Raw genomic sequence first — 1153433 nt, 5'->3', positions numbered from 1 at the left:
CCTCTCAGACTCCAGAACGTTCTGTCACCAAAATGTGAGAAAAAGGGTTTTTTGGGCCACATTTTGAAGTTTGCAAACGATTCTAGAGAACATAACCTGGTGAGAGCTCCACAAGTCACCCCATCCTAAATTCCCCTAGTATTAAAAAATGCATAGGTTTGGTAGGTTTTCCTAGGTGCCGGCTGAGCTGTAGATCAAAGTCCACAGCTAGGCACTTTCCAAAAAACACTTCAGTTTTCAATGTAAAAATGTGATGTGTCCATGTTGCGTTTCCTGTCTTGGGCATTAAGCCTACCCACGCAAATGAGCTCCCATTTTTATCGGGAGACTTGGGGGAACACATAATAGCAGAACAAGTGTTATTGCCCCTTGTGTTTCTCTATATTTTTCCCTTCCAATTGTAAGACAGTGTGTAAAAAAGACGTCTATTTGAGAAATGCCCTGTTATTCACATGCTAGTATTGTAGTGAATCCTAGTTTGTTTTAACAGGATAACAGGAGTTAGCTTAGCCATAGGCTTGTAAACTTGTGCCCCCGTCACCCAGTGACTTTTAACCTTCTTAGCTTGCTCTGTCTTAGTCCATTTAATTATTTATTTCCTTTAAGATGGCGGCCTTGTTTATAGTTAGGCCACTTGTTATGGGTTCTATTATCAGTGTCACTGCGCCAAGGCGTCAAGATCAAGCACGAAAGACAAACATACAGTAGGTATTCACACTTAGGGATTTTCCCTCTCTATACTTTCGAAGGATTGTTGATATTAATTGCCGTCCCAAGCATGCCTGTTATCTATTGTGATGAATAACACTTATGTCAGGGGACCTTGTAGATCTGTATAAATACAACACACTTTAGATAGATAATCAGAGGGATTCCGACCAGAGGGCATCGCCACCATCGCTGATACCAATGCTGCAGTCATCTTGATGCTGACCCAGTCTTCGTGTCCCTGCGGAGTCTGAGATAGAGACCTCATTCCAAGGTAACGAGTGTTGGGGGCTCCTCTCATGGACACGACTTTGGCAGATTAGGTTTAACGAACCCAGCTCTCCTTTAGGTAGGAGGTTAGACCTATTTTCCTTAGGGTACTAGGGCTTATTCCATCTTTTACATATACATATATTTCTTTCATATATTGCACAATGGTGGGGGTCTTTATAACAATGACTCTCTTCTTCACAATATTGTTGCTTGGTATATTCATTATCCTAATCATTGCAGTTCATGCAACTTATCACAAATTGCAGTTATGTTGAATAAAAACTATTATAACTTCACTGCATCTGTGTTTTTGCCTTTGTTTGTATGAGACATAATAAATCTATGAGAAAAGGGTAATCTCCGTTTAACCACGACAACCCTGAGATATCGTACTTGGAGTCCATGCGTAAGCGACTGCTACAAATCAACTTTTACTATTGTGTTTCTGGTGAGGTACTGCTAGTAAGCCGGTAAGGTTTGGACAACAGTTACAACTAGTTGTAGGAAGAGACTTAGTCACCTACAAATGAAAGTACTGTCATCCTGAGACCAGCAGTCTTGCTCAGAGCAAGAGTCCAAACTACGACAGTATGGGGACCCCAGAATTCAGAGATGTGCAAATAACCACTGTTTCTCAACACCTTATCTTATGCCCATTTTGGAAATACAAAGGTTTTCTTTATACCTATTTTTCACTCTTTATATTTCGCCAAATGAATTGCTGCATACCCAGTATAGAATGAAAACCCATTGCGAGGTGCAGCTCATTTAGTGGCTCTGGGTACCTAAGGTTCTTGATAAATCCACAAGCCCTATATATCTCCGTAACCAGAAGAGTCCAGCAGACGGAACAGTATATTGCTTCCAGAAATCTGACATTGCAGGAAAAAGTTACAGAGTACAACGTGGAGAGAAATTGCTGTTTTCTTTCACTTCAATTTCAATATTTATTTATTTTAGCTGTTATTTTCTGTAGGAAAACTTTGTAGGATATACACAAATGACCCCTTGCTGAATTCAGAATTCTATCTACTTTTCTGAAATGTTTTGCTTCCCAGGATCCAGCATTGGTTTCATACACATTTTCGTCACTAACTGGAAGGAGGCTAAAAGCACAAAAAATAGTAAAACTGGGGTATGCCCCAGTAAAATGCGAAAATTGTGTTGAAAAATGTTATTTTCTGATCCAAGTCGGTCTGTTCCTGAAAGCTAGGAAGCTGGTGATTTTAGCACTGCAAATCCTTGGTTGATGTCATTTTCAGGGAAAAAAACACAAGCCTTCTTCTACAGCCCTTTTTCCCATTTTCTTTTAAAAAAATCATTTTTGCTGTATTTTGACTAATTTCTTGGTCTCCTTCAGGGGAACCCACAAACTCTGGGTACCTCTAGAATCCCTAGGATGTTTGAAAAAAAAGGATGCAAATTTGGCGTGGGTAGCTTTTGTGGACAAACAGTTATGAGGGCCTAAGTACAAACTGCCCCAAATAGCCAAAAAAAGGCCTGCCATCTGAGGGAGAAAAGGATATGTTGGTACACAGCTATTTGACATCTAAAAAACAACCTGATCAGAACAAGGAAAGGGTTTTGGCAAGTGTGGATGACACAAGGCCTTTAAATACAATAGTATCATATGGGAGGTCACCCTGCAGAGAGTAAAGAGAAGATGGAGGATTCCCAAATTGATCCATTGTGGCACAAACTTTGTGATTTATGTTATTGTTTGACCATGTGAGACATTGTATGTAGGATCACCAACCTTTCCAGTTGAAAAGTGAATACTTGAGCATTGGAGGGCCATTACAAACAATGACCAGAGTTATGGGGCAGCAAAACATTTCCTAAAAAAACATAACAGTGATTGAAAATTTTCTGAGTATTTTCGCACTGATATGGAGACTGGACTCCCATTTCATTTTGAAAGCTAGCTGTGTTATTCCACAAGGAATGAATAGCGATGTGGAACTTCATTCACATTTATAAAGGAAGCTTGAGGCCTTCTGTGATATGTTTATCCTGATAGGAATGTGCAGGAGTAATAGTAGAAGAATAGTAAAAATGAAAGGATGGTTAGGTAGAAGGGTTTCCTGTGGAACATCATAGAGAGGTATTTGTGAACTAGATTTGGTTACGAGTTATTATATAAATGAAACATGTCAGTTGGTATGCCTTACTAATATAGTAATGGAGTATATCTCTCCTTTAGGAATGAGGGTGAAACAAGCAGGAATGGAACATGGGCTCATGTCTTGTGAAAGGAGACAGTTCCAATATAAGAAGTAGATGTAAATCCTATTGGAAGCATTAATCAACTGGGAAATGTGTTGAGAAAAAGTTAGTATTTTCTATTGTGAATTTGAGTAATTGTATTGGGGGAGTCAATAGATTAATTATATTTATTTGTTCCTATTCACATATGAAGGAAATGAATACTATTAGTGGGCTGCCAAAGAAAAGAAGGAATGAGTGTTGAAATGAAGTGATTTACATAACCAGAATTAATTCTGTCAGTGTTGCAAACAATGAGTAATGCAATTATGCAGGTTTTTAATATGGTTGGTATTTGGTGGGATTTCCTATGAGAACATTGCTCATAAATATGCAATATATGAAAGGTAAACATTATAAGCAATGTAATGGAACGTAGTGGAATATAGAGCAAGAATGCATTACTATATAATTTAGATATTCACCCAAGCATCCATTAACATAACACAGTGAGATGTTGTATGAGAGGTTGTATGCAAAGTGTAGAATGCATGAAAGACAAATTACATGCCAAACAATAAAAATCTGCAAGACATGCCATGTGGCACATGCCAAGGGTGTCATCTGCGTGAGATCCACATAATATACTGGTATCAATCAAATGGCAAGCACGTGTGCACAAGCCCTAAGTATAAGCTTGCTAGATGAAGCACTCAGTAAGAACCAAAATTGTGAGCAGCCTGTATACAGTGCTTAATGACCATGTGCACAATGTAAACACCCTGGCAGCAAACACCATAAATGATAATGCATACTACATGGGGCTGGGCAAAAAACCCCAAGCAAGAACTGAATGACCTTGTCCAACTCCATGCACTATGAAAAGGAGAAAAACTCTGATTTAAATAGTTATGAAACACCCATGTGGGCTAATGCATAAGGATACATAATATGTTCTCACAAAGGTGCACAAAATCCCATCCATGTGGGCAACAGACATGAAGCAAGGTCAATCTTTTTGCATGAAGTCCCCATACATGCGGAGTACATGAACACGGGTGAAGTGATGTGTGCTGAGTGAAAAGACAAAATGGGACAAAAGTGAATTAAAATCAGTTTGAGGGTGTTGAAATCCAATACGAAGTGTGATTCAAGTTTGGGCAGTCCCCTTTTCCCTGTCCTCCCCTCTGATATTAAGTAACACTCAGTCCAAGACAATAAACTGCAGTAAGTTCTCATTGCCAAAATGTGTTTGGCAGAATGTCTTGCCACTGGATGCTGGTTGCTGTGGCATATGTCCCTGATATGCTCAAGTATTATCTTCTTGGCTTTATATATAATGCTTCCTATACACCTCAAATAACATGGACAGAGAAGGCACAGTACAAACAATAATCTGTATTACAAGTTACAAATTTTCTGATCACAAGTTGTCTTGTGTTGGGAATAGGCCCGCTTGAAACAACATAACTGTTATGACATGATCTGCAATTGCTGCATGAAAAGAAACCAATAGGGGAATTGACCATCCTCGTATCTCTACTATTCACTTTGTTCTGACTAAGACTCTCTCTCAGAGACCTACATCATTTAAAGTGATTTGAGGGGCTGGGCCCAGATATTTGTCAAGAACATCATCAAATTTAAGTGTAGGCCAATTTAATTTGAGTATATTCCTTACATTGTGTGCCTGATTAGAGAAGCTCCTAATAACCCTAATGAAGTTATCAGACTCAAGAGGTATTTTGGCAGTGGGGTACAATAAGGTTTCTCTAGTAACTGAATCTGTCCTTTTCTTAGACCATTGAATTACTGAATTACATTACAAATTACTTTGTTAGTATGTCTTCAGTCTTTGAACCTGCAGATCATGAGCCTATTCTCTGCTTCAAAATCTTCAACTGTACTACAGTTTCTGAGGGCAAAGTACTACTGTACTTTGCCCTCAGAAATTCTCTATGTGGAATAGTGATGATGGGGTTATTAGGATGGAAGCTGTTAGCATACAGCAAGCTCTTGCCAGCAGTGGGTTTGTGAAACTGCTTAGTAACAAGATTACCTTCTGCTACGCTCAGCACCACATCCAGGAAGATAATAGAAGATTTACTCATGTGGCCAGTAAAGTGTATATTGTATGGATTAGAGTTCAATTTCTGCACAAATTATGCTGATGATATTTCATTCCCACAGCAAATGGCAAAAATGTTGTCAATAAATCTGGTCCACATGACCACATGTTTCTTGAATTATTCCAGGTTACTGGCTACCTGCTCCTCCCACCTTCCCACAAAAAGATTTCCATAGCTGGGGAAAAGCAATTGCCCATCACTGTTCCTTGAGTGATTATCAAATATAAAGAAGTTGTTATTGAGAAAATACCAAACCATATCAGCAAACATCTGTGTCTAAAAAGTAAGAAATGGGTCAGGCTCCCATGAAATGTTTGCATTCATGTAGGCTTGCTTCATGTTGGATAGAGGTGTACAGGCTGGTGACATCTAGAGTTAAGAGTGTATAGTCATCTACCCACTGAATATCATCAATGATTGTAACAAATGTGTTGTGTTTTTCAAATAGTAAGGAAGTGCAGTGACAAAGGGTCTCAAAATGAAATCAATGTATTTGTAGGTATACTCCAAAAGGGATCTTATGGATGACACAATGGGCCTTTCTGGGGGTTAGCTGTATATTTTTGCACTCTGGACAGCAGATAAAGGATGGGAATTATCAGCTTGTCACACTTAAGAAAAAGGTATTCTTCCCACTCCAGGAGACCCTTTTCTCTCTATTTGGATAACATGTCCTAATGCATTTCATTTGACTTGACAGCCTCCAGCCTACTAGACACTGAATAGCAGGTCTTATCTTGAAGTTGCCTAAAGCTCTCCTTGAGATATATGGTTTTAGACAGCACAACAACATTGCCACTCTTGTCTGACTGTCATATGACTATACTGGAGTAAGATGTTCAATCCTGGAGGGATCTGAACTGTGGGTGGCTTAAATTTCTACCTTCTCCATTTATTGAGCATTTGCACCTCAGATGTTTCAGATTTTTAACGGCACCCTTTTCAAATACTGAAATGGCCTCATAAGCAAAAAGTGGTAGAAAAGTAGAAAGAGGTTTAAAATCATTAGGACAGCTCATGCCTACATCAAACTCAAAATTAAAATTCAACACATTTATGTGGGACTCCTCATGATAATTACCAATATCTTAAATTGTGAATAAAGTATAGAGGAGTTCCTTACCCCTAATATGTAGAGAACTGATGTTGGAGATGTCAAATATGGCACTCTAACTTTTGGGTTTCGTGCAAATTAATTTCTTAAGTTTCAATTTCCTGCAAAGAAGAACAAGTTAATCCTGATTTGAACATAATTCAAATCAGTGGAAGGCCAAAATATCCTTCCACGTGCCTAATGAAAGTACAACACCTAGCGTCAACACATCAACACCTAATGACAGACCTAAACCCAGTGAAAGTACATCAATTTCCTCTCTAGAGAGTGTAGATTTAGAAAGGTTTACCATGGTGTAACGATATTTATAGTTTGGAGAAGGGGAGCGCACATGGCCCCACTCCACAGGCTGTTTTCCTCCCCGGGGACCTCATTCCCTGGGACATGGCCGCATTTGTAAAGTCACGATGGGGGCATGCGCACCCCTCTCCCCTGGCTGAGTTTTGGCCCAGGGACCCCAACTCCCAGGGCTGGGCTTATTTTTTAATATGGGAAAGGGGCCAGGCAGCACCCCTCCTTGGGCCGTGTTTGGCCCCTGAACCCCATACACAAGGACCCGGCTGAATATGCATAGGAGAGGGGGACCACACAGCCCCTACGATGCATTAATGTCCCTGGGGACCCCATCTCCCAGGGCCAGTTCATATGCTATGTCTGCGGTGGCCACTCACTCCCAGGATATATTCGCTTCCCTACCTACACTGGCATGGGCAGGGAAACCTGTGTTGGACCTCACTTGGTGGGAACAATTTCAAATCTCCCACCAACTGAGAGCAAACACAAAGCCCTCTCCCAAAGGGCGGGAGCTTGAAAAATTCTCGCTACCCCTGGGAGCAGACATCAGAGCATTTTAAGCAGCTCCCTGAGGTGGAAGCAATGCTAGCTCTTGCTGGATGCAGAGAGCAGGCAGGGGACGTGAGGTTTGGGACCCAGTGTATGAGGTCGCTGAAGCCAAAATCAGCCCGGGAAGGGGTCTGTGTGCCCCATTTCACATATGCGACCAGGCTGCAAGGATGGGGTCCCCAATGTCACAATTGGCCAGGGTTAGAGGCAATGCGTCCCCCTATCCAATTTCACATTTGGGGCCAGACCTCAAGGGATGGGATCCCCAGGGTCAAAAGTGGCCTGGGGAGAGGGTCTGTGTGTCCTTTCCCCCTTAAATATATTGCTGGGCCCTGGGGACAGGGTCCATGGGGCCAAAAGTGGCCCAGGGAGGGGGCCTGGTGCCCCCTCTCTGAAACGAAATGCTAGGCCCTGGGGTGTTGGGTCCCGGGCCCAAAAGTGGCCTAGGAATGGGGGCTATGTGCTTCCTCCCCCCCACAAATGCACTGGGGCCCGGGGATGGGGTCCCCGGAGCTGAATTTGTCCCAGGGAGTGAAGGGGGTATATATCCTCCTCCCCTTTAGTGGCCCTGGAGAAAGTGGTCTGCAGGGCCATAAAAGGTTTGTGGAGGGGAGGCACATTGGTCCCTCCTCTTTAAAAAAGGTCCTGTGGTCCCCAGTGCCAAGCCTTGTGGCCAACCCCTGCTGCACACCTAAAGGCCATGTACAGTGTAGTTTTGACTACCTTTGGGGGGTTGGCCTTGTGGCCAGCCTTCCACTGAGCACAGCCCTGGCTGTGACCAGCGTGGGGTTGGCTACATGTGGAGCGGTTGACTAGAGGACCCCGTCCATGCACAAACGATACCCAATTGGCATATTTTAGTTATTTGTAGGTCTCTAGTAATGTGCACTACATGTGCCCAGGGCCTGTAAACCGTATGCTTCTAGTGGGTCTGCAGCAATGATTTTATCACCCACATAAGTATCTCCTTAACCATGTCTCAGGCCTGCCATTGCAAGGCCTGTGTGTGAAGTTTCACTGCTACTTCAACTTGGCACTTAAAACTACTTGCCAAGCCTTAAACTCATGTTTCATTGCATATAAGGCACCTCTAAGGTAGGCTCTAGACAGCCCACAGGGCAGGGGTCTATGTAAGTAAAAGGCAGGACATGTATTTGTAGTGTTTTCATGTCCTGGTAGTAAAAAACACCCAATGTAATTTTTCACAATTGTGAAGCCTGCTTCTCTCATAGTCCAGCATTGGGAATTCCCTTATATATGTGTAAGCGGCAATTTCAGATCATAAAGGTGTGGCTTTGTCATGTTTGGTATGGTTGGAATGGTAGTGAGAAAACCTACTTACTGGTTAGGTTGGTTTTAGAAATGCCACTTTTAGAAAGTAGGCATTTCTCTGCATTTACAGCCCTCCGTGCCTTACAGCCTGTTTCCAATCCACATCTGGTCTGTGCTGGTTGACAGCTCTCCTTGTGCATTCCACCCAGACAGTAATAAACACAGGACACTCAGATGCATCTGTATTCATTTGTATACCGATGGGTTTTCTTTGGCAGGACGGGTAGAAGGGCTCTCACTTACACTTCAAAGGCTAGCTGCCTGACCCTACACAAATGACTGATAGCCCCCAGCAGATCTCCTGGTGAACAGTACTGGGTTGAAAGGGGAACTAGTGCACTTCAAAACCACTCTACATTTGGGTATATATACTGGTCTGTGACTCCCTTAAATTAGACACTGGACCTACAACTGCACCCTGTCAGAAGGACTACAATGCTGCTAAAAAATGTGAGGAAAGTGTGTTTTTTTCTCACGGTTTACAAGGGATTCTGGGTTAAGAAAATGTGGGGAGAGTCACGCAAGTCAGCCCACCCTGGATTCCCCAAAGTGTCTACTTTTTAAAAATGTACAGGTTGGCTAGGTTTCCCTAGGTACCGTCTGATCTAGGGTCCAAAATCTAGAGCTACCCACATCGGAAAAAGAGGTTCAGATTTTGGAGGAAAAATGTGCTGCATACATGTTGTTTTGGACCATTTCCTGTCACAAGTACTGACACTATCCACACAAGCGAGGTACCATTTTTATCAGGAGACATAGTGAAATGCCGAGTCGAAGGATGTTTGTGGTTCGCCACAGTTTCCAGAACTTTCCATCACTGGCTTCCTCATCTATCTCGATCCTGGCACCCTTTAACTTTCCTCATCTATGTCCCTACCTTCTCAGAATGTTCCTGTCCAGCCATGCCCCCTGGCGCTGTTTACTTTCTGCTTTATTTATATGTGCCACATGTGCCCCCAAGATCCTTTCATTGCCTGTCTCTTTCTTCTCAAGGCTTCCACGTCTACGTGGCAATGCCACCCTTCCTTCCTGCTTGCCCTGTCTTAGCACTCCATGGTCCTCGGTACCCTGAGCCATGTTGTGTTTTGGGCCATTTCCTGTCACATGCACTAGGTCTACCCACACAAGCAAGGTACCATTTTTATCGAGAGGCGTAGGGGAATGTCAGGAGGCATGAAGTTTGTGGCCCACCACAACTTCCAGAACATTCCAACACTACCTTCTCCATCTCTCTGGACCCTGGAACACTTTAATTTTCCCCATCTATGTCTCCACCTTCTCAGAATTTTCCGGTCCAGCCATGCCCCCTGGCGCTTTTCCCTTTCATTGCCCGTATCTTTCTTCTTGAGGATTCCACATCTACATGGGCATGCCACCCTTCCTTCCTACGTACCCTGACTCAGCACTCCATGGGAAATGTGTTTTTTTCTCACAGTTTAAGGTTTGCAAGGGATTCTGGGTGAAAATATATGGGTGAAGCCACGCAAATCAGCCCACCCTGGATACCCCTACATGTCTAGTTTTCCATAATGTACAGGCTGGCAAAATTTCCCTTGGTGCCGACTGAGCTGGGGTCCAAAATCTAGCGCTATCCACTTCGGAAAAAGAGGGTCAATTTGACATGTTGAGTTTCGGGCCACTTTCTGTTACAGGCACTAGGTCTACCCACACAAGTGAGGTACTATTTTTATCAGGAAACTTGGCGGAATGCTGGATTGAAGGAAGGTTGGAGCTCCCTACAGGTTCCATAACTTTCCATCACAGAAATGTAAGGAAAATGTGTTCTTAGACACCTTTTGAGGTAAACTAGGGATTCTGGGTAACACAACCTGGTGAAAGCCAGACAAGTAACATTTATCCTGGATTCTAGTTTTCATAAATATACAGGTTTGCTAGGTTTCCCTCATTGCCGGCTGAGCTAGAGCCCAAAATCCACAGCTAGGTACATTGCAAAAAAAGGGTCAGTTTTTAGTCGAAAAATGTGCTGTGTCTACATTGTGTTTTGAGCCGTTTCCTGTTGCGGGCACTAGGCCTACCCATACAAGTAGGTACCATTTTTATTGGGAGACTTAGGGGAACAAAGAATAGTAGAGCAAGTGTTATTACCAATTGTCTTTCTGTGTATTTGTGCCTTCCAAATATGAGACAGTGTGTAGTAAAGAAGTCATTTTGAGAAATGCCTTCTAATTCAGTACACAATAAGAAAACATTGCAAGGTGCAGCTCAGTTATTGGCTCTGGATAACTATGGTTCTTGGTGAACCCACAGCCTTTATATATTCTTGCAACCAGAAGGGTGCAGCAAATGTCACAGTATATTGCTTTTGAAAACCTGCCATAGTTAGAGGTTGCAAATGAAAATGTAAACACAAATGGCTCCTCTTTTAACTCAATTTCAATATTTTCTTATTTCAACATAACCATGAAGGATTTAAAAATGACACCTTGCTGAATTCAGAATTCTCTCTATTGTTCAGAAATGTATACCTTTCTGGAATCCACCATTGGTTTCACAACCATTTTGATCACTAACTGGAAGGAGGTTCAAAGTCTAAAATGGGAAACATGGGCTGGGTCCAAGTAAAATGCCAAAACTGTTGAAAAATGTAGTACACTTTATTGATGCTATTTGCAGGGAACAAAATCTAACTCTTTCTTCTGCAGCACTTTTTTTCCATTTTTCCCCAAAAGCCCAACATTTAGCTGCATTTTGGCTAATTTCTTGGTCCCCTCCAGGGGAAACCCTAAACCCTTAGAATCCCCATGATGGTGAAAAAGGGGTGAATATTTGGCCTGGATAGTTTATGTGGACAAAAAGTTACGGTGGCTTATGCAAAAACTACCCCAAATAGTCAAAAACAGGCTTGACACGGGGAGGCTTAGCAGTGAAAGGGTTCCATTCAAACAGTGTTTTTTGATGTCTACGTGTCAAACTGAAACACATTTGCTATCTGGCACATTAAGATACAAACTGATATTTCCAAATGCATTATTTAAGCGAACAAGGGTTGTCTGTGAATCACAGATGGTATATTTAAGTGAAAAAGCATCTATTACTTTTGGCCTTCTGGCATATTTTGTAAGTGATGTTGCTTCTTGGGGCCAACCTATGCGTTAGAGTCCTTGTGTATGTATACTCATTTGCACACAACTATACACGAATTCACAGTTCCATGCATCCTAAACCAACATATATCATAATGCCTAAAATAATATACACCTACATTGCAAACTGTACATAGCTATGTGTGTTGTGTATGTAGGTGCGCATGTATATTGCTCAGTTGTTTTCTTGAAGTTGCACGGAACTTGACCGTGGGTTGTGCAGCTCTGCGTGGCTGGCACAGGTATGCTGAGGGATGTTACACCTTTGTGAGTTACGGTTCTATTCACTGTGCACCAGGGCGTATGTCAGCTTGTATTACTATGTTGGTATATCAAACTATTGAATTTACTTACATGGCTTTTATGTGTCAGGTGTGCACCTGAATGAAAGCACACACCCTGTATGTTAAACCATAGTGATGGGAAGTGTTGCGTCCGTCCCATGTCTCTTCCAGGGACCGTCAGGTTCAGGAACCATTGCTACTGCTGCACGGACCATGTCACACCACGCCACACCAGGTCTGTGGGATATGCCAGTGGTGGTCCGGCCATTGCACTATTACAAGCTGGGGTCACACCGGTCCTGGGGCCCTTGAGACTTAAGGGAACCAGTAAAGAGGAGTGAGGGGTTTGGGTGATTCTGGTATGTGTGTGTGTGTGTGAGTGTGTCTGTGCATGCATCAGTGGTTGGATTAATATAAATTTTAATTACTTAACATTAAAAATACCATAGAAATTCACTAAAGAAAACCAAAGGTTACAGGACGTAATAGTTAGGTTCACATTTTATTTAAACAAAACCATAGAAATTCAGCAGTTATAGATATGGTTACCTCAAGTAACCATAACTTGTGTCCTAATGTAACTATGACTCGCACCCTTAACCTGGGATAGTTCTAATCCAAGCCTCTATTAGGGCACTGCCCCCAGTATATGTTGCCTGCATATTAAATGCAAATGAATACATTTAAAAATAGTGTTTTCATTTCTGGTTCGCTGCCACTGTGCTTTTTCTTTCAGAAACGTGTGCCTTTTTGTGAGTGTGGGGGCGGGGCTTTGTGCAGGCTCAGAAGCAGAACAGAAGCAGGCTTGAATTGCAGTGTGCAGGTCTAGCTGGACAGGTGCTTTTCTATGTCCAGCCAGACATGCGCATTTGCGGCATCTCCCTACTTGCGCAACGTTAGTGAGCCTGGGGAACCACAGTTACAGTCCCACGGTCTCTTAAGGAGTGCATGGTTTGCCTAGCAAAGCCAATCCTGATGCTGCACTAATGCATCATCTAAACAGGCTTGGAGCAGGAACAGGAGGAGGGGACGTGAGTAGGGCTCTCTATCCCTTGTGCACATGAGGTAGCATGGGGGTAGGAGGGTCTCAGAACATAACCAATCTCTGTATGGCTTTATTTTGATGCCAGGCAGGAATTGGTCATTTTCTATCTGCCCTTACTTTTCTCACTTTGTGCATAGCACCAGTAACAGCATTGCGCCTGAAGGAGTAGAAGCAGAGTCTAGGGAAGTGTGTCCTGTTGCACATACTTTTGGTTCTGGAGCAGAGGCCTTCCTTTAATTTGGCTATGAATCATGGCCGACTGCTGCCAGGAATATAAATTGGCGAGGTACGAGCTCTGAGGGCATTGATGAAAAAAGCAAGGAATACATTACCAGACTAAAACCATGCTGCTCAGAATCTGAGAAGGCCGATTTTATTTTTTTGTAATGTTCCACTATTATGTGACGAGTTAACATGTTTTTCTTTTTATTTAAATAATTGTTAAATTTTAACTTTGAAACCCTTTTTTTATTTTCATTTAAATGCTGAGTGGTAGCCGCGAAGGTATAAGGCCCTAGTGCTGATTGTTGAATGGTTTAAAAACTCACACCCAGCTGCAAGCCTTGTCTCCTATTTAAGAAATGATGAAACATGCTGATGAAAATCTGTGAAGATTTTGTCTGCATGTTTTTGTCGTTTCTTTTCTTAAATGACATATGATCAAGGCGCATCATTTTTAGGATGAGCGTAAGCGTTCGAGCTTGTGTACACTTTTAGTAACCTTCTAATGGCTTAAAGCAATTTCGTTTGTTGGTTGCAGTGTCCTTTAAAAATTCTTGCTTGCTAGTGGTCAGTTCTGCCTTTTTCTTCCTCCTATTTCTGTTTCACAGCAGTGACCAACTACTGCATTATTCCACTTTGGTTTTTTTAATCTGGTGCTGTGACAGACTAGTTTTGTTATTTCTTTGGTTCTCCCCTTTCACTGTGGGTGTTTTAGACTGGTAGCTGCCGGCGTTTTATTGCAACATTCTGTTCCTCCCATCTCCTCCTGTGTTGCTGACATTTGTTTTGGCTTTTTTCCAGTGCTGTACTCATTTACCTGGCTCCTAAAATAAGCTTATTTTACAAAAGAAATACCAAGTTGATTACCTCATTGCTCATGAAAGCCACAATGTGCCCTTTCTGGTAGAATGTAGCTAAATCTAGAAGCAATGATGTGAAACTTGCTTAGCCTGCATGCATCTTGAGTCTATCTCTCCAGGGCCCCTCCCTGCCAGCACTCAGAACATCGTACTTAGGGCAACTCCTTTATTGGGGCAATAAATATTCTCAGGCTGCTCTGCTCCTTGAAATGTGAGGCAAGAATGCTTGCAAGACTTTTCATTCTGTTAAAATAAAAAGAAAATACTTTTACGGTCTCATTTTCCAATTTTTGGTCTGACATTTACACAAAGCGAGTTAGTGCAGTCATCTCATCTCTCCTCAAGGGCTTGTGATTTCTCATGCTCTATCAGGCTTTTACAGCACCAGTTGCTGCAAATTTAGCAAACTGCTACACACATTTAATATGGTTGATTCGGCATCAGTATGTTCCAAATTATATTTATGGTGCCTTGTTGATAGCTGGCACTCACTTGTTGTGCTCCGTTTTTTATTCCTAACTCCAGATTGATTTTGGTATTAAACACACATTTGCACCTATAGAATTGTTTTTACATGGGATGTATATTATTTATGTGATATAAAATGTATGTGCCTTACTGGCCATTCAGTAATAGCAGATTCCTATATATAACTGGCATAAGTACTATCCCAGCTTACATTTCACTCATTTTTTACTTGTTTTACTGGCTCTTGTCAAACGCAACACCACACAATTCAACGGAACACAATTCCATACCACTCAACATAATTCCAGTCCACACAATTCCACTCCACACCACATAATTCCACACCAAACCACATAATTCCACTCCAAGGCACACAATTCCACTACACACAGCCCATACATCCAATTTATACCACAAGATTCCACATAATGCTACACCACAGAAATCCCCTTCATGCCACTCCCCAACACATACAGCTCCACATAATTACACTCCATGACACACAATCCCACTTAACATAATTCCACTACACATAATACCTATCTACATAATTCCAATACACATAACTCTATTCAACGCCACACAATTCAAGCACACACAAATGCAAAGCCAAACAATTCCATGCCACAGAATTCCAGTCAGATTCCACTCCACACTATATAATTGCAATCCACACAATATAATTCAACATCATTGTACATAGTTCCAATCCAAGCCATCCACAAAAATCCATACCATACAACATAATTACACTCCAGCGCTATTAAATGTCAGCACTCTGAATAGCAAGGTTGCATACTCCTAAATCCACCCCTAGCCTCTTTATTCCATGCCAGACACTCTGTACCCCTTTAGCTCTCTTTGGTGGGTACCTGCTTTCTTCCTTTGTGAGTTTTACATCTTTCACTTCTTTTGTTTTTCCCCTTTGTGTGTTTTTCCCTCTCTTGCTTGCAGAAAATGTCTGTCCACTGGCAACCACAAGATCAAATTAAGCATTGGGTGCTGCCCTGCGTTCACCATGTCTGTGCTTCTCCAGTGTCTTAAGGTCTCATTCTGATGAGTTGTTTAGTGTGTAAGGACTGGTTCGCTCCTCATAGCGTGGATAAACGCTGTCAGTTCCAGACAAACAATATCCTTGTGAGGACCGGTGGGGTAGGAGAACTGGTCCCCGTAGTGTGTTTAGATGGTTTCGAGCGAGTCCTACTACCAAAGCGTGCGTGGAGTTAGAATAGTAAATACACACTTCATTGCAGTAAATATCCGGTCCTCATAATTATAAGTATGTTATGTGGCATGTGTGCGTGTGTGTATAGTGTATAGTTTGGAGTCTTTGGAAGTTTAATACAATATATAGACTCCCATCTGTGGTACAGTAACCCTTCACAAGCCACATAGAGGTCACAGATGATGGTGGCACACTCTGGTTCATTTATGATTTTATTTACTTATGTGCAAACAGACTTCCATTTCCATGTCATGGCGACGCGTTTCGGCCGTAGCCTTCCACTGGCCATAAAAACAAACAAAGTGCAATTGCTATTTAAAAAAGAAGGCACAACGCCCCTCTCATTCTGCTTAAAGGGGGCACATACAGTACATCGATTGTTTTAATGAGAACACAACATCTTGTTTGAGCTCCAATTTTGATCTTATATTTCCAAAGGCTTTTCCTTAACCACTATTATTCAATGTATAATCCAGTTTCAGTACTACTGGATTATTTAAGGAAGCGAAGTAGCACAAATATAGTACTCACAATATTAAAACTATTCCTGTAACAGTACAAAGAGGGGAGTGTAAAAAGTTCAAAAACATAAGGATTACTAAGCACCAGGAAAAATAAGAGTTTCATGTCTACTCGCAGGCACATATCCACACTTCTGATGTGAATATTTCTGAATATCTCTTTTTCCTTTATATATATGTTTTCTCATAAATATGTTTTTCTCTTGTTTATACATTTTTGCAATCACATACAAGCATAAACATATAGGCCCTCATTAAAACCCTGGCGGACGGTGTTAAAGCGGCAGTAAAAAAAAATGGAATTATGACCGTGGCGGAAGCCGCCAACAAAGACAGCCACTTTAACACTCCGACCGCCACAGCTGTACTGATAAAACAGCTTGGCGGTCACCGCCAACAGACAGGCGGAAGACAAAGTACCACCCACAGTATCACAACCTACCAATCCGCCACCTTTTCCGGGGCGGATTCACCGTGGACAAAAACACGGCGGAAACAGGACTTCGAAGGGAAAACGCTCACCTCTACACACCCCACGAGGAATCCGGACGCCTTGGAACCAGAGCTGCACATCCTGCCAGCCCTTATCTTCTTGCTCCTCTACCAGGAGCAAGAACGCCGGAGGCAAAGACAACGGTGAGTACTGCACCTATGACACAGGGGAGGCAAAAAACAGGGACACACACATGCAACATGCAACACCCCCACCCTCACCCACTACAACACACACACCAATACAGCATGATACATTACAGTTACACCCTCCAACCCCCCCCCGGAAGAATGCAAGGACAAAAGGAAATGAGGTGAACGATTGTAATATATTAAAATCAAGTACGCAAAAATATATATATACACCATAAACAAAATATACACCAAGCTTAGTAGTCCAGGTAGTGCTCCAATGAAGTCTGCGGAACACACGGTATGGGCGAGGCCCACACAAGATCCCCGACCATGACGGAGAGAACACTGCAGGGGCATCAGAGAGCAAGAAAACAGGCATCAGGGGGAGGGAAATGGGGGTACCTCAGCCAGTTGAGTGCACAACGCCAAATCCACGAGAGGGCCACATGCCCACTTTTCAATCCTCGGGAGTGCAAAGCCACAGTCTCTCAAGTCTATACAGTGGGTGCGTTGCCCACTGTTCCATCCTGGTGAGTGCAAAGTCACAGTCTCTCAAGTCTATACAGTGGGTGGGTTTCCCACTGTTCCATCCTGGGGAGTGCAAAGCCACAGTCTCTCAAGTCTATACAGTGGGTGGGTTGCCCACTGTACAATCCTGGGGAGTGCAAAGCCACAGTCTGTCAAGTCTATACAGTGGGTGGGTTGCCCACTGTTCCATCCTGGGGAGTGCAAAGCCACAGTCTCTCATGTCTATACAGTGGGTGGGTTGCCCAATGTTCCATCCTGGGGAGTGCAAAGCCACAGTCTCTCATGTCTATATAGTGGGTGGGTTGCCCACTGCTCCATCCTGGGGAGTGCAAAGCCACAGTCTCTCAAGTCTATACAGTGGGTGGGTTGCCCACTGTTCCATCCTTGGGAGTGCAAAGCCCCAGTCTCTCAAGTGGATAACAGTCTCCACTGGTTCTGGAGGGGGCATGGTGCCTAAAGTGCTTCATCCTGCTAAGGACAGAGGTAGTGGTTGTCTTTCTCCACTGGTTCTGGAGGGGGCATGGTGCCCAGAGTGCTTCATTCTGCTAAAGACAGAGGTCATGGATGACAGTCTCCACTGGTTCTGGAGGGGGCATGGTGCCCAGAGTGCTTCATCCTGCTTGTGACGGACTCAGTAGCGTCAGTGCCCTTGGCGCTCATGGGCCAGCGGTGCTTGTGGCGGCGGTGCCCTGTTCAGTGGTGCTTGTAGCAGCGGTGCCCTGTTCAGCGGTGCTTGAGGCGGCGGTGCCCTGTTCAGCGGTGATTGAGGCGGCGGTGCCCTGTTCAGCGGTGCTTGTAGCGGCGGTGCCCTGTTCAGCGGTTCCTGTAGCGGCAGTGCCCTGTTCAGCGGTGCTTGTAGCGGTGGTGCCCTGTTCAGCGTTGCTTGTAGCGGCAGTGCCCTGTTCAGTGGTGCTTGTAGCGGCAGTGCCCTGTTCAGCGGTGCTTGTAGCGGCGGTGCCCTGTTCAGCGGTGCTTGAGGAGGCGGGCTCCTTTGCAGTGACTCAGCTGCTGGCTGTCCTCTCTAGCCCAGCAGGGCTTGTGCTGGTGGGCCTCTCTAGCCCAGCGGGGCTTGTGCTGGCGGTCGTATCTGGCCCAGCGGGGCTGGTGCTGGCGGTCCTTCATGGCCCAGTAGGGCTGGTGCTGGTGCTGGCAGTCCTCTCTAGCCCAGCGGGGCTTGTGCTGGCGGTCTTGTCTGGCCCAGCGGGGCTGGTGCTGGCGGTCCTTCATGGCCCAGCGGGGCTGGTGCTGGCAGTCCTCTCTAGCCCAGCGGGGCTTGTGCTGACGGTCCTCTCTAGCTCAGCGGGGCTTGTACTGGCGGTGGCCTCCTGGGCAGAAGGGATGATGGCGGTGGCCTCCTGGGCAGCGAGGATGATGGTGGTGGCCTCTTGGGCAGCAGGGCAGGTGCTGGCAGTGGCATCCTGGGCAGCGGGGATGATGACGGTGGCCTCCTGGGCAGCGGAGATGATGGCGGTGGCCTCTTGGGCAGCAGGGCAGGTGCTGGCGGTGGTCTCCTGGGCAGCGGGGATGATGGTGGTGCCCTCCTGGGCACCGGGGATCATGGCGGTGGCCTCTTGGGCAGCAGGGCAGGTGCTGGTGCTGGCCTCCTGGCCAGCGGGGATGATGGCAGTGGCCTCCTGGGCAGCGCAGATGATGGCGGTGGCCTCTAGGGCAGCAGGGCAGGTGCTGGTGCTGGCCTCCTGGCCAGCGGGGATGATGGCGGTGGCCTCCTGGGCAGTGCGGATGATGGCGGTGGCCTCTAGGGCAGCAGGGCAGGTGCTGGCGGTGGCCTCCTGGGCAGCGGGGATGATGGCGGTCTTCTCCACCGTGCTGCTCTTCCCAGACTTGTCGGGTTTCTTGTGGCCCTTCCCCACCTTGGAAGGTGTCGCAGCTGACTCCACACTCCCACCTGGACCCTTGGGAGCGGCTTTGGTGGCTGGAGTCTTCCCCCTCTCCTGCCGGGCACTGGCCAACTTTTGATGCTTGACAGGTAGGGCACTGTCCATGCTGTGGCTCCGTGCCACACTGGCTGCCCTGGTGGCCAGTGCACTCCAGATTCCGGTGACTACAGGCACCACTGGTCCCGGAGATGTTGTGGCTGAGGTGCTAGGTTGGGACCTGGAGAGTCGGGCCCTAGGAGACGGACGGGGTGGGGGAGGTGTGGGAAAGAGTTCAAGGTTGGAAAGGAAAAGTTTTTGGGAGACACTGGGACGGGTAGCTGGAGGGGGTTTGGGAGTGGAGGAAGAGGTTGTGGTTGTAGGAGGTGTTCGTTTGCTGACTTTGGGTGAAGGTGTATGCGCTGGAGGCCTTCGTGAGGTGGATGGCTGTTGGGTGGGTGTGTGCCTGCGTTTGTGTATCTTGGGAGATGGCGTCACAGACACAATGGGAGAGGACACAGGGGACATGTGAATGGCAGTGGGGGTGGTGACTGCACGTGAGCGGGGTGTGGTGGTGTGTGTGCTGATGATGGCAGTAGTGGCTGTAGATGTAGTGCATGCAGGTGTGAGTGTAGAAGAGACTGGGAGGGAGGAGGGAGACGAGGAGGAGGGGGACACAATGGAGGCAGTGGATGTTGGTGTGTCTGCATGTGTGTGATGTTCGCGTGAGTGCCTGAGGGATGTGTGGTGCTTATGTTTGCCTAAGCTTCCCTTGTGTTTTGACGTGTGTGCATGCTGGTCTGAAGGTGTGCTTAGGATAGGCTGGGGTACAGAGGATTGGGTCTGGGTGGAGGAAGTTGGAGGGGGAAAGCTAGAGACGGGGACAATGGCTGTCATCAGTGCTGAGGCCAGAGTCTGAAAAGCTCGCTGGGCCGCCTAACCAGAATGAATGCCCTCCAGGAATGCATTTGTTTGTTGCAACTGCCTTTCTACAGCCTGGATGGCATTCAAAATAGTAGACTGCCCAACAGTGAGGGACCTGAGGAGGTCAATGGCCTCCTCACTGAGGGCAGCAGGGGTGACTCGGACAGGGCCTGAGGTGCCTGGGGCGAAGGTGATGCCCACCCTCCTGTGTGAGCGGGCACGGGTCAAAGGCTGAGGGGCTGCTGGGAGGGCGGTGCTGGTGTGGGGGCTGTACATGTAGATGCAGGAGGCACAGATGTTGCCACCACCACAAGGGAGCTTCCATCAGAGGACGAGTCTGTGTCGCTAGTGTCAGCTCCTGTCCCCGCCGTGGAGCTCCCCTCGCCCTACGTCCCACTGGTAAACTCTGAGTCCGTAGTGTCACCCTCCAGGGATGCAGCTCCCTCGTGCTCCGGTGCCACTGCTCCTCTGCCTGATGATGCTAATGCACACAAGAACAGGGAGATCACAAAAAGGGGACGACGACAGAAGAAAGACATGTTGAGTGCATGCATTACCGCTACAGTTGGGGGACACAACAGACACAGAAGCCCCCTACACTACGCCGCGCTCTTGGGCTCCACTGTTCAATTCCAGGGAAATGGCCTACAAGGCTATGGACGACATCTGCACACATGGATGACACAGGGGCATGACTAGGTGTACTTGCCACTCTACAGAGGTGGGCTGGGGTGCCAGATGGCCTGCCTTACGGAGGGACCTTGCCTACTAAACTCGCCCTGGGCTAGGGAAACCCACAGCCTACCTCCCCCACCCAGACACCTCCACTGCGCGCAAAATCAGCAGGATGAGGGTGTACTCACCCCCTTGTGGCTGCTGTGATGCCCTAAAGCGCCCATCCAACTCCGGGTATGCCGCCGCCAGGATCCAGAACATCAGGGGGGCCATGGTGCGACGGGCACCCCTCCCATGTTGGGAGGCCATCCCCAGCTGAGCCTCCGCCGTCTTCTAGCTCCAGCGGTGAATATCCTCCCATCTATTCCGGCAGTGGGTGCTCCGTCTGTGGTAGACCCCCAGGGTCCGGCCGTCCTTGGCGATGGCATGCCAAATATCTTTTTTCTGGTGGGCGCTGACCTACATGAATTGTACAGGGGGAAGAGAAATTTTATTAACAACTGCACCGTCACAGTCATTGGCCCCCATCCCTACCCTTGCCATGTGGCACATGCATTCATCGTTGTTTCATGCACGCCTCAATCTCCCCCCCCCATCTTTCATCCACCCCACACAGGCAGAGCCCATACAGCATGCTCTCAATGTACTTACATGTTTGTCTGGAGGACCGTAGATTAGTGTGTACTGGGGCAGGACCCCATCCACGAGTTTCTCCAACTCCTCTGATGTGGAGGCAGGGGCCCTTTCCCCAGACACTCTAGCCATTGTCTCTTCCAGACTGAGGTCACAGCAGCACTTGCAGTGTAGGTCCTCTCCTGTCGAAGATCAGGTATCGAGTGATTGAACAGATAGAAAATGGCTGTCACGTCCGCGGCGGTGCGTACCGTCACTGCCGGCGTACAGCGTCATTGGCTCCTGGAACCCATAGGGTCCCATGTTAACCAATGCAGCATTGCGCCACGGTCTTCGACCGCCTACTGCAACGGTGTACAACGCCAGCGCAGTTACCTCACATCCCATTGTCCCACTTTAGAGGTCAGGCAGCCGCCATTTCAGAGGCCCACATGGCTTCATTTTTAACTGCGTCACACATACCTAGGCCTAGACTCAACACACATACAGGCCACTTTTCGGATTAGGATTCGTGTTCTGTGTAAGCTGTGGGTACGTACCTCTTAGTGGGTTGACTCTATGCTCGCTTTTGTCCTTCATAGGCACCGTCCGCTGGGACATGTGAGGAGATGGCGGCATCCTCCGGTGTACAGACCGCTGGTGGACCTGTCGACAATGGAGGAAAGACAGGTAATCATCACCTACAGGCTTGACCGTACCACAATCCATGAACTGTGTACCCAGCTGGAGCCAGACCTGATGTCAGCTATCCGCCATACCACAGGAATCCCCCCTCAAGTGCAGGTGCTGTCAGTGCTCCATTTCCTTGCAAGTGGGTCATTTAAAACAACAGTGGCCATAGCATCAGGGATGTCCCAGCCTATGTTTTCCAACGTGTTGTCCAGATTTTTGTCTGCTCTGCTGAAACACATGCAGAGCTACTTCGTTTTCCCTCAGGTGGAGGATTTGCCGACAGTGAAAGGTGATTTCTATGCCCTGGGACATATCCCCAACATCATAGGTGCCATTGATGGGACACATGTGGCTTTGGCCCCCCCCGCAGGAGTGAACAGGTGTACAGAAACCGGAAGAGTTATAATTCCATGAATGTGCAGATGGTGTGTTTGGCAGAGCAGTACATCTCCCATGTGAATGCCAAGTTCCCTGGCTCAGTGCATGACGCCTACATCCTGCAGAATAGCAGCATCCCTTATGTGATGGTGCAACTCCAGAGGCACCGTGTGTGGCTATTAGGTGAGCACCTGGAAGCAAGACAGTGGGAATGGTTGTCTGGGGGTATCCCTACAGGTTAGTGTGTGTCTAACAGTTGTCACTTGCCATTTGCAGGTGACTCTGGTTACCCCAACCTGGCAGAGGAACGCTACAATGAGGCCCATGGGCGAACTCAGCGGATTATCGAACTGACCTTCGGCCTCCTGAAGGCCAGGTTCAGGTGCCTCCATATGACAGGTGGATCCCTATTCTGGTCACCAAAGAAGGTGTGCCAGATCATCGTGGCCTGTTGTATGCTTCACAACTTAGCTTTGCGACGACAGGTGCCTTTTCTGCAGGAGGATGGTCCAGATGGCGGTGTTGTTGCAGCTGTGGAGCCTGTGGACAGTGAAGACAAGGAAGCAGAAGAAGAGGACATGGACAACAGGAACTCAGTGATCCTGCAATATTTCCAGTGAGATACAGGTAAGAGTACACCCCTGCCTACTACATGTACTTTAACACTACTACCTTTCTTCTGTCTGTCGTTTTCACACAGTGTATGGTCACTGAGTTGTCACTTTCCCTTACGATTTCACAGATGTGGGTCCCACTGTGTGACATTTGCTTTGTTTCCTCATAGACTAGAGCTGTGTGACATAGGTATGTTGACATTACAATTGAAAGTGCATTTTGTCACTGTAATTGCTAATACACAATTTCAAAATCACAGACTGACTCCAGATTGTTTTGTGCTTCAACGGTGTTTATTTAAGTGCTAAATATTGGAGGGTGTTGTAAAATGGTGAGGGGTAATGGTGGAGGAATGTCCGGGGCAGAGTCCAGTCTATTAGTCTCACAGGTGCATTGCCCAAATGGGCATAGGAAGTGGAGCTGGGGCAGTTTGAGGATGGACAGGGTGACAAAGTGGGACAGAAAGATGACATTCAGGGTGGTCTCATTTCTTGGCGGGGGTCTTGGCATCGTTCTCTGACTTTGTCCTGGATCTCAGGGACCGTTTGCGGGGTGGTTCTTCCTCTGCAGGGAGTGGGGTGCTGGTGTGGTGGTCCTGTGGCGGGGCCTCCTGTCCTCTAGCGCCAGCGGAGGTGGTGGGCAGTTCATCGTCCAGGCTAGTGTCAGGGGGCCCTTGTTGTGCCACAGTGTCCCTCCTGGTGCTGAGTACTTCTTTCAGCACCGCTACGATGGTGCCCATGGTGGAATTGATGGTTCTGAGTTCCTCCCTGAAGCCCAAATACTGTTCCTCCTGCAGGCGCTGGGTCTCCTGAAACTTGGCCACTACCGTTGCCATTGTCTCCTGGGAGTGGTGGTAGGCTCCCATGATGGAGGAGAGGGCCTCGTGGAGAGTGGGTTCCCTTGGCCTGTCCGCCCCCTGTCGCATAGCAGCCCTCCCAGTTCCCCTGTGTTCCTGGGCCTCCGTCCCCTGGACCGTGTGCCCACTACCTCTGTCCCCAGGTCCCTGTTGTTGGGGTGGTGGGTTAGCCTGGGTTCCCTGTAGTGGTGGACACACTGCTGATTGACGTGTCCTGGGGACAGAGGTATGGGCCTGCTGGGTGGGTGCTGGGCTGGTGTTTCCAGAGGGTGGAAGCTCTGTAGTGGCCTGTGACTGTGTGAGGGGAACCGACTGTCCAGAGGTCCCCGATGGGCCGGGCTGGTCATCTAGATCCAGTTGGACAGAGCTGCTGTCATCACTGTGGGCCTCTTCTGTTGGTGGTGTGGACATGTGTGGACCCTCCTGTCTGGTGACGTTGTTAGGGGTACTGCAGGGGTAGAAAAGGATGTTTATTACATCTGTGTGTGCCATGGGGTGCAATGGGTGGGTGACCGTGTACCCCAGTGCTTGCATTCCTGTGTGGGACCTTGTGTGATGATGGTTTAGGGGGGTGTATGGGTATGTGCAGTGGCCATGCTTTGGTGATGAGTGTCCATGCTTTGTAGTTGCATGCAGGGCTTGGTGTTGGGATGTGTGGTTTGTGATATTGGGACACTTGTGAGGAGTTGGAGTGATGGGGGTGAGGGTGAGGGTGGGGGTATGTGATGGCATGCAGGTAGGGTGGGGGATGTAATAGTGAAGATTTGACTTACCAGAGTCCATTCCTCCATCTACTCCTGCGAGGCCTTCAGGATGCAGAATCACCAAGACCTGCTCCTCCCATGTTGTTAGTTGTGGGGGAGGAGGTGGGGGTCCGCCGCCAGTCCGCTGAACCACAAGGTGGTGTCTTGATACCACAGAACGCACCTTCCCCCGTAGGTCGTTCCACCTCTTCCTGATGTCATCCCAATTTCTTGGGTGCTGTCCCACTGCATTGACCCTGTCCACTATTCTTCGCCATAGCTCCACCTTCCTTGCTATGGATGTGTGCTGCACCTGTGATCCGAATAGCTATGGCTCTACCCGGACGATTTCCTCCACCATGACCCTGACCTCCTCCTCCGAGAACCTGGGGTGTCTTTGCCATGCAATGGGGTGGTATGGGTGATGTGTGGGGTGGTGTGTGTGGTGATAAGTGTGCTGATATGTAGTGGTGTGTTGTGTGAGGTGCGTGGAAGTTATGTGGGTGATGGTCTGGTGTGCCTGTGGATGCTTGGTAGTAGCTTGTAGTGTCTCTCTCTGGCCTTCTTTCGGTATTTTTGTCATAGGGGTTTGTGGGTGATGTGGGTGTGTGTTTTATATTGTATTGGGTGTGTGGGAGTGGTGTGTGTATGTGTATCAGGTGTGTATTTTGAATTGTCCAATGTGGCTGTGTTTTGTATATGTGTGTGTATTTTGAGCGCGGCGGTGTGTACCGCCAATGGAATACAGCAGTTGAAAGAACGCTACGTGAATTTGTGTGTCATGATAGTGTGGCCGTATTTCTGTTGGCGTGACGGTGGAGGATTTGTTTTCGCCAGTTTATCACTGACCTTTGGTGTGGCGGACTTGTGTGGGTGTCTGAATTTTGGCGGATTCCGTGCTGTGGGTCATGATAGCTGTGGCGAATTTCCGCGGCCGCGGCGGTGTGTTGGCGGTCTTCTGCATGGCGGTAAACGGCTTTTACCGCCAATGTTGTAATGACCCCCATAATTTTGAAAAGTCACTAATCAAGTCCTCTATAGGTTCATTTCACCTATTATTGCAAAACCGTTGCTTCATAAGTGTCCTGTGCTTATTTTGATTTGCAGAAAGCAATGAAAGTCCTACTGTTCAATAAAGTGTCCTGTGCTTATTTCGATATGCAAGTTGTTACCATATGTCAAGAACAGAATCATTCTATCAGTTTGTAGGCTCCAAATTGCATTATGTTAATTTCTCATATAACAGTACAGTGATAAGAAAAGTGACTAATGCCTAAAAATGCAGAGATCATAATTTCTGTACATATTTCATTTTTTAAAACTTAAAAAAAAAAAATATACAATTTTTTAATGTTTTTTAAAGATTTTCTAATTTTTTAACATAACAAATTTGAAATCTTTTTAAAACAAAAATTATTAAATGTTAAAATGTATTTTAAAAATTCCTAACCACTATACCAATTTTTATTTCAAACATAAATCATCAATAAAATAGCACATCATCATGATTCAATCAATGGAGTTTCAATGTTAGATACAGTATATCTAGTTCATATTCTGAACAGTACTCAAAGAAATAAATGATGCCCGCATCATAGTTAAGTCCCTATGGAGCCTCAGTATTTAATAACATTATCCATTTGGATTCAGATTGCCTTAGGGACCATTCACGATCTCCTCCTCTTTTTTATTTATTTATGTATTGAATGCCATAATGAACTAATCTTGACATATCTCCATCATGGTTATCCTAGATATGTTTGGCAATGGCAAAAGTAGTATCTTTGTTTTGCACTGCTCTTAGATGTTCCAGAATTCGAAGTTTGAGTTCATTACCTGCATTTCAGAACATACACAACATATGGGGTCTCACAATTGATGCATTGATTGATCTTAAAATTCATCCCATTGTGTGACTTAAACATGTTGATGTTCTGCACACATTGACACGCCTTGCATTTATGACATCACCAAAAGCATTTCTTGCTGGCCTTGCAACCATTTTGTTGTCTCTTTATTTGTTAATTTTGTCATAAAGCTGCTCCTCAGATACTGTCCCAATGATCTTGTTTTTTTATATATTATCATAGGGTGTTTAGGCAATATCTCCTTTATATCGGTATCCAGTGTGAGAATCTGTCAATCTTGCCGTAACACTTGTTTAACTGAATCACTTGAGGCATCAACTCCATGATATAATGACAAACTTGGCCTTTTTCTTCCATGCTGTTTTTAGACTGCTTTGGAATCAATAATTCATCCCTTTTGTGTGTTGATGCCTTCTCCCAGGCATTCTCTACTACACTTTGTGGATACACTCTTTATATGAATCTTTAGCGTATTTCTTTTGCTTGAATCGTAAATACATCATCCTCTGAGCAGTTTCTTCGAGCCCTAATTAGTTCACCACAAGGTATTCTCCATTTAGGAGCTTGAGGGTGGCCACTGATTGCATGGAGTAAATGGGTACAACTTGTAGGTTTCCTATATAGTTTACTGCACACCTTCCCATCCTGTATGTACACTATTAGATCTAAATAAGTAATTATAGTGGCATTGAGGAGATCTTGATTATCACCAGTCCACATTAGTTCTGATTCCCATTGGCCCATCAACACATTTGCATATGTTGGTGAAAATGAAGTACCCATAGCAGTTCCACGAACTTGTAAATAATACTTATTATCAAACAAAAGAGTGTTATGGGTCAAACAGAGTTCCAACATCTCAAGCAGCATATCAGTATGTTCTAACAGACTGGTGGAGCGTGTCATTAGATATTGTTTGCAGGCTCTAACACCATCTGCATGTTCTATTGATGTGTATAAAGACACTACATCCACTGTTGCCATCAAGTAATCACATCTCCAGGGGATGCCATTTGTAAGGCTAAGAAAGTCCATCGAATCTCTGATATAGGAGGAAAAGGATGGCACATAGGGGAATATATATGTATGTGGGTATGTATATCCCACCATTCAATGTCGTTTTAGCTCTCTCATGGCTGGAACTTTTGTTTTACAGCTGAGAATAGATTGTGTTTTAAGGGCCTTGTTTGTAATAGTATTGCCTGCTAGGCCTGAAAATATGTAAGGCATTAAGCCCTCTAGGGGTTACATATATTGTTAAACTGCATTACTTTCTGCCATTCTGTTTTCATGTTGTTATGCTCTCTAGGGGCTGACTATTTGGTTACATGACCATGTTTCTTACAAATGCTATTTTCATTATAGTGTCCTCTAGGGGCTGTTCTGAACATTACAGTCAGGATACTACAATATTTGTTGCACTCGAAAACTTGCCCCATAATGCTTTGTGGGGCATTCCTTTTATAAAATCTTTTTGCACATACCTCACCGTGTGGTGGTCCTAGGACAATGGGACCACCATCAAATTTTTCAGCTTAACGCACTCTGTATAGGGCATCTCTGGGTCCCAACACAAGGTTGGGGGGTTGCAAAATAATAACCACTCTCACCAGTCAGTGTCTTTTTAACTTCTCTCATGGTTGGAACTTTTGTTTTACAGCTGGATGTAATTTGTGCTCTAAGGGCCTTGTTTGTAACATTATTCTAGTAGGCCTGCTAGGACTGAAAATGTGTAATGCACTGCACCCTCTAGGGGCTAAACATATGGTTACACTGCTTTACATTCTGCCATTCTCTTTTCACGTGTTTATGCCCTTTAGGGGCTGACTATATGGGTACATGACCATGATTCTTATAAATGTTATTTTGATAGAGGTACCCTCTACTGGCTGTTCTGAGCATTACAATCAAGATACTACAATATTTGTTGCACTTGGAATATCACCCCATAATGCTTTCTGGAGTATTCTTTTTCCAAAACATTTTTGCCCATAATTCACCACACTATGTGCTCTTTCTGTCTAGGTCATCTCTGGGTCCCCACACCAGATTGGAGGAAGAAGGTAAATAGAAGTGCTTTACTTATATGCAGGGCCACTCGTATTATGTGGCAAAGAGGACCAAATTATGCAGCAGCGCTGACCAATTTATGTGGCAAGAAAAGTCCAGTTATGCATTTACAACCCCAATAGCGCAAACACAAGCAAATGCAAGGCCTATTGCATTGCAAATGTTTGTTAAGGAATGTTTGGAGTAACATTTCATATTTACATCAGGCAGCAATGGACATTAATCTTTTAACGTATTAGCACACCTTTTTCAAAAAATGAATTGTGAGAGCTGCTTGCTCCTTGGGCAATGATACACCAATATTGAGTAGATGCTGTCAGATTTATGCATTTAATTGTCCACAGCCAACAGCCATCCTGATTAATTTAATGAAATAAGTGTCTGATTTAGTAGCTAAACGTGCAAGGATGGCTGATGTATATATAAAATTCCAGAGAAAGTAGCATCCAGACCAAAAACACTGCAAGTATTCCTTAGTGGAGTTTTTGAAGTGTAGCTTTTATAATCAAAATTAACATGAATTATTTGCATTAATGTATGATGATGTTTGATAGAAAATGTATTGCTGTGCTTTAATATACGTGGATGAAATATGCCCACGGGAAGTGGCCACCAATGTGTACGAAGATTAATGAAATTGATTAATAATGAATTATTAATATACTAATGTATGATTTTATATTAGCATTAAGAGTTATATGTTAAGATTTGCTAAATCAATTACTAGGCCTTGGTTAGCATGAGTCGGGGCTTGGCTGCTGATCTCATATTAAATGTGTTTTTCCAACGTGCAATGTGCTGTCTTGCTGAAGGACATGCAGCCGTACTTTTCCAGAAGTTAGAGATGTGTGTAACCGTAGTAAATTCTTTCTCATGAAACTCGACTTGCTCAAGGAGACATTCTTGCTGAATGCAACAGTGTAAACTTGCAACAGGTACAAGGTCGCCTGAACTGGTAAAAACAATGGGACTACTGACTGAGTCCGTGGGAATAAAAGTTTGTACCTGACATTCTACCCGTTGAAGACGTCAATTACAGGAGCCAATAAACTACATGAGAACTGTCTTAGGTGGATAATTCTAGTAAGGTGACTACTAAATCATTGGATGAGGAGAATGGTGCGCTGGACACTGACCAATGGGAAATTAGAGACTTGTCTGGCAAATTCAATTTAGCCGCATGTCACAAGAAGAAATCAGCCATTACCGGACTTCTGCCCTTGCCCTTATCTGTTGTTCTGAGAGACATTTGTCTTTTACTCTTAACCATTCTCATCTTGCCCCTTTGCCTGATACTTTCTTCTCCTCCCTATGAGGGAAGAACTTTGCCCTGTATGTTGAACTTTGCTGTTCTATCCTGGCTGATGGCGAATCAACTGATGTCCTGAGGACGAAGACTGACTCTGTATGCTAACACCCTACAGAGGGTAACTATATGATAATGAAATTGTAATTGTCTGTTTGCCTTTTCTTTCTAGATACCAACTGCTCTTTTGACAGAGACCATAGTTAGATGTTTTCTAAATTTGTTTTGCTAAATTGTTTTGCACGAAGCCCAACATGCTAATGCTAATTCGAGGTTAGTTAGAGGGTTCACTATTCGGACGCAAATAGACAAATGACTGAATCTATGCTTTGTTGAAAAAATGCACTGATACTCTGCTAAAAGATAAACTCATGTTGACGTTGTGCTTTGTTCTTTGTTGTTTATGATCTTTGCTTTGATGAAGTCTTATTCAAGTTGCCATATTATAATGTTGTTGATGTGTTTTCTGGTATTGAGACTAATAAACTTACTAGTAGAAGTGTAACAAATAGGGAATAAATATCATAAATCTTACTAAATTCTGTGTGGTTATTCATGACTGAAAGGTCATGGTGCGTTCAGGTTCTTATTAATGTCGCTAACTAATTTGAATGATTTTCTATTGTGAATACTGATGAGGTTACTGACCTATTGATGGACATGCTGATTAGCTATCTCGTCTTATGGTGTCTCCAATCAGGGTCAAAAGATTCATTGGCCTAAAACGAGTCCCTGTATAAGTAAATAATTAAAGGCGGACGCGTTATCAGAGTCGTGCCTCGTCAGTCTCCCATTAAGGAAATGAAACTACAAAACAGGTGAGTTGCGACTTCACTAATGAATGTCTGTCTAGGTTTAGCCTGAATAGGTCGCTGGAGGCAACTGCTGGTTTTTGCAGTAAGCTGGTCAGGGAGGAACTCAAGCAAAGTTCATTCCAAATGAATGAGCTACAGTCGTGAAGGGCATAAAATGACGAGGGCAGAAGAAATTATCAGAAATTAGTGCATGGCATCCATCCATTACACCCACCCACCCACCCTTTCAAGCAACGAATGAGGTATTAGACAAATAGGTCCGCTGCACAGTTTTCCAAGGTGTAATGGATGTTGGCACTGCTCAAACAAGCCTAATGAATGTGTGGTGTACCTACAATCCTGTGGGTGGACTTTGTAACTGCTGTGGTTTCATTCTGTTAAACTGCCATTTGCTTGATAGTGTCTGATTGCTCAATCAACACCCCCTTGTAACTCACTCTTCCTGTCAAGAAAGCTGTAGTGCTTCATTCCTCAACACTGTAAATGGTCACTTTTCCATTCAGCTGGGGTGGCTGAAAGGACTCTGAAATCCCAGACCCTTGGCAGGTACATCTCATTTTCTCAACTGCTCAATGATAACTGTAGGCACAGTGGGGCCTCAAGAGACAAGGAGGGTGGTGGAGAGAAAGAGATCAGAGAAGGGGGACCGAAATTTGACAGAGAGAACAGGTGGATGGAAAGAGGTAGGGTGTGGAGAGCAAAGAAGCAGGACTAGTTTGAGCAACTTGAGAGGACTGATTTTGGTTTCCCAGTCGGGCCTTCTTACAAATGTGAGCTCAGCATAACATTTTATTTTCCTATTCTACTTTATTCAAGTACAGATATTCTTATTTATCTTAAACGAGTAACAAACATACTTAGGGCTAGTAGAGTAGCAGAAAATTAAAGGAAGTAGCAGCTAAATTGCAACAGCAGCCTTTAAGAAAGTATTTTTGTCACTGTTGTTTATTTTCTGAATATTAGGCACTTTCATACCAGATGGAAAACTGGGGCCTGCTTTGTCTCCTCAAAAAAAAGCATTGAGCAGGCAAACCAAGGAGAGTAAGTGGTTGCAGTACAAAAGTGTAGAGACTATGTTAAGCATCTTGCAAACGTCAACTAAATAAACAAAACAGCAGCACGCACAGCAAACAGTATTAACATGGCACTGTAAAAAAAGATATGTCAGTGGGAATTGGATGTACTCCATTTATTCCGATGGCTCTAGTTCTCAAAATTTGCTTTAAAATGCACCGTTATCTACTCTTTTTTTTCATATTTTCTCTTGGGGCAGAGAGGAGACTCCTGACTCCCAATCCCATCTTATGTCAGTCGGGCTCGCTCACAGCATTCTGATTCCCAACGTTTTATACCCCACCACTTTGAAATATCACCAACCACCACTGCCCTCGCCATGTACTGCTAGTAACCCCACATAATACATCACTCATGACATCTTTTATAACATTGGTGATATCATCAATGTAACATTTGCAGTAAAATTGTGGATGAGATAACTGTGCATGATGGGGGCGCAAGCTATAGTTACCTGAGCTAACCATAACTTTAACTGCTGAACTTATAAGGTTTTGTGCAACTAAAATGTGAACCTAACTATAAGGTGCCTGTAACCTTTGGCTTTGTCTTTTTAACTTTTTGGCTACAAACTCCAGGGCCTTGCTGCCTCCCAAGTCAGTCCCATTGGCAAGTCACACAAAATCACCAGGTATTTTCCTACATAAACAAAATTGGTTAATCGAATTACTCCAGATAATTGGAGCAGGAAGCTAGATCTTGGGCTGCAGATTGTGCTTTGGTGTAAGTCCATACAATATTTTTTGGGGGAAATTTAGGTGCATACATAGAAGTGGCACATCAACTATGATGTGCAACTTTTCTTGTAACCCCCCCTGCGCTCCCTAACGTACCCATGGTAGTGCCATATTTACAATACAGTGCACCACGGCACACATTAGCAAAAAACTGTTTACATTTTTACAGCTTATGTGGCACATTGGTCGACTAGCGCCAAAAAGTATGGCGCTAGTCCAGCAATGCATGGAGAGACCCATTAGAAACAATGGGAGCATCACTTTAAAGCCTGCCTTAGGAAGGCGTTTAAAATTATGGGAAATATGGCGCCGTGAAATCTAGTCAATTTCACTGTGCCATTTTTCTGGGCCTCCTAACAGGGGAATGACCCGCTTGCATAAATTATAGCAGCTAGCGCTCTGACTGGCTGCCAGCAACAGGAGACAAATGTTGCTGGAAGCCAGTACAGAACGTGGGCTGAGGTGGCAGGCTAGGGATACTGCGTCCCCCTGGGGGGAGGCCCCAATTGGGGGAGGCCAAGAGGGACCCTCACTGGGGACAAAATACCAAAAAAGTCAACTTTTACGCCAAGGATAAAAAAAAATCTTCAATTATAGGCCTAAGAGAGCCCACACCCAGGGGCCACATTGTTTATTTAATGGGAGAGGAGAGCGCCCCCCTCCCCAATCCATTACATGCCATAGGGAGCCCACCCACCAGGCCCACATTCAATAAGTGCAGGGGGTGTGACCGCCTGGTCTTTTTCCGCCCCAGGCACATCATCACCCAGGGCCTAAAGGCCTAATCTAATAAATTAGGGGCGAGAGGCCACAGGTAATTGGTAAGCAGTGCTAAAATGCACAGTGTTTTTAAGGCCAACAAAAGCAAATTCAACAAAATAGAAAAAGTGAAGGCAATTTCTACTTACATTCTTATTGGAAGGGAAACAGCTAATAATGGCAAGGTTGCCTTATGGATATACTGAATTTTCTTAAATGTGTTTCCAAGTTTTTAAGATTGATTTATACTTCTCCATTTACCCTGGTAGTTCATCAATTATTCAGCATGTGGAAGACACATCAGTAGCCTATAATGCTATGGACTATTGCAAACATCTTTCATTATATTTCTTTACTGTAATAGCCAAAAAGCAGGGGAGGGGGATAAGGGAGAAAATGATAAATTAGAATTTTGTAGTTTTGTTTCACATTTTACTGTTGCTCCCTTATTGATTGTGAAAATTCAGCACCTGACAATATATAAATAGTATTTTATATTTATATATATATATATATATATATATATATTTCAATTGCATTTATACAGCACTTACTATTATTATTAGTATATTGCACTGTCAAATGCACAGCTATCCAGAAAGGGTTTTCCGGCGCTAAGCAGAGGAAGGGCACCCCTAACAAAGGATTGAAATGCTTTTTCTGTGGGGTTAATTACAGGGTTTTTGGATTATTCTATTATTATTTTTAGTAGTGGTAGTAGTAGTAGTAGTAGTAGTAAGAAAGGTAGTATATGGCAGAAAAATCACACTTCCTAATGGTGCCCGTATTAAAAAGTACAAAGTATAATATTGTATTATTCAGGTGCACGCGGTCTGATGCCCTACTACCCAAAGGCACAGGATAGTGTATAAGAGAATACACCGCATATAATGAACGCAATAGACACAGCACTCAAACATGTAGAAATTCAATAAGCACAGGTATAAGCTAGTATGAAGCAGTTATGTAAATAAGATATTTGATATTCATCTTGGTAATCTAGGAGGTCGTTTATTCGGATTGATTTTCATTAATCCAAAAGGTGCAGTCAAACAGGCACAGCCAACATGTGTTTCGTCACATACGTGACTTCATCAAGGCTGTACAAAATAACAGTACCAATATTGAAATGTGTACAAAAGTTTAGGAATGTCAAACAAAAAGTAAGGGAACAGAGCAAAACAATGTGTGCATAGACATAGCAAATTGAGCTAGTGTGAGAGCGTGATGTAAAATGAGACTTAAAGTAATAGTGGAGTATCCTCCGATGGTGATAAAGGGTGGACCCCAAATTGCAAATTAAGTGATGTGAGTAAAGGGTAACCAATGTTGATATCCAATGAGAAAATGAATAAGATGTATAACTTGTACCAGTGATCACTAAGGTCGGTGGCTAGATAGAGTGCTTTTAAAAAAATATTTAAATTAAGGAGGTGGGTAGGTGTTAAAGAAATGTATAAAGGCATACCTATAATGGCAGTAAAAGGTAGGTATTTCACAAATGGCCAGTCTCAATGGAATCTTGAGGAAAAAGCGAGAGGAGAGGAGGAGAGTGGCGAGAAAAAAGAAGAGAGAGATAAGGAAATAAGGAAATTTTTGAGAAAGTAAAAAGAAAACGCTGTAGAAAAATTCAACTTAAAGACGGGGGCGGGGCTACCTGTGTTGAATAAATAGAATGCAATGCTGGTTTTTTCATCCATGTAAATGTACCACGCTGTATTTCAAAAGTGGTAATGTCCGAGGGTAAAAGGTAAGTAATAGTAGGCCCTCGGAAGGTTTGGGGACCTGAGTAAGTCCTAGAGATAAAAACAGTATTAAATTACATTACGCCCACACTGTTCTTTGTTCACCCTCATTAGTCAAAGCAGGGAATGACATATCAACAGAATACGGGAAGCGTGTAACCACCAAAGCTGTCGGAGGGGACTGAGAATGTGGAAAAACGCTAACAGTAGTAGACGCCAAGAATGGGTCATAATGTTTAACAAGATAGAAAACTTAAAAAACGAAATCAAGGTAGTAATTCCCACGAGACATTGCCGTGTAGCAGTCAAAACATCTCGGAAGTAAGGGTACTTTTAGGGTGTAGACGTGGGCAATGGTAAAGGGAGGCAATGGAAGTTTTAAGATTGAGGTGGACATTGGTAATGGGAGGTAAGATACTTTTAGGGTTTAATGGTAGGTAGTGGTAAAGGGGGTTAAGGGTAATTTTAGGGTTTTGGTGGAATGGGGAGGTTAGGAGTGACATATATTTATTTACTGGGGGTGGTTGCTACTGAGTAGTTATAGTTAGGACCGCTTTTTTACAGGAAATGCATTTTGTGATGGATTTTTTTGGTTTGCTAATAATGTTGGTGATACTTGATGATTCTTCATGAAACTTTACAAAACAAAGGGCCAGATGTAGCAAAGGGTTTTTCCTATTCTGTGTCAATGGGAAAATGTGTTGGTGCATATGGCCTAAAGTCTCAACTCCTTCCTGAAAAATTTCAGGGTGGTTCGTCAAGCGAGGCTGAGAAAAAGGAGGGGTAAAAAAAGGCATTTTCTCCATAAATGTTCTTTATTAATTTTTCCAAAGGAAAATTGAACAGTGATACCTCAAAAACTGCTGAACGGAACTACCCAAGCTTTGGCAGAAAGCTAGATCTTGGTCCAGACAGTATGCTTTTTGTGATTTGGTGTAAATCCGTTCAGTAATTTTTGAAAAATTGATGTATTAGGACTTGGGGACGCATTCCTCTGTCCTCCAGAAAATTTATAAAAACCGTATGGGGAGCAAGGCATCAATATTGTGCCTGCCTATGCCTTTGGCAAGGTTGCCAGATAGAACCCTCCTGGGGCTAAAAATTTTAATTTTTTTTTATCAGCACCACAGATATGCAAGAAACCTGCCCATTCTGGGAGGGTATTGGTGCTTTGATTTTTTTAGGGGAAGGGCATGTGGCTCCCCTCTCCAAGCCTCTTAGAGGCCCTGGAGACCCTATCCCCTTAAGCTAATAGACCTCTTTGGAGAAAGGGGGTGTGCACCCCCTCCTCGAGCATCCTAGAGGTTCCGGGGACCACATTCCTGGGGCCAACTTTGACATTTTGTCTGCTTTATGTATGTTGATGCAATGATCACTTGATAAAGCCAATAGGCATGCTTCAGGAGTAGGGGACCTAACTCTATGCTGCACATGGCCGAAGGCTGAGATCTGCAGGTGGTTGGGTGTCTGGCCAAAGGTCTGGCCAAAGGCGCTGGCCGAGTCGACTGTTGATTTTTTTATATTCCTATGTTCTAGGGTTTTCCAGTTTGAGGTTTACCTGCATGTCATGTGTGTTAGTACAAAACTGTTGATTAGGTCTTGTTACAATTTCATGCAGATGATTAAAAGCAGAAGTGAGATGATAGGTCTTTGTGGAAATCTTGTTTTTATGTTGTAAGCATATGATGAAAAAGGTAGAAAATGAATCAGGGATGAACCGTTGGGTAGGTAACAAGAAAGAGTTGTGCCATCTATACCAACTTATATGAGTCTTAGAATGAAAGTACCATGGTAAGCAATGTCAACAGTTGTTGAAAGATCCAAGAGTAAAAAAAAAGTGACAAAGTTTTTTGGGACTGTGTTTTTAGGTCATACTAAATAACAATTAGAGCTGATTCAGTGTGTCTTACTGGGATGGAATACAGTTTGGCAGACTTAGAATAGATTTTTTTCTATGAATTCCGTGATCTGGGGAAATGCTTCTCTTTCCATACATTAGCCAAGGAATGGCCTACTTGAGATTTGTCTGCAATTAGTATGCTTGTGTGGGCTGAAAGCAAACAGTGAGTGTACATATACATTCTTCAGTTTCACTGGGGAAAGTCTTGCAGTTAAGGCGTTATTAATATTATTTCCAACTGAGATAACTTCAGATGTTGATAGAAGAATCTTTTTGGAAATTAGTGTAAGGCAGCTGCCTGGGCTGATAGTCTTTACTACGTCCTGAAATTCTAAGGTTGTATTTTATTTAGAGGATGATATCAATCAATCAATCAATCAGATAATTTATAAAAGCGCACTATGTACCCGTCAGGGTTTCGAGGCGCTGGGGGGGGGGGTGCTGCTAGCGTTCGAAGAGCCAAGTCTTGAGGAGTCTCCTGAAGGTGAGGAGGTCCTGGGTCTGGCGTAGAGAGGTGGGGAGAGAGTTCCAGGTCTTGGCGGCTAGGAAGGAGAAGGATCTGCCGCCGGAGGTCTTGCGCTGGATTCGGGGGACGATGGCGAGGGCGAGGTTGGCAGAGTGCAGTTGACGTGTGGGGATGTAAAAGTTGAGTCTGGTGTTGAGGTAGGTGGGTCCGGTTTTGTGTAGAGCCTTGTGGGCGTGGATGAGGAGTTTGAAGGTGATCCTTTTTTCCACGGGGAGCCAGTGGAGGTCCTTCAGGTGGGGGGAGATGTGACATCGGCGGGGCATCTCGAGGATCAGGCGGGCGGATGCATTCTGGATGCGCTGGAGTCGTTTGATGTCTTTCGTTGGGATGCCTGTGTAGAGTGCGTTGCCGTAGTCAAGTCTGCTACTGACGAGGGCTTGAGTCACCGTCTTTCTGGTTCCTGTTGGAATCCACTTAAAGATTCTGCGGAGCATGCGGAGGGTGTTGAAACAAGAAGAGGAGACGGCGTTGACTTGTTTGGACATGGTGAGAGCGGAGTCGAGGATGAAGCCGAGATTTCTTGCGTGGTTGGCTGGGGTGGGTGGGGGTCCGAGGGCAGTGGGCCACCAGGAGTCGTTCCAGGCCGAGGGGGTGCGTCCGAGGATGAGGACTTCCGTCTTGTCGGAGTTGAGCTTCAGGCGGCTATTGTTCATCCACTCGGCGATGGATTTCAGTCCCTCGTGGAGGTTGGTTTTGGCGGTGAGCGGATCTTTGGTCAGGGAGAGGATGAGCTGGGTGTCGTCGGCGTAGGAGATGATGCTGAGGTTGTGTTGACGGGCCAGTTGTGCGAGGGGGGCCATGTAGACGTTGAACAACGTTGGGCTAAGAGAGGAGCCTTGGGGGACGCCGCAGATGAGGTTAGTGGCTTTGGAGCGGAAGGGGGAGAGTCGGACTCTCTGCGTTCTGTCGGAGAGGAAGGATGAGATCCAGTTGAGGGCTTTGTCTTGGATGCCGGCTTCGTGGAGACGGGCCAGTAGGGTGCGGTGGCAGACTGTGTCGAAAGCGGCTGATAGGTCGAGGAGGATGAGGGCTGAGGTTTCGCCGTTGTCCATTTGTTGTCTGATGTCATCTGTGGCAGCGAGGAGTGCGGTCTCAGTGCTGTGGTTTCGTCTGAATCCAGATTGAGAGGGGTCTAGGATGGAGTTGTCTTCTAGGAAGTGGGCGAGCTGTGTGTTGACGATCTTCTCGATGACTTTCGCTGGAAAAGGGAGGAGAGAGATCGGTCGGACGTTTTTGAGATCGTTGGGGTCAGCCTTGGGTTTCTTGAGGAGGGGTTGGATTTCTGCGTGCTTCCAGCTGTCCGGGAAGGTGGCGGTGTTGAAGGAGAGGTTGATGATCTTGCGGAGTTTGGGGGCGATGGTGGCATCGGCTTTGTTGAATACGTGATGTGGGCACGGGTCCGTGGGAGAGCCTGAGTGGATGGAATTCATGGTTGTTAGGGTTTCGGTGTCGTCTACTTGGGTCCAGGCGGTGAGGCGGTAGGGGGGGGAGGAGTCATCGGGGGTGGGGTCTGGCGGAGGTGTGGTGTTGAAGCTGTCGTGGATGGCTGAGATTTTCTGGTGGAAGAAGGTGGAAAGGTCGTCGCAGAGTTTTTGGGAGGGAGAGACGTCATTGATGTTGGCGTTAGGGTTTGAGAGTTCCTTCACAATGCCGAAGAGTTCTTTGCAGTCGTGGGCGTTGTTGTTGAGGCGTTCTGCGAAGTGGGCGCGCTTGGCGAGTCGGATCCTTTGGTGGTGATCACAGTTGGCATCCTTGAGGGTAGCAAGGTTGTCGGGTGTGCGCTCGAGGATCCATTTCTTCTTGAGTTTCTGGCAGGTGCGTTTGGAGGTGGTCAGTTCGTCTGTGAACCAGGCTGTTTTTTTCTTTCCTTGGTTGGCGGTGGGTTTCTTGAGTGGAGCTAAGGTGTTGGCGCAGTCGAGGATCCATTGATGGAGGTTGATGGCGGCGGCGCTCGGGTCGGTGGAGTCGGGTGGTGGCTTTTTAGTGAGGGTGCTGGTTAGGTGGTCTTCGGTGACTTTTCCCCAGCGGCGGTGAGGCGGTAGGGGGATGCGGTGGTGTTCGGTGTTTTTCTTGAAGGTAAAGTGGACGCAGTGATGGTCGGTCCAGTGGAGTTCGGAGGTGTGGCTGAAAGAGATGTGGTTGCTTGAGGTGAAGAGGGGGTCAAGTGTGTGTCCGGCGATGTGGGTGGGAGTGTTGACCAGTTGGCGGAGTCCGAGGTTGAGGAGGTTAGTGGTCAGTGATGCGGTGTTGGCGTCGTTGTTATTTTCCAGGTGGAAGTTCAGATCTCCCAGGAGGATGTAGTCTGGAGAGGCGAGGGCGTGGGTGCTTGCGAGGTCGGAGACGGTGTCGCTGAAGGGGGCTCTTGGTCCTGGAAGGCGGTATATGAGGGTACCTCTGAGGGTCGTGTTGGGGTCCGTGTGAATCTGGAAGAGGAGGTGTTTGGCTGTCTTGAGAGTGTCGTCCGTGTGGGTGTGGATCTTAAGGGTAGATTTGTGGGCGATGGCTATTCCTCCGCCGACTCCGTTGGTTCGATCTCTTCTGGTGATCTTGTATCCGTCCGGTATGGCGATGGCGATGTCAGGGGCCGAAGAGTCGTTCCACCAGGTTTCGGTCAGGAAGGCCACGTCTGGGGTGGTGGTGTTGAGCAAGTCCCAGAGTTCGATGGCGTGCTTTCGTGCGGAGCGTGTGTTGATGAGGATGCAGTGCAGGTGGTTTGCGTTGGTTGTTGCTGGTTTCGATGTTCTGTTGCAGGAGAAGTTGCAGGTGCGGCAGGAAAAAGGTCCTTTGGTGTGCTTCGGGGTGGCCAGGAAGCACTCTGTGGTTGAGGGCGAGGAGATCGATGGCAGAGTATCGGAAGCCAGAGTTGCGGGGGGTGTGAGGACGAGGGGGGGTGGCGCTGGGCGGGGTCCAGGCGCTGGGTGCGGTCCAGGCGCGGACGGGCGCAGACGGGCTTGCCAGCCATTAAGAAGGGAGGGGGGAGGGAGGAGCAGCTGGGAGGCGGGAGGCAGGAGGAAGCGGCGAATGGGGGCGTTACGGGGGCGGGGCCGCAGGGAGGCAGGGAGCGGAGAGCGAGGGGGAGCGCACAAGGGGCGAAAACACCAAAACAAGGCACAAAAAAGTCGGGCACAATTTCCAAAAACAGACACAATAAGGAAACAGTCACAGAAATACACTAATGGCACAGAATACTATCGGGGACACAGCAATCAGACGGGCACAACGGGGGCAGAAGCGCAGGAGGCGAGGCGCTTGAAAACAGAAAAAACGCACTACAGGGTGGCGAAAAGTGGCACAATCAGAAGGGGCATGGCGGGGGCAGAAGCGCAAGAGGCAAGGCGCTGAAAAAAGAAAACCACTTACAGGGCGGCGGAAAAAACGGCACACGGGTCAAGTGAAGCCTCGAACACGCTAGCAGCAGCGTGGGTGGGGGTCAGAGGCAGGAGACAGCAGGTTGGTGCTGCGGACGTGGGGGGCGAGCTCTAGACCTAAAACAGGTCAGAGGTCGCTCACTCGCGACGCGCAGCGCCAGCCATTAAGAAGGGAGGGGGGAGGGAGGAGCAGCTGGGAGGCGGGAGGTGGGAGGGAGCGGCGAATAGGGGCGTGAGGGGGGTGGGGCCACAGGGAGGCAGCGGCAGGGAGCGGAGAGCGAGGGGGAGCGCACAAGGGGCGAAAACACCAAAACAAGGCACAAAAAAGTCGGGCACAATTTCCAAAAAGAGACACAATAAGAAAACAGTCACAGAAATACACTAATGGCACAGAATACTATCGGGGACACAGCAATCAGAGGGGCACAACGGGGGCAGAAGCGCAGGAGGCGAGGCGCTTGAAAACAGAAAAAACGCACTACAGGGCAGCGAAAAGTGGCACAATCAGAAGGGGCACGGCAGGGGCAGAAGCGCAAGAGGCAAGGCGCTGAAAAAAGAAAAACACTTACAGGGCGACGGAAAAAAACGGCACACGGGTCAATTGAAGCCTCGAACACGCTAGCAGCAGCGTGGGCGGGGGTCAGAGGCAGGAGACAGCAGTTTGGTGCTGCGGACGTGGGGGGCGAGCTCTAGACCTAAAACAGGTCAGAGGTCGCTCACTCGCGACGCGCAGCGCCAGCCATTAAGAAGGGAGGGGGGAGGGAGGAGCAGCTCGGAGGTGGGAGGTGGGAGGGAGCGGCGAATGGGGGCGCGAGGGGGGCGGGCCGCAGGGAGGCAGCGGCAGGGAGCGGAGAGCGAGGGGGAGCGCACAAGGGGCGAAAACACCAAAACAAGGCACAAAAAAGTCGGGCACAATTTCCAAAAACAGACACAATAAGAAAACAGTCACAGAAATACACTAATGGCACAGAATACTATTGGAGACACAGCAATCAGAGGGGCACAACGGGGGCAGAAGCGCAGGAGGCGAGGCGCTTGAAAACAGAAAAAACGCACTACAGGGCGGCGAAAAGTGCCACAATCAGAAGGGGCACGGCGGGGGCAGAAGCGCAAGAGGCAAGGCGCTGAAAGAAGAAAACCACTTACAGGTGGAGGTTGCCTTTTCTTCAGTGATAGTGTTTGGTTGTGTAATCATGGATCATTTTTTGTCCTGATTAATAGATTTATGGTCAATGAATGTGTCACTGGCTTATTAGAGCTGGCTTGAGAGAGGGATTGTAGGTTCAAATGTTTCCTGAATTGTGAAATTCCAATAGGATTTGGTGTTATTTCTTGAGTCACAATAAGCCATGAGAGTTCTTGGATTGTAACAGCTCAGTTAAAGCGTTGAGGTTAATCGTTTAACTCTTCCTCCATCCAAGGATGCTTTGTTTTTCTTCTTGCCTTCCATTAACATTCACTTTGGGATTAGTATGTCAAAGGCTGACGTCATCCATTCATGGAGTTTCTCAACTGAGGAGCATATTTACAAGCCCCTACCTCTGCCTTGCACCGCCCCAGCGTAATTTTTTTTACTCTAAGGCAGCATTAAGATCGCCATTCCATGAGACATATTTACAAAGTGACACTACATTTCCTAGTTCAGTTCACTTGTTTGAGACTATCGATGGATTCTATGTAAAATAACTATGGGGTGTTGGATCACAGGATAGTAGAAGGGATCTACTTCAGGCCATTTTTACGTACTAGTTGGTGGTGGAGGAATTATATGAGGTGCTGCATGACATTGCTGCCAAAAAGTGCAGAGACCTCAGCTCCACTGTGTGATCCTACTCTGGCTGTATGTGGCAATGAAATGAGAAGTCAACAGATATTGCTAACAAATGATGATTATGTACAACAATTTACATACTTATTGAATTACATTTACAAGACAACAGCGATGTTACTAACAGAGGCTAATTTTCCAGTGCCATTTTCCAGTGTAAAATGAAATCACCAGCAGTTATGGGCCAATGTTTGTGAATGGGAAATTGGATGCCACTATTTCTGTCACAAAGGATCCTAGGAATTGTAGTGCAATAGACAAACTGGGGTACATGAGAGTCGTACTCACTTTGAATATTTGCAGAACCTTGGACTGACTTCCCTGGTTGTATTTGAGGTGTTTCATACACATTTAGCATTTAAGTTATTGTTTAATTCTTCACATATTATCTGACACCACATTATGTTCAGACTCAGACAGCACATGGAGCAGTTAGGGGTGCATGGTAGAGAGAACGTCCCTCTCAAGTGGTGTCAGTCAGAGGCAGGTTCCAATTGGTCTACTGGGGAGACCTCTGGCCACCTCTATCTTGGTGAACTTCTCCTTCACCCGCCTCTTCTCATCTTGTCAATTCTTCTTTATGTCAATGACAGTTCAGACACCTGCCCCTAATGCAGTAACTGCAGTTGCCAACTGCTGCCGCAGGGCTGCCTTCTGTGTTGCACTGGTGTGATTGGGTGGAAGGCTATACAACTTTTTTTAGTTTCTGACTACAAAGTTGACTATCACTGTAGTCTCCTCCTCTGTGTAATTCTGCTCAAAAGTAGCATGGCTAAGATTTTCCAGGCACAGAGCCAGCTTGCACAGTGTAGGTGAGAAAAGACCAGAACCTTTAATGTGGTTTGTAGTGAGACGGAATTAGTGTGAGAGGTACCTGTTGTTCTTTCCTTATGCCAAATACGACTTTGAAAACTTAATTTGAAGGTGGAACTTTCGATTTCAAAATGATCATGACTTGTGGCTGGATGTACTGACTGTTTGAATGTACAAAGCCGATACTACAAGGTACAACTTTCAGGCATTATATACCTGTGACATCCAAGTATACATAGTGATGCTGGTTGTCAGGTTTGAGAGATACTGGTTGTGGACTTAAACAGCCCTGATGAAGCCCTTGTCAAGGTGAAACGCGTTAGCTGCGCTTGTGATTTTGGATGAAGAATTTAGGGGGTCATTCCGACCCTGGCGGTCAAAGACCTCCAGGGCCGCGAATGACGGAAGCACCACCAACAGGCTGGCGGTGCTTCCCAGCCAATTCTGACTGCAGCGGTAAAGCCGCGGTCAGAAAACCGGGGCCGGCGGTTTCCCGCCGGTTTACCCCCGGCTGGGCGAATCCGCCAGGGCAGCGCTGCAAGCAGCACTGCCTTGGGGATTCTGACCCCCTTCCCACCAGCCTGTTTCTGGCGGTTTTCACCGCCAGGAAGAGGCTGGCGGGAACGAGTGTCCTGGGGCCCCTGGGGGCCCCTGCACTGCCCATGCCACTGGCATGGGCAGTGCAGGGGTCCCCTAACAGGGCCCAGGGCGGCTTTTCACTGTCTGCTTAGCAGACAGTGAAAAGCGCGACGGGTGCAACTGCACCCGTCGCACGCCCGCAACACCGCCGGCTCCATCCGGAGCCGGCTTCTGTGTTGCAGGCCTCCTTCCCGCTGGGCCGGCGGGTGCTACCTTGGGTAGCGCCCGCCGGCCAAGCGGGAAAGTTGGAATGGCACCAGCGGTCTTTTGACCGCGGAGCGGCCAAATGGCGGTTCCCGCCAGGCGGGCGGCAACCGCCGCCCGCCGGGGTCAGAATGACCCCCTTAACCTCTTCACTGCCAGGTGCCAAGCGTTTTGGGGCAGTTCGCGCTTAGGCCTCATAACTTTTTGTCCACATATGCTACACATGCCACATTTGCGTCCTTTTTTCCAACATCCTAGGGATTCTAGAAGTACCCAGAGTTTGTGGGCTGCCCTGAAGGAGACCAAGAAATTTGCCAAAATACAGCGAAAATGTCATTATTTTTATAAAAAATGGGGAAAAAAGGGCTGCAGAAGAAGGTTTGTGATTTTTTTTCCCTGAAAAAGGCATCACCAAAGGGTTTGTAGTGCTACAGTCACCATCTTCCCAGCTTTCAGGAACAGGCAGACTTGAATCAGAAAACCACATTTTTCAACACAATTTTGGCATTTTACTGGGACATACCCCATTTTTACTATTTTTTGTACTTTTAGCCTCCTTCCAGTTAGTGGGTGTGAAACCAATGCTGGATCCTGGAAAGCTAAACATTTCAAAAAGTAGAAAAAATTCTGAATTCAGCAATGGGCAATTAGTGTAGATCCTACAAGGTTTTCCTACATAAAAAAACAGCTGAAGTATAAAAATATTGAAATTGAGGTAAAAAAAGCAATTTTTCTTCACATTTTACTCTGTAACTTTTTCCTGCGATGTCCGATTTTCAAAAGTATTATACTGTTACATTTGTTGGACTCTTCTGGTTGCAAAGATATATTGGGCTTGTAGGTTTATCAAGAACCCTAGGTTCCCGGAGCCAATAAAGGAGCTACACCTTGCAATGAGTTTCCCTTCTATACCTGGTATACAGCAATTCTTTTGGTGAAATATAAAGAGTGAAAAATAGGTATCAAGGAAACCTTTGTTTTTCCAAAATGGGCACAAGATAAGCTATTGAGAAGCAGTGGTTATTTACACATCTCTGAAATCCGGTGTCCCCATACTAGCATGTGAATTAAAGAGCATTTCTCAAATAGTCGTCTTTTTTACACACTGTCGTACATTTGGAAAGTAAACATGTAGAGAAAGACAAGGGGCAATAACACTTGTTCTGCTATTCTGTGTTTTCTCAAGTCTCCTGATAACAATGGTACCTCACTTGCTTGGGTAGGCCTAATGCCCGCGACAGTAAACAAACATGGGCACATCACAGTTTTACATTGAAATCTGACCTGTTTTTTTTAAAATGCCTAGCTGTGGATTTCGGCCTTTAGCTCAGCCGGCACCTAGGGAAACCTAGCAAACCTATACATTTTTTAAAACTAGACACCTAGAGGAATTCAGAATGGGGTGACTTGTGGGGGTCTTACCAGGTTCTGTTTCCCAGAATCCTTTGCAAACCTCAAAATTTGGCCAAAATAAACACTTTTTCCTCACATTTGGTGACAGAAAGTTCTGGAATCTGAGAGGACCCACAAATTTCTTCCACCCAGCATTCCCCCCAGTCTCCTAAAAAAATGGTACCTCACTTGTGTGGGTAGACCTAGTGCCCGCGACAGGAAATGGCCCAAAACATAACGTGGACACATCACATTTTCCCAAAGAAAACAGAGCTGTTTTTTGCAACGTGTCTAGCTGTGGATTTTGGCCTCTAGCTCATCTGGCATCTAGGGAAACCTACCACATGTGTGCATTTTTGATAACTAGACACCTAGGGAAATCCAGGATGGGGTGACTTGTGGGACTCTCACTAGGTTCTGTTACCCAGAATCCTTTGCAAACCTCACAATTTGGCCCAAAAAACACCTTTTCCTCACATTTCGGTGACAGAAAGTTCTGGAATCTAAGAGAAGCCACACTTTTTCTTCCACCAAGTGTTCCCCCAAGTCTCCCGATAAAATGGTACCTCACTTGTGTGGGTAGACCTAGTGTCCGCGAAAGGAAATGCCCCAAAACACTATGTGGAACATCAAAATTATCAAATACAAAACTACCTGTTTTTGTTGGAGGGGGGCCACCTGCATTTTTGATCCTGGGCTCAGCAGCCATATAGGTAAACCTAATAAATCCAAACATTTCTGAAAACTAGACACATGAGGGAGACCAGGGAGGTGTGACTTGCGTGGATCCCCCAGTGTTTTCTTACCCAGAATCCTCAGCAAACCTCAAATTTAGCTAAAAAATCTAATTTTTCCAAGATCTCTGTGTGCGATCACCGCACCGGGACAAATTTCCTAACACCCAATGTTCCCCTTAATCTCTCGGTAAAAATGATACCTCATTTGTGTATGTGGGCCAAGTGCCTGTAACAGGGAAGAGCCGAAAACATGTTGAAATTGAGGGGGAACCAGTGAATAGTGAAGGCACAAGTTATAGTTACTTTAGGGCGGGAGTTATAGGTACATGAAAGAACTCTAACTATATTTGCTGAATTTATATGGTTTTGTACGAGTAAATTCAGAACCTAACTATAACGTCCCTGTAACTTTTGGGTTTTTTCAGTGAATTTCTATTTTTTTTTTTACATAAATTAATTGTAATTACTATACGTTATTCCAACTACTGCCTACAGCCAAGCCCCTATAACCACCCAACCCCACACCACGCACGTTCTTTGGCTTGCGCAGTGCAGGTTGGCCCCAGGATCTGTTTTTGTCAGTGGATCTGTGAGTGGGTGTGTGAGTGTTTGAGTTGGTCTGAAAGTGGGTGTGTGAGTTTCAGTGGGTGCATGAGTGTCTGAGTGGGTGTGTGAGAGGGCTTGTCTGAGTGCATGTATGAGAAAATTAATTGGTGTATGAATGAGTCTGTGGATCCTTTCTCAAATTGTTTCACATTTGTGAATATTTTGCAAATCATTTTTGAAAATTCACAAATATTCACAAATATCGCCCATGGTGACGCAAAATTATTTTAAACTAACAATTTGCTTCTAAAACAAATCTATTCCACTTTCAATTAGGATTTTCACCCCGAGCCATGTTCTGTGAAATAAAATGGTGGCCGCAACTTTCTAGTCAGGTTGCAGTCAGCCAATTAAAGCACTTCTTTTTGCATGTGTATTCGAGAAATGTTTGCAAATTATTTGTAAAATAATCACGACGGCGCTGTGGCCAGAGATATACAAATGTGTTTTCCCTTTAATTTCTCAAAAAACACTGAACAGCTTTACACCAAATAAGTGAAAGTGTAATCTGTGTACCAAAAGTGAGCTTTGCAACATATTTGGTGTAATTCCGACCAGCGGTTTGGGCTGTAGTCATGCCTAAAGGTCCTATGGGAATTAACATTGGAAACACAACTTTTTGACACACCCTTCTTCTCAGCCCTTGCTTGACGGATCACCCCAAAGCTAGCAGTGTGTTACAAGAATCACTGCAACACTTTCTTTGGAGAATTTCTTGAACATTCGTCAAACGGAGCAAAAGTTATAGGCATGTCAAAAAATGCTTCTTCTATGGAAACATGGTACTAACTATAACTAACTAGTGGTGACCACCACTAGGTAACATATATATATATATATATATATATATGCTACTTAGATGTGGAGTTAAGAACAGTAAATCTATACTTACTTATTAGTACTTACCTTCTCAATATTTTGGTGCTTGATATTTTTGGCTCGATATTCTGTATTGTTTCCAATATTCTGTTAGTGATCTGGGCTAAATACACACAGCATAGAACAGATCATCTCCAGCCTGCCCATATAACAAGTTATACATAGGGGGTCATATTTATGAAATGATTGCGCCGCCTTAGCGTCATTTTATTTGACACTAAAGCAATGCAAAAATAACTCCATATTTATATTTTGACGCTAGACCTGTCTAGCATCAAAATTTAGGAGTTAGCGCCCAACCAACTTGCATCTCGTTACGACAATGAGATGTAAATTAGGCGTTCCCTTCCTAAAAAAGATGCTATCCCTCTAGCGCCATATTTACCTACACACTCAAAAACAACGCTAACCAAGAAAGCGGACTAAGAAAATGGCACTGAGTCTGATTAGCGTCAAATTTTAATGCCTGGTCAGACCAGCCGTTATAAAGAAGCTCACACACCACCAATCAAGGAAAACACACAGAAGGAGCTTTGGAAACCTCCAGGACAACATGGAAGTGGTATTGCTCCAGCTTGGTACACGCCGCAGACATCTACGAAGACAGCAGATCTTTCCACCACCACTGCAGCAACCCCAAACACCACATAATCAGACAGAAAGGCAGCAGAGAAGGAGGGAGAAGATCTTCAGACAGCACACAACCATGCTTGGACTTAGGGAACAAGATGTGGTCCGGAGGTATAGACTCAACCGGGAGTCCATTGTACACCTGCTTCACCATATTGCGCCACACATCACAACAAGGGTGCAAAACTTCAACTAACATTCCACCCATGAGCAAACTCCTCACTGTCCTCCATATGCTGGTGTCTGGATCATTTCAGATAATGGGTGCACAAGTGGCTGGTATCTCCCAGTCATCTTTCTCGGTCTTTCTACCAAAGGTCTGGACACTATCCTATGCCTCAAACCCCACCACAACTGCTTCCCTAACACCTACTCATAGGTACACCACCATACCAATCATAACACACAACAGACCAACCATCTAGGGCAGACAAGACAAACACCATACTAAATACACATGGGCAGGGCCACAGAGATATACAGGTAACAACACATATGCAACATGTCACACTACACTGCATACATTGCATGTCACAAACACCCACACCCACATCTACATATCACAGCCACACCCTGAATGGCACACCACGTGTGGACAGGTGGAGCCAAGTCCCCTTTGCATACAGAAGCTGCTCACAAACTACTACAAGTGTCTACAGGTTGACAACTAAATACAGATCACACACACACACACCTTACACCAAACAAAGAAGCACACAGACCTGTCAATGGCATAGGCCATGGTAATTTTGAGTAAGTCACATATAGGCACAGTCCCACGTACACCATGCTGTGCAAGCCTCTGGCAGAACCTAAATCAAATGCCACCCAAGTGGTGCCATAACCAAATACATATCATCTACATATACCTGACATACCTGTAGTGTGCACATCCACCTGTCTGCTGCATTGTGTCACACACATGCATATACAAAAATATCTGCCATTAAGGACCATGGGGCTGAATCATGAGAAATGGGGCAGCACCTTCTCCAGTGCCACCTCACGTGAGCCCCTAGTGCCCCCTAATACCACGTTGTCTGTTGCAAACACCAACAATGGTCCACCATGGTGCTGAGTCTGTGAAAGAACTGTAACAGTCATGGATGTCATGCACCATACTAAGGGACCCATATGAAAAATAGCTGTACCCCTCCCAAATCCTGCACTGTGCACGTGTACAAAGTGTCTGTCAGAAATTATGTATTGAAAGCTAGGAATACTACTGCACCAAATTTCATCATCCTACTAATGTGTGTTACACACCTCATACACGTGATGGCTGGCACAACCATCATCTGCCACAAAGGGTCACAAAGTGTCATACTGCATGCATAGTGCCACATGGTAACATGAACGGCACAGTCTGGCTTTGTAGGGCTACTATGGTGTTTCAACATCTGACACCATTGTGGTGCAAGGAGGTGGAATGTTCATTCTAACCATAGAACAATGCTTCAAATATGGACTACACAACACATTTACCTAAATTATAACCATGATTTTGGGATCAACATACAATTTTCCAGGCCCTTGAGCCACTACCCAAGATTGTCATGTCCATCAACACAGTCCAATGAAACCATTTCACAAGAACAGGAGCATACACTATACCACAAGCAAGTCTGTGTCACCACTCCAGCTAAAAATAACAACTACCATTGCATGTTTCAAACCACTATCAACACGCACCAACACATCGGGGGTCATTACAACCCTGGCGGACGGTGTTAAAGGTGTGGTAATAACGCAAACAGGCCGGCGGACAAAAAAAGGGAATTATGACCGTGGCGGAAACCGCCAACAAAGACAGCCACTTTAACACTCCGACCGCCACGGCGGTACAGACAAGCAGCGCGGCGGTCACTGCCAACAGACAGGCGGAAGACAATGTACTGCCCATAGTATTACAACAGGCCAATCCGCTACCTTTTCCGGGGCAGATTGACAGTGGATAAAACCACAGCAGAAACAGTTTCTGCAATGGGAAAACGCTCACCTGAACACATCCCACGAGGAAGGAGGACACCATGGAGCCGGAATTACAAATCCTACCTGCCCTTCTCTTCCTACTCATCAAAGGAAGACCAGCGCCGGCATCGGCGAAGACAACGGTGAGTACTGCACCTACGACATAGGGGAAGGGGGAGGCAAAAGTCAGGGGGACACACACGCAAGACCCCCACCCCAACCCTCACCCACTACAACACACACACCAATGCATTTACAAAGATCACAGTAACAACCCCCCCCCCCGGAAGAATGCAAAGACAAAACGAAATCAGTTCAAACATTGTAATGTATCAATATACATGTGTCAATTATATACAGATATATATAAACTCATACAAAGGTATATACAGTACGAGAAGTAGTGCAGATATGCACATATCAATGTCCGTGCACCACTAGTCAAAAAATGCATGGGTGAGGCCCACACAAGATACCTGTCCACAAACGGAGAGAACATTGCCGGGGCATCAGAGAGAAAAACAACAGGCACCTCAGGGGGAAGGGAAGGCGGGGCACCTCAGCTGGATTACAGCACCACGCCAGATCCACGACGGGGCTCCATACCCATTGATGTATCCTGGGGAGTGCAAAGCCACAGTCTCACAAGTCTCTACAGTGGGTGGGTTGCCCACTTTTACATCCTGGGGAGTGCAAAGCCACATTCTCTCAAGTCTCTACAGTGGGTGGGTTGCCCACTGCCATATCCTGGGGAGTGCAAAGCCACAGTCCCTCAAGTGGATAACAGTCTCCACTGGTTCTGGAGGGGGCTTGGTGCCCAGAGTGCTTCATCCTGCCAAGGACTGAGGTAGTGGATGCTTTTCTCCACTGGTTCTGGAGGGGGCTTGGTGCCCAGAGTGCTTCATCCTGCCAAGGAATGAGGCAGTGGATGCTTTTCTCCACTGGTTCTGGAGGGGTACTGGTGCCCAGAGTGCTTCATCCTGTGAAGGACTGAGGTAGTGGATGGATCTCTCCACTGGTTCTGGAGGGGGAATGGTGCCCAGATTGGATTAGTCTCCCCGTGACAGTTCCTGTCCCGTCACAGTCCCAGCTGCACATGGGATAACGATGCTTGATGTGGCTGTCTTTTCCTTCTTCTGCGGTGCATGCCCTGTTCAGCGGTGCTTGCCCTGTTCAGCGGTGCTTGCCCTGTTTAGCGGTGCATGCCCTGTTCAGCGGTGCTTTGCCATGGCAGTCTCTGGACTGTTCAGCGGTGCTTGCCCTGTTCAGCGGTGCATACCCTGTTCAGCGGTGCTTTGCCATGGCGGTCTCTGGACTGTGCAGCGGTGCTTTGCCATGGCGGTCTCTAGACTGTTCAGTGGTGCTTTGCCATGGCGGTCTCTGGACTGGGCATTGGTGTGTGGCATGACGGTCCCTCATTGCCCAGCGGGGCTGTGGCTGGCGGGGCCCTCCTGGGCAATGCCTATGGCGGTGGTCTCCTGACCAGTGGCGATACTTGTGCCCTCCTTTGCAATGACGCTGGCGGTGGTCTCCTGGTGGCGGGGTGCACTCCACACACCTTGAACAAGCACCACTGGTACTGGAGGCTTTTTGGCTGAGGAGCTACGACGGGACTGATGAATTGGAGGGGTGGGGGTGGGGGCAAAAAGGTCAACTTTGCAGAGGGACAGTTTCTGACGAACACTGGGATGGGTAGCTGGAGGGGGTCTGGGAGTGGAGGAAGAAGAGGTGGTTGTAGGAGGTGTTACTTTTTGTGTTTTGGGTGCAGGTGCAGGTACAGGTACTGGAGGCTGTCGTGAGGTGGATGCATGTTGGGTGTGTGGGTGCCCGCGTTTGTGTACTTTGGGAGGGGGTGTCACAGACACACTGTGAGAGGACACAGGGGACGTGTAAATGGTAGTGGGGGTGGTGAGTGCAGGTGAGCGGGGTGTGGTGCTGGGTGTTCTGGTGCGAGTCCTAGTGCCTGTAGATGTAGTGCATGCAGGTGAGAGTGTAGACGACACTGGGAGGGAGGAGGGAGACGATGAGGAGGGAGACACAGTGGAGGCAGTGGATGTTGCTGTGTCTGTATGTGTCTGATGCTTGCGTGAGTACCTGTGGGATGTGTGGTGCCTATGTTTGCCTGAGCTACTTTTGTGTGTTGAGGTGTGTGTCTGCTTGTCCGATGGTGTGCTTGGGATGGGCTGGGGTATAGGGGATTGGGTCTGGGTGGAGGAAGTTGGAGGGGGGAGGTTAGACACAGGGACAATGGCTGCCATCAATGCTGAGGCCAGAGATCACAGGGTTCGCTGAAGGGCAGCCTGACCAGAATGAATGCCCTCCAGGAATGCATTACCGTGTTGCAACTCCCTTTCTACACCCTGGATGGCATTCAAAATGGTAGACTGCCCAACAGTGAGTGACCTGAGGAGGTCAATGCCTCCTCAGTGAGGGCAGCAGGGGTGACTATGGCAGGGCCTGAGGTGCCTGGGGCGAAGATGATGCCCACCCTCCTGGGTGAGCGGGCACGGGGCGAACGCTGAGGGGCTGCTGGGAGGGCGGTGCTGGTAGGGGAGGTGGCGGCTGTACCTGTAGAAGTGGGGGGCACAGATGGTGCCGCCACCACAAGGGAGCTCCCATCGGCAGACGAGTCCGTGTCGCTGGTTGGTGATCCGGTGGCCGACGTGAAGCTCCGCTCGCCCTCCGTCCCACTGGTGCATTCTGAGTCCGTGGTGTGGCCCTCCATGGCCATGTGGGATGCAGCCCCCTCGTGCTCCGCTGCCACTGTACCTCCGCCTGATGATGCTGATGCACAAAAGAACAGGGAGAGCACTAAAAGGAGTGGGGAAACAGAAGAAAGACAGGTTGAGTGCATGGCTTACCGCTACCATTGGCGGACAATACAGACACAGCAGCCCCCTGCACTACGCCGTGCTCCTGGCCTCTACAGATTCAATTCCTGGGATCTGGCCTACGTCGCTATGGTGGACATTTGCACACATGGATGCCACAGGGGCATGTATACCTGTACTTGCCACTTTACTGTGGTGGGGTGGAGTGCCACATGGCCTGCATTACGGAGGGGCCTAGCCTATGGAAGTCGCTCTGGCCTAGGGAAACCCACAGCCCTCCTCCCCTACCCAGACCCCTCAACCAGAATGATAGTGTACTCACCTCCTTGTGTCTGCTGTGATGACCTCAAGTGCCCATCCAACTCAGGGTAGGCCACTGCCAGGATCCGGAACATCAGGGGGGTCATGGTGCGTCGACTTCTTGCTGCAGCTGCGAATGTCCTCCCATCTTTTCTGGCAGTGGGTGCCTCGTCTCTGGTGGGCCCCCAGGGTCCGGACCTCCTTGGCGATGGCACACCAAATGTCCTTCTTCTGGTGGGCGCTGACCTACATGACATGCACAGGGGAAGAGGAGAAGTCATTACCAACTGCATCATCGATGTAAGTGTCCCCGCTCCCTAACCTTGCCATGTGGCACATGCATACACATGCATCCATGTTCCCTGAACTCTGCCCCCTTCCCTCTTACAACCAGCCCTCTCCACCCAGGCATAGCCCATACAACGTGCTCCCAGTGTACTCACCTGTTGGTCTGGAGGACCGTAGATTATCGTGTACTGGGGGAGGACCACGTCTACTAGTTTCTCCAACTCCTGAGCAGTGAAGGCAGGGACCCTATCCCCAGATGCAGCAGCCATTGTCGCTTCCAGACCGAGGTCACAGCAGCACCTGCAGTGTAGGTCCTCTCCTGTCGAAGATCAGGTATCCAGTGATTGAAGTGATAGAAAATGGCGGTCACGTCCGCGCGGTGACGTCCGCTGCGGTGCGTATCATCACCGCCGGCGCACTTCATCATTGGCTCCTGGGACCCATAGGTTCCAATGTCAACCAATGCAGCATTGCGCCGCAGTCTACCAACGCCTTCCGCGACGGGGCACAACGCCAGCGCAGTGACCTCACATTCCCATTTGTCCCAGTTTAGAGGTCAGGCAGCCGCCATTTCAGGGGCCCACTTGGCTTCATTTACTTCTGCGTCACACATAGCTAGGCCTACACTCAACACACATACAGGAATGGTTTTGTGTTTGGTGTAGTGTTCTGTGTATCTGTGGGTATATACCTGGAAATTTGTTGACTCTGTGGTCGCTGTTGTCCTTCCTAGGCACCGTCAGCTGGGACAATTGAGAAGATGGCGGAATCCTCCAGTGTACCGACCGCTGGTGGACCTGTTGACAATGGAGGAGCGACATTTAATCATCACCTACAGGTTTGTCCGTGCCACAATCCAGGAACTATGTACCCAGTTGGAGCCTGACCTGATGTCACCAATCCGCCATCCCACTGGAATCCCCCCTGACGTTCAGGTGCTGTCAGTGCTCCATTTCCTTGCAAGTGGGTCTTTTCAGACAACAGTGGCCATGGCATCAGGGATGTCCCAGCCTATGTTTTCCAACGTGTTGTCCAGAGTGTTGTCTGCCCTGCTGAAACACGTAAGGAGATACATCATTTTCCCTGAGGTGGAGGATTTGGCTACAGAGAAAGGTGACTTCTATGCCCTTGGACATATCCCCAACATCATAGGTGCTATTGATGGGACCCATGTAGCTCGGGTCCCCCCCCCCACAGGAGTGAACAGGTGTACAGGAACCAGAAGAGTTATCATTCTATGAATGTACAGATGGTATGTTTGGCAGACCAGTACATCTCGCAGGTAAATGGTATGTTCCCTGGCTCTGTGCATGACGCCTACATCCTGCAGAATAGCAGCGTCCCTTATATGATGGGTTAACTCCAGAGGCACTGTCTGTGGCTATTAGGGGACTCTGCTTACCCCAACCTGTCTTGGCTATTGACCCCAGTGAGGAATCCCAGGACCAGGGTAGAGGAACGCTACAATGAGGCTCATGGGCGGACTAGGAGGGTGATCGAACGCACCTTCGGCCTCCTGAAGGCCAGATTCAGGTGCCTCCATATGACAGGTGGATCCCTATTCTATTCACCAAGGAAGGTGTGCCAGATCATCATCGCCTGCTCGATGCTTCACAATCTAGCTTTGCGACGCCACGTGCCTTTTCTGCAGGAGGATGGTCCAGATGACGGTGTTGTGCCAGCTGTGGAGCCTGTGGAGCATGTGGACAGTGATGAGGAGGAAGCTGAGGAAGAAGACAACGACAACAGGGAGTCAGTCATACAGCAATATTTCCAGTGACACACAGATGAGAACATTTTCATTTTTACCATTACATTCACTGTCACACGTCTTCCTCTATCCTGTGTGTAATTTCCTAGCATTATTTGGTAACTGAGTTGTACCTTTCCATTACGGTTTCACAGGTGTGGTTACCAATGTGTATTATCTGCTTGCATCCTTCAAGGACTTGTGATGTGTGACATAGGTATGTTGGCTTTACAACTACAAATGCATTTGACACTGTCATTGATAATACATTTTACCAAATCACAGACTGACTCCAGATTGTTTTGCGGTTCAAGGGTGTTTATTGAAGTGTTCAAAAATGGAGGGGGGTTGTACTATGGTTAAAGGGGGACGGTATGGAATGTCCATGGCAGAGTCCAGTCCATTGGTCACACAGGTGCACTGCCCATATGGGCATAGGAAGTGGAGCTGGGGCAGTTAAAGTAATTACAGGGTAACAAAGTGGGACAGTGGGAGGACAATCAGGGTGGTCTCATTTTCTGGAGGGGGTCTTGCCATCTTGCTCTGTCCTGTTCCTGGATCTCAGGGACTGCTTGCGGGGTGGTTGTCCGTCTGCAGGGTGTGGGGTGCTGGTGTGGTGGTCCTGTGGCGGGGCGTCCTGTCCACTAGCGCCGGCGGAGGTGGTGGGCAGTTCATCGTCCATGCTAGTGTCAGGGGCCCCTTGGAATGCCACTGTGTCCCTCAAGGTCTGCTGTATGTCTTTCAGCACCCCTACGATGGTGCCCAGGGCGGAGCTGATGGTCCGGAGCTCCTCCCTGAATCTCAAGTACTGCTCCTCCTGCATGCGCTGGGTCTCCTGAAACTTGGCCGGGACCGTCGCCATCGTCTCCTGGGAGTGATGGTATGCTCCCATGATGGAGGTTAGGGCCTCGTGGAGAGTGGGTTCCCTTGGCCTGTCCGCCCCCTGTCGCACAGCAGCCCTCCCAGTTCCCCCGTGTTCCTGTGCCTCCGTCCCCTGCACCGTGTGCCCACTACCACTGCCCCCAGGTCCCTGTTTTTGTTGGGGTGGTGGGTTATCCTGGGTTCCCTGTAGTGGTGGACACACCGCTGATTGACTTGTCCTGGGTAGGAAGGTATGGGCCCGCTGGGTGGGTGCTGTGCTGGTGTTACCAGAGGGTGGAAGGTCAGTGTTGGGCTGTGCCCGTGCAAGGGGAACCAACTGTCCCGAGGCCCACGATGGTCCGGGCTGGTCATCAGGATCCAATAGGGCAGAGCTGCTATCGTCACTGCGGGCCTCTTCTGTGGGTGGAGTGGAGTTGTCTGGACCCCCCGGTGTGGTGACGGTCCTTCGTGATCCTGCAGGGGCATAAGTGCATGATTATTGCATGTGTGTATGTCATGGTGTGCAATGGGTGGGTGAGCGTGTACCCCAGTGCTAGCATTCCAGTGTGGGGGCTTGTGTGATGATGGTTGGGGAGGTTTTATGGGTATGTGCTGTGGGCATGCTTTAGTGAGGGGTGACCATGCTTTGTTGTGTCATGCAGGGCTTGGTGTTGGGATGTGTGGTTTGTGTTATTAGTACATTAGTGAGGAGTTGGAGTGATAGGGGAGGGTGTGTGGGTGGGGGTGTGTGATAGCATGCAGGTAGGGTGGGGGATGTAATAGTTAATATTTGACTTACCAGTGTCCATTCCTCCACCGACTCCTCCGAGGCCCTCTGGATGCATGATGGTCAAGACTTGCTCCTCCCATGTTGTTAGTTGTGGGGGAGGAGGTGGGGGTCCGCCGCCAGTCTGGTGTACCGCAATGTTGTGCCTGGAGACCACTGAACGCACCTTCCCCCGTAGGTCGTTCCACCTCTTCCTGATGTCCTCCCGATTTCTTGGATGCTGTCCCACTGCGTTGACCCTGTCGACTATTCTGCGCCATAGCTCCATCTTCCTGGCTATGGATGTGTGCTGCACCTGTGAGCCAAATAGCTGTGGCTCTACCCGTAGGATTTCCTCCACCATGACCCTGAGCTCCTCCTCGGAAAACCGGGGGGGTCTTTGGCGTGACATGGGGTGGTGTAGGTGATGTGTTGGGTGGTGTATGTGTCGATGAGTGTGGTGATGTGTAGTGGTGTGTGGTGTTTTGTGCGTGGATGTTGTGTGGGTGATGGTGATTGTGCCTCTGTGTGGTGGGGTTGTCTATTCTGTCCTCTCTCTCTGGCCTTTGTCTCTATTTTTGGTCGTAGGGGTTTGTGGGTGATGTGGGTGTGTGTTTTATATTGTGTGGGGTGTGTAGGAGTGGTGTGTGTATGTGTATCAGGTGTGTGTATGTGTATCAGGTGTGTGTATTTGGAATTGTCCAATGTGGTGGTGTTTTGGAGATGTGTGTGGATTTTGAGCGCGGCGGTGTGTACCGCCAATGGAATACCGCGGCTGAAAGACCGCCGTGTGGATTCGTGGGTCCTGATAGCATGGGCGTGTTTCTGTTGGCGTGGAGGTGGAGGCTTTGTTTTCGCCAGTTTAACACTGACCTTTGGTGTGGCGGAGTTGTGTGGGTGTCTGAATTTCTGCGGATTCCGAAATGTGGGTCGTAATAGCTGTGGCGGGATTCCGCGATCGCGGCGGTGTATTGGCGGTCTTCTGCACGGCGGTAAGCGCCTTTTACCGCCAATGTTGTAATGACCCCCATCTTCTCTCTATACTTTGCAGCTGATCAAAGGTACGCCATACAGCCATGGGTGATGACCCCATTTGTCAATCCCAGAATGGTGGAAGAGTGGGCCTACAACTAGGGGCACAGGAAAACTCGCAATGTGGTGGAGAGGACATTACGCTCCTGAAATCTAGGTTCAGGTGCCTTGCCCTGACAGGAGGAAGCCTCTTTTATGCCCCACCACTTGTTTGCAAGATAATTCTGGCATGTGTAATCCTCCACAACATCTGTGTCAGAACAAATCTGCCCTGAGATAAACAGGTTGATGTCCCCAATGAGGAGGAGTATGATGATGGAGCAGATAATGTGGAGGAGGAACAACAGGACACTGCTGCAGGAGTTGATAGGAGACTCCCCAATGTTGAGAACTTCTACACATAGCCACTATACTAAAAACATCAAATTGTAAATAGCACACATAAAATACTTTGCACCTCATTCTCCTTGGTCTACTCATTCTCCACGGTGATTTAAGAAAAGTAACCCCTAGGGGCAGATAATGCTATCCACCACTCTTCTCAAACACTCATTCACTCCAATGATCAATCTTAATAAAGGAATATCTAGACAAAATATTTAATAAATAATCCCATATACAATACAAATATAAAACAATTATTAAAAAGTCTGGTGAGCACCGCAAGGGACCGCTATGCAGTATCTAATCTAAAACAAAATAATTGGGAGACAAAACACAAGACACCCTCCATAGTCTATCATCTCATGCTTCCCAATTTTGGTATGCACTGTCCAATTGATTTGTGCACCCAATTTCTCATCTATTTTAGGCCAGTTCCAATCGGTCCAACAACCCAGCTTGCGTCGATGTATTTTGGTGGTCTTTCACAGTCCTTTCACCACCTTCTTCAGGACGATTACATATTCTCCCAACACATTCATTTCATGTCTGTACAGAAATAAAGGATAACTGAATAATATACATAGATTCCCAAATTTCTACAATCCCCATGAATCCAGAAACCCTCAGCCAAGTCCTCCCAATCATACCCGAGCAATATTTAAGAACGCCAAAATATTGCCCTGTAGGGATATTCCCCTTATTCCTTTATTAAAACATCACATAGAAGCACCCAGTGTGAACAATCAATCCTATCAGTGCTCACTCAAATAGGCCCACAAAGTCATAACTTCATCATTATACCACACCACTCACTTGCATCCATAATGAGTCATACAAGCAAGAGCTCACTAATAATCATCAAATCGCATCCTTACCCAGCTAGTGTTTCTTACTTCTCTATTGTCCAAGGATGGATCACTTCTATAAGGGCAGAGCAAATTAATAGACAATTATAGTCATATCAATGGGACCTTGCCATCCTACAGGTCCCCAATGTCCATTTATTTCTTTTTTTTCACCCGTAATTCATCCTCCACATGCGGGCCCATCATCCACCCCAAATTATAGTGTGTACAAAAACAGTGTCATATGGTGCTTACAGGGGCCATTTCACCCATAATCCATCACCAAACATTGTCCTCAGAGTTTCCATATATTCCACTAATTCTTCAACTCCATATTAATGTTTAAAGTGAGCACTGCGCCATAAATTTGGCTCTTAATCTCAGACCTATAAAATAGGTTTCCTAATCTCTCAGATTGACCACATTTTCTGAATTCCTTAACCGGAGAAATATATTCTTCCAATTACCAGCGACAACATCTTCTAATCACTACAACGGGCACAATTGTCCACCTGACAAACACAAAGATATTTCATTATACAGCACCCCACAGCAATCCATTTTGCTTAATGCATAAGTGAATCAACATTACTGAATGCACATTTTTTTTGTGTAGCAACTATGAGGAAAACTTTTTATTGAACATTATGTGACTGATGGCTTTTTTCCTCCACCCCAACAATAGCAAAATCCCACTCTTATTATTTTTTACTGCCAGTATTTCAAATGTGTCAAATATGGGCCCAGGTTGTTAGCACAGAACGCCGATTAAATCATATTACTCAAAGTCATATTGGCGTTAAAACCTAGGGTGAAACACACATTGGACTCAGGGAAGCTCTGTTTACCTTTTATCATGTGTGCATCCCTAGCCTTTAAAACCACTGTATTATTCAAAGTCGTGTTAGCGTTAAAACCCAGAGTGAAACACACTGGGCTCAGTGTAACTTTGTTTCCCTTTTATCATTAGTAAACGACTCACATTTGGAATCACCCCCTACTAGTTCCGCGCTCGTCTTACCTTTTCAACGGAACAGCGTTCTCGTCTTTCCTTCGACAGTGAATCAAGTTTACTACACCCATTTTGCTTCTTTATATTTTGAAATGGCTGTGGTAACAACTGTTCCATCCTCCAATCAAAATAGTTCTTGTTCTACTTCTCTCCTATGCCATATCCTATATGCTATGTCCTCACTTCCTGTTTTACATGGGCCGAGAACACTGCACCGTTAACCAGCCTCTAGTGGTCCTCCCTTAAGCGCCATGTTGGATTTCTAGAAAACACACAATTCAGTAAGGTATCTCACCCATATAACAAATCAAGGCTTAGGGATCTCCCACCCAGGACCCCCTAAGAATCAATTATCTGTAGAGTAACCCCCTTTCCCAAATTTCCTTGCTATTTAACCCTTTCTTAACGGTCTAGAATCTAATAATATACCACAGTTCTGTCCTCTTCCTCAGCATTTCCCCATTGCCCCCTCTCTTTTTTGGGAGGATATTTTCCAGAATAAACCACTGCAGGTCTCTATCTGAATGTGCTCTCTTTTGAAAATGTTCCACCAATGGAGCATTTAGTTTACCCATTCTAATAGCCGATCTATGCTCACACAAATGAGTCCTGAAGTCTCTGCCTGTTTCACCCACATAGCCCAGACGACATGGACAGATGATTAGTTATACAACATTCTTCCTGCAACAGTTATTCATACTTCCGGAGGTAGCTTTAAAGCCGTGATATTCAATGTATTTCTGCTCTATAGATGGTGGTCTTTCACAGTCCTGCCACCACCTTCTTCAGGATGATTATATATTCTCCCAACACATTCTCGATGTATTTCTCCTCTATACTGTACATAGATCACATCAACTACAGATACAACATCTGTAGTTATCCTTAACGTCCATACAGGTCAAACTTAATTGTCTAAGTGGGCGTTCCTCCCTGTAGGTGTGTACTAACCTGTTCCTTAAATTTTTGTTACGTCTGAATGCATAGAGGGGTTTGCTCAGGGGACTTTCTCCTTCACTGTTCAGGACATGCCAATTCCTGTCAATGATATTCTTAATCCTATTGCTGATGTAGGGGAATTGACTAACAAATGCTATCCTATCCATATCCTTTCTCCTACACCTGTTTTCAAACATACTTTCCCTGTTATAAAGATGAACCCTCTTAAAAGAATGACTAATCAGCTTGTGAGGATACCCTATAGCGTTCAACTCTTGTTTTAATACCGCAGAATATTTATAGAAATAATCCAGAGAGGTGCAATTCCTTCTGAGTCTCAGAAACTGCCCAAAAGGGATACTCTCCCTCTGGGCTTTAAGGTGGAAACTTAAATAATGGAGAAGAGTGTTTTTACCAGTGGGCTTTGTAAATAGCTCTACCTCTAAGGTTCCACAGTTGTCCTGATGGAAATATCTACAAAGTCAACTGCAGCATTACTGACATGGGCTGTGAATCTCAAATTAGTATCACTCAGATTTAACAATGCCAGAAACTCGTCTAATTCTTGGTGAGAATCTTCCCATATAAAGAAGATGTTATCAATAAAATTATGCCAGGTCAACACATTCTCGAAGAATGGGTCCGCTTCATTATATATGTGTTTCCTCTCAAATTCACCTACATAAAGACAGGGCAGACTTGGAGCACAGGTAGCTCCCATACTCGTCCCTTTAAGCTGTAGATAAAGATTGTTTTTAAACAGGAAAAGATTGTTTTTAAGTACCAGGGTGACACATTTTATGATAAATTCCCCATTAGCCCCTCATAGATCTATCACCTCTAGGCAGTTATTTATCACCTTAATCGTATTATGCTGTGGAATATCTGTATAGAGTGCTTCTATGTCTAGGGTGACCAGGAATTGCCTTTGTTTATTGAACTCCAGACCTTCAACTTTAGATATAATATGGGCTGAATTCCTGATATATGATCTTTGTTCCCTGAATAGAGGTTTTAGAAAGCAATCAACATATTTACTGAGGGGTTCCAATACAGACCCAATACATGATATTATCGGTCTCAGTGGGGGATCCTTCATGCTTTTATGAATTTTTGGGAGCCCATAAAATGCAGGGATCGTGGGGTTCTCATTCATAAGGAACCGACCATCTTCCTCACAGATCCATCCTTCTATTAATCCTTCTCCTATCACCTTTCTTACCTCCCTCTTCAGAATTTCCATCTTTGTCGCAGGAACTTGTTAGAAATGGGGTCTTTGGTTGGCAGTCAGGTTACCCCCGTCCAAGCAAGGACCCTCACTCTAGTTACGGGGTCTAGAAAACGGGGAGGTGTGCATCAGTTTCTCCGGATGCGTCGATACTTTTCCACATAGGGAAGGCTTTGCATTGGTTTCCTGTGCGCTGACTTGGATCCTCATTAGGTTGCAGGGGTTTTAGACGCCCCAGGGATGATGCAGTGAAATCCTGGGTGTGCAGGACAAAGTCACAGGAGCTGCGTCGATCCGGTGGGTGATGCAGGAAAATTTCTGTTTTACGGCAGGTGCTGTGTCGATTCCTCTCAGGAAGTCGAGTTGCTTTGTTCCGGCTCGGCTATGCGTCGTTTCAGTGGGCCGTGCGTCGAAGTTCCAGTTGCAAGGCTGGCGCTGCGTCGATCTCCTCTCGGAAAGTCGGGCTGCGTCGTTCCGGTTCGGCGTACAGTGATTTTCTAACAGCAATACAGGCTGTGCGTCGCTTCTTGCAGGCTGTGCGTCAAATTTTCGCTGCACAAGGAGTTCTTTGCAGAGATGACGTCTTTTTGGCTCTGAGACTTCAAGGAACAGGAGGCAAGCTCTAACTAACCCCTTGGAGAGCACTTGTCAGCACAGCCAGGGGACAGCAAGGCAGCAGGGCAACAGGAGGGCAGCAGTCATTTGCAGAAAAGCAGTCAGGTGAGTCCTTTGGGCAGCCAGGCAGTTCTTCTTGGCAGGTTGCAGGTTCTGGTGCAGAGTTTCTTTCCCAGGAAGTGTCTGGTTTGGTAGGGTCACATGCCCTGTTTAAATACCCAAATGTGCCTTTGAAGTGAGAGAGACTTCAAAGAGTGGCTTAGAAGTGCACAAGGTCCCCTTTCAGTTCCATCCTGTCTTCCAGGGTCCCAGTAGAGGTTGTGGCAGTCTATTGTGTGAGGGCAGGCCACTGTCCTTTGACATTTAAGTGTCAAGCCCTCCATCCTCCCAGCCCAGGAAGACCCATTCAGTATGCAGATGTGTGCAAGTGTTTGGGGTTGTCTGAGTGAATGCACAAGGGAGCTGTCAACTAAACCTAGCCAGATGTGGATTGGAAGGCACAGGAGGATTTGAGGGTAGAGAAATGCTCAATTTCTAAAAGTAGCATTTCTAAAGTAGTAATGTAAAATCCAACTTTACCAGTAAGCATGATGTTCTATTACCATTCTGGCCATATTAAGTATGACCTGGCTACTCCTTTCAGGATCTACCACTCAAACAGTATATTAGGGTAGTCCTAATGCTATCCTATGAAAGGAGGAGGTCTCACAGCAGTGTAAAACAAATTTAGGAGTTTTACACTGCCAGGACACATAGAACTCACATTTTCATATCCTGCCTTTTACCTACATAGCACCCTGCCCTAAGGGCAATCTAGGGCCTAACTTAGGGGTGACTTATATGTAGAAAAAGGGGAGTTTAAGGCTTGGCAATTACATTTAAATGCCAAGTCGAAGTGGCAGTGAAACTGCACACACAGGCCCTGCAATGGCAGGCCTGAGACATGGTTAGGGGGGTACTTATGTGGGTGGCACAACCAATGCTGCAGCCCACTAGTAGCATTTAATTTACATTCCCTGGTCACATGTAGTGCACTTGACTAGGTACTTACAAGTAAATTAAATAAGCCAATTGGGTATGAGCCAATGTCACCATGTTTTAATGAGAGAGCATTTGCACTTTAACACTGATTAGCAGTGGTAAAGTGCTCAGAGTCCTAAAGCCAGCAAAAATGAGGTCAGAAAAATAGGAGGAAGGCAACAAGTTTGGGGGTGACCCTGCAGAAGGGCCATTTCCAACAGAACTTTTAAATAATGTTCTTTCACTGACAAAAGTTTCTCCGCTCGTCTCTCATAATCTAGGGTGTCAAAAATTACAACCCTATCCCCTTTGTCAGCTAGTTTTATAGTGATACTCGAATCCTGTTGGAAGGATTTGAGGGCATTCCCCTGTTCATTTATTAAATTATTTCTGGGTTTGAAAGGAACCAGAAGGATTCTTTGAATATCAATCTCAGCCAAACTTTCAAATAGCTCCCCCTCTTTCCTTGCTTGTGCAAGGGAGAGAGTAAATGTGTATTTTGGTGTTAACCCGGAATTCTTCCACCCATCTCTAGTAAACGCCTGCTCTGCAAAGAATTTCTGCAACCTGACTTTTCTAAAGAAGGCCCGTAGATCCTACTGAAATTGTTACCTATCAACCCTTGCTGTTGGAGCAAAGGTAATGTTCTCTAAAACTTCTATTTCCCTATCGTTAACATCTTTTGGGATCAATTTACTAAGGGGGCTTTGTCTACCACCAAAATCTTTGGTTCCTTGTCCTCATGTATTCTTGTTGAGGTTGATTCCTCTGCGGTGGGCCCCTCCCTCTGTTCCCCCGACTCTTTGACCAGATCGTAGGCGTGGTTCTAAATAATTGCTATCGCTCTGTTCCCCTGTTCCTGGAAAATCCTTTCCTTCATGCATACACTCCTCCTCCTCACTACTTGATCCAGAGGATTCAGAGACTGTAACATTTTTCTTCCCCCCTACCTTCCGGAGCATCCATCTCCCTTTGGGGGTCACATCTCCACCTTTGTCTCTTTTTCCTTGATAATAATCCTCCTGAAGGTAAGGGTATGTCAGTTCATAATTAAATCTATTAATGTCCCTCCTGAGTTTCACAGATTTCCTATTTATCATCTATATCCATCCACTTCATGATTTAATTCCTCCAAACATTTTTTTGCATTATCTAAGGACATACTCTCCTGGGAGGCATTTTCCAATTCCTCGATCTCCTATTTTTCAATAACCACCATTCCTTCCGCCGTCTCAATAATTAATAGCATCTAATCACAACTACATCGATTGGCTATAAGGGTCCAGGTCTCAAGAAACTTCCTATTCTCCACAGACCAGGTTCACATCTTACCTGAAGTCCAATCTGGATAATATCGGACTTCAGAAATTCAATAAGAAAATCAGCGTGTAGTTCTGTTCTAATAATTTTTTTCTTTAAGTTCAAGATGTTATTCCTTTTCTCACTGTCAGTTGGGGCAATCAATACTTTCCCATCGACCCTTCCATTAGTTCCAATGATTTTGTTGAATTGGTCTTCACTAAAACCAAAAGTTTTGAAGGTATCCATAATAGAATCCTAAAAACAAGAGGTTTCTCCAACTGGCAGGTTGTGCTATGTACTCCAAAAAAGGAGAGAAAGGGCCCCATGTAACCTATCAACCTAAGGGGGAGAGTATCCCTTTTGGGCAGTTTCTGAGACTCAGAAGGAATTTCCCCTCTCTGGATGATTTTTATAAACATTCTGCGGTATTAAAACAAAAGATATTCCTTTATCATTGGAGTGAGTGAGTGTATGAGAAGAGTGTTGAGTGGTGGATAGCATTATCTTCCCCCGGTGGTTACTTTTCTTAAATCACTGTGATTCGGTGCCCTGTCCCTTCAAGTTGATAGGTTACATGGGGGCATCTCTCTCCTTTCTTGGACTACTTATTCTCCGCTACATAAACCATTGGAATGTGACTCAAACGTCAGTGAGCAGGTAAGTGATACAAAGGTGACAAGTATGGTAACATCTTCAGGTGGGCAAGATGCTATTCCCTAGCCCATTCACCACAACAACACCAGGCCTAACAGGATGTATGCAAGGGGGGCACACATAAGGTAGGGCCTGTCAGCAAATGGATATCAAGTTATGTAGGAACAGAACACTGTCACAACTCATGGTGACAGCAGCTGTGCCTGCGTGGTACATGTGTGATAAGGGTGGAACATCATTGGTAACTGTGGACCTTCAGTAGATGTTCAGGGATTGTAACCAATGTCCGATGCTGAGCCTGCACAGTGTATCCATGGGCTCGTGTCCTGGCACTGCCATTGGGCACAACCCTGGCACATGGTGGACTGTACCTCACGAATGGCACACACACGTTGGCTGTGGAGTGCACAATGGGCTGCCAGACTAAATAATCAGCTATGGGAGCAGAATCACTATCCAAACACATGATTAATAGTTAGGATCCATGGATTTATTGGGACAATGCACCACCATTTTTTTATCAGGGTCGAATGTAGGCAGAGTGTCTACTACTCATTATGTACATGAGGTGCACACTTGTCACACAAATCTGCTGTCTTGACACATGCCTAGAGCAAATCCAGGCAAACATGTGAAGACTGATGTATGGGTATATGTCGTAGATAGCAACAGGTTTGCCGGTATCAGCAATTCTTGACATGTGTCAGCATGTATATATAGTATGCTGTGTATAACTACAATACACAGCACGAAGCAATACATACCACTCGTCACTCACATGACAGAACAAGTGCATGATAGCAACAGTTACAAATTGTTCCATACATGCTTTGGCATCCAACATTACAATCAGGTGTGGGATGTGCTACTATGTTCAGCATTGTTGACAAATGTCTGAGACACAACATCAAACTGAGTGGGAGTAGACCTAGCCATTTATATGATGCAATTGGCTAATGAACAGTACACAACTGAGATGATTTCACACCTCAATATTCATCAGTCATGGTCAGAGTTACCTAGGTTGTGGCATGGTGGAAGAAATGCATACCCATGTTCAATGGAGGGTGTGGATGGACAGCTTCGAGACACCCACAGATACTTGCAAATACAACACGGGAGGTGAACTGGAGACAACACAAGTGCTGTGGCAGGAGTAATGTCATGTGATGTGTACATCTTCCAATTTTACACGTCACATGTTTAATCAAATCCATGTATGACCAGACAATGTTGCTATAGAAGATGTGTACAAAGTGCAAGCAGCCTAAAGAATGGGAGCAATGTACGTGACAATATATGCCTTACCAGTAGTGCAGGAATACATGGAGAAGGGGCACACATAGACCAACACTGACTGTACAACACATCAATGTCTACATGTCAACATTTAACATATGTACAGAGAGGGTGGCCAGGTCAGTACATAACCCAGTCTTGTTGGCCACTAGCATACAATGATATTTGGCCACCGCATGCCACAGTGACTGGAGGCTGTGACAGACAAAACCATCTGTACCCTGGCACGTTTCCAATATTGAGGACACAACAGATATACAAGCCCAAAGAAGCTGCCCATGGAAACAACTAAGGACGACAAATAATGGCACATGTTCTAAATGTGCAAGTACCCGAGCTCCGAACATGAGATGGAAAAGCTGACATCAAGTACTGCAGAGGAAAATGTGATATCCTGGTCTGTATGACCACAGTTGTGCATGTGTCTGTCTTCTGGGGAGTGTGCATAGTTCTGCTGAGTAACAATCATGAAGAGGCTAGGTCCCTGCTCAATAAACCCACACACCACTGCTCTGGCCACATTAATGTATGACATTGTCAGGGGCCTGGTGCATGTGAACAGGGGGCTGGGCAAACTCGAGCTCCATTAACCTGCCCCTTTACATGCAACCATGGGTTTGTGTTGCCATACAAAATCACACAGTTGTGATGATGAGTAGGCTGCCATCCATGCCAGACTGCAACACTGCTACACAGTGGTACGTGGCAGTCATAATAAACATGATGAGGACAAATGTGAGAGCCTAGTTGATGGCATGCATACATATATCACATATCTCAGCACACATGTGCCAGTGTAATGGCTCCTGCATGGCAATGTGTATGGATTCTGTACAAAAGGCAACCTAGCACAAGATCAGTGACTGTAAGAAATGATCTTCACATGTGTTCTGATATACGGAAACATAGGTGGCACTGATGTGACTACACATGCATTTGTCAAATGGCAACATGTGTCCATGCAGGAAGATAGTAATTTGAGGTTTCACATCCCATGAACACACCACTGTCGTCATATGTTACAGAAATTACACAACACATCTCTATACACTCACGCAGCATATACCAACCTTCACTAACACATGTTTCCACAACATCTCCTGCAACTAAGATGCATGGGGGACCAAATGGCACAAGTGCAGCAGAACAACATGAAGTAAAATCCAGCAGCACACCACAGAGTGGACACACATGCACACAGAAATAGCCAGGGTTTATGTGATGTCAATGCAGTCCAATGAATACTCTGAGTACAAATTGTCATGGTTACCACATGCCTTACCATGTGTTGGACATAGGCCACCATATTTTGTGTTGTAGGTTTATGTACATATGTATCTCAGACATAACAATGTAGTTCACCCACAAATTAGTATATATACACATATGTACACAATGCAAAAATCCACGCAATTCCATCATGCTTAAAAAAAAAATATGCATGACGGGAAACGTGACGCACACACCCATAATGTGATGAAACAGGACATCCTGCCTGAAAATATGGTACAGTGAGTTCACTTTTACTTTCACTTCACAGTCTTTTTGCCTGTGACTGTGTGAGGGTGTGTGGAGCTGGTGCTTTAGGAGATTTGGAGTGTTTGGATTGTTTATTGTGCTGTTTCCTGTATGTGTTGTCCTTATTTGTCTTTAAACTTGTCTTTTGTATTGTAATTGTACCTTATTTGTCTCTGAATTGTGGGGTGTTTGTCTGGGGTAGTATAGTTGTTGGGGTAGTTGGGTTAGGTGTTAGTTTTTTTTGTTGTTTTTGTTTTGAGAGAATGCATTTGCAGTATGTCTGGGAAAGGGAGCATGTCTGTTGATGAGCTGGGGGGGTTCATCTGGCTTGTTCAGCACTACCGCCCTATGATGCTGTAACTGGGTGCCCGTGTTATTCTTGGCTACCTCACAGAGGCACAGCGGCTGGGGTGGGGCAAGGTGCTCCACCACCTCACACAGACCCTGGCAGTGGAAGGAAAGACTACCAACTCAAGCATCGCTGTGCAGATCTGGTTACAAGGGAGCAGGATATGCTAAATCATCTGGGTACATAGATTGGTCGAACAGTTTGTAAGTCTCACATTTCCATACAAAGTCTTTACTTTTGCATGTGCATGACAGTTGCAGATACGGTTGAGTGCTGCATTTAATGCTTGTGGATGTGGACATGTCGTATGCTATCTGTATGAAGAGTCCCAGCACCATCTTAGGCCTGCAAGTCAGACATACAATAATGAAGCTGATGCTGGGCAGATGTACCATTTTCCCTGCACAACCATTACAAAGTGTTGTGATGCATGCATAGGGCAACTAGGTAATGAGCAGCACCAAATGAGGTCTGCGCCATGCATTATGTATGGAAGGGTGTCCCAAAACGTGTTTGGGTGGCAAATGTATAAGCCACTGAGTAGGATGAGAAATCTCTTATTTCAATTTTTCAGGCACTCTGAACAGTTGCTGAGAGCAGGTGTGATATGGGGGAATAACAATGTATGAGATAGGCCCACAGTGCACTCAGCAGAAGTTGTGATGATCTGTTGCAACTCCTGCTGAGTACATCATTTACCTACACATAAATAGATGCTTTTTGATGTTCCTTGAATCATGCTGTGCCTTAATTCTCATGAGGCGTACACATGGCAGGGGTAAAGGGTGCACTGAGGGCCACACGGACTGTATAGATGCAATTGATGCTGCACCCCAGTTGATTGGCCAAGGGCATGAAAGGGAGCTTGACCATGCACTGGGTCCAGACTATTAGCACTTCCCTGTTCCAGTTCCTTGTGTATCACATACATACCCATACTATGTCTATTACAACAGACATGTATAGAGTCAGTTCCACAGTCCAGCAGTTTCTAACTGACAGTATGGGGCTGCCCTGCATCTGCTCCATCACTGGCACATCACTCAGTAACCTGCACCAACAAAGGCATCATTGTACCACAGAGCAAGTGTTTCTGTGTTGAGGCATTTTCTATGCCCATTTTTCTTATCCCTCCTTTGACAAATAATGGTATACCATGGCAACGTGGCCACACACTATTGGCAAGACATCCATGATTTCAATCAGTCAATGTGCATGTAGGTACAACTATCTTCACATAAGTATACTCCCATAGCATTATTGCTTGTGTGTGTGCCTTGTGATGGCACACACATATTACTGACTTCATTGGAGGATGTATCACACCATTCCTTAAAACCTTGGAATACCCACACAGCCCCTGGCCAGTAGTTTGTCAGTTTGCTATGACAACCTATGTACAGCGTCACAATGGTAACTCTGAACATGGCCATGTAACATGTCTAAGATCATGGAATTGTCACCCCAATGCCATTCTGGCACTGGGGAGACAATTTCATGATCCCCTGGGTCTCTAGCTTTGAACCCAGGTACTGCCAAACTGCCTTTGGTCTCCACTGCAGCTGCTGCCAACCCCTCAGACAGGTTTCTGCCCTCCTGGGGTCCAGGCATCCCTGGCCTAGGAAGGCAGAACAAAGGATTTCCTCTGAGAGAGGGTGTAACACCCTCTCCCTTTGGAAATAGGTGTGAAGGCTCGGGAGGAGTAGCCTCCCCCAGCCTCTGGAAATGCTTTGATGCACACAGATGGTGCCCATCTCTGCATAAGCCAGTCTACACCGGTTCAGGGATCCCCCAGCCCTGCTCTGGCGTGAAACTGGACAAAGGAAAGGGGAGTGACCACTCCCCTGACCTGCACCTCCCTGGGGAGGTGCCCAGATCTCCTCCAGTGTGTCCCAGACCTCTGCCATCTTGGAAACAGAGGTGTCTGTGGCACACTGGACTGCTCTGAGTGGCCAGTGCCAGCAGGTGACATCAGAGGCTCCTTCTGATAGGCTCTTACCTCTCTTGGTAGACAATCCTCATTTCTAGGTAGCCAAACCACCTTTTCTGGCTATTTAGGGTCTCTGCTTTGGGGATCTCACCAGATAACAAATGCAAGAGCTCATCAGAGCTCCTCTGCATCTCCCTCTTCACCTTCTGCCAAAGGATCGACCGCTGACTGCTCAGGACGCCTGCAAAACCGCAACAAAGTAGCAAGATGACTACTAGCAACCTTGTATCGCTTCATCCTGCCTGCTTTCTCAACTGTTTCCAGGTGGTACATGCTCTGGGGGTAGCCTGCCTCCTCTCTGCACCAGGAGCTCTGAAGAAATCTCCTGTGGGTCGACGGAATCTTCCCCCTGCAACCGCAGGCACCAAAAGACTGCATCACTGGTCCTCTGGGTCCCCTCTCAGCATGTGGCAGCTTCCTTGCACCCTCAGCTGGCATTTCCTCGGCTCCTGCCCACTCTCAACACTGTCGCGACTATTTGACTTGCTCCCCTTGTCTTACAGGTACTCAGGTCCGGCAATCCACTGTTGTTGCATTGCTGTTGTTTGTTCTTCCTGCAGAATCCCCCTATCACGACTTCTGTGCTCTCTGGGGGTAGTAGGTGCACTTCACACCTACCTTTCAGGGTCTTGGGGTGGGCTATTTTTCTAACCCTCACTGTTTTCTTACAGTCCCAGCGACTCTCTAAAAGCTCACATAGGTTTGGGGTCCATTTGTGGTTCGCATTCCACTTTTGGAGTATATGGTTTGTGTTGCCCCTATACCTATGTGCTTCTATTGCAATCTACTGTAAATCTACACTGCTTGCATTACTTTTCTTGCTATTACCTGCATAATTTTGGTTTGTGTACATATATCTTGTGTATATATCTTATCTTCATACTGAGGGTACTCACTGAGATACTTTTGGCATATTGTCATAAAAATAAAGTACCTTTATTTTTAGTACTTCTGTGTATTGTGTTTTCTTATGATATTGTGCATATGACACCAGTGGTATAGTAGGAGCTTTACATGTCTCCTAGATCAGCCTAAGCTGCTTTGCCATAGCTACCTTCTATCAGCCTAAGCTGCTAGAAACACCTCTTCTACACTAATAAGGGATAACTGGACCTGGCACAAGGTGTAAGTACCTCTGGTACCCACTACAAGCCAGGCCAGCCTCCGACAGCAGTGTACACAATTAGTAGACAACCAACCTCCAGATGGTTGTGTGAAAAGTCTATGATTCTTCCCACACCAGATCTCAAGCAGTTTTCACAACATGGTCCTGCCACCATGATATTTATGAGTTATGTAGGTCACATCACATATGCATAGGATGTGAATGCTGTGTGCGTACCTGGTACTTTGATGATGTCTTACATGCATGTGCAAATTATGTACAATGTTTTTGGATACTATTGCAGCACCCACTGCAGTGCCAAACTCACCATGGGCCTAGGGGCACCCATACAGCCACCATGTGTGTGCCGTTTAACAAATATAGCACTACATAGCACAGGGTAGGGGTCTTCAGGTCTGTAATGTGTTGACAACTTTGATGTACAGCTCAGGCTTAAGGCCAAACTTTCTGGGAAGTTTACATCAGTTGTACATGTGGGCACATCATGGGCAATGGAGTGTCCCTTTGTAACATATGCTCAGGCCAGGTCTTACAATAGGACACATTAATGTTGATTTACCAAACCTAGCATAGCAGGTGGGAAGTTACCAGACCCCCTATCATGGCCCACCTCTTTGCTCCATGATGGATGGGCAAGCCTTGATGTGTCCAGGTGTGTCAAGGTGATGGATTGCATGCACAGCCTCCCATTATGCACAGGGACATAGGAAATACAGACTTGTTGGGGCACGTGATCCTCACAAGTTAGAAGACACAAATGTTGATCATGGACAATTTTGTCCACTCAGCTCTGGGCCCTGTTGTTTCAAAATAGATTTCCGTCAGCCCAGTGACATGCACGTGATACTGTTGATGGCTGGTAGAAAATAGTCATAGATGAGGAGTATGTCATTGTTGAGGAATGTGTGTGGGACTGTATGTGTTATCTGCAGTTGCAGTGTACATTTTATGTCTGTACAACTTCCACCCTGATGCTTACTTCTCCTCATTTTTCAGCTGCCAACATGACAGAAGTACAGAGCTGAGCATTCCACAACAGAACCGAATGCTACCGCCACATAAGGGAGGTTGATGATGCATAATGACTAGGAGGTTCATAAGACAGAAAGCATCAAGGGAATGGTGTGCGTTTCCCCATGTTGGACCATCCAATTCAGCCACACAAGGACACTGTGTACAAGTCATCAGGGGTGCAGGGGGCCACAGCTGGACCAAGGCCCTCAACATCAGCTGCACCTGTCATCAAACAGCCACCAGTACAGGCACCTGCAGCAGTAGCCCCAAACCAGTCTGAACAGGACATGAGAAGGGACATTGGGCAGATTTTAGCCAGACTGGAAAAATTTGAGGAGGATGCAGCAGAGAACCGGCAGATGTTACGATACATAAAAAAGAAGATAAAGAAAAGCAGGAAGTGAACAATTTTTGTTTTGTAGAACCTCCCAGTTCCTTCCCCTCCCTTTTACTGTTTTGAATAGTTTTGTATGGGGTTTTAGATGTGTAGTCTTAGTTTAGTGTAGGGTAGCTATAGGTTAGGTTAAGTATAGCGGGGAGTGGGTTTTTCTACATTGTTTTATTGTTGAGGGATTGGGTGGGGGGGTCATGTTGGGATATTTGTGTATAATAAAAAAAATATATATGTATATATGTATATATATATATATATGTATATATATATATATATATATAGATTTGTGTAGGCCATAGTGTAGGTTAGTACATGTGTAGTCATAGTTAATGTTGTTCTACTTCTATCTCATCTCCTAAGGGGGGGGCAATGTTTAAAGTATGGTGTTAACATGTGTAAGATAAGCTTAGACTAGGTTAGATAGATGCAGTTGTAAATTAAGGATAGTTAGTATAGGTTAATTCAGAATAGGGTAAGTTTTAGGAATTCATTTGGTAGATGATTTTAAAATAAATCCTGGTCATCGTTGCCTAATAAGTTTTGTAATTTGATTGTGTCTGGGGTTTTCATGAGTGCAATGGCCAAGTTGGGGGAATGGCCTAGGGTAAGCTTACTGTTAGACTTTTCATCCTTGGTGTGGTCTCCCTTAACCTTTTGCCTCTGTTCCCCAGGTTGTTGATGTGTGCTGGACCCTGATTCTGCTGTTTTTGTTACTCTGGGTACTTTACCACTGCTAACCAGTGCTAAAGTGCAAGTGCTCCTTTACAAAATGTGTATGTAAGTGGCTTATCCATAATTGGCATATTTGATTTATTAGTAAGTCCCTAGTACAGTACACTAGAGGTGCCCAGGGCCTATAAAACAAATGCTACTAGTGGGCCTGCAGTACTGGTTGTGCCACCCACATAAGAAGCTCTGTAATCATGCCTCAGACCTGCCACTGCAGTGTCTGTGTGTGCAGTTTTAACTGTAAATTCGACTTGGCAAGTGTACCCACTTGCTAGGCCTAAACCTTCCCTTTTCTTACATGTCAGACACCCCCAAGGTAGGCCCTAGGTAGCCCCAAGGGCAGGGTGCAGTGTATGGTTAAGGTAGGACATAAAGTAATGTGTTTTATATGTCCTGACAGTGAAATATTGCGAAATTCGTTTTTCACTGTTGCAAGGCCTGTCCCTCTCATAGGTTAACATGGGAGCTACCTTTAAATCTGATAAAGTGTAGATTCCCTTTGGGGATGGACATGTGGAGTTTGGGGTCTCTGAGCTCACAATTTAAAAATACATCTTTTAGTAAAGTTGATTTTAAGATTGTGTGTTTGAAAATGCCACTTTTAGAAATTTAGCATTTTCTTGCTTATACTATTTCTGTGACTCTGCCTGTTTGTGGATTCCTTGTCTGGGTCCGTTTGACAGTTGGGCTGGTTGCACCTCACACTATACAGTGACACAAAGGAAGCTGGGGTGTAGTCTGCATTTCCTGATGAGCTATCCGTGCTAGGAGGGAGGGAAGGAGCAGTCAGTCACATCTGAAAGGGCTGTGCCTGCACTCACACAATGCAGTCTCCAACCCCCTGGTGAGTGTCTGGGGCCTTGCCTGGCCCAGGCAGGATTTCACATTCAAAAGAGACTTTACTTTGAAGTAGGCCTACTTCAAAGGAGAAAATGGGTATAAGAAGGGCACCCAAAACCACAGACTTGAGAAACACTTCTGGAACCAAGTGGAACCTCTACCTGGAGAAGAGCTGAAGAGCTGCCCTGCCTGTGACTGTGCTTTGTGGAGCTATCCTGCAGTTGCTGCTTCTGCCAGAGTAAGAGGGCAAAGGCAGGACTTTGTGTGCCTTCCATCTTGAGAAGAAATCTCCATGGACTTGATTCAGAGCTTGCCTCCTGTTGTTTGAAGTCTCAGGGACAGCAAAGACTTCCCTCTGCCAGCACCTGGAGTCTCTGGAGAGACTCCTACTCTGCCCTGTGGTGCCCATCCAGTTCCTGGGACCCTGAAAGGAGAAGCTGGCAGCATAAAGACAAGGAAATCCATGCACAGAGCGCAGTGTGGGGAAAAGATTGACCCGACTCCGATCTGCGGCTGAAGAAACAATGCGCCGCCAGCTCCGCAGCTGAGAAAAGGTGCTCGCAGGAAATGCGACCGAAGAATCGACGCACAGAGCAGGAGAAACAACACGCAGCAACGCTGACGGAGGCTGGGAGATCACCCCCCGCACTGCGGGGTTTTCGGATTATCGTGCGGCTGGATTTCAGACTCACGCACCGCTGTGCGTGGAAAAACAACGCAAGGCCTGCCCAGACCAGAGAGTGCTGACCGGGTCGACGCATCGCTCTCGTGCGGAGAGAAGAAACGACACGCCAAGACCCGGCGAAAGCAGAAAGGACCCACGGTTCCGCTCGTGAGTGGAATCACCACCTCGCAAGCCCTTTTTGACGCACACTCGCCCGTGCAGGGTTATTTTTTACGCGCACCGGGGAAAATTTTCACGCTAGCAGCGCTAGTGTGTGTTTAAAACTACTTAAAGACTCTTTTTGCATTTTTATTGATAACTTAACTTGTGTATTGTGGATTTGTTTGTCATTTTGGTATTGTTTTGTTTAGATAATTATTTCCTTTTTTTCTAAACTGGTGTTGTGTCATTTTGTAGTGTTTTCATTAAGTTACTGTGTGTGTTGGTACAAACCCTTTACACCTAGCACTCTGAAGTTAAGCCTACTGCTCTGCCAAGCTACCAAGGGGGTAAGCAGAGGTTAGCTGAGGGTGATTCTCTTTTACCTTGACTAGAGTGAAGGTCCTTGCTTGAACAGGGGGTAACCTGACTGTCAACCAAAGACCCCATTTCTAACACATAGGCCCTCATTCTGACCCTGGCGGTCGGTGATAAAGCGGCGGCCAACCCGCCAACAGGCCGGCGGTCCAAAATATGCAATTCTGACCCTGGCGGGAACCGCCAACACAGCCCGCCGCATTAACACTCCGACCGCCACGGCGGAACAAACAAACAGCGCGGCGGTCACCGCCAACAGCCAGGCGGCAGACAATGTACCGCCCACACTATCACGACCCACCAATCCGCCACCTTTTCCGGGGCGGGAGCACCGCCGATAAAAACACGGCGGAAACAGACTACGAACGGGAAAACGCTCACCTCTACGCACTCCACGCGAGATTCCGGCAGTATGGAACCCGAGTTACAGGTCATCCCCGCACTCCTATACCTACTCCTGTACCAGGAGCAAGCCCGGCGGCGCGGAAGACATCAGTGAGTACTGCACCTACGACACAGGGGAGGGAAAAGATTACCGGCACACACCCACCCACCCACACCCACTACAACACACACATCAATGCATTCCCACAGATCACTGTCACAACCCACAAACCCCCCCCTCCGAAATAATGCAAAGACCAAAAGAAGAGATCCTAAATGGGCAGATATATTGAAAAATGGACAGCAGTAATCCTAATAAATAAATAAACTATGTACAAAATATATACATCTACTATATGTAGTCCAACCACTGTCCGTGGACCACAGGGGTCCTGAGCAAAGGGGCAAGGCCCAGTCCCACGACAAGAACTCCACGGAGAGAACACTGCAGGGGCATCAGAAAGAAAAAAGGACAGGCACCTCAGGGGGAAGGGGGGGCACCTCAGCCACTTGAGTACACGACGCCAGATCCACGAGGGGACTCCATGACCACTGGCCCATACTGGGGAGTGCAAAGCCACAGTCCATACAGTCCATACAGTGGGTGGCCTGCCCACTGGGCCATCCTGGGGAGTGCAAAGCCACAGTCCATACAGTCCATACAGTGGGTGGCCTGCCCACTGGGCCATCCTGGGGAGTGCAAAGCCACAGTCCGTACAGTCCATACAGTGGGTGGCCTGCCCACTGGGCCATCCTGGGGAGTGCAAAGCCACAGTCCAAACAGTCCATAACAGACTCCACTGCCACTGGAGGAGGCATGTTGGCCAGAGGACATCCTGCAGCCCTGCCTGAGACAGATCCTGCCCTGCCACGTCTGCCAAAGGGCCAGCGGTTCTTGGCTTGAAGGGCCCAGTTCAGCGGTTCTTGCCTTGAAGGGCCCAGTTCAGCGGTTCTTGAGACGGCGGTCCTCAGCGGAGCGGTGCTGGAGACGGCGGGGCCCAGTTCAGCGGTTCTTGCCTTGAAGGGCCCAGTTCAGCGGTTCTTGGCTTGAAGGGCCCAGTTCAGCGGTTCTTGGCTTGAAGGGCCCAGTTCAGCGGTTCTTGCCTTGAAGGGCCCAGTTCAGCGGTTCTTGAGACGGCGGTACCCAGCCGAGCGGTGCTGGAGACGGCGGGGCCCAGTTCAGCGGTTCTTGGCTTGAAGGGCCCAGTTCAGCGGTTCTTGCCTTGAAGGGCCCAGTTCAGCGGTTCTTGAGACGGCGGTCCCCAGCGGAGCGGTGCTGGAGACGGCGGGGCCCAGTTCAGCGGTTCTTGGCTTGAAGGGCCCAGTTCAGCGGTTCTTGCCTTGAAGGGCCCAGTTCAGCGGTTCTTGGCTTGAAGGGCCCAGTTCAGCGGTTCTTGAGACGGCGGTCCCCAGCGGAGCGGTACTGGAGACGGCGGGGCCCAGTTCAGCGGTTCTTGCCTTGAAGGGCCCAGTTCAGCGGTTTTTGCCTTGAAGGGCCCAGTTCAGCGGTTCTTGGCTTGAAGGGCCCAGTTCAGCGGTTCTTGCCTTGAAGGGCCCAGTTCAGCGGTTCTTGGCTTGAAGGGCCCAGTTCAGCGGTTCTTGAGACGGCGGTCCCCAGCGGAGCGGTGCTGGAGACGGCGGGGCCCAGTTCAGCGGTTCTTGCCTTGAAGGGCCCAGTTCAGCGGTTCTTGCCTTGAAGGGCCCAGTTCAGCGGTTCTTGAGACGGCGGTCCCCAGTGGAGCGGTGCTGGAGACGGCGGGGCCCAGTTCAACGGTACTTGCCTTGAAGGGCCCAGTTCAGCGGTTCTTGCCTTGAAGGGCCCAGTTCAGCGGCTCTTGCCTTGAAGGGCCCAGTTCAGCGGTTCTTGAGACGGCGGTCCCCAGCGGAGCGGTGCTGGAGACGGCGGCCATTCTATGGCCAACTGCTCATTGCCTGGTGGTGCCCTCCTGGGCAGCGGGGATGGTGCTCCTTCAATGCCCACCTGGGCTGTGGGTGGTGGGGCCCTCCTGGCCAGCTGGGCTAGGTCCTCCCTGGGCAGCGGCTTTGGGGGTGGTGGGCTCTCCCTGGGCAGCTGGGACGGTTCCTCCCTGGGCAGCGGCTATGGGGGTTGTGGGCTCCTCCTGGGCAGCTGTGACGGGTCCTCCATGGGCAGCAGGCCTGCTGCCTGACTTCTCCGCCTTGCTGCCCTTGCCCTCTTTAGTCGGGAGTCTGTGGCCCTTTCCTCCCTTTGGAGCTGTGGCTGTTGACGGTGGCTGGCTAGTGTCCTGGGGGGATATAGAACCCGGGCTCCTGCGGCGGCCCTTCCGCCTTCTGCTCCTCTTCCCAGGGGGTGGGCTGGCTGTCCCCTTGCTGCTGGGCGAAGATCCAGACCTGCGGGCTGGTGGGCTCCAATACCCCTGCACCCTTGTCAAGGGGGCTGCAGGGCTGGTGGTGGCTGAGGTGCTCTTCTTACCCCGACGAGAAGGAGGGGGGGGCTCAGGGTCAGGAAAGAAGGTAGCAGTAGAGAGATAGATTTTCTTGGGACAATGGAGAGTGGTAGGTACAGTGGGTATGGGAGTGGAGGGAGAGGATGTGGTTGTAGGCGAAACAAGTTTGCTGTCTTTGGGTGCAGGTGCAGGAGCGGGAGGCTGTCGTGAGGTGGATGGCTGTTGGGTGGGTAGGTGGCTGCGTTTGTGTGGTGTGGAAGAGGGGGTGACAGACACAGTGGGAGAGGACACAGTGGACGTGTAAATGGCAGTGGGGGTGGTGACTGCACGTGTGCGGACTGTACTGGAGGGTGTGCTGGTGATGGAAACACTGGCTGATGGTGAGGTGAATGAAGGTGTGAGTGTAGACGTCACAGGGAGGGAGGAGGGAGACGAGGAGGTGGGGGTCACAGAGGTGGTAGTGACTGTTGGCATGTCTGCATCGGAATGTTGCTTGTGTGACTGTCTGCGTGATCTGTGGTGCTTATGTTTGGATGAGCTGCTCTTGGGTGTTGAGGTGTGTGCAGGCTGGTCTGATGGTGTGGGTGGGACAGGCAGAGGAACAGGAGACTGGGAGGAGGGAGTTAGTAGAGGGAGGCAGGAGACAGGGACAATGGCTGACGTCAGTGCTGAGGCCAGAGCCTGGAACGATCGCTGATGGGCAGCCTGACCCGAATGAATGCCCTCCAGGTACGCATTGCTGCGATGAACCTCCCTCTCCACCCCCTGGATGGCATTCAAAAGGGTAGTCTGCCCAACAATGAGCGTTCGGAGGAGGTCAATGACCTCCTCACTGAGGGCAGCGGGGGTAACAGGGGCAGGGCCTGAGGTGCCTGGGGCGAAGGAGATGCCCGGCTTCCTGGCAGAGCGGGCACGGGGCGAACGCTGAGGGGCTGCTGGGAGGGCGGAGATGGTGCGCTGGGTGGCGGCTGTACCTGTAATGGCGGGGGGCATGGATGTTGCCCCCCGCAAGGGAGCTCCCTTCCGAGGACGTGTCCGTGTCGCTGCAGGGTCCAGTCGTCCCCGTTGTGGAGCTCCCCTCGCCCTCCGTCTCACTGGTCCAGTCAGACTCTGTGGAATGGCCCTCCTGGGCCATGTGAGATGCAGCTCCCTCCTGCCCCGATGCCACTTCTCCTCCGCCTGATGATGCTGATGCACACAAGCACAGAAAGACAAACAAAAAGGGGGGGGGAGAGAGAAATAAAGAGATTTTGAGTACATGGATCACCGGTACAGTTAGCGGACATGACAGACACAGATGCCCCCTGCACTAAGTTGCGCACTTGGGGTCCGCTACGCATTCCGTGGAACATGCCCTACACGCCTAGAGTTGACAACTGCACCCATGGATGACACGGCCCAGGGATGGCTGTACTGGCACACTACTGAGGGTGGTGGCTGGGGACACAGGGGCTTACGGGGTGCCCAGCCTACAGATATCGCCCTGGCCTAGGGGGACCCACAGCCCTCCTCCCCCACCCAGACACCTCCACTGCGCGACAACAGAGTAGATTATGCTTGTACTCACCCCCTTGTGTCTGCTGTGCTGCCCTCACGCGCCCATCCAAATCAGGGTAGGCCACCGCCAGGATCCGGAACATCAGGGGGGTCAGTTGACGGCAGGCACCCCGCCTATGTTGGGAGGCCATCCCCAGCAGAGACTCGGCGGTCTTCTTGGTCCCGCGGCGGATGTCCTCCCACCTCTTGCGGCAGTGGGTGCCCCGTCGATGGTGGACCCCCAGGGTCCGGACTTCCTTGGCGATGGCACGCCAAATCCCGATCTTCTCATGGGCGCGGACCTATGTGACACGTACAGGGAGGGAGAAATACCACGTTCAAGTTTGTCTGCATTTTCGTTGCCAGTGGCCCAATGCCCCCCATCCCCACCATGCCCCCCGCCAGGCCCCCCGCCATGCCCCCCGCCAGGCCCAACATGCCCCCCATCCCCGCCAGGCGCCCGGCCAGGCCCCCCGCCATGCCCCCCGCCAGGCCCAACATGCCCCCCATCCCCGCCATGCCCCCCGCCAGGCCCCCCGCCATGCCCCCCGCCAGGCCCAACATGCCCCCCATCTCCGCCATGCCCCCCGCCAGGCCCCGCCAGGCCCAACATGCCCCCCATCCCCGCCAGGCCCCCGCCAGGCCCAACATGCCCCCCATCCCCGCCAGGCCCCCCGCCAGGCCCAACATGCCCCCCATCTGGGCGGTTAAAGGGCGCCTACCGCCGGTCAGAAATCCTCCATAATTCCGCCGCGCTCGCGGCAATCCGCCACGGTCATTCTGACCCGCAGCAGCCAAACCTCCGAAAATCCGACAGCCACAACAGACCGCCAGACCAGCGGTCGGCGGAAAAGTGGAGGTGACCAAACCTCCACCGTCACGCCAACAGAAATACGCCCATGCCATGACGACCCACGAATCCACGCAGCGGTCTTTCAAACGCGGTTTTCCATTGGCGGTACACACCGCCGCGGTCAGAATACACACAAACGAACAAAACTCAGCCACATTGGACGATTTGAATTCCACACACCTGATACACATACACACACCACTCCCACACACACAATACAATATAAAACACACACCCACATCACCCACAAACCCCTTCGACCAAAATCCAAAAAGAAGCACTGAGAGACACAGCAGCGATCACAGAACACCATCACACAGAGGCACACTACACCATCACCCACACAATATCCACACACAAAACAACACACACCACCACACTCAACACACTTAACTACACATACTCCACCCCACACATCATACACACCACTCCATGGCACCCCAAAGACACCCCCGCTTCTCAGACGAAGAACTCAGGGTCATGGTGGAGGAAATCGTTCGGGTAGAGCCCCAGCTCTTCGGCACACAGGTCCAATACACCAGCATTGCCCGGAGGACGGAGTATGGCAGAGGATTGTCGACAGGGTCAACGCTGTGGGACAGCACCCCAGAAATCGGGAAGACATCAGGAAGCGATGGAACGACCTACGGGGGAAGGTGCGTTCCATGGTATCCAGGCACAACATCGCCGTGCAGAAGACTGGCGGAGGACCCCCACCTCAACCCCCACAATTTACAACATGGGAGGAGGAAGTCTTGAACATCCTGCATCCTGACGGCCTCGCAGGAGTCGGCGGAGGAATGGATTCTGGTAAGTTGAAGCTTCAATACTGCTTCCCCCCCACCTGCAGTCCAAATCATACCCCAACCCTCACCCCCATCCTCGAACCCCACCCTCACCCCCACCCCCATCCTCACCCCCACCCTCACCCCCACCACCATCCTCACCCCCACCACCATCCTCACCCCCACCCCCAGCACACCTATTCCCTGCCAATGTCTCACCATCACAACCCACACATCCCAAAACCTAGGCCTGCATGCGTCCACTAAGCATGGACACCCATCACCAAAGCATGCCCAATGCATATACACATCCCCCCCACAAGCCACCCTCACCAAAGCCCCCACACACGAATGCCAGCACTTGGGGACACGGGAACCCACAGATACACCCATATGGCACACATTGAAACTATAACCATACCTCTATACCCCTGCAGGACCCGACCGCCAACACACCGCCACGGAGGGCCCAGAATTCTCCACACCCCCCACCCAAGAGGCCGTCAGTGATGACAGCAGCTCTGTCGACCTGGACACTGATGACCAGCCCGGACCATCGGGGACCTCTGGACAGTCGGTTCCCCTCACACAGGCACAGGCCACTACAGACCCAAACCCCCCTGGGAACACCAGCACAGCTCCCACCCAGCGGGCCCATGCCTCTGTCTCCAGGGCGCGTCAATCTGCGGTGTGTCTACCACTACAGGGCACCCAGGATAACCCACCACCCCAACAACAACAGGGACCTGGGGGCAGTGGTAGTGGGCACACCGGCCAGGGGGCAGAGGCCCAGGGAAACAGGGCAACTCGGAGGGCAGCTGTGCAACAGGGGGGGGACGGGCCCAGGGAACCCACTCTCCACGAGGCCCTCACCACCATCATGGGAGCATACAACCGCTCCCAGGAGACGATGGCGACGGTACTGGCCCGGTTCCAGGAGATCCAGGTGCTGCAGGAGGAACACTATTGGGGGTACAGGGAGGACATCAGAGCCCTCACCTCCACCCTGGTTACCACGGTAGGGCTGCTGCAGGACCTCATCAACACCAGGACGGACACTCAACAACAACAAAGGGCCCCTGCCACTAGCCTGGACCAAGAACAGCCAACCACCTCCGCCGGCGCTAGTGGACAGGAGGCCCCCGCACAACAGCAGCCCACCAGACCCCCACCTCCTGCAGGAGAAGAACCACCCCGCAAGAGGGCCCTGAGATCTCGCAAGAAGACAGAGTAGGATGTCAAGACCCCCGCCAGCAAAGGATACCACCTGATGTCATCCCACTGTCCCACATTGTCACCCTGTCCATCCTTGAACTGCCCATGCTCCATCTCTCCACAGGCCTCTGGACAATGCACCTGTGTGACTGTTACTCTGGACTCTGCCATGGACATTCCTTCACCATAGCCCCCACCCACTTGAAACCACCCATCCCATTTTGAGCACTGAAATAAACACCCATTTTGCACAAAACTATCTGGAGTCTGGCTGTGATTTCAAAATATTGTAATTGACATGACAGTGCAAATATGTCCTTGTACATAGTGAAGTCAACAAACAGCTGCCACAAAGCTGTAGTCCATGGGGAAACGAAGCACAGGACTCGTAGTGGGGACCCCAGATCTGAAATAGGGAGGGAAAAGCCACAACTCAGTCATCATACACTGGGGCAAATAGACAGGCAGCAGAGATGCAGGAGAGTAGTTCACATTTACTAAATTATGTTTGAATTGTTACCTGTGTCCTATTGGAAGTACTGTTCAATGATTCTGTCCCTGTTGTCTGTTTCAGCCCCGTCGTCTTCCTCCTCGTCACTCTCCACAGGTTCCACAGCTGCCACTACACCACCGTCTCGACCATCCTCCTGCAGGAAAGGCACCTGGCGGCGCAAAGCCAGGTTGTGAAGCATGCAGCAGGCCACGATGATGTGACACACCTTCTTAGGTGAGTACATTAGGGATCCACCTGTCATATGCAGGCACCGAAACCTGGCCTTTAGGAGGCCAAAGGTGCGTTCGATCACCCTCCTAGTACGCCCATGGGCCTCATTGTACCGTTCCTCTGCCCTGGTCCGGGGATTCCTTACTGGGGTCAGTAGCCACGACAGGTTGGGGTACCCAGAGTCCCCCAATAGCCATACACGGTGTCTCTCTAGCTGTTCCATCACGTAAGGGATGCTGCTATTCCTCAGGATGTAGGCGTCATGCACTGACCCAGGGAACTTGGCATTTACATGCGAGATGTACTGGTCAGCCAAACACACCACCTGGATGTTCATGGAATGGTAACTTTTTCTGTTCCTGTACACCTGCTCCCTGTCTCTTGGGGGAACCAAAGCCACATGGGTCCCATCAATGGCACCAATGAAGTTGGGAATATGTCCAAGGGCATAGAAATCACCCTTCACTGTAGCCAATTCGCCCACCTCAGGGAAAATGATGTAGCTCCTCACGTATTTCATCAGGGCAGACAACACTCTGGATAACACCTTCGAAAACATGGGCTGAGACATCCCAGAAGCAATTCCCACTGTTGTCTGAAATGACCCACTTGCCAAGAAATGGAGTACTGACAGGACCTGCACCAGAGGGGGAATCCCTGTGGGTTGGCGGATGGGGGACATCAGGTCGGGCTCCAGCTGGGCACACAGTTCATGTATAGTGGCACGGTCAAGCCGGTAGGTCAGGATAATGTGGCGTTCTTCCATTGTCGACAGGTCCACCAGCGGTCGGTACACGCGAGGATTCATCCATCTCCTCGCCAAACCCAGCGGACGGTGCCTAGGAAGGACAACATGGAGCACAGAGTCAAGCAACCCACAGGTACGTACTCACAGCTTGCACAGTAAACGATTCTCTATGCAGTGAATGCCGTGTCTGAGTGGCTATGCAAGGCCTAGGCCGGTGTGACGCAGTTGAAATTGAGCCATGTGGACCCTCGAAATGGCGGCTGTCTGACCTGTGAAGTGTGACAATGGGATGTGAGGTCAATGCGCTGGCGTGGCACACTGGAATGGCATGGGCAGCAAAAAAACGATGGATTTAGGCCCAGATCACTGTACTGGGGGTGAATGTTTGACAATGTTCAGCATTCCGTCCATCACTTGTTGTTTTTGCTTTGTCGCCCTAAGTGGGAAGGGTATGCCCAGACGTGGGTCCTGTGCTTCCCATGCCACTGGATTCAAGCTAGTCTGGCTGATGAGGGGTGAAACCCCGAAACCGGTCCCAGGATGCTTGTTTCCAGTCCAGGGAAGACCTGGCCTAGCAGTTCGGGCTGGACTGTTCCCATGGGGAACAGGGTCAAGACTGATTTGCATATGGCTGGGTCCAAACTGGAATGGCATGGGCAGCAAAAAAACGATGGATTTAGGCCCAGATCACTGTACTGGGGGTGAATGTTTGACAATGTTCAGCATTCCGTCCATCACTTGTTGTTTTTGCTTTGTCGCCCTAAGTGGGAAGGGTATGCCCAGACGTGGGTCCCGTGCTTCCCATGCCACTGGATTCAAGCTAGCCTGGCTGATGAGGGGTGAAACCCCGAAACCGGTCCCAGGATGCTTGTTTCCAGTCCAGGGAAGACCTGGCCTAGCAGTTCGGGCTGGACTGTTCCCATGGGGAACAGGGTCAAGACTGATTTGCATATGGCTGGGTCCAAACTGGAATGGCATGGGCAGCAAAAAAACGATGGATTTAGGCCCAGATCACTGTACTGGGGGTGAATGTTTGACAAGGTTCAGCATTCCGTCCATCACTTGTTGTTTTTGCTTTGTCGCCCTAAGTGGGAAGGGTATGCCCAGACGTGGGTCCCGTGCTTCCCATGCCACTGGATTCAAGCTAGCCTGGCTGATGAGGGGTGAAACCCCGAAACCGGTCCCAGGATGCTTGTTTCCAGTCCAGGGAAGACCTGGCCTAGCAGTTCGGGCTGGACTGTTCCCATGGGGAACAGGGTCAAGACTGATTTGCATATGGCTGGGTCCAAACTGGAATGGCATGGGCAGCAAAAAAACGATGGATTTAGGCCCAGATCACTGTACTGGGGGTGAATGTTTGACAATGTTCAGCATTCCGTCCATCACTTGTTGTTTTTGCTTTGTCGCCCTAAGTGGGAAGGGTATGCCCAGACGTGGGTCCCGTGCTTCCCATGCCACTGGATTCAAGCTAGCCTGGCTGATGAGGGGTGAAACCCCGAAACCGGTCCCAGGATGCTTGTTTCCAGTCCAGGGAAGACCTGGCCTAGCAGTTTGGGCTGGACTGTTCCCATGGGGAACAGGGTCAAGACTGATTTGCATATGGCTGGGTCCAAACTGGAATGGCATGGGCAGCAAAAAAACGATGGATTTAGGCCCAGATCACTGTACTGGGGGTGAATGTTTGACAATGTTCAGCATTCCGTCCATCACTTGTTGTTTTTGCTTTGTCGCCCTAAGTGGGAAGGGTATGCCCAGACGTGGGTCCCGTGCTTCCCATGCCACTGGATTCAAGCTAGCCTGGCTGATGAGGGGTGAAACCCCGAAACCGGTCCCAGGATGCTTGTTTCCAGTCCAGGGAAGACCTGGCCTAGCAGTTCGGGCTGGACTGTTCCCATGGGGAACAGGGTCAAGACTGATTTGCATATGGCTGGGTCCAAACTGGAATGGCATGGGCAGCAAAAAAACGATGGATTTAGGCCCAGATCACTGTACTGGGGGTGAATGTTTGACAATGTTCAGCATTCCGTCCATCACTTGTTGTTTTTGCTTTGTCGCCCTAAGTGGGAAGGGTATGCCCAGACGTGGGTCCCGTGCTTCCCATGCCACTGGATTCAAGCTAGCCTGGCTGATGAGGGGTGAAACCCCGAAACCGGTCCCAGGATGCTTGTTTCCAGTCCAGGGAAGACCTGGCCTAGCAGTTCGGGCTGGACTGTTCCCATGGGGAACAGGGTCAAGACTGATTTGCATATGGCTGGGTCCAAACTGGAATGGCATGGGCAGCAAAAAAACGATGGATTTAGGCCCAGATCACTGTACTGGGGGTGAATGTTTGACAATGTTCAGCATTCCGTCCATCACTTGTTGTTTTTGCTTTGTCGCCCTAAGTGGGAAGGGTATGCCCAGACGTGGGTCCCGTGCTTCCCATGCCACTGGATTCAAGCTAGCCTGGCTGATGAGGGGTGAAACCCCGAAACCGGTCCCAGGATGCTTGTTTCCAGTCCAGGGAAGACCTGGCCTAGCAGTTTGGGCTGGACTGTTCCCATGGGGAACAGGGTCAAGACTGATTTGCATATGGCTGGGTCCAAACTGGAATGGCATGGGCAGCAAAAAAACGATGGATTTAGGCCCAGATCACTGTACTGGGGGTGAATGTTTGACAATGTTCAGCATTCCGTCCATCACTTGTTGTTTTTGCTTTGTCGCCCTAAGTGGGAAGGGTATGCCCAGACGTGGGTCCCGTGCTTCCCATGCCACTGGATTCAAGCTAGCCTGGCTGATGAGGGGTGAAACCCCGAAACCGGTCCCAGGATGCTTGTTTCCAGTCCAGGGAAGACCTGGCCTAGCAGTTCGGGCTGGACTGTTCCCATGGGGAACAGGGTCAAGACTGATTTGCATATGGCTGGGTCCAAACTGGAATGGCATGGGCAGCAAAAAAACGATGGATTTAGGCCCAGATCACTGTACTGGGGGTGAATGTTTGACAATGTTCAGCATTCCGTCCATCACTTGTTGTTTTTGCTTTGTCGCCCTAAGTGGGAAGGGTATGCCCAGACGTGGGTCCCGTGCTTCCCATGCCACTGGATTCAAGCTAGCCTGGCTGATGAGGGGTGAAACCCCGAAACCGGTCCCAGGATGCTTGTTTCCAGTCCAGGGAAGACCTGGCCTAGCAGTTCGGGCTGGACTGTTCCCATGGGGAACAGGGTCAAGACTGATTTGCATATGGCTGGGTCCAAACTGGAATGGCATGGGCAGCAAAAAAACGATGGATTTAGGCCCAGATCACTGTACTGGGGGTGAATGTTTGACAATGTTCAGCATTCCGTCCATCACTTGTTGTTTTTGCTTTGTCGCCCTAAGTGGGAAGGGTATGCCCAGACGTGGGTCCCGTGCTTCCCATGCCACTGGATTCAAGCTAGCCTGGCTGATGAGGGGTGAAACCCCGAAACCGGTCCCAGGATGCTTGTTTCCAGTCCAGGGAAGACCTGGCCTAGCAGTTCGGGCTGGACTGTTCCCATGGGGAACAGGGTCAAGACTGATTTGCATATGGCTGGGTCCAAACTGGAATGGCATGGGCAGCAAAAAAACGATGGATTTAGGCCCAGATCACTGTACTGGGGGTGAATGTTTGACAATGTTCAGCATTCCGTCCATCACTTGTTGTTTTTGCTTTGTCGCCCTAAGTGGGAAGGGTATGCCCAGACGTGGGTCCCGTGCTTCCCATGCCACTGGATTCAAGCTAGCCTGGCTGATGAGGGGTGAAACCCCGAAACCGGTCCCAGGATGCTTGTTTCCAGTCCAGGGAAGACCTGGCCTAGCAGTTCGGGCTGGACTGTTCCCATGGGGAACAGGGTCAAGACTGATTTGCATATGGCTGGGTCCAAACTGGAATGGCATGGGCAGCAAAAAAACGATGGATTTAGACCCAGATCACTGTACTGGGGGTGAATGTTTGACAATGTTCAGCATTCCGTCCATCACTTGTTGTTTTTGCTTTGTCGCCCTAAGTGGGAAGGGTATGCCCAGACGTGGGTCCCGTGCTTCCCATGCCACTGGATTCAAGCTAGCCTGGCTGATGAGGGGTGAAACCCCGAAACCGGTCCCAGGATGCTTGTTTCCAGTCCAGGGAAGACCTGGCCTAGCAGTTTGGGCTGGACTGTTCCCATGGGGAACAGGGTCAAGACTGATTTGCATATGGCTGGGTCCAAACTGGAATGGCATGGGCAGCAAAAAAACGATGGATTTAGGCCCAGATCACTGTACTGGGGGTGAATGTTTGACAATGTTCAGCATTCCGTCCATCACTTGTTGTTTTTGCTTTGTCGCCCTAAGTGGGAAGGGTATGCCCAGACGTGGGTCCCGTGCTTCCCATGCCACTGGATTCAAGCTAGCCTGGCTGATGAGGGGTGAAACCCCGAAACCGGTCCCAGGATGCTTGTTTCCAGTCCAGGGAAGACCTGGCCTAGCAGTTCGGGCTGGACTGTTCCCATGGGGAACAGGGTCAAGACTGATTTGCATATGGCTGTGTCCAAACTGGAATGGCATGGGCAGCAAAAAAACGATGGATTTAGGCCCAGATCACTGTACTGGGGGTGAATGTTTGACAATGTTCAGCATTCCGTCCATCACTTGTTGTTTTTGCTTTGTCGCCCTAAGTGGGAAGGGTATGCCCAGACGTGGGTCCCGTGCTTCCCATGCCACTGGATTCAAGCTAGCCTGGCTGATGAGGGGTGAAACCCCGAAACCGGTCCCAGGATGCTTGTTTCCAGTCCAGGGAAGACCTGGCCTAGCAGTTCGGGCTGGACTGTTCCCATGGGGAACAGGGTCAAGACTGATTTGCATATGGCTGGGTCCAAACTGGAATGGCATGGGCAGCAAAAAAACGATGGATTTAGGCCCAGATCACTGTACTGGGGGTGAATGTTTGACAATGTTCAGCATTCCGTCCATCACTTGTTGTTTTTGCTGCGGCGTGGCACACCGCGGCGGTCGGCGGTCGAAGACCGCGGCGCAAAGCCGCATTGGTTAACATTGAAGCCTATGGGTTTCAGGAGCCAATGGCGAAGGGCGCCGGCGGTGGCGGTACGCACCGCCGCGGTACGCACCGCCGCGGGCGTGACCGCCATTTTCTATCTACTTATCCACTTGCGACTTGAACTTTCACAGGAGAGGACCTATACTGCAAGTGTTGCTGTGACCTCGGTCTGGAAGGGACAATGGCTGCTGCGACTGGGGAAAGGGCCCCTGCCTTCACTGGAGAGGAGTTGGAGAAACTTGTGGATGGGGTCCTCCCCCAGTATGCGCTACTCTACGGTCCTCCAGACCAACAAGTGAGTTTAATTCAATATGGATTTGGGGCCACTGGCTGGCTTGGGGGCATGGCGGGGGGCCTGGCGGGGGGCCTGGCGGGGATGGGGGGCATGTTGTGCCTGGCGGGGGGCCTGGTGGGGATGGGTGGCATGTTGGGCCTGGCGGGGGGCCTGGCGGGGGGCCTGGCGGGGATGGGGGGCATGTTGGGCCTGGCGGGGGCATGGCGGGGATGGGGGGCATGTTGGGCCTGGCGGGGGGCATGGCGGGGGGCATGGCGGGGATTGGGGGCATGTTGGGCCTGGCGGGGGGCATGGCGGGGGGCCTGGCGGGGATGGGGGGCATGTTGGGCCTGGCGGGGGGCATGGCGGGGGGCCTAGCGGGGATGGGGGGCATGTTGGGCCTGGCGGGGGGCATGGCGGGGGGCCTGGCGGGGATGGGGGGCATGTTGGGCCTGGCGGGGGGCATGGCGGGGGGCCTGGCGGGGGGCCTGGCGGGGATGAGGGGCATGTTGGGCCTGGCGGGGGGCATGGCGGGGATGGGGGGCATGTTGGGCCTGGCGGGGGGCATGGCGGGGGGACTGGCGGGGATGGGGGGCATGTTGGGCCTGGCGGGGGGCATGGCGGGGGGCCTGGCGGGGATGGGGGGCATGTTGGGCCTGGCGGGGGGCATGGCGGGGATGGGGGGCATGTTGGGCCTGACGGGGGGCATGGCGGGGGGCCTGGCGGGGATGGGGGGCATGTTGGGCCTGGCGGGGGGCATGGCGGGGGGCCTGGCGGGGGGCCTGGCGGGGATGGGGGGCATGTTGGGCCTGGCGGGGGGCCTGGTGGGGATGGGGGGCATGTTGGGCCTGGCGGGGGGCCTGGCGGGGATGGGGGGCATGTTGGGCCTGGCGGGGGCCATGGCGGGGGGCCTGGCGGGGATGGGGGGCATGTTGGGCCTGGCGGGGGGCATGGCGGGGGGCATGGCGGGGATGGGGGGCGTTGGGCCACTGGCAACGAAAATGCAGACAAACTTGAACATGGTATTTCTCCCTCCCTGTACGTGTCACATAGGTCCGCGCCCATGAGAAGATCGGGATTTGGCGTGCCATCGCCAAGGAAGTCCGGACCCTGGGGGTCCACGATCGACGGGGCACCCACTGCCGCAAGAGGTGGGAGGACATCCGCCGCGGGACCAAGAAGACCGCCGAGTCTCTGCTGGGGATGGCCTCCCAACGTAGGCGGGGTGCCTGCCGTCAACTGACCCCCCTGATGTTCCGGATCCTGGCGGTGGCCTACCCTGATTTGGATGGGCGCGTGAGGGCAGCACAGCAGACACAAGGGGGTGAGTACAAGCATAATCTACTCTGTTGTCGCGCAGTGGAGGTGTCTGGGTGGGGGAGGAGGGCTGTGGGTCCCCCTAGGCCAGGGCGATATCTGTAGGCTGGGCACCCCGTAAGCCCCTGTGTCCCCAGCCACCACCCTCAGTAGTGTGCCAGTACAGCCATCCCTGGGCCGTGTCATCCATGGGTGCAGTTGTCAACTCTAGGCGTGTAGGGCATGTTCCACGGAATGCGTAGCGGACCCCAAGTGCGCAACTTAGTGCAGGGGGCATCTGTGTCTGTCATGTCCGCTAACTGTACCGGTGATCCATGTACTCAAAATCTCTTTATTTCTCTCTCCCCCCCCCTTTTTGTTTGTCTTTCTGTGCTTGTGTGCATCAGCATCATCAGGCGGAGGAGAAGTGGCATCGGGGCAGGAGGGAGCTGCATCTCACATGGCCCAGGAGGGCCATTCCACAGAGTCTGACTGGACCAGTGAGACGGAGGGCAAGGGGTGCTCCACAACGGGGACGACTGGACCCTGCAGCGACACGGACACGTCCTCGGAAGGGAGCTCCCTTGCGGGGGGCAACATCCATGCACCCCGCCATTACAGGTACAGCCGCCACCCAGCGCACCATCTCCGCCCTCCCAGCAGCCCCTCAGCGTTCGCCCCGTGCCCGCTCTGCCAGGAAGCCGGGCATCTCCTTCGCCCCAGGCACCTCAGGCCCTGCCCCTGTTACCCCCGCTGCCCTCAGTGAGGAGGTCATTGACCTCCTCCGAACGCTCATTGTTGGGCAGACTACCCTTTTGAATGCCATCCAGGGGGTGTAGAGGGAGGTTCATCGCAGCAATGCGTACCTGGAGGGCATTCATTCGGGTCAGGCTGCCCATCAGCGATCGTTCCAGGCTCTGGCCTCAGCACTGACGGCAGCCATTGTCCCTGTCTCCTGCCTCCCTCTACTAACTCCCTCCTCCCAGTCTCCTGTTTCTCTGCCTGTCCCACCCACACCATCAGACCAGCCTGCACACACCTCAACACCCAAGAGAAGCTCATCCAAACATAAGCACCACAGATCACGCAGACATTCACACACGCAACATTCCGATGCAGACATGCCAACAGTCACTACCACCTCTGTGACCCCCACCTCCTCGTCTCCCTCCTCCCTCCCTGTGACGTCTACACTCACACCTCCATTCACCTCACCATCAGCCAGTGTTTCCATCACCAGCACACCCTCCAGTACAGTCCGCACACGTGCAGTCACCACCCCCACTGCCATTTACACGTCCCCTGTGTCCTCTCCCACTGTGTCTGTCACCCCCTCTTCCACACCACACAAACGCAGCCACCCACCCACCCAACAGCCATCCACCTCACGACAGCCTATCCCTCCTGCACCTGCACCCAAAGACAGCAAAAGTGACTCACCTACAACCACATCCTCTCCCTCCACTCCCATTCCCACTGTACCTACCACTCTCCATTGTCCCAAGAAACTCTTCCTCGCCACTGCTAACTTCTTTCCTGACCCTGAGCCCCCCCCTCCTTCTCGTCGGGGTAAGAAGAGCACCTCAGCCACCACCAGCCCTGCAGCCCCCTTGACAAGGGTGCAGGGGTATTGGAGCCCACCAGCCCGCATGTCTGGATCTTCGCCCAGCAGCAAGGGGACAGCCAGCCCACCCCCTGGGAAGAGGAGCAGAAGGCGGAAGGGGCGCCGCAGGAGCCCGGGTTCTACATCCCCCCAGGACACCACCCAGACACAGTCACCAGCCACAGCTCCAAAGGGAGGAAAGGGCCACAGACTCCCGACTAAGGAGGGCAAGGGCAGCAAGGCGGAGAGGTCAGGCAGCAGGCCTGCTGCCCAGGAGGAGCCCACCACCCCCATAGCCGCTGCCCAGGGAGGACCCAGCCCAGCTGGCCAGGAGGGCCCCACCACCCAGAGCCCAGATGGGCATTGAAGGAGCACCATCCCCGCTGCCCAGGAGGGCACCACCAGGCAATGAGCAGTTGGCCATAGACCGGCCGCCGTCTCCAGCACCGCTCCGCTGGGCCCCGCCGTCTCAAGCACCGCTGAACTGGGCCCCGCCGTCTCAAGCACCGCTGAACTGGGCCCGCCGTATCAAGAATCGCTGAACTGGGCCCTTCAAGGCAAGAACCGCTGAACTTGGCCCCGCCGTCTCAAGCACCGCTGAACTGGGCCCCGCCATCTCAAGCACCGCTGAACTGGGCCCCGCCGTCTCAAGCACCGCTGAACTGGGCCCTTCAAGGCAAGCACCGCTGAACTGGGCCCTTCAAGGCAAGAACCGCTGAACTGGGCCCTTCAAGGCAAGAACCGCTGAACTGGGACCCGCCGTCTCAAGCACCGCTGAACTGGGCCCGCCGTCTCAAGCACCGCTGAACTGGGCCCTTCAAGGCAAGAACCGCTGAACTGGGCCCTTCAAGGCAAGAACCGCTGAACTGGGCCCCGCCGTCTCAAGCACCGCTGAACTGGGCCCCGCCGTCTCAAGAACCGCTGAACTGGGCCCTTCAATGCAAGAACCGCTGAACTGGGCCCCGCCGTCTCAAGCACCGCTGAACTGGGCCCCGCCGTCTCAAGCACCGCTGAACTGGGCCCTTCAAGGCAAGAACCGCTGAACTGGGCCCTTCAAGGCAAGAACCGCTGAACTGGGCCCCGCCGTCTCAAGCACCGCTGAACTGGGCCCCGCCGTCTCAAGAACCGCTGAACTGGGCCCTTCAAGGCAAGAACCGCTGAACTTGGCCCCGCCGTCTCAAGCACCGCTGAACTGGGCCCCGCCATCTCAAGCACCGCTGAACTGGGCCCGCCGTCTCAAGCACCGCTGAACTGGGCCCTTCAAGCCAAGCACCGCTGAACTGGGCCCTTCAAGGCAAGAACCGCTGAACTGGGCCCTTCAAGGCAAGAACCGCTGAACTGGGCCCCGCCGTCTCAAGCACCGCTGAACTGGGCCCCGCCGTCTCAAGGACCGCTGAACTGGGCCCTTCAAGGCAAGAACCGCTGAACTGGGCCCTTCAAGGCAAGAACCGCTGAACTGGGCCCCGCCGTCTCAAGCACTGCTGAACTGGGCCCCGCCTTCTCAAGAACCGCTGAACTGGGCCCTTCAAGGCAAGAACCGCTGAACTGGGCCCCGCCGTCTCAAGAACCGCTGAACTGGGCCCCGCCGTCTCAAGCACCGCTGAACTGGGCCCTTCAAGGCAAGAACCGCTGAACTGGGCCCTTCAAGGCAAGAACTGCTGAACTGGGCCCCGCCGTCTCAAGCACCGCTGAACTGGGCCCCGCCGTCTCAAGAACCGCTGAACTGGGCCCTTCAAGGCAAGAACCGCTGAACTGGGCCCTTCAAGGCAAGAACCGCTGAACTGGGCCCCGCCGTCTCAAGCACCGCTGAACTGGGCCCCGCCGTCTCAAGAACCGCTGAACTGGGCCCTTCAAGGCAAGAACCGCTGAACTGGGCCCCGCCGTCTCAAGCACCGCTGAACTGGGCCCTTCAAGGCAAGAACCGCTGAACTGGGCCCTTCAAGGCAAGAACCGCTGAACTGGGCCCCGGCGTCTCAAGCACCGCTGAACTGGGCCCCGCCGTCTCAAGAACCGCTGAACTGGGCCCTTCAAGGCAAGAACCGCTGAACTGGGTCCTTCAAGGCAAGAACCGCTGAACTGGGCCCCGCCGTCTCAAGCACCGCTGAACTGGGCCCCGCCGTCTCAAGCACCGCTGAACTGGGCCCTTCAAGGCAAGAACCGCTGAACTGGGCCCTTCAAGGCAAGAACCGCTGAACTGGGCCCCGCCGTCTCAAGCACCGCTGAACTGGGCCCCGCCGTCTCAAGAACCGCTGAACTGGGCCCTTCAAGGCAAGAACCGCTGAACTGGGCCCTTCAAGGCAAGAACTGCTGAACTGGGCCCCGCCGTCTCAAGCACCGCTGAACTGGGCCCCGCCGTCTCAAGCACCGCTGAACTGGGCCCTTCAAGGCAAGAACCGCTGAACTGGGCCCTTCAAGGCAAGAACCGCTGAACTGGGCCCTTCAAGGCAAGGACCGCTGAACTGGTCCCTTCCAGGCAGGAACCGCTGGCCCTTTGGCAGACGTGGCAGGGCAGGATCTGTCTCGGGCAGGGCTGCAGGATGTCCTCTGGCCAACATGCCTCCTCCAGTGGCAGTGGAGTCTGTTATGGACTGTTTGGACTGTGGCTTTGCTCTCCCCAGGATGGCCCAGTGGGCAGGCCACCCACTGTATGGACTGTATGGACTGTGGCTTTGCTCTCCCCAGGATGGCCCAGTGGGCAGGCCACCCACTGTATGGACTGTATGGACTGTGGCTTTGCTCTCCCCAGGATGGCCCAGTGGTCATGGAGTCCCCGCGTGGATCTGGCGTCGTGTACTCAAGTGGCTGAGGTGCCCCCCTTCCCTTCCCCCTGAGGTGCCTGTCCTTTTTTCTTTCTGATGCCCCTGCAGTGTTCTCTCCGTGGAGTTCTTGTCGTGGGACTGGGCCTTGCCCCTTTGCTCAGGACCCCTGTGGTCCACGGACAGTGGTTGGACTACATTTAGTAGCTGTATATATTTTGTACATAGTTTATTTATTTATTGGGATTACTGCTGTCCATATTTCAATATATCTGCCCGTTTAAGATCTCTTCTTTTGGTCTTTGCATTATTTCGGAGGGGGGGGTTTGTGGGTTGTGACAGTGATCTGTGGGAATGCATTGATGTGTGTGTTGTAGTGGGTGTGGGTGGGTGGGTGTGTGCCGGTAATCTTTTCCCTCCCCTGTGTCGTAGGTGCAGTACTCACCGATGTCTTCCGCGCCGCCGGGCGTGCTCCTGGTACAGGAGCAGGTATAGGAGTGCGGGGATGACCTGCAACTCGGGTTCCATACTGCCGGAATCTCGCGTGGAGTATGTGGAGGTGAGCGTTTTCCCGTTCGTAGTCTGTTTCCGCCGTGTTTTTATCGGCGGTGCTCCCGCCCCGGAAAAGGTGGCGGATTGGTGGGTCGTGATAGGGTGGGCGGTACATTGTCTGCCGCCTGGCTGTTGGCGGGGACCGCCGCGCTGTTTGTTTGTTCCGCCGTGGCGGGCGGAGTGTTAATGCGGCGGCCTGTGTTGGCGGTTCCCGCCAGGGTCAGAATTGCATATTTTGGACCGCCGGCCTGTTGGCGGGTTGGCCGCCGCATTATCACCGACCGCCAGGGTCAGAATGAGGGCCTTAGTGTCTAACAGTCATGCACTCATGTACTGATATTCTGTGCACATTTACCTGGATTGACATAATGCTAACTTTTAGCTGAGTAGATGGATCACAGTAAACGTAGAAATGCTACATGTGTACAAGGTACTTTATTTACAGGTGCAATTCTAATTGTGATTTCTATACAATATCCATTTCACAGATCCCATGAGTGAACGTTTGCTATATGTAGCAGAATCGGAGTCCAGGGTTGAGGGGCATGCCATGAGACATAGTTAGGAGTAGTGTGCCTTAGTGAGGAGTGAATAAAATTGCCAATAGGTATGGAAGAGACAATGACAGCACATAACAGACAATTAAACAGTGGTTAGGTGAAGAGGGCACATTTCCTACTGTCACAACACTGGCATGATCTTAAGCCCAGAACTAAGGAGAAACTGTCCATGTGGCACAGGCTGGTGCTACTGGTTGCTTTTCATTGTGAATGCGATTCCTTCCATATCTTCATGCTCTGATGTGTGTGGTGCCTCCTGTGCCATGGCTGATGTTGTTGTAGAGATAGAGGGGGCCACACATACTTCAGGGGATAGAGATATGGAGCAAAAGGTCCCGCAGCTGCCATTTGTGGCAACACATAAGGCATCACTGTTGCAAGGAGGAACTGCTGATTCTTCAAGACCGCAAAAACATCATGGTGGTAGGCAGCCATGTTTTCCCTGAGGGAGGCCACTTCCTGCTGTATGGACGCCAGGGTATTCTACATTCTGCTGGCATTTTGGGAGGGCAATTGTTGTAGCCTCTGTTTCATGACAGCAGCTATGTCCACTGGAGTCCACGTAGTAGGTGCCTTTGATGGCAGCTGAGTTGTCCTTATTTGCCTGAGGCACGTCTGCACTCCCCCTAGGCTGCTGGCCATGGTCTCCATCTCCACCCAAACCTGCTTTGCCAGCTCCCACTGGACTCCTACCACGGTCCTTGTAAAAGCTGATCTCTTGGTCCTCAGAGTCCAGGGCTGTGTGAGTACTGGCTGGTGGTGTGTGTTGGTTTCTGGGTGGTTCATGTGGTGACCCCTAAATGCTATGGGCCGTATTTATACTCTGGTTGCGCCGAATTTGCGTCGTTTTTTTCGACGCAAATTCGACGCTAAACTAACGCCAACTAACGCCATATTTATACTATGGCGTTAGACGCTTCGGGCGCCAAAGTGCCCGGAGTGTGCGTCATTTTTTAGCGTGAACCCCTTCCTTGCGTTAATGATATGCAAGGGAGGCGTTCCCATCTTAAAAAATGACTCCCAGGCCTTTACGTGGTATTTATACTCCCGGGCAAAAATGACGCCCGGGAGTGGGCGTGGCCAAAAACGGCGCATTTGCGCCGCTTTTTAACGCCTGGGTCAGGCATGGCGTTAAGGGACAAGTGGGCTCAAAATGAGCCCAGAGTGCCCTCCCCTGCCCCCAGGGACCCCCCCTGCCACCCTTGCCCACCCCAGGAGGACACCCAAGGACGGAGGGACCCATCCCATGGACATTAAGGTAAGTTCAGGTAAGTATTTTTTTTTTTTTTTTTGTGGCATAGGGGGGCCTGATTTGTGCCCCCCTACATGCCACTATGCCCAATGACCATGCCCAGGGGACAGAAGTCCCCTGGGCATGGCCATTGGGCAAGGGGGCATGACTCCTATCTTTACAATGATAGGAGTCATGTTGATGGGGGATGGGCGTCGTTAAAAAATGGGGCAAGTCGGGTTAAGACGATTTTTTCGACGCAACCTGACTTGCCCCATTTTAAGACGCCCATACGCCATTTTCCCCCTACGCCGGCGCTGTCTGGTGTACGTGGTTTTTTTCCACGCACACCAGGCAGCGCCGGTCTGGTAGCGCCGGCTAACGCCATTCAATAAATACGGCGCCCGCATGGCGCTTCAGAATGGCGTTAGACGGCGCTAAATTTTTTGACGCTAAACTGCGTTAGCGCAGTTTTGCGTCAAAAAGTATAAATATGGCCCTATGTGTCCTCCCTGGACCTGGAGGTGGTGTATGAAGTGCTCCTAGGATATCCTGGAGAGTCTGTTCATTGAGGGTTGGCAGCTGGTCATCCATGTCATCAGGAAAATCCAGGCAGGTCAGCAGGAGGTAAGCCATCATCCTCTGCAAAGAGATAGTGTAAAATCAATATTGGATTGCATTGGCTGTTGACATGGGACATCATGTTTTTACCACTGAAGGCTCAGTGACATGTCACTGTCCCAAGGTTGTGGTTGTACTTAAATGTAGTATTGTGCATCACACATGGGTCAAGCTCACTAGTAATGGAATATGACAGAGCGCAACGCTGCGCTAAGAGTGGCAGCGCCTGCTGCATCAATTTCACAATGCAGGGATGTGCTGTATTAATTTGTATACGGCACACCCCCGTGTTGTCCCCTGCGCTGACACTAAATAGAGCTGCCTAGTGCCAACGCAGGCATCCTTGCACCATCGTGCAAGGATGTCTGCAATGAAAGGTTTTATTGTTTGTGTGTGGGAATGTGTCTGTTCCTGTACATACACAAACACTCTTGGCAATTTGGCTCCTCTGTCTGTGCTGCGGTATGCAGCACACATAGAATTGAAAAAACGAGGGGGAATAATATACCTCCTCATTGCGTCTTGCTAACACCACCCCTGGGATGGCTTAGATTTTAACGTTGCATCAGGTTTACTGATACTTGTAAATCTGAGGCAGTGTCAAAATGCAATGGGTGTTGCTGTGGCACGCCCAGAGCAACACCCATTGCACGCCACTTCCCCACAAAGTGATGGGTGTGAAGGGGCCATATATACAGGTGGCATTAAGGCACAAAAAGTGGCCTAACACCACCTTGCAAATACGGCACAGGGCATTGCGCCACCGAAGCATCACAAAATGTGATGCACCAGCAGCGCTTGGGGCTCATGAATATGCCCCTAGGTATTTCTGGGCACATGTAGGTGCCCCAAATGCCACCTGAGTGTAACTTTTGGTGAGGCTCAGGTGGCACAATGCCCTGCCCAGTATGTACTAGGTGTCATGAAGCCAGTTTTTATGCCTTGATGCCACCTTGTATACATGGCCCCTTAACACCCAACACTTTGCGTGGAAGGTGTGTGCAATGGGTGTTGCAGTGGGCGTACCACGACAACACCCATTGCATTTTGACATTGCCTCAGATTTTTTACTATTTGTATTCAGGATGCTGGGCCAATATCTGACACCAGTCCAGGGATGGGTTTAGCATAGCAAAATCTAGGAGTAATGCTTACATTTGTACTGTATTTATTGTTTTTACTATGTGTGCTGCATTATGCAGCACACAGAGCAAGAGCAAATTACACTTTAAGGTTGTTGTTGTGCAGGACAGTGTGACTTTCTGCACATAAATATTCTCCCCCTCATCACAGTCAGCCATCCGTGCACTATAGTGCAATGGTGGCTGTACTGGCGCACAACATCTGATTTCCACTTGCGCAGGGAGGTATACAGGGGTGCAGTGTATTCTTATGTATATGGTGCATCCCTGCCTTTTTTTAAATGATGGTGTGCGACGTTACCTAATTTTGCACAGCAGCACGCACCTTTATTTTCTGTTTGATCTAGCCCTCTAACTTGTCAAATGGTGAGATTACAGCCACTTGTTCAGATACATACATGCACATTGTGTTGTATGCATTTTATTTTGTGGTTTTCCATATGATGCATATGGTTGTGTGTGAGTTGTTGTGGGTTCAGCCTGTATGGATTGTGTTCCACACGTTGCAAGCTTTAGGGCAGATATTTCCTCATTTGGCATGGCTCTGGTCAGCTATAAGATGTGTTGCAGTGCACTGCAACAGTTTTGATACGCAACAATGTGCCATATTTGTTTACCTGTATACAGTGCAGCCCTGCAATTCCCCCTGCACCTGCACAGATTAGTGCTCACTGCATCAACTCAGGCATTGTTGCAGCATGATGACAGGCTGGCTGCCTTGAAGTGATGATTTGTTCATGTACAGGGATGTGTCCCTTCCTGCACATTTACAAGCAATTTTTGCGGAGATGGCATTTCAATGTGCGCTGCAAGAGGCAATACGACATTGAGGTAGGGAAGCATTTTGTCAAGAGACACTACCCCTGGGGTGGTATTGACCTCCGTCTTAGTCTCTATATGCAATGGGTGTTGTAATGACACAGCAATAGCCACACTATTTGCATGTGCCTACCAGGCAATGTGGTGCTTAGTTACATGGTGGAGTTTAGCCATAATGAGTGGCCTATGTTGACTTTGTGTATATGTTGGTGTACATTACACAACCAAAGTGTCAGTACATATGTGGCTTGGGTGAGGAAGGTGCGTCTTGATTCAGGGCCTCTGTGTCCCAATGCAACCCTTTAGCACACATTGAGGGTGTACTATGTGCCTCTCTCTTCTGCCATCAGTGGAGTTCCAGATATCCCACCTTGCAACTTACCCTGCATTTGTGGTGGTTCCTGGTAGTCCTGCGATTCCAGTAACCAGCTCCTCTGGGATGAACGCTGCAACCATCTCCTCCAGCTCATCCATGTCTTACTGTGGTGCAGGACTTTCCCCTCCAGTCTACAGTGCTACCTTATGGTTCCTCACAAGTTTCTCCTCAGTCCTACGCTTGCAATTGTGCCAGCTCTTTTTGCACTCAGTGACAGTCCTCTTCACCTCAGCAACACTGTTTATTTTGTCCACTATTTGCTGCCATATTGCATCTCTCCTACCAACTCGCAATTTGGAGGTGACGATTAGCTGATGTTGGTGGTCCATCACCTCTCTGACCAGGATATCATGCTCCTGCTTGCTAAAGCGACACTTGAACTTTCTCTTCTCCTTTCCCTCTGATTTTTGTGTACCCTCCTGGCTGGTACTTGGGTGTTTGGGGCCTCCCTGGGGTCTCTCCTGGCCTGATGATTCCATCTTCTCTTGCAATTACACTCTTTCCTGCTTTTGCATTCTATTTTGACGCTAGTGTGATATAAAAATGGTGCTAACCCTTTTGCGACATGTCTACGTGCTGCAAAACGGTGTAGCACCATTTTTGGTGCATTAACGTCATTTTTCCTTGTGGCATTGCACAGCTGTTAGTGCCTTTTTTACGCTATCCATTCCTTAACGCCATCCTACGTCATTTCATAAATATTGCGCACGGATGGCACTAAGGAATGACACTAGCCTGCATTAATAAAAATGACACAACTGCGAAATGTTTCATAAATATGCCCTTGAATACCTTCTTCTCAAATATGGAACTAATCGCCATTCACCGTAATTCACCATTCACATCAACTGACCATCACATCATTGCCTTCACATTCAAGATTCTTAATACAAAATCAACTGAGTTTTATCATGCTGCAGCAACTGACAGAGACATGAAACAAATTAAACATGGAGGAGTGTGAAACACAGCTAACGACACACAATTGGACACAATAATATCAGGGCAAATTTACAATTAAGTGGTGCATCGGTCCTGGTGCAGCACATTTCTTGCGTCACTCTGCACTCCCCTAACAACACCATGATTTCGCCATGTTTACCATACGGCCTACAATGGCGGCCATTACCACAACAGTGTCAACATTTTTGGTGTTGTTGTAGCACTTTGCTGCTTCAGCACCAGAAATATTGGCACTAGTGCAGAAAAGCACAGGGAGACCCATAGGCCAATACTGGAGTGTCACTTTAATGCCTGCCTTGGGCAGGCTTTAAAAAGAATAAAAAAATGGTGCAGTGAAATCTTGTATATTTTCACTGCACCTTTTTTTCAAATCTCCATGCGGGGAATGCCCCCCTCGCATACATTATGCCTAGCACAGGCATAATGTCGCACAAGGGGTTACAAAGTGGCAACTTGAATGCAAACTATATATACTTACATCATTTTAGCCCCTGTGACATAGGCCAGAAAAACATTTATTAAAGCGATCTCTGTTCCACGGAAGGTTGTGACATCTGGTCAGACACCACACACCTGGCAGATGGCAGGTCCTGGTAAGTACACGTAATAAGGATTTCAAAAAATGCTCATGCTCTAAAATATTGAATGATATGACAGTAGTGTGGTGCGTGGCTAATGTCCCTGTTGTCACTGATCTCCATATGCTCAGACTTGCCTCATAAGAGTATACTACTTCATCACATTGATGCCAGCATGGTGGCGGTTGGTGTTTGGGCGTGGAGGGGTTTGGTGGTAAGGTGGGTGTAGGTGAAGAAAAGCATATACACCTGGTGGCTGAACTGCACAACATGAAACCTGAAGATGTTTGATTCATCCCGCTTTCTCCACATAACAAAATGATGTGATCCTAGACAATTGTTTCATTTCACGTTCCCTTCTCTGTCACCATGATTACTTATCAGAGTACCTTGAAATACATGGCTTCCCAATATGTGCAGTACAAAACTTTCCCCTGTGTTGGATATAACAAACAATGATGTTGTTTATGTTTAATAGGAACACGGGCCACCCATATAGAGCGCGATACAACTGATTTACCTCTTAGTTCACTATTGGCAATGTAATGAGGATGTGGGTGGGGGGAGTTGAACAATGAATGTTACCAAATTCATCTCAGAAAACAATCTCTTTTAAAAAGTACTCTGCAATGCACTGATGTAATCTGATGTACTAAGGTGAAACAGTTCTGCATGTTAATGAAATTCCCTGTTAAAATATTGAAGATACCTTTTTCATACTTTTGCAAATATGCAGCAAGATGTATTTACAATCTAAGGTATTTTTAACATTAAGCGATGAAGGACATCCCAGTTACTTCCTTTCTTTAACCTAAATTTACCTTCAAATACATGTCTCCCTTTATTTTTCACATCTTTTCAATGTCAGTGCTACATAGAGTTAACAGCAGACAAATGCTGCTGTTAACCAGGATGACTACATGTAAAGGTCAGGGGGACCGCTTTTGGTCCCTGGGCCAAACTTTTAGTATTGCTGGTCTACATCTATGGCATATACATGTAAAATGATTACCATTACCCATTGTATTGAAATATGGAAATGTATGACACATCATGGTTGCTGTCAGGACCTCCTTTGTGATCCAGACAACACCACCCAGAGGTTTGGGAGACAACCTGGCTGCAGCAGTCATACCCACTACCATCCGTCCCTTAGGTAAGCTTGATATAGTGTTGTAAACTAAAGATTCTCAAATTGTGCCCATAAACCAACTTCTTGTGAAAGGATATTAGCAGATTTTGGCACTTTTTTATAACATCTGGAGTTTGTGTGTAATATGTACCCAACATAATCAGTAATGCCTGTGTTATTCTTGCATGTTCCCTTATTAATCATGCTGAATATTAATTTTGGTGTCACTTCCTCCTGAGGCTGCTGGATCTAGGACCACATCTTGTGTAAAACAATCAATGAGCCACGTTCAGCAGCTTACATCACAAGGGATATCAATGCTACGCAAAGCTATTTCTGGAGCTGGTGAGGTTGATTTTTTATTGCACATCTGCATTGAACACCTCATTGCTACAGTGTGAGCTGTCACATGTAGGTTTACACAAACAAGGACACATGTGGAACATCTCACAAAAATCATGAAAAGATTGTTTGACTCAACCATTGTGTTGTAGAAAATGATATGCTAAGGCAATTACTTATTCTGTTGCAACCTCTGTATTTCAGGCTGGCATGATTTAATTTAAGCGCATTGCTTGGGCACATTTATTTTAGCTCTGGGGATGCGGACTGTGCCCTTTTACCTAGCTCATTTCATTTATTCTTTTTTATTATTTTAGCTTGGCTTTTTAGCTGTTATGTTTTATTATTTTTATCAGCTGCCTTTCACACAGGGATTATTATTGATACCTTTGCACAATATCTCATCTTGTGCCTCTGCTCAAGGCTGTACATGATAGTTTACCAAGTATTGCCTGTCAAGGAGTATGAAGTTAACCTTACACAGAAAGATGTATTATTACTTCAGGCCAGATCCTAGAACACAACACGTTTTTTGTTATAAAAACAACACACTAGGAAAATAAGGATAGAGGAGACATTCCAGCCATCCATCTAACACTGTACCATTTTGATGCAGCTCTGCTGAACTTTGCCTCATCGCTCCAGCCACTTGGAAGGACTGCCAGCAGACCACAGGCAAAGATCCCTGCTGTGTGGGATTTCTTTCCAGGGACTAGTACGGGCAGAGAAGGGCTATCACTGCTATGCTCTCATGTAGATGCTAGAAGTGTATGCAGGGATTTTAGATTCACTAGCATACCAGGGTAGTGGAACTTTTCATTTGTTTCATGCTAATAATTGTATTGTGTTTCATTTTCTTAATAATGACAGCCCATGGTTTCTTACAAATAATGCAGCTGATTCAATAATATATATTGAAACCTGTCATGCATTTCTCTGTCTGTCTTAACATGTATGAGACCTTGTGCAAACGAGAGAAAGGGGTAAAATCTAATCTACAACGACTTCCTTGAGGATTCAGAGTCTCGTGAGTCACTCTGCTACAAATCACCTTTACTTTCTAGGTTTGGGAGAGGTGCTGCTAGCTAGTCGAAAGGGTTAGGTCCAAAGTTTCCAGACAGTGCGGTATCAACTCAGTCCCCCACACACGGTGGTGTTACCACCCAAAACCAGTAGTCTTACCTCCACGGTAAGAGTCCTACGACATGGTGCCATGGACATTGGACAGGTCTCCGTATCTTTACATGCTAAGGGCACCATGTTCACCCTATACAGAAATGTCCGTGGCATTAGGACACTATCCTCCCTGGCTAAATAGGTTGTTGAAGCTTCAACCCTAAAAAGAGTTTTCCCCAAATTGGTTTTTCTATCTCTGAACTGACTGTTTTTAAATATGGCAGACCCTGAACAGGTAGCGATTGCAGCAAACATGAGACAACCTCTCACACAACATCTATTCAATCATAGGCTCACTGATGAGGGTGTGAAAGTTACGTTTGTGATTGAGGCATACAATGCGTACAGAATTCGGATTTTCTATTCCTCTGTCACTTTTCCAACAGTAGATGAGAACTCACATTCATTTCACAAATACGTAGTAGCAAATACACCTCCAAAATGCAGACCTTATGCATATTTAGAAATACTATTATCTTCACAAGAACACCAAAATTGGCTTGATGGCGCCTGTTGGAAGTGACCCTTTCTGCAGGGTTATCCCCAAACTTTTTGCCTTTCTCGTCCTACTTTTCTGACCCTCTTTCTGTTGACTTTAGGACTCTGGGCACTTACCACTGCTTATCAGTGCTAAACTGCAGGTGCTCTCTCCCCTAAAATGTGGTATAGTTGGCCTACACTGGCTTGTCTTATTTAATTTACCAGTTAGTCCCTTGTAAAGTGGTATACCATATACCCAGGGCCTGTAAATTAAATGCTTCTAGTAGGCCTGCAGCACTAATTACACCACCCACAGGAGTAGCCTTTATAGGAGGCTGGCTGGGCTTATAGTGGGTACCTGATGGTACTTACACCTTGTGCCAGGTCTAGTTATCCCTTATCAGTAGATTAGTAGTGTTCTAGCAGCTTAGGCTGATAGAGGTAGCTATTGCAGAGCAGCTTAGGCTGAACTAGGAGACATGCAAAGCTCCTACTATACCACTTATATCATATAGTACTATGGCGGTCATTACAATATTGACGGTAAAAGCCATTTACCACCGTGCAACAAACTGCTGCGGCCGTGAAATTCCACCACAGCTATTATGACCCACAGCACGGAATCCGCCAATATTCAGACACCCACACAAGTCAGCCACACCAAGGTGGTCATTACAACCCTGACGGACGGTGTTAAAACTGCGGTAATACCGCAAACAGGCCGGTGGACAAAAAAAAGGGAATTATGAACCTGGCAAAAACCACCAACAAAGACAGCCACTTTAACACACCGCCCGCCACGGCGGTACAGACAAGCAGCGCGGCGGTCACCGCCAACAGACAGGCGGAAGACAATGTACTGCCCATAGTATCACAACCCGCCAATCCGCCACCTTTTCCGGGGCGGATACACCGTGGATAAAAACACGGAGGAAACAGCTTTTCCAATGGGAAAACTCTCACCTGAACACATCCCACGAGGAACAAGGACTCCATGGACCCGGAACTCCAAATACTCCCTGCCCTTGTGTTTCTGCTCAACGGTGAGTACTGCACCTACGACACGGGGAGGGGGAGGCAAAAGTTAGGGGGACACCCACCAAACACCCCCACCCTCGCATATTACAACATACACACCAATGCATTCACAAAAATCACAGTAACAACCCACAATCCCCCCGGAAGAATGAAAAGACAAAGCGAAATTTAGTCAAACATTGTAATGTGGCAATATACATGTCATACAAAAATATACAGATATATATGAAAATCAGTCATAATTATATACAATACGAAAAGTAGTGCAGATATGTACATAACAATGTCCGTGCACCAACAGTCCAAAAATGCATGGGCGAGGCCCACAAAGGATACCTGACCACAATCGGAGAGAACACTGCCGGGGCATCAGATAGAAATACTACAGGCACCTCAGGGGGAAGGGAAGGGGGGGCACCTCAGCCGGATGACTGCAATGCCAGATCCACGATGGGGCTCCATGCCCATTGATGTATCCTGGGGAGTGCAAAGCCACAGTCTCTAAAGTCTCTACAGTGGGTGGCTTGCCCACTGTGCCATCCTGGGGAGTGCAAAGCCACAGTCTCACAAGTAGATGCAGGTCTCCACTGGTACTGGGGGTGACTGGTGCCCGGACTGGATGAGTCTCCCCGTGAAAGTTCCTGTCCTGTCACTGTCCCAGCTGCACATGGGATAAGGATGCATGATGTGGTGGTCCATTCATTCCTACCCGGAGCTTGCCCTGTTCAGCTGTGCTTTACCATGGCGGTCTTTGCCCTGTTGAGCGGTGCTTTGCCATGGCAGTCTTTGCCCTGTTCAGCTGTGTTTTGCCATGGCGGTTCAGGACTGTTCAGCGGTGCTTTGCCATGGCAGTCTTTGCCCTGTTGAGCGGTGCTTTGCCATGGCGGTCTTTGCCCTGTTCAGCGGTGTTTTGCCATGGCGGTTCAGGACTGTTCAGCGGTGCTTTGCCATGGCGGTCTTTGCCCTGTTGAGCGGTGCTTTGCCATGGCGGTCTTTGCCCTGTTGAGCGCTGTTTTGCCATGGCGGTCTTTGCCCTGTTCAACGGTGCTTTGCCATGGCGGTCTTTGCCCTGTTCAGCGGTGCTTTGCCATGGCGGTCTTTGCCCTGTTCAGCGGTGCTTTGCCATGGCGGCCATTGCCCTGTTCAGCGGTGCTTTGACATGGTGGTCTTTGCCCTGTTGAGCGGTGCTTTGGCATGGCGGTCTTTGCCCTGTTGAGCGGTGCTTTGCCATGGCGGTCTTTGCCCTGTTGAGAGGTGCTTTGCCATGGCGGTCTTTGCCCTGTTCAGCGGTGCTTTGACATGGCGGTCTTTGCCCTGTTCAGCGGTGCTTTGCCATGGCGGTCTTTGCCCTGTTCAGCGGTGCTTTGCCATGGCGGTCTTTGCCCTGTTCAGCGGTGCTTTGACATGGCGGTCTTTGCCCTGTTCAGCGGTGCTTTGCCATGGCGGTCTTTGCCCTGTTCAGCGGTGCTTTGCCATGGCGGTCTTTGCCCTGTTGAGAGGTGCTTTGCCATGGCGGTCTTTGCCCTGTTCAGCGGTGCTTTGACATGGCGGTTCTGGACTGTTCAGTGGTGCTTTGACATGGCGGTTCTGATACGGACCAGTGACGATACTTGGGCCCTCCTGGGCTGTGACTCCGGCAGTGGTCTCCTGACCAGTGACGATACTTGGGCCCTCTTGGGCTGTGACTCCGGCGGTGGTCTCCTGACCAGTGACGATACTTGGGCCCTCCTGGGCTGTGACTCCGGCGGTGGTCTCCCGACCAGTGACGATACTTGTGCCCTCCTGGGCTGTGACTCCGGCGGGGGTCTCTGGACCAGTGATGACGGTGCTGGCGGTTGTGTCTCGACAGCCGGAAATGATGGCGCACTTCTCCGCCGTGACACTCACAACAGGCTGGGCAGACTTCCTCTGGCCCTTCCCCACCTTTGGTGGAGTCACAGCTGACTCTCCAATCCCCTTGGAACCCATCTGAGTTGGTTTCCCACCAGGAGTCTTCACACGGTCCCGTCGTCCACTCTCCAATTTTAGAGCCTTTACAGGGGGTGGGCTGCCAGTGCCTTGGCTCCGGGTCATACTGTCTGCCCTGGTGGCCGGTGCACTCCACAAACCTTGAACAGGCACCATTGGTATTGAAGACTTTTTGGCTGAGGCACTACTACGGGACTGATGAATTGGAGGAGGGGGTGGGGGCAAAAAGGTCAGCTTTACAGAGGGACAGTTTCTGACGAGCACTGGGATGGGTAGTTGGAGGGGGTCTGGGAGTGGAGGAAGAGGAGGTGGTTGTCGGAGGTGTCACTTTAGCTGTTTTGGGTGCAGGTGCAGGTACTGGATGCTTTTGTGAGGTGGATGGATGTTGGGTGAGTGATTGCTGGTGTTTGTGTACTTTGGGAGGGGGCGTCACAGACACACTGGGAGAGGACACAGGGGACGTGTAAATGGCAGTGGAGGTGATGAGTGCAGGTGAGCGGCTTGTGGTGCTGGGTGTCCTTGTGCGATTCATGGTGCCTGTAGATGTGGTGCATGCAGGTGTGTGTGTAGATGAGACTGGGAGGGAGGAGGGAGAAGAGGAGGAGGGGGACACAGTGGAGGCAGTGGATGTTGCTGTGTCTGTACGTGGGTGAGGCTTGCGTGAGTGCCTGTGGTGTGTGTTGTGCCTATGTTTGCTTGAGCTACTTGTGTGTGGTGACTTGTGTGCATGCTGGTCTGTAGGTGTGCTTGGGATGGGCTGGGGTACAGGAGATTGGGTCTGGGTGGAGGAAGTTGGAGGGGGGAGGCTAGACAAAGGGACAATGGCTGCCATCAGTGCTGAGGCCAGAGATTGCAGGGTTCACTGAAGGACAGCCTGACCAGAATGAATGCCCTCCAGGAAGGCATTACCGTGTTGCAACTCTCGTTCTACAGACTGGATGGCATTCACAATAGTAGAATGCCCAACAGTGAGTGACCTGAGGAGGTCAATGGCCTCCTCACTGAGAGCAGCAGGGGTGACTGTGGTAGGGGCTGAGGTGCCTGGGGCGAAGGAGATGCCCACCCTCCTGGGTGAGCGGGCATGGGGCGAATGCTGAGGGGCTGCTGGGAGGGCGGGGCTGGTATAGGAGGTGGCGGCTGTACCTGTAGAGGTGGGGGGCATAGATGGTGCAGCCACCACAAGGGAGCCCCCATTGGCGAACAAGTCTGTGTCGCTGCTTGGTGATCCGGTGGCAGACGTGAAGCTCCCCTCGCCCTCCGTCCCACTGGTGCATTCAGAGTCCGTGGTGTGGCCCTCCATGGCCATGTGGGATGCAGCTCCCTCGTGCGCCGGTGCCACTGTACCTCCGCCTGATGATGCTGATGTACAAAAGGACAGGGAGAGCAGAAAAAGGGGGGGAGACAGAAGTAAGAGAGTTTTAGTGCATGGCATACCGCTACCATTGGCAGACAAGACAGACACAGCAGCCCCCTGCATTACGCCGTGCTCCTGCCCTCTGCACATGCAATTTCTGGGATATGGCCTACATGGCAATGGTGGACATCTGCACACATGGATGCCACAGGGGCAACTATACCTCGACTTGGCACTCTGCTGAGGTGGGGTTGAGTGCCACATGGCCAACATTACAGAGGGGCCTTGCCTACCGAACTCGCCCTGGCCTAGGGACACCCACAGCCCACCTCCCCCACCCAGACACCTCCAATGCACGCGAAGTAAGCAGAATGAGGTTGTACTCACCCCCTTGTGTCTGCTGTGATGCCCTCAAGCGCACATCCAACTCCGGGTAGGCCACCGCCAGGATCCGGAACATCAGGGGGGTCATGGTGCGACGGGCATCCCTTCCACTATGGGAGGCCATCCCCAGCTGAGCCTCCGCCGTCTTCTTGCTGCAGCGGCGAATGTCCTCCCATCTCTTACGGCAGTGGGTGCCCCGTCTCTGGTGGGCCCCCAGGGTCCGGACTTCCTTGGCGATGGCACGCCAAATGTCCCTCTTCTGGTGGGCGCTGACCTACATGACATGCACAAAGAAAGAGGAACAGTCATTACCAACTGCACCGTCGTTGTGAGTGGCCCCGTACCTACTCTGGCTATGTGGCCCATTCATTTCCATGCATTAATGTTCTATAAACTCGGCCCCTTCCCTCTTCCAACCAGCCCTCTTCACCCAGGTCTAGCCCATACAACGTGCTCCCTGTGTACTAACCTGTTGGTCTGGAGGACCGTAGAGTAGCGTGTACTGGGGGAGGACCCCGTCTACCAGTTTCTCCAACTCCTGTGCAGTGAAGGCAGGGGCCCTTTCCCCAGATGCAGCAGCCATCGTCGCTTCCAGACTGAGGTCACAGCAGCACTTGCAGTGTAGGTCCTCTCCTGTCGAAGGTCAGGTATCTAGCGATTGAACAGATAGAAAATGGCAGAGACGTCCGCGGCGGTGACGTCCGCGGCGGTGACGTCCGCGGTGGTGACGTCCGCATCGGTGCGCATCATCACAGCCGGCGCACCTGTTCATTGGCTCCTGGGACCCATAGGCTCCAATGTTAACCAATGCAGCATTGCGCCGCGGTCTACGACCGCCTACCGCGACGGTGTACAGCGCCAGCGCAGTTACCCCACAATCCCATTGTCCCAGTTTAGAGGTCAGGCAGACGCCATTTCAGGGGCCCACATGGCTTAATTTACCTCTGCGTCACACATAGCTCGGCCTACACTCAACACACATACAGGAAGGGTTTTGTGAGTGGTGTAGTCTTGTGTGTAACTGTGGGTACATTCCTGAAGGAATAATGACTGATTCTTCGCTGTTGTCCTTCGTAGGCACCGTCAGCTGGGACATGTAAGAAGATGGCGGAATCCTCTGGTGTACCGACCGCTGGTGGACCTGTTGACAATGGAAGAGAGACATGTCATTGTCACCTACAGGTTTGACCGTGCCACAATCCAGGAACTATGTACCCAGTTGGAGCCAGACCTGATGTCACCAATCCGCCATCCGACTGGAATCCCCCCTGACGTGTAGGTGCTATCAGTGCTCCATTTCCTTGCAAGTGGGTCATTCCAGACAACAGTGGCCATGGCATCAGGGATGTCCCGGCCTATGTTTTCCAACGTGTTGTCCAGAGTGTTGTCTGCCCTGCTGAAACACGTAAGGAGATACATAATTTTCCCTCAGGTGGAGAATTTGCTTAAAGTGAAAGGCGACTTCTATGCCTTTGGACATATCCCCAACGTCATAGGTGCCATTGATGGGACCCATGTAGCTCTGGTCCCCCCCACAGGAGTGAACAGGTGTACAGGAACAGGAAGAGTTATCATTCCATGAATGTCCAGATGGTCTGTTTGGCAGACCAGTACATCTCCCAGGTTAATGCTATGTTCCCTGGCTCAGTGCATGATGCCTATATCCTGCAGAATAGCAGCATCCCTGATATGATGGCTCAACTCCAGCGGCACCGTTTATGGCTATTGGGGTACTCTGGTTACCCCAACCTTTCCTGGCTATTGACCCCAGTGAGGAATCCCAGGACCAGGGCAGAGGAACGGTACAATGAGGCCCATGGGCGGACTAGGAGGGTGATCGAACACACCTTCGTCCTCCTGAAGGCCAGGTTCAGGTGCCTCCATATCACAGGTGGATCCCTATTCTACTCACCCAAGAAGGTGTGCAAGATCATCATCGTCTGCTCCATGCTCCATAATTTGGCTTTGAGACGCCAGGTGCCTTTTCTGCAGGAGGATGATCCAGATGACGGTGTTGTAGCAGCTGTGGAGCCTGTGGAGCCTGTGGACAGTGATGAGGAGGAAGCTGATGAAGAACACAACGACAACAGGGAGTCAGTCATACAGCAATATTTCCAGTGAGACACAGGTGAGAACATTTTCATGTTTAAAATTACATTATCTTCTCTCTTGACTCTTCTCTCTTCTCTCTTGACTCTTCTCTCTTCTCTCTTCTCCCTTGACTCTTCTCTCTTGACTCTTCTCTCTCCTCCTCTTCTGTTCTTCCTGTCTCCCCTCCTCCTCTGTAATCATTCCCCTATCATTTCTCCCCTCCCCTCTACCTGACCCCCCCACCCTCCGCTTTCCCGCCGCCACCTCCCGCCCCCCCTACTCCCATTCGTCGCCCCCCCTCCCGCCCCTAGCTGACCCCTCCTCCCCCCCTCCTCCCTCTTATGGCGGCCGTGCCAAAGGAGCGGCAAAGGCAAGCCCGTCTGCGCCCGTCCACGCCTGGACCGCGGCCAGCGCCACGACCCCTGACCCCCAGCACTCCCAAAGCCCCGAGCACCACTACGACCCCAACACCCTCCATGCCCTTAACCCGGGGCACTCCAGAACTTGCTTCCAAGCCAACCCCAAACGCACCCATGGACCCTTCGCATGCCTCACCTGCAAACTCACCTTCCACTGCGAAACCATCCCGCCCACCAGCTCACGCGCCAACAACCACCTCAAATGCATCCTGATCAACGCGCGCTCCGTTCACAAGCACGCCATTGAACTATGGGACCTCCTGGACTCCACCGCACCGGACGTCGCCTTCATCACTGAGACCTGGATGAATGCCTCTTCGGCCCCCGACATCGCCATAGCCATCCCCGACGGCTACAAGATCTCCAGGAGAGACCGCACCAACCAAGTCAGAGGAGGAATCACCATCGTCTTCAAGGACTCCATCAACGTCACCACTTCCACCGAAGACACCCCCCTCGCCGCCGAAAACCTGCACTTCCAGATCCACATCGACCCCAGGACCACCCTCAGAGGAACTCTCATCTACAGACCCCCCGGACCACGCGCCCTCTTCAGCGGATCTATCACTGACTTCATCTCCCCGCACGCCCTTGCCTCGCCGGACTACATCCTCCTCGGTGACCTCAACTTCCACCTGGAACAGAACAACGACCCCAACACCACCGCCCTGCTCGACCACCTCGCCAACCTCGGTCTCAAGCAACTGGTGAACACCCCCACCCACATCGCCGGACACACTCTCAACCCCATCTTCTCCGCCAGCAACCACGTATCCTTCAGCCACTCCTCCGTAATACACTGGACCGACCACAGATGTGTCCACTTCACAGACCAACACCAGGAAACCTCTTTGGTTCACAGACACCCTCAAGGAATCTAAAAAAAACTGCTGCACCCTCGAGAAAGCCTGGCACAAGGACCACACCGCAGAAAACATGTCTGCCCTCAAAAACGCCACCCGCGAACACCACCAACTGATCCGTGCCACCAAAAGAACTTCCTTCACAGAGAGACTGGACAAGAACACTCACAACAGCAAAGAACTCTTCACCATTGTCAAAGAGCTCTCCAATCCTAACGTCAACGCCAACTCCATCACGCCCTCACAAGACCTCTGCAACTCCCTCGCCACCTTCTTCCATCGTAAGATCACCGACCTACACGACAGCTTCGGACACCAGACCCAGCCAACCACCACAGAACCTACAACCCCAGCCATCACCCTCAACGCCTGGACTCACATCAGCACGGAAGAGACCAAAGCTACCATGAACTCCATCCACTCCGGTGCCCCCTCGGACCCCTGGCCACACTTCATCTTCAACAAAGCCGACGACATCATCGCCCCGCATCTCCAGACCATCATCAACAGCTCGTTTGCTTCTGCCACCTTCCCCGAGAGCTGGAAACACGCAGAAGTCAACGCCCTACTGAAGAAACCTACAGCAGACCCCAGCGACCTGAAGAACTTCCGCCCCATCTCGCTCCTCCCCTTCCCTGCCAAAGTGATAGAGAAGACCGTCAACAAGCAACTTACCAACTTCTTTGAAGACAACAACCTACTCGACCCCTCTCAGTCCGGATTCCGAGCCAATCACAGCACAGAAACCGCCCTCATCTCAGTCACAGACGACATCAGAACTCTGATGGACAATGGAGAAACAGTCGCCCTCATCCTCCTCAACTTCTCGGCTGCCTTCGACACCGTCTGCCACCGAACCCTAATATCCCGCCTCCGCTCCACCGGTATCCAAGGACAGGCCCTGGACTGGATCACCTCTTTCCTCTCCAACCGCTCCCAAAGAGTCTACCTCCCACCGTTCCGCTCAGATCTCACCGAGATCATCTGCGGCGTCCCACAAGGCTCCCCGCTCAGCCCGACTTCAATGTCTACATGAGCCCCCTCGCCGACATCGTACGCAAACACAACATCAACATCACTTCCTACGCCGACAACACTCAGCTGATACTCTCCCTCACCAAGGACCCCACCAGCGCCAAGACCAACCTGCAAGATGGAATGAAAGACGTCACAAAATGGATGAAACTCAGCCGTCTGAAACTGAACTCAGACAAAACGGAAGTCCTCATCCTCGGAAACACCCCATCCACCGGGGACGACTGTTGGTGGCCCACGGCCCTTGGCACCGCACCAACCCCCTCAGACCACGCACACAACCTCGGTTTCATCCTTGACCCACTTCTCACCATGACCAAACAAGTCAACGCCGTATCATCTTCCTGCTTCCTCACCCTCTGCATGCTCCAAAAGATCTTCCGTTGGATCCCGTCAACACCAGAAAGACTGTGACCCACGCCCTCATCACAAGCCGCCTGGAGTATGGAAACACCCTATACGCAGGAACCACCACTAAACTCCAGAAACGTCTGCAGCGAATACAAAACGCCTCCGCCCGCCTCATCCTCGACATACCCCGCAGCAGCCACATCTCCGCCCACCTGAGACAACTGCACTGGCTTCCCGTCAACAAAAGGATCACCTTCCGGCTCCTCACCCACGCACACAAAGCCCTCCACAACAAGGGACCCGAATACCTCAACCGTCGCCTCAGTTTCTACACGCCCACCCGCCAACTTCGCTCCGCCAACCTCGCACTCGCCGCCGTCCCTCGCATCCGCCACACCACAGCAGGTGGGAAATCCTTCTCCTGGATTTCCCTCCCCACCAACCTCAAGACCACCCAGGACCACCTCGCATTCCGGAGGCAACTCAAGACCTGGCTCTTCGAGCAGCAGTAACCCCCTCCCCCCAGCGTCTTGAGACCCTCACGGGTGAGTAGTGCGCTTTATAAATGTTTTTGATTTGATTTGAAAACGACAGACAGTATAGAGGTAGTAGTCTAAAAGTACATGTAGTAGGCAGGTTTGTATTCTTACCTGTGTTTCACTGGAAATATTGCTGGATCACTGGGTCCCTGTTGTCCATGTCTTCTTCTTCTGCTTCCTCATCTTCACTGTCCACAGGCTCCACAGCTGCAACAACACCACCATTTGGACCATCCTCCTGCAGAAAAGGCACCTGTTGTCGCAAAGCTAAGTTGTGAAGCATACAGCATGCACGATGATCTGGCACACCTTCTTTGGTGAGTAGAATAGGGATCCACCTGTCATATGGAGGCACCGGAACCTCACCTTCAGGAGGCCGAAGGTCCGCTCAATTATCTGCCGTGTTCTCCCATGGGCCTCATTGTAGCGTTCTTCTGCCCTTGTCCTGGGATTCCTCACTGGGGTCAGAAGCCATGACAGGTTCGGGTAACCAGAGTCACCTGCAAATGGCGAGGGACAACTGTTAGGCACACACTAACTCATGGGGACATCCACAGACCCAGACAACCATTCCCACTGTCTTGCTTCCAGGTGCTCACCTAATAGTCACAGACGGTGCCTCTGGAGTTGACCCATCACATAAGGGATGCTGCTATTCCACAGGATGTAGGCGTCATGCACTGAGTCAGGGAACTTGGCATTAACATAGGAGATGTACTGGTCTGCCAAACATACCATTTGTACATTCATGGAATGGTAACTCTACCGGTTTCTGTACACCTGTTCACTCCTGCGGGGGGACCAAAGCCACATGGGTCCCATCAAAAGCACCTATGATGTTGGGGATATGTCCCAGGGCATAGAAATCACCTTTCAAGGTAGGCAAATCCTCCACCTGAGGGAAAACGATGTAGCTCTGCATGTGTTTCAGCAGGGCAGACAACACTCTGGACAACACGTTGGAAAACATAGGCTGGGAAATCCCTGATGCAATGGCCACAGTTGTTTGAAATGATCCACTTGCAAGGAAATGGAGCACTGACAGCACCTGCACTTGAGGGGGAATTCCTGTGGGATGGCGGATAGCTGACATCAGGTCTGGCTCCAGCTGGGTACACAGTTCCTGGATTGTGGCACGGTCAAGCCTGTAGGTGATGATCACATGTCTTTCCTCCATTGTCGACAGGTCCACCAACGTTCGGTACACCGGAGGATGTCGCCATCTCCTCACATGTCCTAGCGGACGGTGCCTATGAAGGATAACAGCGAGCACAGAGTCAACCAACTCAGAGGTACGTACCCACAGCTTACACAGAACACGAATCATAATCCAAAAAGTGGCCTGTATGTGTGACGCAGTTAAAAATGAAGCCATGTGGGCCCCTGAAATGGCGGCTGCCTGACCTCTAAAGTGGGGCAATGGGATGAGAGGTAACTGCGCTTTTGTTGTACTCCGTCGCAGTAGGCAGTCGAAGACTGTGTCCATGAGCCAGTGATGATGTACGCCGGCGGTGACGGTACGCACCGCCACGGACGTGACCGCCATTTTCTATCTGTTCATTCACTCGATACCTGATCTTCGACAGGAGAGGACCTACACTGCAAATGCTTCTGTGATCTCGGTCTGGAAGAGACAATGGCTCAAGTGTAAGGGGAAAGGGCACCTGCCTTCACATCGGAGGAGTTGGAGAAACTCGTGGACGGGGTCCTCCCCCAGTAGACGCTACTCTACGGTCCTCCAGACAAACAGGTAAGTACACTGGGAGCATGCTGTGTGGGCCATGCCTGTGTGGAGTCGGGTGGATGTAAGAAGGGGGGGGAGATTGTGGCGTGCATGAAACGACGGTGAGTGCATGTGCCACATGGCAAGGGTAGGGATGGGGGCCAATGACTGTGACGGTGCATTTGGTAATAAGTTTCTCTTTCCCCTGTACAATTCATGTAGGTCAGCGCCCATCAGAAAAAAGATATTTGGCATGCCATCGCCAAGGACGTCTGGACCCTGGGGGTCTACCACAGACGTAGCACCCACTGCCGGAAAAGATGGGAGGACATTCGCTGATGGAGCAAGAAGACGGCGGAGACTCAGCTGGGGATGGCCTCCCAGCGTGGGAGGGGTGCCCGTCGCACCATGATCCCCCTGATGTTCAGGATCCTAGCCGTGGCGTACCCAGAGTTGGATGGGCACTTGAGGGCATCACAGCAGCCACAAGGGGGTGAGTACACTCTCATCCTGCTGATTTTGTGCGCAGTGGAGGTGTCCAGGTGGGGGAGGTGGGCTGTGGGTTTCACTAGGCCAGGGCGAGTTTTGTAGGCAAGGTCCCTCCATAAGGCAGGACATGTGGCACCCCACCCCACCTCTGTAGAGTGCCAAGTACACCTAGTCATACCCCTGTGTCATCCATGTGTGCAGATGTTGTACATAGCCTAGTAGGCCATTTCCCAGGGATTGAACAGTGGAGCCCAAGAGCGTGGCGTAGTGCAGTGGGCTTCTGTGCCTGTCGTGTCCGCCAATGGTAGAGGTAATGCATGCAGTCAACATGTCTTTCTTCTGTCGCCCCCCTCCCTTTTTGTGGTCTCCCTGTTCTTGTGTGCATTAGCATCATCAGGCGGAGGAGCAGTGGCACCGGAGCACGAGGGAGCTGCATCCCACATGGCCCTGGAGGGCGAGACTATGGACTCGGAATTCATCAGCGAGGGGAGCTTCACGGTGGGGACAGGAGCTGACACCAGTGACACAGACACGTCCTCTGAGGGGAGCTCCCTTGTGGTGACGGCAACATCTGTGCCCCCCCATCTACAGGTACAGCCGCCACCCCCCGTACCAGCACCGCCCTCCCAGCAGCCCCTCAGCCTTTGCCCCGTGCCCGCTCACCCAGGTGGGTGGGCATCACCTTCGCCCCAGGCACCTCAGCCCCTGCCCCAGTCACCCCTGCTGCCCTCAGTGAGGAGGCCATTGACCTCCTCAGGTCCCTCACTGTTGGGCAGTATACAATTTTGAATGCCATCCAGGGTGTAGAAAGGCAGTTGCAACAAACAAATGCATTCCTGGAGGGCATTCATTCTGGTCAGGTGGCCCTTCAGTGAGCTTTTCAGACTCTGGCCTCAGCACTTTGGCAGCCATTGTCCCTGTCTCTAGCCTCTGCCCCCTCCAACTTCCTCCACCCAGACCCAATCCCCTGTACCCCAGCCTATCACAAGCACTCCTACAGACCAGCATGCACACACGTAAACACACAAGGGAAGCTCTGGCAAACATAAGCACCACACATCCCACAGGCACTCACGCAAGCATCAGACACATGCAGACACACCAACATCCACTGCCTCCACTGTTTCCCCCTCCTCCTTGTCTCCCTCCTCCCTCCCAGTCTGGTCTACACTCACACCTGCATGCACTACATCTACAGCCACTACTGCCATCACCAGCACACCCACCAGCACACCCCACTCATGTGCAGTCACCACCCCCACTACCATTCACACACCCCCTGTGTCCTCTCCCAGTGTGTCTGTGACACCACCTCCCAAAATACACAAACGCAGACACACACCCACCCAACAGCCATCCACCTCACGACAGACTCCAGCCCATTCAACTTCACCCAAAGTCAGCAAACCAATACCTCCTACAACCACAACCTCTTCCTCCACTCCCAAACCCCCTCCAGCTACCTGTCCCAGTGTCTCCCAAAAACTTTTCCAGTCTAACCTTGACCTCTTTCCCACACCTCCCCCACCCCGTCTGTCTCCTAGGGCCCGACTCTCCAGGTCCCAACCTAGCACCTCAGCCACAACATCTCCGGGACCAGTGGTACCTGTAGTCACCGGAATCTGGAGTGCACCGGCCACCAGGGCAGCCAGTGTGGCACGGAGCCACAGCAGGGACAGTCCCCCACCTATGAAGCATCAAAAGTTGGCCAGTGCCCGGCAGGAGAGGGGGAAGACTCCAGCCAGCAAAGCCGCTCCCTGGGGTCCCGGTGGGAGTGTGGAGTCAGCTGCGACACCTTCCAAGGTGGGGAAGGGCCACAAAGAAACCAGGAAAGTCTGGGAAGAGCAGCATGGCAGAGGAGACCGCCATCATCCCCGCTGCCCAGAGGCCATGGCCATCATCCCCGCTGCCCAGGAGGCCACCACCATCATCTCGCTGCCCAGGAGGCCACCGCCATCATCCCCACTGGGGCAGAAAGGACCGGCAGCACAAGCCCCGCTGGACTAGAGAGGATCGCCAGCACAAACCCCGCTGGGACAGAAAGGACCGCCAGTACAAGCTTCGCTGGGACAGAGAGGACCGCCAGCACAACTGCCAGCACAAGCCCCGCTGGGCTAGAGAGGACCGCCAGCACAAGCCCTGCTGGGACAGAGAGAACCAATCAGCACAAGCCCCGCTGGGCTAGAGAGGACCGCCAGCACAAGCCCCGCTGGGACAGAGAGGACCACCAGCACAAGCCCCACTGGGACAGAGAGGACCGCCAGCAGCTGAGTCACTGCAAAGGAGCCCGCCGCCTCAAGCACCACTGAACAGGGCACCATTGCCTCAAGCACAGCTGAACAGGGCACCGCCAGCACAAGCCCCACTGGGACAGAGAGGACCTCCAGCACAAGCCCCGCTGGGCTAGAGAGAAACGCCAGCACTAGCCCTGCTGGGCTAGAGAGGACCGCCAGCACAAACCCCGCTGGGACAGAGAGGACCGCCAGCACAAGCCCCGCTGGGCTAGAGAGGACCGCTAGCACAAGCCCCGCTAGGACAGAGAGGACTGCCAGCACAAGCCCCGCTGGGACAGAGAGGACCGCCAGCAGCTGAGTCACTGCAAAGGAGCCCGCCGCCTCAAGCACAGCTGAACAGGGAACCACTGCCTCAAGCACCGCTGAACAGGGCACCGCCGCCTCAAGCACTGCTGAATAGGGCACGCCGCCTGAAACACCGCTGAACAGGGCACCACCGCTCCAAGCACCACTGAACAGGGGACCGCTGCCTCAAGCACTGCTAGCCCATGAGCGCCAAGGGCACTGATGCTACTGAGTCCGTCACGAGCAGGATGAAGCACTCTGGGCACCAGGCCCCCTCCAGAACTAGTGGAGACTGTCATCCACTACCTCTGTCCTTAGCAGGATAAAGCACTCTGGGCACCATGCCCCCTCCTGAACCAGTGGAGAGATACATCCACTACCTCTGTCCTTAGCAGGATGAAGCACTCTGGGCACAGAGCCCCCTCCAGAACCAGTGGAGAGATACATCCACTACCTCTGTCCTTAGTAGGATGAGGCACTCTGGGCACAGAGCCCCCTCCAGAACCAGTGGAGGCTGTCATCCACTTGAGAGACTGTGGCTTTGCACTCCCCAGGATGGAACAGTGGGCAACCCACCCACTGTAGATACTTGAGAGACTGTGGCTTTGCACTCCCCAGGATGGAACAGTGGGCAACCCACCCACTGTATAGACTTGAGAGACTGTGGCTTTGCACTCCCCATTGATTGAACAGTGGGCAACCCAACCACTGTATAGACTTGAGAGACTGTGGCTTTGCACTCCCCAGGATGGAACAGTGGGCAACCCACCCACTGTAGAGACTTGAGAGACTGTGGCTTTGCACTCCCCAGGATGGAACAGTGGGCAACCCAACCACTGTAGAGACTTGAGAGACTGTGGCTTTGCACTCCCCAGGATGGAACAGTGGGCAACCCACCCACTGTATAGACTTGAGAGACTGTGGCTTTGCACTCCCCAGGATTGAACAGTGGGCAACCCACCCACTGTAGAGACTTGAGAGACTGTAGCTTTGCACTCCCCAGGATGTAACAGTAGGCATGTGGCCCTCTCGTGGATTTGGCGTCGTGCACTCAACCGGCTGAGGGCCCCCCCCTTTCCCTCCACCTGAGGTGCCTGTTTTATTGGTATCTGATGCCCCTGCAGTGTTCTCTCCATCATGGTCGGGGATCTTGTGTGGGCCTCGCCCATACCGTGTGGGCCCAGTGTTCCACGGACTTCATTGGAGCACTACCTGGACTACTAAGCTTGGTGTATATTTTGTTTATGGTGTATATATATATTTTTGCCTACTTGATTTCAATATATTACAATGGTTACACTCATTTTCTTTTGTCTTTGCATTCTTCTGGGGGGGTTGGGGGGTGTAACTATCATGCATAAATATGTATTAGTGTGTGTGTTGTAGTGGGTGAGGGTGGGGGTGTTGCGTGTGTGTGTCTCGGTTTTTTCCCTCCCCCCTCCCCTGTGTCGTAGGTGCAGTACTCACCGTAGTCTTCGCCGCCGGCGTTCGTGCTCCTGGTAGAGGAGCAGGAAGACTATCGCAGGGAGAATTTGGAGTTCCGGCTCCATGGTGTCCTGGTTCCTCATGGGGTGTATAGAAGTGAGCATTTTCCCTTCGAAATCCTGTTTCCGCCGTGTTTTTATCCGCGGTGAATCCGCCCCGGAAAAGGTAGCGGATTGGTAGATTGTGATACTGTGGGCGTTACTTTGTCTTCCGCCTGTATGTTGGCGGTGACCGCCAAGCTATTTGTATGTACCACTGTGGCGGTCGGAGTGTTAAAGTGGCTGTCTTTGTTGGTGGTTTCCGCCACGGTCATAATTGCAATTTTTTTTAACGCTGGCCTGTTGGCGGTCTTACCACCGCTTTAACACCGACCACCAGGGTTGTAATGACCACCTATATCATAAGAATCACAATACTCAGAGTTACTAAAAATAAAGGTACTTTATTTTAGTTAAAATGTGCAAAAATATCACAAAGGATATACTCCCTTAGGAGGTAAGTAAAGTACACAAAATATACACACAAGCCAAAATCAGGTAAGTGAACAGTTAGAAAATTAGTGAAAACACTAGAATACAATAGGATGCAATAGGCCTGGGGCAACAAAAACCATATACTCTGAAAGTGGAATGCGAACCACGAAGGGACCCCAGGACTAGTGTAGTGTGTAGAGGGTCGCTGGGAGTGTAAGAAAACATCAAGGGTGTCCAAGATACCCCACCCCAAGACCCTAAAAAGTAGGAGTAAAGTTACCTTACTTCCCCAGAAACACACCAAGGTCGTGATAGTGGATTCTGCAAATGCAAATGCCACAACTGACTGCAAAGCACTGAAGATGGATTCCTGGACCTGAGGACCTGTAAAGGAAGGGGACTAAATCCAAGAGTCACAAAAGGGTCCAGGGGAGCAGGAGCCCACTAAACCCCGGATGAAGGTGCAAAATGGCTGCCTCCAGGTGGAAGAAGCTGAAGATTCTGCAACAACGGAAGGGTTGAGAAACTTCTGCTTTGCACATCAGAAGATGCTGGAGGATGCAGAGTTGTTTCCACGCAGAAAGACCGCAAACAAGGCTTGCTAGCTGCAAAGGTCGCGGTTGAAGAAGAAGGGTGCTGCCAGGCCCAGGAAAGACCACAAGGTTGTCACTTGGATGGGGAGACAGGGGGGGGCGCTAAGCAACACAGAGAGCCCATTCAGAAGCAGATAGCACCCGCAGAAGTACTTGAACATGGGCTCAAGAAAACTGAGCACGGTGGTCGTCTCAACACCACAAAGGAGGTTCCCACGAAGCCGGAGATCAACTCTGCGAGTTGAGCAATGCAGAATGGAGTGCTGGGGACCTGGGCTGTGATGTGCATGAAGGAATCCTTGCAAGAGTGCACAGAAGCCTTAGCAGCTGCAGTTCACGCAGTACACAAGATTACTGTCTGGTGTGGGGGAGGCAAGGACTTACCTCCATCAAATTTGGACAGAAGGACCACTGGACTGTCGCGGTCACTTGGATCTAGCTCTTGTGTTCCAGGGACCATGCTCGTCACGATGAGATGGGACCCAGTGGCCCGGTGAAGCAGAGGTTTAGTGCCTGCGGTAGCAGGGGGAAGATTACGTTGGCCCACAGGAGATTTCTTCTTGGCTTCCAGTGGAGGGTGAAGGCAGACAGCCCTCATAGCATGCACCACCAAGAAACATTCGAGAAAGCCGGCAGGATTAGGGGCTAAAATGCAGCTGGTAGTCTTCTTGCTACTTTGTTGCAGTATTGCAGGCGTCCTGGAGCAGTCAGTGGTCGATCCTTGGCAGAAGTCGAAGAGGGAGAGGCAGAGGAACTCTGGTGAACTCTTGCATTCATTATCTGAAGAGAAACCCAGAGGAGAGACCCTAAATAGCCCTCAGAGGAGGATTGACCACCTAGAGAGGTAAGCACCTATCAGGAGGGGTCTCTGACGTCACCTGCTGGCACTGGCCACTCAGAGGCTTCCGTTGTGCCCTCACACCTCTGCATTCAAGATAGCAGAGGTCTGGAACACACTGGAGGAGCTCTGGGCACCACCCCTGGGTGGTGATGGACAGGGGAGTGGTCACTCCCCTTTCCTTTGTCTAGTTTCGTGCCAGAGCAGGGGCTCGGGGATCCCTGAACCGGTGTAGACTGGTTTATGCAAGGAGGGCACCACATTACCAGAGGCTGGGGGAGGCTATTCCGCCCCAGCCCTTAACACCTATTTCCAAAGGGAGAGGGTGTAACACCCTCTCTCAGAGGACATTCTTTGTTCTGCCTTCCTGGAACTGGGCTGCCCAGACCCCAGGAGGGCAGAAACCTGTCTGTGGGTTGGCAGCAGCGGTAGCTGCAGTGAAAACCCCAGAGAGCTAGTTTGGCAGTACCCGGGGTCCATGCTGGAGCCCCGGGGATGCATGGGATTGGCACCCCAATACCAGATTTGGCATGGGGGAACAATTCCATGATCTTAGACATGTTACATGGCCATATACGGAGTTACCATTGTGAAGCTACATATAGGTATTGACCTATATGTAGTGCACATGTGTAATGGTGCCAGGGTGCCCTCACACTTAGTAACTTTTCACCTAGCCTTCACTAAGTGAGGGTTAGACATTTAGGTGACTTATAAGTTACTTAAGTGCAGTGTAAAATGGCTGTGAAATAACGTGAACGTTATTTCTCTCAGGCCGAAGTGGCAGTCCTGTGTAAGAATTGTCTGAGCTCCCTATGGGTGGCAAAAGAAATGCTGCGGCCCATAGGGATCTCCTGGAACCCCAATAACCTGGGTACATAGGTACCATATACTAGGGAATTATAGGTGTGTTCCAGTGCGCCAATTAGAATTGGTGAAAATGGTCACTAGCCCGCAGTGACAATTTTAAAGGCAGAGAGCATAAGCACTGAGGTTCTGATTAGCAGATCCTCAGTGACACAGTTAGGCACCACGCAGGGAACACGTACAGGCCACAAAATATGAGCACTGGGGTCCTGGCTAGCAGGGTCCCAGTGAGACATATAAAACACACTGACAAATAGGGTTTTCACTATGAGCACTAAGGTCCTGGCTAGCAGGATCCCAGTGAGACAGTAAAAACATACTGACATATACTCACAAACAGGCCAAAATTGGGGGTAACAATGCTAGATGAAGGCTACCTTCCTAGAGCCTTTCAAACCTGTCTTAAGCCTGCCACTGCAGTGCCTGCATGCACATTTAACAGCCACATTGACTTGCCAAGTCAAACTACTTGCCAAGGACTAAACTCCTATTTTATTTCACATAAGTCACCCCTAAAGTAGGCCCTAGATAGCCCCATGGGCAGGGTGCTGTGTATGTAAAAGGAAGGACATATACTTTTATGTCCTAGAGCTGACAAACAACCTATTTCGTTTTTCACTACGGTGAGTGCTGCTCTTCTTATAGGGTTACATTGGGAATTCCCTTATATAAGTCTAAGTAGTAATTTGTTATCTGTGAAGAGTATCATGGGCATGTTTGGTATGTTTGGAATGGTAGTGAGTGTTGGAAAGTGGTTGATTTGCAAGGGAATGTAAGGCCACTTCACACCTTAACAAGGCAGCTTGGCTAGGCTGCCAGAGGCTGGCCAATCAGAGAAGGGCACTACAGAGCTGAAACTGTTAACTTTTAGGAAGAGTTCTAAAATTCTTTCCCTGAACTAGTTATATTAAATCCAACAATGGCAAGTTGTTGAATTTATTATAGCAATCAGTTTGAGATCAAACTTGCCTTATCTAGCTCCTTTTGAGACTTTATTAACTAAAATAAAGTCTCCCCATTTTAGCGTATGGAGCCTATTCACTACAATGAGGAAAAACGAACCACTCGGGTGCCCAGCACCTAACCGTTACGTCCAGGCATGGGCCCATGGGTGAAAGCGTTGTTTTCACCCGTGGGCCTGGCACAGGCTCCCCCCAGGGGCCTGGCATCCCCTTCCTCTGGGCAGCGATGGAAGGGGAATAGCTTCCCTTTCACCCCCACCCTCCCAGAATCCCCGTGGCGTCTGATGACGTCAGCACGCAATCGCATGCTGACCTCATCAGAGGCTGAGCTTCCAGCGTGGATCGGAGGAGAAATGCTTTTGCATTTATCCTCTGATCACGTGGAGGGTGCGAGAGAGGCATGAAAGGAGAGGAAAGGCATTTCCTCTCCTTTCATGTCTCTCTCTGCATTTCTGCTGCCCGATCGCGATGCAATTGGGCAGCAGAAATGCCCACTACACACCAAACACCAGGGAGTTTTTGTTGTTTTTGTTTATGGCATAAGGGGATAAGGGCATAAGAGGAGTGGCCCCTTGGGCAAGGGCCACTCCCCAGGGGGCAATTTATTTTTAGGCCATTTCTGCCTTCCCTGGTGGCAGATCGGCCTATTATAATTAGGCCAATCTGCCCCCGGGGGGCAGAAACCACTAGACACCAGGGATACATTTTTGTTTGTTTTTTTGTATGTGGGGAGTGACCCCTTAGGCAAGGGTGGCTCCCTTGGGGGCAATTTTACTTTTAGGCCATTGCTGCCCCTCTTGGGGGAAGATCGCCCTATTTTTATCAGTCCAATCTGCCCCCAACGGGGGCAGAAACCACTAGACACCACGGAATTTCTTTTTTATTTTTTTTATACTTGCGCACATGGGGAGCGGCCCCTTGGTCAAGGGCCACTCTGCGGAGGGGCAATTTATTTTCAGGTCATTTCTGCCCCCCATGGTGGCAGATCGGCCTACTATAATTAGGACGATCTGGCCCCCGGGGGGGGCAGAAACAGCTAGACACCACGAATCATTCCTTTTTTTTTGTATGTATGTGGGAAGCGGCCCCTTAAGCAAGGGCCACTCCCCAGGGGAGCAAAATATTTTGAGGCCTTTTCTGCCCACCATGGGGCAGATCAGCCTATTATAATTAGGCTGATCTGCCCCCAGGGGGGGCAGAAACCCCTAGGCACCAGGGATATCTTTTTTTATGTTTACTTTTTTTCTATTTGGGGAATAACCCCTTAGGCAAGGGTCGCTCCCCTGGGGGTCAAATTGTCTTTAGGCCATTTCTGCCCCCTTGGGGGCAGATCGGCCTATTTCTATTAGGCCGATCTGCCCCAGGGGGGGGAAGAAACCACTTAGGCACCAGGGATTGGTGTGTGTGTTTTGGTTGTGGGGGCAGACCCTTGGGCAAGGGTCACTCCCACTGGGGGCACATTAGTGTTGGCCATATCTTCCCACCCTAGGGGCAGATCAGCCTATTTTTGAAAGGCCCATCTGCCCCCAAAGGGGGCAGAAAGCCCACCAGAGACCAGGGATTATTTTTTCCAAAATAAGAGGGTGGGGGTATGGCCATGCACCCACCCTAAAACAATGGGGCCCAAGTTGTTCTGCCCACCGGTGGGCAGATGGGGCAATTACCCCGGATCCACTCCCCGGGGAGGGCAGAAAGCATACTAGATGCCTGGGAATTAAAAAAATATAGAAACTAGTGGAGTGGTGGCTACCAACCAGTATGGGCCTGGTCATGCCCCCACCCCAACTGAAGGGGTAACAGTTTTTCAGCTCTCCCTCCGCACACTAAAACATCTTATCCTGCGGAAAGCAAAAGGACTTTGATTATTTTGGGTTTTGGTTTTACATTTGGGCCATGCGAGCTTGGTTAATTTTCAAAATCATTCCACTTGGAATGGTGAGGGCTGCACTTTTTGGACTTTGGGACGCTGCCATGTAGAACAATCCACAAGACCTAGACACATCTAAAAACTAAACATCTGGTTGATTCCAGGATGGTGTGCTTCACATGAACTCCCAACCATTTTCTTCAATGCCCTGCAAACCTCCAACTTTGCCTTAAATCACACATTTTTCCCACATATTTGTGATGGAACCTTCCGGAATCTGCAGGAATCCACAAAATTCCTACCACCCAGCATTGTCTCATCTATGCCGATAAAAATTCTTCTGCACTTGTCAGCATAAAAATGTTTTTTTTCAAACTGGCCTTTTGGACCCGGTTTGGTTCCCCCTCAATTTTGACATGTTTTTGGCTCTTAACTCTCACAGGCACTTGGCCCACCTACAAAAGTGAGGTATAATTTTTACTGGGAGGCTGAGGGGAACGTTGGGTGGTAGGGAATTTGTCCCGGTGCGGTGATCCCACACAGAAGTGTGGGAAAAATGTGATTTTTTTAGATACATTTATGGTTTGCTGAGGATCCTGGGTAGGAAAACAATGGGGGATCCACACAAGTTACACCTACCTGGACTCCCTCGGGTGTCTATTTTTCAGAAATGGCTGGGTTTGGTAGGTTTCCCTAGATGGCTGCTGAGCCCAGGACCAAAAACGCAGGTGCCCCCGCAAAAACAGATAGTTTTGTATTTGATCATTTTGATGCGTCCACATAGTGTTTTGGGGCATTTCCTTTTGCGGGCACTGGGCCTACCCACACAAGTGAGGTACCATTTTTATCGGGAGAATTGGGTGAACACTTGGTGGAAGGAAATTTGTGGCTCCTCTCAAAAAGTGTTTTTTACAAAATTGTGAGGTTTGCAGAGGATTCTGGGTAACAGAACCTGGTGAGAGCCCCACAAGTCACCCCATCTTGGATTCCCCTAGGTGTCTAGTTTGCAAAAATGTGCAGGTTCGGGTAGGTTTCCTTAGATGCCGGCTTATCTAGAGGCAAAAATCCACAGCTAGGCACTTTTCAAAAAACAGCCCTGTTTTCTTTGGGAAAATGTGATGTGATGTGACCATATTGTGTTGTGGGGCATTTCCTGTTGCGGGCGCTAGGCCTATCCACACAAGCTAGGTAAGTTACCCTAGGTGCTGGCTGAGCTAGAGTCCAAAATCTACCACTAGGTACTTTGCAAAAAACAGGTCTGTTTTCTTTGGGAGAATGTGATGTGTCCACGTTGTGTTTTGGGGCATTTCCTTTCGTGGGCGCTAGGCCTACCCACACAAGTGAGGTACCATTTTTATCAGGAGACTTGGGGGAATTCTGGGTAGAAGGAACTTTGTGGCTCCTCTCAGATTCCAGAGTTTTGTGTCACCGAAATGTGAGGAAAAAGTGTTTTTTTTGGCCAAATTTTGAGGCTTGTAAAGGAGTCTGGGTAACAGAACCTGGCGAAAGCCCCACAAGTCACCCCATCTTGGATTCCCCTAGGTGTATAGTTTTAAAAAATGAGCAGGTTTGGTAGGTTTCCCTAGGTGCCGGCTGAGCTAGAGGCCAAAATCTACAGCTAGGCACTTTGCAAAAAACACATCAGAGTTCAATGTAAAAATGTGATGTGTCCATGTTGTGTTTCCTGTCGCGAGCATTAGGCCTACTCACGGAAGTGAGGTACCATTTTTATCGGGAGACTTGGGGGATCACAGTATAGCAAAATAAGTGCTATTGCCCCTTGTCTTTCTCCACATTTTCTCCTTCCAAATGTAAGACATTGTGTAAAAAAGAAGTCCATTTGAGAAATGCAATGTAATTCACATGCTAGTATGGGCACCCTGGAATTCAGAGATGTGCAAATAACCACTGCTTCTCAACACCTTATCGTGTGCCAAATTTGGAAAAACAAAGGTTTTCTTGATACCTATTTTTCACTCCTTACATTTCAGCAAATAAATTGCTGTATACCCAGTATGGAATGAAAACCCATTGCAAGGTGCATCTCATTTATTGGCTCTGGGTACCTAGGGTTCTTGAGGAACTTACAAGCCCTATATATCCCCACAACCAGAAGAGTTCAGCAGACATAACGGTATATTGCTTTTAAAGATTTGACATTGCTGGAAAAAGTTACAGAGTAAAACGTTGAGAAAAATGGCTGTTTTTTTCACCTCAATTTCAATACTTTTTTTTCAGCTGTTTTTTTCTGTAGGAAAACCTTGTAGGATCTACACAAATTACAACTTGCTGAATTAAGAATTTTGTCTACTTTTGGAAAATGTTTAGCTTTCTGGGATCCAGCATTTGTTTTACACCCATTTCTGTCACTAACTGGAAGGAGGCTGAAAGCACAAAAAAATAGTAAAAATGGGGTATGTCCCAGTAAAATGCCAAAATTGTGTTGAAAAATGTTTTTTTCCGATTCAAGTTCACCTGTTCCTGAAAGCTGGGACTCTGGAGATTTTAGCACCGTAAACCCTTTGTTGATGCCATTTTCAGGGAAAAAAACACAAACTTTCTTCTGCAGCCCTTTTTTCCCATTTCTTTGAAAAAAACAAAGCTTTCACTGTATTTTGGCTAATTTCTTGGTCTCCTTCATGGGAACCCACAAAGTCTGGGTACCTCTAGAATCCCTGGGATGTTGGAAAAAAGGACGCAAATTTGACGTGTTGTAGCTTATGTGTACAAAAAGGTATGAGGGCCTAAGCACGAAATGCCCCAAATAGCCAAAAAAAAGGCCTGGCACCTGAAGGGAAAAGGCCTGGCAGCAAAGGGTTTAAAAGCAGCCAGCAAGGCATGCCTGCCTTAGAAATGACACCGGGCACCTCAGCAGTGCACCTATGTGTGCACCACCTATGCTGGGGTCCCTAAACCTACATGCCCTACCATAGACTAGGGACTTATAGGTAGGTTGACATAGCCAATTAAAATTATCCTTATTTGCATAATTATTTTACATATAGCATAGGCCCTGAGACTGGTTAGGAGTACCCAGGGTACCATCAGAGTCAGGGAAAAAACAGAAAAAAGTGAAAAATGGGGGCAAAAAGTTAGGGGGCTTCTTCAATCAGCCAGTTTTCTCACAGAGAGAAACCTGTTTGCTGGTGTGGGTGGATTTTATTTACTATTTTAGAAGTGCCACTTTTAGAAAGTGGTCATTTCACTGTGCTTATAACTACAGTGCTTGCAGCCTGACTCCAATCCATGTCTTGGGCAGAGTGACAGCTCCACTGGGTGCATACTTTCCAGACAGCCGTGACACAAGAAGGGCTGGATGTGACAGAAGAGGCATTTGCATACGGATAGTCATCCTGGGCTGGGGAGAAAGAGGGTCATTCACACCTTACATGTGAATAGGCTGTGTTCTGCCCTCACACAATGGGCTGATTACCCCTTACTGATGTCTGGAGGCAGAGCTGGGTTGAAAGGGTGTTGTGTTTCACTATTAAGGGCTCTTTTGAAGTTACCCCCTGATCAAAGACATTTTTGGATTATAAATACAGGGGCTCTGACTCCATGATTTTGAGAGCACTTTTGGAACTGGGACTAAACCTTTGCCAGACAAACTGTTGAGCTGCAGAAGGACTCCTTTGGACTGCTCTTCTGTGGTTGCCCTGCTACTCACTGGGTGGCATAAATGACTCACTGGATGGCTTTTCTGCATGTTGCCCTGCTGCCAGCTGTACCTCCGGCATTGGCGTGCCAATGCGCTGTGGTGCTATTAGGATTGATATCCACTGGGAGCATTAGTTTTATTGTGCTGGTCTGCCTAATCACTACTGCTGTGTCCCCTACAAGTGTTCAACAAGGGATTCACTGGCTGACCATGCTCCCTCAGAAGGTTTGTTGTGAGGCCCTGAGGCCTATCAATTTAACTTGCTTCCCTTGGTGCTTGTGGAGCGCTCCACCACTCATATTTGCCAGATCGATATCTTATTCCCCAGTGCACGTTGAGCACTTTAGGTTCCCACTTCATTTGTTAGGCCAGCATGTGCCTCATGTTGTTATTTTATTTGTAGCACAAGCACTTTATTTGGCTGGCCTGAACCTGAAAGCTTGGTTCCACAACAAGGCGCTTGGTGAGCCTTCTCCCCTTCATGAAAGTTGTGACTGACTGGGCACACTGTGCCTCTCTGGGGACCAATTGACTGCTGCACGGTGAGAACGCCCCTTATAGGGGCCCTGCCAGCTGGGCAGATGACAGAATTCCCGCCGCACTCAGAAACCCCTAGCAAGGTAACCCTCTGCCGCAGGAGGTGAGGAGAGCCATGTTCGCACACCGGAGTAGGATACCATTGCTGACCTGTCATCTCAGGCTCGTACAGTCCAAGCCTAGTGCTGTGCCTAGTCCCAGGGTACTCCCAAGGGGCCTCGTCTATAAACCCCAGTCCCCGGGAGCCCAACGTCATGCCTGTAGTAGCTTCCCAAGTCAAAAAGGAAGATCATCCTGGAGTCATTCTGAAGTCATCTGATGACTTCAGCTGGGCTATTGCTGTAATTATCTGGGGAAGTCATCCCAAGCCATCCTGAAGTATGCCTAGATGGCGAAATATTTAAATGAGATGACTCTAGAGTCATCACAGAAACTACTCCAGGATGGATTCCTGATTACTTCAGTGAAAAACATGTGATGATCATGTACTACTGCAGGACAACCCCAGGATGATATCTGGATTAGGCTGGATTACTCAAGGATGGGTTCCTGATTACTTCAGTGGAAAAAATGTGATGATTATTTACTGCTGCAGGATGATTTCAGGGTTAGGCTGGATTAGTCCAGGATGATTCTAGGAGTATTCCAGGATGAGGCTGTATTATTACAGAATTATGTTATGATGACATAAAAATGAGGCTGCATTACTCAAGGATGGCACCAGGATAACTTTAGAATAAGGCCATATGATGCCGTAATGATGGAGATGTATTACCCCAAGATAGCATCTGGCTGTATTACTCCATGATGATTTTAAGATGGGGATGTAGTACTCTACAACAGTGGTTTTCAACCTTTTGACTTCTGTGGACCCCCTTTTAATGATTACTGGAACTCGGGGAACCCACTACATTATTGCTGGAGTCTGGGGGGCCCCGATGAGTCATCGCTGGAAACCAGGGTCCACAGCTAAGCATTTGAACAGCAAAACAATGCACAGCAAATACAGAAACAGGCAATAATCATACAAACACACAAATGGTAAAATGTTTTATTCATTCACAAATAAACAAAAATCAACATTTTAATAGGAATATTGGTGCTTTTCCAAATTAATTTAGGTCCCTCATCGTCCATACAACACTATGGGGGTCATTACAACCCTGGCGGACGGTGTTAAAGGTGCGATAATACCCCAAACAGGCCGGCGGAGAAAAAAAGGGAATCATGACCCTGGCGGAAACCGCCAACAAAGACAGCCACTTTAACACACCGCCCGTCACGGCGGTACAGACAAGCAGCGCGGCGGTCACCGCCAACGGACAGGCGGAAGACAATGTACCGCCCATAGTATCACAACCCGCCAATCCGCCACCTTTTCCGGGGCGGATTCACTGTGGATAAAAACACGGCGGAAACAGTTACCGCAATGGGAAAACGCTCACCTCAACACATCCCACGAGGAAGGAGGACTCCGTGGAGCCGAAATTACAAATCCTACCGGCCCTTGTATTCCTACTCATCTACGAAGAGCAACGCCGGCGCCGGCGAAGACAACGGTGAGTACTGCACCTACGACATAGGGGAGGGGGGAGGCAAAAGTTAGGGGGACACACACGAAACACCCCCACCCCCACCCTCGCATATTACAACACACACACCAATGCATTCACAAAAATCACAGAAACAACCCACAACCCCCCCGGAAGAATGCAAAGACAAAACGAAATCAGTTCAAACATTGTAATATATAAATATACATGTTCCAAAAATATACAGATATAATATAAAATCATTCAAAGGTATATACATTACGAGAAGTAGTGCAGATATGCACATATCAATGTCCGTGCACCACTAGTCCAAAAATGCATGGGCGAGGCCCACAAAAGATACCTGTCCACAAATGGAGAGAACACTGCCAGGGCATCAGATAGAAATACTACAGGCACCTCAGGGGGAAGGGTAGGGGGGGCACCTCAGCCGGATGAGTGCAAAGCCAGATCCACAACAGGGCTCCATGCCCATTGATGTATCCTGGGGAGTGCAAAGCCACAGTCTCTCAAGTCTCTACATTTGGTGGTGTGCCCACTGTACCATCCTGGGGAGTGCAAAGCCACAGTCTCACAAGTCTCTACAGTGGGTGGTTTGCCCACTGTACCATCCTGGGGAGTGCAAAGCCACAGTCTCTCAAGCCTCTACAGTGGGTGGTTTGCCCACTGTACCATCCTGGGGAGTGCAAAGCCACAGTCTCTCAAGTCTCTACAGTGGGTGGTTTGCCCACTGTACCATCCTGGGGAGTGCAAAGCCACAGTCTCACAAGTGGATACAGTGGGTGGTTTGCCCACTGTACCATCCTGGGGAGTGCAAAGCCACAGTCTCGCAAGTCTCTACAGTGGGTGGGTTGCCCACTGTAGCATTCTGGGGAGTGCAAAGCCACAGTCTCTCAAGTCTCTACAGTGGGTGGGTTGCCCACTGGGCCATCCTGGGGATTGCAAAGCCACAGTTTCGCAAGTAGATAACAGGCTCCACTGGTTCTGGAGGGGGACTGGTGCCCAGAGTGGATTAGTCTCCCCGTGACAGTTCCTGTCCCGTCACTGTCCCAGCTGCGCATGGGATAACGGTGCTTGATGTGGCGGGCTTTTCATTCTTCCCCGGTGCATGCCCTGTTCAGCGGTGCTTTGCCATGGCGGTCTCTGGACTGTTCAGCGGTGCTTTGCCATGGCGGTTCTGGACTGTTCAGCGGTGCTTTGCAATGGCGGTTCTGGACTGTTCAGCGGTGCTTTGCCATGGCGGTCTCTGGACTGTTCAGCGGTGCTTTGCCATGGCGGTTCTGGACTGTTCAGTGGTGCTTTGCCATGGCGGTTCTGGACTGGGCATTGGTGTGTGGCATGACGTTCTCTGGACTGGGCATTGGTGTGTGGCATGACATTCCCTCATTGCCCAGCGGGGCTGTGGCAGCCGGGGCCCTCCTGGGCACTGACTCTGGCGATGGCGGTGGTCTTCTGACCAGTGGCGATACTTGGGCCCTCCTGGGCACTGACTCTGGCGATGGCAGTGGTCTCCTGACCAGTGACGATACTTGGGCCCTCCTGGGCATTGACTCTGGCGGTGGTCTCCTGACCAGTGACGATACTTGGGCCCTCCTGGGCACTGACTCTGGCGGTGGCGGTGGTCTCCTGACTAGTGACGATACTTGGGCCCTCCTGGGCACTGACTCTGGCGGTGGTCTCCTGACCAGTGACAATACTTGGGCCCTCCTGGGCAATGACTCTGGCGGTGGTCTCCGGACCAGTGACGATACCTGGGCCCTCCTGGGCAATGACTTTGGCGGTGGTGGTGGTCTCCGGACCAGTGACGATACTTGGGCCTCCTGGGCAATGACTCTGGCGGTGGTCTCCAGACCAATGACGATACTTGGGCCATCCTGGGCACTGAGTATGGCGGTGGTGGTGGTCTCCTGACCAGTGACGATACTTGGGCCCTCCTGGGAACTGACTCTGGCGGTGGTCTCCTGACCAGTGACAATACTTGGGCCCTCCTGGGCAATGACTCTGGCGGTGGTCTCCGGACCAGTGACGATACCTGGGCCCTCCTGGGCAATGACTCTGGGGGTGGCGGTGGTCTCCGGACCAGTGACGATACTTGGGCCCTCCTGGGCACTGACTCTGGTGGTGGCGGTGGTCTCCTAACCAGTGACGATACTTGGGCCCTCCTGGGCACTGACTCTGGCGGTGGTCTCCTGACCAGTGACTATACTTGGGCCCTCCTGGGCACTGACTCTGGCGGTGGCAGTGGTCTCCTGACCAGTGACAATGGTGCTGGCGGTGGCGTCCCGACCGCCAGGAAGGATGCCGCCCTTCTCCGTCGTGATGCTCACACCAGGCTGTGCAGACTTCCTCTGGCCCTTCACCACCTTTGTAGGAGTCACAGCTGACTCTCCAATCACCCTGGGACCCCTGTGAGTTGTTTTGCCTCCAGGAGTCTTCACAGGGTCCCGTCGGCCACTTTCTAATTTCAGAGCCTTTACAGGGGGTGGGCTGCCAGTGCCTTGGCTCTGGGTCACACCGCCTACCCTGGTGGCCGGTGCACTCCACACACCTTGAACAGCCACCACTGGTACTGGAGGCTTTTTGGCTGAGGCGCTTCGACGTGACTGATGAATTGGAGGGGGGGGGGAAAGGTCAACTTTGCAGAGGGACAGTTTCTGACGAACACTGGGATGGGTAGTTGGAGGGGGTCTGGGAGTGGAGGAAGAGGAGGTGGTTGTAGGAGGTGTCACTTTAGGTGTTTTGGGTGCAGGTGCAGGTACTGGAGGCTGTCGTGAGGTGGATGGATGTTGGGTGTGTGGGTGCCCGCGTTTGTGTACTTTGGGATGGGGCGTCACAGACACACTGGGAGAGGACACAGGGGACGTGTAAATGGGAGTGGAGGTGGTGAGTGCAGGTGAGCGGGGTGTGGTGCTGGGTGTTCTGGTGCGCCTCCTGGTGCCTGTAGATGTAGTGCATGCAGGTGAGAGTGTAGACGAGACTGGGGGGGATGAGGGAGACGACGAGGAGGGGGACACAGTGGAGGCAGTGGATGTTGGTGTGTCTGCATGTGGGTGATGCTTGTGTGTGTGCCTGTGGGTTGTGTGGTGCCTATGTTTGCCAGTGCTTCCCTTGTGTGTTGACGTATGTGCATGCTGGACTGTAGGTGTGCTTGGGATGGGCTGGGGTACAGGGGATTGGGTCTGGGTGGAGGAGGTTGGAGGGGGGAGGCTAGACACAGGGACAATGGCTGTCATCAGTGCTGAGGCCAGAGATTGCAGGGTTCGCTGAAGGACAGCCTGACCAGAATGAATGCCCTCCAGGAATGCATTAGTGTGTTGCAACTCCCTTTCTACACCCTGGATGCCATTCACAATGGTAGACTGCCCAACAGTGAGTGACCTGAGGAGGTCAATCGCCTCCTCATTGAGGGCAGCAGGGGTGACAGGGGCAGGGCCTGAGGTGCCTGGGGTGAAGGTGATGCCCACCCTCCTGGGTGACCGGGCACGGGGCGAACGCTGAGTGGCTGCTTGGAGGGCGGTGCTGGTGGGGAGGTAGCGGCTGTACCTGTAGAAGTGGGGCGCACAGATGGTGCCACCACCACAAGGGAGATCCCATCGGCGGACGAGTCCGTATCTCTGGTTGGTGATCCGGTGGCCGACGTGAAGCTCCCCTCAGCCTCCGTCCCACTGGTGCATTCTGAGTCCGTGGTGTGGCCCTCCATGGTGCTGATGTACAAAAGAACAGGGAGAGCACAAAAAGGGGGTGGAAGACAGAAGAAAGACAGGTTGAGTGCATGGCATACTGCTACCGTTGGCGGACAATACAGACACAGCAGCCCCCTGCACTACGCCGTGCTCCTGGCCTCTGCAGATGCAATTTCTGGGATCTGGCCTACATGGCTATGGTGGACACATGGATGCCACAGGGGCATCTATACCTGTAATTGGCACTCTACTGCGGTGGGGTAGAGTGCCACATGGCCTGCATAACGGAGGGGCCTAGTCTATGTATTTCTGCCTGGCCTAGGTACACCCACAGGCCTCCTCCCCCACCCAGACCACTCCACTGCACGCAAAGTCAGCAGAATGAGAGAGTACTCACCCCCTTGTGTCTGCTGTGATGCCCTCAAGTGCCCATCCAACTCAGGGTAGGCCACTGCCAGGATCCGGAACATCAGGGGGGTCATGGGGGAGCGGTCACCCCCTCCCACGTTGGGAGGCCATTCTCAGCTGAGCCTCCGCCGTCTTCTTGCTCCAGCGGCGAATGTCCTCCCATCTTTTCCGGCAGTGGGTGCCCCGTCTCTGGTGGACCCCCAGGGTCCGGACGTCCTTGGCGATGGCACGCCAAATGTCCTTCTTCTGGTGGGCGCTGACCTACATGACATGCACAAGGGAAGAAGCGAAGTCATTACCAACTGCACCGTCGATGTGAGTGGCCCCCCTCCCTACACTAGCCATGTGGCACATTCATTCACATGCATTCATGTTCCCTGGACTCTGCCCCCTTCCCTCTTCCAACCAGCCCTCTCCACCCAGGCCTAGCCCATACATCGTGCTACCTGTGTACTAACCTGTTGGTCTGGAGGACCGTAGAGTTGCGTGTACTGGGGGACGACCCCGTCTACCAGTTTCTCCAACTCCTGAGCAGTGAAGGCAGGGGCCCTTTCCCCAGACGCAGCAGCCATCGTCGCTTCCAGAGCAAGGTCACAGCAGCACTTGAAGTGTAGGTCCTCTCCTGTCGAAGATCAGGTATCTAGTGATTGAACAGATAGAAAATGGCGATGACTTCCGCGGCGGTGACGTCCGCGGCGGTGCGTATCATCACCACCGGCACACTTGTTCATTGGCTCCTGGGACCCATAGGGTCCAATGTTAACCAATGCAGCATTGCGCCGCGGTCTACGACCGCCTATCGCGACGGTGTGTGACGGCAACGCAGTTACCCCACAATCCCATTGTCCCAGTTTAGAGGTCAGGCAGCCGCCATTTCAGGGGCCCACATGGCTTCATTTACTCCTGCGTCACACATAGCTAGGCCTACACTCAACACACATACAGGAAGGGTTTTGTGTTTGGTGTCGTCTTCTGTGTAACTGTGGGTACATACCTGGAAAAAATTGACACAGTTGTCGCTGTTGTCATTCCTAGGCGCCGTCAGCTGGGACATTTGAGAAGATGGCGGAATCCTCCGGTTTACCGACCGCTGGTGGACCTGTTGACAATGGAGGAGCAACATTTAATCGTCACCTACAGGTTTGACCGTGCCACAATCCAGGAACTATGTACCCAGTTGGAGCTAGACCTGATGTCACCAATCCGCCATCCCACTGGAATCCCCCCTGACGTGCAGGTACTGTCAGTGCTCCATTTCCTTGCAAGTGGGTCTTTTCAGACAACAGTGGCCATGGCATCAGGGGATGTCCCAGCCTATGGTTTCCAACGTGCTGTCCAAAGTGTTGTCTGCCCTGCTGAAACACGTAAGGAGATACATCATTTTCCCTGAGGTGGAAGATTTGGCTACAGTGAAAGGTGACTTCTATGCCCTTGGACATATCCCCCATATCATAGGTGCTATTGATGGGACCCATGTAGCTCTGGTCCCCCCCACAGGAGTGAACAGGTGTACAGGAACAGGAAGAGTTATCATTCGATGAATGTACAGATGGTATGTTTGGCAGAGCAGTACATCTCCCAGGTTAATGCTATGTTCCCTGGCTCAGTGCATGACGCCTACATCCTGCGGAATAGCAGCATCCCTGATATGATGGGTCAACTCCAGAGGCACCGGGTGTGGTTATTAGGAGACTCTGGTTACCCCAACCTGTCCTGGCTATTGACCCCAGTGAGGAATCCCAGGACCAGGGCAGAGGAACGCTACAATAAGGCCTATGGGCGGACTAGTAGGGTGATCGAACGCACCTTCGGCCTCCTTAAGGCCAGGTTCAGGTGCCTCCATATGACAGGTGGATCCCTATGCTACTCACCGAAGAAGGTGTGCAGATCATCATCGCCTGCTCGATGCTTCACAATCTTTCTTTGCGATGCCAGGTGCCTTTTCTGCAGGAGGATGGTCCAGATGGCGGTGTTGTGGCAGCTGTGGAGCCTGTGGAGCCTGTGGACAGTGATGAGGAGGAAGCTGAGGAAGAAGACAACAACAACAGGAAGTCAGTCATACAGCAATATTTCCAGTGACACACAGGTGAGAACATTTTCATTTTTACCATTACATTCACTATCACACGTCTTCCTCTATCCTGTGTGTAATTTAATGGGATTATTTGGTAACTGAGTTGTTCCTTTCCATTACGGTTTCACAGGTGTGGTTACCAACGTGTGTCATCTGCATGCATCCTTCAAGGACTTGTGATGTATGACATAGGTATGTTGCCTTTACAACTAGAAACGCATTTTGACACTGTCATTGATAAAACATGTTACCAAATCATAGACTGACTCAACATTGTTTTGTGGTTCAAGGGTGTTTATTTAAGTGCTCAAAAATGGAGGGGGGTTGTAAAATGGTGATGGGTGATGGTGGAGGAATGTCCATGGCAGAGTCCAGTCTATTAGTCTCACAGGTGCACTGCCCATATGGGCATAGGAAGTGGAGCTGGGGCAGTTTAAGTATGGACAGGGTAACAAAGTGGGACAGTGGGAGGACAATCAGGGTGGTCTCATTTCCTGGCGGGGGTCTTGCCATCTTGCTCTGTCCTGTTCCTGGATCTTAGGGACTGCTTGCGGGGTGGTTGTCCCTCTGCAGGGGGTGGGGTGCTGGTGTGGTGGTCCTGTGGCGGGGCGTCCTGTCCACTAGCGCCGGCAGAGGTGGTGGGCAGTTCATCGTCCATGCTAGTGTCAGGGGCCCCTTGGAGTGCCACGGTGTCCCTCATGGTCTGCTGTATGTCTTTCAGCACCCCTACGATGGTGCCTAAGGTGGAGCTGATGGTCCAGAGGTCCTCCCTAAACCCCAAATACTGTTCCTCCTGCAGGCGCTGGGTCTCCTAAAACTTGACCAGGACCGTCACCATTGTCTCCTGGGAGTGGTGGTATGCTCCTATGATGGAGGAGAGGGCCTCGTGGAGAGTGGGTTCCCTTGGCCTGTCCGCCCCCTGTTGCACAGCAGCCCTCCTAGTTCCCCTGTGTTCCTGTGCCTCCGTCCCCTGGACCGTGTGCCCACTGCCACTGCCCCCGGGTCCCTGTTGTTGTTGGGGTGGTGGGATATCCTGGGTTCCCTGTAGTGGTGGACACACAGCTGATTGACCTGTCCTGGGTAGGGAGGTTTGGGCCCGCTGGGTGGGTGCTGTACTGGTGTTACCAGAGGGTGGAAGGTCAGTGTTGGGCTGTGCCTGTGCAAGGGGAACCAACTGTCCCGAGGCCCACGATGGACCGGGCTGGTCATCAGACTCCAGTAGGGCAGAGCTGCTAACATCACTGTGGGCCTCTTCTGTGGGTGGAGTGGAGATGTCTGGACCCTCCGGTGTGGTGACGGTCCTTCATGACCCTGCAGGGGCATAAGAGCATGATTATTGCATCTCTGTGTGTGATGGTGTGCAATGGGTGGGTGTGCGTGTACCCCAGTGCAAGCATTCCTGTGTGGGGGCTCGTATGATGATGGTTAGGGGGTTGTTATGGGTATGTGCAGTGAGCATGCTTTAGTGATGGGTGTCCATGCTTAGTTGTGTCATGCAGGGCTTGGTGTTGGGATGGGTGGTTTGTGTTATTAGTACATTAGTGAGGAGTTGTAGTGATAGGGGAGGGGTGAGGGTGGGGGTGTGTGATAGCATTCAGGTAGGGTGGGGGATCTGATAGTTAAGATTTGACTTACCAGTGTCCATTCCTCCACCGACTCCTCCGATGCCCTCAGGATGCATGATGGTCAAGACTTGCTCCTCCCATGTTGTTAGTTGTGGGGGAGGAGGTGGGGGTCCGCCGCCAGTACGCTGCACCGCGATGTTGTGCCTGGAGACCGTTGAACGCACCTTCCCCCGTAGTTCGTTCCACCTCTTCCTGATGTCCTCCCGATTTCTTGGGTGCTGTCCCACAGCGTTGACCCTGTCGACTATTCTGCGCCATAGCTCCATCTTCCTGGCTATGGATGTGTGCTGCACCTGTGAGCCAAATAGCTGTGGCTCTACCCGTAGGATTTCCTCCACCACGACCCTGAGCTCCTCCTCGGAAAAGCGGGGGTGTCTTTGGAGTGACATGGGGTGGTGTGTGTGATGTGTGGGGTGGTGTATGTGGTGATGAGTGTGGTGTGTGGTGTTTTGTCTGTGGATGTTGTGTGGGTGATGGTGTTGTGTGTCTCTGTGTGGTGGGATTGTCTAACATGTGCTGTCTCTTTGGACTTCATGACAATTTTTGGTCATAGGGGTTTGTGGGTGATGTGGGTGTGTGTTTTATATTGTGTTGGGTGTGTGGGAGTGGTGTTTGTATGTGTATCAGGTGTGTGTATTTTGAATTGTCCAATGTGGCGGTGTTTTGGAGATGTGTGTGTATTTTGAGCGCGGCGGTGTGTACCGCCAATGGAATACCGCGGTTGAAAGACCGCCGCGTGGATTCGTGGGTCGTAATAGCATGGGCGTGTATCTGTTGGCGCGGAGGTGGGGGATTTGTTTTCGTCAGTTTAACATTGACCTTTGGTGTGGTGGAGTTGTGTGGGTGTCTGAATTTCAGCAGATTCCGAAATGTGTGTCATAATAGCTGTGGCGGAATTCCACAGCCGCGGCGGTGTCTTGGCGGTCTTCTGCACGGCAGTAAGCGGCTTTTACCGCCAATGTTGTAATGACCCCCTATACTCTATTTGATGCACTTACAATGCTCCCACAAATAAATCGGAGGATTTACAGCTGTACATTTTGCTTCTTTATTTTAATAAATTGTATTAGTCTATTAATATTATTTAATTTCTTTAAAGTAGTCGCAGTCCCCCTGAGTAAGGTCCCCGACCACAGGTTAAGAACCACTGCTCTAAAATGATCTTGAATATTAATGGGTACAACTTGTCTGACATTCTGTGGAAGTTAAAAGGTCCACATTTTTTATTAATTTTGTCTGCAAAGTGGATCATGGCTACAAACAATACAAGTAACTGCTTCTTGGGCTGTCCCCAAATAAAAAAGCGTGGATTTATAGTCTGAATACGAGAAAACAACTGAAACTGCTCAATGGAAACATGCACTGTCCATTGTAACTCTGGGCAGACGTTCAGACCTTCAGAAGGGTCTAACCCGAGAGAACTATCCTGATTGTCTGAAAGCAGAAATTCAGAATTAATGTAAGAAAAGGATGTGGTTAGTCTCTTCTGATTGACCTGTAGGAAGACATTCACCCTGGCACTGGCATTGCTCACCAGTTACAGATTGTGATTGGCGGAATGGGCAGGTATTCCCTCAGCATTACATGGATCACCATGGGATATTTTTAGCTGTTCACTATGTTATGTGTGCACAGAAAACAGAAGAAGTAACAGGAAAAGGCAACTTTGCTTGGAATTCAATTCAGCGTACCACTAAAGATTTACCCAGCCTTACCTGTGGGGACTTCAAGATATGTTTAGGTTACTACGGGGTAATTTTATGATTAGTACTTTATGAGTGTTTTGTGATCAACTTAATTGCATGGGTGTGTTAAGCTGTTACACAAATTGGAGAACCACTAATATCATTTCACTCCTTTTAATCCTGTCTCCCCTCTTTTATTTCATTTTGATCTTTGTCACTCTAATCAAGTAATTTTTTAAACTGAAGATATTCAACAGTCACTGTAAGTGTAGGGGTTAGCACCATTAGTGCAGGAGTGGTGTTGAGTGTGAAATTGTGCATGTATGAGACTGCAAGTTGTGATGTGAAAAAAACACAGTGAGTGTTGGTAATGCTATGTGAGGCAAATACGGTTATGCAGAGCTATGTGTAAGATGTGACAGAGTGGCTCATGTGAATGATTACTTTGGTGAATGATAGCTGAGGTGGGTGAATGGTGTGAGCAAGTTACACATTGCTTGAGTAGATGTAGCTTATTGTTGCTGTGAGCAAAGCATATGATTGTGGCTTGTGTTGGTGGTGTGAATCACTGGTGTTTCTGACTAGCCGAGAATGGTTGATGCATGTAGCTGAAGGCAAGTGGTTCTTCTGATGAGGGGGTAGTGACTGAGCAGTGAAGTGACAGAGGTGACTAGCTACTGGAGAAGTGTGTAGTGAAAGTGATTTTGTCAATGGATACGAACATCATAGTTTGGTGAGTGGTTAAAGTTAGTGGCAGAGATGAGATAGTTGTTGGAGTCGTTACTCTGTGTTTGGGTGATAGTCTGACTGATTGGTGCTGAAAGAAAGTGCTGTTGCAACTGCCTAAAGGGAAGTGAATGGAGTGAGTGACTGCTGTAGGAAGTGGTGACAGAAGCATGTGTCAGTGGTGCTCTGAAAGGATAAATGGTGTTAGGTGCAACATAATGTGTGTTATGAGGGGTCAGCGAAAGAGTGATGGAGGAAGGTGCTTTTGCACCTTGTATGTGTTTAGTGTCTCAAACTTGTGCAAGTAGATGATGGGGAGTCAATGGTCTAAATCAGTGCTTTGAGTGGGTTATCAGTTTTGCTGATGTTGCTGCGTAGTATTCAAAGTGATTGAATGGTGCTTTTGGGAGGATGTTTTGGTGAGATGAGCGATTAGTGTTGAGAAATAGTTATATGAGTAGTTTTATAAGTGAGTGGAATGTACTGTAAGCATGTGGATGACTGAGCTTTGCTGCACATGGCTAAATTACTTTAGGGGGTAATGCTTTGAACAGGTGGTTGCATGTACAGTTATAATGGACGGTTGCTGTAGAAGACTGATAACTGAAATTTGTAAGAGGTGTGCACTGACGGTAGTGTGGGAACACAATCTTGCCTAGTTGTGCTACATGAAGCAGAGTTGTGGTACTAGTGGTTCTGTGCGAAAAGATTTCATGGCCAGAGAGTTCTAAACTGTATTGAGTGATGAATAGCAAGCAAATGGTATGGCTGTTGTAACAGGTAGATTATTAGTCAATGTAGGAGGTATAACCAATTAAACGGTGACAGTGAGCAGTGTTAAGGGTGAATAAATATTGAGTTAGAGGTGTGGGCAAGTGAAGTCTAATAGTTTCATTGATGGTGAGTGAGGGATGATGTAAGTGGGTGACTTTAGGCAAGTAATGTTTCAAGTGAACGTGGGTGAACAGGAGTGTCGTATAAAATTGTGAGCATGTACTAAGTGAACTGTGGTTTGAATAGTTTAAAAGGCTGTGGTTCATCACATGACATGGTAAGCACTGCATGGTTAGTTATAGCATTTTGAGTGTGTGGTGTGAGTGGTTGCGCTTCAGTCTGTGAGGGGTGTTGTAACTACTGGGAATGTGTGTGGATGAATTGGGTAGTGAGTGAGAGGCTGTGAATGATATCATGCCGTTTCACACTCTTCCTTCAATGAGCACTGATAATAATTTTGTGTTGTGAAAGTTGATTCATTATAAGTGAGAAACAAAATTGGCTGGGGAGTGTAGGTGGTGGGTGTAAATGATGTGCAAAAGATGCAGGGAGTAGGCTGGAAGAGAACCAGGGAGATAGAGGAGTGTGGTAAGAGGATAGGGGCTTGCTACGAAAGGACAATGCATTGCTTTGTGTAGGTATGAATGATAGACGTGTATAGAGCAAGGTGTATACATCAAGGATGTTGCAGGATTGATACACTTCTGATGCAATACTTTTTTGGAAAACAAAACCAGTTTTTCATCACTGGAACGTACAGTGGTTGCATAGCCAATTTAAAGTAGACTTTGGAACAATAGGTGGGGGGTGGACACCACACGCCTGTGCATCAAATCACCACATGAACTACCTACGTGCATACTTGCAAAACCTAGAACACGGCTCAAACACATTGGCAAAACTAATAGCTCTTGCAAAGGCAAGACCTATTGTCTTTGCCAATGCTTGCTTAAAAAAGGCAGTCACAGACATGGTAGCCTCCTGACTGTAGTAGGCCACCATCCCAGTGATGGTCTCCAATCGTGATTTTTGAAGTAACAGATCAGATTGCGTCCCACTCCGAATCTACATTTTTAAAACCAACTTATTTGTGCATAGATCAGTTCCAAAACTTATTTACTGGTCGCAAAAATACTGGCTTAAATTTGAAACCAGAATTCATCAAGCAGCAAATAGTGCATGGGACATCTACTAATTTAAGCGGTAGGCTACTGCTTTTCATTTTCTCTATTTCTTACAGATTTTACCGGTCCAAACTTACGATTTTCTTGAGAACAGAACAGGCCTTGACAATTCTGAAATTCATGCATTGAAAACATTAAAAGCAAGGCCTAGTAGATCCCAAAATAGAGGCTACTTGAGACTAACACCTACCTTAGTATCCAATCAGCTACTAAATCAGTGTGTCCAGCCAGGAAAAAGTTGGCAACTGTCACCACCTTCTACCGAGTCCTGAGACAGACAAAAAATCTGCCTACAGGGACTAGTGAGTGAACCCATGAAATAGATACTTTGCAAGGAAGCTTCTTCATGTGTGGTGAATGCATGATGACAGAAGGCCATGGCCGTCAGGCCTTACTGCTGCTGTTTCATATTTTAGAACATTCAAACCCAGTCAAGAACACAAAATTCACTCAAAAAGTTAGATATATGTTAATATTTAACAATCCAAATGAGGGTGATACTAGAAACACTGTCACTAGGTCACAGAGTTAATGCTGAGCTGAGCAGAGATAGCAGGTCTCCCACAGGATGTTTGTAAATTTCAGAACAGGGCAAGACAACATGAAATTCTGCCCAACCTGTCACTTCGTTGCCCAGCTGTGACCATTGTAAAGCAACAGCTTTATCCTATGATCATTGCACTCACAGATCAGGCCTGGATTACAAAGTGCAAACAGGTTCTTAGGTGAAAGAGTATGGAAGAACTGTGGATAAAGAAGGAAGGAAACAAAAATAGATGGAAACCATGAAGTATAGGTGAGAAGGGAAAACTGATAAAAAGGGAGAGTGAGGAAGGGGAAGAGACTGGAGGGTGAGCCAGAGATAATGACAAGAGGAAAGCGAACTGGGGAAAGCAGAGCCTGGAGTGGAAGAAAGGAACACAATGAGAATAAGAAGAGGGGAAAGGAGAAGTGGTATGGAAAGGAAGGAAAAGGGGAACTAGAAAGAAGAGTTTTAATGGGGACAGAAAGGAGAGTGGAGGGGAAAGATGAAAAGTGAAAAGCAGTTAGTGAGGGGAGAGCAAAAGCAGAGCTTGAAAGGAGAATAGATAGTAGTAAAGGAGTGAGGTCAGAAGCAGAGGAAAAAAAGGAGATAGTGTGGGAGAGCAAGAAAGTGTGTATATCTCTGCTTCACAATACATACAGTAATAAAATATGTAAAGCTAAAGAATGACAATGGCTGTATCATTCCCGGGCCTTCCTTGCCTAATGTGTAGCTCTGCTTTACAAGGCACACAATAGTGATTCTTAGGAAATTCCTAGGCTGCAAGGGTTTTATGTCATCAAATGATGTTTTCCTGTCATTAGTATAGATACTCTGATAAAGTGTCAGTGTTCCCATCAGAATCTTTGGTGGAGAATTATGGCGAGGCTCCACTCCTACCTCAGTCTGTCCCCTCTTGGTAGCCAATCTCTTTTCCCTCCTGTCATGGCACCAGCCCCTCACCATCCTGTGATCCTATCTTGGCAGCAAAAAACACTTCTCTTTTCAAAACACCCTTGTCTCCTCCTGTTAGCCACCCCTTCTCCTGTGTCACCAAACTACCACCTTCACATGCCACAGCAACCTTAATTATTGACTTTATGCTAATCTTTGACCATGTATAGCGCTACGCTGCCTTTTGGCTAGAAATACTATATACATACATGCTGTCACCTCTTTAGGCTATGGTCTGACACCATTCATGCAGTAACAAAATCCTTCGATCCCATCCTCCTCCAAAACATTCATACCTGTCCTCTTCTGTCATAATCCCTTCATTCTACTGTTGTCACACTCATTGTGCTTTCCCAACAGCTTTTTTTTCCTTCGGCCTGCCCATTTTCTCTTCTGAAATCCACAAAATGGCTCAGTGAGATAAATACTCTTATGGACTTCTAATAATCGAGAGGGGCCAAATTAAAACCTCTTGAATGCAAACTCAGTCTTCCATCCTTCTGAGACTGATGGATGGAATATGATGAAAGACTGCAACAAAACTCTAATTGTCAATGCTAAATAAAAAAAAGAATAGTATAAAAATCATCTTATCACCTGCTACACTCTGGCCCCCATCATCACCCACAATAATCAAAAGTTACTTATTATTGGTACTTAAAGCATGTGATAATATCTGGATTATAAGCCACACTTTTTTTTAATGTCAATCCAATTTTATGTGATTTTCTGTGACATAATTGTTAAGTCAAACGTTATAGTGGAATTTCAATAATGTAAACAGAATGACATTTAGCTGTTTTGAAACCTGACAAACTCTCAGAAAACTTGTTTAAGGAAGAGGCTTTGGAACAGCTGATTAGATGGCCACCAGTTCTTCAAGTGTCATGCTTGGTGATAGCAGAACTTTAATTTAGTAATCATCACCAACATAAGGCCCTCTAACTTCACTGCAGGATCATTTGCGTTCATGACAGAGAACTTGACCCTAATAGGACTCCCTGCGTATCACAATATGATCTCAGTAAACCTTGGGGAGTCTCCAAGACTCATAGCTCTACTTATATGTGCAATATGCCTACTTACATCCATAGGTCCATCACTTTTAATCAATTCACTACAGCATACACCATGGCGCAGTACCCTTCACACATTGGTTAACTTCGCTTTGAGTGGTGGCAATCTTGCCTTTGAAAAGGAACACATCCACACAAAGCATTTTCTTAAAAAGCTAGGAACTAATATGGCACTGCGTGCTTTTTAAGAACAAGAACAGTTTTGCTTTTAACCAACTGTTTTAGAATAATGTGGGCCTGACAGGTTTCCTAACCATGTTTTGCAACAAACACATGATAAAACAAAAAAAGTGACAGAGCCAAAACTCAGGGGGTCAATGCCAACACTCGTAGCTAAGCCACTGCTTTTCTATATTTCAGAACATTGAAACCCAGCCCTTTCAGCTTGCGGCATAGCTGTGACCATTGCCAAGTGATTGAGGTTTTTGGGCTGTGCTGGCTGAGGCCTTCAGCTTAGTGATCAAGCAGCCCCAGGGATGAGCGCTGGCAGAGTGGGGGCAATTTGTGGTAGCTTTCAGAACCTATTTGCACTACATAGAGAAGATTGCATGCTTCTCCTTGACAGGAGTCCGACTCCTCAACAAGCAGTTCTGGTAATAGCAGTACTGCACAAAAATGTAGAAGGTATCTTCATTGCACCAACGTACCAGGACTGGATGACAATGTGTAAACACTTTCTAAGGTGAGGGAGTAGGGAAGAAGAGTGGTGAAGAAGAAAGAAGCAGACAAGTGGAAGCCATGAAAGATATGTGCAAAAAGGAAAAACATGAAAAGGAGCGTGAGGAAGGAGGAGAACTCTGAATGCAAAGGTAGACAAAGAATTTGAAGAGAACTGGGGAAAGCAGAGAAGGGGGTGCAATATTGGCCTGGAACATGATAGTAAAAATTGGAAAGCGAATAAGAAAGGAGCAAGAGTCAAGAGAACAAGAGCAGTCCAAGAGGGGAAGGCATGAAAGGAGTGTAAGGGACAGACGCAAAGCTGAAAATGGTTGGTCAGGGGATGGCAGAGAGAAAGGGGAAACAGACATAGAGCAGAACACGAATGGAGAGACAAACAAAGCACTACATTTTGGTGCCAGATAGTAAAGAGTGGCGAACTCCCGCCTTTAGAACAAAGCGCAGCGTTTGTCAAGAACCCTAAAAGGCGAGGATCTACCCCCTCTCACTTTCTGCCTCTTCCCACCGTCCCTGAGCCAAAAATACCACAGAAACGGAAAAACGCTTTCTTCTTTTCCTCTCAAGTAAACTCTCCCAGAATATGCACACTGTTCGACTAAGCAGAACTTTCTCCCTTCTCCAGTGGTTCTTGCAGCCTGCACCTCAACTTCCACTTCCGTCCAAAGCAGAGGCAATACTGTGTATTGTATTGTATTGTAATTGTATTTATATAGCGCTTACTACCCCTGACGAGGCGTCGAAGTGCTTTTCGGTGAGTAGCACGCTACTCTGGAACCCAACAAGAATTAGTGATGGATTAGTATCGGGAAATAATGAGTACAGTTTTAGTATTATTATGAGTTCATTTGAGCCGTGGATATGAGAGTTTGTTAGTTAGATTGGCTGGTGTAATGGAGGGGTGGAGGAGGAAAGAAATCCAGAAGTGTTAATTGGGAGTATATCCTTCATTTACTCAACCCAAAGGCTTGGGATGAGTAAAGGGAGATGGAGGAGGGAAGAGTATGTGGAAGGGTTAAGGAGAGCATAGTAGCAGGGTGAGATAAATGTGGGAGAATTTAGTAGGGTTGTGTGGGAGGTCATGGTAGTAGAGTGAGGTTTGGTGAGTTAGATGTGGAAGAAGAGGGAAGAGCTTAGGCAGAGTTATTTAGGAGATGAAAGTAGTAGAAAGGATTTGGGATGAGTCAGAGTGAGAATGGAGGATCGTTTTATAGAGACATGACATATGATGATGGGTAGATAAGTGTGATAAGATGAGAGCAGGAATTCATAGATATCAATGACCCACGAACATGCCAAGCACAGAAACAACATATACATATATATATATCTATATAGATACACATATACACACACATACAAACACACATTAATATACACACATATGCACATACAATACATAGTTAGAACCATGGGTAAGAAATATACTTAGTCAAACAGGTATAGTAACATAAATCAAAATAAGCTGTGAAAAAAGACAAGTTTGGAAAGAAAACTGGGATGTTCAAGGTATGATCCCACTAGTAAGTCAAGAATTAAGGGTGAAGAAAGGACACAATATAGGTTAGGAAGTTTAGAATCTATAAGGTTTTTTGAAGTGTCATGAACTTGTCAATAGTTTAATGTCAAGAGTAAAATATGCATACTTCGTGTTGGAGGTTGGCGGTGAGCATCAAGGCTATGTGGAGCTTAACTTTTTTAGTAAAGTTCTAATGGGGAGTCAATGCCGCATGGCAGATGACGTCCACACATTCTGTCATTCATGGGAAAAGGCATAAAAATTCTCGTTTAAGAGTTTGTGAAAATCTGTAGAAAGTGGGGATGGCGGTTATGTCGAATGTTAAAAGAGGGTTACCTTATTGGCTTAGTACACCCACCACCCCGGCAAAATGTTTTACTTACCATTGCATCGTATTCGCCAGGGCGTCCTCTTCTGTCACCTCCTCTGTGCAGCATACAGCAGGCCACAATGATCTGGCACACCTTCTTTGGTGAGTAATAGAGAGAACCAACTGTCATATGGAGGCACCGGAACCTGGCCTTCAGGAGGCCGAAGGTCCATTCGATCACTCTCCTAGTTCGCCTATGTGCCTCATTGTAGCGTTCCTCTGCCCTTGTGCTGGGATTTCTCACTTAGGTCAGTAGCCATGACAGGTTGGGGTACTCAGAGTCACCTGCAAATGTTGAAGTACAACTGTTAGACACACACTAACCCTTAGGGACAACCCCAGACCCAGACAATCATTCACACGGTATAGGGTCCTTGTCCTTACCTATTACCACACCCGGTGCCTCTGGAGTTGCCCCATCACATAAGGGATGTAAGCGTCATGCACTGAGCCTGGAAACTTGGCATTGACATGGGAGATGTACTGGTCGGCCAAACACACCATCTGCACATTCATTGAATGGTAGCTCTTCCGGTTTCTGTACACCTGTTCACTCCTGCGGGGGGGACCAAAGCCACATGTGTCCCATCAATGGCACCTATGATGTTGGGGATATGTCCAAGGGCATAGAAGTCACCTTTCACTGTGGGCAAATCCTCCACCTGAGGGAAAACGATGTAGCTGCACATGTGTTTCAGCAGGGCAGACAACACCCTGGACAACACGTTAGAGAACATAGGCTGGGACATTCCTGATGCAATGGCCACTGTTGTTTGAAAAGACCCACTTACCAGGAAATGGAGTACTGACAGGACCTGCACTAGAGGGGGGATTCCTGTGGGATGGCGGATAGCTGACTTCAGGTCTGGCTCCAACTGGGCACACAGTTCCTGGATTGTGGCACGAACAAATCTGTAAGTGATAATGATGTGTCTGTCTTCCATTGTCGACAGGTCGACCAGTGGTCTGTACACCGGAGGATGCCGCCATCTCCTCACCTGCCCCAGCGGACGTGATCTATGGAGGAGAACAGCGAGCAGAGAGTCAACCAACCCTGAGGTATTAAAATAAATATTTATTGCACACATTTGTCAATCGCAATGTGCCTGTCACTGTGTGTATGCAAGGCCTAGATAGGTGTGACACATTTAAAATGAATGCCATGTGGCCCCCTTAAATGGCGGCTGCCTGACCTGTAATGTGGGACAAGGGGATATGAGGTTACTGCGCTGGCGTTGAACACCGTCGTGGTAGGCGGTCGAAGACCGTGGCGTAATCCTGCATTGGTTAACATTGGACCCTATGGGTTCCAGGAGACAATGCCGATGTACACCGGTGGTGACGGTACGCACCGCCGCAGATGTGACCGCCATTTTCTGTCTGTTCACTCACTTGATACCTGACCCTCAACAGGAGAGGACCTACATTGCAAGTGCTGCTGTGACCTCAGTCTAGAAGCGACGATGGCTCATGTATCTGGGGAAAGGGCCCCTGCCTTCACTTCGGAGGAGTTGGAGAAGTTAGTGGATGGGGTCCTCCCCCAGTACACGCTACTCTACGGTCCTCCAGACAAACAGGTGACTACACTGTGAACATGCTGTATGGGCAATGCCTGTTTGGAGTGGTGTGGATGGAAGATACGGGGGGGGGGACTGAGGCCTGCATGAGCGAACAGTGAGTGTATGTGCGTTAGGGCAAGGGTGGGAACGTGGGTCAATGACTGTGACGGTCCGGACGGTTAAAGATTATCCTTTTCTCCTGTACTATTCCTCTAGGTCAGCACCCACCAGAAGAAGGATATTTGACGTGCCATCGCCAAGGACCACAGAGGGTCCACCACAGACGGAGCACCCAGTGCTGGAAAAGATGGGAGGACATTCGCTGCTGGAGCAAGAAGATGGTGGAGGCCCAGCTGGTCATGGCCTCCCAACGTGGGAGGGGTGCCCGTCGCACCATGACCCCCCTGATTTTCCAGATCCTGGCGGTGGCGTATCCGGAGTTGGATGGGCGCTTGAGGGCATCACAGCAGCCACAAGGCGGTGAGTACAGTCACATCCATGTGACTCTGCGTGTATTACGAGGTGTCTGGGTGGGGGAGGTGGGCTGTGGGTTCCCATAGGCCAGGGCAAGTTTTGTAGTCAAGGTCCCTTGGTGAGGCAGGCTATGTGGCACCCCAACCCCACCAGTGGTAAGAGCCAACTGCACCTAGTCAGGCTCCTGTGACTTCCATATGTGCAGCAATCGGGCATAGGCCTTGTACCCCATGTCCCTGGGATTAATTAGGGAACTCTAAGTATATGGCACAGTGCAGAGGGCTGCTGTGTCTGTAGTGTCCGCCAACAGTAGCGTTATTGCATGCACTGAACATGTCTTTCTTCTGGCTCCCCCCCCCTTTTTGTGGTCTCCCTGTTCTTGTGTGTATTAGCATCATCAGGCGGAGGAGCAGTGCCACCAGAGCAGGAGGGAGCTGCATCCCACATGGCCCTGGAGGGTGAGACAACGGAGTCTGAAGCCACCAGTGGGACAGAGGGCGAGGGGAGCTCCACGGCAGGGACAGGAGGTGACATCAGCAACAGCGACTCCTCCTCTGATGAGAGCTCCCTTGTGGTGGCGGGGCCCTCTGTGCCCCGCATCAACAGGTACAGCCGCCACCGCCCCTACCAGCACCGCCCTCCCAGCAGCCCCTCAGTGTGTGTCCCGTGGCCGCTCACCCAGGAGGGTGGGCATCTCCTTCGCCCCAGGCACCTCAGGCCCTGCCCCAGTCAGACCTGCTGCCCTCAGTGAGGAGGCTATTGACCTCCTGAGATCCCTCACTGTTGGGCAGTCTACCATTCTGAATGCCATCCCGGGTATCGAGAGGCATTTGCAACAAACAAATGCATACCTGGAGGGCATTCATTCTGGCCAGGCAGCCCAACAGAGAGCATTCCAGTCTCTGGCCTCTGCACTGATGGCAGCCATTGTCCTGTCTCCAGCCTCCCCCTCCAACTTCCTCCACCCAGACCCAATCCCCTGTACCTCAGACTATCCCAAGCACACCATCAGACCAGCATGCACACACCTCAACACACAAGGGTGGCTCTGGCAAACATAAGCACCACACTTCCCACAGGCACTCAAACAAGCATCATACCCATGCACACATACCAACATCCACTGCCTCCACTGTGTCCCCCTCCTCCACGTCTCCCTCCTCCCTCCTCCCTCCCTGTCTCGTCTCCACTCACACCTGCATGCACTACATCTTCAGTACGCAAATGCAGCCACACACCACCCAACAGCCATCCACCTCACAACAGCCTCCAGCACATGCACCTTCACCCAAAGTCAGCAAACGTACACCTCCTACATCCACTACCTCTTCCTCCACTCCCAAACCCCCTCCATCTACCCGTCCCAGTGTGTCGAAAAAGCTTTTCATATCTAATGTTGACCTCTTCCCTACACCTCCCCCCCCCGTCTGTCCCCTAGGGCCCGCCTTTCCAGGTCCCAACCCAGCACCTCAGCTACCATATCACCGGGCACAGTGGTGCCAGCAATTGCGGGCTTATGGAGTGCGCCAAGGAACAGGGCTGCCAGTGTTCCACTGAGCGAGGGCATGGACATTCCGCCACCTCCAAAAGTAAAAAGGTTGCCCACATCCCGGAGGGAGAAGGCGAAAACACCTGCAACCAAGGGCTCAGGCAAAACAAAAGTGGATAATGGCACGACAGCTGCGCCACCATCCAAGGTGGGGAAGGGCCAGAAGATCAAGGGCAGGTCCACGTCAACGCCAACCTGCACGGAGGACAAGACCGCCACCTGCACCGCCACATGCACCGCCACCAGCACCGCAGTCCCTGAGACCGCCACCAGCACCGCAGTCACTGAGCCCGCCACCAGCACCGCAGTCACTGAGCCCGCCACCAGCACCGCCACCACAAAGACCGCGCCACAAAGACCGCTGCCAGCACCGATTCCACAGAGGCCGCTGCCAGCACCGATGCCACAGAGGCCGCTGCCAGCACCGATGCCACAGAGCCCACCGCCAGCACCGATGCCACAGAGTCCGCCGCAAGCACCATCCCTACTGACACCGCCACCAGCACCGATGCCCCTGAGGCAGCCGCAAGCACCGCCGCTACTGACACCGCCGCCAGTGGCCACGCAACATCCTGAGACAGTGGAACCACCGCAGGCATGGCTGCCATCCCCAGTGGTCAGTCGTCCGAGGCTGGTGGTCAGTTCCAGGAGCCTGGGCAGCTTGCATGTTGCACCACCGTCAGTGTAGTGTCACATCCACTACCTCAGGCCTTGGCAGGATGAAGCACTCTGGACACAAAGCCCCCTCCAGAACCAGTGGAGAAAGACATCCACTACCTCAGTCCTTGGCAGGAAGAAGCACTCTGGGCACAAAGCCCCCTTCAGAACCAGTGGAGACTGTTGTCCACTTGAGAGACTGTGGCTTTGCACTCCCCAGGATAAAGCAGTGGGCAACCCACCCACTGGAGATACTTGAGAGACTGTGGCTTTGTACTCCCCAGGATAAAGCAGTGGGCAAACCACCCACTGGAGAGACTTAAGAGACTGTGGCTTTGCACTCCCCAGGATAAATCAGTGGGCAAACCACCCACTGGAGAGACTTGAGAGGCTGTGGCTTTGCACTCCCAAGGATACATCAATGGGCATGGAGACCCCTCGTGGAGCTGGCGTCCTGCACTCATCCGGCTGAGGTGCCCCCCTTCCCTTCCCCCTGAGGTGCCTGTTTCATTTTGATCTGATGCCCCAGCACTGTTTTCTCCATTTGGAGTCTGGTATCGAGTGTGGGCCTCGCCCATTCATTTTGGGCCCAGTGGTCCACGGACTATGAATGGTGCACTATCCGGACTTGTATAGTTGGTGTACATAATTGTTTATACTGTATTTAAAGTTTTGACTAATGGATTTTTATTGATTACAATCATTCAACTCATTTCCTTTTGTCCTTGCGTTCTTCCAGGAGGGGTGGGGGGCTGTAAATGTAATGTTGCAGCATGTATTTGTGTGTATGTTGTTGTGGGTGAGGGTGGGGGGTTTGCGTGTTGCGTGTGTGTGTCACTCTATTTTCCCTTCCCCCTCCCCTGTGTTGTAGGTGCAGTACTCACAGTGGTCGTCGCCGCTGTCGTTTGTGTTCCTGGTAGAGGAGCAGGAATACTATTGCAGGGAGTTCTGGCTCCATGGCGTCCTGGTTCCTCGTGGAATGTGTAGAGGTGAGTGTTTTCCCTTCCAAGTCCAGTTTCCGCTGTGTTTTTGTTTGCGTTGGTTCCGTCCCGGAAAAGGTGGCAGATTGGCCTCTCATAATAGTGTGGGCGGTACATTGTCTTCCGTCTGTCTCTTGGCAGTGACCGCCATGCTGTTTCTTTGTACCACTGTGGCAGTCCAAGTGTTAAAGTGGCTTTCTATGTTGGCGGTTTCCCCCATGGTCATGATTCCTTTTTTTTACCGCCGGCCTGTTGGCAGTATTACTGCTGCTTTAACACTGACCACCAGGGTTGTAATGAGGGCCTAAATGTGGTTCAGTGGGTATGTTTAATGATGGAACTGGAAAACTTTACATTTAATCCTGGCTGTCCCAAAGCATGCTGGTGATAAATACTATAAAAATCAGTTCCTGGGCCATGCCATAAGAAGCGCCCTTGCCACAGTTGTGGTGTAGAGTGTAAATAGGAAACCATGAAACCAGATGATGTGGTTTCTAGTTTGTGTCCTTTCTCCTACTTGATGAAAATATGCCCTCTTAATCATTCACTTTTGGCATTTTTTTTTTTTGCAATGATTGAAATTACTCAGACTTGGGCTAAATGTCTATAAGTGTGTGATAAAGTATCTTACCTAGAATGCAACATACACTGAATACTATCCACTGGTGGAGACATTGCCTGGACTCGTAGTTTTCTAAACTAAAATATAGGATATTATGAAAGCTACTGGTCTTTGAAAGATGCAGTCTTGCATTGCAATTTTCGTTCTCCTGCTTGATCAAATTGTTTGATCTTAGGCAAATCATATTCTCATTACAACATTGTCCCTTTATTTACCATTACATTAGGATCTTTAACCTGACATTATTTATTTTCAAGTTTTTTGTTTCCTCTTATATTATGATTACAATACAGTTATAAAGAAATTTCAAACCTGCAACACAACCCAAGACGGTGGATAAATGATTCCAAAGACTGCAGGAGTTACAAGATTCAATTCAATTCATTCATTAGAAACATCACATAAGTGCAATCACAAATATTGAAATAGAAAACACATGCAAACACTACATTAAAAAAACGTTCATGAAGTCATTACAAATAAGCAGTATTAAGTATGCTAAGGTATTTTAATCAAAATCATTAAAAGTTAAAAGAGACACTGTGCTTGTAACATATGCAAACAAAGTTGGTTGGCATTTTATATAATAAATAACTATTGCAAAAAATAATAAGCACCAATATATAAATATATATATATATATATGTATGTATATATATATTTGTGAATCTCCACAAAACTTTCCAAACAAATGCTACTTTTTGACTAGTTTGCACATGTAAAGGTTTGGAGATATCCATCCAGCAGGGGCCAAGAAAAAGGGGGAGTGGGTACCAAAGTGTGTTTTCACCATTTGTTTTTCCATAGGAACTTTAGACGCAGCTTGAGCCCAAACCACTGAAAAGTTTTACATCAAATTTTGCAAAAAGGTAGATCTTGGTTCAGAAAGAGTGCTTTTTGTATTTTGGTGTAAAGCCTTTCAGTTGTTTTTGAGCAATTAATGTTAAAAAAATGTGTTTATCTAGGGACCTGTAGGCTCCGCGGATCCCACAGATCTCCTGCTGAGTTCTGACTGGCTGTCACCACCTCAACCAGGAAGTGCTGGCAGCCATATCTGGATTCGTGACTTGGGCCAGAGACCCAAGAAAAACCTAAAAAAGACAAAGGTAGCAGGGTACGAATACCCTGGGTCTGGTCATTTCTTTTTCAATTGTGCTATGAATTCCTGAAGAATCCACTGTACACACAACACAGCCTCCTGAGCATTTGAAAATAAACCCACATGGGAAGGGGAGTGTGACATTTATATAAGGGGAAGGGGCACATGCCCACTCCTCCCTGAGCCTCCACAAGGCCCCAGGGAGCCCATCCCCTGGCCTAGGGTTTCATTGCTGCAAATAAGTCCAGGCCCTGCAGCCAACCCCCTATAGCCACTCAGCCCTGTGCCACGCAGGATCTTCAGCCGCGTGCAGTGGGGGTTGGCCACACAGCCTGGCCTGCGGCTAACTCCTTTTAACCACCCAACCCCATGCCATGCACAGCTTTTGGCCGAGTGCAACAGAGGTTGTCTGCGGGACCTGGCTTACAGCCTAGGCCAACCCCCTATAACCACACCAACCCCGTGCCACGCACAGCCTTTGGCCATGCGTAGCAGGAGTTGGCCACAAAGTCCGCCCTGCAGCCAGGCCCTGCGATTAATCCCTTTTAATCTCCAATTCAGCACACATAGGCCCAGATTCTGAAAGCTGTCAGCCAATGCAGGGAAGCTGCCAAAAATGCTGCGCTGCATGACAAGGAGAGAGCAGAAGAGCGCTATATTCACATTAACATAGAGTCTAGCATAGGTTTTGTACAGGAAAGGTATCCTTCCTGTACAAAATACTATGCCTAGACAGGTGGAAATGATCTTCCTACTTTGCAGGTGTGCTGTTCAGTGAATGCCATTAATTGTGTTTGTCCAATGACTTTGTGTTTCACCACTGCGCATATTAGTTGTTGAATGTTCACCAGTAGCACATTACATGTTGTATTCAGTTTAGCTGCCTATTGGCTTTAACATGGCATTAGACATTACATTTTGTATTTAGGTTAGCTGCCTATTGGCTTTAACGTGGCATTAGACATTACATTTTGTATTCAGTTTAGCTGCCTATTGGCTTTATCGTGGAGTTCGACATTGCAGTTGAGACATTGCAGATGAGCTGTGTTTTTCCACATGATAGACCAAGCTGTGTTTTTCGTATTGTGTTCACACCGAACCCTAGCGTGATTAGAGAGCGTATATTTTGTGTTTTCCTCTGTATCCAGCCTGGGAACGAGCAAGGTTTGGAGACTTGGCCACTCTCCAACTCTTTTTCTGTTCCCACTCTGAGCCAGCATGTTTTGACTAAGGGGCCTGTTAGCAGGCTTTTTTTCGGTGTCCCTGGGCAACAGCAAAAGGGAATTTTCCAGGACTTCAGTCAGGAGCGGACGTCAGCTGCCTGATCTCCTGTTTGGGTGGAAAATCTCTTTCTCGCAGTTGAACAGGAGTCATCAACTTGCAGGCATAAGAAAGATGAAGAGCAGTGCCCTACGGTGATGAATTTTGACTTTTATTCTTTGAAGTTATGCTATAATATAATCACATATATTTGCGGTGTACTTTGATTCCTTTCATTGCTGCAACTACTTTTAAACGTGTGCTTCCAACCTACTAATCTCGTCTCTCAGGAAACTCGTGGTGAAGTAATAATAAATGTCTTCTTTAAACTAGAAGTTCATTCCAGAGACTTTTTGTCAGCTCGGTCATAAGATAAGGAAAGCAAAACAACATGGAAAGTCGGAAAAGCACAGATAAATAAAAACATTTCTCTGTTTAGCACCTGTATTTTCAGCAGCATTCATTTTTGGCGTAAACGTTTTATACTGATGTTTCAGAATAGGGTTTAGCGCCCAATAGCATGGGTGGTAGCACCGGTACGCCCATGTAAACCCATGTAATGCCCTCTGGATGCAAAGTAATGCAAAGCAGCGTCTCGCACTGCTTTGGTTGCTTTGTCACCCAAACCAACGGAAATACCAATTTGCTTTGGTTTGTGAATCGCAAAAAAAGTTTAGTGTCGGTTTAGTATTACAAAAGTAACGGTAACCTGATGCTAAACGTCTGAGAATCTGGCCATAGAAAGAGGAAAATACGGGAAGAAATAATATTATTTCTCACCGTTGCACCACTTTAACGTCACCCCTGAGGTGGTGTAGGAATCTGATGCTTTCCCAGCCTTGTAAATCTGGGAATATATCAGATTCCATGCATGCTGGTTAGAAACACCCACAGCCATGCAGTTTTTGCGTGACAGGGGCCCATACTTACAAAGCCATGAAAAGCCGTGTAAGGTTGTGTTGTATGGCCTTGTAAATATGTGAGGGCACACTGTACCACCAGAGCATAAAACAATTATGCTCCAGTGCCGCAGTGTGCCGCTAGGGACTTGAAAATTAGATCTTTTGTCTCTTTCTAGCTCGGAGTGGTTGGCACTGTGATAATCCTACGCTTAAAAACCTTGCCAGAAAAAGACATTTGAGGTGAGCAAATCTAGATTGTTGCTAGTGTTGAAGGTGGAGCTGCTATCCACCTAAACGTGGGAACTACCCTCAGTTCTCTCTACTTTTTTGCATAATGTATGCATCACTCTTGCCCTGAAAGGGCTTTGTTTTTATATATCTATATATTGTTGTTGGTGATGTTCCTAGGAGGGGCTGGGACATCACCAACATTTGTTTTAATGTTGTGGGGGGCTGCAGAGAGATCTGCTGCCCTCCGGCAGTAGTAGGAAACAAATATTAGTCTCCCAGGTCATTGAAACCATGACCCCTGGAGAACTTAACAATTGTTTTCTAAAGCATTTCTCATGGTGGAGCTTTTGCTCTACAGCTGGGATTGCAGTCCCTCCTAGGGGCTGTTGGATTTTATGTGTTAAAGATATATTGCATAAATTACATACTCTTTATGGTTTTATATTTACTGCTGCATTTTTAGGGGTGTAAAATGAGAAAAGTGATACCAAAAACAGAAAAGGGACTGCAAAACTGTATCAAGTTATTAACTTGCAGTAATCAATCACTGGCAATGACAACATATGTCCTAACTTGCCTCATAGAATGTAAAGGAAGGCGAGCCAACAAAGTAACAAAGAGCTCTAATTTGCGAGTTGGTTAAGACTGAAAGAGCCAGTACACGGGCAGAGTCTTGAAAATATTTGGTATGTTAGCATGCAGCAAAGATAATGCATGCATAAAATGAGGTGGCTTCAAAATTCAAGTAAGTGTATTTATTTAACACACAAGTGTTTCTCCCGAGTAAATCAGAGTATTTGTTATTAATTAAAAGTGCAGAGTTTAAAACATAAACCGAAAAACAATTCTGCCCCTACACTAAGAGAGAGAAGTCAGAGGTCATGGGTATACTGTATGTGGCCAGATTCTTATTACAAATGGAAGATTGTAAGCTATTAAATGAAAACAAGAGAGGTTTTTGTACAGCGCACATACTAAAGTATTGGATTGGAAGGAATGCAATAATAAGCAGACAGGAGGTTCTGAGAAAAAAAAATATTTGCCTCAGATCACACAATTTGAGCAAGAAAGAAATCTAGGATGATCCCTTAAATCTAATGGCCCTACCTATACTACTCAATTTACGTCTTTCTTAATGTTATGTATTGCTCATTTTAACACTAGATGTTTGTTTTTACCCATTATGAAATTAGATGAAAAGTAGAAAAGTATTATCCTGTGGACGACCTTATAACAGTTCTCAGAATAAAATTGTGTGCTTATTTGTATGTAAACAAAAACTTATAAAATAACCAAATGGTGTTTATTTTTCACTAAACAGCAAATAATTCTGAAATTATCCATAAGGGATATTTTTTGTAACAAAAAATGAAACCAAAACAGACAAAGGTTCTTGAAGCAATCAGCAAGTCCTTCTCAAATCATCAGACCCACTTTAATCTTGTTAGTGCCTATGAAGTAATTAGATAATCATCTTCAAAGCATCCTTATATCATCAGCAACAATCAGCATGAGAAGTCATCAGCTGCTCATCCCCTGGTCATCACAAATAATCATGACTTGTGAAGTCATCATACACTCATTTTCAAGTCATTCTCAAATCATCAGGCTCACTTTTCTAAACTCTGCTGATGACTTCAAGAGCTTGATGATGTCTGACGATGTGAAAATGACTTCTACAGTAGTTGGATGATCATCCAATCACTCTGGGATGGCTTCTAGAGTCATCCTGTTTGACCTGGGTTGGTTGTCGCTTGAGGAGTGTGAGGGTGATCCAGGCCCAGGGGTTATACACAGCAGTCCTACACTACCTTAGCAGGCAGGGCTGTGCGTGCCTGGGAAATCGCACCAGCCAGTCCGCAGGGACATATTGCAGAAGGGGTAGCCTTGTATTTTGCTCAAAGTGGGACGGACCAAACGAGGTCTCCCCACATAATTTGGAAGTTGGTGCCTCCCCGTCCTTGTGTAGGGCAGACTAGAGGGGGTGACCTGGAGGAAACTAAGACCAAAATTGCCATAACCTTGTGGCAGAGAGTTTTTTTTAATTTACTATTGACGTTACTAACTGGATTGCAAATAATGCATTTCGGTGCTTGCCTTCCTCACACTTGCCACAGTGAGGCCACACACCGAGTGATTTCATTTAAATTATCAATGATCAACTCTCATTGGACAATTGAAACGGTGTAGTTCATACTAAATATGTCTTCACAGTAACTTTAACGCTGCACCAATTTAGTTATCACAGTCTTTATGCCAAATAAGAGGTTTTTACCTGTGCATAGAAACCCAGTGAGAAAGAACTGTTGATTAAAATCCCACTCGTTATACGGTCTTCTATCATCAGAACATATTCTCTCAATCGATTGAAGCTACTTGCATGTGCCGCATTGCTGATTGGATGACCTTCTATTCAAAAGTTGCCCCTCGCCACTGCCATATTGCGGAACAGCACCTACCCGCAGGAATTGGTCAAATGATTGCAGTTCCAACAGTTTATATAACTGTTGATCCAAGTCGATGTAGTGCCAACCTTCATCGTGCCGGTGCAGCTCTTAGTAGTTACATCCATAAACAAATTCCACCTTTTATGCCAAGCTGCACTCAGGACGGGTGCTATCGCTGCGTAGGGGTGGACCCACGCTAAATATTACAAACAGTCCACAAAGAAAAGAGCAAAGCACTCATGGGTACATTTCAATCAACCTAATCGTAAGTATCCCATGTTGGTGCTTGCCTTCCTCAGACTTGCCACAGTTAGGCCACACGCAGAGTGATTTCATTTAAATTATCAATGATCAACTCCCATTGGAGAATTAAAACATTACAAGAGAGAGAGAGGACTAATCTCCCATCCATGTTTCCCAGATATTCTTGCTGCCATATTGGTGTAGTTCATACTAAATATGTCCACAGAGTAACTTTAATGCTCCACTGATTTAGTTATCACAGTCTTTAGGCTAAATAAGAAGTTTTCACATGTGCATAGATACCAAGTGACAAATAACTGGTGATTAAAATCCCACTGGATATACGGACTGTCCTCTTTCATCAGAACATACTCTCTAAATTGGTTGAAACTCCATACATGTGCCGCATTGGATGACCTTTGAATCAAAAGTTGCCCCTCGCCATAGCCTTATTGCAGAACAAAACCTACCCACAGAAATCGGTCAAATGGAAGCAGTTCCAACAGTTTGTAAACTGCTGATCCATGTTGAAGGGTTGCCAACCTTCGTCACGGTGGTGCAGCAATTAGCAGTTCCATACATCAACAAAGTCCACCTTTTATGCCAAGCTGCATTAAGTACATGGGCTATCGCTGCATGGGGGTGGACCCACGCTAAATATTACAAACAGTCTACAAGGGAGAGAGTGAAGTACTCATGGGAAATGCACAATATTTATGAATAATGGCATTGTGATCGATGGTTCATGCACAGAATTTATGTTTTATGATGTCCTTGGTCCATGATCTATACTTACAATATATAATTCTGTGTGGAGTCTCTTTTGTAGTGTATTTATTGTGTCACAGCTGTGAGTGTGTGGGCATATGCTTTACACATGACCTCTGGGGATAAGCCTGACTGCTCTGTGCTAAGCACAGGTTATCTTTAATGTATACCTTACTCACCCTGACTAGAGTGGTGGGTTCTGCCTGGCTGAGGTACATTCCCTAGTAAACCAGAAACCCCATTTCTAACAGCGCCCTACCACATGTTCCACAAAATGTTAGATTGGGTCCTTTATGTAATGAACATCCTACATGGCCCGACTTGGCCACATACACACCACATCCTAATGCAGAAGACTTGCCAGTAGTGGAGGTATGCCACTTATATAATCATTTAGTAGAAATATATAGACCTTTAGTACAATTCATAATGTGGACCTTAAACACCGCCCCATCGAGGGTTGCTCCAGAGCAACCACATTTGGCTACAGCAGGTATAAATCCTGTGTCTATGCGTTCAATAATGGGTAAGGTACCCACCAAACACAAAGACATTTTATTTTGGTTAGCACAAAAAATAAGCACACTTGAAGCAGTGTTTCCTCATATGGGATCCCAAGATAAACATAGAATTCTCATAATGTGCTTGCCATGTGGGATGGCTCCCTCAGTGGACAACTATGCCACTTGGGGTGCAGTGTTTGCTGCACTCTATACTAGTGAACACAGTAAACCAACATTTGGGGCTATTCCAGAAGTGTTAAAACAAATTAAAGATGAATTAATGGGCAACTTTACCACATTGTCCTCAATTACATTGAGTAATTTAAAAAGGGAAGCAGTGCCTTGGCAGTATGCCAGTGGCTCCGGAACATTCCTCAACAGGACCAAGGACATGAGCTGCCAAAGATAATCATCAAAACCTATACTAATAGAGGTCAGGATAGTCTAGGGTCTAGACCAAGTAAACCACAATTACAAGGTAAATTCAATAAGTATTCTACCAAACAAGCACAAGAGGGTTCTACAAAATGCTGGGATAAACAAAAGCTTAGCAAAGATAATAAAAAAAGAAGAGGAGAATCTCCGTGTTCGGAGACCTCAGAGAAACGATACAACCTTAGAAATAGGGAAACTTTAAAAACTCCAGATAGATACCAATATGCTGACAATTGCCCATCTTGTTCCTTCCAGGACTTACCCAAAAAATGCAGTGAGAGAGAAAGATGGTCAGAATACCAAAATGAGTATGTGAAACCAAGAAAGACTCACAATGCTCATCTTAAGTTTCAATCAAAAAGGAAGAGAAACTTACACAACAAAAGTCCCAATTCAAAAAGAAAAAGGATGCTGCTATTTCGGCAAAAAATGCCACACATATTGGGAGCTTTACTGAAGAACAGGACGTAGGCAGTGACTCTGCTACACAGCGCAGCAGAAGTCATAATAGTGCGCCAGAATAATAATGAGCTTCTGGATGTGACAGCAACTAACGACTTTCTCAATGTTGAAATCGCGGACTGGTGCATCTCCCCACCCTCCAGGGTTTAGAAACTAAAAAGTCAAATTGGGGGGAGATATAGAGCGCACTATTAAAGTTATGTTTTGTGGAACATTAACAGTTATACTGTCCTCCTGGCAGAAAAAGATTGGCCACCTGAATTGTCTGTACCCTCCCACAAGGGAAAAATGTTATTTTGTCTTCTTTCTCAGTCCTCATTCAAGAATCAGTAAAAGAAGCCCACACTGCAGATTAGGCATTGACTCAGGCTCCAGCACTGTAAAGCAACCATGTGGGGTGGGATAGAGAATTCTCTGACCACCTTATACAAATTAGATTAACTCCACAGATATAATGTCAATGCCCGATTAAACATGAGGCTAAAGCAACAGTGAGAGAAATATTCTCACAATTTGAGCCCCAGGAAGTAATTGAACTCTGCGTATTACCAATGAATAACCCTTTCTTTCCCATAGCTAAGCCCGACCATTCTTATAGAATAATCTTAGATGACAGACATCTTAACAATCATAACTGCACATTTGCAATACAGAATGCACACAGCACAGCTCTTAACAATATAGGGCAAGATTCAGAAAGGTAAACTTTGTAAGTTTAGACCTAAAGTCTAACTTTACTTCTTGTAAAGTTAGACTTTTGGTCTAAGTTTACACTTTTGGTCTAAGTTTACAGTTTTAGTCTAAGTTTAGACCAAAAATGTAAACTTAGACTAAAAGTCTAACTTTACTGCATGTAAAGTTAGACTTTAGATCTAAGTTTACACTTTTGGTCTAAATTTAGACCTTTGGTTTAAGTTTACCTTTGTGAATCAGGCCCTTTGTGCACAAAAAGTATGAAACAACAGTGGATATTTCCAACAGGTTTTTCTGCCAAAATCTAGCCCATTAAAGCAGGGATTTAAGTGCCTTCACTGTGCTTGACTCTCAAAGGAAGTTTTGTTACTTCCCTCAAGGGTATAAGAACTGTTAAGGATTGTTCTCAGTCCGTGTAACATCAATATTACATAATAATGATCCAGAGGAGTTGTCTTATGTCAATGACATCTATCTCACCAATGACAACCTCAACACACATTTGGCCCAAGTGGTTTGCATTGTTTTGGGATTTGTTGCACAGGGCTGCAAATTTAATTTCAAGAAAACAAACAGTGCTTTTTAGTGACCTATATTTTAGGATATGAATTTTCTAGGAAAAGGTGTGCAATTGCAACCTCCTAATACCATCAAAAAGCTACAGTCATTAGTGGGCTTTTTAACCCCTTCGCTGCCAGGCCTTTTCCCCCTCCTGTGCCGAGCCCTTTTTTGGCTATTTGGGGCAGTTTGCGCTTAGGCCCTCATAACTTTTTGTCCACATAAGCTAGCCAAGCCAAATTTGCATCCTTTTTTTCCAACATCCTAGGGATTCTAGAGGTACCCAGACTTTGTGGGTTCCCTTGAAGTAGGCCAAGACATTAGCCACAATACAGGGAACATCTCGTTTTTGTTTAAAAAAATGGGAAAAAGTGGCTGCGGAAGAAGGCTTGTGTTTTTTTCCCTGAAAATGGCATCAACGAAGGGTTTGTGGTGCTAAAATCACCAGCTTCCCAGCTTTCAGGAACAGGCAGACTTTAATCAGAAAACCCAATTTTTCAACACAAATTTGGCATTTTACTGGGACATACCCCATTTTTACAATTCTTTGTGCGTTCAGCCTCCTTCCAGTCAGTGACAGAAATGGGCATGAAACCAATGCTGGATCCCAGACACCTAAACATTTCTGAAAAGCAGACAAAATTCTGAATTCAGCAAGGGGTCATTTGTGTAGATCCTACAAGGCTTTCCTACAGAAAATAACAACTGAAAAGAAAAATATTGAAATTGAGGTGAAAAAAACATCACTTTTTCTTTACGTTTTACTCTGTAACTTTTTCCTGCAATGTCAGATTTTCGAAAGCAATAAACCGTTACGTCTCCTGGACTCCTCTGGTTGCGGGGATATATAGGGCTTGTAGGTTCATCAAGAACCCTAGGTACCCAGAGCCAATAAATGAGCTGCACCCTGCAGTGCGTTTTCACTCTATACCGGGTATACAGCAATTCATTTGCTGAAATATAAAAAGTGAAAAATAGCTATCAAGAAAACCTTTGAATTTCCAAAAAGGGCACAAGATAAGGTGTTGAGGAGCAGTGGTTATTTGCACATCTCTGAATTCTGGGGTGACCATACTAGCATGTGAATTACAGGGCATTTCTCAAATAGATGTCTTTTTTACACACTCTCTTATATTTGGAAGGAAAAAATGTAGAGGAATACAAGCGGCAATAACACTTGTTTTGCTAATCTATGTTCCCCCAAGTCTCCCGATAAAAATGATACCTCACTTGTGTGGGTAGGCCTAGCGCCCGCGACAGGAAACGCCCCAAAACGCAACGAGGACACATCACATTTTTTGAAAGAAAACAGAGGTGTTTTTTGCAAAGTTCCTTCCTGTAGATTTTGGCCTCTAGCTCAGCCGGCACCTAGGGAGGCCTACCAACCCTGTGCATTTTTGAAAACTAGAGACCGAGGGGAATCCAAGATGGGGTGACTTGTGAGGCTCTGACCGGGTTCTGTTACCCAGAATCATTTGCAAACCTCAAACTTTGGCTAAAAAAACACATTTTCCTCACATTTTGGTGACAGAAAGTTCTGGAATCAGAGAGGAGCCACAAATTTCCTTCCACCCAGCGTTCCCCCAAGTCTCCCGATAAAAATGATACCTCACTTGTTTGGGTAGGCCTAGCGCCCGCGACAGGAAATGCCCCAAAATGCAAAGTGGACACATCACATTTTTTAAAAGAAAACAGAGGTGTTTTTTGCAAAGTGCCGACCTGTAGATTTTGGCCTCTAGCTCAGCCGGCACCTAGGGAAACCTACCAAAACTGTGCATTTTTAAAAACTATAGACCTAGGGGAATCCAAGATGGGGTGACTTGTGGGGCTCTGACCAGGTTATGTTACCCAGAATCCTTTGCAAACCTCAAAATTTGGCTAAAAAAACATGTTTTCCTCACATTTTGGTGACAGAAAGTTCTGGAATCAGAGAGGAGCCACAAATTTCTTTCCACCCAGCGTTTCCCTAAGTCTCCTGATAAAAATGATACCTCACTTGTGTGGGTAGGCCTAGCACCCGCCACAGGAAATGGCCCAAAGCAGAACGTGGACACATCACATTTTTTCATAGAAAACAGTGCCTACCTGTGGATTTTGGCCTCTAGCTCAGCCGGCACCTGGGGAAACCTAGCAAACCAGAGCACTTTTGAAAACTAGAAACCCAGGGGAATCCAAGATGGGGTGACTTGTGGGGCTCTGACCAGGTTCTGTTACCCAGAATCCTTTGCAAACCTTAAAATCTGGCTAAAAAAACACGTTTTCCTCACATTGCGGTGACAGAAAGTTCTGGAATCTGAGAGGAGCCACAAATTTCCTTCCACCCAGCGTTCCCCCAAGTCTCCTGATAAAAATGATACCTCACTTGTGTGGTAGGCCTAGCGCCCGTGAAAGGAAATGGCCCAAAACACAACGTGGACACATCACATTTTTTCATGGAAAACAGTGCCTACCTGTGGATTTTGGCCTCTAGCTCAGCCGGACCCAGTGGGGGCAGAAATGACCTAAAATAAATGTGCCCCCCACCCCTCCAACCCGCCCCCCGGGAGCGACCCTTGCCCACGGGGTTGCTACCCCTGCGTGACATTGGCTCCAAAAAAAAAATCCCCAGCGCCTAGTGGCCAATCTGCCCCCAAGGGGGGAAGAAATGGTCTAAATACAATTTGCCCCCCAGGGAAGCGACCCTTGCCTAATGGCTTGCTCCCCATCCCTGAAAAAACAAACAAAAAAAAAAACACAAAAAAAAAATTGCCCTGGCACCTAGAGGTTTCTGCCCCCCCTGGGGGCAGATCGGCCTCATAACAATAGGCCGATCTGCCCCCAAGGGGGGGCAGAAATGGCCTAAAATAAATACCCCCTCAGCCCCCAACCCCCCTGGGAGCGACCCTTGCCTACGGAGTCGCTCCCCCTGCGTGACATTGGCGCCCAAAAAAAAATCCCCGGTGCCTAGTGGTTTCTGCCCCCTTGGGGGCAGATTGACCTAAAATCGTCCAATCTGTCCCCAAGGGGGGCAGAAATGGTCTAAATACAATTTGCCCCCCAGGGGAGCGACCCTTGCCTAATGGGTCGCTCCCCATCTCTAAAAAAACAAACAAACAAAAAAAAACACAAAAAAAAAAATTGCCCTGGCGCCTAGAGGTTTCTGCCCCCCCTTGGGGGCAGATTGGCGTAGCAAAAATTGGCCGATGTGTCCCCAAAGGGGGCAGAAATGGCCTAAATACAATTTTCCCCTCCAGGGGAGCAACCCTTGTTAAAGGGGTCGCTCCCCATCTGTAAAACAAAAAAACTAAAAATCCCTGGTGCTTAGTGGTTTCTGCCCCCCTCGGGAGAAGATTAGCCTAATCAAAATAGGCTGATCTACCCCCCAGGGGGGCAGTAATGGCCTAAATATAATTTGCCCCCTAGGGGAGTGACCCTTGCCTAAGGGGTCACTCCCCACACCTAAATCAAAAACATAAACAAAAACAAAAGAAAAAATATATATATCCCTGGGGCCCCTCTGGGGGCCCCCCTTTCTGCCCCCCCTGGGGGCAGAACAGGCCTTCCCCAAAAATGCCCCCCCTGGGAGCGACCCCTGCCCAAGGGGTCGCTCCCTTATGTCCATTTAAAAAAAATAAAAACATCCCTGGTGTCTAGTGGGCGTTTCAGAAGCCGGATTGCAAGCAATCCGGCTTTTGAAACGCTTGGAGAGACTTCAAAGGGAAGGAAATACATTTCCTTCCCTTTGAAGCCTCTCCTTGCCTCGCCCACGTGATCGAAAGAGAAATGCTTTGCATTTCTCTTTCGATCGTGCTGGAAGCTGAGCTTCCAGCGAGATGGGAGAGGCTCTGTGACATTCAGCGTGCGCTCGCGCGCTGACATCACAGGAGGGGTGGGGGGGGTCGGGGTGGAAGGGCAAGGGCTTCCCCTTCCATCCCTGCCTTTAGGGGGTGGGGGGAAGCACACAGAGGGAGCGAGAGCGCTCCCTCTGGGCTGTGTGCCGAGGACGTAGTAGTTACGTCCTCGGCAGTGCAGCACTGTGCCGAAGGACGTGACCACTACGTCCTCGGCACAGAACCGGTTAACTTTGGCAGAACCTATATTCCAGAATATGCACAACGTAAAAAACTTCTCTTTGACTTCAATCGTCCAGATTTCTCAAGCAAACATTGGACACCTGACCATATGCACATACTGAAAGCGCTTTAAATATAGATGCTTGAAACTAAACACTTACACACGTGACAACAAAACAAACTTGGCAATTCCTAGTGCCATCGATTCACCAATGTAGCATTCAATGAGGGTGACACCTTACCCATAGCATACAAATCTTATTTGTACTCCAATGCTGAACAGATTTTTGCACCCACATAAAAATAATGACTGCTATCCAGATGGGTGTCACAAAGGAGAGACCTCTTGCCCAAGGAAAATGAATCATTGCTGTTACCAAAGCTTGCTTACAAAATGCAAAAGCATTATATCCACGTTGGATTAAATGGGCAACCTCTCTTATGGCTACTGAGGTAGATTATGTTTTCAATCCAAAACTTCAGACCCAAGAATTTCTCCGATATGATCTTGAATATCCCATGTCCACTAGCATCTTGCTTGTACAACAATATCAAGGCATCATTTATACTGATGGTTCAGATCAACCAGCTGCTGCTAGCGGGGAAATGAGGGATGGTAATTCATCCCTCAACATACTTACATGCAGACCATAGGGGACTGTACAGCACAACTTGCAGAGCTTGAATCTCTAATTTTGGCACTGGAACACATGGATCCTGAACTTTCTACTTTGATTGTGTGTGATTCGCACTACTGTGTTGGAGCAGGTCTCTGTTGGGGCCCTACAAATATGGGAACTGGTGGTGCTGCCTGTACCATAACTCTCAGAGTAGAATGGATAGTAATGTTGAAGTCCTCTATGCCAGCTTCCACAATGAATGACTCATTGTCATCATCCTCCTCATCATCATTCCCTTCCATGATTCTAAAGCTTTCTGGAACTTTTCTTTTCCCTTGCCTCTCCTGGTGTCTCCCAGACTCTGTCGGTGTCCACTCTATGACCCTATCACCCTCAGTAGAAGTGGTGCTTGGAGAAGATGTTGGAGTAGTACCTTTCTTTTTTCTTGCTCGAGATCTGGAAGCCATTGCTTCTAAAAGAGGAGGATCTTGTTCGACAGGAAGCTCGACCTCCTTTTCTGCTCCAACTTTAGAAAGATCTACTATTGCTGGCTGTGGCTGTGGTCCACTTTGCTCTGTTTCCTTAAGCAATGGAGTACTGCTTTGCGAAAAGGGACAAATCCAATTGAATGTCACTGCTTGTCAGCGTCGCCATGATTGCGGTGGCTGCCTCACTAACATACGTGGTCTTAGGCTTAGGTTGGGGTGGCGCTGCTCCCAGGTTCCTTCCCGGAAGCCAGTGTGGCAGGCACACTTCTCACAAAAAAGGCTGCGGTTGGCACGCCACTGGGGGAAAGCTGCTTCTTCTCACTGGCCACTTTCCTGGGAGCAACTTTTCTGGGGCCATTTTAAACTCTAAAATAGCAGTGGCACTAAGATGCAGAAGAGTTTGGAGGACTGAAGTAACTGTATTTCTTTGACAGTACTGCAGGTGATGTGAGTTCTCTTCTCTTGTGCACCTAAAAGCAACCAACCATGAAAAACAGTAGTTAGTGAAACATGGGATTGTTGCAGGTTAAAATAGTACAGACAAATGCAATCTTAGTGCGGCTGGTTACTTATATAATAAATACCAATTTAATCACACATTTATAAAGTCAAACCACACCACTGCACACCACTGCACCTTACAATTTCATTTCAAATCAGGCAGGACAACATGCAGATATAGTTCTTTGCTTTATCTCTATCTGTTTTAAAGGGGACACCTGGGATAGTCAGAGAGAGGTGCATGAGTAAATTGAATAATTCTTTTAAAAATCTATGGCGGCAAGGTAGTCCAATGGAAATGGACTAATCATTAAAGAAATGAATTATGCTGTTGATTTGTCTGCAGTGCTCCTCAGCTAGGGTGTTGAGGTGGAAATGGAAATATTATGCACCTAAAGAAGGAAGGAGTGCTGTTGTGTGGCTCTGCATCTTTGGTGGAGGAATGGATGTGGATGGATAGATCAAGGCAAAATGCAAAATTAAATTAAATAAAATGAAAATGAAAAAATAAACATAAAAAACTGAAAAACTAAAATTAAAATTAAAATTAAAAAAATAAAAGTAAATGTTTCAATTTAAATTCAAAATACCTAAAATAAAATAAACTAAAATAAAAATAAAAATAAAAAATAAAAAAATAAAAAAAAATACAAAATTTTAATAAAAATTAGATAAAAAACAGAATTGCAAAATAATAGAATACAATTTTTTAAAAAATAGAAAAAAGATATATAAACTGAAAATAATCAAATGATCAATAATTAATGATGTGTCTTTATAAGCTTATGGCAAAGACATACTGGCTGGATACATAAAATGTCTGCAAGCCACATGGTCAAACAACAAGGAGCAAGGAGGCATGACAAACAAAGAATACATACAAGACTAGGGCAAAAGGACACTGGTTGGATGGACAAAATGGTCACTAGCCACATGGTCAAACAACAACAACAAAGAGCAAGGAGGCATGGAGAGCAAAGAAAAATACATGCAAGCCTATGGCAAAGGAACACGGGCTGCATGCACAAAATGACTGCCAGCCACATGGTCAAACAGCAACAACAAGGAGAAAGGAGGCATGGGAAATAGAGAAAGAACACACAAAATTGCTGACAACCACATGGTCAAACAACAACAAGGAACAAGGAGGCATGGCAAACAGAGGACACATGCAAACCTTTGGCAAAGGGACACTGGCTGGAAGGACAAAATGATCGCCAGCCACATGGTCAATCAACAAAAACAAGGAGCAAGTAGGCATGGGGAACAAAGAAAGAACACATGCATGCTTCTGACAAAGGAACACTGTCTGCATGCACAAAATGTCTGCCAGCCACATGGTCAAACAAAAACAAGGAGGCATGGAAAATAAAGAACACATGTAAGCCTATGGCAAAGGGACACTGGCTGCATGCACAAAATGGCTGCCAGCCACATGGTCAAACAACAACGTGGAGTAAGGAGGCACGGTAATCAAAGAACACATGGAAGCCTATGGCAAAGGGACACTGGTTGGATGGACAAAATGGCCACCAGCCACATTGTCAAACACCAACAACAAGGAGCAAGGAGGCATGGGCAACAAAGAAAGAACACATGCAAGCCTATGGCAAAGGAACACTGACTGCATGCACAAAATTGCTGACAACCACATGGTCAAACAACAAGGAGCAAGGAGGCGTTGCAAACAAAGAAAATATACAAGCCTATGGTAAAGGGACAATGGCTGAATGGGCAAAATGGCTGCCAACCACATGATCAAACAACAAAAATGAGCAAGGAGCCATGGGGAACAAATAAAGAGCACATGCAAGCCTAAAGCATAGGAACACTGGCTACATGCACAAAACGGCTGCCAGCCACATTTTCAAACAACAACAACAACAAGAACAAAGAAAAACACATGCTAGCCTCTGACAAAGATTCACTCGCTGGATGAAGAAAATGGCCACCAGCCACATGGTCAAACAACAACTGCGAACAAGGAGGGATGGAGAACAAAAAAACACATGCAAGCCCATGGACATAGACTACACAAAATGGACCCTGGCCACATAGCATGGAGAAAGACAAATGGTCGACAATCACAAACACACACACACACACTGGCCATGAGGAGGCATGTTGGTCACACTGAAGAAAACACCAACATTAATTCAGCAATGCAAATGATGAACATTAACTGAGTTGTAAAACTTTCACAACAGTATACGCATCCTCCTATGCCATCAAATATTACCACACAGTATATACACTTTTTGCAAAAGAAACGAAATACAAAAAATAGCCAACATTTTTAATTTAATCCAATGCATTCCTGTCCTAAATGCAGTTCTAAAAACATATACTACTGAAATATATATTTCATGTACAGGGCCTACTGGCTAGATGGCCCTTTGGAATTCTAGGCAACATAGTAAAATAATATTGCAAATGTTACAAACATGTCGAAAAAGGCAGATACTGAGCTGTGCAACAATTTTCCTTTGCAAAAGACGAAAAATCAATGAAATGCAAAATAAATAATAACTAAGCCCATACCTAAAATCATGGCCACCCTCCACTATAAACATTTTAGAATCAAATTAAAGTAAAATAAATACTGGTGCATGCCCAAGCAAACAGACAACACCCTTATTCAATAGTTTTTGAACTTTGATTTCACAAAAACAATGTCCTTAAATCCAAAGATATATCTAGGTGATACATAGAGTGAGCCTTCTACCTCGAAAGTGAAAACTGAGCAGGAGTTGGAGAAAGCACTGGGAGGAGCCTCCCAGGCAGGAACAGGAAGTTGGAGTCTCTGGGCACTTCCTTCTTGTTTGAAGGAAAAAAAAGCCTTCTCAATCTAAAAAACTGCTTGAAGGATCCATTGGAGCAGCAAATCCACTCAAAAAACACTTTTTGACTAGTTTTAGATGTATCTCTAGTAGGAAATCGACTCCAGGTGCATTTGTGCTTGTGAGCGGGACTGTTTTAGCTGCCGTCGTGGCCGAACGCAGCGTGAGTAAACATGAAGTCCCACGTGAAGTCCCACGAGCATGGCTAGAAACAGTGCGATTAAATGCAAAGTCTTACACTCGTTCACAAGCGACTCAGGAGTATTGTGACGCATACAAGCCCAACATCTCACGTGCGAATGAACTCCGTTCTGCAAAGAAGGAAGGAATTTGGGAACTTCACTCTATGTTACGTAGCGTGAAGTGCTTGAATTCTGCAAACTCCACCGGAGAAGCAGATTTCTACACCCAGGCTTAGTTAAGGCAAATAGATCAGGAAAATTTTCAGAAAGCTCTAGCCATTGTCGAAAATGGTATGAACACATTGTCCAACCACATTTACACACTGATCAACTTCGTGGCATGACATGCCACTTTTACATCCTGGACAGAGTCAACTTAGGTCCATTATGCAGTTGGGTTGGACATTACAAGTTCTTAAATTTTGCAGTGTGTCCTGGCAGCATGTTAACACTAGAGAGTTATTTGCTGCATTTAATTTGACACATACACAACAGATAATGGCTAAGAAAGAAGCAACTTACATCATGCTTAACATTGAAAAGTTGGAAAGTTACCTTTTACTGTGGCAGAATTTCCATCAGCAGTGTGGTTAATACAGGGAGCAATCAATCTGCTCGTTTCAACATTCCAGTTTACTTTGTGTTTCAAACACTTTCCAGTAGGCAGATTTGAGAGGCTAGAAGACACTTATACCCAGGAGATGTGGGAGCTAACCTTTGTTTACAAATGTTTCAATGGTGTGAAGGAGGTCTTTTTTATCGGCAGTGAATGTAAGACTTCTTTGAGCTATTCAATGATATGTAGGCAGCTGTCTTTGCACGGAGTTTGTAATGCTTCACTAGTGAACTTATCTTGTTATTTAAAGGGTATTGTCATCCCTTTGATTCATCCAGTGTTCCAGGTGCTCTTGAATGGGAGTTATGTGATGCAGAGTGATGAATGCTGCTGTGGTATGAAGGCTGGCATTGCTTACATGGTTTTGGTCTCTTAAATTGTGACTTGTTGTGAAAATATGCTTTTTCCCCCATGCAAGAGTTAAAAGTAGCAGATACATGGCCTCATACTGCTACTTCTAATGTAAATTTTGACGAGCTGAGCAGACTGAAGGCTCTTTTGTTTCAAAAACACATAGCACTTCAATCTGCCCTTTAGACCTATGACCTTCATGTAGCAAGGTCGTCCACAGAGATACAGTCTGAATTAAATACCACTTTCCAAAACAATTTGGTGAATTGATTTGTCACATCTTCAATGTGCCCAACACTGCTGGGAATGTGCACTTTATTAAGCTGTTGGTTCTGGTTTCATGAGCACCTTTCACGCCATCTTTGGAGTTATACCTTCAGTCATTTACTCACTATTTTCAAGTGTTTTGGGGGGATTGCCAATAACTTTGGCATTAATTGGCAGTATTCTGCTGTTGCTGTTTTTTATTTGCAATGGCTGCCCCTTCACAACTGTGTGGTGAACGCATGATGCAGTACTTTGGAGCATCGCCCCTGAAAGAACTAGAGTCACTGTCACTCAGACCACTTTTCATTAGTGTCCAGCCCATCGTTTCATGCTTGAGTGCCCATTCAAACATGCTCCAGAAGTGTGTCTTGCTTTGCAGCACGTACCTTCTTTGGATGTGAATCTGTAATGTTTTCGATGAGGGTTAATTTCCAGACCTGCCATTGAGATTGCGATTGCTGCAGGATGCTTCCTAGGAGTTGTCTACTTTGTGGATCTAATGGCTTTGTGTGCTCTACACCTGGCACTGCACAGAATGCTGCCTCCTCGGCCGGACCTATGGCTGAAACACCAGATCTTGTGTGTTCCCTCTCTTTTCTTACTGATGAGCTGGTTAACTTGCATCTGCCAGAAAGGAATCTTTCCTGGATTCAATCACTATTGATGATATAGGTGATTTTCTGCAGGACCACGACTACTGTTGACATTTGCCATTTATCTGAGTTTGTTTTTGTTCAAATTCTAACTTGACCTTTTTAATTTGTCCTGCTTGTCCATATGGGCATTTTATCTCCCTTTATGTATATTTTAGCCTGCATTTAACTAGTAGTTTAGGAGTTGTGATTTTGGCATAAGCTCTTGTACTGACAATGGGGAGGGTGTTGTGGGTTCATTTTAGCGCGTTGTTTGTTCACATATATTTTAGCTACAGTCCTGCAGCCTGTGCTCTTTTACCTAGTTCAATTCATTTATTCTTTTTGATTATTTGAGCATGGCTTCATTTTAGCTGTGATGTTTCTTTTTTTTTATCAGCTGCTTTTCTACACAGACATTGTTATTGATTCTTTTCACTGACATTTCATCTTGCGACTCTGCTCTTGGCTGTACATGATAGTTTACCAAGTGTTGCTTGTCCAAGAGTACAAAGTCAACCTTACATAGAAAGACATATTATCACTCCAGGCCAGGTCTTATAACACAACACATTTTTGTTATAAAAACAACATAGTTTAGAGGGGGCATTCTAGCCATCCACCCGATGCTGTACCATGTGGTAGCAGCTCTGCTGAACTTGGATTTGTCATTCCAGCCACTTAGGAGGACTGCCAGCAGACCACAGGCAAAGACCACCTACTATGGTTTTCAGGTATGGGGCAGGTGTTTCCTTCCAGGGACTAGAACAGGGAGAGAACGGTTGTCACTGCTATGCTCTCATGTAAATGCTAGAAGTGTAGGAAGGCAGTTCAGATTTACTAGTGTACCAGGATGCTGAGGCTTTTCATTTGTTTCATACTCATGATCATAAAAATAATTGTATTGTATTTAATTTTCCTAATAATCGCAGTTCATTCTTTATTCCATAGAATGCAGTTGCTTTAATAATCCTACTTGAAACCTGTCCTGCATTTCTCTATTTGTTTTCACATGTATGAGATGGTGTGCAAATGGGAGAAAGGGTTCTACCACAACTTCCATGAGGAGTCAGAGTGTCAAGTGTCAAGCTGCCACAAATCACCTTTTCTTTCTAGTTTTGGGTGATGTCCTACTAGCTGGCCAAAAGAGTTAGACTAAACATTTCCAGATGGTGTGGGAATCGTCTCAGTCCACCACATGCGATGGTGCTACTGCCCCAGCTAGCAGTGTTAGCTCCATGGTGAGAGCCCTACGACAAGGTGCTGAGGACGATGAACCACTTAAGGAAGCGGAACTATCTATCATAATGTAGGGCAGTGGGAAATCCAGGGAGAGAGCCCAATCCTCCTCCAAGCAGCTATGTCTGCTGCTAGCACAGCAATAGAAGAGGATGGTTAGGAGGATGAATACGATGATCTGGTGCTGATCAAGAAGGAGGACACAGTCTCATGAGTGCTTTGTTGGTCCACAGGGCAAAACACCAAAGCCTACACAAAGTCCAGCCAGCATTGCATCTCCCACTTTACCTTTGAGGATTGCCCATTCCCAGCAGTCAGCCAACCAGTCACAGCATTCACCTACCCCAACACAACCATCACCTCTTCACAGCCCTCACATCCAAGCTAGGTGTGTTGGTTTTCCTACAATCTCCTCCCAAGACAGAGCCTACTATGTAATGAAGGCCTCCCTGTTGAGGAGCAGGTATTCCCTAGGCAACAATATCATCCTTACAGCCTCCCACGTGCCACCCCTCTCCATGCTGGTAGTACTGACCGTCTTAACAGAGACTGTCCTATGCGCAGGGGGCTGCCAGATGGTCATGGTGGCCAGTGGAAAGATGACTTTTTCCAACAGCAGGCTGATGTGAGGCAGGACATTCATTGACATCGGGACTACTCTCTGACATGTCAGACTCACTGCAGGAAATAGCCAAATCAGTCAGATGAGCGACAGACAGACCCATATTTTGGGCTGCACTGAAAAATCTTACCAAGACATGGCAAGGAGGCAACATTACATCCTAGCTATCTATTAGGGAGAGAGCTTTGGCCATGAAGATGATGGAGGACATGTTGAAACTGTTTCAAAGCCTTCCTTCACAGTAAATCCATTATCCCAGTTGCTTTTATTACACTTCAAGGCACAGAATGCTGTTATCAAACTTCATTCCAGTTGCTCCAAGGAGGCTTAGACCTTAGAAGTAGTGTAGCCATTATGCAGAAAAGGTAAAAGGTATCAAAAGATACACAGAGAAAGCGTGCATGATACAGCATCCAACACCCAAACCCCTAACATACCAACACTAGACATTGTGCAAGGCATTCCTTCAACATAGGATACTACAGTTATAAGGTCCTTAGTTGAGTAGTCAGATATTGTAAGTGCATGTATTCATTAAAATGCATCTGTAATGGAAAATTATCTGAGTTGTACTTAGTACACTTCAAGTCTCTGCTGTGCACTGCAATATTCCTCTGGGTCCCCAGAAAGCTGAGGTCTCTTATCCGGCACTCCCTCAGCTATGTTATTCAATTCTGTTTTGCTGAAAGGGGGTGCCTTGTCCTCAAGTCCCTTAGCCATGTTGGGCACCAGTTAGGTACACAGAGCAGCAAGCTGGCAAAAGATCTTACTTGGAGGTGAGGGTTGCTCAGAATGAATATAAAATGGCTGTTGGCAAATTCCTGTGATGAGCTGCTGACTGTTTTTTTCCTGTTTGTAATTTCCTGTATAATATAGTTGGGTCAAGGCTCAACTGAGGAGTTTCTGCTCGCGTGTGGAGTTATGCACTCAGGGCGAAGACTCCATACTCAAGCCTGTAAACAAAGATTTACAATGAAAAATGACACATAGGCAGAATACAACCAGGACACTCAGTAAATAGAGATGCAGGGAGCTAGTTCAAGGTTATTCTGAGCTATCCTCACCACAACATAGAAGTTTTGCCATCCTGCAGCTGAATTAAGCAGTGACAACTTTAAGGGGAATATGTACGAGAGCATTGCATCACGTTTGCACAATGCAAAGTGGTACATGCATGATGCAAGGCTCAAAGTCAGATTTCTGAAGCCACGCAAAACCATTTTGCATGACTTTGAGTGGCCTCATAAATCTGTAGTAGTGCTACGCAGTGCAATTTTCTGTGTTGCACTACTATTTCCCTGGGTAGGCTTCCATGGGCATTGCGGTGGGTGTTACCACACAACCCCCATGTATTTTGACACATGTAAACCTGGGAATGCACCAAAACATTATGCCTCACTAGGGGAGGCACAATGAGGAGGAATATTACTATTTCTCCTTGTTTTGTGCTCATTCTATGTCTGCTGCTGATACAATCCTGCATGCAATTCAGACACCCTTGCCCTATAGTGCAAGGTTGCCTGCTTTGGCGATAGGCAGCTCATTAAGCACCAGCACGGGGGAAAGGACAGGAATGCACCATATGCCTTTGATATGGCAAATTCCTGCCCTTTCTAAATGATACAAAACAGTCTCTAGAGATGGAGAGGGTCCAAAGGCACTATTCTCCAGTGTAAAATGCCTGGTTCATAAGATGAATTAGGGGACTTACCAGAGGACAAGGACCCACGTCCTCAGAAGGGGGTATACAAAACAAGCAAGAGGTAAAGTCCCACTCAAAGAATCTTGAGGTTGAATCCAGTGAATATATGAAAACTTGTGGTTGAGCAACTCAAGTTAGTATTTATTTCATTGTGGTACAGCCGTTTTGATTTGTAATACAGGCGTTTTGATTCCAAAAATCAAAAAGTCATTTCTTATTCAAGACAAAAACAAAATCCGAGAAAGGTCAGCCAACACGTGTTTGGCCCCCTCTGGCTATTTAGCCGGGGCTTTCTCAAGGCTGAAAAAGAAGAAAAAAATCAAATTCTTGAACAAAGTTAATCATGTGAGAAAAGGAAAGATAAGATACCAACCGGCACCACCGGAGAGTGAGCAAGTACTGATTACGTGAGAAATGATTACTTCTGATATTCTATTCCAGGAATTGGAAGATCCTTGTACCCAGACGTAGTAAAAATTAGAAGGGATTATGGTGGGATTAGAGGATTAAAAAAATCCACAAAAATCAAAGAAAGGAAGAGACCGGCAAGAAAAAGTTCCTAAAGATGGCGCCTTCCAATTTGGTGACCGGCAGTCCGTTTTCTATTTTCACCCTTAAAAACGAAGACGAGGTAGGACTACCTCTTCCGCACCAGGTACTTAAACGAGACCTTGGCGCTCTTGCGCCCTTCCCGTTTCTAACTCTGCTTCCCATTTGCGGCGTCCTGATTTTGCGCGCTTCACAGGTGAGAACCGTAGCACTATTGCTACACTTATACTATTACTGAAGGCACGAGCCTCCGCTTATCACATACAATTTACAACCAGGGTCTTAGCTCATTTTTCGCCCCCCTTAACGGGGGAACGCCCCTTTGCATGCATTATGCCTGGGGCAGCCATAATGTAGCTCAAAGAGCTACAAAGTAGTGCAATGCATGCATTACACCACTTTGTAAATATGGCAGTAGAATTTTGGCCTCATTGGGACACATTAGTGTAAAACAAATTATGCTAATGTGGCGCAAGGTGTCCCTAAGGGCTTATAAATATGTTCCTTTCATTTTTCCTCTCAAGGTGTTTATTTTCAAGTGACTAAATGCACTAAGACTCATTTAACATCCGTTCATTATCCCTTTTTTCTTTCTCAGCCTAATTTGTGTGTTGGTAATTGTCTGAAATCTCACATTTCACAAACTGCAGATCTCCCTCCAGGTCGCAGCAACTCATTTCCTTTCAGAAACACCATAAACCTATCTTATCTCCTACCTAAACCCATTGGGTTAATTGGATCATGGCCTTGGATGGCCTTAACACTGATTACTTTGGTGCCCATTCATCCAGAGGGGCTATGGCCTCTAGGGCTTTCTGGACAGGGGTGAGTTTGCATGATATTCTCAGATATGCAGATTGGTCAAACGTCAAGATTTTTAGAACCTTTTATTGTAAGCCAATTGTGCATCCATCTGAATTAGTTATATCATTGCTTTAAAAAGATTTTCTGGCTAATGTTGTTAGTGCAAACTATATCTCATTGCTACACCTGAGGTCTGCCTACCATCAAACACCACTTGCAGCAGAGTTACCAGAGCTGACCATGTTTATAACAGTGAGTGTGTTTTAAAAGCTGATGGTCACCATTTTAGCAAGTTTCTATGATGTAAAAGCATACCAGGAGGACATATTGATATTCACAGACACACTTCAACAGCAGTATTTCAGAAAATATTAGCCATTTTTAAGGAAGCTGGTATGACCTTAAAATGTGAGAAATGGCTATTCCTAGGAAACAAATTGGACTATTTAGGTAATTGTATCACATCTATAAGTGTCAAGTCCTAGGCAATATAAAATGTGCTACCTCCTAAGGACAAAGATGCCCTTAAATATTTTGTAGGAATGAGTGAATACTAGCCTTGTTCCATTCAAGACTATGGGCCTGATTTAGAACTCAGTGAATGGGTTACTCCATCACAACAGTAATAGATATCTTGTTCCCTGAAATCTAAATCCCATTATAATCTATGAGGTTTAGATTTCTGAGGATGGGAAATCTGTCACCGTTGTGATGGAGTAACCCATCCGCGGAGGTCTAAATCAGGCCCTATATTCTGGTGGTACAACCTCTAAGGAATTTATTGGTGTGACATTTATATGGGATTAATCTGTAATGAATCATTTGAAAACGTCAAGCAATTAATAGTTTTGGCTCCAACTCTACCACCTTTTCCTTCTGGTCAAAGTCTTTACTCAGTATGGATGCCAGTCAATTCTGTTTAGGTGCAATATTATCACAATGGGTTCATAATAGGGAGCATTCCAGGAGGAAAGAACGTCAGAACGAATTACCTCTCATTAATAACTTTGGAGAACATGAAGAAGATGTGGGTGATGTGGAGTGTATAGTGGCTGTGGTTGAAGATCTTTTGGACTCCACTGGCTTAGTTTCATTAAAAGACTGGTTGAATGTAATTTAAAAAGATGATGCCTTAGGTTTCAGCCATCAAATATGTCAAAAGAGGCTGACCTAGAGAACCCTTAAACCCTTTGCACAAATAGACCTTGAACTTTCAATTTCAAAGGGGCTGTTAATGTGAAATGTTGTTTGTATGCCACCTGCTTCAGTTTGTGACATTTTAATCAAAATAATCCATGAAGGACACCTTGGAAAAATCTTGAACAATATTTTTGGTGGCTATCAATGGAACCTCAAGTTTCTAATTGGATATCCAATAGTTAGACTTGTTTGCTGTCAGGTAAACATTGGACGCATTGTCAGACCCCCATACACCTGATACCCTTGCTGGAAGATATCTGGTGTAAGCTTGCACTAGATTTTGCAGGCCCATTTGAAACACTCACTAGTGACATGAAGTATTTATTAGTCTTAACTGAATGCTTCTCTACGTGGGTATACTTTGAATTCACATCTGCCCCAACAAGTTGAGTCTAATTAAATTCCTTCAGAAAATCTTTGACATTGAAGATTCACCAAACGGATAATGGTACACATTTTACTTCATTGCAGATGAAAGACGTGATAGAGTCTTTTCAAATCAAACACCTAAGAGTGGTGTTATATTCTCCAACATCCAGTATATTAGTCGAAAGAATTAACACATTTTTTAAAGAGGTTATTCAATCTGCTTCAAACATTGGAGCACCAGTGTAGGAGTTTCTAAAAAATGTTCTGGACATACTTGATCACACTACACAATCCCACAGGAGTTTCTACTTTTCATTTATTGAGGAAAAGGGAACCGACATTGAATGTGTGTCCTGAAGAGTAAAGAGATTAAGGTCATAGAGTGATGAGTGTTATTGCAAAGTAGTCAAAGGTGTAGCAAAGAGAATTGAAGGTCAACAGGCTATTTATAAACCAAAAAGTGGTAAAAGCATTCAGTGAGAGACCAAATTTTTCTTCCTGGTGATTGAGTCTTAATTAGAATGCCAAATAAAGTTAAGAAAGGAGAATCTATATACTCAGAATCTGTGCAAATAGTTTAAGGCCTCAAAAGGTTCAACTTTACTTCTCAAATCAAATCAAATCATTAACATTTATAAAGCGCGCTACTCACCCGTGCGGGTCTCAAGGCGCTAGGGGGAAGGGGTTACTGCTGCTCGAAGAGCCAGGTCTTGAGGAGTCTCCGGAATGCGGAGTGGTCCTGGGTGGTCCTGAGGATGGTGGGGAGGGTGTTCCAAGTCTTGGCCGCCAGGTAGGAGAAGGACCTCCCACCCGCCGTGGAGCGGCGGATGCGAGGGATGGCGGCGAGAGCGAGGCTGGTTGAGTGGAGAAGACGGGTGGGAGCGTAGAAGCTGAGGCGGCGGTTGAGGTATTCTGGTCCCTTGTTGTGGAGGGCTTTGTGTGCATGGGTGAAGAGACGGAAGATGATCCTTTTGCTGACGGGAAGCCAGTGCAGGTGTCTCAGGTGGGCGGAGATGTGGCTGTTGCGGGGTATGTCGAGGATGAGGCGGGCGGAGGCGTTTTGAATACGTTGCAGACGTTGCTGGAGTTTTGCGGTGGTCCCAGCGTAAAGGGTGTTGCCGTAGTCTAGGCGGCTCGTGACGAGGGCGTGGGTCACGGTCTTTCTGGTGTCGGCGGGGATCCAGCGGAAGATCTTCCGGAGCATGCGGAGGGTGAGGAAGCAGGAGGATGATACGGCGTTGACTTGTTTGGTCATGGTGAGAAGAGGGTCCAAGATGAAGCCGGGGTTGCGTGCGTGGTCTGAGACGGTCGGTGCGGTGCCAAGGGCCGTGGGCCACCAGGAGTCGTCCCAGGCGGTCGGGGTGTTACCGAGGATGAGGACTTCTGTTTTGTCTGAATTCAGCTTCAGACGGCTGAGTTTCATCCAATCTGCGACGTCCTTCATTCCATCTTGCAGGTTGGTCTTGGCGCTGGTGGGGTCCTTGGTGAGGGAGAGTATCAGTTGAGTGTCGTCGGTGTAGGAGGTGATGATGATGCTGTTTGCGTACGATGTCGGTGAGGGGGCTCATGTAGACATTGAAGAGTGTCGGGCTGAGCGAGGATCCTTGTGGGACGCCGCAAATGATCTTGGTGGGGTCTGAGCGAAAAGGTGGGAGGTAGACTCTTTGAGAGCGGTTGGAGAGGAAGGAGGCGATCCAGTCCAGGGCCTGGCCTTGGATCCCGGTGGAGCAGAGGCGGGTTATTAGGGTGCGGTGACAGACGGTGTCGAAGGCAGCCGAGAGGTCGAGGAGGATGAGGGCGACTGTTTCTCCGTTGTCCATCAGGGTTCTGATGTCGTCTGTGACTGAGATAAGGGCTGTTTCAGTGCTGTGGTTGGCTCGGAATCCGGATTGAGAGGGGTCGAGAAGATTGCTGTCTTCAAGGAAGATGGTAAGCTGCTTGTTGACGGTCTTCTCTATGACTTTGGCAGGGAAGGGGAGGAGCGAGAGGGGGGGGGAGTTCTTCAGGTCGCTTGGGTCAGCCGTAGGTTTCTTCAGTAGTGCGTTGACTTCAGCGTGTTTCCAGCTCTCGGGGAAGGTGGCAGATGAAAACGAGGAGTTGATGATGGTCTGGAGGTGCGGGGCGATGATGTCGTCAGCTTTATTGAAGATGAAGTGTGGGCAGGGGTCCGAGGGGGCACCGGAGTGGATTGAGTTCATGGTGGTTTTGGTCTCTTCTGTGTTGATGTGGGTCCAGGCGTTGAAGGTGATGGCTGGGGGTGTGGGTTCAGTGGTGGTCGGCTGGTTCTGGTGTCCGAAGCTGTCGTGTAGTTCGGTAATCTTACGATGGAAGAAGGTGGCGAGAGAGTTGCACAGGTCTTTTGAGGGCGTGATGGCGTTGGCGTTGGGGTTGGAGAGCTCTTTTACGATGTTGAAGAGTTCTCTGCTGTTGTGGCTGTTTTGTCCAGTCTGTCTGTGAAGAAATTTCATTTTGGCTGCGCGGATCAGGTGGTGGTGTTCGCGGGTAGCATTCTTGAGGGCAGACATGTTGTCTGCGGTGTGGTCCTTACGCCAGGCTTTCTCGAGGGTGCGACAAGTTTTCTTTGATTCCTTAAGGGTGTCAGAGAACCAGAGAAGTTTTTTGGTGTTGGACTGTCTTGGAAGGCGACTGAGGGGAGCGAGGTTGTCTGCGCAGTTGGTGATCCAGTTCGTGAGGCTGAGGGCTGCGTCATTGGGGTCGGCGGAGAAGGTGGGTTGGTTGTCGATAAGAGTGGAGAAAAGCTGTTCTTCGGGGATTTTGTTCCACTGTTGACGAGGGATGGGTTGAGTGCGGAGGTGGCGGGTCTCGCATCGGAAGGTGAAGTGGACACAACTGTGGTCGGTCCAGTGTAGAGCGGAGGCGTGGCTGAAGGAAACGTGTTTGCTTGCGGAGAAGATGGGGTCGAGCGTGTGTCCGGCGATGTGGGTGGGGGTGTTCACCAGTTGCTTGATGCCGAGGTTGGTGAGGTTGTCGAGCAGGGCGGTGGTGTTGGGGTCGTTGTTCTGTTCCAGATGGAAGTTGAGGTCGCCGAGGAGGATGTAGTCCGGGGAGGCGAGGGCATGCGGGGAGATGAAGTCAGTGATGGAGTCGCTGAAGAGGGCGCGCGGTCCGGGGGGGCGGTAGATGAGGGATCCTCTGAGGGTGGTCCTGGGGTCTGTGCGGATCTGGAAGTGCAGGTGTTCGGCGGCGAGGGGGGTGTCTTCGGTGGAGGTGGTGACGCTGATGGAGTCTTTGAAGATGATGGCGATTCCTCCTCCTACTTGGTTGGTGCGGTCTTTCCTGGAAATCTTGTAGCCTTCGGGGATGGCTATGGCGATGTCGGGGGCCGAAGAGGCGTTCATCCAGGTCTCAGTGATGAAGGCGACGTCTGGAGCGGTGGAGTCCAGGAGGTCCCAGAGTTCAACGGCGTGCTTGTGGACGGATCGAGTGTTGATCAGGATGCATTTGAGGTGGTTGATTGGGCGTGGGCTGGTGGTCGTGGTTGTTTTGTGGTGGAAGGTAAGTTTGCAGGTGTGACATGCGGAGGGTCCGTGGGTACGTTTCGGGTTAGCTTGGAAGCAGGTGCTGGAGCGCCCTGGGTTGAGGGCGTGGAGGGTGATGGGGTCGTAGCGGTGCAGCGGGGTTTGGGAGTACTGAGGGCCAGGGGTTGTGGCGCTGGGCGTGGGCCAGGCGCGGACGGGCGCAGACGGGCTTGCCTTTAGAGGGAGGAGGGGGGGTGGGGTCAGCTGGGGGTGGGGGATGGGAGTGGGGCGACGAATGGGAGCTGGGGGGGCAGGGGCGTGCATGAGGTGGTGGTGGGAAAGCGGAGGGAGGGGGGACAGGTAGAGGGGAGAAAAGATGGGGAGGGGGGGTTAAGGGTGGCGGGGAGTTTAGGAAGAAAGTTAGGAGGAAAGTTAGGAAGATGGGGGGGGGTTACAGAGGTGGAGGTGGGTGAGGGTGAGAGATAGAAGATAGGGGGTTACAGAGGTGGGTTACAGAGGTGGAGGTGGAGGTGAGTGAGGGTGAGAGATAGAAGAGTGAAAGGATAGGAAGATGAGGGGGTTACAGAGGAGGTGGCGAGTAAGGGGGAAAGATAGAGAGATAGGTAGATAGGGTCGTTACAGAGGGGGTAGCGAGTGAGGGAGGTCAGAGAGACGAAACAGGAGCAGGAGGGCAGACGCGAGAAGAACCAAGAAGCAGGTAGAAGAAGAAGAGGAGCAGAAGAGGGAAGAGCAGAAGACAGAAGATCACAGTAGAAGGTAAAGAAGAAGAGGAGTGAAAGGATAGTGGAGCAAAAGTTGTTTAGTTAAGGTGTCCCCAGAATAAGCTAAAAAAATCATCAGTCACAAAGAAGGGTTGGATGATCATTTATCTCAAGCTCATTCATGGTTATTAATGGCTGATGATGTGCTTGATAGTAAGTCAGTAATGAATTTCTCCCACACATTATAAGTTGAAGGTAGTGATCATTGAAATCTTAGTGTGATACAGGTTCAAAAACATTTATTTCCATTGTTTATTTCTTAGTCAGGTTACATTTAATGCATTATCACATTGTTGACAATTTTTCATGAGGTTTGTGAAGGGAAGAGATGATGTAGTGTAGTTATTATAGTTTTGTCCTTTTTTGCTTTCTATACCTTGTTTAAACTACTCACCTGTTGTAAATATGTTGTCTTTCACTGTGCATTCCATGTTCCAGCACTGTTCACTGTGGAGTCCAACCAACTGCTTGAGAGAAAGTTGCAGTTAGAAGTCACAGGGGGTGGACTGATAAATATAGGCTCCTCTTTCTACAATTAAAACTACTTTTTGGATTAGCTGGTGACTTGGATTTCCTTCGCAATAGTCACTCTGTGCCATTCTTGGTTTTAGAATTTACTCCCTTTCCTATTACCCAGGACTGTACATTTTTTTGGGAAAACAGGATTCTGCCTCACTCTCTGTAACTCAATTCACAAAAAGGTATCCCGGCTTAACACAAGTTCTTTGGAAAAAGAGACCCAAAGTATCTTTTTTTTAGGGACAGTCACACAACCTATTGGAATATTAACTATACTGAATATCGAAGACAGAATATCATGAGTATGTTTATATCAAAGTAAGTAATGTAGTTGGGCAGAACATCATTTTTTTCTTTAGTATAGGAATATATTCACTGAATAAAAAACAAAGATTACAGTAACCTTATTTTGAGGTGAAATGTTCATTAACAGCATAACGTTTTGAAATCTAAAAGCCACAAAAATTCAACAAGTATAGTTATCTCAAGTAACTGTGACTCGCACCCCTGTCATGCACAGTTTTCTCATCAATAACTTCATTGCAAATGTTACAGAGGTATTATCAATGATGTCATGGAAGTTATCAAGAGTGATGTAATATGTGGGGTAATTAGCAGGGCATGGGGAGGGTGCCAGTTGCAGTTACCTTAGGGCATGAGTGGGGGCAGCCAATCAGATCCCAGCAGGAGAGCTGTCTGCTCAGAGGATCTTCCACAGCATTAAATAAACAATTTCTTTTAGCATTAATTGCTCAAAAACTACAGAACGGATTTACACAGAATTACAAAATGCACTTATTCTGGACCAAGATCTGCCCTGAGATCAACAACAAATAGGGGGAAACATTGATACACCACTGCTGATAGATTGGTTGACTGAACAATGAATTATGACTCTTTAACATGCAGGCGAAGCGCTTGCTCATCCTGGCTGGCTCAGCTATTTATCATTTAGGGTCAATAGAACAAGAAGCATTAAATTACTGGACAACAGGAAGGTAAAACTTTGCATTCTTTTTTAGAAGACTGGAAATATTAGTGTAATATTCAAGTTAGAAATAAGAAGAGTTTTTTTAAATCCTACAGTCGACTCAACCTTAATTTATGAAAACTTCTCTGCCATCCTTATTTGCAATCCCTTCCCAAGCCCCAACCAAACCTGCTCCTGGGCTTTCAACAGAAAACTTGTTGACAATGGAAGATGGAAGATATGTCAGATGTGTCTAAAATCAAAGCACTGAATAGCTTAGGCACACCCCAGAACTCCCTTAAATAAATATGAATATCTGCAAGTAGAAGTGTTTTCTTGCAGAATATAGCACTAAAGGCACTTATATTTTCTCCCTCACCTGCAATGTCTTCACTGTGCTATGTACTTGGTGGGTGAGTGGCCAGAGTGAAATAGGTGGTGAGTGACTGGTAAGTGTGTGCTAACTGGAGAATGTGGCAAAAATGTTTGAGTTTACTGCAGGAGGCAAGTAAATGTAAAGTTTATTACTATGTAGTAACTGTATGAGAACGTGTGTTTTCTATGTGTGTGGATGGGATGCAACATGTGTGGTGGCTGTGCTTAGTGTGTGGTTATGTTAAGTTCATGACCATTTGTGGTGTGTGCATGATGGCTTCAGCAGTGAACGTAATTTGTGATGATATGTTGTGAATCGGTAGGGGTGTAGGGTATGTATAGCATGTCTCCCGCTCTCTGATTGATCTACCTGTTCTAAATATCTAATTAGCAGGGCATGGGGAGGGTGACAGTTGCAGTTACCTTAGGGTATGAGTGGGGGCAGCCAATCAGATTCCAGCAGGAGATCTGTCTGCTCAGCTGATCCTCTACACCATTAAATGTACAATTTCTTATAGCATTAATTGCTCAAAAACTACAGAATGGATTTACAAAGAATCACAAAATGCACTTATTCGGGACCAAGATCTGCCCTGAGATCAACAACAAATAGGGGGAACATTGTTACACCACAGCTGATAGATTGGTTGACTGAACAATGTATTATGATTCTTTAACATGCAGGCGAAACGCTTGCTCATCCTGGCTGGCTCAGATATTTATCATTTAGGATCAATAGAACAAGAAGCATTAAATTACTGGATTACAGGAAGGTAAAACTTTGCATTCTTTTTTAGAAGACTGGAAATATTAGCGTAATCTTCAAGTGAAAAATAAGAAGAGTTTTTTAAATCCTACAGTCAGCTCAACCTAAATTTATGAAAATTTCTCTGCCATCCTTATTTGCAATCCCATCCTAAAGCCCCACCCAAACCTGCTCTTGGGCTTTCAACAGAAAACTTGTTGACAATGGAAGATGGAAGATATGTCAGAGGCGCCTCAGAATCAAAGCACAGAATGGCTTAGGCACACCCCAGAATTCTTTTAAATAAATATGAATATCTGTGTAGAAGTGTTTTCTTGCAGAATATGGCACTGAAAGCACTTATATTTTCTCCCTCACCTGCAATGTCTTCACTGTGCTATGTACTTGGTGGGTGAGTAGCTAGAGTGGAATAGGTGGTGAGTGGTAAATGTGTGCTAACTGGAGAATGTGGCAAAAATGTTTGAGTTTAGTGCAGGAGTGAAGTAAATGTAAAGTTTATTACGATGTAGTAACTGTATGAGAACATGTGTTGTCTATGTGTGTGGATGGGTAGCAACATGTGTGGTGGCTGTGCTTAGAGTGTGGTTATGTGAGGATATGTTGTGAATGGGTAGGGGTGGGGCCCCTGTCTCTCTGTGGGGTATGTGTAGCATGTCTCCCACTTTCTGATTGATCTTTTCAGAGACAGCACTGACTCGACCCCCTCATAGACAGCCACCAGAGCTCCTCTCTGATTTATGCTCCCTTGTGTGCCCGTAACTCAGCCCCTCCCTAGAGCCATCCAGAGTGAGCAGCAAGTATGCACATCCCCTCCTTCTGTTCAGCCTCCAATACCATGCATGTCCAGGGTGCTCTGTACTCTAGCTCCTGTGGCACTGCTGCTGCTGGCTGACCTCCCCCTAGCAAGTGGCACTGTGGGCACTGTCCTGCCTGAAAGCCCCTTAAAAAACAAAGGTTGCAGGGATGTTAAATAAAAAACCTTAGATATTCACAAAAAAAAGGTTAAAGGACGATATAATTGCAATAAAAATATATACACACAAAACCATAGAATTTCAGGTGTTATAGTTAGAGGTATTTCAAGTAACTATGGCCCTCATTACAACCCTGGCGGTTGGCGGAGAAGCGACGGTCTTACCGCCAACAGGCCGGCGGTAAAATTTTTGGAATTATGACCATGGCGGTTACGGCCATGGTCATCCGCCACTTCTCCGATCCGACCGCCAGGGTCGGAGACAACCACTGGGCTGGAGACCAGGGTCTCCAGCCTGGCGTTCGTCACAATACCGCCGGCAGTATCATGACCCGGCTGACTGCCATGGATTTCATGGGGTTAGGAACCACCATGAAATCCATGGCGGTGAGCACTATCAGTGGCAGGGAATTCCTTCCCTGGCACTGATAGGGGTCTCCCCCACCCCCTCCCCACCCCTACCCCCAACATTACATTACACATTCACACCTGACACTCACGCAGGCACCACCAACACACATACTCGCACACACACCAACATACATGCCAACAGCCACACACACAGTCATACGCACACACCCACATTCAGACATACACGCACACATCCATACAGGCATCCATACATACAGACACCCACTCATTTCCAAATACACAACACCCCCGCATGCATACACGCACTCACACACCCCCTCTACATACACACACGCACACCCCCATGCACCCACACATCACACAACACCCCCCCACACCCCCTCCCCTAACGTACAATCAACTTACCTGGTCTGTTGATCCTCCGGGAGGGGATGGGATCCATGGAGTAAGCCCCGCCGCCAGCACCCCGTCAACAGAACACCGCCACGCCGAAATACAGGACGTGATTCGGTGGGCGGTGTTCTGTTGACGGGGCGGTGGAGGTGGAGCTACCTGTATGGCTGCTGGCGGCTCTCCGTCTGGAAAAAGATGGAGGGCTGCCAGCGGTCATAATGCACCGAGCGGAAAACCGCCTGCACTGGCGGTGTTCAGCACAGCGGTCCCTCGGCGGTCTTGTAAAAAGACCGCCGAGGGTGGAATGACCACCTATAACTTGTGCCCTAAGGTAACTATATCTTGAGCCCTCACCACGCACTGCTAATTACCCTACATATTACATCAGTACTTGTATCTTCTATCACATCACAGATAATATTATTGCAAAATATGAAGAAAAATTATTGATCTGAATACTGCTCATGGCAGTCGCATGAGTTAGTTACCGTGGGGCATGAGTTAAAGTTACTTGAAATAACTCTAACTGCTGAATTTATATGGTTTTGTGTGTGTAGATTCTGATCCTAATTATAACGTCCCTGAAACCTTTGCTTTTTTTGTGAACATATATATATTTATATATATATATATATACATATATATATACTGTATATATACACACACACACACACATACATGCATACATACACCCACACACATGCTTATATTTATTTATTTGTTTGGTATGTTCTTCATGTTTTTCTTAGGAACATAATTATCTTTGAAGAGCCCTACTGTCTCACAGACAGATGTAGCTAACACCTGAGCCTGCCCTCACTTTTGTCTTTCTAGCCTTCCAGGCATCAATCCCAGTAGAAGAGCTGCCCCCAAAACTAATTTTGAGTGACCACAGAAGAGGGTTTGATCATTTCCCTGGCCACACCTCTAGAGTGAGCACAGGACCTTTGTAAAAGGGATGAAAGGTTCTGCCATACATGATTAGGTAGAGATGGGCACTGTGGGATTTATTGCAGTAAGACACAAAGGAACTGCTGCAAAGGTGGGTATGGTTAGCCCTAGGGGCTTTTGCCCTATTAGTTAGGAAGGAGCCAAGAGTCACCCCATCCACAGGCTAATGCCAACACCACAGAGCACCCTCTTCTGAACACTACTGGACCTGTGGACAGACGAAGGACTGCACATGAACCTGTTGTTGAGATCTGTGAGAAGAACCCTAAGGGATGAACCCCCTTCTTCTTGTAACGAAGAAAAAAAAGTGAACTCCAAGGGCTAGTTGTCTGACCTCCTGTTAAACCAAAGGGATGCAAAAACTGCAATACGCCCACTTTTCTGGAAGAGTCCCACTGACCAGTTTGAACTGGATCTGCACTGGAGCATGATTGTGGCTTCTGTTTTAGTGACTCCTGATCTCCAGGCTCTGTGCCTGAGGTTCTGGAAACCTTGGGTGGTGTCATAGTGTACTCACTCCAGCCCAAACCTTAAAGCTGTTTTGCTAAATGTCTGCCTGGAGAACCATTGTGAGACCTGAATCAACATGCCAGCTGATCTGCCTAGGTTGCATCGCCAGTGGGCTTGACTTCACTGCAGCTTTCGTTATATTCTTTTCCACAGCAACCATTCTGAATCAGCAGCCCCAATTCCCTAATTTCCCAATGGGTTTTTGTGAGGTTCCTGCTACTTTGTTTCTCTTTTGCACTTCCGTAAGGATTTCCTTTAGTAGTTTTGATCCAATAGACAACTTTTAGTGCCTCTTCACTTTCCTGCTGCAGGGCTTTACAATTCCCAGATTCCTTTGTGGGAAGTAAGCCTTAAGAGCACTGAGCTCTCAGACACAGTGTCTGGAATGCTGAATACACAGTGTCAGAAACATCACTTGTTTAAAACTCTGATTCTATGTTGGAGAATTCAACAGGTCTATGAATTGAAAAAAAATTATCTTAGAGGGGGAGCTGGAATCAATCTCTTGGTTGTCATTTTTTCTTGGTTTGAGACTAGGGAGGTTCTTAAATGATGGAATATAGAGGATAATAATATTGGAATTACCCAAGATTTTCTACCCTTTTAATCTCTGTCAGGTTCAAACAAGGACATTCTTGACCTGACCTTACTATTATGCACCCTCAGCATTAGTTCCTCTTATCACCAAATCTGTCTGCATCAATATGTAATCCACCACCTGGAGAACTTGGTGCGACTTACCTAAATGGGAGCACAGGAAGACTTCCATGACTCTTGTCTCCTGACATTACCTTTACCTTTGACATTACCTCCCATAAAAATCCAAGAGGACTGGTTATCATTGTCTCATTACACATTCATCCCTTCTTTCCTGTATTTGGTAGGGTATCTTGATTTTCTAAAAAAAAAAAAAAACTAATAGCCTCTCTATTGGGAATGGAACAAATTATTTGAAAAAGGTGATGGCACCTCGATTTAACTATCTCTTAGTATACTTCCACTGTAGTGCTCAAATTCAAGTGCATAGATAATCTAATAAAGGACTATGGGCCAGATGTACATAGATGCAATTTTGGATTTCCTAAATAGCGACTTTATAGAAATAACTATTTAGGAAATGCAAACCAAAGATGGCTCTGGACAACAGGCCCCCGTAAATGCATCCCAAAATAGTGGTGCACATGTAGAACACACATATGACCTAGGGGCATGTGTGTGCTCTATTGCACTTTCAAAAAAGCTTTTTTTTTTTTAAATAGCACATGGTTACCATCGACTTGAAGTCTATGGTAATTGCATTTCCAAAATGCCCAATTCACATTTAAGAAATTCTGTGTACATCTGAATAGATATCGCAAAAAGCTTTTCTCTATTCTATTTCTACTGGACTACAGGGGCTTTGTACATCTGAAAAGCCCATTTTTCATTTCTTAACAGCCCAAAATAGCGATTTGGATCTTTAGGAAATGCAAAATGGCTTTGCATATCTGGACCCAGGTGTGGGAAACACAATAATGACCATGTCCAAGCATTTAAAAATTGCAAGTGGCAACAACCTGTGATGGTCTCTGGCTCTCTCACATGAACTTGTAATATACAGTGCATCAATTCAAACATTTATCTCACTTCTTTCCTACCGAATTAAAGACCCAGAATTGGTTCAACATAGAGAGTCTTTTGAAAGGAGACATATGAATTCAGCATGGCTGTACACTGAAAAATCCGATTCTTTGGATCCTGAGAAAGCCTCACAAAAGTTCTTGGTTGAAACCCCATACATTTCTGCACAGGAGTGGATTCATACATGGAGAAGCACCAATCTGGAATAACACCGCCTTTCGCAGTGGAGGACGACTGATACTCAGGAAGGATTGGTCATATTTTGCAAAGCACTGGTTGGCACTAGTCACTGCAAAACCTCAGGGGCAGATTTATGTAAAGTGGTGCTGCACTAAGCGCAGCGCCACTCTCCCTGAGCCCCTTAGCACCCCCCTACTGCCACCATATGTGCGCTGTATTTAAAGTACAGTGCACCATGGTGCAGGGTAGGGGGCAATAGTGTCATTTCTCATGACGCTATTGATGTACTCTGCAGGAGTAGCGCCAAAATATTGGCGCTACTCCTGCAGAGCACATAGGACCCCATTCTAAAAAATGGAACCCCCCCTTTTAATGCCTCCTCTTGAGCAGGCATTAAAAGTGCCGTAAAAAATGGCGCAAGGAAATCTCATAGATTTCCTTGCGCCATTTTTCTGAAACGCCCCCTTTGCATACAATACATTATGCCTGGCACAGGCATAATGTAGCACAAAAGTTTAGAGAGTGGAGCAATGCATGCACTGCGCCACAAGGTAAATATAGCGCAGTGATTTTGTCCTCGTTGAGCCACATTAACTTAAAAAATAATGCCGTTAATGTGGCGCAAGGTGGCGATAGGGCATTATAAATATGCCCCTCAGTTTGTCAAATACATCTACATCTTCGAACTGCTGGCAACGTGGGGGCCCTGAGGGACACATGTTGCACCTGCCATGGTAATGCCCCATCATACATAGCATTTTGCAGAAAGTGGTAGCAATAATAAATACGAATGGTGGGGTTTATCTGGACTTTTCTCCAAAACAATTTTTTTGCACAATATGACAGATTTGCCCTAAATGTATATACAGTGGCCAAAATGTGCCTTCTCGTGTGATGTCATTAAATCTCATCGTCAACCCATTAAAACTGGCTCCATGATATGTGAATAATTGCAACTCATGAGCGCATAATCTGCACATTAATGGACTATCAGCATATCTTTGATGCAATATGGACTTGATATCCTTCTGATTCTACCATGTAAACTTTCTAGGATATCACTTGTCATTGGCAGTTATCATAGAGGTTTCTATCTGTGGAATGTATGTATCATGAGCTCCTTGTGTCTTTTTTGTTCTTTACATCACTTGATTATTGCACTTCGAGGTTACTGCTCTCGTATTCATTTCACCCAATAAAGAATTGTAACACAAGAGCAGTAGCTCCTTTCACCTTACCTTACTTTGTTTCAGTGGCAGCTTTCTTGTGCTCCTCCAACTTTCATGGCTTCGGGATTAAGGAAACTATTTACATTTAAGAAAATTCGGTCAAATTCAATAGAATATGCATTACTGTGCTGAAGAGGACCATGCACCTGATGTGCTTGCCCTGGATAAGACCTCAATTATGTTGCTCCACCACTATAATTAAGGAGTCAATTCCCTCCTCAACATCTGAGGGGACATATTTTCACTCTGGCCCGGCCCCTTTTCCCTTCATGGCCAATGGATCCTCTGGAAAACTCCTACTGTGACAGATAGCTTTCGCAAGCATTTTACCTTTTTCTTTCACATCCTTTTATTTCTTTATATACATTAACCACCACCTTTTAGCTTCATTTCTCTGCTGAACATTTCCTCTTTTTTCCTATAAGTCCAGCTCTACCTGGGTCTTTATGCCCAGTTTTACTGACTGCCTTCTTCCTTATACCTGAGACTATAACGCAGATGACATGAATGTGCCTGCACGCCATGGCCCATATTTTTGGGAAATTGGCGTAGGGCCGTGCCACAAGCCTTCTTGCTGTGCTGCCCTAAGCCAATTTGAAAGGACAGCAATGCACTGTAGTTATGAAATGGTGCATTCCTGTCCTTTCCCCTGCACTGGTGCACAATTTACTGCCTAGCGCCAACGCCTGCACCCTTGAACCATGGAACAAGGGTGTCTGCATTGCATGCAGTATTGTTTTTGTGCAGGAAGGGGCAGCACACATAGAAAGAGGAAAAAACAAGGAGAAATAAAACTATTTCTCCTGCTCTAAAAAGGCATAAGGTTTTGATGCTACCCAGGTTTACATCAAATCCATGGATGTTCCATGGGAAAACGCACTAAAACACGCATGGAACTCCCCCCTGGTGCAGAGTGAGGCAACTCACTAACTTGCACTGCGTTGTCTTACTCCATATGTATGATGTCATTCAAAGCCACACAAAGTGGCTTTGTGTGGCCTCATATATATTGTTGAGAGGCTTTTGCCTCCGGAGAATGAAAAAAAGTGATGCTATGGTGGCATAACCCTCTGGAAAACATGCCCCCATGTGTCCAGTATATCTCAAGATTGCCACTGCTTTACTGACCTTCTGTTTTTTTAATTCAGGGTTGGTAGAGGCGATGTCAGCACACCCACCCCCCCTTTCCTCCTGTGCAGAGTCAGGATACCACTGGGTCTATGTTTAATGGAGCGATTACTCTCTGTTGAATGTAAGCAGTGAACACATCCGCTTCTCAAGCCTGTACGTGGCATCAGACTCCTCGGCACCAAAAGCATTGGTCCTCTTCACTCCCTCAAATCAACATCACCATCAGTGGCTCCTCCTTGGACACTCCTGCATCTAGGGCAGGACTCCATTATCCGTTATAAGAGCACTGGTGTCTTTCAGCTCGTTGTGTCCGAGGCTGCTGCACATAACCAAACGCTGCCCGGGGTACAACTTGTCTGACCCTTGCTGTTTAGAAGGTATGTTTCTGCAAGGAAATACTAGAGGAGTCGGGCCAAAATGAGTGGGCTTTGATTATAATTTTTCACTTCTATCACCCAAGACCTATAACTTCCATTTTAGAACATCCTCGGACTAGATCTCACCTCCCAGTTTGTTGATTGACAGATCAACAATAAAAGTGCTAAATGTATTTATGCTCTAGTGTATGTGTTATTTATTCAGTGCACACCTATCCAAAATGCAGTGCAGCTTTGCAGAGGTGCAAGGGCAAGAACAGAGTTAATGAATGGCTGGAGATGTAGGTGGATTCTGGGAACAGTAGTGCACTGTTACTGGTAGCCACCAAGACCATCTGCGGCGTACCACAGGGCTCCTCCCTCAGCCCGACACTCTTCAACATCTACATGGCACCGCTCGCCAAAATTGTCCGATCTTACTACCTCAACATCATCTTCATCCTCGACTCATTGCGCTCCATGACCCAACAAGTCAACGCCATCTCATCCACCTGCTTCAACACCCTCTGCATGCTCCACAAAATCTACAGGTGGATCCCTACCGAAACCAGAAGGATAGTTACCCAGGCCCTTGTCAGCAGCAGACTGGACTACAGCAACACTCTTTATGCGGGAACCACGGCAGCCCTCCAGAAAAGACTGCAACAGATACAAAACACCTCTGCATGCCTCATCCTCAACATCCCCCGCCACAGCCACATCACAGCCCACCTGAGAAACCTACACTGGCTTCCCGTCAACAAAAGGATCACATTCAAACTCTTAACCCACACCCACAAAACACTCCACAACACTGGACCAGCACACCTCAACGATCGTCTCACCTTCTACATCCGAACCGTCAGCTTTGCTCCACCGACCTCGCCCTCGCCACCGTCCCACGCTTCCACAGGACAACAACCGGCAGAAGATCTTTTTCCTACCTCGCGGCCAAGACCTGGAACTCCCTCCCTATCCACCTATGGCAGACCATGGACTTACTGACCTTCAGGAGGCTCCTCAAGACCTGGCTGTTCGAGCAGCAGCAGCTCCCCCCCTCCTCAAGTGCCTTGAGACCCTCACGGGTGAGTAGCGCGCTCTACAAATGCATTGATTGACTGATTGATTGATTGATTGTAGTTACTTTTTACTTGGTGCAGTCTTATACTGGCACTATATAAACATGCTGCCACTATATGAATTACATAAACAGAGAAATGTGTTAATAACTCTCCTAATTTACACTATGTTCAATAACATTTGAAAGTAACTGATTGCACTCCATGCATATCAAAGCACTTTTAATTTAGACACTTTAGTCAGATCACAGTAAGTTATGATAGCTTTATCTTTTTTTTCAGAAACTTCTATTGGACAAATACTGCCACATGGATTTTTATACATCTTCTGACCTGTAAGGAGAAACAAGCAATCAGACACCATCTTATTGATGTCTAATGAAGTCTCCTTTTTTTAGTGGATATCCATCCAGTACTGTTCCTGTTGTTGTTGTACTGGACTGTCTTCTGATGAATATAAACTAATAATGCAAAATTAGGATAGGAGGCACCTCTTATAACTGGTCAGCTGGAATGTCCATTATGATAAAAGAAATAGGTGAGGGCCAAATTTAAATTATGCCAGCATAATTTATGTCATTTCTGGAAATTCATTGAGACGCCTACTATGTGATATTTCCAAACTGAAAAAATTATGCCACATCATATAATTACACTCTGTTTGTGGCAACCTTTTCCTGAAATGTTTTCGTAATAACACAAACACCCTGAATGTGAGCAGTAGTTGATCGTGCCACTTGCATTTTTCATGAAAGTGTTTTTTTATGATAAAATATGGATTTTTATTTCACGTAATTTTGTGCACACACCTAGTAATAAATGATTTAATCAATCAGGTATTTAGAAAGCGCAACTGATCACCCAGAGGGTCTCAAGGCGCTTTGGGGATCGATGCAGATCTGTTGAAGAGCCAGATCTTGAGGTCCTTACTGAACTGGATCAGCGAGGGTTATTGCCTGAGGTGGAGAGGCAGCATGTTCCAGGTCTACACCATGAGGCAGGAGAACGATCTTCCTCCAGCTGAGTTCTTATGAATCTTTGGGGTGGACGTGAGGGCCAGCTGGGCAGAGCGGAGCTGTCTAGTGGGAGTGTATAAGGAGAGGCAGCGATTGAGGTAGGCGGGTCAGATGTTGTGTAGGGCCTTGTATACATTCGTGAGGAGCTTGAAGGTGATTCTTTTGTTGAGCGGTAGCCAGTGGAGATCTCTCAGGTGTGTGGTGATGTGGTTGTTGCAGGGAATGTCCAGGATGAGTCTAACCTTAGCATTCTGGATTCTCTGGAGTTTTGTTTGAATTTTCTTGATGATGCCAGCAAAGAGTGTGTTCCCAAGGTCAAGCTTGCTGCTGACATGTCCCTGGGTGACTGTTCTTCTTGCCTTGATGGGGATCCATTTGAAGATCTTTCTGAGAGGGCGTATCGTGTGGAAGCACGATGATGAGACTGCGATGACTTGGTGGGCCATTGAGTGCGAGGAGTCGAGAATGATGCTGACGTTGAGTGCATGGTCGGTGAGTGAGGGGGAGCTTGGAGGGTGAAACCATCATAGATGTCCTGGATCTTGCAGTGGAAGAAAGTGGCGAGGTGGTCACAGAGGTCTTCGGAGGGTGGGATGTCTGTGGTGTCTGTGCTGGGTTTGGTGAATTCTTTGACCACGGTGAAGAGTTCCTTGCTGTTATGAGCGTTGGCATTGATGCGTTCCTGAATGGCCGATTTTCCTGCTGTTCTGAGGAGGTGGTGGTGCTCTGTGATGGTGGTTTGAAGGCTTTGTGGTCTTCTGTGTTCTTGCTGCTTCTCCACTTTCTCAGGAGTCATCTGCAGGTGTGCTTGGATTTATGGAGGTCGGGGGAGAACCTGCTGATTTTCTTGTGATGTTGACTGTTGGAGGGTTTTCTAAGGGTGGCTCAGTCAGAGACCCATCGGTGGAGGTTGCGAGCTGAAGCATTGACGTCCTTGATGTCTGGGTGTGGGACATGTCACAGGGCTTTGGTGAGTTGGGCTTTGGAGCCCTTACTCTCGTTTTTGCGGGGGTGGTGGTGGGCGTGGTGGCATTGAGTGTTCTTGGTGAAGGAAAAGTAGACATAGTGGGGTCGGGCCAGTGTAGTTCAGAGGTGTGTGAGACAGACATGTTGTTTCCGCTGGAGAAGGCAGGGTCAAGGGTGTGTCCTGATGAGTGGATTTGGGAGTTGGCCAGTTGTTTGAGTCCAAGGGTGGCAAGGTTCTCTAGTAGGGATGAGGTGTTCTGGTCATTGAGATTGTCTAGTGAAAACTGAGGTTGCCGAGAAGGCTGTAGTCCGTTGTGGTGAGGGCTTTGGGTGCAATGAAGTTGGCTATGAATTTGCTGAATTGGGGGGTAGGGTTCAATGTATCTGTAGATGAGGGTGCCACAGAGGGTGGTGTTCAGGTTGGTCTGAATATAGAAGTGGAGGTGTTCCATGCTGGGAGAGTGGTTTTCTGAGCTGGCCGTGAGAGGGAGGGTGTTTTTGTGGACGATGGCAATGCCTCCTCCTGGTCAATTTGATGTGGTGTTTTTGGATGATCTCGCAGCCATCGGAGATGGCGGTGACAATGTCTGATGATGAGGTGTGGGTTACCCAGGTTTCCATGAAGAAGATGACATCTGGGGAGATGGTGTCAAGCAGGTTCGATATCTCTACGGCATATCTGACGAGGGAGCAGGTTTTGAGTAGCATGCAAATGAGATGTCCTGGTAGGCGCGCGGTGGGTGGGTCTGGTGTGCAAAGGCAGGAGAAGGAGTAATTGCGGCGGGAGAAGGGGCACTGTATGTTCATGGATGCGGCGTGGCGGCAGTCGGTGGATCGTCCAGTGTTGAGGGCACTGGAATTGTACTGTTGGATGGCGCGGGAATCAGGGTTCGTGGCACTTGGCGCTGTCCAGGCATAGGTGGGTGCAGATGGGCTTGCCCATGGCACTCCCGCTACATGTGGTGGCGCAGCTGCCGCCATTAAGAAAGGCCGGGAGGGGCTTGTCAGCTGGAAGGCGGGATGCAGGAAACGTGAAACTGAGAGGAGGCGGGTCACAGGGGCAAAGCAGGGACAGGAAGGGAGAGGAGTGGCAGAAGGGGGATGAGAGGAGAGAAGGCAAAAGCAGAATAAAGAGCAAAAGCAGAATAAAGAGCAAAAAGCAGAAATAAGAGGTAAAAGCAGAATAAGCAGAAAGGAGGCAGCGACATACAGAGGCTACCACTGGGCCACCAGGGATGAGGTGCAGGCGGGAGCCTGAGGGTGGAGGAGGGCCTTGAACTCACTGCAGCAGAGCTTGCAGAGTAGCACGAGGGGCAGCAGCACACTGGTGAAGCTGTGGGGTGGGGAGTGGAAGACGCTGTCCAGAGGTCAGTTTAGTCATGGAATTGTGATTGTATCCCAGGTTATCTTATCAACACAAACGTTCTGATGCTTGAAAGAAAAGAGTACTATCAAAATATTGCTTAATCTGGAGACATGAAGAATATTGTGAATGGGAAAGTTATAGATAGGCCAATTATTTGAGTGACGGGGAGCCAACACATTGATTTTAGCCTCTTATTCACACCTAGAGTTCCGAAGGAAGCGTATGATCGACCCAAAGAGAGGTAATAACTGCAGTCTGAGCGAAGAACTCTATTTTTATGTGCGGAATTCTCTGCCCCAACTGCGGTGTCTCTCCAGTTGTAAACTTACTATTAACTTAGAGTTTGTGAATAGGAAAACAATAGTAAACTTACACAAAAGTGTACGTTTGCTTTTCTGAACCAGGCTCAAGGTGACAAGGACAGAAATGAAGAGTTTTATTTTTAACGTGAAATTTTTGGCATTTATAAAGTGTAAATTTAATTAGAAAGAAAATGGAGTGTTGTACTTTATGAGGGTTCTAAATTGGGAACATCAAGTAGTAAATACATAATACCAGTATATTTCATTTTTTAAAGCCCATGAAATTAGGGGCCACGTGTACGAAGAATCAATTCACAAAAAGTGGTCTCAAATTCCACACTTGCTGTTGGCAAAACGATTTTCATTTTGCCAACTCGCCTATGTACTATTAGGTTGGTTTGCATAATCACCATTCAGAGTTGGTTTTAATTCGATTTACCTCATTACTATTCATTAAGTAGGTTGTAAATTGCAACTCAATCCGATTGGATACCATTTACAGGGATGGTGGCCAGATGGGGTAAACTGCCACCACACCTGTTTTTGGTTTTATTTTCTTAAATACAGCTCACTTTTATTTAAAAAAAAAACAAAAACAAAGTTACATTTAAGAAAAAACAATATGGACTACTGCCCTCCGTTAGAAATAGGGTCTTTGGTTGGCAGTCAGGTTACCCCCTGTCCAAGCAAGGACCCTCACTCTAGTCAGGGTAAGTTACACACAATCCAATCTATCCTGTGCCCACCCTCTAATAGCTTGGCACTGAGCAGTCAGGCTTAACTTAGAAGGCAATGTGTAAAGTATTTGTGCAATAAATCATACAATAAGCCAATATAGCACCACAAGAATACACCACACAGTGTTTAGAAAAATATATAATATTTATCTGGATACCTGCAGGTCAAAACAATAAAAGATGCAATAAGAAAATGTAAAGATATCACTGGAAAGTGATATAAAGTGTCTTAAGTCTTTTAAAAGTAAACAAAGTCTCTTTCAAGCACAAAGTTCCTGGTTTGAGTGAAAAATCTCCACAAAGGGCCGCAGAGGATGAGATGCGTTGAAAAATGGTGTGTGCGTCGGTTTCACCCTTTCACACACGGACTTGCGTTGTTATTTTCCACACGGGGAAGACGTTGCGTCGATTTCTGGCGTGTGGACGGGTCTCCTCTTTGGGTTGCGGGGTTTTCAGACGCCCCGGGGTCTGTGCGTGGAATCCTGGGCTTGTTGACCAGCTCTGCGGCGTTCCAGTGGGCGATGCGGGGAAATTTCTCCCTCACGGCAGGTGCTGCGTCGATTTCCCCTCTGGAAGTCAGGCGGCGTTGTCCAGTTGGGCCGTGCGTCAAAGTTCAGGTCGCACCGCATGCACTGTGTCGATCTTTTCCCTGCGAAGTCGAGCAGCGTCTTTCAAAGTGAATTTTTCACCGTACAAGGAGTCTAGTTGCAAGAGAGAAGTCTTTTTGGTCCTGAGACTTCAGAGAACAGGAGGCAAGCTCTATCCAAGCCCTTGGAGAGCACTTCTGCAGCAAAGCAAGAGAGCAGCAAGACAGCAGGGCAAGAGCAAGGCAGCAGTCCTCTGTAGAAAGCAGTCAGGTGAGTCCTTCAGGCAGCCAGGAGGTTCTTCTTGTCAGGGTGCAGGTTCTGGTTCAGGTTTCTTCTCCAGGAAGTGTCTGAGGTGGTAGGGCAGAGGCCTGGTTTTATACCCAAATGTGCCTTTGAAGTGGGGGAGACTTCAAAGAGTGGTTTAGAAGTGCACCAGGTCCCCTTTCAGTTCAATCCTATCTGTCAGGGTCCCAGTAGGGGGTGTGGCAGTCCTTTGTGTCAGAGCAGGCCCTCCACCCTCCCAGCTCAGGAAGACCCATTCAAAATGCAGATGTATGCAAGTGAGGCTGAGTACCCTGTGTTTGGGGTGTGTCTGAGTGAATGCACAAGGAGCTGTCAACTAAACCTAGCCAGACGTGGATTGTAAGGCACAGAAAGATTTAAGTGCAGAGAAATGCTCACTTTCTAAAAGTGGCATTTCTAAAAAAGTAATATTAAATCCAACTTCACCAGTCAGCAGGATTTTGTATTACCATTCTGGCCATACTCAATATGACCTTCCTACTCCTTTCAGATCAGCAGCTACCACTTCAAAAATGTATGAGGGCAGCCCCAATGTTAGCCTATGAAGGGAGCAGTCCTCACAGCAGTGTAAAAACTAATTTAGGAGTTTTACACTACCAGGACATGTAAACAACACAGGTACATGTCCTGCCTTTTACCCACACAGCACCCTGCTCTAGCGGTTACCTAGGGAATACCTTAGGGGTGACTTATATGTAGAAAAAGGGGAGTTTTAGGCTTGGCAAGTACTTTTAAATGCCAAGTCGAAGTGACAGTGAAACTGCACATACAGGCCTTGCAATGGCAGGCCTGAGACAAGGTTGAGGGGCTACTTAAGTGGGTGGCACAACCAGTGCTGCAGGCCCACTAGTAACATTTAATCTACAGACCCTGGGCACATATAGTGCACATTACTAGGGACTTATAAGTAAATTAAATAGTCCAATTTGGTGTGATACAAGGTTACTATGTTTAAAGGGAGAGAGCATATGCACTTTAGCACTGGTTAGCAGTGGTAAAGTGTGCAGAGTCTAAAAACCATCAAAAACAGTGTCCAAAAAGTGGAGGGAGGTAGGCAAAAGGTTAGGGGTGACCACCCTAAGGCTGTCAGGTCTAACACCCTCTTTATACATACAAAAGGGAAGGAGTGCCAATAGGAAACTTTGCCCTGAATAGTTGGTAATCAAACAATGATTTGCGACCGAAATAGCAGTTGCAAATCGATGATACTTAGCACTACTCACCAGAATTTGGAACAGACACCCTACACATTCCCCTTCAGAACTATCTGTAGGCATCACTAAGTCTGTTTTATGATTCAGTCCCAATCAAGACAAGGCTCGCAGCTTCAACTAGGAGCTGCATTAAGGTACACTACACAGTTCTGATCATTTAATCCCTTTGTAAAAATATTTTTTAAGGAAAAATTCAGCTCCGAGGGAGCCCTTGCATATAAAATATCCATCTCTGGAAAAAGTTCATTTACTCATAAATTCACATAAAAATACATTAACTAAGACTTCAATAGAAAAACTCCGAAACCAACAAAAGTAAATAGGTGACAGCAAGATATACCTGAGCGGCTTCTGCTTTCAACAGTCACCACATTTACATACCAAGCGGCGGGTATTTTGCATATCTCTGCCCAGGCCCCTCCATGATGTCCTGCCTGGTTATAAGTCTGTTGTCAGCACTGAAGGCTTCAGAAACAAGTCTCTGACTGATCAGGAACAATGAAGGTGACGGTAACATCTCAGTTCTTCCTGATGCTGCTTCTCTGGATTCATGGTAAGAGCTGCGCCTGTGGCTGTGCTTTATGGATCAGAGAAATACATATATTTCAAAATACAGAGCGTGTCTGTGATGGGCAGTATATTTATTTGTAAAGGATTCAGAGTCTGTAAATGTTGTTGGCTGATTATTCGTTTAAATAATTGTCTTTCTGTGTTCAGAGTCCAGAGGGCAGATTGTGCTGACACAGACTCCAGAAGTCCTCGCTGTGTCCCCGGGAGACACCATCAGAATCAGATGTCAGGCCAGCTCATCCATCAACAATTATTTAGCCTGGTACCAGCAGAAGCGCGGAGAAGCGCCCAAGCTCCTCATTTATAGTGCTACCACTCTCCAGCCCGGGGCCTCAGAGCGCTTCAGCGGCAGTGGGTCCGGCACAGACTTCACTCTCAGCATCAACAGGGTCGAGGCCGGGGACGCTGCAGATTATTTCTGTCAGCAGTATAGTAGCTACCCGCTCACAGTGACACAGAGCAGAGCAAAAACTGCAGGTTCCTCTCTCTGAGCTCAGCGCTCTGATAACCATCCCTGCTTCTGTGCAAGAGCCGTGACACTCAGTGAACACCCGGGCAGACAGGGCTCGAGTGTTCCATCGCTGCTTCTGTGCAAGAGCCGTGACACTCAGTGAACACCCGGGCAGACAGGGCTCGAGTGTTCCATCTCTGCTGCTGTGCAAGAGCCGTGACACTCAGTGAACACCCGGGCAGACAGGGCTCGAGCGTTCACTCATCGAAGAAGCCACTTCAAATGAGTTATGCACATGTGTGTAATATTCAGCTGCAGAGAGATAGTTTTATTTTGAATCTAGTTTGACCTTACTTTAGTATTTTGTAAAGTATTGTGCTTTCAGATGATCTCTGCTTAGGTTTTCCACTGTCTCCTTTCTTTCCCTGTTGTGCTATCTGAGGCCCAGGCTCTCCAAACAACCATAACAAACATTTAATTTTTATTAGTCTTGTAATGTCCTTTATAAAGTGTCAGCTTAACACTTTTGGCGCATTAGAGCACTTTAAGTCACACAAATATAACACATGAAAAGAACAAGTTGAGGTAAAGCCAATAGCTCACCATAGGAACTGAAAATACCAGTCAGACCTATCAACTTTGACAAAACGTGTTCCTATTGCATACTCAGTCCCAATATTTACAATTGTGTGCTTCGAGCCTGCCAATACATGCATAGAATACACAAAGATCCCTGACCCAAATGTGATTTTTCTGTGCCCTTGGAGTTTTGAAAATCTGCAATCAGCAGTGTTCTTGTGCTGCATTTCTATAGACGGCTTACGAGGCAGGGGTATCTCAATAGGCACAGTACACATCATGTATGTCACACAGATCAGTCTTTTGTGCACAATGAACTGTGGCAGGACAAACACCTCCACAAACACACTACAGAAAGCTTGAAGTAGAAACATACACACAGGCAAATGCTCCACAGAAGAAAGGCAGGGGAACGCCAACCCCCCACAGGTATGCTGTAGTGGGACTTGACAGGTGCATTCCAATCAGTAGTCTGAAGGTGGTGTTGTGTTATGGACAGTGGTTAGATGCTGTGGGAAGACACCAAAAAGGAAACATTACAGATAGTTTGACAGAAGACCTACCTGACTACAGTTGGGGTAAGACAGCACGAGCACCCTGGAATGTTTGCTATCACAAACTGTATCACACACCAGCCAGTGCACTACACAGGGGCTGTGGAACAGACTGGCCACACAACAGTCTTTAGATAGGGCGAGAACTCCAACAGTTACAGTTGACATTGGAAAGAAGGTGGATGTTCCCATGTTTATAGAGGGGTACGGAGCATAGGTATTCCGACAAGTAGGCTGCAGCGAAGCAAGCACACAGAAGCTACACAGGTATTGATAAAGGGCGGACAAATTACACACCATGTGTTAAAAGGGCATGGGTATGAAGGCACATGTTGTAAAGGTGGACAGAATGGGAGGAAATGCTTGAAAGCCCAATATAGAGGGGTGGAAGATGAGAAACCATCCACATGGTTGCCATATGCACATGAGCTAGAAAGGGATAGGACAATGGCATACCGCAAGTCCCCTGCAGCCACTGCTGTGCATGGAGTGGGGTCCTAACATTTTAGGGCCTCTCAACACTTTAGGGGTCCCCTCTCAGCCCAGGACCAATGAATATCTGTGAAAAATGGGCAGCGGTTGAAGTGCTTGAGATTGCATGCTGATGTGTTGGCATCCAGGTAGTTAGTGGTGGTGTTTGGCAGAGGGCAGTGGCAAGTTATTCTTTGCAGACGTGTTCCAGCTCCTTCGTAGGGTGCGGTGGACACAGTGGTGTTCGGTGGGTTTGGTGAAGGAGAAGTGAACACAGTGGTTATCAGCCCTTTGCAGTTCAGATGAGTGGGTGACAAGGATGCTGTTGCTGGCGGTGAAGGTGGGGTTGAGTTTGTGCCCTGCTGAGTGGGTTGGCAAAGTGACCATTTGCTTGAGTCCCAGGGTCGCAAGGTTCTCCAGTAGTAAGGATGTGTTGTGGAAATTGAGGTCACCAAGGACGATGTAGACCATTGAGGTGAGAGCGTGGTGTGGGATGAAGTTGGCTATGGATTTGCTGAAGGGGGACAGTGTCTGAGGGGTCTGTAGATGAGGATGCCGCAGAGGGTGGTGTTCAGGTTGGCCCAGACCTGGAAGTGGAGGTGCTCCACTCCAGGCGAGTGGTCATGGGTGCTTGTAGGGAGGCAGATGGTGTTCCTGTGAACAATGGTGATGCCTCCTCCTGGTAAGTTGATGCGGTTCTTGTGTATGATTTTGCAGACATTAGAAATGGTAAATAGAACTGAATATTCCGTAACTTTATTGTCAGAGTTTTACCTAGAGGTAACATCATCTAAAATTAAAAAAAATATAGGCCTTCAATGGGAAAATAAACTATTCTTCACAGTGCTGGAGACCCCCTCCTTTCCTTTCAACCTGAGGCAACTCACGATCATTATTGACAATGCAGCAATGATTATTCTTTGATGATAATTATGCGATCGGATTTTCTCATTTAAAAAAAACCGTGGGAACGTTGTTCTCAATAGTTTCCGTCCACATTAGCCACTAGACATGGGAGACTAGGGAGCATTCTTTACATGCAGCAGGAGGCCACTGGATAGGAGTGCACATGCAGCTCCATAGGTGAGAAAAAGAGCAAGAAAGACAGATGGTCTGGTGCTGCTAGCAAGTGCATTGAAGTGTGGTGAAAGGGCAGGCACAACAGGTCAAAGCATGTTGAAGGGAAAGGATGACAGCACTGAATTTATATAGAGAAGGAAGGCCGACCTCCATCTGCATGCTTTGCAGGGGTAACAGTACATGGTATGCCCACTCAGCTCTTGTATGGAAAGGTAGACAGACGGGCAATCAATTACAAATGTGGGCAATTATAAGGTACCCAAGGAGCATTTCCACAATCATGTTACATGAAAGTTGAGTAGGAGAGGAATACCCCAAAATCACTGCTGGAGGCACTATCATCACAACTAGAAAGAAGATTGGGAATTCAAACGTGTATTGAGGTGTATAAGGTTAGAGGTGCTGAGAACTCTAGAGAGGATTGAGTGTGCTCCATGATAAGCAGGCTATTGAAGGAGTGCATGGCATGGGCACACTGAAGCCACACAAAAGAGACATATAAAGACACCTAACAGGCATGATGGAGAAACAGGAGACGGAGTGCACCTCAGCTAGCACCTGATTGATAGGTAGGTTGGTTGAAGGACATTTAATAGGGCACAACAAAGTAATAAGAGTGTTCCTTGTAGATGCATTTTGGATACAGCAGAAGGGCACCCTGGAATGCACACTCAAACACACCTCAGAGACAAGGGAGAGGAGAGACACTCATAATACATATTATAATCATATATATGATGTTTTGGAAACCTGGCAAGTGAGATGTAAAAAAGTGGGGGAACACGCCAACCCATGTTTTAGATGGGAAGCAGGGACTGGATACTAAGCAACCTGTTACATCGGGCCCTGGCTATCAACGGTTGCTCTAGAAGGGTAGAAGGCAAAGTCACTTGGCAGACATGCTACGCAGGGGAGGATCAGTACCATGTATTGTTCAGTAAAGTGGACCTTGGCCCCAAGAAGGTGAAATATGGATAGTTAGGGGCCACTGTGTATCTGGAGGTGACACCAGAGTAGGCACACTATTAATGATCAGGAGGATACTGACATCATTTTAAGGAGTGCTGGGAGGTGGGCATCAACTACTTGTCAAAGCTATGAATAGGATCATTTAACATTGAAATGAAAGATAAACCTTAATTTTTAAATGTATAGCGTTACCAAACAAGTGTTGCAAAGGGAGGCCTGCAAATTCCTATAAAAACTGTCAGATTTTTTTTTGACAGTCAAGGTCACAAGCACACCTGCGCGTGCTACAGAAGACAGGAAGGCACAGGCACTCAATAAGATTAGGTTAGAGCTGCCACCTGTCAAGTCTGGCTGTCTCAGTTGAAGTTTGGACTGATCTAATATGGCTAATGGCAGCAATTCTCACATAGCTATCTATGACGTGTGCAGGTCTGGGTCTGGGGATGATTAGGATCTTGCATGAAAAAAGGGTGCGTAGCCAGATAGGCATGCTATGTATGGTTATGCGGGCACTAGCATCTAGCAGGATTGCTAAGGAGATTCAGGAATACACAGGCCCTGGGCACAAGTGATATGGAGGCGATAGTACATGGGCATACCTGCAGGCATTATAGAGGGCCCAAGTGGGCAAGCAAACTGAGACTATAGAGTGTAGGTGGGTCCAGGCACCCCCTAGTGTGTGCTTTATAGGGGTAGAAACGGTAGACTCAACATTTTACAGCCTGCCCACTTGTAGAGGACTGCTGTAGTAGTCATTTTGGCTCTGTGCCAACAGCTACTGGCTCTGACCCGTTCTGCAGCAGCACTATTCATGAGGTAGGCAATTGCCATATCAGTATTCCACCAAAATATGACAGAAAACATATTGTAACAGCAGAATAGTGTGGCAAAAATCTAACAATTTACAAAATATCATGGGATAGCATATAGAAGCAAAGAATGTATATTATTTTAGGCATATAAAATCATTTTTGAAAATATTGATGTATATACTATTGCTTAATATATTTGTATAAATATTGTGTTCTTAAATGATTTAAAATATGTTAGTTGTATCATGATTAATATTATGGTAATAGTTGTTTTTATTTATTATGATAATTTGTCATGTTTAATGTGTAGGTGAATAATTATGAAATGTACTAGGTATTTTCTAGGTTGTTGGGTTTGTAGGAGATGAGGGTAGGAAGTTATTTAAAACATTAATTCTGCTTTTTTTTAATTTATTTTTTATGTTACTTAATTCATTGTACTTAATGTTATAGTAAATCTAACCCATCCATAGTCCAACTTCTTCCTTACTGTTGCTCAGATTGGATAGCGGATTATCCTCGAAATGACCATCTTTTGCCTTGTGTATCCCTGTTTGTAATATGATATCAAAATTGCCTTTTTTTCAAATTGACTTTTAATTTCAAATTTGCCATTTTGTAAATGTTGCCTAGATTTCATTCTTACCATCTCATTTTGCACCTGTGATTTTTGAAAGAATGGAAGTAGATCCGAACAGCATTGAGAGCCCAATCATGGCAGATCGGACAAAGTTGTGTAAGGACAGGGGGCTGAAGCTGGCTGGTCTGAGAAAGAGGAGTACTGAAAAGCCCTCAGAACATGGGACCAAGTCTGCATATAGTCCATGACACAGGAGTAAGAGGATGATGGGGAGATGAGGAGGAAAAAAAAGGAGGAGGAAGAGGAGAGTGGCCTTGCATTGGACCCAGTGCCAGTAGAAAAGGAGGTACCCATGGGATTCAGGTCATCTGTCTTGCCCAGGGCAGAGAGCAGTGTGTTTTCTCACATCTTTACATATTAAGAGTGGAGGACCGGCAGGCTGAGACACACATATAAATAAACTTGCTACCCTTACCCTGGAAGAAGAGAAAATGGCATTGAAAGAGAAGAAACTAGCCCTGGCATTGTTATGTTATGTTATGTTATGTTATGTTATTTGGATTTGTAGTGTCGCGTGGGCTCTCATTATCCTAAATGAGACTACTGGATTTCTAGGCAGCAGGATCGATAACGGTGTGGGGGACTGAGTCTGACCTACGTGTAAGGAACTCTGTCACCCTAAATCCGGTGTTTGCTCCGGCTAACTAGCAGTGCCTCATTCCTCCCACGGGGAAGAAATGATTGGGCAGCCGAGTGCATGACATCTTTGGAACTTCTCAGGGAAGTCGTGGTCACTCAGATCCAAACCAACTCTCTCATTTACAATATGATCTCATATACAAATGACTAAGGCAGTATAAGTTTTATATAATGTTTTAATAAAACAACTGTATTTTAGATAATAAGGCGTGAGCCGCAATAACCAGAACAATACAACACAGTAGGATTGAAATAGTCACCAGGAGAGTAAAACATAAGAACAAAGCTATCATAGTGCCTAATAGTTTCTACTTTCCCTCTGCTTGTTCTATTTAGAGCACAGCATGTTAAGCTTCTAGCTTGCCTTTCCGAATCACTGGGGAGACATCAGCCCTCATACCTGAGCAAAGGCCTGTGATCTGGTTCAGCATCTGCAACGAGGCAGTCAGCGTCTAGTTGTGGTTCCCTGGTCGGAATCTCCCTCTTGCTTGTATTGGGACAAGGAAGTGATTTTATAACTAACATGTCATTGTGATCTCAAAATGTCCCTAAGCAGGAATGCCAAATCTAAACTCCTACCACGTCTATCGGCAATGTACCAGACTGTATCCTTGACTGAAGCACAGAGTGAGAACTCCAGTGCTGAAATAGGCAAAACAGTGTGATATGAATAAAAAACAACACCGTAGAACTAGCTATTTGAAAAATAACAGTACGAAGCCTAATAAAAAGCATTTAGAACAAAGTGCACAGAGGCTCTAAGCTGTCAACAAATGAATAAAATACATTCAGGGCAAAGTGCACAAAGGCCTAAAGCCCGAAGCTAATGCGCAAAGGATACGTAAAACTAACCACACTACACCCTCCCCTTGTAGGTAGCAAGTGGTTCCAATAATATAAAAGTATGCCCCAAATATAAACAATATATAAAACCATATATTTCGACAAGGTCAGAAGACAACAAAGTCATAAATTTAGGAAAAATGTGACGATAAAGCCAAATTCAATATAGTGTCAATTTTGCAGGAGAGAGAAAAAAATCCAATCGTCAGACAGAAGCAATAGAACGTAGGAGCTCCTCCACTTCGATATATGTTAATATCGGAAGATCCACGCCACAAAGTACCATGGAGCAGGTGTGTTCCAAAGCCCCAAAACCATTCAGGGCGGCACCCCGTGCAGGGCCTATGAAAGAGACAATACCATCTTCCTCCAGGAAGGGAATCTCAGAAACCGCCTTACAAAGCAAACGCAACCGTAGTGCACAAGTCTGGGAATGAGCCCTAATCCGGAACATCAACAGATCAGGATCAACCACTGGAGGGTGCTGCAGTGAGAGACAGAAAGCCAGTGCATGTTCAAATGAGCACCAAAGGCACAGAAACACGGGTTGCACACAATCCAAAACCGGTCTGAATGACAGAGACCAGTCACACTCCAAATGGCCCAGGAGTGTAGCTCCAAAATGCTGCATCATGCGTTCACGACACTGCTGCACTGACGGGAGCAGCAATATAGGATCTCGTCGTGGCGGGACAGCCATTGCGAAAAAATAGCAACAATAGCAAGACTCCAGCCAACAAAGCCAAAGTAATCGGGAAACCCCCAAAAATGCTTCAGAAAATAGAGTGTATAGCCAAAGGTACCAAACCGAATATGGAAGAGAAGGTGTGAGCAAAACCAACACCAACGGCTTTGCAAAAATGAGCAATACCAGCAGTGCTGGATGCATTAAATATACGTCCCAAAAGTTCACCGAAGTGACTTGGAAAGTTAGTATTCAAAAGGGACTGTATCTCCGCCGATGACCTTGCCACCTGAAGTGCGTAGGTCTCGCTAGCAGATGTAAGGGCCACATGCTTTTGAAACAATAAAGCTTTCAGCCGACTCAACTTGTCGAAATTAACCTTGGAAGTAGCAATATGAGGCCAGATGTCCGCTACCTCCCTAATTTGAGTGGGGGGAAACAACACATTCCCGCAGCACGTAACGGCCTTGTTGACAACGACAACGTAAACTATTCCGGCATGCAAGCCACAGCAGCGTTCGCTGTTAAGAACAATGTAACTGCCGTTAGAAAGCACCTGGAATGTGTGTTTAATAACCGGGACTGGAACTCCCTTCAGATAACAAGCTAAGTTAGCAATCGAAGCGTTACATGCTCCGTGCAAGGACAGCTGTTTACAAACCATGGAATGGCTGACAGAAGCTTCGCATTCGCTACCGCTAAGAAAAACCTCCCTCAGACCATTAACACATCTGTATTGAAAGGGAAGCTCCCACACCTCGTGTATGTAACTGTCTCCCAATAGTTCAAATCTACCACCGGAATGTGCTTCAAACAAGGAGTAAATTGCAGAGTGGAGATAGGCAAATTAATAACCCCATGAATCAACCAGTCAGCTAACGGAATCTCAGCCACCGTGAAAGGCAGTTTCTCCAACTTCTCAATATTCAACATAACATATGTCGCTTCCTTTTTAGCCATCAGCTGTTGTTGACGAGTCAAATTAAAGGAGCCGAAGATCTCTCTGACACGAATGTGCTGCCACGGAACTCGACCTGCCTTCAAGGTCTGAAGAGTCCAACCCAGCTGCATGATGGACCGCGTCTGACTCTGCCCATGATATAAAGAAGACATGTCCGATTTAATAATGTCAATAGCAGAGGAAACAATGCTGTCAATCATATAAACACGGTCAGAAAGGGTATGCATGCCATTATCAACAACAGACAAAGTCTGCAGCAGATTTTCCTGATCAATCTGCCTCAACCGGGCTGCAGCCTTCTGTTGTGAAAGCTTCCAAATCTCATTATAAACTTCGTACAAAAATCTTTTCTTCCGTAGTACCTTGGGACCTGACAAAAAATCTTGTAAATCAGTATCATTAGACAGTAACATGAGATGTGACTTAACTGCATCCAGCGTGGATGACTTCAACCATTGCTGTCAAAGCTTCCCCACGCTGTATGTAGTTATAATATCAGCATGTTCTGGTGAAATGTAACGAGGGTCTGCCCTACTAGTCCTGAACCCCCCTGAAGAGGTGACAAAACATTGATGACACTTATTAGTGTCTACAGGCCATAATAACCACCCGCCCGGATGTATCGATGAAGTGTTAAGCCTACCATTCTGGACCCAATTTGTAAATTCACTAAAAGTAGCATTCACATAGTGCTGCCAGTTGTTTAATTTGGAAGGGACAGGTATACTAGGCAAATTTAACTCTCTAATTGTTGCCAAGCCCAAACAGCTAGTCTGTTGTACTGTGTCATTGAGGAAAATCATCTGCATGGGATAATACATGCTCTAAATAATGTGTCCCTGCCTCGCATCTGCCAATTTTTCGTACCCCAAACACTTTTCAAGTCAACAGTCTTAAACCAGTATTCATACCCCTCGACCGAAAGTTTAGATACAAACAAATTTGAATACAGTAATTTAGTATCGGTCAATAACATTTGCTTATTAGAATACGGAGTAACTTTAAAATAGTAGGACTTAGCATTTCGTTGATCATGCCCAGAAAAATATGCAAATTTATCATAATACGTTTTCGAACTCCCTTGTGGAGGAGTCGAGCAATGTTCCCATTGCACATAATTAAATATGGACTTAGGGTTACTAGCCTTATGAATAAAGTGGTGTCCATAATAGTTGTAGCAAAACATGTCACCAAGATTATCTCTAAATTGGTAAGCATCTTCATCGTCATAGACAGTATAATATTGCAAATCTGTCAGCATAGAATCTACTGTCTTCACATCCCAATCATCAGAAACAATGCCTGGTATAACAATATCATTCATTGATAACTTTAGGACATACGGTATTTGAATCAATTCAGTGGGACCATATATATCAAACATTACTTTATCCCACACAATCCCATCCGGAATCGGTATTGCAGAAATGTTTACATTGGACAAGTCTCTTCGAACCATATGAGACGAAAAATGTGGTTTTAACACAGTCTCCACGCGCTCAATGTCAGACCGATCAGGAAGAAAATGACCATGTATTACTAGAAAAAAAGTAACCACAAATCCCAACCACAAAAAAACAGTCATTACAGCCATAAAAAGCCACAAATAGTTCCAAGGAAAAACAAAATATGTGCGTTTAAGCCATCTCAGCAGCTTACGTGGACCTCGGATTGAAGACATCGAGGACAAGGAGCCGGACACTGCATTATCAGTGTCGTTGAAGCAGCCAGAGGCAGTTCTTGCAAAAGATGCAACTGTGAACAAAGAAGCAGATGGAGGCTCTCGCCTTGGCACACTATAAACCACATGTTCAGAAACATCAGTAGAACGTACAGCAACTTGATCAAAAGATTCCAAATTAATCGTTGTCTGTGGAACAATCGCAAGATCATCTTCCACCCTCCCCAAGATCGGAGAGGAAACAGCGTCAGTGTAAATCACCTGCAGCGGGACTTCTTCCCCAGTAGTGAGAGGGATTCCAGAACTACTGGGTGTCCCTCTTGGTCTGCTGTGCAGAATCGGCCACATGTTGTAACTTGACATTATCAATGGAAACAAAGCGATTTCCTTTGGCCCCTTGCACAGCGGTAAAATCACAGTTCTCGTGCCGCTAACCCCTAACACAGGGACAGGTGCTCGATAAGAAGGACCAAATTCTTTCTTTACTGCGACCTTTTCACGCACTAGATCCCCAATCCTGGGTATCCAACCAGTAGGTGTTACTGGCTCATCCTCAATTCCTGAGGAGGCAGCACTTGCAGAAGAGTTATCTTCACAGAATTGTTGTAAATCCTGCAAAACAGTGACACGATCATTTATGTCAAAGGGCGTATCTGCCGCCTCCACACCAGGACCATCTAGATCAGGAACACACATTTGTGTTCCAAACAGGCACTCATATGAAGTACGACCCCCCAGTGACCTTCTAGGCAAGTTATTAAGTGCTCTCTGTACTCCATACAGGTGGGCTAGCCAACCACGACCCGTACCTATAACTCTGGCTGTTAAGGATTGCTTTAAATAACAATTTAAACGCTCCACGACAGAATTTCCCTCTGGATGAAATGGAGACGAGAATTGGAGTTGGACCCCCAACGAAGCCATGGTGTCCCTGAACGCCTTAGAGGCAAAAGCAGGGCCCTGGTCCGAATAAAAAGCCGCAACTGCAAATGTATCGACAAAGATGCGCAAATCTTTAATAACAGTTCGAGCGTCAGCCGAGCATTGTGGCCATACCCACACAAATCTGGAGCACAAATCTACAGCAACCAATATATATTTGTATGCACTATCTGGTGTCAGTGGACCACAATGATCCAAGTACACACACTGTAAAGGTTTATTTGAAATCAGAAGGGGCGTCTGCTGCAGGCGTCTAGCCGACGAAGCTTTAATTTGTTGACAAACGTCACAACAAAGGACATACTGCTTTGTCTCTTTATAGAGACCAGGCCACCAGTAACGAGCCTGTAAAAGCGAAATTGTGGCAGCCACACCAGCATGTGCAGATGCCAGCCCCTCATGTGCTGCAGAAATTAATCGAGGTCTCTCAATTTTATTGGGTAGTTCACGTACACCAATGCCTGGAATATTAACAACAGCATTCAGCGCATTATTCAAGCAGTAACTATATTTAGAAGGAAATTCTTTAGGAAATGGCGTGCCATCAGCCGTTGCTTTTATGGCAGCTGAAATCTCTGTGTCTGGTCTGGAACTCGAACGAGTCACTGCGGCCACAGTGGCGACAGCTACTGCTGACCTCGCAGCTTCATCAGCCAAAGTATTCCCAGCAACGTGTATTCCAACGCGCTGGTGTCCAAGTGTATGCACAACATGGACCTTAGGAAGCGTTTCTTTCAGATCCGCAACCTTACCCCACAACAATTTATGTTTAATGGTGTTGCCTTTAGAATCTCTGAACCCATTCAACTTCCAATAGTGCAGATATTCATTGAAAGACTGAACACAGTAGTAGGAGTCACAGACCAGCAAGGTCAAAATCGCCGGATCCACGTGCTCCAACGCTAACAATAGAGCTTTGAGCTCAGCCAGCTGTGCCGTGCAATCTCCCAAGGTTTTAGTATAAGTATGTCGGGGGCAGAACACTTCCCCCTCCATAGTGCCGCTCACCACCGCACATGCAGCAGAATACTGTTGTTTAGTCCCAACCGCTGGTTGCGCAGAGCCATCGGTATACATGACCACCTGATATTGGTCAATAGGCAATGTGCCAGCAGGGACTTGGTACTCCATTTCATATTGAAGAAATTCTTGAGTCTGCAGTCTAGGGTCAAATATGTAATCTACATAGGTGGCCGTCAAAGACGTAGCCCATTGTATCATCGCGGGTGTAAAGCTTTTGAATTTGAAACATTCGCTTTTGTAACAGCCTCCAAGGCCGGAATCGGGGAAACGACAATGATGCGTTGGCCCTGGGCAAGCGGTCTTTCTTTAATCACAGCCATCTGTACGGCAGTGAGTATTTTCTCAGTCTGTGCAAATCTTTGTTCTGCAGCAGAATACAATTGAGACTTGTATGCAATCGGGACTGTCTCACCCTCATTAAAGGTGACATACGTAAACCCAACAGCCCCAGGTATCACCCTGATAACTAAATGTGTCTTATTGTCCCGTGTGTGTAAGTGTTTAACTGCTAAGAGATCAGTCTGTAACTCTCGTAGTATGTGTGTATGCTCAATCGTCCAAAACCTACTCGAAAAATTCGGGCGAATCAGTTCGTATAAGGGTTTTATACGCGTAGCATAATCAGGAATGTAAGCTCTGCCAAAATTCAGAAACCCCAACAATGACTGGAGCTTCCGAACCGTATTAGAAGGCTGCAATAAAGCACATTTCTCCAAAAAATTAGGCGCTAAGCTTTTGCCCTCACTCGACAATTCATATCCCAGAAAAATGACGCTGAGGAAGGCAATCTTCGATTTCTTAAAATTAAACTTATAGCCAATTTCAGCAAACCCCATAACAATGCGCGATACACGCCTTAGATGTTGCAGCATCTCATCGTCTGTCAGATATATATCATCAACGTATGACAACGCTTCAGGGTCCAACTCGTGCAGAATTTCAGTTACACGAGCCGAAAACAGTCCTGGACTATTCTTATACCCCTGAGGCAAACAACAAAACTTTTTCTGAGAGCCAAACGCACTGAAACTGGTATAGTCCCGACTTTCGGGCGCTATATTTTGGCAGGAAAATCCATTCGAGATATCTAATGTTGTTTTGTATTTTTTATGCACAATATTATTCATAAGCGCTGTGCTATGTGAATTCTGTATTGCATGTGTGCGTGTATGACTATTCAAATGTCTGTAATCCACCACTATCCTATAGGAATGGGCCGGTTTGGCAACCGGAAACAAGGGATTATTCATCGGCGAGACACAGGGCTCAACTACACCCTGGTACTCCAATTGCATCATAATTTTCCTAACCGATGCCCTTGCTTCAAATTTGATAGGATACTGCGGCTGCGGCTGAGGTTCGCCCTTTATTGGAATTACATGATAAGGTGATTGTTTATCCCACCCCACATTATTTCTATATAGAGCGGGGGCCTGTGCTAGAGCCATGTTTTACTATAGGACTCCGCTAGTTCTCTCGGAACAAGTGGTGAGAAGGAAGGTGTAATAACCTCCTCCCCAACCGGACAGTTGCGAACAAAGTCAGGTGGCCAATCCTGTTCGGCCAGCAGAACATCATATGATTTTACCACATGGTCCCAAAAGATGGCGTGTACAATGCGGTCAATGTCCCCTTCTAATAGTAGAGTCATTTGATAAACCCTATCAGGATCAGAGACTCGCATATCCGCCGTTTCGACTTGTATGAAGTCATCAGTTGCTTTCACCTCCAGATGCTCTAGAAGACTCCGGCGAACTATTGTGACCTCTGCCGCGCTGTCTAACAGTGCTAACGCCCATGTCTTGTTCGTCAAGAGAACTCTCTTCTTGAGCGGCATGTCTAACTGAGACTGCTGCCACTTTCTTCTTTTTAAATTGCTGTTTTGGTTGCAGCGGTTTCTCTTCTTGTTTAATAGAAACCTCCGTTGAGCGTTGTGAATCCTGTCTCGGTTTCACATACTCCATCCTCCGCTCTGACCACCCACCTCTCTCACTTCTCTTCCCTGAGGAGTCCTGAAAGGAACGAGATTGGCGTGTATCAGTATACTGATATCTATCAGGCGTTTTCAAATTATCCCTATTCGTGAGATTATACCTATTCTGTGGGGTCTCCGGTTGCGGAGACTGTCCCCCATCTTTCTTAGGTGTTTGCTGTTTCTTTTCCCAGCGCTTTTTAGTACCCTCAGGTTGCTGCTCTTTAGCATTATCTTTATTATTTTTACCCTGCAATTGGGGTTTTTGTGGTCTAGCCCCTAGGCTATCGCGACCAATACTGGAATATGTTTCCGCTATTATTCTCGGGAGGTCCCGCTCTTGATTACTCTGCGGAACTTCCCGAAGACGCATTCGCACTGCTAGTGCAACTGCCTCTCCCTTGAGATTACTCAAAATAATAGAAGAAACTGCGGCAAAATTGCCCATTAACTGCATGCCCAAATCTAAGGCAGGGGCAGCCCCATAGTCATCTTGAATTTGTTTAAGCACTTCCGGTAAATTTGCTAATGTCAGTGTACCGTGTGCCGTAGTGTAGAGCGTGGCAAATACCGTGCCCCAGGTATTACAAAGGTCCACCGGAGGAACCATCCCATATGGCAAACATATCGTCAATATTCTATGTTTATCCTGAGGTCCCGTATGGGGAAATACTGCTTCCAGCGTATTCATTTTTTGCGCCAGCCAAAATGGAGTCTCATCTCGTTTAGCCGGTACTTTACCCATAACTGAGTGTACAGTGGCTGGATTAATACCCGGAACCACTGCTTGTGGGTGCAACGGAGCAGCACACGCTGCATTAGTATTTAAGGTCTGCATTACAAACTGAACTATTCGTCTATATGTAGCCGTTAAGTCTGTATATAAACGACGAACTTCAACCACTGCTAACTGAGCAGCCGCAGGATGAGGTGTATATGTAGCCAATAAAGGCCAGGTAGGACCATCATTACTTAGTGGACCTAACCTAACTTGTGCTACTGTGTGTGGGAGGGTGCCATCAAGCCAATTATGGTGTTCTTGATAAGATAAAGGTATCTCTAAATATGCATAAGCCCTGTATTGTCCAGGGACATTCGCAACAGTGTATTTGTGAAAAGTGTTCGTACCCCCATCAACTGCTGGAAATATGACCCAAGAATAAAAAAGTTCTGTTCTATAGGCTGCATGGGCGTCCACCACAAAAGTGACCGGACCCCCCTGGACCGTCAGGCCATGTGCCACCAGATGTCGCGTGAGCGGTTGGCGCATATTGATTGCTATATTCACTACATTAGGATTTGCCATTTGTAAAAAATAGCACTAGGTCAGAGAAGGCACACCAACATCGGGGTTTTCCTTTTCAAAGTTCAAGCTTGAACAACCATCCGCAATTAATAGGATCTACCTATATTGCGGTGGCGGAAGTCCTCAGTGCCACGGACGTCTCCGTATACGGTACCAAGGAGTCAATATATATATGAAACCGAGAGAGTCAGCCGGACCCGAAAATTAGAGCCAGACCAATCGTTGGGGGCACCATGTCACGTGGGCTCTCATTATCCTAAATGAGACTACTGGATTTCTAGGCAGCAGGATCGATAACGGTGTGGGGGACTGAGTCTGACCCACGTGTAAGGAACTCTGTCACCCTAAATCCGGTGTTTGCTCTGGCTAACTAGCAGTGCCTCATTTCTCCCACGGGGAAGAAATGATTGGGCAGCCGAGCGCATGACATCTTTGGAACTTCTCAGGGAAGTCGTGGTCACTCAGATCCAAACCAACTCTCTCATTTACAATATGATCTCATATACAAATGACTAAGACAGTATAAGTTTTATATAATGTTTTAATAAAACAACTGTATTTTAGATAATAAGGCGTGAGCCGCAATAACCAGAACAATACAACACAGTAGGATTGAAATAGTCACCAGGAGAGTAAAACATAAGAACAAAGCTATCATAGTGCCTAATAGTTTCTACTCTCCCTCTGCTTGTTCTATTTAGAACACAGCATGTTAAGCTTCTAGCTTGCCTTTCCGAATCACTGGGGAGACATCAGCCCTCATACCTGAGCAAAGGCCTGTGATCTGGTTCAGCATCTGCAACGAGGCAGTCAGCGTCTAGTTGTGGTTCCCTGGTCGGAATCTCCCTCTTGCGTGTATTGGGACAAGGAAGTGATTTTATAACTAACATGTCATCGTGATCACAAAATGTCCCTACGCAGGAATGCCAAATCTAAACTCCTACCACGTCTATCGGTAATGTACCAGACTGTATCCTTGACTGAAGCACAGAGTGAGAACTCCAGTGCTGAGGTAGGCAAAACAGTGTGATATGAATAAAAAACAACACCGTAGAACTGGCTATTTGAAAAATAACAGTACGAAGCCTAATAAAAAGCATTTAGAACAAAGTGCACAGAGGCTCTAAGCTGTCAACAAATGAATAAAATACATTCAGGGCAAAGTACACACAGGCCTAAAGCCCGAAGATAATGCGCAAAGGATACGTAAAACTCACCACACTACAGTAGAGCCTGAGGGCTATCAAGGCAGTGGAGTAGATGAGTAAGCTAAACAGGCTCCTAGTCAAAAAGCCAGGTCTTCAATTGCTTGTGGAATTCAAGATGGGAAGGGGAGGTCCTTATGTGGTGAGGTAGGTTGTTGCAGGATTTTGAGGCGATGTAGGAAAACAAGCTTCATCCTGACTTGCTCTTGCAGATGTGGGGTGCTTGCATGCGACTAGTTAGGCTAAATGCAGTTGCCTGGTGGAGTGGTGGGAGTTAAACTGGTGATTGAGTTAGGCAGGTACAACGTTGTGGCATGCTATGTATGTGTGGGTGAACAGTTTGAATTGGCATTGCATCTGGATTTGTAGCCAGTGTAGCTCTATGAGGTGAGGCGTGATGTGTGCATTGCAGGGGATGTTGAGGATGAGTCTGGTGGTGGAGTTCTCTTGGTATGGAGTCTTCGTAACAGTTGATTTCTGATGCCGGCATAGAGCACGTTGTCGTAGTCGCTTCTGCTGGTGACGAGAGCCTGGGTGACCAAGCGTCTGGTGTCAGTGGGGAGCCAGTGGAATATTTTGCAGAGCATGCACACGTTGATGAAACAGGAGAAAGGGATAGTGATCACTTGTTTGTCTATTTTGATTCATAATGATATTGAGGTTTTTGTAGTTGTTGGGGGGGTGGGCATGGGTCCTAGGTATGTTAGCCACTAGTTCGAGGAGTCCCATGGAGAACTCTTGTTGCTGAAGGTCAGGACTTCAGTTTATTCAAAGCTGTGCTTCAGGAAGTACTCTTTCATCCAGCTTGCAATGCTGGACATGCAGGCATTAAAGTTGGTCCTGGTGGTGTGGTTGTTGTCTGTGAGGGAGAGCATGAGCTAGGTGTCATCTGCATAGGATACAATGTTGATTCCGTGTGGTCTTATGACATGAGTGAGTTTTTAGACATTGAAGAGGATAGGGCTCAGTGATTATCTTTGAGGGTCACAGCAGAGGAGGTTCTTGGGTGGATTGTTCTCATGAATTCAGTGATGTCTTCTGGTGTGAGGTTTTCCAGTTTGTGATCTAGTGGTCTTCTGGTTTGGTGGTGGTGGACACTCCGTTGGTGAGTTCATGTGCCTTGTGTGGGTCTTGAAGATGCTGTAGATGATGAGGATTTTATTAAGGAAAAACTGGAGAATTTGTTGCAAAAGTCTTGCAAGGGGGTGATGGAGTTTGTGGTGGCTAAGGTGTTGGAGAACTCCTTGCCTATGTTGAAGAGCTCCATGCAGGTGTTGGAGCTTGTTGGATGTGGCACTTCTTAGGTTATTTTCCTGAAACATTTTGCTTTTTTTGTTCCTGTCTTTGCTGACTCCCTTTGTGTGTCCTTAGGCCTCTGGGCACTTCTCTATTGTATGGCAGTGGGAAAGTGCATTCACCCTTTCTGCCTATGTTAGGAAGAGGCAGTTATGAATGTGGCTGAGGTACTATACCCATGAGGACTCCATTAAAAAGGTACTCCACATGCCCGGGTCAAGTACAACCCTGGCTACAAGGGGGACATTGCACTATCTGTGCGCTCTCCTAGAAGACCCTCTCAAACACGTTTTAGGCTTGATTGAATGGTCCAGTGGGGGCAACATGAATGTGCATGTACTCCATGGCCCATGTTTATGTGCAATTGGTGTAGGGCAGCGCCGCAAATCTTCTTGCTGTGAAGTCCTATGCCAACGTGAATGTCAGGAATGTAACATATTTAGAAATAAGGTGCATTCCTGTCCTTTCCCCCTTTGCCAGTACACAATTTGCTTCCATTGTGAAGGATGTGTGTGTTTCATACAGGGTTGTTTTTGTGCAGGAAGGGGCACCTTACTCCACAAAAACAATCCAGAGATGTGTACAATCCAGAAATGTGTTGTCCTCTGACTGAACTGACCTTTTGGCCAGTGACTGTTGCTCCCTCCTGTGTGGCCATTGCTGCTGCTGTCTCCTCACAGAGCCTAGCAGCTCTGTTTTCGAGGCCTGCCTCCACCCACAGGCACCCACCTGCACCTCATCCCTGGTGGCCTAGTGGCCATCTGTGCCTGTCAGTTCTGTCTGCCTTTTATCTCTTTCATTCTTTTTTCTGTATTTTGCCTCTTTTTCTCTCTTTGACTCTTTTCTCTCTTTCACTCTCTTTTCAAACCTTTTTGCTCCCACGCTTTCACTGCTGCTGCTGCCCCCGCGGCCTCACCCTCATATCGCTTCCCGCCCTCCCGCCTACCACCTCCTAGCTGACCAATCCCCCCCTACCCTTCTTAAGACTAGCTGCTGCGCGACGCGTGCAGCGGACATGCCAAAGTGCACCAAAGGCAAGCCTGTCTGCACCCATCCACTCCTGGACCGCGCCTAATGCCACAGACCCTAGATCTCACCCTGGATCTCACACCACCCATCGATACAACTCCAGGCCCCTCCACGCTCTGAACCCAGGAAGTGGAGCACTGTCATTGTTTCTACCCCAAGGAGTTCCATGGACCTTTCTCCTGACACCACTGCCACCTCACATTCTCTGCACGCCAAACGCCAGCCCTCACAGTTCCAGAACCATTTCCAAACCTACTTAAGTACATCCTCCTTAATGTCCACTCCCTGGACAAACACACTGTGGAGATTTGGGACGTAATAGACACCACCTGCTCGGACATCGCGTTTTCTTACTGAGACATGGACTAGCACAACATCCAGACTGGACATTGCAATCGCCATCCCCAGAGACTACAAGCTGCTGAACAAGGATGCCCATCCAGACCAGGAGGCGGCATAGCTATCACCCACAAGACCATCCTCTGACTGACGTTAAGCACACAGGAATTCACCCCCATCATGGAGCACCTTCACTTCCAAGTTCACACTACCACCCGAGGAACCCTCATCTACAGACTACCCGCAGCACGCCCAGTGTTCAGCAATGCCATCAGTGATGTCATAGCTCCCCACACACTCACCTCAAGCAACTACATTCTCCTTGGCGACCTCAACTTCCAACTCTATGATCTCAGCAACCAAAAAACCTCAACACTACTTGAGAACCTGAATACAATCGGGCTCAAGCAACTGGTCACCTTACCAACGCACACTGCCAGACACACTCTCGACCCCATTGTTTCCACCAGCAGCAACGTCATCATCAACGACGTGACCCCACTACACTGGATAGACCACCACTGCATCCAATTTTCCATCTCAATGCCCAGAGCGCAAACATGCTCAACACGCCCCTCCTACAGAAAAAAGAACCAGATCTCAGAAGATCAACTCATCATCACCCTCAGCACCTCCCCACCGACGACACAACAGACGCCAATATCTCAGCCCGCAACCTCCACAAATTGATCACCAACTGCGCCAACACCCTGGCCCCTCTCTGGACGACTAGAGGGAAACACTCCTCCAAGAAAGCCAGTTGGTTCACCCAGGCACTTCAGGAATCAAAGCGTTTATGCAGGATGCTGGTGAAGAAGTGGAGAAACAGCAAATTCCTTCAAGACCTGGCCACCTTCAAAGCCGCCACAAGATCCCACCACAGCCTCATCAGGCCCTCCAGAAAATACGCCCTACAGGGCTGCATCAACTCCACCACCTACAACACCAAAGAACTCTACAACCTCATCAAAGAATTCACCAAACCACAAGACATGCCTCCATTGCAGGATCTCTGTGACAGACTGGCAACCTTCTTCCACTGGAAGATCTAAGACATCTATAACACTTTCGGACCACAACAGCATCCCTGCCAGGACCAGCCGAACCCCCACGACTCATGCACAACTGGACCCCCCTCACAATGAATGATACCCACTCTATCATGGGCATCATCCACTCAGGAGCCTCGACCAACCCCTGCCCACACTACATCTTCAACAAGGCCAGTGCCTTGATAGCGCCAGGATCTGCAAGGCCATCAACTGCTCCCTAGAGTCAGCAACCTACCCTGAAGACTGGAAGCATGCCGAGATTCTCCCACTTCTGAAAAAACCCACAGCCGACCAGACGGACACCATGAACTACCACCCCATCTCATTGCTATCCTTCCCAGCTAAAGTCACAGGGAAAACACTCAACACTCAGCTACGCCAACACATTGAGGACAACAACAGCCTGGAAATCTCCCAATCAGGGTTCAGAACCAACCACATTACCAATAATGCCCTGCTCACAGCCATAATGACATCAGTTCCCTCCTCGACTGCAGACAAACAGCAGCCCTTGTCCTACTGGATCTCTCACCCGCCTTCAATACAATGTCCCGCAATGCACTATGACTCCATGCGGCAGGCATACACGGCAAGGCCCTTCAATGGATACACTCCTTCCTGACAGGCAGAACACAGAAAATCAGGCTCCCGCCATACCTATCAGAACCCACTGACATCAGCTGCTGAGCCCCAAGCTGTTCAACGTCCACATGATCCCACTCACCCCCATTGTCAGGAACTATGGCATGAGCATCGTCTCCTACGCTAATGACACCCAGCTGATCCTCTGCCTGACCAAGAACCCCTCAACAGCCATGAAGAATTTCAGAGACGGGATGGAAGCAGTCAATACCTGCATGACGGAGAGCTGCCTGAAGCTGAACTCTGACAAAACCAAGATCTTCCTCTTGGGACCTTCCCCGTCAGCCTTGGAAGACTCTTGGTGGCCCTCTACACTTGACAGGCCCTCCACCCTTACAGAACACACAAGAGACCTCTGTGTCATACTTGACTCAACGCACACAGTGACCAGGCAGGTCAACTCTGTCACCTCCACCTGCTTCCACACCACTCCTGCAAAAGACCTTCAGATGGATACCAACCGACTGCCGGAAAACCGCAACACTCCCCCTGATCACAAGCAGACTTTACGCTGGAACTTCCAAGAAGAACCTGAATAAGCTGCAACAAATTCAGAACGCCGTCGCCAGACTCGTCCTAGACATCCCCCGCCGAGAACACATCACAGAACACCTGAAGAACCTTCACTGGAGCACCGTTGAGAAGAGAATCCTCAGACACGCCTACAGAACCCTCTACCACTGTATCACCCGGTACTCCCCTTCCAGATCTCTCTGCTCATCCCAGCAGTCGCTCACCAACGTACCCCACATAAAGAAGTCCTCGGCTGGATAAAGATCATTCTCATACCTGGCAGCCAAAGGTTGGAACACCTTACCACCACACCTCAGACAATTGCCATCGCTGCCTCAGTTCCATAAGGACCTCAAGACCTGGCTATTCAGCTAATCTCCTAAGACCCCCCTAGTGCCTTGAGACCCTATGGGTGAGTAGGGCACTCTAGAAATGATTGGCTGACTGAATTATTGATTTATTTATGTGTGCTACAGAATGCTTCCTCGTTATGCCTGCTCTGGGGCGACATAAGGTTTTGGCAATGCACCAGGTTTACATGATTAAGTATATCTGGAGTAGCGTCATTATCCATGGGTGCTGCATGGAAAAACTCACGGCAATGCCTATGGAATGCCCCACAGGGACTTGTGCTGCTTTGCCTTACTACATAACTAGGGTTTGCCTGGGTGGGTATGCGTATCCACCCTGTCAATGGCAGCCCGTCAGGGTGGTCAAGAGCCCCTGGAGCCTGAAACATTGGCCCAAGGGACTGCCTAGAAGAGGAAGGGCAGGGGGCACGAGAATCCAGCCCCAGAAGTTCCACCGGTCCGGGAGGAGGTGGAACCTGAGGGTGACGCCCCGGAGCCTACAGAGGAACAGGTGGCTGAACTGGGTGAGGTCCCTGAGCTGTCACAGTAGCAGCAGAAAGGGGGGCCCACCAGGAAAGCATTCTGTGCAGCACCGAGGACATGCCATACTCTGGAGGGTTTACGACAGCAGGCTGCAGACCAGGCGACTGGCAGGGAGCCAGGATCGCACCTGATCTATTGGGAGGATGACCTCCTGTATAGTGAGCCCAAGGATCCTGAGCCTGGGTCAGCCCGTGTGCTGGTGGTACCCCAGTGCTTCAGGCCCTTCCTACTGGGGTTGGCTCATGATGTGCCTTTAGCTGGACATTTGGGGCGGTACAAGACCTTTCAGAGGCTTGTCACCCACTTTTACTGGACCCTAATGCGCAGGCACTCATATGCACATTGCAGGTCTTGCCAAGCTTGTCAGGCAAGTGGCAAGAGTGGGAAGAAATGTAAGGCTCCCCCCCAACCTTTACCTGTTGTTATTACTCCCTTTGAGAGGGTAGGTATTTACATTGTGGGGCCTCTGGATCCCAAGACAGCCATGGGCAGCAGGTTCATCCTGGTCTTGGTGGACCATGCCACCCGGTACCCAGAAGCCATTCCTCTGAGGTCAATCACTTCCCTGGTGGTGGGTCGTGCTTTGATAGAGATTTTTGCCCGCATGGGGTTCCCCAAGGAAGTGGTATCTGATAGGTGTACCCACTTCATATCCACATATATGAAGTCTCTGTGGAAGGAGTGTGGGGTAACCTACAAGTTCACCACCCCTTACCACCCCAAAGTAATGGTCTGGTTGAGAGATTCAACTGCACCTTGAAAGGAATGATCATGGGCCTGTCAGGGCCCTTGAGGCAGAAGTAGAACGTTCTCTTGCCATGTCTTCTGTTCGCTTACATGAAGGTGCCTCAAAAGGGACTTGGGTTTAGTACCTTTGAGCTCATCCATGGCCACCCTATTAGGAGACCTTTGAGTCTGGTGAAGGAGGCTTTGGAGAAAGCTCCTAGTAACTCCCCCAGGATGTATTTAGCTACATGCTGGCTTTGAGAAACCAGACCGCCTGCTTCAAGAGTCTCGCACAGAGGAACCTGGAAGCAAGCCAGGAGGATTTGAAACGCTGGTACGACCAAAATGTCACTCTGGTCGAGTTTCAACCTGGTCAGAAAGTGTGGGTGATGGCGCCAGTGGAGCCTAGTGCACTCCAGGAAAAGTGGACAGGGCCATTTGAGGTGGTGGAACGCAAGAGTAAAGTCACCTACCTGGTGGACTTGCAGTCTCCAAGGAACCCTTTAAGGGTCCACCATGTCAACTGCCTCAAGCCACACTTTGAGCGGACTGAACTGTCCATGCTCCTTTGAACAGATGATGGGGTAGAGGAGGAGAGTGAGCCTCTTCCTGACCTCCTGTCTGCAGTAGAAAAAGATGGGTCTGTGGAGGGAATGATCCTCTCCCCCTCCCTGACTGAATAGCAGCAGAGTGACTGTCGCCACATGTTGGGACAGTTCGCCTCAGTTTTTCCTGATTCCCAGGAGTCACACACTTGTGCACACATGATGTGGACACTGAGGACAGTACACCCGCTAAACAAAAGGTTTACAGGGTGACTGACAAGGTCAGGGCTTGCATTAAGGATGACGTATCCAGGATGTTAACCCTGGGGGTATTGAGCATTCCAGCAGTCCTTGGGCCAGCCAAAGGCTGCTGCACCTGGTGCCACTCCAGAACTCAGGTTCTGTGTGGACTATCAGGGACTCAATGCAGTAAGCAAGACTGACGCACACCCCATCCCCAGAGCTCATTGACCGGTTGGGAGCTGCCAAGTACCTCAGTACGTTTGACTTAATGTCTGGGTACTGGCAAATTGCCTTAAATGAGGGGGCCAAGGAGAGGTCAGCATTTTTTACCCCAGAGGGACACTTTCAATTTAAAGTGATACCATTTGGGATGAAGAATGCCCCTGTCACCTTTCAGAGGTTGGTCAACCAGGTGTTGGCTGGGCTGGATGAGTTCAGTTCCGCCTACCTGGATGACATTGCTGTGTTCAGTTCCACATGGGGGGAACATCTGCAACACCTCTGGAGAGTGTTAGAGGCCCTGCAGAAGGCAGGCCTCCCTACTAAGGCAAACAAGTGCCAACTAGGGCAGGGTTCTGTGGTGTACTTGGGACACCAGGTAGGGAATGGCCAGGTGGCACCCCTACAACCAAAAATTGACACCATTCTGGCTTGAGGGCCTCCCAAAACCCAGATTGAGGTGAGAGCCTTTCAAGGTCTCACTGGCTACTACAGGAGGTTTGTCAAGGGATATGGTACCATTGTTACCCCCTTGATTGAGTTGACTTCTAAGAAGCAACCAAAGAAGGTGATCTGGACAGAGGCTTGCCAGACCGCTTTTGATGCCCTGAAGGCTGCCATGTGCACAGCACCTGTGCTGAAGGCACCTGACTACTCCATGGAGTTTGTTGTGCAAACAGATGCCTCAGAGCATGGTATTTGAGAAGTACTCTCACAGCTTAAAGAAGAGGGTCTAGAACAGCCCATAGCCTTCATTAGCAGGAGGTTACTTCCCACGGAACGTAGGTGGAGTGCCATAGAAAGTGAAGCGTTTGCTGTGGTCTAGGCACTGAAGAAGTTAAGACCCTACTTGTTTGGGACTCACTTCCGGGTTCAGACCGACCACAGGCCCCTCAGATGGTTTATGCAGACTAGAGGTGAGAATCCAAAACTGTTGAGATGGTCCATTTCCCTACAGGGGATGGACTTTATGGTGGAACACCGCTCTCGTACAGAACACGCCAATGCTGATGGTCTGTCCAGATTCTTCCGCCTTAGTGATGAGAACTCCCATGAGATTGGGTAGTTGCTCCCCACTTTCAGCTGGACATGTGTTAGACTTTTCATCCTTGACGTGGTCTCCCTTAATTTTTTGCCTCTGTTTCCCAGGTTGTTGATGTGTGCTGGACTCTGCTTTTGTCACTCTGGGCACTTTACCACTGCTAACCCATGCTAAAGTGCAAGTGCTCCTATACAAAATGTGTATGTAATTGGTTTATCCAAGATTGGCATATTTGATTTACTAGTAAGTCCCTAATACAGTGCACTAGAGGTGCCCAGGGTCTGTAAATCAAATGCTACTAGTGGGCCAGCAGCACTGGTTGTGCCACCCACATTAGTAGCTGTGTAAACATTGCTCAGGCCTGCCACTTAGGGCAGACCTTAGGGGTGATTTATTTGTAAAAATAAGTTAGTTTAGGATTTTGGAAGTACTTTTAATTCCAAAGTCGAATTTGGGGTTAACTTTAACTTAAAAGCAACCAGCAATGCAGACCTACCTTCAAAATAACACTGGACACCACAGCATTGCACTTATGGGCGTATTATCTATACTGGTGTCCCTAAACCTACATGCACTTCCATGTACAGGTGGGTACAGCCAATTATGATTAGGCCTGGGTGGAGCTCACAGAGTTCCACTCCACGGAAATCTGCGGAGTTGATTTAAAACTCTGTGGAATTCTGCAGAGGCAGAGATCTGTGTGGGGCAGAGTGGCACCCTGTCCTGAATGCACCCGTTCTCGGAAGCGCTAAGCAGGGTCGGTCTGGTTAGGCAGGCCTGACCCTGCTTAGAGCTTCCAAGATTGGGCGCATTCAGGAGAGGGCCATAGGCAGTGAAAGCCCTTTCAGGTCTCTTGTGCATCAGTGTGCACAAATGAAAAAATTAAAAAAACGAGGACTCCCCTGGGTCCTCATTGCCAGCGGCCTGGTGCTCTGCCTCCCTCTGAATCCTTGCTCCCGGGCCCGGCCCGGGCTGTTGGCAGAGGGAGGTCTGGCATCCTCCTGGATCTGGAGTTGCTGGCAGAAGCTCCATCGCTGTTGGGCCAATATTGTGCACTGCAGCCCAATTATGGGCCACACGGCGCAAGCGCAGACTGTCTGTACTGGCGCTGTGTGGCTCAAACCTTGGCTGCAGTGCACAGTGGTGAGCTCTGCTCCACTGGCCAGGCCTAGCAGAGGTTTTGGCCAAACTTCATGCGCCAAGCGGAGTGCCAAAAACTCAGTTCCAACAGCGGAGCGGAGCTCACCACCCACCCATAATTATGATTATCTTAATTTGAATAATCCATTTGACAGGGAGCACTGGCCCTGGCATTGGTTGGCAGTGCCAGTAACCTGCAGTATCAGTCTAAAGGTTTGGGGGGTGATCAGGCAAAAAAGGATGACTTTCCCACATATTTGTTCAGTGCAAACCTACCCAAAATGCAGCTCAACTTTGTAGAGGGGCAAAGGCAAGTATAGTGTTAACGAGTAACTGGAGATGTAGGTGCATTCTGGGAACAGTAGTACACTGTTAATGGTAGTTACTTCTGACTTTTTGCAGTCTTATCCTGGCACTACGTAAATATGTTGCCACTATATGAATGACATATAAAGAGAAACGTGTTAATAACTCTGCACTATGCTCACTAACATTTGAAAGTAACTGATTGCACTCTATACATAGCAAAGCATTTTTAAGTCAGGGACCTTAGTCAGATCACAGTAAGTTATGATAGCTGAGTTTTATTTTTAAGAAGCTTCTATTGGACAAATACTGTCACATGGATTTGTATACATCTTCTGTCCTGTAAAGAGAAACAAGCAAACAGACACCAAAACGAACTGCATTTTATTGGTTTCTAATGATGTCTACTTTTCAGTCGATATCCAGTCAGTAAAACTGTTTCTTTTGTTGTTGTACTGGACTGTCTTCTGATGTGCATAAACTAATAATGCAAAATTAGGATAGGAGGCACCTATTATAACTGGTCAGCATGAATGTCCACTAGGGTAATAAAAATCTGCGAGGGTCAAATTTAAACTGTGCCAGCATAAGTTATGCCATTTCTGTAAATTCATGGTACGCTTGCTTTGCGAAATGTCCAAGCTGACAAAATTACACCACATCACACAATTACGGTCGGATAGTGGCAAACCTTTCCTGAAAATGTGTTGTAATAACAGGAACATCCTGAATGTGAGCAGTTGTTGATCGTGCCACTTGTTTTTTTCATTAAAGTGTTTTTAACGATAAGTAATGGATTTTTATTTTACGTAAATATGCGCACACTCCTAGTAATAAATGATTGTATCCCATGTTATCCCTACAACACAGATGATCTGATGCTTGAAAGGAAAGAGTACTATCAAAATATTGCTTAACTTAGAGACACGAAGAACATTGTGAATGGGAGAGTTATAGATAAGCCAATCATTGATTGGCACATTGATTTTCCTTAGCCCCTCTTGTTTACACCTAAGGCTCCTGATGAAGCATTCGGTCGACCCAAAATGAAGATAATAACTGCAGTCGGGGCGGAGAACTCAGCCCATATAATGTAGGCCTGTCCTATCTTTCTATGTGCGGAGTTCTCTGTCCCACCTGGGGTGTCTCCACAGTTGTAAACTTACTATTAACTCAGAGTTTGTGAATAGGAAAACAACAGTAAAATCACACATAAGTATCTATGTGATGAGGACACTAACAAAGTGTTTGTTTTGAATGTGAACTTTTTGGTAATTACAAAGCATGAATTTAGCTAGGGAGCAACTGGAGTACTGTACTTTATGAGGGGTGTAAATTGGGAACATCAAGTGGGAATTACATAATACGAGCCCATGAGATTACGGGCCACGTGTACTAATAATCAATTCCCCAAAAGTGGTTGCAAATTGCACACTTACTGTAGGCGAATCGATTTTGCTTTTGCCAACTGACCTATGTACTCTTATGTTGGTTTGCATAATCACCATTTATAGTAGGTCCTAATTCGATTTACCTCATTACTATTTATAAGGTAGGTCGCAAATTGCAACTAACTCTGATTGGATACCATCTCAGGGATGGTGGCCTAATGGGATCAGCAGGCACCACGCTTGTGGTCAGGTTTTTTTTCTTAAATACAGTTCACTTTCATTTTTAAAAAAAAATCAAAGTTACATTTAAGAAAAAAACAAACAAACATTTAAAAAATATTTACAAAAGGGAAGGGGTGCCAATAGGAACCCTTCCCCTTGGCAAATGGGTTACAACATTTATTGAGTAGATGTTAACCAATCAATGATTTGCTACCAAAATAGCAGTTGCAAACCATTGATATATATCATTACTGATAACAATTTGGAAAAGACACCCTACACATCCCCTTCCGAGTTGAGCATCTGTATGCATCACTAAGCCCTTTTGTGATTCAGTAAGCACTGAATCATTCAAGGCTCGCAGCTGCAACCAGGTGTTGCATTATGGCACAATACACACTTCTGATCATTTAGTAGCTTTGTGTAAAAATCATTTTTATTAAAACATCCAGCTCTGAAGGAGCATTGCATATAAAATAATTATCTCTGGAAAAATAAAATAAAGCAGTTCATTTAAGAGAAACTCATACAAAATACATTAACTAGGCCTTCAATATATAAAGTTCGAAAGGTGAATAGGTGACAGCAAGATATAGCGGCTTCTGCTTTCAATGCGTGACCACATACGTCACCACATTTGCATTCCAGATTGTGGGTATTTTGCATATCTCTGCCCAGGCCCCTCCACGATGTCCTGCCTGGTTATAAGTGTGCTGTCTGCACCGAAGACTTCAGAAACAAGCCCCTGACAGATCAGGAACAATGAAGGTGATGATGACGTCTCAGTTCTTCCTGATGCTGCTTCTCTGGATTCATGGTAAGAGCTGCGCCTGTGGGCTGTGGGTTATGGATCAGAGAATTACATCTACTTCAAAATACAGAACATGTCTGTGATGGGCAGTATATTTAGTCCAAAAGATGTCATACTATGTAAATGTTGTTGGCTGATTAGTCGTGGAAATAATTACCTTTCTGTGTTCAGAGTCCAGAGGGCAGATTGTGCTGACACAGACTCCAGAAGTCCTCGCTGTGTCCCCGGGAGACACCATCACAATCAGATGTCAGGCCAGCTCATCCGTAAGCAGTAATTTACACTGGTAGCAGCAGAAGCGCGGAGAAGCCCCGAAGCTCCTCATTTATAGTGTTACCAATCTCCAGCCCGGGGTCTCAGGCCGCTTCAGCGGCAGTGGATCCGGCACTGACTTCACTCTCAGCATCAGCAGGGCCGAGGCCGGGGACGCTGCAGATTATTACTGTCAGCAGGGATGGAGCTACCCGCTCACAGTGACACAGAGCAGAGCAAAAACTGCAGGTTCCTCTCTCTGAGCTCAGCGCTCTGATAACCATCGCTGCTGCTGTGCAAGAGCCGTGACCTTCAGTGAACACCCGGGCAGGCAGGGCTCGAGTGTTCCATCGCTGCTGCTGTGCAAGAGCCGTGACACTGAGCGAACACCCGGGCAGGCAGGGCTCGAGTGTTCCATGCTGCTGCTGTGCAAGAGCTGTGAAACTCAGTGAACACCCGGGCAGGCAGGGCTGGAGCGTTCACTCATTGAAGGAAGTCATGAATATGTGTGTAATATTCAGCTGCAGAGAGGTTGTTATTTTGAATCTAGTTTGAGTTCGCTTTAGGATTTCTTACAGCCTTGTGCTTTCAGCTGATCTCTCTGCTTAGGTTTTCCACTGTCTCCTTTCTTTCCCTGCTGTGCTCTGTAAGGCCCAGGCTCTCCAAACAACCATAACATTTATTTTTTATTAGTCTTGTAATGTCCTTTATAAGGTGTCAACGTAGCACTTTTGGCGCATTAGAACACTTTAAGTAACACAAATATAACACATGGAAAGAACAAGTTGAGGCAAAGCCAATAGGTCGCCATTGGAACTGAAAATACCAGTCAGACCTATCAACTTTGACAACACGTGTTCAGATTGTACACAGTCCCAATACCCAAATGTGATTTTCTTGAGCCCTTGGAGTTTTGAAAACCTGCAATGAGCAGTTTCCTTGTTGCAGTACCGTGCATCTGCTGCTGCTATTTTATAGAGGGCTTACCAGGCAGGAGTATCCCAGTACACATCATTTAGGGCACACATATCAGTCTTAGAAGTTTGAAGTTGGTGTGTGCTATAACTGGGGTTAGGTGCCATTTACAGACTCTCCAGAGGAAGCATTACAGATAGTTTACCGAAGACCTACCTGACATGCAAACTACATATGTGGTGAGGGAGCAAGGGCACCCTGGGATTGGTTGTGGAGCAGACGGACCACACTATTGGCTCTAGAGAGGGACAGGAACTCTGGGAGTCACACTTGAGATTAGAAATAAGATGGATGTTCCCATGTAGACAGGGTAAAGAGGGGCTGGGGCATGTGTATTCCCACAAGTGGGTCATAGAGAAACAGTAGCACAGAAGCTTCACAGGTATAGTTGAAAGGTAGACACAGTACACTTGGTGTGTTAGGAGGGCGTGGGTCTGAAGGCATATGCTGTAAGGATGGACAGAATGGGAGGAGATGTTTGAAAGCTCAATAAAGAGGGGTAGAAGAGGACAAGCCATTCACATGGTTGCCATATGCACATGAGGTAGAAAGGGATAGGAGGAGGGTGTAACACAAGCCCCCTCCAGCCACTGCTGTGCATGTGGTGGAGCGCCCAACATTTCAGGGCCCCTCAACCCGTTGGGGGTCCGCTTTCAGCCCAGGACCAATGAATAAATGTGAAATATGGGCAGCAGTTGAAGTGCACAAGTAAAACGCATGGGAATTCTGATCTTGAAAAAAGTGAGGGGCTGAGGGGTTCAGTGAGTGAATAACTAAATAGAACAAAATATCCTTCAACAACATCTAAAATAAAAAAAGACAGGCCTTCAGTGGAAAAATAAACTAGTCTTCACAGTGCTGGAGACCCCCGCGTTTCCTTTCAACCTGAGGGAACTCACTGTGGTCATTGACCATGCAGCAATGGTTATTCTTCAGAAAGAAGTATGCAAACAAAAGAATTTGATCAAATTGAAAATATGATCAAGTTGAAAAAAAAACTTGGGAACGTTGTTCTCTATAGTTTCCTCCCACAGCAGCCACTAGATATGGGAGACTAAGAGGCCATTCTTTACATTCTGTAGGGGGCCACTGGATAGGAGTGCACATGCAACTCTACAGGTGAGAAAAAGAACAAGAGAGACAGAAGGTCCGGTGCTGCTAGCAACTCCATCGTGGAGTGGTGAGAGAGCAGGCCCAACAGGTCAAGACATACTGAAGGTAAAGGATGATGGCACTGAATTTTATAGGGAGAAGGAAGACCGACCTCCATCAGCATGCTGTGCAGTGCTAACACTACATGGTATGCCCACCTAGCTATTATGTGGAAAGGTAGACAGTCGGGGCATTAAATAACAAATGTGGGCAATTATAAGTTATCAAAGGGTCATTTCTATAATCATGTTACATGGAAGTTGAGTAGCAGATGAATAACCCAAAAGCACTGTTGCAGACACCATCACCGAAACTAGAAAGAAGATTGCGAGTTCAAATGTGTATTGAGGTACATAAGGTTGGAGGCGCTTAGAACTCTAGAGAAGATTGTGTTTTCTCCATAATAAACAGACTAAAGAAGGAGCGCATGGCATGGGCACACTGAAACCACACACAACTAGCACCCAATTGATAGGTAGGTTGGTTGAAGGACATTTGACGGAGCACAACAAAGTAACAGGAGTTTTCCTTGTAGATGCACTCTGGATACAGTAGAAGGGAACCCTGGGATGCACAAACAACCACACCTCAGAGATAAGGGAGGGGAGAGACACTCAAAATACTTATTTTAACTGTATATAAAATGTTTTGGAAATCCTAGCAAGTGAGATATAAAGAAGTGGGGAAACACCCCAACCTGTGTTTTCAATGGGCAGCAGGCAACGGGTACTAACCAAGACGGTATCCAGGGCTTGGGTTCCCATTAGATGCTCTAGAAGGCAAATACCAATTGGCAGACATGCTACAGGAGAGGATCAGTACCATGTATTGTTCAGTAAAAAGGGATAAGTGGACTCCGGCACCCAGAAGGTGAAATATTGACAAGTAGAGGCCACTATATAGATACCACCAGGAACACCAGAGCAGGCACACTATAAAGGAGCAGGAGGATAGTGGTACCATCTTAAGAAGTGCTGTGGAGAGGTGGGCATCGATAACTTGTTAAAGCTATGAAGAGCATAGTTTAACATTGAAATGAAAGCAACCCTTAATTTCAATTTTATAACTTTACCAAAAGAGTATTGCAAAGGGAAACCTCCATATTACTATTAAAAATGTTTGGTGTTTGTTGACAATTAAGGGAAGATTGTCACAAGCACATCTTCACATGATAAAGAAGACAGGAACAGTTCCGGTTAGAGATGCCACCGTCAAGTCTGACTGTCTCAGATGTAGTTTGGACTGGCCTATTATGGCTAATGGCAGCAATTGTCACATAGTGATCTATGATGAGTGCAGGTCTGGTTCTGGGGATATATTAGGATCTTGCATGAATGGAGAGTGCTTAGCCAGACAGGCATGCTATATATGGTTAGGAGGGCACTAGCATTTAGCAGGATTGCTAAGATTCAGGAGTACACATACACTGGGCATAAGGGGTATGGAGGAAGGAGTACATGGGCATACCTGTAGGCACTCTAGAGGGCCCAAGTGGGCCAGCAACTGTAGGTGGGTCATGCACCAACCTGAAGGTGTGCTTTATAGGGGTAGAAAAGGTATACCAAACATCGCACAGCAGTATCCATGAGGTAGGCAGCATGCCGTATCGGTATTCTGCAAAACATCAAATAAAAAATACTGTGATTCCAGAATATTGTGTCAAATATATTGCAAATTACAAAACATGCTCTGACTCCCACAGTCGGTGCACGGAATTACCCTAGTGTTGGAGACAATGGATCGTTCCTGGAAAGGCACTGGGGAGACGCTGAATGTGAATGAAATCATCGCCTTAAAGAGGGAAGAGAGTGCAATACACCATGCATTGAAGATTATGGAGAGGATACTCAAACTGATACTGTCTCCTGTATCAATGCTGTGCTCACACCATGTAGTTTGACCAGGTGTCAGAAAAGAAGAGTTCAGAAAATTGACCTAAGAGGTTCCTGCAGTCCTCCTTCTGAGGCTCAATTAGGCAGTCTGCTAGGACAACTCCATCCACAGAGCCATCAGCTGCAGTTTGGAGAAGAGATCAGGGAGAGGGTCACTCTCTTCTTCCTGTCCCTCATCAGTGGCCATAAGATGGGTTAAGTCAGCCCTGTCATAGTAGGACTTCAGGCGGTTCACATCAAGCACTGTAAGAGGACTTCTAGGAGTGCCTAGGTCCACTAAATAAGTGACCTCCCCTTCTTCTCAACTGTGATGTGTGGTCCACTCCATTTATCTTGGAGTGCTGTGGGTGCCACAGGCTCCAGGACCCACACCTTCTGTCCTGGTTGGTACACCGTCAGGACAGCCTTCTGATCATGCCATTGCTTTTACAATTCTTGGCTTGCCTGAAGGTTCTTAGTGGCCTTTTTCATGTAGTCAGTGTTAGAAATGGGGGTTTTGGTTGGCAGTCAGGTTACCCTCTGTCCAAGCAAGAACCTTCACTCTAGTCAGGGTAAGTCACACACAATCCAAGATTATCCTGTGCCAACCCTCTGGTAGCTTGGCACGAGCAGTCAGGCTTAACTTAGAAGGCAATGTGTAAAGTATTTGTTCAATAAATCATACAATAACACAATATAGCACCACAAAAATACACCACACAGTGTTTAGAAAAATATATAATATTTATCAGGATAATTGTAGGTTAAAAACGAATAAAGATGCAATGTGAAATTGTAGAGATATCACTGGAAAGTGATATAAAGGCGGTCATTCTGACCCTGGCGGTTTTCAGTGCCGTGGAAGCACCGCCAACAGGCTGGCGGTGCTTCATGGGCAATTCTGACAGCGGCGGTAAAGCCACGGTCATAAAAGGGCAACCAGCGGTTTCCCGCCGGTTTACCCCTGCCCAAAAGAATCCTCCATGGCGGCGCTGCTCGCAGCACCGCCATGGGGATTCCGACCCCCTTCCCGCCATCCTGGTCCTGGCAGTAAAAACCACCAGGAACAGGATGGCGGGAACGGGTGTCGTGGGGCCCCGTAACAGGGCCCCATAATGATTTTCAGTGTCTGCCTAGCAGACACTGAAAATCGCGACGGGTGCCACTGCACCCGTCGCACACCAGCAACTCCGCCGGCTCCATTCGGAGCCGGCTTCATCGTTGCTGGGGCTTTCCCACTGGGCGGGCGGGCGGGCGCCCTTTTGGCGGTTGCCCGCCCGCCCAGCGGGAAAGTCAGAATGACTGCCGCGGTCATTTGACCGCAGTGCGGTCTTCTGGCGGTCTCCGCCCGCCGGGGTCGGAATGACCCCCAAATTGTTTTAAGTCTTTAAAAATCAAACAAAGTCTCTTTCAAGCACAAGGTACCTGGTTTTGAGTGAAAAATCTCCGCAAAGGGCCACAGAAGAAGAAATACGTGAAAAAATGATGTGTACGTCGATTTCTCCCCAGCACACACGGACTTGCGTTGTTATTTTTCACGCGGGGAAGTCGTGCATCGTTTTCCGGCACGCGGAAAGTCTCTTTCTATGGGTCGCGGGGATTACCAGATGTCCCGGGTCTGTGCGTGGATTCTCCTGCTTGTTTTCCAGCTGCGCGTCATTCCACGGGGCTGTGCGTCGAAGTTTCGCTCTCACGGCAGGCGTCGCGTCGATTTCCCCTCTGGAAGTCGGGCGGCGTTGTCCTTGCGAGGCCGTGCGTCAAAGTTCCGGTCACCCCGAAGGCGTCGTGTCGGTCAGCGTCGGTGTGCGGCGTTTTTCTCGCCACGGAACAAGCTGTGCGTCAAAATTTTTGGCGCACGAAGAGTACAAATGAAAAAGAGAAGTCTTTTTGGTCCTGAAACTTCAGGGAACAGGAGGCAAGCTCTATCCAAGCCCTTGTAGAGCACTTTCACAGCCAGACAAGAGTTCAGCAAGGCAGCAGGACAACAGCAAGGCAGCAGTCCTTTGTAGAAAGCAGTCAGGTGAGTCCTTTGGGCAGCCAGGCAGTTCTTCTAGGCAGGATGCAGGTTCTGGTTCAGGTTTCTTCTCCTGCAAGTGTCTGATGAGGTAGGGCAGAGGCCCTGTTTTATACCCAAGGGAGACTTCAAAGAGTGGCTAAGAAGTGCACCAGGTCCCCTTTCAGTTCAATCCTGTCTGCCAGGGTCCCAGTAGGGGGTGTGGCAGTCCTTTGTGTGAGAGCAGGCCCTCCACCCTCCCAGCTCAGGAAGACCCATTCAAAATGCAGATGTATGCAAGTGAGGCTGAATACCCTGTGTTTGGGGTGTGTCTGAGTGAATGCACAAGGAGCTGTCAACCAAGCCCAGCCAGACGTGGATTGTAAGGCACAGAAAGATTTAAGTGCAAAGAAATGCTCACTTTCTAAAAGTGGCATTTCTAGAATAGTAATATTAAATCCAACTTCGCCAGTCAGCAGGATTTGGTATTACCATTCTGGCCATACTAAATATGACCATCCTACTCCTTTCAGATCAGCAGCTACCACTCCAATACTGTATGAAGGCAGCCCAAGGTTAGCCTATGAAGGGAGCAGGCCTCACAGTAGTGCAAAAACGAGTTTAGGAGTTTTACACTACCAGGACATGTAAACTACACAGGTACGTGTCCTGCCTTTACCCCACACAGCACCCTGCTCTAGGGGTTACCTAGGGCACACATTAGAGGTGACTTATATGTGGAGAAAGGGGAGGTTTAGGCTTGGCAAGTACTTTTAAAAGCCAAGTCGAGGTGACAGTGAACTGCACACACAGGCCTTGCAATGGCAAGCCTGAGACAAGGTTAAGGGGGCTACTTAAGTGGGTGACACAACCAGTGCTGCAGGCCCACTAGTAGCATTTAATCTACAGGCCCTAGGCACATATAGTGCACATTACTAGGGACTTATAAGTAAATTAAATAGTCCAATCAGGTATGATTCAATGTTACCATGTTTAAAGGGAGAGAGCATATGCACTTTAGCACTGGTTAGCAGTGGTAAAGTGCGCAGAGTCTAAAAGCCAGCAAAAACAGTGTCCAAAAAGTGGAGGGAGGCAGGCAAAAAGTTAGGGGTGACCACCCTAAGGCTGTCAGGTCTAACATGTGTCCCCCCCCAGCTGAAAGTGGGGAGAGCTACCCGACCTCCTGGGAGCTCTCATCGCTAAGGCGGAAGTATCTGGAGAGACCATCAGCATTGGCGTGGTCAACCCTGGGGTGATGTACCACCGTAAAGTCCATCCCCTGTAGGGAAATGGACCACCTCAAGAGTTTTGGATTGTCACCCTTCATCTGAATGAGCCATCTGAGGGGCCTGTGGTCTGTCTGAACACGGAAGTGAGTCCCAAACAGGTAGGGTCTTAGCTTCTTCAGTGCCCAGACCACAGCAAAAGCTTCTCTCTCAATAGCACTCCACCTCTGTTCCCATGGTAATAGCCTTCTGCTAATAAAGACTACTGGTTGGTCTAGGCCCTCCTCATTTAGCTGTGCTGGGACCTCCCCTATGCCATGCTCTGAAGCGTCTGTCTGCACGATAAATTCCTGGGAGTAGTCAGGGGCCTTGAGCACGGGGGCCGTGCACATGGCTTCCTTCAGGGAGTCAAAGGCTTTCTGACAAGCCTCTGTCCAATTCACCAACCTAGGTTGTTTCTTGGAAGTGAGTTCTGTCAAGGGTGACACAATGGAACCATAGCCCTTGACAAATCTGCGGTAGTATCCTGTGAGGCCTAAAAAGGCTCTCACCTCAGTCTGAGTTCTAGGTGGTTGCCAGGCCTTGATAGTTTCAATCTTGGCCCGGAGTGGCAGCACCTTGCCACCACCCACTAGGTGTCCCAAGTACACCACAGAACCCTGCCCAATCTGGCACTTACTAGCCTTGATGGTCAGGCCTGCCTGAGGTGGAGCAGGTGTTCCTCCCAGCTGGAACTGTAGACAGCTATCTCATCCAGGTAGGCTGCACAGAAGGCATCCTTGCCAGCTAGGACCCCGTTAACCAACTGTTGGAAGGTAGCGGGGGCATTTTTCAATCCAAATGGCATCACCCGGAACTGGTAATGGCCATCAGGGGTTGAAAATGCGGATCTCTCTTTAGCCCCCTCAGTCAGGGTGATCTGCCTGTACCCTGAAGTAAGATCAAACGTACTCAGGAACTTGGCAGCGCCCAGCCAGTCAACGAGCTCATCAGCTCGGGGATGGGGTGAACATCAGTCCGTGTGACTGAGTTGAGACCCCAGTAGTCCACACAGAACCGGAGTTCTGGCTTCGCACCTGGGGCAGTAGCCTTAGGGACCAACACCACTGGGCTGGCCCAGGGACTACTGGATTTCTCGATAACCCTTAGAGCTAACATCTTGGAGACTTCCTCCTTGATGCTGGCTTTCACCTTATCCGATAACCTGTAAATGTTGTTCTTCACAGGGAGACTGTCACCGGTGTCAATGTCATGAACACAGAGTTGGGTCAGTCCAGGAGTAAGGGAGAACAGGGAGGAGAATTGCACCAACAGCTCATAGCAGTCTCCTTTCTGGCATAGAGTCAGGGAGTCATAGAGAATGACCCCTTTCACTGACCCATTAGCTTCTTGGGCAGAGAGGAGGTCAAGGAGAGGTTCACTCTCCTCTTCCATTCCTTCATCTGTGACCAGGAGAATATTGACCTCAGACCTCTCAAAATGAGCCTTTAGTCGGTTGACATGAAGCACCCTTAGGGGGTTCCTAGGGGTTTGGAGGTCCACTAGGTAAGTCGCCTCCCCTTTCCGCTCCTTTACTTCAAATGGGCCAGACCAGCGGTCCTGGAGAGCTCTAGGCTCTACTGGCTCCATTACCCACACTTTGTCTCCAGGTTGAAACTCTACCAGGGTGGCCTTCTGGTCATACCAGCATTTCTTTACCTCTTGACTGGCCTCAAGGTTACTTTGGGCCTCTTTCCAGAAGCAGGTCATCTGGTTGCTGAGGGCCAACATGTAGCTGACCACATCCTGAGGGGGCACCTTTGGAGCTTTCTCCAACCCCTCCTTGACAATGCTGACAGGGTACCATAGAGAAGCTCAAAGGGACTGAACCCCACCCCTCTCTGGGGGATCTCTCTGTAAGCAAAGAGAAGGCATGGTAAGAGGACGTCCCGCTTACGCCTCATGGCCTCAGGGAGGCCACCAATCATGCCTTTCAAGGTCTTGTTGAATCTCTCCACAAGACCATTAGATTGGGGATGATATGGTGTGGTGAACTTGTAGGTTACACCACACGCATCCCACAGAGACTTCATGTATGCAGACATGAAGTTAGTGCCTCTGTCAGACACTATCTCCTTTGGGAATCCCACACGGGTAAATATCCCCATCAGAGTTCTGGCCACCACCTGTGCAGTTACGGTCCTCTGAGGGATTGCCTCTGGGTAACGGGTGGCATGGTCCACCAAAACCAGGATGAACCTGTTGCCTAGGGCCGTTTTGGGGTCCAATGGACCAACAATGTCGATGCCCACCCTTTCAAAGGGGGTGCCAATGACCGGAAGTGGAATCTGGGGGGTTTTAACCCTTTTCCCTGCTTTACCACTGGCCTGGCAGGTAGGACAAGATCTACAGAACTTATCTGAGTTTGTCCTCATTTGGTTCCAATAAAAGTGGGTGACAAGCCTGTCAAAGGTCTTGCCTTGCCCCAAATGTCCTGCCAGGGGAATGTCGTGAGCCAGACCCAGTAGGAAGGTTCGGTAACACTGGGGGGCCACCAGCGCACACATTGACCCCATGGCCGGAACCTTAGGCTCACTGTAGAGGAGATCATTCTCCCAATATAGGTGGTGATCGCCAGAGGCTTCACCTGCTGCCTGGTCTGAGGCTTGCTTCCTCAGACCCTCTAGAGTGGGACATTCTTTCTGCACCTTGCAGAATTCCTCCCTGGTGGGTCCACCCTCAACTTGCCAGCCAGCAAGATCAGGAAGGTCACCTAGGGTGGCAATGTCTTCCCCAGTTGGCTCGGGAGCCTCCTCCTCAGGAGCCCCGTCAACCACTGCGGGAACTTCTGGGACCGGTTTCCCGCGCCCCATGCCCCTCCTCTTGACAGTTCTCTGGGCCATTGTTCCAGGCTCCAGATGCCCTTGACTTCCCTCTCGGTCATCCATGGACTGTGTGGTCATGCAGACCCACTCAGGTAACCCTAACATCTCCAGGTGAGATCTGAGCTCTACTTCTTTCCAAGCAGTATGCTCAAGATCATTGCCTAACAGACAATCTACAGGAATGGCAGGACTCACAGCTACTTTCAGAGTACCAGACACCCCCCCCCACTCAAAGGGAACAAGAGCCACCGGTAGGTGACTCTCACGATTGTCAGCGACTATGACCTGGTGGAATGTATTAGGGACTATCTGCTCTGTTGACAACAGCTGACACTTGATAGTAGTCATACTGGCTCCTGTGTCACGCAGAGCCTCCACCTTCTGCCCATCGATGGTGACCCACTGCCTGTACTTGGAAGTATTTTGGGGCATGTGGGCTTTGGGCACCATTTCTCCTTCTCCCAGGGACACTAGGGAAATCTCTACCTGTTCCCCAAAGCTATCTGGGTCCATCTACCCCCGAGCGCGACACTAGTCAACCCAGGTGTCTGTCTAGTAGTGGACGGTGCCCTCTTGGAGCACTGGGGGTCGCCTTTATAGTGACCATATTGGTAGCACTCTAAACATTTGGGGTTGAATCTCCCTGATTTGTCATAAGTCCCTGGCTTTTTCCCAAATCTGGAAAAGGAATGGTTGCCACTCCCTCCCTGGGAATTCTTTTGGGGGCCTTTTGAGAGTTCCTTGTCTGTAAGTTTATCTCCCCCCTCTTTCTTCTGTTGGGAACCCTGACCACCTTTGTTGGTGTCCCCTCCAGGTACCTTTTTGGACACTCTGGTGCTAACCCAGAGGTCCGCCTCCTCAGCAAGCTTCCTGGGATCAGTCAGCTTACTATCTACCAAGTGCTGGTGCAACTCTGTATAGGTAACATTGAGTATATGCTCTCTCAGAATCAAGTCATATAGCCCTTTATAATTATCTACTTTGTTGCCCCGCACCCATCCATTCAGTGCCTTACAGGAAAAGTCAAAGAAATCTACCCATGTTTGTGTGGTTTGTTTGGTGCTGTCCCTGAACCTCTGACGGTATCGCTCAGGGGTCAGCCCAAACTTGACAAGTTACGTGGCTTTCTGAACTGGGTATGTGTTTTGATCAGGTTGATCGAATGTGAGAAGTGTGTCCCTCCCCAATGGCGGCACATAACCCCACATAGCTACCCCCCATTGCCCTTCAGGAACCTCATGAGCCCTTAGTGCAACTTCATAAGCAGCTAACCATTTATCTATGTCATCTCCCACCACAAAACTGGGCACCACATTTTTGGGTATACGAACCTTCTTTTCTCCAGCAGGTCCTCTCTGTATGCTGCCACCATTATTGCTGGATTCACACTGTCTCGCCTTGATCTCCAGCTCCTTGAGACTCAGTTCATGAGCCAACAATAATTTCTTTTCAGCCAAAGCTCTTTCAGCTTCCACCTGTTTGGCTGCTCTTTCAGCTTCAGCTTGTTTGGCTGCCTTTTCAGCTTCAGCTTGTTTGGCTTCTCCCTTTGCCCTTCTTTCCTCCTGTTGAGCCTCTATTTTCAGTTTTGCCATTTGCAATTGGAACTTCCTTCCCTCTCTCCTTTTCTCTGTGGTCAGGCTTTGAACAGAGACACTGCTCCCTGGTCTGGAAGGGGACACTATTGCAGTGGTAGCATCACCACAGATAGCAACAAATCCGCTGAGTGGGCCATTTTCTGGCTCCTCTTCCTCATCATCCTCTTCTAAATGGGCTTCTGTCCAGGCCCTCAGCGCCACTTGAAAGTCCTCCTTTTTGGAGGCCCCTTGGGTGGGTACCCTCATTGCCCTGCAGAACCCTCTTAGCTGTTTGACCGAGTATGTATCCAACAGGACTAGGTCAAAGTCTCCCATTTGAGACCCAGTCAGAGACATGTTGAGTGAGGATTTAGTTTTTGAAAATTGTCAGGAAAAAAAACGAATTTGCAAAAAGAGATAAAAATCAATTGACCTTCAGCTGTGGGTAGGTAGTGAAATACTTAGCTACTGTATGTCACTGCACAAATACAAGTACTATCCTCACCACTGATCACCAATGTTAGAAACTGGGTTTTTGGTTGGCAGTCAGGTTACCCTCTGTCCAAGCAAGAACCCTCACTCTACTCAGGGTAAGTCACACACAATCCAAGATTATCCTGTGGCCACCCTCTAGTAGCTTGGCACGAGCAGTCAGGCTTAACTTAGAAGGCAATGTGTAAAGTATTTGTGCAATAAATCATACAATAACACAATATAGCACCACAAAAATACACCACACAGTGTTTAGAAAAATATATAATATTTATCAGGATAATTGTAGGTCAAAAACAAATAAAGATGCAATGTGAAATTGTGGAGATATCACTGGAAAGTGATATAAAGTGTCTTAAGTCTTTAAAAATCAAACAAAGTCTCTTTCAAGCACAAGGTACCTGGTTTTGAGTGGAAAATCTCCGCAAAGGGCCACAGAAGAAGAGATAAGTGAAAAGATGATGTGTGCGTCGATTTCTCCCCAGCACACACGGAATTGCGTTGTTATTTTTCACGCGGGGAAGTCGTGCGTCGTTTTCCGGCGCGCGGACAGTCTCTTTCTATGGGTCGCGGGGATTACCAGATGTCCCGGGTCTGTGCGTGGATTCTCCTGCTTGTTTTCCAGCTGCGCGTCATTCCGTGGGGCTGTGCGTCGAAGTTTCGCTCTCACGGCAGGCGTTGCGTCGATTTCCCCTCTGGAAGTCGGGCGGTGTTGTCCTTGCGAGACCGTGCGTCAAAGTTCCGGTCGCCCCGAAGGCGTCGCTTCTGTCAGCGTCGGTGTGCAGCGTTTTCCTCGCCACGGAACAAGCTGTGCGTCGAAATGTTCGGCGCATGAAGAGTCCAAATGAAAAACAGATGTCTTTTTGGTCCTGAGACTTCAGGGAACAGGAGGCAAGCTCTATCCAAGCCCTTGGAGAGCACTTTCACAGCCAGGCAAGAGTTCAGCAAGGCAGCAGGGCAACAGCAAGGCAGCAGTCCTTTGTAGAAAGCAGTCAGGTGAGTCCTTTAGGCAGCCAGGCAGTTCTTCTTGGCAGGATGCAGGTTCTGGTTCAGGTTTCTTCTCCTGAAAGTGTCTGATGAGGTAGGGCAGAGGCCCTGTTTTATACCCAAATGTGCCTTTGAAGTGGGGGAGACTTCAAAGAGTGGCTAAGAAGTGCACCAGGCCCCCTTTCAGTTCAATCCTGTCTGCCAGGGTCCCAGTAGGGGGTATGGCAGTCCTTTGTGTGAGAGCAGGCCCTCCACCCTCCCAGCCCAGAAAGACCCATTCAAAATGCAGTTGTATGCAAGTGAGGCTGAGTACCCTGTGTTTGGGGTGTGTCTGAGTGAATGCACAAGGAGCTGTCAACCAAGCCCAGCCAGACGTGGATTGTAAGGCACAGAAAGATTTAAGTGCAAAGAAATGCTCACTTTCTAAAAGTGGAATTTCTAGAATAGTAATATTAAATCCAATTTTACCAGTCAGCAGGATTTGGTATTACCATTCCGGTCATACTAAGTATGACCTTCCTACTCCTTTCAGATCAGCAGCTACCACTTCAATACTGTATGAGGGCAGCCCCAATGTAAGCCTATGAAGGGAGCAGGCCTCACAGTAGTGTAAAAATGAGTTTAGGAGTTTTACACTACCAGGACATGTAAACTATACAGGCACATGTCCTGCCTTTACCCCACACAGCACCCTGCTCTAGGGGTTACCTAGGGCACACATTAGAGGTGACTTATATGTGGAGAAAGGGGAGGTTTAGGCTTAGCAAGTACTTTTAAAATCCAAGTTGAGGTGACAGTGAACTGCACACACAGGCCTTGCAATGACAGGCCTAAGACAAGGAAAAGGGGCTACTTAAGTGGGTGGCACAACCAGTGCGGTAGGCCCACTAGTATCATTTAATCTACAGGCCCTAGGCACATATAGTGCACATTACTAGGGACTTATAAGTAAATTAAATAGTCCAATCAGGTATGATTCAAGGTTACCATGTTTAAAGGGAGAGAGCATATGCACTTTAGCACTGGTTAGCAGTGGTAAAGTGCGCAGAGTCTAAAAGCCAGCAAAAACAGTGTCCAAAAAGTGGGGGGAGGCAGGCAAAAAGTTAGGGGTGACCACCCTAAGGCTGTTAGGTCTAACAGCCAGCCATTCTTGATCTTAGGCCGAGCACATAATCCACTATATCTTGTTTAGGGGGCTTCAAGGGTTGCTCCCACCCCTCGTTCACAAGAGCTAATGGACCCATAACAGGGTGACCAAAGAGGAGCTCAAAGGGGCTGTAGCCCACTTCTTTTTGGGGTGCCTCCCTGTAGGCAAAAAGTAGGCATGGTAACAGGACATCCCATCTCCTTCTGAGCTTTTCAGAGTCCCATAATCATGCCTTTGAGTGTTTAGGTAAAACGCTCAACCAACCCATTTGATTGGGGATGGTAAGGTTTGGTGAACCTGTAAGTTACCCCACATTGTTTCCACATTGCTTTTAGGCATGCAGACATGAAGTTACTACATCTGTCTGACATCATCTCTTTTCGGAAACCCATCCTGGATAAGATTCCCAGGAGGGCTTTGGCCTCTGAAGGAGCTGTAGTGGTCATCAGAGGTTTAGATTCTAGATATCTAGTGGCATGGTCCTCCACCCCTAAAATGAATCTATTACTAGAAGCTGTGGGAGAGTCAAGGGGGCCAACAATGTCAACCTCTACCCCAACCACTGGCAGTGGAATCAAGGGGGCCTTTGGGGTGCCACCAGTCTTGCCACTGTCTTTGCAAGTAACACAGGAGCTGCAAAACTTCTTTGTGTCTTCTGACATGTGAGGCCAGTGGAAGTGAGGGACCAGTCTGTCCTAGGTTTTACTTTGCCCCAGATGTCCAGCAAGGAGAATGTAATGTGCTAAAGTCAACAAAAACTCTCTGTATTGCAGAGGGATGGCCAATCTCCTGGTGGCACCCGGCTTGGGTTCCCTTGCTTTTGACTACAGGAGGTTGTTTTCCCAGTACACCCTTTGGGTGCCACTGACATCCCCTGCCTCTTCCTTGAGACCTTGCTGTTTTAAACTCTCAAGTGAAGGACAGGTCTGCTGTGCCACACTTAATTGCTCCCTGTCAGGCCCCCCTGAACCTAAAAGCTCAACTGTGTCAGCTTGCAGCTCCTCAGGTGTAGGTTCTGTCCACGGAGTTGACTCCTCCTCCTCAAAGGGGGAATCATCAGTGGAGGGAAGGATAGTGGATAACTTCTTACCATTTTAACCCCTACTTTTGGGAAGCTCTTGGTCCATTGTTACAGGATGCAAGTTTCCCTGTCCTCTTTGCTTCTTGGCCTGATCCCTTGTCAAAGCAAAGATATGCCCAGGAATGCCCAGCATGGCACCATGGGCCTCCAACTCTACTTCAGACCAAGCTGAAGTCTCCAAGTCATTCCCTAGTAGACATTCTACGGGTAGGCCTGTGGATACCACAACATTTTTAGGACCAGTAACCCCCCACCCCACCCCTCCCAGTTGAGATCAACGGCCATGGGGTGGCTTACAGTGTTGTTATGGGCGTCTGTCACTTGGTACTGATGACCAAGTAGGTGTTGCTCAGGGGCCACTAGTTTTTCGGTCACCTTTGTGACACTGTCACCTGTGTCCCTGTAGGCCTCAACCTGAACACCATTTATTAGGGGTTGTTGCTTGTACTTATCCATATTAAGGGGGCAAGCAACAAGGGTGGCAAGGTCAATGCCATCATCAGAGACTAAAACAGCCTCAGTGGTTTCCCTAACTAAATCAACCTCCACAACACTTCCCAGAGTGAGCCCTGCTACACCCCTGGATTGACTATTAGCAGTGTTATGTTTCCCACCACCACTGCTATTACAAGGGCACTAGTTGAAGCAGTGGGGGTTGTGGTGGTGGGAGGCTTGGTGATTTTCCATAGGCAAGCACTATCTCCTGCCCAATAGCCTTTATTCCAACAGATATAGCACCAAGGCTTTTTATTCCAATGGTGTTAAGAAGATTTGTGTGGGCCTGATGAAGAATCTTTGTTTTTATCTTTGTCCCAACCCTTGTCATGAGACTTACCATCCTTCTTCTTGTCCTTGTCACCCCCTGTATGAGCTTTTCTGTTCACTCTTGTTATGACCCATTTGCCTGCCTTCTTTCCCAACTTTTGGGGAGAGGTTAGATCTGAGTCTACCGAGTACTGGTGCAGCAAGGCAGACACACAGTTATTCAAAAGTATGCTCTCTCAAAAGAAGTTTGTATAAGCCCTCATAATCAGACACTTTGCTGTGATGTAATCAGCTTTCTAAAGCTTTAACAGAACAGTCCACAAAGTCAACCCAATCCTGTGAGGACTATTTTCTGATTTCTCTGAACGTAGGGCCAGATGTAGGTAGACAGCAAATTGTGACTTGCAATTTGTGAGTCCGAGCGACTCGCAAATTGCAACTCGCAATTTGCTATGCAGAAAGGTGTCTCAGACACCTTCTGCGACTCGCTATGGGGTCGCAAAGACCCACCTCATTAATATTAATGAGGTGGGTCACAGTTTGCGACTCCATAGCGAGTCTGGGCACTCACGGGGATGGTGGCCTGTTGGAGACAGCAGACCACCATGTCCGTGACTGCTTTTAAATAAAGCTGTTTTTTTTTTTTCTATCTGCAGCCCGTTTTCCTTAAAGGAAAACGAGCTGCACATAGAAAAAAATACCGAAACCTTTTGTTTCATTTTTTTTCGGAGCAGGCAGTGGTCCATGGTCTCTATCCCTATCTACACCTGCTGTGCCAGCTCCCGCTGGACTCCTACCACTGTCCTCTGAAAGGTAATGTCTAGGTCTTCAGAGTCCAGGGTTGTTGCAGGACTGGTCGGTGCTGTGTGTTGGTAGTTGGGTGGTTCATGTGGAGACCCCGCATTGCTATCTTTCCTCCCTATGACTGGAGATGGTGTCTGAAAGAAACCCAGGACATCCTGCAGAGTGGCAACATTGATGGTCAGCAACTGGTCATCCATATCATCCATAAAATCCAGGACAGGCATGTCCGCAGGAGGAAAGTCATCATCCTCTGCAATGGGATAGTGAAAGGTCAATCTTTGACTATAGTGGCAGTTGACATGGCTCATCATGTACTTGCTACTGGTGGCTCAGGGACATGGTAGTGACCCCCTCATCAAGGAACACTTTTGTGGTCCTATAATGGAACAATGTGCCACCTGAGTATCATTTCTGTGGAGTCACTGTTTGCACAATCTGCCATTCCACAGTTCCCAGTGTGTTACACCCATCTCGATTGTTTAATAATTGTCTTCGACATATGTACACCTTACATTGACTTGACTGTGTTAAGTATGAATGTCCTGGGCATTGTTCTGGATTTGGGATCACACCAAAAGTGGAGATGTACAGAAATACTTGGAATTTGGTTCGACTGAAATTTGAGTAAGTAACTGACACATCTGCCACCCTATGTGTGTTTTTAGAGTGATGGTAGGGAGTGAGCTGTCCACATGCATCTTGCTAGTTACTTTGAGTGGTGTGTTCAGCATCCTGCACGACCCATTCAATAACCTTGTTTTATATGTTCAAATAGGATTTTCTCCCTTCCTGAAGGGCAACGCTCATCCGTGCATCTCAGCTTTCCTTGTTGCATAACTGCAAGGATGGCTGCATTGCTGGACTGAGTGTTGTTTTGGTGGAAGATAGACCTTCCTGTTTGCACACATACCCACAAGGTGGTTCATTGCTCTGTTGTGTGGTGCAGGATGCTGAACACATGACTCTAAGTGGCTAGGGGGATGCGCTCACCCACTTCCATCACTCTGAAAACACATGTGTGGTGGGAGGCAGACATGATACATTTCTGAGGCTTGTTTATGTGTGGATGCATCATCTTGGGACATCACTTCGGGGGTGGAAATGTAGTTGTGGTACTAAGGACTGATATGTTGTAAACCTATTGTGGACTACTGTCAATGTGTGTTGCAATCATCATCAAACATTGTAAGTGGCAGACACATTCCTGTTAGAAGATTTAGCAGAATGAGTTCCTTCCTGCAGATGTGCATTTGGACCTACAAGAGTGACACTCCTACACCATGCACATTGTGTGGCAAAGTTAGTATTGTCCGTCATATCTTTAGGTATTACCAAGGTGAATTGAGGGATGCATTGACTCTTGTTGACAAGCCTAAATCCCTGCACATTTGAATTGATGCTGCACAGCAGAGCAAGCTGAGTTGTTGCACTGCGTGTTTCTTCATAAATATTTAATTATGTGCCAGTATATAAAGATACAGACATCATAGTGCTCTACCCAAATATAACCTTTTTTGACTTCTACTCCAGTGGTGAATAGTGATAAGTCATACTTAACATGTCAAGGTGAAGCACCTTGCATACCTTATCCTGGTGTTTCCATCATGTGCCCCACTCACACCTGACACTGCATGTAGTAGGCATTCCATATGTATATATGTGATCTTCCCATGCAACACGTGTGACCCACTAAGCTTCTGAGGCCTTTAAAAAGATATGCACATCTGGGTTTGGTTAAGTGTAGTCCAAGTACTCAGGGTGGTGTGTTAGTGACTGTAGTAAATCTTTATGGGATACAGAAATTAGCTTAGCCGTTGGCTTGCAGAACTCGTACCCCCGTCACCTAGTGACTTTTAGCCTACTTAGCCTGCTCTGTTTTAGTGAATTTGTTAAATTAATTATTTTAAAGTGGCTGCCTAGTTGCGACTTAGGCCCATGTTTTGATTTCCCTTAACTGTGCCACCGCGCTAAGACGTCAAGACCAGGCGACAAATACAAACAAAGTGAAGGTGTCCGCGTTAGGGACTTTCCCTCCTCACGCTATCAAGGAAATGGTTATACCAATTACCATCCCAAGCATACCTTGTTATCTATTGTTTTGGAACTATCCGACGTCAGGGGTCTAGGCAGATCTGTATATATACTCCTCACTTTATCAGATAGGTAGAGGGATTCCGACCAGATGCCATCACAGCTATCACTGCGGCACGTTGCATCCTGCACCACCCATTCAACCACCTTGTACTAACGACTCTCGTCTTTTCCATTTTATTTCTTGCATTGTTCATTATCCTAATCATTGCAGCCCATGGAACTTATCGTAGATTGCAGTTCTGATGAAATAAATATTATTGAAACATTTACTGTATGTTCTTCTTTGCCGGTGTATGTTTGAGACTTGTTGTTGATGTGAGAAAGGGGTACTCTCCGTTTAACCACGACATTCCCTGAGATGTCACACTTTTCGAGTCCGTGCGTAAAGACTGCTACAAATCACCTCTACCCGTTTGGGGTTTAGGTGAGGTGCTGCTCGTAAGCCAGAAAGGTTAGGGCGACAGTTGCGTTTTGTTGTATGAGTGGCATAGTTGCCTACAAACATAAGTGCTGTCCTCCTAAATCAGCAGCCTTGCCCAGAGCAAGAATCAAAACTATCACGACAAGTTGGTGTGTGACAAGTTTGTATTTCTACAGATTGTAGTTGTTTATTGTGTGTTGCATTATGCATCATACATAGGGCAAACTTCCAATGTATTTGATGGATTGATTCCAAACCACCATTTACCTTCCAGGCCCCTTACCTCAGCCACAGACACCAGGGAAGCATGTTATTTACATTACTGGTCACCATTTTGGACATTCCCACAGTAGTGTGATGAGTTTTGTCACTATAGTGGTGATTTACAGCATTGGCACCATAAATAATGGCACGAGTGCAGCAAAGCACAGGGAGGTCCATTGCTTATAATGCTTGCGTCACTTGGACATCTGCCTTTTGCAGGCCTCACACATGAGGTTATCCGATAGCACAGTGCAACCTTTATGGATTGTCAGCCCCTTTTGTTCTTCCCTCCCTGCGCAAGGGATATTGTAGTGGAAGGATGAACAAAGTGGATCTATGCATGCATTTTTTGACTTTGTTGATGTAGCAAAAGGGGAATGTACAGCTTGAATCTACATTGACATCAATTGATATGATGCTAATGTTGCATTACAAGCTTGTAAAATTGGACCCCTACAGCAATAGTGAGACCACTTGCAGCTGTTGTTATGCACAAAGGTGTCCCTTTGTGCACAACACCAATCATTCCCACTACACAAGCATTCTTGCTACATGGTTAATTGGAATCTACTTGTACAGTAGCACAGATGATGATCAGAGGCATGACTCATATGCTGTATATATTCACTTTTGTGCCCATTCACAATGGTGCATGGAAGTGTGTCACAGTTCTTGTTGGGCAACACTGTGCAACAAGCGTAGTACATGTTGCCCACTGAGTGTTATACATGTGCAGGTGGATCAGTGGCAAAAGTAAAGTGATTGAGTGAGGCTTGAGAAATGGTTGGTGCATATGGGGGGTAGGTGTGGACGCATTTGAAATGTTTGGCCATCATGGTCCATATTTAAATGATGGAGCACAACGCTGTGCCACATTTGGCAGCAACGCGCACCGCCATTTTCGAAACACAGGGTTGTGCCATATTAGATCCAATATGGCACACCCCTGCATTGCCCGCTGTTCTGATGCTATTTTTGCTGCCAAGCACCAACGCAGACACCCTTGCACCATGGTGTAAGGATGGCTGCGCAGTGAGAGAGATTGTTTGGCATAGAAAGGGACACCTTCCCACACAAAAAACAATCTTCAATGGCAAATTGCTCTTTCTATGCATGCTGCAGGATGCAGCACACATAGGAAAAGCAAAAAACAAGGAGAAAAGAAAGCATTCCTCCTTGTAGCGCCATGCTAACACCACCCCTTGGGTGGCACAGCTTCAGGTTTACAAACACTCAAAAATCCGGCTCAGTGTCAAAATACAATGTGCTGCGTGTGAATGGGCCATATTTAGAAGGTGGTGTTAAGCCACAAAATGGCCACCTTGTAAATACAGCACAGTGCATAGCACCACTGGAGCTTCACTAAAAGTAACGGTCAGGTGGCGATGGAGCCTTTTAAATTTGGCACTATGGCCCTCATTACAACCATGGCGGTTGGTGTTTAAACGGCGGTAATACCATCAACAGACCAGTGGTAAAAAAAAATGGGATCACGACCACGGCGGAAACCGCCAACACAGCCAGCCACTTTAACACTCCGATCACCAAGGCGGTAGCAACAAACACCGCGGCGGTAACTGCCAACAGTCAGGCGGAAGACAATGTACCGCCCACCCCAACCTACCCATCCGCCAGCTTTTCTGGAGCGATACCAATGCCATCAAAAGCACGGCGGAAACAGTACACGGAAGGGAATCCACTCACCTCTCGACACTCAATGAAGAACCAGGACGCCATGGAGCCCGAATTACAGGTCCTGCCCATGCTGGTCTACCTCCTCTTCTACCAGGATCACCAAAGACGGCGGCGACGACGACCACGGTGAGTACTGCACCTAGTACACAGGGGAGGGGGGAGGAAAAAGAAAGTGACACACACGCAACAGGCAACACCCCCACCCCCACCCTTACCCACAACACCATACACACAAACACATGCAGCAACATTACATTTACGCCCCATAGCCCCCTGGAAGAACACAAGGACCAAAGGAATGGAGTCAAATCAGTGATATTTTAGAAATAGGCAGATATACATAATAAATAGAAAAACTCTATTTACAAAAATATACCATATGTACAGAAGGCCGTACATTGTCCATCACAAATGTGCTTGGGCCACTGGGGCAAAAATCATGGTCCACTCCTGGTGACTCCTGGTGACTCCTGCCTCAATATGGAGAGAACTCTGCAGGGGCATCAGCTTGAAAACACACTGGCACCTCAGGGGGATTGGGAAGGGGGGGCACCTCAGCCGGGAGACGGTACTACGCCACTACTCTTGGAGGGTGCTCCATGCCCAAAGCGATGTCCTGGGGAGTGCAAAGCCACAGTCTCTCAAGTGGGTGGTATACCCACTGCTTGCTCCTGGAGAGTGCAAGGCCACAATCTCTCAAGTGGGTGATTTGCCCACTGCTTGCTCCTGGGGAGTGCAAAGCCACAGTCTCTCAAGTGGATGCCTTCTTCCACCTGTTCTGGAGGGGGCTTTGTGCCCAGAGTGCTTCATCTTGCCAAGGATAGGGTGTGTGGATGCATTTCTCCACTGGTTCTGGAGGGGGCTTTGTGCTCAGTGATGCAGCACTTGGGGTGTGCCAGTTCACATTTCCTCACCTAGGTGTCTGAGGCACGAGATTTGCAGGGAACAGGTAGCATGATAGTTCATGGAGGCAGGGCTAGACTCCATCCTGCGCTGCCTAAGGCTGCTAAGTGGTGGTAGTGCCGGTGCTGGTGGGGGTGCTGGTGGGGGTGCTGCCAGTGGTGGCAGCCTCGGACAGTGTCCCACTGGGGATGCTGGTGCTGGTAGTGGTCCTACTGTCAGCGATACAGGCGGCAGTGCTTGTGGCGGTGACTGCGGCAGGGCTGCTGGCAGTGCTGGCCATGGTGCAGGTGCCGGTGTTGCCAGTGGAGGAAGGACGCTCCAGCCCTTCTCCTGCAGCCTCAGATGGCTGCCCACTGGGGATGCTGCTGCAGACAGTAGTGGTGGCAGCGGCGGTGCAGGTGGCAGTGCAGGTGGTGGTGCCTGTGGCGGGGATGCTGACGTTGCTGCACGCGGTGCAGGTGGCGGGGTTGGCGGTTCTGCTGGTGGGCACCAGGCCTTCACCTGCAGCCTCTGTCAGCTGAAGTGCCGTGCTTTCATTTTTCTGCCCCTTCCTCACCTTGGCAGATGCTGTTGTGACCTTAGCTCTGTTAGCTGGAGTTTTGGAGGAGGCCTTGCTGGATGGGTCGTGGTCCTTGCCCCTGCTGCATGCTGTCCCCTTCTTCACCTTGGCAGATGGCAGAATGGTTTGGTCCTTTGCAGGGGTTGGTGGCACACTGGCTGTCCTGACGGGTGCCCCCTTTGAGCCTCTGGTAGTTGCAGGTACCACAGTGGACGGCGACTTGGTGGCTGAGGTGCTGGCCTGGGCTCTGGACACCCTGGCCCAAGGGGAAGGACGGGGGGAGGTATAGGGAACAGGTCAATCTTTGCCAGGAAAAGCTTCTTAGACACACTGGGGCGGGAAGAGGGAAAGGGTTTGGGAGTGGAGGAAGAGGGAGTAGTTGTAGGAGGTGTCTGTCTGCTGAGTTTGGGTGAAGATGCATAGGCTGGATGCTGTTGTGAGGTGGATGGCTGTTGGGTGGGTGAGTGATTGTGTTTGTGTACTTTGGGAGGAGGGGTCACAGACACACTGGGAGAGGACACAGGGGACGTGTGCATGGTTGTGGGGTGGTGACTACCAGTGAGGGGTGAGTAGTGATGGGCATGCTGGTGATGGAGGTAGTGGATGAGGATGTAGTGCATGCAGGTGTGAGTGGAGATGATACTGGGAGGGAGGTGGACGATGAGGGGGAGGGGGGCACAGTGGAGGCAGTAGATGTTGGTGTGTCTGCATGGGTATGGTGCTTGTGTGAGTGCCTGTGGGATGATGTGTGGTGTTTGTGTTTGCCTGAGCCTCTTCTGTGTGTTGATTTGGGTGAATGCTGGTGAATGCTGGTGAATGCAGGGACAAGGGCTTCCATCAGTGCTGAGGCCAGAGCCTGAAATGCTCTCTGTTGGGCTGCCACGCCAGAGTGAATGCCATCCAGGTGTGCATTTGTTTGTTGCAAATGCCTTTCTACACCCTGGATGGCATTCAGAATGGTTGACTGCTCAACAGTGAGGGATCTCAGGAGGTCAATAGCCTCCTCACTGAGGGCAGCAGGGCTGAGTGGGGCAGGGCCTGAGGTGCCTGGGGTGAAGGAGATGCCCACTCTCCTGGGTGAGCGGGCACAGGAAACACGCTGAGGGGCTGCTCGGAGCGCGGTGCTGGTGGGGGGGGGTGGAGGCTGTACCTGTTGAGGTGGGCACAGAGGTGTCCACCAACACCAAGGAGCTTCCATCGGAGGAGGAGTCGCTGTCTTTGATCTCCCCTCCTGTCCCCGGCGTTGTGCTCCCCTCGCCCTCCGTCCCACTGGCGCCCTCACTCTTGGTGGATTCTGCCTCCAGGCCCATGTGGGATGCAGCTCCCTCCATTGCCGGTGCCTCTGCTCCTCCACCAGATGATGCTAATGCACATAAGGACAGGGTGACAAAACAAACAGGGGTGGGAGAGACAGAGGATACAATTGGTCAATGCCAGCAGCACCACTACCATTGGCGTACACAACAAACAGGGAGCAGCCCTGTGCACTAGGCAATGCCCAACCAGTTCCTAAGATAGTCACCAGCCCATGGGGGGCAATGCCTAATGCCACTAGCTGCACCCCAGAAACCCACAAGACCCTGCCCAGTAGTAGATGCCCACTAACACTATTGGGGTAGGTGTGCTTCAGAGCCTGCCCAACAAGGGACCTACCCAGCCATCTTTGCCGTGACCTAGGGGCACCCATAGCCCGCACCCCTCACCCAGGAATCTCTTAACGCGCGCAGAGTCAGGAGTCAGATTCTGTACTCACCCCCTTGCGGCTGCTGTGATGCCTTCAAGTGCCCATCCAACTCCGGATAGGCCACCGCCAGGATGCGGAACATCAGAGGGGTCATGATGCGACAAGCACCCCTTCTTCATTGGGATGCCAGACCCAGCTAGGCCTCTGCCGTCTTCTTTGTTCAGCGGCGCAGGTCCTCCCACCTCTTGGGGCAGTGGGTGCTCCGCCTGTCAAAGACCCCAAGGGTCCGCACCTCCTTGGCGATGGCACTCCAAATTCCCTTTTTCTGGTGGGCGCTGACCTGCAGGGAAAAGACAGCAGAAAAGGGAATTAGTCAACCGTCCAGACCGTCAATCTCATGGCCCACCAGATCCCTCCCATCCCCTGACACACATACATTGACTACCTTACATGCTGCACTCTGTCCCGGACGTCTCTGCCCCCGCTACATGTGGCTTACATACACAGCACTCCCTATATACATGGCCCACGCATCTTGCTCATAGTGTACTCACCTGTTTGTCTGGAGGACCGCAGAGTAACGTGTACTGGGGTAGGACCCCATTCACCAGTTTCTCCAACTCCTCAGCAGTGAAGGCAGGGGCCCTTTCCCCAGACACATGAGCCATTATCGCTTCCAGACACAGGTCACAGCAGCACTTGTAGTGTAGATCCTCTCCTGTTGAAGGTCAGGTAGCAAGTGAGTGGATAGATAGAAAATGGCGGTGACGTCCACGGGTGTGCGTACCATCACCGCCGGCGTACATCGCCATTGGCTCCTGGAACCCATAGGGCCCAATGATAACCAATGCGAAGTTGAGGGCGGTCATCGACCGCCTAAAGCGACGGCGCACAACGCCAGCGCAATTACCTCATTTCCACTTGTCCCTTCTCACAGGTCAGGCAGCCGCCATTTCAGGGGGCACAGGGCATGGCACTTAACTGCGTCACAGCAGACATTAGCACAGCAACTGAATCTTGCATTCACATTTTGTTTCTGTAAAGTAAAGAAATCAACATTAGTGCAATATATTTCAGAATGTGACCCTCAGCTCACCGTTTTCTTCCATAGGCCTCAACGGCTGAGGCTGAATATGAGATGGTGACGTCCTCTGGTGTATAGACCCCTGGTGGACCTTGCGACAATGGAGGACAGACACATTATCATTACCTACAGACTTGATTGTGCCATAATCCAGGAACTGTGTGCCCAATTGGAGCCGGACCTGATGTCAGCTATCCGCCAGCCCACAGGTATCCCCCTTCTAGTGCAGGTCCTGTCAGTGTTTCATTTACTGGCAAGTGATTCCTTTCAAACAACAGTGGCCATGGCATCAGGGATGGCTCAGCCAATGTTCTCTAACGTGTTGACAAGAGTGTTGTCAGCCCTGCTGAAACACATGCGCAGCTACATCGTGTTCCCCCAGGTGGAGGATTTGGCCACTGTGGAAGCTGACTTTTATGCCCTGGGACATATCCCCAACATCATTGGTGCCAGTGATGGTACACATGTGGCATTTGTCCTCCCCCCGCGGAGAAATGAGCAAGTTTTCAGGAATAGAAAAAGCTATCACTCTATGAATGTGCAGATGGTGTGATTGGCGGACCAGAACATCTCCCCTGTGAATGCCAAATACCCTGGCTCTGTGCATGGCGCCTTTATCTTGAGGAATAGCAGCATCCCATATGTGATGGACCAACTCCAGAGGCACCGGGTGTGACTAATTGGTGATCCCAAGGTCCCCACCCAGTATATGTTGGTGACTGGGTATGGGGTTGTCCCTAAGGGTTAGTGTGTGTCTAGCAGTTGTCTCTTGATACTTGCAGGTGACTCTGGTTACCCCAACCTCTCATGGCTACTGACCCCTGTGATGAATGCCAGGACAAGAGCAGAGGAACTTTACAATGAGGCACATGGGCATACAAGGAGGATTATAGAAAGGACCATCGGCCTTCTGAAGGCCAGGTTCCGGTGCCTACATCTGACAGGTGGCTCCCTGTACTACTCACCCAAGAAGGAGTGTCAGATAATCGTTGCATGTTGCATGTTGCACAACCTGGCCTTGAGACGCCAGATGCCTTTTTCTGCAGGAGAATGTGCCTGGAGATGGTAGACAGTGAGGAGGAGGAGGAAGAGGAAGAAGATGTTGACAACAGAAGCAACATAATTCACCAGCACTTCCAGTGACACACAGGTAAGACATTGTACGTTCACTTTACATTTCTGTTATCGGTTGGACATTGTACAAGGCAGCCTCTTACCCTATGTCTATGGTCACTAAATGTACCCTTTGGAATCTCTATTTTCAGATCCCTGTGCCCCACTCTGGCTCCAGCTATGTGTACTGCTGCCCATCCAAAGGTTATTCCAAAGTATATCTCACTGTACATTTGAGTTGCAATGCTTTGATAAAGTTTTACTAATACATTTGTGAATCATTTAACAGACTCCAGGTTTGTATTTGTTCCAAGGGTGTTTATTTAAGTGTTCATAAGTAGGGAGTATGTGCAATGGGCTGGGTTGATGGTGGACAAAAGTGCAGGGTATAGTCCAGTCTCTTGGTATCATATGTGCATTGTCCAAGGGGGCATGGGAAGTGGAGCAATGGCAGTTCAAGGTGGACAGGGTGACAGAGTGGGACAGAAGGGTGACAATCAGGAGAGTCTTATTTCCTGGCGGAGGTCTTGGCAATGTTCTCTGGCTTCTGCCTGGATCGCAGGGACCGTTTGCGGGGTGGTTCTCCTTCTGCAGGGGGTGGGGTGCTGGTGGCCTGTTGTTTCTGTGGTGGGGCCTCCTGTCCACTAGCGCCAGCGGAGGTGGAAGGCTGTTCATTGGTTTGGCTAGTGTCAGAGGCCCGTTGTTGTGCCACTGCCTCCCTCATGGTCTTGGCCATGTCAGCCAGCACCCCTACAATGGTGACCAGGATGGTGTAAATGTTTGTTAGGTCATTCCTGATACCCAGATACTGTCCCTCCTGCAGCCGCTGGTCTCCTGCAGCTTGGCTAGTATCTGGACCATGGTCTCCTGGGAATGGTGGTATTCTTCAAGGATGTTGGAGAGTGCCTCGTGGAGATTGGGTTCCCTGGGCCTGTCCTCCCCCTGTCGCACAGCAGTCCTTCCCTGTGTTCCTGTGTCTCTGTACCAGGAACCGTGTGTCCACTGCCACTGACCCCAGGTCCCTGATCATCCTGTGTTTGTGGGGATGCCTGGGGTCCCTGTAGTGGTGGACACACTGCTGATTGACGTGTCCTGGGGACAGAGGGATGGGCCCGCTGGGTGGGTGCAGTGCTGGTGTTTCCTGAGAGGGAGGCTCTGTGGTGGGTTGGGACTGTGGTAGGGGAACCTACTGTCCAGAGGTCCCTGATGGGTCAGGTTGGTCATCCTGATCCAGGAGTCCAGAGCTGCTGTCGTCACTGTGGGCCTCTTCAGGGGGGGCAGAAGCAGCTGGCAGCTCCTCTCCGGTGACGTTGTATAGGGGTCCTGTGGGTATGCAAATGCAGTGTTAATGTATCTGCATGTGCCATCTTGTGCATGGGTGTGCTTCCCTGTACGGTTGTGATTTCCCTGTCAGCTTTGCCTTGTGTGAGTGGTGATTTTGGGGCCTGGGTAGTCTCTGTAATGGGCATGCTGTGGTGATGTGTGTCCATGCAGGTCTGTGTTGGGTGTCAATGCTTTGGTGTTGCATGCAGGGCTTGGCATTGGGATGGGTGGGTTGTGATGGTGGGGTATATGTGAGGTGTTGGAGTGATGGGTGTGAGGATAGGGGTAGGAGTTTGTGATGCTATGTAGGTAGCATGGGGGAGATAGTAGTAAAGATTTGACTTACTAGAGTCCAGTCCTCCTGCTACTCCTGCGAGGCCCTCAGGATGTATGATCGCCAGGACTAGCTCCTCCCATGTTGTTAGTTGTGGGAAGGAGGTGGGGGTCCACCACCAGTCCTCTGTACAGCTACCTCATGTCTTGCAACCACAGAACGCACCTTCCCCCGTAGGTTATTCCACCTCTTCCTGATGTCATCCCTTGTTCTGGGTTGCTGTCCCACGGCGTTGACCCTGTCAACGATTCTGCACCATAGCTCCATCTTCCTTGCAATGGACGCCTGCTGCACCTGTGATCCGAATAGCTGTGGCTCTACCCGGATGATTTCCTCCAACATGACCCTTAGCTGCTCCTCTGTAAACCTTGGGTGTCTTTGGGGTGCCATGGTTGTGGTGTGAGTGTATGTGTGAGGGTGTGTGGGGTGATGTGTTGGGGTGTGTGCTGTAAGGTGTATGGATGGTGTATGGGTAATGGTGTTCTGTGCCTCTGATTGAGTGGGTGCTCCTGCCTTCTGTCTCTCTCAGTTAGCAATCTTTATTTTCGTGGAAAGGGTTGTGGGTAATGTGGGTTTGTGTTTTATATTGGATTGGTTGTGTGGGTGTGGTGTGTGTACGCGTGTCAGGTGTGTGTACTTTGAATTGTCCAATGTGGTGTAGTTTTTTTAGTGTGTGTGTATTTTGAGCGCTGCGGTGTGTACCGCCAATGGTTTACCACGGTTGAAAGACCGCTGCGGTTATTTGTGGGTGATGATACTGTGGACGTATTCCTGTTGGCTTAACGGTGTGGGTTTTGCTATCGCCAGTTTATCTCTGACCTTTGGTCTGGTGGACTTGTGTGGGTGTCTGTATAGTGGCGGATTTCTCATGGTGGGTCATAATACCCGTAGCGGAATACCGCCACGGCCACGGTATGTTGGCGGTCATCAGCATTGCAGTAGGCTGCATTTACCGCTACGGTTGTAATGAGGGCCTTCGCATCCCGATGCGACCCTTTTGCATGCATTCAGTGTGTCCTATGTGCCTCCCCCTTCTGACATTAGGTAATTTCCAGATTGTCCCCGACTGCAACTTACGATGCATTTGTGGCAGGTCTTGGAAGTCTGCGCTGTCCTGCGATTCCGGTGACCAGCTCCCCCAGGATGACCATTGCCACCAACTTATCCAGGTCCTCCTGGGCTGCGGGACTTCCACCTCCAGTTTGCAGTGCTGCCTTTCCGTTCCTGGCCAGTTTCTCTTTAGTTCAGCGCTAGCAATCATGCCAGTGCTTCTTACAATCAGTGACAGTCCTCTTCACCTCTGCCACACTGTTAACTGTATCTTCTATTTCCTGCCATATAGCCACCTTCCTACCTATTGGCAAAATGGAGGTGACAAACAGCTGGTGTTGGTGCTCCATCACCTCTCTGACCAAGATGTCATTCTCCTCCTCACTGAAGGGACACTTCCCCTTCCTTTTCTCCTTCACCTGGGATTTTGCGGGTCCATCCTGGCTTGTACCTGGCTAATTGGGGTCTCTCCTTGCTTGCATTGTCCATCTCGGGACCTTGCATTGTTTTTTTCTGTCTCTCCGGCTTTTACTTGATGCTAATGCTGAAAAAATGGTGCTAAAATGATTAGCATGAAAAAAACAGCTGCTAATCTTTTTACAACAACTTTTGCAGCATTTGTGTCATTTTTCTTTACGGTTTGCTGCAATGGTTAGTGTAATTTATTTTACACTAACCTTTCCTTTGCGCCATGGTGCGTCGTATTCTAAATACAGCCCAGGGATGGCACAAGCGAATGTCGTAAGGCTGCAGTATTATTTTTTTAAGCCCAACTTCGTTACCACAGTTGGGCATCATTTTTCTTAAATCTCTACCTTAGTTCCTATATCTTTGAGTCTCTTTTCTGCCTGAGTGATTCTATGAAAGATTTGTTTAGATTTATCTTCCAGGATTCCCAATGACTCCCTAATTCCCCAATGGGTTTTTTAAGGCTCCTACAGTTTGTTTTTGTTTTGCACTTCCGTAAGGATGTCCTTCAGTAGTTTTGATGTAATAGACAACTTTTAATGCCTCTTCACTTTCCTGCTGCAGGGCTTCAGGATCCCAGAGTTTCTTGTAGGAAGTAAGACTTAAGAGCACCGAGCTCTCAGACACAGTGTCTGAAATACTGAATACTGAATACACAGTGTCTGAAATGTCACTTGTTTCAAACTCTGATTCTGTGGTGGAGAATGCAACAGGTCTATGATTTGGAAAAAAAAATATCTTAGAGGGTGAGGTGGAATCAATCTCTTGGTTGTTGTTTTTTCTCGGTTTCAAAATAGGCAGGTTCTTAAATGATGGGATATAGAGGTTAATAATATAGGAATTATTCAAGAGTTTCTACCCTTTTAATCTGTGTCAGGTACAAACAACGACATTCTTCACCTGACCTTACTATTATGCACCCTCACCATTAGTAACTCTTATTACCGAATCTGCCTGCATCCATATATAATCCACCACCTGGAGAATTTGGTGTGACGTACCTAAAATTGGAATACAGGGAGACTTCAATGCCTCTTGTCTCATGACATTACCTTTACCTTTGACATTACATTCCATAAAAATCCAAAAAGGGTTGTCATTATTGTAGCACAACAAATTCATCCCCTCTTTCCTGTATTTGGTAGGGTATCTTGCTTTTTTTTAAAAACACACAAAAAAACAACTAATAGCTCCCTCTCCCTATCAGTAATGGAGCATATAGTAACAAAAAAAGGGGATGGCACCTCGATTGAACTTTCTCTTAGTATACTTCCAGTGTAGTGCTCAAATTCAAATGCATAAATAATCTAATAAAGGACCATGGGCCAGAAGTACGTAGATGCAATTTTGCATTTCCTAAATAGTGACTTCATAGAAACCGCTATTTAGGAAATGCAAAACGCTATGTACCAAGATACTGATATACTAGTAGAAATCGATATTAGGAAATCGCAAATAAGAAATCCCATGCCATTTGTGACAATGGGACGATTTTGCTTTTCCCAAATAGCGATTTCCTATTAGGAATGCAAAACCAAGGATGGCTATGGGCAAAAGGTTCCCTGAAATGCACCCCAAAAATAGTGGTGCACGTGTAGAGCACATATATGACCAGGGGGCATGTGTGTGCTCTATTGCACTTAGAAAAAAACTGTTGGGGTGGTTTTATGGTTGAGCGCGCAGGCACTCTGGCCTCTGTTGTAATCTCTCTGTGGGCTTTAAACTACACCCATGTCACATCCATCACTTTCATTCATTTGTGGCCTTGCCTTTTAAAATTCCCTTGATTTCATTGTGAAAGGCATGCATAGGTCATGTCTTTTCCGGTGTTTAGCCCTCCTCGAGTGCACCAGCCAACTACTGAAAACATACGAGGCTCCATGTTTTCAGCATGATTTCTGGACTACTTTTTCTTTTTATTTCAAACACAGCGCTCGATTAAAACTTTTTTTTTATATTTCTCCCATCCCCATCCACACCCCTGCCCGCCCTCCCCTTGAGATTTGTGGCGGATGCCGCTGCATATATGCATTGCCACACATCCTCTAGTTTACAACGCTGATAGCTCTAACTCAAGCAAACTCTTGTTGTAACAAGGAGTGAAAATTGTTTCAACACCACAGATAAGGGTAGTTTAAGTTGAGCTTGGAAGTGGGGTTGGTGGGTTGAGATAGCCGCCTCCCACCCAATACCTGGCACCTTCCAGCCCTCCACCTTTTAGTTTTTACCTAACAGAAGATACATTCTGGGGCTGGTCACTTTTCTGTTAATTTATGAGCTGACTGGAATCTATGCGAGTAAAACTGAATTTACATGACCAAAATACTTCAGAAATAGTACTGCTGGCCAGAGAGTTAAGGGACATGATACACATAAAACTAATGCATTGCTACTACATGTCTCACTTGCAGGTGGAGACAATTGCGCAACTTTCAAACAAGTGTGTCTAGTCATAGCTGCACATTTTTGCATATTCATAGAACAAGGCCAATATCTTGAGTGAAACAAATCTTACAGGTATATGATTGCCATAAAATTCTCTATTGAGCGGGAAGTTAAACATGTCTTCCAGGCCTTGGTTTCGTTTATTGTAGTGGTGCATCCTGGGACATGTATTTCAGTAAAGTTCGACCTAACACTATGGGGCATACTTGTTTTGCGCCGAATTTGCATAATTGTGCATGACGCAAATTCGTGCAAGTGCCAACTTTATGGAGTTAAATTATTTTTTTGAACGTGGAAACCTTGTGTTAATGAGATGGAAGGTAGGCATTCCCGTGCAAAAAATGACTCTATGGCCTTAGCGCATATTTATCCCCCTGTGTTAAAATCAGGCATGGGGGAGGAGGGGTCAAATAATGGTGAAAAGCTTGCTTTGCACCATTATTTAACTCCTGGGACATGACAGGCGTTATGTAGTCTGTGGGCCTGTTTCCATGGCCTAGAACACCATGGAATAAGCCCACAGGTACCCTACACAGACCCCAGGGACACCCGCACCCACACCAGGGGGTCAGCGGGGATCCCCATCCCAGGTAAGTATAGGTAAGTACAGGTAAATATTTGTTTTTTAAGTGCCATTGGGGGCCCTGGAATGGGGCCCATTACATTGCACTGGTTGCAATGGCCATGCCCAAGGGACACTGGTCCCCTGTGCTGGCCACTGGGGTGGTGGGCATGACTCCTGTCTTTTCTAAGACAGGAGTCATTTGGTATGGATGGTTTTGCGTCAGAAAATGACGTTAGGCTGGTTAGAGCCATTTTCTTTTACTCTAACCTGCCTAACGTAAATTTTTGGTGTAAAACCCCCTTCTCCCATACCGCCAGCTCCACGCAGGTAACGTCATTTTTTTTTTACGGAAGCCTACCCTTTGCACCGGCTTGCACCATTCCATAAATAAGGTGCCCGGTTGGTGCTCGGAAATAGTGCAAGCCGATGCTTAACTTTTTGGTGCAAAACTGCCTTAGTGCAGTTTTGCACCAAAAAGTATAAATATGCCCCTATATTTGTTCCTGAGACCCATGATTTAGGACAGCCAGGTCTGACGGGAAACGTTGCACCCTAGTGACTTGCAGTCATGTGGTAAAACTACCACTTTCATCTGGATTAAGCTTTTTTTCTTTCTAACAGATTTATCTGGCATAGACATGTGCGGAAAAACTTTACTGTGTGAGAATGTCATACATCGTTGAAAAACTTTAATGTGTGAGAATGTCATACGTCGTTGAGAAGTTGTGCATGCAATTCTGCGCCTGTAGTACGAGCTGGCTTAGCTGATAAAGAGCAATGAATATAAAGTTATGTCATTTTCCTTCAATGAACTGTGTTCGTAATGTTAAGAGCAGGCGTTTTACTTTCAAGTGTAGAAGGCACATTTCCTGCTGCTATTCTGATGTTTGATAATATTCATCCTTAGGAAGCGAAATATAAATAATAAAAATACTGATTATAACTGTTTTTTGATAGTTTTTTATTGTATTTTATTGGAGTGAAACCACAATATAAATAAGATATACCAGTGACTTAAAGGGTGGAGGCCTCTGTCCCGCCTCCTCCTCGTTATCTGGGTTAAGATGTCTCCTCTACATCCCACTTCAAGCTGTGTGCACACCGCCGCAAATAAAGCTCCTCTGTAGTGAACGCACGCCTCACTTAGGTGAGCTGTCAGTAGGAAGTGTGTCGTCCCCTGGTTTGTATTTTGTCAATTGCAATATCTGTGTCGCAACTTTGATGCAGGGTATCCGATGACTTCCAAATGAGTGTGTGTGTGTGTGTGTGTGTGTGTGTGTGTCTGTGTGTGTGGGAGGGTTGTGGTGGGAGGGTTATACTTGCATGTGGCTACAGGCCTTGACCACATTTGTTCAAAGTTTCCCATTAACAGACCCAGACACGCAGAACCCTTGCAACTTTGGTCCTTTTCAAAGATATCTGGGATGAACGCCCTGGCCTGAACTCTTAAGACAGTTAAGAAGGACACATAGTTGGACCTCTCAGTTGCTGTAACCAGCTATATCATAAAATATGGCTGCCCTGTGTCCTCCCAGCATGGTGGAAATTCAATTGCTGTCCCTAGTATGCTTTATGCTTTCACTTGATCTTGCTGTTGTCTGGGGTCAAGTTCTGAATGCAGGATCTTTGGTCTTATTTTGCGTTTCGGTGGTGCTAATGGCCAAGCTGCAGAGCTAATGGCCAAGCTGCAAAGCCAGCGCCAACTAGTGTTTTTATTTGTCCATTACTCAATTCCCTAAGAGTAGAGGCATTGAGCAGTGTGAATCTAGTTTTGAACTGTAAATTATGGTGTGGGTAGTTAAGGAGGGGTTCTCAACAGGCTACCATATTGATAGTGTGAATCGTGACCTGAACGTCTGCGCCTAAGGCTGGGTGCAATGTTGGGATCAAATACAAGGACTTCAGCTGAGGGTTCTTTCAGAGCTAGCTAATGCATCCAAGGTTGGCTATCCCAAAGCCATGTACCATTTTAAGGATACCTATGGAAGCAGCTGCTAGCTTCACAAGCTTATCTTCTAAATGGACCTCTTCTTCTAACATCTGTATATTCAAGGATGGTAGCTTTTTTATAAGTGTTGATATGGGCTTCATGATTTTCATTAAAGATAATGCTTATTCACATCATGTATCTATCATGCTCTACGTAATATGATTCACTTCTGTCAATTGGCAACTCCCATTATTGAAACACAGTTACCATGAACATACTGATCCTGATGTAAATCCTCTATAAGCCAATAAACCTCTCTGCTGAGAACAGCAACCTGTTGTACATCCGAATATTGCAGTTTAATGTAGAATGAACCCCCCATAACAATATAAAAAGTTACTTTTTTGTGTCGCTTCATTGTTATACCTGTCCGGTCTTGAAAGATGTACTGAAACTATATTTGCATTCATTTTGTCACTCACGGTGAAGATATCACTGCGTACAACATGGCAATTATAATTTCATTGCCAAAAGAAGAAGCAGCTTTTAACTAATTGGTGTCTTCACTTGGCTTTTAAGCTCCCTTGAGTTAGGCCTCTCACATGCTCGTGAGTTTTGCTGAGCAATACATTTACATATTAATAATTACCTGAGATATGAATACAGTCAACCATTTTTTGATGCCCTTCGCAGTCATTCTGACATGTGGAAAGCAAAGGATATACCTGAAAAACAATTATGTGTTAGGGTCTGAAAGGATGACAATTTTTTTGTAACTCGAACACAGATTAAAGGATTGGTTGAGGCCAAAGAAAGCTTTGCTCCGTATGATCAATATAACAGTAAGAACCACTTGACACAACATTTGGGAATTGGGTTTTACCAGAGAAATGATTGCTATCACATTTAGTTTCTCTTTTTTATCCAGTTTATTAACTTTGGGTTAAATATAGAATCCTTGTGCTTCCTCAGACATATTTCATAACAGTTCACAGTGTCAGTGTTCCTTCCATTCTTAAGCCTTTTTTAGGGTCAAGCATGCAAGCACTCTATCCTGTTGTAATCTCTCTGTGGGCTTTTAACCACGCCCACTACTGCTATTTATTCTTTGTTGTGCTTGTCTTAAATGCTTCATTTTTATTGGTGCTGTTAGACCTGACAGCATTAGGGTGGTCACCCCTAACTTTTTGCCTGCCTCCCTCTACTTTTTGGACACTGTTTTTGCTGGCTTTTAGACTCTGCGCACTTTACCACTGCTAACAAGTCCTAAAGTGCATATGCCCTCTCCCTTAAAACATGGTAACCTTGAATCACACCTGATTGGACTATTAATTTACTTATAAGTCCCTAGTAATGTGCACTCTATGTGTATAGGGCCGGCAGATTAAATGCTACTAGTGGGCCTGCAGCACTAGTTGTGCCACCCACTTAAGTAGCCCCTTTTTCCTTGTCTCAGGCCTGCCATTGCAAGGCCTGTGTGTGCAGTTTCACTGTCACCTCGACTTGGCTTTTAAAAGTACTTGCCAAGCCTAAAACTCCCCATTCTCCACATATAAGTCACCTCTAATGTGTGCCCTAGGTAACCCCTAGAGCAGGGTGCTGTGTGGGTGAAAGGCAGGACATGTACCTGTGTAGTTTACATGTCCTGTTAGTGTAAAACTCCTAAATTTGTTTTTGCACTACTGTGAGACCTGCTCCCTTCATAGGTTAACATTGGGGCTGCCCTCATACAGTATTGAAGTGGTAGCTGCTGATCTGAAAGGAGTAGGAAGGTCATATTTAGTATAGCCAGAATGGTAATATAAAATCCTGCTGACTGGTGACGTTGGATTTAATATTGCTATTCTAGAAATGCCACTTTTAGAAAGTGAGCATTTCTTTGCACTTAAATCTTTCTGTGCCTTACAATCCACATCTGGCTGGGCTTCGTTGACAGCTCCTTGTGCATTCACTCAGACACACCCCAAACACAGGGTACTCAGCCTCACTTGCATACATCTGCATTTTGAATGGGTCTTCCTGGGCTGGGAGGGTGGAGGGCCTTCTCTCACACAAAGAACTGCCACACCCCCTACTGGGACCCTGGCAGACAGGATTGAACTGAAAGGGGACCTGGTGCACTTCTTAGCCACTCTTTGAAGTCTCCCCCACTTCAAAGGCACATTTGGGTATAAAACAGGGCCTCTGCCCTACCTCATCAGACACTTGCTGGAGAAGAAACCTGAACCAGAAACTATATCCTGCCAAGAAGAACTGCCTGGCTGCTCAAAGGACTCACCTGTCTGCTTTCTACAAAGGACTGCTGCCTTGCTGTTGGCCTGCTGCCTTGCTGAACTCTTGTCTGGCTGTGAAAGTGCTCTCCAAGGGCTTGGATAGAGCTTGCCTCCTGTTCCCTGAAGTCTCAGGACCAAAAATACTTCTCTTTTTCACTTGGACGCTCCGTGCGCCGAAAATTTCGACGCACAGCTTGTTCCGCGGTGAGAAAAACGCTGCACATCGACACTGATCGACGTGATGCCTTCGGGACGACCGGAAATCCGACGCACGGCTTCGCAAGGACAACACCGCCCGACCTCTAGAGGAGAAATCGAAGCGACGCCTGCCGTGAGATCGTAATTTCGACGCGCAGCCCCGCAGAACGACGCGCAGCCGGAAAACAAGCAGGAAAATCCACGCACAGAACCAGGACATCTGGTAATCCCCGCGATCCACAGAAAGAGACTGTCCGCACGCCGGAAAACGACGCACAACTTCCCAGCGTGGGAAATAACGACGCAAGTCCGTGTGTGCTGGGGAGAAATCGACGCACACACCCTTTTTCCACGCACCTCTTCTTTTGTGGCCCTCTGAGGAGATTTTTCCACTCCAAACCAGGTACTTGTGCTTGAAAGAGACTTTGTTTATATTTTAAAGACTTAAGACACTTTATATCACTTTTCAGTGATAGCTCTACAATTTCACATTGCAACTCTATTCTTTTTGACCTACAATTATCCTGATAAATATTATATATTTTTCCTAACACTGTGTGGTGTATTTTTGTGGTGTTATATGGTGGTATTGTATGATTTATTGCACAAATACTTTACACATTGCCTTCTAAGTTAAGCCTGACTGCTCGTGCCAAGCTACCAGAGGGTGGGCACAGGATAATCTTGGATTGTGTGTGACTTACCCTGACTAGAGTGAGGGCTTTTGCTTGGACAGGGGGTAACCTGACTGCCAACCAAAAACCCCATTTCTAACATTGGTGATCAGCGGTGAGGATAGGACTTGTATTTGTGCAGTGACAGACAGTAGCTAAGTATTTTACTACCTACCCACAGCTGAAGGTCAACTTGATTTTTATCATTTTTGGCAAATTCATTTTTCCTGACAATTTTCAAAAACTAAATCCTCACTCAACATGTCTCTGACTGGGTCTCAGACAGGAGACTTTGACCTAGTCCGGTTGGATACATATACGGTCAAACAACTAAGAGGATTCTGCAGGGCAAAGAGGGTACCCACCCAAGGGGCCTCCAAAAAGGAGGACTTTCAAGTGGCACTGAGAGCCTGGGCAGAAGCCCATTTAGAAGAGGATGATGAGGAAGAGGAGCCAGAAAATGGCCCCTCAGAGGAGTTTTCACTATCTGTGGATGGTGTTACCACTGCAATTGTGCCCCCTTCCAGACCAGGGAGCAGTGTCTCTGTGCAAAGCCTGACCGCAGAGGAAAGGAGAGAGGAAAGGGAGTTCCAATTGCAAATGGCAAAACTGAAAATTGAGGCTCAACAGGAGAAAAGAAGGGCAGAAAGAGAAGCCAAGCAAGCTGAGGCTGAAAGAGCAGCCAAACAGGTTGAAGCTGAAAGAGCTGAAGCTGCAGCTGAGAGAGCCTTGGCTGAAAAGAAACTGTTATTGGCTCATGAACTGAGTCTCAAGGAGCTGGATCTCAAGGCAAAGCAGTCTGAATCCAGCAATAATGGTGGCAGCATACTGACAGGACCTGCTGGAGAAAAGAAGGTTCGTATACCCAAAAATGTGGTGCCCAGTTTTGTGGTGGGAGATGACATAGATAAATGGTTAGCTGCTTATGAAGTTGCAATAAGGGCTCATGAGGTTCCTGAAGGGCAATGGGGGGTAGCTATGTGGGGTTATGTACCACCATTGAGGAGAGACACAATCCTCACATTGGATCAACCTGATCAAAACACATACCCACTTCAGAAAGCCACTTTACTTGCCAAGTTTGGGCTGACCCCTGAGGGATACCGTCAGAGGTTCAGGGACAGCACCAAACAAAACACACAAACATGGGTAGATTTCTTTGACTTCTCCAGTAAGGCACTCAATGGATGGGTGCGGGGCAACAAAGTAGATGATTATAAAGGTTTATATGACTTGATTCTGAGAGAGCATATGCTTAATACTACTTATACAGAGTTGCGCCAGCACTTAGTGGATAGCAAGCTGGCTGATCCCAGGAAGCTTGCTGAGGAGGCGGACCTCTGGGTTAGCACCAGAGTGTCCAAGAAGGTACCTGGGGGGGACTCCCACAAAGGTGGTCAGGGTTCCCAACAGAAGAAAGAGGGGGGAGATAAACTTACAGATAAGGAACTCTCCAAAGGCCCCCAAAAGAATTCCCAGGGAGGGGGTGGCAACCCTTCCTTTTCCAGATTTGGGAAGAAGCCAGGGACATATGACAGGTCAGGAAAATCCAACCCCAAATGCATGGAGTGTTACCAGTATGGTCACTATAAAGTCGACCCCCAGTGCTCCAAGAGAGCACCATCCACTACTGGACAGACACCTGGTTTGACTAGTGTAGCGCTCGGTGGGGGAGATGGACTCAGATAGCTTTGGGGAACAGGTAGAGATTTCCCTAGTGTCCCTGGGAGAAGGAGAAATGGTGCCCAAAGCCCACATGCCCCAAAATACTTCCAAGTACAGGCAGTGGGTCACCATTGATGGGCAGAAGGTGGAGGCTCTGCGTGACACAGGAGCCAGTATGACTACTGTCAAGAGTCAGCTGGTGTCAACAGAGCAGATAGTCCCTAATACATTCCACCAGGTCATAGTCGCTGACAATCGTGAGAGTCACCTACCAGTGGCTCTGGTTCCCTTTGAGTGGGGGGGGTCTCTGGTACTCTGAAAGTAGCTGTGAGTCCTGCCATGCCTGTAGATTGTCTGTTAGGCAATGATCTTGAGCATACTGCCTGGAAAGAAGTGGAGCTCAGGTCTCACCTGGAGATGTTAGGGTTACCTGAGTGGGTCTGCATGACCACACAGTCCATGGCTGACCGAGAGGGAAGTCAAGGGCGTCTGGAGCCTGGAACGATGGCCCAGAGAGCTGCCAAGAGGAGGGACAAGGGGCGCGGGAAACCGGCCCCAGAAGTTCCTGCAGTGGCTGACGGGGCTCCTGAGGAGGAGGCTCCCGAGCCAACTGGGGAAGACATTGCCACCCTAGGTGACTTACCTGAGCTTGCTGGCTGGCAAGTTGAAGGTGGACCCACCAGGGAGGAATTCTGCAAGGCGCAGAAAGAATGTCCCACTCTAGAAGGTCTGAGGAAACAAGCCTCAAACCAGGCAGCAGGTGAAGCCTCTGGCGATCACCACCTATATTGGGAGAATGATCTCCTCTACAGTGAGCCTAAGGTTCCGGCTTTTGGGGCAGCACGCACGCTGGTGGTCCCCCAGTGTTACCGAACCTTCCTACTGGGTCTGGCTCACGACATTTCCCTGGCAGGACATTTGGGGCAAGGCAAGACCTTTAACAGGCTTGTCACCCACTTTTATTGGCCCAGAATAAGGACAAACTCAGATAAGTTCTGCAGATCTTGTCCTACCTGCCAGGCCAGTGGTAAAGCAGGAAAAAGGGTTAAAACCCCCCTGATTCCACTTCCTGTCGTTGGCACCCCCTTTGAAAGGGTGGGCATCGACATTGTTGGTCCATTGGACCCCAAAACTGCCTTAGGCAACAGGTTCATCCTGGTTTTGGTGGACCATGCCACCCGTTACCCAGAGGCAATCCCTCTGAGAACCGTAACTGCACCGGTGGTGACCAGAACTCTGATGGGGATATTTACCTGTGTGGGATTCCCCAAGGAGATAGTGTCTGACAGAGGCACTAACTTCATGTCTACATACATGAAGTCTCTGTGGGATGCGTGTGGTGTAACCTACAAGTTCACCACACCCTATCACCCCCAGTCTAATGGTCTTGTGGAGAGATTCAACAAGACCTTGAAAGGCATGATTGGTGGCCTCCCTGAGGCCATGAGGCGTAAGTGGGACGTCCTCTTACCATGCCTTCTCTTTGCTTACAGAGAGATCCCCCAGAGAGGGGTAGGGTTCAGTCCCTTTGAGCTTCTCTATGGGTACCCTGTCAGGGGACCCTTAAGCATTGTCAAGGAGGGATTGGAGAAAGCTCCAAAGGCACCCCCTCAGGATGTGGTCAGCTACGTGTTGGCCCTCCGCAACCAGATGACCCGCTTCTGGAAAGAGGCCCAAAGTAACCTTGAGGCCAGTCAAGAGGTAATGAAACGCTGGTTGACCAGAAGGCCACCCTGGTAGAGTTTCAACCTGGAGACAAAGTGTGGGTAATGGAGCCAGTAGAGCCCAGAGCTCTCCAGGACCGCTGGTCTGGCCCATTTGAAGTAAAGGAGCTGAAAGGGGAGGCCACTTACCTAGTGGACCTCCAGACCCCTAGGATCCCCTAAGGGTGCTCCATGTTAACCGACTAAAGGCTCATTTTGAGAGGTCGGAGATCAACATGCTTCTGGTCACAGATGAAGGAATGGAAGAGGAGAGTGAACCTCTCCCCGACCTCCTCTCTGCCCAAGAAGGTGATGGGTCAGTGAACGGGGTCATTCTTTCTGACTCCCTGACTCTAAACCAGAAAGGGGACTGCTATGAGCTGTTGGAGCAGTTCTCCCCCCTGTTCTCCCTTATTCCTGGACTGACCCACCTCTGTGTTCATGACATTGACACTGGTGACAGTCTCCCTGTGAAGAACAAAATGTACAGGTTATCGGATAAGGTGAAGGCCAGCATCAAGGAGGAGGTCTCCAAGATGTTAGCTCTAGGGGTTATCGAGAAATCCAGTAGTCCCTGGGCCAGCCCAGTGGTGTTGGTCCCTAAGGCTACTGCCCCAGGTGCGAAGCCAGAACTCCGGTTCTGTGTGGACTACCGGGGTCTCAACTCAGTCACACGGACTGATGCTCACCCCATCCCCCGAGCTGATGAGCTCGTTGACAGGCTGGGCGCTGCCAAGTTCCTGAGTACGTTTGATCTTACTTCAGGGTACTGGCAGATCGCCCTGACTGAGGGGGCTAAAGAAAGATCCGCATTTTCAACCCCTGATGGCCATTACCAGTTCCGGGCGATGCCGTTTGGATTGAAAAATGCCCCCGCTACCTTCCAACGGTTGGTTGACGGGGTCCTAGCTGGCAAGGATGCCTTCTGTGCAGCCTACCTGCATGACATAGCTGTCTACAGTTCCAGCTGGGAGGAACACCTGCTTCACCTCAAGGAGGTGCTTCAGGCCCTGCAACAGGCAGCCCTGACCATCAAGGCTAGTAAGTGCCAGATTGGGCAGGGTTCCGTGGTGTACTTGCGACACCTAGTGGGTGGTGGCAAGGTGCAGCCTTTCTAGGCCAAGATTGAAACTATCAAGGCCTGGCAACCACCTAGAACGCAAACTGAGGTGAGAGCCTTTTTAGGCCTCACAGGATACTACCGCAGATTTGTCAAGGGCTATGGTACCATTGTGTCACCCTTGACAGAACTCACTTCCAAGAAACAACCTAGTTGGTGAATTGGACAGAGGCTTGTCAGAAAGCCTTTGACGCTCTGAAGGAAGCCATGTGCACGGCCCCCGTGCTCAAGGCCCCTGACTACTCCCAAGAATTTATTGTGCAGACAGACGCTTCAGAGCATGGCATAGGGGCAGTTCTAGCACAGCTAAATGAGGAGGGCCTAGACCAACCGGTAGTCTTTATTAGCAGAAGGCTATTACCACGGGAACAGAGGTGGAGTGCTATTGAGAGAGAAGCTTTTGCTGTGGTCTGGGCACTGAAGAAGCTAAGACCCTACCTGTTTGGGACTCACTTCCGGGTTCAGACAGACCACAGGCCCCTCAGATGGCTCATGCAGATGAGGGGTGAGAATCCAAAACTCTTGAGGTGGTCCATTTCCCTACAGGGGATGGACTTTACGGTGGAACATCGCCCAGGGGTTGACCACGCCAATGCTGATGGTCTCTTCAGATACTTCCGCCTTAGCGATGAGAGCTCCCAGGAGGTCAGGTAGCTCTCCCCACTTTCAGCTGGGGGGGACACATGTTAGACCTGACAGCCTTAGGGTAGTCACCCCTAACTTTTTGCCTGCCTCCCTCCACTTTTTGGACACTGTTTTTGCTGGCTTTTAGACTCTGCGCACTTTACCACTGCTAACCAGTGCTAAAGTGCATATGCTCTCTCCCTTAAAACATGGTAACCTTGAATCATACCTGATTGGACTATTAATTTACTTATACGTCCCTAGTAATGTGCACTCTATGTGCATAGGGCCGGTAGATTAAATGCTACTAGTGGGCCTGCAGCACTAGTTGTGCAACTCACTTAAGTCGCCCCTTTTTCCTTGTCTCAGGCCTGCCATTGCAAGGCCTGTGTGTGCAGTTTCACTGTCACCTCGACTTGGCTTTTAAAAGTACTTGCCAAGCCTAAAACTCCCCTTTCTCCACATATAAGTCACCTCTAATGTGTGCCCTAGGTAACCCCTAGAGCAGGTTGCTGTGTGGGTGAAAGGCAGGACATGTACCTGTGTAGTTTACATGTCCTGATATTGTAAAACTCCTAAATTCGTTTTTGCACTACTGTGAGGCCTGCTCCCTTCATAGGTTAACATTGGGGCTGCCCTCATACAGTATTGAAGTGGTAGCTGCTGATCTGAAAGGAGTAGGAAGGTCATATTTAGTATGGCCAGAATGGTAATATAAAATTCTGCTGACTGGTGAAGGTGGATTTAATATTGCTATTCTAGAAATGCCACTTTTAGAAAGTGAGCATTTCTTTGCACTTAAATCTTTCTGTGCCTTACAATCCACGTCTGGCTGGGCTTGGTTGACAGCTCCTTGTGCATTCACTCAGACACACCCCAAACACAGGGTACTCAGCCTCACTTGTATACTTCTGCATTTTGAATGGGTCTTCCTGGGCTGGGAGGGTGGAGGGCGTGCTCTCACACAAAGAACTGCCACACCCCCTACTGGGACCCTGGCAGACAGGATTGAACTGAAAGGGGACCTGGTGCACTTCTTAGCCACTCTTTGAAGTCTCCCCCACTTCCAAGGCACATTTGGGTATAAAACAGGTCCTCTGCCCTACCTCATCAGACACTTGCTGGAGAAGAAACCTGAACCAGAAACTACATCCTGCCAAGAAGAACTGCCTGGCTGCTCAAAGGACTCACATGTCTGCTTTTTATGAAGGAATGCTGCCTGGCTGTTGGCCTGCTGCCTTGCTGAACTCTTGTCTGGCTGTGAAAGTGCTCTCCAAGGGCTTGGATAGAGCTTGCCTCCTGTTCCCTGAAGTCTCAGGACCAAAAAGACTTCTCTTTTTCACTTGGACGCTCCGTGCGCCGAAAATTTAGACGCACAGCTTGTTCCGCGGCGAGAAAAACGCCGCACACGAACGATCGACGCTACGCCTTCGGGACGACCGGAAATCAGACGCACAGCTTCGCAAGGACAACGCCGCCGACCTTTAGAGGACAAATCGACGCGACGCCTGCCGTGAGATCGTAATTTCGACGCGCAGCCCCGCAGAACGACACGCAGCCGGAAAACAAGCAGGAAAATCCATGCACAGACCCGGGACATCTGGTAATCCCCGCGATCCACAGAAAGAGACTGTCCGCGCGCCGGAAAACGACGCACGACTTCCCCGCGTGGGAAATAACGACGCAAGTCCTTGTGTGCTGGGGAGAAATCGACGCACACACCCTTTTTCCACGCACCTCTTCTTTTGTGGCCCTCTGAGGAGATTTTTCCACTCCAAACCAGGTACTTGTGCTTGAAAGAGACGTTGTTTATATTTTAAAGACTTAAGACACTTTATATCACTTTTCAGTGATAGCTCTACAATTTCACATTGCAACTCTATTCTTTTTGACCTACAATTATCCTGATAAATATTATATATTTTTCTAAACACTGTGTGGTGTATTTTTGTGGTGTTATATGGTGGTATTGTATGATTTATTGCACAAATACTTTACACATTGCCTTCTAAGTTAAGCCTGACTGCTCGTGCCAAGCTACCAGAGGGTGGGCACAGGATAATCTTGGATTGTGTGTGACTTACCCTGACTAGAGTGAGGGCTTTTGCTTGGACAGGGGGTAACCTGACTGCCAACCAAAAACCCCATTTCTAACAGGTGCATTTTGTGAAATGTTCCTCTCTTGTGTGCTGGGTTCCCTCCCAGGAGATTTCACTGAGTGACCAATTTTGTTGCCCATCACACCACGTCACACTTCCTCTTGTTACAGCATGTGATGCACCCTCCTCTGGTTTCGATTTTCCTCTCATCTCAGCCACGATCCTTTCTAGACATTCACGCAGGGAGCCAATAACTCTTGTGCTCACAGCTGACTTGCTTATGTCGATTGTTCTACGTTTCATTTTTAATTTATGTGGCAAGAAAAGTCCAGTTAGGGATTTACAACACTAATAGCTCTAACTTGAGCAAACACAAGACCCATTCCATTACAAATGCTTGTTTTAAATTGCACGTGGATACCATAGACTTGAAGACTATGGTAATTGCATTTCCAAAATGCCCAATTCACATTTAGGAAACTCTTTGTACATCTGAATAGGAATCCCGAATAGGTAATCCATATTTCTGATTTTCTATTTGGAGGATCGCAAATTGAGATTTCTACTGGGTAGAAATCACAATTTGCGATCCTCTAAAGGGTTTTGTACATCTGAAAAGCCCATTTTGCATATATTATTAGCCCAAAATAGCGATTCGGACCTATGGTAAATGCAAAATGGCTTTGCACTTCTGGCCCCAGGTGTGGGTAACACAATAATGGCTAAGCATTGAAAAATTGAAACAAATGCAAGTGGCAACAACCTCTGACGGTATCTGGCTCCCTCTCATGAACTTGTAATATACAGTACATCATTTCAAACATTTATCTCACTTCTTCTCTATCGGATTAGAGACCCATAATTGGTTTAATATAGAAAGTCTTTTGAGGGGAGCCTTACAACTTCAGCCTGGCTGCACATTGAAAAATCTGATTCCTTGGATCCTGAGAATGCCTAATAAGGGGCAGATTTATGAAAAGTGGCCCTGCACCTAATGCAGCACCACTTTTCTTGTGCCCTTTAGCGCCCCCCTAATGCCACCAGGTGTGCACTGTATTTAATATATAGTGCACCATGGGGGTAGTTAGGGAACTAGCGTTAGAAGTTTTGACGCTAGTTCGGCGCTTTGTAGCATTAATGTCAACATTTCTAATGCCAATCCTGCAAAGCACCCAGAGCCTATTGAAACCAGTGGGAGCCTCCTTTTAACGCCTGCTTAGAGCTGAAATCTCTAAGATTTCTTTGCACCATTTTCTTTCGGCTCCTCTAACGGGGGAACGGCCCGTTTGCATACATTATGCCTGGCGCAGGCATAATATAGCGCAAAGGGTTACAAAATGTATGTAATTTCTGGAAATTCATGGTATGCTTCCTATGTGATATTTCCAAACTGACAAAAGTATGGCACATCACATAATTACTCTCTGTTTGTGGCAAAACCTTCCTGAAAATGTTTCGTAAGAACACAAACACCCTGAATGTGAGCAGGTGTTGATCGTGCCACTTACATTTTTCATGAAAGTGTTTTTTAATGATAAACAATGGATTTTTATTTCACGTAATTATGCGCACGCACCTAGAAATAAATGATTCAATCAATCAGGTATTTTTAGAGCACAGCTAATCACCCGGAGGGTCTCAAGGCACTGTGGGGAAGGATGCAGATCAGTTGAAGAGCCAGGTCTTGAGGTCCTTCCTGAACTGGATCAGCAAAGGGGATTGTCTGGGGTGGAGAGGCAGCGTGCTCTATGTCTGTGCTGTGAGGTAGGAGAAGGAGGGAAACATCCTTTTTTACGACTTTTTTTTTCCGAAAGTTGTGTTTAACGAAAGCGCAACAACGCTTTTTTTAACCACGACTCCGGTTTTTTGTGCCTTAACTACGTATGCTCTGAACAACGAACATGCGTGGTTAAGGTACAAAGAAGGGAGTTGGCGAAGGTAAGTGGTGGGTTTAGGTTTTGGGGAGTGGGTGGGGGGTTTTAGGGTTTGGGGTGGGGGGTTTTAGGGTTTGGGGTGGGGTTGGGGGGTGGGGCGTTTTTTGTTTTGGGGAGGGGGTGGGGGGTCAGGGGGTTTTATGTTTTGGGGTGGGGTTGGGGGGCTGGGGCGTTTTTTGGTTTTGGGGAGTGGGTGGGTGGTTTTATGTTTTGGGGTGGGGTTGGGGGGGTGGGGCGTTTTTGGTTTTGGGGAGGGGGTGGGGGGTCAGGTGGTTTTAGGTTTTGGGGTGGGGTTGGAGGGGTGGGGCGTTTTTGTTTTTGGGGAGGGGGTGGGGGGTCAGGGGGTTTTAGGTTTTGGGGTGGGGTTGGGGGGTGGTGCGTTTTTGGTTTTGGGGAGGGGGTGGGGGGTTTTAGGTTTTGGGGTGGGGTTGGGGGGGTGGGGCGTTTTTGGTTTTGGGGAGGGGGTGGGGGTCAGGGGGTTTTAGGTTTTGGGGTGGGGTTGGGGGGTGGGGCGTTTTTGGTTTTGGGGACGGGGTGGGGGGTCAGGGGGTTTTAGGTTTTGGGGTGGGGTTGGGGGGTTAGGGGGTTTTAGGTTTTGGGGTGGGGTTGTGGGGGTGGGTGTTTTTGGTTTTGGGGAGGGGGTGGGGGTTCAGGGGGCTTTAGGTTTTGGGGTGGAGTTGGGGGGTGGGGCGTTTTTGGTTTTGGGGAGGGGGTGGGGGTTAGGGGGTTTTAGGTTTTGGGGTGGGGTTGGGGGGTGGGGCGTTTTTGGTTTTGGGGAGGGGGTGGGGGGTCAGGGGGTTTTAGGTTTTGGGGTGGGGTTGGGGGGGTGGGGCGTTTTAGGGAGGGGGTGGGGGTTAGGGGGTTTTAGGTTTTGGGGTGGGGTTGGGGGGGTGGGGCGTTTTTGGTTTTGGGGAGGGGGTGGGGGTTAGGGGGTTTTAGGTTTTGGGATGGGGTTGGGGGGTGGGGCGTTTTTGGTTTTGGGAAGGGGGTGGGGGGTCAGGGGGTTTTAGGTTTTGGGGTGGGGTTGGGGGGTGGGGCGTTTTTGGTTTTGGGGAGGGGGTGGGGGGTCAGGGGGTTTTAGGTTTTGGGGTGGGGTTGGGGGGGTGGGGTGAGGGATGTAGGGTGAATGGTGCCTATTACTAAATGCTTTTATCAGTAATGCCTTTACAATGAAATATCGTTGTTAAGGCATTCGTGGTAAAATCATTAGTAGTAGCAACGAGGTCGGTGTTCCGACCTCGTTGTTAAGGCAGTAGTTGTTTTTGAAGTCGTTGTTTCGTCATACAATCGGAGAAGGATCTTCCTCCAGCTGTGTTCTTATGGACCCTTGGGGTGAAGGCAAGGGCCATCTTGGCAGAGCAGATCTGTCTGGTGGGAGTGTATAAGGAGAGGCAGTGGTTCAGGTAGGTGGGTGTAGGGCCTTGTGGGCATGCATGAGGAGCTTGAAGGTGATTGTTTTGTTGAGCAGTAGCCAGTGGAGGTCTCTCAGGTGTGCGGTGATGTGGTTCTGGCGGAGAATGTCCAGAATGAGTCTAGCCTTGGCGTTCTGGATTCTCTGGAGTTTTGTATGGAGTTTCTTGATGATGCCAGCATAGAGTGCATTACCATAGTCAAGCTTGCTGCTGACGAGTGCTTGGGTGACTGTTCTTCTCGCCTTGATGAAGATCCATTTGAAGATCTTTCAGAGAAGGTGAATCATGTAGAAGCACAATGATGAGGCTGCGATGACTTGGTGGGCCATTGAGAACGAGGAGTCAAGAATGATGCTGAGATTGTGTGTGTGATCAGTGTCTGATGGGGGGATTGGGTGGTGAATCCATCATAGATGTCCTGGATTTTGCAGTGGAAGAATGTGGTGAGTTTGTCACAGAGGTCTTGGGAGGGTGAGTTGTCTTTGGTGTCTGTGCTGGGTTTGGTGAATTCTTTGACCACCATGAAGTGTTCCTTGCTGTTGTGAGCATTAGCATTGATGCATTCTTGAATGGCCGATTTTCTTGCTGTTCTGAGGAGGTGGTGCGCTGTGATGGCAGTTTTGAAAGCTTTGTGGTCTGCTGTGTTCTTGGTGCTTCTCCACCTTCTCTTGAGTCGTCTCCAGGTGTGCTTGGATTAATGGAGATCGGGGGAGGACCACCTGATTTTCTTGTGGTATTGACTGTTGGTGGGTTTTCTGAGGAGGGGCTAGATTGTTGGCTTAGTCAGAGATCCATCGGAGGAGGTTGAGAGCTAAAGCATTGACGTCCGTGGTGTCCGGGTGTGGGGCATGTCACATGGCTTTGGTGAGTTGGGCTTTGGAGACCTTACTCCACTTTCTACGGGGATGGTGGTGGGCGTGGTGGCGAGCGTTCTTAGTGAACGAAAAGTCGACGCAGTGGTGGTCGGTCCAGTGTACTTCAGAGGTGTGTAAGACGGACATGTTGTTTCCGGCGGAGACAACAGGGTCAAGGGTGTGTCCTACTGAGTGGGTTGGGGAGTTGGCCAGTTGTTTGAGTCCAAGGGTAGCAAGGTTCTCTAGTAGGGATGAGGTATTCTAGTCACTGAGATTCTCTAGATGGAAACTGAGGTTGCTGAGGAGGATGTAGTCTGTTGAGGTGAGGTTGTGGGGTGCGATGAAGTCGGCTATGGATTCGCTGAACGGGGGCAGGGTCCAGGTTGTCTGTAGATGAGAGTGCCAGAGAGGGTGGTGTTCAGGTTTGTCTGAATCTAGAAGTGGAGGTGTTCCATGCCCGGAGTGTGGTTGTCCGAGCTGGTCGTGAAACGGAGGATGTTTTTGTGAACCTCCTCCTTGTCAATTAATATCTTTTTGGATGATCTTGTAGCCGTCAGAGATGGCGGTGGCAAAGTATGGGGCTGAGGTGGGGGTTGTCCAGGTTTCCGTGAAGAAGGCAAAGTCTGGGGCGATGGTGTCGAGCAGGTCCCATATCTCTATGGCGAGTCTGATAAGGGAGCGGGTGTTGAGTAGCATGCAGATCAGAACTCCTGGTGAGCACGTGCTGGGTGGGTCTGGTGTGCAAAGGCAGGAGAAGGAGCAATTGTGGCAAGAGAAGGGGCCCTGTTTGTTCATGGATGAGGCATGGCGGCAGTGGGTGGATCGTCAGCGTTGAGGGCATTGAGGGCACTGGAGTTGTACCGTTGGATGGTGCGGGAATCAGGGTCCATGGCGTTAGGCGCAGTCCAGGCATGGTTGGGTGTAGAGGGGCTTGCCAGTGGCACGCCCACTGCGTGAGGCGGCACAGCTGTCACTATTAAGAAAGGCAGGGAGGTGGGAGGGGCTGCTCAGCTGGAAGGCGAGAGGCAGAAAATGAGACACTGAGAGGGGTCGGGCCACAGGGGCAAAGCAGTTGCAGGGGCAGGAAGGGAGAGGAGTAGTAGAAGGGGGATGAGAGGAGCAAAGTCAAAAGCAGAATAAAGAGAAAAAAGCAGAAATAAGAGGTAAAAGCAAAATAAGCAGAAAGGAGGCAGAAACAGACAGAGGCTACCACTGGGCCACCAGGAATGAGGTGCAGGCGGGAGCCTGCGGGTGGATGAGCTCTCAGAGCTGCGTGAGGGGCAGCAGCACAATTGGTGGAGCTGTGGGGTGGGGAGCGGCAGATGCTAACCAGAGGTCAGTTTAGTCGTGGGATTGGGATTGTATCTGATGTTAACTTATCAACACAAACGTTCTGATGTTTGAAAGAGAAGAGTACTATAAAATATTGCTTAATCTGGAGACATGAAGAACACTGTGAATGGGAAAGTTATAGATAGGCCAGTTATTTGAGTGACAGGGAGCCAGCACATTGATTTTCCTTAGCCTCTTATTCACACCTAGAGATCCTGATGACGCATACGGTCAACCCAAAATGAAGAGAGGTAATAACTCTGCAGTCGTGGCGAAGAACTCTGCACACATATTACTTTTATCTGCGGAGTCCTCTGCGCCAACTGTGGTGTCTCCACAGTTATAAACTTACTATTAACTTAGAGCTTGTGAATAGGAAAACAATATTAAACTTAAACAATAGTGTAAGTTTGCTTTTCTGAATCAGACTCTATGTGACGAGGACACAAATGGAGTGTTTGCTTTGAATGTGAACTTTTCGGTATTTATAAAGCATGAATTTAGCTAGAAAGCAATTGGAGTGTTGTACTTTATGAGGGGTCTAAATTGGTACATTAGGTGGTAAATACATAATACCATTGCATTTCACTATTTAAAGCTCTTGAAATTAAGGGCCACATATACTAAGAATCAATTCACAAAAAGTGGTCGCAAATTGCACACTTGCTGTTGGCGAAACAATTTCGATTTTGCCAACTCACCTACGTACTATTTATTAGATTGGTTTGCATAATCATCATTCAGAGTTGGTCTTAATTCGATTTACCTCATTACTGTTCATAAGGTTGATTGTAAATTGCAACTCACTCTAATTGAATACCTTCACAGGGATGGTGGCCTATTGAGGTCAACAGCCACCACACCTGCGTTTGGTATTTTTTTTTTCCTTAAATGCAGCTCACTTTCATTTAAAAAAACAAAAAAACAAAGTTACATTCAAGAAAAAAACAATATGGACTACTGCTCTCTTTATACTGACAAAAGGGAAGGGGTGCCAACAGGAAACTTTCCCCTTGGCGAATGGGTTACCACATTTATTAAGTAGTTGGGAACCAATAAATGATTTGCGACCAACATAGCAGTTGCAAACCATTGATACATGGCATTACTAATCAGAAGTTAAAAAAGACACCCTACACATTCCCCTTCAGAGCTATGTATCACTAAGCCCGTTTTATGATTCAGGAAGCACTGAATCAAGACAAGGCTCGCAGCTTCATCCAGGTGTTGAATTAAGGGACACTACACAGTTCTGATTATTTAATCCCTTTGTCAAAATACAGCCCTGAGGGAGCCATCGCATATAAAATATCCATCTATGGAAAAATAAAATAGAGCAGTCATTTACTCATAAGTTCATATAAAAATACATTAACTAAGACTTAAATATAAAAACTTCGAAACCAGCAAAAATGACTAGATGATAGCAAGCTATACCTGAGCGGCTTCTGCTTTCAACACGTCACCACATTTACATTCCAGATTGTGGGTATTTTGCATATCTCTGCCCAGGCCCCTCCATGATGTCCTGCCTGGTTATAAGTGTGTTGTCTGCACTGAAGGCTTCAGAAACAAGTCTCTGACTGATCAGGAACAATGAAGGTGACAATAACATCTCAGTTCTTCCTGATGCTGCTTCTCTGGATTCATGGTAAGAGCTGTGCCTGTTGGGCTGTGGGTTATTGATCACAGAAATACATCTATTTCAAAATACAGAACACGTCTGTGATGGACAGTATATTAATTTCTAAAGATGTCAAATTCTGTAAATGGTGCTGGCTGATTAATCGTGTAAATTATTACATTTTTGTGTTCAGAGTCCAGAGGGCAGATTGTGCTGACACAGACTCCAGAAGTCCTCGCTGTGTCCCTGGGAGACACCATCACAATCAGATGTCAGGCCAGTCCATCCGTCGGCAAGTATTTAGCCTGGTACCAGCAGAAGCGAAGAGAAACCCCCAAGCTCCTCATTTATTATGCTACCAATCTCCAGCCCGGGGTATCAGAGCGCTTCAGTGGTAGTCAGTCTGGCACTGACTTCACTCTCAGCATCAGCAGGGCCGAGGCCGGGGACGCTGCAGATTATTACTGTCAGCAGGGTGGTTACGCCCCGCTACACAGTGACACAGAGCAGAGCAAAAACTGCAGCATCCTCTCTCTGAGCCCAGCGCTCTGATAACCATTGCTGCTGCTGTGCAAGAGCCATGACACTCAGTGAACACCCGGGCAGGTAGGGCTCGAGTGTTCCATCGCTGCTGCTGTGCAAGAGCCGTGACACTCAGTGAACACCCGGGCAGACAGGGCTCCAGTGTTCACTCATCGAAGGAAGCTACTTCTCATGAGTTATGAACATGTGTGTAATATTCAGCTGCAGAGAGTTACTTTCATTTCAAATCTAGTTTGAGTTCGCTTTCGGATTTCTTAAAGCCTCGTGCTTTCTGCTGGTCTCTCTGCTTAGGTTTACCACTGCCTCCTTTCTTTTCCTCTTGAGCTTTGTAAGGCCCAGGCTCTCCAAAGAACCATAACAAACATTTATTTTCTATTAGTCCTTTATAAAGTGTCAACGTAACACTTTTGGCGCATCAGAGCACTTTAGGGCACACAAATATAACACATGAATAGAACACGTTGAGGCAAAGCCAAGGGTCAACGTTGGAACTGAAAACGCCAGTCAGACCTATCATCTTTGACAAAACGTGTTCATGTTGCACACTCAGTCCCAATAATTACAATTTTGTGCTTTCCGTCTACCAACAATACATGACTGAAATACACAAAGGGGCATATTTATAACCCCTAACACCACCTCGTGCCACATTAGCGTCATGTTTTTTAAGTTACTGAGGCCCAACCAGGCCAAAATCCTAGCATCATATTTACAAAGTGGCACAATGCATGCATTGCTCCACTTTGTAAATCTTTGTGCTTCATTATGCCTGCAAAGGTGGCATTCCCCCATTAGGGGGACCAAAAAAATGGTGCAAGGAAATCTAAGAGATTTCCTTGCATCATTTTGTATGGAACTTTTAACACCTGCTCAGAGCAGGCGTTAAATGGGGCTTCCATTATTTATAATGGGCTGCTAGGTACTCTGCAGGAGTAGTGCCAATATATCAATAGTGTCATGAAAAATTATGCTATTGCCACCTATTCCGTGCCATGGTGTGGTGTATTTTAAATGCGGTGCACACATGGTGGCGGTAGGGGGGCACTAAGATGCGCAGGGAAAGTGGTGCTGCACTTAGTGCAGAGCCACTTTCCATAAATATGCCTCAAAGAACCCTGACCGAAATGCGATTTGTTTTGTGCCCTTGGAGTTTTGAAAAGTTGCAATCAGAAGTTTCACTGTTACAGTACCTTGCAGATAAACATCTGTTGCTGCATTTCTATAGACGGCTTACGAGGCAGGCATATCTTAATAGGCACAGTACACATCATGTAGGCCACACAGATCAGTCTTGTGTGCACAATGAACTTTGGCAGGAAAAGCACCTCCACAAACCCACTACAGAAAGCTTGAAGTGGAAACATACACACAGACACCAGCAAATGCTCCACAGAAGAAAGGCATGAGAAGGCCAACCCCCCCAGGTATGCTTGCTGTAGTGGGACTTGACTAGTGCACTCTAATCAGTATTCTGAAGCTTGTGTTGTGTTATTGACAGTGGTTAGATGTTGCGGGCAGACACCCAAGAGGAAACATTACAGATAGTTTGCCAGAAGACCTACTTGACTTCAGATGGGGTAAGGGAGCACAAGCACCCTGGAATGTTTGCTATCACAAAACGTATCACATGCCAGCCAGTGCACTATACAGGATGTTGGAAATGGCCCTTCTTGCAGGGTCATCCCCAGTCTTTTTGCCTCCTGCCTCCTATTTTTTCTGACCTGTTGCTTTTGGCCTGTAAACCAAATGCTAATAGTGGGCCTGCAGCACTGCTTGTGCCACCCACATGAGTAGCTCTGTAATCATGTCTCAGACCTGCGACTGCAGTGTCTGTGTGTGCAGTTTTAACTGTAAATTCTACTTGGCAAGTGTACCTACTTGCCAGGCCCAAACCTTCCCTTTTCTTACATGTAAAGCACCCCTAAGGTAGGCCCTAGGTAGCCCCAAGAGCAGGGTGCAGTGTATGGTTAAGGTAGGACATATAGGGGGTCATTTTGACCTCAGCGGTCTTTTTTAAAGACCGCTGAGGGACCGCCGTGCGGAAGACCACCAGTGGCAGCGGTTTGCCACTCGGCCTATTATGACCATTGGCAGCTCTCTGTCCTTTTACGGACGGAGAGCCGCCAACAGCCATACTGGCGGGAGTCGGTGAAGTGGAGGTTGCTCCACCTCCACGCCAACAGAACACCGACCAGCGAACCACGTCCTGTGATTCGCCGTGTCGGTGTTCTGTTGGCAGTGTGGTGTCGGCGGAGCTGCCCCCATGGCTCCCGTCCCCTCCCGGAGGATTGTCAGGCCAGGTAAGTCGATCGTCTGTGAGGGGAGGGGGACGGGGGGGGTGTTGTGTGTTGTGTGGGTGCATGGGGTGTGCGTGTGTGTATGTAGAGGGGGTGTGTGAGTGCGTGTATGCCTTCGGGGGTGTTGTGTGTTTGGGAATGAGTGCGTGTATGTCTGTGGGTATGTCTGTATGGATGTGTGCGTGTATGGTTGAATGTGGGTGTGCGTGTATGACTGTGTGTGTGGATGTAGGCATGTATGTCGGCGTGTAAGTATGTAGGTGGTGCCTGCGTGCGTGCCATGTGGGTATGGGTGAAGTGATGTTGGGGGTCGGGGTGGGGAGGGGGGCGCTGCCACCTTTAGGGGGTGGCAGGGGTGGGGGGCTAGGGGAGGGAGTCGGGGTGGGGGTGGGGGAGACCCCTATCAGTGCCAGGGAAGGAATTCCCTGGCACTGATAGTGCTTACCGCCATGGATTTCATGGCGGTTCAAACCGCCGGAAATCCACGGCGGTAAGCCGGGTCGAAATACCACCGGCGGTATAGTGACGCCCGCCAGGCTGGAGACCCAGGTCTCCATCCCGCCGGTCGTCTCCGCCCTGGCGGGCGGAACGGAGAACCAGCGGATGACCATGGCGGTAACCGCCATGGTCATAATTCCACAAAGTAAGACCGCCAGCCTGTTGGTGGTCTTACCGCCAGTTCTCCGCCTTCCGCCAGGGTCATAATGACCCCCATAGTATTGTGTTTTATATGTCCTGATGGTGAAATATTACTAAATTCGTTTTTCACTGTTGCAAGGCCTGTCCCTCTCATAGGTTAACATGGGGGCTACCTTTAAATCTGATTAAAGTGTAGATTCCTTTTGGGAGCGGATGGACATGTGGAGTTTGGGGTCTCTGAGCTCACAATTTAAAAATACATCTTTTAGTAAAGTTGATTTTAAGATTGTGCGTTTGAAAATGCCACTTTTAGAAAGTCAGCATTTTCTTGCTTGTACCATTTCTGTGACTCTGCCTGTTTGTGGATTCCCTGTCTAGGTAGGTTTGACGGTTCGGCTGGTTGCACCTCACACTAGACAGTGACACAAAAGGAGCTGGGGTGTAGTCTGCATTTCCTGATGAGCCACCTGTGCTAGGAGGGAGGGGAGGGGAGGTCATTTACACCTGAAAGGGCTGTGCCTGTCCTCACACAATGCTGTCTCCGAACCCCTGGTGAGTGTCTAGGGCCTGGCCTGGACAAGGCAGGATTTCACATTCAAAAGAGACTTTACTTTAAAGTAGGCCTACTTCAAAGGGGAAACTGGTGGTAAGAAGGGCACCCAAAACCACAGACTTTAGAACACTTCTGGAAACAAAGAGGAACCTCTGCCTGTAGAAGAGTTGAACAGCTGAGGAGAAGTGCTGCCCTGCCTGTGACTGTGCTTTGTGGAGCTATCCTGCAGTTGCTGCTTCTGCCAGAGTAAGAGGGCAAAGACTGGACTTTGTGTGCCTTCCATCTTGTGAAGAAATCTCCAAGGGATTGATTTAGAGCTTGCCTTTTGTTGTTTGAAGTCTCAGGGACAGCGAAGACTTCTCTCTGCCAGCACCTGGAGTCTCCAGAGAGACTCCTGCTCTGACAAGTGGTGCCCTATCAAGTCCCTGGGCCCTTGAAAGGAAAGCTGGTGGAAATCCAAGGAAATCGACTTTGGACGACTTCGGACCGACGCTGCTGCTGAATCCGGTGACGCACACTGCACCCGACACCGTGATCTTCGCTGGAATGCGACGACCTTCGCAGGCCCGACACCGCAGCAGACCCGCTGAAGTCGTGACTCCGTGGAAGTCGCCGCACCACGTCGTGACCGACGCCGCTCGAAGTGCTCGGATTCAACGTTTCGCACAGATGCTGCGATCCCAGACTTCGCGTATCAGCTTGTTTTCACTCTTTACCAAAGGTACTGTACTTGGGGGTCTACGCGTCTCTGTGTCCGGCACCGCTGGTGTAGGCTTCATGGGAACGACTCCGTCACAACGCCATGTTAACACCTCAATGAAGCATTTTTTGTTTCTAAGCACTATTTTTGAGTTTAATCTTTAAAAATTCATAACTTGACTTGTGTATGTCGGATTTTTGTCATTTTGGTTTTGTTTTGATAAGATAAATATTTCCTATTGTTCCAAACTGGTGTTGTGTCATTTTGTAGTGTTTTGTAGCAACTAGAGATGGGACACTGAGGGCCATTCTTTACATTCTGCAGGAGGCTACTGGATAGGAGTGCACATGCAGCTCCACAGGTGAGAAAGAGAGCATGAGAGACAGAAGGTCCAGTGCTACTAGCAAGTGCATTGTGGTGTGGTGAAAGAGCAGGCACAACAGGTCAAGACATTTGTTGGAAAGTGGGTTACTGGCAGTGGTAACTATGAACCTACCACTGGCACTAAGGCCACTAACCAAATACAGGTTCAGTAAAGGTCCCAGTAAATTAGCCCCTTGCTCAACCCTTGGTAGCTATAACCGAGCAGGCAGGCCTAACTTAGGAGACAAGAGTGTAAAGCATTCAAAAACACCAATACAGTAAATAAGTGAGACACAACACACAATAAAAATCCCACACCAATTTATAAAAATAGGTTATATTTTTATGAGTACATAGACACCAAAACGAGAAAAATTCAATGTAGGGAACCAGAGATATGAATTTTAAAAGAATAAACACTTTCTAGCGCTTAGAAACACAAAGTGACAACTTTACCAAAATTCTCCAAACTTCAGGAGGTGTTTCCTGAAGTCTTCCTTGCAGGTACAAAAGTCCCAAAACACAAACCCAAGAGTCTGGAATCTCCGGGTGGGTCCTTGGAACCAGTGATATGAATTTTTAAAAGAATAAACACTTCCTAGTGCTTAGAAACACAGAGCGCCAATTTTACTAAAATTCTCCAAACTTCTCCAATCTTCAGGAGGCGTTTCCTGAAGTCCTCCTTGTAGGTACAGAGGGTCCAAAACACAAATCCAAGGGTCCGGAATCTCCTAGATGGTCCTTGGAAAGGTGGACCACAATTCCCACAATGCACCTGGCCAAATCCTTAAAAGTCCACTGGATGCACTCCAGGCTGGGGACCTTTTGCTGGGGATGATGCAGGTGAAGCTCTGTTAACCTGTAGCTGCAGGGAGTCCACTCCTGAGTCCTTCTTGAAGCAAGGCACTGTCCCCAGGGCTGTAGTACCAGATTGTGCAGCAGGCGCAGTTCACTGCAGGCCAAGGGTGCAGATCCAGATTCCAGCAGGGCAGTCTTTCTTTCTCTTGTAGTTTCAGGCAGCAGATCTGAGAGGCTATGCAGCTCTCACATATTTATTCCCAGCTCCTGGGCAGCAGGAAGGGGGGCACCCAACCAATAGAATGCAGCCTGACGCCCAGATGCATGACCACTTCCTGCAAAGTGTGGCATATTCCTGCCCCAGAAAGCACCATTTTTCCAAAATCCATGATGTCTGAAACTAAGAGCTGACTAAACCATCCTCCAGTGTGGCTCATTTCCATAGCTCTCCTCCTTCTAACATCTGCAAATTCCTTCCTTAACCCTAGTATCTGACTGAGGGGTCCAGAAGGTGGGGGTTAGGTGATCTGGCATTCTCTCCTGTCTTGCTCTCCTTTGAGTTTGTATGTTTTATTACCCCTCCCCCTGCTCATGCATTCCTGTGTAGCCCCTGAGCTGCCCTTCACCAGATATGCTCTGGACAGCCACTTAGCACTTAATCAAGCAGCTCTGCTAATACTGTTAGCACTGACCAATCAAAAGGGACAGTCAGAGGGCTGGATTTTGGCTTACAGAAAGAAAAGCCTTATAACTTATTTTCTGTACAAGTTGTGATAAATTCACCAATGTCCAATTGCTGGATTTATCAAAACAAATCTTTTAAGTCCTTGAACTACTTTTCTGCGCCTTTCCTTACTATTTTTACCATGAAAATACCATATAGCAATGATAGCTTATGAAGGCAAGTATCTATAGTGGGGGGAAATAAAATGGTCAGTTTTCCCTTACCTGGGTTTATAAAACTTCTTTTATAAGACCCCTGTTTATGGTTACATGACCCCCGCCCCTGGGATACCTAGGGGAGATCCTGGGGGTACCTAATATGTGAAAATAAGGTAGATCATCACATTTAAAGTGCCCAAAGCACCAAAGTCGAATTGGGACACCATTTCCATGTAAATGCAGTCTGCAGAGTCAGGCTGCATTTTAAAATGACAGAAAACCTTCAGCAGTGCCCACATGCAAGTGCAAAAATTCTGCTGGGCCGCTAATCTCCATGCCCTATTATATAGGGGCTTATAGGCAGAGTGTACACCCTTGCCCATTATATACTAGGAACTTACAGGGTCTGTCAGGACAACCGAAAGGTTACACCAATACTCAGTGTACTCTACTACAAGTATGTGTTTTAACATAGAACTGGCCTGGGTCTGGTTAACAGAGTCCAGGGCACAGTCAGAGTCAGTTATCATCAGCACCAGTCAGCAACAAAAAAAAATTTGGATGAACAGGGCAAAAAGATGACTTTGCAACAACATGTTGAAGGGAAAGGATGACAGCACTGATTTTATATAGATAGAGGGAAAGCCGACCTTCATCGGCATGCTGTGCAGGGGTAACGCTACGTGGTATGCCCACTCAGCTCTCATATAGAAAGGTTGACAGACGGGGTACTCGATTACAAATGTAGGCAATTATATGGTACCCAGGGAGCATTTCCACAATCATGTTACATGGAAGTTGAGTAGCAGAGGAATACCCCAAAATAACTGCTGCAGACATCATCACCGCAACTAGAAAGTTGGGAGTTCAAATATGTATTGAGGTTTACAAGGTTGGAGGTGCTGAGAACTCTAGAGAGGATTGTGAGTGCAGCATGATAAGCAGGCTATAGAAGGCATGGGCACACTGAAGCCACACAAAAGAGACATATAAAGACACCTAACAGGTGTGATGGAGAAACAAGAGAGGGAGCTAGCACCTGATTGATAGGTAGGTCGGTTGAAGGACATTTGATGGGGCACAGCAATGTAATAAGAGTGTTCCTTGTAGATACACTTTGGATACAGTAGAAGGGCACCTTTGGATGCACACTCAAACACACCTCAGAGACAAGGTATAGGAGAAACACTCAAAATACATATTATAATACATAAATATTATAATGGTATATAAGATGTGTTGGGAATCCTGGCAAGTGAGATGTAAAGATGTAAAGAAGAGGGGGAACATGCCAACCTGTGTATTAGATGGGCAGCAGAGAATGGATTTTAAGCAAAATGTTACATAGGGCTGTGGCTCCCAGCGGGTGCTCTAGAGGGGTAAAAAGCAAAGGCACATTGGCAGACATGCTACTCATGGGAGGATCAGTACCATGTATTGTTCAGTAAAAAGGGATAAGTGGGCCCTGGCACCCAGAAGGTGAAATACGGATAGTTAGGGGCCACTGTGCATCTGGAGGTGACACCAGAGTAGGCACACTATTAACGATCAGGAGGATAGTGACACCATTTTAAGGAGTGCTGTGAAGAGGTGGGCATCAACTACTTGTCTAAGCTATGAAGAGAATAATTTAACAATTTTGAAATGAAAGATAAACCTTAATGTTTAATTGTATAGCGTTACCAAACAAGTGTTGCAAAGGGAAACCTGCAAATTCCTATAAAAACTGTCAGATGTTTGTTGACAAATAAGGGCATGTTGTCACAAGCACACCTGCACATGCTACAGAAGGCAGGCAGGCATAGGCACTCAGAAAGTCTAGGTTAGAGACGCCACCTGTCAAGTCTGACTGTCTCAGTTGTAGTTTGGACTGACCTATCATGGCTAATGGCAGCAACTGTCACATAGCTATCTATGACATGTGCAGGTCTTGGTCTGGGGATGATTAGGATCTTGCATGAAAAAAGGGTGCCTAGCCAGATAGGCATACTATGTATGGTTATGGGGGCACTAAACATGTAGCAGGATTGCTAAGGAGATAGTACAGAGGCATACCTGCAGACATTATAGAGGATCCAAGTGGGACAGCAAACCTAGACTATAGAGCGTAGGTGGGTCCAGGCACCCCCTAGGGTGTGCTTTATAGGATAATAAAGGTAGACTCAACATTGCACAGCCTGCCCACTTGCAGAGGGCTGCTGCAGTAGTAATTTTTGGCTTTGCTTCAGCAGCTACCAACTCTGGCCTATAATGTTCTGCAGCAGTACTATCCATGAGGTAGGTAGCTTGCCATATCAGTAGTCCACCAAAATATGACAGAAAACATATTGTAATACCATAATATTGTGGCAAAAATATACCGAATGTCAAAATATTGTGGGGCAGCATATGGAAGGCAGGAATATATATATATTTTTAGTCATATAAAATCATTTTTTTAAATAGTGTTGTATATATTATTGTTCAATATACTTGTATAAATATTGTTTTCTTAAATAATTTAAAATATGTTAGTTGTATTATGATTGATATTATGGTAATAATAATTTTTATTTTTTACAATAGTTTGCCTTGTTTAATGTGTAGTTCAACAATTTTGAAATGTAATATTTCTTTTTAGGTTGTTGGCTTTGTAGGAGAGGAGGGTGGGAAATTATTTAAAATTTAAATATTGTTCTCATTTTTTATTAGTTTTTATGTTACTTAAATAATTGGTACTTAATCGGATGGTAAATCTAACCCATCCATATTCCAACATTTTACATACTGTTGCTCAGATTGGATAGGGGATTATCCTCGAAATGATCATATTTTGCCTTGTGTATTCCTGTTTGTAATCCGATATCAAAATTGCCTTTTTTCAAATTCCCCATTATTGTTTTATTTTGCCAGGATTTCATTCTTACCATCTCGTTTTGCAGCTGTGATTTTTGAAAGAATAGAAGTAGATCTGAACAGCATTGAGAGCTCAATCATAGCAGATCTGATGAAGTTGTGTAAGGAGAAGGGGCTGAAGCTGGCTGGTCTAAGAAAGAGGATTACTGAAAAGCCCTCAGAACATGGGAGCAAGTCTGCATGTTACAGTCCATGACACAAGAGTAAGAGGATGATGGGCAGATGAGGAGGGGAAAAAAGGAGGAAGAAGAGGAGAGTAGCCTTGCATTGGACCGAGTGCCAGTAGAAAAGGAGGTGCCCATGGAATTCAGGTCACCTGTCTTGTCCAGGGCAGAGAGCACTGTGTTTTCTTACAAATAGACATACTAAGTGTGGAGGACCGTCAGGCTCAGACAAACATAAAAATAAACTAGCTACCCTTACCCTGGAAGAAAAGAAAATGCCACTGAAAGAGAAGAAACTAGCCTTGGCGTTGTTATGTTATGTTGTGTTATGTTATGTTTTATAGGGATTTGTAGAGCGCGCTTACCACCTGAGGGGTATCAAGGCACTGGAGTAGGTGAACAAGCCAAACAGGCTCCTAGTCAAATAGCCAGGTATTCAGTTGTTTGTGGAATTCAAGAAGGGATGAGGAGGTCCTGATGTGGTGAGGTGGGTTGTTGCTGGATTTTGAGGCGATGTAGGAAAACAAGTGTCCTCATGACTTGCTCTTGCGGATTTGGGTGCTTGAACGCCAAGGAGTGAGGCTGAATGCAGTTGGCGGTTGGATTGGTGGGAGGTGAGCTGGTGATTGAGGTAGGCAGGTCCAACGTTGTGGCATGCTATGTATGCATGGGTGAGCAGTTTAAAGTGGCATTCCATCTGGATTTGTAGCTAGTGTAGCTCTATGAGGTGGGGCGTGATGTGTGCATTGCAGGGGATGTTGAGGATGAGTCTGATGGTGATGTTCTCGGTGGTATGGAGTCTTTGTAACAGTTGACTTGTGATGCTGGCATAGAATGCGTTGCTGTAGTCTAGTCTGTTGGTGATGAGGGGCCTGGGGAGGGGCAGTGGGGAGCCAGTGGAATATTTTGCAGAGCATGCATAAGTTGAAGAAACAGGAGAAGGTGACAGTGTTCACTTGTTTGTCCCTTGCTAGGCTGTCATTCAAAATGAAACTGAGTATTTTGCAGTGGTTGGTGGGGGTGGGCCTGGGTCCCAGGTCTGTTGGCCACTAGTAGGAAGAATCCCATGAAGAGCTCTTGATGCTGAAGATCAGGACTTCAGTTTTATCAATGTTGGTCTATAGACAGTACTGTTTCATCCAGTTAGCTCTGCTGGACATGCAGGCATTGAAGTTGTCTGTGAGGGAGAGCATGAGCTAGGTGTCATCTGCATAGGATACAATGTTGATTCCGTGGGGTCTTATGAAATGGGTGAGTTGTACCATGTAGACATTGAAGAGGATAGGGCTCAGTGATTATCTTTGAGGACACAGTAGATTAGGTTCTTGGGTTGATTGTTCTCATGATTAGGTGGATTGTTTTGGGGTGAGGGATTTGAAATTTGTGATCTAGTGGTCTTCTGGTTTGGTGGTGGTGGGCACCCTGTTGGTGAGTTCATGTGTCTTGTGTGGGGGGTCTTGAAGATGCTGTAGATGATGAGGATTTTATTATGGAAAAACTGAGGAGGTTGTCGCAGAAGTTTTGGAAAGGGGTGATGGAGTTTGTGGTGGCTGTAGGGTTGGAGAACTCCTTGCCTATGTTGAAGAGCAGCATCACTGCACCCAGTCTTGGTCATTCTGGACATTAACAGCCCCAAATGGGCAGGACCATTGCAACGTTGGTCCTTTTCATGGAGGTCTGGGATGAATGCCCTGGGGTGAACCCTTGAGACATTTAAGAAGGATACATAGTTGAACCTCTCTGTTACTGGAACCAGCTATATCATAAAATGTGGCTGCCATGTGTCCTCCCAGCATGGTGGAAATTCAATTGCTGTCCCTAGTATGGTTTATGCTTTCACTTGATCTTGCTGTGGTCTAGGGTCCAGTTCTGAATGCAGGATCTTTGCTCTTATTTTGCATTTCAGTGGTGCTAATGACCAAGCTGCAGAGCCAGGGTCAACTAGTGTTTTTATTTGTCCATTACTTAATGCCCTAAAAGCAGAGGAATTGAGCAGTGTGAATCTAATTTACAACTGTAAATTATGGTGCAGGGAGTCAAGGAGGGGTTCTCAATAGGCTACCTTATTGATAGTGTGAGTTGTGACCGGAACGTCTGCAGCTAAGACGTCTTGAAGATGACCTTATTCAGAGCCAGCTAATGCATCCAAGGTTGGCTATCACACAGCTATGTACCATTTTAAGGATACCTATGGAAGCAACTGCTAGCTTCACAAGCCTATCTTCAAAGTGGACCTCTTCTAACATCTGTAAATTCAAGGATGGTAGCTTTTTTATAAGTATTAATATGGGCTTCTTGATTTTCATTAAAGATAAGGTTTATTCACATCATGTATCTATCATGATCAACGTAATATTATTCACTTCTGTCAATTGGCAACTTCCATTATTGAAACATAGTTACCATGAACATACTGATCCTGATGTAAATCCTCTATAAACCAATAACCCTCTCTGCTGAGAACATCAACCTGTTGTACATCTGAATATTAGTTTAAGCTGTCTGTCATGGATTTGGTTAATGTAGAATGACCCCCCAAAACAATATAAAAAGTAACTTTTTTGTGTCGCTTCCTTGTTATACCTTTTCCGGTCTTGAAAGATGTAATGAAACTATATTTGCATCCATTTTATCACTCACAGTGAAGATATCACTGCGTACAACATGGCAATTATAATTTTATTGCCAAAAGAAGAAGCAGCTCTTAACTAATTGGTTTCTTCACTTGGCTTTTAAGCTCCCTTGAGTTAGGTCTCTCACGCATATTACGTAATATGACTATGCTGAGCAATACATTTACATATTAATAATTGCCTGTGATATAAATGCAGTCAACTATTTTTTGATGCCCTTCGCAGTCATTCTGACATGTGGAAAGCATAGGATATACCTAAAAAACAATTATGTGTTTGAGTCTGAAAGGATGACAATTTTTTTGTAACTCGAACACAGCATAAAGGATTGGTTGAGGCCAGAGAAAGCTTTGCTCAGTACCATCAATATGACACTGAGAGCCACTTGACACAAAATTTGGGAATTGGGTTTTACCAGGGAAAATCATTGCTATCACATTTAGTCTCTCTTTTTTATCCAGTTCAGTAACTTTGGGTTATGTACATCATCCTTGTGCTTCCTCAGGCATATTTCATAACAGTTCACAGTGTCAGTGTTCCTCCCATTCTAAAGCCCTTTTTATGGTCAAGTGTGCAAGCGCTCTGTCCTGTTGTAATCTCTCTGTGGGCTTTTAACCACGCCCAATACTGCTATTCAGTCTTTGTTGTGCTTGTCTTAAATGCTTCATTTTGTTTGGTGCATTTTGTCAAATGGCCCTCCCTTGTGTGCTTAGGGGATTTCACTAAGTGAACATTTTTGTTGCCCATCACATCACGTCACATTTCCTCTTGTTTCAGCGTGTGATGCACCCTCCTCTGGTTTCAGTTTTCCTTTCATGCCCGCCGCGATCCTTTCTAGACATTCACGCAGGGAGCCAATAACTCTTGTGCTCACGCTCATGGCTGCTGTGGTGCTTTAAACTGACTTGCTTATGTCAACTGTTTTACTTTTCATTTTCAATTTGTCGCAAGAAAAGTCCAGTTAGGAATTTACAACACTAATAGGTCTAACTCGAGCAAACGCGAGGCCCATTCCATTGCAAATGCTTGTTTTAATTTGCAGACAATGGTAATTGCATTTCCAAAATGCCCAATACGCATTTAGGAAATTCTTTGTACATCTGAATAGGAATAGCAAATAGGTAATCCATATTTGTGATTTTCTATTCGGAGGATCGTAAATTGAGATTTCTACTGGGTAGAAATCACAATTTGCGGTTCCCCAAAGAGCTTTATACATATGAAAACCCCATTATGCATTTCTTAACAGCCCGAAATAGCGATTCAGACCTTTAGGAAATGCAAAATGGCTTTGCACATCTGGCCCCAGGTGTGGAAAACACAATAATGGCAATGCATTGAAAAAATGCAAGTGGCAACAACTTCTGACGGTCTCTGGCTCCCTCACATGAACTTGTAGTATATAATGCTTCATTTCAAACATTTATCTCACTTCTTTTCTACCCAATTAGAGGCTTAGAATTGGTTCAATATAGAAAGTACTTTGAAAGGAGACATCACAATTTCAGTCTGGCTGTACATTGAAAAATCTGATTCTTTGGATCCTGAGAATGCCTCACTAAGTGGCAGATTTATGAAAAGTGGCCCTGCTCCTTGTGCAGCACCACTTTTCTTGTGCCCCTTAAGGCCCCCTAACGCCACAGTGTGTGCACCATATATAATATATGGTGCACCATGGCGGGAGTTAGGGAACTAGCATTAGAAGTTTTGACACTAGTTCAGCACTTTGCAGGATTAGCATCAGAATTTCTGATGCCAATCCTGCAAAACACCCAGAGACCTATTGAAACCAATGGGAGCCTCCTTTTAATGTCTGCTCAGTGGTGAAATCTCTTAGATTTCTTTGCACCATTTTTTCAGCCTCCCTAACTGGGGAAAGTCCCCTTTGCATACATTATGCCTGGTGCAAAGGGTTACAAAGTGGGGAAATGCATGCATTGCTCCAGTTTGTAAATTTGGCGCAGCGATTTTGGCCTTGTTGGGCCACATTAACGTAAAAAGAATGACACTAATGTGGCTTCTTGGATGAAAGTGCATGCATACATTTCTGCACAGGAGTGGATTCATACATGGACCAGCACCAATCTGGAATAACACTGCCTTTCACAGTGGAGCACGACCGATACTCAGGAAAGATTGGTCATATGGTTGGCCCTAGTCACTGCAGAAACTCAGTTTGGCAAATATATCTACATCTTCGAACTGCTGGCAATGTGGGGCCTCTGAGGGCCATGGTAATGCCTCACCAGACATAGCATTTTGCAGAAAGTGGTAGCACCAATAAATACTAATGATGGGGTTTATCTGGACTTTTCTCCAAAACAAATTTTTTGCATAATATGACAGATTTGCCCCAAATGTCTACAACAGTGGCCAAAATGTGCCTTCTCATGCAGTAGCAGCAAATCTCTTCGTCAACCCCTGGGCAATCTGTAACTGGATCTGTTGGGTCATAGAGTTTGATCTTCTGAAATTATAATTCTTATTTTTTTTTTTTTTTTTTTAATTTTTGTCCTTTAAATCACTTGATTATTGCGCTTCGAGATTACTGCTCTCGTATCACCCAATAAAGAATTGTAACACAAGAGCGGTAGCTCTTTCACCTTACCTTACTTTCTTTCAGTTGCAGCTTTCTTGTGCTCCTCTAACTTTCATGGCTTCGTGATTAAGGAGACTTTTTACATTTGGGAAAATTTGGTAAGTTGCAATGGAGTCTGCATTGCTGTGTTGAAGAGGACAAAGCGCCTGATGTGCTTACCCTGGAGAAGACCTCAATTATGTTGCTCCACCACTAAACTTAAGGAGTCACTCTGGCTCTGCCTTCTGTCTCTTCATGGCAAATCGATCCTCTTGGAAAACTCCCAGTGTAACAGATAGCTTTCGCAAGCATTTTACCCTTTTCTTTCATATCCTTTTATTTCTTTACAGGCATTAACCACCACATTATAGCTTCATTTCTCTGCTGAACTTTTCCTCTTTTTTTGTGCAAGTCCAGCTCTACCTGGGTCTTTCCATCAAGTTTTACTGACTGCCTTCTTCCTTGTACCTGAAACCGTAATGCAGATGACATGAATGTGCCTGCACTCCTTGGCCCATGTTTTTGGGTAATTGGCATAGGGCAGTGCCACAAGTCTTCTTGCTGCGCTGACCTATGCCAATGTGAAAGGACAGCAATGCACTGTAGTTATGAAATACGGTGCATTCCTGTCCTTTTCCCCTGCACTGGTGCACAATTTGCTGCCTAGCACCAACGCAGGCACCCTTGAACCATTGAACAATGGTGTCTGCATTGCATGCAGTATTGTTTTTGTGGAAGAAGTAGCACCTTCCTGCACAAAAACAATCTCAAGAGGCATTTTTTACTTTCTATGTGTGCTGCAGGATGCAGCACACATAGAAAGAGTAAAAAACGAGGAGAAATAAAAATATTTCTCCTGCTCTAAGGAGGCGTAAGGTTTTGATGCTACCCAGGTTTACATCAAATCCATGGATGTTCTGTGGGAAAACGCACTGAAACACCCATGGAAATCCCCCCTGGTGCAGAGTGAGGCAACGCACTAACTTGCACTGCTTTGTCTTACTCCATATGTATGATGCCATTCAAAGCCACACAAAGTGGCTTTGCGTTGCCTCACAGATATGGTTGAGAGGCTTTTGCCTCCGGAGCATGAAAAGAAGTGATGCAACGGTGGCATAACCCTCTGGAAAACATGCCCCCATGTGTCCATTATGTCTCAAAATTGCCGCTGCTTTGCTGGCCTTCTGTTTTTAAAATTCAGGGTTGGTAGAGGCGATGTCAGCACAGCCACTCCCCCTTTCCTCCTGTGCAGAGTCAGGATACCACTGGGTCTATGTTTAATGGAGCGATTACTCTCTGTTGAATGTAAGCAGTGGACACTTCCACTTCTCCAGCCTGCACGTGGCATCAGACTCCTCGGCATCGAAATAATTGGTCCTCTCTACTCCCTCAAATCAACATCACCATCATTCGCTCCCTCTCGCACACTCCTACATCTAGGTCAGTACTCCATTATCCGTTATAAGAGCACTGGTGTCTTTCATCTCCTTGTGTCCGAGGCTGCTGCACACAACCAAACACTGGCAGGGGTACACCTTGTCAGACCCTTGCTGTTTAGAAGGCATGTCTCTGCAAGGAAATACTAGAGGAGGAGGGCCAAAATGAGTGGGCTTTGATTATAATTTTTTACTTCTTACACCCAAGACCTACAACTTCCTTTTTAGAACATCCTCGGTATACATCTCACCTCCCAGTTTGTGTTGATTGACAGATTAACAATAAAAGTGAGTAATGTATTTATGCTTTAGCGTATGTGTTATTTATTCACTGCAAACCTATCCAAAATGCAGTGCAGTTCTGCAGAGGTGCAAAGGCAAGAACAGAGTTAATGAAAGGCTGGAGATGTATGTGAATTCTGGGAACAGTAGTGCACTGTTACTAGTAGTTACTTTTTACTTGACTGGCACTATATAAACATGCTGGCACAATGGGCCAGATGTATCAAGATTCCAGTTTGCGATTCTCAAATAGCAATTTTTAAGAAATCCCTATTTCTGAGTCGCAAAATGGTATGCATCAAAATTGTGAGTCAGTATTAGCGATTTCTTAAAAATCGTTAACGCAATTTGTGAGGTCCAAATACTGAATCGCAAAATACCTAGCGAATCGCTATCTGAAAATCGCAAATTGCGAAAATGGCAAACCGGAACAGCCTGATGACATCACAACCAGGAAGTGAGTCAGCCCATGCTGTTTCCAGGAGCAACACCCACAGGAGCAGGCAGAGAGACACAGCCCAGCACCAGGGAGCAAGCTTTCTGAACCTGCCAGGCCCAAACTGCAAGATGGCCAATGATGGGAAGGAGAAGGACAAGGGAGACAGGAAGCGCAAGCTGAAATTCAGTGAGCAGGAACTGGAGGTGCTCACTGAAGAGGTTGTCATGAACCAGAGAGTGAGAAAAGGAAGCTGTGGCTGGAAATCCAAACAAAGATATGCGCAGTGGGTGTTGTACAACGCTCAGTGGAGGAGCTACGCAAGAGATGGTACGACTTGCGTTCCCGTGCCAAGGAAAGGGTAGTCGGCAGGCTGATGGAGGCAAGGAGCACTGGAGGAGGACCACCCTCCAAAACACCATCTACACCACTGGAGGACATGGTGGAGTCCACACTGCTCCCTGAAGCTGTCAGTGGGGTCACTGACATTGACTCCTCAAGCACACCTAGCACCAGCAAAGGTAAGGCCAGTAATGATGTGTATCCCCATATGTGCATGTACAATTGCCCCCTAGAAATTAGCTATTAGTGCTATGCATTGTGATAAGTAGCCCATGCTACATCTTACATACAACACAACAATGCCTTATGGGAGTGGTAGTCCATAACCCTAACCTGCAAATACCACATAGATAGCAAGTAAGTGTACAACCACACAGAGGAACAACACACACAACTCACAGTGATGCAATGTCAGTGTACATTTATTACTATTGTGCAACATTTAGTGATACATTCATAAATGACATGCTGCCCATTGTTGTTGCAGATGTCTCAGGGCCTGCTGCAGCAGAAAGTGAAAATGTGGGGGATGTCGAAACACAGGCACAGTCCGACTCAAACACCAGTGAGTCTTTCAGTGTTGCACCAACTAGAGTCAGGGCAAGGGTGTTATCTCTCCCAGAGTATAACCTGGACTCTGATGAAATGCCGGATGAAGTTCCTACACCCCCAGAAGCTATATCCACAGGAAGACAGCAGTCCCTGCCCCAGCGTCAGTCAACCCCCCTCAGGAGGCGACATGATGCAGGCAGACAGTGCACAGATGAACGAGAGGGCCCATCAATCTTTGGCGGCCTTGAAGCTTCCATGCTGAAAGTGCAGCGCCTGCAATGCAAACACATGAGGTGAATCCACAGGCAGTTGGTGTCAATTAATCATAACATGAGGGCAATGCACAGACAGTTTGAGTCTCACAGTGATAATATGGGAGTACTGCACAAGCAGTTTGAGTCTCACAATGACAATATGGGAGTACTGCACAAGCAGTTGGAGTCTCATAATGACAATACGGGAGTACTGCACAAGCAGTTGGAGCCTCTGAATGAGGGACAGCAACAAGCAGCAGAAAACACAAAGGAGTTGACAAACGCCGTTAGGGAACTCTGCACTGAGATTAAGCAAGAGCGTGTCAGCCATTGCAGGCGCCATCACCAATTAATGGGAAGGTTTAATGGGTTCTGCAGATCCGTCAATCGGCTCGCTAGTTTAACTGCCTTGATATCACGGCGTGCTGAAGCCGTACAGGTGGAGATGGAACATTGCAGTTGGGATGTTGTACAGGGATTGATGCAAATAACCAACGTTCTGGGTGCAAAGCAGACAGCACGCAGTGCTACAACCAGCAAACTGGGTGTTGGGGATAGTGAGGAGTCCTCTAGCCTCAGCAGTCTTACAGCCCCTGTAATGGATCCTAGGCGTTGCAGTGCCAAACACAGTACTGCCTCTGAACCCGCTACAAGAGGTGCCAGCGAGGGCACTGAGCACTCAGTTGGAGTGCGTGGACGTAAGAAGTGATGTTGAGGGCTACAGGGGACTACCTTAACATGTAGCAATACAGTTATACTATGATGTTAATAGTGTGACACTATTAATCGTTCATGTCTGCCTATAGTGCATAGCTATGTCCTATTGACACATATGTTACCTGAAGTCAAGGTAATAAAGATGCTAACTATAGAAATACATATTATTGAAGTGGAGTTGTCATTACTTACATCAGAAATGGTTGTGCGTGATGGCAGCACGTCTTTGCCTGCCCTCTGCTGCACTGCTCCTGTCTGCTGGATGAAGGGGTGGTAAGGGATCATCATCCTCATCTGAGCCCGGCTCCGTGATTTCCACTGGTATGCCCCTGGTGGTTGCTATGTTGTGCAAGATAGCACATGTGACCACAATTTTGCATGACGTCTCTGGGCTGTACTGTAGTGCACCTCCACCCTTATGGAGGCACCTGAAGCGGCTCTTCAGCAGCCCGAAAGTGAGCTCCACCACATTGCGGTTTGTCCTGTGTGCAGCATTGTACCTCCTCTCTGCTGGAGTTGCCAGGCTGAGGTAGGGTGTCAGCATACATAAATGAGTATGTGTGATATCTGACGTCACACTTACATCAATGCAACATTGTGAACTATAAAATTACCTAGTAGATTTCCTTCACCAAACTCCCCTGCTAGCAGTCTTGTGTGAATCCCACTGTGGCGAAAGATGTACGAGTCATTTGTGCTCCCTGGGTATCTGGCCACAAGATCGGTAATGATGTAGGAGGCATTGCATATCACATGTATGTTCATAGAATGATGGTTTTTACGGTTGCGATACACATATTCGATGTCTGATGGTGGACAGAGTGCTACATGTGTCCCATCAATGGCACCTATGACATGTGGGAACTGTGCTATCTGGTAAAATTTTATTTTAGTTTGTTGTAATTCCTGTGGGGTGTTGGGGAATCTTATGTACTGTTGTATTCTGCTCAGCATGGTATTGAGGAATGCGTTGAAAAATCTAGAGAGGGCACTCTGTGATACCCCTCCAGCTGCTGCTATAACCCCTTGATAGCTCCCTAGGCTAGTAGGTGCAGGGAGCATAATACCTGCACATGGGTGGGTATGCTATTGGTCCTGTGTGTTGTGCGCTGCAGCATGGGTTGTAGCTCAGCTATCAGGTCAAGTATCATGGCTGAGCTTAACCTGTACTTCTCATAAATTTCCTCCTCAGTCTGGTCAAAAAGGGTTATGCGCAGTCTGAAAATACGCTCCTGTCTCCTCCTCCCTCTCCTCAAACCTGCCAAGATCCTCATTCTGCTTACCATGACGTAGAGTGCAGCCATTGTGGAAAAGAGGCTGAGTCATTCTGGGCCTCTTTATATAGGTTGCACCTGGTTACCACCTGATTTCAATCCGTGGTAAACTGAATGTGCAAAAGGCCATTCTGCGAATATTTGATACATCGCATTGCGAATCAGTTTTTTGCGTGTCGCAATCAACGTATCGCAAAAAGCGTCCTGATTTTGCGGATCGCTATCTGGTATTCGCAAATCGATGTCGCAATTAGCGACTCGGTAATTCATATCGCTATTTGCGATACGCTGTTTGCGACACGCAAAATCATGTCTCATTCGCAAAAAATTGCTATTTTAGCGATTCCTTATTATCACACTGCGAATGCCTTTCATACATCGTGAATGCCATTTTTGCATTTGCAAACGGCCATTCGCACCGTTTGCGAATGCAAAAACGCTTGATACATCTGGCTCTATATGAATTACATATAAAGAGAAATGTGTTAATAACTCTCCTAATTTACAGTATATTCACTAACATTTGAAAGTAACTGATTGCACTCCATGCATATCAAAGCACTTTTAATTCAGACACTTTAGTCAGATCACAGTAACTTAGTCAGACACTTTCGTCAGATCACAGTAAGTTATGATAGATGAATCTTATTTTTCAGAAACTTCTATTGGACAAATACTGCTGTATGGATTTTCTGACCTGTGAGGAGAAACAAGCAAACAGACACCAAAAGGAACTGCATCTTATAGATGTCTAATGACGTCTTCTTTTTCAGTGGATATCCAGCCAGTAAAACTGTTCCTATTGTTGTTGTACTGCACTGTCTTCTGATGTATATAAACTAATAATGCTAAATTAGGATAGGAGGCACCTCTTATACTGTTCAGCTGGAATGTCCATTAGGGAAAAAAATAGGTGAGGGCCAAATTCAAATTATGCCAGCATAATTTTTGCCATTTTCTGGAAATTCATTGATACGCCTACCATATGATATTTCCAAACTGACAAAATTATGCCACATCGCATAATTAGGCCCTGTTTGTGGCAACATTTTCCTGAAATGTTTTCATAATAACACAAGCACCCTGAATGTGAGCAGTTGTTGACCGTGCCACCTGCATTTTTTCATGGAAGTGTTTTTTTAATGATAAATAATGTATTTTTATTTCACGTAATTATGCGCACACACCTAGTAATAAATGATTCAATCAATTAGGTATTTAGAAAGCGCAGCTGATCAACCAGAGGCTCAAGGTGCTGTGGGGAAGGACACAGATCAGTTGAAGAGCCAGGTCTTGAGGTCCTTCCTGAACTGGATCAGTGAGGGGGATTGCCTGAAGTGGAGAGGCAGCGTGTTCCAGGTCTATGCCGTGAGGTAGGAGAAGAATCTTCCTCCAGCTGAGTTCTTATGAATCCTTGGGGTGGATGCGAGGGCCAGCTGGGCAGAGCGAAGCTGTCTGGTGGGGGTGTATAAGGAGAGGCAGCGATTGAGGTAGCCGGATCCGATGTTGTGTAGGGCCTTGTATGCATGCATGAGGAGCTTGAAGGTGATTCTTTTGTTGAGCGGTAGCCAGTGGAGGTCTCTCAGGTTTGTGGTGAGGTTGGTGTTGCAGGGAATGTCCAGGATGAGTCTAGACTTGGCGTTCTGGATTCTCTGGAGTTTTGTTTGGATATTCTTGTTGATGAAGGCATAGAGTGCATTCCCAAGGTCAAGCTTGCTGCTGACAAGTGCTAGGGTGACTGTTCTTCTTGCCTTGATGGGGATCCATTTGAAGATCTTTCAGAGAAGGTGATTCATGTGGAAGCACAATGATGAGACTGCGATGACTTGGTAGGCCATTGAGTGCGAGGAGTCGAGAATGATGCTGAGGTTGAGGGTCAGTCAGAGATCCATCAGTGGAGGTTGCGAGTTGAGGCACTTTGGAGCCCTTACTCCAATTTTTGCGGGGGTGGTGGTAGGGGTGGTGGCGTTGAGTGTTCTTGGTGAAGGAAAAGTAGACACAGTGGGGTCGGCCAGTGTAGTTCAGAGGTGTGTGTAGGAGGCTGGCCTGGTTTGCAGTGGGTACCTAAGGTACTTACACCTTATACCAGGTCCAGTTATCCCTTATTAGTGAAATGTAGTAGTGTTCTAGCAGCTTAGGTTGATAGAGGTAGCTATAGTAGAGCAGCTTAGGCTAAACTAGGAGACATGCAAAGCTCCTGCAATACCACTTATAGTTACACAGTACTTATACACAAGTAAAGACAATATTCAGTGTTACCAAAAATAAAGGTATTTATTTGGGTGACACAAGGCCAAAAATATCTTAGAGGCAATACTCCTTCTGGAGGTAAGTATTATACACAATATATACACTAGACACCAAAATAAGGTAGGTATTAGTCATAAAATAGTACAAACAATAAAAAAATGCTATAGAATGCAATAGGAGAAAATAGGTCTAAGGGCAACTCAAACCATATAGTACGAAAGTGGAATGCGAATCACGAATTCCCCCCTAGACAAGGGTAGTGTGTAGAGAATCACTGGGAGAGTAGGAAAACTACAAAGGTGAATAAAATACCCCACCCCAGAGCCCAGGAAAGTAGGAGTAAAGTACTGCAAGTTTCCTTAGGACACACCGCAAGTCGTGATTAGAGTTATTGCAAGAACCAACTAAGTCTGCAAACAACAACTGCTGGATTCCTGGTTACGAAGACCTGTAAAAGAAGGGGATCAAGTCCAGAAGTCGAAAGAAGTTCCAGGAAGGTCAGGAGCCCCTGCCAACCCAGAAGAGGGTACAAAAGAAGAGTCCCCGGTTGGACGAAGACTGCAGAAATGCACCCTAGTAAGATGCCAGCGGGTTCCTGCATGATGCAATGGATGTCCCACAATGTGAAGATGGATGCATATGTGATTTCCTGTTGGAAGCCTCCAACAAACCTGGGTTCCTGCAAATTCGCAGTTTGCGTCAAAGTGGCGCTGGTTGGACCCAGGGGAGACCTGAGAGCCTCAACTCAGTGTGAGGAGGAAGAAGGGGGCTCTCAGCACTTTAGAGAGCCCTCAAGATGCCAGGCAGAACTCACGAGAGTCCCAGGACATGGGGACAAAGGAGGTGAAAATCGCAGTTGGTGCAGCACTACACAGGAAGGTCTAAAGCCGTAGGAGAACAACTCAGCGAGTTGAGTGTCACAGGATGGAGTGCTGGGGACCTGGGCCAGGCTGTGCATGAAGGAATTATACAATGGGTGCACAGAGGCCTCAGGAGGTGAAGAAGATGCAGTGCACAGGGGTATTGTCGCTCTTGGGGAAGGCAAGGTCTTACCTCCACCAAAATGGGACAGCAGGACCTCAGGACAGTCGGTGTCAATGGGGTCCACCCTCTGTGTTCCAAGGAGCATGCTCGTCACTGGGAGAGGAGTCCAAGAGAACTGGTTGTCGACCTAGAAGGTGCCTGCATGAACAGGGGAGTGACTCCGTCACCCCACAGGAGATTTCTTCTGTCCTTCTGGTGCAGGATGAAGACAGGGACTCCTCAGAGCGTGCACACCATGGAAACTGGTGCAGTTGCTGGATGGAGCTGAAGTTGCGGAAGAAAAGTATTCCTTGTGGATACTTTGTTGCTGTTACAGTGGTCCCTGGAGCAGGCTGCGGTTGATCCAAGGTCAGAGGATGAAGTCGTCATTGCAGAGGATTCCTGCTGGAAACTTACAAGTAGAATCTGAAGAGAACCCACAGGAAAGACGCTAAATAGCCCTGTGAGGGGGATTGGCTACCTTATCAGGTAAGGACCTATCAGGAGGGGTCTTTGATGTCACCTGCTGGCACTGGCCACTCAGAGCCCTCCAAAGTGCCCCCACACCTTGCAAAGCAAGATGGCTGAAGTCGGGGACACACTGGAGGACCTCTGGGCACCACCCCTGGGGTGGTGGTGATGGACAGGGGCATGGTAACTCCCCTTTCCTTTATCAAGTTTCGTGCGAGAGCAGGGACTGGGGGTCCCTGAACCAGTGTAAACTGGCTTATGCAAGGAGGGTACTTTCTGTGCCCTTCACAGCATTTCCAGAGGCTGGGGGAGGCTACCCCACCCCAGCCTGTTACACCTATTTCCAAAGGGAGAGGGTGTAGCACCCTCCTTCCAAAGGAAATGCTTTGTTCTGCCTTCCTGGCACTGAGCTGGTCAGACCTTAGGAGGGCAGAACCCTGTCTGTGAGGTGTCAGCAGCTGTAGCTGCTGTGCAAGCCTCAGAGAGCTGGTTTGGCAGTACTGGGGTTCCATGGTGGAGCCCCCAGGGTGCATCAGATTGGCCCCCCAATACCAGATTTGGAATGGGGGGACAATTTCATGATCTTAGACACCTTACATGGCCATATTCAGAGTTACCATTATGAAGCTACGTATTGGTAGTGACCTATATGTAGTGCACGCCTGTAATGGCATCCCCAAACTCACGAAGTCTGGGGAATTGGCCCTGGACAATGTGGGGGCACCTTTGCTAGTGCAAGGGTGCCTTCACACTTAGTAACTTTGCACCTAGCCTTCAGCAAGTGAAGGTTAGTCATATAGGTGACTTATAAGTTAATTAAGTGCAGTGGAAATGGCTGTGAAATAGTCTGAGCTCATTATGAATGGCAAAAGAAATGCTGCAGCCCATAAGGATCTCCTGGAACCTCAATGCCCTGGGTACTTAGGTACTATATACAAGGGACTTATAAGGGGGGGTCCAGTGTGCCAATTGAAATTGGTAAATGAAGTCACTAGCCTTTAGTGACAAATGTAAAAGCAGAGAGAGTATAAGCACTGAGGTTCTGATTAGCAGAGCCTCAGTGACACTGTCAAGCACTATACAGACACACACATTAGGCCATAAACTATGAGCACTGGGGTCCTGACCAGCAGGATCCCAGTGACACAGGCAAAAACATACTGACATAAAGGTAAAATTGGGGGTAACATGCCAAGAAAGATGGTACTTTCCAACAGTATGTGAGACGGACATGTTGTTTCTGGTGGAGAAGATGGGGTCAAGGGTGTGTCCTGATGAGTGTATTCCGGAGTTGGCCAATTGTATGAGTCTAAGGGTGGCGAAGTTCTCTAGTTGGGATGAGGTGTTCTGGTCATTGAGATTGTCTAGGTGGAAACCGAGGCTGCCGAGAAGGATGTAGTCCATTGAGGTGAAGGCTTTGGGTGCAATGAAGTCAGCTATGGATTCGCTGAATGGGGAGTAGGGTTCAGGGTGTCTGTAGATGAGGGTGCCGCAGAGGGTGGTGTTCAGGTTGGTCTGAATCTAGAAGTGGAGGTGTTCCATGCTGGGAGAGTGGCTGTCTGAGCTGCTCGTGAGGGGGAGGGTGTTTTTGTGGACAATGGCAATGCCTCCTTCTGGTCAATTGATGTGGTCTTTTTGGATGATCTTGTAGCCATCGGAGATGGTGGTGGCAATGTCTGGGGATGAGGTGGGTGTTACCCAGGTTCCCATGAAGAAGGCAACATCTGGGGAGATGGTGTCAAGTACGTCCCATATCTCTACGGCATCTCTGACAATGGAGCGGGTGTTGAGTGGTATGCAAATGAGATGTCCTGGTGGCCTCGTGCTGGGTGGGTCTGGTCTGCGAAGGCAGGAGAAGGAGTAATTGCGGCTGGAGAAGGGGCCCTGTATGTTCATGGATGAGGAGTGGCGGCAGTCAGTGGATCGATCAGTGTTGAGGGCATGGAGGGCACCGGAGTTGTGTCATTGGATGTTGCGGGAATCAGGGTCCATGGCATTGGGCGCAGTCAAGGCATGGGTGGGAGCAGACAGGCTTGCTAGTGACGCACCCACTACATGTGGTGCAGATGCCGCCATTAAGAAGGGTAGGGAGGTGGGAGGGTCTGGTCAGCTTGAAGGCGGAAGGCAGGAAACGTGACATTGAGAGGGGGCGGGCCACAGGGGCAGAGCAGTGGGAGGAAGAGAGAGGAGTGGCAGAAGTGGGATGAGAGGACCGAAGGAAAAAGCATAATAAAGAGCAAAAGCAGAATAAAGAGCAAAAAGCAGAATTAAGAGGTAAAAGCAGAATAAGCAGAAAGGAGGTAGAGACAGACAGAGGCTACCACTGGGTCCCCCGGGATGAGGTGCAGGCAGGAGCCTTAGGGTGGATGAGGCCCTTTATCTCACTGCAGTAGAGCTCGCAGAGTAGTGCGAGGGGCAGCGGCAAACTGGTGGAGCTGTGGGCTGGGGAGCAGAAGACGCTGACCAGAGGTCAGTTTAGTCATGGAATTGGGACTGTATCCTGTTTTTGGTTGGCAGTCAGGTTACCCTCTGTCCAAGCAAGAACCCTCACTCTAGTTAGGGTAAGTCACACACAATCCAAAATTAGCCTGTGCCCACCCTCTGGTAGCTTGGCACGAGCAGTCAGGCTTAACTTAGAAGGCAATGTGTAAAGTATTTGTGCAATAAATCATACAATACCACCAAATAGCACCACAAAAATACACCACACAGTGTTTAGAAAAATATATAATATTTATCAGGATACTTGTAGGTCAAAATGAATAAAGTTGCAATGTGAATTTGTGAAGATATCACTGAAAAGTGACATAAAGTGTCTGAAGTCTTTAAAAAGTAAACAAAGTCTCTTTCAAGCACAAAGTACCAGGTTTGGAGTGGAAAATCTCCGCAAAGGGCCGCAGAAGAAGAGATATGTGAAAAAATAGTGTGTGCGTCGATTTCTCCCCAGCACACACGGACTTGCGTCGTTATTTTTCACGCGGGGAAGTCGTGTGTCATTTTCCGGCACGCGGACAGTCTCTTTCTATGGGTCGCGGGGATTACCAGATGTACCGGGTCTGTGCGTGGATTTGCCTGCTTGTTTTCCGGCGGCGCGTCGTTCTGCGGGGCTGTGCGTTGAAGTTTCGCACTCACGGCAGGCGTTGCGTCGATTTCTCTGGAGGTTGGGCGGCGTTGTCCATCCGAGGACGTGCGTCGAAGTTCCGGTCGTCCCGAAGGCGTCACGTCGATCAGCGTCGGTGTGCAGCGTTTTTCTCGCCGCGTAACAACCTGTGCGTCTAAAATTTCGGTGCACGAAGCGTCCAAGTGAAAAAGAGAAGTCTTTTTGGTCCTGAGACTTCAGGGAACAGAAGTCAAGCTCTATCCAAGCCCTTGGAGAGCACTTTCACAGCCAGAAAAGAGTACAGCAAGGCAGCAGGCCAACAGCAAGGCAGCAGTCCTTTGTAGAAAGCAGACCGGTGAGTCCTTTGAGCAGCCAGGCAGTTCTTCTTGGCAGGGTGTAGTTTCTGGTTCAGGTTTCTTCTCCAGCAAGTGTCTGATGAGGTAGGGCAGAGGCCCTGTTTTACACCCAAATGTGCCTTTGAAGTGGGGGAGACTTCAAAGAGTGGCTAAGAAGTGCACCAGGTCCCCTTTCAGTTCAATCCTGTCTGCCAGGGTCCCAGTAGGGGGTGTAGCAGTCCTTTGTGTGAGAGCAGGCCATCCACCCTCCCAGCCCAGGAAGACCCATTCAAAATGCAGATGTATGCAAGTGAGGCTGAGTACCCTGTGTTTGGGTGTGTCTGAGTGAATGCACAAGGAGCTGTCAACCAAGCCCAGCCAGATGTGGATTGTAAGACACAGAAAGATTTTAGTGTAGAGAAATGCTCACTTTCTAAAAGTGGCATTTCTAGAATAGTAATATTAAATCCGACTTCACCAGTCAGCAGGATTTTGTATTACCATTCTGGCCATACTAAATATGACCTTCCTGCTCCTTTCAGATCAGCAGCTGCCACTTCAACACTGTATGAGGGCAGCCCCAATGTTAGCCTATGAAGGGAGCAGGCCTCACAGTAGTGTAAACATGAATTTAGGAGTTTGACACTACCAGGACATATAACTACACAGGTACATGTCCTGCCTATTACCCATTCAGAACCCTGCTCTAGGGGTTACCAAGGGCACACATTAGGGGTGACTTATATGTAGAAAAAAGGGGAGTTCTAGGCTTGGCAAGTACTTTTAAATGCCAAGTCGAAGTGGCAGTGAAACTGCACACACAGGCCTTGCAATGGCAAGCCTGAGACAAGGTTAAGGGGGTTACTTAAGTGGGTGGCACACCCAGTGCTGCAGGTCCACTAGTAGCATTTAATCTACAGGCCCTAGGCACATATAGTGCACATTACTAGGGACTTATAAGTAAATTAAATAGTCCAATTAGGTATGAGCCAAAGTTACCATGTTTAAAAAGGGAGAGAGCATATGTACTTTAGCATTGGTTAGCAGTGGTAAAGTGTGCGGAGTCTAAAAGCCAGCAAAACAGGGTCCAAAAAGTGGAGGGAGGGAGGCAAAAAGTTAGGGGTGACCACCCTAAGGCATGTCAGGTCTAACATGTGTCCCCCCCAGCTGAAAGTGGGGAGAGCTACCCGACCTCCTGGGAGCTCTCATCGCTAATGCAGAAGTATCTGGAGAGACCATCAGCATTGGTGTGATCAACCCCTGGGCGATGTTCCACCGTAAAGTCCATCCCCTGTAGGGAAATGGACCATCTCAAGAGTTTTGGTTTGGTTTGAATAATCACCATTCAGAGTTGGTCTTAATTCTATTTACTTCATTTCTATTCATTAAGTAGGTTGTAAATTGCAACTCAATCCGATTGGATACCATCACAGGGATGGTGGCCTGATGGGGTAAACGTCCACCACACCTGTGTTCAGTTTTATTTTCTTAAATACAGCTCACTTTCATTAAAAAAAAAAAAAAAAAAAGTTACATTTAAGAAAAAACAATATGGACTACTGCCCTCTTTATACGTACAAAAGGGAAGAAGTGCCAATAGGAAACTTTTCCCTGGGCGAATTGGTTACCACCAGTGCTTAATTTGTGCTTGTTGTTTCCGGTGCTGAGCACTGGCACTTATTTTTCAGGGCCGGCGCTTAGTCTTCTGCCCCAAGCATTTGCTGCGAACAAAAGACACGTGGGAAATACGGAGGAAGAGAAAAACAAAAAAGCGTCACAATGGGAGTAAGCAGAAAGCTGCAAAAGTGAGTTGAAAAGGCAGGGAGCAGCTTTAAGTGGTTTGAAGAGGCCCGAGGTGGGTTCAGGATTACGCTGCCTCCGTATTCCGTGTTCCCACATTTAATTGCAGGAGCCGCATGTTTGCGAGTAGGGCTTTTAGCACCTGCATGTTTTTTTTTTACAAATTAAGCACTGGTTACCACATTTATTAAATAGTTGGTAAGCAAAGAATGAATTACGACCGAAATAGCACCTGCAAGCCAGTGATACATAGCATTACTCACCAGAATTTGGAACAGACACCCTACACATTCCCCTTCAGAACTATCTGTATGCATCACTAAGCCTGTTTTATGATTCAGTCCCAATCAAGACAAGGCTCGCAGCTTCAACCAGGAGCTGCATTAAGGGACACTACACAGTTCTGATCATTTAATCCCTTTGTAAAAATATTTTTTAATGAAAAATTCAGCTCCGAGGGAGCCCTTGCATTTAAAATATCCATCTCTGGAAAAAGTTCATTTACTCATAGATTCACCTAAAAATACATTAACCAAGAAATCAATAGAAAAACTCCGAAACCAGCAAAAGTGAGTAGGTGACAGCAAGATATACCTGAGCGGCTTCTGCTTTCAACACGTCACCACATTTACATTCCAGATTGTGGGTATTTTGCATATCTCTGCCCAGGCCCCTCCATGATGTCCTGACTGGTTATAAGTGTGTTGTCCGCACTGAAAGATTCAGAAACAAATCTCTGACTGATCAGGAACAATGAAGGTGACAATAACATCTCAGTTCTTCCTGATGCTGCTCCTCTGGATTCATGGTAAGAGCTGCGCCTGTGGGCTGTGGTTTATGGATCAGAGAAATACATCTAATTTAAAATACAGAACATGTCTGTGATGGACAGTATATTAATTTCTAAAGATGTCATATTCTGTAAATGTGATTGGCTGATAAATCGTGTACATAATTGTCTTTCTGTGTTCAGAGTCCAGAGGGCAGATTGTGCTGACACAGACTCCAGAAGTCCTCGCTGTGTCCCCGGGAGACACCATCACAAGCAGATGTCAGTCCAGTTCATCCGTCCGCGGGTATTTACACTGGTACCAGCAGAAGCGCGGAGAAGCCCCCAAGCTCCTCATTTATAGTGCTACCACTCTCCAGCCCGGGGTCTCAGACCGCTTCAGCGGCAGCGGATCCGGCACTGACTTCACTCTCAGCATCAGCAGGGCCGAGGCCGGGGACGCTGCAGATTATTACTGTCAGCAGGGATGGAGCTACCCGCTCACAGTGACACAGAGCAGAGCAAAAACTGCAGCATCCTCTCTCTGAGTTCAGCGCTCTGATAACCATCGCTGCTGCTGTGCAAGAGCCGTGACACTCAGTGAACACCCGGGCGGACAGGGCTCGAGTGTTCCATCGCTGCTGCTGTGCAAGAGCCGTGACACTCAGTGAACACCCGGGCAGGCAGGGCTCGAGTGTTCCATCGCTGCTGCTGTGCAAGAGCCGTGACACTCAGTGAACACCCGGGCAGGCAGGGCTCGAGAGCTCACTCATCGAAGAAGCCACTTCTCATGAGTTATGCACGTGTGTAATATTCATATAATATAATATTCAGCTGCAGAGAGGTATTTTCATTTCAAATCTAGTGTGAGTTCGCTTTCGGATTTCTTAAAGCCTCGTGCTGTCAGCTGATCTCTCTGCTTAGGTTTTCCACTGTCTCCTTTCTTTCCCTGTTGTGCTCTGTAAGGCCCAGGCTCTCCAAAGAACCATAACACACATTTATTTTTCATTAGTCTTGTAATGTCCTTTATAAACTGTCAACGTAACACTTTTGGCGCATCAGAGCACTTTAGGGCGCAAAAATAAAAAATATAACAGATGAATAGAACAAGTTGGAACTGAAAATACCAGTCAGACCTATCAACTTCGACAAAATGTGTTCCTATTGCACACTCAGTCCCAATATTTACAATTTTGTGCTTCGAGCCTGCCAATACATGCATGGAATACACAAAGATCCCTGACCCAAATGTGATTTTTCTGTGCCCTTGGAGTTTTGAAAATCTGCAATCAGCAGTGTTCTTGTTACAGTACCTCGCAGATAAACATCTGTTGCTGCATTTCTATAGACGGTTTACGAGGCAGGGGTATCTCAATAGGCACAGTACACATCATGTATGTCACACAGATCAGTCTTTTGTGCACAATGAACTGTGGCAGGACAAAAACTTCCACAAACCCACTACAGAAAGGTTGAAGTAGAAACATACACACAGGCAAATGCTCCACAGAAGAAAGGCAGGGGAAGACCAACCCCCCACAGGTATGCTGTAGTGGGACTTGACAGGTGCACTCCAATCAGTAGTCTGAAGCTGGTGTTGTGTTATGGACAGTGGTTAGATGCTGTGGGCAGACACCAAAAACAAACATTACAGATAGTTTGACAGAAGACCTACCTGACTACAGTTGGGGTAAGACAGCATGAGCACCCTGGAATGTTTGCTATCACAAACTGTATCACACACCAGCCAGTGCACTATACAGGGGCTGTGGAACAGACGGGCCACACATTAGGCTCTAGAGAGGGCAAGAACTCCAGCAGTTACACTTGACGTTGGATAGAAGGAAAGAAGGTGGATGTTCCCATGTTTATAGAGGGGTACGGAGCATAGGTATTCCGACAAGTAGGCAACAGAGAAGCAAGCGCACAGAAGCTACACAGGTATTGTTAAACGGCAGACACATTACACATCATGGTTTAAGACAGCGTGGGTATGAAGGTACATGTTGTAAAGATGGACAGAATGGGAGGAAATGTTTGAAAGCCCAATATAGAGGGGTGGAAGAAGACAAGCTATCCGCATGGTTGCCATATGCACATGAGCTAGAAAGGGATAGGAGGAAGGCATAGCGCAAGTCCCCTGCAGTCATTGCACTGCATGGGTTGGGGTCCTAACATTTTAGGGCTCCTCAATCCTTTAGTGGTCCCCTCTGAGCCCACGACCAATGAATATCTGTGAAAAATGTGCAGCGATTGAAGTGCTTGAGATTGCATGCTGATGTGTTGGCGTCCGTTGTGGCCAGTGGTGGTGTTTGGCGGAGGGCAGTGGCAAGTTAGTCTTTGCAGACCTTTTTCCAGCTTCTTCGTGGGGTGCGGTGGACACAGTGGTGTTCAGTGGGTTCAGTGAAGGAGAAGTGGACACAGTGGTTATCAGTCCTTTGCAGTTTGAAGGATTGTGTGAAAAGGATGCTTTGCTGGCGGTGAAGATGGGGTCGAGTGTGGGTCCTGCTTAGCGGGTTGGCGAAATGACCAGTTGCTTGAGTTCCAGGGTGGCAAAGTTCTCCAGTAGGGAGGATGTGTTGTAGAAATTGAGGTTGCAAAGGAGAATGTAGTCCATTGAGGTGAGAGCGTGGTGTGGGATGAAGTTGACTATGGATTCTCTGAAGGAGGGACAGTGTCCGGGGGAGTCTGTAGACACAGTGCTGGTGACCCCCTCCTTTCCTTTCAACCTGAGGCAACTCACGATCATTATTGACCATGCAGCAATGGCTATTCTTTGATGAGAATTATGCAATTAGATTTCATCAAATAAATAAAAACTTGGGAACGTTGTTTTCAATAGTTTCCATCCACATTCCCAAGTAGATATGGGAGACTACATGCTGCAGGAGGCCATTGGATAGGAGTGCACATGCAGTTCCACAGGTGAGAAAAAGAGCAAGAAAGACAGATAGCCTGGTGCTGCTAGCAAGTGCATTGTAGTGTGTGAAAGAGCAGACACAACAGGTCAAGACATGACTGAATTAATATAGAGAGAACGAAGGCCGACCCCCATCTGCATACTGTGCAGGGGTAACACTACATGGTATGCCCACTCAGCTCTTATATGGAAATGTAGATAGATGGGGCACTCAATTACAAATGTGGGCAATTATAAGGTACCCAAGGAGCATTTCCACAATCACATTACATGGAAGTTGAGTAGCAGAGGAATACCCCAAAATCACTGCTGCACACACTATCACCACAACTAGAAAGAAGATTGGGAGTTCAAACGTGTATTGAGGTATATAAGGTTGGAGGTGCTGAGAACTCTAGAGAGGATTTTGTGTGCACCATGATAAGCAGGCTATTGAAGGAGTGCATGGCATGGGCACACTGAAGCCACACAAAATAGACATATAAAGACACCTAACAGACATGATAAAGAAACAGGAGAGGTAGTGCACCTCAGCTAGCATCTGATTGATAGGTAGGTTGGTTGAAGGACACTTAATAGGGCACAACAAAGTAATAAGAGTGTTCCTTGTAGATGCACTTTGGATACAGCAAAAGGGCATGCTGGGATTCACACCCAAACACACCTCAGAGACAAGGGAGAGGAGAGATACTCATAATACATATTATAATCGCATATATGATGTTTTGGGAATCCTGGCAAGTGAGATGTAAAGAAGTGGGGGAATATGCCAACCTGTGCTTTAGATGGGCAGCAGGGAATGGATACTAAGCAATATGTTACATTGGGCCCTGGCTACCAGCGGGTGCTCTAGAGGGGTAGAAAGCAAAGGCACATTGGCGGACATTCTACGCAGGGGAGGATCAGTACCATGTATTGTTCAGTAAAAAGGGATAAGTGGGCCTTGGCACCTAGAAGGTGAAATATGGATAGTTAGGGGCCACTGTGTATCTGGAGGTGACACCAGAGTAGGCACACTATTAATGATCAGGAGGATAGTGACACCATTTTAAGGAGTGCTGTGGAGAGGTGGGCATCAACTACTTGTCAAAGCTATGAACAGGATCATTTAACATTGAAATGAAAGATAAACCTTAATTTTTAATTGTATAGCGTTACCAAACAAGTGTTGCAAAGGGAAGCCTGCAAATTCCTATAAAAACTGTCAGATGTTTGTTGACAATTAAGGGCCGGTTGTCACAAGCACACCTGCACGTGCTACAGAAGACAGGAAGGCACAGGCACTCAGAAAGATCAGTTTAGAGCTGCCACCTGTCAAGTGTGACTGTCTCAGTTGAAGTTTGTACTGATCTAATATGACTAATGGCAGCAATTGCCACATAGCTATATATGACGTTGTAGTGAATCCTAGTTCGTTTTAATGCAGGAGTTAGCTTAGCCTCTGGCTTGTAGACTCGTGCCCCCGTCACCTAGTGACTTCTAACCTACTTAGCTTGCTCTGTCTTAGCCCATTTAATTATTTATTTCTTCTAAGATGGCTGCCTTGTTTATAGTTAGGCCACTTGTTATGAGTTACATTATCAGTGTCACCATGCCAAGGCGTCAAGATCAAGCACCAAAGACAAACAAACAGTAGGTGATCACACTTAGGGATTTTCCCTCTCTATACTTTCGAGGGATTGTTGATATTAATTGCCGTCCCAAGCATGCCTGTTATCTATTGTTTGGGAATACACCTACGTCAGGGGACCTTGTAGATCTGTATAAATACATTGCACTTTAGACAGATAATCAGAGGGATTTCGACCAGAGGGCATCGCCACCATCGCTGATACCGATGCTGCAGTCATCTTGACGCTGACCCAGTCTTCGTGTCCCTGTGGAGTCTGAGATAGAGACCTCATTCCAAGGTAACGAGAGTTGGGGGCTCCTCTCATGGACACAGCATAGGCAGATTAGGTTTAACGAACCCAGCTCTCCTTTAGGTAGGAGGTTAGGCCTTTTTCTTAGGATAGTAGGGTATCTGACATCTCATATATCTTTTCTATGTATTGCAAAATGGTGGGGGTCTTCGTAACAATGACTCTTGTCTTCACAATACTGTTACTTGCTATATTCATTATCCTAATCATTGCGGTCCATGCAACTTATCGCAAATTGCAGTTATGTTAAATAAAAAACTATTATAACTTTACTGCATCTGTGTCATTGCCTGTGTTTGTATGAGACATAATATATCTGTGAGAAAAGGGCAATTTCCGTTTAACCACGACACTCCCTGAGATGTCTTATTTTCGAGTCCATGCGTAAATGGCTGCCATAAATCACCTTTTACTATTGTGTTTCTGGTGAGGTGCTGCTAGTGAGCCGGTAAGGTTGGGATAACAGTTGCAACTTGTTGTATGAAAGACGTAGTCGCCTACAAACAAAAGTACTGTCATCCTTAAACCAGCAGTCTTGCCCAGAGCAAGAGTCCAAACTACGACAACGTGTGCAGGTCTGGGGATGATTAGGATCTTGCATGAAAAAAGGGTGCCTAGCCTGATAGGCATACTATGTATGGTTATGAGGGCACTAACTCGGATTGCTAAGGAGATTCAGGAGTACACAGGCCCTGGGCACAAGTGATATGGAGGAAATAGTACATGGGCATACCTGCAGGCATTATAGAGGGCCCAAATGGGCCAGCAAACTGAGACTATAGAGTGTAGGTGGGTCCAGGCACCCCCTAGTGTGTGCTTTATAGGGGTAGAAAAGGTAGACTCAACATTGTACAGCCTGCCCACTTGTAGAGGAATGCTGTAGTAGGCATTTTGGCTCTGTGCCAACAGCTACCGTCTCTGACCCGTAATGTTCTGCAGTAGCACTATCCATGAAGTAGGCAATTGCCATATCAGTAGTCCACTAACATATGAGAGAAAACATATTTTAATAGCAGAATAGTGTGGCAAAAATATAGCAACTTACAAAATATCATGGGGCAGCATATAGAATCCAAGAATGTATATTTTTTTAGGCATATAAAATCATTTTTTAAAATATTGATGTATATATTATTGTTGAATATATTTGTATAAATATTGTGTTCTTAGATGATTTAAAATATATTAGTTGTGCTATGATTAATATTATGGCAATGAGTGTTGTTATTTTGTACTATAGTTTATTATGTTTAATGCGTAGGTGAATAATTATGAAATGTAAAAGGTGTTTTCTAGGTTGTTGGGTTTGTGGGAGATGAGGGTAGGAAGTTATTTAAAACATAAATTCGGGTTTCATTTTTTTTTTTATGTTACTTAATTCACTGATACTTAATGTTAGAGTAAATCTAACCCGTCCATAGTCCAACTTTTTCCTTACTATTGCTCAGATTGGATACCGGATTATCCTCGAAATGACCATCTTTTGCCTGGTGTATCCCTGTTTGTAATATGCTATCAAAATTGCCTTTTTTTCAAATTGACTTTTAATTTCAAATTGGCCTTTTTTAAATTTTGCCTAGATTTCATTCTTACCATCTCATTTTGCTCCAGTGATTTTTGAAAGAATGGAAGTAGATCCGAACAGCATTGAGAGTCCAATCATAGCAGATCCAATGAAGTGGTGTAAGGAGAGGGGGCTGAAGCTGGCTGGTCTAAGAAAGAGGAGTACTTAAAAGCCCTCAGAACATGGGACCAAGTCTGCATACAGTCCATGACACAGGAGTAAGAGGATGATGGGGAGATGAGGAGGGAAAAAAAAGGAGGAGGAAGAGGAGAGTGGCCTTGCATTGGACCAAGTGCCAGTAGAAAAGAAGGTACCCATGGGAATCAGGTCATCTGTCTTGTCCAGGGCAGAGAGCAGTGTGTTTTCTCACATCTTTACATATTAAGAGTGTAGGACCGGCAGGCTGAGACAAACATAAAAATAAACTTGCTACCCTTACCTTGGAAGAAGAGAAAAGACCATTGAAAGAGAAGAAACTAGCCCTGGCATTGTTATGTTATGTTATGTTATGTTATGGAGATTTGTAGAGTCTGAGGGGTATCAAGGCAGTGGAGTAGGTGAGTAAGCTAAACATGCTCCTAGTCAAACAGCCAGGTCTTCAGTTGCTTGTGGAATTCAAGAAGGGGCGGGAGGTCCTGATGTGGTGAGGTAGGTTGTTGCAGGATTTTGAGGGGATGTAGGAAAACAAGCGTCCTGACTTGCTCTTGGAGATGTGGGGTGCTTGCACGCGATTAGTGAGGCTGAATGCAGTTGCCCGGTGGAGTGGTGGGAGTTGGCCTGGTGATTGAGTTAGGCAGGTACAACATTGTGGCATGCTATGTATGCGTGGGTGAGCAGTTTGAATTGGCATTGCATCTGGATTTGTAGCCAGTGTAGCTCTATGAGGTGAGGCGTGATGTGTGCATTGCAGGGGATGTTGAGGATGAGTCTGGTGGTGGCGTTCTCGTGGTATGGAGTCTTTGTAACAGTTGATTTCTGATGCTAGCATAGAGCAAGTTGTCGTAGTCTAGTCTGCTGGTGACGAGAGCCAGGGTGACCATGCTTCTGGTGTCAGTGGGGAGCCAGTGGAATATTTTGCAGAGCATGCACACGTTGAAGAAACAGGAGAAGGTGACAATGTTCACTTGTTTGTCCATTTTGATTCACAATGATATTGAGGTTTTTGCAGTTGTTTGGGGGTGTGGGCATGGGTCCCAGGTCTGTTGGCAACTAGTCGGAGGAGTCCCATGGAGAGCTCTTGTTGCTGAAGGTCAGGACTTCAGTTTATTCAAAGCTGGGCTTCAGGAAGAACTATTTCATCCAGCTTGCAATGCTGGACATGCAGGCATTGAAGTTGGTCCTGGTGGTGTGGTTGTTGTCTGTGAGGGAGAGCATGAGCTAAGTGTCATCTCCAAAGGATACAATGTTGATTCTGTGGGTTCTTATGACATGGGTGAGTTGTAGACATTGAAGATGATAGGACTCAGTGAATATCTTTGAGGGTCACAGCAGATGAGGTTCTTGGGTGGATTGTTCTCATGAATTCAGTGATGTCTTGTGGGGTGAGCGTTTTCCAATTTGTGATCTAGTGGTCTTCCGGTTTGGTGGTGGTGGGCACTCGGTTGGTGAGTTCATGTGCCTTGTGTGGGTCTTGAAGATGCTGCAGATGCTGAGGATTTTGTTATGGAAAAACTGGAGAGGGTGTTGCAGAAGTTCTGCAAAGAGGTGATGGAGTTTGTGGTGGCTAAGGTGTTGGAGAACTTCTTGCCTATGTTGAAGAGCTCTTTGCAGTTGTTGGAGCTTTTTGGATGTGGCACTTCTTAGGGAATTTTTGTCCCTGTCTTTGCTGACTTTCTGTGCATGTCCTTAGGACTCTGGGCACTTCTCCATTGTATGGCAGTGGGAAAGTGCATTTGCCCTTTCTACCTATGTTAGAAAGAGGCAGTTATGAATGTGGTTGAGGTACTATACCCAGGAGGACTCCATTAAAAAGGTACTCTACATACCCAGGTCAGGTACGGCCCTGGATAGAAGGGGGACATTGGACTATCTGTGCTCGCTCCAAGAAGACCCTCTCAATCACGTTTTAGGCTCAATTGAATGGTCCTGTGGGGGCAATATGAATGTGCATGTACTCCATGGCCCATATCTATGTGCAATTGGTGTAGGGCAGCACCGCAAATCTTCTTCCTGTGCTGTTCTATACCAATGTGAATGGCAGGAATGTAACATATTTAGAAATAAGGTGCCTTCCTGTCCATTCCCCCTTTGCCAGCACACAATTTGCTTCCATGGTGAAGGATGTCTGTGTTGCATAAAGGTTGTTTTTGTGCAGGAAGGGGCACCTTCCTCCACAAAAACAATCCAGAGATGTGTACAATCCAGAAATGTGTTTTCCTCTGACTGAACTGACCTTTTGGCCAGTGACTGTCACTACCCCCTGTGTGGCCACTGCTGCTGCTGTCTCCTCACAGAGGCTGCAAGCTCTGTTTTCGAGGCCTGCCTCCACCAGCAGGCACCCACCTGCACCTCATCCCTGGTGGCCTTGTGGCCATCTGTGCCTGTCAGGTCTGTCTTACTTTTATCTCTTTCATTCTTTTTTCTGTATTTTGCCTCTTTTTGTCTCTTTGCCTCTTTTCTCTCTTTCACTCTCCTTTCAACCCATTTTGTTCCCACGCTTTCACTGCTGCTGCTTCCCCCTCTGCCTCACCCTCATATTGCTTCCCTCCCTCCCGCCTACCACCTCCTAGCTGACTAATCCCTTCTTAAGGGTAGTCGCTGTGCAGCCAAGTGCAGCGGGCATGCCGAAGGTGCACCAAAGGCAAGCCTGTCTGCGCCCATCCGCGCCGGGACCGCGTCGAATACCACAGACTCTGGATCTCACCCTGGATCTCACACCACCCATCGATATGACGCCAGGCCCCTCCACGCTCTGAACCCAGGAAGTGGAGCAACTGTCATCCTTTCTCCCCCAAGGAGACCCACAGACCTTTCTCCTGCCACCACTGCCACCTCACATTCTCTGCATGTCAAACGCCAGCCTGCACAGTTCCAAAACCATTTTCAAACCACCTCAAGTGCATCCTCCTTAACATCCACTCCCTGGACAAACACTCTGTGGAGATTTGGGACCTGATAGACACCACCTGCCCAGACATCAAATTTTCTTACTGAGATATGGACTAGCACAACATCCAGACTGGACATTGCAATCGCCATCCCCAGAGACTACAAGCTGCTGCACAAGGATGCCCATCCAGACCAGGAGGCGGCATAGCCATCGCCCACAAGACCATCCTCTGACTGACGCTAAGCACACAGGAATTCACCCTCATTATGGAGCACCTTCACTTTCAAGTTCACACCACCCCTAAGACCACCACCCTAGGAACCCTTATCTATAGACTACCCGTACCAAGCCCAGTGTTCAGCGATGCCATCATTGATCTCATAGCCCCCCACACACTCACCTCAAGCAACTACATGCTCCTTGGTGACCTCAACTTCCAACTCAATGATCTCAGCAACCAAAAAACCTCAACACTACTCGAGAACCTGGACACAATTAGGCTCAAGCAACTGGTCACCTTACCGATGCACACTGCCAGACACACTCTCTACCCCATTTTTTCCACCAGCAGCAACATCATCATCAACAACGTGACCCCACTGCACTGGACCAACCACCACTGCAACCAATTTTCCATCTCAATGCCCAGAGAGAAACACACTCAACACGCCCCGCCTACAGACAATGGAACCAGATCTCAGATCTACTCACCAGCACCATCAGCAACTCTCCACCCATGACACAACAGACGCCAATATCTCACCCTGCAACATCCACGAATGGATCACCATTGCGCCAACACCCTGGCCCCTCTCTGGACTACTACAGGGAAACACTCCTCCAAGAAAGCCAGTTGGTTCACCCACGCACTTCAGGAATCAAAGCGTTCATGCAGGATGCTGGTTGTAGGAAGTTGTCTCTGTATGTGCTATTTCAAAGTAAGGAATAGCATGCACAGAGTCCAAGGGTTCCCCTTAGAGGTAAAATAGTGGTAAAAATAGATAATACTAATGCTCTATTTTGTGGTAGTGTGGTCGAGCAGTAGGCTTATCCAAGGAGTAGTGTTAAGCATTTGTTGTACATACACATAGACAATAAATGAGGTACACACACTCAGAGACAAATCCAGCCAATAGGTTTTTATATAGAAAAATATCTTTTCTTAGTTTATTTTAAGAACCACAGGTTCAAATTCTACATGTAATAGCTCGTTCGAAAGGTATTGCAGGTAAGTACTTTAGGAACTTCAAATCATCAAAATTGCATGTATACTTTTCAAGTTATTGACAAATAGCTGTTTTAAAAGTGGACACTTAGTGCAATTTTCACAGTTCCTAGGGGAGGTAAGTTTTGATTAGTTTTTCCAGGTAAGTAAGACACTTACAGGGTTCAGTTCTTGGTCCAAGGTAGCCCACCGTTGGGGGTTCAGAGCAACCCCAAAGTCACCACACCAGCAGCTCAGGGCCGGTCAGGTGCAGAGTTCAAAGTGGTGCCCAAAACACATAGGCTAGAATGGAGAGAAGGGGGTGCCCCGGTTCCGGTCTGCTTGCAGGTAAGTACCCGCGTCTTCGGAGGGCAGACCAGGGGGGTTTTGTAGGGCACCGGGGGGGACACAAGTCCACACAGAAATTTCACCCTCAGCGGCGCGGGGGCGGCCGGGTGCAGTGTAGAAACAAGCGTCGGGTTCGTAATGGAAGTCAATGGGAGATCTAGGGATCTCTTCAGCGCTGCAGGCAGGCAAGGGGGGGGTTCCTCGGGGAAACCTCCACTTGGTCAAGGGAGAGGGACTCCTGGGGGTCACTCCTCCAGTGAAAGTCCGGTCCTTCAGGTCCTGGGGGCTGCGGGTGCAGGGTCTCTCCCAGGTGTCGGGACTTTGGATTCAAGGAGTCGCGGTCAGGGGAAGCCTCGGGATTCCCTCTGCAGGCGGCGCTGTGGGGGCTCAGGGGGGACAGGTTTTGGTACTCACAGTATCAGAGTAGTCCTGGGGTCCCTCCTGAGGTGTTGGATCGCCACCAGTCGAGTCGGGGTCGCCGGGTGCAGTGTTGCAAGTCTCACGCTTCTTGCGGGGAGCTTGCAGGGTTCTTTAAAGCTGCTGGAAACAAAGTTGCAGCTTTTCTTGGAGCAGGTCCGCTGTCCTCGGGAGTTTCTTGTCTTTTCGAAGCAGGGGCAGTCCTCAGAGGATGTCGAGGTCGCTGGTCCCTTCGGAAGGCGTCGCTGGAGCAGGATCTTTGGAAGGCAGGAGACAGGCCGGTGAGTTTCTGGAGCCAAGGCAGTTGTCGTCTTCTAGTCTTCCGCTGCAGGGGTTTTCAGCTGGGCAGTCCTTCTTCTTGTTGCAGGAATCTAATTTTCTAGGGTTCAGGGTAGCCCTTAAATACTAAATTTAAGGGCGTGTTTAGGTCTGGGGGGTTAGTAGCCAATGGCTACTAGCCCTGAGGGTGGGTACACCCTCTTTGTGCCTCCTCCCAAGGGGAGGGGGTCACAATCCTAACCCTATTGGGGGAATCCTCCATCTGCAAGATGGAGGATTTCTAAAAGTTAGAGTCACCTCAGCTCAGGACACCTTAGGGGCTGTCCTGACTGGCCAGTGACTCCTCCTTGTTATTCTCATTATTTTCTCCGGCCTTGCCGCCAAAAGTGGGGCCTGGCCGGAGGGGGCGGGCAACTCCACTAGCTGGAGTGTCCTGCTGGGTTGGCACAAAGGAGGTGAGCCTTTGAGGCTCACCGCCAGGTGTGACAATTCCTGCCTGGGAGAGGTGTTAGCATCTCCACCCAGTGCAGGCTTTGTTACTGGCCTCAGAGTGACAAAGGCACTCTCCCCATGGGGCCAGCAACATGTCTCGGTTTGTGGCAGGCTGCTAAAACTAGTCAGCCTACACAGATAGTCGGTTAAGTTTCAGGGGGCACCTCTAAGGTGCCCTCTGTGGTGTATTTTACAATAAAATGTACACTGGCATCAGTGTGCATTTATTGTGCTGAGAAGTTTGATACCAAACTTCCCAGTTTTCAGTGTAGCCATTATGGTGCTGTGGAGTTCGTGTTTGACAGACTCCCAGACCATATACTCTTATGGCTACCCTGCACTTACAATGTCTAAGGTTTTGTTTAGACACTGTAGGGGTACCATGCTCATGCACTGGTACCCTCACCTATGGTATAGTGCACCCTGCCTTAGGGCTGTAAGGCCTGCTAGAGGGGTGTCTTACCTATACTGCATAGGCAGTGAGAGGCTGGCATGGCACCCTGAGGGGAGTGCCATGTCGACTTACTCGTTTTGTCCTCACTAGCACACACAAGCTGGCAAGCAGTGTGTCTGTACTGAGTGAGAGGTCTCCAGGGTGGCATAAGACATGCTGCATCCCTTAGAGACCTTCCTTGGCATCAGGGCCCTTGGTACGAGAAGTACCAGTTACAAGGGACTTATCTGGATGCCAGGGTCTGCCAATTGTGGATACAAAAGTACAGGTTAGGGAAAGAACACTGGTGCTGGGGCCTGGTTAGCAGGCCTCAGCACACTTTCAATTGTAAACATAGCATCAGCAAAGGCAAAAAGTCAGGGGGCAACCATGCCAAGGAGGCATTTCCTTACACAACCCCCCCCCAAACGAAAGAGGATGAGACTAACCTTTCCCAAGAGAGTCTTCATTTTCTAAGTGGAAGAACCTGGAAAGGCCATCTGCATTGGCATGGGCAGTCCCAGGTCTGTGTTCCACTATGAAGTCCATTCCCTGTAGGGAGATGGACCACCTCAACAGTTTAGGATTTTCACCTTTCATTTGCATCAGCCATTTGAGAGGTCTGTGGTCAGTTTGAACTAGGAAGTGAGTCCCAAAGAGGTATGGTCTCAGCTTCTTCAGGGACCAAACCACAGCAAAGGCCTCCCTCTCAATGGCACTCCAACGCTGCTCCCTGGGGAGTAACCTCCTGCTAATGAAAGCAACAGGCTGGTCAAGGCCATCATCATTTGTTTGGGACAAAACTGCCCCTATCCCATGTTCAGAGGCATCAGTCTGCACAATGAACTGCTTAGAATAATCTGGAGCTTTGAGAACTGGTGCTGAGCACATTGCCCGTTTCAGGGTGTCAAAGGCCTGTTGGCAGTCCACAGTCCAGTTCACTTTCTTGGGCATTTTCTTGGAGGTGAGCTCAGTGAGGGCTGTCACAATGGATCCATATCCCTTCACAAACCTCCTGTAGTACCCAGTCAAGCCAAGGAATGCCCTGACTTGAGTCTGGGTTTTTGGAGCTACCCAGTCCAGAATAGTCTGGATCTTGGGTTGGAGTGGCTGAACTTGGCCTCCACCTACAAGGTGTCCCAAGTAAACCACAGTTCCCTGCCCTATCTGGCATTTGGATGCCTTGATAGAGAGGCCTGCAGACTGCAGAGCCTTCAAAACCTTCCTCAGGTGGACCAGGTGATCCTGCCAGGTGGAGCTAAAGACAGCAATATCATCAAGATAAGCTGTGCTAAAGGACTCCAAGCCAGCAAGGACTTGATTCACCAACCTTTGGAAGGTGGCAGGGGCATTCTTTAAACCAAAGGGCATAACAGTAAACTGATAATGCCCATCAGGTGTGGAGAATGCTGTCTTTTCTTTTGCTCCAGGTGCCATTTTTATTTGCCAGTACCCTGCTGTCAAGTCAAAGGTACTTAGAAATTTGGCAGCACCTAATTTATCAATGAGCTCATCAGCTCTTGGAATTGGATGAGCATCTGTCTTGGTGACAGAATTGAGCCCTCTGTAGTCCACACAAAACCTCATCTCTTTCTTGCCATCTGTGGTGTGAGGTTTGGGGACTAAGACCACTGGGCTAGCCCAGGGGCTGTCAGAGCGCTCAATGACTCCCAATTCCAGCATCTTGTGGACTTCCACCTTGATGCTTTCCTTAACATGGTCAGACTGTCTAAAGATTTTGTTCTTGACAGGCATGCTGTCTCCTGTGTCCACATCATGGGTACACAGGTGTGTCTGACCAGGGGTTAAGGAGAAGAGTTCAGGAAACTGTTGTAGGACTCTCCTACAATCAGCTTGCTGTTGGCCAGAGAGGGTGTCTGAGTAGATCACTCCATCTACTGTACCATCTTTTGGGTCTGATGACAGAAGATCAGGGAGAGGTTCACTCTCTGCCTCCTGATCCTCATCTGTTACCATCAACAGATTGACATCAGCCCTGTCGTGGAAGAGCTTAAGGCGGTTTACATGGATCACCCTTTTGGGGCTCCTGCTTGTGCCCAGGTCCACCAAGTAGGTGACCTGACTCTTCCTCTCTAGTACTGGGTAAGGGCCACTCCATTTGTCCTGGAGTGCCCTGGGAGCCACAGGCTCCAGAACCCAGACTTTCTGCCCTGGTTGGAACTCAACCAGTGCAGCCTTTTGGTCATACCAAAACTTCTGGAGCTGTTGGCTGGCCTCAAGGTTTTTGGTTGCCTTTTCCATGTACTCTGCCATTCTAGAGCGAAGGCCAAGTACATAGTCCACTATGTCCTGTTTAGGCTCATGGAGAGGTCTCTCCCAGCCTTCTTTAACAAGGGCAAGTGGTCCCCTTACAGGATGACCAAACAGAAGTTCAAAGGGTGAGAACCCTACTCCCTTCTGTGGTACTTCCCTGTAAGCGAAAAGCAGACATGGCAGGAGGACATCCCATCTCCTTTTGAGTTTTTCTGGGAGCCCCATGATCATGCCCTTTAATGTCTTGTTGAATCTCTCAACCAAGCCATTAGTTTGTGGATGGTATGGTGTAGTGAATTTATAAGTCACTCCACACTCATTCCACATGTGCTTTAGGTATGCTGACATGAAGTTGGTACCTCTGTCAGACACCACCTCCTTAGGGAAACCCACTCTGGTAAAGATACCAATGAGGGCCTTGGCTACTGCAGGGGCAGTAGTCGACCTAAGGGGAATAGCTTCAGGATACCTGGTAGCATGATCCACTACTACCAGGATATACATATTTCCTGAGGCTGTGGGAGGTTCCAGTGGACCAACTATGTCCACACCCACTCTTTCAAAGGGCACCCCCACCACTGGAAGTGGAATGAGGGGGGCCTTTGGATGCCCACCTGTCTTACCACTGGCTTGACAGGTGGGGCAGGAGAGGCAAAACTCCTTAACCATGTTGGACATATTGGGCCAGTAGAAGTGGTTGACTAACCTCTCCCACGTCTTGGTTTGTCCCAAATGTCCAGCAAGGGGAATGTCATGGGCCAATGTTAGGATGAACTCTCTGAACAGCTGAGGCACTACCACTCTCCTAGTGGCACCAGGTTTGGGGTCTCTGGCCTCAGTGTACAGGAGCCCATCTTCCCAATAGACCCTATGTGTTCCATTTTTCTTGCCTTTGGACTCTTCAGCAGCTTGCTGCCTAAGGCCTTCAAGAGAGGGACAGGTTTCTTGTCCCTTACACAGCTCTTCCCTTGAGGGTCCCCCTGGGCCTAAGAGCTCAACCTGATAAGGTTCAAGCTCCAAAGGCTCAGTTCCCTCAGAGGGCAGAACTTCTTCCTGAGAAGAGAGGTTCCCTTTCTTTGGCTGAGTTGCAGTTGGTTTCCCAACTGACTTTCCTGTTCTCTTGGTAGGCTGGGCCATTTTTCCAGACTCCAGCTCTACTTTTTCACCCCGTGCCTTGCATTGTGCTCTTGTTTTCACACACACCAGTTCAGGGATACCCAGCATTGCTGCATGGGTTTTTAGCTCTACCTCAGCCCATGCTGAGGACTCCAGGTCATTTCCAAGCAGACAGTCCACTGGGATATTTGAGGAGACCACCACCTGTTTCAGGCCATTGACCCCTCCCCATTCTAAAGTAACCATTGCCATGGGATGTACTTTTCTCTGATTGTCAGCGTTGGTGACTGTGTAAGTTTTTCCAGTCAGGTATTGGCCAGGGGAAACCAGTTTCTCTGTCACCATGGTGACACTGGCACCTGTATCCCTCAGGCCCTCTATTCTAGTCCCATTAATTAAGAGTTGCTGTCTGTATTTTTGCATGTTAGGCGGCCAGACAGCTAGTGTGGCTAAATCCACCCCACCCTCAGAAACTAGAGTAGCTTCAGTGTGGACCCTGATTTGCTCTGGGCACACTGTTGATCCCACTTGGAGACTAGCCATACCAGTGTTACCTGGATGGGAGTTTGGAGTGGAACCTTTCTTGGGACAGGCCTTGTCTCCAGTTTGGTGTCCATGCTGTTTACAGCTATGACACCAGGCCTTTTTGGGATCAAAGTTTTTACCCTTGTACCCATTGTTTTGTGAAGAGGCTCTGGGCCCACCCTCCTGTGCAGGTTTTTGGGGGCCTGTAGAAGACTCTTTACTATTTTTAGTTTTGGTTGTCTCATCACCCTTCTGCTGGGGAGTCTTTGTGACCCCTTTCTTTTGGTCACCCCCTGTTGAAGTCTTGGACACCCTTGTCTTGACCCAATGGTCCGCCTTCTTTCCCAATTCTTGGGGAGAAATTGGTCCTAGGTCTACCAGATGCTGATGCAGTTTATCATTGAAACAATTACTTAACAGGTGTTCTTTCACAAATAAATTGTACAGCCCATCATAATTACTTACACCACTGCCTTGAATCCAACCATCTAGTGTTTTCACTGAGTAGTCAACAAAGTCAACCCAGGTCTGGCTCGAGGATTTTTGAGCCCCCCTGAACCTAATCCTGTACTCCTCAGTGGAGAATCCAAAGCCCTCAATCAGGGTACCCTTCATGAGGTCATAAGATTCTGCATCTTGTCCAGAGAGTGTGAGGAGTCTATCCCTACACTTTCCTGTGAACATTTCCCAAAGGAGAGCACCCCAGTGAGATCTGTTCACTTTTCTGGTTACACAAGCCCTCTCAAAAGCTGTGAACCATTTGGTGATGTCATCACCATCTTCATATTTAGTTACAATCCCTTTGGGGATTTTCAACATGTCAGGAGAATCTCTGACCCTATTTATGTTGCTGCCACCATTGATGGGTCCTAGGCCCATCTCTTGTCTTTCCCTCTCTATGGCTAGGATCTGTCTTTCCAAAGCCAATCTTTTGGCCATCCTGGCTAACTGGATGTCCTCTTCACTGGAGTTATCCTCAGTGATTTCAGGGTTGTTGGTCCCTCCTGTGAGGGAGCCAGCATCCCTGACTATTATTTGTGGAGTCAGGGCTGGAGAGGCCCTGCTCTCCCTAAGTAGGACTGGAGGGGGGGAATTTCCCTCCAAGTCACTATCTTCATCCTCTGAGTTGCCATCCTCAGAGGGGTTGGCCTTTTCAAACTCTGCCAAAAGCTCCTGGAGCTGTACTTTGGTAGGTTTGGGGCCCATTGCTATTTTCTTTAGTTTACAGAGTGACCTTAGCTCTCTCATCTGTAGATGGAGGTAAGGTGTGGTGTCGAGTTCCACCACATTCACATCTGTGCTAGACATTATGCTTCTAAAAGTTGGAATACTTTTTAAGAAACTAAAACTGGTTCTAGAATCTAATTCAAACTTTTAACAAACTTTTAAACTCTAAAAGAAATGCTAAACAGGATCTAACACAAGGCCCTAGCAGGTCTTTTAAGAATTTAGAAAACTTTTCAAATTGCAAAAAATCAATTTCTAATGACAATTTTGGAATTTGTCGTGTGATCAGGTATTGGCTGAGTAGTCCAGCAAATGCAAAGTCTTGTACCCCACCGCTGATCCACCAATGTAGGAAGTTGTCTCTGTATGTGCTATTTCAAAGTAAGGAATAGCATGCACAGAGTCCAAGGGTTCCCCTTAGAGGTAAAATAGTGGTAAAAATAGATAATACTAATGCTCTATTTTGTGGTAGTGTGGTCGAGCAGTAGGCTTATCCAAGGAGTAGTGTTAAGCATTTGTTGTACATACACATAGACAATAAATGAGGTACACACACTCAGAGACAAATCCAGCCAATAGGTTTTTATATAGAAAAATATCTTTTCTTAGTTTATTTTAAGAACCACAGGTTCAAATTCTACATGTAATAGCTCGTTCGAAAGGTATTGCAGGTAAGTACTTTAGGAACTTCAAATCATCAAAATTGCATGTATACTTTTCAAGTTATTGACAAATAGCTGTTTTAAAAGTGGACACTTAGTGCAATTTTCACAGTTCCTAGGGGAGGTAAGTTTTGATTAGTTTTTCCAGGTAAGTAAGACACTTACAGGGTTCAGTTCTTGGTCCAAGGTAGCCCACCGTTGGGGGTTCAGAGCAACCCCAAAGTCACCACACCAGCAGCTCAGGGCCGGTCAGGTGCAGAGTTCAAAGTGGTGCCCAAAACACATAGGCTAGAATGGAGAGAAGGGGGTGCCCCGGTTCCGGTCTGCTTGCAGGTAAGTACCCGCGTCTTCGGAGGGCAGACCAGGGGGGTTTTGTAGGGCACCGGGGGGGACACAAGTCCACACAGAAATTTCACCCTCAGCGGCGCGGGGGCGGCCGGGTGCAGTGTAGAAACAAGCGTCGGGTTCGTAATGGAAGTCAATGGGAGATCTAGGGATCTCTTCAGCGCTGCAGGCAGGCAAGGGGGGGGTTCCTCGGGGAAACCTCCACTTGGTCAAGGGAGAGGGACTCCTGGGGGTCACTCCTCCAGTGAAAGTCCGGTCCTTCAGGTCCTGGGGGCTGCGGGTGCAGGGTCTCTCCCAGGTGTCGGGACTTTGGATTCAAGGAGTCGCGGTCAGGGGAAGCCTCGGGATTCCCTCTGCAGGCGGCGCTGTGGGGGCTCAGGGGGGACAGGTTTTGGTACTCACAGTATCAGAGTAGTCCTGGGGTCCCTCCTGAGGTGTTGGATCGCCACCAGTCGAGTCGGGGTCGCCGGGTGCAGTGTTGCAAGTCTCACGCTTCTTGCGGGGAGCTTGCAGGGTTCTTTAAAGCTGCTGGAAACAAAGTTGCAGCTTTTCTTGGAGCAGGTCCGCTGTCCTCGGGAGTTTCTTGTCTTTTCGAAGCAGGGGCAGTCCTCAGAGGATGTCGAGGTCGCTGGTCCCTTCGGAAGGCGTCGCTGGAGCAGGATCTTTGGAAGGCAGGAGACAGGCCGGTGAGTTTCTGGAGCCAAGGCAGTTGTCGTCTTCTGGTCTTCCGCTGCAGGGGTTTTCAGCTGGGCAGTCCTTCTTCTTGTTGCAGGAATCTAATTTTCTAGGGTTCAGGGTAGCCCTTAAATACTAAATTTAAGGGCGTGTTTAGGTCTGGGGGGTTAGTAGCCAATGGCTACTAGCCCTGAGGGTGGGTACACCCTCTTTGTGCCTCCTCCCAAGGGGAGGGGGTCACAATCCTAACCCTATTGGGGGAATCCTCCATCTGCAAGATGGAGGATTTCTAAAAGTTAGAGTCACCTCAGCTCAGGACACCTTAGGGGCTGTCCTGACTGGCCAGTGACTCCTCCTTGTTATTCTCATTATTTTCTCCGGCCTTGCCGCCAAAAGTGGGGCCTGGCCGGAGGGGGCGGGCAACTCCACTAGCTGGAGTGTCCTGCTGGGTTGGCACAAAGGAGGTGAGCCTTTGAGGCTCACCGCCAGGTGTGACAATTCCTGCCTGGGAGAGGTGTTAGCATCTCCACCCAGTGCAGGCTTTGTTACTGGCCTCAGAGTGACAAAGGCACTCTCCCCATGGGGCCAGCAACATGTCTCGGTTTGTGGCAGGCTGCTAAAACTAGTCAGCCTACACAGATAGTCGGTTAAGTTTCAGGGGGCACCTCTAAGGTGCCCTCTGTGGTGTATTTTACAATAAAATGTACACTGGCATCAGTGTGCATTTATTGTGCTGAGAAGTTTGATACCAAACTTCCCAGTTTTCAGTGTAGCCATTATGGTGCTGTGGAGTTCGTGTTTGACAGACTCCCAGACCATATACTCTTATGGCTACCCTGCACTTACAATGTCTAAGGTTTTGTTTAGACACTGTAGGGGTACCATGCTCATGCACTGGTACCCTCACCTATGGTATAGTGCACCCTGCCTTAGGGCTGTAAGGCCTGCTAGAGGGGTGTCTTACCTATACTGCATAGGCAGTGAGAGGCTGGCATGGCACCCTGAGGGGAGTGCCATGTCGACTTACTCGTTTTGTCCTCACTAGCACACACAAGCTGGCAAGCAGTGTGTCTGTACTGAGTGAGAGGTCTCCAGGGTGGCATAAGACATGCTGCATCCCTTAGAGACCTTCCTTGGCATCAGGGCCCTTGGTACGAGAAGTACCAGTTACAAGGGACTTATCTGGATGCCAGGGTCTGCCAATTGTGGATACAAAAGTACAGGTTAGGGAAAGAACACTGGTGCTGGGGCCTGGTTAGCAGGCCTCAGCACACTTTCAATTGTAAACATAGCATCAGCAAAGGCAAAAAGTCAGGGGGCAACCATGCCAAGGAGGCATTTCCTTACACTGGTGAAGAAGTGGAGAAACAGCAAATTCCTGCAAGACCTGGCCACCTTCAAAGCCGCCACAAGATCCCACCACAGCCTCATCAGGCCTTCCAGAAAATCCTCCCTACAGGGCTGCATCAACTCCACCGCCTACAACCCCAAAGAACTCTACAACGTCTTCAAAGAATTCACCAAACCACAAGCTGAGACCACAGACATCCCTCCATTGCAGGATCTCTGTGACAGACTGGCAGCCTTCTTCCACTGGAAGATCTAAGACATCTACAACACTTTCGGATCACAACAACATCCCTGCCAGGAACAGCCGAACCCCCACGACTCATGCATGACTGGACTCCCCTCACCACAAATGATATCCTATCCATCATGAGCATCATCCACTCAGCAGCCCCGACTGACCCCTGCCTAGACAACATCTTCAACAAGCCAGTGCCTTGATAGCGCCAGACTCTGCAAGACCATCAACTGCTCCCTAGAGTCAGCAACCTACCCTGAAGGCTGGAAGCATGCCGAGATTTTCCCACTTCTGAAAAAACCCAAGGCCGACCTGATGGACCTCAAGAACAACCACCCCATCTCACTGCTATCCGTCCCAGCTAAAGTCACAGAGAAAGCACTCAACACTCAGCTACGCCAACACATCGAGGACAACAACAGCCTGGACATCTCCCAATCAGGATTCAGAACCAACCACAGTACCAAAACTGCCCTGCTCACAGCCAAAGAGTACATCCGTTCCCTCCTCGACTGCAGACAAACAGCAGCCCCTGTCCTACTGGATCTCTCACCTGCCTTCGATACAGTGTCCCACAATGCACTATGCACCAGACTCCATGCGGCAGACATACATGGCAAGGCCCTTCAATGGATACACACCTTCCTGACAGACAGAACACAGAAAGTCAGGCTCCCGCCATACCTATCACAACCCACTGACATCAGCGGTGGAGTCCTCCAAGGATCATCGCTGAGCCCCATGCTGTTCAACGTCTACATGATCCCACTCACCCCCATTGTCAGGAACTATGGCATGAGCATCGTCTCCTACGCTAATGACACCCGGCTGATCCTCTGCCTGACCAAGAACCCCTCAACAGCCATGAAGAATTTCAGAGAAGGGATGGAAGCAGTCAATACCTGCATGACGGAGAGCTGCCGGAAGCTAAACTCTGACAAAACCAAGATCATCATCTTGGGACCTTCCCCATCAGCCTGGGAAGAGTCTTGGTGACCCGCTACACTTGACAGGTCCTCCACCCCTACAGAACAAGCAAGAAACCTCTGCGTCATCCTCGACCTAGCGCTCACCTTGACCAGGCAGGGCAACTCTGTCACCTCCACCTGCTTCCACACCCTCCCACTCCTCCAAAAGACCTTCAGATGGATACCAACCGACTGCCGGAAAACCGTGACACACGCCCTAATCACAAGCAGAGTTGACTATGGCAATGCCCTCTATGCTGGAACTTTCAAGAAGAACTTGAACAAACTGCAACAAATTCAAAATGCCATTGCCAGACTCGTCCTAGACATTCCCCACTGAGAACACATCACAGAACACCTAAAGAACCTTCACTGGATCACCGTTGCGAAGAGGATCAACTTCAAAACCCTCGCACAAGCCTACAGAACCCTCTACCACTGCATCGCCTGGTACTCCAAAATACCCCGCATAAAGAAGTCCTCGGCTGGAGAAAGATCATTCTCAGACTGGCAGCCAAAGGTTGGAACACCTTACCACCACACCTCAGACAATCGCATTGCTGCCTCAGTTCAAGAAGGACCTCAAGACCTGGCTCTTCAACTGATCTCCGAGGACCACCCTAGTGCCTTGAGACCCTATAGGTGAGTAGGGCGCTCTAGAAATGATTGGCTGACTGAATGATTTATTTATTTATGTGTGCTACAGAATGCCTCCTCATTATGCCTGTTCTGGGGCGACATAAGGTTTTGGCAATGCACCAGGTTTACATCATTAAGTATGTCTGGAGTAGCGTCATTATCCATAAGTGCTGCATGGAAAAACTCACTGAAACACCTATGGAATGCCCCACAGGGACTTGTGCTGCTTTGCCTCACTACATAACTAGGGTTTGCCTGGGTGGGCATGCGCATCCACTCTGTCAATGGCAGCCCCTCAGTGTGGTCAAGAGCCCCTAGAGCCTGGATCAGTGGCCCAGGGGACCACCAAGAAGAGGAAGGGCAGAGGGCATGGGAAACCAGCTCCAGAAGTTCCCACAGTCTGGGAGGAGGCGGAACCTGAGGGTGACGCCCCAGAGCCTACAGGGGAACAGGTGGCTGAACTGGGTGAGGTCCCTGAGCTGTTGCAGTGGCAGCAGAAAGGGGGGCCCACCAGGGAAGCATTCTGTGCAGCACTGGAGGGTTGGCAGCAGCTGGCTGCAGACCAGGCGGCTGGCAAGGAGCCAGGATCGCACCTCATCTATTGGGAGGATGACCTCCTGTATAGTGAGCCTAAGGTTCCTGACCCTGGGTCAGCCTGTGTGCTGGTGGTACCCCAGTGCTTCAGGGCCTTTCTACTGGGGTTGGCTCATGATGTGCCTTTAGGTGAACATTTGGGGCAGGACAAGACCTTTGAGAGGCTTGTCACCCACTTTTACTGGCCCCTAATGTGCAGGCACTCAGATGAACATTGCAGGTCTTGCCAAACTTGTCAGGCAAGTGGCAAGAGTGGGGGGAAATGTAAGGCTCCCCTCCAACCTTTACCTGCTGTTAGTACTCCCTTTGAGAGGGTAGGTATTGACATTGTGGGGCCTCTGGATCCCAAGACAGCCATGGGCAATAGGTTCATCCTGGTCTTGGTGGACCATACCACTCGGTACCTAGAAGCCATTCCTCTGAGGTCAATCACTTCCCCTGTGGTGGGTCGTGCTTTGATGGAGGTTTTTACCCGCATGGGGTTCCCCAAGGAAGTGGTATCTGAGAGGGGTACCCACTTCATATCCATGTATATGAAGTTTCTGTGGAAGGAGTGTGGGGTAACCTACAAGTTCACCACCCCTTACCACTCCCAAAGTAATGGTCTGGTTGAGAGATTCAACCGCACCTTGAAAGGCATGATCATGGGCCTGTCAGAGCCCTTGAGGCAGAAGTGGGACGTCTTCTTGCCATGTCTTCTGTTCGCTTACACGGAGGTGCCTCAAAAGGGACTTGGGTTTAACCCCTTTGAGCTCATCTATGGCCACCCTAATAGGGGACCTTTGAGTCTGGTGGAGGAGGCTTTGGAGAAAGCTCCTAGTAACCCCCGCTGATATGACCGGATTGCCACTCTGGCTGAGTTTCAGCTTGGTCAGAAAGTGTGGGTGATGGCCCCAGTGGATCCTAGTGCGCTCCAGGAAAAGTGGACTAGGCCATTTGAGATGGTGGAGCGCAAGAGTGAAGTCACCTACCTAGCGGACTTGCAGTCTCCAAGGAAACCTTTAAGGGTCCTGCATGTCAACTGCCTCAAGCCACACTTTGAGGGGACTGAACTTTCCATACTCCTTGCAACAGATGAGATAGGGTAGAGGAGGAAACTGAGCCTCTTCCTGACATCCTGTCTGCAGGAGAAAAAGATGGATCTGTGGAGGGAGTGATCCTCTCCCCCTCCCTGACTGAAGAGCAGCAGAGTGACTGTCACCACATGTTGGGACAGTTCGCCTCACTGATCACAGGAGTCACACACTCGTGCACACATGATGTGGACACTGGGGACAGTACACCCACTAAACAAAAGGTTTACAGGATGACTGACAGGGTAAGCCCTTGCATTAAGGATGAAGTGCCCAAGGTGTTATTGAGCATTCCAGCAGTCCTTGGGCCAGCCCAGTGGTATTGGTGCCAAAGGCTGCTGCACCTGGTGCCACTCCAGAACTCAGGTTCTGTGTGGACTATCGGGGACCCAATGCAGTCAGCAAGACTGACGCACACCCCATCCCCAGAGCTGATGAGCTCATTGACCAGTTTGGAGCTGCCAAGTACCTCAGTACGTTTGACTTAACGACTGGGTACTGGCAAATTGCCTTAACTGAGGTAGCCAAGGAAAGGTTTGCATTTTCTACCCCAGAGGGACACTTTCAATTTAAAGTGATGCCATTTGGGATGGAGAATGCCCCTGCCACCTTTCAGAGGTTGGTCAACCAGGTGTTGGTTGGGCTGGATGAGTTCAGTGCCGCCTACTTGGATGACATTGCTGTTTAGTTCCACATGGGAGGAACATCTGCAACACCTCTAGAGAGTGTTAGAGGACCTGCAGAAGGCAGGCCTCCCTATTAAGGCAAGTAAGTGCCAAATAGGGCAGGGTTCTGTGGTGTACTAAGGATACCAGGTAGGGAGTGCCCAGGTGGCACCCCTACAGCCAAAAATTGACACCATTCTGGCTTGGGAGCCTCCCAAAACCCAGACTGAGGTGAGAGCCTTTTTAGGTCTCACTGGCTACTACAGGAGGTTTGTAAAGGGATATGGTACCATTGTTACCCCCTTGACTGAGTTGACTTCTAAGAAGCAACCCAAGAAGGTGATCTGGACAGAGGCTTGCCAGACCGCTTTTGAAGCCCTGAAGGCTGCCATGTGCACAACACTTGTGCTGAAGGCACCTGATTACTCCAAGGAGTTTGTTGTGCAAACAGATGCCTCAGAGCATGGTATTGGAGCAGTACTCTCACAGCTTAATGAAGAGGGCCTAGATCAGCCCGTAGCCTTCATTAGCAGGAGGTTACTTCCCACGGAACGTAGGTGGATTGCCATAGAACGTGAAGCATTTGCTGTGGTCTGGGCGCTGAAGAAGGTAAGACCCTTCTTGTTTGGGACTCACTTCCGAGTTCAAACTGACCACAGCCCCCTCAGATGGTTAATGCAGATGAGGAGTGAGAATCCAAAACTGTTGAGGTGGTCCATTTCCCTACAGGGGATGGACTTTATGGTGGAACACAGCCCTGGTACAGAACACGACAATGCTGATGGTCTGTCCAGACTCTTCCTCCTTAGTGATGCGAACTCCCATGAGATTGGGTAGTTGCTCCCCACTTTCAGCTGGGGGGAACCTGTTAGACTTTTCATCCTTGGCGTGGTCTCCCTTAACTTTTTGCCTCTGTTTCCCAGGTTGTTGATGTGTGCTGGACTGTGTTTTTGTCACTCTGGGCGCTTTACCACTGCTAACCAGTGCTAATGTGCAAGTGCTACTATACAAAATGTGTATGTAATTGGTTTATCAATGATCGGCATATTTGATTTACTAGTAAGACCCTAGTACAGTGCACTAGAGATGCCCAGGGCCTGTAAATCAAATGCTACTGGTGGGCCTGCAGCACTGGTTGTGCCACCCACATTAGTAGCTCTGTAAACATGGCTCAGACCTGCCACTGCAGTGTTGTGTGTGCAGTTTTAAACTCTAAATTTGACTTGGCAAGTGTACCCACTTGCCAGGCCTAAACCTTCCCTTTTGTTACATGTAAGACACCCCTATGGTAGGCCCTAGGTAGCCCCAAGGGAAGGGTGCAGTGTATGGTTAAGGTAGGACATATAGGCCCTCCTTTCAACCTCTACAGTCATTTGCCCAGACCGCCGAGGTTCCACCGGGCAGAAGACCGCCAGTGGTGGCAGTCTTCCGCCAACCATATCATGACTGCTGGCAGCCCACCGCCCTTTTTCTGATGGAGAGCCGCCAGCAGCCATACTGGCGGTCGGCGGGGAAGTAGAGGCTACTCCACCTCCACCACCACGTCATCAGAACACCGCCCACCGAATCACGTCCCAGGATTCGGCGTGGCGGTGTTCTGGTGATGGGGTGCTGGTGGCGAAGCAGCCCCCATGGATCCCATTCCCTCTCCGAAGATCCCCGGAACAGCTAAGGTGATCGTCCGTTAGGGGAGGGGGTGGGGGTGTTGTGTACGTGCATGGGGGTTGCGTGTTAGTGTGTAGAGGGCGTGTGTGAATGCGTGTATGCATGAGTGGGGTGTGTATGGGAAATGTGCCATATATGTCTGTGTGCGTTTATGTCTGCGTGTATGTCTGTGTGTATGTGTGTGAGTGGTGTGAGCCTGCGTGTAGAGGGGTGTGGGGGGTGTGTGTCATGTTTCTAGGGGGGTGGGAGGGTGGGGAGGGGGTCCTACCACCTTTGGGGGTGGTAGGGGGGTCGTGGGTGTTGGGGGAGGACTCAGGGGAGGGGGGAGGGGGAGACCCCAATCAGTGCCAGGGAACGAATTCCCTGGCACTGATAGTGCCTACCGCCATGGATTTCATGGGGATACAAAATCCCACCAAATCCATGGCGGTATGCGGGGTCATGGTCGTAATTCCATTTTTTTTCTGCTGGTCTGTTGGCGGTATTACCGCCACTTTTACACCGACTGCCAGTGTCGTAATGGGGGCCATAGTAATGTGTTTTATATGTCCTGACAGTAAAATACTGCTAAATTAATTTTTCACTGTTGCAAGGCCTTTCCCTCTCAAAGGTTAACATGGGGGCTACCTTTAAATATGATTAAAGTGCAGATTCCCTTTTGGAGCGGATAAATATATGGAGTTTGGCGTCTCGGAGCTCGCAATTTAAAAATACAGCTTTTAGTAAAGTTGATTTTAAGATTGTATGTTTGAAAATGCCACTTTTAGAAAGTGAGCATTTCTTGCTTAAAACATTTCTGTGACTCTGCCTGTTTGTGGATTTCCTGTCTGGGTTAGTCTGACAGTTGGGGTGGTTGCACCTCTCACCAGACAATGACAGAAAGGGAGCTGGTGTGTAGTCAGCATTTCCTGATGAGCCATCTGTGCTAGGAGCGAGGGGAGGAGTGGTCACTCACATCTGAAAGGGCCGTGCCTGCCCTCACACATTGCAGTCTCCAACCCCCTGGTGTGTGTCTGGGTCCTGGCCTGGGCAAGGCAGGATTTCACAAACAAGATTTCACAAAGAAGAGAGACTTTTTTTTTAAGTAAGCCTTAAACCAAGAGGAATCTCTGCCTGGAAATGAGCTGAAGAGCTGAGGAAAAAGAGCTGCCCTGCCTGTGACTGTGTTTTGTGGAGCTACCATGCAGTTTCTGCTTCTGCCTGTGCTAGAGGAAAAAGACTGGACTTTGTGTGCCTTCCTTCTTGTTAAGAACTCTCCAAGGGCTTGATTTAGAGCTTGCCTCCTGTTGTTTGAATTCTCAGGGACAGCAAAGACTTCTGTCTGCCAGCACCTGGAGCCTCTGCTGAGACTCCTACTCTCCCAAGTGGACCCCATCCAGTTCCGGGACCCTGAAAGGAGAAGCCGGCAGCCCAAGAGTGAGAAATCCACGCACCGTCTGCCGTGTAGGGAAAAGATCGACGCGACTCCGATCTGCGGCTCAAAAATTGACGCGCTGCAGGCTTCGCGGCTGAAAATTGACTCTCGTCTGCAACGTGACCGGAAGATCGACGCCCGCAGCTGGAGAAACGACGTGCAGCATCGCTGATGGAGGCTGCTGAGATCGCAACCCGCGCTGCATGGTTTCCAGATCAACGTGAAGATGGATTTCTGATGCAAACACCACTGGGTGTGTAAAAACGATGCAAGGCCTGCCCGGACCCGAGAGTGTTGACGGGATCGACGCATCGCTCTCCTGCAGAGAGAAGAAACGACGCATGCTGACCCGACTAAAGGAGAAGCAACGCAAGGTCTCGTGAGTGAGTGATATCGACGCATCGCAAGCCCTTTTTGACACGCCCAAGGTACATTTTCACGCTAACAGCGTCAGCGTTGTGTTTAAAATTACATGAAGACTTTTTGCATTTTTATTGATAATTTGACTTGTGGATTTTTGTCATTTTGGTCTTGTTTTGTTTAGATAAATATTTTCTATTTTTCTAAACCTGTGTTGTGTCATTTTGTAGTGTTTTCATTGAGTTACTGTGTGTGCTGGTATAAATACTTTACACCTAGCACTCTGAAGTTAAGCCTTACTACTTGTGACAAACGACCAAGTGGGTAAGCAGGGGTTAGCTGAGAGTGATTCTCTTTTACCCTGACTAGAGTGAGGGTCCTTGCTTCGACAGGGGTAACGTGACTCCCAACCAAAGACCCCATTTCTAACAGTTATTGTTTTGGAAAGTGGATTATTGGGAAGGGCAGGTATGTCCCCACTCTTAGCAATATGCCACAAACCACCCCTAGGTCCAATCAAGGACTCAATTAATGAATCCTTGTTCAACCCTTGGTAGATTGGCCCACAAGCAGTTAGGCTTAACTTAGGAGACAGGTGTGTAAAGCATTTCATATCAACAAAAGTGTAAATAAGTAGAACACAACACACAATAAAAATCCAATATCAAATTATAAAAATAGAAAACATTTTTATTTTAAAATGATACCGAAATGACAAAAACCCAATGTAGGGAACTGGACATATGAATTTTTAACGATTAAATGAAAAAAAGAATACATTCCAGCACATAAAAAAACAAAAGTGGCAACATGGACATCTGGTCGCACTCGACCGGGGCAAAGTCAAAATTTGAGGTCAGCTGCAATGGAGCGCTGCTTGGCTACATTGAGCGGAAGGTCTTGGTCAAATGTTTAACTTCACGCGCAGAAAATTTCCTGAGGATTTCCTCGGACCGGGGCAAAATCAAAAGTTGAGGCCAACCATGATGGAGCCCTCTTTGAATACACTGCACAGGAGGCCTCTGTTAAGATTTTACCTTCGAACTTAGAAGCTTCTTTGGAGCTTTTCTTCCACAAAGTCGAGCGGTCCTCACCAAGCCAATTTTGATGCAACATCATCAGAATGCCTTTCCGCAAGCCCCTGGTCAAATCCTGGGGCTCTGGAGGGCTCTTTTCAGTGGGACGAACCTGCAAGTCAGGCTAGGTTGCAGTTAATGATGGCCAACTTGACTCTTGTTGTTGGGTCAGTCCACTTATGGAGATTTTTTCCAAAGTTGCTCCAAACATCTGGACCTTCTTCCAGAAGTACATTTTGGGTCCCCGAAGTGTCCACAAACTTACGCAAAGGTTTCAGAAGCTCTGAGTTGCTCCTTGGAGATTGGGACTTCAGTTCCCACACTGCAACTGCCAGAGTCCTCAAATGGCCTCATGACGCTGGTCAGCTGGCCTATTCTTGCAGGACTTGATGCAGGGGGCACTGTTATCTGCTTTGTACCTGTTACTTACAGGGAGTCCTCTCCTGAAGTTGCAGAAACAAGGCAAAGACCTTTTCTTGTTGAAGCCAAAAGTGTGCCGCTGGTGTAGTCCTTGTTGGTACAGTGTTCAGGTGCAGGTCAGGGGTCCAGGAGGGATCTGAAGTGCGTGCCAGCTATGCCATATATATTCTTGCTCCTGGGGGTGCAAAACAAGGAGTGCTACTGTCCAATCAAGTGCAAACCACCACCTTCTTGAATGACCTCTTCCTGAGAAGTGTGGCAAAATTCTGTCTGAGAGAGCAACATTCTTCCAAAATCCAAGATTGCAAAAATTCAATCTTAGAGTTTAGATCTGGCTGACTTCACCCACTGGTGAGGCTAGGTTTCCCTTAGCACACATCTTTCCAGCACCTCTCTTAATATAATCAGGGGGCTCCTTCTTGTCCGGGGCTGCAGGAAATGGGGGTGGTCTAGTTTCTGTCCCTAATGGCTTTCCCTCCTTTGAAGACCAGCTTGGCTACTCTTCCCTCATTCTGTTCTGCCATCTGCTGTAGCAGTTCTCCATCCACCAGATGCTTCCTTTGTTTCAGTCCAGACTACTTTACACCTCGTCAAAGTAGCCTTGAACAGGCTGCCAGAGGCTGACCAATGAAGAAAGAACAATACCGGGCTGAAGTTTGTAACTTTCAGAAAGAGTTCTAAAACTCTTCCCCTATGTTAGTTATGTTAAATTCAACAACGGGAAGTCATTGGATTTATAATAACATTTAGTTTGAAACTAAACATGCAATATTTAGCTTATTCCTATGGAAAATAAGGCTTTAATTATATTAGCCTATGGGATCCATTGACTACAATGGGAAAAATAATTGTGTCTGTTTTCCCCTCACCAAGGCTTATAAGACATATTTATAAAGTCCCTGCTTATATGTACACTGCACCCAACCCTATGGGTACTTAGGGCAGACCTTAGGGATGATTTATGTGTAAAAATAAGTTAGTTTAGGACTTTGGAAGTACTTTTAATTACAAAGTCGAGTTGGGGTTAACTATAACTTAAAAGCAACCAGCAACGCAGACATACCTTTAAAATAACACTGGACACCACAGCAGTGCACTTATGGGCGTACTATATATATACTGGTGTCCCTAAACCTACATGCCCTACCATGTACAGGTGGGTACAGCCAGTTATGATTAGGCCTGGGTGGAGCTCACAGAGTTCCACTCCATGGAAATCTGCAGAGTTGATTTAAAACTCTGTGGAATTCTGCAAAGGTGGAGTTCTGTGAGGGGCGGAGTGGAACCCTGTCCTGAATGCACCAGTTCTTGGAAGCGCTAAGCAGGGTTGGCCTGGTTAGGCAGGCTGAACCCTGCTTAGAGCTTCCAAGATTGGGCGCAATCAGGAGAGGGCTATAGGCAGTGAAAGTCCTTTCAGGTCTCTTGTGCATCAGTGTGCACGAATGAAAAAATAAAAAAACGAGGACTCCCCTGGGTCCTCGTTGCCAGCGGCCAGCCTGGTGCTCTGCCTCCCTATGAATCCCTGCTCCCGGGTCGGGAACGGGCTGCTGGCAGAGGGAGGCCTGGCATCCTCCTGGATCTGGAGTTGCTGGCAGAAGCTCCATTGCTGTTGGGCCCAGATTATGCACTGCAGCCCAACTATGGGCCACACAGCGCAAGCGCAGACTGTCTGCACTTCTGCTGTGTGGCTCAAACCTGGGCTGCAATGCGCATGTGGTGAGCTCCACTCCACTGGCCGGGTCTAGCAAAGATTTTGGTGAAACTTCATGCTCCAAGCAGAGTGCCAAAAACTCAGTTAGTCCATCAGCGGAGCGGAGCTCACCACCCACCCCTAATTAAGATTATCCTAATTTGTATAATCCATTTGACAGCGAGCACTGGCCCTGGCATTGGTTGGCAGTGCCTATGGCACAGTCGGAGTCAGTAACCAGAAGTATCAGTCCAAAGGTTTGGGGGGGTGATCAGGCAAAAAAGGAGGACTTTCCCACATATTTGTTCAGTGCTAACCTACCCAAATTGCAGCTCAGCTTTGTAGCGGGGCAAAGGCAAGTATAGCGTTAAGGAGTAACTGGAGAGGTAGGTGCATTCTGGGAACAGTAGTACACTGTTTCTGGTAGTTACTTTTGACTTTGTGCAGTCTTATGCTGGCACTATGTAAACATGTTGACACTATATGAATTACATATAAAGAGAAATGTGTTAATAACTCTCCTAATCTGCACTATGTTCACTAACATTTGAAAGTAACTGATTGCACTCGATGGATAGCAAATAATTTTTAAGTCAGGGACCTTAGTCAGATCACAGTAGGTTATGATAGCTGAGTTTTATTTTTCAGAAGCTTCTATTGGACAAATGCTGTCACATGGATTTTTATACATGTTCTGACCTGTAAAGAGAAACAAGCAAACCGACACCAAAACGAACTGCATTTTTTTGGTTTCTAATGATGTCTACTTGTTTCAGTCGATATCCACCCAATAAAACTGTTTCTTTTGTTGTTGTACTGGACTGTCTTCTGATGTGTATAAACTAATAATTCAAAATTAGGATAGGAGGCACCTCTTATAACTGGTCCGCAGGAATGTCCACCCGGGTAAAAATAAATATGCGAGGGTCAAATGTAAACTATGCCAGCATAATTTATGTAATTTCTGTAAATTCATGGTACACTTGCTATGTAAAATGTCCAAGCTGGCAAAATTACACCACATCACACAATAACGGTCTGTTTGTGGCGAAATGTTCCTGAAAATGTGTTGTAATTACAGGAATACCCTGAATGTGAGCAAATTGTTGATCGTGCCACTTGTGTTTTTCATTAAAGTGTTTTTTAACGATTAATAATGGATTTTTATTTCACGTAATTATGCGCACACTCCTAGTAATAAATGATTGTATCCCATGTTATCTCTACAACACAAATGATCTGATGCTTGAAAGGAAAGAGTACTATCAAAATATTGCTTAACTTGGCGACACGAAGAACATTGTGAATGGGAAAGTTATAGATAAGCCAATCATTGATTGGCACATTGATTTCCCTTAGCCCCTCCTGTTTACACCTAAAGCTCCTGATGAAGCATTCGGTCGACCCAAAATGAAGAAAGGTAATAACTGCAGTCGGGGCGGAGAACTCAGCACATATAATGTAGGCCTGACTTATCTTTCTATGTGCGGAGTTCTCTGTCCCACCTGGGGTGTCTCCACAGTTGTAAACTTACTATTAACTCAGAGTTTGTGAATAGGAAAACAACAGTAAAATCACACATAAGTATATATGTGATGAGGACACTAACAAAGTGTTTGTTTTGAATGTGAACTTTTTGGTAATTACAAAGCATGAATTTACCTAGGGAGCAACTGGAGTGCTGTACTTAACGAGGGGTGTAAATTGGGAACATCAAGTGGGAATTACATAACCCGAGCCCATGAGATTAAGGGCCACGTGTACTAATAATCAATTCCCAAAAAGTGGTTGCAAATTGCACACTTACTGTAGGCGAATCGATTTTGCTTTTGCCAACTGACCTATGTACTATTATGTTGGTTTGCATAATCGCCACGTAGAATAGGTCCTAATTCGATTTACCTCATTACTATTTATAAGGTAGGTCGCAAATTGCAACTAACTCTGATTGGATACCATCTCAGGGATGGTGGCCTAATGGGATCAGCAGGCACCACGCTTGTGATCAGGTTTATTTTCTTAAATACAGTTCACTTTCATTAAAAAAGAAATCAAAGTTACATTTAAGAAAAAAAAAAAACATTTTACAAATATTTACAAAAGGGTAGGGGTGCCAATAGGAACCCTTCCCCTTGGCAAATGGGTTACAACATTTATTGAGTCGATGTTAACCAATCAATGATTTTCTACCAAAATAGCAGTAGCAAACCATTGATATATATTATTACTAATAACAATTTGGAAAAGACACCCTAGACATTCCCCTTCCGAGTTGAGCATCTGTAGGCATCACTAAGCCCTTTTGTGATTCAGTAAGCACTGAATCATACAAGGCTCGCAGCTTCAACCGGGTGTTGTATTAAGGGACCCTACACAGTTCTGATCACTTAGGCCCGTATTTATACTTTTTTTAGCGCAGCATTTGCGCCGCTTTTTGACGCAAAACGGCGCAAACCTACAAAATACAATGGTATTTTTGCAAGTTTGCGCCGTTTTTGCGTAAAAAAACGACGCAAATGCGGCGCAAAAAAAGTATAAATACGGGCCTTAGTACCTTTGTAAAAATAATTTTTAGTGAAACATCCAGCTCTGAGGGAGCATTGCATATAAAATAACTATCTCTGGAAAAATAAAATAAAGCAGTTCATTTAAGAGAAATTCATATAAAATACATTAACTAGGCCTTCAATATATAAAGTTCGAAACCAGCAAAGGTGAATAGGTGACAGCAAGACATAGCGGCTTTTGCTTTCAATACCTGACCACATACGTCACCACATTTGCATTCCAGATTGTGGGTATTTTGCATTTCTCTGCCCAGGCCCCTCCATGATGTCCTGCCTGGGTATAAGTGTGTTGTCTGCACCGAAGACTTCAGAAACAAGCCCCTGAAAGATCAGGAACAATTAAGGTGATGATAACATCTCAGTTGTTCCTGATGCTGCTTCTCTGGATTCATGGTAAGAGTTGTGCCTGTGGGCTGTGGTTTATGGATCAGAGAATTACATCTACTTCAAATGGCAGTATATTAAGTCCAAAATATTTTATACTATGCAAATGGTGCTGGCTGATTAATCGTGTAAATAATTACCTTTCTGTGTTCAGAGTCCATAGGGCATATTGTGCTGACACAGACTCCAGGAGTCCTCGCTGTGTCCCTGGGAGACACCATCACAATCAGATGTCAGGCCAGCTCATCCGTCCGCGGTTCTTTACACTGGTACCAGCAGAAGCGCAGAGAAGCCCCAAAGCTCCTCATTTATTATACTACTGCTGGAGTGTATATTTTTAAAAGAAATATTAATACAAAAGCTTGCAATATATTATGTGATAAAGCTGCATAGAAAATGTGTTAACATAGAAAAATAATGCACATGTTTGAAATGTGCCCACCGGGAGTGGCTAATGAAGAGGGTTATTAAGTCTGAATTATTATGCAATATGGTTTGAATTTGTATTAGTATGTCATAATTAAGGTTACATGGTAAGAGTTTGCTTCATTAAATAAAAGGCTTTAACTTAGCAAGGGCTTGGGCCTAGCTGCCTGGCCTCATATTTGAATTGTATTTTCTAAACTGTAGTGTGCTGCTTTTCCTGAAGGACACAAAGCTGTACTTTTCCAGAAGCTATGTGCGTGTAACAGTAGTAAATTATTTCTTATGAGACCTGGCTTGCTCAAGGCGATATTCTTGCTAAATGCAACAGTGTAATTCGTGACAGGTGCAAGGTTAACTCTCCTAGGAGAAGACACTGAAGACACTGACTGGAGCGTAAAAGGAAACATTTGCTACCTGACATTCCATCCGTTGAAGATGTCAATAACATGTACCAATCCGTGACATGGGAACTGTGAACTGTGGAAAATTCTAGTAAGGTGTTTGAAAGATAATTGGACAGAGATACGGATGCGCCAAACTTTATCCAATGAGGAATTAGGGAATAGTTAGATAGTTTTGACTTAACCACGTGACCCAAGAAGAAATCAGTCATTGCAATTTCTTCCATCCTTTCTGCCATTTGCCATTCTACATTGTCTTTCGGACACTTTTCATTTATTACGTTTTAGTCATCCTACCACCTAAACCATCCTCTGCCCATTTTCTTGATATTATCTTTTCCTCCATCTAAGGGAAGTAATCCATTCCTTAGCTATGCTATCTTGAGATTTTGCCCCATTCTAACTTTGTCCGATGCTGATGTACTGATGTCCTGAGGACGAAAACTGACGCTGCTTGCTGATCTGTTGGATTGGTAACTATTCAATGCAAATTGTGATTGTCTGTTTGCCTTTTCTTTCTAGGTACAAACTGCTATTTTAATAGAGGCCTTAGTATAGATGTTTTCTAAATTCGTGTTCACTAAAATATTTTGCATGAAGCCCAACATGCTAATGCTAATTTGAGGTCAGTTAACGTGTTTACTAAAATATAATGCAAATAGATAAATGACTGGGTTCTTGCTTTGTTGATTTGTGTACTAATGAAACTCTGCTAAGTTGATTCATATTAATGACATGCTTAAATATTGAATAAGTATAATCCATGCATTGATTAAGTTGTGCTCTGATTGCTAATTAATAGTGTTTTCTGATGTGTTTATTGCTAATGAGATTAACCCGACATGAAATTAGATTGTTACTAATAGGGAAATAAATATCCTAACACTTAATTAAACTTGTGTGGTTATTCATGACTGAAAGGTCATGGTGCATTCAATTACTGATTATTATTGATTGTTCATTGATTAGTGATTGTCATTATTGATTGTTTTATTGATCTATTGATTGATGATGCTAAGAAAATATTTCGTACTGGGAAGTCTCCAAATGTGGTCCAAAGGTTTGTCAACCTAAAACGCGTCTCCTTGTAAGTTTACTTATTAAGGCTCTGACGCGCTAACAGTTTTTGGTAGCAGTGCGGATGGTTTGGTCCTTTGGGGCCCCAGTACGAAAGAGCGACAGTTTTGGTAGATACTGATGGGTTTGGCCTATTGAGGTCGTGGTACGGATGGTAAAAGGTGAAGGGGTTTGGTGGTAGGCAAGGTGTACGCATAAATTGGGTTTTGTGGGTTTATTCTTTTTCAATGATTCAAATTGGAGAGATGATGTGTCCCTAAGTCCCAAATGACTTTCCCGGAATCTCGGAGCTTGCTGAAGGGAGTTTGAGTATGTTCTCGGTGTTCTAGTGATACTGTGAATGAAGTAGGTTTTGCGCTTGCACAGCTTATTCAAATCGCAGGTGAATTGTGAGGTTTGTGAGAATTTTAGGCCAGATGATGATGTTTTAGTAGGAGTGGGCGTACTCCGCAGTATGAGAGTAGGGAAGTCGGCGCACTTCATGCAAGTGTGGCACTTTGTGCTAAAAAATTGTCCACGTAGTTGTTGATGATGTACGGACCCTGCGTGGTCTAAGAACCGGAGTATATTGATAAGTGTATGAGGCACTTGGTTTATGTTGTAATTTTTGCGGTTTAATAGGTCGATAGTGAAGTCGACGAGCTGAGTTTGAGTCAAAAGTGAGTGAATGAAAACTTCGATGGAGATTTGGTGAGTTCTAAAGTGCACTAGAACAATAATCCATTGACAAGTCGAGAGTAGAATTTGCAGGTCAAATTTTGCTTGCGAGTGCAGGATCTGAGAAGGAGAGAGTAGCGGCCGGGGCTAAGCGAAATCTCTGTAAAGTTCTGAAGCGATTGTGTTACCGTTCCTGTAGTAAACCGGCAAATTTGAGTTTTATTTTGATGGGTGCTCGCAATATATTGCATTAGTTTTGTGGAAATTGAGTGTGGTAAGACAAGCCGCAAGACTTTGTCAGCTGCAGTACATGTGAGTGTGACATCATCGGAGCTGCGCTGCGATAGGTTGGTTAGTGAGAAGGGTCGCGCACGGATTGGCAGCTGTCCGTGAGAGCCAATTGGTTGAGAAGGTAGGCAAAAAGAATTCTGGGAATAGAAGCCACTTCCTGATTTGCTTGTGAACAAAATAAAAGACGTAAAGATTACATTTTTCAAGGCTTTAAAGAGCGCGTTGAGGGGAGATGAATACATTACCGTGAGCATAGGGGAAGTTACACCGCCAGAGGGTACACAGCTTACATTGTAATGGAGGAAAAGGGTCTCGTGCCATGTCTTTGGCTAAAGCAATGGTGCAAAGTGACGGAGAAAAGTGGGAGCTTGGTGTTTCCTGTAAATGGAATGTTCAATTTGAGGATATTGGAAAATTTGCAGATGGTGCTATATGATCTGAAGCCACCTCCGAGGCCAGCACAGATTGAGGCGTTAGCAATCTGGGAGCTAATGGCAAGACAGCAACAGCAACAGAAATTTGAGAGGAGAATGAGGGGAGCAGAAAAGACACTAGCAGAAGCTAGATGGGATTGTGTACAGAATGTTTGGAGAAGAGAGACATTAGACGGAGTTAAGCCGTTTCCAGCGATAGCCCAAGAGGCTGAAGGCAAAGGGAGGAAAGCTACCTGTAAGACTGACAGAAGTCCTACCAGAGACACAGAAGCTAGAAAGTCCTCGATAGAGATAGATGTCTCAGACGATGATGAATTCCTTACTCAGTTACTATATGATCATCCACCAACATATGTGGCAGACGAAAATGGCCAGAGTGCCAGTACATGTCCTACAGGTTTGACACAAGAGAAGGCGACAATGAACCCGACACAGGCTAGACCTATGGATGTGTAAGGCTTCTTGCCCCTAGAATTTAGGACCCCTGCCACTAGTTTCTGTTCTTTTTGGTTGGAACAGTGTATCATTTATATTTTGACATTTCCTGTAGGGGGATATACACTGGACCATAATTCCTCCTGATCCCTCTTTTTTGAGTATATAGACCTGTCCCGACACAAGTTCCGATGCAGAATAGTTTTGGTGTGCCCACCGTATAGGTGATGCAGCCTCAGTTGCAGCCGCCACAGGTTCAGAGACTTTACCCTGATGTACGCATTCTAGAGACTACCACCAATCTGATGGTGCCAACAGAGCAGGTATACTCGAGACCAAAGTTGATTCAGACTGAGCCAACTCCGCTTTTACTGCCCCAGGTGCAGCCGCAAGTGATACCGAGATATACTTCGTTCACAGGAGCTCAGTCAGACATGCCACCAGTGATGAGCCAGAATATGGGAGTTAGTCTTCCACAGGTTTTGGGAAATAGACAGACACCAGATGCCATATCTTTGCCTATTATGGTTGGTCCACCCGAACCATTGTATGCGCAGGCGAAGCCTAGTGTATGCGATCAAGATGCAAGGACACAAAATACTACAAAAGGAGGGTTAGCAGAATGCTCCTGAGGGAAGATTCCAGCAGAACCGACATTTGAAGGATCCAGATCCTTGTTAGATTTCAGTCTGATTGGGGCTCCTCCAGATGCTATGAGACAGTCAGGTTCGAGACTGCTGACACCGCAGATCTCGAATGCGAAAGTACCACAGACACCTTTAGTACAGGCTGGAAATATCTTGTTGCAAGGTTTAACTGCACAACAGCTGACCGATTGGTTAGACAGACTTAATACTCCACAGACTGCTCCTGTAGCAGCAGGGAGAGCATAAGGAGAAGAGTACCTAATCCATGTGAGCTTGGGTATGGAAGCAAATTAACTCATTGAAAGGAGAATGGGTGTGAACAGGTTAGAGTCATACACGGAAGCAGAATTGAGGTACTTGTGCCCAAAGATAACTAGAGAAGTGAGCAAGGTGCACCAGAGGTTGACAAACCTGGCAGACAAGCACGGCATAGATTAAAAAGAATACCAAACATTTGAAGAGAAGTTACAGATTAGATTTTGAGCCAAAAGATTTTTAACATATGAGGTCCACTGGAATGAAAGCGCACCTCAAAGAAATACTACAAAGTGCACAAGTTTAGGGAGCCTTGGAGAAGTGAGAAGGCAGCTGGGCGAAGAAAAGAGACAAGAGGAAGAGTGATTGCATAGAGCAGACAGCTAAAACGCTACCAGATACAAGCACGTTAAAGATGTTACCAATGAGAGAGACTGCCGGAGGGGTTCTTGTCCATGTACCTTGGACTAGAGGTGATATTCTGTCATTTACGAATGAATTCCCCAGGTTGAGGGAGAAACCAATAGAGTGGTATCAGCAGACAGACAGGTTTGTGAAGCTTGCGAAGTCTCTTTGGGAAGACCTGAACACTCTCTTTAAGATAATAGTTCCAGCTGACTTGTGAATTGAGTGCAAGAGGAGAGTAGATTGGCCGACTGAGGAACCGGCAAGGGACAGAAACACAGGTGCGCTGTCTCCTGATGTGATGAAGTATTATTATAAAGTGATCGAGTTTCTGAAAACGAGAGTTTCGCCTAAAAAAATTGATTGGCAGAGGATTCATCGAACGGCTCAAAAAGTCAAGGAATCGATACATGCATATTATGAGAGGTTGTTGAAGGCGTTCAAACATTGCAATGGCACAGAGGTTATTGAGGGGAAGGACATGAATCACCTTGTGTTCAGATTCGTGAAAGGGTTGAGACCTGAGATTGGCCAGATGATTAAGAATCATTTGATTTGCTGGCAAGCAAAGCCTGTTGATGAGGTGTTGCAGTATGCGAAATACTGTAGCGATCAGATTGAGTTGAAGCAGAGAAAGTTGAAGGAGAAAGCGATGGTGTTGCAAATTAAGGCAGCACAGACAGGGATACAGGGAGGTTTTCTACAGCCAATGGTACAGCAGCCGCAGGGAAACCGGATGTTTCAGGTGCAGGTTAGAGGTAGAGGTCGAGGAGGTATTGTGAACCGCGGTCCGGACTTGAACACTGTAGTAGTTCAAAACAATGCACAGGGAATGAAGAAACTGTTACCTTGTCATGCTTGCGGGGTCGTTGGACACTGGAAGCGGAATTGCCCAATGATGGTGCAGAAAGGTGTTGTTCAACAAAGCAATGATGTCAGTTCATTTCAAAATGTGAGAGGACAAAGATTGAGAGGTTCAAATCCAAATTTTCTGAAAAAATGTGAATCAGATGCAAGGTTTTCAATCCATGCAGCAGGAGCAAATGCCACGTATGCAGCCGATGCAGTTACAACCAATGCAACAGCAGGTCCCCATGGTACTTAGACAGCAAATGCAAGTGCCTTTAGCCCCAATGGAAGAGCAACAGGCGATGCTTCCTCAACAGGTCACAGGTCAAAGAATGAGTCTAAATAAACAGCGCAGCAATTCCCGTTGCGTGGTGAGAATGGAATAAACGATGAATGGTTGGATGAAAGTTCAGGCGGAGAGGAGTGCAGGCTTGAGGCATCCTTGGAGGTAGATCATAGAGGACCCTATGTGCAGCGGAAGGTTATGGGTCACAAAGTTTCATTTTTGGTTGACACAGGAGCTACATGCTCCACAGTCAGAAGTGCAGAAGTTCTGAAATTGCCCCTTTCAGAAGAGACAGTTAAGGTAGTACGAGTAGCAAACCAACTCCTGACTAACCCGATCACAGATCCAGTTCAAGTTGAGCTTAGCACTTTCCAAGGACTGTACAGATTTGTGGTTTGTGATTCAAGTCCCGTATCCCTATTGGGAAGAGACTTATTGTGCAAAACGAGGTGTCTGATCACCTGTTCCAATGAGGGAAATGAGGTCCAGACAAACAGTGACGATGAAGGGGAGGTACAGGTTTCAGAGCCTGAAAATGAGACTACAGATGAGGAATATCCTCTGATTAACTTCTTTCCGATGTTCACAGTGGCTGATCTCGCTGCAGAACAGTTCAAGTAAAGGTGTGGGATTTGAGAGAGAAAGAAGTAGGGCTGATAAAAGGAGTAGACCCAGTTAAAGTCAGTGTGAAGCCTAATGCTGTGTTTCCCCAGATACCGCACTGCCACATGGCACAAGATGTCCTTATAAAGGTTGCGCAAAATCATTGCAGATTTTGTGAAACAGGGAGTCTTGAAGGAGGTATTGAGCAGTCCATGTAATTCACCAATAATGGGACTGAGAAAGCCTTGTGGGAAAGTTCGGATTGTCCAAGATTTGAGAAAGATCAATGACATAGTGGTAAAATGTTGCCCAGTGGTGCCAAATACAGAAGTGATTATGTTTCAGATTCCATGTGATGCAGAATGGTTCACAGTGATTGATGTGTCCCAAGCGTTCTTTTCTGTGCCTCTTCATGAGGACAGCCAATTTCTCTTCTGTTTTAAGTTCTTGGACAAGGTCTACAGTTGGTGTCGAATTCCTCAAGGGTTTTCGGAATCACCTTCTATATTCAACCAGATACTGAAGAAGAATTTGGAGAAATTGGAGCTGCCTTTCCAATTGGCTCTAGTGCAGTACATTGTTGATTTGTTAATTGCATCCAAAACAAGGGACGAGTGCAAGTATGATTCGATTTCCTTACTAAATCACTTGGGAAAGAACGGACACAAGGTGTCCCCCACGAAATTGCAATGCTGTCAGAAAGAGGAGAAGTATTTGGGACATCAAATTGAGAAAGAGTCGAGGAAGTTATCCAGGGAAAGAATAACTGCAGTGCTACAGATGAATTCCCCGTCTACACAGAGAGATATTAGAATGTTCCTGGGAATGGTGGGCTACTGTCGTCAGTGGATCCCGAATTTCTCAGTCATCTTCAAGCCATTGCTGAGGCTGATGGCCAAAGAGAAGGGAGAGAAGAAAATGAGAGTGTTTACTGAGTTAAGGGAGAGCATGTGCAGGGCTCCAGCTTTAGTTATGCCTGATTACACGAAGACTTTTGTTCTGTTTTGTCATGAAAGCAATGCATGTTCTTTCTCTGTCTTGACACAGGTCCATTGAGGTGTAAACTGACCAGTAGCATATTTTTAAGCTACATTGGACCCAGTTGCAGCAACCTTACTGGGTTGTCTGCGTGCAGTAGCAGCAGTTGGACAATGCCTTACACAGTGTGAAGGCATAGTGATGGGACATCCTTTAACAGTCATGGTCCCTCACTCAGTTGAAATTCTCCTGAAGCGTACAAAGACGCAGCACATCACCAATGCAAGATTGACCAAATATGAAACAATTATATTGGGGTCACCAAATGTAACGTTAAAGAGATGTACAGTGTTGAACCCGGCAACTTTACTTCCAAGTGAGAAAATAGAGGTTGAAAATCTGGAAGATGTGGATCATGATTGTCTTGAGGTAACGGAAATGTGCACCAAACAAAGACCTGACATTAAAGACACCCAATTGGAAGAAAATGACCAAATTATCTTTGTAGATGGCTCATGTTTGAGAGACTCAGTAGGAGTGCTGAGAGCTGGATATGCGGTATGCACAATTTCTAGTATCCTGAAAGCATCCTGGCTTCAAGGAGTGTATTCCGCTCAAGTAGCTGAGCTGGTAGCTCGTAACAGGGCTTGCCATGTCTCTGCTCAGATGAGAGTCACTATCTATACTGATAGTCGGTACGGATTTGGAATTGTTCTTGATTTTGGCCAATTATGGTCACAGAGGGGTTATTTGACCTCTTCTGGTAGGCCAGTAACAAATGGTGAAAGAATTAAGGAGTTGCTGCATGCGATTCAGTTACCTCATAAAAATGCTGTGGTGAAATGCAGTGCACACTTGAAGTCACAAGACTTTGTTTCAATGGGGAATGGATTGCGGATCAAGTCGCAAGGTTTTGCGCATTGAACTGTATATCGTTCAAGGATCAATGGGAATTGTTACCTGAGAAAGAAAATGAGACATTGAGGGTGATTGACACGTTAGAAGAGTTGAAATTGTTGCAGGACCGTGCCAGCAAAGATGAGAAGTGTTCTTGGGTTAGGATGCAATGCATACAAAGACCAGATGATTTGTGGGTTTTGGACGAAGGGAAAATGGTTTTGCCGAACAGCCTTTTCTCACAGTTTGCAAGGTTTTATCATGGCCAAGCACATATTAGGAGGCATGCCATGATCAGGTTGTTCAAGATTGACTGGTTTAACCCAAAGTTTAGACAAGCTGCAGAAGAGATTTGCCATTGTTGTGTCATCTGCCAACAGATGAACGCAGGGAAAGGGACAATGGTGAATTTGAGCCACATTGGAAGAGCTGGAGGTCCATTTAGCAGAATGCAATTGGATTTCATTGAAATGCCTGTGTGTGGAGGTTTGAAGTATGTGTTGGTGATTGTGTGTATCTTTAGCCATTGGATTGAAGCATACCCTACACGCAGGAATGACAGCCTCACAGTAGCGAAGCCCAGGAAGACTATTCAGTATGCAGATGCACCTCTGTGACACCTCCACCCTCCCTCTGTACAGGCTGTTTGAAAAGTATGCACAAAGCCCCAACTGTCACTCTGCCTAGACGTGGATTGGAGTCAAGCTGCAAAACACCAGATTCATAATTACAGATAAATGTGCACTTTCTAGAAGTGGCATTTCTGTGATAGTAATAAAAAATACACCCACACCAGTAAGCAGTATTTATTATCACCATCACAACCATACCAAACACACCTACGCTACCCCTCATAAATCAGACAATACCCCTTACACATGAGGCAGGGCATTTCTAATGCAATCCTATGAGAAGGCAGCACTCACAGCAGTGAGATAACAAGTTAGGCTGTTTGTCACTACTAGGACAGGCCATGCAATATGGCACATGTCCTGCTTTTCTACATACATGGCACCCTGCCCATAGGGCTACCTAGGGCGTACCTTAGGGGTGACTTACATGTAGTAAAATGGGAGTTCTGGGCCTGGCAAGTAAGTTTAGATGCCAGGTCCCTGTGGCAGAAAACTGCGTACAGAAGCCCTGCGCTAGCAGGCCTGAGACAGGTTTGAAAGTCTACTTCAGTGGGTGGCGCAAGAAGCGCTGCAGGCCCACTAGTAGTATTTAATTTACAGGCCCTGGGTATAGAGATACAACTGTACAAGGGACTTATAGGTAAATTAAATATGCCAATTAGGTATAATCCAATCACACCAACTTTAGATGGGAGAGCACCTGCACTTTAGCACTGGTCAGCAGTGTGAAGTGCTCAGAGACCTAGAGCCAACAGCGAGAGGTCAGAAAAAACAGAAGGAAGGAGGCAAAAAGACTGGGGATGCCCCTTCGTAAGGCAAAAAGTCCAACAAAGTGGTTTATCCACGATCGGCATATTTGATTTAATAGTAAGTCCCTAGTACAAGTGCACTAGAGGTGCCCAAGGCCTGTAAATCAAATGCTACTAGTGGGCCTGCAGCCCTGGCTGTGCCACCCACATTAGTAGCTCTGTAAACATGGCTCAGACCTGCCACTGCAGTGTTGTGTGTGCAGTTTTAAACTGTAAATTCGACTTGGCAAGTGTACCCACTAGCCAGGCCTAAACCTTCCCTTTTGTTACATATGAGACACCCCTAAGGTAGGCCCTAGGTAGCCCCAAGGGCAGGGTGCAGTGTATGGTTAAGGTAGGACATATAGGCCCTCATTTCAACCTCAGTGGTCATTTTCCTAGACCGCCGAGGTTCCACCGGGCAGAAGACCGCCAGTGGTGGCGGTCTTCCGCCAACCATATCATGACTGCTGGCAGCCCACCGCCTTTTTTCTGATGGAGAGCCTCCAGCAGCCGTACTGGTGGTCGGCAGTGAAGTGGAGGCTGCTCCACCTCCACCGCCACATCATCAGAACACCGCCCACCGAATCACGTCCCAGGATTCGGCGTGGCAGTGTTCTGGTGATGGGGTGCACGTGGCGGAGAAGCCCCAATGGATCCGGTTCCCTCTCCGAGGATCACCAGAACAGGTAAGGTGATTGTCTGTTAGGGGAGGGGGTGGGGGGTGTTGTGTGCGTGCCTGGGGGTGTGCGTGTGAGTGTGTAGAGGGGGTGTGTGAATGCGTGTATGCATGAGTGGGGATGTGCATGGGAAATGTGCTCTATATATCTGTGTGCGTGTATGTGTGCGTGTATGTCTACGTGTCTGTGTGTGAGTGGTGTGAGCCTGCGTGTAGGGGGGTGTGGGGGTGTGTGTGTCGTGTTTCTAGGGGGGGTGGGGAGGGGGTCCTACCACCTTTAGGGGTGGTAGGGGGGTCTTGGGTGTTGGGGGAGGACTCAGGGGAGGGGGGAGGGGGCGACCCCAATCAGTGCCAGGGAAAGAATTCCCTGGTACTGATATTGCTTACCGCCATGGATTTCGTGGCGGTACAAAACCCCCAAAAATCCATGGCGGTATGCAGGGTCATGATGCCACTGGCGGTCCAGTGATGGCTGCCGGGCTGGAGACCAAAGTCTCCAGCCCAGCGGTCGTTACCACCCTGGCGGTCGATGTGTAAAAGTGGCGGTTTACCATGGCGGTCGCCGCCATGGTCGTAATTACATTTTTTTTCTGCCGGCCTTTTGGCGGTATTACCGCCGCTTTTACACCGACTGCCAGTGTCGGAATGAGGGCCATAGTAATGTGTTTTATATCTCCTGACAGTGAAATACTGCTAAATTTGTTTTTCACTGTTGCAAGGCCTGTCCCTCTCAAAGGTTAACATAGGGGGCTACCTTTAAATATGATTAAAGTGTAGATTCCCTTTTGAAGCGGATAAATATGTGGAGTTTGGCGTCTCTGAGCTCGCAATTTAAAAATACATCTTTTAGTAAAGTTGATTTTAAGATTGTATGTTTGAAAATGCCACTTTTAGAAAGTGAGCATTTTCTTGCTTAAAACATTTCTGTGACTCTGCCTGTTTGTGGATTCCCTGTCTGGGTTTTTCTGACAGTTGGGGTGGTTGCACCTCTCGCCAGACAGTGACACAAAGGGAGCTGGGGTGTAGTCTGCCTGTCCTGATGAGCCATCTGTGCTAGGAGCGAGGGGAAGAGTGGTCACTCACATCTGAAAGGGCTGTGCCTGCCCTCACACAATGCAGTCTCCAACTCCCTGGTGTGTGTCTGGGTCCTGGCCTGGGCAAGGCAGGATTTCACAAACAAGAGAGACTTAGTTTTGAAGTAAGCCTACTTCAAAGGGCAAAATGGGTATAAGAATGGCACCCAAACCACAGACTTTAGAACACTTCTGGAAACCAAGAGGAATCTCTGCCTGGAAATGAGCTGAAGAGCTGAGGAAAAAGAGCTGCCCTGCCTGCGACTGTGTTTTATGGAGCTATCACGCAGTTGCTGCTTCTGCCTGTGCTAGAGGATAAAGACTGGACTTTGTGTGCCTTCCTTCTTGTGAAGAACTCTCCAAGGGCTTGATTTAGAGCTTGCCTCCTGTTGTTTGAAGTCTCAGGGACAGCAAAGACTTCTGTCTGCCAGCACCTGGAGCCTCTGCTGAGACTCCTACTCTCCCAAGTGGTCCCCATCCAGTTCCTGGGACCCTGAAAGGAGAAGATGGCAGCCCAAGAGTGAGAAATCCACGCACTGTCCGCCGTGTAGGGAAAAGATCGATGCCCGCGGCTGGAGAAACGATGTGCAGCATCGCTGATGGAGGCTGCTGAGATTGCAACCCGCGCTGCATGGTTTTCGGATCATCGTGCAGATGGATTTCTGACGCAAACACCGCTGGGGTTGTAAAAACAATGCAAGGCCTGTCCGGACCCGAGAGTGCTGACGGGATCGACGCATCGCTCCCCTGCAGAGAGAAGAAACAATGCATGCCGACCCAACTAAAGGAGAAGCGACGCAAGGTATCGTGAGTGAGTGATATCAACTCATCGCAAGCCCTTTTTGACACACACTCACCCGTGCGGGGTTATTTTTGACACGCCCAATGTACATTTTCACGCTAACAGCGTTAGCGTTGTGTTTAAAATTACATGAAGACTCTTTTTGCATTTTTATTGATAATTTGACTTGTGTATTGTGGATTTTTGTCATTTTGGTCTTGTTTTGTTTAGATAAATATTTTCTATTTTTCTAAACCTGTGTTATGTCATTTTGTAGTGTTTTCATTGAGTTACTGTGTGTGTTGGTACAAATATTTTACACCTAGCACTCTGAAGTTAAGCCTTACTACTTGTGACAAGCGACCAAGGGGGTAAGCAGGGGTTAGCTGAGAGGTATTCTCTTTTAACCTGACTAGAGTGAGGGTCCTTGCTTGGACAGGGGTAACATGACTCCCAACCAAAGACCCCATTTCTAACAGTCATTGTTTTGGAAAGTGGATTATTGGTAAGGGCAGGTATGTCCCCACTCATAGCAATATACCACAAACCCCCCCTAGGTCCAATCAAGGACTCAATTAATTAATCCTTGTTCAACCCTTGGTAGTGTGCCCTACAAGCAGTTAGGCTTAACTTAGGAGACAGGTGTGTAAAGCATTTCATATCAACAAAACTGTAAATAAGTAGAACACAACACACAATAAAAATCCAACATCAATTTATAAAAATAGAAAACATTTTTATTTTAAAATGATACCAAAACGACAAAAACCCAATGTAGGGAACTGGACATATGAATGTTTAACAATTAAATGAAATAAGAATACATTCCAGCACATAAAAAAACAAAAGTGCCAACATGGGACATCTGGTTGCACTCGAATGGGGCAAAGTCAAAATTTGAGTTCAACTGCGATGGAGCGCTGCTTGGCTACACTGAGCAGAAGGTCTTGGTCAAATGTTTACCTTCAGGCGTAGAAGCTTTCCTGAGGATTTCCTCGGACCGGGGCAAAATCAAAAGTTGAGGCCAAACAAGATGGAGCCCTCTTTGAATACACTGCACAGGAGGCCTCTGTTAAGGTTTTACCTTTGAACTTAGAAGCTTCTTTGGAGCTTTTCTTCCACAAAGTCGAGCGGTCCTCACCAAGCCAATTTTGATGCAACATCATCAGAATGCCTTTTCGCAAGCCCCTGGTCAAATCCTGGGGCTCCGGAGCGCTCTTTTCGGTGGGACGAACCTGCAAGTCAGGCTGGGTTGCGGTTAATGATGGCCAACTTGACTCTTGATGTTGGGTCAGTCCACTTGAGGAGATTTTTTCCAAAGTTGCTCCAAACATCTGGGCCTTCTTCCAGAAGTACATTTTGGGTCGCCGAAGTGTCAACAAACTTACGAAAAGGTTCCAGAAGCTCTGAGTTGCTCCTTGGAGATTGGGACTTCAGTTCCCACACTGCAACTGGCCAGAGTCCTCAAATGGCCTCATGACACTGGTCAGCTGGGCTATTCTTGCAGGACTTGATGCAGGGGGCACTGTTAGCTGCTTTGTACCTGCTACTTACAGAGAGTCCTCTCCTGAAGTTGCAGAAGCAAGGCAAAGACCGTTTCTTGTTGAAGCCAAAAGTGTGCAGCTGGTGTAGTCCTTGTTGGTACAGTGTTCAGGTGCAGGTCAGGGGTCCAGCAGGGATCTGAAGTGTGTGCCAGCTATGCCATATTTATTCTTGCTCCTGGGGGTGAAAAACAGGGAGTGCTACTGTCCAATCAAGTGCAAACTACCACCTTCTTGAATGACCACTTCCTGAGAAGTATGGCAAAATTCTATCTGAGAGAGCAACATTCTTCCAAAATCCAAGATGGCAAAAATTCAGTCTTAGAGTTTAGATCTGGCTGAGTTCACCCACTGGGGGTGCTAGGTTTCCCTTAGCACATATCTTTCCAGCACCTCTCTTAATATAATCAGGGGGCTCCTTCCTGTCTGGGGCTGCAGGAAATGGGGGTGGTCTAGTTCTGTCCCAAGTGGCTTTCCCTCCTTTGAAGACCAGTTTGGCTACTCTTCCCTCATTCTGTTCTGCCATGTGCTGTAGCAGTTCTCCATCCACCAGATGCTTCCTTTGTTTCAGTCCAGACTACTTTACACCTCATCAAAGTAGTCTTGCACAGGCTGCGAGAGGCTGACCAATGAGGAAAGAACACTACCAGGCTGAAGTTGGTAACTTTCAGAAAGAGTTCTAAAACTCTTCCCCTAGGTTAGTTATGTTAAATTCAACAACGGGAAGTCATTGGATGTATAATAACATTTAATTTTATACTAAACATGCAATATTTAGCTTATTCCTGTGGAAAATAAGGCTTTAATTATATTAGCCTATGGGATCCATTGACTACAATGGGAAAAATAATTGTGCCTGTTTTTCCCTCACCAGGGCTTATAAAACATATTTATAAAGTCCCTGCTTATATGTACACTGCAGCCAACCCTATGGGTACTTAGAACAGACCTTAGGGGTGATTTATGTGTAAAAATAAGTTAGTTTAGGACTTTGGAAGTACATTTAATTACAAAGTCGAATTTGGGGTTAACTTTAACTTAAAAGCAACCAGCAACGCAGACCTACCTTTAAAATAACACTGGACACCACAGCAGTGCACTTATTGGCGTACTATATATACTGGTGTCCCTAAACCTACATGCCCTACCATGTACAGGTAGGTACAGCCAATTATGATTAGGCCTGGGTGGAGCTCACAGAGTTCCACTCCATAGAAATCTGCGGAGTTGATTTAAAACTCTGTGGAACTCTGCGGAGATCTGTGAGGGGCGGAGTGGCACCCTGTCCTGAATGCACCAGTCCTCGGAAGCGCTAAGCAGGGTTGGTCTGGTTAGGCAGGCTCAACCCTGCTTAGAGCTTCCAAGATTGGGCGCATTCAGGAGAGGGCTATTGGCAATGAAAGCCCTTTCATGTCTCTGGTGAATCAGTGTGCACGAATGAAAAAAATAAAAAAACAAGGACTCCCCTGGGTCCTCGTTGCCAGCGGCCTGGTGCTCTGCCTCCCTCTGAATCCCTGCTCCAGGGGCTGGCACGGGCTGCTGGTAGAGGCAGGCCTGGCATCCTCCTGGATCTGGAGTTGCTGGCGGAAGCTCCATTGCTGTCGGGCCCAGATTATGCACTGCAGCCCAACTATGGGCCACACAACGCAAGCGCAGATTGTCTGCACTTGTGCTGTGTGGCTCAAACCTGGGCTGCAATGCGCATGTGTTGAGCTCCGCTCCACTGGCCGGGCCTAGCAAAGGTTTTGGTGAAACTTTATGCTCCAAGCGGAGTGCCAAAAACTCAGTTAGTCCAACAGCGGAGCGGAGCTCACCACCCACCCCTAATTATGATTCTCCTAATTTGTATAATCCATTTGACAGTGAGCACTGGCCCTGGCATTGGTTGGCAGTGCCTATGGCACAGTCAGAGTCAGTAACCAGAAGTATCAGTCCAAAGGTTTGGGGGGGTAATCAGGCAAAAAAGGACGACTTTCCCACATATTTGTTCAGTGCAAACCTACCCAAAATGCAGCTCAGCTTTGTAGCGGGGCAAAGGCAAGTATAACGTGAACGAGTAACTGGAGAGCTAGGTGCATTCTGGGAAAGGTAGTACACTGTTACTGGTAGTTACTTTTGACTTTGTGCAGTCTTATGCTGGCACTATGTAAACATGTTGACACTATATGAATTACATATAAAAAGAAATGTGTTAAAAACTCTCCTAATCTGCACTATGTTCACTAACATTTGAAAGTAACTGATTGCACTCTATGGATAGCAAAGCATTTTTAAGTCAGGGACCTTAGTCAGATCACAGTAGGTTATGATAGCTGAGTTTTAATTTTCAGAAGCTTCTATTGGACAAATGCTGTCACGTGGATTTTTATACATGTTCTGACCTGTAAAGAGAAACAAGCAAACAGACACCAAAACGAACTGCATTTTATTGGTTTCTAATGATGTCTACTTGTTTCAGTCGATATCCACCCAGTAAAACTGTTTTTGTTGTTGTTGTACTGGACTGTCTTCTGATGTGTATAAACTAATAATTCAAAATTAGGATAGGAGGCACCTCTTATAACTGGTCCGCAGGAATGTCCACCCGGGTAAAAATAAATATGCGAGGGTCAAATGTAAACTATGCCAGCATAATTTATGTAATTTCTGTAAATTCATGGTATGCTTGCTATGCGAAATGTCCAAGCTGACAAAATTACACCACATCACACAATTACAGTCGGTTTGTGGCAAAATGTTCCTGAAAATGTGTTGTAATAACAGGAACACCCTGAATGTGAGCAGTTGTTGATCGTGCCACTTGTTTTTTTTATTAAAGTGTTTTTTAACGATTAATAATGGATTTTTATTTCACGTAATCATGCGCACACTCCTAGTAATAAATGATTGTATCCCATGTTATCTCTACAACACAAATGATCTGATGCTTGAAAGGAAAGAGTACTATCAAAATATTGCTTAACTTGGCGACACGAAGAACATTGTGAATGGGAAAGTTATAGATAAGCCAATCATTGATTGGCACATTGATTTCCCTTAGCCCCTCCTGTTTACACCTAAAACTCCTGATGAAGCATTCGGTCGACCTAAAATGAAGAAAGGTAATAACTGCAGTCGGGGCGGAGAACTCAGCACATATAATGTAGGCCTGTCTTATCTTTCTATGTGCGGAGTTCTCTGTCCCACCTGGGGTGTCTCCACAGTTGTAAACTTACTATTAACTCAGAGTTTGTGAATAGGAAAACAACAGTAAAATCACACATAAGTATCTATGTGATGAGGACACTAATGAAGTGTTTGTTTGGAATGTGAACTTTTTGGTAATTACAAAGCATAAATTTACCTAGGGAGCAACTGGAGTGCTGTACTTTATGAGGGGTGTAAATTGAGAACATCAAGTGGGAATTACATAAAACGAGCCCATGAGATTAAGGGCCACGTGAACTAATAATCAATTCCCAAAAAGTGGTTGCAAATTGCACACTTACTGTAGGCGAATCGATTTTGCTTTTGCCAACTGACCTATGTACTCTTATGTTGGTTTGCATAATCACCATGTAGAATAGGTCCTAATTCGATTTACCTCATTACTATTTATAAGGTAGGTCGCAAATTGCAACTAACTCTGATTGGATACCATCTCAGGGATGGTGGCCTAATGGGATCAGCAGGCACCACGCTGGTGATCAGGTTATTTTTCTTAAATACAGTTCACTTTCATTTAAAAAGAAATCAAAGTTACATTTAAGAAAAAAAAAAAAACATTTTACAAATATTTACAAAAGGGTAGGGGTGCCAATAGGAACCCTTCCCCTTGGCAAATGGGTTACAACATTTATTGAGTAGACGTTAACCAATCAATGATTTGCTACCAAAATAGCAGTTGCAAACCATTGATATATATCATTACTAATAACAATTTGGAAAAGACACCCTAGACACTCCCCTTCCGAGCTGAGTATCTGTATGCATCACTAAGCCCTTTTGTGATTCAGTAAGCACTGAATCATACAAGGCTCGCAGCTTCAACCGGGTGTTGTATTATGGGACAATACACACTTCTGATCATTTAGTAGCTTTGTGTAAAAATCATTTTTATTAAAACATTCAGCTCTGAGGGAGCATTGCATATAAAATCACTATCTCTGGAAAAATAAAATAAAGCAGTTAATTTAAGAGAAACTCATATAAAATACATTAACTAGGCCTTCAATATATAAAGTTCGAAAGGTGAAGGTGACAGCAAGACATAGAGGCTTCTGCTTTCAATGCGTGACCACATACGTCACCACATACGTCACCACATTTGCATTCCAGATTGTGGGTATTTTGCATATCTCTGCCCAGGCCCCTCCATGATGTCCTGCCTGGTTATAAGTGTGTTGTCTGCACTGAAGGCTTCAGAAACAAGTCTCTGACTGATCAGGAACAATGAAGGTGATGATGACGTCTCAGTTCTTCCTGATGCTGATTCTCTGGATTCATGGTAAGAGCTGTGCCTGTGGGCTGTGCTTTATGGATCAGAGAAATACATCTACTTCAAAATACAGAACATGTCTGTGATGGGCAGTATATTTAGTCCAAAAGATTTCATACTATGTAAATGTTGTTGGCTGATTAGTCGTGGAAATAATTACCTTTCTGTGTTCAGAGTCCAGAGGGCAGATTGTGCGACAAAGACTCCAGAAGTCCTCGCTGTGTCCCTGGGAGACACCATCAGAATCAGATGTCAGGCCAGCTCATCCGTAAGCAGTAATTTACACTGGTACCAGCAGAAGCGCGGAGAAGCCCCCAAGCTCCTCATTTATTATGCTACCAGCCGCCAGCCCGGGGTCTCAGACCGCTTCAGCGGCAGCGGATCCGGCACTGACTTCACTCTCAGCATCAGCAGGGCCGAGGCCGGGGACGCTGCAGATTATTACTGTCAGCAGGGATGGAGCTACCCGCTCACAGTGACACAGAGCAGAGCAAAAACTGCAGGTTCCTCTCTCTGAGCTCACCGCTCTGATAACCATCGCTGCTGCTGTGCAAGAGTCGTGACACTGAGCGAACACCCGGGCAGGCAGGGCTCGAGTGTTCCATCGCTGCTGCTGTGCAAGAGCTGTGACACTCAGTGAACACCCGGGCAGGCAGGGCTGGAGCGTTCACTCATTGAAGGAAGTCATGAATATGTGTGTAATATTCAGCTGCAGAGAGGTTGTTATTTTGAATCTAGTCTGAGTTCGCTTTAGGATTTCTTACAGCCTTGTGCTTTCAGCTGATCTCTCTGCTTAGGTTTTCCACTGTCTCCTTTCTTTCCCTGCTGTACTCTGTAAGGCACAGGCTCTCCAAACAACCATAACATTTATTTTTTATTAGTCTTGTAATGTCCTTTATAAGGTGTCAACGTAGCACTTTTGGCGCATTAGAACACTTTAAGTAACACAAATATAACACATGGAAAGACCAAGTTGAGGCAAAGCCAATAGGTCGCCATTGGAACTGAAAATACCAGTCAGACCTATCAACTTTGACAACACGTGTTCAGATTGTACACAGTCCCAATACCCAAATGTGATTTTCTTGAGCCCTTGGAGTTTTGAAAACCTGCAATGAGCAGTTTCCTTGTTGCAGTACCGTGCATATAAACATCTGCTGCTGCTATTTTATAGAGGGCTTACCAGGCAGGAGTATCCCAGTACACATCATTTAGGGCACACATATCAGTCTCAGAAGTTTGAAGTTGGTGTGTGCTATAACTGGGGTTAGGTGCCATTTACAGACTCTCCAGAGGAAGCATTACAGATAGTTTACCGAAGACCTACCTGACATGCAAACTACATATGTGGTGAGGGAGCAAGGGCACCCTGGGATTGGTTGTGGAGCAGACGGACCACACTATTGGCTCTAGAGAGGGACAGGAACTCTGGGAGTCACACTTGAGATTAGAAATAAGATGGATGTTCCCATGTAGACAGGGTAAAGAGGGGCTGGGGCATATGTATTCCCACAAGTGGGTCATAGAGAAACAGTAGCACAGAAGCTTCACAGGTATAGTTGAAAGGTAGACACAGTACACTTGGTGTGTTAGGAGGGCGTGGGTCTGAAGGCATATGCTGTAAGGATGGACAGAATGGGAGGAGATGTTTGAAAGCTCAATAAAGAGGGGTAGAAGAGGACAAGCCATTCACATGGTTGCCATATGCACATGAGGTAGAAAGGGATAGGAGGAGGGTGTAACACAAGTCCCCTCCAGCCACTGCTGTGCATGTGGTGGAGCGCCCAACATTTCAGGGCCCCTCAACCCGTTGGGGGTCCGCTTTCAGCCCAGGACCAATGAATAAATGTGAAATATGGGCAGCAGTTGAAGTGCACAAGTAAAACGCATGGGAATTCTGATCTTGAACAAAGTGAGGGGCTGTGGGGTTCAGTGAGTGAATAACTAAATAGAACAAAATATCCTTCAACAACATCTAAAATAAAAAAGACAGGCCTTCAGTGGAAAAATAAACTCGTCTTCACAGTGCTGGAGACCCCCGCGTTTACTTTCAACCTGAGGGAACTCACTGTGGTCATTGACCATGCAGCAATGGTTATTCTTCAGAAAGAAGTATGCGAACAAAAGAATTTGATCAAATTGAAAATATGATCAAGTTGAAAAAAAAACTTGGGAACGTTGTTCTCTATAGTTTCCTCCCACGGCAGCCACTAGATATAGGAGACTAAGAGGCCATTCTTTACATTCTGTAGGGGGCCACTGGATAGGAGTGCACATGCAACTCTACAGGTGAGAAAAAGAACAAGAGAGACAGAAGGTCCGGTGCTGCTAGCAACTCCATCGTGGAGTGGTGAGAGAGCAGGCCCAACAGGTCAAGACATACTGAAGGTAAAGGATGATGGCACTGAATTTATATAGGGAGAAGGAAGACCGACCTCCATCAGCATGCTGTGCAGTGCTAACACTACATGGTATGCCCACCTAGCTATTATGTGGAAAGGTAGACAGTCGGGGCATTAAATAACAAATGTGGGCAATTATAAGTTATCAAAGGGTCATTTCTATAATCATGTTACATGGAAGTTGAGTAGCAGATGAATAACCCAAAAGCACTGTTGCAGACACCATCACCGAAACTAGAAAGAAGATTGCGAGTTCAAATGTGTATTGAGGTACATAAGGTTGGAGGCGCTTAGAACTCTAGAGAAGATTGTGTTTTCTCCATAATAAACAGACTAAAGAAGGAGCGCATGGCATGGGCACACTGAAACCACACACAACTAGCACCCAATTGATAGGTAGGTTGGTTGAAGGACATTTGACGGAGCACAACAAAGTAACAGGAGTTTTCCTTGTAGATGCACTCTGGATACAGTAGAAGGGAACCCTGGGATGCACAAACAACCACACCTCAGAGATAAGGGAGGGGAGAGACACTCAAAATACTTATTTAACTGTATATAAAATGTTTTGGAAATCCTAGCAAGTGAGATGTAAAGAAGTGGGGAAACACTCCAACCTGTGTTTTCAATGGGCAGCAGGCAACGGGTACTAACCAAGACGGTATCCAGGGCTTGGGTTCCCATTAGATGCTCTAGAAGGCAAAGACCAATCGGCAGACATGCTACAGGAGAGGATCAGTACCATGTATTGTTCAGTAAAAAGGGATAAGTGGACTCCGGCACCCAGAAGGTGAAATATTGACAAGTAGAGGCCACTATATAGATACCACCAGGAACACCAGAGCAGGCACACTATAAAGGAGCAGGAGGATAGTGGTACCATCTTAAGAAGTGCTGTGGAGAGGTGGGCATCGATAACTTGTTAAAGCTATGAAGAGCATAGTTTAACATTGAAATGAAAGCAACCCTTAATTTCAATTTTATAACTTTACCAAAAGAGTATTGCAAAGGGAAACCTCCATATTACTATTAAAAATGTTTGGTGTTTGTTGACAATTAAGGGAAGATTGTCACAAGCACATCTTCACATGATAAAGAAGACAGGAACAGTTCCGGTTAGAGATGCCACCGTCAAGTCTGACTGTCTCAGATGTAGTTTGGACTGGCCTATTATGGCTAATGGCAGCAATTGTCACATAGTGATCTATGATGAGTGCAGGTCTGGTTCTGGGGATATATTAGGATCTTGCATGAATGGAGAGTGCTTAGCCAGACAGGCATGCTATATATGGTTAGGAGGGCACTAGCATTTAGCAGGATTGCTAAGATTCAGGAGTACACATACACTGGGCATAAGGGGTATGGAGGAAGGAGTACATGGGCATACCTGTAGGCACTCTAGAGGGCCCAAGTGGGCCAGCAACTGTAGGTGGGTCATGCACCCCCTGAAGGTGTGCTTTATAGGGGTAGAAAAGGTATACCAAACATCGCACAGCAGTATCCATGAGGTAGGCAGCATGCCGTATCGGTATTCTGCAAAACATCAAATAAAAAATACTGTGATTCCAGAATATTGTGTCAAATATATTGCAAATTACAAAACATGCTCTGACTCCCACAGTCGGTGCACGGAATTACCCTAGTGTTGGAGACAATGGATCGATCCTGGAAATGCACTGGGGAGACGCTGAATGTGAATGAAATCATCGCCTTAAAGAGGGAAGAGAGTGCAATACACCATGCATTGAAGATGATGGAGAGGATACTCAAACTGATACTGTCTCCTGTATCAATGTTGTGCTCACACCATGTAGTTTGACCAGGTGTCAGAAAAGAAGAGTTCAGAAAATTGACCTAAGAGGTTCCTGCAGTCCTCCTTCTGAGGCTCAATTAGGCAGTCTGCTAGGACAACTCCATCCACAGAGCCATCAGCTGCAGTTTGGAGAAGAGATCAGGGAGAGGGTCACTCTCTTCTTCCTGTCCCTCATCAGTGGCCATGAGATGGGTTAAGTCAGCCCTGTCATAGTAGGACTTCAGGCGGTTCACATGAAGCACTCTAAGAGGACTTCTAGGAGTGCCTAGGTCAACTAAATAAGTGACCTCCCCTTCTTCTCAACTGTGATGTGTGGTCCACTCCATTTATCTTGGAGTGCTGTGGGTGCCACAGGCTCCAGGACCCACACCTTCTGTCCTGGTTGGTACACCGTCAGGACAGCCTTCTGATCATGCCATTGCTTTTACAATTCTTGGCTTTCCTGAAGGTTCTTAGTGGCCTTTTTCATGTAGTCAGTGTTAGAAATGGGGGATTTGGTTGGCAGTCAGGTTACCCTCTGTCCAAGCAAGAACCTTCACTCTAGTCAGGGTAAGTCACACACAATCCAAGATTATCCTGTGCCCACCCTCTGGTAGCTTGGCACGAGCAGTCAGGCTTAACTTAGAAGGCAATGTGTAAAGTATTTGTGCAATAAATCATACAATAACACAATATAGCACCACAAAAATACACCACACAGTGTTTAGAAAAATATATATTATTTATCAGGATAATTGTAGGTTAAAAACGAATAAAGATGCAATGTGAAATTGTAGAGATATCACTGGAAAGTGATATAAAGGCGGTCATTCTGACCCTGGCGGTTGAAAACCGCCAGGGCAGAGTGCCGTGGAAGCACCGCCAACAGGCTGGCGGTGCTTCATGGGCAATTCTGACCGCGGCGGTAAAGCCACGGTCATAAAAGGGCAACCGGCGGTTTCCCGCCGGTTTACCCCTGCCCAAAAGAATCCTCCATGGCGGCGCTGCTCGCAGCACCGCCATGGGGATTCCGACCCCCTTCCCGCCATCCTGGTCCTGGCGGTAAAAACCACCAGGAACAGGATGGCGGGAACGGGTGTCGTGGGGCCCCGTAACAGGGCCCCATAATGATTTTCAGTGTCTGCCTAGCAGACACTGAAAATTGCGACGGGTGCCACTGCACCCGTCGCACACCAGCAACTCCGCTGGCTCGATTTGGAGCCGGCTTCATCGTTGCTGGGGCTTTCCCGCTGGGCGGGCAGGCGGCCTTTTGGCGGTCGCCCGCCAGCCCAGCGGGAAAGTCAGAATGACTGCTGCGGTCATTTGACCGCGGTGCGGTCTTCTGGCGGTCTCCGCCCGCCGGGGTCGGAATGACCCCCAAATTGTTTTAAGTCTTTAAAAATCAAACAAAGTCTCTTTCAAGCACAAGGTACCTGGTTTTGAGTGGAAAATCTCTGCAAAGGGCCACAGAAGAAGAAATACGTGAAAAAATGATGTGTGCGTCGATTTCTCCCCAGCACACACGGACTTGTGTTGTTATTTTTCACGCGGGGAAGTCGTGCATTGTTTTCCGGCACGCGGACAGTCCCTTTCTATGGGTCGCGGGGATTACCAGATGTCCCGGGTCTGTGCGTGGATTCTCCTGCTTGTTGTCCAGCTGCGCGTCATTCCGCGGGGCTGTGCGTCGAAGTTTCGCTCTCACGTGAGGCGTTGCGTCGATTTCCCCTCTGGAAGTCGGGCGGCGTTGTCCTTGCGAGGCCGTGCTTCGAAGTTCCGGTCGCCCCGAAGGCGTCGTGTCGGTCAGCGTCGGTGTGCGGCGTTTTTCTCACCACGGAACAAGCTGTGCGTCAAAATTTTTGGCGCACGAAGAGTCCAAATGAAAAAGAGAAGTCTTTTTGGTCCTGAAACTTCAGGGAACAGGAGGCAAGCTCTATCCAAGCCCTTGTAGAGCACTTTCACAGCCAGACAAGAGTTCAGCAAGGCAGCAGGGCAACAGCAAGGCAGCAGTCCTTTGTAGAAGGCAGTCAGGTGAGTCCTTTAGGCAGCCAGGCAGTTCTTCTAGGCAGGATGCAGGTTCTGGTTCAGGTTTCTTCTCCTGCAAGTGTCTGATGAGGTAGGGCAGAGGCCCTGTTTTATATCCAAGGGAGACTTCAAAGAGTGGCTAAGAAGTGCACCAGGTCCCCTTTCAGTTCAATCCTGTCTGCCAGGGTCCCAGTAGGGGGTGTGGCAGTCCTTTGTGTGAGAGCAGGCCCTCCACCCTCCCAGCTCAGGAAGACCCATTCAAAATGCAGATGTATGCAAGTGAGGCTGAGTACCCTGTGTTTGGGGTGTGTCTGAGTGAATGCACAAGGAGCTGTCAACCAAGCCCAGCCAGACGTGGATTGTAAGGCACAGAAAGATTTAAGTGCAAAGAAATGATCACTTTCTAAAAGTGGCATTTCTAGAATAGTAATATTAAATCCAACTTCGCCAGTCAGCAGGATTTGGTATTACCATTCTGGCCATACTAAATATGACCATCCTACTCCTTTCAGATCAGCAGCTACCACTCCAATACTGTATGAGGGCAGCCCCAAGGTTAGCCTATGAAGGGAGCAGGCCTCACAGTAGTGCAAAAACGAGTTTAGGAGTTTTACACTACGAGGACATGTAAACTACACAGGTACGTGTCCTGCCTTTAACCCACACAGCACCCTGCTCTAGGGGTTACCTAGGGCACACATTAGAGGTGACTTATATGTGGAGAAAGGGGAGGTTTAGGCTTGGCAAGTACTTTTAAAAGCCAAGTCGAGGTGACAGTGAACTGCACACACAGGCCTTGCAATGGCAGGCCTAAGACAAGGAAAAGGGGCTACTTAAGTGGGTGGCACAACCAGTGCTGCAGGCCCACTAGTAGAATTTAATCTACAGGCCCTAGGCACATATAGTGCACATTACAAGGGACTTATAAGTAAATTAAATAGTCCAATCAGGTATGATTCAATGTTACCATGTTTAAAGGGAGAGAGCATATGCACTTTAGCACTGGTTAGCAGTGGTAAAGTGCGCAGAGTCTAAAAGCCAGCAAAAACAGTGTCCAAAAAGTGGAGGGAGGCAGGCAAAAAGTTAGGGGTGACCACCCTAAGGCTGTCAGGTCTAACATGTGTCCCCCCCAGCTGAAAGTGGGGAGAGCTACCCGACCTCCTGGGAGCTCTCATCGCTAAGGCGGAAGTATCTGGAGAGACCATCAGCATTGGCGTGGTCAACCCTGGGGTGATGTACCACCGTAAAGTCCATCCCCTGTAGGGAAATGGACCACCTCAAGAGTTTTGGATTGTCACCCCTCATCTGAATGAGCCATCTGAGGGGCCTGTGGTCTGTCTGAACCCGGAAGTGAGTCCCAAACAGGTAGGGTCTTAGCTTCTTCAGTGCCCAGACCACAGCAAAAGCTTCTCTCTCAATAGCACTCCACCTCTGTTCCCATGGTAATAGCATTCTGCTAATAAAGACTACTGGTTGGTCTAGGCCCTCCTCATTTAGCTGTGCTGGGACCTCCCCTATGCCATGCTCTGAAGCGTCTGTCTGCACGATAAATTCCTGGGAGTAGTCAGGGGCCTTGAGCACGGGGGCCGTGCACATGGCTTCCTTCAGGGAGTCAAAGGCTTTCTGACAAGCCTCTGTCCAATTCACCAACCTAGGTTGTTTCTTGGAAGTGAGTTCTGTCAAGGGTGACACAATGGAACCATAGCCCTTGACAAATCTGCGGTAGTATCCTGTGAGGCCTAAAAAGGCTCTCACCTCAGTCTGAGTTCTAGGTGGTTGCCAGGCCTTGATAGTTTCAATCTTGGCCCGGAGTGGCTGCACCTTGCCACCACCCACTAGGTGTCCCAAGTACACCACGGAACCCTGCCCAATCTGGCACTTACTAGCCTTGATGGTCAGGCCTGCCTGAGGTGGAGCAGGTGTTCCTCCCAGCTGGAACTGTAGACAGCTATGTCATCCAGGTAGGCTGCACAGAAGGCATCCTTGCCAGCTAGGACCCCGTTAACCAACTGTTGGAAGGTAGCGGGGGCATTTTTCAATCCAAATGGCATCACCCGGAACTGGTAATGGCCATCAGGGGTTGAAAATGCGGATCTCTCTTTAGCCCCCTCAGTCAGGGTGATCTGCCTGTACCCTGAAGTAAGATCAAACGTACTCAGGAACTTGGCAGCGCCCAGCCAGTCAACGAGCTCATTAGCTCGGGGGATGGGGTGAACATCAGTCCGTGTGACTGAGTTGAGACCCCAGTAGTCCACACAGAACCGGAGTTCTGGATTCGCACCTGGGGCAGTAGCCTTAGGAACCAACACCACTGGGCTGGCCCAGGGACTACTGGATTTCTCGATAACCCTTAGAGCTAACATCTTGGAGACTTCCTCCTTGATGCTGGCTTTCACCTTATCCGATAACCTGTAAATTTTGTTCTTCACAGGGAGACTGTCACCGGTGTCAATGTCATGAACACAGTGTTGGGTCAGTCCAGGAGTAAGGGAGAACAGGGGGGAGAATTGCACCAACAGCTCATAGCAGTCTCCTTTCTGGCATAGAGTCAGAGAGAATGACCCCTTTCACTGACCCATTAGCTTCTTGGGCAGAGAGGAGGTCAGGGAGAGGTTCACTCTCCTCTTCCATTCCTTCATCTGTGACCAGGAGCATATTGACCTCAGACCTCTCAAAATGAGCCTTTAGTCGGTTGACATGGAGCACCCTTAGGGGGTTCCTAGGGGTTTGGAGGTCCACTAGGTAAGTCGCCTCCCCTTTCCGCTCGTTTACTTCAAATGGGCCAGACCAGCGGTCCTGGAGAGCTCTAGGCTCTACTGGCTCCATTACCCACACTTTGTCTCCAGGTTGAAACTCTACCAAGGTGGCCTTCTGGTCATACCAGCGTTTCTTTACCTCTTGACTGGCCTCAAGGTTACTTTGGGCCTCTTTCCAGAAGCAGGTCATCTGGTTGCTGAGGGCCAACATGTAGCTGACCACATCCTGAGGGGGCACCTTTGGAGCTTTCTCCAACCCCTCCTTGACAATGCTTAAGGGGCCCCTGACAGGGTACCCATAGAGAAGCTCAAAGGGACTGAACCCCACCCCTCTCTGGGGGATCTCTCTGTAAGCAAAGAGAAGGCATGGTAAGAGGACGTCCCACTTACGCCTCATGGCCTCAGGGAGGCCACCAATCATGCCTTTCAAGGTCTTGTTGAATCTCTCCACAAGACCATTAGATTGGGGATGATATGGTGTGGTGAACTTGTAGGTTACACCACACGCATCCCACAGAGACTTCATGTATGCAGACATGAAGTTAGTGCCTCTGTCAGACACTAAGGGCCTGATTATGACCCTGGCGGACGGCGGAGGCCGTCCGCCAAGGTACCGCCGCTGAATGACCGCACCGCGGTCAAAAGACCGCAGCGGCCATTTAGACATTTCCTCTGGGCCGGCGGGCGCTCTCCAAAAGAGCGCCCGCCGGCCCAGAGGAAATGCCCCTGCAACGAGGACGCCGGCTCAGAATTGAGCCGGCGGAGTTGCAGGGGTGCGACGGGTGCAGTTGCACCCGTCGCGTATTTCAGTGTCTGCTTAGCAGACACTGAAATACTTTGCGGGGCCCTCTTACGGGGGCCCCTGCCATGCCCATGCCATTGGCATGGGCACGGCAGGGGCCCCCAGGGGCCCCGCAGCACCCCCTACCGCCATCCTGTTCCTGGCGGGCGAACCGCCAGGAACAGGATGGCGGTAGGGGGTGTCAGAATCCCCCATGGCGGCGCAGCAAGCTGCGCCGCCATGGGGGATTCTAAGGGCAGCGGTAAACCGGCGGGAGACCGCCGGTTTGCCTCTTCTGACCGCGGCCGAACCGCCGCGGTCAGAATGCCCTGCGGGGCACCGCCGGCCTGTCGGCGGTGCTCCCGCCGACCCTGGCCCCGGCGGTCTTGTACCGCCGGGATCAGAATCACCCCCTATCTCCTTTGGGAATCCCACACGGGTAAATATCCCCATCAGAGTTCTGGCCACCACCTGTGCAGTTACGGTCCTCTGAGGGATTGCCTCTGGGTAACGGGTGGCATGGTCCACCAAAACCAGGATGAACCTGTTGCCTAGGGCCGTTTTGGGGTCCAATGGACCAACAATGTCGATGCCCACCCTTTCAAAGGGGGTGCCAATGACCGGAAGTGGAATCTGGGGGGTTTTAACCCTTTTCCCTGCTTTACCACTGGCCTGGCAGGTAGGACAAGATCTACAGAACTTATCTGAGTTTGTCCTCATTCGGGGCCAATAAAAGTGGGTGACAAGCCTGTCAAAGGTCTTGCCTTGCCCCAAATGTCCTGCCAGGGGAATGTCGTGAGCCAGACCCAGTAGGAAGGTTCGGTAACACTGGGGGGCCACCAGCGCACACACTGACCCCATGGCCGGAACCTTAGGCTCACTGTAGAGGAGATCATTCTCCCAATATAGGTGGTGATCGCCAGAGGCTTCACCTGCTGCCTGGTCTGAGGCTTGCTTCCTCAGACCCTCTAGAGTGGGACATTCTTTCTGCACCTTGCAGAATTCCTCCCTGGTGGGTCCACCCTCAACTTGCCAGCCAGCAAGCTCAGGAAGGTCAACAAGGGTGGCAATGTCTTCCCCAGTTGGCTCGGGAGCCTCCTCCTCAGGAGCCCCGTCAACCACTGCGGGAACTTCTGGGACCGGTTTCCCGTGCCCCATGCCCCTCCTCTTGACAGTTCTCTGGGCCATTGTTCCAGGCTCCAGATGCCCTTGACTTCCCTCTCGGTCAGCCATGGACTGTGTGGTCATGCAGACCCACTCAGGTAACCCTAACATCTCCAGGTGAGATCTGAGCTCTACTTCTTTCCAAGCAGTATGCTCAAGATCATTGCCTAACAGACAATCTACAGGAATGGCAGGACTCACAGCTACTTTCAGAGTACCAGAGACCCCCCCCCACTCAAAGGGAACAAGAGCCACCGGTAGGTGACTCTCACGATTGTCAGTGACTATGACCTGGTGGAATGTATTAGGGACTATCTGCTCTGTTGACAACAGCTGACACTTGATAGTAGTCATACTGGCTCCTGTGTCACGCAGAGCCTCCACCTTCTGCCCATCGATGGTGACCCACTGCCTGTACTTGGAAGTATTTTGGGGCATGTGGGCTTTGGGCACCATTTCTCCTTCTCCCAGGGACACTAGGGAAATCTCTACCTGTTCCCCAAAGCTATCTGGGTCCATCTCCCCCCGAGCGCGACACTAGTCAACCCAGGTGTCTGTCCAGTAGTGGACGGTGCCCTCTTGGAGCACTGGGGGTCGCCTTTATAGTGACCATATTGGTAGCACTCTAAACATTTGGGGTTGAATCTCCCTGATTTGTCATAAGTCCCTGGCTTTTTCCCAAATCTGGAAAAGGAATGGTTGCCACTCCCTCCCTGGGAATTCTTTTGGGGGCCTTTTGAGAGTTCCTTGTCTGTAAGTTTATCTCCCCCCTCTTTCTTCTGTTGGGAACCCTGACCACCTTTGTTGGTGTCCCCTCCAGGTACCTTTTTGGACACTCTGGTGCTAACCCAGAGGTCCGCCTGCTCAGCAAGCTTCCTGGGATCAGTCAGCTTACTATCTACCAAGTGCTGGTGCAACTCTGTATAGGTAACATTGAGTATATGCTCTCTCAGAATCAAGTCATATAGCCCTTTATAATTATCTACTTTGTTGCCCCGCACCCATCCATTCAGTGCCTTACAGGAAAAGTCAAAGAAATCTACCCATGTTTGTGTGGTTTGTTTGGTGCTGTCCCTGAACCTCTGACGGTATCCCTCAGGGGTCAGCCCAAACTTGACAAGTAAAGTGGCTTTCTGAACTGGGTATGTGTTTTGATCAGGTTGATCCAATGTGAGAAGTGTGTCCCTCCCCAATGGCGGCACATAACCCCACATAGCTACCCCCCATTGCCCTTCAGGAACCTCATGAGCCCTTAGTGCAACTTCATAAGCAGCTAACCATTTATCTATGTCATCTCCCACCACAAAACTGGGCACCACATTTTTGGGTATACGAACCTTCTTTTCTCCAGCAGGTCCTCTCTGTATGCTGCCACCATTATTGCTGGATTCACACTGTCTCGCCTTGATCTCCAGCTCCTTGAGACTCAGTTCATGAGCCAACAATAATTTCTTTTCAGCCAAAGCTCTTTCAGCTTCCACCTGTTTGGCTGCTCTTTCAGCTTCAGCTTGTTTGGCTGCCTTTTCAGCTTCAGCTTGTTTGGCTTCTCCCTTTGCCCTTCTTTCCTCCTGTTGAGCCTCTATTTTCAGTTTTGCCATTTGCAATTGGAACTTCCTTTCCTCTCTCCTTTTCTCTGCGGTCAGGCTTTGCACAGAGACACTGCTCCCTGGTCTGGAAGGGGACACAATTGCAGTGGTAGCATCACCACAGATAGCAACAAATCCTCTGAGGGGTCATTTTCTGGCTCCTCTTCCTCATCATCCTCTTCTAAATGGGCTTCTGTCCAGGCCCTCAGCGCCACTTGAAAGTCCTCCTTTTTGGAGGCCCCTTGGGTGGGTACCCTCATTGCCCTGCAGAACCCTCTTAGCTGTTTGACCGAGTATGTATCCAACAGGACTAGGTCAAAGTCTCCCATTTGAGACCCAGTCAGAGACATGTTGAGTGAGGATTTAGTTTTTGAAAATTGTCAGGAAAAAAAACGAATTTGCAAAAAGAGATAAAAATCAATTGACCTTCAGCTGTGGGTAGGTAGTGAAATACTTAGCTACTGTATGTCACTGCACAAATACAAGTACTATCCTCACCACTGATCACCAATGTTAGAAACTGGGTTTTTGGTTGGCAGTCAGGTTACCCTCTGTCCAAGCAAGAGCCCTCACTCTAGTCAGGGTAAGTCACACACAATCGAAGATTATCCTGTGCCCACCCTCTGGTAGCTTGGCACGAGCAGTCAGGCTTAACTTAGAAGGCAATGTGTAAAGTATTTGTGCAATAAATCATACAATAACACAATATAGCACCACAAAAATACACCACACAGTGTTTAGAAAAATATATAATATTTATCAGGATAATTGTAGGTCAAAAACAAATAAAGATGCAATGTGAAATTGTAGAGATATCACTGGAAAGTGATATAAAGTGTCTTAAGTCTTTAAAAATCAAACAAAGTCTCTTTCAAGCAGAAGGTACCTGGTTTTGAGTGGAAAATCTCCGCAAAGGGCCACAGAAGAAGAGATAAGTGAAAAGATGGTGTGTGCGTCGATTTCTCCCCAGCACACACGGACTTGCGTTGTTATTTTTCACGCGGGGAAGTCGTGCGTCGTTTTCTGGCGCGCGGACAGTCTCTTTCTATGGGTCGCGGGGATTACCAGATGTCCCGGGTCTGTGCGTGGATTCTCCTGCTTGTTTTCCAGCTGTGCGTCATTCCGTGGGGCTGAGCGTCGAAGTTTCGCTCTCACGGCAGGCGTTGCGTCGATTTCCCCTCTGGAAGTCGGGCGGTGTTGTCCTTGCGAGACCGTGCGTCAAAGTTCCGGTCGCCCCGAAGGCGTCGCTTCGGTCAGCGTCCGTGTGCAGCGTTTTTCTCGCCACGGAACAAGCTGTCAGTCGAAATGTTCGGCGCATGAAGAGTCCAAATGAAAAACAGAAGTCTTTTTGGTCCTGAGACTTCAGGGAAAAGGAGGCAAGCTCTATCCAAGCCCTTGGAGAGCACTTTCACAGCCAGGCAAGAGTTCAGCAAGGCAGCAGGGCAACAGCAAGGCAGCAGTCCTTTGTAGAAAGCAGTCAGGTGAGTCCTTTAGGCAGCCAGGCAGTTCTTCTTGGCAGGATGCAGCTTCTGGTTCAGGTTTCTTCTCCTGCAAGTGTCTGATGAGGTAGGGCAGAGGCCCTGTTTTATACCCAAATGTGCCTTTGAAGTGGGGGAGACTTCAAAGAGTGGCTAAGAAGTGCACCAGGCCCCCTTTCAGTTCAATCCTGTCTGCCAGGGTCCCAGTAGGGGGTGTGGCAGTTCTTTGTGTGAGAGAAGGCCCTCCACCCTCCCAGCCCAGAAAGACCCATTCAAAATGCAGATGTATGCAAGTGAGGCTGAGTACCCTGTGTTTGGGGTGTGTCTGAGTGAATGCACAAGGAGCTGTCAACCAAGCCCAGCCAGACGTGGATTGTAAGGCACTGAAAGATTTAAGTGCAAAGAAATGCTCACTTTCTAAAAGTGGAATTTCTAGAATAGTAATATTAAATCCAATTTTACCAGTCAGCAGGATTTGGTATTACCATTCCGGCCATACTAAGTATGACCTTCCTACTCCTTTCAGATCAGCAGCTACCACTTCAATACTGTATGAGGGCAGCCCCAATGTTAGCCTATGAAGGGAGCAGGCCTCACAGTAGTGCAAAAATGAGTTTTACACTACCAGGACATGTAAACTATACAGGCACATGTCCTGCCTTTACCCCACACAGCACCCTGCTCTAGGGGTTATCTAGGGCACACATTAGAGGTGACTTATATGTGGAGAAAGGGGAGGTTTAGGCTTAGCAAGTACTTTTAAAATCCAAGTTGAGGTGACAGTGAACTGCACACACAGGCCTTGCAATGACAGGCCTAAGACAAGGAAAAGGGGCTACTTAAGTGGGTGGCACAACCAGTGCGGTAGTCCCACTAGTATCATTTAATCTACAGGCCCTAGGCACATATAGTGCACATTACTAGGGACTTATAAGTAAATTAAATAGTCCAATCAGGTATGATTCAAGGTTACCATGTTTAAAGGGAGAGAGCATATGCACTTTAGCACTGGTTAGCAGTGGTAAAGTGCGCAGAGTCTAAAAGCCAGCAAAAACAGTGTCCAAAAAGTGGGGGGAGGCAGGCAAAAAGTTAGGGGTGACCACCCTAAGGCTGTTAGGTCTAACAGCCAGCCATTCTTGATCTTAGGCCGAGCACATAATCCACTATATCTTGTTTAGGGGGCTTCAAGGGTTGCTCCCACCCCTCGTTCACAAGAGCTAATGGACCCATAACAGGGTGACCAAAGAGGAGCTCAAAGGGGCTGTAGCCCACTTCTTTTTGGGGTGCCTCCCTGTAGGCAAAAAGTAGGCATGGTAACAGGACATCCCATCTCCTTCTGAGCTTTTCAGAGTCCCATAATCATGCCTTTGAGTGTTTAGGTAAAACGCTCAACCAACCCATTTGATTGGGGATGGTAAGGTTTGGTGAACCTGTAAGTTACCCCACATTGTTTCCACATTGCTTTTAGGCATGCAGACATGAAGTTACTACATCTGTCTGACACCATCTCTTTTCGGAAACCCATCCTGGATAAGATTCCCAGGAGGGCTTTGGCCTCTGAAGGAGCTGTAGTGGTCATCAGAGGTTTAGATTCTAGATATCTAGTGGCATGGTCCTCCACCTCTAAAATGAATCTATTACTAGAAGCTGTGGGAGAGTCAAGGGGGCCAACAATGTCAACCTCTACCCCAACCACTGGCAGTGGAATCAAGGGGGCCTTTGGGGTGCCACCAGTCTTGCCACTGTCTTTGCAAGTAACACAGGAGCGGCAAAACTCCTTTGTGTCTTCTGACATGTGAGGCCAGTGAAAGTGAGGGACCAGTCTGTCCTAGGTCTTACTTTGCCCCAGATGTCCAGCAAGGAGAATGTAATGTGCTAAAGTCAACAAAAACTCTCTGTATTGCAGAGGGATGGCCAATCTCCTGGTGGCACCAGGCTTGGGTTCCCTTGCTTTTGACTACAGGAGGTTGTTTTCCCAGTACACCCTTTGGGTGCCACTGACATCCCCTGCCTCTTCCTTGAGACCTTGCTGTTTTAAACTCTCAAGTGAAGGACAGGTCTGCTGTGCCACACTTAATTGCTCCCTGGCAGGCCCCCCTGAACCTAAAAGCTCAACTGTGTCAGCTTGCAGCTCCTCAGGTGTAGGTTCTGTCCACGGAGTTGACTCCTCCTCCTCAAAGGGGGAATCATCAGTGGAGGGAGGGATAGTGGATAACTTCTTACCATTTTAACCCCTACTTTTGGGAAGCTCTTGGTCCATTGTTACAGGATGCAAGTTTCCCTGTCCTCTTTGCTTCTTGGCCTGATCCCTTGTCAAAGCAAAGATATGCCCAGGAATGCCCAGCATGGCACCATGGGCCTCCAACTCTACTTCAGCCCAAGCTGAAGTCTCCAAGTCAAGTAGACATTCTACAGGTAGGCCTGTGGATACCACAACATTTTTAGGACCAGTAACCCCCCACCCCACCCCTCCCAGTTGAGATCAACGGCCATGGGGTGGCTTACAGTGTTGTTATGGGCGTCTGTCACTTGGTACTGATGACCAAGTAGGTGTTGCTCAGGGGCCACTAGTTTTTCGGTCACCTTTGTGACACTGTCACCTGTGTCCCTGTAGGCCTCAACCTGAACACCATTTATTAGGGGTTGTTGCTTGTACTTATCCATATTAAGGGGGCAAGCAACAAGGGTGGCAAGGTCAATGCCATTATCAGAGACTAAAACAGCCTCAGTGGTTTCCTTAACTAAATCAACCTCCACAACACTTCCCAGAGTGAGCCCTGCTACACCCCTGGATTGACTATTAGCAGTGTTATGTTTCCCACCACCACTGCTATTGCAAGGGCACTAGTTGAAGCAGTGGGGGTTGTGGTGGTGGGAGGCTTGGTGCTTTTCCATAGGCAAGCACTATCTCCTGCCCAATAGCCTTTATTCCAACAGATATAGCACCAAGGCTTTTTATTCCAATGGTGTTAAGAAGATTTGTGTGGGCCTGATGAAGAATCTTTGTTTTTATCTTTGTCCCCACCCTTGTCATGAGACTTACCATCCTTCTTCTTGTCCTTGTCACCCCCTGTATGAGCTTTTCTGTTCACTCTTGTTATGACCCATTTGCCTGCCTTCTTTCCCAATTTTTGGGGAGAGGTTAGATCTGAGTCTACCGAGTACTGGTGCAGCAAGGCAGACACACAGTTATTCAAAAGTATGCTCTCTCAAAAGAAGTTTGTATAAGCCCTCATAATCAGACACTTTGCTGTGATGTAATCAGCTTTCTAAAGCTTTAACAGAACAGTCCACAAAGTCAACCCAATCCTGTGAGGACTATTTTCTGATTTCTCTGAACTTAAGGCCAGATGTAGGTAGACAGCAAATTGTGACTTGCAATTTGTGAGTCCGAGCGACTCGCAAATTACAACTGCAATTTGCTATGCAGAAAGGTGTCTCAGACACCTTCTGCGACTCGCTATGGGGTCGCAAAGACCCACCTCATTAATATTAATGAGGTGGGTCACAGTTTGCGACTCCATAGCGAGTCTGGGCACTCACGGGGATGGTGGCCTGCTGGAGACAGCAGACCACCATGTCCGTGACTGCTTTTAAATAAAGCATTTTTTTTTTTTTCTATCTGCAGCCCGTTTTCCTTAAAGGAAAACGAGCTGCACATAGAAAAAAATACCGAAACCTTTTGTTTCGTTTTTTTTCGGAGCAGGCAGTGGTCCATGGTCTCTATCCCTATCTACACCTGCTGTGCCAGCTCCCGCTGGACTCCTACCACTGTCCTCTGAAAGGTAATGTCTAGGTCTTCAGAGTCCAGGGTTGTTGCAGGACTGGTCGGTGCTGTGTGTTGGTAGTTGGGTGGTTCATGTGGAGACCCCGCAATGCTATCTTTCCTCCCTATGACTGGAGATGGTGTCTGAAAGAAACCCAGGACATCCTGCAGAGTGGCAACATTGATGGTCAGCAACTGGTCATCCATATCATCCATAAAATCCAGGACAGGCATGTCCGCAGGAGGAAAGTCATCATCCTCTGCAATGGGATAGTGAAAGGTCAATCTTTGACTATAGTGGCAGTTGACATGGCTCATCATGTACTTGCTACTGGTGGCTCAGGGACATGGTAGTGACCCCCTCATCAAGGAACACTTTTGTGGTCCTATAATGGCACAATGTGCCACCTGAGTATCATTTCTGTGGAGTCACTATTTGCACAATCTGCCATTCCACAGTTCCCAGTGTGTTACACCCATCTCGATTGTTTAATAATTGTCTTTGACATATGTACACCTTACATTGACTTGCCTGTGTTAAGTATGAATGTCCTGGGCATTGTTCTGGATTTGGGATCACACCAAAAGTGGAGATGTACAGAAATACTTGGAATTTGGTTCGACTGAAATTTGAGTAAGTAACTGACTCATCTGCCACCCTATGTGTGTTTTTAGAGTGATGGTAGGAAGTGAGCTGTCCACATGCATCTTGCTAGTTACTTTGAGTGGTGTGTTCAGCATCCTGCACCACCCATTCAATAACCTTGTTTTATATGTTCAAATAGGATTTTCTCCCTTCCTGAAGGGCAACGCTCATCCGTGCATCTCAGCTTTCCTTGTTGCATAACTGCAAGGATGGCTGCATTGCTGGACTGAGTGTTGTTTTGGTGGAAGATAGACCTTCCTGTTTGCACACATACCCACAAGGTGGTTCATTGCTCTGTTGTGTGGTGCAGGATGCTGAACACATGACTCTAAGTGGCTAGGGGGATGCGCTCACCCACTTCCATCACTCTGAAAACACATGTTTGGTGGGAGGCAGACATGATACATTTCTGAGGCTTGTTTATGTGTGGATGCATCATCTTGGGACATCACTTCGGGGGTGTAAATGTAGTTGTGGTACTAAGGACTGATATGTTGTAAACCTATTGTGGACTACTGTCAATGTGTGTTGCAATCATCATCAAACATTGTAAGTGGCAGACACATTCCTGTTAGAAGATTTAGCAGAATGAGTTCCTTCCTGCAGATGTGCATTTGGACCTACAAGAGTGACACTCCTACACCATGCACATTGTGTGGCAAAGTTAGTATTGTCCGTCATATCTTTAGGTATTACCAAGGTGAATTGAGGGATGCATTGACTCTTGTTGACAAGCCTAAATCCCTGCACATTTGAATTGATGCTGCACAGCAGAGCAAGCTGAGTTGTTGCACTGCGTGTTTCTTCATAAATATTTAATTATGTGCCAGTATATAAAGATACAGACATCATAGTGCTCTACCCAAATATAACCTTTTTTGACTTCTACTCCAGTGGTGAATAGTGATAAGTCATACTTAACATGTCAAGGTGGAGCACCTTGCATACCTTATCCTGGTGTTTCCATCATGTGCCCCACTCACACCTGACACTGCATGTAGTAGGCATTCCATATGTATATATGTGATCTTCCCATGCAACACGTGTGACCCACCAAGCTTCTGAGGCCTTTAAAAAGATATGCACATCTGGGTTTGGTTAAGTGTAGTCCAAGTACTCAGGGTGGTGTGTTAGTGACTGTAGTAAATCTTTATGGGATACAGAAATTAGCTTAGCCGTTGGCTTGCAGAACTCGTGCCCCCGTCACCTAGTGACTTTTAGCCTACTTAGCCTGCTCTGTTTTAGTGAATTTGTTAAATTAATTATTTTAAAGTGGCTGCCTAGTTGCGACTTAGGCCCATGTTTTGATTTCCCTTAACTGTGCCACCGCGCTAAGACATCAAGACCAGGCGACAAATACAAACAAACTGAAGGTGTCCGCGTTAGGGACTTTCCCTCTTCACGCTATCAAGGAAATGGTTATACCAATTACCATCCCAAGCATACCTTGTTATCTATTGTTTTGGAACTATCCGACGTCAGGGGTCTAGGCAGATCTGTATATATACTCCTCACTTTATCAGATAGGTAGAGGGATTCCGACCAGATGCCATCACAGCTATCACTGCGGCACGTTGCATCCTGCACCACCCATTCAACCGCCTTGTACTAACGACTCTCGTCTTTTCCATTTTATTTCTTGCATTGTTCATTATCCTAATCATTGCAGCCCATGGAACTTATCGTAGATTGCCGTTCTGATGAAATAAATATTATTGAAACATTTACTGTATGTTCTTCTTTGCCGGTGTATGTTTGAGACTTGTTGTTGATGTGAGAAAGGGGTACTCTCCGTTTAACCACGACATTCCCTGAGATGTCACACTTTTGAGTCCGTGCGTAAAGACTGCTACAAATCACCTCTACCCGTTTGGGGTTTAGGTGAGGTGCTGCTCGTAAGCCAGAAAGGTTAGGGCGACAGTTGCGTTTTGTTGTATGAGTGGCATAGTTGCCTACAAACATAAGTGCTGTCCTCCTAAATCAGCAGCCTTGCCCAGAGCAAGAATCAAAACTATCACGACAAGTTGGTGTGTGACAAGTTTGTATTTCTACAGATTGTAGTTGTTTATTGTGTGTTGCATTGTGCATCATACATAGGGCAAACTTCCAATGTATTTGGTGGATTGATTCCAAACCACCATTTACCTTCCAGGCCCCTTACCTCAGCCACAGACACCAGGGAAGCATGTTATTTACATTACTGGTGACCATTTTGGACATTCCCACAGTAGTGTGATGAGTTTTGTCACTATAGTGGTGATTTACAGCATTGGCACCATAAATAATGGCACGAGTGCAGCAAAGCACAGGGAGGTCCATTGCTTATAATGCTTGCGTCACTTGGACATCTGCCTTTTGCAGGCCTCACACATGAGGTTATCCGATAGCACAGTGCAACCTTTATGGATTGTCAGCCCCTTTTGTTCTTCCCTCCCTGCGCAAGGGATATTGTAGTGGAAGGATGAACAAAGTGGATCTATGCATGCATTGTTTTGTCGCGTGGGCTCTCATTATCCTAAATGAGACTACTGGATTTCTAGGCAGCAGGATCGATAACGGTGTGGGGGACTGAGTCTGACCCACGTGTAAGGAACTCTGTCACCCTAAATCCGGTTGTTGCTCCGGCTAACTAGCAGTACCTCATTTCTCCCACGGGGAAGAAATGATTGGGCAGCCGAGCGCATGACATCTTTGGAACTTCTCAGGGAAGTCGTGGTCACTCAGATCCAAACCAACTCTCTCATTCACTATATGGTCTCATATACAAATGACAAAGACAGTATAAGTTTTATATAATGTTTTAATAAAACAACTGTATTTTAGATATTAAGGCGTGAGCCGCAATAACCAGAACAATACAACATAGTAGGATTGATATAGTAACCAGGAGAGTAAAACATAGAAATAAAGCTATCATAATTCCTAACCGTTTCTACTCTCCCTCTGCTTGTTCTATTTAGAGCACAGCATGTTAAGCTTTCAGCTTGCCTTTCTGTATCACTAGGGAGACGGACACACTCATACCTGAGCAAAGGCCTGTGATCTGGTTCAGCATCTGCAACGAGGCAGTCAGCGTCTAGTTGTGGTTCCCTGGTCGGAATCTCCCTCTGCATGTATTGGGACAAGGAAGTGATTTTATAACTAACATGTCATCGTGATCACAAAATGTTCCTGCGCAGGAATGGCAAGTCTAGACTCCTACCACGTCTATCGGCAATGTACCAGACTGTATCCTTGACTAAAGCACAGAGTGAATATGTTATGAAGAACTCCAGTGCTGAAGTAGGCAAAACAGTGTGATATGAATAAAAACCAACACCGTAGAACTGGCTATTCTGTAAAATAACAGTACGAAGCCTAATAGAAAGCATTTAGAGTAAAGTGCACAGAGGCTCTAAGCTGTTAGCAAATGAATAAAATATATTTAGGGCAAAGTGCACAGAGGCCTAAGGCCTGAAGCTAATGCGCAAAATATACGTAAAACTGACCACACTACAGTTTGACTTTGTTGATGTAGCAAAAGGGGAATGTACAGCTTGAATCTACATTGACATCAATTGGTATGATGCTAATGTTGCATTACAAGCTTGTAAAATTGGGCCCCTACAGCAATAGTGAGACCACTTGCAGCTGTTGTTATGCACAAAGGTGTCCCTTTGTGCACAACACCAATCATTCCCACTACACAAGCATTCTTGCTACATGGTTAATTGGAATCTACTTGTACAGTAGCACAGATGATGATCAGAGACATGACTCATATGCTGTATATATTCACTTTTGTGCCCATTCACAATGGTGCATGGAAGTGTGTCACAGTTCTTGTTGGGCAACACTGTGCAACAAGCGTAGTACATGTTGCCCACTGAGTGTTATACATGTGCAGGTGGATCAGTGGCAAAAGTAAAGTGATTGAGTGAGGCTTGAGAAATGGTTGGTGCATATGGGGGGTAGGTGTGGACGCATTTGAAATGTTTGGCCATCATGGTCCATATTTAAATGATGGAGCACAACGCTGTGCCACATTTGGCAGCAACGCGCACCACCATTTTCGAAACACAGGGTTGTGCCATATTGGATCCAATATGGCACACCCCTGCATTGCCCTCTGTTCTGATGCTATTTTTGCTGCCAAGCACCAACGCAGACACTCTTGCGCCATGGTGTAAGGATGGCTGCGCAGTGAGAGAGATTGTTTGGCATAGAAAGGGACACCTTCCCACACAAAAAACAATCTTCAATGGCAAATTGCTCTTTCTATGCATGCTGCAGGATACAGCACACATGGGAAAAGCAAAAAACAAGGAGAAAAGAAAGCATTCCTCCTTGTAGCGCCATGCTAACACCACCCCTTGGGTGGCACAGCTTCAGGTTTACAAACACTCAAAAATCCGGCTCAGTGTCAAAATACAATGTGCTGCGTGTGAATGGGCCATATTTAGAAGGTGGTGTTAAGCCACAAAATGGCCACCTTGTAAATACAGCACAGTGCATAGCACCACTGGAGCTTCACTAAAAGTAACGGTCAGGTGGCAATGGAGCCTTTTAAATTTGGCACTATGGCCCTCATTACAACCGTGGTGGTTGGTGTTTAAGCGGCGGTAATACCATCAACAGGCCAGTGGTAAAAAAAAATGGGATCACGACCACGGCGGAAACCGCCAACACAGACAGCCACTTTAACACTCCGATCACCATGGCGGTAGCAACAAACACCGCGGCGGTAACTGCCAACAGTCAGGCGGAAGACAATGTACCGCCCACCCCAACCTACCCATCCGCCAGCTTTTCTGGAGCGATACCAATGCCATCAAAAGCATGGAGGAAACAGTACACGGAAGGGAAACCACTCACCTCTCGACACTCAATATAGAACCAGGACGCCATGGAGCCCGAGTTACAGGTCCTGCCCATGCTGGTCTACCTCCTCTTCTACCAGGATCACCAAAGACGGCGGCGACGACGACCACGGTGAGTACTGCACCTAGTACACAGGGGAGGAAAAAGAGAGTGACACACACGCAACAGGCAACACCCCCACCCCCACCCTTACCCACAACACCATACACACAAACACATGCAGCAACATTACATTTACGCCCCATAGCCCCCTGGAAGAACACAAGGACCAAAGGAATGGAGTCAAATCAGTGATATTTTAGAAATAGGCAGATATACATAATAAATAGAAAAACTCTATTTACAAATATATACCATATGTACAGAAGGCCGTACATTGTCCATCACAAATGTGCTTGGGCCACTGGGGCAAAAATCATGGTCCACTCCTGGTGACTCCTGGTGACTCCTGCCTCAATATGGAGAGAACTCTGCAGGGGCATCAGCTTGAAAACACTCTGGCACCTCAGGGGGATTGGGAAGGGGGGGCACCTCAGCCGGGAGACGGTACTACGCCACTACTCTTGGAGGGGGCTCCATGCCCAAAGCGATGTCCTGGGGAGTGCAAAGCCACAGTCTCTCAAGTGGGTGGTATACCCACTGCTTGCTCCTGGAGAGTGCAAGGCCACAGTCTCTCAAGTGGGTGATTTGCCCACTGCTTGCTCCTGGGGAGTGCAAAGCCACAGTCTCTCAAGTGGATGCCTTCTTCCACCGGTTCTGGAGGGGGCTTTGTGCCCAGAGTGCTTCATCTTGCCAAGGATAGGGTGTGTGGATGCATTTCTCCACTGGTTCTGGAGGGGGCTTTGTGCTCAGTGATGCAGCACTTGGGGTGTGCCAGTTCACATTTCCTCACCTAGGTGTCTGAGGCACGTGATTCGCAGGGAACAGGTAGCATGATAGTTCATGGAGGCAGGGCTAGACTCCATCCTGCGCTGCCTAAGGCTGCTAAGTGGTGGTAGTGCCGGTGCTGGTGGGGGTGCTGGTGGGGGTGCTGCCAGTGGTGGCAGCCTCGGACAGTGTCCCACTGGGGATGCTGGTGCTGGTAGTGGTCCTACTGTCAGCGATACAGGCGGCAGTGCTTGTGGCGGTGACTGCGGCGGGGCTGCTGGCAGTGCTGGCCATGGTGCAGGTGCCGGTGCTGCCAGTGGAGGAAGGAGGCTCCAGCCCTTCTCCTGCAGCCTCAGATGGCTGCCCACTGGGGATGCTGCTGCAGACAGTAGTGGTGGCAGCGGTGGTGCAGGTGGCAGTGCAGGTGGTGGTGCCTGTGGCGGGGATGCTGACGTTGCTGCACGCGGTGCAGGTGGCGGGGTTGGCGGTTCTGCTGGTGGGCACCAGGCCTTCACCTGCAGCCTCTGTCAGCTGAAGTGCCATGCTTTCATTTTTCTGCCCCTTCCTCACCTTGGCAGATGCTGTTGTGACCTTAGCTCTGTTAGCTGGAGATTTGGAGGAGGCCTTGCTGGATGGGTCGTGGTCCTTGCCCCTGCTGCATGCTGTCCCCTTCTTCACCTTGGCAGATGGCAGAATGGTTTGGTCCTTTGCAGGGGTTGGTGGCACACTGGCTGTCCTGACGGGTGCCCCCTTTGAGCCTCTGGTAGTTGCAGGTACCACAGTGGACGGCAACTTGGTGGCTGAGGTGCTGGCCTGGGCTCTGGACACCCTGGCCCGAGGGGAAGGACGGGGGGAGGTATAGGGAACAGGTCAATCTTTGCCAGGAAAAGCTTCTTAGACACACTGGGGCGGGAAGAGGGAAAGGGTTTGGGAGTGGAGGAAGAGGGAGTAGTTGTAGGAGGTGTCTGTCTGCTGAGTTTGGGTGAAGATGCATAGGCTGGATGCTGTTGTGAGGTGGATGGCTGTTGGGTGGGTGAGTGATTGTGTTTGTGTACTTTGGGAGGAAGGGTCACAGACACACTGGGAGAGGACACAGGGGACGTGTGCATGGTTGTGGGGTGGTGACTACCAGTGAGGGGTGAGTAGTGATGGGCGTGCTGGTGATGGAGGTAGTGGATGAGGATGTAGTGCATGCAGGTGTGAGTGGAGATGATACTGGGAGGGAGGTGGACGATGAGGGGGAGGGGGGTACAGTGGAGGCAGTAGATGTTGGTGTGTCTGCATGGGTATGGTGCTTGTGTGAGTGCCTGTGGGATGATGTGTGGTGTTTGTGTTTGCCTGAGCCACTTCTGTGTGTTGATTTGGGTGAATGCTGGTCTGAAGGTGTGCTTGGGATAGGCTGGGGTTGAGGGGATTGGGACTGGGTAGAGGAAGTTGGAGTGGGGAGGCTAGACACAGGGACAAGGGCTTCCATCAGTGCTGAGGCCAGAGCCTGAAATGCTCTCTGTTGGGCTGCCACGCCAGAGTGAATGCCATCCAGGTGTGCATTTGTTTGTTGCAAATGCCTTTCTACACCCTGGATGGCATTCAGAATGGTTGACTGCTCAACAGTGAGGGATCTCAGGAGGTCAATAGCCTCCTCACTGAGGGCAGCAGGGCTGAGTAGGGCAGGGCCTGAGGTGCCTGGGGTGAAGGAGATGCCCACCCTCCTGGGTGAGCGGGCACAGGAAACACGCTGAGGGGCTGCTCGGAGCGCGGTGCTGGTGGGGGGGGTGGAGGCTTTACCTGTTGAGGTGGGCACAGAGGTGTCCACCAACACCAAGGAGCTTCCATCGGAGGAGGAGTTGCTGTCTGTGATCTCCCCTCCTGTCCCCGGCGTTGTGCTCCCCTCGCCCTCCGTCCCACTGGTGCCCTCACTCTTGGTGGATTCTGCCTCCAGGCCCATGTGGGATGCAGCTCCCTCCATTGCCAGTGCCTCTGCTCCTCCACCAGATGATGCTAATGCACATAAGGACAGGGTGACAAAACAAACAGGGGTGGGAGAGACAGAGGATACAATTGGTCAATGCCAGCAACACCACTACCATTGGCGTACACAACAAACAGGGAGCAGCCCTGTGCACTAGGCAATGCCCAACCAGTTCCTAAGATAGTCACCAGCCCATGGGGTGCAATGCCTAATGCCACTAGCTGCACCCCAGAAACCCACAAGACCCTGCCCAGTAGTAGATGCCCACTAACACTATTGGGGTAGGTGTGCTTCAGAGCCTGCCCAACAAGGGACCTACCCAGCCATCTTTGCCGTGGCCTAGGGGCACCCATAGACCGCACCCCTCACCCAGGAATCTCTTAACGCGCACAGAGTCAGGAGTCAGATTCTGTACTCACCCCCTTGCGGCTGCTGTGATGCCTTCAAGTGCCCATCCAACTCCGGATAGGCCACCGCCAGGATGCGGAACATCAGAGGGGTCATGATGCGACAAGCACCCCTTCTTCATTGGGATGCCAGACCCAGCTAGGCCTCTGCCGTCTTCTTTGTTCAGCGGCGCAGGTCCTCCCACCTCTTGCGGCAGTGGGTGCTCCGCCTGTCAAAGACCCCAAGGGTCCGCACCTCCTAGGCGATGGCACGCCAAATTCCCTTTTTCTGGTGGGCGCTGACCTGCAGGGAAAAGACAGCAGAAAAGGGAATTAGTCAACCGTCCAGACCGTCAATCTCATGGCCCACCAGATCCCTCCCATCCCCTGACACACATACATTGACTACCTTACATGCTGCACTCTGTCCCGGACGTCTCTGCCCCCGCTACATGTGGCTTACATACACAGCACTCCCTATATACATGGCCCACGCATCTTGCTCATAGTGTACTCACCTGTTTGTCTGGAGGACCGCAGAGTAATGTGTACTGGGGTAGGACCCCATCCACCAGTTTCTCCAACTCCTCAGCAGTGAAGGCAGGGGCCCTTTCCCCAGACACATGAGCCATTATCGCTTCCAGACACAGGTCACAGCAGCACTTGTAGTGTAGATCCTCTCCTGTTGAAGGTCAGGTAGCAAGTGAGTGGATAGATAGAAAATGGCGGTGACGTCCACGGGGGTGCGTACCATCACCGCCGGTGTACATCGCCATTGGCTCGTGGAACCCATAGGGCCCAATGATAACCAATGCGAAGTTGAGCGGCGGTCATCGACCGCCTAAAGCGACGGCGAACAACGCCAGCGCAATTACCTCATTTCCACTTGTCCCTTCTCACAGGTCAGGCAGCCGCCATTTCAGGGGGCACAGGGCATGGCACTTAACTGCGTCACAGCAGACATTAGCACAGCAACTGAATCTTGCATTCATATTTTGTTTCTGTAAAGTAAAGAAATCAACATTAGTGCAATATATTTCAGAATGTGACCCTCAGCTCACCGTTTTCTTCCATAGGCCTCAACGGCTGAGGCTGAATATGAGATGGTGGCGTCCTCTGGTGTATAGACCCCTGGTGGACCTTGCGACTATGGAGGACAGACACATTATCATTACCTACAGACTTGATTGTGCCATAATCCAGGAAATGTGTGCCCAATTGGAGCCGGACCTGATGTCAGCTATCCGCCAGCCCACAGGTATCCCCCTTCTAGTGCAGGTCCTGTCAGTGTTTCATTTACTGGCAAGTGGTTCCTTTCAAACAACAGTGGCCATGGCATCAGGGATGGCTCAGCCAATGTTCTCTAACGTGTTGACAAGAGTGTTGTCAGCCCTGCTGAAACACATGCGCAGATACATCGTGTTCCCCCAGGTGGAGGATTTGGCCACTGTGAAAGCTGACTTTTATGCCCTGGGACATATCCCCAAAATCATTGGTGCCAGTGATGGTACACATGTGGCATTTGTCCTCCCCCCGCGGAGAAATGAGCAAGTTTTCAGGAATAGAAAAAGCTATCACTCTATGAATGTGCAGATGGTGTGATTGGCGGACCAGAACATCTCCCCTGTGAATGCCAAATACCCTGGCTCTGTGCATGGCGCCTTTATCTTGAGGAATAGCAGCATCCCATATGTGATGGACCAACTCCAGAGGCACCGGGTGTGACTAATTGGTGATCCCAGGTCCCCACCCAGTATATGTTGGTGACTGGGTATGGGGTTGTCCCTAAGGGTTAGTGTGTGTCTAGCAGTCGTCTCTTGATACTTGCAGGTGACTCTGGTTACCCCAACCTCTCATGGCTACTGACCTCTGTGAGGAATGCCAGGACAAGAGCAGAGGAACTTTACAATGAGGCACATGGGCATACAAGGAGGATTATAGAAAGGACCATCGGCCTTCTGAAGGCCAGGTTCCGGTGCCTACATCTGACAGGTGGCTCCCTGTACTACTCACCCAAGAAGGAGTGTCAGATAATCGTTGCATGTTGCATGTTGCATGTTGCACAACCTGGCCTTGAGACGCCAGGTGCCTTTTTCTGCAGGAGAATGTGCTGGAGATGGTAGACAGTGAGGAGGAGGAGGAAGAGGAAGAAGATGTTGACAACAGAAGCAACATAATTCACCAGCACTTCCAGTGACACACAGGTAAGACATTGTACGTTCACTTTACATTTCTGTTATCGGTTGGACATTGTACAAGGCAGCCTCTTACCCTATGTCTATGGTCACTAAATGTACCCTTTGGAATCTCTATTTTCAGATCCCTGTGCCCCACTCTGGCTCCAGCTATGTGTACTGCTGCCCATCCAAAAGTTATTCCAAAGTATATCTCACTGTACATTTGAGTTGCAATGCTTTGATAAAGTTTTACTAATACATTTGTGAATCATTTAACAGACTCCAGGTTTGTATTTGTTCCAAGGGTGTTTATTTAAGTGTTCATAAGTAGTGGGGATGTGCAATGGGCTGAGTTGATGGTGGACAAAAGTCCAGGGTATAGTCCAGTCTCTTGGTATCATATGTGCATTGTCCAAGGGGGCATGGGAAGTGGAGCAATGGCAGTTCAAGGTGGACAGGGTGACAGAGTGGGACAGAAGGGTGACAATCAGGAGAGTCTTATTTCCTGGCGGAGGTCTTGGCAATGTTCTCTGGCTTCTGCCTGGATCGCAGGGACCGTTTGCGGGGTGGTTCTCCTTCTGCAGGGGGTGGGGTGCTGGTGGCCTGTTGTTTCTGTGGTGGGACCTTCTGTCCACTAGCGCCGGCGGAGGTGGAAGGCTGTTCATTGGTTTGGCTAGTGTCAGAGGCCCGTTGTTGTGCCACTGCCTCCCTCATGGTCTTGGCCATGTCAGCCAGCACCCCTACAATGGTGACCAGGATGGTGTAAATGTTTGTTAGGTCATCCCTGATCCCCAGATACTGTCCCTCCTGCAGCCGCTGGTCTCCTGCAGCTTGGCTAGTATCTGGACCATGGTCTCCTGGGAATGGTGGTATTCTTCAAGGATGTTGGAGAGTGCCTCGTGGAGATTGGGTTCCCTGGGCCTGTCCTCCCCCTGTCGCACAGTAGTCCTCCCTGCTTCCCTGTGTTCCTGTGTCTCTGTCCCAGGAACCGTGTGTCCACTGCCACTGACCCCAGGTCCCTGATCATCCTGTGTTTGTGGGGATGCCTGGGGTCCCTGTAGTGGTGGACACACTGCTGATTGACGTGTCCTGGGGACAGAGGGATGGGCCCGCTGGGTGGGTGCAGTGCTGGTGTTTCCTGAGGGGGGAGGCTCTGTGGTGGGTTGGGACTGTGGTAGGGGAACCTACTGTCCAGAGGTCCCTGATGGGTCAGGTTGGTCATCCTGATCCAGGCGTCCAGAGCTGCTGTCGTCACTGTGGGCCTCTTCAGGGGGGGCAGAAGTAGCTGGCACCTCCTCTCCGGTGACGTTGTATAGGGGTCCTGTGGGTATGCAAATGCAGTGTTAATGTATCTGCATGTGCCATCTTGTGCATGGGTGTGCGTCCCTGTATGGTTGTGATTTCCCTGTCAGCTTTGCCTTGTGTGAGTGGTGATTTTGGGGGCTGGGTAGTCTCTGTAATGGGCATGCTGTGGTGATGTGTGTCCATGCAGGTCTGTGTTGGGTGTCAATGCTTTGGTGTTGCATGCAGGGCTTGGCATTGGGATGGGTGGGTTGTGATGGTTGGGTATATGTGAGGTGTTGGAGTGATGGGTGTGAGGGTAGGGGTAGGAGTTTGTGATGCCATGCAGGTAGCGTGGGGGAGATAGTAGTAAAGATTTGACTTACTAGAGTCCAGTCCTCCTGCTACTCCTGCGAGGCCCTCAGGATGTATGATCGCCAGGACTAGCTCCTCCCATGTTGTTAGTTGTGGGAAGGAGGTGGGGGTCCACCACCAGTCCTCTGTACAGCTACCTGATGTCTTGCAACCACAGAACGCACCTTCCCCCGTAGGTTATTCCACCTCTTCCTGATATCATCCCTTGTTTTGGGTTGCTGTCCCACGGCGTTGACCCTGTCAACGATTCTGCACCATAGCTCCATCTTCCTTGCAATGGACGCCTGCTGCACCTGTGATCCGAATAGCTGTGGCTCTACCCGGATGATTTCCTCCAACATGACCCTTAGCTGCTCCTCTGTAAACCTTGGGTGTCTTTGGGGTGCCATGGTTGTGGTGTGAGTGTATGTGTGAGGGTGTGTGGGGTGATGTGTTGGGGTGTGTGCTGTAAGGCGTATGGATGGTGTATGGGTAATGGTGTTCTGTGCCTCTGATTGAGTGGGTGCTCCTGCCTTCTGTCTCTCTCAGTTAGCAATCTTTATTTTCGTGGAAAGGGTTGTGGGTAATGTGGGTTTGTGTTTTATATTGGATTGGTTGTGTGGGTGTGGTGTGTGTACGCGTGTCAGGTGTGTGTACTTTGAATTGTCCAATGTGGTGTAGTTTTGTTAGTGTGTGTGTATTTTGAGCGCTGCGGTGTGTACCGCCAATGGTTTACTGCGGTTGAAAGACCGCTGCGGTGATTTGTGGGTCATGATACTGTGGACGTATTCCTGTTGGCGTAACGGTGTGGGTTTTGCTATCGCCAGTTTATCTCTGACCTTTGGTCTGGTGGACTTGTGTGGGTGTCTGTATAGTGGCGGATTTCTCATGGTGGGTCATAATACCCGTAGCGGAATACCGCCACGGCCACGGTATGTTGGCAGTCATCAGCATTGCAGTAGGCTGCATTTACCGCTACGGTTGTAATGAGGGCCTACGCATCCCGATGCGACCCTTTTGCATGCATTCAGTGTGTCCTATGTGCCTCCCCCTTCTGACATTAGGTAATTTCCAGATTGTCCCCCACTGCAACTTACGATGCATTTGTGGAAGGTCTTGGAAGTCTGCGCTGTCCTGCGATTCCGGTGACCAGCTCCCCCAGGATGACCATTGCCACCAACTTATCCAGGTCCTCCTGGGCTGCGGGACTTCCACCTCCAGTTTGCAGTGCTGCCTTTCCGTTCCTGGCCAGTTTCTCTTTAGTTCAGCGCTAGCAATCATGCCAGTGCTTCTTACAATCGGTGACAGTCCTCTTCACCTCTGCCACACTGTTGACTGTATCTTCTATTTCCTGCCATATAGCCACCTTCCTACCTATTGGCAAAATGGAGGTGACAAACAGCTGGTGTTGGTGCTCCATCACCTCTCTGACCAAGATGTCATTCTCCTCCTCACTGAAGGGACACTTCCCCTTCCTTTTCTCCTTCACCTGGGATTTTGCTGGTCCATCCTGGCTTGTACCTGGCTAATTGGGGTCTCTCCTTGCTTGCATTGTCCATCTCGGGACCTTGCGTTGTTTTTTTCTGTCTCTCCGGCTTTTACTTGATGCTAATGCTGAAAAAATGGTGCTAAAATGATTAGCATGAAAAAAACAGCTGCTAATCTTTTTACAACAACTTTTGCAGCATTTGTGTCATTTTTCTTTACGGTTTGCTGCAATGGTTAGTGTAATTTATTTTACACTAACCTTTCCTTTGCGCCATGGTGCGTCGTATTCTAAATACAGCCCAGGGATGGCACAAGCGAATGTCGTAAGGCTGCAGTATTATTTTTTTAAGCCCAACTTCGTTACCACAGTTGGGCATCATTTTTCTTAAATCTCTACCTTAGTTCCTATATCTTTGAGTCTCTTTTCTGCCTGAGCGATTCTATGAAATATTTGTTTAGACTTATCTTCCAGGATTCCCAATGACTCCCTAATTCCCCAATGGGTTTTTTAAGGCTCCTACAGTTTGTTTTTGTTTTGCACTTCCGTAAGGATGTCCTTCAGTAGTTTTGATGTAATAGACAACTTTTAATGCCTCTTCACTTTCCTGCTGCAGGGCTTCAGGATCCCAGAGTTTTTTGTAGGAAGTAAGACTTAAGAGCACTGAGCTCTCAGACACAGTGTCTGAAATACTGAATACTGAATACAGTGTCTGAAATGTCACTTGTTTCAAACTCTGATTCTGTGGTGGAGAATGCAACAGGTCTATGATTTGGAAAAAAAAATATCTTGGAGGGTGAGCTGGAATCAATCTCTTGGTTGTTGTTTTTTCTCGGTTTCAAAATAGGCAGGTTCTTAAATGATGGGATATAGAGGTTAATAATATAGGAATTATTCAAGAGTTTCTACCCTTTTAATCTGTGTCAGGTACAAACAAAGACATTCTTCACCTGACCTTTCTATTATGCACCCTCACCATTAGTAACTCTTATTACCGAATCTGCCTGCATCCATATATATTCCACCACCTGGAGAATTTGGTGTGACGTACCTAAAATGGGAATACAGGGAGACTTCAATGCCTCTTGTCTCATGACATTACCTTTACCTTTGACATTACATTCCATAAAAATCCAAAAAGGCTTGTCAATATTGTAGCACAACAAATTCATCCCCTCTTTCCTGAATTTGGTAGGGTATCTTGCTTTTTTTTAAAAACACACAAAAAAACAACTAATAGCTCCCTCTCCCTATCAGTAATGGAGCATATAGTAACAAAAAAAGGGGATGGCACCTCGATTGAACTTTCTCTTAGTATACTTCCAGTGTAGTGCTCAAATTCAAATGCATAAATAATCTAATAAAGGACCATGGGCCAGAAGTACGTAGATGCAATTTTGCATTTCCTAAATAGTGACTTCATGGAAACCGCTATTTAGGAAATGCAAAACGCTATGTACCAAGATACTGATATCCTAGTAGAAATCGATATTAGGAAATCGCAAATAAGAAATCCCATGCCATTTGTGACAATGGGCCGATTTTGCTTTTCCCAAATAGCGATTTCCTATTAGGAATGCAAAACCAAGGATGGCTATGGGCAAAAGGTTCCCTGAAATGCACCCCAAAAATAGTGGTGCACGTGTAGAGCACATATATGACCAGGGGGCATGTGTGTGCTCTATTGCACTTAGAAATAAACTGTTGGGGTGGTTTTATGGTTGAGCGCGCAGGCACTCTGGCCTCTGTTGTAATCTCTCTGTGGGCTTTAAACTACACCCATGTCACATCCATCACTTTCATTCATTTGTGGCCTTGCCTTTTAAAATTCCCTTAATTTCATTGTGAAAGGCATGCATAGGTCATGTCTTTTCCGGTGTTTAGCCATCCTCGAGTGCACCAGCCAACTACTGAAAACATACGAGGCTCCATGTTTTCAGCATGATTTCTGGACTACTTTTTCTTTTTATTTCAAACACAGCGCTCGATTAAAACTTTTTTTTTATATTTCTCCCATCCCCATCCACACCCCTGCCCGCCCTCCCCTTGAGATTTGTGGCGGATGCCGCTGCATATGTGCATTGCCACGCATCCTCTAGTTTACAACGCTGATAGCTCTAACTCGAGCAAACTCTTGTTGTAACAAGGAGTGAAAATTGTTTCAACACCACAGATGAGGGTAGTTTAAGTTGAGCTTGGAAGTGGGGTTGGTGGGTTGAGATAGCCACCTCCCACCCAATACCTGGCACCTTCCAGCCCTCCACCTTTTAGTTTTTACCTAACAGAAGATACATTCTGGGGCTGGTCGCTTTTCTGTTAATTTATGAGCTGACTGGAATCTATGCGAGTAAACCTGAATTTACATGACCAAAATACTTCAGAAATAGTACTGCTGGCCAGAGAGTTAAGGGACATGATACACATAAAACTAATGCATTGCTACTACATGTCTCACTTGCAGGTGGAGACAATTGCGCAACTTTCAAACAAGTGTGTCTAGTCATCGCTGCACATTTTTGCATATTCATAGAACAAGGCCAATATCTTGAGTGAAACAAATCTTACAGGTATATGATTGCCATAAAATTCTCTATTGAGCGGGAAGTTAAACATGTCTTCCAGGCCTTGGTTTCGTTTATTGTAGTGGTGCATCCTGGGACATGTATTTCAGTAAAGTTCGACCTAACACTATGGGGCATGTTTATACTTGTTTTGCGCCGAATTTGCATAATTGTGCATGACGCAAATTCGTGCAAGTGCCAACTTTATGGATTTAAATTATTTTTTTGAACGTGGAAACCTTGTGTTAATGAGATGGAAGGTAGGCATTCCCGTGCAAAAAATTACTCTATGGCCTTAGCGCATATTTATCCCCCTGTGCTAAAATCAGGCATGGGGGAGGAGGGGTCAAATAATGGTGAAAAGCTTGCTTTGCACCATTATTTAACGCCTGGGACATGACAGGCGTTATGTAGCCTGTGGGCCTGTTTCCATGGCCTAGAACACCATGGAATAAGCCCACAGGTACCCTACACAGACCCCAGGGACACCCGCACCCACATCAGGGGGTCAGCGGGGGTCCCCATCCCAGGTAAGTATAGGTAAGTACAGGTAAATATTTGTTTTTTAAGTGCCATTGGGGGCCCTGGAATGGGGCCCATTACATGGCACTGGTTGCGATGGCCATGCCCAAGGGACCCTGGTCCCCTGTGCTGGCCACTGGGGTGGTGGGCATGACTCCTGTCTTTTCTAAGACAAGAGTCATTTGGTATGGATGGTTTGGCGTCAGAAAATGACGTTAGGCTGGTTAGAGCCATTTTCTTTTACTCTTACCTGCCTAACGTAAATTTTTGGTGTAAACCCCCCTTCTCCCATACCGGCAGCTCCACGCAGGTAACGTCATTTTTTTTTTTACGGAAGCCTACCCTTTGCACCGGCTTGCACCATTCCATAAATAAGGTGCCCGGTTAGTGCTCGGAAATAGTGCAAGCCGATGCTTAACTTTTTGGTGCAAAACTGCCTTAGTGCAGTTTTGCACCAAAAAGTATAAATATGCCCCTATATTTGTTCCTGAGACCCATGATTTAGGACAGCCAGGTCTGACGGGAAACGTTGCACCCTAGTGACTTGCAGTCATGTGGTAAAACTACCACTTTCATCTGGATTAAGCTTTTTTTCTTTCTAACAGATTTATCTGGCATAGACATGTGCGGAAAAACTTTACTGTGTGAGAATGTCATACATCGTTGAAAAACTTTAATGTGTGAGAATGTCATACGTCGTTGAGAAGTTGTGCATGCAATTCTGCGCCTGTAGTACGAGCTGGCTTAGCTGATAAAGAGCAATGAATATAAAGTTATGTCATTTACCTTCAATGAACTGTGTTCGTAATGTTAAGAGCAGGCGTTTTACTTTCAAGTGTAGAAGGCACTTTTCCTGCTGCTATTCTGATGTTTGATAAAATTCATCCTTAGGAAGCGAAATATAAATAATAAAAATACTGATTATAACTGTTTTTTGATAGTTTTTTATTGTATTTTATTGGAGTGAAACCACAATATAAATAAGATATACCAGTGACTTAAAGGGTGGAGGCCTCTGTCCCGCCTCCTCCTCGTTATCTGGGTTAAGATGTCTCCTCTACATCCCACTTCAAGCTGTGTGCACACCGCCGCAAATAAAGCTCCTCTGTAGTGAACGCACGCCTCACTTAGGTGAGCTGTCAGTAGGAAGTGTGTCGTCCCCTGGTTTGTATTTTGTCAATTGCAATATCTGTGTTGCAACTTTGATGCAGGGTATCCGATGACTTCCAAATGAGTGTGTGTGTGTGTGTGTGTGTGTCTGTGTGTGTGGGAGGGTTGTGGTGGGAGGGTTATACTTGCATGTGGCTACAGGCCTTGACCACATTTGTTCAAAGTTTCCCATTAACAGACCCAGACACGCAGAACCCTTGCAACTTTGGTCCTTTTCAAAGATATCTGGGATGAACGCCCTGGGCTGAACTCTTAAGACAGTTAAGAAGGACACATAGTTGGACCTCTCATTTGCTGTAACCAGCTATATCATAAAATATGGCTGCCCTGTGTCCTCCCAGCATGGTGGAAATTCAATTGCTGTCCCTAGTATGCTTTATGCTTTCACTTGATCTTGCTGTTGTCTGGGGTCAAGTTCTGAATGCAGGATCTTTGGTCTTATTTTGCGTTTCGGTGGTGCTAATGGCCAAGCTGCAGAGCTAATGGCCAAGCTGCAAAGCCAGCGTCAACTAGTGTTTTTATTTGTCCATTACTCAATTCCCTAAGAGTAGAGGCATTGAGCAGTGTGAATCTAGTTTTGAACTGTAAATTATGGTGTGGGTAGTTAAGGAGGGGTTCTCAACAGGCTACCATATTGATAGTGTGAATCGTGACCTGAACGTCTGCGCCTAAGGCTGGGTGCAATGTTGGGATCAAATACAAGGACTTCAGCTGAGGGTTCATTCAGAGCTAGCTAATGCATCCAAGGTTGGCTATCCCACAGCCATGTACCATTTTAAGGATACCTATGGAAGCAGCTGCTAGCTTCACAAGCTTATCTTCAAAATGGACCTCTTCTTCTAACATCTGTATATTCAAGGATGGTAGCTTTTTTATAAGTGTTGATATGGGCTTCATGATTTTCATTAAAGATAATGCTTATTCACATCATGTATCTATCATGCTCTATGTAATATGATTCACTTCTGTCAATTGGCAACTCCCATTATTGAAACATAGTTACCATGAACATACTGATCCTGATGTAAATCCTCTATAAGCCAATAAACCTCTCTGCTGAGAACAGCAACCTGTTGTACATCCGAATATTGCAGTTTAATGTAGAATGAACCCCCCATAACAATATAAAAAGTTACTTTTTTGTGTCGCTTCATTGTTATACCTGTCCGGTCTTGAAAGATGTACTGAAACTATATTTGCATTCATTTTGTCACTCACGGTGAAGATATCACTGCGTACAACATGGCAATTATAATTTCATTGCCAAAAGAAGAAGCAGCTTTTAACTAATTGGTGTCTTCACTTGGCTTTTAAGCTCCCTTGAGTTAGGCCTCTCACATGCTCGTGAGTTTTGCTGAGCAATACATTTACATATTAATAGTTACCTGAGATATGAATACAGTCAACCATTTTTTGATGCCCTTCGCAGTCATTCTGACATGTGGAAAGCAAAGGATATACCTGAAAAACAATTATGTGTTAGGGTCTGAAAGGATGACAATTTGTTTGTAACTCGAACACAGATTAAAGGATTGGTTGAGGCCAAAGAAAGCTTTGCTCCGTATGATCAATATAACAGTAAGAACCACTTGACACAAAATTTGGGAATTGGGTTTTACCAGGGAAATGATTGCTATCACATTTAGTTTCTCTTTTTTATCCAGTTTATTAACTTCGGGTTAAATACAGAATCCTTGTGCTTCCTCAGACATATTTCATAACAGTTCACAGTGTCAGTGTTCCTTCCATTCTTAAGCCTTTTTTAAGGTCAAGCATGCAAGCACTCTATCCTGTTGTAATCTCTCTGTGGGCTTTTAACCACGCCCACTACTGCTATTTATTCTTTGTTGTGCTTGTCTTAAATGCTTCATTTTTATTGGTGCTGTTAGACCTGACAGCCTTAGGGTGGTCACCCCTAACTTTTTGCCTGCCTCCCTCCACTTTTTGGACACTGTTTTTGCTGGCTTTTAGACTCTGCGCACTTTACCACTGCTAACAAGTGCTAAATGCATATGCTCTCTCCCTTAAAACATGGTAACCTTGAATCACACCTGATTGGACTATTAATTTACTTATAAGTCCCTAGTAATGTGCACTCTATGTGCATAGGGCCGGTAGATTAAATGCTACTAGTGGGCCTGCAGCACTAGTTGTGCCACCCACTTAAGTAGCCCTTTTTTCCTTGTCTCAGGCCTGCCATTGCAAGGCCTGTGTGTGCAGTTTCACTGTCACCTCGACTTGGCTTTTAAAAGTACTTGCCAAGCCTAAAACTCCACTTTCTCCACATATAAGTCACCTCTAATGTGTGCCCTAGGTAACCCCTAGAGCAGGGTGCTGTGTGGGTGAAAGGCAGGACATGTACCTGTGTAGTTTACATGTCCTGTTAGTGTAAAACTCCTAAATTTGTTTTTGCACTACTGTGAGGCCTGCTCCCTTCATAGGTTAACATTGGGGCTGCCCTCATACAGTATTGAAGTGGTAGCTGCTGATCTGAAAGGAGTAGGAAGGTCATATTTAGTATAGCCAGAATGGTAATATAAAATCCTGCTGACTGGTGACGTTGGATTTAATATTGCTATTCTAGAAATGCCACTTTTAGAAAGTGAGCATTTCTTTGCACTTAAATCTTTCTGTGCCTTACAATCCACGTCTGGCTGGGCTTCGTTGACAGCTCCTTGTGCATTCACTCAGACACACCCCAAACACAGGGTACTCAGCCTCACTTGCATACATCTGCATTTTGAATGGGTCTTCCTGGGCTGGGAGGGTGGAGGGCCTTCTCTCACACAAAGAACTGCCACACCCCCTACTGGGACCCTGGCAGACAGGATTGAACTGAAAGGGGACCTGGTGCACTTCTTAGCCACTCTTTGAAGTCTCCCCCACTTCAAAGGCACATTTGGGTATAAAACAGGGCCTCTGCCCTACCTCATCAGACACTTGCTGGAGAAGAAACCTGAACCAGAAACTATATCCTGCCAAGAAGAACTGCCTGGCTGCTCAAAGGACTCACCTGTCTGCTTTCTACAAAGGACTGCTGCCTTGCTGTTGGCCTGCTGCCTTGCTGAACTCTTGTCTGGCTGTGAAAGTGCTCTCCAAGGGCTTGGATAGAGCTTGCCTCCTGTTCCCTGAAGTCTCAGGACCAAAAAGACTTCTCTTTTTCACTTGGACGCTCCGTGCGCCGAAAATTTCGACGCACAGCTTGTTCCGCGGTGAGAAAAACGCTGCACACCGACACTGATCGACGTGACGCCTTTGGGACGACCGGAAATCCGACGCACGGCTTCGCAAGGACATCGCCGTCCGACCTCTAGAGGAGAAATCGAAGCGACGCCTGCCGTGAGATCGTAATTTCGACGCGCAGCCCCGCAGAACGACGCGCAGCCGGAAAACAAGCAGGAAAATCCATGCACAGACCCGGGACATCTGGTAATCCCCGCGATCCACAGATAGAGACTGTCCGCGTGCCGGAAAACGACGCACGACTTCCCCGCGTGGGAAATAACGACGCAAGTCTGTGTGTGCTGGGGAGAAATCGACGCACACACCCTTTTTCCACGCACCTCTTCTTTTGTGGCCCTCTGAGGAGATTTTTCCACTCCAAACCAGGTACTTGTGCTTGAAAGAGACGTTGTTTATATTTTAAAGACTTAAGACACTTTACATCACTTTTCAGTGATAGCTCTACAATTTCACATTGCAACTCTATTCTTTTTGACCTACAATTATCCTGATAAATATTATATATTTTTCTAAACACTGTGTGGTGTATTTTTGTGGTGTTATATGGTGGTATTGTATGATTTATTGCACAAATACTTTACACATTGCCTTCTAAGTTAAGCCTGACTGCTCGTGCCAAGCTACCAGTTGGTGGGCACAGGAAAATCTTGGATTGTGTGTGACTTACCCTGACTAGAGTGAGGGCTTTTGCTTGGACAGGGGGTAACCTGACTGCCAACCAAAAACCCCATTTCTAACAGGTGCATTTTGTGAAATGTCCCTCTCTTGTGTGCTGGGTTCCCTCCCAGGAGATTTCACTAAGTGACCAATTTTGTTGGCCATCACACCACGTCACACTTCCTCTTGTTACAGCATGTGATGCACCCTCCTCTGGTTTCAATTTTCCTCTCATCTCAGCCACGATCCTTTCTAGACATTCACGCAGGGAGCCAATAACTCTTGTGCTCACAGCTGCCATGGTGCTTTAAACTGACTTGCTTATGTCAATTGTTCTACGTTTCATTTTTAAGTTATGTGGCAAGAAAAGTCCAGTTAGGGATTTACAACACTAATAGCTCTAACTTGAGCAAACACAAGACCCATTCCATTACAAATGCTTGTTTTAAATTGCACATGGATACCATAGACTTGAAGACTATGGTAATTGCATTTCCAAAATGCCCAATTCACATTTAGGAAACTCTTTGTACATCTGAATTGGAATCCCGAATAGGTAATCCCTATTTCTGATTTTCTATTTGGAGGATCGCAAATTGAGATTTCTACTGGGTTCTAATTTGCGATCCTCTACAGGGTTTTGTACATCTGAAAAGCCCATTTTGCATATATTATTAGCCCAAAATAGCGATTCGGACCTATGGTAAATGCAAAATGGCTTTGCACTTCTGGCCCCAGGTGTGGGTAACACAATAATGGCTAAGCATTGAAAAATTGAAAAAAATGCAAGTGGCAACAACCTCTGACGGTATCTGGCTCCCTCTCATGAACTTGTAATATACAGTACATCATTTCAAACATTTATCTCACTTCTTCTCTATTACTTACAACTTCAGCCTGGCTGCACATTGAAAAATCTGATTCCTTGGATCCTGAGAATGCCTCACTAAGGGGCAGATTTATGAAAAGTGGCCCTGCACCTAATGCAGCACCACTTTTCTTGTGCCCCTTAGCGCCCCCCTAATGCCACCAGGTGTGCACTGTATTTAATATATAGTGCACCATGGGGGTAGTTAGGGAACTAGCGTTAGAAGTTTTGACGCTAGTTCGGCGCTTTGTAGGATTAATGTCAACATTTCTAATGCCAATCCTGCAAAGCACCCAGAGCCTATTGAAACCAGTGGAAGCCTCCTTTTAACGCCTGCTTAGAGCTGAAATCTCTAAGGTTTCTTTGCACCATTTTCTTTCGGCTCCTCTAACGGGGGGAACGTCCCGTTTGCATACATTATGCCTGGCGCAGGCATAATATAGCGCAAAGGGTTACAAAATGTATGTAATTTCTGGAAATTCATGGTATGCTTCCTATGTGATATTTCCAAACTGACAAAAGTATGGCACATCACATAATTACTCTCTGTTTGTGGCAAAACTTTCCTGAAAATGTTTCGTAATAACACAAACACCCTGAATGTGCGCAGGTGTTGATCGTGCCACTTACATTTTTCATGAAAGTGTTTTTTAATGATAAACAATGGATTTTTATTTCACCTAATTATGCGCACGCACCTAGAAATAAATGATTCAATCAATCAGGTATTTTTAGAGCGCAGCTAATCACCCGGAGGGTCTCAAGGCACTGTGGGGAAGGATGCAGATCAGTTGAAGAGCCAGGTCTTGAGGTCCTTCCTGAACTGGATCAGCAAAGGGGATTGCCTGGGGTGGAGAGGCAGCGTGCTCTATGTCTGTGCTGTGAGGTAGGAGAAGGAGGGAAACATCCTTTTTTACGACTTTTTTTTTCCGAAAGTCGTGTTTAACAAAAGCGCAACAACGCTTTTTTTAACCACGACTCCGGTTTTTTGTGCCTTAACTACGTATGCTCTGAACAACAAACATGCGTGGTTAAGGTACAAAGAAGGGAGTTGGCGAAGGTAAGTGGTGGGTTTAGGTTTTGGGGAGGGGGTGGGGGGTTTTAGGGTTTGGGGTGGGGTTGGGGGGTGGGGCGTTTTTTGTTTTGGGGAGGCGGTGGGGGGTCAGGGGGTTTTATGTTTTGGGGGGGGTGGGGCGTTTTTGGTTTTGGGGAGTGGGTGGGTGGTTTTATGTTTTGGGGTGGGGTTGGGGGGTGGGGCGTTTTTGGTTTTGGGGAGGGGGTGGGGGGTCAGGTGGTTTTAGGTTTTGGGGTGGGGTTGGAGGGGTGGGGCGTTTTTGTTTTTGGGGAGGGGGTGGGGGGTCAGGGGGTTTTAGGTTTTGGGGTGGGGTTGGGGGGTGGTGCGTTTTTGGTTTTGGGGAGGGGGTGGGGGGTTTTAGGTTTTGGGGTGGGGTTGGGGGGGTGGGGTGTTTTTGGTTTTGGGGAGGGGGTGGGGGTCAGGGGGTTTTAGGTTTTGGGGTGGGGTTGGGGGGGTGGGGCGTTTTTGGTTTTGGGGAGGGGGTGGGGGGTCAGGGGGTTTTAGGTTTTGGGGTGGGGTTGGGGGGTTAGGGGGTTTTAGGTTTTGGGGTGGGGTTTTGGGGGTGGGTGTTTGTGGTTTTGGGGAGGGGGTGGGGGTTCAGGGGGTTTTAGGTTTTGGGGTGGGGTTGGGGGGGTGGGGCGTTTTTGGTTTTGGGGAGGGGGTGGGGGTTAGGGGGTTTTAGGTTTTGGGGTGGGGCCTTTTTGGTTTTGGGGAGGGGGTGGGGGATCAGGGGGTTTTAGGTTTTGGGGTGGGGTTGGGGCGGTGGGGTGTTTTGGGGAGGGGGTGGGGGTTAGGGGGTTTTAGGTTTTGGGGTGGGGTTGGGGGGGTGGGGCGTTTTTGGTTTTGGGGAGGGGGTGGGGTCAGGGGGTTTTAGGTTTTGGGATGGGGTTGGGGGGTGGGGCGTTTTTGGTTTTGGGAAGGGGGTGGGGGGGTCAGGGGGTTTTAGGTTTTGGGGTGGGGTTGGGGGTGGGGCGTTTTTGGTTTTGGGGAGGGGGTGGGGGGTCAGGGGGTTTTAGGTTTTGGGGTGGGGTTGGGGGGGTGGGGTGAGGGATGTAGGGTGAATGGTGCCTATTACTGAATGCGTTTATCAGGAATGCCTTTACAATGAAATATCGTTGTTAAGGCATTCGTGGTAAAATCATTAGTAGTAGCAACGAGGTCGGTGTTCCGACCTCGTTGTTAAGGCAGTAGTTGTTTTTGAAGTCGTTGTTTCGTCATACAATCGGAGAAGGATCTTCCTCCAGCTGTGTTCTTATGGACCCTTGGGGTGAAGGCAAGGGCCATCTTGGCAGAGCAGATCTGTCTGGTGGGAGTGTATAAGGAGAGGCAGTGGTTCAGGTAGGTGGGTGTAGGGCCTTGTGGGCATGCATGAGGAGCTTGAAGGTGATTGTTTTGTTGAGCAGTAGCCAGTGGAGGTCTCTCAGGTGTGCGGTGATGTGGTTCTGGTGGAGAATGTCCAGAATGAGTCTAGCCTTGGCGTTCTGGATTCTCTGGAGTTTTGTTTGGAGTTTCTTGATGATGCCAGCATAGAGTGCATTACCATAGTCAAGCTTGCTGCTGACGAGTGCTTGGGTGACTGTTCTTCTCGCCTTGATGAAGATCCATTTGAAGATCTTTCAGAGAAGGTGAATCATGTAGAAGCACAATGATGAGGCTGCAATGACTTGGTGGGCCATTGAGAACGAGGAGTCAAGAATGATGCTGAGGTTGCGTGTGTGATCGGTGGCTGATGGGGGGATTGGGTGGTGAATCCATCATAGATGTCCTGGATCTTGCAGTGGAAGAATGTGGTGAGGTTGTCACAGAGGTCTTGGGAGGGTGAGTTGTCTTTGGTGTCTGTGCTGGGTTTGGTGAATTCTTTGACCACCATGAAGTGTTCCTTGCTGTTGTGAGCATTAGCATTGATGCATTCTTGAATGGCCGATTTTCTTGCTGTTCTGAGGAGGTGGTGCGCTGTGATGGCAGTTTTGAAAGCTTTGTGGTCTGCTGTGTTCTTGGTGCTTCTCCACCTTCTCTTGAGTCGTCTCCAGGTGTGCTTGGATTAATGGAGATCGGGGGAGGACCACCTGATTTTCTTGTGGTATTGACTGTTGGTGGGTTTTCTGAGGAGGGGCTAGATTGTTGGCTTAGTCAGAGATCCATCGGTGGAGGTTGAGAGCTAAAGCATTGACGTCCGTGGTGTCCGGGTGTGGGGCATGTCACATGGCTTTGGTGAATTGGGCTTTGGAGACCTTACTCCACTTTCTACGGGGATGGTGGTGGGCGTGGTGGCGAGCGTTCTTAGTGAAGGAAAAGTCGACGCAGTGGTGGTCGGTCCAGTGTACTTCAGAGGTGTGTAAGACGGACATGTTGTTTCCGGCGGAGACAACAGGGTCAAGGGTGTGTCCTGCTGAGTGGGTTGGGGAGTTGGCCAGTTGTTTGAGTCCAAGGGTAGCAAGGTTCTCTAGTAGGGAGGAGGTATTCTAGTCACTGAAGTTCTCTAGATGGAAACTGAGGTTGCTGAGGAGGATGTAGTCTGTTGAGGTGAGGTTGTGGGGTGCGATGAAGTCGGCTATGGATTCGCTGAACGGGGGCAGGGTCCAGGTTGTCTGTAGATGAGAGTGCCACAGAGGGTGGTGTTCAGGTTTGTCTGAATCTAGAAGTGGAGGTGTTCCATGCCAGGAGTGTGGTTGTCCGAGCTGGTCGTGAAACGGAGGATGTTTTTGTGGACCTCCTCCTTGTCAATTAATATCTTTTTGGATGATCTTGTAGCCGTCAGAGATGGCGGTGGCAAAGTATGGGGCTGAGGTGGGGGTTGTCCAGGTTTCCGTGAAGAAGGCGAAGTCTGGGGCGATGGTGTCGAGCAGGTCCCATATCTCGATGGCGAGTCTGATAAGGGAGCGGGTGTTGAGTAGCATGCAGATCAGAACTCCTGGTGAGCACGTGCTGGGTGGGTCTAGTGTGCAAAGGCAGGAGAAGGAGCAATTGTGGCAAGAGAAGGGGCCCTGTTTGTTCATGGATGAGGCATGGCGGCAGTGGGTGGATCGTCAGCGTTGAGGGCATTGAGGGCACTGGAGTTGTACCGTTGGATGGTGCGGGAATCAGGGTCCATGGCGTTAGGCGCAGTCCAGGCATGGTTGGGTGTAGAGGGGCTTGCCAGTGGCACGCCCGCTGCGTGAGGCGGCACAGCTGTCACTATTAAGAAAGGCAGGGAGGTGGGAGGGGCTGCTCAGCTGGAAGGCGAGAGGCAGAAAATGAGACACTGAGAGGGGTCGGCCACAGGGGCAAAGCAGTTGCAGGGGCAGGAAGGGAGAGGAGTAGTAGAAGGGGGATGAGAGGAGCAAAGTCAAAAGCAGAATAAAGAGAAAAAAGCAGAAATAAGAGGTAAAAGCAAAATAAGCAGAAAGGAGGCAGAAATAGACAGAGGCTACCACTGGGCCACCAGGAATGAGGTGCAGGCGGGAGCCTGCGGGTGGATGAGCTCTCAGAGCTGCGTGAGGGGCAGCAGCACAATTGGTGGAGCTGTGGGGTGGGGAGCGGCAGATGCTAACCAGAGGTCAGTTTAGTTGTGGGATTGGGATTGTATCTGATGTTAACTTATCAACACAAACGTTCTGATGTTTGAAAGAGAAGAGTACTATAAAATATTGCTTAATCTGGAGACATGAAGAACACTGTGAATGGGAAAGTTATAGATAGGCCAGTTATTTGAGTGACAGGGAGCCAGCACATTGATTTTCCTTAGCCTATTATTCACACCTAGAGATCCTGATGACGCATATGGTCAACCCAAAATGAAGAGAGGTAATAACTCTGCAGTCGTGGCGAAGAACTCTGCACACATATTACTTTTATCTGCGGAGTCCTCTGCGCCAACTGTGGTGTCTCCACAGTTATAAACTTACTATTAACTTAGAGCTTGTGAATAGGAAAACAATATTAAACTTAAACAATAGTGTAAGTTTGCTTTTCTGAATCAGACTCTATGTGACGAGGACACAAATGGAGTGTTTGCTTTGAATGTGAACTTTTCGGTATTTATAAAGCATGAATTTAGCTAGAAAGCAATTGGAGTGTTGTACTTTATGAGGGGTCTAAATTGGTACATTAGGTGGTAAATACATAATAACATTGCATTTCACTTTTTAAAGCTCTTGAAATTAAGGGCCACATATACTAAGAATCAATTCACAAAAAGTGGTCGCAAATTGCACACTTGCTGTTGGCGAAACAATTTCGATTTTGCCAACTCACCTACGTACTATTTATTAGATTGGTTTGCATAATCATCATTCAGAGTTGGTCTTAATTCGATTTACCTCATTACTGTTCATAAGGTTGGTTGTAAATTGCAACTCACTCTAATTGAATACCTTCACAGGGATGGTGGCCTATTGAGGTCAACAGCCACCACACCTGCGTTTGGTATTTTTTTTTTCTTAAATGCAGCTCACTTTCATTAAAAAAAACAAAAAAACAAAGTTACATTTAAGAAAAAAACAATATGGACTACTGCTCTCTTTATACTGACAAAAAGGAAGGGGTGCCAACAGGAAACTTTCCCCTTAGCGAATGGGTTACCACATTTATTAAGTAGTTGGGAACCAATAAATGATTTGCGACCAACATAGCAGTTGCAAACCATTGATACATGGCATTACTAATCAGAATAAAAAAAAAACACCCTACACATTCCCCTTCAGAGCTATGTATCACTAAGCCCGTTTTATGATTCAGGAAGCACTGAATCAAGACAAGGCTCGCTGCTTCATCCAGGTGTTGAATTAAGGGACACTACACAGTTCTGATTATTTAATCCCTTTGTCAAAATACAGCCCTGAGGGAGCCATCTCATATAAAATATCCATCTATGGAAAAATAAAATAGAGCAGTCATTTACTCATAAGTTCATATAAAAATACATTAACTAAGACTTAAATATAAAAACTTCGAAACCAGCAAAAATGACTAGAGCGACCACTGACCCTCGGGTAGGTTGCTCCCCTGCTCACGCAGCGCCTCCAGTCCCTGACTGCCTTCCTCTCCTGTGAGTGTGCCCCCCCCTTCTTGCCCGTGTACCCCGAGTGCTTGTGCTTGTGCTGGTGCTGACTGAAAATCCCTTTTCTCTCCTTGTATCCCGTGCGTGTGCCCCCGAGTGACTGAAATTCCCTTTTCTCTCCTTGTATCCCGTGCGTGTGCCCCCGAGTGCCGTGCGCCGTCCTCCCCTCTCAGCCCCTCCTTTTAGTAGATTTTAGTAGGCTCTTGTTCCCTTTTCGCCGTCTTGCCGCTTTTTCCCGCCGCTCCTACCGCGCTTTTCCCACCGTTTTTTGCAGCTCTTTTTTGCCGCTCTTTTTTCCCGCTTCCAGCTCCCCTGCCCGCCCACCTCCCGCCTCCCAGCTGACCCCGCCTCCCCACCTACCCCTTAAATGGCGGCCGCTGCGAGGGCGCGCAGCGGACACGCGCAGCGGGCGCGCCGCTGGCGCGCCAAAGGCGCGCCTAAGGCAAGCCTGTCTGTGCCCGTCCGCGCCTCGACCGCGCCCAGCGCCCGAACCCCTTGCCCCCGCGCCCCCGCCTGATCTATGACTCCGCCACCCTCGCCAACCTCAACCCCGGCCGCGCGCCGGGCTGCTACCGCGCCACCCCCAAACGAACCCACGGACCCTTCACCTGCAGCAACTGCCGTTTCACCTGCCTACGGACCCACACCGCCACCACCAAGAACGACGCCCCCGGAAGCAACCTCGAATGCATCCTGGTCAACACCCGCTCCGTCCACAGGCACGCCATCGAACTGTGGAACCTCATCAACTCAACGAACCCAGACATCGCCTTCCTCACCGAGACCTGGATGAACCCCTCCTCGGCACCCGACATCGCCATAGCCATCCCCGACGGCTACAAAATCATCCGGAGAGACCGCTTCAACCGCACCGGAGGAGGCATCGCCATCGCACACAAAAGCTCCATCAGCATCTCGACCCACACCGACAACTCACTTCCCGACGCCGAACACCTCCACTTCGTGATCCACATCGACCCCAAGACAACCCTAAGAGGCACCCTCATGTACAGACCACCAGGACCCCGCACCAAGTTCAGCGAAGACATCGCAGACTTCGTCAACCCCCACGCACTCTCATCCACCGACTACATCCTCCTAGGAGACCTCAACTTTCACCTGGAGAACCACACCGACAACAACACCACCGCCGTTCTAGACAACCTCGCCAACCTGGGACTGAAACAACTGGTCAACACCCCCACCCACTACGCCGGACACACGCTCGACCCCATCTTCTCCTCAAGCAAACACATCACCTTCAGCCACACCACCGAACTCACATGGTCGGACCACAGCTGCGTCCACTTCAGCTTCAAGAAAACCACCGTGCATCACCACACCCGGCAACCACCAAAAAGACACTGGAACCGAATCACCACAGAACAACTCGCAGCAACGCTTTCCCTGAACCAACCCACCAGCACCAGCAACCCCAACGAGGCCGCCAACAACCTCACCAACTGGATCTCCGACTGCGCCAACCTCCTGGCCCCTCTGAAGATCCAAACCAACACCAACAACCACAAGAAAAACTCCTGGTTCACCACCGAACTCAAAAACTCCAAGAAAGAATGCCGCCTCCGCGAGAAGACATGGCGCCTCAACCCGACAGAGGAAAACCTGACAGCTCTCAAGGACACCACCCGCCAACACCACCAACGCCTCCGCACCGCACGAAAAACAGCCTACCAGAACAGACTTGACAACAACGCCCACAACAGCAAGGAACTATTTGGCATCGTCAAAGAGCTCTCCAACCCGGACGCAGAAACCAACCCCATCCCTCCCTCTCAGGACCTCTGCGACTCCCTCGCGACCTTCTTCCACCGTAAGATCGCCGACATCTACAACAGCTTCACGACCACCAACATGAACCCGCCCCCGGAAGCCGCAAACGACATCTCCACCATCCTCGCCTGGAACCCTACCACCACCGAGGAAACCACCCGCGTCATGAACTCGATCCACTCGGGATCACCCTCCGACCCCTGTCCTCACCACATTTACAACAAGGCCGACAACATCATCGCACCCACCTCCGAGACGTCATCAACGCCTCCCTCACCACTGCTACCTTCCCTGAAAGCTGGAAACACGCAGAACTCAACGCCCTCTTAAAGAAACCTACAGCAGACCCCACCAAACTCAAAAACTTCCGGCCTATCTCCCTCCTACCGTTCCCCGCCAAAGTGATTGAGAAAATCGTCAACGCTCAACTCACCGCCGCCCTGGAAACCTCCGACTCCCTCGACTCCACTCAGTTCGGATTCAGGGCCAACCACAGCACCGAAACCGCCCTCATCGCAGCCACGGACGACATCCGAGCCCTGACCGACAAGGGTGAAACCGTGGCCCTCATTCTCCTGGATCTCTCTGCAGCCTTCGACACGGTCTGCCACCGCACCCTGATAGACCGCCTCTGCATCGCCGGCATCAGAGGCAAGGCCCTGGAATGGGTCATCTCCTTCCTCTCCGGAAGGACCCAGAGAGTCCGCCTCCCCCCCTTCAGATCCGCAGCCACGGAGATCATCTGCGGCGTACCCCAAGGATCCTCCCTCAGCCCCACCCTATTCAACGTCTACATGACCCCCCTGGCAAACATCGCACGCAAACACGGACTCGACATCATATCCTACGCCGACGACACCCAGCTCATCTTATCCCTCACCAACAACCCCACATCAGCAAGGACCAGACTGCACGACGGCATGAAGGAAGTAGCGACCTGGATGACAGACAGCCGACTGAAACTGAACACAGATAAAACGGAGGTCCTCATCCTCGGCCCTACCCCCTCCGCATGGGACGACTCCTGGTGGCCCCCCGCCCTAGGCAGCACTCCCCAACCGACCAACCACGCACGCAACCTCGGCTTCATCCTGGACTCCTCCCTCTCGATGACCAGACAGGTCAACTCGGTGACCTCAGCGTGCTTCAACACCCTCCGCATGCTCCGCAAGATCTTCCGCTGGATCCCCATCGACACCAGGAAGACCGTCACCCACGCCCTCGTCACCAGCCGCCTGGACTACGGGAACACTCTGTACGCCGGCATCACCACCAAGCTGCAGAGGAAACTTCAACGGATCCAGAACGCCGCAGCACGACTCATCCTGGACATACCTCGCCACCACCACATCTCCGGACACCTGAGAAAACTCCATTGGCTCCCGGTCAACAAGAGGATCACCTTCAGACTCCTCACCCACGCACACAAAGCCCTCTACAACCTCGGACCCAAACTCATCAACTCCCGCGTCTCCTTCTACACTCCTCCGCGCACTCTGTGCTCCACCGGTCAGGCCTTGGCAGCCGTTCCCCGCATCCGCAAAACCACCGCCGGAGGAAAATCCTTCTCTTTTCTGGCAGCGAAGACCTGGAACTCCCTGCCCAGTCACCTTCGCGCCATACCCGAACACCTCCCCTTCAGAAGGCAGCTCAAGACCTGGCTCTTCGAGCACTGACCCCCTCCCCCCAGCGCCTTGAGACCCTTATGGGTGAGTAGCGCGCTTTATAAATGTGATTGATTGATTGTGATTGATGATAGCAAGCTATGCCTGAGCGGCTTCTGCTTTCAACACGTCACCACATTTACATTCCAGATTGTGGGTATTTTGCATATCTCTGCCCAGGCCCCTCCATGATGTCCTGCCTGGTTATAAGTGTGTTGTCTGCACTGAAGGCTTCAGAAACAAGTCTCTGACTGATCAGGAACAATGAAGGTGACAATAACATCTCAGTTCTTCCTGATGCTGCTTCTCTGGATTCATGGTAAGAGCTGTGCCTGCTGGGCTGTGGGTTATTGATCACAGAAATACATCTATTTCAAAATACAGAACACGTCTGTGATGGACAGTATATTAATTTCTAAAGATGTCAAATTCTGTAAATGGTGCTGGCTGATTAATCGTGTAAATTATTACATTTTTGTGTTCAGAGTCCAGAGGGCAGATTGTGCTCACACAGACTCCAGAAGTCCTCGCTGTGTCCCTGGGAGACACCATCACAATCAGATGTCAGGCCAGTTCATCCGTCGGCAAGTATTTAGCCTGGTACCAGCAGAAGCGAAGAGAAACCCCCAAGCTCCTCATTTATTATGCTACCAATCTCCAGCCCGGGGTATCAGAGCGCTTCAGTGGTAGTCAGTCTGGCACTGACTTCACTCTCAGCATCAGCAGGGCCGAGGCCGGGGACGCTGCAGATTATTACTGTCAGCAGGGTGGTTACGCCCCGCTACACAGTGACACAGAGCAGAGCAAAAACTGCAGCATCCTCTCTCTGAGCCCAGCGCTCTGATAACCATTGCTGCTGCTGTGCAAGAGCCATGACACTCAGTGAACACCCGGGCAGGTAGGGCTCGAGTGTTCCATCGCTGCTGCTGTGCAAGAGCCGTGACACTCAGTGAACACCCGGGCAGACAGGGCTCCAGTGTTCACTCATCGAAGGAAGCTACTTCTCATGAGTTATGAACATGTGTGTAATATTCAGCTGCAGAGAGTTACTTTCATTTCAAATCTAGTTTGAGTTCGCTTTCGGATTTCTTAAAGCCTCGTGCTTTCTGCTGGTCTCTCTGCTTAGGTTTACCACTGCCTCCTTTCTTTTCCTCTTGAGCTTTGTAAGGCCCAGGCTCTCCAAAGAACCATAACAAACATTTATTTTCTATTAGTCCTTTATAAAGTGTCAACGTAACACTTTTGGCGCATCAGACCACTTTAGGGCACACAAATATAACACTTGAATAGAACACGTTGAGGCAAAGCCAAGGGTCAACGTTGGAACTGAAAACGCCAGTCAGACCTATCATCTTTGACAAAACGTGTTCATGTTGCACACTCAGTCCCAATAATTACAATTTTGTGCTTTCCGTCTACCAACAATACATGACTGAAATACACAAAGGGGCATATTTATAACCCCTAACACCACCTCGTGCCACATTAGCGTCATGTTTTTTAAGTTACTGTGGCCCTGAGGTACTGGGTTTTTCAGAACCGGTACTGATCCGGAAACCCAGCGGTGCCAGGGTACACCCAAAGACCTCGGGTACTTTCCTGATTCAGACCACAGAAACTCAGAGTCTTCTAGGTGAAGTCAAAGATCGAATTTATTGGTTGCAGCCAAGTAACAAGCGTCCTAGAAGTACAACAGCACGGTTTGTATGTTCTCAGGAGACTGTGTTTCAATGCAAAGTCAGGTTTCCTTATATACAGTTTTTTAAGCTTCAGGCAAACATTCTTGACATTTTGGTTGGTCATTCACATGTTTTCACTACAAAGGAAAAAACAGTGTCATGATGAGACCTCATATTTCATGTCATCCAACCCATAATAAATTACCCGGCAAGGCCTAGTATTTTACATCAGATAAGTGTGGACCCCCAATAAAAACGGGCACCTCCCCCTCGTAAAGTAAGAAGAAGAAAAGAGCAGGTGCAGGTGTGAGCAAGATTAGGCAGGGTGTGTGAGCGATAATAAGGGTTTTATGGCATGGTGTGCCTTGATGCTATCTGATTCGGCCACTGGGAGAGGGACTGACCAAACAGGTTTGGCCTGAGGCAATGGTTCCAGCTTGCCCAGGTCAGAGAAAAGTCAATCAAGGTGTATGTGTCCTTGGAATCAAATCTGACTATATTATAAGCCTATGTGAGGGCAACTTTTAAAATGGCTGCCGTGTATAAAATGGGAGCCACGAGTGCAGGACGAAAATGGCGATTTCGAGGTGAAAACGCTGCTGGAATTGAGCGAAAATGCTCATGCTTAGTGTACTAGTCATTATCGGTCTTTTGATACTAAAATCGTACTGCTGTGGCAAAGTAAATTACATGGGTCCAGAATTTTTAGAACCACAAACCCTCCTTTTGCCCTTACATAGGCAATAAACCTATTCTCATGCTAATCTGAGTCCAGGTCTATGTTTATAAGGCCATGGAGATGTTGCTGGAGCAAAATTCTAGTACTTGGTAACTCTCTCTGGACAGGTCTCCTTGAACATGAAGTAGCACAAAAGGCCACATATGGCAGGACAAAATAAGGAATACCTCTATCTGCAGTAGGTGGCATAAGATCACACACCCAACAATTAGTGATGTTCACTACTAACTAGTGTTGATGCAGAAGCTGTACAAAAGAATTGCTTACGAATTCTGATCTTTTAACCTGCTCATGTTCAGGAAAAGGGTGAAAAGAGTGCAAAGAAACAATAGTAGGAAAAGACATAGGTTGGGAAGTGGGTGCAGAAGTCAATTGAGTAGAGAAAAACAATCCCACCCATAAATGACGTCATGTTTAAAAGACACTAGAAAACACGTTATTAAGAACATATAGACAACGGGAGAAAGTAGTGACCACTATTACAAATGAAATAATAATTTTTCACAACCCTAACCAAAAAGCAAATCCTAAAATTATCTAGTAACATTTTTAGGGCTCCTCTGCATTTCAGTAATTTTTGTATGTTCAGGTGGAACAGTGATGACTCTCATCAATGCTCTAAGGTGAAAAGGGGGTACTCTTTCCACAGAAAATGGACTTTATTCTGCTTTTACTAAACAGAATAGTACTTTAAAACAATGCCAGCAAAACAATCAGTCTCCTAACACCTAGTCTATACAATCACACGGAAACCTCTTGTGAAACCAACTATGCCCAGAGTCCGTTCAAAAAGCCTCTCTGGCAGGCTTCTATTGTCCATCAAATTTTCTTTTGTTGTTTTCTTTCGCATGGGCCTCTCAATTCAGGCCTCTTCGTGAGAAAAGTACTGCTTAGTTGGAGTGCCCTCCTGGCAAACACCCACAGCTCACTCGAATGTCTCAATGTCTTAAAGCAATGCACCAGTGTCTCTCCTCTGTGGCAGACACTACAAACAATGTGCTCTTCATTGATCAAGGGCACAAATCATCTTGTGCAGACCCAAGCACCATTAATTGGGAAATAGCTCAAGCTCAGCAGCACTTTCAGACTCCAACACTCATTATTTAGTGTCAGAGGACGCTCAAGCTGCTCTTTCATGGGCACCACAATATAGTGCCTTTTTCCAAACTTGAAATCTCCGGTGCACTGCCCTTCTTCCGTTGGAGCAAAGAAAAGGGGGTGTGTGGCCAAAACTCAGGCCAAGGGGCTCAAGGGATTGCACACTGTCAGAGGTTACCAGCACATGACAGGTAGAGAAATGAAACCTCAAAACAGCTCTGCCATTAACAACAGGAATCCTTCTCTTTAGCTCATTTACACTGAAACTTTGGCTCTGCGATGTCCAACGCCGTCTGATGGAGCAAGTACGATACCATGCGCTGGCGATCGCTGTCCAGCTTTGCTACTTTCTGGGTGCTGAGACTGTAGGGCCAAGACGTCCGTCTTTCATCTGTAGCTGTCACTGATGGGAATTAGGCTTAAATCAATGTCCTGCAGGTTATTATGACTTGATACCCGCAGAATCTAGTGACATAGGAAATGTGCCACAGTTGTTAGTTTCCTTCAATTTAGTAAAAAAAACAGTTCATGGTTTTTAACAAGGGGACTGCAAGCAGGTGGTCTGCAATCTTCAAAGGAGTAGCCATACACCATGGGCATAAAATACAAAGACAAAGGCAGAAGGGCAAAACAGGGTCTCTAGCATCTTTAATTGGGTTCTCTCCATTATTCTCTGCCATCTATAGCTACATGAGAATTCTATCTGAATGGATTTCCTCACACAATGGCATTGTCTAATGGGGTAAACACATATTTTCCTCAATGATTAAGTCTAGGTGTTCCTCCTTACCTTAGAACATCTCAATAGAGAAATCACATGATACCGATTATCAGGGACATGTAGAAACCTTCCTTTAAAAACTGTGCAATAGGTGCACTATGCAATACACAGGCTAATAGTCAAATGTGCAAACAAAAAGACAAGAACTAGAGGGTCCTGATATTTGAATGATTAGGACACATCTGACCCACCAAAAATTAAAGTAGCAGGAACAGAAGGGAACCGAAAACCAAATTAAAATAGACATTGAAAATTCGTCATGTTCAAAAAGGTAAACATAAGATATCTCCTATTGAGATGGAAAACTTGTCTTACTATAATATTGAGTCAGTTAACCAGTCTATCGCTACCCTTACAGTCAGGCTGGAAAACATTGAAGCAGGCCTAAGGCAAATTCTTGAAAACCAGTCTGGTCATACCAAAGGGAATTATACATAAAATGGGGGTCCCTGGTACATCACTGCAGTCTGGAAATGTGAACCTGAACAATACATCAATAATAATAAAAGGGCTGACTGGTGAAAGGAATTCGAAAAAGAGGAATGGGACTAGGACATAGCTAAAATCTCAATAACTAAGCATGATGCGACATTGGTCAGGGGAAGTAACAAAAGAAAAAATCTATAGGAAGAACAAAAAATTATTTGGGTGATAGTCAGGCATGTGACACAACACCGAGAGTACGGATGATACACAAAGGCCAAAGTTACACAAATTTTAACTCTACCGTTAGTGACTACACCATATACGGTACTCCTAGCTAATGTTTCAGTTCCTTCTTCAGGAAAAAATGAAAACCTGGTTTTCTTTTAAGGAACAAAAGCCATATGCTACTTAGGAAACAGAACATCATTAACTAATGTAATATAGAAATTAGGCCACCTTGAGTCACAGATCTATAATTTCATCCTTAGGTCCAATCAAGGCTACATAAATGTAGGGCTGCCTGTTCCTTTAAGGGAAGGGGCAGTAACGTGACTAACTGCAGGTGACACACTTTGATCCTGTATATCTCTTTTTATTTTCCTTCAATACCATTATAGCCAAATAGACATGCACTGGTGAAGTGTTGTCTTTTATGTTCACAGCATGAAATATCATTATCTGTGGAATTTAGTAACCAGAACAAGTTCAACCAACTGTTGCGTAGCGATGGGCATCGTCATGACCATCCCCTCACAACACAGGGGAGCTTGTAATAGTATCAAAAGCAGCAACAAACATGCAAAAAAAAACAAATAAAAAAATAATAAAAACGCACAAAACGTCAAGCCATCAGATATACTTGCTGTGTATCAAGCACAAAAAGCATAGGCAAAACAATAGCATGTGTGAATAAGCGGTGACACACAACACCATGTCATGTACTTTATGCACTGTAAACCTGCAGCCCAAAACCCAATATTTGGGCCTGTTTAATTTGTCAGGTTTAAAATCCTTACCCTCCTTTTGACAGTAGATCACCAGGCAATGGAAATCTGCTGTCAAATATAACTTTACTGTTTCTCTTCTAACATACAGGACCAGCAAGAACAATTCATGATAGAACCAAATACACGAAAATAAATTTCCATTACTTAACTGTTACCCTCTTGTCAGTTACTTCGCAACATCAAGCCACCTTAGTTTTACCTTTCTAAAAGTAAAAATTGTTACACTGACACTCCATATTAATTTGGCACCTACAATTTCCACTGTGAAAAATAAGTCTTAATTGGCAAATCGTTCTCATTAAGGCATGTAGCCTTCAAAATTTTAGAAAAGGGCTGCATCTTATTTTCTGTCTAAGACTTAATGCAACACTTCGTTTTCTGTCAAATAAAAGCAACTAGCAGGCATCATTTTATTTTTTTAGAGCGGAGACACAAATGTATCAGTTCTGCAGAGCATTTAACATGATGTTGGGACTTTCGAAGAAACCCCTTTTTTTTTATATTTTCCCTTTGGAATTAAGTTCTTTAATTGTATTGATGTTCATCTGGAGAAACCAGAAATCCCACTTTTAGAGGCCCGTAGGGTCATTCTGCATTTCACAGAGACAAGGCCCTAATTTAAAAGGTCACAAGTGTCAACATGACAGCCTCCTCCATTGTTTATGGGAAAACTAAACATAGCATCTCAGCAGCGTGACTTGAGCCAGCCTCTGTAGCTCTCCTAGCTTCTGCCACTCTGAATCTGTCAAAGACAGTAGGCCTTCCTATTTTCCTTCTAACCTGCAATAATTCACTCTATTTAAAAAAAATATTTTTTCCTTTTTAGGCGCTTAAAAAAAATGATCTCTATTTCCAGATTATTAAACTACATTTACTGTGAATAATTCACAAACCTTAATAACACACATACCAGTTGTTAGGATAAATGCTTGTTGCAATCCCATGCAATGGTACATATTTCATCAATCTCGAATGAATGAACGTCTCAGTAGGCCCAGCTGAAGTTAGAACCTTCAACCTTGATATTAAAACAAGCCTTTGTACTGGCACATTGACTCATTGAATCATAAGAAGGCACAACCTGCAAATATATATCAAACCTAAATGTATGCATCTACTGAAGCCTGAGACACTTTAAAAAGTACTCTGAATGAAAGAAAATGCAGTTTAAACAGTGCTTTTGCCCAAAATCGACTTTGATATTTTAGGCATTAAAAAATCAATATCCTACTATGTTCTTGCATAATATGCATTACCAGAATGTCTATTACACAATCCATGAGTCAGCCAGTGAAAATATTAACTTATACTTTATAGAAATGAGCTTGTTTGCTCCTGCGCCAAGGGAAAATTGCACATACAAATGTCATTTTAGCGGTGCAACATAACTTAAATTAAATTTTAATGTTAGGAGGTCATAGTATAGGTATTAAGCTTTATAAATATTAAAAAACGATTTTGAAAGGCACTTATTTTTTAAATAATTTTTCCATAATTAATAATTTTCTTTAAAAAAAAAAAAAAAAAACAATTATGCTTTTTTTGTGATAATTCCACATATAAAAGCAAGCTGCATCCCTTGCCTATTATTTGGGATACATTAACTCACAAGCCTAAGCGCATAAGCCTAACTTGAAATGCGTCACATTTTTGCGCCACTTTCATTTAAAAGGAAGGTTATGCAAAATTCCACCCATGTTTAACTGGGAAAGTGCTGGCTGAATTGAACATTCCTATCAAATATACTGCAGCTGAAAAGTTTGCCTGTGAACATCTAATACAATGCATCTAAGAAAAATGCTGTAAATGTATTTTTTATTTTTTTTTGCAAAAATAAATGTATTTTTTTTTTGGGGGCCCTATTTATATCTATTGAATGTGTTTTCTAATTTATTAAGCATTTAACGGCAGTTTTGTATATGTGCACAATTGCTCATTCTATAAATTAAAGAGCAACATATAGCTGTGTTAGCACATCACATGGTTCATTTCTGGATTTTTTCTAAGTTTCTACTTAATATTAATTAACCAACATTTTACTTAACAAACTGTAAACATCAAGAAGACCCAAGTCAAGTCAATGAAGTCTTTATTCGATATTTCATCATAAAAGACATGCTACACGTCATAATACTTATGAAATTATCGGTGCTAACGATTAAAGTACTAAATACAATATTTCATGAAAGCTACTAAGAACGTATAAAATCTATCTAATGCTTCATTTGTTAAATATTATAACATATTAAAAAAAAAGAAGAACATTACTTTAAAAACTCAGTTCTAAAGTTCAAGATAATTTACTTATCTAAAACATATAGCTGTTTTAGTAGTTCAGAACGAATTATCCATGCCCACCCCAGGAATTTGGCCATCCCTATTGCTATAGTAGGTGAAAGATCTGTTTTAAGGATCTTACAAGCAGTCTCGGCCGATTGTGTGCCCAGACTTTTGCATAGGGGTACCAACCACTTCTTCCTTGGGGCAGCATATAATGGACAGACAAAGAACAAATGGCTCACATTTTCCCGCATTTCAGTACACAATGGGCATTTATCTGGGCCTCCAGTGCCCCAGGTTGAGGTTAAACACCTTAAAGGTATTGAGCCCACTCTAACTTGGTGATATAATTTGCGGTCCAGAGGTTTTGTAATAACATCCCAGTACTTTTCAATTGCAGAGACATCTTTCACGTGTACAAAGGTTGTTGTAAGGGAACTACCTATAAGGGATGAGTGTCTTATGCCTACCACCCATTCCCAATATAGTTGTTTCAGCTCTTTTTTTGAAGGAAAAGTAGCTGAGTCTGGGTTGTGCCAAAGGGCACCTAGACCCATGGCACAAAGGGTGGTTCTAACACCCTTAAACCAACCAATCTTATCGGATCCTAGGGTGTCCCTTACCTCGAGGCATGCTTTCGCATATAATAACAGCTCTGGGGTAGACCACAACCTCCGCCAGAAGGCCAAGGGCCGAAATCTGGCTTGATCTTCCACCGGTTGGAGCCCAAGGTCATAAAGGAGCGGGATACGTGGGGATGACCTCGGAAGACCAACCGCCCCTCTTGTAAATCTATTTTGGGCCAGCATCAGTCGGTCCAGATTGCTATAACCCCAAAGCTCTGCCCCATACAAGACTGAGGGAAGAATTTTTGACCCATAGATTTCCATAAGTGGGGACATCGGGCGGGTAAATGATCTTTTATATTCCTTAAGAAGGGCACCACCTAGTTGAACATGTTTAAGTGCTTGGATATCGATCTGAGGTTTCCAACTAAAATTATCACTAAAATGCACACCCAGATATGTAAATACATTAGTTTGCTCCAAAAAAGCACCACCCATTTTAACCCTTGCCACAGTTTGTGTTCGACCTCTTAGTACCATGAATTTTGTTTTAGAAACATTTACTTCTAGCTCATGCTCGTCACAAAATAACTCAAATCTGAGTAGGGCCTGCTGGAGCCCTTGCCTTGTCTTTGATAATAACAAGGTATCATCCGCGAACATGAGCAATGGTATTGTGTTGTTGTAATTGTGTTGTAATTGTATTTATATAGCGCTTACTACCCCTGATGAGGCGTCAAAGCGCTTTTCGGTGAGTAGCACGCTACTCTGGAACCCAACAAGAATTAGTGATGGATTAGTATCGGGAAATAATGAGTACAGTTTTAGTATTAATATGAGTTAATTTGAGCCGCGGATATGAGAGTTTGTTAGATAGACTGACTGGAGTAATGGAGGGGTGGAGGAGGAAAGAAATCCAGAAATGTTAATTGGGAGTATATCCTTAATTTACTCAACCCAAAGGCTTGGGATGAGTAAAGGGGAATGGAGGAGGGAAGAGTATGTGGAAGGATTAGGGAGAGCATAGTAGCAGGGTGAGATGAATGCGGGAGAATTTAGTAGGGTTGTGTGGGAGGTCACGGTAGTAGAGTGAGGTTTGGTGAGTTAGATGTGGAAGCGGAGGGAAGAGCTTAGGCAGAGTTATTTAGGAGATGAAAGTAGTAGAAAGGATTTGGGATGAGTCAGAGTGAGAATGGAGGATAGTTTGATAGAGACATGACATATGATGATGGGTAGATAAGTGTGATAAGATGATAGCAGGAATTCATAGATATCTAGTATAACAACCCACCCAGGAGCCATGCAATGACCCACGAACATGCCAAGCACAGAAACAACATATACACATACATACATACATATATATATATATATATACATACACAAACACATGAATACACACACATATGCACATACAATACATAATTAGAACCATGGGTAAAATATACTTAGTTAAACAGGTTTAAAGAGTGTGTGTGTATTTTATTGTTATGACATAGTAGCGATACATATTTTCTGAAGAAACTATACATAACTAGAAATATACACATAATCTGAAAAAAATATTTATCAACATAGGCATATGCAGTTCATAGTTGTTTGAATATGGTGGTTATGAAGGAAAGAGCCAACTCTTGAGTAGTTTTCTGAAGACAATAAAGTTATCTGTGGCTCTTATAGTTGGGGGTAATGAATTCCATAGTTTGGCTGCTTGAACGGAGAAGGATGTACCACCTATAGTCTTTTTCTTGTATGGTAGTTTTCTAAGACGGGGTGCCAATCTTGAGCGGAGGTTTCTTTGTTGGATGTATTTGGTTATTTTGTTTCTGATAAAAAGCGGTCCTGTTCTATGTATAGCTTTGTGGGTGATACAAAGCAGCTTGAAAGTGCATCTTCTGGCAACGGGTAACCAGTGTAGTGCTCTCAAGGCAGGGGAGATGTGGGCTTGCGGCTTTACATGTAGTAGTAGCCTGGTTGCGGAATTCTGTATACGTTGTAGTTTTTTCATAACAGATAGAGATGATCCATGGTAGAGGCCATTGGCATAATCCAGTTTGGATAGTACAAGCGAGATAGTAGCTTGCACCTTGTGAAATCCGTGGTAGGGGAAGATGCGTCGTAAAGTCTTCAAGGTGATGAAGCTTGTTCATGCTAATTTGTCCACTTGGGCATTCATAGTTAACTTGGAATCCATGGTGATTCCTAGGTTTTTAACTTCCTTGGATAATTGAGGAGGTGGTCCGAGATCGTCAAGCCAGACGCATAGAGGGTCATAACTTTTCCAGTCACCACATATGAGTATTTCTGTTTTGGAGGTATTTAGTTTGAGATGGCTCCAGGTCATCCACTGATTAACGGCTCTGAGGCCACTGAAGATTTGTGAGTTTTCAATGTTTTGGGGGCATTCTAAGTTAAGTAGTATGTCATCTGCATAGTTGTAGCATGTGAGGTGGAAATCATTGATCAGTTCTGGTAAAGATATCATGTAGATGTTGAAAAGCAAAGATGTGATGACTGACCCTTGAGGGATCCCTGCTTTTGTGAGGTAGGGTTCGGACGAGAAGGGGGGTGAGTGGATGATATTAGATCTTTTTTGAAGATAAGAAGTAATCCAGTCGAGAGCAATCCATTGTATGCCGGCTTCGTGGAGTCTTTGAATTAGGGTGTCATGGTCAACCGTATCAAACGCAGCTGAGAGGTCCAAGAGAAGTAGTGCAGCAACTCCATTTCAGTCGACTGTGTTTTTAAGATCATCCTAGATTGCTATGAATGCCGATTCAGTGCTTCTTCCTGGGCGGAATCCAGTTTTGAAGTCTGAAAGTATAGAATTGTCTTCAATGAATTGTGACATCTGGGCGAATGCTGCTCTTTCTATCAATTTGCCCAGAAAAGGTCCATTTGTGATTGGTCTGTAGTTGTTGGGGTCTTGCGGGTCTAGGCTTGTTTTCTTTAATAAAGGTCGTATGTATGCCTTTTTCAGGTCTACAGGAAAAGTTCCTGAAGTTAAAGAGTTGTTGATGATTCTTCTTACAGGTGTGGCAACAGAATTAGATAGAAGAATGTTCTTGCTCTTGAAGATTTGTGGTGGGCAAGGGTCAGAAGGGCAACCAGAAGGTCTGCTTGCTTTGACCAAATCCATAAATCCATCCTGGGATATTTGTTTGAAGGACTGTAGAGGTTTGATTGGTTTATTCTTAGAGGGTATTTTAGGAAAGGGGTTGGTGCTGATGTTTTTTTTCTGTTTGAAATAGGAGTCCAGTGTGTCTGCCTTGGTTGTGTAGTGAGTTGCCAATTTGTTTGTGAGATCTTGAGTAGTGGGATGACTTCCTTCCATGCATGTAGGTTTTTGAAATTAATTGAGAATTTTATAAAATTTCTTGGTTGTAGATTGAGCATTTTGAATTCTGTCTGAGTAGTACTTTTTTTTTTAGCTTTTTTGATTGATGATTTGTATATCCTGTTAAGTTTGTGTAGCTGCAGTTTGTCTTGACTGTTGTTTGTTTTGAGCCAGTTCTGCTGCAACTTTATGATTTGTTGCTTTATCTTTTTAAGTTCTGTGTTCCTCCAAGGTGTTGGTTTTCTTTTGTTGTGTTTAGTTTTTCTGAGTGGTATTAGGATATCAAAAGCTTCCTGTAGCCACTCATAACATTTTTGCACAAAATTAATTGTATCTAGATCTGTGTTGGCTGTTAGTTGTGTTTCTAAATCAACCAAATTGAGTTTGCTCCATGGTCGATAGGTGTATGTATGTAAGTAGTTGTGGGGTGTGTTGATTTGTGGAGTTGTATGTCGGAAAGTTATCAAATGGTATCTGACCAAGTGATTGGTGTGATGCTAAGAATAGTAACTAGTTCAGGCTTAGCAAAAATTACATCTAGGATGTGACCAGCAATGTGTGTGGGATTGTGTACAATCTGATGTAGGTTCAATGCGACTAGGTCAGTGGTGATAGCTTTTGGATGGGGCATATTGGGTTTGTCAAACCAAATGTTTAGATCCCCAAGAATGCAGAGGTTGAAGTATAGTGTAATAAGGTTTGAGACTGTGTCTAGAAAAGCATCTGGGAATGTGCAGTTGTTAGATGGATGTCTGTAAAGGAGGAGAAAGTTACAGGAGGAAGTTTGAGTAGGGTGGCATCTGGTAAGTAGGGCTTCACAACCTTGTATGGAGATGTTGTCTGTTTTACTGAGGTACAATGCCTGTTTGAATATAATAGCTAGTCCACCTCCTCTCTTGCCTATACGGTTTTGTGTGATGGTTTGATAGCCTGGAGGAACGGCTTCGTGCAACACTGGGGCCATGTCATCTCCCAATCAGGATTCAGTTATTAATAGTAAGTCAGGTTGTGTGTCTGTGAGCAGGTCGTAGATGTGGTGCTTGTTTTTTTAGAGTGATCGAGCATTTATGAGCTGGCAGTTTAGAAAAGGTGTGTTAGTGGGAGTGTTGTTTTGTTTAGGAGAAGGGTAAGTAGTATCATTCCCGCTATCTGGGGAGCATCCGTGGGATGTGTTGCAAAATATTTGGTAACCCCGTTAATAAAAAGGGAAAACAAAGTGGGAGCCAGGACACATCCTTGTCTAACACCTTTCAAAACATGGAACCTGTCCGTAACCTCGCCAGGCTTACCCCAGCGGACTTGGGCATAAGTGTGTGCATGAAGATTCATTAAGAGTCGCACTAGAGCCCTGGGCATTCCCTGTTCCAGTATGCAATCCCATAATTTAGACCTAGGGACCAAATCGAATGCAGATCTTAGATCCACAAAAGCTGCATACAACTTGCCCTTACCCAAAAAAACTGTTTTCCAATATAAAAGGGCAAAACGAAAGGCTTGATCAAGGGTGCTTACATGAGGTCTAAAACCCGCCTGCAACGGAGTCAAAATATCTGAGTCTGTTATCCATTCCTGTATCCTCCCTAAGATGAGGCGCGCTATGATTTTTTGGATCGCATCAATAAGGCTGATGGGCCGGTAATTTGAGGGTACTGAGCGATCGCCTTTCTTGTGTATAGGAAGGATTTCTGCCCCATACCATGAGTCAGGAATTTTAGCGCCTGCTGCAACTGCATTCACCAGGTGGAGTATATAAGGTACCCACAGGTCCTGGTCTTCCAAAAAAATGTCAGCTGGAATACCATCAGGGCCAGGGGCCCTCCCTTTGGGAATGTTTTGCAGGCAATTGATAACTTCAGTAACTGAGAATATTAACGGCTCGACGGGCTCAAGACAGTAGGGTATAGTCACTTCAACTGTATGACACTTAAACTGATCCTCAAATTTTTTTACCCACTGATGATTAGAGACAGATGCTGGGCTATAGTGGGCGTCCTGCGAGATACCCCATTTTATGAGGTACCAAAACTGTTGCATATTGCGTTTATCACAGGCTTCTGATAGCATAAGCCAGCGTTCCTCGTCCCACTTTTGTTTTGCTTTGCGTTTTGCCTCATTATAGAGTTTTCTACAAGATCTAATCTGGCTATGATTTTTGTTTTTAATAGCCTCAAAGAGAACTCTTTTTGTCTTACTACACTCTTTATCAAACCAGGTAGTGGATGAGTATTTCTTGGTCCTGGGTTTTTTAGGGATAAATTTGATGAACAACTTTTTAAGTTCCTGAAACAAGTCAGAATGGGTACGTATAAATTCGCTGTTAATCTCGTCCTGTGAGCCACAATTGTTTAAAAGCTCCACAGAACTAGACACTAAGGTTCTTATCGCCCTGCGGGCCCCAGCGTCCACAGCTATTTTGGGCCAAAGTACCCTGCGCATATCATTGCTCACAATGACCTCTTTATCTGTAATATTAGGACCACTGCCCTCAGACCTCTGAAAGCTGGAATCCCTTAAGGTCAAAACCAGCGGGTCATGGTCGCTCTCTGGGCGTTCCGTAACTAGCATATCAACAACTGCAGACCACTGCCTTACATCGACCAAAATATAGTCGATACGACTACTGTGTCTGCCGTTGTTGAACGTGTGCCTGCCCTTCCTATCTGACTTGACCCTTCCATTAACAGCTCTTAGACCCATATCCAGGCATAGCCCCTTGATATAGGTGGCTGAGCTCGACCACTTAGCAATCGGAGGTATCTCGAGTTGGGGAATACCCCAGGATAGATCCTCATCCTCGGTGAGCGGGCCGTCCTCAGTACCCACAGGCTCAAAACATGTATTAAAATCCCCCATCACAATCTTGTGGCCATCGGTCGTTGTTCCTGATAGAATGTCGTCCAACAGGAGGAGGGTCGGAGAAACCCTTCCTCCCTGGAGGCCCCTGACATAAATATTAACCAACAGGATATTTATACCTTGGTTGGACTTTATCTTTAAGGCAATAATGTCTGGACTATCAATTGTCACTTCTTCAACTCTTACACCCGCACTTTGGCGGACCCAAATTGTAAGACCTCCAACAGGACGCCCTTTCTGGCCTCTAGTTGCTGGCTTGCTAAAGTCAACATCAAGAAGACCCACAAACACACATTGAGCTCATTTCAGATATAAACAGAAAACACTCAGTACACACAATACAGCGCGCTTTAGCCATTTTTCATAAATAGCGCCGTCGCAATTTACTTACAGAACCGTTTGCAGATCCTAGTTGTAAGTCATATTCACAAGAAAAAAAGAAAACTTTTCTCAATTATTTCCAAGAATAGCGGACCCATACTTTATTAAACGTGATGGGGCCTACTCCGTGCTTCACATATAGTTCATAGGTTGGAGTTCCAATCGCAGGAACCGGACATGAGTCCTCCAACCGGGAGTCCCTTTTACAACCAAGACAAAACAAATTTCCAAGTCTGCTAAGACCAGGCATCTTTGCTCACTAGTCTAGCTGCAAACTTCAAAGGATTATCGTTTACGATAGTCTCGTGAATACACGAGTCCTTCGGCTTTGGTACTTGCAAGTTCCAAATCAAAGTGATCCCGAAGGGATACCAAACCAAATGTCCAACTAAGGACCAAACCAAGTGTCCAACTAAGGACTGGGAGACGCTCCACTTATACTTAACTGAAAATATCGATGACGTCACCAGAAGACTCGTCTTATCGTTTCGCTCTACCAAACATCAAGGGTCCAAATCAGGGCGATAGCCAGGGCAGCAGTCCTTCGTAGCCGTCGGGAAGCGGGGAACCTCGCAGCAAAGACTTTCGGACCACGTCGACATGCAGGGGTCGATGAAGTGGCGGACTTCCTCCAGAATTTTCACACGAAGCTCCCCACGGACCTCAGGCTTGGACCGGTACCGCTGGTATCGCCCCACGTTGGGCGCCAAACTGAGGTACTGGGTTTTTCAGAACCGGTACTGATCCGGTAACCCAGCGGTGCCAGGGTACACCCAAAGACCTCGGGTACTTTCCTGATTCAGACCACAGAAACTCAGAGTCTTCTAGGTGAAGTCAAAGATCGAATTTATTGGCTGCAGCCAAGTAACAAGCGTCCTAGAAGTACAACAGCACGGTTTGTATGTTCTCAGGAGACTGTGTTTCAATGCAAAGTCAGGTTTCCTTATATACAGTTTTTTAAGCTTTAGGCAAACATTCTTGACATTTTGGTTGGTCATTCACATGTTTTCACTACAAAGGAAAAAACAGTGTCATGATGAGACCTCATATTTCATGTCATCCAACCCATAATAAATTACCCGGCAAGGCCTAGTATTTTACATCAGATAAGTGTGGACCCCCAATAAAAACGGGCACCTCCCCCTCGTAAAGTAAGAAGAAGAAAAGAGCAGGTGCAGGTGTGAGCAAGATTAGGCAGGGTGTGTGAGCGATAATAAGGGTTTTATGGCATGGTGTGCCTTGATGCTATCTGATTCGGCCACTGGGAGAGGGACTGACCAAACAGGTTTGGCCTGAGGCAATGGTTCCAGCTTGCCCAGGTCAGAGAAAAGTCAATCAAGGTGTATGTGTCCTTGGAATCAAATCTGACTGTATTATAAGCCTATGTGAGGGCAACTTTTAAAATGGCTGCCGTGTATAAAATGGGAGCCACGAGTGCAGGACGAAAATGGCGATTTCGAGGTGAAAACGCTGCTGGAATTGAGCGAAAATGCTCATGCTTAGTGTACTATTCATTATCGGTCTTTTGATACTAAAATCGTACTGCTGTGGCAAAGTAAATTACATGGGTCCAGAATTTTTAGAACCACAGCCCAACCAGGCCAAAATCCTAGCATCATATTTACAAAGTGGCACAATGCATGCATTGCTCCACTTTGTAAATCTTTGTGCTTCATTATGCCTGCAAAGGGGGCATTCCCCCATTAGGGGGACCAAAAAAATGGTGCAAGGAAATCTAAGACATTTCCTTGCATCATTTTGTATGGAACTTTTAACACCTGCTCAGAGCAGGCGTTAAATGGGGCTTCCATTATTTATAATGGGCTGCTAGGTACTCTGCAGGAGTGGTGCCAATATATCAATAGTGTCATGAAAAATTATGCTATTGCCACCTATTCCGTGCCATGGTGTGGTGTATTTTAAATGCGGTGCACACATGGTGGCGGTAGGGGGGCACTAAGGAGCGCAGGGAAAGTGGTGCTGCACTTAGTGCAGAGCCACTTTCCATAAATATGCCTCAAAGAACCCTGACCGAAATGCGATTTGTTTTGTGCCCTTGGAGTTTTGAAAAGTTGCAATCAGAAGTTTCACTGTTACAGTACCTTGCAGATAAACATCTGTTGCTGCATTTCTATAGACGGCTTACGAGGCAGGCGTATCTTAATAGGCACAGTACACATCATGTAGGCCACACAGATCAGTCTTGTGTGCACAATGAAATTTGGCAGGAAAAGCACCTCCACAAACCCACTACAGAAAGCTTGAAGTGGAAACATACACACAGACACCAGCAAATGCTCCACAGAAGAAAGGCATGAGAAGGCCAACCCCCCCAGGTATGCTTGCTGTAGTGGGACTTGACTAGTGCACTCTAATCAGTTTTCTGAAGCTTGTGTTGTGTTATTGACAGTGGTTAGATGTTGCGGGCAGACACCCAAGAGGAAACATTACAGATAGTTTGCCAGAAGACCTACTTGACTTCAGATGGGGTAAGGGAGCACAAGCACCCTGGAATGTTTGCTATCACAAAACGTATCACATGCCAGCCAGTGCACTATACAGGATGTTGGAAATGGCCCTTTTTGCAGGGTCATCCCCAGTCTTTTTGACCCCTGCCTCCTATTTTTTCTAACCTGTTGCTTTTGGCCTGTAAACCAAATGCTAATAGTGGGCCTGCAGCACTGCTTGTGCCACCCACATGAGTAGCTCTGTAATCATGTCTCAGACCTGCGACTGCAGTGTCTGTGTGTGCAGTTTTAACTGTAAATTCTACTTGGCAAGTGTACCCACTTGCCAGGCCCAAACCTTCCCTTTTCTTACATGTAAAGCACCCCTAAGGTAGGCCCTAGGTAGCCCCAAGAGCAGGGTGCAGTGTATGGTTAAGGTAGGACATATAGGGGGTCATTTTTACCTCAGCAGTCTTTTTTAAAGACCGCTGAGGGACCGCCGTGCGGAAGACCACCAGTGGCAGCGGTTTGCCACTCGGCCTATTATGACCATTGGCAGCTCTCCGTCCTTTTACGGACGGAGAGCCGCCAACAGCCATACTGGCAGGAGGCGGGGAAGTGGAGGTTGCTCCACCTCCACGCCAACAGAACACCGACCAGCGAATCACGTCCTGTGATTCGCCGTGTCGGTGTTCTGTTGGCAGTGTTGTGTCGGCGGAGCTGCCCCCATGGCTCCCGTCCCCTCCCGGAAGATTGTCAGTCCAGGTAAGTCGATCGTTTGTGAGGGGAGGGGGACGGGGGGGTGTTGTGTGTTGTGTGGGTGCATGGGGTGTGCGTGTGTGTATGTAGAGGGGGTGTGTGAGTGCGTGTATGCCTGCGGGGGTGTTGTGTGTTTGGGAATGAGTGCGTGTATGTCTGTGGGTATGTCTGTATGGATGTGTGCGTGTATGTTTGAATGTGGGTGTGCGTGTATGACTGTGTGTGTGGATGTAGGCATGTATGTCGGCGTGTGTGCGTGTAAGTATGTAGGTGGTGCCTGCGTGCGTGCCGTGTGGGTATGGGTGAAGTGATGTTGGGGGTCGGGGTGGGGAGGGGGGCCCTGCCACCTTTGGGGGGTGGCAGTGGTGGGGGGGTAGGGGAGGGAGTCGGGGTGGGGGTGGGGAGACCCCTATCAGTGCCAGGGAAGGAATTCCCTGGCACTGATAGTGCTTACCGCCATGGATTTCATGGCGGTTCAAACCGCCGGAAATCCACGGCGGTAAGCCGGGTCGAAATACCGCCGGCGGTATAGTGACGGCCGCCAGGCTGGAGACCCAGGTCTCCATCCCGCCGGTCGTCTCCGACCTGGCGGGCGGAACGGAGAACCGGCGGATGACCATGGCGGTAACCGCCATGGTCATAATTCCACAAAGTAAGACCTCCAGCCTGTTGGTGGTCTTACCGCCAGTTCTCCGCCTTCCGCCAGGGTCATAATAACCCCCATAGTATTGTGTTTTATATGTCCTGATGGTGAAATATTACTAAATTCGTTTTTCACTGTTGCAAGGCCTGTCCCTCTCATAGGTTAACATGGGGGCTACCTTTAAATCTGATTAAAGTGTAGATTCCTTTTGGGAGCGGATGGACATGTGGAGTTTGGGGTCTCTGAGCTCACAATTTAAAAATACATCTTTTAGTAAAGTTGATTTTAAGATTGTGCGTTTGAAAATGCCACTTTTAGAAAGTCAGCATTTTCTTGCTTGTACCATTTCTGTGACTCTGCCTGTTTGTGGATTCCCTGTCTAGGTAGGTTTGACGGTTCGGCTGGTTGCACCTCACACTAGACAGTGACACAAAAGGAGCTGGGGTGTAGTCAGCATTTCCTGATGAGCCACCTGTGCTAGGAGGGAGGGGAGGGGAGGTCATTTACACATGAAAGGGCTGTGCCTGTCCTCACACAATGCTGTCTCCGAACCCCTGGTGAGTGTCTAGGGCCTGGCCTGGGCAAGGCAGGATTTCACATTCAAAAGAGACTTTACTTTAAAGTAGGCCTACTTCAAAGGGGAAACTGGGTGTAAGAAGGGCACCCAAAACCACAGACTTTAGAACACTTCTGGAAACAAAGAGGAGCCTCTGCCTGTAGAAGAGTTGAACAGCTGAGGAGAAGTGCTGCCCTGCCTGTGACTGTGCTTTGTGGAGCTATCCTGCAGTTGCTGCTTCTGCCAGAGTAAGAGGGCAAAGACTGGACTTTGTGTGCCTTCCATCTTGTGAAGAAATCTCCAAGGGATTGATTTAGAGCTTGCCTTCTGTTGTTTGAAGTCTCAGGGACAGCGAAGACTTCTCTCTGCCAGCACCTGGAGTCTCCGGAGAGACTCCTGCTCTGACAAGTGGTGCCCTATCAAGTCCCTGGGCCCTTGAAAGGAAAGCTGGTGGAAATCCAAGGAAATCGACTTTGGACGACTTCGGACCGACGCTGCTGCTGAATCCGGTGACGCGCACTGCACCCGACACCGTGATCTTCGCTGGAATGCGACGACCTTCGCAGGCCCGACACCGCAGCAGACCCGCTGAAGTCGTGACTCTGTGGAAGTCGCCGCACCACGTCGTGACCGACGCCGCTCGAAGTACTCGGATTCAACGTTTCGCACAGATGCTGCGATCCCAGACTTCGCGTATCAGCTTATTTTCACTCTTTACCAAAGGTACTGTACTTGGGGGTCTACGCGTCTCTGTGTCCGGCACCGCTGGTGTAGGCTTCATGGAACGACTCCGTCACGACGCCATGTTAACACCTCAATGAAGCATTTTTTGTTTCTAAGCACTATTTTTGAGTTTAATCTTTAAAAATTCATAACTTGACTTGTGTATGTCGGATTTTTGTCATTTTGGTCTTGTTTTGTTTAGATAAATATTTCCTATTGTTCCAAACTGGTGTTGTGTCATTATGTAGTGTTTTGTAGCAACTAGAGATGGGACACTGAGGGCCATTCTTTACATTCTGCAGGAGGCTACTGGATAGGAGTGCACATGCAGCTCCACAGGTGAGAAAGAGAGCATGAGAGACAGAAGGTCCAGTCCTACTAGCAAGTGCATTGTGGTGTGGTGAAAGAGCAGGCACAACAGGTCAAGACATGTGTTGGAAAGTGGGTTACTGGCAGTGGTAACTATGAACCTACCACTGGCACTAAGGCCACTAACCAAATACAGGTTCAGTCAAGGTCCCAGTAAATTAGCCCCTTGCTCAACCCTTGGTAGCTATAACCGAGCAGGCAGGCCTAACTTAGGAGACAAGAGTGTAAAGCATTCAAAAACACCAATACAGTAAATAAGTGAGACACAACACACAATAAAAATCCCACACCAATTTATAAAAATAGGTTATATTTTTATGAGTACATAGACACCAAAACGACAAAAATTCAATGTAGGGAACCAGAGATATGAATTTTAAAAGAATAAACACTTTCTAGCGCTTAGAAACACAAAGTGACAACTTTACCAAAATTCTCCAAACTTCAGGAGGTGTTTCCTGAAGTCTTCCTTGCAGGTACAAAAGTCCCAAAACACAAACCCAAGAGTCTGGAATCTCCGGGTGGGTCCTTGGAACCAGTGATATGAATTTTTAAAAGAATAAACACTTCCTAGTGCTTAGAAACACAAAGCGCCAATTTTACTAAAATTCTCCAAACTTCTCCAATCTTCAGGAGGCGTTTCCTGAAGTCCTCCTTGTAGGTACAGAGGGTCCAAAACACAAATCCAAGGGTCCGGAATCTCCTAGATGGTCCTTGGAAAGGTGGACCACAATTCCCGCAATGCACCTGGCCAAATCCTTAAAAGTCCACTGGATGCACTCCAGGCTGGGGACTTTTTGCTGGGGATGATGCAGGTGAAGCTCTGTTAACCTGTAGCTGCAGGGAGTCCACTCCTGAGTCCTTCTTGAAGCAAGGCACTGTCCCCAGGGCTGTAGTACCAGATTGTGCAGCAGGCGCAGTTCACTGCAGGCCAAGGGTGCAGATCCAGATTCCAGCAGGGCAGTCTTTCTTTCTCTTGTAGTTTAAGGCAGCAGATCTGAGAGGCTATGCAGCTCTCACATATTTATTCCCAGCTCCTGGACAGCAGGAAGGGGGGCACCCAACCAATAGAATGCAGCCTGACGCCCAGATGCATGACCACTTCCTGCAAAGTGTGGCATATTCCTGCCCCAGAAAGCACAATTTTTCCAAAATCCATGATGTCTGAAACTAAGAGCTGACTAAACCATCCTCCAGTGTGGCTCATTTCCATAGCTCTCCTCCTTCTAACATCTGCAAATTCCTTCCTTAACCCTAGTATCTGACTGAGGGGTCCAGAAGGTGGGGGTTAGGTGATCTGGCATTCTCTCCTGTCTTGCTCTCCTTTGAGTTTGTATGTTTTATTACCCCTCCCCCTGCTCATGCATTCCTGTGTAGCCCCTGAGATGCCCTTCCCCAGATATGCCCTGGACAGCCACTTAGCACTTAATCAAGCAGCTCTGCTAATACTGTTAGCACTGACCAATCAAAAGGGACAGTCAGAGGGCTGGATTTTGGCTTACAGAAAGAAAAGCCTTATAACTTATTTTCTGTACAAGTTGTGATAAATTCACCAATGTCCAATTGCTGGATTTATCAAATCAAATCTTTTAAGTCCTTGAACTACTTTTCTGCGCCTTTCCTTACTATTTTTACCATGAAAATACCATATAGCAATGATAGCTTATGAAGGCAAGTATCTATAGTGGGGGGAAATAAAATGGTCAGTTTTCCCTTACCTGGGTTTATAAAACTTCTTTTATAAGACCCCTGCTTATGGTTACATGACCCCCGCCCCTGGGATACCTAGGGGAGATCCTGGGGGTACCTAATATGTGAAAATAAGGTAGATCATCACATTTAAAGTGCCCAAAGCACCAAAGTCGAATTGGGACACCATTTCCATGTAAATGCAGTCTGCAGAGTCAGGCTGCATTTTAAAATGACAGAAAACCTTCAGCAGTGCCCACATGCAAGTGCAAAAATTCTGCTGGGCCGCTAATCTCCATGCCCTATTATATAGGGGCTTATAGGCAGAGTGTACACCCTTGCCCATTATATACTAGGAACTTACAGGGTCTGTCAGGACAACCGAAAGGTTACACCAATACTCAGTGTACTCTACTACAAGTATGTGTTTTAACATAGAACTGGCCTGGGTCTGGTTAACAGAGTCCAGGGCACAGTCAGAGTCAGTTATCATCAGCACCAGTCAGCAACAAATTTTTTTTTGGATGAACAGGGCAAAAAGATGACTTTGCAACATGGCCCCCTCCCAAACGAAAGGTGATGGGTCACTAACCTGCACCCAGGTAGTCCTCATCAGCTAAGTGGAAAAATCTGGAAAGTCCATCTGCATTGGCATGTGCAACCCCAGGTCTGTGTTCCACTGTGAAGTCCATCCCCTGTAGGGAAATGGACCATCTCAAAAGCTTGGGATTCTCCCCTCTCATCTGCATGAGCCACCTGAGAGGTCTGTGGTCAGTCTGAACACGAAAGTGAGTACCAAACAGATATGGTCTCAGTTTTTTCAGGGACCAGACCACAGCAAATGCCTCCCTCTCAATGGCACTCCATTTTTGTTCTCTGGGGAGAAGTCGCCTGCTTATGAAGGCAACTGGCTGATCAAGGCCCTCATCATTTACCTGTGCCAACACTGCCCCAATTCCTCGCTCTGAAGCATCAGTCTGCACCACAAACTCCTTTGTGTAGTCAGGGGCCAGCAACACTGGCGCTGAACACATGGCAGCCTTCAGAGTGTCAAAAGTCTTCTGACACTCTGGAGTCCAAATCACTTTCTTTGGCCTCTTCTTAGAGGTAAGTTCAGTCAGAGGAGCCACAATGGTCCCATAGTTCTGAACAAATCTTCTATAGTACCCAGTCAGACCAAGGAAGGCCCTGACCTGTGTCTGGGTTGTAGGAGCTGTCCAATCCAAAATGGTTTGGATCTTAACTATAAAGGAGCACAAGGGTAGTAGGGGTGACTCGTGTCGCACTTCTAGGTAATACAACAAAAGTAATTACACAGGTAAGTAAACTAGAGCAAATTCTGGTGCAGCATGGACCCGTGCCTTACTACCCAAACGGCACACAGATGGGTATCAGAGTACCCAAGGATAAAATTAGAACAAATAGGCCACAGCACACAGACTATATTGTCCAATCATATGGTGGGGATGATAGATCCCTGGTAGTGCGTTTGAAGGTTTAGAAGAAGTAAACGGTAAAGAGAAATCTTGAGTCTTGTCAGTAGACGGTGTCCTTTATTTGTAGACGTTAGAAATCAAAGTGTCATCATGAAAAAACAGCCAACACGTGTTTCGTCACACAAGTGACTTCATCAAGGCTTGTTAGGAAATTGTAACTAAGGGTAATGACACTGCCCGAGCAGCAACGGGTAGGTTGAGTGTTGATAACGTAGGTTGATCACGTAGATTGATAAAAGTATGAGAAGCCCTGATAAGCCTTAATGAGATCATAAAACTAAGGGAAAAAATGGGGGGCTGCAAGAGCAGTAACGGGTAGATTGGGTGTTGATCACGTAGGTAGATACAGGTATGTGAGGCCCTGATAAGCCAAAAGTAAAGCCTGGTAAGCGTCTGTACGGGAAGTAGTTAAGGAGCCTTTTTTTTTTTTTTTATGCACCTAATTGATCATCAATGTTTATAAATAAAACAGACGAAATATCTGTACATGTCAAGACCACTGTACATGAATACAACAGCAATGGTGCTTCCAAATTACAAAAATAAACTGAAGTCATAAAACTCGATAGAGACATATATACATGTATACATGGTTAACTCATTTAGAACGAAGCAAAAAAAAACACCAAATATAGGGAACACAGTAATGTCAATGTACTAGGTGTTGGAGTTCCACCTATCGAAGTGTACATAAGTGAATGGGATGCAACGTCAGATACAGAGACAGATTAAAGTGTTTATGCCAAAAAGGAGTGCAATTCATGGTCAGTGTTGAGGCCTAGTTCAACAGCACGGAGTTTTATGATCCATTTAGCCTCGCATTTTCGCAGGTCCCTGGTTCTATCTCCCCCTCTTGGTGAGTTGGGGACCTGAGTTATGCCATGGAATCTAACCCTTGGGAGGTCGTTTTCTCCATGCACGGTGTTGAAGTGAACAGCAAGGGGATAGTTAGTATTGACATTTCTGATAGCCCTGATATGCTCCTGGATACGTTCCTTTAGTGGGCGTATGGAGCTCCCAATGTAGATCAAACCACACACGCATATCAGGCAGTAAACAGTATATCTCGTGTTGCAATTGATGAAAGTCCTGATGTGATATGTTCTTCCGGTGTTGAAGGAAAAGGAAGTAGTTTTGTTGAGGGCTAGCTGGCAAGATATGCAGCAGCCACATTTGTAGAAACCATGTGGTTTCTCTGGCAACCAACCCAAAGGTCGTATGGGAGTGGAAGGACAGAGAAAACTGGGGCACAGGATGTTCCTGAGTGTACGGCCCCTGCTGTGCACAATGGTGGGTGAGTCACCAATAGAGTCTTTGAGACCCGTGTCCAACATTAGCAAGTGCCAATGTTTTCTGAGAATGCGCAGTATAGTCTTGCTCGCAGGGCTGTATTGGGTAATGAAAGAAACCGGTCTTTTGTTAGAGGGCTTCTTTGTGCCAGGATTAGGAGGGCTTTTTATTAGTAAATCGTGTTGGTTTTTGTTAGAAATGCGATTGCTAGCTCTCGAGATAAGTTTAGTAGGGTAGCCTCTAGCTCGAAAACGATTGGTAAGATTCTTGAGTTCCTGCTTAAAGACACCAGTATCGGTGCAGTTGCGTCGAATTCTGACCATTTCTCCATATGGGATGGCCCTGATTTGTGTAAGGGGATGAGCGCTCTGTGCATGCAGAATTGAATTGCAGGCAGTGGGTTTCCTGTAGAGTCTGGACATGATCTTATTGCCGGTAGTGTACAGTAAAAGATCCAAGAACTCAATTTGAGTGGTGTCAATCTTGTGAGTGAATGTTAAGTTAAACTCATTAGTATTGAGGTGTTCAATGAGTAGGTGAAGATCAGGGATGTTGCCAGTCCAAATGGCAAGAATATCATCAATGTATCTCCCCCAGTAGAGGATGTGTTGGGTGAACAGTGTTGGACAGTTGGTCCAGAGATGTACTTTTTCAAATTGGCCCATGTATAGATTGGCATATGATGGGGAGAACTTAGCTCCCATGGCTACACCTTGACATTGTCGAAACCACCTGCCATCATGTAGAAATACATTGTTTTCTAGCACTAGTCGTGTGAGGTCAAGTAGCATGTTCGTATGTTCAAACAATGTGGCATCACGGGCACTAAGTGTAGATTGGAGCATTTCTAGACCCTTTTCTAGGGGAATGGATGTATAGAGAGAGCTAACGTCAAGGCAGACAAACGTACAGTCATTTGTCCATTCAATGTCTTCCAGTTGACACAACAGATCCCTGGTGTCCTGTATGTACGAGGGTAGGTTACGTACCAAGGGTTGGAGGAAAGAGTCAATGTACTCAGAGATATGTTCAGTGGGTGAACCAATCCCAGAGATAATCGGTCTCCCTGGAGGAAAGCCCCCTGATTTGTGGATCTTAGGTAGGATGTATATGCAGGGTGCACGTGGAGCCTCAGTATACAAAAACCTGTATTCTAAGTCCGTGAGAAGGCAAAGGTTCTTCCAAGCCGTAAGTTTGGTTTTAATCAATTTGGTGATATCCGGGAGAGGGTTGGTTGGAACCAAAATGTATGCCTGTGTGTCAAGGAGTTGTCTATTGATTTCAGCAATGTAGTCAGTCTTGTCCATAATGACAACGTTACCCCCTTTGTCAGCCTCCCTGATGACTATATCTGTGTAGGAGGAGAGTTTCTGCAGTGCTCGAAGTTCATTAGGGATGAGATTTTTGTTTGGTCTATGGGAACTCGTGTACGTCTTATCCTCTAAGGAGAAAAGTTCAGTGCTGACAGCTTTATAAAAGACGTCGATGTTATTATCTGGAGGTAAGGTGGGGACAAACATGGATCTGGGTTTAAGCCCACTGTCAACTTCCAAGTTAGGTGTGATGTTGAGTTCTGTCAGTAGTTCATCGAAGCTTAGTAATGCCGAGGATGTATTGTCAAGGGAGAGAACCGTATGGATGTCTTGCAAGTCCCTAATAGATTGATTGCAGGTAGGTAACGAGGTACGAACAGTTTTGTAAATGTCAGGTTTGTTTTGAAAAAATTTCTTCAGTTTGAGATTGCGTATAAACTTAAAGAGATCTATATGTATAGTAGTATAGTCAGGTAGAGAAGTGGGACAGAAGCCCAGACCTTTTTTCAAAACATTTATTTCATGTACAGATAGTTGTAAGCTGGAAAGATTCATAACCTGTACAGTTTCTTCTGCAAGATTAGAGGTAAGTTGTTGGGAGTGATCTCTCAGGATCTCTGGGTTTTTGCAGTTGAGCGAGTTGTCATGCCCTCCCTGGTGTTTGGTATTGTGTTTCCTGCCCCCCCTACGTGTGGGTTTGCGTTTATGCCTGACCTGTTGTAATTCTGTTGTAATCCCTTTCTGTACCGGCCAAGTTCCTCTGAAAAAGAACTCGACTGTTGGGTTGTATTTTGTGGAAGTGTGCTAGCAGAGGACCCTTCCGCAGGTGATTCCCCGCAGTCACTGGATAGGTTGGAGATGTCAGATAAGCTACCCAAGGTGGAACCAGCAGGCGTGTTGGATTTGGTGTGTTTATTGCCAGATTCTCTATTAACCTGATCAAATTTTCGTGCGAAAGTATATATCCTACCATTGGTGTAGTCATTGTCATCTCTGACCAGTTTACGCATTTTTTTGTCTTTTATGTATAGTTGATACCCCGTGAGTATCTCCCTCATTATAGCGTAGTTCTTGTCAGTGGCTTCAGGGAGGTTGAGATTCTTAATCTCCTCCTCCAGGGATGTAATGTCCTGTAGTAGTTTGTTACGTTTTCTATCAGCATGTTTGATCAGAATGTTAATCATGCTAAAGGAAGTGGAGGAAATAAGGTGTTCCCATTCCCCAAGTAAGTCGGGGTCTAGGTCCTCAAAGGATGGAAATATAATCACACGTAGTCCTCTAGGGACTTGCTTTAGTTCTAAGTAGCGTTTAAGAGTGGTGATGTCCCACCAGCGGGCTAGCTCCTGTTTTCTCAATCTTTCTAGTTTGATAAATTTCTGTCTCAGTCCCTCTTTTAGAGATGCAGGGTTTGTGGTGTGCGGTGCTGAAGGTTTTCTGGAGAATAACTCTGCAGCTAAAGTGTCACGGTTATCGTCAAATGAGGCCATGTTGTGAACTCTAAGGATGTGGTGTGTATGCTGATCAGGGAAAATACAAATAGTACAATTCAGTTAGTTTATGTTGACTAGAGTGCGGCTCACCCAATTCAGACAGAATAAGAACTATAAAGGAGCACAAGGGTAGTAGGGGTGACTCGTGTCGCACTTCTAGGTAATACAACAAAAGTAATTACACAGGTAAGTAAACTAGAGCAAATTCTGGTGCAGCATGGACCCGTGCCTTACTACCCAAACGGCACACAGATGGGTATCAGAGTACCCAAGGATAAAATTAGAACAAATAGGCCACAGCACACAGACTATATTGTCCAATCATATGGTGGGGATGATAGATCCCTGGTAGTGCGTTTGAAGGTTTAGAAGAAGTAAACGGTAAAGAGAAATCTTGAGTCTTGTCAGTAGACGGTGTCCTTTATTTGTAGACGTTAGAAATCAAAGTGTCATCATGAAAAAACAGCCAACACGTGTTTCGTCACACAAGTGACTTCATCAAGGCTTGTTAGGAAATTGTAACTAAGGGTAATGACACTGCCCGAGCAGCAACGGGTAGGTTGAGTGTTGATAACGTAGGTTGATCACGTAGATTGATAAAAGTATGAGAAGCCCTGATAAGCCTTAATGAGATCATAAAACTAAGGGAAAAAATGGGGGGCTGCAAGAGCAGTAACGGGTAGATTGGGTGTTAAGGAGCTCCTTAACTACTTCCCGTACAGACGCTTACCAGGCTTTACTTTTGGCTTATCAGGGCCTCACATACCTGTATCTACCTACGTGATCAACACCCAATCTACCCGTTACTGCTCTTGCAGCCCCCCATTTTTTCCCTTAGTTTTATGATCTCATTAAGGCTTATCAGGGCTTCTCATACTTTTATCAATCTACGTGATCAACCTACGTTATCAACACTCAACCTACCCGTTGCTGCTCGGGCAGTGTCATTACCCTTAGTTACAATTTCCTAACAAGCCTTGATGAAGTCACTTGTGTGACGAAACACGTGTTGGCTGTTTTTTCATGATGACACTTTGATTTCTAACGTCTACAAATAAAGGACACCGTCTACTGACAAGACTCAAGATTTCTCTTTACCGTTTACTTCTTCTAAACCTTCAAACGCACTACCAGGGATCTATCATCCCCACCATATGATTGGACAATATAGTCTGTGTGCTGTGGCCTATTTGTTCTGGTTTGGATCTTGGCCTGGGGAGGTTGTACATGGCCTCCACCTACAAGGTGACCCAGGTACACCACAGAACTCTGCCCTATCTGGCACTTGCTGGCCTTAATAGTCAGACCTGCTTGCTGCATGGCCTGAAGCACTTCCCTCAAGTGGTTTAAGTGATCCTCCCAAGTGGAACTATACACAGCTATATCATCCAGATATGCTGCACTGAACTGCTCCAACCCAGACAGGACCCTGTTCACCAACCTTTGGAAGGTGGCAGGGGCATTCTTTAAGCCAAAAGGCATTACTTTGAACTGGTAATGGCCCTCGGATGTGGAGAATGCTGACCTCTCCTTTGCTCCTTCAGTGAGGGCAATCTGCCAGTATCCTGAGGTCAAATCAAATGTACTCAGGTACCTAGCAGCCCCTAACCTATCAATGAGCTCATCAGCTCTAGGTATAGGGTGAGCATCAGTCTTTGTGACCGCATTCAGTCCTCTGTAGTCCACGCAGAACCTTAAATCCTTCTTTCCCCCCTGGGGATTAGGTTTGGGCACCAGCACCACTGAACTGGCCCATGGACTGTCAGAGGGCTCAATTACCCCCAAATCCAGCATCTTTGCTACCTCAGCCTTAATGCTGTCTCTGACATGGTCAGACAACCTGTACAGTTTATTTTTGACAGGTGGGCTGTCACCAGTGTCAATGTGGTGCACACACCAATCAGTGACACCTGGTGTCAAAGAGAACAGACCAGCAAACTGCCCCAGCACCTGCTTGCAGTCTCTGTGCTGTTGGTCTGTCAGTTTGGGAGAGAGTACCACTCCCTCCACTGACCCATCTTGCATAGCACTGGAGAGGAGGTCCGGCACTGGCTCGGTTTCCTCCTCTTCTCCCTCATCTGTGACCAATAACATGGTCATGTCTGCCCTGTCATGGTAGGGTTTCAATCTATTGACATGCAGGACCCTATGAGGGTTTCTGGGGGTGTTCAGGTCTACCAGATAGGTAACCTCACCCTTCTTTTCAATGATTGGATAGGGCCCAGTCCACTTGTCATGAAGGGCCCTTGGAGCTACTGGCTCCAACACCCATACCAATTGTCCTGGAGTATACTCAGGCATTGCAGCCTTCTGATCATACCAGTGCTTCATGAGCTCCTGGCTAGCCTCCAGTTTCCTGCTTGCCTTATACATGTACTCTGCCATGCGTGAGCGCAGGCCTAGCACATAGTCAAGCACATTGTCCTTTGCTTCCTTGAGAGGCTTCTCCAAAGACTCTCTCAGCAGGCACAATGGCCCCCTCACAGGATGCCCAAATAACAACTCAAAGGGACTGAAACCAACCCCCTTTTGTGGGACCTCCCTGTAGGCAAACAGTAGGCATGGAAGGAGAACATCCCATCTCCTCCTGAGTTTGTGAGACAACCCATTGATCATGCCTTTCAGGGTCTTATTAAACCTCTCCACCAGACCATTGGTCTGGGGATGATATGGGGTGGTGAACTTGTAGGTAACACCACATTCATCCCACATCGCCTTCAGATAGCTGGACAGGAAGTTTGTGCCCCTATCTGAAACAACCTCTTTTGGGAAACCTACTCTGGTGAACACACCAAGCAGGGCCCTAGCCACCACAGGGGCAGCTATTGTTCTGAGAGGTATTGCCTCAGGATATCTTGTGGCATGATCCACTACCACCAAGATATATTTATTCCCTGATGCAGTAGGTGGTTCTAGGGGACCAACAATGTCCATCCCCACCCTTTCAAACGGGGTCCCAACCACTGGCAGTGGTATCAAGGGAGCCTTGGGCTTGCCGTCTGTCTTGCCACTGGCCTGACAGGTGACACAGGAGCTACAAAACTCCTTTACCTTCTGAGACATATGAGGCCAATAGAAATGGTTCACCAACTGGTTCCAAGTCTTGCTCTGCCCCAAATGTCCTGCCAAGGGGATATCATGACTCAAAGTCAGGATGAACTCTCTGTATTTCTGAGGCACCACCAACCTCCTGGTGGCCCCCTCCCTGAGGTTTCTGGCCTCAGTATAGAGAAGACCATCTTCCCAATAGATCCTGTGAAATCCACTGTCATCCCCTTTCTCTTGCTTTAAGGCAATCTGCCTCAAGCCCTCAAGGATGGTACAGTCTCTCTGCCCCTGGCAAAACTCCTCTCTGGAGGGTCCACCGGCTCCTGTCAGTTCTGCCAAGTCTGACAGATCTGATAGGGATGGAGTCCCATCCTCAGAGGTTATATCCTTCCCATCAGGGTCAGATTCCTCCTGTAGTTCTGGAGTTCTCTGGGCTGACTCCCCAGACCCAGCACCCTTGTCCATGGAGGCTTGGCCCTTTGTTCCAGGGTCCAAGTGTCCAGCATTTTCCTTCTGAGCAGTCTGTGACCGGGTCACAGCACATACCCACTCAGGGAGCTCCAATATTCTCATATGGAGCCCTCTCTCCACTTCTGACCACTCAGATGCTTCAAGATCATTTCCCAGTAAACACTGTACTGGCAGGGCAGGTGACACAGCTACTTTCTTAGGGCCTGTCACACCTCCCCACTCTAAATCCACCTTAGCCATTGGATGGAGTTTGGTCCTGCTGTCTGCATAGGTCACCTGGTGAAACTCACCAGGTAGCATTTGCTCTTGAGACACCAGTGTATCTCTCACCATAGTCACACTGGCTGGTGTGTTCAGCATCCTGCACCACCCATTCAATAACCTTGTTTGTATATGTTCAAATAGCATTTTCTCCCTTCCTGAAGGGCAACGCTCATCCGTGCATCTCAGCTTTCCTTGTTGCATAACTGCAAGGATGGCTGCATTGCTGGACTGAGTGTTGTTTTGGTGGAAGATAGACCTTCCTGTTTGCACACATACCCACAAGGTGGTTCATTGCTCTGTTGTGTGGTGCAGGATGCTGAACACATGACTCTAAGTGGCTAGGGGGATGCGCTCACCCACTTCCATCACTCTGAAAACACATGTGTGGTGGGAGGCAGACATGATACATTTCTGAGGCTTGTTTATGTGTGGATGCATCATCTTGGGACATCACTTTGGGGGTGGAAATGTAGTTGTGGTACTAAGGACTGATATGTTGTAAACCTATTGTGGACTACTGTCAATGTGTGTTGCAATCATCATCAAACATTGTAAGTGGCAGACACATTCCTGTTAGAAGATTTAGCAGAATGAGTTCCTTCCTGCAGATGTGCATTTGGACCTACAAGAGTGACACTCCTACACCATGCACATTGTGTGGCAAAGTTAGTATTGTCCGTCATATCTTTAGGTATTACCAAGGTGAATTGAGGGATGCATTGACTCTTGTTGACAAGCCTAAATCCCTGCACATTTGAATTGATGCTGCACAGCAGAGCAAGCTGAGTTGTTGCACTGCGTGTTTCTTCATAAATATTTAATTATGTGCCAGTATATAAAGATACAGACATCATAGTGCTCCACCCAAATATAACCTTTTTTGACTTCTACTCCAGTGGTGAATAGTGATAAGTCATACTTAACTGTCAAGGTGAAGCACCTTGCATACCTTATCCTGGTGTTTCCATCATGTGCCCCACTCACACCTGACACTGCACGTAGTAGGCATTCCATATGTATATATGTGATCTTCCCATGCAACACGTGTGACCCACCAAGCTTCTGAGGCCTTTAAAAAGATATGCACATCTGGGTTTGGTTAAGTGTAGTCCAAGTACTCAGGGTGGTGTGTTAGTGACTGTAGTAAATCTTTATGGGATACAGAAATTAGCTTAGCCGTTGGCTTGCAGAACTCGTGCCCCCGTCACCTAGTGACTTTTAGCCTACTTAGCCTGCTCAGTTTTAGTGAATTTGTTAAATTAATTATTTTAAAGTGGCTGCCTAGTTGCGACTTAGGCCCATGTTTTCATTTCCCTTAACTGTGCCACCGCGCTAAGACGTCAAGACCAGGCGACAAATACAAACAAACTGAAAGGTGTCCGCGTTAGGGACTTTCCCTCTTCACACTATCAAGGAAATGGTTATACCAATTACCATCCCAAGCATACCTTGTTATCTATTGTTTTGGAACTATCCGACGTCAGGGGTCTAGGCAGATCTGTATATATACTCCTCACTTTATCAGATAGGTAGAGGGATTCCGACCAGATGCCATCACAGCTATCACTGCGGCACGTTGCATCCTACACCACCCATTCAACCACCTTGTACTAACGACTCTCGTCTTTTCCATTTTATTTCTTGCATTGTTCATTATCCTAATCATTGCAGCCCATGGAACTTATCGTAGATTGCAGTTCTGATGAAATAAATATTATTGAAACATTTACTGTATGTTCTTCTTTGCCGGTGTATGTTTGAGACTTGTTGTTGATGTGAGAAAGGGGTACTCTCCGTTTAACCACGACATTCCCTGAGATGTCACACTTTTGAGTCTGTGCGTAAAGACTGCTACAAATCACCTCTACCCGTTTGGGGTTTAGGTGAGGTGCTGCTCGTAAGCCAGAAAGGTTAGGGCGACAGTTGCGTTTTGTTGTATGAGTGGCATAGTTGCCTACAAACATAAGTGCTGTCCTCCTAAATCAGCAGCCTTGCCCAGAGCAAGAATCAAAACTATCACGACAAGTTGGTGTGTGACAAGTTTGTATTTCTACAGATTGTAGTTGTTTATTGTGTGTTGCATTGTGCATCATACATAGGGCAAACTTCCAATGTATTTGGTGGATTGATTCCAAACCACCATTTACCTTCCAGGCCCCTTACCTCAGCCACAGACACCAGGGAAGCATGTTATTTACATTACTGGTCACCATTTTGGACATTCCCACAGTAGTGTGATGAGTTTTGTCACTATAGTGGTGATTTACAGCATTGGCACCATAAATAATGGCACGAGTGCAGCAAAGCACAGGGAGGTCCATTGCTTATAATGCTTGCGTCACTTGGACATCTGCCTTTTGCAGGCCTCACACATGAGGTTATCCGATAGCACAGTGCAACCTTTATGGATTGTCAGCCCCTTTTGTTCTTCCCTCCCTGCGCAAGGGATATTGTAGTGGAAGGATGAACAAAGTGGATCTATGCATGCATTGTTTGACTTTGTTGATGTAGCAAAAGGGGAATGTACAGCTTGAATCTACATTGACATCAATTGGTATGATGCTAATGTTGCATTACAAGCTTGTAAATTTGGGCCCCTACAGCAATAGTGAGACCACTTGCAGCTGTTGTTATGCACAAAGGTGTCCCTTTGTGCACAACACCAATCATTCCCACTACACAAGCATTCTTGCTACATGGTTAATTGTAATCTACTTGTACAGTAGCACAGATGATGATCAGAGACATGACTCATATGCTGTATATATTCACTTTTGTGCCCATTCACAATGGTGCATGGAAGTGTGTCACAGTTCTTGTTGGGCAACACTGTGCAACAAGCGTAGTACATGTTGCCCACTGAGTGTTATACATGTGCAGGTGGATCAGTGGCAAAAGTAAAGTGATTGAGTGAGGCTTGAGAAATGGTTGGTGCATATGGGGGGTAGGTGTGGACGCATTTGAAATGTTTGGCCATCATGGTCCATATTTAAATGATGGAGCACAACGCTGTGCCACATTTGGCAGCAACGCGCACCGCCATTTTCAAAACACAGGGTTGTGCCATATTGGATCCAATATGGCACACCCCTGCATTGCACGCTGTTCTGATGCTATTTTTGCTGCCAAGCACCAACGCAGACACCCTTGCGCCATGGTGTAAGGATGGCTGCGCAGTGAGAGAGGTTGTTTGGCATAGAAAGGGACACCTTCCCACACAAAAAACAATCTTCAATGGCAAATTGCTCTTTCTATGCATGCTGCAGGATGCAGCACACATGGGAAAAGCAAAACACAAGGAGAAAAGAAAGCATTCCTCCTTGTAGCGCCATGCTAACACCACCCCTTGGGTGGCACAGCTTCAGGTTTACAAACACTCAAAAATCCGGCTCAGTGTCAAAATACAATGTGCTGCGTGTGAATGGGCCATATTTAGAAGGTGGTGTTAAGCCACAAAATGGCCACCTTGTAAATACAGCACAGTGCATAGCACCACTGGAGCTTCACTAAAAGTAATGGTCAGGTGGCGATGGAGCCTTTTAAATTTGGCACTATGGCCCTCATTACAACCGTGGCGGTTGGTGTTTAAGCGGCGGTAATACCATCAACAGGCCAGTGGTAAAAAAAAATGGGATCACGACCACGGCGGAAACCGCCAACACAGACAGACACTTTAACACTCCGATCACCATGGCGGTAGCAACAAACACTGCAGCGGTAACTGCCAACAGTCAGGCGGAAGACAATGTACCGCCCACCCCAACCTACCCATCCGCCAGCTTTTCTGGAGCGATACCAATGCCATCAAAAGCACGGCGGAAACAGTACACGGAAGGGAAACCACTCACCTCTCGACACTCAATGAAGAACCAGGACGCCATGGAGCCCCGAGTTACAGGTCCTGCCCATGCTGGTCTACCTCCTCTTCTACCAGGATCACCAAAGACGGCGGCGACGACGACCACGGTGAGTACTGCACCTAGTACACAGGGGAGGGGGGAGGAAAAAGAAAGTGACACACACGCAACAGGCTACACCCCCACACCCACCCTTACCCACAACACCATACACACAAATACATGCAGCAACATTACATTTACGCCCCATAGCCCCCTGGAAGAACACAAGGACCAAAGGAATGGAGTCAAATCAGTGATATTTTAGAAATAGGCAGATATACATAATAAATAGAAAAACTCTATTTACAAAAATATACCATATGTACAGAAGGCCGTACATTGTCCATCACAAATGTGCTTGGGCCACTGGGGCAAAAATCATGGTCCACTCCTGGTGACTCCTGGTGACTCCTGCCTCAATATGGAGAGAACTCTGCAGGGGCATCAGCTTGAAAACACACTGGCACCTCAGGGGGATTGGGAAGGGAGGGCACCTCAGCCGGGAGACGGTACTACGCCACTACTCTTGGAGGGGGCTCCATGCCCAAAGCGATGTCCTGGGGAGTGCAAAGCCACAGTCTCTCAAGTGGGTGGAATACCCACTGCTTGCTCCTGGAGAGTGCAAGGCCACAGTCTCTCAAGTGGGTGATTTGCCCACTGCTTGCTCCTGGGGAGTGCAAAGCCACAGCCTCTCAAGTGGATGCCTTCTTCCACCGGTTCTGGAGGGGGCTTTGTGCCCAGAGTGCTTCATCTTGCCAAGGATAGGGTGTGTGGATGCATTTCTCCACTGGTTCTGGAGGGGGCTTTGTGCTCAGTGATGCAGCACTTGGGGTGTGCCAGTTCACATTTCCTCACCTAGGTGTCTGAGGCACGAGATTTGCAGGGAACAGGTAGCATGATAGTTCATGGAGGCAGGGCTAGACTCCATCCTGCGCTGCCTAAGGCTGCTAAGTGGTGGTAGTGCCGGTGCTGGTGGGGGTGCTGGTGGGGGTGCTGCCAGTGGTGGCAGCCTCGGACAGTGTCCCACTGGGGATGCTGGTGCTGGTAGTGGTCCTACTGTCAGCGATACAGGCGGCAGTGCTTGTGGCGGTGACTGCGGCGGGGCTGCTGGCAGTGCTGGCCATGGTGCAGGTGCCGGTGCTGCCAGTGGAGGAAGGAGGCTCCAGCCCTTCTCCTGCAGCCTCAGATGGCTGCCCACTGGGGATGCTGCTGCAGACAGTAGTGGTGGCAGCGGTGGTGCAGGTGGCAGTGCAGGTGGTGGTGCCTGTGGCGGGGATGCTGACGTTGCTGCACGCGGTGCAGGTGGCGGGGTTGGCGGTTCTGCTGGTGGGCACCAGGCCTTCACCTGCAGCCTCTGTCAGCTGAAGTGCCGTGCTTTCATTTTTCTGCCCCTTCCTCACCTTGGCAGATGCTGTTGTGACCTTAGCTCTGTTAGCTGGAGTTTTGGAGGAGGCCTTGCTGGATGGGTCGTGGTCCTTGCCCCTGCTGCATGCTGTCCCCTTCTTCACCTTGGCAGATGGCAGAATGGTTTGGTCCTTTGCAGGGGTTGGTGGCACACTGGCTGTCCTGACGGGTGCCCCCTTTGAGCCTCTGGTAGTTGCAGGTACCACAGTGGACGGCGACTTGGTGGCTGAGGTGCTGGCCTGGGCTCTGGACACCCTGGCCCGAGGGGAAGGACGGGGGGAGGTATAGGGAACAGGTCAATCTTTGCCAGGAAAAGCTTCTTAGACACACTGGGGCGGGAAGAGGGAAAGGGTTTGGGAGTGGAGGAAGAGGGAGCAGTTGTTGGAGGTGTCTGTCTGCTGAGTTTGGGTGAAGATGCATAGGCTGGATGCTGTTGTGAGGTGGATGGCTGTTGGGTGGGTGAGTGATTGTGTTTGTGTACTTTGGGAGGAGGGGTCACAGACACACTGGGAGAGGACACAGAGGACGTGTGCATGGTTGTGGGGTGGTGACTACCAGTGAGGGGTGAGTAGTGATGGGCGTGCTGGTGATGGAGGTAGTGGATGAGGATGTAGTGCATGCAGGTGTGAGTGGAGATGATACTGGGAGGGAGGTGGACGATGAGGGGGAGGGGGGCACAGTGGAGGCAGTAGATGTTGGTGTATCTGCATGGGTATGGTGCTTGTGTGAGTGCCTGTGGGATGATGTGTGGTGTTTGTGTTTGCCTGATCCACTTCTGTGTGTTGATTTGGGTGAATGCTGGTCTGAAGGTGTGCTTGGGATAGGCTGGGGTTGAGGGGATTGGGACTGGGTAGAGGAAGTTGGAGTGGGGAGGCTAGACACAGGGACAAGGGCTTCCATCAGTGCTGAGGCCAGAGCCTGAAATGCTCTCTGTTGGGCTGCCACGCCAGAGTGAATGCCATCCAGGTGTGCATTTGTTTGTTGCAAATGCCTTTCTACACCCTGGATGGCATTCAGAATGGTTGACTGCTCAACAGTGAGGGATCTCAGGAGGTCAATAGCCTCCTCACTGAGGGCAGCAGGGCTGAGTGGGGCAGGGCCTGAGGTGCCTGGGGTGAAGGAGATGCCCACCCTCCTGGGTGAGCGGGCACAGGAAACACGCTGAGGGGCTGCTCGGAGCGCGGTGCTGGTGGGGGGGGTGGAGGCTGTACCTGTTGAGGTGGGCACAGAGGTGTCCACCAACACCAAGGAGCTTCCATCGGAGGAGGAGTCGCTGTCTGTGATTACCCTCCTGTCCCCGGCGTTGTGCTCCCCTCGCCCTCCGTCCCACTGGTGTCCTCACTCTTGGTGGATTCTGCCTCCAGGCCCATGTGGGATGCAGCTCCCTCCATTGCCGGTGCCTCTGCTCCTCCACCAGATGATGCTAATGCACATAAGGACAGGGTGACAAAACAAACACGGGTGGGAGAGACAGAGGATACAATTGGTCAATGCCAGCAACACCACTACCATTGGCGTACACAACAAACAGGGAGCAGCCCTGTGCACTAGGCAATGCCCAACCAGTTCCTAAGATAGTCACCAGCCCATGGGGTGCAATGCCTAATGCCACTAGCTGCACCCCAGAAACCCACAAGACCCTGCCCAGTAGTAGATGCCCACTAACACTATTGGGGTAGGTGTGCTTCAGAGCCTGCCCAACAAGGGACCTACCCAGCCATCTTTGCCGTGGCCTAGGGGCACCCATAGCCCGCACCCCTCACCCAGGAATCTCTTAACGCGCGCAGAGTCAGGAGTCAGATTCTGTACTCACCCCCTTGCGGCTGCTGTGATGCCTTCAAGTGCCCATCCTACTCCGGATAGGCCACCGCCAGGATGCGGAACATCAGAGGGGTCATGATGCGACAAGCACCCCTTCTTCAATGGGATGCCAGACCCAGCTAGGCCTCTGCCGTCTTCTTTGTTCAGCGGCGCAGGTCCTCCCACCTCTTGCGGCAGTGGGTGCTCCGCCTGTCAAAGACCCCAAGGGTCCGCACCTCCTTGGCGATGGCACGCCAAATTCCCTTTTTCTGGTGGGTGCTGACCTGCAGGGAAAAGACAGCAGAAAAGGGGATTAGTCAACCGTCCAGACCGTCAATCTCATGGCCCACCAGATCCCTCCCATCCCCTGACACACATACATTGACTACCTTACATGCTGCACTCTGTCCCGGACGTCTCTGCCCCCGCTACATGTGGCTTACATACACAGCACTCCCTATATACATGGCCCACGCATCTTGCTCATAGTGTACTCACCTGTTTGTCTGGAGGACCGCAGAGTAACGTGTACTGGGGTAGGACCCCATCCACCAGTTTCTCCAACTCCTCAGCAGTGGAGGCAGGGTCCCTTTCCCCAGACACATGAGCCATTATCGCTTCCAGACACAGGTCACAGCAGCACTTGTAGTGTAGATCCTCTCCTGTTGAAGGTCAGGTAGCAAGTGAGTGGATAGATAGAAAATGGCGGTGACGTCCACGGGGGTGCGTACCATTACCGCCGGCGTACATCGCCATTGGCTCGTGGAACCCATAGGGCCCAATGATAACCAATGCGAAGTTGAGCGGCGGTCATCGACCGCCTAAAGCGACGGCGCACAACGCCAGCGCAATTACCTCATTTCCACTTGTCCCTTCTCACAGGTCAGACAGCCGCCATTTCAGGGGGCACAGGGCATGGCACTTAACTGCGTCACAGCAGACATTAGCACAGCAACTGAATCTTGCATTCACATTTTGTTTCTGTAAAGTAAAGAAATCAACATTAGTGCAATATATTTCAGAATGTGACCCTCAGCTCACCGTTTTCTTCCATAGGCCTCAACGGTTGAGGCTGAATATGAGATGGTGGCGTCCTCTGATGTATAGACCCCTGGTGGACCTTGCGACAATGGAGGACAGACACATTATCATTACCTACAGACTTGATTGTGCCATATCCAGGAACTGTGTGCCCAATTGGAGCCGGACCTGATGTCAGCTATCCGCCAGCCCACAGGTATCCCCCTTCTAGTGCAGGTCCTGTCAGTGTTTCATTTACTGGCAAGTGGTTCCTTTCAAACAACAGTGGCCATGGCATCAGGGATGGCTCAGCCAATGTTCTCTAACGTGTTGACAAGAGTGTTGTCAGCCCTGCTGAAACACATGCGCAGCTACATCGTGTTCCCCCAGGTGGAGGATTTGGCCACTGTGAAAGCTGACTTTTATGCCCTGGGACATATCCCCAACATCATTGGTGCCAGTGATGGTACACATGTGGCATTTGTCCTCCCCCCGCGGAGAAATGAGCAAGTTTTCAGGAATAGAAAAAGCTATCACTCTATGAATGTGCAGATGGTGTGATTGGCGGACCAGAACATCTCCCCTGTGAATGCCAAATACCCTGGCTCTGTGCATGGCGCCTTTATCTTGAGGAATAGCAGCATCCCATATGTGATGGACCAACTCCAGAGGCACCGGGTGTGACTAATTGGTGATCCCAAGGTCACCACCCAGTATATGTTGGTGACTGGGTATGGGGTTGTCCCTAAGGGTTAGTGTGTGTCTAGCAGTTGTCTCTTGATACTTGCAGGTGACTCTGGTTACCCCAACCTCTCATGGCTACTGACCCCTGTGAGGAATGCCAGGACAAGAGCAGAGGAACTTTACAATGAGGCACATGGGCATACAAGGAGGATTATAGAAAGGACCATCGGCCTTCTGAAGGCCAGGTTCCGGTGCCTACATCTGACAGGTGGCTCCCTGTACTACTCACCCAAGAAGGTGTGTCAGATAATCGTTGCATGTTGCATGTTGCACAACCTGGCCTTGAGACGCCAGGTGCCTTTTTCTGCAGGAGAATGTGCCTGGAGATGGTAGACAGTGAGAAGGAGGAGGAAGAGGAAGAAGATGTTGACAACAGAAGCAACGTAATTCACCAGCACTTCCAGTGACACACAGGTAAGACATTGTACGTTCACTTTACATTTCTGTTATCGGTTGGACATTGTACAAGGCAGCCTCTTACCCTATGTCTATGGTCACTAAATGTACCCTTTGGAATCTCTATTTTCAGATCCCTGTGCCCCACTCTGGCTCCAGCTATGTGTACTGCTGCCCATCCAAAAGTTATTCCAAAGTATATCTCACTGTACATTTGAGTTGCAATGCTTTGATAAAGTTTTACTAATACATTTGTGAATCATTTAACAGACTCCAGGTTTGTATTTGTTCCAAGGGTGTTTATTTAAGTGTTCATAAGTAGGGGGGATGTGCAATGGGCTGGGTTGATGGTGGACAAAAGTCCAGGGTATAGTCCAGTCTTTTGGTATCATATGTGCATTGTCCAAGGGGGCATGGGAAGTGGAGCAATGGCAGTTCAAGGTGGACAGGGTGACAGAGTGGGACAGAAGGGTGACAATAAGGAGAGTCTTATTTCCTGGCGGAGGTCTTGGCAATGTTCTCTGGCTTCTGCCTGGATCGCGGGGACCGTTTGCGGGGTGGTTCTCCTTCTGCAGGGGGTGGGGTGCTGGTGGCCTGTTGTTTCTGTGGTGGAGCCTCCTGTCCACTAGCACCGGTGGAGGTGGAAGGCTGTTCATTGGTTTGGCTAGTGTCAGAGGCCCGTTGTTGTGCCACTGCCTCCCTCATGGTCTTGGCCATGTCAGCCAGCACCCCTACAATTGTGACCAGGATGGTGTAAATGTTTGTTAGGTCATCCCTGATCCCCAGATACTGTCCCTCCTGCAGCCGCTGGTCTCCTGCAGCTTGGCTAGTATCTGGACCATGGTCTCCTGGGAATGGTGGTATTCTTCAAGGATGTTGGAGAGTGCCTCGTGGAGATTGGGTTCCCTGGGCCTGTCCTCCCCCTGTCGCACAGCAGTTCTCCCTGCTTCCCTGTGTTCCTGTGTCTCTGTCCCAGGAACCGTGTGTCCACTGCCACTGACCCCAGGTCCCTGATCATCCTGTGTTTGTGGGGATGCCTGGGGTCCCTGTAGTGGTGGACACACTGCTGATTGACGTGTCCTGGGGACAGAGGGTTGGGCCCGCTGGGTGGGTGCAGTGCTGGTGTTTCCTGAGGGGGGAGGCTCTGTGGTGGGTTTGGACTGTGGTAGGGGAACCTACTGTCCAGAGGTCCCTGATGGGTCAGGTTGGTCATCCTGATCCAGGCGTCCAGAGCTGCTGTCGTCACTGTGGGCCTCTTCAGGGGGGGCAGAAGTAGCTGGCACCTCCTCTCCGGTGACGTTGTATAGGGGTCCTGTGGGTATGCAAATGCAGTGTTAATGTATCTGCATGTGCCATCTTGTGCATGGGTGTGCTTCCCTGTACGGTTGTGATTTCCCTGTCAGCTTTGCCTTGTGTGAGTGGTGATTTTGGGGGCTGGGTAGTCTCTGTAATGGGCATGCTGTGGTGATGTGTGTCCATGCAGGTCTGTGTTGGGTGTCAATGCTTAGGTGTTGCATGCAGGGCTTGGCATTGGGATGGGTGGGTTGTGATGGTGGGGTATATGTGAGGTGTTGGAGTGATGGGTGTGAGGGTAGGGGTAGGAGTTTGTGATGCCATGCAGGTAGCGTGGGGGAGATTTTGACTTACTAGAGTCCAGTCCTCCTGCTACTCCTGCGAGGCCCTCAGGATGTATGATCGCCAGGACTAGCTCCTCCCATGTTGTTAGTTGTGGGAAGGAGGTGGGGGTCCACCACCAGTCCTCTGTACAGCTACCTGATGTCTTGCAACCACAGAACGCACCTTCCCCCGTAGGTTATTCCACCTCTTCCTGATATCATCCTTTGTTCTGGGTTGCTGTCCCACGGCGTTGACCCTGTCAACAATTCTGCACCATAGCTCCATCTTCCTTTCAATGGACGCCTGCTGCACCTGTGATCCGAATAGCTGTGGCTCTACCCGGATGATTTCCTCCAACATGACCCTTAGCTGCTCCTCTGTAAACCTTGGGTGTCTTTGGGGTGCCATGGTTGTGGTGTGAGTGTATGTCTGAGGGTGTGTGGGGTGATGTGTTGGGGTGTGTGCTGTAAGGTGTATGGATGGTGTATGGGTAATGGTGTTCTGTGCCTCTGATTGAGTGGGTGCTCCTGCCTTCTGTCTCTCTCAGTTAGCAATCTTTATTTTCGTTGAAAGGGTTGTGGGTAATGTGGGTTTGTGTTTTATATTGGATTGGTTGTGTGGGTGTGGTGTGTGTACGCGTGTCAGGTGTGTGTACTTTGAATTGTCCAATGTGGTGTAGTTTTGTTAGTGTGTGTGTATTTTGAGCGCTGCGGTGTGTACTGCCAATGGTTTACCGCGGTTGAAAGACCGCTGCGGTGATTTGTGGGTCATGATACTGTGGACGTATTCCTGTTGGCGTAACGGTGTGGGTTTTGCTATCGCCAGTTTATCTCTGACCTTTGGTCTGGTGGACTTGTGTGGGTGTCTGTATAGTGGTGGATTTCTCATGGTGGGTCATAATACCCGTAGCGGAATACCGCCACGGCCACGGTATGTTGGCGGTCTTCAGCATTGCAGTAGGCTGCATTTACCGCTACGGTTGTAATGAGGGCCTACGCATCCCGATGCAACCCTTTTGCATGTATTCAGTGTGTCCTATGTGCCTCCCCCTTCTGACATTAGGTAATTTCCAGATTGTCCCCCACTGCAACTTACGATGCATTTGTGGCAGGTCTTGGAAGTCTGCGCTGTCCTGCGATTCCGGTGACCAGCTCCCCCAGGATGACCATTGCCACCAACTTATCCAGGTCCTCCTGGGCTGCGGGACTTCCACCTCCAGTTTGCAGTGCTGCCTTTCCGTTCCTGGCCAGTTTCTCTTTAGTTCAGCGCTAGCAATCATGCCAGTGCTTCTTACAATCGGTGACAGTCCTCTTCACCTCTGCCACACTGTTGACTGTATCTTCTATTTCCTGCCATATAGCCACCTTCCTACCTATTGGCAAAATGGAGGTGACAAACAGCTGGTGTTGGTGCTCCATCACCTCTCTGACCAAGATGTCATTCTCCTCCTCACTGAAGGGACACTTCCCCTTCCTTTTCTCCTTCACCTGGGATTTTGCTGGTCCATCCTGGCTTGTACCTGGCTAATTGGGGTCTCTCCTTGCTTGCATTGTCCATCTCGGGACCTTGCGTTGTTTTTTTCTGTCTCTCCGGCTTTTACTTGATGCTAATGCTAAAAAAATGGTGCTAAAATGATTAGCATGAAAAAAACAGCTGCTAATCTTTTTACAACAACTTTTGCAGCATTTGTGTCATTTTTCTTTACGGTTTGCTGCAATGGTTAGTGTAATTTATTTTACACTAACCTTTCCTTTGCGCCATGGTGCGTCGTATTCTAAATACAGCCCAGGGATGGCACAAGCGAATGTCGTAAGGCTGCAGTATTATTTTTTTAAGCCCAACTTCGTTACCACAGTTGGGCATCATTTTTCTTAAATCTCTACCTTAGTTCCTATATCTTTGAGTCTCTTTTCTGCCTGAGCAATTCTATGAAAGATTTGTTTAGACTTATCTTCCAGGATTCCCAATGACTCCCTAATTCACCAATGGGTTTTTTAAGGCTCCTACAGTTTGTTTTTGTTTTGCACTTCCGTAAGGATGTCCTTCAGTAGTTTTGATGTAATAGACAACTTTTAATGCCTCTTCACTTTCCTGCTGCAGGGCTTCAGGATCCCAGAGTTTTTTGTAGGAAGTAAGACTTAAGAGCACCGAGCTCTCAGACACAGTGTCTGAAATACTGAATACTGAATACACAGTGTCTGAAATGTCACTTGTTTCAAACTCTGATTCTGTGGTGGAGAATGCAACAGGTCTATGATTTGGAAAAAAAAATATCTTAGAGGGTGAGCTGGAATCAATCTCTTGGTTGTTGTTTTTTCTCGGTTTCAAAATAGGCAGGTTCTTAAATGATGGGATATGGAGGTTAATAATATAGGAATTATTCAAGAGTTTCTACCCTTTTAATCTGTGTCAGGTACAAACAACGACATTCTTCACCTGACCTTACTATTATGCACCCTCACCATTAGTAACTCTTAATACCGAATCTGCCTGCATCCATATATAATCCACCACCTGGAGAATTTGGTGTGACGTACCTAAAATGGGAATACAGGGAGACTTCAATGCCTCTTGTCTCATGACATTACCTTTACCTTTGACATTACATTCCATAAAAATCCAAAAAGGGTTGTCATTATTGTAGCACAACAAATTCATCCCCTCTTTCCTGTATTTGGTAGGGTATCTTGCTTTTTTTTAAAAACACACAAAAAAACAACTAATAGCTCCCTCTCCCTATCAGTAATGGAGCATATAGTAACAAAAAAAGGGGATGGCACCTCGATTGAACTTTCTCTTAGTATACTTCCAGTGTAGTGCTCAAATTCAAATGCATAAATAATCTAATAAAGGACCATGGGCCAGAAGTACGTAGATGCAATTTTGCATTTCCTAAATAGTGACTTCATAGAAACCGCTATTTAGGAAATGCAAAACGCTATGTACCAAGATACTGATATCCTAGTAGAAATCGATATTAGGAAATCGCAAATAAGAAATCCCATGCCATTTGTGACAATGGGCCGATTTTGCTTTTCCCAAATAGCGATTTCCTATTAGGAATGCAAAACCAAGGATGGCTATGGGCAAAAGGTTCCCTGAAATGCACCCCAAAAATAGTGGTGCACGTGTAGAGCACATATATGACCAGGGGGCATGTGTGTGCTCTATTGCACTTAGAAAAAAACTGTTGGGGTGGTTTTATGGTTGAGCGCGCAGGCACTCTGGCCTCTGTTGTAATCTCTCTGTGGGCTTTAAACTACACCCATGTCACATCCATCACTTTCATTCATTTGTGGCCTTGCCTTTTAAAATTCCCTTGATTTCATTGTGAAAGGCATGCATAGGTCATGTCTTTTCCGGTGTTTAGCCCTCCTCGAGTGCACCAGCCAACTACTGAAAACATACGAGGCTCCATGTTTTCAGCATGATTTCTGGACTACTTTTTCTTTTTATTTCAAACACAGCGCTCGATTAAAACTTTTTTTTTATATTTCTCCCATCCCCATCCACACCCCTGCCCGCCCTCCCCTTGAGATTTGTGGCGGATGCCGCTGCATATATGCATTGCCACGCATCCTCTAGTTTACAACGCTGATAGCTCTAACTTGAGCAAACTCTTCTTGCAACAAGGAGTGAAAATTGTTTCAACACCACAGATAAGGGTAGTTTAAGTTGAGCTTGGAAGTGGGGTTGGTGGGTTGAGATAGCCGCCTCCCACCCAATACCTGGCACCTTCCAGCCCTCCACCTTTTAGTTTTTACCTAACAGAAGATACATTCTGGGGCTGGTCACTTTTCTGTTAATTTATGAGCTGACTGGAATCTATGCGAGTAAACCTGAATTTACATGACCAAAATACTTCAGAAATAGTACTGCTGGCCAGAGAGTTAAGGGACATGATACACATAAAACTAATGCATTGCTACTACATGTCTCACTTGCAGGTGGAGACAATTGCGCAACTTTCAAACAAGTGTGTCTAGTCATCGCTGCACATTTTTGCATATTCATAGAACAAGGCCAATATCTTGAGTGAAACAAATCTTACAGGTATATGATTGCCATAAAATTCTCTATTGAGCGGGAAGTTAAACATGTCTTCCAGGCCTTAGGTTCGTTTATTGTAGTGATGCATCCTGGGACATGTATTTCAGTAAAGTTCGACCTAACACTATGGGGCATGTTTATACTTGTTTTGCGCCGAATTTGCATAATTGTGCATGACGCAAATTCGTGCAAGTGCCAACTTTATGGAGTTAAATTATTTTTTTGAACGTGGAAACCTTGTGTTAATGAGATGGAAGGTAGGCATTCCCGTGCAAAAAATGACTCTATGGCCTTAGCGCATATTTATCCCCCTGTGCTAAAATCAGCCATGGGGGAGGAGGGGTCAAATAATGGTGAAAAGCTTGCTTTGCACCATTATTTAACGCCTGGGACATGACAGGCGTTATGTAGCCTGTGGGCCTGTTTCCATGGCCTAGAACACCATGGAATAAGCCCACAGGTACCCTACACAGACCCCAGGGACACCCGCACCCACACCAGGGGGTCAGCGGGGGTCCCCATCCCAGGTAAGTATAGGTAAGTACAGGTAAATATTTGTTTTTTAAGTGGCATTGGGGGCCCTGGAATGGGGCCCATTACATGGCACTGGTTGCAATGGCCATGCCCAAGGGACCCTGGTCCCCTGTGCTGGCCACTGGGGTGGTGGGAATGACTCCTGTCTTTTCTAAGACAGGAGTCATTTGGTATGGATGGTTTTGCGTCAGAAAATGACGTTAGGCTGGTTAGAGCCATTTTCTTTTACTCTAACCTGCCTAACGTAAATTTTTGGTGTAAAACCCCCTTCTCCCATACCGCCAGCTCCACGCAGGTAACGTCATTTTTTTTTTACGGAAGCCTACCCTTTGCACCGGCTTGCACCATTCCATAAATAAGGTGCCCGGTTGGTGCTCGGAAATAGTGCAAGCCGATGCTTAACTTTTTGGTGCAAAACTGCCTTAGTGCAGTTTTGCACCAAAAAGTATAAATATGCCCCTATATTTGTTCCTGAGACCCATGATTTAGGACAGCCAGGTCTGACGGGAAACGTTGCACCCTAGTGACTTGCAGTCATGTGGTAAAACTGCCACTTTCATCTGGATTAAGCTTTTTTTCTTTCTAACAGATTTATCTGGCATAGACATGTGCGGAAAAACTTTACTGTGTGAGAATGTCATACATCGTTGAAAAACTTTAATGTGTGAGAATGTCATACGTCGTTGAGAAGTTGTGCATGCAATTCTGCGCCTGTAGTACGAGCTGGCTAAGCTGATAAAGAGCAATTAATATAAAGTTATGTCATTTACCTTCAATGAACTGTGTTCGTAATGTTAAGAGCAGGCGTTTTACTTTCAAGTGTAGAAGGCACTTTTCCTGCTGCTATTCTGATGTTTGATAATATTCATCCTTAGGAAGCGAAATATAAATAATAAAAATACTGATTATAACTGTTTTTTGATAGTTTTTTATTGTATTTTATTGGAGTGAAACCACAATATAAATAAGATATACCAGTGACTTAAAGGGTGGAGGCCTCTGTCCCGCCTCCTCCTCGTTATCTGGGTTAAGATGTCTCCTCTACATCCCACTTCAAGCTGTGTGCACACCGCCGCAAATAAAGCTCCTCTGTAGTGAACGCACGCCTCACTTAGGTGAGCTGTCAGTAGGAAGTGTGTCGTCCCCTGGTTTGTATTTTGTCAATTGCAATATCTGTGTTGCAACTTTGATGCAGGGTATCCGATGACTTCCAAATGAGTGTGTGTGTGTGTGTGTGTGTGTGCGTCTGTGTGTGTGGGAGGGTTGTGGTGGGAGGGTTATACTTGCATGTGGCTACAGGCCTTGACCACATTTGTTCAAAGTTTCCCATTAAGAGACCCAGACACGCAGAACCCTTGCAACTTTGGTCCTTTTCAAAGATATCTGGGATGAACGCCCTGGGCTGAACTCTTAAGACAGTTAAGAAGGACACATAGTTGGACCTCTCAGTTGCTGTAACCAGCTATATCATAAAATATGGCTGCCCTGTGTCCTCCCAGCATGGTGGAAATTCAATTGCTGTCCCTAGTATGCTTTATGCTTTCACTTGATCTTGCTGTTGTCTGGGGTCAAGTTCTGAATGCAGGATCTTTGGTCTTATTTTGCGTTTCGGTGGTGCTAATGGCCAAGCTGCAGAGCTAATGGCCAAGCTGCAAAGCCAGCGTCAACTAGTGTTTTTATTTGTCCATTACTCAATTCCCTAAGAGTAGAGGCATTGAGCAGTGTGAATCTAGTTTTGAACTGTAAATTATGGTGTGGGTAGTTAAGGAGGGGTTCTCAACAGGCTACCATATTGATAGTGTGAATCGTGACCTGAACGTCTGCGCCTAAGGCTGGGTGCAATGTTGGGATCAAATACAAGGACTTCAGCTGAGGGTTCATTCAGAGCTAGCTAATGCATCCAAGGTTGGCTATCCCACAGCCATGTACCATTTTAAGGATACCTATGGAAGCAGCTGCTAGCTTCACAAGCTTATCTTCAAAATGGACCTCTTCTTCTAACATCTGTATATTCAAGGATGGTAGCTTTTTTATAAGTGTTGATATGGGCTTCATGATTCTCATTAAAGATAATGCTTATTCACATCATGTATCTATCATGCTCTACGTAATATGATTCACTTCTGTCAATTGGCAACTCCCATTATTGAAACATAGTTACCATGAACATACTGATCCTGATGTAAATCCTCTAAAAGCCAATAAACCTCTCTGCTGAGAACAGCAACCTGTTGTACATCCGAATATTGCAGTTTAATGTAGAATGAACCCCCCATAACAATATAAAAAGTTACTTTTTTGTGTCGCTTCATTGTTATACCTGTCCGGTCTTGAAAGATGTACTGAAAATATATTTGCATTCATTTTGTCACTCACGGTGAAGATATCACTGCGTACAACATGGCAATTATAATTTCATTGCCAAAAGAAGAAGCAGCTTTTAACTAATTGGTGTCTTCACTTGGCTTTTAAGCTCCCTTGAGTTAGGCCTCTCACATGCTCGTGAGTTTTGCTGAGCAATGCATTTACATATTAATAATTACCTGAGATATGAATACAGTCAACCATTTTTTGATGCCCTTCGCAGTCATTCTGACATGTGGAAAGCAAAGGATATACCTGAAAAACAATTATGTGTTAGGGTCTGAAAGGATGAAAACTTGTTTGTAACTCGAACACAGATTAAAGGATTGGTTGAGGCCAAAGAAAGCTTTGCTCCGTATGATCAATATAACAGTAAGAACCACTTGACACAAAATTTGGGAATTGGGTTTTTACCAGGGAAATGATTGCTATCACATTTAGTTTCTCTTTTTTATCCAGTTTATTAACTTTGGGTTAAATACAGAATCCTTGTGCTTCCTCAGACATATTTCATAACAGTTCACAGTGTCAGTGTTCCTTCCATTCTTAAGCCTTTTTTAAGGTCAAGCATGCAAGCACTCTATCCTGTTGTAATCTCTCTGTGGGCTTTTAACCACGCCCACTACTGCTATTTATTCTTTGTTGTGCTTGTCTTAAATGCTTCATTTTTATTGGTGCTGTTAGACCTGACAGCCTTAGGGTGGTCACCCCTAACTTTTTGCCTGCCTCCCTCCACTTTTTGGACACTGTTTTTGCTGGCTTTTAGACTCTGCGCACTTTACCACTGCTAACCAGTGCTAAAGTGCATATGCTCTCTCCCTTAAAACATGGTAACCTTGAATCATACCTGATTGGACTATTAATTTACTTATAAGTCCCTAGTAATGTGCACTCTATGTGCATAGGGCCGGTAGATTAAATGCTACTAGTGGGCCTGCAGCACTAGTTGTGCCACTCACTTAAGTAGCCCCTTTTTCCTTGTCTCAGGCCTGCCATTGCAAGGCCTGTGTGTGCAGTTTCACTGTCACCTCGACTTGGCTTTTAAAAGTACTTGCCAAGCCTAAAACTCCCCTTTCTCCACATATAAGTCACCTCTAATGTGTGCCCTAGGTAACCCCTAGAGCAGGTTGCTGTGTGGGTGAAAGGCAGGACATGTACCTGTGTAGTTTACATGTCCTGGTATTGTAAAACTCCTAAATTCGTTTTTGCACTACTGTGAGGCCTGCTCCCTTCATAGGTTAACATTGGGGCTGCCCTCATACAGTATTGAAGTGGTAGCTGCTGATCTGAAAGGAGTAGGAAGGTCATATTTAGTATGGCCAGAATGGTAATATAAAATTCTGCTGACTGGTGAAGGTGGATTTAATATTGCTATTCTAGAAATGCCACTTTTAGAAAGTGAGCATTTCTTTGCACTTAAATCTTTCTGTGCCTTACAATCCACGTCTGGCTGGGCTTGGTTGACAGCTCCTTGTGCATTCACCCAGGCACACCCCAAACACAGGGTACTCAGCCTCACTTGCATACATCTGCATTTTGAATGGGTCTTCCTGGGCTGGGAGGGTGGAGGGCCTGCTCTCACACAAAGAACTGCCACACCCCCTACTGGGACCCTGGCAGACAGGATTGAACTGAAAGGGGACCTGGTGCACTTCTTAGCCACTCTTTGAAGTCTCCCCCACTTCAAAGGCACATTTGGGTATAAAACAGGGCCTCTGCCCTACCTCATCAGACACTTGCTGGAGAAGAAACCTGAACCAGAAACTACATCCTGCCAAGAAGAACTGCCTGGCTGCTCAAAGGACTCACCTGTCTGCTTTCTATGAAGGAATGCTGCCTGGCTGTTGGCCTGCTGCCTTGCTGAACTCTTGTCTGGCTGTGAAAGTGCTCTCCAAGGGCTTGGATAGAGCTTGCCTCCTGTTCCCTGAAGTCTCAGGACCAAAAAGACTTCTCTTTTTCACTTGGACGTTCCGTGCGCCGAAAATTTAGACGCACAGCTTGGTCTGCGGCGAGAAAAACACTGCACACGGACGATCGACGCTACGCCTTCGGGACGACCGGAAATCCGACGCACGGCTTCGCAAGGACAACGCCGCCCGACCTTTAGAGGAGAAATCGACGCAACGCCTGCCGTGAGATCGTAATTTCGACGCGCAGCCCCGCAGAACGACACGCAGCCGGAAAACAAGCAGGAAAATCCATGCACAGACCCGGGACATCTGGTAATCCCCGCGATCCACAGAAAGAGACTGTCCGCGCGCCGAAAAACGACGCACGACTTCCCCGCGTGGGAAATAACGACACAAGTCCTTGTGTGCTGGGTAGAAATCGACGCACACACCCTTTTTCCACGCACCTCTTCTTTTGTGGCCCTCTGAGGAGATTTTTCCACTCCAAACCAGGTACTTGTGCTTGAAAGAGACGTTGTTTATATTTTAAAGACTTAAGACACTTTATATCACTTTTCAGTGATAGCTCTACAATTTCACATTGCAACTCTATTCTTTTTGACCTACAATTATCCTGATAAATATTATAGATTTTTCTAAACACTGTGTGGTGTATTTTTGTGGTGTTATATGGTGGTATTGTATGATTTATTGCACAAATACTTTACACATTGCCTTCTAAGTTAAGCCTGACTGCTGGTGCCAAGCTACTAGAGGATTGGCACAGGATAATCTTGGATTGTGTGTGACTTACCCTGACTAAAGTGAGGGCTTTTGCTTGGACAGGGGGTAACCTGACTGCCAACCAAAAACCCCATTTCTAACAGGTGCATTTTGTGAAATGTCCCTCTCTTGTGTGCTGGGTTCCCTCCCAGGAGATTTCACTAAGTGACCAATTTTGTTGGCCATCACACCACGTCACACTTCCTCTTGTTACAGCATGTGATGCACCCTCCTCTGGTTTCGATTTTCCTCTCATCTCAGCCACGATCCTTTCTAGACATTCACGCAGGGAGCCAATAACTCTTGTGCTCACAGCTGCCATGGTGCTTTAAACTGACTTGCTTATGTCAATTGTTCTACGTTTCATTTTTAAGTTATGTGGCAAGAAAAGTCCAGTTAGGGATTTACAACACTAATAGCTCTAACTTGAGCAAACACAAGACCCATTCCATTACAAATGCTTGTTTTAAATTGCACGTGGATACCATAGACTTGAAGACTATGGTAATTGTATTTCCAAAATGCCCAATTCACATTTAGGAAACTCTTTGTACATCTGAATAGGAATCCCGAATAGGTAATCCCTATTTCTGATTTTCTATTTGGAGGATCGCAAATTGAGATTTCTACTGGGTAGAAATCACAATTTGCGATCCTCTAAAGGGTTTTGTACATCTGAAAAGCCCATTTTGCATATATTATTAGCCCAAAATAGCGATTCGGACCTATGGTAAATGCAAAATGGCTTTGCACTTCTGGCCCCAGGTGTGGGTAACACAATAATGGCTAAGCATTGAAAAATTGAAAAAAATGCAAGTGGCAACAACCTCTGACGGTATCTGGCTCCCTCTCATGAACTTGTAATATACAGTACATCATTTCAAACATTTATCTCACTTCTTCTCTATCGGATTAGAGACCCATAATTGGTTTAATATAGAAAGTCTTTTGAAAGGAGACCTTACAACTTCAGCCTGGCTGCACATTGAAAAATCTGATTCCTTGGATCCTGAGAATGCCTCACTAAGGGGCAGATTTATGAAAAGTGGCCCTGCACCTAATGGAGCACCACTTTTCTTGTGCCCCTTAGCGCCCCCCTAATGCCACCAGGTGTGCACTGTATTTAATATATAGTGCACCATGGGGGTAGTTAGGGAACTAGCGTTAGAAGTTTTGACGCTAGTTCGGCGCTTTGTAGGATTAATGTCAACATTTCTAATGCCAATCCTGCAAAGCACCCAGAGCCTATTGAAACCATTGGGAGCCTCCTTTTAACGCCTGCTTAGAGCTGAAATCTCTAAGATTTCTTTGCACCATTTTCTTTCGGCTCCTCTAACGGGGGGAACGTCCCATTTGCATACATTATGCCTGGCGCAGGCACAATATAGCGCAAAGGGTTACAAAATGTATGTAATTTCTGGAAATTCATGGTATGCTTCCTATGTGATATTTCCAAACTGACAAAAGTATGGCAGATCACATAATTACTCTCTGTTTGTGGCAAAACTTTCCTGAAAATGTTTCGTAATAACACAAACACCCTGAATGTGAGCAGGTGTTGATCGTGCCACTTACATTTTTCATGAAAGTGTTTTTTAATGATAAACAATGGATTTTTATTTCACCTAATTATGCGCACGCACCTAGAAATAAATGATTCAATCAATCAGGTATTTTTAGAGCGCAGCTAATCACCCGGAGGGTCTCAAGGCACTGTGGGGAAGGATGCAGATCAGTTGAAGAGCCAGGTCTTGAGGTCCTTCCTGAACTGGATCAGCAAAGGGGATTGCCTGGGGTGGAGAGGCAGCGTGCTCTATGTCTGTGCTGTGAGGTAGGAGAAGGAGGGAAACATCCTTTTTAACGACTTTTTTTTTCCGAAAGTCGTGTTTAACAAAAGCGCAACAACGCTTTTTTTAACCACGACTCCGGTTTTTTGTGCCTTAACTACGTATGCTCTGAACAACGAACATGCGTGGTTAAGGTACAAAGACGGGAGTTGGCGAAGGTAAGTGGTGGGTTTAGGTTTTGGGGAGGGGGTGGGGGGTTTTAGGGTTTGGGGTGGGGTTGGGGGGTGGGGCGTTTTTTGTTTTGGGGAGGGGGTGGGGGGTCAGGGGGTTTTATGTTTTGGGGTGGGGTTGGGGGGTGGTGCGTTTTTGGTTTTGGGGAGTGGGTGGGTGGTTTTATGTTTTGGGGTGGGGTTGGGGGGGTGGGGCGTTTTTGGTTTTGGGGAGGGGGTGGGGGGTCAGGTGGTTTTAGGTTTTGGGGTGGGGTTGGAGGGGTGGGGCGTTTTTGTTTTTGGGGATGGGGTGGGGGGTCAGGGGGTTTTAGGTTTTGGGGTGGGGTTGGGGGGTGGTGCGTTTTTGGTTTTGGGGAGGGGGTGGGGGGTTTTAGGTTTTGGGGTGGGGTTGGGGGGGTGGGGTGTTTTTGGTTTTGGGGAGGGGGTGGGGGTCAGGGGGTTTTAGGTTTTGGGGTGGGGTTGGGGGGGTGGGGCGTTTTTGGTTTTCGGGAGGGGGTGGGGGGTCAGGGGGTTTTAGGTTTTGGGGTGGGGTTGTGGGGGTGGGTGTTTTTGGTTTTGGGGAGGGGGTGGGGGTTCAGGGGGTTTTAGGTTTTGGGGTGGGGTTGGGGGGGTGGGGCGTTTTTGGTTTTGGGGAGGGGGTGGGGGTTAGGGGGTTTTAGGTTTTGGGGTGGGGTTGGGGGGGTGGGACGTTTTTGGTTTTGGGGAGGGGGAGGGGGTGGGGGATCAGGGGGTTTTAGGTTTTGGGGTGGGGTTGGGGGGGTGGGGCGTTTTGGGGAGGGGTGGGGGTTAGGGGGTTTTAGGTTTCGGGGTGGGGCGTTTTTGGTTTTGGGGAGGGGGTGGGGTTAGGGGGTTTTAGGTTTTGGGATGGGGTTGGGGGGTGGGGCGTTTTTGGTTTTGGGAAGGGCGTGGGGGGTCAGGGGGTTTTAGGTTTTGGGGTGGGGTTGGGGGGTGGGGGGTGGGGCGTTTTTGGTTTTGGGGAGGGGGTGGGGGGTCAGGGGGTTTTAGGTTTTGGGGTGGGGTTGGGGGGGTGGGGTGAGGGATGTAGGGTGAATGGTGCCTATTACTAAATGCTTTTATCAGGAATGCCTTTACAATGAAATATCGTTGTTAAGGCATTCGTGGTAAAATCATTAGTAGTAGCAACGAGGTCGGTGTTCCGACCTCGTTGTTAAGGCAGTAGTTGTTTTTGAAGTCGTTGTTTCGTCATACAATCGGAGAAGGATCTTCCTCCAGCTGTGTTCTTATGGACCCTTGGGGTGAAGGCAAGGGCCATCTTGGCAGAGCAGATCTGTCTGGTGGGAGTGTATAAGGAGAGGCAGTGGTTCAGGTACGTGGGTGTAGGGCCTTGTGGGCATGCATGAGGAGCTTGAAGGTGATTGTTTTGTTGAGCAGTAGCCAGTGGAGGTCTCTCAGGTGTGCGGTGATGTGGTTCTGGCAGAGAATGTCCAGAATGAGTCTTACCTTGGCGTTCTGGATTCTCTGGAGTTTTGTTTGGAGTTTCTTGATGATGCCAGCATAGAGTGCATTACCATAGTCAAGCTTGCTGCTGATGAGTGCTTGGGTGACTGTTCTTCTCGCCTTGATGAAGATCCATTTGAAGATCTTTCAGAGAAGGTGAATCATGTAGAAGCACAATGATGAGGCTGCGATGACTTGGTGGGCCATTGAGAACGAGGAGTCAAGAATGATGCTGAGGTTGCGTGTGCGATCGGTGGCTGATGGGGGGATTGGGTGGTGAATCCATCATAGATGTCCTGGATCTTGCAGTGGAAGAATGTGGTGAGGTTGTCACAGAGGTCTTGGGAGGGTGAGTTGTCTTTGGTGTCTGTGCTGGGTTTGGTGAATTCTTTGACCACCATGAAGTGTTCCTTGCTGTTGTGAGCATTAGCATTGATGCATTCTTGAATGGCCGATTTTCTTGCTGTTCTGAGGAGGTGGTGCGCTGTGATGGCAGTTTTGAAAGCTTTGTGGTCTGCTGTGTTCTTGGTGCTTCTCCACCTTCTCTTGAGTCGTCTCCAGGTGTGCTTGGATTAATGGAGATCGGGGGAGGACCACCTGATTTTCTTGTGGTATTGACTGTTGGTGGGTTTTCTGAGGAGGGGCTAGATTGTTGGCTTAGTCAGAGATCCATCGGTGGAGGTTGAGAGCTAAAGCATTGACGTCCGTGGTGTCCGGGTGTGGGGCATGTCACATGGCTTTGGTGAGTTGGGCTTTGGAGACCTTACTCCACTTTCTACGGGGATGGTGGTGGGCGTGGTGGCGAGCGTTCTTAGTGAAGGAAAAGTCGACGCAGTGGTGGTCGGTCCAGTGTACTTTAGAGGTGTGTAAGACGGACATGTTGTTTCCGGCGGAGACAACAGGGTCAAGGGTGTGTCCTGCTGAGTGGGTTGGGGAGTTGGCCAGTTGTTTGAGTCCAAGGGTAGCAAGGTTCTCTAGTAGGGATGAAGTATTCTAGTCACTGAAGTTCTCTAGATGGAAACTGAGGTTGCTGAGGAGGATGTAGTCTGTTGAGGTGAGGTTGTGGGGTGCGATGAAGTCGGCTATGGATTCGCTGAACGGGGGCAGGGTCCAGGTTGTCTGTAGATGAGAGTGCCACAGAGGGGGGTGTTCAGGTTTGTCTGAATCTAGAAGTGGAGGTGTTCCATGCCAGGAGTGTGGTTGTCCGAGCTGGTCGTGAAACGGAGGATGTTTTTGTGGACCTCCTCCTTGTCAATTAATATCTTTTTGGATGATCTTGTAGCCGTCAGAGATGGCGGTGGCAAAGTATGGGGCTGAGGTGGGGGTTGTCCAGGTTTCCGTGAAGAAGGCGAAGTCTGGGGCGATGGTGTCGAGCAGGTCCCATATCTCTACGGCAAGTCTGATAAGGGAGCGGGTGTTGAGTAGCATGCAGATCAGAACTCCTGGTGAGCACGTGCTGGGTGGGTCTGGTGTGCAAAGGCAGGAGAAGGAGCAATTGTGGCAAGAGAAGGGGCCCTGTTTGTTCATGGATGAGGCATGGCGGCAGTGGGTGGATCGTCAGCGTTGAGGGCATTGAGGGCACTGGAGTTGTACCGTTGGATGGTGCGGGAATCAGGGTCCATGGCGTTAGGCGCAGTCCAGGCATGGTTGGGTGTAGAGGGGCTTGCCAGTGGCACGCCCGCTGCGTGAGGCGGCACAGCTGTCACTATTAAGAAAGGCAGGGAGGTGGGAGGGGCTGCTCAGCTGGAAGGCGAGAGGTAGAAAATGAGACACTGAGAGGGGTCGGGCCACAAAGCAGTTGCAGGGGCAGGAAGGGAGAGGAGTATTAGAAGGGGGATGAGAGGAGCAAAGTCAAAAGCATAATAAAGAGAAAAAAGCAGAAATAAGAGGTAAAAGCAAAATAAGCAGAAAGGAGGCAGAAACAGACAGAGGCTACCACTGGGCCACCAGGAATGAGGTGCAGGCGGGAGCCTGCGGGTGGATGAGCTCTCAGAGCTGCATGAGGGGCAGCAGCACAATTGGTGGAGCTGTGGGGTGGGGAGCGGCAGATGCTAACCAGAGGTCAGTTTAGTCGTGGGATTGGGATTGTATCTAATGTTAACTTATCAACACAAACGTTCTGATGTTTGAAAGAGAAGAGTACTATAAAATATTGCTTAATCTGGAGACATGAAGAACACTGTGAATGGGAAAGTTATAGATAGGCCAGTTATTTGAGTGACAGGGAGCCAGCACATTGATTTTCCTTAGCCTCTTATTCACACCTAGAGATGCTGATGACGCATACGGTCAACCCAAAATGAAGAGAGGTAATAACTCTGCAGTCGTGGCGAAGAACTCTGCACACATATTACTTTTATCTGCGGAGTCCTCTGCGCCAACTGTGGTGTCTCCACAGTTATAAACTTACTATTAACTTAGAGCTTGTGAATAGGAAAACAATATTAAACTTAAACAATAGTGTAAGTTTGCTTTTCTGAATCAGACTCTATGTGACGAGGACACAAATGGAGTGTTTGCTTTGAATGTGAACTTTTCGGTATTTATAAAGCATGAATTTAGCTAGAAAGCAATTGGAGTGTTGTACTTTATGAGGGGTCTAAATTGGTACATTAGGTGGTAAATACATAATACCATTGCATTTCACTATTTAAAGCTCTTGAAATTAAGGGCCACATATACTAAGAATCAATTCACAAAAAGTGGTCGCAAATTGCACACTTGCTGTTGGCGAAACAATTTCGATTTTGCCAACTCACCTACGTACTATTTATTAGATTGGTTTGCATAATCATCATTCAGAGTTGGTCTTAATTCGATTTACCTCATTACTGTTCATAAGGTTGGTTGTAAATTGCAACTCACTCTAATTGAATACCTTCACAGGGATGGTGGCCTATTGAGGTCAACAGCCACCACACCTGCGTTAGGTATTTATTTTTTTTTAAATGCAGCTCACTTTCATTTAAAAAAACAAAAAAACAAAGTTACATTTAAGAAAAAAACAATATGGACTACTGCTCTCTTTATACTGACAAAAGGGAAGGGGTGCCAACAGGAAACTTTCCCCTTGGCGAATGGGTTACCACATTTATTAAGTAGTTGGGAACCAATAAATGATTTGCGACCAACATAGCAGTTGCAAACCATTGATACATGGCATTACTAATCAGAATTTAAAAAAGACACCCTACACATTCCCCTTCAGAGCTATGTATCACTAAGCCCGTTTTATGATTCAGGAAGCACTGAATCAAGACAAGGCTCGCAGCTTCATCCAGGTGTTGCATTAAGGGACACTACACAGTTCTGATTATTTAATCCCTTTGTCAAAATACAGCCCTGAGGGAGCCATCTCATATAAAATATCCATCTATGGAAAAATAAAATAGAGCAGTCATTTACTCATAAGTTCATATAAAAATACATTAACTAAGACTTAAATATAAAAACTTCGAAACCAGCAAAAATGACTAGATGATAGCAAGCTCTACCTGAGCGGCTTCTGCTTTCAACACGTCACCACATTTACATTCCAGATTGTGGGTATTTTGCATATCTCTGCCCAGGCCCCTCCATGATGTCCTGCCTGGTTATAAGTGTGTTGTCTGCACTGAAGGCTTCAGAAACAAGTCTCTGACTGATCAGGAACAATGAAGGTGACGATAACATCTCAGTTCTTCCTGATGCTGCTTCTCTGGATTCATGGTAAGAGCTGTGCCTTTTGGGCTGTGGGTTATTGATCACAGAAATACATCTATTTCAAAATACAGAACACGTCTGTCATGGACAGTATATTAATTTCTAAAGATGTCAAATTCTATAAATGGTGCTGGCTAATTAATCGTGTAAATTATTACATTTTTGTGTTCAGAGTCCAGAGGGCAGATTGTGCTCACACAGACTCCAGAAGTCCTCGCTGTGTCCCTGGGAGACACCATCACAATCAGATGTCAGGCCAGTTCATCCGTCGGCAAGTATTTAGCCTGGTACCAGCAGAAGCGAAGAGAAACCCCCAAGCTCCTCATTTATTATGCTACCAATCTCCAGCCCGGGGTATCAGAGCGCTTCAGTGGTAGTCAGTCTGGCACTGACTTCACTCTCAGCATCAGCAGGGCCGAGGCCGGGGACGCTGCAGATTATTACTGTCAGCAGGGTGGTTACGCCCCGCTACACAGTGACACAGAGCAGAGCAAAAACTGCAGCATCCTCTCTCTGAGCCCAGCGCTCTGATAACCATCGCTGCTGCTGTGCAAGAGCCGTGACACTCAGTGAACACCCGGGCAGGTAGGGCTCGAGTGTTCTATCGCTGCTGCTGTGCAAGAGCCGTGACACTCAGTGAACACCCGGGCAGACAGGGCTCCAGTGTTCACTCATCGAAGGAAGCTACTTCTCATGAGTTATGAACATGTGTGTAATATTCAGCTGCAGAGAGTTACTTTCATTTCAAATCTAGTTTGAGTTCGCTTTCGGATTTCTTAAAGCCTCGTGCTTTCTGCTGGTCTCTCTGCTTAGGTTTACCACTGCCTCCTTTCTTTTCCTCTTGAGCTTTGTAAGGCCCAGGCTCTCCAAAGAACCATAACAAACATTTATTTTCTATTAGTCCTTTATAAAGTGTCAACGTAACACTTTTGGCGCATCAGAGCACTTTAGGGCACACAAATATAACACATGAATAGAACACGTTGAGGCAAAGCCAAGGGTCAACGTTGGAACTGAAAACGCCAGTCAGACCTATCATCTTTGACAAAACGTGTTCATTTTGCACACTCAGTCCCAATAATTATTATTTTGTGCTTTCCGTCTACCAACAATACATGACTGAAATACACAAAGGGGCATATTTATAACCCCTAACACCACCTCGTGCCACATTAGCGTCATGTTTTTTAAGTTACTGTGGCCCAACCAGGCCAAAATCCTAGCATCATATTTACAAAGTGGCACAATGCATGCATTGCTCCACTTTGTAAATCTTTGTGCTTTATTATGCCTGCAAAGGGGGCATTCCCCCATTAGGGGGACCAAAAAAATGGTGCAAGGAAATCTAAGAGATTTCCTTGCATCATTTTGTATGGAACTTTTAACACCTGCTCAGAGCAGGCGTTAAATGGGGCTTCCATTATTTATAATGGGCTGCTAGGTACTCTGCAGGAGTAGTGCCAATATATCAATAGTGTCATGAAAAATTATGCTATTGCCACCTATTCCGTGCCATGGTGTGGTGTATTTTAAATGCGGTGCACACATGGTGGCGGTAGGGGGGCACTAAGGAGCGCAGGGAAAGTGGTGCTGCACTTAGTGCAGAGCCACTTTCCATAAATATGCCTCAAAGAACCCTGACCGAAATGCGATTTGTTTTGTGCCCTTGGAGTTTTGAAAAGTTGCAATCAGAGGTTTCACTGTTACAGTACCTTGCAGATAAACATCTGTTGCTGCATTTCTATAGACGGCTTACGAGGCAGGCGTATCTTAATAGGCACAGTACACATCATGTAGGCCACACAGATCAGTCTTGTGTGCACAATGAACTTTGGCAGGAAAAGCACCTCCACAAACCCACTACAGAAAGCTTGAAGTGGAAACATACACACAGACACCAGCAAATGCTCCACAGAAGAAAGGCATGAGAAGGCCAACCCCCCCCAGGTATGCTTGCTGTAGTGGGACTTGACTAGTGCACTCTAATCAGTATTCTGAAGCTTGTGTTGTGTTATTGACAGTGGTTAGATGTTGCGGGCAGACACCCAAGAGGAAACATTACAGATAGTTTGCCAGAAGACCTACTTGACTTCAGATGGGGTAAGGGAGCACAAGCACCCTGGAATGTTTGCTATCACAAAAAGTATCACATGCCAGCCAGTGCACTATACAGGATGTTGGAAATGGCCCTTTTTGCATGGTCATCCCCAGTCTTTTTGCCTCCTGCCTCCTATTTTTTCTGACCTGTTGCTTTTGGCCTGTAAACCAAATGCTAATAGTGGGCCTGCAGCACTGCTTGTGCCACCCACATGAGTAGCTCTGTAATCATGTCTCAGACCTGCGACTGCAGTGTCTGTGTGTGCAGTTTTAACTGTAAATTCTACTTGGCAAGTGTACCCACTTGCCAGGCCCAAACCTTCCCTTTTCTTACATGTAAAGAACCCCTAAGGTAGGCCCTAGGTAGCCCCAAGAGCAGGGTGCAGTGTATGGTTAAGGTAGGACATATAGGGGGTCATTTTGACCTCAGCGGTCTTTTTTAAAGACCGCTGAGGGACCGCCGTGCGGAAGACCACCAGTGGCAGCGGTTTGCCACTCGGCCTATTATGACCATTGGCAGCTCTCCGTCCTTTTACGGACGGAGAGCCGCCAACAGCCATACTGGCGGGAGGCGGGGAAGTGGAGGTTGCTCCACCTCCACGCCAACAGAACACCGACCAGCGAATCACGTCCTGTGATTCGCCGTGTCGGTGTTCTGTTGGCAGTGTGGTGTCGGCGGAGCTGCCCCCATGGCTCCCGTCCCCTCCCGGAGGATTGTCAGGCCAGGTAAGTCGATCGTCTGTGAGGGGAGGGGGACGGGGGGGTGTTGTGTGTTGTGTGGGTGCATGGGGTGTGCGTGTGTGTATGTAGAGGGGGTGTGTGAGTGCGTGTATGCCTGCGGGGGTGTTGTGTGTTTGGGAATGAGTGCGTGTATGTCTGTGGGTATGTCTGTATGGATGTGTGCGTGTATGTTTGAATGTGGGTGTGCGTGTATGACTGTGTGTGTGGATGTAGGCATGTATGTCGGCGTGTGTGCGTGTAAGTATGTAGGTGGTGCCTGCGTGCGTGCCGTGTGGGTATGGGTGAAGTGATGTTGGGGGTCGGGGTGGGGAGGGGGGCCCTGCCACCTTTGGGGGGTGGCAGGGGTGGGGGGGTAGGGGAGGGAGTCGGGGTGGGGGTGGGGGAGACCCCTATCAGTGCCAGGGAAGGAATTCCCTGGCACTGATAGTGCTTACCGCCATGGAATTCATGGCGGTTCAAACCGCCGGAAATCCACGGCGGTAAGCCGGGTCGAAATACCGCCGGCGGTATAGTGACGCCCGCCAGGCTGGAGACCCAGGTCTCCATCCCGCCGGTCGTCTCCGCCCTGGCGGGCGGAACGGAGAACCAGCGGATGACCATGGCGGTAACCGCCATGGTCATAATTCCACAAAGTAAGACCGCCAGCCTGTTGGTGGTCTTACCGCCAGTTCTCCGCCTTCCGCCAGGGTCATAATAACCCCCATAGTATTGTGTTTTATATGTCCTGATGGTGAAATATTACTAAATTCGTTTTTCACTGTTGCAAGGCCTGTCCCTCTCATAGGTTAACATGGGGGCTACCTTTAAATCTGATTAAAGTGTAGATTCCTTTTGGGAGCGGATGGACATGTGGAGTTTGGGGTCTCTGAGCTCACAATTTAAAAATACATCTTTTAGTAAAGTTGATTTTACGATTGTGCATTTGAAAATGCCACTTTTAGAAAGTCAGCATTTTCTTGCTTGTACCATTTCTGTGACTCTGCCTGTTTGTGGATTCCCTGTCTAGGTAGGTTTGACGGTTCGGCTGGTTGCACCTCACACTAGACAGTGACACAAAAGGAGCTGGGGTGTAGTCTGCATTTCCTGATGAGCCACCTGTGGTAGGAGGGAGGGGAGGGGAGGTCATTTACACCTGAAAGGGCTGTGCCTGTCCTCACACAATGCTGTCTCCGAACCCCTGGTGAGTGTCTAGGGCCTGGCCTGGGCAAGGCAGGATTTCACATTCAAAAGAGACTTTACTTTAAAGTAGGCCTACTTCAAAGGGGAAACTGGGTGTAAGAAGGGCACCCAAAACCACAGACTTTAGAACACTTCTGGAAACAAAGAGGAACCTCTGCCTGTAGAAGAGTTGAACAGCTGAGGAGAAGTGCTGCCCTGCCTGTGACTGTGCTTTGTGGAGCTATCCTGCAGTTGCTGCTTCTGCCAGAGTAAGAGGGCAAAGACTGGACTTTGTGTGCCTTCCATCTTGTGAAGAAATCTCCAAGGGATTGATTTAGAGCTTGCCTTCTGTTGTTTGAAGTCTCAGGGACAGCAAAGACTTCTCTCTGCCAGCACCTGGAGTCTCCGGGGAGACTCCTGCTCTGACAAGTGGTGCCCTATCAAGTCCCTGGGCCCTTGAAAGGAAAGCTGGTGGAAATCCAAGGAAATCGACTTTGGACGACTTCGGACCGACGCTGCTGCTGAATCCGGTGACGCGCACTGCACCCGACACCGTGATCTTCGCTGGAATGCGACGACCTTCGCAGGCCCGACACCGCAGCAGACCCGCTGAAGTCGTGACTCCGTGGAAGTCGCCGCACCACGTCGTGACCGACGCCGCTCGAAGTGTTCGGATTCAACGTTTCGCACAGATGCTGCGATCCCAGACTTCGCGTATCGGCTTGTTTTCACTCTTTACCAAAGGTACTGTACTTGGGGGTCTACGCGTCTCTGTGTCCGGCACCGCTGGTGTAGGCTTCATGGGAACGACTCCGTCACGACACCATGTTAACACCTCAATGAAGCATTTTTTGTTTCTAAGCACTATTTTTGAGTTTAATCTTTAAAAATTCAGAACTTGACTTGTGTATGTCGGATTTTTGTCATTTTGGTCTTGTTTTGTTTAGATAAATATTTCCTATTGTTCCAAACTGGTGTTGTGTCATTTTGTAGTGTTTTGTAGCAACTAGAGATGGGACACTGAGGGCCATTCTTTACATTCTGCAGGAGGCTACTGGATAGGAGTGCACATGCAGCTCCACAGGTGAGAAAGAGAGCATGAGAGACAGAAGGTCCAGTGCTACTAGCAAGTGCATTGTGGTGTGGTGAAAGAGCAGGCACAACAGGTCAAGACATGTGTTGGAAAGTGGGTTACTGGCAGTGGTAACTATGAACCTACCACTGGCACTAAGGCCACTAACCAAATACAGGTTCAGTAAAGGTCCCAGTAAATTAGCCCCTTGCTCAACCCTTGGTAGCTATAACCGAGCAGGCAGGCCTAACTTAGGAGACAAGAGTGTAAAGCATTCAAAAACACCAATACAGTAAATAAGTGAGACACAACACACAATAAAAATCCCACACCAATTTATAAAAATAGGTTATATTTTTATGAGTACATAGACACCAAAACGAGAAAAATTCAATGTAGGGAACCAGAGATATGAATTTTAAAAGAATAAACACTTTCTAGCGCTTAGAAACACAAAGTGACAACTTTACCAAAATTCTCCAAACTTCAGGAGGTGTTTCCTGAAGTCTTCCTTGCAGGTACAAAAGTCCCAAAACACAAACCCAAGAGTCTGGAATCTCCGGGTGGGTCCTTGGAACCAGTGATATGAATTTTTAAAAGAATAAACACTTCCTAGTGCTTAGAAACACAAAGCGCCAATTTTACTAAAATTCTCCAAACTTCTCCAATCTTCAGGAGGCGTTTCCTGAAGTCCTCCTTGTAGGTACAGAGGGTCCAAAACACAAATCCAAGGGTCCGGAATCTCCTAGATGGTCCTTGGAAAGGTGGACCACAATTCCCGCAATGCACCTGGCCAAATCCTTAAAAGTGCACTGGATGCACTCCAGGCTGGGGACTTTTTGCTGGAGATGATGCAGGTGAAGCTCTGTGAACCTGTAGCTGCAGGGAGTCCACTCCTGAGTCCTTCTTGAAGCAAGGCACTGTCCCCAGGGCTGTAGTACCAGATTGTGCAGCAGGCGCAGTTCACTGCAGGCCAAGGGTGCAGATCCAGATTCCAGCAGGGCAGTCTTTCTTTCTCTTGTAGTTTCAGGCAGCAGATCTGAGAGGCTATGCAGCTCTCACATATTTATTCCCAGCTCCTGGGCAGCAGGAAGGGGGGCACCCAACCAATAGAATGCAGCCTGACGCCCAGATGCATGACCACTTCCTGCAAAGTGTGGCATATTCCTGCCCCAGAAAGCACCATTTTTCCACAATCCATGATGTCTGAAACTAAGAGCTGACTAAACCATCCTCCAGTGTGGCTCATTTCCATAGCTCTCCTCCTTCTAACATCTGCAAATTCCTTCCTTAACCCTAGTATCTGACTGAGGGGTCCAGAAGGTGGGGGTTAGGTGATCTGGCATTCTCTCCTGTCTTGCTCTCCTTTGAGTTTGTATGTTTTATTACCCCTCCCCCTGCTCATGCATTCCTGTGTAGCCCCTGAGCTGCCCTTCACCAGATATGCTCTGGACAGCCACTTAGCACTTAATCAAGCAGCTCTGCTAATACTGTTAGCACTGACCAATCAAAAGGGACAGTCAGAGGGCTGGATTTTGGCTTACAGAAAGAAAAGCCTTATAACTTATTTTCTCTACAAGTTGTGATAAATTCACCAATGTCCAATTGCTGGATTTATCAAAACAAATCTTTTAAGTCCTTGAACTACTTTTCTGCGCCTTTCCTTACTATTTTTACCATGAAAATACCATATAGCAATGATAGCTTATGAAGGCAAGTATCTATAGTGGGGGGAAATAAAATGGTCAGTTTTCCCTTACCTGGGTTTATAAAACTTCTTTTATAAGACCCCTGCTTATGGTTACATGACCCCTGCCCCTGGGATATCTAGGGGAGATCCTGGGGGTACCTAATATGTGAAAATAAGGTAGATCATCACATTTAAAGTGCCCAAAGCACCAAAGTCGAATTGGGACACCATTTCCATGTAAATGCAGTCTGCAGTCAGGCTGCATTTTAAAATGACAGAAAACCTTCAGCAGTGCCCACATGCAAGTGCAAAAATTCTGCTGGGCCGCTAATCTCCATGCCCTATTATATAGGGGCTTATAGGCAGAGTGTACACCCTTGCCCTTTATATACTAGGAACTTACAGGGTCTGTCAGGACAACCGAAAGGTTACACCAATACTCAGTGTACTCTCCTACACGTATGTGTTTTAACATAGAACTGGCCTGGGTCTGGTTAACAGAGTCCAGGGCACAGTCAGAGTCAGTTATCATCAGCACCAGTCAGCAACAAATTTTTTTTGGGATGAACAGGGCAAAAAGATGACTTTGCAACATGGCCCCCTCCCAAACGAAAGGTGATGGGTCACTAACCTGCACCCAGGTAGTCCTCATCAGCTAAGTGGAAAAATCTGGAAAGTCCATCTGCATTGGCATGTGCAACCCCAGGTCTGTGTTCCACTGTGAAGTCCATCCCCTGTAGGGAAATGGACCATCTCAAAAGCTTGGGATTCTCCCCTCTCATCTGCATGAGCCACCTGAGAGGTCTGTGGTCAGTCGGAACACGAAAGTGAGTACCAAACAGATATGGTCTCAGTTTTTTCAGGGACCAGACCACAGCAAATGCCTCCCTCTCAATGGCACTCCATTTTTGTTCTCTGGGGAGAAGTCGCCTGCTTATGAAGGCAACTGGCTGATCAAGGCCCTCATCATTTACCTGTGCCAACACTGCCCCAATTCCTCGCTCTGAAGCATCAGTCTGCACCACAAACTCCTTTGTGTAGTCAGGGGCCAGCAACACTGGCGCTGAACACATGGCAGCCTTCAGAGTGTCAAAAGTCTTCTGACACTCTGGAGTCCAAATCACTTTCTTTGGCCTCTTCTTAGAGGTAAGTTCAGTCAGAGGAGCCACAATGGTCCCATAGTTCTGAACAAATCTTCTATAGTACCCAGTCAGACCAAGGAAGGCCCTGACCTGTGTCTGGGTTGTAGGAGCTGTCCAATCCAAAATGGTTTGGATCTTGGCCTGGGGAGCTTGTACATGGCCTCCACCTACAAGGTGACCCAGGTACACCACAGAACTCTGCCCTATCTGGCACTTGCTGGCCTTAATAGTCAGACCTGCTTGCTGCATGGCCTGAAGCACTTCCCTCAAGTGGTTTAAGTGATCCTCCCAAGTGGAACTATACACAGCTATATCATCCAGATATTCTGCACTGAACTGCTCCAACCCAGACAGGACCCTGTTCACCAACCTTTGGAAGGTGGCAGGGGCATTCTTTAAGCCAAAAGCCATTACTTTGAACTGGTAATGGCCCTCGGATGTGGAGAATGCTGACCTCTCCTTTGCTCCTTCAGTGAGGGCAATCTGCCAGTATCCTGAGGTCAAATCAAATGTACTCAGGTACCTAGCAGCCCCTAACCTATCAATGAGCTCATCAGCTCTAGGTATAGGGTGAGCATCAGTCTTTGTGACCGCATTCAGTCCTCTGTAGTCCACGCAGAACCTTAAATCCTTCTTTCCCCCCTGGGGATTAGGTTTGGGCACCAGCACCACTGAACTGGCCCATGGACTGTCAGAGGGCTCAATTACCCCCAAATCCAGCATCTTTGCTACCTCAGCCTTAATGCTGTCTCTGACATGGTCAGACAACCTGTACAGTTTATTTTTGACAGGTGGGCTGTCACCAGTGTCAATGTGGTGCACACACCAATCAGTGACACCTGGTGTCAAAGAGAACAGACCAGCAAACTGCCCCAGCACCTGCTTGCAGTCTCTGTGCTGTTGGTCTGTCAGTTTGGGAGAGAGTACCACTCCCTCCACTGACCCATCTTGCATAGCACTGGAGAGGAGGTCCGGCACTGGAGAGGAGGTCCGGCACTGGCTCGGTTTCCTCCTCTTCTCCCTCATCTGTGACCAATAACATGGTCATGTCTGCCCTGTCATGGTAGGGTTTCAATCTATTGACATGCAGGACCCTATGAGGGTTTCTGGGGGTGTTCAGGTCTACCAGATAGGTAACCTCACCCTTCTTTTCAATGATTGGATAGGGCCCAGTCCACTTGTCATGAAGGGCCCTTGGAGCTACAGGCTCCAACACCCATACCAATTGTCCTGGAGTATACTCAGGCATTGCAGCCTTCTGATCATACCAGTGCTTCATGAGCTCCTGGCTAGCCTCCAGTTTCCTGCTTGCCTTATACATGTACTCTGCCATGCGTGAGCGCAGGCCTAGCACATAGTCAAGCACATTGTCTTTTGCTTCCTTGAGAGGCTTCTCCAAAGACTCTCTCAGCAGGCACAATGGCCCCCTCACAGGATGCCCAAATAACAACTCAAAGGGACTGAAACCAACCCCCTTTTGTGGGACCTCCCTGTAGGCAAACAGTAGGCATGGAAGGAGAACATCCCATCTCCTCCTGAGTTTGTGAGACAACCCATTGATCATGCCTTTCAGGGTCTTATTAAACCTCTCCACCAGACCATTGGTCTGGGGATGATATGGGGTGGTGAACTTGTAGGTAACACCACATTCATCCCACATCGCCTTCAGATAGCTGGACAGGAAGTTTGTGCCCCTATCTGAAACAACCTGTTTTGGGAAACCTACTCTGGTGAACACACCAAGCAGGGCCCTAGCCACCACAGGGGCAGCTATTGTTCTGAGAGGTATTGCCTCAGGATATCTTGTGGCATGATCCACTACCACCAAGATATATTTATTCCCTGATGCAGTAGGTGGTTCTAGGGGACCAACAATGTCCATCCCCACCCTTTCAAACGGAGTCCCAAACACTGGCAGTGGTATCAAGGGAGCCTTGGGCTTGCCCCCTGTCTTGCCATTGGCCTGACAGGTGACACAGGAGCTACAAAACTCCTTTACCTTCTGAGACATATGAGGCCAATAGAAATGGTTCACCAACCGGTTCCAAGTCTTGCTCTGCCCCAAATGTCCTGCCAAGGGGATATCATGACTCAAAGTCAGGATGAACTCTCTGTATTTCTGAGGCACCACCAACCTCCTGGTGGCCCCCTCCCTGAGGTTTCTGGCCTCAGTATAGAGCAGACCATCTTCCCAATAGATCCTGTGAAATCCACTGTCATCCCCTTTCTCTTGCTTTAAGGCAATCTGCCTCAAGCCCTCAAAGGTGGTACAGTCTCTCTGCCCCTGGCAAAACTCCTCTCTGGAGGGTCCACCGGCTCCTGTCAGTTCTGCCAAGTCTGACAGATCTGGTAGGGATGGAGTCCCATCGTCAGAGGTTATATCCTTCCCATCAGGGTCAGATTCCTCCTGTAGTTCTGGAGTTCCCTGATCTGACTCCCCAGACCCAGCACCCTTGTCCATGGAGGCTTGGCCCTTTGTTCCAGGGTCCAAGTGTCCAGCATTTTCCTTCTGAGCAGTCTGTGACCGGGTCACAGCACATACCCACTCAGGGAGCTCCAATATTCTCATATGGAGCCCTCTCTCCACTTCTGACCACTCAGATGCTTCAAGATCATTTCCCAGTAAACACTGTACTGGCAGGGCAGGTGACACAGCTACTTTCTTAGGGCCTGTCACATCTCCCCACTCTAAATCCACCTTAGCCATTGGATGGAGTTTGGTCCTGCTGTCTGCATAGGTCACCTGGTGAAACTCACCAGGTAGCATTTGCTCTTGAGACACCAGTGTATCTCTCACCATAGTCACACTGGCTCCTGTGTCTCTCAGAGCCTCAACCTCCGTCCCATTGATGTTAAGCCTCTGCCTGTACTTGTCCATGCTTGGAGGTAATGTGGCTAGGGTTGTAAGATCCACCCCACCAAAGGATACTAAAGTTGCTTCTGCCACTTCCCTACCCCTCTCTGGGGCACTGTCTACCCCCACACTTATACTAGCAATCCCTGGGGACTGCCCAACAGTGGAAGGCTTCTTTGTGCAGACAGCATCTCCTCTCTTGTGCCCTGGCTGACCACAGTCATAGCACTTTCCCACCTTTGAGGGATCAAAGAACCTACCCTTCTTTCCCTGATACCCCCTCCCCTTGAAGTTGGATTGGCTCGGGGCCCCCCCTCCTTTCTCTGGTTTTTGTGGGTCTGTGGAGGACTCCTTCTGTTTTTGAGCTTCTTTCCCCTGGGCTTTCCCCTGGGAAGGGACCTGTCCTCCTTTCTTCTGGTCACCCCCCTGGTGCTGATTGGAAACCCTGGTTCTGGCCCACTCATCAGCTGCCTTGACTAGTTCCCTATGACTAGACAGCTTAGAGTCTACTAGATACTGGCGTAACCTCTCCTGTACACAATGAGTCAAAATGTGTTCCTTCAAAAACAAACTATACAATCCGTCATATGTGCTCACTTGATTACCAACAATCCAGCCCTCTAGTGCCCTCTCTGAGGTGTCCAAAAAATCCACCCAAGACTGTGTACTCACTTTCTGGGTGTCTCTGAACTTCACCCTGTACTGTTCTGGGGTCAAACCAAATTTCTCAACTAAGCATCTCCTCATGTGGGTGTAGGATTTAGCCTCCTCTCCCTGCAGGGTCAAGAGCCTATCACTCCCAGCTACTGGAATCAGTTCCCACAAGAGTGAACCCCACTGCTTGGGGTGGGCCCCCCACATCTCAAGGGCCCTTTCAAATGCAGTTAGCCATTTGTCAATGTCGTCCCCCTCTATGTATCTGGGTACTATTCCCTTGGGAAGCTTGGAATCAAACCCCCCACCCCTGGGCACCTCAACATCTCCTTCATTGTCGCTGCCACCATTTCTCTTTGCTTTTTTCTCCTCCCACTGCTCCTTAGCTAACTCTAGTTTCTTCTGCTCCAAAGCTATTAAAGCTAATTGGGCCTCAAGCTGTCTCTCTGCAAGTGACAGTGGTGATTCCTGAGTAGGGGCCCCTGCCCTCCTCCCACCATCTGAAGTGACAGACCTAGAACTGGAAGCAATGGAAGCACTATCCTCCTCATCCTCCTCTGTGATGCGGTAGAAGGGGGCCACCTTCCCCTACCTTTCCCTCTCTGGGGCTGACCTGGCCCAGGCCTTCAGGGAACTAACCAATGCTGCCTTCCTAATCTTGGTAGTAGCAGGTAGCCCCCTCGCCTTACACAAAACTCTAAGCTCAGCCACATTGAGTTTAGTCAGTTTAGCCAGGTTCAGCTCCATGGTATCCCTAGTTTTGGGTCACAACAACTATCAGTCAGACTTAGAACAAATTTAGAAAAATCAAAACAATGGATTAAAAATCAGCTTAGTCCAAATTTCAAAAATTCAAAAATCAAAGGTTTTGTTCTAAGGCAATTTAGCAGATTTTTACTGATCTCAACTTAAACACTGTATGGTGTAAATTGAACACAAGTCCTCATCCACACCGCTGAACACCAAAATGTTGGAAAGTGGGTTACTGGCAGTGGTAACTATGAACCTACCACTGGCACTAAGGCCACTAACCAAATACAGGTTCAGTAAAGGTCCCAGTAAATTAGCCCCTTGCTCAACCCTTGGTAGCTATAACCGAGCAGGCAGGCCTAACTTAGGAGACAAGAGTGTAAAGCATTCAAAAACACCAATACAGTAAATAAGTGAGACACAACACACAATAAAAATCCCACACCAATTTATAAAAATAGGTTATATTTTTATGAGTACATAGACACCAAAACGAGAAAAATTCAATGTAGGGAACCAGAGATATGAATTTTAAAAGAATAAACACTTTCTAGCGCTTAGAAACACAAAGTGACAACTTTACCAAAATTCTCCAAACTTCAGGAGGTGTTTCCTGAAGTCTTCCTTGCAGGTACAAAAGTCCCAAAACACAAACCCAAGAGTCTGGAATCTCCGGGTGGGTCCTTGGAACCAGTGATATGAATTTTTAAAAGAATAAACACTTCCTAGTGCTTAGAAACACAAAGCGCCAATTTTACTAAAATTCTCCAAACTTCTCCAATCTTCAGGAGGCGTTTCCTGAAGTCCTCCTTGTAGGTACAGAGGGTCCAAAACACAAATCCAAGGGTCCGGAATCTCCTAGATGGTCCTTGGAAAGGTGGACCACAATTCCCGCAATGCACCTGGCCAAATCCTTAAAAGTCCACTGGATGCACTCCAGGCTGGGGACTTTTTGCTGGAGATGATGCAGGTGAAGCTCTGTTAACCTGTAGCTGCAGGGAGTCCACTCCTGAGTCCTTCTTGAAGCAAGGCACTGTTCCCAGGGCTGTAGTACCAGATTGTGCAGCAGGCGCAGTTCACTGCAGGCCAAGGGTGCAGATCCAGATTCCAGCAGGGCAGTCTTTCTTTCTCTTGTAGTTTCAGGCAGCAGATCTGAGAGGCTATGCAGCTTTCACATATTTATTCCCAGCTCCTGGACAGCAGGAAGGGGGGCACCCAACCAATAGAATGCAGCCTGACGCCCAGATGCATGACCACTTCCTGCAAAGTGTGGCATATTCCTGCCCCAGAAAGCACAATTTTTCCAAAATCCATGATGTCTGAAACTAAGAGCTGACTAAACCATCCTCCAGTGTGGCTCATTTCCATAGCTCTCCTCCTTCTAACATCTGCAAATTCCTTCCTTAACCCTAGTATCTGACTGAGGGGTCCAGAAGGTGGGGGTTAGGTGATCTGGCATTCTCTCCTGTCTTGCTCTCCTTTGAGTTTGTATGTTTTATTACCCCTCCCCCTGCTCATGCATTCCTGTGTAGCCCCTGAGCTGCCCTTCACCAGATATGCTCTGGACAGCCACTTAGCACTTAATCAAGCAGCTCTGCTAATACTGTTAGCACTGACCAATCAAAAGGGACAGTCAGAGGGCTGGATTTTGGCTTACAGAAAGAAAAGCCTTATAACTTATTTTCTCTACAAGTTGTGATAAATTCACCAATGTCCAATTGCTGGATTTATCAAAACAAATCTTTTAAGTCCTTGAACTACTTTTCTGCGCCTTTCCTTACTATTTTTACCATGAAAATACCATATAGCAATGATAGCTTATGAAGGCAAGTATCTATAGTGGGGGGAAATAAAATGATCAGTTTTCCCTTACCTGGGTTTATAAAACTTCTTTTATAAGACCCCTGCTTATGGTTACATGACCCCTGCCCCTGGGATACCTAGGGGAGATCCTGGGGGTACCTAATATGTGAAAATAAGGTAGATCATCACATTTAAAGTGCCCAAAGCACCAAAGTCGAATTGGGACACCATTTCCATGTAAATGCAGTCTGCAGAGTCAGGCTGCATTTTAAAATGACAGAAAACCTTCAGCAGTGCCCACATGCAAGTGCAAAAATTCTGCTGGCCCGCTAATCTCCATGCCCTATTATATAGGGGCTTATAGGCAGAGTGTACACCCTTGCCCATTATATACTAGGAACTTACAGGGTCTGTCAGGACAACCGAAAGGTTACACCAATACTCAGTGTACTCTCCTACAAGTATGTGTTTTAACATAGAACTGGCCTGGGTCTGGTTAACAGAGTCCAGGGCACAGTCAGAGTCAGTTATCATCAGCACCAGTCAGCAACAAAAAAAAATTTGGATGAACAGGGCAAAAAGATGACTTTGCAACAACATGTTGAAGGGAAAGGATGACAGCACTGATTTTATATAGATAGAGGGAAAGCCGACCTTCATCGGCATGCTGTGCAGGGGTAACGCTACGTGGTATGCCCACTCAGCTCTCATATAGAAAGGTTGACAGACGGGGTACTCGATTACAAATGTAGGCAATTATATGGTACCCAGGGAGCATTTCCACAATCATGTTACATGGAAGTTGAGTAGCAGAGGAATACCCCAAAATAACTGCTGCAGACATCATCACCGCAACTAGAAAGTTGGGAGTTCAAATATGTATTGAGGTTTACAAGGTTGGAGGTGCTGAGAACTCTAGAGAGGATTGTGAGTGCAGCATGATAAGCAGGCTATAGAAGGCATGGGCACACTGAAGCCACACAAAAGAGACATATAAAGACACCTAACAGGTGTGATGGAGAAACAAGAGAGGGAGCTAGCACCTGATTGATAGGTAGGTCGGTTGAAGGACATTTGATGGGGCACAGCAATGTAATAAGAGTGTTCCTTGTAGATACACTTTGGATACAGTAGAAGGGCACCTTTGGATGCACACTCAAACACACCTCAGAGACAAGGTATAGGAGAAACACTCAAAATACATATTATAATACATAAATATTATAATGGTATATAAGATGTGTTGGGAATCCTGGCAAGTGAGATGTAAAGATGTAAAGAAGAGGGGGAACATGCCAACCTGTGTATTAGATGGGCAGCAGAGAATGGATTTTAAGCAAAATGTTACATAGGGCTGTGGCTCCCAGCGGGTGCTCTAGAGGGGTAAAAAGCAAAGGCACATTGGCAGACATGCTACTCATGGGAGGATCAGTACCATGTATTGTTCAGTAAAAAGGGATAAGTGGGCCTTGGCACCCAGAAGGTGAAATACGGATAGTTAGGGGCCACTGTGTATCTGGAGGTGACACCAGAGTAGGCACACTATTAACGATCAGGAGGATAGTGACACCATTTTAAGGAGTGCTGTGAAGAGGTGGGCATCAACTACTTGTCTAAGCTATGTAGAGAATAATTTAACAATTTTGAAATGAAAGATAAACCTTAATGTTTAATTGTATAGCGTTACCAAACAAGTGTTGCAAAGGGAAACCTGCAAATTCCTATAAAAACTGTCAGATGTTTGTTGACAAATAAGGGCATGTTGTCACAAGCACACCTGCACATGCTACAGAAGGCAGGCAGGCATAGGCACTCAGAAAGTCTAGGTTAGAGGCGCCACCTGTCAAGTCTGACTGTCTCAGTTGTAGTTTGGACTGACCTATCATGGCTAATGGCAGCAACTGTCACATAGCTATCTATGACATGTGCAGGTCTTGGTCTGGGGATGATTAGGATCTTGCATGAAAAAAGGGTGCTAGCCAGATAGGCATACTATGTATGGTTATGGGGGCACTAAACATGTAGCAGGATTGCTAAGGAGATAGTACAGAGGCATACCTGCAGACATTATAGAGGATCCAAGTGGGCCAGCAAACCTAGACTATAGAGCGTAGGTGGGTCCAGGCACCCCCTAGGGTGTGCTTTATAGGATAATAAAGTTAGACTCAACATTGCACAGCCTGCCCACTTGCAGAGGGCTGCTGCAGTAGTAATTTTTGGCTTTGCTTCAGCAGCTACCAACTCTGGCCTATAATGTTCTGCAGCATTACTATCCATGAGGTAGGTAGCTTGCCATATCAGTATTCCACCAAAATATGACAGAAAACATATTGTAATACCATAATATTGTGGCAAAAATATACCGAATGTCAAAATATTGTGGGGCAGCATATGGAAGGCAGGAATATATATATATTTTTAGTCATAGAAAATCATTTTTTTAAATAGTGTTGTATATATTATTGTTCAATATACTTGTATAAATATTGTTTTCTTAAATAATTTAAAATATGTTAGTTGTATTATGATTGATATTATGGTAATAATAATTTTTATTTTTTACAATAGTTTGCCTTGTTTAATGTGTAGTTCAATAATTTTGAAATGTAATATTTCTTTTTAGGTTGTTGGCTTTGTAGGAGAGGAGGGTGGGAAATTATTTAAAATTTAAATATTGTTCTCATTTTTTATTAGTTTTTATGTTACTTAAATAATTGGTACTTAATCGAATGGTAAATCTAACCCATCCATATTCCAACATTTTACATACTGTTGCTCAGATTGGATAGGGGATTATCCTCGAAATTATCATATTTTGCCTTGTGTATTCCTGTTTGTAATCCAATATCAAAATTGCCTTTTTTCAAATTCCCCATTATTGTTTTATTTTGCCAGGATTTCATTCTTACCGTCTCGTTTTGCAGCTGTGATTTTTGAAAGAATAGAAGTAGATCTGAACAGCATTGAGAGCTCAATCATAGCAGATCTGATGAAGTTGTGTAAGGAGAAGGGGCTGAAGCTGGCTGGTCTAAGAAAGAGGATTACTGAAAATCCCTCAGAACATGGGAGCAAGTCTGCATGTTACAGTCCATGACACAAGAGTAAGAGGATGATGGGCAGATGAGGAGGGGAAAAAAGGAGGAAGAAGAGGAGAGTGGCCTTGCATTGGACCGAGTGCCAGTAGAAAAGGAGGTGCCCATGGAATTCAGGTCACCTGTCTTGTCCAGGGCAGAGAGCACTGTGTTTTCTTACAAATAGACATACTAAGTGTGGAGGACCGTCAGGCTCAGACAAACATAAAAATAAACTAGCTACCCTTACCCTGGAAGAAAAGAAAATGCCACTGAAAGAGAAGAAACTAGCCTTGGCGTTGTTATGTTATGTTGTGTTATGTTATGTTTTATAGGGATTTGTAGAGCGCGCTTACCACCTGAGGGGTATCAAGGCACTGGAGTAGGTGAATAAGCCAAACAGGCTCCTAGTCAAATAGCCAGGTATTCAGTTGTTTGTGGAATTCAAGAAGGGATGAGGAGGTCCTGATGTGGTGAGGTGGGTTGTTGCTGGATTTTGAGGCGATGTAGGAAAACAAGTGTCCTCATGACTTGCTCTTGCGGATTTGGGTGCTTGCACGCCAAGGAGTGAGGCTGAATGCAGTTGGCTGTTGGATTGGTGGGAGGTGAGCTGGTGATTGAGGTAGGCAGGTCCAACGTTGTGGCATGCTATGTATGCATGGGTGAGCAGTTTAAAGTGGCATTCCATCTGGATTTGTAGCTAGTGTAGCTCTATGAGGTGGGGCGTGATGTGTGCATTGCAGGGGATGTTGAGGATGAGTCTGATGGTGATGTTCTCGGTGGTATGGAGTCTTTGTAACAGTTGACTTATGATGCTGGCATAGAATGCGTTGCTGTAGCCTAGTCTGTTGGTGATGAGGGGCCTGGGGAGGGGCAGTGGGGAGCCAGTGGAATATTTTGCAGAGCATGCATAAGTTGAAGAAACAGGAGAAGGTGACAGTGTTCACTTGTTTGTCCCTTGCTAGGCTGTCATTCAAAATGAAACTGAGGGGCATATTTATACTCCGTTTGCGCCGAAATTGCGTCGTTTTTTTCGACGCAATTTAGACGCAAAACTAACTCCATATTTATACTTTGGCGTTAGACGCGTCTAGCGCCAAAGTTCATGGAGTTAGCGTCATTTTTTGGCGTGAACACCTTCCTTGCGTTAATGATATGCAAGGGAGGCGTTCCCGTCTAAAAAAATTACTCCCAGGCATGTGCGTGGTATTTATACTCCCGGGCAAAAATCACGCCCGGGAGTGGGCGGGGCAAAAAACCCCGCATTTGCGCCTCTTTTTAACGCCTGGGTCAGGGCAGGCGTTAAGGGACCTGTGGGCTCAGAATGAGCCCAGAGGTGCCCTCCCCTGCCCCCAGGGACACCCCCTGCCACCCTTGCCCACCCCAGGAGGACACCCAAGGATGGAGGGACCCACCCCAGGGACATTAAGGTAAGTTCAGGTAAGTTTTTTTTTTTTTTTTTGTGGCATAGGGGGGCCTGATTTGTGCCCCCCTACATGCCACTATGCCCAATGACCATGCCCAGGGGACAGAAGTCCCCTGGGCATGGCCATTGGGCAAGGGGGCATGACTCCTGTCTTTGCTAAGACAGGAGTCATGTTAATGGGGGATGGGCGTCGTAAAAAAATGGCGCAAATCAGGTTAAGTCGATTTTTTTGACTCAACCTGACTTGCCCCATTTTGAGACGCCCATACGCCATTTTCCCCTACACCGGCGCTGCCTGGTGTACGTGGTTTTTTCCCACGCACACCAGGCAGCGCTAATTTTTTTGACGCAAAACTGCGTTGGCGCAGTTTTGCGTCAAAAAGTATAAATATGGGCCTGAGTATTTTGCAGTGGTTGGTGGGGGTGGGCCTGGGTCCCAGGTCTGTTGGCCACTAGTAGGAAGAATCCCATGAAGAGCTCTTGATGCTGAAGATCAGGACTTCAGTTTTATCAATGTTGGTCTATAGACAGTACTGTTTCATCCAGTTAGCTATGCTGGACATGCAGGCATTGAAGTTGTCTGTGAGGGAGAGCATGAGCTAGGTGTCATCTGCATAGGATACAATGTTGATTCCGTGGGGTCTTATGAAATGGGTGAGTTGTACCATGTAGACATTGAAGAGGATAGGGCTCAGTGATTATCTTTGAGGACACAGCAGATTAGGTTATTGGGTTGATTGTTCTCATGATTAGGTGGATTGTTTTGGGGTGAGGGATTTGAAATTTGTGATCTAGTGGTCTTCTGGTTTGGTGGTGGTGGGCACCCGGTTGGTGAGTTCATGTGTCTTGTGTGGGGTCTTGAAGATGCTGTAGATGATGAGGATTTTATTATGGAAAAACTGAGGAGGTTGTCGCAGAAGTTTTGGAAAGGGGTGATGGAGTTTGTGGTGGCTGTAGGGTTGGAGAACTCCTTGCCTATTTTGAAGAGCAGCATCACTGCACCCAGTCTTGGTCATTCTGGACATTAACAGCCCCAAATGGGCAGGACCATTGCAACGTTGGTCCTTTTCATGGAGGTCTGGGATGAATGCCCTGGGGTGAACCCTTGAGACATTTAAGAAGGATACATAGTTGGACCTCTCTGTTACTGGAACCAGCTATATCATAAAATGTGGCTGCCATGTGTCCTCCCAGCATGGTGGAAATTCAATTGCTGTCCCTAGTATGGTTTATGCTTTCACTTGATCTTGCTGTGGTCTAGGGTCCAGTTCTGAATGCAGGATCTTTGCTCTTATTTTGCATTTCAGTGGTGCTAATGACCAAGCTGCAGAGCCAGGGTCAACTAGTGTTTTTATTTGTCCATTACTTAATGCCCTAAGAGCAGAGGAATTGAGCAGTGTGAATCTAATTTACAACTGTAAATTATGGTGCAGGGAGTCAAGGAGGGGTTCTCAATAGGCTACCTTATTGATAGTGTGAGTTGTGACCGGAATGTCTGCAGCTAAGACGTCTTGAAGATGACCTTATTCAGAGCCAGCTAATGCATCCAAGGTTGGCTATCACACAGCTATGTACCATTTTAAGGATACCTATGGAAGCAACTGCTAGCTTCACAAGCCTATCTTCAAAGTGGACCTCTTCTAACATCTGTAAATTCAAGGATGGTAGCTTTTTTATAAGTATTAATATGGGCTTCTTGATTTTCATTAAAGATAATGTTTATTCACATCATGTATCTATCATGATCAACGTAATATTATTCACTTCTGTCAATTGGCAACTTCCATTATTGAAACATAGTTACCATGAACATACTGATCCTGATGTAAATCCTCTATAAACCAATAACCCTCTCTGCTGAGAACATCAACCTGTTGTACATCTGAATATTAGTTTAAGCTGTCTGTCATGGATTTGGTTAATGTAGAATGACCCCCCAAAACAATATAAAAAGTAACTTTTTTGTGTTGCTTCCTTGTTATACCTTTTCCGGTCTTGAAAGATGTACTGAAACTATATTTGCATTCATTTTATCACTCACAGTGAAGATATCACTGCGTACAACATGGCAATTATAATTTTATTGCCAAAAGAAGAAGCAGCTCTTAACTAATTGGTTTCTTCACTTGGCTTTTAAGCTCCCTTGAGTTAGGTCTCTCACGCATATTACGTAATATGACTATGCTGAGCAATACATTTACATATTAATAATTGCCTGTGATATAAATGCAGTCAACTATTTTTTGATGCCCTTCGCAGTCATTCTGACATGTGGAAAGCATAGGATATACCTAAAAAACAATTATGTGTTTGAGTCTGAAAGGATGACAATTTTTTTGTAACTCGAACATAGCATAAAGGATTGGTTGAGGCCAGAGAAAGCTTTGCTCAGTACCATCAATATGACACTGAGAGCCACTTGACACAAAATTTGGGAATTGGGTTTTACCAGGGAAAATCATTGCTATCACATTTAGTCTCTCTTTTTTATCCAGTTCAGTAACTTTGGGTTATGTACATCATCCTTGTGCTTCCTCAGGCATATTTCATAACAGTTCACAGTGTCAGTGTTCCTCCCATTCTAAAGCCCTTTTTATGGTCAAGTGTGCAAGCGCTCTGTCCTGTTGTAATCTCTCTGTGGGCTTTTAACCACGCCCAATACTGCTATTCAGTCTTTGTTGTGCTTGTCTTAAATGCTTCATTTTGTTTGGTGCATTTTGTCAAATGGCCCTCCCTTGTGTGCTTAGGGGATTTCACTAAGTGAACATTTTTGTTGCCCATCACATCACATCACATTTCCTCTTGTTTCAGCGTGTGATGCACCCTCCTCTGATTTCAGTTTTCCTTTCATGCTCGCCGCAATCCTTTCTAGACATTCACGCAGGGAGCCAATAACTCTTGTGCTCACGCTCATGGCTGCTGTGGTGCTTTAAACTGACTTGCTTATGTCAACTGTTTTACTTTTCATTTTCAATTTGTTGCAAGAAAAGTCCAGTTAGGAATTTACAACACTAATAGCTCTAACTCGAGCAAACGCGAGGCCCATTCCATTGCAAATGCTTGTTTTAATTTGCAGACAATGGTAATTGCATTTCCAAAATGCCCAATACGCATTTAGGAAATTCTTTGTACATCTGAATAGGAATAGCAAATAGGTAATCCATATTTGTGATTTTCTATTCGGAGGATCGTAAATTGAGATTTCTACTGGGTAGAAATCGCAATTTGCGGTTCCCCAAAGAGCTTTATACATATGAAAACCCCATTATGCATTTCTTAACAGCCCGAAATAGCGATTCAGACCTTTAGGAAATGCAAAATGGCTTTGCACATCTGACCCCAGGTGTGGAAAACACAATAATGGCAATGCATTGAAAAAATGCAAGTGGCAACAACTTCTGACGGTCTCTGGCTCCCTCACATGAACTTGTAGTATATAATGCTTCATTTCAAACATTTATCTCACTTCTTTTCTACCCAATTAGAGGCTTAGAATTGGTTCAATATAGAAAGTACTTTGAAAGGAGACATCACAATTTCAGTCTGGCTGTACATTGAAAAATCTGATTCTTTGGATCCTGAGAATGCCTCACTAAGTGGCAGATTTATGAAAAGTGGCCCTGCTCCTTGTGCAGCACCACTTTTCTTGTGCCCCTTAAGGCCCCCTAACGCCACAGTGTGTGCACCGTATATAATATATGGTGCACCATGGCGGGAGTTAGGGAACTAGCATTAGAAGTTTTGACACTAGTTCAGCACTTTGCAGGATTAGCATCAGAATTTCTGATGCCAATCCTGCAAAACACCCAGAGACCTATTGAAACCAATGGGAGCCTCCTTTTAATGTCTGCTCAGTGGTGAAATCTCTTAGATTTCTTTGCACCATTTTTTCAGCCTCCCTAACTGGGGAAAGTCCCCTTTGCATACATTATGCCTAGTGCAAAGGGTTACAAAGTGGGGAAATGCATGCATTGCTCCAGTTTGTAAATTTGGTGCAGCGATTTTGGCCTTGTTGGGCCACATTAACGTAAAAAGAATGACACTAATGTGGCTTCTTGGATGAAAGTGCATGCATAAATTTCTGCACAGGAGTGGATTCATACATGGACCAGCATCAATCTGGAATAACACTGCCTTTCACAGTGGAGCACGACCGATATTCAGGAAAGATTGGTCATATGGTTGGCCCTAGTCACTGCAGAAACTCAGTTTGGCAAATATATCTACATCTTCGAACTGCTGGCAATGTGGGGCCTCTGAGGGCCATGGTAATGCCTCACCAGACATAGCATTTTGCAGAAAGTGGTAGCACCAATAAATACTAATGATGGGGTTTATCTGGACTTATCTCCAAAACAAATTTTTTGCATAATATGACAGATTTGCCCCAAATGTCTACAACAGTGGCCAAAATGTGCCTTCTCATGCAGTAGCAGCAAATCTCTTCGTCAACCCCTGGGCAATCTGTAACTGGATCTGTTGGGTCATAGAGTTTGATCTTCTGAAATTATAATTCTTATTTTTTTATTTTTTTTGTCCTTTACATCACTTGATTATTGCGCTTCGAGATTACTGCTCTCGTATCACCCAATAAAGAATTGTAACACAAGAGCGGTAGCTCTTTCACCTTACCTTACTTTCTTTCAGTTGCAGCTTTCTTGTGCTCCTCTAACTTTCATGGCTTCGTGATTAAGGAGACTTTTTACATTTTGGAAAATTTGGTAAGTTGCAATGGAGTCTGCATTGCTGTGTTGAAGAGGACAAAGCGCCTGATGTGCTTACCCTGGAGAAGACCTCAATTATGTTGCTCCACCACTAAACTTAAGGAGTCACTCTGGCTCTGCCTTCTGTCGCTTCATGGCAAATCGATCCTCTTGGAAAACTCCCAGTGTAACAGATAGCTTTCTCAAGCATTTTACCCTTTTCTTTCATATCCTTTTATTTCTTTACAGGCATTAACCACCACATTATAGCTTCATTTCTCTGCTGAACTTTTCCTCTTTTTTTGTGCAAGTCCAGCTCTACCTGGGTCTTTCCATCAAGTTTTACTGACTGCCTTCTTCCTTGTACCTGAAACCGTAATGCAGATGACATGAATGTGCCTGCACTCCTTGGCCCATGTTTTTGGGTAATTGGCATAGGGCAGTGCCACAAGTCTTCTTGCTGCGCTGACCTATGCCAATGTGAAAGGACAGCAATGCACTGTAGTTATGAAATACGGTGCATTCCTGTCCTTTTCCCCTGCACTGGTGCACAATTTGCTGCCTAGCACCAACGCAGGCACCCTTGAACCATGGAACAATGGTGTCTGCATTGCATGCAGTATTGTTTTTGTGGAAGAAGTAGCACCTTCCTGCACAAAAACAATCTCAAGAGGCATTTTTTACTTTCTATGTGTGCTGCAGGATGCAGCACACATAGAAAGAGTAAAAAACGAGGAGAAATAAAAATATTTCTCCTGCTCTAAGGAGGCGTAAGGTTTTGATGCTACCCAGGTTTACATCAAATCCATGGATGTTCTGTGGGAAAACGCACTGAAACACCCATGGAAATCCCCCCTGGTGCAGAGTGAGGCAACGCACTAACTTGCACTGCTTTGTCTTACTCCATATGTATGATGCCATTCAAAGCCACACAAAGTGGCTTTGCGTTGCCTCACAGATATGGTTGAGAGGCTTTTGCCTCCGGAGCATGAAAAGAAGTGATGCTATGGTGGCATAACCCTCTGGAAAACATGCCCCCATGTGTCCATTATGTCTCAAAATTGCCGCTGCTTTGCTGGCCTTCTGTTTTTCGGTTGGTAGAGGCCATGTCAGCACAGCCACTCCCCCTTTCCTCCTGTGCACAGTCAGGATACCACTGGGTCTATGTTTAATGGAGCGATTACTCTCTATTGAATGTAAGCAGTGGACACTTCCACTTCTCCAGCCTGCACGTGGCATCAGACTCCTCGGCATCGAAATAATTGGTCCTCTCTACTCCCTCAAATCAACATCACCATCATTCGCTCCCTCTCGCACACTCCTACATCTAGGTCAGTACTCCATTATCCGTTATAAGAGCACTGGTGTCTTTCATCTCCTTGTGTCCGAGGCTGCTGCACACAACCAAACACTGGCAGGGGTACACCTTGTCAGACCCTTGCTGTTTAGAAGGCATGTCTCTGCAAGGAAATACTAGAGGAGGAGGGCCAAAATGAGTGGGCTTTGATTATAATTTTTTACTTCTTACACCCAAGACCTACAACTTCCTTTTTAGAACATCCTCGGTATACATCTCACCTCCCAGTTTGTGTTGATTGACAGATTAACAATAAAAGTGAGTAAAGTATTTATGCTTTAGCGTATGTGTTATTTATTCACTGCAAACCTATCCAAAATGCAGTGCAGTTCTGCAGAGGTGCAAAGGCAAGAACAGAGTTAATGAAAGGCTGGAGATGTATGTGAATTCTGGGAACAGTAGTGCACTGTTACTAGTAGTTACTTTTTACTTGACTGGCACTATATAAACATGCTGGCACAATGGGCCAGATGTATCAAGATTCCAGTTTGCGATTCTCAAATAGCGATTTTTAAGAAATCCCTATTTCTGAGTCGCAAAATGGTATGCATCAAAATTGTGAGTCAGTATTAGCGATTTCTTAAAAATCGCTAACGCAATTTGTGAGGTCCAAATACTGAATCGCAAAATACATAGCGAATCGCTATCTGAAAATCGCAAATTGCGAAAATGGCAAACCGGAACAGCCTGATGACATCACAACCAGGAAGTGAGTCAGCCCATGCTGTTTCCAGAAGCCACACCCACAGGAGCAGGCAGAGAGACACAGCCCAGCACCAGGGAGCAAGCTTTCTGAACCTGCCAGGCCCAAACTGCAAGATGGCCAATGATGGGAAGGAGAAGGACAAGGGAGACAGGAAGTGCAAGCTGAAATTCAGTGAGCAGGAACTGGAGGTGCTCACTGAAGAGGTTGTCATGAACCAGAGAGTGAGAAAAGGAAGCTGTGGCTGGAAATCCAAACAAAGATATGCGCAGTGGGTGTTGTACAACGCTCAGTGGAGGAGCTACGCAAGATATGGTACGACTTGCGTTCCCGTGCCAAGGAAAGGGTAGTCGGCAGGCTGATGGAGGCAAGGAGCACTGGAGGAGGACCACCCTCCAAAACACCATGTACACCACTGGAGGACATGGTGGAGTCCACACTGCTCCCTGAAGCTGTCAGTGGGGTCACTGACATTGACTCCTCAAGCACACCTAGCACCAGCAAAGGTAAGGCCAGTAATGATGTGTATCCCCATATGTGCATGTACAATTGCCCCCTAGAAATTAGCTATTAGTGCGATGCATTGTGATAAGTAGCCCATGCTACATCTTACATACAACACAACAATGCCTTATGGGAGTGGTAGTCCATAACCCTAACCTGCAAATACCACATAGATAGCAAGTAAGTGTACAACCACACAGAGGAACAACACACACAACTCACAGTGATGCAATGTCAGTGTACATTTATTACTATTGTGCAACATTTAGTGATACATTCATAAATGACATGCTGCCCATTGTTGTTGCAGATGTCTCAGGGCCTGCTGCAGCAGAAAGTGAAAATGTGGGGGATGTCGAAACACAGGCACAGTCCGACTCAAACACCAGTGAGTCTTTCAGTGTTGCACCAACTAGAGTCAGGGCAAGGGTGTTATCTCTCCCAGAGTATAACCTGGACTCTGATGAAATGCCGGATGAAGTCCCTACACCACCCCCAGAAGCTATATCCACAGGAAGACAGCAGTCACTGCCCCAGCGTCAGTCAACCCCCCTCAGGAGGCGTCATGATGCAGGCAGACAGTGCACAGATGAAGGAGAGGGCCCATCAATCTTTGGCGGCCTTGAAGCTTCCATGCTGAAAGTGCAGCGCCTGCAATGCAAACACATGAGGTGAATCCACAGGCAGTTGGTGTCAATTAATCATAACATGAGGGCAATGCACAGACAGTTTGAGTCTCACAGTGATAATATGGGAGTACTGCACAAGCAGTTTGAGTCTCACAATGACAATATGGGAGTACTGCACAAGCAGTTGGAGTCTCATAATGACAATACGGGAGTACTGCACAAGCAGTTGGAGCCTCTGAACGAGGGACAGCAACAAGCAGCAGAAAACACAAAGGAGTTGACAAACGCCGTTAGGGAACTCTGCACTGAGATTAAGCAAGAGCGTGTCAGCCATTGCAGGCGCCATCACCAATTAATGGGAAGGTTTAATGGGTTCTGCAGATCCGTCAATCGGCTCGCTAGTTTAACTGCCTTGATATCACGGCGTGCTGAAGCCGTACAGGTGGAGATGGAACATTGCAGTTGGGATGTTGTACAGAGATTGATGCAAATAACCAACGTTCTGGGTGCAAAGCAGACAGCACGCAGTGCTACAACCAGCAAACTGGGTGTTGGGGATAGTGAGGAGTCCTCTAGCCTCAGCAGTCTTACAGCCCCTGTGATGGATCCTAGGCGTTGCAGTGCCAAACACAGTACTGCCTCTGAACCCGCTACAAGAGGTGCCAGCGAGGGCACTGAGCACTCAGTTGGAGTGCGTGGACGTAAGAAGTGATGTTGAGGGCTACAGGGGACTACCTTAACATGTAGCAATACAGTTATACTATGATGTTAATAGTGTGACACTATTAATCGTTCATGTCTGCCTATAGTGCATAGCTATGTCCTATTGACACATATGTTACCTGAAGTCAAGGTAATAAAGATGCTAACTATAGAAATACATATTATTGAAGTGGAGTTGTCATTACTTACATCAGAAATGGTTGTGCGTGATGGCAGCACGTCTTTGCCTGCCCTCTGCTGCACTGCTCCTGTCTGCTGGATGAAGGGGTGGTAAGGGATCATCATCCTCATCTGAGCCCGGCTCCGTGATTTCCACTGGTATGCCCCTGGTGGTTGCTATGTTGTGCAAGATAGCACATGTGACCACAATTTTGCATGTCGTCTCTGGCCTGTACTGTAGTGCACCTCCACCCTTATGGAGGCACCTGAAGCGGCTCTTCAGCAGCCCGAAAGTGAGCTCCACCACATTGCGGTTTGTCCTGTGTGCAGCATTGTACCTCCTCTCTGCTGGAGTTGCCAGGCTGAGGTAGGGTGTCAGCATATAGGTGCGCACAGTGCAGGCACTGTCTCCTAAATTCACAGAAAGTAAAATGAGTACGTGTGATATCTGACGTCACACTTACATCAATGCAACATTGTGAACTATAAAATTACCTAGTAGATATCCTTCACCAAACTCCCCTGCTAGCAGTCTTGTGTGAATCCCACTGTGGCGAAAGATGTACGAGTCATGTGTGCTCCCTGGGTATCTGGCCACAAGATCGGTAATGATGTAGGAGGCATTGCATATCACCTGTATGTTCATAGAATGATGGTTTTTACGGTTGCGATACACATATTCGATGGCTGATGGTGGACAGAGTGCTACATGTGTCCCATCAATGGCACCTCTGACATGTGGGAACTGTGCTATCTGGTAAAATTTTATTTTAGTTTGTTGTAATTCCTGTGGGGTGTTGGGGAATCTTATGTACTGTTGTATTCTGCTCAGCATGGTATTGAGGAATGCGTTGAAAAATCTAGAGAGGGCACTCTGTGATACCCCTCCAGCTGCTGCTATAACCCCTTGATAGCTCCCTAGGCTAGTAGGTGCAGGGAGTATAATACCTGCACATGGGTGGGTATGCTATTGGTCCTGTGTGTTGTGCGCTGCAGCATGGGTTGTAGCTCAGCTATCAGGTCAAGTATCATGGCTGAGCTTAACCTGTACTTCTCATAAATTTCCTCCTCAGTCTGGTCAAAAAGGGTTATGCGCAGTCTGAAAATACGCTCCTGTCTCCTCCTCCCTCTCCTCAAACCTGCCAAGATCCTCATTCTCCTTACCATGACGTAGAGTGCAGCCATTGTGGAAAAGAGGCTGAGTCATTCTGGGCCTCTTTATATAGGTTGCACCTGCTTACCACCTGATTTCAATCCGTGGTAAACTGAATGTGCAAAAGGCCATTCTGCGAATATTTGATACATCGCATTGCGAATCAGTTTTTTGCGTGTCGCAATCAACGTATCGCAAAAAGCGTCCTGATTTTGCGAATCGCTATCTGGTATTCGCAAATCGATGTCGCAATTAGCGACTCGGTAATTCATATCGCTATTTGCGATACGCTGTTTGCGACACGCAAAATCATGTCTCATTCGCAAAAAATTGCTATTTTAGCGATTCCTTATTATCACACTGCGAATGCCTTTCATACATCGTGAATGCCATTTTTGCATTTGCAAACGGCCATTCGCACCGTTTGCGAATGCAAAAACGCTTGATACATCTGGCTCTATATGAATTACATATAAAGAGAAATGTGTTAATAACTCTCCTAATTTACAGTATATTCACTAACATTTAAAAGTAACTGATTGCACTCCATGCATATCAAAGCACTTTTAATTCAGACACTTTAGTCAGATCACAGTAACTTAGTCAGACACTTTCGTCAGATCACAGTAAGTTATGATAGCTGAATCTTATTTTTCAGAAACTTCTATTGGACAAATACTGCTGCATGGATTTTCTGACCTGTGAGGAGAAACAAGCAAACAGACACCAAAAGTAACTGCATCTTATAGATGTCTAATCACGTCTTCTTTTTCAGTGGATATCCAGCCAGTAAAACTGTTCCTATTGTTGTTGTACTGCACTGTCTTCTGATGTATATAAACTAATAATGCTAAATTAGGATAGGAGGCACCTCTTATAACTGTTCAGCTGGAATGTCCATTAGGGTAAAAAATAGGTGATGGCCAAATTCAAATTATGCCAGCATAATTTTTGCCATTTTCTGGAAATTCATTGATACGCCTACCATATGATATTTCCAAACTGACAAAATTATGCCACATCGCATAATTAGGACCTGTTTGTGGCAAAATTTTCCTGAAATGTTTTCATAATAACACAAGCACCCTGAATGTGATCAGTTGTTGACCGTGCCACCTGCATTTTTTCATGGAAGTGTTTTTTTAATGATAAATAATGTATTTTTATTTCACGTAATTATGCGCACACACCTAGTAATAAATGATTCAATCAATTAGGTATTTAGAAAGCGCAGCTGATCAACCAGAGGCTCAAGGTGCTGTGGGGAAGGACGCAGATCAGTTGAAGAGCCAGGTCTTGAGGTCCTTCCTGAACTGGATCAGTGAGGGGGATTGCCTGAAGTGGAGAGGCAGCGTGTTCCAGGTCTATGACGTGAGGTAGGAGAAGAATCTTCCTCCAGCTGAGTTCTTATGAATCCTTGGGGTGGATGCGAGGGCCAGCTGGGCAGAGCGAAGCTGTCTGGTGGGGGTGTATAAGGAGAGGCAGCGATTGAGGTAGCCGGATCCGATGTTGTGTAGGGCCTTGTATGCATGCATGAGGAGCTTGAAGGTGATTCTTTTGTTGAGCGGTAGCCAGTGGAGGTCTCTCAGGTGTGTGGTGAGGTTGGTGTTGCAGGGAATGTCCAGGATGAGTCTAGACTTGGCGTTCTGGATTCTCTGGAGTTTTGTTTGGATTTTCTTGTTGATGAAGGCATAAAGTGCATTCCCAAGGTCAAGCTTGCTGCTGACAAGTGCTAGGGTGACTGTTCTTCTTGCCTTGATGGGGATCCATTTGAAGATCTTTCAGAGAAGGTGATTCATGTGGAAGCACAATGATGAGACTGCGATGACTTGGTAGGCCATTGAGTGCGAGGAGTCGAGAATGATGCTGAGGTTGAGGGTCAGTCAGAGATCCATCAGTGGAGGTTGCGAGCTGAGGCACTTTGGAGCCCTTACTCCAATTTTTGCGGGGGTGGTGGTAGGGGTGGTGGCGTTGAGTGTTCTTGGTGAAGGAAAAGTAGACACAGTGGGGTCGGGCCAGTGTAGTTCAGAGGTGTGTGTAGGAGGCTGGCCTGGTTTGCAGTGGGTACCTAAGGTACTTACACCTTATACCAGGTCCAGTTATCCCTTATTAGTGAAATGTAGTAGTGTTCTAGCAGCTTAGGTTGATAGAGGTAGATATAGTAGAGCAGCTTAGGCTAAACTAGGAGACATGCAAAGCTCCTGCAATACCACTTATAGTTACACAGTACTTATACACAAGTAAAGACAATACTCAGTGTTACCAAAAATAAAGGTATTTATTTGGGTGACACAAGGCCAAAAATATCTTAGAGGCAATACTCCTTCTGGAGGTAAGTATTATACACAATATATACACTAGACACCAAAATAAGGTAGGTATTAGTCATAAAATAGTACAAACAATAAAAAAATGCTATAGAATGCAATAGGAGAAAATAGGTCTAGGGGCAACTCAAACCATATAGTAAGAAAGTGGAATGCGAATCACGAATTCCCCCCTAGACAAGTGTAGTGTGTAGAGAATCGCTGGGAGAGTAGGAAAACTACAAAGGTGAATAAAATACCCCACCCCAGAGCCCAGGAAAGTAGGAGTAAAGTACTGCAAGTTTCCTTAGGACACACTGCAAGTCGTGATTGGAGTTATTGCAAGAACCAACTAAGTCTGCAAACAACAACTGCTGGATTCCTGGTTACGAAGACCTGTAAAAGAAGGGGATCAAGTCCAGAAGTCGAAAGAAGTTCCAGGAAGGACAGGAGCCCCTGCCAACCCAGAAGAGGGTACAAAAGAAGAGTCCCCGGTTGGACGAAGACTGCAGAAATGCACCCTAGGAAGATGCCAGCGGGTTCCTGCATGATGCAATGGATGTCCCACAATGTGAAGATGGATGCATATGTGATTTCCTGTTGGAAGCCTCCAACAAACCTGGGTTCCTGCAAATTCGCAGTTTGCGTCAAAGTTGCGCTGGTTGGACCCAGGGGAGACCTGAGGGCCTCAACTCAGTGTGAGGAGGAAGAAGGGGGCTCTCAGCACTTTAGAGAGCCCTCGAGATGCCAGGCGGAACTCACGGGAGTCCCAGGACATGGGGACAAAGGAGGTGAAAATCGCAGTTGGTGCAGCACTACACAGGAAGGTCTAAAGCCGCTGGAGAACAACTCAGCGAGTTGAGTGTCACAGGATGGAGTGCTGGGGACCTGGGCCAGGCTGTGCATGAAGGAATTATACAATGGGTGCACAGAGGCCTCAGGAGGTGAAGAAGATGCAGTGCACAGGGGTATTGTCGCTCTTGGGGAAGGCAAGGTCTTACCTCCACCAAAATGGGACAGCAGGACCTCAGGACAGTCGGTGTCAATGGGGTCCACCCTCTGTGTTCCAAGGAGCATGCTCGTCACTGGGAGAGGAGTCCAAGAGAACTGGTTGTCGACCTAGAAGGTGCCTGCATGAACAGGGGAGTGACTCCGTCACCCCACGGGAGATTTCTTCTGTCCTTCTGGTGCAGGATGAAGACAGGGACTCCTCAGAGCGTGCACACCATGGAAACTGGTGCAGTTGCTGGATGGAGCTGAAGTTGCGAAAGAAAAGTATCCTTGTGGATACTTTGTTGCTGTTACAGTGGTCCCTGGAGCAGGCTGCGGTTGATCCAAGGTCAGAGGATGAAGTCGTCATTGCAGAGGATTCCTGCTGGAAACTTACAAGTAGAATCTGAAGAGAACCCACAGGAAAGACGCTAAATAGCCCTGTGAGGGGGATTGGCTACCTTATCAGGTAAGGACCTATCAGGAGGGGTCTTTGATGTCACCTGCTGGCACTGGCCACTCAGAGCCCTCCAGAGTGCCACCACACCTTGCAAAGCAAGATGGCTGAAGTCGGGGACACACTGGAGGACCTCTGGGCACCACCCCTGGGGTGGTGGTGATGGACAGGGGCATGGTAACTCCCCTTTCCTTTATCAAGTTTCGTGCGAGAGCAGGGACTGGGGGTCCCTGAACCGGTGTAAACTGGCTTATGCAAGGAGGGTACCATCTGTGCCCTTCACAGCATTTCCAAAAGGTTGGGGGAGGCTACCCCACCCCAGCCTGTTACACCTATTTCCAAAGGGAGAGGGTGTAGCACCCTCCTTCCAAAGGAAATGCTTTGTTCTGCCTTCCTGGCACTGAGCTGGTCAGACCTCAGGAGGGCAGAACCCTGTCTGTGAGGTGTCAGCAGCTGTAGCTGCTGTGCAAGCCTCAGAGAGCTGGTTTGGCAGTACTGGGGGTCCATGGTGGAGCCCCCAGGGTGCATCAGATTGGCCCCCCAATACCAGATTTGGAATGGGGGGACAATTTCATGATCTTAGACACCTTACATGGCCATATTCAGAGTTACCATTATGAAGCTACGTATAGGTAGTGACCTATATGTAGTGCACGCCTGTAATGGCATCCCCACACTCACGAAGTCTGGGGAATTGGCCCTGGGCAATGTGGGGGCATCTTTGCTAGTGCAAGGGTGCCTTCACACTTAGTAACTTTGCACCTAGCCTTCAGCAAGTGAAGGTTAGTCATATAGGTGACTTATAAGTTAATTAAGTGCAGTGGAAATGGCTGTGAAATAGTCTGAGCTCATTATGAATGGCAAAAGAAATGCTGCAGCCCATAAGGATCTCCTGGAACCTCAATGCCCTGGGTACTTAGGTACTATATACAAGGGACTTATAAGGGGGGGTCCAGTGTGCCAATTGAAATTGGTAAATGAAGTCACTAGCCTTTAGTGACAAATTTAAAAGCAGAGAGAGTATAAGCACTAAGGTTCTGATTAGCAGAGCCTCAGTGACACTGTCAAGCACTATACAGACACACACATTAGGCCATAAACTATGAGCACTGGGGTCCTGAACAGCAGGATCCCAGTGAGACAGGCAAAAACATACTGACATAAAGGTAAAATTGGGGGTAACATGCCAAGAAAGATGGTACTTTCCAACAGTATGTGAGACGGACATGTTGTTTCTGGTGGAGAAGATGGGGTCAAGGGTGTGTCCTGATGAGTGTATTCCGGAGTTGGCCAATTGTATGAGTCTAAGGGTGGCGAGGTTCTCTAGTTGGGATGAGGTGTTCTGGTCATTGAGATTGTCTAGGTGGAAACCGAGGCTGCCGAGAAGGATGTAGTCCATTGAGGTGAAGGCTTTGGGTGCAATGAAGTCAGCTATGGATTCGCTGAATGGGGAGTAGGGTTCAGGGTGTCTGTAGATGAGGGTGCCGCAGAGGGTGGTGTTCAGGTTGGTCTGAATCTAGAAGTGGAGGTGTTCCATGCTGGGAGAGTGGCTGTCTGAGCTGCTCGTGAGGGGGAGGGTGTTTTTGTGGACAATGGCAATGCCTCCTTCTGGTCAATTGATGTGGTCTTTTTGGATGATCTTGTAGCCATCGGAGATGGTGGTGGCAATGTCTGGGGATGAGGTGGGTGTTACCCAGGTTCCCATGAAGAAGGCGACATCTGGGGAGATGGTGTCAAGTACGTCCCATATCTCTACGGCATCTCTGACAATGGAGCGGGTGTTGAGTAGTATGCAAATGAGATGTCCTGGTGGCCGCGTGCTGGGTGGGTCTGGTCTGCGAAGGCAGGAGAAGGAGTAATTGCGGCTGGAGAAGGGGCCCTGTATGTTCATGGATAAGGAGTGGCGGCAGTCAGTGGATCGATCAGTGTTGAGGGCATGGAGGGCACCGGAGTTGTATCATTGGATGTTGCAGGAATCAGGGTCCATGGCATTGGGCGCAGTCAAGGCATGGGTGGGAGCAGACAGGCTTGCTAGTGACGCACCCACTACATGTGGTGCAGCTGCCGCCATTAAGAAGGGTAGGGAGGTGGGAGGGTCTGGTCAGCTTGAAGGCGGAAGGCAGGAAACGCGACATTGAGAGGGGGCGGGGCCACAGGGGCAGAGCAGTGGGAGGAAGAGAGAGGAGTGGCAGAAGTGGGATGAGAGGACCGAAGGAAAAAGCATAATAAAGAGCAAAAGCAGAATAAAGAGCAAAAAGCAGAAATAAGAGGTAAAAGCAGAATAAGCAGAAAGGAGGTAGAGACAGACAGAGGCTACCACTGGGCCCCCCGGGATGAGGTGCAGGCAGGAGCCTTAGGGTGGATGAGGCCCTTTATCTCACTGCAGTAGAGCTCGCAGAGTAGTGCGAGGGGCAGCGGCAAACTGGTGGAGCTGTGGGCTGGGGAGCGGAAGACGCTGACCAGAGGTCAGTTTAGTCATGGAATTGGGATTGTATCCTGTTTTTGGTTGGCAGTCAGGTTACCCTCTGTCCAAGCAAGAACCCTCACTCTAGTTAGGGTAAGTCACACACAATCCAAAATTAGCCTGTGCCCACCCTCTGGTAGCTTGGCACGAGCAGTCAGGCTTAACTTAGAAGGCAATGTGTAAAGTATTTGTGCAATAAATCATACAATACCACCAAATAGAACCACAAAAATACACCACACAGTGTTTAGAAAAATATATAATATTTATCAGGATACTTGAAGGTCAAAATGAATAAAGTTGCAATGTGAATTTGTGAATATATCACTGAAAAGTGACATAAAGTGTCTGAAGTCTTTAAAAAGTAAACAAAGTCTCTTTCAAGCACAAAGTACCAGGTTTGGAGTGGAAAATCTCCGCAAAGGGCCGCAGAAGAATAGATAAGTGAAAAAATAGTGTGTGCGTCGATTTCTCCCCAGCACACACGGACTTGCGTCGTTATTTTTCACGCGGGGAAGTCGTGTGTCATTTTCCGGCACGCGGACAGTCTCTTTCTATGGGTCGCAGGGATTACCAGATGTACCGGGTCTGTGCGTGGATTTGCCTGCTTGTTTTCCGGCGGCGCGTCGTTCTGCGGGGCTGTGCGTTGAAGTTTCGCACTCACGGCAGGCGTTGCGTCGATTTCTCTGGAGGTTGGGCGGCGTTGTTCATCCGAGGACGTGCGTCGAAGTTCCGGTCGTCCCGAAGGCATCACATCGATCAGCGTCGGTGTGCAGCGTTTTTCTCGCCGCGTAACAACCTGTGCGTCTAAAATTTCGGTGCACGAAGCGTCCAAGTGAAAAAGAGAAGTCTTTTTGGTCCTGAGACTTCAGGGAACAGAAGTCAAGCTCTATCCAAGCCCTTGGAGAGCACTTTCACAGCCAGAAAAGAGTACAGCAAGGCAGCAGGCCAACAGCAAGGCAGCAGTCCTTTGTAGAAAGCAGACCGGTGAGTCCTTTGAGCAGCCAGGCAGTTCTTCTTGGCAGGATGTAGTTTCTGGTTCAGGTTTCTTCTCCAGCAAGTGTCTGATGAGGTTTTATACCCAAATGTGCCTTTGAAGTGGGGGAGACTTCAAAGAGTGGCTAAGAAGTGCACCAGGTCCCCTTTCAGTTCAATCCTGTCTGCCAGGGTCCCAGTAGGGGGTGTAGCAGTCCTTAGGCCATCCACCCTCCCAGCCCAGGAAGACCCATTCAAAATGCAGATGTATGCAAGTGAGGCTGAGTACCCTGTGTTTGGGTGTGTCTGAGTGAATGCACAAGGAGCTGTCAACCAAGCCCAGCCAGATGTGGATTGTAAGGCACAGAAAGATTTAAGTGTAGAGAAATGCTCACTTTCTAAAAGTGGCATTTCTAGAATAGTAATATTACATCCGACTTCACCAGTCAGCAGGATTTTGTATTACCATTCTGGCCATACTAAATATGACCTTCCTGCTCCTTTCAGATCAGCAGCTGCCACTTCAACACTGTATGAGGGCAGCCCCAATGTTAGCCTATGAAGGGAGCAGGCCTCACAGTAGTGTAAAAACGAATTTAGGAGTTTGACACTACCAGGACATATAACTACACAGGTACATGTCCTGCCTATTACCCATTCAGAACCCTGCTCTAGGGGTTACCAAGGGCACACATTAGGGGGGACTTATATGTAGAAAAAAGGGGAGTTCTAGGCTTGGCAAGTACTTTTAAATGCCAAGTCGAAGTGGCAGTGAAACTGCACACACAGGCCTTGCAATGGCAAGCCTGAGACAAGGTTAAGGGGGCTACTTAAGTGGGTGGCACACCCAGTGCTGCAGGTCCACTAGTAGCATTTAATCTACAGGACCTAGGCACATATAGTGCACATTACTAGGGACTTATAAGTAAATTAAATAGTCCAATTAGGTATGAGCCAAAGTTACCATGTTTAAAAAGGGAGAGAGCATATGTACTTTAGCATTGGTTAGCAGTGGTAAAGTGTGCAGAGTCTAAAAGCCAGCAAAACAGGGTCCAAAAAGTGGAGGGAGGGAGGCAAAAAGTTAGGGGTGACCACCCTAAGGCATGTCAGGTCTAACATGTGTCCCCCCCAGCTGAAAGTGGGGAGAGCTACCCGACCTCCTGGGAGCTCTCATCGCTAAGGCGGAAGTATCTGGAGAGACCATCAGCATTGGTGTGATCAACCCCTGGGCGATGTTCCACCGTAAAGTCCATCCCCTGTAGGGAAATGGACCATCTCAAGAGTTTTGGTTTGGTTTGCATAATCACCATTCAGAGTTGGTCTTAATTCTATTTACTTCATTTCTATTCATTAAGTAGGTTGTAAATTGCAACTCAATCCGATTGGATACCATCACAGGGATGGTGGCCTGATGGGGTAAACGTCCACCACACCTGTGTTCAATTTTATTTTCTTAAATACAGCTCACTTTCATTAAAAAAAAAAAAAAAAAAAAAAAAGTTACATTTAAGAAAAAACAATATGGACTACTGCCCTCTTTATACGTACAAAAGGGAAGAAGTGCCAATAGGAAACTTTTCCCTGGGCGAATTGGTTACCACCAGTGCTTAATCTGTGCTTGTTGTTTCCGGTGCTGAGCACTGGCACTTATTTTTCAGGGCCGGCGCTTATTCTTCACCCCAAGCATTTGCTGCGAACAAAAGACACGTGGGAAATACGGAGGAAGAGAAAAACGAAAAAGCGTCACAATGGGAGTAAGCAGAAAGCTGCAAAAGTGAGTTGAAAAGGCAGGGAGCAGCTTTAAGTGGTTTGAAGAGGCCCGAGGTGGGTTCAGGATTACGCTGCCTCCGTATTCCGTGTTCCCACATTTAATTGCAAGAGCCGCATGTTTGCGAGTAGGGCTTTTAGCACCTGCATGTTTTTATTTACAAATTAAGCACTGGTTACCACATTTATTAAATAGTTGGTAAGCAAAGAATGAATTACGACCGAAATAGCACCTGCAAGCCAGTGATACATAGCATTACTCACCAGAATTTGGAACAGACACCCTACACATTCCCCTTCAGAACTATCTGTAGGCATCACTAAGTCTGTTTTATGAGTCAGTCCCAATCAAGACAAGGCTCGCAGCTTCAACCAGGAGCTGCATTAAGGGACACTACACAGTTCTGATCATTTAATCCCTTTGTAAAAATATTTTTTTATGAAAAATTCAGCTCCGAGGGAGCCCTTGCATTTAAAATATCCATCTCTGGAAAAAGTTCATTTACTCATAGATTCACATAAAAATACATTAACCAAGAAATCAATAGAAAAACTCCGAAACCAGCAAAAGTGAGTAGGTGACAGCAAGATATACCTGAGCGGCTTCTGCTTTCAACACGTCACCACATTTGCATTGCAGATTGTGGGTATTTTGCATATCTCTGTCCAGGCTCCTCCATGATGTCCTGCCTGGTTATAAGTGTGTTGTCTGCACTGAAGGCTTCAGAAACAAGTCTCTGACTGATCAGGAACAATGAAGGTGACAATAACATCTCAGTTCTTCCTGATGCTGCTTCTCTGGATTCATGGTAAGAGCTGCGCCTGTGGGCTGTGGGTTATGGATCAGAGAAATACATCTAATTTAAAATACAGAACATGTCTGTGATGGACAGTATATTAATTTCTAAAGATGTCATATTCTGTAAATGTGATTGGCTGATAAATCGTGTACATAATTGTCTTTCTGTGTTCAGAGTCCAGAGGGCAGATTGTGCTGACACAGACTCCAGAAGTCCTCGCTGTGTCCCCGGGAGACACCATCACAATCAGATGTCAGTCCAGTTCATCCGTCCGACGAGGAGCAGCTCCGATGATGAAGCATGACATCCCTTGGGATGTGTGAGGTGCCTTGCTCCTAAAATTTAGGACCCCCACTAAGGTATCCTTTATTTGTCTCACACATATTTGGAACAGTGTATTAAATATTTTTGATGTACTACAGTTGGGGTAAGACAGCATGAGAACCCTGGAATGTTTGCTATCACAAACTGTATCACACACCAGCCAGTGCACTATACAGGGGCTGTGGAACAGACGGGCCATACATTAGGCTCTAGAGAGGGCAAGAACTCCAGCAGTTACACTTGACGTTGGATAGAAGGAAAGAAGGTGGATGTTCCCATGTTTATAGAGGGGTACGGAGCATAGGTATTCCGACAAGTAGGCAACAGAGAAGCAAGCGCACAGAAGCTACACAGGTATTGTTAAACGGCAGACACATTACACATCATGGTTTAAGACGGCGTGGGTATGAAGGTACATGTTGTAAAGATGGACAGAATGGGAGGAAATGTTTGAAAGCCCAATATAGAGGGGTGGAAGAAGACAAGCCATCCGCATGGTTGCCATATGCACATGAGCTAGAAAGGGATAGGAGGAAGGCATAGCGCAAGTCCCCTGCAGTCATTGCACTGCATGGGTTGGGGTCCTAACATTTTAGGGCTCCTCAATCCTTTAGTGGTCCCCTCTGAGCCCACGACCAATGAATATCTGTGAAAAATGTGCAGCGATTGAAGTGCTTGAGATTGCATGCTGATGTGTTGGCGTCCGTTGTGGCCAGTGGTGGTGTTTGGCGGTGGGCAGTGGCAAGTTAGTCTATGCAGACCTTTTTCCAGCTTCTTCGTGGGGTGCGGTGGACACAGTGGTGTTCGGTGGGTTCAGTGAAGGAGAAGTGGACACAGTGGTTATCAGTCCTTTGCAGTTTGAAGGAGTGTGTGAAAAGGATGCTTTGCTGGCGGTGAAGATGGGGTCGAGTGTGGGTCCTGCTTAGCGGGTTGGCGAAATGACCAGTTGCTTGAGTTCCAGGGTGGCAAAGTTCTCCAGTAGGGAGGATGTGTTGTAGAAATTGAGGTTGCAAAGGAGAATGTAGTCCATTGAGGTGAGAGCGTGGTGTGGGATCAAGTTGACTATGGATTCGCTGAAGGAGGGACAGTGTCCGGGGGAGTCTGTAGACACAGTGCTGGTGACCCCCTCCTTTCCTTTCAACCTGAGGCAACTCACGATCATTATTGACCATGCAGCAATGGCTATTCTTTGATGAGAATTATGCGATTAGATTTCATCAAATAAATAAAAACTTGGGAACGTTGTTTTCAATAGTTTCCATCCACATTCCCAAGTAGATATGGGAGACTACATGCTGCAGGAGGCCATTGGATAGGAGTGCACATGCAGTTCCACAGGTGAGAAAAAGAGCAAGAAAGACAGATAGCCTGGTGCTGCTAGCAAGTGCATTGTAGTGTGTGAAAGAGCAGGCACAACAGGTCAAGACATGACTGAATTAATATAGAGAGAACGAAGGCCGACCCCCATCTGCATGCTGTGCAGGGGTAACACTACATGGTATGCCCACTCAGCTCTTATATGGAAATGTAGATAGATGGGGCACTCAATTACAAATGTGGGCAATTATAAGGTACCCAAGGAGCATTTCCACAATCACATTACATGGAAGTTGAGTAGCAGAGGAATACCCCAAAATCACTGCTGCGCACACTATCACCACAACTAGAAAGAAGATTGGGAGTTCAAACGTGTATTGAGGTATATAAGGTTGGAGGTGCTGAGAACTCTAGAGAGGATTTTGTGTGCACCATGATAAGCAGGCTATTGAAGGAGTGCATGGCATGGGCACACTGAAGCCACACAAAATAGACATATAAAGACACCTAACAGACATGATAAAGAAACAGGAGAGGTAGTGCACCTCAGCTAGCATCTGATTGATAGGTAGGTTGGTTGAAGGACACTTAATAGGGCACAACAAAGTAATAAGAGTGTTCCTTGTAGATGCACTTTGGATACAGCAAAAGGGCATGCTGGGATTCACACCCAAACACACCTCAGAGACAAGGGAGAGGAGAGACACTCATAATACATATTATAATCGCATATATGATGTTTTGGGAATCCTGGCAAGTGAGATGTAAAGAAGTGGGGGAATATGCCAACCTGTGCTTTAGATGGGCAGCAGGGAATGGATACTAAGCAATATGTTACATTGGGCCCTGGCTACCAGCGGGTGCTCTAGAGGGGTAGAAAGCAAAGGCACATTGGCGGACATTCTACGCAGGGGAGGATCAGTAACATGTATTGTTCAGTAAAAAGGGATAAGTGGGCCTTGGCACCTAGAAGGTGAAATATGGATAGTTAGGGGCCACTGTGTATCTGGAGGTGACACCAGAGTAGGCACACTATTAATGATCAGGAGGATAGTGACACCATTTTAAGGAGTGCTGTGGAGAGGTGGGCATCAACTACTTGTCAAAGCTATGAACAGGATCATTTAACATTGAAATGAAAGATAAACCTTAATTTTTAATTGTATAGCGTTACCAAACAAGTGTTGCAAAGGGAAGCCTGCAAATTCCTATAAAAACTGTCAGATGTTTGTTGACAATTAAGGGCCGGTTGTCACAAGCACACCTGCACGTGCTACAGAAGACAGGAAGGCACAGGCACTCAGAAAGATCAGTTTAGAGCTGCCACCTGTCAAGTATGACTGTCTCAGTTGAAGTTTGTACTGATCTAATATGACTAATGGCAGCAATTGCCACATAGCTATATATGACGTTGTAGTGAATCCTAGTTCGTTTTAATGCAGGAGTTAGCTTAGCCTCTGGCTTGTAGACTCGTGCCCCCGTCACCTAGTGACTTCTAACCTACTTAGCTTGCTCTGTCTTAGCCCATTTAATTATTTATTTCTTCTAAGATGGCTGCCTTGTTTATAGTTAGGACACTTGTTATGAGTTACATTATCAGTGTCACCATGCCAAGGCGTCAAGATCAAGCACCAAAGACAAACAAACAGTAGGTGATCACACTTAGGGATTTTCCCTCTCTATACTTTCGAGGGATTGTTGATATTAATTGCCGTCCCAAGCATGCCTGTTATCTATTGTTTGGGAATACACCTACGTCAGGGGACCTTGTAGATCTGTATAAATACATTCCACTTTAGACAGATAATCAGAGGGATTTCGACCAGAGGGCATCGCCACCATCGCTGATACCGATGCTGCAGTCATCTTGACGCTGACCCAGTCTTCGTGTCCCTGTGGAGTCTGAGATAGAGACCTCATTCCAAGGTAACGAGAGTTGGGGGCTCCTCTCATGGACACAGCATAGGCAGATTAGGTTTAACGAACCCAGCTCTCCTTTAGGTAGGAGGTTAGGCCTTTTTCTTAGGATAGTAGGGTATCTGACATCTCATATATCTTTTCTATGTATTGCAAAATGGTGGGGGTCTTCGTAACAATGACTCTTGTCTTCACAATACTGTTACTTGCTATATTCATTATCCTAATCATTGCGGTCCATGCAACTTATCGCAAATTGCAGTTATGTTAAATAAAAAACTATTATAACTTTACTGCATCTGTGTCATTGCCTGTGTTTGTATGAGACATAATATATCTGTGAGAAAAGGGCAATTTCCGTTTAACCACGACACTCCCTGAGATGTCTTATTTTCGAGTCCATGCGTAAATGGCTGCCATAAATCACCTTTTACTATTGTGTTTCTGGTGAGGTGCTGCTAGTGAGCCGGTAAGGTTGGGATAACAGTTGCGACTTGTTGTATGAAAGACGTAGTCGCCTACAAACAAAAGTACTGTCATCCTTAAACCAGCAGTCTTGCCCAGAGCAAGAGTCCAAACTACGACAACGTGTGCAGGTCTGGGGATGATTAGGATCTTGCATGAAAAAAGGGTGCCTAGCCTGATAGGCATACTATGTATGGTTATGAGGGCACTAACTCGGATTGCTAAGGAGATTCAGGAGTACACAGGCCCTGGGCACAAGTGATATGGAGGAAATAGTACATGGGCATACCTGCAGGCATTATAGAGGGCCCAAATGGGCCAGCAAACTGAGACTATAGAGTGTAGGTGGGTCCAGGCACCCCCTAGTGTGTGCTTTATAGGGGTAGAAAAGGTAGACTCAACATTGTACAGCCTGCCCACTTGTAGAGGAATGCTGTAGTAGGAATTTTGGCTCTGTGCCAACAGCTACCGTCTCTGACCCGTAATGTTCTGCAGCAGCACTATCCATGAAGTAGGCAATTGCCATATCAGTAGTCCACTAACATATGAGAGAAAACATATTTTAATAGCAGAATAGTGTGGCAAAAATATAGCAACTTACAAAATATCATGGGGCAGCATATAGAATCCAAGAATGTATATTTTTTTAGGCATATAAAATAATTTTTTAAAATATTGATGTATATATTATTGTTTAATATATTTGTATAAATATTGTGTTCTTAGATGATTTAAAATATATTAGTTGTGCTATGATTAATATTATGGCAATGAGTGTTGTTATTTTGTACTATAGTTTATTATGTTTAATGCGTAGGTGAATAATTATGAAATGTAAAAGGTGTTTTCTAGGTTGTTGGGTTTGTGGGAGATGAGGGTAGGAAGTTATTTAAAACATAAATTCGGGTTTCATTTTTTTTTTTATGTTACTTAATTCACTGATACTTAATGTTAGAGTAAATCTAACCCGTCCATAGTCCAACTTTTTCCTTACTATTGCTCAGATTGGATACCGGATTATCCTCGAAATGACCATCTTTTGCCTGGTGTATCCCTGTTTGTAATATGCTATCAAAATTGCCTTTTTTTCAAATTGACTTTTAATTTCAAATTGGCCTTTTTTAAATTTTGCCTAGATTTCATTCTTACCATCTCATTTTGCTCCAGTGATTTTTGAAAGAATGGAAGTAGATCCGAACAGCATTGAGAGTCCAATCATAGCAGATCCAACGAAGTGGTGTAAGGAGAGGGGGCTGAAGCTGGCTGGTCTAAGAAAGAGGAGTACTTAAAAGCCCTCAGAACATGGGACCAAGTCTGCATACAGTCCATGACACAGGAGTAAGAGGATGATGGGGAGATGAGGAGGGAAAAAAAAGGAGGAGGAAGAGGAGAGTGGCCTTGCATTGGACCAAGTGCCAGTAGAAAAGGAGGTACCCATGGGAATCAGGTCATCTGTCTTGTCCAGGGCAGAGAGCAGTGTGTTTTCTCACATCTTTACATATTAAGAGTGTAGGACCGGCAGGCTGAGACAAACATAAAAATAAACTTGCTACCCTTACCTTGGAAGAAGAGAAAAGACCATTGAAAGAGAAGAAACTAGCCCTGGCATTGTTATGTTATGTTATGTTATGTTATGGAGATTTGTAGAGTCTGAGGGGTATCAAGGCAGTGGAGTAGGTGAGTAAGCTAAACATGCTCCTAGTCAAACAGCCAGGTCTTCAGTTGCTTGTGGAATTCAAGAAGGGGCGGGAGGTCCTGATGTGGTGAGGTAGGTTGTTGCAGGATTTTGAGGGGATGTAGGAAAACAAGCGTCCTGACTTGCTCTTGGAGATGTGGGGTGCTTGCACGCGATTAGTGAGGCTGAATGCAGTTGCCCGGTGGAGTGGTGGGAGTTGGCCTGGTGATTCAGTTAGGCAGGTACAACATTGTGGCATGCTATGTATGCGTGGGTGAGCAGTTTGAATTGGCATTGCATCTGAATTTGTAGCCAGTGTAGCTCTATGAGGTGAGGCGTGATGTGTGCATTGCAGGGGATGTTGAGGATGAGTCTGGTGGTGGCGTTCTCGTGGTATGGAGTCTTTGTAACAGTTGATTTCTGATGCTAGCATAGAGCAAGTTGTCGTAGTCTAGTCTGCTGGTGACGAGAGCCAGGGTGACCATGCTTCTGGTGTCAGTGGGGAGCCAGTGGAATATATTGCAGAGCATGCACACGTTGAAGAAACAGGAGAAGGTGACAATGTTCACTTGTTTGTCCATTTTGATTCACAATGATATTGAGGTTTTTGCAGTTGTTTGGGGGCGTGGGCATGGGTCCCAGGTCTGTTGGCAACTAGTCGGAGGAGTCCCATGGAGAGCTCTTGTTGCTGAAGGTCAGGACTTCAGTTTATTCAAAGCTGGGCTTCAGGAAGAACTATTTCATCCTGCTTGCAATGCTTTGACATGCAGGCATTGAAGTTGGTCCTGGTGGTGTGGTTGTTGTCTGTGAGGGAGAGCATGAGCTAAGTGTCATCTCCAAAGGATACAATGTTGATTCTGTGGGGTCTTATGACATGGGTGAGTTGTAGACATTGAAGATGATAGGACTCAGTGAATATCTTTGAGGGTCACAGCAGATGAGGTTCTTGGGTGGATTGTTCTCATGAATTCAGTGATGTCTTGTAGGGTGAGGGTTTTACAATTTGTGATCTAGTGGTCTTCCGGTTTGGTGGTGGTGGGCACTCGGTTGGTGAGTTCATGTGCCTTGTGTGGGTCTTGAAGATGCTGCAGATGCTGAGGATTTTGTTATGGAAAAACTGGAGAGGGTGTTGCAGAAGTTCTGCAAAGGGGTGATGGAGTTTGTGGTGGCTAAGGTGTTGGAGAACTTCTTGCCTATGTTGAAGAGCTCTTTGCAGTTGTTGGAGCTTGTTGGATGTGGCACTTCTTAGGGAATTTTTGTCCCTGTCTTTGCTGACTTTCTGTGCATGTCCTTAGGACTCTGGGCACTTCTCCATTGTATGGCAGTGGGAAAGTGCATTTGCCCTTTCTACCTATGTTAGAAAGAGGCAGTTATGAATGTGGTTGAGGTACTATACCCAGGAGGACTCCATTAAAAAGGTACTCTACATACCCAGGTCAGGTACGGCCCTGGATAGAAGGGGACATTGGACTATCTGTGCTCTCTCCAAGAAGACCCTCTCAATCACGTTTTCGGCTCAATTGAATGGTCCTGTGGGGGCAATATGAATGTGCATGTACTCCATGGCCCATATCTATGTGCAATTGGTGTAGGGCAGCGCCGCAAATCTCCTTCCTGTGCTGTTCTACACCAATGTGAATGGCAGGAATGTAACATATTTAGAAATAAGGTGCCTTCCTGTCCTTTCCCCCTTTGCCAGCACACAATTTGCTTCCATGGTGAAGGATGTCTGTGTTGCATAAAGGTTGTTTTTGTGCAGGAAGGGGCACCTTCCTCCACAAAAACAATCCAGAGATGTGTACAATCCAGAAATGTGTTTTCCTCTGACTGAACTGACCTTTTGGCCAGTGACTGTCACTACCCCCTGTGTGGCCACTGCTGCTGCTGTCTCCTCACAGAGGCTGCAAGCTCTGTTTTCGAGGCCTGCCTCCACCAGCAGGCACCCACCTGCACCTCATCCCTGGTGGCCTTGTGGCCATCTGTGCCTGTCAGGTCTGTCTTACTTTTATCTCTTTCATTCTTTTTTCTGTATTTTGCCTCTTTTTCTCTCTTTGCCTCTTTTCTCTCTTTCACTCTCCTTTCAACCCTTTTTGTTCCCACGCTTTCACTGCTGCTGCTGCCCCCACTGCCTCACCCTCATATTGCTTCCCTCCCTCCCGCCTACTACCTCCTAGCTGACTAATCCCTTCTTAAGGGTAGTCGCTGTGCAGCCAAGTGCAGCGGGCATGCCGAAGGTGCACCAAAGGCAAGCCTGTCTGCGCCCATCCGCGCCGGGACTGCGTCGAATACCACAGACTCTGGATCTCACCCTGGATCTCACACCACCCATTGATATGACGCCAGGCCCCTCCACGCTCTGAACCCAGGAAGTGTAGCAACTGTCATCCTTTCTCCCCCAAGGAGACCCACAGACCTTTCTCCTGCCACCACTGCCACCTCACATTCTCTGCATGTCAAACGCCAGCCTGCACAGTTCCAAAACCATTTTCAAACCACCTCAAGTGCATCCTCCTTAACATCCACTTCCTGGACAAACACTCTGTGGAGATTTGGGACCTGATAGACACCACCCGCCCAGACATCAAATTTTCTTACTGAGATATGGACTAGCACAACATCCAGACTGGACATTGCAATCGCCATCCCCAGAGACTACAAGCTGCTGCACAAGGATGCCCATCCAGCCCAGGAGGCGGCATAGCCATCGCCCACAAGACCATCCTCTGACTGACGCTAAGCACACAGGAATTCACCCTCATTATGGAGCACCTTCACTTTCAAGTTCACACCACCCCTAAGACCACCACCCTAGGAACCCTTATCTATAGACTACCCGTACCAAGCCCAGTGTTCAGCGATGCCATCATTGATCTCATAGCCCCCCACACACTCACCTCAAGCAACTACATGCTCCTTGGTGACCTCAACTTCCAACTCAATGATCTCAGCAACCAAAAAACCTCAACACTACTCGAGAACCTGGACACAATTAGGCTCAAGCAACTGGTCACCTTACCGATGCACACTGCCATACACACTCTCTACCCCATTTTTTCCACCAGCAGCAACATCATCATCAACAATGTTACCCCACTGCACTGGACCAACCACCACTGCAACCAATTTTCCATCTCAATGCCCGGAGAGAAACACACTCAACACGCCCCGCCTACAGACAATGGAACCAGATCTCAGATCAACTCACCAGCACCATCAGCAACTCTCCACCCATGACACAACAGACGCCAATATCTCACCCTGCAACATCCACAAATGGATCACCATTGCGCCAACACCCTGGCCCCTCTCTGGACTACTACAGGGAAACACTCCTCCAAGAAAGCCAGTTGGTTCACCCACGCACTTCAGGAATCAAAGCGTTCATGCAGGATGCTGGTGAAGAAGTGGAGAAACAGCAAATTCCTGCAAGACCTGGCCACCTTCAAAGCCGCCACAAGATCCCACCACAGCCTCATCAGTCCTTCCAGAAAATCCTCCCTACAGGTCTGCATCAACTCCACCTCCTACAACCCCAAAGAACTCTACAACGTCTTCAAAGAATTCACCAAACCACAAGCTGAGACCACAGACATCCCTCCATTGCAGGATCTCTGTGACAGACTGGCAACCTTCTTCCACTGGAAGATCTAAGACATCTACAACACTTTCGGATCACAACAACATCCCTGCCAGGAACAGCCGAACCCCCACGACTCATGCATGACTGGACTCCCCTCACCACAAATGATATCCTATCCATCATGAGCATCATCCACTCAGCAGCCCCGACTGACCCCTGCCTAGACAACATCTTCAACAAGCCAGTGCCTCGATAGCGCCAGACTCTGCAAGACCATCAACTGCTCCCTAGAGTCAGCAACCTACCCTGAAGGCTGGAAGCATGCCGAGATTTTCCCACTTCTGAAAAAACCCACAGCCGACCTGATGGACCTCAAGAACAACCACCCCATCTCACTGCTATCCGTCCCAGCTAAAGTCACAGAGAAAGCACTCAACACTCAGCTACGCCAACACATCGAGGACAACAACAGCCTGGACATCTCCCAATCAGGATTCAGAACCAACCACAGTACCAAAACTGCCCTGCTCACAGCCAAAGAGTACATCCGTTCCCTCCTCAACTGCAGACAAACAGCAGCCCTTGTCCTACTGGATCTCTCACCTGCCTTCGATACAGTGTCCCACAATGCACTATGCACCGGACTCCATGCGGCAGACATACATGGCAAGGCCCTTCAATGGATACACACCTTCCTGACAGACAGAACACAGAAAGTCAGGCTCCCGCCATACCTATCACAACCCACTGACATCAGCGGTGGAGTCCTCCAAGGATCATCGCTGAGCCCCATGCTGTTCAACGTCTACATGATCCCACTCACCCCCATTGTCAGGAACTATGGCATGAGCATCGTCTCCTACGCTAATGACACCCGGCTGATCCTCTGCCTGACCAAGAACCCCTCAACAGCCATGAAGAATTTCAGAGAAGGGATGGAAGCAGTCAATACCTGCATGACGGAGAGCTGTCGGAAGCTAAACTCTGACAAAACCAAGATCATCATCTTGGGACCTTCCCCATCGGCCTGGGAAGAGTCTTGGTGACCCGCTACACTTGACAGGTCCTCCACCCCTACAGAACACGCAAGAAACCTCTGCGTCATCCTCGACCTAGCGCTCACCTTGACCAGGCAGGGCAACTCTGTCACCTCCACCTGCTTCCACACCCTCCCACTCCTCCAAAAGACCTTCAGATGGATACCCTTCGACTGCCGGAAAACCGTGACACACGCCCTAATCACAAGCAGAGTTGACTATGGCAATGCCCTCTATGCTGGAACTTTCAAGAAGAACCTGAACAAACTGCAACAAATTCAAAATGCCATTGCCAGACTCGTCCTAGACATTCCCCACTGAGAACACATCACAGAACACCTAAAGAACCTTCACTGGATCACCGTTGCGAAGAGGATCAACTTCAAAACCCTCGTACACGCCTACAGAACCCTCTACCACTGCATCGCCTGGTACTCCAAAATACCCCGCATAAAGAAGTCCTCGGCTGGAGAAAGATCATTCTCATACCTGGCAGCCAAAGGTTGGAACACCTTACCACCACACCTCAGACAATCGCATTGCTGCCTCAGTTCAAGAAGGACCTCAAGACCTGGCTCTTCAACTGATCTCCGAGGACCACCCTAGTGCCTTGAGACCCTATAGGTGAGTAGGGCGCTCTAGAAATGATTGGCTGACTGAATGATTTATTTATTTATGTGTGCTACAGAATGCCTCCTCATTATGCCTGTTCTGGGGCGACATAAGGTTTTGGCAATGCACCAGGTTTACATCATTAAGTATGTCTGGAGTAGCGTCATTATCCATAAGTGCTGCATGGAAAAACTCACTGCAACACCTATGGAATGCCCCACAGGGACTTGTGCTGCTTTGCCTCACTACATAACTAGGGTTTGCCTGGGTGGGCATGCGTATCCACTCTGTCAATGGCAGCCCCTCAGTGTGGTCAAGAGCCCCTAGAGCCTGGATCAGTGGCCCAGGGGACCACCAAGAAGAGGAAGGGCAGAGGGCATGGGAAACCAGCTCCAGAAGTTCCCACAGTCTGGGAGGAGGCGGAACCTGAGGGTGACGCCCCAAAGCCTACAGGGGAACAGGTGGCTGAACTGGGTGAGGTCCCTGAGCTGTTGCAGTGGCAGCAGAAAGGGGGGCCCACCAGGGAAGCATTCTGTGCAGCACTGGAGGGTTGGCAGCTGCTGGCTGCAGACCAGGCGGCTGGCAAGGAGCCAGGATCGCACCTCATCTATTGGGAGGATGACCTCCTGTATGGTGAGCCTAAGGTTCCTGACCCTGGGTCAGCCTGTGTGCTGGTGGTACCCCAGTGCTTCAGGGCCTTTCTACTGGGGTTGGCTCATGATGTGCCTTTAGGTGAACATTTGGGGCAGGACAAGACCTTTGAGAGGCTTGTCACCCACTTTTACTGGCCCCTAATGTGCAGGCACTCAGATGAACATTGCAGGTCTTGCCAAACTTGTCAGGAAAGTGGCAAGAGTGGGGGGAAATGTAAGGCTCCCCTCCAACCTTTACCTGCTGTTAGTACTCCCTTTGAGAGGGTAGGTATTGACATTGTGGGGCCTCTGGATCCCAAGACAGCCATGGGCAATAGGTTCATCCTGGTCTTGGTGGACCATACCACTCGGTACCTAGAAGCCATTCCTCTGAGGTCAATCACTTCCCCTGTGGTGGGTCGTGCTTTGATGGAGGTTTTTACCCGCATGGGGTTCCCCAAGGAAGTGGTATCTGAGAGGGGTACCCACTTCATATCCATGTATATGAAGTTTCTGTGGAAGGAGTGTGGGGTAACCTACAAGTTCACCACCCCTTACCACTCCCAAAGTAATGGTCTGGTTGAGAGATTCAACCGCACCTTGAAAGGCATGATCATGGGCCTGTCAGAGCCCTTGAGGCAGAAGTGGGATGTCCTCTTGCCATGTCTTCTGTTCGCTTACACGGAGGTGCCTCAAAAGGGACTTGGGTTTAATCCCTTTGAGCTCATCTATGGCCACCCTAATAGGGGACCTTTGAGTCTGGTGGAGGAGGCTTTGGAGAAAGCTCCTAGTAACCCCCGCTGATATGACCGGATTGCCACTCTGGCTGAGTTTCAGCTTGGTCAGAAAGTGTGGGTGATGGCCCCAGTGGATCCTAGTGCGCTCCAGGAAAAGTGGACTAGGCCATTTGAGATGGTGGAGCGCAAGAGTGAAGTCACCTACCTAGCGGACTTGCAGTCTCCAAGGAACCCTTTAAGGGTCCTGCATGTCAACTGCCTCAAGCCACACTTTGAGGGGACTGAACTTTCCATACTCCTTGCAACAGATGAGATAGGGTAGAGGAGGAAACTGAGCCTCTTCCTGACATCCTGTCTGCAGGAGAAAAAGATGGATCTGTGGAGGGAGTGATCCTCTCCCCCTCCCTGACTGAAGAGCAGCAGAGTGACTGTCACCACATGTTGGGACAGTTCGCCTCACTGATCACAGGAGTCACACACTCGTGCACACATGATGTGGACACTGGGGACAGTACACCCACTAAACAAAAGGTTTACAGGATGACTGACAGGGTAAGCCCTTGCATTAAGGATGAAGTGCCCAAGGTGTTATTGAGCATTCCAGCAGTCCTTGGGCCAGCCCAGTGGTATTGGTGCCAAAGGCTGCTGCACCTGGTGCCACTCCAGAACTCAGGTTCTGTGTGGACTATCGGGGACCCAATGCAGTCAGCAAGACTGACGCACACCCCATCCCCAGAGCTGATGAGCTCATTGACCAGTTGGGAGCTGCCAAGTACCTCAGTACGTTTGACTTAACGACTGGGTACTGGCAAATTGCCTTAACTGAGGGAGCCAAGGAAAGGTTTGCATTTTCTACCCCAGAGGGACACTTTCAATTTAAAGTGATGCCATTTGGGATGGAGAATGCCCCTGCCACCTTTCAGAGGTTGGTCAACCAGGTGTTGGTTGGGCTGGATGAGTTCAGTGCCGCCTACTTGGATGACATTGCTGTTTAGTTCCACATGGGAGGAACATCTGCAACACCTCTAGAGAGTGTTAGAGGACCTGCAGAAGGCAGGCCTCCCTATTAAGGCAAGTAAGTGCCAAATAGGTTAGGGTTCTGTGGTGTACTAAGGATACCAGGTAGGGAGTGCCCAGGTGGCACCCCTACAGCCAAAAATTGACACCATTCTGGCTTGGGAGCCTCCCAAAACCCAGACTGAGGTGAGAGCCTTTTTAGGTCTCACTGGCTACTACAGGAGGTTTGTAAAGGGATATGGTACCATTGTTACCCCCTTGACTGAGTTGACTTCTAAGTAGCAACCCAAGAAGGTGATCTGGACAGAGGCTTGCCAGACCGCTTTTGAAGCCCTGAAGGCTGCCATGTGCACAACACTTGTGCTGAAGGCACCTGATTACTCCAAGGAGTTTGTTGTGCAAACAGATGCCTCAGAGCATGGTATTGGAGCAGTACTCTCACAGCTTAATGAAGAGGGCCTAGATCAGCCCGTAGCCTTCATTAGCAGGAGGTTACTTCCCACGGAACGTAGGTGGATTGCCATAGAACGTGAAGCATTTGCTGTGGTCTGGGCACTGAAGAAGGTAAGACCCTTCTTGTTTGGGACTCACTTCCGAGTTCAAACTGACCACAGCCCCCTCAGATGGTTAATGCAGATGAGGAGTGAGAATCCAAAACTGTTGAGGTGGTCCATTTCCCTACAGGGGATGGACTTTATGGTGGAACACAGCCCTGGTACAGAACACGACAATGCTGATGGTCTGTCCAGACTCTTCCTCCTTAGTGATGCGAACTCCCATGAGGTTGGGTAGTTGCTCCCCACTTTCAGCTGGGGGGAACCTGTTAGACTTTTCATCCTTGGCGTGGTCTCCCTTAACTTTTTGCCTCTGTTTCCCAGGTTGTTGATGTGTGCTGGACTGTGTTTTTGTCACTCTGGGCGCTTTACCACTGCTAACCAGTGCTAATGTGCAAGTGCTACTATACAAAATGTGTATGTAATTGGTTTATCAATGATCGGCATATTTGATTTACTAGTAAGACCCTAGTACAGTGCACTAGAGATGCCCAGGGCCTGTAAATCAAATGCTACTGGTGGGCCTGCAGCACTGGTTGTGCCACCCACATTAGTAGCTCTGTAAACATTGCTCAGACCTGCCACTGCAGTGTTGTGTGTGCAGTTTTAAACTCTAAATTTGACTTGGCAAGTGTACCCACTTGCCAGGCCTAAACCTTCCCTTTTGTTACATGTAAGACACCCCTATGGTAGGCACTAGGTAGCCCCAAGGGAAGGGTGCAGTGTATGGTTAAGGTAGGACATATAGGCTCTCCTTTCAACCTCTACAGTCATTTGCCCAGACCGCCGAGGTTCCACCGGGCAGAAGACCGCCAGTGGTGGCAGTCTTCTGCCAACCATATCATGACTGCTGGCAGCCCACCGCCCTTTTTCTGATGGAGAGCCGCCAGCAGCCATACTGGCGGTCGGCGGGGAAGTGAGGCTACTCCACCTCCATCGCCACGTCATCAGAACACCGCCCACCGAATCACGTCCCAGGATTCGGCGTGGCGGTGTTCTGGTGATGGGGTGCTGGTGGCGAAGCAGCCCCCATGGATCCCATTCGTCCGTTAGGGGAGGGGGGTGGGGGGTGTTGTGTACGTGCATGGGGGTTGCGTGTTAGTGTGTAGAGGGCGTGTGTGAATGCGTGTATGCATGAGTGGGGTGTGTATGGGAAATGTGCTGTATATGTCTGTGTGCGTTTATGTCTGCGTGTATGTCTGTGTGTATGTGTGTGAGTGGTGTGAGCCTGCGTGTAGGGGGGTGTGGCGGTGTGTGTCATGTTTCTAGGGGGGTGGGAGGGTGGAGAGGGGGTCCTACCACCTTTGAGGGTGGTAGGGGGGTCGTGGGTGTTGGGGGAGGACTCAGGGGAGGGGGGAGGGGGAGACCCCAATCAGTGCCAGGGAACGAATTCCCTGGCACTGATAGTGCCTACCGCCATGGATTTCATGGGGATACAAAATCCCACCAAATCCATGGCGGTATGTGGGGTCATGGTCGTAATTCCATTTTTTTTCTGCCGGTCTGTTGGCGGTATTACTGCCACTTTTACACCGACTGCCAGTGTCGTAATGGGGGCCATAGTAATGTGTTTTATATGTCCTGACAGTAAAATACTGCTAAATTAATTTTTCACTGTTGCAAGGCCTTTCCCTCTCAAAGGTTAACATGGGGGCTACCTTTAAATATGATTAAAGTGTAGATTCCCTTTTGGAGCGGATAAATATAAGGAGTTTGGCTTCTCTGAGCTCGCAATTTAAAAATACAGCTTTTAGTAAAGTTGATTTTAAGATTGTATGTTTGAAAATGCCACTTTTAGAAAGTGAGCATTTCTTGCTTAAAACATTTCTGTGACTCTGCCTGTTTGTGGATTTCCTGTTTGGGTTAGTCTGACAGTTGGGGTGGTTGCACCTCTCACCAGACAATGACAGAAAGGGAGCTGGTGTGTAGTCAGCATTTCCTGATGAGCCATCTGTGCTAGGAGCGAGGGGAGGAGTGGTCACTTACATCTGAAAGGGCCGTGCCTGCCCTCACACAATGCAGTCTCCAACCCCCTGGTGTGTGTCTGGGTCCTGGCCTGGGCAAGGCAGGATTTCACAAACAAGATTTCACAAAGAAGAGAGACTTTTTTTTTAAGTAAGCCTTAAACCAAGAGGAATCTCTGCCTGGAAATGAGCTGAAGAGCTGAGGAAAAAGAGCTGCCCTGCCTGTGACTGTGTTTTGTGGAGCTACCATGCAGTTTCTGCTTCTGCCTGTGCTAGAGGAAAAAGACTGGACTTTGTGTGCCTTCCTTCTTGTTAAGAACTCTCCAAGGGCTTGATTTAGAGCTTGCCTCCTGTTGTTTGAATTCTCAGGGACAGCAAAGACTTCTGTCTGCCAGCACCTGGAGCCTCTGCTGAGACTCCTACTCTCCCAAGTGGAGCCCATCCAGTTCCTGGGACCCTGAAAGGAGAAGCCGGCAGCCCAAGAGTGAGAAATCCACGCACCGTCTGCCGTGTAGGGAAAAGATCGACGCGACTCCGATATGCGGCTCAAAAATTGACGCGCTGCCGGCTTCGAGGCTGAAAATTGACTCTCGTCTGCAACGTGACCGGAAGATTGACGCCCGCAGCTGGAGAAACGACGTGCAGCATCGCTGATGGAGGCTGCTGAGATCGCAACCCGCGCTGCATGGTTTCCGGATCAACGTGAAGATGGATTTCTGATGCAAACACCACTGGGTGTGTAAAAACGATGCAAGGCCTGCCCGGACCCGAGAGTGCTGACGGGATCGACGCATCGCTCTCCTGCAGAGAGAAGAAACGACGCATGCTGACCCGACTAAAGGAGAAGCAACGCAAGGTCTCGTGAGTGAGTGATATCGACGCATCGCAAGCCCTTTTTGACACTCACTCACCGGTGAGGGGTGATTTTTGACACGCCCAAGGTACATTTTCACGCTAACAGCGTTAGCGTTGTGTTTAAAATTACATGAAGACTTTTTGCATTTTTATTGATAATTTGACTTGTGGATTTTTGTCATTTTGGTCTTGTTTTGTTTTTGATAAATATTTTCTATTTTTCTAAACCTGTGTTGTGTCATTTTGTAGTGTTTTCATTGAGTTACTGTGTGTGCTGGTATAAATACTTTACACCTAGCACTCTGAAGTTAAGCCTTACTACTTGTGACAAGCGACCAAGGGGGTAAGCAGGGGTTAGCTGAGAGGTATTCTCTTTTAACCTGACTAGAGTGAGGGTCCTTGCTTGGACAGGGGTAACATGACTCCCAACCAAAGACCCCATTTCTAACAGTCATTGTTTTGGAAAGTGGATTATTGGTAAGGGCAGGTATGTCCCCACTCATAGCAATATACCACAAACCCCCCCTAGGTCCAATCAAGGACTCAATTAATTAATCCTTGTTCAACCCTTGGTAGTGTGGCCTACAAGCAGTTAGGCTTAACTTAGGAGACAGGTGTGTAAAGCATTTCATATCAACAAAACTGTAAATAAGTAGAACACAACACACAATAAAAATCCAACATCAATTTATAAAAATAGAAAACATTTTTATTTTAAAATGATACCAAAACAACAAAAACCCAATGTAGGGAACTGGACATATGAATGTTTAACAATTAAATGAAATAAGAATACATTCCAGCACATAAAAAAACAAAAGTGCCAACATGGGACATCTGGTTGCACTCGAATGGGGCAAAGTCAAAATTTGAGTTCAACTGCGATGGAGCGCTGCTTGGCTACACTGAGCGGAAGGTCTTGGTCAAATGTTTACCTTCAGGCGTAGAAGCTTTCCTGAGGATTTCCTCGGACCGGGGCAAAATCAAAAGTTGAGGCCAACCACGATGGAGCCCTCTTTGAATACACTGCACAGGAGGCCTCTGTTAAGGTTTTACCTTTGAACTTAGAAGCTTCTTTGGAGCTTTTCTTCCACAAAGTCTAGCGGTCCTCACCAAGCCAATTTTGATGCAACATCATCAGAATGCCTTTCCACAAGCCCCTGGTCAAATCCTGGGGCTCCGGAGCGCTCTTTTCGGTGGGACGAAACTGCAAGTCAGGCTGGGTTGCGGTTAATGATGGCCAACTTGACTCTTGATGTTGGGTCAGTCCACTTATGGAGATTTTTTCCAAAGTTGCTCCAAACATCTGGGCCTTCTTCCAGAAGTACATTTTGGGTCCCCGAAGTGTCAACAAACTTACGAAAAGGTTCCAGAAGCTCTGAGTTGCTCCTTGGAGATTGGGACTTCAGTTCCCACACTGCAACTGGCCAGAGTCCTCAAATGGCCTCATGACACTGGTCAGCTGGGCTATTCTTGCAGGACTTGATGCAGGGGGCACTGTTAGCTGCTTTGTACCTGCTACTTACAGAGAGTCCTCTCCTGAAGTTGCAGAAGCAAGGCAAATACCGTTTCTTGTTGAAGCCAAAAGTGTGCAGCTGGTGTAGTCCTTGTTGGTACAGTGTTCAGGTGCAGGTCAGGGGTCCAGCAGGGATCTGAAGTGTGTGCCAGCTATGCCATATTTATTCTTGCTCCTGGGGGTGAAAAACAGGGAGTGCTACTGTCCAATCAAGTGCAAACTACCACCTTCTTGAATGACCACTTCCTGAGAAGTATGGCAAAATTCTATCTGAGAGAGCAACATTCTTCCAAAATCCAAGATGGCAAAAATTCAGTCTTAGAGTTTAGATCTGGCTGAGTTCACCCACTGGGGGTGCTAGGTTTCCCTTAGCACATATCTTTCCAGCACCTCTCTTAATATAATCAGGGGGCTCCTTCCTGTCTGGGGCTGCAGGAAATGGGGGTGGTCTAGTTCTGTCCCAAGTGGCTTTCCCTCCTTTGAAGACCAGTTTGGCTACTCTTCCCTCATTCTGTTCTGCCATGTGCTGTAGCAGTTCTCCATCCACCAGATGCTTCCTTTGTTTCAGTCCAGACTACTTTACACCTCATCAAAGTAGTCTTGCACAGGCTGCGAGAGGCTGACCAATGAGGAAACAACACTACCAGGCTGAAGTTGGTAACTTTCAGAAAGAGTTCTAAAACTCTTCCCCTAGGTTAGTTATGTTAAATTCAACAACGGGAAGTCATTGGATTTATAATAACATTTAGATTGAAACTAAACATGCAATATTTAGCTTATTCCTATGGAAAATAAGGCTTTAATTATATTAGCCTATGGGATCCATTGACTACAATGGGAAAAATAATTGTGTCTGTTTTCCCCTCACCAAGGCTTATAAGACATATTTATAAAGTCCCTTCTTATATGTACACTGCACCCAACCCTATGGGTACTTAGGGCAGACCTTAGGGATGATTTATGTGTAAAAATAAGTTAGTTTAGGACTTTGGAAGTACTTTTAATTACAAAGTCGAGTTGGGGTTAACTATAACTTAAAAGCAACCAGCAACGCAGACCTACCTTTAAAATAACACTGGACACCACAGCAGTGCACTTATGGGCGTACTATATATATACTGGTGTCCCTAAACCTACATGCCCTACCATGTACAGGTGGGTACAGCCAGTTATGATTAGGCCTGGGTGGAGCTCACAGAGTTCCACTCCATGGAAATCTGCAGAGTTGATTTAAAACTCTGTGGAATTCTGCAAAGGTGGAGTTCTGTGAGGGGCGGAGTGGAACCCTGTCCTGAATGCACCAGTTCTTGGAAGCGCTAAGCAGGGTTGGCCTGGTTAGGCAGGCTCAACCCTGCTTAGAGCTTCCAAGATTGGGCGCATTCAGGAGAGGGCTGTAGGCAGTGAAAGTCCTTTCAGGTCTCTATGTGCATCAGTGTGCACGAATGAAAAAATAAAAAAACGAGGACTCCCCTGGGTCCTCGTTGCCAGCGGCCGGCCTGGTGCTCTGCCTCCCTCTGAATCCCTGCTCCCGGGTCGGGAACGGGCTGCTGGCAGAGGGAGGCCTGGCATCCTCCTGGATCTGGAGTTGCTGGCAGAAGCTCCATTGCTGTCGGGCCCAGATTATGCACTGCAGCCCAACTATGGGCCACACAGCGCAAGCGCAGACTGTCTGCACTTCTGCTGTGTGGCTCAAACCTGGGCTGCAATGCGCATGTGGTGACCTCCGCTCCACTGGCCGGGTCTAGCAAAGATTTTGGTGAAACTTCATGCTCCAAGCGGAGTGCCAAAAACTCAGTTAGTCCATCAGCGGAGTGGAGCTCACCACCCACCCCTAATTAAGATTATCCTAATTTGTATAATCCATTTGACAGCGAGCACTGGCCCTGGCATTGGTTGGCAGTGCCTATGGCACAGTCGGAGTCAGTAACCAGAAGTATCAGTCCAAAGGTTTGGGGGGGTGATCAGGCAAAAAAAGGAGGACTTTCCCACATATTTGTTCAGTGCTAACCTACCCAAAATGCAGCTCAGCTTTGTAGCGGGGCAAAGGCAAGTATAGCGTTAAGGAGTAACTGGAGAGGTAGGTGCATTCTGGGAACAGTAGTACACTGTTTCTGGTAGTTACTTTTGACTTTGTGAAGTCTTATGCTGGCACTATGTAAACATGTTGACACTATATGAATTACATATAAAGAGAAATGTGTTAATAACTCTCCTAATCTGCACTATGTTCACTAACATTTGAAAGTAACTGATTGCACTCGATGGATAGCAAATAATTTTTAAGTCAGGGACCTTAGTCAGATCACAGTAGGTTATGATAGCTGAGTTTTATTTTTCAGAAGCTTCTATTGGACAAATGCTGTCACATGGATTTTTATACATGTTCTGACCTGTAAAGAGAAACAAGCAAACCGACACCAAAACGAACTGCATTTTTTTGGTTTCTAATGATGTCTACTTGTTTCAGTCGATATCCACCCAATAAAACTGTTTCTTTTGTTGTTGTACTGGACTGTCTTCTGATGTGTATAAACTAATAATTCAAAATTAGGATAGGAGGCAGCTCTTATAACTGGTCCGCAGGAATGTCCACCCGGGTAAAAATAAATATGCGAGGGTCAAATGTAAACTATGCCAGCATAATTTATGTAATTTCTGTAAATTCATGGTACGCTTGCTATGCAAAATGTCCAAGCTGACAAAATTACACCACATCACACAATAACGGTCTGTTTGTGGCAAAATGTTCCTGAAAATGTGTTGTAATTACAGGAATACCCTGAATGTGAGCAAATTGTTGATCGTGCCACTTGTGTTTTTCATTAAAGTGTTTTTTAACGATTAATAATGGATTTTTATTTCACGTAATTATGCGCACACTCCTAGTAATAAATGATTGTATCCCATGTTATCTCTACAACACAAATGATCTGATGCTTGAAAGGAAAGAGTACTATCAAAATATTGCTTAACTTGGCGACACGAAGAACATTGTGAATGGGAAAGTTATAGATAAGCCAATCATTGATTGGCACATTGATTTCCCTTAGCCCCTCCTGTTTACACCTAAAGCTCCTGATGAAGCATTCGGTCGACCCAAAATGAAGAAAGGTAATAACTGCAGTCGGGCGGAGAACTCAGCACATATAATGTAGGCCTGACCTATCTTTCTATGTGCGGAGTTCTCTGTCCCACCTGGGGTGTCTCCACAGTTGTAAACTTACTATTAACTCAGAGTTTGTGAATAGGAAAACAACAGTAAAATCACACATAAGTATATATGTGATGAGGACACTAACAAAGTGTTTGTTTTGAATGTGAACTTTTTGGTAATTACAAAGCATGAATTTACCTAGGGAGCAACTGGAGTGCTGTACTTTACGAGGGGTGTAAATTGGGAACATCAAGTGGGAATTACATAACCCGAGCCCATGAGATTAAGGGCCACGTGTACTAATAATCAATTCCCAAAAAGTGGTTGCAAATTGCACACTTACTGTAGGCGAATCGATTTTGCTTTTGCCAACTGACCTATGTACTATTATGTTGGTTTGCATAATCGCCACGTAGAATAGGTCCTAATTCGATTTACCTCATTACTATTTATAAGGTAGGTCGCAAATTGCAACTAACTCTGATTGGATACCATCTCAGGGATGGTGGCCTAATGGGATCAGCAGGCACCACGCTTGTGATCAGGTTTTTTTCTTAAATACAGTTCACTTTCATTTAAAAAGAAATCAAGGTTACATTTAAAAAAAAAAAAAAACATTTTACAAATATTTACAAAAGGGTAGGGGTGCCAATAGGAACCCTTCCCCTTGGCAAATGGGTTACAACATTTATTGAGTCGATGTTAACCAATCAATGATTTTCTACCAAAATAGCAGTAGCAAACCATTGATATATATCATTACTAATAACAATTTGGAAAAGACAACCTAGACATTCCCCTTCCGAGTTGAGCATCTGTATGCATCACTAAGCCCTTTTGTGATTCAGTAAGCACTGAATCATACAAGGCTCGCAGCTTCAACCGGGTGTTGTATTAAGGGACACTACACAGTTCTGATCACTTAGGCCCGTATTTATACTTTTTTTAGCGCAGCATTTGCGCCGCTTTTTGACGCAAAACGGCGCAAACCTACAAAATACAATGGTATTTTGCAAGTTTGCGCCGTTTTTGCGTCAAAAAACGACGCAAATGCGGCGCAAAAAAAGTATAAATACGGGCCTTAGTACCTTTGTAAAAATAATTTTTAGTGAAACATCCAGCTCTGAGGGAGCATTGTATATAAAATAACTATCTCTGGAAAAATAAAATAAAGCAGTTCATTTAAGAGAAATTCATATAAAATACATTAACTAGGCCTTCAATATATAAAGTTCGAAACCAGCAAAGGTGAATAGGTGACAGCAAGACATAGCGGCTTTTGCTTTCAATACCTGACCACATACGTCACCACATTTGTATTCCAGATTGTGGGTATTTTGCATTTCTCTGCCCAGGTCCCTCCATGATGTCCTGCCTGGTTATAAGTGTGTTGTCTGCACCGAAGACTTCAGAAACAAGCCCCTGAAAGATCAGGAACAATGAAGGTGATGATAACATCTCAGTTCTTCCTGATGCTGCTTCTCTGGATTCATGGTAAGAGTTGTGCCTGTGGGCTGTGGTTTATGGATCAGAGAATTACATCTACTTCAAATGGCAGTATATTAAGTCCAAAATATTTTATACTATGCAAATGGTGCTGGCTGATTAATCGTGTAAATAATTACCTTTCTGTGTTCAGAGTCCATAGGGCATATTGTGCTGACACAGACTCCAGGAGTCCTCGCTGTGTCCCTGGGAGACACCATCACAATCAGATGTCAGGCCAGCTCATCCGTCCGCGGTTCTTTACACTGGTACCAGCAGAAGCGCAGAGAAGCCCCAAAGCTCCTCATTTATTATACTACTGCTGGAGTGTATATTTTTAAAAGAAATATTAATACAAAAGCTTGCAATATATTATGTGATAAAGCTGCATAGAAAATGTGTTAACATAGAAAAATAATGCACATGTTTGAAATGTGCCCACCGGGAGTGGCAAATGAAGAGGGTTATTAGGTCTGAATTATTATGCAATATGGTTTGAATTTGTATTAGTATGTCATAATTAAGGTTACATGGTAAGAGTTTGCTTCATTAAATAAAAGGCTTTAACTTAGCAAGGGCTTGGGCCTAGCTGCCTGGCCTCATATTTGAATTGTATTTTCTAAACTGTAGTGTGCTGCTTTTCCTGAAGGACACAAAGCTGTACTTTTCCAGAAGCTATGTGTGTGTAACAGTAGTAAATTATTTCTTATGAGACCTGGCTTGCTCAAGGCGATATTCTTGCTAAATGCAACAGTGTAATTCGTGACAGGTGCAAGGTTAACTCTCCTAGGAGAAGACACTGAAGACACTGACTGGAGCGTAAAAGGAAACATTTGCTACCTGACATTCCATCCGTTGAAGATGTCAATAACATGTACCAATCCGAGACATGGGAACTGTGAACTGTGGAAAATTCTAGTAAGGTGTTTGAAAGATAATTGGACAGAGATACGGATGCGCCAAACTTTATCCAATGAGGAATTAGGGAATAGTTAGATAGTTTTGACTTAACCACGTGACCCAAGAAGAAATCAGTCATTGCAATTTCTTCCATCCTTTCTGCCATTTGCCATTCTACATTGTCTTTCGGACACTTTTCATTTATTACGTTTTAGTCATCCTACCACCTAAACCATCCTCTGCCCATTTTCTTGATATTATCTTTTCCTCCATCTAAGGGAAGTAATCCATTCCTTAGCTATACTATTTTGAGATTTTGCCCCATTCTAACTTTGCCCGATGCTGATGTACTGATGTCCTGAGGACGAAAACTGACGCTGCTTGCTGATCTGTTGGATTGGTAACTATTCAATGCAAATTGTGATTGTCTGTTTGCCTTTTCTTTCTAGGTACAAACTGCTATTTTAATAGAGGCCTTAGTATAGATGTTTTCTAAATTCGTGTTCACTAAAATATTTTGCATGAAGCCCAACATGCTAATGCTAATTTGAGGTCAGTTAAGGTGTTTACTAAAATATAATGCAAATAGATAAATGACTGGGTTCTTGCTTTGTTGATTTGTGTACTAATGAAACTCTGCTAAGTTGATTCATATTAATGACATGCTTAAATATTGAATAAGTATAATCCATGCATTGATTAAATTGTGCTCTGATTGCTAATTAACAGTGTTTTCTGATGTGTTTATTGCTAATGAGATTAACCTGACATGATATTAGATTGTTACTAATAGGGAAGTAAATATCCTAACACTTAATTAAACTTGTGTGGTTATTCATGACTGAAAGGTCATGGTGCATTCAATTATTGATTATTATTGATTGTTCATTGATTAGTGATTGTCATTATTGATTGTTTTATTGATCTATTGATTGATGATGCTAAGAAAATATTTTGTACTGGGAAGTCTCCAAATGTGGTCCAAAGGTTTGTCAACCTAAAATGCGTCTCCTTGTAAGTTTACTTATTAAGGCTCTGACGCGCTAACAGTTTTTGGTAGCAGTGAGGATGGTTTGGTCCTTTGGGGCCCCAGTACGAAAGAGCAACAGTTTTGGTAGATACTGATGGGTTTGGCCCATTGAGGTCGTGGTACGGATGGTAAAAGGTGAAGCGGTTTGGTGGTAGGCAAGGTGTACGCATAAATTGGGTTTTGTGGGTTTATTCTTTTTCAATGATGCAAATTGGAGAGATGATGTGTCCCTAAGTCCCAAATGACTTTCCCGGAATCTCGGAGCTTGCTGAAGGGAGTTTGAGTATGTTCTCGGTGTTCTAGTGATACTGTGAATGAAGTAGGTTTTGCGCTTGCACAGCTTATTCAAATCGCAGGTGAATTGTGAGGTTTGTGAGAATTTTAGGCCAGATGATGATGTTTTAGTAGGCGTGGGCGTACTCCGCAGTATGAGAGTAGGGAAGTCGGCGCACTTCATGCAAGTGTGGCACTTTGTGCTAAAAAATTGTCCACGTAGTTGTTGATGATGTACGGACCCTGCGTGGTCTAAGACTCCGGAGTATATTGATAAGTGTATGAGGCACTTGGTTTATGTTGTAATTTATGCAGTTTAATAGGTCGATAGTGAAGTCGACGAGCTGAGTTTGAGTCAAAAGTGAGTGAATGAAAACTTCGAAGGAGATTTGGTGAGTTCTAAAGTGCACTAGAACAATAATCCATTGACAAGTCGAGAGTAGAATTTGCAGGTCAAATTTTGCTTGCGAGTGCAGGATCTGAGAAGGAGAGAGTAGCGGCCGGGGCTAAGCGAAATCTCTGTAAAGTTCTGAAGCGATTGTGTTACCGTTCCTGTAGTAAACCGGCAAATTTGAGTTTTATTTTGATGGGTGCTCGCAATATATTGCATTAGTTTTGTGGAAATTGAGTGTGGTAAGACAAGCCGCAAGACTTTGTCAGCTGCAGTACATGTGAGTGTGACATCATCGGAGCTGCGCTGCGATAGGTTGGTTAGTGAGAAGGGTCGCGCACGGATTGGCAGCTGTCCGTGAGAGCCAATTGGTTGAGAAGGTAGGCAAAAAGAATTCTGGGAATAGAAGCCACTTCCTGATTTGCTTGTGAACAAAATAAAAGAAGTAAAGATTACATTTTTCAAGGCTTTAAAGAGCGCGTTGAGGGGAGATGAATACATTACCGTGAGCATAGGGGAAGTTACACCGCCAGAGGGTACACAGCTTACATTGTAATGGAGGAAAAGGGTCTTGTGCCATGCCTTTGGCTAAAGCAATGGTGCAAAGTGATGGAGAAAAGTGGGAGCTTGGTGTTTCCTGTAAATGGAATGTTCAATTTGAGGATTTTGGAAAATTTGCAGATGGTGCTATATGATCTGAAGCCACCTCCGAGGCCAGCACAGTTTGAGGCGTTAGCAATCTGGGAGCTAATGGCAAGACAGCAACAGCAACAGAAATTTGAGAGGAGAATGAGGGGAGCAGAAAAGACACTAGCAGAAGCTAGATGGGATTGTGTACAGAATGTTTGGAGAAGAGAGACATTAGACGGAGTTAAGCCGTTTCCAGCGATAGCCCAAGAGGCTGAAGGCAAAGGGAGAAAAGCTACCTGTAAGACTGACAGAAGTCCTTCCAGAGACACAGAAGCTAGAAAGTCCTCGATAGAGATAGATGTCTCAGACGATGATGAATTCCTTACTCAGTTACTGAATGATCATCCACCAACATATGTGGCAGACGAAAATGGCCAGAGTGCCAGTACATGTCCTACAGGTTTGACACAAGAGAAGGCGACAATGAACCCGACACAGGCTAGACCTATGGATGTGTGAGGCTTCTTGCCCCTAGAATTTAGGACCCCTGCCACTAGATTCCGTTCTTTTTGGTTGGAACAGTGTATCATTTATATTTTGACATTTCCATTAGGGGGATATACACTGGACCATAATTCCTCCTGATCCCTCTTTTTTGAGTATATACACCTGTCCCGACACAAGTTCCGATGCAGAATAGTTTTGGTGTGCCCACCGTATAGGTGATGCAGCCTCAGTTGCAGCCGCCACAGGTTCAGAGACTTTACCCTGATGTACGCATTCTAGAGACTACCACCAATCTGATGGTGCCAACAGAGCCGGTATACTCGAGACCAAAGTTGATTCAGACTGAGCCAACTCCGCTTTTACTGCCCCAGGTGCAGCCGCAAGTGATACCGAGATATACTTCGTTCACAGGAGCTCAGTCAGACATGCCACCAGTGATGAGCCAGAATATGGGAGTTAGTCTTCCACAGGTTTTGGGAAATAGACAGACACCAGATGCCATATCTTTGCCTATTATGGTTGGTCCACCCGAACCATTGTATGCGCAGGCGAAGCCTAGTGTATGCGATCAAGATGTAAGGACACAAAATACTACAAAAGGAGGGTTAGCAGAAAGCTCCTGAGGGATGATTCCAGCAGAACCGACATTTGAAGGATCCAGATCCTTGTTAGATTTCAGTCTGATTGGGGCTCCTCCAGATGCTATGAGACAGTCAGGTTCGAGACTGCTGACACCGCAGATCTCGAATGCGAAAGTACCACAGACACCTTTAGTACAGGCTGGAAATATCTTGTTGCAAGGTTTAACTGCACAACAGCTGACCGATTGGTTAGACAGACTTAATACTCCACAGACTGCTCCTGTAGCAGCAGGGAGAGCATAAGGAGAAGAGTACCTAATCCATGTGAGCTTGGGTATGGAAGCAAATTAACTCATTGAAAGGAGCATGGGTGTGAACAGGTTAGAGTCATACACGGAAGCAGAATTGAGGTACTTGTGCCCAAAGATAACTAGAGAAGTGAGCAAGGTGCACCAGAGGTTGACAAACCTGGCAGACAAGCACGGCATAGATTTAAAGAATACCAAACATTTGAAGAGAAGTTACAGATTAGATTTTGAGCCAAAAGATTTTTAACATATGAGGTCCACTGGAATGAAAGCGCACCTCAAAGAAATACTGCAAAGTGCACAAGTTTAGGGAGCCTTAGAGAAGTGAGAAGGCAGCTGGGCGAAGAAAAGAGACAAGAGGAAGAGTGATTGCATAGAGCAGACAGCTAAAACGCTACCGGATACAAGCACGTTAAAGATGTTACCAATGAGAGAGACTGCCGGAGGGGTTCTTGTCCATGTACCTTGGACTAGAGGTGATATTCTGTCATTTACGAATGAATTCCCCAGGTTGAGGGAGAAACCAATAGAGTGGTATCAGCAGACAGACAGGTTTGTGAAGCTTGCGAAGTCTCTTTGGGAAGACCTGAACACTCTCTTTAAGATAATAGTTCCAGCTGACTTGTGGATTGAGTGCAAGAGGAGAGTAGATTGGCCGACTTAGGAATCGGCAAGGGACAGAAACACAGGTGCGCTGTCTCCTGATGTGATGAAGTATTATTATAAAGTGATTGAGTTTCTGAAAACTAGAGTTTCGCCTAAAAAAATTGATTGGCAGAGGATTCATCGAACGGCTCAGGAAGTCAAGGAATCGATACATGCATATTATGAGAGGTTGTTGAAGGCGTTCAAACATTGCAATGGCACAGAGGTTATTGAGGGGAAGGACATGAATCACCTTGTGTTCAGATTCGTGTAAGGGTTGAGACCTGAGATTGGCCAGATGATTAAGAATCATTTGATTTGCTGGCAAGCAAAGCCGGTTTAATGAGGTGTTGCAGTATGCGAAATACTGTAGCGATCAGATTGAGTTGAAGCAGAGAAAGTTGAAGGAGAAAGCGATGGTGTTGCAAATTAAGGCAGCACAGACAGGGATACAGGGAGGTTTTCTACAGCCAATGGTACAGCAGCCGCAGGGAAACGGGATGTTTCAGGTGCAGGTTAGAGGTAGAGGTCGAGGAGGTATTGTGAACCGCGGTCCGGACTTGAACACTGTAGTAGTTCAAAACAATGCACAGGGAATGAAGAAACTGTTACCTTGTAATGCTAGCGGGGTCGTTGGACACTGGAAGCGGAATTGCCCAATGATGGTGCAGAAAGGTGTTGTTCAACAAAGCAATGATGTCAGTTCATTTCAAAATGTGAGAGGACAAAGATTGAGAGGTTCAAATCCAAATTTTCTGAAAAAATGTGAATCAGATGCAAGGTTTTCAATCCATGCAGCAGGAGCAAATGCCACGTATGCAGCCGATGCAGTTACAACCAATGCAACAGCAGGTCCCCATGGTACCTAGACAGCAAATGCAAGTGCCTTTAGCCCCAATGGAAGAGCAACAGGCGATGCTTCCTCAACAGGTCACAGGTCAAAGAATGAGTCTAAATAAACAGCGCAGCAATTCCCGTTGCGTGGTGAGAATGGAATAAACGATGAATGGTTGGATGAAAGTTCAGGCGGAGAGGAGTGCAGGCTTGAGGCATCCTTGGAGGTAGATCATAGAGGACCCTATGTGCAGCGGAAGGTTATGGGTCACAAAGTTTCATTTTTGGTTGACACAGGAGCTACATGCTCCACAGTCAGAAGTGCAGAAGTTCTGAAATTGCCCCTTTCAGGAGAGACAGTTAAGGTAGTACGAGTAGCAAACCAACTCCTGACTAACCCGATCACAGATCCAGTTCAAGTTGAGCTTAGCACTTTCCAAGGACTGTACTGATTTGTGGTTTGTGATTCAAGTCCCGTATCCCTATTGGGAAGAGACTTATTGTGCAAAACGAGGTGTCTGATCACCTGTTCCAATGAGGGAAATGAGGTCCAGACAAACAGTGACGATGAAGGGGAGGAACAGGTTTCAGAGCCTGAAAATGAGACTACAGATGAGGAATATCCTCTGATTAACTTCTTTCCGATGTTCACAGTGGCTGATCTCCCTGCAGAACAGTTCAAGTAAAGGTGTGGGATTTGAGAGAGAAAGATAAAAGGCTGATAAAAGGAGTAGACCCAGTTAAAGTCAGTGTGAAGCCTAATGCTGTGTTTCCCCAGATACCGCACTGCCACATGGCACAAGATGTCCTTATAAAGGTTGCGCAAAATCATTGCAGATTTTGTGAAACAGGGAGTCTTGAAGGAGGTATTGAGCAGTCCATGTAATTCACCAATAATGGGACTGAGAAAGCCTCGTGGGAAAGTTCGGATTGTCCAAGATTTGAGAAAGATCAATGACATAGTGGTAAAATGTTGCCCAGTGGTGCCAAATACAGAAGTGATTATGTTTCAGATTCCATGTGATGCAGAATGGTTCACAGTGATTGATGTGTCCCAAGCGTTCTTTTCTGTGCCTCTTCATGAGGACAGCCAATTTCTCTTCTGTTTTAAGTTCTTGGACAAGGTCTACAGTTGGTGTCGAATTCCTCAAGGGTTTTCGGAATCACCTTCTATATTCAACCAGATACTGAAGAAGAATTTGGAGAAATTGGAGCTGCCTATCCAATTGGCTCTAGTGCAGTACATTGTTGATTTGTTAATTGCATCCAAAACAAGGGACGAGTGCAAGTATGATTCGATTGCCTTACTAAATCACTTGGGAAAGAACGGACACAAGGTGTCCCCCACGAAATTGCAATGCTGTCAGAAAGAGGTGAAGTATTTGGGACATCAAATTGAGAAAGAGTCGAGGAAGTTATCCAGGGAAAGAATAACTGCAGTGCTACAGATGAATTCCCCGTCTACACAGAGAGATATTCGAATGTTCCTGGGAATGGTGGGCTACTGTCGTCAGTGGATCCCGAATTTCTCAGTCATCTTCAAGCCATTGCTGAGGCTGATGGCCAAAGAGAAGGGAGAGAAGGAAATGAGAGCGTTTACTGAGTTAAGGGAGAGCATGTGCAGGGCTCCAGCTTTAGTTATGCCTGATTACACGAAGACTTTTGTTCTGTTTTGTCATGAACGCAATGCATGTTCTTTCTCTGTCTTGACACATGTCCATTGAGGTGTAAACTGACCAGTAGCATATTTTTCAGCTACATTGGACCCAGTTGCAGCAACCTTACTGGGTTGTCTGCGTGCAGTAGCAGCAGTTGGACAATGCCTTACACAGTGTGAAGGCATAGTGATGGGACATCCTTTAACAGTCATGGTCCCTCACTCAGTTGAAATTCTCCTGAAGCGTACAAAGACGCAGCACATCACCAATGCAAGATTGACCAAATATGAAACAATTATATTGGGGTCACCAAATGTAACGTTAAAGAGATGTACAGTGTTGAACCCGGCAACTTTACTTCCAAGTGAGAAAATAGAGGTTGAAAATCTGGAAGATGTGGATCATGATTGTCTTGAGGTAACGGAAATGTGCACCAAACAAAGACCTGACATTAAAGACACCCAATTGGAAGAAAATGACCAAATTATCTTTGTAGATGGCTCATGTTTGAGAGACTCAGTAGGAGTGCTGAGAGCTGGATATGCGGTATGCACAATTTCTAGTATCCTGAAAGCATCCTGGCTTCAAGGAGTGTATTTCGCTCAAGTAGCTGAGCTGGTAGCTCGTACCAGGGCTTGCCATGTCTCTGCTCAGATGAGAGTCACTATCTATACTGATAGTCGGTACGGATTTGGAATTGTTCTTGATTTTGGCCAATTATGGTCACAGAGGGGTTATTTGACCTCTTCTGGTAGGCCAGTAACAAATGGTGAAAGAATTAAGATGTTGCTGCATGCGATTCAGTTACCTCATAAAAATGCTGTGGTGAAATGCAGTGCACACTTGAAGTCACAAGACTTTGTTTCAATGGGGAATGGATATGCGGATCAAGTCGCAAGGTTTTGCGCATTGAACTGTATATCGTTCAAGGATCAATGGGAATTGTTACCTGAGAAAGAAAATGAGACATTGAGGGTGATTGACACGTTAGAAGAGTTGAAATTGTTGCAGGACCGTGCCAGCAAAGATGAGAAGTGTTCTTGGGTTAGGATGCAATGCATACAAAGACCAGATGATTTGTGGGTTTTGGATGAAGGGAAAATGGTTTTGCCGAACAGCCTTTTGTCACAGTTTGCAAGGTTTTATCATGGCCAAGCACATATTAGGAGGCATGCCATGATCAGGTTGTTCAAGATTGACTGGTTTAACCCAAAGTTTAGACAAGCTGCAGAAGAGATTTGCCATTGTTGTGTCATCTGCCAACAGATGAACGCAGGGAAAGGGACAATGGTAAATTTGAGCCACATTGGAAGAGCTGGAGGTCCATTTAGCAGAATGCAATTGGATTTCATTGAAATGCCTGTGTGTGGAGGTTTGAAGTATGTGTTGGTGATTGTGTGTATCTTTAGCCATTGGATTGAAGCATACCCTACACGCAGGAATGACAGCCTCACAGTAGCGAAGCCCAGGAAGACTATTCAGTATGCAGATGCACCTCTGTGACACCTCCACCCTCCCTCTGTACAGGCTGTCTGAAAAGTATGCACAAAGCCCCAACTGTCACTCTGCCTAGACGTGGATTGGAGTCAAGCTGCAAAACACCAGATTCATAAGTACAGATAAATGTGCACTTTCTAGAAGTGGCATTTATGTGATAGTAATAAAAAATACACCCACACCAGTAAGCAGTATTTATTATCACCATCACAACCATACCAAACACACCTACGCTACCCCTCATAAATCAGACAATACCCCTTACACATGAGGCAGGGCATTTCTAATGCAATCCTATGAGAAGGCAGCACTCACAGCAGTGAGATACCAAGTTAGGCTGTTTGTCACTACTAGGACAGGCCATGCAATATGGCACATGTCCTGCTTTTCTACATACATGGCACCCTGCCCATAGGGCTAGCTAGGGCGTACCTTAGGGGTGACTTACATGTAGTAAAATGGGAGTTCTGGGCCTGGCAAGTAAGTTTAGATGCCAGGTCCCTGTGGCAGAAAACTGCGTACAGAAGCCCTGCGCTAGCAGGCCTGAGACAGGTTTGAAAGTCTACTTCAGTGGGTGGCGCAAGAAGCGCTGCAGGCCCACTAGTAGTATTTAATTTACAGGCCCTGGGTATAGAGATACAACTGTACAAGGGACTTATACGTAAATTAAATATGCCAATTAGGTATAATCCAATCACACCAACTTTAGATGGGAGAGCACCTGCACTTTAGCATTGGTCAGCAGTGTGAAGTGCTCAGAGACCTAGAGCCAACAGCGAGAGGTCAGAAAAACCAGAAGGAAGGAGGCAAAAAGACTGGGGATGCCCCTTCGTAAGGCAAAAAGTCCAACAAAGTGGTTTATCCACGATCGGCATATTTGATTTAATAGTAAGTCCCTAGTACAAGTGCACTAGAGGTGCCCAAGGCCTGTAAATCAAATGCTACTAGTGGGCCTGCAGCCCTGGTTGTGCCACCCACATTAGTAGCTCTGTAAACATGGCTCAGACCTGCCACTGCAGTGTTGTGTGTGCAGTTTTAAACTGTAAATTCGACTTGGCAAGTGTACCCACTTGCCAGGCCTAAACCTTCCCTTTTGTTACATATAAGACACCCCTAAGGTAGGCCCTAGGTAGCCCCAAGGGCAGGGTGCAGTGTATGGTTAAGGTAGGACATATAGGCCCTCATTTCAACCTCAGCGGTCATTTTCCTAGACCGCCGAGGTTCCACCGGGCAGAAGATCGCCAGTGGTGGCGGTCTTCCGCCAACCATATCATGACTGCTGGCAGCCCACCGCCTTTTTTCTGATGGAGAGCATCCAGCAGCCGTACTGGTGGTCGGCAGTGAAGTGGAGGCTGCTCCACCTCCACCGCCACATCATCAGAACACCGCCCACCGAATCACGTCCCAGGATTCGGCGTGGCGGTGTTCTGGTGATGGGGTGCACGTGGCGGAGAAGCCCCAATGGATCCGGTTCCCTCTCCGAGGATCACCAGAACAGGTAAGGTGATCGTCTGTTAGGGGAGGGGGCGGGGGGTGTTGTGTGAGTGCATGGGGGTGTGCGTGTGAGTGTGTAGAGGGGGTGTGTGAATGCGTGTATGCATGAGTGGGGATGTGTATGGGAAATGTGCTCTATATATCTGTGTGCGTGTATGTGTGCGTGTATGTCTACGTGTCTGTGTGTGAGTGGTGTGAGCCTGCGTGTAGGGGGGTGTGGGGGTGTGTGTGTCGTGTTTCTAGGGGGGGTGGGGAGGGGGTCCTACCACCTTTAGGGGTGGTAGGGGGGTCTTGGGTGTTGGGGGAGGACTCAGGGGAGGGGGGAGGGGGCGACCCCAATCAGTGCCAGGGAAAGAATTCCCTGGTACTGATATTGCTTACCGCCATGGATTTTGTGGCGGTACAAAACCCCCAAAAATCCATGGCGGTATGCAGGGTCATGATGCCACCGGCGGTCCAGTGATGGCTGCCGGGCTGGAGACCAAAGTCTCCAGCCCAGCGGTCGTTACCACCCTGGCGGTCGCTGTGTAAAAGTGGCGGTTTACCATAGTGGTCGCCGCCATGGTCGTAATTACATTTTTTTTCTGCCGGCCTTTTGGCGGTATTACCGCCGCTTTTACACCGACTGCCAGTGTCGGAATGAGGGCCATAGTAATGTGTTTTTTATCTCCTGACAGTGAAATACTGCTAAATTTGTTTTTCCCTGTTGCAAGGCCTGTCCCTCTCAAAGGTTAACATAGGGGGCTACCTTTAAATAGGATTAAAGTGTAGATTCCCTTTTGAAGCGGATAAATATGTGGAGTTTGGCGTCTCTGAGCTCGCAATTTAAAAATACATCTTTTAGTAAAGTTGATTTTAAGATTGTATGTTTGAAAATGCCACTTTTAGAAAGTGAGCATTTTCTTGCTTAAAACATTTCTGTGACTCTGCCTGTTTGTGGATTCCCTGTCTGGGTTTTTCTGACAGTTGGGGTGGTTGCACCTCTCACCAGACAGTGACACAAAGGGAGCTGGGGTGTAGTCTGCCTGTCCTGATGAGCCATCTGTGCTAGGAGCGAGGGGAAGAGTGGTCACTCACATCTGAAAGGGCTGTGCCTGCCCTCACACAATGCAGTCTCCAACTCCCTGGTGTGTGTCTGGGTCCTGGCCTGGGCAAGGCAGGATTTCACAAACAAGAGAGACTTAGTTTTGAAGTAAGCCTACTTCAAAGGGCAAAATGGGTATAAGAATGGCACCCAAACCACAGACTTTAGAACACTTCTGGAAACCAAGAGGAATCTCTGCCTGGAAATGAGCTGAAGAGCTGAGGAAAAAGAGCTGCCCTGCCTGCGACTGTGTTTTATGGAGCTATCATGCAGTTGCTGCTTCTGCCTGTGCTAGAGGATAAAGACTGGACTTTGTGTGCCTTCCTTCTTGTGAAGAACTCTCCAAGGGCTTGATTTAGAGCTTGCCTCCTGTTGTTTGAAGTCTCAGGGACAGCAAAGACTTCTGTCTGCCAGCACCTGGAGCCTCTACTGAGACTCCTACTCTCCCAAGTGGTCCCCATCCAGTTCCTGGGACCCTGAAAGGAGAAGATGGCAGCCCAAGAGTGAGAAATCCACGCACTGTCCGCCGTGTAGGGAAAAGATCGATGCCCGCGGCTGGAGAAACGATGTGCAGCATCGCTGATGGAGGCTGCTGAGATTGCAACCCGCGCTGCATGGTTTTCGGATCATCGTGCAGATGGATTTCTGACGCAAACACCGCTGGGGTTGTAAAAACGATGCAAGGCCTGTCCGGACCCGAGAGTGGTGACGGGATCGACGCATCGCTCCCCTGCAGAGAGAAGAAACAATGCATGCCGACCCAACTAAAGGAGAAACGACGCAAGGTATCGTGAGTGAGTGATATCAACTCATCGCAAGCCCTTTTTGACACACACTGACCCGTGCGGGGTTATTTTTGACACGCCCAATGTACATTTTCACGCTAACAGCGTTAGCGTTGTGTTTAAAATTACATGAAGACTCTTTTTGCATTTTTATTGATAATTTGACTTGTGTATTGTGGATTTTTGTCATTTTGGTCTTGTTTTGTTTAGATAAATATTTTCTATTTTTCTAAACCTGTGTTATGTCATTTTGTAGTGTTTCCATTGCGTTACTGTGTGTGTTGGTACAAATATTTTACACCTACCACTCTGAAGTTAAGCCTTACTACTTGTGACAAGCGACCAAGGGGGTAAGCAGGGGTTAGCTGAGAGGTATTCTCTTTTAACCTGACTAGAGTGAGGGTCCTTGCTTGGACAGGGGTAACATGACTTCCAACCAAAGACCCCATTTCTAACAGTCATTGTTTTGGAAAGTGGATTATTGGTAAGGGCAGGTATGTCCCCACTCATAGCAATATACCACAAACCCCCCCTAGGTCCAATCAAGGACTCAATTAATTAATCCTTGTTCAACCCTTGGTAGTGTGGCCTACAAACAGTTAGGCTTAACTTAGGAGACAGGTGTGTAAAGCATTTCATATCAACAAAACTGTAAATAAGTAGAACACAACACACAATAAAAATCCAACATCAATTTATAAAAATAGAAAACATTTTTATTTTAAAATGATACCAAAACGACAAAAACCCAATGTAGGGAACTGGACATATGAATGTTTAACAATTAAATGAAATAAGAATACATTCCAGCACATAAAAAAACAAAAGTGCCAACATGGGACATCTGGTTGCACTCGAATGGGGCAAAGTCAAAATTTGAGTTCAACTGCGATGGAGCGCTGCTTGGCTACACTGAGCGGAAGGTCTTGGTCAAATGTTTACCTTCAGGCGTAGAAGCTTTCCTGAGGATTTCCTCGGACCGGGGCAAAATCAAAAGTTGAGGCCAACCACGATGGAGCCCTCTTTGAATACACTGCACAGGAGGCCTCTGTTAAGGTTTTACCTTTGAACTTAGAAGCTTCTTTGGAGCTTTTCTTCCGCAAAGTCTAGCGGTCCTCACCAAGCCAATTTTGATGCAACATCATCAGAATGCCTTTCCGCAAGCCCCTGGTCAAATCCTGGGGCTCCGGAGCGCTCTTTTCGGTGGGACGAAACTGCAAGTCAGGCTGGGTTGCGGTTAATGATGGCCAACTTGACTCTTGATGTTGGGTCAGTCCACTTATGGAGATTTTTTCCAAAGTTGCTCCAAACATCTGGGCCTTCTTCCAGAAGTACATTTTGGGTCCCCGAAGTGTCAACAAACTTACGAAAAGGTTCCAGAAGCTCTGAGTTGCTCCTTGGAGATTGGGACTTCAGTTCCCACACTGCAACTGGCCAGAGTCCTCAAATGGCCTCATGACACTGGTCAGCTGGGCTATTCTTGCAGGACTTGATGCAGGGGGCACTGTTAGCTGCTTTGTACCTGCTACTTACAGAGAGTCCTCTCCTGAAGTTGCAGAAGCAAGGCAAATACCGTTTCTTGTTGAAGCCAAAAGTGTGCAGCTGGTGTAGTCCTTGTTGGTACAGTGTTCAGGTGCAGGTCAGGGGTCCAGCAGGGATCTGAAGTGTGTGCCAGCTATGCCATATTTATTCTTGCTCCTGGGGGTGAAAAACAGGGAGTGCTACTGTCCAATCAAGTGCAAACTACCACCTTCTTGAATGACCACTTCCTGAGAAGTATGGCAAAATTCTATCTGAGAGAGCAACATTCTTCCAAAATCCAAGATGGCAAAAATTCAGTCTTAGAGTTTAGATCTGGCTGAGTTCACCCACTGGGGGTGCTAGGTTTCCCTTAGCACATATCTTTCCAGCACCTCTCTTAATATAATCAGGGGGCTCCTTCCTGTCTGGGGCTGCAGGAAATGGGGGTGGTCTAGTTCTGTCCCAAGTGGCTTTCCCTCCTTTGAAGACCAGTTTGGCTACTCTTCCCTCATTCTGTTCTGCCATGTGCTGTAGCAGTTCTCCATCCACCAGATGCTTCCTTTGTTTCAGTCCAGACTACTTTACACCTCATCAAAGTAGTCTTGCACAGGCTGCGAGAGGCTGACCAATGAGGAAAGAACACTACCAGGCTGAAGTTGGTAACTTTCAGAAAGAGTTCTAAAACTCTTCCCCTAGGTTAGTTATGTTAAATTCAACAACGGGAAGTAATTGGATGTATAATAACATTTAATTTTATACTAAACATGCAATATTTAGCTTATTTCTGTGGAAAATAAGGCTTTAATTATATTAGCCTATGGGATCCATTGACTACAAAGGGAAAAATAATTGTGCCTGTTTTTCCCTCACCAGGGCTTATAAAACATATTTATAAAGTCCCTGCTTATATTTACACTGCAGCCAACACTATGGGTACTTAGAACAGACCTTAGGGGTGATTTATGTGTAAAAATAAGTTAGTTTAGGACTTTGGAAGTACATTTAATTACAAAGTCGAATTTGGGGTTAACTTTAACTTAAAAGCAACCAGCAATGCAGACCTACCTTTAAAATAACACTGGACACCACAGCAGTGCACTTATTGGCGTACTATATATACTGGTGTCCCTAAACCTACATGCCCTACCATGTACAGGTGGGTACAGCCAATTATGATTAGGCCCGGGTGGAGCTCACAGAGTTCCACTCCATAGAAATCTGCAGAGTTGATTTAAAACTCTGTGGAACTCTGCGGAGATCTGTGAGGGGCGGAGTGGCACCCTGTCCCGAATGCACCAGTCCTTGGAAGCGCTAAGCAGGGTTGGTCTGGTTAGGCAGGCTCAACCCTGCTTAGAGCTTCCAAGATTGGGCGCATTCAGGAGAGGGCTATTGGCAATGAAAGCCCTTTCATGTCTCTGGTGAATCAGTGTGCACGAATGAAAAAAATAAAAAAACAAGGACTCCCCTGGGTCCTCGTTGCCAGCGGCCTGGTGCTCTGCCTCCCTCTGAATCCCTGCTCCAGGGGCTGGCACTGGCTGCTGGTAGAGGCAGGCCTGGCATCCTCCTGGATCTGGAGTTGCTGGCGGAAGCTCCATTGCTGTCGGGCCCAGATTATGCACTGCAGCCCAACTATGGGCCACACAACGCAAGCGCAGATTGTCTGCACTTGTGCTGTGTGGCTCAAACCTGGGCTGCAATGCGCATGTGTTGAGCTCCGCTCCACTGGCCGGGCCTAGCAAAGGTTTTGGTGAAACTTTATGCTCCAAGCGGAGTGCCAAAAACTCAGTTAGTCCAACAGCGGAGCGGAGCTCACCACCCACCCCTAATTATGATTCTCCTAATTTGTATAATCCATTTGACAGTGAGCACTGGCCCTGGCATTGGAAGGCAGTGCCTATGGCACAGTCAGAGTCAGTAACCAGAAGTATCAGTCCAAAGGTTTGGGGGGCTAATCAGGCAAAAAAGGACGACTTTCCCACATATTTGTTCAGTGCAAACCTACCCAAAATGCAGCTCAGCTTTGTAACGGGGCAAAGGCAAGTATAACATGAACGAGTAACTGGAGAGCTAGGTGCATTCTGGGAAAGGTAGTACACTGTTACTGGTAGTTACTTTTGACTTTGTGCAGTCTTATGCTGGCACTATGTAAACATGTTGGCACTATATGAATTACATATAAAAAGAAATGTGTTAAAAACTCTCCTAATCTGCACTATGTTCACTAACATTTGAAAGTAACTGATTGCACTCTATGGATAGCAAAGCATTTTTAAGTCAGGGACCTTAGTCAGATCACAGTAGGTTATGATAGCTGAGTTTTATTTTTCAGAAGCTTCTATTGGACAAATGCTGTCACATGGATTTTTATACATGTTCTGACCTGTAAAGAGAAACAAGCAAACAGACACCAAAACGAACTGCATTTTATTGGTTTCTAATGATGTCTACTTGTTTCAGTCGATATCCACCCAGTAAAACTGTTTTTTTTGTTGTTGTACTGGACTGTCTTCTGATGTGTATAAACTAATAATTCAAAATTAGGATAGGAGGCACCTCTTATAACTGGTCCGCAGGAATGTCCACCCGGGTAAAAATAAATATGCGAGGGTCAAATGTAAACTATGCCAGCATAATTTATGTAATTTCTGTAAATTCATGGTATGCTTGCTATGCAAAATGTCCAAGCTGACAAAATTACACCACATCACACAATTACAGTCGGTTTGTGGCAAAATGTTCCTGAAAATGTGTTGTAATAACAGGAACACCCTGAATGTGAGCAGTTGTTGATCGTGCCACTTGTTTTTTTCATTAAAGTGTTTTTTAACGATTAATAATGGATTTTTATTTCACGTAATCATGCGCACACTCCTAGTAATAAATGATTGTATCCCATGTTATCTCTACAACACAAATGATCTGATGCTTGAAAGGAATGAGTACTATCAAAATATTGCTTAACTTGGCGACACGAAGAACATTGTGAATGGGAAAGTTATAGATAAGCCAATCATTGATTGGCACATTGATTTCCCTTAGCCCCTCCTGTTTACACCTAAAACTCCTGATGAAGCATTCGGTTGACCCAAAATGAAGAAAGGTAATAACTGCAGTCGGGGCGGAGAACTCAGCACATATAGGCCCTCATTCTGACCCTGGCGGTCGGTGATAAAGCGGCGGCCAACCCGCCAACAGGCCGGCGGTCCAAAATATGCAATTCTGACCCTGGCGGGAACCGCCAACACAGCCCGCCGCATTAACACTCCGACCGCCACGGCGGAACAAACAAACAGCACGGCGGTCACCACCAACAGCCAGGCGGCAGACAATGTACCGCCCACCCTATCACGACCCACCAATCCGCCACCTTTTCCGGGGCGGGAGCACCGCAGATAAAAACACGGCGGAAACAGACTACGAACGGGAAAACGCTCACCTCCACATACTCCACGCGAGATTCCGGCAGTATGGAACCCGAGTTACAGGTCATCCCCGCACTCCTATACCTGATCCTGTACCAGGAGCACGCCCGGCGGCGCGGAAGACATCGGTGAGTACTGCACCTACGACACAGGGGAGGGAAAAGATTACCGGCACACACCCACCCACCCACACCCACTACAACACACACATCAATGCATTCCCACAGATCACTGTCACAACCCACAAACCCCCCCCTCCGAAATAATGCAAAGACCAAAAGAAGAGATCTTAAACGGGCAGATATATTGAAAAATGGACAGCAGTAATCCAAATAAATAAATAAACTATGTACAAAATATATACATCTACTATATGTAGGCCAACCACTGTCCGTGGACCACAGGGGTCCTGAGCAAAGGGGCAAGGCCCAGTCCCACGACAAGAACTCCACGGAGAGAACACTGCAGGGGCATCAGAAAGAAAAAAGGACAGGCACCTCAGGGGGAAGGGAAGGGGGGGCACCTCAGCCACTTGAGTACACGACGCCAGATCCACGAGGGGACTCCATGACCACTGGCCCATCCTGGGGAGTGCAAAGCCACAGTCCATACAGTCCATACAGTGGGTGGCCTGCCCACTGGGCCATCCTGGGGAGAGCAAAGCCACAGTCCATACAGTCCATACAGTGGGTGGCCTGCCCACTGGGCCATCCTGGGGAGTGCAAAGCCACAGTCCATACAGTCCATACAGTGGGTGGCCTGCCCACTGGGCCATCCTGGGGAGAGCAAAGCCACAGTCCATACAGTCCATACAGTGGGTGGCCTGCCCACTGGGCCATCCTGGGGAGAGCAAAGCCACAGTCCATACAGTCCATACAGTGGGTGGCCTGCCCACTGGGCCATCCTGGGGAGAGCAAAGCCACAGTCCATACAGTCCATACCGTGGGTGGCCTGCCCACTGGGCCATCCTGGGGAGTGCAAAGCCACAGTCCATACAGTCCATACCGTGGGTGGCCTGCCCACTGGGCCATCCTGGGGAGAGCAAAGCCACAGTCCATACAGTCCATACAGTGGGTGGCCTGCCCACTGGGCCATCCTGGGGAGAGCAAAGCCACAGTCCATACAGTCCATACAGTGGGTGGCCTGCCCACTGGGCCATCCTGGGGAGTGCAAAGCCACAGTCCATACAGTCCATAACAGACTCCACTGCCACTGGAGGAGGCATGTTGGCCAGAGGACATCCTGCAGCCCTGCCCGAGACAGATCCTGCCCTGCCACGTCTGCCAAAGGGCCAGCGGTTCTTGCCTGGAAGGGCCCAGTTCAGCGGTTCTTGAGACGGCGGTCCCCAGCGGAGCGGTGCTGGAGACGGCGGGGCCCAGTTCAGCGGTTCTTGCCTTGAAGGGCCCAGTTCAGCGGTTCTTGCCTTGAAGGGCCCAGTTCAGCGGTTCTTGCCTTGAAGGGCCCAGTTCAGCGGTTCTTGCCTTGAAGGGCCCAGTTCAGCGGTTCTTGCCTTGAAGGGCCAAGTTCAGCGGTTCCTGCCTTGAAGGGCCCAGTTCAGCGGTTCTTGCCTTGAAGGGCCCAGTTCAGCGGTTCCTGCCTTGAAGGGCCCAGTTCAGCGGTTCTTGCCTTGAAGGGCCCAGTTCAGCGGTTCTTGAGACGGCGGTCCCCAGCGGAGCGGTGCTGGAGACGGCGGGGCCCAGTTCAGCGGTTCTTGCCTTGAAGGGCCCAGTTCAGCGGTTCTTGCCTTGAAGGGCCCAGTTCAGCGGTTCTTGCCTTGAAGGGCCCAGTTCAGCGGTTCCTGCCTTGAAGGGCCCAGTTCAGCGGTTCTTGCCTTGAAGGGCCCAGTTCAGCGGTTCTTGAGACGGCGGTCCCCAGCCGAGCGGTGCTGGAGACGGCGGGGCCCAGTTCAGCGGTTCTTGCCTTGAAGGGCCCAGTTCAGCGGATCTTGAGACGGCGGTCCCCAGCGGAGCGGTGCTGGAGACGGCGGCCATTCTATGGCCAACTGCTCATTGCCTGGTGGTGCCCTCCTGGGCAGCGGGGATGGTGCTCCTTCAATGCCCACCTGGGCTGTGGGTGGTGGGGCCCTCCTGGCCAGCTGGGCTGGGTCCTCCCTGGGCAGCGGCTATGGGGGTGGTGGGCTCCTCCTGGCCAGCTGTGACGGGTCCTCCATGGGCAGCGGCTATGGGGGTTGCAGGCTCCTCCTGGGCAGCTGTGACGGGTCCTCCATGGGCAGCAGGCCTGCTGCCTGACTTCTCCGCCTTGCTGCCCTTGCCCTCCTTAGTCGGGAGTCTGTGGCCCTTTCCTCCCTTTGGAGCTGTGGCTGTTGACGGTGGCTGGCTAGTGTCCTGGGGGGATATAGAACCCGGGCTCCTGCGGCGGCCCTTCCGCCTTCTGCTCCTCTTCCCAGGGGGTGGGCTGGCTGTCCCCTTGCTGCTGGGCGAAGATCCAGACCTGCGGGCTGGTGGGCTCCAATACCCCTGCACCCTTGTCAAGGGGGCTGCAGGGCTGGTGGTGGCTGAGGTGCTCTTCTTACCCCGACTAGAAGGAGGGGGGGGCTCAGGGTCAGGAAAGAAGGTAGCAGTAGAGAGATAGATTTTCTTGGGACAATGGATAGTGGTAGGTACAGTGGGTATGGGAGTGGAGGGAGAGGATGTGGTTGTAGGCGAGACAAGTTTTCTGTCTTTGGGTGCAGGTGCAGGAGCGGGAGGCTGTCGTGAGGTGGATGGCTGTTGGGTGGGTGGGTGGCTGCGTTTGTGTGGTGTGGAAGAGGGGGTGACAGACACAGTGGGAGAGGACACAGGGGACGTGTAAATGGCAGTGGGGGTGGTGACTGCACGTGTGCGGACTGTACTGGAGGGTGTGCTGGTGATGGAAACACTGGCTGATGGTGAGGTGAATGAAGGTGTGAGTGTAGACGTCACAGGGAGGGAGGAGGGAGACGAGGAGGTGGGGGTCACAGAGGTGGTAGTGACTGTTGGCATGTCTGCATCGGAATGTTGCTTGTGTGAATGTCTGCGTGATCTGTGGTGCTTATGTTTGGATGAGCTGCTCTTGGGTGTTGAGGTGTGTGCAGGCTGGTCTGATGGTGTGGGTGGGACAGGCAGAGGAACAGGAGACTGGGAGGAGGGAGTTAGTAGAGGGAGGCAGGAGACAGGGACAATGGCTGCCATCAGTGCTGAGGCCAGAGCCTGGAACGATCGCTGATGGGCAGCCTGACCCGAATGAATGCCCTCCAGGTACGCATTGCTGCGATGAACCTCCCTCTCCACCCCCTGGATGGCATTCAAAAGGGTAGTCTGCCCAACAATGAGCGTTCGGAGGAGGTCAATGACCTCCTCACTGAGGGCAGCGGGGGTAACAGGGGCAGGGCCTGAGGTGCCTGGGGCGAAGGAGATGCCCGGCTTCGTGGCAGAGCGGGCACGGGGCGAACGCTGAGGGGCTGCTGGGAGGGCGGAGATGGTGCGCTGGGTGGCGGCTGTACCTGTAATGGCGGGGGGCACGGATGGTGCCACCCCCGCAAGGGAGCTCCCTTCCGAGGACGTGTCCGTGTCGCTGCAGGGTCCAGTCGTCCCCGTTGTGGAGCTCCCCTCGCCCTCCGTCTCACTGGTCCAGTCAGACTCTGTGGCATGGCCCTCCTGGGCCATGTGAGATGCAGCTCCCTCCTGCCCCGATGCCACTTCTCCTCCGCCTGATGATGCTGATGCACACAAGCACAGAAAGACAAACAAAAAGGGGGGGGGAGAGAGAAATAAAGAGATTTTGAGTACATGGATCACCGGTACAGTTAGCGGACATGACAGACACAGATGCCCCCTGCACTAAGTTGCGCACTTGGGGTCCGCTACGCATTCCGTGGAACATGCCCTACACGCCTAGAGTTGACAACTGCACCCATGGATGACACTGCCCAGGGATGGCTGTACTGGCACACTACTGAGGGTGGTGGCTGGGGACACAGGGGCTTACGGGGGTGCCCAGCCTACAGATATCGCCCTGGCCTAGGGGGACCCACAGCCCTCCTCCCCCACCCAGACACCTCCACTGCGCGACAACAGAGTAGATTATGCTTGTACTCACCCCCTTGTGTCTGCTGTGCTGCCCTCACGCGCCCATCCAAATCAGGGTAGGCCACCGCCAGGATCCGGAACATCAGGGGGGTCAGTTGACGGCAGGCACCCCGCCTACGTTGGGAGGCCATCCCCAGCAGAGACTCGGCGGTCTTCTTGGTCCCGCGGCGGATGTCCTCCCACCTCTTGCGGCAGTGGGTGCCCCGTCGATGGTGGACCCCCAGGGTCCGGACTTCCTTGGCGATGGCACGCCAAATCCCGATCTTCTCATGGGCGCGGACCTATGTGACACGTACAGGGAGGGAGAAATACCACGTTCAAGTTTGTCTGCATTTTCGTTGCCAGTGGCCCAACGCCCCCCATCCCCGCCAGGTCCCCCGCCATGCCCCCCGCCAGGCCCAACATACCCCCCATCCCCGCCAGGCCCCCCGCCAGGCCCAACATGCCCCCCATCCCCGCCAGGCCCCCCGCCAGGCCCAACATGCCCCCCATCCCCGCCAGGCCCCCCGCCAGGCCCAACATGCCCCCCATCCCCGCCAGGCCCCCCGCCAGGCCCCCCGCCAGGCCCAACATGCCCCCCATCCCCGCCAGGCCCCCCGCCAGGCCCCCCGCCAGGCCCAACATGCCCCCCATCCCCGCCAGGCCCCCCGCCAGGCCCCCCCGCCAGGCCCAACATGCCCCCCATCCCCGCCAGGCCCCCCGCCAGGCCCAACATGCCCCCCATCCCCGCCAGGCCCCCCCGCCAGGCCCAACATGCCCCCCATCCCCGGCAGGCCCCCCGCCAGGCCCCCCGCCAGGCCCAACATGCCCCCCATCCCCGCCAGGCCCCCCGCCAGGCCCCCCGCCAGGCCCAACATGCCCCCCATCCCCGCCAGGCCCCCCGCCAGGCCCCCCGCCAGGCCCAACATGCCCCCCATCCCCGCCAGGCCCCCCGCCAGGCCCAACATGCCTCCCATCCCCGCCAGGCCCCCCGCCAGGCCCCCAAGCCAGCCAGTGGCCCCAAATCCATATTGAATTAAACTCACTTGTTGGTCTGGAGGACCGTAGAGTAGCGCATACTGGGGGAGGACCCCATCCACAAGTTTCTCCAACTCTTCTCCAGTGAAGGCAGGGGCCCTTTCCACAGGCGCAGCAGCCATTGTCCCTTCCAGACCGAGGTCACAGCAACACTTGCAGTATAGGTCCTCTCCTGTGAAAGTTCAAGTCGCGAGTGAATAAGTAGATAGAAAATGGCGGTCACGCCCGCGGCGGTGCGTACCGCGGCGGTGCGTACCGCCACCGCCGGCGCCCTTCGCCATTGGCTCCTGAAACCCATAGGCTTCAATGTTAACCAATGCGGCTTCGCGCCGCGGTCTTCGACCGCCGACCGCCGCGGTGTGCCACGCCAGCGCATTGACCTCACATCCCATTGTCACACTTCACAGGTCAGGCAGCCGCCATTTCGAGGGTCCATATGGCTCAATTTCAACTGCGTCACACAGGCCTAGGCCTTGCATAGCCACTCAGACACGCCATTCACTGCATAGAGAATCGTTTACTGTGCAAGCTGTGAGTACGTACCTGTGGGTTGCTTGACTGTGTGCTCCATGTTGTCCTTCCTAGGCACCGTCCGCTGGGTTTGGCGAGGAGACGGATGAATCCTCCCGTGTACAGGCCGCTGGTGGACCTGTCGACAATGGAAGCACGCCACATTATCCTGACCTACCGGCTTGACCGTGCCACTATACATGAACTGTGTGCCCAGCTGGAGCCCGACCTGATGTCCCCCATCCGCCAACCCACAGGGATTCCCCCTCTGGTGCAGGTCCTGTCAGTACTCCATTTCTTGGCAAGTGGGTCATTTCAGACAACAGTGGGAATTGCTTCTGGGATGTCTCAGCCCATGTTTTCGAAGGTGTTATCCAGAGTGTTGTCTGCCCTGATGAAATACATGAGGAGCTACATCCTTTTCCCTGAGGTGGGCGAATTGGCTACAGTGAAGGGTGATTTCTATGCCCTTGGACATATTCCCAACGTCATTGGTGCCATTGATGGGACCCATGTGGCTTTGGTTCCCCCAAGAGACAGGGAGCAGGTGTACAGGAACAGAAAAAGTTACCATTCCATGAACATCCAGGTGGTGTGTTTGGCTGACCAGTACATCTCGCATGTAAATGCCAAATTCCCTGGGTCATTGCATGACGCCTACATCCTAAGGAATAGCAGCATCCCTTACGTGATGGAACAGCTAGAGAGACACCGTGTATGGCTATTAGGGGACTCTGGGTACCCCAACCTGTCGTGGCTACTGACCCCAGTAAGGAATCCCCGGACCAGGGCAGAGGAACGGTACAATGAGGCCCATGGGCGTACTAGGAGGGTGATCGAACGCACCTTTGGCCTCCTAAAGGCCAGGTTTCGGTGCCTGCATATGACAGGTGGATCCCTAATGTACTCACCTAAGAAGGTGTGTCACATCATCGTGGCCTGCTGCATGCTTCAAAACCTGGCTTTGCGCCGCCAGGTGCCTTTCCTGCAGGAGGATGGTCCAGATGGTGGTGTTGTGGCAGCTGTGGAACCTGTGGAGAGTGAAGAGGAGGAAGACGACGGGGATGAAACAGACAACAGGGACAGAATCATTGCACAGTACTTCCAATAGGACACAGGTAACAATTCAAACATAATTTAGTAAATGTAAAATACTCTCCTGCATCTCTGCTGCCTGTCTATTTGCTCCAGTGTATGATGACTGAGTTGTGGCTTTTCCCTCCCTATTTCAGATCTGGGGTCCCCACTATGAGTCCTGTGCTTCGTTTCCCCATGGACTACAGCTTTGGGGCAGCTGTTTGTTGACTTCACTATGTACAAGGACATATTTGCACTGTCATGTCAATTACAATATTTTGAAATCACAGCCAGACTCCAGATAGTTTTGTGCAAAATAGGTGTTTATTTCAGTGCTCAAAATGGGATGGGTGGTTTCAAGTGGGTGTGGGCTATGGTGAAGGAATGTCCATGGCAGAGTCCAGAGTAACAGTCACACAGGTGCATTGTCCATAGGCCTGTGGAGGGATGGAGCATGGGCAGTTCAAGGATGGACAGGGTGACAATGTGGGACAGTGGGATGACATCAGGTGGTATCCTTTGCTGGCGGGGGTCTTGACATCCTACTCTGTCTTCTTGCGAGATCTCAGGGCCCTCTTGCGGGGTGGTTCTTCTCCTGCAGGAGGTGGGGGTCTGGTGGGCTGCTGTTGTGCGGGGGCCTCCTGTCCACTAGCGCCGGCGGAGGTGGTTGGCTGTTCTTGGTCCAGGCTAGTGGCAGGGGCCCTTTGTTGTTGTTGAGTGTCCGTCCTGGTGTTGCTGAGTTCCTGCAGCAGCCCTACCATGGTAACCAGGGTGGAGGTGAGGGCTCTGATGTCCTCCCTGTACCCCCGATAGTGTTCCTCCTGCAGTACCTGGATCTCCTGGAACCTGGCCAGTACCGTCGCCATTGTCTCCTGGGAGCGGTTGTATGCTCCCATGATGGTGGTGAGGGCCTCGTGGAGAGTGGGTTCCCTGGGCCCGTCCCCCCCCTGTCGCACAGCTGCCCTCCGAGTTGCCCTGTTTCCCTGGGCCTCTGCCCCCTGGCCGGTGTGCCCACTACCACTGCCCCCAGGTCCCTGTTGTTGTTGGGGTGGTGGGTTATCCTGGGTGCCCTGTAGTGGTAGACACACCGCAGATTGACGTGCCCTGGAGACAGAGGCATGGGCCCACTGGGTGGGAGCTGTGCTGGTGTTCCCAGAGGGGTTTGGGTCTGTAGTGGCCTGTGCCTGTGTGAGGGGAACCGACTGTCCAGAGGTCCCCGATGGTCGGGGCTGGTCATCAGTGTCCAGGTCGACAGAGCTGCTGTCATCGCTGACGGCCTCTTGGGTGGGGGGTGTGGAGAATTCTGGGCCCTCCGTGGCGGTGTGTTGGCGGTCGGGTCCTGCAGGGGTATAGAGGTATGGTTATAGTTTCAATGTGTGCCATATGGGTGTATCTGTGGGTTCCCGTGTCCCCAAGTGCTGGCATTCGTGTGTGGGGGCTTTGGTGAGGGTGGCTTGTGGGGGGGATGTGTATATGCATTGGGCATGCTTTGGTGATGGGTGTCCATGCTTAGTGGACGCATGCAGGCCTAGGTTTTGGGATGTGTGGGTTGTGATGGTGAGACATTGGCAGGGAATAGGTGTGCTGGGGGTGGGGGTGAGGATGGTGGTGGGGGTGAGGATGGTGGTGGGGGTGAGGATGGTGGTGTGGGTGAGGGTGGGGGTGAGGATGGGGGTGGGGGTGAGGGTGGGGTTCGAGGATGGGGGTGAGGGTTGGGGTATGATTTGGCATGCAGGTGGGGGGGAAGCAGTATTGAAGCTTCAACTTACCAGAATCCATTCCTCCGCCGACTCCTGCGAGGCCGTCAGGATGCAGGATGTTCAAGACTTCCTCCTCCCATGTTGTAAATTGTGGGGGTTGAGGTGGGGGTCCTCCGCTAGTCTTCTGCACGGCGATGTTGTGCCTGGATACCATGGAACTCACCTTCCCCCGTAGGTCGTTCCATCGCTTCCTGATGTCTTCCTGATTTCTGGGGTGCTGTCCCACAGCGTTGACCCTGTCGACAATCCTCTGCCATAGCTCCGTCCTCCGGGCAATGCTGGTGTATTGGACCTGTGTGCCGAAGAGCTGGGGCTCTACCCGAACGATTTCCTCCACCATGACCCTGAGTTCTTCGTCTGAGAAGCGGGGGTGTCTTTGGGGTGCCATGGAGTGGTGTGTATGATGTGTGGGGTGGAGTATGTGTAGTTAAGTGTGTTGAGTGTGGTGGTGTGTGTTGTTTTGTGTGTGGATTTTGTGTGGGTGATGGTGTAGTGTGCCTCTGTGTGATGGTGTTCTGTGATCGCTGCTGTGTCTCTCAGTGCTTCTTTTTGGATTTTGGTCGAAGGGGTTTGTGGGTGATGTGGGTGTGTGTTTTATATTGTATTGTGTGTGTGGGAGTGGTGTGTGTATGTGTATCAGGTGTGTGGAATTCAAATCGTCCAATGTGGCTGAGTTTTGTTCGTTTGTGTGTATTCTGACCGCGGCGGTGTGTACCGCCAATGGAAAACCGCGTTTGAAAGACCGCCGCGTGGATTCGTGGGTCGTAATGGCATGGGCGTATTTCTGTTGGCGTGACGGTGGAGGTTTGGTCACCTCCACTTTTCCGCCGACCGCTGGTCTGGCGGTCTGTTGTGGCTGTCGGATTTTCGGAGGTTTGGCTGCTGCGGGTCAGAATGACCGTGGCGGATTACCGCGACCGCGGCGGAATTATGGAGGATTTCTGACCGGCGGTAGGCGCCTTTTACCGCCGAGGTCAGAATGACCACCATAATGTAGGCCTGTCTTATCTTTCTATGTGCGGAGTTCTCTATCCCACCTGGGGTGTCTCCACAGTTGTAAACTTACTATTAACTCAGAGTTTGTGAATAGGAAAACAACAGTAAAATCACACATAAGTATCTATGTGATGAGGACACTAATGAAGTGTTTGTTTGGAATGTGAACTTTTTGGTAATTACAAAGCATAAATTTACCTAGGGAGCAACTGGAGTGCTGTACTTTATGAGGGGTGTAAATTGAGAACATCAAGTGGGAATTACATAAAACGAGCCCATGAGATTAAGGGCCACGTGTACTAATAATCAATTCCCAAAAAGTGGTTGCAAATTGCACACTTACTGTAGGCGAATCGAGTTTGCTTTTGCCAGCTGACCTATGTACTCTTATGTTGGTTTGCATAATCACCATGTAGAATAGGTCCTAATTCGATTTACCTCATTACTATTTATTAGGTAGGTCGCAAATTGCAACTAACTCTGATTGGATACCATCTCAGGGATGGCCTAATGGGATCAGCAGGCACCACGCTTGTGATCAGGTTTTTTTTTCTTAAATACAGTTCACTTTCATTTCAACGAAATCAAAGTTACATTTAAGAAAAAAAAAAAACATTTTACAAATATTTACAAAAGGGTAGGGGTGCCAATAGGAACCCTTCCCCTTGGCAAATGGGTTACAACATTTATTGAGTAGACGTTAACCAATCAATGATTTGCTACCAAAATAGCAGTTGCAAACCATTGATATATATCATTACTGATAATAATTTGGAAAAGACACCCTAGACATTCCCCTTCCGAGTTGAGCATCTGTATGCATCACTAAGCCCTTTTGTGATTCAGTAAGCACTGAATCATACAAGGCTCGCAGCTTCAACCGGGTGTTGCATTACAGGGAGTGCAGAATTATTAGGCAAATTAGTATTTTGACCACATCATCCTCTTTATGCATGTTGTCTTACTCCAAGCTGTATAGGCTCGAAAGCCTACTACCAATTAAGGATATTAGGTGATGTGCATCTCTGTAATGAGAAGGGGTGTGGTCTAATGACATCACCACCCTATATCAGGTGTCCATAATTATTAGGCAACTTCCTTTCCTTTGGCAAAATGGGTCAAAAGAAGGATTTGACAGGCTCAGAAAAGTAAAAAATAGTGAGATATCTTGCAGAGGGATGCAGCACTCTTAAAATTGCAAAGCTTCTGAAGCGTGATCATCGAACAATCAAGCGTTTCATTCAAAATAGTCAACAGGGTCGCAAGAAGCGTGTGGAAAAACCAAGGCGCAAAATAACTGCCCATGAACTGAGAAAAGTCAAGCGTGCAGCTGCCACGATGCCACTTGCCACCAGTTTGGCCATATTTCAGAGCTGCAACATCACTGGAGTGCCCAAAAGCACAAGGTGTGCAATACTCAGAGACATGGCCAAGGTAAGAAAGGCTGAAAGACGATCACCTCTGAACAAGACACACAAGCTGAAATGTCAAGACTGGGCCAAAAATATCTCAAGACTGATTTTCTAAGGTTTTATGGACTGATGAAATGAGAGTGAGTCTTGATGGGCCAGATGGATGGGCCCGTGGCTGGATTGGTAAAGGGCAGAGAGCTCCAGTCCGACTCAGACGCCAGCAAGGTGGAGGTGGAGTACTGGTTTGGGCTGGTATCATCAAAGATGAGCTTGTGGGGCCTTTTCGGGTTGAGGATGGAGTCAAGCTCAACTCCCAGTCCTACTGCCAGTTCCTGGTAGACACCTTCTTCAAGCAGTGGTACAGGAAGAAGTCTCCATCCTTCAAGAAAAACATGATTTTCATGCAGGACAATGCTCCATCACACGCGTCCAAGTACTCCACAGCGTGGCTGGCAAGAAAGGGTATAAAAGAAGGAAATCTAATGACATGGCCTCCTTGTTCACCTGATCTGAACCCCATTGAGAACCTGTGGTCCATCATCAAATGTGAGATTTACAAGGAGGGAAAACAGTACACCTCTCTGAACAGTGTCTGGGAGGCTGTGGTTGCTGCTGCACGCAATGTTGAAGGTGAACAGATCAAAACACTGACAGAATCCATGGATGGCAGGCTTTTGATTGTCCTTGCAAAGAAAGGTGGCTATATTGGTCACTGATTTGTTTTTGTTTTGTTTTTGAATGTCAGACATGTATATTTGTGAATGGTGAGATGTTATATTGGTTTCACTGGTAATAATAAATAATTGAAATGGGTATATATTTGTTTTTTGTTAAGTTGCCTAATAATTATGCACAGTAATAGTCACCTGCACACACAGATATCCCCCTAACATAGCTAAAAATAAAAACAAACTAAAAACTACTTCCAAAAATATTCAGCTTTGATATTAATGAGTTTTTTGGGTTCATTGAGAACATGGTTGTTGTTCAATAATAAAATTAATCCTCAAAAATACAACTTGCCTAATAATTCTGCACTCCCTGTAAGGGACAATACACACTTCTGATCATTTAGTAGCTTTGTGTAAAAATCATTTTTATTAAAACATTCAGCTCTGAGGGAGCATTGCATATAAAATCACTATCTCTGGAAAAATAAAATAAAGCAGTTAATTTAAGAGAAACTCATATAAAATACATTAACTAGGCCTTCAATATATAAAGTTTGAAAGGTGAAGGTGACAGCAAGACATAGAGGCTTCTGCTTTCAATGCGTGACCACATACGTCACCACATACGTCACCACATTTGCATTCCAGATTGTGGGTATTTTGCATATCTCTGCCCAGGCCCCTCCATGATGTCCTGCCTGGTTATAAGTGTGTTGTCTGCACTGAAGGCTTCAGAAACAAGTCTCTGACTGATCAGGAACAATGAAGGTGATGATGACGTCTCAGTTCTTCCTGATGCTGCTTCTCTGGATTCATGGTAAGAGCTGTGCCTGTGGGCTGTGCTTTATGGATCAGAGAAATACATCTACTTCAAAATACAGAACATGTCTGTGATGGGCAGTATATTTAGTCCAAAAGATTTCATACTATGTAAATGTTGTTGGCTGATTAGTCGTGGAAATAATTACCTTTCTGTGTTCAGAGTCCAGAGGGCAGATTGTGCTGACACAGACTCCAGAAGTCCTCGCTGTGTCCCTAGGAGACACCATCAGAATCAGATGTCAGGCCAGCTCATCCGTAAGCAGTAATTTACACTGGTACCAGCAGAAGCGCGGAGAAGCCCCCAAGCTCCTCATTTATTATGCTACCAGCCGCCAGCCCGGGGTCTCAGACCGCTTCAGCGGCAGCGGATCCGGCACTGACTTCACTCTCAGCATCAGCAGGGCCGAGGCCGGGGACGCTGCAGATTATTACTGTCAGCAGGGATGGAGCTACCCGCTCACAGTGACACAGAGCAGAGCAAAAACTGCAGGTTCCTCTCTCTGAGCTCAGCGCTCTGATAACCATCGCTGCTGCTGTGCAAGAGTCGTGACACTGAGCGAACACCCGGGCAGGCAGGGCTCGAGTGTTCCATCGCTGCTGCTGTGCAAGAGCTGTGACACTCAGTGAACACCCGGGCAGGCAGGACTGGAGCGTTCACTCATTGAAGGAAGTCATGAATATGTGTGTAATATTCAGCTGCAGAGAGGTTGTTATTTTGAATCTAGTCTGAGTTCGCTTTAGGATTTCTTACAGCCTTGTGCTTTCAGCTGATCTCTCTGCTTAGGTTTTCCACTGTCTCCTTTCTTTCCCTGCTGTGCTCTGTAAGGCCCAGGCTCTCCAAACAACCATAACATTTATTTTTTATTAGTCTTGTAATGTCCTTTGTAAGGTGTCAACGTAGCACTTTTGGCGCATTAGAACACTTTAAGTAACACAAATATAACACATGGAAAGAACAAGTTGAGGCAAAGCCAATAGGTCGCCATTGGAACTGAAAATACCAGTCAGACCTATCAACTTTGACAACACGTGTTCAGATTGTACACAGTCCCAATACCCAAATGTGATTTTCTTGAGCCCTTGGAGTTTTGAAAACCTGCAATGAGCAGTTTCCTTGTTGCAGTACCGTGCATATAAACATCTGCTGCTGCTATTTTATAGAGGGCTTACCAGGCAGGAGTATCCCAGTACACATCATTTAGGGCACACATATCAGTCTCAGAAGTTTGAAGTTGGTGTGTGCTATAACTGGGGTTAGGTGCCATTTACAGACTCTCCAGAGGAAGCATTACAGATAGTTTTACCGAAGACCTACCTGACATGCAAACTACATATGGGGTGAGGGAGCAAGGGCACCCTGGGATTGGTTGTGGAGCAGACGGACCACACTATTGGCTCTAGAGAGGGACAGGAACTCTGGGAGTCACACTTGAGATTAGAAATAAGATGGATGTTCCCATGTAGACAGGGTAAAGAGGGGCTGGGGCATATGTATTCCCACAAGTGGGTCATAGAGAAACAGTAGCACAGAAGCTTCACAGGTATAGTTGAAAGGTAGACACAGTACACTTGGTGTGTTAGGAGGGCGTGGGTCTGAAGGCATATGCTGTAAGGATGGACAGAATGGGAGGAGATGTTTGAAAGCTCAATAAAGAGGGGTAGAAGAGGACAAGCCATTCACATGGTTGCCATATGCACATGAGGTAGAAAGGGATAGGAGGAGGGTGTAACACAAGCCCCCTCCAGCCACTGCTGTGCATGTGGTGGAGCGCCCAACATTTCAGGGCCCCTCAACCCGTTGGGGGTCCGCTTTCAGCCCAGGACCAATGAATAAATGTGAAATATGGGCAGCAGTTGAAGTGCACAAGTAAAACGCATGGGAATTCTGATCTTGAACAAAGTGAGGGGCTGAGGGGTTCAGTGAGTGAATAACTAAATAGAACAAAATATCCTTCAACAACATCTAAAATAAAAAAGACAGGCCTTCAGTGGAAAAATAAACTAGTCTTCACAGTGCTGGAGACCCCCGCGTTTACTTTCAACCTGAGGGAACTCACTGTGGTCATTGACCATGCAGCAATGGTTATTCTTCAGAAAGAAGTATGCGAACAAAAGAATTTGATCAAATTGAAAATATGATCAAGTTGAAAAAAAAACTTGGGAACGTTGTTCTCTATAGTTTCCTCCCACGGCAGCCACTAGATATAGGAGACTAAGAGGCCATTCTTTACATTCTGTAGGGGGCCACTGGATAGGAGTGCACATGCAACTCTACAGGTGAGAAAAAGAACAAGAGAGACAGAAGGTCCGGTGCTGCTAGCAACTCCATCGTGGAGTGGGGAGAGAGCAGGCCCAACAGGTCAAGACATACTGAAGGTAAAGGATGATGGCACTGAATTTTATAGGGAGAAGGAAGACCGACCTCCATCAGCATGCTGTGCAGTGCTAACACTACATGGTATGCCCACCTAGCTATTATGTGGAAAGGTAGACAGTCGGGGCATTAAATAACAAATGTGGGCAATTATAAGTTATCAAAGGGTCATTTCTATAATCATGTTACATGGAAGTTGAGTAGCAGATGAATAACCCAAAAGCACTGTTGCAGACACCATCACCGAAACTAGAAAGAAGATTGCGAGTTCAAATGTGTATTGAGGTACATAAGGTTGGAGGTGCTTAGAACTCTAGAGAAGATTGTGTTTTCTCCATAATAAACAGGCTAAAGAAGGAGCGCATGGCATGGGCACACTGAAACCACACACAACTAGCACCCAATTGATAGGTAGGTTGGTTGAAGGACATTTGACGGGGCACAACAAAGTAACAGGAGTTTTCCTTGTAGATGCACTCTGGATACAGTAGAAGGGAACCCTGGGATGCACAAACAACCACACCTCAGAGATAAGGGAGGGGAGAGACACTCAAAATACTTATTTTAACTGTATATAAAATGTTTTGGAAATCCTAGCAAGTGAGATGTAAAGAAGTGGGGAAACACTCCAACCTGTGTTTTCAATGGGCAGCAGGCAACGGGTACTAACCAAGACGGTATCCAGGGCTTGGGTTCCCATTAGATGCTCTAGAAGGCAAAGACCAATCGGCAGACATGCTACAGGAGAGGATCAGTACCATGTATTGTTCAGTAAAAAGGGATAAGTGGACTCCGGCACCCAGAAGGTGAAATATTGCCAAGTAGAGGCCACTATATAGATACCACCAGGAACACCAGAGCAGGCACACTATAAAGGAGCAGGAGGATAGTGGTACCATCTTAAGAAGTGCTGTGGAGAGGTGGGCATCGATAACTTGTTAAAGCTATGAAGAGCATAGTTTAACATTGAAATGAAAGCAACCCTTAATTTCAATTTTATAACTTTACCAAAAGAGTATTGCAAAGGGAAACCTCCATATTACTATTAAAAATGTTTGGTGTTTGTTGACAATTAAGGGAAGATTGTCACAAGCACATCTTCACATGATAAAGAAGATAGGAACAGTTCCGGTTAGAGATGCCACCGTCAAGTCTGACTGTCTCAGATGTAGTTTGGACTGGCCTATTATGGCTAATGGCAGCAATTGTCACATAGTGATCTATGATGAGTGCAGGTCTGGTTCTGGGGATATATTAGGATCTTGCATGAATGGAGAGTGCTTAGCCAGACAGGCATGCTATATATGGTTAGGAGGGCACTAGCATTTAGCAGGATTGCTAAGATTCAGGAGTACACATACACTGGGCATAAGGGGTATGGAGGAAGGAGTACATGGGCATACCTGTAGGCACTCTAGAGGGCCCAAGTGGGCCAGCAACTGTAGGTGGGTCATGCACCCCCTGAAGGTGTGCTTTATAGGGGTAGAAAAGGTATACCAAACATCGCACAGCAGTATCCATGAGGTAGGCAGCATGCCGTATCGGTATTCTGCAAAACATCAAATAAAAAATACTGTGATTCCAGAATATTGTGTCAAATATATTGCAAATTACAAAACATGCTCTGACTCCCACAGTCGTGCACGGAATTACCCTAGTGTTGGAGACAATGGATCGATCCTGGAAAGGCACTGGGGAGACGCTGAATGTGAATGAAATCATCGCCTTAAAGAGTGAAGAGAGTGCAATACACCATGCATTGAAGATGATGGAGAGGATACTCAAACTGATACTGTCTCCTGTATCAATGTTGTGTTCACACCATGTAGTTTGACCAGGTGTCAGAAAAGAAGAGTTCAGAAAATTGACCTAAGAGGTTCCTGCAGTCCTCCTTCTGAGGCTCAATTAGGCAGTCTGCTAGGACAACTCCATCCACAGAGCCATCAGCTGCAGTTTGGAGAAGAGATCAGGGAGAGGGTCACTCTCTTCTTCCTGTCCCTCATCAGTGGCCATGAGATGGGTTAAGTCAGCCCTGTCATAGTAGGACTTCAGGCGGTTCACATGAAGCACTCTAAGAGGACTTCTAGGAGTGCCTAGGTCAACTAAATAAGTGACCTCCCCTTCTTCTCAACTGTGATGTGTGGTCCACTCCATTTATCTTGGAGTGCTGTGGGTGCCACAGGCTCCAGGACCCACACCTTCTGTCCTGGTTGGTACACCGTCAGGACAGCCTTCTGATCATGCCATTGCTTTTACAATTCTTGGCTTGCCTGAAGGTTCGTAGTGGCCTTTTTCATGTAGTCAGTGTTAGAAATGGGGGTTTTGGTTGGCAGTCAGGTTACCCTCTGTCCAAGCAAGAACCTTCACTCTAGTCAGGGTAAGTCACACACAATCCAAGATTATCCTGTGCCCACCCTCTGGTAGCTTGGCACGAGCAGTCAGGCTTAACTTAGAAGGCAATGTGTAAAGTATTTGTGCAATAAATCATACAATAACACAATATAGCACCACAAAAATACACCACACAGTGTTTAGAAAAATATATATTATTTATCAGGATAATTGTAGGTTAAAAACGAATAAAGATGCAATGTGAAATTGTAGAGATATCACTGGAAAGTGATATAAAGGCGGTCATTCTGACCCTGGCGGTTGAAAACCGCCAGGGCAGAGTGCCGTGGAAGCACCGCCAACAGGCTGGCGGTGCTTCATGGGCAATTCTGACCGCGGCGGTAAAGCCACGGTCATAAAAGGGCAACCGGCGGTTTCCCGCCGGTTTACCCCTGCCCAAAAGAATCCTCCATGGCGGCGCTGCTCGCAGCACCGCCATGGGGATTCCGACCCCCTTCCCGCCATCCTGGTCCTGGCGGTAAAAACCACCAGGAACAGGATGGCGGGAACGGGTGTCGTGGGGCCCCTGGGGGCCCCTGCACTGCCCATGCCACAGGCATGGGCAGTGCAGGGGCCCCGTAACAGGGCCCCATAATGATTTTCAGTGTCTGCCTAGCAGACACTGAAAATCGCGACGGGTGCCACTGCACCCGTCGCACACCAGCAATCCGCCGGCTCGATTTGGAGCCGGCTTCATCGTTGCTGTGGCTTTCCCGCTGGGCGGGCGGGCGGCCTTTTGGCGTTCGCCCGCCCGCCCAGCGGGAAAGTCAGAATGACTGCCGCGGTCATTTGACCGCGGTGCGGTCTTCTGGCGGTCTCCGCCCGCCGGGGTCGGAATGACCCCCAAATTGTTTTAAGTCTTTAAAAATCAAACAAAGTCTCTTTCAAGCACAAGGTACCTGGTTTTGAGTGGAAAATCTCCGCAAAGGGCCACAGAAGAAGAAATACGTGAAAAAATGATGTGTGCGTCGATTTCTCCCCAGCACACACGGACTTGCGTTGTTATTTTTCATGCGGGGAAGTCGTGCATCGTTTTCCGGCACGCGGACAGTCTCTTTCTATGGGTCGCGGGGATTACCAGATGTCCCGGGTCTGTGCGTGGATTCTCCTGCTTGTTGTCCAGCTGCGCGTCATTCCGCGGGGCTGTGCGTCGAAGTTTCGCTCTCACGGCAGGCGTCGCGTCGATTTCCCCTCTGGAAGTCGGGCGGCGTTGTCCTTGCGAGGCCGTGCTTCGAAGTTCCGGTCGCCCCGAAGGCGTCGTGTCGGTCAGCGTCGGTGTGTGGCGGTGTGCGGCGTTTTTCTCACCACGGAACAAGCTGTGCGTCAAAAATTTTGGCGCACAAAGAGTCCAAATGAAAAAGAGAAGTCTTTTTGGTCCTGAAACTTCAGGGAACAGGAGGCAAGCTCTATCCAAGCCCTTGTAGAGCACTTTCACAGCCAGACAAGAGTTCAGCAAGGCAGCAGGGCAACAGCAAGGCAGCAGTCCTTTGTAGAAAGCAGTCAGGTGAGTCCTTTAGGCAGCCAGGCAGTTCTTCTAGGCAGGATGCAGGTTCTGGTTCAGGTTTCTTCTCCTGCAAGTGTCTGATGAGGTAGGGCAGAGGCCCTGTTTTATACCCAAGGGAGACTTCAAAGAGTGGCTAAGAAGTGCACCAGGTCCCCTTTCAGTTCAATCCTGTCTGCCAGGGTCCCAGTAGGGGGTGTGGCAGTCCTTTGTGTGAGAGCAGGCCCTCCCCCTCCCAGCTCAGGAAGACCCATTCAAAATGCAGATGTATGCAAGTGAGGCTGAGTACCCTGGGTTTGGGGTGTGTCTGAGTGAATGCACAAGGAGCTGTCAACCAAGCCCAGCCAGACGTGGATTGTAAGGCACAGAAAGATTTAAGTGCAAAGAAATGCTCACTTTCTAAAAGTGGCATTTCTAGAATAGTAATATTAAATCCAACTTCGCCAGTCAGCAGGATTTGGTATTACCATTCTGGCCATACTAAATATGACCATCCTACTCCTTTCAGATCAGCAGCTACCACTCCAATACTGTATGAGGGCAGCCCCAAGGTTAGTCTATGAAGGGAGCAGGCCTCACAGTAGTCCAAAAACGAGTTTAGGAGTTTTACACTACCAGGACATGTAAACTACACAGGTACGTGTCCTGCCTTTACCCCACACAGCACCCTGCTCTAGGGGTTACCTAGGGCACACATTAGAGGTGACTTATATGTGGAGAAAGGGGAGGTTTAGGCTTGGCAAGTACTTTTAAAAGCCAAGTCGAGGTGACAGTGAACTGCACACACAGGCCTTGCAATGGCAGGCCTAAGACAAGGAAAAGGGGCTACTTAAGTGGGTGGCACAACCAGTGCTGCAGGCCCACTAGTAGCATTTAATCTACAGGCCCTAGGCACATATAGTGCACATTACTAGGGACTTATAAGTAAATTAAATAGTCCAATCAGGTATGATTCAATGTTACCATGTTTAAAGGGAGAGAGCATATGCACTTTAGCACTGGTTAGCAGTGGTAAAGTGCGCAGAGTCTAAAAGCCAGCAAAAACAGTGTCCAAAAAGTGGAGGGAGGCAGGCAAAAAGTTAGGGGTGACCACCCTAAGGCTGTCAGGTCTAACATGTGTCCCCCCCCAGCTGAAAGTGGGGAGAGCTACCCGACCTCCTGGGAGCTCTCATTGCTAAGGCGGAAGTATCTGGAGAGACCATCAGCAGTGGCGTGGTCAACCCTGGGGTGATGTACCACCGTAAAGTCCATCCCCTGTAGGGAAATGGACCACCTCAAGAGTTTTGGATTGTCACCCCTCATCTGAATGAGCCATCTGAGGGGCCTGTGGTCTGTCTGAACCCGGAAGTGAGTCCCAAACAGGTAGGGTCTTAGCTTCTTCAGTGCCCAGACCACAGCAAAAGCTTCTCTCTCAATAGCACTCCACCTCTGTTCCCATGGTAATAGCCTTCTGCTAATAAAGACTACTGGTTGGTCTAGGCCCTCCTCATTTAGCTGTGCTGGGACCTCCCCTATGCCATGCTCTGAAGCGTCTGTCTGCACGATAAATTCCTGGGAGTAGTCAAGGGCCTTGAGCACGGGGGCCGTGCACATGGCTTCCTTCAGGGAGTCAAAGGCTTTCTGACAAGCCTCTGTCCAATTCACCAACCTAGGTTGTTTCTTGGAAGTGAGTTCTGTCAAGGGTGACACAATGGAACCATAGCCCTTGACAAATCTGCGGTAGTATCCTGTGAGGCCTAAAAAGGCTCTCACCTCAGTCTGAGTTCTAGGTGGTTGCCAGGCCTTGATAGTTTCAATCTTGGCCCGGAGTGGCTGCACCTTGCCACCACCCACTAGGTGTCCCAAGTACACCACGGAACCCTGCCCAATCTGGCACTTACTAGCCTTGATGGTCAGGCCTGCCTGAGGTGGAGCAGGTGTTCCTCCCAGCTGGAACTGTAGACAGCTATGTCATCCATATAGGCTGCACAGAAGGCATCCTTGCCAGCTAGGACCCCGTTAACCAACTGTTGGAAGGTAGCGGGGGCATTTTTCAATCCAAATGGCATCACCCGGAACTGGTAATGGCCATCAGGGGTTGAAAATGCGGATCTCTCTTTAGCCCCCTCAGTCAGGGTGATCTGCCTGTACCCTGAAATAAGATCAAACGTACTCAGGAACTTGGCAGCGCCCAGCCAGTCAACGAGCTCATCAGCTCGGGGGATGGGGTGAACATCAGTCGGTGTGACTGAGTTGAGACCCCAGTAGTCCACACAGAACCGGAGTTCTGGCTTCGCACCTGGGGCAGTAGCCTTAGGAACCAACACCACTGGGCTGGCCCAGGGACTACTGGATTTCTTGATAACCCTTAGAGCTAACATCTTGGAGACTTCCTCCTTGATGCTGGCTTTCACCTTATCCGATAACCTGTAAATTTTGTTCTTCACAGGGAGACTGTCACCGGTGTCAATGTCATGAACACAGAGTTGGGTCAGTCCAGGAGTAAGGGAGAACAGGGGGGAGAATTGCACCAACAGGATAGCAGTCTCCTTTCTGGCATAGAGTCAGAGAGAATGACCCCTTTCACTGACCCATTTGCTTCTTGGGCAGAGAGGAGGTCAGGGAGAGGTTCACTCTCCTCTTCCATTCCTTCATCTGTGACCAGGAGCATATTGACCTCAGACCTCTCAAAATGAGCCTTTAGTCGGTTGACATGGAGCACCCTTAGGGGGTTCCTAGGGGTTTGGAGGTCCACTAGGTAAGTCCCCTCCCCTTTCCGCACCTTTACTTCAAATGGGCCAGACCAGCGGTCCTGGAGAGCTCTAGGCTCTACTGGCTCCATTACCCACACTTTGTCTCCAGGTTGAAACTCTACCAGGGTGGCCTTCTGGTCATACCAGCGTTTCTTTACCTCTTGACTGGCCTCAAGGTTACTTTGGGCCTCTTTCCAGAAGCAGGTCATCTGGTTGCTGAGGGCCAACATGTAGCTGACCACATCCTGAGGGGGCGCCTTTGGAGCTTTCTCCAACCCCTCCTTGACAATGCTTAAGGGGCCCCTGACAGGGTACCCATAGAGAAGCTCAAAGGGACTGAACCCCACCCCTCTCTGGGGGATCTCTCTGTAAGCAAAGAGAAGGCATGGTAAGAGGACGTCCCACTTACGCCTCATGGCCTCAGGGAGGCCACCAATCATGCCTTTCAAGGTCTTGTTGAATCTCTCCACAAGACCATTAGATTGGGGATGATATGGTGTGGTGAACTTGTAGGTTAAACCACACGCATCCCACAGAGACTTCATGTATGCAGACATGAAGTTAGTGCCTCTGTCAGACACTATCTCCTTTGGGAATCCCACACGGGTAAATATCCCCATCAGAGTTCTGGCCACCACCTGTGCAGTTACGGTCCTCTGAGGGATTGCCTCTGGGTAACGGGTGGCATGGTCCACCAAAACCAGGATGAACCTGTTGCCTAGGGCCGTTTTGGGGTCCAATGGACCAACAATGTCGATGCCCACCCTTTCAAAGGGGGTGCCAATGACCGGAAGTGGAATCTGGGGGGTTTTAACCCTTTTCCCTGCTTTACCACTGGCCTGGCAGGTAGGACAAGATCTACAGAACTTATCTGAGTTTGTCCTCATTCGGGCCCAATAAAAGTGGGTGACAAGCCTGTCAAAGGTCTTGCCTTGCCCCAAATGTCCTGCCAGGGGAATGTCGTGAGCCAGACCCAGTAGGAAGGTTCGGTAACACTGGGGGGCCACCAGCGCACACACTGACCCCATGGCCGGAACCTTAGGCTCACTGTAGAGGAGATCATTCTCCCAATATAGGTGGTGATCGCCAAAGGCTTCACCTGCTGCCTGGTCTGAAGCTTGCTTCCTCAGACCCTCTAGAGTGGGACATTCTTTCTGCACCTTGCAGAATTCCTCCCTGGTGGGTCCACCCTCAACTTGCCAGCCAGCAAGCTCAGGAAGGTCACCTAGGGTGGCAATGTCTTCCCCAGTTGGCTCTGGAGCCTCCTCCTCAGGAGCCCCGTCAACCACTGCGGGAACTTCTGGGACCAGTTTCCCGAGCCCCATGCCCCTCCTCTTGACAGTTCTCTGGGCCATTGTTCCAGGCTCCAGATGCCCTTGACTTCCCTCTCGGTCAGCCATGGACTGTGTGGTCATGCAGACCCACTCAGGTAACCCTAACATCTCCAGGTGAGATCTGAGCTCTACTTCTTTCCAAGCAGTATGCTCAAGATCATTGCCTAACAGACAATCTACAGGAATGGCAGGACTCACAGCTACTTTCAGAGTACCAGAGATCCCCCCCCCACTCAAAGGGAACAAGAGCCACCGGTAGGTGACTCTCACGATTGTCAGCGACTACGACCTGGTGGAATGTATTAGGGACTATCTGCTCTGTTGACAACAGCTGACACTTGATAGTAGTCATACTGGCTCCTGTGTCACGCAGAGCCTCCACCTTCTGCCCATCGATGGTGACCCACTGCCTGTACTTGGAAGTATTTTGGGGCATGTGGGCTTTGGGCACCATTTCTTCTTCTCCCAGGGACACTAGGGAAATCTCTACCTGTTCCCCAAAGCTATCTGGGTCCATCTACCCCCGAGCGCGACACTAGTCAACCCAGGTGTCTGTCCAGTAGTGGACGGTGCCCTCTTGGAGCACTGGGGGTCGCCTTTATAGTGACCATATTGGTAGAACTCTAAACATTTGGGGTTGAATCTCCCTGATTTGTCATAAGTCCCTGGCTTTTTCCCAAATCTGGAAAAGGAATGGTTGCCACTCCCTCCCTGGGAATTCTTTTGGGGGCCTTTTGAGAGTTCCTTGTCTGTAAGTTTATCTCCCCCCTCTTTCTTCTGTTGGGAACCCTGACCACCTTTGTTGGTGTCCCCTCCAGGTACCTTTTTGGACACTCTGGTGCTAACACAGAGGTCCGCCTCCTCAGCAAGCTTCCTGGGATCAGTCAGCTTACTATCTACCAAGTGCTGGTGCAACTCTGTATAGGTAACATTGAGTATATGCTCTCTCAGAATCAAGTCATATAGCCCTTTATAATTATCTACTTTGTTGCCCCGCACCCATCCATTCAGTGCCTTACAGGAAAAGTCAAAGAAATCTACCCATGTTTGTGTGGTTTGTTTGGTGCTGTCCCTGAACCTCTGACGGTATCCCTCAGGGGTCAGCCCAAACTTGACAAGTAAAGTGGCTTTCTGAACTGGGTATGTGTTTTGATCAGGTTGATCCAATGTGAGAAGTGTGTCCCTCCCCAATGGCGGCACATAACCCCACATAGCTACCCCCCATTGCCCTTCAGGAACCTCATGAGCCCTTAGTGCAACTTCATAAGCAGCTAACCATTTATCTATGTCATCTCCCACCACAAAACTGGGCACCACATTTTTGGGTATACAAACCTTCTTTTCTCCAGCAGGTCCTCTCTGTATGCTGCCACCATTATTGCTGGATTCACACTGTCTCGCCTTGATCTCCAGCTCCTTGAGACTCAGTTCATGAGCCAACAATAATTTCTTTTCAGCCAAAGCTCTTTCAGCTTCCACCTGTTTGGCTGCTCTTTCAGCTTCAGCTTGTTTGGCTGCCTTTTCAGCTTCAGCTTGTTTGGCTAATCCCTTTGCCCTTCTTTCCTCCTGTTGAGCCTCTATTTTCAGTTTTGCCATTTGCAATTGGAACTTCCTTTCCTCTCTCCTTTTCTCTGCGGTCAGGCTTTGCACAGAGACACTGCTCCCTGGTCTGGAAGGGGACACAATTGCAGTGGTAGCATCACCACAGATAGCAACAAATCCTCTGAGGGGCCATTTTCTGGCTCCTCTTCCTCATCATCCTCTTCTAAATGGGCTTCTGTCCAGGCCCTCAGCGCCACTTGAAAGTCCTCCTTTTTGGAGGCCCCTTGGGTGGGTACCCTCATTGCCCTGCAGAAACCTCTTAGCTGTTTGACCGAATATGTATCCAACAGGACTAGGTCAAAGTCTCCCATTTGAGACCCAGTCAGAGACATGTTGAGTGAGGATTTAGTTTTTGAAAATTGTCAGGAAAAAAAACGAATTTGCAAAAAGAGATAAAAATCAATTGACCTTCAACTGTGGGTAGGTAGTGAACTACTTAGCTACTGTATGTCACTGCACAAATACAAGTACTATCCTCACCACTGATCACCAATGTTAGAAACTGGGTTTTTGGTTGGCAGTCAGGTTACCCTCTGTCCAAGCAAGAACCCTCACTCTAGTCAGGGTAAGTCACACACAATCCAAGATTATCCTGTGCCCACCCTCTGGTAGCTTGGCACGAGCAGTCAGGCTTAACTTAGAAGGCAATGTGTAAAGTATTTGTGCAATAAATCATACAATAACACAATATAGCACCACAAAAATACACCACACAGTGTTTAGAAAAATATATAATATTTATCAGGATAATTGTAGGTCAAAAACAAATAAAGATGCAATGTGAAATTGTAGAGATATCACTGGAAAGTGATATAAAGTGTCTTAAGTCTTTAAAAATCAAACAAAGTCTCTTTCAAGCACAAGGTACCTGGTTTTGAGTGGAAAATCTCCGCAAAGGGCCACAGAAGAAGAGATAAGTGAAAAAGATGATGTGTGCGTCAATTTCTCCCCAGCACACACGGACTTGCGTTGTTATTTTTCACGCGGGGAAGTCGTGCGTCGTTTTCCGGCGCGCGGACAGTCTCTTTCTATGGGTCGCGGGGATTACCAGATGTCCCGGGTCTGTGCGTGGATTCTCCTGCTTGTTTTCCAGCTGCGCGTCATTCCGTGGGGCTGTGCGTCGAAGTTTCGCTCTCACAGCAGGCGTTGCGTCGATTTCCCCTCTGGAAGTCGGGCGGTGTTGTCCTTGCGAGACCGTGCGTCAAAGTTCCGGTCGCCCCGAAGGCGTCGCTTCGGTCAGCGTCGGTGTGCAGCGTTTTTCTCGCCACGGAACAAGCTGTGCGTCGAAATGTTCGGCGCATGAAGAGTCCAAATGAAAAACAGAAGTCTTTTTGGTCCTGAGACTTCAGGGAACAGGAGGCAAGCTCTATCCAAGCCCTTGTAGAGCACTTTCACAGCCAGGCAAGAGTTCAGCAAAGCAGCAGGGCAACAGCAAGGCAGCAGTCCTTTGTAGAAAGCAGTCAGGTGAGTCCTTTAGGCAGCCAGGCAGTTCTTCTTGGCTGGATGCAGGTTCTGGTTCAGGTTTCTTCTCCTGCAAGTGTCTGATGAGGTAGGGCAGAGGCCCTGTTTTATACCCAAATGTGCCTTTGAAGTGGGGGAGACTTCAAAGAGTGGCTAAGAAGTGCACCAGGCCCCCTTTCAGTTCAATCCTGTCTGCCAGGGTCCCAGTAGGGGGTGTGGCAGTCCTTTGTGTGAGAGCAGGCCCTCCACCCTCCCAGCCCAGAAAGACCCATTCAAAATGCAGATGTATGCAAGTGAGGCTGAGTACCCTGTGTTTGGGGTGTGTCTGAGTGAATGCACAAGGAGCTGTCAACCAAGCCCAGCCAGACGTGGATTGTAAGGCACAGAAAGATTTAAGTGCAAAGAAATTCTCACTTTCTAAAAGTGGAATTTCTAGAATAGTAATATTAAATCCAATTTTACCAGTCAGCAGGATTTGGTATTACCATTCCGGCCATACTAAGTATGACCTAACTACTCCTTTCAGATCAGCAGCTACCACTTCAATACTGTATGAGGGCAGCCCCAATGTTAGCCTATGAAGGGAGCAGGCCTCACAGTAGTGCAAAAATGAGTTTAGGAGTTTTACACTACCAGGACATGTAAACTATACAGGCACATGTCCTGCCTTTACCCCACACAGCACCCTGCTCTAGGGGTTACCTAGGGCACACATTAGAGGTGACTTATATGTGGAGAAAGGGGAGGTTTAGGCTTAGCAAGTACTTTTAAAATCCAAGTTGAGGTGACAGTGAACTGCACACACAGGCCTTGCAATGACAGGCCTAAGACAAGGAAAAGGGTGGCACAACCAGTGCGGTAGGCCCACTAGTATCATTTAATCTACAGGCCCTAGGCACATATAGTGCACATTACTAGGGACTTATAAGTAAATTAAATAGTCCAATCAGGTATGATTCAAGGTTACCATGTTTAAAGGGAGAGAGCATATGCACTTTAGCACTGGTTAGCAGTGGTAAAGTGCGCAGAGTCTAAAAGCCAGCAAAAACAGTGTCCAAAAAGTGGGGGGAGGCAGGCAAAAAGTTAGGGGTGACCACCCTAAGGCTGTTAGGTCTAACAGCCAGCCATTCTTGATCTTAGGCCGAGCACATAATCCACTATATCTTGTTTAGGGGGCTTCAAGGGTTGCTCCCACCCCTCGTTCACAAGAGCTAATGGACCCATAACAGGGTGACCAAAGAGGAGCTCAAAGGGGCTGTAGCCTACTTCTTTTTGGGGTGCCTCCCTGTAGGCAAAAAGTAGGCATGGTAACAGGACATCCCATCTCCTTCTGAGCTTTTCAGAGTCCCATAATCATGCCTTTGAGTGTTTAGGTAAAACGCTCAACCAACCCATTTGATTGGGGATGGTAAGGTTTGGTGAACCTGTAAGTTACCCCACATTGTTTCCACATTGCTTTTAGGCATGCAGACATGAAGTTACTACATCTGTCTGACACCATCTCTTTTCGGAAACCCATCCTGGATAAGATTCCCAGGAGGGCTTTTGCCTCTGAAGGAGCTGTAGTGGTCATCAGAGGTTTAGATTCTAGATATCTAGTGGCATGGTCCTCCACCTCTAAAATTAATCTATTACTAGAAGCTGTGGGAGAGTCAAGGGGGCCAACAATGTCAACCTCTACCCCAACCATTGGCAGTGGAATCAAGGGGGCCTTTGGGGTGCCACCAGTCTTGCCACTGTCTTTGCAAGTAACACAGGAGCGGCAAAACTCCTTTGTGTCTTCTGACATGTGAGGCCAGTGAAAGTGAGGGACCAGTCTGTCCTAGGTCTTACTTTGCCCCAGATGTCCAGCAAGGAGAATGTAATGTGCTAAAGTCAACAAAAACTCTCTGTATTGCAGAGGGATGGCCAATCTCCTGGTGGCACCAGGCTTGGGTTCCCTTGCTTTTGACTACAGGAGGTTGTTTTCCCAGTACACCCTTTGGGTGCCACTGACATCCCCTGCCTCTTCCTTGAGACCTTGCTGTTTTAAACTCTCAAGTGAAGGACAGGTCTGCTATGCCACACTTAATTGCTCCCTGGCAGGCCCCCCTGAACCTAAAAGCTCAACTGTGTCAACTTGCAGCTCCTCAGGTGTAGGTTCTGTCCACGGAGTTGACTCCTCCTCCTCAAAGGGGGAATCATCAGTGGAGGGAGGGATAGTGGATAACTTCTTACCATTTTAACCCCTACTTTTGGGAAGCTCTTGGTCCATTGTTACAGGATGCAAGTTTCCCTGTCCTCTTTGCTTCTTGGCCTGATCCCTTGTCAAAGCAAAGATATGCCCAGGAATGCCCAGCATGGCACCATGGGCCTCCAACTCTACTTCAGCCCAAGCTGAAGTCTCCAAGTCATTCCCTAGTAGACATTCTACAGGTAGGCCTGTGGATACCACAACATTTTTAGGACCAGTAACCCCCCACCCCACCCCTCCCAGTTGAGATCAACGGCCATGGGGTGGCTTACAGTGTTGTTATGGGCGTCTGTCACTTGGTACTGATGACCAAGTAGGTGTTGCTCAGGGGCCACTAGTTTTTCGGTCACCTTTGTGACACTGTCACCTGTGTCCCTGTAGGCCTCAACCTGAACACCATTTATTAGGGGTTGTTGCTTGTACTTATCCATATTAAGGGGGCAAGCAACAGGGGTGGCAAGGTCAATGCCATCATCAGAGACTAAAACAGCCTCAGTGGTTTCCCTAACTAAATCAACCTCCACAACACTTCCCAGAGTGAGCCCTGCTACACCCCTGGATTGACTATTAGCAGTGTTATGTTTCCCACCACCACTGCTATTGCAAGGGCACTAGTTGAAGCAGTGGGGGTTGTGGTGGTGGGAGGCTTGGTGCTTTTCCATAGGCAAGCACTATCTCCTGCCCAATAGCCTTTATTCCAACAGATATAGCACCAAGGCTTTTTATTCCAATGGTGTTAAGAAGATTTGTGTGGGCCTGATGAAGAATCTTTGTTTTTATCTTTGTCCCCACCCTTGTCATGAGACGTACCATCCTTCTTCTTGTCCTTGTCACCCCCTGTATGAGCTTTTCTGTTCACTCTTGTTATGACCCATTTGCCTGCCTTCTTTCCCAATTTTTGGGGAGAGGTTAGATCTGAGTCTACCGAGTACTGGTGAAGCAAGGCAGACACACAGTTATTCAAAAGTATGCTCTCTCAAAAGAAGTTTGTATAAGCCCTCATAATCAGACACTTTGCTGTGATGTAATCAGCTTTCTAAAGCTTTAACAGAACAGTTCACAAAGTCAACCCAATCCTGTGAGGACTATTTTCTGATTTCTCTGAACTTAGGGCCAGATGTAGGTAGACAGCAAATTGTGACTTGCAATTTGTGAGTCCGAGCGACTCGCAAATTGCAACTCGCAATTTGCTATGCAGAAAGGTGTCTCAGACACCTTCTGCGACTCGCTATGGGGTCGCAAAGACCCACCTCATTAATATTAATGAGGTGGGTCACAGTTTGCGACTCCATAGCGAATCTGGGCACTCACGGGGATGGTGGCCTGCTGGAGACAGCAGACCACCATGTCCGTGACTGCTTTTAAATAAAGCAGTTTTTTTTTTCTATCTGCAGCCCGTTTTCCTTAAAGGAAAACGAGCTGCACATAGAAAAAAATACCGAAACCTTTTGTTTCGTTTTTTTTCGGAGCAGGCAGTGGTCCATGGTCTCTATCCCTATCTACACCTGCTGTGCCAGCTCCCGCTGGACTCCTACCACTGTCCTCTGTAAGGTAATGTCTAGGTCTTCAGAGTCCAGGGTTGTTGCAGGACTGGTCGGTGCTGTGTGTTGGTAGTTGGGTGGTTCATGTGGAGACCCCGCAATGCTATCTTTCCTCCCTGACTGGAGATGGTGTCTGAAAGAAACCCAGGACATCCTGCAGAGTGGCAACATTGATGGTCAGCAACTGGTCATCCATATCATCCATAAAATCCAGGACAGGCATGTCCGCAGGAGGAAAGTCATCATCCTCTGCAATGGGATAGTGAAAGGTCAATCTTTTACTATAGTGGCAGTTGACATGGCTCATCATGTACTTGCTACTGGTGGCTCAGGGACATGGTAGTGACCCCCTCATCAAGGAACACTTTTGTGGTCCTATAATGGCACAATGTGCCACCTGAGTATCATTTCTGTGGAGTCACTATTTGCACAATCTGCCATTCCACAGTTCCCAGTGTGTTACACCCATCTCGATTGTTTAATAATTGTCTTCGACATATGTACACCTTACATTGACTTGCCTGTGTTAAGTATGAATGTCCTGGGCATTGTTCTGGATTTGGGATCACACCAAAAGTGGAGATGTACAGAAATACTTGGAATTTGGTTCGACTGAAATTTGAGTAAGTAACTGACTCATCTGCCACCCTATGTGTGTTTTTAGAGTGATGGTAGGGAGTGAACTGTCCACATGCATCTTGCTAGTTACTTTGAGTGGTGTGTTCAGCATCCTGCACCACCCATTCAATAACCTTGTTTGTATATGTTCAAATAGGATTTTCTCCCTTCCTGAAGGGCAACGCTCATCCGTGCATCTCAGCTTTCCTTGTTGCATAACTGCAAGGATGGCTGCATTGCTGGACTGAGTGTTGTTTTGGTGGAAGATAGACCTTCCTGTTTGCACACATACCCACAAGGTGGTTCATTGCTCTGTTATGTGGTGCAGGATGCTGAACACATGACTCTAAGTGGCTAGGGGGATGCGCTCACCCACTTCCATCACTCTGAAAACACATGTGTGGTGGGAGGCAGACATGATACATTTCTGAGGCTTGTTTATGTGTGGATGCATCATCTTGGGACATCACTTCGGGGTGGAAATGTAGTTGTGGTACTAAGGACTGATATGTTGTAAACCTATTGTGGACTACTGTCAATGTGTGTTGCAATCATCATCAAACATTGTAAGTGGCAGACACATTCCTGTTAGAAGATTTAGCAGAATGAGTTCCTTCCTGCAGATGTGCATTTGGACCTACAAGAGTGACACTCCTACACCATGCACATTGTGTGGCAAAGTTAGTATTGTCCGTCATATCTTTAGGTATTACCAAGGTGAATTGAGGGATGCATTGACTCTTGTTGACAAGCCTAAATCCCTGCACATTTGAATTGATGCTGCACAGCAGAGCAAGCTGAGTTGTTGCACTGCGTGTTTCTTCATAAATATTTAATTATGTGGCAGTATATAAAGATACAGACATCATAGTGCTCTACCCAAATATAACCTTTTTTGACTTCTACTCCAGTGGTGAATAGTGATAAGTCATACTTAACATGTCAAGGTGAAGCACCTTGCATACCTTATCCTGGTGTTTCCATCATGTGCCCCACTCACACCTGACACTGCATGTAGTAGGCATTCCATATGTATATATGTGATCTTCCCATGCAACACGTGTGACCCACCAAGCTTCTGAGGCCTTTAAAAAGATATGCACATCTGGGTTTGGTTAAGTGTAGTCCAAGTACTCAAGGTGGTGTGTTAGTGACTGTAGTAAATCTTTATGGGATACAGAAATTAGCTTAGCCGTTGGCTTGCAGAACTCGTGCCCCCGTCACCTAGTGACTTTTAGCTTACTTAGCCTGCTCTGTTTTAGTGAATTTGTTAAATTAATTATTTTAAAGTGGCTGCCTAGTTGCGACTTAGGCCCATGTTTTGATTTCCCTTAACTGTGCCACCGCGCTAAGACGTCAAGACCAGGCGACAAATACAAACAAACTGAAGGTGTCCGCGTTAGGGACTTTCCCTCTTCATGCTATCAAGGAAATGGTTATACCAATTACCATCCCAAGCATACCTTGTTATCTATTGTTTTGGAACTATCCGACGTCAGGGGTCTAGGCAGATCTGTATATATACTCCTCACTTTATCAGATAGGTAGAGGGATTCCGACCAGATGCCATCACAGCTATCACTGCGGCACGTTGCATCCTGCACCACCCATTCAACCGCCTTGTACTAACGACTCTCGTCTTTTCCATTTTATTTCTTGCATTGTTCATTATCCTAATCATTGCAGCCCATGGAACTTATCGTAGATTGCAGTTCTGATTAAATAAATATTATTGAAACATTTACTGTATGCTCTTCTTTGCCGGTGTATGTTTGAGACTTGTTGTTGATGTGAGAAAGGGGTACTCTCTGTTTAACCACGACATTCCCTGAGATGTCACACTTTTGAGTCCGTGCGTAAAGACTGCTACAAATCACCTCTACCCATTTGGGGTTTAGGTGAGGTGCTGCTCGTAAGCCAGAAAGGTTAGGGCGACAGTTGCATTTTGTTGTATGAGTGGCATAGTTGCCTACAAACATAAGTGCTGTCCTCCTAAATCAGCAGCCTTGCCCAGAGCAAGAATCAAAACTATCACGACAAGTTGGTGTGTGACAAGTTTGTATTTCTACAGATTGTAGTTGTTTATTGTGTGTTGCATTGTGCATCATACATATGGCAAACTTCCAATGTATTTGATGGATTGATTCCAAACCACCATTTACCTTCCATGCCCCTTACCTCAGCCACAGACACCAGGGAAGCATGTTATTTACATTACTGGTCACCATTTTGGACATTCCCACAGTAGTGTGATGAGTTTTGTCACTATAGTGGTGATTTACAGCATTGGCACCATAAATAATGGCACGAGTGCAGCAAAGCACAGGGAGGTCCATTGCTTATAATGCTTGCGTCACTTGGACATCTGCCTTTTGCAGGCCTCACACATGAGGTTATCCGATAGCACAGTGCAACCTTTATGGATTGTCAGCCCCTTTCGTTCTTCCCTCCCTGCGCAAGGGATATTGTAGTGGAAGGATGAACAAAGTGGATCTATGCATGCATTGTTTGACTTTGTTGATGTAGCAAAAGGGGAATGTACAGCTTGAATCTACATTGACATCAATTGGTATGATGCTAATGTTGCATTACAAGCTTGTAAAATTTGGGCCCCTACAGCAATAGTGAGACCACTTGCAGCTGTTGTTATGCACAAAGGTGTCCCTTTGTGCACAACACCAATCATTCCCACTACACAAGCATTCTTGCTACATGGTTAATTGGAATCTACTTGTACAGTAGCACAGATGATGATCAGAGACATGACTCATATGCTGTATATATTCACTTTTGTGCCCATTCACAATGGTGCATGGAAGTGTGTCACAGTTCTTGTTGGGCAACACTGTGCAACAAGTGTAGTACATGTTGCCCACTGAGTGTTATACATGTGCAGGTGGATCAGTGGCAAAAGTAAAGTGATTGAGTGAGGCTTGAGAAATGGTTGGTGCATATGGGGGGTAGGTGTGGACGCATTTGAAATGTTTGCCCATCATGGTCCATATTTAAATGATGGAGCACAACGCTGTGCCACATTTGGCAGCAACGCGCACCGCCATTTTCGAAACACAGGGTTGTGCCATATTGGATCCAATATGGCACACCCCTGCATTGCCCTCTGTTCTGATGCTATTTTTGCTGCCAAGCACCAACGCAGACACCCTTGCGCCATGGTGTAAGGATGGCTGCGCAGTGAGAGAGATTGTTTGGCATAGAAAGGGACACCTTCCCACACAAAAAACAATCTTCAATGGCAAATTGCTCTTTCTATGCATGCTGCAGGATGCAGCACACATGGGAAAAGCAAAAAACAAGGAGAAAAGAAAGCATTCCTCCTTGTAGCGCCATGCTAACACCACCCCTTGGGTGGCACAGCTTCAGGTTTACAAACACTCAAAAATCCAGCTCAGTGTCAAAATACAATGTGCTGCGTGTGAATGGGCCATATTTAGAAGGTGGTGTTAAGCCACAAAATGGCCACCTTGTAAATACAGCACAGTGCATAGCACCACTGGAGCTTCACTAAAAGTAACGGTCAGGTGGCGATGGAGCCTTTTAAATTTGGCACTATGGCCCTCATTACAACCGTGGCGGTTGGTGTTTAAGCGGCGGTAATACCATCAACAGGCCAGTGGTAAAAAAAAATGGGATCACGACCACGGCGGAAACCGCCAACACAGACAGCCACTTTAACACTCCGATCACCATGGCGGTAGCAACAAACACCGTGGCGGTAACTGCCAACAGTCAGGCGGAAGACAATGTACCGCCCACCCCAACCTACCCATCCGCCAGCTTTTCTGGAGCGATACCAATGCCATCAAAAGCATGGCGGAAACAGTACACGGAAGGGAAACCACTCACCTCTCGACACTCAATGAAGAACCAGGACGCCATGGAGCCCGAGTTACAGGTCCTGCCCATGCTGGTCTACCTCCTCTTTTACCAGGATCACCAAAGACGGCGGCGACGACGACCACGGTGAGTACTGCACCTAGTACACAGGGGAGGGGGGAGGAAAAAGAAAGTGACACACAGGCAACAGGCAACACCCCCACCCCCACCCTTACCCACAACACCATACACACAAACACATGCAGCAACATTACATTTACGCCCCATAGCCCCCTGGAAGAACACAAGGACCAAAGGAATGGAGTCAAATCAGTGATATTTTAGAAATAGGCAGATATACATAATAAATAGAAAAACTCTATTTACAAATATATACCATATGTACAGAAGGCCGTACATTGTCCATCACAAATGTGCTTGGGCCACTGGGGCAAAAATCATGGTCCACTCCTGGTGACTCCTGGTGACTCCTGCCTCAATATGGAGAGAACTCTGCAGGGGCATCAGCTTGAAAACACACTGGCACCTCAGGGGGATTGGGAAGGGGGGCACCTCAGCCGGGAGACGGTACTACGCCACTACTCTTGGAGGGGGCTCCATGCCCAAAGCGATGTCCTGGGGAGTGCAAAGCCACAGTCTCTCAAGTGGGTGGTATACCCACTGCTTGCTCCTGGAGAGTGCAAGGCCACAGTCTCTCAAGTGGGTGATTTGCCCACTGCTTGCTCCTGGGGAGTGCAAAGCCACAGTCTCTCAAGTGGATGCCTTCTTCCACCGGTTCTGGAGGGGGCTTTGTGCCCAGAGTGCTTCATCTTGCCAAGGATAGGGTGTGTGGATGCATTTCTCCACTGGTTCTGGAGGGGGCTTTGTGCTCAGTGATGCAGCACTTGGGGTGTGCCAGTTCACATTTCCTCACCTAGGTGTCTGAGGCACGAGATTTGCAGGGAACAGGTAGCATGATAGTTCATGGAGGCAGGGCTAGACTCCATCCTGCGCTGCCTAAGGCTGCTAAGTGGTGGTAGTGCCGGTGCTGGTGGGGGTGCTGGTGGGGGTGCTGCCAGTGGTGGCAGCCTCGGACAGTGTCCCACTGGGGATGCTGGTGCTGGTAGTGGTCCTACTGTCAGCGATACAGGCGGCAGTGCTTGTGGCGGTGACTGCGGCGGGGCTGCTGGCAGTGCTGGCCATGGTGCAGGTGCCGGTGCTGCCAGTGGAGGAAGGAGGCTCCAGCCCTTCTCCTGCAGCCTCAGATGGCTGCCCACTGGGGATGCTGCTGCAGACAGTAGTGGTGGCAGCGGCGGTGCAGGTGGCAGTGCAGGTGGTGGTGCCTGTGGCGGGGATGCTGACGTTGCTGCACGCGGTGCAGGTGGCGGGGTTGGCGGTTCTGCTGGTGGGCACCAGGCCTTCACCTGCAGCCTCTGTCAGCTGAAGTGCCGTGCTTTCATTTTTCTGCCCCTTCCTCACCTTGGCAGATGCTGTTGTGACCTTAGCTCTGTTAGTTGGAGTTTTGGAGGAGGCCTTGCTGGATGGGTCGTGGTCCTTGCCCCTGCTGCATGCTGTCCCCTTCTTCACCTTGGCAGATGGCAGAATGGTTTGGTCCTTTGCAGGGGTTGGTGGCACACTGGCTGTCCTGACGGGTGCCCCCTTTGAGCCTCTGGTAGTTGCAGGTACCACAGTGGACGGCAACTTGGTGGCTGAGGTGCTGGCCTGGGCTCTGGACACCCTGGCCCGAGGGGAAGGACGGGGGGAGGTATAGGGAACAGGTCAATCTTTGCCAGGAAAAGCTTCTTAGACACACTGGGGCGGGAAGAGGGAAAGGGTTTGGGAGTGGAGGAAGAGGGAGTAGTTGTAGGAGGTGTCTGTCTGCTGAGTTTGGGTGAAGATGCATAGGCTGGATGCTGTTGTGAGGTGGATGGCTGTTGGGTGGGTGAGTGATTGTGTTTGTGTACTTTGGGAGGAGGGGTCACAGACACATTGGGAGAGGACACAGGGGACGTGTGCATGGTTGTGGGGTGGTGACTACCAGTAAGGGGTGGGTAGTGATGGGCGTGCTGGTGATGGAGGTAGTGGATGAGGATGTAGTGCATGCAGGTGTGAGTGGAGATGATACTGGGAGGGAGGTGGACGATGAGGGGGGCACAGTGGAGGCAGTAGATGTTGGTGTGTCTGCATGGGTATGGTGCTTGTGTGAGTGCCTGTGGGATGATGTGTGGTGTTTGTGTTTGCCTGAGCCACTTCTGTGTGTTGATTTGGGTGAATGCTGGTCTGAAGGTGTGCTTGGGATAGGCTGGGGTTGAGGGGATTGGGACTGGGTAGAGGAAGTTGGAGTGGGGAGGCTAGACACAGGGACAAGGGCTTCCATCAGTGCTGAGGCCAGAGCCTGAAATGCTCTCTGTTGGGCTGCCACGCCAGAGTGAATGCCATCCAGGTGTGCATTTGTTTGTTGCAAATGCCTTTCTACACCCTGGATGGCATTCAGAATGGTTGACTGCTCAACAGTGAGGGATCTCAGGAGGTCAATAGCCTCCTCACTGAGGGCAGCAGGGCTGAGTGGGGCAGGGCCTGAGGTGCCTGGGGTGAAGGAGATGCCCACCCTCCTGGGTGAGCGGGCACAGGAAACATGCTGAGGGGCTGCTCGGAGCGCGGTGCTGGTGGGGGGGATGGAGGCTGAACCTGTTGAGGTGGGCACAGAGGTGTCCACCAACACCAAGGAGCTTCCATCGGAGGAGGAGTCGCTGTCTGTGATCTTCCCTCCTGTCCCCGGCGTTGTGCTCCCCTCGCCCTCCGTCCCACTGGTGCCCTCACTCTTGGTGGATTCTGCCTCCAGGCCCATGTGGGATGCAGCTCCCTCCATTGCCGGTGCCTCTGCTCCTCCACCAGATGATGCTAATGCACATAAGGACAGGGTGACAAAACAAACAGGGGTGGGAGAGACAGAGGATACAATTGGTCAATGCCAGCAACACCACTACCATTGGCGTACACAACAAACAGGGAGCAGCCCTGTGCACTAGGCAATGCCCAACCAGTTCCTAAGATAGTCACCAGCCCATGGGGTGCAATGCCTAATGCCACTAGCTGCACCCCAGAAACCCACAAGACCCTGCCCAGTAGTAGATGCCCACTAACACTATTGGGGTAGGTGTGCTTCAGAGCCTGCCCAACAAGGGACCTACCCAGCCATCTTTGCCGTGGCCTAGGGGCACCCATAGCCCGCACCCCTCACCCAGGAATCTCTTAACGCGCGCAGAGTCAGGAGTCAGATTCTGTACTCACCCCCTTGCGGCTGCTGTGATGCCTTCAAGTGCCCATCCAACTCCGGATAGGCCACCGCCAGGATGCGGAACATCAGAGGGGTCATGATGCGACAAGCACCCCTTCTTCATTGGGATGCCAGACCCAGCTAGGCCTCTGCCGTCTTCTTTGTTCAGCGGCGCAGGTCCTCCCACCTCTTGCGGCAGTGGGTGCTCCGCCTGTCAAAGACCCCAAGGGTCCGCACCTCCTAGGCGATGGCACGCCAAATTCCCTTTTTCTGGTGGGCGCTGACCAGCAGGGAAAAGACAGCAGAAAAGGGAATTAGTCAACCGTCCAGACCGTCAATCTCATGGCCCACCAGATCCCTCCCATCCCCTGACACACATACATTGACTACCTTACATGCTGCACTCTGTCCCGGACGTCTCTGCCCCCGCTACATGTGGCTTACATACACAGCACTCCCTATATACATGGCCCACGCATCTTGCTCATAGTGTACTCACCTGTTTGTCTGGAGGACCGCAGAGTAACGTGTACTGGGGTAGGACCCCATCCACCAGTTTCTCCAACTCCTCAGCAGTGAAGGCAGGGGCCCTTTTCCCAGACACATGAGCCATTATTGCTTCCAGACACAGGTCAGAGCAGCACTTGTAGTGTAGATCCTCTCCTGTTGAAGGTCAGGTAGCAAGTGAGTGGATAGATAAAAAATGGCGGTGACGTCCACGGGGGTGCGTACCATCACCGCCGGCGTACATCGCCATTGGCTCGTGGAACCCATAGGGCCCAATGATAACCAATGCGAAGTTGAGCGGCGGTCATCGACCGCCTAAAGCGACGGCGCACAACGCCAGCGCAATTACCGCATTTCCACTTGTCCCTTCTCACAGGTCAGGCAGCCGCCATTTCAGGGGGCACAGGGCATGGCACTTAACTGCGTCACAGCAGACATTAGCACAGCAACTGAATCTTGCATTCACATTTTGTTTCTGTAAAGTAAAGAAATCAACATTAGTGCAATATATTTCAGAATGTGACCCTCAGCTCACCGTTTTCTTCCATAGGCCTCAATGGCTGAGGCTGAATATGAGATGGTGGCGTCCTCTGGTGTATAGACCCCTGGTGGACCTTGCGACAATGGAGGACAGACACATTATCATTACCTACAGACTTGATTGTGCCATAATCCAGGAACTGTGTGCCCAATTGGAGCCGGACCTGATGTCAGCTATCCGCCAGCCCACAGGTATCCCCCTTCTAGTGCAGGTCCTGTCAGTGTTTCATTTACTGACAAGTGGTTCCTTTCAAACAACAGTGGCCATGGCATCAGGGATGGCTCAGCCAATGTTCTCTAACGTGTTGACAAGAGTGTTGTCAGCCCTGCTGAAACACATGCGCAGCTACATCGCGTTCCCCCAGGTGGAGGATTTGGCCACTGTGAAAGCTGACTTTTATGCCCTGGGACATATCCCCAACATCATTGGTGCCAGTGATGGTACACATGTGGCATTTGTCCTCCCCCCGCGGAGAAATGAGCAAGTTTTCAGGAATAGAAAAAGCTATCACTCTATGAATGTGCAGATGGTGTGATTGGCGGACCAGAACATCTCCCCTGTGAATGCCAAATACCCTGGCTCTGTGCATGGCGCCATTATCTTGAGGAATAGCAGCATCCCATATGTGATGGACCAACTCCAGAGGCACCGGGTGTGACTAATTGGTGATCCCAAGGTCCCCACCCAGTATATGTTGGTGACTGGGTATGGGGTTGTCCCTAAGGGTTAGTATGTGTCTAGCAGTTGTCTCTTGATACTTGCAGGTGACTCTGGTTACCCCAACCTCTCATGGCTACTGACCTCTGTGAGGAATGCCAGGACAAGAGCAGAGGAACTTTACAATGAGGCACATGGGCATACAAGGAGGATTATAGAAAGGACCATCGGCCTTCCGAAGGCCAGGTTCTGGTGCCTACATCTGACAGGTGGCTCCCTGTACTACTCACCCAAGAAGGTGTGTCAGATAATCGTTGCATGTTGCATGTTGCACAACCTGGCCTTGAGACGCCAGGTGCCTTTTTCTGCAGGAGAATGTGCCTGGAGATGGTAGACAGTGAGGAGGAGGAGGAAGAGGAAGAAGATGTTGACAACAGAAGCAACATAATTCACCAGCACTTCCAGTGACACACAGGTAAGACATTGTACGTTCACTTTACATTTCTGTTATCGGTTGGACATTGTACAAGGCAGCCTCTTACCCTATGTCTATGGTCACTAAATGTACCCTTTGGAATCTCTATTTTCAGATCCCTGTGCCCCACTCTGGCTCCAGCTATGTGTACTGCTGCCCATCCAAAAGTTATTCCAAAGTATATCTCACTGTACATTTGAGTTGCAATGCTTTGATAAAGTTTTACTAATACATTTGTGAATCATTTAACAGACTCCAGGTTTGTATTTGTTCCAAGGGTGTTTATTTAAGTGTTCATAAGTAGTGGGGATGTGCAATGGGCTGGGTTGATGGTGGACAAAAGTCCAGGGTATAGTCCAGTCTCTTGGTATCATATGTGCATTGTCCAAGGGGGCATGGGAAGTGGAGCAATGGCAGTTCAAGGTGGACAGGGTGACAGAGTGGGACAGAAGGGTGACAATCAGGAGAGTCTTATATCCTGGCGGAGGTCTTGGCAATGTTCTCTGGCTTCTGCCTGGATCGCAGGGACCGTTTGCGGGGTGGTTCTCCTTCTGCAGGGGGTGGGGTGCTGGTGGCCTGTTGTTTCTGTGGTGGGGCCTTCTGTCCACTAGCGCCGGCGGAGGTGGAAGGCTGTTCATTGGTTTGGCTAGTGTCAGAGGCCCGTTGTTGTGCCACTGCCTCCCTCATGGTCTTGGCCATGTCAGCCAGCACCCCTACAATGGTGACCAGGATGGTGTAAATGTTTGTTAGGTCATCCCTGATCCCCAGATACTGTCCCTCCTGCAGCCGCTGGTCTCCTGTAGCTTGGCTAGTATCTGGACCATGGTCTCCTGGGAATGGTGGTATTCTTCAAGGATGTTGGAGAGTGCCTCGTGGAGATTGGGTTCCCTGGGCCTGTCCTCCCCCTGTCGCACAGCAGTCCTCACTGCTTCCCTGTGTTCCTGTGTCTCTGACCCAGGAACCGTGTGTCCACTGCCACTGACCCCAGGTCCCTGATCATCCTGTGTTTGTGGGGATGCCTGGGGTCCCTGTAGTGGTGGACACACTGCTGATTGACGTGTCCTGGGGACAGAGGGATGGGCCCGCTGGGTGGGTGCAGTGCTGGTGTTTCCTGAGGGGGGAGGTTCTGTGGTGGGTTGGGACTGTGGTAGGGGAACCTACTGTCCAGAGGTCCCTGATGGGTCAGGTTGGTCATCCTGATCCAGGCATCCAGAGCTGCTGTCGTCACTGTGGGCCTCTTCAGGGGGGGCAGAAGTAGCTGGCACCTCCTCTCCGATGACGTTGTATAGGGGTCCTGTGGGTATGCAAATGCAGTGTTAATGTATCTGCATGTGCCATCTTGTGCATGGGTGTGCTTCCCTGTACGGTTGTGATTTCCCTGTCAGCTTTGCCTTGTGTGAGTGGTGATTTTGGGGGCTGGGTAGTCTCTGTAATGGGCATGCTATGGTGATGTGTGTCCATGCAGGTCTGTGTTGGGTGTCAATGCTTTGGTGTTGCATGCAGGGCTTGGCATTGGGATGGGTGGGTTGTGATGGTGGGGTATATGTGAGGTGTTGGAGTGATGGGTGTGAGGGTAGGGGTGGGAGTTTGTGATGCCATGCAGGTAGCGTGGGGGAGATAGTAGTAAAGATTTGACTTACTAGAGTCCAGTCCTCCTGCTACTCCTGCGAGGCCCTCAGGATGTATGATCACCAGGACTAGCTCCTCCCATGTTGTTAGTTGTGGGAAGGAGGTGGGGGTCCACCACCAGTCCTCTGTACAGCTACCTGATGTCTTGCAACCACAGAACGCACCTTCCCCCGTAGGTTATTCCACCTCTTCCTGATATCATCCCTTGTTTTGGGTTGCTGTCCCACGGCGTTGACCCTGTCAACGATTCTGCACCATAGCTCCATCTTCCTTGCAATGGACGCCTGCTGCACCTGTGATCCGAATAGCTGTGGCTCTACCTGGATGATTTCCTCCAACATGACCCTTAGCTGCTCCTCTGTAAACCTTGGGTGTCTTTGGGGTGCCATGGTTGTGGTGTGAGTGTATGTCTGAGGGTGTGTGGGGTGATGTGTTGGGGTGTGTCCTGTAAGGTGTAAGGATTGTGTATGGGTAATGGTGTTCTGTGCCTCTGATTGAGTGGGTGCTCCTGCCTTCTGTCTCTCTCAGTTAGCAATCTTTATTTTCGTGGAAAGGGTTGTGGGTAATGTGGGTTTGTGTTTTATATTGGATTGGTTGTGTGGGTGTGGTGTGTGTACGCGTGTCAGGTGTGTGTACTTTGAATTGTCCAATGTGGTGTAGTTTTGTTAGTGTGTGTGTATTTTGAGCGCTGCGGTGTGTACCGCCAATGGTTTACCGCGGTTGAAAGACCGCTGCGGTGATTTGTGGGTCATGATACTGTGGACGTATTCCTGTTGGCGTAACGGTGTGGGTTTTGCTATCGCCAGTTTATCTCTGACCTTTGGTCTGGTGGACTTGTGTGGGTGTCTGTATAGTGGCGGATTTCTCATGGTGGGTCATAATACCCGTAGCGGAATACCGCCACGGCCACGGTATGTTGGCGGTCATCAGCATTGCAGTAGGCTGCATTTACCACTACGGTTGTAATGAGGGCCTACGCATCCCGATGCGACCCTTTTGCATGCATTCAGTGTGTCCTATGTGCCTCCCCCTTCTGACATTAGGTAATTTCCAGATTGTCCCCCACTGCAACTTACGATGCGTTTGTGGCAGGTCTTGGAAGTCTGCGCTGTCCTGCGATTCCGGTGACCAGCTCCCCCAGGATGACCATTGCCACCAACTTATCCAGGTCCTCCTGGGCTGCGGGACTTCCACCTCCAGTTTGCAGTGCTGCCTTTCCGTTCCTGGCCAGTTTCTCTTTAGTTCAGCGCTAGCAATCATGCCAGTGCTTCTTACAATCGGTGACAGTCCTCTTCACCTCTGCCACACTGTTGACTGTATCCTCTATTTCCTGCCATATAGCCACCTTCCTACCTATTGGCAAAATGGAGGTGACAAACAGCTGGTGTTGGTGTTCCATCACCTCTCTGACCAAGATGTCATTCTCCTCCTCACTGAAGGTACACTTCCCCTTCCTTTTCTCCTTCACCTGGGATTTTGCTGGTCCATCCTGGCTTGTACCTGGCTAATTGGGGTCTCTCCTTGCTTGCATTGTCCATCTCGGGACCTTGCGTTGTTTTTTTCTGTCTCTCCGGCTTTTACTTGATGCTAATGCTGAAAAAATTGTGCTAAAATGATTAGCATGAAAAAAACAGCTGCTAATCTTTTGACAACAACTTTTGCAGCATTTGTGTCATTTTTCTTTACGGTTTGCTGCAATGGTTAGTGTAATTTATTTTACACTAACCTTTCCTTTGCGCCATGGTGCGTCGTATTCTAAATACAGCCCAGGGATGGCACAAGCGAATGTCGTAAGGCTGCAGTATTATTTTTTTAAGCCCAACTTCGTTACCACAGTTGGATATCATTTTTCTTAAATCTCTACCTTAGTTCCTATATCGTTGAGTCTCTTTTCTGCCTGAGCGATTCTATGAAAGATTTGTTTAGACTTATCTTCCAGGATTCCCAATGACTCCCTAATTCCCCAATGGGTTTTTTAAGGCTCCTACAGTTTGTTTTTGTTTTGCACTTCCGTAAGGATGTCCTTCAGTAGTTTTGATGTAATAGACAACTGTTAATGCCTCTTCACTTTCCTGCTGCAGGGCTTCAGGATCCCAGAGTTTTTTGTAGGAAGTAAGACTTAAGAGCACCGAGCTCTCAGACACAGTGTCTGAAATACTGAATACTGAATACACAGTGTCTGAAATGTCACTTGTTTCAAACTCTGATTCTGTGGTGGAGAATGCAACAGGTCTATGATTTGGAAAAAAAATATCTTAGAGGGTGAGCTGGAATCAATCTCTTGGTTGTGGTTTTTTCTCGGTTTCAAAATAGGCAGGTTCTTAAATGATGGGATATAGAGGTTAATAATATAGGAATTATTCAAGAGTTTCTACCCTTTTAATCTGTGTCAGGTACAAACAACGACATTCTTCACCTGACCTTTATATTATGCACCCTCATCATTAGTAATTCTTATTACCGAATCTGCCTGCATCCATATATAATCCACCACCTGGAGAATTTGGTGTGACGTACCTAAAATGGGAATACAGGGAGACTTCAGTGCCTCTTGTCTCATGACATTACCTTTACCTTTGACATTACATTCCATAAAAATCCAAAAAGGCTTGTCATTATTGTAGCACAACAAATTCATCCCCTCTTTCCTGTATTTGGTAGGGTATCTTGCTTTTTTTTTAAAACACACAAAAAAACAACTAATAGCTCCCTCTCCCTATCAGTAATGGAGCATATAGTAACAAAAAAAGGGGATGGCACCTCAATTGAACTTTCTCTTAGTATACTTCCAGTATAGTGCTCAAATTCAAATGCATAAATATTCTAATAAAGGACCATGGGCCAGAAGTACGTAGATGCAATTTTGCATTTCCTAAATAGTGACTTCATAGAAACCGCTATTTAGGAAATGCAAAACGCTATGTACCAAGATACTGATATCCTAGTAGAAATCGATATTAGGAAATCGCAAATAAGAAATCCCATGCCATTTGTGACAATGGGCTGATTTTGCTTTTCCCAAATAGCGATTTCCTATTAGGAATGCAAAACGAAGGATGGCTATGGGCAAAAGGTTCCCTGAAATGCACCCCAAAAATAGTGGTGCACGTGTAGAGCACATATATGACCAGGGGGCATGTGTGTGCTCTATTGAACTTAGAAAAAAACTGTTGGGGTGGTTTTATGGTTGAGCGCGCAGGCACTCTGGCCTCTGTTGTAATCTCTCTGTGGGCTTTAAACTACACCCATGTCACATCCATAACTTTCATTCATTTGTGGCCTTGCCTTTTAAAATTCCCTTGATTTCATTGTGAAAGGCATGCATAGGTCATGTCTTTTCCGGTGTTTAGCCCTCCTCGAGTGCACCAGCCAACTACTGAAAACATACGAGGCTCCATGTTTTCAGCATGATTTCTGGACTACTTTTTCTTTTTATTTCAAACACAGCGCTCGATTAAAACTTTTTTTTTATATTTCTCCCATCCCCATCCACACCCCTGCCCGCCCTCCCATTGAGATTTGTGGCGGATGCCGCTGCATATATGCATTGCCACGCATCCTCTAGTTTAAAACGCTGATAGCTCTAACTCGAGCAAACTCTTGTTGTAACAAGGAGTGAAAATTGTTTCAACACCACAGATAAGGGTAGTTTAAGTTGAGCTTGGAAGTGGGGTTGGTGGGTTGAGATAGCCGCCTCCCACCCAATACCTGGCACCTTCCAGCCCTCCACCTTTTAGTTTTTACCTAACAGAAGATACATTCTGGGGCTGGTCACTTTTCTGTTAATTTATGAGCTGACTGGAATCTATGCGAGTAAACCTGAATTTACGTGACCAAAATACTTCAGAAATAGTACTGCTGGCCAGAGAGTTAAGGGACATGATACACATAAAACTAATGCATTGCTACTACATGTCTCACTTGCAGGTGGAGACAATTGCGCAACTTTCAAACAAGTGTGTCTAGTCATCGCTGCACATTTTTGCATATTCATAGAACAAGGCCAATATCTTGAGTGAAACAAATCTTACAGGTATATGATTGCCATAAAATTCTCTATTGAGCGGGAAGTTAAACATGTCTTCCAGGCCTTGGTTTCGTTTATTGTAGTGGTGCATCCTGGGACATGTATTTCAGTAAAGTTCGACCTAACACTATGGGGCATGTTTATACTTGTTTTGCGCCGAATTTGCATAATTGTGCATGACGCAAATTCGTGCAAGTGCCAACTTTATGGAGTTAAATTATTTTTTTGAACGTGGAAAGCTTGTGTTAATGAGATGGAAGGTAGGCATTCCCGTGCAAAAAATTACTCTATGGCCTTAGCGCATATTTATCCCCCTGTGCTAAAATCAGGCATGGGGGAGGAGGGGTCAAATAATGGTGAAAAGCTTGCTTTGCACCATTATTTAACGCCTGGGACATGACAGGCGTTATGTAGCCTGTGGGCCTGTTTCCATGGCCTAGAACACCATGGAATAAGCCCACAGGTACCCTACACAGACCCCAGGGACACCCGCACCCACACCAGGGGGTCAGCGGGGGTCCCCATCCCAGGTAAGTATAGGTAAGTACAGGTAAATATTTGTTTTTTAAGTGCCATTGGGGGCCCTGGAATGGGGCCCATTACATGGCACTAGTTGCGATGGCCATGCCCAAGGGACCCTGGTCCCCTGTGCTGGCCACTGGGGTGGTGGGCATGACTCCTGTCTTTTCTAAGACAGGAGTCATTTGGTATGGATGGTTTTGCGTCAGAAAATGACGTTAGGCTGGTTAGAGCCATTTTCTTTTACTCTAACCTGCCTAACGTAAATTTTTGGTGTAAACCCCCCTTCTCCCATACCGCCAGCTCCACGCAGGTAACGTCATTTTTTTTTTACGGAAGCCTACCCTTTGCACCGGCTTGCACCATTCCATAAATAAGGTGCCCGGTTGGTGCTCGGAAATAGTGCAAGCCGATGCTTAACTTTTTGGTGCAAAACTGCCTTAGTGCAGTTTTGCACCAAAAAGTATAAATATGCCCCTATATTTGTTCCTGAGACCCATGATTTAGGACAGCCAGGTCTGACGGGAAACGTTGCACCCTAGTGACTTGCAGTCATGTGGTAAAACTACCACTTTCATCTGGATTAAGCTTTTTTTCTTTCTAACAGATTTATCTGGCATAGACATGTGCGGAAAAACTTTACTGTGTGAGAATGTCATACATCGTTGAAAAACTTTAATGTGTGAGAATGTCATACGTCGTTGAGAAATTGTGCATGCAATTCTGCGCCTGTAGTACGAGCTGGCTTAGCTGATAAAGAGCAATGAATATAAAGTTATGTCATTTACCTTCAATGAACTGTGTTCGTAATGTTAAGAGCAGGCGTTTTACTTTCAAGTGTAGAAGGCACTTTTCCTGCTGCTATTCTGATGTTTGATAATATTCATCCTTAGGAAGCGAAATATAAATAATAAAAATACTGATTATAACTGTTTTTTGATAGTTTTTTATTGTATTTTATTGGAGTGAAACCACAATATAAATAAGATATACCAGTGACTTAAAGGGTGGAGGCCTCTGTCCCGCCTCCTCCTCGTTATCTGGGTTAAGATGTCTCCTCTACATCCCACTTCAAGCTGTGTGCACACCGCCGCAAATAAAGCTCCTCTGTAGTGAACGCACGCCTCACTTAGGTGAGCTGTCAGTAGGAAGTGTGTCGTCCCCTGGTTTGTATTTTGTCAATTGCAATATCTGTGTTGCAACTTTGATGCAGGGTATCCGGTGACTTCCAAATGAGTGTGTGTGTGTGTGTGTGTGTGTGTGTCTGTGTGTGTGGGAGGGTTGTGGTGGGAGGGTTATACTTGCATGTGGCTACAGGCCTTGACCACATTTGTTCAAAGTTTCCCATTAACAGACCCAGACACGCAGAACCCTTGCAACTTTGGTCCTTTTCAAAGATATCTGGGATGAACGCCCTGGGCTGAACTCTTAAGACAGTTAAGAAGGACACATAGTTGGACCTCTCAGTTGCTGTAACCAGCTATATCATAAACTATGGCTGCCCTGTGTCCTCCCAGCATGGTGGAAATTCAATTGTTGTCCCTAGTATGCTTTATGCTTTCACTTGATCTTGCTGTTGTCTGGGGTCAAGTTCTGAATGCAGGATCTTTGGTCTTATTTTGCGTTTCGGTGGTGCTAATGGCCAAGCTGCAGAGCTAATGGCCAAGCTGCAAAGCCAGCGTCAACTAGTGTTTTTATTTGTCCATTACTCAATTCCCTAAGAGTAGAGGCATTGAGCAGTGTGAATCTAGTTTTGAACTGTAAATTATGGTGTGGGTAGTTAAGGAGGGGTTCTCAACAGGCTACCATATTGATAGTGTGAATCGTGACCTGAACGTCTGTGCCTAAGGCTGGGTGCAATGTTGGGATCAAATACAAGGACTTCAGCTGAGGGTTCATTCAGAGCTAGCTAATGCATCCAAGGTTGGCTATCCCACAGCCATGTACCATTTTAAGGATACCTATGGAAGCAGCTGCTAGCTTCACAAGCTTATCTTCAAAATGGACCTCTTCTTCTAACATCTGTATATTTAAGGATGGTAGCTTTTTTATAAGTGTTGATATGGGCTTCATGATTTTCATTAAAGATAATGCTTATTCACATCATGTATCTATCATGCTCTACGTAATATGATTCACTTCTGTCAATTGGCAACTCCCATTATTGAAACATAGTTACCATGAACATACTGATCCTGATGTAAATCCTCTATAAGCCAATAAACCTCTCTGCTGAGAACAGCAACCTGTTGTACATCCGAATATTGCAGTTTAATGTAGAATGAACCCCCCATAACAATATAAAAAGTTACTTTTTTGTGTCGCTTCATTGTTATACCTGTCCGGTCTTGAAAGATGTACTGAAACTATATTTGCATTCATTTTGTCACTCACGGTGAAGATATCACTGCGTACAACATGGCAATTATAATTTCATTGCCAAAAGAAGAAGCAGCTTTTAACTAATTGGTGTCTTCACTTGGCTTTTAAGCTCCCTTGAGTTAGGCCTCTCACATGCTCGTGAGTTTTGCTGAGCAATACATTTACATATTAATAATGACCTGAGATATGAATACAGTCAACCATTTTTTGATGCCCTTCGCAGTCATTCTGACATGTGGAAAGCAAAGGATATACCTGAAAAACAATTATGTGTTAGGGTCTGAAAGGATGACAATTTTTTTGTAACTCGAACACAGATTAAAGGATTGGTTGAGGCCAAAGAAAGCTTTGCTCCGTATGATCAATATAACAGTAAGAACCACTTGACACAAAATTTGGGAATTGGGTTTTACCAGGGAAATGATTGCTATCACATTTAGTTTCTCTTTTTTATCCAGTTTATTAACTTTGGGTTAAATACAGAATCCTTGTGCTTCCTCAGACATATTTCATAACAGTTCACAGTGTCAGTGTTCCTTCCATTCTTGAGCCTTTTTTAGGGTCAAGCATGCAAGCACTCTATCCTGTTGTAATCTCTCTGTGGGCTTTTAACCACGCCCACTACTGCTATTTATTCTTTGTTGTGCTTGTCTGAAATGCTTCATTTTTATTGGTGCTGTTAGACCTGACAGCCTTAGGGTGGTCACCCCTAACTTTTTGCCTGCCTCCCTCCACTTTTTGGACACTGTTTTTGCTGGCTTTTAGACTCTGCGCACTTTACCACTGCTAACAAGTGCTAAAGTGCATATGCTCTCTCCCTTAAAACATGGTAACCTTGAATCACACCTGATTGGACTATTAATTTACTTATAAGTCCCTAGTAATGTGCACTCTATGTGCATAGGGCCGGTAGATTAAATGCTACTAGTGGGCCTGCAGCACTAGTTGTGCCACTCACTTAAGTAGCCCCTTTTTCCTTGTCTCAGGCCTGCCATTGCAAGGCCTGTGTGTGCAGTTTCACTGTCACCTCGACTTGGCTTTTAAAAGTACTTGCCAAGCCTAAAACTCCCCTTTCTCCACATATAAGTCACCTCTAATGTGTGCCCTAGGTAACCCCTAGAGCAGGGTGCTGTGTGGGTGAAAGGCAGGACATGTACCTGTGTAGTTTACATGTCCTGTTAGTGTAAAACTCCTAAATTTGTTTTTGCACTACTGTGAGGCCTGCTCCCTTCATAGGTTAACATTGGGGCTGCCCTCATACAGTATTGAAGTGGTAGCTGCTGATCTGAAAGGAGTAGGAAGGTCATATTTAGTATAGCCAGAATGGTAATATAAAATCCTGCTGACTGGTGATGTTGGATTTAATATTGCTATTCTAGAAATGCCACTTTTAGAAAGTGAGCATTTCTTTGCACTTAAATCTTTCTGTGCCTTACAATCCACGTCTGGCTGAGCTTCGTTGACAGCTCCTTGTGCATTCACTCAGACACACCCCAAACACAGGGTACTCAGCCTCACTTGCATACATCTGCATTTTGAATGGGTCTTCCTGGGCTGGGAGGGTGGAGGGCCTGCTCTCACACAAAGAACTGCCACACCCCCTACTGGGACCCTGGCAGACAGGATTGAACTGAAAGGGGACCTGGTGCACTTCTTAGCCACTCTTTGAAGTCTCCCCCACTTCAAAGGCACATTTGGGTATAAAACAGGGCCTCTGCCCTACCTCATCAGACACTTGCTGGAGAAGAAACCTGAACCAGAAACTATATCCTGCCAAGAAGAACTGCCTGGCTGCTCAAAGGAGTCACCTGTCTGCTTTCTACAAAGGACTGCTGCCTTGCTGTTGGCCTGCTGCCTTGCTGAACTCTTGTCTGGCTGTGAAAGTGCTCTCCAAGGGCTTGGATAGAGCTTGCCTCCTGTTCCCTGAAGTCTCAGGACCAAAAAGACTTCTCTTTTTCACTTGGACGCTCCGTGCGCTGAAAATTTCGACGCACAGCTTGTTCCGCGGAGAGAAAAACGCTGCACACCGACACTGATCGACGTGACGCCTTCGGGACGACCGGAAATCCGACGCACGGCTTCGCAAGGACAACGCCGCCCGACCTCTAGAGGAGAAATCGAAGCGATGCCTGCCGTGAGATCGTAATTTCGACGCGCAGCCCCGCAGAACGACGCGCAGCCGGAAAACAAGCAGGAAAATCCACGCACAGACCCAGGACATCTGGTAATCCCCGCGATCCACAGAAAGAGACTGTCCGTGCGCCGGAAAACGACGCACGACTTCCCCGCGTGGGAAATAACGACGCAAGTCCGTGTGTGCTGGGGAGAAATCGACGCACACACCCTTTTTCCACGCACCTCTTCTTTTGTGGCCCTCTGAGGAGATTTTTCCACTCCAAACCAGGTACTTGTGCTTGAAAGAGACTTTGTTTATATTTTAAAGACTTAAGACACTTTATATCACTTTTCAGTGATAGCTCTACAATTTCACATTGCAACTCTATTCTTTTTGACCTACAATTATCCTGATAAATATATATTTTTCTGAACGCTGTGTGGTGTATTTTTGTGGTGTTATATGGTGGTATTGTATGATTTATTGCACAAATACTTTACACATTGCCTTCTAAGTTAAGCCTGACTGCTCGTGCCAAGCTACCAGAGGGTGGGCACAGGATAATCTTGGATTGTGTGTGACTTACCCTGACTAGAGTGAGGGCTTTTGCTTGGACAGGGGGTAACCTGACTGCCAACCAAAAACCCCATTTCTAACATTGGTGATCAGCGGTGAGGATAGGACTTGTATTTGTGCAGTGACATACAGTAGCTAAGTATTTTACTACCTACCCACAGTTGAAGGTCAACTTAATTTTTATCATTTTTGGCAAATTCATTTTTCCTGACAATTTTCAAAAACTAAATCCTCTCTCAACATGTCTCTGACTGGGTCTCAGACAGGAGACTTTGACCTAGTCCGGTTGGATACATATACGGTCAAACAACTAATAGGATTCTGCAGGGCAAAGAGGGTACCCACCCAAGGGGCCTCCAAAAAGGAGGACTTTCAAGTGGCACTGAGAGCCTTGGCAGAAGCCCATTTAGAAGAGGATGATGAGGAAGAGGAGCCAGAAAATGGCCCCTCAGAGGAGTTTTCACTATCTGTGGATGGTGTTACCACTGCAATTGTGCCCCCTTCCAGACCAGGGAGCAGTGTCTCTGTGCAAAGCCTGACCGCAGAGGAAAGGAGAGAGGAAAGGGAGTTCCAATTGCAAATGGCAAAACTGAAAATTGAGACTCAACAGGAGAAAAGAAGGGCAGAAAGAGAAGCCAAGCAAGCTGAGGCTGAAAGAGCAGCCAAACAGGTTGAAGCTGAAAGAGCTGAAGCTGCAGCTGAGAGAGCCTTGGCTGAAAAGAAACTGTTATTGGCTCATGAACTGAGTCTCAAGGAGCTGGATCTCAAGGCAAAGCAGTCTGAATCCAGCAATAATGGTGGCAGCATACTGACAGGACCTGCTGAAGAAAAGAAGGTTTGTATACCCAAAAATGTGGTGCCCAGTTTTGTGGTGGGAGATGACATAGATAAATGGTTAGCTGCTTATGAAGTTGCAATAAGGGCTCATGAGGTTCCTGAAGGGCAATGGGGGGTAGCTATGTGGGGTTATGTACCACCATTGAGGCGAGACACAGTCCTCACATTGGATCAACCTGATCAAAACACATACCCACTTCAGAAAGCCATTTTACTTGCCAAGTTTGGGCTGACCCCTGAGGGATACCGTCAGAGGTTCAGGGACAGCACCAAACAAACCACACAAACATGGGTAGATTTCTTTGACTTCTCCAGTAAGGCACTGAATGGATGGGTGCGGGGCAACAAAGTAGATGATTATAAAGGTTTATATGACTTGATTCTGAGAGAGCATATGCTTAATACTACTTATACAGAGTTGCGCCAGCACTTAGTGGATAGCAAGCTGACTGATCCCAGGAAGCTTGCTGAGGAGGCGGACCTCTGGGTTAGCACCAGAGTGTCCAAGAAGGTATCTGGGGGGGACTCCCACAAAGGTGGTCAGGGTTCCCAACAGAAGAAAGAGGGGGGAGATAAACTTACAGATAAGGAACTCTCCAAAGGCCCCCAAAAGAATTCCCAGGGAGGGGGTGGCAACCCTTCCTTTTCCAGATTTGGGAAGAAGCCAGGGACATATGACAGGTCAGGAAAATCCAACCCCAAATGCATGGAGTGTTACCAGTATAGTCACTATAAAGTCGAGCCCCAGTGCTCCAAGAGAGCACCATCCACTACCGGACAGACACCTGGTTTGACTAGTGTAGCGCTCGGGTGGGAGATGGACTCAGATAGCTTTGGGGAACAGGTAGAGATTTCCCTAGTGTCCCTGGGAGAAGGAGAAATGGTGCCCAAAGCCCACATGCCCCAAAATACTTCCAAGTACAGGCAGTGGGTCACCATTGATGGGCAGAAGGTGGAGGCTCTGCGTGACACAGGAGCCAGTATGACTACTGTCAAGAGTCAGCTGGTGTCAACAGAGCAGATAGTCCCTAATACATTCCACCAGGTCATAGTCGCTGACAATCGTGAGAGTCACCTACCGGTGGCTCTGGTTCTCTTTGAGTGGGGGGGGGTCTCTGGTACTCTGAAAGTAGCTGTGAGTCCTGCCATGCCTGTAGATTGTCTGTTAGGCAATGATCTTGAGCATACTGCCTGGAAAGAAGTGGAGCTCAGGTCTCACCTGGAGATGTTAGGGTTACCTGAGTGGGTCTGCATGACCACACAGTCCATGGCTGACCGAGAGGGAAGTCAAGGGCGTCTGGAGCCTGGAACGATGGCCCAGAGAGCTGCCAAGAGGAGGGACAAGGGGCGCGGGAAACCGGCCCCAGAAGTTCCCGCAGTCGCTGACGGGGCTCCTGAGGAGGAGGCTCCCGAGCCAACTGGGGAAGACATTGCCACCCTAGGTGACTTACCTGAGCTTGCTGGCTGGCAAGTTGAAGGTGGACCCACCAGGGAGGAATTCTGCAAGGCGCAGAAAGAATGTCCCACTCTAGAAGGTCTGAGGAAACAAGCCTCAAACCAGGCAGCAGGTGAAGCCTCTGGCGATCACCACCTATACTGGGAGAATGATCTCCTCTACAGTGAGCCTAAGGTTCCGGCCTTTGGGGCAGCACACACGCTGGTGGTCCCCCAGTGTTACCGAACCTTCCTACTGGGTCTGGCTCACGACATTCCCCTGGCAGGACATTTGGGGCAAGGCAAGACCTTTAACAGGCTTGTCACCCACTTTTATTGGCCCAGAATAAGGACAAACTCAGATAAGTTCTGCAGATCTTGTCCTACCTGCCAAGCCAGTGGTAAAGCAGGAAAAAGGGTTAAAACCCCCCTGATTCCACTTCCTGTCGTTGGCACCCCCTTTGAAAGGGTGGGCATCGACATTGTTGGTCCATTGGACCACAAAACTGCCTTAGGCAACAGGTTCATCCTGGTTTTGGTGGACCATGCCACCCGTTACCCAGAGGCAATCCCTCTGAGGACCGTAAATGCACCGGTGGTGACCAGAACTCTGATGGGGATATTTACCTGTGTGGGATTCCCCAAGGAGGTAGTGTCTGACAGAGGCACTAACTTCATGTCTGAAAACATGAAGTCTCTGTGGGATGCGTGTGGTGTAACCTACAAGTTCACCACACCCTATCACCCCCAGTCTAATGGTCTTGTGGAGAGATTCAACAAGACCTTGAAAGGCATGATTGGTGGCCTCCCTGAGGCCATGAGGCGTAAGTGGGACGTCCTCTTACCATGCCTTCTCTTTGCTTACAGAGAGATCCCCCAGAGAGGGGTAGGGTTCAGTCCCTTTGAGCTTCTCTATGGGTACCCTGTCAGGGGACCCTTAAGCATTGTCAAGGAGAGATTGGAGAAAGCTCCAAAGGCACCCCCTCAGGATGTGGTCAGCTACGTGTTGGCCCTCCGCAACCAGATGACCCGCTTCTGGAAAGAGGCCCAAAGTAACCTTGAGGCCAGTCAAGAGGTAATGAAACGCTGGTTGACCAGAAGGCCACCCTGGTAGAGTTTCAACCTGGAGACAAAGTGTGGGTAATGGAGCCAGTAGAGCCCAGAGCTCTCCAGGACCGCTGGTCTGGCCCATTTGAAGAAAAAGGAGCAGAAAGGGGAGGCCACTTACCTAGTGGACCTCCAGACCCCTAGGAACCCCCTAAGGGTGCTCCATGTTAACCGACTAAAGGCTCATTTTGAGAGGTCGGAGATCAACATGCTTCTGGTCACAGATGAAGGAATGGAAGAGGAGAGTGAACCTCTCCCCGACCTCCTCTCTGCCCAAGAAGGTGATGGGTCAGTGAGCGGGGTCATTCTTTCTGACTCCCTGACTCTAAACCAGAAAGGGGACTGCTATGAGCTGTTGGAGCAGTTCTCCCCCCTGTTCTCCCTTATTCCTGGACTGACCCACCTCTGTGTTCATGACATTGACACTGGTGACAGTCTCCCTGTGAAGAACAAAATTTACAGGTTATCGGATAAGGTGAAGGCCAGCATCAAGGAGGAGGTCTCCAAGATGTTAGCTCTAGGGGTTATCGAGAAATCCAGTAGTCCCTGGGCCAGCCCAGTGGTGTTGGTCCCTAAGGCTACTGCCCCAGTTGCGAAGCCAGAACTCCGGTTCTGTGTGGACTACCGGGGTCTCAACTCAGTCACACGGACTGATGCTCACCCCATCCCCCGAGCTGATGAGCTCGTTGACAGGCTGGGCGCTGCCAAGTTCCTGAGTACGTTTGATCTTACTTCAGGGTACTGGCAGATCGCCCTGACTGAGGGGGCTAAAGAAAGATCCGCATTTTCAACCCCTGATGGCCATTACCAGTTCCGGGTGATGCCGTTTGGATTGAAAAATGCCCCGCTACCTTCCAACGGTTGGTTAACGGGGTCCTAGCTGGCAAGGATGCCTTCTGTGCAGCCTACCTGCATGACATAGCTGTCTACAGTTCCAGCTGGGAGGAACACCTGCTTCACCTCAAGGAGGTGCTTCAGGCCCTGCAACAGACAGGCCTGACCATCAAGGCTAGTAAGTGCCAGATTGTGCAGGGTTCCGTGGTGTACTTGGGACACCTAGTGGGTGGTGGCAAGGTGCAGCCTCTCCAGGCCAAGATTGAAACTATCAAGGCCTGGCAACCACCTAGAACGCAAACTGAGGTGAGAGCCTTTTTAGGCCTCACAGGATACTACCGCAGATTTGTCAAGGGCTATGGTACCATTGTGTCACCCTTGACAGAACTCACTTGCAAGAAACAACCTAGTTGGTGAATTGGACAGAGGCTTGTCAGAAAGCCTTTGACGCCCTGAAGGAAGCCATGTGCACGGCCCCCGTGCTCAAGGCCCCTGACTACTCCCAGGAATTTATTGTGCAGACAGACGCTTCAGAGCATGGCATAGGGGCAGTTCTAGCACAGCTAAATGAGGAGGGCCTAGACCAACCGGTAGTCTTTATTAGCAGAAGGCTATTACCACGGGAACAGAGGTGGAGTGCTATTGAGAGAGAAGCTTTTGCTGTGGTCTGGGCACTGAAGAAGCTAAGACCCTACCTGTTTGGGACTCACTTCCGGGTTCAGACAGACCACAGGCCCCTCAGATGGCTCATGCAGATGAGGGGTGAGAATCCAAAACTCTTGAGGTGGTCCATTTCCCTACAGGGGATGGACTTTACGGTGGAACATCGCCCAGGGGTTGACCATGCCAATGCTGATGGTCTCTCCAGATACTTCCGCCTTAGCGATGAGAGCTCCCAGGAGGTCAGGTAGCTCTCCCCACTTTCAGCTGGGGGGGACAAATGTTAGACCTGACAGCCTTAGGGTAGTCACCCCTAACTTTTTGCCTGCCTCCCTCCACTTTTTGGACACTGTTTTTGCTGGCTTTTAGACTCTGCGCACTTTACCACTGCTAACCAGTGCTAAAGTGCATATGCTCTCTCCCTTAAAACATGGTAACCTTGAATCATACCTGATTGGACTATTAATTTACTTATAAGTCCCTAGTAATGTGCACTCTATGTGCATAGGGCCGGTAGATTAAATGCTACTAGTGGGCCTGCAGCACTAGTTGTGCCACTCACTTAAGTAGCCCCTTTTTCCTTGTCTCAGGCCTGCCATTGCAAGGCCTGTGTGTGCAGTTTCACTGTCACCTCGACTTGACTTTTAAAAGTACTTGCCAAGCCTAAAACTCCCCTTTCTCCACATATAAGTCACCTCTAATGTGTGCCCTAGGTAACCCCTAGAGCAGGTTGCTGTGTGGGTGAAAGGCAGGACATGTACCTGTGTAGTTTACATGTCCTGGTATTGTAAAACTCCTAAATTCGTTTTTGCACTACTGTGAGGCCTGCTCCCTTTATAGGTTAACATTGGGGCTGCCCTCATACAGTATTGAAGTGGTAGCTGCTGATCTGAAAGGAGTAGGAAGGTCATATTTAGTATGGCCAGAATAGTAATATAAAATTCTGCTGACTGGTGAAGGTGGATTTAATATTGCTATTCTAGAAATGACACTTTTAGAAAGTGAGCATTTCTTTGCACTTAAATCTTTCTGTGCCTTACAATCCACGTCTGGCTGGGCTTGGTTGACAGCTCCTTGTGCATTCACTCAGACACACCCCAAACACAGGGTACTCAGCCTCACTTGTATACTTCTGCATTTTGAATGGGTCTTCCTGGGCTGGGAGGGTGGAGGGCCTGCTCTCACACAAAGAACTGCCACACCCCCTACTGGGACCCTGGCAGACAGGATTGAACTGAAAGGGGACCTGGTGCACTTCTTAGCCACTCTTTGAAGTCTCCCCCACTTCAAAGGCACATTTGGGTATAAAACAGGGCCTCTGCCCTACCTCATCAGACACTTGCTGGAGAAGAAACCTGAACCAGAAACTACATCCTGCCAAGAAGAACTGCCTGGCTGCTCAAAGGACTCACCTGTCTGCTTTCTATGAAGGAATGCTGCCTGGCTGTTGGCCTGCTGCCTTGCTGAACTCTTGTCTGGCTGTGAAAGTGATCTCCAAGGGCTTGGATAGAGCTTGCCTCCTGTTCCCTGAAGTCTCAGGACCAAAAAGACTTCTCTTTTTCACTTGGACGCTCCGTGCACCGAAAATTTAGACGCACAGCTTGTTCCGCGGCGAGAAAAACGCTGCACACGGATGATCGACGCTACGCCTTCGGGACGACCGGAAATCCGACGCACGGCTTCGCAAGGACAACGCCGCCCGACCTTTAGAGGAGAAATCGACGCGACGCCTGCAGTGAGATCGTAATTTCGACGCGCAGCCCCGCAGAACGACACGCAGCCGGAAAACAAGCAGGAAAATCAATGCACAGACCCGGGACATCTGGTAATCCCCGCGATCCACAGAAAGAGACTGTCCGCGCGCCGGAAAACGACGCACGACTTCCCCGCGTGGGAAATAACGACGCAAGTCCTTGTGTGCTGGGGAGAAATCGACGCACACACCCTTTTTCCACGCACCTCTTCTTTTGTGGCCCTCTGAGGAGATTTTTCCACTCCAAACCAGGTACTTGTGCTTGAAAGAGACGTTGTTTATATTTTAAAGACTTAAGACACTCTATATCACTTTTCAGTGATAGCTCTACAATTTCACATTGCAACTCTATTCTTTTTGACCTACAATTATCCTGATAAATATTATATATTTTTCTAAACACTGTGTGGTGTATTTTTGTGGTGTTATATGGTGGTATTGTATGATTTATTGCACAAATACTTTACACATTGCCTTCTAAATTAAGCCTGACTGCTCGTGCCAAGCTACCAGAGGGTGGGCACAGGATAATCTTGGATTGTGTGTGACTTACCCTGACTAGAGTGAGGGCTTTTGCTTGGACAGGGGGTAACCTGACTGCCAACCAAAAACCCCATTTCTAACAGGTGCATTTTGTGAAATGTCCCTCTCTTGTGTGCTGGGTTCCCTCCAAGGAGATTTCACTAAGTGACCAATTTTGTTGGCCATCACACCACGTCACACTTCCTCTTGTTACAGCAGGTGATGCACCCTCCTCTGGTTTCGATTTTCCTCTCATCTCAGCCACGATCCTTTCTAGACATTCACGCAGGGAGCCAATAACTCTTGTGCTCACAGCTGCCATGGTGCTTTAAACTGACTTGCTTATGTCAACTGTTCTACGTTTCATTTTTAAGTTATGTGGCAAGAAAAGTCCAGTTAGGGATTTACAACACTAATAGCTCTAACTTGAGCAAACACAAGACCCATTCCACTACAAATGCTTGTTTTAAATTGCACGTGGATACCATAGACTTGAAGACTATGGTAATTGCATTTCCAAAATGCCCAATTCACATTTAGGAAACTCTTTGTACATCTGAATAGGAATTCCGAATAGGTAATCCCTATTTCTGATTTTCTATTTGGAGGATCGCAAATTGAGATTTCTACTGGGTAGAAATCACAATTTGCGATCCTCTAAAGGGTTTTGTACATCTGAAAAGCCCATTTTGCATATATTATTAGCCCAAAATAGCGATTCCGACCTATGGTAAATGTAAAATGGCTTTGCACTTCTGGCCCCAGGTGTGGGTAACACAATAATGGCTAAACATTGAAAAATTGAAAAAAATGCAAGTGGCAACAACCTCTGACGGTATCTGGCTCCCTCTCATGAACTTGTAATATACAGTACATCATTTCAAACATTTATCTAACTTCTTCTCTATCGGATTAGAGACCCATAATTGGTTTAATATAGAAAGTCTTTTGAAAGGAGACCTTACAACTTCAGCCTGGCTGCACATTGAAAAATCTGATTCCTTGGATCCTGAGAATGCCTCACTAAAGGGCAGATTTATGAAAAGTGGCCCTGCACCTAATGCAGCACCACTTTTCTTGTGCCCCTTAGCGCCCCCCTAATGCCACCAGGTGTGCACTGTATTTAATATATAGTGCACCATGGGGGTAGTTAGGGAACTAGCGTTAGAAGTTTTGACGCTAGTTCGGCGCTTCGTAGGATTAATGTCAACATTTCTAATGCCAATCCTGCAAAGCACCCAGAGCCTATTGAAACCAGTGGGAGCCTCCTTTTAACGCCTGCTTAGAGCTGAAATCTCTAAGATTTCTTTGCACCATTTTCTTTCGGCTACTCTAACGGGGGAACGTCCCGTTTGCATACATTATGCATGGCGCAGGCATAATATAGCGCAAAGGGTTACAAAATGTATGTAATTTCTGGAAATTCATGGTATGCTTCCTATGTGATATTTCCAAACTGACAAAAGTATGGCACATCACATAATTACTCTCTGTTTGTGGCAAAACTTTCCTGAAAATGTTTCGTAATAACACAAACACCCTGAATGTGAGCAGGTTTTGATCGTGCCACTTACATTTTTCATGAAAGTGTTTTTTAATGATAAACAATGGATTTTTATTTCACCTAATTATGCGCACGCACCTAGAAATAAATGATTCAATCAATCAGGTATTTTTAGAGCGCAGCTAATCACCCGGAGGGTCTCAAGGCACTGTGGGGAAGGATGCAGATCAGTTGAAGAGCCAGGTCTTGAGGTCCTTCCTGAACTGGATCAGCAAAGGGGATTGCCTGGGGTGGAGAGGCAGCGTGCTCTATGTCTGTGCTGTGAGGTAGGAGAAGGAGGGAAACATCCTTTTTTACGACTTTTTTTTTCCGAAAGTCGTGTTTAACAAAAGCGCAACAACGCTTTTTTTAACCACGACTCCGGTTTTTTGTGCCTTAACTATGTATGCTCTGAACAACGAACATGCGTGGTTAAGGTACAAAGAAGGGAGTTGGCGAAGGTAAGTGGTGGGTTTAGGTTTTGGGGAGGGGGTGGGGGGTTTTAGGGTTTGGGGTGGGGTTGGGGGGTGGGGCGTTTTTTGTTTTGGGGAGGGGGTGGGGGGTCAGGGGGTTTTATGTTTTGGGGTGGGGTTGGGGGGGTGGGGCGTTTTTGGTTTTGGGGAGTGGGTGGGTGGTTTTATGTTTTGGGGTGGGGTTGGGGGGGTGGGGCGTTTTTGGTTTTGGGGAGGGGGTGGGGGTCAGGTGGTTTTAGGTTTTGGGGTGGGGTTGGAGGGGTGGGGCGTTTTTGTTTTTGGGGAGGGGGTGGGGGGTCAGGGGGTTTTAGGTTTTGGGGTGGGGTTGGGGGGTGGTGCGTTTTTGGTTTTGGGGAGGGGGTGGGGGGTTTTAGGTTTTGGGGTGGGGTTGGGGGGGTGGGGTGTTTTTGGTTTTGGGGAGGGGGTGGGGGTCAGGGGGTTTTAGGTTTTGGGGTCGGGTTGGGGGGTTGGGGCGTTTTTGGTTTTGGGGAGGGGGTGGGGGATCAGGGGGTTTTAGGTTTTGGGGTGGGGTTGGGGGGTTAGGGGGTTTTAGGTTTTGGGGTGGGGTTGTGGGGGTGGGTGTTTTTGGTTTTGGGGAGGGGGTGGGGGTTCAGGGGGTTTTAGGTTTTGGGGTGGGGTTGGGGGGGTGGGGCGTTTTTGGTTTTGGGGAGGGGGTGGGGTTTAGGGGGTTTTAGGTTTTGGGGTGGGGTTGGGGGGGTGGGGCATTTTTGGTTTTGGGGAGGGGGTGGGGGATCAGGGGGTTTTAGGTTTTGGGGTGGGGTTGGGGGGGTGGGGCATTTTGGGGAGGGGGTGGGGGTTAGGGGGTTTTAGGTTTTGGGGTGGGGTTGGGGGGTTGGGCGTTTTTGCTTTTGGGGAGGGGGTGGGGTTAGGAGGTTTTAGGTTTTGGGATGGGGTTGGGGGGTGGGGCGTTTTTGGTTTTGGGAAGGGGGTGGGGGGTCAGGGGGTTTTAGGTTTTGGGGTGGGGTGTTTTTGGTTTTGGGGAGGGGGTGGGGGGTCAGGGGGTTTTAGGTTTTGGGGTGGGGTTGGGGGGGTGGGGTGAGGGATGTAGGGTGAATGGTGCCTATTACTAAATGCTTTTATCAGGAATGCCTTTACAATGAAATATCGTTGTTAAGGCATTCGTGGTAAAATCATTAGTAGTAGCAACGAGGTCGGTGTTCCGACCTCGTTGTTAAGGCAGTAGTTGTTTTTGAAGTCGTTGTTTCGTCATACAATCGGAGAAGGATCTTCCTCCAGCTGTGTTCTTATGGACCCTTGGGGTGAAGGCAAGGGCCATCTTGGCAGAGCAGATCTGTCTAGTGGGAGTGTATAAGGAGAGGCAGTGGTTCAGGTAGGTGGGTGTAGGGCCTTGTGGGCATGCATGAGGAGCTTGAAGGTGATTGTTTTGTTGAGCAGTAGCCAGTGGAGGTCTCTCAGGTGTGCGGTGATGTGGTTCTGGCGCAGAATGTCCAGAATGAGTCTAGCCTTGGCGTTCTGCATTCTCTGGAGTTTTGTTTGGAGTTTCTTGATGATGCCAGCATAGAGTGCATTACCATAGTCAAGCTTGCTGCTGACGAGTGCTTGGGTGACTGTTCTTCTCGCCTTGATGAAGATCCATTTGAAGATCTTTCAGAGAAGGTGAATCATGTAGAAGCACAATGATGAGGCTGCGATGACTTGGTGGGCCATTGAGAACGAGGAGTCAAGAATGATGCTGAGGTTGCGTGTGTGATCGGTGGCTGATGGGGGGATTGGGTGGTGAATCCATCATAGATGTCCTGGATCTTGCAGTGGAAGAATGTGGTGAGGTTGTCACAGAGGTCTTGGGAGGGTGAGTTGTCTTTGGTGTCTGTGCTGGGTTTGGTGAATTCTTTGACCACCATGAAGTGTTCCTTGCTGTTGTGAGCATTAGCATTGATGCATTCTTGAATGCCCGATTTTCTTGCTGTTCTGAGGAGGTGGTGCGCTGTGATGGCAGTTTTGAAAGCTTTGTGGTCTGCTGTGTTCTTGGTGCTTCTCCACCTTCTCTTGAGTCGTCTCCAGGTGTGCTTGGATTAATGGAGATCGGGGGAGGACCACCTGATTTTCTTGTGGTATTGACTGTTGGTGGGTTTTCTGAGGAGGGGCTAGATTGTTGGCTTAGTCAGAGATCCATCGGTGGAGGTTGAGAACTAAAGCATTGACGTCCGTGGTGTCCGGGTGTGGGGCATGTCACATGGCTTTGGTGAGTTGGGCTTTGGAGACCTTACTCCACTTTCTACGGGGATGGTGGTGGGCGTGGTGGCGAGCGTTCTTAGTGAAGGAAAAGTCGACGCAGTGGTGGTCGGTCCAGTGTACTTCAGAGGTGTGTAAGACGGACATGTTGTTTCCGGCGGAGACAACAGGGTCAAGGGTGTGTCCTGCTGAGTGGGTTGGGGAGTTGGCCAGTTGTTTGAGTCCAAGGGTAGCAAGGTTCTCTAGTAGGGATGAGGTATTCTAGTCACTGAAGTTCTCTAGATGGAAACTGAGGTTGCTGAGGAGGATGTAGTCTGTTGAGGTGAGGTTGTGGGGTGCGATGAAGTCGGCTATGGATTCGCTGAACGGGGGCAGGGTCCAGGTTGTCTGTAGATGAGAGTGCCACAGAGGGTGGTGTTCAGGTTTGTCTGAATCTAGAAGTGGAGGTGTTCCATGCCAGGAGTGTGGTTGTCCGAGCTGGTCGTGAAACGGAGGATGTTTTTGTGGACCTCCTCCTTGTCAATTAATATCTTTTTGGATGATCTTGTAGCCGTCAGAGATGGCGGTGGCAAAGTATGGGGCTGAGGTGGGGGTTGTCCAGGTTTCCGTGAAGAAGGAAAAGTCTGGGGCGATGGTGTCGAGCAGGTCCCATATCTCTATGGCGAGTCTGATAAGGGAGCGGGTGTTGAGTAGCATGCAGATCAGAACTCCTGGTGAGCACGTGCTGGGTGGGTCTGGTGTGCAAAGGCAGGAGAAGGAGCAATTGTGGCAAGAGAAGGGGCCCTGTTTGTTCATGGATGAGGCATGGCGGCAGTGGGTGGATCGTCAGCGTTGAGGGCATTGAGGGCACTGGAGTTGTACCGTTGGATGGTGCGGGAATCAGGGTCCATGGCGTTAGGCGCAGTCCAGGCATGGTTGGGTGTAGAGGGGCTTGCCAGTGGCACGCCCGCTGCGTGAGGCGGCACAGCTGTCACTATTAAGAAAGGCAGGGAGGTGGGAGGGGCTGCTCAGCTGGAAGGCGAGAGGCAGAAAATGAGACACTGAGAGGGGTCGGGCTACAGGGGCAAAGCAGTTGCAGGGGCAGGAAGGGAGAGGAGTAGTAGAAGGGGGATGAGAGGAGCAAAGTCAAAAGCAGAATAAAGAGAAAAAAGCAGAAATAAGAGGTAAAAGCAAAATAAGCAGAAAGGAGGCAGAAACAGACAGAGGCTACCACTGGGCCACCAGGAATGAGGTGCAGGCGGGAGCCTGCGGGTGGATGAGCTCTCAGAGCTGCGTGAGGGGCAGCAGCACAATTGGTGGAGCTGTGGGGTGGGGAGCGGCAGATGCTAACTAGAGGTCAGTTTAGTCGTGGGATTGGGATTGTATCTGATGTTAACTTATCAACACAAACGTTCTGATGTTTGAAAGAGAAGAGTACTATAAAATATTGCTTAATCTGGAGACATGAAGAACACTGTGAATGGGAAAGTTATAGATAGGCCAGTTATTTGAGTGACAGGGAGCCAGCACATTGATTTTCCTTAGCCTCTTATTCACACCTAGAGATCCTGATGACGCATACGGTCAACCCAAAATGAAGAGAGGTAATAACTCTGCAGTCGTGGCGAAGAACTCTGCACACATATTACTTTTATCTGCGGAGTCCTCTGCGCCAACTGTGGTGTCTCCACAGTTATAAACTTACTATTAACTTAGAGCTAGTGAATAGGAAAACAATATTAAACTTAAACAATAGTGTAAGTTTGCTTTTCTGAATCAGACTCTATGTGACGAGGACACAAATGGAGTGTTTGCTTTGAATGTGAACTTTTCGGTATTTATAAAGCATGAATTTAGCTAGAAAGCAATTGGAGTGTTGTACTTTATGATGGGTCTAAATTGGTACATTAGGTGGTAAATACATAATACCATTGCATTTCACTTTTTAAAGCTCTTGAAATTAAGGGCCACATATACTAAGAATCAATTCACAAAAAGTGGTCGCAAATTGCACACTTGCTGTTGGCGAAACAATTTCGATTTTGCCAACCCACCTACGTACTATTTATTAGATTGGTTTGCATAATCATCATTCAGAGTTGGTCTTAATTCGATTTACCTCATTACTGTTCATAAGGTTGGTTGTAAATTGCAACTCACTCTAATTGAATACCTTCACAGGGATGGTGGCCTATTGAGGTCAACAGCCACCACACCTGCGTTTGGTATTTTTTTTTTCTTAAATGCAGCTCACTTTCATTTAAAAAAACAAAAAAACAAAGTTACATTTAAGAAAAAAACAATATGGACTACTGCTCTCTTTATACTGACAAAAGGGAAGGGGTGCCAACAGGAAACTTTCCCCTTGGCGAATGGGTTACCACATTTATTAAGTAGTTGGTAACCAATACATGATTTGCGACCAACATAGCAGTTGCAAACCATTGATACATGGCATTACTAATCAGAATTTAAAAAAGACACCCTACACATTCCCCTTCAGAGCTATGTATCACTAAGCCCGTTTTATGATTCAGGAAGCACTGAATCAAGACAAGGCTCGCAGCTTCATCCAGGTGTTGCATTAAGGGACACTACACAGTTCTGATTATTTAATCCCTTTGTCAAAATACAGCCCTGAGGGAGCCATTGCATATAGAATATCCATCTATGGAAAAATAAAATAGAGCAGTCATTTACTCATAAGTTCATATAAAAATACAATAACTAAGACTTGAATATAAAAACTTTGAAACCAGCCAAAAATGACTAGATGATAGCAAGCTATACCTGAGCGGCTTCTGCTTTCAACACGTCACCACATTTACATTCCAGATAGTGGGTATTTTGCATATCTCTGCCCAGGCCCCTCCATGATGTCCTGCCTGGTTATAAGTGTGTTGTCTGCACTGAAGGCTTCAGAAACAAGTCTCTGACTGATCAGGAACAATGAAGGTGACAATAACATCTCAGTTCTTCCTGATGCTGCTTCTCTGGATTCATGGTAAGAGCTGTGCCTGTGGTCTGCGCTTTATGGATCAGAGAAATACATCTAATTCAAAATACAGAGCGTGTCTGTGACGGGCAGTATATTTATTTGTAAAGGATTCATTACTCTGTAAATGGTGCTGGCTGATTAATCGTGTAAATAATTACCTTTCTGTGTTCAGAGTCCAGAGGGCAGATTGTGCTGACACAGACTCCAGAAGTCCTCGCTGTGTCCCCGGGAGACACCATCAGAATCAGATGTCAGGCCAGTTCATCCGTCCGCGGGTATTTACACTGGTACCAGCAGAAGCGGGGAGAAGTCCCCAATCCTCTCATTTATAGTGCTACCAATCTCCAGCCCGGAGTCTCAGACCGCTTCAGCGGCAGTGGGTCCGGCACAGACTTCACTCTCAGCATCAGCAGGGCCGAGGCCGGGGACGCTGCAGATTATTACTGTCAACAGCATAATAGCTACCCGCTCACAGTGACACAGAGCAGAACAAAAACTGTAGGTTCCTCTCTCTGAGCTCCGCTCTCTGATAACCATCGCTGCTGCTGTGCAAGAGCCGTGACACTCAGTGAACACCCGGGCAGACAGGGCTCGAGTGTTCCATCGCTGCTGCTGTGCAAGAGCCGTGACACTCAGTGAACACCCCGGCAGGCAGGGCTCGAGTGTTCCATCGCTGCTGCTGTGCAAGAACTGTGCCGTTGCCGTGCCCTTCGGGTCACAACTGAGCATACAAGGCTTAAGTTTGCAAACATCAAAAGAAGTTGTTTTACATGAGTTATGTGCGTATGTGCATTCTTAATTGAAGAGGCACATTTATCTTTAAAATTTAGTGTGGATTAACTTTAGAATTTTTCATAATATTATGTTTTAGCTGGGCTCTGCTCCAGTTGTCACTGTCTTCCTTCTTTCCCTGTTGCTTGTACAAGATAGGCATGCAATACCACTGCTATGAGTCAGGTGTATGGAGAGCTGAGGGCTGGAGACGAGGGTCACGTGATGTGCCGCATACCCTCAGCTTTTTGCTTAGACTGTAGAGGTCACGGAAATGAAAGGTAATCAGTTCTGAACTGAGAAGTCCACTTTCTCTGAGCACAAATGTATCCTTCAGAAGCTTTGAACTGTGTGTGCAGTATGAACAATGGGTACATTGCAAGACATGAACCTGGGCTCAGTGCTTAATTTGTGCTTGTTCTTTCCGATGCTGAGCACCGGCACTTATTGTTGAGGGCCGGCGCTTATTCTTCACCCCAAGCATTTGCTGCGGGCAAAAGACACATATGGGAAAGACGGAGGAAGAGAAAAACGAAAAACGCCACAATGGGAGAAAGCAGAAATCTGCAGGAGTGAGCTGAAGGTGCAGGTAGCGGCTTTAAATGGATTGAAGAGTCCCAAGATGGCTTCAGGATTACGCTGACTCAGTATTTCGTGTTCCCACATTTAATTGAAGCAGGTGCGTATTTAAGAGAAGGTCTTTGAGCACCGGCACCTTGTTATTTACAAATTAAGCACTGCCTGGGATCATGAAAAACCATATACAACATATGGGTGTTCCAGTGTTTGGACAAAATATTACACTTTTAATATTTTGATAAATAAATATTATGCCAAAAATATTGTTTCTACAGAAATATCACGTCACAAAATATAATTGTGAAGAACATTGTTTTTTGGTGTATAACGGTGTTTTAAATAATGTTGTTTTATTTTAATATTGTATGCCTAAATATAGATATAAAAATATAGTTTTTTGTTTTCTGCAATACATACTAGTTAAAATATTAATTTTAGGTGTTAGGTTTGTTAGTATAAGTGGTATAAATTTTTTGAACTGTAGTTTGTAATGTGAAATTTCAAATGCATATTTTTTAATTAGGTTAGTAATTTATAATGTAATAGCTGGTTGCTGGGTCTATCAGGGAAAAGCGTGGGAAGTAATTTAAACAATAATTACTTTAATTGTATTATTAATTAATTTTGTACTGAAAATTAAATATTTAATTGATTAGCAATTATTTCCATTGTTTAATAGTTTAATTTATATTTTATGTATTTATGCACAGTTACTTTTTAAATTTTGATTAATTATTTTTTGTAGCAACAAGTTGTTGGTTGTGTTACGGATTAGGGTGGTTTTTAATTACTCATCACTTTATATTAATGCCAAACATGTTATAATCTTTTAATTATTATGCAATTGATTATGAACTATGTAAATTGATATATTTTCTAATTGTTGGAGTTTTTTATGCTCAACATTTTGTAGCATATTTATTTTTTATTTTTCTCAGTTTATTTTATTTCTAAATAATTTTAATTGTTAATTAATCTTGTCATTTGTGATTAAGATTAGGTATTTACATAGTTCTTAATCGTTCTATTGTGGCATTTCTGATAAAAATGATTAACACTATTTAAAAGAATAGTCTTTTTTAACTAATTAACTCTTTTAAAGAAATTACTCTAAATTCGATATAAAAAAATAGATTCTTACCTGTTTCTTGTTGATTTTTTCTACAATATGTTTGACACAATGTCTATTATTGCCTAGACTGAATTAGTAATAGTAAATTAAACCCCTTCGAAGTCTAAGCTTTTACCACAAATGTCATACTCGAAGTGCCGAAGTAGCTTATTTACTGGAATTTCATATACCAAGCCTAACACAAAATTTTCAAAATTATGCAAATTACACCAATGTAATTAAAGTTTCTCTCATTAAGGTTATTAAAAAAACACAATCCTCTAAAATTAGCCAATTGTAGTTAGAAGCGCAAACAAAAGCTATTTACTGCTTATGAACTCGCACTCCGTCATTTTTCTATTTGGTTAATTTAAAGCTACATAGGCTACCTTGCAATATAGAAGGTGAGATTACATGTGTACTCTAATGACGGCAATGCTGGCCACCTAGGGGCATATTTAAACTTGTGCCGCAAAACTGCGCTAACGTGGAGACTCAAACACTCAACAGAGAGAACACAGGTTCTTTTCTTGCCTCCACAGAACTGAGGCCAGGAGAGACTTTATTATGAGGAGTGCAACAATACCCCATAAAATTACAACCTGTACAATAGGCATCCAATACATGTCAGATCATGCCTCAGTCACAATGACAATTGAGTTCCAACTGTAGATCAGTGGGGCCAAATCCTGGAAAATAGGTACTTTGAGTTATAAACTCACTGAGGACAAAAAGTATACTGATCGCCTACTTACAAGAACTCCTGTCCCTGAAAAAGTACTCAGTGGCTTCGACCCACACACTATGTGCTACAGGGAAAACCTATTTACGAGACATGTTGAGGAGAGGCATTAACATATCAAGAGGCAGAAGTGAAAACACAGACCAGAAAATCTGAAATCATTACTCATATTTAAGCAGATTGCGAATACCCATCTGATGCAGAACTTGGCCTACTCACTGCAAAAAAATTAAAACATGATATGCCTCTCCTGGTCAAGGTGTAAAGAGTCCTGCAGAGAAATAAAGGTCAACTATGAACATGGTGAAAAAGTAGGTAGATGTAGGAGGCTGGCCTGCTTTGTAGTGAGTTCCAAGGGGTACTTACACTCTGCACCAGGTCCAGTTATCCCTTATTAGTGTAGAAGAGGTGTCTAGCAGCTTTGGCTGATAGCAAAGGGTAGCTTAGCAGAGCAGCTTAGGCTGAACTAGGAGACATGCAAAGCTCCCACTATACCACTGGTGTCATATGCACAATATCATAAGAAAACACAATACACAGATATACTAAAAATAAAGGTACTTTATTTTTATGACACTATGCCAAAAGTATCTCAGTGAGTACCCTCAGTATGAGGATAGCACATATACACAAGATATATGTACACAATACCAAAAATATGCAGTAATAGCAATAGAAAGCAATGCAAGCAATGTACAGTCACAATAGATTGCAATGAGAGCACATATGTATAGGGGCAACACAAACCATATACTCTAGAAGTGGAATGCGAACCACGATGGACCCCAAACCTATGTGAGCTTGTAGAGGGTCGCTGGGACTGTAAGAAAACAGTGAGGGTTAGAAAAGTAGCCCACCCCAAGACCCTGAAAAGTAGGTGTAAAGTGCACCTAAGTTCCCCAAAGAGCACCGAAGTCGTGATAGGGGAATTCTGCAAGGAAGACCAACACCAGCAATGCAACAACGATGGATTTCCAGACGAGAGTACCTGTGGAGCAAGGGGACCAAGTCCATGAGCCACACTCAAGTCGGGAGTGGGCAGATGCCCAGGAAATGCCAGCTGTGGGTGCAAAGAAGCTGCCACCGGATGGTAGAAGCTGTGGATTCTGCAAGAACGAAGAGGACTAGGAACTTCCCCTTTGGAGGATGGATGTCCCACGCCGTGAAGAAGCTTGCAGAGGTGTTTCCGTGCAGAAAGACCGCAAACAAGCCTTGCTAGCTGCAAGGGTCGCAGTTAGGGTTTTTGGATGCTGCTGTGGCCCAGGAGGAAACAGGATGTCGCCAATTGCGTGAGGAGACAGAGGGAACGTCCAGCAAGACAAAGAGTCCACTCAGAAGCAAGCAGCACCCGCAGACGTGCCGGAACAGGCACTACGAACAAGAGTGAACCAGAGCTCACCCGAAGTCACAAAAGAAGGTCCTACGACGCCAGAGGACAACTCAGGAGGTCGTGCACTGCAGGTTAGAGTGTCGGGGACCCAGGCTTGGCTGTGCACAAAGGAAATCCTGGAAAAGTGCACAGGAGCCGGAGCAGCTGCAAATCATGTGGTACTCAGCAATGCAGTCTAGCGTGGGGAGGCAAGGACTTACCTCCACCAAACTTGGACTGAAGAGTCACTGGACTGTGGGAGTCACTTGGACAGAGTTGCTGAGTTCCAGGGACCACGCTCGTCATGCTGAGAGGGGACCCAGAGGACTGGTGATGCAGTCTTTTGGTGCCTGCGGTTGCAGGGGGAAGATTCCGTCGACCCATGGGAGATTTCTTTGGAGCTTCTAGTGCAGAGAGGAGGCAGACTACCCACACAGCATGCACCACCAGGAAAACAGTCGAGAAGGCGGCCGGATCAGCGATACAAGGTTACAGTAGTCATCTTTGCTACTTTGTTGCAGTTTTGCAGGCGTCCAGAGCAGTCAGCGGTCGATTCCTTGGCAGAAGGTGAAGAGAGAGATGCAGAGGAACTCTGATGAGCTCTTGCATTCGTTATCTAAAGAATTCCCCAAAGCAGAGACCCTAAATAGCCAGAAAAGGAGGTTTGGCTACTTTGGAAGGAGGATAGGCTAGCAACACAGGTAAGAGCCTATCAGAAGGAGTTTCTGATGTCACCTGCTGGCACTGGCCACTCAGAGCAGTCCAGTGTGCCAGCAGCACCTCTGTTTCCAAGATGGCAGAGGTCTGGAGCACACTGGAAGAGCTCTGGGCACCTCCCAGGGGAGGTGCAGGTCAGGGGAGTGGTCACTCCCCTTTCCTTTGTCCAGTTTCGCGTCAGAGCAGGGCTCGGGGATCCCTGAACCAGTGCAGACTGGCTTATGCAAAGATGGGCACCATCTGTGCCCATCAAAGCATTTCCAGAGGCTGGGGGAGGCTACTCCTCCCCAGCCCTGACACCTTTTTCCAAAGGGAGAGGGGGTAACACCCTCTCTCTGAGGAAGTCCTTTGTTCTGCCTTCCTGGGCCAAGCCTGGCTGGACCCCAGGAGGGAAGAAACCTGTCTGAGGGGTTGGCAGCAGCAGCTGCAATGAAACCCCGGGAATGGTAGTTTGGCAGTACCCAGGTCTGTGCTAGAGACTCGGGGGATCATGGAATTGTCTCCCCAATGCTAGAATGGCATTGGGGTGACAATTCCATGATCTTAGACATGTTACATAGCCATGTTCGGAGTTTCCATTGTGACGCTATACATATGTAGTGACATATGTATAGTGCACACGTGTAATGGTGTCCCCGCACTCACAAAATCCGGGGAATTTGCCCTGAACAATGTGGGGGCACCTTGGCTAGTGCCAGGGTGCCCACACACTAAGTAACTTAGCACCCAACCTTTACCAGGTAAAGGTTAGACATATAGGTGACTTATAAGTTACTTAAGTGCAGTGGTAAATGGCTGTGAAATAACGTGGACGTTATTTCACTCAGGCTGCAGTGGCAGGCCTGTGTAAGAATTGTCAGAGCTCCCTATGGGTGGCAAAAGAAATGCTGCAGCCCATAGGGATCTCCTGGAACCCCAATACCCTGGGTACCTCAGTACCATATACTAGGGAATTATAAGGGTGTTCCAGTATGCCAATGTGAATTGGTGAAATTGGTCACTAGCCTGTTAGTGACAATTTGTACAGAGAGAGCATAACCACTGAGGTTCTGGTTAGCAGAGCCTCAGTGAGACAGTTAGGCATCACACAGGGAACACATACATATAGGTCACAAACTTATGAGCACTGGGGTCCTGGCTAGCAGGGTCCCAGTGACACATAACAAACATACTGAAAACATAGGGTTTTCACTATGAGCACTGGGCCCTGGCTAGCAGGATCCCAGTGAGACAGTGAAAACACCCTGACATACACTCACAAACAGGCCAAAAGTTGGGGTAACAAGGCTAGAAAGAGGCTACTTTCTCACACAATCCCCCCCCCCAAACAAAGGACAATAAGGCTAACCTTGGCCAGTTGAGACTTTATTGTCTAAGTGGTGATAAGTAGATAGTAGCTCTGCAATAGACTGGTTACTCCCTTTATCATCCACTATATGGTTACTTCCCTGTGGGGATGTAAACCACCCTGTTTGAAGTTTCTTAGCTAAGCAAAAATGTGAAGATATATTTTCAGAGTTTCTATCAGTAAGTTTTAGTTTAGAGCAGTGGGAATTATCCAATGAACCTATTTCTAGTGATGAGAATGCCAGACAGGGATGCTGTCTCAGTAAAGCCATAGCTGGGCAAAAACTTTGTCCATATGGCTGGAAGAGAGAACAGGGATGCTGTTTCTCTTTAGTTGGAGCATGGCAGGGATGCTGTCCTATGAGCTCCACACTAGGGCAGGGATGCTGTCCTAAGTGTTGTGAGGCAGTGCAGGGTTTCTGCACTAAAGTTTCTCTGGGAGGGTTGGAGGGATGCTCCATGTTAACTAAAATGATGCTCTTTTTCTCACCAATATGAGTTATCCCACAGAGCGGTACTTCCACCTCAGGGAGTACAGCTATGCCAGCTGATGATTCCCTTGGAACAGGTGCCACCCCAGGAGAGGTTTCTCCCACCACAGGAATGGTATCCTGAATGGCAGGGTGGTTAGGGGATACTGTGATACCCTTTTTACCTGTTGTTGGAGAGGGATCCTGAGTTTTCAGGCCTTCTCTTCTTTGCTTTTTCATTTCAGTAGAAATGAGAGGGAACAATTCCTCAGGGATACCCAGCATTGCTGCATGGGTATAAAACTCTACAGCAGCCCAACCTGAGGCCTCTAGGTCATTACCTAAGAGACAATCTACAGGTAAGCTAGGTGATACTACCACCTGCTTAGGGCCAGTAACTCCACCCCAACTAAGCTGAACTATAGCTACGGGAAGGAACTTAGTGGAGTTATGGACATCAATAATCTTATACTGTTGTCCAATGATGTGTTGTTCAGGAGCCACAAGGTTTCCACTCACCAAAGTAATACTGGCACCTGTGTCCCTGTAAGCCTGGGCCTCAAAAACATTTATTGAAACTGTCTGCCTGTACTTATCCATTGTATGGGGACAAGCAGCCAGTGTGGCAAGGCCAATGCCCCTAGGTGTGACAGAAACTCTCTTGGGACTGCCTACCCCAGTTTCTATGATGGACCCATAAGTGAACTTAACTACACCCTTTGCTTGACTGTTGCCAGCAGTCGCACCACTAGTACCACTACTGCTAGGGTCACTAGAGCTTGATGTATTAGTGGTGGTAGGCTCAGGGGGTTTACCTGGACAGGACTTATCCCCTGGCCTATGGCCTCTGTTTTTACACACAAAGCACCAAGGCTTTTTAATGTGTGTGGGTTGAGAAGAAGAGGAAGAATTTGTTTTATCCCCACACCCTGAAGAGTGTTTAGGATTTGAAGAAGGATCTTTGGTTTTACCTTTATCCCCATGCTTATCCTGAGATTTCTCACCATCTTTCTTCTTGCCATCCATGTCACCCCCTGTATGAACTTTTCTGTTCACTCTTGTTCTGACCCATTTGTCTGCCTTCTTTCCCAATTCTTGGGGAGAGGTCATATCTGAGCCCACTAGATATTGGTGCAACAAATCAGACACACAGTTATTAAGAATATGCTCTCTCAGGACTAGGTTATACAGGCTTTCATAGTCAGAAACTTTACTGCCATGTAATCACCCCTCCAAGGCCTTCACTGAATGGTCAACAAAGTCTACCCAGTCTTGTGAAGACTCCTTTTTGGTTTCTCTGAACTTGATCCTGTACTGTTCAGTGGTTAAGCCATAACCATCTAGGAGTGCATTCTTAAGAACTGTAAAATTATTGGCATCACTTTCCTTCACAGTAAGGAGCCTATCCCTACCCTTTCCACTGAAAGATAGCCATAGGATAGCAGCCCACTGCCTTTGAGGGACCCCCTGTACAACACAGTCCCTCTCAAGTGCAGCAAACCACTTGTTAATGTCATCCCCCTCCTTGTAAGGGGGAACTATCTTATGCAGATTCCTAGAATCATGCTCTTTTACAGGATTACTATCTGTAATACTGCTGCTGCCACCATGGGGTCCAAACCCCAACCTCTGTCTTTCTTTCTCTAAGTCAAATGCTTACCTGTCTAGATCCCATCGCTGCTTCCAATGTAGGAGGCTGGCCTGGTTTGTAGTGAGTACCAAGGGGTACTTACACTCTGCACCAGGTCCAGTTATCCCTTATTAGTGTAGAAGAGGTGTCTAGCAGCTTTGGCTGATAGAAAAGGGTAGCTTAGCCGAGCAGCTTAGGCTGAACTAGGAGACATGCAAAGTTCCCACTATACCACTGGTGTCATATGCACAATAGCATAAGAACACACAATACACAGATATACTAAAAATAAAGGTACTTTATTTTTATGACAATATGCCAAAAGTATCTCAGTGAGTACCCTCAGTATGAGGATAGCAAATATACACAAGATATATGTACACAATACCAAAAATATGCAGTAATAGCAATAGAAAGCAATTCAAGCAATGTACAGTCACAATAGATTGCAATGAGAGCACATAGGTATAGGGGCAACACAAACCATATACTCTAGAAGTGGAATGCGAACCACGAATGGACCCCAAACCTATGTGAGCTTGTAGAGGGTCGCTGGGACTGTAAGAAAACAGTGAGGGTTAGAAAAATAGCCCACCCCAAGACCCTGAAAAGTAGGTGTAAAGTGCACCTAAGTTCCAGAAGAGCACAAAAGTCGTGATAGGGGAATTCTGCAAGGAAGACCAACACCAGCAATGCAACAACAATGGATTTCCAGATGAGAGTACGTGTGGAGCAAGGGGACCAAGTCCAAGAGTCACACTCAAGTCGGGAGTGGGCAGATGCCCAGGAAATGCCAGCTGTGGGTGCAAAGAAGCTGCCACTGGATGGTAGAAGCTGTGGATTCTGCAAGAACGAAGAGGACTAGGTACTTCCCCTTTTGAGGAAGGATGTCCCACGTCGTGAAGAAGCTTGTAGAGGTATTTCCGTGCAGAAAGACCACAAACAAGCCTTGCTAGTTGCAAGGGTCGCAGTTATGGTTTTTGGATGTTGCTGTGGCCCAGGAGGGACCAGGATGTCGCCAATTGCGTGAGAAGACAGAGTGGGCGTCCAGCAAGACAAAGAGCCCACTCAGAAGCAAGCAGCACCCGCAGAAGTGCCGGAACAGGCACTACGAAGAAGAATGAATTGGAGCTCACCTGAAGTCACAAAAGAAGGTCTCACGATGCTGGAGGACAACTCAGGAGGCCTTGCACTGTAGGGTAGAGTGTCAAGGACCCAGGCTTCGCTGTGCACAAAGGAAATCCTGGAAGAGTGCACAGGAGCTGGAGCAGCTGCAAATCACGCGGTACCCAGCAATGCAGTCTAGTGTCGGGGGGGAAGGACTTACCTCCACCAAACTTGGACTGAAGAGTCACTGGACTGTGGGAGTCACTTGGACAGAGTTGCTTAGTTCCAGGGACCACGCTCGTCGTGCTGAGAGGGGACCCAGAGGACCGGTGATGCAGTCTTTTGGTGCCTGCGGTTGCAGAGGGAAGATTCAGTCGACCCACAGGAGATTTCTTTGGAGCTTCTAGTGCAGAGAGGAGGCAGGCTACCCACACAGCATGTACCATCAGGAAAACAGTCAAGAAGGCGGCCGGATCAGCGATACAAGGTTGCAGCAGTCGTCTTTGCTACTTTGTTGCAAGTTTTGCAGGCGTCCAGAGCAGTCAGCGGTCGATTCCTTGGCAGAAGGTGAAGAGAGAGATGCAGAGGAACTCTGATGAGCTCTCGCATTCGTTATCTAAAGAATTCCCCAAAGCAGAGACCCTAAATAGCCAGAAAAGGAGGTTTGGCTACTTAGGAAGGAGGATAGGCTAGCAACACAGGTAAGAGCCTATCAGAAGGAGTCTCTGACGTCACCTGCTGGCACTGGCCACTCAGAGCAGTCCAGTGTGCCAGCAGCACCTCTGTTTCCAAGATGGCAGAGGTCTGGAGCACACTGGAAGAGCTCTGGGCACCTCCCAGGGGAGGTGCAGGTCAGGGGAGTGGTCACTCCCCTTTCCTTTGTCCAGTTTCGTGCCAGAGCAGGGCTCGGGGATCCCTGAACCGGTGCAGACTGGCTTATGCAAAGATGGGCACCATCTGTGCCCATCAAAGCATTTCCAGAGGCTGGGGGAGGCTACTCCTCCTCAGCCCTGACACCTTTTTCCAAAGGGAGAGGGGGTAACACCCTCTCTCTGAGGAAGTCCTTTGTTCTGCCTTCCTGGGCCAAGCCTGGCTGGATCCCAGGAGGGCAGAAACCTGTCTGAGGGGTTGGCAGCAGCAGCAGCTGCAGTGAAACCACGGGAAAGGTAGTTTGGCAGTACCCGGGTCTGTGCTAGAGACTCGGGGGATCATGGAATTGTCTCCCCAATGCCAGAATGGCATTGGGGTGACAATTCCATGATCTTAGACATGTTACATGGCCATGTTCGGAGTTACCATTGTGACGCTATACATATGTATTGACATATGTATAGTGCACGCGTGTAATGGTGTCCCCGCACTCAAAAAGTCCGGGGAATTTGCCCTGAACAATGTGGGGGCACTTTGGCTAGTGCCAGGGTGCCCACACACTAAGTAACTTAGCACCCAACCTTTATCAGGTAAAGGTTAGACATATAGGTGACTTATAAGTTACTTAAGTGCAGTGGTAAATGGCTGTGAAATAACGTGGACGTTATTTCACTCAGGCTGCAGTGGCAGGCCTGTGCAAGAATTGTCAGAGCTCCCTATGGGTGGCAAAAGAAATGCTGCAGCCCATAGGGATCTCCTGGAACACCAATACCCTGGGTACCTCAGTACCATACACTAGGGAATTATAAGGGTGTTCCAGTATGCCAATGTGAATTGGTGAAATTGGTCACTAGCCTGTTAGTGACAATTTGTACAGAGAGAGCATAACCACTGAGGTTCTGGTTAGCAGAGCCTCAGTGAGACAGTTAGGCATCACACAGAGAACACATACATATAGGTCACAAACTTATGAGCACTGGGGCCCCGGCTAGCAGGGTCCCAGTGACACATAATAAACACACTGACAACATAGGGTTTTCACTATGAGCACTGGGCCCTGGCTAGCAGGATCCCAGTGAGACAGTGAAAACACCCTCACATACACTCACAAACAGGCTAAAGTGGGGGTAACAAGGCTAGAAAGAGGCTACTTTCTCACAGTAGGCTACTGGCTTTCTAATTAAAACAACCCATGGCAAAATCATATATACCCATGATTGTAAATAACAACAACTTACTGATCAATCCAAAGTACATTGCAAAAGTATTTGCATCCTTCTATACTCACTAATATACATCAGAGTACGGAGGACACCACCTTCAAACAGTGCGTTCTTGAAGGACTGAATATTGCTAGACTATCTCCATAAGATATAGCAGACCTAGACAAAGAATTAATGGATGATGAAGTAAAGCCTGCCATTGAGGAAATGCTGACAGACAAAACCTCAGGAGAGGACAACTTTCCAGCTGAACAATACAAATTGATGGCTCTTTTCTCATTCCCAATGTTGGATAAGATGTTTGACAAGCAACAATTTCTACAACAGGGCATACATAACAGTAATACCTAAACCAAACACAGAACCATTCAATGTGGTATTTTAGGTGGATCTCTTTAATTAACAACAAAACCAAGATTTTGGCAACAATCTTTGCTACAAGATTAAAAAAAGTAATTACTGCAGTGATGCATAAATGGCAAATGGTTTGGTTCCGGATCATTCCACATGCAACCATATGTATTCCACCTATTATAGTGTACAAGACATGAGCTGGATGATAGAGTGACCCTATCCCTTTACACTAAAAGGCGTTCAACTGAATGGAGTGGGACTACTTATTCCAAACACTTTCCATGATGGGCATTCGGCCTGCCCTCATGATTGTGAAGAAGTGGCTGTCCCGGTATCAACTGTACTGGATTCCTCTCAGGCCCGATTAATATAGGTAGAGGGACTAGCAGGGGTGCCCCATCTGCCCTCCAACTGCTTCTTCTTGCATCAAAGCTTTTGGCCACAGCAGTTTGCCAAACACAAGAGGTCATGTTATCACTACTCTTGTGGGCAATTTGAAACTGATACTCTATGCAGACGACATCCATTTCAAACTATCCCCCCTGCAAACCTCTGTACCAGCACTCAGGGAAATTATCTCTTGCTTCTCCATCTTCTCAGGCCACAAAATCAACTGGGCCAGGAGCGAGCACTATGCATGACTGCGTTTACCAACGTCCATTTTCTATAGAACTTTACTTTTTGCTGTGTACAAAACAGAGACAAAATACCTTGGTCTCTTGATTAGCAACAGCCTGCAGATAATGATTAATAATAACATGGAGGTTTTGATCAAACAATTGCCGAAGAACTTTGTGGATTGGAGAAACCTGCAGCTTTCTATCTGGGGTGAGTACCAACTGTTAACATGGTGGTAGCTCCATGCTTTAACTATGTGTTTAGTATGATAAAAATTCTGATAGTCGTAATTCAGTCATGCAAAATAGACCGCCAAATGAAAGATTACAACTAGCAAGGAGAAACTACAAGTCTTTCTGGATTAATACTTTGTGCCACAATGACATCAGATGGTGGCTGACACCTTAACCTAAAGCTATAACATATGGCCCAACACATGCCATAACTTTCCTACCACCTTCACCTGAAATTGGAATCCTGCAACTTTCTCTCTATCTCTAGGGTGGCTCAAAGGTCACTAAGGTGGTCATTACAACCCTGGCGGTCGGTGTTAAAGCGGTGGTAAAACCCCCAACAGACCGGCAGTAAAAAAAAATGGAATTACGACCGTGGCGGAAACCGCCAACATAGACAGCCACTTTAACACTCCGACCGCCACGGCGGTACAAACAAACACCGCGGCGGTAACCGCCAACAGACAGGCGGAAGACAATGTACCGCCCACAGTATTACAAAAGGTCATTCCGCCACCTTTTCCGGGGCGGATTCACCGCGAACAAAAAAACGGCGGAAAAAGGAATTGGAAGGGAAAACACTCACCTCTACATACCCCACGGGGAACCAGGACCCCATGGAACTGGAACTCCAGATTCTCCCTGCCTTTGTCTTGCTGCTCCTCTACCAGGAGCACGAACCCCGGCGGCAATGACCACGGTGAGTACTGCACATACGAAACAGGGGAGGGTGGAGGGAAAAAAAGATTGACACACACACGTAACACCCCCACCCACACCCCCACCCTCACCCACTACAACACACACTAATACATACTGTATTGATACATTACAGTTACACCCCCAAGCCCCCCGGAAGAATGCAAAGACAAAAGGAAATTATTTGAATGTTTGTAATCTATTAAAATCCATTACTCAAAAATATATATACACTACAAACAAATATATACACCAATAATACAAGTCCAGGTATTGCACCAATAAAGTCCATGGACCACTGGGCCCAAAATGCATGGGCGAGGTCCACACTCAATACCCGATCAAAACGGAGAGAATACTGCAGGGGCTTCAGATAGAAAAACAACAGGCACCTCAGGGCCAAGGGAAGGGGCACTTCAGCCGGATGAGTGCACGACGCCAGATCCACAAGGGGGCTCCATGCCCACTGCTGTACCCTGGGGAGTGCAAAGCCACAGTCTCACAAATCTTTTCAGTGGGTGGATTGCCCACTGCTTTATTCTGGGGAGTGCAAAGCCACAGTCTCACAAGTCTTTTCAGTGGGTGGTTTGCCCACTGCTTTATCCTGGGGAGTGCAAAGCCACAGTCTCACAAATCTTTTCAATGGGTGGTTTGCCCACTGCTTTATCCTGAGGAGTGCAAAACGACAGTTCTGAAGGGGGCTTTGTGCCCAGAGTGCTTCATCCTGCCAAGGACAGAGGTAGTGGATGTCTTTCTCCACTGGTTCTGGAGGGGGCTTTGTGCCCAGAGTGCTTCATCCTGCCAAGGGCAGAGGTAGTGGATGTCTTTCTCCACTGGTTCTGGAGGGGGCTTTGTGCCCAGAGTGCTTCATCCTGCCAAGGACTGAGGTAGTGGATGCCTTTCTCCACTGGTTCTGGAGGGGGCTTTGTGCCCAGAGTGCTTCATCCTGCCAAGGACTGAGGTAGTAGGTGCCTTTCTCCACTGGTTCTGGAGGGGGCTTTGTGCCCAGAGTGCTTCATCCTGCCAAGGGCTGAGGTACTGTGTGCCTTTCTCCACTGGTTTTGGAGGGAGCTTTGTGCCCAGAGTGCTTCATCCTGCCAAGGGCTGAGGTAGTGGATGCCTTTCTCTACTGGTTCTGGAGGGGGCTTTGTGCCCAGAGTGCTTTATCCTGCCAAGGACTGAGGTAGTGGATGTCTTTCTTCACTGGTTCTGGAGGGGGCTTTGTGCCCAGAGTGCTACAACCTGCTTGTGGTGGCCTCATTAGCGTCAGAGCTTTCGGTGCTCATTGGCCTGCTGTGCTGGTGGATGCGGTGTCCTTGGCAGCGGTGCTGGTGGCGGCAGTGTCCTTGGCAGCAGTGCTGGTGGCGGCGGTGTCCTTGGCAGCAGTGCTGGTGGCGGAGGTGTCCTTGGCAGCGGTGCTGGTGGTGGCGGTGTCCTTGGCAGTGGTGCTGGTAGCGGTGGTGTCCTTGGCAGCACTGCTGGTGGCGGCGGTGTCCTGTGAAGCGGGGCTGGTGGCGGTGGTGTCCTTGGCAGCAGTGCTGGTGGTGGCGGTGTCCTTGGCAGCGGTGCTGGTGGCGGCGGTGTCCTTGGCAGCGGTGCTGGTGGGGGCGGTGTCCTTGGCAGCTGTGCTGGTGGCGGTCTTGTCCTCCGTGCAGGTTTGCGGCGACTTGCCTTTCTTTCTGTGCCCATTGGATGGTGGCGCAGCTGTCTTCCCACTCCCAACTGTACTCTTCGGATAGCCTTTGGTGCCAGATGATTTGCCTTTCTCCCGCAGGGCAGTGGCCAACTTTTTATGCTTCTGAGGTGGGGGACAGTCTGTGGTCTGGCTCCTTGGCACACTGGCGGCCCTGCTGCATGACGCACTCCAGAAGCCGGTTACTACTGGCACCACTGTTCCCGTTGATGTGGTGGCTGAGGTGCTGGGTTGGGACCTGTAAAGGCGAGCCCTAGGGGACGTCAGGGGTGGGGGAGGTGAGGGGAAGAGGTCAAGGTTCAACAGGAAAAGATTTTGGGACACACAGGGACGGGTAGATGGAGGGGGTTTGGGAGTGGAGTAAGTGGTAGTGGTTGTAGGAGGTGTACGTTTGCTGACTTTGGGTGCAGGTGCATGGGCTGGAGGCTGTTGTGAGGTGGATGGCTGTTGGGTGAGTGTGTGGCTGCGTTTGTGTACCTTGGGAGATGGGCTCACAGACACACTGGGAGAGGACACAGGGGATGTGTGAATGGTAGTGGGGTGGTGAGTGCACGTGAGCGGTGTGGTGATGGGTGTGCTGGTGATGGACGTAGTGGCTGAAGATGTAGTGCATGCAGGTGTGAGTGGAGATGAGACAGGGAGGGAGGAGGGAGAAGAGGAGGAGGGGGACACAGTGGAGGCAGTGGATGTTGCTATGTGTGCATGGATATGATGCTTGTGTGAGTGCCTGTGGGATGTGTGGTGCTTATGTTTGCCAGAGCTTCCCTTGTGTGTTGAGGTGTGTGCATGCTGGTCTGAGGGTGTGCTTGGGATAGGCTGAGGTGCAGGTGTTTGGGTCTGGGTGGAGGAAGTTGGAGGGGGAGGCTGGACACAGGGACAATGGCTACCATCAGTGCTGAGGCCAGAGTCTGAAAAGTTCACTGTTGGGCTGCCTGACCAGAATGAATGCCCTTCAGGTATGCATTGGTCTGTTGCAACTGCCTCTCTAGACCCTGGATGGCATTCAAAATGATAGATTGCCCAACAGTGAGGGATCTGAGGAGGTCAATGGCCTCCTCACTGAGGGCAGCAGGGCTGACAGGGGCAGGGGCTGAGGTGCCTGGGGCGAAGGAGATGCCCACCCTCCTGGGTGAGCGGCCACTGGACACACGCTGAGGGGCTGCTGGGAGGGCGGTGCTGGTGGGGGGGTTGTGGCCATACCTGTAGATGAGGGGGACACAAAGGGGCCCGCCACCGCAAGGGAGCTCCCATCAGAGGAGGAGTCCGTGTCACTGGTCTCAGCTCCTGTTCCCGCTGTGGAGCTCCCCTCCCCATCTGTCCCACTGGTGGCTTCAGACTCCGTTGTGTCACCCTCCAGGGCCATGTTGGATGCAGCTCCCTCCTGCTCTGGTGCCACTGCTCCTCTGCATGATGATACTAATGCACATAAGAACAGGGAGACCACAAAAAGGGGGGAAAGACAGAAGAAAGACATGTTCAGTGCATCCAATACCGCTACAGTTGGCGGACACTACAGACACAGAAGCCCCCTGCACTACGCCGTGCACTTTGAGTTCCCTAATTAATCACAGGGACATGGGTTACAAGGCCTATGCCCGATTGTTGCACACAAGTCACAGGAGCCTGACTAGGTGTAGCTGGATCTGAGCACACGGTGGGGTGGGGTGCCACATGGCCTGCCTTACGAAGGGACCTTGCCTACTAAACACGCCCTGGCCTAGGGGAACCCACAGCCCACCTCCCCCACAAAGACACTTCCAATGCGCGCTGAGTGAGCTGAATGAGAGTGTACTCACCCCCTTTTGGCTGCTGTGATGCCCTCAAGCGCCCATCCAACTCCGGATACGCCACCGCCAGGATCCTGAACATCAGGGGGGTCATGGTGCGATGTGCACCCCTCCCACGTTGGGAGGCCATCCCCTGCTGGGCCTCCGCCGTTTTCTTGCTCCAGCGGCGAATGTCCTCCCATCTTTTACAGCAGTGGGTGCTCCGTCTGTGGTGGACCCCCAGGGTCCGGACTTCCTGGGCGATGGCATGCCAAATATCCTTCTTCTGGTGGGTGCTGACCTACAGGAATAGTACAAGGAGAAGATATAACCGTCCGCACCTTCATAGTCATTGGCCCGCATCCCTTCCCTTGACATAACGCACATCCACTCACCGTCATTTCATGCACACCTCATTCTCCCTCCCTCATTCTTCCGTCCACACCACTCCACACAGGCATTGCCATACAGCATGCTCACAGTGTACTTACCTGTTTGTCTGGAGGACCGTAGAGTAGCATGTACTGGGAGAGTACCCTATCCACTAGTTTCTCTAACTCCTCCGTGCTGAAGGCAGGGGCCCTTTTCCCAGACACATGAGCCATTGTCTCTTCCAGACTGAAGTCACAACAGCACTTGCAGTGTAGGTCCTCTCCTGTCGAAGAACAGGTATCAAGTGAGTGAACAGAGAGAAAATGGCGGTCACGTCTGCGGCGGTGCGTACCGTCACCGCGCCGTACATCATCAGTGGCTCCTGGGACCCATAGGGTCCAATGTTAACCAACGCAGGATTGCGCCGCCTTCTTCAACGGCCTACCGCGATGGTATACAACGCCAGCGCAGTTACCTCATAACCCCTTTTCCGACATCACAGGTCAGGCAGCTACCATTTCAGGGGGCCACATGGCATTAATTTTAAATGTGTCACACATATCTAGGCCTTGCATACACACTAAGACTGGCACATAGCGGATTTAAATAATTGTGGAATAAAGTTGTGTTTTTGTACCTCAGTGTTGGCTGAGTCTCTGCTCGCTGTTCTCCTCCATAGAGCACGTCCGCTGGGGCAGGTGAGGAGATGGCGGCCTCCTCCAGTGTACAGACCGCTGGTGGACCTGTCGACAATGGAAGAGCGACATGTAATTGTCACCTACAGACTGGACCGGGCCACAATCCAGGAACTGTGTGCCCAATTGGGGCCAGACCTGATGTCAGCTATCCGCCAACCCACAGGAATCCCCCCTCTAGTGCAGGTCCTGTCAGTACTCCATTTCCTGGCAAGTGGGTCTTTTCAGGCAACAATGGCCATAGCATCAGGGATGTCCCAGCCTATGTTCTCTAACGTGTTGTCAAGAGTGTTGTCTGCCCTGCTGAAACACATGCGCAGCTACATCGTTTTTCCTCAGGTGGAGGACTTGACTACAGTGAAAGGTGACTTCTATGCCCTGGGACATATCCCCAACATAATAGGTGCCATTGATGGGACACATGTGGCCTTGGTCCCCCCGCAGGAGTGAACAGGTGTACAGAAACCGGAAGAGTTACCATTCGATGAATGTGGCATATGGTGTTTTTGGCCGACCAGTACATCTCCCATGTGAATGCCAAGTTTACTGGCTCAGTGCATGACGCATACATTCTGAGGAATAGCAGCATCCCTTATGTGATGGGGCCACTCGCGAGGCACAGTGTGTGGCTATTAGGTGAGGACATGGACCCTATACAGTGTGACTAGGTGTCTGGGAATATCCCTAAGAGTTGGTGTGTGTCTGACAGATTTCCCTCGACATTTGCTGGTGACTCTGGTTACCCCAACCTGTCATGGCTACTGACCCCAATGAGGAATCCCAGGACAAGGGCAGAGGAACGCTATAATGAGGCCCATGGGCGAACTAGGAGGGTTATAGAGAGGACCTTCGGCCTCCTGAAGGCCAGGTTCAGGTGCCTCCATATAACAGGTGGTTCCCTATTCTGCTCACCAAAAAAGGTGTGCCAGATCATCGTGGCCTTCTGTATGCTTCACAGCTTGGCTTTGCAATGACAGGTGCCTTTTCTGCAGGAGGATGGTTCAGATGGAGGTCTTGTGGCAGCTGTGGAGCCTGTGGACAGTAAAGACAAGGAAGCAGAAGAAGAGGATGTCGACAACAGAAACAGCGAGACACAGGTAAGAAGACATCACTGCCTGCTACAACTGATACCCTTGTTCTACCTCTCATCTGTCTGTCACTTTCACCCAGTATATGGTCCCTGAGTTGTCACTTTCCCTTTCAATTTCACAGATGTGGGTCCCACTGTGTGACATCTGCTTTGTTTCCTCATGGACTAGAGCTGTGTGACATAGGTATGTTGACAATACAATGGATATAGCAGTTTTCCACAGTTATTTCAAATACACATTTTCAAAAGCACAGACTGACTTCAGATTGTTTTGTGATTTAAGGGTGTTAATTTAAGTGCGAAATAGTAGAGGGTGTTGTAAAATGGTCAGGGGTGATGGTGGAGGAATGTCCATGGCAGAGTCCAGTCTATTAGTCTCACAGGTACATTGTCCAAAGGGGCATAGGATGTGGATCTGGGGCAGTTTAAGGATGGACAGGGTGACAAAGTGGGACAGAAGGATGATAATCAGGGTGGTCTCCTTTTTTGCGTGGTCTTGGCATTCTCTGTCTTTGTACTCGATCTCAGGGACCGATGCGGGGTGGTTCCCCATCTGCAGGGGGTGGGGTGCTGGTGTCGTGGTCCTGTGGCGGTCCCTCCTGTCCAATAGCGCTGGCGGAGGTGGTGGGCAGTTCATCGTCCAAGCTAGTGTTCAAAGGCCCCTTGTTGTGCCAATGTCCCTCCTGGTGTTGACGAGTTCCTTCAGCACCCCTACAATGTTCCCAGGGTGGTATTGATGGATTTGAGTTCCTCCCTGAACCCCAAATACTGTTCCTCCAGCAGCCGCTGGGTCTCCTAAAACTTGGCCAGTACCGTTGCCATCGTCTCCTGGTAATAGTGGTAGGCTCCCATGATGTTGGAGGGGGCCTTGTGGAGAGTGGGTTCCCTGGGCCTGTCCTCCCCCTGTCGCACAGCAGCCCTCCCAGTTCCCCTGTGTTCCTGTGCCTCTGTCCCCTGAACCGTGTGCCCACTGCCACTGCCCCCAGGTCCCTGTTGTTGGGGTGGTGGGTTAGCCTGGGTTCCCTGTAGTGGTGGGCACACTGCTGATTGACGTGTCCTGGGGACAGAGGTATGGGCCCGCTGTGTGGGTGCTGTGCAGGTGTTTCCGGGGGGGAGGCTCTGTTGTGGCTTTTGCCAGTGTGAAGGGAACCGACTGTCCCGAGGTCCCAGATGGGCCGGGCTGGTCATCTAGATCTAGTTGGACAGAGCTGCTGTCATCACTGTGGGCCTCTTCTGTGGGTGGAGTGGACATGTCTGGAACCTCCTGTCCGGTGACGTTGGGTAGGGGTCCTGCCGGGGTGTAAAGGCATGATTATTGCATCTGTGTGTGCCATGGTGTGCAATAGGTGGGTGACCCTGCACCCCAGTGGTTGCATTCTTGTGTAGGACCTTGTGTGCTAAATGTTTAGGAGTGTGTATGGGTATGTGCAGTGGCCATGCATTGGTGATGGGTGTCCATGCTTTGTTGTTGCATGCAGGGCTTGGTGTTGGGATGTGTGGTTTGTGAAAGTGGGACATCTGTGAGGAGTTGGAGTGACGGGTGAGGACGAGAGTTGGGGTATGTGATAGCATGCAGGTAGGGTGGGGGATGAAGTAGTTAAAGATTTGCCTTACCAGAGTCCATTCCTCCAGCTACTCCTGCGAGGCCCTCAGGATGCAGTATAGCCAAGACCTGCTCCTCCCATGTTGTTAGTTCTGGGGGAGGAGGTGGGGGTCCGCTGACAGTCCTCTGAACTGCAATCTGGTGTCTGGAGACCACGGAACGCACCTTTCCCCGTAGGTCGTTCCACCTCTTCCTGATGTCATCCCGTGTTCTTGGGTGCTGTCCCACTGCGTTGACCCTGTCAACGATTCTGTGCCATAGCTCCATCTTCCTAGCTATGGTGGAGTGCTGCACCTGTGATCCGAATAGCTGTGGCTCTACCCGGATGATTTCCTTCACCGTGACCCTGAGCTCCTCCTCAGAAAACCTGGGGTGTCTGTGTGGTGTCATGGGGTGTTGTGGGTGATGTGTGGGGTGGTGTGTGTTGTGATGTGTGGGGTGATGTTTAGGGGTGTGTGGTGTTTGTGCGTGGATGTTGTGTGAGTGATGGCATTGAGTGCCTGTGGATGCTAGTTTGTAGATGGTGGGGTCTCTCTCTGGCCTTCAGTCGCAATTGTGGTCATAAGGGTTTGTGGGTGATGTAGGTGTGTGTTTTATATTGTATTGGATGTGTGGGAGTGGTGTGTGTATGTGTATAAGGTATGTGTATTTCGAATTGTCCAATGTGGTAGTGTTTTGTAAATGTTTGTGTATTTTGAGTGCGGCGGTGTGTACTGCCAATGGAATACCACGGTTGAAAGACCGCGCGTGGATTTTTGGGTCGTGATTCCTGTTGACGTGATGGTGGAGGTTTTGTTTTCGCCAGTTTATCACTGACCTTTGGTGTGGCGGACTTGTGTGGGTGTCTGGATTTTGGCGGATTCCGGGCTGTGGGTCTTAATAGCTGTGGCGGAATTCCGCGGCTGCGGCGGTCTTCTGCACGGCGGTAAGCGGCATTTACCGCCAATGTTGTAATGACCCCCTAAGTCATTTACGGCAAGTCGATCCGACTTGAAGATCATGATACCCCAATTTTGATAGGGAGAATCTGCCACAAACTACTACGTCAAAATTTGTTCCTACATTTACAGGTACCTTTTCGACACAAAGTAGACATCTGATGAACTGAAGATGAACAATACTGGCCAGCCAAGGAACACCATGCATCTCCTATATATGTCAAGCCTTCTCAGAGGAGACCGTCAGACCATTTCAAGGCAGGAGAAATGATTTTCAAATAAACATGAATTAATTTCTACCTGACCTGCAGCTTAAAGGATACTTCACTAACAAATTGGCTAGTCAGAGAACGCCAATACACGTATCCGCCATCCATTATAAGAAATTAGTGTTTGATCTCTAGAACTTAGGACACATCGATTGACAACTACATCTCAACGGACACAGAAACCTCTCCACAACAAGTGTTAACCGCATCACAAGCAAAGAGTATGATAAGAAGGACTACAAAGAACTCATTGTGGACGTAATAATAGTTTACAAGAAGCAAGCACAGATGATGTTCAGCTTTTCAAGATTCTCTACGACTAGCGCAAGACTCATCCATAAGCAGGAATGCTGACACTATGCACACCCTAAAGGAGACATAATACACATAATCTGGCTCTGCCCTCCATTACTCTCATAATGGCAGTCCATGGTGTTGCCTTAGTAGAACATGTAATCTACCTATAAAGACCTCAGTTGGACTCAGCCTTTTACATAATGCTCAGGACATAATTGGAGTCACCAATCATAAAAAGCACTGGCTCGACTCACTGCTAGCTATAGTCAAAATGTGTATCCTAAGACACTGGAAATCATTGTCTCCCCCAGTTTCTAAAGAATGAACAAATGTAATTGTTAGACCTGACAGCCTTATGGTAATCTTACCCCCAACTTTTTGCCTGCCTTAATCCATTTTCGACCTTGTGTTTGCTGGGTTTATTACTCTGTGCTCTTTACTGCTGCTAACCACAGCTGAAGTGCTTGTGTTCCTTTCCCTAAATCATGGTAATATTGGCCTAACCCCAACTGGCATATTTAATTTACTTATAAATCCCCAGTAAAGTACACCACATGTGCCCAGGGCCTGTAAGTTAAATGCTACTGGTGGGTCTGCAGTGCTCATTGTGTCACCCACTCACAGAGTGCCTCCTAACCATGGCTCAGGACTGCCTGTGTGTGCAGTTTTACGGCCACTTTGACTTGGCATTTTAAACCCTTTGCCACACTTTAACTCCCTTTTTATTATATCTACGTCACCCCTAAGTTAGGCCCTAGGTAGCCATAGGGCAGGGTGCTATGTAAGGGAAAGTTAGAATATCTACTTTTAGGTTTTGCACGTCCTGGTAGTGAAAGACTCCCAAACATGTTTTTTACAACTGTGAGACCTACCCTTTTCATAGGTTAAACTTGGGAATTTCTTATTACACTTTTAAGCTTTAATTCCTGATTGAGTAGTTATGTCATGTTTCATATCATTGGAATGGTAATGGTCAATCCTCTTTACTGGTAAAGTTGAAATTAACACCACTACTTTAGAAGTGTTAAGAAGGTGGACATTTCTCAGCTCTTTCAGCTCTGTGTGCCTGCAACCTGTCTCCAATACACATCTGGGTTGGGTAACAGCTCCACTTTGTGCATTCCCTCTAGACAGCCACAAACACAGGAAAGTTAGGTGTGTCTGAGCACTCATCTGCATTCTGATGGACTTTCCTGGGTAGGAAGGAAGGGGAGGCCTGACACTTACACCAGAAGAAGCAGTGCATGTCCCCACAGAAAGGGCTAATTACCCCTACTGATATTCTGGACCCAGGGTTGGAAAGCATTTGCATTTCAAAGGCACACCTGGGTATAAGTACTGGGTCTCTAACCCCACCAATTCAATACACTTCTGGACTTGTAAAGACTCTGCCAGAAAGAAGGACTGCTGTGCTGCTTACATGACTGATACTCTGCTGGATCTCTGCCTTGCTAGACTCTTGCCTTGCTGAGATAACCTGTTGCTTGCTGTTCCCCTGCCTGAGTGAGAAGGACTGGACCTGCATCACTAGAACCAATAGTGACTCCAAGGGCTTGATAGCTAGTCTCATTAAAAACTTCCAACAATCCTGCTACAGCCTGTGGACTCTGCCAACTTTGAGTCTTGCCCTGCCAAGTGGTGCCAACCCAGTCCTGGGCCCTTAGTAGTGGGTTTTTCAGGCTGCTCCGGCAAGGGACCGCACATTGACCTTGTTGCGCCAATCAGAACAGATGCATCGTCTTCTCCATCGACATTTCACTACCACATTGCAGCTGCTGGGAGGATGGAGGACACTGAACCACCGTTGGTGACAGCACGCCCTGTTGTGTGAATCGGAGCACCGTATTGCAGACTGTGTGATGCATCATCCCCTCTGTGTGGCCCAGAATCAACGCATTATATTAATCCTCCGGATCGATGCTGACATATCGCTAAACTGCTTTCTTCACTGTAGACCCAGAATTGACTCATTAACCTTGTTAAGCAGATCGGAACCAACAAATCTCAAGGACCAATGTACTCTTTCTCAGCAGACCCTGTTTGGGTTTAGTACCTGGCCTGCTCTCTATTGCGGTCAGCCTGAACTTTTGACTTTGGCTTGGTTTAGCACAACCAGATAGTCCCGGTTGGGGCTTTCTACTTCTAAGCACTACAGTTTCATTTGTTCTTAGAAAATTCATATCTCAACTTCTACTTAATCGATTCTTATTGTTTTACTCTTGCTTTACTAATAAAATTAAGTTCTAGTTACCCTAACCAAGTATAGTGTCTTTTTGTGTGGTGTTCTTACTGTTTTACTGTTTGAAGTGTTCACAAATTCTATACATAATACCTAAGTTAAGCCTGGCTTCTGTATGCCAAGCCACTAGAGGGTGATCACAGGTTCATTTAGGGTGTGTATCTGACTTACCCTGACTAGAGTGGTGGTCCCTACTTGGAGAGGACGCATGTCTCTGCCAACTAGATACTCCATTTACGCTGGTAATGATAAAAGTAACTAACCAGGAATGAATGATATACAAGATGAATGATCAACTACAGGTATTCAAAGACATTTGGGGAACATACTAAGAATAACTGTTCCTTAGAAACTGAGACACTATCTTGATCATGGCCAGGATGTAGTAAGCAGTTAAGGCACATAGACCCCTTTTTATTGAATGCTCAGCTGTTGTTGGCCAAGGTAATATTTTAATAATAACAAGCACCATAATTACTGCTGATACCATATAACATCTGCTGGACTGATTAAGGACAATTGTGACTTCCAATCTGCTTTTTGCGGACCCTATTTACCAGTCCTTTAACTTAATTTCGCCCCTTCATTATCATCCTTTTGTGAGAACCTCTAATATTCAGTTCAGTGTACCTTCACCTTTAATTCTGATATACAGTTGCAAAATGTAAAACATAATCAACACATTGAAAAAGAAAACGTTCTGTTATTAAAAGCATTCTTTAGCATTGTAGCTCACGATGCACCAGATTAAATGTGCTGTCAATATTTTTTGACAAATTGCCTTAACTATTATTATGTGTTTATTCCTGAGTTGAGTGAAGATGATTGCCAGAGAATGGTTGGGTGTATCTCAGAATATCGATGGCAAAGGTATTGTGGGGGTCAAAATATCAAGACCTAAACACTAAGAACCAAACTATTGTAAAGGAAAATGCATATATGTAAGTATAGATTTTCTATTTTTAACTCCACACCTACTTGCCATGAAGATAAATGTATCCCCTTATTTAAAATGGCCCTCTCATGTCTGATTATGTGTTAGGTGTAGGATCCCACCGCTTCTCTTTGATAACCCTCCTTATTCTGTTTTTCAGTGCCGACTCCCCTGAGCCCTCTAATTCATCATAAGAATGTTCATCTTTCTACCAAGTTCCTCCCGCAGGTTCTCTCTGCATCAGCGAGTCTACATAAATGGCGTCTTCAATCTTTCTGGCAACCTATGGAACAGTTGAACACCTTTTCAACTTTATTATTGAATTTCACTAAAGACTTTTTAACTCTTTTACTGGCGGTTTCCATCATTCCTGCTATTATTCCACTTTTCCGTTGTCCTTGACATGCTCTTGCAAGAAAAAAGGATTTACTGCTCACAGCTAAGACAGGTATTGCTTTTGAGCTCTCCCTATTGGCTGCTACTTTTTGGCTTCATTGATGACTCCTTTCTTCCATGGGTTGATGGGAGATGTAGTTTTCTTGTTGTAATATACTAGCTGCTATTTAAGTTAAAGCAAGAAAAGGAAGCTTAAAAGGAGCCTCTGGTCTTCTAATAAAATCCAGTAATAAAGGGCAATGTGTCTCGTACAAAAGACAATGTGGGTCATAATAAGAGAGCTCTCTGGTCCTCTCTGGAAGAAACTCAACTCTTGTACAGCCCATGAAATCTCCACCTGAGATGCAGGAGCTTTAACTTGGTAGGACACCACTTTAGAGCTAGGTGTCATGACATACAGGTGGGGGTTTCTGTATGACACATCTACAGTGCTGAAGGCCATTGAGGTGATTTTTGTTCTATCTTGACTGCTAGGTCTATGGTTATCTTATCTCCATGGATGGTTGTTTGAGAATCAGGGCTCCACAAGGACATACATATCCAAAATTACTGTAACACTCCTATCCAACTGCCCTCTTCAGTTCCAGTCAACTTCCAAGGGATCCTTCCCAGCCTAGAGACATCTGTAGTAGGGAACCTGTTAATGTGTTAAGCATCTCCCTTTGCTGAAGTAGCTGCACTATTCAACACTCTTTCTTTTTGTTTTTGTATTCTTCTTTACTGTTCTGTCTCGGTCTGCCTCCAAAATCTCTTCTCTATCTGAGCTTCCCTGGCGTAGCAAGCAACATGCACACACATCTAATATTGACATAAGATACTGTCATTTAGAGAAATAAAACAAATTGAGACCAATCTGTAATAACATAAGTGTTCCAGTGAATGGCACAATAAGACTGACACACGTGAATAGTTGTGGGCTATCACTGTGAACAAACAAATTAGAAACTATGTAGAAGGATTTGCAATACTACTTTTTATTTGGTCTCAGCATTATATCAATAAAAGGCAGTCTACATGTCAGATTGTCGACGTTTCAACCCCTAACAGTTATTTAGGAGGAGTCTTCTCCAGAACTGATTGGAAACACCTAAAAACTAGAGAAAGTAATGAGGCTCGGCTATCTCACCACTGTGCAATGAACCTTTCTGCTAATGTGCATGTTGCACTTACCAAAACAATTGTAGGAGTCCAAAGTTCATAAAAAGAATATTTTTCTGCAGAAAAATAAATACATTATGCATTGGTCAACCAAACCTTCAAGAGTGTAGCCCAGCAATATCACAGAATGGCGGGGCCTAAAGTGCTTTGTGTTCGTTGTGAAAAAACTGTGGGAAAAAAAAGGAAGCCCTCCCTTATTGCGTACTGTTGGCTAAGTAGACAGGAATACCACTGTGATCTGAGTCAGACAGTGCCAAAAAAAGATATGGGGTATCACTTGAATTATGTTCAGTGACCCTTGTAACTTGTGCGACAAACCTGCAACGACCCAGCGGATTAAAGAACAGGATGGAGCTAATACATAGCTAATAAGCACCAAGTGTATTGGAGAGGACTCTGGAGCAAAAGAACATCCTGCCACTGAAAACTGTAGAAAGGGAAAAGAACTGCTACTCACACTTACATCTGAATAAAGGAGTGCACCACCCATAAATGGGATTGATCCATTAACACTATCAGCAGATTGGTGTCAAATGTTTAGGTCTGAAACTTGAAAACAGGGGAAAAAAGCTCTTAAGTATCTCTGGAGGTGAAAAATCGAACTATCCTGCCATCAAGTGGAGGCAGATTGAACATATTTGTTGAGGACTGGCATCAGGCACATTCTTATGAAAACTATCTTGTGTCTGTTTATTTAAATTGAGCCTTTCTGTTTGTTTGTAAAATTGCATCCTCAGTCTTGCTTTGATACAATACTGATTCTTCCAGGACTGAGTTTTTGAAGCCGAGATTGATCCGACCTGGCTTGTTCTCATTGTTTCAGTTCACTGATTGAGATGGTGGACTGAAATGATGTGCATTACCTTGATTTCTGAGAACTCTTTCTGTTCAGTGAAGCTCCTATATGTATTTATATAATCATATATGTATGCCATATGGTTAAAGATTTGACATGTTTTTTAGAATTTACGGCTAAATTATTGAGTGATGTGATTTCAACCGATTGGTTTCCAGGACTAGAGTCTGTTGTAATAGGTACTATCATGTCATGTACTTGTGGCATACAGAATGTACCCATGTCATACAGAATGCAGAATTAGAATGGTTAGCATTTTCTATGATTTTAAGTGATGCATGAAATGTTGGGACAGAGGTAGTTGTACAGTACTGCTATGTGTGTGTGTGTGCTGGTTCACCTGTGTCCTACAAAGCTGTTCAATAAAGAAGAATGTACACAATTTACTTGTGTCCATCATTACTACAGCATTTGGCGACGAGCTGAGCAACATCGGCAACACAAGGATTTGGAAGCTATACTTTCTTGCAAACTTGGTGCTGTTTGTTGGACTACTATATGGGGTACTGGTGAGCCTTTACTTTGAATGAAAATTCCAGTTTGTGAGCCCTCTGCGCAAAGCTACAACCTACCTTGTTTCCTGAACTTTACAGGGTTGTGAGACAAGTTTTGAGCACTTTTTTGAGATTTTACCTGGCAGTTTGTGTTCTGACGAGTTGAGAAGCCACGCAACGCTCCAATTCACAGCCGCGCTGGAGCGCGCTCAACTGCAGGGCTGTATACTAGGGCCCGTATTTATACTCCGTTTGCGCCGAATTAGCGTCGTTTTTTTCGACGCAAATTCGGCGCAAAACTAACGCCATATTTATACTTTGGCGTTAGACGCGTCTAGCGCCAAAGTATGGGCAAATAGCGTCATTTTTTTGCGTGAACGCCTTCCTTGCGTTAATGAGATGCAAGGAAGGCGTTCCCGTCTAAAAAAATGACGGCGACGCAAATGCGTCGTATTTATACTCCCGGGCAAAAATCACGCCCGGGAGTGGTCGGGTCAAAAAACCCCGCATTTGCGCCACTTTTTAACGCCTGGGTCAGGGTAGGCGTTAAGGGGCCTGTGGGCTCAAAATGAGCCCACAGGTGCCCTCCCATGCCCCCAGGGACCCCCCCTGCCACCCTTGCCCACCCCAGGAGGACACCCAATGATGGAGGGACCCATCCCAGGGACATTCAGGTAAGTTCAGGTAAGTATAATTTTTTATTTTTTTAAAAAAAATTTGGTGGCATAGGGGGGCCTTATTTGTGCCCCCCTACATGCCACTATGCCCAATGACCATGCCCAGGGGACATAAGTCATTGGGCAAGGGGGCATGACTCCTGTCTTTACTAAGACAGGAGTCATTTAAATGGCGTCTGGGCGTCGGAAAAAATGGCGCAAATCGGGTTGAGGCGATTTTTTTACCTCAACCTGACTTGCCCCATTTTAAGACGCCCTAATGCCATTTTCCCCCTACGCCGGCGCTGCCTGGTCTACGTGGTTTTTTTCCACGCACACCAGGCAGCGCCGGTCTGCTAGCGCCGGCTAACGCCATTCCATAAATACGGCGCCCGCATGGCGCTTCAGAATGGCGTTAGACGGCGCTAAATTTTTTGACGCTAAACTGCGTTAGCGCAGTTTAGCGTCAAAAAGTATAAATATGGGCCTAGGTGCTGTGAAGTCACAGTGGGAGCTGCGTGAAGAGGAACTCCTCCATTGTGATAGACGTGCTCTAAGGAGCTCGCGAAGTCGTGGTGGAAGCCACGCAAAGAGGTACTTCTTCATTTAATTGTGTTGGTGTACAGGAGCGAAAGTTGCAGTTGGCACTGAGTTAAAAGGAGCACACACGAGGTGCGCAATGCTAATGCTGCATGTGTGACATGAACATATTTACACATCATCATGTAGGGTCATGACCCTAGCGTGCGGCTATATTGGATTCATCTAAACAATACAGAGTGAGTCAAATGACAGAGGAGAACATGTTTAACTGTTCATTTGTGGAACAGGTTACAAATAAAATGTATATATATATTATTTTTTTTAAAGTATTGTTAGTGAGAGGCACTGAGGGTAACAATTTTAAAACACTCAAGGATAATTTAAGAAGCATTTACCTGTGGTGTGAAAGAGATCATTACTGATGTGATGCTTTAATTGAAGACAACAAGTAAGTGTCAAAACAGTATTAATGTACTACTAATGCCATTTTTAGCTTAGAATCTGTTTTTTTATTTTTATTTTATTTTCTGTGATGTGTAACCATTAATGATGGGAGAGGAAGTTACAGGATGTGTACAACTGAGGCTTCTCCTACAGTTATCAATTCTGCATTGCACCTGAGTTCACCCAAAGAGTCCATAGCAACACCTGGTGAGCCTGCCATGCATTGGTGCAAGTGGAAAGAGTACTTCCTTAATTACATTGCCAATTTAGAGTACTGGAACAGAGTCTTTTCACAAAAAAGAAAGAAAAGGATATTAATGTATTGTTTGGGTAGTTTTGAGAATACATTACCAACGTCAAAAGCAGGAAAGGAGGGCTGTTAATGGTGGTTTAGTTGTGTTTATGTTGGCCATATTAGATTTAGATGAACGTTTTCCACCCCCAGTTTGCTTAGCAATCATGAGACATGCCTTTTTCCAGAGTAAATAGTGAAGACTATGGGCCTGTTTTAGATTTTGGTGGATGGGTTACACCCTCATAACGGTGCCGTATATCCCATCCACCAAAATCTAAAACCATTATGTGCTATGGGATTTATATTTAGGCGGACAGGATATCCGTCACTGTTGTGATGGAGCAACCCATCTGCCAAAATCAAAATCAGACCCTATGTGGCTGCTTTAAAACAACTAGCTATTACTTGTAGGTTTAGAAACCTAAAGGATGAGTTGGTGAGAGACCAACTTGTCATGTATACAAAGAACAAGTCTATACAAGAAAGGTTACGGGTTGAAGGACAGTCTAGTCTTGAGGACATTATGGCTATTATAATAAAGGCTGAGTTATCTGAATGGTGTGCAAAAGTTACCTTAGCACAGAACAAGATAGATAGCAATGACACAGTAAACAAAATATATTGGATGGTAAATCTAAGTATGTACAACAATCTGGATAGCACAATTTAAAGACGAATAAACAAAAAACTGATGAACTGTTTTTTCAAAGAACCTAAATCTTACATGCTATAATTGTGGTAGAGCTGCTAAATTTGACAAATGCCCAGCTAAAACAGCCAAATGTTTAGAATGTGGTTTAGTAGGTCACTTAGCAAGGATGCGCAAACACATAGAGAAAAATAAATATAATATCAAAGTAGCATGTGTGAAGGAGAGTGATAAAGAGGAATCCTCATCTGATGAGAGCGTAGATGATGTCAGTGACAAATGTGAATACAAAACTAAAGTAGTTTGTACAATTTCTGTTGAAGGGGAAAAAAACGTTTTATTGGATTTCATTTGGTGGGATATCATTACAGGTACCAGCTGATTCAGGATCACCATACACAATTATTGTGGAAAGTGTTTGGCAGAAATACTTTCTTGCAGTAATTGGAGATCAATTGGAACTGTCAGATGTTAACTCCGAAAGCTATACTACAGAAAAAATGCATATGGTGGGACTGAGACAAGTGATTTTCAGATTTAAGAATAGACATGCACTGTGTAAGTTATACATTGCCAAAGAGGGAACCTCGGTGCTTGGGTGGGTACTAGTGCTTATGAGGAAGAAGACACCAGAAAGCACGTTTTGGACAATTTGCCATTATCTTTTAGTGGACAAATAGGTAAATCGAAGGGTGCTACCCATAAAATTTGACTAAAAGATAATGCCAGCCCCAAAATTCACAAAACTTGCTTGTAGGAGGTGGCATGTTCTGGTTGGCTGAGGCGAGGCCCTAGACCGGCAGAACCTATCACTCCCATCAAGGGTGGGTGATTACACCTACTGTATAACCTGTGCTCACTCTTGGGTAGCCTGGCAAAGAGCAGTCAGGCATATCACAGGGGCAATGTGTAAAGCATTGGCAGAGCACTATCACACATCAAATACACTGAGGTCCTTATTACGAATCAGGCAGTCCTGGGACCACCAGACGTGCAGTGGCAGTCGGACCGCCGCAAAAGCAGTGGTCCAGCCTCCACATTATGACCGTGATGGAGGCGCCATGGTCTGACTGCCGGCACCGCCAGGTTGCTGCCGGTTGACAGCCTGGCAGTGCCAGCGGTCTTAATCCGCCATGGCAGTGCTGCAAGCAGTGCTGCCCTGGGGATTACAAGTCCCATCTTTGCCGGCTTTTGCATGGCGGTTCCAACGCCATGCAAAGGCTGGTAGAGACAGGTTGCACTTGGCATGGGCAGTGCAGGGGCCCCCATGGACAACCCCATCACGCTTTTCACTGCCTGATTTACAGGCAGTGAAAAGCGTGACATTGTCGCTGGCTTGTCAATGTTGTGGCCTGTTTCCTGCTGGGCCAGCGGGTAGAAACGCTGTTTCCACCCGCTGGCCCAGCAGGAAACTCATAATAAGGCCAGCAGGCGGAAAACCATGGTGGTGGTTTTCAGTCCTAAAGAGTTTGGCAGGCAGACTCCGACACCTGCCAAACCCAAAATGAGGACCTGAGTGTCATAAAAGAGACTTCTCACAAGGCGTATGTAAATCAAGTTTGTTTTCAACACAAACATTAATTAACACAACATGAAATCATATAATTGTGAGCATCCATCCTATTTAGAAATATAACTAGTAGTACTAGCCCCAACCGTGTTAATACGACACTAGCAATATGTACATGTTAGAGAAAAATATTCCTTTCCCTCCCAGCACCCTCATGCTGTGCAACCACTTTGGCAGCACAAGACCCACCCTAGCGATCACCCCTAGTCAATATCAAACAGTTACAGGATGCATCCCGGATCCCAACAATAGAAGCAAGGTGTACATACAGAGAATCTCAGCACTTTTAAAATACCTCCATGGCTTAGGCCGCACAGGTAAACTTCAATGTCAAACATCAGAGTAAAATAATGTGCACACCACCCCAGCCATGAGGTGTTGTCAGCCCCAGGCAATCACTCCCATATATTCGCTCTGTACTGCTATGCAGTGTCACGGTATCAGACAGGCTAGTATACACACACTCACACACACTTGCTTCCCGCACCCTAATGTGGTGCTCGGACATTCGGCAGGTGAGTTGTTAATGTGTTCACAGACCCCTCTTCGGCCCAAAACTTCTTCCAACCTCCAACCAATTGCCGCACCCAAGAGCTACTTATGTAGTAACCGTTCCCCGGATACTAGGCCGCTCACCGTCGGTGGTTATGCTTATTCAAGATACCGGGGCAAAGGTGGGGGGAAGAAAGAGAGACTAGCTGATCAGGCAACAGTCAACAAATGGAGGTTTGGCCATAACTAGAAGTGTATATAGGGGTTTCCACACCGACCTTCCAGCACGGGCCACGGTCTGCAAACTGCAGGGGAGGGTCGCTTTGGGACATATGCTATTCACATTGATGCCCAGCCAATGCAGACACTTCAATCCACAAATAGTTATCAATTCCACATTTTCCAGAAATGGATGCACCATGTCTACGGTGATGACTTGGGCCACCCCAGATGTCCCGGTTGCACAAAAAGAGCTACTAAATCTTCACCTCTCTGAAAGGAAGCACAACATTGGATGTGCGATGACTTGAGTCACACCAGACGATTCCGATCACCCATGAAGCGTTACCAATTTCTATGCCCTCTTGGTATGGGCACAGTGTCTGGTGTGCGATGTCCTGAGTAGCACCAGACAATTCTACTCGGATATGAAAAGTTACCAATGCAGGGCCTCTCTGGAATGAGGCACAATGTCTGGTGCACGATGACATGAGTCGCACCAGACAATTCCGCTTGCACATGAAAAATTATCAATGCAGTGCCTCCCTGGAGTGAGGCACAAAAACTGATGTGCTATGACTTGGTCACACAAGACAATTCCGAACACACGATTAGTTCAAATCCCGTACCTCCCTGGAATGAGGCACAATGTCTGGTACGTGGTGATTCACACCACACCAGACAAATCCGATCACACACACAGAGACACAAGTTCAGTGGTACCACACGAGGTAGAATGTGGCACTGCTCTGAGTATGCCCTACCTCCAAGGGTCGCAGCCAGTGACACAGACACCGCACAAAATGAACATGCAGTTGGGTGTCGCACAAGAGAAATGTGGCACGCTCGTCAAAAGTTGGCCACGTGGGGTCCTGCAACTAGTGAATCTGCTCACTACTAACCAGCGTGTCGTGGCCCCACGATGAAGGGATACACTCCTTGAATGCGGGCAGTACTTTGAAGGCTCTGCACTGGGCAAATCCGGTCTCCAGGTGCAATACTTAGTTCTACGCTCACACTGCTGTTACCTGGTGGAATCCCGCAGATGATGTAGATGTGTAGGAGAGCACCGCTCTCCTGATGACACAGGTAGAAGGTATAGGTCCCTTGCAGGAGGCCCTTGATATCACTCAGACCTCCACAAAGAACAGGGGGCAAGCCAACAAGGCCTTGGACAGCACACTTCAGAGTGCCACACTGTAAAAAGCAATTTGACCATGCAAGCCATAATGCAGGAAGGGTGCGTGGTCCCTTCCCAGGGCAGTAAATACTCCTGTGCACAAATTTTCCGTGCACAACAGATTCCTCTGGCAGTATGCACCATAAAGTTCAGGGTCTCAGACCAGCGTTCCTGCAAGTGTATCTCTAAGTTGCTGAAGTGTGATACCCTTAGCTATACTGAAGTGTGCCTTTGAATTTGGATTTCCCTTTGAACCACAGACGTCTCCCCTAAATTTCAGTCCTGTCTGCCATGGGACAGTGTAATGCAGATCTTAATCTTAGGCGGGGCCATGATCTGGCTCCAAGAGGCCAAGTATCAAAACTCTACCTCCAATCTATCCAACTAGGCCCTAAAATGGCGGCAGTCTGTCGTTCCAGTTGCCCAAGTTTTAGAGCTGTTGCTGGGGAATGCACTAATGTATTTTTCCCCAGCCATCAGAGGAATGAAGTCCAGTGAAAAAGGGACACAAAAGGAGTTTTAGAAAATAGAAATGCCCACTTTCGGAAGGCTTACTCAGGGTTGGCTGAGGTTGGGGTGATGCCACCCTGAGCGCAGGAGCACCTGTGTCTCCACAGGCCTGCACTATCAGGCCTAAAACATGTTGGTCAGGCTACTCTGATGGGTGGCACACCGAGTGCAGCATCCCACTAGTGGCCATGGCTGTACCTGCCCTAGGTATGTGGTGTACCTTTTTACAGGGCACTCCTGGGTACAGTACCTCAACCAATCATGTAATCGCCTCTTCCTGGCATGGGTATGAAGGGCGCGTGCACTTTCCCACTGCAGTACGGTGGAAAAGTGCCCAAAGTCCTAAGGCTATGCAAAGAGAATCAGCAAAAAACTCAGAGGGAAAAGCTAAAGGTTTCAGGGAAATCCCCTAAGAAGGGCCATGGCCAACAATGCAATATTGCATTCATTGTTAGGGAGAAGGTGAAATTGGAATTAGATAAACTTAAGGAGGCTCATCTTATTGAGTCGGTGGAGGCATCTGAATGGGTTTCTCCATTGTTAGTGGCCAGACATGTAAACGGCAAAGTGCGACTGTGTGTTGATTTGAGGGGGCTTTATAACAACATAATTGTGGATCAGTTCCCTTTCCTTGGATTGACAAAATGTTGTCACTAACCAGAAATACTTAATTTATTTTAAACATTAGATCTGTCAGCTGCACACCACCAAGTAGTTTTAGACCCTGAGAGTAGATAGCTTACAGCTTTCTGTATAACATTTGGCTGCCACAAATTCCAACGCATGACATTTGGTTTAGCGTCAGCAGTATTTCAGAGACTCCTGACACAACTTTTTGAGGGCATTAAAGATGTAACATTTTTTCCAGGAGGATATTTTGATCCTGTGAAGACCAGGAAACATCATAATGAAATAGTAAGAAAGGTGTTGAACATTCTCTGAAAAACAGGTTTTACTTGAAATTAACAAGTGTAAGTTTGCGAGAAAAAAAAGTAATGTATCTTGAACATGAGATTAGTGACAAAGGAATGAAACCCAAGGAGCAATTAGTGGAAGCCATTAATAAAGCTCCATCACCTAAAATAAGGATAGACTACATTAATTTTTAGGATTGGTATAGTTTTATTTGAAGTTCATTGAAAAAGTTTCTAAAAAAACACGAGATGCATACTTTGTTCAAAAGCAAAAGCAAATTTGAATGGTCAGGAGATTGCCTTAGGTCATTTTTTAGATTAAGCGAGCAATTAGTAAAGCACCTAATATACAAGGTTTGGACCCTACAGCAGAAACCTATGTCACCACAGATGCCACTATAAAAGGTTTGGGGAGTGTACTCATTCAAAAGGGGGAACAAGGAAAGGAACTTGTGATAGCTTTTGCTTTACAGTTGCTTTCCCCTTGTTAGACTTGGCATTCTAGGCGTGGTCTCCCCTAACTTTGTGCCTCTGCTTCCCAGGTTGTTGATGTGTGCTGGACTCAGTTTTTGCTGCTTTTGGTACTCTGGGCACTTTACCACTGCTAACCAGTGCTAAAGTGTAGGTGCTCTTGTATAAAATGTACGTGTAATTGGCTATCCATGATTGGCATATTTGATTTACTAGTAAGTCCCTAGTAAAGTGCCCTAGAGGTGCACAGGGGCTGTAAATCAAATGCTACTAGTGGGCCTGCAGCACTGGTTGTGCCATCCTTAGAGTAGCCCTGTAAACATGGCTCAGACCTGCCATTGCAGTTTTAAACTGCCAATTCAACTTGGTAAGTGTACCCACTTTCCAGGCCTGAACATTCCCTTTCAATACATGCAAGGCACCCCTAAGGTAGGCCCTAGGTAGCCCCATGGGCAGTGTGCAGTGTATGTTAAAGGTAGGACATGTACTGATGTGTTTTACATGTCCTCACATTGAAATACTGCCAAATTTGGGTTTTCACTGTGCATCGCCTATCTCTCTCATAGGTTAGAATGGGGGCTGCCGTTAAATATTATTAAAATTCTGATTCCCTTTGAGAGCAGATAGAAATCTGGAGTTTGGGGTCTCTGAGCTCACAATTTAAAAATACATCTTTTAGTGCAATTGGTTTATAGATTGTTAGTTTGAAAATGCCACTCTTAGAAAGTTGGCATTTTCTTGCTTTAACCATTCTGTGACTCTGCCTGTTTGTGGATTCCCTGTCTGGGTCAGTTTGAACCCCCTCTAGACAGTGACACACAGGGAGCTGGGGTGTAGCCCGCATATCCTGATGAGCCATCTGTGCTAGAGTGGAGGGGGAGTGGTCACTTATACCTGAATGGGACTGTGCCTGCCCTCTCACAGTGCAGTCTCCAACCTCCGGTATGTGTTTTGGGCCTAGCCTGGGCAAGGCAAGATCTTGCAAACAAGTGAGACTTCCCTTTGAAGTTGGCCAACTTCAAAGACAGAAAGGGATACAAGTATTGGACCAAAAACCCCTGAAAATTAGATCACTTCTGGATTCAAGAGGAACCTCTTCCAAGAAGAAGAGCTGAAGAGCTGAGGAGAAGTGCTGCCCCTGCCTGTGACTGTGCTTTGTTGGGCTATCCTGCAGTTGAAAATACACGCACAGAACGCCGTGCAGGGAAATTTTCGACGCACCATCTGCAACGCGGCTGATAAATGATGTGTCTTCGGCTTTGCAGCTTAAATTGATGTTCCACCTGCATCGTGGCTGGGAGATCGATGCATCGTGGCTGGGAAAATGATACGCAACACCCTCTTGTGGCTGCTGATGACACAAACACCATGCAGTGCGATTTTCTAGCACCGTGCGACCAGATTTTGCATGGAACGTCCCTGGGCAAAAAAAGTCATCCCGACTCTGCATGGATTTGAGGTGCCCTATCTGGAAATCAACGCAACGCTCTCTTGCAAGGGAGAAAAACGACATATCGCTGACCCGACTGGAGAAGAAACAATGCATGACCTCCCATGCGAGGAACAAATCAACGCTTTGCTGACTTTTCTACTGCATGCTCGCCCATGCGTCTTTATTTTTGACGCAAACCAAGTATTTGTGCAAAATCATAGTTTCCATTGTTTTCTATAGAGTAAGACTCTATGCTTTTGAAAATTCATATTGTTCGCTTGTGTATGTTGGATTTTTGTCATTTTGGTCTTGTTTGATTCAGACTAATATTACCTATTTTTCTAAACTGGTGTGGTGTCCATTTTGTAGTGTTTCACTCTATTACTGTGTGTGTTGGTTCAAATACTTTATACATTCCTTCTGAGTGAGCCTGCCTGCTCGTGCCAAGCTACTAAGGTGGTGAGTGCGCATTTCTTCTTTGCCCTGACTAGAGTGAGGGTCCTTGATTGGACAAGGAGCACCCTGACTGCCAACCAAAGACCCCATTTCTAACACCCCTGCAGAGGAGAAATACTCTGTAATTGACAGAGAGAGACACTTTGGCATGCGTTTGGGCACTGGAGCACTTTGGCAAGATCTTGTTTGGAAGAAAATTAATTTTAAGATCAGACCATAAAACTTTGGCAAAGCTCTTGACTACTACATGGTTATCTAGCATCTGAGCCAAAATTGACAGATTATCTATGCACTTACAGTATTTTCTTTATGAGGTTCATTATGTACCTGGAAAAAAAAATATAAGAGCCGATTTTCTGAGAAGGTTGTCATTACATCTCAGGGAGGTGGATGATAGACCATGGAATTATGTATTTCTTGCAGGAATATATATATATGACTAAGGAAATCAAATGTTTACAAAAGGAACAGTGGATAAAAGCGGTCAAGGAGGAAATTTAAAAAACTGTAAAGAAACAAATTGTGAATGGTTGGGGTAATTGTTTGAAGGCAGAGTTACTAGGTGAAATAAAGGCGTACTGGGAGGTAAGAAATGACCGGGAGTGGAAACATTTTTGTGCTAAGAGGTGATAAGGTAATACCACCTTGCAACATGGGAAATAAAATCATATTGCTTTGTCATGAGGTACATGCTGGCATAGCACATACTAAACATGATGTTAAATCACTGTATTGGTGGCCAGAAATTGATACTGAAACTGAGAGGTTTGTATAGTCATGTACGGATTGTGGAAGGGCTGACAAATCCCAAAAAATGTTGAATCCTCCTTTGAGTTCTTTAGATTGCCCAAATTTACCATGGGAAAAGGTGGCACTGGGTATTATGGGACTTGTTGTGTGGAGTGATGGGCCATTGAAGCATATTCTGGCACTGATTGATTTGTTTTGTAGATAGAAGTGGTTGAAAAAGTGGACACTAAGGGCCTGATTTCAATCTGGGTGGTGCTACCGCCAAGCTGCAGGGGCGGCAGACCATAGAAGACTGTCAAGTTGATGGTATTCCACCCGCCGTATTTAGATGAAGAAGTCCCACGGACCATGGCAGTGGCTATGGAATACAAGTAAGTCTCACACACACACACAAACACACTGTACCTTCACCATATGTATCCCCTTGCACCACACACAACACAACACACCACATATACAACATTATCCAATGCAATTCCACCATACCATAACACGTACATGCCACAAACACACATTGCCATACATCCATGACACAACCACAATAACCAGCAGGAATACACACTCATCTACAAAAAGCACACTCATACATGAAAACTATACACATCACAACAATGTCCACCACACAGCAACATTCACCTGAATGTTGTATGCAGCAACAGACCATAATACACCGCATACACAGCAACATAAATGCCATATGCAAGTGGCACACATAATGGCACAACCACAGCACTCACTCGACCTCCCTCCACCTCAACCAGGAAATTGCATTGCACACACACATACATGTACTGACTCATACACACAACTCGAAGTACAAGACAGGCGCAGGTCCCCTTGCAATGTGTACACGTGGACACAGTTGACAGGTGTTACTGTACCATCATTGTGGTGCCAGAATTTATTTGCCAATGAATGCTGACATCAAATTACATTTGTGTATTTGTGGGATATGTGTTTTGTACAAGAATGTCCCCATCCATATCTGTCCTGCTCGTGTCCCCGACATATGCATGTAACAGTAATCTAAAATTATTACTGTGACATGTGTATGCCTACAGTTGTCCTGAGTTCAGGTGCAGTGACCCCCCCCCCAACTTACACAGCCAATGCGGGTTCCCTACATTCATGTCCATTGATGGGGAGGGGGGGTTGTGTTTTCTCCATAGTCCAGTGGCAGCTGCGACAGAGGGTGTTGTCCAGTTGTGTCCAGCTATAAATGGAAGTACAATTAGGTAAAAAGGTGAGTTTTCACTTCTTGCCCCCCCCCCAATCTGCCAAGGCAGATTTGAAGGTCAAAACACTACATATTGCTTGGCAGTGAGGCACATCCAAATCCGCACAGTGGTAAGTGTGGATGGAGTCCCGCTACCAGCCACTTTCCTATGATGCATTGGCAGAAGATGGCAATCCTTGGCGGAGTTGGCAGGACTCAGCAGGTTATTGTCTATGGGACCACCAACATCTAAATCCAAGCAGCGGAACGGGGTTTCCATTGGAAACTGTAATCAAGTTTTTGGATGATATATTTTGAGAGAGGGTTTTGCAACATCTCTTAAAGACAATAGAGTTCAGTTTAAATCTTAAGAATTAAAAATGTCATTGTGTTTGCTGGTATAATGCATAAATTCACTGCAGTTTATCATTCATGGGAAAATGGCATTGTGGAGAGAGCAACTAGATTTATTAAGGGTATTTCGCAGTTGGTTAATCAAGGAAGTAATAATTGGGAAATAGAATTAAGAAAATTGGTATGGACATATAGGGTGTCTGTTCATGATTCTGTCAGGTAGAGTCTGTTTTGACTAATGAGAGGATAGGCACCACAATAAAAAATCAATCCTGGCTGGATGAAAAGAGAAAAGAAGGTAATGTGGGATGAGGAAGAAGTAAAGAAATGCATTTTAGTAGCCAAGAAAAAATAAATCTTATTTTGATGCCATGTCTGAAGTACACAAAGTGAAATTGGCGGTTGGACAATGGGCTAGAGTGAAATCTGTTAAGAAAGTTGCTAGGGAAAAAATAAGCAATCCTAAGAAAATGGTGAGAATGATGGAGAACACTGTTAGAATTGGATGATGAAAGTATTTGTCATGTGAGCCATTTGTCAATTGTGAGAGAAGATAATAATAGCATGGATGAAGAAAAAAACATTGGAAATAATTGGAGTAACAAATATTGGTGGATGAATGCTAATTCGATGAGTATGCAAGAGGAAGTGGTGATTGACGAAGCACATGATGATAATGACATTTTTGTCAGGAGGGAAAAGAGAGTCATCATTAAAATGCAAAGGAGAATTTAAATGACAATCAGAATTGTCATGCTGTAGACAAGAGAATGAGTACTTTTGCTAGGAGTATTAGGAAACCTAGAAATGTAGAAGATGATGTATGTAGCATATAATATTTTGTCTTGACTTTAGTGCTGTGGGGTATAATTTGTGTTGTATTGATAAATTGTAATTTAGCTTAAAAAAATGGGTAATGTTGTCCATTCTTTAACTGATGCATTCTTGATGGGTTTTGTTGTTATTTTCTTTTTTTTTAAGGGTGGGGGTGTGTAGTAATGGGGAGTATGAAGTAAGGAATGTGTGGCATGCAGAATGTATCCATGTCATATAGAATGTAGCTTTAGAATGGTTAGCATGTTCCAAGTATTTTAAGTGATGCCTGGAATGTTGGCACAGAAGGAGCTTCACACTCCTGATATGTGTGCTGGTTCACAGGTGTCCTACGAGGTTGTTCAATAAAGTTGTTCAATAAAGAAGAATATACACAATCTACTTGTGTCCATCATCACTACAGTGTCTCATCCCCATATTGCACGTATAACCATTAGAACTGCCACCTCTATGTACATTTCTCTTTAATTTTCTAAACAGGCCTTTAATTCCCATCTAATATCTGGTTACATTTATTTAGTAGGGCTTCATTTTTAAACCACTGTTTTGACCTGAATAGATCTGCAAGAGCTTGCATGTTACATGATGCTCCCATGGCTATTTAGCTAGCTCATAAATGCACACAGTAATCACACACTGATTCAGTCAGTGGCTTTTTGTTACAAGTAAGTTATACTGCCTTCCATTTGACGGGAGGATAGTTTCATTTTTCACCCACAAAAGATACTGATGATTTTCCCCCTTTTTTCTGGTCACAGACTGAATAGAGTGACACTGATCGGCTGACAATGTTCATGGATCATTCCCATTCATTGGTGAATCCCCCTTTTATTCTGATGTGAGGAGGAGCAGCATTTGTATTTCTTTTCTTGGGTTTTCAGTGACAGCATGTTCTTTTGCTTCTCTGAGTCCGCTCCAGTATGCTGGGCACTTTTAGCTGTGCATTCATGTCACCCTGTTCTTTAATCAGCTGGGCTGTTGTATTTTTGTCACAATTTTGTTACACAAGTCATTAACAGTAAGCCAAGCAATGCTGAGTCCCTTTTTTTATACTGTCTGTTTTAGACCACAGTGGTATTCTAGCCACCGAACAATTCATTATAAGTGAGGGATTCATTTTAATTATACTCAATTCTTTCACATATGGGCACAAAGCACTGTTGGGTCCCTCCATTCTGTAATATAGTTAGGCTGGGTTTGGTTGACCTATGCATCATCCTAGGTCATTTGTCCTAGACAAATTGCAACACATTACTTAACATAGGCTAATCGATAAATGATTTATTTTTCCATAGACAAATTTACTTTTTATCAACTTCAGACCAGGTGATTTATACTCCTGAGTCTGCCAGAATTCTTTTGCTAAGTGCAACATGCACATAAGGGACATATTTTATTGTGCACTTCTGAGATAGCTGAGCCGCATTTGTTTCTCTATATTTTGTAGGTGTTTCCTATTAGTCCTGTTGAAGACTCTTCCCAAATATCCGATAGGGGTCAGAACGTCAACATTTTAAAATGTAGACTGCCAATTAATCACATTTGTCTGAATCATACTCTAATTCGGAGATGAACTTGAAAGTAGCATTGTGAAAGTTTGTATATAGTTTCTATCTTGTTTGGTCACAATTTTGGCACACAACTATTCACATATGTCACAACCATTTTGGGTGTCTCAAAAGAATAGTTTAGAAAAGACCGCAGAAGATGATCTTCCAGGAGAACAAATTGGTTTTGCTCCTTTTCTTTTTTCCAGAAATCACTCTTTAATCCTTAAAATTTGTAATTACATCTCAGGGGAGGCCCTCCTGTGTTATGAGCGGTATTGTAAAGATCCTAACAATATATAGGTTGGTAAATATTTCAATTAGCTAATATGGTTCCCGTTACCAATTTAGAAATCAACTTTTCTACTGAGGGTTTCTCTTCTATGTCATACAAAACATAAATTTAACTTTTGAGACACAGGGCCTGATGTAGAGGTTGGCAGATGGGGTTACACTTCTCAAATGTGATGGATATCCTGTTCAAGGTATTGCGATCCAATTATATACTATAGGAATCGTAAAATGGCAGGCGGGATATCTGTCACGTTTGTGACAGAGTAATCCATCCACCAAACTCTAAATCAGGCCATAGTCTCTATATACTCCCTTTTGTGGGGCAATTTGTTGAGTGTTTTCTATAGGGGTGGGCAGAATTGGGGGAATTTGATACTGCAGTGGAACTATATTAAAATTCTGCAAGATTACGCTGAATTCCATTGAGCATTTGGCATTATTTTCTTGGATGCGAGGATGCATTTTGCGCTGAGAAATAGTGCAATACACTGCAGTACATACCCCTTGGCGCCCTAACATACTCTGCAGAAATCACTGCAGTAAGGGTGCCAAGGGGTATGCACTGGAGTCCATACCCCTCAAGTTCATACTGTGGTTACTAAGCAGGGCCAGAAGATGGAGCTGTCCCTCTATGTTTAAACTTTAATCTGTAGTGATTTTTAAACATAGAGTGACACTTCCCTCTCCAGTCCTGTTTAAAAAGCAACACAGCAGATTAATTCCGCCGGCGGAGTGAGTCCACAACAGGTATGGTCTCAGCTTATTCAGTGCTCAGATCGCAGCAAATGCTTCTTATTCTATGGCACTTTACTTTTGCTTCTGTGGAAGTAACCTCCTGCTAACGAAGGCTATTGGTTGGTGTAGGCCCTTCTCATTCAGCTGTTCTCAGAAGTGTCCATCTGCACTAGGAGTTCCGTGGAGTAATCAGGGGCCCTGAGCACAGGTGACAAGCCTCTGTCCAGATCACCAGCCTGGGTTGCTTCTTAGAAGTCAGCTCAGTTAATGGGGCCACAATGGTGCCATATCCCTTAACAAATTGTCTGTAGTAACCAGTGAGGCCTAGGAAGCCTCTCACCTCAGTTTGGGTGTTAGGTGGTTGCCAAGCCATGATTGTTTTAATCTTGGCCTGGAGGGGTTGCACCTTGCCACCACCTACCAGGTGTCTCAAATACACCACGGAACCCTGCCCAATCTGGCACTTACTGGCCTTGATTGTCAGTCCTGCCTGTTGCAGGGCCTGAAGCACCACTTGGAGGTGAAGCAAGCGTTCTTCCCAGCTAGAACTGTAGACGGCAATATCCTCTAAGAAAGCAGCACAAAAGGCCTCCTTAGCAGCCAGGACCCTGTTAACCAACCGTTGGAAGGTAGCAGGGGCATTCTTCAAGGCAAAGGGCAACACCTAGAATTGGGAATGTCCTTCTGGAGTTGAGAATGCTGACCTCTCCTTGACCTCTCAGTCAAGGTGATCTGCCAGTACTCTGATATCAAATCAAAGGCACTGAGGAATTCGGTAGCGCCTAGCCTGTCAATGAGCTCATCAGCTCTGGGGATGGGGTATGTATCAGTCTTAGTGACCATATTGAGATCTCAATAGTCAACACAGAACCAAATTCTGGTTTGGCACCTGGTGGGGCAGCCTTTGCCACCAATACCACTGGGCTGGACCAGGGACTGTTAGAGGTTTCTATCACCCCTAAGGCTAGCCTCTTGGCATCTTCCTCCTTGATACTGGCTTTCACCCTGTCTGACAAACTGTAAATGTTGTTCTTTATAGGGGCACTGTCTCCCGTTTAAATGTCATGGATGCACAGATGTGTGAGTCCAGGTGTGAGGGAAAACAGGGAAGAAAACTGTCCCAGTAACTGGTAACAGTTACCTCACTGGCCTAGGGTCAGGGAGTTAGAGAGGTTGACACCTGCCACTGACCCTTCACTTTTTTGTGCAGAGAGGAGGTCAGGGAGAGGCTCACTCTCCTCCTTCATACCCTCATCTGTCACAAGGAACATGCTGACTTCGAACCACTCAATGTAGGGCTTTAGTCTGTTTACATGGACTACCCTTAGGGGGCTGATAGTGGGCTGGAGGTCCACTAAGTAAGTGGCCTCCCCATTATGCTATAACTACGTGTGGGTGTATTGTACTGGGAGAAAACTAGGCGCTCTGGGTAGCGAGGTGAATATCAACGAAGAATGTTGAATCTCAATATGGTGCACTCTTGAAAGACCACACCCAAAAGGTCTTGATAGATGCTAAAAGCACTATTGCAAATATAAAGTACAAGAGGCACTCATTATAACATGAAAAATAATTGTACTCATGAGTCAGTATAAATAGGCAATGTTTTGTCATATATTTCTGAAAATTAATAGGATTATTTCCAACATAATCCCCAATTACACTGTCCAAATCCAAATAGTAGAATTAATTGATCTGTTGTTCCAAGATTGCTATGATCCAAAGTCCAAGTCCAGATTTCTCTAATCAAAGTTCAATCATATTCTTCAAAAGATGATATAGCTTATTATTTAAACTTTAGCAGCCGCATCCAAATTGATAGCCAGTCCAGAATTTCTCAAATCAAGGTTCAATCATATTCTTCAAAGGATGATATAACTTATTATTTAAATTTTAGCAGCCGCATCCAAATTGATAGCCAACACATGTTTCGTCCGGGAGTTTCCCAATGACTTCATCAGGGCTAAACATATATGTAGATGCGTCCTATATCATAAGTATTCCTTGCAAGCGAATCCCAGAATAATTCCGTTAAGCAACTTATCTGCTGATATCAGTTATATCAATCCACCTTCCAATGAGTCAAAACGTGAAGTGCGAGTACGCGTGTGTATCGATGAAGTATCAAAGTATTGAGAACTGTCGCCTCATACCCTCAAGAGTGGGACACTCTCTCTGTGCTTTGCAGAAATCCTACCTGGTGAACCCACTGTAGGAAATGACCCTCTTTCTTGGCATGGTTACCCCCTTTTCCTGCCTGATATCAGTGTGCTTGACTGTGTTCACTGGGATCCTGCTAACCAGGACCCCAGTGATTATCCTCTCTCTACCAAAACTCTATATTTCACTCACAATTGGCACACTGGTGCCCCCTTATAAGTCCCTAGCATATTGTACTTAGGTACCCAGGGTGTTGGGGTTCCAGGGGATCCCTATGGGCTGTTGCATATATTTTTCTACCCATAGGGAACCCATGCATAGGCTTCTGCAGGACTGCAATTGCAGCCTGCGTAAAAAGGTGCAAGCACCCTTTCACTGCCATTTACACTGCACCAGGTCACTTATAAGTCCCCCCTATTGCAGGCCTTTCAGCCCTGAGGGCAGGGAGCAAAGTATCTGTGTGTGAGGGCACCTCTGCACTAGCAGAAGTGCCTCCACAAACTCCAGGACCATTTTTCCAGACTTCGTGAGTGTGGGGATGCCATTTTACGCACATACTGGACATAGGTCACTACCTATATCCAGCTACATAATGGTAACTCCGAACATAGGCATGCTTGGTATCAAACAAGTTGGAATCATTCCACAAGGTTTTTGCAAGCATTGGTTGTATGATTCCATGCTCTCTGGGGGCTCCTTAGAGGACCCTCAGTATTGGTATTCCAGCCTTCTGAGGTTTTCCAGAGAGACCCAGCTGCTGCCACCTCACAGACAGGTTTATGTCCTCCTGTTGCTTGAAAAGCTCGAGCCCAGGAAGGCAGAACACAGGATTTCCTTTGGGAGAGGGGTGTTACACTCTCACCCTTTGGAGATAGGTGTTACAGGCTTGGGAGGGGTAGCCTCCCCAAGCCACTGGGCATGCTTTGCATGAACCAATCTAAACCAGTTCAGGGACCCCCAGTCCCTGCTCTGGCACGAAACTGGACAAAAGAAAGGGGACTGACCACTCCCCTGTCCATCACCACCACAGGGTGGTGCTCAGAGCTCCTCCAGGAGGTCCCCGGGTTTTGCCATCTTGGATTCAAAGTTGGCAGGGAAATCTGGGAGCATCTGAGTGGCCAGTGTCAGCAGCTGATGTCAGAACCCTCCCCTGATAGGTGCTTACCTGGTTAGCGGCACTTGAGAGGGCCTGCAAAGTTCAGAGGGTCCCTCAAAGGCAGTGGACTGCTATTCTGTGGTTGTCCTTTTCTGACAAGGGGAAGGATAGACTTCTCACTGTCAGAGATGACTCAGACAATTACAGTATTCTCAAAACTGCACTCTTGGATGGATTTGGCTTAACCACTGAACAATACAAGATAAAGTTCAGAGAAACCAGAAAAGAGTCTTCACAAGATTGGATAGACTTTGTGGACTGTTCTGTGAAGGCTTTAGAAGGTTGATTACATGGCAGCAAAGTGTCTTACTAAGAGGGTCTATATAATCTGATTTTGAGAGAGCATATTCTGAATAACTGTGTGTCTGATTTGTCACATCTGTACTTGGTAGACTCACATCTGACCTCTCCCCAAGAATTGGGAAAGAAGGCATACAAATGGGTCAAAACAAGGGTGAGCAGGAAAGCTCATACAGGGGGTGACAAAGACAAGAAGAAGGATCGTAAGTAACATGACAAAGGTGGGGACAAAGATAAAAAGCAAGAGTCTTGATCAAGCCCACAAAAATCCTCTGAGGGTGGGTCTAAATCCTCTTCCAACCAAAATAGTAAAACGCCTTTGTGTTATATGTGTAAGAACAAAGGCCATTGGGCAAGTGACAGTACTTGTCCAAAGAAAAACACCAAAGCTCCCACCACCACAACCCCTCTGCTTCCACTAGTGCCCCTAGCAATAGAGGTAATGGAGGGAAAAACTCTACACATAGTCAGTCCAAAGGTGTAGCAGGGCGCACTTTGGTTAATATAGTGGGGGTTGGTTTAGTTAGGGAAACCACTGAGGCTGTTTTAGTCTCTGATGGTGGCATTGACCTTGCCACCCTTGTTGCTTGTCCCCTTAATATGGACAGCAAGCAACAACCCCTAATAAATGGTGTTCAGTGTGAGGCCTACAGGGACACAGGTGCCAGTGTCACAATGATGATGGAAGCCCCTGAGCAACACCTACTTGATCATCAGTACCAAGTGACTGATGCCCATAACAACACTGTTAGCCATCCCATGGCTGTTGTTAATCTCAACTGGGGCGGGGGGGATTACTGTTCCAAAGAGAGTTGTGGTATCCACAGTCCTACCTGTAGAGTGTCTACTAGGCAATGATCTGGAGACTTCAGCTTGGGTTGAGGTAGAGTTGGAGGCTCATGGATCAATGCTAGGCATTCTTGGGCATATCTTTGCTTTGACAAGGGCTCAGGATAAGAAGCAAAGAGGATAGGGAATCTTAGATCAGTGAACAATAGACCAAGTGCTCCCAAAAACTAGGGATAGAAAGGGTAAACCCTTATCCACTATCCTCCCTCCACTGAAGGTTCCCCTTTTGAGGAGGAGGAGTCTACTCCCTGTGCACAACCTACACCAGAGGAGCTTCAGGCTGACACGGCTGAGCTTTTGGATGCAGGGGGGCCTGCCAGGGAGGAGTTACGTATGGCTCAGCAAACCTGTCACACACTTGAGGGTTTGACACAGCAAGCTGTCAAACAGAAGGCAAGGGATGTCAGTGACTCTCACAGTGTACTGGGAAACTAATCTCCTTTATACAGAGGCAAGGGACCGAAAACCTGGTGCTACTAGGGGACTGTTCATTCCCTTGCAGTATAGGGAGTTTCTTCTGACACTAGCACATGACACTCGTCTTGCTGGACATCTGGGGCAAAGCAAGACCTGGGATAGACTGGTCCCTCACTTTCACTGGCCTCACATGTCAGAAGACACAAAAGAGTTTTGTCGCTTTTGTGTCACTTGTCAAGCCAGTGGTGAGACTGGTGGCACCCCAAAGGCCCCCTTGATCTCACTGCCAGTGGTTGGGGTGCCCTTTGAAAGGGTAGGGGTTGACATAGTTGGCCCCCTTGACCCTCCAACTGCTTCTGGCAATAGGTTTATCTTGGTGGTAGTGGACCATGCCACTAGATATCCAGAAGCAATTCCTCTGAGGATCACTACAGCTCCTGCAGTGGCAAAGGCCCTTCTGGGAATATTTTCCAGGATGGGCTTTCCAAAAGAGGTGGTGTCAGACAGAGGTAGTAACTTCATGTCTCCATACCTGAAAGCAATGTGGAAAGAGTGTGGGGCAACCTACAAGTTTACCATACCTTACCATCCCCAGACAAATGGGTTGGTTGAGAGATTTAATAAAACTCTCGAAGGTATGATTATGGGACTATCTGAAAAGCTCAGAAGGAGATGGGATGTCCTATTGCCATGCCTCCTTTTTGCCTAAAGGGTAGTACCCCAGAAGGGAGTGGGCTACAACCCAATTCAGCTCCTTTTTGGTCACCCTGTTAGGGGTCCATTAACTCATGTAAAAGAGGGGTGGGAGCAACCCTTGAAGCCCCCTAAACAAGATATAGTGGATTATGTACTTGGCCTAAGATCTAGAATGGCTGAGTACATGAAAAGGGCCACTAACAACCTTCAGGCCAGCCAGGAGTTATAGAAACAATGGCATGACCAGAAGGCTGTCCTGACAGTGTACCAACCAGGACAGAAGGTGTGGGTACTGGAGCCTGTGGTACCCAGGGCACTCCAGGACAAATGGAGTGGTCCACATCTCATAGTGGAAAAGAAGGGTAAGGTAAAATGTTTAGTGGACCTATGCACTCCCAGATGTCCTCTTAGAGTACTTCATGTGAACCACCTGAAACCCTACTATGATAGGGCTGACCAAACCCTAGGCCACTGATGGGGGACAGGAAGATGAGAGTGACCCTCTCCCTGATCTCTTCTCCAACACTGCAGCTGATGCCTCAGTGGAAGGGGTTGTTCTTGCAGATTGTCTTTCTGAAGAGCAGAATGAGGATTGCAGGAACCTCCTAGGACAATTCTCTGAACTTTTCTCTCTGGCTCCTGGTCAGACCACTTGATGTGAGCACATCAAAGCGTTGGTCAGCCATAGAGAGGGGAGGCCTTTGCTGTGGTCTGGGCCTTGAAGAAGTTGAGACCATACCTCCTTTGTACTCACTTCATTGTCCAGACAGACCACAAACCTCTCTTATGGCTTAAACATATGAAAAGGAGAAAACCCCAAATTGTTGAGGTGGTCCATTTCCCTACAGGGTATGGATTTTACAGTGGAACATAGACCTGGAAGTAGCCACTCCAAAGCAGATGGACTCTCCAGATATTTCCACTTAGACAATGAAGAAACACCTGGGTAAGGTTAGCCTTATTGTCCCTTGTTTGCAGGGGGTTTGTGTAGGAAAGTACCCTCTTTTTGGCATGTTATCCCCAATTTCTGCCTGATGTCAGTGTGTTTGATTGTGTCACTGGAATCCTGCTAACTAGGACTCCAGTGCTTATGCTCTCTCTTCTAAATTTTGTCACTGCATACTGGTAACCAAGTATTTCACCCACAATTGGCATACTAGTCACCCCTTATTGGGGTTCCAGGGGATCCTTATGGGCTGCAGCATTTCTTTTGCCACCCATAGGGAGCCCATGTAAAGGATTCTACAGGACTGCCATTGCAGCCTGGGTGAAATGGTGCATGCACCCTTTCACTGCCATTTACACTGCACCAGGTCACTGATAAGTCACCTATATGTCAGGCCTTCCAACCCTGAAGACTAGGTGCAGAGTACCTGTGTGTGAGGGCACCCCTGCTCTAGCAGAGGTGCCCCACATCATCCAGGACCATTTTCCCAGACTCCGAGAGTGCGGGGACGCCATTTTAGGGTGCACTTTACATAGGTCACTACTTATGTACAGCTTCACAATGGTAACTCCGAATATGGCCATATTTGGTATTAAACATGTTGGAATCATACCCCAAGGCTTTTGCAAGCATTGGTTGTATGATTCCATGCCCTCCGGGGGCTCCTTTGAGGGCCCCCAGTACTGACATTCCAGCCTTCTGAGGTTTTCCAGGCAGCCCCAGCTGCTGCCTCCTCACAGACAGATTTATGCTCTCCTATTGCTTGAGCAGCTCAAGTCCAGGTAGGCAGAGCAAATGATTTCCTTTGGGAGAGGGATGTTACACTCTCTCTCTTTGGAAATATGTGTTACAGGCATGGGAGGGGTAGCCTCCCAGAAACTCTGGAAATTCTTTGAAGGGCACATATTCCTTGTATAATCCAGTCTACACCGGTTCAGGGACCTCCAGTCCCTTCTCTGGTGCAAAACTGGACAAAGGAAAGGGGAGTGACCACTCCAGTCCATCACCACCCAGGGGTGGTGCTCAGAGCTCCTCCAGAGTGTCCAAGGGTTTCCCCATCTTGGATTCCAAGTTGGCAGGGCACTCTGGGAGCATCTGAGTGGCCAGTACCAACATGTGACATCAGAGCCCTCCCCTGAAAGGTGCTTACCTGTTAGCTGACCAATCCCCCTTTCAGGGATATTTAGGGTCTCTCTCTTGGGTGGTTCTTCAGATTCGGATTGTAAGACTCCAGCAGGAATCCTCTGCATCTTTTCCATCACCTTCTTACTGAAGAAACTGCATCTGGACCCTCCAGGAATTCTACAACCGCAACAAAGAAGCAAAGACGACTTCTGCAACATTGTATCTTCTCCTCCTGCCAGCAACTGCAACTGTTTCTCGGTCGTGCATCCTCAGAGGACAGCCAGTCTTCAGCCTGCACCAGAAGAATGATGGCATCTCCCTTGAAGTGAAGGAGTCACTTCCCTGCTTCAGCAGGCACCCCTATGTAGCAACAACCTGTGGCTTGGATCCCTCTCGTGAAGAAGTGCATGGATCCAGCAACATGGGTGGTGGACTGAAGTGGTCCCAAGGGTCCTGAAGTCCAGCTGTCCAACTTTGGTGGAGGAAAGAGCTTGCCTCTCCATGCAAGACAGTACCCCCGTGCACCAGGTGTTTTGCAGTTGGCAAGGTTTTTTGGCATCCTTCCACAAAGTTCTTCATGCACCATGCAGCTCCGGCCCCCAGCACTCCTTCCTGTGATGCACAGCCTCCTGAGTGATGCCTCCTCGTAGCGTGGGATCCCTTTGTGTAGTGCTGCATGGCCCTCCTTTGTGCACCTTTGTCCTCATGCTGTGGGACTTCTGTGAGTGTTGCCTGGTCCTCTTAGGGCTCTCTGAGTTGCTGAGAGCCCCCTCTGTCTTCCCCATCTGGGTAGAGGCCACCAGGTCCCTCCTGGACCCGGGCAGCGCCATTTTCTGCTAACCGCAAGCTTTTCATGTGCCAAGGCTGGTTGGCTGCATCCAGTGACGCAAACCAAACTACAATCATCCATACAGCATGGGACATCATCTGCACCAACCAGGAACCCACATCCATCTCCTTGGGTGCAGTACTGACTGTTCTTCCTCACTGGTGGTTCTTCTTTTGCACCTTCATCCGGGTTAGCAGAGGCTCCTGTTCTCCCTGGACTCTTCAGTGCCTCTTGGACTTGGTCCCCTTCTTCCACAGGTCTTCAAGTCTAGGAATCCATCATTAGTGTCTTGCAGTCTCTTGTGGTTCTTGCAAAATCTTCTATCACATGTTCTTGTGTGTTCTAGGAAAGTTACTGTGATTTACTCCTGCTTTCCTGGGCTCTAGAGTGGGTTCTGTTACTTACCTTTGGTGTTTTCTAATACTCCCAGTGCCCCTCTACACACTACACTTGCCAAGGTGGGAAACTGACTTTCGCATTCCACTATTTTAGTATATGGCTTGTGTTCCCACTAGGCCCATTTCTAACTATTACCATTTTCACTATTTGCACTGTTTTCTAACTGTTTTTACAGCTATTTCTGCATTACAGTGTATATACTGTGTATCTTACTTACCACCTAAGGGAGTATAGTCTCTAAGGTATTTTTGGCATTTGTGTCACCAAAATAAAGTACCTTTATTTTTGTAACACTGAGTATTTTCTTTCATATGTGTGAGTACTCTGTGACTAGAGTGGTATTGCATGAGCTTTGCATGTCTCCTAGTTAGGCCTTGGCTGCTCATCCACACTACCTCTAGAGAGCCTGGCTTCTAGACACTGACTACATTTCACTAATAAGGGATAACTGGACCTGGTATACGGTGTAAGTACCATAGGTACCCACTACAAACAAAGCCAGCCTCCTACAACCGCCTACAGTGCTCTTCAGGAACACCATGTGCCTTCAGTGCAACTTCATAAATAGAAAACCACTTGTCAGTGTCATCTCCCACCACATAACTGGGCACCACATCCTTGGGTATACAAACCTTCTTGTCTCCAGCAGGTCCTCCATGTATGCTGCCACCATCACTGCTGGATTCAGATTGCCTAGCCTTGAACTCTAGCTCTTTCAGACTCAGTTCAGAAGCCAATAGAGGTTTCTTTTCAGCTAAAGCTCTTTCAGCCTCAGCTCTCCTCTCCTCCGCCTCTATTTTTAATCTTGTGAACTGCTGCTGGAATTGTCTCTCCTCTCTCCTTTTCTCTGTGGGCAGGCCATGACTGGAGACACTGCTTCCTGGTTTCACAGGAGGTACAAATCCAGGGGTGTCGTCCCCTACTGGTGTTGGCAGCTTCTCGGAAAAACCCTGCTCAGGCTCCCCTAACTCATCATTCTCTTGGGTGAGGGACTCTCCCCAGGCCCTGAGTGCCTTTTGAAACTTTCCCTTCTTGGAAGCTCCACAAGCAGGTACCCCATATCTTTGCAAAAGCCTTTCAACTGGGGAACTGTGTAATCCTCCAGTTTAGCCAGGTCAAACGCCTCCAATCTGCTTGTGGGCCCAGCCAGAGACATGATGTATTGGATTGGTTAAAAATGTAAAGCAGGTAAAGCTTGCAAAAGAAGAGAAAAAAAACGATAGTGGCCTTTAAATGCCGGTAAGTAGTGCACACATAGCTATTGTATGGCCCTGCACAAACATATCCACACTGCTGAACACCAATGTTAGAAATTGGGTCTCTAGTTGACAGAGGTATACACCCTTTGTCCAAGTAAGGGCCACAATCCTAGTCAGGGTAAGTCACAACTTAATTCAAATTATCTTGTGCTCACCCTCTGATAGCTTGGCACAGAGGAGGCAGGCTTAACTTTAAAAGCAATGTGTAAAGTATTTGTGCAATAACTCATACAGTAACACAGTGAAAACACCACAAAAATACACCACGCAGGTTTAGGAAAATAGATAATATTTTTCTGAATAAAATAAGATAAAAACAACAAAAATCCAATATGCACAGGTTGAAATATCACTTCTTAAGGGTTTAAAAGAGTCTCAATCCTTAAGAATCAGTGGTTATATCTTTGAATCACACAGTCACTGGGATGCGTCAAAAATAACAATGCACAGGGACCGCAGAGGAGGAGATGCATTGAAAAATAAGGTGCTGCCTCAGATTTGCCAGTGCGGCACAGATTTTGCGTTGTTTCATTCCATGCTGCAAGGTAATGTGTCGATGGAGGAAATCCTTGGATCCTGACTGCGATGAGAGGGTATTTTGATGCCCAGGGATGGTGATGGAAAATCCTGGATGCACTGGTAGAAAGGAGCAGGTGCTGCATTGATCCGGTAGGCATTGCAGTGATTTTTCAGCAGGAAGTCAGACGCTGCGTCAGATTGCCAGTCATGAGTCCAGCACTTGGTTGGTGTGTGTTGATTTTCCAGCTGCGATGCAGGTGCTGTGTCAATTTCTGCAGGTGTTACGTCAATTTTCCGATGCACAAGGATTTCCTGAAGGAGTGAAGTCTTTGTTGGCCCTGAGACTTCAGAAATAGAAGGCAAGCTCAATGCAAGCCATTGGAGAGCACTTTAGGAGGAAGGCAGAGTCCTTCCAGCAGAGTCAGGAGCACCAGGTAGAAGGCCAACATGCAGGAAAGCAGTCCTTCAGCAAAGCAACCCAGATGAGTCCTTTGGGCAGCCAGGCAGTCTCTCAGACAGAGTCCAGGTGTATGTCCAGAAGTGTCTGGTTTGATGGGGTCAGAAACCCAGTTTATATACCCCAAAATGTCTTTGAAGTGGGGGAGACTTCAAAGAGTGATTCTGAAGTGTACATGTTCCCCGTTGAGCCCAGTCCTATCTGCCAGGATCCCTGTAGGGGGTTATCAGTCCTTTGTGTGAGGGCAAGCTCTGGCCTCTGAAATGTAAGAGAGAGCCCCTCCACCCTCCGTGCCCAATATGCATATGAATGCAGATGTGACTGAGTGTCCTGTGTTTATGGCTGTCTGGGAGGAATGCACAAGGGGAGCTGGCAACCAGCACAGACCAGATGTGGATCGGGAACAGGCTGTAAGTCACAGATGGCAGTAAGTGCAGAGAAATGCCCAGTTTCTAAAAGTAACATTTCTAAAAAAGTAATATTAAATCCAACTTGAACAATAAGCAGGATTTTCTATTACCATGTTGGCTATACTAAACAAGACAGGGCTACTCCTTCCAGATCAGAATCTACCATTTAAAAGTATATGAGGGCAGTTCTAATGATAGTCTATGAGAGAAGCAGGCCTCACAGTAGTGGAAAATGAGATTTATGGGTGTTTCACTACCAGAACATGTAAACCACATAAGTACATATCCTGCCTTTCACTTACATAACACCCTGCCCTATGGGTTAAATAGGGCCTACCTTAGGGTGACTTATAAGAGGAAAAAGGGAGTTTAAGGCTTGGCAAGTCATTTTTAATGCCAAGTCGAAGTGGCATTGAAACTGCACACACAAGCCTTGTAATGGCAAGCCTGAGACATGTTTAAGGGGCTACTTATGTGGGTGGCACAATCAGTGCTGCAGGCCCATTAGTAGCATTTAATTTACAGGCCCTGGGCACATGTAGTGCACTTTACTAGGGACTTATAGGTAAATTAAATATGCCAATTGGGTAGGAACCAATGTTACCATGATTAGGGGAGAGAGCACATGCACGTTAGCACTGGTCAGCAGTGGTAAAGTCTGCAGAGTCCTAAAACCAGCAAAACCAGTGTCCGAAAAATGGAGGGAGGCAGGCGAAGATTTGGGGATGAACACCCCAAGGCTGTCAGGTCTAACGAAGGGACCCTTCACTTTCCTGCTCAGGGACTTCACCTTCCTGAGGTTTCCTTCTGGGAGTAAAGATTTTGGAACACTGAGCTCTCAGACACAGTGTCTGAAGTATCACTGGTTCCAAACTTTTATGGAGGATGGATTTAACATGTTCATAAATTTAAAAATCAAAAATTTTGGAGGGTGTGCTAGAATTCATCTCTTGTTTGTCATTTTGTCTTCTGCTGGGGCTGGGCAGGTTCTTAAATGGTGGAACATATAAAGTGATGATTAAGGAATTACTCAGGAGTTCCTCCCCCTTAACCTCTGTCATCCACTTTCCAGGAAACTCTTAATGTTATTGATATGCTCTCCCAGATGAGTTTCCTCTCATCTCTGAACCTGCCTTCTGAGACTTACCTAAATGGACTACATTGAGACTCCAATGCCTCTTTTCCCCTGGCATTATGTTTACCCTGTAACTTACCTTCCATGAACCGCCCAAGAGGACTGGTTATTGACCATAAACAATTCATCCCCATTTTCTTGTATTTGGTTGGGTATGTGTGCTTTTTCATAAGGGTGGTAGCCCCCTCACCCTATAGCAATGGGTGCAAACTATTGATGGTCATACCTCAATTCAACTCTGTCTTCAAAATGCTTCAATTGCAGTTCTCAAATTCATCGCTCCAATACATACATAAGCTGATAAAGGACTACGTGTGGGGAAAACAATGCCCATGTCTAAACATTTCAAAATAGCAAGTGGCAACAACCTCTGGTGGTCTCTGGCCCTGCCACATTAACTTGTACTACACAGCGGATCAGCTGGCACATTTAGCACTTCTTTTTTTCTATAGAATTACAGAGCCTGGATTGGCTGATTATAGATAGTCATTTGAAAGGAGACATCATGACATCAGCATGCATGCACACTGAAAAATCTCATTCCTTGGATCCTGAAAATCCCATACTCAAAGGAACCAAGCATGCTGAGGTGAAAGAGCATACATTTCTGCATATGAGTGGTTTCATACATATGTGTGCATTAATCTGGAATGACACTACTTTTCGTGTTGGAGGACGAATGATATTCTAGAATTCTGCATGGTTGGCACTAGTCACTGCAAAATCTCAGTGAGGCAAATATGTCCATATATTCAATCTGCTGGCAATGTGGGGGCATCACCATACATAGCATTTCATAGAAAGTGATAGCGACAATAAATACAAATAGCTGGATTTATCTGGGTAGTTCTCCAAAACTAGTTTTATTGCATTATACGACTGATTTGACCAGACTGACCTACCACTTGGAGAGATGGATAAATGCAAATATAGCGATGGCAAAAATGTGCCTTTACTGGAGGTGGCAGCGAATCTCTCCATCATCCCAGGAAAACTGGATCCAGGATATTTTTGTAATTGCAATTTATGAGGGTATAATCTAGAGAATGGTGGACCAGAAATACATCTTTGATGCAATATGGACTCCATTTCTTTCTGATTCTACTATGTGAACGGTGTATGATGTGTGTTGTCTTTGATAGTTGTCAGAGAGGTTTCTATACCTAGCAGTGATATGGGTATTAGCGATTTGTGGTAATTTACTACATAGACCTATTACTTGGTAACGATGTTACTTTACTTCTCCCAATTTGTAAAGACACCACAAGCACGCCCCTTCCACACCTCACATCATTGTATTTTTATTTTCTAAACTCACTGTCTGATTCACTAAGCGCTGAATCAAGACACCGCTGCCAGCTGCCCACAGGTGTTGCATTAAATTACAACACTCGGTTCTGCTGTTCTGATTATAAAAATATCGACCTTCGGAAAAGGAGAAGAGACCACTTCATTTGCTCAGAAATTCACTAAAATAAACATTAACTAGAACTTCAAGACTAAAACTTTGAAACCAATAAAAAGTGAATAGCAAGAAGTGCCTGAGCTGCTCCTGCTTCACACCCGTGGCCACATTTACATTCCAGAGTGTGGGTATTTTGCATATCTCTGCCCAGGCCCCTCCATGATGTCCTGCCTGGTTATAAGTGTGTTGTCTGCACTGAAGGCTTCAGAAACAAGTCTCTGACTGATCAGGAACAATGAAGGTGACGATAACATCTCAGTTCTTCCTGATGCTGCTTCTCTGGATTCATGGTAAGAGCTGTGCCTGTGGGCTGTGGTTTATGGATCACAGAAAGATGTCTAATTTCAAAATACAGAACTTATCTGTGATGAACAGTATATTTATTTGAAAGGTTTCATACTGTAATGGTGCTGGCTGATGAATAATTTAATTAATTACCTTTCTCTGTCCTCACTGTGTCCCCGGGAGACACCATCACAATCAGATGTCAGGCCAGTTCATCCGTCAGTGGTTATCTACACTGGTACCAGCAGAAGCGCGGAGAAGCCCCCAAGCTCCTCATTTCGTATGCTACCAGCCGCCAGCCCGGGGTCTCAGAGCGCTTCAGCGGCAGTGGATACGGCACTGACTTCACTCTCAGCATTAGCAGGGCCGAGGCCGGGGACGCTGAAGATTATTACTGTCAGCAGGGATATCCCCTGTTGACTTTTGTCAAAGGAAACAAGGTGGAAATCAAACATGAGTACATTTAATTTGATCCTCAAGGTTAAATAGCGTACAACTTCATTGGAATATTTAAATGATTAACTAAATATCTTTGGTATTTTGCTCAATGAGGATGTAAGCAGGAGATTCTTTACATTTCTAGTGAATATACCTTTAGTGAAGCCAACCTGTAGCTGAAAAGTTAAAAGGTAGAAGAAGCATCATTACAGGCCAGCCTCCTACACCCCCCTCCCATGAATTACCTCATGGCTGTGGATTGACTTGCCCTGCCTGCCCTGTGTGCTCTGCCCCCTGCTGGGGCCCTCCGGTCACGCTGGCCCCACAGGTTGCATCCGAGGGACACTCCCTGTGAGAGAACAGGGCTGATTGCAGAGGCCCCCTAACTTTTTGCCCACATTTTCTACTTTTTGCTGGTGTTTTCCTGACTCTGATGGTGCCCTGGGTACTGCTAACCAGTCCCAGGGCCTGTGCTCTGTGTAAAATAAGTATGCATATTAGGCTAATTATAATTGGCTAAGTCATCCTACCTATAAGTCTCTAGTATATGGTAGGGCATGTAGGTTTAGGGACCCCAGCATAGGTAGTGCACCCATAGGTGCACTGCTGAGGTGCCCAGTGTAATTTTAAAGGCAGGCCTGCCTTGCTGGCTGCTTTTAAATTAACGTTATATGCAAATTCAACTTTGGAATTAAAAGTAGTTCCAAAGTCTTAAACTACATTATTGTTACATATAAGTCACCCCTAAGGTGTGCCCTATGTGCCCCTAGGGCTGAGTGCCATGTAACTATAAGCAGGGACCTTATAAAATAGTTTTATAAGCCCTGGTGAGGTAAAAACAGCCAAATTCGTTTTTCCCTCATTGTAGTGAATGGCCTCCATAGGCTAGAATGGGAAGACTTTATTTTAATTTTAAAAGTCCCCTTAAGTAACAGATACCAAGAGTTTGGTATCAAATTAATTGTTATAATAAATCCCACAACTTCTAGTTGTTGGATTTAATATAACTTGTTCAGGGAAAGAGTTTTAAACCTTAACTGAAAAGTTGCCAACTTCAGCCCTGCAGTGTTTTTGCTGCTGTGCTCTGATTGGCCAGTCTCTGGCAGCCTGGCCAGGCTGCATTGATGAGGTGTGAAGTGGCCTGGCTTCACATAAAGAGATGTGTCTGTTGGAGGAGATCCCCCCTAAGCAGATGGTGAGGCATGAAGGGGGAGGGCTGCCAAACTGGTCTTCAAAGGCAGAGAAGGACATTTGGAGCAACCCAGCAACACCCCCACATCCTGCAAACCCAGACAATTAGGTGGCCCCTTAATTAGATTAGGAGAGGGCAGGAGAGGGGTGTGTTTAGGATTTTTAGCCACACCAGTGGGTGGGCTCAGCCAGATGTAACCTCCAAAAACCACTTTCAGCCATGATGGATTTTTGAGGAATGTTGCTCCCTGGGATTGATTTTTGCCACACTTCCCAGGAAGTGTTCATCACATGGGGAAGGACCCTGTACCTGATTGGAGAACCAGGCCCCCCCCTGTTTTTCACCCAGGAGCAGGGATAAAACTGGCAGACCTGAACCCACACCTCAGATCTCTATCAGATTCCAACAAGGAAGAACTACAGGAGAAGAAGGACTGCCCTGCTGGACCCCTGACCTGCACCTGGACACTGCACTCTGGAGGACTGCACCACCTGCACACCTGGGCTTCACCACTAAAAGGACTTTACCTGTCTTCTACTGCTTCAAGAAGGGACTCCCTGTTTGCTACAGGTACAAAGGAGCTGCCCAGATTCCCCTGCATCAAGTCCTGCAAACAGAGCCCAGCTGACCAGCGGCCATTTGAGGATTCTGACCAGGTGCATTCTGGGAATTTTAGTCCCAACTCCCAAGGAGCAGCTCAGAGCTTCTGGAACCTTGGATCAAGTTGTGAACACTTCAAGGACAAAAAAAGGACCTCTGGAAGAAGATCCAGAAGTTTGGAGACGTTTGGAGCAACTCCATAAGTTGAAGAGGTGCATTGTGGGAGTTGTAGTCCCAGACCTCAAGAGGCACACCAGAGCCTCTGAACCCGTGGCTGGTGCTGTGGATCACTTTCCTGAATCAAACACTTCTGAAAGTAAGTGTGACAGTGTTACCTCGTGGGTGGCTTGAACTCTGGACTTTGTTCCTTTCCAGTGTGGCCTTTTTAACCATTTGAGCTCTAGTTGCTTCTATGCGCTAGAAAGCATTAATTCTTTAAAAAATTCATATCTCCGGTTCCCCTTATCTGATTTTATTCGTTTTGGTGTCATTTTAAAGATAAAAATATGATCTATTTTTATAAATTGATTTTAGATTTTTACACTGTTTCCTGTGTTTTATTTAATTAGTGTTTTGTGATATTTGAATGCTTTACACTTTGTCTCCTAAGTTAATTCTTGTCACTCGTTGCCAAGCTACCAAGGGTTAAGCTAGGTTTAATTTACTGAAACCTAACTGGACCTAAGTGGAGGTTAGTGGCCTATTGCTAAGTGTAGGTACTTACCTGCCCTTACCAATAACCCATTTTCCAACACTCCCCTATACACATTCGGAACCCCCTCCCTCTCTTCCCATCTGCTTTGTATAACTCTTTGCTTTTCTTCACTTTAACTCACTACAGCTAACATAGGTGGGCACCTTGTGTCCCCCCAACCTTCCCCTTTTCCCCTCCCTCTCATCGACTGAGTCATGAGTCAGTCCAACATCTCGATTTGGCAGCCAGTCCTAACCCTACTCCCTTCCCTTCACAGACACCCTCAACTAGCCCAACCGGTTCTTTCTCCTCCCGGACTCATCCCCTCCCCTCCCCTTCTAGTCTATCCTCTGCTTTTGCCACGCCATGGCTGGCCAGACCTCCCTCTCCCCGCACCAACTCAAGGTCCTGTCCTGGAATGTCAACAGCCTGACCCATAATGTGAAGCACAAGAAAGTACTCTTGCTTCCAGTCAAAAGGGATTGATGTGACACTCCTTCAGGAGACGCATCTTGACACTGCTGAGTCCAGCCAATTACACAGGGATTGGGTAGGGAAAACATTTTTCTGTTGCTGCCTGAACCTGCGATCAGGGGAGATGGGATGCCCAGGAAACATGGAGTGGCAATCCTCCTCTGCAACACCTTTCCTGTGACGATGACCAAAACATGGTCTGATCCTGAGGTCGGGGACTTCTCACTATGCGTCGGTTCTGTAGACGCGACTATAGGCTCTAAACTATTGTTCTTTCTCCAAATCAACCATCTACTCACTGAGGTTAGGGCATTCTGATACCTCAAGGGGGGACTAGAATTTGGCTTGCGATGCAGTACTTGACAGGACTGGTCCCATAGATGTTGGCAACAAGAAAGATAGGCCAATACTAACTGACATGTCCTCAGACCATGGGCTAGTGGTCCATTGGACGCTTATACACCCGGCAGACAGAGAATACACATTCCTATTGCCGTTGCATGGAACCCAGTCATGATTGGACTACTTTCTGTTGACATGACATCTAGCCTCCCAGGCCCGCGACTCTTGAATTCTGGAGTGTGCCCTCTCGGATCACAACCATACCCTGATGACTATTGACACAAGCCTGGTCACACCGGGCTGTAAACCCTGGCGTTTTGCCATACACTGTTACCGCACACCCCAGGGCAAATCACAACTGCAGGTCCATATTTCCACCTATAATAAGGGTACAGTCTCATCACAGAGGGTACTGTGGGTGGCCACAAAGGCAACCATCTGCAGGCACATGATACGAGATGCGGCACAGGCCAATAAGTAAAGATTAGCTCGCCACACAGAACTTGAGGACAACATTGCACACCTCACCCGCCAATACACAGTCCGACCCTCAGTACCTACACGCCAGCGCCTTGAACAAGCCTAAATGGCCATAACAAACTGTATATGTCCCAGGCCAAATATGAGCTGTAATGCCTGCAGGGGCACCATTATGAGCAGGGGGTAAAAGCTGGCAGGCTCTTAGCATCCCAGCTTTGTCAAAGGAAAGCCACACAGGCCATTACAGCCACCTTAGCCTCTAGTGGCGAGCTCCTGACCCAGCTGCACGGTATTGTTAATGAGTTTGCAGCATTCTATCACCGTTTATATACACCAGAAACAATGGCTAGTCCTGCTGAAGTGGAGACCTTCCAGGAAGGGGTCCATCTCCCACATCTGTCAAACAAAGGCCAAGCCCTATTGGACGGGGAAATCAGTAAAACTGAAATAGCGCTGGCCATAGCCAATTTCCCATATCATAAATCACCGGGAGAGGATGGCTTCCCTGCAGAACTTTATAAATGGGCTAGGGAGGAAGTAGTAGACTCCCTCTGTGACACTATTTGTGAAGCTGACCGGGAAGGAACACTGGGCTCCATCACAAACAGAACAGTGATTGTGGTTTTGCCCAAACCCAGATGAGACCCCCTTCTCTGTGGTAGCTACCGCCCTATCTCCCTCCTGAATGGGGATATCAAAATACTTGCCAGGCTCCAAAGCAGCCAGAATAAGAAAGGTTATCCAGTCCCTAATACATCACACACAGGTGGGGTTCGTCTAGGGTCGCACCTCTAGAAACCATCTCTGTACCCTTTCACACGTCATGTGGGAGACCAGGAACATGCCGGACGAAGTCTTAGCACTGTCCCTTGGCACTGAAAAAGCGTTCAACTATATCTAAAGGGACTATCTATTCGCGACCATGTGGTGGTTCAGCCTGGGCGACCAATTTATTGCAAAAGTACGGCTGCTGCATGATAGTCCCACTGTGCAGGTCAACTGTGGTGGTTTCATATCAGACCCCTTTCCAATACTCAGGGGGATGAGACAAGGTTGCCCACTCTACACTTCTATTTTTACTGCTATGGAGCCTCTAGCGGCCACACTTCGACAATCTCCTCATTTTACCAGAATCCCTCTGAGGGGGGCGTGTCCTAAATCTACCTATATTCTGCTCACCCTGGCAGACCTGGGCCGTTCCATCCTGGCCTTATTGGAGAATATTGATGGGTTTGCGACCCTTTCTGGGTACCGGGTGAACTGGGATAAGAGAGAAGCGCTGCCCCTCTCCTATTCCACCACATAGGCAGCAATTCAAGACTTCCCCTTCTGCTGGACACCGCTCCACCTCAAATACCTAGGAATCCTCGTTAATTGAGGACTGGAGCATATGGTAACAGACAACTTAAACCCACTCATCACCCGCATGACCGTGGATTTTGGATAATGGTCTCACATGGGCCTTTCCATGTGGGGGAGGGTACAGGCAATGAGGATGGTTACACTGCTGTGCTATACCTATGTGCTAATAGTGCGTCCCATTCAAGTACCCCTATCATCCCTCTGACTGATTGACAAGGCAATCAGAGCCTTTGTATGGGGCTCCTCCCGCCCCCATCTATCATCAGCCAAGCAAATGGCATGCTGTTCTCATGGAGGCTTGGGACTTCCACTGGTAGAACACTGTGCCATAGGCCTGCACCTCTCTCAGCTAGCGCATATGCTACCCAAAGTAATGAACCCACCGCAATGGGTCATCATGGAATGCATGTTGCTGTCCCGGTCGAGGTGGACTTGGTGCCCTGTATAAAACAGGCCTCCCACAGTCAGGCCCCGATAACCCGATACTGAGGGCGATGCATGCAGCCTGGATAAGGGCACATGGCCTCTAAGACACCCATCCTTCTTTCCACTTGCGGGGCCCCATATGGGATAATGATGGCCTATGGGTAAGAGGGTTCACCTTCCAATGGGAGCCCTGGAGTAGGGTCAGCATTGAACGTTTGGATCAGATCATCGAGAATGGTGAAATCAAACCATTTGCATCAGCTTGAGAGAGGAATTTGGCCTCCTCCCCCATCAAGAGTGGTGCTACCTGAAACTCAAACACTTTCTCCAATGTAGTATGGGAGCCGGGCCCTGGACCCTACAGGTCTCCCCTATCCTGCCCTATCTTGAGATGTGGGGCAGCTTCAAGGTCGTGATGGTCCGCCTTCACTGTTCTCAAACATCACCTCTATTCGCAGCCCCTCCTAGACAATTTATTCTCTACATGGCAGATATGTCTTCAGATGGAGTTCGAGATGGAGGACTGGATGGAAATGATGGAGGCCCTGAACAGAAGTGTCCAAGAGGCACGTCTGAAATGTTGCCTTTTTAAAGTGATTCATGACTGGTACCAGACCCCTTCGAAATTCCATATAATGGGCCTTTTACCTCACGCTGACTGCTGGCGCTGCCCGGAGACCCGATGTGACCTGACTCACGTCCTATGCAGCTGCCCATCGATCCGAGCCTTTTGGGAGGCTATAGACTCTACCCTTGGCTCCTCTATGACACTTCAGACACCACTCTCACCTTCCTCCATACTCCTGTATGATGTGAGAGATACCCCTAGCTAACCCGGGCACATCGTTGCTTACTCGAAAAAGCACTTGCAATGGCTTAAATCTGTATCCTCCGCCACTGGAGGTCACCTGCTCCCCACAACGAAGGAGTGGATGATGGCAATGATTCGGACTGACCCGCATGAATGTGTTATCTACCAAATGCAAGACCATACCACCCAGACATGGGCACCCTTCCTCACAGACAACTCCCCGTCCAACCATTCTCACTCTGAATTCCTGCCTCCCCTCCCATTCTTTCCATAGACATGTACCCTCTCGGCCCTCTCCTCATCTGGTCTTTGCCCCACCCTCCACCCAAGCATACCCTCTTCCCTCCTGTCGCCTGTCCCCCCCAAAATCACTTCAGAACGTAATAGATGCTGGGTGCTCCCCTTCCTACCTCTTACTCTCTTGTGATAACCCCTCCTCATCCATTTCCACCCATCCATGCCTGCCCTCCTCTCCCCTTGCACACCATCCACCTCCTTTTATTTTACCATACTGTACCCTGACTGTTGCCTCCTTAACTTTACTTCGCCCCTCTTCAACCCATCTCACCTTATTCAAACATGCACTGGTGACTAGTCTTACCTCTCGATCCACCACGCTACCACCCCGACACTGGCATCGGATGCTCTCTACACCTTCACTTCCGCAGTCCCCTCTAAAATGCCATGGTGTGGACACTCAGTCCTGTAACTATAATACAACGACCAACAGTCATGTCCTACTGGACAATGCATCTACCTGTACCCCTCCTTACACGGACCTTTCTACCGACTATTCGACTCCCATTACAACAAGCTGCTCGGATCAAGAAATGGTCAGTTTAGCTACCCCAGCGACCCACAGGCACTGAGGCCCATATTTATACTTTTTTACCACCACATTTTCATCATTTCTTGACGCAAAAGCGGTGCAAACTTACAAAATATAATTGTATTTTGTAAGTTTGCACTGCTTTTGAGTAAAAAAATGACACAAATGTGGCGCTAAAAAAGTATAAATATGGGCCTGAGTATGACCCCGGAAAGGGTTTAGGGATTGGGACCTCCCGATACCTAGGGTACTTTGCACCTGGCCTGTATTGTGGTCCGAGTGGCTCTGCAGTGACCTGTCCTCACCACTTAGCAGTGCGCTAGTGAAGGATATCATCAATACCATTGTCCTCCGCCTTCACTGTTAACGAATCAATAGATGGTTCCCTGTATCACATGTACTTTTCTTTTTATGTATTGAACCACAGCAGTTTGTACTGTGTACCTGTACACGGTCTTGTCTCATAAAAATTACAACACAAAAAAACCCCATAAGGGGTCTAACCTTTCCAGTGAAAATAACCAGCATACATGCTGGCCTAGAATTGTAAAAGGTACAAGTAGTAGTCTTAGAGGAAACATACCTGAAGACAGGTGATGCACAGAGATTTAGATAAAAACTCTACAATATTCGGATATGTAAAACATTGCAAAATTTGGAGTGATGGTGAAGTTGAAGAACATAGCGGGACAAACAATACTTGAAACCATGACAAACCCACATTGGCAACATGTTCTAGTAAAATGTAAGATTGGGGTTGACAAGATCAAAACAGGTTCTGCATATGCACCACATCAAGGGCAAGACTTCTTAATTTCTGCAACATTGAGACAATAGATAGGCTTTGCAGATATGAAGATGTGAGAAAGTAATCATTTTAGCATGTTCAACCCAATTGTTTCTGACTGATACAGAGGCCCAGGGCCAGTGCTCTAAAAAAAGGTATGTGGTAAAGTGTCACACTTACAATTGGCAATGACTGACTCCTATAAGTTCCTATTAGATAACAGGGCAAGGGGGATTCAAACTACCTATAAGTCCCTAGTATATAATAGGGCAGGAAATTTAGAGGCCCAGTAGATTTACTGCACTGGAGTGTCAACCTCTGTGTTGCCTACTGTCACTTTTAAAGGCAGCCCTGACATGCAGACTGACTTTAAAAAGTAAAATGTGAGCAAATTCGACTTTGGAATTGAGGTCATTCCAAAGTGATAATCTACCTTATTTTTACACATAGGTCACCCCCACGGTCTCCCCTAGATGCCCAGTGTGGAGGTGGGGTGCCATGTAACTCTAGCCAAGGACATTATATATATATATATATATATGTTTTATATGCCCTGGTGAGGGTAAAACTGCACCTTTAATTTTTCCTCATTGTAGGTACTTACCTCCCTAGGCTAAAATTTAAATATTTTCATAACCATACATATTGCTAGGAGGGAGCTAAATGTGTCATGAAAGGGCACAAACTAATGGTAATGATAAATCCAACAACTTGCCATTGTTGAATTTATCATAACTAGTACAGAAAAGTTGTAAGATTTTGATTTCTATAAGCCAGATTCCAGCCTGCTAGTGGCCTCTTCTGCTTGGTCAGCCCTAACAGGATTAGCCAGGCTGCTTTGATGAGGTGACAAGTGGCCTGCACTGAGCAGAGGTTAGCTGATTGGGGAGGTTGGCAGATGCTGAGGCCAGGACAGGAAGGGGGCTGGGTAAATCAAACTGGGCTTCAAAGTAAAAAGAACAGAACGGAATGCCAGCCAGGCCACCCTCTCACCCTGTGCCCCACAAATAGATAGGAGGCAAAGGAAAGGAATTTGCAGATATCCAGAGGGGGAGTATTAATGGAAATGAGCCACACCAGTAAGTTAGTTCAATCAGGCCTTGCTCCTCTGGAGGAAAATCATCCATCTTGAAATTTTAAAGTGCAGTGTTTATGGGACAAGAAAATTAACACACTTTGGAAGAAGCTCTCGTGTTTTTAGGTGGCACCCTGCAGCTTATTGGACAAGGGCACCCCCCTGCTTGTTCCCCAAGATGACTGAATAAAAGTGGCTGATCTGCATTGTAACTCAAATGTGATGCCTGAAACTAAAGGAAGAAGAATGACAGCCCTGCTGGAACATTGGTCTGCAACCCAGATAACTACACTCTAAAGTATTGCTCCTGTTGCACAGTGGAACAACAGCCTTAAGAACTTTGCCTTGCTTCATAAATAACTCAATGGACTCCCTGAAAGCAACAGGTTAACAAAGCTTGCCTGCACCCGCTATCAGAAAAGTCCAAAGCCTGGAGTGCGTCCAGTGGACTTTTAAGGATGTGGCCAGGTGCATTGCAGAATAATTGAGGTCCTAAACTTCCAAGGACCATCCTAGAGCTTCTAGATCCTTTAATGTGGGTTTTAGACACCTTGAACCCTCAAGAGGAACTTCAGGTAGAAGTTCCAGAAGTTTGGAGAAGTCTGTAGCTGTTGCACCGAGTCAGGACGTGGCTGCGGCCGCGGTACAATTCCTCGGCCGCCGGGCATGCTTCTTCCCTTTTTCTCTGTATTTCCTCGCATGAGGCCCTAGGTTTTGCATCAGGCCTCGGTGAGCTCAGGTGCGGCACGGCCTAGGAATTAACGGTGGGCCCCCATTCCCCCCACTAGGTCACATACCTGTTTTTTTGCTTTCCTTGTTCTTTTCTCTTCTCTTCTCTTCTGTTTTTGTTTTTGTTTTTCTTGTCTGTCTCTTTTTTGGATGGAGCCATGTTTTTGCTTCTTCTTCCCAGCATGTTTTTCTCTTCTCTGCTCTGCATGCATCAGGATCCCTATGTAACATGGTGACCTCATATATATTCTCTATGGTAGTTTTTCCCAAACTAACATGGCGTATTTTCCCTTCCTGAATGTCACTTCCTGTTTTTGGGTATATAAGGCCTGAGACACTTGATCTGATTGCGCTGCAACACTTCCTTTGGTGGTGATCACGCTCCGGTTTTCCAGCCTTTCTTTTGCCTTTTTTCTGGCCCTTCCAGTTATACTTTTGTTATTGAAAACTTACCTTTGCCTGTGCCTTTTTGTTGTTCCAAGGAGTGCCAGTCTTTAAGGTTTTTTCCTTCGGGTTTTTCCTCAGTGACTCCTTTTGAAGGGCACGGACTGCCTTGACGTTCCCTTGTCGGCAGCACCGTGGCTACCAGAAAGGGTCGCCCATATCTTGGCCAAGGCAGGACATACAAGCGGCAAAACCATCCTGCAGATAAATCTGGTAAGCAACGAGTCAACCGTGACAGATTGCAGCGCCCAACAAACTAGCCCTTTTTGAGCAGCATGGAGGATAGCTCAACGGCAGCTGCAGAATCCAACCAGTAGTTGCTATTAACTATTCAACAGCAAGCCCAGGAACTACAACAAGTAGGTAATGAAAATGTGGCTTTACGATAAGCCCTGGCATCCCACACCACCGATGTTCCCACTGTCTCTGCTACCACGCCACGTTTCTCAGGAGATCCGAACACACTACGAGAGTTCCTTGATGCCCTGACCATCTATTTTGCTTTTCGGCCCACACAATTTGCACAACATAAAACAAAGGTGGGATATCTCATCAGTGCCTTGTCTGGTCCTGCCTTGGCATGGGCAACTCCGTTAGTAGCTGCCAACGACCCTAAGTTATCTGATTATTCAGCTTTTCTCACTGCTTTCAAACAAACGTTCGAACGCCCGGGAATGGAGGCATCTGCAGAAGAAGCGTTATGCGATATCCAACAAGGTAACCAGGATGTTCTTCAATACATTACGCTTTTTAGACAACTAGCAGCAGAGACAACATGGGTAGAACGCACCTTGGTAACTCTGTTCCGAAGGGGTCTACGAGATGAAATCAAAGATGAATTAGTACATTCAACCAGAGTGGAAGATCTACATGGATTGATGGATCAAGCACTTTCCATAGAGTATCGTCTAAAGGAACGCCGTCTTTAAAAAAGAAAGAATCGTGGTCCTTCTTATGCTGGAAATCCACATACAATCGTCCATCGTACTGAGGAAACTCGATCAGCCTCAAAAGAGACAACAGATGAGGAACCCATGCAAATAGACAACGCTCTTGGCCCTCTCGCGGCAAGTGAATACGAGAATCGGTGTAGAAAGGGATTATGTCTCTGTTGTGGAGCTGCTGGCCACCTGTTACATACTTGCCCCGTTCGTCCGGTAAAATCCTCAGGAAACGCCAATTCCCATCCTCTATGAGAAGGGAGGGGACGGGATTCTCGGTGATACCTTCTGTCAGTTCTTCTAACGAGAATTCCACTACATTGTTTTTGTTACCAATTACCCTACAGCTACTTCACGGTCGGGAAGAAATAACTTTAGCCTTATTAAACTGTGGGGCCAGTGGAATATATATGGATGAGACAATGGCTATGGAACACAGGATCCCTCTAGTATTAAAATATATTCCAGACCAAGTTCATACCATTGATGGTTCTTTACTAACCTCCTGTCCTGTCATCAACGCTACCCCTGCTTTGTGTTTACACTTTGGGAAACATCAAGATCATGTTTCTTTCGATTTGATATCCATACCTAACCATACCATAATCATAGGTATACCCTGGTTTACAAGTCATAACCCATATATCAACTGGGAAACCAGAACTATTTCTCTTTCCTTGCAATTTTGTCAAGACCACTGTTATGCTTCAGGAACATATTGGTCAACAAAGAAGATGTTACCCACAGCACCAGAAGTAGGTTGTTTCATAAATGGTATTAAAGGGGTACCTATTCATTACATGGATTATGCAGACGTGTTTCAAAACCCAACAAGACCAGTGTTACCACCACACAGAGAATACTATTGCACCATTCAATTGGAACCTGGTGCTGTTGTTCCCTTTGGTAGAATGTACTCGCTCACTGAATCAGAGAAAAGGATACTCAAGGACTATCTGCAGGAAAATCTCCAGAGTGGTCTGATTGCTCCATCTTCATCCCCAGCTGGGGCTCCTCTTTTCTTCGTGCCCAAAAAGACAAAGGATCTACGACCCTGTATAGAATTTCGTGGGTTAAATAAACAGACTATAAAAGATCGATACCCTTGTAGAAAAGTACCATCTTGCCTGGCATGTTACCCCCATATTTCACTGTATATATGTTGTTTTAGTTGTATGTGTCACTGGGACCCTGCCAGCCAGGGCCCCAGTGCTCATAAGTGTGCCCTGTATGTGTTCCCTGTGTGATGACTAACTGTCTCACTGAGGCTCTGCTAACCAGAACCTCAGTGGTTATGCTCTCTCTTTGCTTTCCAAATTGTAACTAACAGGCTAGTGACCAATTTCACCAATTTACATACTGGAACACCCTTATAATTCCCTAGTCTCTAGCACAGAACTGGGTACTGCCAAACTACATTTCCTGGGGTTTCACTGCAGCTGCTGCTGCTGCCAACCCCTCAGACAGGTTTCTGCACTCCTGGGGTCCAGCCAGGCTTGGCCCAGGAAGGCAGAACAAAGGACTTCCTCAGAGAGAGGGTGTTACACCCTCTCCTTTTGGAAAAAGGTGTTAGGGCTGGGAGGAGTAGCCTCCCCCAGCCTCTGGAAATGCTTTGATGGGCACAGATGGTGCCCATCTCTGCATAAGCCAGTCTACACCGGTTCAGGGATCCCCCAGCCCTGCTCTGGCGCAAAACTGGACCAAGGAAAGGGGAGTGACCACTCCCCTGACCTGCACCTCCCCTGGGAGGTGCCCAGAGCTCCTCCAGTGTGCTCCAGACCACTGCCATCTTGGAAACAGAGGTGCTGCTGGCACAATGGACTCCTCTGAGTGGCCAGTGCCAGCAGGTGACGTCAGAGACTTAGCCAACCTTTTCTGGCTATTTAGGGTCTCTGCATTGGGGAATTCTTTAGATAACGAATGCAAGAGCTCATCAGAGTTCCTCTGCATCTCTCTCTTCACCTTCTGCCAAGGAATCGACCGCTGACTGCTCTGGACGCCTGCAAAACTGCAACAAAGTAGCTAAGACGACTACTGCAACCTTGTATCGCTGATCCAGCCGCCTTCTCGTCTGCTTTCCTGGTGGTGCATGCTGTGGGGGTAGTCTGCCTCCTCTCTGCACTAGAAGCTCCGAAGAAATCTCCCGTGGGTCAAGGGAATCTTCCCCCTGCAACCACAGGCACCAAAAACCTGCATCACCGGTCTTCTGGGTCCCCTCTCAGCACAACGAGCGTGGTCCCTGGAACTCAGCAAATCTGTGCAAGTGACTCCCACAGTCCAGTGACTCTTCAGTCCAAGTTTGGTGGAGGTAAGTCCTTGCCTTCCCACGCTAGACTGCATTGCTGGGTACAGCGTGATTTGCAGCTGCTCAGGCTCCTGTGCACTCTTCCAGGATTTCCTTTGTGCACAGCCAAGCCTGGGTCCCCGACACTCTAACCTGCAGTGCACGACCTCCTGAGTTGTCCTCCGGCGTCGTGGGACCTTCTTTTGTGAATTCGGGTGAGCTCTGGTTCACTCTTCTTTTTAGTGCCTGTTCCGGCACTTCTGCGGGTGCTGCTTGCTTCTGAGTGGGCTCTTTGTCTTGCTGGACGCCCACTCTGTCTCCTCACGTAATTGGCGACATCCTGGTCCCTCCTGGGCCACAGCAGCATCCAAAAACCCTAACACTGACCCTTGCAGCTAGCAAGGCTTGTTTGCGGTCTTTCTGCACAGAAACACCTCTGCAAGCTTCTTCACGACGTGGGACATCCGTCCTCCAAAGGGGAAGTTCCTAGTCCTCTTCGTTCTTGCAGAATCCACAGCTTCTACCATCCAAAGGCAGTTTCTTTGCACCCTCAGCTGGCATTTCTTGGGCATCTGCCCACTCACGATTTGAGTGTGACTCTTGGACTTGGTCCCCTTGTTCCACAGGTACTCTCATCTGGAAATCCATCGTTGTTGCATTGCTGGTGTTGGTCTTCCTTGCAGAATTCCCATATCACGACTTCTGTGCTCTCTGGGGATCTTAGGTGCACTTTGCACCCACTTTTCAGGGTCTTGGGGTGGGCTATTTTTCTAACCCTCACTGTTTTCTTACAGTCCCAGTGACCCTCTACAAGCTCACATAGGTTTGGGGTCCATTCGTGGTTCGCATTCCACTTCTAGAGTATATGGTTTGTGTTGCCCCTATACCTATGTGCTCTCATTGCAATCTATTGTGACTGTAAATTGCTTGCATTGCTTTCTATTGCTATTACTGCATATTTTTGGTATTGTGTACATATATCTTATGTATATTTGGCATCCTCATACTGAGGGTACTCACTGAGATACTTTTGGCATATTGTCATTAAAATAAAGTACCTTTATTTTTAGTATATCTGTGTATTGTGTTTTCTTATGATATTGTGCATATGACACCAGTGGTATAGTGGGAGCTTTGCATGTCTCCTAGTTCAGCCTAAGCTGCTCTGCTAAGCTACCCTTTTCTATCAGCCAAAGCTGCTAGACACCTCTTCTACACTAATAAGGGATACCTGTACCTGGTGCAGAGTGTAAGTACCCCTTGGTACCCACTACAAACCAGGCCAGCCTCCTACATTGGTTGTGCAGCAGTGGGATAAGTACTTGCAACTACTTACCACTTTGTCATTTTGTACTTTTCATAAGAGAATAATATACAAAACAAGTTCAGTGTATGTACACCTAACCAGAAAGTTTTGCTTTTCTTCTCTTACTCTTTTGCTAAGTGCTGAAAAGTACCTCTAAAACTTTCAAAAAGTTCTTAAAAGTTGAAAACGTTTTTTTTTTTCCTGTTCTTTAAAAAGTTCTGAAACTTTATCTTTCTTTTTCTGTCCCTTAAACCTTTTCTATCATGTCTGGTACAGGTCAAACTCTGGATCTGACCAGCACTGCTTATGACCACCTTAACTGGAAAGGGGCAAGGAGTCTCTGTATTGATAGAGGTTTAGGGGTAGGGAAGAATCCCTCTAGAGAATTGTTGGTTACTATGCTCATTGAACATGATAAGACCATAGCTGGCACATTTGGTGAGAGATTAGCTGATGGTTCACACTCTGATTCTGGGGTAGCCCCAGTAAAAGTGTTAGAAGGGAACCTTCCCAACCTGCCCCTTAGCAGGCCACCTAGCAGGGCTGGTACTGATGTGAGTTCTCATCACAGTAGAGAGGTTACTCCTTTAGGCCAGGTTGTTAGAGTGCCATCTGTTAGGGACAGGTCTCCCTCTGTTCGTTCACACTATTCTTCTGTGTCAAGGCATGCCCAACCCACCCACCCTGATGACAGAGTGTTAGAAAGGGAACTCAATAGATTGAGAGTGGAAGAGTCCAGGCTGAAGCTCAAGAAGCAACAGCTTTATCTAGACAGGGAAGCATTTGACTTAGAAAAAGAAAGACAGAGGTTGGGGTTTGGACCCCATGGTGGCAGCAGCAGTATTACAGATAGTAATCCTATAAAAGAGCATGATTCTAGGAATCTGCACAAGATAGTTCCCCCTTACAAGGAGGGGGATGACATTAACAAGTGGTTTGCTGCACTTGAGAGGGCCTGTGTTGTACAGGGGGTCCCTCAAAGGCAGTGGGATGCTATCCTATGGCTATCTCTCAGTGGAAAGGGTAGGGATAGGCTCCTTACTGTTAAGGAAAGTGATGCCAATCATTTTACAGTTCTTAAGAATGCACTCCTAGATGGTTATGGCTTAACCACTGAACAGTACAGGATCAAGTTCAGAGAAACCAAAAAGGAGTCTTCACAAAACTAGGTAGACTTTGTGGACCATTCAGTGAAGGCCTTGGAGGGGTGGTTACATGGCAGTAAAGTTTCTGACTATGAAAGCCTGTATAACTTAATCCTGAGAGAGCATATTCTTAATAATTGTGTGTCTGATTTGTTGCACCAGTATCTAGTGGACTCAGATCTGACCTCTCCCCAAGAATTGGGAAAGAAGGCAGACAAAAGGGTCAGAACAAGAGTGAACAGAAAAGTTCATACAGGGGGTGACAAGGATGGCAAGAAGAAGGATGGTAAGTCTTCAGACAAGGGTGGGGACAAATCTAAAAATGAGTCTTCATCAGGCCCACAAAAACACTCTGGTGGGGGTGGTGGGCCCAAATCCTCTTCTAATCAAGTAAAGAAACCATGGTGCTATTTATGTAAAGTAAAAGGCCATTAGACAACTGATGCCAGTTGTCCAAAGAAAAGCACCAAGCTTCCCCCTACCACAACCCCTACTGCTACACCTAGTGCCCTTAGTAATAGCAGTGGTGGTGGGAGCAAACCTACTAATAGCCAATCCAAGGGAGTAGCTGGGCTCACTTTTGGTAATTTAGTTGGGGTTGGTCTTGTTAGGGAGACCACAGAGGCTGTGTTAGTCTCTGAAGGTGCCATTGATTTGGCCACCTTGGTTGCTTGTCCCCTTAATATGGATAAGTACAAGCAACTTCCCCTAATAAATGGTGTTGAGGTTCAGGCCTACAGGGACACAGGTGTCAGTGTTACCATGGTAATAGAGAAACTGTTCCACCCTGACCAACACCTACATGGTCACCAGTACCAAATGACTGATGCTCATAACAACACTCTTAGCCACCCCATGGCTGTTGTGAATCTCAACTGGGGGGAGGGTTACTGGTCCAAAGAAAGTTGTGGTTGCCTCAGATGTACCTGTAGACTGTCTACTAGGGAACGATTTAGAGACATCAGCTTGGGCAGAAGTGGAGTTGGAGGCTCATGCAGCAATGCTGGGCATTCCTGGGCATATTTTTGCTTTGACAAGGGCTCAGGCCAAAAAGCAAAAAGGACAGGATGACTTGGATCCTGGAACAATGGACCAAGTGCTCCCTAAAGCAAGGGTTAGTAAAGGTAAATCACTACCTACTATCCCTCACTCTACAGTGGATTCAACTTCTGAGGAAGAAGAATTTCCACCCCGTGCAGAACCTTCACCAGAGGAGCTGGAAGCAGACACTGCTGAGCTTTTGGGTGGAGGGGGGCCTGCCAGGGAGGAGCTGAGTGTGGCACAGCAGACCTGTCCCACACTAGAGGGTCTAAGATAGCAAGCTGTCAAACAGCAAAATGGGGATGTCAGTGACTCTCACAGAGTTTACTGGGAGGACAACCTCTTGAATACTGAAGCAAGGGATCCAAAACCTGGAGCAGCCAGGAGATTGGTGATTCCCCTGCAATACAGAGAGTTCCTCCTAACTCTAGCCCGCGACATTCCCTTGGCTGGACATTTGGGACAAATGAAAACATGGGACAGGCTTGTTCCCTTGTTTCATTGGCCTAGAATGTCAGAGGACACAAAGGAATTTTGTAAGTCCTGTGAAACCTGTCAAGCCAGTGGCAAAACAGGTGGCACCCCAAAGGCACCCCTTATTCCACTGCCTGTGGTTGGGGTTCCCTTTGAAAGGGTAGGGGTTGACATAGTTGGCCCCCTTGACCCTCCTACTGCTTCAGGCAATAGGTTTATCTTGGTGGTAGTGGACCATGCCACCAGATATCCTGAAGCAATTCCTCCAAGGACCACTACAGCTCCTGCAGTGGCAAAGGCCCTCCTGGGAATCTTTTCCAGGGTGGGCTTCCCAAAAGAGGTGGTATCAGACGGGTGAAGTAATTTCATGTCTGCTTACTTAAAGGTCATGTGGAAGGAATGTGGTGTGACATACAAGTTCACGACACCCTATCATCCACAAACAAATGGACTGGTTGAGAGGTTTAACAAAACTCTCAAAGGAATGATAATGGGACTCCCTGAAAAACTCCGGAGGAGATGGGATGTCCTGTTACCTTGCCTCCTTTTTGCTTACAGGGAGGTACCCCAGAAAGGAGTGGGCTTCAGCCCCTTTGAACTCCTATTTGGACACCCTGTAAGAGGTCCTCTAACACTTGTAAAGAAGGGTTGGGAACAACATTTAAAAGCTCCTAAGCAAGACATAGTGGACTATTTACTTGGCCTAAGATCCAGAATGGCTGAGTACATGAAAAAGGCCAGCAAAAACCATCAGGCCAGCGAAGAGCTCCAAAAGCAATGGCATGACCAGAAGGCTGTTCTGATTCAGTACCAACCAGGGCAGAAAGTGTGGGTCTTGGAGCCTGTGGCCCCAAGAGCACTCCAAGACAAATGGAGTGGTCCCCACATTATTGTTGAGAAAAGGGGAGAAGTCACCTACTTGGTTGACTTAGGCACTGCCAGGAGTCCCCTTAGGGTGCTCCATGTCAATCGCCTGAAACCCTACTATGACAGGGCTGATCTCACCCTGCTCATGGCAACAGATGAAGGACAGGAAGAAGAGAGTGACCCTCTCCCTGATCTCTTCTCTTCCACAGAACAAGATGCTCTAGTGGAAGGTGTAGTTTTGGCAGATTGTCTTACTGCTGAGCAGAAAGACCACTGCATAAATCTCCTGGGTCAGTTTTCTGAACTCTTTTCTACTGTGCCAGGCACCACTTCTTGGTGTGAGCACACTATAGATACTGGAGACAGCTTGCCTGTCAAAAGTAAGATCTATAAGCAGCCTGACCATGTCAGAGACTGCATAAAACACGAAGTTCAAAAAATGCTTCAACTGTGAGTGGTTGAGCACTCTGAAAGTCCATGGGTCTCTCCTGTGGTACTTGTACAAAAGCCTCATTCCAAAGATGGCAAAAATGGAAATGAGATTTTGTGTAGACTACAGAAGTCTCAACCAGGTAACTAAAACTGATGCTCACCCTATACCCAGGGCAGATGAGCTAATAGATACACTGGCATCTGCCACGTATCTAAGCACCTTTGATTTGACTGCAGGGTATTGGCAGATCAAGTTATCAGAGGATGCTAAAGCAAAAACTGCATTTTCCACCATTGGAGGGCACTACCAATTCACAGTAATGCCCTTTGGTTTGAAAAATGCTCCTGCCACTTTTCAGAGGTTGGTGAATACAGTCCTGCGTTGGTTGGAGGCTTTTAGTGCAGCATATCTAGATGAGATAGCTGTCTTTAGCTCCACCTGGGATGATCACCTGGTCCACTTTTGGAAAGTTTTGGAGGTCCTGCAAAAGGCAGGCCTCACTATCAAGTCTTCAAAGTGCCAGATAGGGCAGGGGAAAGTGGTTTATCTGGGACACCTTGTAGGTGGAGAACAGATTGCACCACTTCAGGGGAAAATCCAAACTATCATAGATTGGGTTCCCCCTACAACTCAGACCCAGGTGAGAGCCTTCTTAGGCCTCACTGGGTAATACAGGAGGTTCATAAAGAACTATGGCTCAATTGCAGCCCCTCTTAATGACCTCACTTCAAAGAAGATGCCTAAAAAGGTATTGTGGACAGCTAGCTGTCAGAAAGCTTTTGAGGAGCTGAAACAGGCCATGTGCTCTGCACCTGTCCTAAAAAGCCCCTGTTACTCCAAAAAATTCATTGTCCAAACGGATGCATCTGAATTAGGGGTAGGGGCAGTCTTATCACAACTTAATTCTGAGGGCCAGGATCAACCTGTTGCTTTTATCAGCAGGAGGTTGACCCCTAGAGAAAAGCGTTGGTCTGCCATAGAGAGGGAGGCCTTTGCTGTGGTCTGGGCACTGAAGAAGTTGAGGCCATACCTGTTTTGGCACTCACTTCATTGTTCAGACAGACCACAAACCTCTACTTTTGCTAAAACAAATGAAAGGTGAAAACCCTAAATTGTTGAGGTGGTCCATATCTCTACAGGGAATGGACTATACAGTGGAACATAGACCTGGGAGTACCCACTCCAATGCAGATGGACTCTCCAGATATTTCCACTTGAAGACTCATCAGGTCATGGCTAGTCTTATTGTCCTTAGTTTGGGGGGGGGTTGTGTAGGAAAGTACCATCTTGCCTGGCATGTTACCCCCATATTTCACTGTATATATTTTGTTTTAGTTGTATGTGTCACTGGGACCCTGCCAGCCAGGGCCCCAGTGCTCATAAGTGTGCCATGTATGTGTTCCCTGTGTGATGCCAGCCTCCTACAACCCCTTACTGTTAATAAGAGATATCTTGGAATCAGTCAGAGGAGCGCACAGATTTACAAAGTTAGACCTTAGAGGAGATTACCATCTGTTGAGAATAAAAGAAGGCTATGAATGGAAAACTGCCTTTCACATTCCTTTTGGTCATTATGAGTATCGAGTAATGCCTTTTGGTTTAACCAATGCCCCCTCCATATTTCAGAGATTTATGGATTCAATATTTTCTGATCTGTAAAATCATACTGTGGTCATTTACTTGGATGACATCTTAATATACTCTAGAAATCCTGAACATCATACCGTGCATGTAACTCAAGTCGTAGGCAGACTTCCACAACAGCAACTGTTCTGCAAACCCAAGAAATGTGAATTCGATAGAACGGAAGTGAAATATCTTGGGTATCTCATCAGTCTAACTGGTATTTCCATGGATCCTGAGAAAGTCCAGGCTATCCTAGACTGGCCATCCCCCTCTTCCATTAAAGAAACACAGTGTTTTTAGGGTTGGCCAATTTACGGTCAATTTATTTCCAATTTCGCTCAGCAAACCAGCCAAATAACACAAACTCTTAAGAAAGAGAATTTACGAAATGGGTTTCTTTGTTCTGATACGGCCGAAAGAGCCTTCTAAAATTTAAAACATGCCTTTACCCAAACTCCAATACTACAACATCCTGATACCACTAAACAATTTATCGTGGTCACTGATGCTTCAGAGAGAGCTATAGGGGCTGCCTTACTACAAAGACAAGTTGACGATGGACTAGAACATCCAATCTTTTATCTTATCTATGTGCTATCCGATTCCGAACGTAATTATTCTGTTTTGGAATTAGAACTTCTAGCACTAAAAACAGAAGGTAACGAATGGAGACACTTCCTTATGGGATCTAGGGAACCATTTGAAGTACGAACTGACCACAGAAATTTACAATGTTTATGGAACTTCCAATGTCAGAACAGTTGCTAAGCCCGTTGGGCTTTTTTTTTTAGCCAATTTGATTTTTATATTACTTATATCCCTGGTTCTCAGAATAAACTTGCAGATGCCTTGTCACAACGTTACCCTGAAGTTCTCCGTTCTCCTTCAAAACATCTTATTGAACCCAAAAGAATAATTGGTCTAGTACAGTCTTTTCTCGATAAAGTACGGTCAGAATACTTTACTCTCTCAGACTCAGAAATGAAAGAACTACGTCCAAAATTACACAAAGTCAAAGAACATTTTTACTACAAAGATGCATTATTTCTTCCTTCCAAAATGGTACAAAGGAGAGCACTCCAAATGTGCCATGGCTCCCCTTTGGCAGGCCATCGTGGTATTAAGGCCACACAAGAGCTACTTCTCCATTCCTTTTGGTGGCCTACGCTTATGAAAAATACTGAGAGTTATGTGGACTCTTGTCCCATCTGTGCCCAAGCTAAGACACCCCATACCAAGCCTACATGATTACTTCATCTATTACTTGTGCCACCAGCCCCTTGGCATACAATATCAACTGACTTTATGTGTTCTTTACCACCCTCAGCAGGTAACAGAGTGATAATGGTGACTGTGGATTCTTTCAATAAAATGTCTCATTTCACTGCCCTGAAGAAACTACCCACATCACATGAATTAAGCCAAATCTTTATACAAGACATATTTTGTCTTCATGGTCTCCCTCACGTTAATCCTTTCCAATCGTGGTCCGCAATATATATCACGTTTTTGGAAGTATTTCTGTAAGACTTTACATATTGAGGTAGCCTTATCTTCTGGTTGCCACCCTCAATCTAATGGCCAAACGGAGCATCTAAATCAGGGACTAGAACAATATCTACATTGCTTCTGTAATACTACTCAGAGTAATTGGTCCACATATTTGACTATGGCTGAATTTTTATACAATAATACAATACATAGTGCCTCAAAAAACACTCCTTTTTTCTGTTCATATGGTTGTCATCCCAAGTCTTTTCCTACCGTAGTAAGAGATTCTTCTACACTTCCTACAGTCACTTCCTATACTCGAAGATTACGTACTATTCAACGCCTAATCGGTTCTAACCACCTAGCCACCAAGCAACAGATGAAAAGGATGGCTGACAAGAGACGCTGTGAAGCTCCATCTTATAAAGTACAAGACAAAGTTTGGCTTTCTTGACGGTTTCTACCTCTCCGTTTATCACAAAACAAGTTCAAGCTTCGTTATTATGGACCCTTCTCTATCCTTCAAAAGATCAATCCTGTTTCTTTTCAGCTGCGTTTGCCTCGGACATGGAAAATTCATCCTGTCTTTCATGTCTCACAACTAAAACCTTATAGGTCTGATGCTTTTGGCAGACAATTCACCCGTCCTCCTCCTCTTTTGGTGAATAATGAACCTGAGTACGAGGTCCAAGAAATTTGTTATTCCCATCTGTTCCGCAATAGCCTCCGTTATCTTATCCATTGGAAGGGCTACCCTTTGAGCGAGTGTTCTTGGGAAGATGCCTCCTCTGTTCATGCCCCCTTTTTGGTTCATCAATTTTTCTGTCTGCATCCGCACAAACCCGGGACTTCGGGGGGGGGGAACCTACTGTTGCGCTGCGGCCTACCACGGCACGCTCTGAGGCACCGAGTCGGCACACGGCTGTGGCCGCAGTACAATTCCTCAGCGGCCGGGCATGCTGCTTCCCTGTTTCTCTGTATTTCCTCGCACAGGGCCCTAGGTTTTGCATCGGGCCTCGTGAGCTCGGGGTGCAGTGCAGCCTAGGAATTAACGGTGGGCCCCCATTCCCCCACTATGTAACATACCTGTTTGTTTGCTTTCCTCTGTTCTTTTCTCTTCTGTTTTTGTTTTGCTTTTTCTTGTCTGTCTCTTTTGGGTGGAGCCATGTTTTTGCTTCTTCTTCCCAGCATGTCTTTCTCTTCCCTGCATGCATCAGGATCCCTATCTAACATGTTGACTTCATCTATATTCTCTATGGTAGTTTTTCCCAAACTAACATGGCGTCTTTTCCCTTCCGGTTCTTGGGTATATAAGGACTGAGACACTTGATCTCATTGCGCTGCAACACTTCCTTTGGTGGTGATCACGCGCCTGTTTTCCAGCCTTTCTTTTGCCTTTTTTCTGGCCCTTCCAGTTATATTTTTGTTATTGAAAACTTACCTTTGCCTGTGCTTTTTTGTTGTTCCAGGAAGTTCCAGCCTTTGAGGTTTTCTCCTTCAGGTTTTTCCTCAGTGACTCCTTTTGGAGGGCACGGACTGCCTTGACGTTCCCTTGTCGGCAGCACCGTGGCTACCAGAAAGGGTCGTCCATATCTTGGCCAAGGCAGGACCTACAAGTGGCAAAACCATCCTGCAGATAAATCTGGAAAGCGACAAGTCAGCCATGACAGGAGCAACTTTTGGAAAAAGCTCCATAAGTGGACCGAAACAATGCTGTGAGTTAGGTAAACTACCTTCAACCGCGACCCGGCCAGGATTTTAGGTTCTATTTGCTGACAGCTCCGGAGCTCCAGACTTCAAGGATTTGACCTGGGCCCTGTGGAAAGGCTGTCCAACATTATTGCATAAAAATTGGCTTGTTGAGGAGTACTGCATGAGGTTGAGAGAGAAAAGCCCCAGAAAGGTTTCTAAGAGCAAAGATAAAATTTTGACACCAGCCTCCCACGCAGTGTATCTGAGCAGGGCCCCATTGCAGTCAGTCTCAAACTTTGACTTTGTCCCGGTCAAGTGCAACCAGATGTCCCCGGTTGGCACTATTGATTTCTAAGCATTAGGAAGCACATTTTTTTGGTTAATCTTGAAAAAATTCATAACTTCGGTTCCCTATATAGGATTTTTTTTTATTTTAGCATCATTTTAAACATAAAAATATTTCTTATATTTATTCATTGGTGTGGGATTTGTATTGTGTGTTGTGTTTTACTTATTTACTGTGTTGGTGCATTTAAATGCTTTACATACCTGTCTCCTAAGTTAAGCCTGCCTGCTGGTTGCCCAACTACCAGGGGTGAGCCAGTGGCTCATGTTTTGTAGACCTTGCCTGAGCCTACTATTGTGTGGGAGTGTTATTGCTAGTGGTAGGTGTGTACTTACCTCTACTAATAACCAGCCTCCAACATAATTGGTGGCAGCGGTGGGATGTAGACTCTTGTTTGAATTACACCATACAGTAAAGTGAGTTAGTATCAATACAATTCCATCAAATAGACTTAGAACAAAACTTTTAATTTTAGATTTTTGAAATTTAGACTAAAATGGATTTTTAATCCATTCTTTTGATTTTTCCAAAGTTGTTGTATTTCTGATTGTGAAGTTTGTGTGGCTCAAAACTAGGGATACCACGAAGCTTGATCTGGCTAAACTGAACAAACTCAAAGTGGCTGAGCATAGGGTTCACTGTAGGTCCAGGGGGTTACCTAACAGCAAGAAGATCAGAAAGGCAGAGTTGATTAGGTCCCTGAAGACCTGGGTCCAGACAGCTCCAGAGAATGAAAGGGATGGGGAATGTAACCTCTTCAACAACCTCCACCAGGAGGAGGAATATGACACCGTGCCTACAAGTTCCAGTACTAGATTTGTGCACCCAGCTAAGAAAGAGAGGAAAGGCACTCCCAGAGGGGAACCAACACTGTCTCTTAAAGAGAGAAAGCTTCAGGCTCAGTCAGAAGCCTAAGCTATAGCAAAGGAGAAGCTAGAGCTGGAACACAAGACATGGGCAAGGGAAGAAGAGAGAAGAAATGGTGGCAGTAACAATGAGGAAAGTGCTGAGATTGCAAAGAGGGGTAGGGGTTAAACCCAGGGTTCCCAAATGAATACTTTCCATGTGCACTGAGAGGGATGATGATAAATGTTATACTGCATTTGAGAGGGCCCTTGAGATGCAAGAGGTCAACTTTAAGTATTGGGGTTCACTTCAATGGGAACTAATTCCAATAGCTGGGAGGGATAGGCTCTTGACCCTTCAGGGAACTGAAGCAAAACCCTATTCCCACATGAAGCAATGCTTAGTGAAGATATTTGGTCTGAGCTCAGAAAAGTGCAGGGTGAAGTTTAGGGACACCCAGAAGGTGAACACAGAGTCCTGTGTGGACTTTACAGACATCTCAGATAAGGCACTAGAGGGCTGCATTAAGGGTAACCAGGTGAGTACCTATGAGGGGCTGGATAATTTGATTATTAAATAGCAAATGCTGGCTCATTGTGTACAAGAGAAGTTACACCAGTATCTAGTGGACTCAAAGTTGCCTGGTCCTATGGAACTGGGGGAGGCAGCTAATGAGTGGGTGAGAACCCGGGTTTCTAATCAACACCAGGGAGGTGTCCATAAGAAAGGAGGACAGGTCCCCTCCTAGGGTAAAGCCCATGGGAAAGAAGATCAAAAACAGAAGGAGTCCTCACAAGGTCCACAAAAGCCTGCACAAATGGGTGGGACCCCGAGCCATGTCACTTTCAGGAAGATGGGGTATTTGGAGAAGAATTTTGATCCTACAATGACAGGAATGTTTTGTGACCTGATAAAGGCAGGTCAGTGTTTTGACTGTTATCAACCAGGATACAAATGAGGACATGCTATTTGCACAAATAAGTCACCCGCAGGTTGTTTTTGTATAATAAAGGGCATTTTTCTGCATAAAAGCAATCCTGGCTGGCTTTTTCCTCTTTCTATGTGTGCTGCAAGGAGGAGAAAAAAACATTATTTATCATTGTTGAGCCTCCCCTGTGAAGGCATAAAGTTTTGGCACATTCCCAGGTATACAACATCTTATAAATCTGGGGATGCACCTAAATCCATGGGTGTTGGGTGGGAACATAATTGACAATCACTGCATCGCTTTATTTTTAGTAATCACAGACCTGCTTATAATTTAAGTACTGAAGTGTTGTGGCACAATCTTCTGAAAACACTATAAAATCTGAAATTACCACTTGAAGCAAACAAGAGTCTCATACGCTCTCCAGGCACCCCAACCTGCACCAAAACATGCACACTGTGGTGCAGTGAGGTGAGGTCGGATTTAGAGGTGGGCACTGATCACAGAGGTACCATCTTAGAGCGCAGCCCTCTAATGGTTCAGGAGAGCAATACGCCACTACAAAAGGATGTACACAGTGCAGATGCATTAGTCATTCTGCTAACTGGATGTTCTTTTTGTGGGAGTCCTGTTATATCATCCCCCGGGTTATGCAGGAGATTTTATTTACTCCATCTCACAAGCATTGGGCCATTAAATTATGCACCAGAATAATTTTACAATCTTGGGTAATTTTGACATCCAACCTGACAACCCTTGAACAACGCTCTAATAAAACCAACTGAGGCACTGGCCGATGTAGATCTCACTACGACTTTAGAAGCACCCACACATAAAGCAGGCCATACCATTGATCCCATTTTCAGTAACACCTCATTAGTACTAAATTGGCCTAAAGAAGTCCCATGGTCAGACCACTTTATCTTTCCCTTCTCCTGGTCTTGGTCCCCCACCAAGCATTCTGGAAGATTGTGACCCACCACTAGAAATCTCGAATGGAATAAAGTTGATATTCCCCTATGGAACGAGACCCTTGCAGCCACCAAACCCAGGCTAATAGGCAATACTCTCTCTGATACAAGCAAGGTTAACAAGTAGCTTGTAGAAGCTGACTCTATAGCAGCCCCTGCAGCTCATAATAGGATGCCTAGAGTTAAGCCATCTGCCCATGGTTCACTAGGGAACTAATGGTAGAGAGGAAACACTGTAAACTGTTCGCATCTACCACACCAACCTGAAGCGTGCTCATCGCAACTTCTACTTTAATATAATTAATAAAGCCAACAACAATGCAAAGACATTTTTAAAACTGTATCTGACTTCACAGATCCTAAAAGCTCTGCACCTCCATTTGAACCTAGCACTACCCTATGCTTTCAAATAAGCACTTTCTTTGAAGTAAAAATTCAGAAAATTCAGAACAAACACACGGAAACGCAAGCTATTGGGCCATTAAGCACTCTATGCCACTCAATGCCCCAGGCCCAGGGCCAACTCACACAGTCCCCCCCACCAACAGTCAAAGACGTGGAATGCTTTTTCGCTAAAAGTAAATCAAGTTTGCTCCTGGACCATATTACCCCTCACATCACAAGCCTCATAGGTAACTGTTTAGGACCCACTTTTCATGGTCTTTTTACTAATTCTCCACACTCAGGGATAGTACCCACCTCATAGAAAAAGGTAAATGTCATCCCCCTGCTAAAAAAAATGCAAATCCTAATGCCCTCTCAAATTTCAGACTCTGCTCCCTGGAGCACTAAGATTATTGAAAAAGTTGTTAACACTCAATTAATGAAATTCCTGGACACAAACAATCTCCTACATCCTTCTCAATCAAGTTTTAGAGCCCTCCATAATATGGAGCCTTAATTGACGGAAATCACAGATTCCATCAAATTCATGCTGGACGCTGGTCATAATGCCACACTGATTTTATTAGACCTTGTAGCAGCATTTGACACGATCTCACATGAGATCTTACTTCACTGTCTCATCCTTATTGGAGTGGAAGGGAAGGTCTGGGGCTGGCTAAGGTCCTTTCGAGAGGATAGGGAGCAGGCAGTTTGACTTAAAAACCACTACTCGAATGCCAAATAACTCAAGTATGGAGTGCCTCAGGGCTCTGCCCTGAGCCCCTTATTTTTAAAGATATTTATGACACCATTGGCATACCTCATCAACACATTTGACATTGATGTCATGTTGCATGCAGACAATATGCAACTTCTGCTGACTTACAATAACAATGAGTCAGAGACAAAAAACAAATTTCGCTGCCTGTGTGACAGCAGTGATGGGAAGGCTGAAAACAAATTCCCTCCAATGCAACCCTGATAAAACTGAGGTCCTGCTGTTTGGTAACAACCCCCTGCCTGGCTAGTTTGAAGCTTAACCTACCAACTGCGTGGCACTCCCTCCCCAGCCAAGGTGGCTAGAAACTCAAGAGTTCTTTCTGGTACAAACCTATCCCTTAAGCCTCAGATCTCAGCTGTGGTTAGACCATGTGCTGGATCCTTGTAATGTTAAAGAAATTCCTTAAACTCCTGCCATGGGAAACTCAGAAAACTGTGGTACTCTGGTCTCATCCTATCCAGACTCAACTAAGTTAACATCTTATACATAGATATCCCAGACTATCTCATCCAGAAACTACAAAAGGTCCAAACATGGCTGTCCGCCTCTTGTTAAACCTTCCTAAACATGCCTCGATATTTCAGTTTCAAGAAGAGAGTTATTTTTAAAGTTCACCTGCCTACACTGCTGCTTTTCCTGCAACACAGGCCCACCAGTCCATACAGGAGCCCGCAGCACTCCTGCCCAGAAGACCACTTACAAACTGGTACTGCTCCACGGCATCCTTATCAATGCCCGATCCCTCTGCAAGCACTCCACAGAAGTCTGGGACACTATCACCACCCTCGCCTCTGACATAGCCATCACCGAAACCTGGCTCAGCCCCTCCTCAAACCCTGACATCACCAAAGCAACGCCCACCAGCTACAAGATGCTACCCTGAGACCGCACCAACAAACATGATGAAGGTATCACCATCATCTTCAAGGAAACCATCCGATGCATCGCCACTGATGATGACCCCACACCCTTCATGGAGCACCTCAACCTCCAACTACAGACCAACTTCAAGTCAATAGTAAGAGGCACACTGGTATACAGACCCATGGGACCTCGACAGGCTTTTTGTAATGCCATTCCCAACCTCACTGCCCCGCTAACCATCTTCTCCAATCACTACATCCTACTCGGAGGCCTCAATTTCCACCTCAACGACCCCAACATTGCAAACTTGACCACTCTTCTGGTGAACATGAACAACATTGGCCTCATCCAACTGGTCACCAAATCCATGCACAAAAATGGACATACACTCGACCCTATGTTCACCACCGATGACAGAGTCAAATTCAGTCATGTCACAAACTCACCTGGTCCAACCACCCCATTGTTCACTTCACCATCCTCGACTCGCAGCTACCATCACCAAGCACCACAGCTCTTCCCACCACAGTTAAAGAAAGGTAACAGAGACACATTGGACTCAGGCCCTCAGCACCACCCAACCCAAAGCCTCATCAAACCTTGAATAGGCTGTTCACAACTTCTCCACCTGGATCAGCGAATGCGCCAACAGCATAACATAACATAACATGTGTATTTAGAAAGCGCACGTTCACCCGCAGGCATCTTGGCGCTGAATAACAGATGTTTATTGTTACCCAACTCAATGGTACTCATTTTATCGACCTCAGAATTTTGGATGAAAGGCTGAGTGAACCTGCCGGGATTTGAACCTGTGACCATGAGATCAAACACAGGCCCCTATAGTGGACGCATTAGTCATTAGCCACCAGCATCACCCCAATGAAGCCAGCAAGAAACAACAAAACCTCAAGACAAGCCAGCTGGTGCACCCCAGAACTCAGAATCACCAAGCACAATTGCCACCAACTTAGGAAACATTGGGGGTTCACCAGGAATCCCTCTGACAGAGGCAGTCACAAAGCAGCCCTCAACAACTACCATCTGCTCATCATGGAAGCCAAGGGAGAAGCCATCACTGATTGATACCACAGCCAATCACAAAAAGGAACTATTCAACATAGGCAAATAATACTCCAACACTGCACCAACAGAGAACATAATCCACCCTTCCCAAGAACTCTGCAACACCCTCTTGGACTATTTTCACAGCAAGATTGATACAATCTCCAACAACTTCGACCCTCAGTTCTCAACCTCAAAAACCTTGACCAACCAAAACACACTAGCGGTATGATCATTGAGTGGACTCTGGTCACCACACAGAGCACCATTGCCATCATGTCATCCATCCATTACAGTGCACCCACCAACCCATGCCCTCGCTATTTATTCAACCTCAGAACCAGTCAAATCAGCACAGAGCTCACCAACATCCTCAACACATCCATCACCATGGCATCCTCCAGGAATAGATAGAAACACGCAGAGATCAGACCCCTCCTAAAGAAACCCTCATCTGATCCCAGCAAACCGATCTTTCGGTTCCCTTACCTGGCCAAAGTACTCAAGAAGGCTCAACCAACAGCTCACCAAATATGTGGAACATAAACACCTGTTTGATGTCTCCCAATCAGGATTCTAAGCCAACCACAGCATTGAAACCGCTCTGATCGCAGTCACAGGCAACATCAGAACCCTCCTAGACTATGGGGAGAATGCAGTCATGTTCCTCCTCTACTTCTCAGCTGCATTTGACATCAAATCCCATCACACCCTCAACAACAGACTCCACAGCATCAGCATATAGGAGAACGTCCTCAAGTGGATTGCCACCTTCTTCAAAGCATCCGTCTGCCTCCTATCAACTCTGAACCCAAGAACATCATTTGCTGCATACCCCAACGATCATCCCTCAGCCCCACTCTGTTCAGCACCGACATGAACCCCCTCGCAGAAACTGTCAGATCCTATAGACTCAACATCATATCCTACTTTGATGACACAACTCACTCCTTGAAGACCCCACCTGCAACAGAACAAACGTCATGCCATGACCCATATAACCAACTGGATAAACTCAACTCCAACAAGAAAGAAGTACTGATCATCATGGGAGAAACAGATCCATATGGGACTACAGCTTGTGGCCATCTGAACTCGGACACATATCCTCACCAACAGACAATGCACACAACCTCGGCTTCATCCTCGACAGCGAACTGATCATGAAGCGACAGATCAATGCAGTCACCTCCTCCTGCTTCCACACCTTCCACATGCACTGCTGAATCTTCAGCACCAGGAAGACCGTCATCCAGGCCTTAGTCACCAGCTGCCTTGACTACAGCAACGCCCTCTGCTCCAGCATCTCCACCCAACTCCTCAAAGGACTCCAGACCATACAGAATGCTGTAGCCATATTCATCCTGGACCTCCCAAAATCACCAGGCCTCCTCAGTAATGGCTGCCAAACACTGAAATAAACTGCCGTTGGCCCTCAGATGTATTGCCAACAAAAAGATGTTCTGCAAACTACTGAAACGCACCTCTTCAAATACTAAGCTGTTTTTTTCCTCCCTTCAGCTTTAAGCCTAGTGCTGGGACTCTCCCTTAGTAGCTGTGTGCTTTACAAATTCCATTATTAATTTATTATTCAACATGAAATGCCTCCCTTGCACAGAGTAGGGCAATGCAGTGATTTGCGCTGCCTTGCCTCACCACACATCTATGAGGCTGTTCAAAACCATGCAAAGTGAACTGGTTGCGCTGTCTGCACTGCCATTGCATCACAAAAAAGTGATGATCCAGTGGCACAAGGGGCTCATAACCAATGTTCCCTCTAATTAAATGTGTCCCTGTATGGCAAGAGACCATCTATGTGCATGATTCCCCTGGCCATGTGCAAAATGTATTTCGCTAAGCTAGCAGTAGGCTTGAGAGCAAGACAGAAGTGGTCATACTAAGCATTTCTATTCTTTGTTTAAATAGTACAATTGTAAGGTGATCTCACCAAAAAATTTCAAAAAGCATATTTCTTGGTACATGAATATCCTTATGCACCACAAAACAAGCATAACTTCCTTCCAGATTGCCACCCTTTTTAATTCTCTGGCTGCTTTAGATCTCCCCACCCAACAATAAGATGTTGTTTTAACACATAGCACTAGCTCAGTTACCAAATGGAAACATTTTCCACTATGGCTTCCTAAAAGTCAAGGAAGTACGAAAGATGCAAAAAATCACAAACACAGCAGAAGCAAGAAAGCCTTTTTGATGTAGCCTACACTGTGAGTGTTGTGAATCAAATCTAGGCAGCTTTGCTGAGTAATTTTCCAGGGGTGATAGATTAAAGGAGTTGTTCTTCATGCCCTTGGTGAAGTGCCGAGAAAATAACACGACAAATAAGAAGGCAGAAGGCTTGGCCTAACACTTAAATTAATGGCAATGTTTTAACACATTACTCTAAGGCCATACTATTGTCAATTCAGTGCTAAGCATATTCGTTAACTTAACATAACACAGGAAAGAATTGCCTTGTGGAAGCAGGACTAGGGAGACATTTCAGAAATTGGCAGCTGGCAGCAGAAATTTCACGTCTCCCTTAACTAAAACGTTTCTCAAGTAAAAACTGTGTTGGTAAATCCTTTAGATGGCTAGAACTGCAACTTAAGTACCTAAACTGAAAAACAAATATTATTATCAGTCGGAAGAAATAGCTAATGTCATTCTTGGACTTCTTAAAATGAAGGATATTGTCAATTAAAACAAGTGGCATGAAAAATAGATAAATAAATTGGGAAGAATTGCGATAGTGTTATCTGCCATGGTTAAGATACAACTCGGTGGTCTATAAGTGCTAACTCATTACTATCAATTTATCAAAGGAGTAAGGAAAGGAAGAGACTTGCTCTAGAGTTAGCGGGATGGCGTGTGAGACATGATAATGCTGCTTGAACCTGGTGATCCATAGTCCAATACCCAACCTCTTGGCCTCACAGTACCCTCCCAATAAAAATAAATTGTGTGCTTTCTGTGAAGAATGCCACACTACTTATAATTTTTGGGAATTCATTTGTAAATCTGTCGGGCCATATTATGAGTTGCCTGTCAATTTAGTAAGAAATACAGCACTTAGAAAATACAGATACCATTGGTGCAATAATTACTGGGTGACGAATCACCTTCCCAGGCTGAGTTTTGCAGCTCAGAATTGGGGGAAATGATATATTATTCCATGTTGCCCCCATTCAGAGCTGCAGAATTATGAATGTGCAGTATTTTCCCTGTTCAAATTACATTACACTTCACCCGTCCACATTTGTGCAAGAGTTTCTTTTACTTTAGCCTTGTCAATCAATATTTGGACAACAGCGTACCTTCTTCACACACATTTGCACAGAATCACAACTGGAATGCATGACTGTTGTTGTCTGTCCCGGGCAGAGAGGCCAAGGATTGGATGACCAAGTGTTCTGAACATCTTTCTAACCCAATGACCGGCGCTCAGAGAAAGAAACTTGACAATGCTTTCAGCCTCAATGACAGAGCAAAGGGGTTATAAAGACCAGGAGTCTACCTAATTCAAAGTATGCATTACAAAAAAGTAATAGGCTACACATATAGAAACACAACATCCTGGAAGTAGCTAACTTAATGATGCATTCCCTAAAAGTGTTAAACATGAAATATAATCAGAAAATAAATGGACGAAATGGATTTCTTCAACATTGCTTACATTTATTGTTTAAACATCAATCGGTGTTTTTGGCAATAAGGTGAAGGATATGAATATTGGGACCCATTTCAATGTATGTTTTTAATTGCTAACAGGTGTGAGAACCGTACCGGCCCAGTTCACTTAAAGCTCTGCTCAGATGAGTGCAATACTGCATTCGGGTGCTAAATAGGAGCGGGACAGTTATGGATCTGGCCCTCATTCAGCAACCTACAGAAAGGTGTTGGAGTGTAGCATTTATAATCAAAATTAACATGAACTGCTTGCAAAATAAGGTACAATGATGCTGCATAGAAAATGTATTAATGTGCTACTAATGTACGCGTTTGAAATGTGCCCACGGGGAGGGGCCACCAAGGTATACGATGATTAATGAAGTTGATTAATAATGGATTATTAATGTACTAATTTATGATTCTGTATTAGCATTAAGAGTTATATGTTAAGGTTTGCTAAATTAATCACTAGGCCTTAGTTAGCAAGGGCCTGGGCCTAGCTGCCTGGTCTCATATTAAATGTGTTTTTCTAACGTGCAATGTTCTGTCTTGCTGAAGGACATATAACAGTACTTTTCCAGAAGTTAGAGATGTGTGTGTAACCGTAGTAAATTCTTTCTCATGAGACCCGACTTGCTCAAGGAGCCATTCTTGCCAAATGCAACAGTGTAATTCGCAACAGGTGCAAGGTCGCCTGAACTGGTAAAGACAATGGAACTACTGACTGAAACAGTGTGTGTAACTTTTCCTACCTTACATTCTACCCGTTGGAGACGTCAATTACAGGAGCCAATAAACTACATGAGAACTGTCTTAAGTTAAAATTCTAATAAGGTGATCGACGGATCATTGGTCAGAGATAATGATGCACCAAATAATGCCCAATTGGAAATTAGAAGCTTGTTCAACAAGATTGATATAATGCCATGTCACAAGGAGAAATTAGCCATTCTACGCCAATTTTTCTGTGCAATTACCTAGCCATTTTGCCATTGCGAGCCATTCTATGCTGTTACTATGACATTCTGTCTTAAAGACTTTGCTGTTTGATTCTTCAAACCATCCTCACCTTCCTTGCCTTGCCTGATACTTACTTTTCCTCCTTATGAGGGAAGTATTCCTTACTGCCCTGTCTTGCTGAGACTTTGCTGCTTACCCCGGCTGATGGCGAATCAACTGATGTCCTGAGGACGAAGACTGACTCTGTATGCTGACCCATTACAGAGGGTAACTATATGATGATGAAATTTGTAATTGTCTGTTTGCCTTTTCTTTCTAGGTACCAACTGCTCTTTTGATAGAGACCATAGTTAGTTGTTTTCTAAATTTGTGTTGCTAAATTGTTTTGCATGAAGCCCAACATGCAGATGCTAATCCGAGGTTAGTTATGAAGTTCCCTAAAATGACTGCAAATAGACAAATGACTGAGGGGGTCATTCTGACTCCCGCCGGCCGCGGTAACCGCAGGGCCGGCGGGAGCCGCCAGAATACCGCTGCGCGGTCAAAAGACCGCCGCGGGTATTCTGGGTTTCCCGCTGGGTGGGCGGGCGACCGTCAGAAGACCGCCCGCCCAGCGGGAAACACCCTTCCATGAGGATGCCGGCTCCGAATGGAGCCGGCGGAGTGGAAGGGGTGCGACGGGTGCAGTTGCACCCGTCGCAATTTTCAGTGTCTGCATGGCACCCCATGGCCCCACGACACCCCTTACCGCCATCCTGTTCCTGGCGGCCAAAACCGCCAGGAACAGGTTGCGGTAAGGGGGTCGGAATCCCCATGGCGGCGCAGCAAGCTGCGCCGCCATGGAGGATTCCCCAGGGCAGGGGGAAACCGGCGGTACACCGCCGGTTTTCCGTTTCTGACCGCGGGTCAGAATGCCCATGGGAGCACCGCCAGCCTGTTAGCGGTGCTCCCGCGGTCGTTGGCCCTGGCGGTCCATGACCGCCAGGGTCAGAGTGACCCCCTGAATCTTTGCTTTGTTGAATGTTGCGCTAATGATACTCTGCTAAAGTTGATTCATGTTGATGTCGTGCTTTGTTCTAAAGTTCATGATCTTTGCTTTGATGAAGTCTTATTCAAGTTGCCATATTGTGACATTGTTGATGTGTTTTCTGGTATTGAGACTAATAAACTTACTAGTAGAGGGTAACAAATAGGGAATAAATATAATAAACCTTATTAAACTCGTGTGGTTATTCATGGCTGAAAGGTCATGGTGTGTTATTAATGTCATTAACTAAGTTGATTGATTTGCTATTGTAAATAGTGATAAGATTATTGATCTATTGATTGAAATGCTGAATAGATATCTCGTCTTAAGGTGTCTCCAATCAGGGTCAAAAGATTCACTGGCCTAAAAAGAGTCCCCGTAAATTAAATTATTTGAGGTGGGACGCGTTATCAAAGGCATATAAAGTTATCTTGAATGGGAAATGTTCATTGCCTGCATTAGTCTATCACCGTCTCTTTTTTGCCAAAACACTGAGCGCCTGGCCAACAATAAATCACATATTTGTCAAAGGACAAATAATGGCCTTATGACAGGACTTGGTTTTGCTCCCCTCTAGTTTCAAGGTTTCCTCCCAGAAATTATTGATGTTCCTCGTCATTAGCATTTCAAGGACAAAAACGCATTTCTAAAACCCCCATTCAGCCAAACACCCTCTGTGCTGCAACGCATTCTAACAATTTACATTGCAAACAAAGGTTCATTCTCACACCTCTTTCTGTGTAGACTATCTTTGAACTGTGCATCACAGAAGAGAGCGGCATCCCCCCCAGCCGCTTCATCAGTCCCTTCAGTCCCTCCATTCAACTCTATGGTTTAACCCTCCTGCCCTTCACAAGTCATTCGCGAAAATGGTGTAGGGAGGAAAAGAGCATCACTTCTTTCAGGCAGGACAGTGGCGAAAATGCAAGGCACTCACTGTGCCTGCATTTTCTCTGCCTTTCATGCAGGCCTTATTGTATTTTCGTATCCTGCATGCTCCTGACAATTAAGTACTTGGAATTTAGGCCCATATTTATACTTTTTGATGCAAACCAGGCAGCGCCGGCGTAGGGGAAAATGGGGGTTGTGCGTCAAAAAATGGTGCAAGTCAGATTTGAGGCAAAAATCATGTCTCTAACCGGACATGCACCATTTTTTGACGCACAACCCCCATTGAAATGACTCCTGTCTTAGCAAAGACAGGAGTCATGCCCCCTTGCCCAATGGCCATGCCCAGGGGACTTCTGTCCCCTGGGCATGGTCATTGGGCACAGTGGCATGTAGGGGGGCCCAAATTAGCCCCCCCATGCCACTTTTAAAAAAAAATGCTTACCTGAACTTACCTGTACTTACCTGGGATGGGTCCCCCCATCCATGGGTGTCCTCCAGGGCTGGGCGAGGGTGGCAGGGGGTGTCCCTGGGGGCAGGGAAGGGCACCTCTGGACTCCTTCCATGGTCAGAGACCATGGAAGTGAGCCCACAGGACCCTTAACGCCTGCCCTCACCCAGGTGTTAAAAAAGGGCACACATCAGGCTGTGCACCGTTTTTTAAGGTCCGCCCCCTCCTGTGCGTCAAAATGACGCAGGAGTATAAATAAGGCGCACAGGCCTTAAAGTCATTTTTTGGGTGGGAACGCCTACCTTGCATGTCATTAACTCAAGGCGTTTTCCCGCATCCAAAAAATGACGCACACAGAGGAATTTTGACATCCGCGGGCTCGGAAGTTAAAGTTTAAATATGGTGCACCGTTTGCGCCGAATGTGCCTCAAAAATTTTTGGACACACATTCGGCGCAACCAGAGTATAAATATGCCCCTTAATGTGGAGTTGCGCTGCCGCACTGGCGCGTACCTTAAAGGGAACATAGCTCATAACTATGGTCCTTCGTTTGGACCAAGTCCATTGTCCAGGAAGATCACACAATAAGGTTGATGTGTACTCACCTTAGCCAATGGAGTAATTTGCAACTTTGGCAACACTATAAACTGACACAAAACCTGTATCAAGGACTTTTGACTCTTGAAAACATCTGTTGTTGCCTGTTGCGGAAGATGTGGGCATTGTGGTGAGGTGGCTGAAGTAACACAAGAGTGCAATCGATTGCACCAACCAGACGTGGGAAGTGGAACAAGATGTTAAAATCCCAGACAACCCTTTGCCTTCCTGTCAGTGTATGGGGAATACATATGTACTGATGCACTCTCCTATTTATGTAGCACAGTATCTGACACAAGCATCGGGACTGACTTGCCTGTGATATTGCCACAATGCCACTGGACACCCTTTGAAATTAGCAAGTGGCAAAGAGATTGATAGCTGCTAGGATCTTGCCATAGACTGCAATGGTGTGTGAGTGGCAGGTCAGAGAATCAAGATCCTGACCCCACTCAGAAACCACTTCCAAGATGACAGAAGGGGAAAAACAGACTCTGGGGCTGACATTTTGGCTGGACATCCCAAAGAGGATACCCATTTGCCTGTACGTCCTCTCTGCTTTCCTTCTCGTCCTCACATAATTCACATCATTTGGCCAGGGCAAACCAACAAACGCATTCAGGGACATGTTGTAGGGCTAACAGGGTTTGTGTGTCGCAGCTCACCTGTTATGTCTGCAGCCAGGCTGTGATTGACTAACGACTTCCAGCTGCAGCTGGGTGGGGGGATGATAAACACTGACACAGATGTGTGTGGCATTTACAGGAAAGTTAGAATTCTGATGATTGTTCCTAGATTTAGAATGGTATATTAGATTCACAAATTGACTGTTTGATGAAGACTTTATACATGACCCATAATTGTGGGTTACATTGGTGAAAAGGTAGAGGAGATGTTTTATTGCATTTATGAAGTTTTAAAGCTTTCTTGTAGAATCATGTAGTTTTGCAAGAACATTTACCACTGTAATACACACTCTGCACATCCACATATGTAACTGCCCAGTGTCTACATGTAGTTATTTCATATTGTCAGTGATGTATTATATGCTATTTTGGTTGTACCTCTTAACATTTTTTGTTCTGTCATTAGTGCGGGTATTCCATCCTGAGTGAGGAATCTCCATCCCGAGTGTGGATTCTTCACTCCAAGAGCAGAGAATCTGCCACGAGTGTGGACGCAAAGATACTACTCGTAAATGCCTTTTGTGAATACCGAAAGTCACAAACGTAGACTTTTGTTCTAAGTTTAGACCAAAAGTCGAAGTTAACCTTGTAAATTGCCCCCCCACCCCCCTTGTTTGCTCTTGTGGTTTCTTCTTTTACCAATTTATTTAATGGAAGTATGGAGCATATGGAGCAGGAAAACATGAATACTATCTGAAAGCATGGTGCCAGCTTTAGACCTAGATGAGGTAGCATATTCCTGCATGAGGCACTTTAAGATCATACATCTCTTCCATTGATGCCAGACAATGAAGCCCATCAACTGACTTACTTTAGCTCAGTATATTCTGGCCCCTATGTGTATGTTTAGGTGGCAGTGCAGATGTCACCACAGACATACAGGCATGGAGGGCTTATGTTTGTATCAATATCTACATTTAGTTGTGTCTCTGTTCTAGGCATACAGATCCATAGTTGGTGTAAATAAAGCAGGCATCATGGTGAAGTGGTGGTGGTGTAATTATAGCTGTATTTTATTACCCAACTAGAGGAGGGGAGCTCATTTTCCTTTGGTTTATGGTGGCCCATGGCACCTTTGGTTTACCATTGCTGATTAGAGATCTTAACAAGACTTGGGTGTCCACCGCCCATATGCCTGTCCACACTCATGATTCAGGGACACTCCAATCTCTTGGAGTGCAGAGGTTACTCCTGGTCTTCACTCTTATAGGAAACGTAACATATTTTACCACTGAGCACATTGTAAGGCATGAAATGGATGAAAAGGACATCCTTTTGTTTGAGTAGGTAACCTGGTAGCCTACAGAAATGAATGCCTCTCTCACAGTAAACTGGGAAGGAAGGAGCCTGGAGTGCTATGTGCTTGTAAAACCTTTACATTATGGGCAACTGTTTCCAACAATGTGGAGCTTTTAGAAATGCATACCACAGCACCCTATCTCACTGTCCCAAAATGTGCACTAATGGTGATATGTATATTACTGGCAATCATGTTCAAAGAGTGACTCCATTTGACGACTAACAGTTGTTATGATAATACTCCTTAGTGCAGTGTTTTAGAATCCTAAAATGTCCTTAAAAGTTAAGTGACAGCTGAGTTTGTATAAACCCCAGACAAATGGTCAATTACTTCAATCTAGGAATCTTGTCAGGGGACAATGTAAAAAAGATTTACAAATATTTAGCTACCAAAGCACGCAATGAACCCTATTGAACCTCAAAAAGGCAACCTAGTGCTTGCATTGCCTTCTCTCCTTCTTCTGGGCATTGATGTCCTTTCACTTGTGTGGAATAACCTTATGCTGGCTAATAGTGCTATTGTGATACTAGTGCAGGAACAGGCAGTACTGGTAAGGGAAGCAAGAGAGATGGTACAAGTCTATGGGGAAAAGACATTTTAAGTGTTTAAAAGTATTAAAACCTCAAATAAAAATAAAAGCATTCATGAGAAAGCCACTAACTCTAATATAACATACAAATTGTGAGGAAAGGCATGAATCAATCAAGCGTATTAATTGCATTACCTCTTGAGGAAAAGTGGCTGTTCCCAGTTTTTTGGAAGTTACAGGCTATATGTAGAAAACCTTTTCTGAGGTTGTAAATGGCCTGATTCACAGAACTGGACCCTTTGTGACTGCAGAAAAGGTTTTCAAAATGTACAAATCACACATTGAGTAGGCAGCTAGGCACCTAGCATGCCACTTTGTCTGTGGCCTCCAGTTCCTGCTTGATCCAGCCTGATCCAACTGCCACCATTTGACCAAGTGACATCTCCGCTGTCCTTGATTTCCTGTCTGGGTTTTTCTGATTACCATTTTCCGCCCCTTTCCGTCACTTCCCTCGTCTGTCGCGAGCCCCCGTGTCCGTCTCCTTCCATCCCCTGCCTGTTTTTCCCCCTTTTGTGTCTGTTCGCCCCAGCGCCCCCTCCCTTCACCTTTGCCTGCCTCCCCCAGCTGCCGGTGTACCCGCCTTTACTTCTCCGCTGAGAACGGAGGGACCCGCGAGCTACAGATCACTGGGCGCACACGAGAGAGACGAGAGAGACGAGAGACGAGAGAGGAGCTCAGACGTACGGCGCTGGTGCCGGGTGGCTCGCGTCGCGGTTGGCTCACCGCGAGTGCAAGTGTGAGCGCGAGGTGCGCGGCGTCCGGCGTCCGGCGTCCAGCGCACACGGTCTGGGGGCTGTTAGCCGCTCCCCGTGTTAGCAGGAGAAAACAGCCGCGGGAAGCCGGGAAGCCGAGTGAGCACGGTCCGGGGTGCAGAAGCTGCTGGCAGGGGGGAGCAGCTTCTGCAAGCAGGCGGGTGCGACCAGGGCTGCTGCCTGTTTTTCACCAGCGCCGTCACGGTGCGGACTACGGCGTGGTCTGGACACTAAGTAAGCCAGTAAGCCAGTAAGCCAGAAGGCAGTAAGCCAGAAGGAGCACCAGAGGAGTACCGGAGTCCCAGAGCACGAGAGGAGCACTAGAGGGGTACCAGAGGAGCTTGGAGCTTGGAGTTGCTGCCCTGCCCTGCCCTGCCATCACATGGACTAGGTGAAGCCAAGGAGATTATTAAACTAGTCAGAGGGAGCCAGAAGGAAGGCCGTCCCCCTGTGGACCTCCTGTGACCTCCCACAGCCCCTCCTGGAAAAAGACGCTGAGCAGGAGAGCAGACCGGGTGAGACCAGGACTGACCAGGAGAGACCGGGTAAGCAGACTTCGTGGGAAGGGGGGGGGGGTCCCTGTCCACCATCCCGGCCATTGAACCCCTCTCCCTCTCCCTCTCCTGCTCCTGCCCTCGGCTCCGGCATCGGTACTCAACCGCGCCACGTCGTCTCACCCAGCCTTACCCAGCCACAGCCACAGCCACAGCAACAGCTCTAGCCATAGCCCTAGTTGGCCCTAGCCGGCCTTTGGCCTTGGATTTGGATTTGGACTGGGACTTGCCGTTGTTGATTGGTGGTCTCTTCTAAAGACCAAGCAAGGAAGGAAGGAACCCAGTAAGGAACCAAGGAGCCAAGGGGAGGGGTGCGGTGAGTGGTGAGTGGTGAACGGTGAGCAGTGAGCAGTGAGCAGTGAACGGTAACCGGAGGATGGTTGGGACAAGAGGAAAAACAAAGAAGGCTAGGGAGGCCAATAAGGCGTTCACTCACCTAGCGGATTCCCAAAGACCAGAGCAGGGGCAGGAGCTCAAAAGTCTACAAAGTCTAGGGTTAGACCAGAACCAGGATCAGGATCAGGACCAGGACCAGGACCAGGACCCCAGAACCATCCAGCAATCCCAGGGTGGATTTGCAAACCTAGGTGAGGACACAACAGACACAGCAGAGGGTGTCCAATTCGGGTCTCCCGCCAACAAAAGCGATTCCGAGCCAGGAGAAGAGTCAGGCGGGACATTAGAAGTGGTGACACTGCCTTGCTTGCCAGCCCATACTGACTCTGACGATACAGGGGGTGCCCTACCGAATGCAGGAGAAACTGTAGGCGGAACTGTGGGGGGCCTTCTAAGTCCTCTGTGCAGGGGACATAAGTATACACCGACACACCCGGGCCCGGGTGGATCTACGGGAGTAAGGAAAACTAGACCAAAAACAAACACTATCACTAACTATTACAACCAAGTGAACTCAAACTCAGAACAGCCGCAAACGCAAAGTCCCAGAGCCAGTGGCCTCCGATCACAGCCACCGGGGGAAGTGGGTGGCTACAACATGGGGGGGGGTGAACTGGAGCTACCAGCGACCAGGCTCCAGGATACTCGCCCACTTCAGCAGCAACAGCAACCGGCTGGTTTATCGCAATTATTCTGCCCAATGAGTAATCCTCTTGGGGATGGTGAAGTGGAGTTAAATAACCCCCCAAAGTGGAGCAACTTTTCGGGAGAGCAAAGAAAAAGCAACGATTCACCTTATCCTGACCCCCAAACGGGACTATTGAACTCCGGGAATTTTTCACTAACATCCTCTCCACAATGTGCCCAAGCAGAATTCACAGCACTCCAAAATGTAATGGGTCCAGAAACAGACTGCTCACCATCTAAACAGACCCATAAAACCCCAGCGCCACAGCTTCACTGCGGAAGACATTGTTAAAACTAATTTAATGCTGGGCAGACTCAACAGTAGTTCTTTCAGTCTGGAGCTGTCCTCACTCGACAACTCCGTTATTGGCAACACAGACCCTCAACTAAACAGCATAACATCAGAAGATCTAAACTTCCTGGAAGGTAGTATAATCATAGGCCACAGAGGAAAGGAAGGTAAAAATCCAGAAGGTCAGATAACCAACGAACAAAGTGGCAATGGAGACGACCTCTCACTAGACCAACCAATTCTTAGTATCATGAAAGTTATATGTGCAACACTGGGCTCAATCGCAACAACGATCATGGCCCAGTCTCAAAAATGTGATGATCAACTTGAACTGACCAAACAACTTACATCCTCAATACAGTCTATAGATTACAGGATGGCCCTAGTAGAGGGCGTAATTAGGGAAAACCTGTTGCACCAAGCAGTGGCCGATAAAATAGACAAGTTGGATGGACAAGTTTGTGGACCACTGCTGGAAAAACTATTGGAAGTCCCAAAAGTAATCAAAGACATAATCGAAGACTGCAAACATAACCTTAAAAGCACACAGGGGTGCATTCACGAGTTAGGAAAAACAGAATCTAGTTTAATTGAAGGGCCAGCAGACAAAGAAAATATAGAAAGTCACTTCGGCCCAGGACGAGAGAACTACCCAGATGTAAAAAATCAGACACCTAAGAGGGAGAGAACAAATGGAAGTCCTGAATTTGGAAGCAAAGTCCCAAACACAGTAGAAAAAAGGCCACCGGGTAAAAGGCCTCAACTAACAGGCAGATGGAAAAACACATGGAAGAAAGCTAGAGGAAAAAAAAAAGCACCAGCAGGAAAGGCCCTAAATATGTTACAACAGATAGGCCTAATAGGAGAAATCAGGAACACAGGTGATGAGAGTGCCCAACATCAGTATAAAGATAAAAGCATTAAGTCGGAGAGCTTTGAGAAACCTACTGATAAAGTGTTTAACTTTATAAATAAAAATCCCGGATTATTGTGCGACAAAAGTTGCACTCACCATTCCCATATAAACCGCATACCCACTGGCCCCAGGGGACACCAAGCATCTGGGCATGACTTAGACAAAGAAAGGTGGTCCGGAAAAGACCCTGGAACAAATCATGGGATAAACGAGGTAAATGATCCTCCAGCCAACGAACAACCCAAATGGAGCCCAGGAACATCCAAACCCAGCATTTGTATCGATAAGCACCTCCCAGCTACAAAAACTGAACATTTAGTTCAGGTACACTACTCAAACATAGTAGAAGACCACTACGGAAAATACCAGCAGCCTCCGAACCCCATTAGTGAGGGGGCAGAACAAGATAATAGCAAAGGCGAAAATAGAAGGGCAGAGACCCCAGAGTATATACGAAACGGACAAAGTATAAGAACAACCATGTGCGTGGACAACACAACAGCCCCAGTTCCCGCACCCCGGACAAAGGCAAAATATTGTTCTCAGGGCAGCCCTGGAAATTATAATCTCAGCAACCAGCCTGCGTGGATCACTGATTCGCCTGCACCATCGCGCCCAGCACTGGACCTGGAAACCAATGAAATCAAAGGAAAAAGGGACAATTGGCCTCCAAAAAGGCAACCCTACGAAGAACAAAGGAACAAAGAAGTGCAACTGGGGAGGGAAAAAGGCCAGGTAAATCGAATATCTACTAGTCGGGCAGTTACCACTCAAGACAGACAAAATGAGAACACCCAACTCCAAGGTAGACTGTCGCAGGAAGGTGGCGGGCACACTGTGATCCGGTCTGAAACAACTAAAAACCCCGAAGCCACGATCTTGTTTATGTCTGAGTACTCCTCAAGAGGAAGTCACGACATCCTGAACAGGTCTAACATCTTATGTCTTGTTAACTCCCTGCCAGCCTTACAGAATGTAACAACTAAAGATCTCCTTTCAGTAAGATTCATACCAAAAAAAAGAATTAGAGAACGGGGAATTAACAGAAACAGTCTGGGCCTCACCTTGGATAGCAGAACAGATCTTAAAATGTTCAAACACGATGAAGACCTGGGGAATATCCATTGCTACTCCGCAAAAAGAACTATATCCAACAATACTTCTTGAAAAAGCTACAGACCGAAACATGATGCGTAGGCAAGAGGCAAAAGGCAATTTCGGCTCGATACTTGAGGGAGCAATCAGCTCCAAACAACAACTCCCTGAACGAATAAACTTGAGTAACATGAGGTTCTGCCTGGTAGCTAATTCCCCTAGAAACAGTAGGGGCAATCCCCCACAGTTACAGAATTGCAAAGAGCAATCATTTAAAAGCTCGTAGCAAAAAATGGATAACTCGAACATAAAAAATAAAACCAGTCCCATATTAAAAATTCTAAGCTGGAACATAGCAGGTTTAAAAAACAAAATGGAAGATAAAGACTGGGTTGAATTTATTAAAAAACAAGACATCAGCTGCTTCCAAGAAACTTGGTCTACACATGCTATTGACCTAGATGGGTTCGCCACCTTCCACTCACCTGCAATTAAGCAAAAAAAAGGAAGACCCTCGGGAGGTCTGAGTATTTGGATTAGAACTTCATTACTGAGGAACTCCGTAGTAACTCACACCGTACAAAGCAAGGGAATCCAGACGCTCGCAGTCAAATACGAGGAATGGTCACTTGAAATAGTAAATGTGTACTTCTCACCTATCAGCCGGGCTCAAGTTACGCCAGGGGTGCGGCTCCTTAAAGAACATATCCTAAACAAAAGAACCATGGATCGGAGGAACCCAGTACCATGTCACATGAACAATCGCTCTCTCCAACCTTGTAAAACCTTTTTATTGATATGTGGTGACTTCAACACTAAACCTCATTCTATCCTCTGGGACGAACAAGTAGCAGAGGAAGATTATGCTTGGAATATCCCAACGCCTCTTATCCAACGTTGTAATGACTCCAAGAAAGGAGAATTAATCTTTGAAGCATTAATAGAAGGAGGACTTCACACATTAAATGGGAGAACAAAGTCAGATAAAACCTTTAAATCTACCTTTCGAACTGGAAAAAGGCAAAGCATAATTGACTATATGGCAATAAACATCGAAGCCTGGCATTACGTCATCGATATGGAAATAAGGGACAGAATCGAGAGTGATCACGACCCACTGCTAATGGAGATAGTCCATCCGGACACGAGCCCAGGGAAGGCGGAGTCTCCATTCAACGGAAATAGCCTAACAATAACTATGAGACCAAACAGGAAAAACATATTAAGGTCAAATGAGGATGAACCTTATATGAGTGTTCCCAGCCAAACCTGGTTGTCATCACTTAGCACGTTCTTAAACCCATCAGATAATGACGCTATACCCCTCCTGCATAACTTTAATAATTTGCTACTGCAAACAAAAAAGGAAAAGATCAAGCATCCTCAAATCAATCCTAAAATGATGGAGGGCTGGTTCGATGAAGAGTGTTTAAAGCTAAAAAAGACCTTATCACAAGCACTGAAGAACCGGCACTTGAATGATTCCAACGAGCAACATTTTCATGGATGTAGGCAACAGTACAAAAAATTATTAAGATACAAAAGGAAGATATTTCCACATAAACTTTGGAAAACTTTACTGCAAGCAATAACGGCAGGGAACTCCAAAAAGTTTTGGGAGATAGTCAGGTGGGGATGCGAAGGCCCCCCGAAAAACCTAGAACTGAATATTAACCCTCAACTTTGGGTAAAGCACTTTACTGCCTTGTATCAGGAAGTGGCCAAGACAGAACCAGGGATGACCATTAACTCAAACATCCCCACTCAAGGGCTGGGAGGCAGAAATCAAAGATCAAGCAAAGTCTTTCCTCTTCAAAAGACCCACGCAGCATCTTCAAATTGTCTTTTTAGATCGGTAAACGGAACCCAGAATGTACTAGTCTCTAACGAATTTTCCAGCACAAATTCCACGCAAGTAGCCCACGTCATTCCACGTGCAATGAAGTTAATACCGGAATTCAGTGAAAAAGAGAATAAACAAGTTATCCTCCTTCAAAAGCCGCATAAGGCTGCAGGCCCAGATGGCATCCCTTCAGATGCTTACCGTAACCAGCTAACGTTATGGTTACCTGCTCTAGCCCGTCTATTCAACAGTGTTTGGCATTACGAGGTAATCCCTCCTTCTTGGAAGGAATCAATAATCGTTCCAATTCACAAAAAAGGGCCTCGGGACATGGTGAGCAATTATAGACCTATCTCACTGCTTGATAGTGTTGGAAAGATTTTTGCCAAATTGATTCAGTCGCGTCTAGACCAATGGCTAGAGGACGGAGATTTAATATCAACACACCAAGCTGGTTTTAGGAGAGGCCAAAGCACAACAGACCAACTTTTTAAGCTAAACATGATCTGTGCTAAATACGCCACCCTTAAAAACAGTCCATTATACCTGGTCTTTGTGGATCTCCAAACAGCCTTCGACAGCGTAAATCGCCAAACATTATGGCAGCTATTGTCGGACATGGGCATACAGGGAAAAATCTTAAGGCTGCTAATTCTATTGCATACAGGAAACACTGCCAGGGTCAGATATTCTACGAGAAATGATTATACGGCCAAAATTCCAATTGAGCGAGGTGTAAAACAAGGCTGTGTTTTGGCCCCAACCTTATTCAATTGTTATATAAATAAAGTAAGTCAAGTTTTGAAGGAATTAAATCTGGACGTGCCAAAACTAGCCAATGAAAGTATACCTATCTTGCTCTTTGCTGATGACGCCGTATTACTGGCAAGAACAGAGATAGCAATGCATGGTCTACTTAGGGGCTTCGAATCTTTCTGTACCTCAAGGAGCGTGGTAATCAATGAGGGGAAAACAAAGTTTATGATTCTCAACCAAAAACAGACGTTGCAATCGACTTTTAGGGTAAATAATAAGCCTCTGGCCCGAGTGGCCTCCTATGATTACCTGGGCTGCAGATTAGACGAAAAACAGACATGGAAACCACAAATCTACAAAAGCAGAATTTCCTTGGCCCAACAAGCCGGAGCAGTACTCAGATTTGCAAAGGCTACAGGCAATCACTCAGTGAGCTCCGCGCTGCTTGCATACAAAACAAAAGCAAGAGCCGCAGCACTTTACAGCGCAGAGATCTGGGGATTCAGAAAGATTCCATCAATACAAGTAACCGAGAACAAATTTTTACGCCAATTACTTTGTCTAGGTAATGCTACACCAATGAACGCAATAAGAATTGATCTACAGATGAGAAAGGTCGAGGACTACATCGCTCTGGCTCCAGTAAGATACTGGATCCGTATTTGGACAAAAGAGGCTCTCAAACCATTCAGAGACGTACTTAAGGATATCATGAAGCTGCAAAACCATCGGAAACTGCCCTGGTTCAAACATATTTCAACTATCCTGGCTGTTATCGGCCAGGATGACTTTTGGCTCCATCCTGAAAAAATCGGAAGGCCTAGTCTTGCTGTCATAAAAAAGGCATATTGGGAGCGAAAGACAGAGATTATGTGCGAGTCATTTAGCCCTTTATTCAAGCGGTATATTTTGTTTAACCAAGAGCTTAAACCAGCAATATTCATAGACAGTATTTATCCGGAGGAAAAAAGGGCTCTCTACTTTAAATTCCGTATGGGCACACTACCAGTGACAGCGGTGGTCAACAGATGGCAATCCGCTCCTCCGGGTAGTTTAGAATGTTGTCCATGTCTTCATGGTGGTCCGGAAACACTTTCCCATTTCCTTTTACTATGTCACTTTACGCTCAGACTCCGTAAATTGTACCTTCGTCCACTTTTCAGAACTTTCGGAGTTAGGAAGTGCAAGGAGGCGGAAGCGCTATGTATGCGTTCAGATGAGAAATACATTGTGACAAAGGTCTCAACTTATATCTTGGAAGCATGGAAATTACGTCTATCAATGCACCTACAGTTGGCACAGGCACAATAGCCTATGTTATCCCGTACCTATTTAGCTTGGGAAATCGGTGCAGGGTAATGTAAACTGGGTTAGGCCTCGGTCTTTTATTAAATGGCTGGAAGGCAATGCAAGGCCCCAAATGACTCGTCCCATAATAAGACATTTTAAATATTAGATTCATAATGTTTTTCTAGAATAAGTTAAGTTTTTATGTAAATTATGGTCAAATCAGGTTTTACGATAATGCATGGTAAATTGGATACATTTTGGCACATGTTAAATCAAAAATTCAAGCATAGTTCCTTTTATTGAGATGTTTTTATTTTAATGTGATTTTTATTGAGTTCGAGGGATTGATATCTATTGTGTGATTATTGTTAAGGCCGCATAGGCTAATAACAATTAAATAAATAAATGGTAAATGGATTACCATTTTCCCACCAACAAAAGCCCTGCCAACCCCAGGACCTACTTAATGTAGGCTGCATCTGAGGGTGCTCCAAAGTCAAGGCACTCTACGCTCATCCGTACCTGGACTATGCCCAGTAGCAGGAACCCTGGCCCCATGACCATCGAACGCAACACCACAACCACAACTGTATCCGCCACTGGAGCCAACAAACACCACCACTACGCCTCCGCCATTATCCACAACCTCAACAACACACTGGCAAACACACTGTTGCCGCGCTTGCCCCAGCACCACAGTTGGACATGGTAGGACATTTTTTCTGCACCCACTGTGATTTTGCCTGCAGTACCTCAGACGCCGACACTACTACTTCTGCCTCCAGAATCTCTTCTCCAGAAGAGCTTTCCTGGTGTAACAAGCAACATGCACACACATTTAATATTGACAAAATGTACTGTCACTTAGAGAAATGAAACAAATTGAGACAAATCTGTAATAACATATGTGCTCCAGTGAATGGCACAATGAAATTGACATATGTGAATAGTTGTGGGCTATCACTGTGAACAAACAAATTAGAAACAATGAGCTCGATTACGACCTTGGTGGATGGGATACTCCGTCACAAACCTGATGGATATCCCGTCCGCTGTATTACAAATTCCATTATATGCTATAGAACTTGCAAAACGGCAGGCGGGATATCATTCACGTTTGTGATCGAGTATCCCATCCGCCAAGGTCCTTATCAGTCCCTATGCAAACAGATTTGCAATACTACTTTCTATTTTGTTTCAGTATTAGATCACAATTCAGGTGAATTTCAATAAACGGCAGTCTACATGTCAGATTGTCGACGTTTCAACCTCTATCAGTTATTTAGGTGGAGTCTTCTTCAGGTCTCATTGGAAACACCTACAAAAAATAGAGAACGTAACGAGGCCCAGCTATCTCAGCAGTGTGAAATAAACGTTTCTGCTAATGTGTATGTTGCACTCATCAAAACAATTATTGGGGTCTTAGGAGTATAAAGCATCCAGTCCAAAGTTCATAAAAAGCATATTTTTAAATGGAAAAATAAATAAATTATGCATTGGTCAATCAAACTTTCAAGAGTGTAGTCCAGCAATACCACAGAATGGCCAGGACTAAAAGTGCTTTGTGTTCATACGTGAAAAAACAGAGTAAACAAAATGAAGGCCTCCCTCATTGCGTATTGTTGAGTAAGTAGACAGGAATACCACTGTGATCTGAGTCAGACAGTGCCAAAAAAAGATATAGGGTATACCATAGTGCGACAAACATACAACAACCCAGCTGATTAAAGAACAGGATGGAGCTAATACATAGCTAATAAGCACCCAGTGTATTGGAGGGGACTCTGGAGCAAAAGAAGATCCTGCCACTGAAAATCATAGAAAAGGAAAAGAACTGTGACACATACTTACATCCGAAAAAGGTGTGAACCACCAACAGATGGGTCTGATCCACTATCAGCCAATCGGTGTCAAACTATTAGATCTGAACCTGAAAAAAAGGGGAAAAAACCCTTCATTATCTCTGGCAGTGAAAAATCAAACTATCCTGCCATCAGGTAGAGGCAGATTAAACTTGGAGGACTGGCATCAGGCCACATTCTTATGAAAACTATCTTGTGTCTGTTTATTTAAATTGAGCCTTTCTGATTGATTGTAAAATTGCATCCTCAATATTACTTTGACACAATATTGATTTTCAGTTTCAGCTCACTGATTGAGATGGTGGACTGATGTTAGGTGCATTACCTTCATTTCTGAGAGCTCTTTCTGTTCAGTGAAGCTCCTATATGTATTTATATAATCATATATGTATGCCATTTGGTTAAAGAATTGACATTTTTTTTAGAATTTATGGCTAAAATTATTGAGTGATTTGATTTCAACCTATTGGTTTCCAGGATTAGAGTCTGTAGTAATGAGTAATATAAAGTCATGTATTTGTGGCATGCAGAATGTACCCATGACATGTATAATGCAAAATTAAAATGGTTAGCATGTTCTAGAATTTTAAGTGATGCATCGAATGTTGGGACAGAGGGAGCTGTCCAGTACCGATATGTGTGTGTGTGCTGGTTCACCTGTGTCATATAAGGCTGTTCGATAAAGAAGAATATACACAAATTTCTTGTGTCCATCATTACTACAGAAATTGGCAATGAGCTGAGCAACCTCTGGAACCCAAGGATTTGGAAGCTATACTTTCGTGCAAATTTGGTGCTGTTTGTTGGACTACTGTATGGGGTACTGGTAAACCTTTATTTTGAATGAAAATTCCAGTTTGTGGGCCCTCTGCACAATGTTACAACCTACATCGTTTCCTGCATTTTACAGAGTGGTGGGACACGTTTTGAGCACTTTTTGGAGATTTTACCTGGCGTTTTGTGTTCTGGCAGGTTAAGAAGCCACCCAACGCTTCAATACACAAGCCGTGGTGGAGCGGGCTCAACTGCGGGGCTGCAGACTAGGCGTTGAAGAGCTTGTGAAGTCAAAGTGGGAGCTGCATGAAGAGGAACTCATCCATTGTGGCAGATGGTGCACTAAGGAGCTCGTGAAGTCGTGGTGGAAGCAACATAAAGAGGTACTCCTCCGTTTAAATAATGCTGTGTACAGGAGCGAAAGTTGCAGTTGGCACTGATTTAAACGGAGCGCGCATGAGGTGTGCAATGCTAATACTGCGTATGTGACATGAACGTGTTTACACATCACCACATAGGGTCACAACCCTAGCGTGTGGCCATATTTGATTCATCTCAACAGTACAGAGTGAATTGAAGGACAGAGGAGAACATGTTAAGTTGCTCATTTGTGAGATAGGTTACAAATAAAAAAAATATATAAATAATATATATTTTTTAAAGTATTGTTAGTGAGAGGCACGAAGTGTAACAATTTAAAAACCCTCAAGAATAACTTAAGCAGCATTCACCTGTGGGGTGAAAGAGATCATTAGTGGACATGACCTTTGCAGCATGAAAAGAAATGACTCATCGTCTGTGCCACGCTGGAAAATCCGATGCAAAACCTCATTTCTCCACGCATCTTCTCCTATGTGGTCACTACGTGTGTTACAAAGAAACAAATATTGATTTCTAAGGATTGAGACTTTTTAAAATCTTTTAAAAGTGATATTTTGTGGTGTTTTCACTGTGTTTCTGTATTATTCATTGCACAAATACTCTACTGATTGCCTTCTAAGTTAAGCCTGACTGCTAAGTGCCAAGCTACTAGAGGGTGTGCACAGGATAATTTGGATTGGGTTGTGACTTACCCTGACTAGGATTGTGGGACCTAATTGGACAATGGTGTATACCTCTGCCAACTAGAGACCCCATTTCTAACAGTATGCAAAAGTTACCTTAGCACAGAACAGGATAGACAACAGTGACACGGTAAACAAAATATATCGGATGGTAAATCTAAGGGCCATATTTATACTTTTTGACGCACAACTGCGCCAACGCAGTTGTGCGTCAAAAATTTTACCGCCGGCTAACGCCATTCCAACGCGCCATGCGGGCGCCTTATTTAAGGAATGACGTTAGCCGGCGCTGTGGACTGGTCTGAGTAAAAAAAAATGACTCACATCAGGCAGCGACGGCGTACGGGAAAATGGGGGTTGTGCGTCAAAAAATGGTGCAAGTCAGGTCTGAGGCAAAAATCATGCCTCAAACCGGACTTGCGCTGTTTTTTTGACACACAAGCCCCATTGCAATGACTCCTGTCTTAGAAAAGACAGGAGTCATGCCCCCTAGCCCAATGGCCATGCCCAGGGGACTTCAGTCCCCTGGGCATAGACATTGGGCACAGTGGCATGTAGGGGGGCCCAAATTAGGCCCACCTATGCCACTTTAAAAAAAAATGAAAAATATACTTACCTTAACTTACCTGCACTTACCTGGGATGGGTCCCCCCATCCATGGTTGTCTTCCAGGGGTGGGTGGGGGTGTTAGGGGGTGTCCCTGGGGGCAGGTGAGGGCACCTCTGGACTCCTTCCAAGCCCATAGGTCCCTTAATGCCTGCCCTGACTCAGGCATTAAAAAACGGCGCACATCAGGCTGTGCGCTGTTTTTTAAGGCCCACCCTCTCCTGTGCGTCAAAATTGGAAGGGAATGCCTACCTTGCATATCATTAACGCAAGGCAGTTTCCCGCATCCAAAAAATGACGCACACGGTGGAATGTTGACGTCCGCGGGGTCAGACATCAGAGTTTAAATATGGGGCAAGGTTTGCCGCACATTCAGCGCAAACAGAGTATAAATATGCCCCTAAGTATGCACAACAAACTGGACAGCACAATATAAAGAAGAATAAGCAAAAAATTTGATTGAACTGTTTTTTCAAAGAACCCAAATTTTACATGCTATCATTGGGGCAGCGCTACACATTTTGCAAAATTTGAGAAATGGCCAGATAAATCAGCCAAATGTTTAGAGTGCAGTTTGGTAGGTCACTTTGCAAGGATATGCAAACATATCAAGCAAAAGAAACATAATAGCAAAGTGGCAAGTGTGGAGGAGAGTGATAGAGAGGAATCCTCAACTGATGAGAGCGTAGATGATATTAGTGTGTAGTGAATCCTACTTCGTTTTTAATGGGATAACAGGAGTTAGCCTAGCCTTTGGCTTGCAGACTCATGCCCCCGTCACCTAGTGACTTTTAACATACTTAGCTTCCTCTGTCTTAGTCCATTTAATTATTTAATTCTCCTAAGATGGCTGCCTTGTTTATAGTTAGGCCACTTGTTATGAGTTACCTTATCAGTGTCACCGCGCTAAGGCGTCAAGATCAAGCAACAAAGACAAACAAACAGTAGGTGTTCACACTTAGGGATTTTCTCTCTTTATACTTTCGAGTTATTGTTTATATTAATTGCCGTCCCAAGCATGTCTGTTATCTATTGTTTGGCAACACACCTACGTCAGGGGTCCTTGTAGATCTGTATAACTACATCACACTTTAGACAGATAATCAGAGGGATTCCGACCAGAGGGCATCGCCACCATCGATGATATCGATGCTGCACGTCGTCTTGACGCTGACCCAGTCTTCATGTCCCTGCGGAGTCTGAGATAGAGACCTCATTCCAAGGTAACAAGGGTTGAGGGGCTCCTCTCCTGGACATGGCATTGGTAGATTAGGTTGAGCAATCCCAGCTCTCCTTTAGGTAGGAGGTTAGGCCTCTCATATTAGGGTAGTAGGGCATATTACATCTCGTATGTCTTTTCTATGCATTGCAAGATGGTGGGGGCCTTTGTAATAATGACTCTCGTCTTCACAATTCTGTTCCTTGCATTATTCATTATCCTAATCGTTGCAGCCCATGCAATTTATCGCATATTGCAGTTATGTTAAATAAAAACGATTGAAACTTTACTGCATCTTTGTCATTGCCTGTGTTTGTATGAGACATGATATATCTGTGAGAAAGGGGTTACTATATTCCTGATCGCTCCTCTGTGGAGCCTGTTGATGACGTTTTAACTCCGTATCATTCTTCACATAAGGTCCGAAGAGACTTGTCCCTTGTAAATGTTACAGAAATACCGATTTCTGATGGGATTGTGTGGGACAAAGTTCCATTCTATATATACGGGCCTACAGAAATTATTCAAATACCATACGTGTTCAAAATTTCAATGACTGATGTAATTACACCTGATGTTGTCTCTGATGATTGGGATGTCCAAACAGTTGATTCCAACGCTAACTGAAATGAAGGACTATTCCGCCTTTGAAAGTGATGATGTATATGAATATACAATGAATTATGGGGAAATGTGTTCTGCTATAACAATTGGGGACATTGCTACCTACACTGTGCCACTAGATACAGGCCAGTATTAAACTACACACAGTGGGAACTCTGTTCTACACCACCGTTGGGGAGCCCAAAGTACTATAGTGATAAATTTACATACTTTTCTGGGCATGACACAAGAAAAGGAGAGCCATATTATTTTAAAATACCTCCGGCACAAATTAGGAAAATGTTGCTAACTGATACAAAACTGATTTATTCAGATCCCCTTGTTTCCTGGCTCACAGTTGAAGGTTACAAATACTGGAAGAGCACTATTGATTTGAAAAGTGTATGGGGAACACAAGATTGGCAGATACAGGGTAGGGAGGCTTTATTTCGAGCATGCCTGATTCCTGTGCAAATGATTTTCTTAAATGACACTATTCAGCAGACATCCTGTTTGGGGTTAGCAAAAATTAAAGACTTGAACACGCCCAGTATACCCACTCCGGCAAGGTTTAAAGATTGGCAATACTTCCTTAATATCACAGAGGACAAGCTAGATGCAATGGTCAAGGCTGGTACCTACAATTCTTCACTTTCCAGTCCCGGCGGGTGGTTAATATGGCCCACTGACACTAATGAGTGTCAAGCGCGTTTTTTGAACTCTTCAGGGTTTTTTTCAATTAACAGGCCAGACCCTCGCTTTGTATTGGGTCAACATACAGGTATAGTTATGACATACAGTGTGGGTAAGCTGTGCTAGGTACAGACCAACACGTTAGGCGCAGTTAAGAAACACCTGAACACTCTTTCTGAAGATGTAGACTTGCATGATTTTCTGCTGGGTCCTAGAAAAAAGCGCTCGAAAAGGTTTTTATATGCTATGTACAATGAAATTTGGAAACTTTCCCCGATTGAGGCTGCTGCGCGTTTAAGACAATTGAGTAAAGAAAATTTTGAAAAGGCATTAGCTGTTGTTGACAACAGCATGAATACACTGTCCAACAGGATTTATTCACTAACGAATATAGTGTCCTCTGCTATTGATATCACTCAGACAGACTTATCCTGGTTATATCATGGAAAAACACAGCTACGTTCCATCATGCAGCTGGGTTAGACTTTACAGACACTGAAAAATGGCCGCATTCCATGGAAGTATATTAACAGGAGTGAATTCTTCACAGCTTTTAATTTTTCCAAGGATTAACAGACAATGGCTAAAAGGGAGGCTAGTTTCACCATGCTTCGCATAGAAAAGTTAGATAAGTTGCCCTTCACGGTAGCAGAGAGTCATTCAACTATCTGGCTCTTACATGGCATAATTAATTTACCGATTTCGACCTTTCGTTTCTCGAGCTGCCTGAAACATCTTGTAGTGGGAAGGTACGAGCAACTAGGAGATAGCTATATTAAGGAAGAGTAGGAGTTGCCCTTTGACTATAAATGTCTGAACGGCGAAACAGAGGTCTTTCTTAGCGGAAGCGAATGTGAGACTGCTGTTCGTCATTCCATGATATGCAAGCAGGTGTCTCTTCACGTCTTTGCAATGCAGGGGTCACAAATTTGGCCTGTTTGCTGAAGGGTACTGCCGCCCATTTGATTCGCCTGGTATTTCATGTACTTTCCAGTGGAAGTTATGTGGTACTGAACGATCAAAGCTGTTGTGGCATGCAACCAGGAATTGCCTACGCAATCTCGGTCTCGAAGGTCGTTACGTGTTGTGGATATGTTTTGTTTCCCCCCACACGAGACATAAAAGTATCTGACATGTGGACCCACATAGATACTATTAATGTGAACTATGACAAGCAAAGCAGGCTAAAGGCTCTATAGTTTAAAAAACAGGTCGCCTTGACATCCGCAAAGGAGACGTATGCTCTCCAGATTGCGAGATCATCAGCTGAGATACAATCCCTATTAAATACGAACTTCCCCAAGCACTTTGGAGAACTGGTATCCAGAATATTCAATGCTTCGAGTACCACTGGAATTGTTCATTTCTTTAAGGCTGTTGGTCTGGTTTCGTGTCCATCTTCCAGACTGTCTTCGGAGTCATCCCGTCAACCATCCATTCGCTCTTTTCAAGTGTGTTTGGTGGCTTTCCAATTATTTTGGCTTTGATTGGCGGACTACTAATGCTATTTCTTCTGATTCGCAGTGGTTGTTTTTTTCCAGCGCAATGCAAAGAGCTACAGAGCAATGGAGCCGCTCCCACCCACTTCACTGTGCCGTAAGCGCATGGTTCGGATCTTCGGTGCACCCTTGCTGGTGGAATTGGAGCATGACTGGTCGTTGTCATTTCGGCCCCTTCTCTGGTGCGTACAACCAGTCTTCCAGTGCATATGGTGCCTCTTTGAACATCTGCCTATGGTCTGCCTTGCTGTTGCACCGACATCTCCTGTGGACAATAAACTTCTGATGTCCCCGATGAGGGTTCATACACGGGCATGCCCCTTGAGACTGAGGTTGCTCGACGAGGCCACCTATGAGCCTTCCGTTTTGAGATCTACAATGGACGAGGGCACTGCAACGAATTACGTTACACCAGAAAGTACTGCTCACTACTGTTCTGTGGATCCGTTTGTCTGCCCAGCACTCGATTTAACACCAGATAACGTTGACTCATTTTTTAGGTCATTGGTTGGTGACTTCGATGACACTCTTCAAGATCATGTGTACAGCAAATAATTTGATGAATTGACTTGCCATTCCCGATTCAAAATTATGCACTTAAATTAACTTGCTTTGGCACGCTGTGCTTGTCATGGTTGACATTAACATCTCTGTATGTATTTTAGTGGCATTGTTTTGATTACATTTTTAACACATTTTAAAGAATTTTTAGCTGATTTTATGCTTTTAGCGTTTAGATCAGAGCAATTTTAGCGTTTGGGTTCCTGTACCTTCGTCATACCTGTTACAGCAATGGGGAGGGTGTAGTGAATCCTACTTCGTTTTTAATGGGATAACAGGAGTTAGCCTAGCCTTTGGCTTGCAGACTCATGCCCTGTCACCTAGTGACTTTTAACCTACTTAGCTTGCTCTGTCTTAGCCCATTTAATTATTTCATTCTTCTAAGATGGCTGCCTTGTTTATAGTTAGGCCACTTGTTATGAGTTACATTATCAGTGTCACCGCGCTAAGGCGTCAAGATCAAGCAACAAAGACAAACAGTAGGTGTTCACACTTAGGGCTTTTCCCTCTCTATACTTTTGAGGGATTGTTTATATTAATTGCCGTCCCAAGCATGTCTGTTATCTATTGTTTGGGAACACACCAACGTCAGGGATCCTTGTAGATCTGTATTAATACATCGCACTTTAGACAGATAATCAGAGGGATTCCGACTAGAGGGCATCGCCACCATCGCTGATATCGATGCTGCACTTCGTCTTGACGCTGACCCAGTCTTCGTGTGCCTGCGGAGTCTGAAATAGAGACCTCATTCCAAGGTAACGAGGGTTGGGGGGCTCCTCTCATGGACATGGCATTGGCAGATTACGTTTAGCAATCCCAGCTCTCCTTTAGGTAGGAGGTTAGGCCTCTCATATTAGGGTAGTAGGGCATATTACATCTCATATGTCTTTTCTATGCATTGCAAGATGGTGGGGGTCTTTGTAATAATGACTCTCGTCTTCACAATTCTGTCCCTTGCATTATTCATTATCCTAATCATTGCAGCCCATGCAACTTATCGCAAATTGCAGTTTTGTTAAATAAAAACTTTTGAAACTTTACTGCATCTTTGTCATTGCCTGTGTTTGTATGAGACATGATATATCTGTGAGAAAGGGGTAATCTCCGTTTAACCACGACACTCCCTGAGATGTCTTATTCTTGAGTCCATGCATAAAGGCTGCCACAAATCACCTTTTACTATTGTGTTTCTGGTGAGGTGCTGCTAGTGGGCCGGTAAGGTTGGGACAACAGTTGCGACTTGTTGTAGGAAAGGCGTAGTCGCCTACAAACAAATGTACTGTCATCCTTCAACCAGCAGACTTGACTAGACCAAGAGTCCAAACTACGACAAGTGACAAATGTGATTACAAAACTAAATTAGTTCTGAAAATTTCTGGTGAAGGGAAAAAGACCATTTGGTGGTATATCATTATATGTATCAGTTGATTCTGGATCACCATACACAATTATTGCAGAAAGTGTTTAGCAGAAACATTTTGTTGCAGTAATTGGAGATCAATTGGAATCATCAGATGTTAACCCCAAAAGCTATGCAGGAGAAAAAATGATGTGGTGTGACTGAGACAACTGATTTTCAGATTTAAGAATGGACATGCACTGTGTAAGTTATACATTGCCAAGGAGGGACCATTGGTGTGTAGGTGGAAGGATCACAGAAAGTTAACCCCTTCGCTGCCAGGCCTTTTCCCCCTCCTGTGCCAGGACTTTTTTTGCCTATTTGGGGCAGTTCGCGCTTAGGCCCTCATAACTTTTTGTCCACATAAGCTAACCAAGCCAAATTTGCGTCCTTTATTTCCAACATCCTAGGGATTCCAGAGGTACCCAGACTGTGTGGGTTCCCCTGAAGGAGGCCAAGAAATTGGCCAAAATACAGTGAAAATTTCGTTTTTTTCAAAAAAATTGGAAAAAGTGGCTGCAGAAGAAGGCTTGTGGTTTTTCCCCTGAATATGGCATCAACAAAGGGTTTGCGGTGCTAAACTCAGCAGCTTCCCAGCTTTCAGGAACAGGCAGACTTCAATCAGAAAGCCCAATTTTTTAACACAATTTTGGCATTTTACTGGGACATACCCCATTTTTGCAATTTTTTGTGCTTTTAGCCTCCTTCCAGTCAGTGACAGAAATGGGCATGAAACCAATGCTGGATCCCAGAAACCTAAACATTTCTGATAAGTAGACAAAATTCTGAATTCATCAAGGGGTCATTTGTGTAGATCCTACAAGGGTTTCCTACAGAAAATAACAGATGAAAAAGAAAAATATTGAAATTGAGGGGAAAAAAACATCAATTTTTCTCGACGTTTTACTCTGTAACTTTTCCCTGCAATGTCAGATTATCGAAAGCAATATACCATTACGTCTGCTGGACTCCTCTGGTTGCTGGGATATATAGGGCTTGTAGGTTCATCAAGAACCCGCGGAACCTAGAGCGAATAAATGAGCTGCACCCTGCAGTGCATTTTCATTCTATACCGGGTATACAGCAATCCATTTGCTGAAATATAAAGAGTAAAAAATTGCTATCAAGAAAACCTTTGTATTTCCAAAAAGGGCACAAGATAAGGTGTTGAGGAGCAGTGGTTATTTGCACATCTCTGAATTCCGGGGTGACCATACTAGCATGTGAATTACACGGCATTTCTCAAATAGAAGTCTTTTTTACACACTCTCCTATATTTGGAAGGAAAAAATGTAGAGAAAGACAAGGGGCAATAGCACTTGTTTTGCTAATCTATGTTCCCCCAAGTCTCCCGATAAAAATGATACCTCACTTGTGTGGGTAGGCCTAGCGCCCGCGACAGGAAACGCCCCAAAGCGCAACGTGGACACATCCCATTTTTTTTAAAGAAAACAGAAGTGTTTTTTGCAAAGTGCCTACCTGTAGATTTTGGCCTCTAGCTCAGCCGGCACCTAGGGAAACCTACCAAACCTGTGCATTTATGAAAACTAGAGACCTAGGGGAATCCAAGGAGGGTTGACTTGCGGGGCTCGGACCAGGTTCTGTTACCCAGAATCCTTTGCAAACCTCAAAATTTGGCTAAAAAAACACATGTTCCTCACATTTCTGTGGCAGAAAGTTCTGGAATCTGAGAGGAGCCACAAATTACCTTCCACCTAGCGTTCCCCCAAGTCTCCCGATAAAAATGATACCTCACTTGTGTGGGTAGGCCTAGCTCCCGTGACAGGAAACGCCCCAAAGCGCAACGTGGACACATCCAAATTTTTGAAGGAAAACAGAGGTGTTTTTTGCGAAGTGACTACCTGTAGATTTTGGCCTCTAGCTCAGCCGGCACCTAGGGAAACCTACCAAACCTGTGCATTTCTGAAAACTAGAGACCTAGGGGAATCCAAGATGGGGTGACTTGCGGGGCTCGGACCAGGTTCTGTTACCCAGAATCCTTTGCAAACCTTAAAATTTGGCTAAAAAAACACATGTTCCTCACATTTCTGTGGCAGAAAGTTCTGGAATCTGAGAGGAGCCACAAATTTCCTTCCACCCAGCGTTCCCCCAAGTCTCCCGATAAAAATGATACCTCACTTGTGTGGGTAGGCCTAGCGCCCGCGACAGGAAACGCCCCAAAGCGCAACGTGGACACATCAACATTTTTGAAAGAAAACAGAGGTGTTTTTTGCGAAGTGCCTACCTGTAGATTTTGGCCTCTAGCTCAGCCGGCACCTAGGGAAACCTAACAAACCTGTGCATTTCTGAAAACTAGAGACCTAGGGGAATCCAAGGAGGGGTGACTTGCAGGGCTCGGACCAGGTTCTGTTACCCAGAATCCTTTGCGAACCTCAACATTTGGCTAAAAAAACACATGTTCCTCACATTTCTGTGGTAGAAAGTTCTGGAATCCGAGAGGAGCCACAAATTTCCTTCCACCCAGCGTTCCCCCAAGTCTCCCGATAAAAATGATACCTCACTTGTGTGGATAGGCCTAGCGCCCGCGACAGGAAATGCCCCAAAGCGCAACGTGGACACATCCCATTTTTTGAAAGAAAACAGTGCCTACCTGTGGATTTTGGCCTGTAGCTCAGCCAGCACCTAGGGAAACCTACCAACCCTGTGCATTTTTGAAAACTAAAGACCTTGGGGAATCCAAGATGGGGTGACTTGTGGGGCTCGGACCAGGTTCTGTTACCCAGAATCCTTTGCAAACCTCAAAATTTGCTTAAAAAAACATGTCTTTCCTCTCATTTCGGTGACAGAAAGTTCTGGAATCTGAGAGGAGCCACAAATTTCCTTCCACCCAGCATTCCCCCAAGTCTCCCGATAAAAATGATACCTCACTTGTGTGGGTGGGACAGGTGCCTGCAACAGAATAAGGCGCACAACTTGAAGAGATAGAAGGGATAGCACAGCGAGTTTATAAGGGCATATTCTTTTATACATCTTTAGACAGACTCTGCTTTGGGGACCCACATAAGTGAGGTGTCATTTTACTTGGGAGACTGAGGGGAAAACTGGGGAGTAGGAATTTTGTGCTGGAGCAGTGATCCTACTAAGAAAAGTCAGGAAAATATGCTTTTTTATGCAAATTTTGAGGTTTACAGAGGAGTCTGGGTAAGAAAATGTTGGGGGAGCCACGCAAGCCACACCTCCCTGGACTCCTTGGGGTGTCTAGTTTTAAAATATTTCTGGGTTTTGTAGGTTTCCCTAGATGAAGGCCGCACCCAGGACCAAAAACATAGGTGGGCCCTCCCCCCCAAACACAGGTATTTTTGTAATATATCATTTTGATGTGTGCACATACGTCCGTGATGTGCCAAACACTAAAATTGTGAAAAGAAACACACTTAGGTTTCGAGAAGAAGACCCCTCACCCACCAACCAAGTTGGTGGCATGCTTCATCATCGGGGTCCCACCCGAGGCACCTAGCGTGTCGCAGGTGTGCTGCGACGCCTGATTACAGCGGAGCAGGTTTTGTCATTTTTTAGCACACAAACTGGTTGGATTTGGCACAAGGGTGAGTGATGGTTCAGTGGATCAAATTTTATTAACAAGAAATTTCACAAAAATGAAATGCACTGCTAATAACTGAAAGGCAAAAAAGTGAACCAATGACTCACAGCTCGTGAGCTGTAAAGCCGCGACAAGGCACCAATCACTTTACAGTCCATTCACACACCTTTCATACATGACAACCACAAGACCATTCACACCGCCAGCCACGGGCCCAGCACATTACAACACTCACATCGACAGACCGCGCCACTCAAGGGCCCATCACTTACATATGCCCACATGCCTTATACAAGAATCACACCAGCTGATGGGAGTGTGGACTGCCGTTTGGCTGGCACCGCCAGCCAAGCGCCACCCCACGCACACCGCCAGCCAAGCGCCACCCCACGCACACCGCCAGCCAAGCGCCAGCCCAAGCACACCGCCAGCCAAGCGCCACCCCACGCACACTGCCAGCCAAGTGCCACCCCAAGCACACCGCCAGCCAAGCGACACCCCAAGCACACCGCCAGCCAAGCGCCACCCCAAGAACACCGCCAGCCAAACGCCACCCCACACACACCGCCAGCCAAGCGCCACCCCAAGCACACCGCCAGCCAAGCGCCACCCCACGCACACCACCAGCCAAGCGCCACCCCAAGCACACCACCAGCCAAGCACCACCCCAAGCACACCGCCAGCCAAGCGCCACCCCACGCACACCGCCAGCCAAGCACCACCCCAAGCACACCGCCAGCCAAGCACCACCCCAAGCACACCGCCAGCCAAGCGCCACCCCATGCACACCGCCAGCCAAGCGCCACCCCAAGCACACCGCCAGCCAAGCACCACCCTACGCACACCGCCAGTCAAGCGCCACCCCAAGCACACAGCCAGCCAAGCGCCACCCCAAGCACACCGCCAGCCAAGCGCCACCCCACACACACCGCCAGCCAAGCGCCACCCCACGCACACCGCCATCACTTTTTTTATTTATAAACAACAAAGAAACCACTAATTATAAAATAAGCACAAAACTCTAACTAAATACACGACAGAGATGCCAACCCTGAAACATATGAAAATATAAAACAGACAGCTTACGCTCACGGTATTTCCCAAAAGTTTTTCCTTGTGTGGTAACTTCTAAAACAGCTGGGCACACACAGCCCAGGCTTTGAAGGGCATTCGGGGCAGTACATCCGGCTCTCCCTCCGGATTGATCTCCGGGCACATAGTCTACATTTCTTTGTGGGCATGTCTTTTTTGGGAGTGGGAGGAATGTGATCTGGAAAGTGCCGATCTTTCAATCTAGCCACATCCTCCACCACCTCTACTCTAGGAACTCTTGCCGGTTCCACCACAATAAGGCTTTCTATCACCGACTCCTGAAATTTAACAAATGCCATTCTTGACTCAGGTGAACAATCCTTGTATACAATAAAGGCATGTGCCTATTGTAGTCCAAAATGCACGCAGGTTTGCGCACTTCCGCAACCTGACCCCAAACCGCCACAGGGGAAGTACTCTCATCATGGATGGTCGATAGCATGTACACATCCCTCCTGTCTGAACATTTCAGAGCTAGCAGCTCATTATTCCGCAAGGCACTGCACTGTCCCCTCTCAAGTTTTTTACAGACAAGCTCCCTTGGATAGCCTTTCCGGTTAGAACGGATTGTGCCACAAGCAACAGTGTCCACCCTAAACAACTCCTTGAACAACTGCACTCCAGTGTAGAAATTATCTACGTACAAATGGTGACCTTTGTTAAACAGCCGTCTAGCAAGTTCCCACACAATTTTTTCGCTAACTCCAAAAGTGGCCGGACAACCAGGAGGGTCAATACTGGAATCCCTACCAGTGTAGACCCGGAAATTATACACATATCCTGTACTGCTTTCTGACAGCAGATATACTTTAATCCCATACCGTGCCCTCTTACTAGGAATGTACTGCTTAAAAACTAAACGCCCCTTGAAAAGGACCAAAGACTCGTCCACACTTATCTCTTTGCCTGGAACATAGACCTCTGAAAACCGATCCACAAAATGATCAAGGACAGGCCTAATCTTAAAAAGGCGGTCACAATGAGGGTGATCTCGTGGCAAGGCTAAAGCATTGTCTACAAAATGCAGCATACGAAGAAGAAGCAAATACCGATTACGTGTCATAGTTGCAGGAAATATAGCAGTTGCCATCAAGGGACTAGTAGACCAATAAGAAGCCAGTGACAGCTTCCTGATCAACCCCATCAAAAAAGACAAACCTAAAAACCTTTTCATCTCTTCCAGATATGTGGGAACCCAATGAGTAGCTCTAGACTGAGGCTTAAGTCTGGCAGCGTTGTCCCGCAAATATTGCTCTGCATACACATTTGTCTGCTCCACAATCTCTTCCAAAAATACATCGTCCATAAACAAGGGAAAGAAATGGACAGGCAAAAAGTTTTCCGTATTAACTCTACACCCTGGGGGACCAGTAAATGCAGGTAGCTGTGGCTGCTCCATGTTTGGGGCAATCCAGGTGTCAGGTCTTCTAATGGGAAACCCTTCAGCCCCAGGCTGCTGCACTCTTGGCACATCAATGTCCTCCTCTAACACAGGCCCTTCATCTGCACTGAGAGTAGCTTCCTCATCAGAAGAATACTCTCGGACAGAAAACTCACTTCCAGAATCTCCTGCTTCCTCCTCTGCCTCAGATGCAGAGTCAGTGTCGTAATCATTGTCTGAAGACGACTCAAAGAGCATACGAACAACCTGCTGAGCGGTCGCTTTGCGGCTAGCCATGATCCTAACAACAAATGGATTGCCAACAACAACTAGCACTAAAATAAGTAATAAACAAAGTGTAGCTTTATCACAAAGAGTTATGTACTACAAAAAACTATACCACTCACTTGCCTGAAATAGCTACTCACCAAGCAACTACCCTGCACAGACACAGCAATCACCAATGATATCCACTAAAAAGAAAAAAGAAAAAAGCAAATTAGACATATGACAACACAAACATCACTGTGCTCAAATCTAAGGACAATGTCAAACACACAATACTGCATTTAGTACACCACCTACAAACATGTCATTCATGCATGTCAACAATACTCCTTTGGAGTAAATTGCTTTCACTTACCTAAAACATGCAACTATGCAAACCGCAGGACAACTACTGCCAAAACCGCAAAGATTCACAGCAAAGGAAGCAAAAGCGTTGAACTAGAAGAAAAAGAAGAAATAAATTGTTATAATCACAAATACAAATACTTTGCCAGTTGACAAACACCCCACCACCAAGAACTTAGAAGTTGTCCCTGGTACCTAAGTGGATCCTGCCCCCCTCGGGAGTAGATGGGCGTAAATAAATTGGCCAATCTGCCCCCAAGGGGGGCAGAAATGGGCAACACCTCTGTGCCCCCTTTAGGGGGCGACCCTTCCCAAAGGGGGCACCCCCAGCACAACACAAAACAAAACAAAAAAATCCCTGCCGTATTGGTGGTTTCTGCCCTCCTTGGGGGCAGATGGGCCTACAACAATAGGGGCAGAGATGGCCAATACGAACTTTCCCCACTTTAGGGGGGCGACCGTTGCCCAAGGGGTTGTCCCCTAACACACACCACACACACCACACAATCCCTGGCGCCTAGTGTGCTTCCACCCCCCCGGGGCCCAGATCTTCCAAAAAATGGCTGGTCTGCCATCGGGGGCCGAAACAGGAAAAAAAAATAGCTCCCCAGGGGAGCGACCCTTGCCCAAGGGCTTGTCCCCAAAATAAACAATAAAAACAAAATCCCTGGTGTCTAGTGGATTTCGCCCCCCCCCCCCCTTGGTGGCAGATCAGCCCACAAATTGGCAATCTGCCCCCGGTGGGGGGCAAAATACTAAAAAAATAGCCCCCCAGTGGGGCGCCCCATGCCCAAGGGGTCGCCCCCCAAAAAAACTTTACAATAAAAATAAATCCCTGGTGTCTAGTGGATTTCGCCCCCCCCTGGGGGCAGATCCGCCTTCTGCCCCCGGGGGGGCGAAATACAAAAAAAAATTGACCCCAAAATAAACCTATTTCAAAAAATCCCTGTGAAAATCTTGTGAAAACAGGCACAGGGGGAAAGGAAAAACCCTTTCCTTTCCCCCCGTGTCTGTTTTCACCACCCCCCGCCCCCCAAAAACGGAAAGGACTCACCTTCTGGGTCCTTTCACGACGACGCGCTGGAAGCAAATGGCTTCCAGCGCGCCCGGCAACACTAGATGACGTCGGCGCGCTGTGCGCGTGCTGACGTCATCGGATTGCCGGGGGGGGGCCGGGGTGGAAGGGGAAGGTCTTCCCCTTCCATCCCTGCCTTGGGGGGGAGGGGGGTGCACGGGGGGCGCGCTAGCGCTCCCCCAAGTTCCCCTGTGCCTTGGACGAGATGATCTCGTCCAAGGCACAGGGGAACTGTAGCCTTGGACGAGATCATCTCGTCCAAGGCATAGAAGCGGTTAAACATCATTTTAGATCCTAATAGTTTCAAAAAGGGTTTAGTCCTTATGAGGGAGAAGACACCAGAAAGTGGGTTTTGGACAAATGCCAATCAGCTTTTAGGGGGAAAATAGGTAAATTGAAGGGTTTTACCCATCAAATTAGACTAAAGGATAATGCCAGTCGTAAAATTCACAAAACTTGTATGTTAAAGGTAGCACGTTCTGGTTGGCTGAGGCAAGGCCCTACACAGGCAGAACTATCAGGTGTGGGTGATTATACCCACTGTATAACCTGCGCTCACCTTTTGGTATCTTGTCAAAGAGCAGTCAGCATATCACAGGGGCAATGTGTAAAGCATTGGCACAGCACTACCCCACACAACAATTACACTGAGTCTCACAAAAGAGACTTCACACGAGGTGTATGTATATACCGTTTTCCATCACACACATTAATTAACACAACATGAACATCATGTAAATCTGGGCATCCATCATATTTAGAAATATACCTAGTAGGAATAGGCCAAACTGTGTTGATGCGACATTAACAATATGTACATGTTAGAAATAATATTACTTTACTTCCCAGCACCCTCATGCTCTGCAACCACATTGGCAGCACAAGACCCATCCTAGCGATCACCCCTAGTCAATATCAAACAGTTATGTGATGCATCCTGGTTCCCAAATATAGCAGGAAGGTGTACATACAGAGAATATCAGCATTTTTAAAATAACTTGGCAGGCTTAGGCCACACAGGTAAACTTCAATGTCAACTGTAATAGTGAACAACGTGTGTGCCAACCCAGCCACGCAGTGTAGTCAATCCCAGGCAATCACTCCCATGCATTTGCTCCGCACTGCTATGTGGTGCCACAGGTATCAGGAAGGTATACACACACGCACACACACTTGCTTCCAGCACCTTACTGCAGTGCTCTGACATTGGGACCCCTCGTGGACCCAAAACTTCCTCTACCCTCCGACCAATTGCCGCACCCAAGAGCTACTGATGTAGTAACCTTTCCCCTGATACTTAGGCAGCTCACAGCCAGTGTTTAGACTTCTTCAAGATCTTGAGGCAAAGGTGGGGGAAGAAAGAGAGAATGGCTGATCAGGCAATAGTCGTCAAATGGAGGTTTGCCCACAAACGTGGGAAGTGCACTCAGGGGTCTCCACTCCGGCCTTCCTGCACGGGCTCCAGTCTGCAAGCCACAAGGGGAGGGTCGCCATGGGACAAACACTGTTCACAGTGGTGACCAGCCAAGCCAGACACTCCAGTCCACAAATAGTTATGAGTTCCAAACCTCCTAGGAAAGGAGGCACCATGTCTAGGGCAATGTCTTGGGCCACCCCAGACATCCTGGTTGCACACAAAGAGTTACCAAATCTACACCTCCCTGAAATGAAGCACTACATTGGGTGTGCAATGACTTGAGTTGCACCAGACAATTCCGATCACCCATGAAGATCTACCATTTTCCGTGCCCTATTGGTATGAGCAAAATGTCTGGTGTGTGATGACCTGAGTTGCACCAGACAATTCCACTCAGAAATGAAAAGTTACCAAAGCAGCACATTCCTGGAATAAGGCACAACATCTGGTGTGCTATGACTTGAGTCACACCAGATAATTCTGAACACACAAATAGTTCCAATCCTGTACCTTCCTGGAATGAGGTACAAAGTCTGGTATGTGGTGACTTGAGCTGCACTAGACAAGTCCGGCCACACACACAGAGACGCAAGTTCAGTGGTGCCGTATGAGGTAGAATATGGCACTACTCCGAGTATGCCCTCACATTCAAGGGTCAGAACCAGTGACACAGACACCGCACACACTGAGCATGCAGTCAGGTGTCTCACAAGAAAAATACGGCACGCTCGACAAAAGAAGGCCATGGGGGGTCCCACCACTGGTGAATCTGCTCACTACCAACCAGACGTTTATGCATGTCGTGGCCCCACTATGAAGGGACATACTCCTTGAATGCAGGCAGTACTTTGAAGTCTCTGCACCAGGCAATACATAGTTCTACGCTCACTCCGCTGCTACCCAGAGAAATCCAGCAGGCTACGTTGATGCGTAGGAGGGCACTGCTCTCCAGATGACACAGGTAGAACGAATAGGTCCCTCTCAGGTCTTTGATATCCTTGAGACCTCCACAAAGAACAGGGGGCAAGCCAAAAATTCCTTGGACAGCACACTCCAGAATGCCACACTGCAACAAGCAGTTTGCCCAGGCCAGCCACGATGCAGAAATGGTGCGCGGTCCCATCCCAGTAAATACTCCTGTGCACAACAGATTCCTCTGGCAGTGTGCACCATGCAGTTCAAGGTCTCAGTCCTGCGTTCCTACAAGTGTATCTCTAGGTTGCTGAAGTGTGATACCCCTAGTTATATTGAATTGTGCCTTTACAGTTTGGGGTGGTTCAAAGGGTTTCCCTTTGAAACACAGACATCTCCCCTAAATTTCAGTCCTGTCTGCCCTGGGGCCAAAACCTTTCCCTCCAATCTATCCAGCCGATCCCTGACATGGCGGAGATCTGTCGATCCAGTTGTCCAAGTTTTATAGCTGTTGCTGGGGAATGCACAGATGTGTTTTTCCCCAGCCACCAGAGGCATGAAGCTGAGTTGAAAAGGCACACAAAAGGAGTGTTAGAACATAAAAATGCCCACTTTCTAGAAGTGGCATTTTCAAGGCACTACTGACAAAGCCATTGGAAAGGGTTTGTCATTGTGAATACAATGATAGTAAACATTATGGGGCTGCTCCACTGCAATCCATTATTTCAGCTTGGATTAATTGTAAACTTTCCCCCATATTAACCTATGGGAAAAGCAACTCTCAATGGTACTGAAAACACACATGGGTATTCTTCACTCTCTGGGCATATATGCCCTGGCGCATGCACAAGTCTGCAGTGGCAGGCTGGACAAAGGTGAAAGTTCGCACATACAGGCCTGCTGTGACAGGCTCAGTATACAAATGAAAACATCACTGTACAAGTGAAGTGTGCACATACTAGCAAGCTATGCCAGGCTCAGTATGTATATATATATATATATATATACATATATATATATATATATATATATATATATGAAAACACCAATGTACAAAGGTGCACATTCTGGCAAGCTGTGCCAGGCTCAGTATATATATATATATATATATATATATATATATGAAAACACCGTTGTGCAAATGTGCACATGCTGGCAAGCTATGCCAGGATCAGTATGTATGAAACCACCATTGTGCAAGTGTGCACATAATGGTAAGCTATTCCAGGATCAATATATATATGAGAACACTGATGTGCAAGTGTGCACAATCTGGTAGGCTCTAGTTTCTAACATAAGTAGGAAGGGCACGCACACTTTCACACTGCACTTACAGTGGGAAAGCATCCTGGGACCTAAGGCCAAGCCAAGAGGATCAGCAAACCTCAGGGAAAAGCCACCCTCCTAGGTAGGGAAACCCACATGTGGGTTGTTCCCTACCAGGGCATAGGACACCCTTGTGTACCGGTCCTTCCTTCTACCTACAACCTGCTCCGCCCTCCGGGGGATGCTCTAGAAGTAGTGTAAGGCTTACTCAGGGTTGGCCAAGGTTGGGGAGATGCCACCCTGAGCGCAGGCGCACCTGCACCTCCACAGGCCTGCACTATCAGGCCTAATACATGTTGATCAGGCTACTCTGATGGGCCGGCAGTAAAGACTGCTATATTAGGACTGCAGCAGTTTGGCCGAAGCCAAACCACAAAAACACTGCCCGTACTGCCTGGGCAGTTGGACTGCCGGGCCGAAGGTGAGTACCTCTGGCCCAACTGTAGCGATAATACCCCCATCAGTACTACGACTCGGCAGACCGCCAGCATTTTCGTGGTGGTTGCACTGCCGCATAAATGCTGGCGGTCATGCACCCAGCGACAGGAATCTCCATTCCTGTCACTGGCAGACACCCCCCCACACGACCACACACCTACATTCACGCACCCCCACTCACCCACGCATTCGCTTACATACACCCACACACAATCGCACCCAAACACGCACTCAGATACACCCATTCACTCACACACACACACACTCAAACAGGCACATACACTCGCATGCATGCACTCAAACTGACACCTCTTCCACATTCACACAACCATACATGCACTCATACACAGACATAACACCCCCATTCCCCCCTCGGCATACATGCACTCATCAACACACACACAGACATCCCCTCCCCCGCATTCATGCACCCATGCAGAAACCACACACATTCACACAACACCCCACCCCTTTTGGACGATCAACTTACCTGCTTCGTGGAGGTAGCCGTCCGAAAGGGGATGGGTCCTGACGCTTTCCACTACCCCCACTGCACCACCGTGCAGGAAACAACTGTGCCGTATTACAGATCGTAATACGGCGGGCGGTGTCCTTTTGGCGTGGCAGTGCCGGCAGTGGAAAGTGCCTCTATTACGACTTCGGCTAGGCCGACAGTGTCGAATTTCTGCCCGAAATCAGGCAGAAATTGGCACAACATTGTAATAGAGCAGTTTTCAGAGCACCAGCACTGACGGTCTTTTGGCGCCCCCACAGCTTTGGCAGGCTTTCGAAAAGTCGTAATGAGGACCTGAGAGAAGACATCTTACAGCTTTCTGTATGCCGTTTGGCTGCTACCAATTTCAAAGCATGCCATTTGGTTTAGCGTCAGCAGTTTTTCAGAAACTCCCGACACAACTTTTTGGGGGCATTAAAGATGTAACATTTTTTCCAGGATGATATTTTGATCATGGGAAGACAAGAAAGCATAATGATGGAATAGTAAGAAATGTGTTGAACAGTCTCCGAAAAACAGGCTTACCTGCTGGAATTAACAAGTGTACGTTTGCTGAAAGAAAAGTCACGTATCTTGGACATAAAAATATTGACAAATGAATTAAACCCAAGGAGAAATTAGTGGAAGCCATTAATAGAGCTCACCTAAAACACGGATCAACTCCATTCTTTTTTAGGATTGGTGGAGTTTTATTCGAAGTTTGTTGAAAACTTTTCTGTAAAAACACATGCAATGCACACTTTGTTGAAAAGCAAAAGCAAATTTGAATGGTCAGGAGAGTGTCAAAGGTAATATCTTGAGATCAAGGGCCAGATGTAAGTAGGTAAAATTTTGCGAATCGGAAATAGAGACTCCATGCGAATCGCTATTATCGACTTGCAAAACCAAATGCAAGAAAGACTCGCCATACCAAATTGCGAGTCGCAGAGGTGTCGCACCGCATTTTGCGACCTCTGTTTTTAGCGACGTCGCAATTTGCGACCTCGCTAAAAGCGAGATCGCAATTTGCAAGAAGGGTGTCGCAAATTGCAACTGACTCGCAAATTGCCTGCAGGTGCACCATAACAGTTGGGAAACCCACTTCCTGACTCTTGGTGATGACATCAGAACCAGGAAGTCACCAAATAGAACTGGGAGGAGGGAGGACCACACCCATCCCAAACTGCTGAGCCCCACCCAGGGGAGAGAAGCTGCAGCAACCATGGAGGAGACAGGCAGTGCTGGCAGAAGGAGAAAGATTACATTTTCAGACAAGGAGTTGGAGGTCCTTAGAGAAGAGTGCTGCCTGCACCATGATGAACTCTTCGGAAAGGCAACAGTGAGTGTCCCTGACACTCAGAAGAGAAGATTATGGCAACAGATATAAGACAAAATAAATGCCATTGGGGTAAGCCACCGCACCCTAGAGGAAATCCGCAAAAGGTGGTATGACCTGCGCTCCAGGACCAAGGAGAGGGTTGCGGAGCGCATGAGGGAGATGAGGGGCACCTGGAGGAGGCCCATCCACCGTACCACCACCCACAGCCTTGGAAAGCATGGTGGAGCAGACACTGGAGCCAGAGGCCATACTGGGCATGGGAGAATTGGACAGTTCAGCGCCTGGAACATCAAAAAGTGAGTACCATGAGATATGCTTTGACACCCACAAATGCAGTATACACACTATCCCAGTACACATCAGCAGGCACCACCAGGCTAGCTCCATTCCAGTCTAGCAACCTCTAGAATAGTGCATTGTGGGCAATGTAGTACGGTGGTTCAAATATAGGCAAACGTTTATTATGAGGCATAAAACAGATGTGCGAGACTGACAGTGTATCCCCTATGTCCCACAGGTCCCCCACAAGGCACCCCCAGCAGCGAACAAAGGCGAACAAAGGCAGGGAGAGGTACATGGGCCAGACCCACAGCAGGAGCCTGCCAGTGACACAGCAGGGCCCAGCAGAACACCACCAGGGTCCATGGAAGATCCAACGCAGGACATGGAGGCAGCAGGAATAGCACCAGGGCCCAGCCCCACAGAGAGGCGCACAGAGCCAGCAGATGGAGCAGTGCACAGACGCCGGCACAGACTGCGGTCTGTGCCCCGGGATGATGTAGCAGATGTAGAGTTTGCGGGACTGGAGGCATCACTGATTCAGGAACAGACAATTAAGGTCAATAAACAGAAACCTGAATAGACTGCAGACCACAATGAACCATGGGATTACAAATGTGGGCAGTCAGTTCCTACACATGAACCAACATCTGGGGAACTTGACAAAGGCCATTGAACATTTGGTCACTGAACTTGTGGCAGACAGGGCACAGGCAAGGCACAGGGAGCACAACACTGCCGCCTGCTTTGACAGACTGGCAGCATCCATTGGGCGCCTTGCAACTAATACCACATGCCTGTCAAGGCGTACAATCAGCCTCCAGGTTGAACTTGGGCATTTCGCTGGGGATGTGGCACGGGGGCTTGGCTGCATCAGCCATGCGGTAGACCTAATGGAGAGCAGGCAGGCTGCAAGGGGCACAGGGGATACCCCTCAGGACAGCGAGGAGGGGTCGACCATGTGTCTGCCAGCGATTCCTATGTGCTGTGGAGTAGCAGTTCACGGCAGGGGTCAGGGGACATACCAGGAATGAGCCATGGTGGCCGCAGTAGGAGGAGGGTGTGAGCCACCAAACTGGACTCTGAATAAGGTACATGCATTTAATGTATCTTAAATGACAATTGACAATTCAAGACTGTGGCATACAGCACTATTCTATACTTTTCATAGTTTAGAAATAAAAAGGTTTTATTTGTTTCACTACATAACTGGGCTGTGTGTGTCTGACATTAGTGAGTGTGGTAACGGTTGCCACGTACCTGCCAAAGTATTGGGTTGCAATGTGGTTCCGTCTCTGTCTGCCCTCATTTGCAATGCTTCTATCCCCAGGCTGTCGGTGCGGTAGCTCTTGCTCCTCATCCTCTGTGTCTGTGTCTTCAGGGGTGAGATGTAGCCCTCGTCTGGTGGCAATGTTGTGTAGGATGGCACAGGCAGCAACTATCTTGCATGCTGTTTCTGGGGCATACTGGAGCGCACCTCCACTTTTTTGGAGGCATCTGAATCTTGCCTTTAATAAGCAAAAGGTCCTCTCCACTACAGTTCTGGTCCGCCGATGTGCACTGTTATATCGCCTCTCGTTCTGATTGCCAGGTGGTAGGTACAAAGTGAGTATCCATGGTCTCAAGGCATATGCACTGTCACCTGTTTCACAAAAAAGGCAACTTTAGCAGGGCATCAATGGGTTACACAATGACCTGTATGTATGGCTTCAGGGTGTAGTCAGCAATACCTAATAGATATCTGTCTCCAAACTCCCCATATTCTAGGCGTTGGTGTATCCCACTGTGCCTGAATGTGTATGAGTCATGTGTACTCCCTGGATATTTAGCTACAATGTCAGTAATGACATTATTGGCGTCACCTGGATGTTTAGTGAGTGGGTACATTTCCTATTGCGGAACTCATATTCCAGATTTGCAGGAGGGCAAATTTGTATATGTGTCCCGTCCACACACCCTATTACATGGGGGAAGTTGACAATTCTGTCCAACTTGGTGCTGTTAATTTCTGCCTCATTCCTGGGTCAGTATATATATCTGGACATGTGTGTGAGTATGGCATCTAGGAAACATATTGAAAGAATCGTGAGAGTGTATTTTGGGATACCCCACCTGCCACAGCAATCACCCCCTGATATCTACCCGAGGCCAAGAGGTGCAGTGATCATAGCACTTGCACATGTGTAGGGATGGCGCTGCCGTGCATTGTCTGTCGTTCAAGCTGAGGATTCAGTAGTTCAATTAATTCTAAGATTGCAGCACTGCTCAGTCTATATTTGTCATATATCTCCTCCTCAGTTTGTTGAAATAGTGTCTGCCTCGCTCGGTATATCCTCTCCTGTCTCTGCCTCCTCATCCTCTGCTGGGTGGCCTGGACTCTCCTCCTCCATGCTATCACGTACAGTTCAGCCATTTTGAGTCACCCAGATGCCTTCTGGGTCTCCTTTTATACTTTGGTTCTAGTTACCACCTGCTCTGAATCAGTGGTAATCTGGATGTGCAAAATGGGCTTTTTGCGACTCGTCTCAATTAGCGACTGGCTTTTGCATATGGTTTGCGACTCGCAATTTGCGACTTCCTATTTGCAGGTCGCAATTTATGTGAGTCGGTGCTGTGTCACATCGCTATTTGCATTTTGGAAATTGGATTTTTGCTTCCCATTTCGGATTTTGCGAGGTCGCAAATAGCGAATTGGGCCATTTGCGTTTCACAAAACTTTGCTACATCTGGCCCTAAGCGAGCAATTAGCAAAGGACACAATATACGAGGTTTGGACCCCACAGCAGAAACCTATGTCACCTCAGGTGTCAATGTAAAAGGTTTTGGGAGTGTACTCACTCAAAAGGGCGAACAAGGAAAGGAATTTGCTATAGCTTTTGCTTCACGGTCTCATTCCCCTACAGAGGAGAAATACTCTGTAATAGAGAGAGAGAGAGAGAGAGAGAGAGAGAGAGAGAGAGAGAGACTGTGGCATCCGTTTGGGCTTTGGAGCATTTTTGCAAGTTCTTTTTAAGATCAGACCATAAGCCTTTAACAACGCTGTGACTACTGAACTATTATCTAGTGTCTCATTGAGAACTGCAAGACTATCTATGAGCTTACAGGATTTTCTGTATGCACCTGGAAAGAAAACTGTAGCAGCAGATTTCCTGAGCAGGCTGTCATAACCTCTCAGGGAGGAGGATGGTAGTCCATAGAAAGGTGTATGTGTTGCAGGAAAATAAAGAAATCAAAAGTTTACAAAAGGAAGAGTGAATGAAAGCGGTCGAGGAGGACGAAATTTAAAAAACTGTAAAGTAAAAGATGTGACTGGTTGGGGTAATTGTGTGAAGGCAGAGGTACTAGGTGAGATGAAGGCATACTGGGTGTAAAGAAATGAACTGGGTGTGGAAAAAATGTTTGTGCTAATAGTTGATAAGGTAATACCGCCTTGAAACATGGAAATAAAATCATGTAATTTTGTCATAAGGTACATGCTGGTATAGCACATTCCAAACATAATGGAAATCACTGTATTGATGGCCAAAAATTGATACTGAAACCGAGAGGTTTATATGGTCATGTATGAATTGTGGAAAGGCTGACAAATCCCCAAAAATACTGAATCCTCCTTTGAGTTATTTAGGTTGTTTAAATTTTCCATGGGAAGAGGTGGCACTGGGTATTATGGGACCTGTGGAGTGATAGGCCATTAAGCATATTCTGGCACTTTTGTAAATAATGCCTTTATCGTCTTAAAGAGTTCCCTAGTGGCATTTGATGTCTCCTTCACTTTAGCAGTGTAAAAAATAGATTTGGCCTTAAATTGCGCCGCTTTGTAAGCCTTAAGAGTGGACTTTAATACTGCCTTTTCCTCTGGGACCGGATTTAATTTCCACCGGCGCTCCTGTTGTCGATACTTTCTCTGGAGAGATTTAAGCGCATTCGTAAACCAGGGATGACCTAGTTTCTTCTGGCTACTAGGCCCCTGGATTTTAGGGGGAGCCAATTGAGCCATGGCCATTTTCACCCCTTGCTGAAAACTATCAAGCAAGGGCTGAGCTAATTTCTTGGCCTTATCCCAGCCCTCTTCTAATGCTGGGACTAACTCCTCCACTTTAATCTGCTTCCATGGCCTAACAACTTTGTTCACCTCCTCATATGGGTCAAGGAAATGCGTAGTGTCAGATTTAAAATTTAGCAGATAATGATCCTTCCAACTTAGCTGGGTGATGGTTAGAACCAGCTGTAGCGAGGTTCGAACAAAGACCCCTTCTAATATATGTCCTGCCCCATGGGTGGCAGCCGAGACTAGGGAACTCTTTAATACGATAAAGGCATTATCTACGCCTCTTAGGCCTTTTGATTTGGAAAATTATCAGGAATTTTGCGATAAGGTTGCCATGCATTTTGAAAACAAGATTCTCCAAATACACGAACATTTTGTTCCTCATGACAACCTTAGAGATCTTCCCTCCACGACATTTACCGATGCTAATGCGAGTTGCAAAGTATTATCGGACTTCCACTCCCCAACCCACGACAGTATTAGAAAGAGGATCCTTGAAATTAAGTCCGGTTCCCCCCTCCATTTTTCACCTGGCTCGTGACCGGATGGCTCGGGCGTTAGCTCCCATTTACCAAGAGGTCCTGATATCTGGGGTGTACCCCCCCCCCATGGAAAGAAACCATAGTGGTACCCCTCAAGAAAAAGCCAGATATTGATAGTCAGGACCTAAGCAGTTTACGGCCAATAGCACTTCTTCCATATCTGGCAAAGATTTTAGAGGAAATTTTGAATTTGGAACTGGCCGATTTCTTTGTAGAGGCGGAAGCCCTTGAAGTCTCTCAACATGGCTTCAGGCACACAGCACGGAGACGGCCCTGATCTCATCTTCTGATGCCATCCGGAAATTGGTAGATGAAGGCCAAGGGGTTACCCTAGTTCTTCTTGACTTATCGGCGGCATTTGATACCATCTCTCATCACCTTTTAACATCCCGCCTTTTTCAAGTGGGGATTAGAGAGCGAGTGCTTAAGCTCTTGAAATCTTTTCTTACTAACAGATGGACAACGGTTAGCTGTGGCGATTTTAGATCCACACCATATTATTACCCTGTGGGATTCCTCAGGGATCTTCCCTAAGTCCCACTTTGTTCAATGTGTATGTTGCCCCGCTGGCCAGTCTGATTCGATCTTTTGGTTTCATTCCTTCCTCTTACGCAGATGACTTTCGACTTATCATCCCAATTAAACAGCCTTGGGAGGAGGTTGAGGACCGGTTCAGCAATTGTATGCTAGCCGTGAGCAATTGGATGAGTACTAATTGGCTTAAAATGAATGCCACCAAAAACGAAATTCTCTGTTTTAGACTAGGAAAGGAGCTATGGAGCTCACGTTGGTGGCCTTCAGAATGTGGCACGCTTCCTGTACCCAACACTGTTATTAGGAACCTGGGCATTCTGTTTGACAATCACTTATCCTTTAAAAAGCAGGTTAACCATACTTTAAAGTCTTGCCTCTGGTTCATCAAAATGCTGAGGGAAAATATTTCCTTATCTTTCGCAGGAATGGAGAGCCTCTGCTACCTTAGCGCTGGTGATGCCAAAGGTAGATTATTGTAATGCCCTATTCCTCAATTCAGATAAGGCTCTGATTATTAAACTACAATTGGTCCAGAATGCTGCCGCCAGTGCGGTTCTTACTCTCCCTTGGCGGATATCAGTTAGAGAGAGCCTCAAACAATTGCATTGGCTGCCGGTGGCTCAGCGTATCAGTTTCAAATCGCTTTATCTAACATCTAAGGCAGCTCATGGGATCGGCCCACGATATCTCAACACCAGGCTCTTCTGGCATGTGCCTAAGAGAAACTTCTAAAGCCTATTGGATTCAGGTTCCCCATACTTATAAAGCCAAATGGGGCGATAAAGCCTTCACTGTGGCTGCTGCCAAAAGTTGGAACTCGCTTCCCTTGAATATTAGGCAAGAACCCTGCTACCTGAAATTCAGGAAATTGGTTAAAACAACCATCCCCCGATAACATCTCTTCTTTGTACCTCCTGTACCCCGTCCTGTTCTTTTAAATAATCTTCTGCTCTCTCTCTTATCATTATCTGATTTCTGGGTGGTGTCTTTGTATTATTGCATTCTCCCTCTGTTCTCTCTTTACTGCTCTAGCGCTTTGATGCTCTCTGTGAGTAGGAATGCGCTTTATAAATACAATATACATACACATGTGTATCCCCCTGCATCACATGCGACACAACACACCACATACACACTATAATCCCTTGCCATTCCACCACATCACAACACGTACATGCCGCAAACACATATTGCCATACATCCATGACACAATATACACACACATTTGATGTTGCACCCACACATGACACAACTACAACAACCAACACAACCACACATTCATCTACACAAGCACACTCACACATCAGAATTACACACATCACAACAATGACCGACAAACAACAACACTCACCTGAAAGTTGTACGCAGTAACACAACACACTACACAACATACACAACAACATCAAGGCCATCTGCAAGTACCACACACATTGGTCGACCACAGCACCCACTACACCGCCCTTCACCTCAACCAGCCAATTGCAGTGCATACACACATACATGTACTCATAAACACAACTCGAAGCACAAGACAGGTCTCATTGCAATGTGCACACATGGACACAGTTGACAGGTGTTATCGTACAGTCATTGTGGTGTCAGCATTTATTTGCTAATGAATGCTGACAACAAATTACTTTTGTGTAATTGTATGATATGTGTTGTGTACCAATGTGTCCCCATCCATGTCTGTCCCACTTGAGTCCCCGACATACGCATGTCACAGTAATCTACAATTATTACTGTGACATATGTATGTCTATAGTGGTCCTGAGCTCAGGTGCAGTGACCCCCCAACGTACATAGCCAATACAAGTTCCCTACCTTCATGTCCAGTGACAAGGAGGAGTCGTGTTTTTTTCCATGGTCCAGTGGCAGCTGCGACGGATAGTGTTGTCCAGTTGTGTAAAGCTGGGAACCGAAGTGAAATTAGGTAACAAGGTGAGTTTTCACCACCCCCCCCCAACCTGCCAAGTCAGATTCAGAGGTGGGACCACCAAATTTTGCTTGGCAGTAAAGCACCTCCAAATCCGCACAGCAGTAAGTGTGGCTGGAGTCCGTCCGCCAGCCACTTTCCTATTGCACCGTGGCAGTGGAAGGCAATCCTTGGCGGAGTCGGCGGGACTCGGTGGGTTATTTTCTATGGGAGCGGCAACATCTAAATCAGCTGGGCGGACCACCAAGCCAGCAGACATGGTTTCTGTTGAAAAAGTAGTGGAAGGTCCATTACCGCCAACCTATAAAATCAGGCCAGAAAACTGTAATCAAGTTTTTGGATGATATATTTCCATAATCTGTAACAGGAAATGGAGTTCAGTTTAAATATGAAGAAATTAGACATTTGATAGAGTTTGCTTGTACAATGCATAAATTCACAGCAGTTTATCATCCATGGGGAAATGGTGTTGTGGAGAGAGCAAATGGATTTATTAAGGGGGTTTAGCAGTTGGTTAATGAATGAAGAAAGAATTGGGAGATAGAATTAAGGCAAATGGTATGGACATTTAGGGTGGCTGTTCATGATTCTGTCAGGTAGAGTCTGTTTGGACTAATAAGAGGACAGGTACTGCATTCCAAAATCAACGCTGGATGGATGAAAAGAGAAAAGGTAATGTGGGAAAAGAAGAAGTAACAAAATGGTAATGTGGGATATGAAGAAGTAACAAAATGCATTTTAGCAGCCCAGAAAAAAATAAATCCTACTTTGATTCCACGCATGGAGTACACAAAGTGAAATTGGTGGTAGGACAATGGGATAGAGTAAAATCTGTTTAGGAAGGTTCTAAGGCAAACAATAAGTAATTCTAAGAAAATTGCGAGAGTAATGAAGAACATCGTAGAATTGGATGATGGCAGTATTTGTCATATGAGCCATTTGGCAATTGTGTGGCAAGATGATAATAGCATGGATGAAGAAAAAAACATTGGAAATAATTGGAATAACAAATATTGGTGAATGAATGCTTTTTCGATGAGTATGCAAGAGGACGTGTGAATGAAGAAGCACATGATGATAATTAAGTTTTTGTGAGGAGGGAAAAGAGTCATCATGAAAATGAGAGTCATCATGAAAATTAGATGGAGAATTTAAATGACAATCAGAATTATTGTGCTGTAGACAAAAGAATGAGTACTTTTCATAGGAGTATTAGAAAACCTAGAAATTTAGGAGATTATGTATGTATGTAACATATAATATTTTGTGTTGTCTTTAGTGCTGTGGGGTATGATTTGTGGTTGTATTGATGAATGGTAAATTAGCTTTAAATGTACATAATGTTGTCCATTATTTAACTGATGCATTCCTGAGGAGTTTTGTTGTTATTTTTTTTTTTTTTTGAAGGGAGAGGATATGTAGTAATGGGGGTATTAAGTAATGAACTTGTGCATGCAGAATGTATCCATGTCATATAGAATATAGAATTAGAATGGTTAGCATGCTCTAAGAGTTTAAGTAATGCATGGAATGTTGGCACAGAGGGAGCTGTACACTACTGATATGTGTGCTGGTTCACAGGTGTCCTACGAGGTTGTTCAATAAAGAAGAATATACACAATCTACTTGTGTCCATCATCACTGCAGTGTCTCATCCCCATAGTGCACTTCTAACCATTAGAACTACCGTCTCGTTCAACATATCTCATTAATTTTCTAAACAGGCCTTTAATTCCCATCTAATATCTGGTTACACATATTTAGTATGGCTTCATTTTTAAACCGCTGTTTTGGCCTGAATAGATCTGCAAGAACTTACATGTTAGATGATGCTCCCGTGGCTATTTAGCTAGCTCATAAATGCGCGCAGTAATCACACACTTTGATTCAGTCAGTGGCTTTTTGACACAAGTAAGTTCTACCGCCTTCCATTTGACGGTAGGATAGTTTCATTTTTCACCCACCAAAGATACTGATGGTTTTTCCCATTTTTTCTGGTCATAGGCTGAATAGTTTGACACTGATCGCCTGACAATGTTGGTGATCATTCCCATTCATTGGTTATTCACCCTTTTAATCAGATGTGAGGATGCGTAGCATTCCCATTTATTTTCTTGGGTTTTCAGTGATAGCATGTTCTTTTGCTTCTCTGAGTCCGCTCCAATATGCTGGGCACTTTTTAGCTATATATTCACGTCATCCTGTTATTTAATCAGCTGGGCTGTTGTATTTTTGTCACAATTTTGTTACAAGGGTCACTGACAATAAACCAGACAGTTCCCAGTCCCTTTGGTGACACTGTCTGTTTCAGACCACAGTGGTATTTTAGCCACCGAACAATACATTATGAGTGAGGGATTCATTTTAATTTTACTACATTTTTCACATATGGCCACAAAGCACATTTAGGTCCCTCCATTCTGTTATATAGTTAGGCTGGGTTTGGTTGACCTATGCAGGTTCCTAGATCATTTGTCCTAGACAACTTTCAAACACATTAATTAACATAGGCTAAATGATAAATTATTTATTTTTCCATACACAAATGTACTTTTTATCAGCTTCGGGTGATCTATATCCTGAGTCTCCCCTAATTTTTTTGATAAGTGCAACATGCACATAAGGGGCATATTTTGTTGTGCACTACTGAGATAGCTGGGCCGCATTAGTTTCTCTATATTTTGTAGTTGTTTCCAATTAGTCCTGTTGAAGACTCCCCCCCAAATATCTGATAGGGTTCGGAACGTTGACATTTTAAAATGTAGACTGACAATTATTTATATTTGTCTAATTCGTACTATGATTCTGAGATGAAATTGAAAGTAGCATTGTAAATGTGTGTATATAGTTTCTATCTTGTTTGGTCACAATTTTGGTACACAACTATTCACATATGTCACTATAATTTTGGGCGTCTCAAAAAAATACTTTGGAAAAGACCTCAGAACAGTGAACATATTGGTTTTGCTTCTCTTCTTTTTTCCAGAACTCACTCTTTAATACATAAAATATGTAATTGTAGTTCAGGGAGGGCCTCTTGTGTTAGGAGCGGTACTGTATAGATTCTAACAAAAGATAGGTTGGTAGATGTTTCAATTAGGTAATATGGTTCCCGTTAACAATTCAGAAATTAACTTTTCTACTGAAGGTTTTTCTTCTATGTCATACAAAACATAAATTTGACTTGTGAGACACAGGGCCTGATGTAGAGGTTGACAGATGGGGTTACTCTTCTCAAATGTGACGGATATCCTGTTCACCGTATTGTGATTTAGTCATATACTATGGGAATCGTAATATGGCAGACGGGATGTCTGTCACGTTTGTGGCGGAGTATTCCGTCCACCAAACTCTAAATCAGGTCCATAATCTCTATATACTCCCTTTTGTGGGGCAATTTTATGAGTATTTTCTATAGGGGTGGGCAGAATTGGGGGAATTTGATTTTGCAGAATTCAGTGGAATTATTATATTAAAATGAAGGGACGGAGTGGGCATTTGGCACTATTTTCTTAGTGCAAAATTCACCCTCACATCCAAAAATGGATGCGAGGATGCATTTTGCGCTAAGAAATAGTCCAATGCACTGCAGTACATACCACTAGGCACCCTAACATACTCTGCAGAAATCACTGCAGTAAACTGTAAGGCTGCCAAGGGGTATGCACTGGAGTCCATACCCCTCAAATTCATTCTGTGGTTACTAAACAGGGCCAGAAGAGGGAGCTGTACCTCTATGTTTAAACTTTAATCTGCAGTGATTTTTAAACATAGAGGGGGTGATTCTAACCCTGGCGGTCGGTGATAAAGCGGCGGCCAACCAGCCAACAGGCTGGCGGTCAAAAAAATGGAATTCTGACCCTGGCGGGAACCGCCAACACAAACCGCCACTTTAACACTCCGACCGCCACGGCGGCACAAACAAACAGCGCGGCGGTCACCGCCAACAGGCAGGCGGCAGACAATGTACCGCCCACACTATCACAACTCACCAATCCGCCACCTTTTCCGGGGCGGGAGCCCCGCCGATAAAAACACGGCGGAAACAGACTACGAACGGGAAAACGCTCACCAAAACACACTCTACGAGGAAGGAGGACAGCATGGAACCCGAATTGAACATCATACCTGCTCTCGTCTACCTTCTCATCTACCACGAGTACGAACTCCGGCGCAGACGACAACGGTGAGTACTGCACCTACGACACACGGGAGGGGGAGGACGAAAGGTTACGGGCACACGCATATGCGACCCCCCCCCCCCCAACTATGTACACACCAATGCAGAGCAACAAGTCACAGTGACACCACCCAAACACCCCTGGAAATGCTATGACATAATCAAATTTGGAATAAATATTTATGTACCAAAAAGCTCCTGAAAATTATCGTACAACCATGAAAAATATTTACAGTAACAAAAAATATATACACATCAGTGTATAACTGAAGTAACAAGTCCTGCACCTCCTACGAATTTATTATGTCCGTGGGCCAAAGTTTTGCGAAACAAGGGCAAAGCCCACACAGGAGACCTGAGTCCTTTGGAGAGAACACTGCAGGGGCATCTGATGTAAAAACTACAGGCACCTCAGGGGGAAGGGAAGGGGGGGGGCACCACAGCCACATGAGTCCACGACGCCAGATCCACGAGGAGCCACCATGCCCACTGTACCATCCTGGAGAGTGCAAAGCCACAGTCTCTCAATGTCTCTACAGTGGGTGGGCTGCCCACTGCACCATCCTGGGGAGTGCAAAGCCACAGTCTCTCAATGTCTCTACAGTGGGTGGGCTGCCCACTGCACCATCCTGGAGAGTGCAAAGCCACAGTCTCTCAATGTCTCTACAGTGGGTGGGCTGCCCACTGCGCCATCCTGGGGAGTGCAAAGCCACAGTCTCTCAAGTCTCTACATTGGGTGGGTGGGTTGCCCACTGCTGCATCCTGGGGAGTGCAAAGCCACAGTCCATCAGGTGGATGACAGTCTCCACTGGTCAAGGAGGAGGCATGGTGGGCACAGTGAACCATAAACAGTGCTTGACAGGATGGGCACAGCGGAGCGGTGCTTGAGACGGCGGTGCCCAGCGGAGCGGTGCTTGAGATGAAGGGCCCAGCGGAGCGGTGCTTGAGATGAAGGGCCCAGCGGAGCGGTGCTTGAGACGGCGGTGCCCAGTGGAGCGGTGCTTGAGATGAAGGGCCCAGCGGAGCGGTGCTTGAGATGAAGGGCCCAGCGGAGCGGTGCTTGAGACGGCGGTGCCCAGCGGAGCGGTGCTTGAGACGGCGGTGCCCAGCGGAGCGGTGCTTGAGATGAAGGGCCCAGCGGAGCGGTGCTTGAGACGGCGGTGCCCAGCGGAGCGGTGCTTGAGATGAAGGGCCCAGCGGAGCGGTGCTTGAGACGGCGGTGCCCAGCGGAGCGGTGCTTGAGATGAAGGGCCCAGCGGAGCGGTGCTTGAGACGGCGGTGCCCAGCGGAGCGGTGCTTGAGAAGAAGGGCCCAGCGGAGCGGTGCTTGAGATGAAGGGCCCAGCGGAGCGGTGCTTGAGACGGCGGTGCCCAGCGGAGCGGTGCTTGAGATGAAGGGCCCTGCGGAGCGGTGCTTGAGACGGCGGTGCCCAGCGGAGCGGTGCTTGAGATGAAGGGCCCAGCGGAGCGGTGCTTGAGACGGCGGTGCCCAGCGGAGCGGTGCTTGAGATGAAGGGCCCAGCGGAGCGGTGCTTGAGATGAAGGGCCCAGCGGAGCGGTGCTTGAGACGGCGGTGCCCAGCGGAGCGGTGCTTGAGATGAAGGGCCCAGCGGAGCGTTGCTTGAGATGAAGGGCCCAGCGGAGCGGTGCTTGAAATGAAGGCCCCAGCGGAGCGGTGCTTGAGACGGCGGTGCCCAGCGGAGCGGTGCTTGAGATGAAGGGCCCAGCGGAGCGGTGCTTGAGATGAAGGGCCCAGCGGAGCGGTGCTTGAGACGGCGGTGCCCAGCGGAGCGGTGCTTGAGATGAAGGGCCCAGCGGAGCGGTGCTTGAGATGAAGTGCCCAGCGGAGCGGTGCTTGAGACGGCGGTGCCCAGCGGAGCGGTGCTTGAGATGAAGGGCCCAGCGGAGCGGTGCTTGAGATGAAGGGCCCAGCAGAGCGGTGCTTGAGACGGCGGTGCCCAGCGGAGCAGTGCTTGAGATGAAGGGCCCAGCGGAGCGGTGCTTGAGATGAAGTGCCCAGCGGAGCGGTGCCTATCTTCACGGCGGGGCCCTGTTCAGCGGTGCTCTTCTGCACAGCGGGCCCTCTTCAGCGGTGCCTATCTTCACGGCGGGGCCCTGTTCAGCGGTGCTCTTCTGCACGGCAGGCCCTCTTCAGCGGTGCCTATCTTCACGGCGGAGCCCTGATTAGCGGTGCTCTTCTGCACGGCGGGCCCTGTTCAGCGGTGCCTATCTTCACGGCGGGGCCCTGTTCAGCGGTGCTCTTCTGCACGGCGGGGCCCTGTTCAGCGGTGCTCTTCTGCACGGCGGGCCCTCTTCAGCGGTGCTCTTCTGCACGGCCGGCCCTCTTCAGCGGTGCCTATCTTCACGGCGGGGCCCTGTTCAGCGGTGCTCTTCTGCACGGCGGGGCCCTGTTCAGCGGTGCTCTTCTGCACGGCGGGGCCCTCTTCAGCGGTGCTCTTCTGCACGGCGGGCCCTCTTCAGCGGTGCCTATCTTCACGGCGGGGCCCTGTTCAGCGGTGCTCTTCTGCACGGCGGGGCCCTGTTCGGCGGTGCTCTTCTGCACGGCGGGGCCCTGTTCAGCGGTGCTCTTCTGCACGGCGGGGCCCTGTTCAGCGGTGCTCTTCTGCACGGCGGGCCCTGTTCAGCGGTGCCTATCTTCACGGCGGGGCCCTGTTCAGCGGTGTTCTTCTGCACGGCGGGGCCCTGTTCAGCGGTGCTCTTCTGCACGGCGGGCCCTCTTCAGCGGTGCTCTTCTGCACGGCGGGCCCTCTTCAGCGGTGCCTATCTTCACGGCGGGGCCCTGTTCAGCGGTGCTCTTCTGCACGGCGGGGCCCTGTTCAGCAGTGCTCTTCTGCACGGCGGGGCCCTGTTCAGCGGTGCTCTTCTGCACGGCGGGGCCCTGTTCAGCGGTGCTCTTCTGCACGGCGGGCCCTGTTCAGCGGTGCTCATCCAGTAGGTCAAGGGAGCCAGACCTGTGCTGGACTCCCTGCTCAGTCGCCCTCGGACCGTGACGTTTCTGGACCCTTCGGGGACGGACTCCTGGGCTCCTTAGTGTCCTCCTTCACAGCTGGGATGTGACATGTGGGGCCCACCTGCTCCGCGCTCCTGCTGCCCTTCCGCTCTTTTGATGGGGCTCTCGGGCCCTTGCCTCCCCTAGATGTTGTGGCTGGTGAAGTGGGCGCACATTGCTCCTTGGGGGCAGCCGTGTCAGTCCTCGCACGGCGGCCCTTGTGTTTGCGGGTCCTCTTGCCGGGGGGGGAGGCTGGACGTGTCCTTGCTGCTGATCGAAGTGTCACTGCTGGCAAAGGGTGGACTCCAGTACCCATGCACAACAGTGACACTCGAAGCTGGGCTGGTGGTGGCTGCGGTGCTCTTGGGACTCTTTGCAGATGGAGGGGGTAGGTCATCGGAGGGAAAGAGGTTAAGATTAGCCATGAAAAGTTTTTTAGGTCCAAGGTAAAGGGTAGGAGAAGTGGTGATGGGAGTGGAGGAAGAGGATGTGGTTGTAGGAGAGTCAGGTGTGCTGTCATTGGGTGAAGGTGCTGGTGTTGTAGGCTGTCATGAGGTGGATGTCTGTTGGGTGGGTGGCTGCCTGCGTTTGTGTGTCTTGGAAGAGGGGGTGACAGACACAGTGGGAGAGGACACAGGGGACGTGTAAATGGCAGTGGGGGTGGTGACTGCACGAGTGAGGACTGTACTGGAGGGTGAGGTGGTGATGGAAGCACTGGCTGATGTTGGGGTGCATGCAGGTGTGAGTGTAGACGTCACAGGGAGGGAGGAGGGAGACGATGAGGAGGGGGACACAGAGGTGGTAGTGACTGCTGGAATGTCTGCATCTGGGTGTTGCTTGGGTGAGTGTTTGTGGGATCTGTGGTGCTTGTGTCTGGATGAGCTGCCCTTGGGTGTTGAGGTGTGTGCAGGCTGGTCTGATGGTGTGGATGGGATAGGCTGAGGAACAGGAGACAGAGACAGGCTGGAGGCAGTCAGAAGAGGGAGGCTGGAAACAGGGACAATGGCTGCCGTCAGTGCTGAGGCCAGAGCAGTGAACGCTCGTTGATGGGCAGCCTGACCCGAATGAATGCCCTCCAGGTACGCATTGCTCTGTTGCACCTCCCTTTGCACACCCTGGATGGCATTCAAAAGGGTAGTCTGCCCAACAATGAGCGTCCTCACGAGGTCAATGAGCTCCGCACTGAGGGCAGCAGGGGTAACAGAGGCAGGGGCTGATGTGCCTGGGGCGAAGGAGACGTGCGCCTTCCTGGGCGAACGGGCACGGAGCAAAGGCTGAGGGGCTGCTGGGAGGGCGGTGCTGGTGCGCTGGATGGCGGCTGTAGCTGTAGAGGCGGGGGGCACGGATGTTGCCGCCACCGCTAGGGAGCACCCATCCGAGGACGTGTCGCTGTCGCTGGTGTCACCACCGGTCCCCGTTGTGGTGCTCCCCTCGCCCTCCGGATCACTGGTGCCCTCGGTGTCTGTTCCTGGGCCCACCAGGGCCTTGTGACCTGCAGCTCCCTCGTGCTCCGATGCCAAATCTCCTCCGCCTGATGATGCTAATGCACACATGCACAAGAAGATGAAGAAAAAGGGTGGGGGGAGAAGAAAGAAGACCAGGTTGAGTGCATGCAATGTCAACACCGTTGGCGGAGAGGACAGACACAGGAGCCTCATGCACTAAGCCGCGCATTCGGGGTACACTACTCAGTACTACTGACTAGGACAACAGATCAAGAGACGTCAAACGCGCACATGGGTGATGCTGGACCATCAATGGCTGTACTTGTCACCCTACAGAAGTGGGGGCCGGGGGCACAGGGCCATGCCTAAGGGAGAGGACTACACTACAGAAAGCGCCCTGGCCTAATGTCACCCACAGCCCTCCTCCCCCACCCAGATGCCTCCACTGCGCAGAAAGATAGGAGAATGTGCTGATACTCACCCCCTTGTGTCTGCTGTGATGTCTTAAAGCGCCCATCCAATTCAGGGTAGGCCACCGCCAGGTGTCCCAAATACACCCAGGAACCCTGCACAATCTGGCACTTAATGGCCTTGTCGGTCCTGCCTGTTGCAGAACCTGGAGGTGAAGCAGGCGTTCTTCCCAGCTAGCCCTGTAGACTGCAATATGGCCTAAGTATGTGGCACAGAGCGCCTCTTTACCAGCCTGGACTCTGTAACCAACCGTTGGAAGGTAGTAGGGGCATTGTTCAAACCAAAAGGCATCACCTGGAATTGGTAATGTCCCTCAGGGGTTCAGAATGCTGACCTCTCTTTGACCTCTCAGTCAAATCAATTCGGCAGCGCCTAGCCTGTCAATGAGCTCATCAGCTCTGGGGATGGTGTATGCATCAGTCTTGGTGACAAAATTGAGACCTCCATAGTCCATACAGACCAAATTCTGGTTTGGCGCCCGGTGGGGTAGGCTTTGGTAGCAATACCACTGGGCTTGACCAGGGACTGTTAGAAGTTTCAATCACCCCTAAAGCTAGCATCTTGGCAACTTCCTCTTCGATATTGTCTTTCACCCTGCCTGACAAACTGTAAATTATGTTCTTTACAGGGGCAGTGTCTCCCGTGTCAATATCATGGATGCACAGATGTGTGAGTCCAGGGGTGATGGAAAACAAAGAGGAAAACTGTCCCAGTAACTGGTAACAGTTACATAACTGGTCTAGAGTCAGGGAGTCAGAGAGGTTGATTCCCTCATCTGTCAGAAGGAACATGCTGACTTTGGATCTCTCAAAGTGGGGCTTTAGTCTGTTTACATGGAAAACCCTTAGGGGTCTGGAGCTCCACTAAGTAAGTGGCCTCCCCCTTATGCTCCTTCATTTCATGTGGGCTAGTTCCATGACTGATACTTTGTCGCCAGGTTGAAACTCCACCAGAGTGGCCTTCTGGTCATACCAGAATTTCATCACCTCTTGACTGGCCTCAAGGTTGCTTTTGGCCTTTTTACAGAACCAGTGCATCTGGTTGCAGAGGGCCAACATTTAGTGGACCACACCCTGGGGGGCATTCCTGGGAGCTTTCTCCCACCCCTATTTGACAATGCTTTAGGGGCCTCCAAACAGGGGAGCTGTAGAGTAGCTCAAAGGGACCTTTCTCGGGCACCTCTCTGTGAGCAAGGAGAAAGCATGGTAAGAGGATGTCCCACTTACACCTCATGGCTTCAGGTAGGCCTGCAATCATGCCCTTCAAGGTCTTGTTTAATCTCTCAACCAGACCATTGGATGGAGTGTGATAAGGTGTGGTGAACTTGTAAGTTACACCACATGCATCCCATATGGACTTCAACTATCCAGACATGAAGTTAGTGCCTCTGTCAGACACTATCTCCTTGAGAAACCCCACACGGGTAAAGATCCTCATGAAAGTTCTGGTCACCACAGGGCAGGTCACTGTCCTCAGGGGAATGCCTTTGGGTAGCATGTAGAATGGTCCACCAAGACCAGGATGAACCTGTTGCCTAGGGGTATCTTGGTGTCCAAAGGACCAATGATGTTGATGCCCACCCTTTCAAAGGGTGTGCCAATGACAGGAAGTGGGATAGGGGGAGCCTTCGGCTTTTTCCCTGACTTTACACTGGCCTGGCAGGGGGCACAGGACCTGCAGAATGTATCTGAAGTTGCCTTTATTCTGGGCCAATAGAAGTGGGCGACAAGCCTGGCAAAGCTGTGATGCTTACAGGCAAAGGTCTTAGCTTGCCCTAAATGTCCTCAGAGGGGTATGTCATCAGCAAAACCCAGTAGTAAGGCCCAGTAACACTAGGGGACCACCAGCACATGGGTTGCCCCAGTACCCGGAGCATTAAGCTCACTATAGAGGAGATCATTCTCCCAGTAAGGATCCCAGAGGCTTCACCTGCTGCATAGACTGAGGCCTATCGCCTCATGCCCTCAAGAGTGGAACACTCTCTCTGTGCTTTGCAGAATTTCTCCCTGGTGAGCCCACCCTCAACTTACCAGCCAGCAAGCTCAGGTAAGTCACCTAGGGTGGCAATGTCCTCCCCAGTTGGCTCTGGGGCCTCGTACTCAGGGACCCCATCAACCTCCACCATAGAAACCTCTGGCACTGGTTTACTGTGCCCCTTGCCCCTCTCCTTGGCAGCAGCCTGGGCCATTCTTCCAGACACCAGACACCCTTGACTTCCCTCCCAGGCAGCCATGGACCATGTGGTCATACAGACCCACTCAGGCTATCCCATCATCTCCAAGTGAGACCTGAGCTCTACCTCCCTCCAGGTAGTGTGCTCTAGGTCATTGCCTAACAGACATTCTACTGGCATGGCAAGACTCACAGCTATTTTCAGAGTACCAGAGACCCGCCCCCCACTCAAAGAGAACCAGAGCCACCAGTGTATGGATCTCGCAATTGTCAGCGACTAAGACTTAGTGGAATATGTTTGGCAGGACCTGCTCTGCTGACACCAGCTGACCCTTGACAGTAGTCATGCTGGCTCCTGTGTCACGCAGAACCTCCAAGCATTGCCCATTAATAGTGACCCACTGCCTATACTTGGAAGTATTAGCAGGCATGTGGGCTTTTGGTACCATTTCTCTATCCTCCAGAGACACTGGTGTTACCTCCATCTGCTCGGCAAAGCTATCTAGTACTACCTCCTCTCCGAGCGCTACACTAGCCAACCCAGGAGTCTGCCCACCAGTGGGGGGCTGTGCCTTGTTTGGACATTTGGAGTCGCCCTTAGAGTGACCATACATAGATAATCTTTGACAATACTTCTCAGGTGTCAGTCCAAATCTTGCAATCAAAATGGTTTTCATAGGAGTGTACTTGTTCTGGTACTTAACCTCTAATGTCAGGAGTGTATCCATCCCAAATGTAGGCATGTGTTTCCACAGACCCGCCTCCCCAGTGCTGTTCAGGAACCCCATGTGCCCTCAGTGCAACTTCATAACCAGAAAACCACTTGTCAATGTCATCTCCCACAACAAAACTGTGTACCAAATCCTTGGGTATACGAACATTCTTGTCTCCAGCAGGTCTGCATGTATCCTGCATCCATCACTGCTGGATTCAGGCTGCCTAGCCTTGAACTCCAGCTCTTTCAGACTCAGGTCATGAGCCAATTAAAGTTTCTTCTCAGCTAAGGCTCTTTCAGCCTCAGAACTCCTCTCCTCTGCCTCTATTTGTAATCTTGCGAACTGCTGCTGGAATTGTCTCTCCTCTCTCCTTTCCTCTGTGGTCAGGCCATGACTGGAGACACTGCTTCGTAGTCTCACAGGAGGTACAAATCCAGGGGTGTCATCCCCTACTGCTGTTGGCAGCTCCTCGGAAGAACCCTGCTCAGGCTCCCCAACTCATCATTCTCTTGGATGCATAACTATGCCCAGGCCCTCAGCGCCTTTTGAAAATCTACCTTCTTGTAAGCTCCACAGGCAGGAACCCCCATATCTTTGCAAAACCCCTTGAGCTGGGGAACTGTGTAATCCTCCAGTTTTGTCAGGTCAAACTCCTCCGATCTGCTTATGGACCCAGCCAGAGACATGATGTAGTAGATTGGTTCAAAATGTAAAGCAGGGAAAGCTTGAAAAAGAAGAGGGAAAAACTGAAATGGTCTTTAAATGCGGGTAGATATTGCACACATAGCTATTGTATAGCACTGTGCAAACATAACCACACTGCTGATCACCAATGTTAGAAATTGGGTCTCTAGTTGGCAGGGGTATTCACCCTTGTCCAAGTAGGGGCTACAATTCTAGTCAGGTTAAGTCACAAAAAAATTCAAATTATTCTGTGCTCACCCTCTGATAGCTTGGCACAGAGGAAGAAGGTTTAACTTAGAAGTCAATGTGTAAAGTATTTGTGCAATAACTCATACAGTAACTGTTGGAACAGGCCCTTTTTGTGGGTTCATCTCCAGACTTTTTGCCTCCTTCCTCCTACTTTTTCTGACCTCTTGCTGTTGGCTCTAGGATTCTGAGCACTTTATCTCTGATGATCAGAGCCAAAGTGCAGGTGCTCTCCCTTCTAAAGTTGGTATGATTGGCTTATACCAAATTGGCACATTTAATTTACCTGCAAGTCACTTGTATAGCGGTATCTCTATGCCCAGGGCTTGTAAATTAAATGCTACTTGTGGGCCTGCAGCGCTGCTTGCACCACACACTGAGGTAGCCTTTCAAACCTGTCTCAGGCCTCCTAGCACAGGGCCTGCGTGATCAGTTTTCTGCCACAGGGACCTGGCATTTAAATTTACTTGCCAAGCCCAGAACTCCCCTTTTACTACATGTAAGTCACCCCTAAGGTAGGCCCTAACTAGCCCTATGGGCAGGGAGCTATGTATGTAGAAGGCAGGACTTGTGCCTGGTTGTGGGGTCTGTCCTGGTAGTGACAAACAGCCTATTTGGTTTCTCACTGCTGTGACTGCTGCCTTCTTATAGGATTGCATTGGAAATGCCCTGCCTTATGTTTGGGGGGTATTCTCTGAGTTATGAAGGGTAGCATAGGCATGTCTGGTATGGTTGTAATGGTAGTGAGAAATGATGCTTACTGGTGTAGGTTGATTTTCTATTACCTTTATAGAAATGCCACTTATAGAAAGTGAGCATTCCTCTATGCTTATGACTCCGGTGTTTTGCAGCTTGACTCTAATCCACGTCTGGGGCAGATTGACAGTTGGGCTTTGTGCATACTTTTCAGACAGCCTGTACACTGGGAAGGTGGAAGTGTCATAGAGGTGCATTTTTATTTTGAATGGTCTTCCTGGGCTGAGAGAAGGGGAGATGGGGCACACTTGCATGTGTAAAGGCTGTGCCCTTGCCTCACACAAAAGGCTTGTTTACTCCCAACTGATGTCTGGAGCCTGTGCTGGAGGAGAACCAGCAGAACTCCTAGAACCAGTTGTAACTGGTTGGAACCTCCTCCCCCTCTCTTAGTTAAACCCTGTTCAAAACTGAGTATAAATACAGGGGAGTTTCCCCATCAAAAAGACACTTGATACAAGAAACATACCTGGAACTGGACACAGAATGCTGCTGAAGGGTCTCACCAGGAACCGCTCAGGACTGTTGCTGCTGTGCTGACCTGTGACCTGTTGGTGACTAGGAGGAACTGTTACTGAATGCATCCCCCTTGTGCTGCCCTTTTGCTAGGCCCTGCCGCTCTGTGCCCCCTTGTGTCCCCAGAGGCTGAGTGCTGTGGCCCCTGCCCTCTGCAAATTGTAGTGTTTCAGTGCAAAGTAGCACTTTGCCCTGATTGTCTGAAGCACCTGCTGAGCATTTTTCCTCCTTTCCTAAGTTCCCCAAGACCACCTTGCCTGTTAAGTGTTTAGCACCTTGAGAGCTCTTTGCCGGTGTTCTCAACATAGGAATGTCACCGTCGCACACAGGCACTCGTAACGGGCAAGCGCGTATGAAGTGTGATGTGTTGTGTGCCCCAGGGGTACTGGAAGGTGAAGAATGGAACGAGTGCGCTCCTTGTGTTGCCCCTGGAGCAACCAGCACTGAATCCAGTGCCCCCAGGGCACCAGTAAACTCTTGCAGATTCACCTCTGCAGCCCAGAAGCCTTGGAGAACCCAGGATGCACTCCTCAGAGACGGAAGAGGAGGAGCGACCCGGAGGTGGAGAAGAACCCAAGGAGTGGGCTGACCCGAAAACATGGGAGACCCGGTGGGGCCCCTGCTGCAGTGTCCGGGACTGACTGGGAAGCTGCTCAACCCTGCGGCCACCCCAAGGCCACAGGCAGCAAGTGTGGTTGAATGCAGGGACCTCAAAGGTGAGTTCCCCCACCAAGAATATAGGCTGGGGGCCCTGTGAAAGGGGGGATGCGCCCCACTATAGAAGGAGACGCGTGGTCTCCCCCAATCCATGGGCAGGGCGTGCCCCGGAATCCCGCTGGACCCACGTATTTGGGGGTAGCTAGCAGTCCAGGGTGGTGACCCTCGAAGGAGGTCCCTGGCCTGCTCCAAGTTTACTGCGCCTTGTGGCATGACAGGATTTCTAGCCACAGGAGCACGTGAGCTCCTGAATTACCTTCCTGGGGCTAAGATTTTACTGCCCCTTTGTCGTATTGGTAAGAATGCATTTATCATGATGCCCTGGCATCCTGCCATTTTTTTTGTGACATGTGCCTTTTGTAAAGGTGTTTTATCGGGGATAGGCTTCAATGCCTTGCCATATATTTTTCTGATGTTCCTTTTATGGGCATTCTGGGAATCTTATGCTAACCAGTTTTTATGACTTGCCATGTATTTCCTAATGTTCCTGGTATGGGCATTAATGAGGATCTTGCGGCATGTGCATTATCGTAGTAATGTTTTTCCTGACTACTGCTTATGTTGCAGAATAATGAGTAACCTGTGTGTTATATGTGACTACTGCTGGTTTCTGAAGAGTAACAGTACCATGTAATGTTCTGACATCTTCTTGGGTATAAGAGTATTACCGTCATGTTGTGTTTTGTCTAATGATGTTGTGTACAATACAGTTCATTTTTATATAACTTGGTGTTGTGTTTCCTTTGTGATGGGGATAGTACATCAAGTGTGTTGTGTGTGTTGTGCAAACGCTTAACACATTGCCTCTGGGATAGGCCTGACTGCTCATGCCAAGCTACCAAGGGGGTGAGCAGGGGATTCATTTTGGGTGTGTAACTCCCTCGCCCTGACTACGGTGGGTGGGTTCTGTCTGGCTTAGGTGCATGCTCTAGCCAACCAGAAACCCCATTTGTAACACTAACACAGTGTGAACATCAACAGTACCAGGGATGCGTCAAAAAGAACAATGCACACAGGCCGCAGAGGACGGGATACATTGAAAAATAAGGGTCTGCATCGGATTTGCTGGTGCGGCACAAATGATTCATCATTTCTTTCCACGCTGCAAGGTGATGTGTCGATTTCCAGAGGAACACAGCCTTGGTTTCTCACTGGAATGTGGGGATATTATGACGCCCAGGGACGGTGTGGGAAAATCCTGGCTGCACTGGTAGAAAGGAGCAGGTGCTGCGTCAATCCGGAAGGCGTAGCAGTGATTTTTCAGCAGCAAGGCAGGTGCTGCACTAGATTTCCAGTCGCGAGCCCATCGATGTGTCGTTCCAGTTGTCTGTGTGGCAATTTTCCAGCTGCAATGCAGGTGCTGCATCAATTTCTGCAGGTGTTACATCAATTTTCCAATGCACGAGGATTTCCTGAAGGGGTGAAGTCTTTGTTTGCCCTGATACTTCAGAAAAAGGCGTCAAGTTCAATGCAAGCCGTTCGAGAGCACTTTAGGAGAAAGTCCTTCCAGCAGAGTCAGAAGCACCAGGCAGCAGGGCAACAAGCAGGAAGGCAGTCCTTCGGCAAAGCAGTCCAGATGAGTCCTATAGGCAGCCAGGCAGTCTCTCTGACAGAGTCCAGGTATAGGTCCAGTAGTGTCTGATTTGATGGGGTCAGAGACCCAGTTTACATACCCACAAATGCCTTTGAAGTGGGGGAGACGTCAAAGAGTGGTTTTCAAGTGCACAAGTTCCCCGTTGAGCCCAGTCCTGACTGCTATGATCCCTGTGGGGGGTTATCAGTCCTTTGTACGAGGGCAGTCCACTGACCTCTGAAATGTAAGAGCGAGCCCCTCCACCCTTCCTGCCCAGGGAGACCCATTCAATATGCAGATGAATGCAGATGTGACTGAGTGTCCTATGTTTATGGCTGTCTTGGTGAAATGCACAAGGGGACCTGTCAACCAGCACAGACCAGACGTAGATCAGAGACAGGCTGTAAGTCACAGATGGCAGTAAGTGCAGAGAAATGCCCACTTTCTAAAAGTAACATTTCTAAAAAAGTGATGTTAAATCCAACTTCACCAATAAGCAGGATTTTCTATTACCATTCTGGCTATACTAAACAGGGCTACTACTTCCAGATCCTAATCTACCACTTGAAAGTATGTGAGGGCAATTCTAATGCTAGTCTATGAGAGTAGCAGGCCTCACAGTAGTGAAAAATGAATTTGTGGGCGTTTCACTACCAGAACATGTAAATCACAGATGTAAATGTTCTGCCTTTCACTTACATAACACCCTGCCCTATGGGTTACATAGGGCCTACCTTAGGGTGACTTACAAGAGGAAAAGGGGAGTTTAAGGCTTGGCAAGTAGTTTTAAATGCCAAGTCAAAGTGGCATTGAAACTGCACTCACAGGCCTTGCAATGGCAGGCCTCAGACATGTTTAAGTGGCTACTTATGTGGGTGGCACAATCAGTGCGGCAGGCCCAGCATTTAATTTACAGGCCCTGGGCACATGTAGTGCACTTTACTAGGGATGTATAGGTAAATTAAATATGCCAATTGGGTAGGTACCAATATTACCATGTTTAGGGGAGAGGGCACATGTACTTTAGCGCTGTTCAGCAGTGGTAAAGTGTGCAGAGTCCTAAAACAAGGAAAATGGAGGGAGGCAGGCAAAAGGTGGGCGATGAACACCCTAAGGCTGTCAGATCTAACCTAGGGCCTCTTCACTTTCCTGCTCCAGGACTTCACCTTCCCTAGGTTCTGTTCTAGGAGTCAATATTTAGGAACACTGAACTCTCAGACACAGTGTCTGAAGTATCACTTGTTCCAAACTCTTTAATGGAGGATGAATTTAACATGTTCATAAATGTAAAACTAAATCATTTTGGGTGGGTTCTGGAATTCATCTCTTGTTTGATATTTTGTCTTCGACTGGGACTGGGCAGGATTTTAATGGTGGAATATATATAGTGATAATGGAGAAATTACTCAGGAGTTTTCCCCCTTAACCTGTGTCATCCACTATCCAGGAAACTCTTAATGTTATTGATATGCTCCCCCACCATTAGTTTCCTCTCATCACTGAATCTGTCTTCTGAAACTTACCTAAATGGGAATACATTGAGACTCCTATGCCTCTTGTCCCCTGGCATTACCTTTACCCTTGACCTTACTTTCCATGAACCCCACAGAGGACTGGTTATAGACCATGAACAATTCATCTCCATGTTATTGTGTTTGGTTGGGTATGTGTGATTTTGTCATAAGGGTGGGAGCCCCCTCACCCTATGGATATAGGTGCAAACGTAAACATTGATAGTCATAGCTCAGTTCAACTCTGTGTTCAAAATGAGTCAATTGCAGTTCTCAAATCCATTGCTCCAATGCATACATAAGCTGATAAAGGACTATTTGTGGGAAAAACAATGCCCTTGTCTAAACATTTCAAAATAGCAAGTGGCAACAACCTCTGGTGTCTCTGGCCTTCCCATATTAACTTGTACTACACAGCAGATCATCTGGCACATTCAGCACGTCTTCTTTTCTATAGAATTACAGAGCCTGGATTGGCTGATTAAAGAGAGTCATTTGAAAGGAGACATTGTGATATCAGCACGCATGACACTGAAAAATGTCATTCATTGGATCCTGAGAATCCCATACTCAAACAAACCGAGCATGCTGGGGTGAAAGAACATACATTTCTGCATATGAGTGGTTTCATACATAGGTAAGCATCAATCTGGAATTACACTGCTTTTCGTGTTGGAGGACGAACTATATTCTAGAAAGATTGGTCCCCTTTTACGAAATACTGCACGGTTGGCACTTGTCACTGCAAAATCTCAGTGAGGCAAAAATGTCCATATATTCAATCTGCTGGCAATGTGGGGGCCTTACCATACATAGCATTTCATAGAAAGTGGTAGCAACAATCAATACTAATGGTGGGATTTATCTGGGCAGTTCTCCAAAACTAGTTTTATTGCATTGTACGACCGATTTGACCAGACTGACGCACCGCTTGGAGAGGTGGGTAGATGCCAATATAGCAGTGGCAAAAATGTGCCTTTACAGGAGGTGGCAGCGAATCTCTCCATCATCCCATGAAAACTGGATCCAGGAAATTTTTGTATTTGCAATTAATGAGGGTATAATCTAGAGAACGGTGGACCAGAAACACATCTTTGATGCAATATGGACTCTATATCTTTCTGATTCTACTATGTGAACTTTGTATGATGTTGTTTGTCATTGACAGTTGTCAGAGAGGTTTCTATACCTAGCAGTGATACGGGTATCAGCGCTTTGTGAAAATGTACTACACAGACCTATTACTTGGTAAAGATGGTACTTTACCTCTCCCAATTTGTAAAAGACACCCTAAGCACGCCCCTTCTAAACTACACATCAACGGTGAATTTCTAAACCCATTTTATGATTCACTAAGCACTGAATCAAAACACCGCTCCCAGCTGCCCCCATGTGTTGCATTAAGTACAACACACAGTCCTGCAGTTCTGGTAATAAAGGTATCCATCTTCCGAAAAGGAAAAGAAACCACTTAATTTGCTCAGAAATTCACTAAAATAAACATTAACTTGATCTTCAATAGTAAAATCTGAAACCAATAAAAGGTGAATAGTAGGAAGTTCCTGGGCTGCTCCTGTTTCACACTCGTGGCCACATTTACATTCCAGATTGTGGGTATTTTGCATATCTCTGCCCAGGCCCCTCCGTGATGTCCTGCCTGGTTATAAGTGTGTTGTCTGCACTGAAGGCTTCAGAAACAAGTCTCTGACTGATCAGGAACAATGAAGGTGACGATAACATCTCAGTTCTTCCTGATGCTGCTTCTCTGGATTCATGGTAAGAGCTGCGCCTGTGGGCTGTGCTTTATGGATCAGAGAAAGATATCTAACATCAAAATACAGAGCGTGTCTGTGATGGGCAGTATATTTACTCCAAAAGATTTCATACTATGTAAATGTTGTTGGCTGATTAATCGTGTAAATAATTACCTTTCTGTGTTCAGAGTCCAGAGGGCAGATTGTGCTGACACAGACTCCAGAAGTCCTCGCTGTGTCCCCGGGAGACACCATCACAATCAGATGTCAGTCCAGCTCATCCGTCAGCGGTTATTTACACTGGTACCAGCAGAAGCGCGGAGAAGCCCCCAAGCTCCTCATTTATAATGCTGTCAGCCGCCACACCGGGGTCTCAGAGCGCTTCAGCGGCAGCGGATCCGGCACTGACTTCACTCTCAGCATCAGCAGGGCCGAGGCCGGGGACGCTGCAGATTATTACTGTCAGCAGAGTACCAGCTTCCCGCTCACAGTGACACAGAGCAGAGCAAAAACTGCAGCATCCTCTCTCCGAGCTCAGCGCTCTGATAACCATCCCTGCTTCTGTGCAAGAGCCGTGACACTCAGTGAACACCCGGGCAGACAGGGCTCGAGTGTTCACTCATCGAAGGAAGCTACTTCAAATGAGTTGTGAACTCGTGCATAATATTCAGCTGCAGAGAGGTTTTTTTTAAATTTTTTTATCTAGTTTGAGTTTACTTTAGTATTTTGTAAAGTGTTGTGCTTTCAGCAGAGGGGTTTTCATGTCTTATTTCTTTCTATTTTTTCTCAGAAAGAACCATAACAAACATTTATTTTTTATTACCGCATGCCCAGGGGCGTAGCTTGGACAATATCATTGTGCAGGTGTTAGCTTCAAATTTCCCAACAATCACGCTGTTGTTTAATGTTAAGATACATTATACAGCAAAGGAGGTGCCTGGGAGGGGCTTAAGAGGCAGTGGAAAAGGAGAGGAATGTGTATTGGTAAGTGTATTAAGTGAGAGAAAACACATTATTTTGTGAAATAACAAACATTTTTGAAGTCTTTCCAAACGGAGGGAAAGAGTGTGTGCGTTTTTAAAGTCCTGATGAAATCCGATAGACGCCTCACACCTGGCTGAGGGCACCTGTATCCAACTGTTTGTCACAAAATACATGTATTAGTGGGGTGTAACACCCCACAACCCATTAAAGCTACACCCCTGCGCATACCCTTTTAACCCCTTCGCTGCCAGGCCTTTTCCCCCTCAGATGCTAGGCCTTATTTTGGCTATTTGGGCCAGGGCACGCTTAGGCCCTCATAAGTTTTTGTCCACATAAGTTATTGACGCCAAACTTGCGTCCTTTTTATCCAACATCCTAGGGAATCTAGAGGTACACAGACTTTGTGGGATCCCCTGAAGGAGACCAAGAAATTAGCCAAAAGTTCGTTTTAAAAAAAAAAATGGTGAAAATAGGGCTGCAGAAGAAGGCTTGTGTTTTTTACCCTGAAAATGGCATCAACAAAGGGTTTGCGGTGCTAAAATCACCAGCTTCCCAGCTTTCAGGAACAGGCAGACTTGAACCAGAAAACCCAATTTTTCAACACAGTTTTGGCATTTTACTGGGACATACCCTATTTTTACAATTTTTTCTGCTTCCATCCTCCTTCCGGTCAGTGACAGAAATGGGTGTGAAACCAATGCTGGATCCCAGAAACCTAAACATTTCTGAAACATAGACAAAATTCTGAATTCAGCAACGGGTAACTTGTATAGATCCTACAAGGGTTTCCTACAGAAAATACCAATTGAAAAGAAAAAAGATTGAAATTGAGGTGATTTTGCTACGTTTTGCTCTGTAACTTTTTCCTGCAATGTCAGATTTTTGAAAGCAATATACCGTTATGGCTGCTGAACTCTTCTGGTTGCAGGGATATAGAGGCTTGTAGGTTTATCAAGAACCCTAGGTACCCAGAGTCAATAAATGAGCTGCACCTTGCAGTGGGTTTTCATTCTATACCGGGTATACAGCAATTCATTTGCTGAAATATAAAGAGCGAAAAATAGGTATCAAGAAAACCTTTGTATTTCCAAAATGGGCACAAGATAAAGTGTTGAGAAGCAGTGGTTATTTGCACATCTCTGAATTCCGGGGTGCCAATACTAGCATGTGAATTACAGGGCATTTCTCAAATAGACGTCTTTTTTACACACTGCCTTATATTTGGAAGGTAAAAATGTAGAGAAAGACAAGGGGCAATAACACTTGTTTTGCTAATCTATGTTCCCTCAAGTCTTCCGATAAAAATGGTACATTACTTGTGTGGGTAGGCCTAGCGCCTGCGACAGGAAATGCCCCAAAACACAAAGTGGACACATCACATTTTCCCAAAGAAAACAGAGGTGTTTTTTGCAAAGTGCCTACCTGTGGATTTTAGCCTCTAGCTCAGCCGTCACCTAGGGAAATCTACCAAACCTGTGCATTTTTTAAAACTAGAGACCTAGGGGAATCCAAGATGGGGTGACTTGTGGGGATCTCACCAAGTTCTGTTACCCAGAAGCCTTTGCAAACCTCAAAATATTGCTAAAAAACACTTTTTCCTCACATTTCGGTGACAGAAAACACTGGAATCTGAGAGGAGCCACGAATTTCCTTCCACCCAGCGTTCCCCCAAGTCTCTCGATAAAAATTATACCTCACTTGTGTGAGTAGGCCTAGTGCCCGCGACAGAAAATACCCCAAAACACAACGTGGACACATCACATTTTTCCAAAGAAAACAGAGGGTGTTTTTGCAAAGTGCCTACATGTGGATTTTGGCCTCTAGCTCAGCCGGCACTAGGGAAACCTACCAAACCTGTGCATTTTTTAAAACTAGAGACATAGGGGAATCCATGATGGGGTGACTTGTGGGGCTCTCACCAGGTTCTGTTACCCAGAATCCATTGCAATCCTCAACATTTGGCTAAAAAAACACCTTTTCCTCACATTTCGGTGACAGAAAGTTCTGGAATCTGAGAGGAGTCACAAATTTCCTTCCACCCAGCGTTCTCCCAAGTCTCCCGATAAAAATGATACCTCACTTGTGTGGGTAGGCCTAGTGCCCAAGACAGGAAATGCCTCAAAACACAACATGGACACATCACATTTTTCCAAAGAAAACAGAGGTGTTTTTTGCAAAGTGCCTATCTGTGGATTTTGGCCTCGAGCTCAGCCGGCGCCTAGGGAAACCTACCAAACCTGTGCATTTTAGAAAGCTAGAGACCTAGGGGAATCCAAGATAGGGTGACTTGTGGGTCTCTCACCAGGTTCTGTTACCCAGAATCCTTAGCAAACCTCAACATTTGGCTAAAAAACACGTTTTCCTCACATTTCGAGAGAAGCCACAAATTTCCTTCCACCCAGCGTTGCCCCAAGTCTCCCTATAACAATTATACCTTATTTGTGTGGGTGGGCCAGGTGCCTGCAATAGAAAAAGGCCAAAAACCTGTAGAGATTGAGGGGATAGCACAGCGAGTTGATAAGCACATATTTTTCTTTTATACATCTTTAGGCTGACTCTGCTTTGGGGACCCACACAAGTGAGGTGTCATTTTATTTGGTAGACTGAGGGGAACGCTGGGGAGTAGGAATTTTGTGCCGGAGCGGTGATCCTACAAAGAAAAGTCAGGAAAATATGCTTTTTTAAGCAAATTTTGAGTTTTGCAGAGGAGTCTTGGTAAGAAAATGTTGGGGGATCCACACAAGCCACACCTCCCTGGACTCCTTGGGGTGTCTAGTTTTAAAAAATGTCTGGTTTTGGTAGGTTTCTCCAGATGAAGGACGCACCCAGGACCAAAAACATAGGTGCCCCCTTCCCCCAAACACAGGTAGTTTTGTAATATATCATTTTGATGTGTCCACGTACATCTGTGATGTGCCAAACACTAAAATCGTGAAAAGAAATGCACTTAGGTTATGTGAAAAAGACCCCTCCTCACCCACCAACCAAGTTGGTGGCATGCTTCATCATGGGGGTCCCATCTGAGACACCTAGCGTGTCACAAGTGTGCTGCGATGCCTGATTACAGCAGAGCAGGTTTTGTCATTCGTCCCACACATACTGACTGGATTTGGCACAAGGGTGAGTGATGGTTCAGTAGGTCAACTTTTATTAACAAGAGATTTCACAAAAGTGAAATGCAGTGTTAATAACTGAAAGGCCAAAAAACTGAACCAATGACTCATAGCTCGTGAGTGTAAAGCCGCGTCAAGGCACCAACCGTTTTACAGTCCATTCACACACCTTTCATATAGGACATGCACAAGACCATTCACGCTGACAGCCACGGGCCCAGTACATCACAACACTTGCATCGACAAACAGCTCCACTAAAGGGCCCATCATTTACATACGCCCACATGCCTGATACAGCAATCACACTAGCTGATAGAGTGTGAGGACTGATGATTGGCTGACACCGTCAGCCAAGCAACACTCCACACACACCGCCAGCCAAGCGCCACTCCACGCACACCACCAGACAAGCGCCACCCCACGCACACCGCCAGCCATGTGCCTCCCCACGCACACCGCAAGCCAACCGCCACCCCACACACACCGCCAGCCAAGCGCAACTCCACACATACCGCCTGCCAAGCACCACTCCATGCACAGCGCCAGCCAAGCGCCACCCCATGCACATCGCCAGCCATGCGCCACCCCACGCACACCGCCAGCCAAGTGCCACCCCACACACACCACCAGCCAAGCGCCACCCCACGCACACTACCAGCCAAGCGCCACCTCACACACACCAGCAGCCGAGCACCATCCCATGCACACCGCCACCAAAGCGCCACCCCACGCACACGCCATCACTTTTTTTTTGTTTATAAACAACAAAGAAACCACTAACTAATTATAAAATAAGTACAAAACTACAAACACAAAAGCTCTAATTAAATACAATAAAATAGGCAGTTTACGCTCATGGTATTTCCCAAAAATTGTTCTTGGTGTGGTAACTCTTGAAACAGCCGGCCACACACAGCCCAGGCTTTGAAGGGCAATCGGGGCAGTACATCCGGCTCTCCACCCGGATACCTCTTCGGGCGCATACTCTACATTCTTTTTTGGGAGTGGGAGGAATGTGATCTGGAAAGTGGAGATCTTTCAATCTATCCACACCCTCCACCACTGCTACTCTAGGAACTCTTTCCTGTTCCACCACAATAAGGCTCTCTATCACTGACTTCTGAAATGTAACAAATTTCATCCTTGACTCAGGTGAACAATCGTTGAGCACAATAAAAGCATTAAAAGTTGCCAAATGAAATAAATGTAGGGCCAACTTTTTATACCACACGTAAGATTTACGAAGAGCAGTGTAAGGTTCCAACCGCTGATCTACTCTATCAACACCATCTATATGCCTATTGTAGTCCAAAATGCACGCAGGTTTGCGCACTTCAGCAATCTGATCCCAAACAGTCACAGGGGAAGTACTCTCATCATGGATGGTAGATAGCATGTACACATCCTTCCTGTCTGAAAAATTCAGAGCTAGCAGCTCATTATCCCACAAGGCACTGCACTGTCCCCTCTCAAGTTTTTTACAGACAAGCTCCCTTGGATAGCCTTTCCGGTTAGAACGGATTGTGCCACAAGCAACAGAGTCCACTCTAAACAACTCCTTGAACAACGGCATTCCAGTGTAGAAATTATCTACATACAAATGGTGACCTTTGTTGAACAGTCGTCTACCAAGTTCCCACACAATTTTCTCGCTAACTCCAAAAGTGGGTGGACAACCAGGAGGGTCAATACTGGAGTCCCTACCAGTGTAGACCTGGAAATTATACACGTATCCCGTACTACTTTTTGACAGCATATACAATTTAATTCCATACCGTGTCATCTTACTAGGAATGTACTGCTTCAAAACTAAACGCCTCTTGGAAAGGGCCAAAGACTCGTCCACACTCATCTCTTTGCCTGGAACATAGACTTCTGAAAATCGATCTACAAAATGATCAAGGACAGGCCTAATCTTAAAAAGATGGTCACAATCAGGGTGATCTTGTGGCAAGGCTAAAGCATTGCCTACAAAATGCAGCATACGAAGAAGAAGCAAATAGAGATTCTGAGTCATAGTTGCAGGAAATATAGCCGGTGCCATCAAGGGACTAGTAGACCAATAAGAAGCCAGTGACGGCTTCCTTATCAACCCCATCAAAAAAGTCAAACTTAAAAACTTCTTCATCTCTTCCAGATATGTGGGAACCCACTAAGTAGCTCTAGACTGAGGCCTAAGTCTGGCAGTGTTGTCCCTCAAATATTGCTCTGTATACAAATTAGTCTGCTCCACAATCTCTTCCAAAAATGCATCGTCCATAAACAAGTGAAAGAAATTGACATGCAAAAAGATTTCTGTATTGACGCTATATCCTGGGAGACCAGTAAATGCAGGCAGCAGTGGCTGCTCCATGTTTGGGGGAATCCAGGTGTCAGGTCTTCTAATGGGAAACCCTTCAGCCCCAGGCTGCTGCACTCTTGGCACATCAATGTCCTCATCTAAAACAGGCCCTTCATCTGCACTGAGAGTGGCTTCCTCATCAGAAGAATCCTCTCGAACAGAAAACTCACTGCCAGAATCTCTCACTTCCTCCTCTGCCTCAGATGCAGAGTCAGTCTCATAATCATGGTCAGAAGACGACTCAAAAAGCATGCCAACAACCTGCTGAGCGGTCACTCTGCGGTTAGCCATGATCCTTTCTAACAACAAATGGATTGCCAACAACAACCAGCACTAAAATACGTAACAAACAAAGTGTAGCTTTATGACAAAGAGGTATGTACTAAAAAACTATACCACTCATTTGCCTGAAAAAGCTACTCACCAGCAACTACTCTGCACAGACGCAGAAATCACCAATGATATCCCACTGAAAAGAAAAAAGAAAAAAGAAAATTAGACATATGACAACTCAAATATCATTGTGCTCAAATCTAAGGACTATTTCACGCACAATCCTGCATTTTGTACACCACCTACAAACAAGTCATTAATGTATGTCAACAATACTCCTTTGGAGTTAATTGCTTTTACTTACCTAAAACATGCAACTATGCAAACTGCAGGACAACTACTGCCAAAACCGCAAGGATCCACAGCAAAGGAAGCAAAAGCTTTGAACTAGAACAAAAAGAAGAAATAAATTGTTATATCCACAAATACAAATACTTCGCCAGTTGACAAACACCCCACCACCAAGAACTTAGAAATTGTTCCTGGTGCCTAAAAGAAATAGGCCCATCTGCCCCCAAGGGGAGCAGAAATAGCCATCAGTAATGTGCCCCCCCCCCTTTGGGGGGCTACCCTTGCCAAAGCGGCCACCCCCCCACAAAACACACACACACAAGCTCCCTGGTGCCTAAGTGGATTCTGCCCCCCTTGGGGGCAGATGGGTGTATAAACATAGGCTGATCTGCCCCCAAGGGGGGGCAGAAATGGCCAACAGCTCTGTGCCCCCTAAAGGGGGCGGCCCTTGCCAAAGGGGGCACCCCCAGCACAAAACAAAAAAAGGGGAAGAAAAAAAAAGAATCCCTGGTGTATTGGTGGTTTCTGCCCCCCTTGGGGTGGATGGGCCTAAAAGAAATAGGCCCATATGCCCCCAAGGTGGGCAGAAATGGCCAATACTACTTTCCCCCCTCAGAAGGGAAACCACCAATACAACACAGCATTACCATTATGCCTCCACTAAATGCCCTTTACAATGCATATGCCTTTGCCACAAATGCTTTTACAACAAATTTAAAGGCATGAACTGTAAAGGCAAATGCTTTGTAAAAGTTTTACAGGCAAATGTATGTATTATGCAGGTAAGTGTTTTATTTATTTTATATTGATTGTAGATAGATGGATATATTTTTTTAGATATATATTTATATATATATTCTAGGTTTTAGGGTGGGTATGTGTTTTTGGGTGGCAAGTACCTTTTTAGGTTTTCGGGTGGGTTCTTGGGTGGCAAGGGCATTTTTAGGATTTAGGGTGTGTATGGGATTTTGGATGGCAAGGGCATTTTTTAGGGTTTAGGGTGAGTGAGAGTTTTTGGGTGGCAAGGGCAATGGTAGGGTTTAGGATGGACGTGGCTATTTGGGGGGTGGCAAGGGCTTTTGTACGGTTTAAGGTGGGTGTGGGTTTTTGGGTTGTGGGTTAATAAGGATATATATGTGTCTGTGTATTATATATATATATATATATATATATATATATATATATATATATACACACAAACACACTCACATACATATATGGCAGCGCCCAGTAGTTGGTTAGAATCTTGTTTCCATGGAAAAAGCAAGTGTTTTTTGACTTGGATATATCTTGCGCACCGTTTGACGAATCTTCACAAAATTTTCCAAAAAAGTGTGCCAAGAATTTTGTTGCATGGGAATTTTCAGGGTGATCCATCAAGCAGGGGCAGATATAAAGTGAGGGCTAACAAAGGGAATTCCCCATTTTAATTCCCATAGGAACATGAACATGACTACAGCCCGAACTGCTGGACAGAATTACACCAAATTTGCCAGAAAGGTAGCTTTTGGTCCCGTAAGAAGCCTTTTTGTTATTTGGTGTAAATCATTTCAGTAATTTTTTAATTGTTAAAAGAGAACCAAATTTGTATATCTGGAGGTGCGAAGGCTTTGCAAATACTCCAGATCTTATGCAGAGATCTGATTGGCTGCCAACACTTCAACCAGAAGCATTGGTAGCATTTTTGAGACTCAGCTTCAACTGAGTCTAAAAATCCCCCCAAAAATGTTTACCCTACCTCCCACCCCACCAGCCTTGGTGCAGGGCTCCCCCAAGGTCCCTCCAAAGGCTTAAATGTATTTTTTTAAATCACTGCAATTACTCTTTGTTATGCAGTTTCCAGACATTGAGATGACATTCAACCCAAACATTTTGATGGCAAAAAGATAAGCAGACAGTAAATAATTAAACACACTACCACAAGATACCAGGATTTCAACCTTCAACCTACTGAGTGACAGTCCAAGATATGTTCCAGTAAGCCACAAATGACTCTGCGGTAGTGCGCATCAAAATATAGATAACATTGGAACCAAACATCTTGCTTGTGTGCTACTTTGAAGTCATCCTATGGTGAGGCTATTGTTATTGCAATGGTATCTCCATAGAATTACTTCAAAGTGGCAGACAACCAAGATGCTTGCTGCCAGTAGAGGACCGCAGAGGGAGTCTGAAGGACCTGTGATCCTAGCTGGCTGCCCACAACTTGTAGGAGCCAGCATTGCTCCAGCAAGCAGGGAGCTGCTTTAAATAGCTTCTCCCTGCTTTCTGAAGCAATGTTTTCATCCTTTTCCCTGCATGCATATTTCTGTGGAAGAAAAGAGATGAAAACTCTGCTTTCAGCAAGCAGGTGCTTTTTGACAGCTCCTGTTTGCTGAAAACAGAGTTATGTTTGCTTTTGCTCTATCTCAATTTCTTTCGGTCAAAGTCATCCTCTAAAGTCCTCTCTCTCATTATCACGTTCTCTCTCTCATTATCACTTTCTCTCTCTCTCTCTTTCTTGCTCTCTCTCTTTCTCTGTCATCCCATGGCTGGGAGAGAGAGAGAGAGCGATTTTTATTACCATAGTCTCTGTTTCCAATGCCTTCAAAGTGTCACACTAGCAAGATGTTTAGTTAAAATGTTATAGCTATGTTTTGATGCACAGTACAGAAGAGTCACTTGTAGACCACTGTTAAAGCACTGGTACTGACACTCTGTAGGTTTAGGGTTCAAATCCTTCTATTTCATGGTGGTGTGTCTGTTTAATTACTAGCTTTTTGAATGTTAAACATTCCTAGTAAAGGAACATTGAAGTATTTTTCCCAACAAAATCTTTGTGTTGCAGCTAACTCTCTATACCCACCCAAACCCAGCCCAGGCCAGGCGGTCATCTCCCGCTGCACACGGCCAAAGGCCGTGTGCGGTGTAAGGTTGGGTGGTTTTAGGGTGTGTGCCTCACAAGGCCAAAAGCCAATCCAGGCCCTGAGCTAACCCCACCATGCACAACTGAAGGCTATGCTTGGCAAACGGCTGAATTAACACACAAGGGGGTCATTATGGCCCTAGTGGTCTTAAGACCACCTGGGTAGCACTGCATTCGGACTGCCAGCACTGCCATTTCTCCTCCAGAGGATGGACTAGCCATGCTGGCCATCCCAGCAGCGCTGCCTTGGGGATTATGAGTACCTTCGCCGCCAGTGGTTACATGGTGGTAGCACCGCCATGTCACTGCTGATGGAGATGGGGTGCAGGGTGCCCCAGGGGGCCCCCTGCACTGCCCATGCACTTTGTATGGGCAGTGCAGGGGCCCCCCTAGCCAGCCCACACAATGTTCACTATCTACTTTGCAAACAGTGAACATTCTGTCCACCGAAGTGATAATGACCTTCATAGTAATTAAACTTACTTTATGTTTAAAAAAACATAGAAATCCACTGAAAAAATCTAAGGTTACAGGGACATTATAGCTAGGAAATAGAATTTAAAAAACATAGAAATTCATTTAAAACAACAAAGGTTAAAGAACTTTATAGTTAGGCTCACATTTTAAATGTACAAAACCATGGAAATTCACCTGTTATAGTCAGAGTTATCTCAAGAAGGCTAAATAAATGTTGTTTCCCATATTAATTCCCATAGGATCTTTTTACATGTCTACAGCCTGAACTGCTGGATGAAATTACACCACATTTGGCAGAAAGGTAGCTGTTGGTACGCAGATTGTGCTTTTTGTTAACTGATGTAAATCTGTTCAGAATTTTTTTTAAATTTTGGAAAATTCTAATTTGTTTATATCTGTCCTCAAAGTATTCGCAAACAAAGATCAGCTTGTGAAGGTAAATGCACAGCTCTGTTTGGCTGCCACCACTTCAAACCAAGAAGTGTTAGCAGCCATCTAGGGCTTGGCTTGAACCTAGTCCCAGAAAAAAAGTAAAACAATGAAAAAGGGCCAGGGTAGAGATACCCTGACCACTTAGCATTGGTGGGGGATCCCAGAGCGACCCCCCCGAGCAATTTTTTAAAAGTTATTCTTTGTCACACGATCATGAGATTCATGAATTTGCATCAAAAAAATAAAAGAAAAACAAGCGTGTGTTCCAGTGCTTGTTTTTAATAGGCCCTCTAGTGGGCCAGGTCTCTGTGACATTACAGTTTTGGGAAGTGGGGCCTCCTGCCTCCCCCCCCCCCACAGCTCGGGATACCACCACCTCCCCTGGGATTTCTTTTATTTTTCCAGGGGCCCACAGGCCCCCCCACTGCCCCGGAGACCACCCCAGGGCTTCCATTTTTATGTATGCAGAGGGGCCTGCAGCCCCCCACACCCAGAGGACCACTACCTCCCCTGGGCCGGGTCCTGCTATGTCCCAGGAGTGCCCACCCCTGGGACACAGCTGTTTGCTGTGGCTTGGCTGCAACTCTGCAGCTACAGCCAAGCCACAGCAAACACTCCACTGTTTGACAGCGGGACCTTTAAAGCAGGTCCTGCTGTCAAACAGCAGAGCTTTCATCTCTGTCCCCTACATGTATGTAGAGGACAGAGATGAAATGCTTCAGCAAGCAGGGAGTGGCTGTTTAAGCAACTCCCTGCTTGCTGAATCAATGGCACCACAGGGGAGGCCTTAAGGCTTCCCTCACAGTGCCTGGTAGCCTGTAAAGCTTAATATTATAATTTTTTTAAGATAAATAATATTTAGATAAATAAAAAAATGTGTGGGAACAGCGGGGGAGCCCTTGAGGGCTACCTCACGGTCCATGAAAGCCCATAAAGGGCTAAACAAATAACAATAAAAAATAAACTGCCATAGCTCAGTGTGATGGTCACAGACCTGCCCACTGATCTTTTGGGGGTTTGAATCCACCTGGACTCATTTCCATTTTTTTTATAAAAAATAAAATTATTAGATTTTGAAAAAAAAAAAATACATTTTTTATTTTAAATTAGAGGCAAATAACTCATTCTAAGTATATCAGACACCAAAGCCTAAAAAACTCTCTCTCCCTCTCATTTCTCTCTCTGTCTCTCTTTCAATCAATTCTCTCACTCAGACACTTACACACTCACTCAAAGACCCACTCAGACAGTTAGACACTCACTCACACACCCACTCAGACTGACACACATCCACTCACAGACCCGATGACACCCTGATGCACCCACTCACAGACCCTGAGCACATACTGATGCACCCACTATAACACTGATGTACGCACAGTCACACCCAGATAGACACTCTGACAGCCACCCTTACCTGTAGATACAGCCTCTCACACCTTTTCTCACAACCACGGATGCCGGGGCCTACTTCCGCCATGCATGCGGAAAGGGCCCTGCACAACATCGGTTTGGATGGGTAGGGGGGTTGGACACAGGGACTGGCTGCAGGCCAGCCCTTGTGGGCAACCCCACTGCACACAGGAGTAAGCCGTGCAGGGAGAAAGGTTGGGTGCTTATAGGGGGTTGACCTCAGGGCCTGGTCTCAGGGAGGCCGACGGCCATTCGACGGTGTTGGATTCACGAATAGCAATTAAATTTATTATATGTTAAAAAACACTAAAAAAACAAAGGTTACAGGGATGTTATAGTTAGGTTCTAAATTTACTCAAACAAAACCATAGAAATTCAGGAGTTATAGTTATAGTTCTTTAAAGTAACTAAAACTCACACCCTAAGGTAATACAGTATACAGTGCTTCCTGTCAGAGTATGAATGTCTGTCTTAAACTTCTCAGTCCATTTAGCTGCTTCTTTGAAATAAGCTCTGTCAGGGGGCTACAATGGTTTTCTAAGAGATGTTACATATGGTTATGAAGGCACAGACATTTAGGCAGGATTGTTAAGGAGTTGCAGGAGTACACAAAGAATGGATGCAAATGGTATGGAGGAATCAGTACACAGGCATATCTGCAGGGGGGGTGAATGGCAGAGGAAACTGGCGCTATAGTGTGAAGGTGGGTCCAGGCATCACCTTGGGTGTGCTTTAGATGAGTAGAACGGCACACCCAACACTGCACAGCCTGCTGCTTGTAAAAGGCTACTCGGCCAGCAGCTGCTGACTCTGGCTGACATTGTTCTGTAGCAGCAGACTCCATGAAATACGTAGCTTGCCATGTTGTTGGTATTCCCTCAAAACACTGAATAAAAATATTGTGATACCAGAATATCGTGAAAACATAGTCCACTTAAAGGTAAGTATATTATCTATAGGTCTATAATATGGTGTTGTTTAACCATGGTTGTATATAATATATAATATTGTTTACTTTAATATAGTTGCATTAAAATTATTATTTCTTAATTAATTTTAAACCTTATTGTTCTATTATTTTTATTATCAGGAATTAGTATTATGATAATAAATGTTTTTATGTTTTAGTATAGTTTTGTAATTTTCACTATGAAATTTAAAAATGTAAAAAGTTAATTAGTAATTTTTCATTTAGCAGCAGGTTGTTGGTTTTATTTTTAGGACATTAGGGTGGGAAGTTATTTAAATATATATTTTTTGTTAGTTGAACAATTAATGGATAATTAGTGAGGGTCAATATGTAATTGATTGTTGGTATTTTAGTCATTTAAATCTAGTTTGTAATACTTATTGTGAAAATTATTTTCTTTAATTTAATTAGTACTTTTTAATTTAGTAGCAAATTTTTATGATTGTAGGGATTTACTGTGAGAAGTTATTTTAATTGTAAATCACTGCTCTTTATTTTTAATAAAATTTCATGTTAATAGAAATGAAAACTGTTAACTTTGGACATTATGGCCCTCATTATGAGTCTGTCAGTCTTCAGACCACCAGACTCACGGTGGCGGTCCCACTGCAGACGGGCCGGCGATGTGGACCGCCATATTACGAGTGTGGCGGTTTGGCCTGTGCCACACTGCCACTTTCCCATTCCTACCGCCAAGGCGGTTGGACCGCCGGGCCGGAGATAAGCATCTCAGACCGAGCAGTCCATCTAAGACCACCAGGGGTATTACACGTCCCCTTTCTGCCAGGGTTTTTGTATCAGTAGCACTGCCACGAAAACCCTGGCGGAAAGGCTACCGGCAACAGGAATTTGCACTCCCCAATCCCCCTACATCCAAAAGCCCCCCACCCCCTTCCCTCACAACATTCTCACCCCTCACCCCCGCTCACTGTAGTACCCCGTATTTAACCCACCACCCCACATACACGCACACACACACTTCAATACACTGACACCCACACGCATACCCTGACACTCACTCACACTCACAACACCATTTTTCCAATTGAAATACGGCGGACGGTGTTTTGTTGGTGTGGTGGTGTCGGCAGTGCAACCACCACTAGACCGCCAACCACCAGTGCAACCGATGGGGGTTTTCTGCCTGGAAAACCGCTGTGCTGGAGGTCTTTTGGCGGCTGTCAACACAGCCGTCGGCGGTCTGACCTGCTGAAGTCTTAATGAGCACCTTTGGCATTGTTATTGTAATTGTTTGTTATTTTTTAATTAATTGAAGAAAACATTTATTGAGTGGTTTAACCCCTTGGGTGCAGTGGACAAAATGGTTACGTCCTCGGCAGCACCACTTACATCCTGCACCCGGCCCGCGTGGGGAGCGCTAGTGCTCCCCTTGTGGGTTCCCAACCCCTTCCCTTGGGCAGGGATGGAAGGGGAAGTGCTTTCCCTTCCACCCTGACCCCCCCATCGCACTTGAAGCTCAGCTTCCAGTGCTATTGGAAGAGAAATGCTTGCATTTCTCTTCCGATCGGAAGTGGAGGAGGTCAGAGAGACATGAAAGCAAAGGAAAGGCTTTTCCTTTCCTTTCATGTTTCTCTGAGCTTTCCTGCAGCCTGTTCCCACTAGACACCAGGGATATTGTTTACTTTGTGTAAACAAATAAGGGAAGCAGGGGTGTATCTTTTTATTAGGCCTTTTCTGCCCCTCCTGGGGGCAGCTCAACCGATTTTAATTAGGCCGATCCGCCCCCAGGGGGAGCAGAAGCCACTAGGCGCCAATGATAACTTTTTTTCAAAATGTCTTTACAGGTGGGGAGCGACCCCTTAGGCAAGGGTCGCTCCGCTGGGGTGCAAATTGTTCTTAGGCCATTTCTGCCCCTTTGGGGGCAGATCAGCCTATTTTTATTAGGCCGATCTGCCCCCAAGGGAGGGCAGAAACCACTAGGCACCAGGGATTTCTTTTTAGCTACAATTTCCCAAAAGGAGAGCAACCCCTTAGGCAAGGGTCGCTCCCCTGGGGGGCAAATTTATTTTAGGCCATTTCCGCCCCCTTTGGTGGCAGACCGGTCTATTTCTATTAGGCCAATCTGCCCCCGGGGGGCAGAAACCACTTAGGTACCAGGGAATGGTATGTGTGTGTTTTCTGTGGGGGGAGCCCCTTGAGCAAGCGTCACGCCCCAGAGAGGCACATTACTGTTGGCCATTTCTGCCCCCCTTGGGGGCAGATCTGCCTATTTTTGAATGCCCATCTGTCGCCAAGAGGGGGTAGAAAGCCCACCAGACACCAGTTAAGAACGTTTTTCAAAAAAAGAGGGTGGGTATGGCCATATGGGGACAAAGTTGTTCTGCCCATCGGTGGGCAGATGGGGTAATTATCCCCGATCCACTCCCGGGGGGTGGGGCAAAAAGCCTACTAGATGCTAGGGGATTAAAAAAATATAGTGGGGTGGTGGCTACCAACTAGTATCGGCATGGTTATGCCCCCACCCTAACTGAAGGGGGTAACAGTCTTTCAGCTCTCCACCGCACACTAAAAGATCTCATCCCAATGGCAAGCAAGAGGACATTTGATTATTTTAGGTTTTGGTTTTACATTTGGGCCATGGGAACTTGTTTAACTCTCAAAATCTTCCCACTTGGAATGGTGAGGGCTGCACTTTTTAGACTTTGGGAGGCTGCCATGTAGAAAAATCTACGAGACCTAGTCACATCTGAAAACTAAACATCTGTGTGAGTCCAGGGTGGTGTGCTTCCCATGTACCCCACACAATTTTCTTACCCACAATACCCTGCAAACCCCCAACTTTGCTTGAAATCACACATTTTTGGCACATTTTTGTGATGGAACCTTCCGGAATCTGCAGGAATCCACACAACTCCTACCACCCAGCATTGTCGCATCTATACCAATAAACATTCTGCCCCACTTGTCAGCCTAAAAATGTTTTTTTCAAACTGCCCTGTTAGCTCCACTTTGGTTCCCCTCAATTTCAACATGTTTTTGGCTCTTCCTTGTCCTTGTTCCCTAGATGGATGCTGAGCCCAGGACCAAAAATGCAGGTGCTCCCTCCGCAAAAACAGGTAGTTTTGTATTTGATAATTTTGATGTGTCCACGTAGTGTTTTGGGTCATTTTATGTCACGGGCACTATGCCTAGCCACACAAGTGAGGTACAATTTTTATCGGGAAATGTGGAGGAATGCTGGGTAGAAGGAAGTTTGTGGCTCCCCTCAGATTCCAGAACTTTGCAGTACCGAAATGTGAGGAAAAAGAGGGTTTTTTGCCAAATGTTGAGGTTTGCTAAGGATTCGGGGGAAGAGAACTTGGTGAAAGTGCCACAGGTTACCCCATCCTGGGTTCTCCTAGGTGTCTAATTTTCAAAAATGTCCAGGTTTGCTAGGTTTTCCTAGGTGCCGGATGAGCTAGAGGCCAAAATCCACAGCTAGGCACTTTGCAAAAAACAGGTCAGTTTTGTTTGTGAAAATGTGATGTGTACATGTTGAGTTTTGGGGCATTTTCTGTCGCAGGCATTAGGCCTACCCACACAGGTGAGGTATAATTTTTATTGAGAGACATGGCGGAATGCTCGGTAGAAGGAAATTTGTGGCTCCTCTCAGATTCCAGAACTTTCTATCACCGAAAAAAAGGTGTTTTTTTGCCAAATTCTGAGGTTTGCAAAGGATTCTGGGTAACAGAACCTGGTGAAAGCCCCACAAGTCACCCCATTTGTAATTTCCTTAGGTGTCTAGTTTTCAAAAATGCACACATTTGGTAGGTTTCCCTATGTGCCAGCTGAGCCAGAGGCCAAATCCACAGCTAAGCACTTTCCAAACAACACGTCAGATTTCAATGCAAAAATGTGATGTGTCCATGTTGCGTTTCCTGTCGCAGGCATTAGGCCTACCCACACAAGTGAGCTACCATTTGTAACTGGAGACTTGGTGGAACACAGAATAGAAGAACAAGTGTTATTGTCTCTTGTCTTTCGCTACATTTTTTTCCTTCCAAATGTAAGACAGTGTGTAAAAAAGACGTCTATTTGACAAATACCTTGTAACTCACATGCTAGTTTGGGGTCCCCAGAATTCAGAGATGTGAAAATAACCACTTCTTCTCAACACCTTTTCTTGTGCCCTTTTTGGAAATACAATGGTTTCCTTGATACCTATTTTTCACCTTTTATATTTCACCAAATGAATTGCTGTATACCCGGTATACAATGAAAACCCATTGCAAGGTGCAGCTCCTTTATTGGCTCTGGGTACCTAGGGTTCTTGATGAACCTACAAAACCCATATATCCCCACAATCATAAGAGTCCAGCAGATGTAAAGGTATATTGCTTTAAAAAATCTGCCATAGCTGGAAAAAAATTATAGAAGATTACGTGGACAGAAATAGCTCTTTTTTTCACCTCAATTTCAATACTTTTTATTTTAGCTGTTACTTTCTGTAGGAAAACCTTGAAGGATCGACACAAATGACCCCTTACTGAATCCAGAATTTAATGTACTTTTCAGAAATGTTTTGCTGTTTGGGATCCAGCATTGTTTTTACACCCATTTCTGTCACTAACTGGAAGATGTCTGAAAGCACAAAAAATAGTAAAAATGGGGTATGTCCCAGTAAAATGCCAAAATTGTGTTGAAAAATGTGGTTTTCTGATTCAAGTCTCCCTGTTCCTAAAAGCTGGGAAGATGGTGATTTTAGCACCACAAACCTTTTATTGATGCCATTTTCATGGAAAAAAAAAACACATGCTTTCTTCTGCAGCCCTTTTTTCCCATTTTGTTTAAAAACAAAGCAACATGTTATCTGTATTTTGGCTAACTCCTGTTCTCCTCCAAGGGAACCCACAAACTCTGGGTACCTATAGAATCCTTAGGATCTTGGAAAAAAGGACACAAATTTAGCATGGGTAGCTTATGTGGACAAAACGTTATGAGGGCCCAAGCGTGAACTGCCCCAAACAGCCAAAAGAAGCTCAGCACCAGAGAGGAAAAGGCCTGGCAGCGAAGGGGTTAATATTCATTGTTTTTAATTTACTTAGTTAAAACCATTACATGTACATTTAAAATATTTTTTTTAACTGGCCATAAGAATTCAGTATGTCCAGTAAACACCTTAAAAGAAAACCAATAACAGTGCATATAATCAAGTAGGGGTGTTCACCACTAGCAAAAGAGGTACTATAGTTTTGGCATCCACTAGGCAGAATCATCAACTAAAATGAAATATTACCTTAATAAAAGCAATCAAAATATTACACTCAAAATATTAAAAGTCTACCAAAAGCCTGTTTCAGTGGAGATCCCCAAAAACTTTGTTTCTTAATGACTTGTAGCTCTCATCAAGTAAAGAGGGTAATCGAACTGTGCAATCCACTTGCTTGAAGGTGCCTTTGTGTTGCCATTGTGATATGCTAAGTGAAGCACTATTTTCTTGAGAGATGGATCTAGGGACATAAGGAGCATAGTATTTGTAGTTTATTATAAAGTCACCAGCCTGATAAGATAGCAAGGTAAACAGATGACGTTAATTGCAAGTCCCAGAGTATGAAGTGTTATGTGCCTCCTGCTTCCTAAAAAGTCACCATTATTCAGCTCTGGAATGAGACACCGTTTTGGTGAAGAGATCAGTCAGGAACTAGAATTATTTCAACTTTTTGCTGGCTAGGTTCACGATTCTCACAGCTTACCATGCTAAATATTTTAAATTTATTTTGTGCTATGGAATTTGGGTTTTATTTCGCTACAATTAATGTATCTATAACTAATATATATTTTTATTTTAAATATGTTTACATTGTTACATATGTAAAATAATGGTATATCTAACTCCCCCAAAGTCCAAAATGTTTCGTTTCTGAGATTAGAGTGATAATAGTGAGTTGAAGCCCTCCAAAGTCCAACACTTTCCAGTTTTGGCTATACTTGACTGGGACAAGTAAATCTAACCCCTCCCAAGTCAAACACTTTCCTCACTAATGCTCATATTTGAGTGTGAACAGGATATCTCATCACCTCAAATGTAAACTTTTTCTATGCTTTTATTATGTTGGAGCAGAATAATAAGTCTAAACCATCTAAAGTCCAAACCTTTCCCTGCTTTTGCTATTGGTTCAGTCAGAATAGTAAATCTAACCCCTCTAAAACCCAACATTTCCCTGCTGTTGCTTAGAATGGAGTTGAAATAGTAAGTCTAACCCTTCCAAAGTCAAACACATTCCTTGGTTATGCTCACATTGAGGTGGGAATAGTAAATCTAACCCCTCCAATGTCCAACACTATCCCTGTTGTTGCTTTGTTCAGAGTGAGAATAATCAATCGAACCGCTTCAAAGTCCAACACTTTCCCTACAATCACTTAACTTTAAGTGGGAATAGTAAATATAAGAGGCATTGTAATCCCTCCAAAGACCAAACTTGTCCCTGCCTTTCCTTATGTTGGAATCGGTGTAGCAAATCTAATACATCCAAAGTCTAGCACATTCCTTACTGTCTATTAGAATGAAGTAGGAATAGAAAATGTAACCTCTCTAAGCCCAACACCCGTCCTGTTTTGCTTACATTGAATTTTGAATAGTAAATCTTACCTCTTCGAAGTCCAACACTGTCCCAGCTTTTTCTTATGTTAGAGCAGAAAAAGCTAATCTAACCCCTCCAAGTGCAAGTCACTCACTACTGTTCCATTGGATGGAGTGGGAATAGTAAACCTAACCCCTCCAAACATTTGCTTTCATTGGATATAGCATAGTAAATCAATCAATGTCAAACTGTTCCTCTACTGTTGTTTTTTTTGGATTGTTACTCATATTATTTGTTTAATTTACTATTTACATAATTTCTGAAAATTTATTTTTTGTTAGTTTTGAACTAACTGCATGTTTAATTAAATTTGATATATATGTTGTTATATAAATCACCAAAGGTGCAGGTACTCACCGGGGCTATTGATGCGGTGATTCAAGCAGGCTGCCCTAACAATTATAAACACACCTTCCAAAGGAAAGAATACTCGAGTCTCCTGTGTGTGCAAAAATTAGTTACGGGAGTAAAAATACTAAACAAATATAAACAAACTGGAAAAAGTGAAAGGACCAATGCATCGTCAGTATTGTTGGTGCCATCTTAGAGTAGTATTTTATAAAATGCAAACTAGCTACCATTCATTAGCTATTAAAAGAAATTGTAATGCATATAGTCTTCCATTCCTAAATATGTGTAATAGATCTAAATCATCATCATATAATATGTAAGTGCACTATTTTATCTAATGCTCTATACACTACAAAGCTAAAGTCCTCTTATTCCTATAGTATGGCTAGGTTCAAATGTAACAGGAGCATGATTAGTGTTTAGTGTTATACATCATAATTATAACTCTATACTAGCTAGCTAGACAAAGGTATCAAGATCTCTCTTCCAATTAATTAAGATAATAATCAAATTAATAATCTACTAGTTGCAAAATAAGGCCCAAGTGGGTAATTACCCCACATAAGATCATAACAATAGCAATAGCGTGTATAGCCCAAGTGGCCTTGCAAGGACTATATAAGTTTCCTCAACCATTCTTGCTTGTCCACATTATTATGCATTGACCTGAATAAAAAATAAAATAAAGACTGATTAAACCCATGGTTACTAAACATCCTAATGAAATAAAAGAGAGAGAAAAAAGAGCAAGAAACATAACAATTGATATGTCTCGTCAATATAAATGTACAGCCACTTCTTCATCTGAGTTTAATCCCTGAGCATTATTGTATCAAACTGTAAAATGTATTTTGATTCGAGCACTCGCAGTTCCTTTTCTCTATCACCTCCTCTAATGTTAGCCGTAATTTTGTCAATTACCACAAATTGTAGCATACTAGAATTACGTGAATGGTTTTCTGCAAAGTGCCTGACAACCGGTTATGAACCATCATTGTATGCTCTCAAGTATTCCAGCATATGCTTCTACCCATATACATACGCCTACATGGACATGTCAAACAATACACACTATACACTGTGTTAGCTGTGTTAGGGATTTGAAATTTCTTAGCATCGTGACTTTTTTTGCAAGCTTTACAGTTCTTGCAATGAAAAAAAACTTGTATTTGTTTAGAGGGAATTTGTTATTGAATTCTTTCTCAATGTATCTTTTAATGAACGAGAGTGTCTGAAAGTTATCTGAGGAGTGGGAGTGATGTGTTTGCTGAGAGTATTATGCATATGTAGTGTGTGCCAATGTTTTGTTAGTATCTTTCTCACCCTAGGTGCCTCATTCAAGAAGGTTGTAATAAATCTCAAAACACTGGACTCATCCCCCTGTGGTGTGGGCTCTGGCTACAGTAAATTCTGTTGGGATGTTCTCTCTACCTTGCTCACAGCTTGATTTATTTTCTTGTTCGAATAACAACTCTCTTTAAATCTTTTCATCATGACTTCAAAGGTACTAGGTGTTTCTTTTAGCTCTCTGCAGTTCCCCATATGTAATACTGCTAACCAGGTTCCTGGGGTGAGCACTTGTAGAAAATAAAATACTGTTACCTGCTGTAGATTTGCGAAACAATGTTGTTTCCAATTGCTCACCTCTAACCTTAACTTCCACATCCAAAAACTAAACTCTCAATAGATTCAGTAAATTGTAAATTCCAATCATTTTCATTCAATTTTCTTACAAACTTCCTCACTGAACTTTCATCCCCTTGCCAGATTGCAAAGATGTCATCAATACATCTGACCCACAATATGATTTTTTCTTCAAATTCTGGGTAGGGGTGTAAGACCCACTCCTCCAACCAGCCCACCACCAAAATGGCATAGTTTGAGCGAAGCAAGCCCCCATAGCTGTCCCCTGGGTCTGTCTGTAGATTTTGTTGTCAAAAATGAAAAAATTGTTGTTTAAACAAAACAGTATCATGTCTAACAACATTTCTGAATTGAACAGGTAGGACAAAGATCTTGCTTGAAAAAAATTGACTACAGGCCCTCAATCAGTGCAATGCTCTGCCTCCCGTGGCTCCACCTTGCAAGTAGAGCCCTTTCCCTGGCTCCTCTCAGGAGTTTGAAGCCCTCTTCCAACTGCAGGCTTCTGCCGGCGCCTCATCCCTTGTGTCTAGTGGGAGAGCTCTGCTTTCTGCAGGACACACACTTGACCCTATTTTCTCCGCCAGCAATCACGTCTCCTTCAGCCACACCTCTGAACTCCACTGGACAGACCACCACTGCATCCACCACCCACAACGGATCCCCCACCACAGTTGGAACAAGCTCACCGAAGACCAACTTATCATGACCCTCTCCCGGAACCAACCCATCGACACAACCGACACTGATGCAGCTGCCGCAACTTCAGGCAATGGGTCGACACTTGTGTCAATACTCTCACCCCAATCAAGAATCCGTCCAACAGATGCACCGACAGAAAGGCCTTCTGGTTTACCGCCGACCTTCACATATCCAGGCAAACCTGCCGAAGACTCGAAAGAAAGTGGCACCAAGATAAGACTCTGTACAACCACACACCCTTCAAAAACACATCCGCAGACACCACCAACTCATCCGAGCCGCCAAGAGAACCGCCTTCAAAGACTGAATCAACAACAACGCACACAGCCACAAGGAGCATTTCAATGTTGTGAAGGAACTCTCCAATCCCAGCCTCAACGCCAATGCCATCCCACCATCCCAAGACCTCTGTGACTCCCTAGCCTCCTACTTCCACCACACGATTGCAGACATCCACAACAGCTTCAGCACCCAGACCACCCCTGCAACCACCAATACCACATATTCACCTCTGACCAACCACTGGCTCTCCTGGACCCCCATCAACGACACCATCGAAATCCTGAACACCATCCACTCCGGCTCTCCATCTGACCCCTGCCCTCAAAACATCCTCAACAAAGCAAACTCCATCATCGCACGCCCAACAACGGAGAATCATCAACAGCTCCTTTGAGTCTGCCACCTTCCCGGATAGCTCGAAACACGCTGAGATCAACGCCCTCCTCATAAAACCCAAGGCGGATCAATAGAACCTCAAAGAATTTTTGGCCTATCTCCCTGCTCCCCTTCCTGCCAAAAGTCATTGAGAAGGCTGTCAACAGACAACTAACCTACTTCCTCTGGGAGAACTGCACCCTGGACCCTTCCCAAATCCAGATACCGCAGCAACCACAGTACCGAAACTTCCCTCATCTCTGCCTCCGACAACATCAGAACCATACTGGACAACGGCGAAACCGCAGCCCTCATCCCCCTAGACCTCTTGGCTGCGTTCAACACCGTCTGCCACCACACCCTATGATCACGCCTCAGCAATGTAGGAATCCACGACAGAGCCCTGGACTGGGTCACCTCTTATCTAAATGGCAGAACCCAGAGAGTCCGCCTCCCCCCATTCCGCTCGGAGGCCACCGAAATCATCTGCGGCGTACCCCAGGGTTCGTCCCTCAGCCCAACCCTCTTCGACGTCTACATGGCCCGCTCGCCAACATCGCCCGATCCCACAACCTCAACATCATCTCATATGCCGACGACACCCAGCTGATCCTCTCCCTCACCAAGGACTCCACCAAAACCCACCTCCACGAAGGAATGAAGGCCATCGCCAAATGGGTGAAGAGCAGCTGCCTCAACCTCAATTCCGACAAGATGGAAGTCCTCATCTTCGGCTCCACCCCCTCCTCATGGGGTGACTCCTGGTGACCTGCCACTCTCGGAGCCGCTCCAACTCCCACCGACCACGCACGCAACCTAGGATTCATCTTGGACTCGTCATTATCCATGACCCTGCAAGTCAACCCCATCTCCGCCTCCTGCTTTAACACCCTCCACATGCTCTGAAAGATCTACAAATGGATACCCACCGAAACCAAAACAGTCACCCAAACCCTCGTATGCAGCAAACTGGACTACGGCAATGTCCTCTACGCAGGAACCATGGCCAAACTCCAGAGGAGGCTGCAACGCATCCAGAACGCCTCCACGCGCCTCATCCTGGACATCCCCGCCACTGCCACATCACAGACCACCTGAGAAACCTGCACTGGCTCCCAGTCAACAAGAGAATCACATTCAATCTCCTCACCCACGCTCACAAAGCACTGCACAACACCGGACCAGAATACCTCAACAGACGTCTCTCCTTCTACACTCCGACCAGACATCTCCGCCCTGCTGACCTCGCCCTCGCAACTGTCCCACGCGTCCACAGAACTACAACTGGCGGTAGATAATTTTTGCACCTCGCCGCCAAAACGTGGAACACTCTTCACACCCACCTGTGCCAGACCAAAGACCTCCTTACCTTCAGGAAACTTCTCAAGACCTGGCTGTTCGAGCAGTATCAGCACCTCCCCCCCTTCTCCTCAGCACCTTGACACCCTCACGGGTGAGTAGTGCGCTTAACAAATTCCTGATTGAGTGATTAATTGTTGAATACTGGTGTAGAGGCTGATAATATCTAGTGTCATAAGGACATACTCCTTTTCCCAATGTATGCCCTTAATAATAGTCAAAAAGTGCCTAGTGTCCTTGAGGTAAGCTGGAAGAGCTAAAACAAATGGCCTCAAATTCTATATATCTACATGTATTTTTTAAGGGAGCACCTATAAAAGCTACAATTGGTCTCCCGGGAGGGTTTTTAGCATTCTTAGGTCAGTTTGGGAGGAGGTACAGAATTGGAATCTTTGATTTATTCGGTTTCAGAAAAAGGAACTCTTCTCATTCGAGGAGTCCCTTATCCCTCCAATTGGTCAATACCTCCACATACATGTGTTCAGCCTCCCTATATTCCAACTTGCTAGAGATAGTGTAGCAAGTAGCATCCTCCAATTGCCTTCTACCCTCCTTTAGGTACATGTCCTTTGACATGACCACAATGTTCCCACCTTTGTCTGACTCACGTATCACAATCTCAGGATCCATTCTTAATCCCTCAAATAATTGAAATTGTTTCTTTGTTAAATTAGTATGCATCTGTGAATGTGCATTCCTAATGTTTTTAAAAAATTTGATCACACCCTCCTCGAACACATTAATGGCATCACAGGATATCATGAGCAAAAAGGTCGATTTAGGCTTGAAATTACTCTGACAATTTGTACCCAATTCAATATTTGAATTGAGTAAGTTAAGAAAGCATTATCACAACAAGAGTCATTATCTTCTAAAAACTATTAAAGTCTGCAGTAAACCAATATTACCTATCTGTAGTTTGCTAATAGTCACAGTGGAGACCATCTGCTCAGAATCTCTAGGCATGAGTTCAAAACATTTCTTCATCTTCAATTGTCTTGTAAAGTGGAACAAGTCCACCCTACTTTGAACATAATTAAAATGTAGTTGTTGAACAAAACGTTAAGCCTAAAGATAATAAATTGATTTCCCCCTCAGTCAAATTACAGTTAGAAAGATTTACCACATTCATGGTGCTTTTATTTGTCCCCTGGTCTTTACTCCCACTGGGGTCTTGCTCTTTGATCTTGATTTGGGGTTTGTTTCCCTCTGCTTCTTCCCCTTCCACCTCCTCTGCCTCTGCTTCCACCTCCTTGAGTCTGTTCTGCCCCCAACTCTGTCTGGTTTTGATTTAAAAGTTGGAACTGCTTTAAAAAAAAAATCTGACTTGAACTTCTTTGTTCCATCCAGGTGCAAGTTGTGTCTGATGCATCTGAAGCTTTGCTATCTGAGTATTCACTTGAACCGGGTTGTTGATCTCCCACTGTACTTGACTCCCTTGTAAGTTCTTTCTCGTTGTACAAGTGGTCATACTTTCCATGAAATGTCAGAATACACCCTGTTTGACAACCCTTATAGTCTCTAATACATTTTCATTGTTTTTTGTTCATAATTTCTGTTTCCAATGTATTCATTTTAGTATCTAAATTCTTTAATAATTCATCAAAATGTTCCTTTGATGTCAAGTTTTCCAATTCATCTTTTAGTTTTTCAATCTCCACTAGCAGTTTCACTCTCTTTTAATGCATACCTAATTAATATGCGCATCATAGTCATTGAGTCTTTGAGTTATCTGAACATTCCATCAACATTTTAGGGTCTGGATTCCCACATGTAAGTGTTGTAAAAAATCGTAATACTCTTTCTGCTTCTACATACTGTTGTAGTGACTCCACTTCCCACCATTTAGATAGTTTCTTTATACTCAACTTCTATAATTTATCAAACTTTAACAGAATTTGAATCTCCCCTTCTTCTGTTTCTTTCCCAGTAGAACCTTATGGTGTCATAGAAAAAAACGGCTTGTTTGCGTTTTCTCTCCTTTTTGCTGCAATATTAGAGGCCATTTCAACATGTATTTACTATTTTCTGCACTACACCAGCACCTTAAACTAATGTCCCAAAACGGTCACTTATCAAAAAGGCACAACCAGCACGTAATTTCAGCTATCTCATTGTAAGAATCCTCAAAGGAAAACCAAAATGGAACTCTACACTTACTTGGAGTGGGCAGCACATGAGCCCTCCAGCTGCAGCACAGCCCTTGTTTATGAAGTACTGCATGGCTGGCACTAGTAACTGCAAAACCTCAGTTAGACAAATGTGTTCATATCTTAGAACTTCTGGCAATGTGGAGGCTCTGAGGGAGACATGCTGCATGTGCCATGGTAATGCTTCACCATACATAGCTTTTCGAAGTAATTGGTTGCAACTTTAAATAATAATGGTGGGGTTTATCTGTCCTTTTCTCCAAACTAGTTTTATTGCATTGTATGGTTGATTCGTCTAGACAGACTCACCGCTTGGAGAGGTGGGTAGATACAAATATAGCATGAACAGAAATAGGCCTTTATTGGAGGTGGCAGCGAATCTCTCAAACATCCCATGAAAACTGGCTCTGGGATATTCTTGTAACTGCAACGTATGAGGGTATACTTTAGGGAATGGTGGAACATTTTTGGTGCGCTATGGACTCCATTTCTTTCTGATTCTACTATCTGAACTTTTTATGCTGTCATTTGTCATTGACAGTGGTCAGAGAGGTTTCTATCTCTAAAAGTGTTATGGGTATTAGTACTTTGTGGCAAAGTACTACCTATAACTATTACTTAGTAAAGATGTTACTTTACTTCTCCCAATTTGGAAAAGACATCATAAGGGCGCCCCTTCCAAACTGCACATCAGTGTGCATTTCTAAACCCATTTTATGCTTCACTTAGCACTGAATCAAGACACCACTCCCAGCTGCCCCCATGTGTTGCATTAAAGTACAACACACAGTCCTGCCGTTCGGAATATTTAGGGGCATATTTAAGTAAAGTGGCGCTGCACCGAGTGCCCCCTACCGCCATCTTGTGTGCGCCGTGTCGAAAGATGCGGCGCACCATGGAGAAGGGTAGGGGGCAATAGCATCATTTTTATTGATGCTATTGATGTATTATATTTTGGTGCTACTCCTGCAGAGTACATAAGGGACCATTATAAATAATGGAAGCACCCTTTTAACGCCTTCTCTGAACAGGCGTTAAAAATGCTGATAAAAATAGACGCAAGGAAATCTGTTAGTGGCGCAGGCGTAATGTAGAGCAAAGGGTTACTAAGTGTTGCAATGCATGCATTGCGCCACTTTGTAAATATGGCGCAAGGATTTTGACCTCGTTGGGCCACATTAGTGTAAACAAAATGACGCTAATGTGGCGCAACGTGATGCTGAGGGCTTATAAATACAGCCCTTTCTTCTGAATAAAGCACAATTAATAAAAATTATCATGTGAGAACCACTGCATAAAAATATCTGTCTTCGGAAAAGGACAAGAGAGCAGGTAATTTCCTCAGCAATTCATTAAAATAACCACTAACTAGATCTTTGATACTGAAACTTCGAAACCAATAAAAAATGACTAGTAAGAAGTGCCTGGGCTGCTCCTGCTTCGCACCCGTGGCCACATTTACATTCCAGACAGTGGGTATTTTGCATATCTCTGCCAAGGTTCCTCCATGATGCCCTGCCTGGTTATAAGTGTGTTGTCTGCACTGAAGGCTTCAGAAACAAGTCTCTGACTGATCAGGAACAATGAAGGTGACGATAACATCTCAGTTCTTCCTGATGCTGCTTCTCTGGATTCATGGTAAGAGCTGCGCCTGTGGCTGTGCTTTATGGACCAAAGAAATACATCTATTTCAAAATACAGAACATGTCTGTGATGGGCAGCATATGTATTTGTAAAGGATTCAGACTCTGTAAATGTTGTTGGCTGATTAGTCGTGTAAACAATTGTCTTTCTGTGTTCAGAGTCCAGAGGGCAGATTGTGCTGACACAGACTCCAGAAGTCCTCGCTGTGTCCCCGGGAGACACCATCAGAATCAGATGTCAGTCCAGCTCATCCGTCAGTGGTGTTTTACACTGGTACCAGCAGAAGCGCGGAGAAGCCCCAAGCTCCACATTTATAATGCTGTTAGCCGCCAGCCCGGGGTATCAGAGCGCTTCAGTGGCATTGGGTCCGGCACTGACTACACTCTCAGCATCAGCAGGGCCGAGGCCGGGGACGCTGCAGATTATTACTGTCAGCAGGGTACTAGCTGGCCTTGACTTTTGTCAAAGGAACCAAGGTGGAAATCAAACGTGAGTACATTTAATTTGATCCTCAAGGTTCAGTAGCGTACAACTTCCTTGGAATATTTAAATGATTAACTAAATATCTTTGGTATTTTGATGAATGAGGATGTAAGCAGGAGATTCTTTACATTTCTAATGAATATACCTTTAGTGAACCCAACCTGTAGCTGAAAAGTAAAAAGGTAGAAGAAGCATCATTACAGGCTAGCCTCCTACACCCCCCTCCCATGAATTACCTCATGGCTGTGGCTTGACTTGCCCTGCCTGCCCTGTGTGCCCTGCCCCCTGCTGGGGCCCTCCGGTCGCGCAGGTTGCATCTGAGGGACACTCCCCTAACCATATTCAGAACCCTCTCCTCCTACCCCTCGGCTTCGTACCTTACCCTTCTCCTTCCTTCCCCCTTTCCTTTCCTTTCGTCCCTCTCTTCCCATCTGCTTTATATAACTCTTTGCTTTACTTCACTTTAACTCACTACAGCTAACATAGGCGGGCACCTGGTGTCCCCCCAACCTTCCCCATTTTTCCCTCCCTCTCATCGACTGAGTCACGAGTCAGTCCAGCATCTCAATTTGGCAGCCAGTCCTAACCCTACTCCCATCCCTTCACAGACACCCTCACACTATCCCAGGCGGTTTGTTCTCCTCCCGGCCTCCTCCCCTCCTCTCCCCTTCTAGTCTATCCTCCGCTTTCGCCACGGCCATGGCTGGCCAGACCGCTCTCTCCCCACACCAACTGAAGGTCCTGTCCTGGAATGTCAATTGCCTGACACATTATGTGAAGCACAAGAAGTACTCTTGTCTCCAGTCAAAAGGGACTGATGTGACACTCAATCAGGAGACGCATCTTGACACTGCTGAGTACAGCCAATTACACAGGGATTGGGTAGGGAAAAAATTTTTCTGTTGCTGCCTGAAGCTGTGATCGGAGGGAGACGGGACGCCCAGGAAACGTGGAGTGGCAATCCTCTTCCGCAAGACCCTTCCCGTAATGATGACCAAAACATGGTCTGATCCCGAAGGCAGGTATGTGTTCCTCAAACTGAAAGTCGGTCACTTCTCACTATGTGTTGGTTCTGTTGACGCACCTATAGGCTCTAAACTATTGATCTTTCTCTAAATCAACCATCTACTCACTGAGGTTAGGGCATCCTGATACCTCAGGGGGAGACTGGAATTTGGCTTGCGATGCAGTACTTGCAGGACTGGTCCCATAGATGTTGGCAACAACCAAGATAGGCCAATACTAAAAAACATGTCCTCAGACCAAGGGCTAGTGGTCTATTGGAGGCTTACACACCCGCAGATAGAAAATACAGATTCCTATTGCCGGTGCACGGAACCCAGTCTCGATTGGACTACTTTCTGGTGACACAAAATCTAGTATCACTCCAATACCCTGATGACTATAGACACAGGCCTGGTCACACCGGGCCATTAACCCTGGAATTTTGCCATACACTGTTACCACACACCCCAGGGCAAATCACAACTTCAGGCCCATGTTTCCACCTATAATAAGAGTACAGGCTCATCACAGAGGGTACTGTGGGTGACCACGAAGGCAATCATCTGTGGGCAAATGATGCGAGATGTGGCACAGGCCAAGAAGCAGAGATTAGCTCGCCACACAGAATTTGAGGACAACATTGCACACCTCACCCATCAATTCACAGCCGACCCTCAGTACCTACAGGCCAGCACCTTGAACATGCCTGAATGGCCATAACAAACTGTATATGTCCCAGGCCGAATATGCGCTGCAATGCCTGCAGGGGCACCATTATGAGCAGGGGGGAGAAGCTGGCAGGCTCTTAGCATCTCAGCCCTGCCAAAGGGAAACCACACAGGCTATTCCAGCCAACTTAACCTCTAGTGGCGAGCTCCTGACCCAGCCGCAGGGTATTGATAATGGGTTTGCAGCATTCTATCACCGTTTATATACACCACAAACAATGGCTAGTCCTGCTCAAGTGGAGACCTTCCTGAAAGGGGTCTGTCTCCCGCATCTGTTGAACAAAGGCCAAGCCCTACTGGACGGGGAAATCAGTAAAACTGAAATAGCGCTGGCCATAGCCAATCTCCCATATCATAAATCACCAGGAGAGGATGGCTTCCCTACAGAACTTTATAAATGGGCTAGGGAGGAAGTAGTAGACTCCCTCTGTGATGCTTTTCGTGAAGCTGACCGGGAAGTAACACTGAGCTCCATCACAAACAGAACAGTGACTGTGGTTTTGCCCAAACCCAGATGAGACCCCCTTCTCTGTGGTAGCTACCGCCCTATCTCCCTCCTGAATGGGTATATCAAAATACTTGCCAGGCTCCTAGCAGACAGACAAAGTAAGGTTATCCAGTCCCGAATACATCACACACAGCTGGGGTTCGTCTAGGGTCGCACCTCTAGAAACCACCTCCGTACCCTTTCACACGTCATATGGGAGGCCAGGAACATGACGGACGAAGTCTTAGCACTGTCACTTGGCACTGAAAAAGCGTTCAACCGTATCGAAAGGGACTATCTATTCGTGACCATGTGGCGGTTCAGCCTGGGCGACCAATTTATTGCAAAAGTACGGCTGCTGCATGATAGTCCCACTGTGCAGGTCAACTGTGGTGGTTTCATATCGGACCCCTTTCCAATCCTCCGGGGGATGAGACAAAGTTGTCCACTCTCCACTTCTATTTTTACTGCTACGGAGCCTCGAGCGGCCACACTTCAATCTCTCATCTTACCGGAATCCCTCATAAGGGGGCTTGTCTAAAATCTACCTCAATGCAGATGATATTCTGCTCACCCTGGCAGACCTGGGCCGTTCACTCCTGGCCTTATTGTAGCTTATTGATTGCTTTGCGACCCTTTGTGGGTACCAGGTGAACTGGGACAAGAGAGAAGAGCTGCCCCTCTCCTAGTCTACCACGTGGGCAGCAATTCAAGACTTCCCCTTCTGCTGGACACCACTCCACCTCAAATACCTAGGAATCCTCGTTAATTGAGGACTGGAGCATATGGTAACAGACAACTTAGAGCCACTCATCAACCGCATGACCGCGGATTTTGAAAAATGGTCTCACATGGGCCTTTCCATGTGGGGGAGGGTATAGGCAGTGAGGATGGTTACACTGCGGTGCTATACCTATGTGTTAGTAGTGCGTCCCATTTAAGTACCCCTATCATCCCTCTGACTGATCGACAAGGCAATAAGAGCCTTTGTATGGGGCTCCTCCCGCCCCTGCCTATCATCAGCCAAGCTAATGGCATGCCGTTCTCATGGAGGCTTGGTACTTCCACCGATAGAACACTATGCCATAGCCCTGCACCTATCTCAGGTAGCGCATATGCTACCTGTAGGAGGCTGGACTGGCTTGTAGTGAGTACCAAGGGGTACTTACACCTTGCACCAGGCCCAGGTATCCCTTAATAGTGTAGAGGGGTGTCTAGTAGCTTAGGCTGATAGCAAAGGTAGCTTAGCAGAGCAGCTGAGGCTGAACTAGGAGACAAGTGAAGCTCCTACAGTACCACTAGTGTCACTTGCACAATATCATAAGAAAACACAATACACAGATATACTAAAAATAAAGGTACTTTATTTTTATGACAATATGCCAAAGTATCTCAGTGAGTACCCTCAGTATGAGGATAGCAAATATACACAAGATATATGTACACAATACCAAAATATGCAGTAATAGCAATAGAAAACAGTGCAAACAATGTATAGTCACAATAGAATGCAAAGGGGGCACATAGGGATAGGGGCAACACAAACCATATACTCTAGAAGTGGAATGCGAACCACGAATGGACCCCAAACCTATATGACCTTGTAGAGGGTCGCTGGGACTGTAAGAAAACAGTGAGGATTAGAAAAATAGCCCACCCCAAGACCCTGAAAAGTGGGTGCAAAGTGCACCTAAGTTCCCCAAAGAGCACAGAAGTCGTGATAGGGGAATTCTGCAGGAAAGACCAACACCAGCAATGCAACAACAATGGATTTCCAGACGAGAGTACCTGTGGAACAAGGGTACTAAGTCCAAAAGTCACGATCAAGTCGGGAGTGGGCAGATGCCCAGGAAATGCCAGCTGTGGGTGCAAAGAAGCTGCCACCGGATGGTAGAAGCTATGGATTCTGCAAGAACGACAAGGGCTAGAAACTTCCCCTTTGGAGGATGGATGTCCCACATCATGAAGAGTCGTGCAGAAGTGTTTTCGTGCAGAAATACTGCAAACAAGCCTTGATACCTGCAAGGGTTGCAGTTAGGGTTTTTGGATGCTGCTGTGGCCCAGGAGGGACCAGGATGTCGCCAATTGCGAGAGGAGACAGAGGGGGCGTCCAGCAAGACAAAGAGCCCACTCAAAAGCAAGCACCACCCGCAGAAGTGCCGGAACAGGCACTAAAAATTGGAGTGAACCAAAAGCTCACCCGAAGTTGCACAAGAGGGTCCCACGAAGCCGGAGGACAACTCAGGAGGTCGTGCAATGCAGGTTAGAGTGCCGGGGACCCAGGCTTGGCTGTGCACAAAGGAAATCCTGGTAGAGTGCACAGGAGCCGGAGTAGCTGCCAAACACGCGGTTCCCAGCAATGCAGTCTAGCGTGGGGAGGCAAGGACTTACCTCCACCAAACTTGGACTGAAGAGTCACTGGACTGTGGGAGTCACTTGGACAGAGTTGTTGAGTTCAAGGGACCTCGCTCGTCGTGCTGAGAGGAGACCCAGAGGACCGGTGATGCAGTTCTTTGGTGCCTGCGGTTGCAGGGGGAAGATTCCGTCGACCCACGGGAGATTTCTTTGGAGCTTCTAGTGCAGAAAGGAGGCAGACTACCCCCACAGCATGCACCACCAGGAAAACAGTCGAGAAGGCGGCAGGATCAGCGTTACAAGGTTGCAGTAGTCGTCTTTGCTACTTTGTTGCAGTTTTGCAGGCTTCCAGCGCAGTCAGCAGTCGATTCCTTGGCAGAAGGTGAAGAGAGAGATGCAGAGGAACTCTGATGAGCTCTTGCATTCGTTATCGAAGGAATTCCCCAAAGCAGAGACCCTAAATAGCCAGAAAAGGAGGTTTGGGTACTTAGGAGAGAGAATAGGCTAGAAACACCGGAAGGAACCTATCAGAAGGAGTCTCTGATGTCACCTGCTGGCACTGGCCACTCAGAGCAGTCCAGTGTGCCAGCAGCACCTCTGTTTCCAAGATGGCAGAGGTCTGGAGCACACTGAAGGAGCTCTGGGCACCTCCCAGGGGAGGTTGAGTCAGGGGAGTGGTCACTCCCCTTTCCTTTGTCCAGTTTCGCACCAGAGCAGGGCTGAGGGATCCCTGAACCGGTGCAGACTGGCTTATGCAGAGATGGGCACCATCTGTTCCCATCAAAGCATTTCCAGAGGCTGGGGGAGGCTACTCCTCCCCAGCCCTAACACCTTTTTCCAAAGGGAGATGGTGTAACAACCTCTCTCTGAGGAAGACCTTTGTTCTGTCTTCCTGGGCCAAGCCTGGCTGGACCCCTGGAGGGCAGACACCTGTCTGAAGGGTTGGCAGCAGCAGCAGCTGCAGTGAAACCCCGGGAAAGGTAGATAGGCAGTACCCGGGTCTGAGCTAGGGACTCGGGGGATCATGGAATTGTCTCCCCAACGCCAGAATGGCATTGGGGTGACAATTCCATGATCCTAGACATGTTACATGGCCATGTTCGGAGTTACCATTGTGACGCTATACAAATGTCGTGACATATTTATAGTGCACGCGTGTAATGGCGTCCCCGCACTCACAAAGTCCGGGGAATTTGCCCTGAACAATGTGGGAGCACCTTGGCTAGTGCCAGGGTGCCCACACACTAAGTAACTTAGCACCCAACCTTTACCAGGTAAAGGTTAGACATATAGGTGACTTATAAGTTGCTTAAGTGCAGTGGTAAATGGCTGTGAAATAACGTGGACGTTATTTCACTCAGGCTGCACTGGCAGGCCTGTGTAAGAATTGTCAGATCTCCCTATGGGTGGCACAAGAAATGCTGCAGCCCATAGGGATCTCCTGGAACCCCAATACCCTGGGTACCTCAGTACCATATACTAGGGAATTATAAGAGTGTTCCAGTATGCCAATGTAAATTGGTGAAATTGCTCACTAGCCTGTTAGTGATAATTTGGAAAGAAATGAGAGAGCATAACCACTGAGGTTCTGGATAGCAGAGCCTCAGTGAGACAGTTAGTCATAACACAGGTAACACATACAGGGCACACTTATGAGCACTGGGGCCCTGGCTGGCAGGGTCCTAGTGACACATACAACTAAAACAACATATATACAGTGAAATATGGGGGTAGCATGCCAGGCAAGATGGGACTTTCCTACACTACCCAAAGTAATGAACCCACCACAATGGGTCATCATGGAACGCATGCTGCTGTCCAGTCGAGGCGGACTTGGTGCCCTGTACAAAACAGGCCTACCACAGTCAGGCCCGATAACCCGATACTGAGGGCAATGCATGCAGCCTGGCGAAGGGCACATGGCCTCTTGGACACCCATCCTTCTTTCTACTTGCATGGCCCATATAGGATAGTGATGGCCTATGGGTAAGAGGGTTCGCCTTCTAATGGGAGCCCTTGAGTTCGGTCAGCATTGAATATTTGGATCAGATCATCGAGACTAGTGAAATTAAACAATTTGCAAGCTTGAGAGAGGAATTTGGCCTCCTCCCCCATGAAGAGTGGTGCTACCTGCAACTCAAACACTTTCTCCAATGTAGTATGGGAGCCGGGCCCTGGATCCTACAGGTCTCCCCTATCCTGTCCTATCTTGAGATGTAGGGCAGCTTCAAGGGCGTGATGGCGGGCCTGTACATTGTTCTCAAACATCATGTATATCCGCAGTCCCTCCTAGACAATTTATACTCTACATGGCAGATACGTCTTCAGATGGAGTTCGAGATGGAGGACTGGATGGAAATGATGGAGGCCCTGGACAGAAGTGTCCGAGAGGCACGTCTGAAATTTTGCCTTTTTAAAGTGATTCATGACTAGCACCGTACCCATTCGAAATTGCATAGAATGAGCCTTCTACCTCACGCTGACTGCTGGCGCTGCCCGGAGACCCGATGTGACCTGACTCACGTCCTACGTGGCTGCCCATCGATCCAACCCTTTTGGGAGGCTATAGACTCTACCCTTGGCTCCTTTATGACACTTCAGACACCACTCTCCTCTTCCTCCATACTCCTGTATGATGTGAGAGATACCCCTAGGTAACCAGGGCGCATCGTCGCTTATTCGAAACGGCCCTTGCGACAGCTTAAATCTGTATCCTCCCACAACGGAGGAGTGGATGGTGCCAATGATTCGGACTGCCCTCATAAAGGTGTTATCTACCAAATGCAAGACCCGATGCAAAACCTAAGGCCTTGTGTGAGGAAATACAGAGAAAAAGGGAAGCGGCATGCCCGGGGGCCGAGGAAATGTACCGCGGCCGCAGCCATGTCCCAGTGCATCAGTATAAATGTGTGCACCTCAACAAACACTGCACACCAAAGTATTCAATACCATGAAAAGATCACGCGCACAGCCGATCTAAAAATCTAGAGTTTACTGCCAGAAAAGAATCACACACCTTGCAGCCGATTCAAAGTTTCACAATGCTAATGTCATGAAATGATCGCGAACACTGCCGATCTGAATGTCAAGAGTTTTTTATGTCTGGAAATGAATCGCGCACCTTGCCAATTTGAAATACACAATGCAAATATCATGAAATGATCGCGCACAATGTTGCTGATCTGAATGTCAAGGTTAAATGCCAGGAAATGAATTGCGCACCTTGCCAATTCGAAAATACACAATGCAAATATCATGAAATGATCGCGGACACTGTTCCCAATCTGAATGTCAAAGTTAAATGCCAGGAAATGAATCGCGCACTTTGCCACTTCGAAATACACAATGCAAATATCATGAAATGATTGCGCACACTGCTGCTGATCTGAATGTCAAAATTAAATGCCAGGAAATGAATCGCGCACCTTGCCGATTCGAAATACACAATGCAAATATCATGAAATGATCGTGCACACTGTTGCCGATCTGAATGTCAAAATTAAATGCCAGGAAATGAATCGCAACCCTTGCCAATTCGAAATACACAATGCAAATATCATGAAATTATCGCGCAAACTGTTGATGACCTGAATGTCAAGTATCATATGCCAGAATTGAATCGCGCACCTTGCCGATTCAAACAAGAATATGTACATGTCATGGAAACACAATCACGCACACAAGGAGTTTCATAACTAGGCCCAAAAACTTGAATGTCTTTGAAAACGGGGGTCAGGGGCCCAGCACGACCTCCGCCTTACCGCCCTGCTAAAGGATCGTCAATATAATGAGGGCAGGCCTGGAAATATCATTGTAGGCCTCCGGGACCAGAGCTGAGGAAGCTGCTGCTGCTCTGCACCAAGACCTCTGAATAGTGAGCACGTGGAGCTGGGCTGACTCCCTTATATAGAGTCAAGCCCAGCCCACAGACCACACCCAGTCACGGGGCAGGGAAAGCTTCTAGAAGGTCCTAGAAAGGGACCACACCCTGACACACTCGGTAAGCCTGCAGCAATACCTTGCAAATGAACTGTTATTACAAACATCATTAATAGTGGTTTTCAAGGTTAAAATCTGCAATGCAAAAGGTTAACAAACTGCATATAAACATAATGCATGAATTATGCCTTTGCATGAAGACGTTTTTTTCATTTTTGTCGCCCGTAGAGCGCGCACTGTCCTGATGTTGATAGGACTACAGGGGGCTTAATTCTGTCACCAAGACAGATGCTCACCCCATTCCAAGGGCAGGTGAGGTAATTGACAAATTGGGTGCTGCCAAATACATGAGTACCTTTGACTTGACAGCAGGGTACTGGCAAATAAGAATGGCACCAGGAGCAAAAGAGAAAACAGCATTCTCTACACCTGATGGGCACCACCAGTTTACCTTGATGCTTTTTGGCTTAAAGAATGCCCCTGCCACCTTCCAAAGGTTGATGAATCAAGTCCTTGCTGGCTTGGGGTCCTTTAGTGCAGCTTATCTTGATGATATTGCTGACTTTAGCTCCAGCTAACAGGATCACCTGTTCCACCTGAAGAAGGTTTTGCAGGCCCTGCAAGCAGCGGACCACTCTATCAAGGCATCTAAATGTCAGATATGGCAGGGTACTGTGGGTTACTTCGGACACCTTGTAGGTGGAGGCCAAGGTCAGCCACTCCAATCCAATATCCAGACTATTCTGTACTGTGTAGCTCCAAAAACCCAGACTCAAGTCAGGGAATTCCTTGGCTTGACTGGTTACTATAGGAGGTTTGTGAAGGATTATGGATCAATAGTGTCCCCCCTTACAGAACTTACCTCCAAGAAAATGCCCAAGAAAGTTAACTGGACCTTGGACTGTCAAAATGCCTTTGACACCCTGAAGCAAGCAATGTGCAAACAGCACCAGTTTTGAAAGTTCCAGATTACTCTAAGCAGTTCATTGTGCAGGCAGATGCCTCTGAACATGGGATAGGAGCAGTCCTGTCCCAAACAAATGATGATGGCCTTGACCAGCCTGTTGCTTTTATTAGCAGGAGGTTACTCCCCAGGGATAAGCATTGGAGTGCCATTGAGAGGGAGGCCTTTGCTGTGGTCTGGTCCATGAAGAAGTTGAGACCATGGGCCAGATGTAAGTAGGTAAAGATTTGCAAATCGGAAATAGTGACTCCATGTGAATCACTATTTCTGACTCGTAAAACCAAATGCCAGAATGACTCGCCATTCCAAATTGCGACTTGCAGAGGTGTTGCACCGCAATTTGCGACCTCCGTTTTTTGAGAGGTCGCAATTTGCGCGAAGGGTGTGGTCCGGTGTCGCAAATTGCGACTGACTTGCAAATTGCCTGCAGGTGGAACAAAACAGTTGGAATACCCACTTCCTGGCTCTCGGTGATGACATCAGAACCAGGAAGTCACCACATAGAACTGGGAGGAGGGAGGAGCACACCCAGCCCAACCTGCAGAGCCACACCCAGGTGAGAGGAGCTGCAGCAACAATGGAGAAGGAGACACCCAGTGCTGGCAGGAAGAGAAAAATCAAGTTCTCTGACAAGGAGTGGGAGATACTAACGGAGGAGTGCTGCCTGTACCATGACCAACTCTTTGGCAAGGCAGCAATGAGTGTCCCTGACACTCAAAAAAAAAAATATGGCAAGACATCCAGGACAAAATAAATGCCATTGGGGTGAGCCACCGCACCCTGGATGAAATCAGGAAAAGGTGGTATGACCTTCGCTCCAGGACCAAGGAGAGGGTTGCGGAGCGCATGAGGGAGATGCAGGGCACTGGAGGAGGCCCATCCACCGTTCCACCACCTACAACCCTGGAAACCATGGTGGAGACAACACTGGAACCAGAGGCTGTACTGGGCACAGGAGATGTGGACAGTTCGGTGCCTGGAACATCAAAAAGTGAGTACAAAGATATATGCTTTGACACCCATAAATGCACTATACACACAATCCCAGTACACAGCAGCAGGCACCTCCAGACTAGCTCCATTCCAGTCTAGCATAGTGCATTATGGGCAATGTAGTGCAGTGGTCCAAATATAGGCAAATGTTTATTATGAGGCAAAAAACAGATGTGCGAGACTGACAGTGTAACCCCTATATCCCACAGGTCTCCCACAAGGCCCCCCATCAGCACAAACGTGCAGGGAGAGTAACATGGGCCAGACCCACAGGAGGAGGCTGCCACTGACACAACAGGGCACTACAGGACACCACCACCCATGGAAATGCCACTGGAGTCCATGGAAGATCCTGCACTGGATAGGGAGGCAGCAGTGGTAGCACCAGGGCCATGGCCTACAGAGAGGCATACACAGCCAGCAGCAGGCGCAGTGCGCAGACGTCGCAGCAGAGTGCAGTCTGTGCACAGTGAGGATGTCACAGATGTTGACTTTGCAGGACTTGAGGCATCCTTAATACAGGGTCAGCGCCTGCAAAATAGACAGCTGAGGTCAATTAACAGGAACCTAACAAGACTGCAGACCACTGTGACCCATGGGCTGGCTAATGTGGACACTCAGTTCCAAACAATGAACACACATCTGGGGAACCTGACACAATCCATTGACTTATTGGTCAGGGAACTGGTGGCTGACAGGGCACAGGCACGGCGCAGGGAGCGCAACACTGCAGCCCGGTTAGACAGACTTGCAGCATCCATTGGGCACCTGGCTACGAACACAACCTGCCTGTCAAGGCGCACTGTCAGCCTGCAGATCGAACTAGGTTATTTTGCTGGTGATGTGGCACAGGGACTTGGCTGCATCAGCCATGCGGTTGATATAATGGAGACCAGACAGGCTGCAAGGGGCACAGGGGACACCCCGCAGGACAGCGAGGAGGGCTCTACAATCAGCAGTGTGTCTGCCACTGATGCGCGTGTGTTGTGGAGTAGCAGTGCACAGCAGGGCTCAGGGGACCCACCTGGAGTGAGCCATGGTGGCCCCAGTCGGAGGAGGTTGTGAGCCACTGACATGTACTAGTACTGAGGTACATGAAAGTAATGTGTCTGATTTGACTGTTTCCAATATCAGACTGTTGCATACTGCACATTTCTAATAACATTATAGTCTAGCAATGAAAAGGTTTTGTTTGTTTGACTACACAACTGTGTATCTGTGTGTCTGACATTAGTGAGTGTGCTCACGGTTGCCACGTACCTGTCAAAGTATTGGGTTGCAATGTGGTTCCGTCTCTGTCTGCCCTCATTTGCGATGCTTCTATCCCCAGGCTGTCGATGTGGTAGCTCTTGCACCTCATCCTCCGTGTCTGTGTCTTCAGGGGTGAGATGTAGCCCACGTCTGGTGGCAATGTTGCGTAGGATGGCACAGGCGGCAACTATCTTGCAAGCTGTTTCTGGGGCATACCGGAATGCTCCTCCACTTTTGTGGAGGCATCAGAATCCTGCCTTTAACAAGCCAAAGGGCCTCTCAACTACAGTTCTGGTCTACCGATGTGCAATGTTATATCGCCTCTCGTTCTGATTGCCAGGTGTTAGGTATGGGGTGAGTATCCATGGTCTCAGGGCATATGCACTGTCACCTGTTTGACAAAAGAGGCAAATTTAGCAGGGCATCACAGGGTTACACAGTGACCTTTATGTAAGGTTTCAGAGTGTAGTCACCAATACCTAATAGATATCCTTCTCCAAACTCCCTACGTTCTAGGCATTGGTGTATCTCACTGTGCCTGAATATGTATGAGTCATGTGTACTCCCTGGATATTTACCTACAATGTCAGTAATGACATTATGGGTGTCACATACCACCTGGATGTTTAGTGAGTGGGTACATTTCCTATTGAGGAAGACATATTCCAGATTTGCAGGTGGGCAAATTTGTATATGTGTTCCATCCACACACCCTATTACATGGGGGAAGTTGGCAATTCTGTAGAAGTCCAACCTGGTGCTGTTAATTTCTGCCTCATTCCTGGGAAGGTCTAAATATCTGGACATGTGTGTGAGTATGGCATCTAGGAAACGTCTGAAGAATCGTGAGAGGGCACTTTGGGATACCAGACCTGCCACTGCAATCACCCCCTGATAGCTACCCGAGGCCAAGAGGTGCAGTGAGCAAAGCACTTGCACATGTGTGGGGATGGTGCTGCTGTGCATTGTCTGTCATTCAAGCTGAGGTTTCAGCAGTTCAATAATCTCTAAGATAACAGCACTGCTCAGTCTATATTTGTCATAAATCTCCTCCTCAGTTTGTTGAAATAGTGTCTGCCTGGTTCAGTATATCCTCTCCTGTCTCTGCCTCCTCCTCCTCTGCTGGGCAGCCTGGACTCTCCTCCTCCATGCAGTCACGTACAGTTCATCCATTTTGAGTAGCCCAGATGCCTTCTGGGTCTCCTTTTATACTTTGGTTCTGGTTACCGACTGCTATGAATCAGTGGTAATCTGGGTGTGCAATACCGGCCTTTTGCGACCAGTCGCAAATTGCGACTGGCTTTTGCATATGGTTTGCGACTCGCAATTTGCGACTTCCTGATTGCGGGTCGCAAAATCAGGTCGCAATTTTTGCGAGTCGGTGCTGGGTCGCATCGCTATTTGGTGATCAGAAATGGGATTTTTGCATCCCATTTCGGATTTGGCGAGGTCGCAAATAGCGAATCGGGCCATTTACAACTCGCAAAACTTTGCTACATCTGGCCCCATACCTTTTTTGGCGCTCACTTCATAGATCAAACTGACCACAGACCTCTCAGATGGCTAATCCAAATGAAAGGAGAAAACCCTAAACTGTTGAGGTGGTCCATATCCCTACAGGGAATGGACTTTACAGTGGAACACAGACCTGGGACTGCCCATGCCAATTCAGATGGCCTTTCCAGGTTCTTCCACTTAGAAAATGAAGACTCTCTTGGGAAAGAATAGTCTCATCCTCTTTCATTTGGAGGGGGGGGTTATGTAAGGAAATGCCTTCTTGGAATGGTTACCCCCTAACGTTTTGCCTTTCCTGATGCTAAGTTATGATTTAAAAGTGTGCTGGGACCATGCTAACCAGGCCCCAGAACCAGTGTTCTTTCCCTAAACTGTACTTTTATCTCCACAATTGGCACAACCCTTACACTCAGGTAAGTCCCTTGTAACTGGTACCCATGGTACCAAGGGCTCTGAGGCCAGGGAAGGTCCCTAAGGGCTGCAGCTCGTCTTATGCCACCCTGGGGACCCCTCACTCAGCACATGCACACTGCCTCTCAGCTTGTGTGTGCTGGTGGGGAGAAAATGACTAAGTCGACGTGGCACTCCCCTCAGAGTGCCATGCTAACCTCACACTGCCTTTGGCATAGGTAAGTCACCCCTCTAGCTGGCCTTACATCCCTAAGGCAGGGTGCACTACACCACAGGTGAGGGCATATGTGCATGAGCACTATGCCCCTACAGTGTCTAAGCAAAACCTTAGACATTGTAAGTGCAGGGTAGCCATAAGAGTATATGGTCTGGGAGTGTGTCAAACACGAACTCCACAGTTCCATAATGGCTACACTGAAAACTGGGAAGTTTGGTATCATACTTCTCAGCACAATAAATGCACACTGATGCCAGTGTGCAATTTATTGTAACATACACCCAGAGGGCATGTTAGAGATGCCCCCTGAATACCTACCCGACTTCTAGTGTAGGCTGTCCAGATTCTGCCAGCCTGCCACACACCAGACATGTTGCTGGTCACATGGGGAGAGTGCCTTTGTCACTCTCTGGCCAGGAACAAAGCCTGTACTGCGTGGAGGTGCTTCTCACCTCCCCCTGCAGGAACTGTAACACCTGGCGGTGAGCCTCAAAGTCTCACCCTTTTCGTTACAGTGCCCCAGGGCATCCCAGCTAGTGGAGATGCCCGCCCCTCCGGCTACTGCCCCCTCTTTTGGGTGGCGAGGCTGGAGGAGATAATTCAAAAAACAAGGAGGAGTCACCCACCAGTCAGGACAGCCCCTAAGGTGTCCTGAGCTGAGGTGACCCCTGCCTTGAGAAATCCTCCATCTTGAGTTTGGAGGATTACCCAATAGGATTAGGGATGTGCCCCTCTCCCCACAGGTAGGAGGCACAAAGAGGGTGTAGCCACCCTCAAGGACAGTAGCCATTGGCTACTGCCCTCCCAGACCTAAACACACCCCTAAATTCAGTATTTAGGGGCTCCCCAGGAAATCAGATTCCTGCAACCTGAAGAAACAAGAAGGACTTCTGACCTACAAGCCTGCAGAGAAGAAGGAAGACAACAACTACTTAGGCCCCAGCCCTACTGGCCTGTCTCCAACTTCGAAAACCTGCTCCAGCGAAGCATCCAACAGGGACCAGCGACCTCTGAAGCCTCAGAGGGCAGTGGCCCTGTTCAAAACCAGCTACTTATTTGCAACAAAGAAGCAACTTTCAAAGACTGCACTTTTCCCGCCGGAAGCGTGAGACTTTACAATCTGCACCCGATGCCCCCGGCTCGAGATCCAGAGAACAAACACCTCAGGGAGGACTCATCTGCGACTGCGAGCCTGTGAGTAACCAGAGACACCCCCCCTGAGCCCTCACAGCGACGCCTGCAGAGAGAATCCAGAGGCTCCCCCTGACCGTGACTGCCTGTAACAAGGGACTCGACACCTGGAACCAACACTGCATCCTCAGCCCCCAGGACCTGACAGACTTTTTGCAATGGCATCCCCAACCTCACTGCACCGCTAGCCATCAACTCCAATCACTACATCCTACTCGGAGGCCTCAATTTCCACCTCGACGACCCCAACAATGAAACTTGATCACTCTTCTGGTGAACGTGAACAACAGTGGCCTCATCCAACTGGTCACCAAATCCATACTCAAAACTGGACATACACTCAACCCTATCTTCACCACCAATGACAGAGTCAAATTCACTTATGTCACAGAACTCACCTGGTCAGACTAACCCATTGTTCACTTCACCATCCTCGACTTGCAGCATACCATCACCAATCACCACAGCTCTTCCCACCACAGTTAAAGAAAGGTAACTGAGACACTGTGGACTCAGGCCCTCAGCACCACCCAACCCAAAGCCTCATCAGATCTTGAATAGGTGGTCCACAACTTCTCCACCTGGATCACCGAATGCGCCAACAGCGTCACCCCAATGAAGCCAGCAAGAACCAACAAAACCTCAAGACAAGCCAGCTGGCGCATCCCTGAACTCAGAATCACCAAGCGCAATTGCCACCAACTTAAGAAACATTAGGGCTTCACCAGGAATCCCTCTGACAAAGGCACTTATAAACAGCCATAAATACTCCAACGCCGGCACCAACAGAGAACACAATCCACCCTTCCCAAGAACTCTGCAACACCCTCTTGGACTATTTTCACAGCAAGATTACCACCATCTCCAACAACTTCGGCCCACAGTTCTCAACCTCAAAAACCTTGACCAACCAAAAAACACTAGCCGTACGATCATTGAGTGGACTCTGTTCACCACACAGAGCACCATTTCCATCATGTCATCCATCCACTCCAGTGCACCCACCAACCCATGTCCCCACTGTTTCTTCAACCTCAGAACCAATCAAATCAGCACAGAGCTCACCAACATCCTCAACACATCCATCACCATGGCATCCTCCTGGAACAGATAGAAACATGCAGAGATCAGACCCCTCCAAAAGAAACCCTCCTCGGATCCCAGCAAACTGACCTTTCGGTTCCCTTACCTGGCCAAATTGCTCATGAAGGCCAGCAACAAACAGCTCACCAAATATGTGTAACATAAACACCTCTTTGATGTCTCCCAATCAGGATCATAAGCCAACCACAGCATTGAAACTGCTCTGATCGCAGTCACAGGCAACATCAGAACCCTCCTAGACTGTGGGGAAAATGCAGTCCTGTTCCTCCTCGACCTCTAAGCTGCATTTGACATTGTATCCCACCACACCCTCAACAACAGACTCTACAGCATCAGCATACAGGAGAATGCCCTCAAGTGGATTGCCACCTTCCTCAAAGCAACCGTCTGCCTCCTTTCACCTCTGAACCCAAGAATATAATCTGCAGCATACCACAACGATCATCCCTCAGCCCCACTCTGTTCAGCACCTACATGAAACCCCTTGCGGACATTGTCAGATCCTATGGACTCAACATCATATCCTACTTTGATGACACAACTCGCTCCCTGAAGACCCCACCTCCAACAGAACAAACGTCCGTGATGCCATGACCCATATAACAAACTGGATAAACTCAACTCCAACAAGAAAGAAGTACTGATCTTCGGGAGAAACACATCCATATGGGACTACAGCTTGTGGCTATCTGAACTTGGACCCATATCCGTGCCAACAGACAATGCACACGACCTTGGAATCATCCTCGACAGCGAACTGACCATGAAGCAACACACCAATGTAGTCACCTCCTCCTGCTTCCACACCTTCCACATGCACTGCTGAATCTTCAGATGGATCCCTGCGAGCACCAGGAAGACCGTCATCCAGGCCTTAGTCACCAGCTGCCTTGACTACAGTAACGCCCTCTACTCCAGCATCTCCACTCAACTCCTTAAAAGACTACAGACCATACAGAATGCTGTAGCCATACTCATCCTGGACCTCCCCAAATCACCCCACCTCAGAAACCTCCACTGGATCCCCACCCAGAAGAGATGCCAGTTCAATATCCTCATGCATGCCTACCAAGGACCAGCTTATATCAACCACCGACTGAACTTACATCAACCCACCTGATACCTGCACTCCTCCTCATTATCCCTCACAAGCACCCCCGCATCCGTTGCAGCTGCAGTGGCAAACGTTCCTTCTCCTATATTGCCGCAAAGACTTGGAATGACCTTCCTCTCAACCTCCAAACAGTACCCTCCCTTGCGTGCTTCAGAAAGAAACTCAAGCCCTGGATTTGTGATAGAGACACCGCACCCCAGTACTCAGATATCCCCAGGGTGACATTGCTGCACCCTACATATAGCATTCGATTGTTTGATGACTGAGTGATTGATTGATTGATTGGAGCATGCGGTCTTCTACAGGATAGGTCCTTAATACGTTTGGGACACACTGACCCCCTACTGTCCTAAAGATCTTTGAGGTCACAGTCAGCTCATCTCCTATCTATTCCATTTCTCAGATGAAAGAAATGGGGCAACTCGGCCTCCTCAGTAGTGGCTGCCAAACACTGAAATAAACTGCCTTTGGCCCTCAGATGTATTGCCAATAAAAAGATATTCTGCAAACTCCTGAAACCCACCTCTTTAAAGACTAAGCTGCTTTTCTCCTCCCTTCAGCTTTATGCCTAGTGCTGGGACACTCCCTTAGTAGCTGTGTGCTTTACAAATTCCATTATTCATGTATTATTCAACATGAAATGCCTCCCTTGCACAGAGCAGGGCGATGCAGTGATTTGCGCTGCCTTGCCTTACTACACATCTATGAGGCTGTTCAAAGCCATGCAAAGTGAACTGGTTTTCAAGGTCTGCATTGCCATTGCATCACAAAAAGTGATGATCCAGTGGCACAAGCGGCTCATAACCAATGTTCCCTCTAATTAAATGGGTCCCTGTATGGCAAGAGACCCTCTATGTGCATGATTCCCCTAGTCATATGCAACTTTTCTTTTCGCTAAACTAGCAGTCAGCTTGAGAGCAAGATAGAAGTGGTCACACTAAGCATTTAAATTCTTCGTTTAAATAGTACAATTGTAAGGTGCTACATGAATATCTTTATGCACCACGAAACAAGCACAACTTCCTTCCAGATTGCCACCCTTTTGAGGGTCGAGCCTGCATCGCATGCGCTTGCACATGCGTTTCACTTGCAAGACGCTTTAGGAGTTAGAGAAGGGCTCGGAGCCCCATCCACCTCACGTTAGTGTTTTTCATCGGTTCGTGGGCTTGCCTGTTAAAATCTGCTTGCTTTCATTAGTGGAAGGCACGCAGACGTCATACCTTTTCTGGTGGTTAGCCTTCCTCGAGCGCAGCGACCAAGTACTGAAATCATGCGAGGCTCACTCTTTTACGTCCGGTTTGTGGGCTACTTTTTTTATCGTTTATCAAAGCGCGATCTCGTAGATAATTGCACTTTTGCCGTTAGGTTTCACTATGAGTAAGCTGTAGCAGCGCAATCGCACAGTTTTTTTCCATTCAATATGGCAAGAAAAATCCGGTTGGGAGTTTCCAACTGCTAATAGCTCTTTAATGTTTTATTTTTAAAATATATTGTAATTTTGTTTTGCTTTGGTACTGCTCACAGACCCATGTAATTTTAAACATAGAGTGCCTTGAGCAGTCTCCTTTGTAAAAATATAGCGCTTGGCACAAGCCATGTGTTAATTATGGGGTGTTAAACATTCAGCACTCAGAGGACTCTTTTTGTGTCAAACATTCAACTCTTGGTGTACGCAGTGTGTTAACCACACAACATTCAGTGCATTCATGAGTTTGCTTTTAAAAAATATTGCAACATTTATATGGTTTGGTACTGCTCACCGTACCACGTAGTGTTAAACATACAGTGCCCAGAGTACTCTGATTATGTCAACTACGCTACCGGTGAGCTTCAGCCCTCTTTGCCACCCCTTCCCCATCCAACCCTGCATGTGTTTTGCTGTTGACGGGCAAGTGTGACAATAAAAAACATATGCTGGTTAGAAGGACGATTACAATCTTTACAGCTACGCACAGCTACAAAGGATTATTCGCCACCCAAAGGTAATCTGAAAAGAAAGTGCTGCTAGCTTAAAGCAAATTTAAAATGACTATTAAAACAACACACACCATTTCAAAAACTTTGCAGGAATGTTGGTGTTTACGGTACTCCAGTGCTTAATTTGTGCTTGTTATTTAAGTGCTGCGCACCGGCATTTATTTTTCAGGGCGGGGATTATTCTTCTGCCTCAAGCATTTGCTGCAACCGAAAGACACACATGGGAAAGACGGAGGAAGAGAAAAACGAAAAAGCGTAACTATGGGAGAATGCAGAAAGCTGCAAGAGTGAGATGAAGGAGCAGGGATAGGCTTTATATGGATGGAAGAGGCCCAAAATGTCTTTAGGAATACGCTGCCTCAGTATTCCGTGTTGGCACATTTAATTGCAGCAGTCCTTGTTTAAAAGGAAGGCTTTGGGCACTGGCACCTTTTTATTTACAAATTAAGCACTGGGGTGCTCATTTGTGTCACAACAGACCTAAGGGGCAGTGCTGTGTTTTAAGCTCTGCTCTCACCTTGATTAAAGCTTTTATATTTAGCGTATCCTGGCTGCAAGCAGTCATTTTACTTGGCGATGACAGTAATCCCTATTCAGACATCAAGGAAGTTACGTTACGATTCCAGTCAACTGAGATTTATTTACAAAGGTAAAAATTGAATTTTGTGGCCTGAAAAATGTGTGCAGTGAATAAAGGGACAACTGGTTAAAAAAATGACAACATGTATTTCTCCGTATTTTTAAATTTGTATTGAAAAAAACAGTAAATGCACCTTAATTCTAACATCAGACGGCTTGAAAGCTTAAGTAAGCTACAGGTTGTGGGAATCCTCCCATGCTTTTTTTTATGGCTCTTCACTCAATGTGTATTCTAAAAATGGTGCCACAACTAAGATAAAATAACCATCTTGACTCCAAGGCTAATTTCCTTTTTAGGGTCGAACCTGAGTCGCATGCGCTTGTGAATACATTTTGCTAGCGATACGCTTTAGGAATTAAAAAGGGCTTGGAGCCCCGTCCACATCACGTCAATGTCTTTCATTGGTTTGTGGGCTTGCCTGTTAGAATCTGCTTCATTTCATTAGTGGAAGGCAGGCATACGTCATGCCTTCTCCCGTGGTTAGTCCTCCTCGAGCGCATCGACCAAGTACAGAAAACATTCGAGGCTCGCTGTTTTCCGACCGGTTCGTGGACTACTTGTTCTCTATTTTCACAGCCTGATCTTGCTTGGCAGAAGTCAAGCGCTTTGCGTAATATCAACCCTGTTACACAGTTAATTTCACTTTTTCAGGTTAGGTACATAATTGCACTTTTGCCGATAGGTTTCATTACAAGTGAAAAGTCTGGTTAGGAGTTTACAACGCTATTAGCCCTAACACGAGCAAACGCGAGACCCGTTGTATTGCAAATGCTTGTTTATTATACCATTGCTGTCTCCTTTCTGAAAACATTGAGTACTATCCAAAGCTGTCACAGCAGTCCAGACTACTTTTTCTGCACCTTTGTTTGGTCGGAAAAGAAGAAAGGGGGGAACTATTACAATTAGCTTGCTGTGTAAAGGTAGCTCAAAGGCAATTTCTCAAATTACACGCAAAGTTTTAAAATTGGTTGGTGAATTATGGTGTAATTTTAGGCTTTGCTGGTATATTTTCTTAAATTTACTTTTTCCATTAGGTTAAAAATCAGCTTTTGTGCAAATTTAAGGCACTACTCCTTTGATCATATGTATTTTGGGATTAGACTGTGCTTTACTGCCATATGGAAAGCAGTGTGGTTTGCTTTTCCTTAATTGATGTATGTTTAAATGTTTGGTGTACTGCCTTACAACCAGCAGAAAGACTGTGAATTTTATTTAATCTATGTTTTTAGCTGGGGACTGATTTATTTAGAGCAGAAACAGGGCGTTTTCGTCCTGTAGTTTACACTTTATTTTAGAGCGACAATGTAGCAGTGCTTCTGTTTAAGGTTGCCTTTGGTTAATGCGTATTGATAGCCACAACAAAGGGGTTGGTAGCTTCATGTATTTAATTTGTTCTCCAAAGCAGCCTTAAAAGAGATAGCCCCTACATTAAAGCATATGCAACATGCACCATTTTATTTCTTTCATGTATGTATTTAGATGGTGAAGGGTTTATTTATAGCAGAAGCACAGTGTGTACGAATATAGGATCCCAAGATATTTTATGTATGCTACAATGTGGCATTGCTTTGTTTTAAGGTTGCCCTTTGTTAATTGGCTCTGATAGCCACAATAAAGGGTTTGGCAACTTCATGTATCTATTTTGATCTTGAAGCTAACCTAAAAAAAAAGTGTTGCTAGCTTGAAACACTTCCTACCATTTAAATACTACCACATAATTCTACACCACTCCATACAACATATTTCCACATACAGCATAACTCCACACCACACCACACAAGTCCACATAACACAATTCCACAACAAACAATTGTAGTACAACAAACCTCTCCATTGCATTTCCACCAACACTGTCATCTCTCCACAACACAACACAGCTGCTGCAACTCTCTTCTCTCTCTAACACTGCCACTACATCCCCTCATCTTGAAATACCACTACACACACTCATCCCTCCCTCACACTACATATCTCCTGCATGTAATACCAACTCGTACATACTACCTTCCTATACCTTGTCGTGCTGTACACTGATCCACCTCTAGCCTACCCGCCCATCCCAACTCAATGCCACTTCCACTCATACCTCTCTCTCTCCCTTATACCAAATATTATCCATCTCCTTAACTCTCTCATGCACTATTATAGTCTCTCACATAGTTCACTTCAGGTGTTCAAGCAAAATATCTTTCCTGTACCTTTTCAACAACAACGCTCTACTCCTTTTCTTCAAATATCTTGTGCATACACAAACACTCTCTCTTTATACGTTTTTGGCATGCTGCCCACTTCTTTCTCTCTTCCTCACACACTATTTCTGCTCTTCTGCCTAAATATCATTCCCCACTTTCTGCACGAACTACCTACCCCTCTCTATTTTCCTTTCTATCTATTCTCTACAGCTCTCACTCCTATCTTTTCACCATGCCACATAATTCCACTACACAAATACACCACACAATACCACCCCACACAATTCCACAAATATCAAATAAGTTTCAACCAACATAATTCAACTACACACCACATACATCCACTACACTACAAAACAAAACACATAGTTAAAAACATTATAATTTACAATACCAATAGCTCTAACTCTCACAAATGCGAGACCTATCGCATTGCAAATGCTTGTTTAATTCTCTGGCTGCTTTAGAGCTCCCCGCCCAATAAATAAGACGCTGTTTTAACACATTCCACTAGCTCAGTTACCAAATGGAAAGATTTTCCATTTTGGCTTCCTAAAAGCCAAAGAAGTACAAAGATGCTAAAAACACAAACACAGCAGAAGCAGGAAAGCCTTTTTGATATAGCCTACACTGTGAGTGTTGTGCATCAAATCTAGACAGCGTTGCTGTGTAATTTACTTGGGGTGATAGATTAAATGAGTTTGTGCATCATGCCCTTGGGGAAGTGCAGAGAAAATAACACGGCAAATTAGAAGGCTGAGGGCTTGGCCTAACACTTAAATTAAAGGCAATATTTTAACACAGCACTCTAAGGCCATACTTTTGGCAATTCAGTGCTAAGCATATTCTTTTAACTTAACATAACACAGGAAAGAATTGCCTTGTGGAAGCAGGACTAAGGAGCCATTTCAGAAATTGGCAGCTGGCGGCAGAAATTTCACGTCTCCCCTAATTAAAATGTTTCTCAAGTCAAAACTGTGTTGGTAAAGCCTTTAGATAGCTCGATCTGCAACTGCAGTACCTAAACTAAAAAACAAATATTATTGTCAGTCTGTTAGAAATAGCTAATGTCATTCTTGGACTTCTTAAAATGAAGGATATTGTCAAATAAAACAAGTGGCACGAAAAATACTCTAGTTAAATAAATAGGGAGGAATTGCGATACTGTTATCTGCCAAGGTTAAGATACAACGTGGTGGTCTGTAAGTGCTAACTCATTACTATCAATTTATCAAAGAAATAAGGAAAGGAAGAGACTTGCTCTAGAGTTAGCAGGATGACATGTGAGACATGATACTGCTCCTTGAACCTGGTGATCCATAGTCCAATACCCAACCTCTTGGCCTCGCAGTACCCTCTCAATGAAAATAAATTGTGTGCTTTCTGTGAAGAATGCCACACTATTTATAATTTTGGGGAATTCATTTCTAAATCTGTAGGGCCACATTATGAGTTGCCTGTCAATTTAATAGGAAATACCGCACTTAGAAAATACAGATTCCATTGGTGCAATAATTACTGGCTGAGGAATTACCTTCCCATGCTGAGATTTGCAGATCAGAATTGGGGACAATGATATAATATTCCATGTTTCCTCCATTCAGAGCTGCTGAATTATCAATGTGCAGTCTTTTCCCTGTTCAAATTAAGTTAGACTTCACCAGTCCACATGTGGGCAAGAGTTTCTTTCACTTTAGCCTTGTCAATATTTGGGCAACAGCGTACCTTCTTCACACACATTTGCACAGAATCCCAACTGGAATGCATAACTGTTGTTGTGTGAGCTCCACAGAGAGGCCAAGGATGGGATGACCAAGCGTTCTGAACACCTTTCTAACCCGATGAACAGCGCTCGGAGAAAGAAACTGACAATGCCTTCCGCCTCAATGACAGAGCAATGGGGTTATAAAGACCTGGAGTCTACCTAATTCAAAGTATGCATTATACAAAAGTAAGAGGCTACCCATACAGAAACACAACATCCTGGAAATAGCTAACTTAATGGTGCATTCCCTAAAAGTGTTAAACATAAAATATAATCAGAAACTAAATGGACGACATGGCTTATTTCAACATTGTTTACATTCATTGTTTAAAGATCAATCGTTGTTTTTGGCAATTTGGTTAAAGGCATGAATATACCAATTTCAATGTGCGTTTTTATTTGCTAACAGGTGTGAGAACCGTACCGACCCTGTTCACTTAAAGCTCTGCTCAGATGAATGCAGCACTGCATTTGCATGATAAATAGAAGCAGCAACTACAGGATAGCTCCACAAAGCACAGTCACAGGCAGGGCAGCTCTTCAGCTCTTCTCGAGGCAGAGGTTCCTCTTGGTTCCAGAAGTGTTTCTAAAGTCTGTGGTTTTGGGTGCCCTTCTTATACCCAATTTCTCCTTTGAAGTAGGCCTACTTCAAAGTAAAGTCTCTTTTGAATGTGAAATCCTGCCTTGCCGAGGCCAAGCCCTAGACACTCACCAGGGGGTTGGAGACTGCATTGTGTGAGGGCAGGCACAGTCCTTTCAGGTGTGAGTGACTACTCCTCCCCCCCACCTAGCACAGATGGCTCATCAGGATATGCAGGCTACCCCTGGGCTCCCTTTGTGTCACTGTCTAGTGTGAGGTGCAACCAGCCCAACTGTCAAACTGACCCAGACAGGGAATCCACAAACAGGCAGAGTCACAGGAATGGTATAAGCAAGAAAATGCTCACTTTCTAAAAGTGGCACTTTCAAACACACAATCTTAAAATCAATTTTACTAAAAGATGTATTTTTAAATTGTGAGTTCAGAGACCTCAAACTCCACATGTCCATCCACTCCCAAAGTGAATCTACACTTTAATCAGATTTAAAGGTAGCCCCCATGTTAACCTATGAGAGGGACAGTCCTTGCAACAGTGAACAACAAAGTTAGCAATATTTCACTGTCAGGACATATAAAACACATTACTGTATGTCCTACCTTTACCATACACTGCACCCTGCCCTTGGGGCTACCTAGGCCCTACCTTAGGGGTGCCTTACATGTAAGAAAAGGGAAGGTTTAGGCCTGGCAAGTGGGTACACTTGCCAGGTCGAATTTACAGTTAAAACTGCACACACAGACACTGCAGTGGCAGGTCTGAGACATGGTTACAGAGCTACTTATGTGGGTGGCACAACCAGTGCTGCAGGCCCATTAGTAGCATTTGATTTACAGGCCCTGGCACCTCTAGTGCACTTTACTAGGGACTTACTAGTAAACCAAATATGCCAATCATGGATAAGCCAATTACATACACATTTTGTAAAGGAGCACTTGCACTTTAGCACTGGTTAGCAGTGGTAAAGTGACCAGAGTAATAAAAACAGCAAAATCAGAGTCCAGCACACATCACCAACCTGGGGAACAGAGGTAAAAAGTTACGGGAGACCACGCCAAGGATGAAAGGTCTAACACCTTCTAACAATTTACATTACAAACAAAGGTGCCTTCTCACAGGTCTTTCTGTCCAGACTATCTTCAAACTGTGCTACACAGAAGAAAGCGGCATCCCACCTGCCGCTTCATCAGTCCCATTCAGTCTCTCCATTCAACTCTATGATTTAACACTCCTGCCCTTCACAAGTTATAGGTGTAAATGGTGTAGGGAGGAAAAGAGCATCACTCATTTCAGGCAGGACACTGGTGAAAATGCAAGGCATTTACTGTGCCTGTCTTTTCTTTGCCTTTCGTGCAGGCCTTATTGTATTTTAGTATCCTACGCGCTCCTAACAATTAAGTGTGTGGAATTTAGGCCCTTGTTACATCCTTGGCGGTAAATCACGCTTTCTGACCGCCAACATACCGTTGCGGCAGCGGAATTCCGATACAGGTATTACGACTCACACCTCGGAATCCACCACAATACAGACACCCACACAAGTCTGCCACACCAAAGGTCAGTGATAAACTGGCGATACCAAAACCTACACCGTCACGCCAACAGGTATACGCCCACAGTATCACAACCCACAAATCAACGTGGCTGTCTTTCAACTGCGGTAAACCATTGGCGGTACACACTGCTGCGCTCAATATACACACACATTTACAAAACACAACCACATTGGAAAATTCAAAATACACACACCTGATACACATGCACACACCACACCCACACACCCAATCCAATATAAAGCACACACCCACATCACCCACAAACCCTTACAACCAAAATTCTGAAAGAAGGCCAGAGAGAGAGACTACCTAACACAACACCAGCATCTACAGACACACAACACCATCACTTATACAACATCCACGCACCTCAAACAACACACACCAACACATCCCCTCACACATCACAACAGACAGCACCTCACACATCACCCACACCACATCATGGCACCTCAAAGACACCCCAGGTTCTCTGAGGAGGAGCTCAGGGTCATGGTGGAGGAAATCGCCCTGGTAGAGCCACAGCTATTCGGATCACAGGTGCAGCAGACATCCATTGCTAGGAAGATGGAGCTATGGCAGAGAATTGTTGACAGGGTGGAACAGCATCCAAGAACACAGGATTACATAAGGAAGAGGTGGACCGACCTACGGGGGAAAGTACGTTCCATGGTATCCAGACACCAGATTGCTGTACAGAGGACTGGCAGTAGACTCCCACCTCCCCCCCCACAACTAACATCTTGAGAGGAGCAAGTCTTAACAATAATGCGTCCTGAGGGCCTCGCAGGAGTAGCAGGCGGACTGGACTCTGGTAAGTCATATCTTTACTACTATATCCCCCCACCCCACCTGCATGCCATCACATACTCCCACCCTCACCCCCACACCCATCACCCCAACAACCCATAGATACCCCACTAACACAACCCACACATCCCAAAATCAAGTCCTGCGTGTAACACCAATGCATGGACACCCATCACCAAAGCATGTCCATTAGAAAGACTCACTCATGCCCCAAAATCACCAATCACACAAGGGCCACGTCAATAATGCAAGCACAGGAGTAGAGGGTAACTCACCCATTGCACAAGACGGGCACACACAGATACTAACATGATGCATTCACTTCCCAACAGGACCCATACCCAACGTCACCGGACTGGAGGTGCCAGACATATCCACTCTCCCCACAGAAGAGGCCCACAGTGATGACAGCAGCTCTGCATGCCTGGATCAAGATGACCAGCCTGGCCCATCAGGGACCTCGGGATAGTCGGTTCCCCTGACACATTCACAAATCACCACTGAAACTCCCCCTTCAGGAAACACCGCCACAGCACCCACCCAGCGGGCCCATCCCTCTCTCCCCAGGACACGTCAAGCAGAAGTGTGTCCACCAGTACAGGGAACCCAGGCAACCCCAAAAACACAGGACGATCCGGAACCTGGGGTGAGTGGCCGTGGGCACACGGTTCAGGGGACAGAGGCACAGGATAACAGGGAAGCTGGGAGGACTGCTGAGCGACAGAGGGAAGAGAGGCCCAGGAAACCCACTCTCCACGAGGCACTCTCCAACATCATGGGAGCTTACCACCATTCCCAGGAGGCCATGGGCACGGTACTGGCCAAGTTTCAGGAGACCCAGCGGCTGCAGGAGGAACACTACCTGAGGATCAGGGAGGACTTGAAGTCCATCAACACCACCCTGGTCAACATTGCAGGGTTGCTGGCAGACCTTCTCAACACCAGGAGGGACACAGTGGCACACCAATGGGCCCCTGACACTAGCCTGGACGATAAACAGCCCTCCACCTCGGCCAGCGCTAGTGGACAGGAGGCACCGCCACAGGAACAACAGCCCTCCAGCACCCCACCCCCTGCAGAAGGAGAACCACCCCGCAAACGGTCCCTGAGATCCAGGAACATGACAGAGAACATTGCCAAGACCCCCGCCAAGAAATAGGACTCTCCTGAATGTCACACTTCTGTCCCACTATGTTACCCTGTCCACCTTGAATTGCCATTACTCCACTTCCTGTGCCCCCTTGGACAATGCACCTGTGATACTAATGGAATGGACTCTGCCATGGACATTTCTTCCCCATCACCCCAGCCCATTTCACACACCCCTCCACTTATTTGCACAGCAATAAACACACTTGAATCACAAACCAATCTGGAGTCTGTCTGTGCTTTCACTAATGTGTAATTGCAAAACCTCAGGAACATAGCAATGTCAATGTACTTGTTCACATACCAATGTAACACAGCTGTAGGCCAGCAGTAAACATAGCAGAGGGCACAAAGTGGGACCCAGATCTGTGAAATGGAAAGGCAAAGTAACAAGTCAGGGTCCACACACTGAGTGAAAATGACAGACTTATGCTAGCTCCAACAATAGTATGAGATGTGGGAAACAGTTACATCTTCTTACCTGTGTCTCACTGGAAGTATTGCATGATGATGTTGTTTCAGTTGTCGACATCTTCTTCTTCTGCCTCCTCTTCTTCGCTGTCCACGGGCTCCACAGCTGCCACAAGAACACCGTCTGGCCCATCCTCCTGCAGAAAAGGCACCTGCCTTCGCAAAGCCAGGTTGTGCAGCATACAGCAGGCCACGATTATCTGGCACATCTTCTTCGGTAAGTAGTATAGGGAGCCACCTGTAAGACGGAGGCACCAGAATCTGGCCTTCAGGAGGCCGAAGGTGCGTTCTATAATCCTCCCAGTTCGCCCATGTGCCTCGTTGTAGCATTCCTCTGCCCTTGTCCTGGGATTCTTCACTGAGGTCAGTAGCCATGACAGGTTTGGGTCGCCAGAGTCACCTGCAAATGTCGAGGGACAACTGTTAGACACACACTTACCCTCAGGGACAACCCCATACCCAGACATCTACGTCAACTGTGTTGGGACCTTGGCCTCACCTATTAGCCACACATGGTGCCTCAGGAGCTGCCCCATCACATAAGGGATGCTGATATTCCTCAAAATGTAAGCATCATGCACAGAGCCAGGATACTTGGCATTCACATGGGAGATGTACAGGTCTGCCAAACACACCATCTGCACATTCATTGAAATGTAGCTTTTCCGGTTTCTGTACAACTGTTCATTCCTGCAGGGGGGACAAATGCCACATGTGTACCATCAATGGCACCAATGATGTTGGGGATATGTCCCAGGGCATAGAAGTCACCTTTCACTGTGGGTAAATCCTCCACCTGAGGGAAAACGATGTAGCTGCGCATGTGTTTTAGCAGGGCAGATGACAACTCTGGACAACACGTTAGAAAACATTGGCTGAGACATCCCTGACCCAATGGCCAGGAAATGGAGTACAGACAGAACCTGCACTAGAGGGGGGATTCCTGTGGAATGGCGCATAGCTGAAATCAGGTCTGGCTCCAACTGGGCACACAGTTCCAGGATTGTTGCACAATCAAGTCTGTATGTGATAATGATGTGTCTCTCTTCCATTGTCGACAGGTCCACCAGTGGTCTGTACACCGGAGGATGTCACCATCTCATCACCTGCCCCAGCCGACGTGCCCTATGGAGGAGAACAACGAGCAGAGGGTCATCCAACACTTAGGTATCACAATGTATTATTTGCTAAAACGTAGAGAAATCGCAATGTATCTGTCTGTATTCCAGGCCTAGATAGGTGTGACGCAGTTTTTTTCATCCCATGTGGCCCCCTTGAAATGGCGGCTGCCTGACCTGTAAGGTGGGACAAGGGGAAATGAGGTGACTGCGCTGGAGTTGTACACCGTCGCGGTGGGGCAGTCGAAGACCGCAACGCAATTCAGCATTGGTTAACATTGGGCCCTATGGGTCCCAGGAGCCAATGACAATGTACGCCGGCGGTGATGGTACGCACCGCCACGGACGTGGCCGCCATTTTCTTACTGTTCACTCACTTGATACCTAACCTTCAACAGGAGAGGACCTACACTGCAAGTGCTGCTGTGACCTGTGTCTGGAAGCGACGATGGCTACAGTGTCTGGGGAAAGGGCCCCTGCCTTCAGTTTGGAATAGTTGGAGAAACTGGTGGATGGGATCCTCCCCCACTACACGCAACTGTACGGTCCTCCAGACAAACAGGTGAGTACACTGTGTGCATGATGGATGGGACATGAATGTATGGCGTGGGGTGGATGGAAGATACAAGAGGGGGTGGGCTGAGGCCAGCATGTGAGGATGGTCAGTGTATGTTTTTCTGTGCCAGGGTGGGAAGTTGTGCCAATGAGTAAGAAGAACCAGACGGGGGAGTAAAATCCATTGTTACTTTTCCTCTAGGTCAGCGCCCACCAGAAGAAGGGTATTTGGCGTGCCATCGCCAAGGACGTCTGGACCCTGGGGGTCTACCATAGATGGAGCACCCACTGCCGTAAAAGATGGGAGGACCTGCGCCTCTAGAGCAAGAAGACGGCAGAGGCCCAGCTAGCGATGGCCTCCCAATGTGGAAGGGGTGCCCGTCGCACCATGACCCCCTTGATGTACCGGATACTGGCGGTGGCCTATCCGGAGTTGGATGGGCGCTTGAGGGCATCACAGCAGCCACAAGGGGGTGAGTACACTCTAATTCAGCTGACTCTGTGCGCTTTACAAGGTGTCTGGGTGGTCGAAGTGGGCTGTGGGTTCCCCTAGGCCAGGGCGAACTTGGTAGGCTAGGTCCCTTGTTAGGCAGGCTCTGTGGCACCCCAACCCCACTACTGGTAATAGCCATCTACACCTAGTCAGGCTCCTGTGACTTCCAGGTGTGCAGCAAATGGGCTTAGACCTCGTCCCCCATGGGCATGTGAATTAGCTAGGAACTGTTAGTGCATGGCTTAGTGCATTGGGCTGCTCCCTGTATGTTGTGTCTGCCAACGGTAGTGGTGTTGCATGCACTGAACATATGTTTTTTCTGTCTTTCCCCCCCCTTTTTGTTTTGTTTTCCTGTTCTTGCGTGCAATAGCATCGTCTGGCAGAGGACCACTGGCACCAGAGCAGGAGGGAGCTGCAACCCACTTGGCCCTGTAGGGTGAAGCAACCGAGTCTGAAGCCACCAGTGGGACGGAGGGCGAGGGGTGCTCCACGACAGGGACAGCAGCATACACCAGTGACAGCGACTCCTCCTCTGATGGGAGCTCTTTGCGGTGGCGGGCTCCTCTGTGCCCACCGCATCAACAGGTACAGCCGCCACCCCCCTACCAGCACCGCCCTCCCAGCAGCCCCTCAGCGTGTGTCCCTTGCCCGCTCACCCAGGAGGGTGGGCATCTCCTTCACCCCAGGCACCTCAGGCCCTGCCCCAGTCAGCCCTGCTGCCCTCAGTGAGGAGGCTATTGACCTCCTGAGATCTCTCACTGTTGGGCAATCTACCACTTTGAATGCCATCCAGGGTGTTGAGAGGCATTTCCAGCAAACAAATGCATACCTGGAGGGCATTCATTCTGGGCAGGCGGCCCAACAGAGAGCATTTCAGGCTCTGGCCTCAGCACTGATGGCAGCCATTGTCCCTGTGTCCAGCCTCCCCCTCCAACTTCCTCCACCCAGACCCAATCCCCTGTACCTCAGCCTATCCCAAGAACACCAACAGACCAGCATGCACACTCATCAACACCCAAGAGTGGACATGGCAAACACAAGCACCACACATCCAACAGGCACTCTCACAAGCACCATCCCCATGCAGACACAGCAACATCCACTGCCTCCACTGTGTCCCCCTCCCCCACGTCCTCCTCCTCCCTCCCTGTCTCGTCTCCACTCACACCTGCATGCACTACATCCTCAGCCACTACCTCTATCACCAGCACGCCCATCACCACACACCACTCACGTGCAATCACCACCCCCACCACCACTCACACATCCCCAGTGTCCTCTCCCAGTGTGTCTGTGAACCCTCCTAGCAAAGTACACAAATGTAGGCACACACCCACCTAACAGCCATCCACCTCACAACAGCCTCCGGCCCATGCACCTTCACCCAAATTCAGAAAACGTACACCTCCTACAACCACTACCTCTTCCTCCACTCCCAAACCCCTTCCATCTTCCTCTCCCAGTGTGTCTAAGAAGCTTTTCCTGGCTAACATTGACCTATTCCCTACACCTCCCCCCGTCTTTCCCCTAGGGCCAGGCTTTCCAGGTTCCAGCCCAGTACCTCAGCCACCAAATCCCCAATCAGTCGTGCCAGCAACTGCGGGGTCATCGACCTCGCCATCCATCAGGGCTGCCAGTGTGCCACCTTGCGAGGGCAAGGACATTCCGCCACCTGCCAAGGTGAAGAAGGTGCCCACATCCCTGAGGGAGAAGCCGCACCTACCAGCCACCAAGGGCTCCGCCAAAACAAAAGGGGACAGTGGCAAGACACCTGCGGCACCATCAAAGGACAAAAGCAGAAGAGCAGGTCAGGACAGGGCACAGTGGCACCGACTGAGGGACTACTGTCACCCCTTCTGTCAACGACTAAACCAACCTGCACCGCCATCAGCACCGCCATCTGCACCACCACCAGCACCACCACCTGCACAGCCACCAGCACCGCCACCTACACAGCCACCTGCACCGCCACCTGCACGTCTAAAGCCTTAGCAACAGTCCCCAGAATCTCCGAGGCTGCAGGAGACGTCCTGCTGTGTCCCTCAACAGGTGCTGACAAATGCACCACCCCCAGCACCGCCGCCACAGACACCGCCTCAAGCACCGCCACCAGCCCTGTGACGTGCTCGGACAGTGGCACCACAGCTGACATGGCTACCATCCCCAGTGGGCAGCCATCCGAGGCTGGAGGAAACTTCCTGGACCCTGCCCAGCTTCCATGAGGCATGACTCTCATCACTGTTTGCACCTGCAGGTGGAAGGCGAAGTGGCAGCAGGGTGGGGTATGTCTCTGCCTCCATGGCGTATCATGCTACCTGTTCCTAGGCAATTTTGTGGCACACACACCCAGGTGAGGGAATGGGACCTGCCTCACTGTATGTGGAGCACTCTGGGCACAAGGCCCCCTCCAGAACCAGTGGAGATTCACATCCACTACCTCAGTCCTTGGCAGGATGAAGCACTCTGGGCACAAGGCCCCCTCCAGAACCAGTGGAGAAAGGCATCCACTACCTCAGTCCTTGGCAGGATGAAGCACTCTGGGCACAAGGCACCCTCCAGAACCAGTGGATAAAGGCATCCACTACCTCAGTCCTTGGCAGGATGAAGCACTCTGGGCGCAAGGCACCCTCCAGAACCAGTGGAGAAAGGCATCCACTACCTCAGGCCTTGACAGGATGAAGCACTTTGGGCACAAGGCCCCCTCCAGAACCAGTGGAGAAAGGCATCCACTACCTCAGTCCTTGCAGGATGAAGCACTCCGGGCACAAGGCACCCTCCAGAACCAGTGGAGACTGTTATCCACTTGAGAGACTGTGGCTTTGCTCTCCCCAGGATAAAGCAGTGGGCAAACCACCCACTGGAAAGACTTGTGAGACTGTGGCTTTGCACTCCCCAGGATAAAGCCTTGGGCAAACCACCCACTGGAAAGACTTGAGAGACTGTGGCTTTGCACTCCCCAGGATAAAGCAGTGGGCAAACCACCCACTGGAAGGACTTGTGAGACTGTGGCTTTGCACTACCCAGGATAAAGCAGTGTGCAAACTACCCACTGGAAAGACTTGAGAGACTGTGGCTTTGCACTCCCCAGAATAAAGCAGTGGGCAAACCATCCACTGGAAAAACTTGTGAGACTGTGGCTTTGCACTCCCCAGGATACAGCAGTGGGCCAACCACCCACTGGAAAGACTTGAGAGACTGTGGCTTTGCACTCCCCAGTATAAAGCAATGGGCATGGAGCCCCCCTCGAGGAGCAGTGGCGTTGTGCATTCATCCAGCTGAGGTGCCCCCCTTCCCCTTCTCCCTGAGGTGCCTGTTTATTTTCGATCTGATACCCCTGCAGTGTTCTCTCCGTTGCGAGTCAGTAATCCTGTGTGGGCTTCGCCCATGCATTTTGGGACCACTGGTCCACGGACAATGATTGGTACATTATCTGGACTTGTGTATTTGGTGTACATATTTGTATACACTGATTTTTGAACTCTCACTATCTGATTTTTCATGATTACAATTGTTAAAATCATTTAATTTTGTCCCAGCGTTTTTCCACGGGGCGGGGGGGGGGGTGTATATGTAATGTTGCTGCATGTATTTGTGTGTATGGTGTTGTGGGTGAAGGTGGAGGTGGGGGTATTGCATGTTGCGTGTGTGTGTCACTTTCTTTTCCCTCCCCTCTCCCCTGTGTTGTAGGTGCAGTACTCACCGTGGTCATCGACAGCACCTGTCCTGCTCCTGATACAGCAGGAGGAAGGCCAGCATGGGCAGTACGTGTAACTCGGGCTCCATGGCGTCCTGGTTCCTCGTTGGGTGTCGAGAGGTGAGTGGTTTCCCTTCTGTGTACTGTTTCTGCTGTGCTTTTGATAGCGTTGGCCCCGCCCTGGAAAAGGTGCCAGATAGGCCTCTTGTAATGCAGTGGCCGGTACTTTGTCCTCCACCTGTCTGTTGGTGGTTACCGCCGCGGTGTTTGTTTATACCGCCGTGGCCCTGTCTATGCTGGCGGTTTCCTCCATGGTCGTGATTCAATTTTTTTTTACGCCGGCCTGTTGGCAGAATTACCGCTGATTTAACACCAACCGGCAGGGTTGTAATGAGGGCCTTACTGGGGAGTTACGCGGCCGCTGGCACACACCTTAAAGTGACCTTCGTTTGGACCAATGTCCATTGTCCAGGAAGATCACACAAGAAGGTTGACGTGTACTCACCTTAGCCAATGGAGTAATTTTCAATTTTGGCAAAGCTATAAACTGACATGGACACAAAACCTGTAGCAAGGACTTTTGACTCTTGAAAACATCTGTTGTTGTCTGTTGCGGAAGATGTGGGCATTGTGGGGAGGTGGCTGAAGTACCACAAGAAGGCAATCAATTGCACCAACCAGACGTGGTAAGTGGAACAAGATGTTAAAATCCCTGACACCCCCTTGCCTTTCTGCCAGTGTATGGGGCATACATATGTACTGATGCACTCTCCTATTTATGTAGCACAGTACCTGACACAAGCATCGGGACTGGCTTGTTGTGATATGGCCACGATGTCACTGAACACGCTTTGAAATGAGAAAGTGGCAAAGAAATGGATAGCTGCTAGGATCTTGCCATAGGCTGCAGTGGGGTGTGAGTGGCAGGTCACAGAATTAAGATCCTAACCCCACTCGGAAACCACTTCCAAGATGATATAAGAGGGAAAACAGACTCTGGGGCTGACATTTTGGCTGGACAGCCCAAAGAGGTTACCCATTTGCCTGAAAATCCTCTCTGCTTTCCTTCTCCTCCTCACATCATTCACATCATTCGGCCAGGGCAACCCAACAAACACATTCAGGGACATGTTGAAAGGTCTAACAGGGTTTGTGTGTGGCAGCTCAGCTTTTATGTCTGCAGCCAGGCTTTGATTGGCTAACGACTTCCAACTGGAGCTGGGTGGTGGGATGATAAGCACTGACACAGATGTGTTTGGCATGTTTGTAGGAAAGTTAGAATTATGATGACTGTTCCTAGATTTACTATGGTATATTAGATTCACAAATTTACTGTTTGTGGAAGCCTTTATACATGACCCATAATTGTGGGTTACATCAGGTGAAAAAGTAGAGGAGATGTTTTATTGCATTTATGAAGTTTTAAAACTTACTTGTAGAATCATCTAGTTTTGCAAGAACATTTACCGCTGTAATACACACTCTACAAATCCACATATGTAACTGCCCATTGTCTACATGTAGTTATTTCATATTGTCAGTGATGTATTATATGCTATTTTGGTTGTACCTCTTAAAAGTTTTGAGTTCTGCCATTAGTGCGGGTATTCCATCCCGAGTGAGGAATCTCCATCCCGAGTGTGGATTCTTCACTCCGTGAGCAGAGAATCTGCCCTGCGTGAGGACGCAAAGATACTACTCGTAAATGCCCTTTGTGAATACCGAAAGTCACAAACGTAGACTTTTGTTCTAAGTTTAGACCAAAAGTCTAAGTTTACCTTGTGAATTGCCCCCTCCCTGTTTGCTCTTGTGGTTCCTCCTTGTACCAATGAATTTAATGGAAGTATGGGACGTATGGCGCAGGAAAACATGAATACTATCTGCAAGCATGGTGCCAGCCTTAGACCTAGATGGGGTAGCATCTTCCTGCATGGGGCACTTTAAGATCATACATCTCTTCCATTGATGCCAGACACTGAAGCCCATCAACACATTTACTTTAGCTCAGTATATTCTGGCCCCTATGTGTATCTTTAAGTGGCAGTGCAGATGTCACCACAGACATACAGGCATGGAGGGCTCATGTTTGTATTGATTTCTACATTTAGTTGTGTCTGTGTCCTAGGCCTACAGATCCATAGCTGGTGTTAATAAAGCAGGCACCAGGGTGAAGTGGTGGTGGTGTAATTATAGCTGTATTTTATTACCCAACTAGAGGAGGGGAGCTCATTTTGCTTTCTTCTACTGTGGCCCATGGCACCTTTGGTTTACCATTGCGGATCGGTGATCTTCACAAGACTTGGGTGTCCACCACCCATATGCCTACCTACACTCATGATTCAGGGAAACTCCAATCTCTTGGAGTGCAGAGGTTACTCCTGGTCTTGACTCTCATGGGAAACCTAACATATTTTACCACCGAGCACATTGTAAGACATGAAATGGATGAAAAGGACATCCTTTTGTTTGAGGAGGCAACCTGGCAGCCTACAGAAATGAATGCCTCTCTCACAGTAAACTGGGAAGGAAGGAGCCTGGACTGCTGTGTGCTTTTAAAACCTTGACATTATGGGCAACTGTTTCCAACAATGTAGAGCTTGTAGACATGCATAGCACAACATCCTGTCTCACTGTCCCACAATTTGCACTAGTTAATGGTGATATATATATATATATATATATATATATATATATATATATATTACTGGCAATCATTTTCAGAGTGACTCCATTTGGCAACTAACAGTTCTTATGATAATACTCCTTAGTGCAGTGTTTTAGAATTCTAAAATGTGCTTAAAAATTAAGTGACAGTTGAGTTTGTATAAACCCCAGGCAAAGGGTCCATTACTTCAATCTGGGAATCTTGTCAGGGGACAATGTATAGAAAGATTTTAAAATATTCAGCTACCAAAGCACGTAATTGAACCCTATTGATCCTCAAAAAGGCAACCTAGTGCTTGCATTGCCTTCTCTCCTTCTTCTGGACATTGATGTCCTTTCGCTTGTGTGGAATAACTGTATGCTGGCTAATAGTGCTATTGTGATACTAGTGCAGGAACAGGCAGTAATGGCAAGGGGAGCAAGAGAGATGGTACAGGTCTATAGAGAAAGGAAATTTTAAGTGTTTAAATGTATTAAAATCTCAAATAAAAATAAAAGCATTCATTGGAAAGCTAATCCTAATATTCCATGCACACTACGAGGAAAGGCAAGAATCTATCAAGTGTATTAATTACATTACCTCTTGAGGAAAAGTGGCTGCTCCCAGTTTCTTGGAAGTTACAGACTATGGCCCTCATTACGTACCACTGTGCTGAAGACCGCCAGTGCAGGCGGTTTCCTGCATGGAATATTATGACTGCTGGCAGCCCTCTCTCCTTTTTCGGACGGAGAGCCGCCAGCAGCCATACTGGCGGTCGGCGGGGAAGTGGAGGTTGCTCCACCACCACCGCCCGTCATCAAAACACAGCCCACCAAATCACATTCTATGATTCGGTGTGGCTGTGTTCTGCTGATGGGGTGCTGGCGGCGAAGCTGCCCCCATGGATCCCATCCCCTCCCGGAGGATCAACGGACAAGGTAAGTTGATCGTCCGTTAGGGGAGGGGGGTGAGGGGGTGTTGTGTGTTGTGTGCGTGCATGGGGGTGTGCGTGTGAGCATGTGGAGGAGGTGTTTGAGTGCGTGTATGTATGTGGAGGGTGTGTTGTGTGTATGGGAAATGTGTGCGGGTTGGTCTGTGTGCATGAATGTGTGTATGTGTGCGGGTATGTGTTGTAGTGTATGTGTGCGTGTAGGGATGTGTGTATGTGCATGTTGGGGGTGGGGGTGGGGAGGGGTGTCCTGCCACCTTTGGGGGGTGGCAGGGGGTGGGGGTGTGAGGGGAGGACACGGGGTGGGGGAGGGGGGTGGGGGAGACCCCTATCAGTGCCAGGGAAGGAATTCCCTGGCACTGATAGTGCCTACCGCCATGGATTTCGTGGCGGTTACAAAGCACCCGAAATCCATGGCGGTATGGCGGGTCGTGATACCGCCGGCAGTCTGGTGACGGCCGCTTGGCTGGAGACCGAAGTGTACCTACTTGCCAGGCCCAAACCTTCCCTTTTGGTACATGCAAGGCACCCCTAAGGTAGGCCCTAAGTAGCCCCAGGGGCAGAGTGCACTGTATTTAAAAGGAAGGACATGTACTGGTGTGTTTTACATCTCCTAACAGTAAAATACTGCCCAATTCGGTTTTCACTGTAGCGAGGCCTATCTCCCTTATAGGTTAACTTGGGGGCTGCCTTTAAATAACTTTAATGCGCAGATTCCTATTGAGGGAAGATAGAAATATGGAGTTTAGGGTCTCTGAACTCACAATTTAAAAATACATCTTTTAGTGTAGTTGGTTTTTGGATTGTGAGTTTGAAAATGCCATTTTTAGAAAGTAGGCATTTTCTTGCTTAAACCATTTTGTGACTCTGCCTGTTTGTGAAATCCCCATCTGGGTCAGTTTGACAGTTGGGCTGTTCACACCTTGATCTAGACAGTGACACAAAGGGGGCGGGTGTAGCCTGCATATCCTGTTGAGCCTTCTGAGCTAGAGGGGAGGGAGGAGTGGTCATTCACACCTGAAAGGATGAAATTTGCTGTGTTTCCTGCTAGAGAAAGTTCTCCAAGGTCTTGGACTAGAGCTTGCTTCGTGTTGGAAGTCTCAGGGACACCAAAGACTTTAGTTTCCTTGACCTGCAGCACTGGGTACTGTGTGTTTTGTACTTTTCAAGAGGAGAAACCACTGCGATGCCGCCAACGACGCCGCTGGCTTGCACCGTGACCTGGAGACGCCACATGGAGTCGCATTGCCTCGCTTTGCACTGCGACCATGGTTTCACCGATGCCATTATCGGACGACTTCACCAAGCCGCTGCTCGCACCGTGACCTGTGGGCCCCGCACTCCAACATTGTCTGCTCACACCCCAGCCTGGCCATCTCCGATGTCGCCGCTCCTGGAGACACCGGCGCAGTTGGGTGCACCGTGGCCTGTGGACACCCCTCGTGAGGTACATGAAGCACCACCCTATCCAGCACCGCAGCCCCGGTCCACCAATGCCAGCACCATCGACTCTAGTGTCGTCACCAGGCATCCTGTCCGCACAGTGGCCTGTGGACACCGCTCATGAGGGTCACAAAGCACTGCCTCGTCCCGCACCGCTGGCTTGCGTCTACCGACGACAGCACTTCAGCAACAACAACGCTGCTGCCTTCACCGTGACCTGTTGTCACTGCAGGTTGCACCGCCCTGCTACACACCGCAGCCCTAGTCGAACCGCTGCCAGAACTGTGACCTGTGGGCATCACATGTCGCATCGTCCTGCTTTGCAGCCCCAACGCCATCCACGCCAGTGCTCCTGTCTTCATCAGCCTGGAGTTCGGTCCGCAAGACGTGTGACTTCAAGGGCCCGACGACTCCTGCACCGACTCCGGATCAGACACCACAACGCCAGTGACGCCATTCTCCGGAGCTCACCGTGAGGAAGACATCGTCCTGCAATTCCAAAGGTACTGTTTGCGGGTCTTCCCGACACCATAGCTGGCCCTCGATGCAGCGGCTGGCCTGAACTGTTGGTTTTGTTGATCACGATGCCGTGATAGCCCCAGGTGGAGCTATCAACTTCAAGGAACTGTATTTTTAAGTAAATCTTGCAGAATTCATATATTTATTACCGTGTGGTGGATTTTTATTGTATTTGGTCTTGTTTTATACAGATAAATATTGGCTTTTTTACTCAAACTGGTGTGGTGTCCTTTTGTACTGTCTTCATTTATTACTGTGTGTTATGTGCAAATGCTTTACACATTGCTTCTGAGAAAAGCCTGACTGCTAGTGCCAAGCTACCAAGGGGGTGAGTATGGGTTATCTGAGTGGGTATCTCTATTATCCTAACTAGAATAAGGGTCCCTACTTGGACAGGGCGCAAACCGACAGCCAACTAGAGACCCCTTTTCTAACAAGTATTAACCGAAATTGTTCACACAATGTTAGTGACTGGCTGCAACTGAAATCTCTGATTCAACCCTTTTTTTGATAGATCCCAGATCTATGTAGGAACAGTGATTGGGGCCTGCTGTGAGACATTATGGCAGATCACTCTCTCTCTGAACCGCGGAAACTCACACACTCAATGGAGAGAATACAGGATCTTTTATTTCCTCCAAGGAACTGAGGCCAGAAGAGACTTTATTATGATGAGTGCAACAATGCTCCATAAAATTACAAGCTATACCATAGGCATCCAATACATTCACATCATGCCTCAGGCATAATGACAATTGAGATCCAACTGCAGATCCCTGGGGAAAAATCCTGGGAAATAGGTACTTGGAGTTATAAACTACCTGAGGACAAAAAGTATACTGATTGCATACTTACAAGTATTCCTGTCCCTGAATTAGTACTCAGTAGGCCTCACCATTACACTATGGCCTGCAGCGAAAACCTTTTTAAGAGGCATGTTGATGAGAGACTAAGCATTAGCCTATAAAGAGACAGAAGTACAAAACAGGCCATAAATCATTGCTTTTATTCAGCAGATCTCAAAAACTCACTTGATGCAGCACTTCACCTCCTCACTACAAAAAAATTAAAACTTTATATGCCTCTACTGGCCAGGGTGTAAAAAGGCCTGCAGAGAAATAAAGGTCAAATATGAACATAGTGAAAAAGTGGGTAGGCTACAGGCTTTCCAATAAAACACCCCATGGTATAATCATATATACCTATGATTGTAAATAACAACATACTTATCAATCCCAAGGACACTGCAAAAGGATTTGCATCCTTCTATACTCACTAATATACATCACATAGCTCAGTGGGACACCACCTTCAAACAGTGCTTTCTTGAAGGACTAACTATTGCTAGACTATCTCCACAAGACATAGCAGACCGAGACAAAGAATTAATGGATGATGAAGTAAGGCTTGCAATCGAGGAAATGATGACAGGCAATACCCCAGGGGAGGACAGCTTTCAAGCTGAACAACACAAATTGATGGCTCCTCTCTCAGTCTCAATCTTGGATAAGATGTGTCCGGAGATGACAAGCAACTAATTTCTACAACAGAGTCTACATAACAATAATAACTAAACCAAGCAAAGATCCATTTAATGTGGTAAACATAGACGGCTCTCTTCAATTAACAATGAAACCAAGATTCTGGCAACAATCTTTGCTACAAGCCTAAAAAAAGTAGTTAATGCAGTGTTGTATTAATGGCAAATTGGTTTGGCTCCGAACCATTCCACATGCAACAATATGCAAGCTCTATTGCACCTATTATAGAATACAAAACATGAGCTGGATGATAAATTGACCCTCTCCCTCGTCGTTTGGTTCTGGACCATTCCACATGCAACAATATGCAAGCTCGATTACTCCTATTATATAATACAAGACATGAGCTGGATGATAAATTGACCCTCTCCCTCGACGCTGAAAAGGTGTTCAACTGAATGGAGTGGACTACTTATTCCAAACACTTTCCACGATGGGCATTGGGCCTGCCGTCATGACTGTTAAGAGGTGGCTGCACCTAAATCAAAAATACTGGATTCCTGTCAGACCTGATTAATATAGGTAGAGGGGCTTGGCAGAGGTACCCATCTCCCCTCCAACTGCTTCTTCTTGCATTGAAGCGTCTGGCCATAGCAATTGGCCAAACTCAAGTTGTCATGGTATCACCACGCCTGTGGGCAATTTGAAACACATACTCTATGCAGATGACATCCTTTTCACACCATCCTCCCTGCAGACCTCTGTACCAGCACTCATGGGAATTATCTCTTGTGTCTCCATCTTCTCTAGCCAGAAAATCAACAGGGTCAGGAGCAAATCACTATGCATGACTCCATTTACCACCGTCTATTTTCTACATGATGATGATTAATAATAACATGGAGGTCTTGGGTCAAACAAATGCCAACGGACTTTGTGGTTTGGAGAAACCTGCAGCTTTCCATCTGGGGCTGATTACTAACTGAAACATGGTGATAGCTCCATGCTTTCACTATGTACTTAGTATGATAACAATACCCGCAATTCAGTCATGCAACATAGACCGCCAAATGAAAGGTTACATCTAGCAAGGAGAAACTACAAGACTTTCTGGATTCAAACTGTGTGCCACGATGACATCAAATGGTGGCCAACACCCTAACATACAGCTATAACATATGGTCCAACACCTGTCCCAACTTTCCTACCACTTTCACCCGAAGTTGGAAACACGCAACTGGGCACAACTTAAAGGCTATCTCTAGAGTGCCTCAAAGGTCACTCAGTCAGTTACAGCAAGTCCATCTGACTTGAAGATCATGATACCCCAATCTTGATAGGGAGATTCTGCCATAAACTACTACGGCAAAATCTGTTCCTGCATTTACAGGCACTTTTTTGACAGAAAGCAGACATCTGATTAACTGAAGATGGACAAGACTGACCAACCAGGGAACATTCTGGCATCTCCTGTATGTGTCAAGCCTTTTCAGATGGGACCGTCAGACTATTTCAAGGCCGGAAAAATGATTTTTACATAAACATGAATGAATTTCTACCTGACCTGCAGCTCAAAGGATACTTCACTAATAAATTGGCTGGCCAGAGAACGTCAATAGACGTATCCACCATCCAGGGCCTATAAGTGAAATGCTACTAGTGGGTCGGCAGCACTCATTGTGCCACCCACTCCAGTAGCCTCCTAACCATGCCACAGGAGTGCCATTTCAGAGCCTGTGTACACGGTTTTACTGCTACTTTCACTTGTCATTTTAAACCCTTTGCCACACCTTAACATCCCCTTTTATTACACATATTTCACCCCTAAGCTAGGCCCTAGGTAGCCAAAGGGCTCGGTGCTGTGTAAGTGAAAGCTAGAACATCTACTTTTACGTTTTGCATGTGTTGGCAGTGTAAAACTCCCAAAGTTGTTTTTCACTGCTGCAAGACCTACCCTTCTCATAGCTTAACATTGGGAACTTCTTATTAAACTTTTAAGCTTTAATTCCTGATTTAGAAGGAGTAGTTATATCATGTTTCATATCATTGGAATGGTAATTATAAATCCTGTTTACTGGTAAAGCTGGAATTAACATTACTACTTTAGAAATGTCACTTGTAGAAGGTGAACATTTCTCTGCTCTTACAGTTCTGTGTGCCTGCAGTCTGTCTCCTCCAATATGCATCTGCAGTGGGTGACAGGTGCACTTTGTACATTCCCTCTAGACAGCTACAAACACAGGAAGGTTAGGTGTGTCTGAGCACTCAGCTGCATTCTGTTGGATCTTTCTGGGCAGGAAGGGAGGGGAGGCCTGACACACCAGAATAGGCAGTGCATGTCCCCTCACAAAGGACTGATTACCCTCTACTGATAATCTGGACCCAGGATGGGAAAGAAAGGACCGCTGTGCACTTCAAAGACCCAGTCTCCACTACTTCAAAGGCACAACTGGGTCTCTGACCCCACCAAATCAGTACACTTCTGGGCTTGTGAAGATTCTGACAGAAAGAAGGACTGCTGTGCTGATTAAAGGACTGCTACACTGCTGGATCTCTGCCTCGCTGGACTCTTGCCTTGCTGAGCTAGCCTGTTGCCTGCCTGAGTGAGAAGGACTGGACATGCATCACTAGAACCAAGAGTAACTTTAAGGGCTTACTGGCTTGCCTGTTGTTTTCTTAAGTCTCGGGGACACAAAATACTTTCAACAATCCTGCTACAGCCTGTGGCCTCTGCCAGCTGTGAGACCTGCCCTCCCAAGTAGTGCCAATCCAGTCCTGGGCCCTTGGTAGTGGGTTTTTCAGTCTGCTCCTGCAAGAAACAGTGCATCAACCTTGTTGCGCCATCAGAATTGTTGCCTCACCTTCACCATCGATGTTTCATTACCACATCACAGCTGATGTGAGGATCGAGGACAGTGCATCACCATCGATGACAGCGTGCTCTGCTGTGTGAATCGGAGCACCACACTGCAGATGGGCGACGTATCATTCCCTTTGTGTAGCCCAGAATCAATGCATCATCTTCATCCTCTGGATCGAGCTAGACTGCTTTCTTCAGTTTAGACCCAGAACCGATGCATTGACCTTGTTGAGCAGATCGCAACCAACGCATTTCAAGGACCAAGGTACTCTTGCCCAGCGAGCCCTGTGTGGGTCTTGTAGCCGGCCTGCACTCCATCGCGATCAGCCTGAACTTCGAACGACCAGATAGTCCCGGTTGGCTCTTTCTGCTTCTAAGCACTACAGTTCAATTTATTCTTAGAAAATTCATATCTCAACTTCTACCTAATGTATTTTTGTTGTTTTGGTCTTGCCTTACTCATAAAATTATGCTCTATTTATCTTAACCAGGTGTGGTGTCTTTATGTGTGCATTCTCACTGTTTTACTGTTTTAAGTATTGCACAAATACTTTACATATTACTGTAGCCTGACTGCTGTATGCCAAGCCACCAGAGGGTGATCACTGGTTAATTTAGGATGTGTATCTAACTTATCCTGACTAGAGTGGTGCTCCCTACTTGGACAGGATGCATGTCTAGTGACCCCATTTCTATTAGCAATGATAAAAGTAACTAACCAGTGTTGGACCTGGCTTTTTGACGGGGACATCCCCAAACTTTTTGCCTCCTTCCTCCTATTTTTTCTGACCTGCTGTTGTTGGCTTTTGACCTCTGAGCACTTTACCACTGCTAACCAGTGCTAAAGTGCATATGCTCTCTGTGTAAATTATACTATTGATTGGTTTATCCATGATTGACTATTTAATCTACCTGTAAGTCCCTATTAGAGTGCACTACATGTGCCTAGGGCCTGTAGATTAAATGCTACTAGTGGGCCTGCAGCACTGGTTGTGCCACCCACCTCAGTAGCCCCTTAACCTTGTCTCAGGCCTGCCATTGCAAGGCCTGTGTGTGCAGTTTCACTGCCACTTCGACTTGGCATTTAAAAGTACTTGCCAAGCCTAGAACTCCCCTTTTTCTTCATATAAGTCATCCCTAATGTGTGCCCTAGGTATCCCCTAGAGCAGGGTGCTGTGTAGGTAAAAGGCAGGACATGTACCTGTGTAGTTATGTGTCCTGGTAATGTAAAACTCCTAAATTCGTTTTTACACTACTGTGAGGCCTGCTCCCTTCATAGGCTAACATTGGGGCTGCCCTCATACACTGTTGAAGTGGCAGCTGCTGATCTGAAAGGAGCAGGAAGGTCATATTTAGTATGGCCAGAATGGTAATACAAAATCCTGCTGACTGGTGAAGTCGGATTTAATATTACTATTCTAGAAATGCCACTTTTAGAAAGTGAGCATTTCTTTGCACTAAAATCTTGTTGTGCCCTTCAATCCACGTCTGGCTAGGTTTAGTTGACAGCTCCTTGTGCATTCACTCAGACACACCCCAAACACAGGGTACTCAGCCTCACTTGCATACATCTGCATTTTGAATGGGTCTTCCTGGGCTGGGAGGGTGGAGGGCCTGCCCTCACACAAAGGACTGCCACACCCCCTACTGGGACTCTGGCAGACAGGATTGAGCTGAAAGGGAACTTGGTGCATTTCTTAGAGACTCTTTGAAGTCACCCCCACTTCAAAGGCACAACTTAGTATAAAACAGGGCCTCTGCCCTACCTCATCAGACACTTGCTGGAGAAGAAACCGGAACCAGAAACTACATCCTGCCAAGAAGAACTGCCTGGCTGCTCAAAGGACTCACCTGTCTGCTTTCTCCAAAGGACTGCTGTCTTGCTGTTGCCCTGCTGCCTTGCTGAACTCTTGTCTGGCTGTGAAAGTGCTCTCCAAGGGCTTGGATAGAGCTTGCCTCCTGTTCCTTGAAGTCTCAGGACCAAAAAGACTTCTGCCTTTCACGTGGACGCTCCGTGCGCCGAAAATTTCGACGCACAGCTTGTTTCGCGGCGAGAAAAACGCCGCACACCGACGCTGATCAACGCGACGCCCTCGGGACGATCGAGACTTCGACGCACAACCTCGCAAGGACAAAGCCGCCCGACTTCCAAGGAGAAATCGACGCGACGCCTACCGTGAGTGCGAAACTTTGACGCACGGCCTCGCAAGGACAACGCCGCCCGACTTCCAAGGAGAAATCGACGCGACGCCTGCCGTGAGACCAAAATTTCGACGCACGGCCTCGCAAGGACAACGCCGCCCGACTTCCAAGGAGAAATCGACGCGACGCCTACCGTGAGATCGAAACTTCGACGCGCAGCCCCGCAGAACGACGCGCAGCCGGAAAATAAGCAGGAGAATCCACGCACAGACCCGGGACATCTGGTAATCCCCGCGATCCACAAAAAGAGACTGTCTGCGCGCCGGAAAACGACGCCCGACTTCCCCGCGTGGAAAAGAACGACGCAAGTCTGTGTGTGCTGAGGAGAAATCGACGCACACACCCCTTTTTCCACGCATCTCTTCTCCTGTGGCCCTCTGAGGAGATTTCCCACCAGAAACCAGGTACTCTGTGCTTGAAAGACACTTTATTGCTTTTTAAAAGACTTAAAGACACTTAATATCACTTTTCAGTGATATCTTTACAAATTCGTATTGCAACTTTGATCGTTTTGACCTACAAGTACCCAGATAAATATTCTATATTTTTCTAAACACTGTGTGGTGTATTTTTGTGGTGTTATACTATGGTGTTGTATGATTTATTGCACAAATGCTTTACACATTGCCTTCTAAGTTAAGCCTGACTGCTCGTGCCAAGCTACCGGAGGGTGAGCACAGGCTGATTTTGGATTGTGTGTGACTTACCCTGACTAGAGTGAGGGTTCTTGTTTGGACAGAGGGCAACCTAACTGCCAACCAAAAACCCCATTTCTAACATTGGTGATCAGCGGTGAGGATAGGACTTGTGTTTGTGCAGTGACATACAGTAGCTAAGTATTTCACTACCTACCCACAGTTGAAGGTCAACTTGATTTTTTATCTCTTTTTTGACTTTTGGTCTCTGATGTCCTCCTGGATATACTATTGATATTTTGGACTTTGGATTTTGGTTTTTGCTGGTAAGATCCTATCAGAATGGGATCGCTTACCTACTTATTCTTTTTGCCTACTGACCACCTCACTAAGGCTGACCTAAGGAAGCTTTGCAGAGAATGTGGCCTTCCTGTAGCAAAGAGATCTACTAAAGCAGAGATGCTACATGCCTACATAGTCTGGGAGGAAGACAGATGGGCAGAGAGAGAGGCAGCAAGAAACCAAATGACTAAGTACCCCTCAGAGGAGGAGGAGGACGACTCAGATGAGGAAAGAGACCCAGTGAAAAAAGAATGGCTCATGGCTCAAGCACGGTGGATGGAAGAGCTAGATGAGTTTATTGAAAGGGCTGAGGCAGCAAGTCTCTTAGCCCTGGAAGAAGAAAAGATTGCAGCTCAAGAGCTGAGCTGTAAAGAGCTGAAACTGGAGGCCGGAAGGGCTGAGTCCAGTTCAGATGGTGGCAGCAAAAATCTTGCATCTAGTACTGCTGAAGAAGGGCACAAGCCCAGAGATGTGGTGCCCAACTTGAAGAAGGGAGTTGACACACCCCAGGCAGTTCAAGGGTATGAGGTAGTTCCCGTTATGCACAGGGTCCCTGAGAAGAATTGGGGAACTGGCACAGGGAGTCATATTCCTACTGGGGGGAGGGACACTTTACTGACTCTAGCAGAGAGTGACAGAGAAAAGGGTTCCCCCCTGGTGGACGTCCTGGATATAGAGTGTAGAGACATCCCAGAAGAGTTTGGGTTGAGTGTCAGGGACAGACAGAAACTGTCTCACCAGTCTCAAGAGGGTGATATAGAGTGCTTTTCCAAGGCTGAGTTACTAGGTGGTTGGGTGAAGGGTACTGTGGTTAATACATGTGAAGGGCAGAGTGATGTAATTGCTGGAGAGCATATGTCTGGTCCTTATTTTCCAGAGCTACGCCAACACCAGGTGGAGTGTGAGTTCTCTGACCCCAGGGAACTTACAGTGGAGGCAGACTTTTGGGTGAGTACCAGAGAGTCTGAAGAGGCATTTGGGGGTGCTCCTGAAGGGAGTGGTCTAGGTGGTTCCCGACCAAGTGAGGTGGGAGAGGATTGTAGTGTCCCAGGTAGGTCTCAGAGCCTAACCTGTACCGTAGGGCCACCTTTTGAGGGAAGCCCCGCAGTGTCAGAAGAACTTGGGGGGATGACTGTAGACAGCATCCCAACAGTTCTGGTGTCTGGCAGTACCACTCCTAGTGAGGGGGTGCAGAAGTCCAGACATAGGGTTGAGAGGGGGTGGCAGACCCCAGTGGAGGATCTTGAAAGTCAGGGGTCAGCTCTGAGAGCAGAGCCCCCCAGGAATGACCCAGGTGAGACCGTTTCTGGTTTGGGGGAAACCCAGACTCTGCCGGATGCGCAGAGGTCGGGAGACCTGCGCCAACCAGACTCTTGTGTGGCCCTTGGGGACGGCGTGTCCCTTGTGGGGGGTGAGAGTGCCCCCCAGGAAGTCCTGGCATGCCAGGCAAAGATTCAACCTCAGGGTGGTGACTCTGGGTTGGATAACCGGGTTCAGAGGTTAAACTTTGACCTGGTGGGGGGTAGATGTGCCCCCCAGAAAGTCCTGGAATGCCAGGCAATGGCTCAACCTCAGGGTGGTGACTCTGGGTTGGCTAACCCGGTTCAGAGGTCAAACTCTGACCTGGTGGGGGGTAGGTGTGCCCCCCAGAAAGTCCTGGTATACCAGGCAATGGTTCAACCTCAGGGTGGTGACCCTGGGTTGGAGAACCAGGCTCAGAGGTTAAACTCTGACCTGGTGGGAGGTAGGTGTGCCTCCCTGAAAGTCCTGGCCTGCCAGGCAATGGTTCAACCTCAGGGTGGTGACTCTGGGTTGGATATCCAGGTTCAGAGGTTAACCTCTGACCTGGTGGGGGGTAGGTGTGCCCCCCAGAAAGCCCTGGTGTACCAGGCAGTTGTCCAACCTCAGGATGGTGACCCTAGGTTGGAGAACCAGGTTCAGAGGTTAAACTCTGACCTGGTGGGGGGTCAGTGTGCCCTCCAGGAAGTCCTGGCGTGCCAGGCGATTGTTCTACTTCAGGGTGGTAACTCTGAGTTGAATGGCCCAGTTCAGAGGTTAAACTCTGACCTGGTGGAGGGTCAGTGTGCCCTCCAGAAAGTCCTGGCGTGCCAGGCAATTGTTCAACCTCAGAGTGCTGACTCTGGGTTGGATACCCAGGTTCAGAGGTTAAACTCTGACCTGGTGGGAGGTAGGTGTGCCTCCCAAGAAGCCCTGCTGTGCCAGGCAATTGTCCAACCTCAGGGTGTTGACTCTGGGTTGGATGACCAGGTTCAGAGGTTAAACTCTGACCTGGTGGGGGGTAGGTGTGCCCCCCAGAAAGTCCTGGCGTGCCAGGCAATTGCCCAACCTCAGGGTGGTGACCCTGGGTTGGGGAACCAGGCTCAGAGGTTAAACTCTGACCTGGTGGGAGGTAGGTGTGCCTCCCAGAAAGTCCTGGTGCGCCAGGCAATTGTTCAACTTCAGGGTGGTGACTCTGAGTTGAATGGTCAGGTGCAGAGGTTAAACTCTGACCTGGTGGAGGGTCAGTGTGCCCTCCAGGAAGTCCTGGTGTGCCAGGCAATTGTTCAACTTCAGGGTGGTGACTCTGAGTTGAATGGTCAGGTGCAGAGGTTAAACTCTGACCTGGTGGAGGGTCAGTGTGCCCTCCAGGAAGTCCTGGCGTGCCAGGCAATTGTTCAACTTCAGGGTGGTGACTTTGAGTTGAATGGGCAGGTACAGAGGTTAAACTCTGACCTGGTGGGGGGTAGGTGTGCCTCCCAGGAAGTCCTGGTTTGCCAGGCGGTGATCCAGTCTGAGGGTACAGACCCTGGGCTGGAAGACCAGGTTCAGGGTGTCCCCCCGGACCTGGAGGGAGGGGCTACTGATAACAGTGCCCCTACCATGTTGTCTTCTGAGGAGGCCACTCCTAGTTGGAGGGTGCTGGACCCCAGAAGGGAGGGCAGGGGGAGGGAAGCCTCACCCCGGGCCCTAGTCCAACCTGAAGGTACAGACCCCAGGTTGGAGGGCCAGTGGCAGGTTAACAGCCCTGCACTGGTGGAGGAATGGTACAGGGCGACTTCTGTAAGCCCCCTGGCCATGTTGGACTCTGGGGGTACCGCTCCAGGAGGGAGGGTACAAAGCCCCAGAGGGGAGGACCAGGTTCAGGCTGTCATCCCTGACCTGGTGGAAGGGAGAGTGGTTAAAGGGTGCCCAGCACCTGGGGCTACCGCCCCCCACTCTCCACAGCCACAGTGGTTGGAGAGCTTTGAGAGGCCTGGGGCCTGGCTCTCATCCCTGGCAGCTGTCAGTAATCACTGTGGCTTGCTGTCCGGGTGGACAGAGTTATCCCTGGGGAGGGGACAAGTGTCACACCCCAGGGGTAGAGTGGGCAACACCACTATGTTGGTCATGGGGGTACTATCCTGCTCCTGGGATACATCTGTGAGCAAAGTAAGGTTAGGTGCTGCACAGATGGGATCCGCAGGAAAGGAGAAAGGTTCCCCATGGATGGGCTTAGTGGGCCCTGAGAGTATGGACAGAGGGATCCAATGGGAGTCAGGAAGGCGAAGAACTGGAGCATGCCCCTGCTGTTGTGGGCCTGGGTCCTTGTTCTGTCGCCTCAAACAGGGAAGTACATCAGGATAGTGATTGTTCTCCCCTGGCTTTAGGCTGGTGGGGGGTCATGTTGGACCTGGCTTTTTGACGGGGACATCCCCAAACTTTGTGCCTCCTTCCTCCTATTTTTTCTGACCTGCTGTTGTTGGCTTTTGACCTCTGAGCACTTTACCACTGCTAACCAGTGCTAAAGTGCATATGCTCTCTGTGTAAATTATACTATTGATTGGTTTATCCATGATTGACTATTTAATCTACCTGTAAGTCCCTATTAGAGTGCACTACATGTGCCTAGGGCCTGTAGATTAAATGCTACTAGTGGGCCTGCAGCACTGGTTGTGCCACCCACCTCAGTAGCCCCTTAACCTTGTCTCAGGCCTGCCATTGCAAGGCCTGTGTGTGCAGTTTCACTGCCACTTCGACTTGGCATTTAAAAGTACTTGCCAAGCCTAGAACTCCCCTTTTTCTACATATAAGTCATCCCTAATGTGTGCCCTAGGTATCCCCTAGAGCAGGGTGCTGTGTAGGTAAAAGGCAGGACATGTACCTGTGTAGTTATGTGTCCTGGTAATGTAAAACTCCTAAATTCGTTTTTACACTACTGTGAGGCCTGCTCCCTTCATAGGCTAACATTGGGGCTGCCCTCATACACTGTTGAAGTGGCAGCTGCTGATCTGAAAGGAGCAGGAAGGTCATATTTAGTATGGCCAGAATGGTAATACAAAATCCTGCTGACTGGTGAAGTCGGATTTAATATTACTATTCTAGAAATGCCACTTTTAGAAAGTGAGCATTTCTTTGCACTAAAATCTTGTTGTGCCCTTCAATCCACGTCTGGCTAGGTTTAGTTGACAGCTCCTTGTGCATTCACTCAGACACACCCCAAACACAGGGTACTCAGCCTCACTTGCATACATCTGCATTTTGAATGGGTCTTCCTGGGCTGGGAGGGTGGAGGGCCTGCCCTCACACAAAGGACTGCCACACCCCCTACTGGGACTCTGGCAGACAGGATTGAGCTGAAAGGGAACTTGGTGCATTTCTTAGAGACTCTTTGAAGTCACCCCCACTTCAAAGGCACAACTTAGTATAAAACAGGGCCTCTGCCCTACCTCATCAGACACTTGCTGGAGAAGAAACCGGAACCAGAAACTACATCCTGCCAAGAAGAACTGCCTGGCTGCTCAAAGGACTCACCTGTCTGCTTTCTCCAAAGGACTGCTGTCTTGCTGTTGCCCTGCTGCCTTGCTGAACTCTTGTCTGGCTGTGAAAGTGCTCTCCAAGGGCTTGGATAGAGCTTGCCTCCTGTTCCTTGAAGTCTCAGGACCAAAAAGACTTCTGCCTTTCACTGGGACGCTCCGTGCGCCGAAAATTTCGACGCACAGCTTGTTTCGCGGCGAGAAAAACGCCGCACACCGACGCTGATCAACGCGACGCCCTCGGGACGATCGAGACTTCGACGCACAACCTCGCAAGGACAAAGCCGCCCGACTTCCAAGGAGAAATCGACGCGACGCCTACCGTGAGTGCGAAACTTTGACGCACGGCCTCGCAAGGACAACGCCGCCCGACTTCCAAGGAGAAATCGACGCGACGCCTGCCGTGAGACCAAAATTTCGACGCACGGCCTCGCAAGGACAACGCCGCCCGACTTCCAAGGAGAAATCGACGCGACGCCTACCGTGAGATCGAAACTTCGACGCGCAGCCCCGCAGAACGACGCGCAGCCGGAAAATAAGCAGGAGAATCCACGCACAGACCCGGGACATCTTGTAATCCCCGCGATCCACAAAAAGAGACTGTCTGCGCGCCGGAAAACGACGCCCGACTTCCCCGCGTGGAAAAGAACGACGCAAGTCTGTGTGTGCTGAGGAGAAATCGACGCACACACCCCTTTTTCCACGCATCTCTTCTCCTGTGGCCCTCTGAGGAGATTTCCCACCAGAAACCAGGTACTCTGTGCTTGAAAGACACTTTATTGCTTTTTAAAAGACTTAAAGACACTTAATATCACTTTTCAGTGATATCTTTACAAATTCGTATTGCAACTTTGATCGTTTTGACCTACAAGTACCCAGATAAATATTCTATATTTTTCTAAACACTGTGTGGTGTATTTTTGTGGTGTTATACTATGGTGTTGTATGATTTATTGCACAAATGCTTTACACATTGCCTTCTAAGTTAAGCCTGACTGCTCGTGCCAAGCTACCGGAGGGTGAGCACAGGCTGATTTTGGATTGTGTGTGACTTACCCTGACTAGAGTGAGGGTTCTTGTTTGGACAGAGGGCAACCTAACTGCCAACCAAAAACCCCATTTCTAACAACCAGGAATGAATGATATACAAGATGATCAACTACAGGTATTCAAAGACATTTGGGGCGTGTACTAAGAACAACTGTTGGTTGGAAACTGAGACCCTATCCATAGCCAGGAAGTAGCATGCAGTTAAGGCATATAGCCCCCTTTTTATTGAATGCTCAGCTGTTGTTTGCCAAGGTAATATTTCAATAATAATAATAAGCACCATAGCTACTGCTGATACCTTATAATATCTGCTGGATTGATTAATGACAACCATGATTTCCAATCTGCTAATTGTGGACCCTGTTTCTCAGTCTTTTAACTTAATTTCCCCCTCCCCCTTTATTATTATCTGTAGGAGGCTGGCCTGACTTATAGTGGGTACCTTGTGGTACTTACACCTTGTGCCAGGTCCAGTTATCCCTTATTAGTAGAATAGAGGTGTTTCTAGCAGCTTAGACTGATAGAAGGTTGCTATGGCAAAGCAGCTTAGGCTGAACTAGGAGACATGCAAAGCTCCTACTATACCACGTATATCATATAGCACAATCTCATAAGAAAACACAATACTCAGAGTTACTAAAAATAAAGGTACTTTATTTTAGTGACAATATGCCAAAGGTATCTCAGAGGATACCCTCACTTAGGAGGTAAGTAACATACACAAATTATATGTACACAAACCCAAAAGAGGTTAGTAACAGTAAGAAAAGTAGTGCAAACAATGTAGAATCACAATAGGATGCAATAGGTAGGCATAGGTCTAGGGGCAACACAAACCATATACTCCAAAAGTGGAATGCAAATCACGAATGGACCCCAGGCCTCTGGGAGATTGTAGAGGGTCGCTGAGACTGTGAGAAAACAGTAAGGGTGTCCAAAATACCCCACCCCAAGACCCTGAAAAGTAGGAGTAAAGTTACCCTACTACCACAGAAACACAGAATAGTCGTGATAGGGGATTCTGCAAGAACCATAAGCAACAGCAAAACACTGAAGATGGATTCCTGGACCTGAGAATCTGTAAAGGAAGGGGACCAAGTACAAGAGTCACAAAAGTGTCCGGGGGGGCAGGAGCCCACTAATCCCCAGATGAAGTTGCAAAAGGGCTACCTCTGGGTGGAAAAAGCCAAAGATTCTGCAACAACAAAAAGGGCTAGGAACTTTTCCTTTGGATAGAAGATGTCCCACGGCATGTTGGAGGTTGCAGAAGTGTTTACAGGCAGAAATACCACAAACAAGCCTTGCTAACTGCAAGAGTCGGGCTTGAGGATTTTGGGTGCTGCTGGGGATCAGGAAGGACCAGGATGTCGTCCCTTGGAGGAGGAGACAGAGAGGACACTCAGCAACTCAGTGAGCCCCCGCAGAAGCAGGCAGCACCCGCAGAAGTACCAGAACAGGCACTTAGAAGATCTGAGGACCGGGGTCAACTCAGACTCACAAAGGAGGGTCCCACAATGTTGGAGTCCAACTCAGTAAGTTGGGCAATGCAGGACGGAGTGCTGGGGACCCAGGCTAGGCTGTGCACAAAGGAATCCGTGGAAAGGTGCACAGAAGCCGGAGCAGCTGCAGTTCACGCAGTACACAGGATTACTGTCTGGCGTGGGGAGGCAAGGACTTACCTCAACCAAATTTGGACAGAAGTGCCACTGGACTGTGGGAGACACGTGGTCCCAGCTCCTGTGTACCAGGGACCACGCTCATCAGGATGGGAGGGGACCCAGAGGACCGATGATGCAGAAGTTTGGTGCCTGCGTTGGCAGGGGGAAGATTCCGTCGACCCACAGGAGATTTCTTCTTGGCTTCCAGTGCAGGGTGAAGGCAGACAGCCCTCAGAGCATGCACCACCAGGAAACAGACGAGAAAGCCGGCAGGATGAGGTGCTACAATGTTGCTGGCAATCGTCTTGCTACTTTGTTGCTGTTTTGCAGGCATCCTGGAGCAGTCAGCGGTCGATCCTTGGCAGAAGTCAAAGACGGAAGTGCAGAGACTCTAGTGAGCTCTTGCATTCGTTATCTGAGGAATAGCCCAGAGGGGAGACCCTAAATATCCAGAAAAGGAGGTTTGGCTACTGAGAAAGGAGGCTTGGCTACTGAAAGGGGTAAGCACCTATCAGGAGGGGTCTCTGACACCACCTGCTGTCACTGGCCACTCAGAGCTGTCTGTTGTGCCCCAACACCTCTGAATCCAAGATGGCAGAGGTCTGGGACAAACTGGAGGAGCTCCTGGCACCTCCCCTGGGAGGTGCAGGTCGGGGGAGTGGTCACTCCCCTTTCCTTTATCCAGTTTCGCGCCAGAGCAGGGCTGGGGGATCCCTGAATCGGTGTAGACTTGCTTATGCAGAGATGGGCACCATCTGTGCCCATCAAAGCATTTCCAGAGGCTGGGGGAGGCTACTCCTCCCCAGCCCTTCACACCTATTTCCAAAGGGAGAGGGTGTAACATCCTCTCTCAGAGGAAATCCTTTGTTCTGCCTTCCTGGGACTGGGCTGCCCAGACCCCCGGGGGGCAGAAACCTGTATGAGGGGTTGGCAGCAGCTGCAGTGGAACCCCCAGAAAGGCAGTTTGGCAGTACCCGGGTTCTGTGCTAGAGACCCGGGGATGCATGGAATTGGGTGACAATTCCATGATCCTAGACATGTTACATGGCCAGGTTCGGAGTTACCATGGTGACGCTACATATAGGTATTGACCTATATGTAGTGCACGCGTGTAATGGTGTCCCTGCACTCACAAAGTCCGGGGAATTTGCCCTAAACAATGTGGGGGCACCTTGGCTAGTGCCAGGGAGCCCACACACTAAGTAACTTGGCACCTAACCTTCACCAAGTGAGGGTTAGACATATAGGTGACTTATAAGTTACTTATGTGCAGTGAAAAATGGCTGTGAAATAACGTGGACGTTATTTCACTCAGGCTGCAGTGGCAGTCCTGTGTAAGAATTGTCTGAGCTCCCTATGGGTGACAAAAGAAATGCTGCAGCCCATAGGGATCTCCTGGAACCCCAATACCCTGGGTACCTAGGTACCATATACAAGGGAATTATAAGGGTGTTCCAGTGTGCCAGTGAGAATTGGTAAAATTAGTCACTAGCCTGCAGTGACAATTTTAAAGCAGAGAGAGAGAGCATAAACACTGAGGTTCTGGTTAGCAGAGCCTTAGTGATACAGTTAGGCACCACACAGGAAACACATACAGTCCACAAACGTATGAGCACTGGGGTCCTGGCTAGCAGGATCCCAGTGACACATATCAAACACACTGACAACATAGGGTTTTCAATATGAGCACTGAGCCCTGGCTAGCAGGATCCCAGTGAGATAGTAAAAACACCCTGACATATACTCACAAACAGGCCAAAGTGGGGGTAACAAGGCTAGAAAGAGGCTACCTTCCTACATTATCCTTCTGTGAGAACCTCTGATATTCAGTTCAGTATACCTTTACCTTTAATTCTGATGTGTTGTTGCTGAATTCACAACATAATCAAGACATTTAAAAATAACATTTTCTGCTATTAAAAGTGTTCTTTTCTGTAGCTCACAATACACCAGATTAGATATGCAGTCAATATTTTTTGACCAATGGGTATAACTATTACTATGTGTTCAGTGCGGAGTTGAGCGAAGATGATTGCCAGAGAATGGTTGGGTGTATCCCAGAATATAATTGACAAAAGTATGGTGGGGGTCAAAATATCAAGACCTAAATACAGAGAACCAAAATATTGTGAAGTGAATGCATATAAGTAAGTATAGATGTTCTATTTTTAACCCCACACCTCTATACCATGAAAATATATGTATTGCCAAAGTACATAAGTGCAAGTTTCTGCCCAACTAAAATGGCTCTCTCATGTCTGATTATTTGTTAGGTTTAGGACCTGCTTCCAAAAAAACATTACTACTACCAATTATTTGGACGCATTTTGAGCTGGTATACGATATACCTATTGCTTCTCAAAACTATAATAATCTAAAATAGCTTCAGTATATATGAGGCATGGAATAAAAGAACAGGGATATCACCTATACCACACATTCATGGTTTGTCTCGTGCCAGATTTGATAAGCCATTCAAGCCTTAGTTGCAGTTGCTTTTGTATAATAAATGCTAAATCCAGTAATAAAGACAATGGGGGTCATTACAACATTGGCGGTAAAAGCCGCTTACCACCGTGCAGAAGACCGCCAATACACTGCTGCGGCCGCAGAATTCCGCCACAGCTATTATGACCCACATCTCGGAAACAGCCGAAATTCAGACACCCACACAAGTCCGCCACACCAAAGGTCACCTCCATAGCCAGGAAGATGGAGCTATGGCGCAGAATCGTGGACAGGGTCAACGCTGTGGGACAGCATCCAAGAAATCGGGAGGACATCAGGAAGAGGTGGAACGACCTACGGGGGAAGGTGCGTTCTGTGGTCTCCAGGCACAACATAGCGGTACAGCAGACTGGCAGCGGACCCCCACATCCTCCCCCACAACTAACAACATGGGAGGAGCAAGTCTTGACCATCATGCATCCAGAGGGCCTCAGAGGAGTTGGTGGAGGAATGGACACTGGTAAGTCAAATCTTAACTATCATATCCCCCACCCTACCTGCATGCTATCACACCCCCCCACCCTCACCCCCTCCCCTATCACTCCAACTCCTCACTAGTGTACTAATAAAACACACCACCCATCCCAACACCAAGCCCTGCATGACACAACTAAGCATGGTCACCCAGCACTAAAGCATGCTCACTGCACATACCCATAACAACCCCCTAACCATCATCACACAAACCCCAACACAGGAATGCTTTCACTTGGGTACACGCAGACTCACCCATTGCACACCATGACACACACACATGCAATAATCATGCTCTTATACCCCTGCAGGACCACTACGTAACGTCACCACACAGGAGGGTCCAGACATCTCCACTCCACCCACAGAAGAGGCCCACAGTGACGACAGCAGCTCTGGCCAACTGGATCCAGATGACTAGCCCGGACCATTGTGGGCCTCTGGACAGTCGGTTCCCCTCGCACAGGCACAGCCCAACACTGACCTTCCACCCTCTGGTAACACCAGCACAGCACCCACCCAGCGGGCCCATACCTCCGTACCCAGGACACGTCAATCAGCTGTGTGTCCATCACTACAGGGAACCCAGGATAACCCACCACCCCAACAACAACAGGGACCTGGGGGCAGTGGTAGTGGGCACACGGTCCAGGGGACGGAGGCACAGGAACACAGGGCAACTGGGAGGGCTGCTGTGCGACAGGGGGCGGACATGCCAAGGGAACCCACTCTCCACGAGGCCCTCTCCTCCATCATGGGAGCATACCACCACTCCCAGGAGACGATGGCGACGGTCCTGGCCAAGTTTCAGGAGACCCATCGCATGCAGGAGGAGCAGTATTTGGGGTTCAGGGAGGAGCTCAGAACCATCAGCTCCACCCTGGACACCATCTTAGGGGTGCTGAAGGTCATACAAAAGACCATGAGGGACACCGTGGCACTCCAAGGGGCCCCTGACACTAGCATGGACGATGAACTGTCCACCACCTCCGCCGGCGCTAGTGGACAGGACGCCCCGCCACAGGACCACCGCACCAGCACCCCACCCCCTGCAGACGGACAACCACCCCGCAAGCGGTCCCTGAGATCCAGGAACAGGACAGAGCAAGATGGCAAGACCCCCGCCAGGAAATGAGACCACCCTGATTGTCCTCCCACTGTCCCACTTTGTTACCCTGTCCAGATTGGAACTGCCCCAGCTCCACTTCCTATGCCCATATGGGCAATGCACCTGTGAGACGAATAGACTGGACTCTGCCATGGACATTCCTCCACCATCCCACATCACCATTTTACAACCCCCTCCATTTATGAGCACTTAAATAAACACCCTCGAAGCACAAAACAATCTGGAGTCAGTCTGTGATTTGGTAAATTTGTATTATCAATGACAGTGTCGAAATGCGTTTTCTTTTGTAATGCCAACATACCTATGTCACACATCACAAGTCCATGAAGGATGCAAACAGATGACACACGTTGGTAACCACACCTGTGAAACCATAATGGAAAGGTACAACTCAGTTACCAAATACTGCTACTAAATGACAGACAGGATAGAGGTAGAAGTGAGAAGGTGAATGTGATAGTGAAAAGAAATGCTCTCACCTGTGTGTCACTGGAAATATTGCTGTATGACTGACTCCCTGTTGTCTATGTCTTCTTTCTCAGCTTCCTCCTCATCACTGTCCACAGGCTCCACAGCTGCCACAACACCGCCATCTGGACCATCCTCCTGCAGAAAACGCACCTGGCGTCGCAAAGCTAGATTGTGAAGCATCGAGCAGGCGATGATGATCTGGCACACCTTCTTTGGTGAGTAGAATAGGGAACCACCTGTCATATGGAGGCACCTGAACCTGGCCTTCAGGAGGCCGAAGGTGCGTTTGATCGCCCTCCTAGTCCGCGCATGGTCCTCATTGTAGTGTTCCTCTGCCCTGGTCCTGGGATTCCTCACTGGGGTCAATAGCCATGACAGTTTGGGGTAACCAGAGTCCCCTAATAGCCACACCCGGTGCCTCTGGAGTTGACCCATCACATACGGGATACTGCTATTCAGCAGGATGTAGGCGTCATGCACTGAGCCAGGGAACATAGCATTTATCTGGGAGATGTACTGGTCTGCCAAACATACCATCTGTACATTCATGGAATGATAACTCTTCCGGTTCCTGTACACTTGTTCACTCCTGTGGGGGGTGGCAGAGCTACATGGGTCCCATCAATAGCACCTATGATGTTGGGGATATGTCACAGGGCATAGAAGTCACCTTTAACTGAAGCCAAATCCTCCACCTGAGGGAAAACGATGTAGCTCCTCACGTGTTTCAGCAGGGCAGACAACACTCTGGACAAAACGTTGGAAAACATAGGCTGGGACATCCCTGATGCCATGGCCACGGTTGTCTGAAAAGACCCACTTGCAAGGAAATGGAGCACTGATAGCACCTGCACTTCAGGGGGGATTCCTGTGGGATGGCGGATTGGTGAGATCAGGTCAGGCTCCAACTGGGTACACAGTTCCTGAATAGTGGCACGGTCAAACCTGTAGGTGATGATTAAATGTCGCTCCTCCATTGTCAACAGGTCCACCAGCGGTCGGTACACCGGAGGATTCCGCCATCTCCTCACATGTCCCAGCTGACGGTGCCTAGGAAGGACAACAGCGACCACAGAGTCAACAAATTCCCAGGTATGTACCCACAGCTACACAGAACAGGACACCAAATACAAAACTCTTCCTGTATGTTTGTTGAGTGTAGGCCTAGGTATGTGTGACGCAGTAGTAAATGAAGCCATGAGGGCCCCTGAAATGGCGGCTGCCTGACCTCTAAACTGGGACATTGGGATGTGAGGTATCTGCGCTGGCGTTGTACACCGTCGCGGTAGGCAGTCGTAGACCGCGGAGCAATGCTGCATTGGTTAACATTGGACCCTATGGGTCCCAGGAGCCAATGATGAAGTGCGCCGGCGGTGATGATACGCACCGCCACGGACGTCACCGCCGCGGACGTGACAGCCATTTTCTATCTGTTAAATCACTCGATACCTGATCTACGACAGAAGAGGACCTACACTGCAAGTGCTGCTGTGACCTCGGTCTGGAAGAGACAATGGCTGCTGCGTCTGGGGAAAGGGCCCCTGCCTTCACTGCTCAGGAGTTGGAGAAGCTCGTGGACGGGGTCCTCCCCCAGTACACGCTACTCTACGGTCCCCCAGACCAACAGGTAAGTACAAAGGCAGCACGTTGTATGGGCTATGCCTGGGTGGAGAGGGCTGGATGTCAGTAGTAAAGGGGCAGAGGTCAGGGAACATGAAGGACTGTGAATGCATGTGCCACATGGCAAGGGTAGGGATGGGGGCCACCCACTTCGACGGTGCTGTTGTTAATGACTTCTCTTCTTCCCCTGTACATGTCATGTAGGTCAGCGCCCACCAGAAGAAGGACATTTGGCATGCCATTGCCAAGGACGTCCGGACCCTGGGGGTCCACCAGAGACGGGGCACCCACTGCCGGAAAAGATGGGAGGACATTCACCGCTGGAGCAAGAAGACGGCAGAGGCTCAGCTGGGGATGGCCTCCCAACGTCGGAAGGGTGCCCATCGAACGATGACCCCCTGATGTTCAGGATCCTGGCGGCGGGCTACCATGAGTTGGATGGGCGCTTGAGGGCATCACAGCAGACACAAGGGGGTGAGTACACTCTCATTCTGCAGACTTTGCGCGCAGTGGAGGGGTCTGGGTGGGGGAGGAGGGCTGTGGGTTTCCCTAGGCCAGGGTGAGTTCCGTAGGCTAGGCCCCTCCGTAATGCAGGCCATGTGGCACTCCACCCCACCTCTGTAGAGTGCCTAGTACAGGTATGCATGCCCCTGTGTCATCTATGTGTGCAGATGACCACCATAGCCATGTAGGGCAGATCCCAGGAATTGCTTCTGTAGAGGCCAAGAGCATGGCGTAGTGCAGGGGGCTGCTGTGTCTGTATTGTCCGCCAACGGTAGCGGTAAGCCATGCACTCAACCTGTTTTTCTTCTGTCGTCCCCCCCTTTTTGTGCTCTCCCTGTTCTTGTGTGCATCAGCATCATCAGGCGGAGGTACAGTGGCACCAGAGCACGAGGGAGCTGCATCCCACATGGCCATGGAGGGCCACACCACGGACTCTGAAGACACCAGTGGGACGGAGGGCGAGGGGAGCTTCACGTCGGTCACCGGATCACCAAACAGCGACACGGACTCGTCCGCCGATGGGCGCTCCCTTGTGTTGGTGGCACCATCTGTGCCCCCCACTTCTACAGGTACAGCCGCCACCCCCCTTACCAGCACCGCCCTCCCAGCAGCCCCTCAGCCTTCGCTCCGTGCCCGCTCACCCAGGAGGATGGGCACCACCTTCGCCCCAGGCACCTCAGCCCCTGCCCCTGTCACCCCTGCTGCCCTCAGTGAGGAGACAATTGACCTCCTCAGGTCACTCACTGTTGGGCAGTCTACCATTGTGAATGCCATCCAGGGTGTAGAAAGGGAGTTACAACACGGTAATGCATTCTTGGAGGGCATTCATTCTGGTCAGGCTGCCCTTCATCGAACCCTGCAATCTCTGGCCTCTGCACTGATGGCAGCCATTGTACCTGTGTCCAGCTTCCCCCGCCCAACTTCCTCCACCCAGACCCACCCCCTGTACCTCAGCCTATCCCAAGCACACCATCAGACCAGCATGAACACACCTCAACACACAAGGGTGGCTCAGGCAAACATAAGCACCACACATCCCACAGGCACTCACATAAGCATCATACCCATGCACACATACCAATATCCACTGCCTCCACTGTGTCCCCCTCCTCCACGTCGTCTTCCTCTCTCCCTGTCTCGTCTCCACTCACACCTGCATGCACTACATCTTCAGCCACTACCTCCATCACCAGCACGCCCATCACCACACACCGCTCACGTGCACTCACCACCCCCACTACCATTCACACATCCCCTGTGTCCTCTACCAGTGTGTCTGTGAGCACTCCTCCCAAAGTACACAAACGCACGCACACACCCACCTAACAGCCATCCACCTCACAACAGCCTCCAGCCCATGCACCTTCACCCAAATTCAGCAAACGTAAACCTCCTACAACCACTACCTCTTCCTCCACTCCCAAACCCCCAACATCTACCCGTCCCAGTGTGTCTAAAAAACATTTCCTGGCTAATATTGACCTCTTCCCTACAACCCCCCGTCCGTCCGCTAGGGCCAGGCTTTCTAGGTCCCAACCTAGAACCTCAGCCACCACATCACCAGGCACAGTGGTGCCGGCAACCCTGGGCTATTGGAGTGCGCCAACCATCAGGGCTGCCAGTGTGCCACGGAGCGAGGGCAAGAACATTCCTCCACCTGCAAAAGTTAAAAAGTTGCCCATATCCCGGAGGGAGAAGGCGAAAACACCTGCCACCAAGGGCTCAGGGAAAACGAAAGGGGATAGTGTAAGACAGCTGCACCACCATCCAAGGTGGGGAAGGGCCAGAAGATAAAGGCAAGGTCAGGAGAGGGCATGGTGGCACCGACAATGGGAGCAGTGAGACACCTTCTGTCCACGTCAGCGCCAACCTGTACGGCGGAGAAGACCGCCACATGCACCGCCACATGCACCGCCACCAGCACCGCTGTCAATGAGCCCGCCACCAGCACCGCAGTCACTGAGCCCGTCACCAGCACCACCGCCACAGAGCCCGCCCCAGCACCGCAGTCACTGAGCCCGCCACCAGCACCGATGCCACAGAGCCCGCTGCAAGCACCGCTGTGACTGACACCGCCGCAAGCACCTCCAGCGGCCCTGCAACATCCTGAGCCAGTGGTACCACCGCAGACATGGCTGCCATACCCAGTGGTCAGTCGCCCGAGGCTGGTGGTCAGTTCCAGGAGCCTGGGCAGCTTCCATGATGCACCACTTTCAGTGGAGAAAGGCATCCACTACCTCATTCTTTGGCAGGATGAAGCACTCTGGGCACAATGCCCCCTCCAGAACCAGTGGAGTATCACATCCACTACCTCTGTCCTTGGCAGGATGAAGCACTCTGGGCACAATGCCCCCTCCAGAACCAGTGGAGAAAGGCATCCACTACCTCTGTCCTTGGCAGGATGAAGTACTCTGGGCACAATGCCCCCTCCAGAACCAGTGGAGAAAGGCATCCACTACCTCTGTCCTTGGCAGGATGGAACACTCTGGGCACAATGCCCCCTCCAGAACCAGTGGAGAAAGGCATCCACTACCTTTGTCCTTGGCAGGATGAAGCACTCTGGGCACAATGCCCCCTCCAGAACCAGTGGAGTATCACATCCACTACCTCTGTCCTTGGCAGGATGGAGCACTCTGGGCACAATGCCCCCTCCAGAACCAGTGTAGAAAGGCATCCACTACCTCAGTCCTTGGCAGGATGAAGCACTCTGGGCACAATGCCCCCTCCAGAACCAGTGGAGTATCACATCCACTACCTCTGTCCTTGGCAGGATGAAGCACTCTGGGCACAATGCCCCCTCCGGAACCAGTGGAGAAAGGCATCCACTACCTCTGCCCTTGGCAGGATGAAGCACTCTGGGCACAATGCCCCCTCCGGAACCAGTGGAGAAAGGCATCCACTACCTCTGTCCTTGGCAGGATGAAGCACTCTGGGCACAATGCCCCCTCCAGAACCAGTGGAGAAAGGCATCCACTTGAGAGACTGTGGCTTTGCACTCCCCAGGATGAAGCAGTGGGCGACCCACCCACTGTAAAGACTTGAGAGACTGTGGCGTTGCACTCCCCAGGATAAAGCAGTGGGCAAACCACCCACTTGAGAAACTTGAGAGACTGTGGCTTTGCACTCCCCAGGATACAGCAGTGGGCAAACCACCCACTGTAAAGACTTGAGAGACTGTGGCTTTGCACTCCCCAGGATAAAGCAGTGGGCAAACCACCCACTGGAGAGACTTGAGAGACTGTGGCTTACATTCCCCAGGATACAGCAGTGGGCAAATCACCCACTGGAGAGACTTGAGAGACTGTGGCTTTGCACTCCCCAGGATACAGCAGTGGGCATGGAGCCCCCTCGTGGAGCAGTGGCGTCGTGCACTCATCCGGCTGAGGTGCCCCCCTTTCCTTCCCCCTGAGGTGCCTGTTTCATTTCGATCTGATGCCCCTGCAGTGTTCTCTCCATTTGAAGTCTGGTAACTAGTGTGGGCCTCGCCCATGCATTTTGGGCCCAGTGGTCCACGGACAATAATTGGTGCACTATCCGGACTTGTGTAGTTGGTGTACATAATTGTATATAATGTATTTCGAGTTTTGACTACTGGATTTTTCATGATTACATTCGTTCAACTCATTTTCTTTTGTCCTTGCGTTCTTCCAGGGGTGGGTAGGGGGGGTGTATATGTAATGTTGCAGCATGTATTTGTGTGTATGTTGTTGTGGGTGAGGGTGGGGGTTTTGCGTGTTGCGTGTGTGTCACTCTCTTTTCCCTCCCCCCTCCCCTGTGTTGTAGGTGCAGTACTCACCGTGGTCGTCGCCGCCGTCTTTGGTGCTCCTGATAGAGGAGCAGGAAGACAATCTCAGGGAGTATCTGGAGTTCTGGCTCCATGGCGTCCTGGTTCCTCGTGGGGTGTGGAGAGGTGAGTATTTTCCCTTCCAAGTCCTGTTTCCGCCGTGTTTTTGTTCGTGTTGGTTCTGCCCCAGAAAAGGTGCCGGATTGGCATCTTCTGATAGGGTAGGTGGTACATCGTCTTCCGTCTGTCTGTTGGCGGTGACCGCCACACTGTTTGTTTGTACCGCCATAGCGGTCGGAGTTTTAAAGTGGCTGTCTATGTTGGCGCTTTCCGCCACGGTCGTGATTCCATTTTTTTTTCCGCCAGCCTGTTGGCGGTATTACCGCCTCTTTAACACCGACCACCAGGGTTGTAATGAGGGCCATTTTGTGCACAGAGTCCAGGGGTTCCCCAGAGGCTTGACAGAGGCTGAAATGGATTTTACAAATGCTCTATTTGTGGTAGTGTTAAGCATTTGTTGTACACACACTCATTGACAACTCCAGACCAATAGGATTTTTATGTAGAAAAATATGTTTTGTTAATTTATTTCTAGAACTACAAGGTTCAGCTTGCAGGCAGGTACATAAAATGAAATGTATTTTGCATAGATATAATCAGGACCTTGAATGGAGTGAACAATGTATGCAGTTTTCTTTAAAATTAAAATAGCAAAAAGCTATTTCAAAAGTGGACACACTGCAATTTTCAACAGTTCCTGGGGAGAAAAAGATAGTACAGTTTTACAGGTAAGTATTCAACATACAGTTCCTATCTCCGGGCTTTAGGTAGTACGTCATAGGGGGCTCAAGATAACCCCAAACAACCAACACCAGCAACACGGGCTGGTTGGGTGCAGAGGTCAAAGAGGAACCAAATTAACGTGTGCTCCTATGGGTACAGGGGGCACTCGGACCCTGGTTTGCTGGCAGGGAAGTACCAACGGTTTCAGAGGGCAAACCAGGGGGGTTCAAGAGAGCACTGGAGTGGCCACAAGCAGGCACCAAACATGCACCCTCAGCGGCACTAACACGTCCGGGTTAAGGGTGCAAACAGGGCTTCAGGTTTTCAATGCAACTCTACGAGGTTGCTTCTCGGGCAAACCACTGGCTGGACAGGGAAGATGGCTGCCTGCTGGTTGATGCTACACCAGGGGTCAGGTTCTCCAAGGCCTGGAGGCTAGGGGTGCAGTGTGTCCTTTAGGCATTGGATATCTTCATCCGGAGCTTGCTGTCGGGGGTCCTCTTGATTCCCTCTGCAGGCATCATTGTGGTGGTTTGGAGGGGTCAACCCAGAGTGGGCTCTTGCTCCCAATTGCCTGGGGACCCTTCCTTGCTGGGTGGACCACCTGGACACGGGCCATGGGCATCGGGTGCACAGAAGTCAGGACTCACGCATCTGGAGTGAGGTGGGAGTCCTTAGCTATAGGTTTCTTTTAGACAGAGCCGCTGTCCTCTGGAGGTCTTGGTCCTTTTGGGTGCAGGGCAGTCCTCTGGAGTTGGCAGAGGTTGCTAGGCCCGCTGCACACATCGCTGGTCTTTTTTCAGGTTCTCTGAAGCAGGAGACAGGCCGGTAGGGCTGGGGCCAAAGCAGTTGTCATCTACCTTCTTCTCTGCTGGGGTTTTCTGCTTAGCAGTCCTTCTTCTTCTTGTAGGTCAACAGGAATCTGGTGAGCTGGGTTCAGGGAGGCCCTTAAATCGTAGATTTAGGGGCATGTTAGTGTCATGGGACAGTAGCCAATGGCTACTGTCCCTGAGGGTGGTTACACCCTCCTTGTGTCCACTACCTATGGTGAGGGGACACATTCATATCCCTATTAGTCCCTGTCCTCCAAACCACTTCAGCTCTGGACACTTTAGGGGTGGTCCCAGCTGAAGTGGTGACTCCTTGTTTTTCTTAATTTTCCCGCCGAACTGGCCACCCAAATTAGGGGCTTTGTCCGGGAGGCGGGCATCTCCACTAGCTGGAGGGCCCTGGGACACTGTAACACGAGGCCTGAGCCTGTGAGGCTCACCACCAGGTGTTACAGTTCCTGGAGGGTGGAGGTGTGAAGCACCTTCACCCAGAGCAGGCTTTGTTTTTGGCCTCAGAGAGTACAAAGGCCCTCACCCCAGGGGGTCAGAAACCTGTCTGTTAGTGGCAGGCTGGTACAAACCAGTCAGTCCTACACTAGAGGATTGGGTAAAATACAACTCAAAGATGCCCTATGTGTGAATTTTTTAATAAATCCCACACTGGCATCAGTGGAGGTTTATTGTGCTGAGAAGTTTGATACCGAACTTCCCAGTATTCAGTGTAGCCATTATTGAACTGTGGAGTTCATTTTGACAAACTCCCAGACTGTATATTTAATATGGCCACACTGCACTTACAATGTCTAAGAATGAACTTAGACACTGTAGGGGCATATTGCTCATGCAGCTATGCCCTCACCTGCGGTATAGTGCATCCTGCCTTAGGGCTGTAAGGCCTGCTAGAGGGGTGACTTACCTATGCCACAGGCAGTGTTTTGTGGTCATGGACCCCTGAGGGGGATGCCATGTTGGCTTTGCCTTTTTCTCCCCACCAACACACACAATCTGCAATGGTAGTGTGCATGTGTTAGGTGAGGGGTCCCTTAGGGTGGCAAAACACATGCGGCAGCCCTTAGAGACCCTCCCTGGTCACAGGGCCCTTGGTACCACTGGCACCTTTTACATGGGACTTATCTGTGTGCCAGAGGTGTGCCAATTGTGGAAACAATGGTACATGTTTAGGGAAAGAACACTGGTGCTGTGGCCTGGTTAGCAGGATCCCAGCACACTCTCATTCAAGTCAGCATCAATATTAGACTAAACGTGTGGGGGTAACTGCAACAAATGCCAGTTTCCTACAAAGAGTGAATGAAAAAGTTGGAGGAGGATGAAATTTGAAAACCTGTGAAGTAAAAGATGTGAATGGTTTGGGTAATTGTGTGAAGGCAGAGTTACAAGGTGCAATGAAGGCATACTAGGAGGTAAGAGATGAACTGGGTGTGGAAAACTTGTTTGTGCTAAGAGGTAATAAGGTAATACTGCCTTGCAACATGAAAATAAAATCATATCGCTTTGTCATGAGGTACATGCTGGTATAGCACATACTAAACATAATGTTAAAGCAATGTATTGATGGCCAAAAATTTATACTGAAACTGAGAGGTTTATATGGTCATTTATGGATTGTGGAAGGGCTGACAAATCCCCAAAAATACTGAATCCTTGTTGGAGTTATTTAGGTTGTTTCAATTTACCATGGGAAGAGATGGCACTGGGTATTATGGGACCTGTTGTGTGGAGTGATGGGCCATAAAGCATATTCTGGTACAGATGGATTTGTTTTCTAAGTGGTTGGAGACAAAAGTGGTTGAAAAAGTGGACATTAAGTGCCTGATTTAGATCTTGGCGGTGTTACTGCCAAACTACAGGGGCAGCCGACCAGAGAAGACTGCCAAGTTGAAGGTGTTCCACCCATCGTATATAGATGTGAAAGCCCCGCAGGTGGTGTACTGGCAGGGGTTTGCTGATGATGTGACGACATTGTGGGACCCAATGGACATCGGCAATGGCAGTGGTTGTGGAATACATGTAAGTCTCTTACACACACACACACACACACATACACACACTGTACCATTTGAATGTGTGTCCCATGGATCACATACAACACAACACACCACATACACACTATTATCCATTGCTATTCCACCACATCACGGCATGTACATGCTGCAAACACATATTGCCATACATCCATGACACAATATACACACACTATTGATGTTGCACCCCCACATGACACAACTACAACAACCAACACAACTACACCTTCATCTACACAAGCACATTCACACATCAGAATTACACACATCACAGCAATGACCACCACACAACAACATTCACCGGAATGTTGTGCGCAGTAACACAACACACTACACAAAAACATCAATGCCATATGCAAGTGGCACACACAGCACCCACTACACCGTCCTTCACCTCAACCAGCCAATTGCATTGCATGCACACACACATGTACTGACTCATACACACAACTCGAAGCACAAGACAGGTACAGGTCCCCTTGCAATGTGCACACATGGACACAGTTCACAGGAGTTATCGTACAGTCATTGTGGTGTCAGCATTTATTTGCTAATGAATGCTGACACCAAATGACATTTGTGTAATTGTACGATATGTGTTGTTTACCAATGTGTCCCCATCCATGTCTGTCCCACTTGTGTCTCTGACATACGCATGTCACAGTAATCTAAAAGTATTACTGTGACATGTGTATGTCTACAGTGGTCCTGAGCACAGGTGCAGTGACCCCCCAACGTACATAGCCAATGCGGGTTCCCTACCGTCATGTACAGTGGCAAGGGAGGCTGTGTTTTTTCCATGGTGCAGTGACAGCTGCAACGGAAAGTGTTGTCCAGTTGTTTCCAGTTGGGAACGGAAATGCAATTAGGTAACAAGATGAATTTTCACCCCTTTTCACCCAATCTGCCAAGTCAGATTCAGAGGTGGGACCACCACATTTTGCTTGGAAGTAAAGCACCACCAAATCCGCACGGCGGTAAGTGTGGCTGGAGTCCGGCCGCCCGCCACTTTCCTATTGCGCCATGGCAGTGAATGGCAATCCTTGGCAGAGTCGGCGGGACTCGAAGGGTTATTTTCTATGGAACCGGCAACATCTAAATCAGGTGGAGGGAACACCAGGCTGGCAGATATGGTTTCTATTGAAAAAGCAGTGGCAGATCCATTACCGCCAACCTATAAAATCAGGCCCTAAAACTGTAATCAAGTTTTTGGATGATATATTTCCATCATCTCTAACACGCAATGGACTTCAGTTTAAATATGAAGAAATTAGAAATGTAATAGAGTTTGCTTGTATAATACATCAATTCACAGCTGTTTATCCTCTATGGGGAAATGGTGTGGTGGAGAGAGCAAATAGATTATTAAGGGGATTTTGCAGTTGGTTTATGAAGGAAGAAAGAATTGAGTAGAGTCTGTTTGGACTAATGAAAGGACAGGTGCCGCATTCCAAAATCAATCCTGGATGGATGAAAAGAGAAAAGAAGGTAACGTGGGATAAGAAGAAGTAACGAAATGCATTTTAGCAGCCCAGAAAAAAAAAAAATCCTATTTTGCTTCCACATATGGAGTACGCAAAGTGAACCTGGTGGTAGGACAATAGGTTAGAGTAAAATCTGTTAAGAAAGCTGCTAAGAGAAAAAATAAGTAATCATTAGAAACGTGTGAGAGTAATGGAGAACATGGTAGACTTGGATGATGGCAGTATTTGTCATATGAGCCATTTGGCAATTGTGTGGCAAGATGATAATAGCATGGATGAAGAGAAAAACATTGGAAATAATTGGAATAATAAATATTGATGGATGAATGCTTATTCAATGAGTATGCAAGAGGAAGTGGTGAATGAAGAAGCACATGATGATAATGACATTTTTGTGAGGAGGGAAATCATGAAAATGAGAGTCATCATGAAAATGAGAAGGAGAATTTAAATGACAATCAGAATTATTGTGCTGTAGACAAAAGAATGAGTACTTTTAGTAAGACTATTAGAAAGCCTAGAAATGTAGAAGATTATGTATGGAGCATATAATATTTTGTGTTGCCTTTAGTGCTGTGGGGTATAATTTGTGGTTGTATTGATGAATTGTAAATTAGCTTAAAAATGTACGTAATGTTGTCCATTATTTAACTTATTTTTAAAGGGAGAGGATATGTAGTAATGGGGGTATTAAGTAACAAACTTGTGGCATGCAGAATTTATCCATATCATATAGAATTAGAATGGTTAGCATGTTCTAAGTGTTTTAAGTGATGCCTAGAATGTTGGCACAGAGGGAGCTGTACACTGCTGATATGTGTGCTGGTTCACAGGTGTCCTATGAGGTTGTTCAATAAAGAAGAATACACACAATCTACTTGTGTCCATCATCACTACAGTGTCTCATCTCCATAGTGCACTTCCAACCATTAGAACTACCACCTCGTTGTACATATCTCTTTAATTTTCTAAACAGGTCTTTAATTCCCATCTAATATCTGGTTACATATATTTAGTAGGGCATCATTATTAAACCACTGTTTTGGCCTGAATAGATCTGCAAGAGCTTGAATGTTACATTATGCTCCCATTACTATTTAGCTAGGTCATAAATGCGCGTAGTAATCACAAGCTTTGATTCAGTCAGTGGCTTTTTGTTACAAATAAGTTCTACTGCCTTCCATTTGATGGTAGGATAGTTTTATTTTTCACCCACCAAAGATACTGATGGTTTTTCCCCTTTTTTCTGATCACAGACTGAATAGTTTGGCACCGATCAGCTGACAATGTTGGTGGATCATTTCAATTCATTGGTGATTCACCCTTTTATTCAGATGTGAGGATGAGTAGCATTTCCATTTCTTTTCATGGGTTTTCAGTAACAGCATATTCTTTTGCTTCTCTGAGTCCGCTCCAATATGTTGGGCACTTTTTAGCTATGTATTCACGTCATCCTGTTCTTTAATCAGCTGGGCTGTTGTATTTTTGTCACAATTTTGTTACAAGGGTCACTGTCAATAAACCAAGCAGTGCCCAGTCCCTTTGGTGACACTGTCCCTGGGAAGGAAGCTATATTCCTGAGGAGGGGAGGGATGCCCTACTGACTCCGGAAGTGAGTAACAGGAAGGGGTATTCCTCCATGAAGGACGCACTGATTGAGAAGTATGGTTTTTCCCCTGAGGAATACAGAAAGAGGTTCAGAGGCTGTAAGAAACTGTCCCACCAGTCTTGGGAGGAGTGTGTGGAGGATTGCTGCATGGCACTAGATAGATGACAATTTTAAAGGGCTGTCCAATCTGATTGTCAGAGAGCACCTGCTTTATTGTTGTTTTTCAGGGCTACGCCAACACTTGTCAGTATGTGACCTCTCTGACCCCAGGGAGCTTGCAAAGGAGGTAGACCTCTGGGTCAGTACCAGAGGGTATGGTGAGGCATTTGAGGGTGTTCCTAAAGGGAGTGGTCTAGGTGTTTCCCAACCAGGTATGATGGGAGAGGCTTGTGTCCCAGGTAAGTACCAGTGTTATTAAATCCAACTTCACCAATAAGCAGGGTTTTCTGTTACCACTCTGGCTATACTAAACAAGACAGGGCTACTCCTTCCAGATCAGAATCTACCACTTAAAAGTATGTGAGGGCAGTTCTAATGCTAGTCTAAGAGAGGAGCAGGCCTCACAGTAGTGGAAAATTAATTTGTGGGTGTTTCACTACCAGAAAATGTAAACCACAGAAGTACTTGTCCTGCCTTTCACTTACTTAACACCCTGCTCTATGGGTTACATAGGGCCTACCTTAGGGTGACTTATTAGAGGAAAGGGGGAGTTTAAGGCTTGGCAAGCAGTTTTAAATACCAAGTCGAAGTGAAATTGAAACTGTACAAACAGGCCTTGCAATTGGAGGCCTGAGACATGTTTAAGTGGCTACTTATGTGAGTGGCACAATCAGTGCTGCAGGCCCATTAGTAGCATTTAATTTACAGGCCCTGAGCACATGTAGTGCACTTTACTAGGGACGTATAGGTAAATTAAATATGGCAATTGGGTAGGAACCAATGTTACCATGTTTACGGGAGAGGGCACATGTACTTTAGCACTGTTCAGCAGTGGTAAAGTGTGCAGAGTCCTAAAACCAGCAAAACCAGTGCCAGAAATATGGAGGGAGGCACGTAATAAGTTGGGGGATGAACACCCTAAGGCTGTCAGGTCTAACCTAGGCCCTCTTCACTTTTCTGCTCCAGGACTTCGCCTTCCCTAGGTTCTGTTCTGGGAGTAAAGATTTAGGAACACTGCCCTCTCAGACACAGTGTTTGAAGTATCACTTGTTCCAAACTATTTTATGGAGGATGAACTTAACATGTTTATGAATTTAAAAATAAAACATTTCGGGGGGAGTGTTGGAATTCATCTCTTGTTTGTCATTTTGTCTTGGGCTGGGACTGGGCAGGTTTTTAATTGTGGAATATATAAAGTGATAATGGAGGAATTACTCAGGAGTTCTTCCCCCTTAACCTGTGTCATACACTATCTGGGAAACTCTTAATGTTATTGATATGCTCCCCCACCATTAGTTTCCTCTCATCAGTGAATCTGCCTTCTGATACTTACCTAAATGGGAATACATTTAGACTCCTATGTCTCTTATCCCCTGGTATTACCTTTCCCCTTGACCTTACCCAGTGGCGTAGCGTGGGTTGTCAGCACCTGGGGCAAGGCAAGTGCAGTGCAGTGAGCGAGAGTGAGTGAGCCAGGCAGGGGCAGAGAGCTGTGAGTGCGAGCGCACCCCCCCCCCCATGTTGCGCCCGGTGCGGCCGGCCCCCCCTGCTCCCCCCACGCTACGCCACTGACCTTACCTTCCATGAACCCACAAGAGGACTGGTTATTAACCATAAAAAATTAATTCCAATTTTATTGTATTTGGTTGGGTACGTGTGGTTTTGTCATAAGGGTGGTAGCCCCCTCTCCCTATGGATATGGGTGCAAACTTTAAAATTGATCGTCTAAGCTCAATTCAACTCTGTGTTCAAAATGCGTCATTTGCAGTTCTCAAATCCATCGCTCCAATACATACATAAACGGATAAAGGACTGTTTGTGGAAAAAAACAATACCCATATCTAAACATTTCAAAATAGCAAGTGGCAACAACCTCTAGTGGTCTCTGGCCTTCCCATATTAACTTGTACTACACAGCGGATCATCTCGCACATTCAGCACTTCTTCTTTTCTATAGAATTACAGAGCCTGGATTGGCTGATTATAGAGAATTATTTGAAAGGAGACATCATGATATCAGCACGCATGCACACTGAAAAATCTCATTCCTTGGATCCTGAGAATCCCATACTCAAACAAACCAACATGCTGGGGTGAAAGAACATACATTTCTGCATATGAGTGGTTTCATACATAGGTGAGCATCAATCTGGAATTATACTACATTTCGTGTTGGAGGACGAACTATATTCTAGAAAGATTGGTCAGCTTTTACGAAATACTGCATGGTTTGTACTAGTCACTGCAAAATCTGAGTGAGGCAAATATGTCCATATATTCAATCTGCTGGCAATGTGGGGACCTCACCATACATAGCATTTCATGGAAAGTGGTAGCGACAATAAATACTAATGGTGGGGTTTATCTGGGCAGATCTCCAAAACTAGTTTTATTGCATTATACGACCGATTTGACCAGGCCGACTCACTGCTTGGAGAGATGGGTCGATGCAAGTATATCAGTGGCAAAAATGTGCCTTTACCGGAGGTGGCAGCGAATCTCTCCATCATCCCATGAAAATTGGATCCAGGAAATTCTTGCAATTGCAATTTATAAAGGTATAATCTAGAGAATGGTGGACCAGAAACACTTACTCGATGCAATGGAGACTTTATATCTTTCTGGTTCTACTATGTGAACTTTGTATGATGTTGTTTGTCACTGACAGTTGTCAGAGAGGTTTCTATCCCTAGCAGTGATATGGGTCTCAGCGCTTTGTGGAAATGTACTACAGAGACCTATTACTTGGTAAAGATGGTACTTTACGTCTCCCGATTTGCAAAAGACACCCTAAGCACGCCCCTTCCAAACTACACATCAATGGTGAATTTCTAAACCCATTTTATGATTCACTAAGCACTGAATCAAGACATCGCTCCCAGCTGCCTCCAGGTGTTGCTTTAAAGTACAACACATAGTCCTGCGGTTCTGGTTATAAAGGTATCCATCTTCGGAAAAGGAAAAGAGCCCAGTTCATTTGTTCAGAAATTCACTGAAGTAAACATTAACTTGATCTTCAATAGTAAAATGTGAACCCAATAAAAGAAGAACAGTAATAAGTGCCTGGGCTGCTCCTGCTTCACACCCGTGGCCACATTTGCATTCCAGATTGTGGGTATTTTGCATTTCTCTGCCCAGGCCCCTCCATGATGACCTGACTGGTTATAAGTGTGTTGTCTGCACTGAAGGCTTCAGAAACAAGTCTCTGACTGATCAGGAACAATGAAGGTGACGATAACATCTCAGTTCTTCCTGATGCTGCTTCTCTGGATTCATGGTAAGAGCTGCGCCTGTGGGCTGTGGGTTATGGATCACAGAAATACATCTATTTCAAAATACAGAACACGTCTGTGATGGACAGTATATTTATTTGTAATGGATTCAGGCTCTGTAAATGTTGTTGGCTGATTATTCGTTTAAATAATTGTCTTTCTGTGTTCAGAGTCCAGAGGGCAGATTGTGCTGACACAGACTCCAGAAGTCCTCGCTGTGTCCCTGGGAGACACCATCACAATCAGATGTCAGGCCAGTTCATCCGCCGGTGGTAATTTACAGTGGTACCAGCAGAAGCGCGGAGAAGCCCCCCAGCTCCTCATTTATAGTGCTACCACTCTCCAGCCCGGGGTCTCAGACCGCTTCAGCGGCAGCGGATCCGGCACTGACTACACTCTCAGCATCAGCAGGGCCGAGGCCGGGGACGCTGCAGATTATTACTGTCAGCAGAGTGCTAGCTTCCCGCTCACAGTGACACAGAGCAGAGCAAAAACTGCAGCATCCTCTCTCTGAGCTCAGCGCTCTGATAACCATCGCTGCTGCTGTGCAAGAGCCGTGACACTCAGTGAACACCCGGGCAGACAGGGCTCGAGCGTTCACTCACCGAAGGAAGCTACTTCAAATGAATTATGAATATGTGTGTAATATTCAGCTGCAGTGAGGTAGGTTAATTTTCAATCTAGTTTGAGTTTACTTTAATATTTTGTAAAGTACTGCGCTTTCAGGTGAGGTTCTTCCAAGTCTTATTTCTTCCTATTTTTTCTCTGAAAGAACCATAACAAACATTTATTTTTTATTACAGCATGCCCAGGGGCGTAGCTTGGTCAATTTGATTGAGCGGGTGTTAGCTTCAGATTTCCCAACAATCGCGCTGTTGTGTAATGTGAAAATACATAATAAGTGCACAGGGGTTTAAGAGGCGGTGGAAAGGGAGAGGAGTGCGGTTGGTAGATGTATTAAGTGAGAGAAAGCACATTATTTTGTGAAATAACAAACATTTTTTAAGTCTTTCCAAACGGAGGGAAAGAGTGTGTGCGTTTTTAAAGTCCTGATGAAATTCTACAGACGCCTCACACCCGGCTGAGGGCACCTGCATCCAACTGTTCATCACAAAATACATGTATTAGGGGGTTGTAAACCCGCCCCCATTAACGCTACGCCCTCAACTTAAGACTATTTAGTGCATGGGAGCGCTTTAAGACAGACAAATCCAGCACATAAGCAAAACAAGTCGAGGCAAAGCCAGCCCACAATGAGTCTTGTTCCATTTAGACATGCATTGCCAAAACCAAAAGGTCACCAGTGACACTGAAAATGGCAGGCAGACCCATCAGCTTTGGTGGCACTTGTTCAAATTGTACATACAGTCGTAATAATTACCATGTTGTGCTTTGCACCTGCCAAAGATACATGATTGAAATGCTCTGAAAATACACGAAGAGCGACTCAAATATGATTATATCTGCCCTTGAAGTTTTGAAAAACTGAATTCAAATAAATGAGCCGCATATGAGGAGCAGGAGGAGGACAAACAACTCCATAGGTGCCCTTCAGAAAGTCTGGCGTGGAAACACACTCACCCACGTGCTCTACAGATGAGAGGCAGCAGAAGGACAAGCTCCAGAGGTATTGCTGTAGTGAGACTGGACAGATGCACTCCCATCAGTGCACAGTTACTAGTACTGGGCTGTATGAAGGGGTTGGATGCTATGGACACCCCGTCAGAAATGTTACATATGGTTGGACAGAAGACCTACACGACATTCACATTACAGATGGAGCAACAGCATCCTGGAATGTTTGCTGTTGAATACATCATCACACACCAGCCAGTGTACCATACAGTGGCTGTGGGACAGATGCACCACTGTATGGACTCTAGAGTAGGGTATAGGATAAGAAGAACTGCCATAACAATAAGATCCGAAAGAGGGTCGAAGTTACCACATGGGCAAGCTGTCGAGGGGTTAGAGGGCAGAGGTATTACACACAGACTACAAAAACAGGAGCACAGAAACAGCAAATCTATCTAACTACAAAATGGTGACAGGACACAATCCAGAGTGGTAGGAGAGCATGGGCACTAAAGAGGGGTAGAATGGGAGGCGAAGCTTGAAAACCCACCATAGAAGACTGGAAGGGGAAAGACAAGTCACTCATCACGGATGCCACATTCACATAAGCTAGAAAGGGATAAGAGTGCACATGAAGCTCCACAGATGAGATAAAAAGCGACAGAAGAAGATATGATATGAACTGGATATCAGGGCAGGTGCTATCAGCAGGTATTGTAGAGTGTTGGTACCACCTGTTCGGACATAGTGATGAGAAAGGACAGCAGCACTGAAATTATATAGAGAAAAGAAAGGCCTACCATCATCAAGCATTCATCCATGCTGTACAGGTCTAACACTGCATGTTGTGGATACTCAGCTAATATATGGAAAGGTAGACATGTAGGGGCTCTTAACGTTGTGGGCAACAGTAAAGTACAAAAGGAGCGTTTCTGTAATCATACTGTAGGGAAGTGAAGTAGCAGAAGATTACCCCAAAAACACCACTGCATAGACACCATAAAAGGAAGAAGAAAGAAGAGTGGAAGTTCAAAGGTGTATCAAATTCACACCAAAAAGGATGAGATATTGAGTGCTCTAAAGAGGAGTGTGTGTGTGTGTGTGTGTGTGTGTGTGCACCCCGAAAGGCAGGCTATAGGAGGACTGGAAGGCATAAACACACTGAAGCAACTCTAGAGACATATAAAGACACAGACAGGTGTGATGGAGTCATAGAAAAGGGAATGGACCTCACTTAGTGAGCTATTGATGAGTAGGTTTGTTGAAGTGTGCACTTTGGATACAGTAGAATGGCACCCTGGCAGGCTTGCTGTAGATATCCACAAGCAATTACACATCAGAGTCACGGGAGGGGAGAGATACTCAGAAAGCATATTATTATAAAGATACATGTAAAGTTTTGGGAATCCTGAAAAGAGTGTTATACACAAGTGGAAAGAACACTGCATGCCAACAGTTGTTTTAGATAGGCAGCAGGCATGGGTACTAAGTTAGATGTTACACAGGCTGCCCAGGGTGCTCTAGAGGAGAAGAAGGCAAAGGCACATTGGCAGACATGCTAGTGAATGGCAGGAGAGGTTATCTACTATGAACAGTTCAGTAAAAAGGGAAAAGTAGAGAGCGCCACACTAGACGATGAAATACAGTTAAGGGTACTGTATGTTAAAGAGCGGAGGACACTGACACATTTTTCAAGAATATCTTGGAAAGGCAGGCATTGATATCTTGCCGAACCTATGAAGGGGATCATTTAACATTGAAATGACAGATGATTTTTGTTTTCAATTGTTCACTTTTAAAAAAACAAGGGTGTCTCAAAGCAAAACCTGTATATTTTCAAGGGAACTGTGTGAGGTCTGTTGCCAACGAACAGCAGATTGGCACATGTGCTACAGAAGACAGGAAGGCATAGGTGCTCAGAAGGGAAACCACCAATAGAACACAACCATTGCCATGCATGCTTCCACAAAACGGCCCTTACAATGCATATGCCTTTGCCACGAATGCTTTTACAACAAATTGTCATTTTAATGGCATGAATTGTAAAGGCATATGCTTTGTAAAAGTTTTACAGCCAAATGTAAGTATTTTGCAGGTAAGTATTTTATTTATTTATATATTGATTTTAGATAGATGAATATATTTTTTCAGATAAATATAAATATATATTTTAGGTTCTAAGGTGGGTATGGGTTTTTGTGTGGCAAGGCTATTTTTAGAGTTTAGGGTGGGTGTGGGTTTTTGGGTGGCAAGTGCATTTTTAGGGTTTAGGGTCGGTTCTTGGGGGTAACAGCATTTTTAGGATTTATGGTGGGTGTGGATTTTGGGTGGCAGCTGCATTTTTAAGGTTTAGGCTGGGTGTGAGTTTTTGGGTGGCAAGGGCGATGATAGGGTTTAGGATGGCTGTGGATATTTGGGGGGTGGCAAGGGCTTTTTTACGGTTTACGGTAGGTGTGGGTTTTTGGGTTGTGGGTTAATAAGGATATATATATGTGTCTGTGTGTCTTAAATATATATATATATATATATATATATATATATATATATATACACACACATACATATATTGCAGTGGCCAGTAGGTAGTTATGGTTAGGACTTTGTTTCCATTGAAAAAACAAGCGTTTTTTCACTTGCATGTATCTTTCGCACCGTTTGATGAACCTTCACAAAATATTCCAAAAAAGTGTGTCACTAATTTTGTTGCATGGGAATTTTCAGAGTGATCCATCAAACCGGGGCAGAGATAAAGTGAGGGTTAAAAAAGGGAATTTCCCATTTTAATTCCCATAGGAACATGAACATGAGTACAGCCCGAACTACTGGACAGAATTACACCAAATTTGCCAGAAAGGTAGCTTTTGGTCCTGTAAGAAGCCTTTTTGTTATTTGGTGTAAATCCATTTAGCATCTGGAGGCCACGTGATCAAAAGCAAATAAGGATATATTCATCAAACACCGCTTTAGACTTATTCCTGGAGGCGCCCCATGGGAATGTACGGCAGCAAACTTCCAGTGTAGACTCTGCGGGTGTGGAGTGGAAGACATTACACATTTGATCTGTATTTGTTATGGTCTGCTGAATGAGCAGGAAACTTTACTATAAACAGCTTTTAATCAGAGGGGAATACGGTCCTGCAGAGAAGCGGTGATAGCTTGTTTTAAACCTTCTGACTATACCCTGAATGCCATATTTATAAAGTTTCTGCATTTGATAGGTCAAAAATTATCAAATATCCATCAATCATTATAACCAAAATATATGTTGCTTGCCTATAGGATGAAGATCATGCTGTCCTAAAGTTCCTATGTTTCAGAATCTATGGAGGTATTTTTGTTTTCTGAGTACCAGCGTTTTATAAATAATTTTACAACTTTATTATGCAAAAAAAATCTTTTTTAGGAAGAACAATATCAAAAAATGTTTTGTGTTTTTAAGGTATCTTATAACAGGTGCAGAGTTGAAATACAAGATGAGAGAAGTATGAACGCGATTCACAAACTGAAATATTGAAGAACTCTCAGATAGTTTTATGGAAATTATATGTTAAAATTTAATAATTGGTGTGAGCATGTATAATGTATTGGCTTTAATTAACTATGCATTTAAATAAACTTGAACTTGGTGTAACTCCATTTAGTAGTTTTTGAATTGTTAAAAGAAAACCAAATTTGTATATCTGGAGGTGTAAAGGCTTTGCAAATACTCCAGATCTTATGCAGAGATCTGATTGGCTGCCAACACTTCAACCAGAAGCATTGGTAGCCTTTTTGAGACTCAGCTTCAACTGAGTCTAAAAATCCCCCCAAATGTTTTACCCTTACCCCTTAGCCTTGGTGCAGGGGTCCCCAGAGTCCCTCCCAAGGCTTAAATGCATGTTTTGAAATCACTGCAATTGCTCTTTGTTATGCAGTTTCTAGACATTGATATGACATTCAACCCAAACATTTTGATGGCAAAAAGATAAGCAGACAGTAAATAAACAGACACACTTCCACAAGATACCAGGATTTGAGCCTTCAAACTACTGAGTGACAGCCCAAGAGCTGTACGAGTAAGCCACAAATGACTCTGCTGTAGTGTGCATCACAACGTAGATAATATTGGAACCAAACATCTTACTTGTGTGTTACTTTGAAGACATTTTATGGTGAGGCCATTGTTATTGCAATGTTCTCTCCACATACTTACTTCAAAGTGGCAGACAACCAAGATGCTTTCCTCCAGGAGAGGACCGCAGAGGGAGCCTGAAGGCATTGTGGTATTTCTTGCCTCACTGTCCTGAAATCTCTTGTTTCTAATGAACTTCCGCCTATAGCCCATATGCTCTTGTGTCAGTTATTTGCCATTGATTCAAGATTTTACAGGGGACTTCCCTGTTGAAATATCCCTTGTCTAAATGTAAATCTATACTGATCTTTCCTATTCCTCCTGCATGTTACCTCTGTCAATCATACATAAACAAATCCATCACAGGGCTGGTCTGCTATCATGCTGTAGGTCCTTTTTCACCTTTATCCAGGCTCTGTGTCTTGGTATGGAGTCCTACCTCTGAAACGCAACAGGATCCCTGGAGTTACAATACTTTTTCCAATAGTCACACCTCTCACCCATACCAGGATGCTGGAAAAGCAGAGCACATGTTGTCCAGGTATTCTGAAGTTGTTGTCTCTCCTCCCCACCTCTGTGTCCTTTGCAGATCCTGTAGGAGCCAGCATTGCTCCAGCAAGCAGGGAGCTGATTTACATAGCTTCTCCCTGCTTTCGGAAGCAATGTGTTCATCCTTTTCCCTGCACGCATATTTCCATGGAGGAAAAGATATTAAAACTCCGCTTTCAGCAAGCAGGAGCTTTTTGACAGCTCCTGCTTGCTGAACGCAGAGTTAGATTTGCTTTTGATCTCTCTCAATTTCTTTCTGTCAAAGTCTTCCTCTAAATGTCTCTCTCTCAATATCACTCTCTCTCGCTCTCTCTCTCTCTCTCTCTGACATCCCATACTGGTCTGGGAGAGAGAGAGAGAGATTGGTATTGCAATGGTCTCTGTATCCAATGCCTTCAAAGTGTCACACTAGCAAGATGTTTAGTTCGAATGTTATAGCTATGTTTTGATGCAGAGTACAGAGGAGTCACTTGTGGACCAGTGTAGGAGTCACTTGTGGACCAGTGTTAAAGCACTGGCACTGACACTTGAGGGTTCAAATCCTTCGATTTCATGGTGGTGTGTCTGTTTATTTACTAGATTTTTTAATGTTAAACATTCCAAGTAATGGAACATTGAAGTATTTTTCCCAGCAAAATCTTTGTGTTGTGGCTAACCGCCTATAACCACCCAAACCCAGGCCAGGCCTGGCGCTCATCTCCCGCTGCACACGGCCAAGGGCCGTGCATGGAGTAGGGTTGGGTGGTTTTAGGGTGTGTGCCTCACATAGCCTGAAGCCAATCCAGGCCCTGCAGCTAACCCCACCCTGCACCGCTGAAGGCCGTGCTTGGCAAATGGCTGAATTAACACACAGGGGGGCATTACAACCCTGGCGGTCTTAAGACCGCATGGGTAGCACTGCGGTCGGACCGCCAGCACTGACATTTTTCCTCCAGAGGATGGACTGATGGTGCTGGCGGTCCCAGCAGCGCTGCCCTGGGGATTATGAGTCTCTTTGCTGCCAGTGGTTACAAGGCGGTAGCACCGCCATGTAACTGCTGGCAGAGATGGGGTTCAGGGTGCTCCGGGGGGGGGGGCCTGCACTGCCAATGCACTTGGCCCCCCTAGCCAGTCCGAACAATGTTCACTCTCTACTTTGCAGACAGTGAACATTCTGTTCACCAAAGTCATAATGACCCTCATTTTAGTTAAAATTACTTTCTGTTTAAAAAAACATAGAAATCTACTGAAAAAATCAAAGGTTACAGGGATGTTATAACTAGGAAATAGAATTAAAAAAACATAGAACTTCACTTAAAACAACAAAGGTTAAAGGAAAGTTAAGCTCACATTTTAAATGTACAAAACCATAGAAATTCACCTGTTATAGTCAGATTTATCACAAGAAGGCAAAGAAAATGTTGCATTTCCCATGTTAATAGGATCTGTCAAAATTACACCACATTTGACAGAAAGCCAGCTGTCGGTACCCGGATTGTGCTTTTTGTTAACTGATGTAAATCTGTTAAGGATTTTTTATTTTATTTTATTTTTTATAATTGTTTTATCGTAAACAATATAAAGTGGTACAAAATCCAAGAGGGAACAAAGCCCCAACATTTGTAAACAGTCATACATAGTAGGTCAAGATATATAGGCAATGGGTGGTGCAATGATATATTGACAGTTGCTCTTCTAAACTGTTGCCATGGTGATCACAGTAGTTATGCTGGTGGGGTAATGGTAACAACCATCATGAAGAGCGGGAGGGAGAACAAAGGATAGAAGGGGGAAGAGGAGATATAGGTCAGGGCTGGGGAACACGCAGTACTTTGTGCTATGAGACATCTTCGTACGGGGGGGAGAGGGGCGGGGAAAGGAAATAGACCCTTATATAGGGTGGTGGGGGCTAGGTTATAGTGTTGGCTAACCCTTCGGGGATGGGGGGTTCACTCCTCGCAGTGCTGGTATTCAGCTTGTAGGCTAGTCGCGGCATCTGTATACAGTGTGTTATCAGGTTACGGTCAGGCGTCTTTACAGTGGGGAGTGGTCTGTTGGGGTAGTAGTAGCGTGCGCCTGGCTAGTGAGTTGCCAGGGTAACAGAACAATCTGAGTGTGATGACCTGGGTTCTTTAGCTTCTCTATGCGGCGCTCATGTTTGCAGCTTAATGTTCTTATGTCGACTCTGATGTGAGGGTCTGTGATCGCAGGTTACTGAGAAGAGTGTAGGAAGCCTGGGGCACGCCCATGGGGGAGCTGAGGGAGGGAGAGGGAAAGAGGGCAGGCAGAGAAAGAAAAAAGTAAAGGGGAAGGGAAGAAGAGACTAATGGAGAGAGAGAAGGAGAGAGGGGGTAGTCTGTCACGGGGAGGACAGAAAGCGGGAACAGGAGATGGGAAGGGGGGGAGGCATGAGAGTGAAAATGTGAGACTGTGAGACTGGAGGGATTTCAATAGACCTACGGACATCCCCCAGTAAGGAAGGGAGCCCACACCTGGCCGAATACCTGGGCTTGGTCTTGTAGGTTATAGATAATTCTCTCATGTGTGGCAATGCGGAACATAGCTGTAATCCATTCCTCCGGGGTTGGAGGAGCGGCTGATCGCCAGTGGCGTAGTATGCAGATTTTTGCAGTGGCTAGTGCTGTGTGGAGCAGCCTCTTGTGCGGTCTGGCTAGGTCTGGAAGAGAGGTCATATCGTGCAGAAGTGTGAGGGAGAGGGGAAGTGGTGCCGGAAGTGCCATAGATTCAGCCAGGGTAGAGCCCACCATGTCCCACAGTGGTCGGATCGTTGGACAGTCTATTAGGATATGTTTAAGGTCACAGTATGGTTCTGGGCATCGCCAACACTTCGCGTGCGGGAGGAGTCCTGTCCTGTGCAGTTTCACTGGGGACCAGTACCAATCATGTAAGACTTTGAAGAGGCAGAACTTTAAGCGTGCCTCTCGGGTGCCTCTGTTCAGAGCCTCTAGGATGTCTTCCCAATCTTCCAGGTCTAATGTCTGGTGCAGTCGGGTTTGCCCTTTTAGACGTAGTGTGTCTGCAAGGGGTTGGGAGTAAAGCTGTCGCATAATTAGGTCATAGAGGCCCACCATGACTCCCTTGTGTTGTCCCCACTGTTGTAGGTAGGTCACTATGGGTGAGGACCGGGATCCCCATTGGGTGACCCCGGTCCCCTGATTGATGCAGTGTTTAAGTTGCAAATATATCGCCACTCTTGGCTCGGCTGGAGATTGAATTCCTCCCGTAATCTGGGAAAAGATTTGAGCGTGTCATTTTCCAGAATCTGGGAGATGGTATGGATACCAGCTCCCCTCCATCGTGGCCAGTCTAGCACTTCACCGCCTATCCGGAGTCCGCTATTGCACCATAGGGGTACTTGAGCGTGGAAGAGAGGATGGACCCCGAGCAGGCGGTGGACCCTACGCCAAGCCGCCCGTGTCGCCTTCAGGATGAGGTTCACCGGTCCCGTAGGTGGGAAGTCGTCACGGTAAGGCCCTCCGAGTCCCCCCTCCGCTGACAGCAGGAGTGTCTCCACAGCTATCCATTGGGGCAGGTCTGGTACTTCGGACAGAGTGTGCGACAGCTGGGATAGGTGTAGTGCACGTAAATAATGCTCTACCGACGGGAGTCCCATGCCCCCGTGGGAGCATCGGGCTAGGAGTTTGGCAGGTGATAGGCGTGGTCGCATAGAACCCTATACAAATGATCTGATAAGCGCATCTATATTTCTCAGTGTATGGCGAGGCACCTGCAGGGGGAGAAGTCCTAGAATATATGTGAAATGGGGCACCGTAACCATCCTTACTGCTTGTACTCTGCCCCACATGGAAATGCCCAATTGGTTCCATTTTGCAAAATCAAGCTTCATCCTTGCAATGAGGGTGCCGATGTTGTCCGCCACCATGTGCGTTAGGCCCAGATTGACCAGCACTCCCAGTTATTTGAGGCGTTTCGGTGTCCAACAGAACGGGAAGCCTAGAAGGGCTGCTCTTGTGGTCATCCACGAGAGGGGGAGCGCTTCACTTTTGTCCCAGTTGATGCTGTAGCCAGAGAGGATTGCAAATCCATCGATAATCTCTAGCAAGGCATGTATGGATCTTTCTAGGTCTGTAAGAGTTAGTAGGATGTCGTCGGTGTATAGGTAGATTTTAACATTGCCGACCGGGAGTGTGAGACCCGTGATAGAGGGGGAGGAACGAATAGCCGCAGCAAGTGGTTCCATTACTAACAGGAACAGGAAGGGTGAAAAGGGGCAGCCCTGTCGAGTACCTCTCCGGATAGGGAAGGGGTCAGAGAGAAAGCCTCCGCAATTGACTCTTGCCGCGGGTTGCTCGTAGTGTAGCCGTATCATTGAAATAAAATTGTTTCCCAGACCGAATCTCTCCAGCGTTGTGAACAGGTAAGACCACTCTATGCGGTCGAATGCCTTTTCTGCGTCCAGAGACAGGGCCAGTGCCTCCTCTTGTAGGTCTCTACAGGCCCAAAGGGTGTGGCATAGGGTGCGCAAGTGGTTCCTTGAGGTGTGCCCTGGTACAAACCCCACTTGTGTGTGGTGGATCAGAGACGGTATGACTTTGCGCAATCTATTGGCCAGGATGCTCGCTAGGATTTTGATGTCACTGTCTAAGAGGGATATGGGTCGATAGCTGCCACACAACAGGGGGTCTCTCCCGGGTTTTGGAATGACAGCTATCATGGCATTGTTAGATATGGCCCTCAGGGCTTGTGTTGTACAGGCTTCGTTCAGGGCCTCGTGTAGTATGTCAATTGCGTCTCCCCCTATCCATTTATAAAACTCTGCCGGGAATCCATCCTTCCCCGGTGATTTGTGGTAAGGGAGGTCAGAGATCGCTTTCTCTACTTCCTGCCTGCTTATTTTCCCTTCTAGAAGGCCGTGTCCCTCCTCAGACAGGGAGGGTAGATCAATGCCTGCCAAGAAGGTTGTACACTGTGTTGAGCTGGGTGTATTCTCCGATGTGTAGAGATGTTTATAGAAGGACGCAAATTAATTGGCAATGGCTTGCGGGTGCGTTAGAATTTCTCCAGAGGGGGTACGAATGGCAGGGATAGCGAGGGCAGCTGCCCTCTGCCGAAGCTGGGCTGCCAGCAAGCGTCCCGCCTTCTCTCCCTGTTCGTAATGTCTTCCCTGTAATCTCTGTAGGGCATACTCTGCCTGAGAGGTATACAGCTCATTGAGGGCCATTTGGGCACGCTCTAAGTTTCGGCACCCCGTAAGGGAGGGGTGCTCATTGTATTGCCTAGTAAACCGGCATATGTCAAGTTCTAGAGCTGCCTGTTTCTCTTTTCTATCTCCTGTGCCGCGTCTCGCATAAGTTGCCCCCGCACTGAGGCCCTAGCTGAGGGCCATATGATTCGGCTAGAATCCACGGAGCCTAAGTTATTCTGGGCGAAGGATGCAGCATGGTCATGTAATTGCAGTTTCCCCTGGGGCGAGCGATAGTGATGGGTCGTGAATCTCCAGGGTTTACGACCCGGGGACACAAGGCCCAGGTGGATTGCTATGCAAATCGGGGAGTGATCCGAGAGGCCGCCCTCCAGTACGCGGGTCCAGTGAGTGCGGGCCACGAGGTTGTGGAACAGAAGGAAATAGTCAAGGCGGGATTGGGTGCCATGTACCGGTGAGATGAAAGTGAATTCTCGCTCTGCGGGGTGGGTCAGCCTCCAGTGGTCTACTAGGCCATTGTCCGAAAGTATGTCGGTCTGTAGGGCTCTATCTGCATTGTTACTAACATCTATGGGGCCTGTTCTATCGATTATTGGGTCTCTTGCTATTTTCCAGTCCCCCCCTATCACGTAGCGGGATGCCCCTATCTCAGTCAGGAGTCAATTGATTTGTAAGAAAAAGAGGCGTTTCAGGCCCGTTGGTGTGTAGATCGAACCCACGCACAGCGAAGAGGCACCCAGCTTCAGTTTGGCAAACACGTAGCGGCCCTCGGGGTCGGTCCATGACTTAAGAATGGTATGCAGGAGGGTTTTACGTATTAGTAGCGCCATGCCGCATTTTCTTGGGGTGGCCTCTGTGCTAGGGGAGGGGGGTACAACTAAACAAGGCAGTGCCCACCCAGTTGCGTCTCAGTTTGTCGGATTCCGGGCCATCCAGGTGCGTCTCTTGTAAGAGGGCAATGTCAGTCTGCTTGGAGTTGAGATAGGATAGGACCTTTTTCCGTTTTATAAAGTGGGTAAGGCCATTTACGTTCCAGGATGTGATTTGCAAAGGTGGTGCTGGTCTTCCGGCTGTGTCGGACATCCGCACGCTGTTTTTGGGGTCTGCCTGGGTATGGGAGCACTTGGGGCAGATCAAGGAAAAGGGTGCCGAAGGAAGGTTGGGTTAAGGGAGGGAAGGGGGGAGGGGCTCGGCAGAGGTTCTAAAGCTGGGGGGGGATGTGTGAAAGGGAGGGGTGGGGGGTGAACAGAAAGCAAGTGGGAAGTGAGTGAGGAGAGGAGAAAGAAATTAACTTCTAAAGGATAAAACAGGCAAGCAGGCTAATATAGAGAGGGGGAATTAAGAAAGAATAGAAAAAGGAAAAGAAGAGAGAACGGGACACCAGTCCCTGCGATCTAGGACTGTAACCTGCGGGTCTAGTACCCAGACCTATCGAGCTCCGTTGCCCGACCGGCGGGCCCCGGACCGAGGGAGGCAGCACACGCACGACGCCTTGGCCCGTGGCCTGGTTCTCTTTTCTACCCGTGGATCCAGATAGCGTGTAAAGGGCGGGGGGAAAGGGAGGAGTCAGCGCCGCATGGGTCTGTGGCAGTTTTGGTGGGTAGTGTCTATACCATGCTTGCGTCCGGGAGAAGGGGGCAGCCAGGAGGCATAGGCCGATTTTGTCAGTTCATTCGAGTTTTGTCAGAACCAGGGGAGGGGAGACGTGGGGACTGAGGTGAGGTCAGGCTGCTGTCGTTGTGGGAGAGAGGGGTGTCACACTGCTGATGCAATTCACTTAACACAAATATGATGATACTTTGTACATCTTAATAAACACTTAGCAACCGTTATTGGAAATAAAAAGCAAATTATTAGTGAGTGAGAGCAGTGGGACAATTCTGATGGGATGCTCAAAATCTATGTAAACAATGAACAATAGTTATACTATTGAGAGGTCATTTCACCTAGTCTCTAAGAAGGGGGGGAGGGGGCCAAAGAGAGTATATTGAAACGTATAATGGCAAACAAAAATATTCAAACAATATCTAGGGCGAGCAGAGGTTATAGCCTCTTGTGACATTATGTCTATGAGTTCACGAGAAGAAACAGGTACTCATCTCTCCCCCTTGTCCTCTCCAGCGCCAGGGTCCGTCGGTGCGGTCATACCGGCTCTTGATTGGTTGTAGGGAGGGTCCTAAGGGGATTGTTGTTCTTTTGGTCCTCACGGGGGGGTCCATCATGGGCATCAGAGGAGAGCGGGATTTGTCCCTTTCTGACAATTGCGTGTGCATCACCACCGCTTGGAGTACTTGGCCCCTATCATCATGGCTTTTTGCAAGTCTCTCAAAGTCTCTACCCCTACTATGGGGATCTGTGATGGAGCGCATTTCAGGTTCAGGTGCAGGTACTAGATGGCTGGTACTCTGGTGTGGGCTCCGCGAGGGCTGGAGGGGGTGAGCGGTCATTTCCATGGACTGGGTTTGATCTTGTAGTTTTTCCAAGAATCTTCTCAGATCCTCCGGGTCGCAGAAGTTCAGTGATTCCCCATTTTTGGTAATCCACATCCTGGCCGGCTCGAATGGACCAAATGTCACTTCTAGGCAACGGAGTTGGGTGCGGAAGGACAGGAAGGCTTTCCTCCGATCAGCGGTCTCCTTGGAGAAGTCAGCTGACATCCGGATCTCCAGGTTACCCGATCGAAGCAACCCTTGTGTGCGAGCCGTCTGCAGCAGTTGGCGGGCCTGCGTGTGTCTCAGCATGCAGGCTATGATTGGGCGGGGGCGGCCATTTCCATCTTGTCTCCTGGGGCCCAGCCTGTGTGCCCTCTGGAACTCTAAGGGGGGGTCGAATCTGATATCTGTTAGCTTGGGTAATATGTCCCGTAAGTAGGAGAATTTGTCTGCGCCCTCCACACCTTCCGGAAATCCAAGAAGGTGAACATTGTTCCGGCGGCGCTTGTCCTCTAAGTCCGTTAGTTTGCTACGAAGGTGTGAGAGTTCTAGGTCTCTGTCGGTCCAAGAGGCTACCTGAGTTTCCACCGTTGTCACACGTTGGTCGAGCCCGGACAGCTGTGATTGAAAACCGGCTAGGTCCAGCCGCATAGATCTCGTCTCCGCTGTCAGCGCCACCATGGCATTGTCCATACCCTCCAGCTTACGGCTCACCGCCAATATCTCCTGCAAAATGCGGTCCATTGTCGCGCCTTGTATGTCCTCCATCATGTTGGTGTAAGGAAGGGGTGAAGAGTCCTCAGCCGAGGAGCGTTTCTGCTGTTGGAGGGCTTCAGAGAATAGTAGTTGACGGGTTCATTTACCCGTTCCTTTGCCCGTCGTCTTGCCTCTGGGCATTGCGGGTTCTCCCATTTCGGGTAGGGTGCGCGAGGGTGTCGGACCGCAGCGCGGTTGGGGCTTAGGGCAGAGTCTCGGGGGCCGTGAGGAGGTTTATGGGGTTCTGAAAGTTTGAGGCTGCGGTCGGCTTACCTGTCTCTTTTCCCGGCAGCAGCTGGGGCTGTAGCCAAGTGTCCCAGTGGGATGGCTCCTGTGATGTTCCGTACTGTTGTGGGGTCCGTGCAGAGTTCTCCGCCCCTCAGTCCAGGGGTCCGGCGGGCATTTAGCATGGGTGGGTGCAAAGAAAAAGGAGAAGAGAAGAAGGGTGCTCCTCTCCCCTCCCTTCACCCTTGGCTGCTAGGCCAGACGTATGGTGCTTCTTTTTGTTTATTTGTTCCTCTCTTTTTCTGTATTGTTTTCTTTTTCTTCTTTTTTTTAAATTTGTGTTCCTTTTTTCCTATCTCTTCGCGTTTCCTCCTCTTTCCGCCTCCGTTACCCATTCCCCCTCGCTCTGTCTCTGGTCCTGTGGTCCGTCCCGCCCCTGTTGGGGCCGTTGTCTTCGCGTGGTCGGTTGGGGGGGAGAACGGAGTGCCGCTCACATTGCTCCCCACTCCCCCTGAAGCGGCAGCAGCCCTGAGGTTGTAGGCGTCGATGGTGGGAGGGGTGAGGGAGGCCCCCGTGTCCAGAGTCTCGCGGTCGAAGGTGGAAGGGGAGAGGCCGCGCAGCACCGATGCAGCCCTCTCTCTCCCCACAGGCCACCTCGGTCTCCGGCGCGCCCACGGGGGGGCTCACGTTCCCAGGGGAGGGGGGGAGCGAGAGTAGCAAGGCAGGCGGCTGAGGTCGTCCGCCGCTCACCACTTCCGGCGAACAGAGGGGGGAGAGGCGCGGTCTCCGGTCCGGGGTTGCCAGTTAACTGAGGCCACGTCTCAGTCCTCCGCCGTAGGCCTCGACGCCATTTTCCTTGGTCCTCGGGCGTGCAAAGGGGGGCGATTGTGCCCTCCCCTCGATTGACACGCCGGCCGCTCAGCTCATGGCACTGGTCCTCGGCGCTCGATATTCATCAGTGGTTTGGGGGGCTCTCGGCGCCCCCACGGCACCGCCGTCCCCGGTCCGCGGCCCGCCGCCTAGCAGAGCTCAGCTCCTAGGCGGCCATCTTCATTCGTGGCCAGACCACGCCCCTGTTCAGTATTTTTTAAAGAAATTTGGAAAATTCTAATTTGTATATCTCTGGCCGCAAAATATTCGTGAACAAAGACAAGCTGGTTTCCCTGCACAGCCCTGATTGGCTGCCAGCACTTCAAACCAAAAAGTGTTAGCAGCCATCTTGGGGCTTGGCTTGAGCCTAGTACCAGAACAAAATGAAACAAAATGTAAAAAGGGCAGGCTAGAGTTACCCTGACCAATTAGCACTGATGGGGGATCCCAGAGGGACCTCCCGAGAGCAAAAAACATTTTTTTAAATTAGTTTTTGCCACATGCTCGTGAGATTCATGAATTTGTGTAAAAAAAAAAAAACATGTGTTGGATCCAGTGCTTGTTTTTTTATAGGCCCTCAAGCGGTCCAGGTCCCGGTGGCATTATAATTTTGGGGAGTGAGGCCTCCTGCCCCCCGACAGCTCGGGGTACCCCCACCTCCCCGTAGATTTAATTTTTTTATATTCAGGGGAGGGCACAGCCGTCACCACCCCAGGGCTTCCATTTTTACATATGCAGAGGGGCCCACAGTCCCCCTCACCCAGGGCACCACCACATCCCTTGGGTGGGCACCCCTGGGACATAGCTGTTTGCTTTGGCTTGGCTGCAACTCTGCAGCTCCAGCCAGGCCACTGCAAACACTCCACTGTTTCACAGCGGGACCTTTAAAGCAGGTCATGCTGTCAAACAGCAGAGCTTTCATTTCTGTCTCCTGCAAGTATGCAGGAGACAGAGATGGAATGCTTCAGCAAGCAGGGAGCTACTGTTAAAGCAACTCCCTGCTTGCTGAAGCAATGGTACCACTGGGGAGATCTTAAGGCTTCCCCCGCAGTGCCAGGTAGCCCGTAAAAGTTATTATTTATTTTTTAAAGATAAATAATATTGAAATAAATAAAAAATATATGGGGACAGTGGGGGAGCCCATGAGGGCTCACTCATGGTCCATGAAAGCCCATAAAGGGCTAAAAAATTCATTTTTAAAAAAAATAAACCGCTATAGCTCAGTGTGGCGGTCACAGACCTTCGTACTGAGCTTTTGGGGGTTCGAGTCCAGCTGGACTCATTCCCATTGTTTTTTTATAAAAAAAATATTATTATATTGTGAAAAAAAAAAATACATTTTTTATTTTAAATTGGAGACAAATACCTCATTCTAATTATATCAGACACTAACACTTATAAAACTCTCTCTCCTTCTCATTTCTCTCTCTTTCAATCAATTCTCCCACACACCCATTCACACACCCACTCACAGACACACTCAGACCTTCATGCACTCATTCACAACCCCAGTCAGACCCTCACGCACCCATTCAGACTCACTCAGACAGTTACACACTCATTCACACACCCACTCAGACTGACACACATCCACTCACAGCCCCTGCGCACATACTGACGCTCCCACTAAAACACTAATGTACACACTGTCACATACAGATAGACACTCTGACAGCCACCCTTACCCCCAGATACAGCCTTTCACACCTTTTCTCACAACCAGCCTACTTCCGCCATGCATGCAGAAAGGGCCCTGCACAACATTGGGTTGGGTGGTTAGGAGGGTTGGCTGCAGGGACTGGCTGCAGGCCAGCCCTTGTGTGCAACCCCTACTGCGCACAAGAGAAGGCCATACAGGGAGGAAGGTTGGATGCTTATAGGGGGTTGGCGTCAGGGCCCGGCCGCAGGGAGGCCAAAGGCCATGCGAAGGGGGTTCGAGTCACATATAGCAATTAAAATTATTATATGTTAAAAAACATGGAAATTCACTGAAAAAACAAAGGTTAGAGGGATGTTATAGTTAGGTTCAGAATTTACTCAAACAAAACCTTAGAAATTCAGGAGTTATAGTTATAGTTCTTGAAAGTAACAAAAACTCGTACCCAAAGGTAACTATAACTCGCGCCTTTGCCATGCACAGCTAATTACTCCATATTTTATATAATTGATGACTTATTCTATGCCATCTTTCATATTCTCACGGCAACATTTGCAATAAGATTATTGATAAAGCAACTGTGCATTGCGAAGGCGCGAGTTATAGTTAACTTAGGGTTCCAGTTTTACTCTTTAATCATTGGCCCAGCAGCAAGACATCTTTGTTGGATTACTTGGCAGGCTTCTCCCGGTCCTCTGGTGTTCTTTGGAGTCATAAAGTTTCTAAGTGGTATGTTTCTCAGGATGTTAGGAGTAGTACAGTTGGACACAGCCACTGGTCCTAGGAACTCAGGAACAGCAAATAGGGTTCAAAGCTCATTCCGAAAAATCCACCAGCAAGGTAGAGGGCAGGAGCTTCTTTCAGCTTATTGCGTCTCTGTAGATCAACAGGGGGACATCTGACTGACCCTTGAAATCCACTTCTTTTTCCTGGGTACAAGTAGTATCATGTCCAGCCATTCAGGCATTGCCACAGGTCTCAACAGCTAATGCAATCCTGTCTACCACATATTCAGTAGTGTTCTGAAGAGGATGGATAGGAGTACCACATTTATGTCTAGCACTAGTATGTGGATGATGATCAAATGTTTCACCTGTTTTGCAGAGTCAATTTGCCGACTCCATAGGTGTCACCAGGGAAATGGGTAATCCCTCATCACTTCAACCAGTTGTGCATACAGCTCCTTTCCCACTGGATATGGCTGACTGGAGAAACAAAAAAGAGACCTGCTCAGATGTCAGCTAACATTTGCTGTTACGGAAACCTGCTAGAGGTACAGAACAAATCCCCACACCCAAGGCTTTTGTTCTGCTCTGGGAACAGTTTACACACCTCACCAAGAGGGCTACTAATCTGCCATAACAGTTGGAGCTCATGCAACTGACCCTCTAGAGCTTTTAGGCAGGGAAAAGGTTAACTTTCTAAAACAGTTTTCCAAGATACTCTTTGCAAATACAGCTTCACCAGTGGATCAGGCTTGTAATAAATATTTTAAAAATCTAAGGATGGAGTTTGTAGTTGTTTTCGAGCCAGAGATAACTTTATTCAATTTATAATTGCATCGCAAATTTAATATTGGGATGCAATAATACATTTAACAATGTTATCTCTGGCTAAGAAAAAAATGTAAATTCCATTTTTATTTTTTAAAATACTTTTTATCAACCTGCCACAGTGAAAATAGCTTTGGGGGTCTTTTCACTATAAGCACATGTTTTACCTTGTAATATGACATGCCCTACTTTTAAATATCATGCAATCTGTCCTATGGTTCAGGCCTGTCTAAAGGGATTATTTTGACAAGTTGTATTTTCAGTTTTAAAATTGCACAGCCAAGCCACAATGTACTGGGTGGTACAATGGATGCTGCAGTTCACTACTGTCATTTAGCTTACATGCCCTGTATACACTTTGCATCATATGTTAGTGAATTATATGTAAGTTAAATTAGTCATTTAGGAGTATACTCAATTTCAATATATTTTAGGGGTTAGAGAAAATGCACTGGGGTCTGGATAGCAGAGTCACAGTGCAGAAGTCAGAAAACAGCAGGATCAATCTAAATAAACGGGGGTGATTCAAATTATTATTTCTTAATACATTTTAAACCATATTGTTCTATTTTTTGTATTATCAGGCATTAGTATTATGATAATAAATGTTTTTATGTTTTAGTATAGTTTGTAATTTTTACTATGAAATTAAACATTTTATAAAGTTAATTAGCAATTTGGCATTTAGCAGCAGGTTGTTGGTTTTGTAGGAGATTAGGGTGGGGAGTTATTTAAATATTTTTTTTATTAGTTGAATCATTAATGGATAATTAGTGATGTACAATATGTAATTAATTGTTGTTAATTTAGTTATTTAAGTTTAGTTTGTAATTTTTAATGTGAAAATTATTTTCTTTAATTTAATTAGTCATTTTTAATTTAGTAGCAAATTGTTAGGATTGTAGGGGTTTACGGTGAGAAGTTATTTTAATTGTAAGTAACTGCTCTTTAAGTTTATTAAAATTTCATGTTCATAAAAATGAAAACTGTTAACTTTGGACATTATGGCCCTCATTACGAGTCTGCCGGTCTTCAGACCGACAGACTCGCGGTGGCGGTCCCACTGCCGACGGGCTGGCGGTGTGGACCGCCATATTACGAGTGTGGCGGTTTGGCCAGTGCCAAACCTACACTTTCCCGTTCCTACCGCCAAGGCGGTTGGACTGCTGGGCCGCAGATAAGCATCTCCGGCCCGGCAGTCCACCTAAGACTGCTAGTGGTATTACGAGTCCCCTTTCTGCCAGGGTTTTCGTGGCAGTAGCACTGCCACAAAGACCCTGGCGGAAAGGCTACCGGCAACAGAAATTTGCACTCCCCCACCCCTCTACATCCAAAGCGCCGTACCCCCCTTCCCTTACAACATTCTCACCCCACCCCCTCTCACCATAGTAAGCCCCCCATACCCTGTACTTACCCCCACCACTCCGCATATACATGCACCCAAACACACACACTTCTATATGCTTTTCCTTTCCTTTCATGTCTCTCTGAGCATTCTTGCAGCCCGATCCCACTAGACACCAGGGATATTGTTTACTCTGTGTAAAGAAATAAGGGAAGCGGCATCTTGGGCAAGGGCCGCTCCACAAGGGGTGTATTTTTTTATTAGGCCTGTTCTGCCCCTATTGGGAGCAGATCGGCCTATTTTAATTACACCGATCTTCCCCCAGGGGCAGCAGAAGCCACTAGGTACCAATAATATTTTTTTTTAAATGTCTTTACAGATGGGGAGTGACCCCTAAGATAAGGGTCACTCCCCTGCGGGGTAAATTGTTTTAAGGCCATTTCTGCTCCCCTTGGAGACAGATTGGCCTATTTTAATTAGACGATTTGCCCTCAAGGGGGGGCAGAAACCACTAGGCACCAAAGATTTTTATTTGTTTTATTTTTTTTACAGATGGGGAGTGACCCCTTAGGCAAGTGTCCCTCCCCTGGGGGGCGATCTTATTTTAAGCAATTTCTGCTCACTTTGGGGGCAGATCACCTTATTTATCTTATGCCAATCTGCCCTCAAGGGGGGCAGAAACCACTAGACACCAGGGATTTGTTTTTGCACCAATTTCACATAAGGAGAGTCACCCCTTAGCAAGGGTCGCTCCCCTGGTGGTAAATTTATTTTAGGCCATTTCTGCCTCCCTTGGGTGCAGATCGGCCTGTTTTAATTAGGCCGATCACCACTAGGCACCAGGGATTTTAATTTCTTTTATTTTTTACAGATGAGAGCGACCCCTTAGGCAAGAGTCACTCCACTGGGGAGCAAATTAATTTTAGGCCATTTCTGCAGACCAGCCTATTTCTATTAGGCCGATCTGCCCTCAGGAGGGGCAGAAACCACTTAGGTACCAGGGATTGAAGTGTGTGTGTTTTCTATGAAGAGGGAGCCCCTTTGGCAAGGGTCGCTCCCCATAGGAGCACATTACTGTTGGGCATTTCTGCCCCACTTGGGGGGCAGATCCGCCTATTTTTGTCAGGCCCATCTGCTGACAAGGGGGGGCAGAAAGCCCACCAGACACCAGGAAAAAAAACTTTTTTCAAAAAAAGAGGGTGGGGCTATGGCCATATGGGAACAAAGTTGTTCTGCCCATCAATTGGCAGATGGGGCAATTACCCCCGATCCACTCACCGGGGGGGGGGGCAGAAAGCCTACTAAATACCAGGGAATAAAAAAAAAACTGTGGGGTGGTGGCCCAACTGATGGGGGTGACAGTCTTTCAGCTCTCCCCTGCACAATAAAAGATCTTATCCCAACAGCAAGCAAGAGGACATTTGATTATTTTGGGTTTTGGTTTTACATTTGGGCCATGAGAACTTGTCTAACTCTCAAAATTTTCCCACTTTGAATGGTGAGGGCTGCACTTTTTTTGGAATTCGGGACAATGCCATGTAGAAACATCTATGAGAACTAAACATATCTGAAAGCTAAACATCTGTGTGAGTCTAGGGTGGTGTGCTTCACAGGCACCCAGCATAATTTTCTGACGCACAATATCCTGCAAACCTCGAACTTTTTTTGAAATCACAAATTTGTCCCCTATTCTTGTGATAGAACCTTCCGGAAGCTGCAGGTGTCCCCAGCAATCCTACCACCCAGCATTGTTGCATCTATACCAATGAAAATTCTGCCCGACTTGTCAGCCTTAAAACTTATTTTTCAAACTGCCCTTTTGGATCCGCTTTGGTTCCCCCTCAATTTTGACATGTTTTTGGCCCTTCCCTGTCACAGGCACTTGGTCCACCTACACAAGTAAGGTACCATTTTTATTAGTAGGCTGAGGGGAATGTTGAGTGGTAGGAAATTTGTGACAGTGCTGCGTTCCCATACAGAATTGTTGGGAAATGTGATTTTTTTAGCTAAATTTGAGGTTTGCAGAGGATTCTGGGTAAGAAAACACTGGGGTATTCATGCAAGTCATAACTCCTTGGATTCCCTCGGGTGTCAGGTTTTCAGAAATGTCTGGGTTTGGTAGGTTTCCCTAGATGGCTGCTGAGCCCAGGACCAAACACGGTGGTGCTCCCCCGCAAAACAGAAAGTTTTGTATTTGATCATTTTGATGTGTCCACGCAGAGTTTTGGGGCATTCTCTGTGGCGGGCAATAGGCCTAGCCACACAAGTGAGGTTCCATTTTTATTGGGAGATGTGGGGGAATACTGAGTAGAAGGAAGTTTGTCTCCCCTCAGATTCCAGAATTGTGCAGTACCGAAATGTGAGGAAAAAGGTTTTTTTTGCCATATTTTGTGGTTTGCTAAGGATTCTGGGTAACAGAACCTGGTGAAAGCACCACAAGTTACCACATCCTGGGTTCCCGTAGGTGCCTAGTTTTCAGAAATGTCCAGGTTTGCTAGGTTTTCCTAGGTGCCAGATGAGCTATAGGCCAAAATCCACAGCTAGACACTTTGCAAAAAACAGGTCAGTTTTGTCTGGGAAAATGTGATGTGTCCATGTTGTGTTTTGGGGCATTTCCTGTCGCGGGCACTAGGCTTACCCACACAAGTGAGGTACCATTTTTATGGCGAGACTTTTGGGGAATGCTGGGTAGAAGGAAATTTGTGGCTCCGCTCAGATTCCAGAACTTTCTATCACTGAAATGTGAAGAAAAAGTGTTTTTTTGCCAAATTGTGAGGTTTGCAAAGGATTCTGGGTAACAGAACCTGGTGATAGCCCCACATGTCACCCCATTCTGAATTTCCCTAGGTGTCTAGTTTTCAAAAACATATAGGTTTGCTAGGTTTCCCTAGGTGAAGGCTGAGCTAGAGGCCAAAATCCACATCTAGGCACTTTGCAAAAAACAGGACAGTTTTCTTTGGGAAAATGTGATGTGTCCATGTTGTGTTTTGGGACATTTCCTGTTGTATGCACTAGGCCTACCCACACATGTCAGGTACTATTTTTATCGGGAGACTTGGGTGAATGCTGGGTGGAAGGAAATTGTTGGCTCCTCTTAGATTCCAGAACTTTCTATGTTCAAAATATGAGGAAAAAGTGTTTTTTGCAAAAATGTGGGGGTTTGCAAAAGATTATGGATAACAGAACCTGGCGAGAGCCCCACAAGTCACCCCAACCTGGATTCTCATATGTGTCTAGTTTTTTAAAATGCACAGGATTGGTAGGTTTCTCTAGGTGCCAGCTGAGCTAGAGGCCAAATCCACAGCTAGACACTTTCCAAAAAACACGCCAGATTTAAATGCAAAACTGTGATGTGTCCATGTTGCGTTTCCTGTCACGAGCATTAGGCCTACCTACACAAGTGAGGTACCATTTTTATCTGGAGACTTGGTGGAACGCAGAATAGAAGTATTATTGTCTGTAGGAGGCTGGCCTGGTTTTTAGTGGGTACCTTGGGTACTTACACCTTATACCAGACCCAGTTATACCTTATTAGTGAAATTTAGTATTATTCTAGCAGTTTAGGCTTATATAGGTAGCTATAGCAGAGCAGATTAGGCTGAACTAGGAGACATGCAAAGCTCCTGCAATACGACTTATAGTTACACAGAACTTGTACACAAGTAAAGACAATACTCAGTGTTACCAAACATAAAGGTATTTATTTGGGTGACACAGTACCAAAAATGGTAGGTGGTCTCCCTTAACTTTTTGCCTCTGTTTCCCAGGTTGTTGATGTGTGCTGGACTCTGATTTTGCTGTTTTTGTTGCTCTGGGCACTTTACCACTACTAACCAGTGCTAAAGTGCAAAATGTGTATGTAATTGGTTTATCTATGATTGGCATATTTGATTTATTAGGAAGTCCCTAGTACAGTGCACTAGAGGTGCCCAGGGCCTGTAACTCAAATTCTACTAGTGGGCCTGCAGCACTGGTTGTGCCACCCACATAAGTAGCTCTGTAATTATGTCTCAGACCTGCCACTGCAGTGTCAGTGTGTGCAGTTTTAACCTGTAAATTCAACTTGGCAAGTGTACCCATTTGCCAGGCCTAAACCTTCCATTTTCTTACATGTAAGGCACCTCTAAGGTAGGCCCTAGGTAGGCCCTAGGTAGCCCCAAGGGCATGGTGCAGTGTATGGTTAAGGTAGGACATATTGTAATGTGTTTTACATGTCTATATAGTGAAATATTGCTAAAGTTGTTTTTCACGGTTGCAAGGCCTGTCCCTCTCAAAGGTTAATATGGGGGCTACCTTTAAATCTGATTAAATTGTAGATTCCCTTTGGGAGCGGAAGGACATGTGGAGTTTGGCGTCTCTGAGCTCGCAATTTAAAAATATATCTTTTAGTAAAGTTGATTTTAAGATTGTGTGTTTGAAAATGCCACTTTTAGAAAGTGAGCATTTTCTTGCTTATACCATTTCTGTGACTCTGCCTGTTTGTGGATTCCCTCTCTGGGTCAGTTTGACAGCTGGGCTGGTTGCACCTCACACTATGCAGTGACACAAAGGTAGCTGGGGTGTAGTCTGCGTTTCCTGATGAGCCACCTATGCTACGAGGGAGGGGAGGAGTGGTCACTCACACCTGAAAGGGCTGTGCCTGCCCTCACACAATGCAGTCTCCAACACCCTGGTGAGTGTCTGGGGCGTGGCCTGGGCAAGGCAGGATTTCACATTCAAGAGAGACTTTGCTTCGAAGTAGGCCTACTTCAAAGGAGAAATTGGGTATAAGAAGGGCACCCAAAACCACAGACTTTAGAATACTTCTGGAAACCAAGAGGAACCTCTGCCTGGAAAGAGCTGAAGAGCTGAGGAAGAAGAGCTGCCCTGCCTGTGACTGTGGTTTGTGGAGCTGTCCTGCAGTTGCTGCTTCTGCCAGAGTAAGAGGGCAGAGACTGGACTGTGTGTGTCTTCCATCTTGTTAAGATCTCCAAGGGCTTGATTTAGAGTTTGCCTCCTGTTGTTTGAAGTCTCAGGGACAGCAAACACTTCTCTCTGCCAGCACCTGGAGTCTCTGGAGAGACTCCTACTCTGTCAAATGGTGCCCATCCAGTTCCTGGGAGCCTGAAAGGAGAAGCTGGCAGGCTGAGAGGAAGAATGCCGTGCAGGGAAAAGATCAACGTGACTCCGATCTGTGGCTGGGAAATCGACGCGCGGCCGGCTTCGAGGCTGAAAATCGACGCTCGCCTGTAACGCAACCAAACAATCGACGCACGGAGCTGGAGAAACGATGTGCAGCATCGCTGACGGAGGCTGGTGAGATCGCAACCCGCGCTGCATGGCTTTCAGATCATTGTGCGGCTGGATTTCCGACGCAAACACCCCTGGGCGTGCAAAAACAACACAAGGCCTGCCTGGACCCAAGAGTGCTGACCGAATCGACGCATCGCTCTCCTGTGCAGAGAAGAAACAACGTGCCCCGACCCAACGAAAGGAAAAATTATGCAAAGTCTCACTCATGAGTGAAATCGACGCATTGCCTGCCTTCTTTGATGCACTCACACCCGTGCGGGGTTATTTTTGACACACCCAAGGTACAGTTTCATGCTAGCAGTGTTAGTGTGTGTTTAAAACTACATGAAGACTCTTTTTGCTTTTTAATTGATAACCTGACTTGTGTATTGTGGATTTTTGTGATTTTGGTCTTGTTTTGTATAGACAAATATTTCCTATTTTTCTAAACCGGTCTTGTGTCATTTTGTAGTGTTTTCATTAAGTTACTGTGTGTGTTGGTACAAATACTTTACACCTAGCACTCTGAAGTTAGGCCTACTGCTCGTGCCAAGCTACCAAGAGGGTAAGCAGGGGTTGGCTGAGGGTGATTCTCTTTTACCCTGACTAGAGTGAGGGTCCTTGCTTGGACAGGGGGTAACATGACTGCCAACCAAAGACCCCATTTCTAACACACAATATATACACTAGACACCAAAATTAGAGATAGTCATAGAACAATGCAAACAATAGGAAATGCTATAGGTTGCAATGGGAGAAAATAGGCCTAGGGGCAACAAAAACCCTATACTAAGAAAGAGGAATGCGAATCACGAATTCCCCCCTAGACAAGTGTAGTGTGTGCAGAATAGCTGGGAGAGTCAGAATAGAGTAAAGGTAAGTAAATTACCCCATCATAGATCCCAGAAAAGCAGGAGTAAAGTACTGCAGGTTTACTAAGGACACACTACACCTTGTGATTGGGATTTTGCAGCAGCCAACCAAGTCTGCAAAGAATAACTGCTGGATTCCTGGACCTGAAGACCTGCAAAGGAAGGGAACCAAGTCCAGAAGTCGAAAGAAGTTCCAGGAAGGACAGGAGCCCCTGCCAACTCAGAAGAGGGTGCAAAAGAAGAGTCCATGGTTAGTAGAAGACTGCAGAAATGCACCCTGGGAAGATGTCAGTGGGTTCCTGCATGATGCAAAAGAGGTCCCACGGTTTGAAGATTGTTGCAGATGTGATTTCGTATTGGAAGTTGCCAACAAGCCTTGTCTACGACAAAAGCGCATTTTGCATCAAAATGGCACTTGATGGACCCAGGAGGGACCTGAGGGACTCAACTCTGTGTGAGAAGGAAGAGGAGGCTCTCAGCACTTTAGAGAGCCCTCAGGATGCCAACCAGCACCTCCGGAGGTCCCAGCACATGGGGACAGAGAAGATGCAAAACACAGTTGAAGCAGCACAACAAAGGAAGGTCCCATGCCGCCGGAGAACAACACAGCGAGTTGAGCACTGTAGGATGGAGTGCTGGGGACCTGGGACAGGCTGTGCATGAAGGAATTTTGGAAGGAGTACACAGAGGCCTCAGGAGGTGAAGAAGACGCAGCATACAGGGGTACCATCGCTCTCTAGGAAGGCAAGGTCTTACCTCCTTCAAATTGCGTCAGCAGGACCTCAGGACAGTCTATCTTGATGATGTCCACCCTCTGTGTCCTTAGGAGCATGCTCGTCACTGTGAGAGGAGTCTCAGGGTACTGGTTGTCATCTTGGAAGGTGCCTGCTTGGACAAAGGGGAGTGACTCCATCACTCCACAGGAGATTTCTTCGGTCGTTGTGGTGCAGGATGAAGACAGGGAGTCCCCAGAGTGTGCACACTGTGGAAACTGTTGCAGTTACTGACTTGGAGTTGAGGTTGCTGAAGAAAAGTGTCTCTTGTAGACACTTTGTTGCAGCTACAGCAGGCTGCAGTTGAGCTGAGGTCAGAGAGTCTGAAGTTGTTGCAGAGAATTCCTGAAGAAAACCTGCAAGCAGAATCTGAAGAGAACCCACAGGAGAGACCCTAAATAGCCCTGAGAGGGGGATTGGCTACCTTATCAGCAGGGGTCTCTGACATCACCTGCTGGCACTGGCCACTCAGAGGCCTCCAGAGTGCCCCCACACCTGGCAAAGCAAGACGTCTGAAGTCTGGGACACACTGGAGGAGCTCTGGGCACCACCCCAGGGGTGGTGATGGACACGGGAGTGGTAACTCCCCTTTCCTTTGTCCGGTTTCATGCCACAGCAGGGGAGGAGAGGTCCTTGAATCGGTGTAGACTGGTTTATGCAAGTAGGGCACCATCTGTACCCTTCAAAGCATTTCCAGAGGCTCAGGGAGGCTACCCCCCCAGCCTGTAACACCTATTTCCAAAGGGAGAGGGTGTAACACCCTGCTCTCAGAGGAAATGCTTTGTTCTGTGAGGTGGCAGCAGCTGTAGCTGCAGTGCAAGCCTCGGAGAGCTGGTTTTGCAGTACTGGGGGTCCATGCTGGAGCCCCCAGGATGCATGGAATTGGCTCCCCAAACCCAGATTTGGAATGGGGGACGATTCCATGATCTTAGACATGTTAAATGGCCATATTCGGAGTTACCATTGTGAAGCTACATATAGGTATTGACCTATATGTAGTGCATGTGTGTAATGGTGTCCCCACACTCACAAAGGCCGGGGAAATGGCCCTGAACTATGTGGGGGCACCTCTGCTAGGGCAAAGGTGCTCTCACACTTAGTAACTTTGCACCTAACCTTCAGCAAGTGAAGCTAAGACATATAGGTCACTTGTAAGTTACTTAAGTGCAATAAAAATGGCTGTGAAATAACGTGTGCATTATTTCTCGCAGGCTGCAATGGCAAGCCTGTGCAAGGGTTTGTCTGAGCTCCTATGAGTGGCAAAAGGAATGCTGCAGCCCATATGGATCTCCTGAAACCCCAATACCATGGGTACCTAGGTACCATATACTAGGGACTTATAATGGGGGTACAGTATGCCAATTGAAATTGGTAAATGAAGTCACTGCCTGCAGTGACATATTTAAAAGTAGAGGTAGTATAAGCACTGAAGTTCTGCTTAGCAGAGCCTCAGTGACACAGTTAGGCACTACACAGGCACACACATTAGGCTATAAATTATGAGCACTGGGGTCCTGACCAGCAGGATCCCAGTGAGGCAGGCAAAAACATACTGACATACAGGTAAACATGGGGGTAACATGCCAAGGAAGATGGTACTTTCCTACATTGTCCCTTGTCTTTCTCTACATTTTTTCCTTCCAAATGTAAGATTGTGAATAAAAGACGTCTGTTTGAGAAATGCCTTGTAATTTGCATGCTAGTATGGGGTCCCCAAAATTCAGATATGTGCAAATAACCACTGCTTCTCAACACCTTATCCCATGCCTATTTTGGAAATATGAAGGTTTTCTTGATACCTATTGTTCACCCCTATTGTTTCACCAAATGAATTGCTGTTTACCCGGTATTCAATGAAAACCCATTGCAAGGTGCAGCTCATTTATTGGCTCTGTGAATCTTCGGTTCTTGATGAACCTACAAGCCCTATCTATCCCTGAAATCATAAGAGTCCAGCAAATGTAACAGTATATTGCTTTAAAAAATCTGCCAATGCTGGAAAAAGTTATAGAACATGACGGGGTCAGAAATGGCTCTTTTTTCATCTCAATTTCAATATTTTTTTATTTTAGCTGTTACTTTCTGTAGGATAACCTTAAAGGATCTACACAAATGACCCCTAGCTGAATTCAGAATTTCATCTACTTTTCTAAATGTTTTGCTGTCGGGGATCCAGCATTGGTTTTACAACCATTTCTGTCACTAACTGGAAGGAGGGTGAAATCACAAAAAATAGTAAAAATGGGGTATGTCCCAGTAAAATGCCAAAATTGTGTGGAAAAATGTGGTTTTATGATTCAAGTCTGCCTATTCCTGAAAGCTGGGAAGATGGTGATTAGCACCACAAACCCTTTATTGATGCCATTTTCAGGGGGAAAAACACATGTTTTCTTCTGCAGCCCTTTTTTCCCATTTAAAAAAAAAATGTAGCTGTATTTTGGCTAATTTCTTGGTCTCCTCAGGGGAACCCACAAACTCTGGGTACCTCTAGAATCCCTAGGATGTTGAAAAAAGGATGCAAATTTGGCGTGGATAGCTTATGTGGACAAAAACGTATGGGGGGCCTAAGTGTGAACTGTCCCAAATAGCCAAAAAAAGGCTCAACACCTGAGGGGAAAAGGCTTGGCAGCGAAGGGGTACATATTAATTGTTTTTAATTTATTTAGTTAAAACCATTACAGGTACATTTAAAATATTTTGAAAGACTGGCCATAAGAGTACAGTATGGCCCTCAAAACACCATAAAAGAAAAACGATAACAGTGCATATAATCAAGTAGTGGAGTTCCCCACTAGCAAAAGAGGTAATATAGTTTTGGCGTCCACTAGACAGAATCATCAACTAAAATGAAATATTACCTTAATAAAAGCAATCAAAATATTACACTCAAAATATAAAAAATCTACCTAAAGCTTGTCTTAGTGGATATCCCCTTAAACTTTGCCTCCTTAATGACTTGTAGATTTAATCAAGCTAATCGAATTGTGCAATCCACATGCTTGAAGGTGCCTTTGCGTTGCCATTGTGATATGCTAATTGAAGCACTATATTCCTGAGAGATCGATCTAGGGACATAAAGAGCATAGTATTTGTAGTTTATTATAAAGTCGCAAGCCTGGTAAGATAGCAATGTAAAATTGATTGCAAGTCCCAGAGTATGAAGTGCTATGTGCCTGCTGCTTCCTAAAAAGTCACCATTATTCAGCTCTGGAATGAGAGACCGGATTAATGAAAGAGATCAGTCAGGAACTAGAATTCTTTCAACTTTTTGCTGGCAAGGTTCAAGATTCTCACAGCCTGCCATGCTAAATATTTCTAATTTGTTTTGTACTATAGAATTTGGGTTTTATTTTGTTACAATTAATTTATCTATAATGAATATATATTTTTATTTTAAATATGTTTACATAGTTACATATCTAAATGTTGCTTAAGAATGGTATATCTAACTCCCCCAAAGTCAAAAAAGTTTCCTTTCCTGAGATTAGAGTGATAATCGTGAGTCAAAGCCCTCTAATGTCCAACACTTCCTGGTTTTGCTTATACTGGACTGGGAATAGTAAATCTAACCCCTTCTAAGTCGAACCCTTTCCCCACTAATGCTCACATTTGAGTGTGAAAAGGATATCTAATCACCTCTAATTTAAATATATTCTGTGCTTGTGTTATGTTGGAGCAGAATAATAAGTCAAGATCATCCAAAGTCCAAACCTTTCCCTGCTTCTGCTAGTGTTTGAGTCCGAATAGTAAATTGAACCCCTATAAAACCCAACTTTTCCCTGCTGTTGCTTAGAATGGAATTGGAATAGTAAGTCTAACCCTTCCAAAGCTAAACACATTCCTTGCTTATGCTCACATTGATGTGGGAATAATAAATCTAACCTCTTGAATGCCCAATATTATCCCGCTGTTGCTTTGTTCAGAGTGAGAATAATAAATCGAACCTCTTCAAAGTCCAGCACTTTACCTGCAATCACTTAACTTTAAGTGGGAATAGTAAATATAACTCCTCCACAACCCCTACTGTTGCTCACATTGAAGTGAAAAGAGGCATTGTTATCCCTCCAAAGACCAAACCTGTCCCTGCCTTTCCTTATGTTGGAATCGGTGTAGCAAATCTAAGACGTCCAACATCTAGCACATTCCCTACTGTCTATTAGAATGCAGTGGGAATCGAATATTTAACCCCTCCAAGCCCAACACCTCTCCTGTTTTGCTTACATTGAATTTTGCAAAGTAAATCTTACCAACACTGCCCCAGCTTTTTCTTATGTTGGAGCGGAAAAAGTTAATCTAACCCCTCCAAAGTGCAGGTCACTCACTGCTGTTCCATTGGATGGAGAGGGAATAGTAAACCTAACCCCTCCAAACCTTTGCTTTCATTGGAGATAGCATAGTAAATCAATCAATGTCATACTGTTCCTCTACTGTTGTTTATTTTGGATTGTTATTCATATTATTTGTTTAATTTAATGTTTACATCATTTCTGAAAATTGAATTTTTGTTAGTTTTGAACTAACTGCATGTTTAATTAAATTTGATATCTGTTGTTATATAAATCACCAAAGGTGCTGGCATTTGCTGGGGCTATTGATGCGGTGATTCAAGCAGGGCTCCGGCTGCCCTAACAATTATAAACACACCTTCCAAAGGAAAGGATTCTCAAATCTCCTGTGCGTGCAAAAATTAGTTTATTCCAGGCCTCTTCCAATGTGTTTCAGTCCCAATGGACCTTTGTCATGGGTAACGGGAGTAAAGATACCACACAAATATAAACAAACTAGAGACAGTGAAAGGACCAATGCATCGTCAGTAGCGTGGGTGTCATCTTAGAGTAGTATTTTACAAAATGCAAACTAACTACCATTCATTACCTATTAAAGGAAAATGTAATGCATATAGTCTTACATTCCTAAATATGTGTAATAGAACTAGATAATCATCATATAATATGTAAGTACACTATTTTATCTAATGCTCTATACGCTACAAAGTTAAAGACCTCACATTCCTATAATATGGCTAGGTTCAAAATTAAGAGAAGCATGATTAATTTTTAGTGTTAAACAATATAATTATAACCCTGTACTAACTACATAAACAAAAGTATCCTGATCTCTCTTCCAATCAATTAAGATAATAATCAAATTAGTAATCCACTAGTTGCAAAATAATGCCAAAGTGGGCTATTACCCCATATAAGATTATAACAATAGCAATAGCTTGTATAGCCCAAGTGGGCTTACAAGGACTATATAGGTTTCCTCGACCATTCTTGCTTGTCCACATTACCATGCATTGACCTGAATAAAAAATAAAATTAAGACTGATTAAAACCATGGTTACTAAATATCCTAATGAAATAAAAGAGAGAGAAAAAAGTGACAGAAACATAACAATTGATATGCCTCGACAATATAAATGTGCAGCCATTTCTTCGTCTGAGTTTAATCCCTGAGTATTTATGTATCAAACTGTAAAATGTATTTTGATTCAAGCACTCACAGCTCCTTTTCTCTATCACCTCATCTAACGTTAGCCGTAATTTTGTCAATTACCACAAATTGTAGCAAACTGGAATTACGTGAATGGGTTTCTTCGAAGTGCCTGGCAACCGGCTATGAACCATCATTGTGTGTGATAGCTCTCAAGTGTTCCAGCATACACTTCTTGACTTTATGTATTGTACTCCCACATAGATACAGCTACATTGACATATCAAACAACACACACCATACCTTGTGTTACAGGAGATGTGTTTTCTAATGACGAATTCCTTAGCTGTGTTATGGATTTGAAATTTCTTATTATCATGACTTTTTTTGCAAGTTCTACAGTTCTTGCAACGAAAAAGCTTTGTATTTGTTTAGAGGGAATTTGTTCAGTTATCAAATTCTTACTCAATGTGTCTTTTAATGAAAAAGAGTGTCTAAAAGTTATCAGAGGAGGGGGAGTGATGTGTTTGATAAGAGTATAATCTGTATGTATTTTTCTCACCCTAGGTGCCTGATTCAAGAAGGTTGTAATAAATCGCAAAACACTGGACTCATCCCACTGTGGTGTGGACTCTGGGTACAGTAAGCTCTGTCAGGATGTTCCCTCTACCTTGCTCACAGCTTGATTTATTGTCTTGTTCGAATAACCTCGCTCTTTAAATCTTTTCATCATGACTTCGAAGGCACTAGGTAAGCTGCAGTTTCTTTTAGCTCTCAGCAGTTCCCCATATGTGATACTGTTAACCAGGTTCCTAGGGTGAGCACTTGTAGAAAATAAAATACTGGTACCTGCTGTAGATTTACGAAACAATGTTGTTTCCAATTGCTCACCTCTAACCTTAACTTCCACATCCAAAAACTCAACTCTCTCTTTACTGATAGAGTCAGTAAACTGTAAATTCCAATCATTGTCATTCACTTTTCTTACAAAAGTTAATCCCCTTGCCAGATTGCAAAGATGTCATCAATAAATCTGACCCACAATATGTTTTTTTCTTCAAAGTCTGGGTAGCTGTATAAGACCTGCTTCTCCAACCAGCCCACCACCAAAATGACATAGTTTGAAGGGAAATAAGTCCCCATAGCTGTCCCCTGGGTCTGTCTGTAGATTGTGCTGTCAAAAATGAAAAAATGTTTGTTTAAACAAAACTTTATCATGTCTAACAACATTTCCTGTATGCAAGATGTAGAACAAAGATCTTGCTTGAAAAAAATGACTACAGGCTCTCAATCCTATGTCATCTTGAATACTGGTGTAGAGGCTGATAAAATATAGGCCTGTTAGAAATGGGGTCTCTGGTTGGCAGACAGGTTACCCCCTGTCCAAGCAAGGACCCTTACTCTAGTCAGGGTAAGTCACACACAATCAAAATTATCCTGGGCCCACCCTCTGGTAGCTTGGCACTGAGCAGTCAGGCTTAACTTAGAAGGCAATGTGTAAAGTATTTGTGCAATAAATCATACAATAACACCATATAGCACCACAAAAATACACCACACGGTGTTTAGAAAAATAAATATTATTTATCTGGATAAATGCAGGTCAGAATGATAAAAGATGCAATAAGTAAATGTAGAAATATTACTGAAAAGTGATATAAAGTGTCTTAAGTCTTTTAAAAGCAAAAAAAAGTCTCTTTCAAGCGCAAAGTACCTGGTTTGCATGAAAAATCTCCGCAAAGAACCGCAGAGGAGGAGATGAGTGGAAACAAAGGTGTGTGCGCCGATTTCTCGGGCCGCACACGGGGATGCGTTGTTTAGTTTTCACGCAGGGGTGGCTGTGTGTCGATTTCCGCCCATCGGTCGTGGATCCTCTTCAAGTCACAGGGTTTTCGGAAGCCCCGGGGACAGTGCGTGGATTTCCTGTGCTGGCAGGCCAAAGTCACAGGAGCTGCGTCGATCCGGTGGGCGTTGCATAAAATGTTCTACTGCACAGCAGGCGCTGCGTTGTTCCAGCTTAGCTATGCATTGATCAAGTGGGTTGTGAATCGAATTTCCGGTCACCACACTGGCGCTGCGTGGATCTTCTCATTGCGAAGTTGAGCGCGTCATTCCGGTTCGGCGTGCAGTGAAATTTTCACCGCTGTGCAGGCTGTGCATCGTTTCTGGCAGGCTGTGCATCGAATTTTGCCGCACATGGAGTCCTTCTTGAAGAGATAAAGTCTTTTTGGTCCTGAGACTTCAGGGAACAGGAGGCAAGCTCTATCCAAGCCCTTGGAGAGCACTTCTTCACCTCAGCCAGAGAGCAGCAAGGCAGCATGGCAACAGCAAGGCAGCAGTCCTTCCAGAAAGCAGTAAGGTGAGTCCTTTGGGCAGCCAGGCAGTTCTTTTGGGCAGGATGCAGGTTCTGGTTACAAGTTTCTTCTCCAGGAAGTGTCTGAGTTGGTAGGGGCAGAGGCCCTGTTTATATATCCAAATGTGCCTTTGAAGTGGGGGGGACTTCAAAGAATGGCTTAGAAGTGCACCAGGTCCCCTTTCAGTTCAATCCTGTCCACCAGGGTCCCAGTAGAGGGTGTGGCAGTCCTTTGTGTGAGAGCAGGCCCTTTACCCTCCCAGCCCAGGAAGACCCATTCAAAATGCAGATGTATGCAAGTGAGGCTGAGTATCCTGAGTTTGGGGTGTGTCTGAGTGAATGCACAAGGAGCTGTCAACTAAACCTAGCCAGACATGGATTTTAAGACACAGAAAGATTTAAGTGTAGAGAACTGCTCACTTTCTAAAAGTGGCATTTCTAAAATAGTAATACTATATCCAACTTCATCAGTCAGCAGGATTTTATATCACCATTCTGGTCATACTACATATGACCGTCCTACTCCTTTCAGATCAGCAGCTACCACTCAAACAATGTATGAGGGCAGCCCCAATGTTAGCCTATAGAGGGAGCAGGCATCACAGCAGTGTAAAAACACATTTTGGAGTTTTACACTACCAGGACATGTACACTACACAGGTACATGTCCTGCCTTTTGCCTACACAGCACCCTGCCCTATGGGTTACCTAGAGCATACCTTTAGGGGTGTTGTATATGTAGAAAAAGGGGGGTTTTAGGCTTGGCAAGTACTTTTAAATGCCAAGTCGAATTGGCAGTGAAACTGCACACAAAGGCCTTGCAATGGCAGGCCTGAGACAAGGTTAAGGGGCTACTGAAGTGGGTGGCACAATCAGTGCTGCAGGCCCACTAGTAGCATTTAATCTACAGGCCTTGGGCACATATAGTGCACTTTACTAGGGAATTATAAGTAAATTAAATAGTCCAATTGGGTATGATTCAATGTTGCCATGTTTAACAGGAGAGGGCATATGCACTTTAGCACTGGTTAGCAGTGGTAAAGTGTGCAGAGTCTTAAAACCAGCAAAAACAGTATCTAAAAAGTGGTGGGAGGCAGGCAAAAGGTTAGGGGTGACCACCCTAAGGCTGTCAGATCTAACGAGGCCCTATATATACTTTTTTGCACCGCATTTGCATCATTTTTTATAATTGTATTTTGCAAGTTTGTTGCAAATGCGGAACAAAAAAGTATAAATATGGGCCATAGTGTCATAAGGACATACTCCTTTTCCCAATGTATGCCTAGTGTCCTTGAGGTAAGCTGGCAGAGCTAAAACAAATGGCCTCAGATAGTGGTCTACATGTCTAGATGTATTTTCTAAGGGAGAACCTATAGAAGATACAATTTGTCTCCCAGGAGGGTTTTTAGCATTCTTAGGTAATTTTGGGAGGAGGTACAGAATCGGAATCTTTGATTTATTCAGTTTAAGAAAAAGGAACTCTTCCCATTTGAGGAGTCCCCTATCCCTCCAATTGGTCAATAACTCCACATACATTTGTTCAGCCTCCCTACATTCCAACTTGCTAGAGATAGTGTATCAAGTAGCATTCTCCAATTGTCTTACCCTCCTTTAGGTACATGCCCTTTGACATGACCACAATGTTCCCACCTTTGTCTGACTCACGTATCACAATCTCAGGATTCATTCTTAATCCCTCAATTAACTGAAATTGTTTCTTTGTTAAATTAGTATGCATCTGTGAATGTGCATACCTAGGCCCATATTTATACTTTTTTAGCACCACATTGGCATTGTTTTTTGACACAAAATTGGCGCAAACATACAAAATACAATTGTATTTTGCAAGTTTGCACTGCTTGTGCGTCAAAAAAGGAAGCATATGCGGCGTTAAAAAAGTATAAATATGGGCCCTAATGTTTTTAAAATCTTTGATCACACCCTTCTCGAACACATTAATGGCATCGCAGGATATCATGGGCAAAAAGGTTGATTTGGGCTTGCAATTACTCGGACAATTTGTACCCAATTCGATAGTTGAATTGAGTAAGTTATGATAAGGATCCTCACAACAAGAATCATTATCTTCTAAAACCATCAAAGTCTGCAGTAAATCAATATCACCTATCTGTAGTTCACTAATAGTCACAGTGGAGCCCATCTGCTCAGAATCTCTAGGCTTGAGTTCAACTTCAATTTTCTTGTAAAGTGGAAGAAGTCCACCCTACTTTGAACATAATTAAAATTAGTTGTTGGACAAAAAGATAAGCCTAGAGATAATAAATTGATTTCCTCCTCAGTAAAAATACAGTTAGGAAGATTTACCACATTCATGGTGCTTTTATTTGGCCCCTTGTCTTTACTACCACTGGGGTCTTGCTCCTGGATCTTGATTTGGTGTTTTGTTTCCCTCTGCTGCTTCCTCTTTTGCCTCCTCTCCCTCTGCCTCCGCTACCTTGAAAAGTCAGTTCTGCCCCTAACTCTGTCCGGATTTGATTTAAAAGTTGGAACTGCTTTAAAAAAATATGACTTGAACTCCTTTGCTCCATCTGGGTGCGAGTTGTGTCTGATGCATCTGAAGCATTGCTATCTGAGTATTCATTTGAACCGGGTTGTTGACCTCCCACTGTACTTGGCTTCCTTGTAAGTTCTTCTTCATTGCACAAGTGTGTCAACACTAGGGCAGTGCGTGCTCTACGTGCGACTAGAATGCAAAAACCCAGCCCTTTCAAGATAACGTAATTTATGCATTGTGCTGATATGCTGTTGTTTAACCTTTTGCATTGCAGAGTTCAATCCTGAAGACTTATTTTCAAGGTACTTATAAATACTGTTAATTTCCAATGTATTGCTGTAGGCTTTCAGAGTGTGTCAGGGTGTGGTCCCTTTCCAGGGCCTTCTAGAAGCTTTCCGTGCAGCATGCCTGGGTGTGGTTTGTGGGCTGGGCCAAATGTAGGAGGCTGGACTGGCTTGTAGTGAGTACCAAGGGGTACTTGCACCTTGCACCAGGCCCAGTTATCCCTTATTAGTGTATAGGGTGTCTAGCAGCTTAGGCTGATAGATAATGGTAGCTTAGCAGAGCAGCTTAGGCTGAACTAGGAGACGTGTGAAGCTACTACAGTACCACAAGTGTCACTTGCACAATATCATAAGAAAACACAATACACAGTTATACTAAAAATAAAGGTACTCTATTTTTATGACAATATGCCAAAGTATCTTAGAGTGTACCCTCAGTAAGAGGATAGCAAATATACACAAGTTATATGTACACAATGCCAAAAATATGCAGTATAGTCTTAGAAAACAGTGCAAACAATGTATAGTTACAATAGGATGCAATGGGGACACATAGGGATAGGGGCAACACAAACCATATACTCCAAAAGTGGAATGCGAACCACGAATGGACCCCAAACCTATGTGACCTTGTAGAGGGTCGCTGGGACTATTAGAAAATAGTGAGAGTTAGAAAAATAGCCCTCCCCAAGACCCTGAAAAGTGAGTGCAAAGTGCACTGAAGTTGCCCAAAAGACAAAGAAGTCGTGGTAGAGGAATAATGCAGGAAAGACACAAACCAACAATGCAACAACTGTGGATTTCCAATCTAGGGTACGTGTGGAACAAGGGGACCAAGTCCAAAAGTCACAAGTAAGTCGGAGATGGGCATATGCCCAGGAAATGCCAGATGTGGGTGCAAAGAAGCTTCTACTTAACAGAAGAAGCTGAGGTTTCTGCAGGAACGAAAAGGGCTAGAGACTTCCCCTTTGGTAGACGGATCCCTCTCGCTATGGAGAGTCGTGCAGAAGTGTTTTCTCGCCGAAAGAACACCAACAAGCCTTGCTAGCTGCAAATCGTGCAGTTAGCGTTTTTGGACGCTGCTGTGGCCCAGGAGGGACCTCGAGGTCGCAAATTGGACCAGAAGAGAGAGGGGACATCGAGCAAGACAAGGAGCCCTCTCAGCAGCAGGTAGCACCCATAGAAGTGCCAGAAACAGGCACTATGAGGATGCGTGAAACAGTGCTCACCCGAAGTTACACAAAGGAGTCCCACGTCGCAGGAGACCAACTTAGAAAGTCGTGCAATGCAGGTTAGAGTGCCGTGGACCCAGGCTTGGCTGTGCACAAAGGATTTCCGCCGGAAGTGCACAGGGGCCGGAGTAGTTGCAAAAGACGCGGTTTCCAACAATGCAGTCTGGCGTGGGGAGGCAAGGACTTACCTCCACCAAACTTGGACTGAAGAGTCACTGGACTGTGGGAGTCACCTGGAGAGAGTTGCTGGATTCAAGGGACCTCGCTCGTCGTGCTGAGAGGAGACCCAAGGGACCGGTAATGCAGCTTTTTGGTGCCTGCGGTAGCAGGGGGAAGATTCCGTCGACCCACGGGAGATTTCTTCGGAGCTTCTAGTGCAGAGAGGAGGCAGACTACCCCCACAGAATGCACCACCAGGAAAACAGTCGAGAAGGCAGCAGGATCAGCGTTACAGAGTTGCAGTAGTCGTCTTTGCTACTATGTTGCAGTTTTGCAGGCTTCCAGCGCGGTCAGCAGTCGATTCCTTGGCAGAAGGTAAAGAGAGAGATGCAGAGGAACTCTGATGAGCTCTTGCATTCGTTATCTAAAGTTTCCCCAGAGACAGAGACCCTAAATAGCCAGAAAAGAGGGTTTGGCTACCTAGAAGAGAGGATAGGCTACTAACACCTGAAGGAGCCTATCAGAAGGAGTCTCTGACGTCACCTGGTGGCACTGGCCACTCAGAGTAGTCCAGTGTGCCAGCAGCACCTCTGTTTCCAAGATGGCAGAGGTCTGGAGCACACTGGAGGAGCTCTGGACACCTCACAGGGGAGGTGCAGGTCAGGGGAGTGGTCACTCCCCTTTCCTTTGTCCAGTTTCACGCCAGAGCAGGGGCTAAGGGGTCCCTGAACCGGTGTAGACTGGCTTATGCAGAATTGGGCACATCTGTGCCCAAGAAAGCATTTCCAGAGGCTGGGGGAGGCTACTCCTCCCCTGCCTTCACACCATTTTCCAAAGGGAGAGGGTGTAACACCCTCTCTCAGAGGAAGTCCTTTGTTCTGCCATCCTGGGACAAGCCTGGCTTGACCCCAGGGGGGCAGAAACCTGTCTGAGGGGTTGGCAGCAGCAGCAGCTGCAGTGAAACCCCAGAAAAGGCAGTTTGGCAGTACCAGGGTCTGTGCTACAGACCACTGGGATCATGGAATTGTGCCAACAATGCCAGGATGGCATAGAGGGGGCAGTTCCATGATCTTAGACATGTTACATGGCCATATTCGGAGTTACCATTGTGAAGCTACATATAGGTAGTGACCTATATGTAGTGCACGCGTGTAATGGTGTCCCCGCACTCACAAAGTTCAGGGAATTGGCCCTGAACAATGTGGGGGCACCTTGGCTAGTGCCAGGGTGCCCTCACACTTAGTAACTTTGCACCTAACCTTTACCAGGTAAAGGTGAGACATATAGGTGACTTATAAGTTACTTAAGTGCAGTGTAAAATGGCTGTGAAATAACGTGGACGTTATTTCACTCAGGCTGCAGTGGCAGGCCTGTGTAAGAATTGTCAGAGCTCCCTATGGGTGGCAAAAGAAATGCTGCAGCCCATAAGAATCTCCTGGAACCCCAATACCCTGGGTACTTCAGTACCATATACTAGGGAATTATAAGGGTGTTCCAGTAAGCCAGTGTAAATTGGTAAAATTGGTCACTAGCCTGTTAGTGACAATTTGAAAGAAATGAGAGAGCATAACCACTGAGGTTCTGGTTAGCAGAGCCTCAGTGAGACAGTTAGTCACTACACAGGTAACACATTCAGGCACACTTATGAGCACTGGGGCCCTGGAGAACAGGGTCCCAGTGACACATACAACTAAAACAACATATATACAGTGAAAAATGGGGGTAACATGCCAGGCAAGATGGTACTTTCCTACACCAAGACTCTATAAAAGGGAGTCAGCCCAGCTCCACATGCTCACTATTCAGAAGTCCCGGTGCAGAGCAGCAGCAACTTCCGGAGCTCCTGTTCCGGAGGCCTACTTTGATCTTCCAGGCCTTGCCCTTTCACTTAGTCGGTGATTCTTGATCAGGGCAGAAAGACGGAGGTCGGGCTGGGCCCCCGGTCCCGTTCTCGAAGGCTTTCGAGTTCTTGGGCCTCATTTGCAATATAAAAAGATTTTGCTCGTATGTGTGTGAATGTGCGCTCGAAGTTTTATGGCATTTTCATGCTGATGCTTGAATCGGAAAAACGTGCGATTCTTTACTCGTGCACAATTCATGTTATTCATTGTGCGCTACCATTTTATGGCATTTACTAGGTAGCATTTGAATCGGCAAGACACGCGATTCATTTCCTGTGGTCAATTCATGTTATTAATTGTGTGCTACCATTTTATGGCATTTACTAGGTAGCATTCGAATCGGCAAGATGCGCAATTCATTTCCTGTGCTTAATTTGTGTTATTCATTGTACTCTACCATTTCTTGGCATTCATATGGTGGTATTCGAATCGGCGAGACGCGCAATTCATTTCCTGAGCTTAATTCGTATTATTCATTGTATGCTACCATTTTTTGGCATTCATATGGTGGTATTCGAATCGGCAAGATGCTCGATTCATTTCCTGTGCTTAATTCATGTTATTCATTGTACGCTACCATTTCTTGACATTCATATGGTGGTCTTCGAATCGGCAAGACACGTGATTCCTTTCTTGTGCTTAGTTCATGAAATTCAGTGTGCGCTACCATTCCTTGGCATTCACATGGTGGCCTTCAAATCGGCAAGACGCGCAATTAATTTCCTGTGTCTAATTTATGATATGCATTGTGTGTTACTATTTCATGGCATTTACGTGGTGACATTCGAATCGGCAGAACGCGCGAATCATTTCTTGTGTTGAATTCATGTTACTCATTGTGCGCTATAATTTCATGGCATTCACTTAGTGGTATTCGAATCGGCAATACACGCAATTCATTTCTTGTGTTTAAATCACGATGTTCATTGTGTGCGCTACCACTTCATGGCATTTACTTGGTGGCTTTCGAATCGGCGAGGCGCGCAATTCATTTCTCAAGTCTAACTCAAGTTATTCAGTGTGCATAGTTATTTCATTGACATTTACAAACCTTTGTGAAAATCAGCAATGTGCGCAATTCATGTTCCTGCATTTTAAGAAAACTAAAGTGTTAGAATTCTAGATGTTATGTTGTATGTGCATAATAATTCCCTCAAGTACAATTCATATGGTGTTATAGAAATCATTCAGATTATTTCCTGATCCTCATGCAAAAGACTATACTTGAATTTGAAAAGCGTACTTCTAGAAGGTTCTGACGTTTCTAATTCATGTGTAACATTTCATTGAGTGGTTCATTGGAAAGTTGAATTAATCTTTCTTGGTTTCCCTCACAAGTATCCAGTCATCTTGATGCATAGTTATTTTCAGTCCATGCTTAAGTTATCCATGTTTACAGTATGACAATGCTTAGAGTCAGAGCCTAGTAATGAATAATATGATATATTCTTGATATTGTGTGTTTTAACCTTTTGCTTCCTACAGGTCTCCTTCCCAGCTGTTCCCTTCCTAATCCCCTTTTCCACACTTGGACTCTCTTAGATTCTGTGACATTCTAATCAGAGTATTGGAGCTGTCTTGTGGTGGACATGTTGGGAACGTGCACAGACCCCGAGGATCTGGTGACTCTGACAAAGTGGTGATATTTTCTATGAAATGTCAGAATACGCCCTGTTTGATAATCCTTATGGTCTCTAATACATTTTAGTTATTTTTTGTTCATAATTTCTGTTTCCAATTTATTCATTTTAGCATCTAAATTCTATAAGAATTCATTAAAACGTTCCTTTGATGTCAAGTTTTCCAATTCCTCTTTTAGTTTTTCAATCTCCGCTTGCAATTTCACTCTATCTTTTAATGCATACTTAATTAATATGTGCATCATAGTCATTGAACAATTTTCTGAGTTATCTGCCCATTCCATCAACATTTCAGGAACTGGATCCTCATATGTAGATGTTGTAAAAGTTCTTAATCCTCTCAGTACTCTTTCCCCTTCTACATACTGTTGTAGTGACTCCACTTTCCACCATTTAGATAGTTCCTTTATACTCATCTTCTCTAATTTATCAAACTTTAACTGAATAAGAATCGCCCCTTCTTCTGTTTCTTTCCCAGTAGCACTATCTGGTGTCATAGAAAAAAACAGCTTACATGCTTTTTCTCTCCTTTTTGCTGCAATATTGGAGGCCATTTCAAAATGTATTTACTATTTTCTGCACTACTCAGGCACCTTAAACTAATGTCCCAACATGGTCACTTATCAAAAAGGCACGGCCTGCACGTGATTTCAGGTCACTCAATGTAACAAACCCCAACGGAAAACCAAAATGGAATTCAACACTTATTTGGAGTGGGCAGCACAAGAGCCCTCTTGCTGCAAAAAAGCCCTCCTGTCGGTGTATCATACCCGTCTGATTGCAATCAGGTTCCTACTCCAGAGAAGTCGATAACTAAACAAATTCCCTCTAAACAAATACAAGGTTTTTTTTGTTGTAAGAACTGTAAAGCTTGAAAAAAAAGTAATGATACTAAGAAACTTTCAAATCCCTAACACAGCTAAGGAATTCACCATTAGAAAACACACCTCATGTAGCACAGAGTATGGTGTGTATTGTCTGATATGTCCATGTAGGCGTATGTATGTGGGAATGTCCATACATAAAGTCAAGAAGCGTGTGCTGGAACACTTGAGAGCTATCAGATACACTGATGGTTCATACCCGGTTGCCAGGTACTTTGCAGAAACCCATTCACGTAATTCCAGTTCGCTATAATTTGTGGTAATTGACAAAATTACGTCTAGCATTAGAGGAGGTGATAGAGAAAAGGAACTGTAAGTGCTTGAATCAAAATACGTTTTACAGTTTAATACATTAATGCCTCAGGGATTAAACTCAGACGAAGAAATGGTTGTACATTTATACTAACAAGGCATATCAAGTGTTATGTTTCTGTCTCTTTTTTCTCTCTCTTTTATTTCATTAGGATGTTTAGTAACCATGGTTTTAATCAGTCTTCATTTATTTTTTTATCCAGGTCAATGCACGGTAATGTGGACAAGCAAGATTGGTTGAGGAAACTTATATAGTCCTTGCAAGCCCACTTGGGCTATACAAGCTACTTCTATTATTTAGATCTTATGTGGGGTAAGAGCCCACATTGGCATTATTTTGCAAAGATTAGATTATTAATTTGATTATTATCTTAATTGCCTGGAAGAGAGATCAGGATACTTTTGTTTGTCTAGCTAGTATAGAGTTATAATTATGACGCATAACACTAAAAACTGATCATGCTCCTGTTACATTAGACCCTAACCACATTATAGGAATATGAGGACTTTAGCTTTGTAGTGTATATATATCATTAGATAAAATAGTGTACTTACATATTATATGATGATTTAGATCTATTACACATATTTTGGAATGAAAGACTATATGCATTACATTTTTCTTTAATAGATAATGAATGGAAGTTAGTTTGTATTTTGTAAAATACTACTCTAAGATCTCGCCCACGGTACCGACTATGCATTGGTCCTTTCACTGTTTCTAGTCTATTATATTTGTTTGGTAACTTTACTCCTTTTACCCATGACAAAGGTCCGAAACGTGTTGAGGAGGCCTGGAATAAACTCATTTTGCACAGACAGGAGATTTGAGAATTCCTTCCTCTGGAAGGTGTGTTTATAATATATGTTGTTATATACATTGGGTTTGCCAATAATTTGATGACAATTGACAGAGCTTCACGATTCTAAACAATCTTAAAAAATGTCATCTAACTCAGCTCCTTTTTGTGGTGATCGTAAAGTGGGGACTAAGAAAAGGAGGATATCACAAAATACGATTTCTCCATTTATTTTTCCACAGCAAAATTCAACAGCGGCAATGCAAGAACTGCAAAAGGGAACTACACCATATTTGGTAGAAAGCTAGATCTTGGTCCACACAGGGTGCTTTTCGTAATTGGGTATTGATATGTTCAGTAGTTTTTGAGAAATTAAGGTGCAAATACTTTGTATATATTCATATCGTGGAGGATACATTGAGCCAATAGATCTCAAGATAAGATCAATTTGGCTGCCACCATAGCACCAAAGATGTAGCGGCAGACATTTTACAAGTCAGGGACTCAGTTCCCTGTCCTCAAAAAATATTAACAAATCATATGGGGGTATGGTAGAAATATCCTGCCCCTCTAAGCCTAGGTATCTCCCCAGGGCGAATAAAAAAAAAATCAAAAAACTTTACTGCAGGTTTGCAGAGGTTCTGCAGATCCACAATAAAGTTTATTTAAAAAACCTGACTCCCGCTCTATTTTTTAAATAGAAGTCCAGGTGTGGATCAGAGCTCACAGGGAGTCAGCCAAATATATTATAGGTAGGTCTCCCAGTATTCAGTTTTTCTTGATTTGTACAGTTAAATACCAACAGAAAGCTATTTATTTTCCTGTCTGTATTTATTTTTAAATACAGGCAAAATGGAAAAAAGGCTGTTTTTGCATGATTTTTTTAACTTTTCATGAGTGTCAGGTCAGTAGGTGTACAGTCTGAGAGGTAGGGGAGATGAAAAAAACAATACATTTTGTATTTAGGCTTAATTAAGTACAGATCTACAGTTATTTATGTTATTTTGCAATGGAAGTGTTTTCAGATAACACTATTTCACTGTGTATTGCTGCAACCTCTTGGTCACTCAAAGGCAACTATACATTTATCACTTAAAAAAATATGAATGGATAAATACAGAAAAACAAATATAGATAAATACAGGCAGAAATTGTGAAAAAATAAATGCCATAAAACTGGGAGCCCTACTTATTGAGGAGGGTGTGCATCTTCTCTTTAAGCCAAACTCCCCTGGGGACAAAGTTTGATTATTATGGGGAGTGGTGTATGCAACACCACTTTCCAAAGGAAGTATGGGCCCTGGAGACCCCATCCCCGGGACCAAATCTCTTTTTTTGTGGAGGTGAAGTTCATGCAACCCTTCTCCCCCAGCTGTACTATGGCCCTGGAGACCCTATCCCACGGGGTTCGATTAGCTCACATATGGCTCACACCATTTTTTGTAGGCTCCTCTGCTGTAGGAGCAGATTAAAAGGCATACTTGTTGCCAGCCCCCCCCAGAGCCCCTCATCTTATTTAAAAGAGGTAGGTGTCCCGGTTGGGCACAGACACACCCACAAAAATGAAGGTGGCTGGCTTTTTCTGGGGGAGCCGACAGGGGCTATGGGGACATAGGGGCTCCCCTCACACTCCCACCTTATTTTAAAATGACTTGTCCAAGTGGACACCTGGGCACCCATAAAGACAAAGAGACTGCCAACTCCCATAATGGGTGTTGGGCCGGGAGCTGGAAGAGGCCATGGGGAACCTGGGATGTCCTGGGTCCTTGAACCAGAACTCTAGTAGAGCTTAGTAAAGCACTCCGAGGTGGGGCTGTATGCTCTTCAGCTCATCTGGAGTGCACGGACCCTTTGCAGTGAGTTCCATGGCTGCACTTTGTGGCCTCAAAAATGTTAGAAGAAAGAATAAAAAAAGTAGATTTTTTCATATTTCTTATTAAGAATAAATTATGACAATCACTGTTATTAAACATTGCAATGTGTGAATTTTATGATATTCATTTGATTATATTTATTGGTGACTTTTTAACAAAAACAATAGGTCTGCTGTATATATGTTGATGTGCTAAATGCTTGATAATGTCAATAAACCCACATTTTAAATATTGATGTTCTGGCCCTTTAACAACGTTAGTAGGCCTGCCTTACTTAAATTGTCACCCTTTATATAGTTACATCATATAGTTAGCCATACATGGTCACGGGGTGTGTGCCCAATCCCACACATGTGCATTGTGGGTGGCAGGGTGCCCAGGGAATTGGGCGCAACACCCAATCCCACACTGTGCATGGCTAAACACTGTGCATATCAGAGGTTTGCCACCAGCGGATGGTTGGTCACAGGCCTAGTTGCAGGTCAGGACCTGAGACGAACCCTACACTGCAGATGGATAAAGGGTGTGTATTGCATGGTGTAGAACATTTAGGGGGCTTGGTGCAGGGCCTGGCCACTGAATAGGCTTGGTGCCCAAACCAATGCCACACATCTCACTTTATGAAAATAAAAACATTGAAAGTCACTGAAAAAAGGTTAGCAGTGTTATCATTAGGAATGGTAATAATCTCTTACTTCAAACTGAAAGAAAAGTAGATATTTACTGAAAAATCAAAGGTTAAAGGAATGTTAAAGTTAGATGAAAATATCATTTAAAACACATTGTTTTAAACTAATAAAACCACAGAAACCTCCCTGTTGTAACTCCCTCAAGTAACTATAACTCATGCTCTAAAGTAATTGCAACTTACATCCTCTCCATGCACTGCTAAATACCTCAAATATTATTTCACTCATGAGATGTTGTATGACATCATTGATAACACCACTGCAACATTTGAAACAACATAATTGAGAAAAACAGTGTTAATTGTGGAATGGCTAAGTATAGTTAATTTCTAAGAAATGTTCTCTATGGCCCTGGAGTGAAAAACAAAATACAGTGTGAGTCTGAGGCACAGAGGCCATGGAAAATGATAATGGAAGTGAAAGCTATAGATGCCGGGTGGCAGAGATGCGTAGGACTACTTCTAGATGTCCCTTCACCCAAACCTAATGGAAACAGTAATGAAACACAGCAACTTTCAAAAGATAATTTGACTTTTGAGATATAGGGCCTAATTATGAATTCAACAGTTGGACTGCCCGAACTCCAATGCAGCAGTGGGGAGGAGGCCATCAAGCAGACGGCTTCACCACCATCGTATTATGATGTTTCTGCTGCGCTGACCTGAGAAAACAGTGAAGTAACAATGGCCTCGGAGAGCCGAGGCCAATCCCGTCACACATACGGTGCCCGCAGCATCCTCAGAGTGTGCACTCTCTGCCGTTGCACATTTGGAGGGTGCTTACAAGGGGGCCCCTGCACTCCCATGATATGGTCGTGGTCAGTGCAGGGGCCCCTTTGGCACCAATTCTGCCTTTCTGCCAGCCTTTTCATGGCTGGGACCCCACCATGGAAAGGCTGGTGGAATGGAAAGTCGTGATCAGCAGGGTGGTGCTGAGCTCAGCACCACTGTGGCTGACCCCGACTTTCACTGCCACCAGCCCGTCTGGATTCCTGATCCTGTCTGTGGCAGTGGTCTTCTGGCGGTCACAGAGGGTATGGTGATCCTATGAACCACTGTACTCGTAATCACGCCCATAGATTATCTATACTTCCTTTCTTGGGGTAATTTCATGAGTGTTTTCTATTAGGGTGGGCAGACCTGGAGGAATTTTATTCAGCGGAATTCAGTGGATTTATATTAAAATTATGCAAGATTACGGGGAATTCGACAGTGGGGCAGAGAGGGCATTTGGCACTATTTGCTTAGTGAAAATTGCACCCTTCCATCCAGAAATAGAAGTGAGGATTCATTTTCCACTAAGAAATAGCGCAGTCAATTACTAGAGTGGATACCCCTCAGCGCCCTTAATTAATCTGCAGTAATCGGAGAGCTGCCAACGGTCATAATACGCAACGGTCTTCCGCACGGCGGTCCCTCGGCGGTCTTGGCAAAAGACCGCCGAGGTCAAAATGACCCCCAAAGTCTCTTTCAAGCACAAAGTACCTGGTTTAAAGTGGAATATCTCCACAAAGGGCCGCAGAAGAAGAGATACGTGGAAAAATGGTGTGTGCGTCGATTTCTCCCCTGCACACATGGACTTGTGCCGTTATTTTTCACACGGGGAAGTCGTGCGTCATTTTTCCAGCGTGCGGGCAGTCTCTTTCTGTGGGTCGCGGGATTACCAGATGTCCCGGGGTCTGTGCGTGGATTCTCCTGCTTGTTTTCCGGCTGTGCGTTATTCCGCGGGGCTGTGCGTCGAAGTTTCACTCTCACAGCAGGCGTCGCGTCGATTTCCCCTCTGGAAGTAGGGCGGCGTTGTCCTGGCGAGGCCGTGCGTCGAAGTCCTTGATGCTGGCCTTCACCTTATCCGATAACCTGTAAATTTTGTTCTTCACAGGGAGACTGTCACCTGTGTCAATGTCATGAACACAGAGGTGGGTCAGTCCAGGAGCAAGGGAGAACAGGGGGGAGAACTGCTCCAACAGCTCATAGCAGTCTCCTCTCTGGTTTAGAGTCAGGGAGTCAGAGAGAATAACACCTTTCACTGAGGTCCACCCTCAACTTGCCAGCCAGCAAGCTCAGGTAGATCACCTAGGGTGGCAATGTCTTCCCCAGTTGGTTCAGGAGTCTCCTCGCCGTCTGGGACCGGTTTCCCGCACCCCTTGCCCCTCCTCTTGGCAGTTCTCTGGGCCATTGTTCCAGGCTCCAGACGATCTTGACTTCCCTCTCGGTCAGCCATGGAAATTCTTTTGGGGGCTTTTGGAGAGTTCCTTATCTGTAAATGTATCTCCCCCCTCTTTCATCTGTTGGGAACCCTGACCACCTTTGTGGGTATCCCCCCCAAGTACCTTTTTGAACATTCTGGTGCTAACCCAGAGGTCCGCCTCCTCAGCAAGCTTCCTAGGATCAGTCAGCTTACTATCTACCAAGTGCTGGCGCAACTCTGTATTAGTAGTATTGAGCATATGCTGTCCCAGAATCAAGTCATATAACCCTTTATAATTATCTACTTTGTTGCCCCGCACCCATCCATTCAGTGCCTTACTGGAAAAGTCAACGAAATCTACCCATGTTTGTGTGGTTTGTTTGGTGCTGTCCCTGAACCTCTGGGGTCAGCCCAAACTTGGCAAGTAACGTGGCTTTCTGAAGTGGGTATGTGTTTTGATCAGGTTGGTCCAATGTGAGAAGTGTGTCACTCCCCAATGGCGGCACATAACCCCACATAGCTACCCCCCATTGAGCCCTTAGTGCAACTTTATAAGCAGCTAACCATTTATCTATGTCATCTCCCACCACAAAACTGGGCACCACATTTTTGGGTATACGAACCTTCTTTTCTCCAGTAGGTCCTGTCTGTATGCTGCCACCATTATTGCTGGATTCAGACTGTCTCGCCTTGATCTCCAGCTCCTTGAGACTCAGTTCATGAGCCAACAATAGTTTCTTTTCATCCAAAGCTCTTTCAGCTTCCACCTGTCTGGCTGCTCTTTCAGCCTCAGCTTGTTTGGCTTCTCTCTCAGCCTCAGCTTGTTTGGCTTCTCTCTCTGCCCTCTTGTCTTCCTGTTGGGCCTCAATTTTCAGTTTTGCCATCTGCAATTGGAACTCCCTTTCTTCTCTCCTTTCCTCTGTGGTCAGGCTTTGCATAGAGACACTGTTCCCTGGTCTGGAAGGGGGCACAATTGCAGTGGTAACATCATCCACTGATAGCAACAAATCCTCTGAGGGGTCATTTTCTGGCTCCTCTTCCTCATCACCCTCCTCTAAATGGGCTTCTGCCCAGGCCCTCAGTGCCACTTGAAAGTCCTCCTTTTTGGAGGCCCCTTGGGTGGGTACTCTCATCACCTTGCAGAACCCTCTTAGCTGTTTGACCGTATATGTATCCAACAGGGCTAGGTCAAAGTCTCCTACTTGAGACCCAGTCAGAGACATGTTGAGTGAGGATTTCGTTTTTGAAAATTGTCAGGAAAACAAATTTGCAAAACAAGAGATAAAAATCAAGTTGACCTTCAACTGTGGGTAGGTAGTGAAATACTTAGCTACTGTATGTCACTGTACAAATACAAGTCCTATCCTCACCGCTGAGCACCAATGTTAGAAACGGGGTTTGTGGTTGGCAGTCAGGTTACCCTCTGTCCAAGCAAGAACCCTCACTCTAGTCAGCGTAAGTCACACACAATCCAAAATTATCCTGTGCCCACCCTCTGGTAGCTCGGCACGAGCAGTCAGGCTTAACTTAGAAGGCAATGTGTAAAGTATTTGTGCAATAAATCATACCATAACACAAAATAGCACCACAAAAATAGAACACACAGTGTTTAGAAAAATATATAATATTTATCAGGATAATTGTAGGTCAAAACGAATAAAGATGCAATGTGAAATTGTAGAGATATCACTGAAATGTGACATAAAGGTGGTCATTATAACCCTGGCGGACAGTGTTAAAGCGGCGGTAAGACTGCCAACAGGCCGGCGGTAAAACTTTTGTAATTATGACCGTGGCGGAAACCGCCAACAAAGACAGCCACTTTAACACTCCGACCGCCACGGCGGTACAAACAAACAGCTCGGCGGTCACTGCCAACAGACAGGCGGAGGACAATGTACCGCCCACACTATTATGACAGGCCAATCCGCCACCTTTTCTGGGGCGGATTCACCGCGGATAAAAACACGGCGGAAACAGGCATTTTGAATGAAAAACGCTCACCTCTACACACTCCACGAGGAAGGAGGACACCATGGAGCCGGAACTCCATATTTTTCCTGCAATAGTCTTCCTGCTCCTGTACCAGGAGCACCAACGCCGGCGGCGAAGACCACGGTGAGTACTGCACGTACGACACAGGGGAGGGGGGAGGCAAAAAACAGGGACACACACACGCAACACCCCCACCCCCACCAACACCCTCTACAACACACACACCAATGCATATCTCTAAATCGAAGTTACACCTCCGAACCCCCCCCCCCCGGAAGAATGCAAAGACAAAAGGAAATGAGTGTAACCATTGTAATATATCAAAATTCAGAATGCAAAAATATACATATATACACTATTAACAAAATAAACACCACGATTAGTAGCCCAGGTATTGCACCATTCATAGTCCGTGGACCACTGCGCCCAAAATGCCTGGGTGAGGCCCACACTCGATACCAGATCAAAACAGAGAGAACACTGCTTGGGCATCAGATAGAAATACAACAGGCACCTCAGGGGGAAGGGAAGGGGGGGCACCTCAGCCAGATGAGTGCACAACGCCAGTTCTACAAGGGGGCTCCATGGCCATTGATGTATCCTGGGGAGTGCAAAGCCACAGTCTCACAAGTCTCTACAGTGGGTGGTTTGCCCACTGTTCAATCCTGGGGAGTGCAAAGCCACAGTCTCTCAAGTCTCTACAGTGGGTGGTTTGCCCACTATTCAAACCTGGGGAGTGCAAAGCCACAGTTTCTCAAGTCTCTACAGTGGGTGGTTTGCCCACTGTTCAATCCAGGGGAGTGCAAAGCCACAGTCTCTCAAGTCTCTGTTCAATCCTGGGGAGTGCAAAGCCACAGTCTCTTAAGTGGATAACATTCTCCACTGGTTTCTGGAGGGGGCTTTGTCCCCAGAGTGCTTCATCCTGCCAAGGATAGAGGTAGTGGATGGATGTCTCCACTGGTTCTGGAGGGGGACTGGTGCCCAGAGTGCTTCATCCTGTGCAGGACAGAGGTAGTGGATGGATCTCTCCACTGGTTCTGGAGGGGGACTGGTGCCCAAAGTGCTTCACCCTGTGAAGGACAGAGGTAGTGGATGGATGTCTCCACTGGTTCTGGATGGGGACTTGTGCCCAGAGTGCTTCATCCTGTGTAGGACAGAGGTAGTGTATGACAGTCTCCACTGGGACTGGAGGGGGACTGGTGCCCAGAGTGCTTCATCCTGCCAAGGACTGAGGTAGTGGATGGATGTCTCCACTGGTTCTGGAGGGGGACTGGTGCCCAGAGTGCTTCATCCTGTGCAGGACAGAGGTAGTGGATGGATGTCTCCACTGGTTCTGGAGGGGGACTGGTGCCCAGAGTGCTTCATCCTGTGAAGGACAGAGGTAGTGGATGGATGTCTCCACTGGTTCTGGATGGGGACTGGTGCCCAGAGTGCTTCATCCTGTGCAGGACAGAGGTAGTGGATGACAGTCTCCACTTGTTCTGGAGGGGGACTGGTGCCCAGAGTGCTTCACCCTGCTAATGACTGAGGTAGTGGATGGATGTCTCCACTGGTTCTGGAGGGGGACTGGTGCCCAGAGTGCTTCATCCAGTGCAGGACAGAGGTAGTGGATGGATGCCTCCACTGGTTCTGGAGGGGGACTGGTGTCCAGAGTGCTTCATCCTGTGCAGTACAGAGGTATTGGATGGATGTCGCCGCTGGTTCTGGAGGGGGACTGGTGCCCAGAGTGCTTCATCCTGCGCAGGACAGAGGTAGTGGATGGATGCCTCCACTGGTTCTGGAGGGGGACTGGTGTCCAGAGTGCTTCATCCTGTGCAGTACAGAGGTATTGGATGGATGTCTCCACTGGTTCTGGAGGGGGACTGGTGCCCAGAGTGCTTCATCCTGTGAAGGACAGAGGTAGTGGATGGATGTCTCCACTGGTTCTGGATGGGGACTGGTGCCCAGAGTGCTTCATCCTGTGCAGGACAGAGGTAGTGGATGACAGTCTCCACTTGTTCTGGAGGGGGACTGGTGCCCAGAGTGCTTCACCCTGCTAATGACTGAGGTAGTGGATGGATGTCTCCACTGGTTCTGGAGGGGGACTGGTGCCCAGAGTGCTTCATCCTGTGCAGGACAGAGGTAGTGGATGGATCTCTCCACTGGTTCTGGAGGGGGACTGGTGCCCAGAGTGCTTCATCCTGTGCAGGACAGAGGTAGTGGATGGATCTCTCCACTGGTTCTGGAGGGGGACTGGTGCCCAAAGTGCTTCACCCTGTGAAGGACAGAGGTAGTGGATGGATGTCTCCACTGGTTCTGGATGGGGACTTGTGCCCAGAGTGCTTCATCCTGTGTAGGACAGAGGTAGTGTATGACAGTCTCCACTGGGACTGGAGGGGGACTGGTGCCCAGAGTGCTTCATCCTGCCAAGGACTGAGGTAGTGGATGGATGTCTCCACTGGTTCTGGAGGGGGACTGGTGCCCAGAGTGCTTCATCCTGTGCAGGACAGAGGTAGTGGATGGATGTCTCCACTGGTTCTGGAGGGGGACTGGTGCCCAGAGTGCTTCATCCTGTGAAGGACAGAGGTAGTGGATGGATGTCTCCACTGGTTCTGGATGGGGACTGGTGCCCAGAGTGCTTCATCCTGTGCAGGACAGAGGTAGTGGATGACAGTCTCCACTTGTTCTGGAGGGGGACTGGTGCCCAGAGTGCTTCACCCTGCTAATGACTGAGGTAGTGGATGGATGTCTCCACTGGTTCTGGAGGGGGACTGGTGCCCAGAGTGCTTCATCCAGTGCAGGACAGAGGTAGTGGATGGATGCCTCCACTGGTTCTGGAGGGGGACTGGTGTCCAGAGTGCTTCATCCTGTGCAGTACAGAGGTATTGGATGGATGTCGCCGCTGGTTCTGGAGGGGGACTGGTGCCCAGAGTGCTTCATCCCTCCAAGGACTGAGGTAGTGTATGGATGTCTCCACTGGTTCTGGAGGGGGACTGGATCCCAGAGTGCTTCATCCTGTGCAGGACAGAGGTAGTGGATGGATGTCTCCACTGGTTCTGGAGGGGGACTGGTGCCCAGAGTGCTTCATCCTGTGCAGGACAGAGGTAGTGGATGGATGTCTCCACTGGTTTTGGAGGGGGACTGGTGCCCAGAGTGCTTCATCCTGCGCAGGACAGAGGTAGTGGATGGATGTCTCCACTGGTTCTGGAGGGGGACTGGTGCCCAGAGTGCATCACTCACCCTGTGACGGTCCCTGTTGCGTCAGTGCCCTTGCCGCTCATGGGCTTGCGGTGCTTGACTTGGTGGTGCTTGCCCTGTTCAGCTGTACCTGACTTGGCGGTCCTTGCCCTGTTCAGCGGTGCTTGACTTGACGGTGCTTGCCCTGTTCAGCGGTGCTTGCCCTCTTCAGTGGTGCCTGACTTGGCGGTCCTTGCCCTGTTCAGCGGTGCTTGACTTGGCAGTGCTTGCCCTGTTCAGCAGTGCTTGACTTGGTGGTGCTTGCCCTGTTCGGCGGTCCTTGACTTGGCGGTCCTTGCCCTGTTCAGCGGGGCCTGACTTGGCGGTCCTTGCCCTGTTCAGCGGTGCTTGCCCTGTTCAGCAGTGCCTGACTTGGCGGTCCTTGCCCTGTTCAGCGGTTCTTGACTTGGCGGTGCTTGTCCTGTTCAGCAGTCCTTGACTTGGCGGTCCTTGCACTGTTCATCAGTCCCTGACTTGGCGGTCCTTGCCCTGTTCAGCGCTGCCTGACTTGGCGGTCCTTGCCCTGTTCAGCAGTGCCTGACTTGGCGGTCCTTGCCCTGTTCAGCGGTGCTTGACTTGGCAGTGCTTGCCCTGTTCAGCGGTGCTTGACTTGGCGGTCCTTGCCCTGTTCAGCGGTGCTTGCCCTGTTTAGCGGTGCCTGACTTGGCGGTCCTTGCCCAGTTCAGCGGTGCTTGACTTGGCGGTGCTTGCCCTGTTCCGCGGTGCTTGACTTAGCGGTCCTTGCCCTGTTCAGCGGTGCTTGCCCTGTTCGGGTTTGCCTGACTTGGCGGTCCTTGCCCTGTTCAGCAGTGCTTGACTTGGCGGTCCTTGCCCTGTTCAGCGGTGCTTGCCCTGTTCAGCTGTGCTTGACATGGCGGTCCTTGCCCTGTTCAGCGGTGCTTTCCCTGTTCAGCGGTGCTTGACTTGGCAGTCCTTGCCCTGTTCAGCGGTGCCTGACTTGGCATTCCTTGCCCTGTTCAGCGGTGCTTGACTTGGAGGTCCTTGCCCTGTTCAGCGGTGCTTGCCCTGTTCAGCGGTACCCGACTTGGCGATCTTTGCCCTGTTCAGTGGTGCTTGCCTTTTCAGCGGTGCTTGACTTGCCGGTCCTTCATTGCCCAGCTGGGCTGGGGCTGGTGGTCCTTCATTGGGCAGCTGGGCTGTGGCTGGCGGGGCCCTCCTGGGTAGCTAGGCTGTGGCTGGCGGGGCCCTCCTGGGTAGCTGGGCTGTGGCTGGCGGAGTCCTCCTGGGCAGCTGGGCTGTGGCTGGAGGGGCCCTCCTGGGCAGCTGGGCTGAGGCTGGCGGGGCCCTCCTGGGCAGCAACAATGGGGCTGGCGGGGCCCTCCTGGGCAGCGACGATGGGGCTGGCGGTGGCCTCCTGGCCAGCGGGGATGGGGCTGGCGGTGGCCTCCTGGCCAGCGGGGATGATGGCGGTCCTCTCCGCCGTGCTGCTCCTCCCAGACTTTACGGGTTTCTTCAGCCCCTTCCCCACCTTGGGAGGAGTCACAGCTGAGTCCACACTCCCCCCGGAACCCCTGTGAGCGGCTTGGGTGGCTGGAGTCTTCCCCCTCTCCCGTCGGGCACTGGCCAACTTCTGGTGCTTCACAGGGGGGGGACTGGCTGTGCTCTGGCTCCGTGGCCGGTGCACTCCACATACCTGTGACAACAGGTACCAATGGTCCCGTTGATTTTGTGGCTGAGGTGCTAGATCGGGACCTATGAGTTGGACAGGGGGTGGTGGGAAATAGGTTAAGGGTGGACAGGAAAAGTTGTTTGGAGACACTGGGACGGGTAGCTGGAGGGGGTTTGGGAGTGGAGGAAGAGGTGGTGGTTGTAGGAGGTGTAAGTTTTGTGGCTTTGGGTGCAGGTGCATGCGCTGGAGGCTGTTGTGAGGTGGATGGCTGTTGGGTGGGTGTGTGCCTGCGTTTGTGTATCTTGTGAGGGGGCGTCACAGACACACTAGGAGAGGACACAGGGGACGTGTGAATGGTAGTGGGGGTGGTGACTGCACGTGAGCGGGGTGTGCTGGTGGGTGTGCTGGTGCGGGATGTAGTGGCTGTAGTAGTAGTGCATGCAGGTGTGAGTGTAGACGAGACTGGGAGGGAGGAGGGAGACAAGGAGGAGGGGGACACAGTGGAGGCAGTGGATGTTGGTGTGTCTGTATGTGTGTGATGCTTGCGTGAGTGCCTGTGGGATGTGTGGTGCTTATGTTTGCCTGAGCTTCCCTTGTATGGTGAGGTGTGTGCAGGCTGGTATGAGGGTGTGCTTGGGATAGGCAGAGGTACAGGGGATTGGGTCTGGGTGGAGGAAGTTGGAGGGGGGAGGCTAGACACAGGGACAATGGCTGCCATCAGTGCTGAGGCCAGAGTTTGAAAGGTACGATGAAGGGCAGCCTGACCAGAATGAATGCCCTCCAGGAATGCAGTCCGTAGAGTGGCCCTCCATGGCCATGTGGGATGCAGCTCCCTCGTGCTCCGGTGCCACTGCTCCTCTGCCTGATGATGCTAATGCACACAAGAACAGGGAGACCGCAAAATAAGGGGGGGATACAGAAGAAAGACATGTTGAGTGCATGGCTTACAGCTACCGTTGGCGGACAAGACAGACACAGCAGCCCCCTGCACTACGTCGCGCTGTTGGGCTCTACAGTGCAATTCTTGGGAAATGGCCTACAAGGCTATGGACGACATCTGCACACATAGATGACACAGGTGCATTAATAGCTGTACTTGGCACTCTACAGAGGTGGGGTGGGGGGCCACAGGGCCATGCCTTACGAAGGGACCTAGCCAATGGAACTCGCCCTGGCCTAGGGAAACCCACAGCCCTCCTCCCCCACCCAGACCCCTCCACTGCGCGCTGTCAGCTGAATGAGAGTGTACTCACCCCCTTGTGTCTGCTGTGATGCCCTCAAGCGCCCATCCAATTCCGGGTAGGCCACCGCCAGGATCCGGATCATCAGGGGGGGTCATGGTCCGACGGGCACCCCTCCCACGTTGGGAGGCCATCCCCAGCTGAGCCTTCGCCGTCTTCTTGCTCCAGCGGCGAATGTCCTCCCATCTTTTCTGACAGTGGTGCCGGTCTGTGGTGGACCCCCAGGGTCCGGACGTCCTTGGAGATTGCACGCCAAATATCCTTCTTCTGGTGGGCGCTGACCTACATGAAATGTACAGGGGAAGAAGAGAAGTCATTACCCACTGCACCGTCAAAGTGAGTGGCCCCCATCCCTACCCTTGCCATGTGGCACATGCACCCACCGTCTTTCATGCACTCAGAACTCTGCCCCCTTCCTTCTTACAACCAGCCCTCTCCACACAGGCATAGCCCATACAGCATGCTCCCTGTGTACTTACCTGTTGGTCTGGAGGACCGTACAGTAGCGTGTACTGGGGGAGGACCCCATCGACAAGCTTCTCCAACTCCTCCTATGTGAAGGCAGGGGCCCTTTCCCCAGATGCACGAGCCATTGTCTCTTCCAGACCGAGGTCACAGCAACACTTGCAGTGTAGGTCCTCTCCTGTCGTAGATCAGGTATCAAGTGATTCAACAGATAGAAAATGGCGGTCATGTCCTCGGCGGTCACGTCCGCGGCGGTGCGTACCATCACCGCCTGCGTACATCGTCATAGGCTCCTTGGACTCATAGGGTCCAATGTTAACCAATGCAGCATTGCGCCGCGGTCTTCGACCGCCTACCGCGACGGTGTACAATGCCAGCGCAGTTACCTCATATCCCATTGTCCCACTTTACAGGTCAGGCAGCCGCCATTTCAGGGGCCCACATGGCTCTATTTTTAACTGCATCACACATACCTAGGCCTTGCCTCAGCACTCATACAGGGCAAATTTCGGATTAGGATTCGTGTTCTGTGTAAGCTGTGGGTACATACCTCAGAGTTGTTTGACTCTGTGCTTGCTGTTGTCCTTCATAGGCAATGTCCACTGGGACATGTGAGGAGATGGCGGAATCCTCTGGTGTACCGACCGCTGGTGGACCTGTCGACAAAGGAGGAAAGAAATTTGATAATCCCCTACAGGTTTGGCAGTGCCACAATCCAGGAACTGTGTACCCAGTTGGAGACAGACCTGATGTCAGCAATCTGCCATCCCACAGGAATCCCCCCTCAAGTGCAGGTGCTATCAGTGTTCCATTTCCTTGCAAGTGTGTCTTTTCAAACAACTGTGGCCATGGCATCAGGGATGTCCCAGCCTATATTTTCCAACGTACAGTATTGTCCAGAGTGTTGTCTGCCCTTCTGAAACACATGCAGAGCTACATTGTTTTCCCTCAGGTGGAGGATTTGCCTACAGTGAAAGGTGACTTCTATGCCCTTGGACATATCCCCAACATCATAGGTGCCATTGATGGGACACATGTGGAATTGGTACCGCCGCAGGAGTGAACAGGTGTACAGGAACCGGAAGAGTTATCATTCGATGAATGTACAGATGGTATGTTTGGCAGACCAGTACATCTCCCATGTGAATTCCATGTTCCCTGGCTCAGTGCATGACGCTTACATCATGCGGAATAGCAGCATCCCTTATGTGATGGGTCAACTCCAGAGGCATCGTGTGTGGCTATTAGGTGACTCTGGTTACCCCAACCTGTCATGGCTACTGACCCCAGTGAGGAATCCCAGGACAAGGGCAGAGGAAGGCTACAAAGATGCCCATGGGCGAACTAGGAGGGTGATCGAGCGGACCTTCGGCCTCCTGAAGGCCAGGTTCAGGTGCCTCCATATGACAGGTGAATCCCTATTCTACTCACCAAAGAAGGTGTGCCAGATCATCGTGGCCTGCTGTATGCTTCACAACTTGGCTTTGCGACAACAGGTGCCTTTTCTGCAGGAGGATGGTCCAGATGGCAGTGTTATGGCAGCTGTGGAGCCTGTGGACAGTGATGAGGAGGAAGCAGAGGAAGAAGACATGGACAACAGGGACGCAGTCATACAGCAATATTTCCAGTGAAACACAGGTGAGATTACATTCCTGCCTACTAAATGTACTTTTACACTTTTACCTCTATCCTGTCTGTCGACTTCACCCAGTGTATGGTCACTGAGTTGTCACTTTCCCTTACGGTTTCACAGGTGTGAGTCCCAACGTGTGTCATCTGCTTAGATTCCTCATGGACTAGAGCTGTGTGACATAGGTATGTTGACATTACTATTTCAAGAACATTTTGTCACTGTAATTGCAAATACACTATTTCGAAATCTTTTGGTGCTTTACGTGTGTTTATTTAAATACAAAATATTGGAGGGGGAAGTTAAATGGTGAGGGGTGATGGCGGAGGGGTGTCCATGGCAGAGTCCAATCTATTAGTCTCACAGGTGCATTGCCCATATGGGCATAGGAAGTGGAGCTGGGGCAGTTTAAATATTAACAGGGTGACAAAGTGGGACAGTGGGATGACAATCAGGGTGGTCTCATTTCTTGACGGGGGTCTTGGCATCGTGCTCTGTCCTGTTCCTGGATTTCAGGGACCGTTTGCAGGGTGGTTCTCCATCTGCAGGAGGTGGGGGTGCTGGTGTGGTGGTCCTGTGGCGGAGCGTCCTGTCCACTAGCGCCGGCGGAGGTGGTGGGCAGTTCATCGTCCATGCTAGTCTAAGGGGCCCCTTGTAGTGCCACAGTGTCCATCCTGGTGTTGAGTATTTCCTTCAGTACCCCTACGATGGTGCCCAGGGCGGAACTGATGGTTCTGAGGTCCTCCCTGAACCCCAAATAATGTTCCTCCTATATGCGCTGGGTCTCCTGAAACTTGGCCAGGACCGTTGCCATTGTCTCCTAGGAGTGGTGGTATGCTCCCATGATGGAGGAGAAGGCCTCGTGGAGAGTGGGTTCCCTTGGCCTGTCCGCCCCCTGTTGCACAGCAGCCCTCCCAGTTCCCCTGTGTTCCTTGGCCTCCGTCCCCTGGACCGTGTGCCCACTGCCACTGCCCCCAGGTCCCTGTTGTTGTTGGGGTGGTGGGTTATCTTGGGTTCCCTGTAGTGGTGGACACAGGTATGGGCCCGTTGGGTGGGTGCTGTGTTGGTGTTACCAGAGGGGAGAAGGTATGTGGTCGCCTGTTCCTGTGTGAGGGGAACTGACTGTCTCGAGGCCCACGATGGTCTGGGCTGGTCATCTAGATCCAGGTGGACAGAGGTGCTGTCATCACTGTGGGCCTCTTCTATGGGTGGAGTGGATATGTCTGGACCCTCCTGTCTGGTGACGTTGGGTAGTTGTCCTGCAGGGGTGGAAAAGCATGATTATTGCATCTGTGTGTGTCATGGTGTGCAATGGGTGGGTGAGCGTGTTCCCCAGAGCTGGCATTCCTGTGCTGGGGCTTGTGTGTTGATGGTTTAGGGGGGTGTATGGGTATGTGCAGTGGGCATGCTTTAGTGATGGGTGTCCATGCATTGGTGTTGCATGCAGGGCTTGGTGTTGGGATGGGTGGTTTGTAATATTGGTACATTTGTAAGGAGTTGGAGTGATAGGGGTGGGGGCGAGGGTGGGGGTATGTGATAGCATGCAGGTAGGGTGGTGGATATGGTAGTTAAAGGTTTTACTTACTGGAGTCCATTCCTCCACCAACTCCTGCGAGGCCCTCAGGATGCAGAATCGCCAAGACCTGCTCCTCCCATGTTGTTAGTTGTGGGTGAGGAGGTGGGGGTCCTCCGCCTGTCCACTGAACCGCCTGGTGGTGTCTTGAGACCACGGAACGCACCTTCCCCCGTAGCTCGTTACACCTCTTCCTGATGTCCTCCCGATTTCTTGGGTGTTGTCCCACTGCGTTGACCCTGTCGACTATTCTTTGCCATAGCTCCATCTTCCTTGCAATTGAGGTGTGCTGCACCTGTGCTCCAAATAGCTGTGGCTCTACCTGGACGATTTCCTCCACCATGACCCTGAGCTCCTCCTCCGAGAACCTGGGGTGTCTTTGCCGTGCCATGGGGTGGTGTAGGTGATGTTTGGGGTGGTGTGTGGGGTGATAAGTTTGGTGATATGTAGTGGTGTGTGGTGTTTTGTGCGTGGAAGTTGTGTGGGTGATGGTGTTGTTTGCCTGTGGATGCTAGTTTGTGGATGGTGGTGTCTCTCTCTGGCCTTCTCTCTGTAATACTGGTCATAGGGGTTTGTGGGTGATGTGGGTGTGTGTTTTATATTGTATTGGGTGTGTGGGTGTGGTGTGTGTATGTGTATCAGGTGTGTGTATTTCGAATTGTCCAATGTGGCTGTGTTTTTTGAGCGCGACAGTGTTTTCCGCCAATGGAATATCGCGGTTGAAAGACCGCCGCGTGGATTTGTGTGTCGTGGTAGTGTGGGCATATTTCTGTTGGCGTAACGGTGGAGGATTTGTTTTTGCCAGTTTATCGCTGACCTTTGGTGTGGCGGACTTGTGTGGGTATCTGAATTTTGTCGGATTCTGAGATGTGGGTCATAATAGCTGTGGAGGAATTCCGCGGCGGTGTGTTGGCGGCCTTCTGTACGGCGGTAAGCGGCTTTTACTGCCAATGTTGTAATGACCCCCAAAGTGTCTTAGGTCTTTAAAAAGCAAACAAAGTCTCTTTCAAGCACAAAGTGCCTGGTTTAAAGTGGAAAATCTCCGCAAAGGGCCGCAGAAGAAGAGGTACATTGAAAAATTGTGTGTGCGTCGATTTCTCCCCTGCACACACAGACTTGCGCCGTTATTTTTCACGCGGGGAAGTCGTGCACCGATTTCCGGCACGCGGACAGTCTCTTTCTGTGGGTCGCGGGATTACTAGATGTCCCGGGGTCTGTGCGTGGATTCTCCTGCTTGTTTTCCGGCTGAGCGTCATTCCACGGGGCTGTGCGTCGAAGTTTCGCTCTCACGGCAGGCGTCGATTTCCCCTCTGGAAGTCGGGCGGCGTTGTCCTTGCAAGGCTGTGCGTCGATGTTCCGGTCATCCCGAAGGCGTTGCGTCGATCAGCATCAGTGTGCGGCGGTTTTCTCACCGCGGAGCAAGCTGTGCGTCTAAATTTTCGGCGCACGAAGAGTCCAAATGAAAAAGAGAAGTCTTTTTGGTTCTGAGACTTCAGGGAACAGGAGGCAAGCTCTATCCAAGCCCTTGGAGAGCACATTTACAGCCAGACAAGAGTTCAGCAAGGCAGCAGGGCAACAACAAGGCAGCAGTCCTTTGTAGAAAGCAATCAGGTGAGTCCTTTAGGCAGCCAGGCAGTTGTTCTTGGCAGGATGCAGGTTCTGGTTCAGGTTTCTTCTCCAGCAAGTGTCTGATGAGGTAGGGCAGAGGCCCTGTTTTATACCCAAATGTGTCTTTGAAGTGGGGGAGACTTCAAAGAGTGGCTAAGAAATGCACCAGGTCCCCTTTCAGTTCAATCCTGTCTGCCAGGGTCCCAGTAGGGGGGGTGGCAGTCCTTTGTGTGAGAGCAGGCCCTCCACCCTCCCAGCCCAGGAAGACCCATTCAAAATGCAGATGTATGCAAGTGAGGCTGAGTACCCTGTGTTTGGGGTGTGTCTGAGTGAATGCACAAGGAGCTGTCAACTAAGCCCAGCCAGACGTGGATTGTAAGGCACAGAAAGATTTAAGTGCAAAGAAATGCTCACTTTCTAAAAGTGGCATTTCTAGAATAGTAATATTAAATCCAACGTCACCAGTCAGCAGGATTTGGTATTACCATTCTGGTCATACTAAATATGACCTTCCTACTCCTTTCAGATCAGCAGCTACCACTTCAATACTGTATGAGGGCAGCCCCAATGTTAGCCTATGAAGGTAGCAGGCCTCACAGTAGTGCAAAAACGAATTTAGGAGTTTTACACTACCAGGACATGTAAACTACACAGGTACATGTCCTGCCTTTCACCCACACAGCATCCTTCTCTAGGGGTTACCTAGGGCACACATTAGGGGTGACTTATATGTGGCGAAAGGGGAGGTTTAGGCTTGGCAAGTACTTTTAAATGCCAAGTTGAGGTGACAGTGAAACTGCACACACAGGCCTTGCAATGGCAGGCCTGAGACAAGGTAAGGGGGCTACTTGAGTGGGTGGCACAACCAGTGCTGCATGCCCACTAGTAGCATTTAATCTACAGGCCCTAGGCACATATAGTGCACATTACTAGGGACTTATAAGTAAATTAAATAGTCCAATCAGGTATGATCCAAGGTTACCATGTTTAAAGGGAGATAGCATATGCACTTTAGCACTGGTTAGCAGTGATAAAGTGCGCAGAGTCTAAAAGCCAGCAAAAACTGTGTCCAAAAAGTGGAGGGAGGCAGACAAAAAGTTAGGGGTCACCACCTTAAGGCTGTCAGGTCTAACATTATTCTTTAATAGTTTTAATTTAATGGAGAACTTGTAGTGCTGCTTCACTTTCCTGCCCGAGGACTACACCTTCACCAGGTTCCCTTGTAGAAGTAAAGATTTATGAACACTTAGGCCCATATTTATACTTTTTTAGCACCACATTTGCGTAATTTTTTTACGCAAAAGCGGCGCAAATTTACAAAATGCAATTGTATTTTATACTTTTTTGTGCCGCTTTTGAAATATGGGCCTTAGCTCTCAGACACAGCGCCTGAATTATCACTTGTTTCAAACTCTGGTTTTATGGGGGGACAATTCAACACATTCATGAATTAAAAAAACATATTCTTGGGTGGAATGAAATCCATCTCCTTGTTGTCCTTTTGTCTTGGACAGCTTCTAAAATGATGGAATATATAAGGTGACACTGGAAGAATTATTCAAGACTTGTTCCCCCCTAACCTGTGTCATCCACTATCCAGTAAAATCTTAATGTTAATGATATGCTCCCACACAATTACGCTCCTCTAATCTCTGAATCTGCATTGTGAGACTTACCTAAATGGGAATACATTGAGACTCCTATGCCTCTTGTCCCCTTCCATTACCTTTACCCTTGGCATTACTGTTCATAAACCTCCAAGGAGACTGGTTATTGACCACAAAAAAATTAATCCCCATTTTCCAGTATTTGGAAGGGTATTTTTGTTTTTGTCATAAGGGTAGTAGCCTCCTCACCCTATGTAGAAGAGTGCAAACTTTAATACTGGTGAGCACACCTCAATTCAGCTATGTCTTCAAAATCCATCAATTGCATACATAAGTTGATAGAGGACTTTTTGTGGGGTCATGTCTAAACATTTCAAAATAGCAAGTGGCAATAACCTCTGGATGTCTCTGCCCCCCTCCCCCCACATAAACTTGTACTTTACAGTGGATCATCTGGCACATTTAACACTCCTCTTTACGATAGAATCAGAGTCCCTGCATTGGTTGATTATACTGAGTCATTTGAAAGGAGACATCATGATATCAGCAAACATGTACACTGCAGAATCTCATTCCTTGGATCCTGAGAATCCCATACTTAAAGAAACCAAGTGTGGTGGGGTGAAAGAGCATACATTTCTGCATATGAGTGGTTTCATACATAGGCAAGCATCAATCTGAAAAAACACCACCTTTGAAGTTGGAGGACGGACTATATTCTAGAAAGATTGGTCAGATTTTATGAAGCACTGAATGGCAGGCACTCGTCACTGCAAAACTTCAGTTAGGCAAATGTGTTCCTATCTTCCAACTGCTGGTAATGTGGAGGCTCTGAGGGAGACGTGCTACATATGCTGTGGTAATCCCTCACTATACATAGCTTTTCAAAGTAATTAGTTGCAACTATAAATCCTAATGGTGGGGTTTATCTGTCCTTTTCTCCAAACTAGTTTTCTTGCACTGTATGGCGATTTGTCCAGACTGACTCACTGCTTGGAGAGATGGGCAGAAACAAATATAGCAGGAACAGAAATGGGCCTTAACCGGAGGTGGCAGCAAATCTCTCAAACATCCCATGAAAACTGGCTCTGGGATATTCTTGTAACTGCAACTTATAAGGGTATAATTTAAAGAATGGTGGAGCACTTTTGGTGAAATATGGACTCTATTTCTTTCTGATTCAACTATCTGAACTTTTTATGCTGTCATTTATCATTGACAGTTGTAAGAGAGGTTTCTATCCCTAGCAATGATATGGGTATTAGTGCTTTGTGGCAATGTACTACCTATAACTATTGCTTAGTAAAGATGTTCTTTTACTTCTCCCAATCTGGAAAAGACACCATAAGCACACCCCTTCCAAACTGCACCTTACTGTGCATTTCTAAACCCATTTTGTGATACACTAAGCACTAAAACAAGACACTGCTCCCAGCTGCCCCCAGGTGTTGCATTAAAGTACAACACACAGTCCTGCAGTTCTGAATATTTAGGGGCATATTTAAGTAAAGTGGCGCTGCACCGACTGCGTGCAGCGCCACTTTTTTTGAGCCCCTTAGTGCCCCTACCTCCACCATGTGAGCACTGTATCCAAGATACCATGGCGCAGGGCAGGGGGCAATAGCATAATTTTTATTGACGCTATTAATGTACTCTGCAAAAGTAGTGCCACTCTGCAGGAGTAACGCCAAAATAATAGTGCTACTACTGCAGAGTACAAAGAGGCCCATTATAAATAATGGAAGCACCCTTTTAATGACTTCTCTGTACAAGCGGTAAAAGTGCCGTAAAAAATGACGCAAGGAAATATGTTAGATTTTCTTGTGCCATTTTTTCAGCCCCCCAAATGGGGGAACGCCCCCTTCGCATACATTATGCCTGGTTCAGGCATAATGTAGCGCAAAGGGTTACAAAGGCGAGCAATGTATGCATTGTTCCACTTTGTAAATACGGCGCAATGATTTTGGCCTCGTTGGGCCACATTAGCATAAACAAAATGACGCTAATGTGGCACAAGGTAGCGTTGAGTGCTTATAAATATGCCCCATATTCTTCTGAATAAAGTACAGTTAATAAAAATTATCATGTGAGAACCACTGTTCCGTCTTCGAATAGGAAAAGAGACCAGATCATTTCCTCAGAAATTGACTAAAATAAACATTAACTTGATCTTCAATAGTAAAATGTGAAACCAATAAAAGATGAATAGTAAGAAGTGCCTGGGCTGCTCCTGCTTCACACCCGTGGCCACATTTGCATTCCAGATTGTGGGTATTTTGCATATCTCTGCCCAGGCCCCTCCATGATGTCCTGCCTGGTTATAAGTGTGTTGTCTGCACTGAAGACTTCAGAAACAAGTCTCTGACTGATCAGGAACAATGAAGGTGACGATAACATCTCAGTTCTTCCTGATGCTGCTTCTCTGGATTCATGGTAAGGGCTGTGCCTGCTGGGTTGTGGGTTATTGATCACAGAAATACATCTATTTCAAAATACAGAACACGTCTGTGACGGGCAGTATATTTATTTGTAAGGGATTCAGGCTCTGTAAATGTTGTTGGCTGATTATTCGTTTAAATAATTGTCTTTCTGTGTTCAGAGTCCAGAGGGCGGATTGTGCTGACACAGACTCCAGAAGTCCTCGCTGTGTCCCTGGGAGACACCATCACAATCAGATGTCAGTCCAGTCAAGGAATCAGCCATTTTTTACACTGGTACCAGCAGAAGCGCGGAGAAGCCCCCAAGCTCCTCATTTATGGTGCTACCAGCCTCCAGCCCGGGGTCTCAGACCGCTTCAGCGGCAGTCAGTCTGGTACTGACTTCACTCTCAGCATCAGCAGGGCCGAGGCCGGGGATGCTGCACATTATTATTGTCAGCAGGGATGGAGCTACCCGCTCACAGTGACACAGAGCAGAGCAAAAACTGCAGCATCCTCTCTCTGAGCTCAGTTCTCTGACAACCATCGCTGCTGCTGTGCAAGAGCCGTGACACTCAGTGAACACCCGTGCAGGCAGGGCTCGAGTGTTCACTCATGGAAGGAAGCCACTTCAAATGAGTTCTCATTGTGTGTGTAATATTTAGCTGCAGAAAGGTAGTTTTATTTTGAACCTATTGTGAGTCTCATTCCTTCCTGTGTTCTGCGCAGAAAGAGCCATAGCAAACATTTAGGCCCATATTTATACTTTTTGACGCTAAACTGCGCTAACGCAGTTTAGCGTCAAAAAATTTAGCGCCGTCTAACGCCATTCTGAAGCGCCATGCGGGCGCCGTATTTATGGAATGGCGTTAGCCGGCGCAAGCAGACCGGCGCTGCCTGGTGTGCGTGGAAAAAAAACACGTAGACCAGGCAGCGCCGGCGTTGGGAAAAAATGACGTTAGGGCGTCTTAAAATGGGGCAAGTCAGGTTGAGGCAAAAAAATCGCCTCAACCCGATTTGCGCCATTTTTTTACGACGCCCAGACGCCATTTCATGACTCCTGTCTTAGTAAAGACAGGAGTCATGCCCCCTTGCCCAATGGCCATGCCCAGGGGACTTTTGTCCCCTGGGCATGGTCAATGGGCATAGTGGCATGTAGGGGGGCACAAATAAGGCCCCCCTATGCCACCAAAAAAAATTAAAAATATAAAAAATTATACTTACCTGAACTTACCTGAATGTCCCTGGGGTGGGTCCCTCCATCCTTGGGTGTCCTCCTGGGGTGGGCAGGGGTGGGTCCCTGGGGGCAGGGGAGGGCACCTGTGGGCTCATTTTGAGCCCACAGGCCCCTTAACGCCTACCCTGACCCAGGCGTTAAATAGTGGCGCAAATGCGGGATTTTTTGACCCGCCAACTCCCGGGCGTGATTTTTGCCCGGGAGTATAAATACGACGCATTTGCGTCGCCGTCATTTTTTTAGACGGGAACGCCTTCCTTGCATCTCATTAACGCAAGGAAGGCGTTCACGCAAAAAAATGACGCTATTTGCCCATACTTTGGCGCTAGACGCGTCTAACGCCAAAGTATAAATATGGCGTTAGTTTTGCGCCGAATTTGCGTCGAAAAAAACGACGCTAATTCGGCGCAAACGGAGTATAAATACGGGCCTTAATTTTTATCAGCGCATACCCGTTATAAAGTGTCAACGTGAGATTATTTAGTGCATCGGAGCGCTTTAAGACAGACAAATACAGCACATGAACAGAATAAGTCAAGGCAAAGCCAATAAGTCTTCCTCTGTTTAAACAAGCATTGTCAAAAACGAAAGGTCACCACCGACACTTAAAAATCAAGGCAGACCCATCAGCTTTGGCAGCACTTGTTCAAATTGGACGTTCAGTCACAATATTTACAATGTTGTGCTTTGCACCTGCCAAAGATACACTATTGCAATGCTTTGAAAATACACAGACTCCCAGATGTGATATTATTGTTTCTTTGAAGTTTTGAAAAGCTGTGGTCAATAAATAAGCCCTGTTAGAAATGGGGTCTTTGGTTGACAGTCAGGTTACCCCTGTCCAAGCAAGGACCCTCACTCTAGTCAGGGTAAAAGAGAATCACCCTCAGTCAACCCCTGCTTACCCCATTGGTAGCTTGGCAGAGCAGTAGGCTTAACTTCAGAGTGTTAGGTGTAAAGTATTTGTACCAAAACACACACAGTAACTTAAAGAAAACACTACAAAATGACACAACACAGGTTTAGAAAAATAGGAAATATTTATCACACAAAACAAGACCAAAATGACAAAAATCCACAATACACAAGTCAAGTTATCAATTAAAAATCAAAAAGTCTTTAAGTAGTTTCAAACACACACTAATGCTGTCAGCGAGAAAAAGTACCTTGGGCGCATCAAAAATAACCCTGCATATGCGAGTGCGTGTCAAAAAGGGCTTGTGATGCGTTGGTTCCACTCACGAGTGGGACCATGCATCATTTCTCCTTTCGCCGGGTCGGGGGGCGTGTCGTTTCATCTCTCCGCAGGAGAGCGATGCGTCGATCCGGTCAGCACTCTCGGGTCCGGGCAGGCCTTGTATTCTTTTTCCACGGCCAGTAGGACTTGAGCCGGAAATCCAACCACACGATTATCCGAAAACCCCGCAGCGCGCGTTGTGATCTCCCAGCCTCCGTCGGCGATGCTGCGCGTAGTTTCTCCTGCTCCATGCGTCGATTCTTCAGTCGTGTTTCCTGCAAGTGTCGTTTCTCAGCTTCGGAGCTGGCAGTGTGTCGTTTCTTCAGCCGCAGATCGGAGTCACGTCGATCTTTTCCCCGCACGGCGCTCTGTACGTGGATTTCCTTGTCTTTAGGATGCCAGCTTCTCCTTTCAGTGTCTCAGGAACTGGATGGGCACCACAGGTCAGAGTAGGACTCCAGGTGCTGGACGAGAGAAGTCTTTGCTGTTCCTGAGATGTCAAACAACAGGAGGCAAGCTCTAAATCAAGCCCTTGGAGAGTTCTTCTCAAGATGGAAGGCACACAAAGTCCAGTCTTTGCCCTATTACTCTGGCAGAAGCATCAACTGCAGGAGAGATCCACAAAGCACAGTCACAGGCAGGGCAGCTCTTCTTCCCCAGCTCTTAAGCTCTTCTCCGGGCAGAGGTTCCTCTTGTTCTAAAGTCTGTGGTTTTGGGTGCCCTTCTTATACCCACTTTCTCCTTTGAAGTAGGCCTACTTCAAAGTAAAGTCTCTTTTGAATGTGAAATCCTGCCTTCCCCAGGCCAGGCCCCAGACATTCACCAGGGGGTTGGAGACTGCATTGTGTGAGGGCAGGCACTGCCCTTTCAGGTGTGAGTGACCACTCCTCCCCTCCCTCCTAGCACAGATGGCTCATCAGGAAATGCAGACTACACCCCAGCTCCTTTTGTGTCACTGTCTAGTGTGAGGTGCAACCAGCCCAACTGTCAAACTGACCCAGACAGGGAATCCACAAACAGGCAGAGTCACAGGAATGGTATAAGCAAGAAGTAGTAGTAGTAGTAGTAGCTTTATTCAGCAAAATAATGCCATCAAAGCAGATAAGAACATAATACATCAGATTAAAAAAATCTTAAAACAAGTGAATAAAAATTGTGACATAAAACAGTACATCAAGCACCTCCATCCTCATTTGGGATACATAAATTATGTTTAAAAAGAGCAAAAATATTCAAATACATAAAAACATAAATTAAATAAATACAATCCTTGGCACATAGTTCTCATTTGAATCTCCGCACAAATAAGTGGTATCAACTGCTATTACCAGCTCATAGCGAAGTAATATAAAAATTGGATGGCATATTCCTGGCTTCAAAGATTTATGTCTGATTGGCCATATGGCCTCCAGAAACTTCGCCAATGGGCATGCCACTTCGCCATGGGCATTTGATTTAAGAATCCTAAAAGCTGCTGACCCGCTCGCAAAGCCCATGGATCTAAAAAATGGGATGAGCCATCGTGCTTTTTGCTTACGATACGCAGGGCAACAAAATAGTACATGCGCTAAGTGCTCAACGACTCCACATCCCATTGGGCATAAGTCACTGTTAACACCTAAGTTGGGTTATTTGCAAATAAGCGAACAAAGTGGCAGTATCCCCAGCCTGAATCTACTAAAAAGAGCTTGTGCAAAAGGAGAAACAATCATGTCCATAAAATTCTCAAATTCGTAGTGGCACTTCAAGGATAAAAAACTATTAATTAATCTGGGTGAGGGAACCTCTGCTAGTTTTTCCAGTTGGACTGTTCACCAATACGCATCCTTCACAAGCTGGACAGCATTTTTTGGAAGTTGTGTAGGATCCAACCAAAAACTGCTCATTCCAAGTGCGAAGAGGGATTCTTTCACATATTTGCACCACCTAACCCTTTTCAGGGCTTGTGCACTAACTAAAGTACTAAACCCAGCTCTATATGGGCCAAATTTATCCGAGGACCATAGCCTGAGCCAATATGTCAACGGGCGTAAGGTGGAAATATGTGAAATAGGATTTTTCAACCTTCTCCAGATCATTTAGAATGCAATAACCCCATAGCTCTGTGCCAGATAATGCTCCACCCCTGGCCTGGGCTTTATACATTTCTAGTGGAGGAGTGATTGCAAAACTAGGGGATTTGGCAACATATCTCAAAATGCATCCCGATTTCTGTTTTAAACTCACAACTGACTTAGCTAAGTGTGCCTTCCATTTCTGAGAGTTCTACAACCTAAAACCCAAATAGTCAAAATCAAGAACTCTTTCTAAGGCCTCTCTTTCCAGATATATTTTTTTTCTAGCCTTTTGTTTAGGGTCACCAAACACCATATACTTGGTTTTGGATGAATTTATTTCCAAACCATAGTCTTTACAAAAATATGTGAACTTATGTAGCAATTTGGTTAGGCCAGAGGCGGTTTGCGATAATAACAAAGTATCATCCGCAAAGAGCAAACACGGTAGCCTTTCTCCCACAACCTTGGGGGCGTCACTGTCACAATCCATTAGATAGGGGATGCAAGCGTTGATAAATAGTAGGAATAGGGTAGGGGCCAACACTGTCTAACTCCTCTACTTATTGGAATCTCGTCTGTAAAAGCAAGAAAATGGCCACTTTCTAAAAGTGGCATTTTCAAACACACAATCTTAAAATCAACTTTACTAAAAGATGTATTTTTAAATTGTGAGCTCAGAAACCCCAAACTCCACATGTCCATCCGCTCCCAAAGGGAATCTACACTTTAATCAGATTTAAAGGTTGCCCCCATGTTAACCTATGAGAGAGACAGGCCTTGCAACAGAGAAAAACAAATTTAGCCCTATTTCACTGTCAGGACATATAAAACACACTACTATATGTCCTACCTTAACCATACACTGCACCCTGCCCTTAGGGCTACCTAGGGCCTACCTTAGGGGTGTCGGACATGTAAGAAAACAAATGTTTAGGCCTGGCAAGTGGGTACATTTGCCAAGTCGAATTTACAGTTAAAAACTGCACACACAGACACTGCAGTGGCAGGTCTGAGACAGGATTACAGAGCTACTTATGTGGGTGGCACAACCAGTGCTGCAGGCCCACTAATAGCATTTGATTTACAGGCCCTGGCACCTCCAGTGCACTTTACTAGGGACTTACTAGTAAATCAAATATGTCAATCATGAATAGGCTGATTACATACACATTTTGTAAAGGAGCACTTGCACTTTAGCACTGGTTAGCAGTAGTAAATTGCTCAGAGTAACAAAAACAGTAACATCAGAGTCCAGCACACATCAACAACCTGGGGAACAGAGGCAAAAACTTAAGGGAGACCACGCCAAGGATGAAAAGTCGAACACGTGCCCCCCCAGCTGAAAGTGGAGAGCAACTACCCAACCTCATGGGTGTTCTTATCACTAAGGCGGAAGAACCTGGACAGACCATCAGCATTGGCATGCTCTGTACCAAGACGGTGTTCCACCGTAAAGTCCATCCCCTGTAGGAATATGGACCATCTCAACAGTTTTGGATTCTCACCCCTCATCTGCATTAACCATCTGAGGGGCCTGTGGTCGGTCTGAACTCGGAAGTGAGTCCCAAACAAGTGGGCTCTTAGCTTCTACAATGCCCAGACCACAGAAAACGCTTCATGTTCTATGGCACTCCACCTACATTCCCTGGGTAGTTACATCCTGCTAATGAAGGCTACAGGTTGATCTAGGCCCTCTTCATTAAGTTGTGAGAGTACTGCTACAATACCATGCTCTGAGGTGCCTGTTTGCACAACAAACTCCTTGGAGTAGTCAGGTGCCTTCAGCACAGGTGCTGTGCACATGGCAGCCTTCAGGGCATCAAAATCATTCTGGCAAGGCTCTGTACAGATCACTTTCCTGGGTTGCTTCTTAGAAGCCAACTCACTTAAGGGGTTAACAATGGTACCATACCAATTAAACAAACCTCCTGTAGTATCCTGTGAGACCTAAATAGGCTCCCACATCAGTCTGGGTCTTGGGAGGAACCTGCAACACCTCTGGAGAGTGTTAGAGGCCCTACAGAAGGCAGGCCTCACTATTAAGGTGAGCAAGTGCCAAAAAGGGCAGGGTTCTGTGGTGTATTTAGGACACCATGTGGGGAGTGTCCAGGGGTGTAGGAAGTTGGCTCTGTATTTGCTATTTCAAAGTAAGGAATAGCATGCACAGAGTCCAAGGGTTTCCCTTAGAGTTTAGATAGTGGCAAAAAGAGATAATACTAATGCTCTATTTTGTGGTAGTGTGGTCGAGCAGTAGGCTTATCAAAGGAGTAGTGTTAAGCATTTGTTGTACATACACACAGGCAATAAATGAGAAAACACACACTCAGAGACAATTTCAGCCAATAGGTTTTTGTATAGAAAAATATATTTTCTTAGTTTATTTTAAGAACCACAGGTTCAAATTCTACATGTAACATCTCATTTGAAAGGTATTGCAGGTAAGTACTTTAGGAACTTTGAACAATTACAGTAGCATATATACTTTTCACATAAAACACAGATAGCTGTTTTAAAAGTGGACACAGTGCAATTTTCATAGTTCCTGGGGGAGGTAAAGTATTGTTAGGTTTCGCAGGTAAGTAAATCACCTACAGGTTTCAGATTTGGGTCCAAGGTAGCCCACCGTTGGGGGTTCAGAGCAACCCCAAAGTTACCACACCAGCAGCTCAGGGCCGGTCAGGTGCAGAGGTCAAAGAGGTGCCCAAAACACATAGGCTTCAATGGAGAGAAGGGGGTGCCCCGGTTCCAGTCTGCCAGCAGGTAAGTACCTGCGTCTTCGGAGGGCAGACCAGGGGGTTTTGTAGGGCACCGGGGGGGACACAAGACCACACAAAAAGTACACCCTCAGCAGCGCGGGGGCAGCCGGGTGCAGTGTGCAAACACGCGTCGGGTTTGTAATGGTTTTCAATGGGAGACCAAGGGGTCTCTTCAGCGGTGCAGGCAGGCAAGTGGGGGGCTCCTCTGGGTAGCCACCACCTGGGCAAGGGAGAGGGCCTCCTGGGGGTCACTCCTGCACTGAAGTTCTGTTTCTTCAGGTGCTGGGGGCTGCGGGTGCAGGGTCTTTTCCAGCCGTCAGGATTTTAGAGTCAGGCAATCGCGGTCAGGGGGAGCCTCGGGATTCCCTCTGCAGGCGTCGCTGTGGGGGCTCAGGGGGGACAACTTTGGTTACTCACGGTCTCGGAGTTGCCGGAGGGTCCTCCCTGAGGTGTTGGTTCTCCACCAGTCGAGTCGGGGTCGCCGGGTGCAGTGTTGCAAGTCTCACGCTTCTTGCAGGGATTTGCAGGGGTCTTTAAATCTGCTCCTCTGTAACAAAGTTGCAGTCTTTTTGGAGCAGGGCCGCTGTCCTCTGGAGTTTCTTGTCTTTCTTGAAGTCGGGCAGTCCTCTGAGGATTCAGAGGTCGCTGGTCCTGGGGAAAGCATCGCTGGAGCAGGTTTCTTTAGAAGGCAGGAGACAGGCCGGTAGGTCTGGGGCCAAAGCAGTTGTTGTCTTCTTTTCTTCTTCTGCAGGGGTCTTTTAGCTCAGCAGTCCTCTTCTTCTTGTAGTTGCAGGAATCTAAATTCTTAGGTTCAGGGAAGCCCTTAAATACTAAATTTAAGGGCGTGTTTAGGTCTGGGGGGTTAGTAGCCAATGGCTACTAGCCCTGAGGGTGGGTACACCCTCTTTGTGCCTCCTCCCAAGGGGAGGGGGTCACATTCCTATCCCTATTGGGGGAATCCTCCATCTGCAAGATGGAGGATTTCTAAAAGTTAGAGTCACTTCAGCTCAGGACACCTTAGGGGCCGTCCTGACTGGCCAGTGACTCCTCCTTGTTATTCTCATTATTTCCTCTGGCCTTGCCGCCAAAAGTGGGGGCCGTGGCCGGAGGGGGCGGGCAACTCCACTAGCTGGAGTGTCCTGTGGTGCTGGAACAAAGGGGTGAGCCTTTGAGGCTCACCGCCAGGTGTTGCAGCTCCTGCCTGGGGGAGGTGTTAGCATCTCCACCCAGTGCAGGCTTTGTTACTGGCCTCAGAGTGACAGAGGCACTCTCCCCATGGGGCCAGCAACATGTCTCTAGTGTGGCAGGCTGCTGGAACCAGTCAGCCTACACAGATAGTTGGATACAGTTTCAGGGGGCATCTCTAAGGTGCCCTCTGGGGTGTGTTTCACAATAAAATGTACACTGGCATCAGTGTGCATTTATTGTGCTGAGAAGTTTGATACCAAACTTCCCAGTTTTCAGTGTAGCCATTATGGTGCTGTGGAGTTCGTGTTTGACAAACTCCCAGACCATATACTCTTATGGCTAACCTGCACTTACAATGTCTAAGGTTTGGCTTAGACACTGTAGGGGCACAGTGCTCATGCACTGGTGCCCTCACCTATGGTATAGTGCATCCTGCCTTAGGGCTGTAAGGCCTGCTAGAGGGGTGACTTATCTATACTTGCATAGGTAGTGAGAGGCTGGCATGGCACCCTGAGGGGAGTGCCATGTCGACTTACTCATTTTGTTCTCACCAGCACACACAAGCTGGCAAGCAGTGTGTCTGTGCTGAGTGAGGGGTCTCCAGGGTGGCATAAGACATGCTGCAGCCCTTAGAGACCTTCCCTGGCATCAGGGCCCTTGGTACCAGGGGTACCAGTTACAAGGGACTTATCTTGGTGCCAGGGTGTGCCAATTGTGGATACAAAAGTACAGGTTAGGGAAAGAACACTGGTGCTGGGGCCTGGTTAGCAGGCCTCAGCACACTTTCAATTCAAAATATAGCATCAGCAAAGGCAAAAAGTCAGGGGGTAACCATGCCAAGGAGGCATTTCCTTACACAACCCCCCCCCCCAAACGAAAGAGGATGAGACTAACCTTTCCCAAGAGAGTCTTCATTTTCTAAGTGGAAGAACCTGGAAAGGCCATCTGCATTGGCATGGGCAGTCCCAGGTCTGTGTTCCACTATAAAGTCCATTCCCTGTAGGGAGATGGACCACCTCAACAGTTTTGGATTTTCACCTTTCATTTGCATCAGCCATCTGAGAGGTCTGTGGTCAGTTTGAACTACAAAGTGAGTACCAAAGAGGTATGGTCTCAGCTCTTTCAGGGACCAAACCACAGCAAAGCCCTCCCTCTCAATGGCACTCCAACGCTGCTCCCTGGGGAGTAACCTCCTGCTAATGAAAGCAACAGGCTGGTCAAAGGCCATCATCATTTGTTTGGGACAAAACCGCCCCTATCCCATGTTCAGAGGCATCTGTTTGCACAATGAGTTGCTTGGAGTAATCTGGAGCTTTTAGAACTGGTGCTGTGCACATAGCTTGTTTCAGGGTGTCAAAGGCCTGTTGGCATTCTACAGTCCAGTTTACCTTCTTGGGCATTTTCTTGGAGGTCAGTTCTGTGAGGGCTGTCACTATTGATCGCTATCCCTTCACAAACCTCCTATAGTACCCAGTCAAGCCAAGGAATGCCCTGACTTGAGTCTGGGTTTTTGGAGCTGCCCAGTCCAGAATAGTCTGGATCTTAGGCTGGAGTGGCTGAACTTGGCCTCCACCTACAAGGTGTCCCAAGTAAACCACAGTTCCCTGCCCTATCTGGCATTTGGATGCCTTGATAGAGAGGCCTGCTGATTGCAGAGCCTTCAAAACCTTCTTCAGGTGGACCAGGTGATCCTGCCAGGTGGAGCTAAAGACAGCAATATCATCAAGATAAGCTGCACTAAAGGATTCCAACCCAGCAAGGACTTAATTCACCAACCTTTGGAAGGTGGCAGGGGCATTCTTTAAACCAAAGGGCATAACAGTAAACTGATAATGCCCATCAGGTGTGGAGAATGCTGTTTTCTCTTTTGCTCCAGGTTCCATTTTGATTTGCCAGTACCCTGCTATTAAGTCAAAGGTACTTAAGAATTTGGCAGCACCTAATTTGTCAATCAGCTCGTCAGCTCTAGGAATGGGATGGGCATCTGTCTTGGTGACAGAATTAAGACCTCTGTAGTCCACACAAAACCTCATCTCTCTCTTTCCATCTTTGGTGTGAGGTTTGGGTACTAAGACCACTGGGCTCGCCCAGGGGCTGTCAGAGTGCTCAATTACTCCCAACTCCAGCATCTTGTAGACTTCCACCTTGATGCTTTCCTTAACTTGATCAGACTGTCTGAAGATTTTGTTTTTGACAGGCATGCTGTCTCCTGTGTCCACATCATGGGTACACAGGTGTGTCTGACCAGGGGTTAAGGAAAAGAGCTCAGCAAACTGTTGCAGGACCTTCCTACAATCAGATTGCTGTTGGCCAGAGAGGGTGTCTGAATAGATCACTCCATCCACTGAGCCATCTTTAGGGTTTGATGAGAGGAGATCAGGGAGAGGTTCACTCTCAGCTTCCTGGTCCTCATCTGTTACCATCAACAGATTCACATCAGCCCTATCATGGAAGAGTTTTAGGCGGTTTACATGGATCACCCTCTTGGGGCTCCTGCTTGTGCCTAGGTCCACCAGGTAGGTGACCTGACTCTTCTTTTCTAGGATTGGGTAAGGGCCACTCCATCTGTCCTGAAGTGCCCTGGGAGCCACAGGCTCCAAAACCCAGACTTTCTGCCCTGGTTGGAACTCAACCATTGCAGCCTTTTGGTCATACCAAAACTTCTGGAGCTGTTGGCTGGCCTCAAGGTTTTTACTTGCCTTTTCCATGTACTCTGCCATCCTTGAGCGAAGGCCAAGTACATAGTCCACTATGTTTTGTTTAGGCTCATGAAGAGGTCTCTCCCAGCCTTCTTTACCAAGAGCAAGTGGTCCCCTTACAGGGTGGCCAAACAGAAGTTCAAAGGGTGAGAACCCTACTCCCTTCTGAGGCACCTCTCTGTAAGCGAAAAGCAGACATGGCAAGAGGACATCCCATCTCCTTTTGAGTTTTTCTGGGAGCCCCATGATCATGCCTTTTAATGTCTTGTTGAATCTCTCAACAAGGCCATCAGTTTGTGGATGATAGGGTGTAGTGAATTTATAAGTCACTCCACACTCATTCCACATGTGTTTCAGGTATGCTGACATGAAGTTGGTACCTCTGTCAGACACCACCTCCTTAGGGAAGCCCACTCTGGTAAAGATACCAATGAGGGCCTTGGCTACTGCAGGGGCAGTAGTCGACCTAAGGGGAACAGCTTCAGGATACCTAGTAGCATGATCCACTACTACTAGGATGTACATATTTCCTGAGGCTGTGGGAGGTTCAAGTGGACCCACTATGTCCACACCCACTCTTTCAAAGGGGACCCCCACCACTGGAAGTGGAATGAGGGGTGCCTTTGGATGTCTACCTGTCTTACCACTGGCTTGACAGGTGGTACAGGAGACACAAAACTCCTTAACCTTCTGGGACATGTTGGGCCAGGAGAAGTGGTTGACTAACCTCTCCCACATCTTGGTTTGTCCCAAATGCCCAGCAAGGGGAATATCATGGGCTAAGGTCAGAATAAACTCTCTGAACTCCTGAGGCACTACCACTCTCCTAGTGGCACCAGGTTTGGGATCTCTTGCCTCAGTGTACAGGAGTCCATCTTCCCAATAGACCCTATGTGTTGCATTTTTCTTGCCATTGGACCCTTCAGCAGCTTGCTGCCTAAGGCCTTCAAGAGAGGTACAGGTTTCTTGTCCCTTACACAACTCTTCCCTTGAGGGTCCCCCTGGGCCCAAGAGCTCAACCTGATAAGGTTCCAGCTCCATAGGCTCAGTTCCCTCAGAGGGCAGAACTTCTTCCTGAGAAGAGAGGTTCTCTTTTTCTTGTTGTGTTGCAGCTGGTTTCCCAGCTGACATTCCTTTTCTCTTGGTAGGCTGGGCCTTTCTTCCAGACTCCAGCTCTACTTTTTCACCCTGTGCCTTGCACTGTGCCCTTGTCTTGACACACACCAGTTCAGGGATACCCAGCATGGCTGCATGGGTTTTCAGTTCTACCTCAGCCCATGCTGAGGACTCCAGGTCGTTTCCAAGCAAACAGTCTACTGGGATATTCGAGGAGACCACCACCTGTTTCAGGCCATTTACCCCTCCCCACTCTAAAGTTACCATAGCCATGGGATGTACTTTAGTTTGATTGTCAGCACTGGTGACTGGATAAGTTTGTCCAGTCAGGTATTGACCAGGGGAAACCAGTTTCTCTGTCACCATAGTGACACTGGCACCTGTATCCCTCAGGCCTTCTACACTTGTCCCATTAATTAAGAGCTGCTGCCTGTATTTTTGCATATTAGGGGGCCAGGCAGCCAGTGTGGCTAAATCCACCCCACCCTCAGAGACTAATGTAGCTTCAGTGTGACACCTGATTTGCTCTGGGCACACTGTTGATCCCACTTGGAGACTAGCCATTCCAGTGTTAGCTAGAGTGGAGTTAAAAGTGGTATTTTTCTTGGGACAGGCCTTGTCTCCAGTTTGGTGTCCAGACTGACTACAGCTACGACACCAGGCCTTTTTGGGATCAAAGTTTTTACCCTTGTACCCAGAATTGGTTTGTGAAGAGGCTCTGGACCCACCCTCCTGTGCAGGTTTTTGGGGGTCTGTAGAAGACTCTTTACTATTTTTGTTTTTGGCTGTCTCACCACCCTTCCCCTGGGGAGGTTTTGTGACCCCTTTCTTTTGGTCACCCCCTGTGGAAGTTTTGGACACCCTAGTCTTGAGTCAATGGTCCGCCTTCTTTCCCAATTCTTGGGGAGAAATTGGTCCTAGGTCCACCAGATGCTGATGCAGTTTATCATTGAAACAATTACTTAACAGGTGTTCTTTCACAAATAAATTGTACAGCCCATCATAATTACTTACACCACTGCCTTGAATCCAACCATCTAGTCTTTTTACTGAGTAGTCTACAAAGTCAACCCAGGTCTGGCTCGAGGATTTTTGAGCCCCCCTGAATCTAATCCTATACTCCTCAGTGGAGAATCCAAAGCCCTCAATCAGGGTTCCCTTCATGAGGTCATAAGATTCTGCATCTTTTCCAGAGAGTGTGAGGAGTCTATCCCTACACTTTCCTGTGAACATTTCCCAAAGGAGAGCACCCCAGTGAGATTTGTTCACTTTTCTGGTTACACAAGCCCTATCAAAAGCTGTGAACCATTTGGTGATGTCATCACCATCTTCATATTTTGTTACAATCCCTTTGGGGATTTTCAACATGTCAGGAGAATCTCTGACCCTAGTTATGTTGCTGCCACCATTGATGGGTCCTAGGCCCATCTCTTGTCTTTTCCTTTCTATGGCTAGGATCTGTCTTTCCAAAGCCAATCTTTTGGCCATACTGGCTAACTGGATGTCCTCTTCACTGGAGTTATCCTCAGTGATTTCAGAGAAGTTGGTCCCTCCTGTGAGGGAACCAGCATCTCTGACTACTGTATTTGGAGACAGGGCTTGAGAAGCCCTGTTCTCCCTAGTTATGACTTAAAGGTGGGAATTGTCCTCCAAGTCACTATCTTCATCCTCTGTGTTGCCATCCTCAGAGGGGTTGGCCTTTTCAAACTCTCCCAACAGCTCCTGGAGCTGTAGTTTGGAAGGTCTGGGGCCCATTACTATTTTCTTTATTTTACAGAGTGACCTTAGCTCCCTCATCTTAAGATGGAGGTAAGGTGTGGTGTCGAGTTCCACCACATTCACATCTGTACTAGACATTATGCTTCTAAAAGTTGGAATACTTTTTAAGAATCTAAAAAATAGTTCTAGAATCTAATTCAAACTTTTACCAAACTTTTAAACTCTAAAAGAAATGCTAACAGGGACTAACGCAAAGCCCTAGCAGGACTTTAAAGAATTTAGAAAAATTTCAAATTGCAAAAATCAATTTCTAATGACAATTTTTGGAATTTGTTGTGTGGTCAGGTATTGGCTGAGCAGTCCAGCAAATGCAAAGTCTTGTACCCCACCGCTGATCCACCAATGTAGGAAGTTGGCTCTGTACGTGCTATTTCAAAGTAAGGAATAGCATGCACAGAGTCCAAGGGTTCCCCTTAGAGGTAAGATAGTGGCAAAAAGAGATAATACTAATGCTCTATTTTGTGGTAGTGTGGTCGAGCAGTAGGCTTATCAAAGGAGTAGTGTTAAGCATTTGTTATACATACACACAGGCAATAAATGAGAAAACACACACTCAGAGACAATTCCAGCCAATAGGTTTTTGTATAGAAAAATATTTTTTCTTAGTTTATTTTAAGAACCACAGGTTCAAATTCTACATGTAATATCTCATTTGAAAGGTATTGCAGGTAAGTACTTTAGGAACTTTGAACAATTACAGTAGCATATATACTTTTCACATAAAACACAGATAGCTGTTTTAAAAGTGGACACTGTGCAATTTTCACAGTTCCTGGGGGAGGTAAAGTATTGTTAGGTGTTGCAGGTAAGTAAATCACCTACAGGTTTCAGATTTGGGTCCAAGGTAGCCCACCGTTGGGGGTTCAGAGCAACCCCAAAGTTACCACACCAGCAGCTCAGGGCCGGTCAGGTGCAGAGGTCAAAGAGGTGCCCAAAACACATAGGCTTCAATGGAGAGAAGGGGGTGCCCCGGTACCAGTCTGCCAGCAGGTAAGTACCCACGTCTTCGGAGGGCAGACCAGGGGGGTTTTGTAGGGCACCGGGGGGGACACAAGTCTACACAAAAAGTACACCCTCAGTAGCGCGGGGGCGGCCGGGGGCAGTGTGCAAACACGCGTCGGGTTTGTAATGGTTTTCAATGGGAGACCAAGGGGTCTCTTCAGCGGTGCAGGCAGGCAAGGGGGGGGCTCCTCGGGGTAGCCACCACCTGGGCAAGGGAGAGGGCCTCCTGGGGGTCACTCCTGGACTGAAGTTCCGTTCCTTCAGGTGCTGGGGGCTGCGGGTGCAGGGTCTTTTCCAGCCGTCGGGATTTTAGAGTCAGGCAATCGCGGTCAGGGGGAGCCTCGGGATTCCCTCTGCAGGCGTCGCTGTGGGGGCTGAGGGGGGACAACTTTGGTTACTCACGGTCTCGGAGTTGCCGGAGGGTCCTCCCTGAGGTGTTGGTTCTCCACCAGTCGAGTCGGGGTCACCGGGTGCAGTGTTGCAAGTCTCACGCTTCTTGCGGGGATTTGCAGGGGTCTTTAAATCTGCTCCTCTGTAACAAAGTTGCAGTCTTTTTGGAGCAGGGCCGCTGTCCTCAGGAGTTTCTTGTCTTTCTTGAAGTCGGGCAGTCCTCTGAGGATTCAGAGGTCGCTGGTCCTGGGGAAAGCGTCGCTGGAGCAGGTTTCTTTAGAAGGCAGGAGACAGGCCGGTAGGTCTGGGGCCAAAGCAGTTGTTGTCTTCTTTTCTTCTTCTGCAGGGGTCTTTTAGCTCAGCAGTCCTCTTCTTCTTGTAGTTGCAGGAATCTAAATTCTTAGGTTCAGGGAAGCCCTTAAATACTAAATTTAAGGGCGTGTTTAGGTCTGGGGGGTTAGTAGCCAATGGCTACTAGCCCTGAGGGTGGGTACACCCTCTTTGTGCCTCCTCCCAAGGGGAGGGGGTCACATTCCTATCCCTATTGGGGGAATCCTCCATCTGCAAGATGGAGGATTTCTAAAAGTTAGAGTCACTTCAGCTCAGGACACCTTAGGGGCCGTCCTGACTGGCCAGTGACTCCTCCTTGTTATTCTCATTATTTCCTCCGGCCTTGCTGCCAAAAGTGGGGGCCGTGGCCGGAGGGGGCGGGCAACTCCACTAGCTGGAGTGTCCTGCGGTGCTGGAACAAAGGGGTGAGCCTTTGAGGCTCACCGCCAGGTGTTGCAGCTCCTGCCTGGGGGAGGTGTTAGCATCTCCACCCAGTGCAGGCTTTGTTACTGGCCTCAGAGTGACAAAGGCACTCTCCCCATGGGGCCAGCAACATGTCTCTAGTGTGGCAGGCTGCTGGAACCAGTCAGCCTACACAGATAGTTGGATACAGTTTCAGGGGGCACCTCTAAGGTGCCCTCTGGGGTGTGTTTCACAATACAATGTACACTGGCATCAGTGTGCATTTATTGTGCTGAGAAGTTTGATACCAAACTTCCTAGTTTTCAGTGTAGCCATTATGGTGCTGTGGAGTTCGTGTTTGACAAACTCCCAGACCATATACTCTTATGGCTACCCTGCACTTACAATGTCTAAGGTTTGGCTTGGACACTGTAGGGGCACAGTGCTCATGCACTGGTGCCCTCACCTATGGTATAGTGCACCCTGCCTTAGGGCTGTAACGCCTGCTAGAGGGGTGACTTATCTATACTTGCATAGGTAGTGAGAGGCTGGCATGGCACCCTGAGGGGAGTGCCATGTCGACTTACTCATTTTGTTCTCACCAGCACACACAAGCTGGCAAGCAGTGTGTCTGTGCTGAGTGAGGGGTCTCCAGGGTGGCATAAGACATGCTGCAGCCCTTAGAGACCTTCCCTGGCATCAGGGCCCTTGGTACCAGGGGTACCAGTTACAAGGGACTTATCTGGGTGCCAGGGTGTGCCAATTGTGGATACAAAAGTACAGGTTAGGGAAAGAACACTGGTGCTGGGGCCTGGTTAGCAGGCTTCAGCACACTTTCAATTCAAAACATAGCATCAGCAAAGGCAAAAAGTCATGGGGTAACCATGCCAAGGAGGCATTTCCTTACAAGGTGGCACCCCTACAGCCTAAGATTGACACGATTCTGGTGTCAGGTGTTGCAGGTTCCTCCCATGTGGAACTAAACACAGCAATGTCATCCAGGTAGGCGGCACTGAACTCATCCAGCCCGGATAACACCTGCTTAACCAACCTCTGAAAGGTGGCAGGGGCATTCTTCATCCCAAATGGTATCACCTTAAATTGAAAGAGTCCATCTGGGGTAGAGAATGCTGACCTCTCCTTGGCCCCCTCAGTTAAGGCAATCTGCCAGTACCCAGAGGTTAAGTCAAACGTACTGAGGTACTTGGCAGCCCCTAACCGGTCAATGAGCTCATCAGCTCGGGGGATGGGGTGTGCGTCAGTCTTGCTGACCGCATTGAGTCCCCGGTAGTCCACACAGAACCTACGTTCAGGAGTGGCACCAGGTGCAGCAGACTTTGGGACCAATACCACTGGGTTGGCCCAAGGACTGCTGGAGTGCTCAATAACCCTTAGGGCAAGCATTTTGGATACCTCATCCTTAATGCATGCCCGGACCCTGTCAGTCACCCTGTAGACCTTCTGTTTAATAGGGGTACTCTCCCCAGGGTCCACACCGTGTGTGCACAAGTGTGTGACTCTTGGGATCAGGGAAAACAGTGAGGAAAACTGTCCCAACACATGGCGACAGTCACCTTGATGCTCCTCAGTCAGGGAGGGAGAGAAGATCACTCCCTCCACTGACTAATCTTTTTCTTCTGCAGAGAGAAGGTCAGGAAGAGGCTCGCTCTCCTCCTCTACCCCATCATCTGTTGCAAGGAGCATTGACAGCACAGTCCGCTCCAAGTGTGGCTTGAGGCGGTTGACATGCAGGACCCTTAAAGGGTTCCTTGGAGATCAGGTAGGTGACTTCACTCTTGCGCTCCACCACCTCAAATGGCCCAGTCCACTTATACTGGAGTGCCACTGGTGCCATCACCCACATTTTTTGTCCAGATTGAAACTCGAGCAGAGTGGCATTCTGGTCATACCAGCGTTTCATGTCCTCCTGACTTGCTTCCAGGTTCTCCTGAGCGAGACTCCTGAAGCGGGCAGTATTAGAGCCAGCATGTAACTGAATACATCCTGGGGGGGTTACTAGGAGCTTTCTCCAAAACTTCCTTAACCAGACTCAAAGGTTCCCTCACAAGGTGGCCATAAATCAGCTCAAAGGGACTAAACCCAATTCCATTTTCAGGCACCTCCCTGTAGGTGAACAGAAGGCATGGCAAGAGGATGTCCCACTTCTGCCTCAAGGGCTCTGACAGGCCCATGATCATGCCTTTCAAGGTGCGGTTGAATCTCTCAACCAGACCATTACTTTGCGGGTGGTAAGGGGTGGTGAACTTGTAGGTTACCCCACACACCTTCCACAGGGACTTCATATACGTGGATATGAAGTTGGTACCCTTATCAGATACCACTTCCTTGGGGAACCCCATGTGGGTAAAAACTCCTATCAAAGCACGACCCACCACAGGGGAAGTGATTGATCTCAACAGAATGGCTTCTGGGTACCGGGTGGCATGGTCCACCAAGACCTGGATAAACCTGTTGCCCATGGCTGTCTTGGGATCCAGAGGCCCCACAATGTCAATGCCTACCCTCTCAAAGGGAGTACTGACAACAGGCAAAGGCTGGAGGGGAGCCTTACATTTCCTCCCACTCTTGACACTTGCCTGACAAGTCTGACAAGACCTGCAATGTGCATCTGAGTGCCTGCACATTAGGGGCCAGTAAAAGTGGGTGACAAGCCTCTCAAAGGTCTTGTCCTGCCCCAAATGTGCAGCTAAAGGCACATGATGAGCCAACCCCAGTAGGAAGGCCCTGAAGCACAGGGGTACCACCAGCACATGGGCTGACCCAGGCTCAGGAATCTTAGGCTCGCTATACAGGAGGTAATCCTCCCAATAAATCAGGTGTGATCTTGGCTCCTTGCCAGCTGCCTGGTCTGCAGCCTGCTGCCGCAAACCCTCCAAAGTAGGGCATGTCTTTTGTGCTGCACAGAATGCTTCCCTGGTGGGCCCCCTTCCTGCTGCCACTGAGACAGCTCAGGGACCTCCCCCAGTTCAGCCACCTGTTCACCTGTAGGCTCCGGGGCTTCACCCTCAGGCTCCGCCTCCTCCCGGACCGTGGGAACTTCTGGGGCCGGTTTCCCAAGCCCCCTGCCCTTCCTCTTCTTGGCGGTCCTCTGGGCCACTGTTTCAGGCTCCAGGGGCTCCAGGGGCTCTTGATTACCGTGATGGGCTGCCATTGACTGGGTGGATACGCATAGCCACCCAGACAGACCCAACATCGCCAAGTGAGACCTGTGTTCCACCTCCTTCCAAGGGAAATCCTCCAGGTTATTGCCTAGCAAACAATCAACAGGCATGGTTGGACTCACAGCTACCTTCAAGGAACCTGAGACCCCCCCATTCAAAGGGAACCTGTGCCACTCTGCACAGGCGCTCTAAGTTGTCCATTACAACTACTTGGTGTAGTACCCGGGGATCAATCTGCTCTTCAGACACCAGCTGACTCCTCCCTGTAGTCACACTGGCTCCTGTGTCTCTCAGAGCCTCTACCCTCTGTCCATTGATGGTCACCCACTGCCTGTACTTCTTAGTGTTTTCAGGCACTAGGGTTCTCTGGACCATCTCACTGTCCCCTAGTGAGACAAGGGTCATCTCAGCTGGTTCCCACCCACCTGAAACCAACTCCTCCCCAAGCGCTACACTGGCCAAACACTGGGACGTCGCACCAGTGGTTGCCAGTGTACTTTTGGGGCATTTGGGGTCCCCCCCTACATGACCCACCTGGTCACATGCATAGCACTTACGTGGGGGACCACCTGCCACTGGCTTCCCTTTTGAGAACCATGGCTTCTTTTCACTGGGGGGTTGGGAATACTCACCCTGGGAATCAGTTTGGGGTCCTTTAGAGAACTCCCCCTATTTACCCTTGCCCCCCTTTGTTATGAGAGGGACCCTGCCCACTCTTGGCGTGTTCTCCCCATACCTCTTTTGGACCCTGGTGCTCTCCCAGAGGTCCGCTTCCTGCGCAAGCTTCCTGGGGTCAGTCAGCTTGCTGTCAATCAGGTGCTGGCGCAGCTCTGGAAAACATAAACTGTACAAGTGCTCCAAAGCAATCAGATTGTGAAGCCCCTCATACGTAGTTACCTTACTGGCCTTCACCCAACAATCCAGTGACCTGCTATAAGAATCAACACATTCCAGCCATGTTTAGGATTCCTTCTTCTTGTAGTACCTAAACTTATCCTTGTACTGCTCAAGGCTAGGACCATATCTTGTAAGCAGGACATCCTTCATGCTAGAGTAGGTGAGATTATGAGCATCCCCTAAGGCTGTCAGTGTATCCCTCCCCTCTACCTCAAAGTGCTTCTACAGACCTGCCCCCACTTTTTTTTTTTAATGGGGACCAGGGGCGTATTGGATCTATTTCCACTCACTGGGCTGGGAAGGGTGCAGTGGTACAATAGTCTGCCCAACCCTCATATCACTTCCTTCATTGTTTTGGGACCTCGATCAGTTTAACTTGTCATTTTTTGCACAATTCTGGAACTTCCTAAGCCGGCTTCCACTACTTCAAACCTTTTTACTGTACAAGTTTAAACAATTTACCCCTGTCCTGGACGTACTTACCACTCACATTTCGATGACAGAAAGTTCTGGAATCTGAGAGGAGCCACATATTTCCTTCCACCCAGCGTTCCCCCAAGTCTCCCGATAAAAATGGTACCTGACTTGTGCAGGTAGGCCTAGCGCCCACGAAAGGATATGGGCCAAAACACAACATGGACACATCACATTTTTTCACAGGAAACAGAGGTGTTTTTTTTGCAAAGTGCCTACCTGTGGATTTTGGCCTCTAGCTCAGCCGGCCCCAGGGGGGCAGAAATGGCCTAAAATAAATTTGCCCCATACCCCCCCGGGGAGCGACCCTTGCCTACGGGGTTGCTCCCCTTGCCTGACGGTGCAAAAAAAAAGATCCCTGGTGCCTAGTGGTTTCTGCACCCCCTTGGGGCAGATTCACCTAAAATCCCCCAAGGGGGGCAGAAATGGTCGAAATACAATTTGACCCTCCAGGGGAGCGACCCTTGCCTAAGGGGCCGCTCCCCATCTCTAAAAAAAAAAAAAAAAAAAAAAAAACACAAACAAAAAATGAGCCCTGGCGCCTAGAGATTTCTGCTCCCCCCCGGGGGCAGATCGCCTAGGGGCAGAAACGGCCTAAAATAAATTTGCCCCCTCACCCCCCCCCCGGAGCGACCCTTGCCTACGGGGTCGCTCCCCTTGCGTGATGGTGCAAAAAAAAAGATCCCTGGTGCCTATTGGTTTCTGCAGATTGACCTAAAATCTGCCAATCTGCCCCCAAAGCGGGCAGAAATGGCCTAAATACACTTTGCCCCTCCAGGGGAGCGACCCTTGCCTAAGGGGTCGCTCCCCATCTCTAAAAAAACAAACAAACAAAAAAACAAAAACTAAAAAATAATTTGCCCTGGCGCCTAGAAGTTTCTGCCCACCCCACCCCCCCGGGAGCGACCCTTGCCTACAAGGTCGCTCTCCTTGCGTGAAGGCGCAAAAAAAAAGATTCCTGGTGCCTAGTGGTTTGACCTAAAATCGGCCGATCTGCCCCCAAAGTGGGCAGAAATGGCCTAAATACAATTTGCCCCTCCAGGGGAGCAACCCTTGCCTAAGGGGACGCTCCCCATCTGTAAAACAACAACAACAAAAAAAAATCCCCGGTGCCTAGTGGTTTCTGCCCCCCTTGGGGGCAGATCGGCCTAATAAAAAAATTCAAATAGGCTGATCTGCCCCCATGGAGGGCAGAAGTGGCCTAAAATAAATTTGCCCCCAGGGGAACGACCCTTGCCTAAGGGGTCGCTCCCCTTACGTGAAAAAAAAAACAAAACTCCCAAGTGTCTAGTGGTTTCTTCCCCCCTTGGGGGCAGATTGGCCTCATAAAAATAGGTCAATCTGCCCCCAAGGGGGGTAGAAATGGCCTAAATATAAGTTGCCCCCTAGGGGAGCGACCCTTGCCTAAGGGGTCGCTCCCCACCTCAAAAACCAAAAACTAAACAAACAAAAAAACAAAAAAATATATATCCCTGGTGCCTAGAGGTTTCTGCCCCCCTGGGGGCAGAAACGGCCTAATAATAGTCCGATCTGCCCCAGGGGGGGCAGAAAAGGCCTTCAAAAAAATGCCCCCCTGGGAGCGACCCTTGCCCAAGGGGTCGATCCCTTATGCCAGTTTCATTTTTCAAAAAGACATCCCTGGTGTCTAGTGGGCGTTTTGACAGCCGGATTGCTTTACAATCCGGCTGCCAAAACGCAGAGAGAGACTTCAAAGGGAAGGAAATACATTTCCTTCCCTTTGAAGCCTCTCTGCCTCCTCTACGTGATCGGAAGAGAAACGCTTTGCATTTCTCTTCCGATCATCGCGCTGGAAGCTGAGCTTCCAGCGCGAAGGAGGAGGCATTGTGACAATCCGTCACGGGGGTGGTGGGGGTCGGGGGTGGAAGGGGAAGCTGACATCCCTGACTTGGGGGGGTGGGGGGAACCCCACAGAGGGAGCGCTAGCGCTCCCTTTGGGCTGGGTGCCCAGGATTTAATGGTTACGTCCTGGACACAGCAGCACTGTGCCGCAGGACGTAACCATTACATCCTCAGCACAGAACCGGTTAATATACTGACTTTTTTGTTGTAATGGTATGCGTGGTCAAGGGATATGCATGGTAAAATCATGAGTGGTAAAGGCATGCAAGGTAAATGTGTGGTAATGGTCACATTGTAAAGGCATGCATGCTATTGGCATGGGTTGTTTAGTCATACAATCGTGCATTTCGGGATAAATCTCTGATAGGGTCACAGAGTTCATCTGTCTACTTGGGTTCTATGATGCATTTAGTTCTGGTGATATATTAGAATCTTGCATAAACAGATGGTGCCTAGCTAGGCATGCTGTTAGAAAGTAGATCTTTAGTTGGGGTGCATGGTTGCCCACCTAATGTAACATTGGCACTATTCTTGTCAGGTGCAGGAAAGCAATTGAAACCTGAGAGGACAATTTATTGATCTAAAGGACAAACCAACAATCCAACAAAAATTTACTAAAGTGAACCGGAAATATTAATTTTTAAAATATGAAATAAAAATAGTGGCAAAAAGTTTTAGCACCAATCTTGGTCTTCTGTTGAGCTTGGACAGAACCTGACTGTGATTTAAGGCAGACCATGATGAAGCGCAGGTTGGCTACAGAAACCACGTTGGATGTTGTCAGAAGTTTTACATTCTAGCTGAAATGGAAGTAAAAAATCCTGAGCAGGGCAAGGCAGAAGGCTGTTGCCAAAACAAATTCCAGGAACCTGGACAGCAGCTGAACGGGGTCCCGACAAATCAGTTGACTTTCACCAGAAAAGCTCAGAGAGGGAGAAATTAAAAATTCATGCCCAAGGAGATCCCCTGGGCATGGCCAATGGGCTAGGTGCCGTGTAGGGGGGGGCAAGATAGGTCCCCCATGGCACTTAAAAGAACATTTAATATACTCACCTCTACTTATTTCTACTTACCTGGGATGGGGTTCCCTCATCCTTAGGCGTCTTCCTGGTGTGGGTGGGTGTGGGTGTCCCTGGGGCCAGGGAAGGGCACCTGTGGGCTCTTTCCATAGAAATAGGCCCACAGGTCCCCTAATTCCTGCCCATACCCAGGTGTTAAATAATGGCGCTAAGCAAGCTTAGCACCACTATTTAGGGCCCCCATCCCCGTGCATGATTTTAGCACGGGGGATACATATGGTGCAAGGGTCATAGAGTCATTTTTTACATGGAAACGTCTACCTTGCATCTCATTGACACAAGGTAGGTTTCCACGTCCAGAAAATGACTTTAATTCTATAACTTTGACGCTAGACGTGCATAGCGCCAAAGTATAAATATGGAGTTAGGTTTGCGCTGAATTAGTGTAAAGAATAATGACACAAATTCGGTGCAAACCAAGTATAAATATGCCCCTTAGTTTGGAGCTTGGCTTCCTTTCACTAGAGAAGACTGCAAACTGGAGCTGAACAGGGCTCCACGAGGCTGCGTGCCCTTTCCACGACATCCCACTGAAACAGATTTGCTGCTGCAGAAAATCTCTGAGTGGGAGTAACCTGAATCTTTGGCCCAGCAGCAACACATCATTGTCTGATTACTTGGCATGTTTCTTCCGGTCCTCCAGAGGTTTTTGGAGCCATAAAGTTTTTAAGTCCTAGGTTTCTCAGGATGTTAGGAGTAGTACGTTTTCACAAAGCCAAGGGTCCCAGGACTGCAGGAACAGCACATGCGGGTTCAAGGCTCACCCAGCATATCCACATATGCAGTAGTGTTCTGAAGAGAATGGCCAGGGGTACCACATTTATGTCTGGTACTAGCATGCAGATGATGATGAAACTCTTCACTTGTCTGCGGAGCCTGTGTGCCCAACCCATAGGTGTGGCCAGAGAAATGAACAACCCCTCATCTGTAGTCACTTAGTACCAGCTCTCTGTATAGCTTCTCTCCTACTGAAGTCAGCCTGACTGGGGGCAAGAAAAAAGGACCATCCACAGATGTCAGCTAATATTTGTCTGTGACAGAGTAGGCTTCTTTGAAGTTAATAAAATTGCTGAGCACACCTAGATGGACATCCTGCTAGAGGTACAGAATACCTCCCATGCCCTAAGCCTTTGTTCTGCTCTGGGAGCAGTTTGCACACCTCATTAAGGGGATCTTAGCTGCCAGGTGATAATTCAAGCTCATGCAACTGGTCCTCTGGAGCTTTTAGGCAGGGAAAAGGGAAACTTTTTCCAAAATACTTCTTACCAATCAGACTTCACCAGCGAATCAGGCTTGGAATAAATATTTAAAAAAAGCTAAGAATGGAATTTGCAGCTGTTTGGTAGTGAGATATAACATTATTATAATATGGGATATAATATTAAATTTAATAATGTTATTCCTGGCTAGGAAACAGCTACCAATTCCATTCTTGGTTTAAAAAAATATTTATTACCAACCCTGCTACAGTGAAAATAGCTTTTGCGGTCTCATTATACTTTTACATGTCCTACTTTTAAACATCATGCAGCCTGTCTTATGGTTCAGCCCTGTCTAAAGGGGTTATTTTGCCAGGTTGTATTTGCAGTTTTAAAATTGCACAGCCAGGCCACAATGTACTGGGCAGCACAATTGGTGCCATAGTTTACTATTGATCTTTAACTTACAGGCCCTGGATATACTTTGGCCCAGATTTATGCTCTGTTTGTGCTGAGTTAGCGTCATTTTTTAATGCTAATTCAGCTCAAACTTAACTTCATATTTATATTTTGGCGCTAGACATGTGTAGTGCCAAAATATTGGAGTTAAAGTCTTTTTTGGGATATGTGAACCTACTATGCATTAATGAGATGCAAGGTAGGCGTTTCCGGTCCAAAAAAATGACTCTAAGGCCCTAGCTCCCTATTTATCCTCCCATGCAAAAATGGTGCACGGGAGGGAGGCGGGCCTAAAAAATGGGCCTAAGCCTGCTTAGCACTATTATTTAACGCCAGGGTAAAGGCAGGCTTTAGGGGACCTGTAGACCCATTTTCATGGTGAAACACCATGGAAATAGCCCACAAGTGCCCTTCCAAGCCCCAGTAACACCCCTATCCACACCAGAGAAACACCACTTAATGGGGGACCCCATTCCAGGTAAGTAGAGGTAAGTATTTTCAATTTTTTTAAAAGTGCCATTAGGTGCAATGGCCATGCCCAAGGTATCCTTGTCCCTTGTGCTGGCCACTCGGATGGTGGGCATGATTCCTGTCTTAGATTCATGTGGTATGGATGGTTTTGCATCAAGAAATGATGCTAGGCTGGTTAGAGTCATCTTTTTTTACTCTAACCAGCCTAACGTCATTTTCTGGTGCAAAACTCCCTTACCCCGTACCGCCACCCCCACCCAGCTAACATCATTTTCCATGACGTTAGCCCACCCTTTGCATCAGATTGCGCCATTCCATAAATTTGACTCATGGCTGGTGTCCTGGAATGGCGCAAGCCAGCGCTATACTTTTTGACGGAAAACTGCATTTGTGCAGTATTGCGGCAAAAATTATAAACCTGGGCCTTTGTATCATATACAAGTGAATTATAGGTAAGTTAAATTTGCCATCTATGAGTATAGTCAATTTCAATATCTTTTAGGGGTTAGAGCAAATGCACCAAGGTCTGGATAGCAGATTTGCAGTGCACAGCGTCAGAAAACAGCAGCATCCATCCAAATAAACAGGGCTGATCATACAAAAAGAGTCATTTTTCTCCACAGCCTCTATCCAGATGAAAGGTGAGGAGCAACTCAGCCATTCCCTTGACAGTTATCATCATATAAGCAGAAAACCCTGCAAAGAACATCTGCATTGGCATGGTCAGTCCCAGGTCTGTATTCCACTATGAAGGCTATACCCTGAGGGGATATAGACCACCACAAGAGGTTGGGGTTTTACCCTCTCATCTGCCTGAACCATCTGAGAGGCTTGTAGGCAGTTTGAACCAGAAGTGATTCCTAAACAAGGAGGGTTTCTGTTTCTTCAGTAGGCCAACAAGCAGAGGCACCCCTATTGATGGTACTCCATAACTACTCTATGGGGAGTAGTCACCTGCTGATAAAGGCAACTCGGTAACCTTGACCCTCATCATTTAGCTGTGATGACATTGTTTCAATCCCATGTTCCGAAGCATTTGTTTGGATCACAAACTCCTTACTGAAGTAACATGCCTTGAACACAGGTGCTGTACACAGCGCATCTTTCAGGATATTAAAGTCCTTCTTACACTTCTCAGTCCGAATGACTTTCTTTGACTACTTCTTTGAAGTCAGCTTTGCCAGGGGGATACAATGGCTTTTCTACAAATGCTATATAAAGTTATGAAGACACCGACATTAAGACAGGATTGTTAAGGAAATTCAGGACTACACAGGCAATGGATGGAAATAAAAACACAGAAATTCTCCAGTTATGGTTAGCAGTGCTAACTACAACTTGCACCCCAACTTGCACTGTTTATGACTTTGCATTATAAATCACTCATGATATGTTCTGTGACATCATTTAAGACATCAGTGATGACTTCTCAAATGACAAAATTGATGACATCACTATGAGAATTACTTTAATCTTTTGTTTTTACCATGAATTTCTATGTTTTTTTAACCTGCCCCCTTCCCTTAGCCATTATCAACCCTGGGGACTGCATCCCCTGGGGTGACTTATTCAAATAAAGGGGAGGGGTCTGAATGCTTTCCCAAGCTTTCTTAGGCCATGGGCACTCCATCTACCACGGTCATTATTAAAAAAGGGGAGGAGGCAATGTGGCCCCCCTCCCCATATCGTGTTAGGCCCATCGGGACCCCACCATCATGGGCCACTCATTTTGAGTGGAGGGGACACATGTGGCACACTTCCTCAGGACAATTCTGGCCCTGGGATCCATCCCCTGGGCACCAGTCCATTTTCATGGGAAGAGGGGGCACTCTGAAAGGTGGGTGCCCTGGTGCTGTCCTAGGGCACCAACCATATACATGGTAAGGGCTGTGGGGGCATTGCTCCCACCCACAGGTAACAGCTCCTAATGCTGCTCCCAGCGGGCAGGAGCAATATTCAGATCTGTTGCTCTGCCCAGGTCACTACAGGTAGGAAAACAGATCTAAAGTCTGCTTCCAGCGGGTGGGAGTATTTTTGAAGCTCACCTACTGGGAGCAGATTTGGGGACTCATTAGGAGTTTGGTGGCCTTTTGGCAAGACCGCCGCCGTGGCTGCCTCCAAAAGACCACCATGTTGGCAGCAAGCCAACTGCCATATTTAGAGTGACACTGTGAAGTCTGCCAAAAAACACATCTACACACCCGACACACCTACTCACTGCACTATATAACACACCCCACCACAACCCACAATCCTTTTCAATCAAAACGCCACACACAACCAACATCCCAGTGAGTTCAATAGAGCAAGAATAAGTACCCATTTACACTTCACTAAGCACACATTACATACCTGCACAATATACAAAACACACATATTAGTACAACACACAATCCACAACACCCATCACCCATTCATATCACAGCAACTACACCTCACCATTTACCTACCTCTGCACCCATTCACTTTGAACATAACCACATCGTCTTTACAACCACTACCATGTCCCCACAAAAACATCCACATTTTACTGATGAGAAGTTGAGGATCAAGGTGGATGAAATTGTAAGGGTAGAGCCACACCTATTCAGAGCCTAGGTCCAACATACATCGATTGCCAGGAAAATGGAGTTGTGGCAAAGTATAGATGACAGGGTCAATTCTGGAGCAGTTATCTACACCCAAGGGAGGACCTCAGGAAGAGGTGGAACGACCTCAGAGAGAAGGTACTTTCCATGGCATCCAGGCACCAGCTAGCCGTACTGAAGATTGGCAGTAGGCCCCCACCTCCTTCTCCTACGTTCACAATTTGAGAGTAGAAGGTCTTGAACATCCTGCATCCTGAGTGCCTGACAGGAATACCTGGGGGTTTTAGAGTCTGGTCAGTACCAACAACATTCATGTCACACAATCGTCTTGGCCTGCATGCTCCCTCACCACCAATACCGACCACAACTTAAACACCACCCACAACAACTCTCTCCTAATCACCCAATACCCCTCCCTGCCAAACCACATGTCCACTAAACTTATCTAGGCCTTGGAAATGGCACATGAAGTACTGGCTAATTATACCACTACAACTCCCAGAATGCAATATCCCAGCATTTTCAACACCAGTACACTGCACCAAATATTACTTGGCATTTGTGTTAAACCAATATCCAATCTAACCCAACCTGATTGTACTAGTGTGGAACAATACATGGCAATGACAGCAATGCAATGGCTCACTCACATTAACATCCCAAGAAAAACACAGCTATAGCTGGGGGCCCATATATAATTGGCACTGCCCAAATATCCCAAGTAAGAAATATACTCACCTGGTTTGGAAAGTCATATGGCTGAGTGGATGCACATGCAGTACATCCTTACACTTTAATATCCATTGTAAACTCATATACTGTCTTAGAACACCAATGTGCAATGTACAGACCTTATTTGTGCCAGCTATCATGCCAGACAGTTCACTAGGTAACAGAGGTGAACAGCCATGTCAATTCTCAGACAATATCAGATGATATCAGCAGTACAATCACTACCAAAATAGTTTACCAGAATACAACATGGTATATGGAACTGAAGTTGCAGAGTTTAATGTTGTACCAAGTTACATAGTAAAGCAACTGTCAATGTCTTTGCTGGGGGCCACGTTAAGGCACTGTCTACATCTCACATAGCTGCTACAATACACCCATTTTAACTTGAACTCTATGTTCTACTGTGTCCACAGGTATATTTGCCATTGTCACCATAGAAAGGATATCAGAATCTGCCACTACCCCTCTGGATGAAGGCCCCAGTGAACACCTCTGGACATCTGGACACTGACGAAGATCCTGGCCCATCTGGGACACCTGGTCAGTCAACAACTGTCAGCCTCACCCTGCCCACATCAACTCCTCCCAGGCCTGCTGCCTCTACATTACAGGCAACCATTCGCCCCAACTTGTGTCCCAAGGACTGTTACATTCATTGTATTCCCCACAGTACGGGTACCTGAGTCTCACCTTGCCACCCCTGACAATGATGGACCTGCCATCACTGGGAGTGGACACAATGTGCCAGGGGGACAGATTCTGGGGGCAGGGTGTGTGGGAGGGGATGGGGTCTCAAAGGGGCAATGCTGATCAGGAAACCAACTCCCAAGTCTTGGGACCTACCAAAGTTCCCAAGGCATAATGGGCCAAGTTATCACCATGTTAGGGGAAATCCAAAAGCTACAGATTGACCAAAACCAGGAAGTCATGAAGCAGTGGCAGGCACAAATGTCCACTTGGGTTCCATTGCAGGGGTGCTGAGAGACACGAATACCACACTGAGTACCCAACATCTGGTGCCTTCCACTAGCAATGAAACATCAGGCCCTTCTACATCTGCAGCTGCTAGTGTAATGGAGGCCCTGCCAGGGGAACGACATGCCTAGAAACACCCCACCCTCTGTAGCTGAATAATCTCTCACAAACATGGATATCCACCCAGATACCCAGCAGGAGCAGATGCCAAGACCAAACCCACTGTCAGGAAGTAAAAGTCTATTGGACTGTTCCCCTTCTGTGCCACAGATACACCCTATTGACTGTTCTGTACCCATTCTCCATTTCCCTATGTTGCAAGGACACTGGACTTGTGTTCCCAAATTGTGTGGCAGCTACCCTGATGATGTCATCCACCATGATTAAACCTATCACTATATTTTACTGTGTGTTTTACGTTAAAAGTCACATATGTTTTTAGTATTTCCACAATAAATCACACTTAAACACAGGTCCTGTGTATGTCTCATTTATCATCCATGCACAATAGTTATACATGCCAACTCTGGTCTGATCATGTCCCTCTGTATTGTACACCCATTGTTATAGACATCATATGTGGACTCCATCAGCAGGAGACTAATTACAATAGGATTGTAACTGGACAGATTCCAAATAGGTAGTAAATTACAACCACACACAATCAGTGACAGATATGCTAACAGCACAAACAGCAAAACTGAGAGTAGCATCAGGATGTCTGCTAAGGAGTAACGCAATGATAAACTACACAATACAGAAGTTAGGGTCATGTAACTCTACCAACACGACAAGAGACAACCAGATTGATTTGTTGTATCACCTGATAGATTCCTATCACATACCCATACAATAGCTTTCAAATATATATATATCCCATGGAACAGACAGAGATCAGTACTGATCTACTCATTCCTGGAAACTTTCACTTACATTGGTCACATACCTGTAGGTTTGTCACTCACCTTTGTCAGTCCACAGGGACATGCACATTGGTCTGCAAAGTAGGTACACACTGCCAGCTACATTCAAGGTAGAATAAATACACTGTTACCATTGTGATGGGAGAGGCTATGGTCCTACATTTATGTGTGAGCCGGACACATATCCAGACACAAATGACAGCATTTGACAACTTCCTGTACCCTACAGGTGATCTTGATGGGAAAACGCTTTTCCACCCCAGTGCCCTGCCAGTCTAACAATCTTAGTCATACTCCACATAATTAAGACTCATAGTACCTGATATCAGCCGTATCAATGTCTCATGTTTGTCTGCAATTCCCATCTGCTTCTGACACTGTCTGTCATATGCCAAGGTTGATGACCCAAACAGGATCTAGGCAAAACTGTGTTTGTAAGAGAAGAGGGATGGGACAAAGCAGAATACACTCCTCAAATCAGAGAAGTCATGTCCACAAGTGTAACTTTGCATCTGCTATAACAATACATGATAATGGAGACCGGTCTGTTCTGTACACAATACATATTTTCAGTTTGCATGCACAACTCACTCATGGGCATTGGAGCTATCTACCACCCCACAGATGATGCAAGAAAGGAGGTAACATGCTACCATCTACTTCAGGTTGCAAATTGGAACCACAACATTATGTCTACCTTGTAGTCAGTTGAAGCACTGATTGATGAGATCTGCCCTAGTGTATCCTGCTTCATCTTCCTCTGGCTCTCCATCACTTGCAAATCTGCATTTCCAAATACAGGTTCTGCTGGCTCCACCCCATCTGGTAAAAATGGTATCTGTCGTTCAGGGCAAGAATGTGAAGCATGAAGCAAGCAACTATTATTTGACATACCTTGTTGGGTGAGTAGAGCAGCGCTCCTCCTGATCTGTCCAAGTACCTAAATCTTGCCTTCAGGAGACCAAAAGTCTGTTCAGCGACACGCATCGTCCTCCCGTGGGCCTCATTGTAGTGGAATTCCCCTGGAGTGGTTGTGTACCTTATCGGTGTCAACAACCAAGGACGGTTTGGATAGCCAGAGTCACCTGTGACCAAATTGGTAGAACAACACACACATATATGTGGGATGTGCAACACTGTGATGGCAGGAGACATACATTGCAAACACTAATTTCAGTTGTAACTTACCAACCAGCCAGGCCCTCTGTGTGGAGTTGTGTCAACAGCAGTGGGACATTGCTGTTCCACATGATGAAGGAATCATGGACTGGTCTACCAGACACACCACCTGAGTGTTAATGGAGTGCTAGTTTTTCCTGTTCCTATACACCTGCCCATTGGTACTGGGGAGAACCAAGGCTACATATGTGGCATCTATGGCTCTAACCACATGTAGAATGTGTCCCATAGCATAAAACTCTGCTTTCACATAGGCCAAATCTGCATGTTGGAGAAACCTGATGTGGCTATCCAGGTGTTTCAGCAATGCACACAGTACATCCCTCAAAACCAGAATGAACATAGGCTGAGACATTCCTGCAGTTAGGGCCACTGTATTCTGAAAGGGCCCAGTGGCCAGGAAGTGTAGCACTGACAAGACTTGAATGATGGGAGGTATGCTATAGGGATTGCAAATGGCAGGCATCAGATCTGGCTCCAATTGATCACAAAGATCCATGATAGTATTAAGATTCAGCCGCTATGTCTGGATACAATGTCTCTCTTCCATGGTGTGCAGGTCGACTACTGGCAGGATAATTATGCAAATTTTGTTTTACATACTATATGACATGCAGTATGCAGACATCTTGTTAAGTCAGATAAACAACTCGTATCTGCTGATGAGTTGGTTACAAACTTTGATATCTTCAGTACAGCACATAGGCTTAAACCCAATGACACCCTCCTTGTTGCACATTCCCCCAACTATCTAATGAACTATACATATCAATTCATCTGTTAGTGTACATAGTTAGAAATCCAACCGATTTGACATGTCTTACACATATTCTTGCACAATATCTTCATTTTCAGAGCACATAGTAACATCCGAGTTGGTGTACATTGCTATCACTACATGTCCTCCAGTAACATAGTATTTACTCCATGGATGCACAAATTGACAACTAAACATGAAGGCAGTACATACAGTTGTACTGCATGATACACGGCATAGTTAATGACGCAGAATATGAAACACTTAGATACTTGAAATGTGCTTGAAATGGCAGCCGTCCGACCTACTGTACTGGACATATTGAAGTGACCTAAGGGGGTCACAACCGCAGTGGAAATTGCTATTGAAAGACATTGCTGCCTTTGGCGGATGTGGGCCAGTGGCGATGTGTGTCAGCGGTAACGGTCCTGTACATGGCGGACGTGACCGCCATCTTCTGCAGTATTGCTCACTTGACTCCTGACACTGCTGCTATCAGGACCTCCACTACCTGAGCTGCTGTGTATTCCTCTGGTGGCTTTCATGCCACATCCCGCAGGTGATAAGGCCCCAGCCTTCACTCCTGGAGAGCTGGATAAGCTTGTGAAGGGGTCCTACCCCTGTATGAACAGCTATTTGGTGCACCAGAGGAGCAGGTGAGTCCAATGCAATACCAATGTGTGATGTGTGGTGTATGATGATGTACCTGAAATGCAAAGTAACGAAGGTGTTGATGCAGATGGATGATAATGTGCAAATGAGTGTGAGTTGAGAGAGTGGGAATGTTTGCCTACTTGCTGCCATTGAAGTGTACTCTCCACTACTATTGGTATGGTGCATGTGGACATTGCTTTTTCCTTTTGTCTGTGTCATCCATGAAGGTCAAATGTACATCAGAAGAAGGCCATTTGGCAAGCCATCACCAAGAAAGTGTGGACCCTGGGGGCCCACAGCCGGCAGAGCACCCACTGTAGGAGGCGGTGGGAGGACCAGAGATGCTGGGCCCGTAATACTGCAGAAGGCCATCGGAGGATGCCCTCCCAACAAGGGAGGTGTGCCAATTGGACCTTGACCCCCGCCCCTACCCTGAGGTGGATGGGCATATGAGGGCAGCACAGCAGCCACAAGGGAGTAAGTACTGACAGGACCCATGTACTTGCCTTTAAAAGTTTAGTGTATGATTGTCTAAGTATTGCAGCTGTGACGATGTGGTAAGTGCAACAGGTATGGTGACTACTAGGAGGACATGTTTCTACAGTTGCCAACATAAAACACAGATGTGGCCATTGTATTGTGCATGGGAATCTTTGTGTACCAAATAGTATGACTGCATGTGGAGATGCACATGTCACTGTGTCTTATGTACGGCTCAATTCAGCTATACATATTTGTAACCTGCTGTGTCATCCTTCCGACCTAGTGCTCCTAGGTCCATTTACCCAAATGGACAGTTTATAGCTTATTAGTCTACGCCACACCTCTTCCACTATGTCTGCTCTATGTGCAACATCCCAATCAGGCTTTTGGTATGGGCAACTCACTACATTCCCTATGGGTTTTGAGGAGGTGTCCCAATTGTCATGTCAGATTCATACATTGGGAACTGTGAAGTTTGATCTGGGGGACATCCTACAATGTGATATTCATGATGACAATAATACACTGACATTTCATAGCATTACATTGACGTGTACAAATGCCTTTTATCCTAATATATATATATATCATGTGTGTGAGCTCTGTGTGACTACAGTGGTATTGCATGAGCTGTGCATGTCTACTAGTTAGGCCTTGGCTGCTCATCCACACTACCCCTAGGAGTACCCACTACAAACCAGGCCAGCCTCCTAATTTGGTGGTGCAGCGGTGAGATAAATACTTGCAATTGCCTTATCACTCTGTCACTGCTGCTTTCCACAGGAAAGAATACTCTATACCTTGAGCTATACACATATACCTAGGACAGGGTTCTAGTCTCTTACTTTCCTTTCCAAGAGACTAGAGGTTAGATAGAGTAGGTTTTCCTTACACTACACTAACACACACACACATCATGTCTACTGCTGGGCCCAGCTCTGAGGCCATGGGTACTCCCTATGAGGGCATGACCTTCAAGGAATTGAAGGAGCGGTGCTCAGACAAAAGCCCAGATGTAGGGAAGAACCCCGATAAGAATTTTCTGTTGAGCCATCTACCTCAGGATGATCTGGAACGTGCTGATAACCAGGAGGAGGATGGAGAGGGAGATTCTAACCCATTAAAATCAGAGAATCAGAGAAACATCCTTCAGTTTCAGGATAGGGCTCTTCTAAAGATCTTCCACCTAACAGAACTGGTAATGTAGCTGGTAGTGGGAGGGGTGGTTAATCAGGTAGGGTCCCTTCCCACCCAGAGGTCAAGCCACGAGGGTTTCAAAAGTTAGTGAACGATCTACCTCTGCCCATTCTCATATCACCTCAGTTTCTTTTAGGGGTCCATTAGCTCTTGTGAAAGAGGGGTGGGAGCAACCCTTGAAGCCCTCTAAACAAGATATAGTGGATTATGTGCTTGGCCTAGGCTCTAAAATGGATGAGTACATGAAAAAGGGCACTAAAAACCTTCAGGCAAGCCAAGAGTTACAGAAACAATGGCATGACCAGAATGCTGTCCTGACAGTGTACCAACCAGAACAGAAGGTGTGGGTACTGGAGCCTGTGGCACCCAGGGCACTCTAAGACAAATGGAGTGGAACACATATCACAGTGGAGAAAAAGGGTATGTCACCTACTTAGTTGACCTAGGCAGTCCCAGAAGTCCTCTTCGAGAACTTCATCTGAACTGCCTGAAGCCCAACTATGACAGGGCTGACTTAACCCTGCTCATGACCACTGATGTGGGACAGGAAGAAGAGAGTGACCATCTCCCTGATCTCTTCTCCAACACTGCAGCTGATGGCTCAGTAGTAGGAGTTGTCCTTGCAGACTGCCTTTCTGAAGAGCAGAAAGAAGACTGCAGGAACCTCTTGGGTCAGTTTTCTGATCTCTTTTCTCTGACACCTGATCAGACTACTTGGTGTGAGCACACCATTGATACTGGAGACAGTTTACCTGTCAAAAGTAAGATTTATAGACAGCCTGACCATGTCAGAGACTGCATTAAATCTGAAGTTCAGAAAATGCTTGACTTAGGACTGATTGAGCACTCTGATAACCCCTGGGCCAGCCCAGTGGTGCTAGTACACAAACCTCATTCTCAAAATGGAAAAAGGGAGATGATGTTCTGTGTAGATTACAGAGGGCTCAACACAGTCACCTAGACTGATACTTACTCTATACCGAGGGCAGATGAGCTTATTGATACACTGGCATCTGCCAAGTATCTCAGCACTTTTGATTTGACTGCAGGGTATTGGCAGATCAAATTATCAGAAGATGCTAAACCCAAGACAGCTTTCTCTACCATGGCAGGGCATTATCAGTTTACTGTTATGCCCTTTGGTTAAGAAGGCACCTGCCACTTTTCAAAGGTTGATGAACACAGTCCTTCAAGGTCTGGAAGTTTTTAGTGCAGCATATTGTGATGATATTGCTTTCTTTAGTTCCACCTGGATAACCACCTGGTCCACCCATGGAAAGTTTTGGAGGTCCTGCAGAAAGCAGGCCTCACTATCAAGGCCTGAAAGTGTCAGATAGTGCAGGGGAAAGTGGTTTATCTGGGACACCTGGTTGATGGAAAATAGATTGAACCGCTACAGGGGAAGATCCAGACTATTTTAGACTGGGCTCCCCCTACAACACAGTCCCAGGTCTGAGCCTTTCTTGGTCTCACTGGGTATTACAGGAGGTTCATTAAGAACTATGGCTCCATTGTTGCCCCTGTTAATGACCACACCTCTAAAAAGATGCCTAAAAATGTATAATGGACAGTTAGCGGTCAGAAAGCTTTTGAGGAGCTAAAGCAGGCTATGTGCACTGCAACTGTCCTAAAAAGCCCACACTACTCCAAGAAGCTTATAGTTCAGACTGATGCTTCAAAGGCAGGGGTTGGGGCAGGTTTATCACAACTGAAAAAAGAGGGCCAGGATCAACCTGTAGCTCCTATCAGCAGAAGGTTGACTCCTGGAGAAAAGTGTTGGTCAGCATTGGAGAGGGAGGCCTTTGCTGTGGTCTGGGCCTTGTAGAAGTTGAGACCATACCTCTTTGAGACTCACTTCATTGTGCAAATAGGCCACAAACCTCTCTTATGGCTAAAACAAATGAATGGAGAAAACCCTAAATTGTTCAGGTGGTCCATTTCCCTACAGGGGATGTACTTTATAGTGGAACATGGAGTAATCACTCCAATGCAGATAGACTCTCCAGATATTTCCACTTAGACAATGAAGACTCATCTGGGCAAGGTTAGCCTTATTGTCCCTTGCTTGAGGTTGCGGGTTGTGTAGGAAAGTACCCTCTTTTTGCCATGGTTACCCCCATTTTCTGCCTGATGTCACTGTGTTTGACTGTGTTCACTGGGATCCTGCTAACCAGGACCCCAGTGATAATGCTCTCTCTCTCTCTTTCTCTCCTCTAAATTTTGTCACTGCATACTGGAAACCCAGTATTTCACCCAAAATTGGCATAGTGGTGCCTCCTTATAAGTCCCTCGAATATGGTACCTAGGTACCCAGGGCATTGGGGCTCCAGGGGATCCCTATGGACTGCAGCATTTCTTTTGCCACCTATAGGGAGCCCATGCAAAGGCTTCTACAGGACTGCCATTGGAGCCTGTGTGAAAGGGTCCATGCACTCTTTCACTGTCGTTTACACTGAACAAGGTCACTTATAAGTCACCCTTATTGCAGGCCTTCCAGCCCTAAAGGCTGGGTGCAGAGTAGCTGTTTGTGAGGGCACCCATGCATTAGAGTGCCCCCATGACCTCCAGGACCATTCTCCCAGAGGGGACGCCATTTTAAGCATGCACTGTACATAGGTCACCCATTATGTCCTTCTTCACAATGGTACCTCGGAATATGGCCATGTTTGGTATCAAACATGTTTGAATCATACCCCAAGGCTTTTCAAACCATTTGTTGTATGATTCCAGACACTCTGGGGGCTCCTTAGAGGACTCCCAGTATTGCCATAACAGCCTTCTGAGGTTTTCCAGGCAGCCCCAGCTGCTGCCACCTCACAGACAGGTTTCTGCCCCCTTGTTGCTTGAGCAGCTCAAGCCCAGGAAAGCAGAACAAAAGATTTCCTTTGGGAGAGGGGTGTTACACCCTCTCCCTTTGGAAATGTGTGTTACAGACCTGGGAGGGGCAGCCTCCCCAAGCCACTGGAAATGATTTGAAGGGCACAGATGGTTCCCTCCTTGCATAATCCAGTCTACACTTGTTCAGTGACCCCCAGTCTCTGCTCTGGCATGAAGCTGGACAAAGGGAAGGGGAGGGACCACTTGCCTGTCCATCACCACCCAGGGCTGGTGCTCAGAGCTCCTCCAGAGGGTCTCTGTGTTTTGCCATCTTGGATTCCAAGTTTGCAGGGAACTCTGGGAGAATCTGAGTGGCCAGTGCCAGCAAGTGACATCAGAGCCCCCCCCAGATAGGTGCTTACCTGTGTAGCTCCCAAATCCCCCTTTCAGTGCTATTTAAGGTCTCTCTCTTGGGTAGTTTTTCAGATTCGGATTGCAAGACTCTAGCAGGAATTCTCTGCATCTTCTTACCGAAGAAACTGCATCTGGACCCTCCGGGAACTCTACAACTGCAACAAAGAGGCAAAGACAACTTCTGCAACGTTGTGTCTTCGGCGCCAGACAGCAACTGCAACTGTTTTCCAGTTTTGCATCCTCAGAGGACAGCCTGTCTTCAGCCTGCACAAGAAGCCAGATGGAATCTCCCTTGGACGGAAGGAGTAACTCCCCTGCTTTAGCATGCACCTTCTGCATCAACCAGGAACCCGCATCCATCTTCTTGGGTGTAGTACTGACTATTGTTCTTCACCGGTGGCTCTTCTTTTGCACATTCATCCGGGTTATCAGGGGATCCTGATCTCCTTGGACTCTTCAGTGCTTCTTGGACTTGGTCTCCTTCTTCCACAGGTCTTCAGGTCCAGGAATCCATCATTAGTGTCTTGCAGTCTCTTCTGGTTCTTGCATAATCTTCTTTCTTGTGTTCTTCTGTGTTCTAGGAAAGTTGCTGTGATTCACTCCTGCTTTCCTGGACTCTGGGGTGGGTTCTATCAATTACCTTTGGTGTTTTCTAATACTCCCAGCACCCCTCTACACACTACACTTGCCTAGGTGGGAAACCGACTTTTGCATTCCGCTTTCTTAGTATATGGTTTGTGTTCCTCCTAGGCCCATTTCTAACTATTGTGATTTTCACTAATTGCACTGTTTTCTAACTGTTGCTATTTTGGAAAACTAGTGTATATTTTGTGTATATTAATTACCTCCTAAGAGAGCAGTCTCTAAGGTATTTTTGGCATTTGTGTCACCAAAATATAGTACCTTTATTTTTGTAACACTGAGTATTTTCTTTCATGTATGTGAATACTGTGTGACTACAGTGGTATTGCATGAGCATTGCATGTATCCTAGTTAGACCTTGGCTGCTCATCCACACTACCCCTATAAAGCCTGGCTTCTAGACACTGACTGCATTTCACTAATAAGGGATAACTGGACCTGGTATACGGTGTAAGTACCCTAGGTTCACACTACAAACCAGACCAGCCTCCTACAGCCAGCTGAAAGGGTTCTGCAAGCGAATAGGAGTACCAACCTAGCGTGCCTCCAGGAAGGAGGAGTGCCAAAAGCCGCTGAGGGCCTGGGCAGAAGCATGTTCACAAGAGAATGTTGAGGTGGAAGAGCCAGAGGATGAATCTCCAGGGGATTTGCCAACATCAGTGGGGGATGACAGCCCTGGAATTGTGCCCCCTGCTAAACCAGGGAGCAGTGTCTCACTCCTCGGCCTGACCGCAGAGGAAAGGAGGGAGGAGAGAGAGTTCCAACTGCAATTGGCCAGATTAAAAATGGAGGAAAAGAGAGCAGAGAGAGAGGCAGAGGAGAGGAGAGCTGAGCCTGCAGCTGAGAGGGCCTTGACAGAAAAGAAACTGATCTTGGCTCATGAGCTAAGTCTGAAAGAGCTGGAGCTCAAGTCTAGGCAGTCCGAGTCCAGCAGTGATGGTGGCAGCATACATGCAGGACCTGCTGGAGACAAAAAGGTTTGCTTACCCAAAGATGTGGTGCCAAATTATGTGGTGGGAGATGACATTGGCAAATGGTTTGATGTCTATGAAGTTGCACTAAGAGCTCATGGGGTTCCTAAAGAGCTATGGGAGGGCTGGCTTGTGGAAACATGTACCAATAGTTAGCACGGACACACTTCTCACATTAGAAAAGAAATCCCAGAACACATATCCGTTCATGAAAGCCATTTTAATTGCCAAGTTTGGACTGATCCCAGAAAAGTATCGCCAGAAATTCAGGGACAGTACCAAACTCTCCAACAAAACAGCAGTAGACTTTTATGATTCTTCCAGCAAAGCACTGAATGGATGGGTGTGGGGCAGTAAAGTAAATGATTATGTGGGGTTGTATAATTTGATTCTGAGAGATCATATGCTCAGTGTTTGCTGTACAGAGTTGTGCCAGCACTTGATTGACAGTAAGCTGACTGATCCTAGGAAGCTTGCTGAGGAGGCAGACCTCTGGGCTAACACCAGAGTGTCCAAAAAGGTATCTTGGGGGGACACCCACACAGGTGATCAGGGTTCCAACCAGAAGAAAGAAGCAGAGAGAAAAACTTAAAAATTACAAGTTCTCAAAAGGCCCCCCAAACAAATTCCCAAGGGGATAGTGGTACCCTGTCCCAACCTGATTCTGCAAAGAAACGAGGATTCTTTGACCGTAAGAAAGGGAGGTTTGTACCCCAATATACAGAGTGCACTAAGCGTGGTCACTCTAAGGGTGATTCCAAGTGTCCCAAGAGGGCAGAGCCCCCTACTGGAGGGCAGACACCTGGGTTGGCTAGTGTAGCACTTGGGGAAGAGGTAGTCCCAGACAGCTTTAGGGAACAGACAGAGGTGACCCTAGTATCCCTGGAAGATGAGGGAATGGTGCTGAAAGCCCACATGCTTGCTAATACTTCCAAGAATAGGCAGTGGGTCACCATTAGTGGGCAAAGTGTGGAGGCTCTGCGTGACACAGGAGCCAGCATGACTACTGTCAGGGGTCAGCTGGTGTCAGCAGAGCAGGTCATCCCCAAATACATTTCACCAGGTTATAATCACTGACAATCGCAAGAGCCACCTACCGATAGCTCTGATTCCCTTTGAGTTGGGGGGTGTCTCTGGTACTCTGAAAGTAGCTGGGAGTCCTGCCATGCATGTAGATTGACTATTAGACAACAACCTTGAGCACACCACCTGGAAGGAGGTATAGCTAAGGTCCCACCTGGAAATGTTAGGTTTGCATGAGTGGGTCTGCATGACCACAAGGTCCATGGGTGCCCGGGAAGGGAGTCAAGGGTGTCCTGAGCCTGGAACAATGGCCCAGACAGCTGCCAAGGAGAGGGGCAAGGGGTGTGGGAAACCGGTCCCAGAGGTTCCCACGGTGGTTGAAGGGTCCCTTAGGAGGAAGCCCCTGAGCCAACTGGGGAGGGCATTGCTGCCTTGGGTAACCCACCTGAGCTTGTTGGCTGGAAAGTTGAGGGTTGGCCAACCAGGGAAGAATTCTGCAAGGCACAGAAGGAGTGCCCCACTTTTGAGGTTCTGAGGCAACAAGCCTCAGCAAAAGCAGCATGTGAAGCCTCTGGCGATCACCCTATATATTGGGAGAATTATCTCCTCTACAGTGAGCCTAAGGTACCGGAGGCTGGGGCAGCACGCGTGCTGGTGGTCCCCCAGTGCTACCGGGCATTCCTACTGGGTCTGGGTCTGGCTTACGACATCTCGCTGGCGGGACATTTGGGGCAAGGCTAGACCTGCACCAGGCTTGTCACCTACTTTTATTGGCTCTAAATGCGGATGGCCTCAGATGCATTCTGTAGGTCTTGGCCAACCTGCCAGGCTAGTGGGAAGATAGGGAAAAGGCTCAAGGCCCACCTAGTCCCACTCCCTGTCAGTGGCACCCCCTTTGAAAGGGTGGACACCGACATTATTGGTCCCTTGGACCCCAAGTCTGCCTTAGGCAACAGGTGTATCCTGGTTTTGGTGGACCATGCCACCCGCTACCCAGAGGCAATCCCTCTGAGGACAGTGACTGCACCGGTGGTGACCAGAGCTCTGATGGGGATAGTTGCCCATGTGGGGTTCCCCAAGGAGATTGTGGCTGACAGAGACACAAACTTCATGTCTGCATACATAAAGTCCACGTGGGATACATGTGGGGTGACCTACCAGTTCACCACCCCTTACCATCCGCAATCCAATCGTCTTGTGGAGAGATTCAACAAGACCTTGAAAGGCATGATCACAGGACTCTCTGAGGCAATGAGGCATAAGGCGGACGTCCTCTTGCCATGCCTTCTCTTTGCTTATAGATAGGTGCCCCAGAAGGGAGTGGGGTTCAGTCCCTTTGAACTTCTCTATGGGTACCATGTCAGGGGACTCCTAAGCATGGTGAAAGAGGGGTGGGAGAAAGCTCCTAGGAAACCTCCCCAGGATGTGGTCAGTTGCATGATGGCCCTCCGTAACCTGGAAAAAGGCCAAGAGCAACCTTAAGGCCAGTCAAGAAGTTATGAAACAATGGAATGACCAGAAGGCCACCCTGGTAGAGTTTCAACCTGGTGACAAAGTTTGGGTGATGGAGCCAGTAGAGCCTAGTTCCCTCCAGAACCGCTGGACTGACCCATTTGAAATCAAGGAGCATAAGGGGGAGGCCACTTACATAGTGGACCTCAAGACTCCTAGAAAACCCCTAAGGGTGCTCCATCAGAACCGACTGAAGCCTCATTTGGAGAGGTCTGATGTCAACGTGCTTCTGGTGACAGATGAGGGTATGGACAGTGAACCTCTCCCCGACCTCCTCTCTGCCTAGGAAGGTGATGGGTCAGTGGAGGGTGTCAATCTCTCTGACTCCCTGACCCTGGATCAGAGAGGGAACTGCTACCAGTTACTGGAACAGTACTCCTCACTGTTTTTCCTCACCCCAGGACTCACACACTTGTGTTTCCATGATTTTGACACAAGAGATAATCCCCCTGTAAATAACAAAATTTACAGGGTGTCAGACAAGTTGAGGGCTAGCATCAATGAGGAAGTTGACAAGATGCTAGCTCTTGGGGTGATTAAGAAGTCCTGTAGTCACTGGTCCGGCCCTGAGGTTTTGGATCCCAAGGCTACCCCTCACGCAGCAAAACCAGAACTTAGGTTCTGCTTGGACTACCGGGGTCCCAACTCTGTCATGAAGACAGATGCTCACTCCATCCCCTAAGCTGATGAGCTCGTAGACAGGCTAGGCACTGCCAGATTCCTCAGTACTTACATCAGGTACTGGCAGATCACCTTGACTGAGGGGGCTAAAGAGAGATCCACTTTATCTACTCCCGAGGGACATTACCAGTTCAGAATAATGCCCTTTGGGTTGTAAAATGCCCCGCTACCTTCCAGTGGTTGATTAATGGGGTCATAGCTGGGAAAGAGGCGTTCTGAGCATGCTGCTTCGACGACATCGCCGTCTACAGTTCCAGCTTGCGGGTGCTTCAGGCCTGACCATCAAGGCCAGTAAGTGCCAGATTGGGCAGGGTTCCGTAGTGTACTTGGGGCACCTGGTAGGTGGTGGCAAGGTGCAGCCCCTCCAGGCCAAGATTGAGACAATCATGGCCTGACTACCACCTAGAACCCAAACTGAGGTGAGAGCCTTCCTGGGCCTCATGGGTACTACCAGAGATTTGTTCAGGGCTATAGCACCATAGTGGCCACCTTAACAGAACTTACATCTAAGAAACAACCTAGGTTGGTGAATTGGACAAAGGCTTGTCAGAAAGCCTTTGATACCCTCAAGGAAGCCATGATGCGGGCCCCTGACTACTCCAAAGAATTCATTGTGCAGACAGACGCTCCAGAGCATGGCATAGGGGCGGTTCTAGTACAGCTGAATGAAGAGGGCCTAGACCAACCAGTAGCCTTTATTAGCATAAGTCTATTACCACGGAAATAGAGGTGGTGTGCCATAGCGAGGGACGCATTTGCTGTGGTCTGGGAACTGAAGAAGCAGAGACCCTACCTGTTTGGGACTCACTTCCGGATTCAGACAGACCACAGTCCCCTCAGATGGCTCATGAAGATGGGTGAAAATCCTGAACTGTTGAGGTGGTCCATTTCTCTACAGGGGATGGACTTTATAATGGAGCATCGCCCGAGGACTGACCACGCCAATGCTGATGGTCTCTCCATATTCTTCTGCCTTAGCGATGAGAGCTCCCAAGTGGTTGAGTATCTCTCCCCACATTCAGCTGGGGGGGACACATGTTAGTCCTGACAGCCTTAGAGTGGGCAATCCCTAACTTTTTGCCTGCCTCCCTCCACTTTTCTGACACTGTTTTTGCTGGTTTTAGGACTCTGCGCACTTTACCACTGCTAACCAGTGCTAAAGTGCAAATCCTTTCTCCCTTCAAACATGGTAACATTGGCTCATACCCAATTGGCATATTTAATTTACTTGTAAGTCCCTAGTAAAGTGCACTACATGTGCCCAGGGCCTGTAAATTAAATGCCACTAATGGGCCTGCAGCAATTATTGTGTCACCCACATAAGTAGCCCCATAACCATGTCTCAGGCCTGCCATTGCAAGTCCTGTGTGAGCAGTTTCACTGCGACTTCGACTTGGAATTTAAAACTACTTGCTAAGCCTGAAACACCCCTTTTTCTACATATATGTCACTCCTAAGGTAGGCCCTAGGTAACCCATAGGGCAGGGTGCTAAGTAGGTAGAAGGCAGGACATATACAGGTATGTTTTATATGTCCTGGTAGTGGAAAACTCCTCAATTAATTTCCCACTACTGTGAGGCCTGCTCCTTTCATAGGCTAGCATTGGGTCTGTTTGAGTGGTAGATTTTAATCAGAAAGGGGTAAACAGGTCATGTTTAGTATGGCCAGAATGGTACTACACAATCCTACTTAGTGGTGAGGTTGGATTTCATATTACTATTTTAAAAATGCCACTTTTAGAAAGTGAGCATTTCTCTGCACTTAAAATCCATCTGTGCCTTACAGCCTGTCCCCAATCAAGGTCTGGTCAGGGCTGGTTGAAAGCTCCCTTGTGCATTCCACCCAGACAACCACAAACACAGGACACTCAGACACATCAGCATTCATCTGCATACTGAATGGGTCTTCCTGGGCTGGAAGGGTGGAGGGCCTGACACTTATATTTCAAAGGCTAGTGGCCTCCCCCACACAATGGACTGCCAAACCCCTGCTGGGACCCTGGCAGACAGACTTGTACCGAGAGGGGACCTTGTGCACTTCAAAACCACTCTCTGATGTCTCCCCCACTTCAAAGGCACTTTTGGGTACATAAACTGGGTCTCTGACCCCACCAAATCAGACACTTCTCGACCTGACCCTGCAACCTGTCAAGAGGAACTGCCTGGCTACCCAAAGGACTCACCTGGACAGCTTTGCTGTGAAGGACTGCTGGCTTGCTGCTGCCCCGCTGCCTTGCTGGCCTCTGACTTAGCTGAGAAGTGCTCTCCAGGGCCTTGGTTGGAGCTTGCCTCTAGTCTCGGGGCCAAAAAGACATCATCTCTTCAAGGATATTCCTTGTGCGCCAAAAATCGCCACACAGCCTGCCGGAAATTATGCACACAGCCTGCCTTGTGACAAGAAAATCGCCACTCAGCCGAACTGGAACGACGCAGCCCAACTTCCCAAGTGAAGATCGACCCAGCGCCTGCGTTGCAAATGGAAACTCGATGCACAGCCCTACCAGATTGACGCACAGCCAAGCCGCAACAATGCAGCCCGACTTCCTGAATAAAGAATCGACGCAATGCCTGCCATGTGACAGAAGATTCAACGCAAAGCCTACCGGATTGACACAACGCCTTTGACTTTGTCCCACACGTCCAGGAATTCCACGCATCGTCCCTGGGCATCAAACGATCACCACGTCACAGCGAGGAACCAGGACTGTGTTCCGGAAATTGACGCAAAGCCCCTTGCAGTGTGGAGAGAAACAATGCATCTATGACACTTCGGAAATTCTGACGCACACCTTATTTTTCCATGCATCTCCTACTCCTCCTCTGAGTGATAATTTTGACACAAACCAGGAACTTTGTGCGAACAAGAGACAATTGTTGATTTTTATGATCTAAAAATCTTTTTAATCTTGCAAAAGTGATATTACAACTAGATAAATATATATTTTTCTAAACCTGTGTGGTGTATTTTTGTGGTGCTTTCACTGCATTATTGCATGATTTATTGCACTTTGCCTTCTAGGCTAAGCCTGACTGCTCAGTGCCAAGCTACCAGAGGGTGGGCACAGGATAATTTGGATTGTGTGTTTATTACCTTGATTATAATTGTGGTACCTATTTGGACAAAGGTGTATACCTCTGCCAATTAGAGACCCCATTTCTAGCAGGTAGATTTAAGAGCCCCTCGCGCCACCTTAGCGTCACATTAGCATACGCTAAGGCGGCGATAACGTGGCATTTTCCCCTTACTGTATTTACAAAGTGGCACAATGCATGCATTGCACCACTTTGTAACCCCTTGCGCCACATTATGCCTGCGCCAGGCATAATGTATGCAAGGGGGGCGTTCCTGTGCTAAAAACGGGGCCGAAAACATGGTGCAAAGGAATCTATGAGATTCCTTTGCACCATTTTTATCGGTCAATGCCTGTTATTTGCAGGAGTTAAAAAGAGGCTCCCATTATATTTAATGGGCCTATGGGTGCTTTGCAAGATTAGATTCAACATTTTTGATGCTAGTTCTGCAAAGCACCGTAATAGCATCAAAAAAATGTACGCTAGTACCCCTAACTACCGCCATGGTGCACCGTATTTTAAATACGGCGCACACATGGTGGTGTTAGGGGGCATTAAGGGACTCAAGAATGGTGGCGCTGCACTAGGTGCAGCGCCACTTTTTATAAATGTGCCCCTAAGTACTGCAGCATATCCAATGAACAGGTAAGTTGTTAACTAATTATTTATAAGTCAAAAGACAAAAGTAGAGGTCATCAATGTTGCCATGGTTAACACATTATCTAAAGATCAGGACATTATGAATAATTTAGCCATAAGCTATTCGAAGTTATACATGATGATGGACTAATCATCCACATACAATGCCTTAGATTCTTTTTGTTTTGGAATAACACGTTTCACAAGTTAACTTTTCTCATTTGTAGGCAGATATCTCTTGCTGAGATCCTTCTGGCTATATCTAAACTACCAAAAGAAACAGCACCAGGCCCTGATGGTTTTACTGTCAAAATCTATTCCAAATTTTGCACATCTCTTGTACTCAAGCTCTTGTTGCTAATTCAACACTATCTTGCCACTGATAATATGGTTGGCTCCATTTCACAGGCAATGGTGGGCCCGAATCACAAAGGTAAACTTAGACCAAAAGTCTAAGTTTAAGCCAAAAGTATAAACTAAAGGGCATATTTATACTCTGTTTGCACTGAAATAGTGTCATTTTGTTTAAGCTGTTTCAGCCAAACTTAACTCCATATTTATATTTTGATGCTAGACCCATCTGGCATCAAAATATTGAAGTTAAAGTCATTTTCTGCCTGCAGAAAACTACCTTGCATCAATGAGATGCAAGGTAGGCGTTCCAGGGCAAACAATGACTCTAATGCCCAGGCACCTTTTTTATCCTCCCATGCAAAAATGGTGCATGGGAGGGAGGTGGGCCCAAATAATGGTGCTAAGCTTGCCCCCATTAGTGGCAGTTACTCTAGACGCTAAAAAGTGTTTTGATTGTGCTAACAGGAATTGGATGTTCAAAGCCCCTAAATGGCATGGTTTGGGCCCTAGTTTTTTGCAGTATGTCAAAATTCATTATTCCTCTCCTTCCACATCAGTTTTTATTAATGGCCTTCAGTCTCATTATTTCTCCCTTACCATAGCACATGGCAAGGTTGCCCCTGTTCACCACTACTCTTCATTCTGTCACTGGAACCTTTGTTGGAAACTAAATGTAGATCCCAGACTTTTACTGGCTTTAAACATAAACATTCTCAAACCTCAGTCCATGCATTTCTTCAACTCCCATCTCAATACTCTTCAGTCTCTGGATATACACTAAATATAGATACATCTGTAATAATTGAATTCTCTAAGATCACATGCTTAAGCATTTTATACACTTTCTCCATCAGAGATAAAATTGAGGCTAATATGGAAACCTTAGAACATAAGATTTCCACTCTTTCCGTTTGATGGTCCCCTTTATTCCTTTCCTGGTGGGTAATACTAGACACAATTAAAATGATGTTGTAACCCATTATTAATTTTTATGTCTATGCTTCCTCTTCGGCTTTGTCTTTTTAAAAATCTTTTGACTGCTTACTGTCTAGGTTCTTATGGAACAAACAACCAGTCTTTATTTCTTCATTCAAATTTAAAAAGCCAAACACAAATGGTGGAGTCAGTTTTCGTAGCTTTACTCAATATCACTGTGCCTTCAACCTTAAACAGGTTGGGTCCTCTTTAGTGAGATCACCTTTTCCAAATCCTTTGCTCTGCCATTCTCTTTAGCTTTGTTTAATTTCTCCTTTTCATTCCCTGCATTTTCCCTCAATGCTCAAAAGCCCAGATCAATGTTTTCCCCTTACTAAATCACTCAAGTCACATTGCAAAAATGTTTGTATCTAAGGTATACACACCTTTCTCAATTATCTTTAGTTTCCACCATTTGGTACAACTCTAACTTTACAACAGTTAACAAAGTCCTCAAGTGGTCTCCCTGGTTAGCTAATGGTATTACAAATATTTCTCAGATTGTTTCTAATAATCAGTTTCTTCCTATTAATGTGTTACTCACTTGCTTCTGTATCCCTAATTCATTCCAGTCCAAATATGCCCTCCTTTTAGACATTCTCAGGCAAAACGTCATAGATCCCCCCACAGCCATCCTTATGCTTTCTGCAATCCTGTGACACTCCATGATTTTAAATCTGGAGGTAAAGCCTCTCTTTTATATGAACAGCTTTGTACTTCAGACTCACATAGAGCTAAAACCAAAGCTGAAGACTTATGGGAAAAAGACCTACAGTCCACTTTTTCCATCACATTATGGAATAAAATATGGCTTAAAATCCATCATACGTCCCGCTCTGCCAGCACTACTCATACTGTCTTTTTACTCTGTAATAGGATGTTTATAACCCTCAACCTTTCATACAAAATGAAAAAAAAACTGATAATAGTAACTGTTGGGCATGTAAGGCTTCTAACCCTGATTTTATGCACATGTTTTTCTATTGTCTCAAGATATCTTCATTCTGGAAGCTTCTATAACATAAACTTTCCAAGATGTGTTCTGTATCGATTTCATACAATGTTGTCCACATCTTTCTTGGTAGTTGTTTAGATATATGGCCAGGGGATAGGCCCAATGGTCAGTTTGTGGATCTTCTGGCATGAGCTTTTCAAGTCATTTGCTCTAATTGGAAGAACTTTAATAATATTGCATTTCTGACATGGTGGAAATTGATTTGTCATAATCACAGACTAGACACTGCACTTTTACCCTCAGTACAGATAGCCATCAAAAGAAATTTACTATGGGTGCCTTTGACTTCCTATTTATCCTATCCTGATTAACAATAAACGTCCATGAATATTTTGTCCCAGATTTATGAGGGCCTAGCGCAATTCAGATGCCACATTAGCACCATTGTTTTTATGCTAATGTGACGTTAGAAGGCCAAAAATGCTGCACCATATTTACAAAGTGGCGCAATGCTTGCATTTCACCACTTTGTAACCCCTTGTGCCACCTTATGCATGCATAATGTATGCCAGGGGGATGTTCCGGCGCTAATGGGGCTGAAAAAATGGCACGTAGAAATCTAAGAGATTTCTTTATGTCAATTGTTATTGGCATTTTTAATGCCTGCTAAGAGCAGGCTGTAAAAAGAGACTCCCATTGTTTTCAATGGGCCTCTAGGTGCTTTGCAGGATTAGCGTCATCATTTTTTACGCTAATCCTGCAAAGCACCGGACTAGCTTAAAAAATGATGATGCTAGTCCCCCTGACTACCGCCATGGTGTGCCATATTTTAAATACAGCGCACACATGGTGGCATTAGGGGGGCACTAAGGGGCGCTTTTCATAAATCTGCCCCTTTATTTTTTAACATTCACTGCTTTATTATATTTTTATCACTCACTATATGCCTTTTATTATTTGCCATTTTATATTTCTTTTACCTTTTCTATCTCTTTATAGGGCACATCTGCACTGTAGGTAGGCACCCGTCTTTCTCTTCCTACTTAGTAAATGTCATAAAAATGCTATTGTTTTTACAAAGCAAATAATTTTTATTCTTAGAGTTAGAGATGCATCTTATTTTGCATAGTCAAAAGTTTTTTATATATTGTTCCACTTGATATTTCTCTGACGAACAAAGGTGTTGCTGTTATGACCATACAGTTGTATATTTTTGCTACCTTCTAAGATGTATGTTCCATAATAAAGCATTTTTAAACTAAAAAAATAATAAACACAAAGCTAAAACACAAGCCAAGTAATCACCAACAAACACACATATGAGAGGGGATTTCCAAGGCATAGTAAGAAAAGAGGGAGAGAGCAGAGAAAAGTGAAAAAGGGATTAACTTGTCAGGCAGAAGTGATTCGACATATCTCAATAAAGTGGCTAGTGACAAGATTGTGCCTATCTCAGCAGTAGTAAATTCCATATTTTGGGAGCACTGACAGACTTAAACCTGTTGGTTGATGAAGTAGGGGGAGAACCAGCAAAGTACTACGTAACCTACTCCCATACAGTCCTTCAGAATATTCAACATGCTCTCATGATTGACTGTGTCGGAGACAGCAGAAAAGTCAAAGAGATTGAGTAGACATGAAATAACATAGTACATTAGGCTAAGCACATCATCTCTGATATGAATGATGGCTATTTCTGTACTGTGATGAGCTCTGAATCCTGATTGGAAGATATTCAGCAAGTTGAAGAAGTTGACTATTGGGGAGAGTTGATTCAGGAGACAGTTTTCTAGCACTTCTTCCAGTAACAGGAAGTTGGTTACTGGAAGGAAATTGTGCAAGTTTGCATGTTTATCTCCAATGTTTTTCAGTAGTGCAGTGACCTTACCAGACTACCCCTTAAAGACAATGAGAAATTGATCACTTGTGTCCAGAGTGGAGTAATGAGGTGGCTGAACTCCTTAATTAGGAAGGAGGCAATTTGATTTACAATGTGCCTGGCAAGATACAGATTGGCTATAGTTGTGATTATTTCGACTCTGTCCACTAGATAAAATTAATTCCAGGAAGCATTATTCTTTGGGAGCTCTGATAGGGGGATGTATGGCAGCTGGATTACTCAAGAGTGTTTCATCTTTCTGAACTTTTTAGAAAAGAAGGAGAATTCTTCACATCTATCACTTGAGGGAATGATGGAAAGTTTAATGGTGGGGCATGTTTGTTGCCTGATGAATTTGAAGAGTTTGTTGGGGAAGTTGTGTGAGTTGTCTAGTTGAGTTCAGAACAAGGAGGCTTTGACTTAAAGATGAGGTACTTGAAATTGTTTCTGTCTAGCAATAGTTGAGGCAGATTTGTGGCTAAAGGATTTTGGTGGTCATTACAACCCTGGCGGACGGTGTAAAAGGTGCGCTAATACCGCAAGCAGGCCGACGGACAAAAAAAGGGAATTATGACCCTGGCGGAAAACCGCCAACAAAGACAGCCACTTTAACACACCGCCCGCCACGGCGGTACAGACAAGCAGCGCAGCGGTTACTGCCAACAGACAGGCGGAAGACAATGTACCGCCTACACCATTACAACCCGCCAATCCGCCACCTTTTCCGGGGCGGATTCACCGTGGATAAAAACACGGCGGAAACAGCTTTTGCTATGGGAAAACACTCACCTGAACACATCCCATGAGGAACGACGACTCCATGGACCCGGAACTCCAAATACTACCTGCCCTTGTCTCTCCACTCCTTTACGACCAACAGCGACGTAGGCGCAGAAGATACCGGTGAGTACTGCATCTACGACACGGGGAGGCAAAAGTTAGGGGGACACCCACCAAACACCCCCACCCCCACCCTTGCTTATTACAACATACACACCAATGCAGTCAAAAATATAACTTTAACAACCCACAATCCCCCCGGAAGAATACAAAGACAAAGCGAATTTCGGTCAAACATTGTAATGTGCCAATATACATCTCATACAAAAATATACAGATATATATCTCTAAATCACTCATAATTATATATACAATACAAGAAGTAGTGCAGATATGTACAAAACAATGTCCGTGCACCAACAGTCCAAAAATGCATGGGCGAGGGCCACAATAGATACCTGACCAAAATCGGAGAGAACACTGCCGGGGCATCAGATAGAAACACTACAGGCACCTCAGGGGGAAGGGAAGGGGGGGCACCTCAGCCAGATGAATGCGAAGCCAGATCCACAACGGGGCTCCATGCCCATTGATGTATCCTGGGGAGTGCAAAGCAACAGTCTCTCAAGTCTCTACAGTGGGTGGGTTGCCCACTGTGCCATCCTGGGAAGTGCAAAGCCACAGTCTCTCAAGTCTCTACAGTGGGTGGGTTGCCCACTGTGCCATCCTGGGGAGTGCAAAGCCACAGTCTCTCAAGTCTCTACAGTGGGTGGGTTGCCCACTGTACCATCCTGGGGATTGCAAAGCCACAGTCTCTCAAGTCACTACAGTGGGTGGTTTGCCCACTGTGCCATCCTGGGGAGTGCAAAGCCACAGTCTCTCAAGTAGATGCAGGTCTCCACTGGTTCTGGAGGGTGACTGGTGCACAGACTGGATGAGTCTCCCCGTGAAAGTTCCTGTCCTGTCACTGTCCCAGCTGCACATGGGATAAGGATGCCTGATGTGGCGGTACATTCATTCCTACACGGTCTTTGCCCTGTTCAGCGGTGCTTTGCCATGGCGGTTCAGGACTGTTCAGCGGTGCTTTGCCATGGCGGTCTTTGCCCTGTTCAGCGGTGCTTTGCCATGGCGGTTCAGGACTGTTCAGCGGTGCTTTGACATGGCGGTCTCTGCCCTGTTCAGCGGTGCTTTGCCATGGTGGTTCAGGACAGTTCAGCGGTGCTTTGCCATGGCGGTCTTTGCCCTGTTCAGCGGTGCTTTGCCATGGCGGTTCAGGACTGTTCAGCAGTGCTTTGACATGGCGGTCTTTGCCCTGTTCAGCGGTGCTTTGCCATGGCGGTTCAGGACTGTTCAGCAGTGCTTTGCCATGGCGGTCTTTGCCCTGTTCAGCGGTGCTTTGCCATGGCGGTTCAGGACTGTTCAGCGGTGCTTTGACATGGCGGTTCTGATACTGACATTGGTGTGTGGCATGACGATATCCACACTGGACATTGGTGTGTGGCATGACGATCTCCATACTGGACATTGGTGTGTGGCATGACGATCTCCACACTGGACATTGGTGTGTGGCATGACGATCTTCACACTGGACATTGGTGTGTGGCATGACGATCTCCACACTGGACATTGGTGTGTGGCATGATGATCTCCACACTGGACATTGGTGTGTGGCATGACGATCTTCACACTGGACATTGGTGTGTGGCATGACGTTCCATCATTGGCCAGCGGGGCTGTGGCATCCTGTCCCCTCCTGGGCTGTGACTCTGGCGGTGGTCTCTGCACCAGTAACGATACTTGGGCCCTCCTGGGCTGTGACTCTGGCGGTGGTCTCTGGACCAGTGACGATACTTGGGCCCTCCTGGGCTGTGACTACGGCGGTGGTCTCCTGACCAGTAACGATACTCGGGCCCTCCTGGGCTGTGACTCCGGCGGTGGTCTCCTGACCAGTAATGATACTTGGGCCCTCCTGGGCTGTGACTCTGGCGGTGGTCTCTGGACCAGTGACGATACTTGGGCCCTCCTGGGCTGTGACTTCGGCGGTGGTCTCCTGACCAGTGACGATACTTGGGCCCTCCTGGGCTGTGACTCTGGCGGTGGTCTCTGGACCAGTAACGATACTTGGGCCCTCCTGGGCTGTGACTCCGGCGGTGGTCTCCTGACCAGTGACAATACTTGGGCCCTCCTGGGCTGTGACTCCGGCGGTGGTCTCTGGACCAGTGACGATGGTGCTGGCGGTTGTGTCTGGACCGCTGGAAATGATGGTGCACTTCTCCGCCGTGACACTCACAACAGGCTGGGGAGACTTCCTCTGGACCTTCCCCACCTTTTTTGGAGTTACAGATGACTCACCAATCGCCTTCGATCCCATTTCACTTATTGTCCCACCAGGAGTCTTGACACGGTCCCGTCGTCCACTCTCCAATTTCAGAGCCTTTACAGGGGGTGGGCTGCCAGCGCCTTGGCTCCGGGTCCTACTGCCTGCCCTGGTGGACGGTGCACTCCAAAAACCTGGAACACGCACCACTGGTACTGGAGGCTTTTTGGCTGAGGCGCTACGACGGGACTGATGAATTGGAGGGGGCTGTGGGAGCAAAAAGGTCAATTTGACATAGGGACAGTTTCTGACGGACACTGGGATGGGTAGCTGGAGGGTGTCTGGGAGTGGAGGAAGAGGAGGTGGTTGTAGGAGGTGTCACTTTAGGTGTTTTGGGTGCCGGTGCTGGTACTGGAGGCTGTCGTGAGGTGGATGGATGTTGGGTGAGTGATTGACGGAGTTTGGGTACTTTGGGAGGGGACGTCACAGACACACTGGGAGAGGACACAGGGGACGTGTAAATGGCAGTGGAGGTGGTGAGTGCAGGTGAATGGCTTGTGGTGCTGGGTTTCCTGGTGCGAGTCCTAGTGCCTGTAGATGTGGTGCATGCAGGTGTGTGTGTAGACGAGACTAGGAGGGCGGAGGGAGAAGAGGAGGAGGGGGACACAGTGGAGACAGTGGATGTTGCTGTATCTGTATGGGTGTGATGCTTGTGTGAGTGCCTGTGGTGTGTGTGGTGCCTATGTTTGCTTGAGCTACTTGTGTGTGTTGACTTGTGTGCATGCTGGTCTGTAGGTGTGCTTGGGATGGGCTGGGGTACAGGGGATTGGGTCTGGGTGGAGGAAGTTGGAGGGGGGAGGCTAGACACAGGGACAATGGCTGCCATCAGTGCTTTGGGCAGAGATTGCAGGGTTCGCTGAAGGGCAGCCTGACCAGAATGAATGCCCTCCAGGAATGCATTACCGTGTTGCAACTCTCGTTCTACACCCTGAATGTCATTCACAATGGTAGACTGCCCAACAGTGAGTGACCTGAGGAGGTCAATGGCCTCCTCACTGAGGGCAGCAGGGGTGACTGGGGCAGGGCCTGAGGTTCCTGGGGCGAAGGTGATGCCCACCCTCCTGGGTGAGCGGGCACGGGGCGAACGCTGAGGGGCTGCTGGGAGGGCGGTGCTGGTAGGGGAGGTGGCGGCTGTACCTGTAGAAGTGGGGCGCACAGATGGTGCCACCACCACAGGGGAGCTCCCATCGGCGGACGAGTCCGTGTCGCTGGTTGGTGATCCAGTGTCCGACGTGAAGCTCCCCTGGCCCTCGGTCCCACTGGTGCATTCAGAGTCTATGGTGTGGCCCTCCATGGCCATGTGGGATGCAGCTCCCTTGTGCTCCGGTGCCACTGTACCTCCGCCTGATGATGCTGATGTACAAAAGGACAGGGAGAGCAGGAAAAGGCGGGGAGACAGAAGAAAGTGAGTTTTAGTGCATGGCATACCGCTACCGTTGGCGGACAAGACAGACGCAGCAGCCCCTTGCATAACGCCGTGCTCCTGGCCTCTGCACATGCAATTTCTGGGATATGGCCTACATGGCAATGGTGGAAATCTGCGCACATGGATGCCACAGGGGCAACTATACCTCAACTTGCCACTCTTCTGAGGTGGGGTAGAGTGCCACATGGCCTACATTACGGAGGGGCCTTGCCTACCTAACTCGCCCTGGCCTAGGGACACACACAGCCCACCTCCCCCAGCCAGACCCCTCCACTGCAGGCAAAGTCCGCAGAATGAGGTTGTACTCACCCCCTTGTGTCTGCTGTGATGTCCTTAAGCGCCCATCCAACTCCAGGTAGGCCACCGCCAGGATCCAGAACATCAGGGGGTCATGGTGCGACGGGCACCCCTCCCACGTTGGGAGGCCATCCCCAGCTGAGCCTCCGCCGTCTTCTTACTGCAGCGGCGAATGTCCTCCCCTCTCTTCCGGCAGTGGGTGCCCCGTCTCTGGTGGGCCCCCAGGGTCCGGACCTCCTTGGCGATGGCACGCCAAATGTCCCTCTTCTGGTGGGCGCTGACCTACATGACATGCACAAGGGAAGAGGAACAGTCATTACCAACTGCACCATCAATGTGAGTGGCCCCCTCCCTACTCTGACCATGTAGCCCATTTATTCCCATGCTTTACTGTAGTATGGACTCTGCCCCCTTCCCTCTTCCACCCAGCCCTGTCCACCCAGGCCTAGCCCATACAACGTGCTCTCTGTGTACTAACCTGTTGGTCTGGAGGATGTACTGGGGGAGGACCCCATCCACAAGTTTCTCCAACTCCTGTGCAGTGAAGGCAGGGGCCCTTTCCCCAGACGCAGCAGCCATCGTCGCTTCCAGACGGAGGTCACAGCAGCACTAGCAGTGTAGGTCCTCTCCTGTCGAAGGTCAGGTATCTAGTGATTCAACAGATAGAAAATGGCGGTGACATCCGCGGCGGTGACGTCCGCGGTGGGGCGCATCATCACCGCCGGCGCACCTGTTCATTGGCTCCTGGGACCCATAGGGTCCAATGTTAACCAATGCAGCATTGCGCCGCGGTCTACAACCGCCTACCGCGACGGTGTGCAACGCCAGCGCTGTTACCCCACAATCCCATTGTCCCAGTTTAGATGTCAGGCAGCCGCCATTTCAGAGGCCCACATGGATTCATTTTCAACTGTGTCACACATACCGAGGCCTACACTCAATACACATACAGGAAGGGTTTATTGTCTGGTGTAGTCTTGTGTGTGACTGTGGGTACATACCTGGAGGAATAGTGACTGTTTCTTCGCTGTTGTCCTTCTTAGGCACCGTCAGCTGGGACATATGAGAAGATGGCGGAATCGTCCGGTGTACCGACCACTGGTGGACCTGTTGACAATGGAAGAGAGACATTTAATGGTCACCTACAGGTTTGACCGTGCCACAATCCAGGAACTATGTACCCAGTTGGAGCCAGACCTGATGTCACCAATCCGCCATCCGACTGGAATCCCCCCTGACGTGCAGGTGCTGTCAGTGCTCCATTTCCTTGCAAGTGGGTCTTTTCAGACAACAGTGGCCATGGCATCAGGGATGTCCCAGTCTATGTTTTCCAATGTGTTGTCCAGAGTGTTGTCTGCCCTGCTGAAACACGTAAGGAGATACATCATTTTCCCTGAGGTGGAGGATTTTCCTACAGTGAAAGGTGACTTCTATGCCCTTGGACATATCCCTAACGTCATAGGTGCCATTGATGGGACCCATGCAGCTCTGGTCCCCCCCGCAGGAGTGAACAGGTGTACAGGAACAGGAAGAGTTATCATTCGATAAATGTCCAGATGGTCTGTTTGGCAGACCAGTACATCTCGCAGGTAAATGCTATGTTCCCTGGCTCTGTGCATGACGCCTACATCCTGCGCAATAGCAGCATCCCTGATATGATGGGTCAACTCCAGAGGCACCGTGTATGGCTATTGGGGGACTCTGGTTACCCCAACCTTTCCTGGCTATTGACCCCAGTGAGGAATCCCAGGACGAGGGCAGAGGAACGCTACAATGAGGCACATGGGCGGACTAGGAGGGTTATCGAACGCACCTTCTGCCTCCTTAAGGCCAGGTTCAGGTGCCTACATATGACAGGTGGGTCCCTATTCTACTCACCGAAGAAGGTGTGCGACATCATCATCGCCCGCTCCATGCTCCATAATTTGGCATTGCGACGCCAGGTGCCTTTTCTGCAGGAGGATGATCCAGATGACGGTGTTGTAGCAGCTGTGGAGCCTGTGGAGCCTGTGGACAGTGATGAGGATGAAGCTGAGGAAGAAGAAAACGACAACAGGGATTTAGTCATACAGCAATATTTCCAGTGAAACTCAGGTGAGTACATTTTCTGGTTTAACAGTACATTAACTTTCACACGTCTACCTCTATCCTGTACCGACATTTCACTCACTATTTGTTAACTGAGTTGTCCCCTTCCATTTCAGTTTCACAAATGTGGTAACCTATGTGTCAACTGCTTGCATCCTTGAAGGGCTTGTGATGTGTAACATTGGTATGTTAGCCTTTCAATGGGTAACCCATTACGACACTGTAATTGATAATACAAAATTACAAATCATAGACTGACTCAAGTTTTTTTAGTGTTTCAAGGGTGTTTATTTAAGTGCTAAAAAATGAAAGGGGGTTGTAAAATGGTGATGGGTGATGGTGGAGGAATGTCCATGGCAGAGTCCAGTCTATTAGTCTCACAGGTACATTGCACATCTGCCCATTGGAAGTGGAGCTGGGGCAGTTCTGATTTGGACAGGGTAACAAAGTGGGACAGCGGGGGGACAATCAGGGTGGTTTTATTTCCTGGCGGGGGTCTTGCCATCTTGCTCTGTCCTGTTCATGGATCTCAGGGCCCGCTTGCGTGGTGGTTGTCTGTCTGCAGGGGATGGGGTGCTGGTGTGGTGGTCCTGTGGCGGGGCGTCCTGTCCACTAGCGCCGGCGGAGGTGGTGGGCAGTTCATCGTCGTGGCTATTATCAGGGGCCCCTTGGAGTGCCACGGTGTCCCTCAAGGTCTTTTGAATGTCCGTCAGCACCCCTACGATGGTGCCCAGGGCGGAGCCGATGGTCCTGAGCTCCCCCCTGAACCCCAAATACTGCTCCTCCTGCAGACGCAGGGTCTCCTGCAACTTGTCCAGGACCGTCGCCATCGTCTCCTGGGAGTGGTGGCATGCTCCCATGATGGAGGAGAGGGCCTCGTGGAGAGTTGGTTCCCTTGGCCTGTCCTCCCTCTGTCGCACAGCAGCCCTCCCATTTCATCTATGTTCCTGTGCCTCCGTCCCCTGGACCGTGTTCCCACTACCACTGCCCCCAGGTCCCTGTTGTTGGGGTGGTGGGTTAGCCTGGGTGCCCTGTAGTGGTGGACACACCGCTGATTGACCTGTCCTGGGTAGGGAGGTTTGGGCCCGCTGGGTGGGTGCTGTGCTGGTGTTACCAGAGGGTGGAAGTTCGGTGTTGGGTTGTGGCTGGGCAAGGGGAACCGACTGTCCTGAGGCCCACGATGGTCCGGGCTGGTCATCAAGATCCAGTAGGGCAGAGCTGCTCTCGTCACTGTGGGCCTCTTCTGGGGGTGGAGTGGTGTTGTCTGGACCATCTGGTGTGGTGACGTTCCTTCGGGTTCCTGCGGGGGTATAAGTACATGATTATTGCATGTGTGTGTTTCATGGTGTGCAATGGTTGTGTGTGCGTGAACCCCAGTGCAGGCATTCCTGTATGGGGGCTTGTGTGCTGATGGTTGGGGGGTGTTCTGGGTATGTGCAGTGGGCACGCTTTAGTGATGGGTGTCCATGCTTAGTTGTGTCATGCAGGTCTTGGGGTTGGGATGTGTAGTTGGTGTTATTAGTAAATTAGTGAGGAGTTTGGGTGATAGGGGAGGGTGTGAGGGTGGGGGTGTGTGATACCATGGAGGTAGGGTGGGGGATATGATAGTTAAGATTTGACTTACCAGTGTCCGTTCCTCCAACGACTCCTCCGAGGCCCTCAGGATGCAAGATGGTCAAGACTTGCTCCTCCCATGTTGTTAGTTGAGGGGCAGGAGGTGGAGGTCCGCCGCCAGTCCGCTGTACCGCGATGTGGCGCCTGGATACCGTGGAACGCACCTTCCCCCGTAGGTCGTTCCACCTCTTCCTGATGTCCTCCCTTTTTCTTGGGTGCTGTCCCACTGCGTTCACCCTGTCCACTATTCTTTGCCATAGCTCCATCTTCCTGGCTATGGATGTGTGCTGTACCTGTGAGCCAAATAGCTGTGGCTCTACCAGTAGGATTTCCTCCACCATGACCCTGAGCTCCTCCTCGGAGAAGCGGGGGTGTCTTTGGCGTGCCATGGGGTGGTGTGTGTGATGTGTGGGGTGGTGTATGTGGTGATGCGTGTGGTGAGTGTAGTGGTATGTGGTGTTATGTGCTTGGATGTTGTGTGGGTGATGGTGTTGTGTGCCTCTGTGTGATGGGGTTGTCTATTCTGTGCTCTCTCTCTCGCCTTCTCTCAGAATTTTTGGTTGTAGGGGTTTGTGGGTGATGTGGATGTGTGTTTTATATTGTATTGGATGTGTGGGTGTGGTGTGTGTATGTGTATCAGGTGTGTGTATTTTGAATTGTCCAATGTGGCGGTGTTTTGGAGATGTGTGTGTATTTTGAGCGTGGCGGTGTACCGCCAATGGAATACCGCGGTTGAAAGACCGCCGCGTGGATTTGTGGGCCGTAATGGCATGGGCGTGTTTCTGTTGGCGTGGAGGTGGAGGATTTGTTTCCGCATGTTTATCGCCGACCTTTGGTGTGGCGGTATTGTGTGGGTGTCTGAATTTCGCCAGATTCCGTGATGTGTGTCATAATAGCTGTGGCTGTCTACTGCTGCGGCGGTGTATTGGCGGTCTTCTGCACGGCGGTAAGCGCCTTATACCGCCAATGTTGTAATGACCCCATTTGTCTCCATCTTCTCTCAGTTGGACTGAGCCACCTTTGGTCTATGTTTAATTTCTTATTGTACCACAGAAGGGAGAGGTCTCTTTTCCTTTTGAGTTTCAGGGGGCTACTACCTCCATATTATTCATCATAGTTACCTACTACCTCTATATTATTCATCATAGTTACATTGTAGTGCAAAGTCAGATTATTTACAGTTGCTGGTTCATTCATGGATTATAGGTGCAACAGGTTCTTCAGCACCAGGACAATGTTGATAGTTTAATCTGTACAACTGATCTATCATTTAGGTATAAGTGCTAGGCCATTGGTTAATAGGCTTTCAAAGGTGAGATAGAAGAGAATGACAGGGAGGTCAGACCAGTCTACTGCAAGAATGTAGTTCAAGGAGAGACACTCCTCTATCGCTATCAGGAGATCAAACAAAAATCCTTTCAAGTGAATAGAACTCTAACAGATTTGCTTAATGTAATTGTTAGTGAGAAAATCCTTCATTTGAGTCACTTGGTGGTCATATGAGTTAAGGAGGGCATTCTAGTAACTAACAACCAAAGGGAAACAGTGAAATGAAAGCGTGGATGCAAGTTTGATAATGTACCAGCAAAGCTCCGTAACTTTTTAGTTAAATATACTTTGCACATTAAACCTAGAGTAAGGGACGTCCTCTCCTTTCTTTGAGGGCACACAAAAAGTGAGGGCAGGGTAAACATAGAGATATGGATGCAAATAATTGGTGCTGGATCAGAGGGAAAAGAGGGTAATGAGCAGAGGAGCAGGTCTCTGTTTACATCATGTGTTGGACTTGGTCGCTATGCATGGTTATCCCAAAATGTTTGCCTTCACTCTCCTGTTTTCTGAACTCTTTTTTGTTGGCTTTTAGGATTTTGCACACTTTAACACTGCTAACCAGTACTAAAACACCTGTGCATTCTCTTTTAAACATGGTAAGATATGATTACACCCATCCATTTGGAACATTTAAATTACTTGTAAGTCCCTAGTAAGGTGGTAGTACATATACCCAGTGCCTGTAAATGAACTGCTACTATTGAGTGCGCAGTACTGATTTTGCCACCCACTTAAATGCCTTTTAAAACATGTTTCAGGCCTGCAGTTGCAGCCTGTGTGTGCAGTTGTAAACTTACATTTCAACCTGGCAAAATAAGCCTTTTTGCCAGCCTATACTTCCTATTTTAATATATATTTGTGTCCTGCATAGGGTATGCCCTAAACAACCCGCAGGGCAGGGTGTAATGGAGTTAAAAGGTTGGGCATGTACTTTTAAGTTTTACATGTCCTGGCAGTGAAAAACTGTTTAATTTATTTAATATTACTGTAAGGCCTATGTCTCCCATAGGATAACATTGTGTTGCCTTATTACATTTAAAAAGTGATAACTTTTCATTGGGAGCAGGTAGGAATCTCGAGTTTGGTGTCTAAAGAATTGCATTTTAAAATCACCTGTAATGGTAAAGTTGTATCACAATTCTAAAAAAGCAACTTTTAGAAAGTTGGCATTTTCGTGTTCCAACCTGTTAGAAATGGGGGCTTTGGTTGCCAGTCAGGTTACCCCTTGTCCAAGCAAGAACCCTCACTCTAGTCAGAGTAAGGCATACACAATCCAAATTATCCTGTGCCCACCCTCTGGTAGCTTGTCACGGAGCAGTCAGGCTTAACTTAGAAGGTAATGTGTAAAGTATTAGTGCAATAAATCATACAATAACACAGTATAGCACCACAAAAATACACCCCACACTGTTTAGAAAAACATATAATATTTATCTGATATGATGCAGGTCAAAACGATTAAAATGCAATAAGTATATGTTGAGATATCACTGTAAAAGTGATATGAAGTGTCTTAAGTCTTTTAAAAGCAATAAATGTCCCTTTCAAGCACAAAGTACCTGGTTCGCGTACAAAATCTCTGCAAAGAACCGCGCAGGAGGAGATGCGTGGAAACAAAGGGGTGTGCGTCAATTTCTCAGGCAGCACACGGCGAAACGAAGTTTAGTTTTCACGCAGTAACGGCTGTGCATCGATTTCCGCCCCTCGTTCCTAGATCCTCTTTGGGTTGTGGGGTTTTGAGATGCCCCGTGGATGATTCGTGGATTTCCTCCACTGGCAGGACAAAGTCACAGGAGCTGCGTCGATTCGGTGGGTGTAGCGTAAAATTTTCTACCGCACGGCAGGCTCTGCGTCGATCCCTCTCTGGTAGTTGGGCTGCGTTGTTCCGGCTCGGCTTTGCGTCGATCCGGTGGGCCGTGCGTCGAATTTCTGGTCACTACACTGGTGCTGCATCGATCTTCTCAATGCGAAGTTGTGCTGCATCGTTCCGGTTCTGCGTGCAGTGAATTTTTTGTGCTGTGCGTTGCTTCTGGCAGGCTGTGCTTCACATTTAGCTGCACAAGGAGTCCTTCTTGTAGAGATAAAGTCTGTTTGGTCCTGAGACTTCAGGGAACAGGAGGCAAGCTCTATCCAAGCACTTGGAGAACTCTTCTCACCACAGCCAGAGAGCAGCAAGGAAGCAGGGCAACAGCAAGGCAGCAGTCCTTCACAAGCAGACAGGTGAATCCTTTGGGCAGCCAGGCAGTTCTTCTGGGCAGGATGCAAGTTCTGGTTCAGGTTCCCTTCTCCAGGAAGTGTCTGAGTTGGTAGGGGCAGAGGCCCTGTTTAAATACCCAAATGTGCCCGTGAAGTGGGGGAGACTTCAAAGAGAGGCTTAGAAGTGCACAAGGTCCCCTTTCAGTTCAATCCTGTCTACCAGGGTCCGAGTAGGGGGTGTGGCAGTCCTCTGTGCGAGGTCAGGCTACCGTCCTTTGAAATGCAAGTGTCAGGCCCTCCACCCTCCCAGCCCAGGAAGACCCATTCAAAATGCAGATGTATGCAAGTGAGGCTGAGTATCCTGTGTTTGGGGTGTGTCTGAGGGAATGCACATGGGAGCTGTCAACTAAACCCAGCCAGACATGGATTGTAAAGCACAGAAGGATTTAAGTGCAGAGAAATGCTTACTTTCTAAAAGTGGCATTTCTAAAATAATAATATTAAATCCAACTTCACCAGTCAGCAGGATTTTGTATTGCCATTCGAGCCATACTAAATATGACCTTCCCACTCCTTTCAGATCAGCAGCTACCACTCAAACAATATATGAGGGCAGCCCCAATGTTAGCCTATGAAGGGAGCAGGCCTCACAGCAGTGTAAAAACAAATGTAGGAGTTTTACACTACCAGGACATGTAAACTAAACAGGTACATGCCCTGCCCTTTGCCTACACAGCACCCTGTCCTATAGGTTACCTAGGGCATACCTTATGGGTGACTTATATGTAGAAAAGTGGGAGTTTTAAGCTTGGCAAGTACTTTTAAACGCCAAGTCGAATTGGCAGTGAAACCGCACACACAGGCCTTGCAATGTCAGGCATGAGATAAGGTTAAGTAGCTATTTAAGTGGATGGCACAACCAGTGCTGCAGGCCCACTAGTGGCATTTAATCTACAGGCCCTGGGCACATATAATGCACTTTACTAAGGACTTATAAGTAAATTAAATAATCCAATTGGGTATGATCCAATATTACCATGTTTGAAAGGGAGAGAGCATATGCACTTTAGCACCTATTAGCAGTGGTAAAGTGTGCAGAGTCTTAAAACCCAGAAAACATGATGTCAGAAACAAAAGAAAGAGGAAGGCAAAAAGTTTGTGGGGTGACCCAGCAAAAAGGCTGTTTCCAACATAACTTTTTGATGCCTGCAGCCTGTATCCTGGATCACATGACTAGGTGTAGCTGGTGTGTATTGCTACAAGACATTGAGAGAAGGGGGAAATAAATGTTGGTAGGATAGACTATCTTCGACTTGATAGGGTGACGGAGTGTCTCCCACCACACTTGCACATCACAATGGCTCTGCCTGAGCATACTCACAAATGGTTTCATCTTACTCTTTTGTGACCCCAAACAAGCTGGGCCTAAGGCAGGGAGGTAGGAAATTCCAGACACCTCAGGGGGGAAGCCTTTTTCAAAGTTAGCATCAGATATAATTATTGGACACTCAGACCCAACTCTTCAGTACACCTCCGGACCTCTGGAAGACTCCTGCCCTGGTGCAATAAGGACAGCTACTCTGCTGCCCTTCTACTCTGCTGCCCTCCTGCCTGCTGCCCTGCTGCTTAAATGAAAAGGTCTGGACCTACATCCTAAACCCAGGACCACCAGAGTGACTCCAAAAGCTAGTTGCTGTGTCTCCTGATCAGAGCCTCGGGGACAGAAAAGGCTCCAATCACCTTCATCCCAGCACCTGGACTCTGTCTGCTGTGAGTCTATCTGCACTAAATGGTGCTTTCCCAGTCCTGGACCTTTGAAAGAGGGCCTGACAGTGCTCTACCAGCTGAGGCCTCTTGGGCAGAACTGACACAGTATAACACATCGTCTTGCAGATCTGCATCAGAACCACCGCTGAGTGACGAATCCCCAAAACATGACCTTGCATTGCAGCCCACAGCTCCTTGGAATTCCCGTTTCATGACTCCCCCTAATGCAGGACGGCACACCACAAGCCTCCATCAATGGCGTCCTTGACCATTACACAGGACTTCACATCAAAACCTCGTTGATGGCTTAATCAGAACAGCGACTGTGCATCGCACCCTCAGCGCAGTACCTCGCATCTCCACCCACAGCTCATCAAAATCGCCGCTGCACAACACATCTTCAAAGTGGGATCTTGCAATGCTCCTCGACCAGGATTCAAGGTACTCTGTCCAGAAGGCCTAACCAAGTCGCTGTACCAAGCCTGCACTCTGCCTCAACTTGAATACGACCAGATAACCACAGTTGTCATTTTGTGCCTCAAGGCACTATTTTCACTCAAGTCTTTAAGATAACATAACTCCGGTTCTTCTGATTGGATTTTTGTTGTTTTGGTCTCAAATAATTTATTAAATCTAACTCTATTTTCCTTACTTTGTGTTGGATTTTTCTTGTGTAGTGTTTTCACTTTATTTCTATTTGATGTGTTGCATAAATACGTTACACAGTGCCACTAAGTTAAGCCAGGCTGCTTTTTTGCCAAGCTACCAGAGGGTTAAGCACAGTGTACTTTGTGGTCCACCCTGACAAAAATTGTGGTTGCTTCTTGAGTAGGATTTTACCCCCCCTTAACCAGTAACCCAATTTCCTACATCATGCAAACCCTATCCTTTCTTGGTTTTCACCATGGAAAGGTGTAGTTACATAACTATATTAACTACTGGAGCTGCAGTCTCATTAGGTTAAGGCTATAATTGTGGCAAGTTTGACACTGAATCTTCTTCTTATGTAGATTACTGCCCCTCATCGCCACAACCGACGACATCAGGACCATGCTCGACAAAGGCGAAATGGGGGCCCTCATTCTCCTGGACCTCTCAGCTGCTTTTGACACTGTCTGCTACCGCACCCTACACACTCGCCTCTACGACGCCGGGATCCACCACAAGGCCCAGGACTGGATCACATCCTTCCTCTCTGGCAGAACTGAGAGAGTCCGCCTCCCTCTCTTCCTGTCGGAAGTCACCAAGACCATCTGCGGCGTCCCCCAAGGGTCTTCTCTCACCCCATCTCTTTCCAACATTTACATGGCACCGCTTGCCAACATCGTCCAACCCTACAAACTCAACATCGTCTTCTACGTCGACGACACCCAACTGATCCTCTCACTCACCAAGGACCCCGCCACCACCAAAACCAACCTCCACGACGGACTACATGGCATCGCCAACTGGATGGATGAGAGCCACCTCAAACTCAACAGTTGGCTCAGACAAGACAGAGATCCTCATCCTCGGCGCCAACCACTCTGCATGGGATGACTCCTGGTGGCCAGCCACCCTAGGAACCGCACCTATACCCACCGCCCACGCACGCAATCTAGGCTTCATCTTAGACTCATCGCTCACCATGACTCATCAAGTCAACACCGTTTCATCTTCCTGCTTCAACACCCTCCGCATGCTTTGCAAGATCTTCAGATGGATCCCCGTCGAAACAGGAGGGACGGTCACCCACGCCCTCGTCAGCAGCAGACTGGACTACGGGAACGTGCTCTATTCAGAAACCAGAGCCATACTCTAGAAGAAACTAAACTGTATACAGAACGCCTCCGCACGGCTCATCTTCAACATCCCACCCTGCGACCACATCTAAGCCCACCTCAGAGACCTACACTGGTTTCCCATCACCGAGAGGATCACCTTCAAACTCCTCATAGACGCCCACAAAGCTCTTCACAACAAGGGCCCTGCCTACCTCAACGAGCGACTCTCCTTCCACGCCCCCACCGGCCAACTCCGCTCCGCCAACCTTGCCCTCACCGCCGTCCCTCGCATCCATCGAACTACATCCAGCAGCAGATCCTTTTCCCACCTCGCTGCCAAGACCTGGAACACCCTCCCCACCCACCTACGACAGACCCAGGACCTCCTGACCTTCAGGAAACACCTCAAAACTTAATTACTCGAGCAGTAGCAGTTCCCTCCCACCCCCCTCAGCGTCTTGAGACCCTAGCAGGTGAGTAGTGTGCTTTACAAATGTTTGATTGATTGTCTGCCTACAGGTCCAATAAATGTAGGTCGAGTTACTGGCAGTGCATTACAATGTGCAGGTATAAGGTAAGAAATAGGAATAGACACTCTGATGAAACCACCTATATGCAAAATTTCCTAAGTCATGGATGTCAACAGTCTCTCAATTTGAGGAATTTCCTTCTGTCATCCCCCCTACCTATTGATTTTGGCCTATGAATTTCAAAGAAAAACTGTGGCAAATCTAATAAGGTTGGCGTTTAATATTTTAACCCAAGGACAGAACATCGGCTTTGCCACTGCTTGTGGAAAATCAGACTGCCAGGATGGAATGGTTTTGTAATAAAGTTCCAAGACGGCTGATGCCATTAAAAGCATTGTGTCAACTATGCGGGCCGGCAAAACAAATGATAAACTATGTCAAAAGCAGAGAAAAAGGGTCAAACCTCCTTGCACGGTATAGGATGTCATTATTTCACCATAACAAAGGAGGATGCATTTAAGCAATGCTGGAAGGCTACCCCGAAGATAAACCAATGAAAACACAAGCATGCGTGATTACATTTCAATGGTGTTATCAGACATTTTATTGCTTTACGATTTCAAGATAGTGCAGGTATTTAAAAGCAGTCTTGTCTGCTATAATGGAACAGTAAAACTTGAGGATGTGGCCTTATGGCCAGAGCTGCTAAACTGGATTGAATCTCGGCATCTGCCCAACATCCTGTGAGTCTGGGCAAAATCCCCTAATCTCAAAGTGCCTAAAAACATTGTGACCTGGTGTAATGTAACTAGTGCTCATGTAAAGTGCTCCAGGACCCTCGAGTGGGAATCAGGCTTCACAAACTGCAAAAACAAGCAATAAAAATTTTTGAAACTTGAAACCATTGAAAGGTGGTTGTCAGTGCTTCTGCTAGCATGAACAACCATTTTTGAATGGTCTTGTTATAGATTGGTTCAGGCATCCGTGATGGACGACAGATTTAAAAAGCAACATGTTGTCACCTTGGTATGGTATATCACTGATAACCCATTGGCTGAAGGCCATCTGTCAGAGCAGTTCTTGTATGGTTGGATACAAGGAAATTGAGCTACCTAGTAGCAATGTGTGGAGAATTGCTAGGCCCATGCCTAAAACAAAAACATTGGCAATATCCACCAAAAAAGAAGCGCTAAAGCCAAAATACAAAAATTAAATTAGAGATCGGCCCACTGAACCTGGTATTAAGAAGCACAACTATGTTGACAAATGTTGACTTTTGTACAGGCAAAATTCCATATTTCACAGGGAGGATCCTTATTGTCTGAAGATGGCTGACCCATTTCTCCATGCTGTATGTTGTGGTGAGTGAGCAAACCCAAAATATGGATGGCTATTTAACAGTCCAATAGATGAACACTGTTGACCTAAATACCTCCTATGTAAGTTTGTGTTTCAATATTTTTTAAGAGTTTTTGGGAAAACATTGGCAAGACAACTATCACAGAGAATGCTAAGCCAGACCTAGAAAAACAAGGCTAGGCTAACAAAAAAATGAAAGGATTGGAGCAGAAGAGGTTTGCTGCTACCCCGGATGTCATAACTATGATGTATAGGCAACCATGAAATAGCATATTTTGTGTGATTTAATATTATACTAATATAAAGCGGTGCACTCAAACTCACAATTGAAGTGTCTTCACTGTAGTACTAGGAAAAATGTATTCAGAATGCTTTAACCCTATTAAACGAAATATAATCATTGAATATTATTTCACAACCATCCTCATGTTATTTGAATGTATTTGCATTAGAAACTATAACAGTTTATGTGATGTTTGCACTAATGCTCACTGGTTAACACAGAGAAATGTTGGTCCGAACCACAACTAAGTATATGTATTCATAATTATATTTTGCTTATATTAACTGTAATATGAAGTCTAAACTGAGAAGTTGTAATTGATATCATATGAATGAAGAAAATGAATATATGCACAGTATAACATGATATTGAATGTGCATTAGTGAATATAATTGTTAACTTGACTGAACTAGGCCTGAATTTCTTTAGCGTGAGAAACTATTTTCCATTTTCTGCTAAAATGTCATTTCATTGCAGGTGCATTCATATGAAATGTTAGTTCAGAAATGTATTCAGGACATTTGGCGACCTTATGATTATTCTGTGTCTCTACAATATATTTTTGATGTTTACTTACATTAACCTGAGTGTTAACTTTTATTAAAACCCTACTTTATTTCTGATTTGGGTTTTCATTGTGTGGCCAAACTGGTTACACTGAAATTGTTGATGATTGATTTGTTACTTAACTTCCTGATTAATCCTTGTGTTGGGAAAAAGATCAGTCAACCTCAACTTAAGAGCAAATTAAGAAGAGCTCCTTCATCCAGAAGGATCCTCTTAAAAAACTACGGGCATATTTATACCCCTTTTGTGACGAATTTGCGTAATCTGTTTTCACGCCAATTTGGGGCAAAACTTCCATATTTATATTTTGACGTTAGACACATCCAACATCAAAATATTGGAGTTTGCACCATTTTTTAGATGTGTGAACCTACCTTCCGTCAACGAGATGCAAGGTAGGCGTTCCCATCTACACAGGTGCCCTCCTCAAGCCTCAGGAACACCCACACCAGAGGGACACCGATGGATGGGGGACCCCATCCCAGGTAAGTAGGGTGAGTATAGATAAGTATTTTTTATTTTTTTTATTAAAGTGCCATCGGGGGCCCAACTTGGGCCCCCCTGCATGGCACAGGATGCATTGGCCATGCCCAGGGGACACTGGTCCCCTGTGATGGCCATTGGGGTGGTGGGCATGACTCCTGTCTTTTATAAGACAGGAGTCATGTGGTATGAGTCGTTTTGCATCAGAAAATGACACTAGGCTGGTTAGAGTCATCTTTTTTTACTCAAACCAGCCTAACTGTATTTTTTGGTGCAAAACCCCCTTCTCCCATACCGCCAGCCCCACTCGGCTAACGTCACTTTTTTTAAACTAGCCCACCCTTTGCACCGGCTTGCACCATTTCATAAATATGGCGCCTGGCTGATGCTCAGGAATGGCGCAATCCGGTGCTAAACTTTTTGGTGCGAAACTGCATTAGTGGAGTTTTGCACTAAAAAGTATAAATATGCCCCTACGAATCGCAAACATTAAAAATCTTCTTAATGATAACCCAGGCCTGAAACAAATTTATTTATTGTTAAAATGAAGTCAAACAAAAAGATTTAATCATAGAGTGTGTGATTTGCCTGGTACACTTTAGTCCCAAATTTAAGATATGGTCGCTCAACACCTAAGATTGTTCCCAAAGTAATGTCCATTCACAGCATGTTTCACATAAATGATAAAACCCGCATTTCACCATTGTCACGCACGATGTTATACAGTATGAAGCTTTTCGCAATCATTACTACAAACATCTACACTCCACAAACCCTCACATCTCTTCAGAAATGTATTTCACTATGGAAAGGCAACATGAAGCCTTCACATCAAAAAAACATAAACCCGGGGATAATACAGGAAGTGACAATTTTACTGTATGGCAATATGCATCGCTTTAGGCTTGAAACATAAATAAATGTGAATGGTTTACAGTATTCTTGCACGATTTTCGACATTTATTTGCACTTTGATAAATGCAGCCGTTGTATAAATGTTACAGAATGTCCAAGGCATGCAGAATTTGACCTTGTAATCATCTTTGTACATGCTATTACCACAACAGCATAGTTCTCGTCTACACATTTGACCAAGTAGGACCTACTCTCCATATCATGGAGGTTGTTTGACATTTTCAAAATGCTGAAATACCGAATGTACCCTGAGAAAGTATGGAATTTATCGACATTGCTCTACAATGTGACCGGTGACATTTCTGAAATACTTTTACATTTATTAATTTAGTTTTCAGAGAAAGGGGAATGCTGAAAGTTACCACAATGATCTAAACCCTACGGAATGTAAACGTATAGTGAGTGTGGTCAAAGGATGCACTTACCGACCCCTGCATCTGCTCCAAGGAGTACAGCGCGGACAGATCACAGTCCACTGAGTATATTCCACACGCGCTGCAGATGATTAAACTTGTAGGAACTATTTTAGGTACAGGGCCACCTGGGAAGGAAGTGTTAGGAGAACAAGGAGGGCTGCCAGTTAAAATGCCTCAGTAAAAAAACACCATCCCTTCATAAACATGTTGTGGCTATAAAAGCATCACTAACACCCTGAGACAAAAGTTGTGGTTGTCAAAAAAGCAGAACAACTTAAAGACAATAGTTTGATTTGTGGTGGAATTTCGAATATTGTTAACAGCATGCCACCATACACACTGGGACAGGGAGGGTCACCACTGTCCTTGACAAGGAGTATTTCAAGATGAGGCTCTGTGGAGACATCTAAGTGCTCATCTTTTGTCAATGGATAAGCAACAGATCATTGTATTCATCGACAAGGGCTTAGTTGAACGATGCCGTCAACACGAACAGGAAATGGTGTGTGTGATGTATCACTATGTACCGGTCTGTTAGAGTTTATCGTTGTCACTGGGGTCAAGAGAACGCCGCAAAAACAGACTGGAGCTCCGATGTAAATGAATATAATTCAAGGTTGAAAAGCAGATGGGAAAACCGTTTCTGAAAGATAAGTTATTATAATCCAAATGAGAAAACTCATATGTTTGAGCATCATTTGAGCACTACATGAATTGATTCAAGCTAAGATTGCTATAAAACACATATAAACCTCTCATTTTGAAGAAAGCTATTAATGTATATTGGAAACAATTAGTAAGAGCAAGCATTGGTAAGGCCAATAAGTCTGGTTTTAAAATGCAAAATCAGACTGTAAAAGTGCGGTCAATTTGGGCTGTGTCCCTGTGCATCCTGTCTCTTTCTCTGCCTCCTACATCTGTCATTATTTTTTGTTCTCAACCGGCTGTGTCTTTTCCAATGATCTCTGTCAAATCTTTCCAGACAAACACTGTGACCACAAAGTTTAAATTATTTTTGTGTGTAGACTTATCTGATACGTGTGTGCATTTTCTTCACATCTGATTATCCAGACTGGGTGTGTACCTAGCTTGTAGCAAGCTAGAATTAATTGCAGATATCTTTGTTGCATGTTCTATGGCTGGTGCTCTACACTGGCGTTGCTCCCTTGCCAGGGACGGGTACTAGGTTACTTAGCCCTCTGAACTATTCTGCAGCATTCAAAGTCAATACCATAGAAGAAGATTTAAGGCCTGATTTAGAGTTTGGTGGATTGGTTCTCAATCACAAACCTGACGGACATCCGTCCTCCCTATGACAGATGCAATAAAATATAATGCTTACAAGTAAATTTGTCCAAGCAATTCATAAGATGTGTCCTCAGAAACTACAGTAAGAAATAGAAAAGTGGTACAATTAGAAGACTCCAGAATAGCAAAAGCGCTAGCATATTCAGAGCTCTTCTGTGATTAAGGAGCTGGCCTAAACAGAGTCAGTTCATAAACAGAGCCTGAGAGTCAAAGATGCTAAATAAATAGAACAGTGGCAGCCCAGAGTGCAGTGTATTTAACAAGCAGAACAAGTACCTTTACATTTTTCATTTCTTCGTAATGAAAATCTCTTTAATTGGTTTTTCACTACTGCAAGGTCTACTTTTCCCATAGAATAATGCTGGAGATACGTTATTACATTTATTAAGCTGTAATTTCTGAATGAGAGCTGTATAAATTGGGTTTTTGGTTAACTGTGGCAATAGCCACAATCCCTTGCAGAGTTAACCTGTGCATAACCCTGGGTAGGTTGGCACGAAAAACAGTCATGCTTAACTTAGCGCCAATGTGTAAAATATTTATTCAGCACACACACAATAACAAAGTGAAAATACAGCTGAAGAAAAATCCCAAACCTATTTAGAAAAATAGAGAATAACTTATTTTTTTCCACCAAAATGACAAAAATCCAATCAGTAAGGCCGGAGTTATGAATGTTTAAAGTTTTTTAGTGAACAAAGTACTAACTGCGGATATCTAGTCATTTGAGACAAGGTCAAAGTAAAGAAATATGGCTGATCGAGATGGAGTATGTTGCAGATATAAGTAGTCAGCACTTATCTTCGGACATAGAAGGATAGGTGAGAAAAAGTGTTCTGAGAAGGTACGTTAAGCAGGGCAAGGCTGCAGGAGGTGTTCGAGGAAGAAAAGTTATAGTTGGAGAGCGTTGGGTTGAAGCTGCAGTGAAGATGTCTACGTTCGGACTTAGGGGGTCATTACAACATTGGCGGTAAAAGCCGCTTACCGCCGTGCAGAGGACCGCCAACACACCGCCGCGGCCGCGGAATTCCACCACAGCTATTACGACCCACATCTCGAAATCTGACAAAATTCAGACACCCACACAAGTCCACCACACCAAAGGTCAGTGATAAATTGGCGAAAACAAAACCTCCACCATCACGCCAACAGAAATACGCCCACACTATCACGACACACAAATCCACGCAGCGGTCTTTCAACCGCGGTATTCCATTGGCGGTACACACCGCCTCTCTCAAAATACACACACATTTACAAAACACAACCACATTGGACAATTCGAAATACACATACCTGAGACACATACACACACTACTCCCACACACCCAATACAATATAAAACACACACCCACAAACCCCTACGACAGAAACACAGAAAGAAGGCCAGAGAGAGACACTACAAAATACTACCAAGCATCCACAGGCACACAACACCATCACCCACACTACTTCCATGCACAAAACACCACACACCACTACATATCACCACACTTATCATCACATACACCACCCCACACATCACCTACACCACCCCATGGCACGGCAAAGACACCCCAGGTTCTCGGAGGAGGAGCTCAGGGTCATGGTGGAGGAAATCATACGGGTAGAGCCACAGCTATTTGGAGCACAGGTGCAGCACACCTCAATTGCAAAGAAGATGGAGCTATGGCGAAGAATAGTCGACAGGGTCAACGCAGTGGGACAGCACCCAAGAAATCGGGACGACATCAGGAAGAGGTGGAACCACCTACGGGGGAAGGTGAGTTCCGTGGTCTCAAGACACCACATCGCAGTACAGCGGACTGGCGATGGACCCCTACCTCCTCCCCCACAACTAACAACATGGGAGGAGCAGGTCTTGGAGATTCTGCATCCTGAGGGCCTCGCAGGAGTCGGTGGAGGAATGGACTCTGGTAAGTCAAATCTTAACTATCATATCCCCCACCCTACCTACATGCTATCACAGACCACCACCCTCGCCCCCTCCCCTATCACTCAAACGCCTCACAGATGTACTAATAACACAAACCACCCATCCCAACACGAAGCCCTGCATGCAACAACAAAGCATGGACACCCATCACTAAAGCATGCCCACTGCACATACCCATAACACCCCCCTCAACCATGATCACACAAGCCCCCACACAGGAATGCTAGCACTGGGGTACACGGTCAACCACCCATTGCACACCATGACACACACAGATGCAATAATCATGTTTTTACACCCCTACAGGACCACTACCCAACGTCACCAGACAGGAGGATCCAGACATCTCCATCCCACCCACAGAAGAGGCCCAAAGTGATGACAGCAGCTCTGTCCAACTGGATCCAGATGACCAGCCGGACCATCGTGGGCCTCGGGACAGTCGGTTCCCCGCACCCAGTCACAGGCCACCACAGAGCTTCCACCCTCTGGTAACACCATCACAGCACCCACCCAGCGGGCCCATACCTCTGTCCCCAGGACACGTCAATCAGCTGTGTGTCCACCACTACAGGGAACCCAGGATAACCCACCACCCCAACAACAGGGACCTGGGGGCAGTGGCAGTGGGCACACGGTCCAGGGGACGGAGGCCCAGGAACACAGGGGAACTGGGAGAGCTGCTGTGTGACAGAGGGCGGACAGGCCTAGGGAACCCGCTCTCCACAAGGCTCTCTCCTCCATCATGGTAGTATACCACCACTCTCAGGAGACGATGGCAACGGTACTGGCCAAGTTTCAGGAGATCCAGTGCATGCAGGAGGAACAGTATTTGGGGTTCAGGGAGGAACTCAGAACCATCAGCTCCGCCCTGGGCACCATCGTAGGGGTGCTGAAGGAAATACTCAACACCAGGACGGACACTGTGGCACTACAAGGGGCCCCTGACACTAGGCTGGACGATGAACTGCCCACCACCTCCGCCGGCGCTAGTGGACAGGAGGCACCGCCACAGGACCACCACACCAGCACCCCAACCCCTGCAGGCGGAGAACCACCTGCAAGCGGTCCCTGAGATCCAGGAACAAGACAGAGCACAATGCCAAGACCCCCGCCAAGAAATGAGACCACCCTAATTGTCATCCCACTGTCCCACTTTGTCACCCTGTCCATATTTAAACTGCCCCAGCTCCACTTCCTATGCCCATATGGGCAATGCACCTGTGAGACTAATAGACTGGACTCTGCCATGGACATTCCTCCACCATCACCCCTCACCATGTTACAACCCCCCTCCAATATTTAGCACTTCAATAAACACCCTTGAAGTACAAAACAATCTGGAGTCAGTCTGTGATTTCGAAAATGTGTATTAGCAATGACAGTGACAAAATGCGTTTTCAAATGTAATGTCATCATACCTATGTCACACATCTCAAGTCCATGAGGAATCTAAGCAGATGAAACACGTTGTAATGTTGTAAACCACACCTGTGAAACCGTAAGGGAAAAGTACAACTCCGTTACCATATAGTGGTTGAAATCGACAGACAGGATAGAGGTAGAAGTGTGAAAGTACTTGTAGTAGGCAGGAATGTATTATCACCTGTGTGTCACTGGAAATATTGCTGGATAACTGAGTCTCTGTTGTCAATGTCTTCTTCCTCTGCTTCCTCCTCATCACTGTCCACAGGCTTCACAGCTGCCACAACATCGTCATCTGGACCATCCTCCTGCAGAAAAAGCACCTGTCGTCGAAAAGCCAAGTTGTGAAGCATACAGCAGGCCACGATGATCTGGCACACCTTCTTTGGTGAGTAGAATAGGGATCCACCTGTTATATGCAGGCACCTGAACCTGGCCTTCAGGAGGCCGAAGGTGCGTTCGATCACCCTCCTAATCTGCCCATGGGCCTCATTGTAGCGTTCCTCTGCCCTGGTCCTGGGATGCCTCACTGGGGTCAGTAGCCATGACAGGTTGGTGTAACCAGAGTCCCCTAATAGCCACACCCGGTGCCTCTGGAGTTGACCCATCACATAAGGGATGCTGCTATTCCGCAGGAAGTAGGCGTCATGCACTGAGCCAGGGAACATAGCATTTACCTGGGAGTTGTACTGGTCTGCCAAACATACCATCTGTACATTCATCGAATGATAACTCTTCCGGTCCCTGTACACCTGTTCACTCCTGTGGGGGGGGACCAGAGCTACATAGGTCCCATCAATGGCACCGATGATGTTGGGGATATGTCCAAGGGCATAGACGTCACCTTTAACTGTAGCCAAATCCTCCACCTGAGGGAAAACGATGTAGCTCTGCATGTGTTTCAGCAGGGCAGACAACACTCTGGACAACACGTTGGAAAACATAGGCTGGGACATCCCTGATGCCACGGCCACTGTTGTTTGAAATGACCCACTTGAAAGGAAATGGAGCACTGATAGCACCTGCACTTAAGGGGGGATCCCTGTGGGATGGCGGATTGCTGACATCAGGTCAGGCTCCAACTGGGCACACAGTTCCTGGATTGTGGCACGGTCAAACCTGTAGGTGATGATCAAATGTCTTTCCTCCATTGTCGACAGGTCCACCAGCGGTCGGTACACCGGAGGATTCCACCATCTCCTCACATGTCCCAGCAGACGGTGCCTAGGAATGACAACAGCGACCACAGAGTCAAACAACTAAGAGGTATGTACCCACAGTCTACACAGAACACCATTCATACACAAAATGTGGCCTATATTTGTGTTGTGCGACAAGGCCTAAGTCTGTGTGACGCAGTTGGTAATTAGGGCATGTGGGCCCCTGAAATGGCAGCTGCCTGACCTCTAAAGTGGGACAATGGGATGTGAGGTAACTGCACTGGCGTTGTACACCGTTGCGGTAGGCGGTCGAAGACCGCGGCGCAATGCTGCATTGGTTAACATTGGACCCTATGGGTCCCAGGAGCCAATGACGAAGTACACCGGCAGTGATGGTATGCACTGCCGCGGACGTGACCGCCGCGGACGTGACCGCCATTTTCTATCTGTTCAATCACTCGATACCTGATCTTCGACAGGAGAGGACCTACACTGCAAGTGCTGCTGTGACCACGGTCTGGAAGAGACAATGGCTCGTGCGTCTGGGGAAAGGGCCCCTGCCTTCACTGCAGAGGAGTTGGAGAAGCTTGTGGACGGGGTCCTCCCCCAGTACACGCTACTCTACGGTCCTCTAGACCAACAGGTAAGTACACAGAGAGCATGTTGTATGGGCTATGCCTGTGTGGAGAGGGTTGGCAGTAAGAATGAAGGGGGCACAGTTCTGCGTGCATGATGGACTGTGAATGCATGTGCCACATGGCAAGGGTAGATATGTGGGCCACTCACTTACATGATGCAGTTGTTAATGACTTCTCTTCTTCCCCTGTACATGTCATGTAGGTCAGCGCCCACCAGAAGAAGGATATTTGGCGTGCCATCGGCAAGGACGTCCGGACCCTGGGGGTCCACCACAGATGGAGCACCCACTGCCGGAAAAGATGGGAGGACATTCGTCGCTGGAGCAAGAAGACGGCGGAGGCTCAGCTGGGGATGGCCTCCCAACGTGGGAGGGGTGCCCGTCGAACCATGACCCCCCTGATGTTCTGGATCCTGGCGGTGGCCTACCATGAGTTGGATGGGCGCTTGAGGGCATCACAGCAGACACAAGGGGGTGAGTACAACATCATTCAGCGGACTTTGCGCGCAGTGCAGGTGTCTGGGTGGGGGAGGAGGGCTGTGGGTTTCCCTAGGCCAGGGCGAGGTCCGTAGGCTAGGCCCCTCCGTTATGCAGGCCATGTGGCACCCCACCCAACCTCTGTAGAGTGCCAAGTACAGGTATTCATGCCCCTGTGTCATCTATGTGTGCAGATGTCAACCATAGCCATGTAGGCCATATCCCAGGAATTGCATCTGTAGAGCCCAACAGCGCGACATAGTGCAGGGGGCTGCTGTGTCTGTATTGTCCGCCAACGGTAGCGGTAAGCCATGCACTCAACCTGTCTTTCTTCTGTCGTCCCCCCCCCCTTTTTGTGGTCTCCCTGTTCTTTTGTGCATCAGCATCATCAGGTGGAGGTACAGTGGCATCGGAGCATGAAGGAGCTGCATCCCACATGGCCATGGAGGCCCACACCACGGACTCAGAATACACCAGTGGGACGGAGGGTGAGGGGAGCACCACGGCGGTCACAGGATCTGCAACCAGCAACACAGACTCGTCCTCCGATGAGAGCTCCCTTGTGGTGGTGGCAAAATCTGTGTCCCCCACTTCTAAAGGTACAGCCGCCACCAACCCTACCAGCACCGCCCTCCCAGCAGCCCCTCAGCCTTCTGCCCATGCCCGCTCACCCAGGAGGGTGGGCATCACCTTCACCCCAGGCACCTCAGCCCCTGCCCCTGTCACCTCTGCTGCCCTCAGTGAGGAGGCCATTGACCTCCTCAGGTCCCTCACTGTTGGGCAGTCTACCATTTTGAATGCCATCCAGGGTGTAGAAAGGGAATTGCAACACACTAATGCATTCCTGGAGGGCATTCATTCTGGTCAGGCTGCCCTTCATCGAACCCTGTAAACTCTGGCCTCAGCACTGATGGTAGCCATTGTCCCTGTGTCTAGCCTCCCCCCTCCAACTTCCTCCACCCCGACCCAATCCCCTGTACCTCAGCCTATCCCAAGCACACCTACAGACCACCATGCACACACGTCAACACACAAGGGAAGCTCAGGCAAACATAAGCACCACACATCCCACAGGCACTCACGCAAGCACCATACACATACAAACACACCAACATCCACTGCCTCCACTGTGTCCCCCTCCTCGTCATCTCCCTCCTCCCTCCCAGTCTCGTCTCCACTCACACCTGCATGCACTACCACTACAGCCACTATGTCCCGCACCAGCACACCCACCACCACACCCCGCTCACGTGCAGTCACCACCCCACTCCCATTTATACGTCCTATGTGTCCTCTCTCAGTGTGTCTGTGACGCCCCCTCCGAAGATACACAAACGCAGGCACACACCCACCCAACAGCCATCCACCTCACGACAGCCACCAGCCCATGCACCTGCGCCCAAATCCACAAAACTTTCCCCTCCTACAACCACCACCTCTTCCTCCACTCCCAAACCCCCTCCATCTACCCATCCCAGTGTCTCCCAAAAACTTTTCCTGGCCCACCTTAACCTATTTCCCACCACCCCCCCGTCCAACTCAGAGGTCCCGTACTAGCACCTCAGCCAAAAAATCTCTGGGACCAGTGGTGCCTGTTGTTACAGGTATGTGGAGTGCACCGGCCACCAGGACAGCCAGTGTCGCATGGAGTCACAGCACAGCCAGTCTCCCCCCCCCTGTGAAGCACCAGAAGATGGACAGTGCCCGGCGGGAGAGGGGGAAGACTCCAGCCAGCAAAGCTGCTCACAAGGGTCCCGGGGGGATTGTCGACTCAGCTGTGACTCCTCCCAAGGTGGGGAAGGGGCAGAAGAAATCTCCAAAGTCTGGGAGGAGCAGCACGGCGGAGAGGACCGCCATCATCCCCGCTGCCCAGGAGGCCACTGCCAGAGTCACTGCCCAGGAGGCCAGCCCCATCGTCACTGGCCAGGAGGCCACTGCCAGAGTCACTGCCCAGGAGGCCAGCCCATCGTCACTGGCCAGGAGGCCACCGCCAGAGTCACTGCCCAGGAGGCCACCACCAGAGTCACTGGCCAGGAGGCCAGCCCCATCGTCACTGGCCAGGAGGCCACCGCCAGAGTCACTGCCCAGGAAGCCAGCCCCATCGTCACTGGCCAGGAAGACACCGCCAGAGTCACTGCCCAGGAGTCCAGCCCTATCGTCACTGGCCAGGAGGCCACCGCCAGCCCCATCGTCACTGGCCAGGAGGCCACCGCCAGTCACAGCCCAGCTGGCCAGGACGGCCCCGCAAGCCACAGCCAGCTGGCCAGGAGGGCCCCGCAAGCCACAGCCAGCTGGCCAGGAGGGCCCCGCAAGCCACAGCGCAGCTGACCTATGAAGGACCGCCAGCCACAGCCCTAATGGGCAATGAAGGACCACTTTGGCAAGCACCACTGAACAGGCCGGGGACCGCTGAACAGGACAAAGACCGCCATGGAATGCACCGCTGAACACGTCTGACACTGGCAACTCAAGCACCACTGAACAGGCCAGGGACCGCTGAACAGGGCAAACATTGCAATGGAATGCACCGTTGAACATGTCTGACACTGGCAACTCAAGCACCGCTGAACAGGCCAGGGACCGCTGAACAGGGCAAAGACCGCCATGGAATGCACCGCTGAACAGGTCTGACACTGGCAACGCAAGCACCGCTGAACAGGCCAGGGACCGCTGAACAGGGCAAAGACCGCCATGGAATGCACCGCTGAACAGGTCTGACACTGGCAACTCAAGCACCGCTGAACAGGCCAGGGACCGCTGAACAGGGCAAAGACCGCCATGGAATGCACCGCTGAACAGGTCTGACACTGGCAACGCAAGCACCGCTGAACAGGCCAGGGACAGCTGAACAGGGCAAAGACCGCCATGGAATGCAACGCTGAACAGGTCTGACATTGGCAACGCAAGCACCGCTGAACAGGCCAGGGACCGCTGAACAGGGCAAAGACCGCCATGGAATGCACCGCTAGCCCATTTGTGGCAGTGGCAGTGGCAGTGACGCAACTGGGACCATCACGGGGTGTGTGCTGCACTCTGGGCACCAGTCCCCCTCCAGAACCAGTGAAGACTGTTATCCACTTGAGAGACTGTGGCTTTGCACTCCCCAGGATTGAACAGTGGGCAAACCACCCACTGTAGAGACTTAAGAGACTGTGGTTTTGCACTCCCCAGGATATGGTAGTGGGCAACCCACACACTGTAGAGACTTGAGAGACTGTGACTTTGCACTCCCCAGGATTGAACAGTGGGCAAACCACCCACTGTAGAGAATTGAGAGACTGTGGCTTTGCACTCCCCAGGATGGTACAGTGGGCAACCCACCCACTGCAGAGACTTGAGAGGCTGTGTCTTTGCACTCCCCAGGATGGTACAGTGGGCAAACCACCCACTGTAGAGACTTGAGAGACTGTGGCTTTGCACTCCCCAGTATGGTACAGTGGGCAACCCACCCACTGTAGAGACTTGAGAGACTGTGGCTTTGCACTCCTCAGGATGGTACAGTGGGCAAACCACCCACTGGAGAGACTTGTGAGACTGTGGCTTTGCACTCCCCAGGATACATTAATGGGCATGGAGTCCCCTCGTGGATCTGGCGTGGTGCATTCATCCGGCTGAGGTGCCCCCCCTTCCCTTCCCCCTGAGGTGCCTGTTGTATTTCTATCTGATGCCCCTGCAGTGTTCTCTCCGTTTTGATCAGGTATCTTGTGTGGGCCTCGCCCATACATTTTGGGCCCAGTGGTCCACGGACAATGAATGGTGCATTACCTGCACTACTAATCGTGGTGTATTTTTTGTTTAATGTGTATATATATATGTATATATTTGCTTACTGTATTTTGATAGATTACAATGGTTCAACTCATTCCCTTTTGTCTTTGCATTCTTCCGAGGAAGGTTGGGGGGTGTTACTGTAATGTATAATTATGCATTGGTGTGTGTGTTGTAGTGGGTGAGGGTCGGGTGGGGGTTGGGATGTTGGTTGTGTGTGTCCCTGTGTTTTTGCCTCCCCTATGTCGTAGGTGCAGTACTCACCGTGGTCTTCACCGCCGGCGGTGATGATCCTCGTATAGGAGCAGGAAGACTATCGCTGGCAGAATATGGAGTTCCGGCTCCATGGTGTTGTCGTTCCTCGTGGAGTGTGTAGAGGTGAGCGTTTTCCCTTTGAGATGGCTGTTTCTGACATGTTTTAATCCGCGGTAAATCCGCCCCGGAAAAGGTGGCAGATTGGTAGGTTGTGATACTGTGGGCGGTACATTGTCCTCCGCCTGTCTGTTGGCAGTGACCGCTGCGCTGTTTGTCTGTACCACTGTGGCGGTCGGAGTGTTAAAGTGGCTGTCTTTGTTGGCGGTTTCCGCCACAAGCATAATTCCAATTTTTTTACCATTGGCCTATTGGCGGTTTTACTGCCACTTTAACACCGTCCGCCAGGGTTGTAATGACTACCTTAGTCTCTGAAATTGAAGTAAAAAATCCCCAGTAGGACGAGGCAGAGGGCTATAGTAAAAGGCAGTTCCATGAGGCCAGATACCCCTTTGGTGAAGGACAGTTGAAAAGGATTTGCTGCTGCGAAGAACATAGCAGGAGAAGGCGCAAAGTCTATCCAACTGGCGGTGCACCTCAGGTGGATAAGTGAGCAGGTTGGGTGTGGTCTTCTCCCGGTTCTCAGACCAGTTGTTTTGCCACCTTAGTACACTTTGTTTGATACTGTGAATAACAAAAAAAAGGCTTGTTGCCGCTTCAGCTGTGTCCCTGATCCCTTTATGGGATTGTTAGCAACCCAAAAGCAATGCTTCTATGTCAATTACACATTGAATATTGTCTCGCCTGGCAACTATAACTTGTCTTTCACATTCAACCCTGCTGCATTGAACTAAGTTCACCGGTGTCACCCATGGGTGTGAAAGCACACATTGTAGAGTTGCACCAAAGTCGTAACTTACACAACAAATGCTGAACTTTCTTTAGCCCCTTCAGTCAGGGCAATCTGCCAGTACCCTGAAGTTACATCAAAAGTGCTTTGGAACTTGGCAGCCACCAACCTATCAATGAGCGCATTAGCTCAGGGGAGTCTTAATGACTGAGTTGAGTCCTCAGTAGTCAACACAGAACCAAAGTTCTGGGGTGGTACCTTGTGGGGTCGTCTCTGGTACCATCACCACTGTGCTGGACCAGGGACTACTGAAGGGGTCCATGACCCTGAATTCCAGCATCTTAGAGACTTCTGTTTTGGTGCAGGCCTTCACATTGTCAGACTGCCTGTACATTTTATGTTTGACAGACAGGGTGACCCCAGTGTCAATATCATAGGTATACAGATGTATAAGCCCAGAGGTGAGGAAAAATAAGGAGGCAAACTGTTCCAGTAACTTGTGACAGTGCCTCTGCTGCTCTAGGGTTATGGTAGGGGGGCGGTTGACACCCTCCACTGATCAATACTTCTCCTTGGTTGATAAGAGATCAGGGAGAGGTTCACTCTCATCCTCCACCCCATCATCTGTCACCAGAAGCATGGTGACCACAGACCTCTCATAGTGGGGTTTGAGGTGGTTGAGATGGAGTACATTTTAGGGTGAACTCCCCCTTCCTCTCTACCACCTCATAGGGCCCAGTCTAGTGGTCCTGGAGGGCCTTGGGCTCTATTGGCGCAATCATCCACACTTTTTGTCCAGACTGGAATTCCAACATTGTATCCGCTTAGTCATACCATTGCATTATTACCTCCTAGTTACCCTCCAATTTCTCAGAAGCCTTCTTCCAGAACTTGGTAATCTGGTTCCTGAGGACTAGCATGTAGCTAACTACATTATGGGGTGGCTTCTTGGGATCTCCCGCTCCTCCTTGACCAGACTGGGAGGACCCCTTACAGGCTGGCCATACAGAATTTCAAAGGGCTAAAGCCCAATCCCTTCCGTGGTATCTCCCTGTAAGCAAACAGCAGAAATGGAGTCATGAAGACTTATGGCCTCAGGCAGGCCCATGATCATGCTTTTAAGGGACTTTATGAACCACAAATGTGTGCTGTTCCCCATGAAAGAATGAAAAGAGGAGAGCGAGAGCTGTTGGTCCGGAAAAGGGCTCATCAACTGAATCGAGAGATCTGGTTGATCAGAAGCAGTGGACCTCACGCACCCAGAAAGTTGTTATGCTTCATCATCAGGAAGCTCCTCGTTGGGCCAGTGCTGCAATGTCCAGAGGGCCCCTTGAGGGGCTCTTTCGCAGAGATCTTCGATGCTGTGATAATGAGAGCAAGTGAGGATGTTGTGAGTGGTGAAGTGAGTGACTAAAGTGTCTAAGGGGTACTGATTGTGGTTTAATACCTTCACAAAATTAAGAGCAAATGGTGGCTGTCCAAGGAGCCAATGAACCTTGACAGGCCAACAGAGGAGGGTAGGTCAAGGGCAACGTATCACTTCTTCCCCTACAGCATAGCTCGGTCCTCTACCCAACTCAATGGGGCACAGACTCAACTCTGATAGGGTCAGATTTATGGTGTGCTTTACTGTAGAAGGTATAGTTGCTGCAACATACATAACTTGATTGGGTTCCTGCATTCGCACACAACTTGAGTTCTAATCAAGTGTAGGTTGGGTGTCACATTTCTGGTCCTGACTAATTGCCTAAGATCTGGTTGGACCATGCACGGCATGAAACATGTTGACCCTGAATTATGTGGCAAAACCTACAGACTGGGCAAAAGTAGTAATAGTAGGCTACATCCTAAATTTGTATTATTTAAAGTGCACTTCAATGCCACCCCTCAAGCGAGGTCTTCAAAATGTCTTCATTATTATTGAACCATAAACATCAATGGCGAGAGACAAAAATGTGCTACGTTTAACAAAACAATATCTTGACACTGGCAATATTATGAAGGTAATGTGTGAATGCAGCAATGACAGATGATATTTACACCCACTAATCACCCAAAAAAGTATTGTCTTTACTGATCAGTAATGATACCTTTTTCCATAGCTCTCAATATTAAAATCCACATGGCTTCTCTTCTACGTAATATTAGAACATTTGAATGTTGGCAGCTCCATTGAAAACAATGGAGTGATCCGGGCTTTTACTGGCCAGTAAGAGCCCACAGCGCCAACATTCCAATCTTCTTTGTTCACAGCAGCAGCTGTGATGAAAGCCTCACGGAGCCTGAGGGGATTTTAATCCCCTCTGGTTCCGTGAAGCCTTTGTTTTATTTAGGAGAACATTCTGCCCTCTAATGGCAGAATGTTCTAATAGCCTTCGAACCCGCCGTAGCGGGCTCTACCGGCTATTAAAGGCCCTCTCCCTTGTTTAACGTGGGAGCGGGCCTTTTATAGCCAGTAGAACCTGCTACAGCGAGTTCTGAGGCTATAATAATTCTCTATTCCCATGTCTCAAATTTACAGAAATACATGGAATGCCATGGAAATTATTAGCATCCTGAGAATTACAAAGCAAGTAAGACAATGAAGGGCTAATAACTATCTCTCATCTTTTTGCCTGATTACCCTGAGATGTTTCAGTATACATTCTTTCAGTGAACCAATGGTACTACTGATGTATGCAAGTCTACATTAGTTTTTTTGTGCTAGCCAATCAGTTGATTCTTACCTAAGAGGAAAACATGGACACAATGTATTACGTAATGTTAATCCCCATCTGAACGTAATACTCCAATTTTTGTAAATCCATTTGGCCAAGTGATAATCACTAATCAATAGCTTTTAGTGTCCAATTAAACTTCTACTTAATTTCCCAGTATCATCATCATATGATGTTATAAGTCTCACAGTATTTGTATGTTTACTGTTTCCTCTAGTCCTCTTATGGTCTCTCAGTTTATCCTTATACTGAATTTCTCTTCTATATCTTTAAGGTTAAAACATGCACCTTATTAGATTCTCCTAGACCTAACCATTTCACAATGCAGGATACCTTTAAGTTGTCTACTTGGTTGAGGATGACTCGCATGTAAATAATGCATTGCAAGACGTCTCCTTCCTATGGAGTCACCCTCAATCTTCTTTCCTTTTATATTGATGTATACATTCAGAAACATACTTTTTAGAATTGTAGTGTAGGATAAACATCATACTATTTGGAGTTTCATTCAGATATGCTGAAAACTGTATCAATTATTTAACTGAGTCTTATCAATTCATCAATATGTCATCAATAAAGTGACCCCAGTAGAATATATAATCAGCCAAGATGGAGCCGCCAGGACCAAGACATGTCTACCTTTGCTCCACCCCATAAAGAGGCATGCATATGGAGGTGCAAATTGGGACCCATCTCAGTCCTGCATTGTTGTCTCTACCACTCTTTCTCAGGGAGGAAAACAATGCTCTTAAGAATCAGTTCAGCCATCTCTAATAGCGTATCCATATGGTCATACAAATGTGTGGGTCTTTGCTTAAATTTGAATTTCTTTTTGAGAAAGACTGGTATAGACAAGAATTCAGGACTGTTCCCCATTTGTACCTTGATATGCCTGCCTCTGTGGCATATCAAGGTACATAGCATTTTTGTTCTCTTAATAAATTTGGGGTCATTTGACGATTCTTCATGAAACTTTCCACAAAAAAGTGTAATCCACTTCAGATCCTTCCAGGAAACTTTCAGGGTGACCAATAATGCGGGAGTCAAAACAAAGGGGGTATCACAAGAGAAGTTCTCCCCGTTCATTTTCCCACAGGAAAATTGAATGGTGATATTTCAAAAAATTCTGTGAATGTGCTCACACCAAATATGGCAGACAGCTAGAATTTGGTCTAGAAAGTGTGCTGGTTCTGATTTGGTGTAAATCTGTTCTGTACTTTAAGAGTAATTAAGGCTCAAAAGCTTTCTATATTTCATGCCGCAAAGGATCTGTGGGGCCGAAAGATCTCAAGCTGAGAGCTGGTTGACTGCCATCACATCAACAAAGATGTGGTGTCAGCCATCTTAAGACTCAGGACTCAGTCCAGAATCCCACAAAAACATTCAAAAAATAAATAAGGGGGGAGTAGGGATTCCCTGACCCCCTAGGCCTGGTGAGAGGGTGCCAAAGAGACCAACATTCTTAAAAACAACACTTTTGCAGTAAATACATGGAGGAACAACAAGTGTGTAGCATTTTTTTTTTTTTAAAGCACGGGCGCCCATGCAACTAAGAAAAACAGCCCTAGGGTGGGCCAAGGCCTTAGGGGTAATCAGAAAACATATTTAGGGGAGGTTGCTCAGTCCCTCCCAAGCATCCTGGTGGCCCCATGGACCCCATCCCCTAGGGTGACAAGAACATAAAGTAGAGTGTGCCAGAAAAAGCCGACTGACACCATCCCATGGGGCCATAGAGAAAATAAAAAGAGGGGGCGTGTAGCCCCTTTCCTTCAGCCTGAAAAGGGCCTGGGTAACCTATCACCTGGGGCCACATAGAAAAGTAAAGCTAGGGGGCACATGGCTCCCCTCCCTGACCCCCTAAGAGGCCCCAGGACCTCTTTCACCAAGACCAAAATCATTACAAATGGGAGGGGGCATACAGTCCCCTTCCCTGAGCCTCTTAAGTCACCAGGGACACCATCCAGAATTGGTGCATGCAGGGTTTTGGCAAGGTCACAGGTCCCTAAGGCTCCTCTCGCAGCCCTCAGCGTGGTTTGTGGGTGTCCCGGGTAGGTGCTGCGTGCCTTCCTCCCCTAAATAAAAATATGCCTCAGGGAATGGGTTCTTTGGGGCCCAAAGAGGCCTGCGGAGGGAGGGGCCCATGCCCCCTCCCCTCAATTAAAAGAAAGGCTCTGCGAGCTGAGGTCCCTAGGGTCCTAAAGCTCATGGAGGGCCTGCATGCATGTCATGCATGTGCGTGGTATGGGGTTGGCTGCTTGCAAGTGGTTGGATGAAGGCCATGCATGGTGCGGGTTGGCAACCGGCAGGGGACCCAAATGTTTGGTCATATAATATTACTAAAATAATCCTAGATATTTATTGAAAAAAGGTTAAAGTGTCTTTAGGTGAAAATGTCAGTTAACACATGCTATTTTAAACGTACAAAACAGCTGAACAAATAAATGAATGAATGACTTTATTGCAAGATTACTTAAAATAATTGCAACTCTTCAACCAATGCAATCGTGAAATAGCTTTTCTAAATTCTGCATACAGCCATAGTGAGTTCCATGCTTCTTAAAAGAATAGAAACTTGTATAAAAAGCAAAGTGTGGTGATTTCATACCAATTGTTAGTTGAAAATATGCAAGTATTGACGAAATATGTTAAAAACATTTATAGGGGTAAAGAATTATAAAAGTGGTGTAGCTAGCAATGTTAGTTAAAAACAAAAAACATCAACCACCAGCTTGGAACTGTATGGAAATCTGCAGAACAGAGTGCGGAGCCGCCCTCTTTCAAGAGAACAGAATTCTAGAGAACATCATATTTGGCTTTTGGTTAAAAACTAAGGGGCTTATTTACAAGAAGCTGACGCTTCGTTATCGATGCATCAGATTTCTTGCCCTGCCCTGTGCAACCTCTAACAATGCCATGGTAGTGCTGTATTTACTATACAGTGCTTCATGGCGCAGAGTATCCACAAATGCATCAGAAATTCTGATGCATCTGTGGCGCTAAAATGATGCCTTGCTGGACTAGCATCAAAAAAATGACCCTACTTCAGCAATGCCAGGAGGCCCACATTCAAAAAAGCTCTCCGTCAGTTTAACGCCTGCTCGGAGAAGGCGTTAAAAAAGTGAGGCTGTGAAGGCGCAGAACGACAAAGTGAAATCGTATTGATTTCAATGCACCAGTTCTGCATGGCTTCTAACAGGGGAAATGCCTACCTTGCATACATTATATCTGGCACAAGTATAATGTGGCACAAGGCTTTACAAACTAGCAAAATGGTCCATTTGAGCCAGTTTATAAATGTGGTGCATGGGGGGGAATGCTTTGCGCCAATGCTGCATCAAAAAAATGACATAACAGTGGTGCAAAGGGCTTATAAATAAGCCCCCAAGAACATCGACCAGCTTCTTGAAGCCATGTGCAAACAATCGGGACAAAGTGCAGAGTCTCCCTCGTATGACTGAACTAAGGGCCAGATGTAGCAATCCGTTTGCGAGTCACAAACGGCGAAAATCGCCGTTTGCGAGTCGCAAACGTGGGTTTGCCATGCAGAAATGCATATTGCGAGTCGTTACCGACTCGCAATATGCATTTCCGACTCGCAAATAGGAAGGGGTGTTCCCTTCCTATTTGCGAGTCGCTGTGGGATGCAATACCATTTGCGACCGCGTATGCGGTCGCAAATGGCATCGCAGTTACCATCCACTTCAAGTGGATGGTAACCCACTCGCAAATTGGAAGGGGTCCCCATGAGACCCCTTCCAGTTTGTGACTGGACCCCAAATTATTTTTTCAGGGCAGGGAGTGGTGCAAGGGACCACTCCCTGCCCTGAAAAAAAACCGAAACTAAAGGTTTCGTTTTTTTTGAAGTGCAGCTCGTTTTCCTGTTAGGAAAACGGGCTACACTTAAAAAAAAAAAAAACTGCTTTATTGAAAAGCAGGTCGCGAACATGGAGGTCTGCTGACGACAGCAGGCCTCCATGTTAGCGAGTGCCTATACTCGCAATGGGGCCGCAATTTGCGACCCACCTCATGAATATTCATGAGGTGGGTCATTGCGACCCCATTGCGAGTCGCAGGCGGTGTCTGAGACACCGTACTGCATAGCAATTTGCGACTTGCAAATTGCGAGTCGCAGGGACTCGCAATTTGCAAGTCGCAAATTGCCGACTTGCTACATCTGGCCCTAAATGCCACAATATTAATGGGGATAGTTCACTGGTAAGACGTATACCAAGTGCATGTTAAAGGACTTTCATGAAAGTTTGTGCATCAAAAGTGTGCATGTAATAACATCGTATAATTGAAACTTTCATATTGGTTAAGCATTATAAAAACACCAAAGTCGGCACTTTTCGACAGTGAAAAGGAATAGCACTGACCAGGTTGAAAATGTGCAAATGAGAGGGATAAAGTGCAAAATCTGCTACGTGCATTAGAACTAGATGAGAGGCAGAGTCTGCCAGGTAAATTAGACAAGTATTTAATATTTGCCTGTGTTGGAACCCTGCCACATGGCTTCTTCCAGGCAGGTTCTTACCTACAACATAAATTTGCCGAATATGCACAGATCCGAAAGGGTGGTGCTATAAAATAGAGGTGAAACTGCTTCTACAAATGTCCATGCCCCCTTAGACAGGAAAATTGATTTTGATAATTTCCGTTGTAGCTGTAACATGGTTGGACAGCGGCATGTGAGATGCAGCAGGGACTCCTTTCTGTATTTCCATAATCTACATCCTATGTTGTGCACAGTGCTTAATTTGTGCTTGTTGTTTCCGGAGCGGAGCAATGGCACTGATTTTTCAGAGCCGGCACTTAATTTTCTGCCTCAAGCATTTATTGCGAGCAAAAGACACATATGGGAAAGATGGAAGAAGGGAAAAATGAAAAAGCGTCACAAAGGGAGAAAGCAGAAAGCTGCAAGAGTGAGCTGAAGGGGCTGGGAGGGGCTGTAAATGGATTGAAGAGGCCCGAGATGGCTTCAGAATTACGCTGCCTCAGTATTCTGTGTTCTCACATTTAATTGCATATTTAAGAGGAAGGCTTTGGGCACCAGCACGTTTTTATTTACAAATTAAGCACTGGTTGTGCGACAACAACTTCCAGTTCAAATGTAGTTCTTTTATCTGCAAAGGCACCAGCCTGGGCCACAGGTTCACTTTCACGCATTTCCTTCCCAAAGACACTATGACTGTTGTGTTGGCCTCATAGGATGCAATAAAAGGTGTGTTTTACTGTTTTTCTTTATGTCTGGTAATATCCTGTTCCCATAATAACTGATAAACTGTTTTTTATGGCTTGTAACTTATTCCTTCTTTTGTCCAGCATGTAATGGCCAGATTTAAAGTCTCTACTGCTCTGTTGAAATACCTTCTCCAGGGTTTGTTCTTTGCGGCGTATATTGGCTTTAGCACCTACTTCATGGAACCTACTGGAGAGTTCAGGACCCGACAATAGCACTTCACATGGCTACTCAAAAATTCATATCTTTGCTGCATGAGGCCAAACTCTAGTTGTAGCAGACTGTTGCCTGTGTATGATGGTAGTGGAAGATGCACTTGTAGCCCTGACACCGGACTTTCTCTAATAAGAATTGCATTGCACTTGAAAGGCTTGTTTCTCTTAGCCTGCTGTAGACAACAGTTGTGCTTTGACAACCCTCCTAATTTCTACAGTCGTTGGGCTATACAATTTTCCATTGAGTTTGCACAGAGCATAGACGGTTGTCTGACCTTTTTTTCTAATCTTATGCTGATGTTTAATCTCTTTCTCTGTGTCACTGAAGTATGTCCCAAGATAGTTATAGCTTCTTGCAGATGCTATGGTTTGGGAGCCCAACCTCCATCTATGTGATGTCTCTCTTGCGTAGTGGGCAAGAATGACTGCTCTATTCTTATTTGGGTTGATGACAAGGTTATTGCATTTAATCGTAGGAAGTTTAATGCATCTAGCCCCTTTCCGGAGGCCCATTTTTGTATGGTCAAGAAGTAGCAAGCCATCTGCATCCTTGCTTAGGTACACTACTTCTGGCATGTCTTCGGGGTAGCTAGATTAGCAGTTTGCAGCACCTTGTCCTGATCCATTGTATATATGTAAACAAGCACTGGTAAATGCATTTGCTTTCGCCTTCTAGTTAATACTCCAAGATCGCTAATGTAGCTCTAGAAAACAGTTAAAAGTTCTTTCTAGTGATATTTGCTGTTTGAGGAATGTACAGATAAGGACTAAACACACCTGATTTAAGTGATTTGGGCAGAACTCTTCAGATGGAGTAAGATCGCTTTTTGCACACAATTAAGTGACTCCATTAAGACTTGGATATCACACAAATGAAGAGGATTAATGCGTGAAGTGCAGCTAATAATGCCTGAAACATTACATTTACGGTGTAATTTAGTTCCTGACTGTCATTCAGGAACGCACTGTGAAGAACGTTGGCAACGCTGGATCCTCGCAAGCTGTCAGCGATCGCATAGCACAGGACATCGCCTGCAGAAATCTGCGAACAGCGACGTGCAGCACGTACATCACACAACCCTGAATTTCTTTAAAAACCTACTTTAAACCTTGCATTGGCAGCCTTTTTTCTACGTTGGGAAAGTCTTCATTACATTGAACTGATACCACGTTGCTAGGCAATTGAACTACGAGTGTAGTATCTTATCAATGTTCTGTACTTCAAAATCAACTGGACTCTGCAGGCGGGACTCAGGCCTGAAAGCCAGGCTTGGAAAATGTTGCGTTCCAAGCCTCGTGGAAGAAATGTAAGTTACAGCAACAAGAAGTTTGGTGGATGAAAAGGAGTACTGGGGCCTTGGGCCACTGATAAGAGCAAGCACAAGTAGAACAGGAAATAGTGGGTGACAACCAATAGAAATGGATAAAGAGTAAGTGACAAGCACAAAAACCAATGGAAAGTAAGGGTGATGTAAGCCCCTTTTAAGATTTATATTAAACGCAATAGACTTCATAAGCACAGTGCAAGCGTTGTGCAGGCAAAGCTAAGAAGGGTTTATGCAGGACACATCCTTGTTTTAATCCTCGATCCGTATGGACCTTTGGGGATATCGTGTCCCCTACAAACGTTACTAGCACCCAGGTCCCACTATAGAAGGAAATTATGGCATTCAGGAGGCTGTCCAAGAATTTCAAATTTTTGAGCTTCTTCCATAGATTGTTGCACACTACCCCATCAAACATGGCAGAGTAAGCTACGAGGCAGGCAAACCCCAGTATGTTGTTTATGGCGGTGACTTGTTATGCGCTGCAAGATAGAGCAACAATATTGTGAACGTTTGAACCACTCTTACGGAATCCAGTTTAGTAGAAGGGGAGTAGCGCTTCTTCTTTGATCCATCTCATTAACTCAGTTAGTGGTGTGATCACACATTCTTTCCACTCATTCTAGGAAGGCAATTAAGCTATATTTTTTTGGATCAGTATTGGTCACCTTTCTTGAATACTAGATGAATATCCGAATATTGGATGGCGACTCTCGCCACGAGTCATGAACAGCTGCATGCAGTCTACATGCTATGAACAAAGGAAAGAGGACACCAGCCCATAACACTGGGTCCTCCCTGAACATTCCTCCTGGAAATCCAATGGGAGCCCTAGGTTTCCGTCAGTATTGAACGTTTGCATCAGATCATCGAGAACGGTGAAATCAAACTATTTGCAAGCTTGAGAGAGTTATTTGACCTCCTCCCCCATCAAGAGGGCCACTACCTGCAACTCAAACACTGTGTCTGACGTGGTATGGGTGCCGGGCCCTGGACCCTACAGGTCTACCCAATCCTGTCCTATCTTGAGATGTGGGGAAGCTTCAAGGGTGTGATGCCGGGCCTGTACGGGGTTCTTACACATCACCTATATTCGCAGCCCCTCTTACACAATCTGTGCTCTACATGGCAGATATGTCTTCAGATGGAGTTCCTCCATGATGTGAGGGGTACCCCTGAGCTAACCTGGATGCAACGTTGCATACTACACACGGCCCTTGTGACGGCTAAAATCTGTATCCTCTGCCTCTGTTCACATCGGAGGAGTGGATGGTGGCAATGATTCAGACTGCTGCACATGAACGTGTTATCTACCAAATGCAAGACCATACCACCCAGTACAAACAGACATGGGCGCCCTTCCTCACAGACAATTCTTAGTGTACTCCCCGTCCAACCATTCTCACTCTAAAACCCTGCCTGCCCTCCCCCATTCTTTCCCTAGACAGGTACCCTCTAGGCCCTCTCCCCATCTGGTCTTCACCCCCCTTCACCTAAGCCAAACCTCTTCCCTCCTGTCACCCTGTTCCCCCAAACCACTTCAGAACGCATCGGATGCTGGCTGCTACCTTTCCTACCACTTACTCCCTTGTGATAACCCCTCCTCATCCATTTCCACCCTTCCCTGCCTTACCTCCTTTCCCCTTGTGCACCCTCCCACCTCATTTTATTTTACCATTCTGTACCCTGCCTGTTGCCATTCATACCTCCTTCACTTTACTTCTCCCCTCCTCAACCCATCTAACCTTATTCAAACATGCACTAGATGTATGCACTGCATACTATAGCTACAGGACTACATGTCCACACCAAGTCAAGTCTTCCTTGACCCATCACGCTACCCCCCCGCACTGGCATCGGCTGCTCTCTACACCTTTGCTTCCGCAGTCCCCTCTAAAATGCCTTGGTGTGGACATGTAGTCCTGTAGCTATAGTATAATGACCCACAGTCATGTCCTACTGGACAATGCACCTACATGTATCCCTCTCTACCCGGACCTTTCTACCAACTATTCGACTCCCATCCCGCTACCCATTACAACAAGCTGCTCGGATCAACCAATGGTCAGTTTAGCTACCCCAGCGACCCACAGGCACTGAGTCTGACCCCGGAAAGGGTTTAGGGATTGGGACCTCCCGATACCTTGGGTAATTTGCACCTGGCCTGTACTGTGGTCCCAGTGGCTCTGCAGTGACCTGTCCTCACCACTTAGCAGTGCGCTAGTAAAGGGGATCATCCATACCATTGTCCTCTGCCTTCACTGTTAACGAATCAACAGATGGTTCCTGTATTACATGTATTGTTTATTTCATGTATTGAACCCGCAGTTTTTACCGTGTACCTGTACACGGTCTTGTTTTTTAATAGATAAAAAATTACAACACAAAAAAAACCACATAAGTGGTCTAACCTTCCCAGTGAAAATAATTTGCAGACATGCTGGCCTAGAATTGTAAAAGGTACAAGTAGTAGTCTTAGAGGAAACATACCTGAAGACAGGTGATGCACAGGGATTTAAATAACAACTATATAATATTCGGATATGTGCAATAGCGAAAAATAAATCATTTGAAGCGACAGTGAATAGCCATGGTTGAATTTATCATAACCGGTACAGAAAAGTTATAAGACTTTCTTTTCTGTAAGCCAAATTCCAGCCTGCTAGTGGCTTCTCTTTCTTGGTCAGCCCCAACAGGATTAGCCAGGCGGCTTTGATGAGGTGGCAAGTGGCCTGCACTGAGCAGAGGTTATCTGATTAGGGCGGTTGACAGATTCTGAGGCCAGGACATGAAGGAGGCTGGGTAAATAAATCTGGGCTTCAAAGTAAGGAGGACAGAATGGAATGCCAGCCAGGCCATCCTCTCACCCTGTGCGAATTTGGAATTTGCAGATATCCAGAGGGGGAGTATTAATGGAAATGACCTACACCAGTAAGTTAGTTCAACCAGGTCTTGACACACTTTGGAGAAAGTTTTCATGCTTTTGGGTGGCACCCTGCAGCTTATTGGATAAGGGCGCCTCTCTGATTGTTCCCCAAGATGACTGAATAAAAGTGGCTGATCTGCATTGTAACTCAAATGCGCTGCCTGAAACCAAAAGAATAAGAAGGACTGCTCTGCTGGAACATTGGTCTGCCACCCAGAGGACTGCAATCTAAAGTATTGCTCCTGTTGCACAGGGGAACAACAGCTTTAAGAACTTTCCTTTGTTTCAAAAAGTACTCAGTGGACTCCCTGAAAGCAACAGGTTAACAGAGCTTCCCTGCACCAGCTATCACAAAATTCCATAGCCTGGAGTGTGTCCAGTGGACTTTTAAGGATGTGGCCAGGTGCATTGCGGGAATTGAGGTTTTAAACTTCCAACGACCATCCTAAAACCTAGAGCTTCTAGACCCTTGGATGTGTGTTTTAGACACCTTGAATCCTCAAGAGGAACTTTAGAAAAAAGTTCCAGAAGTTTGGCGAAGTCTGGACAACTTTTAGAAAAAGCTCCATAAGTGGACTGAAACAATACTGTGAGTCAAGCCAACTTCCTTCAACCGCGACTGACCAGGATTTTAGGTACTATCTGCTGACAGCTCTGGAGTTCCAGAGTTCAAGAATTTTACTAGGGCCGTGTGGAAAGGTAGTCCAACATCATTGCATTGAAATCGGCTTGCTGGGGAGGATTGCATGAGGTCGAGAGAGAAAAGCTCCAGAAACGTTTCTAAGGGCAAAAAGATCTTTTTGACAGCAGCCTCCCGCTTAGTGTATCCAAGCAGGACTCCATCGAAGTCAGCCTCAAACTTTGACTTTGTCCCGGTCAAGTGCAACCAGATGTCCCCACTTGGCGCTATTGATTTCTAAGCATTAGGAAGCACATTCTTTTGTTTAATCTTTAAAACTCCAGTTCCCTATATTGAATTTTTGTCATTTCAGCATAATTTTAAACATAAAAATATTTACTATATTTATTAATTGGTGTGGGATTTTTATTGTGTGTTGTGTCTTACTTGTTTACTGTATTGGTGCATTTAAATGCTTTACATACCTGTCTCCTAAGTTAAGCCTGCCTGCTCGTTGCCAAACTACCAGTGGGGAGCCAGGGGCTGATGTTTTGTAGACCTTTACTGAGCCTACGATTGTGGGAGTGTTATTGCTAGTGGTAGGTGTGTACTTATACTTACTAATAACCAGCCTCCAACATAATTGGTGGCAGCGGTCGGATGTAGGCTCTTGTTTGAATTACACCATACAGTTCCACTAAATAGACTTAGAACAAAACTTTAAATTTTAGATTTTTGAAACTTAGACTTTTAGGATTTCTAATCCATTCTTTTGATTTTTCCAAATTTGATTGTGAAGTTTGTGTGACCCAAAACTAGGGATACCATGAAGCTTGATCTGGCTAAACTGAACAAACTCAAAGTGGCTGAGCCTAGGGTTCAATGTAGGTCCAGGGTGTTACCTAATAGCAACAAGATCAGAAAGGCAGAGTTGATTAGGTCCCTGAATACCTAGGCCCAGACAGCTGCAGAAAATGAAAGGTAGGGGGAAGGTAACCTCTTCAACAACCTCCACCAGGAGGAGAAATACAACACTGTGCCCACAAGTTCCAGTACTAGATTTGCGTTCCCAGCTAAGAGAGAGAGGGGAGGCACTCCCAGAGGGGAACCAACACTGTTTCTTGAAGAGAGAAATCTTCAGGCTCAGTGAGAAGCCTAAGCTATAGTAAAGGAGAAGCTAGACACTCAAGACATGGGCAAGGGAAGAAGAGAGAAGAAATGATGGCAGTAGCAATGAAGAAAGTGCTGAGATTTCAAAGAGGGGCAGGAGTTAATCCCAGGGCTCCCAAATGAATACTTCCCATGTGCACTGAGGGGGATGATAATGATAAATGTTTAACTGCACTTGAGATGGCCCTTGAGATACAAGAGGTCCACTTAAAGTATTCGGGTTCACTTCTGTGGGAACTGATTCTAATAGCTGGGAGGGTTAGGCTTGTGACCCTACAGGGGAATGAAGCAATCCCTTATTCCCACATTAAGCTGTGCTTAGTGAAGACATTTGGTCTGACCCCAGAAAAGTGCAGGGTGAAGTTTAGGGAAACCCAGAAGGCGAGCACACAGTCCTGGGTGGACTTTGCAGACATCTCAGTGAAGGCACTAGAGGGCTGCATTAAGGGTGACAAAGTGAATACCTATGAGGGGCTGTATAATTTGATTCTTAAAAAGCAAATGCTGACTCATTGTGTACAAGAGACATTACACCAGTATCTAGAGGACTCAAGGTTGTCTGGTCCCAGGGAACTGGGGGAGACAGCTAATGAGTGGGTGAGAATACAGGTTTCTAATCAACACCAGGGATGTGATCATAACAAAGGACAGGTCCCCTCCCGGGGCAAAGCCCGTGGGAAAGAAGGTCAAAAATAGAAGCTGTCATCTCATGGTCCAGAAAAACCTGCACAAATGGGTTGGCCTCCGAGCCATGCCACTTTCAGGAAGAAGGGATATTTGGGGAAGAATGTTGATCCTACAATGGCAGAAATGTTTTGTGACCTGATGAAGGCAAGTCAGTGTGATCAGCCAGGATACAAATGAGGAGATGCTGTTTGCACAAATAAGCCACCCACAGGGTTGTTTTGGTGTAGTAAAGGGGATTTGTCTGCATAAAAGCAATCCTGGGAGGCTTTTTCCTCTTTATATGTGTGGTGCAAGGAAGAGAAAAAAACATATTTCCCCTTGTTGTGCCTCCCCTGGGGAGGCAGCATAAAGTTTTGGCACATTCCCAGGTATACAAGGTCTTATAAATCTGGGGATGCATTTAAATCCATTGATGTTGGGTGGGAACATAATTGTCAATCACTACATGGCTTTGTTTTTAGTAATCACAGACATTCTTATAATTTAAACTACTGAAGTGTTGTAGCACAATCTCCTGAAAATACTATAAATACTTAACTCACCACTTAAAGCAAACTTATCGCAAGAGCCTCATACACTCTCCAGGCACCCCAACCTGCACCAAAACATGCTCTCTGTGGTGCAGTGAGGTGATGACCAATTTAGAGGTAGGCACTGCTCACGGAGGCACACTCTTAGACCGCAGCCCTCTAGTGGTTCAGACGAGCAATACGCCACTACAAAAGGATGGCCGCAGTGCAGACACATTAGTCATTCTGCTAACTGGAAGGTTATAGCCAGCATCTGGGTAACTGGGGAAATATTTCTGCACTTTTAAAGCACTAACTCAATTTTAAAACTGTGAATTGAATGTGAATTTGTCAAACTTAAAACTGTGAAAGTGTGAAATAGAATTTTAATTTGTATGCCAATTACTAAGTCACTATGATTTTTAGAATATGCCAATCACTTCGCTGCTTTGTTTTTAGAAATCACAGACCTGCTTATAAATGTAAATACTGAAGTGTTATAGCAAAATCTCCTGAAAATACTATCAATACAGAACTCATCACTTAAATCGAACTCATTGCAACTGTTTCACACTCTCTCCGACCTGCCCCGCAACACGCTCCCTCTGGCACAGTGCGGTGAGGTCGTATTTAGAAGTGGGGCACTGCTCATGGAGACGCCATCTTAGACAGCAGTGCTCTGGTGGTTCAGGCACCCAATACACCTCTACAAAAGGATGGCTCCAGTTTGGCGCGCAGTGGACGCACGCAGCGGGTGCACTGCTGGCACGGCAATGGTAGGCCTAAGGCAAGCCCATCTGCACCCATCCACATCCTAAATGCGACCAGTGCCAGGCACAATGCTGGTAGGAACACAGAGGTTAGTTCCCTAATCACATACCAAGACATATCTACTGAAGCTGAGATCCTTAGATAAGCATTGCAACGGTCATATACGCTAAAGATCCAGTATGCTGCCACTCCTGTAAGACAATGATCCACCCTTTAAACCTTAGAGTCAAAGATAAAAGGGAGCAGCTGAACACCCAGAGAAAATTGAAAGCTATATTAATAAATGTTGGCTCTTTATCTAATGGTGCCTTAAACATCTACAACCTGATTAAGTGGGATCCAATTAACTGTCCTTCTCATGATGGAAACTTGGTTAAATAAGACTCCTGTCCTGACCTACAAATGGTGCTTCCCCAGAATACACCTGTGTACGCATAGACCCAGTTGCTTTAAAAAAATCACAAAAATACACCACTTTCCAGGTGGAGGACCCAGTAGACTCTGAAGCCCTAGGTTTAACCAGCTCACCCTCTGCCCAATGCTCTTTAGTGGAGTCCTATTATATTCTCCCCCGGGCTATGCAGGAGATTTTATTTACTCCATCTCACAAGCATTGGACCATTAAATTATTTACCATGCTAATTTTACTATCTTGGGTGATTTTGACATCCAACCAGACAACCCTTTGAACAACGCTCTAATAAAACTGACTGAGGCACTGGCTGATGTAGATCTCTCTACAACTTTAGAAGGACCCACTCATAACGGGGGCCATACTATTGGTCCCATTTTCAGTAACACCTCATTTGACCTAAATAGGCATAAAGAACTCCCATTGTCAGACCACTTCGTCTCACCCTTCTCCTGGTCCTTGTCTCCCACCAAGTATTCAGGAAGATTGGGACCCACCACTAGAAATCTTGCATGGAATAAAGTTGATTTTCCCCTATGGAAGGAGGCCCTTGCAGCCACCAAACCCAGGCTAATAGGCAATACTCTGATACAAGCAAGATTAACAATTGGCTTGTAGAAGCTGACTCTATAACAGCCCCTGCAGCTAATAGTTGGATGCCTAGAGTTAAGTCATCTGCCTGTGGTTCACTAGGGAACTAATGGTAGAGAGGAAACACTGTCAACTGTTTGCATCTACCACACCAACCTGAAGTGTGCTTCCCGCACCTTTTACGTTAATATAATTAAAACAGGCAACAACAATACAAAATAAATTTTTAAACCTGTATCTGACTTCACAGATCCTAAAAGCTCTGCACCTCCCATTGAACCTAGCACTACCCTATGCTCTCAAATAAGCGCTTTCTTTGAAGTCAAAATTTAGAAAATTCAGAGCACACGGAAGCACAAGCTATTGGGCCATTAAGCACTGTATGCCACTCAATGCCCCATGCCAAGGGCAAACTCACACAGTCCCCCCACCAACAGTCAAAGACGTGGAATGCTTTTTCGCTAAAAGTAAAACTGGTGCGCTCCAGGACCCTATAACCCCCTCACATCACAAGTCTCATAGGTGACTGTTTAGGACCCACTTTTCAAGATCTTTTTACTAACTCTCCACACTCAGGAATAGTACCTACCTCATGGAAAAAGGTAAATGTCATCCCCCGCAAAAAAAAAAGATGCAAATCCTAATGTCCTCTGGAATTTCAGACCTAAATCTCTGCTCACCCGGAACCCTAAGATTATTGAAAAATATAACACTCAATTAATGCAATTCCTGGACACAGACAATCTCCTACATCCCTCTCAATCAAGGTTTAGGGCCCTCTATAGTATGAAGCCCTTATTGATGGAAATCACAGATTCCATCAAAGTCATACTGGACATTGGTCATAATGTCACACTGATTTTATTAGACCTTCCAGCAACATTTGACACAATTTCACATGAGATCTTACTTCACCGTCTCACCTGTATTGAAGTGGAAGGGAAGGCCTGAGGCTGGCTAAGGTACTTTCGAGAGGATAGGGAGCAGGAAGTTTGGCTTAAACCCTACTACTCAATAACTCAAGAATGAAGTACCTCAGGGCTGCTCTGAGCCCCACCTTTTTAAAGATATTTATGACACCACTGGCATACCTAATCAACACATTTGACATCTATGCCATGTCGCATGCAGACAATACACAACTTCTGCTGACTTACAATAACAATGAGTCAGAGACAAAGAACAAGTTTTGCTGCCTCTGTGACAGCAATGATGGGAAGGCTTAGAGCAAATTCCCTGCAATGCAACCCTGATAAAACTGGGGCCGTGCTGTTTGGTAATAACCCCCTGCCTGGCTAGTTTGAAGCTTAGCCTACCAACTTTGTGGCGCCCCCTCCCCAGCCAAGGTGGCTAGAAGCTCAAGAGTTCTTTTTGGTACAAACCTATCCCTTAAGCCTCAGATCTCAGTTGTGGTTAAACCGCGTGCTGGATCCTTGGAATTTGGAATGTTAAAGAAATTCATTAAACTCCTGCCTTAGGAAACTCAGAAAACTGTGGTACTCTGGTCTCATCCTATCCAGACTCAACTAAGTTAACATCTTATACATAGATATCCCAGACTATCTCATTCAGAAACTACAAAAGGTCCAAACATGACTGTCCGCCTCTTGTTTAAGCTTCCTAAAACATGCCTCAATATCTCAGTTTCAAGAAGACAGTTATTTTTAAAGTTCACCTGCCTACACTGCTGCTTTTCCTGCAACACCGGCACAACAGTCCACACAGGAGCCCGCACCACTCCTGCCCAAAAGACCAGTAACAAGCTGGAACTGCTCCACTGCATCTTTATCAATGCCCGATCCCTCTGCAAGCACTCCACAGAAGTCTGAAACACCATCACCACCCTCGCCTCTGACAAAGGCATCATCGAAACCTGGCTCAGCCCCTCCTCAAACCCTGACATCACCACAGCAACGCCCGCCAGCTACAAGATGCTACACCGGGACCGCACCAACAAACATGATGAAGGTATCGCCATGGTCTTCAAGGAAACCATCCGATGCATCAATACTGATGATGACCCCACACCCTTCATGAACCACCTCAACCTCCAATTACAGACCAACTTCAAGTCAATAGTAAGAGGCACACTGGTATACAGACCCCTGGGACATCAACAGGCTTTTTACAACACCATCTCCAACTTCGTTGCTCATCTAGCCATCAACTCGAATCACTACATCCTACTCAGAGGCCTCCATTTCCACCTTGACAACCCAACAATGCAAATTGACCACTATCCTTGGGAACATGAACAACATTGGCCTCACTCAACTGGTCACCAAACCCACGCAAAAAGTTGGACATACACTCACCCTATCTTCACCTCCAATGTGTAGGAAAGTACCCTCTTGTCTGGCATGTTACCCCCATTTTTACTAGTGTGTCAGTTTGTTTTTGCCTGTGTCACTGGGATCCTGCTAGCCAGGACCCCAGTGCTCATAGTTTGTGGCCTATATGTGTTCCCTGTGTGGTGCCTAACTGTATCACCGAGGCTCTGCTAAGCAGAACCTCAGTGTTTATGCTCTCTCTGCTTTTAAAAGTGTCACTACAGGCTAGTGACCATTTTCACCAATTCTGATTGGCACACTGGAACACCCTTATAATTCCCTAGTATATGGTACCTAGGTACCCAGGGTATTGGGATTCCAGGAGATCCCTATGGGCTGCAGCATTTATTTTGCCACCCATAGGGAGCTCAGACAATTCTTACACAGGAATGCCACTGCAGCCTGAGTGAAATAACATCCATGTTATTTCACAGCCATTTTACACTGCACTTAAGTAACTTATAAGTCACCTACATGTCTAACCCTCACTTAGTGAAGGTTAGGTGCAAAGTTACTAAGTGTGAGGGACTTTGTGAGTGCGGGGACACCATTCCATGCGTGCACTACATATAGGTCAATACCTATATGTAGCTTCACAATGGTAATACCGAATATGGCCATGTAACATGTCTAAGATCATGTAATTGTCCCCCCATACCAAATCTGGTATTGGGGTGCCAATCCCATGCAACCCCGGGTACTGCCAAACTAGCTCTCTGGGGGGTTTTCTGTAGCTACCGCTGCTGCCATCCCTCAGACAGGTTTCTGCCCTCTGGGGTCTGGGCAGCCCAGTCCCAGGAAGGCAGACCAAAGGATTTTCCCTTTGGAAATAGGTGTTAAGGGCTGGGGAGGAGTAGCCTCCCCCAGCCTCTGGAAATGCTTTGAAGGGCAGAGATGGTGCCCCCCTTGCATAAGCCAGTCTACACCGGTTCATGGATCCTCCATCCCCTGCTCTGGCGCGAAACTGGACAAAGGAAAGGGGAGTGACCACTCCCCTGTCCATCACCACCCCAGGGGTGGTGCCCATAGCTCCTCCAGTGTGTCCCAGTCCTCTGCCATCTTGAATGCAGAGGTGTGAGGGCACAGTGGAGGCCTCTGAGTGGCCAGTGCCAGCAGGTGACGTCAGAGATCCCTCCTGATAGGTGCTTACCTGGTTAGGTGGCCAATCCTCCTCTGGGGGCTATTTAGGGCCTCTCCTGTGGGTTTCTCATCAGATAACGAATGCAAGAGCTCACCACTTTTTCCTCTGCATCTCTCTCATCGACTGCAGCCAAGGATCGACCGCTGAGTGCTCCAGGACGCCTGAAAAACTGCAACAAAGTAGCAAGATGACTCCCAGCAACATTGTAGCGCCTAATCCTGCTGGCTTTCTCAACTGTTTCCTGGTGGTGCATGCTCGGAGGGCCGTCTGCTTTCACCCTGCACTGGAAGCCAGAAAGAAATCTCCTGTGGGTCGACGGAATCTTCCCCCTGCTAACGCAGGCACCAAACATCTGCATCATCGGTCCTCTGGTTCCCCTCTAACCTTGATGAGCGTGGTCCCTGGAACACAGAAGCTGGATCCAAGTGACCCTGACAGTCCAGTGGTCCTGCTGTCCAAATTTGGTGGAGGTAAGTTCTTGCCTCCCCACGCCAGACAGTAATCCTGTGTACTGCGTGATCTGCAGCTGCTAGGGCTTCTGTGCACTTTTGCAAGTATTCCTTCATGCACAGCATAGCTCAGGCCCCCAGCACTCCATCCTGCATTGCTCAACTAGCTAAGTTGACTACCGGATTTGTGGACTGCTGTGCTCAGATTTCTTGAACGCCTGTTCAAGAGCCTATTGTCTCCCATTGCATCCTATTGTATTCTACAGTGTTTGCACTACTTTTCTAACTGTTTACTTACCTGATTTTGGTTTGTGTGTATATTTTGTGTATTTTACTTACCTCCTAAGGGAGTATATCCTCTGAGATATTTTTGGCACATTGTCACTAACATAAAGTACCTTTATTTTTAGTGCTATATGATATAAGTGGTATAGTAGGAGCTTTGCATGTCTCCTAGTTCAGCCTAAGCTGCTCTGCTATAGCTACCTCCATCAGCCTAAGCTGCTAGAACACTACCAATCTACTAATAAGGGATAACTGGACCTGGCACAAGGTGTAAGTACCATCAGGTACCCACTATAAGCCAGGCCATCCTCCTACACAATGACAGAGTCAAATTCAGTCATGTCACAGAACTCACCTGGTCCGACCATCCCGTTGTTCATTTCACCATCCTTGACTCGCAGCATACCATCACCAAGCACCACAGCTCTTCCCACCACAGATAAAGAAAGGTAACAGAGACACTGTGGACTCAAGGCCTTCAGCACCACCCAACCCAAAGCCTCATCAGACCTGAATAAGCTGTCCACAACTTCTCCACCTGGATCACCGAATGTGCCAACAGCGTCACCCCAATGAAGCCAGCAAGAACCAACAAAACCTCAAGGCAAGCATATGGTCGACCACAGAACTCAGAATCACCAAGCGAAGGTGCCTCCGACTTGAGAAACATTGGGGCTTCACCAGGAATCCCTAAGACAGAGGCACTCACAAAGCAGCCCTGAACAACTTCCACCTGCTTATCAAGGAAGCCAAGAGCGCAGCCTTCACTGCCCGCATTGATACAGCAGCCAACCACACAAAGTAACTATTCAAAATAGTCAATTAATACTTCAACCCGGCACCAACAGAGAACACAATCCACCTTTCCAAAGAACTCTGCAACACCCTTTTGGACTATTTTCACAGCAAGACTGCCACAATCTACAACAACTTTGACCCCCAGCCCACAGTTCTCAACTTCAAAACCCTTGGCCAAACTACACACACTAGCCGTACGATCATTGAGTGGACTCTGGTCACCACACAGAGCACCATTGCCATCATGTCATCCATCCACTCCAGGGCACCCACCAACCCATGCCCCCACTATTTCCACAACCTCGGAACCAATCAAATCAGCACAGAACTCACCAACATTTTCAACACATCCATCACCATGGCATTATCCCGGAACAGATAGAAACATGCAGACCCTCCTAAAGAAACTCTCCTCGGAACCCAGCAAACCGATCTCTCAGCTCCCTTTCCCGGCCAAAGTACACAGGAAGGCAATTAACCAACAGCTCACCAAATATGTGGAACATGAAAACCTGTTTGACGTCTCCCAATCAAGATTCTGAGCCAACCAAAGCATTGAAACCGCTCTGATCGCAGTCTCAGGCAACACCAGAACCCTCCTAGACCGCAGGGAGACTGCAGTCTTGTTCCTCCTCGACCTCTCAGCTGCATTTGACATTGTATCCCACCACACCCTCAACAACAGACTCCACAGCATCAGCATACAGGAGAACTCCCTCAAGTGGATTGCCACCATCCTCACAGGATGCATGCAAAGCATCCGTCTGCCTCTTTTCACCTCTGAACCCAAGAACAGCATCTGCACATTACCACAACGATCATCCCTCAGCCCCACTCTGTTCAGCACCTACATGAACCCCCTTGGGGACATCGTCAGTTCCCATGGACTCAACATTATATCCTACTTTGATTACACAACTCTACCCTCTCGCTCCTTGAAGACCCCACCACCACCAGAACAAACGTCCGTGATTCCATCACCCATATATGCAACTGGACAACGGCCAATTGCCTCAAACTCAACTCCAACAAGAAAGAAGTACTGATCTTTGGGAGAAACACATCCATATGGGACTACAGCTTGTGGCCATCTGAACTCAGACCCATATCCACATAAACAGACAACGCACACAACCTCAACATCATTCTCAACAGTGAACTGACCATGAAGCAACAGATCAATGCAGTCACCTCCTCCTGCTTCCACAGCATCCACATGCACTGCTGAAGCTTCGGATGGATCCTTATCATCACCAGGAAAAACATCACCAAGGCCTTAGTCACCAGCTGCCTTGACTACAGCAACGCCCTCTACTCTGGCATCTACACCCAACTCCTCAAAAGACTCCAGACCACACAGAACGATGCAGCCATACTCATCCTGGACGTCCCCAAATGGACCCACATCACCCTCACATCAGAAACCTCCACTGGTTCCCCATTCAGAAGAGATGCCAGTTCAACATCCTCATGCATGCCCACAAGGCCTTTCATGATCAAGAACTAGCTTATATCAACCACCGACTGAACTTCCATCAACCCACCTGATATCTGCACTCCTCCTCATTATCCCTCGCAAGCAGCTCCCGCATCCATTGTAGCCGCAGTGGCGGCCATTTCTTCTCCTATATTGCTGCAAAGCATTGGAATGACTTCCCTCTCAACATGCAAACAGTACCCTCCCTTGCGTGCTTCAGAAAGAAACTCAAGACATGGCTTTTTGATGGAGACACCGCACCCCAGCGCTCACATATCCCTAGGGTGACATTGCTGCAATTGATTGATTGATGACTGAGTGATTGATTGATTGATTGGAGCATGCAGTCGTCTACAAGATAGGTCCTAAATACGTATGGGACACATTGACCGGGTACTGTCCTAAAGATCCTTGAGGTCACAGTCAGCTCATCTGCTGTCTATTCCATTTCTTGATGAAAGAAATGGGGCAACTCGGCCTGCTCAGTACTGGCTGCCAAACACTGAAATAAACTTCCTTTGACCCTCAGACGTATTTCCAACAAAAAGATTTTCTGCAAACTACTGAAACCCAGCTGTTCAAAGACTAAGCTGGTTTTCCCCTCCTTCAGCTTTATGCCTAGTGCTGAGACTCTCCCTTAGTAGCTGTGTGCTTTACAAATTCCATTATTCAATTATTATCCAACATGGAATGCCTCTCTTGCACAGAGTAGGGTAATGCAGTGATTTGCGCTGCCTTGCCTTACCACACATCTATGAGGCCATTTAAAGTGAACTGGTTGCAAGGTCTGCACTGCCATTGCATCACAAAAAGTGATGATACAGTGGCACAAGGGGCTCATAACCAACGTTCCCTCTAATTAAATGTGTCGCTGCACGGCACGAGGCTCTCAATGTGCATGATTCCCCTAGCCATGTGCAAATTTGTTTCCCTAAGCTAGCTGTACTCTTGAGAGCAAGATAGAAATGGTTGTACTAAGCATTTCTATTCTTCATTTAAATAGTACAATTGTAAGGTGCTCTCACCAAACAATTTAAAAAAGCATAGGTTTTTTTTACATTAATATCTTTATGCACCACAAAACAAGCACAACTTCCTTCCAGATTGCAATTTTTTTTTTATTCTCTGGCTGCTTTCGAGCTACCCAATAAATACGATGTTATTTTAACACATAGCACTAGCTCAGTTACCAAATGGAAATATTTTCCACTATGGCTTGCTAAAAGTCAAGGAAGTACAAAAGATGCTAAAAACACAAACACAGCAGAAGCAGGAAAGCCTTTTTGATACAGACTACACTGTGAGTGTCGTGCCTCAAATCTAGGCAGCTTTGCTGTGTAACTTACTTGGGGTGATAGATTACAGGAGTTTGTGCATCATGCCCTTGGTGAAGTGCCGAGAAAATAACACGGCAAATAAGAAGGCTGTGGGCTTGGCCTAGCACTTAAATTCATGGCAATGTTTAACACAGCACTCTAAGGCCATACTATTGGCAATTCAGTGCTAAGCATATTCTTTTAACTTAACATAACACAGGAAAGAATTTCCCTGTGGAAGCAGGACTAAGGAGCCATTTCAGAAATTGGCAGCTTGCCCCATAAATTTCACAAAACGTTTCTCAAGTCAAAACTGTGCTGATAAATCCTTTAGATGGCTAGAACTGCAACTTAAGTACCTAAACTGAAAAACAAATATTATTATCAGTCGGAAGAAATAGCTAATGTAATTCTTGGACTTCTTAAAATGAAGGATATTGCCAATTAAAACAAGTGGCATGAAAAATAGTTAAATAAATTGGGAAGAATTGCGATACTGTTATCTGTCATGGTTAAGATACAACTCGGTGGTCTATAAGTGCTAACTCATTACTTTCAATTTATCAAAGGAGTAAGGAAATGAAGAGACTTGCTCTAGAGTTAGCAGGATGGCATGTGAGACATGATAATGCTCCTTGAACCTGGTGATCCATAGTCCAATACCTCTTGGCCTCACTGTACCGTCTCAATAAAAATAACTTGTGTGCCTTCTGTTATTTATAATTTTGGGGAATTTATTTCTAAATCTGCAGGGCCACATTATGAGTTGCCAGTGGCGTAGCGTGGGGGATGCAGGGGGGGCCGGCCCCACCGGGCGCAACATCTGGGGGGGGACTCGAGTGCTAAAATCCACGGGTTAGGGGGCGCAAATTACTTGCCTTGCCCCGGGTGCTGACAACCCACGCTACGCCACTGTGAGTTGCCTGTCAATTTAGGAAGAAATACAGCACTTAGAAAATACAGATACTATTGGTGCAATAATTACTGGGTGATGAATCACCTTCCCATGCTGAGTTTTGCAGCGCAGATTTGGGGACAATTATATAATATTCCCATTCAGAGCTGCAGAATTATCAATGTGCAGTATTTTCCCTGTTCAAATTACGCTAGACTCAACTCAAGAGTTTCTTTTACTTTAGCCTTGTCAATATTTGGGCCACACTGTACCTTCTTCACACACATTTGCAGAGAATCACAACTGGAATGCATGACCGTTGTTGTGTGTGCTCCGCAGAGAGGCCAAAGATGGGATGAGTTGGGGCCAGATGTAGCAAAGTCCCAAATTGAGACTTGCAATTTGCGAGTCCCTGCGACTCGCAAATTGCAAGTCGCAATTTGGGATGCAGAAAGGTGTCTCAGACACCTTCTGCGAGTCGCTATGGGGTCGCAAAGACCCACCTCATTAATATTAATGAGGTGGGTCGCAATTTGCGTCCCCATAGCGAGTCAGGGCACTCACGGGGATGGAGGCCTGCTGGAGACAGCAGACCACCATGTCCGTGACTGCTTTTAAATAAAGCAGTTTCTTTTTTTCAAAGTGCAACCCGTTTCCCTTAAAGGAAAACGAGCTGCACTTTGAAAAATAAACCGAAACCTTTTGTTTCGGTATTTTTCAGGGCAGGTAGTGGTCCATTGGACCACTGCCTGCTCTGAAAAATTATTTTTTGGTTCAGTCACAAAGGGGAAGGGGTCCCATAGGGACCCCTTCCCGTTTGCAACTGGGTTACCATCCACTTCAAGTGGATGGTAACTGCGAGTCCATTGCATACCAGTGCGACTCGCAAATAGGAAGGGAACACCTCTTCCTATTTGCGACTCGGAAATGCATTTTGCGAGTCGGTTCCGACTCGCAAAATGCATTTCTACATACCAGATGGGCTTTAGCGACTCGCAAACAGCGTTTTTCGCCGTTTGCGAGTCGCTAAAGCTTTCCTACATCTGGCCCCAAGTGTTCTGAACACCCTTCTAACCCAATGACCAGCGTTCGGAGAAAGAAAGAAATTGACAATGCCTTCAGCCTCAATGACAGAGCAAAGGGGTTATAAAGACCTGGAGTCTACCTAATTCAAAGTATGCATTACACAAAAGTAATAGGGTACACAAATAGAAACACAGCATCCTGGAAATAGCTTACTTAATGGTGCATTCCCTAAAAGTGTTAAACGTGAAATATAATCAGAAACTAAATGGACGACATGGATTAATTCAACATTGTTTATAAACATCCATCGGTGTTAATGGCAATTAGCTTAAGGACATGAATATAGGGACCCATTTCAATGTACGTTTTTAATTGCTAACAGGTGTGAGAACCGTTCCGACGCTGTTCACTTAAAGCTCTGTGCAGATGAGTGCAGCACTGCATTCAGGTGCTAAGTAGGAGCGGGGCAGTTACGGACCCGGCCCTTATTCAGCAACCTACAGAAAGGCGTATAAAGTTATCTTGAACGGGAAATGTTCATTGCTTGCTTTAGTCTGTCACAGTCTATTTTTTGCCAAACACTGTGAGCGCCTGACCAACAAGAAATCACATATTTGTCAAAGGACTAATGATGGCCTTGGTTTTGCTCCCCTCTAGGCTCCAGGTCTCCTCCCAGAAATTATTGATGTTCCTCGTCATTAGCATTTCAAAAACAAAAAAGCATTTAAAAAAACCCCATTCAGCCAAACACCCTCTGTGCTGCAACGCCTTCTAACAATTTACATTGCAAACAAAGGTGCCTTCTCACACCTCTTCCTGTCCAGACTATCTTCAAACTGTGCATCACGGAAGAAAGCGGCATCCCGCCAGCCGCTTCATCAGTTCTGTCAGTCCCATTCAGTCCCTCCAATCAACTCTACGGTTTAGCCATCGTATGACCATTCCTCCTGCCCTTCACAAGTCATACGTGGAAATGTTGTAGGGAGGAAAAGAGCATCACTCCTTTCAAACAGGACACTGGTGAAAATGCAAGGCACTGACTGTGCCTGCCTTTTCTTTGCCTTTCGTGCAGGCCTTATTGTATTTTAGAATCCTGCGTGATCCAGACAATTAAGTGCGTGGAATTTAATGTGGAGTTGCCCGGCCACACTGGCACGCACCTTAAAAGGAACATAGCTCATACCTATGGTCCTTCGTTTGGACCAATGTCCATTGTCCAGGAAGATCACACAAGAAGGTTGACGTGTACTCACCTTAGCCAATAAAGTAATTTGCAGCTTTGGCAACACTATAAACTGACATGGACACAAAACCTGCAGCAAGGACTTTTGACTCTTGAAAACATCTATTGTTGTCTGTTGTGGAAGATGTGGGCATTGTGGTGAGGTGGCTGAAGTACCACAAGAGTGCAATCAATTGCACCAACCAGACGTGGGAAGTGGAACAAGATGTTGAAATCCCTGGCAACCATTTGCCTTCCTGCCAGTGTATGGGACACACATATGTACTCATGCACTCTCCTATTTATGCAGCACAGCACCTGACACATGCATCAGGACTGGTTGCCTGTGATATGGCCACAATGTCACTGGACACCCTTTGAAATGAGCAAGTGGCAAAGAACTGGAGAGCTAGTAGGATCTTGCCATAGGCTGCAATGTCGTGTGAGTGGCAGGTCAATCAATATCCAGACCCCAGTCAGAAACCACTTCTAAGATGATATAAGGGGGGAAACAGACTTTGGGGCTGACGTTTTGGCTGGACATCCCAAAGAGGTTACACCTTTGCCTGAAACTCCTCTCTGCTTTCCTTCTCCTCCTCCTCACATCATTCACATCATCTGACCAGGGCAAACCAACAAACATATTCAGGGACATGTTGAAAGGTCTTTGTGTGTGGCAGCTCAGCTTTTATGTCTTCAGCCAGGCTGTGATTGGCTAACGACTTCCAACTGGAGCTGGGTAGGAGGATAGTAAGCACTGACATAGATGTGTGTGGCATGTTTGCGGGAAAGTTAGAATTCTGATGATTGTTCCTAGATTTAGAATGGTATATTAGATTCACAAATTGACTCTTGAAGACTTGCTTTATACATGACCCATAATTGTGGGTTACATCAGGTGAAAAGGTAGAGGAGAAGATTTATTGCATTTATGAAGTTTTAAGACTTTCTTATAGAATCATGTAGTTGTGTAAGAACATTTACTGCTGTAATACGCACTCTACACATCCACATATGTAACTGCCCAGTGTCTACATGTAGTAACTTTATATTGTCAGTGATGTATTTTATGGTATTTTGGCTGCACCTCTTAAAATGTTTGAGTTCTGCCATTAGTGCGGGTATTCCATCCCGAATGAGGAATCTCCATCCGAGTGTGGCTTTTTCACTCCAAGAGCAGAGAATCTTCACCGAGTGTGGACGCAAAGATACTGCTCGTAAATGCCCTTTGTGAATATCGATTGTCACAAACTTAGACTTTTGTTCTAAGTTTAGACCAAGAGTCTAAGTTTACATTGTGAACTGGGCCCCCCCCCCTATTTGCTCTTGTGGTTCCTCCTTGTACCAATTAATTTAATGGAAGTATGGGAAATATGGAGCAAACAAACATGAATACTATCTGCAAGCATGGTGCCAGCCTTAGACCTAGATGAGGTAGCATCTTCTTGCATGGGGCACTTTAAGATCATACATCTCTTTCATTGATGCCAGACACTGAAGCCCATCAACACACCTACTTTAGCTCAGTCTATTCTGGCCCCTATGTGTAGCTTTAAGTGGCAGTGCAGATGTCACCACAGACATACATGCATGGAGGGCTTATGTTTGTATCCATATCTACATTTACTTGTGTCTGTGTTCTAGGCCTACAGATTCATAGCTGGTGTAAATAAAGCAGCACATTGGTGACATGGTGGTGGTGTACTTATAGCTGTATGTTATTACCCAACTAGAAGAGGGGGGCTCATTTTTCTTTCTTGTACTCTGGCCCATTGCACCTTTGGTTTAGGATTGCTGATCTGAGACCTTAACAAGACTTGGGTGCCCACCACCCATATGCCTGCCCACACTTATGATTCAGGGAAACTCCAATCTCTTGGGGTGCAGAGTTTACTCCTGATCTTGACTCTCTTAGGATACCTAACATATTTGACCACTCAGCACATTGTAAGACATGAAATGGATGAAAAGGACATCCTTTTGTTTGAGGAGACAACCTGGTAGTCTACAGAAATGAATGCCTCTCTCACAGTAAACTGGAAAGGAAGGAGAATCGAGTGCTATGTGCTTGTAAAACCTTGACATCATGGACAACTGTTTTTAACAATGTAGAGCTTTTATTAATGCACAGCACAGCACCCTATCTCACTGTCCGAAAATGTGCACTAATGAATGGTGATACATATATATATATATTTTACTGGCAATCATTTTCAAAGAGTGACTCCATTTGGCGACTAACAGTTGTTATGATACTACTCCTTAGTGCAGAGATTTAGAATCCATTCACTTGGGTGTAATAGCCTGTTGCTGGCTATTAGTGCTATTGTGATACTAATGCAGGAACAGGCAGTACTGGCAAAGGGAGCAACAGAGATGGTATACGTCTATGGGGAAAGAACATTGTAAGTGTTTAAAAGTATTAAAACCTCAAAAAAAAAAAAAACATTCATGGGAAAGCCGCTAACACTAAAATAACATACACATTCAAGTGTCTTAATTGCATTACCTCTTGAGGAAAATTGTCTGCTTCCAGTTTTTTGGAAGTTACAGGCTATATGTAGAAAACCTTTCTGAGGTTGTAAATGGCCCAATTCACAGAACTGGACCCTTTATGACTGTATAAAAGGTTTTTAGATGTATAAATCACAAATTGAATAGGCAGCTAGGAACCTAGCCTGCCACTTTGTCTGTGGCCTCCAGTTCCTGCTTGTTCCAGCCTGATCCAATTGCCACCATTTGACCAAGTGACATCTCCGCTGTTCGGGATCTCCTGTCGTGGTTTTTCTGATTACCATTTTCCCACCAACAAAAGCCCTGCCAACCCCAGGACCTACTTAATGTAGGCTGCATCTGAGGGCGCTCCAAAATCAAGCCCATCTACGTCCATCCTCACCTGGACCATGCCCAGTAGCAGGAACCCTGGCCCCATGGCAATCCAACGCAACACCACAACCATCACTGTATCTGCCACTGGAGCCAACAAACACCACCAATATGCCTCCACTATTATCCACAACCTCAACAACACACTGGCAAACACACTGTTGGCGCGCTTGCCCCAGCGCCATGGTAGGACCTTTCTTCTGCACCCACTGTGATTTCACCTGCAGTAACTCAGACAACGACACTGCTACTCCCAATCAACTGACGCATGCCACCACCACCCCACACCCACTGTCCATCATGCTCCTCAATGTCTGTTCCCTCGGGAAACCCTCCAGTAAACCTGGGACCTCCTCAAAAGCAAAACACTTGACCATCTCTTCCTGACAGAAACATGCCTCAACCCAGTCTCCAACCCGGACATCTCCATAGCCACCTTGCCTGTCTACAACATCATACACCACGACCCAATGCACAAACCAGGTGGAGTACTCACATTCACCTACAACAGAATTATTGACTGCAACACCTCCACGGACTCAGACACCATCCTCATGGAACACCTACACTTCAAAATATGAATGGACTAAAATGCCACCCTGAAGGGAACCCTTGCCTACCACCCCAATCCCCAAAGCAGAATTCTGTAACCACATTGCAGACTTCATTGTTCCTCCCTCTGTCAGATCATTAAAACTCTTCCTCTTTGGGGACCTAAATTTCCACCTGGAAGACACCATAGACCCCAAATTCAAGGCACTCCTTGACAGCCTAAGCAACCTCGGACTCACCCACCTTGTCCAAGAACCAATCCACACAGCAGGCCACACCCTCAACCATTTTTTCTCCTCCAACAACAGGATCACCACCACCTGCACGTCCCCGCTCACAAGGTCCAACCACTACATCATACATTTCAAGACACCCACACCAAGCCAGCCCACCAGAAAAAGCAAAAGCACTATCAAGACACTGAGGCGAAATATCTGAAGAAAACTGGATAAAGTACTTACAGGAATGCCCACCTAACCATGAACCTTGATGTCAACACCAACCTCTATAATAAATGACTCGTCAACTGCCAGAACTGACCCGCTCCGACCAGAAACCTCCAATAACAATAAATGACTCACTGGTACATAAATGACCTAAGGGAATCCAAGCACCTCTGCAAATAACTTGATAGAAAATTGAGCCTTGACAAAAACACCACCTCAAGATCCACATACAAAGCTGCCCTCAACCACTATCACCAACAACTATGAGATGCTAAGAAAAAGGCACTAACTCTCAGACTCAAAGTCAGCCCCATCAACACCAAAGAACTCTACAACATCATCAAGGAGTTTTCTAACCCTGCCAACAACATCATCCGACTCTACAACGACCTCTCAAACTTCTTCAAAAAAGGGGAATCAATAAAACATACGAGGGCAATGGCATGGAGGTGTCATCTCAGGAAGCAGAGCAGGAAGTCATCTTCGACACCATCACAAACTTGAAAATTATAAAGTAGAAAACAAGAAGTAAACACACACACCACATTTATATATAGAATGCTGGTGTTCTTGCTTAGCTCCATCCTGAGCTTTCTGTAGTCATCTGCTTGCTTATAAATGAGTTTTGCAGAGAATAAATCATATCATAGAAGACTTTTCTAGTGCAAAGAGGATGAAGATAACAACTCAACTCTAGATATTTATTTTCTGGGTTTACAGTAAGAGCAGTGAATGCTGGATTATGATTTAATGGTAAATGACCTAAAATACAAAATATATCTGTGATGTGTAATATCTTCCTAATGTTTCATACTCTGTAAATGGTGCTGATTTATTAATAGTGTTATTTATTGTCTTTCCGTGTTCAGAGTTCAGAGGACAGATTGTTTTGACACAGACTCCAGAAGTCCTTGCTGTGTCCCTGGGTGAAACCATCACAATCTCAAAGGTCACGAGTAGGCATGCCATGATGGTGGCTAAAATGTAAATGTTAGTACTGGGGGAGTGGGCTCACTAATCTTTACTTTGCCTCCATACATTTCTTGTGTTAATAATTGGTAGTCCTCCTTCGATCTGCAGTGAGCACTCTAGTGATCTCACACCTCCATCTGGCTGGAGCTATCCACACAAGCAAGGGAAGCAGCAAAGGATGTTAGCCAATCTACAGCACGCATTATGCTTACTCCCTCCCTATAGGAATCAGGCAGCTTCAAATTGTGTACCAGAATGGCACATGGGCCAGGTATTGCAGGACTAGTCAAGGCACAAGCATCAGCCTAAACGTTATGTTTATTCTGTGGTCTATCACAAACAATGCATGTTAATTTATTTTTAAGTACCACACAGGGTAGAACAGTTTTCAGGCTTTTGGTAAGGCCTCAGACTTGTCCTACTAAAGAACTGACCCAAAACATGCACTGGGGGACTCGTAGCAAAGTACATTGATGAGTGGCCCCAGGAGAGATGCTCTGGAGAAAAACAGATATATGTCCCTTAAAACAGTCCCTAATGACGTACAAATGACGGATGGGTTGTATTTGCCATCTCTGTCTGCAGCATTAATCCTCTATCTTGCACATTTCAAATGCATAAAGTATTTATGATCACCTAAAAGTCACTCAATCCTTTATTATAAAATAAGCATTGAAATATTTAATTGAATCAGGCTGCGGTAGGTCTGAACACATGGGGCTTCATTACATCCCTGGCGGTGCCGCAGTGGCAGTCAGACCACCACCAATGTGGTGGTCTGGTAGCCACATTATGACCGTGGCATTACCACCATGGCTGGAGAGCCGGCACCACCACTTATCGGCCACCCGACAGCCTGACGGTGCTGGCGGACCCCCCTCTCATCCAGCTTTTACATGGAGGTTGCACCTCCATGCAAAGGCTGGCGGAGATGGGGCCAGGGGGCCCCATGGGGGCACCTACACTGCCCATGCACTTCGCATGGAAAGTGAAAGGGCCCCCATGGCCAGCACTGTCACACTTTTCACTGTCTGCTAGGCAGACAGTAAAAAGTGCAACGGGTGCTTGTGCACCGGACGCACCGCAACATTGCCGCCGGCTCAATTAGAAGGCAGCGTCAATTTTTGGGCTGTTTCCCGCTGGGCCAGCAGGAAACTCTTAATAGGGGCCACTGGAATGAGACCACACTGGCGGTCCTCTGATCGCTGGAGTTTGGCGGGCAGCCTTTACAGCCACTGTAAGGAAATGCCTCCTTGGCATGGTTACCCCCTGACTTTTTGCCTTTGCTGATGCAAGTTATGATTTGAAAGTGTGCTGGGACCCTGCTAACCAGGCCCCAGCACCAGTGTTCTTTCCCTAAACTGTACCTTTGTTTCCACAATTGGTGCAACCCTGGCACTCAGGTAAGTCCCTTGTAACCGGTACCCCTGGTACTAAGGGCCCTGATGCCAGGAAAGGTCTCTAATGGCTGCAGCATGTCTTATGCCACCCTGGAGACCCCTCACTCAGCACATGCACACTGCCTCTCAGCTTGTGTGTGCTGGTGGGGAGAAAATGACTAAGTCGACAGGGCACTCCCCTCAGAGTGCCATGCCAACCTCACACTGCCTGTGGCATACGTAAGTCACCCCTCTAGCAGGCCTTACAGCCCTAAGGCAGGGTGCACTATACCACAGGTGAGGGCATATGTGCATGAGCAGTATGCCCCTACAGTTCCTAAGCAAAACCTTAGACATTGTAAGTGCAGGGTAGCCATAAGAGTATATGGTCTGGGAGTTTGCCAAACACAAACTCCACAGTTCCATAATGGCTACACTGAAAACTGGGAAGTTTGGTATCAAACTTCTCAGCACAATAAATGCACACTGATGCCAGTGTACATTTTATTGTAACATACACCCCAGAGGGCACCTTAGAGGTGCCCCCTGAAACCTTAACCAACTATCTGTGTAGGCTGACTAGTTCTAGCAACCTGCCACACACCAAACTTGTTGCTGGCCACATGGGGAGAGTGTCTTTGTCACTCTCTGGCTAGTAACAAAGCCTGTACTGGGTGGAGGTGCTTCACACCTCCCCCTGCAGGAACTGTAACACCTGGTGGTGAGCCTCAAAGGCTCACCCCCTTTGTTACAGCACCACAGGAACTCCAGCTAATGGAGTTGCCTGCCCCCTCCGGCCCCGACCCCACTTTTGGCGGCAAGGCCGGAGGAGATAATGAGAAAAACAAGGAGGAGTCACCCACCAGTCAGGACTGCCCCTAAGGTGCCCTGAGCTGAGGTGACCCCTGCCTTTAGAAATCCTCCATCTTAGTTTTGGAGGATTCCCCCAATAGGATTAGGGATGTGCCCCCCTCCCCACAGAGAGGAGGCACAAATAGGGTGTAGCCACCCTCAAGGACAGTAGCCATTTGCTACTGCCCTTCCAGACCTAAACACACCCCTAAATTCAGTATTTAGGGGCACCCCAGATCACAGGAAATCAGATTCCTGCAACCTGAAGAAATAAGAAGGACTGTTGACCTACAAGCCTGCAGAGAAGGAAGAAGACAGCAACTGCTTTGGCCCTAGCCCTACCGGCCTGACTCCAACTTCGAAAACCTGCAACCAGCGACGCATCTGACGGGGACCAGCGACCTCTGAAGCTTCAGAGGACTGCCCTGGACTACAGGGCCAAGAAACGCACGTGAACAGCAGCCCTGTTCAAAACCAGCTACTTCTTTGCAACAAAGAAGCAACTTTCAAAGACTGCACGTTTCCCGCCAGAAGCGCAAGACTTCACACTCTGCACCCGACGCCCCTGGCTCGAGATCCAGAGAACAAACACCACATGGAGGACTCCCCGGCGACTGCGAGCCCGTGAGTAACCAGAGACGACCCCCCTGAGCCCCCACAACGACGCCTGCAGAGAGAATCCAGAGGCTCCCCCTGACCGCGACTGCCTATAACAAGGGACACGACGCCTGCAACCAGCACTGCACCCGCAGCCCCCAGGACCTGAAGGAACCGAACCTCAGCCCAGGAGTGACCCCCAGGAAACCCTCTGCCTAGTCCAGGTGATGGCTGTCCCGAGAAGCCCCCCCTGTGCCTGCCTGCACCGCTAGAGTGACCCCTGGGTCCCTCTATTGAAACCAATACAAAACCCGACGCCTGCTTTGCACACTGCACACGGCTGCCCCTGTGCCACTGAGGGTGTGTTTTGTGTGCCTACTTGTGTCCCCCCCCAGTGCTCTACAAAACCCCCCTGGTTTGCCCCCCGAGGACGCAGGTACTTACCTGCTGGTATACTGGAACATGAGCACCCCTGTTCTCCATAGGCGCCTATGTGTTTAGGGCATCTCTTTGACCTCTGCACCTCACCGGCCCTGAGCTGCTGGTGGGGTTGCCTTGAACCCCCAACGGTGGACTGCCTATGCCCCAGAACTGAGACTTGTAAGTGTTTTACTTACCTCCTAATCTAACCTTTACTTACCTCCCCCAGGAACTGTGTCCACTTTGAAAATAGCTTATTGCCATTTTTACAAAGACTGTATATGATATTGCCTTTATTCAAAGTTCCTAAACTATCTAAGTGAAGTACTTTACATTTAATGTGTTTACTGAAAATCTTGAACCTGTGGTTCTTAAAATAAACTAAGAAAATATATTTTTCTATATAAAAACCTATTGTCCTGGAGTGAGTCTTTAAGTGTGTTCCTCATTTATTGCCTGTGTGTTTACAACAAATGCTTAACACTACCCCCTGATAAGCCTACTGCTCGACCACACTACCACAAAATAGAGCATTAGAATTATCTAATTTTGCCCTCTAAGGGGAACCCTTGGACTCTGTGCACACTATTTCTGACTTTGAAATAGTATATACAGATCCAAATTCCTACCGCCACCAAACTCGGAATGAGGGGCATGGTATAGCTACTCTACGGAAAGCTATGATTAGTTTGTCATAGAGGAGTTAAGACCCATTTGCCAATTCAGTTGCTTATTGCAAATTCTGTAGAAGTTCTGACATTTGGCTCAACAGTAAGTTTGGACCCTTCAGGAAAAGGGACAATGGAGCAACATGAGATTGTCATCTTTGATAGTAATCAGCGATTTCAAGGATTTGTGGGCTCTCTGTACTGTATAGGTTGTGAATGTGTACAATACCTAAACAGTATACAGCCCTTTAAATGGCAACCAGTTGGTTAAACTCATAGGGTGCTCTCGTCTTTTCCCATTGAGTTGAGTCTGCGTGACTTCAAGACTATTGTTGGAGGCATCATTATGAACAATAAAGTGCTGCCTAGTGTTTCACAGAGAGATTTTTTAAGGCCACCTGACAGTTTAATTAGCCTGCCTACATTATATTTATGCATAAGGTTTTAAGGCACATTCCAATGTTTTTGTTGTCTTACTGCAAAAAACAGATCTGTCCACAACTAAGGAGTCTAAACTTACAAGAGACCATGTGATTGCAGCATCTGGGTCAGACACCCTACCAGACACCTCCAATAAACCCTATTTGCCCTATAGGAAGAGAGGCCTATCCATCCTTTTTCACAAAAAGCCGCCATTGAAGATACAGACAATATAGAGAACCCCACACGGCAACTGTGCTTTCAAAAAAGTAGTCTGCCAGGCCAAACCTGGGCCATTGAATTATTTACACACAGAGTGTCCGATTCGCAAAGGTAAACTTAGGCATGATGTCTAAATTTAGACCTAAAATCTAACTTTACATCCAAAGTCAAATTTTTTACCTGAAGTGCAAGTTTAGAAATCAGGTCTAACCTTAGGTCTAAAATAAAACTTCAGGTCTAAAGTTAGACTTTAAGTATAAGTTTAGACCAGAAGTCCAAGTTTAAACCTGAAGTCTAAGTTTAAACTTGAGGTCGAAAGTTAGACTTTGGGCCTGATTTTGACCCTGGCGGACGGCGGAGGCCGTCCGCCAAGGTACCGCCGCTGAATGACCGCACCGCGGTCAAAAGACCGCGGCGGCCATTTAGACATTTCGGGGCTGATTCTAATCTTGGCGGACGGCGGAGGCCGTCCGCCAAGGTTCCGCCGTCAGAACACCGCACCGTGGTCGAAAGACCGCTGCGGTGATTCTGAGATTTGCCCTGGGCTGGCGGGCCGCCGCCAAAAGGCCGCCCGCCAGCCCAGGGCAAATCAACCTTCCCACTACGATGCCGGCTCAGAATTGAGCCGGCGGAGTGGGAAGGTGCGACGGGTGCAGTTGCACCCGTCGCGTATTTCAGTGTCTGCTAGGCAGACACTGAAATACTTTGTGGGGCCCTCTTACGGGGGCCCCGCGGCACCCCCTACCGCCATCCTGTTCCTGGCGGGCGAACCGCCAGGAACAGGATGGCGGTAGGGGGTGTCAGAATCCCCCATGGCGGCGCAGCAAGCTGCGCCGCCATGGGGGATTCTAAGGGCAGCGGTAAACCGGCGGGAGACCGCCGGTTTACCCTTTCTGGCCGCGGCTGAACCGCCGCGGTCAGAATGCCCTGCGGGGCACCGCCGGCCTGTCGGCGGTGCTCCCGCCGACCCTGGCCCCGGCGGTCTTAGACCGCCGGGGTCAGAATGACCCCCTTCCTCTGGGCCGGCGGGCGCTCTCCAAAAGAGCGCCCGCCGGCCCAGAGGAAATGCCCCTGCAACGAGGACGCCGGCTCAGAATTGAGCCGGCGTAGTTGCAGGGGTGCGACGGGTGCAGTTTGCACCCGTCGCGTATTTCAGTGTCTGCTTAGCAGACACTGAAATACTTTGCGGGGCCCTCTTACGGGGGCCCCGCGGCACCCCCTACCGCCATCCTGTTCCTGGCGGGCGAACCGCCAGGAACAGGATGGCGGTAGGGGGTGTCAGAATCCCCCATGGCGGCGCAGCAAGCTGCACCGCCATGGGGGATTCTAAGGGCAGCGGTAAACCGGCGGGAGACCGCCGGTTTGCCTCTTCTGACCGCGGCTGAACCGCTGCGGTCAGAATGCCCTGCAGGGCACCACCGGCCTGTCGGCGGTGCTCCCGCCGACCCTGGCCCCGGCGGTCTTGTACCACCGGGGTCAGAATCACCCCCTTTATGTCTAAGTTTAAACCAAAAGTCAAATTTTTTACCTTAAGTCTAAGTTAAGGCGTAAGGTCTAAAGTTAGACTTGAGGTCTAAAGTCAGACTTTAGGTCTAAGTTTACTTTTGTGAACCAGGCTCAGAACCCTGGAAAGGTGGTGTTCTTCACTAAACTCAACAGAGTATTAACCAAAATTGTTCACACAATGTTAGTGATTGGCAGCAAATAAAATCTCTGATTCAACCCTATTTTTGATAGATCCCAGATCTATGTAGGAAGAGTGACTGGGGCCTGTTGTGAGACCTTATAGCAGATCACTCTCTCTCTCAACCGTGAAGACTAAAACACTCAACAGAGAGAATACAGGATTTTTTCTTTCCCCCATAGAACTGAGACCAGAAGAGACTATGGGGGTCATTATGAACACTGCAGGATATTCTGCTGTGTTCATGCTGGCAGTCTAAAAATAGACCGCCAGCCCACTTGAGACCCCGCTGGTCGTATTATCAACATTCTACTGGGCAGAATGCTGGGCTGGGGCATTGTCGACGGCTCCACATGGAGTCGTCGTCAATGCCGCAGTGTGGCATGACGGGGGCAGTGCAGAGGGTCCAAGGGGGTCCCCGGAGCACCTCTTCCGCCAGCCTTTCCCTGGCGGGGAAAACCACCAGGGAAAAGCTTGAGGAACAAGGGCTCTCTATCCGGAGGCCGGCGCTGCTTGCAGCACTGCCCTGTCAGATAGAGAAATCCTCCATCATCAGGCTGCCTGTTGGCAGAAGCCTGGTGGTGGCAGAGGGCCACCTGTGGCGGTCTTTCCTTGCTGTTTATATGGCTGTCCAGACCGCCATGCCGGTGATGGTAATTTCCGCCGCTGCCGGCATGGCGGTCTGGACCGCCATGTTCATAATGAGGGCCTTTATTATGATGAGTGCAGCAGAGCTCCATAAAATTATAACCTGTACCTTAGGCATCCAATACATTCACATCAATCCTCAGTCATATTGACAATTGAGTTCCAACTGCAGATCCCTGGGGGAACATCCTGGAAAATAGGTACTTTGAGTTATAAACACACTGAGGAGAAAAAGTATACTGATTGCATACTTACAAGTATTCCATACACTATGGACAGCAGTGAAAACCTTTTTAAGAGTTGTTGATGAGAGACCAAGCATTAACCTATAAAGAGGCAGAAGTAAAACACAGACCAGAAAATCTTAAATCATTACTCTTATTCAAGCAGATCACAAAAACCCATCTGATGCAGCACTTCACCTCCTCACTACAAAAAAATTAAAACTTGATGTGCCTCAACTGGCCAAGGCGTAAAAAGCCCTGCAGAGAAATTAAGATCAACTATGAGCATGGTGAAAAAGTGGGTATGCTACTGGCTTTCCAATAAAACAACCCATGGTAAAATCATATATACCCATGATTGTAAATAACAACAACCTGCTTATCAATCCCAAGGACACTGCAAAAGTATTTGCATTTTGCTATACTCACTAATATACAATCACAGAGCTCAGAGGACACCACCTTCAAACGGTGCTTTCTTGAAGGGCAAGCTATTGTTAGAATATCTCCACAAGACAGAGCAGACCTAGACAAAGAAATGGATGATGAAGTAAGGCCTGCCATCATGAAAATGCTGACAGGCAAAACCCCAGGGGAGGGCAGCTTTCAAGCTGAACAATACAAATTGATAGCTCCTCTCTAAGTCTCAATCTTTGATAAGATGTTTTGGGAGATGAGTAGCAACTCATTTCTACAAGAGAGGCTACATAACAGTAATAACTAAACCAAGCAAAGATCCACTTAATGTGGTAATTATAGGCGTCTCCCTTTAATTAACAATGAAACCAAGATTCTGGCAACAATCTTTGCTACAAGACTAAAAAAAGTAAAAAAAGTAATTACTGCAGGGATGCATAAATAGCAAATTGGTTTGGTTCTGGACCATTCCATAAGCAACAATATGCAAGCTCTATTTCACCTATTATAAAATACAAGACATGAGCTGGATGATAAATTGACCCTCTCCCTCTACGCTGAAAAGGTGTTCAACTGAATTGAGTGCGACTACTTATTCCAAACACTTTCCAAGATGGGCATTGATCCTGCCCTCATGACTGTGAAGAGGTGGCTGCACCTAGATCAAATGTACTGGTATCCTGTCAGACCTGGTAATATAGGTAGATGGACTAGGCAGAGGTGCCCTATCTCTCCTCTAACTGCTTCCTCTTGTACTGAAGCTTCTGGCCATAGCAATTGGTCAAACTCAAGAGGTCATGGTATCACCACTCCTGTGGCTACATGATGATGATTAATAATAACATGGAGGTTTTGATCAAACAAATGCCAACAGACTTTGTGGTTTGGAGAAACCTGCAGCTTTCCATCTGGGGGTGATTACTAATTGTAACATGGTGGTAGCTCCATGCTTTCGCTTTCACTATGTACTTAGTATGATAACAATTCTGATACCCACAATTCAGTCAGGCAAAATAGACCGCCAAATGAAAGGTTACATCTAGCAAGGAGAAACTACAAGACTTTCTGGATTAAAATTGTGTGCCACAATGACATCAGATGGTGGCCAACACCCTAACATAAACTATAACATATGGCCCAACACCTGTCCCAACTTGCTACCACTCTCACCTGAAGTTGGAAACACGCAACTGGGCAAAACGTGAAGGTTATCCCTAGAGCGGTTCAAAGGTCACTCAGGCCCTCATTACAACCCTGGTGGTAAATGCCACCGACTCAATCATTGAGCGGTACACACCGCTGCGCTAAAAATACACACACACTTACAAAACTACACCACATTGGACTATTCAAAATACACACACCTGACACACATACACACACCACACCCACACACCCAATCCAATATAAAACACAAACCCACATTACCCACAACCCTTTCTATGAAAAAAAAGATAGCAAACAGAGAGAGACAAGCCAGGAGCACACACTCAATTCGAGCCACAAGCCACAATCCCATCACCCATACACCATCCACACACCTCACAACACACACCCCAACACATCACCCCTCACACATGCCACTCACACCACATCCATGGCACCCCAAAGATACCCCAGGTTTTCAGAGGAGGAGCTAAGGGTCATGGTGGGGGAAATCATCCGGGTAGAGCCACTGCTATTCGGATCAGAGGTGCAGCAGACGTCCATTGCTAGGAAGATGGAGCTATGGTGGAGAATCGTAGACAGGGTCAATGCTGTGGGACAAGGGATGACATCAGGTAGAGGTGGAACGCCCTACGGGGGAAGGTACGTTCCGTGGTTGCAAGACACCAGGTAGCAGTACGGAGGACTGTCGGTGGACCCCCACCTCCTCCCCCACAACTATCAACATTCGAGGAGCAAGTCTTGGCAATCATGTATCCTGAGGGCCTCGCAGGAGTAGCAGGAGGACTGGACTCTGTCAAATCTTTACAACTATCACCCCTCAACCTGCATGCCATCACATTCCCCCACCCTCACTCCCATCACTCCACCACCCCACACATACCCCACCATCACATCCCACCCATCCCAATATCAAGCCCTGCATGCCACAACAATCCATGAACCCCCATCACCGACCTGCATGGACACCCATCTCCACAGCATGCCCAGTAGAGAGAATCACCTAGTCCACTAAATCACTATGCACACAAGGCAAAGCTGACAGGGAAGTCACAACCATGCAGGGAAACACACCCATGCACAAGATGGCACACGCAGATACAATAAAACTGCATTTGCATCCCCACAGGACCCCTACTCAATGTTACCAGAGAGGACTTGCCAGCAATATCCAGTTCCCCCCCCAGAAGAGGCCCACAGTGAAGACAGCAGCTCTGCACGCCTGGATCAGGATGACCAACCTGGCCCATCAGGGACCTCTGGACAGTCAGTTACCCTGCCACAGTCACAACCCACCACAGAGCCTCCCCCCTCAGGAAACACCACCACAACACCCACCCAGCAGGCCCGTGCCTCTGTCCCCAGGACACATCAATCAGCAGTGTGTCCACCAGTACACGGACCCCAGGCAATCCCACAAACACAGGACGATCAGGGACCTGGGATCAGTGGCAGTGGGCATACAGTTCAGGGGACAGAGGCACAGGACAACATGGAAGCTGGGAGTACTGCTGTGTGACAGGGAGAGGACAGGCCCAGGGAACCCACTCTCCAGGAGGCACTCACCAACATCCTGGGAGCATACCACCATTCCCAGGAGACAATGGGCCAGATACTGGCCAAGTTGCAGGAGGCCCAGTGGCTGCAGGAGGGACAGTACCTGGGGATCAGGGAGGACCTCAAACACATCTACACCATCCTGCTCAACATTGCAGGGGTGCTGGCGGACATGGCCAACACCATGACGGAGGCAGTGGTACACCAACAGGCCCCCGGCACTAGCCACACCGAAGAACAGCCTTCCACCTCGGCCGGCACTAGTGGACAGGAGGCCCGCCACAGGACCAACAGGTCACCAGCACCCCACCCCCTACAGAAGGAGAACCACCCTGCAAACGTCCCTGCAAACGGTCCCTGCGATCCAGGCAGAAGCCAGAGAACATTGCCAAGACCCCCGCCAGGAAACAAGACTCTCTTGACTGTCACCCTTCTGTCCCACTCTATCACCCTATCCACCTTGAACTGCCATTGCCCCCCTTCCTATGCCCCCTTGGACAATGCGCCTATGATACCAAAAGACAGGACTCTAACTGGACATTCCTCCACCATCACCCCAGTCCATTGCACATCCCCCTATACTTATGAGCACTTAAATAAACACCCTTGAAACAAATACAAATCTGGAGTCTTTCAAATGATTCAAATATGTATTAGTACAACATTATCAAAGCAGTGCAAGTCATATGTACAGTTATATTTACATTGGACTGACCTTTAGTGGGCAGCAGTAAACATACCAGGAGGCAGGGGGCTACAGAGATCTGAAAATAGAGATGCCAAAGGGTACAGTATGTGGTCATGGACGTAGGGAAATCAGGCTGCCTTTGTACAATATCCAACAGAAAAATGTAATGTAAACTGAAGTTACAGTGTCTTACCTGTGTGTCACTGGAAGTACTGCTGGATTATATTACTTCTGTTGTCCACATCTTCTTCCTCTGCCTTCTCTTCATCACTGTCCACAGGCTCCACCGCTGCCACAAGACCATCTCCAGGCTCATCCTCCTGCAGAAAAGGCACCTGGCGTCTCAAGGCCAGGCTGTGCAACATGCAACATGCAACAATGATCTGGCACACCTTCTTGGGTGGGTAGTACAGGGATCCACCTGTCAGGTAGAGGCACCGGAACCTGGCCTTCAGGAGGCCAAAGGTTCTTTCAATTATCCTCCTTGTTTGCCCATGTGCCTCATTGTAACGTTCCTCTGCCCTTGTCCTGGCATTCCTCACTGGGGTCAGTAGCCATGAGAGGTTGGGGTAACCAGAGTCAACATTGACTGCAAATATCGAGGGACACCTGTTAGACACACACTAACCCTTAGGGACAACCCCATACCCAGACACCAACTTATACTGGGTGTGGACCTTGGGCTCACCTATTAGCCACACCCGGTGCCTCTGGAGTTGGCCCATCACATATGGGATGCTGCTATTCCTCAAGATAAATGCGTTATGCACGGAGGCAGGATACTTGGCATTCACATGGGAGATGTACTAGTCCGCCAAACACACCATCTGCACATTCAGAGAGTGATAGCTTTTTCTATTCCTGAACACTTGTTAATTTCTCTGGGGTGGGGGGGACAAATGCCACATGTGTACCATCAGTGGCACCAATGATGTTGGGGATATGTCCCATGGCATAAAAGTTAGCTTTCACTGTGGCCAAATCCTCCACCTGGGGGATTACGATGTAGCTGCGCATGTGTTTCAGCAGGGCTGCCAACACTCTGGTCAACAGGTTGGAGAACATTGGCTGAGACATCCCTGATGCCATCGCCACTGTTGTTTGGAAGGAACCACTTGCCAGGAAATGGAGCACTGACAGGACCTGCACTAGAGGAGGGATACCTGTGGGCTGGCGGATAGCTTACATCAGGTCTGGCTCCAATTGGGCACACAGTTCTAGGATTGTGGCCCTATCAAGCCTGTATGTTATGATAATGTGTCTGTCCTCTCCATTGTCGCAAGGTCCACCAGGGGTCTGTGCACCGGAGGATGTCGCCATCTCATATTCATCCTCAGCGGTTGAAGCCTATGGAGGAAAACGGTGAGCAGAGGGTCATATTCACACATCAATTGAAATAATGATGCATCTTTTCCTTTACAGAACCTGTATGTGAATCCGAGAGTCAGTTGCTGTGCCAATGTCTGCTGTGACGCAGTTAGGTGCCATGCCCTGTGCACCCCTGAAATGGCAGCTGCCAGACCTGTGAGGAGGGACAAGTGGAAATGAGGTAATTCCGCTGGTGTTGTGCGCCGTTGCGGTAGGAAGTCAACGACCGCTGCGCAACTTCGCATTGGTTATCATTGAGCCCTATGGGTTCCAGGAGCCAATGGCGATGTACGCCAGCGGTGACGGTATGCACCATTGCGGACGTGACTGCCATTTTCGATCTATTCACTCACTTGCTACCTGACCTTCAACAGGAGAGAACCTACACTGCAAGTGCTGCTGTGACCTGTGTCTGGAAGCGACAATGGCTCATGTGTCTAGGGAAAGGGCCTCTGCCTTCACTGCAGAGGAGTTGGATAAACTGGTGGATGGGGTCCTACACCAGTACACGTTACTCTACGGTCCTCCAGACAAACAGATGAGTACACTGTAAGCATGATGCGTGGGCCATGAATGTATGGATTGCTGTGTGTGTAAGCCACATGTAGGGGGGGCTGAGGCGTCCTGGCAAGAGTGCTGCATGTATGGTGGTCAATATATGTGCGTCAGGGGATGGGAGGAATCTGGTAGGCCATGAATGTGATGGTTAACTAATTCCCTTTTCTGCTTTATTTTTCCTGCAGGTCAGCGCCTATCAGAAAAAGAGTATTTGGCATGCCATCGCCAATGAGGTGCAGACCCTGGGGGTCTTTGACAGGCGGAGCACCCACTGACGCAAACGGTGGGAGGACCAAGCTGCTGGGAAAGGAAGATGACGGAGGCCCAGCTGGGGCTGGCCTCCCAACAAGGAAGGGGTGCCTGGCGTACCCTGACCCCACTGATGTTCCGCATCCCGCTGGTGGCCTATCCGGAGTTGGATGGGCACTTGAAGGCATCACAGCAACCACAAGGGGTGAGTACAGATTCTGAATCACGACTGTGCGCGCGTTAAGGTTTAGCTGGGTGGGGGATGTGGGCTGCGGGTGCCCCTAGGCCAGGGTGAACATGGCTGGGTAGGTCTCTTGTTGGGCAGGCTCTGAAGCACTCCTACCCCAATAGTGTTAGTGGGCATCTACTACTGGGCAGGGTCCTGTGAGTTTCAGGTGTGCAGCTAATGGCGTTAGGCATTGTACCCCATGGGCTGGTGACTATCTTAGTAACTGTTAGTGCATTGCCTAGTGCTTAGGGCTGCTCCCTGTGTGTTGTGTACACCAGTGGTAGTGGTGTTGCCGGCATTGACCAAGTGTATCCTCTGTGTCTCCCCCCCTTTATGTTTTGTCACCCTGTCCTTCTGTGCATTAGCATCATCTGTCAGAGGAGCAGAGGCACTGGTGACGGATGGAGCTGCATCCCACATGGGCCTGGAGGCCGAATCCACCGATGGTGAGGGCACCAGTGGGATGGGGGCGAGGGGAGCACCACCACGGGGACAGGAAGAGAGACCACAGACAGCGACTCCTCCTCTGATGGTAGCTCCCTGGTGGTGGCGGACACCTCTGTGCCCACCCCAACAACAGGTACAGCCGCCACCCCCTACCAGCACCGCCCTCCTAGCAGCCCCTCATCGTGTTTTCCGTGCCCGCTCACCCAGGAAGGTGGGCCTCTCCCCAGGTACCTCAGGCCCTGCCCCAGTCAGCCCTGCTGCCCTCAGTGAGGAGGCTATTGATCTCCTGAGATACCTCACTGTTGGACAGTCAACCATTCTGAATGCCATCCAGGGTGTCGAGAGGCATTTGCAACAAACAAATGCATACCTGGAGGGCATTCACTCTGGCTTGGCGGCCCAATAGAGAGCATTTCAGGCTCTAGCCTCTGCACTGATGGTAGCCCTTGTCCCTGTCTCCAGCCTCCCCCCTCCAACTTCTTCTACCAAGTCCCAATCCCCTCAACCCCAGCCTATCCCAAGCACACCTTCAGACCAGCATTCACTCAAATCAACACACAAAAGTGGCTCAGGAAAACACAAGTACCACACTGCATCTCACAGGCACTCACACAAGCACCATCCCCTTGCAGACACACCAACATCCACTGCCTCCACTGTGTCCTCCCCCTCATCATCCACCTCCTTCCCAGTAGTGTCTCCACTCACACCTGCATGCACTACATCCTCATCCACCATCTCAATCGTCAGCACGCCCATCACAACACACCCCTCACTGGCAGTCACCACCCCCACACCCATGCACACATCCCCTGTGTCTTCTCCCACTGTGTCTGTGACCCCTCCGCCCAAAGTACACAAACACAAGCACCCACCCACCCACCAGCCCATGCACCTGCACCCAAACTCAGCAGACAGACACATCCTACAATCACTCCCTCTTCCTCCACTCCCAAACCCTCTCCCTCTTCCCACCCAAGTGTCTCTAAGAAGCTTTTTCTGGCAAACATTGACCTGTTCCCTACCCCTCCCCCTGTCCTTCCCCTCGGGCCAGGGTGGCCAGAACCCAGCCCAGCACCTCAGCCACAAAGTTGACGTCTGCTTTGGTTCCTGCAGCTATCAGAGGCCCAAAGGAGGCAGCCGTCAGCTCAGCCAGTGTGCCACCAACCCCTGCCAAGGCCAAAACTATTCTGCCACCTGGCAAGGTGAAGAGGGGGACAGCATCCAGCAAGGGGAAGGAGCCACAAGCCCCCAGCAAGGCCACCTCAAAGACTCCAGCTGCCAGACCCAAGGTCACTCCACCATCTGCCAAGGTGAGGAAGGGGCACAAAACACTAGGCAAGGCACTTCAGCCGTCCGAGGCTGCATGTGAAGGCCTGGTGGCTACCAGCACAACCACCAGCACCACCACCTGCACTGCGGGCAGCACCACCAGCAGCCCCGCTGGTAGCACTGCCACAAGCACTGCCTCCTGCACCGCCACCTGCACCGCCGCAAGCACCACTACTGTCAGCAGCAGCAGTCCCAGTGGGCAGCCGTCTGAGGTTGCAGGAGAAGGGCTGGAGCCTCCCTCCACCACTGGCAGCACCGGCACCTGCACCACGGCCAGCACCGCCACATGCACCGCCGCTAGCACCGCCGCAGGCACCGCCGCTAGCACCGCCATCTGCACATCCGACAGTAGCACCTCTACTAGCAGCAGGAGCCCTAGTGGGCAGCCGTCCGAGGCTGCAGGAGAAGAGCTGGAGCCTCGCTACACCAATGGCAGCACCTTCACCAGCACTGGCACTACCACCAGTTTGCAGCCATAACCGCCACCGGATGGAGTCTAGCCCTGCCTCCATGGACTATCATGCAACCTGGTCCCAGCAAATCTCGGGCCTCAGACACCAAGGTGAGGGACTGTGAACTGCCACACCCCAAGTGTGGTATCACTGGGCACAAAGCCCCCTCCAGAACCAGTGGAGATATGCATCCACTCACTCTATCCTTGGCAGGATGAAGCAGACTGGGCACAAAGCCCACTCCAGAACCAGTGGAGAAAGGCATTCACTCACCATATCCTTGGCAGGATTAAGCAGACTGGGCACAAAGCCCCCTCCAGAACCATTGGAGATATGCATCCACTCACCCTATCCTTGGAAGGATGAAGCAGACTGGGCACAAAGCCCCCCCCAGAACCAGTGGGTGAACCACCCACTTGAGAAACTGTGGCTTCGCGCTCCCCAGGACCAAGCAGTGGGCAAACCACCCACTTGAGAGACTGTGGCTTTGCACTCACCAGGACCAAGCAGTAGGCAAACCACCCACTTGAGAGACTTGAGAGACTTGAGAGACTGTGGCTTTGCACTCCCCAGGACCAAGCGGTGGCCAAACCACCCACTTGAGAGACTGTGACCTTGCACTCCACAGTACATCGCTGTGGGCATGGAGCCCCCTCCAGGAGCAGTGGCGTTATTCCATCTTCCGGCTGAGGTGCCCCCCCTTCCCCGTCCCCCTGAGTCAAGTGTGGGCTTGGCCTATGGGTTTTGGCCCAGTGGCCCACGGACATTTTGAGTGGACAATGTACCAACTTCTGTACATATTGTATATTTTTGTATCTGACTAATTCTAAAATATCACTGATTTGACTCTATTCCTTTTGTCCTTGCGTTCTTCCAGGGGATTACGGGGTGGTAATGTAATGTTGATGCATGTGTTTGTGTGTATGGGATTGTGGGTGAGGCTGGGGGTGGGGGTGTTGCGTGTTGCGTGTGTGTGTCACTCTCTTTTTTCCTCCACCCCTCCCCTGTGTACTAGGTGCAGTACTCCTGGTAGATGAGGAGGTAGACCAGCTTGGGCTGGACGTGCAGCTCGGACTCCATGGCGTTCTGGTCCTTGATTGAGTGTCGAGAGGTGAGTGGTTTCCCTTCCAAGTACTGTTTTCGCCGTGCTTTTGATGGTGTTGGTATCGCCCTGGAAAAGCTGGCAGATGGGCGGGTTGTGATGGGGTGGGCGGTACATTGACTTCCTCATGTCTGTTGGCGGTTACCGCCACGGTGTTTGTTGCTACCGCCATGGCAGTTGGAGTGTTAAAGTGGCTGGCTGTGTTGGCGGTTACCACCGTGGTCGTGATCCTATTTTTTTTACCGCCGCCTGTTGGCGCCGCTTTAACACCAACCGCCAGGGTTGTAATGAGGCCCTCAGTCATTTACAGCAAGTCTGACTTGAGTGAAAGCTAGAACATATGGTTTCAAGTTTTGCATGTCCTGGTAGTGAATAACTCCCAAATTTGTTTTTCACTACTGCAAGACCTACCCTTCTCATAGCTTAACACTGGGAATTTCTTATTACACTTTTGAACTTTAATTCCTGATTGAGAAGGAGTAGTCATATCATGTTTCATATCATTGGAATGGTAATTATAAATCCTCTTTACTGGTAAAGTTGGAATTAACATTACTACTTTAGAAATGTCACTTTTAGAAAGTAAACATTTCTCTGCTCTTACAGCTCTGTGTGCCTGCAGTCTGTCTCCTCCAATATGCATCTGGGGTGGGTGACAGCTGCACTTTGTACATTCCCTCTAGACAGCCACAATCACAGGAAGGTTAGGTGTATCTGAGCAATCAGCTGCATTCTGATGGATCTTCCTGGGCAGGAACGGAGGGGAGGCCTGACACTTACACCAGAATAGGCAATGCATGTCCCCACACAAAGTACTGATTACCCGCTACTGATAGTCTGGACCCAGGGTTGGAAAGAAAGGACCTCTGTGCACTTCAAAGACCCAGTCTCCCCTACTTAAAAGGCACAACTGGGTCTCTGACCCCACCAAATCAGTACACTTCTGGACTTGTGAAGAAAGAAGGTCTGCTGTGCTGCTTAAAGGACTGCTACTCTGCTGGATCTCTGCCTTGCTGGACTCTCACCTTGCTGAGCTAGCCTGTTGCCTGCTGGTCCCCTGCCTGAGTGAGAAGGACTGGATTTGCATCACTAGACTTGCATCACTAGACCTAAGTGACTTCAAGGGCTTGCTGGCTTCCCTCCTGTTTTCTTAAGGCTCAGGGACACAAAACACTTCCAACAATCCTGCTACAGCCTGTGGACTCTGCCAACTGTGAGTCCTGCCCTGCCAAGTGGTGCCAATCCAGCCTTGGGTGGTTGGAAGTGGATTTTTCAGTCTGCTCCTGCAAGGAACAGTGCATCAACCTTGTTGCGCCAATCAGAACAGACTCATCACCTTTATCATCGATGTTTCACTACCACATCACACCTGCTGCGAGGATCGAGGACACTGCCTCACCATCGATGACAGCGCGCCCTGCTGTGTGAATCAGAGTACTGCATTTCAGACTGTGCGATGAATCATTCCCTCTGTGTGGCCCAGAATAAGCGCATAATCTTCATCCTCTGGATCGATGCTGACTGATACATCGCTAGACTGCTTTCTTCAGTGTAGACCCAGAACAGACGCATCAACCTTGTTGAGCAGATCGAAAACAATGCATTTCAAGGACCAAGGTAAACTTGCTCAGCGGGCCCTGTGTGGGTCTTTGAGCCGGCCTGCGCTCCATCGCTGTCAGCCTGAACTTCGAACGACCAGATAGTCCCTGTTCGTGCTTGCTACTTCTAAGCACCACAGTTTAATTTATTCTTAGAAAATTCATATCTCAAGTTCTACGTAATGTATTTTTGTTGTTTTGGTCTTGCGTTACTCATAAAATTATGCTTTATTTACCTTAGCCAGATGTGGTGTCTTTTTGTGTGGTGTTCTCACTGTTTTACTGTTTGAAGTCTTGCACAAATACTTTACATATTACATAAGCCTGACTACTTTATGCCAAGCCCCCAGAGGGTGATCACTGGTTAATTTAGGGTGCGTTTCTAACTTATCCTGACTCGAGTGGTGCTTCCTATCCGGACAGGATGCATATCTAGTGATCCCATTTCTACTAGCAATGATGAAAGTAACTAACCAGGAATGAATGATATATAAGATGACTGATCAACTACAGGTATTCAAAGACATTTGGGGAGCGTACTAAGAACAACTGTTCCTTGGAAATTGAGACGGTATCCTAATCATGGCCAGGATGTAGCATGCAGTTAAGATATATAGCCCCCTTTTTATTGCATGCTCAGCTGTTGTTTGCCAAGGTAATATTTTAGTAATAATAAGCACCATATCTACTGCTGATACCTTATAACATCTGCTGGACTGATTAAGGACAACCATGACTTCCAATCTGCCAATTGTGGACCCTGTTTACCAGTCGTTTAACTTCATTTCCCCCTCCCCCTTTATTATTATCCTTCTGTGAGAACCTCTAATATACAGTTCAGAATGCCTTTACCTTTAATTCTGATGTGTTGTTGTAGGTAAGTACTATCTTGCCTGGCATGATACCCCAATGTTTACATGTATGTCACTTTGTTTTTGCCTGTCTCACTGGGATCCTGCAAGCCAGGACCCCAGTGCTCATAGTTTGCGGCCTGAATATGTATACCTGTGTAGTGACTAACTGTGTCACTGAGGCTCAGCTAATCTGAACCTCAGTGCTTATGCTCTCTCTGACTTTAAATTTGTCACTATAGGCTAGTGACCACTTTTACAAATATAATTGGCATATTGGAACACCCTTATAATTCCCTAGTATATGGTACCTAGATACCCAGGGTATTGGGGTTCCAAGAGATCCCTATGGGCTGCAGCATTTCTTTTGCCACCCATACGGAGCTCAGACAAACCTTTACATAGGACTGCCACTGCAGCCTGAGTGAAATAACGCACACATTATTTCACAGCCATTTTCAATGCACTTAAGTAACTTATAAGTCACCTGAGTGACTAGGTCCCCAGCAGTCCGTCCTGCAATGCTCAGCTCCCTGAGTTGATCTCCGGTGTCGTGGGACCTCCTTTTGCAGTGTTGAGACGACCGCCGTGTTCAGACTTCTTGAACCCGTCGTCAAGGACTTCTGCGGGTGCTTCCTGTTTGTGCATGAGCTCTTTACATTGCTGAGGGACCCCTCTGTCTCCTTTCCCAAGTTGCGACATCCTGGTCCTTCCTGGGCCCGGGCAGCACCCTTTTTCTCCAACCGCAACTCTTGCAGCTAGCAAGGCTTGTTTGTGGTATTTTGCCAAGGAAACAACTCTGCATCTTCCAGCACACCGTGGGACATCTACTGCATGAAGCAGAACTTCCTACCACTTTTCTTTGTGGCTTAATCGTCAGCTTCTTCCATCCAGAGGCAGCCATTTTGCACCTTCATCCAGGGTTTAGTGGGCTCCTGCCCCACCTGGACACTTTAGCGACTCTTGGACTTGGTCCCCATCCTTTGCAGGTCTTAAGGTCCAGGAATCCGTCTTCAGTGCTTTGCAGTCTGTTGTGGTCCTTACAAAATCCTTTATCACGACTTTAGTGTGTTTCTGGGGAAATAGTAGTACTTTACTCCTACTTTCTAGAGTCTTGAGGTGGGGTATCTTGGACACCCTTAGTGTTTTCTTACACCTCCAGCGACCCTCTACACACTACACTAGCCTAGGGGTCCATTCGTGGTTCGCATTCCACTTTCTTAGTATATGGTTTGTGTTGCCCCTAGGCCTATTGCATCCTATTGTATTCTACAGTGTTTGCACTACTTTCTGACTGTTTTACTTACCTGATTTGGTTTGTTGTGTATATTTTGTGTATTTTACTTACCTCCTAAGGGGGGTATATCCTCTGAGATATTTTTGGCACATTGTCACTAAAATAAAGTACCTTTATCTTTAGTAACTATGAGTATTGTCTTTCTTATGATATAGTACCTATATGACATAAGTGGTATTGCATGAGCTTTGCATGTCTCCTAGTTCAGCCTTGGCTGCTTTGCTATATCTACCTCTATCAGCCTAAGGTGCTAGAACACTACTACTCTACTAATAAGGGATGACTGGACCTGGCACAAGGTGTAAGTACCATTGGTACCCACTATAAGCCAGGCCAGCCTCCTACAGTTGTTGCTGAATTTACAACATAATCAAGACATTTAAAAAGAAAATGTTCTGCTATTAAGAGTGTTATTTAGCACTGTAGCTCACAATACACCAGATTAAATATGCTGTCAATATTTTATGACCAATGGGCATAACTAATTTTATGTGTTCATTGCTGAGTTGAGTGAAGATGATCGCCAGAGAATGGTTGGGTATATCTCAGAATAACAATGACAAAAGTATTGTGGGGGTCAAAATATCAAGCCCTAAATACTGAGAACCAAAATATTGTGAAGGTAAATGCATATAAGTAAGTGTAGATTTTCTATTTTTAACTCTACATCTCTATACCCTGAAAATATATGTATCGCCAAAGTACATAAGTGTAAGTTTCCGCTCAACTAAAATGGCCTTCTCATGTCTGACAATTTGTAATGTGTAGGACCAGCTTCCAAAAAACCTTACTACCACCAATTCTTTGGACTTATTTTGAGCTGGTATATGATATACCTTTTGTTTCTCACCAGTATAATAAAATCTAATGGCTTCAGTACATATGAAGCATGGAATAAAAGAAGAGGGATATCATCTACACCACACATTCATGGTTTGTCTCGTGCCAGATTTGATAAGCCACTCAAGCCTTAGTTATAGTTGCTTTTGTACAATAAATGCTAATTCAGTAATAAAGGGCAATTTGTGTGTTACAAAAAACAATGTGGGTCATAATAAGAGAACTGTCCGGTCCTTAAGCTAAGGGAAGAAACTCAACTGATGTACAGCCCATTAAGATTCACACTTAAGATGTAGGAGCTCTAACTTGGTAGGACATCACTTTTGAGCTAGGTGTCATGACATACAGGTGGGGATTTCTGTATGACACATCTACAGTGATAAAGGCCATTGAGGTGATTTCCATATCTGGTTCTCTTTCTATTCTCTAACAATCCTTGTGTTCCATCATGGCTGTTAGGTCTATGGTTATCTCATCTCCACGGATGGTTGTTGAAGATTCAGGACTCCACAAGGACATATATATTCAAAATTATTGTAACACTTCTATCCAACTGCCTTCTTCAGTTCCAGTCCACTCCAGAGGGATTCTTCCCAGCCTGGAGACATCTGTAGTAGGGCACCTGCCAGTGTGTTAAGCACCTCCCTTTGCTGAAGTAGCTGCACTATTCAACACTCTCTTTATTTTTTTCATTCTTCTTTACTGATCTGTCTCAGTCTGCCTCCAGAATCTCTTCTCCATCTGAGCTTTCCTGGCGTAACAAGCAACACGCACACACATCTAATATTAACAAAATTTACTGTCATTTAGAGAAATAAAACAAATTGAGGCACATCTGTAATAATATAGGTGCTCCAGTGAAAGGCACAATAAGACTGACACATGTGAATAGTTGTGGGCTATCACTGTGAAAAAACAAATTAGAAACTATGCAGACAGATTTGCAATACTACTTTCTATTTTGTCTCAGTATTAGAGTACAATTCAGGTGAATTTCAATAAAGGGCAGTCTACATGTCAGATTGTTTACGTTTTACCTCTATCAGTTATTTAGGGGGAGTCTGATTGGAAATACGTACAAAAAATAGAGAACGTAATGAGGCCCAGCTATCTCACCAGTGTGCAATAAACGTTTCTGCTGATGTGTATGTTGCACTCACCAAAACAATTGTGGGGGTCTTAGGAGTATAAAACATCCGGTCCAAAGTTCATAGAAAACATATTTTTCTACGGAAAAATAAATAAATTATGAATTGGTCAACCAAACCTTCAAGAGTGTAGCCCAGCAATACCACAGAATGGCCGGGACTAAAAGTGATTTGTGCTCATACGCGAAAAAACAGAGTAAAAGAAAAATGAAGCCCTCCCTCATCGTGTATTGTTGAGTAAGTAGACAGGAATACCAAAGTGATTGAGGCAAAAAAAGATATGGTGTATACAGTAGTGCGACAAACACACAACAACCCATCTAATTAAAGAACAGGATGGAGCTAATACATAGCTAATAAGCACCCAGTGTATTGGAGAGGACTCTGGAGCAAAAAAAGATCCTGCCACTGACAATTGTAGAAAAGGAAAAGAACTGTGAGTCACACTTACATCTGAATAAAGGGGTGAACCATCAATAGATGGGACTGATCCGCCAACACTATCAGCCGATCGGTGTCAAACTATTAGGTATAAAACCTGAAAATCTGTATCTCTGGCAGCGAAAAATCAAACTATCCTGCTATCAAGTGGAGGCAGATTAAGCTTGGAGGACTGGCATCAGGCCACATTCTTATGAAATCTATTTTGTGTCTGTTTATTTAAAAAGAGCCTTTCTGTTTGCTTGTAAAATTGCATCCTCAATATTACTTTGACACAATATTGATTCTTCTTATCGTAGTTTCAGTTCACTGATTGAGATGGTGGACTGATGTTAGCTGCATTACCTTGATTTCTGAGAGCTCTTTCTGTTCAGTGAAGCTCCTATATGTATTTATATAATTATGTATGTATGCCATTTGGTTAAAGAATTGACATGTTTTTTAGAATTTATGGCTACAATTATTGAGTGATTTGATTTCAACAGATTGGTTTCCAGGATTAGAGTCTGTAGTAATGAATAGTAACTAGTCATGTACCTGTGGCATGCAGATTGTACCCATGTCATATAAAATGCAAAATTAGAATGGTTCGCATGATCTAGGTTTTTAAGTGATGCATTGAATGTTGGGACAGAGGGACCTGTACAGTATTGATATGTGTGTGTGTGCTGGTTCACCTGTGCCATACAAGGCTGTTCGATAAAGAAGAACATACACGATTTACTTGTGTCCATCATTACTACAGAAATTGGCGATGAGCTGAGCAACCTCTAGAACCCAAGGATTTGGAAGGTATACTTTCCTGCAAATTTGGTGCTGTTCGGTGGACTACTATATAGGGTACTGGTGAACCTTTATTTTGAATGAAAATTCCAGTTTGTGGGCCCTGTGCACAATGCTACAACCTACATAGTAATTCATTTTACAGAGTGGTGGATCACCTTTTGAGCACTTTTTGGAGATTGTACCTGGCGTTTTGTGTTCTGGCAGGTGAGAAGCCACCCAACGCTTCAATACACAAGCTGCAGTGGAGGCGTTAAGGAGCTTGTGAAGTCAAAGTGGGAGCTGCATGAAGAGGAACTCATCCATTGTGGTAGATGGTGCACTACGGAGCGTGAAGTTGTGATGGAAGCAACGTAAAGAGGCATTTAAATGATGCGGTGTACAGGAGCGAAAGTTGCAGTTGGCACTGACTTAAAAGGAGCACGCATGAGGTGTCCAATGCTAATACTGCATATGTGACATGAACGTGTTTACATATCACCACGTAGGGTCACAACCCTATTGTGTGGCCATATTCGACTCAACAGTACAGAGTGAGTTGAAGGACAGAGGAGGGCATGTTAAACTGCTCATTTTTGAGACGGGTTACAAATAAAAAAACATATACATAATATATTTTTTTTTAAGTATTGTTAGTAAGAGGCACAGAGTGTAACAATTTTAAAACACTCAAGGATAGGTTAGGCAACATTCACCTGTGGGGTGAAAGAGATTGTTAGTGATGTAATGCTTTAATTGAAGACAACAAGTAAGTATCAAAACAATATTCATATATTACTATTGCTATTTTTAGCTTATAGTCTGTTTTATATTTTATTTTCTGTGCTGTGTAAACATTGAAGATGGAAGCAGTGAAAGTTATAGCATGTGTACAAGTCACAATGCTGACGGATACCCCATCCACGAAAATGTAAATCCCATTATTTTTTGTGGGATATATATTTAGGTGGACAGGATATCCATCATCGTTGTGATGAAGTAACCCATCTGCCAAAATCTAAATCAGACTCTATGTGGCTGCTTTAAAACAAGTAGCTGTTACTTGTAGGTTTGGAAACCTGAATGATGAGTTGGTGAGACACCAACTTGTCATGTTTACAAAGAACATGTCTATGCAAGAAAGGTTTTGGGTTGAAGGACAGTCTAGTCTCAAAGACATTATGGCTACTGTAATAAAGGCTGAGATATCCGGATGGTGTGTGTTAGACCTGACAGCCTTAGGGTGGTCATCCCCTAAAGATTTGCCTGCCTCCCTCCACCATTCTAACACAGTTTCTGCTGGGTTTAGGACTCTGCACACCTTACCACTGCTGTCCAGTGCTAAAGTACATAGGCATTCTCCCTTAAAGATGGTAACTTTGGTACTTACCCAATTGGCATATTTAATTTATCTGTATGTTCCTAGTAAAGTGCACTATCTGTGCCCATGGCCTGTACATTAAATGCTACTAGAGGGCCTGCAGCACTAATTGTGACACTCACATAAGTAGCTACTTAACCATGTCTCAGGCCTGCCATTGCATGGCCTGTGTGTGCATGTTCACTGCCACTTTGACTTGGCACTTAAAACTACTTCCCAAGCCTTAACATCCCCTTTCCCTACATATAAGTCACTCCTAAGGGCAGCCCTAGGTAACCCATAGGGCAGGGTGCTATGTAGGTAAAAGGCAGGACATGTACTTATGTGTTTTACATGTCCTGATAGTGAAAAACTCCTACATTCTTTTTTCACTACTGTGAGGCCTGCTCCCCTCATAGACAAGAATTAGAACTGCCCTCCTATACTCTTAAGTGGTAGATTCTGATCTGGAAGGAGTAGCCATGTCTTGTTTGGTATTGACAGAGTGGTAATAGAAAATTACTGGTGAAGTTGGATTTAATCTTACTATTTTACAAATGTCACTTTTAGACAGTGGGCATTGGTCTGCACTTACTGCCATCTATGCCTTACAGTCTGACTCCAACCGACGTCTGTTCTGTGCTGCTTGACAGCGCCCCTTGTGCATTCCAACCAGACAACCATAAACACAGGACACTCAGTCACATCTGCATTCATCTGCATACTGAGAGGGTCTTCTAAGTTAACCCTGACTGCTAAGTGCCAAGCTACTAGAGGGTGTGCACAGGATAATTTGGATTGGGTTGTGACTTACCCTGACTAGGATTGTGGGACCTAATTGGACAATGGTGCATACCTCTGCCAACTAGAGACCCCATTTCTAACAGTATGCAAAAGTTACCTTAGCATAGAACAAGATAGACAGTGGTGACACAGTAAACAAAATATGTCGGATGGTAAATCTAAGTATGCACAACAAACTGGACAGTACAATATAAAGAAGAATAAGCGAAAAACTGATTGAACCTTTTTTTCAAAGAACCCAAATTTTACATGCTATCATTGTGGCAGCGCTACACATTCTGCTAAATTTGACAACTGCCCGGCTAAATCAGCCAAATGTTTAGAGTGCAGTTTGGTAGGTCACTTTGCAAGGATATGCAAACATATAGAGAAAAAGAAACATAATAGCAAAGTGGCAAGTGTGGAGGAGAGTGATAGAGAGGATTCCTTAACTGATGAGAGCTTAGATGATGTTAGTGACAAATGTGATTACAAAACTAAAGTAGTTCTGAAAATTTCTGGTGAAGGGGAAACAGACGCAGTGTTGTGTTTCATTTGGTGATATATCATTATAGGTACCAGCTGATTCTGGATCACCATACACAATTACTGCAGAAAGTGTTTGGCAGAAACATTTTGTTGCAGTAATTGGAGACCAATTGGAACCATCAGATATTAACCCTGAAAGCTATATGGGAGAAAAAAATGATGTGGTGGGACTGATTTTCAGATTTAAGACTGGACATGCACTGTGTAAATTAAACATTGCCAAGGAGGGACCATTGGTGTGTGGGTGGAAGGGTCACAGAAAGTTAAACATCATTTTAGATCCTAATAGTTCCAAAAAGGTACTAGTGCTTATGTGGGGGAAGACACCAGAAAGTGGGTTTTGGACAAATTCCCATCAGCTTTTAGTGGGGAAATAGGTACATTGAAGATAATTCCAGTCCTAAAATTCACAAAACTTGTATGTTAGAAGCAGCACGTTCTGGTTGGCTGAGGCGAGGCCCTACACAAGCAGAACTATCAGGTGTGGGTGATTATACTCACTGTATAACCTGCGCTCACCTTTGGGTACACTGAGTCTCGCAAAAGAGACTTCACACAGGCTCCAGTCTGCAAACCACAGGGCGAAGGTCGCCATGGGACAGACGCTGCTCACAGTGGTGACCAGCCAAGCCAAACCTTCCAGTCCACAAATGGTTATGATCTCCAAACCTCCTAGGAAAGGAGGAACCATGTCTAGGGCAATGTCTTGGGCCACCCCAGACATCCTGGTTGCACACAAAGAGTTACCAAATCTACACCTCCCTGAAAGGAAGCACTACATTGGGTGTGCAATGACTTGAGCCGCACCAGACAATTCCAATCACCCATGAAGAGTTACTATTTTCTGTGCCCTCTCGGTATGGGCACAATGTCTGGTGTGTGATGACCTGAGGTGCACCAGAGAATTCCGCTCAGAAATGAAAAGTTACCAATGCAGCACCTTCCTAGAATGAGGCTCAATGTCTGGTGCATGATGACTTGAGTTGCACCAGAAAATTCCGCTTGCACATGTAAAGTTATCAATGCAACGCCTCCCTGGAATAAGGCACAACATCTGGTGCGCTATGACTTGAGTGAGTCACACCAAATAATTCTGAACACACAAATAGTTCCAATCCTGTACCTCCCTGGAATGAGGCACAAAGTCTGGTATGTGGTGACTTGAGCTGCACTAGACAAATCCAGTCACACACACAGAGACGCAAGTTCAGTGGTGCCGTATGAGGTAGAATATGGCACTGCTCCGAGTATGCCCCAACCTTCAAGGGTCGAAACCAGTGACACAGACACCGAACACACTGAGCATGCAGTCAGGTGTCTCACAAGAGAAATACTGCACGCTCTACAAAAGCGGGCAATGTAGGGTCCCGCCACTGGTGAATCTGCTCACTACCAACCAGATGCTTATGCATGTCGTGACCCCAAGATGAAGGGACACACTCCTTGAATGCAGGCAGTACTTTGAAGGCTCTGCACCAGGCAAAACGTAGTTCTACGCTCACTCCGCTGCTACCCAGTGAAATCCAGCAGGCTACTTAGATGCGTAGGAGGGCACCCCTCTCCAGATGGCACAGGTAGAAGGAATAGGTCCCTCTCAGGAGGTCTTTGATATCCTTAACACCTCCACAAAGAACATGGGGCAAGAGAAAAATCCCTTGAACAGCACACTCTATAGTGCCACACTGCAACAAGCAGTTTGCCCAGGCCATCCATGATGCAGAAAGGGTGTGCGGTCCCATCCCAGGGAAGTGAGTACTCTTGTGCACAACAGATTCCTCTGGCGGTGTGCACCATGCAGTTCACGGTCTCAGTCCTCCGTTCCTACAAGTGTATCTCTAAGTTGCTGAAGTGTGTGGCGTGGCTAGGCCGACCAGAAAGATGGCCGCCACTTCATGAGGCTCTGCTGGGCTGAGGGCCTGATTCTTGCATTTCTCCTTAGGTGTGGCCTCTTGGATCCTAAGACAGTCAGGAGCGTACTCCAACAGCTGTGGAGAGGCTGCTGCCCGCTTCTGGGGGAGACCAGGGCGACTGGTGGTGCCCGATGTGTCTGAATGTGAGAGGAGGGCCTGGCGGCGCAGGAAGCATGCTCGGGCCTCAGAGGTGGAGTTGGGGCCAGCCCGGAATGTGCGGGAGGCCGCGGTGCCTTTTCTGACTGCTCCTGCTGGCCGGGCTGACCTGGAGGCGGCCCTATGGGTGGACTTTGGAGGCGGCCTGCGGTCTTCCTCCCTCTGGGCCCGATCGGCAGTTGTGGCGGACCGCGGGTGCCTGAGGGTGGCGGGGTCTGCTCCGTGCTGGTGCTGCGTCCCCCGGTTAATTTACCTGCGACAGGGCGTGTGTGGACCGGCTGGCTGCTGCCGATGACCGCTTGGATGGGCCACTCGGACGGCGGAGGGAATTTCAACTTGCCCCACTCCTGGAGGCAGGCCTGGCTGCACGCGAGGTGCGGATGGGCCCTGCAGGCTGCGGCCATATGTTTCTGACGTGGCCAGTTATATCCACTGCTACCGATCCTGTTGATTGGAGCTGGGGCCCGGCGGTGGCCTTTTGGACTCACTTGGGTGGTGACCTATTATCCTCCAACTTGGGGCACTATCGCCGGTTGGGTCGGGCCACGGGCCCCTAGCGTGTTGGAGGATTTGCCTGGCCTTGGTGCTGCTTCCTCTGCTGTACTTACCTGAGGCTGTGTATCTATTGGAGGATCTGTTTTGTGCCACACATTGAAAGTGGACGTGGCCCGATGACCCGGATTTACCTGCAGACTGTCTGCAGTATACTGGTGAGACCAGAATGGTGGCGTGTGGCGGGATGTCTGGGCCAGGGGTGTATGCCGGAATGCCCCACTGGACGGCGGTGACCGGTTATCTCCAGATGTCGCTGAACCCGTGATGCTGGCGTGAGACTGCTTTTGGGGTCTGTTGTGCTGCCCTTCTCCCCTGGTGTGATGTGCTGGTGCTGCTGCATTAGAGTGAGTGACCACGCAGTGCTGTCTGGTCAAGTGACCTTGCCTTCCATGGTATCTACTTGCGTCGGGATTCAGCAATGGTTTCTGGTTCCCGGTTCCACTGTGGATCTAAAGATGGGGAAGGCCGACCAGAAACAGGCTAAGCTTACATTTGAAGGGGGTAAGAGGAAGGGCAGTGTGTCTTGCCCTCCGGCAGAGGAGACACGTCAGAGGAGGGGCCCCGGTTGCCTTGGTGAAGGCTATGTTTCTGGACCTTAAGAATAGCCTTGCTGGCATCGATGCTAAGCTTGACCACCTGACGGAGCAAATGGATCATATTAAGGCCCAGGTGGATGATCATGATGCCCAGTTCGAGCAGCTGGAAGCGCGGACGTCGGAGCTGGAGGATCAGGGCTGTGGAGACGATGAGCAATTGTTGTATATGGAGCGCGTACTGGAAGTGATTCGTAGCAAAAATGAGGACTCGGAAGCACGGTCGCGCCGCGATAACATTTGCATAATTGGCCTCCCGGAGTCGACAGATATGGGGCGGATGCAAGATTTTGTGGAAACCATGCTGGCTGAACTTTTCCCTGGAGAGCTCTCCTGGCTGTTGGTGGTAGAGAGGGCTCAAAGATCTCTGGGTCCTCGCCAGCCGCCTGGTACGCCGGCACGTCCTGTTATATTGCGTTTGTTGAACTACTGGGATAGAGATACCATACTCAGGCTGGCAAGGAAGCAGAGGCTGGTGATCTATAACAACACTGAACTGAGTATCTTTCCTGATTATGCTCCAGGGGTGCCGGCTGCTCGTAGAGCTTTCTTGCTGATCAAGCGTACTCTGAGCCAGACAGAAGCTAGATACTCCCTCATTTACCCTGCGAAGTTGAGGGTGCAGCACGAGGCAAATTGTGGATCTGAAATTGGCAGCCAGATTTGCTAAAACTATTCCTAAAAAGGCGTCACCAGTGAGCCCGAGGAATACTGGTGCAGAGAGAGACGCCCTAAGTGACAATGACTAAAGTTTCGTACTGGTGTTGGTTTGGGCTGCTCCTCTGGAGGTTGTGCGGAGGGCGCCATGTCACTGATGGACGTAAGGTGCGGCTGCTGTCCGCTTATGTGAAATGTCATGAGAATAATATTTGCATGCTGCAGGAGACCCATTTAGTTGAGGCGACTAAGAACCGGTTAAAGGCTGGCTGGGTTGGAGAATATCATGGTGCAGTGTTTTCGCGCTATGCAAAAAGGGTGGCAATTCTGTTTCGGCGGGGGCTGCAGTGGCGTACTCAGAGGGTATTTGTGGACCCTAATGGCCGCTATGTTATGATGAGTGGCACATTATTGGATAGAACTTGCAGATTAGTCTCGATTTATGGCCCTAACACTGATGATCCTGAATTTTTCAGGGAGGTGTGGCGGCTGATTGAATCATTGGGGAATGGACCCTTGATATGGGGAGGGGAAATCAATGTGATCCTGGACCTGGCGGCAGATCGTGAGAGCCTGGCCAGGCTGCAGCTTGTTGCTGCTGCGAGGGCCCTGTCATCTGTGATGGCTGGGGGTGCTTTGGTAGACCTATGGAGGGCGAAGCATGGAGCCACCAGGGAGGGCACCTGTGTCAATTACGTACATAAAAGCTGGTCCCGCATTGATAGATGGGTGAGTACCAGGGATGTGGAGCTCTGGACGAGTCGGTTAAACATATGGTGCGTACCTTGTCGGACCACTCGCCGGTTCGGTCCTGCTGGAGTTGGCGGTACCGGGGGGTCCGGGGCGAGCCTTTATGTGGTGACTGCCTCATGGTGCATTACGTGATAAGGTGTTTTGAGAGGAGATTCGTGAGGCTATTGTTCACTACTTTGCTGAGAATTGTGGATTGGTGAACTCGGCTGGGACTCTCTGGGAGGCTTTTAAGGTAGTGATTTGCGGTATATGCCTCTCTAAACAGCATGGTGTGCTGAGAATGCTGCGACGTGACCTGGCAGATCTAAAGGCAAAGCTCATTCATATGGAAAAACGGCTAGTTGTGGACTGGTCTGGAGATCTACTGGCAGCCCTGAGAGACAATATGAAGCAATATGAGGAGGCGGTGCTGCGTGAGGTCTGCTTTTTGGGGAAACATGCCAAGGCGAGGAGATACGGGGAGGGGGAGAGGGCAGGTCGCATGCTGGCAAACATGCGACGTAGGCCGTGGGCCAGTAACTATTTTGTTGAGCTGACTAGCACATCCGGCGCGTGGTTCACTGGCACTAATGGGATCACGCTCGCCCTCACTGATTTTTTCACAGACTTATATGCAGAACCTCCTGGGTTAGAACCTGAGGCAACAGAGGATTACTTCTCTGAGATTAGTTTGTTATGGTGTGATGAATCACACAGGTCCTATCTAGATGTCCCTTTCTCTGTGGATGATGTTAAACAGGCGATTCGCAGTCTGCCCGGTGATAAGGCGCCTGGACTGGATGGCTTGACTCCGTCCTTCTATAAGGAATATGCTGATATCCTTGCACCATACCTCTTAGAGGTTTACACGGAATCACTTGAGACCGGGGTCCTTCCTGCCACACTACATGAGACTCTGATTGTAACTCTTTAGAAGTCTGGAAAGGATCCGTGCAGTTGCGATTCATACAGGGTACTCCCCTTAATCAATATAGACAATAAAATTTTGGCTAAGATGATAGCGGTTCTATTACAACCTCTGCTCCCGAAACTGGTGCTGTTGGATCAAGCCGGCTTTGTACCGCATAATCTCCGTACATATTTTGCTTTAGCGAGTACAATTACCGCTGAGGATAATCCACGGTGGTGTTTTTAGACGCCACCACGGCTTTTGACTCCTTGGCATGGACGTACATGTTTGCCCTGCTGGCTCGGGTAGGAATGATCGTGCGGTTTATCCAGTTGATTCGATTGCTGTACTTCGAACCTTCTGCTCAGTTGCGTGTAAACGGAATCATCTCAGACCCCTTTAGAGTTGCCCGGGGCACTCGGCAGGGCTGCCCACTTTCCCCGTTGCTTTTTGCAGTAGCGATGGAGCCACTGGAGGCGCACCTGAGACAGCATCATAATCATAGAGGGCTGGCGTTTCGCCAACGCCCAATATTAATATCTATGTATCCGGATTACATCGCTTTGTATGTTTGCGAACCGCAGCATCATCTTGATATTCTGCTGGATGAAATAGTGTGTTTTGGTGGGTTTTCTGAGATTACTATCAACTGGTCCAAGTCGGTGGTGTTGCCTCTTTCCGAGGAAACGGCTTGTTTTTCCTCCAAGTATCCTATTGGGTGGGCTGATGGTCCGGTGCGCTACTTGGGCGCCTGGTTGAGCAGAGATACGGAGACGCTTCGGTCTGCAAATGATGGCAAAGCCATGGCGTGGCTAGAGGACAAGGTGGAGTTATGGCGCTCGCTGCCGCTCTCGCTTACAGGTTGCATTGCGATAGCTAAAATGGTCATTTTGCCTAAATTTCTATATTTGTTCGCTAACTTACCTCTTGTTCTCTCTGTGAGCTTTTCACAGAGACTTCGATCTGCGCTGATAAAGCTGGCTTGGGCTGGAGGGCAACCCAGAATTTCATGGGAAAAGCTGACACTTCCATTTGAGTTAGGCGGCTTAGCTGCCCTGGATTTAGAGCTCTACTACCACTGTGCACAGGCCCACTTTGCGCATTCTTGGCTCTGTCCCACCAGATACCTGCTGCACCTTGCACCAGAAAGTGATGCAGTGTGACCGGACAGATTATTGCAAGTACTCGGGAACCCATCCCGGCCCAGGCCGTGTGGGGTGGGCACAGTGTCCTGTATGGCACAGGCCTGAACTGCGCAGTTACGCCGGGTTGGTGTGTGCGATCCTTTTGCCGCTGCAATGTCTGTATTTGATGGTGCAGATATGCAGATGTCCTGGGATGTCCGTTTACATGAATTTCTCCAGAAATCGAGTTCAGCTACCTTGGGTGACTGGTTCATCGAGGGACGGTTTCTCTCATTGGAGGTGGTGCTTGGGGATGGGCATGATACACCGCTGAATCGGCTATATGTGCTTTGTATTGGCGCGATGTTTCGCACACGCTTCCCTTGCTTCCAAGGTGCTCCGATGACATGCCGAGCGCTGGAGCTGATGTATCGGGCACAGTCCTCGTGCAAACATATTACTAAGCTAGACACTTGTATGCAGAATGAGATGGCTGAGACCGAGATTATAGCCAAGTCGCACTGGGAGGTGGATATAGGCGAAGTCATACCAGCTGAGATGTGGCAAAAATGCTGGGTGCTGTTCCCCAATTATAGACTGCGCCTTATTCATTTTAAATTTCCACATCGCTTATATTATACACCCCGTGGCTTGCATGGTATGGGTCTGCTTGCAGATGCGTGTTGTGCCAGGTGCAGGGCCCCGAATGCAGATTTTCTGCATCTGGTATGGAGCTGTGCTGACGTGCATGCCTATTGGACTGAGGTACTGCAGATGATTGAGGCCATGACTGGTCTGGATCTGCCCTTTAATCCCAAACTTGCGCTTCTTGGCTATGTGGAGGAGATCCCCTCAGCTCATAAGAGGCTGGTGAGATTACTGCTGCTGTTGGCGAAGCGCAGAGTTGCGATGTGTTGGGGACGTGGTCGGACCCCCCGTGGCTCTGAGTGGCTGCAAGATGCCTTGTTTTGTCAAGAACAGCTAATTATATATTTGGAATTGATGCCTGAGGGTTCTCGGCCTAGGGACATTTGGGCTTCCCTGCACTCTTTTGTAGAGTCCGAAATTATGATGACCGCGGATGGTTAGACGCACCTCTCTGTGAATATAGAAAGTTAGAATCCTGTCCATGGCATCAATCACCCTCTGCGGATGTACTGGTAGATAGGTGGCTGCATTGATCTTCTGTGTCCATTCTTTCTTTCAATCTCTTCTTTCTCTCTTCTTGTCTATGGTTGGTTTGCGTTCTATAGCCCTCAGGCTACTTCTTAGATTTTGTTTGTTATTTTTTTTAATGGTAGTATATTTCCCAGCGACCTGTTGGGAGGCTGCAGAAGATCGCTATGTTCGGTTGTTTTTGTGGGCGGTTTGCTCCAATTTATTGTTATATGATATGTTGATACATGGATTTGTCTTTGTCTACCTTTAATTCAAAAGGAAGAAATAAGCCTTTGGCCTCCCGACTAGGATGCGATGGTTCTGTTTATTAGAAATGCTCAATAAAAATAAATAAAAAAATAAAATTAAGTTGCTGAAGTGTGATACCCCTAGTTATATTAAATCGTGCCTTTGAATTTTGGGGTGGTTCAAAGGGTTTCCCTTTCAGACACAGACATCCCCCCTAAATTCCAATCCTGTCTGCCATGGGGCCATGAAATGTAGATCTTAATCTTTAGAGGGGCCTTGATCTGGCTCCAAGAGGCCAAGTATCAAAACATTTCTCTCCAATCTATCCAGCCGATCCCTGACATGGCGGAGATCTGTTGATCCAGTTGCCCAAGTGTCATAGCTGTTGCTGGGGAAGGCACAGATGTGTTTTTCCCCAGCCAGCAGAGGCATGAAGCTGAGTTAAAAAGGCACACAAAAGGAGTTTTAGAACATAGAAATGCCCACTTTCTAGAAGTGGCATTTCCCAGGCATTACTGACAAAGCCATTGGAAAGGGTTTGTCATTGTGAATACAATGAAAGTAAACATTATGGGGGTGCTCCACTGCAATCCATTATTTCAGCTTGGATTAATTGTAAACTTCCCCCATATTAACCTATGGGAACAGCAGCTCTCAGTGGTACTGAAAACACACATGGGTATTCTTCACTCTCTGGGCATCTATGCCCTGGCGCATACACAAGTCTGCAGTGGCAGGCTGGACAAAGGTGAAAGTGAGCCCATACAGGTCTGCTGTGACAGGCTCAGTATACATATGAAAACATCACTGTACAAGTGTGCACATACTAGCAAGCTATGCCAGGCTCAGTATATATATATATGAAAACACCAATGTGCAAAGGTGCAAATTCTGGCAAGCTGTGCCAGGCTCACTATATATATATATATATATATATATATATATATATATATATATATATATATGAAAACACCATCGTGCAAATGTGCACATGCTGGCAAGCTATGCCAGGATCAGTATGTAGGAAACCACTGTTGTGCAAGTTTGCACATATTGGAAAGCTATTCCAGGAACAATATATATAAGTGAACACCGATGTGCAAGTGTACACAATCTGGTAGGCTCTAGTTTCTAACATGTGTAGGAGGGGCACGCACACTTTCACACTGTACTTACAGTGGAAAAGCACCCTGGGCCCTAAGGCCACTCCAAGAGGATCAGCAAAATCTCAGGGAAAAGCCACCCTCCTAGGTAGGGAAACCCACATGTAGGTTGTCCCCTACTAGGGCGTATGACACTCTTGTGTACCTGTCCTGCCTTATGCCTACCACCTGCTCCACCATCCGGGGGATGCTCTAGGAGAAGCGTAAGGCTCACTCAGGGTTGGCCAAGGTTGGGGAGATGCCACCCTGAGCACAGGCGCACCTGCACCTCCACAGGCCTGCACTATCAGGCCTAATACATGTTGGTCAGGCTACTCTGATGGGTGGCACACTCAGTGCAGCATCCTACTAGTGGCCAGGGCTGTACCTGTCCTGCGTAACTGGTATACCTTTTTCCAGGGCACTCCTGTTTATGGCACCTCAACCAATCATGTAATCATCCCTTCCTGGCATGGGTATGAAGGGGGTGTGCACTTCCCCCTGAAATACAGTGTGAAAGTGCCCAGAGTCCTAAAGCTACATTAAGAGAATCAGCAAAATACTGAGCAGAAAAACCAACAAGTTTCAGGGAAATCCCATAAGAAGGGCCATGTCCAACAATGCAATATTACATTAATTGTTAGGACAAGGTGAAATTGGAATTGGATAAACTTAAGGAGGCTGATCTTATTGAGCTGGTGGATGCATCTGAATGTGTTTCTCCATTGGTAGTGGCTAGACGTGTAAACAGCAAAGTGCGACTGTGTGTTGATTTGAGGGGGATTTATAACAACATAATTGTGGCTAAGTTCCCCTTTCCATGGATTGACAAAATGCTGTCACTAACCAGAAATACTAAATGCTTTTCGACATGAGATCTATCAGCCGCACACCACCAAGTAGTCTTAGACGCCAAGGACCTCATTATGAGTCTGTCGGTCCTTGGACCGGCAGACTCATGGTGGCGGTCTTAACGCCACCAGGTGGGCGGTAAAGACCGCTATATTAGGATTTCAGCAGTTTGGCCGAAGCCAAACAGCAAAAACACCATGCATACCACCAGGGTGGTCGGCCCGCCGGGCCAGAGGTGAGTACCTCCTGCCCACCAGTAGCCATAATACCAGCATCGGTACTACGACTCGGCAGACCGCCAGCATTTTCGTGGTGGTCGCGCCGCCACAAACATTCTGGCAGTCATGCACCCGGTGACAGGAACCTCCATTCCTGTCACTGGCAGACACCCCCCACATGACCACACACCTACATTCATGCACCCCCACTCACCCACGCATTCGCTTACATACACTCAGATACACCCATTCACTCGCACACACACACTCAAACAGATACACTTGCATGCATGCACTCAAACTGACACCCCCTTCCACATTCACACAAACATACATGCACTCACACACACACAAACACACACATAACACCCCCTTCCCCCCCTCAGCATACATGCACTCACACACACACACACACAGACACCCCCTCCCTCCGGATTCATACACACATGCAGAAACCACACACATTCACACAACACCCCACCCCTTTTGGGTGATCAACTTACCTGCTTCATGGAGGTAGCCATCTGGAAGGGGATGGGTCCCGGCGCTTTCCACCACCAGCACTGCACCACTGTGCAGGAAACCACTGTGCGGTATTACAGATCATAATATGTCGGGCAGAGTCGTGTTGGCGTGGTGGTGCCAGCAGTTAAAAGCGCCTCTATTACAACTTCGGCCAGGCCGACGGCGTCAGATTTCTGCCCGAAATCAGGCAGAAATTGGCATGACGTCACAATTGAGTGGTTTTCAGACCACCAGCACTGAAGGTCTTTTGGCGCCCACAGCTTTGGCGATCTTTTGAAAAGTTGTAGTGAGCACCTGAGAGAAAACATCTTATAGCTTCTCACTAAGGCTCTCACCTCAATTTGGGTTTTAGGTGGTTGCCAAGCCATAATAGTTTCAAACTTGGCCTGAGGGGCTGGACCTTGCCGCCAGCTAACAGGTGTCCCAAATACACGCCGGAACCCTGCACAATCTGGCACTTAATGGCCTTGATTGTCAGTCCTGCCTGTTGCAGGGACTGGAGGTGAAGCAGTCATTCCTCCCAGCTAGCACTGTAGACGGCAATATGGTGTAAGTAAGCGGCACAGAGCGCCTCTTTACCAGCCGGGACCCTGTTAACCAACCATTGGAAGGTAGCAGGGGCATTCTTCAAGCCAAAAGGCGCACCTGAAATTGGTAATGTCCCTCAGGGTTTCAGAATGCTGACCTCTCTTTGACCTCTCAGTCAATTCGGTAGCACCTAGCCTGTCAATGAGTTCATCAGCTCTGGGGATGGGGTATGCATCTTGGTGACAAAATTGAGACCTCAATAGTCCACACAGAACCAAATTCTGGTTTGGTGTCCGGTGGCGTAGCCTTTGGTATCAATACCACTGGGCTTGACCAGTGACTTTTAGAGGTTTCAATCACCCCTAAAGCTAGTATCTTGGCAGCTTCCTCCTTGATATTGGTTTTCACCCTGTCTGGCAAACTGTAAATTCTGTTCTTTACATGGGCACTCTCTCCTATATCAATGTATTGGATGCACAGATGTGTGAGTCCAGGAGTGAGGGAAAACAGGGAGGAAAACTGTCCCAGTAACTGGTAACAGTTACCTAACTGATCTAAAGTCAGGGAGTCAGAGAGGTTGATACCCTCATCTGTCACAAGGAACATGCTGACTTTGGATCTCTCAAAGTGGGGCTTTAGTCTGTTTACATGGAGAACCCTTAAGGGGTTTATAGGGGTCTGGAGGTCCACTAAGTAAGTGGCCTCCCCGTTATGCTCCTTTATTTTCTATGGGCCAGTGCAGCAATCCTAGAGACCCCTAGGCTTTATTAGTTCCATGACCCACACTTTGTCGCCAGGTTGAAACTCCACCAGAGTGGCCTTCTGGTCATAATGGCATTTCATCACCTCTTGACTGGCCTCAAGGTTGCTTTTGGCCTTTTTACAGAACCAGTGCATCTGCTTGCAGAGGGCCAATATGTATTGGACCACATCCTGGGGAGCTTCCTGGGAACTTTCTCCCACCCCTACTTGACAAAGCTTTAGGGGCCTCCTGACAGGGGAGCCATAGAGTAGCTAAAAGGGACTGGACCCTACCCCTTTCTGGGGCACCTCTCTGTGAGCAAGGAGAAAGCATGGTAGGAGGACATCCCACTTACGCCTAATGGCTTCAGGTATGCCTGCAATCATGCCCTTCAAGGTCCTGTTTAATCTCTCAACTAGACCATTGGATGGAGTGTGATAGGGTGTGGTGAACTTGTAAGTTACACCACATGCATCCGAAATGGACTTCATCTATCCAGACATGAAGTTAGTGCCTCTGTCAAACACTCTCTCCTTTGGGAACCCCACACGGGTAAAGATCCACATGAAAGTTCTAGTCACCACAGGGCAGGTCAACGTCCTCAGGGGAATGCCTTTGGGTAGCATGTAGGATGGTCCACCAAGACCAGGATGAACCTGTTGGCTAGGGGTATCTTGGGGTCCAATGGACCAATGATGTTGATGCCCACCCTTTCAAAGGGGGTGCCAATGACAGGAAGTGGGATAAGGGGAGCCTTGAGCTTTTTCCCTGACTTTCAACTGGCCTGGCAGGGGGCACAGGACCTGCAGAATGTATCTGAAGTCGCCTTCATTCTGGGACAATAGAAGTGGGCGACAAGCCTGACAAAGATCTTATTTTGCCCTAAATGTCCTTACAGGGGTATGTCATCAGCCAAACCCAGTAGGAAGTCCCAGTAACACTAGGGGACCACCAGCCCATGGGTTGCCCCAGTACCCGGAGCATTAGGCTCACTATATAGGAGATCATTCTCCCAGTAAGGCTCCCAGACACTTCACCTGCTGCATGGACTGCCTGCGGCCTCATGCCCTCAAGAATGGAACACTCACTCTATGGCTTGCAGAATTCCTCCCTGTTGAGCCCACCCTCAACCTACCAGCCAGCAAGCTCAGGTAAGTCACCTAGGATGGCTATGTCCTCCCCAGTTGGCTACGGGGCCTCGTCCTCAGGGACCCCATCATACCTCCACCATGGGAACCTCTGGCACTGGAGTCCTGCGCTCCTTGCCCCTCTCCCTGGCAGCAGCCTGGGCCATTCTTCCAGGCTCCAGACACCCTTGACTTCCTTCCCAGGCAGCCATGGACCATGTGGTCAAAGAGACCCACTCAGGCTATCCCATCATCTCCAAGTGAGACCTGAGCTCTACCTCCCTCCAGGTAGTGTGCCCTAGGTCATTGCCTAACAGACACACTACTGGCATGGCAAGACTCACAGCTACTTTCAGAGTACCAGAGACCCACCCCACACTCAAAGAGAACCAGAGCCACCAGTATATGGATCTCGCAATTGTCAGCGACTAAGACTTAGTGGAATGTGTTTGGCAGGACCTGCTCTGCTGACACCAGCTGACCTTTGACAGTAGTCATGCTGGCTCCTGTGTCACACAGAACCTCCAAGCATTGCCCATTAATGGTGACCCACTGCCTATACTTGGAAGTATTGGCAGGCATGTGGGCTTTTGGCACCATTTCTTTATTCTCCAGAGACACTGGTGTTACCTCTATCTGCTCCGCAAAGCTATCTAGTACTACCTCCTCTCCGAGCACTACACTAGCCAACCCAGGAGTCTGCCCACCAGTGGGGGGCTGTGCCTTGTTTGGACATTTGGAGTCACCCTTTGAGTGACCATACATAGAGAATCTTTGACAATACTTCTCAGGGGTCAGTCCAAATCTTGCAATCAAAATGGTTTTCATAGAATTGTACTTGTTCTGGCCCTCAACCTCTAATGTCAGGAGTTTCTCCCTCCCAAATGTGGGCATGTGTTTCCACAGACCCGCCTCCCCAGTGCTCTTCAGGAACCCCATGTGCCCTCAGTGCAACTTCATAAACAGAAAACCACTTGTCAATGTCAGCTCACACCACATAACTAGGTACCAAATCCTTGGGTATGCGAACATTCTTGTCTCCAGCAGGTCCTGCATGTATCCTGCATCCATCACTGCTGGATTCAGGCTGCCTAGCCTTGAACACCAGCTCTTTCAGACTCAGGCCATGAGCCAATAGAAGCTTCTTCTCAGCTAAGGCTCTTTCAGCCTCAGAACTCCTCTCCACTGCCTCTATTTTTAATCTAGCGAACTGCTGCTGGAATTGTCTCTCTTCTCTCCTTTCCTCTGTGGTCAGGCCATGACCGGAGACACTGCTTCCTGGTCTCAAAGGAGGTACAAATCCAGGGGTGTCATCACCTGCTGGTGTTGGCAGCTCCTCAGAAGAACCCTGCTCAGGGTCCCCCAACTCATCATTCTCTTGGATGCAGGACTCTACCCAGGCCCTCAGCGCCTTTTGAAAATCGGCCTTCTTGTAAGCTTCACAGGCAGGTACCCGCATAGCTTTGCAAAACCCCTTGAGCTCGGGAACTGTGTAATCCTCCAGTTTTGCCAGGTCAAACTCCTCCGATCTGCTTGTGGACCCAGCCAGAGACATGATGCAGTAGATTGGTTAAAAATGTAAAGCAGGGAAAGCCTGAAAAAGAAGAGAAAAAAAACTGAAATGGCTTTTAAATGTGGGTAGGTACTGCACACATAGCTATTGTATAGCACTGTAGAAACATATCCACACTTCTGATCACCAATGTTAGAAATTGGGTCTCTAGTTGGCAGGGGTATACACCTTTGTCCAAGGAGGGGCTACAATCCTAGTCATGGTATGTCACAACACAATTCAAATTATCCTGTGATCACCCTCTGATAGCACAGAGGAGGCAGGTTTAACTTAGAAGGCAATGTGTAAAGCATTTGTGCAATAACTCATACAGTAACTGTTGGACCTGGCCCTTTTTGTTGGTTCATCCCCAGATGTTTTGCCTCTTTCCTCCTACTTTTTCTGACCTCTTTCTGTTGACTCTAGGACTCTGGGCACTTTATCACTGCTGATCAGTGCTAAAGTACAGGTATTCTCCCTTCTAAAGTTGGTATGATTGACTTGTACCAAATTGGAACATTTCATTTACCTATAGGTCACTTATACAGTAGTATCTCTATGCCCAGAACTTCTAAATTAAATGCTACTAGTGGGCCTGCAGAGCTGCTTGCACCACCCACTGAAGTAGCCTTTCAAACCTGTCTCAGGCCTGCTAGCACAGGGCCTGCATGCTCAGTTTTCTTCCACAGGGACCTGGCATCTAAATTTACTTAGCAAAAACAACAAGTGATGGACGGAATGCTGAACATTGTCAAACACTCACCCCCAGTCACAGATCTGGGTTTAATCCATCGTTCTTTTGCTCACCATGCCACCCCAGTTTGGACCCAGCCAAATGCAAATCAGTCTTGACCCTGTTCCTCATGGGAACAGTCCAGCCCGAACTGCCAAGCCAGGTCCTCACTGGACCGGAAACAAGCATCCTGGGACCGGTTTCGGGGTTTCACCCCTCATCAGCCAGGCTAGCTTGAATCCAGTGGCATGGGAAGCACGGGACCCACGTCTGGGCATACCCTTCCCACTTAGGCCGACAAAGCAAAAACAACAAGTGATGGACGGAATGCTGAACATTGTCAAACACTCACCCCCAGTCACAGATCTGGGTTTAATCCATCGTTCTTTTGCTCACCATGCCACCCCAGTTTGGACCCAGCCATATGCAAATCAGTCTTGACCCTGTTCCTCATGGGAACAGTCCAGCCCGAACTGCCAAGCCAGGTCCTCACTGGACCGGAAACAAGCATCCTGGGACCGGTTTCGGGGTTTCACCCCTCATCAGCCAGGCTAGCTTGAATCCAGTGGCATGGGAAACACGGGACCGACGTCTGGGCATACCCTTCCCACTTAGGGCGACAAAGCAAAAACAACAAGTGATGGACGGAATGCTGAACATTGTCAAACACTCACCCCCAGTCACAGATCTGGGTTTAATCCATCGTTCTTTTGCTCACCATGCCACCCCAGTTTGGACCCAGCCATATGCAAATCAGCCTTGACCCTGTTCCTCATGGGAACAGTCCAGCCCGAACTGCCAAGTCAGGTCCTCACTGGACCGGAAACAAGCATCCTGGGAACGGTTTCGGGGTTTCACCCCTCATCAGCCAGGCTAGCTTGAATCCAGTGGCATGGGAAGCACGGGACCCACGTCTGGGCATACCCTTCCCACTTAGGGCGACAAAGCAAAAACAACAAGTGATGGACGGAATGCTGAACATTGTCAAACACTCACCCCCAGTCACAGATCTGGGTTTAATCCATCGCTCTTTTGCTCACCATGCCACCCCAGTTTGGACCCAGCCATATGCAAATCAGTCTTGACCCTGTTCCTCATGGGAACAGTCCAGCCCGAACTGCCAAGCCAGGTCCTCACTGGACCGGAAACAAGCATCCTGGGACCGGTTTCGGGGTTTCACCCCTCATCAGCCAGGCTAGCTTGAATCCAGTGGCATGGGAAGCACAGGACCCACGTCTGGGCATACCCTTCCCACTTAGGGCGACAAAGCAAAAACAACAAGTGATGGACGGAATGCTGAACATTGTCAAACACTCACCCCCAGTCACAGATCTGGGTTTAATCCATCGTTCTTTTGCTCACCATGTCACCCCAGTTTGGACCCAGCCATATGCAAATCAGTCTTGACCCTGTTCCTCATGGGAACAGTCCAACCCGAACTGCCAAGCCAGGTCCTCACTGGACCGGAAACAAGCATCCTGGGACCGGTTTCGGGGTTTCACCCCTTATCAGCCAGGCTAGCTTGAATCCAGTGGCATGGGAAGCACGGGACCCACGTCTGGGCATACCCTTCCCACTTAGCCTGGCTGATGAGGGGTGAAACCCCGAAACCGGTCCCAGGATGCTTGTTTCCAGTCCAGGGAAGACCTGGCCTAGCAGTTCGGGCTGGACTGTTCCCATGGGGAACAGGGTCAAGACTGATTTGCATATGGCTGGGTCCAAACTGGAATGGCATGGGCAGCAAAAAAACGATGGATTAAACCCAGATCTGTGACTGGGGGTGAATGTTTGACAATGTTCAGCATTCCGTCCCTCCCTAAGTGGGAAGGGTATGCCCAGACGTGGGTCCCGTGCTTCCCATGCCACTGGATTCAAGCTAGCCTGGCTGATGAGGGGTGAAACCCCGAAACCGGTCCCAGGATGCTTGTTTCCAGTCCAGGGAAGACCTGGCCTAGCAGTTCGGGCTGGACTGTTCCCATGGGGAACAGGGTCAAGACTGATTTGCATATGGCTGGGTCCAAACTGGAATGGCATGGGCAGCAAAAAAACGATGGATTAAACCCAGATCTGTGACTGGGGGTGAATGTTTGACAATGTTCACCATTCCGTCCCCGCCCTAAGTGGGAAGGGTATGCCCAGACGTGGGTCCCGTGCTTCCCATGCCACTGGATTCAAGCTAGCCTGGCTGATGAGGGGTGAAACCCCGAAACCGGTCCCAGGATGCTTGTTTCCAGTCCAGGGAAGACCTGGCCTAGCAGTTCGGGCTGGACTGTTCCCATGGGGAACAGGGTCAAGACTGATTTGCATATGGCTGGGTCCAAACTGGAATGGCATGGGCAGCAAAAAAACGATGGATTAAACCCAGATCTGTGACTGGGGGTGAATGTTTGACAATGTTCAGCATTCCGTCCATCACTTGTTGTTTTTGCATTTGTCGCCCTAAGTGGGAAGGGTATGCCCAGACGTGGGTCCCTTGCTTCCCATGCCACTGGATTCAAGCTAGCCTGGCTGATGAGGGGTGAAACCCCGAAACCGGTCCCAGGATGCTTGTTTCCAGTCCAGGGAAGACCTGGCCTAGCAGTTCGGGCTGGACTGTTCCCATGGGGAACAGGGTCAAGACTGATTTGCATATGGCTGGGTCCAAACTGGAATGGCATGGGCAGCAAAAAAACGATGGATTAAACCCAGATCTGTGACTGGGGGTGAATGTTTGACAATGTTCAGCACCCCGTCCATCACTTGTTGTTTTTGCATTTGTCGCCCTAAGTGGGAAGGGTATGCCCAGACGTGGGTCCTGTGCTTCCCATGCCACTGGATTCAAGCTAGCCTGGCTGATGAGGGGTGAAACCCCGAAACCAGTCCCAGGATGCTTGTTTCCAGTCCAGGGAAGACCTGGCCTAGCAGTTCGGGCTGGACTGTTCCCATGGGGAACAGGGTCAAGACTGATTTGCATATGGCTGGGTCCAAACTGGAATGGCATGGGCAGCAAAAAAACGATGGATTAAACCCAGATCTGTGACTGGGGGTGAATGTTTGACAATGTTCAGCATTCCGTCCATCACTTGTTGTTTTTGCATTTGTCGCCCTAAGTGGGAAGGGTATGCCCAGACGTGGGTCCCGTGCTTCCCATGCCACTGGATTCAAGCTAGCCTGGCTGATGAGGGGTGAAACCCCGAAACCAGTCCCAGGATGCTTGTTTCCAGTCCAGGGAAGACCTGGCCTAGCAGTTCGGGCTGGACTGTTCCCATGGGGAACAGGGTCAAGACTGATTTGCATATGGCTGAGTCCAAACTGGAATGGCATGGGCAGCAAAAAAAGGTATGCCCAGACGTGGGTCCCGTGCTTCCCATGCCACTGGATTCAAGCTAGCCTGGCTGATGAGGGGTGAAACCCCGAAACCGGTCCCAGGATGCTTGTTTCCAGTCCAGAGAAGACCTGGCCTAGCAGTTCGGGCAGGACTGTTCCCATGGGGAACAGGGTCAAGACTGATTTGCATATGGCTGGGTCCAAACTGGAATGGCATGGGCAGCAAAAAAACGATGGATTAAACCCAGATCTGTGACTGGGGGTGAATGTTTGACAATGTTCAGCATTCCGTCCATCACTTGTTGTTTTTGCATTTGTCGCCCTAAGTGGGAAGGGTATGCCCAGACATGGGTCCCGTGCTTCCCATGCCACTGGATTCAAGCTAGCCTGGCTGATGAGGGTTGAAACCCCGAAACCGGTCCCAGGATGCTTGTTTCCAGTCCAGGGAAGATCTGGCCTAGCAGTTCGGGCTGGACTGTTCCCATGGGGAACAGGGTCAAGACTGATTTGCATATGGCTGGGTCCAAACTGGAATGGCATGGGCAGCAAAAAAACGATGGATTAAACCCAGATCTGTGACTGGGGGTGAATGTTTGACAATGTTCAGCATTCCGTCCATCACTTGTTGTTTTTGCATTTGTCGCCCTAAGTGGGAAGGGTATGCCCAGACGTGGGTCCCGTGCTTCCCATGCCACTGGATTCAAGCTAGCCTGGCTGATGAGGGGTGAAACCCCGAAACCAGTCCCAGGATGCTTGTTTCCAGTCCAGGGAAGACCTGGCCTAGCAGTTCGGGCTGGACTGTTCCCATGGGGAACAGGGTCAAGACTGATTTGCATATGGCTGGGTCCAAACTGGAATGGCATGGGCAGCAAAAAAACGATGGATTAAACCCAGATCTGTGACTGGGGGTGAATGTTTGACAATGTTCAGCATTCCGTCCATCACTTGTTGTTTTTGCATTTGTCGCCCTAAGTGGGAAGGGTATGCCCAGACGTGGGTCCCGTGCTTCCCATGCCACTGGATTCAAGCTAGCCTGGCTGATGAGGGGTGAAACCCCGAAACCGGTCCCAGGATGCTTGTTTCCAGTCCAGGGAAGACCTGGCCTAGCAGTTCGGGCTGGACTGTTCCCATGGGGAACAGGGTCAAGACTGATTTGCATATGGCTGGGTCCAAACTGGAATGGCATGGGCAGCAAAAAAAGGATGGATTAAACCCAGATCTGTGACTGGGGGTGAATGTTTGACAATGTTCAGCATTCCGTCCATCACTTGTTGTTTTTGCATTTGTCGCCCTAAGTGGGAAGGGTATGCCCAGACGTGGGTCCCGTGCTTCCCATGCCACTGGATTCAAGCTAGCCTGGCTGATGAGGGGTGAAACCCCGAAACCGGTCCCAGGATGCTTGTTTCCAGTCCAGGGAAGACCTGGCCTAGCAGTTCGGGCTTGACTGTTCCCATGGGGAACAGGGTCAAGACTGATTTGCATATGGCTGGGTCCAAACTGGAATGGCATGGGCAGCAAAAAAACGATGGATTAAACCCAGATCTGTGACTGGGGGTGAATGTTTGACAATGTTCAGCATTCCGTCCATCACTTGTTGTTTTTGCATTTGTCGCCCTAAGTGGGAAGGGTATGCCCAGACGTGGGTCCCGTGCTTCCCATGCCACTGGATTCAAGCTAGCCTGGCTGATGAGGGGTGAAACCCCGAAACCGGTCCCAGGATGCTTGTTTCCAGTCCAGGGAAGACCTGGCCTAGCAGTTCGGGCTGGACTGTTCCCATGGGGAACAGGGTCAAGACTGATTTGCATATGGCTGGGTCCAAACTGGAATGGCATGGGCAGCAAAAAAACGATGGATTAAACCCGGATCTGTGACTGGGGGTGAATGTTTGACAATGTTCAGCATTCCGTCCATCACTTGTTGTTTTTGCATTTGTCGCCCTAAGTGGGAAGGGTATGCCAAGACGTGGGTCTCGTGCTTCCCATGCCACTGGATTCTAGCTAGCCTGGCTGATGAGGGGTGAAACCCCGAAACCGGTCCCAGGATGCTTGTTTCCAGTCCAGGGAAGACCTGGCCTAGCAGTTCGGGCTGGACTGTTCCCATGGGGAACAAGGTCAAGACTGATTTGCATATGGCTGGGTCCAAACTGGAATGGCATGGGCAGCAAAAAAACGATGGATTAAACCCAGATCTGTAACTGGGGGTGAATGTTTGACAATGTTCAGCATTCCGTCCATCACTTGTTGTTTTTGCATTTAAATTTACTTGCCTAGCCCTTTTACTACATGTAAGTCACCCCTAAGGTAGGTCCTAACTAGCACTTTGGGCAGGGTACTATGTATGTAGAAGGCAGGACATGTGACTGGTTGTGGGGCCTGTCCTGGTAGTGACAAACAGCCTATTTGGTTTCTCACTGCTTTGACTGCTGCCTTCTCGTAGGATTGCATTGGAAATGCCCTGCCTTATGTTTAGGGGGTATTGGCTGAGTTATGAGGGGTAGCGTAGGCATGTTTGGTATGGTTGTAATGGTAGTGAGAAATGCTGCTTACTGGTGTAGGCAAATTTTTTATTACCTTTATAGAAATGTCACTCATAGAAAGTGAGCATTCCTCTATGCTTATGACTCTTGTGTTTTGCAGCTTGACTCCATTCCACATCTGGGGCAGAGTGACAGTTGGGTTTTGTGCATACTTTTCTGACAGTCTGTACACGGGGAGGGTGGAGGTGTCACAGAGGTGCATCTTCATTTTGAATGGTCTTCCTGGGCTGAGAGAAGGGGAGGTGGGGCACGCTTGCTTCTGTAAAGGCTGTGCACTGGCCTCACACAAAAGGCTTGTTTACCCCAACTGATGTCTGGAGCCTGTGCTGGAGGAGAACCAGCAGAACTCCTAGAACCAGTTGTAACTGGTTGGAACCTCCTCTCCCTCTCTTTGTTAAAACCCCGTGAAAAACTGAGTATAAGTACAGGGGATTTCCCCTTTAAAAAGGAGACACTTGACACAAGAAACATACTTGGAACTGGACACAGAATGCTGCTGGATGGACTCACCAGGAACCGCTTTGGACTGTTTCTGCTGTGCTGACTTGTGACCTGTGGGTCACTAGGAGGAACTGTTATCCCCCTTGTGCTGCCCTTTTGCTGGGCCCTGCTGCTCTGTGCCCCCTTGTGTCCCCTGAGACTGAGCGCTGTGGCCCCTGCCCTCTGCAAACTGCAGCATTTCAGTGCAAAGGAGCGCTTTGGCCTGATTGTCTAAAGCGCCTGGTGAGCATTTGTCCTCCTTTCCTAAGTTCCTTAAGACCGCCTTGCCTGTTAAGTGTTTAGCGTCTTGAGAGCGCTTCACCGGTGTTCTCCAAATGGGAATGTCACTGTCGCGACACAGGCACTCGTAATTGCCAAGCGCGTCTGAAGCGTGATGTGTTGCGTGCCCCCGGGGTATTGGAAGGTGAGGAATGGAGCGAGTGCACTCCTTGCATTGCCCCCAGAGCAGCCAGCACTGCATCAGTGCCCCCAGGGCACCAGTAGGCACCCACTCTTGCAAATTCACCACTCCAGCCCAAAAGCCTAGGAGAATCCCAGGACGCGCTCCTCAGGGACGGATGAGGAGGCGCAACCCGGAGGTGGAGAAGAACCCAAGGAGTGGGGTGACCCAAAAACACAGGAGACCCGGTAGGGCCCCTGCCGCAGTCTCTGGGAGGAGAGCACTGGGAAGCTGCTCAACTCTGCGGCCAACCCAAGGCCGTGGGCAGCAGGTGTGGTTGCACACAGGGACCCTAAAGGTGAGTTCCCCCACCAAGAAAATAGGCCAGGGGGCCCTGTGAAAGGGTGGAAGCACCCCTCTGCAGAAGGAAACGCGTGGTCTCCCCAATTCCACGAGGCAGAGGGCGCCCCGGAATCCCACTGGATCCCCGTATTTGGTGGTAGCAAGCATGCCAGGGTGGTGACGCTCGAAGGAGGTCCCTGGCCTGCTCCAAGTTTACCGCGCCTTGTGGCATGACAGGATCTCTAGCCACAGGAGTAATTGAGCTCCTGAATTACTTTCCTGGGGCTAGGATTTTACTGCGCCTTTATTGTATTGGTAAGAATGCATTTACCATGATGTTCTGTCATCCTGGCATTTTTTTTGTGACATGTGCACTAGGGCAAGTGCATCTTTCTTAAAGGTGTTTTATTTGGATAGGCTTGCATGACTTGCCATATAGTTTTCTGATGTTCCTTATATGGGCATTCTGGGAATCTTATGCTAACCTGTTTTTATGACTTGCCATGTATTTCCTAATGTTCCTGGTATGGGCATTTATGAGGATCTTGTGGCACGTGCATTATTGTAGTAATGTTTTTCCTGACTACTGCTTATGTTGCAGAATAATGAGTAAACAGTGTGTTATACGTGACTACTGCTGGTTTTTGCAGAGTAACAGTACCGTGTAATGTTCTGACAACTGCTTGGGTAGCAGAGTATTACCGGCATGTTTTGTTTGGTTTAATGATGTTGTGTACAATACATTGCCTCTGGGATAGGCCTGACTGCTCGTGCCATGCTACCAAGGGGGTGAGCCGGGGTTATTTTGGGTGTGTAACTCCCTCACCCTGACTAGAGTGGGTGGGTTCTGTCTGGCTTAGGTGCATACTCTAGCAAACCAGAAACCCATTTGTAACACTAACACAGTGATAACACCAACAGCACAAGGGATGCATCAAAAATAACGATGCACAGAGGCCGCAGAGGAGGAGATGCATTGAAAAATAAGGGTCTGCATCAGATTTGCTGGATCGGCACAGATGATGCGTCAATTTTTACCACGCTGCAAGGTGATGTGTTGATTTCCAGGCACACAGCCTTAGATCCTCACTGGGATGCAGGGATATTTTTACACCCAGGGATGGTGCGGGAAAATCCTGGATGCACTGGTAGAAGGAGCAGGTGCTGCGTCGATCCGGTAGGCATTGCAGTGATTTTTCAGCAGCGAGGCAGGTGCTGCGCTAGATTTCCAGTCGCAAGTCCATTGCTGTGTCGTTCCCGTTGGCTGTGTGGCGATTTTCCAGCTGCAATGCAGGTGCTGCATCGATTTCTGCAGGTGTTACATCAATTTTTCGATTCACAAGGATTTCCTGAAGGGGTGAAGTCTTTGTTCGCCCTGAGACTTCAGAAACAGGAGGCAAGTTCAATGCAAGCCCTTGGAGAGCACTTTAGGAGAAAGGCAGAGTCCTTCCAGCAGAGTCAGAAGTACCAGGCAGCAGGGCAACAAGCAGGAAGGCAGTCCTTCGGCAAAGCAGTCCAGATGAGTCCTCTAGGCAGCCAGGCAGTCTCTCTGACAGAGTCCTGGTATAGGTCTAGAAGTGTCTGATTTGATGGGTCAAAGACCCAGTTTGTATACCCAAAAATGCCATGAAGTGGGGGAGACATCAAAGAGTGGTTTTGAAGTGCACAAGTTCCCCGTCGAGCCCAGTCCTGTCTGCCAGGATCCCTTTGGGGGGGTTATCAGTCCATTGTGTGAGGGCAGTCCACTGGCCTCTGAAACGTAAGAGAGAGCCCCTCCACCCTTCCTGCCCAGTGAGACCCACTCAATATGCAGATGAATGCAGATGTGACTGAGTGTCCTGTGTTTATGGCTGTCTTGGTGAAATGCACAAGGAGAGCTATAAACCAGCACAGACCAGACATGGATCAGAGACAGGCTGTACGTCACAGATAGCAGTAAGTGTAGAGAAATGCCTACTTTCTAAAAGTATCATTTCTAAAAAAGTGATATTAAATCCAAATTCACCAATGAGCAGGATTTTCTATTACCATCCTGGCTAAACTATACAAGACAGGGCAACTCCTCCCAGATCATAATCTACCACTTGTCAGGGGGACCAGATCCTCGGGGCTTGCGCACGTTCCCAACATGTCACCTCTTGGCAGCTCCAAACTCCACTAGTAAATAGCACAGAGTTAAAGAATGGCCAAGTGGGGGAATGGGTATTGGGTTGGGAACAGCGGGGAAGGAGACCTGTGGAAGCAAGAGTTAAACAATACAATTGCAAGATTAATCACAATGACTTTCAATAAGTTCTGTTTCAAATAACACTTATACTGAAAACATGAATGGCCTTAGGCTTTACTATAACTAGGCCTCAAGAATCTAGGTCCCTGGAAATCAAGAAAGGTTAAGCAGGGTTTTTAAATAAACATTCCAGAATTAACATATCATTTTATGAACAATGAACGCTCTCCAAATAGTTTTTAGAATAATCACTGCATTGCCACAAAAATCAAAGAGCACCTGTTTTTTTCTCTGCATGAATGAACTGTACTGGAATCATGAAAAAGAATGTTAAGTCACACTCTGATTAAGAATTCCATGACTCCAATGTTCAGGAAATAGTATGCACCTAAAATCGAACTGCACACCAAGATTTCAATTTCTAGAAATGATCGCGCACTCTGCCGATCTGTCTTTCAAAAGTGAAATGCCTGGAATGAATTGCGCACACTGTTGCCAATTCGATCATCAAGAGCCAAAATGGCAGGAAATGATCGCGCACACTGTTGTTGATTCAAACTTCACAATGCAAATGCCATGAAATGATCGTGCGCACTGCAGATCTGAATGGCAAGAAATAAATGCCAGGAATGAATCGCGCACACTGTTGCCGATTCGAACTTCACAATGAAAATGACAGGAAATGATTGCGCACACTGCCGATCTGAACATCAAGAATTAAATGCCAGGATTGAATTGCGCACACTGTTGCCGATTCGAAAGTCACGATATAAATGTCATGAAGTGATCACGCACACTGCCGATCTGAATGCCAAGAATTAAACGCCAGGAATGAATCACGCACACTGTTGCAGATTCGAACTTCACAATGCAAATGCCATGAAATGATCGCGCACACTGCCTATCTGAATGCCAAGAGTCAAATGCCAGGAAAACAATCGCACACGCGATTACAAGTTTAGGCCCAAAACTTAAGTGTCCCTGGAAACGGAGTCGGGGGCCTAACCCCGACCTCCGCCTTACCGCCCTGCTTGAAGATCACCAGATAAATGAGAGCAGGCCTGGAAATGGCTGGATAGGCCTCCGGGACAGGAGCTCAGAAAAATGCTGGTGCTCTGCACCAGGACCTCTGAATAGTGAGCACGTGGGACTGGGCTGGCTCCCTTATATAGAGGCAAGCCCGGCCCACGAGACACACCCCACCATGCTGAAAGAAAGGCTTCTAGAAAGTCTTAGAATAAAGGACCACACCCTGCAATCCTGCAAACAAGCCTTGCAAATGAACAATAAATTACAAACAGCATTAATGACTTTTCAAGGTAAAATCTCTGCAATGCAAAAGGTCAACATACTGCATAGAAACACAATGCATGAAATATGCCCTTGCAGAAGGACTGGGTTTTTTCATTTACGTCGCCCGTAGAGCGCGCACTGTCCTGATGTTGACACCACTTAAAAGTATGTGAGGGGAGTTCTAATGCTAGTTTATGAGAGTAGCAGGCCTCACAGTAGTGGAAAATGAATTGTGGGTGTTTCACTACCAGAACATGTTGTCGCGTGGGCTCTCATTATCCTAAATGAGACTACTGGATTTCTAGGCAGCAGGATCGATAACGGTGTGGGGGACTGAGTCTGACCCACGTGTAAGGAACTCTGTCACCATAAATCCTGTTGTTGCTCCGGCTAACTAGCAGTGCCTCATTTCTCCCATGGGGAAGAGATGATTGGGCAGCCGAGCGCATGACATCTTTGGAACTTCTCAGGGAAGTCGTGGTCACTCAGATCCAAACCAACTCTCTCATTTATAATATGGTCTCATATACAAATGACAAAGACAGTATAAGTTTTATATGATGTTTTAATAAAATGACTGTATTTTAGAAAATAAGGCGTGAGCCGCAATAACCAGAACAATACAACATATTAGGATTGAGATAGTCACCAGGAGAGTAAAACATAAGAATAAAGCTATCATAATTCCTAACAGTTTCTACTCTCCCTCTGCTTGTTCTATTTAGAGCACAGCATGTTAAGCTTCTAGCTTGCCTTTCTGAATCACTAGGGAACATACGCCCTCATACCTGAGCAAAGGCCTGTGATCTGGTTCAGCATCTGCAACGAGGCAGTCAGCGTCTAGTTGTGGTTCCCTGGTGGGAATCTCCATCTTGCATGTATTGGGACAAGGAAGTGATATTATAACTAACATGTCATCGTGATCACAAAATGTCCCTACGCAGGAATGCCAAATCTAAACTCCTACCACGTCTATCGGCAATATACCAGACTGTATCCTTGACTGAAGCACAGAGTGAATATGTTATGAAGAACTCCAGTGCTGAAGTAAGCAAAACAGTGTGATATCAATAAAAAACAATACCGTAGAACTGGCTATTTTGTAAAATAACAGTACGAAGCCTAATAAAAAGCATTTAGAGCAAAGTGCACAGAGGCTCTACGCTGTCAGCAAATGAATAAAATACATTTAGGGCAAAGTGCACAAAGGCCTAAAGCCTGAAGCTAATGCGCAAAATATACGTAAAACTAACCACACTACACCCTCCCCTTGTCGGTAGCAAGTGGTTCCAATAATATAAAAACATGCCCCAAATATAAACACTACATTTCGACAAGATGGGAAGACAACAAAGTCATAAATTTAGGAAACATGTGACGATAGAGCGAAATTCAATATAGTGTCAATTTAGTCGGAAGGGAAAAAAAAATCCAATTGTCAGACAGAAGCAATAGAACGTAGGAGCTCCTCCACTTCGAGATATGTTAAGATCGGAAGATCCACGTCACAAAGTACCATGGAGCAGGTGTGTTCCAAAGCCCCAAAATCACTCAGGGCGGCACCCCGTGCAGGGCCAAGGAAAGAGACAATACCATCTTCCTCCAGGAATGGAATCTCATAATCCGCCTCACGAAGCAAACGCAACCGTAGTGCACAAGTCTGGGAATGAGCCCTAATCGGGAACATCAACAGATCAGGATCGACCACTGGAGAGCGCTGCAGCGAGAGACAGAAAGCCAGTGCATGTTCAAACAAGCACCAAAGGCACCGAAACACGGGCTGTACACAATCCAAAACCGGTCTGAATGACAGAGACCAGTCACACTCCAAATGACCCAGGAGTGTAGCTCCAAAACACTGCATCATGCGTTCACGACACAGCTGCGCTGACGGGAGCAGCAATATAGGATCTCGTCGTGGTGGGACAGCCGTTGCGAAAAAATAGCAACAATAGCAAAACTCCAGCCAATAAAGCCAAAGTAATCGGGAAACCCCCAAAAATGCTTCCGAAAATAGAGTGTATAGCCAAAGGTATCAAACCGAATATGGAAGAGAAGGTGTGAGCGAAACCAACACCAACGGATTTAAAAAAATGACCAATACCAGCAGTGCTGGATGCATTAAATATACGTCCCACAAGTTCACCGAAGTGACTTGGAAAGTTCGTATTCAAAAGGGACTGTATCTCCGCCGATGACCTTGCCACTTGAAGCGCGTAGGTCTCGCTAGCAGATGTAAGGGCCACATGCTTTTGAAACAATAAAGCTTTCAGCCTACTCAACTTGTCGAAATCAACCTTGGAAGTTTCAATATGAGGCCAGATGTCCGCTACCTCCCTAATTTGAGTTGGGGGAAACAACACATTCCCACAGCACGTAACGGCCTTGTTGACGACAACATAAACTATTCCGGCACGCATGCCACAGCAGCGTTCGCTGTTAAGAACAATGTAACTGCCGTTAGAAAGCACCTGGAAAGTGTTTTTAATTACCGGGACTGGAACTCCCTTCAGATAACAAGCTAAGTTAGCAATCGAAGCATTACACGCTCCGTGCAAGGACAGCTGTTTACAAACCATGGAATGGCTGACAGAAGCTTCGCATTCGCTACCGCTAAGAAAAACCTCCCTCAAACCATTAACACATCTGTACTGAAAGGGAAGCTCCCACACCTCGTGTATGTAACCGTCACCCAATGGTTCATATCTACCCACCGGAATGTGCTTCAAACAAGAAGTAAATTGCAGAGTGGAGATAGGCAAATTAATAACCCCATGAATCAACCACTCAACTGACGGAATCTCAGCCACCGTGAAAGGCAGTTTCTCCAATTTTTCAATATTTAACATAACATACATCGCTTCCTTCTTAGCCATCAATTGTTGTTGACGAGTTAAATTAAAGGAGATAAAGATCTCTCTGGCACGAATGTGCTGCCATGGAACGCGACCCGCCTTCAAGGTCTGAAGAGTCCAACCCAGCTGCATGATAGATCGTGTCTGACTCTGCCCATGATATAAAGAAGACATGTCTGATTTTATAATGTCAATAGCAGAATAAACAATGCTGTCAATCGTGTAAACACGGTCAGAAAGGGTATGCATGCCATTATCAACAACAGACAAAGGGGGTCATTCTGACCCTGGCGGTAAATACCGCCATGGCGGAGGTTGGCGGTAGCACCGCCAACAGGCTGGCGGTGCTCCGCCGGGCATTCTGACCGCGGCGGTACAGCCGCGGCCAGAGGCGGGAAGCCGGCGGTGTACCGCCGACTTTCTGCTGCCCATGGGAATCCGCCATGGGGATTCTGACACCCCATACCGCCATCCTGTTCCTGGCGGTTCTCCCGCCAGGAACAGGATGGCGGTATGGGGTGTCGTGGGGCCCCCGTAAGAGGGCCCCACAAAGAATTTCAGTGTCTGCTTTGCAGACACTGAAATTCGCGACGGGTGCAACTGCACCCGTCGCGCCTTCCCACTCCGCCGGCTCCATTCTGAGCCGGCTTCCTCGTGGGAAGGGTGTTTCCCGCTGGGCTGGCGGGCGGACTTTCGGCGGTCGCCCGCCAGCCCAGTGGGAAACCCAGAATGACCGCCGCGGTCTTTTGACCGCGGTACGGTCTTCTCGGCGGTTCCCGCTTGGCGGGCGGCTACCGCCGCCCGCCAAGCTTAGAATCAGGGCCAAAGTCTGCAGCAGATTTTCCTGATCAATCTGTCTTAATCGGGCTGCAGCCTCCTGTTGGGAAAGTTTCCAAAACTCATTATATACTTCGTATAAGAACCTTTTCCTCCGCAGCACCTTGGGACCTGATAAGAAATCTTGTAAATCAGTACCATTAAACAGTAACTTGAGATGTGACTTAACTGCATCCAGCGTGGAGTACTTCAACCATTGTTGACAAAGCTTCCCCACGCTGTATGTAGTTATTATATCAGCATGTTCTGATGAAATGTAACAAGGGTCTGCCCTACTAGTCCTGAACCCCCCTGAAGAGGTGACAAAACGTTGATGACACTGATTAGTGTCTACAGGCCACAATAACCACCCGCCCGGATGTAACGATGAAGCGTTAAGCGTACCATTCTGGACCCAATGCGTAAATTCACGAAAAGTAGCATTCACATAGTGCTGCCAATTATTTAATTTGGAAGGGACAGGTATACTAGGCAAAGTCAACTCTCTAATCGACGCCAAGCCCAAACAACTAGTCTGTTGTACTGTGTCATTGAGGAAAATCATTTGCACAGGGATAATGCACGCTCTAAATAATGTATCCCTGCCTTGCATCTGCCAATTTTTCGTACCCCAAACACTTTTCAAATCAACAGTCTTCAACCAGTATTCATATCCCTCGACCGAAAGTTGAGATACAAACGAATTTGAATATAGTAATTTAGTATCGGTCAATAAAATTTGCTTATTAGAATACGGTGCAACCTTAAAATAGTAAGACTTAGCATTCCGCTGATCATGCCCAGAAAAATATGCAAATTTATCATTATACGTTTTCGAACTCCCTTGTGGAGGAGTCGAGCAATGTTCCCATTGCACATAATTAAATATGGACTTAGAGCTACTAGCTTTGTGAATGAAGTGGTGTCCATAACAGTTGTAGCAAAACATGTCACCATGATTATCTCTAAATTGGTAAGCATCCTCATCGTCATAGACAGTATAATATTGCAAATCCTTCAGCATAGAATCTACTGTCTTCACATCCCAATCATCAGAAACAATGCCTGGTATAACAATACCTTTCATTGATAACTTGAGGACATAAGGTATTTGAATTAATTCAGTGGGACCATATATATCAAACATTACTTTATCCCACACAATCCCATCCGGAATTGGTATTGCAGAAATGTTCACATTGGACAAGTCTCTTCGAACCATATGAGACAAAAAATGTGGTCTTAACACAGTCTCCACGTGCTCAATGTCTGATCGATCAGGAAGAAAATGACCATGTATTACGAGAAAAAAAGTAACCACAAATCCCAACCATAAAAAAAGAGTCATTACAGCCATAAATAGCCACAAATAGTTCCAAGGAATAACAAAATATGTACGTTTAAGCCAACTCAGTAGCTTACGTGGACCTGGGACAGAAGACAGCGATGACGAAGAGCTGGATACAGCCGCATCCGCGTTGTTGAAGCAGCCAGAGGCAGTTCTTGCAAAAGGCGCAACAGTGAACAGAGAAGCAGATGGAGGCTCTCTCCTAGGTACGCTATAAATCACATGTTCAGAAACATCAGTAGAACGTACAGCAACTTGATCAAAAGATTCGATATTAATCGTTGACTGTGGAACAATCGCAAGATCATCTTCCACCCTCCCCAAGCTCGGAGAGGAAACAGTGTTGGTGCAAATCACCTGCAGCGGGACTTCTACCCCAGTAGTGAGAGGGATGCCGGAACTACTGGGTGTCCCTCTTGGTCTGCTGTGCAGAATCGGCCACATGTTGTAACTTGACATTATCAATGGGAAAAAAACGATTTCCTTTGGCCCCTTGCAGCGGCGGTAAAATCACAGTTCTCGTGCCGCTCACCCCTAACACCGGGACAGGTGCTCGATAAGAAGGACCAAATTCTTTCTTTACTGCGACCTTTTTACACACTAGATCCCCAATCCTGGGTATCCAACCAGTAGGTGTTACTGGCTCATCCTTAATTCCTGAGGAGGCAGCACTTGCAGAAGAGTTATCTTCACGGAATTGTTGTAAATCCTGCAAAACAGTGACACGATCATTTATGTCAAAGGGCGTATCTGCCGCCTCCACACCAGGACCATCTAGATCAGGAACATACATTCGTGTTCCGAACGGGCACTCATATGAAGTATGACCCCCCGGTGACCTTCTAGGCAAGTTATTAAGTGCTCTCTGTACTCCATACAGGTGGGCTAGCCAACTATGACCCGTACCTATAACCCTGGCCGTTAAGGATTGCTTTAAATCACGATTTAAACGCTCCACAACAGAATTTCCCTCGGGATGAAATGGAGACGAGAATTGGAGCTGGACCCCCAACGAAGCCATGGTGTCCCTGAATGCCTTAGAGGCATAAGCAGGGCCCTGGTCCGAATGAAAAGCCGCAACTGCAAATGTATCGACAAAGATACGCAAATCTTTAATAACAGTCCGAGCGTCAACCGAGCACTGTGGCCAGACCCACACAAATCTGGAGCACGAATCCACAGCAACCAATATGTATTTGTATGCACTATCTGGTGTCAGTGGACCACAATGGTCCAAGTACACACACTGTAATGGTCTGTTCGAAATCAGAAGGGGCGTCTGCTGCGGGCGTCTAGCCGACGACGCTTCAATTTGTTGACAGACGTCACAACAAAGGACATACTGCTTCGTCTCTTTATAGAGACCAGGCCACCAGTAACGGGCCTGTAAAAGTGAAATCGTGGCAGCCACACCAGCATGTGCAGATGCCACCCCTTCATGTGCTGCAGAAATTAATCGAGGTCTCTCAACTTTATTTGGTAATTCACGTACACCAATGCCCGGAATATTAACAACAGCATTTAGCGCACCACTCAAGCAGTAACTATATTTAGAAGGAAATCCTTTAGGGAACGGCGTGCCATCAGCCGTAGCCTTTATGGCAGCCGAAATCTCTGTGTCTGGTTTGGAACTCGAACGAGTCACTGCGGCTACAGTGGCGACAGCCACTGCCGACTTTGCAGCTTCATCAGCCAAAGTATTCCCAGCAACGTGTATTCCAACGCGCTGGTGTCCAAGTGTATGTACAACATGGACTCTAGGAAGCGTTTCTTTCAGATCCGCAACCGTACCCCACAACATTTTATGTTTAATGGTGTTGCCTTTAGAATCTCTGAACCCATTCATCTTCCAATAGTGCAGATATTCATTGAAAGACTGCACACAGTAGTAGGAGTCACAGACCAGCAAGGTCAAAATGACCGGATCCGCGTGCTCCAACGCTAACAAAAGAGCTTTGAGCTCAGCCAGCTGCGCCGTGCAATCTCCCAAGGTTTTAGCATAAGTATGTCGGGGGCAGAACACTTCCCCCTCCATAGTCCCGCTCACCACCGCACATGCAGCAGAATACTGTTGTTTAGTCCCAAACGCTGGTTGCGCAGAGCCATCGGTATACATGACCACTTCATATTGGTCAATAGGCAATATGCCAGCAGGAACTGGGTACTCTATTTCATATTGAAGAAATTCTTGAGTCTGCAGCTTAGGGTCAAATATGTAATCCACATCAGTGGCTGTCAAAGACGTAGCCCATTGTATCCACCGCGGGTGTAAAGCTTTCAAATTAGGAACACTCGCTTTTGTAACAGCCTCTAAGGCCGGAATCGGGGAAACGACAATGATGCGTTGGCCCTGGGCAAGCGGTCTTTCTTTGATCACAGCCATCTGTACTGCAGTGAGTATTTTCTCAGTCTGTGCAAAACGTTGTTCTGCAGCAGAATACAAGTGGGACTTGTATGCTATCGGGACTGTCTCACCCTCATTAAAGGTGACATACGTAAACCCAACAGCCCCAGGTATCACCCTGATGACTAAATGGGGGTCATTCCTACCCTGGCGGTCCGAGACCGCCAGGGTTGCGGACCGCGGATGCACCGCCAACAGGCTGGCGGTGCATCCAAGGGCATTCTGACCGCGGCGGTACAGCCGCGGTCAGAAACGGAAAACCGGCGGTGTCCCGCCGGTTTTCCGCTGCCCTATGGAATCCTCCATGGCGGCGCTGCAGGCAGCGCCGCCATGGGGATTCTGACCCCCTTACCGCCAGCCAACCTGGCTGGCGGTAACGGGTGTCTTGGGGCCACTGGGGGCCCCTGCAGTGCCCATGCCAATGGCATGGGCACTGCAGGGGCCCCCTAACAGGGCCCCACTAAGATTTTCAGTGTCTGCTATGCAGACACTGAAAATCGCAACGGGTGCAACTGTAACGATGAAGCGTTAAGTGTACCATTCTGGACCCAATGCGTAAATTCACGAAAAGTAGCATTCACATAGTGCTGCCAATTATTTAATTTGGAAGGGACAGGTATACTAGGCAAAGTCAACTCTCTAATCGACGCCAAGCCCAAACAACTAGTCTGTTGTACTGTGTCATTGAGGAAAATCATTTGCACAGGGATAATGCACGCTCTAAATAATGTATCCCTGCCTTGCATCTGCCAATTTTTCGTACCCCAAACACTTTTCAAATCAACAGTCTTCAACCAGTATTCATATCCCTCGACCGAAAGTTGAGATACAAACGAATTTGAATATAGTAATTTAGTATCGGTCAATAAAATTTGCTTATTAGAATACGGTGCAACCTTAAAATAGTAAGACTTAGCATTCCGCTGATCATGCCCAGAAAAATATGCAAATTTATCATTATACGTTTTCGAACTCCCTTGTGGAGGAGTCGAGCAATGTTCCCATTGCACATAATTAAATATGGACTTAGAGCTACTAGCTTTGTGAATGAAGTGGTGTCCATAACAGTTGTAGCAAAACATGTCACCATGATTATCTCTAAATTGGTAAGCATCCTCATCGTCATAGACAGTATAATATTGCAAATCCTTCAGCATAGAATCTACTGTCTTCACATCCCAATCATCAGAAACAATGCCTGGTATAACAATACCTTTCATTGATAACTTGAGGACATAAGGTATTTGAATTAATTCAGTGGGACCATATATATCAAACATTACTTTATCCCACACAATCCCATCCGGAATTGGTATTGCAGAAATGTTCACATTGGACAAGTCTCTTCGAACCATATGAGACAAAAAATGTGGTCTTAACACAGTCTCCACGTGCTCAATGTCTGATCGATCAGGAAGAAAATGACCATGTATTACGAGAAAAAAAGTAACCACAAATCCCAACCATAAAAAAAGAGTCATTACAGCCATAAATAGCCACAAATAGTTCCAAGGAATAACAAAATATGTACGTTTAAGCCAACTCAGTAGCTTACGTGGACCTGGGACAGAAGACAGCGATGACGAAGAGCTGGATACAGCCGCATCCGCGTTGTTGAAGCAGCCAGAGGCAGTTCTTGCAAAAGGCGCAACAGTGAACAGAGAAGCAGATGGAGGCTCTCTCCTAGGTACGCTATAAATCACATGTTCAGAAACATCAGTAGAACGTACAGCAACTTGATCAAAAGATTCGATATTAATCGTTGACTGTGGAACAATCGCAAGATCATCTTCCACCCTCCCCAAGCTCGGAGAGGAAACAGTGTTGGTGCAAATCACCTGCAGCGGGACTTCTACCCCAGTAGTGAGAGGGATGCCGGAACTACTGGGTGTCCCTCTTGGTCTGCTGTGCAGAATCGGCCACATGTTGTAACTTGACATTACCAATGGGAAAAAAACGATTTCCTTTGGCCCCTTGCAGCGGCGGTAAAATCACAGTTCTCGTGCCGCTCACCCCTAACACCGGGACAGGTGCTCGATAAGAAGGACCAAATTCTTTCTTTACTGCGACCTTTTCACACACTAGATCCCCAATCCTGGGTATCCAACCAGTAGGTGTTACTGGCTCATCCTTAATTCCTGAGGAGGCAGCACTTGCAGAAGAGTTATCTTCACAGAATTGTTGTAAATCCTGCAAAACAGTGACACGATCATTTATGTCAAAGGGCGTATCTGCCGCCTCCACACCAGGACCATCTAGATCAGGAACATACATTCGTGTTCCGAACGGGCACTCATATGAAGTATGACCCCCCGGTGACCTTCTAGGCAAGTTATTAAGTGCTCTCTGTACTCCATACAGGTGGGCTAGCCAACTATGACCCGTACCTATAACCCTGGCCGTTAAGGATTGCTTTAAATCACGATTTAAACGCTCCACGACAGAATTTCCCTCGGGATGAAATGGAGACGAGAATTGGAGCTGGACCCCCAACGAAGCCATGGTGTCCCTGAATGCCTTAGAGGCATAAGCAGGGCCCTGGTCCGAATGAAAAGCCGCAACTGCAAATGTATCGACAAAGATACGCAAATCTTTAATAACAGTCCGAGCGTCAACCGAGCACTGTGGCCAGACCCACACAAATCTGGAGCACGAATCCACAGCAACCAATATGTATTTGTATGCACTATCTGGTGTCAGTGGACCACAATGGTCCAAGTACACACACTGTAATGGTCTGTTCGAAATCAGAAGGGGCGTCTGCTGCGGGCGTCTAGCCGACGACGCTTCAATTTGTTGACAGACGTCACAACAAAGGACATACTGCTTCGTCTCTTTATAGAGACCAGGCCACCAGTAACGGGCCTGTAAAAGTGAAATCGTGGCAGCCACACCAGCATGTGCAGATGCCACCCCTTCATGTGCTGCAGAAATTAATCGAGGTCTCTCAACTTTATTTGGTAATTCACGTACACCAATGCCCGGAATATTAACAACAGCATTTAGCGCACCACTCAAGCAGTAACTATATTTAGAAGGAAATCCTTTAGGGAACGGCGTGCCATCAGCCGTAGCCTTTATGGCAGCCGAAATCTCTGTGTCTGGTTTGGAACTCGAACGAGTCACTGCGGCTACAGTGGCGACAGCCACTGCCGACTTTGCAGCTTCATCAGCCAAAGTATTCCCAGCAACGTGTATTCCAACGCGCTGGTGTCCAAGTGTATGTACAACATGGACTCTAGGAAGCGTTTCTTTCAGATCCGCAACCGTACCCCACAACATTTTATGTTTAATGGTGTTGCCTTTAGAATCTCTGAACCCATTCATCTTCCAATAGTGCAGATATTCATTGAAAGACTGCACACAGTAGTAGGAGTCACAGACCAGCAAGGTCAAAATGACCGGATCCGCGTGCTCCAACGCTAACAAAAGAGCTTTGAGCTCAGCCAGCTGCGCCGTGCAATCTCCCAAGGTTTTAGCATAAGTATGTCGGGGGCAGAACACTTCCCCCTCCATAGTCCCGCTCACCACCGCACATGCAGCAGAATACTGTTGTTTAGTCCCAAACGCTGGTTGCGCAGAGCCATCGGTATACATGACCACTTCATATTGGTCAATAGGCAATATGCCAGCAGGAACTGGGTACTCTATTTCATATTGAAGAAATTCTTGAGTCTGCAGCTTAGGGTCAAATATGTAATCCACATCAGTGGCTGTCAAAGACGTAGCCCATTGTATCCACCGCGGGTGTAAAGCTTTCAAATTAGGAACACTCGCTTTTGTAACAGCCTCTAAGGCCGGAATCGGGGAAACGACAATGATGCGTTGGCCCTGGGCAAGCGGTCTTTCTTTGATCACAGCCATCTGTACTGCAGTGAGTATTTTCTCAGTCTGTGCAAAACGTTGTTCTGCAGCAGAATACAAGTGGGACTTGTATGCTATCGGGATTGTCTCACCCTCATTAAAGGTGACATACGTAAACCCAACAGCCCCAGGTATCACCCTGATGACTAAATGGGGATCATTCCTACCCTGGCGGTCCGAGACCGCCAGGGTTGCGGACCGCGGATGCACCGCCAACAGGCTGGCGGTGCATCCAAGGGCATTCTGACCGCGGCGGTACAGCCGCGGTCAGAAACGGAAAACCGGCGGTGTCCCGCCGGTTTTCCGCTGCCCTATGGAATCCTCCATGGCGGCGCTGCAGGCAGCGCCGCCATGGGGATTCTGACCCCCTTACCGCCAGCCTGGTTCTGGCGGTTTTGACCGCCAGAACCTGGCTGGCGGTAACGGGTGTCTTGGGGCCACTGGGGGCCCCTGCAGTGCCCATGCCAATGGCATGGGCACTGCAGGGGCCCCCTAACAGGGCCCCACTAAGATTTTCAGTGTCTGCTATGCAGACACTGAAAATCGCAACGGGTGCAACTGCACCCGTCGCACCCTTTCCACTCCGCCGGCATCCTCGTGGCATCCTCGGGCATCCTCGTCGCCCGCCCGCCCAGCGGGAAACTCAGAATGACCGCCGCAGTCTTTCGACCGCGGTACGGTCTTCTGGCGGTTCCCGCTTGGCGGGCGGCTCCCGCCGCCCGCCAAGATAGGAATCACCACCAATGTGTCTTATTGTCCCGTGTGTGTAAGTGTTTAACCGCTAAGAGATCATTCTGCAACTCTCGCAGTATGTGTGTATGCTCAATCGTCCAAAATCTACTCGAAAAATTCGGGCGAATCAGCTCATATAAATGTTTTATACGCGTAGCATAATCAGGAATGTAGGTTCTGCCAAAATTCAGAAACCCCAACAATGACTGAAGCTTCCGAACCGTATTAGGAGGCTGCAATAAAGCACATTTCTCCAAAAAATGTGGTGCTAGGCTCTTGCCCTCACTCGACAACTCATATCCCAGGAAAATGACGCTGAGGAAGGCAATCTTTGATTTCTTAAAATTAAACTTATAGCCAATATCAGCAAACCCCACAACAATGCGCGATACGCGCCTTAGATGTTGCAGAATCTCATCGTCCGTCAAATATATATCATCAACATATGATAATGCTTCAGGGTCCAACTCGTGCAGCATTTCAGTCACACGAGCCGAAAACAGTCCTGGGCTATTCTTATACCCTTGAGGCAAACGACAAAAAAAATTCTGAGAGCCAAACGCACTGAAACTGGTATAGTCCCGACTTTCGGGCGCTATATTTTGGCAGAAAAATCCATTCGAGATATCCAACGTTGTTTTGTATTTTTTACGCACTATATTATTCATAAGCGCTGCGCTATGTGAATTCTGTATTGCATATGTGCGTGTATGACTATTCAAATGTCTGTAATCCACCACTATCCTATAGGAATGGTCCGGTTTAGCAACCGGAAATAAGGGATTATTCATCGGCGAGACACAAGGCTCAATTACACCCTGGTACTCCAATTGTGTAAGAATATTCCTAACCGATGCCCTTGCTTCAAATTTAATAGGATACTGCGGCTGTGGCTGAGGTTCACCCTTTATTGGAATGACATGATAAGGTGATTGTTTATCCCACCCCACATTATTTCTATATAGGGCGGGGGCTTGTGCTAGAGCCCATGATTTACTGTAGGACTCCGCTAGTTCTCTCGGAACAAGTGGTGAAAAGGAAGGCGTAATAACCTCCTCCCCAACCGGACAGTCGCGAACAAAGTCAGGTGGCCAATCTTGTTCGGCCAATAGAACATCATATGATTTTACCACATCGTCCCAAAAGATGGCGTGTACAATGCGGTCAATGTCCCCTTCTAATCGTAGAGTTACTAGATATACTCGATCAGGATCAGAGACTCGCATATCCGCCGTCTCGACTTGTATGAAGTCATCAGTTGCTTTCACCTCCAGATGCTCTAGAAGACTCCGGCGAACTATTGTGACCTCTGCCGCGCTGTCTAACAGTGCTAACGCCCATGTCTTGTTCGTCAAGAGAACTCTCTTCTTGAGCGGCATGTAACAGAGACTGCTGCCACTTTTTTCTTTTTAAATTGTTGTTTTTGTTGCAGCGGTTTCTCTTCTTGTTTAACAGAAACCTCTGCTGATCGTTGCGAATCCTGTCTCGGTTTCACGTACTCCGTCCTCCGCTCTGACCGCCCACCTCTCTCACTTCTCTTCTCAGAGGAGTCCTGAAAGGAACGAGATTGGCGTGTATCAGTATATTGAGATCGATCAGGCGTCTTCAAATTATCCCTATTTCTGAGATTATACCTATTCTGCGGGGTCTCCGGTTGTGGAGACTGTCCCCCATCTTTTTTAGGTGTTTGCTGTTTCTTTTCCCAGCGCTTTTTTGCACCCTCAGGTTGCTGTTGCTTAGCATCATCCTTATTATTGTTACCCTGCAATTGTGGTTTCTGTGGTCGAGCCCCCAGGCTATCACGACCAATACTAGAATATGTTTCTGCTATTATTCTCGGAAGTTCCCGCTCCTGATTAATCTGCGGAACGTCCCGAAGACGCATTCGCACTGCTAGTGCTACAGCCTCCCCCTTGAGATTACTCAAAATAATAGAAGAAACCGCATCAAAATTGCCCATCAATTGCATGCCTAAATCCAAGGCAGGGGCAGCCCCATATTCATCTTGAATTTGTTTAAGCACTTCCGGCAAATTAGCCAAAGTCGGTGTACCGTGTGCCGTAGTGTAGAGCGCGGCAAACACCGTGCCCCAAGTATTACAAAGGTCCACCGTAGGAACCATCCCATACGGCAAACATTGTCAAAATTCTATGCTTATCCTGAGGTCCCGTATGGGGAAATACTGCTTCCAGCGTATTAATCTTTTGCGCCAGCCAAAATGGAGTCTCCTCCCGTTTAGCCGGTACCTTACCCATAACTGAGTGTACAGTGGCCGGATTGATTCCCAGTACCACCGCTTGTGGGTGCGCTGGAGCAGCACGCGCTGCATTAGTATTTAATGTCTGCATCACAAACTGAACTAATCGTCTGTACGTTGCAGTTAATTCCATATATAAACGACGTACTTCAGCCACTGCCACATTTGCCACTCCAGGATATGGTGTATATGTAGCCAATAAAGGCCATGTTGGACCATCATTACTCAACGGACCTAACCTTACTTGTGTTACTGGGTGTGGGAGGGCGCCATCAAGCCAATTATGGTGTTCTTGATAAGATAAAGGAATTTCTAAGTATGCATAAGCCCTGTATTGTCCAGGGACATTCGCAACAGTATATTCGTGAAAAGTATTTGTACCCCCATCAGCTGCTGGAAATATGACCCAAGAATAAAAAAGTTCTGTTCTATAGACTGCATGGGCGTCCACCACAAAAGTGACCGGACCCCCCTGGACTGTCAGTCCATGTGCTATCAGATGACCTGTGAGCGGATATCGCATATTAAGCGCTATATTTACTACAACTGGATTCGCCATTTGTATAAAAAAATAGCTCTAGGACAGAGAAGGCACACCAATATCGGGGATTTTCCTTTCAAAGTTCAAGCTTGAACAACCAACCACTAAGCAATAGGATGTACCTAACCCGTGGTGGCGGAAACCCTCAGCCCCACGGACGTCTCCGCTTACAGAACCGAGGAGTCAAAATATATATAAGACCAAGAGAGTCAGTCGGACCCAAACATTAGAGCCAGACTAATCGTTGGCGGCACCATGTCGCGTGGGCTCTCATTATCCTAAATGAGACTACTGGATTTCTAGGCAGCAGGATCGATAACGGTGTGGGGGACTGAGTCTGACCCACGTGTAAGGAACTCTGTCACCATAAATCCGGTTGTTGCTCAGTGCCTCATTTCTCCCATGGGGAAGAGATGATTGGGCAGCCGAGCGAATGACATCTTTGGAACTTCTCAGGGAAGTCGTGGTCACTCAGATCCAAACCAAGTCTCTCATTTACAATATGGTCTCATATACAAATGACAAAGACAGTATAAGTTTTATATGATGTTTTAATAAAATGACAGTATTTTAGAAAATAAGGCGTGAGCCGCAATAACCAGAACAATACAACATAGTAGGATTGAGATAGTCACCAGGAGAGTAAAACATAAGAATAAAGCTATCATAATTCCTAACAGTTTCTACTCTCCCTCTGCTTGTTCTATTTAGAGCACAGCATGTTAAGCTTCTAGCTTGCCTTTCTGAATCACTAGGGAACATACGCCCTCATACCTGAGCAAAGGCCTGTGATCTGGTTCAGCATCTGCAACGAGGCAGTCAGCGTCTAGTTGTGGTTCCCTGGTCGGAATCTCCCTCTTGCATGTATTGGGACAAGGAAGTGATTTTATAACTAACATGTCATCGTGAGCACAAAATGTCCCTACGCAGGAATGCCAAATCTAAACTCCTACCAGGTCTATCGGCAATGTACCAGACTGTATCCTTGACTGAAGCACAGAGTGAATATGTTATGAAGAACTCCAGTGCTGAAGTAAGCAAAACAGTGTGATATGAATAAAAAACAATACCGTAGAACTGGCTATTTTGTAAAATAACAGTACGAAGCCTAATAAAAAGCATTTAGAACAAAGTGCACAGAGGCTCTAAGCTGTCAGCAAATGAATAAAATACATTTAGGGCAAAGTGCACAAAGGCCTAAAGCCTGAAGCTAATGCGCAAAATATACGAAAAACTAACCACACTACAATGTAAACCATAGATGTACATGTCCTGCCTTTCACTTACATAACACCCTGCCCTATTGGTTACATAGGTCCTACCTTAGGGTGACTTATAAGAGGAAAAGGGGAGTTTAAGGCTTGGCAAGTAGTTTTAAATGCCAAGTCGAAGTGGTATTGAAACCGCACTCACAGGCCTTGCAATGGCAGGCCTGAGACATGTTTAAGTGGCTACTTACATGGGTGGCACAATCAGTGCCGCAGGTCCAGGCCCATTAGTAGCATTTAATTTACAGGTCCTGGGCATGTGCAGTGACGTGTAGGTGAATTAAACATGCCAATTGGGTAGGAACCAATATTACCATGTTTAGGGAAGAGGGCACATGTACTTTAGCACTGTTCAGCAGTGGTTAAGTGTGCAGAGTCCTAAAACCAGCAAAATCAGTGCCAGAAAAATGGAGGGAGGCAGGCAAAAAGTTGGGCGATGAACACCCTAAGGCTGTCAGGTCTAACCTAGGGCCTCTTCACTTTCCAGCTCCAGGACTTCATCGTCCCTAGGTTCTGTTCTGGGAGTAAAGATTTAGGAACACTGAGCTCTCAGACACAGTGTCTGAAGTATCACTTGTTCCAAACTCTTTAATGGAGGATGAATTTAACATATTCATAAATTTAAAAATAAATAATTTCGGGACGAGGAGAGCTGGAATTCCCCCCTTGTTTGTCATTTTGTCTTCGGCTGGGACTGGGCAGGTTTTTAATGCTGGAATATATATATAGTGATAATGGAGGAATTACTCAGGAGTTTTCCCCCTTAACCTGTGTCATCCACTGTCCAGGAAACTGTTAATGTTATTGATATGCTCCCCCACCATTAGTTTCCTCTCATCACTGAATCTGTCTTCTGAGACTTACCTAAATGGGAATACATTGAGACTCCTATTCCTCTTGTCCCCTGGAATTACCTTTATCATTGACCTTACCTTCCATAATCCCCCCAAGAAGACTGGTTATTGGCCATAAACAATTCATCCCCATTTTATGTATTTGGTTGGGTATGTGTGATTTTGTCATAAGGGTGGGAGCCCCCTCACTCTATGGATATAGGTGCAAACTTAAAAATTGATAGTCATATCTCAGTTTAACTCTGTGTTCAAAATGTGTCAATTGCAGTTCTCAAATCCATCGCTCCAATGCATCCATAAGCTGATAATGGATTATTTGTAGGGAAAACAATGCCCATGTCTAAACATTTCAAAACAGAAAATGGCAACAAGCTCTGGTGTCTCTGGCCTTCCCGTATTAGCGTATACTACACAGCGGATCATCTGGCACATTCAGCACTTCTTCTTTTCTATAGAATTACAGAGCCTTGATTGGCTGATTAAAGCGAGTCATTTGAAAGGAGACACCGTGATATCAGCATGCATACTGTAAGAAAGTACTATCTAGGCTGGCATGTTACCCCCATTTTTACTGTATGTATGTTTGTTTTTGCCTATGTGTCACTGGGATCCTGTTAGTCAGGACCCCAGTGCTCATAAAGTATGCCCTGTATGTGTTCCCTGTGTGGTGCCTAACTGTATCACTGAGGCACTGCTAACCAGAATCTCAGTGTTTATGCTCTTTCTGCTTTTAAAATTGTCACTGCAGGCTAATGACTAATTTTACCAATTCTGATTGGCACACTGGAACACCCTTATAATTCCCTAGTATATGGTACCTAGGTACCCAGGGTATTAGGGTTCCAGGAGATCCCTATGGGCTGCAGCATTGCTTTTGCCACCCATAGGGAGCACAGACAATTCTTACACATGACTGCCACTGCAGCCTGAGTGAAATAACGTCCACATTATTTCACAGCCATTTTACACTGCACTTAAGTAACTTATAAGTCACCTATATGTCTAACCCTCACTTAGTGAAGGTTAGGTGCAAAGTTACTTAGTGTGTGGGCACCCTGGCACTAGCCAAGGTGCCCCCACATTGTTCAGGGCAAATTCCCCGGGCTTTGTGAGAACGGGGACACCATTACACGTGTGCACTACATATAGGTCAATACCTATATGTAGCGTCACAATGGTAACTCCGAACATGGCCATGCAACATGTCTAGGATCATGGAATTGTCATAACAATACCATTCTGGTATTGGGGGGACAATTCCATGCATCCCTGGGTCTCCAGCATAGAGCCTGGGTACTGCCAAACTAACTTTCCGGGGTCTCCCCTGCAGCTACCGCTGCTTCCAACCCCTCAGACAGGTTTCTGCCTCCTGTGGCCTGGGCAGCCCGGTCCAGGAAGGCAGAACAAAGGATTTCCTCTGAGAGAGGGTGTTACACCCTCTCCCTTTGGAAATAGGTGTGAAGGGCCTTGGAGGAGTGGCCTCTGGAAATGCTTTGAAGGGCACAGATGGTGCCTTCCTTCAATAAGCCAGTCTACACCGGTTCAGGGATCCCCCCAGCCCTGCTCTGGTGCGAAACGGGACAAAGGAAAGGGGAGTGACCACTCCACTAACCAGCACCTCCCAGGGGAGGTGCCCAGAGGTCCTCCAGTGTGTCCCAGACCTCTGCCATCTTGGATGCAGAGGTGTGAGGGCACAATGGACAGCTCTGAGTGACCAGTGCCAGCAGGTGACGTCAGAGACTCCTCCTGATAGGTGCTTACCTTTCTCTGTATCCAATCCTCCTCTGAGGGCTATTTAGGGTCTCTCCTGTGGGTATCTCACCAGATAACGAATACAAGAGCTCACCAGAGTTCCTCTGCACTTCCCTCTTCGACTTCTGCCAAGGATCGACCGCTGACTGTGATAGAGCGTTCCGACCTAATAAATTACCTGTATTTGGACGCTCTTGGGTCGATGAATCTTTTGACCAAGTGAGTCTCTCTTTACCCGAGATTAGTCAATTTAATCAAATCAATAATCAATAACAAACATAAGCAATGCCCTGATCAACATAACACTTCACAATTAATCCAGAAAACATTTCGGCGAACCATGACCTTTCGGCCATGAATAACCACACCAGTTCATTCAAAGTTAATGAATTTATTTCCCTATATTAACAAAGCTAGCACGATATAGATGTGTCTCAACACCAAATGATATATGTAAATGAACATTAATAGCTGTCCATAACGGCGAAAAAGATGCAATCTATGCAGCATTTGAATAACAATGCCTTCGATAATAGCAACGCAAACCACTAAAACTATAATCTGTAATGGGCTAATTGCATACATTAGTCAGCATAACAAGGTCTCAAATTGCATCGTGCAACAAATGAATCCTCATCTAACCTCAAATTAGCATCTGCATGTGGGACTTCATGCAAAAACAATTTAGCAACATTGATTTGGAAAACTCCTAACTAGGGCTCTTATCAAAAATCAGCAGTTGGTTACCTAAAAAGAAACACAATGCAATTGTACATTTTCCTTTCATATTTACCAAATTCAATCAGCATTCAAGGAAGTCTTCGTCTCACAGGTACCGGTTTCGATCAGCATGGGACGGGGGCAAAGGGGCAGGGTGGACGGGGCAATTGCCTCACAGCTGCAAGATAAAAGGACAAAACTACTACTTTATGCAAAGGGACAAATCAAAGTTAAAGTCTCTAGGGTGAGAATTACTTAGAGTCTCTTTCTCTCGATTAGAGAAAGCATCAAAGTCTCATTCAAAATGGCGTCGAACATCAATTGGCATCGTAGAAGATGGCAAAATGACAAGGTCGGCAAGATGGGCCATAATGGCTGCAATGTCCTGCAAATGGCGGGTAATGGTGAGTAATGGCTCCTTTCTTCTTGTGCACCAGGTTTAAATAAACAACAGTTCAAATCCAGTAGGGTCTTCCATTGGAGGGTTCATAGGTTGGCTTCAAATTGTCCAATCAAAAACAACAATTCACAAGCTTCTACCTAGGCATACATTATCCTTGGAGTCGGGAACGTAAGTTGCAACATATTTTACCAATTAACTCACTTTCAGAGCTTCCATTGTCTGCACCTGCAGATTGACCTTGGAGCAAAGAAGAAGATGCCAGGCTGGCACGAAACCTTAAAGATAAGCATGTGAACCGATCTCACTGGAAAAGTACAGTTTCAAGCAAGAATACACGTTTTATTAGCACATTAGAAAAACACGAGCATCTAAACCGTGAGACAAGGCAACTAGGCCGAAGCCTCCACTAAAGTTATGCTAAGTTAAAACATTTCAAACAAGCAAATCATGGCACACGTTTACGGTTATGTCAGATTAGTACAATTCTAGTACATCACGTTATATAAAGCACGCTTATAAATGTTGGCGAACTACTCTGAGGGCACATTTGTCCCCGTACAATCTTTATTAATTCGGTTAAAGTCACACTTGATTATTGCAGCACTACGTTTTATGCGCTAATAAATGTAAAACCTTCATTTCTGCGTCATCAATCCCTCCTCTGATGACTATTTGTCATCACACAAAACTATTCCCACAAATTTTATTCCATTAAAATTCTGTCAGTTCTCTTTGCATTTTAGTTCCCCTTGTTCTTGCCTTGTATTCTTCTGCCACTCTTTTCATCATTTTCTCTTCCTTCCTTCTCTTAATTCTTGCCATGATCATTAATATTTCCCTCTTTATTCCCCAAATCCCAAAGATGCAAATTAGTACTATTAGTATTCCCTGTATTATTTTTAGCAATATTCCATTCCAAATGCCACCAAGCCAATTTCCCACTGAAGCAACTCCCTTTCCAACCTTCTCCCAAACTCCTGGTTCTTTCAATTCCTTCAAGTCTGCACTCTCTTTTGTTAGATTTGCAAGCATTGTTTTAATCTTCACACTGTTGTCTGGTATATACGTGCAACAGTGTCGCGCACCAAGCATTTTGCAAACGCCGCCATCCTTTGCTAAAAGAATGTCTAGGGCAAGCCTGTTTTGAAGAGTCATAGCTCTTTCTGCTGCAAGTTCAGCATCCATCAGGATTATAGCACCTGAAAACTTTGTCAACATGTTATCCACTATAGTAGACAACTTTCTTATTTTGATGGAATTCAACACAACTCCCAATGAAGGAATCATGGCTCCAAATATATCTCCTACCACAGCAGCTGCGGTCTCTCTTTTCTGGATACGATGAGATCCAGGCATCTTTGGAATCACCGATAGGTCATCCAGTTGATAAACCTTTGGGAACACTATACCCAAATAACATCTCCCCCACCATCCCTTTGGAAGACGATAATAGGCATTATGCCCACAAATGTAATATACACCAGGTATGACAGGGTCAAGTCCGTTCAGCATGAATGTCCATTTGGCCTTAAAGATAAATGTATGTTTACATTCACTCGCTCCCACGAAAATGTTATCATAATAAGATTCACCACGATATATACAAAATTTCCCTACATGCCAAGCGTCTAAAGCTATTTTTCCTTGTGTTTTTATTGCGGCAAAAGCATAATTATCTACTGAAGTCCTCTTACTTAACTCCTTTTCTAATTTCGCATTAATTTGTGCCCTTCTATCATCTGTGCGATCTAAAAAGCTTATTTCTACTGCAGAGAGCAAGCAGGTAAGGTTTTCCCTATGAGCGTGAGCTGTTTCAAAAGGTTGCATTGGCTCGAAAAATTCCCTCATTATTTTAGCATCCCAATCTTTAGCAATCTGGCTTAGTTGCGTTATTATAGGAACATATGCAAAGGTAACATCATAATTTGAATAAAAATACTGTATGTTAGTTTGACCATAAAATCTAGAAGTTACTAAACTACATGTAATCCCATATGTAAGAGGCATGTGGTGATAAGTCACCCCTTCCGTAACCGATGTCGGTATCTGTGTACACACATAACAATCTTTAGCATCCATAGTCTCAACATATTCTGTTAGTAGGCGATAGAAAACATTGTACGAAAGTTCCTTCTTATCATGCAAGTGTCTCTCATCTAATTCTAGTCTTTTCAATGCGGTTAGTTCAGTGACAGTAACAGGAGCAGAAGTAGAAGCATCAATTTTCTCATTCTCACCCTTACCACACGTTGCAAGCACTATTGCCATTATTATTAGTACACATGCAGTTATCAAGCCTGTACACGCATATTTACAATATTTCACTCTACTGTTTTGTGTAGCGTACTTAGTCATGATCTGTATAGAATCAGAGAGCTAGAAGCACTTATAAAGAAACGATTTAGCAATTAGTTACAAAGCTGAACGAGCGCAATGTTCACACAGTTTTCTTCAGGAGCCCAGTCACTTATCGGTTAGCAGCATTAGTCTCAATTCGGCAATAACTCAGTCTTTTATCAGTTAGCAACGTTGTCTCAAATCGGGTTTAAGAGTCAATCAGGTTATCAAAGTCTTATCAAGTTAGCAAATGTCTCATCCGGTTTAGCAATGTCTCAGCTGGTTGTATCACGTTAGATTATAGCAAGCAATGTCATTTATCAGTTTTTCAGTCAATAGTGTCCATAAACCTTTTCTTTTCTATTGGTATCTCTTCTTCTTCGTTCTCGAGGCTAAGAGATACAAATTCGTCGGTCCAATCGTCATTGACTACATATGCCCATTCTGGACCAGAATATCTCCTGTTTGGTATCCTTTTCCTTTTCAATTTTGCATCTCTCTTTGATTCTGCCTCACTGGTACTTTCCTCTTTGGCCAAGTCTTTTTCTTCACTTGATGTTGGTACCACGACAGACACTTCCTTTCTTTTCTCTTTCACCCTTGGCCCTTCACTGTCATTCAACGTTTCCCTAGTTCTTAGTTTTACTGGTGATATGCTTGGTCTTCTCTTTGCACTGTGTCCACTTGATGGACCTGCGATCTCTTCTGAAGAAGTTTGAACAGTTTCGTTCTGTTCTGCCTTGTCCCCTCCTTCTGGGGAGTCAATCAGGTTTTCCTTTTCTTTTTCTGTACCGTCTGCTTCTGGGAAAGCCCTCCTCTGATCAGGCTCTCCTGCTTCTTCACCTCTTTCGAGCCCTTTGTCACCGTTACTTTCTTCAGGCTCTTTGTCACTTTCAGCTGCTTCAGGCTCTTTGTTACCTTCAGCTGCTTCGTCGCTGTCTGAGGTTTCTCCTTGGTCTTCCCCAAGTGAAGCGGTTGTTTCGTCCTCAGAGAATATTTCTCTCTACTCTATTTCTGCCTGTTCGCTTCTAGTTCTGTTTTGCTCTGTCTCAGCGCTCGGCACTTTGTTATCAGGTACTGGCAGTTTCAGCGCTTCAACTTCCTCATCTGTGGGACACAACACTTTCTTTGTATGACTGGCGTGGATCCAGTTGGGAACTCCCGCACACTTCACAGCGGTAGTGGTCGTCAGGATCACTTGGAAAGGGCCTTTCCAACGGGGTTCCAGACACGACTTCCTCACGTGCTTCTTTATCACGACCCAGTCACCTGCTTTCAGTGTGTATCCTGGACCTTGGATCGGTGGCAAGGTGGTTGCTTCCACCTGGTGAGAGAAAGAGCGAACCACGTCAGCCAGACCTTTGCAGTAGTCTAACACCATATCATCTGTAATATTCAAAAGCGCGTTTGCGGGAACTGCAGGAAGTCTCATGGCCCTGCCCATGAGAATTTCGTGCGGGGACAATCCAGTCTTTCTGTCAGGGGTGTTTCTCATTGACATTAACACCAAAGGCAATGCGTCAGGCCATTTCAAATTTGTCGATGCACATATTTTCGCCATTCTTGATTTCAGTGTACCATTCATCTGTTCCACCAGTCCTGAGGCTTCAGGGCGATAGCTACAATGCAGTTTTTGCTCAATGTTCAGCGCTGCGCAAAGTAACTTTATCACCTCGTTATTGAAGTGACTTCCTCTATCTGATTCTAAAGAGATCGGGAATCCGAAACGTGGTATCAACTCCCTCAACAATAGTTTTGCAACTGTAAGGCTGTCATTTCTACGTGTGGGGTATGCTTCAATCCAGTGACTAAAAATGCACACAATCACCAACACATACTTCAGACCTCCATGCACAGGCATCTCAATAAAGTCCATCTGCATTCTGCTGAACGGGCCACCCGCCCTGCCAATGTGGCTCACGTTCACAACCGTTCCCTTTCCTGGGTTCATCTGCTGACAAATGACACAACGATGGCAAACTGCTTCTGCAACTTGACGGAATCTGGGGTTAAACCAATCAGTTTTGAACAATCTTATCATGGCATCTCTCCCTAGGTGAGCCTGCCCATGATAGAACCGTGCTAGCTGCGATAAGAGACTATTTGGTAAAACAAATTTTCCTTCATTTGAAACCCATAACTCATCTGGTCTCCTAGTACATTGTGACTTAATCCAGGAAATTCTTTCATCCTCCCTGACGCTATTCTGTAATGCTTTTAGTTCATCCATTGTATCCACGACCTTCAAGGCAAATGCTTCAGCTGGTTCGAGTTCTGGTTCACTTATCAAATTCCATTCATCCCTGAGCAATATACAGTTCAAGGCACAAAATCTTGCGACTTGATCCGCATATGCATTTCCCAGGGAAACATAGTCCTGTCCTTTTGTATGAGCACTACACTTTACCACTGCAATTTCGGCTGGCATCTGAATGGCGTGTAACAATTCCCTTATTCTCTCCCCGTTTTTCACTGGGGACCCTGAAGAGGTCAGGAAACCTCTCTGTGACCATAGTTGCCCAAAGTCGTGCACAATTCCAAACCCGTACTGACTGTCAGTGTAAATGGTAACCTTCATCAATGTAGACAGTTGGCATGCTCTTGTAAGGGCCACAAGCTCTGCTACTTGTGCGGAATAGACTCCTTGGAGCCAGGATGCTTCCAAGACACCTGTTACAGTACATACAGCATATCCTGCTTTCAAAATTCCCAACCCATCTCTTAGACATGAACCATCAACAAAAATAATATGGTCATTTTCATCAAGCTTAGTATCCCTAATATCAGGTCGGGGTTTTGTGCAAAATTCAGTCACCTGAAGGCAGTCGTGCTCGACGTCTTCAGCGTTCTCAATTTCAGCATTTTCACCGGGAAGCAAGGTTGCTGGATTCAACGTAGTGCACGTTTTCAGCTGCACATTCGGTGAGCCCAGAATTATTGTTTCATACCTTGTAAGTCTTGCTCCAGTCATGTGTTGCGTTCGGGAGCGGGTCAAAAGTATCTCAACTGAGTGAGGGACCATGACTGTTAATGGGTGTCCCATCACTATTCCTTCACTCTGAGTGAGGCTGACACCAACTGCTGCTACGGCGCGCAAACACCCTGGCAGTGCTGCTGCGACCGGATCCAAAGTAGCTGAAAAATACGCTACTGGTCTGTTTATGCCACCATGGGCTTGGGTCAAGACAGACAAAGAACATGCATCACGTTCATGACAAAACAATGTGAAAGGCTTTGTGTAATCAGGCATACCTAAAGCTGGAGCCCTGCACATGCATTCTTTCAATTCAATAAAAGCATCCATCTCATCTCCTTTCAGCTCGATTTCATCCAAGGCATCTTTCTGGGTCAGTTTCAGTAAAGGCTTTGCTAGAGTTGAGAAGTTGGGAATCCACTGGCGACAGTAGCTCACCATCCCCAAAAACTTCATCACCTCCCTCCTTGTCTTTGGTGGACTCATTTGAAGTACACTTGTTATTCTTTCCTTCATTATTCTCCGTGACCCTTTCTCTATTTGATGACCCAAATATTTCACTTTCTTCTGACAGAACTGCAACTTTGAAGGAGACACCTTGTGTCCATTCCTTCCCAAATGGTTCAGTAGAGCAATGGTGTCGGCTGTGCAGTCACTTTCTGTCTTAGATGCAATCAGTAAGTCATCAATGTACTGTACTAGGGTTGACTCGAATGGCAATTCTAATGCTTCCAAGTCTTTCTTTAGAATCTGATTGAAAATTGACAGTGACTCAGAAAACCCTTGAGGAATTCGACACCAACTGTAAACTCTGTCCAAGAATTTGAAACAAAAGAGAAATTGGCTGTCCTCATGAAGAGGCACCGAAAAGAATGCTTGTGACAAGTCAATGACTGAGAACCACTCGGCATCGCAAGGGACTTGAAACATTATCACAGCTGGATTCGGTACTACAGGGTAGCATTTAATTATGATGTCATTTATTTTCCTCAAGTCCTGCACGATTCGGACCTTTCCACTCGGCTTTATTAGTCCCATGATTGGTGAATTACATGGACTGCTTAACACTTCTTTCAGTACTCCCTGCTTTACAAACTCATCAATGAGTTGGGCGACTTTCATGAGGGTGTCTTGTGCCATGTGGTATTGTGGGGTCTGGGGAAAGGTTACATTGGGTTTTACGGTCACTTGCACTGGTTCCACTCCTTTCACCAATCCCACCTCTTTTCCTGTCATATCCCACACTTCCTTTCCGACTGTTTCCCGTAATTCAGCTGGAATATCTTCTTCAGTTATCATCGGAAAAAGGTTAATCAGAGGATATTCTTCATCGACAGTTTCCATCTCATCCCCTTCTACACTGTCCTCTTCTTCCCCATCACTGCTCGTCTGAATTCTAATTCCATCGTTCGAACACATAATCGAACATCCCAATTTGCACAATAGGTCTCTCCCTAACAGTGCTATCGGGCTTGAGTCACATACCACAAAATTATGTGACCCTTGATAGTTACCAATTCTGACTTGTACTGGATCTGTGATTGGGTTCGTCAGGTGCCTGTTTGCTACTCCCACTACTTGAACTGTTCTCCCTGAGAGTGGCAAATTTGGTACTTCAATGCTCCTAACAGTTGAACGTGTGGCTCCTGTGTCAACCAAGAATGAAACACGATGACCCATAACTCTTCCCTCCACATATGGACCCTTTTGATCAACTTCCAAGGATGCTGCAAGCACACAATTTCCCTCCTCATCTGAACTTTCACTCTCCCATACATTGTTTATTCCATTCTCACTGTGTAGTGGGATCTGTTGTACTGTGCCATTTGTATTCATCACCTGACCCGAGACCTGTGGAGGAACCATCACTTGCTGCTGACTCACTGGTGCCAAAGGTATTTGCATTTGCTGATTAGGTACCATGGGAAACTGCTGTTGCATTGGCTGCATTTGCGTCATCTGCATACGGGGCATCTGCATCTGCTGCGGCTGCATGGGCTGTAATCCCTGCAGCTGATTTATGGTCTGAAAATTTGGGTTTGGACCTCTCATTTTCGGTCCCCTCATTGTCTGGAATGCATTGACATCATTGTTTTGCTGACCAACACCTGCACCTTCCTGCACCACCATCGGGCACTCGCGTTTCCAATGCCCGACGATTCCGCACACGTGACACGGCATCACCCTTTTCATTGCCTGCACACCATTCGGAATTGCAACAGTGTTCAAATCCGGACCATTACTCCCAAAGCCTCCTCTGCCTCTGCCTCTCGCCTGTGGCTGAAACACCATGTTTCCCTGCGGCTACGGCTGCGGTACCTGCTGTTGGAACCCTTGCAACCCTTGCAAACCTGTCTGAGCTGCTTTAAGTTGCATCACCATCACTTTCTCTTTCAACCTTTTCTGTTTCACTTCAATTTCGTCGCTACAGTATTTCGCATAATTCAACACCTCATCAATCGGTTTCGACTGCCAACAAATCAAATGCGTCTTTATCATCTGACTTATCTCTGGTCTCAGCCCTTCCACAAATCTAAACACAAAATGAAGCATGTCCTTCGCCTCTATTGTTTCCGTGCCACTGTAGTTCTTGAACGCCTTCAACAACCTCTCATAGTAACCATGAATCGACTCTTTAGCCTCTTGGGCAGTTCGATCAATCTTCTGCCAATCCACATTTTTCGCGGCAACCTTCATCTTCAAATGCTCAATCACCTTATAGTACAAGCTCATTACCATAGGTGATGGTGCACCCGTATCCCTGTCCCTCTCTGGTTCACTTGTCGGCCAACCTACAGCCCTTTTGCAGTCTTCCCACAAATCTGCCGGAACCACAATCTCAAAGAGGGTGTTCAGGTCTTCCCAAAGACATTTTGCAAGCTTCACAAACCTATCAGTCTGTTGATACCATTCAATCGGTTTTTCTCTCAGTTTGGGAAAATCATCCGTAAAAGACTGAATGTCGCTTCTGTGCCACGGTACATGTATTAATTTTCCCCCTGCTGTCTCCCTCATTGGTAACATGGTTATTGCATCACTACTCTGTGGTCTTTTCTCCTTATGCTCTGGGACACTATCTTTCTTGTTTTCCTTTTTCTTTGCCCATCTACTTTCCCATTTGTCTAAGCACCTCCACACTTGTGCACTCTGCAGCAATTCTCTAAGGTGCGTTTTCATGCCTGCTGACCTCATGTGTTCAAAGTCTGTGGTCCCGAAATCCAATCTATAGCTCCTGCTCAAGTGTTTTGTCTTGTCTATCTCAACCCCATTTTTGTCAGCTATTTCTTGCAACCTTCTATGTACCTTGTTCACTTCTCTCGTAATCCTGGGACATAGATACCTCAGCTCTTCTTCCGAGTAGGACTCTAACCTGTACAAACCCATAGTCCCTTCCACCAATTCTTCTGCTTCCATGTTCAACCTGACCCTATTCAGATAGTCTTCTCCCTTCCCACTGGCTGAGCTTTGTGTGGAATTCAGACTGTTGAACCACTGTGTCAGCTGTTGCGCATTCAACCCCATCAGTGTAGCATTCACATCGACTGCCATTGATGGTTGCGGCAACTTTTCAGTGTTCGATGATAGCGGTATCATCAGTGGGGGACTCGACCTCACCACTGTTGACTGAGCACATATGGGACTAAACTCCATCAAGGACCCAGATCCAGTTGGCAGAGCCGCTATCGGAGTTGTCTCTGGAGTGTTTTCTATGCACCTCCTTTCCGTCCCATTCTGCACCACTGATCCTTGACCGCTCATACCTAAGTTAGGCTGAATGTACAAAGGTACCGGTGGACCTACAGTAATGGGTAGGGATATCGCATCTGGGTTCTGTCCATTCCCCAGGTTCTGAGGCATGTTCATTCCCACACTATGGGTCATCATTGCCGGCATGCCCGTCTGACTCCCCGTCATCTGAGCATGTGCGGTTCCCCCCTGCATCTGCTTTTGAGGCATCAAAAGCTGGGTTGATTCAGCTTGTGCCAATGTTGGGTTGCGACCATTCTGTACTCCCATTACGGTTGGATCTAGAATCATTCCCGTACTGTTTTCACTGCTGTAGTACCTTGGGACCTGCGGCTGATAATTTTCTGCTGTTTTCAATATAGGCACATCTGGATATATTCTCCTAACCTGCGGTATCTGCGGGGTGAACAGTAAACTCGGGTCCTTAGATCCCGATGGCGTTTCTGAACTCGGAGTTTCATTATGCTGTACCGGTGCCGGAGGGGCAGAACTGGTACTTGGACCTTGTTCACTCTCTGCATAAGGTGGTGGACGGTCGTTCAGCAATTGCATGATGAACTCCTCATCCTCTGACTCGTCTTCTCTCCTTAACTTTTCCTCGTCCTCTCTATCTTTGGAACACCTCCTGTTTGTCTTACAGGTAGCTTTCTTGCCTGTCGCCTCTTCTTCCTTAGCAATTGCGGGAAACAATTTTATCCCCTGCAATATATCTGACCTCCACACCTTCTGTGCATTATCCCACCTAGCGTCCGCTAGTGTCTTTTCTACCTTTCTTATCCTGGTCTCGAACTTCTTTTGCTGTTGCTGTCTAGCCATTAGTTCCCAAATTGCTAGAGCCTCAAACTGTGCTGGCCTTGGAGGTACCTTCATGTCGTACATCGCGAATCTCAAATTCTCTAGGATCCTTATATTGAATGTCCCATGGATCGGGAACGCTACGCTCCCATGTCTCTCTGTCAGCTTGTGCCATTGCTTTAGCCAAAGGCACGGAGCTACCCCCCTTTCCTCCATTACAATGTAAGCTGGTGTACCTTCGGGTGGCGTCTCCTCTCCTACGCTCGCTTTAATGTAAGACTCCCCCTTCATCGCACTCTTTAATGCTTTAAAAAATTTCATTTTCTCGTCTTTT

General features: G+C 47.3%; 2 gene segments (V, D, J or C); both read left to right on the top strand.

Moving 5' to 3' along the window:
• The first annotated feature begins 481577 nt into the window (after nucleotides 1–481577).
• LOC138256690 (probable non-functional immunoglobulin kappa variable 6D-41) lies at nucleotides 481578–482157 on the top strand. The segment is given in 2 exon segments: nucleotides 481578–481632; nucleotides 481799–482157. Coding segments are annotated over 2 exon segments (414 nt in total).
• Nucleotides 482158–888065: 405908 nt separating this feature from the next.
• Nucleotides 888066–888629, top strand: LOC138256674 (immunoglobulin kappa variable 1-39-like). The segment is given in 2 exon segments: nucleotides 888066–888120; nucleotides 888286–888629. Coding segments are annotated over 2 exon segments (399 nt in total).
• The last annotated feature ends 264804 nt before the right edge of the window (nucleotides 888630–1153433 follow it).

The sequence above is a fragment of the Pleurodeles waltl genome, chromosome 1_2 (genome assembly GCF_031143425.1).
Source record: "Pleurodeles waltl isolate 20211129_DDA chromosome 1_2, aPleWal1.hap1.20221129, whole genome shotgun sequence".
Taxonomy (NCBI): Eukaryota; Metazoa; Chordata; class Amphibia; order Caudata; family Salamandridae; genus Pleurodeles; species Pleurodeles waltl.
The sequence above is the reverse complement of the archived record's forward strand: the minus strand, read 5'-3'. Positions and strand labels throughout refer to the sequence as shown.